The sequence below is a fragment of the Narcine bancroftii genome, chromosome 12 (genome assembly GCF_036971445.1).
Source record: "Narcine bancroftii isolate sNarBan1 chromosome 12, sNarBan1.hap1, whole genome shotgun sequence".
Classification (NCBI taxonomy): domain Eukaryota; kingdom Metazoa; phylum Chordata; class Chondrichthyes; order Torpediniformes; family Narcinidae; genus Narcine; species Narcine bancroftii.
Window position 1 is genome coordinate 77,644,974 of NC_091480.1, and position 1,153,433 is coordinate 78,798,406.

At 42.6% G+C, this 1,153,433-nt stretch overlaps 5 protein-coding genes, 2 long non-coding RNA genes and 1 pseudogene across 25 annotated transcripts; 3 read left to right on the top strand and 5 right to left on the bottom strand.

Annotated features, from left to right (window-relative positions):
• Nucleotides 1-48,164: 48,164 nt before the first annotated feature.
• On the bottom strand, nucleotides 48,165-50,734 carry LOC138747126 (SKI/DACH domain-containing protein 1-like). Its single transcript, XM_069906081.1, has one exon. The coding sequence runs from the start codon at nucleotides 50,711-50,713 to the stop codon at nucleotides 48,422-48,424; it is 2,292 nt and encodes a 763-aa protein (XP_069762182.1). The 5' UTR covers nucleotides 50,714-50,734; the 3' UTR covers nucleotides 48,165-48,421.
• Nucleotides 50,735-60,561: 9,827 nt separating this feature from the next.
• LOC138747127 (uncharacterized) lies at nucleotides 60,562-65,427 on the top strand. Its single transcript, XR_011347318.1, has 2 exons — nucleotides 60,562-61,284; nucleotides 65,228-65,427. It is a non-coding gene; the product is annotated as an uncharacterized lncRNA (long non-coding RNA).
• Nucleotides 65,428-94,790: 29,363 nt separating this feature from the next.
• On the bottom strand, nucleotides 94,791-95,431 carry LOC138747128 (large ribosomal subunit protein uL6 pseudogene; annotated as a pseudogene).
• A 3,398-nt stretch (nucleotides 95,432-98,829) lies between these two features.
• LOC138746440 (uncharacterized) lies at nucleotides 98,830-151,638 on the bottom strand. Of its 2 annotated transcripts, none has more exons than XR_011346957.1 (3): nucleotides 151,590-151,638; nucleotides 138,312-138,382; nucleotides 98,830-99,048 (listed from the first exon to the last, which is right to left on the bottom strand). It is a non-coding gene; the product is annotated as an uncharacterized lncRNA (long non-coding RNA). The 2 variants fall into 2 exon arrangements; XR_011346958.1 differs by lacking the exon at nucleotides 98,830-99,048 and adding an exon at nucleotides 126,005-126,157.
• Nucleotides 151,639-386,460: 234,822 nt separating this feature from the next.
• Nucleotides 386,461-613,918, top strand: LOC138747620 (SRC kinase signaling inhibitor 1-like). 6 transcript variants are annotated; one of them, XM_069907008.1, is made up of 25 exons: nucleotides 386,461-386,516; nucleotides 388,685-388,913; nucleotides 393,696-393,738; nucleotides 427,015-427,032; nucleotides 429,100-429,108; nucleotides 444,611-444,631; nucleotides 537,655-537,850; nucleotides 539,286-539,484; nucleotides 542,547-542,640; nucleotides 547,197-548,047; nucleotides 552,883-552,975; nucleotides 554,364-554,404; nucleotides 556,453-556,619; nucleotides 560,424-560,599; nucleotides 567,123-567,253; nucleotides 576,115-576,262; nucleotides 580,570-580,626; nucleotides 584,133-584,460; nucleotides 585,660-585,894; nucleotides 589,425-589,576; nucleotides 593,076-593,231; nucleotides 596,026-596,145; nucleotides 601,298-602,836; nucleotides 604,313-604,429; nucleotides 609,710-613,918. In XM_069907008.1, exons 1-25 carry the CDS (start codon nucleotides 386,468-386,470, stop codon nucleotides 609,710-609,712), a joined length of 5,172 nt encoding a protein of 1,723 aa, XP_069763109.1. In that variant the 5' UTR covers nucleotides 386,461-386,467; the 3' UTR covers nucleotides 609,713-613,918. The 6 variants fall into 6 exon arrangements, 5 of the variants coding, with proteins under 5 accessions (XP_069763109.1, XP_069763106.1, XP_069763105.1 ...); XR_011347581.1 differs by lacking the exons at nucleotides 386,461-386,516; nucleotides 388,685-388,913; nucleotides 393,696-393,738; ... (1 more) ...; nucleotides 429,100-429,108; nucleotides 444,611-444,631 and adding an exon at nucleotides 417,394-417,799 and having other exon boundaries at nucleotides 609,710-609,769; nucleotides 611,664-613,918; XM_069907005.1 differs by lacking the exons at nucleotides 386,461-386,516; nucleotides 388,685-388,913; nucleotides 393,696-393,738; nucleotides 427,015-427,032; nucleotides 429,100-429,108 and adding an exon at nucleotides 417,394-417,799.
• A 1,682-nt stretch (nucleotides 613,919-615,600) lies between these two features.
• LOC138747621 (rho GTPase-activating protein 23-like) lies at nucleotides 615,601-879,379 on the bottom strand. 8 transcript variants are annotated; one of them, XM_069907015.1, is made up of 25 exons: nucleotides 826,051-826,300; nucleotides 822,344-822,418; nucleotides 757,233-757,412; nucleotides 724,919-724,943; nucleotides 716,830-716,922; nucleotides 712,958-713,036; nucleotides 709,495-709,549; nucleotides 697,802-699,557; nucleotides 666,947-667,108; nucleotides 666,365-666,476; nucleotides 664,228-664,285; nucleotides 660,611-660,748; nucleotides 654,503-654,802; nucleotides 653,552-653,604; nucleotides 649,009-649,103; nucleotides 647,580-647,704; nucleotides 647,082-647,237; nucleotides 646,661-646,739; nucleotides 644,863-644,936; nucleotides 644,060-644,149; nucleotides 642,819-642,944; nucleotides 639,308-639,349; nucleotides 637,295-637,400; nucleotides 628,506-628,537; nucleotides 615,601-623,768 (listed from the first exon to the last, which is right to left on the bottom strand). In XM_069907015.1, exons 2-25 carry the CDS (start codon nucleotides 822,344-822,346, stop codon nucleotides 622,065-622,067), a joined length of 5,643 nt encoding a protein of 1,880 aa, XP_069763116.1. In that variant the 5' UTR covers nucleotides 822,347-822,418; nucleotides 826,051-826,300; the 3' UTR covers nucleotides 615,601-622,064. The 8 variants fall into 8 exon arrangements, 7 of the variants coding, with proteins under 7 accessions (XP_069763116.1, XP_069763115.1, XP_069763114.1 ...); XR_011347582.1 differs by lacking the exons at nucleotides 822,344-822,418; nucleotides 826,051-826,300 and adding exons at nucleotides 635,464-635,564; nucleotides 786,377-786,856 and having other exon boundaries at nucleotides 623,720-623,768; XM_069907014.1 differs by lacking the exons at nucleotides 822,344-822,418; nucleotides 826,051-826,300 and adding an exon at nucleotides 879,225-879,379.
• A 72,254-nt stretch (nucleotides 879,380-951,633) lies between these two features.
• socs7 (suppressor of cytokine signaling 7) lies at nucleotides 951,634-996,733 on the bottom strand. 6 transcript variants are annotated; one of them, XR_011347583.1, is made up of 12 exons: nucleotides 995,706-996,733; nucleotides 975,756-975,820; nucleotides 975,040-975,144; nucleotides 969,609-969,734; nucleotides 967,596-967,711; nucleotides 966,934-967,102; nucleotides 966,283-966,312; nucleotides 961,263-961,391; nucleotides 957,471-957,606; nucleotides 956,772-956,925; nucleotides 955,085-955,325; nucleotides 951,634-953,742 (listed from the first exon to the last, which is right to left on the bottom strand). XR_011347583.1 is itself a non-coding variant. In XM_069907019.1 (11 exons), exons 1-10 carry the CDS (start codon nucleotides 996,527-996,529, stop codon nucleotides 956,805-956,807), a joined length of 1,821 nt encoding a protein of 606 aa, XP_069763120.1. In that variant the 5' UTR covers nucleotides 996,530-996,733; the 3' UTR covers nucleotides 951,634-955,325; nucleotides 956,799-956,804. The 6 variants fall into 6 exon arrangements, 5 of the variants coding, with proteins under 5 accessions (XP_069763120.1, XP_069763119.1, XP_069763124.1 ...); XM_069907019.1 differs by having other exon boundaries at nucleotides 951,634-955,325; nucleotides 956,799-956,925; XM_069907018.1 differs by having other exon boundaries at nucleotides 951,634-955,325.
• A 33,976-nt stretch (nucleotides 996,734-1,030,709) lies between these two features.
• LOC138746666 (metabotropic glycine receptor-like) lies at nucleotides 1,030,710-1,146,633 on the top strand. Its single transcript, XM_069904957.1, has 11 exons — nucleotides 1,030,710-1,031,536; nucleotides 1,067,372-1,067,480; nucleotides 1,101,608-1,101,710; nucleotides 1,102,579-1,102,805; nucleotides 1,112,527-1,112,595; nucleotides 1,115,612-1,115,721; nucleotides 1,121,905-1,122,143; nucleotides 1,133,976-1,134,114; nucleotides 1,135,702-1,135,807; nucleotides 1,138,892-1,139,038; nucleotides 1,142,704-1,146,633. Exons 1-11 carry the CDS (start codon nucleotides 1,030,710-1,030,712, stop codon nucleotides 1,146,631-1,146,633), a joined length of 6,006 nt encoding a protein of 2,001 aa, XP_069761058.1.
• The last annotated feature ends 6,800 nt before the right edge of the window (nucleotides 1,146,634-1,153,433 follow it).

Genomic DNA, 1,153,433 nt, shown 5'->3' on the forward strand with positions numbered 1-1,153,433 from the left:
GAGTTTGGATGGGCAGGCGTCGGGGCGAGGATCCACGGTCGGGAATTCGGATGGGCGGCCAGCTGAGGCCAAAAAAGGGAGTTGACTATTACTCGAGTATATACAGTACCTATGTTAGCCCCCCACCCCAACCAGCATCACCAGCCACTGTCCAGCTCCGGGATTCCATGCCTGGGGCTTCAATGAGGGATCAAGTATTCCATGAAGGGTTCATTAGTCTAAAAGGTTTGGGGACCGCTGCCTACCCCCAGTGATGTCTCTCCAGCCTCCTCCCTCCAACCTAACCCCAGTGATGTCCCTCTATCCTTCCCCACCCTACGCTGTGATTTCCCTCTTGCCTCCCCCCTTCCTACCCACAATGATGTCCCTCTACCCTCCACCCACCCTACCCTTAGAGGTGACTCTGTCTCTTCATTTCACCCATCCTCCATCCAAAATCCTATAACATCCTCAACTCTTTCTCCCCTTCTTTCTTCTATTGGTCTCCCCTTGATATCCTTGAAATGATGTCTCAATAAAGGGTCCTGTCACAAAATGTTGACTACCCAATTCTGCATGTGGATGCTTTCTGACCTGTCAAGTCCCTCCAGCTCGATTACAGCATCTGCAATATTAGCGTTCCTCTTTCCACAGATGTAACTTGACCTAATTGTTTTCAAGATTTTCTGCTCTTTTTTTAAATTCCAGTTTAACCTTCTCACCTTCATCGCCTTTCTTTCAGCTCTCTTAATCTGAAATAAGAGCAAGGAATGAAGGAAGAACTCCGCAGGTCAGCAGTGTTTGAGGAGAGAGAAACAAAATCAATGCTTCAGCGTCCGATTTTGGAAAGTGACAAAACAACATTTGTTTTATTTTGCAGAGATGGTGGAGTGAGAGATGCATAAGACAAAGGAAATATCTGCAATAGAGTGAGATCTGAGTTTCCATGGAAGTTAGAAGGTGAGAAAGAAGTGTAATATGTTGCAAATACAGTGGAACCCTGATTTACCACAACCCAATTTAATGCGAACCCCAATTTAACATGAACCCAGATATAACGCAATCAGCCAGCGGACACTTTTTTTCCCTCTTTCTGGAATTGAAATTGTTTTCAGATCAAAATGGAATACACCATTAGAAGATGAAAATCTTTTTCAAGAATAAAAGTCAAACCCAAGTTGCACATGTCCTCGGCATACCTGAATCAACACTTCATGGCTGGAAATCTCAGGAAGATAAGTTTCGCATGTTGCTTTGGAAAATTGAGGAAGAGGCGGGACTAAAGGGATGAAGACAGCATAACAACATAACATGTTATGTTAAGACAGCCAAAGATATCAGCTTCGATGACTCCCTGCACAGAAGGCCTTCAAACTTCCAGGCCTATACTCAAAGCTCAAGCTGAGAAGTTTGACCAGCTGATCAATGGCAAAACCTCATAGTTCAAAGCTAGCAATGGATGACTGGACTGGTTTAAACACCTCACGTCATTTCTAAAATGTTAGTGTCTGGAGAAATTCGCTCAGCCAACAGTGCCACTGCTAGTAAATACCCGGCAAAAGTAAAAACTCTCTTAGAAGAAGGTAGCTACGTCGAAGAACAAGTGAACAACTGTGACGAACCAGGCCTCTGCTACAAGATGATCCCAGACCACATGCTGTCTAGCAAGAATGACACCCATCGACGTGAGGGGTTCAAACAACGCAAAGATCACGAGACATTGTTACTTTGTGCTAACAAGACTGGAACACATAAGTTAAAACTGCTGATGAGTAGCAAACTTCGCTCGCCTCGCCATTTCCACCATATCTACATGAAGTCGCTACTGTTCGAGTACACACATCGCAGCAATGCTTGGATGACCAGTGTCATCTTTGAGGATTGGTTTGACAAAACTTTTGTCCCTGCTCTCCTTGCTCATTTGCATAAGCAAAAGCTAGAACCCAAGCTCTTCTTTTGCTTGACAACTGTCCTGCTCACCCGCCAGCTGCCAATCTATTAAGCCATGACAGAATGATCTAAGTTTCTTACCTCCAAAAGGACACTACACCTAAGATCCAGCCCCTAGATCAGGGAATCATCCCTGTGTTTAAGCAGAATTACAGGCATGAATTAATTTGTAGATTTGTAGACGAATCAACAACGCTGGAGGACTATCTGAAAAGCATAAACGTTAAAGAAATTTGCCACTTAGGTGGGAAGTGCTGGGCAGCAGTCAGCTCCACGAGTGTGGAGAAATGCTGGGAGAGGATCTGGGTCCAGCCTTTTCATCATGAAAATCCACCAAGGAAGATGAAGATGAAGATGAGTAAGAATTCTACGGCTTTGTAGATGAAGAGATGGGTGAGGCACAGAGGTTGTTTGAAATTAGTAAAGAGGATTTACACCAGTGATCCTCTACTGATGACCAATGCCTGACATACGAACATCTGACAGACTCCGAGATCGTCCGTAATGTTACTATAGCACGGTTCCCAAACCACAGGAGGATGACAATGGGGAGCCTCCACCCCATCCCCAAAAGTGTCTGAAGCCATTGAGCACCTGGAGGCTAGTCTACGTTGGCTGGAGACCCAGGATGTAGACCACATGAAAATCCTCCATCTCAGAAGCATTTTGGACTTCACTCGCCGCCAGCAAACTGCTGCATTCAAGCAATGAACATTCGATTGCTATTTTAAGAAATAAAATGATGATGGTTAGAAATAAAAAATATGATTGCAAATACAAGTATTGTACGTGTTCTTTATTTTGGTGAAATCGCTGTTTTTTGTGACCCTGATTTAGCACGTCTCCGCTTTTCTTGCCCTCCGATTTTTTGGACCTGAACCATTGTGTTTCACTGTAGCAAGACAGGGTGTGCTTATGGGGAGGAATAAGGAACAGCAGTGTCAGGCTGCTGAGTACAGCATCTTCTGTCTTTACTTTTAAATTTAGAGATACAGGGCAGTAACTGGCCCTTCCGGGCCATGAGCTCTTCCTGCCCAAATTTACCCATGTGACCAATTTTCCTACTAACTCCTTACTTCTTTGGAATGTGGGAAGAAACCAGAGCATCATTATTTCCCTTCATCTTTTCTTTCTTATTAATAAATTCCATAAAACCGAAGCATCTGCCTCCACAAATATGTGTTAGTTGTCCAATTTATGTTTAGAGCACCTTAGAGTAGTTTTAAAATTATTCTTTTGAAATCTAGGCATTGCCATGAAGATGCTCTCACTGTACTGTTTGTGGAGGGAGTTCCTTGTCTTAAACCCTGCGACAGAGAATAAACGGAGATATTTCCAACCCAGGGTAGTGTGTGGCTTGGAGGGAACCTGCAGGTGGTGGTTTTAACATCCCTCTACCTCCTTTGTTCTTCTTGATGGGAGGAGGGCCCACAGGTTTGGGATGTGGTGTTAGAGTAGCCGAAGCAGGTTACTGTGCTGCGCTTCACAGAGGTACTCACTGCAGTCATGGTCAGTTAGTGATGGATAGAACAAATATTTCTGGTAGAAATTCTGCCTGGAGAAAAAAAATCAGGGTTGTACATGATGTCATGTATGCACTCTGACAATAAATCTGAACTTTGAACTTTGGTGGATTGGGTACCAATCAAACAGGTAGGGTTGGCCTGAATGGTGTTGACGTTTCTTGAGAATTGTTGTTAAGTTGCACCCATCTGGGTGAGGGGGAATGTATTTCATTGACTTGTGCCTTGTAGATGGTGGGAAGTCTCTGGGGTATCAGTGGTCACTGGTCACAGCAAACCCAACTTCTGACTTGCTCATACTTGTGCAGCTGTTCAATTGAGTCTCTGGTCAACAGTGACTCCCAGAGTGATGATAAAGCAAATGAATATCATGGGTTGACTCTCTCTTATTGTAGATGGTCATTCCCTGATGCTTGAATGGTATGATGTAATTCACCAGACCATGCCTGAATATTGTTCCAATCTTGCTGCATTTGAGTATCGCCTTCTAAAATTATTATTAAGTACATCTTTATTTGCAGAAATGGCATTCCTGGCAGTCAGATTCAGATTTCAGATTTATTGTCAGAGTATATACATGACATCACATACAACCCTGAGATTCTTATCCTGTGGGTGAGTCAGAATTACCACTCATTGGCAGTGCAAAAAAAACCTGACTCAATGTACACATTTAAAGAAATAAAAAAATGTAAACAAACAGATTGCAATACAGAGAGAGAGAAAACAATAAAGTGTAAAATTAAGAGTCTTTGAATACTGTAAATCCCTGAATGAGTTTGTTGTTGAGGGGTCTGATGGGGGAGGGGTAGCAGCTGTTCCTGAACCTGGTGGTGCAAGTCTTTTGGCACCTATACCTTTTTCCTGATGGTAGCAGTGATGACTGCTGCTCTCTGACGGCAGCACTCCCTGTAGATGTTCTCGATGGTGGACCATCCAGTTCTACTGACACTGAATGGAAACAAAAGTGGTCCAGTTGACAACAGATCCATGAGGGTCTCTGGGTTCAGTCTCCCTGATATCCAACAACACAATTGCCTTGAACTTTATAAAGCACAGTCTGTTTGAGAAACTGTAATAAAATGTTAACTGTGATATCCAATGCAGTCCCTACAGCCCTGCACCTGTAGTGATACAGACATAAAACATCAACGCACAGTAGAGGCCCTTCATGTCATGTCATGCTGATCCTTTTTACTGTCAAGGATCTCATTGTTTTCTGATTGACTGTAGGAAAGCACTGTCAAGTGGTGGAATTTCAGGAGAAGGAAGGTGCAGGGGCAAAATCAAGTGATTTAAAACTTCTGGAAAGGACCATCCATTGTTGGCATCTTGGTCATGGAGCTTGAGAGCAGCAGGGATAGGGATGCCTCGCTGAAAAGGTTCTCCTTTGCTCTCTGAAGGGAGTTCTGTAGGATTCTCTCTCACAGATTTGTAATCCCTGCTGATCTTCTAGGGGACCAATTTTGTCCCTTACTATTCTTTTGCTCCTAATATACTTGTAGAAATCCTTTGGCTTTACCTTCACATTATCTGCCAAAGCAGCCACATGTACTCTTTTTGCCATTCTGATATCCTTCTTAAGTATTTACTTACATTTTCTATACTCTTCTAGTACCTCATTTGCTCCTTGTGGCCTTTATCTGCTCTACACCTCTCTCTTCCTCTTTACCAGAATATCCCTTGAAAACCAAGGTTCCTAATGCCTGTTAATGTTGCCTTGAATCCTGACAGGAACATGTCAACTCTGCACTCTCAAAATTTCACCTTTGAAAGCCTTCCACTTACTGAACACATCCTTGCCAGACAACAACTTATCCCAATCCACCCTCCCTAGATCCTTTCTTATTTCTACAAAATTGGCCTTTCACCAATTTAGAATTTCAACTGGAGGACCAGACCTATCCTTATCCATAATTAACTTGAAACTAATGACATTATGGACTCTGGACCTAAAATGTTCACCTGACCTTTCTGGTGCTCTAATAGGAAATCAGTATTGCATCTTCTCTCGTTGGTACCCCTGTATATTGATTTAGAAAACTTTCCTGATTCTCCAGCATTGTGTTTTTAGACCATCCACTGTTGTCGACCCAAGCTTCGCCACCATTTGATCTGGAGCCACCAGCGTTAACATGAAAATTGATCCACTTATAGGAATCAATTGCCGGCAATGCTGGTTATTATTCATTTTTAAGGGTCTCAGAACTCAGCCAACTGTCATGTTGCTAGGTCTGGAGCCAGAATAGGTCAGATTGAATAAGGAAAACAAATTTCCGTCCCCAAAGAGCCTTGTGGATTGGAGGGGATTTTACAGCAAAGACATAGTTTCTCAAAGTAATCCCAGAATTTAAGTAATTTAATTTCAATTCCCCCATTGCTCAGGTGGGATTTCAACTCATGTCTTGGGTCAATGAGTCAATTTTCTCACTTAACCCCTTTGCTTCTCTAACCTTGATTAAAATGCTGATAGAACATCTGTGAACTCCAATTCCCAGCAACTTCACAAGAGGTTTGATAAGTCATTGCACATTTCTAGATACATCTGTTTTCTCTATTGTTGGACCTTGTCTTTGCATCCACTTCATTTACTCTTGTGAATTTTATGCCTTATTTGCTAATATTGTAATATTATCCATTTGCAAGATCACTCACATATGTATTCAAAAGATTATGGTGTTCATTTGTGAAGAGAGTTATTTTTGTTCATCTCTAAATGCTTTGAGAACAAGAGGTTTACTTGGCTATTAACCAAGATAGGAAAGACTCTCTGGGTTTGGAGTCCTGTATAGTTCATGCTAGTAAGGAAGTTATATCTTTTTATAAAGGACATTATAGGGTGGCACGTTGCCATACTGGTTAGTGCAACGCCTTTACAGCAGCAATGATCGGGACTGGACCATGGTTCGAATCCCACGATGTCTGTAAGGAGTTTGTATGTTCTCTGTGTGTCTACGTGGATTTTCTCTGGTGGCTCCAGTTTCCTCCCACCATTCAAAAATGAACTGGGGGTGTAAGTTAAGTGGGTATAAATTGGACTGAAATGGCCTGTTACCATGCTGTATATATGGGCTAAATGTCTAAATTTGTTAACAGTAGAGTTTTTTTTAACAAAAATCCTGTCATTTCTTGGTCACAGTTATAGGTGAGAACTTTCATTCCAGATTTATTTAGCTAATTGATCTTAAGTTGTCCGATGGCTGTGGTGAGGCTTTAAGATCACACTCCAGATCATTAGTCTATATTTCTGGATTGCTAACAAGAGAACTAAACCCAGACAGGCATCAACTATCTGAAAGGAACAGACAATATCCATGTCCATAATTTTACTGTTACCTCTCCAAACAGAATTCAAGAATAAACAATTGTGGAATAACCACCTCAAGCTCACGGCTGCTAGACATTTTAACTCCCCTCCCCATTCCAACTCCAACCTGTCTGTCCTCAGCCTCCTCTGCTGCCAGGGAGAAGCCAAATTTGAACAAAAGGAACAGCATCTCACATGCCACCAATGGCATGAATCTTGATTCATCAGTTTCAGGTAACCTGCACCACTCTTCTGTTCCTTTCTCTCTCCTTCTGATCCATCTTGGTCTTCTCTCACACACCTCATTAAATTAAAATTTTAAACATTAAAACTAATGCCCACGAGCACATACCACCCAATTACACCCCATTGACCTACAACCCCCAGAGCATTTTGAAGAGTGGGAAACCAGAGCACCTGGGGAAAACCCATGCAGACATGGGGAGAACATATAAACTCCTTACAGACAGTGCAGGATTTGAACCCCGTTCTTGATTGCTGGCCCTGTAACAGCATTGCGTTAAACATGCCGCCCACATCCTTCTTTCCTAGCCCCTTGCTGTATCCCCGGTACCCTGTTTCTTTCCCCTTCCCCACTGGTTTACCCACCAATTACCCACCTACTCACCAAGTGGGACCCCTAGCCCCTCCCCTTACTGCTCTCATCTGCCCACCGTCCATCCTTTATCTGGTTCCACTCATCCCCTTCCCTCCTTTATCAGATTTCACAGTCTCTACCTCTTTGAATCAGAATTTATTGTCATGAACATGTCACAAAGTTAATTGTTTAGCAGCAGCGTCACAGGGCAAACATTTCTATAAAGTGTGTTACAAAATATATAAAAATAGTGCAAGAGAAAGGAAAAGACAAAGTAAGGTAGTGTCTATGGTTCATTGTTCATTCAGGAATCTGATGGCAGCGGGGAAGAAGCTGTCCTTGTGTCACTGAGTGCTCGTCTTCAGGGTCCTGGACCTCTTTCCTGATAGTAGCAGAGTGAAGAGGGCATGGCCTGGGTGGTGGAGGTCCTTGAGGATAAAATCTTCTTTCTTTAGACACTGTCTCTTGTAGATGTCCTTGATGGAGTGAAGACTGGTCCCCATGATGTCACAGGCTGAGTTAATAACCCCCTGGTTTTTTTCTCTTGTCCTGAATGTGGGCACCTCCATACTAGACAGTGATGCAACCAGCCAGAATGCTCTCCATGGTACACCTGTAAAAGTTTTTGAGAGTCTTTGGTGACATACTGAATCTCCACAAACTCTTCACAAAGTATAGTCACTTCATGATTGCTTCGACATGGAGGCTCCAGGACAGATCCTCAGAAATATTGACACTGAGGAATGTGAAGTTCTTGACCCTCTCCACTGCTGACCTCTTGATGAAGAGTGGGTCGTGTTCTCCTGATTTCCTCCTAAAGTCCACAATCATCTCCTTGGTTTTGCTAACATTCAAAGTTGTTATTGTGACACCACTCAACTCGCTGATCTATCTCCCTCCTGTACACTTCCTCATTGTCCCCACCTGTCACTATCTCCACTCTCCCCATCCCAACTTGGCTACATCTGCCCATCAAATCCTTCTCACCTGGATCCTTTCTCAGTCCTCACCTTCACCTCTTCATACTGCCTGACTCCCCTTTGCACCCTCAGTCCCAAGGCAGGGTCTCAGGCCGAAATGTAACCATCCCTTTGCCTCCACAGATACTGCCTGACCTGCTGGAACCCTCCAGCACCTTCTTTTTTTGCTCCAGATTCCAGCACCGGCTGTGGTGTCTCCTATCTTCACTGCACCCTCTCATGGGTGCAGTTTGTAAATGCACATGCTGATAGGTTATTGGATTTCAGCCCACACCTCATGAGAGCTCATCTTAAGATGCTTATAAGAGGTAGCTCAACTCATTGTGTTCATGCAACTTGAAAAGTATCCAAACCACCCCACCCCACCCCCAACCCCCAGTACCAGCTCCATAGGTTGAGGTTACAGAATCCAGGTGCCTTTTAAATGCAGTGAAGATTTATGCCTTTACATCCCACCATCCAGTGAGTACTAATGATATCCTCATTCACCATTTCCATATGACATAGAAGGAGGCCATTCAGCTCATCAACATCCAGAGGAATCCCATCAGTTCCATCCCCTGCAGGTGTGCCAGGTAGTCTCTCACCCATGCCCAACAACTCCTCTGTCCTTTTTTTTCAACATTGAAGAGTAAGGTCCCGAAGCTATGGAAACTAGTGGCACATCTTTGGGAAGTGGGAACAAACTAGAGCACCTGGAGCACGTGATCACAAGGAGAATGGAAAACCTCAAACAGATGGGACTTGTGGTCAGAAATGAACCAAGGTCCCGGGAGATGTGTAGTGCCAGTAGCAACTGCTACATCCTTCCATTTGTTTGACCAATCATTTTAAATCTATGCCTTGGGATCTTTCAATCTTCCACCACATGAAGTAGGTCCTTCCTCTTTATTCCATTGAGGACCTTCATAAGTTTATTCACCTCTATGAAATCTCCCCTTAGTTACCCCTTTTCCAATTGGTTCCAGCACCTGTAGGATGAAAGGAATAGTAAAGGTAACCAATGTTACCATTTTTTGGATTGTAAAATTTGTCATTGTAGCATTATTACTTAAAAGGAAATGAAAAGAAAACAAAGCATTCAATTAGATTATGATGATTGGCCCAAATCCTACTTATACTTAATTGGGATTACCTTAATTTCAATCTTGACAGCTCTAATTGACCTAACACACATGATTTTTGGAGGGATATTGTCCAGCTTTCCACTTTGGAAATAGTGCTTCCTGACTTCAGTTCCAAATACCCGAGTTCTAAGTTTAAGTCTGTGAACGTTATCTGGATTTTCTCCATCAGAGAAGCCATGTTAATTTTTTTAATTCCTCGATCATTTCAAATACCTCAGCATGACCGCCTCGGAACTTAACAGCTCAATAAAATACAAGCCAAGTTTAAACAACTTTTCTCCACAATCGTATTCCCCCCACCCCCATCCCCCCAGGAAGTTCCTGAAGTGCACTGTTTCAAGATGAAACATAATGTACCAGGTGCAATCAATGCTCTCTGAACCATAACACACTCATTTTAGTATTCTTGCAGCCTTTTTGATGACACTCTATTTGAGTGCAGTGGCATTTAGTAAACTGTGTGTAAGGACGCACAAATCCTTTCGTTCTTTTGCAGTTTGTAATCTGTCATAATTAATGCAACATCTTTCTGATCTTTTCCAGCAGACATATCTGACAATTGCATGACACCCTTAATTGCTGATGTTACCAATATCAACTCGTTAGCAAGGACGAATATTTGGGGTAGAGATACCAGGTTCATATCAACAGGTTCAGGAAAAGTTGCTATCTCTCCACCATCAAACTCATAAACAACAAACTCATTCAGAGATTCATTGACGGACTCTTACTTTGCAATTATTTATTATTGAATATTTACTTTCTGTATTGGATAGTTTTTTTACATTTTGTTTTTGATGGTTGTGGAGGCCAAGTCATTCGGTCTATTTAAAGCAGAGCTTGATAGGTCCTTGATTATTCAGAGTGTAAAGGTAAAGGCTCCATTATTGTCATGCAATACTACATTTAGAATGTAACAATACTGTAAGGCAGACAGAGAGTCACCACTTTGTCCAGCGCCACTCACTGAAACCTACAGCACTTAGTGTTCCTAGGTGGTCTCCCCTCCAAGATCTGACCAGTTCTGAGCCTGCTTACCTTCCGAGATCAGAAAATCTCAGGCGTATTCAGGCTATTAGGTACTGCAGAGATGTCAAAGGATATGGAGAAGAGGCAGGAGAATGGGATTGAGAGTAAAAATATATCAGCCATGATTTGAATGGTGAAGTAGATGTAATGTGTCGACTGGCCTAATTCTGCTCTTACATCTCATTATCTTATCCCAGTTAATCTTTTCTGCACTCTCTCCAGTAGGATCATGTCTTTCCTATTGCTTGACAATCAGAACAACACACAGTGTTCCAGGTGTGGCTAAGAAATGCTTTATAAAATTGTAACGAGACATACCAGCTCTTTGCCACAGCTGATGAAGGCCATAAATCTTCACTGTCCTCTCCAGCTATGCAGCCCCTTTTGAGGGTGATGGGACTTATATCTCAAGGCCCCTCTGTTCATTAACACACCTAAGACCCTACCATTTACTGTGTATGTCCTACCAAAATGAATCACCCTGCACTAGTGAGAAATTATTTCAATGTTTGACTCAGCTTTCCAGCTGATTTACACCAGCGTCAGACAAAATTCCTTGCTGCCTGCATCATCGGTTTCCGAGATCAGTTTTGTACCCTGCTTCTAACCCACAGGAATTATCGAACTGAATTGTTTATTATCACATGTACCAAGGTAGAATACACAGGAGATGCAAGAATTAACACAAGTTCCTTCATTTGTCTCAACCAAAGCATTTGTAGGTTTGACCATTTCCAACTGTAAAGTCTCAAAGCAAATGTTGTGGTTTATGGCAAAACAAAGAAGCAGGGTCTTGAACCTGTGTTCAACAAGCTCCCATGATCAGCAATGCAATAGTGTTCAGACTGTTTACTTAAATTATTTTCTTTGTAGGATGACTGTGCATCAGAATACCAGGGATAAACCCTTGCTCTGAAATAGTATCATGCGATATTTTGTGTCCATTTGTGTGAGCAAGCTAGGCCTTAGCTTGACATTTTATCTACAAGACAATTCTGCTTTGTTTTAGGCAGTCCAGAATTTCAAGTTCAAGCAGCCTTTATTTGTCATTTTAAAACCAAACTCCTAATGCACTATGCAGTAAAAAAATCGAGGCAACACTCCTCCAAAAACCATGGTGCTTCATAAAACCGCACAAAAACAGCGTAAGACAGCATAAGACTACATAAGGCAAAACAAAAAAAAACTAGACTACAACCTACACAAAGCTACATAAAGTGAACAAAAGTGCAAACAATAAAGTAATTAATAAAAATCTAGACAGTAGGCATAGTAGAGACAAGTTTCAATATAATAGACTGTGTTCCTGTGCGTTTTGACTACAATCTGTGGTGCTCTGCAGTGACTGATGAGAACACAAATGGGAACTGCAGATGGGCCAGGAGGGGCCTGATGGGATGGGCACGTGGGAAGTTTGTGAGGTGTGAAACATGACAGTGTGCAGATGCTGTGATTGTAGTCAAAACACACAGAAATGCTGGAGAAATGCACCTGGTCTCACAGTGAAGAAAAGATATATTACTGATGTACCAGCTTGAAACTAGCAGGCTTTTATTAACTAAAGACAGAAACTACCATCAACCTCATTGACTGATCAAAGCAAAGAGAAAGAAGAACATGTAAGGAACTATGGGTAGGATCGGTCTTGGAAGGCATGTCCAGCTAACAATCGTGCATTATAGTGGATTACCATATTCACACCTCCTTTTTAAGAGTTCTGCAGGTTGAGAAAAAACAAGAAGGTGAAACAACTATACATATATACATTTTACAGATTAAGTTTATCGGGGGGGGGGGGTCCTCCTCTGCTGCAGCAAGTAACGTGGCAATGGTTTGGCGCCACCAAACATCTTGAGCAGCTTGTGAGGTTGGTCTGTTAACAGTTTGTCACAGGGTGGGGAGAGGTGGGGTTGTGGGGGAGTATGGAGCTGGTACATTGTTGCCAATAACAGTGGCCTAGAGTAGGGGGTGGTCAACTGCAGGTTCTGGGACTCTAAGGTTGAAGTGGGGGGGGGGGGGGTAGTTCTCTGTTGAAAGTCAATGGTAGTAGGGTAGGCCCCCGATGGAACAAGGTCCCAGATCAAGATCATGTCTCGGCACCCCTCAGGGAAAGCAACGTAGGCATACTGGGGGTTCGCATGAATTGGATTGTAGCTGGTGGTCCTGCTCGCGGTGATGTCCCTGACCAGTAGGTACTGCCACAACTCATCACTCATGAATGATGTACCACGCTCACTGAAGCCAGGGTACCTAAAGAGAGTGAAGGTATTCTGGAGGGCCTTGATAACTGTAGCTGTGGTCCTCTGAGTTCTGGAAGATCTCTGTAGGATCAATCGCCCTTTTCAGATTGAGAACTTATTGCTCTAATAGCTGTTGCCATATGTACCTGGAGTGGATACCAGCCACGTTCGCTTCTCTGATGAGGTCCTCTGCATTCTGAGCTGCTGAAACATTCTTACATGCCCTACACAGGATCTTGAAGGCCCACAAGTACTTGGCAGTCGACTCACCAGGTCGTTGTTTTCTGGTGGTCAGGAGGTGTCTGGTGCAGACTTCATTAACCTTCCTGTGATCCTGTGCCTTGAGGATCTCCATAGCTGCTTGATACGAGCTGGCATCGCTGATGAAAGGGAACACTTGGGACCTGACACACGAGAGGAGTAGTCTCAGTCGGTTAGCGCCTATGGTGATGGCATCCGCGGCCACCATCAAGAAATTTTCAAAGCAGCATAGCCACAGTTCGAATGTGTTCGAGACATGCAGTGACCAGGGGTCGATGTTGAGCTCCTCAGATTTTAGCTACTGTTCCATGTTCTTTCTTTTGATAATTTTAGTTAATAAAACTGATGTACCATCAATAACAACAAAAGGCTGATACTGTAAAACTATCAACCTCATCGAAGCAACCTCATCAACCTCATCGAAGCAAAGAGAAAGGGGAGCAGGCAAGGGGCTATGGGTAGAATCAGTCTTGGGAAGAATGTCCAGCCGGCAGCAACCAATCATGGCATAACAGTGGTTTACCACAATTACCAACATTTACCATAGTTATCAAGGCCTGAGCCCTTCTTCAAGGAACAAGCAAGGAACAGGAAGGCATAAGAATAAAGACTGAATGCTGGTCAAGGAAGGAGTCCAGACCAATAAAAGGTGTTAATAGGATATAAGAAGGGAGATGAGAGTTTATTTTGGCTCTGTGAAAGGAGACAAAGAGAAGAGAGAGAGAGAGACAGACAGACAGACAGACTGGAGGTGAGGAGATGGGGAAGAAGGGGGGGGGGGGGGGTTTTCTTAACAGAAACCAGAGAAGTTGATGTTAAAGTTAACCGGTTGGAGGGTGCCCAGATGGAAGATGAAGTGTTGTTCCTCCAATTTACGGGTGATCTCAGTCTAGATTTCATGAAACCATTGACAGACATGTCAGCAAGGGAATGGGACAGGGTATTGAAATGAGTGGTCACTGGGAAATCCATGCTATTGTGCCGGACTGAGCTCAACAAAGTGATCTCCCAGTTTATGCCCAGTCTCTTTATTGTAGAAGACACCACAATGGGAGCACAGGATGAAATGGATGACCCCTGCATATTCACAAGTGAAATGTTGCTTCACTTGGAAGAACTGTTTGGGATCCAAAATGGAAGTGAGGGAGGAGGTGTGGGCGCAAGTGGAGCATCTCCTGCGGTCAAAGGCGTAGGTGCCAAGGGGACGATTGGTGGGGAGGGAGGAGTGGACAAGGGAGTCACGGAAGGAACAGTCCCCGTGGAAGTCAGAGAGGGGAGGAGAGGGTAATATGTTTCTCGTGGTGATGGAAATGGCGAAGAAGGTGGTGAATTCCTGCATTTCCAGTTAGGTATCCATGCACTCCCCAAGACATGGACCCAAAGTTCACAGGGTCACCTGGTTGCTCCTCTCATTGCTGGTTATCTGAAACTGGAAATCCTTGTGTTAATTTCAGAGAACTCTCCTTTCCTCCATTCCCCCCTTCATTGGACTGTTACACATCTCGACTTATTTGGTAATGGAAATCAATGAATAATGATAATGTGTATTGTCATACACATTGTACAATGTACATATGTTGAAATTCTTAATTGCTGCAGCCAAAAAGGTAAAGAAAAACTATAATAGTAAATTAACTGAATTAAATTAACAGAGACTTAAATACATAAGATAGATAATAAATATTCACAGTAGTTTTCATGCCAAAATGCAACTTGCAATAGTGCAGACCGTCCTTTTGTGGTATTGGATTAGTCCATGGGGAGGTTGGAAAAATAAACATCCTCCCTCAAAAATCCTCCAAAGGCCTGCAAACCTCAAACTCAATTTGCAAACATTGGCCCATCCACATGCAAGGGTTGTTTCATGCTGCCAGTTTGCCACTAGTTCTGAACTCTGCAATTCTCTCCTAAAACCTTGCCGTCTCCCTTACCTTCTCTCTTACTGCTTAAAGCACCCTGCTTAAAACCTACTTCTTCCACCAAGCATCTATTAACTTGTTTTAACATTTCCTTCTTTGGCTCTGTGTCAATTTTAATCTGATAACAAATGCTCCAGTGTAAAGCCTTGGGGACTTCTAGTGCATTAGAGAGACTATATAAATGCTATCTGTAGGTGGCTCAGATAATTCCTTATCCATTTGGATATACTTTCAACACAGTTTCAAATAAAAGCTGATAGTACTATTTTTAGACTCCAACAAATTCTCATTATTTTTGTTTTCCAAGATGGTAAAACCTGTGCACTTAACCTGAATGAATTGTAAATGGATTATCCCAATGAAATGCATATTATACCTGCCTGCCCTTCATCACTGAAGATGCAGCCTCAAACAACCTCTGTCGTGCCTCTCTGCACTGAAGATGCAACCTCTAAGATTTATTTGCTTATTATTATTATCAAATGTCAAAAGATCAAACTCAAGAACTACTTAGTGCTGATGGAATTCCTCTCTGCCGTGCTACTGATTGAGAATTGATGAGAACATAACAGCTCGGACTGGTGTAGTTCAACGCTGAGTAAGTGCACTGGGTTTTAACCTTGGCAATTTTGCTATCGTTAAGGTGTTCTGTGAAGTTTTGCATTCTCCTCCGTTGGCAACCCAATCCCAGATTACGTGGATTATATTTGAACTGAGGGACCTAGAATCATTTTGTGATGAGAGCTTATTGTCATATTCTGTGTAATGCACTGAGATTCTTAGTTGCTGCATCGTCATTATGTACAGAAGATACATTGAGTAGAATTGCGTAAGCTGTTTCCACAATATGCAGACAGGAAAAGAAATAATAAATATAACATTCACAGATACAGTTAGTGCAAGAAAAAAAGTGAAGTTTCAATAGTTACTGACAAATTTTTTGGCAATCCTGGAATAGTTTATGGTTAGGACTATGGTTGTAGAACCTGAGAGTTGTTGGGGTACAAAAACTGTTATTGCACCTAGAGAAGCTGGACTTCAGACTTCTATACATTCTACCTGAAGTTAGCAGTGAGAGACACTGTGACCAGAATTGATGGCTGCCTTTTTGAGGCAGGATCTCTTGCGTGCCTTCAATAGACATATCAGTGCCCATGATGGATTTGGCCAGGTTTGCCACCCTCTACAGCCTTATATGCTCCTGGACACTTCCATTTTCAACAAACCAGGTGATGATGTAACCAGTTGGTATATTTTCCATAGTACGCCTGCAGAAGTTCAATAGACAAATCTCCTCAGGCATCTATGTAGAAGCATTGCTGTCCTCCTTCACAGTTACCTCAATATGCTGTCTTCAAACAAATATGCTTTATTTGAATAAATTTGGAAGCAGACATAGAGTATATTAGAAACTGCCAATTTCAGACCTCCATCTCTCGACATGGTGTTACAATAGTCAAACATTAAATATTGGACGACACAATTTCTTTTTCTTTTCTTTCTCTTTTTTCTATTCTTCTATTGTTTATTTATTTCTTCCTTTTTTCTTCCATTTCTTGCTTTAAGTTATAGGGGTGGGGAGGGTGGGGGAAAAAAGGAAAATGTCACTGTGTATATTTTAATGCTGAATATTTGTACATATTATTACTAATGTGGTTCGCAGTGGTATTACATAAAAAAATATTTTAAAAAATATGCTGTCTTCAAGAGAGGAATCTCAGGAATTGGAAGGCTCCATTGGCTTTGCATAGGTTGACTTCAGGATAGTTGGGGTTGCTTGGTGTAAAGGATTAAATTAATCTATTTGTAGCTTTTAATGCTAAATTGTGCTACAAAAAAAATGTAGAATGCTCTTGAGGTAAGTTTGTAAATGAGGGACTGGCAATATATTTAAAATTATGTGGGGGACAGATAGAGTCAATGTGGATAGGTTTTTTCCACTGAGAGTGGGGGAGATTCAAACATGGAGGACATGGACAGAGATTGAAGGGGGAAACGTTTAGGGGAAACATGAGGGGAATTTCTTCACTCAGAGGGTGGGGTGAGTGTGGAATGAGCTTTCGGCCGAAGTGGTAGATGTGGGCTTGATTTTAATATTTAAGTAAAAGTTGGATAGGTATATGGATGAAAGGGGGAGTGGAAGGTTCTGGGCTGGGTGTGGTCAATGGAACTAGGTGGGAGAAGGTGTTCGGCATGGACTAGAAGGGCCAAACTGGCCTGTTTCTGTGCTGTAATTGTCATATGGTTGAATATTATGGTCATGTTCAGAAGTCTATCAAAGGATACATTCATACTGTAACCAATGATAATCAATGTAGAGGGCCAAAAGTTTGGCATTGATGTGATGGTTCGAAGGGTCCATTTCTGTGCTGTATAACTCTGACTTGAATGGACACAATAACCAAGTCCCCAAAGCCTTCCAGAATAGAGAATTCCAGAGTTTACTACCCTCTAAGTAAAGATGTTTCTTCTCATCTCAGTCCTAAACAACCTTATTCTGAAATGGTGTCTCCAGACCACGACTCCTCAGCCAGGGAAAACTTAATTGTCAACCCTTTATGAATTATGTGAATCCCATAAATGTCCTTCTGAACTGATTCATCTGAAAATTCAGACCCAGCCGACTTAGATTCCTGATATGACAAATCCGTCTTCTCAGGAACTAGTCTAGTGAGGTATTGTTGTACTCCCTCAATGGGGTGGATATCCTTCATAAGAAAGGAGACTAAAACGGGGCTGACACGGTTAGCGTAACACTGTTACTGCGCCAGTAATCCGGGTTCAAATCCGGAACTGTCTGTAATGAGTTTGTACGTTCTCCTCATGTCTGCATGGATTTCCTCTGGGTGCTCTGGTTTCCTCCCCTCTGTTCAAAATATACAGGGGGTTGTAGGTCAATTGGGATATTTGTACGACATGAGCTTGTGGGCTGAAGGGCCTGTAAGTCTACATTTTAAAAAATTGCACACAGATGCTATAAAAAAACCTGGCAGTGGTGCTGGAACTGCCACAATGGCAGCACTGTTGCTGGTGTGGACCTGCAGAGAGTGGGGAGTGGAGACTCAGCACTCCCCCATGGGGTCCTACCACCCAGTCCAACAGCCAACAGCTCCGTACAGGCTTTAAACAACCCGTTAATGGAGCAGACGGTGTTTTATTGTAAAATCCTGCCACTGAAGATAATGGTGCCTATGTTCGTCAGCAGCCCATATGGGATTGGCAACTCCAGGCAGAGCAACAGGCTGGTCCAGGGCACCAGCAACAAGGAGCTCATCCCCCATTGAGAAGGAGAAGCAGAGGATGGTGACCACGGTGGTGGATCAGTGAGAAGCTCTGCGGCTGAAGAACACACACAGGTGGTGAGCTGCTTTGGACTTGCAGGTGAGGATCCCACACAGGCTGTGGGTTGTAGGCGCCTTGAGGTCGAAGGACTCACATCAGGCTGCGCGCTACTGGAGACTGGCTCATGAGAACTAGGTATCGAAACAGGGATTTAAGAGGATGCTGAGGACAAAAGGGCTCCCGAAGGGCCCTGGGTGCTGAAGTTTCAGAGGTTTGGATCTGCGCTCAGGTTGCTGATGGTTGGAACTGAAATGGAGTCTTATGCAGCTGCAGAGCCTTTGGGAGCCCTGCAGGTAAATTCACCGACACTCAGTTAGGTTTTTATATAGAATTTGCTTGATTTTCCCATCTAAAGAATGTCCGATGTCTTGGCATTGGTCATTCACACATGAACGACTAAAATGGGAAATCTCCCTTTCCTTACACAAATTTAGACAGGATACCAGAGTGCAGTAATTAAAGGGGCAGGACTGGCAACATGCATTATCGATACGTTCTATTCATTAGCCTGTTGTTCACGGAATGCCTACAGTTAACTTTAGACTGCAGACATTCTGGGAAATTTAATAGGGGTTTAGGAGGTAAAACATCAAAATGGGAATGGTATCCTCATTCCAACCTTTTTACACAGCATGCATTCTGGGAAAATGGCAATAATTTCCTGGACCCCAGCGGCTGTGTAAAAAAATGTAAGTGATTCTGAGAGAACTCTCTATTGCTTCTCTTTCTCTGACTGTAAGAGGCACTGGACAATGCTAATGGCAAACCTTTGACTGCCTTATGCCAATTTCATGTAATATTACATATTACAAAATTACTTAGCAGACCATTTTTTTGTCAAGGATTAATATTGTGACAGAATAAATGACCTCAACCCTTATCAATATCACAAACAAATGAAGAAATGGAGATAACTACACCTAAGGAAATACAGTTTGGTGTGAAAAGCAAAAGACATATGTACATTCCTGACCCTGGGCATTGACTTCTAATAAACACAAGCATCACATCAAGTGATCGGATCAGGACCAGTGAAAGATTCACTGTTGACAAATCTGTCCTTCCAGCATCATTAGTAAAGAGCAGGAACATCTGTTGTTGGCCAAAATCAGCTGTTAACTAAGAACCATGAAGGCACTTCTGACCATTCTCTGTTTATTTTTTTTGCAAGAGCTCCCCCACCTCCCCCGCAGAAAATGTTCTAACCGCCCGGAGAGATTAGAAAGGAGTGACATAGAATGTGCAGCCTATTCTTTATATAAGAAAGGTTCTAATTGCAACCACAAACAACCCAGTAATGCCTTGATTAATGAATTGAGTGGCACCAAAGCAGAAAAGGAGAAACCTTTTGAAGCACTTTTATTGTGACCATCAGGAGCACAGAACTCTCTCATTGATAAGTTCACAGAAAGACTTTGTGCCTACTCTTCAGGGACTGTGCAGAGTTAACATCCAGCACTCTGTTAAATGCCAGATGAAAAATCAGAGGAATGTTAAATTTCTGTTTATTTTCTCTGGATGTTTCAATTTATTCAATCTAAAATTATTGGAGATACAGGGAATGAAGACTTGATCTGATTGGCAAATCTCTGCTCCTCATCAAACTGACCTTGGACAAGCAACGCAGAGGGAGAATCAACCAGAGGTTTGTATCATCTGTAGCACTGAGTAGTGATTCTTTCCCTAGTTGTGAAATCCATCCTGGAGTATTCATTAAATCTGAATGAGGCCCATCGATATTTCACACAAATTTCATATTACTTTTTACTGTTCTATTTCTTGCACTTTGTAGTGAACACAGGATAGAGTTACTTTTTGAGAAACCTTGATTAAATTTGAATGTGGACATATAGCACAGTAACAGGCCCTTCCGGCCCATGAGCCCATGCCACCAATTACACCCAAATGAACGACAACCCCTGATCATTTTGAACAGTGGGAGGAAACCAGAGCACCTGTAGAAAACCCAGGCAGACATAGGGAGAACGTACAAACTCCTTGCAGTGTGGGATTCAAACCCGGATTGATGGCACTGCAACAATGTTGTGCCTACCGCTACGTTAAATATGCCATATATTTTATATCATACATTTTCCTCTAAAGGTCTTTTTTTGAATCTTGACCTCAATATCTCTCCATTTGAGTTTTTCCCTAGAGGATTTTACCATCTGGAGTGTATTTTGTTTCAATGTTTATTTCCCCAAAATGCACAATTTTACAACCTCTCTTTTTGATCTATCCCCTTTGCAGACTAGTCTTCGTCCTTTCGTTATATCTTGCATTGTTTCGCACAGTTTGCTGCTCCTTAGTAAACTTCTATATCATTCTTATTGAATTGAATTGATTTGTTTACTGCCATGCATACTGAGACACAGCAAAAAACTTTGTTTTGCAAGTTGTCCAGGCAATCGACCTATACGTAGAACAACAAGTAGTGCCAAAATTAAGCAAAGGTACACCGTGTTGCAGAGAAAAGTTTGGTTGAAGGAGTACAAGGAATGTGATGAGGTAAAGTGTGAGATTAAGAGATCACCTTTTATTCATGCTTGACGGAGGGAGGGGAGAGAAGAGTCCGATCAGTGGCGATGGGCCCTTTAAAATGTTGGTGGCTTTTCCATGGCAGTGAAAATTATAGGCAGAGTCGATTGAGATTTGTGAGTTGGCCTGAGGTGCTTTGAAATTTCTTGCAGTCTTGGGCAGAGCAGTTCCCATATCAAGTTGTGGTGCATCCAGTCAGCATCTATAAAAATTGGTATTTTGAGGACATGCTGAATTTACACAGACTTTGAAGGAAGTGGAGACGTTGATGCATTGTCTAGGCTGTAGCATCAATGAGGGTCAGACAAGGTTAGCATCATGGGGGCATTCACAGGACATGCTTCCCCAAATGAGTTAGTGTGCTCACCACCCACCAATAGCACTAGCGTCACAAGCGTCACGTGGTTTTGTCTCCATGCACTATAAGCACGCACATTTGTCCGTTACGTCGGAGGGAGGGGGAAGTGAAACGGCGGCGCACAGTCAAGGTTCATGGCAGGTATGGCAGCCGCACCCCCCACCCGCTGAATGAGTTTTCAAATGTCAGTTTGTGCCCCACACCCCCTCTGCAGTTATCCTAATGCCCCTTGATTAGACTTGTTCCGATGTGGACTCTTGAGTCAGATAAGAAGAAATAGTTGTTGATATTTATGACCATAAACTTAAAGCTCTCCATCTCAACATCACTGATACAGATATTGCACCCCATTCTATTCTCCAGACATCAATTACTCGCCAACACGTCAATAGGATGTACTGTAGATTCAGCTGGGTGGAACAGAGGAATTGTTTTCTTCTGGATCTTTGCAAAAATGTTGCTTTCGCTCTTTGCCTGCAAAGATGCGATAACAGCATTTATCTTCTGTAACAAAATACTATTCAGCTACCCTTTAATATTTATCTCTGTTTTTGGTCTCATGGCACATTGTGGTAATTCAATTCCTACTGTTGAGGTTGGTTTATCTCATAAATTTAAATTTAGATATACTGCATGGTAACAGGCCATTTCAGCCCACGAGTCCATGCTATTATTTGTAACTTCATATATCTACCAAGAGCCCTCTCAGCCTTATTTGCTGCAAGCAGAGTCGCAGGGAAAACCCACGCAGACACGGTGAGAATGTACAAACTCCTTACAGTGTGGGAACCCTGGTCCCGATCATTGGTGCTGTAAAGGCATTGCACTAATTGATATGCCAACCATGCTGCTCCTTTAACCATGTACCTGTGTGGTTGCAAGTAAGAATTTCAGTGCATCTGTATATTGTTCTTGTGTACATGACAATAAACTTTCATGTCATATCTTATCAAAGAATGATCAAGATTTCAGTATGTTCTTAATTAATTGTTTTTTTTTGATAAGACGCTAGTTAGGCTGCAACTGGACTATTATGTGTTCAATTCTGGGCATCAAGAAGGCCCTTCAAAGAGTTTACAAGATAGTTCCAGAGGTGAGGGATTTCAGCTACCAAGGGAAGATTGAATTGTTCTCAAAATTCAAACTTCAGATTTATTGTCAGATGTCACTCACAACCTTGAGATTCTTTTTCCTGTGGGCCAGGCAGAATTTCTACTTATTGGTAGTGCAAAGAAACCTTTCTCAAGAAAAGATATGTATACAAGAGAGAGGAATTTAAACAGGAAGGAAGTGCAAACTGACTGTGCAATACAGAAAATAAATATTCAGAAATAAATAATGTGCAGAGTCCTTAAATGATTCTCTGATTGAGTCTGTTGTTGAGGAGTCTGATGGTGGAGGGGCAGCAGCTGTTCCTGAACCTGGTGGTGCGAGTCTTGTGGCCCCTAGACCTCTTTCCTGATGGCAGCAGCGAGAACAGAGCGTGTACTGGTAGTGTGGATCCTTGATGTTTGCTGTTGCTCTGCTTGGAGCAAATAAGGCTGAGAGGACCTTTGGTAGATATATGAGGTTACAAATAATAGGTTAAATCGATAGGAACTGTTCCCAAGAACCAGGGAATACAAATTCAAATTAACTGGCAGAAAAATTCAGGAAATTTTGAGGGAAATTTTTATTTTCTTTAAGAGAGTAATTGTGTTCCAGAACTTATTGCTTTCAAGGTTAGTGGAAGCAAAGTTAGTCGGAGCCTTCAAAAAGATATTGGATCAGCATATTGCAGGCAAATATAATTGATTAGGCTGCTGAGCAAGGAGCTGGCACAGACTCCATGGTTCTCCTCCTTAAAAGCTGAATGATTCCATGTTTCTACTGATGGAGCAGCACAAGGGGATTCACAAATGGCCTCCTCTCCCAAAAAAACCTTGTTCATTAATCCTGATTAAAGATGCATGACTATAAACAGAATTGGAAGTACACCGTGTGTAATAGTCGATAACATGTAAATGCCTACCTCTCTATTTTTGGTTCTAAAATCTGATATTTTTCATATATTCTGTGTGAATGTCGACCCATTATTTTTGGCCACAGCTGCCTGCCCACCAGAGCTCCCAATGCCTCAAATGTACACTGTCGCCTAGGCTCCGGCCACCAGCCCATCAGAGCTCCCGACGCCCTGTGCAAGAACATACCACCCATTGGCTACCCATCAAATTGAGCAAACTGAATTGAAATATTGTTCCTGGAGTCATTGCTGCACTTGGTGAGGCTACTGCCCAGGACACTGGGTGCTGTGGATTGACAAGAGAACTCTCTTTGTTTTGTAAAATGACTACCATTAGATTCCCACTAAAGTCCAACTATTCAATCACATTTTGAAAATTTTAATTATGGTGTTCTCTCAAGTGGTATTTAAAAAAAAATATATACATTTAGCAAAAACTGTGTGACTGGAGTAAGAATATTGCTGAGTCTTAATGTGCTGCTACAGATGGTGTAGGATAAAACAATGAACTTCCTGACCCTTTAACATCCAACCACCTCCATAAAAAGATGCAATTTATGACTAGCAACTGTGGAGTGTTCTCTGGATACATATTTTAAAACTGTTGTTGAACAATAAACCAGTGGGATGGAAGAGCTTCCAAACCGGGGACGCCTTATAAAACTGAAAGCTGAGTGCTGAGGTATGAGGAGGACAGCAATCTGTTGGGGATTGGACCCCTAGAGGTCTCCAGCTGTCACAAACACTTCATTTATGGTATCCTAGTAATCTAAGTCTTTATGAGAAAGGATTTGATGGAATTGCTCTTAAGAGGCTCTATGCTCTGGTGTGGGAATTTGAAAGAAAGGTCATGGTTGTATAACTATGTTGGAATAAAACTTTGGGATTTAAAAAAAAGGAAATGTTAGGAATGCTTAGTAGGTCAGGGAGACACAACCTTTATTTATAAAGTGAAGACATGAGACTGCAGATGCTCAAATCTGGAGCAATATGATCATATTGAACTGTAGACCAGGCTTGAGGGGTGAATGGCCTACGCCTGTTTGTACCTATGTGAACCACAAATCAGAGTTATTTTTTCTTCTGGTTTGTGGTCTTTTATCAGACTCTCAGAAGATACAGAATTTTTTTTTGTTGTTTTAATTGAAATCAATGGATTCTGCTCAAAAGGCATTGAATGATGATTGAATTGAATTGTTTACTGTCCCATACACTGACACACAGTGAAGAACTTTGTTTTGTGTACTATCCAGGCAAGTCAATCTGTTACTATTAAATGAAAGTGTAGGGTATAGTGTCACATAAGACAAGTAACTTGCCACTCAAAGTATCAGAGACTCATCAAAGTATTGGAAAGTCATCCCACCCTCCCACACCATCTTGTGAAAAAAGAGAGACAATCCCTTCAGAGACAGGAGTTGGTCAAGGATCAAGCCACCTTCCCCAATCCAGCTGCCACTCTAGTCACTACTTGTTTCCATTGTTACCACACATATATGTGGTGGGAGGAGAGAGGGATGCAGATATTACCCCCCCCCCCCCATATCCCAGGTCTAAATCTCTCCCTAAGTCTCTATAACCCACTCTCCAAAACTTACCACTTGCTGTAATGTCACCCATGTGAAAGAAACTTTTGAGACCAGATTGTCCAATCACCCATCTTCATACACATTGTAACCTGAACAACTAGATATCATGGTCTTACTCATCTCTGGCCAAACAAATGATAATGAGTTTATTGTCATGCACATTGTACAAAGTACATATGCACTTAAATTCCTTCTTGCAGCAAACACACAGGTACTTTATTAAAAAAACTGCTATATATCATAAATTTAAGAGGAAGTAAATACAATATTCAAGATTCAGGATTCTTTTATTGTCATGTAATATTACACAAACACCTTTTGCCTGTCATACGGACAATTAGTCACCATCTGAGTCACCTGGTTCCCCTTACAGTAAGAAGGAAAGAGAAGCAAAAGAGAATCCCTACAAGGATCTTTCCTGAGCCGACATGTCTGTCCATGGTCTCATGCACTTCCAAACCAGGCCACCCATAAATTGGAGGAGCAACACCTAATATTCTGTTTGGGCACTCTCCAAACAGATGCCATTAACATCGGCTTCTCTGGTTTCTGCTAGACCACTCCCCACTCTCCCTCTTTTCTCCATCCATCTGTCTTCTTTCCTCCAGCTCTCCATCCCACTTCCTTCCTCCATTCACACAGCCATCTCCCTTCCCCCTGTTTGCTGTTGTGCCACCCCTTATCCACCTATTACCTCCTGCCTATGGGCCTGTGCTCCTCCCCCTGCCCCTCTCCCCCACCATTCTGTTCAGGCGCCTGCCCACATTTTGTTCATACCTTGATGAAGGGCTGAAGCCAGAAACGTTGGTTCTGTATCTTTATCTTTGCTACAAAAAGAACACTGTTTGGCCTGCTGTGTTTCTCCAGCATTGTGTTTTTACTTCAATCACTGCATCTGCAGTTTTCGTATTTTACTTCATCCCTTCAGAGACTGAGAGTCGATGTGATAGATTGTATAGATTTGCTTTATTTGCTTCTTTAGTTGTCATATCCTTCTTTATATTTGAAGTAAGTTGACATGTAGATTCATCTTCAGTGCTCCGGCAGCCTCTGCAGCCACATAGACTCCTGTTCAACCTGTCAACAGCCTGAGCTCCAGATCCAAACCTCCAACACTAGTTACCATTATACAAAACAAAAGTGATGTTTCAATAATGCAGACAGCTCTTTTGTGGTGTCAGAGCAGACAGTGATGAGTAAAGATAAAGGTTCCATTATTACCACGTAATACTACATTTAGAATGTAACATACATTAAATTATTCAACTTTTATCTACCATAAGTCAGACAGAAAGTCGCCACTTTGTCTAGCACCCCTCACAGAAACCTACAGCACATGGTGTTCCTAGGTGGTCTCCCCTCCAAGTGCTGACCAGGCCTGAGCCTGCTTAGCTTCCGAAATCAGACAATCTCAGGCGGATTCAGGATATTAGGCTGAGTGTAACAAGGGGGAGGTTCAGGACCCTCTGAAAAGATACTGTTCTTGAACCCAGGGTTGCTGTTCTGAAGGGTTCTGTTCCTTATTCCAGAAGTGAGAAGAGATTGTGACCAGACTGCTGGGGGTCCTTTAAGATCCTTTAGTCATCTTTGCTAAATTCCTTTCCCTTGACTCAAATTTTCTCCTACAGTGGTCGAGTGAAGCACCTGAACATCTTTTACAACATCACAAAAAGACAAGTTTGTTGCAGTAATTTGCAAATGTTGTGATGTCATGAATTCACCTTGGTAACAAATCCCCTACCAACACAAATGGGATTATGGATTTGCCAATTGGAAAGTCCCCACCCCACCCCCACCTTCATCCGGTGGAGGGCCTGGGGCCATTCAGTTTGACTTTGATCACCAGTGTGTGAGGCGTGGTATGTTAATATCCCAGCGCCGAGATTAAGGCGACAACCAGGAAAGCAAGTTTCAAACATGAAGAAGACGGAGTTAGGGCGAGAGACAGGACTCCTGGCAAACGCTGAAAGCAATAATTTGTTGGGACCATACCCTGGGGCTGATGTCCTCTGAAAGAAGGTTTGACGGGAACTTAAAATCTTCGACATTCCTCTTTTTCAGTTCGCACGTTATCACTTTACTGTGTGTAAAATAAACAAATATATACACACAAAGCGAGCTTACTCTTCTGTTATAACGCATTTTAAAGGCAGTCTTTAGACACAACTCATTGTGGTTTCCTCTAATTGAGTTCACACACTCCTGTGATTTACTGTTTTAGCGAACACTTGTCAGCGGGATTAACTGTGAAAACAAATGGCGAGAAGAACCTCTTACCTACTAAAAGTAGGTCTCCATGAGAAAAATGCGTGTTGCAGGAGGGGACTACGCTGAGCCGCTTATTAATGCAAATCACTTCGAGGCTGAAACGCTCCAAGCTCCTCATGACAGACAGTCCTGAATTGCATTAAAGGAGGATTTCCTTAAATAAAACTGGGTCTTTAGAGAAGCAGAAAGGCATAATACTGAACCTGAACTCGGTGACCGATGTGTTCATGTTCGACAGTGGTGGGGGTGGAGGGGGGGGGGGGAGTATTTCGTTGAATGGAGATTAATGACTGCATGGGAAATCGTTGCAGATGAAGCTCTCGTTTTGAGCATCCCATCAAAGCTACAATTCACAGATCGGGTTTTTGAATGCACGCCATATCTCGGCATCATCGCGTCTAGCGGTGGCGACGTCAAAACACCTCACAGGAAAATGGCAAGGATCACTAGGTGGAACTGAAGAGAAAAGGAGGGGCTGAGTGATAGATAAATAGAGAGAGTGAAGAGGAGAGAGGAAGGGGAGAGGTATAGAGAGAGCAGGATAGAGAGAGAGAGAGGCGGAGGTTGAGGCAGAGAGACAGATGGAAAGAGAGGGAGAGAGGGAAGGGGAGAGAGCGATTGTCGTCAATTGCCTTTGATCAGGTTGTGGGGCCAGTCGGTTCCCCGCATCGACATAAGGTTACCTGAGAATATCCTAATCTTCGCTTCAGTCATACTACCGTTCACTTTAATTCGTTGCCATTTTTTAAAGACTTTGACCACTCAACTGAGAGAGAGAGAGAGCTCCCAACTCTGCCCCTCATCATTTTATGTACCTCAAGTGTCATTTCTAAGGTAACACTCCCAAGTTGATTCCGTATCCTCCAGTCCACACTTCCCCACCCCCAGCAACATCCTGGTAAATCTCTGCACTTCTTTGGAGGACCATCACCCATTTCTTGCCCCACGGTGACCGATCTGCACGCGGCACTCACATCGTACCAAGCCCACAATCTAAATCAAAACATGCTGTCTGAGGCTTCTCCGCGTCAACCTTACTCTTTCTAACCACCCTCATCCCACTGCTCGTCGATTCATCTGCACATTTAAACACAGTTCTATTGCAGGACTCTGTAAATACTGTGGCAACATTGAAGCAATTAATTTAAAGGGACACCCACTTTCTCATCACTGCATCAAATCGATTTAGAATCTCAGTTGCAATGAGTTCTATGTAGCACCGGACAAGATTGTGAGGTATATTTTCTCTTCAAATAGTTACCTATGTTTTAACATCGTCCGTTCCTTTATAAAGCGTAGCATTGGGTGCTTTGATAAACAGTGAGCCTGAACCTTATTCAGCAATATTTGTTCTGAAACTCTCAGGATTAATGATTTTCTTTTTACTTAAAATAAATGGAATGTTGGTGAAAGAATTGAGATTTACTCTGGGGAATGTTAGCCAGGGGCTTCAGTCAATAGGAAAAATAATTGAGATGTACCAGAAATATTAAAATGGCAGTCTACCTCACTACTTCTTATCCGACACAATTTGAAATCATACTGAGGGGACTTGGTCCAAATGTCATTTCGAGTGAAAAACAAAAGTCTGCCGAATCTGTGATTGTAGTAAAAACGCAGAAATACTGGCGGAACTCAAGCGGTCTGGCAGCGTCCAGAGGAGATAAAGATATATAACCAACGTTTCGGGCCTGAGCCGAAAGCTGTACCTTCCTATGGACCGTGCGAGACCGCCTGAGTTCCGCCAGTATTTCTGCGTTTTTCTAAATGCACTTCGGACGTTCAGAGCTCTGGGATAGTTTAATGAATTCAACATTTTCAGGGATGTGTCAGTTGTTTCGCTTTATGGACCAAGTCAGCGAGTTAGACTTTTTTCGGGCAATAGGAGAATGAAGGGTTATGGAATTGGGCAGGAGAGTTAGTGCAAAGGGTCAGAATGAGTTTGAGGGCCTGAGTGGCCGTTTTTTTTTCTCCTCCTAAATCTTAGATTGTTGTTTATTAATAATGGCCGCGGTAAATTAATGTAAATAATAATTTAAAAGCCTAGAAAATGTAGGATAAAGCTCAGCATTTTAGGTCGAATTCCCAATGAAAGATTAACATATATTGGGGCAAGAATGGAAGGAATCAGTGAAGGCAAGAGATGGCCAACAGTACGGGTCCTGCACCAGTACTGACTGTTCCCACTCCAGTGACGGAAAATGAGCAAGTCTTTAAACGTTTAATCTACAAGCTCGAGAGGTGGAAACTGAGGATGTTCTACCCACGAGTCAGCAATTTCAGTAGATATAAAACTAACAATAATTCCATGCCAAAGTTGGGACAGGTCCCTCAAAACGCTGCGTGCCCGGTTCTGAGGGGTTTTGTGGGCTGCCAGTGATCCCTACAAACATGAATGTGTAAAGTCAAGATACGACGAGCAACTAATATAAACAGTGTCTGTTTACTCCCTGCTGGGCGGGAAAAGTCAGAGGCCGTAAATACAGATAGGATAGAAGTTTCCAAGAGGATACTCTCATCGATCACTGGAATTATTAATCAAACTAATTGTTATAGTATTTCCATCTGGGTTGTGTTAGGCTAAAGGGGATTCCAAAGAATTTCTCTTTGAGTTGTTGTTGGTAATAAAATGGATAATAGAATAATAATGGAAAGCATTTTATATGTAAGGGTGTATTATAGTGGTCACTTGCAAGAGGGGTTAAGGACTTGAATCCACAAGATGCAGAAAACGGTTGGTGTGGAGAAATCTTTTTCCTCCCAAAAGTCTTACTTGTTTATTTTTATTTGTAATATAAGAGTCACCAGTGAAGAAATCGGTAAAACAGAATTTGGAAAATCCCGGTTATTTCATCTGCTGTCGATTTCAAACGGCTCAACCCCCTGCTAAAAGTAAAGCGTTCTTGTGAGTGTGTTTTCTTAATTTCAGGCGATAGGTCTGTCTAAACGTTGCAACACTCCTGTGATGGGGTAATATACTTCAAATTAAACGTAGTCTAATGCATTTCGACAGGCTATGCACGTTTTATTCCGCCCTAAGAAATCCCCTTATGAAATTTGGGATCATATTTGGCTCGGCGAGACTTTGTTCAAGGTTTATTACTTAAAAAAGGCCAAATAAAAATGTGTGCGGAGGATTGACGTTGCATTTAGCCACAACATTTTTTAAATCGCGATTGCTTGTTAATTAGATTTTTAGCATTTACGAAAACCGACTACCTTGATGTACTTCAGAAGGAAGGGGAAATCGAGATGTTTTGGGAGGGAACTTCTGCACTTCTTTGGAGGACCATCACCCATTTCTTGCCCCACGGAGACCGATCTTAACGCGGCACTCACCCACAATCTAACTTTAGCAGCTGAACACACACTCACCAATGGTTAAATCATTAAACTCGGGCATAGGAAAATTGTAAAACGGAATTATGCTGATATGCATGGTTAGGAATATTATAGAGACCGCTTGCCCGTGAAGGGGTTGAAAACAAAAACGAAAATGTTAGAAATATGTTGATAACTGGGGTCCTCTGTAGACCAGCAAACATTCTTGACCATGAGTGGGTTGTCTCATGCTGAGTGAACAATATTTCGGAGAATCTCTGGTGTCATATATTTAGAGAAGAAAGGTATGGGTAATGGTACCAGGAGCGGGTGGGTAGGTTCAGCCAAACAAAAGGAGCCGATCTTAGGTATAAAATGAATATCTGGTAGGATGTTGGCGTTAGGGTGCCTCTCTGGTTCAATTTCACTGTGTTATCAGGTTGTCAGTTGGGGGGTAATAAAAGCAAAGTTTTGTGGAGTTTCAAGTGAATGGCTTTGGCTTTCCCTTTTCTTAATCTAAGGCAATTTTACTCATCCTATTCTCAAGAGTGGCTATAAGTACCATGACAGTTCAGAGTCAGTGTCATGATGAAAAGTCAATAATGACATAGAAGTGGAGTTATCACCACTGATATGAACACTGACAGATGTTGTCACCAATATGTTGCTCCTGGACAGGTAAGGATGGGCTGAATCTAATGGAGCAGGAAGGGACACATTGTTGGCGATTCTCTGACGATGACCGGGAAATAAAAATGGATCTAGATGAGTGCTGTGCACATGGAGAGGTGGGGGACATGAGAGGCCGCAGATGCTGCGATATTGAGCAAGAAACAATCTGCTGGAGGAACTGAGCGGGTCGAGCAGCATCGGTTGGAGAAAAAGATTTGTGTGGAAACACGAAAGTCTGCAGATTGTAGTAATGCCGGAGAAATTCAGCAGATCTTGCAGGATCCATAGGAGGTAAAGATATATAACCGACATTTCGGGCCCCAGCCCTTCTTCAAGGTATCAGAATAAGTATAAAGAGTGGCTAACGTTTCGGGTTGGAACCCTTCACCAATTGCGCAGGTGTGTTGCGGTTGTTGTTAGGCTGGAGTTACATCAAGGAAGAGTGGTCTCCCTTCCTCAACGAGGCTTTAACGTGGGCCATTTTGTTACTGTGCTTGGAATAGAAATCCGATTTAAGGAGAGAGAGGGTGGAATTATTGGACAAATGGGGGTGTGATCAGGGAAGTGACAGCATTTTCAAGGGGTCGATATTGGATGAAAGTCCGCAAGAGGGTTTGAGAAGAGAGATAGTAAAAAATTGAAAGTGGGAGATAGGGCCTATCAGCAATATAGGAGCCAGGAACAGGATGTAGGAGATCGGTGCTTTATTGGATAGGGCAAAACGGACTTAAGCACCAGGCGAGATGAGATTCAGCACGAGGGAGCGTCTAGTTATGCATCAGACTGTAACTAAATCCAAATGCCAGAGCATTTACCTTGAGATTTCGGAATAGGCTGGACCAGCAGATGCTGTTATAAAAATAAACGTGAATATATTTGCGTCCGGGAAACTGGTAACTTAATGTTCTGTTTGCTGCTGTAAAACTCCCGCAAAGAAAACTCAAGTAGAAGAAAATTAATGAAGCGCACTTTACTCTTGTGTCTTCTAAAATTCACAGGCAATTGGGAATCAGCAGAAAGCAAAAAGAAGAGGCGATTTCTGATTTTAGGAAGACTCGGTGCGAATTCATTCCGCATGAAAAGTACAGACGATGAACAGTCATTGTTTACAGATCACGAGGCGTGACTATCTGACAAGTGGATTAACCAAACTGCGAATGTTCATCCAGTTTTTTACCCAATTACAATTGAAATAGTTTGCGTTTTAGCATCGACTATCTTTCTGGAGCATTGTTGATGAGGCAATGTTAGAATCAAAATTGAATCTATAAGATGAAAAGCACCGCGGATTCAATCATGAATTGGGAGACATGACGGAAAAACCTTTTAATTGAATCGTTCGCATGGTTATGCCAAAAAATTAGGACAACATCTCCTAAAGGAAGAGTTGTTGGCGGCTGCAATAAACCACTAATGAATTAGGAGCTGTCACATAACAGGAACTAAATAAATGAAAATACACAGCAGATGTTACAATTTTGACTGAGAATTTAATATGCATTTAAGCGAGTTGGAATTGTGGTTTATCCTTATTGACATGAGACTCCTGGTCGAGGCAGATATATAGAAATATTATTTTCTAATGGAAACACATGCTCTTCAATTGTTTTTTTTTTGCACTGCCTCGCCCCAGTACTGATGAGGTCCTTTTCCCCTGCAGGACACTTTTCCCGTTAAGCGTAAGAACACTTAAAATTCGATTACACAAAGCTCAGACTTTAGTTGAAGGGGAAAACGTGTTATTTCGCATCCAGGCTGTCATGTATTTTGCTGAGGTTGTCTGAGTGTCCACAGTGAGTTCGCCTCATGCACAGAGCGGGAAGAAAGCACAAAGAAATCCTCGCCAACATGGAGCTGACGTTACAGATGATAAAATCCAGAGTTGCCCCGTTCAAAATTGCTCTTCTGCTTTTATTTGAATCTTTCCGTCACTAACTGGCTAAAAAGTTTTTAATTCAAGAATATATTTCCAAACTAGTACCCGCAAACCGCCCCCGAAGCTGACAATTTCAGTTGATCGTGGAATTAAAATGCTCCAACAATCTTGTCACACAAAACAACCGGGCAATTGCTGCATTTTCTTTTGATTTGCAAGTGTTTCTGTGGAAGGAATTCCGCTCTCAATGCACGAGTTTTGATTTAATAGCTGCTGCGCAGATTTTTAAAAATAATTTATTGTTATTTTTGGTACTTCTGTACTATGGACACGAATCTGGGGAGGTACAATATGTGAATATCGCAACGGGCTAAAAACCCCCGCGATGAACAGTGTAAATATTCCTGCATGCATTTTTTTTTACAGATGGGATTTATATTAACTCTTCAGACAATTATGCCTTTCTGGATACAGTCACCGTCTGGCGCTTCACCTCAATAGATCTTTAGATATTTTGGGGAAAACAAACGTAAAACACCTCTGGAATATAATTCGCCCTGAGTTTCGGAATTCCTTTTCTCCCAAGGACTGCTGTTTGCAAATGTTACGTTCCAACCCTTTTATCTCATGATCTCAAAATAAAAATGGAAAAAGTGAAACTCCTGATCACGAAAACCAAACCGATCCGCTGTTCCAACCGTTTCAAGTCGGCGTTGAAACAGCATCTCTGCGGGAACGAGCATTTCAGTCACGCCATTTACCAAATCACTAACGTTCGATTTCTCTCGTGAAAATGCTTTTATTTTTTTTTTAGCGACGTTGTACATTGTTCTATAATGATGTTGCTCTTTATTTATCGGCGTTATATGTTTAAATCTGCAGTTGTAATTGTAGGAAGAAGGGAAAAGTGTTAACAAAAGACGCGGTGGCGAGGCGATAGCCAGTTTTAACGTGGGAACATGGCGACCTCGGCGAGAGGAGGCTCACAAAGGCTCGGGGCTGGAAGCGGAGAAGTGGCCGTTTCAATCCCATGCAAAGACCCAGCAGCTTTTTGGAGACAACTTCTGACGAAAGCTCCGTTTAAAAAAAAGAATCTAGCCTATCCAATACGATCGACCCCATTGTAATCTGTGCATTTTAGGAAAGATCGCCTAACAAGAGGGATTAATATTTTGGATGACTATCCTCCGGCAGCGCTCGCACCCACAACTGGATCTCAACTTTTCCAAAATAATATTTTGGTTATGTGCTCACGTAGACATTTCGCTTCTTGCCCGATTAATTATCATTTTTGCCTGGAATCCATTTTAGTAAACGATACACCACCCGCAGACCATGCACTGGGAGTTAGAATTATTAATCCACGGGGCTTGAATGTTAAGAGTATTTGTGAGTCTTTTCATGTGAAGTTACATTTTAAATGATAAAGGGAGAGGATTCAGAAATCGCATCACCCCCCCCCCCCCCCCACCCGCCACTTGGCTTTCGGCTTTCGGGACAAGTATCTTCAATCCCGGATTGTTCAGTATTCACTCGGTAAGTAGCAGGTCCCAGGAAACGAGAGTGCAGCGGGCCCGTCTTCAGCACAGACATGGCAGGAACAAGCCGAAATAAGCAGACATTCTCAACACAAGCTACATTTGCATTGCGGAAACGTGCAACCGTCAAAACGTCAGAGATGTCACAAACAGACCCTTCGGCCCAAATTAAACCAAAATTCCTGCCTGCATACGATCCACATATACCTTGCACATTCTTAAATACAACTCTCTTTTTTTCTGCCAGCTCATTCCAGGCACCCACTCCGTGCAAAAAATGCCCTGCACATCTTCTTTAAACGATCTCTCCATCTCAACGTGAAAACATACCCTCTAATATGTGACATTTTTACCTCTGGATATTCTATACCCTCTCAATGCCTGTCATAATTTTATAAGCGTCGATTAGCTCTCTCCTGGGCCTCCGATGCTCCAGAGAGAACAATCCAAGTTTGTTCAGCTTTTCTCTATAATTTATATCTTTAATCCAAGCAACATCCTGGTAAATATCTCCTAGATCTTTAGTAAAATCTCGACAGACTTCCCTGGAATAATTTCCCGCACATAGGGGAGAATTTCCAAAATATATAAAACGTAACAAAAGGAGATAAAGGAGACATTTTAACCGTGACGTTTTTTTTTGTGGTATGTCTCTGAATTGATTGCAACTGGACAACAAAGTCTATAAATAAAGCTTAGCAGGTCGCCATCCTCAAAGGACTGGAGGGATCTATCGTCAATCCGCACTCCTACTGCGCATATTTTAATAAATCCGTGCTCTGAGAAGATAGAAACCATTTACCATTCTGAGTCTTATTTAGATGACACGGGGTGATCAGTAATTACGTGAGTTTAGGTCTTCGTCAATTCTCGAGGAGCACACTCTATCTCCCTAGAGTTACATATTGAGGCATAAGGACACGGTTACAGGTACAAAGAGGGTATTTCGCACCGATGTCCCCAGTGTACAGAATAACCCATACTGCTCTGAGTTAGGCAGACCGGTAGAACCAGTTATCCTAATGTCACCATTAAGATAAAGGGGTTATTTCTTGTTTAGTTTTTGCCTTCCTTCCCTTTGATATTGTCTTTTTAAAAAAATAACACACACACGCATATGTAATTATGTAATGGAGATTAATAAAATATCACAAAAACGCCAGACGATAATATATGCTGGACTCAGAACAGGAACCTTTCAAATTCATTTTTAACATGACAATAAAAGCAACCAATTAACAACGTATACTCATATTTTTATTAAGCTTTATTTTGACTGAAATGCAAAAGAGATTTTTTTTAAACTCAGCATTCGGCTAACGAGCAAAATGCATTAAACTATTAGAAAAGGATTGAGTTATGAATACTTCTACCGAGAGATTGAACAGTCAGGCGAATTCCAACAAGTTAGAAAAAAAACACTTTAAGCAAACCTGTGTGCGACAGCCCCAATGGCCATCGGTTCTTGATTTGTAAGAAATGATGGTGTGATTTATATCCAATACGAAAGATCTTAATCTATTTGTAATATTCCCGGAGGGAAACTGTGTTGTCGAGGAGAAGAAGGGTTTGCAAATCTAAATGAAAACGACCTAAGAATAAGGTCTTTCATTTGAAACGTCAACCCTCTCATCATGGATGTTGACTGACCTGCTGAGCATTTCCTCCTCTTCTGTTTTTGTTTCAACAATCCAGCATCTTCTGGTTTTTATTTTCTCCCACCCATCCCCTGCACCACCCTGAATTATTACTCACGTTCTCAATTAACAATCTGGAGCCGACGAGGTAAGAAACACCGCGTTTTATTTTAAAGAAATTGCAACAAACTGGATAAAGGCGTTAAAGTGTTAAAATAACTATTATTGTGTCCACATTTAATGGGAAATCCGCGCTTTATGACTCGACACCTGGGAAATTATTACAATCAACCACATTTGCATTTTACTTTTGGGGAGCGCTGTCTCCTCCAAACTCTCAATTATTTTGCCATCACCATCGGTGGTTTTGCCTTTGAAATATTACAGGATTATAAAACCACCTCTCCATGACATCTATGGAAAATCACACAAGCCTCTCGTTCAGTCCTCGGTGTAAAGTAATGGGAGGGAATATTCGACCACCTTTCGATGTCTGGATCTTGTTACAATCGCTTTCGCCACTGTTGCGTATAAATTACAGCATAAAACATTTGCTTCCTCCTCGCTATAAAAAAAAGTGGTTTACTTGTAGACGGCGTTGGTTGGGTTTAAATAATACCCCATGTGGCGTAATTTTATTTTCATTGTAACGGTCTAATTTATATGACGGTATGATTGCTAGAGTTGACCTGTTAGACTGCTCGCCGAAGAACCATTCTCATTGTACCAATCATAATGTGACAAATTTATTACAACATATGGAAATACTCCAAAATGTTTCCACCGGCAGTAGTTATTGGGGGAGGCAGATAACAAAAAAATTATAACGTGGTTTTAGCCCTGAATTGTATTCAGAATTTGCAAAGGACTAAATAGCGTTTGGGGCGTCACTGTTACCGTGCCAGCGACAAGGGTTTGAATCCGGCGCTGTCCTTAAGGAGTCTGTACGTTCTCCTCGTGTCAGCGTGGGGTTTCCCCGGGAGCTCCGGTGTCCTCCCACCTTTCAAACCGTACCAAGGTTGTAGACTAATTGGGCTATTTGTGCGGCACGGGATTGTGGGCCTGCTACGTCTAAATGGAACATTTTAAAAATCAGTGAGAAATTGGGACTAAGCGGGGAGCAGGATTATCTCTGAATGCAACGCTAATAAACATCTCTCTGCGCGTGATTTCACTGATTGCAGGACGCCAACAATGTGTTTGCCATTTAGAATTTTTTTCACTGCTTTTGCTTATAAAATTAGATTTACTGCAGACTCAATAATCGAAGCAACCTCGAACCAACTTCCCATTCGATCAAACAAATGAAAATAGGAAAAAATATGTTTTTTTTGGTTTAAACTCCGCTTGATATCTGCCTCCCACGTTGCAAGAAAGCTTGACAATGTCAATAGAAATGACATGTTTCTGAGTTCTGGAAAATGGATTTACCTATGTGGAATTAGACAGCGTCATTAATGCTGGTAAATGAAAGCATTCTCGCAATCATCCAGGTTGCTACTATCGTCTGAATGATACTAACTACACTAAACTATCGGTTGAAACACTTGTGGCTTATTCGTGTTTCCGTGGTGTTATGAATATTCCGAGTCCTCAATGAGAATCAACCCTTAATTGGAGCCCAACGCTTCTGAAACCGAACCAACTCGCTCCGTAACCCTCACCCTCTTTCTCTCTCAACGACAGACTTGTGGGTTTAAATGTACAATGTAATGTTTGTGACTGCAACTTGCAGAGAAGCGAATCGTAGCTGGTCACAATGCAGCTGTGAGGCCTGTGCGCCGCGAACGCAATGCGATTGAGCGGAGCGCTGGAGCAAGGCACATCACAGAACGAAGAGAGGACATTGGGATGGGAAGAGTCGGCAAAGGGGTACAGATAGCGAAACGTGGCGATGGCTCTCCGGGAAAAAAAATACTAATCCAGATATACGACCAGGTCTGAGTCTCGTAAGCCGCAAACCCCCCTCCCCATTAAAATAAGGCGACCCCCATACCAGCAAGTGGAGGCTAATCTTCCTTCCCATCTCTGTGCTTTTAAAACTACCTACATGTTCCACAACTTGCTTTAAAGAAATATTGTGAGTTATATTAACAAAAGGCAAAATAGGCGGTTGCTCGATACCTGAAATCAAAACAGATCATGTTGGAATTACCCGAGAGACGAGTCAGCGTCTGCAGAGAGAAGAGCTTCAGATTGTTTGTGGTATTTCCCTTGTAATATAAACGTATTAGATGTCAAACTGTAATCTGAGATCTCTCTTACAGTTCGACGCATGTTCCTAGTAACCTACAGTAAAATGCTCGCGAAAGGGGAATGTAATTACAATTTCTGTTTTTTTATTGTGTTCTTTAGCAACTTCCCTGCCCCAACTTATAACTAAAGACCTCATTCACTCTTTCACATACCTAATAGCGACAGTTCTTTAGCCTCCTTCCAAATAAAAGTAATAATATCAATATATCCCACAATGTTACCATACTGTACACAAATGTGCATTAAAGTTGAATGCAGTGAATCAGAAAGGGTTGCAATTATCCCGCGCCTTCAGGCTCACATCTGTCGGAAGCGACTCAGAGCAAAATGAACTTCTCTGATTGTTCTCTGACTGTAGCAAGGAAGGCACGGAATAGTCCAGGTGTGAGGCTGCTGGGTTCATTTTCAATGAACTATCGAGGGTTTGTAAGCTCTAAAGGTATTTATTTCACTCCGCTCTGCCTAGGGCGACCCAGCATGTATCGGTAATCGGAAGATCTGTGACAATATTCAATAAAGGTGCTCGGAAAACTAACCTCAAGAGACCGGAAACTCGGCTTCGAGCCACGGACCAGCAACACAAAGGCCCGGAATGAAAAATAAAAAGTGAATAAAGGATGGAGACCAGCCCAATGCTGTGAAGATAATGGACGCACGCACACACTCTCACCCTCATACACACATGGACATTTTTAAAAAACTAAGCCATACATATATACCCAGTGACTAGCTACTACCACAGTAACATCTTAATAATAACCAGTTCCTTTCATAATTCTGTGTTTCCTTAAAGGGCATTAGAGTTTTTTGGGCCTCGGAAGCTCGGAAAATACAAACCAGACCATCCGCATCCTGCAGCGGAGAGGCCCCTTCAGATGATTAGTGTGCAGCTTCCGAATAAAAAACAAACGGGAAATTTGTTATTTATTGCTCATATTCTGCAGCCTTGAAAGACAAGACATCTATTACCTTGGTCCTCACAGGAAAACTTGTGGAACTATAACGCATCGGTAATTTTAGTCCAGAGCCACAGGCGTGTGTTTCCACATCACTCAGTTGAACTACTTATTATGAAGACGCCATGACCTACTGTCATTTATTTAGAAGCGTCGATTGGAACGTTGAAGGAAAGAGATTGAAGTCGATCAACATTGAGAGACATAGGTGAGGCACAGATAGGCGGGAAAATTCAAATACAACAGGAGAGGTACAAGAGAGAGACAAAGGCTTGGACAGAGATAAATGTGGATGAGAAACGTCATCAATCTGAAGAAACTCGCCACAGGAGTAATTATCAAATAATATTCCTCGGCAGAGCATCGTACATATGAACCGTGGTAAAGAGGTGGAGCAGAATCTCAGATCGGGGCCTGGATAGGTGAATGAGCGATCACTGATTGTGGGTGACGACAACCGGCGATGCCCAAGAGCCCAACGTTAGAAGGGGATGCAAGGATCGTAAACATGGAATGTAAGAGATGGGAGAAAGACACACAAAGTAGTTCAGACAGAGAAGCACGGAGGAGATAGACAAGAGGCAAAGATGGATAGAAACACTAATTGCAGATGCCGGGTCAGGCAGCATCCACGGGTAGAAACGGTCAGTCAACGTTTCAGGTCCTTCGTTGAGTCTCCCGAAACCTTGTCTGATCATGGATGCTGCCAGACCTGCTGTGTCCCTTCAGCTTCTCATGGTTAGGCAGAACTGGATGTATGAATTGGAAGCGGTCGGGAAGTTATGTAATTGTGAAAAAGGGAGCAGATGTAAAACTGCCCCATATATAAACACCCGCTGGAAATGCTAATGATGTGATGGAGGAGCAACCGCATCAGGGCCGCTTTAGTATTTTGGTGCTGGGGCATCGGTTACATGGTCAATTTGTTGGGGAATATCCTTGATATGTTAACAATGGTGGAAGTTCATTTCGGTTTAGTGTGTGTTGCTTTGCCATTTAAAATTTCCACGTTCCCATTGTTATTGTTTAACACTTGATGCACCGGCGTGTGTTGACTCGGATGTAAGTGAGCCACTAAAAAGGAGTTCCTGCCCTGTTTCTAGTATCAAAACAACATAATATCATGTCCTTTTGCCGGTCTGGTGTTAATGTTTGTGTAATGAAGGATTAAAAGGCCGCTAGAGACTGAGCTCACGCTTCGGCACCGCCCCAAATTGTCATCTCCCTTCTCTATCCACCCCCCCCCCCCCACCCCTCCCCACCACCCCGCTCCAAACACTGTATACAGCATTGAATTCCTCAGACACATCTGCTTTTTTTCGATCCTCCAAAACAATGCAGCGTCGCTGGCAAATAGCCAGCTTCAAACATTCAAATAAACTCCGTGCAAAGATTTTGTAAATGTCTTTAAAGCGGTAAATAATGATTAATTTCAGTTCCGCTCCTTTTATGCGCTCTGATACTCATTCTGAATGACACGATTCATATTGCACATTTTTAGCAATTGTGCCTGAAACTTTGAGAGTCATGAAAATGCGCTCCATCTACAATGGTTGCCACGGATGGTATATTAATCGTGGACTACGGAAGGCGGCGGAATTCTATAAGGGGAATATCCCGATTAAAGTCTTGGAAACGGCAAGAAGTTGGTCATGATGAAATTGGCTTAATATTTAGCCATTTCTGTTAACTATTTAACCAGGTGGGCATCTCTTGATGCATTTAAAAATGGCTTGGTAGATAGGTTAAAGATAAACTGTTGATAGACGATATATAAAACAGTTAATTTTTCCAGATCATACAATGAATTATTTTTGTCGCATTTAGATTTGTACATTTCAAATCCTGTGAACAGGATAGTTGGGAGGTCGTTGGCAATAGACAGTGGACATGTTACAGGTAAACAATTACATGAAATAGAGTGGAATGTAGAAAATGAAACTAGGACAGGGAAGTAAATAGGTACAAGAAGGTTAGACGATGAGACAGATGCACAGATGGATAGATGGATGGATAGATAGATCAATCGATCTGCGCAATATTGTGACATATTTTGCACTAATTGCAACTCTGAAAATATATCTATTATTTACACATTATGTCTTTTCCTCGTATGGTAATTTAATTTTACTTACCGTTTGTTAGTGGATCAGTGCTGCCGCAGAAAGTAAGAATTTCATTACATTGTGCTTATGAACATGGCAATATACTCTGGGACTCGTTCAGAGAGAGAGAGAGAGAGAGATTGCGTGCTCTTTATAATAAACAAAATCTCCTATTTATGAAATATCTTCTGTGGCGCACCAAAGAGCGACGATGTTTCGCAGAGGAAATACGGCAGCCAATTTACCCAGAATTAAGATCCCACCAATAACAATGCGCTAATGTTTGAACTGTGTCTGCTGAGGGATACTTTGGTCAGATCCAGGGAGAGTTCTTTTATTTCCCCGTCCTGGGATACTCAGCGTTCACTCGGATCAATTTCACTACCAAAAACTGAGGTCCCCGGCAACGTGTTGCCTGGACTGATGGCCTATTTTTTTCTACACTCAAGTTAACTTTCACGCCGATCAAGAAAAATATGGTTTTAGTTCTATTTTCTTCTTGTAGTTAAGTCCCTGGTGAAGAGGGTATCAGCTTAATTTTTACGTTATGTCTTGTTTTCTTTTTTGCCCTTTTCAATGTATCATCGGTTATTTATATATGTAATAGTAGATGGACTCTGTTGGATACATTATTATTATTACCTATGTACGGTTTATTTATTAAACTCAATAAAAATATTAAAAAAGAAAGATAGGTCGAAGGAAGATTTAAATTCATTTACGGTTGAGAACGTTAGATAGTTAATGATTCACCATGTGAGAATTAAAACCACGTCCAATGCAGCTCATATTTCACAGTGACTTCAATAAACTCTGCAAAATTTGTATTAAGGTTAGTGCCAGCCTTAACCACACCCCTCCAAAACACACACACACACACACACACACACACACACACACACACACACACACGCGCGACAGTGATTGTGTGCCAATATAAACGCACATGTGGACATTGCACACACACACACACACAGACAAGTCACGCTCACTGTTAACGGCAGCTTTGAAAACGGAGCAGGATGATTTCATTTGTTTTCTATAGTTGTCTTCATCCAGAACACTGAGAATGTATAGCCTACTAGTTATTCTTTGCCAGAGATTTAAGCAGGCTGCAGCAGAAATCCTTTCCGCAAATAAAGTTCAATTTGCTTAATTTAAAAGACCCAAACTATTTTCACAAACCATCTTAGATCAGGGATAACTTTTTTTCTTTTCGAAACCTCCATTGAATCGGCAGCTACTATAGCGGGAAGTAACAAGACAATTGGGAAATGTTACTCCAGTCATTCCTACATCTACATGCATTATCGGTTCAGTCCAGCCCTGACTTTAATGCGATACACTTAAATCCCGGCAAACACAAAAGCTAATTAGTCAATAGAATTTACGCTGGTGTTCAACATAAAAGGAAACTAATGGCGAGACTACATTAGGGAATTGCTGTGCTTTTATCAACTGTACGTTTGTCAATTGTACATTTGGCTCACAATCTTTAACATCTAGGCAATAGTCAATCATTTATTTTTAAAGCACAGGGTAAGGATTTATGTTTCGAATACAACCGAATACTCTTGACTAATTCCAGTTCTGTTCACTTTAATGGCGGAATACGATTTGTCAAATGCAAGGTGTTTACCTGGTTATTTAGTGCAGAATAACTTCATATCCTGAAATGTGAGACAAGTAAATCCTTCAGATCTCTGGTGAATAGAGACAATATAACCAAAATGTATTAAATATCGCGGTTACTAATGCCGACTGAAAACTGTCATTGTAAGACTCTTGCTAATATCAGTTGATCTGAAAAGTAATTTCTAATTCAAGAAAGGAGTGTGGATTGAAATTACATATGGATTCAAGTGTATCAATGAGGTACATGAAATTTGCTGATCCTTTTCTACAATATGTTTTATCAGAGCTAGTTTCTTTGCACCAGTGGTCCAACTCACAATGCACAATGTAGTTTCTTTCCCCCGTTAGGTTTGAGATGCAGCGAATTACAAGCCGAATTATAACAGTTTTACGTCTACATAGGTTCAGATTCCAATGTGGAAAAAAAAGGGACCAAATATATATGTATTCCTGTGACTGGTCTGGATTAAATCATGTACCGTGGAAAACTGACTTTTAAATGTTCCACCTTTCTTAAATGTAAAGGATGGTCCAACTCTCTAAACTCCGCGTGTCACTGTCTCAGGGATAGAAAGGGTCTGCTTCAATTTTAAAGTCATTTGTTTTACGAATTGAGCATTGTGACATGAATATGGAAAATATGGAAAAAAAGAAGCAAACGAGGTAAGAAGAAAACCAATGCAACTCTACTTTTTAGTGAGACGAGGTCACGACGGATAAACAGCTAAATTTTCGAGCAGATGCTGTCTGAAAGTTTGAATTTACCTGGTTTTTAAAATTCCCTTCCATTGCAACGCTCAGGAGTGTTCTTGCCGAGAAAAATAAATAATTGTAGTCAAGATAATCACCTAAGCATAATACCCTAAATATCTACATAACTTCAAAAACAGTTATTTGGCTGTAAACGTCTTGGGACAAGTTTTTTTTAAACTAAATAAACCGGATTTTGAAAAAAAATGACACCCCTTTAGAGCCAGTTAAATATTCTTGACAGTCAAGAGAGAAACACACACACACACACACACACACACACACACACACACAAAATCTGCAGATGCTGGAATCTTCAGCAAAGTATGGACTCAGCTGGCCAGGCAGCATCTAAGGGCAGAAATAGCCATCTCTACCCACGGATGCTGCCTGGCCGCTGAGTTCCTCCAGAAGTTGATTAGTAATTAAAATTGACAGTCTATATGAGCACAGCAGGCCTTCTCACGGCAATGTGATTATGAGTTTGTTTCCTTGTAATTTTGAGTACGAGTCTGAGCGTTTATTGTCATATACACAAGTACTCAGACGCACTTAAAGTATTCCTTACTGCAGCCGCACAGGTGCATAAGATAATGTTTAAGTGACGGCTGAACAGTTTATTTGAAACACAACCTTTTGAAATACTGTACTCCTACATGCAACAAAGACGGTTTAAAGTCTTATCCGAAACACGCCACTCCCAAGAGTGCAACAATTTCTTATTGTGGCATTAGATTTTAATGATCACGCCTCTAGAGTGGGACTTGAACTCACAACATCCACGTTTATCTATTGGATCAAGACTGGCATGACCATGACACCAGTTTAATGCCATATAGAATATTCCATCCATCACACTCTCCCTCTCCTCAACGCCTCTGATCCATCCCCCTTCAAAGGACGGTTTTAAATAGATTCTTTGCTGTATTAATAGGACCCTAACCCTCCACCATCCTTCCGCAGGCTACTCCGCCGTTCGACAATCCAAACCTGGAATACTTAATATCCCTAACCTGAGTGGTTTGTGACAGCTAGTCTTTGCCAAATTTGTTCATTGAAAACTGGTCCATATCTCGCCGGCTATTGATCCGCTGGGAAGAGATGGTCAATACATGTGTTTGAAGCATTTGCAATGAAAATCATACTTAAGAGTCAAAATTAGATTATATTTGTGAAGGGAAGGTGATGGAGAGTTCGAGCTTCACGGGTTGTCTCTGATTTGGATATTGGTTGGTGAACACATTGCGGGAATTATCCAAGTGCAGAATGATTCGTATTTCTTAAAAATCACAAATAATACCCGTTTCTAATCATTAACAATCAACAAATTGTCTTTGCAAGGGTTCATGCTGCAGGTTTTGAGGTTATATCAAATATCTACCAAAGTATTTTCTCCAAATATAAATTTTAATCCCCTTACATGATACAATAAGCATAGGACCCTCCAGACCAGAGTTCCAATTTCAACCTGGTAGGAGAAACGTATGTCCTTTCTATATTCCATTGATCCTGTTACTATGGATCAAAGTCTATCTGTAAATCCAGGGCTCCCTATGATATTCCTGACAACAATACAAGCCCCCCCCCCCCCCCCCCCGCTTTAAGCATGGCCGGACTAATGATTAATCAACATGCTGCCGTAGATTTGGAATCCCATTAGAAGTTACAGTCTGATGAAAAGTCGAGCACTACCACTCTTTAACTCCCCGCAGGCACATACAATTTCAGTTTGAGTCTGAAAGTAAGACAGGCAGACAGATGTATACAGGGCAGGGCACACAAATAGTACAATCAGACTCGAAAATGGCAAGGTAAGCAAAGGACACGAAAGATATCTCTTTGGGCATTAGCGCCCAGAAAATATAATATGGTGACGAGACCGCCTTACATTTAGCACCATCTACTTATCTATTTCCTTCCTTCCTTCCTTCTTTCTTTATTCAATTTTTCCTTCTTTAGTTCCTTCCAACCATCCGATAATCTTTCAGTGTACAGACCACATGCACGTTAAATGATTTCTCTCAATTCATACTTCTCGTTATTTAATTTTATTTCACTCAACGATTAACCCACGATCAGAATATTCGATGGTTTATCTTTTGACGTGTTTCGACTACGGCTATTACAACGGGTTGAAAGGAAACATTATTAAAATTAAAATTGGGCCTGGCACGTGAGCACGACTCAGCTCCGGGTGACAAAGCTCGGATTGTAATTCATCTTTACAGCCACACTTTACAGCGATATCCTACGTTTTAAGTGCAGGACTCGGTAAATGATGGGGAAATGAGCTTTTTTGGCGTCATCTTTATTTAAGTAATGCTTAGAACAACTGAGGAATACATTTTAATTTCCAAAAGGTATTAAAATCACATTTCAGTTGAAAGCCCCTCTCAGATATTGAAGCAAAACCGAGGACAACTCTGGTGCTGAGAAGCAGTTCTTTGTGGACAAGTGGCGGCGGTATCCAGCGAAATGTGGAGACCTTGCGGGTCGCTCGAGTTCGTATTACCATCTCCCTCGAAAAGGGCTCATTTTACACATTTGAATTCCTTTAGATTATGTAAAATGTTCAACCGCCTGTTTTTTTGTAAAACACCGCGAGACTTGGGTTTAAAATACACGGGAATGCAACGCATTCCGCCTTTTCCCACTGATAGTTTTCCTTTTAATCTTTAAAGGAGCTGGAGTCACCACTCGCCCCCTCTCCGACAAAGAACAGCGGTCTCTCTGTCCCTCCTGCAGCAGGGCCTTCCTATTTAAACCCCATCAGTTCAGTACAATTATCCATCTCACTTAAATGACACTGTAAGCGAATGTGTGCAACATTTGAACCTTTTTTTTCAGCTCGCAACCAGCATCGCTCCCGTGACATGTAGCAGTTCCTTTGACCTTAAGGGTGAGAGTAATTTGAGCTGATACCTTCACTCTGGACTCTGCATTATGTAAATAAACGACCACCATCTTGGCAGAAATGCAATTGTCTTCTCTGTATGTGCGCTGGGGGGTGGGGTGAATGGGAGACATAGATTTAAAATCTTTTGAGAACTGGTCAGGGCCCCTTCCAACGACTTACGCTCAATGTGTTTTGCATCATACTAATTCAAAACTGGCCCTTGAGCGTATCTTGCTAGCGCTGTTATTGAAACACTGTATAAATAATCCTTCTAAAACGTGCAAGGCCATCGCCATATTTTACATCTATTCTTTTGGTTAAAAATAAGCTCCTCACTCCGAAAACAGAATGATGTTCCACAATGAAGCCTTGCTCACCCCTGCTACGACAAAAGAGAGAAACTTAAGTGCTAAACTTTTATTTATTTTCTATAGCTCTCTGAAACCAACTAAATAAATAACACTTACAACAACTGAGGAATAAATTTTAATTTCCAAAAGGTATTACAATCACATTTCAGCTCAAGAATCAGTCTGAAAGAAACTATTGATTGGAACATTGCGGGGGCTTGATCAGTAATGCATGCCCCGGTGCATTAACCTCTCTTCCTCCGGAGTCCAACTGATTTGCATTTAAACGGAAGGTTACTCTGTTTCTCCTGCAAATTATACATCCGATTATTAAGGAGATAGAGGTAACGTAGAGAGCATAGGGTTATTTACTCGTTCGTCTACACACACACACACACACACACACACAGAGTCATAAAGATCCCCAACCTAATCCATGCAGACAGACAAACAGATGCGCGCACACAACACACGCGTATAGCACACATACAGCACACAAAACATACATAACACACAAAACACTCTCTCGCACAAACACACACGCACAAGCACACACACAAATGCTTACACCCAGAAACACGCTCACTCACAAGCACACGCTCCCGTTTTTCCCTCTTCAGTGGAATTTCAACTAAACAATGTTTTAAATTAAATTTCAGAATAGCTCGTCAATACTTTACAACTTGAAGAGAAAGCAAACATTTTAAAAATCAAGAAATGCGGTAAAAATTTATGACAACGCTCCACCCATTACAAAAGATGACAGATGCTCCCTCCTCTTTTCACTACTATTTCTGCCTACTTTTAATTAAGGCCTACTGAGGGAACCGAAATAAGCAATACAAAAGATTGTTGTTTTTGGGATGATCTAATACTTAAAACATATTAACCAGAGAAAACCACAACAAAACCCCCATCCACCCTTTCCAGATCCCACCTTCTGATTACTCTGAGGGGACAAATGAAGATTGTTTGCTGTTGGTTTAAAAATGCACTCGCTTAATAAACTGAGTTCATCCAGCGAGGTTCCCATGGATATAGGTCGATTGCACAAGGAAAATAAATAGTGCAAAGCTACAAAGAGGTTTGTACAGTCCCGGGACGAAATTCTGATTGTTTCCCTTTCCCGCATCACTATTATACACTTCAGTCTCGAAAGAAATATTGTATATCTCCCGATTTTATTTTTGCTTCATTGTGACGGGTTCTCTTTTTTGTTGGGATTGTAGCTGATGCTCATTTGGGAAGAAGTGACTCTCATTTAGGACTGCAAACTATATTATCCGATTTGATTGTTTTTCAGTCTGGAGATGTCATAAATAAGAATTTTTGTCAGGACCAATTCCACTAGCACCAGCCCTGCAGAATCTCACTCGTCGCCAAAATGCGTTCAAACCCAAATGTTGCGGGTTAAAAGGGTTAAATGCTAAAGCCCCTGAATTTATGGCTTGGTGGAAGGGGTATCGCGGTGCCCCCGATTTGCCATCTCCACACCGGGTGAGCTTTCTGCATTGAGCAGGAATGGTTGGAACAAAAGGAATAGGCAGGGCGCAGATCGCCATCGTCCCCTACGACCAACGAAGGCGGAGAGGGGAAATTGCCCATGAGACTAAAAGCTTTCTTGACTGGTGTTGCTAATCCGCAAGCGACACGTTTGCACTTTGCTGAGTCTTTCAGTAAATTCGCCCTTTTGCCTGTCGCGGTGACCCAAGATGGGATGGCGTCAGGTGATTTTGCTGGACATCTTTTAGAGGTAAGCTGTTTGTCACGCTTGGAAGGGACCTGTTTCTTTTTTGCACCATTGTCCCACCTACCAACGGGAGAAACCTTGCTTTGTAAAGTGCTGCGATTTTGTACTCCTTTTGAGGTAGAATGTTTGGGTCGGTGGATGGTCCTGCTGTGGTCCCTCACCGATTGCAATCCACCGTTTGCATTCAGGTGGATACTCGAGGTGAGCTGTGCTTTCCGTCGGTTCCTCTTGAGGCCATCGTTCCCCGGACTCTCGCTCTCTCCCAAATTCCAAAGGCCCTCTCTGTGAATGGGATCAATGTCGCTCGGGACCCTCAGCTGGACTCGTAGGTGAGTTCGAGACACCTTGTCAACTGTAGAATTCTGGCTTAAATCAGAGCCCTTAAAAGTTTGCTTAATCCGTCCCTCTTGCCGGGCGTTGAGGGGAGGCGAGAATGCCTGGTCCCTCTCGATGGTTTTCAAATAGTTCTTGCCGAGGCTGAGCGCTGTGGATGCACCGGACCGTGTTTCTGAACGCAATAAATCCCTTTGTTGTAAGCAATGTGAGCTTTCTTTGAGACTGGGTTGAGAGGCCCCACGCTTTGCAAAGTTGTTTGGGGTCAGATGGGGCGGTTGAGTGGGATTCCTCGCTGGTTCTGGCTGATTCACGGCGACCTCTGTGGCTGAAGCCTGACGGCCGTTCTTGTCCCCGGTCCTGCCGTCTTTGGCGTGAATCGAGGGCCCGTGTCCCGGCTGGCGGCAGATCGGGCGTGACTGAGGCGCACCCCCGAGGTAAAGTGATTGGCGTTCCCCCGCCGTGAGCTCCGGCCTCTCCTCCGGTCCGGGCTGTCCCGGGACACCAGGGGGTTTGTGGGAGAGACTGGGTAACGTGGCTCGCCTGAAGCGGATGCTGTGCAGCGAGGCGCCGCTGAAAGCCGAGCTGCAATCGGAAGCCGAAGAGCTTTCGTCGTCGCTGCTGCAGCCAGAGAGAAGCGATTCTCCTTCGTCTTCATCCGTCGAGCAGAAATCTGAGTCGTTCTCCGGATCTAAGCTGCAATCTGAGTCGCTGGAGCATCCGAGAGAGGCTCCCTGGCCCGTCTGGGCACAGCGAGTTTCACTCAAAGCCTTTGTATCTCCGCAAAGCACCATTCTTTTCACGGACTTCAAGGTTGGCGTCGGTAAGGATGAATTATAGTTTCCGATAAACCCACTTCCCGCAATTTTGCTTTGGTTACAGCAAGAATATTTCGCCTTGAAGTGAACAGGGCCGTCCGCTCCCTTGAATCGAACTGCAAAGGCGGGTGAATAACGGCAGGCCACCTCCTGGTAAAAACCATCCCGCTGCCGGTACACCGGACAGAAGGTGGATTTCTCAACATTTTCATACTTTGTCAAGCCTTGTCCTGCAGCATCGGTGATGGATCGGCAGTCGGACCGCTCAGACACACCACACTCTTCAGATGATTCGACCACAGGGTTGGAGTCCTCCTCGCACCCCACGCCAGGGCTCCGAGTCCGCCAGAACACCGTCCTCTCCCGGCAGAAACCCGACAAGTAACCGGAGTCCGGGTGGCTGGAGAACTGCCCTTTCTCTCTCACCTTTACCTTGACTTTCTTCTTGGTGCACTCGGGGGCTTTATAAACCGTGTACAGAGCCTCTAGATCCTCCTTGGAAATCAGTGTGCATTTGACTGCACGCGTTGGCACGGATTTAATGGCTTTGAGAGTCCGCAGTTCCTGCAAATCGCAGCGACGCCTTTTGATTTTCAGGTACTCCATTCGCTTTCGGATTGTGGTCCTGGGAACGTGCGTGAACAGATCGGCCAGCACTTGAGATAAGGCGAACATTTGCTTCCCGTTGATTCGCAGGTAACCCAGTTTAACCCCGAATATATCCAAATGCCCGAATTGAAATCCTTCCAGGGCAACATTTGACATGTAATCCACGCATTTTGGAAGAATCCCAACCATTGTATTCGCCATACAAAAAAGAATGAGACCAGCTTTGCCATTAATTAAATGTTGTAAATGGAAATGGCACAAAAGGCGGCACGAAGGTTAAAATAAATAATATTTGTGTAGATTCTGCATGTAATCGCAGCATTTTGGCGCCTGCTTAATTTAAGAAGCAACAAAACCGAGATATTTAAGATGGTTTTTCCAACTCCATTCTCCTTCCTTACTGGAGTAAAGTTCTCAATACAAGCACACTTGTCCTGAGACACTCCACCAAATAATTTCCTTCAACTCAAAGCTGATTGGACACTTTCCACATGTGATGCAATAAAAGCCGATTTTCAACCCCCTCCCAGCCTCGAACTCCACCTCCACCCCCCAAAACACTCATAACCGCCTGAGCAGCAAGTAGACATCACATCAAATGTATCCCGCATGTATTTCCGCTGTTAAAGCGAGTTTTCGTTCTTATCTGAGGTACCAAGAATCTTTAAACGTCCAACGCAAACATGCATGTTCTATGACGTTTACATCTTATATTCTTCCACGGTCGTAAATCAAACCGCATGCTAATACATTTGAGCAGCTCCTAATTACGCAATGCGTATGTTTATAAACCGCCTGGACCCTGGAGGTAACGTGTGTAAGTTACAGGACCCCGCGACTTGTGAATTGACTCATTTTGAGAGATTCTCACAAATTCAATCTTTCATTTGGACCGGCTTTATCTGGACAGTTATAATCAAGGCGACTGCAGAATAATTCCCTCAGGTCCCAATTTCGGAAAGATTTTCAACGTAATTCTCACCCAAAATATGGAAGACAGTAGATTATGTTTCGAATGTTTTTTTTCTCTCTCAATTAAAATTCCCAATATTTTAATGAACTGTTTAATTTAAAAGAAATTCAAATCCTTGGCATTTTGATATTCTCATCCAGTGTCCTTTGGAACCATGTGTTGTGTCTCAGTTTGATCCATTGTTTAAACAGGACCACCTGGATGATATGTTCAGGGAAAATCCAACCGAATTCCACATCTTCCAGTACAGACTGACTGTAATTCCGAACTGGGCGCAACATTACTTCAACGAAAATGACACAAAACCGTGCTCACGTTTTCCACGATAATATTAGAAACCCTGTCTGAAAGGGGAAAATTTTACACGCTTCAAGTATTAAACCCGAGATTAATTCAAGTGATATTTACTTGCTAGTTAAAGCTTGAGTTGAGCGTTTCCTGTGGCTGAAATTTTCCTTCACAAACGACTTGCATTTATTTTTTAAAAAACCCAATTCCTTGGCATTTTAATATTCTCAATGAACAATCATCCGTTTTTTTTTCTTCTCTGGTTATATTATACAATTACAAATAAGCCGTTTATTCATTCACGTCACAAATTCATGCTGGCGAGAATTCATCCGGGCTTACTAAACTATTAATCGAGTTCCTGTAAATTAGCACCCACCACAATTTAAGAGCAAACTGGCGACAACGCGGAAACACGACTCGAGATTAAATAAAGTTTAGCATTATCAATTGGTATTATCTTAGAGAATGTGTTAGAGAGGGCATCTGTGTGATCAGAATGAATTTATTTGTTTAATTGGAAGCAAAATGAGGAAAGACTTTATATATTACAAAGTTGAGGCGACCATTCCCCTCGTGCCAAGCTTGACCCAGTCACCTCCCAGTCATTTCATTGAAAAGCGATACAACAGGAAATGTTATTTCTCTTTTTTTTACATTAAGGCAGAAATTAAAATTCGGAGGAACCCATTGGGATGCATGTTATATCAACCTAAAATATTTGCACGTGCATCTTGTTTTCCTTTCTCTGTCTGCTTTGCCCGAAAGCTACCCAAATGCAACCTGTTAAAGCGGAACTTTTTTTTTGTCCCATCACGTTTTCTGACACATTTATAGCGGGCATTTAGGACACAGAACCCAGCACGGGAACAGACCATGTGTCCGCACCAAACATGATGTCCAAATTACACTGAAACTCTGCTGCTTGCATTAGAGAGTCCTCCATCCACTTCATTTCAAGCATTAATAAGAAAAACTCGAATGTCTGCAGACATCGTGATTGAGGTAAGAACTCAATGCTGGAGAAACTCAGTGTCCTTTATATAGGTACATAGCTGACGTTTCACTTCGGGCTTGAACCCTTCATCAATCAACTTACCTTGATGAAGGGCTCAAGCCCGAAACATCTTTATCTTTGCTATATAAAGGACACTGTTTGACCTGCTGAGTTTCTCCATCTTTGTGTTTTTACTTATTTTCATTTCAAGCGTTATTTTTCAATAGTTTAATTTTCTAAAGTCAACGGCGCCGCCATAGTTAAAGCTGAACCCAATTTAGAGGAGATTTGTGACCCAGATATCCACCCCCCCCCCTCCCATGTACTCTCCTACGGTCACGATAAATGTTGTTGTCAAACTTAATTAAATAAACTGTTTCTGCAACACTCTCAGGGAGGAGTCGCGTTCCCCTCTCCTCGCTCACACTTTGTTTGTTTGTTTTATGGACAGGAAGTTGCCTCGTTATGTTTTAAACTCACCAGCATTTGCTTATTTGTCCACTCAAGGACGAAATCGTGCTGAAAGGTCGATTGCTTTTAGTTATTGGGGTTTCAATGCAGGTAATCGGCACCGCGTCTTTCTGCAAGAGACAGGGACTACAGTTCAAACACTGGCTGGACTGTTCTATCAAATACATGCAATTTTCTAATGCATTCGCTCCGCTCTTTCCAGTTCTGGTTTGTTTTGGGTCAGGTTAGCCCTGAATCTTCGTGCTCAAACCGAATAAACCTACTAAACTTTAAAAAAATTCACTTAAACTAATCGGTCCGAGCCCCTTATCAGGAAGTCAATAGATATGGTGGTTGGATGGGTGAGTGAGAGGGAGTGCGAAACGTAGTTTTTTTTTGGGGGGGGGGGGGGGGTGGTGTGGAAACAATAATCCAAACGGGCTCAATGACCAGAGTAAATAGGCCATGTCCGAGCCGGAGGTCCGGCAGGCAGACGCTGACCTCTAGATTCCTTGCACTGTCACGCACAGGAATGACCCTGGTGTCGAAGTCCCCGGTGGTAACAGAGGGAGGCAACTGCAAGCTGGGCTACCTCCATGCAGCTCCGTCTTTCTTTCTTTCATTCCTTCCTTCTCTTTCTCTTTTCCCCCTTTCTCTTTCTTTTTTCTCTCTTCGCTCTATCTCTTTCTCCCTTACCTCTTTCGTTCACTCTTGTTCTCTCTTTCTTCTATCGAATCGATGGATCTATCTGCATGCGTCTCTCTACACTTATTCTCACATGTTTATGAGCATCACACATCCATATATGGCATGTACCTGTATAGAAATATTTATATTTTTCTGTATAAACGTGTACAGATACGTTGTGAATTTATGTATCCAGCTTTATGCATATATTGATATTTGTGTTTTTAGGGAAACACAATGGAGATAATTTTATGTGTCCTTATTCATGAATACGTATTTGGATCTATATATATTTGAAAATAAATACAATAACACATATACACGCACACAAATGCAGGGATGCCTACACTTAAATACAATGGATTGTGTATGTTTGTGTGTTTTTTCTCTCTGTGTATTTTATCTAATTGTAGATTGTGTGCGAGTGTCTGCATATGTACTTTAATTATACATATTCATGCATATTCATGTAACGACGCACAGTATATGATATAGGTATTTACACGCATGCTTCTATTTTTACATGTGTGTATTTATAACCCTTTGGCGTCAGGTCATTACACCTATTGTTTCGAAAACCTAAAGCCGGGATCAGCCATTTTGTCCGAGAAACCTTTAAAATCCACCAAACGTCTCAATAAACAACCAGGCGCTTTAAACCAGTGGTTTTTAAACTGCCCCCTCTAAATGCACATTCCACCTTAAGCAATCCCTATGCCATAGGTGGTCTGTGATTAGTAAGGGATTGCTTAAGGTGGTATGTGAGAGGAAAAAAAAAAGATTTGAAAACCACGTATTAGTCGTACCTAAATTGACTCGTTATGTTCATGGTTTCAGAACTCCAAAGGAAATGGGCCAATGACAATTTTTCTCAAGCAAAATATCCCAGTAACAATTGGGTCTAAAGCAGGGTTCCTTCCCATTCACATACCACCTTAAGTAATTCCTTACCAATCATAGTACACTTATGGCATACGGATTATTTAAAGTGGAAAGTGAGTTTAATGGCGGGGGGTGGGGGGCGCAATTTGAAAGCCACTGCTAAACAATAAAAATAAAATCAGTTTCTGTCACAACGATTCCCCAAATAACAGGATGCAGATGTCAGAAGCACACGGCAAAGATACTGTGCCAGAGAACTTCGGTGCACTCTGGTTAGTGTGGCTGCGTGGATTCATTCTACAACCACGAGGTCCTACCAACCTGGTTTAGAGAGAAACTAGAAATTAACAACCTTTAGAACCACCGCCCTCTTCTATTGTATAGAAATTTATATTCCTCCATCGTTATTTTTAATTCATGAGTGCTATTTGGGCATAGTTTAACTGTGTGTTAATATTTGCTCATAGCAAATCTAAATCTTGAGATTAGACTGGTTGTTCATCAGGAGTACAGCCATGATATGGCAATCTTACCGGGTCTCTTTAAAATTTGCACAACTAAACACAAACACACAGATGTGAAATGTACAAACAGTCTTAGGTGCATATTATTTAAGAACAAAAGAAGCATTTCAGACATGTAATCTCACCCTTGCAGGACACTCATTTTCTACAGACCTAATATAAATGTTCGCTTATTTTGATTCGTGTTCAATGTCAATCATCCCCTCATTAACGTATTTCTTAATTCTCTTGGTGAAAGTGGTGGGGGGGGGGGGGGGTGCATTCTATTTTCACCTTAAAGCAATCAAGGAAGCTGCCGGAGTTGAGCTAATAATTTTTGGTTCTATTATAACTTCACCAGACTGACCACACCCAAAAAAGTAAAATGCAAAAATAAATTCTGCATGTAGGTGTGACTTTGACCACAGGGTGAGCTCCGCTGTTCTCTCTTTCTGGTCGGAGTGTGTTATGGTCAAGTCGAGCCTCCAATTAAACATCAGAGTCTCTTTATACAGGTTTTCAACTCCCCAAACTATTTCTCCTTCACTCGAGATCTTTTGCAGCCAGGCACTCACTTACAAACATTTGCAAATATGCGGCCGTCTGCTCCAAATGCACACATGATATGATTCATGCAAGTTCTCTCATCTAAATGTCTGCATTTTTACGGATAATAATACATAACACATAAATATCCCTCCTTTGGCATTGTGCTACATACATCTACCCTTACAAACAATATGCTGTCTCACACGCCCATCTCAGGGTATCCCCCCCCCCCAAAAAAAGGTTATCAGGCTCTTAAACTTCTCCGTACTACCCTAACCATAAACTACTTCTATACAATTGAAACGGTCACCTTTTTCTTGTACTAGATGCAGCTGTGAATATTTATTTATCCGGCCTTTTATATTTATTGCATCTTTTCTGTCTTGGCGTGTTGTGATAATTTAATGTATTACTATTAATGTAGTTGGTGCGTCGTTCGTACGTGTGTGGCCGCAGAAAGTAAAAAAATTCGGGTAAACCTGTACATTGTAATCATGTGTATGAAAAGGAAACTCATCATTAACGTCCCAATTATAGCTATAACCTCTCATAAATCCACACCGCTTCATTCTTTGACAAATATTGCAAATATACACACACACACAAATATACACAGGCACACAAACACACACCCACACACATACACGAACACATATACACACACATAAACGAACACATACAAACATATGCACGCACCCGCCCACACGTGTATTTATAGATCGTTCATTTTGACCCGAAAACGAATTAATTTCTATAGGCAAGCATGTTCTCACATCTATGCGATTTAAGCAAGCACAAAGGGAACACACTTTCTCATGCATGTAACGCATGCCGCCATTCTCCTTCCCCTCCCCTTCTGCTAACACACTGACGGCACATGGAGATTTTAGTAACAGAACTGCAGAATTGAACTTGGATTGCAGTTTTTAAAACAAAAAAAAAGCTTCAGACGATTGCCAGGGATGGGGACTGACTTCAAACGTTGTCAGTTAAATGGGAACGTTCGCCCCTGAACCCAATCACGGAAACAAAAACAGAAGGAAACACTCCTCCGAAAGCTCTCTGCTACGACATAAAGAGCTGCTTTACCTTCATTCATTACGGAACACTCATCATACACATTCCTTACATTTTTTTTCTTGGATCCCTTTCCACATCCAGGCCTAACCAATATTCAAACCTTTGTGATTATTTTCATTTCACAAATTCTCTGCAAATCCTTATTCAGCTCATTCTTTTACTCTTTCTTATATAGAATCCATTTTAATGCAACCGTGCTCTGTTACAAAAACTATCGTTTGAATTTAAGTAGGAGAACAAGCGATTCCGATGACAACGTTGTCATTAATTTCTTGATTATCTGATATTTTGTTTCGTGCATTGAATTAATATATTATTTTGAATACACTTTCCAGGCACTGAGATTCTTACTTGCATTTTAATATGCATTAAATATTCCTCTTTTTTTTTGAATTATGTGAAGTGTTAGGAATTCAGTATTGCTTCTTGCGCATAAGAGTTTATCAGATTAGCTCGTTTTAATACCTCATGCACGCAGTCATAGCTCTTCCGTGGAAGCTCCACTTGATGTCCAGTTTGCGAGGCATTTAATAGTGAAGTTATGCAGCGGTTTCTCGGCAACGAGCCCGACTGTTCTCTCACGTTGCTTATCTGTAACGCTGAACAGTGCTGTTTAACTTTCAGTCAATGTGCATCAAGAATGGTTTCGGCAACTTGTTAGAGCTGTGAATGGGATTGATTGAAGACAACAGTAGAATCTTCAATCTCGAAACGAGATTCAATGACGGTGGTCACATTTAAAAAAAAGATCTTGTAAAGACGGTGTAAAGTCCACCTCACCTCAGTCTCATGAATTGATTCCCTGATACTGATGCGATTATGTTTTCGAATATTGTACCGCTTATGTGATACATCTAATAGATGGATTTTATATTTCAACATCCAGTATTTCATATTATTCAAATAACCTGTAAAATCCTCGTGGAACATGCCTGCACCGACGTTAAAATCCGTGGCTGTCTGTACGGAATGCACTCTTTTCAAAACCTTTTACTGTCTCGCACCTCTAATTGAAACAGGATGAATGGTTTTTTTCGAGTAAGATTCAGTGTGGAGAGTGAAGTGTCCTTTTTTTAAAAAAAATTCTTCACTGAGTATACATGCTGACATTTATTTAATGTATGTAGGGGAATTATCTGTAAGATCCTGCGAGTTCTTGAAAGGCCAGCCTAAAATTACCTCCATTTGCACCATTTACAATGTTTCAAGGCGCTCTTTCTCATTCGCCTTAATCTCTCTACCGCTCTATCTCTTTCTTCCTTTCGAACACTCCATAAAACCTATCCCTCTCACCAGGATTTTGGTCAGGTCGTCATAAGAGTCCTTGCATACTTTACTATGTCAACATCGCGATATAAATAGAAACTTATCGCTGTGACTTTATTAACCATTATTGCCAGTTCTCGAGTAAATTTCAAATTCCACGTCAGCCCACACCAGAGGTCACACCACCAGAAAACAGTGAATTAATCGCCCCGCAACACAATTATGATGGTCTGTTTCCTTGTCTCCTTTCTGAGGGTTTTATAAGTATAACTTTATTTATGAACAGAACTCTTTGTTGTGCTGGGACGATCCACATACTGTGTCCTGAAAGCAGATATATGTCGTGGTCCAGGATGGGAAATAACAGGCAATAAATCACGAACCCACGAGTTGGGGTTGAGCTGTCCCTGACAGCAACAACCGCATTTCGAAAAGTATATATATGGGGGGGGGGGGGGGGGGGGGAGAAAATCCAAGAAGGAATGACTTGTTCCAAGTGAATGAGGTTGAGTTTTGGACCTTGGAATACGTTTATTTATTAATAACAGACAATAGATATATTTTGCTTGATACATTGCAACGATGTCATTATTTTCTGACGACACTGCACTAACATTTACAGCCTGTTCAACAGTGGCAGTTTTTTTAATGCTGTGTGTAATCCTGTTCCCAGAAAAAAAGGTGAAATAAACTGGATAAACAAAGGGGCCCGCAGATGTTGGAATCTGTGGTCACAATCTATGAAATAAACTTTTTTTTTCTAGCACTTTCAATAGTTCTGTTTGATTCTGTCTATTTTATTTATAGGGTTGCTATGGCTAACTGGAATTGAATTAAAGCAAAATTATCCGAGCATTTTCAATCTGATCACGTTGTCTGAAAATTTGGAGAGAGCATCAGTCCATGAGCGGCGTCACGTGGATTAATCACCAGAGAGGAAAAAAAACATCAACTATGATAAGCAAAAGTGTCTGTTCAGGGCCTGAACGTTCACATTCCTCCGGAGAATGTCATACCACCTTAAACCCAACCGTATCCTTCAAGAAATTAAACGTATTTACGCGTTGATAGATTTCCACTGAGTGCCGATTCTTCATTGCCTGGTAATGTTAGTTGCTTAAGATGAACTATCCCTTAGAACAAGCACTTGAAGATGGTGCAGGCAGATAATTACATGGACAGGCAATTACGTATTTCGATCATTATCGTAACACTTCATGGGCAGAATATTTTAATTGTGCTTTTTTTAGCAGCTAGCCAAATATACGAAACCGGCTTAATTAAGAATAGTCGAATAATTTATTTCATAACATTAACTTCCTCTGGTGTTATTTTTGTCTTTCAATTCAAAATATTGATTCATTCAAATTTCTTCTAAGGGAAGGAGGCCCATTTATTTCTAAGGACAGGAGCAACTCCAAAGATTAAACAGCGCCAAGGCATTTCAGTTTGGACTCCGGACTGACTGAAAGAGATCTATTCAGCTGTTCACTACAGGAAACCTTTCTGCTGAAACGGAGCTCTTGGAGGACCAGACTAATAATTTCACAGCGTCGTGCTCCCGCCTTTAATTTTTTTCCGGAGCTTGTTCTTCGGGAGGAGGGATTCCACTCACCTGATCCCCAATCCTAAATAATACCGCTCCCCCTCCCGACAGACATACACCAATAAACCGCGGATGAGGGATCTTATTCGCGAAAAAATGAACATGACCGCGTTCTTGAGTTTAAACAATTCCAGCTAACGTGACGTATAATTGATTTCTATGCCATCATGTCCCCGATTAAAATCTACATTGTTTTTAAGATCAGTCAATTTGAAATCGTGTCGGGGTTTTGGGGAAGTCCTTCGCAATCCTGCATGGCTCACTGTTTCTTTTGGTTTAAAGCAAACCATGAAGACTAAATACCGCAATTACAACTAAACACACAAAAACACAAATACATACACACCCATCTACAAACAAACACATACAAGCACACAAAACCTCGGACGTCTACCCAGCCTCATGCCTCTACCCCGCTCTTGCCGCACACCCCTGTGCAAATGCGCACGCGCGCACACCTCCAGCCGGCAGACGCGCCCAGACCGCTCAATCAGCTGACATGCTCCGTAATCCGGGCAGATGCGAAGACACACGCACGTTAATACCTCCACGTCGATCCATCCACACATCCACCGAAAGTAACTTCCATTAACACACATAACGAGCTGACACGCACCAACTCACACCCACAGCCCAAGAGGATTCGAACTCTCGATTGCTTTAAGAATTCGGGCATTGCGTTGAATGGTGGCGCGCATTCCTGGATTCCTGGCTATTTAGGTAATGATGTGGATTTAGTAGCTGTGCGGTTGCTTATTGACCCATGATCACAATACAATGACCCACCTGACCCCTGGCTGACCCCTGACACTGGGCGAACTCAATCCACCATTAAAGGGGAAGGGACGTGCAAACAAAGGCTGGGTTCAACAGAATGCCGGATTACAAATCTAAGACAAACACGAAGAAAAGATTATTTTTGCCATAAAACTACAGAAAACCATCGCGCCCGTATTCTTTTTCTCTGGCATTTATGTCTGGGCATTAAAAGATGTGTGGTGTTGGAACAGATCAAGTAAAACATAGGAGAAATGCATAAAACTTTGGTTCAAAAAGAGAGGACTGACTGCAGTCCATCCAGCCCCAACGTGTTGCGAAAAGGAACACAGACGTTCCAACGCCGTCCAGCGCACAAACATTGAGTGCGATGTTGAGCACAATGGTGATGTAGGAAACCAAAGTAAAACACAACTGGAATTTATTCTTGTGAGAGCGGAGCCGGTGTCCAAAACCTTTCATCGATTGGTTGAATCGACGAAAAAAGGATCAACTCTAAAATAACGTGTGAGGGGGAGAGATGATTGACAACTGTAATTTCCTGGAAGGTGGGGAACAGCACACAAAACACGTGGGAATCAAGCGAAGGTTCCCAAGCGGAAAGTTTATCCGGGAATACCTCACCCCGCCCTCTCCAGATGTGAGCTCAGAGCCGAGGAGCGCAAGGCCAATTGTTCCAAAGTCCTTCAATGCGCCTGAAGATCGCTGCCGCCGGTAAAAGGAACAGAGCAGAAGGTCACGAAGAAACACCAGGCGGGAGATCGGGAGGAAAGCGCGGTTCCGTGATATCCTTTCCCCATCAATCTGCGTCTGTTTCAGCTTCATAAATCCAGCCACCAACTAAGTGGCCGTATGTCCTTGCCACTGACAGACGCAGAGTGGGGGGTTGGGATCCACAGTTACTGGATGGGAACAATGAACGCACCAGGAAGATGGGGAAGTATAAGTGTGCGAGTTGTTAGCGCTGTGTTGAATTCACGCTGATCATGAACCACGAAAGGCTGCTTGATTGAAATAAAAGCACAACGCTGGAGAAACAGAGCAGGTCAAACATATCTTCATTTTTGCTCCATAAAATACATCGTTTGATCTGCTGAGTTTCTCCAGCATTGAGTTTTTATTTAAAAAAGTCATTCTCTCGAGGGCGAATGTCCTTATTGAGCTGAAAAGATTATGCGGAATGTGTTTCAGATGTCAGCAGCTCGGACGACACTGCCACATGGCGCTTCATCTCCTTTTGGAATGTCGTCGTTTCCAACTGGTGGTGTTCTTGAATCAGTGAAACTCGGCCTAAAGATGAGGTTTTGACTTTTTATGGCGCTTCGTGTCGGCGCCCTGATATGGCAAATTGATGTGTGATTGTGCATTGTCGGGTGAGTGAGGGAATGACTGGCTATGCCTGCTAATGCGTGAATGTGCTGGGTTATTTGGGATTGCTGGTCAAATGTCAGCGTGCAAGTGTGAGAGAATACCCTTTTTTATGTACAGTATCCGAGTTGCAAATGATCTTGGTTGTAAACACTTTGCTCGAATGGAAACGGGTATTTGGGTCTTTGGAGAAGCCGAACTTCGGGTGAGTGTTGATTAATTAAGTTAACTTCCCTTTCCTTCACATTTGAGTACATAGGAACATTTACTTATCTAATCCTCACCATTTCCTGCTTTATGCGTTAAATGTTTTCCCGTTTGTCCTTTTAAAAACCTGAACCATGTCAGAAATTCATAACACGTTGTGTCTTATGTCTGCAGGTGGGTATGTGTGTGAGGAGATCTGTATACATTTACAAATGTGTCGTTGTTGTAAATTCTCACAGGACGAAGCCTGTGTTTGGATTATATTTCCACTTCATTTCCCCAGGGGTATCTGGTTTGTAAACAGCTCCTGCATGTACAGCGACCATATCATTTTCTTGTATTCTATTTCGTTTTGATTTTATTCTAAATTACATCAAATTTGGGTTTGCTTTAACTCAATTTCATTGGTGTGTTTGCTTTAACTCAATTTCATTGGTGTTTTATCTATTTAAAAATATCTATTTTCTTTCCTACCACTTTTTAATTCCTTAACACCTTCCAAATCTTTCCATCCTTATAAACAACCACCATTGCTGCAATATCACAGCAGTTCTCAATCAAATCTCGACTGATGCACTATTTCAAAAAGATAAATCACCTTCCCTCATCCATTTTTATCTGGACCTATCGGCATCTTTGACATATTTTCTGTAGAAGACCTCCAAAGTTGACCGATGATGGAATCATACCCGTCTGATTCCATTCTTCTTTATTTAACCACAGAAGGAATGCCTCGTGCTTGCTGCTTTGTTCACTCACTTACCATTACCTGTGCTGTTCCCTAGAGACCTTCGCTAGTCATCTCCCATCTATTGATGACATCACCTGAAGCCATGGTAGATCCTTTCTATAATCATTATCCCAACCCTCTACCTCAGCCATTCTCATTGGACCTACGGGGAGGTGGGGGGGGGGGGGGAGGTGGAGAGAAACAGATTGAAATCATAAAGTACAGAAGAACCCAACTAAACTTGACTGTTTCACAGGGGAGGGAGGGCATAAACTCCAGGCAGTCCTAAGGGGTCATAGACAAAAAAAGGTTGAGAATGACTGCTCCACCTCAATGATGTGGATGAGGAAACAATTGTAATATATCCAAGTTTGCTGATGACCTAGGAGGCAGTGTAAGTTGGGAGGAGCATGTGGAGAAGCCTCAATGGTGAGGACATGGGAAATGGAAATTAATACAAAAAGCATGAAGCATCCACTTCAGGAGAAAAATAGAAAGCACAATGAATTTTGAAAAGTTTGGGTGTTTAGAGAATTATTGGCAAAAAATTCTTAAAGTTAATTGGCAGATACAGCAAGCAATTTAGATGCTAAATGATCTGTAGCTCTTTACTGCAAGAGGATTTGAGTACTAGATAAAGAAGGCTCACTGCAATTATATTTAGCCTTGGTGAGACTGCAGGTGGGGTTGTTTTATACCTGTGTGATTGCTCAACCTTATGAAGAATAATCAAATGTTCAACAAATATTCACCAGGTTCATTCTTATGATGGGATGATTGTCATAGAAGGAGAATTTTTGTATACTGGGCCTAGTCTCAGTTCAGAGAATGAGAGGTGATGTCATTGAAACATATATTCTTACAATGGTTGAGAGGATAGATGAAGGGCTAATGCTTTACCAGGATGGAATGTCTAATCTAGATAAATTCATTAAATTTATAACAGGACATCGACCACTTAGGATTCATATGAGAATAAATTCCTTCACCCACACTTTTTTTACACAGTTGCTTGATATATTTAAGTTGAATATGATAGACTTTTTAATATTGAGATATGGAGTAGGTATAAGATTAGATTTAATGTAAGCTCACTTTCCTTTTCATTCTAATACCTTGTGCATATTCTTCTTCAGCTCCAAGCTCTTGACAATCTTCAGAGATAATTTTTCCACCCTTGGGAGAAAAATCATGCAATTTCCATTTGCATTTTCTTTATGATTTTCTTTCTCATTGTTTTAAATAAAAATGTATCTCTTTGACTAAGTTTTTGATTACTTGATAAGCCGATGGCAACATTTCATTTTAATGCTCTGAACATTAAAATGCAGGTCCTTTGGCCCTCAGTGTTGTGCAAACTTATATTTTCCTTCCAAAAATAAGAACACTTCCTACCTTATAAACCTCTGTTTTTCTTGCCCCTATTGCTCCAGCCTCCACCACTACCCCTGGTGTGTTATAGCTTTGGGTTAAATATTTTATTTTACTTTCTCTTGCATTGTTTTCTTGGGCTCCATCCTGTTTTACTCTTTATGAAGGAGCTTGAGTTGGCCAAACAGGGGGATGCCTTCACGGGTCCATATTCTCCTCCTTTTTTTCTCTTTTCATTGAAATTCAAAATGAAATATGGGGAAGAAGGGAGGCGAAGCAATAAATGAGAAGACTGCTCCAGGCTAATGGTGAAACATGCCAACCTGGAGATACTCTGAGGCCTGAAATGAAGACAAAGTTCTGACAATCCTTCAGTCATCTGATTAGATCAGATTTCATGATCCAAGGGTTTCTTGATTTCATGTAATAGTAGAAAAAGCTAATAAAGTCTGATGCTCATTTGATACCTTTCACCATCATGGAGTCCCAAAAAATTAAGTATGTTGAAGTAGTCTCTCTGTTCTAATGCAAGCAGGGTGATGACTATTTTGTGGATAATAATCTCCCACAAAGCAGAGGATGAATGAAGTTTGTCACATATGAAATGAAATTCTTACTTCTTTTAGCTTCCCAGCACATATTAAATTTAATTAAGCCCTCCATGGAGATATAAAATTAAGGAAGGAAGTGATAAGATAATAAATAATAAACATTCACTGTTGGCCAGTCGTGCAAAATGTATTCCAGCATTATTACAGACAGCTCTTTGGTATCTTATAAATAAAATAGTGAAATTAGCTGATAATCCACTATCGATTGGACAATTACTATTGCCAAACATGCTGGGAACAAAACATTCTAGTTTTTAAATTTGAAACTTAATGCTGTTTGCTGTTTTCCATCTGCCCAGAGAGTAGACAAGGAATAGACTTAACTCGAGTTCATTGACTTGACATATTAACCTTGCTCCTCTCCTTTCAGTTACTGCGTGGCCTGCTGAATAAACCCAACATTTTGTGTTCTTATAAATGGTTTTAACGTCTCATCAGAAAAAAAGACATCTCCCACAAGTCGCGCCCTCCTCTACTGCAAGGATTGTCAGTCCAGATTTTTGTGCTGAGGTCCGTGGACTGGAACTGTAAGCAGTAAGGTTACAATAAACCGAGCCCAAATTGTACACACATGTGGTATTCTTCTTCCTCCGATGTAATCTCACCCCTCACCCATCAACAGTCAGGTACTCGCAGCTCATGGGGTCATGGGAGGTTATGGGATGAAATAACACGGAATGAGACCTTTCAGCTAACCGTGACTTCTCTAACCTCAGGATCTTAAACGGAACTCCTGCTCCTCGCCCCACCCTATTCCACCACTTCTCAGATATTTATCAGATGAAATGTAACTATTGACATCCTGGACTTCTGTTTGCCAATAATCAAAAACACTCAGGACAATATTGATATTCAAAAGAGAGCCGAGGATCTTTGAAACTCATTAGAGGCAGACAGGAAATGCGCCCCCCCCCCCACCATCCCCCACCCGCGACGTGTTTGCATACCTTTGTAAAGAGAAAAAGTTTTCGACATTCATACTAACGTTTTGCAGTCTTCATTTCAAGCCATTTAACATTCGGAACAGCTGTGTCCAAACACGCGTCGCAGGCAGCAGGCGGCGTTTTCCGCGCAGATTATAAATTAGATTAACTCTTGTGCGTTTTGACACACGCATACACAGACACGCACACACACAGACAACATACACACACAGACATTCATACACACACAGACACATTCACACACGTAAACACACACGCGCGCACTTGTATACACACACACCTACGCACACGCATACACTAAAGGACACAAGTACACGCACACGAACACAAGTACACACACATACACACAAGCGGTAAAGATGGCCGTGAATGGGGCTCAGAGGCGACTGGAAGGAGATCTGTGTGGTCGTTTTATCTCAATGCAGCTGTTGTGCGAGTGTCACACGATACCCAGGTATTAGCTGAAACCTTGCTTTTTAAAAAAATAAAGGTTGAATTGACCTACAGTGTTAGTGTTTCATTCCCACCTAATGGTTTCCATAACAACCTGAAAAAATTGCGCCAGGCAGCGGTTTAAATGGAAATACTCAACCAGGCGAACTTTCTTTTAAACACAATTAAAGGCCAGAGAAGCTGTCAATGCCCAGTTTTGCCGCAGCTGTTTTTTTTTACGGTGAGGGCTGATGTTATCTCAGGAAACTGGAGGAGTCCTAGAGTCCCACTGTGTCAGCGAACTGAATCAACATGCGTATTTAGAATTCCGGGACCGTTCAAAGATCTTCGGTTTAATGACTTCAGTTTTAATGATGTCAACTCAGCTCCTGTATTCCATCAGCCGGAGTGAGCCGCAAGCCAATTCTGTTCTCGACTACCCCTCCTGTAGGCCAACATATCAAGTTGATACAAATGATTATGTGCGTCTATTGCTTCCTCTCTTGGAATTGGCCACTGCCCTGGAACACGTTAGTGGAGTGAAGAAGGATAATGCCTTATTAACAACTGAGATCGAACCGAAAGGACATTGGGCGGCGGAAGGTTAAAGGACTTAGTTTTACTGACGGGGTTAAAAAAACCCAAAGGTATAGGAGCAGGAGCTGGCAACGTGGATTCCCCCAAATTGCACCCTTATTGCAATAAGTGGTTCTCAATCTTTACTCCCCACTCACAGACCACCTAAAGTAATCTATTACTAACCACAGAGCACCTATGCCTTAGCGGCTCTGTGGTTAATTAAGGTGGTCTGTGAGTGTAAAGAAAAAGGTTGAGATCCACTGCTCTAAGATGATAATGGTCTTAAAAAAAAGGGTTAAAATTTGTAGCACGCTTTTGATAAAGATACAAGTAAATCACTAAAATCTGTCGACACCGTGGTTGAAGTACAAACACAAGATGCTGGAGAAGCTCAACAGGTCCTTGACGTAGCAAAGGTAAAGATACAGAACCGACGTTTCGGCTTGAGCCCTTCATCAAGGTATGAGCAAAATGCCGACAGACGTCCGAACATAACAGTGGGGTGGGAGAGAAAGGGGTTGGAAAAGGCACGAGATGGTAGGCGGAGAAAGGAGGGAGGGTGTCAGCAGCAATGAAGAGATCCGGGATTGTTTGCACCTGAACCGCAAAATAGTTTGTAGACGCAGCCAGCAATAAAACATGCAAACAGGATATTGCCCTTCATTGCTGGAAGGGTTGAATTTAAGAGCAGGGAGATTTTGCTGCACCTGTAGACGGTAATGGTAAGATCGCACCTGGAGTACTCTGCACTTCTGGCCTTGTCAGTTGAGAAGAAGTTACACTGGGTTGGAAGTGGCGCGGAAGAGGCATACCAGGTTGATTCCAGAAATGAGGGGTTAGTTTATGACAGTGGTTCTCAACATTTTTCCCATTCTCATCCCACCTTATGCCCTCGGTGCTCTGTGGTTTGTAAGGAATTTCTTAAAAAGTGGGATGTGAGTGGAAAAATGGTTGAGAACCACTGGATGACGACAAGTTGAATAGCCTGGGAATATACTCATTGGTGTTGAGAAGGATGGGGTGGGGGTGGGGGTGGGATCTGAAAGAAACATAACATTATGAAAGGATTACAGGAGCAGGGAGGTTATTTCTACTGGCCGTGAAACTCGGCCAAATAGCCTCAAGTTTGGGAGATTTAATGCAGACGAAGATGAATTCAGAAGAATGAGAGATCTTATAGAAACACATAAAATCATGAAAGGGACAGATAAGATAGAGGCAAGAAAATTGTTTTCACTGATAGGTGAGACCAGAACTAGGAGACACAGCCTCAAGATTCAAGGGAGTAGATTTTAAGAAAAACTTTTTTTTCCCAGAGAGAAGTAAATCTGTGGAATTCTCTGCCAAGGGAAGCAGTTGAGGCTACTTCATTAAACATATTTAAGGTTCAGTTAGATTAATTTTTACATAAAAAGGAATTAAGGGATATGGGGGAAAAGGCAGGTAGGTGGAGTCAGCCATGATCTCATTGAATGGCGGAGCAGGCTCGACGGGCCGGATGGCCTTCTACTTTTCCTATTTCTAATGTTCTTATGAACCGCCTCCCCAAATAGTAGTGAATCTGTAGAATTCTCTGCCGACTGCAGCAGCAAAAGGCTGCCTCGTCAGGTAGTTAGATATTTGCAGAATAGAGGAATTAAGTGTTATGGGAAACAGGCAAGACTCCACAATCAAATCTACCACGATCTTATTGACAGGCCAGGAGTCCGACTCCTGTTCGGACCTCTTCTTTCATGCCCGATCCTCGTGTATCCTGGTTACCCCTCCTTTTGGGGAGGGGGAGAACGGAGGGGCAGTGTTTGAGAATTGGGGGATCGAAGAAGGGAGTGTGAGAGCTTAGGTTTTGGCAAACAGAAGGAAAAGCCGAGCAAGGGCTGTTTAACAAGCCAAGGTTATCTCCAAAACCAGTGAGGCCCAACGTTGTACGAGAAATACGATGGAGGTGAAGGGAGAGGGGGGCGGGAAGGAGTTGTGAAAGGGTTTGAATAGGTGGGTGAGAAATTTAAAATAGAAACCACGCTTTACAGGCAGTTCAATCGGCAGGAGGAAAGGACGTTGGAAGTTAATTGCCGGCAGAATATCAGAAGGGCCGCTCAGACACAATCGGAAGCCCTGGACACCTGCTGTACACATGGATAATTCGCAGATGTTCTGATATTGGATGCAGCTGTAATAAAGGATGGGGCTCATTTATGTGGTAGGGACGCGACTATATCCGGACTTTCGTGCAAATTTGTGTAAGTAGGATGGTCGCTGTAATATAGAAATATCGAAGCCTCAACATCAACTGAAGAGTCCAAGACAAATATATCATTTCTGCGATATTATTTGGCATAGGCTGTGAGATGTGTTGCCGCGAACCTTGCAAAATCGACGGCGTTCCAAGACAGCACCATCCCAAAAAGAATAACTCCCTTGGATGCTGTGGCCCGATCCTCTGGAGCGGAGCTTGAATCTATCCATTAAAGGCAGAATGGTCATGACCATCACCTGCAACGTGGACGGTAGTTACTGGTGGCGGAGTAAGTATGTAACTAAGTAAGTGGACGGATAAGCAACCCAGTAACTATTTTTCTGCCTTGGATCTGTGTTGATGGAACTGCAATGAGTGGTTGGAGAGTAATATCTATCTCCTTGTCTCCTTTCCTCTTGCTTTGTCTCCCTCTCTTTCTCGTTTCCCCCCTCCTCTGCATTCACAGCCACCCCTCCCGCAATCAATTCCCACTTTTTTTTCTCCTGTCCTATTTCTCCTGTCCCAATTATCACTGTGCTCCTCCCCTGCCCCTTCTTTCCTTCTATCCAGCATTTTTATTCAGGCGACTGTCTGCTTTTTACTCATCCCTTGAAGAAGATTGCAGGCCTGTGAACATCCCCTATATATCTTTATCTCCAACGGACTGCGAGACTGACTGAGTTTCTCTTGTATTTCTGTGTTTTTACTGGAGAAACACAAAAGCTGCTAACGCTGGAACCTTGATCAGACAAAGAATAGCTGGAGGAACTGACAGCAGGTCGGACAGCATCAGTGGGAAGAAATAGTCAGGTCTTGTCCAATTATCAAGTCTTGACAAAGGGCTCAGACCCGAAATGTTCACTGACCATTTTTACCCCATGGATGCTGTCTGACCTGTTGTGTTCCTCCAGCAATTGCTTGTCTGTTAAATATTCACTCCTAACTTCTTTTGCGGTCTGTCAAAAGTATGTCAACTATTGCTCCGTCTGCCGCTTATGTTGGTATCTGACGCTGGCCTGGTTTTGCACTGCATCTGAAATTATTTTCTTCGATACCGCGTTCATGGTGGTGCAGAGAACGGGGCTAGTGCCAAGAACTCTTCTTTCGTGATGTGATATTGATGCAATTCCCCCTACTCCACTGATCGGCTCGGATGATGACTTAACAGCGGAAACCGCAAAAGCCCCAACATGCAACCTCGTCCGGATCCGGCTTTATTTGAAAGAACTGAGCGAAATAAAATGATCTCATCACATTTAAATGGTGGTCGACCCTTGAATACCGCCACCTCGATTATTGTACCAGGAGTCATTATTACATTTGTCATTATTTTAATTAATTTACCATAACTATTACAGCGCAACGCCCCTTCCTCACCCTCCGCAACTGACAGTATATCAAACAAGTGATGGATATTGGTGGGCGAGATCGAATGCAGACAAAACGCCTAATTAAATTCTAAAGAAGTTGAGTTAAGCACGAACTTCTGTAAATAGTGTGATTATAGCTTACACAAAAATGCGGGAGAAATTCAGCAAGTCTCAAAGCGTTCTTTACGTAGCAAAGATAAAGATACATAACTCACGTTTCGGGTCTGAGCCCTTCATCAAGATGTGAGCTAATAAACTCATCAAAGTATGAACTAATTCTAAAGAATGAAGACAATGTTAATATTTAAAATACTGTACACATTGATTAAATGAAAGTATGAAGAACACTGTACATTTCGACATCAAAGGTAAATGGCTTTTAGTTTAAGGATTCCATGCAAACTCTTTACCATTACCACTTGTAATTTCTTCCTCAATTTCTCTTGCAAACGAGGTGTTCCTCGTAGTCTTTTATCTTCAGACCATTCCCAATTAACACGTGAATTAGATCGTTAAAACACGCTGTTGACAACAACAAAATCAGCTAATGCCGTCATCACATACGTGGCCACAATTTGATATCATTCCAATAGAACGTGGAATAGTCTGAGGCTACATATCTAAGCATAATATTCTGTTCGGAGCTGCAGGAAAGCTTCCACGATGACGTTACACCAGAGGCAACAAAGGCTAATTGTGGCGTCACCGCGAGTATGTCCTATTGCAAAGTCTGAAAGTAACCGAGAGAACGCCGTCGCCATAGCAACATACAATAGGCCGATTGTGACCAAACAGTCAAAGGTCCAATCATGGCATCGGCAGCAAGTCGACATTCCGTGACATCATCATCTTAGCAACAGAGATGAAGCATTGGCCTGACAATCGAGCAGCTGTTTGCAGTTTAGCCAGTGACACTAATCCCGCCACCAGTATTGCTTTCAAAGCGGTAATCTCCTGGCATGTCTTTCAACCGTTTCCTGGGCTAGCCTCACAATTAGACCACGCACTCCCACACTCCAGGAGACTCCGGCCCTTTGCCCATTGAATAATTACGGCGCAAATCTCTGCGGACCAAATTGTACATAATTACAAATCACTGGCGCTGCCAAAGCTCCACCGACCCCCCCTTCCCCCCCACCCCACAACTTTTATTGCAAATATGTTGAAGGGCTAATCATGTCCTTATGAACCGTTTGTGGGAAGCGTGCGGAATACAGACGCAGTACTTTCTTGGGGACTCAACCAATGCAATCTGGTTTCAAATCAATGTTTATTTGATTGTGTGCGTTCTGGAACCTCTTTCTTTAATGACGGTGCATCTTTTCCCTGAGGAAGAAGGGAAGCTGTTAAATGTCGCTCAACAGGATGGGAGGGTTTTGCTTTTGATTCCGTCTTGATATTTACTGCCTAGGAACTGCAATTTGAAATGCAACCGATGCCTTGTTCCATGACATTGCAGCTGCCAAATGCAAGTACGGCAAGTTCGTATTGAGATGAGATGATTGAAGAGAAAAGAACGATCCTATTCGAATTCCAGGCCCTACATGTAGATGGTGGCAAGGAGAATCAGCGACTATTTTCACTTGATAATCGAACAGGACAATGCCAACAGCGCTACATGCTTGAATTCATATTTGATGACATCAGCAAGGGCAACGCGTTTAATGAATGTGGCAGTCCCAGACATTACTGTCACTGCAGTAGGTAACTTATGAGACTTGAGATAGGTGTGAGTGTTGCTTCCAGGGTATCCTGAGGCAAATTGATTAAAGAAGACACTTTAAATATATGTGTACGAATGAGAATGAGGTTGTTGGGTATTGGATCAGACCTGGGAGATCCATTCTCTTTTTCTTTCTTTGGCTTGGCTTCGCAGATGAAGATTTATGGAGGGGTAATGTCCACGTCAGCTGCAGGCTCGTATGTGGCTGACAAGTCCGATGCGGAACAGGCAGACACGGTTGCAAGGGAAAATTGGTGGGTTGGGGTTGGGTGTTGGGTTTTGCCTCCTTTGTCTTTTGTCAGTGAGGTGGGCTCTGCGGTCTTCTTCAAAGAAGGTTGCTGCCCGCCGAACTGTGAGGCGCCAAGATGCACGGTTTGAGGCAATATCAGCCCACTGGCGGTGGTCCATGTGGCAGGCACCAAGAGATTTCTTTAGGCAGTCCTTGTACCTTTTCTTTGGTGCACCTCTGTCACGGTGGCCAGTGGAGAGCTCGCCATATAACACGATCTTGGGAAGGCGATGGTCCTCCATTCTGGAGATGTGACCTACCCAGCGCAGTTGGATCTTCAGCAGCGTGGATTCGATGCTGCCGGCCTCTGCCATCTCGAGTACTTCGATGTTAGGGATGAAGTCGCTCCAATGAATGTTGAGGATGGAGCGGAGACAACGCTGGTGGAAGCGTTCTAGGAGCCGTAGGTGATGCCGGTAGAGGACCCATGATTCGGAGCCAAACAAGAGTGTGGGTATGACAACGGTTCTGTATACGCTAATCTTTGTGAGGTTTTTCAGTTGGTTGTTTTTCCAGACTCTTTTGTGTAGTCTTCCAAAGGCGCTATTTGCCTTGGAGAGTGTTTTCTATCTCGTTGTCGATCCTTGCATCCGATGAAATAGTGCAGCCGAGATAGGTAAACTGGTTGTCTGTTTTGAGTTTTGTGTGCCCGATGGAGATGTGGGGGGGCTGGTAGTCATGGTGGGGAGCTGGCTGATGGAGGACGTCAGTTTTCTTCAGGCTGACTTCCAGGCCAAACATTTTGGCAGTTTCCGCAAAACAGGACGTCAAGTGCTGAAGAGCTGGCTCTGAATGGGCAACTAAAGTGGCATCGTCTGCAAAGAGTAGTTCACGGACAAGTTTCTCTTGTGTCTTGGTGTGAGCTTGCAGGCGCCTCAAATTGAAGAGACTGCCATCCGTGCAGTACCGGATGTAAACAGCGTCTTCATTGTTGAGGTCTTTCGTGGCTTGTTAAGTAAATACAAGGTTGAAATTATAAATTGCAATTAATAGATTTTCCCTTTTTATTAAATACTGGTTCCTGTTTACAATTTCTGTTTTTATAACGTTTACTATTTAACATGATTTAAACAAAACATAATGAATAATATTTAAAAATACATGCTTATTGTGTAGATTTTAAAGATTGATTGCACGCCCTCCTGCCGCAGTTCCAATTCAGAAGTGTTAGAGGATGAAAGGAGCATTCTGGCTCTCTGGAATAATGCTGCAGTGATTTCCCCGGTGGAACAGTTGGAAAGATGTAACGTGGAAGAACTGGAATTCTAAACCTAGTTTCAACAGTCAATGTCCTTTAAGCATCTTGAACGCTAAAATTGGATCACCCTCCACTATTGAGAACATCTATATGCAATGCTGCCGTAGAAGAGCAGCAGCAATCATCAGGGATCCACACTATCCAGCACATGCTCTGTTCTTGCTGCAACTAGCAGGAAAGAGGTGTAGTTGCCACAAGGTTCGTACCATCAGGTTCAAGAACAGCTGCTACCCCTCCACCACCAGACTCCTCAATGACAAACTCAATCAGGGATTCATTTAAGGACTCTTATACTTCCACCTTGTATTCCACAGTCAGCCTGTTTCCATTTCTTTATTTGTTTACATGTGTAAGTTGAGTCCAGTTTTTTTTTGCACGACCAATAAGTGGTAATTCTGCCTCTCCTGCAGGTAAAAGAATCTCGGGGTTGTGTGTGATGTCATGTATGTACTCTGACAATAAGTAATTGACAAAAGATTCTGAAGAGGGAAAAGATTAAAGAGAGCTGGTTTAACAAATCCAAAGTGGATGCAAAGGGAGTATTATTGTGGTTGTGGGGGGTGGAGGTGGAGGTGGGGGTGGGGGGTGTGTAGGTGATCAATTTAGTGAATTTTGTATTTCCCCAGTGGAAGCTATCAATCTGGAATGCATTCCTTGATAAATTCAGTAGTATACTGAAACATACAATGTGTCAGAGAGAGAGAGAGAGAGAGAGAGAGAAAATGACAGAGCAAGAGAGAGAGAGGGGGGGTGAACTAGAGTTGCTGGATGGGTAACATTTGTAAAGCAGACATTTGAAAGATTATGGAGGGATTGGTTTATTTTATGTTTTCCAGCTTGGTGTTGGAACCAGAAATGTGGAAACAATGAGTGTGGGGACCAGAGAACTATCAGACAAAGCAGCTTCGATTTCTGTACATGAATCCAAATCCACAGGCCCCAGCATTGATCAGAGGATATTCACCTCAGAACCAATATAGACCAGAACTCATGTAGCTAACTTCGTAGTTCAAAACATACAATGTGTCAGAGAGAGAGAGAGAGAGAGAAAATGACAGACCAAGAGTGAGAGAGAGGGGGGGGGGGGGTGAACTAGAGTTGCTGGATGGGTAACATAATAGAAAGGGTGAAGGGGGACAGTGAAGTAAAAGAGGCCTGGATCAAAAGCAGGTTCATTTCAAGGCATTTCTGAACTACGCTCTCTATTTATTAACCGATGTTTCAGGCCTGAGCCCTTTGATTTTTGATTATTCTCTGCATTGGTTTGATAAATTCACAGAATCTATTAGATTGTATTGATAGCTGCATGTATCGGTGTCCTGTCAGGTCCATGGTTTATAGTCCAGGTGCAGCAGGAGGCGACCCACAAGTAGGAAAGGGATCCTGGGGTTGGAGTTTAAAATGCTCGGGTGGACTGATGACCATCAAGGATTCAGCCATTTGGCGGCATGGCTGGCAAGACATGCCAGGCCACTCGATTGCAATTTTAGGTTGGACCCCATGGGCAGAAAATAGGGCAGCATGTGATATCCCACCTAGAGTTACTGGTTTCCTGAGGCCAGGGGGGGTGGGGGGGGGGGGGGGGAGAGAGTCATGGGGCAGCCCTGTGGTTACTGACATCCCTACTCAGGTGCCAGTGGGATATCACGTCCAACCTATGTGGCCAAGGGCAAGAGACCAATTTAAACTTTAAAATCAGGGAGGCAGTTTCCATACTGATCAAAATGCAGCAGCTGTAAGCTCTCTGGTCTGGTTCACAGCATGACGCAGCAAAAGTCCAAGCCATTGTCCAGCAGGGGGAGGAGATTGACATGAGGCTGGGGGATGGGTATGCGTGGATGGATGATCTTAACTCTGGGAAAGTGGAGTCCCATGGCACACTTCCTCCTCTCTGCGTGCCCGAGCCTTTACCAGCCCAACCAATGACCACGAGGTCCCAGGCCTGCCACGAGGGTACTCCAGCAACTCTCCGAATGGGGAGGTAGGCAAAAATGGGAGAACCTCAGGTGGGCACCTAGGTGCCCACTGTGAGATAATGGAACCCTAGGACTACTCTCGTAAGGGTCTAACCAGGTGAGGGAACCAATACCACCAGCAGCCAGGTGAACACTTAGCCATGCCACTGCTTCAGTTGGGAGATGAGGGAGCTCCCAATTCCCTTCTCTCTCATTGGGAAACGTACACGCTGGGCAATCTGTCTGAACAGCAAACGATTGCAAACGCCTTGCGGGGGCTGCCAGAAGGGGTTGATGATGACACTACACTGTGGGAATGGGTGATGACTGTGGTCTGAGCCAGGTTCCCTGCCCTCCTAGAATGGGACCGATGTGACTGGGGACATAGTGGCACCCCGTTGATGTGGGCACTGATCGTGGGTATCCACAGGGTTGCCCACGAGCACCATCTCCCAGGGAGCATGAAAGTGACATGTTTTGGTGGGCTATTTAGTCACCACTGCATGCCCCAACCTTAGAGGGGTGGTCTTGGCCCTCATGGGACTGGCAACTGGGTAGGCAGTCCAGGAAGCCATTACCCTCATGGAGGCATCGGAGTACACAGACCAGAGAGCTTCCGTTTGAAGTTTCAGGGCTGAGGGGAAGTTGAGTGATGTCACCCTACCGGTAATTTACAGAGACATGTGTCCAGAGAGACAACTCTGGAGAGAGCATTGCAGGGAGGTGGAGCTTCCCAAGCGTGGCCCACTCCGACCTGGACCAGCCTTCACTCTTGGCTTCTCCCACTGGAGGTGGCCCCTGACTATACTATCTTTTGAGCTCTCCCTCCCAAGGAGAAGACTACCCTTCAAGCTGTTCCTCTTCTCAATGTGAGGGTCTATGCAATGCTCATCTCAACATACTGTTACTCAAAAGACTACTGCGATTAAATCACAACTGTGGCCACTACACCAGGTTGTTTCAGCCAATAACCAGCTTTTGCAGAACTTTCAAAGCAGGACAGGCAATAGCTGTTGTCACAGTAACCTAAACCTCAGCATTGGACGTTCGATTGCACCTATTGTGATTCGCATTATGGGCATGGACCTTTTTTTTCTCTTTTCCAATCACCCTGAGCTGTAGTAATGATGTCTTATAAGTAGTGCTGGGGATTAAAGTTACAATTTAGTTACAATTTGTAGATTTAAAGTACAGTAGAGAGTCAATGATCAAGCCATATATATTTTGTTTCACTTGACAATGACAGCATCATCTCAAAGCTCCCATTAACAGAAAGACACCTCATGGGGTGAGGGTTTCAGGACCTTTTATTTAAAATCACGAGCTTGGCAAACTTCAAATCTTGACTCCTCCTGGTTATCCTCACAGGGATCCAACATAGGGACTTGTGGCACCCATTTGAAGAGAATATGAGCAGGAATGACATCTTGGTGTCAATCGACAGCCCAGAAAAATGGAGCGTTCCGGGTACACTCTGGATGTATACTTGCTGGCTTGCCCCCCTGCCTCACCATGGGGTAGCATGGTGACAGGTACCTGGGCTTTGTAATTAGGGTGTGCCCAATGTAAGGTAAAAACATCATGAGATGGGACCGGAGAAGGAGTCACCCAGTACTAAGGAGTAACAGAATGCAGATGTGACCTTGTACTCTCAAGATAAGAGTGGGGATGACAAATTGATGTGCAGGAAACTAGCAGAGAAGGATAGCAACAGTTTATTCATTGGACAATGTCATGGTATGATAATTTACTAAGTACGTATCCTAAGGTATATAAAAAACACCACTTGCTGATAACGGCAGAATGCGCCTTCTCCAACTAACACGGCAATAAAGAACAAAGAACCTTGATTTCGACTCAGTCTGGTGTTTGACTCACTCATTCATGAACAAAGCAGACCTAACACCAAGCATGAGGCCAAGGTGTGGGATGTGCATGCCAAGAGAGGGCTCTGGCACCTGATGGATGACCTTGCACTGCCTGGTCGTAGATGTTGGTGGTAAGGGTGCTCACATTTGCCAGCCAAGCCAAAGAAACCAGGCATGAATCAGTTACCAAACAAATTCCTTTTACTACCCTCCCCTCTGACACTGGAGAGAAGCTTCCACAGCACCCTGCTCAATAGGTAACAGAGCAACCCTGTTTGGTTGGTGGGGGGAGGGGGCGGGTAGGGGGTAAGGAGATGGTGGGTGGCTGGTGTAGCGATGTCATTGAATTTGATTATGTACCTTGTCCAGAATTCAGAAGGTACATTTGCTTGATTAGTATAATTTTTTAATTTTTTTAAATGTCTTTCTGTTCTTGTTTTTTAGTTATTACATGTACATAAAGTCATTGATTGTCATCATAGTAATTCCAAAATGATGTAGTTTCCAAGGGGTGGAATATTGTGTGTGGAGGAAATGTGGCCCTCTGCCTGTCTGGAATCTGTGTGTTGTGGGTGGTCACGTGTCCTCCCCATCTGGAATTTATTCGGAAGTCACATCGCCTGCCAGTCAAGGTTGGACTCCGGACACTAATTAGTGCACGCCTTGCCACTGGATAATTCAAATCACTCAGCGACACTATTAGCTAGACACACAGATTAGCACTGTATTTAGCATCAGCACAAAGCACATTTGCTCTCTCTGCATCATGGTCTGAGTCCCGGACACCTCTCCATGCCAGGTCATTACTGTGGATGTCACTTGGAAGGGTCACAGGTAAGGTGTGCACTGCACTGAAGCTGAGCTGTAGTATTACTATAGATCAAATTGCTATAAATTAATACTTACAACAATTCTTAATGGATATGATAAGAGGAAAGGTGAGAATTGATTTTTGATCTGTGAAAAGGGAAAAGGGAAGAGCCACTGTTCCCAATGATCAGGGATCTGGGAGAGTGTGAACACCCCTGTGTACCTGCGTACAGTGTGTACTAGAGCAGCCTCCCAATGATTAGGGGTCTGGGAGGGTGTGTAGAATCCCTGTGTATGTGTGTACTAGAGTTGTCTATCAATGCTTTTAGCATGTGAATGTCTGTATTGCCTGTGTGAATTAATAATTGTGTCTTTGGCTTGGCTTCGCGGACGAAGATTTATGGAGGGGTAAATGTCCACGTCAGCTGCAGGCTGTTTAACGCTTTCCCATGCTTTTATAAATTGTGCGCGTGTATGTTTTGTTCCTGTTACGATTTTCCCATGCTCTTTTATAAATTGTGCACGTGTGTTGTATTGCCATTACAATTTTCCCATGCTCTTTTATAAATTGTGTGTGTGTTTTGTCCCCATTATGTCTGCACACCCTGTTTCCACCTAGTGATTGGAAGTGACCACAAAAAAGCAGCCATCTCAGCAGGTCGAGCAGCAACAGTGTGGGAGAAAAAGAATGGTTGACGTTTCGGGTTGGACGCTTCATCAAGACTGCCTTCCAATGGATTGTTTGTTGCTCCAGATTCCAACATATGCAGCTTCTCATTTACATTTTTAACTTTCCAAAATTATTAAATGAGTGATAGAGAAAGATTATATTAATTAATGCTCGACAATCCTCCTCAAAAAGTATTTCACACACTTTTTGGAATTTAGCAAAGATCCAGTACATCTGCAACAGATTCCTGACTGGTTATGAGAATGCTAATAATCTTTCGCTCTTGAAGTACTCTCAGTGACCACAGATGCACAGTGAGAATCTGTGGAGCACCTTGGCCCTGTCTGCTGCAAGAGTGTGGATCTCCCAGTGGCCACCCATTTCAAATCTCCATCTCATTCCCTTGCTGACATGTCTGTCCATGATCTCATGCACCTCCAGACTGAGATCACCTGCAAATTGGTGGAACAACATTTCATCTTCTGTTTGTGTGCCCTCCAACCGGATGGCATTAACATTGACCTCTTGTTTCCTCTTCTTTTTCCCCCTGTCACCTTTCCCCCAGCTCTCTCTCTCTCTCTTGGTGCTCCTTTTATGATGATCTCTACATTGGAGATGAGGAGATTGCTTTGCTGAGCACCTTCACACTGTTTGCTTCAGTGGCAGGGATCTCCCAGTGGCCAGCCACTTCAATTCTGTGCTCCACTCCCATACTCACATATCTGTCCATGTACTATCTCACCAAAACCACCTGTAAATTGGAGGAACAACATTTGATTTTCCATCTGGACACTCTCCAACTGGATAGCATTAACATCGACCTCTGGTTTCTGCTTGTCTACTCAGTTTTCCCTCCCCTTTCCCTTTGTCTTCTTTCCTCCAGCTCTCCACCCCCTTCCCTCTTCATTCACAGTGCCATTCCTCTTCCCCCTGCTTGCTGGTCTGCCCTCCCTCCCTTATCCATCTCTTACCTCCTGCCTTTGGAACTGTGCTCCTCCTTCTGCTGATCCCTCCCACCATTTTGTTCAGGCTCCTGCCAACTTTTTTTCATACATTGATGAAGGACTCAAGCCTAAAACGTTGGTTATGTATCTTTATCTTTGTAATGTACACTCTTTCTCTCTTCTCTTTTCCCTTTTCACAGATCAAAAATCAATTCTCACCTTTCCTCTTATCATGTCCATTAACAATTGTTGTTTGATAGTCTGGACTCCACCCCCTCCCATTCTTTCCTCTTTCTCTCAGCGGACTTTATCCAGACGCATTCCTGTTTTTTACTTATGCCTTGAAAAGATGTTTCAGGCCTGAAACATCTTTACCGCCTATGGACACTATGCGACTGGCTGAGTTCCTCCAGCATTTGTCTGTGCTTTAATGACAATCACAACGTCTACAGACATACATGTTTAAATCCATCCTGTGGATTATGTACCTCCTGCGCCACGCTATGGAGAGAAGTGTCATCGCAGGCCATCCCAGCTGGGGCACAGAAATGATGAGACTTAGACTACAAATCGATTTCTTCGAAAATGCAGTCTCTAAACCAGTAGGTGGTGGGTTGAAACCTCGCTCCACACATGGGAGCCTAACATCGCAAGTGCTATTCCATAAGACCATAAAACCACAAGAGATAGGAGAGGGACAGTTAATGTTGCGATTAGTGCAATGCTGTTACCGTGCCAAGGATTGGGGTTTGAATCCAACATTAACTGTTAGGAGTTTGTATGTTCTCCCTCTGTTTGTGTGGGTTTCCTCCGGGTGCTCCGGTTTCATCCCACTGTTCAAAAACATACCGCGCGGGTTGTAAGTCAATTAGGTGTAATTGGGTGGCATGTGCTTGTGGGCTGAAAGGGCCTGTAAACGTGCTGCATGTCTAAATTTAAAATTTCAATTAATTAGGCCATTCGGCCCAGAGTCTGCTACACAATCTGAAACTTTCAACCCCATTTTTCTGCCTTCTCACGTAACCTTTGACGCCCTTACTAACCAAGAACCTATGAACCTCTGCTTTAAATCTACCCAATAACTTGGCCACCACAGCCGTCTGTGGCAACAAATTCCACAGATTCACCCCCCTCCATCTCCATTCTCAGTGCTATACTGAATGTTCAATACAATGTCAAAATTAACAGGAGCAAACAGTGAGATCAGTGTGCCGGGCAGCATCTGTGGAGAGAAATGGACAGTCTTAGAAAAGATGTCCCGATCAAAAACACTGACTGACCATTTCCCTCCACAGATGCTGCCTGACCTGCTGAGTTCCTCCAGCTTCTCCTTGTTTGCTCAAGATTTCAGTGTCTGCTGTTTCTTGAATTAACGAGGCACCTCTCAGCTGAGACGCACTATATCATTCTGGAATGATCACGTTTGCAGGAAATGGACAGCAAACTGCCACTGCCTGTCTGTGCTGTTGATGATCAGTTCACCATCTCTCTTGATCATCCTCAAAACAAGACCATTTATAGTCCTATGTATGGTTTTATTTAAAAAAAATAGGGACACGTATGGAGGGGTATTGAATGGGGACAGGTCAGTAGGACTAGGAATAATAATAATCACAGCACGGTTGGGTGCAATGCTGTTACAGTGCCAGTGACTCGGGTTTGAATCCGGCACTGTCTGTAAGGAGCTTGCACGTTCTCCCCATGTCTGCATGGGTTTCCTCTGGGTACTCTGGTTTCCTCCCACTGTTCAAAAGCATACCAGAGGTTGTAGGTTAATTGGGTATAATTGGGCGCCATGGGGTTGTGGGCTGAAATGGCCTATTACCTTGCTGTATGTCTAAATTAAAAAAATTAAATTGTTTGGCAAAGGCTAGAAGGACCGAAGGGCCTGTTTCTGTGCTGTAATGTTCTAGGGTTCTATCTCTTTTTAAGCATATTTCCTTCAGTGTAGAAGGAGACCATTTGGCTCACCCAGTCTATGGTGATTTGCAGAGGAATCCCATCAATCCTACCTTCATCCAGACAACAAACAGAATTATATAATCTGCAAGATAACAGTTACAGCAAGGCCACACTGTAGCAGTAACGCTCTGGACGGTAGCAAGGGCATGTGCCCTGGGAACCATGAAGGGGGAACCACTGTCCTTGCCTTGCCTGGCCAATATCGAACTCCCAAGCCCAATGTTGATCCTCGCCTTTCACCTCATGCTCGTCGCCCTCCGACCCAACCATTGATCTTCCCCCAATGCGCTGCTACCTGAGTAAGCCCGACATTTAACTCCTAAGCCCGATGCCACACCCGACTGCCTCACTGATTTTAGCCCTATCCATCGCCTCCCCCAAAATATTCCCGATGCCAACCGCCTTGGCCTTCATGATCCTGTCCTTCGCGCCCCCTCATCTAACCCCCCAACGCCTGACCACTTTGGCCCCCCTGATTCTACCTCATCCTGTCTGTTCCCCCCCCATCTAACTCCCAGTGTCAAACTGCCTCATCCTCACTGATTCTACCTTGCCCCGCCCATCGCTCCCCCATCTAACTCCTGAGCCCGACCACTTCTTCGATCCTCGGGACCTCACCTTTTGCCTCGTGTTCCTTGCCCGTTGACCTGAGCACTGATCCTGCCCCCGCTGCAGCACTGCCAGACATCTAATTCCTGAGCCTGACTGCTTCACTGATTCTAGCAATGCCCACCCATCAGACCATGAAATGTTTCTTCATGTTCTTCTTTGAAAAACCTGGATCAAGTAGTTCCACACATTCCATTGAGTCACCTACTCCAACTACAAGTTTGTTAGAATCTGAAGTTGGATCAAGTACAAATATGTCACAAGCCAAGGAGGAAGTCAAGTCAGATAAATCCTAGTATGAGAGATTAAGAGTGAGGCTGCCACAGAGAACATGGACATGATGGGAAGGGAAGACGATGGTGGAGGTGGTGATGATGAGTTCATTGGTGATATTTTACCTGACAACATTGAAACCTAGTGAACTGGATGGTGTCAAAATGCCTCAAACGGTCATACAAGAAGTGATAGAACAGTGTGACATTGGACTTCTGAAGTTCGACAAGGATACTGGAAATGCAACTCTGTCTGACCTGAACAGAAATTATTCTGAGAACAGAAATAATAAAGCTGGGTTTGAAGTATTTCCAGAACAGTGAAGGGCCTTTCCTACCAACAAATAACCGCTCAATGAACTAAATATGGTTCAAGAGGAAATTGGGAAATGGTTGTGGTGAGGAAGTGACTCGTTCAGGGGTGGTCTATTCCCCTTGTAAAAGGTCTTCATTTTGTATCTGTTGTCTTCTCTATTCCCGGTCAGACCATCAATCCCCATTGGAGCAGGAAAGTGGATTCAGCCAGGGGAAATGAATGGATTAGTATTTAAGAAAGTGGCAAGAATCATCGGGAGTGCTTCACACAGTGGAAAGAAATTTAGCTGGAAACAGAGAAGTTATTGACTCCTTCTTCACAGGAAAATGGACAAAAGGTTCTCTCATTTGCACGACACTGACACCGTTTGGGTTCCTTCTCGTTGTTGAGGGATTGTGTTACAGCACCAACAGTAATGACCTAAAGAAGAAGTGTGAAAGTTTGAGCGAATTGTACAGCTCTGATGTTGATGGACAGCAGCCATATGAAGACATTTTGGATTGCAGAATGTTACTATCAAGGCGACCCAACATGAAAATATCAAGAGCTTCTCGAATTTATGGTTCAGTATGGAGATGAGAAACTCTTCTCCAATCTTCGCATTGCTATTCAGATAATGCTAACCATCGCAGTTTCCATTGCCAGCTGTGAGGGATCATTCAGCAAGTTAAAACTAACACTTTTCATTTGAGAGTGTCCATGGCTCAAGACAGACTCTGCGATCTTGATCTGCTGAGTGTAAAGAGAAGAAACTGAAAAAACTGACTTTGATCACATTATAGACCAATTTTCATCAGTGAAAGCAGGTGAAAATTGCTTTTAATTAAAAAAGGAAAAAAAATCCTATTAAATGAATTTTTTAATATTTGAATCTGAATATTTTTTGGAATTTTGTGGCTTACGGGTGTGAATGCTGAGGCTGTTTGAAATGTCCATTGCTATTTTGACTGAGCTAAGTCCATTTGTTCTAAGACTAAGGGGTTAATATTGCCACTAAAGTTGAGAAAGGAATTGCAGAAGAGCTCCTTGTCTGCAATCAATGTTTTCTGGCATAATTTAAATAAATAATTTCAGAATATACTGCGTGATCCACCACTGAGTTTCTTCAGCAATTTGTTTTTGCTCTGATTTACAGATGCTCCAGTAAAAAAAAATCGAAATTGAAAAGCAAATCTTCATGCTGGTACAGGTCTGATATAGGTCAGTACTTGGGGTTGATGGAATATCATCAAAGGGAAACAAAGCAAGAGATTGTTGTTGTTTTTGTGACACCTGTGCTACTGGATCATCTCCGGGGGGGGGGGGGGGGGTTCCCAACCTTTTTCTTTCCACTCACATCCCACTTTAAGTAATCCCTATGCCATAAATTAGTAATTAGTAAGGGATTGCTTAAGGTGGGATGTGAGTGAGAAAGGAAGGTTGGGAACCATTGCTCTAGACCCAATTGTTACTAAAATATTTTGCTTGAGAAAAATTGTCATGGCCCATTTCCTTTGGAATTATGAAACCATGTCCATAAGAGTCAATTAGGTACGATTAAAACAGTGGTTTTCAAACTTTTTCTTTCCACTCACATACCGCCTGAAGTAATCCTTTACTAATCACAGAGCACTTATGGCATAGGGATTACCTCAGGCAGTACGTGAGTGGAAAGAAAAAGTTTGGGAAACCCTGCGGTCTGTACTATGCAATTCCCATTTGTTTTCTGCCAGGATGATCAGATAAATTTACTCTGTGGGGCTGTGCCAATTTGTGTACCTGATGCTCACTTCATGTACTGGGCAACTTCCTTGCCCCATTCATGTAACGAGCAGGTACACAAATTGTAAAACAAAAAGGCAAACTAAACAAGTGGGGAATTTTAACTAGTGGACCACTGCAACAACAGACTAACAGTGTGCACACTTTTCATGAATGGTTCTGCATAGTGGAGGATGGCAAGTACTGACGTCACAAAGGACCACGTGTCTCACTGACTCGCAGTGGGGCTGAGTCTCGGTGGAAGAGGCGTGCATTGGGTCACAAGGGTCTCTGGGAGGGGGAAGGGAGAGTCAGTGACTGCTGACCGGCGTTCACACACATCCGCGTGCAGCGTGAAGTGCGTCCCCCTTCCCCCCGACATGCGGGTCGGCAGAATGAGAGGACGAGGACCACGTCGCGGAGAGAGGAGGTGTTGAGGACAGATAGGGAAAGCGAAGTGGATGGCATGGAGGCAGTGAGGGGTGGTTGCGGAGTGAAGGGTTGAAGGAAGTAAGTTTTAATAGGGCAGGGTGCAATTTCAGTGCTTGCCATAGGTGCTATTTTCCATAGATATCCCACTGGCTCTAGACCATCATCTGCACCTCAGTGCAGAAGCCATAGGAGTGGGACTTGACACCACAGCCATCCAACTGAGCTGGAGTGTTTTCAAATGAACCATGGTTGATGAATGGCAAATCAATCAGCAAAACCAGCAAGATGGCACTGGGGACGCATGGCCAAATACTGAGAGCTCCTTGTCCATTCCAAAATCAGATGGAGGGAAAAATGCTGTTTTTATAACATTGAGTGTTCTTCTTTAGGCTCCTGGATTCCTTCTTGATGGTAGCATTGGGTGTGGTGAGTGTCCTTGATGAGAAAGGCTACTTTTGTGAGACACAGCCTCTTAAAGATGTCCTTAATGGTGTGAAGACTCATGCCCTTGATGAGACTATTCATGTTTCCTGTCCTGTGCATTGGCACCTCCATACCAGACAGAAATTGGAGATGGATGCTCTGCCTGCATGCTAACATTTTTATATTACTATTATTTCCTGTTTAAATCTTCTTAGAGGTCTGAAGATTTCCCAGAAGCCAGGACCAACCTCTTCAATCCTCTTTACGTGACTGTATGAAGGTGACAGATAACCTGTTGTTGTTGTTGCTCATGGAAGAAAATCCTTCTCTTCTCTTCTCTCTGTACTGGGTTATTCTGTAGCAAATAACTGAAACTTTACCGCATAAATAACTGAAACTTTACCGTAAGCTTTTCACTGAAGGCAACACAACTCCCGAGAGAATGATTTGTGTCATACTTCTAACTTTTGCCTGATCCCTACTTGTTTGGTGAAGGCTGTTCTGTGGGTTAAAGTGAACAAGTATTTTTTTCCTGCCTGGATCATTCTACTTCTCAGGCAGATGCTCTGGGTTGAGGATGACTTGCTTCTGCTCTGGTTGCCAGTGAGTGATGAGCTCCAAGTGCAAAACGCAGAGGCTTGCTGATGAGGTGGGGGGGGGGGGTGGTTGACGGTGGGGGCTGTTGGATGTGGTCCATTCCTTCTGTAACTTACAATGAATGGGTCAGTGCTTCTCAACCTTTTGCTTTCCACTCGCATAACACCTTAAGTAATCTCTTACTAACCACAGAGCACCGATGGCATCGTATGGCATAGATACTTTGCAGTTAGTAAGGGAGTACTTAATGTGGTTTCTGAGTGGAAAGAAAAAGGTTGAGAACCACTGGTTTAGGGAATTTGGACAGGTTCATAGATAAAGGTTTAGAGCAGTGGCTTTCAAACTGTCCTCTAAATTCACATTCCACCTTAAATAATCCCTATGCCATAAATGCTCTGTGATTAGTAAGGGATTGCTTAAGGTGGTATGTGAGTGAAAAAGGTTTGAAAAGCACTCTTTTAATTGCACTTAATTGACTTGTTACGTGCACGGTTTCATAACTCCAAAGAAAATTAGGGGGGAAGTTTGAAAAACACTAGTTTTCAGGGCTATGAGCCAAATGCAGTTAAATGGGATCATACAGAGAAATATCCTGGCATTGCCAGAGCTGCTATAATGGCAGCACTGCCCCTGGTCCAGACTTGGGAGAGCGGAGACATAGTGTGGCTCCAAAGGGTTCAACCGCCCAGTCCTAATGCCGATGGCTCCGTACAGGCTTTACATGGCCTTTTAAAGGAGCTGACAGTGTCTGTAAGTACAATACTGTGATTGCAGAATTCTGTACCCAAGATGGTGAGGCCTGTGCTTTGCAGCGGCCATGAGAGGTTGCAGAGTCCTGTGGAGCAGTGGACTGGCGCAGGGCACCAATCGAGGAGAGCACATTATGTTGAGAAGCAGAGACAGGCCTCCAGGATGATGACTATGGCAACAGACCATTGAGGGGCTCAGTAGCTGAAAGATCCACATTTGCTGAGGTCAACTTGCGGTCGGGAGACCCACACGGGATGCAGGTACTGGCCACTGGGTCATGGGAATCAGGTAACGGAGCTGGGATTCGAGAGGGCGCTGAGGGCAAGATGGGGTCTTGAAAGGCCTCGGGCACTGAAGGTTTCCTGATCATGTTGAAGGTTTGGATCTGGAAGGAACTCGGGTTGCTAAAGAGAACCTGTGCAGCTGCAGATGCTGCGGGAGCTGGAGGCTAATTCACTGACACTCAGTGACTCTGAGGAGACTCTCTTTTGATTCTCTTTCTCTCTTACAGTAAGGAACACCGGTGAGACTAATGGTGACTCTTTGTCTGCCTTACAGCAGGAAGAAGGCAAATTTGTGTAATATTACATGTTCTGTACTATTACATGACAATAAAGGAATCTTGAATCTCAAAGGCCGGTTGGTCAGCATTGATGAGTTGGGTGAAGGGTCTTTTTCTGAGCTCTATAACACTGACCTGGTGACAATCCAGCTCCACACAAGTTGGCAATCTTAAAGTAACTTTCAGATTTTAATCTAAAACCTGGTACTGTGTATATCTTATGGGCTTAAGCCCATTCCAGACACTTGTCCATGAACCCACAGCTGAAGCCCAGAATGCAGCCATGCTACATTCTTGGAGGTGCCAGCTTCCGTGTGAGGAGATAATCCAAGGTTTCCTTCAAAGGTAGATTTGAAGTATCATTTACCATCTGAAAGAAGAGCAGACCATGGATGTGCCTGAATTGAACATCTGCCATCAGGTTCAGCACAAACTCAGGTCAGTGGACTCTGCAAGAAAAAGGGCCAGCTTCATGTCATTTCAGAATCTGAATCAGAATCAGATTTATTGTCACAAACACTTGTCACGAAATTTGTTGATTTGCAGCAGTAGTATTGTGCATTACAGGTCAAAAAATTGCGATAAATTACAGTTCTGTAAAAACAATATTTTAAAAAATTAGTACAAAAAGAGGAAAAATCTGTGTTTCATTGTCTGTTCAGAAATCCTGATGGTGGAGGGTTAAAAGCTGATTTTGCTAAGGTTGGGTGTGGGTCTTCAGGCTCCTGTACCTCCTTCCTGATGGTAGCATTGTATGGTGAGGGTCCTTGATGATAGAGGCTGCTTTCTTGAGACACCACCTCTTTAAAATGCTGTTAATAGAGTGAAGACTAATACCCACGATGGCGCTGGCCAAGTTTACAACCTTCTGTAGCCTTTTCCTGTCCTGTGCATTGGAGCTGGAGTTGGATGAACTCGGATCATTTGGTAAGCTGAGGGGGTGATAGTCAGGAGTTACAGTGATGCTATCACACTTATGAGCAAGGATGAAGGTAGCTGGGTGACAGTCAGGAGAGAGAAAGGGAACAGACAGGCAGTCAGTGCAGGGCACCCTGTGGACATTCCCCTCAATAACAAGTATACTATTTTGGATACTGTTGGGGGGATGACCTACCATAGACAAGCCACTGCGATGAGGTCTCTGGCTTGGAGTCTGGTCTTGTGACTAAGAGGGAAGAGAGGAGAAGAGGTGAGCTGCAGTGATAGGGGATTCCATCGTTAGGGGAACAGATAAGAGGTTCTGTGCAAGAGATTAAGAATTCCGGATGGTATGTTGCCTCCCTCATGCCAGGGTGTGAGATAATATTAGATCAACTTAACGGCATTCTCAGAGGGGAGGGTGAGCAACTAGAATTCGTGGAAGCGAGGGTGATGAGGTTCTGCAAAGAGAGTTCAGGGAGTTAGGCACTAAGTTGAAGGACAGGATCTCAAGGGCTGTAATCTCAGGATTGCTAGCCATGCCATGTGCCAGCAGAATAATGCAGATTAACACGTGGCTAAAGAGATTGTGCGGAATGGAGGGGTTCAGGTTTCTGGATCATTGGAGTTCCTTTCAGGGAAGGTAGGACCTGTTCCGAAGAGACAGCTTGTGTCTGAACTGGAGGGTGACTAATATCCTTGTGGGAAGGTTTGCTAGTGCTGCTCTGGGGGTGGTTTAAAGTAGATTTACAGGAGGATGGGAACCAAAGTCCCAAAGCAGATAGGAGAGTGGAGGAGGGAAAAGATGACATGAAGATTGCATGTAAAGTCAGAAATCTAAGGATTGCACTTGCTGGGAATATTCTCATGTGCATCTATTTCAATGTAAGGAGTGTTGTAGGAAAGGTCAATGAGCCTAGAGCATGGATTGGCATGTGCAATTATGACATTGTGGCCATTAGTGCAACTTGGTTGCAGGAGAGGCAGGCCTGGCAGCTCAATGTTCCAGGGTTCTGTTGTACAGACACGATAGAGTCGGAGGAATGAAAGGGGGAGGAGTAGCATTGCACATCAGGGAAATTATCACAGCTGTTCTCAGAACAGTCTAGAGGGCTCGACTACTGAGGCTATATAGGTGGAGCTGAGGTACGGGAAAGTTATGACCACACTCATGGGGTTGTCCAATAGTCAACGAGAATTGGAGGAACAAATTAGTAGACAGCTGGAGAAAACACAAGGTTGTGATAGTAGGAAATTTTAACTTTCCACATATTTGACAGGGACTCCCATACTGTAAAAGGACTGAATGGCTTGAAGTTTCTCAAATGTGTTCAAGAAAGTTTTCTAAATCAATATATCAAGGTACCAACTCGAGAGAATGCAATACAGGTGACAGAAGTATATGTAGGAGAATGTTTTGGGTCCAGTGATAATAATGCCATTAGTTTCAAATTAATTATGGAGAAAGATAGGTCTGGGCCTTGAGTTAAGATTCTAAATTGGAGAAAGGTCAATTTTGAGGAAATGAGAAAAGATCTAGGAAGCGTGGATTGGGCTGTTGTTTACTGGCAAGGATGTGCTTGGTAAGTGGAAGGCCTTCAAAGGCAAAATTTTGAGAGTACAGAGTTTGTAGGTGACAGGATTTCCTCAATTCAGCGGATTGGGAGGTGTTCAAGGACTCAGAGTCGTTGATGACTTTATCAAAACAGTTGTGGAAAAGTGTGTCCCAACAAAATCATTCAGGGTTTTCAGCCCTGGATGAACAATGAAATCTGGAACCTTCTGAGAGACAGATCACCACAGAAAGAGCAGGTTTGACCTACGAAAAGCCATCTCCAGGGCAAAGTGGAGTTTCTGTATGAAAATGGAAACAACAAAGGATATCTGACAGTTGTAGCAGTGCTATAAAACTAAATCCAGTACAGTTGGAGATGGCAAAGCTTCACTCCCAGATGAACATTCAACCTCAACAACAAGGAAAAACTATTATTGTGCACCCCCACATCCCCTAATGATCCTTTCCTGACTGTATTCGAGGATGACATGCGGGCTGCCTTCAGAAGAGTGAATCTGAGGAAAGCATCTGGACCAGACAGAGTACCCAACTGAGCATCAAACATCTGTGCTGACCAACTTGCCAGTGTATTCATGGATATCTTCAACATCTCACTCCAGCAGGGTGTGGTACCCACCTGTCTCAAACAAGCATCAAGAAGAGTGCGATACCCTGCCTAAATGACTATTGACCAGTGGGACTCACATCAACATTGATGAAGTGTTTTGAAAGGCTGATGTTGAAGCATATCAGCTCCCGTCTGAGCAGCGAAATGGATCCATTACAATTTGCCTATTGTAGTAACAGGCTTATGGTGGATACTATGGCACTGGCTCTACACAATGCCCTGGAACAACCAGACAGCAAAGGTGCATACATCAGGATGCACTTTATTGACTACACCATCAACCCTGCAAAACTGATCAGCAAACTATTAGATCCTGGACTTCCACACCACAATCAGTGAACATCTCCTCCTCCAAAATCTCCGTCAGTACCAGAGCACCACAGGGCTGTATTCTTAGCCCTCTGCTCTACTCATTTTACACCTACAACTGTGTGGCTCAGTATGACAATAACACCATCTACAAATTTGTCAATGATACCATGGTAGTGGGTTGAATAAAGGATGGGGATGGGGATGAGTCAACAGACAGGATGGAGATTGAAAACTTGACTGAATGGTGCACCAACCTCGCACTCAATGTCACCAAAACCAAGGAGCTGATTGTTGACTTCAGGAAGGGAAAGCCAGAGGTGTACAATCCATTGTGATAATTGTGGAATCAGAGGTGAAGAGGGTGAGCAAATTTAAGTTCTTGTGAGTTACTATCTCGTAGGATCTTTTCTGAACCCAACACACTAATGGCATCATGAAGGAAGCTACTTCTCAGGAGTTTGCGGAGATTTGGTATGACATTGGAAGCCTTGGCAAAGATGTATGGTGGAAAATGTGCTGACCGGCTACATCACGGTCTGGTATGGGGACACCAATGCCCCTGATCATAAAGCGCTGCAAAAGGTAGTGGATACAGCCCAGGACATCACAGGCAAACCTTCCCCACCTTTGAGAACATTTGCAGGGAATGCTACCTTCAGAGAGCAGGTGCAATCATCAAGGATCCACACCACCCAGTATATGCTCTGTTCTCACTGCTGCCATCAGAAAAGAGGTCTAGGTGCCACAAGACTTGTACCACCAGGTTTAGGAACAGCTGCTACCCCTGCATCACCAGACTCCTCAACAAAAAAACTCAATCAGGGACCCATTTAAAGACTCTTAATTTTGCACTTTATTTTTTCCTCTCTATATTGCACAGTCAGTTTGTTTACATTTCTTTATTTGTTTACATGTGTACATGGAGTACAGTTTTTTTTTGCACTGCCAATAAATGTTAATTCTGCCTGGTCCGCAAGAAAAAGAATCTCAGGTTTGAATGCGATGTCATACATGTACTGTGACAATAAATCTGAAATCTGTATGTTTCTGTCAGGATTAAAGACAAAATTAACAGGGAAACTTGACTTTCGAGGGATATTGGGGATCTGATTCAGAAGAAGAGAGGTGTATAGTAGGTATAGGGAATAAGGAGCAAATGAGGTACCTGAGGAGTATAAAAAGTGCAAGAAAATAACTTAAGAAGGAAATCAGGAAGGCTAAAAGAAGACATGAGGTGGCTTTGGCAGACAATGCAAAGGAAAATTCTAAGGGTTTCTACAGGGACATTAAGAGCAAAAGGATAGTAAAGGACAAAATTGGTCACCTTTTAGATCAGAGTGGTCGGCTATATATGAAGCCAGAAGAGATGGGATGGATCATAAATTTATTTTGCATCATAATTTACACAAGAAACTGGCACAGGGTCCAGGGAAGTAAGAAAATCAAGCAGTGAGGTCATGGAACCTACCCAGATTAAAGAGGATGAAGTGCTTGCTGTCTTAAAGCAAATAAGGGTGGATAAATTCCCAAGGCCTGACAAGATATTTTCTCAGACTTTGAGGGAGGTTAGTGAAGAAATTGCAGGGGCCCTGGGCAAGGGAAGGTGCTGGAGTAGCTCATGTTGTTCTGTTGTTTAGAAAAGGCTCCAAAAGTAACCCAGGAAATTATAGGCCAGTGAGTCTGATGTCAGTAGTTGGTAAATTATTGAAAGGTGCTCCAAGAGATCAGATTTGGTAGCCAGGGACTGATTAGGGATAGTCAACATGGCTTTGTGTGTGGTAGATCCATAGGTCTAGATCGAGATGGGAAACTGATTTAAATATTAGTATTGGGAAGAAAAATTGGTTGGAATTGTGTCATGATACAATAAATATCAGATATAGATTGATTCAATATAACTTTTTATGTCAATTATATCTTATTCCAAAGAAATCAGATAGATTGATCAGATAAGTGTTTTAGGTGTAAAGGGATAGGCACTTTTAATACACTCCACTTGATCATGTCCAAAATTGAGACCATTTTGGATGGATCTAGGAGCATTTTTAGAATGGGTCACTAAAGTTAAATTTCCTCAAGATCCAATGCTTTTCTCATTGGGTAATATATCTGGGACAAGGCCAAAACTGAAACTTAATATGTTTCAAAATTTGAAAATTGCATTTGTAGTCGCAAGAAAATGTATAGCAGTGACATGGAAATCAGATTTGTATTTGGGAATGGTCATATGGGATGCTGAAATATTTAGTTGTATACCTCCTGAGAAAATTACATATAATTTAAGAAATAATTATGATATTTAAAACAAAATTGGTGCCCATATTTACACATTATAGGTATTGCATTATGAAAGTTATCCCCTAAACCTCAAAATGTTATCAATTCCTTGGAATTAGTATATGTTTAATAATGTAAAGGCAAAACTTGACTTGAAATTTTAGTAACCAGATGTGTTTCTTTTTTTTCTCTCTTTCTCTCTTTTTTTTTCTCATTCAGTTTTTTAAGGAGGTTACCATGAAAGTTGATAAAAGAAAGGCTGTTCATGTCTGGACAGATACATGAATGGTAGGGGTATGCAGGGCGATGGATTGGATGCAGATCATTGGGATGAGGCAGAATAATAGTTCAGCTCAACATAAAAGAGATGAAGGGCCTGTTTTCTGTGTTGAAATGTTCTATGGTTCTAATGCAACTAGTCAGAATGCTACCACGGTACACCTGTAGAAATATGGAGGAATCTTTGGTGACGTATCAAATCTCCTCAAAATCCTAACAAAATATAGCCACTTGTCAGCCTTCTTCATTATTACATCGAGATGATGACTCCAGGATGGATCTGATGTTGACACCCAGAAATTTGAAGTTCTCTACCCTGCCCACTGCTTACCCATCAATGATGACTTGAAGGAGGCTAGTGTAGAAATTGCAGGGGCTCTGGAAGAAATATTTAAAATGTCCTTAGCCATCGGTGTGGTGGCGGAGGATTGAAGGGTACCTCAAGTTGTTCTGTTGTTTAAAAAAGGTTCTAAAAGTGACCCTGGAAATTATAAGCCAGTGAGCCTGACTAAGTATTAAGTAAATTATTGGAAGGTGTTCTAAGAGATTGGATATACAATTATTTGGATATCCAGAAACTGGTTTTCCCTTCCTTAAGTCTACAATCAATTCCTTAGTTTTGTTAATGTTGAGTGCAAGGTTGTTGTGACACCACTCAACTAGTTGATCCATCTCACTCCTGTATGCTTCTTCATTGCCATCTGCTGACAACCGTGGTGTCATCGGCAAATTTGTAGATGGGATTTGAATTGTGCCTGGCCACACAGTCATGGGTGTAGAATGAGTAGAGCCATGGGCTAACATGAATCCTTGAGGCGCGCCTGTGATGATTGTCAGTGAGGAGATGTTGTTACTGATCTGCATTCATTATGGTCTTCCGATGAGGAAGTCAAGAATCCAATTGCAAGGGGAGTTGCAGAGGCCCATGTTTTGAAGCATGCTGACCGCTCCTGAAGGAATGATGGTGTTGAAAGCTGAGCTGTAATTGATTGAAAGCAGCCTGATGTACGTGATGTTGTTGGTCAGGTGATTCAGGGTGAGTGGAGCACCAGTAGGATTGCATCTGCTGTGGAACAATGGTGGTGGTAGACAAATTGCAGTGGGCCCAGATCTTTTCTTAGGGCCGAGTTAATTCTGGGCATGATCACCTTCTCTCTCTCTCTCTCTTTTTTTTTTTTTTTTTTTTTTTTTTTTTTTTTTTTGTCATTAAAATTTAATTGAACTGCTATAATCATTTTTTTCCCCAACATATCCATCATCAAATATTACTCTCCAGTCTGTGGTACAACTGTCCCCTTGTCGCTCACATAGATGCCATCCAGGAATTTACGAATATCCTTCTTCTTCACTGTGGTTGCTTGCTGAATGAGAGCAGCAGAATTTGATACTAGTTCAATATCGTTTCCCTCAAGAACAAGTTCATCTTTCTGGGTCTGAGAAACAATACATGAAACACCTGGCTTCATACGGACTCTACGAATATACTTCTCTCCCAAGAAGTTACGGATCTCTACAAGAGATCCTGCATCTTGAACAACCACATTGATAGGGAAATGAGCATACACAGACCTCATCTTGTAACGAAAACCTACAGTGACACCCTTGATCATGTTCTCAACATGACTGCAGATTGTCCGGACTGTTGCTAGCTCCTTCCTGTTACCCCACCATTTGTCAACTCGAAGCTTCTTCTTCTTGATGCCAAGAAGGCTGAGCTCCAAGTTGATGTGATTAAATTGCCTTCGTAATGTTCCTCGGGGCCCCTTTACAATGACAGTACGGCCTTTTAAAGTCACATCAACACTGTCAGGGATATCAACAATCTGGTTGCTGAGAATGGTCTTCATTCTCGCCGAAAATGGAGGAAAGGGGCATGATCACCTTCTCAAAGCATTTCATTACAGTAGATGTGAGTGCTACTGGTTGATAGTCATTGAGGCACCTCGCTACTCTTCTTGGGTACCGGAATGATTGATGCCCTTTGGAAGCAGGTGGGAACCTTAACAGTGAGAGATTGAAAATGTCTGTGAACGCTCCAGCTGGTTGGTTGGCACAGATTTTCAGTACACTACCAAGTACATTTATCTCCTAGAAAATTTTATGAGATAATGCCTGACCTCTAATCTATCTTCATCTGCTTGCCTTAGGTGGGACATTTACCAGGAAGGTTATCTGTAAAAATATGAAGTGTATGCTTCAGATATTACAACACATTTTGTTCCCCGACCAGCACTTTGGTTGCTGTTGCCAGTGTAAACCACATGGTGGCAGAACAGCTCTGAGTTTGGTCCTCTGAGGCACTGCTGCAGTGCAGGGTCTGATTTTGGTTACATTTTAATGGTGTGGATCCCTCATTTAGGTTCAGCGAGCTCCGTTCTAATGTTAAATACTCTGAACCCTTAGAGTTTTGAATTCAAAGATTTTAATGACTGACCCAGCCTTTCTGAATCAATTGCAGTGCAGGATAGTGAGTTTTGCTGGCATGGAGATTGTCAACATTTTTCCAAAGCCATGCATAAAAAAATTACAGATGCTGGAATCATGAGCAAATAACAAGAAGCTGGAGGGACTCAACGGGTCAGGCAGCATTCACAGAGAGATGGTCAGTCAATGTATAATGTTGAGACCCTTTATGGAGACCAAAGTAGAACTCAACAGTAGCTATTAAGTAGTCAAGGGTGCGAGGAGGGAACAAAGCTGGGAAGTGGCTAGGAGGTGATAGAGTGTTGGAGAGCTCAGAGATATCCTCCTGAGAGTAGTTCAGGATGCTGCCTGACCTGCTGAGTTCCTCCAACTTCTCCAGGGGTTTCAAGGTACATGTTAAATGAGAACACATACTGACTAATTAATTATATTCCCTGATTTAGGATTGCAAGTAACAGCACAGAGTCCAAGGGGGTGTTGCTTTGTTGAAGGTGCCTGCTTTTGGATGAAATATCACTTCAAACATCAGTTCTCTCAAGTGAATAGCTCAGGGCACCAAGTACCCTGAGCAATATTAGATTTGTCTACATGATTATTGAAACTATTGGTTCAGTCGTTATTAGGTGGGAGTTTGTGGGCGCTTTGCTTTGTGGATATTATAACATTGCAGAGGACCTCAAAATGGCTTAAAGTTCAAAGTTCAGATTTATTGTCAGTGTGCATACATACAACCTTTAGATTTTAAAAAATCTTGTGGGCCAGTCAGAATTCCTACTTATCAGTAACTGTACACTGTTCTGAAGAAAGGGAGAAATGTTAAAGAATGAAATGTAAACAAACTGACTGCAATGCGAAAAAAAATTCAGTAATAAAGTTGTGAAAGGCAAAGAGGGCAGTTAGTGTTGTGGTTAGCACGACGCTCTAACAGCAGCAGGGACCTGTGTTCAAATCCTGCGCTGTCTGTCAGGAACTTGTACGTTTTTCCCATGTCTCTGGGTGCTCCTGTTTCCTCCAACCCTTAACTCCATCTTTCTGGAATGCTCCAGTAATCTTTAATCTCCCAGGTTTTGAATTTTAGTGTTCTTGGTGTTGGTGGGAGAAGGGGAGGTGGAATGGTTATGAGTCGTGTGTTTATTGTCACACACAGAAGTACAATGTAGAAATGCAGCAAAATTCTTACTTGCCACAGCCACAATGGAATGTAAGATATTGGATAATCTTGGGGGTGGGGGAGGGCATGGAGAGGGGGTAGGAGAAGTGAAGGTAGGTTGGGTCCCTCATTCTGCGGCAGTGCTGTGGATCTTTGCTGGTGTGGAGCCTCAGTAAGGTTGAGCTATTCATCTGCTAAATACATTTGATTAGACCAGTTCAGATCGCCACTGTGTGAGAGACAGGTCTGTGAACTGCATTCTGCTGCCCCGCCTGAGTCTCATTTATTTCTCTCTGGTCTTCCATCCAGCCTCCCTCTCTCCAGTTTCATTCTCCTGCCATTCTCATCCAACCCCTTACCCTGATGGCATTTACACAATTGGAAAAGGTTTAGAGGGATATGGGCCAAACACAGGCAAGTGGGACTAGCTCAGGTATTCAACTTGATCAGCACAGTCAAGATGGGCCAAATGGTTTGTCTCCATGCGTAAAATGTTATGAATCCACTCGTACTTCCTCATAAATGCAGCTCAGGTCAGCACACAAACCAACCTTCACCCTATCGAGTCTGTATCTATCTGGTCCTGACTTGGGTTGGCTGCTCGCATGACCCATCCAGCCCAATCACACTCTTCCCCCAACTTCCATCGCAAAGATACATGAGCTCTAATCTACAAACCTCCAGATTCAAGCACAGTTTCTTATCAGACTCACGATCTCTTGCTGGCAAATTTTAAACTGTACTTTTTTTTATCTTATTCTTCTTTGGCTTGGCTTCGCGGACGAAGATTTATGGAGGGGGTAAAAAGTCCACGTCAGCTGCAGGCTCGTTTGTGGCTGACAAGTCCGATGCGGGACAGGCAGACACGGTTGCAGCTGTTGCAGGGGAAAATTGGTTGGTTGGGGTTGGGTTTTTCCTCCTTTGCCTTTTGTCAGTGAGGTGGGCTCTGCGGTCTTCTTCAAAGGAGGTTGCTGCCCGCCAAACTGTGAGGCGCCAAGATGCACGGTTTGAGGCGTTATCAGCCCACTGGCGGTGGTCAATGTGGCAGGCACCAAGAGATTTCTTTAGGCAGTCCTTGTACCTTTTCTTTGGTGCACCTCTGTCACGGTGGCCAGTGGAGAGCTCGCCATATAACACGATCTAAACCCTGCACTATTTGACCAAAACTACACCCTACACTATGGGTGGCCAAATCTTTTTGGTCATGGGGCACATGCAGAAAATTCTATGGAGTCATGGGCCAAATAATATTAAGCCCAGCAGCTTTCAACCAGTTACACTGCAAGACAAATGGTTTTTATTAGACCAGAAAACCCCTGTGCTATCGAAAATTTTTTATCTATCAAAATAACTGTACAACATTACTGAACAATTTAACTGTTGATGTTACAGTAGTTTATTTATGTGCTCACATATTATAGTAGGCATTTCTGTATCTGCTGCTTTTTAAATGAAAACAATAAAACTCTTTAAAACTCTCATTCAAAAAGCCATGTAAAATTAAAAAAAAAACTGGGTGCAAAATAAGAACAGAGGAAAAGATCAAGGGACAAGACTGACTCCAACATTCCTCCACAACTCTCAGTGAATAATGTTCATGGCCCAAGTGTCCACCCTGATGACAATAACACATTTTGTAAACCTGCAGATAGGCTATTAAAAATTGGTTATGAAATTTAACAGATTCCTTGCAAATCAAACAAACCCACCTCCCCTTGACTTTTGTGAAAATGAAATAGTGTTCATTTTCTCACCTTGTCTGGAATTTTTGGCACTCCCTTGCTATTTTCTGTCTTTTTAGTTCCGCCATGATTAATCAACTGAGGTAGCTGTTTACTGAGGTAAACGCTTTCATTGATGAGTAACATTGCAATGGTTGGTCCAGTCGTTGGTCAAAATGGCAGCGACATCTAATGTTGAAACCAAGAAGTGTGATGTACATTTATTGTTAGTGCAATTTATTGTTATAGACTATGTTCTAATGGACCATATTCCATTTTATTTTATAATTCACCCTGGGCAACTTAAATATGGGAAATGGGCTACAGTAGGCCCAGGGGCTGTAGTTTGGCCACCCCTACCCTACACTTTAGTTTTGTTTATTTTTATCATTTCACTATCTTATTGACCATACTGGATAGCACTGAAAACAAAGCTTCTTACTGTATCTCAGCACATGTGACAATAAAACAATTCATTCACTCATTCTATCACTCATTCATTCATTCATCCCTTTTCTTTTCATCTTCCCTCCATCTGCCCAACTCCTTCCCTTCCTTCCAACTATTAATTCTACACTTTCTTTCTCTCTTTTGCTCTTCTTGACACTTCTCAAGCTTTGACCAGTTATTAATAAATAAAGCCCCTTTTGGAGAGATTGTGTTTCATATTTAATCCAGGGATTCTGTCCTGTTGCCACCTGTTCTTGATTGCAATAACATTCTGTTGTTTCCTTATCTTATGGAAAAGAGCTTTAATCACAGGAGAAGCTTTAATTAAATTTATTAGATCTCTTTGTATATGTGGGAGTTAGTGAAGGATTTGTGCTTGATATTTTCTCTGTGGATGTCTGCTGCAGTTTAATTGAGTGCCATCCTTGCAAAAATAAAAATGCTCGCAAGCTCACAATTTGTTACCAGTCGCATCAGATCACAATGACCACTTGCACTGTTCACTAATGTACCATGCCTCAAATTCAGTGCTTTCATTCTTTTTTACCAAGCTTCTCCCCACATTCTATTACCAGAGGTAATAGAGGTCAGGTCATTGGGGGACTTAAGGCAGAGATTGATAGGTATCTGAATAGTCAAGGTATCAAAGGTTATGGGGAGAAGGCAGGGGAGTGGAACTGAGTGGGAGAATGGATCAGTTCATGACCGAATAGCGGAGTGTACTCCATGGGCCAAATGGCCTACTTCTTCTCCTATGTCTATGGTCTCTACAACTTCCTTCCTCATTCTAGCCTGCTGTCTCTCTTGATCCAGATCCAAACCTCTGACACGATCAGGAAGTCCTCATTGCCTTTGGCACTCTCACATCTCGGTTCTGATATCTTGAATCCCTTCAGCTGGTCTTACGCCAGTCTCCAGCAGTCTGCAGCCTGGTGCGAGTCCCTTAACTGCAGTTGCCAACAGCCCACAGCCTGCATGGGTTCCTTGCCTTGAGTCACCAACAGCTTGCCGCTCATGTGTTCTTCAGCCTCAGAGTCCCTTGTTGGTCCGTTGCCATGGTCGCTGTCCTGTGGATTAGGGTTGGTGGTGTCCCCTCCAGGACTGACCTTGGATACTCCTGCAACAGTGAATTATTACAGCAATTTCTTCCAGAAAAGGGACATCCCCAGAGGCTGGCATTGTGACCAACTCGCCTGTGGGAGTTGGATCGCTGATACTGCTAGGAGTTACTCCATCTCCTCTGGTTAAGAAGAATTGGGGAAGGAATTGTGAAGACATATGTATGGGAGATAGAAAATGTCTTTGAATCTTTGGGCGCCATGGTTGGTGTAGTGGTTAGTGTAATGCCTTTACAGTGATTGAGACCAGGGTTTGAATCCTGTGCTGTCAGTAAGGAGTTTGTACGTGTGGGTTTTCCCCCAGGGCTCTGGTTTCCTCCCACCATTCAAAACGTACCAGGGGCTGTAGATTAATTTGGTGGTTTTGGGAAGCACAGACTCATAGACCGAAATGGCCTGTTACTATGTTGTATGTCTAAATTTAATTTTTTTAATAGAAGTGGTGAGAGGACTGGAGATGGAAAATAATGTCAAAAAATCCACCTTGAAGCACAGACTAGCAAAGTAACCAAAAACTCATTCCTTTGGAAATGAGATCAGGCCACCCAAGGCTGAGGAATCTCCCCCAAAAACCAACAGTGAAAGTCCTACTGTGCTGCTCTCTGCACAGAGCTTTGTTTTGATGCTTCAGCAGAATTGTAGGAAGCAGCAAAGTCGAATGCAGTTATTTTACTCTTAATTTGACTTAATTTTACTCTTATTCATGGAAAAGCTGTGACGTTGCAGAAATCCCTTGGAATTTGTGTTCATGAAACAACAAAGGAATGGAACTGGATACAAACAGAACAGAAGCACAATGGAGATATTATGTTTTTTTGTATTAACTTCAACCGTGAATATTTATCTATCCTTTTATATTTATTAATCTTTTTTTTGGTCTCATGCCACCTCTTTGGTAATTTAATTTATACTATTGTTGGGGTATTTTTTGTGTAGCTGCAGCAAGTAAGAATACTGATACATCTGTACATTGTGCTTATTTATATGACTATAACCCTAGTGGAAAATAAAGGGTCATAATGATGCAACAGACAGCCTTTCTGTGCTGCAGGAGTAGTCTACAGTTAGTGTAACAAGGAGAAGTCCAAGGGTCTGATAGATGTTGGAAATAAGGTGTTCTTGAACCTTCTTCCACAAACATGACTTCCCCTCCATCAACTCAGCCCTCACCTGCATCTCCTTCATTTCATGCTCATCTTCCCTGGCACCCCCCCACCCCCACCCCCAGATGCAACAAGCATAGATTCCCCCTTATTCTCACCTGCGATCCCAAAGGTAATCCATTTGTGGCCTTCTCTACATCAGAGAGACTGGGCTCAGATTGGGAGATCGCTTCTCTGAGCACCTTCGCTCTGTCTGGACCAATGACAGAGACCTCCCAGTAGACAACCATTTCAGTTCTGTGTCACACTCCCATACTCACAGGTCTATCCGTGACCTTATATACTATCCCACCAAAACCACCTGTAAATTATAGGAACAACACCTGATTTTCCGTCTGGTTACTCTCCAACCAGAAGGCATTAACATTGACTCTTCCGGTTTCTGCTAACCTGCTCTCCTCTTCTACCTCCCTCCTTCCCTTCACCTAGCCATCTCTTCCCTTGATAACTGCTGACCCCTCCCTCCCTTCTCCACCTATCATCTCCTGTCATTGCGACTACATCTTCCCCCTTTCTCTTTTGCTCGGATGCCTGCCAACATTCTTCCATCGCTTGATGAAAGGCTCAAGCCCGAAACATCAGTTATGTACTTTTGTTGTTGCCATATAAAGGATATGGTTTGACCTGCTGAATTTCTCCAGCATTGTGTTTTCACTTGAACCAAGAGAGGCTGGTTTTCAGGCCTGGGGCAGTTTGGGAAGTTCTGCACTCCTGCCTTTACACCTCAGTCTCTGGATGTTCTCATTGAAGAGACGTGAGGAGCTCCATCTTCTTACACACTATTTCTACATTTGAATGGTGGCAGGCCAGAGAATCCCACAATTTGGTGAATGGTGCTGCATTTTCTTAAGGAGCCTTTCCATTCCCCTGCACTTATCACCCAAATGGTTCAACAAATGATTCACTCTCACGATATCCACAGTGTAGGAAGCATGTGAAAACAATTGAGAGTTCGTAAGGGGGATTCACAAGGCTATTAATTCCACAGAGACTAGTTGTATTCTTTGTCACTCAGGAATTCGAGGGGAGATTTAATTGAAATATACAAAATTATGAGGAAGAATATTTTTCTTGAACTCAAATCTTATATAAACCTTAACTTAAATCTATGCCTGCCAAGAAATCAAATTGGAAATTGAACTTCTGATCATTGCTGTGACAATCGAAAGCTTCTGTTATTGCACCAATTCTATTCTGTAGAGGGATTGATATAATTATAGAAATTGAATGATATGGATATTGCAAATTCAATACTTGACCTCGACTCAACAGGAAAAAAATGGTGGCGCTGCCGGAGCTGCTGCAACGACAGTGCTGCCGCTGGTGTGGACCCGCAGAGAGCAAGGAGAGGAGACACAGCACTCCTCCGCAAGGTTCTACTGCCCAGTCCAACTACTGATGGCTCCCTGAAGGCTTTCATTAGGCTGTTAAAGGAGCCGGTGGTGGTTTATTTTAAAATCTTGCAATCATGGGGTCTGGGGCCAAGATGGCGGCACCTGTGTTTGGCAGATGCTGGGGAAGCAGAGGACTGGCTCAGGGCACCTGAAAATGGGGAGACCACCCCATGTTTGAGAAGGAGAAGCAGAGGAGATGACCCCCCCGGCCGGATAGTGATCATGGCAGCAGACCAGTGGGGTTCCTGTTGGCAACTCGAGGAGAAGAATCCATGCAGGCTGCAGGCTACTGGTGACTATGGTCAAAGGACTCACACCAGGTTGTGGGCTGCTAAAGCAGGGTTGGTGCCAGAATGAGTCTTAGTGGGGGGCATTAGGGTAACTTTGGGGGGGGGGCACACTCTTATACTGGAAAATCTGCTCTGTATGTAGGGGTGGTGACTAACTGCCTCTGTGCACCACTGCATTCACATTTCCCCTTCCTCCAGCATTTCAGAGAAGTGCCCCTGGTTTCAGAAACTACATGACTCCTTTTGGTGACACCCCCTCTGATGGCATCACCTGCAACTCCTAATGATGCTAGTACTGGGGTTTCTGTACTTGGACTTGCAGCTTAAAGACCTACAACTTTGGGTCCTGGAGAAAGGGCTGAAAGCCAATGAATGAATCTCAGAAATTGATGATCTGCCTCCTAGGATTTTGAAATAGGTGTTCATGGAGTTAGTGGATAAAATGGTTGTCACGTTCTAATGTACTGTTTATTCTACAAATTGAAGGCAGCAAATGCATTCCCACTGGCTTTAAAAAAAAACTTTCAGTTTTGAACACTTGGATTTGGGATCACAAAGAAAACAATAAGAAGATTATTAAAGGCTTGGAAGTGATTTAAAAAATGGCTGTCTTTGTTCTTGTAAGTTAATATCTGTCTTTAACTCTTTCTCAAGACTATTATTTAGGACTGCAAACTGTTCAAAGCAAGGGAGATAAGGTAAAGGTTCCATTATTGTCACCTAATACTATATTTAGAATGTAACATACAAGAAATTATTTAACTTTTGTCAGGACACATGACTGGAAATGGAGCCAACCATTATACGACTGGCGGAACTGCGCTGGTCACAGAGGCAACCCGACTGGCTGAGTTTTTGTTTTAAAAGAAGGGGTGAATGTGGTGATACGAATATGTAACTGCTGATGGATAGCTGGCCCCGCACTGGTGACTCGCTCCTTGGTAACTCCTCCCCTTGTGACCCTGGAATAAAGGTTGACCTCCTTCTCCCTGTCTTCAGTGCTGTCGTCTGCTCTTAGTTACTATGGGCTTACAGACCGGGGTCAGGTTCTCAAACAGTGATGGTGGAGGTATGCGGAGGATGGAGAGACCACAGGCGGGGTCTGGTTGTGGGAGTCCATGAGCTGGGGCTTGTATGCAGTGATGGGTAGTTGGGGACCCCCTGAATGCCATCGTGCACTCCTGAACTGGCTTTTGAAGTTCAGCCCCAGAAGGATCGGTGTGCAGAGTTGAGGCATTGACAATAATTGGAAATTGTCATAATATTTACCACACACTGTTAATGACACAATACAATACCCACGGATCTCGGCAGATTGGTCCTTTGGGGCCATTGACATCAAGCTGCTCGTTGGTCAGACGGGGAGAGAGAGTTGGTGAGCAGAGTCCGGGTGGAGTTCTTCCACTGTCAAACAGGCAGTTAGTTCGTTTCCCAGTTACCTTAATCTCCATCATCGAGTGGGTGATTGGGTGAGGGCTGCCCTGATCCAAGATGATGGACAGTAGTACTGGGTCACCGTTCCTGTTGGAGGGGCAGCCAAGTCAGTAAGATGGCGACCCCCATGTTGACCACACAGTTGCACCGGGAGAGGTGGATGAAGAAGGCAGAAGTGATGTCATCCATGATGGCGGAAGTGGAGTCAGGGAAGATGGCAATCACTGGGTTCCACACGTGGTCGAGCTGTTCGAGGCTGAAGTGACATCATCGCTGTGGGAGGAAGTGAAGTCAGGATGCATGTGGCGCTGCTCGGTAGGACACTCTCTCGTAGTGTCCTTTCTTCCCACATATCGAGCAGGTGGCTTCTGTCAATGGGCAGTGTTGCCAGGGGTGCTTCTGCTGGCCGCAGAAGTAGCTCTTCGGATACTCAGCTGCAGCAGCGGTGGCGGTGGGATCGGGGCGTCCCTGTATGGAGGCAGTCTGTAATACCATGTCCCAACACGGTTTCGTTCGTGGCCCGCATGTGCAGTGCCCGTTGCCGGCAGCGATGGATTCTGCGTTGCGGTGGACTGAATCTAAAGTCTTTAAAGCTGGAAGGCTCTCTGCAATGGCAGCCTGTCTTCCTCTAGCAGTCACTGGCGGATGTAATTGGACCTCACCCCAGCCATGCAGGCGTCCCGGATCAACTCTTCCAAATAATGGTCTACCGATACCGGGATAGTGATATTGGCTCTGCAATCTCATCCCAGATCATGCAGGACCCAAAAGAAATCATCCAGAGTCTCACTGGGATGCTGTTTTCTTGAGGCCAGGAGGAACCGTGAGTAGACTTTATTTACCGCGGTCTGTAGAGGTTGCGGAGTAAATCATGCAGCCCCTGATCGCCAAGTATGCATGGCGGCCGACCCTCACTCTTAGTAACCTGACTTTATTCTCATCAAAGTCCCGAAAGTCTGTGAAGCTCTGGGACTCTGGGTCAAGGTCTAGTCTGTCGGGTTCCTGCGGTTTGTCCATCCCATGTGGAAAATTTAAAGTATAATAAATTGATAGGCTCTATCAATAACTCCAGAGGCGTAGAGAGAGGAACAATAGATTTCAGGGTCACAAGGGGAGGAGTTACCAGGGAGCGAGTCACCAGTAGGGGACAGGCCAGCTATCCATCGGCAGTTACATGTTTGTATCTCCACAATCTGGTTAACTAGAATTTGCAGGGTTGACCTGATCTGCGGGTGTTATCAATATAATATTCTGCGGGTGTTATCAATATATAAATCGCATGAGTTACTCATCCTGGAATGAATATGTATCTGGTTCCAGCAGTTGTTCCCAACTCAGTTGGAATGGAGCAGGAATAAAGACAGAGGCCACAGCAGGATACACCCCCTTGCAATACAATGCAAGCCACACAAGGGATGGATTTCTCTCAAGTGTTTGAAACCTCAGGAACTCCTGAAATATTTTACAATCACTAGAGTGTTTCAGCGCTTGAAATGGAGTAGTTTATCTGTGTGAAATGGAGTGACCAATCTGCACATAGCATGATCTCACAGTGATACACTCTTGGACCTCTTCCTCACAGAATAATGGAACCTAGAACAGTAGTGTTCAGGAACAGGTCTGTTGACCTACAATGTCTGTATCTCTCCATATTCTTCTATTTCCTGCATGTCTTCAAAATTTGTCATGTCTGGCTATTAGTGTGCGCCTCAAGGATGCCACACATACGTGCATATCTTTTACCTATCTTAAGGTATAAAAAAGATTCAGGTCCCACAAGAGTCCTGAACTCAAAAATTATTAAATTTCGGCATCAAGGTTACAAAAATTATTAAATACATTGAAGACATAGATGGGTAGATTTTTACATAGTAGGGGAATTAATGGTAATGGGGAATGGGTGAGTAAGTGGAGCCGAGTCCACAGCCAGATCAGTCACGACTTTATTGAATGGCAAGGCAGACTTGACAGGCTAGATGGCCGATTCCTGATCCGAGCTCTGAAGTTATGTCATATGGCTGACATTTCAATGTGGTATTGAAGATGTGCCATTTTCCTGATGTGTGTGTTTCTTAGTGGATACAAAAGGTCTCACTGCCTTGAATATGAAAAGCATTATGCTATCCCAGTAGGAGGATCAAAGCCAGCACCTCCAGGCTGAGGAACAGCTTCTCCCCACGGGCAGTGAGAATGCTGAATGACCAAAGGAACTGCTCACACTAACCATCCGAGACTCTCATATTCATGAAGCAATATTTATTTGTCCTGCTTATGTATTGTTTGTCTGTATGTGTGTTGTCTGGTTATGTGTCTGCATGTTTTGCAATGACCAGAGAACTCTGTTTTGTTGTGTTGTACTTGTCGTCATGGCTATCCCTCATAGTCAAGGATGATGGCCTTTATTCCATTGACCCACAGATGGGAGATGCTTGTACGTGTATTTGTTTAATGTGTACTGACCTTACATTCCAAGAAGCACATGATACTTCACAAATCAACCAACTAATTCCAATGGCATTGAAACCATGACAATTGGAGCTGACCGGAGAGCATTAGAAGGTTCAAAAAGTAAATTCCTACTTTATAAGCTGTGCATTTAACATATCATTTCCTGCTTTTAATAAATGTTAGTGTTTGGAGGGTTATTTTTTGGGTCTGAGAACACTCAAAAATTTTTTCCCATAGAAATCAATGGTAATTGCTTCTTCACTTTGCACCATTTCAACTTACAAAAGGTTCCATAGGAACGCTCTAGTTTTGTTAAGCAGGTTATACCTACACTCAATAAGTTTCTTCAGAAAAAAATATTTTTTATATTTTTATTTTCTTAAGAGACTTATTGAGTAAAACCATCAATACTTCTCATTAATAATGGGCTATCTTAATGGGACATCTGTTGAGAGCAATCACATGCAAGGGAGTGAAAGGGGATTTAAGAATAAGGTTACTTAATACAACTGCATTCATTTTCAAAGCATTCAAAGATGTTTCCACTCAGGTTTCAAGTGATGACAAATTCTGAAGGCTGTACCAAAATAGATTTCAGAACCATTTTAGTGAAAACATAGAAATGCTGGAGGAAGAGCAGGTCTCTCCTCATCCATAAGAGGTAAAGATATATTACCAATGTTTCAGGACTGAGCCCTTCTTCAAGGCACGATGAGTAAAAAACAGGCAGATGTCTAAATTAAAAAGCTGAGAAGGGAAGAGAGGGCAGGGGGGGGGGGGGAGCACAGCCGACCCTTCAAAATAATTGTGCAGAGTAGTTAAAGAGCAGCTATTTCCTCTAGCCAAGTCTTGAATGGGCACAATACAGATAGTTGGAGAAAATCAGAAGGCCAGGGAGCATCCATGGAGGAAATTGGATAGTGGACATATCAGGTCAAACCCCCCTGCTCCAGCACAGAGAAAGGAGAAGGAAGGTGGGCAGTGTTGAAGGGAGGGAAGAGCCAGAGTGTGCCAAGGAGGGGTGATAGGGAGTTAGAACCAGATGTGGTGGAGTTGGTCGTCTGTGACAAGTGTAAGCAGACAAAGGGAAAAAATAGGGGAGGCAGAAAGAGGGGAGGGTGGAAGTGCAGAGAGCTCCTCAAAGCAGGAGATTGGATGTAATCTTAACATTGGAGGTGGGTCATTGCAGAGTGACAGAGATCACAGCTTCCATCCTCAAACAGGTAATATAAGAAATTGATGATGGATCAAAAAATGGTAAATATGAAACCACCAGACTGTCATAGAAAACCCATATGGTTCAAAGGATGTGGATAGAATTCATAGCACATAGAACATTAGAGCACAATAAAGGCCCTTTGGCCCATGATGTTGTGCAGACCTATATAAACCTACGCAATAGTCTGAACTTTCCCTACCTCACACCCAGAACCCTCTATTTTTCTTGGATCCATGTGCCTATCTAAGAGTCTTTTCAATGTCCCTATTGTACCAGTCTCCACCACCACTCCTTGAATATTCCTAACAATTGTTCCTCTCTCTCCTTACCCAGTTGGAGCCTCAGTTGGACGATACTTTGGTGAAGTGGAACTTTTTTTGCACTATGGAAGTGGCGATTGAAACCAAGATGCACAGGATGAGCACGTGTAAAGGTGGGCAGCAAGGGAATCCAAAAATATTCCCTCAACGTCACATGAGCAGATAAAGTGTTGTGGGCAGAAATACCGGGACGATCATAAACCAGGTAGAAAATCTACTCATGGGGTCAGGGGTCATGACTGAGGTGTTAATTGAGAACTTCACCATCAGTTAAAGCCAAGGAAGAAGATGCAGCTGGAGGCTCAGAAAGGAAAATGTCGTTGAAAAGGGGTTAAATAATGGATAAAGTGGAGGCACTAGAAAATAAGTGCACTTTAAATGGATAAATCAGTTGGTCCAAATGGGAAGAAATTAAGGTGGCATTGACGATAATCATACAAACATCTGTCGGTGAGGCACCCGAGAATCAAAAAATATACATCTTGGTGCAGGGATAAACCCAATTGTCATGGGTGCGTCAGGTTATGCCTGGTGGAGGGGCAGATTCCAGAAATGATCATTTGAAACAGAATTAGGACTCACTTGAGAGTGGATTGATGAAAGAAATCAAACATGAATTTATTAAAGGGAAATTATGTCCAACTTTCATGAGGTTGGCCATGGCTAGAATCAACTTGCAACTACGTAAAGATCTGGACCCAATACAATTCGCCTACCATCACAATCGCACCACAACAAATGCAATTCTCCACTCAGCCCTGGGTCACCTGGACAACAGCAACATGGACATCAGGCTACTTTTCATCGACTACAGCTCAGCTTTCAACGCTATCATATCCTCAGTACTGGTCAGCAAGCTTCAAAACCTAGGCCTCTGCACCTGGATCCTTGAGTTCCTCAGCAGAAGACCACAGTCAGCTACTCCTCCTACAGCGGCTATTCCTCACTGACAATCAACATAGGCGCACCTCAAGGAATCATGCTTAACCCACTGCTCTACTCGTTCCGCACACGTCTGTGTGGATGTGCACAATTCAAATGCTGTTTACAAATTTGCTTATGACACCACAGTCATTAGCAGAATCACAGTCGGCAGTAAGGAAGTGTATAGGAGGGAGAGAGATCAGCTGGTTGAGTGATGTCACAACAATGACCTTGTACTCAATGTTAGCAAAACTATGTAACTGAAGGGGGAAATGAGGAGAACACAAATCAGTCCTTGTGATGGGTCTCGCAGTGGAAATGGTTTAAAAACTTCAAATTCCTGGGTGTCAACATCTCCAAAGATCTATCCTGCAAACACAAGTATATTGTGGAGAGCATTCTGACTGGTTGCATCATTGTCTGGTATGGAGGTGCCAATGCACTGGACAGGAAATGGCTACAGAGAGTTGTGAACTCAGCCAGCGCCATCATGGGCACCAGACTTCACCCCATCAAGGACATCTACAAGAGGCGGTGTCTCAAGAAAGCAGTCTCTCTCCTCATGGACCCTCACCACCCAGGACATGCCCTCTTCTCAGGAGGTAGAGGAGCCTGAAGATGAACACGGTCTGAAGGACAGTCTGAAGAAGAGGCAGCTTCTTCCCCTCTGCCATCAGATTTATAAATGGGCAATGATCAGATGCACTAGCTCACTTTTGCACTAATTTATTTATTTTAAAAATGTAATTTATAGCAATTTTGCCCGTGATGCTGGTGCAAAACAATGAATTATGTGACAGGTTCATGACAATAAATTATGTGACAGGTTCATGACAATAAATTATGTGACAGGTTCATGACAATAAATTCTGATTCTGATATATTATTTGGATCAACAAAGTAGATGAAGGAAATGGGATTGATGTGCGTTCTATGGACATAACAGTAGTCGGCCTCATCAACAACAACAATAAGTCGCACTATAAAGGAGAGGTAGAAAATTTCATTAAATGGTGCGAAAGTAACAACCTGAGTCTTAACGTGGACAAGACAAAGGAGATAATTGTGGACTTCAGGAGGACCGGGAATGACCATCCTCCACTACACCTTAATAGCTTGGTAATGGAGAGAATAGAGGGCACCAAGTTCCTTGGAGTTTACTTAACTAGTGATCTATCGTGGAGACAAAGCATCTCCTCACTTGTCAGGAAGGCAACTGTACTTTCTGAGAAGACTGAAGTGGGCAAGGCTACTGGCCAACCTTCTATTGGAGCTCTATCAAGAGCATCCTGGCCAGCTGCAAAGTGTGGTATGGTTGCTGCAGAGAAATGGATCGGAGGTCAATCTACGGGGCCATAAGAGTGACAGAAGGTATCACAGGATTCTACCCCCACCCCAGCCCCATCAATGTGATTTACCAGGATCATTGTCTGAAAAGGGTGCGCAAAGTCATTGAGGCCTTCCACTCTGCACACAGCATCTTTCAGCTGCTCTCATTGGGAAAGAGATACAGGAGGATCAGAGCCAGCACCACCAGGCTGAGGAACAGCTTCTTCCCACGGGCAGTGAGAATGTGGAACAACCAAAGGAACTGCTCTCATTTGCGCAAAACAAAATTTATTTATTTAGATAAAATACTTGTCCTGCATATGTATTGTTGTCTGTATGTGTGTTATGTCTGGTTGTGGGGCTGCATGTTTTGCACCGAGGACTGGAGAACAATGTTTCGTCAAGTTCTACGTGTACAATTAAATGACAATAAATTTGACTGGAGTTGACTTAATAAACTTGACTTGATTAGTTAAGCTGCTACATAATAGGTTTGTCATCGAAAACAAAAGACAACTGAATAAAAAGGCCTTAAAAATATGGAGAGAAGATTGTCTGAGTCAAAGAAAATAGAGTTGCCATGTACCTTGATGAAGGGCTAAGTTTCTCCAGCACTTTTGTGTATTGCATTGAATAGTTGTTTTTTTAGATAAGAGAGATGTGTAAAATGGAGTTTCCCAAAAGTTGTTGGAAGGCAACTGCTATACAACATTTTCCAAATGACTTAAACTTGGGTGCACAGAACACAACTTAAAGCTTTCATAGCATATTAGAGTTATACAGCATGGTTACAAGCTCTTCAGATTTGCAGATGACAGATATCTTTAGGGCACAGTGAATCACAAGGAGGTTATTAGGAGATTTCAGGGAAATATAAGCAGACTGGAGGGATAAGCAGCAGTTACTGAAAAATGCAAAGTGATGCATTTTGGGAAGAATGAGAAGGAATACAGCTGGAGGGAACAATGCCAAAAGGGGTACAAGAACTAAATCTCAGGGCACATGTGCCTAGTTTGTGGTAGATGCAAGGCATACTGAGAAAGTAGTGGCGTACCATACATGGGCAAGGAATTCAAGGGGAATCTTTTATAAAATGCTTGTGTGGAGGTATGGGGTACAGTTCTGGGGCCAGACTTCAAGAAAGATGTCACGTGATGTGAGAATATTTATCAAATAATTTCAGGGAGGATGGATTTTATTTATGTGGATAGATGAGAGGAATTGAGATTCATATTCAAGTTCTAGATTTAGATTTTAGATTCCTGATTTATTGTCTGAGTACATACAGGACATCACATACAACCCTGAAATTCCTTTTTCCTGTGGGTGTGGCAGAATGATCACTTATTGGTACATAGATGGGAGAGGTATGGAGGGCTGTGGACTGGGTCAGTAGGACTAGGCAAAAAAAATGGATTGGCTCAGACGAGAAGGGCCAAAGGGGCCTCTTTTTATGCTGCAGTGTTCTATGATTGTATTGGTAGTGCAAAAAAAGGAACTCAATGTACACCCGTAAACATACAGTATAAAGAACTGTCTGTGCAATATATTGCAGGAGAAACAACCTAGATGAAGAAAGAATTAGTTTTGTGAGCAAACCAGTTAGACAACCCATACATAGTCCAACTAAGACATAGAACAGAGATCTATTGGTACCGAGCAAAGGCAGCATAATTTTACTATTTAGATTTTCATTTTGAAGTCTGATAATAGTGGGAAAGAAACTATCCTCGAATCTGGTGGTGTGTGATTTTACAGTCATCTTCCTGATTGTTTGGGGGGTGGGGGGGTGGAGGCCAAAAGAATTTGTTCTCCTTGAAACAGATGAGCAAGTCTGATCAAGGTATTTAATATCATGAAGGGGCTACTGAAGGCTACGGACAGGATGGAAAGGGTTGGCATCTCCATTGGAAGAAGGCATGCAGTGAAAGTCTGCAGATGCTGTGATTCGCTCCATACAATTAAATCTAAATTTTTAAAATTTAGACATACAGCACAGTAACAGGTTCTTTCGATCCAGGAGTCCATGCCTCCCAATTACAGCCAATTGACCTACAACCCCCGGTACATTTCAAACGGAGGGAAGAAATCAGAGTCCCCAGGGAAAACCTATGAAGACACAGGGAGAATGTACAAACTCCTTACAGATAGTGCGGGATTCAAACCACGGTCCCGATCGCTAGTGCTGTAACAGCGTTGTGCTAATGCTACACCAACCATGCCGCCACAGTTGTTCCATTGTGAAATCTCTTCGAGGGATGCCCACCCTGAAGAAGTTCTCCTCCTCCCCTCCTCTGGACGCTGCGAGATCTGCTGAGTTCCTCCCGCACTTTTGTGCTTTTACATAAATGAAGGTGGCTTAGCAACAAAATCAATAGTGATACAAGAAATAGATCAAAATCTTGAGTGTCTGCCATGAAGAAGTGGAGACAAACACACCTGCATCATTCAAAAGGCATTTCAATAAGAATTTGTAAAGAAATAACATACAGAGCTATGGGAGAGAAGGGAGAAGCATGGAATTGGCTGGATTGCTCCTACAGTGAGCCAATTTGGCCCCGATGAGCCGAATCAAGTTCTCATTCCAAGCTGCAGCCATTCTGTAAACAAGAGTGGAGTGGAATCAGAATTAGCGTATGCCGTTGAGGTCAAGCACCAGGAAAGGTTGATTTCTGATATTTTTCAGGTGAGTAAGGTGTTCAGCTCTGAGAGGTGTGCAAAGTGGAATGAAAAGCTTTTGTGAAACAGAGGAAAGTCAGGACCATGACTGCAAGGTTCTTCCCATGACTTCTCACTGTAACCCTGCAACTTGGAAATCAAATCAAATATCAAACCAGGCCACGATCAAAAGTGAAATCAAAAAAAGTCAGATCCATTAATTGCTATCCTACAGACAGATTCACTGAGCTGGAAGAGAAGGAAGGAGCAGCAAGATTTAATAGAAGGTAGCTGTCAGCAATATCACATAACAAGGAACTTTCATGCATTGAAACAGCTTGTGACAGTAACCTTCATGGAAGGTGCTCAGCCGATAAGTCTCATTAATTGGTGGCAAAATACAATTCAGAGCTGATAAAATATTTAAGGGAAAGGTAGATCAGTGTACATCAGGATCTGTTTTTATCTTGAGCCTTTCTGGACCTGAAGAGCACCCTTGGCATTTTATAGCTTTTGAACTTTAGGCACAGTTTTGTTTCAGACAGTTTCTCCTTGATGATAGGATTGTGACAGGTTATGCAGTGCACTCATTCCATTTTAACCCCAAACAATGGCATAGATTCTTAATATTGCCCTGAGATTAAAACAAAATATCACAAGCAATCCCTGGAAAATTTGAATGGATTAGATTGGAAGAAAAATTGCTGATTAACAGAAGTCTTTAAAATTGCAAAGACGCTCCAATGAATGGATAGGTCACCATATGTTGGGAGTTACCAACACATGGGTCTCAAGTTCATTATCATCTGATTGTACAAGTGCATCCCAATGAAACAGTGCTCTCTGGATCTCAATGCAAAAACATGCTAATACACAACCAGATACAACACACATACAGATAAACAATTGTGAGCACTGCTGCGCGAATAATTCTGATGCAAAGTCCACAAACTGTACAAGAGCCTTTAATTAGCTTAAACTTGTATACACCAGTCTCAATATCTTGCTGGCTCCACGTGTCTGACTGTCCCCGAAGGGGCCAGTTCAAGTCTTTACACGGGACAGTGATTGACAGCAGCAGGTGGGACAAGCCTCCCAGGTTCCCCACCTGCAGGTACAGTGGTAGGAGTGCTGCCACCTTAGTGCTGTGATGGAGTGGCCCTGGGCCGCAAAGCAAAGTTCGCTGGGTATACTTTGAGTTTCAGCTTATGGACCACATTTGGGTGCATGAAGCTCTCAGTACTACCGCTAGTACTACCGCTATCAAACAGGCATTTTATTACCTTCCCGTTGAGAGCAATGTCCATCATTGAGCAGCTGAGTCCATTAGGAATGTCCTCCATTAGCGTGGTGGATGCTAGGTCCACCTCAAGGTCGAGTCGCTGCTCCAACAGTTGTGGCGAGTAGCGGCCCATGGGTGCCTTTAAGATTGTGGGGTGCAGCGAGTTTGCGGCTTTGCATGCGCGCATGTTGACCACGTTATCTGGTTGGCGAGTTGGGGTGGTTGGGGGTCGGCTGGTCCATGATGGCGGCGCTCAGGAGTCACACATGGTGTTCGCGTGGTCAGGTGACTCGGCCAGAAGTGACATTGTTGGTGCGGGCGGAAGTTGGACAATGAAAGATGGTGGTGCCCGTAGTGAGCACATGGTAGCAGCATGGTTGGATGGCCGGGCTGGAAGTGATGTTGTTGGTGAAGGCAGAAGTGGCGGGCAGAGTAATGGTGTTGCCTGGCACTCACACGTGGGGGCATCCAGAGAGTTGGAAGGGGCTCCTGGTTGGTCGCGGAGGGCTGCAGTGCTCCCAGTGGGTTTGGAGAGGCACACTTTAATGAAGTGCCCTTTCTTGCCGCATCGGGAGCACCTTGCAGGGCAGTTCTTTTGGGAGCACCTGGCCGACCCACACAAAGACCCGCAGTACTTACAGCGGTGAACTGCGTCGGCGGCGTCAATCATCTTCTCCACGTGGGGCCCCTCAGCGACTGCCAGGCTGGAGGTTGGGGGAGGTGTGCATCAAAGACTTCTACATGGTGAGCAACAGCTTCTAGGGAGCTGACCACCTCCCTGGATCCTGGTAAGGAAGGCATTATTCTCCTCCAACAGTCTCTGTCCAGTCACCCTCAACTACAGCCCTCGAATGTAGGCATCTCGGACGAGTCACTCCACCTTCCCAGCAGTTACCCCAGCTTCGATTGTGCATGGGCATGCTAGTTCTTGCAGTGCCCCCAGGTAAGCATCTGCCATCTCACCTGGGTGCTGTACCCTGATGCTGAGCAGGTACTGGGCATAGAGTACATTTGTCAGGGGCCAGTACATTCCTTCCAGGATGGCCATTGCTGGTTCAAAATCCGTGCAGTCTCGGATAGCCTGGAAAGCGCGAGGCCCAACTTGGAGCGTGGTACCATGAATTTCTTCTGGTTAGTGTCGATGACCTCAGCCTGTGTGTGGATGATCACTCAATCGCATGCTTCCAGATATCGAAGTATGCTGGAGCATCCAGATGTTGAGGGTTGATATCCAGCCTCTCGATGGTGAAGAACTTCTCCATGGTCCTCTTAATTTTAAGCTAATTAAATTGTGAGTGCTGCTGCGTGAATAATTCCGATGCAAAGTCCACAGACTTAAACTTGTACACACCAGTCTCAGTATCTTGCTGGCTCCAAGTTTCTGACTGTCTCCGAAGGGGCCAGGGCTTGAGTCTTTTTAAGGGCTGGTGATTGACAGCCAGCAGGTGGGACCAGCCTCCCAGGTTGCCCACCTGCAGGTACAGTGGTTGCCCCTGCAGTAGACTGGTAGGAGTTCTGCCAGTGTAGTGGTTGTGTTACCACAATATATATGTATATACAATTAACAAAATATAGATATACAGATAAACAACATGGTAACAAGCCCTTTCGGCCCATGGTCCTGTGCCACTCAATCACACCCAACTGACCTACAACCCCGGTACATATTTTTGAACAGTGTGAGGAAACCAGAGCACCTCGAGGAAACCCACATAGACACGGGGAGAACATACAAACTCCTTATAGACACTGCTTGGTTTGAACCCTTGTAGCTAGCACTGTAACAGCATTGCGCTAACCACTTTGCTAACTGTGCTGCTCTATATATAATAATAAATAAATATTGTTCAATAAATAGTAGGGTCTTGGAGGGTCTATATGAGCAGATTATTCAGTCATTCAGCAGTCTCTCAGTCTCTCAGCCTGGTGGTTCTGGCTCTGATACTCCTGCATCCTTTTCCTTACAGAAGTAGCTCCATGTGTTGGACATTAAGTGCATGTACCTGCAAACAGGGAAAAATATATGGAGCCACACTAGTGAGACCTATCTACACAGACAGTACTTAATAGAAATGTCTTAATACCAGAGACCCTGTGACACTCAGGACATCTCAAACGACTTTACAGAAAATGTAAGACTGGCGTTAGTGTTGTCATGTATGGAATGAGACAGTCCTACACAGCAAGCCCCTACATGTAGATGATTAGCTTTAAGGTGTTGGAGGATGAACAGCAGGGATTACTCCAAGTTCTTAGAACCATAGAATATTACAGCACAGAAACAGTCCCTTTGGCCCTTCTAGTCTGTGCCAAATAATCTTTTTGCCTAGTTACACTAACCTGCACCCAGTACATAGCCCTCCATACCTCTCCCATCCATGTAATTGTCCAAATCTTCTTAAATGTTAAAAATTAAGCCTACATTCACCACTTCAGGTGGCAGCTCATACCAAACTCCAACTATTCTCTATGTGAAGAAGTTCCCCCTAAACTTTCCATTAACCCATGTCCTCCTGTTTGTATTTCATCTACCCTGAGGAAAAAGCCTATCTACATTTACTCTGTCTATCCTCCTCATAATTTAAATACCTCTATCAAATCTTCCCTCATTCTTCTACGCTCCAGGGAATAAAGTCTTAACCTTTCCCTATAACTCAGTTCCTGAAGACCAGGCAACATCCTAGTAAATCTTCTCTGCACTCTTTCTATCTTATTGATATCTTTCCTGTAGTTAGGCGACCAGAACTGCTCAATACTCCAAATTTGGCCTCATCAATATCTCAAACAACCTTACCATAACATCCTAACTCCTGTACTCAATATTTTGTTTCATAAAGGCCAACATGCCAAAAGCTCTCTTTACAACCCTATCCATCTGTAACGCCACTTTCAGGGAATTATGTAATCCTAGATCCCTCTATTCCACTGCACTCCCCAGTGCCTTCCCATTTACTGTTTCTGTCCTTTCTTGGTTTGTCCTTCCAAAATGCAACACCTCACACTGTCTGCATTAAATTCCATCTGCCAATTTTTCAGCCCATTTTTCCAGCTGGTCCAGATCCGTCTGCAAGCTTTAAAAACCTTCTTTGCTCTCCACAATGCCTCCAATCTTAGTTTCATCTGCAAACTTACTGATCCAATCTGCCACATTATCATCAGATCATTGATATAGATGACAAACAACAATGGTCCGTGAGGCAATCTGAGAAGCAATCATCCACCACTACTCTCTGGCTTCTCCCATCCAGCCATTGTCAAATCCAGTTCACCACCTCACCATGAAAATCTGGTGTCTGAACCTTCCTGACTAATCTCCTGTGGAGAACTTTGTCAAAGGCCCTAGACAACATCAGATTGGTTAATCATGACTTACCATGAACAAAGCCATGTTGACTATCCATAATCAGTTCCTGGCTATCCAAATAGTGGCATAGAATATTCGATCTCTTAGAACAGGTTCCAGTAATTTTCTTACTACTGATGTCAGGCTCACTGGCTTATAATTTCCAAGGTTACTTTTGGAGCTTTTTTTTAAAACAACAGAACACCATGTGCTACCCTCCAATCCTCTGGCACCACACCCAGGGCTAAAGACATTTTAAATATTTCTGACAGAACCTCCGCAATTTCTACACTAGCCTCCCTTAAAGTCCAAGGGAATATATTGTCAGGCCCTGGGGATTTATCCACCTTTATTTGAGACAGCAAGCACTTCCTCCTCTTTAATCTGTATAGGTTCCATGACCTCACTGCTTGTTTTCCTTACTTTCCACAACTCTGTGCCCATTTCCTGAGTGAATACTGATGAAAAAAAATTTAAGATCTTCCCCATCTCTTTTGGCTCCATACAAAGCCAACTGCTCTGATCTTCAAGGGGATCAATTTTGTCTTTTAGCTATTAATATAAACAGGTGCTGCCCTACTTATGATAGTCTGACTTGATTTTTTGAAGTTATGAAGGTACCATCGTTATTTACTTTAATGTAATATGTTAAAGTAAGGTAATCACAAGCATCGTTGATTTTTCCAATAAACATCGATAACTCCTCTGTGGTGAATTCTTTGTAGCCTCCTTGTTCAATCTATTTTTTATTTCAGTCAGAAAGCTTACAGGGACTGTTACAGTACTGTTGGGAAAGATCAGGCAGCGGGATCAGTGTGGGGACTGATACAGCGCTGTTGGAGGAGAGCTGGGCATTGCAATCAATGTGTAGCTGATACAGGGTTGTGGGGAGAGAGTGGGGCAGTGGGATCAGTGGTGGGAACGATAAAGGGCTGTGGGGAGAGAGAGCAGAGCTGTGGGATACAGCGCTGTTGGTGTTATACCAGGTATCCCTGCATGCTTTTTTTAACCCCATCATAAGTTGAGGAGCATCTGTACCTGAAGAAACCCATAGGATTTTCCTTCACATAATCTGCCAAAACATCCTCATGTTTTCTTTTAGTCTCCTTGTATTTACTTCTTGAAGATTTTCTTGCATTTTTTATACTCCTCATTTGCTAAAGTTGCCTATACCTGTTATACACCTCTCTTTTCTCCCAAACCAGATATCCAATATCTCTCAAAACCCAAGGCTCCCCATGCTTGCTAACCTTGCCTTTAATCCTGACAGGAACATACTAATTCTGTACTCTCCAAATTTCACCTTTGAAGGTCCTCCTTGTACATCCTTGCTTGAAAACTTATCCCAATCCACTCTTCCTGGATCCTTTCTCATTTCTTCAAAATTGGCCTTTCTCCAATTTAGAATCTTAATCCAAGGCCCAGACCTATCCTTATCCATAATTATCTTGAAACTAATTGCATTATGATCACTGGACCCAAAATATTCCCCTACACATACGTCTGTCACCTGTCCTGTTTCATTCCCTAATAGGTTATCCAGTATTGCCCTATCTCTAGTTGATACCTCTATATATTGATTTAGAAAACTTTCCAGAACACATTTTTACAAACTCCAAGTTATCCATCCCTTTTACAGTTTGGGAGTCCCAGTTAACATGTGGAAAATTAAAATCTCCTGTTATCACAACATTATGTTTCCTGCAGATGTCTGCTATCTCTCTACAGTTTGCTCCTCCAATTCTTGTTGATTATTGGGTGGTCTGTAATACAACCCCAAGAGCATGGTCATACCTTTCCCGTTCCTCATCTCCACCATATAGCCTCTGTAGATCAGCCCTCTGGTCTGTCCTGCCTGAGTCCAGATGTGATATTCATCAAGGTATGGCAGGCGTCCGAACAAAAGAGTTGGGGGGGGGGTGGAATGGAATATACTGTACATCGATACCAAAGTGGTTTGAAGTATCATCACTGGTTAGACAAGTACAGCCAATGGCCTATGGTGTAAAATTGGTCATGATTCTCTTAATTTGGATTTAATCTCCCTGTTAGGAAGTGGTTTTAGCAGAAAGTGAAACCTGGCAGTGGGAGACATGGTGTTCCCTTGAACAAATTAAAAAAAAATATTTTACTTTGAGAATTTTCAATCAACGTGCAATCAAAATGAAGAATAATCAAAAAGAAAAACATCAATATCAATAACATTAGCAAAAGAATACAAATATTGATCCGCATCCCAATATTAAAGTGAGAGAAAAGAAGAGTCAACGTGCGATTCAATTATTATAAAGAAATAAACATTACAATAATACTACAAAAATGCAAATTCAGTGTCCACGTTGAACCAAAGAAACAAGAAGAAGAAAATGTAAGAAAAAAAGAAAGAATAAGAAAAAGAAAAGATTGACTTTACCTAGAATAAACCCCCCCCTTGAACAGATTCTTCCATTTTATTTTATTGCTTTGGAGACGCCTGGCTTCTACCAGGAAATTCTTTGGAGGATGGATAAATCTCCTTCCTGATGTATATCTCCTGACATGCCTGGACTCCAAACAGACTAGGCTGCTCTGTCATGCATTATTGTTTAACCTGATCCTGCTTCTGCTATATTCACAATCTACAGGAACAGGCATGAAACATTTAAACCTCAGTGGATTAAATCCTCCTCCTTCAGCATCAAAACCAATCCATGTGATTGCAACTTAACACCAGTTAACTCAAAACGAGAAGGCACCTCCATTTAGAGAGTATGTCGACATTTTAGAGAAAAGGTAGAGTAAATATTTTGGACTGGAAAGGTTTAGTGGAGGGACTGAATAGATGGCATTATTTGCCATGGGATGAAAAACAGGTTCCACTGACAGGAGATTCAATAACTACAGGTTAAAGATAAATAACAAAATAGCCAAGGGGAATTGAAAAGAATTTTGTTTTTGCAATGGAGAATTATGAATTGGAAATAATGACATGAAGTTGTCTTGGAAGCAGATTCAGTAAGAACTTTCAAAAGTGAATTGGATGTAAATTTGACAAAGAACAATCTTTTTTTAAATATATTTTTTTATTTTTCAAACTGTGAACCATATCAACCAAAATCTGTACAAACGTTTTGCATTAAATTTACACAGTGGTCTTTTCTTCCCCCTTGATTTCATTCTTCCCAAAACATATTTACTTTCATACATGCCCAAGTTGCATGTAATGTTGTTCCCATTCCTTCTTACAGTGAAAACATCTATCCGATAATGTTGAATCCCATTTTTTTAATTTTTGAGGAGTGGTATATACCCTGTGTAACCAATTATACCATATCATGTGTAACCTTGTGTTTATTGTATTCTTCATAGTTCCAGAACATAACTTTTCCCATACTTCATTTTTTATCTTTATGTTTAAATCCTTGACAAACAATAATCTTCAGGGCTCCAAGGATAAGCTAGGAAGTGGCCTTATTGACAGGTCATGCAAGGAGACAACATATTCATGAAGGGCCAACTGGCCTCCCTTTGTTCTGTAGTTTGAAGTTGTGAATTTCAGCAGCCATTTTGCTGTAGTATTCTTATCAGGTCACAGAAGAAGTATTTAAATTAATCCTGCGTTCCAACCTTAGGTTCTAGATTTAAAGACACTGGGTGCTTCGATACAGACGTGGCTGTGGGATCTTGCTGCCCATTGATTGATTGCCCGGCAGTGAAAGCACTTCTTTGGATGTGAAGCATCTTGGGATGAGTTGAAGGCTTGAAAGACCACGGAGAAATGTAAATCTTTGTTACTGTCAGATCCTACAATACGAGGCAAGAAACTGGTATGAGCCATTGAGGTGAAAGTTAATGGTATTTCCTGTTCAAAAAAGTGGATGATTTTAAGGTTGCTTCCTTCTTATAACATGTCATAGTTACGTCCACACCAAATACTGATACCTATTGTCAGAAGGCCGTTGATGAGGTTCTTGTTTATAATGCAGCGGAGGTACATCATGATAAAAATGTGAAAATAAAAACAAGGCAAGGGCTTGAAAATACAGCCAATGCACGAGAGACGATGAGATTCAGGCACTTACCAGATCTCAGGGATTTACATCTGTCTTTTGATGCTTGAGGCAATTTCCCTTGTTCTGCAACATCACTTCATTTTCTCGCACATAGTAATGCCTCATAATTCTCCTGAAGTCTACAATTCTCAAGGCCATTTGGATAACTGACTGGGAATAATTGAAAAGTTATTGTCTGTCTGCAGGTGGGGGAGGAGGTGGAAGCAGCATTGTCTGGGAAAATAATCATCCAACTAGATGAGGCAATAACAATGTTGTCTGGCAGTTGAATTGATCAGGAATGTCCTAAAGGTATAAGAGTTTCATCTTGTAACCCTTGGTTGGATTCTCAGATAATCACAATCCACAACAATATCCTGCATTTACATTGGATAGAAACAGACTATTCAGCCAAATGGACCCTCACTGGCATTTATGTCACACCTACTGTATATACGCGTGTAATAGTCAAATTTTGTGGACCAATTTTTAGGGTAAATTTAGGGGGGTTGACTATTACATTATTACTACTTTTGACCGTGGTAAGTACAGTACAACTCCAATTATCCGAAATCGGATTCTCCAAAATCCTCATTTACCTAAATTTTTAAAAAATACAGATAAATGAGGATATCCAAAACTAATCAGAAATCCTCATTTATCTCAAATGTTTTTGGAGCTGAACTGACCTTACAGGTTGAAAAAAATTCACTTCACATGAAATTAGAATGACGATTGTCCTCGTTTCAAGTAACTCCCTCCCCTCTCTCTTTCCATTTCTTCTTTACCTTCCCCTATTGACTTTTTTCTCCAACTCTCCTTCTCAAACTGCTTGCCACTGTCTCCCAGCCACAAACGGTCAGAAGAATCCCTTGTCCCAGCGTCATCAAGCGTCATCCTGCCTCTTGGGCAGGAGCGGGATCTCAGGCTCAGTGGTGTTCGCTCCCCCTCTTCTCTCCTATCCCCTTTTAATTTTTTTTCATTTTCACCCATTGCAGTGGAGGGGGGGATCGAGTCTATACAGTTGAAGTTTTATATTTACACACACGCACACACATGGTTGTGGTCACCTAACTACAGGAAAGATGTCAGATCTTCAGGAGTTGAGTTGCGGAGCAAGATTAAACAAGTTAGGACTTTATTCCTTGGAGCGAAGACGAAAGTAGGGAGATTTGATGGAGGTTTACAAGATTATGAGAGGTATAGATAGAATGGATGCAAATTGTTTTTAGGGGTAAATACGAGAGGTTATAATTTTAAGATGAAGGGGAATAGGATTAGGGGGAAGTTCTTCACTCAGAGAGTGGTGGAATGAGCTGCCATTTGATGTGGTGAATGCAAGCTCGATCATCTGTTTTAAGATTAATTGGATAGCTACATGGATGGGAAAGGTCTGGAGGGTTATAGAATGGGAGTAGGTCAGAGGCACTAGGGATAAGATAGTCAGCACAGAGGGACAGAATGGCCTGTTTTCTCTAGTGTTCTATATACATATTTTCAGTTTTGTTCCCTTTTCTTCATTGTATTGCATTTCCTATAAATAACAATAAAAAAGTGAAGAAAGGAAGGAAGTACAGGAGCCTGAAGATGAACACTCAACAGTACAAAAACAGCTTCTTCAGATCAGATTTCTGAATGGACAATGACCCCCAGTCGTCACCTCATTTTCTCTTCTTTTTGAACAAATTTATTTATTTTTAAAATATAATTTATAGCACCTGTAAAAACCACAAATTTCGTGACACATGTTAATGACAATAAATTCTGATTCTACAAAAAGTTTGCCATTTGCTGAATTAATTCCTGTTGTAATTATTTTGGAATCCTTATACGATTAAATCAAGAGACATTTGTCCAACTACTGGTCAATATTTACTATTGCCAATACTTTCTCGGGCAATTTATCAAAATTTTCTGTGCATGTGCAATTGCTTTTGTTTAGTTCAAACAGTCAGCATGAAATCTAATTACCGCAGGCAAGGCAATGAGCCAAACAGGTCTCTGCATAATTTAGTTGTAATATAGGAGATGATTTGAATGCTGTAAGCCATTTACCTTCCTGTTGTTTCAGGGCATTCAGGCATCTTGCAGTCACACTTCGGGAGTCATCTTCCCTGAATTATTGTCTGGCCAACAAGCATCAGAAAATGAAAGACAGCAAGGGACCAACCAACCTCTCAAGCTTAACCCATGTTCAAGTTGGAATTTTGTGAATGGGCCTTACTGAGCCACCCGACCCCTCCCTTTCACAACCAGCAAACTACTTTTGACATGCAATGAAAATTCAGCGAGATAATAACCAAATTAAAGATCAACATTTTCCTAAACAAGTTCATGTTCAAATTTATTGTCAGAGTACATACATGACATCACATACAATCCTGAGATTCTTTTTTCTGCGGGCTGGGTAGAATTTCCACTTATCAATAACTGAGCTCAAGAAAAAAGGACATTGTTTATTGCAATTCAAAGTGGTATATTGAATACATTTGTCTAAAGTTAAACTATCCTGTTTTTATTCTGATATAGATCCATTATGTGACAGAATTCATGAGGCATCACTGATGCATATGTTTTAGGATTGTCCAACATTAAAAGATTTTTGTGAACAATTGTTCCAAACAGTATCAGAGATTCTCAGGATCAAATTAGACCCTTGCCCTTGTATTCCTTTGTTTGGTTATTCTCAACAGGAAAATATTTTCTTGAATCTAATTCAAAAACGAGCAATTTTGATTAAATGGAAAGATAGTTTACCACTTACTCATATGTGTTGGATGCCGGATATTATATCTTGCTTGAGTTTGGAGAAAATTAGATATATTAAAGAAACTATGATTAAATTTGAAAAATATAGGGCCCATTTACGGACTATTATCTTAACTTGATTACATCGGATTGAGTGCTATGGGGAGTTACTTGCTCGTTATACGGAGGGCAAAACTCGATTTTTTGCTTACTTTTTGCTGACGACTGTGTTTCGTGGGAGGGTCACACAGGCAAGATTAGTACGGGGAGGAGTTTCTTTCCTTTTTTTCTTTCTTCTTATCTTTCTTTTATTTGTTATTTTTTCTTTTTTCTTTACATTTAGATTACTTAATTTAGTTATCTTATCAAAAAATGATTTCAATAATGGAATATGAACTGAAGTTTTTCCAAATGAATTTCTACTATATGATTTTTGTATACAATATAATGTATAATTTGTTTATGATTCATGTTTCTTTGTTCTTGATCCTCCAAAATATTCTGTATGGAATTTAAACTGGAGGTGGGGGAGAGTGTGCTAAAGAAGGAGATTTTTGAAAAAGAGCCTCCTTAAATTTAAGTGGACCTGGTTGTGTGAGTATGGTAGGGAGAAGATTATTCCATGTGGTGGAAGAATTAATTGCTCTACACATCTGTCTTGGTAGACATGCCCTTGTCTGCTTCCAGCAGGATTGGATTCGGGGTAGGATTGGTCGTCTATATCAAGCTGGCAGTTTAGCATTTTGTTAAAACAGGACAGGCAGTGTGGTTCACATTCTGTATTTATTGTATTTAGATTTACGGTTATTGTTTGTTCAATATATGCCATGTAATATTTCTCTCTTCCAAACCAATAAAACTATATTGAAAAGAAAAGAAAAAATACAGGTATACAAATGAGAGAAATGTTATCAAAGAAAGAAGTATAAACAAACGGTAGAAATACAGAAAAAAAATCAGTAATATATTACATGCAAAGTAATAGAACCTTTGAGTTTGTGGTTGAGGAGTCTGATGGTGGAGGGGTAGCAGCTGTTCCTGAACCTGGTGGTTCGAGTCTTCTGGCATCTAGACCTCTTTCCTGAAGGTAGTAGTGAGAACAGAGTGTGTGCTAGGTGGTGTGGATCCTTGATGATACTTGCCAGGTCTTCAGGAGTTGAGTTACAGGGAAAAGATTAAACAGGTTAGGACTTTATTCCTTGGACCATAGAAGAATAAGCGAGATTTTATAGAGGTTTACAAAATTCTGATCGATATAAACAAAGTAAATGCAAGATTACTCTGATTAGGAGAGATAAATACAAGAGGACATGCACTTAGGGTAAAATGGAAAAGGGTTAGGAGGAACATTAGGGGGAACTTTTTCACTCAGAGAGTGGTGAGAGTGTGGAACGAGTTGCCATCTGACATGGTAAATGTGGGATCATTCTTTAGTTTTAAAAATAAACTGGATAGATGTTTTTGGCACAGACTAAAAGGGCTGACTGGGCTGTTTTCTGTGCTGTAGTATTCTATGGTTCAATTATTCTATTATTGTTGCTGCTCTCTGATGGCAGTGTTCCATGTTGATTTTCTTGACAGAAGGGAGAGCTTTGCCTGTGATGTCCTGGCCTGTGTCCATGACCTTTCTGCTCAGGGGTACTGGTACTCCATACCAGGCTGTGATACTTTCCTCTACACATCTGTAGATATTGGCCAAAGGTTTCTGATGTCATACTGAACATTCTCAAAGTCCTGAGGAAGTAGAGTCTCTGATGTGTCTTCTTCACAATGACATTAGTATGTTTGGTCTAGTAAAGTTCTTCCAAGATAGTGACTCCCAACTCATGATTGTGAATGCGAGGGTTAAACAGACAGTACCTTCCACTCCTCGCTCTCTAGCAAGCACAGCACGCTAATAAACATGAACCTAATTACAACAAATGAATATATAGCATGAATTTTGTCTCCAGCATCACTCACGGTTCAGGATCTGAGACAGGCCCATCGCAGTCAGCCCTCCAGTGCTGCCATGGGCTGCAGCCTGGAGCTCAGCAATGGTTTCAAGGTAGCAGCAAAATAGGCTGAGCTGCTCCACATCATGGGGTTTTATTATGCCCATGTGACCTGCAAGGACCAATTGTGTGTCAGCCTCACCTGTGGGTAGATCTAACCATCGATTGGCACCTGGAGAACCAATCACATGTCGGCTGCAAGGACCAATCACACAACAGCCTCACAGGTGGGCAGACCTAACCCTTGATTGGCAGGTGAGATCACTTCCAATCTCAGGTGGGCCTCCACATAACAACAGCCCACTACTGTGGTATAGCCAGCGAATTTGTTGTATCAAGCCACACCGTTGTAGGTGTAAAGTGAGTAGAGCAGGGGGTGATATGCAGCCCTGCTGATGGAAATTATGGAGGAAATGTTCTTACCAATCCACGCTGATTGTGGTCTGGAGGTGATGTTATGAGCCCAGAGGACCCATAAACCCAGCAGCAATAGATATTCAGCAAGACAAATGGTTACTTCAACAAAGTTTGCTTTTAATTATCTTTAAACATGAAAACAGAATCACACTTTAAATTAACTAACCTAACTTAACCCCCTTCTAATTATAAGCGCACGTGTATGTAATGAGTGTAAGTTCAGAAAAATTCTTGGGTTCTCAGTCCAATCTCACTTCTCATTCCTCCAAGTTCACTGGTTGCAGGCAATTCTTATACTGTGTACAAAATTTAACACTTATAAAGTTCACCAGGCTTTGATGCTTAAAAGGTAAATGGTTACCCATCAGTAAGGTTCTTGTCGGTTTTCAGAGAGAGATTTGTTGTTCCAGGATATCCACAACTGATGTACTTCCATCAGTCACTTCAGTGTCTTGGTGATGAGACTTGCCCTTCAGGGTTCTCCAGATGATAACCTCTTTCTTTCAGGTCACCACAGAGTTCCTTTTTGTTTCTCTTATTCCAAGTGAAACATTAGACAGCCAGTCCTTGCCTCTTGCATGATTCATAAGGGCTTTGACCAGGCCGTCTTCCAAATGGGGCTTTCCACATGCTTGCCAGCTTGTCCTGTTCCAGTCCCAGCTGCTGTTACTGGCTGTAACACTGTATAAGTGATCTCGGTCTCTCTCTCTCTCTCTCTCTCTCTGCTTGCAAAACCACATGACCCTCTTAGAACAACTCCAGACAATCTGTGGCTCCAACAAGATCTTTCATCTGTTGCCTTTTGTAAACAACAATCCATTAGTGAAGTCTCTTGAGCACTCTCCAAAGCTCTTGCAAAAGCTGTGGAGCCGATATGTCTAGCATTAGCAGAGCTCCACTATTTCAAATAAGATCTGTTTTAAAGTAATTTGTATGTAACCTACTCTAACAAACTTCATTCAATCCACACCAGTGACAGGGATAACTCAGTGGCCAACCATTTCAAATCTGCACCCCAATCCTGCATTGAGATGTCTGTCAATAGATTCGTGTACTGTCAAACCAAGACCATCCATAAATTGAAGGAGCAACACCTAATTTTCCATGTGGGCACTTTCCAACTGGATGCCATTACCATTGACTTCTCTGGTTTCTGCTAGCCCACGCTCAATCCTCCCTCTCTTCCCCATCCCTCTGTCTTCTTTCCTCCAGCTCTCCACCCCCTTCCCACTCCATTCACAGAGCCAACCACCCTCCCTCTGTTTGCTAGTGAGCCCTCCCTTTCTTATCCACCTATTATCTCCTGCCTGAGGGACGCTTCTCCCCCTGCCCCTCCTCTTCCCACCATTTTGTTCGGGCTCTTGTCTACATTTTGCATATACCTTGATGAAGGGTTCAAGCCAGAAACGTTGGTTATGTATTTTTACACAGCTTGAGGAAATAGTCTCCCGTTCCAAAAGAAGACCAAGAATAATACTGAGAATAATGAATGAGAAAGTGAGAAAATCACCTACAGAGACAGAAGTGAGATAATATCCAAAGGAATAATCTGGTTCTTTAGCTTGAGCACAATGGGATGGAAATCTTTTGCAAATAGCAGTTCAATAATGTTGAATTCCCATTTGGATTGCCTCGAGGTGGCTTGGGAGTGGGACATGGGGGAAAAGCTCTTCTGAAACATTTCTTGGGAATTTAATCTGGAGACGATGTGTGCAAAAGGAGATTGAACATCTTTTGTGGAAATGGTGCGACTGAAGGTGAGATTCATCTCTTCCATACACTCAGAATCAGGATTTATTGTCATGACCAAGTCATGAAATTTGGTGTTTTGCGACAGCATCATCATGCAAATATTTAGATTATAAACATCTTATGCTATTACTATAAAAAATAAAAATAATAGTGCACAAAATGTAACACCGTGTCTTTGGTTCAGTGATTATTCAAGAGCCTGATGGCAGCGGGGAAGAAACTGTCCTTGGGCTGTTGAGTGCTCATCTTCAGGCTCCTGTACCTTTTTCCTGATGGTAGCAGAGTGAAGAGGATATGGCTTGGGTGATAGGAGTCTTTGAGGATAGAAGCTGCTTTTTTAAGACATCGCCTCATGTAGATGTCCTCGATGGAGTGAAGTCTGGTGCCTGTGATGTCGCAGGCCGAGTTAACAACCCTCTGGAGTTTATCTCTGAGCGTTGGTGCCTCCATGCCAGACAGTGATGCAACCAGCCAGAATGCTCTCCACGTTCACCTTCAGAAGTTTATGAGAATCCTCAATGACATACCGAATCTCCTCAGAGATTGGTGAGCCTTCTTTGTGATTGCATCAATGTGGAGACTCCAGGGCAGATCCTTGGAGATGGTGACACCCAGTAATTTGAAGTTCTTGACTCTCTCCATTACTGAGCCCTCAATAAGGACTGGGCTGTGTTCCCCTGACTTCTTCCTGAAGTCCACAATCATCTCTTTGGTTTTGCTGACATTCAGCGCAAGGTCGTACAAACTTGTACCACGTCAGAAGCAGATTCAGTGGAAAGTGTCTTAACAATATCATCTGACATGAGAACATTTCAGGCTGCTCTGAAAATCAGTGGCTACAGGCATGTGGGGAGAATAAATTACAGTGAAATATGTAATAATTTCAGATTCATGTTCACAACAGTTTATTGGTAAAATGGAAAGAGGAGAGACTCCAATCCTGAAGCAGGGGTTCAACACGACCTAACCACTGTCTTTTTTCCTCCATAGATACTGCCTGAACTGCTGAGCTTTTCCTGCATCTTGTTCTTTTAGTTTGATTTAAAATTTATCCTGAATTCCCTGTTGGATTTACTGGCAACTCACTTATATTTACATCCCATTGTTTGACTCACTCCAAAAGTGGAAAAATCTCTTCTCCATCTCCATGATTCAGCACTTTCACACTTCTGTAGACCACTGTTAGTTGACCACTTAGTGCCTTTCATGTAGAAAGATGAACAGTGTGACCTGCAAGCTAAACTGGTGCACTATGTATTTTAATATTGAAGCAATAAAAAGAGAATCCATGCCAATATCATAGGTCAAAATAAAAATATTGCTTCAATACATGACTTAATTAAACTAGTGGGAAATTCTAATCTCACTCGGGTACAGTTCCTCAAATAAAAATATGCCGTGTTACTGTCCCCACTCTGAGCAAGTTGAAAGGAAAAATTCTGAAATTAAAGCTGGTGTAAATAATATTGTGAGCTAAGAATTCACAGAAGAAAGCTAGTTAGATGGACAATAGAAAGTTTGAGCTCATATTGTAGTCCTGAGAAGTACCCTGTAAATGTCGAATATTTCTGTGGACTTGCATTTCGCTTATGATGATGGTAGCACAAAGTAAAAACTTAAAAAATTATCACATTGATTTCCTTCTTTCAAAAAACTTTTCATCATTACAGATTCAGTCCGGGCCTCTGGATATAAAGTCAGGGACATACAGCACAAAGCAGGCCCTTCAGTCCAACACATGTCATCTTCCGACTGGGCACCCTCCAATTAGATAGCATTAATATTGACTTCTCTGGCTTTCATTAAACTCCCCCACCCATTTCTTCCCCCATCATTTCTCCCCTATCTTCTTTTGCAAAGACATGATAAATTCAACCTCGTCCCTTATCACATCCAATTAACACCTTTTGTTGGTCTGGATTCCTCCCCCATTGTTTGAATTCTGAGATTTTCTGATATATGCTGTTTCGGCCTTTTCTGATTTTTCTTTGAAGAAGGGCTCAGGCCCAAAATGTCAGCAATATATCTTTGTCTCCTTTTGATGCTGAAAAGACCAGCTGAGTTCCTCCAGCATTTCGGTGTGTTTACTACAATCATATCATCTGCAGCCTTTTGTTAACAATCTGGGCTAATCCCATTTGCCTGCATTTGCTCCATATCCTATCCAATTATACTGGACAACAATTATTTTTCAAAAGGTTTACTTCCTTATAGAAAATTGGGGATTATGATAGAAAACGTTACAAAGTTGAACACAAAGATCATTTCAAATTCGCTGTATCTCACAGGAAGTTGGAGAAACATTAAATGAACTTTTATTGAATTAGCATGTTTAATCGCTGGCTCTCCACTCATCTCTGGATCACCTCGAAAACAGCTGCTCTTCAAAGACTACAGCTTGGCCTTCAATATCATTATTCCCTCAGTGCTTGCGAAGAAACTGCAAACTCTAGGCCTATGTACCCCACTCTGCAACTGGATCCTTGACTTTCTTATTGGAAGACCACAATCAGTACAAATTGGAAACAACGTCTCCTCCTCAATGACCATCAACGCAGGAGCACCCCAAGATTTTGTGCTTAGCCCACTGGTCTACTCAATATACACCCATGACTGTGTGGCCAGACACAATTCCAATGCCATCTACAAGTTTGCTGATGACACCACAGTTGTTGGCAGAATCACAAATGGCAATGAGGAAGCGTACAGGAGGGAGATAGATCAGCTTGTTGAGTGGTGTCACATCAACAACCTTGCGCTCAATATTAGCAAAACCAAGGAGATGATTGTGGACTTCAGGAGGGAGTCAGGGGAACATGACCAATCCTCATTAAGGGCTCAATAGTGGAGAGGGTCAAGAATTTCAAATCCCTGAGTGCCAGATGATCTGTCCTGGAGCCTCCACATTGATTCAATCAAAAGAAGGCTTGCCAGCGGCTATACTTTGTGAGGTGTCTGTGGCAGTTCGGTATGTCACCAAAGATTCTTGGAAACTTCTACAGGTGTACTGTGGAGAGCTTTCTGGCTAGTTACATCACTGCCTGGTATGGAGGCCTGTGACATCACAGGCATCAGACATCTCCATGAGTCAGTGTCTTAAAAAAGCAGCCTCTATCCTCAAAGACCCCCACCACCCAGGCCATGCTCTCTTCAGTCTGCTACCATCATGGAAAAGGTACAGAATCCTAAAAATGAGCACTCAGCGGCACAAGGATAGTTTCTTCCTCGCTGCCATCAGATTCCTGAATAATCAATGAACCAAAGACATGGCCTTACTTTTCGTCCACTATTATTATTATCATTATTTTATTTTTTATAGTAATGTTGTAAGATGGTTATAATATGCATGTTTGCTCTATGACGCTGCTGTAGAACAGTGAATTTCATGACTTGTCCATGACAATAAATCCTGGTTCTGATAGTGTTAGTTCAACTGACCTAAAAATGTTTTGCCACTGATTTTCGTTTGTACTCAGCATCTGATGCCTCTCATGTCAAAAAGTCTCCAACAATAAAGATGGATTCTAGTTGCCTGATACCACTTTTCCATGGTGGCAATGTCCTTGTGAAACCTTTTACCATGTTCATCACTGAATGCAGGGAAGAAGTCCAAGTGCCAATGCAGAAAAGGATTTTTCAATGACGTGTTGCACCATGGATTTCAATGCTTGAAGTAGACTTAAAATATGACAGGAAATCACAAAAACAGGTTATATCTAAAAAATGGTACATGATAGAAATTTTTAATGGCTATTTTCATGATCAGCAGCCTAAAATCCAAAAACTGCAGCCAAAATTGTCAAGGAAGCAAAATTTTCATTGACCAGCATTATCTGTTCAAATGCCTTTTGAATGTTCAAATTGAATCTGCTTCTGATGCTTCCTCTGGCAATTTGTTTCCGATCCAGACTACCCTCTGAGTGAAAGAGGGTGTTATAGTTCTTTCTTTAGCGATGAGTCATGACTCAAACTTTTTCTTCAGTAATTTCATATTACTTATGATAGTGTAACTAGATTGATAAATGCACGTTATGCAATGATTAACTATAATTTTTTTACATCAATTATACTTAACACCTGAAAAATTTAAAAAGTATGGTTTTCATGAATCAGATTTGTGTTTTAGATGTGGTAATATAGTTGGAACTTTTTTTCATACTATTTATGGTCATGTATCTATTTACAATCTTTTTGGAAGAAAATTCAATTGTTTTTTAGAATACCTGTATAAGATTAAAATACTTTTAGATCTGACAGTATTTTTATTGGGCAGTTTGCAACCTCTGAAAGGCTTGGGATTAGCTAAGTTTCAGCTTGCTTTTGTATATTTAGCTTTATCTGTAGCCAAAAAATGCATTGCTAGTACGTGGAAAGATACAAATATGATTGATATTAATAGATGGCATAATGAGATGAGATATTGTTTAATAATGGAAAAAAATTACGTATGTTTCGCGTGATAATTATAATTTTCTTATTAATAAGTGGTTGTCAATTTCAAAATATTTACATTTCAATTTACATTGATTAGATCTTAATATGTATATTTAATTTTTTTAAAATATTTTTTCTTTCTTTATGGCTCTCCTTAGGAGAGTTGGCTGAAAAAATGGTGGGGGGTTCTTTACTTTTTTTTTTCCTATATATAAAAAATAACGTTTATGTTTATGGTTAATTGTTGTATATGTCATATACTATTTGTTTTTTGAATTAATAAATAAAGTTTAAAAAAAAGTAATTTCATATTACTCTTTGTGCCTCATAATTTAATGAGACCATTGAGGCCATTAAGTCTGTGCTGGTTCTTAGAGCAATCTGATTTTCCCAAACATCATGGTTTTGTTTTTGTTTCGGCTGCTATCTCTCCACTGAATCTCCCTCCCCCCCCTACCCCGAGCTGGGGTATAATAACTCAAACACCTTCAAACTCTGTCCTCCATTAACATATCTTCTGAGGTGAATATGCCATAGATAATTGAACAAGATTCAGCAAAACAATGATTCATGGAAAACGTCCTTCAAGACTTCCTGATGGAAAGAGATACAGGGGTATTAGAGCCAGCACCACCAGGTTGAGGAACAGCTTCTTCCCACAGGCAGTGAGAGTGCTGAAAGGAACAGCTTGAACTAACCATTCGAGACTCTCATATTCATGAAGCAATGTCTATTTATTTATTTGTATACATGAATACTTGTCCTACCTGTGTATTGTTTGTCTGTATGTGTGTTATGTCTGGTTGTGTGTCTGTGTGTTTGCACCAAGGTCCAGAGAAAGCTATTTTGTCGAGTTGCACTTGTGCAATCAGATAACAATAAACTTGTTTTCGAATTCAACTTAAAAATGTGTACAGTGCTCTCACATGTACCATTAGCTGGATGATCAAAGGGGATTAATGAAAGTTTGGATAATATTGTACCTTGTGAAATGTTCACATTGGATGCGAAATTGATGTCCATTGAAAGGAACCAACTTGTCAGGTATATTGTGTTTTGTAAAAATCAATGACAGCCCCTCCATTGTAAGTTCTGTTGCTCAGAATGCCACAGCTGTAAATTCGATCAAATGAGCATCAATAAGCACCTGAAATGATCCTTTTCCGTTAAAATTCAACATGAACATTGAAATAATCAGTGGCCACCTCCTTGTCTGTAAGGGTGTCTTGGCTGTTTTGAAATAAAATCTGATCAAATGAACACTGACATTAAATCTTCAATGTATTGGTCAATATATGGCTAATATAGCAAACTACAAGCAAGAACATTCACATTTCTAATAGACTGCCATTACACTCGGAGTGTAATTAATCTAAACTTTGTCTCATCAGGATGCTGAGATTGACTCTTCTGACATCTATGATCAGGGAATAATTTAAGTCCCTTGCTTAGATTTTGATTTTAGATTTATTTTCAGAGTTCATACATGATATCACATACAACCCTGAGATTCTTTTTCCTGAGGCCAAGGCAGAATGACCACTTATTGGTCATATAAAAAAACTGTAAATAAATAAAGAAATAAAGAACTGTAAACAAACTGAGTGTGCAAAAACTGACTGAATATTCACATTAGGATTCTCAGGTGAACTGGTCCAGTCTTTAAAAGGGTACTCATGGATTTGGATCAGAAGTGTAATTTGCTGCAACGGTTACCAGAAAACCATCATTGGTATGTTGCTAGATAAAAACTTGTGCTCCTGCTACCTAAGTCAGAATCTTTCACCTAACAAATCATTTGCCTAAAGCACCTGCTTGAACATTAAACACAGCTGCCCAACAGATTTCTGGTCTTCTTAGCCACTCTGTTTAGTTAATTATTACTATCAGCAATTTCAATCTCTGGCCAGTTGTCACACAGAGAGCATTGTATTCTCTCAGTATTTCACTCAAGTTGGTCTTGAGTTTTAATTGTATTTTCTGACAAAAGCTGAATTTTCTGTTGCATTTTTCTCAACCCACTTTAGGACAATTCCCTGTGGTATCAATATTCATTTGTACATCCCAGTCATATACATTGAAATCTTGCACCTTCCTGTCATTTCACTTGCCTTACCGACACTGTGAAGGTCTCGGCCTATCCGATTTACCCTTAATGCGGACTCCCTCAGCAAATTTCTGATGGAGAAATGTCCTTTCTATGAAGGGGATCACATTGGTAGCACTGCTTTGATTCATTGTCCTGTGTTCTGATCTCCCATATATTTTTTCTTCTGATGCATTTAACATTTTGCCTCCACAAAGAAACAGATATCATTGCATCTGTGGCAAGAAAATGTGCTGCTTATGGACGTTCATCTGGTGTTGACTCTATGTTTGGAATGAAAGGGGTTTTGCTGTTCCCTTCTGACTATTACCTACTGTCATTCTCCCTGCCTGGTGATGGGTGAACATTTTGGGCATTTTTTGTTACCAGTTACACTGAGATTATAATTTTGCAAAGCTGGTTAAATATAAGTTGCTGAATATTTAACAATTTGTACTGAATCTGTTTCTCATTGAAGCCACATTCAGACCCCTTCCACCACAGAAGGCTCGACAATTCATTAAATGCCTGGAGAAATCCTTTACTGCAATAATGTAGTCAAATACTGTTGCTTTGATATTTCTCATACCAAACTTTGCAGAAGTCTGATGTGGATTGAAATAATTCTGCCCTTTCTGAGAAAAGAACATGTTTGCTTTTCTGTGGAGCTGCCAGATGAGTCAGTATGCAACATGTCTCAGAGAGAATCTCCCTTAATATGTCTGCTTTATCACTGGCATCACTAGGGAGGTGCTGAGGGTGCGGACCACAAAGGGTGTTTCAGCAGAAATATATTATTTTTTAATAAAAATATCCCTGCAGTTAGTTATAACAGCAAAAGCATTTTTCGTAAGGCCACCTTACTTGTATCAATATACCTACAAGGCTAAAACTCTATGGTAATTTACTTTTTGAACCTTCTAATGTACTCCAGTCAGAGCTGTCCTTTATTACCCAATTACAATGACGCTTCAAATCATATGGTTTCATATGAACGTGCTATAAGCATGCGCTGTTGTTTTCGTTGCTGCTGGTGTTTTTATAGTCACTGTTTTTGTCAAATTTTATGATGTTTTAGCTACAATATAGTGGTCATTAGTATTTGTGAACCGATATCAACAATATTTTTGAGAATGAAGTAGTAATTCAAGGAAAAGGAGAAAAATCAAAAAAGGCTTATGCTTAGTTACTAATAATGTGGTAATTCAATGCAGAAAAATTTTACAAAACATTTTTTTTGTTAGTATTCGTACAATCGAAGAAATATTACATTTAAGCAATTTACAACTCTATTTACCACATATTATTCTATATTTTTTACAACTATATATATTTTTTCAAATATTGCTAATTTGTCTTTATTTAACTGTGCAGGGCTATTCTATCATAATTTTGATGTATTTCTTAAATGTTTTTATTTTGAATTCGATTGTTTTCTTACCGAATTTTCACTTTAACCACTTGAAACTATGTAAATGTAAATACATTTAGGCTGTTCATATGATATTGTAATTTAAAGGTGTAATTTCAATTTTGCTAGTTTATCTCACTTCTATTGCCATTCCATTCAGTAATATATGGGAATTACGATTTACGGGTAACATTAGCACAAAAAACATTACTAAGGATTCTGTATGATCTGGTATAGGAAGAGGTCCATGGAGAAGGGGTGGTGACACTGGGTGACACCAACCCTAGTGACACCACTGTGTCTTACAGTCTCCAACAGCAGTACTCAATGAATGTGCCTTTTGAAGGTGCTACTCTGTTTTGAGTATATTGCTGTCTGCAAAGAGGTCTTCTAGCCTTTTCATGCAGGCTTCCACACTGAATTGTGCAAAATTTTGGACTTTCTCTTTCCCTTTTCTTCCATTTCTTAGCCAAACTGTGATACTGCTGCACTTGAGGCTTCTCATATTGTATTTCAACATTCTGTTGAGTAGGAGGCCACTCAAACTATTCTCAATGCTAACTCTCACTGCAATCCTTCGAGTCTTATTTCACTTTTCTCTTGGAAACAATCTCACTCCCCCCCCCCACCCCCCATTTGTAATACTATTTGTGATAATCTCTTGGCAGAATCAGAAGTTTTGGAACATAAATCTAAACCTCAATGGAGACAACTAACAAGTGGTTTCAATCCTATGTTTGATGACATCACCACATCACTTAAATGATAAATAATGTTCTTTTTGTCATTGGATAACAGAAGATAGTTTTCAAAGCAATTATGATATTCTAATTGCAGGAATACAGTAGTAAGGTTATTGTCATGTAATAACACATTAAAAATGTAACATTCATAATATATTTTAATTTTTGCCTGCTGAAAGGCAGATAAACTGTCTCCATTAGTATCGCCCAGTGCCCCTTAGAGTACGAGAGAAAGCAAAAGAGAGTCCCACAGAGACTATAAGTCAAAGACATTGAGATAACTCATTTTCAACAGCTCTTCAACTTAAAAATATCCATCTTTTATGCAAGGTATCAATAAAGATATAGCATTTAAATTTTTAAAATCAAATTAATGTTAACAAGGACTAAATGCTTAATAGGAGCCAATAAAGTAATCTTATTTTAAGAAATGAGGGATGAAAACAGAATAATCAAAAACATACCAGGAGTGTAGGTTCATGGGATATAATTAGGTGGCATGGACTCGTAGGGCTGAATTGGCAGTGCTGTATGTCTAAAGTAAAAATTTAAAAGTTTAAGAATCACAATGAGACAACAAAACAGATAGTTCTTGAGCCAAATGTATTATGCTAGATCTTTAAAAGAGTTCTCCAATTATCGCATACCCCTGTTCTTTCTCCATAACCCTGCATCTTTTTATCCTTTAATAAATTTTTTTTTTGATGACTACTTTCCTTAATTGCAGCTAAAGCACACATGACCACAACACACTATGTACCTTTGTTACATCCAGTTCCTGTCTTGACAACTAATTTTCTCATTGTCTGATTTGCATATTAATTAAAAAAGACATTGCAAATTTGCACCTTTTTTGAGTGCTATAGTTCATTATGTTTTGTATGTAATAGTCCTGCAAGATTTTCAATTGTCAAAATGGCTGTGGCCCTGGGCAACACTGATGTAAATTTTAGATTTAAATTTTTTAATTTAGATATACAGCACGGTAACCGGCCATTTCAGCCCACAAGCCTGTGCCACCCAATTACACCTAATTAACGTACACCCCCGGTATGTTTCAAATGGTGGGAGGAAACCGGAGCCCCAGGGAAAAAGCCACGCAGACATGGGTTGAACATATAAACTTTTTACAGACAGCATGGGATTCAAACCCCAGTCCCAATCGTTGGCACCATAACCGCATTGAGCTAACCGCTATGCCAACCGTGCTACTTTCTTTGAAAACCAAGTAAGTTTGGCATATCCCCCCCATGTCCCTCAACAACGTCTATAGGTGCACCATCAAAAGCGTACATGCTGAATGCATCATGTTGTGGTATGGGAACTGCTCTGCTCAAGATTCACTTCTCACAGCTTTTTCCTATGCCCTGACACCAATGGGCACCTTCCCCAGCTTCTTTCCCCCTTTAGATGTCATCCCTTAATATCACCCCTCTCCTTTAGTCTTGGGAAAGGGTCCAGACCCAAAACATTGACTGACCATTTCTACCCATGGATACTGACTGATTTGCTGAGTTCCTTCTCCAATGCTTTGTTTGCTCTATCCTATTAATGAATCTGTGTGTTAAATACCTTAGCACTAATTTTTATGCATTTTTGGCCAATTTTACATTTTTTATCAGGAGTTTGAAGTGAACAAAGGTGTTACACTCTGTTGGATTGGACTGGATGAAAGTTAGTTCCAATTTTAGCTAAGTAACTGCTCAGTATCATACGTAATGCATAAAAATGCTGCAGTAACTCAGCAGGTCTTGCAGCATCTCCAGAAAGTAAAGGGATAAATGCTGCATGACCTGCTGAGTTTCGGCGGCACTTTTGTGCATTGCACTGCAATCACAGCACCTGCAGCACCTGCAGACTATCCTGTTTCGCTCGGTATCATGCAACTGTTTATGAGTGCATGCTTAAGGTGCCTCCCATGTTTCCTACAATAATAACAGCAATCGTATTTCATAAATACTTCAATGCTTGGGAAGCCAAAAGAGGATCTGAAAGAAGCTGTAGAAATGTAAGTCTTTGTTGTTGCCTTCTGCACGCCATTGCCTGATTTAAATGCAGTGTCACTCTATCTGTACGTTGTGTACAATCCATAGATCTCCACTTAACAGGAATGCTTTAAATTAAGATGCTTGAAGTATCTAATTAAGGAGCTTTGATAAATATTCAGACAGCAGGGGCGATAAAGGGACAGCACCTTTCTTTTCCCAATTTTTCATTCTGGACACATTCTCACACATTTGATGCAGAGAAATCCATAAAATTAAAGAGTTGCCCGATTCACCGGCCAGAGAAACATTTCAATCTGACGGTGATTATAATATTAAATGCCAGACATCTAAGGACTGGTAATGGAGAATGCATAAGCAAATGTTACCACATCTGGTTGATCACACCACAGGATTGTCCTTTGTCAAAACAAGTTATCAAATCAGATGATGTGGAATTAGATTGCACTGATTCAATCTCTTGTTCAAACCAGTTATTTATAGAGTGTGGCTGGGTTTTTTTCTCAAGATAATTCACCATTTTTTTTGTTTTCTTTCAATCACAGTCAGAAACTAAAATGAATATATTTCCTCATAATTGATGAGAATTCATGAAACACAGGAGGTCAGTCCAATCCATCATTATCTCTGAACGTTGAAAATACCCCCTTGCAGTGCATGGTCTTGCTGGTGGCAGCTCTTCAAATGCACAATTAAGCAGCTTTTTAAATGAAATTCAGATGGAAAGTTCCTGACATGCATCTCTCTCTTTCAGAGAAACAATCTGCATTCATCTGTCAATAGAACCATAGAACATTACAGCACAGAACACGGGCCCTTAGGCTCTACTAGTCTGTGTCTGTGCCGAACTATTGTAGTCCCACTGACCTGCACCTAGCCCATGGCCCTTCATTCCCCTCCCATCCATGTAACTGTCCAAATTTGTCTTAAATTTTAAAATTGAGCCAGCATTCACCACTTCAGCTGGCAGATCGTTCCACACTCCCACTACTCTCTGCATGAAGAAGTTCCCCCTAAACCTTTCCCCTTTCCCATGCCCTCTGATTGTATTTCCCTAACCTCAGTAGAAAAAAGTCTATTTGTATTTACTCTGTCTATACCCCTCATAATTTTGTATACTTCTACCAAATCTCCTCATTCTTCCACACTCCAGGGAATAAAGTCTTAACCTTTTTTTTAATCTTTCCCTGTAACTCAGTTCTTGAAGTCCTGGCAACATCCTAGTAAATTATCTCTGCACTCTTTCAAACTTATTGCTATTTTTCCTATAGTTAAGTGACCAAAACTGGCACAGTACTCCAAATTTGACCTCTCTAATGTCTTATATAACTTTACCAAAACATTCCAACTCATACTCAATGCTTTGATTTATGAAAGCCAATATGCCAAAAGCTCTCTTTACAACCCTATCCACATTCAAGGAATTATGTATCTGTATTCCCAGATCCCTCTGTTCTACTGCACTCTTCAGTACCCCACCATTTACTGTTTATGTCCGACCTTGGTTTGTCCTTCCAAAATGCAACACCTCACACTCCTCTGCATTAAATTCTATCCGATATTTTAAGCCCATTTTTCCAGCTGGTCCAGATCCCTCTGAAAGTTTTGAAAGCCTTCCTCGCTGTCCACAACTCCTCGAATCTTGTGTCATCTGCAAACTTGCTGCCTAATTGACCACATTATCATCCAGATCATTGATATAAATGACAAACAACAATAGTCCCAGCCCTGATCCCAGAGGCACACCACTCGTTGCAGGCCTCAAGTCTGAGAAGCTTCTCTAATTTTTCTAGCATTTAACTTAAATATCTGCACCCTGATATTTTACCCCTTCGTGAAGGGGAATAGCCCACAGTGTCAAAGCATGGAAACAGCTCCTTCAGCTTGCCCAAACCACTAAAATGTCCTATTCACACTAGTCCCACCTGCCTGCTTTTGGCCCATATCCCTCTAAGCCAGGAGGCCAGAAGGTGGGGTTGTCTCTAAAAACCCCCGTGACTCAGAATAATTTAATACCATTGACTATTGATAATGAGATCCTGGACACCTGGTGCCAAAAGGGGATCAGGTGTATTGAGGACTGTCATGAGTGGGAGCAGCTCATCTCATTTGGGCAGTTAAGAATTAAATATGATTTGTCAAATAGGATACTCTTTTGCTACTTTCAGTTAGGATCTTTCTTGAGGGACAAATTGGATCCAACCATGGCCCTAACGGGGACATGGAGACTCTGATTCGAAGAGGGAATGTAAAAAAGTTTATTTCAGCAGTGTATTCCCTGTTCCAAGCAGAAGGCCCATAACCAGGGCTTCATAGGTCAAGGCAGAGACGGGAGTTGGACCTAGGTGTTACGATAGATGAACAGTGCTGGTCGGACCTGTGTCATGATAGCATGACCACAATAATTAACTCATGATAGAGACTTGTGCAGTATAACTTTCTTCACCAGCTACAACTCATGGCACAGAAATTGAATAAAGGTAAACCAGAAATTTCAGATCAATGCTTCAGATGTGATGTGGCATAAAGACAAGAACCTTTGTGCACTCAACCTGGTCATGCTCAAAGGTGAGGCCCTTTTGGGGCCAAGCCCTAGAGAAAATCATAGGTAAAGAGTTTCCACAGTACCCAGAGTTATTCCTGTTGGGAAACATCATGGATATAAGGCTTACAATGAAGCTGTCCAAATTTCAAATCCAATTTGTGTTGATCACTCTGGCAGTGGCCAGGAGTGCATAGCAGTTACTCTCATCTGGGCATTGTGTGCTGGAATATGGAAATGCAGAACTGTATTCCCTTAGAGAAAATTACATAATCTAAGGGAAAAAAATGAAACCTTTCTTAAAATCTGGCAACCCTACCTGTGTTACAAAGATGCAAGGATTAGTGCTTCGCTGTCTGCCCCCCCACCCCTCCGTCCTTCTTTTCCTGGAGGGTGGACGGTGGGGGGGGGGGGGGGGGATTCCATTCCAATCAAGCTAAGTCGAGCTGAATGTAAGAGACCTGGAGGATGGGTGTTGATAGACCCTGTGTTTTTCTTTAATTGTTATTTGTCCTCGGTCAGTGGTGTCTTGTTTTTGCCTTTTCATGTAAGTTAAGGTTCTTTATTTAAATGGTTCATATGTTCTTTTTTGTTATTTTGTGTGGTGGTGGTGGGGGGGTGGGGGGTGAGAGATAAAACCAGATTCAGTAGAAATATAAATATACTTGATAAACGTGATTGTTGTACTGTGAATTATTGGGTGAGTTTGGAAAAATCTTAAATGAAATATTAAAAAAAACATATCAGAGGCATGGTCAGAGCGTGGTGCTAATAACACCAAGGTCTGGGGTCAATCTCCACACTGTACAAGAAAGCATGTCAGCGTTTCTATTTCTTCAGGAGTTCTTCAAAGACCTTCACCACCCAGCACACGCTCTGTTCTTCCTGCTGCCATCTGGAAAGGGGTATAGGTGCCACAAGACTCGCACCACCAGGTTCAGGAACAACTGCTGCCCCTCCACCATCAGACTCCTCAACAACAAACTCAATCAGGGACTCATTTAAGGACTCTTACTTGTGCACTTTATTGATTGATTTTCTTTGTTCTCTCTGTATTGCACAGTCAGTTTGTTTACATTTGTTATCTGTTTACACTTCTTTTATTTGTTTACATGTTTATACTGTGTACAGTTTATTTTTTGCACTATCAATTAGTGGTAATTCTGTCACGCCCGCAGGAAAAAGGAATCTCAGGGTTGTATCTGATGTCATGTATGTACTCGGACAATAATTCTGAAATTTGAAAAGCTGCGGATGCTGGAATCCTGAAGAGACTTAGAATCCATGGGTGGAAATGGTCAACATTTCGAGTCAAACCCCTTTATCATGTATGCAGTATGTAGTCGTTCTCTTATTTTTATTTCAAAATAAGTTTTATTCATAATAAATATTCAAGGAATACAAAACAGTAAATGGCCTTATTTACAGTCATGGTGATTCTCCAATATTGGCCTGTCACCCTGCTCCATCATAGTCCCAGTGTCCATCTGCTGCTCTTTGCTAAGCCAGTAGGATCAGAAACCCCATTGCAATGGGATTCATCTCCTTCAGAGTGGAAATTATTTCTCTGTAGCTAAATGCTTGAAATCAATGTTTAGAATTAACAACTTGAATGTCATGTTTATATGTTTTAATAATCAAACAAAAAGTTGCTAGTCAAACAGTGTACTTTAAATAGCAAAGATAAATATAGTGTTACAGAGTTATGTGTTGTGTATTGACCTATGTGTGGCTTTATGTTAAAAAGTGACAGCTTGCCTTTAAGAGCCAAGGAAAAGGTGGACTGCTTGAGAGATTGGGAGATGGACTGAGCATGTGCAGAAAATGATCTAAAAATTTCTGGACTTTGCCGATAAACCACCACTGGGTGGTGCTGTGGAGTGGAAGGAGGCCCAGAGCATGAGTCATGGTCTGGGGGACAGTTTAGAATGTTGGGATTTCAAAAAAGATGAACATTCCGAAGGCAGCCAGAAGCATCCAGACCAAGCCAGTTGTTCCTCCCTCTCTCTGCAAGCAACACAAGACTACTTCAAATTTTGTGCTCTCTATCTCTCTCTCTCTCAAAGATCTTTTGGCTTCAGTTTACCAAACAAACTGAATTTTGTTAATGATCTTTGCTTCGGTTGAGATCAAAGTTTTGTGTGTTTTGTGTTTGTTTGGATCTAAGTGGGCTGGTTGGAAGTGTACCTAAGACTTTGATTACATATGTTATATTTAGGCTGGGGAATTTATTAGTTTTACACTGTTATAGAAATTTGCATAGTAACCAGTGGGCATTGTTATAAAAGGGGGGGGGGGAATTTTGAATTAAAGTTTGAAGGTGAATTTTTGTTAATAAAGTAATTGTTCATCTTTACCCCTGTGTGATATGACTTCTTTGTGGTTGCTGATTTGATCCTGTAACAATACATATCCAACGTTTTGGGTTAATCCCTTCATCAAGGTATATTATGGCAATCCTTTGAGGTCAAGGATGATGGCCTTTGTTCCATTTTCCACTGAGCGAAGATACCTGTGCGTGTATTTGTTTAACATGTACTTGATGTTGCACTCCAAGAAGCACTTGATACTTCACAAATCAACCAACTAATTTCAATGGCATGGAAACAACGATGATTGGAGCTGAAAGATTTTTTTTCAGCCTTTCCCCACCTTCACAGCTGTTGAGTTCAGAGTAACTTCATCTGCCTGTTCTACCGTTGATGACTTGGTTAGATTATTCTTTGTCAGGGACCTCACCCATGGGTGACCCTACCAGGAGAAGAGCTCCAGACGACATCTCTCAGGATCACAGGACCACACAAGCTTCTCCACCATGACAAGGAGATAATCCACGGAGAAGATCAAGGTATGAGAAAAATGTAGTCAGGTGCCCAAACAAAATAGTGGAGGTGGGAGGGGCAGGGGGAAAGCACAGTCCCACAGGTAGGATGTAATAGGTGAATAAGGGAGGGAGGGCATACCAGCAAATGGGGGTGGGGGGAATAGCTCTGTAAATGGAGAAGGAAGGGGATGGAGAGTGAAGGACAGAGGGATAGGGAAGAAAAGAAAGTGGGTGGCACTATTAGAAGAGAGGACTGATAGAAGTAAAACACGAGAGTCTAGAGACAGTGATTAAAGTAAAAACACAATGTGGGAGAAACTCAGCAGGTCAAACAGCATACTTTATATCGCAGATAAAGATACATAACCATCATTTCAGGCTTGAGTCCTTCATCAAGACATGAATAAAATGGAGGTAGGCACCTAAAGTGGCGCTAAAGGCTCAAGCCTAAAATATTGGTAATTATCTTTATCGTTCCTATGTAAAATACACTGTTTGACTTGCTGTGTTTCTCAATCATTATGTTTTTACTTCAATCATGGTGGTCTGCAGACTTTCATGTTTTACTTCAGTTGCTGGTGGGACTCAGCAGGTCAGGTAATGTTTTGGTTCAGGACTATTCATCAACTTGTCTGACCTGCTGAGGTCCCTCCAGTTTCTTTTTGTTTGCTCGAGATCTCAGCATCTGCTGTCCTTGTGTAGCTTTTGGTTTGTTAATTCCTTGCATTAGTTATAATACTCTTTAAAAACTGTTAGTCTGTTGGAGCATTGACAAATGACAAAGCTCTCCCTCTTGTCAAAGTCTGTTAGGAGGTGAAGCAACCAGGGTCATTTTTGCTGCTGAGATGTTTTCTCAGGGCTTCCTGGAATGAATGAGATTGGCTCTCCATTGATAACATAGACAGGAGAGGTATACAGCATTATACCACAGCAGAGATATCTAAATGGGCACAGGTCTAGTCAGATTCAAATTTCAGATTTATTGTCAAAGTGCATACAACCCAAAGATTCTTGTTCCTGCGGGTGAGGCAGAATTACCATTCTGGTAGTGCAAAAAAACCTGTACTCAACAAATGCATGTAAACAAGTAAAGAAATATAAACAAACTGACTAGGCAAAACAAAGAGAAAAAACATCAATAAAGTGCAAAAGAGTCCTTCAGTGAGTCCCTGATTGAGTTTGTTGTTGAGGAATCCGATGGTGGAGGGGTAGCAGCTGTTCCTGAACCTGGTGGTGCGAGATTTAGATGGAAGAGCCTTTCAGAACCTGTAGGCAATGTTCCATCTAATTTTTAGTTGTCAGTGTGTGCAAAAATCTGATGTTGTGCAAATTCTTTTCCTGTGACGAAAGCAGGTGCTCACTGAATGCTTGTGCAAATGTAAACTTGAAATTGTTTCAAGATAATTTTTGCACAACCTAGCTCTCATGGCTAATAAAATTGTATCGGCATATTTTAATATAATACAAGTATGATTGTATTCTATGAAGTAATGTATTTAGTTAAGATTTTATTCTGTACTTTGAACTAGGTCACTAGTCTTTTGTGCGCACATTATTTTCCAATGTGCACTGGTTGCAAAAGTGTGTGCTCGTGCACATGCACACAGCTTAGAGGGAACAGTGCTTGTAAGGAAGAACTTTTTCACCTGGAGAGAGGTTGGAATCTGGAATTCAGTGCCTGAGAGAGACGTGGTGGCCCCACAGCTATCTCGAGTAGAATTTAAATCATCAAGGCACAGGTGGATGTGGACCAAGTGCTGGGAAATTGGATTGATAGAGATAGGAACTAAATGGGCAACACAAACCCAGTGGGCTGAATAGTCTGCTTCTGTGCTCTGACACTAATATGACAACAGATTATGGAGCGAAGGCAGAGAGATGAATTCAGTCTCTTCTGGACCATTGAATTTGCAACACAGAAATAACCATTCAACCCCAGTGGAACATGCTTCAGCTGCACACTGAGCTTTTCCCACCTCTTTTCATCTCATCCTCTCTCCTCCACCTTCTATTCCACACAATAGAGAGCTCCAGATCCTTGTTTGGACATACAGCACTATAACATGTCCTTCCAGCCCACAAGCCAATGCTACCCAGATACCCCAATTAACCTACAGCCCCATATGTTTTGAAGGATGGGAGGAAACTGGAGCCCCCAGAGAAATCCATGAAGACACAGGGAGAACGTGCAAACTCCTTAAAGGCAGCACCAGATTTGAACTCTGGTTGCTGGCACTGTAATAGCATTGTGCTAACTGTGCCACCCATCATCCAATTGTACATGTACTGGTACTCTAATAGCATTGTGACAACCACTGTGAGAACCGCGTCAGTCTTCCATTTTCTTTCAGGTTAAAAGACTTCGACATTTGAGTTTGGGCGAGCAAGAGTAGAATGGCCAGGTGGGAGTAATTCATCTTCAGTGGACCATTGTTGCATGTCACGCTCATCCTTTACACACTGTGTTCGGTGTAATCAAGTATCTACCGGTGACTTCAAACTCTTCTATTACATCCATCTAATCACAGTATCAGTAGATGAGTTTCCTCCAGATTCTGACCTTATCAGGAGGATGGGGCAAGGCCTGTGGCTGACTTCTTTTGGCCTGGCCCCCCCACCATTCAAGGTTGCTTTTAAATGTAACACAAAGTCCAAGTTTAAGGTTATTATTTTTATATTTAGACCGACAGTATGGTAGTGGACCCTTCCGTGCCACCCAATTACTCCCAATTAACCTCCAACCCCCGGTTGGGAGGAAGACCATGAAGACAGAGGGAGAATGTGCAAACTCCTTATAAACAGCGCCGGATTTGAACCTAGGTCGCTGGCACTGTAATAGCATTGTGCTAATTGTGCCACCCTATCATCCAATTGTCCAGCATTCTCTGGTCCTTGGTGCAAGTGTAGAACTAGACAAAAACACACTAACAAACAATACATGCAGTACAGTACATATGTGTGTGTGTATATAGGTACTGCATGTGTTGTGTGTGTAATATCTGTTCTCCATTGCAAATCAAAATGATGCACTCTAGAAATGTCCAAGGAGGTTTAGTAGGGCTAACATTTGATGCTGATTGTCATGACCTCATTGAATTTAACCTTGAAGGTCATATGAAGTTTGAAAATGTTTTGACCAATTTGCACTGACTTGCATTTCTATTTACTATAATTTTGGTAACATTTGATGCTGAATGTCAGGATGTGACCGAACCGGTGTGGACTCGAAAGGCCGACATGGCCTGTTTCCGCTCCGTAAATGGTTATATGGTTATATGAAGTTCAAAATTTTTAAAAAAATTGAACTTGCAGCAGGGACACCTCAGTTAGTTACAGCGCTGTGTATCAATGTACATTCAGAATTAAAAAAATGGCAAATCCAGTTCAACATGGGCCCAAAAAAACCGAAACAACATTGGCAGAAGCTCTTCACAAGTCTGTAGAGTTAGATAAAGGAGAAAGCAAGAGACAGCAGAGGAACATCAGTCTCACCTCACTATTGAGGCTTCAAGACAAGCAATGAGCAGGAAACAGAACAGCAGTGATATGCCCGTCTCAGTGCTCAGGCCTATGCAAATTACCATCAAGTGTTTTTTGGGGTATTTTGTTTCAGCCATGTATTCAACAATTGAGTGTTTTATTTCCCGGGTAACGCAGGGTATCCTGCTGGTGTGTGTGTGTGTATATAAATACACACACACACACACAAATAAATAAATAAATAGACACTATGAGGCTTAGTATCTGCAGTTCATTCAGTTCTTCACTGTCCGTGGGAAAAAGCTGTTCCTCAGCCTGATGGTTCTGGCTCGGATACTCCTGTATCTCTTTTCTGACGGCTGAAAAATGCTTTGTGCGGGGTGGTAGGGGTCCTCTCCAATTTTGTGCGCCCTCTTCAGACCACGATCCTGGTTGATCTCGTCAAATGGGGGGCGGGTGGGAGACATGATATTCTTTTTTTTTAATTTTTTTTATTTTTCACACTATAAACCATATTGATCAAGATACATACATTTTCCTTTTCAAATATATACAGTGTCGTTTTCTCCCCCTTCCCTCCCTCACCTCCCCTCCCACTTATTTAAAGTTCAGAATATAAGATACACTAAACCCTTTAAACAATGTTGTCACTCAATAAAAATAAACAAGAAATTCCACTGAATCAGTTCTTTTCATTATCTTCTCCTTCTGTCATTTTAGGTGGTAGATGTCCACGGTAGGTTTTCTCTATTGTGTTTCATGTATGGCTCCCATATTTGTTCAAATATTGTAATGTTATTTCTTAAATTGTATGTTATTTTTTCTAATGGAATACATTTATTCATTTCTATATACCATTGTTGTATTCTCAAATTATCTTCTAATTTCCAGGTTGACATAATACATTTTTTTGCTACAGCTAGGGCTATCATAACAAATCTTTTTTGTGCTCCATCCAAATCAAGTCCAAATTCTTTGTTTTTTGAGAAATGATATTCTTTAACTTTTATCTGCCAAAAGTCACCATGAACATTTGCAGCACCCCGAACAGTAGGAGAAAGAGAAGCAAGAGAGAGAGTTCCTTCCGAGTCACTGAGTGTCTGTGGGCTCGCTCCCTGCGCTCTTGTAGCCACATAGACTCCTGTTTGGTCGGTCCATCAGCAACCCGAGCTCCAGATCCATTCCTCCCACAAGATCAGGAAGTCTTCAGCACCTGAGGCCCTTCACGAGTCCTTCTTGCCCTCAAATCCCGGCTCTGATGCCTGGTTGCTCTCGTCATATTTCACTTATCATGTGCTGTTTAAAGAGCCTCTCATTAATCCTTAGCCCAGGGGTGTCAAACTCAAATTCACAGAGGGCCAAAATTAAAAACTTGGACTAAGTCGTGGGCCAAACTAAATATTTATTGAAAATTTTCAACAACATCTGCATGTTTTCTCTTCTTTCAACATATGTAATGTTAAACTTTTTCTTATTAAAATAAATGTTTAATAATAGTTTTGGTTAAACTCTTTCCAGAAGAAGCATTAACAAATGAGAAATAAAATATTCAATAAATAATATTCCTCTATAGCCTTTAAGCTCCTTTTAAATGTATTTTTTTTCACAAGCCAACAAGTCAAAAAAATAACAACTTGCTTCAATGACAAACAGGTTTGTCTTTTAAAATGATGAACATATAGTCTGCCTCCCACTGTCTTGAAAGGTCCTGTTTTCTGTCTTTCGTTTGGCCATTTTCCGTAAGGGGTTTATTACATGTGAGTTGGGCGACAGGTCGCAGATGCTAATGAAAGTAAAGAGAGGAGGTGGGGGCGATTAGCGGGCTGACGGGCCGGCGCCAATGCATTTGCAAAGCATTCTGGGATTTGTAGTATTAGCTGTGCATGCGCTATACTGGCGCGGTGGCCAGCGGGCCAGCTCTAATACATATTTGATATGATATTGCGGGCCAAATATAATTATATCACGGGCCAAATTTGGCCCGCGGGCCTGAGTTTGACATGTGTGCCTTAGCCGCTCTCTGTTCTCAAGTTTTACCAATTTTGTTGAGAGGAGATAGCCCCCTTTGCTCGATGGGTGCAAAGTTTTGGCAAAGTCATCTTCCTCAATGAAGTAACAGAGTCATGCAGAATGCTGCCACCAAGAAATCGAGCATTCATCCAGAAAATGGCACTACCTCTGCAAGGACTGTCGTGTTACCTGACCAACACAGGGAAAGGCAATCTAATCTCAAAGGTTCAGATCCTTCCATAAGCCATGAAAGCGAAGCTTGAGCAGTCATTCTCCACAGAATGACTCGATTCCACGGGTGCCTCACCAGTAGTTTGCTGCATGCGATTAATTTAATGGGGTGTCGCCAGATGGTACCACGTAGCAATTCCAATCTTGATGGGCAATTATCATTTCTTCCGAAAGTCAGTGCTCTTCCTCCCAGAGGCAAATTTGATTAGGGAACTAGAGATCTTTTAGTGACTTTATACTCTTTATGAATTGAATCCAGTGCTGCCATTACAGGTCTCAACTTTGAACCGTTAACTGTTTCTCTTTCCAGACACTGACTGACCTGCTGAATGTTCCCAGATTTCTGTTTATATTCCCATATATACTCGGGTCATTGTCAAAACCGTGCAATAGTAATAATCAATCCACCCCCCTTTTTTGGCACAAAAATCGGTTGTATGACCCATATTAAAGTTGCCCCCCCACCCAACCCCTTAATTTGGGCCATCCGAGCTCCTGACCGTGGATTCCAGCCCCGGCCGCCCATCTAAACTCCCGATGCCCCGGACTTGCCCCCCCCCCCCCCCCAGTGCCGGACATCCAAGCTCCCACGCAGAGGGTATATCGTACCCGGGCAGATCTGGAGAGACGGAGATCTAAATGCTCTTACCTCTCTCCCTCCTCGACAAGCTCGCTCCCGGGATCCCGCCCAACCGGCAGGCGCATGCGCGGTGAGCCGGGACTGTTCGCGTTGCTAATACGCAGGTGCCTACTTTTGGCGCGAACGGCAGGGGCCGCGGTGTTTCGGCCGTCGACTGGAGTGGGGCTCTGTGCCTGTGCAGCAGCGGAGCGGACTTTGAAGGTAGGCCGAGTGATGGGGGTGACCTTCCTCGACAAGGCAGCAGCGAGATCAATAGCACCGTGGTCAGCTCTGACCGTCAAAAGGGAAGGGGGATGTCAGATAGAATGATAGCGACGGGGGACTTGATAGTCAGGAAGAAATTACGGCTGCAAAAGAGACTCCAGGTTCGGGCGCCTGTCTACATTTTGCTCATACCTCGATGCACAAGCACAAAACATTGGTCATGTATCTTTCCTATCTGAATTTCTCCAGCAATGTGTTTTGACTCCAGGATAGTGTGTTGCCTTCCAGGTACAGATTTTAAAAAAAATATTTTATTTACAATTTTAAATCATATAACATAACATAACAATTACAGCACGGAAACAGGCCATTAGGCCCTTCTAGTCCGCACCGAACCAAACACCCCTTTCTAGTCCCACCTCCCTGCACAATGCCCATAACCCTCCATCTTCTTCTCATCCATATACCTGTCCAACCTTTTCTTAAATAATACAATTGACTCCGCCACCACTCTTTCTCCCGGAAGCTCATTCCACACGGCTACCACTCTCTGAGTAAAGAAGTTCCCCCTCATGTTACCTCTAAACCTCTGCCCCTTAATTCTTAACTCATGTCCTCTTGTTTTAATCTTTCCTCCTCTTAACGGAAATAGTCTATCCACATCCACTCTGTCTATCCCTTTCATAATCTTAAATACTTCTATCAAATCCCCTCTCAACCTTCTACGCTCCAAAGAATAAAGACCTAATCTGTCCAATCTCTCCCTATACTCTAGATGCTTAAACCCAGGTAACATTCTGGTAAACCTTCTCTGCACTCTCTCCACTCTGTTTATATCCTTCCTATAATTAGGCGACCAGAACTGCACACAGAACTCCAAATTAGGCCGCACCAACGTCTTATACAATCTCAACATCACCTCCCAACTCCTATATTCCATGCAATGATTGATAAAGGCCAGCATACTAAAAGCCTTCTTCACCACCCTATTCACGTGAGTTTCTACCTTCAGGGAACGATGTACCGTTACTCCTAAATCTTTCTGCTCTTCTGTATTCCTCAATGCTCTCCCATTTACCACGTATGTCCTATTCTGATTCTTCTTACCAAAATGAAGCACCTCACACTTATCAGCATTAAATTCCATCTGCCATTTTTCAGCCCACTTTTCTAAGCAGCCCAAATCCCTCTGCAATCCTTGAAAACCTTCATTATCCACTATTCCACCTATCTTAGTATCGTCTGCATATTTACTAATCCAATTCACCACCCCATCATCTAGATCATTAATGTATATAACGAACAACAATGGGCCCAATACTTGAGGCACACCACTGGTCACCGGCCTCCAACCTGACGGACAATTATCCACTACCACTCTCTGGCCTCTCCCTTTCAGCCAATGTTCAATCCATTTGACTATCTTAAAATTTATACCTAAAGACTGCACCTTCCTAACTAAACATTAGTTGTAATATATTGATGCAAACATTATATAATTAAATAACCTCGCGCCCCCCAACCTCCCTCGTCCAGCCCGTTAACACCCTCCCTCCTCCAAAGAAAGGAGGAGATTGTGGTGATAGGTTTCTTCCATTGCATATTAAATTGTAGTAAGCCCCAAGACTAGGCTGAGGGAGTGATAAGCTTTAATGTACAGAAGAACCTTGCTGGCCTGGATCCATGTGTAGGAATGGAGGGAAGGGAGAAGTGGCTCAACCTTCATGGCCCAAGTCCACAGGGGAGGAGTCCTAGGGTATGAGTCATCAGTGGGCGGGCCAGCTCCTAACCCTAATCCACATTCACCCCTCCTTTTAGAACAGAACTCCCCCTTAGTCTTTGAACACAATAAAAAAAAAATCTGCCAAGGCAACAGAATCTGGCACACCTGTGACTTCCTCTGTCTATGGGACCTGCATGGAGCAGGGATAGGGATAGCCTGCTGTTCTGCTGGCTGGGTGTCTCGATGAGGGGCCACCAACTGACTACTTGGAAAGGGTGCTGTCTGTGTTGGGGTGATGTGAAACTGCAGGGTGATCAGTGATGTATGGATGGTTGTCCAGCATGAATGAAATGTGCCTCTGACCACCACCAGTCCCGGATGGCTGTGCCTGGTGAGTGCCATCCCCTGTGGTAATGGTGAAGACCTCTGAAACTGGAACAATGACTGCAGCCTTTGGTGTAGGTGTTCGTTTGAAGGCCAGTGTCCCTGGTTTCTCTTTCTCTCATGGGTGTCCTTATCACACAGTACTTTCTCTCCCAGGTCTTTTTCTATCTCTTCCATCCTGGGTCTATCTAACTCCTAGGATTTTACACACACACACACACACACACATCCTCAATTTTGACTCTGTATTCTGAGTCTCTATCTCTCTATTACCAGGCTTTTCTCTCCCCCTCTCGATCCAGTGCCTTTCTCTCTCCTCCCCCGCCCCATGCTGTGTCTTTTCATTTTTCCCAGGTATTTCTCTCTGTAAACTCACCGTTACAACTTTGACCCCAGCCAAAAGCCCTTCCTCTCTGACAACTGCTGAGAAATAAAAAATATTATTTCTATTTGAGGGCTAATTTTGAATGGGACACTGCTATTGTTTTGATCCATTCTGTAAGTGACGACCACAGCTGAATTGATAGAGGTGGGCAAGATGGGATATCGGAGCTTCCGCTGGCAGACTGACCTCACCACCATTCCTGATTCACTAATGCCTCTGTGTCAAATGGAAAGTTGGGGAGTAGACAGTATTCTGACTTAAATTCTAAAACTTGTTGGGAGAGGAATATCCTCTTAAATCTACACTCACATCTTCCTTATTTGTGGAGAAGTTAATGATATTAGGGAAGGGAAGTGAGTGCAGTTGCTATTTCAAAGGATAAGGCACGCAAAAAGCCGTATGATTTAAGGTGGATAAATCTCCCGGACCAGATGAATTACAATCTAGGGTTCTGAAAGAAGTAGCTGTAGACATTATGGAGGCATTTGTAATGATCTTTCCGGAACAATAGATTTTGGTATGGACTGGAAGACTGGAAAATCACAAATGTCATCCCACTATTCAAGAAGGGAGGGAGGCAGCAGAAAGGAAATTGTAAACCGGTTAGCCTGACGTCAGTGGTTGGGAAGATGTTGGAGTCAATTGTCAAGGATGTGGTTATGGGAATTTGTAGAAGCATGACAAGATTGGTTGAAGCCAGCATGGTTTCCTTCAAGGAAAATCTTGCTCGATAAACCTATTGGAATTCTTTGAAGAAATGACAGTCTGGATAAAGGAAATGCAGTGGATTTGTGTATTGGGATTTTCAAAAGGCCTTTGACAAGATGCTGCCCATGAGGCAACTTAACAAGATAAGGGCCCATGGTATAATAGTAAACATACTAGCATGGGTAGAGCATTGGCTGATTGGCAGTAAGTAGAGAGTTGGAATACAGGAATCATATTCTGGTTAGTTGCCAGTTGCTAGTGTTTTGGATTTTGGAATGAATGGATTTGTGGTCATGTTTGAAGATGATACAAAACCAGATGGAGGAGCAAGTAGTGTTGAGGAAATAGATGGACTTGGACAGGTTAGGAGAATGGGCAGGGAAGTGCAAATGAAATAACATTGAAAAGTTTACGGTCATACAGTTTGGTAGAAAAATTAGTCAGGCAGTCTATTTTTTAAATGGGGATAAAATTGAAAATACCCAAATGCAAAGAGACATGCGAGTCCTGGTGCAGGATAGCTTGAAGATAAACTTCCAAGCTGAGTTAATGGTGAAGAACACAAATGCAATGCTGGCATTCATTTAAAGAGGAATAGAATATAAGAGCAGGGATGTGATGTTGAGGCTACATAAGGCACTGCTGAGAACTCGCAGAGTATTTTGAGCAGTTATGGGCTACTCATTTAAAAAAGAATGTGCCAACATTGGAGAGGGTTCAGAGGATATTCGCAAGGATGATTCGAGGAATGAAGGAGTTAACATATGAAGAGCGTTTGACAGCACTAGGCCTGTTCACATTGGAATTTAGGAGAATGAGGGAGGATCTCATTGAAACATTTTGAATGTTGAAAGGCTTGGACAGAGTAAAGGTAGAACAGTTATTTCCCATGGTGGGAGAATCTAGGACAAGAGGGCACAACTTCATGATTGAAGGGCATCCGCTTGGAACAGAGATGGGTTGGGATTTCTTTAGCAAGAGGGTGGTAAATCTGTGGAATTTGTTGCCATAGATAGTTGTGGAGGCCAAGTCATTGCGTGTATTTAAGGCAGAGATTGATAGGTTGTTGATTAGGCAGGGCATTAAAGGTTATGGGGAGAAGGCCTGGCAGTGGGGCTGAGTCGGGAAATGGATCAGCTCATGATTGAATGGTGGGGAGACTTGATGGGCTGAATAGCCTATTTTTGCTCCTATGTCTTATGGTCAAATTCAAACTCAACTAATAGAAAATGCTTGTAGCACTCAGCAGGTTGGGCAACATCAGTGTGAAGAGAATCAAAATTGCTGTTTGAATTTAAAGTGCTCAAGGACTCTAGAAATCTAGAAATTAAAAAAAAACGCTGGCATGTTAAGTTATTGTTACCTCAATAATTTTGGTTTGAACTCCATCACAGACGTTTGCTGTTTTCTTTCTCCCTAATCTTCTATCCAACTTAACCTACATATTTTATCATTCTTCCTGCTCTGATGACTGATCTGACCTGTTTCTCATCCCATGTAGGCTGCCCACCCTGCCCCAATGCTTCCAGCATTGATTTAGTTTGTGATTTTTATGGTCTTTGGAAATTAATATCCACTTGTGGAGGAAACACAATAGATTCATCGAACTAAGTATTGGTTTTGCTGGACCCTGAACTAAAAGGTCAGGACATGTTCACCTTAATGGATCTGGGCACCTACCTGAAGCTGACTCTTCGCTATTGCACATTATTGGCTGCAGGAGCAACGGAGGTGAATCCACGGACACTTTAATGATTCTGAAAGGATTCTGTTTTGCTTCTCTTTCTCTGAATGTAAGGAGCGCTGGGCAATTTCTACTGATGGAAGACAAAGCTTTGCCTTATGGCAGATTAAATGCAGTTTCATGTAATATTACATCTGATTTATGCATTTGCTATGTCACCAAAGACCCTCAAAATTTCTACAGGTGTACATCACTGCCTTATATATGGAGGTGCCAATGCATAGGACAGGTAAAAACTGGCCAGTGACATCACAAGCATCAGTCTTCACTCCATTGAGGACATCTACAAGAGGCGGTGTCTTAAGAAAGCAGCCCCTATCCTCAAGGACCCCCATCACCCAGGCCATGTCCTCTTCACTCTGCTACCATCAGGAAAATGGGACAGGAGCCTGCTGATGAACTCTCAGTGGTACAAGGACAGCTTCTTCCCATCTGTCATCAGGTTTCTGACTGGATAATAAACCACAGACATTGCCTCACTTTATCTCAGTTTCTTGCACTTTTAATTTGTTTTTGAAATGTTATTTATAGCAATATTTGAACTGTATTGCTGCGGCAAAGTAACGGATTTCATAACGTGTTCATGACAATAAATTATTATTCTGTTTTATTGCCTGACAATAAAAGAATCTTGAATTATATCACAGCTTTAGTAAAATTATTCCAATGCAACCTCCCAGCAGCAGTTAATAATCAACCTCTGATGCCACGCCATATCAGGTAACTGAATGCGTGGCCAAAGAGGCAGGCATTTTGAAACCGATCAGAAGGTGACAAGGTGATATGGGTTTAAGAAAGGAATTTCAGAACTAAAGGCAGAAGCCCCTGCAGACCCATCCCCTGGAGCAATTCATACAGGTGAAGGTGCAGAAGCTGGAATCTAGTGAAGTTATATAGCCTGAATATAATGTTTTATAAATGCCAATTTTGTCATCTCCCTTCCCAACCTGTCCCTCACCCCACTCAGTGATGTGGCTATTACCTCCAGAGAATGTAAGTCTCTTTCCCCCCACCCCCACTCTCTCTCTCTCTCCTCTTGTTTCCTCTCAAATGTCTGTCTGTCTCTCTCATTTCTCCTTCCCTTTGCAACATTGTTGTCCATCCTCCCAAGCCTCTACCTTGCCTTGCTGGATGTACTCACACCCATTAAGTTCTTCTATGAAAGCTCTGGGGACGCTGAGCCGCATTAATGTCACTTTATAGAAGATGCTAATTTTTGCTGTTGAGAAGCAATAGTATGAAAAGAATGATAAATGTGAGATCGGTTAGTTCAATATAATTTTATTCATCAGTTATATTTGACACCACAAAAGTTACATAATATGAACTATCCTTATTCAGATTTATGTTTTAGATGTAGACAAGAAGTTGGTACTTTTATACATTCAACTTGGCAGTGTTCCACAATTAAACCTTTTTATTAGAACAAATAACTGGAGTAAAATTCCCACAGGATCCAATGTTATTTTAACTGGGAGATATGAGAGGGATTAAACCTAAATTAAAATTGAATATGTATCAAGTAAAATTTGTTAAAGTTGCCTTGGCAACAGCTAGAAAATGTATTGCTATAACGTGGAAGTCTGATATTGATTTGATAATGGATAGATGGCATGCAGAAGTTCTGAGTTGTATTCCACTTGAGAAAATTACTTCTAATTAATATTGTACATTTTGTAAATTATGGAGCCCATATTTACAAACTATTTGTATTAAAATTTAAATGAATCTCAAACATAACCTTCATAGGTCTCTATAAATATTTATATATTTGAAGGTATTCGAAAGTAAAGTACTCCTGTTGTGGTTTTCTTGTCCCTTTTTCTTTTTTAGTTTGTTGGGGGGTGGGGGTGGGGGGGGATTCATAGGAGTTTTTCTTTCTTTTGTATTTTCCTTTTTTTCTTTTTATAAAATACCACATGTATTTAGATTAAGTTTGAAATATTGTAATGCATAAGTGGTTTTATTTTACATAAAAAAGAGAAGCAATAGTCAGATAGGGTGGGAGGAGTCTTTGTCTGAGCTTTTGCTTCAAGGTCTCCTGAGGTCCTTTGTGTATCAGTGACTGATGATGAGCAATTTCTCTGTGCATCAGTTGCTTTCATTGTTAAAGAATTGTCATTCACACACACAATAAGCCAAAGAGTGAGACGTCAGTTGTGTTGATATGATGATCTTATTTTCACTGTTCAAGCTGTTGATGCCTGGAACATCTGCTACAGTGACACTAGGGCACCATGTCCTCACTACACAGAGAATGAAATAAATGAAATGCATAACTGAAGGCAGTGTGGGAAGCAGAGAGAGCTCATTCCCTGAGTGAAACCTTGCCTGTTCAAAATAGTCCAATTAACCTGGCAGTCCAGTGGAACTCAACCATTTCCCTGCGCCATCCCAACAATCCTTCACATCTTCCCCAATCAAACACAAATTGAGCTCTTTTGCAAATAGTGCCCCAGTCTCTGCTGCTTTGAACATGTGCACAAATTTAAGTTTTAAATTTAGACGTACAGAACGGTCTCAGGCCCTTCCAGCCCATGAGTCTGTACCCCCTAAATACAACAATTGGCCTACAACCTCCATATGTTTTGAAGGGTGGAGGGAAACTGGAACACCCGGAGGAAACTCCCGCAGTCACAGGGAGAATGAACAAACTCCTTTCAATTTTTAAGAAAGAAATATCAATAACCTACTTCATCTCCTGAGGCTGGAGTTGTATCCTGGGCCACAATTTATTCAACAGGCCATTTGACATTTCCTTGAAGCTCTCTGAATATGACGAGTTCCCAGTTATTTGTGAAAATTTCTGGGACTCCAGATATGTCAAAGTGAGATCCAGGTAACTGCAAGGCAGAAGTGGATTGGGAGGGTCTTGCAGTCCACAGGGGAACAGGTGAGATTTTGGCTGATGGGTGAACTGGGGCTATTGTCTGCACATCTTTACTGATGAACTTACCAGATGTGCAGTTCCTGCAGCATAAAATGGGAATGTTTGAATTGCTGTATTTAAGAGAAAAGAGAGTGGAATGCATGAACGAGTATCTCAGTGTTGAGGATCTATCACTGTTCACACTGTGACACATCACTGGTTGACAATGGCACTTGGTTGTGGAAGCTCTACAACTCACTCTTGCATTATGGGCCCATTCACACTTGAGAAGTTTAGTGGGCACTGAGTGGCAGCTAATTAATGTCCAAAGGAATTCCCTCACAACATTTGTTAGGTGGTCATTTGTTGGTATCAAGTTCAAGCCTATTAGCATCCAAACTGTACAAGTTCAACTCTACGAAACAGCGTTCTCCGGTCCTCAGAATGAAAATGCCCATCCAGAGAAATGATACATATACATAATGTATAAACATATTTAAAATTAAATATTTTTAAATAAATGGTAGCATCTCAGAGGGTTTGTGAAAACAGTTCTTTCAGTCATTCAGCAGTCTCACTGCCCATGAGAAGAAATTTTCCTCAGCCTGGTGGTTCTGGCACTGATACTCCTGTATCTCTTTCCCGATGGGAGTAGCTGAAAGTTGTTGTGTGCGGAGTGGTAGGAGTCCTCAATGATTTTGCGAGCCCTCTTCAAACAGTCCTTATAAGCCTATCAACCTTGGGATCAATCTAGTGAATCTTTGCTGCATTCCTTCCATCTTTATCAAGAAGGTCATAAAGGATCCCACTCACTCTGGTTACAACTGCTACTTTCAGGGAGAAAATGCAAAAGCCTGAAATCTGCCACCTCGAGGTTCAAGGACAGTTTTTTTTCCCCAACCGCTAATCAGGCTCTTGAACCTCCTCAGACTAACCTAACCATAAGCTACTATGGAACCTCAAAAGGATCTGTCTGCACAACTGAAACATAATTTTGTTTGCTCTAAGTGCAATTGTGATTAGTTACTTATCTATCCTTTTATATTTATTTTCTATTTTTCTACCTCATTGTGCATTATGGTAATTTAATTTATACTGTTCGAGCTGATTTATCTTGCATACCTGTGTGGCTGCTGTAGGTGTAAATGAGAATTTTGGTGCCTCTCTACAGAGTTTATTGTCATATAGATATATATGTGTCATGTATATAACTTCATTATCATATCACACTTATGGTCAGGTCACTCGTTGGAGTGCTACTGGTACCATGTAACCCAGTACTACCTGTCGCATGGTCAGGTAGTTGGCAGCTAAACTGGCTCCCCCACCAGGCTTGCCTGGTGTGAAGGGTGGCTCGACACCCTGCAGGATGAAAAACAAGACCTGTCAAAGTGCAGATGAACCCTCTTGTAGGGTCAATGGCCATCTAGCCAACACGTGCCGTGAAGTGCAGAAAGGCCATCTCTTGCATCAAAGCTTGGTCTATCGTTTCACTGCAACAGAACTTCCCCCAGCCATCTTGGACCTCACCGTGCTGCTGAATCCAGGAGGGGATGTCGAGAGGGTGGGACTGGACCTGTGCAACCCTCTACTCACCTACATCTATTCACGCACATGCTGTTCCTTTCTGAGGAGTGGTGTATCCTCATATCAAACCCCTCAAACTGACTGAAAGAAACCATTATCATCCTATGCGATGGATACCCAGAATCCTATCACAAATAGAGCATGGCTAAAGAATCAACAATTCTTAGGAATTTTGTTTTGACGAATACAGTTGTTATGAGTAAAACACTAAAGTCTGCAGACACTGGTTGAACTAAAAACAAAGCTGGAGAAACTCAGCTGGTCAAACAGTGTACTTTGCAAAGATAATTATATGGTTATATAAAGGTACATGACTGACGTTTCAGGCTTCAGCCTTTCATCAAGGTATGAGGTGGAATTAAAGGCTGGAGGAAGTAGAGAGGGAATTGGAGAAATAACTTGAAGGGAGAATATGTAGAGTCTCTGGAAAGAGGAGTGGGATTAATTGCACATCTCCATTAAAGACAGGCATTAATGGCTCAGTGACATGGTATTTCTTGAGGGTTTTATAGGAGGTATTGGGGAGCAGTAAATATGTAAGAGCTTCTCATCACCTCACCTGAGATTGGAGTATATCTCCAGCAGAACCCTGTCTCTGATGGGTGATATTGTGGGTGTTGGAGGGGGGATTACTACTACAGCTTCAAGAATAATGCAGTTTAGTATTTATTCGACTATGTAAAGGGACCAGGCATTAAATGGGTTGCTTCGATGACTGAGATCCTGATGTCACGAGGTTGAATGCCTGTGAGTTACCCTCACCTAAGAACCTTCTCTTTTGTATTCTGGGCTGAAAGGTTGAAGAGGTGTCCCTACTGTTGTGCGATTGTGTGGATACTCTATCCCAAGAGATCTTGGACTGAACCTGCTAGGCATTAGCAAGCCATGAGTTGGAAACTAAGGCTTCACACTGCATCACCTATAGATGGTCTGATTTTTCACCATTTGATTTATGTCATACTTTTAGCTCCCCCCATTTTATAATTGTGTTTTTCTAACATAGAGTCACTCAGTTGGTGCACCCCTTGCTATTGCATTTCCACAGGTTCCTGCTCCTGTCAAGGTCACCATCCCAATTGGCTTTGCATCCAGAATGATATTTCTCAATCAGCGCTGGGGCAGTTTGTGTGCACGTTGCCTGTTGTATTTCTTACCTTGGAAGAAGAAGAAAAGAAAAGAAAGTACTTCACTGAATGTAAAACACATTACAATGTTCTGCGGGAAAAAAAAAGACATGCCTTTGCGTCTTTGATCATGAGTGAATCAGTGACATTAAATAATCCAACAGCTTCCTCTTGCATCCTGCAGATGATTGGAACCAACCCTGGCAGAAGAAACATTTTTCCATCAATCTCCCCTCAACAGAGGGAAGCAGTGGGCTTGGATCCATGTGGATTGAAGTCATTGGTTCACACAGGACAGGTCATTTTTAATTTAATTTTGACATAACAGCGTTAACAGGCCATTTCGGCCCACAAGCCCATGCTGCCCAATTGCACCCAATTAACCTACAACCTGCAGTACATTTTGGAGGGCGAAAGGACCCAGAGCTCTGGGGAAAACCCACGCAGACAAAAGGAAAATGTACCAACTCCTTACATACAGCGCAGAATTCGAATCCCAGTCACAATCGCTGGTGCTGTAAAGGCTTTACGCTGATCATGACACCAACCGTGCAGCTGGGTTGTAATGTAATGTAAATTTGATTATTTCCAGTGTTGTGAACATCAACTGTAACTGTTTCAGCTCTGACATGCCATTTATTCTTGTTGCTTTCTTCTTGTATCATTTGTGTCTGCACCAATCTTTCAATAAGCCAGAGTCAATAAAATTAGCATATAATGCGGAGCTGCATGAGATGCTCCATGACAGGATGAGTAAAGTTCTTTTTGAGATTGCTGGGACAGTGCAACACAATGACCCATGCATTGGATATGAAATGCTTTCCCTCACGTGCCAAGGATAAATTCATTTCCACCAAGCACAACCCTGTGGCCAAATTGAAAGTTGCACTAACTGTTTATTGTTGCAGTCATAAATCAACCCAAAATTGTGTTAAAGCAGTGAAGACCCAATCAAGGCTAATTATGATGAGCAGAGATGGATATCCTTGATATTAAAGACATGTGCCTGAGATTCCTGTTCAAAGCAGTTTCAGTTCATTATTCATATGACCTGCTGAATTGGTGCTCAGCTCCATACAGTCTTTGCTCTACACTAGATTCCCAGCCTATAGCCATGTTAGTTGTATACCAGGTGTGTACATTGTTAGCTCAATACAGTGTGCCCAGGTGATATATTGTTGCCTCAATACCAAGTCCCCATCGCCATTAACTTTTCTGCACCATGAGGTACTATCTCTAACAAGTCTAGCCTCAGTAACCCATCCAAATTGCTTTTGAGAGTGTGGCGATGGGTTGCTTCCTGAACCACTGCCCTGCATGAGATCAGGGCTAGATTAAGGCCAACTGATGCCCTAAGCACAGTCCAACAATGGTTCCGCCTCGACTCTTCCATTGTCTAACTGACAAGACGTGAAGGCTCAATAAGTGCTGAATGTGAAATAACAGATTAAAAATTCAGTTTTTTCTTCATTTATTGTGGGGACCCCCTTTTTGTGGGGCCCTAGTTCAGTTGCACCATGGTAAATCCGGCACTGGAAAAAAAACTCTGGAGCCCCTCGGTGCCCTAAGCATGTGCATATTTTGCTTAATGGTTAATCCAGGCCTGCATGAGATGAATGCACTCCAGTGAAGCTGTTGAGTATGTAGTTAGTGCAATTCTAGTTGGCCATGTCTGTACGGAACTTGTGTAACGTGGTATGGCTAGAGTAAAAACACAATGCTGGAGAAACTTAGCAGGCCGAACTTTATGTAGCAAAGATAAAGATACATAACCAACATATTGGGCTTGAGCCCTTCAAGGTATAAAGGACCTGCTGAGCTTCTCCATCATTGTGTTCCTACTTCAATCACAGTGTCTGCAAGAATCCCATTGATTATATTACATATTCAGGTATTAGTGTCTAAAAATCAGGCAGATCATTTGAAAATGTTAATTGTGTGGTGTTAAAAGTAATTATTTGAATGGGCAGTCTGTAAGTCATTCTTTTGTCATCAGTTGGTGGAATCAATTCTGCAGGATTATTGTGATTAGAAATGAAAATAAAAATAAAATTAAATGGAAAAAAAAATCACAGTGTCTGCAGACTTTTGTGTTTTACCATTGTGTGGCTAGAATGCTATAGAGTTGATGCTATGCCCGGTCTGTATGGAATGGGTGCTATGGATCTGTCTGAATTGGTGTTGTATCAGTGGTTCACGTCACCATGGCATTAGCACAACATCAGATTTTCCCCATTAATCCAAAGGGAAGCTCCATATTGTGCCATATATCAGGTATGACAGATTTAAAATAGCAAGAGTGCTGCGCTGTAAATTGCACGACACTGTTGGCATAATAATGTCCCGAACACATCAAAGTCACATTTCACTCAGCTCAGCCTATGCATTTTCTATCAGGATTAATCCATTGAGGACCCTGAAAGAGACTAATAAAAATAGCAGATTAACTTGACATAATTGCCTTAACCATCTGAGGGCTAAAAGAGGAGATAATAAGAGTCATTTTTTATAAAACTGCTACCAGCAGATCATTTCAAATTGTTACAGAGTGTAATTTCCCAGGGGGGTTTGGAGCAAGTGTTATTCCTGCTGACATCTCTGCAGCCCCCTCCCACTCCCCTGTAAAGGGGGATGTGATGTGAAGCCTAGCTCTATGACCCAAAGCAGCTGCTGCCACTTGATGCCCTTGGCTGCCTGTCTGGTCCCGTAAATGCCACATGGCGGCAGTACAACATGGCACACATCATTGCAGAAGGCAAGGATAGACTCCTCTGGGCTTGCAGGACTAACCAGCTCCTCCCTCTGTCCTGCTGGAGAACCGAAGCTTGCACTTGCATATATCCAGGACACAGTCAATTAGAAAACAATGGTTAGCAATGAGAATGTCACCTTAAAATTACTGGAGCTTTACAAATGCATTTCCATTGCACCATACAGGATATCTGGAGATCCCAGGGTTAGAGCTAAAGATTTGCTCTCTGAATAGTCTTCCTGTTTGGGCACTCCCGTGGTGCGAGGTCATTTCCATCTTGTATTTCTGGCTTCTGAGTAGTTAATGAAGTCAATGTGAGAATCTCAAACTTCTCTACAGATGGGATACATGGTGGATAATGGGTAGGCGAATTTGTAGAGCTGTCTTGAGATGCCTGCTGCAGTAATCCAGTCTCAGAATTATCTCAAGGTCAGGAATCATTGCTATCCAATAGACCTTGTGCAGAGGCTTGAGGTCATGATCTTCAAATAGCATTTTTAAGTTCATTTGTCACGATGAAACATCATTCTCCATTCCATGGTGCAGAACAGTGCAAAACATGCGTACAAACAGAACACAAATACAAACAGTACATATTCACATTGCATATGTACATATATTAAAATAAATATTCTTAATGAATAGTAGACTCATGGAGAGTTGTTTTAGCCATCCATCAGCCATCTCACTACCCATGGGAAGAGGCTGTTCCTCAGCCTGGTAGTTGTGGCTTTAATACTCCTGTGTCTTTTTTCCTGAAGGAAGTAGCTGGAAGATTCTGTGTGTGAGGTGGTTGGGGTCCTCCCTTATTTTGTGAGCCCTCTTTAAACAATAATAATCCTGGTAAATCCCATTGATGGGTTGGGGGGGGGGGGATGGGGAGATGGTGACCTCAGTAATCCCTTTGCTGCTTTGGTGGTGCAACGAAGGTGATCCTGATTTTGAGTGAGTGCAAATATAAGCATTATCGGCGTACTGCAGTTCACCAACCAAGGTTCAGGTACCCTGTTCAGGTTAAACAACTTACTATGAGTTCTGAAGACTGGCTCCATTGACATTTCATTGTAGCTCACTACAGGTGTCAATAAATGTGAATTTTCTCTAGAAAGTTTGTTGAAGGCAAGATTAGAATCAGAATTTGTAATGAACAAGTCATGAAATTCAATGTTTTGCAGCAGGATCATATTATAACCATCTTAAGGCATTGCTATATATAAATTTTTCTTTAAAAAATGCACGAAAAGTAAGGCAGTGTCTTTGGTTCATTGATTATTCAGGAATCTGATGGCGGCGGGGAAGAAGCTGTCCTTGTGCCGCTGAGTGCTCGTCTTTAGGCTCCTGTACCTTTTTCCCTGATGGTAGCAGAGTGATGTGGCCTGGTTGGTGGGGATCTTAGAGAATATAGTTTTCTTTTTTAAGACACCGTCTCATGTAGATGACCTCAATGGAGTGAAGTCTGGTGCCAGTGATGTCGCAGCCCGGGTTAACAACCCCCTGGAGTTTATTGTTGTCCTGAGGGTTGGTACCTCCATACCAGACAGTGGTGCAGCCAGCCAGAATGCTCTCCATGGTACACCTGAATAAGTTTACAAGAGTCTTCAGTGATGCACCAAATCTCCTCAGACACCTCGCAAAGTATAGCCGCTGGTGAGCCATACAATATTGCAACAAGAATGAGTGAGAAAATCGTAACAGCGTAGATTTTGTTGACACCGATCTTTGTTGAGAATAGATCTGCTGTAAATCTGTTGATTAATCTTGTGGCTTGCATGCCATAATAGAGCAATTATAAAATGGATGATATAGTTATTAGTGTAATGATGGAAATAAGGCAACCAATTTGCCCCCAGCAAACTTCACAAATAACAATTCAACAATCTGTTTCTTATGATTTTTGCTAAGAAAGTTATTAAAGGAATAACTCCCCTGCTCTTCAAAGTAATCACAAGGAATCTTTTATATCTATCAGAGAAAATGAAACAGATGTGGCGGCACACTCACTACGTATGCAAACCAGATCCCAAAATCACGGTTGCACGTCAGCAAAGAAGCCGGCTCCCAAGGTGCCCTGGGGCTTCCTTCATCGAGGAGAGAAAGGCTGCGCTTGGGAAAAACCCTTTGTATTGACCAGTGATGTCATTTCCGCCAGAACTGGCGGAAACAGAAGTGCGTATAAAGTCGGGCCTCCAGGCCCAAATAAAGCACTCCAAATGTGTACATTGTTTTTAAATTTTTTATTTTTCACACCACAAACCACATTAACCATGATACATACTTTTTCCTTTTCAAATATATACAATGCTATTTTCTCCCCCCCTCCTCCCATCCCACCCTCCCTACCTCCCCCCTCCCGTCCATTTAAAGTACAAAATCTAGGATACATTAAACCAGTCAAACAATGTTGTCATACAATAAAAATAAACAAGAAATTCCACTGAGTCAATTCTTTTCATTTCCTTCTCCTTTCGTTAATTTAGGTAGTGAATGTCCCCGGTAGGTTTTCGCTATTGTGTTTCATGTAAGGCTCCCATATTTGTTCAAATATTTCAATATTATTTCTTAAACTATATGTTATTTTTTCTAATGGAATACATTTATTCATTTCTATATACCATTGTTGTATTTTCAAATGATCTTCCGATTTCCAGGTTGACATAATACATTTTTTTGCTACGGCTAGAGCTATCTTAACAAATCTTTTTTGTGCATCCTCCAAATCAATTCCAAATTCTTTGTTTTTTATGTTACTTAGGAGGAAGATCTCTGGATTCTTTGGTATATTGTTTTCTGTAATTTTATTTAATATTTGGTTTAGATCTTCCCAAAATTTTTCTACTTTCTCACATGTCCAGATTGCATGAATTGTTGTTCCCATTTCTTTTATACATCGAAAACATCTATCAGATACTGTTGGGTCCCATTTATTTAACTTTTGAGGTGTAATGTATAGCCTGTGTATCCAGTTTTATTGTATCATACGTAACCTCGTATTTATTGTATTTCTCATCGTTCCAGAACATAACTTCTCCCATGTTTCCTTTTTTATCTTTATATTTAAATCTTGTTAAATGTGTACATTGTTGTTACTTACATGGGAGGATCTGTCTTAACCTACAGTAAAATATTACGTAATTGTCAATTTTCTGTGTGTTTTGGGAGGGTTAAAATTAGTTTTGGGTGAGGGGGAACTTCTTTGTTGCCGCAACTTTTATAAGAGAATGCCAAAAGAAAGCTTGTTTTCTGGAATTTCACGTTTCATGTTTGTTCATAAGTTTATTTGGAGCATTAGAATTGTAAAATATAACATGGTAAATTATTAATGGAATAAAAATGTTTTCAAAATTTAAACTGATTTTTTTATTGATCTAAAGCTCATAAGGGAAAAAATAATGTATTTTGAGCCCAAGAAAAGTTTTCTAAAATTGTTCATTCTGATAAGAAGGCATGACTAGTGTGAAAAACATTGGCAATCAATAGTGTAAATACTAGTTATAATTGTTGAAGTGGTAATATTAGTGGTGCATTTAATAGATATATTGGCTTTATTGGTATTGTGGTAGTTTTCAACTGTGGCACGTCATCCTGGGTCTCGTGGATGAGCAAGTGGCCAGGAGAAGGCAGCATGATGCCTTACTGAATGTGCGCACCCATTCTGTTAACTCAGAACAATTTCAGCTCATTCTGTGGTGAGATTCCATTTCCAAAAATACCCACTGGATTCCTAAAGAGTAATCCTCCTGGATGAGGGGGGAGGAGGAACAATATCATTCCTGCTCCCACTCGAAATGGGTTTAATAATGAGAGAGCTTATTTAATTTTTTTTCAGTCTCCAAATCATTTTCTTAATATGCAAATTTTATGAATGTATTTAAAGGCTAATTAGCAGTAACTCAATCAGAGCACTGAATGCAGTTTGATTTATTGAGCTTCTTGTTTATGCAGTAAAGCAGACGCCAGACTGGCTCTTTAGTTGCTGTCGATCTTGTCTTTTGTCTGCAGCTTCTTCCATTCAAGCCACAGGTATCACTCTACCCAGGTCTGCACCTCAGCAAATCTCTTGCAGCATTCCCACCTCCTGAGCAGGGATTACTCCGGTAATTCCTCGAAAGCACTCCTCATTCACAAATACACGAGGCAGATTACTTCACCGTGCTCGTGTAATTCACACTCTGGATAATTCAGGTAAAACCAAACTTTCCATTGAGGATTCTACTTTCTTATGTTATAGATTGTGTGCAGGTGTGTGCTCACATGTTCAAAGTTCAAAATTCAGATTTATTGTCAGTGTAGATACATGACATCACACACAACCCTGAAATTCTTTCTCCTGTGGCCCAGACAGAATTTCTTCTTATCAGTAGTGCAAAAATCTGTACTCAAGAAAATATACGTATACAAAAGTGAGAAATGGAAACAAAGAAAGAAGTGTAAACAATAAATAAATAAACAATAATAAATCATGTGCAAAGCAAGAGTCCTTAAACGAGTCCCTAATTGAGTTTGGTGAAACACAAATGTCTGCAGATGCTGTGATTTTAGTAAAAACACACCAAAATGCTGGAGGAAGTCAACTGGTCTTTTTATTGTCTATAGGAAGCAAAGATATATTGCCAACATTCAGGCCTGAGCCCTTCTTCAAGGAATAAGCAGAATAAGCCAGAAGCAGGAAATCTCAGAAGTCTCAGAATTTGGACAATGCTGGCTAGGGGAGGAATCCAGACCAACAAAAGGGGGTTAATCAGATAGGATAAGAGATGAGATAAGAATTCGTCATGTTTGTGCAAAAGGAGATGGAATGGAGAGACAGAGCTAGGGGAAGGCATCGGGGGAAGAAGTGGGGGAGGCATTGAGTTTGTTGTTGAGGAGTCTAATGCTGGAAGGGCAGCAACTGTTCCTGAACCTGGTGGTGCGAGTCTTGTGGCACCTACACCTCTTTCCTGATCGCAGCAGTGAAATCATGAGTTTTTGAAACCTAAGAATGAGGAACCATGCAATAAATGGCAACTGATGAATTATAATTTCATGGTAAGCGATGTAAATTCAGAACAACCCTGACTTACTTGATCTCGCATAAAGACATTGTTCTCATGGAGCTTTAAAAGATTGTTGGAACTGATGGCAAACATAGCAGCTGATTGGCAGTTGGAGTACCCCAGGCTGATGATGAGGCAGGTGGGCACTTATTGGTAGTGCAAAAAAACTGTACCCAATGTACACATGTAAACAACTAAAGAAATGTAAACAAACTGACTGAAATACAGAGAGAAAAAAATCAATAAGGTACAAAAATAAGAGCCCTTAAATGAGTCCCTGATTGAGTTTGTTGTTGAGGAGTCTGATGGTGGAGGGGGAGCAGCTGTTCCTGAACCTGCTGGTGCGATTCTTGTGGCCCCTAGACCTCTTTCTTGATGGCAGCAGCGAGAGCAGAGCATGTGCTGGGTGGTGTGAATCCTGAATGGTTACTGCTGCTCTCTGACAGCAGCATTCCCTGTAGGTGTTCTCGATGGTGAGGATGGTTTTGCCTGTATATTTGTATTGTGGTAGCACAAATTCGAATTCCTTGAATTGGATTCCAGGATTATAACCTTTTAGTCATAAAGTCCAGCCTTTCTGATGGTTTTCTGCTCGTGCATCATTTCTCTGTGCCTAGACTACCCCTGTGATACTGAACCCTACAATCTAAGTATCCTCTTTGTGAGAAACAGAAGGACCTTCACAGATTTCGCTCGAGACAAAAATTGAGAACAAAGAACATTTATTGTACAACAGTGTAAAGTTGGGTGCTTCCCCTTACCCTGGGAATACACACACATACTGGGGCTCACCCAACTTTTATACAGTTCATTTCAGTGTAGAGGTACCCCCCACCCCTAACATTCTTCTGCCTCCTGGATTGGTTTGGCATTTGGTAATTCTGTCTGCCTACGTAAACTTGAAAGACCGGGGTATCCTGTCTGGGTCCCATCATGTCATTGTCCTTATTCATGAATCTGCCTTTGTCCTTATTCACACATCTCAACCCCCAGGACTTACTAAATTCTATATGCAGAACTTTCTAATTCTTTCTATCACTATATCTTTCTTTGGCTTGGCTTCGCGGACGAAGATTTATGGAGGGGGTAAAAAGTCCACGTCAGCTGCAGGCTCGTTTGTGGCTGACCAGTCCGATGCGGGACAGGCAGACACGATTGCAGCGGTTGCAAGGGAAAATTGGTTGGTTGGGGTTGGGTGTTGGGTTTTTCCTCCTTTGCCTTTTGTCAGTGAGGTGGGCTCTGCGGTCTTCTTCAAAGGAGGCTGCTGCCCGCCAAACTGTGAGGCGCCAAGATGCACGGTTTGAGGCGTTATCAGCCCACTGGTGGTGGTCAATGTGGCAGGCACCAAGAGATTTCATTAGGCAGTCCTTGTACCTTTTCTTTGGTGCACCTCTGTCACGGTGGCCAGTGGAGAGCTCGCCATATAATACGATCTTGGGAAGGCGATGGTCCTCCATTCTGGAGACGTGACCCATCCAGCGCAGCTGGATCTTCAGCAGCGTGGACTCGATGCTGTCGACCTCTGCCATCTCGAGTACCTCGACGTTAGGGGTGTGAGCGCTCCAATGGATGTTGAGGATGGAGCGGAGACAACGCTGGTGGAAGCGTTCTAGGAGCCGTAGGTGGTGCCGGTAGAGGACCCATGATTCGGAGCCGAACAGGAGTGTGGGTATGACAACGGCTCTGTATACGCTTATCTTTGTGAGGTTTTTCAGTTGGTTGTTTTTCCAGACTCTTTTGTGTAGTCTTCCAAAGGCGCTACTTGCCTTGGCGAGTCTGTTGTCTATCTCATTGTCGATCCTTGCATCTGATGAAATGGTGCAGCCGAGATAGGTAAACTGGTTGACCGTTTTGAGTTTTGTGTGCCCGATGGAGATGTGGGGGGGCTGGTAGTCATGGTGGGGAGCTGGCTGATGGAGGACCTCAGTTTTCTTCAGGCTGACTTCCAGGCCAAACATTTTGGCAGTTTCCGCAAAGCAGGACGTCAAGCGCTGAAGAGCTGGCTCTGAAGGGGCAACTAAAGCGGCATCATCTGCAAAGAGTAGTTCACAGACAAGTTTCTCTTGTGTCTTGGTGTGAGCTTGCAGGCGCCTCAGATTGAAGAGACTGCCATCCGTGCGGTACCGGATGTAAACAGCGTCTTCATTGTTGGGGTCTTTCATGGCTTGGTTCAGCATCATGCTGAAGAAGATTGAAAAGAGGGTTGGTGCGAGAACACAGCCTTGCTTCACGCCATTGTTAATGGAGAAGGGTTCAGAGAGCTCATTGCTGTATCTGACCCGACCTTGTTGGTTTTCGTGCAGTTGGATAATCATGTTGAGGAACTTTGGGGGACATCCGATGCGCTCTAGTATTTGCCAAAGCCCTTTCCTGCTCACGGTGTCGAAGGCTTTGGTGAGGTCAACAAAGGTGATGTAGAGTCCTTTGTTTTGTTCTCTGCACTTTTCTTGGAGCTGTCTGAGGGCAAAGACCATGTCAGTGGTTCCTCTGTTTGCGCGAAAGCCGCACTGTGATTCTGGGAGAATATTCTCGGCGACACTAGGTATTATTCTATTTAGTAGAATCCTAGCGAAGATTTTGCCTGCAATGGAGAGCAACGTGATTCCCCTGTAGTTTGAGCAGTCTGATTTCTCGCCTTTGTTTTTGCCTTACTGAAATCCAGATAGACTCCATTTATTGCTCTACCCTTATCAACCTTTCTAATCACTTGCTCAAAAAATCCAACAAGGTTTGTCAAATATGACCTTCCACTCACAAACCCACGTTGGGTGTCCCTGATCAATCCCTGCCCCTCTAGATACTTATACATATTATCTCTAAGAATACTTTCCATTAATTTACCAACCACCGATGTCAAACTTACTGGCTGATAATTGCTGGGCCTACACCTGGAGCCCTTTTTAAACAGATGAACCACATTTGCAACATGCCAATCCTGCGGCACCACACCTTCCTCCAGTGACTGTTGAAAAAAATCACTGTCAGAGCCCTATATATAACCCTTATCTATTACTTGCGTAACCCTTCCTCACACTCTTATCGGAATTCATCCCTACTCAGCACTTACTTAACTTCCTCTAGTCCAGTCCAGTACTCCTTATTTCATTCATACTAGCTTTACTTCCTATATTCTATTATCTCTCACATCTTGGTGAAGAGTTTAATGGTGTTTAAAGTGATTTTGAAATTGCCTCATATTTCCAGTGATTTGTAGAGTGTCTCATCATAACCTTAACCAATTTATTAATGCTTCTAAAGTTAATTGCTTGTTTAATTTGAGTTACTGTCATACAGGTTTTCCCCGCTATCCGAAAGTAGAGTGTTCCTATGAAGCCTTTTTTAAGCCGAAACGGCATAAAGCGAAGAAGCAATCACCATTAATATATATGGAAAATATTTTTGAATGTTCCCAAACCATACCAAATAACACATGAAGTTCAACACATGCACAATGTCTTTATTTCATTCAACATGATCAAAATGCTTAATTTTATGCTCAGCGTAACACCCTGCAAGCTCTCTTGGGCTTTACTGATACCTTCGGACACATCTTGCTAACAGATGCACAGATCCTGTGCCACGTGATAATGAGGGCAAGAATAGAATCAGGTGGAGGATGAATGCTAAAGGGGTGGCATCAAGTAGCAAAAGGAGAGTGAAGGATAGAATTGGTCCAGTTGAGAATCGGAGCGGACAAATGTGTGAGGAGCCAAATGAGATGGGGGAGATATTGAAATGAGTTCTTCTCATCGCTATTCACTAGGGAAAAGGATATGGAATTGTGTAGGATAAGTGAGGCAAAAGGGATAATTATGGAAAATATAGGGATTAGGAAAGAGGGGGTGTTGGAACTTCCGAGGCATATAAAGTTGGAAAGTCTCCAGGTCCCAACGAGATATTCCCCAGGACCTTGAGGGAAGTCAGGAAGGAAATAGCGGAGGCTCTGACAGTGATTTTTTTCAACAGTCACTGGAGGAAGGTGTGGTGCCGCAGGATTGGCATGTTGCAAATGTGGTTCATCTGTTTAAAAAGGGCTCCAGGTGTAGGCCCAGCAATTATCAGCCAGTAAGTTTGACATCGGTGGTTGGTAAATTAATGGAAAGTATTCTTAGAGATAATATGTATAAGTATCTAGAGGGGCAGGGATTGATCAGGGACACCCAACGTGGGTTTGTGAGTGGAAGGTCATATTTGACAAATCTTGTTGGATTTTTTGAGCAAGTGATTAGAAAGGTTGATAAGGGTAGAGCAATAAATGGAGTCTATCTGGATTTCAGTAAGGCTTTCAATAAGGTTCCACATGAAAGGTTGGTGATGAAGGTTCAGGCACTAGGGATTAATGTTGAGGTAGTCAGATGGGTTCAACGGTGGCTAGAAGATAGGCACCAGAGAGTTATGGTGGATAACTGTCAGGATGGAGGCCAGTGACGAACGGTGTGCCTCAGGGATCGGGGTTGGGTCCTTTGTTGTTTATCATTTACATTAATAATTTAGACGATGGAGTGGTAAATTGGGTGAGTAAATATGCTGACGATACAAAAATAGGGGGAGTTGTGAATAGTGAGGATGGTTTTCGGGGACTGTAGAAGGATTTGGGCTGCTTAGAAGAGTGAGCTGAAAGGTGGCAGATGGAGTTTAATGTAGATAAGTGTGAAGTGCTTCATTTTGGGAAGATTAATCAAAACAGGACGTATACAGTGAAGGGGGGTGATTGAGGAATGCAGAGGAACAGAGATCTTGGAATAACGATTCATCATTCTTTGAAAGTGGATTCTCATGGTGAAGAAGGCTTTTGGTATGCTGGCCTTTATAAATTAAAGTATGGAATATAGGAGCTGGGAGGAGATGTTGAGACTGTTCAAGGCATTGGTGAGGCCAAGTTTGGAATATTGTGTGCAGTTCTGGTCCCCAAGTTATAGGAAGGATATCAATGAGATAGAGAGGGTGCAGAGAAGATTTACTAAAATGTTGCCTGGATTGCAGTATCTAGAATACAAAGAAAGATTGAGTAGACTGGGTCTTTATTCATTGGAGCGTAGAAGGTTGAGGGGGGATTTTATAGAGGTATATAAAATTATGAGGGGGATAGATAGAAAAGATGTGAATAGGCTCTTCCCCTTGAGGGGAGGTGAGATTGGAATGAGGGGTCATAAATTAAGAGTTAGGGGGCAAAACTTTAGAAGTAACATAAGAGGAAGCTTCTTCACTGAGTGGAATGACCTTCCGGACGAGGCGGTTGCAGCAGGGTCAATTTCGTCATTTAAGAGAAGGTTGGATGAGTACATGGATGTGAGGGAATTGGAGGGTTATGGGCAGGGAGCAGGTCGGTGGGACTAGTGGAGTTCACTGAAATCGGTGCAGACTAGAGGGGCCGAGATGGTCTGTTTCTGTCCTGTAATTGTTATATGGTTATAAAATAAATCAAGATAAAGCTCAGATGCTCACAGACACAGTTCAAAGCTGTAGCGGCTTGATGCTGAGTGTAGTTCCCGGGGAAGGAGTTTGGTGGTGTTACTCTCACTGCTTGGGGTGTGCGCTGCCTCTATAATTGCTCACTACAAAACAAATGGTGAACGCTAGTTTTGCTTTTCACCTTTTTTCATAAAAGTGAAAATCCTCTTCTGTTTCATTCGGTTAATGAAAAGTACTAATGTAGGTCTTTTGCAAAAGCGAGTAGTGTAAAGCGAACTTTCAAAAAGCAGAGGATGCCTGTATACATAGGGGAGGAAGGGAAACTTGTATTTAGTCATTAAATGGAAAGCTGCAATTGACATTCTCATAACTTTTGAGTTCTCAGGCTTTGGTGGTTTGTTACCATTTCTGTCCATGGATGCTGCTTGGCCTGCAGAATCCCCCCACCTCCTTATTGTTTGTTCAAGATTCCAGTATCTGCAGTTTTCCTCTTGCTTCTCGGCACTTGTTGCATCTTCTCAGTTCTGCTTCCATTTCTGATTGTTATTATTCCCTCACCACACATTGATGCAGGCTTCTCATTCTCTGTTAACATTCGCTTGCCCAGAACTCTGCTGTCCATAATTCATACCAAGCCTCATCAGCCTTGTTCTCTCTGACCTACCTTAGCATTTAATCTGAAGCTTCTTCATAGCCCTCCATTCTCCTACTTACTGTGCCCCTGTAATTCCTCACCACCCAAACCTCCAGGAACACAGTGCTTCACTGATTTGGATTCCATGCAGCTCCCTGATTTCATTTGCTCCTCCTTTGGAGATGATAGCATGTGCCTTCGGAAGGTCCCGTCTCAACCCCTATCCCTCTACCTCTTTCTTTTTCAGTATTTTTATTGAAATTGAAGTTCCACATTGAAGAATACATAAGAATACATATTAAAAGTCAAAAATAATACATTACACTTAAATCATCCCCAGTTCATCCAAGGTACCCCACATTCTCAATTAAAGAAATTATATTGCAGTAATATTTTATTACCTCTTGAACCTCCCTCTTCATCCAGGCTTTTGTTTATCTTGAATCTGACTTCATGCTGTGATTTGCCACTGTGGTGCACTGTTAGCCAGAATCAGACACACACAAAGATAAAGACTGTACAACAGGCTTTAATCCACAAAGACTGCCACAGCCAGGCTGGCTGTGGCTGCCTGGCTGTGGCTGTAGCAACTCTGAGTGAGGCCGGCGCATGCTTATACCCCGGAGGGTGATTGACACCTGACCAGGTGGGGCTTGACCCATTCAGGCTGACTGATTGACAGCCGGCCAGGTGTTGTCCTGTCCCCTTACACTCCTGCAGTTACAGAGGTTGCCCCTTGCAGTAGGCCGGAGGTGTACCACCAGAGCCACAGACAGAAATCATACATTTTAAAAAAAATGATTTTTATGTAGTCAGTAGGAGCAAAGTACAGAAGAAACCAATTCATCTTGACTGCTTCACAGGGAAGGCGGCCCTTAAATTTTGAGCAGAGTCCTAAGGTAGCCATAGCCAACAAAGTGGTTGAGAATGGCCGGGGTATCGTATGTACCTATTCGTCTGCACCAAGTGAGAATTTTGGCGCATCTGTACATTGTAGTTGTGTATGACAATTTCTCATCAAAGATGCCACGTAGTGGACATTGTTACCACTAGTTCAAGTGGTAAACTACTGTTATGCTATGATTGCCTGCTGCCGGCTGGACACACCTCCCGAGACTGATCCTACCCATCGTCCTTTGTATGCTCCCCATTCCACCCTGCCTATCAGTTTCACAACTTCAGTCATTTGCGATTATTGATGGTGCATCAAGTTTACTATCATTTGATTGTGCAAGTACAACCTGACGACAGTGTTTTCTGGTCCTCTGAGCAAAACATACAGATACACATCCGGACATAACACACATACAGACAAATGATACATATGCAGTACACATTGTTTCATAAATAGTAAGAGTCTTGAATGGTTTGTTTGAGCATTTCATTCAGTTGCTCAGCAGTTTCACTGCCCATGGGAAGAAGCTGTTTCTCAGCCTGGTGGTGCTGACTCTCATACTCCTGTATCTCTTTCCTGGCTGGAGCAGCTGAAAGGTGCTGTGTGGGGGGTGGTGGAAGGGGTCCTCAATGATTTTGCATTCCCTCTTCAGACAACAATCCCCCTTTAGATCACTTTGATGGGGGTCAGGGGTGGGGAGGGAGGCCCCAGTGATCATCTCTGCCAAGGGATGACAGGCTGAAGTCGAGGGATTTCAATGAATGGACTGCCCACACGAGCTGGGCCTCTCAGGAGAGCAGTTTCAGGGAAGTGATTTGATGGGAAACATGGAGGAGGAAGGATAGGAGTTCATTAATTGATGAGCCTTTGCTGAATCAAGTGTAAATCGGCACCAAATCAATAATGTAGTCGCAGTAACCACAGTGTCTGTCACAGGAAGAAAATGTATCATGTACAGCCAGGCTTCCTGAATTGCAGATGCTTTTGAATCAACAAAACTGCAGAACTCTTGCAACATAGGCCATTCTGTCTGGCAAATCTATAAAAATGCAATCCCACTCGTCCCACTGCTCCATCCTATGCCTTGCAATTTATTTTTAACTTTCCGATGCATATCCCATTCCCTTCTGACCCCCACAAATGAATCTTTTACCCCTGCTTAACTTACAGATGCATTCCATACCCTGCTTCAGAATATAAATTCTTGTGTATCTTTTGGCTTTGCTCCCATTTGCCTTCATTCCCCTTCCCTTCATTCTTGCCCTCGTCCACAAAGCTTTGTCTCTCTCTCTACTCTGTTAACACCTCCATGATTTTCAACACCTCGACATGATTTCATAATCTCCTTAGTTCCAAGAAGAACAACTGCAGCTTCTCCAGTCTCTCCAGATAAACTCGTTGTCCATGGAACCATCTGCATCCTAGGAAAGGCTTTCACATCTTTCAAAGAGATGTGGGCCCTAGAGCTGGACACGAAACTCCACCTGACCAAACCAGTGTTTTACAAAGGTTCATTGTGACTTGTTGCTCTCTTACCCTGAGATTTTGTTTCTAAAGCCCGAGATCCTGTATGCCTTTTTAACAATTTTGTCATTTCCAAAGAACTACCATCTTGTATCCTCAGATCTCTGATCCTGGTGCAACTTCTAGAATTGTGCATTTTAATCTGTATTGCCTTTTCTCAATCTTCATATCAAAATGTAATATTTCCCATCCACATTAAATTTCATCTGCCACTGATCCAGTGATTTCACCAACCTGTCAACATCCCCTATTGACGGTTATCATCGTTTAATAGACCTCCACGTTTTACGTTACCAACAAACTTAGGGGGAAAGAGCTCATTTAAGTAAAAGCCTGGTTTTATTTTTAGCACATGTGGCATAATTTTTAAAATATAATTGGTAAGAGAGAAGTACAGAAGAAACCAAAACTCTTCACAAGGAAGGTGTCTATAAAGTTTGAGCAGAGACCTCAGGGGGCCATAGACAAAAAAAAAGGTTGAGAATGGCTGCTGTAGACAGCCAAATGAACAGGCGGGCATTGGAGTCAGACAAACCTCATTCAGGCAGATAGGATTAGTTTGGATTAGCATTGTGGTAGGATGAAAATGGCTGGACTAGAGAGTGCTATTGAATGAATCAATGATTTGAGTTGGCTGGATGTCCTTATCCAGAGTATATTTCCATTCCATAGTACTTGGCATGGCAGCATTGTACTTGTGTTACAGGACATGTGACCTCTTCTTATTAATAATGACCATTGGATTATGTTAAAATCCTACCATGGAATTTAAATTTAGTTCATTAGACGAATTTGGAATAACAGTCAGGAAAACTAACAGTGTTGTCCTTTATAGAAGGAAATTGGCTGTCCTCACTATGCGTAGTCTAAACTCACCGCAATGTTGTGAATTCTTAACTGCTCTCTTCGAGGGCCTAGCAAGCTACACAATTGCTAGGGAGACATGTCATCTTATTTTTCAAAGCCCATCAGAGACAGGCAGTAAATGGTGGTCTTGTTAGTCGCATCGATATCCCACAAATAACAGAGTTATAACTCCTGAAAAGAAAGCAAGAATTTTAAAGACCTTCGCTTCAGCGTGCCAAGTGTTCGATTGACACCTCCGTAATTTGAATGTGCTGCAGCAATTCGTAAGAAATAGGAGCAGGGTTAGGCCACCCGGGCCATCGAGCCAGCTCTGCCATTTAATGAGATCATGGCTGATCTGATAATAGGGTCATCTCCACCTACCTGCCTTTTACCCATTAATGGGCAGTGAATTCCATAGATTCACCACCATTTGGGAAAAGCAGCACCTCCTCTTCTCTGTCCTAAATCTGCTACTCTGAATCTTGAGGCTATGACCCCTAGTTCTGGTCTCCCCTACCAATGGAAACAATTTACTTACCTCTATCTTAACTATGCCTTTCATAATTTTATACGTTTCTATAAGATCCCCTCTCATTCTTCTAAATTCCAACGAGTACAGTTCCAAATGACTCAAACTCTCCTCATTATTCAACATGTACTGGATTTAGTATCACTTCTGAAATGTATGCAGTAAACCACAAAGTTAGGAATGTCCTTGTGACTTTCTGGTTAAAGGTTTGATTCTGGTGGTGCCCCCATATGCAAACTTGCTCTTTGCCTTTTCCCTACCCTACTGATTTGGGAGTTGTACTGATCAAGTACCCCATATCCAAAATGCTTGGAACCAGGCGTTTTTTGGTTTTTGGGATTTTTTTGGATTTTGGAACAGTGGAGCTAAGCAGCATAGTAGCATCAGCAAAATACCTGTAACAGTGGTTAAACAACAACAACTTTCCAAATATTGACTGGGCCTCCCATACTGTGAAAGGGCTGGATGGCTTAGTGTTTGTGAAATGTGTTCAGGAAAGTTTTCTAAATCGATATATAGAGGTACCAACAAGAGAGGATGCAGTACTTGATCTCCTATTAGGGAACAAGACAGGTCAGGTGACAGATGTATGTGTAGAAGCACATTTTGAGCATAATGTCATTAGCTTCAAGTTAATTATGGAAAAGTTTAAGTCTGGTCCTCATTTTGGGATTCTGAATTGGAGAAAGGCCAATTTTGTGGAAATGAGAAAGGATCTAGGAAGAGTGGATTGGGATGTGTTGTTTTCTGGCAAGGGTGGGTTAAGTGGAAGGCCTTCAAAGGCAAAATTTTGAGAGTGCAGAGTTTGCATGTTCCTGTTAAGATTAAAGGCAAAGTTAACAGGCACAGGGAACCCTGGATTTCAAGGGATATTGAAAATCAGTTTAAGAAGGAAAGGGAGGTGTATGGCAAGTATAGGCAACAAGGAGCTAATGAGGTACAGAAAATGTAAGAAAATACTCAAAAGGAAATCTGGAAGGCAAAAAGAAGACATGAGGTTGCTTTGGCAGATAATGTGAAAGTAAACCTGAAGGGTTTCTACAAGTATATTAAGAGTGAAAGGATAGTATTTTACACAATGGAATACGGAAATGCAGAGTTGTATGCAGTGGAGAAAACTATGTACAATTTGAGGAGGAAATATGACAATTTGTTGGGGTGTGGCAGCCTCATCTGCAGCATGTAGGTTTACAGATATAGCTACACCCCTTCCAAATAGAAGAAAAGTAAAAATCTATTCTAATAATGAAATGACTGAGATAAATGAGGTGGGTCGGGGCGCAGACAACGTACTCTTGGTTCATATCTTTTTCATTTTAGTTTATGTTACCTTGGGTTTATATTTGGCTCCTTTAAGGGTCGGTAACTCTAGAATTTTGGTTCTTTATGTTTGTTTAATTTACATAATCTTTTCCTTGTGGAATTAGGATATAGGAGGGAAGGGAGAGGGGTGGGTGGGGGAAAATGGACTCTGGGTGTAATGTAATACATCATTTGTTGAGAAGGTTGTACTGTTGTGTTGGATTTGTGTGAATCTTTGAAAATCAAACATAGTTTTTTATTTCTTCTGTTCCTTGAAGAAGATCGTGGAAATGTGTATTTTTGCTGAGATTCATATTTTAAATACAAATTAAAATATTGCTGGCCAATTTGCTACAAGTAACTATATGAGTCATTTGTCATTTCGTTAGAGTGACTTGTGATTGTGTCAACGTTTTCACAAGATCATTAACTTAATTGATAGCTAAATTCCAAAAGATCATCACCATGAAATAATTATTCTATGACTGTACTATGAAATAAAGATAAATTCTCCATCTTCTGGAAGATGGTGGCACTGACAGAGCTGTAGTAATGGCAGCACTACTGCTTGTGTGGGCCTGTGGGGACTGGAGACACAGTGCTCACATGGGGTCCAACAGTCTGACTGCCATCAGTTCTGTACAGGCTTTATATGGCCTGTAAATGGTAGTCAGCACCCAAGATGGCAGCACCTATGACCGTCAGCAGCCACGAGGGGTTGCAGACTCTAGGGAGGCAGAGGAATAGTGCAGGGTACCATAAAATGGGGAGAACAACCCCCATTTGAGAAGGAGAAGCAGAGGAGCCCACCCATGGGACAGTGACGGTCCAGTGAAGGGTTTTGAGTGGTGGGCTCTGTGACTTGAGGTGAGGGCTGCTGGCAACAACTGTTGAGGGATTTACACTAGGCTGCAGACTGCTGGAGACTGGCTTAAGACTGGCTGAAGGGGTACCAGGTAACAAAACCAGGAGGCAAGAGTGTGCCATGGGTGCTGAAGGCTCCCTGGTCATGTCGGAGGATCATACTTGGAGCTCAGGCCGCTGATGGTTTGGCCTGGACTCTGTGTGGCTGCGGGGGCTGCAGCAGTGCTGGAAGTGAATCCACGGACACTCGGTGACTCTGAGAAGCTTCTCTTTTGCTTCTCTTTCTCTGACTAAGTGGTGCTTCAGGCAATTCTGCTGATGGTGAATCAGTCTACCTTATGGCAGTAAAAAAAACCCAAATTCTGTATAATATTGCACCGTCTTATTACATGACAGTAAATTGAATATTGATTCTTGAAGACTTGACTTCTAGTGGTGCTGCTTGACCTGCTAAGTTCTTGCAGCTGTGTAGAGCTCGTCGAAAGAACCAAAGACTTGTTGATCCAAACCAAGGCTTTTATTAGCAAAAGACAGGAGCTCTTCACAGGTGGCCGACCAGTCCGGAATGATCCGACCTGGCTAGGGACACAACCCTTTAAGGCCCAGACAGTAGGCGTGGCTAAGCTCTCAGCCAATCGCTGTAAGCACAGTCATTACTCTCTAGATACTGTAACTATATACATTGGTGATAGGTCTGTACTATCACAAGCAGATTGTGTTTGCCTTCAGATTTCAGCATCTGCAGTCTCTTATGTCTTCAAACTCAAGGCACTGCTTTATCATGAGTTGGTGAATATCAGCATCATAAATAATGGAAAGAAAGAATAAATATGATTGAATACTGGCTGAAAGATGGAAATGTTCTTAGTTTAAGACCATAAGACGGGAGGAGAAATATGCTCTTCAACCCTTCAACTCTGCCCTGCTATTCAATCATGAGCTGATCCAGTTTCCCACTCGGCCCCATTGCCCAGCTTTCTCCACATAATCTTTGATGCCCTGGCCAATCAAGAACCTATCATTCTCTGCCTTGAATACACCCAATGACTTAGCCTCCACAAGCACATGTGGTTACAAATTCCACAGATTCACCACCCACTGGCTAAGTAAATTCCTCCACATCTCCATAATAAGTGGACGCCCTTCAATCCTGAAGTTGTGCCTTGGTCTTCATCTGTTCATTGATACGCAATGGTTCTCTTGTGTGCACGATCTATAAATTTCTTATGGCTGTGGATGGGTTATATTATGAGGACAGTTTTTTATTCCCTTGCATGTGGAGAATTGGATGAGTTCATCAAGGTAATTCAAGCACTCCAGATAGATAGAAGGAATCTAGTTTCTCTGGTAGAGATGGAGGAAGTCAAGAGTAAGTAGGTGCAACCTCAGAATTAGCACAAGGATGTTTAAGGGTAACGTCAGGAAGCACTGGTTCACCTAAAGGGCAATGGAAGTCTGGAATTATACTTCGCTAAAATGGTTGAGGTGGAGCATCAGTATTCATTTCCAAACTGGAGTTCACTGATTGGTTTTAGGTAGAGATATTAGGAAACATGGATCCCTGCAGCTCAGAAATTGGTGACCTCAATCACTCATTGATAATCTTTTCTTGAATTGTCTATTAATTAACTTCAATCTATGTCCCCTTATTATTGACCTCCCTGCTAACTTTGGCGACCTATTTTATGACATTATCTCTAGCCTCCATCCACAGAGTAGGAGTGTCCTGGAGATCAGTATTAAATTCACAGAGTCCTTAGGATGACGCTAATTGGCTCCTTTCTTTGTCAGGGAAGGGATTCAAATCTTCAACTCTGCAGTTGTGCTTCTGAACCAGAATCAGACCTGGAATTGCTCCAGCTTTAGGTGCAATTTTATTATCAATTCAATATCACTGCAAGGCAAGAACTACACAGCAGCAATGCATCAAAGCAATCACTTCATTAATCCCCAGCTTGCTTTGCAAGGAGATAAAAATAGAGTGTGAGTTACACAGTGCCATTTTAAAAGGAAAATGAACAGTTAGCCCCAGGCCTTGTGGTAATTTAATGTAAGGTAATGATTTGAAGTGGCATTTCAGTGCCTCATATTTGAATGCAAAGAAAGATCTTAAGCTCCCAAAAGGTGTGGTAAACATTTTACATTGGCATTCTGCTTGGGGCAGAAACCCAGTTAAATTATATTTATGTTCTGGCAGTAGGGAGGATAACGATTCTGTCCTGTGGCATTCTGAGGGCTTACATTCCCTTTACCCTTCAATGCCAATTTTATTTTGAATGGAATAACTGAAGCAGTGACAGAAGAACGATTTCTATGTATGGCACCAGGTTAGACAATTTGGACAAGGACTCTTATCTTTGGAAGAGAGAAATTATCTGCCGACATCTTGACGCAGGGACCAATGTCTCTCTGCAGAGAGGGACAAAATGAGAGATCATCAATAAGGCTGTGAAGGGATTCAGCTGAAAAATCTTTCACCTGCTGAGTGATTAATATATGTAACTTGTAGGGTCCATCTTTTCTGGCTTCATTGGAGATGCCAGCACACTGTTCTCCACCATATTGCCTCTTTCCCATATTTGGTGGTCATTTATCACATTGATATTTTGCAGAGTTTAGCAGCTGTACACAACCCAGTCAGCTTTTTATCCATTTTTCTTCACTGGCATCTGGAAAAACATTCCTATCTCACGTGAAAATCTTGTCCAGATATGACCTCATGAAGCCCGCTGATAGTCTGGAAACCCATTCAACTTCCACTAGAGCAACTGAGGAATTTAAATTGCGGTAATTCAATAGAGCTGGAATTAAAAATTAGCATTAGTATGAAGGGGAGGGGGTTACTAGTTTACTGATATGATTAATATGCTTCACTAATGTCCTTCAGGAGTTGTGTTCAGTCTCCTCACCCAGTCCAGTTTGTACGTCTCCCCAGAACCAGAGCAATGTGACACTTTTCAAGGGCAGGAAGAGGTGAGGATTGAATCCTGGCCTTGCTGGAGATGCTTGCATCAATGAACTGGGTGAAGAAAACATTTATTCCCAGAATATGCTGAATGTGTTTATATTTCAGATTCCCACTGGGTTCAAAGAATGACCTAAATTTACTCTGACTCACGCAGTCAGACGATCCTCTGAATAACAGGTGTAAATACTATAGGGTGTCTAAATAATTAATAACGTGCTTAATGAAAAGGCAGCTTCCAATCAACTCCACTTCAGCTCAGTCCCTTTGATTGACAAGAGGCTTTAAGAAAATATTTTACATTCAAACTCTGCTTTTATGTGCTAGATGTGGTTTAATTGGGCAGCATTCGTACCTAAATCTTGAAGACTGCAGTTTGTTCCCATATGTCAGGTGTTCCCAGTTGCATGTGGCTGGCACATCAGTGCTGTGCTTTTACAGATGAGTTGTCAAAAAGAAGCCCCAGCAACTTGGGTGGTTGTTGGAGTTGCCTGCTCCAGGTGATGTGGTCAATGTTATCTCTTTCCCCTCATTACATATTTACATATTGATAGATATGGCATCTTGTATGCAAATCAATGAGCTATCTTCCACTTTTCATCTGGCGAAACATTGTCTGTCCGCATGAGAATCTATGAGAATAGCAATTGGCACTTAAACACCCATAAACAGGAACAAAATTGCTTTAATTTGTATTAATATGAAGATCAATTTCAACCACACCATCATTATTTTCAATCTTGTGGACAAATTTTGAACCTATTACTGTTCCCAACAATCCTATAGATTCATGGCTACTATTAACAAATGTTTATTAATCCCAGATTATTTTAATTAATTGAATTTACATTTCCTACTATTATGATCAGATTTGAACTTTGTGTCGCTGGATCAATGATCCAAGCTTTAAGTACCAGTGCAGCAATTTAATCGAACTGTTGTTGTAATTTTCATTAGTTTGAAAAATGTTATCAAGAAATTCCGAAACATCTATTTTTAGAAGATGGAACTACTTGCCTTCTAAATTGGCTGAGAAGGAAGAGTTGCTTGTGAACATTAAAAAAAGGTAGAGGCCATTTGGCCCCTTAAGCCTATCCCATCATTTATCAAGATAATAACCAAATTTCACTCCATCGAGGACATCTACAAGAGGTGGTGTTTTAAGAAAGCAGACTCTATCCTTAAGGACCCACTCTACTACCATCAGGAAAGAGGTAGAAGAGCCTAAAGACGAGCACTCAAGGGCACAAGGACAGCTTCTCCTCTGCCATCAGATTCCTGAATGATCAATGAGCTGAAGACACTGCCTTACTTTGACTTCTTGTGCACTATTTAAATTTATTATTTTTGTAAGATGTTTGCGCTGTGATGCTGCTGCAAAACAAAATTTTTGACTTGTTCTTGACAATAAATTCTGATTCTCCTACACTAACCTTACATCCCTGATTCCTTTAATATCCAGAAATCTCTGTTTTAAATGAATTCTACAGCAGAGCATTTGCATCTGGGGAAGCAAATTCCAATAGTTCACCCTCCTTTCTGAAGAAATTTCTCCTCATCCAAATCCTAAATCCTTACCCCTTATCCCAAGTTTGAGAGATCTGCAGCATCCAGCCTGTTGAACCCTCTGAGAACTTTGTAAGATTCAATATGATTTTCTCTCATTCTTCTAAACTTACAAGAATACAGGCTGTCCACCCAATCTCCATTCTTACAACACATCCATCATTCCGAAGATAGTCCAATACATTTTTGATGTTCTCTCTCTATGACAGATATGTCCTTTTTGAAGTTTGACTAACTCTTGACACAATGTATCAGGGAGCAACAAACAATCTGCTGGAGAAACTCAGCAAGTTAACGAGCATCAGTGAAAGAAAAAGAACGGTTGACATTGTCCCCAGAACATCAAGCCTTCAACAAAAAAGCCAGAAATGTCGACAATTGATGCTGTTAGACCCACCAAGTTCCTTCAGCAGTTTGTTTGTTGCTCCAGATTTCTCTAATACTTCAGGTGTTGATCTTATCAATTCGAATAATTACTAGTGATTGGTTGTATTAACGGCAGAGATTGATTAACCAGGGCATCAAAGGTTATAGGGAGAAGCCCAGGCAGTGAGGCTGAGTGGGAAAATGGATCAGCTCATGATTGAATGGTGGGGCAGACCCAATGGGCTGAATAGCCTATTTCTGCTCCAATGTCTTATGGTCTCATATAATCACAAGGCCATTTTTGCATTAATTAGGGGTGGTGATGCTGATCAGGTCGTTAAACAAATGGATTCAAGGATAGTCCTTGATAGTATTTCAGCTTCTTAAAAGTTAGTATGTTTGAAGGTAATTAGAAAAGAATTTACTCATGTCGTCAGATAAGCCAGTTACATGGGACAATGGATTGTGCTTATTGGTTCTATTGTACATTACATTTAGTTTGTGCTATTAAATTAATAGAAATGTATCATATCTGTGCAAGACACAAAGGTGCTGGGGAAACACAGCATGCTGAGTGACCTGTTGAGTTTCTCCAGCACTTTTAAAATTTCTGCTACAATCACAGCATCTACAGACGTTCCTGTTTAACATATCATTTTTGTTATTCATTGTGTTTACCTGTTGGGTAATGGTCAACTTTTTTTAAGCAAAATTCATCCAGAGTTCCTACGCTGGTTAAATGTACACTTAGGAGCTTATGTCAGACCAGATGATCTCCCAACCGCTTTACCGTCTCGTCATCAGAATCAGAATTTATTGTCATTACATGTCACGAAATTCATTGTTTTGCGGCAGATGCAAAAATTGGTATAAATGAATTTTCAAAAAAGTGCTGTTATGAGCCCAGAGGAACTCAAAACACAGCAGCAATAGATATTCACCAAGACAAATGGTTACTTAAACAAAAGTTGTTTTTAATTATCTTTAAACATGAACACAGAATCACACTTTAACTTATCACTATTGGCTTAACTAAACTAACTTAAGCCCCCTTCGAATTCTAAGTGTACGTATATGTAATGTGTGTGTAAATTCAGAAAAGTTATTTGATTCACAGTCCAATCTCACTTCTCATTCCTCCAAGTTCACTAGTTGCAGGCAATTCTTATACTGTAAACAGTATAAGAATTTAACATTTATTAAGTTCACCAGACTTTGGTGCTTGAAAGGTAAATAGTTACCGCTCAGGAAGGTTCTTGTCAGTTTTCAGAGAGAGATTTGTTGTATGCTGGACACCCGGCCACTTCAGTGTCTTGATGAAGAAACTTTCTGCCTCTTTCTTTCAGGTCACCACAGAGTTCCTTTTTGTCTCTCTTATTCTAAGTGAAACATTAGACAGCCAATCCTCTCCTCTTGCATGAACCACAAGGGCTTTGACCAGGCTGAACTAAGAACTCATAACCTGTCTTCCAAATGGGGCTTTCCACAAGCTTGCCAGCTTGTCCTGTTCCAGTCCCAGCTGCTGTTGCTGTCTGTAACACTGTAGAAGTGATCTTTCTCTCTCTGAGAGAAAGCCTATTTGACTCTCTCTGCTTGCAAAACCACATGACCCTCTTAGAACAGCAAGTTCCCTTCCAGACAATCTGTGGCTGACAATTTCTTTCATCTGTTGCTTTTTTGTAAACAACAATCCCTTAGTGAAGACTCTTGGGCACTCTCCAAAGCTTCTGCAAAGACTGTTGGCCACGACATGTCTAGGATGGGGCAGAGCTCTAGTATTTTAAATAAGATCTGTTTTAAATTGTTTGTATGTGACCCACACTAACAACCTTGCCCAGTTTATCTCCCAAAAACATATCTATATTCTGTCACAGTGCAAAGGAAGAGAAAAAGTGAAGGAGTATCTGTGCTTCATTGTCGGTTCACAAATTTGATGGTGGAGGGGAAAACGCTATATTTGGCCCATTTGATGTGCGATTTCAGGCTCCTGTACCTCCTTCCTGATGGTAGCTCTCCTGATGTAAAGGGCATGGCCTGGGTAGAGAGGGCCCTTGATGACAGAGGCTCCTTTCTTGACACCACCACCTCTTGTAGATGTTCTCGATGGAGTGGAGACTAATGTTCGTGATGGTGTGGACCGAATTCACAACTCTCTGAAACCTTTTCCAGTCTTGTGCATTGGCACTTCTCTACCAGTGATGCAACCAGTCCGAATGCTCTCCACGGTACACATGTAGAAATTTGCAAGAGTGTGTAGTGACATACTAAATCTCCTTAAACTGCTGATGAAGTTTAGCCACTGGTGAGCCTTTTTCACGATTGCATCAAAGGTCCCAGAATATACCTTCCGAGATGGTGATATCCAGAAATTTGAGGTCCTTTATCCTTTCCACTGCTGACACCTTGATAAGGACTGGTTTCCCCTTCCTTAAGTCCACTATCATACTGAGTACAAAATATATCAGGAAATTAATGTGGGTTGTAATTACAGTGGACTTCAATCTGCAAATGGTTTTAGGCACGATTCTATCAAGGACTATTCTAGAAAGCTTTTGCTTAACAACCTGAACGCCAGTGTACTTTGCCATCCCCGTTTTATCTCCGTGTTCGTGATGTGAGAGGATATTTCCAATGGAAATATCCTGGTTTTTAGAGGCAATGTCATTCTGAAAGGATACGACTCTGTGAGAGGTGCCATCATTTGTTTGAGACATGAAACTGGAGGTCAGCAAGCCATTGAGTTTATTTAGAAAAACGCACACTATTTCATAGATAAACAGGGGATTTCTCTCTAGTATCATGGTCTCAAACTTCACAACGAAACACACAGATTAGATGAAGAATCAGAATTTATTGTCATAAACGTGTCACGAAATTCGTTGTGTTGCAGCAGCATCACAGGGACAAATATGCTCTAAATCACATTATTAAAAAATAAATAAACTAGTGTAAAAGAAGAGAAAGTGAGGGAGTGTCCGTGGCTCATTGTCCATTCAGAAATCGGATGGAGGAAGGGAAGAAGCTGTTCTTGTACTGTTGGGTGCTTGTCATCAAGCTCCTGTACCTCCTTCCTGATTGTAGCAGAGTGAAGAGGGCGTGGCCTGGGTGGCGAGGGTCCTTGAGGATAGAGGCTGCTTTCTTAAGACACCACCTCTTTGTGGATGTCCTGAATGGAATGAAGACTAATGCCCATGATGGCAATGGCCACGTCTTGTGCAGTGGTATCTCCATACCAGACAGTGATGCAATGCTTCCACGGTACACCGTAGAAATTTGCAAGAGTCTTTAATGACATACCAAATCTCCCCAAACTCCTCGTGAAGTAAAGCTGCCTGCTTATCTTATACTTAACATGTTGCTGTTTGTGGGAGCTTGCTGTGTGCAAATGGGTGACCCCTTTTTCTACATTATGTCAGTGACTGTATTTCAGAAAAAAACACTGGGAAGTGGTTTGAGATGTTCTAAAAAGCAAATGAATGACATGAGGGAAATGTCATGTAGCGCTGGAGTTCTGTAACGCCTGCTGAAGGTACAACCTTGTTAGTGTGTGGGCAGCATTGGATGTGACCACAATGACCTTTTGCCTCATGTTTGTTGTTGATAACACCCCATCTTTATTCGTTCACAAATGGCACACAATGTAATAGTTCAATCCTTCCCCAAGGTACCTCATGCCAGTCTTTCCAAAAGTGGAGGTGATAAAATCAAGGAAATCCTTAATTAAAGGCATTGTAATCACCTTCAATTAAACACCATTACAACCTATATCCTAAGTGTGAAACCGGTATCTCTCCTCACTGCATTCCAGCTGTCCATCCTTTAAATCTTCAGACTGTAAGTCATGAAAATATGTTACTCCTGACTGCAGGAGTATGTGCTGAGGGGTGCACTGAGGCTTGGAGCAGCCAACGCGAGTACATTGTGGGGAAGGATCACAGTCTAGTGTCCTCCCATTATCAAGTATTGAGGGGCTGAGACTGAAGGGAAGCCTCTCAAACAACAGAGGGTGGAGTAACAAGGTGCCACAGTGGTGGCAATGGTGCAAGTAGAAATAAATCTAGCAATGGAAGAGTGAATGAAGTCCAGTAAGGACAGAACAAACTAAGGGTGGGAAGAGTCTTTGAACTGTTGTCTGTTTGTAAATAATTTATTGTGAATAAAATCTATTTTTGGTTAAATGTTTCTCCTGACACAGCAATATTTTCAGATTTAACTAGCATCCAGAAATTTCTCCAATATTGGCATAGTAACAGTTGGGAAGATTGTATGAGATTGAAATTCACTCCCTGCCTTGTATTATTTATGCAAGCAGATGGGCAAGTGAACTTAATACTGTTTGTGATGTCATGTAATCCCTCAGATGGAATTATTGCTTTGAAATTCAATGGGAGGAATCCATTACATTTTCTTTAGAAGAGCGAAGGCTCTCTGTTTTGTTGAACATCCCAGGTGAAGCATCAAAGAGCACAGTGCAGGGAACACTGTTCGCCAAGTTGGTAAAGAGAGGAAGAGGAGGTGAGAGTATGAAGTGACACTTGGACTTCAGAGCCTGTGGATTTCAGGAGGGATCAAAGCGTTTTAGCTTTTCAAGAGTGACTTGATGCAAGGGAACCTGCACTGGACTTCATTTTCTCACAGTGGCGAATGTGGAGTCAAGATGGGGGTGGATGCTGTTCCAGGGTGAGGATCCTTCCTAAATGTGACCAGAGACTGCATGAGAACCATGCGCATTCAGTAAATGGCTTGCCCCAGAACACCAGCCTCACAAGTGGGAGACTTTGTGCCGCACCTCTCCTCATGGTGGAAAAGGCTCGACATCTGACTGAAGAGCATAAGAGTGCAATAACTATGGCCAATAATGTGCCAACATGGAATTCACTGAAGTAAGAAAATTGATTTCTTTGTTAAAAAAAATATTAATTTTGAAAGCATTTCCAACCAGGCAACAAAATTAGAAACGCTTGAGAGGCTCCAGATGCTGGAATCTGGAGCAAAAAAACGAAAGCTCAGTGGACCAAGCAGCATCAGTGGGAGAAACAGAAGAGTCAACATCCAGAATAATCAAGTCTTGATGAAGAGTTCTGACTCAAAACGTTCACCATTCTTTTTCTCCTGCTGCCGCTGCTCAATCCACTGAGTTCCTCCAGTAGACTGTGTTTTACATTAGCAGAAACTGGCTGTGGCTTGTTCCTGCAGTAAATGTTATTTAGCTCTCTGTGTGGTCATTTCATTAATAGTGTTGAATGTACAGAGTGTGAAAACCGAGTCTGAGAAGATGGAGAATTCAAAGAATTCTATTTGTTTGACAAAGGACTGCTTCTTGTATATGGACCAGAACGGTGGCATCAATGGTCATTGTTGTTTGATGCCTTTTATCATTTTCTCAGAGGTACCAAGCAAATTCTTAGTGATCTTGACTCACTTAAGCACACCGTGCCCTGCATTCGGTGAAAGGAATGATTAGCATAGTGGGGAGGGGGCATGGTTAGTCTAGCGGTTAGCCCAATGCTATTACAGCACCAGCGGCCCAGGGTCGAATCTGCCTCTGACTCTAAGGAGTTTGTATGTTCTTCCATTGGCTTGTGTGGGTTTCCTCCCGGTGCTCCAGTTTTGTCCCACCTCCAAAACCCTTGGTGCATTGGGTGGCATGGGCTCATGGGCACCTGTTCACCAGAGATTTTCCTGGTATTGGGAGTTTTGCATGTGATCTCTGGGATTCTTGAGAACAACACATAGTCTCTCCAAAATATGTACATTTCTAAAGCTTTGACAGGGTTAACTTGAAGTTAATGTTTTCCACAGTATGAATGTCTATAACCAGAGGTCACAATCTCAAAATAAAGGGGTCACCATTGGCCTGATGGAGGCCAATCTTTGGAATTCTCTATCAGAGGGATGTGGAAACTCAGACGTTGAATATATTTGAGATGGAGATTAAAGAGAGGAAAGTTGCTCTGTCAAAAGATCACTCATGATGTTATCGAAGAGCAGAGCGAGCACAAGGTGCCAAAGGGACCACACTTGGTTTTGTTTCTCATGTAATGCTCATTTATCCAACCAAAGCCCACAAGGGCTCGAGAAGTTCAGCAAGAATGTCTGCAGATGCTGGGGTCAAGTGTAATACAGAAACATGCTGGAGAAACCCAGCAGATCACATGGCATTCATTGGAAGCAAAAGGTAGCCAACTTAGAGCCGAGTCCCAAAAGGTTAGTTCCCGTTTGTTTCCTATGGATGTGTGATCTGTTGAGTTCCACCCGCGTGTTTGTGTAGAAGTGTTGTTAAGCTGTAATGTTGGAATCAAAGCAGATATCATGTACAAGACTTCATAATGACTGAATAATCTATTTCTAGTGATGTTGAGTCAAGGGCTAACACTAACCAGGATACTGGTACATGGTACCTGAAGCCAGAGTGGAGGGGGTCTCATTTTAACTTCGCATCAAAAGCAGTGCCTCAATGAGGATGCTGAAAATCTGAAAGAAAAACTGAAGGTGCTGGCAAAACTCAGCAGGTCAGGCAGCCTATGGGGAGAGAAATCATCAACGTTTAAAAAAAAAATTAAATTTAGACGAACAGCATTTTGGCCCACGAGTCTGTGCCACCTAATTTACACCCCATTTACTTACACCCCCAGTATGTTTTGAACAGTGGGAGGAAATCAAGCCCCTGTGGAAAATCCATGCAGACGCGGGGAAAACGTACAAACTCTTCACTGACAGTGCGGGATTCAAACCCCAGTCCAGTCCCAGGCGCTGTAAATACGTTGAGCTAACTGCTTCGCCAATTGTGCCACCACAATGTTTTGCTTCTTCAAAGCTTCATCATAACTAGCAGGGGTGTCAGCCTGGAAAATGTCCTCCTCTGGTGGGGTTTCTGGCAGGTCTGACCCAAATGTTGTTACTTTTTCCATGGTTCCTGTCTGAGTTTTTCCAGCATTTTCTGCTTTGGATAGAAGGTCAATTTAGGTTTTATCATGAAATCACCAGAGGTCAGATTTTAAATTTCTTGTCAGAGTACATACATGACATCACATACAACCTTGAGATTCCTTTTCCTGTGGGTGAGTCAGAAATACCACTTATTGGTAGTGCAAAAAAAACTGACCGAAAGTACACATGAAAACAAATAAAGACATGTAAATAAACTGCAATGCAGAGAGCATTTTTAAAAAAAATCAATAAAGCACATAAGTAACCATCCTTAAGTGATTGAGTTTGGTGGAGGGCGAGCAGCTGTTCCTGAACCTGGTGACCCGAGTCTTATGGCACCTCTACCTCTTTCCAGGTGTCAGTAGCGAGAACAGAGCATGTGCTGGGTGGTGTGGATCCTCGATGGTTGTTGCTGCTCTCCGACAGCAGCGTTCCCTGTAGATGTTCTCGATGGTGGGGAGGATTTTGCCTGCGATGTCCTGGTCTGTGTCTACTACCTTTTGGAGGGCTTTACGTTCAGGGGTATTGGTGTCATCATTGAGTTAGAATAGAACCTACAACCTTCTGGCTCAGAGACATAGCTGTGTGATTAAAGCTTCAACGATAGCATTTCCCATCTACCCTGCCTCCTGGGGTCAGTCTCAGACAACCATTCTCAACAGGGTGGCACAGTACATTTCAGGAAAAGCCAAGTTTTCTTTTCACCTCACCTAACAGGAATATTTTGCTGGGGGGCTATGATGCTGCCACAAAACTCCGAATTTCAAGACAATAAATTCTGATTCTGATATTGTTTTATGTAATCGGTAGGAGAGAAGTATGGGAGAAATCAAAACTTGCCTGCTTCACTGGGAAGGGGGCCCATCAATTTTGAACAGAGTCCTAGTGGGAGCATAGCCAAAAAAGGTTGGTCTAAAAGCTTCTGTGTGAGCTGACACTGAGGCAAGCAGTATGATACATTTGAGGAACAACGTCATGGACAACCTTAAATCTAATGGCATGAATATTTATTTGTTCCAATTTTAGCTCACCCTGCCCTCGTCTAGTTCCACTGCTTCAATCTCTTCTTTGCCTTCTCCTGGACACTTTTCCTTCTCTTTATATCCCCTGCCTCTCACACCTTCTGTCCTATCCCATCGCCTTGGGGCCTTTCCCGGCTTCTTTTCCCATTGATGTAATTTCATCTTTAAAAAAAAAGTCTTAGACTTTATAAGTTCCCGACCATTGGATGCTGTCTGATCCGCTGAGTTTCTCCAAGATCAGCATCTCTTGTGTTTCAACGTTTGCATTTTAACTCGTCAAACTAAACTTCTATGATCTGGACTCCTCTCCAGTGCTGCCTGCGCAGTTTCTCGAGGTTAAACCTCCAATGTCCAGAGACGGCAGGGAAATCTGGAGGAGTGGCAACCTTGCCCATCACTTCGGAGTCCTGCCTAGAGAGTAACCAAGCTTCCATCGTGAACAATGGGCGATTAAGGCTGAGCTCGACGTCTCCAGTGCGGCGGACAATGCTTCTCAATGCATACACCGCGCTGGGTTTTGGTTTACCTTGACCGTGGTGCACAGGCACCCTGTCCTAATGATCAGGTTGCTCATGAACCGAGAGCAGCAGCGGGAGGAGACCCGACCTCCCCCCCCCCACCCCCCCGAATGGGATGCAACACTGTGGCACGGGAGGATGCGCTGAGCAGCCGTCGCCTTTGGACAAGGACTTCTCTCAGCAGCAGCAACCTGCTCCCACAGGAGCAAGGGGAGTGGCTCAAGGTTCATTATCATATCAACTGCAGGGGCTGGCACAAGCGAGGACACCTATAGCAGCAAGGAGTGAGGGTCCTTTAAGTGCAGAACACATTAATCTGTCATGGGTTGATTTTTTCCCTTCATTCCTGATTTGCTTTTCTGTGCTCTCGTCCACTCACTCTCGCACACACACACACTCTCACCCAAAACTGATCATCGCTAATGCTCTACTGGATCTGAGCCACACCGACTGGTGCTCCAAGATGGGGAATAACCCTTCTCAAGGCATGTCATCCAAATCTCCATGCATTGTTAAATAGCAGGTATTTATTTGTGTTCTCAAATGCAGCGTTGCTGGTGACTTGTAATGGGGGCAATCTGTTAATCCTGACAGGGGTCTGACTGGCTCTGTTAACGCACAGAGGGGAATGAAAGGGGGTTTTCAACCCCCTTTCAGGTAAGTAGGAAAGGCAAGCTCTTGCAAAAAGCATTATTTTTGTGTGTGTCTAAGCTCACTATCTCTGTGTGTCTACTGCATGTGCGAACGGTTCTGATCTTGTTTGCTCTGAAACTGGATGAGAGGAGTCTGGGCTGCTCAGTACAGAACCCTTTGCCTCTCTCTCTACCTATCTTCTCTCCAGCTCTCTCTCTCTCTCTCTCTCTCGCGCGCTCTGTTCCCGCCTCGTTATTTGTGCTGCTGTTCGTAAACACAATGGCACGGACTGATACTGTTATTGAACACGGAGGGATGAATGCCTGTGGCATCGCACTGGACACATTTACGAGACCCGTGTGTTTGCTCGGTTCTGCTGGCAGAGGGATGGATGCTGGCTTCAACTGATGTTCCAGAGCAGCCTGTGCAATACGAAGCACTGACGATGCTTTGGCCTCCCCGCCAATAAATCGTGCTTTGCTGGAATTAAATATATTCTACAGCTGTTTTCATGAATTGCAATTTTTCGTTCTCCCTCAAAAATGGAACGTTTTTATTTTGTATTAAGTGCACGTGTGCGTCCAGGATCTGGCTGCAAGGGGTGGGTTGGTTGGGAGTGGGGGGGTTGTGTCGGAAGGAGAGCTGGTTTATTTCAGCGCTGCGAACACACGCTTTAGACTCGCCAACAAAGGTGTGTCCAGTCCTCGATCGCGTTCCGGGACTGCAAATGTGGAGTGCAGCTGGCCAGGGAGAGGTCGCAGGGTAGGGATGGGGGCACCAGAAAGCACAGGGACAGAGGTGCGCGGAAATCACAGAGCTGACACCCTCTTTCTCCCTTGAACTGGCGCCGAGATCTATCGACTGTTTCTCCTTGAACGGCTGCGTTAATAATAGATCCCGTTTTCCCCCCTTGTGGAAATAGGATTGAGGCACTGGAAGGTAGGATGCGGGTGCCCTGAGTGTGCGGAACTCTCAGCCTCCGTGCAATGACTGGGCTTGTAAAGAGCTGCACGCCTCAGGGAAACCATTCTTAAATAAAGTTGCTCCTGGCTTTTGTTTTAATTATCCAGGGGTCGTTGCAAATGGCGTTGAAACAAGGTTATTTGACGGTTTAGGGACCCCCCCCCCCCCCCCCCACCATAATATCTTGAGAAGATATTGGCGCCGCCAGCAATATTCGGGCTCGAGGAAAGATTTAACGAGGGGTTCGAGGTCCCGCAGGGAATCGATTCAGCGGAGAAACTGTCCCGATGCTGGTATAAGGGAGCTGGCGCAAGGTCCGAAGGTGATAGGGAAGAGCATTGTGTTTCACACCTCGAGTTGCACTCGAAGAGGGCACGAATTCATTTATAACTTTCCAAAGAGATTCGGATAAATAATTGAGGAACTGTGGGAATTATAGGGGCATGGGAAGGAGGCTGCTGAACAGTTCCACCAAAGAGCCACGACATGAAGAGTGGCCCAAGTGCTCCCCACCCCTGTATCATTCATTCCTCGAGTCGATCAGTAATTCATAATTCACCTTGATAGTGAGAAGGAACCCAGAATAAATAGCAAGGTTTATCAATAGCATTATAGTTCTTGTAGCTACTTAATGAGGAAGGGTTTATTTCATTCTGGGGAGTTATACATTTTATATAGCAATAATCAAGATTATTGCCAAGCATTTAATGATAGCCCCATGTAAACTCCAGCAGTGTGGGTATAAATTCAACAATGCATCTAATAGAACGTTAAAAGTGAATGCATTTGAAACTCTGGACATCCTCATTATTTTAAGTGCCTCAATAGTTGCTTAAATTTCTTTTAAAAACACAACACTGGAGGAATGCAGCAGGTCAGAGTACTTAATCTAGCAAAAATAAAGATACATCACCAATATTTTGGACTTGAGCCCTTCATTAGGGTTTGAACAAATGTCGGCACCGAACCGGACGCCTGCCAACATTTTATTCATATCCTGATGAAGGGCTCAATCCCGAAACGTTAGTGATGTATCTTTATCTTTGCTAAATAAAGTACTCTGACCTGCTGCGTTCCTCCAGTATTGTGTTTTTACTTCAAGCATGGAGTAAGCAGACTTTACTCCGTTTGCATTTTTATTGAGCCTTTATCAGCATTCCACAGCAATTTGCAGCCAAATGGAATTTTTTTTTTAAATGCAGGAAATGTAGCAGCAAGTGTATGCACAGACAGCAAGGTCCCACAAACAGCCATGAAATGGTATTTGATATCAGTCAAGGTTAAAGTGGACAAAACATGGGGTGGGGGCGGGTGTCGTTGCTTGCACTTTGAAATGGGATCTGTGAGATTTCTAAAAGCTCCCATAACAGTGTAGCCACGCTCTCAGTGGGAGTGTCAGCGTAGATGAAGTGTTCACGCCATGAGACCAGAGGTTGGAGTTATCCTTTGGAAGATGTGAGAATGCTCACATTGAGCCAGGTTTCTCAATGCTGAGGCAGAGTCTATCCACAAACTACACTCCTGAATTGGCATCAACTGCCTTGACTTCCAACACTACTGCTCTTGGACACCCACTTCTCAAGTCTCCCCCTCTTTTGTCTCTCTCCCTCTCTCTCAGATTCTATTGTCAACAGCCTTGACCTCCACTCCCCTCACCCCCTCCGAATGCACAGCTCTCCACGCATTCTTCAACTCCAATGGTCCATTCCCCACCACAGATGATCCCTGACCTGCTGATTTCCTCCAGCAGTTTGCTCTTCACACTCCAAATAAATGTTTAAATTTCGACATGCAGCGTGGTGACAGGCCCTTCTAACCCACGAGCCCTTGCCGTCCAAATACCCCAATTTACCCATAATCCCCCCTACGTTTGAAAGGATACTTGAAGGAGAAACATGGATATCACAAAGTTTCTGTTTATTATTCATGCTGGTGCCTGTGTGTTGTCGGCAGAGTTTCCAGCTGCTGTGCAATGCTCCAGTGGGAGTTGTGCAGATCCAAGCAAGCACTTCTCACAGACGGTAAAGATGCTCATGAATTGTAACCTGGGGAGTTTGTCAAGGCTGTTAATTGGACTGAGATATTGCACAAACCACTCTGGTTCTCAAGCTGCAGGGATCTTGTCCGCTCATTTTTTTCGTCTTGAATAACAAATCATGACAACAAAACACAAGTTTTTAGAAAAATTGTAAAACATTTGGAAAGCAAAAGCAGGCGGGTGCAATGTTTAGTTCCTGGGCTGATTACTTTGCAGGACAAGAGCAGTGTCATGGAATCAGCAACAGTATTGGTCACTGGCCAAGGATTGCATCCCAAAATCTCTGGCATGGTGGGATTCATATGGATCAGGGTTGCTATAATGATGGAGCATCTGACAGCTGGCAACCACAACCCACATCTACCATCTGGGATCCATTTATTTCTTCTCTCTTTTTTGTCAAAGGAAAGACCAGTCAGTAGACACAGCAATCGATTTGCCCCTCTCCTTTCTCTCCACCCCCCCCCCCCCACCCTGAGGAGGATCAATAATACAATCGGGTAACAGTCAGGGTGGGGGGGGGGGGGCTTCCATAATGGCAACTCAAGAATACAATGAGGATTTTTTTGGGAGATCCAAACATGCTCTCCAAACATGCCATGTCCTGTTGACATGGAAACTTTGCTTTCCTTTCTCAACAGGATGTGATGCCACAATCTAAGCAGGAGTGATTGGCATAAATTGTGTCTGACCTGACATGTAGCTGTCTCACACTCACCCACCAGAATACCTGAGAGAACTACAATGTTTTTCTTTGATTATCCATGTGAGATCTTTTCACATAAGAAGGGAGATGGTGTCCCAGTTTAGTGTCAAGTTTGCACCGCCACACTGAGACCACCCCCAAAATGGAGGAACAACACCTTATCACTCTCTTCCCTTTGTCTCCTTTCACAGAGACAAAATCAATTGTCTGCTATCCTCTTCAATGAACACTTTTGTAGATCTGGATGTCCCTCAGCCAGTCCTCAGTCATTATTCTGAAGCCCAATATTCCCTCTACATTTTAGTCATCAGTGTGCGCAAAAATCTTATGTTGTGCAACTATTCGTGTGACAAAAGTATGTGCGCACTGAATGCTTGTGCAAATGTAAACTTGAAAATGGTTCAAGATCATTTTGGCACAACCTAATAAAATTGTCATGGCTAATAAAAATGTAGTGGCACGTTTCAATATAATACAGATATGATTGCATTCTATGAAGTAACATTTAATTAAGATTTTATTCTACACTCTTCTAGAAGTATAATTATTAATGACTATTATTTTAAGTAACTTTCCTTTTGTGCACACATTAATTTCCTTTGTGCACTGGTTGCAAAGCGTGTGCATGAGCGCACATGTGCACAGCTTAGAGGGAACAGAGCTGACGCCTTCCTTTCTTTGCTTATTTCTTGAAGAAGGGCTCAGGCCTGAAACTTCGGAAATATATCTTTACCTCCTATGGATGCTGTGAGACCAGCTGAGTTCCTCCAGCTTTCTGTGTGTTTTTACTACCTTTAACAGGGCAGTCCTCCTTCAGTTCGGCAAGCACCTCTGAAGTATGAATGTTACCCAAGCTAAAGGAGACACATGTTCTCAGATGTAGCATTAAATCAAATGGACAAGTTATCTAATAACGATTGGGAGAAGAGAACTTCCTGCACTGCACCTGAAATGAGAGGCAAGAGAGCGAAGTGACAAGGAATAATGCACACTTCTGAAGCACCTTGCATCATCACAAGATCATTACAAGTGCAGTACTGAGCATCGTGCAATGGGGGGAACATACCTGTCAATCTGTTCACAGCAATAAAGTGATAATAATATAAAAATCAACTTTTATGATATTATTGAGGGATAAACAATGGTCTGATACCAGACACACCTCCCCTTCTTGTATTTGAAGTAGTGTCATGGGATATTTTGGAAGTAGGATCTCAGTTTAATATCTCATCTAAAAATGATGCCTCCTCTGATGTTGTGACCCTCCTCCATCAGGATGGACAGCCAGCATTTTTTCCTGGGCTACAATAGCAAATATCAAAGGACACCTGTTTCAGGTGAGTGGAGGGAAGTTTAGGGGATATGTCAGAGAGTGGTGGTTGCCTGGAATGCATTTCTGGGGGTGGTGGTGGAGGCTGGTAAAATAGAGGCATTAAAAATACTCTTAGACACATGAATGTAAGGAAAATAGAGGTTTATGGTTATGAGATAGGGAAAAGTTAAATTATTGTGGTGTTGGTTTACATATATCATAATGCATAGAAGCAGAAATAGGCCATTCAGCCCATCAAATCGGCCCAGCCATTTAATCATGAACTGATCCATTTTATCACTTAGCCCTATTTCCCAGCCTTTTCCCCATAACTTTTGATGCCCCTGGCTAATCATTAACATCAATCTCTGCCTTAAATACACCTAGTGATTTGGCCTCCACAACCACCTGTGGCAACAAATTCCACAGGTTTACCACCCTCTGGCTAAAGAAATTCCTGTTCTAAGTGGACACCCTTCAATCCCGAAGTTGTGCCCTCTCTCACTATGGCACAACATTGTGGGATGAAAGGCATGTACTGTGCTGTATTGTTCTATGTTTCTAAAAGGTTTATACTCTAAACAACACTCAACAAAAATGCTGTTGATCCTCTTATTGAGGGAGCTTGCTATACACAAATTGTTACTTTTCCTCCATGACAAAACTGACTGCTTCAGGAGAATTTCATTCGTTGTTAAGCCAACGTGTGTGCTGAGCCTGTAAAAGGCAGTACAGAATTTTAAGTCTTTCTTTATTATCATGACCATTGCATGGAATTAAAATAATTTATAATATTGTAGCAATAAATTGCAAATGCTCCTCTGTGTATTAAGATGACCAGTTTGGGTAATATTGAAATGTTAATCATTGTTGAATTTTTCATTGATACATGTTTTGAAGGGGTTGACCGGTGAGTTCCGAGAGGTTTTTACACAAAGTGGAGTTTGGAGCTAGGGAATTCTCTATTCCTGACACCTATGGAGGTTGACTTGCAAAATATATTCAAAATGGAGACCAATGTGCTTTTGGATTTAAGGGAAATCACAGCAAATGGGGTCCAAAGTGAATATGGCATAGTTGATCTTATGGCCTGTTGAAACACATGGTCAAGTCATCTCCCTTTTTATATTTTACTTGTCTTTTATAAATTGTACAAATTAATTGAATATGTGCTTGAAGGGAGAATGTTTCACTGATAAAGGTAACAATAGAGCATGGTTTACGAAATACCTGATGTGCATAAAAAGATAGGCGTGAATAAAAGCTCTCATGAATGGAGGGAGAACATACACTTTTACTAGCTTATAACTGAGCGTAGGGTCTTATAGTGGTCTTCAGAGGGGCTCAGGGTTTAGGCGGGAAACCAGGGTATATATGGGTAGATGGGGGTGGAGCCAGCCATCAGTATAACTCACCACCAGTGAATCTCAGTTCATTGCATTCACCCCTTCCTGCAGAATTTAGGATCTGTGGATGAAGACAGAGAAAATATATAGTTATTTACAAATTAAAATAATATGGGGGGGTCTGGAGATCCTGGTGGAAAGCCTAAGCATGGGGCCTTGGGCTCCTTGGGTCTCCTTGTGAGGGAGGAGTGGTGGGCGGGGTCTCTGGCTTTATGGTGGAGAGGGATGCACTTTCCTCCTGAACCGGATTCCCTGAGGCCCTGACTTGTGGCGGTGAGAATGAGCTCCGTGGCTCACAGAGCACTTGAGGCAACGGACCCTATGTTCCAGCAGGGGCCAGGTCCCTGATGGTGATGGTGTCCTCCCTGCCATCTGGGTTCTCCACATAGGCATACATGGGATTGGCATGGGGCAGTTTCACCCTTTACACCAAAGGGTTGGTCTTGCTTCTCCTCACGTGTTTCCTGAGAAGACCAAACCAGGAGAGGTGAGCCAGGTTGGGACTGTAGTTTCCGATGCCGACCTTCTTTCGAAAGTGAATAGGAGCTCATGAGGAGTAGCGTTGGTCATGGTATATAGTAGCGACCGAATGGAGTGGAGCACAATGGGGAAGACAGCCAGACTGTGGCGTTCTCCTTTTCAACCTACCTGTTCCCCCGGGGGATGTAGCTAGTAGTCCTGCTGGATGCGATGCTCCTCACCAGCAGGTACTGATGCAGCTCATCACTCATAAATGATGAGCCCTGGTCGCTGTGAATATAGCTGGGATACCTAAACAGAATGAAAATGGAGTCTAGGGCCATCATAACTGATGAGGTGGACGTGTCTGGGCATGGAATGCGAACGGGAAGTGGGAGTACTCTTCAATAACAGAGAGGAAGAAGGTGTTCCCGTTCGTGGAGGGAAGAGGTCCCTTAAAATCGACACTGAGCCGTTCAAAGAGCCTGGATGACTTGATCATATGCGCCTTTGCGGGGCGATAGAAGTGCAGCTTGCACTCTGCGCAGACCTGGTCATTTCCCTGACATCTTCCATGGAGTAGGGCAGATTGCGCGCCTTGACAAAATGAGCCATGCGGGTGACCCCTGGATGGCAGAGCTCATTATGCAGAGACCACAGTTGGCCGGTGTGTGCAGAGGCACAGCTTCCTCTGGATAAGACATCTGGAGGGTCATTAAGGGCTCTTGGCTGATGGGCAATGTCATAATTGTAGGTGGAGAGTTCGATCTTGTCATTCTTGATTTTTCCCCTCTTGACATTATTGAACATGAATGCGACTGAGCGCTGGTCAGTGAGGGGCGTAAATCTTCTACCAGGCAGGTAGTGTCTCCAGTGCCTTACAGTTTCTACAATGACTTGAGCCTCCTTTTCCACTGATGGGTTCCGGAGCTTGTGGCCTTGTAATGGCCGTGGAAAAAAAATGCAACTGGCCTGCCCACCTGGTTGAGGGTAGCGGCCAGGGCTATATCCGCTTTCCACTTAGGTACATTCTCTTCCAATGTGCGAATGGTGGCTTTCACAATGTGGTTCCAGAGATAATTAAAAGCCTTTTGGACTTCAGCCGAGAGGGGGAAATTCGTGGCTTATCAGCGTATTGAGGGATCCACTGGGCGTAATATGACTGGAGGGAAAACATACACTTTTATGAGCTTATAACTGAGGGTAGGGCCTTACAGTGGTCTTCAGAAGAGCTCTGGGTTTAGGCAGGAAACCAGTGTTATATATGGGTAGATGGGGACAGAGCCAGCCATCAGTATAACACACCACCAGTGAATCTCAGTTCACTGCACTGGCCTATCATCCTCCAACTTCCACCTCTGTAATATCACGTCTCTACCTCTGACACATCTCATTTTGCTGCTGAAACCCTCATCCAGACCTTTGTTACCTCTGGGGCAAAATTAACTGTTGGAGGAACTCAGCAATTCAGACAGCATCTATGGGTAAAAAATGGAGAGTGAATATTTTGGGTCAGGGCCTTGATTAAAAAGTCCTGATCCAAAATGTGTGCTGTGGATTTCAGTCCATGGATCCATGGATGGCTTGACTGTTGAGGTTGTCAAGTTCGTTGGGGTGCATTTGGCAGAGAATCTCACCTGGTCCCTTAACACCAGCTCCATAGCCAAGCAGTGTCTCTACTTCCTCCAAAGGCTGAGGAAAGTTCATCTTCCATCTTCACTACATTCTATAGAGGATGTATCAAGAGCATCCTGTGCAACTGCATCACCACCTGGTTTGGAAGCTGTACCTCCTCAGACCGTGACCCTACAGAGGATAGTGAAGTCAGCAGAAAAGATCATTGGGGACTCTCTTCCTCCCATGAAGGACATCTACAGCACTCGATGCAGGTGAAAGGCAATAAATATTGTGAAGGACTCCTCACACCCCTCACATAAACTGTTCTTCCTTCTGCCATCTGGTAGGAGGTACTGTAGCACTCCAGTTACTACGTGCATATTGGACAACAGTTTTTCCCCCCAAGCCATCAGGCTCCTGAATTCCCAGAACATATGTGGATAGAGTACCATGGACTTGTACTGTAAATATCTTAATATTTTAATATTTCAAGTGTTTGTGTTAATTTCTTTTCTAATTTATATTTGTGTAAATAAGCTCCGTGGTCCTGGAGAAATACTAGCTCATTTTTACTTGTCATTCCACAGCTCATTGTTTGCTAAGATTCCAGTATCTTCAGTTTTTGTGTTTCTCTTTTTCTTGTCTTCTCCCTATTCGAACACTTACCAAATTAGTCTCTCACCTACCACCCTTTAGAAACTTCAGACTCTCCAAATTTGCTGTCACATTATAGCTGCACAAGAGGTTGGTGAGACCTCTCTGAGTACTGAATGCAATTCTGTTATAGGGACTAGAGAGATTAGTTTGTAAGGAGAGACTGTGTAAGTTAGAGCTTTTTATCTTTGAGTGTAGAAGGCTGAAAGCCAACTTGTATAAAATCATGGCCATGGATTAGGTGAATGGTCACTGTCTTTTTCCCAAGGTAGGAGAGTTTAAAACCAGAGGGATGGATTTAAGATGAGAGAGGAAATATATAAATGGAACCTGAAGGTGAAATATTTGAGGAATTTAGATAGGTGCATGGATAATAAAGAATTAGAGAGATATTGGCCAAACATGGGCAAATAGGGGTTGCTTAGTTGAGCATTTTGGCTGGTTTGGATGAGTTGGGCTTTAGGGCATATTTCCATGCTGTCCCATGAAATCATTCCAATTTGCATCATCCTGACCAGTTATCAGCCCTTCTGTAATTACCTAAATTGGCTCCCAGTTTAGTAATGCTTTTTACTTTAAAATTCACATCTTAATTTCCAGATTTCTTTATGGTCTCCTCTCACCCTGGCCTTGTAGCTTTCCCCAAGCCCAGTGAGATTTAAATACCCCTCCAGATCTGACCTTGGCCAGTTCTCACATCTTCATCACTTCATTTGACAGGGGCCTAAATTCTAGAATTCTTTCTCATTAATTTACCTCTGAATCTTCGTTTCCTTTCAGTCATTGTCTAAATCCTGTTCTCTGGCGAAACCTTGATGATCTGCTTATTGGTCATCCATCGTGCATGCTGGCTGGGTGTCAGGTTTGTGTAGTAACCTTCTGTGACATGCTTCAGATGGGGGGGTGGGGGGTGGGAGAAAGGGATCTAAATACACAAAGTTGTTGCAGATGTATTAAAATAGAAAGTGTTTTGACACGTAACAAGTCTTTGATATTTTGTTTTAACGCATAATAATTGAAAAAGCAAGTGTGAAAATCTATTCAGAAAATTTGTTTTTTCTTCTTTTTTTGTCCTGATGAAATTCCATGCCAACAATATAGTGGTCCCCCTCTTATCAACAGTTTCACTTTCCGCAGTTTCACTAACCCACAGCCCTAAAATACAACACAGATTGTATTTAGATCGACTGTCGCGGTATCACAGTGCTTGTGTTCAAGTAACCCTTATTTTAATATTATTATAATTGTTCTATTTTATTATTTAATCTTATTGTGCCTAATTTATAAACTTTATCTAATTAAACTTTAAACTAATTAAACTTTATCATAGGTGTGTATGTAAAGGTAAAAGGACATAGTATATATAAGGTTTGTTATTATCCACTGTTTCAGGCATCTGCTGGGGGTCCTGGAACATATCCCCTGTGGCTCAGGGGGGGAGCTACTGTATTTTGTAATGGCAATCATGGGAGTGTCTAAGAATATAGCTTGTAAAATGTGATTGTTTTGTACATATTCTTGACCAAATGCATTAATTTACTTTAATGTGGTGATCTGACTATTAGTCAGGTGATGTAATCACAAAAGACTGAAGTTGTGAAACTGATAGGCTTTTATTAACTATAGATTGGAACAGCCATCAACCTCTGACTGATCAAGCATGCAAAGGGCCATGGGTAGGATCAGTCATCTGGCAGCAGCCAATCATGGCATAACAGTGGTTTACCACATCGGGGCTTCGGTGGATGGGGGAAGTATCTCTGATTTGCTTCAAGTGCAACAGATGACTTTCAATGTCCAGGTGCAATTCATTGCTGTTAGCACTTTGGAGGCAATTTATTGTTGAGCTCAAAAATACTGAATTGAAAATAAGAGCAGGAAACTTGAATGGGCACTTAATATTCTGACCTTATAATGTTGATTACACTTCAAGAATTTCTCAATTAGCTGTAGTATGCTTTGGGACATTGTGAAATACTTGAAAGTGACGTTGCATTGAAGAGGATAGAGTGGTGGGGGGGACGGGGAATGAAGCAAAATGAAAACTCTGCAGAAAATCTCTGCCTTGCTTGTTAACAGGTGGCAAAATTATTCCATTGCTCAAACTAATGGATACTCTCTCCAGGTGAATTAGTTTCATCAGTCATTAAAATCCCATTTCCATTGACAGCCAATGGCATGGAGGGAGAGGCAGCACAATTTCTCTGGAAAGATATAATGTGAAAGCAATGCTTTTCTTCCCTCATTGAATGTGAGAGGTGTGATGTGACTACACTTTCAGTGTATTGGGCTGTTATATTAACCAGCAATTTGTTTGTGCCAAGTCTCAGAGTCATGAGTCTCTGTGATCTGATGGCTGCTGTTAAAAATGTCAGAGGTATTTTCTGCCTGAAATATTGAAGAGTTGAGGTCTGTGGATTTACTCCTATGACAGTGAATGTACTCCCATGACTGCAGTATCATAATTTTGTGAATTGAGGGGACAGTGCTGAGGCAGAGAAGCCAATATATTCATGGAAGGTTGCATCATGTGACCCACCTCCATGCCCCTGTTATTGGTCATCTATTTCATACATAACTTATCTGCTTCCACCTTAGTGTGGTTGATTGGAGAAATAAGGAGAGGTTTTTGAGACCCAACAATATGAAAGGACCCCCCCCCCCCCCAGAGTATTGTGTCTATCTTATTCTCATTACTTTTGCCTGGTTCTCTTCTTTGATGCCAAGTTTTCCTGACCAGTATCTCAGGAAGCAAAGTGTTGAACCTTCCATTTTAAACATTAAAAATTTCAGATTAAAAAGTGGTAGTCACCAGAAAAGCTTTTCTAAAACTGTTTCTAACATGGGTCATGGGAATGTACACTGTAGATTTCGGCATTGTGAATTTACCCTCTTATAATTAAAAAGCCACTGAATAAGGATTGGAGAAGGAAGGCATTCATCATCCAGACAATGTTTTTCAGATAAGAGTTTAAACACTTCTTTCCTGTCATATTCTAGTCTAAGATGAGGGATACTATCAATGATTACAAGATCTTTCACAAAATAGTAATATGATCTGTTGCACTGTACAATGACGAGTTGCACATTGAATATTTACAATTTTTTTGATTCATTCAGCATGTATGAGCTATGGATTGAATCAGGGTTTTGGAGTTGGCCTCCTTATGAGAAAATTGTGGTTCAGATGAGCCACTCATCAGTGCAAGTCATTGTAGACCACGCCACGCTGAACACCACACTGGAAATTTGAATATCTAATCTAGAATTATTTTCTTTTACTGAATGGGTGCTGCATTAGGTGTTAATTTTAGCCAGGGAGTTGTGAACCTCAGGAATTTGCTACCACAGGCAGCTGTGGAGGTCAAGTCATTGGGTGCATTTAAGGTAGAGATGGATAGTCAAGGCATCGAAAGTTATGAGGAGAAGGCAGGAGAATGGGGCTGATGGGAGAATGGATCAGCTCATGGAATGGCAGAGCGGACTCAATGGGCTGAATGGTCTACTTCTGCTCCTACTGTATATCTCTTGAACTATCTATCCTTGTATTATAATTATCTTTTTCTCAGTGTCATGGCATGTTGTGATCATTTAATTATATTATTGTGGTTGATGAATCTTAGGTACTCGTGTGGCTGCAGCAAGTTAGAATTTGGCACTCTTGTTCATTGTACTTCTGTATATGTCAATAAACCTACATACCCATAATCAGCTCTTCCCATTGTTTCGAACACAAGGTATCTCTTTATTTACGCTTTATTTATCCTTTATCTTGCTAATTTTGAGTGAGCTTGTTGTGCATATGTTGGATGCAATGGTTCCAACATTCCAATACTGATCTAACTTCTAACGCAGAGATCCAAAGCAATTGTAGCGAAGGGCACTGTTTAAGGACACTTTCTTCTTTTTTCAAAAGTGTTTTGTTATATAGATGGGAACAGAGAGCAGGTTGCTCTCCCCCATTCCCCCAGAGTTGAGTACAGGGGACTGACTGGATATATTCACAAACCAGAATCACAAAAAGCCATTCCAAAGTTTAAAGTTCAAAGTTCACATTTATTGTCAGTGTACAGTGTACAAAGTTCCTCAACATGATTATCCAACTGCACAAAAACCAACAAGGTCGGGTCAGATACAGCAATGAGCTCTCTGAACCCTTCTCCATTAACAATGGCGTGAAGCAAGGCTGTGTTCTCGCACCAACCCTCTTTTCAATCTTCTTCAGCATGATGCTGAACCAAGCCATGAAAGACCTCAACAATGAAGACGCTGTTTACATCCGGTACCACACGGAGGGCAGTCTCTTCAATCTGAGGCGCCTGCAAGCTCACACCAAGACACAAGAGAAACTTGTCCGTGAACTACTCTTTGCAGACGATGCCACTTTAGTTGCCCATTCAGAGCCAGCTCTTCAGCGCTTGACGTCCTGTTTTGCGGAAACTGCCAAAATATTTGGCCTGGAAGTCAGCCCGATCTCCATCGGGCACACAAAACTCAAAACGGTCAACCAGTTTACCTATCTCGGCTGCACCATTTCATCAGATGCAAGGATCGACAACGAGATAGACAACAGACTCGCCAAGGCAAATAGCGCCTTTGGAAGACTACACAAAAGAGTCTGGAAAAACAACCAACTGAAAAACCTCACAAAGATAAGCGTATACAGAGCCGTTGTCATACCCACACTCTTGTTCGGCTCCGAATCATGGGTCCTCTACCGGCATCACCTATGGCTCCTAGAACGCTTCCACCAGCGTTGTCTCCGCTCCATCCTCAACATTGATTGGAGCTCTTTCATCCCTAACGTCGTAGTACTCGAGATTGCAGAGGTCGACAGCATCGAGTCCACGATGCTGAAGATCCAGCTGCGCTGGGTGGGTCACGTCTCCAGAATGGAGGACCATCGCCTTCCCAAGATTGTGTTATATGGCGAGCTCTCCACTGGCCACCGTGACAGAGGTGCACCAAAGAAAAGGTACAAGGACTGCCTAAAGAAATCTCTTGGTGCCTGCCACATTGACCACCGCCAGTGGGCTGATATCGCCTCAAACCGTGCATCTTGGCGCCTCACAGTTTGGCGGGCAGCAACCTCCTTTGAAGAAGACCGCAGAGCCCACCTCACTGACAAAAGGCAAAGGAGGAAAAACCCAACACCCAACCCCAACCAACCAATTTTCCGCTGCAACTGTGTCTGCCTGTCCCGCATCGGACTTGTCAGCCACCAACGAGCCTGCAGCTGACGTGGACATTTACCCCCTCCATAAATCTTCGTCCGCGAAGCCAAGCCAAAGAACATATATACATCACATACAACCCTGAGATTCTTTTTCCTGCAGGAGCAGTAGAATTTCTGTTGGTGCAAAAAAAATTTGTACTCCAGTAAAGATACAGTACATATATAAAAGAGAGAAATTTAAACAAAAAAAGAAATATGTAGCATGAATAAAAGCTCTCACGAGTGAAGGGAAAACAAACACCTTTATTAGCTAATAACTAAGGGTAGGGTCTCACAGTAGTTTTCAGAAGGGTTCTGTATTTACTCGGGAAACCAGGGTTATATGTGAGCAGATGGGGGCGGAGCTGGGAGGCAGGGTCAACACAACATCCTACCAGTGAATCCCAGTTCACAGCATTCACCCCTTCCTGTAGAATTTAGGGTCTGTGAATGAAGACAGAGAACATGGGTTCAGAAACAAGTGGTTTAAAAAAAATACAGTTATTTACAAATTTACAGGTTTAAGCGGTCCAGGGGTCTGGAGATCCTGGTGGAGCGCCAAAGCACAGGGGGCCCTTGGACTCCTTGGGTCTCCTGGTCGCCTTGTGAGGGAGGAGAGGCAGGCTGGGTCTCTGGCTCGACGATGGACGGGGATGCACTTTCCTCCTGAACCAGATCCCTAAAGGCCCTGAATGGGGGCAGTGAGAATGAGCTCCATGACTTGTAGGTCACCTGAGGCAATGGACCTTCGGTTCCGGCAGGTGCCAGGTCACTGATGGAGACAGTGTCCTCCTTGCCATCTGGGTATTCAGTTTCACCCTTTTCACCAGATGGTCGGTCTTGCTTCCCCTCGCGTGCTTCCTAAGAAGGACTGGACCAGGAGTAGTGATCCAGACTGGGAGTGTAGTTCCCGATGCTGACCTTCTTTTGAAAGTGAATAGGAGCTCATGAGGAGTAGTGTTGGTCACGGTACATAGTAGTGACCGAATGGAGTGGAGCATCATGGGGAGGACATCCTACCAGCATGAGTCTGGAAGGCCTTTTGACTTCAGGGCCAGTTTGACAGCCTTCCAGACCGTGGCGTTCTCCTGCCTGTTCTCCCAGGGGTTGTAGCTAGTAGTCTTGCTAGACGCGATGCCCCTCACCAGCAGGTACTGATGTAGCTCATCACACATAAATCATGAGGCCCGGTCACTATGAATATAGCTGGGATACTTGAACAGAGTGAAAATGGAGTCTAGGGCCTTCATAACTGACGAGGTGGACGTGTCTTGGCATGGAATGCGAACAGGAAGTGGGAGTACTCGTCAATAACAGAGAGGAAGAAGGTGTTCCCGTTCGTGGAGGGAAGAGGTCCCTTAAAATCGACACTGAGCCGTTCAAAGAGGCTGGATGACTTGATCATATACGTCTATGCGGGGCGATAGAAGTGCAGCTTGGACTCTGCGCAGACCTGGTCATTTCCCTGACATCTTCCATGGAGTAGGGCAGATTGCGCGCCTTGACAAAATGAGCCATGCGGGTGACCCCTGGATGGCAGAGCTCATTATGCAGAGACCACAGTTGGCTGGTGTGTGCAGAGGCACAGCTTCCTCTGGATAAGACATCTGGAGGGTCATTAAGGGCTCTTGGCTGATGGGCAATGTCATAATTGTAGGTGGAGAGTTCGATCTTGTCATTCTTGATTTTTCCCCTCTTGACATTATTGAACATGAATGTGACTGAGCGCTGGTCAGTGAGGGGCATAAATCTTCTACCAGCCAGGTAGTGTCTCCAGTGCCTTACGGCTTCTACAATGGCTTCAGCCTCCTTTTCCACTGATGGGTTCCAGAGCTTGTGGCCTCATAATGTCTATGGGGTAAAAAAATGAAACCGGCCTGCCTGCCTGGTTGAGGGAGCAGCCAAGGCTACATCTGAAGTGTTGCTTTCCACTTAGAAATGTACATTCTTGTCCACTGCGTGCATGGCGGCTTTTGCAATGTGGTTCCGGAGGTAGTTAAAAGACGTTTGGGTTTCAGGCAAGTGGCAGAAATTAATGGCTTTTAATAGATGGCGAACCTTATCAGCGTATTGAGGGATCCACTGGACGTAATATGAGAACAAAACCCAGGCATCTCCTCGAAGCGTGCTCGGGTGAATTCGGGGCAGATGGCTTGGGCCTGGAATCGGATCTGGGAGCGGTGCAGGGCACAGAATTCCCCGGGCTTCCCCTCGCCCGATGTCTTTTTTTGCCACAGATGGAACACAGAGTCTTTTGCTGGGCAACGAGATTGGGGATGTTGGCTTTTGCTGCAGAAAAAGCACTCCCTGGCATGGAAAGCGGCAGCCGTTGGGGCAGGGATAGTAGGAGCAGCTGGTCATTGGAAAGGGTCACCTGTGTGAGCGTGCTCGCTGGCTTTTAGGTCATCATTCTCAAGCTTGGCTTGTTCCAATGATTTGGCCAGTTCAATATGACTCACCAGGTCCTTCTTTCCCGACTCGAGCAGTTGCTGTCTCATGTAACTTGAGTGGACTCCTGCGACTAGAGTGTCCTGGATCTGTTTTTCCTCATGAGCGCAACACGTAGCCTGGAAGCAGTCTAACCAGTACGTAAACTCCTCAGCCATGTCGGGGGATGGAGGGTCTATCAGTAGCGTATTAGTAGCTTGAGTAATGCTTCCATCGTTAGGGAATAAACTAATAAAATTGTAGCGTGAATAAAAACTCATGACTGGAGGGAGAACAAATGCTTTTATTAGCTTATAACTAAGGGTAAGGTTCAACAGTAGTCTTCAGAAGGGTTCTGGGTTTAGGTGGGAAACCAGGGTTATATGTGAGCAGATGGGGGCGGAGCCCCCAGTTCACTGAAAAATGTAAACAAACTGATGTGTAATGCAGAAAAAAATATTCAGTGATAAATAATGTTACTGAGTCTGATTGAGTTTGTTATTGAGGAGTCTGATGGTGGAGGAGTAGCAGCTGTTGCTGAACTTGGAGATGTGAGTCTTTTGGCACCTATACCTCTTTCCTGATGGTAACAGCAAGAGCTGAGCATGACCTGGGTGGTGTGGATCCTTGATGATTGCTGCTGAACTCTGATGGCAGCAATCCCCGTAGATGTTCTCAATAGTCGGGAGGGTTTTGCCTGTGATGTACTGGGTTGTGTCCACTACCTTTTGCAAGGTTTTCCATTCAGAGCTATTGGTGCCCCCATAGCAGGCCTGATGCAGCCGGTCAGCACACTTTCCACTTCACGTGTGTAGAAGTTTGTAAAGGATTCTGATGACATACTGAACTTCTGCAAATTCCTGAGGAAGTAGAAGTGCTGATGTTCTTTTTTCCTGATGACATTAGTGTGTTGGGTCCAGGAAAGGTTCATTGAGATAGTGACTCCTAAGAATTTAAATTTGCTCACCCTCTCCACTTCTGATCCCCAATGATCACTGGATTGTATACCTCTGGCTTTCCTTTCCTGAAGTCCACAATCAGCTCCTTGGTTTCAGTGACATTGAGTATAGCATTGTTTGTATAGTATCAGCCAAATTTTCAATCTCCCTCATGTATGCTGACTCATTGGCCCTTTTTGTAGAGCCCATTACTGTGGTATTGTAAGTGAATCTGTAGATTGTCAAAGTACATAAGCCTATTTCTGCCTGTGCAGAAGCTCTAGGAGAACACCCCAATTAAATCCTCCTCCAACTTCATCTCTTGTACTCCATGCTCTCTTATGTGGCCCCCTCTGCATCGGTGAGAACAAATAGGAATTGGCTGGCTGGTTTGGTGAGCACCTGCTCTTGGCCCTAGCACGCCGGCCACCCTCTTGCCATTACCACACCAAACTGACATCAGCTTCCTCCATTGCCAGGGTGAGACTAAACACAAACTTGAAGAACAATAGATCTGAGGCCCGAGGAGCCTAAAACCCAAAAGCTTAAAAATGGAATGTTCCAATTTTAGGTAACCCTCCTCCCTGATTCGATTCCACTATTTCCATTTGTCCTTCACCTGTTTCTATTTTCCTAGTCCGTTCCATACTCACTTTTCACTTAACACCCCCTCCTCAGTTAACAATGATAACACTTGATGTGAGGTTATTGAAAAATACAAGAGTCTGAACAACAATGGCAGGGAGGATAATGAGAGGAAGTCTCCTGCAAGAGAATATAGAACCAAGGAACAATTCTCAGTTTAGTGGCCATGCATTTAAAACAGAGATAAGGAGAAATTTCTTCTCTCGAAGGGTTGTTAATCTTTGGAATTCTCTATCTCACACAGCTGCAGACATTTATGCCAAACATAAATATATTCAGATTTAATAGCCTTTTCAGGCATTTTTAGACAATAGGAATCAAGGTTTATGGGAATCAAACAAGAAAATAGATTTTGTACTGTCTCCCCACTTCACCTCCCCATCTCCATTCATCCAGTATCCTTTTACCTCTTGGCTCCTCCCGAGCTTCCCCACTTCCTCCTGATTATGTTTGCCATCTCTCCTTCCTACCTTACTTTTCAAAAAGGGTCCCAACTAAAAAGATTTCTCTCCACAGATGCTGCCTGTCCTTTAGAGTCTCTTCAACTTCTCTTCACTTGCACCAAATTTCTAGTTAATTCTGCTTCCCTGCTCCCCTCACCTAAGGCCTGTAATACAGTATTTTCTTTTTCAACGATTTATCCAATTCCCATTTGAAAGTTCCTCTCGAATCGTCTTCCACTGACTTCTCAGGCAAATCACAATGAACTCTGCTAAACAACCTTTATTCAAGGCACCTCTGCTTCAGCAAGTCCCTTAAATCATTGAATCTACTTATTGACTTTCAGCAAGAAGCAAGCAGCTGCTTCTTTTTTGATCAGTTCTTTCCACTCTGTAGCCTATTGGCAAACAAAAGAAGATAGGAAAGGTCCAATAAATGTCATTGTTTCCATCCAGGAAAGTCAAATTCCACATTATTTCACAATGTGTCCACTCTACCATTCCATAACATCACAAATGAATTGATCTTTGGTCTAAATCTATTTTCTTGTTTGATTCCCATAAACCTTGATTCCTATTGTCTAAAAATGCCTGAAAAGGCTATTAAATCTGAATATATTTATGTTTGGCCTCTGCAGCTCTGTGAGATAGAGAATTCCAAAGATTGACAACCCTTCGAGAGAAGAAATTTCTCCTTATCTCTGTTTTAAATGCATGGCCACTAAACTGAGAATTGTTCCTTGGTTCTATATTCTCTTGCAGGAGACTTCCTCTCATTATCCTCCCTGCCATTGTTGTTCAGACTCTTGTATTTTTCAATAACCTCACATCAAGTGTTATCATTGTTAACTGATTATCTCCTTCTTGCTTTATTCTTTCCAAATCCAATAACCCAATGTGTGGTGGAAAGTATACTGACTGGCTGCATCACGGTCTGGCATGGGAGCACCAATACCTCCGCAAAAGATAGTGGGCACAGCCCAGGACATCACAGCCAAACCCTCCCCACCATCGAGAATATCTACAGGGAATGCTGCCATTGGAGAACAGCAGGAATCATCAAGGATTCACACCACCGGTACTCGCTCTGTTCTCACCGCTATCATCAAGAAAGAGGTATAGGTGCCACAATTCTTGCACCACCAGGTTCAGGAACAGCTGCTACCCCTCCCCCATTAGACTCCTCAACCACAAACTCGGTCAGGGACTCATTTATATATAACCATATAACCATTTACGGAGCGGAAACAGGCCATGTCAGCCTTTCGAGTCTGCACCGGTTCACTAGAACAACTCCACTAGCTCAAACCTCCTGCTCTCCGCCAATAACCCTCAAACCCTCTCACCTCCATGTACAGATCCAACCTTCTCTTAAATGACAGAAGGGACCCTGCCGCAACTATCTAAGGAGTCTTACTTGTGCACTATTGGTTTTTTTCCTCCCTGCACTGTCCATTTTTTCATTTGTTTACATGTGTACGTTGTGCCGTTATTTTTTGCACTACCAATATTTAGTAATTCTGCCCTGTCCAGAGGAAAAAAGAATCTCCAGGTTGCATGTAATCTGACAATAAATCTGAAATCTGAGCACCTTTGCTGCCATTTGTTAAGAGATAATATTTTAACTAAAATCTCAGATGCAGATTCAAATTTGATGAGGTGGACTCAGCTTAAAGTTAAGGATGTCAGAAGGAAAGTTTAAAATATTTCAGCAGGTAAGTATTGTCAAGGATGGTTGGTTTTAGCCAAAGGTCAGGGTTAAATCTTGTTACAATTAGTAGGAAATGAGTTGAGAGGTTAACAAGGGCAGATTTGGTTTATACACACCCACAAATATAGATGCATATATTTTCATGCTTCCTTTCGATGTCTCAAAGTCCTTTATATCCAATGATGTACATTTGAAATATTGCATTGTAGGAAAAGTAGAAGCCAATTTATAAACAGCAAATTCATACAAAGAATAATGTTGCAATGACTAGATGATTTATGTTTGTGATGTCTGTTGAGGGTTAGCTATTAGTCAGGATGTCGAGAGAGATTTTCCACTGCTCTTCAGTGCGGCCGTAGTATATTTTATGTCAACCAAAAAGAATAGGAGAGTCAATGCAAAAGGTAACCCTACTTGTCTCATGCAGGTCATATCTTAGCTCTGGCTCAATGGGCAGATTTCTCAGGCAACGTCTGACAAAAGCAAGTTGTGTGGAAGGCTATTAGAGCAGCCTGCAATAAGCAGAGGGTGGGTTGTCTTTCATGAATTATCTTTGAAATTTGGCAAAGGTTTTTGCCAAACAAATGATACCAGTTATCCGCAGATTGCAACGACTATAAGACTGTTTTGATTTTTATTCAGCTGTGCACCCATCTTTTATTAAGCATGTTAATGTTTCCTTTTGAACACTTTGATCACGCTGGGATACCATTAGATGACCAGAGCTCTCAATGAAGTTAGCCCTTACAGTGCTAAAAATTCAGATGACTTGGACTCACAGGTAAGGGTGTAAAACAGTTGACAGCAGATAACTTTGTCTTTTAATGATCCACTGATTCCAAGTTTATTACGACTTAAGCAAAAAAACTGCAAATGCTGGAAATACAAAATAAAAGAGGAAGTGCTGAAAGTACTTACCTTTTGTCCTGATGCGGCCTGAGCTTCTGAGACCTTTTTGAACACAACTATTACTGTTTAACTGGTTAATGGAGAACTTTTGGTCAAGAGTTAATCAACATGATCATCTTCGAGGAGCAAGGGATAGGCTCTGAAGTAAACTTTTGGAATGTAGTAGAATGTACAGCTGCGAATAAATCCTGTTTTAAACACTAGCTATTGAAGATGACTTTTTAGACATGCAATTATCTGCACATGTGAACAGGGTGTTCCAGCTTGATGGCTTGGGTCTTTCTCAGCTTACAGCTGTTTTATAGAGATCCAATTCATGATTCAAGCCAGTGAGGGCAGATGCACATAATGATGTACCAAGTGGGTAAAGGAAATCTATGAAAATTGTGCTGTTGAATATGAATGAAGAGTATGAATAAGCGTGGCAGTTGAGTGAGCATTCTGAACGACTTTGGGAAGGAAGTGTACACTCGAAGATATATTTAGACTTGAACGTTTGCAGAAGCTGCCCAGAGAAGAAGCCGGCATCCTGACATTTTGTTGCAGTAGTAGTCGCATTGTTGCAGTGACAGATGTGGATGTCACTCCTTGTGGCAGAATGCAGGGATGGCCAACCTGCTTTAGACATCCAGCACGGTAACAAGGCCATTTCAGCCCAAGAGTCCATACCTGGGGTTTGGGTTAATTGGGCAGCACAGACTTGTGGGCCAAAATGGCCTGTTACTGTGCTATATGTCTAAATTAAAAATTAAAAGGTTGGCAACCCCTGCAGAGGTATCTGCATTTCATGCGAAACATTTCAAACTTGAATTTGCTTCCTTTAGCTGATGAGGACCTTAGTGGATAAAGACCTTTCAAAATTAAAACCAACAACTTTCAGAATCAGAATTTATTGTCATGAACATGTCATTGTTTTATGACAGCCTCATAGTGCAAGCATTTATATAAACCACGGTATAAACTAAATAAAAATAGTGCAAGAAAAAGTCAAAGTGAGACAGTGTCGCTGGATCATTGTTCATTCAGAAATCTTATGGCAGAGGGACAATTGAGTGTTCATCTCCAGTCTCCTGTACCTTCTTCCTGATGGTAGCAGTGTAAAGAGGGCACAGTATGGTGGGGGTCCTTGAGGGTAGAAGCTGCTTTCTTAAGACACCGCCTCTTGTAAATGTCCTTGATGGAGTGAAGACTGGTGTCTGTGATGCTGCAGTCCAAGTTAACAACCCTTTGGAGTTTTTTCTTGTCCTGAGCGTTGGCACCTCCACAGATTTCATGGAGCATTAACCGGATGGTTAAAGTGCTTTCAATCAGGGAACTGCTGCACTGTTGCAATGTGGGGAAAGTGGCAGCCAATTTATATACATCAGGTTTCTGCAGGATGCATTGAGATGAATGACCAATTCAGCTACATGATCTCTACATCATATACTGTATGTACTTGCTCAATGATATACATGGGTGGTCATTACTGTGCATTTTTGATCATACCACAGCCTTGACATAATTTCTTCATTGTCATTGGGACCTGAAATATTGCTAAATGTGCTAAGTTATTCAACTTAATTTTATCCTGTGACAGAGCTACAATGCTTTAAAAAAAAGATTTCATTTCCACAGTATTTAAACACAAGAATATAAGAAATAAGAGCAGGCCATCTGGCCCGTCAAGCCTGCTTTGCCATTCAATGAGATCATGGCTGATCTGATGAGAGTATCATCTTCATCCACCTGCCTTTTCCCCATATACCTTAATTATACTCTATTAAAAAATTTATCCAACTTTATCTTAAATTTACTGAGGTAAATCCACTGCTTCCACCAATTCCCCACCCTCTGGGAACAGTTCCTCCTCATCTCCATCCTAAATCTACCTCCCTGACTCTTGAAGCCTTGCCCCCTAGTGCTGGTCTACTCCACCAATGGGAACAACTTAACTACCTCTATCTTATTTCATTATTTTATGTTTCTATAAGATCCCCTCTCATTCTCTTAAACTCCAGTGGGTCCAGTCCCAGGTGATTCAATTTCTCTTCATAGGATAACCCCTCAACTCTGGAATCAACCTGTTGAACCTCCTCTACATCTCCACCAAAGCCAGAACATCCTTCCTCAAGTAAGGAGACCAGAACTTCACGCAGTACTCCAGATGCGGCCTCACCAGTGCCGTGTGCAGCTGCAACATAACGTCCTTGCTCCTAAGCTCAATCCCTCGAGCAATGAAGGCCAACATTCCATTTGCCTTCTTGATAGCCTGCTGCATAAAATAACAGGAAAATGTACAACTCTGGTAAAAACACTGAAACGCTGGAGGAACTCGGAAGGTCTAGCAGCCTCCATAGGAGGTAAAGATAAAGAACTGATGTTTTGGGCCTGAGCCCCTTCTCAAGGTATGAGAAAAAGGCAGACAGGTGTCTACATTAAAAGGCTGGTGAAAAGGGAAGAGTGGGAGGGGGAGGAGTACAGACCAACAGACAAAAGTGTTAATTGGATATGATAAGAGGATATGAGAGAGCAAAGGTGGAATTGATTGGAGGATGGGGGTTTTTGGCTCTGTGAAAGGAGACAGAGGGAAAAGTGAAGAGAGAGAGTGTTAGAGGAAACGAGACACAGGTTAAGATGCAGCTGGCAGGTTTAGCAGTAACTGGAGAGGTCAGTGTTAATACCATGAAATTTGATTAAACCAATGTCCACTCATATATGATATGATAGGCTGTCATCAAGACAATGAGATATGAAAAAAGAAAAAGTGTATATCATGGCTAACGTGATTTATGGGGTGAAAAATAAAAAAATTTAAAAAAAAAAGACAATGAGATATGTGAGATAATAACAACTCCATAATGCCGATAACAATCCTGGGCTGCACTTTAGTGATTTAAATTCTCTTCTGCACTCATAAAGAAAACAAACATTTGTGAAGTTCTTCTACTTTGTTGAATGACACAGTTGACTTAACAGTGGTCAGATAGGACAACATTTGACTGGGGAAAAGAGGGAAGTAATAAGGCAAGTGATTTATCCTTCAGGAAAGGAGAATTATAAAGAAGTTAAGAGAGATGCAGAGTCTTGCGAAAAAAATGCCAGAGCTTAGGGTCCAGGTGGTCAATGGCAAGGTCAGCACTAATTTATAAAGGAGGCTAAAGCTGGAAAAGACTGGAGAACTCACGAGTCAGAGAGGTTACAGAGTTAGGGTAACTTTGCAACTTAAAATTGTGCCTCTTGAGTCATACTGACCTATGGCACTTTGTGTGCTTGTGAAATATACTCTTTCATCCTTGTCTTTTTTACATTTTAGCAAGTCCCCCGCCGACCCTCCATCAGCCTCCCCCTCCCCAATCTTGCCTCCCCCACGCCTCCCTCCTCCCCCACGCCTCCCTCCTCCCCCACGCCTCCCTCCTCCCCCACGCCTCCCTCCTCCCCCACGCCTCCCTCCTCCCCCACGCCTCCCTCCTCCCCCACGCCTCCCTCCTCCCCCACGCCTCCCTCCTCCCCCACGCCTCCCTCCTCCCCCACGCCTCCCTCCTCCCCCACGCCTCCCTCCTCCCCCACGCCTCCCTCCTCCCCCACGCCTCCCTCCTCCCCCACGCCTCCCTCCTCCCCCACGCCTCCCTCCTCCCCCACGCCTCCCTCCTCCCCCACGCCTCCCTCCTCCCCCACGCCTCCCTCCTCCCCCACGCCTCCCTCCTCCCCCACGCCTCCCTCCTCCCCCACGCCTCCCTCCTCCCCCACGCCTCCCTCCTCCCCCACGCCTCCCTCCTCCCCCACGCCTCCCTCCTCCCCCACGCCTCCCTCCTCCCCCACGCCTCCCTCCTCCCCCACGCCTCCCTCCTCCCCCACGCCTCCCTCCTCCCCCACGCCTCCCTCCTCCCCCACGCCTCCCTCCTCCCCCACGCCTCCCTCCTCCCCCACGCCTCCCTCCTCCCCCACGCCTCCCTCCTCCCCCACGCCTCCCTCCTCCCCCACGCCTCCCTCCTCCCCCACGCCTCCCTCCTCCCCCACGCCTCCCTCCTCCCCCACGCCTCCCTCCTCCCCCACGCCTCCCTCCTCCCCCACGCCTCCCTCCTCCCCCACGCCTCCCTCCTCCCCCACGCCTCCCTCCTCCCCCACGCCTCCCTCCTCCCCCACGCCTCCCTCCTCCCCCACGCCTCTCCCCTCCCCCCAATTTCTGCGCCTCCCTCCAACTCTTTGAATTTTATTCTCCTGGCCTTTGCTAACAGTGGTCATGGTGAGTTTTACTGCCTCCACCTTAAGATCTAGAAATCCTTCTCAAATCTCTCTGGTGTAGCTTTTTTTTTCATTCTGAGAGACATTCCTTAAATCTAGTCTTTTTTAGGCCAGTTTGTCATCTGCCCTGATTTTATCACCTTCATAGCCATTTATTTTGTATGGTAAAGTCCAGTGTAGCCCCTTCAGACATTTTAGTATACAGTAAGGAAGCTATAAAATTTATAACCATTATTGTTATTTGTGTGATTTATAATGCTCATGTAATCTTAGATTGTATCATCTCTAGTGAACATTGGACACCATCTGCAGTGGTTTGTATCATGAGATCCAAACATTGTATTCCAATTTATGCCATGGGTTTCAATCTCTGGATAATTCCTGTTTTATAGCTTGAGTCTTTTGTTAATCATTCTGTAGCTACAAACAGTGTCAGAGAACTGACGACAGCTACTGCTACCCTGGAGGGGGAGTCCGGTTAGTTGATACTTCCACTTGTTCAGTCAGCGATGTTTATCTTCAATATACCTTAAATATATTCTACCCTCTATTTTAAGACTTGGTGAGTGAGCGTAAAATTCATTTCTTGGTGTTAAGCTGTCAAAAGCAAAACTCTCCCTTCCTAAACACTGGCTTAAATCCAGTGTGGTATTACTGCTGAATGGAATTGATCATGTAGGTACACAATTTGCCAAACTGTAGCCAACAGCAAATCATCAGCTGCTAGAAGATGTCCATGCAGTAGACAGCATCCATGGGGAGAAGTGGTCAGTCAACATTTTGGGTCGCGACAGCTCTAACAGACCATTTCTACCCACAGATGCTGCCTGACTTGCTGAGTTCCTCCAGCAGGGCATTGTTTGCTTAAGATTTCAGCTCCTGTAGTCTTTGAGTTTCTCTGGAAATCCAACAGATCTTAGGTGATTGAAACCAGAACTACTAAAAATAGTGAAGAAAAGAGCTATCAGGAAAGATTGAATTGGGACAACTCAGAAGAGACCTACTAGAAACTTTTGAGATGCAAAAGAGATCATAGGATTGTTGAAGTCGAGCAATTACACTGGACAACAAAACATTTTAAAAGTTTTGCTTCCTGAACAAAAAAAATGGGGATTATTATTGCCAAAATTAAAAAATTTAGACATTTCGGCCCACGAGTTCGTGCCACCCAATTAACCTACACTCCGGTACATTTCGAAAGGTGGGAGGAAACTGGAGACCCCAGGGAAAACCCACAGGGAGAACGTACAAACTCCTTGTAGACACCATGGGATTCGAACCACTTTCCTGATCGCTGGCACTGTAAAGGCATTGCTCTAACCGCTACGTCAACCATGCCACCCTACTTCAAGCTGAACACAAAGATAATTTCAGATTTGCTGTATCACGTAGGAAGTTATAGAAACATTAAATTATCTTTTATTGAATTTAGCATGTTTAATCACATAATGATGAGACATTGCTGAGACATTGCATTAGGTCAAGTGACCTAAAAAAGTTTTGCCGCTGATGTTTGTTTGTACTCCGCATTTGATGCCTCTCGTGTCAGTGTCCAACAATAGTCAATCAGCATTGATGGATTCAGCTTTTCCATGGTCGCAATGCCCTGGTGAAACCATTCACCATGTTCGTCACTAACTGCAACAAGATCAGCAGGGAAGAAGTCCAAGTGCAGATGGAGAAAATGAATTTTCAATGGCATGTTGTACCTCATGGTTTTGTATGCTTAAAGCATGTTAAAAGTATGACAGGAAATTACAAAAATAGGTTATTTCTTAAAAAAAAAAGGGTACATGATAGGAAAATTCTAAGGTGATTTTTGTGATCAGCAGCCCAAAATCCATAAAATGGTCCCAAAAATGTTCAGGAAGCAATATCTTAATTGTCCTGTCTTATTTCCTACTTACGCAGGTGTGTCAGGAGAGAACCATGTGTTTGGGTTACTGTATTTTCCTTATCTCTGTTGGCCTGTCCTACTAAGTTAACAATCCTAGTTGATAATTTCACTGTGCTGGGGGTGCCGCCCATTAGAGAAATATAAACTGGCATCTCTGCTGCTCCCTCAGGTAGCCAGCTTGTTTTGGGGGTGAGCAGGGAATTCTGGCGTCCTGCCCACTATTTATCCCTCAACCAATGGCATTTAAAGTGATTTTTTTCTGGTCACTATCACTCCCATTTCTGTGGAAATTTGGGCTGAGCAATTTGGTTGCTGTGTTGCCTACAAAATAAAAGTATATTTACTTTAAAATGTACCTTGTTGTATGTAAAATAGATTGGCATATCTCATGGTTTTATATAAATGCAAAGGCTCTAACACAGGGGTGGCCAAACTGCGGCCCCTGGGTTAACTACGGCTCGTAGCCCATTTTTAAGTGGCCCAGGAGAAGAAAAGAATGGTAGTACTGCTACTGGTATGGACCTGCTGAGAACAGGGAGTGAAGTCTCAGCACTCCTCTGCAGGGTCCAGCTGCCCAGTCCAACTGCTGTTGGCTCCATACAAATTTTAAGTGGCCTGTTAAGGGAGCCGGGCTTCATATGGTTTGGCCCGTGACTCCTTATTTTTTTATTTATTTTCTATTTGTGTTAAAGCATATACAGTATTTATCCATGACATAAAAATAATAAAAACTATAACACAAAAGTAATATAGTTTTTATATACTTTCTCCCACCCCCCCCACCCACCCCCCTCCCTCCCCAAAAAAAGTAGGAAAAAAATAAAAGAAAAAATCTTTTAATTAATTAATTGCAGTCTACAAAACAATCTTAAACCACAACTAATTAGGGCAGGTTGGATGGGGGCATGGTGGACACTGCTGGAAAGTTGTAGCAATAAAATCCATGTAAGGTTAACAAATATTATCAAATTTTTCTGGTTGATTTCATAAATTATACATTATTCTCTCTAATGGTATACAATTTAATAGTTCCATTCGCCATCTATTCAATCGCACAATATCACCAGATTTCCATGTTACAGCTATAGATTTCTTTGCTATTGCTATTGCTACACTTAAAGACTTCTTTTGATAAATATCTAACTTCAAATGGGAATTATCTCCCAATAAAAATACTCTGTGATCCTTCAAAATTTTCATCTTCAAAACTCGTCCCAATAAAATACTTATATCCTTCTCCTTATATTTTTCTGTATGTGGCCCACAACCAGAAAAGTTTGGCCACTCCTGCTCGAAAAGATAAAGCACATAAAGTAGTGGATATTGTAATTGTCTGGTGAGGCTGTGGGACGTTATTGGCAGGGATTCCCACATAATTCCTATCTGTTGTACTCTGTGAGCCAGCATAGAGCTGATGAGCCGAATAGTCTACTTCTGTGTCATGAAAACACATGGGAGGAGATGGACGAGACAGGCAAACTGTGCTCGTTCCCCATGACTGGAACATTCCTGCACTCTGGCCTGAGATCACAATATGGCCATCAGTCGCAATCTTGATACAATCTTGCTTACATTCCTTTTTTGATTCTGAAACAGAGTGACCAAAATTAAGATCAGAGAATGTGTTTGGCATCAGAGAGAAGAAACAAAGTGGCAGCCAGACTCGACTGCCTTGTTTGCAAGTATGAGTACTGGAAAAAAAAGAATTGAGAGGGCAACTCAAGGGCATTTTTTTTCAGCTCAATGTGCTCACTTTGAAGAGAGAAAGGGATCAGGTCAGCAGCTTGTGGAGCTGTATGGAGATGGGAATAGGCCAGTCATACCTGTGAGCCTGCAGCTTCATCACTGAACGGTTTTATCTGCCTGCCTTGCCCCGCTAACCTCAAATAACCACGTCGAATAAAAATATTTTGATTCAGTTCAATTAACTCCTTCTTTGTCAAGTTTTGTGACAGAACATTCCAAATTCCCACCATGCTTTGAATGATTCAGGCATTCGACCTGGGCACCTCAGATAGCCTGGCCAATGAAACAAGGCAAAATATGGCCCTCCAGCAACCATGCATTATTCCTTCAGTGTTGTCTGGGAAATTTGGTCACATTGAGCTGAGGTGCGCTTCTTGTGTTGTCTCGAAATGATGATGTGATAACAGCTCCCAAATCTGGACCCCCCCTGCCCCAGTTACCACAAACACCCACCCTAATTTCAAACTGATCCTGATCTCTGGCTTCTTTGCAGCCACCCTGGATTTGGCCTCACCCCAAGATTTATCTGCTGTTTTCTACCATGCCTTCTTTCCTCTGTAGCATGGTAATTTGCTAAATAACACTGGACAACAAATTTTTTCAAAAAGATTTGCTTCCTGATAAAGGTCTGCTTCCTGGGCAGCACATTTGGCATAACGCCAGCAATTGGGACCAGGGTTCGAATCCTGCGCTGTCTGTAAGGAGTTGGTACATTCTCTCTATGCCTGAGTGGGTTTTCTCCAGGGCCTCCAGTTTCCTCCCACCGTTCAAGAAATGTATTGGGGTTTATCGGTCAATTGGGTGGCACGGACTTGTGGGCTGAAAGGGCCTGTTATTGTACTGTATGTCTAAATTTAAAATTTTTAAAAATTAAATTAAAATAATGGGGATTAAGATAGACAACTTCAAGCTGAACAGAAATAATTTCAGATTTTCCAAGTCACGTAGGAAATTGGATTTATGCTGACACAACTGCCCTAAAAATGTTTTGCCGCTGATTTTCATTTGTGCTCAGTATCTGATGCCTCTCGAGTCAATGTCCAGCAATAGTTGGCCGGAATTGATGGATTCCAGTTGCTCTGATACTGCTTTCCCATGGTCACGATGTCCTGGTGAAACCTTTCACCATGTTTGTCACTGACTTCACTGAGATCAGCAGGGAAGACATCCAAGTGCAAATGCAGAAAATGAATTTTCAATGGTATGTTACACTTCATGGTTTTGTATGCTTGAAGTTGACTTAAAATATGGCAGGAAAACACAAAAATTGGTTGTATCTAAAACAAGGTACATGATACAAAAATTTTAAGGTGATTTCCATGATCAGCAGCCCAAAATCCATAAAATACACCCAAACATGTTCAGGAAGAAAAATCTTCATTAACCGGTGTAATTTGTCTGAAGGACCTTTTTAGTTTCTTGGCCTTTCCAAGAATCCCTTCATGCATTTCTTGCAAAATCAATAGATTTCTAGACCAATCTCTCAGTCAGAACCAGAATCAGTTTTATTGCCATGAATGTGTGTCACAAAATATGTTGTTTTGCAGCATCAATATTGCATATTGCAGGTGGAAAAATTGTTATGAATTATATTTCCATAAATAGACTATTTAAAAATAAAGTGCAGAAGAAGAGAAAGAAAGTGAGGTCGTGTCTGTGGTTCATTATCCGTTCAGAAATCTGATCGTGGCGGAGAATAGCTGTCCTTGTGCCAATGGGTGTGTCTCTTCAGGCTCCTGTACCTCCTTCCTGATGGTAGCAGTGAGAAGAGGGCATGGCCTGGGTGGTGAGGGTCCTTGATTCCTTGAGACACAGCCTCTTATAGATTTCCTTAATGGACTGGATTAATGTCCATGATAACGTTACCAATCTGCACCGACTGTGGTTTTCTGATGAAATAGTCAAGGATCCAGTTGCAGGGGGAGGTGCAGAGGCCCAGGGTTTGAAGCTTGCTGATCAGTACTGAGAGAATGATGGTGTTGAAAGCTGAGCTGCAATCGATTAAAAAGCAGCTCAATGTACGTGTTGCTGTTGTCTAGGTGATCCAGGGCTGACTGGAGAGTCAGTGAGATGTTAGCTAAGCTTATTCAAGTATTTTGTGAACTGTGCATCACTAACAAAGTCAGCATCTATTGGCCACCCTTGACTGTCCTTAAATGAAGTGCCCCGCTGGGCCATTTTGGAATGAGGCATCCTGGTGGTTTGGAGACACATATAGGCATGAATGGATAATGACAGCAGATTTCCCCATCCTGAAGGCCATGCTGCTAATGCGCTGTTGCAAGAAGTTTATGCAGCTCTTGAGAATTATTCTTTATTTTCTTGAAAATTCCCAATAGTTAACTGAATGGAAGTTGGTTAATGTCCATGGTGGGATATGATCTGATTGCTTTGTATGATTGGCCCACCCCATTAGATTACTCGTTCTCCATTTTAACCAATGCACCATCACAATGCAGGAATTACAACCCTTGTTGAGGATGCTCTCCTCCCTGTCCATTGAGAGGACAGACAGGACACTGAATCCTCATTTCACCTGAAATACCTCACTCACTATGGTAATCCTTAAGTAAAGTTCCAGGCATGTCTAGATGTTATGATTTGTTGTGAGATTTGGATCAAAGCTGAAAGTACCAGTGTACCAATGATCTAAGCTTGCCACTTAGCAGCTTGCTGTTAATTCTAATCCATCATCATTCAGGGCTGGAAATCTGGAAGAACAACAAATGTTGTTTGAAATACTCAGCATGCCATCTGCAGAGAATAAAATTGAGTTAACGTTTGTGATGGAAGTCTTCAACATCAAATATCAATCTTCTGGAGGAATGATTAAAAAAAATGTTGGCATTGCTGGAGCTGCTGGTCTGGATCCGGGACAGTGGGAAGCAGAGACACAGCACTGCTATGCAGAGTCCAATTGCCTGGTCTTCATGTTGACAGCTCTGCAGGCTTTAAACGGCCTATTAAAAGAGCTGATTTTAAATTTAAAATCCTGCAACTGTGGGAAACAGTGTGCCCAAGATGGCGGCACCTGGGCTATGCAACGGACTGGTGCAGGGTCCCAGGAATGGAGATAATACTTGCGCTTAAGAAGGAGAAGCACAAGAGATGACTCTACAGGATGGTGACCACCGCAGCGCACCAGTAATACAGGTTGTGGGCTGCTGGAGACTGGCTCATGGGAACCAAATATTGGAACCAGGATTCGAGATGATGCTGAGGACAAGAGCTCCCTCAGGCCCTTGGGCGCTGAAGACTTCCTGACCATGTCGGAGGTTTGGATCTGGAACTCGGCTGGCCAATGGATCAAACCTGAGTTGATGCGACTTCAGAGGCTGTGGGAGGGCTGGAATCCATGGACACTCAGTTTCTCTGAAGGACTTCCTTTTGCTTCTCTTTTTCTTGCTGTAAGGGGTGTTGGGCAATGCTATTGGCAACTCTTTGTCAGCCTTATGACACAGTGAAGGAAATTTCATGTAATATTACATTTTCTGTATTATTACATGACAATAAAGGAATCGATAAATGTCAACCATTGTCTTCTACAGATGCTGCTTGATCTGATGAGTTCCTCCAGCAGAGGTTTTTGGCCATAGATTCCAGCATCTGCTGCCTCTTGTGAATATCAACTATCTTTTTCTCTCTCCACTGATACTGCCTGCTCTGCTGAGTATTTCTAACATTTTCTGTTGTCTTAGCAACCAAGCGTGTTTAATGACTGTAAGACAGATCTACTGATAAAAGTTTTGACACCCAGTACTAGATCATCTATATCAGAGTTATAGTTAGAAATAATAAATTGCTTTGGCTGAAATTTAATCAAGTCAAATTTATTGTCATTTGATTGCACAAGTACAAGCTGATGAAACAGAGTTCTCCAGTCCTCGGTGCAAAATGCGCCGACACACCACCAGTTATAACAAACATACACATGCAGGACAAGTATTCATGTGTAAAAATAAATAAATACTGTTTCATGAATATGAGAGTCTTGGATGGTTAGTGTGAGAAGTTCCTTTGGTCATTCAGCATTCCCACTGCTCGTGGGAAGCAGCTGTACCTCAGCTGGCTTGCTAGATCTGAAATTCCTGTATCTCTTTCCACATGGGAGCAGCTGAAAGATGCTGGTGGAAAGGGTCCTCCATGATTTTACATGCCCTCTTCAGACAACGATCCCGGTAGATCATGTCGATTGGGGGTGGGGGGAGGTGGTGGGGTGAAGGGAGACCCCAGAGATCTTATGGTCTTGTGGATTGACCGCTATCTATTTCTCTGCAGCAACCGTACCACAATGTGATGCAGCCGGCCAAGACCTTAATACATTGGTAGCTGGATCTGCTCTAAAGTATACCAAATATCCCACGTCTGATCATTTCCACTCACTGCATGTCAGTCTCAATCTGCGACCAATTCCCTCATCTGCACCTGTGTTATCTGGAAACCGACAGTTCCAATGCTCTCATCTTCCACCCTTTGAATTCACCCCTTGGGCAGCATGGTTGGTGTAGCAGAGAGTGCAACGCTGTTATAGTGCCAGTGATCAGGACATGGGTTTGAATCCAGCACTGTCTGTAAGGAGTTTGTACATTTTCTCTGGGGGTTCCAATTTTCTCCCACCATTTAAAAACATACTGGAGGTTGTAAGTCAATTGGGTGTAATTGGGCAGCATGGCTTGTGGGCCGAAGGCCTGTTACATATAATTTCAAAAAGATTAGATCTAAATTTTAAAAAATCTTTGTTGCCAGTTCCATTTATGTGAAGCTTCTCATTCACTCATCAATTACCCTATGCTAGCTGCTCCACATTGAATGTAGTTCAGCCACACCTTAAATTCCAAATTATCCTTATTTCAAGTCCCTCCTTGTCTACTAGTAGAATAGTCCCAGCATCACAGTTCTTCAAACTCTTTCCACTCCATCTCTGGCCTCCAGGTCCCTGCTTGACTATTTTTAGCCTTGGGTATTTGCAAATTCCCATCCCAAACTCTTCCATCTCTACTACTTTGTTTTGAGAAACGTTGATTTGTTATTTCTTATTGGGAGCGGGATAATTTTTGATCAATAAGTGTCCCCTGAAGCATAACAGGGCATTTTGCAAGGGTAACGTTATTTTATAAATACATTGTTTCGACTTGTTGATGAAAAGGAGGTACAGGAGGCTGAAGACGAACACCCAACAGCTTCTCTCTATCTACCATCAGATATTTAAATGTGCAATGAACCACAGACACTACCTCATTTTTATCCACTTCTTTTGAACTAATTATTTAATTTTGAATCATGTATTTAAGGAAATATAGCAATTTTTGCACTGGTAACACATAATACCGCTGCCTCAAAACAACAAATTTTGTGACACACGTTCATGACAATAAACTTGATTCTGATTCTGAAATTTCAATGACTTCATAGGAAAGTCACATAAAAATGAGTTGAAATGGACTGCTGGTTTAGAAATGAGAAAACTTTGTTTATCTCTCTCTGTGAGTGACTGAAATAATATTAAAGGAATGGAGTGCATGAACAAATGTTTTAAAATATATATTGAGTGGCACCGGCATAACGTGAACTAGAGCCCAGTGTAAAGATGGCATTCTTTCAGTGCCAACTCTCGCACCTTCCCTACCCCTCATCTCTTTATACTGGCTCTCTCCTTCTCCTTCAGTCCATATGAAGGGTCTCATCCTGAAACATCATTTCCCTCCACAGATGCTGTGTGATCTGCTGAGTTCCTCCAGCTGCTCTTTTGTTTGCTCCAAATTCCTGTATCTGCAGTCTCTCTGTGTCTCTCAAAGGATTGTGAGTTTTGCAAATTCCTTGCCCCAGAAAGCTGTGGAGGTTGACTCCTTGAATACATTTAGAGCTGAGATAGATTTTCAACTAGCGAGGGAATTCATGATTATGGAGAAAGGGCAGGAAAGTGGATCTAAGGAAAGTTAGATCTGTCATGAGTTTATTGAATAGGGAGGACATCTGAGGGGCTGGATAACCTTCCCTTCCAATTTCTTATCATCTGTCAATGTTTGTCTTCAAATTCTGATGTTTGTGTTTGGAACTCTCCATGATCTTTCCCTCTGGAGGCTCCTCCCTTCTTAAAACTTGCCAAACTCTCTGTACTTGTCCATTCACGATTAGGCTGCATTCCAATTTGGCTCTGGAATTCCTTCCCTCAATATCTCTGACTCTCTCTTCTCCTTTCCTTTAGTTTGCTTTTTATGCTTACCTGAATGCCCAAGCAATTGACCACTTGTCTCCACACCTCCTGGAGTGGGTGATTTCCATGAACCATCTTAAAATGCTTTGTTGCACAAGTGGGCTGCATCACAGTGAGGTACAGTTGCGGCAGAGAATTGGATCAGAGGTCAATCCACAGGACCATAAGAGTGGCAGAGAGGATCACTGGGATCTCCCTCCCCACCCCCTCACCACCCCAATCGACGTGAAGAAGGCGTGCAAAATCATTGAGAACCCCTTCCACCCTGCACACTGCAACTTTCAGCTACTCCACTGGGAAGGAGATACAGGAAATATCAGAGCCTGCACCACCAGGCTGAGATGTAGGTTCTTCTCACGGGCAGTGAGAATGCTGAATGACCAAAGGAATTGCTCGCACTGGCCATCCAAGACTCTCATATTCAGGAAACACTATTTATTTAATTATTTGTATGTAGGAATACTTGTCCTGCACATGTATTGTTTGTGTGTTATGTCTGGTTGTGTGTCTGCACATTTTGTACCGAGGACTGTAGAATGCTGCTTCATCAGGTTGTATTTGTGCGATCGGATGATAACAAACTTGAACTTATGACATTGAGATGACAGGCCAAGGTAGAGGGGTGTCCTGTTGACTCCAATCATATCAGGGCTAGAACTTTCAGAAGAAATACTTTGGGGAAATAAGCCAGGAGAAGCAAGGATGTTGAGCTCGACAGAGGAAGCAACATACTTGTGGAGTTGGACCTAAGAATAAGTGAGGAGAGGAGGGAATGATTTTCATTAGGTTTTAATTTTCTACTGCCCCTCACTGTCTGCAACCTGGTACAGGGTGGGGAGGTGAGAGAACTGTGGGATTGAGGGATTGTCAGGTGTGACTGTGTATGCTGTCATGCAACTCAGATCTGATACTATTGTCATGTAACAAAACAGAAATGTAATATTACATGAAATTGCCTTTCATCTGCCACCAGGCAGACAAGGATTCACCATTACCATTAACATTGCCCTGTGCCCCAGAGAAAGGGAAGGAAAAAGAGTCCCCCAGAGTCACCGAGTATCACTGGATTCCCCTCCAGTGCTCCCGTGACCTCTACAGTCACACATGATTCCAGTTCAGTTCATACCATCAGCAACTCGAGCCCAGATCCAAACCTGCAACATGATGCCTTCAGTTGACCAGGGCCCTTTAGGAACCCTTCTTGCCCTCACCATCCTCTTGAATCATGGTTCTGATACCTGGTTCTCATGAGCCTGTCCCCAGCAGCCTGCAGTGTGTGTAGGGTCATCGCCCACACATTGCCAATAGCTCACTGCCTATGTGCATTCTTCAGCTGTAGAGCACCTCACTGGACCTTCACTGTGGTCACCATCTTTAGGGACATCTCTGCTTCTCCTTCTCCACAGGGGGATGTTTTCCTTGTTACTGGTGCCATGCTCCCCTAGAGTCTGCATCCCCTCATGGCTGCTGCTGAACACAGGCACCACCATCTTGGGTCTAGACCCTGCAGTCGTAAGATTTTAAATAAAACATTGTCTCCTTTAACGGGCCATTTATAGACTGTATGGAGTCCTTGCCTGTCTGACTGGGAAGTAGAACCCCATGGGGGAGTGCTGTTTCTCTTCTCCACACACTCCCCAGTCCCTCACCAGTCACAGTACTGCCATTACAGAAGTTCCACCACCTTTTTTGGTGTTTTTTTTTCTTTGCAATGAAGCAAGCAGTCAAGGGCTTTATCTTCCTTTGAAGTGTCTGAAGCAGAACAGCGTGTTTCTAATCAACCTGGGCATTCAGCTATGGTCCCTTACCCTGCGAAGCATAAACCAGGCTGTCAGATGGTTAAAAAGTCTACACTCATTGTTCACCCTTTGCTGACACATTGCTGGATTAAGTACAGACTCAATCATTCAGTAATGTTGGCTCTCATGATAATTTTGGGTTCTAACACCACGATTAATTCTCTCCAGCTGAGTTGGCAATGTAAGGGAGATTTTGTTCTTCTCACTTGCAAGTGAGATTCATACCATTTTATTTTTCTGTGTGCAATTTGAAGCAAAATTATAAAAGTCAGTGGGTAAGGGCAGAGTGACTAGTGGAGATGCCACATTGCAGTCCAATCAGTGTTGACCCCGTGACATCTAGAGTTGTGGCTCTCTGCCTGACAACTGTAACATCTAATTTGAAGGTCACTAATACTGTCACGAGAAACAACACTCTGTCCTGGGGCCTCCACATTGATGCAATCACGAAGGCGGCTCACCAGTGGCTATACTTCATGAGGAGTTTGAAGAGATTTGGTGCATTATCAAACAGTCTTGCAAATTTCTACAGGTGTAGAGCTTTCTGCCTGGTTGCATCATTGTCTGATATGGAGGTGCCAATGCACAGGACAGGAAAATCCTACAGACAGTTGTGAACTCAGCCAGTGCCATCATGGGCATCAGTTTTCACTCCCATCGAGGACATCTACAAGAGGCGGTGTCTCAAGAAAGCAGCCTCTATCCTCAAGGACCCTCATCACCCAGGCTATGGCCTCTTCACACTGCTACCATCAGGAAGGAGGTACAAGAGCCTGAAGATGAACAATGGTACAAGGATGGCTTCTTCCCCTCTGCCATCAGATGTCTGAATGGACAATGAACCACAGACCTCGCTTTCTCTTATTTTGCACTAATTTATTTATTTTAAATGTAATTTATAGCAATTATAATTGCACCTGTAATACTGCAGGAAAACAAAGAATTTTGTGACATGTTCATGACAATAACTTCTGATTCTGATCACCCATCATCAAGATGGCCTTGACAAGTGAATACAGAGACAAAGATAAAATCATCACAAAATATTCACATTAAGGCCAAAAATGTGGATAATACTCTGGGTCCTGTAGCATCTGTGGAGAGAGAATCAAAATGATTCTGATTCATGTTGATGACCTTCGTCAAAGCCAGGAACAGGTAGGCTGAAGCAAGTTTTAAATTACAACGAGAGGAGGAAGGAGAGAATAAAGAGGAATGGTTGTGACAGGGTACAGACAGGAGAAAGGGAATTCCACAGTCAAGGTGGTGGGAAATGACAATGAATCTCAAAAGGAGTCTAGGGGGCAGGGGGAGAGAAAAGAATTAAAATGTATCTCCTGCACTCCTTCCTCTCTGCGTGATGACTCACCACACTGCGCTTGGGAATGAGAGCTTGAAATTAAATTACATTTTAAAGTTAGACATACAGCACAGTAACAGGCCCTTCTGGCCCATGAGCCCTGTACCAACCAAAATACCTCAATTCACCTCTAACTCCTGGACCTTTCTGGAGGGTGGGAGGAAACGAGCGCCTGAAGGAAACGCTCACAGAAACAGGGAGAACATAGAAACTCCTTACAGACAGCGCTGGATTCGAACCCACGTCACTTGCACTGTCCTAGTCTTGGAATTTTTTAAGGAATCAGGAGAGAATTTAACAAAAGCATGCAGTGCTTAGAAGTCTAATAGTGTTCTCAAGATTGTTAAGAGTTTAGGAGTAGATAAGAATTCAACATTCATTCAAACGTCTACTATAGCCAGAGGCAGAGACTAAAACATTATTTTAAAGGAAACTGGTTATGTTTTGCTAAAGAAACTACTTGAATGGATTTGAGATGAGATTGATTTATTTTTGATTTCGCTTCAGAACTAAAGAACGTTTTATCATTGCCCAGATGTTTAAGCTTCAATATCTCATGGCTTTTTGCTCTGCTCCTGTTTTCATCCATGGGGCAACAGGTCACATATTGCCATGTGAGGAGGTTAAGGTTTCCTCCTCCGTTTCAGAGGCTTGAACCCATTGTCCAAGCCTCCCAGTGTAGTGTCCAGCTCCAAGTACCACTTTACAGTTAAGGTGATACGCTGAGGACTGTTCCCAGAAATGGGAATCTATTCTGAGCAGATGGAGAAGTGGGATCTTGCTAGCAGACAGCAACTGAACGTTTCCTACATTACCAGAGTGAGTGCATCTTTAAAGGTACTTAATTGGCCGTAATGTAATCTGTTATGTCCAAGCAGCAGTAACCATTTTGTTTGATGCGTTTTTCAAGCCTCTGTAAGGTATGTTTATTATTCAGTGGATAATAAACCCATTAACTGAGATGGACTGACCTTGGAAGGTATTCCTGAGCTCCAGTCATGTGAGAAACTTTATTATCACATATAGTTTATGACAATGTCTTGTATCCCTACTGATGCCATTGCTGTTCCTGTGGATAGCAAGATTCATCTCCAGCTGCATGAACCATTGTTCCAGATCAATGTTCCCTTCTAGCAAATGAAACCGTGGAAAAGTCAACATTCTCATTCAGATATATTAAGTATTATTATCATGCAATTGCATAAATGCAATTGGATAAAACGGCATGCTTTGGGGTAAAAACATGCCAACACATACAGTGTATTAGCACACATATTTACAAGCAATGTACATACAGCACATCTATAAAAATAAATAAATATTGTTAAATAAATAGTAGATTCTCGAAGGGATTGTACGAGAAGTTAATCAGACATTCAGCCATTTCACTGCCTGTGGGAAGAAGCTTTTCATCAGCCTGGTAGTTCTGAGTCTGATACTTGTGTATCCCTTTCCCGACGGAAGTAGCTGGAAGATGCAATGTGCGGGATGGTAAAGGTCCTTAATGATTTTGCGAGTCTTCGTGAGACAACGATTCCAGTAGTTCACAAACTTGAATTTCTGTAGCACCCTTCGTAACCTCAGCAGTCCTTTTACAGCCAGTAAAATACTTCTGTGGCACTCTTCATGTGGCACAGGGTGGAACTGGACAGGCACTTGAAGGACAATATTCAGAGCCATGGGGGAAAGGCTGATTGCTTAACAAAGATCCACACCTCAAGAGCTGAAAAGCCGCCTTATGTGCCACAATGATTCTGTAATCTTCAGCAACAGCCAATGTTCACTGTGCAAGTTCCCACAAAATATTGTTGTAATATACTTTATAATTGAGGGATAAATAATGGTTATATTTTCTGAGAAGTTTTGGCATGTTGTCGGATACTCTGTGAACTTCCATGAGATACTGACTGGTCTCATCGTGGTCTGGTTTGGAAAATTTAGCACCCAGGAATACAGAAAGTTGCGGAGCATGATAAAACTTAGCCATCTCAGGCAATGACCACTGAAGACATCCACATGAGGTGCTGCCACAAAAAGGCTGCCGAGATCATTAAGGATTCCCATATCACGCTCTCTTCTCACCACTACCTTCAGGCTTGAGAACAACTTTTTTTTCCAACAGCTATCAAGCTCTTGACAACCTGAGTCTCAACATGGACAGGACAAAGGATATGAATGTGTAATTCAGGAGGACCAGGGACAATCACCCTCCACTACCCATTAATAGCTTGGTAGTGGAGAGCACCAAGTTCCTCGGAGTCCACTTAAGTAGTGACCTATCCTGGAAACACATCTCCTCACTTGTCAGGAAGGTGCAACAGAGACTGCACTTCCTGAGAAGACTGAGGCGGACAAGGCTACCGGCCACCATCTTGTCAACTTTCTACAGGAGCTACTGTATATTGGCTGGCTGCATCACATTGTGGTATGGCTGCCATAGAGCATTGGATCGGAGGTCAATTCACAAGACTATAAGAGTGGCAGGAAGGATCACTGGGGCCTGTCTCCCCCCCCCCCCCCTTATTGATGGGATCATTGTTTGAAGAAGCCACACAAAATCATAAAGGACCCCTACCAGCTTGCACACAGCATCTTTCAGCTACTTCTATTGGGAAAGAGATACAGGAGAATCAGAGCCAGCACCACCAGGCTGAGGAACAGCTTCTTCCCACGGGCAGTGAGAACGCTGAATGAATTGCTGACAAGTTCCTTCCTAGACTCTACTATTTATTAAGCAGCATTTATTTATTTTATATAATTGCATATGTACTATTCAACTGTATGTGTGTTGTGTCTGGATGAGTGCTTGCGTGTTTTTTCACCTAGACCGGAAAATGCATTTCATGGGATTATTCTTCCTTCTTCTGGCTATCTATCCCATGGGATGATGATGGTTCCTTTCAGTCAGTTTGTGGGATTTGATATGAGGATGCCCCACTCCTCAGAAAGGCACAACGTGTGTGTGTGAATAGATTTAGGGTTTCACAGGTCCAGACCCACCCTCTCGACATCCCCACCTGGATCCAGCAGTATGGTGAGGTCCAAGACAGCTGGGGGGTGTTTTATTGCAGTGAATGGCCAGACCAAGCTTCGAAGCACAGGATGCCCTTTCTGCGCTTCACGGCACATGTTTTCGAGACGACCATTGACCCTATGAGAGGGTTCGTCCACCCTTTGACAGGTCCTGCAGGGTGTCTAGCCATCCTTCACACCAGGCAAGCCTGGTGGCAGAGCCGGTTTAGTCGCTGACCACCCGACCATGAGACAAGTAGTACTGGATTACATGGTACCAGTAGCACTCAGATGAGTGATGTGACGTGTGGTACTTGTACAATCGGATGATGGCAAACTTGAACTTGAACCTTCCTGTCTTACCCTAATCCTAATGTTGCTCCAGGGTCACTAAAGCTGTCTGCCATCTTGAAACAGTGCATTTTGTGCACCACCCCTGTAATTGAATATTTACCCATCCTTTTATATTCCTTTTATTATTACTTTGCTTCTCTTGTAGCACATTGTGTTAATTTAATTTAGAAGAATTGATTATCAGTGTTTAGCTGAAAGAAGCAACAATTTCATTGCATCTGTACTTTGTATTTCTGTCAATGACAATATCCTCTCATCATAAATATTCCCCAATATGGAAATTAATAGGTAAAAAATATTTAGGGCTACGGAACCAAGATGAATAAATCGAATTGGAAGAAAATGGGCTGAATAGGAAACCTCTGAATCAAAATCCGAATTTATTGAGATGAACATGTCATGAATTATTTTTTGCCCTGTGGCAGCGTTAGAGGTGCAAATATTACCATAAATTATATTTTAAAAAATTAATAAATTAGTGCAAAAGAGAAAAAGTGAGTTAGTGTCTGTGGTTCATTGTCCATTTATAAATCTTATGGCAGAGGGGAAGAAGCTTTTTTTTTTACCTTTGGGTGTTTGTCTTCAGACTCCTGTACCTCCTTCCTGATGGTATCAGTGTGAAGAGGGCATGGCCTGGGTGGTGAGGATAGAGGCTGCTTTCATAAGACACATCTTGATAGAGTGAAGACTGATCCCGAATTCACAACTCTCTGTAGTTTTTTGCCATGTCCTGTGCATTGGCACCTCCATTGCAGACAGTGATGCTGTAGAAATTTGCAGGCGTCTTTGGTGACATACCAAAATTCTACAAATTTCTCATGAAGTATAGCCACTGGTGAGCTTCCTTCACGATGTCATCTAGATGATGGCCCTAGTATAGATCTTCAGAGAGGTTGACACACAGGAATTTGAAATTCTTTACCATTTCCACTGCTGACTAGTTTGTGTTCTCCAGATTCCCTCCCCCCCCAAAAAAAAAACCTACTATGCCTATTTTTCTAGTCATTTGATAAGAAACTTCATTAACTCTCAGTTGTGTAGCTTCATTCAATTGCATCTGGTTAATGTAACTATCTTCAGATTTAGTTGAAGCTGTCACCAGTAGCTGGGAACTACTGCTAACATGACTGATGAAGTGCTGTGTTTTATCAGTAGCCTCCTTCAAGGGGCAAATGGATCAATCCAGATCTTGCAAGTACAATCTTTGCATCTAACAAAACTGAGGCAATTTTAAACATTTCAGTGAGATAGATCATCCACAACAAATCCAACCTGCACAATTTTTTTAAGCAGAGCAGCCCTCATTGAGGTGCCAGCAGTGGAGAGGGTCAAGATCTTCAAATTTCTAGGTGTCCACATCTCCGAGGATCTGTCCTGGAGCCTCTACGCCAATGCAATCATGAAGAAAGCTGACCAATGGTTATACTTCATGAGGAGTTTGAGGAGATTCGGTGTGTCACCAAAGACTCTTGAAAAATTCAAAAGCTGTAGCATGGAGAGCATTCTGTCTGGTTGCATCACTGTCTGGAATAGAGGTGCCAATGCACAGGACAGGAAAAATATCCAGAGGGTTGATAACTCAGGCAGCGACATCGTGGGCACCAGCCTTCACTCCATCAATGATATCTTCAAGAGGCGGTGTCTTAAGAAAGCAGCCTCTCTCCTCAAGGACCACCTCTTCACTCTGCTCTCACCATCGGGGAAAAAGGTACCGGAGCCTGAAGATGAGTCCCCAGCAGCATAAGGACAGCTTCTTCCCTGCTGCCGTCAGATTTCTGAATAAACAATGAACCAAAGACATGACCTCACCTTGCCTTTTTATTAATTTTGAAATGTGGTTGAGAGAAATGCTGTAATGCTGCCGCAAACCAATGAATTTCATGACATGTTCATGATAATAAATTCTGATTCTGAGAGTGCGATTGAAAAGTGAGAGAAAGCTTTGAGATCAATTCTGAATGCCGCAAGATACATTGACTAAGCAGAGGATTTTCCATTAATCATTTGACACAAAATAGTTATGAAAATAACAAAAGAAAAGATAAGTGCTTGGTGCATATTTGAAATGAGAGGAAGCTGCAGTCATATTCCTGGAGCATAATGTGGTTCGGTGAAAGGTCTGTGCAATGATGCTTTCCTTCTCACACCAGCTCCTCTCATTCTCTTCCATTCCCTGAACAGTCTGCGCAGTCATTGGAAATATTTTTAAAGGGCAAGTAGTGTTTGGATGCAGTGTAATTCTTTGGGAGATGAAGAAAGGGTCACATTGACCAGAGGCTGCATCTCATTCATTCGACACTCACATCTGGTGGCCCCTTTAGTGATATGACATTTATCAGAACGATGTTTAACCAAAAGAATATGTAACTTTTACCTTTCCTAAATGGCGACGCTGCTGAAGCCGCTCCAACGGTGACTGAGGAGCAGAGATACAGTGCTCCCGCGGGATCCAACTGCCCAGTCAACTGCTGTCAGATCTGCACAGGCTTTGAACAGCCAGTTGAAGGACCCAACAGTTGGTTTATTTAAAATCCTGCAACCATGGGGCTCTGCACCAACGATGGCAACGCCTATGATCAGCAACAGCCACGAGGGGTTGTAGACTCCATGGAAGCAGAGGACTGGCGCAGGGCACCAGAAAATGGGGAGATCATATCCCGTCTAAGAAGGAGAAGCAGAGGAGACGACCCACGATCTGGTGACCACAGTGGAGGACGAATGAGGGGGCTCTGTGACTGAAAGACCCACGCACGTGGTGGGCTGCTGGCAACTCGAGACGAGGAACACACGGAGACTGTGGGCTGCTGGAGATGGCTGTCAGGAGACTCGCACCTGGCTGCAGACTGATGGTAACTGGCTGAAGGGGAACCAAGTAACGGAACCGGGATGCGAGAGGGTGCTGAGGGGGATCCTGACCATGTTGGAGGTTTGGATCTGTTCGCCAATGATTTGGACTGGACTCTGTGTGGCTGAGAAGGCCGCAGAAGTACTGGAGGCGAATCTACGGACACTTGGTGACTTTGGGGGGGGGGGGGGACCCTCCTTTGCTCTTCTCTTTTTGACTGTAAGAGGCACTTCAGGCAACTTCTGTTGATGGTGTATCTGTCTGCCTTACAGCAGGCAAAAGCAATTTCATGTAATATAACACTGTTTTATTTAAATTACAATAAATTGAATATTGAACTTAAAGCAAAACAGCATTGAGCATAATTGTCAGCTGATAGTTCATGGGACTCTGCAAGGTGGTCACAGCAACAGCAGTTTGAACTGGACCCTCGATGTTGCTTGCTTTACTCAGAGCTGCCTTTCACAGGTGGAAAGGACACAGAATCAAAAGCCGCTTTCAAATGGGATTCGGATTTTTGGTTGGAGGGAGACTTGTCCAAGGCTTGGGCCAAGAAAGGATTTTCAAAGAGCTATCACAGGCTTGGTGGGTTGAAAAGTAAAAACACAGATGCTGGAGGAACTCAGCAGGTCTCAGAGGATTCCTAGGAGATAAGATTGTGGTGAAACCACTATTGTACATATTTGTCATATGTACATTACATGACCTTTCCTGGTTGACCCTGCTCTCACTGGCTGGCTTGTGACTCCTTCCCTTTCTTCCCCATAAAGGCTGTCATGCCACAAGCCCAGTTCGAGTCTCGGTCAGTGTGAGCGACCCACACAGGGAAGCAAATAAAAGCCTTCAGTTTTGGCAACTTCAGACTAGGTGTAATTGATCCTGCATCAAAGGTATATTACCGACATTTCTGACTCAGTCACTTGTATGTTTTTACTACAACCACAGTGCCTGCAGACACTTGGTGGGTTGATTAGCCTACTTTGCACTGTGAGATTCTGTAATCAGCATATTCATGTACAGCATCTATTCTTCTCTTTTCATCAGCTTTTTAATTCAGACCCTTGCCTACTTTTGCTCACACTTTGAGGAAGGGATCAGGCCTGAAACACCAGTTAACCTATCTTTACCTCCTATGGATGCTGTGAGACCACCTGAGTTCCTCCAGCATCTGTGTTTTTAACTACAATCACAGCATTTGCAGGCTTTCATCAAGTCAAGTCACTTTTGTTTATTGTTCATGCCATGCTCGCACAGTAAAGACGAGATAGTTCTCCAGGATCACACAGCATATTTACCTTATTCGCCTTCTATAAAGATAAGCTAGAATAGTAGTTAAACACTTTGAAATGTTAAAATATTAAGACGTATATAGCAACAGTTCTCGGGATCCTATCCACAAATGTTGTGGGAATTCAGGAGTCTGATGGCTTGGGGGAAAAAAACCGTTGCCTAACCTGGACGTAAGGGCCCGAGTGCTGCAATACCTCCTACCAGATGGCAGAAGGGAGAACAGTTTACTTGAGGGGGCATGTTGAGTCCTTCACAATGTTTATTGCCTTTCACCTGCATTGAGTGTTGTAGATGTCCTTCACGGTTGGAGGAGAGCCCCTAATGAGCTTTTCCACTGCGGGGTCTTGTGGTCCGAGGTGGTACAGCTTCCAAACCAGGCGGTGATGCATTTTCATAGGATGTTTCATAGGAAGTAGGTGAGATTTTCTGCCAAGTGCACTCCAAGGAGCTTGATACTCTTGATAACCTCAATGATGGAGCCGTCAATGGTCCCAGGCCCTTCAGAAATCAACAACCATTCTTTTGTTTTATTAATGTTTAGGTACAAGTTGCTGGGTGTTCACCAGTCTGTTAGCGACTGCACCTCATCTCTGTACGCTGACTCCTCATTCTTGCTTGATGCTGTGGGTTGAGCTGTGTTTAGCTGCACAGTCATGGGTCAGCAGAGTGAGCAGCATAAGCTCATAACCCTGGGTTCCCCCCCCACCATGCTCACTGTGATGATCTTGGAGATGCTGTTACCTATCCAGACTGCTTGAGATCTCACTGACGGGAAGTCAAGGATCCATTTACAGAGGAAAGTGTTTAGACCCAGCAGGCCCAACTTCCTTATCCGGTATCAAGGTATGATTGTGTTGAATGCTGAACTGAAGTCAATAAACAGCATTCGAACATACGAGTCCTTGTTTTCCAGATTGGTGAGGACAAGATGGAGGACGGTGGATCTGTATGCAAACTGCAGGGTTTCCCTCCATTCAGTTGCTCCACTGTGAAATCTCTTCGAGGGATGCCTGCCCTGAAGATGTTCTCCTCTCTTCGAAGGGAGTTCTGAGAGAGTCACTCCCTGCTGCTCTTAAGCTCTATGACCATGTACTCACCCAGATGCACTCCCACAACCACGTGCCCAATTAACACTTTTAGTACTCCTACCCCTCCCCTTTTCATTGTTTCATTGGGTTTTTAATATAAGGAAGGGCTCAGGCCTGAAATGTCGATAATATATCTTCACCTCTTACTGTTGCAATGGGGCCAGCTAAGTTCCTCCAGTATCTCTGTGATTTTACACCATCTACACCTACAGCACCATTTGCAATCCCATGTTGTTTTCCACATAATGAAGTACTATTGAGGCATAGATTCCATTGTAATGCAGAAAATACCATCAATTCATAGATTTCACTAGTGGCATAAGTGAGAGGGGCAATCTGTTTTAGCATTGAGTTTTGATGAACTAAACATTCCCTGTGTCTACTGAAATAATAGGTCTGGTATCTGTTACATTCACCTGAAACCAGACTTGCCTTTTTTTCTTTTGAATATTTCATTAAAATTTTTAAAGCCAAAGATGCAATGAACAAAATCAAACTTTGAATACAGAGTGAAAATAATGATCTATGATACATGATGGCTATAATCCCCATCAGATACGCTATCAATAACTCCAAAGACTGAAGCTGACAGGCTTTTCTTACCATAAGATTGGACACATGTTCCTATTGCTGACCCGATTCCAGTATTCAGACTGAGAGAGGGACTAGGGTGTAATTCCAGGGGGAGGAGTTACAGGGGGGAGGCGGGCCAGCCATACACAGAGATACAATATCGATGGAATAACAGCATCACTGTGGTATCACCACACCACCCTCCCAGGAAAAATTAATAAAAGGAAGAAAGTCCCAAGGGAAAGGAGTGAAGAGAAGAAGAAAGAGAGCAAAGGAAGAATGATTGTCGTCTGCCTCACAAGTTTCACATTTTCATGATTTACCTGGATCTCGAGGGGACACTAGCGTGGGTCTCGTGGGTGAGATGGGGCACAACTAAAGATTTGTACCTACATTTTGTAGATATGGCTGCCATATTTTTAACAACATCATACTTCCTTCTTAGGTTATAGAAAATCTTTTCAAGGGGAACACAGCTATTCATTTCCACATTCCAACGGGCTATACCTAGATGTGAATCAGACATCCAAGCAACTGCTATACATTTTCTGGTCCCTGCCAATGCGAACTTGACAAATATTGTTTGCTGATTGGACAACCTCATTTTAGGTCTTACACCAGCAATATTCCCCAGTAAGAATAGTGCTGGGGTCTGTGAAAATTGAATTCCTGTAATTTGTTCTAAGAATTTCCCCAGATCTACTCAAAAGGGGCTTACCTTGGAACATGCCCAAGTTGAATGTAAAAAAAGTTCCTTTCTCCTCACCGCACCTAAAGCATTGATCCAAAATGTCTGATTTTAATTTATTTAATTTTTGCAGTGCAAAAAAATTATATTGCACCAATCTGTATCTTACATTTATTGTATTTGCCACACAGTCCCAACATAAATCAGACCAGCTTTGACCACCAATACTTGTATTTAAGTCCACTTACCAGACTTGGCCTTGACTTAACATCTCGTCTGACCGGTTGTACCTTACCAAGGCACAAGGCTGCCCTGGGTCATTAAATGTGTTCCTTCCCATTTCAGTTGTTGGGAAACCTTCATGTGATGACTCTTCAGATGAATGCTGGTTTGACTCCAAATTGATTGCTGTACATGGCAAGGAGGCAGAGTAATTTTTCATCAGAGAAGCAGGAGTCTCGCTGGTGGAGTATTTCCTGCTTGTGGAGGAACTCACGGTCCATCCAGATATTTTAAAGCTTCCTATTTCAAAAAGCCATAAGAAATAGGAGCAGAAATTGACTTTTCAGGCCATCGACTGTGCCTTACCATTTAATCATGAGGTGATCCATTCTCCCACTCTGTCTTGCCTTCTCCCCATAATCTTTGATACCTTGGCTAATCAAGTTCCTATTACTCTCTCCCTTAAATATAATCAATGACCTGGCCTCCACAACCGTTCGTGGCAACAAATTTCACAGATATTCCCACCCTCTGGCTCAAGAAATTTCTCTGTATCTCTGTTCTAATTGATGTCCTTCAAACCTCAATTCATCACATTGGAAAATATTTCCCAAAACAATGACAGCACCGTTGACGTAGGAGTTAGCCCAATGCAACGCTGATACAGTGTCAGTGTTCGGAACTGGGGTCCGAGCTGATACGCTATCAATAACTCACGTCAGACCAGAAATCGTGATTAATAGGCTTTAATCACCATAGACTGCAAGCGCATCTCACATGTTGCTGGCCCGGTACCATGGCAGGTACTGAGGGAAGGGTTTGGGCATGACCACCTTTATGGGAATTCTGAGGGGAGGAGTCACAGGTACAGAGGCCAGCCAGCCCATACAATACATTCTTATTAGACAGCATTAACAGTTACACAGTGGTTCCACCACATGAACACCGCGCTGTCTGTGAAGAATTTGTACACTCTCCCTGTGTCTGCATGGATTTCCTTTGAATGCGCCAGTTTTCTCCACCTGTTCAAAAGCGTACTGGGGGTTGTAGGTTAATTACATATAATTGGACGGCATGGGCTCCTGGGCCAAAAGGGTCTGTAACTGTGCTGTACATCTAAATTTTAAAATAAATTACATTTTAATTTAAAAACACAGGAACTGCAGATATGGAAACCATTAGGGAACAAAGAGGCCCAGGCAGCATCTGTGAAGAGAAATGGTTGGCTAATGTTTTGCGTTAGGATCTGTGGTTGAGAATAAAGAAGTAGGGGGAGATATCAAGCAGAAAAAAAGGGTTGGGGGCTGCTCAGAAGGGGCTAAGAAATGAAGTGGTAACTGATAAAGGTTGGAGAGTTGGGGGGGAGAGATCATGGGGGAGGGGTGGGTTTTGAGAGAAAAGTGAGAACAGGAGAAAAGAAAGGACAGATGGAAACCATGGAACCTGATCAGGGTGTGGGAGTAACTAAAATTGGAAAACTGAATATTGATACTAAATGGATTCTAGGCTACCCAGGAGGAAGTTGTTCCTCAAGTTTAAGTTTGGCCTCACCCTGTAAATGGATTAGACCAAGGATAGATTAGGCTGCAAGGGAATGGCTGGCAGCAGGAGTTCTGGCCTATGTCCAAGGACAGAGTTGATGTTTGATGAGGCAGTCACCCCATCGGTGTTTGGACTCACCAATGAAGAGGAGGGCATACCGAATGTGCAAAATAAAGATTAAGTTGGACAAGATGCACTCTGCCACCCCTGGAATATATGAAGCTATTTTCCATCAGTCCCCTGGGGAGTGTGGGGAGGGGAGGTCAGCATCTCACTCACATCTGAAGCAGAGGATTGTGTATGCCAGACCAACTTAAGATACTTCATTTCAACCAGCCTAATGCTCCAAATGAGATTAATTTGGACTAAGCGCCACCACTGATGCGAACCCAGGGAGAGCAGAGAGTGGAGACACTGCTTTCCACTGCAGGGGTTTTACTGCCTAGTCCAACTGCTGGTGGCTCCGTACAGGCGTTAAACCACCTGTTAAAGGAGCTGACGATGTTTTATTTAAAATCCTAAAACAGCAGGAGTCTGGGCCCAAGATGTGTTCGACATCAGCCACGAGGGTTGGAAGCATACTGGCGCAAGGCAGCAATAATGGGGTAACTCTCCATGTTGCAAAGGAGAAGCAGAAGAGAGATTCCCAAGGACAGTGACCACAGAGGAAGACCAGCGAGGGGATCTGCGGCTGAAGGACACACACAAGCTGTGAGCTGTTGGCAATATGTGGCTGAGGAACCCAAACAGGCTGCGGGCTGCTGGTAACTTGAGGTCAAAGGATTCACACCAGGCTGCAGGCTGCTGGAGACTGGTTCAAGAGAACCAAGCATTGGAACTGGAATTCGAGAGGATGCTGAGGGTAAGAAGGGCTTCCAAATGGCTTCCTCATTGTGTTGGAGCTTTGAATCCGGGCTTGGGTGTCCGATGGTTTGATCCAAACTAGAGTCTGAGGCTGTGGGAGTGCTGGAGGTGAATCCGTTGTCACTCAGTGACTCTGAGGGAATTCTCTTTTGTTTTTCTTTCTCTGATCGTAAGAGGTGATGGGCAATACTCATGGCGAATTCTTGTCTGCCTAATGGCAGATTAAAAGCAATTTTGTGTAATATTACATTTCTGTAATATCTGATCTTGTGTGGGCACTAAAATATGGCACTTTTTCCAAAGAGGCGCAGAGGAGCCCCTCCTTGATGGTCTGATATATATCCCGCAACCGACATGTCTGAAATAGACATTACCTTATTGCTACTTTGTGGGAGCTTGTAATGCACTATTTATACCAGAGATCATCCTTCCTCCCTCCTCTCGTCTCCTCCCCCCATCTTTGTATTCAGCTGGCTGCCTGCTTTTTGCTCATTCTTAATGAAGGGCACAGGCCCGTTGGTTACCTTTAACTTCCTGTAGATGCTATGTGACCTGCTGAGTTCCTCCAGTACTTTTGTGATTGCACGTTTAACTCACACTTCGTAAGTAGCCAATTGACACGGTAGAGCATTTTGGGATGTCTGTAAGGGATGTGAAAGTTGCTATTGAAGTCTACAGCTCCCTGATAAGCCAGTTAAATGAACTTATGGCTTGACTGTAAAACTAGCCTCACTTTATCGAGTGAAACACAAAAGTCTGCAGACGCTGTGATTGTAGTACAGAAATGCTGGAGGAACTCAGCAGGTCTTGCAACGTCCATTAGAGGTGATACCTTGAAGAAGGGCTCAGGCCCTAAACATCAGTTAAAAATCTGTGGGACCTGCTGAATTCTTTCAACACTTCTGTGCTTTTAGTCTTTCATTTTTTGCAGCCACCACTATATAAATCTGATCCTCTGCTGTCGTGGTGTAGGACTTTATAGTTAGCTAAATCTCATCTTGACAAGCGAGTAGCACTATGCTTTCAATTGGCTTTGAATGGAGAGAGAGACAGTTGTTGTCATCTGTCAGTCTTATCCTGTCAGACACAACAAGATTCACAAACAGATCAATAGTAAAGGTGTCATATGCACCTTGCAAATCAAAGAGCAACATACTCTTTAACATCTACCACAGGCAGAAAGAATGACTTGCAAATAATTGTCTTATTGCAAAGGCATCTTACCTGCTTCCCATTTATATTTCATGGGGATTGTTTATATCAGGGGTGAAAGGGAGAATCAGACAGGATGTAAAATTGCTTCCATGCACAGCAAAGGAAATAAAAATAAGCTGATAAACCTTTCACCTACAATGAGAATAAATGATATGGATTGGAGAGCATTAGAGACATTTCTTAAATAACTGAGATAATTTATAAAGGGGATCAGCAATATGTTTTCCTGACACTGGCATTACACAAAGGGTACAGAATCTATTTTTCCACAATTTCCTTTTAAAACCCACTTAAGGACTTTCATTTTGCACATTATTTACAATGGAATATTTCTTTTCTGTGTTGCACAGTTTGTTTATACTTCTTTCTTTGTTTGCATTTCTCTCTTTTGTATCTATACCTTTTCTTGAGCCCAGCTTTTTTTTGCTCTATTGATAAGTAGAAATACTCCCTGGCCCACAGGAAAAGAATCTCAGTGTTGTATGTGATGTCATGTATGCAGTTTAACAATAAATCTCCACTTTGAATAAGTTTGAAGCTACTTAGTTCATTTTTTTTTTGCATTAGATTCCAATTTAGTTATGTCACTTATATCAAATCACTGAATAATTCAACGTTATTTTAACAATCTTGAATAATCAAGAGCAAGCTTCGATTGTTGCAGACTCTGCCATTGCAGCTAGCCGAGAGTAGCCACTTTGAGTGACATCTGTGACAGCAGCAAATCCAGTCTCAGAATTCCAGTGACATTTTCTGAGCTCACATTTTAGCCCAACATTCTCCACAGCTTGAGAAAGGACTGGCAGTTTCTATTCTGGTATTGATTCACAGGCTCGACCTCACTTTGTATGCTTTTGCACTAATTTATTTATTTTCTTGTTTGTAATTTATAGCAATATTTGTACCTGTAATGCTGTCGCAAAACAACGAATTTCATGATATGCTCCTGACAATAAATTCTGATCCTGATCCTTGCTGATTTTCTTGTGCTGGTGACCAGATGCTGTAAATTGTTCCTTCAGTTTTCCCCATCCGGTATCCAATCAGCATCTCCCCAGTGATATCAGTCTAGTTGGAAATTTGTCAGGCATGGATAATGGCAACCTTGCTGAAGGTTTCTTAGTCCAAAACAATTGAGGGAGAAATTATTACATTTTGAGAAGAGAGTAATGGAGTCCTATTTCCAGGAGACATCAAGAAACCTGGACCAGGAGGAGTCACGTGATGGAGTAGTGGCCGGACGGTGAACTCCAGCCCTCTCCAGAAAAGTCGGGAAAAACGAGAGAAAATACAAAGGCACAGAAATACAAGTTAAAGAAAAGTGAATATAAAGGTGGAAAGAAGATGGAGACAAAAGGAGAAAAATCAAAATCAACGGAAAGAAGAGAGGAAGAGAAGACAACGGAGGAAAAAGGTGAAGGCCTTACCTGTCCGAAGAGGCCCGCTGTGGAGAGAAGACCCCACTACCTCAGGTCGGTAGAAAGAGAACTACAACAATGGCTCACAGAGCCGAGTAAAAGTGCGCAACCGCGCATGCGCGACTCCTCGCGCATGCGCGATGCGCATACAAAAAAACACACCGACGGGAGGGGGGACCAGCTGGGGAGTCGATCTCCACAGCCGGCAACGACAGCTGCAGAACACCTGCAGCAAGAAGACACCACAGAAGACAATGGAAACAAGAAAGAAGAGGAGGAAAGGGCAGCAAAGAAACAACAGATGGTCAACCTAGAGGAAGAAGAAGAGGAAGAGGAAGAGTACAGAGAAATAGAAGAAGAAAAGATAGGCAAGGTAAAGGAGGTACTTGCTCTTGTGAGAGGATACATGGAGTCATTTAAAGAATGGCAAACACAGGAATTCAATGATTTAAGAAGAAGAATAAACAACACAGAAAAGAAAATAAATAAAATGGATATGACCTTAACAGAAATGGGGAAAAAAATGGACAAGATGGAAGAACGGGCAATAGCAGCAGAAATGGAGGTAGAAGACTTAAAAAAGAAATTGGAGGAATCTAATAAAAAAACTAAAGAGACACAAGAATTACTAGCCCAAAAAATAGATATAATGGAAAATTATAACAGAAGAAATAACATAAAGATAGTGGGCCTTAAGGAAGATGTAGAAGGCAAGAATATGAGGGAGTTTATAAAAGAATGGATCCCTAAGGCCCTAGGATGTCCAGAACTACAGCAAGAAATGGAAATAGAAAGGGCACATAGAGCATTGGCCCCTAAACCACAACCACAACAAAAACCAAGATCTATTGTAGTAAAATTCCTAAGATATACTACAAGAGAAAAGGTGCTGGAGAAGACAATGGAAAAAGTAAGAGAGGGCAACAAACCACTGGAGTATAAAGGGCAAAAAATCTTCATTTATCCAGATATAAGCTTTGAACTCCTAAAGAAGAGAAAAGAGTTCAATGCAGCAAAAGCGATTTTATGGAAGAAAGGATATAAATTTACACTGAAGCATCCTGCGGTATTGAAAATATTTATTCCAGGACAACAAAACAGACTATTCTCGGATCCAGAAGAAGCACGAAAATTTGCAGAACAATTACAAAAATAGACTGAGGGATGAAGACGGGTAATGAGAGCAAAAATTATCACGATTGATATGTATGTGGGTAAAGACAAAAATAGACTGAGGGATGAAGACGGGTAAGGAGGGTAAAAATGACCACGATTGATATGTATGCGGGTAAAGAGGTATAAGAGTGAATAGAGACAACGGGCATATGTGAAAGTATCTGTAATTAGAGGAAAACATAGAAAGTATAGACAAGAATTAATAAGGGAAGGTAATGGAATAGAGAGAATAAGGAGGGAACTAAAAGAGTGACCTTTGTGACATATAAAAAACGAAATCTTTTCTGGGGGGGGCTGGGTGGGGGGAAAAGAGCGGTCACTGCAAAATCAGTTGACGCTTGCGAGTGGATTCGCAAATCCAAATGGAGAGGGGAGATGTGGTTGTCCGACAAGGGATAAAGGGCAACTCAGGAGGGGAAGGGGAGATTGGGGATAAAGAAGATAGAAATAGGAGAATAAGGAAAATGTTGGATGTTGTAGGAATGTTGTCTGGTAAAGAGTTGAAAATAAGAAAACAGAAATGGAAAAGGAGGAAAGGTAATGATGGAAAAACGGAAAGAGAAGATAAACAAAATATAAAATGGCTACGCTGAACTATATGACTCTAAATATTAATGGAATACATAACCAAATTAAAAGGAAGAAACTACTAAATTTACTGAAAAAGGAAAAAATAGATATAGCATTTGTCCAAGAAACACATTTAACTGAATTGGAGCACAAGAAATTAAAGAGAGATTGGGTAGGACATGTAACAGCAGCATCGTATAATTCAAAAGCAAGAGGAGTGGCTATATTAATTAGCAAAAATGTGCCATTTAAAATAGAAGAGGAAATAATAGATCCAGCAGGGAGATATGTTATGATAAAATGTCAGATATATTCAGAGCTTTGGAATCTACTTAATATATATTCACCTAACGAAGAAGATCAAAAGTTTATGCAAGATATCTTTTTGAAGGTAGCTAATACGCAAGGGAACATACTAATAGGAGGGGATTTCAATCTGAATTTGGATCCAAATATGGATAAAACGGGGAAAAAAATTAACAGGAAGAACAAAGTAACCAAATTTATAATTAAATCAATGCAAGAAATGAAACTTGTGGACATATGGAGGAAACAAAACCCAAAAGAAAAGGAATACTCATACTACTCGACTAGACATAAAACATACTCAAGGATAGACCTATTCCTGTTATCAGCCCACATACAAGGGAGAGTTAGGAAAACGGAATATAAAGCTAGACTATTATCGGACCACTCACCCCTGTTATTGGCAATAGAGCTAGAAGACATCCCTCCAAGAATGTATAGATGGAGATTAAACCCCATGCTACTTAAAAGACAGGATTTTAGAGAATTTATTGAAAAACAATTAAAAATGTACTTTGAAGTAAATACGGAATCAGTGGAAGATAAGTTTATACTATGGGACGCAATGAAAGCATTCATTAGAGGGCAAATAATAAGTTATGCAACCAAGATGAAGAAGGACTATAATCAGGAAACAGAGCAGTTGGAAAGGGAAATAATAAACATAGAAAAAAAATTAGCAATAAAGGAAGATACAACCAAAAGAAGAGAATTGGCGGATAAAAAAATAAAATATGAAACATTACAAACATATAAGGTGGAGAAGAATATAATGAAGACAAAACAGAAATATTATGAACTAGGGGAAAAAACACACAAAATCCTAGCATGGCAGCTTAAGACAGAGCAAACTAAGAAAACGGTATTGGCAACAAGGAAAAAAGACAAACAAATTACATATAATCCAAAAGAAATTAAGGAAAACTTCAGAGAATTCTATGAACAATTATACCGAACCGAAAACGAAGGGAAAGAAGGGAAAATAGATGAATTTTTGACTAAAATTGAACTACCAAAACTACAAATAGAGGAACAAAATAAATTAACAGAACCATTTGGAACAGTAGAAATACAAGAGATAATAAAAAATTTACCAAATAATAAGACACCAGGAGAGGATGGACTCCCAATAGAATTCTACAAAACATTTAAAGACCTAATAATACCGCCCCTCCTGGATGTAATCAACCAGATTGATGAGACACAAAACTTACCAGATTCATGTAAAACAGCAATAATTACAGTGATACTAAAACAAGGGAAAGATCCACTCTCACCAGCGTCATATAGACCAATATCTTTGCTAAACACAGATTATAAGATAATAGCTAAACTATTAGCGAACAGATTAGCAGAACAGGTACCGAAAATGGTAAATTTAGACCAAACTGGATTTATCAAAAAAAGACGCACAACAGACAATATTTGTAAATTTATTAACTTAATTCATGCAGTAGAAGGAAATAAAGCACCGGCAGTAGCAGTTGCTTTAGACGCAGAGAAGGCCTTCGACAGAGTAGAATGGAATTACTTGTTCAAAGTATTGCAAAAATTCAGTTTACCGGAGAAGTATATTAATTGGATTAAAGCATTATATAAGGGACCGTTAGCGAAAGTGACAGTAAATGGACATGTATCAAAGCAATTTAACTTAAGCAGGTCAACGCGGCAGGGATGCCCACTATCACCATTATTGTTTGCGCTAGCTATAGAACCACTAGCAGAATCGATAAGAAGAGATAATAATATAAAAGGAATAAAAATAAAAGACAGGGAATATAAAATCAGTCTGTTTGCGGATGATGTGATAGTGTACTTAACAGAACCAGAACTATCAATAAAAGAACTATATAAGAAATTGAAGGAATATGGAGAAGTGTCGGGATACAAGATAAACGTAAATAAAAGTGAAGCAATGCCTATGAATAACGCGGATTTCTCAAAATTTAAGGAGGAATCCCCATTCAGATGGCAAACGCAGGCAATAAGATACCTAGGTGTGCAAATAAACAAAAATCTAGGCCAATTATATAAACTCAATTACAATCCACTAATGAAAAAACTACAGGACGATTTAGAGCATTGGAAAGAGCTACCACTAACACTGATAGGAAGGATAAACTGTATTAAAATGAACATTTTTCCAAGGATACTATACTTATTTCAGGCATTGCCAATACAACTGACAGAAAAATTCTTCAAAGAGTTAAAGAAAATAATAAGGAGATTTTTATGGAGAGGGGGGAAACCGAGGATAGCACTAGACAAATTAACAGAATGGTATAAACAAGGAGGCTTACAATTGCCAAACTTCAAAAATTATTATAGAGCCGCACAATTAAGGTACCTATCAGATTTTTATCAAACAAGGGAAAAACCAGACTGGACGAGACTAGAATTAGATAAAATAGGGGAAAAGATACCTGAACACATATTATATAAATGGGATGAAAAATTGGTACAACATAGAACTTCTCCAGTATTACACCATCTCCTCAATATATGGAAGAAGATACATGTAGAAAGAAATAAAATAAATTACCAAATACCAAAACTAATATTGACGCAAAATAAGCTACTCCCTTTCACAATAGACAACCTTGCCTTTAGAAAATGGGAAAAAAAAGGGATTAAAAGAATAGAAAATTGTTTTTCAGGAAGTAGATTCTTATCCTTTGAACAAATGAGAGATAAGTACAATATAACGGGAGATACAGCGCTGGCATATTACCAACTGAGATCCTACTTGAAAGATAAATTAGGAAGCAACTTGAGTTTACCAGAGGGAAGTAACCTTGAATATGTGATTACAGATACAATGTTAATCAAAAGATTTATAAAAAATATGTATATTAAACTGCAAGAAAAGGAAAATGAGGAAACAAATGGTAAAACTAAACAAAAATGGGAACAAGATTTAAATATAAAGATAAAAAAGGAAACATGGGAGAAGTTATGCTCTGGAACGATGAGAAATACAATAAATACGAGGCTGCGTATGATACAATATAATTGGTTACACAGACTATACATTACACCGCAAAAGTTAAATAAATGGGACCCAACAGTATCTGATAGATGTTTTCGATGTAAAAAAGAAAGGGGAACAACAATTCATGCAATCTGGACATGTGAGAGAGTAGAAAAATTTTGGGATGATCTCAATCAGATATTAAATAAAATAACAGAAAACAATATACCAAAGAATCCAGAGATCTTTCTCCTAAGTAACATAAAAAATAAAGAATTTGGAATTGACTTGGAGGATGCACAAAAAAGATTTGTTAAGATAGCCCTAGCTGTAGCAAAAAAATGTATTATGTCAACCTGGAAATTGGAAGATAATTTGAAAATACAACAATGGTATATAGAAATGAATAAATGTATTCCATTAGAAAAAATAACATATAGTTTAAGAAATAATATTGAAATATTCGAACAAGTATGGGAGCCTTACATTAAATACAATAGCGAAAACCTACCGGGAACAAACATTACCTAAGTTGATGGAAGGAGAAGAGAAGAAAAAAATGGACTCAGTAGAATTTCTGGTGTATTTTTGTTGAATGACAACATTGTCTAACTGAATTAATGCAACCTAGATTGTATAACTAAAATGGATGAGAGGGGGGAGGGATGGGGGGGTGGCTTGGGAGGAGGGAGGGGGGAGGGAGAAAAAGTCACTGTAAATGTGTGGAAAAGAAAAAGTGTATATCATGGCTATTGTGATTTATGGTGTGAAAAATAAAAAATTTAAAAAAAAAAAAAAAAAAAAAAAAAAAAAAAAAAAAAAAAAAAAGAAACCTGGACCAGAGCAAACAAATTATTTTAAAAATTCTGTCCCTAATTAACCTAGAGATTGATTCATTGAAGACAAACACCCAGAGTATTGTGTTCAGTTCTGGTCACCTTATTATAGGAAGGATGTGGAAGCTAAGGAGAGGGTGCAGAGGAGATTGACCAGAAAGTTACCTGGATTGGAAAACAAGGCTTATGAGGCAAGGTTAGCAAAGCTGGTACTTTTCTCTTTGGACCATAGAAGGATGAGAGGAGACTTAATAGAGGTCTACAAGATTATGAGAGGCATAGATAGGGAGGACAGCCAGCACCTGTTTCTCAGGGCAGGAGTAGCAAACACCAGAATACAAATGTACTAAGTGAAGGTAAAGGTACTATTATTGTTACATTTAGAATGTAACATACATGAAATTCTTTAACTTTGTCTACCGTAAGGAAGACAGAGAGTCACCACTTTGTCCAGCACCCCTCATGGAAATGAGGCCCCAGTGATGATCGAACTCATGACCCCTGGTTTACAAGGCCAGTGCTCTAACCACTGAGCAATCGGAGACTATCGGGGAGACATCAGGGGTAAGTTTTTCACGCAGAGAGTTGTGGGTGCCTGGAATACTGAGCAATCGGAGACTATCGGGGAGACATCAGGGGTAAGTTTTTCACGCAGAGAGTTGTGGGTGCCTGGAATACCTTGCCAGGGATGGTTGTAGAGGCTGAAATATTAGTGGCATTTAAGAGACTCTGGGACATACACATGGATGGGTTACGGGGTAGGAAGAGTTTAGTACTTTTTTTTTGAAGGAAAATATGGATAGGCCAAAGGGCCAGTACTGTGCAGTAGTGGTCTATGCAATGTTCCCTCTAAACCATAAACTCAAATTCTACCTTAGGCAATCCCTATGCCATAAGTGCTCTGTGATTAGTAAGGGATTACTTAAGGTGGTACGTGAGTGGGAAGGGAAGGTTGAGAATCACTGCTGTAGACCAAATTGTTACTGAAATATTTTGCTTAAGAAATATTGTCATTGGCCCATTTCCTTTGGAGTTATGAAACCGTGCACCTAACAAGTCAATTAGGTACAATTAAAACAGTGGTTTTCAAACTTTTTCTTTCCACTCATATGGCACCTTAAGCAATCCCTTACTATTCACAGAGCACCTATGGTATAAGGACTGCTTAAGGTGGAATGTGAGTTTGGGAGAGGGGGCGGCAGTTCGAAAACTACTGCATGTGCACACATGCACAAACATTCTGTGTGTGCACACACACTTGTACAAAACAGATTGTGTGTGTGCACATTGCCTTCCTTTATGTATGTGCACACATGCAGAGCTTAGAGGGAACATGGGTTCTATGTTTTGCAAAGTGTGAAGCGTTCAGTAGAAGTTTTGAGTAATGCCACACTTTTAACAGCATAGTCCCATAGCAAAAATAAAAGATTAAATGACAGTTTCCCCAAAGTTTTCAAGACAGAGCTCTGTAATCTCTCTTCTTCAAGATATCTGCAAAGATTCGGCTTGGATTGTTTCCGAACGTCTTACTGCTAATAATGCGAGGTAAATGTTCAACTCTAGGCCCTTTGGTTGGAGAACGTCTAGTCCAATGCAATACTGAGAGATCATTGCCATTTGATGACAAAAGTCATCTCTAAGCTAAAACTAAAGACACTGGAAATAAAAGAGATAATACTGTAGCTACAAGAGACAGCACACACTGCAAGCTAGATCAAGAAACAAACTGCTGGTGGGACTCAGTGAGTTGAGCAGCGCCTCTGAAGGAAATGAATTATTGATGTCTCAAGTTAAGACCTGGTATAGTTGGTATAAAGAGGAGAGGAGGTTGTGAGATGGGGACAATGGGTGATCGTTGGATGGACTGGGGAGGGATAAGGAGTGATGGGGAGATGGAGCTGGGAAGGGGGGTGGCTGATTTGGGAGTTCTGAGGCAGGAGGGTGATAGGTGGAAGCAGACAGAAGCAGGTTAGTTGGCGTAGCAGTTAGTGCGATGCTACTACTGCACTAACGACCCAGGTTTGAATCCAGTACAGTCTAGAAGGAATTTGTATGCTCTCCTGATGTCTGTGTGAATTTCCCAGGTGCTCTGGTATCTTTCCACCCTTCAAAACATTTGGGGTTTGCAGGTTAATTGGGTGAAATTGGGCGGCACAGGTTTCAAACAAAGGTGGTACAGATGGAGCCGAGTGGGGTGAGGGGCAGGTGAGGGAAGAGGCAGAACCTGGAGGGTGTTGAGCTAGAGACACAAAGGTTACAAGTGCTGGAATTTGAAAGGTGATAATGGGAATCCATATACTGTAAGGCAGAGATGGTCAGATTGAAACACATGGGGGCGGGTTTGTGAAGTGTGTTCATGATAAGTCCATGGACACAGGAAGGGGACAGGTTGAAAATAGATAATTGGAGCCTGGTGCAGGGGGGCGGGGTTGGGGGGAGGATAATATTGAATGGGAACAAAAATGGAAGCACCAAAGGGAGATCAAAAGGAGAGAGAGAGCATAAAGCATAAGCATTACCTGAAAATAGAAAATTTAATCAGAAATAATCAGAATATTATTGTCATAAACATGGCACAAAATTCTTAATGTGGCAGCATTACAGATGCAAATATTGCTACAAATTACATAAAAAATAAATTAGTGCAAAAGATGTGAAAGTGTGGTAGGGTCTGTGGGGGGCATGGTTAGCATGGTGGTTAGCGCAATGCTGTTACAGCGCCAGCGATCAGGAATGGGGTTCGAATCCCACACTGTCTATAAGGAACTTGTAAGTGGATTTTCCCCGGGGGCTCTGGTTTCCTTCCACCCTTCAATGCGTACCTGGGGTTGTAGGTCATTTGGATGTAATTAGGTGGCATGAGCTCGTGGGCCAAAAGGGCCTTTTACTGTGCTATATGTCTAAATAAAAATAAATGATTGTCAATTCAAAACATTGTTGGTGGAGGGGAAGTAGCTGTAACCTTCCATTGGGAGAGGGCAGTTGGGATATCATTAGGTTGTGGAATACCTAGAAGGAATGTGATAGTTTGGCCTCTCCCTGGCAATGGAGCAGGTAAAGGATGGACAGGTCAGTGGGGAGTAAAACCCAAAAGTATGCAGACATTGTGATTGAAGTAAAAACAGAATTCTGGAGAAACTCAGCAGGTCAAACAATGTACTTTATCTTTCTCTTTGGCTTGGCTTCGCGGACGAAGATTTATGGAGGGGGTAAAAAGTCCACGTCAGCTGCAGGCTCGTTTGTGGCTGACCAGTCCGATGCGGGACAGGCAGACACGATTGCAGCGGTTGCAAGGGAAAATTGGTTGGTTGGGGTTGGGTGTTGGGTTTTTCCTCCTTTGCCTTTTGTCAGTGAGGTGGGCTCTGCGGTCTTCTTCAAAGGAGGCTGCTGCCCGCCAAACTGTGAGGCGCCAAGATGCACGGTTTGAGGCGTTATCAGCCCACTGGCGGTGGTCAATGTGGCAGGCACCAAGAGATTTCTTTAGGCAGTCCTTGTACCTTTTCTTTGGTGCACCTCTGTCACGGTGGCCAGTGGAGAGCTCGCCATATAATACGATCTTGGGAAGGCGATGGTCCTCCATTCTGGAGACGTGACCCATCCAGCGCAGCTGGATCTTCAGCAGCGTGGACTCGATGCTGTCGACCTCTGCCTTTATAAATGTACTTTATAAAGCAAAGATAAAGATACATAACCAACTTTTCGGGCTTGAGCCCTTCGTCAAGATATGAACAAGATGTGTGCAGGCACCCGAACAAAATGGAAAAGAGGAAAGGCTAGCTAACTTTACATGCAGAGCAAGTCAGAAGGAATTATATTAGAGAATAACAAAACTGCAGAGAAATTCAATATTTGTGTGCTTGCATGAAAAAGGGGAGAGAAAGTCTTCAGAAAATGGCCATGGATTCATGTACTACCAAACCAAGGCCACCTGTAAATTGGAGGAACAACACCTAATATTCCATCTCGGCACTCTTCAACAGGTGGCATCAACATCGACTTTTCCTGTTTCTGCTAGCCTACTCCCATTCTCCCTCTCTTCTCCAATCTCTCTGTCTTCTTTCCTCCAGGTAGATGTCCATTCCCCTCTCTACTAGTGTACCCTCCCTCCCTATCCACCTATTACCTCTTGCTCGTGGGTCTGCTCCTCCCCTTGCTCCTCTCCCCAACCATTTTGTTCAGGTGACTGTCTATATTTTGCTTATACCGTGAAGGGCACGACCCCAAATGTCTGTTATGTACCTTATTCTTTGCTACATAAAGAACACCATTTGATCTGCTGAGTTTCTCCAGCATTGTGTTTTTACTACAGGTCAGTATGAGTTTGGGAGGGGAGTTGAAATGGCATGCAGCTGTGATCTTGGGATGGCCATTGTGGCAGAGTCATAAGATCACAAGATAAAGGAAAAGAAGTAGGTCATTCGGCCCATCGAGTCTGCTCCGCCACTTCACCCTGAGCTGAACTGTTCTCAGATCTAGTCCAATTTCTGGCCTTTCCCCCATATCCCTTGACACCCTGATTAATTAGATACCTATCAATCTCCTCCTTAAACTCCCCCAATGATCAGGCCTCCATAGCTGTATGTGGCAACGAATTCCACAAATTTCTCCTCATCTCTGTTTTAAATGGGTGCCTTCTAATTCTAAGACTGTATCCTCTTCTCCACCAAGGAAACATCTTATTTACATCTAGTCTGTCCAATCCTTTCATCATTCAAAATGTTTCTATGAGATCCCATCTCATTCTTCTATACGCCAATGAATAGAGTCCAAGAGCTCCTCATTGATGCTCCTCATATGTTAGCCCTTGCATTCCAGGAATCATCCTTTTAAGTCTTCTCTGAATTCTCTCCAACATCATTACATCCCTTCTTAAATAAGGGGCCCAAAACTGCACACAGTACTCCAAATGAGGTCTCACCAGTGCCCCATAGAACCTCATCAACACCTCCATTTCTCTTTTACACTATTCCTCTTGAAATGAATGCCAACATAGCATCTGCTTTCCTTACTGCCAATCCAACCTGGTGATTAACCCTTATGGTATAGGTACTCGAGATGGCAGAGGTCGACAGCATCGAGTCCACGCTGCTGAAGATCCAGCTGCGCTGGATGGGTCACGTCTCCAGAATGGAGGACCATCGCCTTCCCAAGATCGTATTATATGGCGAGCTCTCCACTGGCCACCGTGACAGAGGTGCACCAAAGAAAAGGTACAAGGACTGCCTAAAGAAATCTCTTGGTGCCTGCCACATTGACCACCGCCAGTGGGCTGATAACGCCTCAAACCGTGCATCTTGGCGCCTCACAGTTTGGCGGGCAGCAGCCTCCTTTGAAGAAGACCGCAGAGCCCACCTCACTGACAAAAGGCAAAGGAGGAAAAACCCAACACCCAACCCCAACCAACCAATTTTCCCTTGCAACCGCTGCAATCGTGTCTGCCTGTCCCGCATCGGACTGGTCAGCCACAAATGAGCCTGCAGCTGACGTGGACTTTTTACCCCCTCCATAAATCTTCGTCCGCGAAGCCAAGCCAAAGAAAAGAAAAGATACTGCATGAGGACCCCCAAGTCCCTATACACTTTTGAATTTTGAATTTTCTGCCTGTCTGTCTGGCCACAATGGAGGAGATACTTCACAAGGAGCAGGCCAGGCAGTATCTATGGAGAGTGGACCAGAGTTGGATTTACTAATTGAGTATTCTGAAAAATGATTTAGAGAGAATGTGAGAGACCAACTAAAGGTTTTCATTTGAAGTTGAAGCCACGGGAAATGCATTCATAAGTCCTGTATCTCTGTCCTTGAGGCAATCTATCTCTGACAGCTCTCAGCTAGATAAACATCTTCACTTGGACTGTGTGAGATCACATATGTAAATCATTCCTGCCGTTCAAATGTTGAATGTGATGCTCACTGGAATAAATCCCAGCAATTATTAACGAGTCACTATTGTCTAACACATTTGTCTGCATGTTAAACAGTCACTATGAAAGCAAGGCTTGCAATTTATTTAGCACCTTTCACACTGTTTTAATGTTATGCACAGGAGAGGTAAATTATACAGCCAGGTCCCTCAAAGACCAAAAGTGATAGTGACCAGACATCTGCAAGAAATATTGCCAAGGACTGTGATCTGAAGGGCATTGGACTGAGTATAAATACAGGATTACACTGGGTAATGGGAGGTGATGGGAGAGTGGCCTCACAGATGATGTTTTCTATGAATCTGTGATCCACTTCAATATAGTGGTGTGGTGTCTTCTGTGTCCATTCACGAGGCTAGACTGTACTTTGATTAAGCATTCAAACGCTTATCAGAAGATTCTCGTGATTCTGCGGAGGTCAGAGTATAAAAGTTCAAGAAGACAGACCTAGAATAGACCCTTTCATCTCTTGGGGCCTCCCTATTCTTTCACTCCCTTTCTATGCTTAAAATCTCCCCTTCCCACTTTGGTCTTGATAAAGGACTCCAATGCAAAACATTGACTAAACATTTTTCTCCATAGATGCCATCTGGCCTGCTGAGTCCCTCTAGCCTTTCTTTGTCCAACCAATATTTTTCTACATGGTTAGAACCCAGGTTCGAATCCCACACTGTCTGTACGGAGTTTGTACATTCTTCCCATGTATGCGCGAATTTCCTCTGGGTTCTCCAGGTATTTACCAGGATGTTGCCCAGATTGGAGAACGTGTCTTATGAGGCAAGGTTAGCAGAGCTAGGGCTTTTCTCTTTGGAGCAAAGAAGCACAAGAGGCGACTTTATGAAGGTCTACAAGATTATGAGAGGGGCAGATAGGGTGGACAGCCACACCTTTTCCCCAGGGCAAAGGTAGCAAATACCAGAGGACATCTGTATAAATGAAGAGAGGAAAGTTTAGTGGAGACCTCAGGGGTATGTTTTTTAAACAGAGGTGAGTGGGTGCCTGGAAAGCATTCCCAGGGATGGTGGAGGAGGCTGGTACAATAGAGACATTTAAAAGACTATTGAACAGTCACATGGATGAAAAAAAAAAGTAGGATGAGGAGGTAGGTAAGGTTTGGTTTTCTTGAATAGGTTGACAGAAGTCAGCACAACATCGTGGACTGAAGGGCCAGTACTGTGCTCTAATGTTCTATGTTCTATGAATGTACTAATTCAAAGCAGACACTGACGATTCACTTGGACGAACTGTCTGGAAATGCAGGCAGTTTGATGACAAGATGTTGAGGCTGAAACTTCTCTTGCCCTCCACCTCTGAGACTATCTCCTGGCTTGTATAATATTGTTGAGGCTTCCTCTCAGAGATTGGACGATATTCTACAGAGCAAGAAACAACTGAAAACTGGAGGAGGAATATTTACTTCTGGTAATGTAAAAGCAGTTTAATATTTGTACACTTTTTACCCCTCCATCATCTCTGCTGTGCTCAGATATGGCAGCAATGGGAAGCCCCTTGCACCAGGATTGTTTTGGAGATACAGCACAGTAACAGACCCACGAGCCAGTGCTGCCCAAATACACCCATGTGACCAATTAACCTACAACCCCCATACGTCTTTGGAACAGGTCGGAGGAAACCCGCGGGACATGGGGAAAGAACGTACAAACTCCTTGCAGACAGAGGAGGGTCCAAACCCGAATCACTGGTGCTCCAATAACATTCCGCTAACCATGCTGCCCTAACGATGACTGTGAATATTGATTATGTACCTCTTTTAATTTAATTAATTTGTTGACGATTATAAATTTTTCTTTGCTGGTACCTGTTCAGCTGCAGCAAATGAGAATTTTGGGCATATGTACATGGCAATAAAGATACATTTGAGGGTTAAATGTGAATTTTTGTCAATGTTGCTGCTTGCGTTCCTTCATGACACGTTGCAAGCTGCTGGGCAGTATAACAAACGGGTGTCTGAGATAAGGTGAGACAGGGAAAGAGCAGTTTATCAATGTCCTCCAAATGCAGTGCCATCACTGATTCTGCCCCACATGGTTGTCAAGGAAACAGTATCAATATGTTTTGCTTCTGGTTGAAGAGTCTGTCAGGACTGCCATTGGGATGCAGTGTGTGCTGGCAGTAGGTGGGAAACTGTCTCTGTGAATAGCATGCAAATGGTTTAATTGCATCACACCTTTGCTGACAGCTCAGAGGAATATGGAAACAAGTACTAGACATGAAAGGACTTATATAGTGCATTACATCGTGCCAAAGTACCAGGGGAGCACTGAATTTATTTCTTTATTCACAGGATGTTGATGTTCCTTGTATTGCAGGTATTTATTATCGATCCTTAACTGCCCTTGAATTGAATTGGTGGCTCTGGAGTCACGAGCATTCAGTAAACCTGATTATTTCTTTATAGTAGTTTCATGGCTTCCACTAGGGAGACTAGCTTTTAATCCCTTTTATTTAAATACTGCATTTTTAAAAAAAGTTTTCCAGATATTGGAAATGAGTCAAGGCCAAAGTCTTTTACCCAGAGTAGATGATTCTTGAACTGGAGGGAGAGATCTAAGAGGAAACTGAGGCGCAACGTTTTCACCCAGAGGGTGGTCCGTATCTGGAGTCATTGATACAGCTTAGAAATAGGCCCTTCAGCCCTTCGAACCTGTGCTGAACATCAATTATCAATCGTGTTCTCTTAACAATCTATCCAGTATCCAGGTTCTGTGATGCTGTGAGGCAGTGTGTCCACGGCTGCACCACTATATATATATCAACTGTAAAATAACTGTCAGGGAACATTATGTTCCCAGACCCCACTTCATTCAATGCAAAAGCAAAATGCTGGAGGAACTCAGCGCATCAGGCAGTAACAATGGAGGGATTTGGGCAGCTGAAGTTTAGAGCCAAAATGGTGCTTCAGGACTGAGAAAGGCATGTTAGAGAGGAGAGGGGGAGGGCTCAAGGAGGGACGAACCAGGAAGGGTGGTTTTGAAAGACAGAGGTAGGAGAGTGATTGGTGGAATCAGATAAAGGACAGAAAAGGAAGAAGGATCTAGGAGGGGATGGTAAGAGGGGAGGGGAGAAGAGAGGGGAGGCAAGAGGAGAGGGGTGGGGAGGTGAGGAGGGGAGAGGGGAGGGGGAGAGAGGAGGGAAGGGGAGGTGGAAAGAGGAGAGGGGAGAGGAGAGTGCAGGAGGGAAGGGGAGAGAGGAGGAGAGTAGGGAGGGGAGGGGAAGGAGGAGAAAAGAGAGGGGAGGGGATGGGGAGAGAGGAGGAAGAGAAAGGGGGGATGGGGGAAGGGAGAGGAAATGAGAGTGGGGAGAGGAGAGGATGGGAGAAGAGGAAAGGAGAGAGGAGAGTGCGGGAAGGGGAGAGGAGGGTTGGAGACAATTGAAGGAAGTGGTAGCTAGATAGGAACATGGAGAAAGGGGAGGGGAACTGGGTGACAGAGGATTGGTGATAAAGGAGTGTTGGAAAGCAGGATGTGTATGAGGAGTCAGGTGGATGAGAAGAAGAAAGGAAAAGATTGAGGGAGCCTGAGTTACTTGAAACTGGAGAATTAAATGTACTTTATTCAATGGTGTGGTACTTTATACTACCCAGGCAGAATATGAGGTGATGCTGTTCAAATTCAAATGGCCAAAGGCCTTAACTAACAATCTGGAGGCCCAAGTTCAAATCCCACTACAACAGCTGTGGGGTGGGGAGGGGGGGGGGGGGGGTGGTGTATTCAATTAACATTAAGGATCTTAAAAATGCATAATTATTGGTAAGGAAAGCCAGGAAAAACACAGGATTGTTGTAAAAACACATCTGGCTCATTAATTCCCTTCAAGGCTTGAGTTACAAGAAGAGATTAGGTCTGGCTATTTCCCAAGAAACAAGGAGGTTAAGCAGTGACCTGTTTGAACTTTATAACCTACAGGGAGAATAGATAGGGTAACCAGTCATAGTCTTTTTTTTTCCCAGGGGAGGGGATTTTCAAACCAGAGCGCATAGGTTAAGGTGAGAGGGGGGAACATTTAAAGGGGACCTGAGGGGAAAGTTTTTTTTCACAGAATGGGTGGTGTTTAGATAGAATCAGATGCCAGACGAAGTGGTAGAATCAGGTAAATCACAACAATCGGACAGCTTATTGAACAAGAGAACTTTAAAGGGGGATGGGTCAAATACAGGCAAATGGGAAGAGCTGAGGCATGTTGATTGGCATGAGCAAATTGGGAGAAAAGACTAAGCAAACCACAAAGCACAGGGCATCCAGGGGGTGAGAATTAAATACTGGCCTTGCCTAATGATGTCCAATTCTGAAAAATTAATAACTAAATGAGAGATTAAGGAAGAAAGAGAGGTGGCAGCGAGGGAGGAGGAACTGTCTTACTGGCTTTGAGCTTAAAGACAAAAATAACTGAATAATGTTGTCTCTGTAGACGGAGAAACCATGGTTCAAAAGAGGAAAAGGTTAGGGGTGAACCAAAGATTGTGGTATGAAACCTGAAAGTCTGCAGACACTGTGATTGTCACAAAAACGCTGGAAGAACTCAGCCGGTCTCACAGCATCCATAGGAGGTAAAGATATATAGGTGTGAGTGAAAATAGACAAGCATCTAAGTTGATGATTGGAGGAAAAAATGGGGGGAAATGGCAGGGGGAAGAGTACAGACCACAGACAAAAGGTGCGAATGGGATGTGATAAGAGGAAAGGTGATAATTAATTTTGGCATTGTGAAAGGAGACTGATGAAAGAGAGGGAGACTGACAGACAGACAGCTAGAGGAACGGAGACGGGAGGAAGAAGATGGGAGAGGAAGGGGGTGGTATCTAATGAAAATCAGAGAGGTTGATGTTATTGCCATCTAGTTGGAGAGTGCCCAAATGGTAGATGAGGTGCTGTCCCTCCAATTTGCAGGTGGTCTCAGTCTAGCAGTGCATGAGACCATGGACAGACATGTCAGCAAGGGAATGAGATGGGGAATTAAAGTGAGTTGCCGCCTGGAGATTCTTAGTACTGCAGCAGACAGAACTGAGGTGCACAACAAAGTGATCTCCCAGTCTGTCTCCAGTCTCTCCGTTGTAGAGAAGGCCTCAGCGGGAGTCCCAGATGCAGTAGATGACCCCTGCAGTCTGGGGTCATCTGTTTGGGGCCCCGAATGGTGGTGAGGGAGGAGGTGTGGGCACTAATGGATCATCTTCTTTGGTCACAGGGGTAGGTGCCAAGTGGGTGGTTGGTGGGGAGGCATGTGTGGACAAGGGTGTCACTGAGGGAAAGGACCATGGAAATGGTGGAGAGGGAAGGAGAGGGGAATATGTGTCTGGTGGTGAAATCTCATAGTACGTGGCGGAAATGGCAGAGGAAGATATGTTGGATGTGCAGGCTGCTGGGGTGGTAGGTGAGGACAAAGGGAATTCTGTCCTTGTTGCATATGGGGGCAGAGGGGGCCAGGACAGATGTGCAGGTAGTGGAAGATATGTGGGTCAGGGCCGAGTTCATGGTTGTAGAGGGGAGCCAGGTTCTTTGAAGAAAGAGGACATTTTTGATGATCTGGCATGGAAGATATTGACCTGGGAGTAGATGCGACGGAGACGGAGGAATTGAGAGAAAGAAATGGAATCCTTACAAGGGGCAGGGAGTGAAGAGGTGTAGTCAAGGTAGCTGTGGAAGAAGATGGGTCTGAAGAAGCTCTCTGTCGAGGGTTTGTCTCCCGAGATGGAGACAGTGATTGAGAAAAGGGAGAATGTTGCTGGAGATGGTCCAAGTGAATTTGAGGTCAGGGTGGAAGTTGGCAGCAAAGTGGATGAAGTCAACAAGCTCATCGTGGGTACATGAAGCAGCACCAAAGTAGTCATCAATATAGCAGAGGAAGAGTTGAGGGGCCTTGCCTGTGTAGACTTTTAGCATGGATTGCTCCACATAGCCAACAAAAGGCAGGCATAGCTGGAGCCCATGCCAGCACACATGGCTACTCCTTTGTCTTGGAGAAAGTGGGGAGTCAAAGGAGAAGTTAGTGAGGGTGAGGAACAAGTGCTGCCAGCTAGAGGAAGGTGGTAATGGAGGTGGACTGGTTGGGTCCATTGTTGAGAAATAAATGAAGGGCTTTGAGGCCTTCAGTATGGGGGATGGAAGTAAAAAGTGATTAGGTGTCCTTGGCAAAGATGAGACAGTCAAGATCAGAGAACTGCAAGTTATTGAAGATATGGATGGCATGTGAAGTATGTAGGTTGGGAGGGACTGGAGTGGGGTGGGGTGGGGGGGGGGTGGGTGGGTGTAAAGTGGAGGAGGGAAGGAGAGATAAAATAGGTATGTGTTTTGGGTGGGGAGCAGGTGCTTTTGTGAGATGCTGAAGTGCATCCTGTAGATGGTACAATGGCTGCTACTTGCATTGAGCTTCATTAGGACAATTTCAGAGGTTATGAAAAGAGGAGTCATAATGCAATATGATGGAGAGTTATGGGGTAATGCTTTCAGTGTAATCGTTAGAACTGCATTTGGTCTCAATGTAGAGCAGAACACTTCACAAGAAGTAACTTTTCTTTCTTTGGCTTGGCTTCGCGGACGAAGATTTATGGAGGGGGTAAAAAAGTCCACGTCAGCTGCAGGCTCGTTTGTGGCTGACCAGTCCGATGCGGGACAGGCAGACACGATTGCAGCGGTTGCATGAAATACATCTTATGCAAAGAACCGTAGACCACTACAGGCCCTTCTGCCCTTCTAGTCTGTGCCTCATCCTACTGATATGCACCCAGTCCATATCCCTCCATACTCCACCCATCCATGTACCTGTCCACATTATTCTTTAATGTCAAAATTGACCTTGCATTTACCAATTCAGCTGGCACCTTGTACCACATCCCACCACTCTGTGCATGAAGAAATTCTCCCTAATGTTCCCTTTAATCTTTTACCCTTTCACCCTTAATCCATGCCCTCTAGTTTTTATCTCTCCTAACATCAGTCGAAAAACTTGCATTTACTCTGTCTATACAGGTTCTAATTTTGTATACCTCTATCAAATCTTGCCTCATTCTTCTACACTCCAGAGAATAAAATCCTAACCTTTCCTGTCACTCAGTTCTTCATGTCGTGGCAACATCCTTGTCAATCTCCTCTTCACTCTTTCATTCTTATTGATATCCTTCCTGTAGTTAGGTGACCAGAACTACACACAAAACTCAAAATTTTGCCTCACCAATGTCTTGAACAACTTCACTATAGCATCCCAACCCCTATATTCAATGCTTTGATGTATGAAGACCAACACGCCAAATTGTCTTTCACTTGGAGAGGGCTCCTGGATTGCAGGAGGGGAGGAGGCGAAGGAACCAACATTTTGCTAATGCCTTTGAAGAGGGTACTGCAGCTGGCAAAATAGAAAGTGGGAGAAATTTTGTGTGAGACTCAAACCTAGCAGAGCCTTTTGAGGACAGTGAGAGAATGCAACACTTAAAATAATGCTTCTTAATTCCAGTGAACGGACACAAGGGGTTAGGATTGGTGTACGGTTTAAATGGTATAAATTTAAATTTATTAAATTAAATTATTATTATTTCTTAAAATTTAGACATACACAACAATAACAGGCTCTTTCGGTCCATGAGCCCGAGCCGCCCAATTACACCCATTTGACCTACAACCTCCGGTACGTTTTGAATGGTGGGAAGAAACCGGAGCCCCTGGGGAAAACCCATACAGACATGGGGAGAACGTATAAACTCCTTACAGACAACGCAGGATTCAAACCCCAGTCCTAATTGCTGGTGCTGCGACAGTGTTGTGCCAACCGTATCTTGAGTCACTTGTCTTTTCTGGTGTAGTCTTTCCACTACCAGCAATGTTATTTTCAACTTTTTTTTTCATAATGTTTTGAATATCTGCAAATGAGATCAATGACTGGGGTTGACCATCCAGCCAAACCCCAACTATACTGGCATTTCATCATGTATTTGCCCCAAACCTGTTACAAGCTGCAATGATTCTTATGTGGAAGTAGTGGATTGACACCAGGAATGGCCTTCTAAAGCCTGCAGTGGATTGGCCCCAGAGAATTCATAGACGGAATGCAACAGATGAACTGAAACTTTAGAGATGTGCATTGTGCCAGAGCGAAGTTGAAGCTTAGCAGAGTTTTTAAGTGCCTTTTAATACTAATAAAGAAGTTCAATTATGATGGCATCAAATTAATTTGGAATGAATTGAGTGTAAATTCTTGTCCATGGCTCTCATTGAATAAATCCCCTAATGGGACCTTTTACTGAAACTCTGGTACCATCAGCCTGAACAAATTGCCATAATTGATTTGTTGTTTTGTTTTAATTAACTATGTTCAACTGGTGGCATTTTCTGATGATTTAGGAATTTTGAATGAGATGTGAAGGTAAAAGCAATTCTGCCCATAGGTTTTGTGAGTTTTCCTACTGTCGACCTCTCATGTCATCTCTCATTGCTCTTCAACAGGGATCCTTAATATTCCAGTGTTTATGAAAGTAATTGTACTGCTCAATGAGCTGATTGTGTTTCAAGATGAATTGCAAATAAGGCAGAGCTTAGAAAAAGAATCACAGCAAGGTACTGATTTTGTGGAAAACAACATCTGTTCAGCCAGCAAAACAGAGATGATTTTAATGGAGGAATTTTTTTTTGAATTTACCATACAGCATAGTAACAGGCCAATTTGGCCCTACGAGCCTGTGCCACCCAATTATACCCCATTAACCTACACCCCCAGGAAAACGGACCCCCTGGAGAAAACCCATCAGACATGGGGAAAATGTACAAACTCCTTACAGACAGCAAGGAATTCAAACCCCGGTCCAGTCCAGATCGCTGGGGTTGTAAAGGCATGTGCTAACTGCTACACCAACTGTGCCGTCTTATTAATAATGTATTATGAATACATTATTAATACATGATATACAGCAAACAGTCTACAGATTCTAATTAATAAAGATCTGTGTAAGCCACAGCAGAGAGTTCCTGTGACTGAAATGATGTGCAATAATAAATCCAGAGCAATTTTCCCAGACATACACGGGAATTACATACAATTAATCCTAACCCCTTATAATGGTGTTGTCTTCAGCAATGATTGGTGATGGAATTACCCAATAACTCTGTCCTCATGGAAAATAGTGGAGTCACCCTTTGTAGCTTTGTAATATCCCTCAATCTTGCCTAGACACTGATTTAAGCTGTGATTGAGGCCTTAACAATTAATTCTTCATAATGTATTCCACATCGGATTGAAGGGTGTCCACTTAGAACAGAAATGAGTAGGAATTCCTTCAGCGATCGTGGAGGCCAGGTCATTGGGAGTATTTAAGGCAGAGATCGATAGGTTCTTGATTAGCCAGGCCATCAAAGGTTAAGGGGAGAAGGCTGGGCAGTGAGGATAAGTGAGAAAATGGACCAGCTCATGATTAAATGCCACGCAGACTCGATGGGCTGAATAGTCTATTTCTGCTCTTATGGTCTTCTGGTCTTACTTCAACTGTCTAATGAACAGAAAAAGGATTTTTATTTCAAACTTAGACCTCCTGGAACAGAGCAGAACTTAAATTTGTTTGGAAAAGGGAGATCACCTCCAATTTATTATTTGTTAAACATGGTGTTGTTTCATAAGGGATGCAAACATAGGCAAAAATGACTTTTTTTCAAACTCTCAAAAGCAGGTTCAGATAGACCTCCTCTGGTCAGTGTTCTCCAATATCACTCCAATCTTTTACCAGCCCAGAGTGATATTTCCCATTCCATGAGGCCAGGCATTGGATATTGTTATGAGGATCAGAAGATCCCGCAGAAAGTAGTGAACGCAGTTCAGAACATACTGCAAACTTCCTTTCTCTCTGCGGCTTCTATCTATATATCCCACTGCCTAGGAAAGGCAGCCTATCTGGTGATGGTCTCATCATGTCCCAAACACACTCCTCATATTGGGGATGAAGTTCAAGTTTGTGTGAAATCACGTACTGACAGGATTACAATTTCTTCCCTGCAGCCATTGCTCCTTAAGATCATGAGACAAGAAATGCCAACAGAAATAGGCCATTCACCCATCAGTCATCTCCATCATTCCATCATGAGCTGATCCCTTCTCCCACTTAGCTCCACTCCCCTGCCTTCTCCCCATAACTATTTAAGGCCTAACTATTCAGATACCTTGCAATCACTTCCTTAATTACACCCAATGACCTGGCCCCCACAGCAGCCCATGGCAGCAAATTCCAGGGGTTCCCCACTCTCTGGCTAAAGACATTTCTCCTCTTCTCTGTTTTAAATGGGCACCCTTCAATCCTGAAGAGATGCACTCTTGTCCTTGACTCCCCTCCCATAACAGTGCTAACATGCTGTCCTTCCTTGGTACATATTGATCTATTTTTTCTCATTGTAACTCAAAATCTGTAACTGAGCTCTTGTTCTTCTACCTCAGTGGTTTTCAAACGTTTTCTTTCCACTCACATACCACTTTAAGTAATCCCTATGCCATAGGTGCTCTGTGATTAGTCAGAGATTATTTAAGCTGGTATGTGAGTGGAAAGAAAACATTTGAAAACCACTGTTCTACCTTATAAGGTTGTATGTATAATTAGAGACAACCTTTTAGACACCTTGCAGTACAGTACTGAATTGGGTGCAATGCACACATAGACTACCACTGAAAGTAACCTCATCGGCTGGTTTTTGAATGTCAATGTTTTGGGATGGAACTCTTCATCAGGTCTCGATGAAGGGTTCTGACACAAAATGTCAACTATTCTTTTTTTCCCACTGAGACTGACTGATGTGCTGAGTTCCTCCAGCAGATTTTTTTTTTGCTCCCAATTCCTGCGCCTGCAGTCTCTCCAGCATCTTCGTTGATATGTCTGAGAAACAGTACAGGGTGCAAAATGCAAAGTTCTTCTCCTACATGAGTCCAAACCCTGTCAAGTGTTGCCCACAGACCTGGAAGGGAGTTCAAACCTTTGAGATGTCTTGGTTTTGTGTGGGTTCAGCTTTGTTTTTTTGTGCTTCTCTGGCATTGCTGGAAGGCAAAGGATAGTGCCAGCCATGTAATTATGTTGTGCCATCTGTCATCAAGCTGGTAAAATTCAAACAAACCCTTTGGGCTCTGGGCAGGCAGGTAATAGAAATGATAGAGCAAAGGAAATTGATCAAAGTCCATCGCAAGCTGTAATCCACGTGAGACTTCCTGCAGAGCAAGAACAGAACAAAGTGAACACTGGATGAGAACATTGTAACTCATTCCATCAATCCCAACATTGAAAAGCTCCCCAAGCCACCTCCCCAGAACCCCAGCCTAGTCTTTGTGATAGTCAGATCTACCTAGTTAATTTTAAATGGTTAAAAATATAGTTTAGTGTGTACCGGTACTCTCAGAATCAGAACTTATTGGCATGAATAAGTCATGAAATGTGGTGTTTTGCCTCAGCATCATAGTGAAAACATTCATATTATAACCATCTTACGACATTACTATAAAAAATAAAAAATAGTAGTGCATGAAAAGTAAAGCAGCGTCTTTGGTTCATTGATTTTTCAGGAATCTGATTGCAGCGGGGAAGAAACTGTCCTTGTGCCACTGAATGCTCGTCTTTAGGCTCCTGCACCTTTTTCCTGATGGTAGCAGAGTGAATAGGGCATGGCCTGGGTGGTGGGGGTCTTTTAGGATAGAGGCTACTTTTTTAAGACACCACCTCAGGTAGATGTCTTTGATGGATGGAAGTCTGGTACCTGTGATATTGCAGGCTGAGTTAACAACCCTCTGGGGTTTATTTTTGTCCTGAGAGTTGGCGCCTCCGTACCAGGCAGTGATGCAACCAGCCAGAATGCTCTCCACGGTACACCTGTAGAAATTTACAAAAGTTTTTAGTGTAATTTCAAATCTCCATGGACGAGCCTTCTTTGTGATTGCATCAGCATGTAGGCTTCAGGAAAGTCCACAATCATCTCCTTTGTTTTGCTAACGTTGAGTACAAGGTTGTTCTCGTTACACCGTTCAACTCTCCCGTCAGCTCCCTGAACTTGATGGAAGCTGTAGTAAAAACACAGAAATGCTGGAGGAACTTAGCGGGTCTCGCAGTGTCCAATAGAAGGTAAAGATATATCACCGACATTTCAGGCCTGAGCCCTTCTTCAAGGTATGAATAAAAGGCACTGGTGAGGCGGCATCTGGAGTACTGCGTGCAGTTCTGGCCTCCTTACTTGAAGAAGGATGTACTGGCTTTTGAAACTGTGCAGAGGAGGTTAACAGGTTGATTCCCAAGATAAGGTGGTTAGCCTATGAGGCATCCAGGACTGTACTCACTGGAATTTAGAAGAATGAGAGTGGATCTTATAGAAACATAAAATTACGAAAGGCATAGATAGGATAGAGTTTGGTAAGTTGTTTCCATTGGTGGGGAAGACTAGAACTAGGAGTCATAATCTCAGGATTCGGGGTAGTAGATTTAGGATGGAGATGAGGAGAAGCAGCTTTTCCAAAAGGGTGGTGAATCTGTGGAATTCACTGCCCATTGAAATAGTGGAGGTGACCTCAGTAAATATATTTAAGACAACATTGGATAGATTTTTACATAGTAGTGGGATTAAGGGATATGGGGAAAAGGCAGGTAAGTGGAGATGAGCCAATCATCAGATCAGCCATGATCTCATTGAATGGTGGAGTAGGCTTAATGGACCGGATGGCCGACTCCTGCTCCTATTTCTTATGTTCTTATATATGAGTGTTTAAACTCATACCTTGAAGAAGGGCCCAAGCCAGAAAAGTCGGTTTCATATATTTCATATACCTGCTATGGACCCTGTGAGACCTGCTGAGTTCTTCCAGCATTTCTGTGCTTCTACTACAATCACAATGTCTGCAGACTTTTGTGTTTCACTTTGCCTAATGTTCGATAATGACATAATTTCAAGTTGTTTGTAGGTTTAGTGTGCAGTTTCTAATTATCCCTTGATGTTTACAGTCATCTCAAGGGTGGTGTATAGTTTTCAATTGACGATAAGTGTCATCTGACCTTTGCAGTTGCTGGTCGGAATTGTCAAAGGTTTTGACTTGTTATTGGAGTTTATCTGCTTGAGATTATTACATCAGGGTTGGATTATTGAGGTCTACCAGTCATTCTGTTCATTGGTCATGTTTCCCTGTCATTTCTAATTGATAAGCAGAGATTGTTGATTATTTTGGATTGTGAGTGAGCATGGGCTATCATTTGAATCTGTTGGGAGAGATTGATGGTCTTTTCTGGTCTGAGCTGAGAGGGTGAGTTAATAGGGATCATGATGAGTTCTTAGATTTACTTTGATCCAAAATTTAAAATATTTTTAATGATGTCCTTGCACCTAGTCACTGAATAGGGGTTTATCTAGAAGCTTCTGGAAAGATCCCCTCTACATTTTACAGAGCAGCAAAGATTTTGACTTCATTACTCGAGCTCCTCTGAACCCTTGAGTCCTCAATTCACTTGTTCCCATTTCCAGCCATTAAACCGCTGCTGTCAAAACACAGAAATGCTGGGGGAACTCATCTGGTCTCGCTTTGTCTACAGGAGGGAAAGACATATTACTGATGTTTTGGTGAGCCTTTCCTCAAGGTTCAGGTCTGAAACGTCAGTAATGTATCTTTGCCTCTGGTGGACGCTGCAGACCAGCTGAGTTCCTCCACCATTTCTGTGTTTTGACCATAATCGCAGTGTCCGCAGACTTTTGTGTTTCACATTAAACAGTTGCTGCCAGTTTTCCTCAACTCCCTCGGTTTGTTTACCTTTTGATGAATTCATTGCTCATGGGCTGCAGAATTTGGCCTCGAAAATAAAGGCCTTCACCCAATATTATTTCAGAGCTTCTAAGGTGTTTTACCATTGTGCTCTTGAGAAACACAGAGACTTCCAGAGCGCCTTGGGTTAAGAAATGACAGCATCAGTGCTGATTAATGTTGGAGTTTCACACATTGATTAAGGATAGATTTGGACTGAATCTGACTGTGGCCTTGTCTCCTCACTCTCCCACATGCAGTATGTCCCCATCACAGACCAGTTCACACTGAGCTGCACAGAGAGTTGGCCATCATCTGCAGGAATATTCAAGTTCCACTTTATTGTCACGTGTACCGGGAGACAGCAAGAAAGTTCAATAGCGAGCAGTCCAGCTAGTCAATCCACATATAGTGCAACAGTAACAACATAGTTCAGAATGTTGAGTTACAGAGTGTGAGAGCGTGTGTGTGTCACAGAGAGAGAGAGAGAGAGAGAGAGAGAGTACACAGCAGAAACAACATTATTTTACTCATGTGAGGTTTATTCATGAGTCTGATAACAAAGGGGTAGAAACCGTGAATCTGGATCATGCACTTGTGAATCTGCTTCCCAAATGGGGAGGAAAAGAGGGTGGTGAATAAACAGGAAATTGAAAAGCGAAATGAGTAATTAGTGTTGAGGGATAATAAAATGAATATTATCTTATAAAGAGAAGTTATGTCATAATTTCTCGAAAGGTCCCACTACATTATTTTTAATTTTTGTTACACAGGGTATCACCATTGGCGGAACAGTTAGTGCAATGCCTTTAGAGTGCCAGTGATCGGGACCGGACCCGGGTTCGAATCGCGCGTTCTCTAAGGAATTTGTATGTTCTCTCTGTGTCTGTGTGGGTTTTCTACGGGGACTTTGGTTTCCTGCCACCCTTCAAAAACATATTGGGGGTGTAGGTTAAGGGGTGTAAATTGGACAACACGGGCTTGTACGGCCGAACTGGCCTGTTACATTAACTCCCTTTCAGGATGTATTATTCGTTTTCACTCCTTCACTTTGCTCTGGTTTGAGTTCTGTAACTTTTGGATCTGCAAATGAATGTGAAGACTGAGTGGATTCACTTTCTTTATCGAACCAACAGCTCCCAATTGTCTGGAATCTGTGAGGCTCATGCTGATGAGATGCAGAGACAAGCATCACAAGGCACGGGAGATGATTATAACAGACAGCACCCTTGGAAATGGCCTCGTGCAGCAGCCCATTGAGAGCAGAGACAATCTGATTTATTTTTGTTACAAGCCAGTGCTCTCCCCAGTGTACCCTGCATTGTTCCCTGTTATAATAATAAGACATTGATTTGAAACATTAACTCTGTTTCTACTTCCACAAATGCTGCCTATCCCACTGAGTATTCCCAGTATTTTCTGTGTTATTTCAGATTTCAAGCTTCTGTAGAATTTTGCTTTTGTGATGTTTCCATGCACCCCATTTTGCACAGTGTTGAATGACAAGACTGACTCAAAATGGAGATTCATTTGTTTTAGGCAACATCTTCCTTGTTTAAATTAATTTGTCACATTATATGTGATACAGTGAGAAGGGTTCTTCTGTGGGCAGTCCATTAGGTTATCTCTAACATTCATAGAACATAACTTACAGAATGTAGATAGAGTTACAAAGAAAAGAAAGGCCAATTAGTGCCAACCAAAGGCAACATGATTGCTCTGTTGTGGGGTTCATTCAGGAGCCTCATGTCTGTGGGGAAGAAACTGACTTTAAGACTATTTGTGTGTCCTTTCACACTCTTGACCCTTCTCACCAATGGGCAGAGGGAGAAGAGAGTGTGCCCAGGGTGTGATGGATCATTTAGTGTGTAGGCTGTTTTTCCTGGGCAGCGGGAAATATAGATGGAGTTCATGGAAGAGAGAGAAGTTTGTGTTATGTCCTGAGCTGCATTCACCACCTTCTCCAGCGTCTCCTTCGAAGAATGTTGTTCCTCTTCATGTAGAACCTGGGGAATAATTCTTTCCCTTTAACTGTTGGTCTTAGAGAAGGCAGCTCTCTTGAACACTCCGGTCCTTCTTGTGAGAATATTCCCACAGTGGTGTTAGGGAAGGCGTTCCAGGGTTCAGACCCAATATCTCTGGAAGAACTACAGATGTTCCAGTTCAACACCGAGTTTGATTTTGAGGGAAAACAGTAGATGGAGGTGTTCCCCAGGGTCTACTCCCTAGCCCTTTGTTGTGGGAGAGGTTACAGATGTGGGGCACACTTTCAGAGTTGCCTAGACCAGCCATCCTCAAATGTTATTTCAGCTATGGCATCCCCTCCCCCTCCCCCAGGAATCTGCTCAGAGTTTATGGGTCCCGTTCTTTTATTTAAAGACACACACCACACTAACAGACCATTTTGGCCCACGAGTCCGTGCTGCCCAATTTACACCCCATTAACTCTTACACCCTCAGTATATTTTTTGAATGGTGGGAGGAAACCAGAACTCCCAGAGAAAAATCTCACAGACACAGAGAGAATGCACAAACTCCCTACAGACACCACGGGACTCAAACCGGTCCAGACCCGATCACTGGCGCTGGAAAGGTGTTGCACTAACTGCTGCGCCAACTATGCCGCCCTGTGAAGTAATCGTTTTGTTTCTTCTCTCCTACTGACTACATAAAAAACATAAAACATAATTGTGCTATGTGAGGTGTAAAGAAAACAGGACTTTTACTTAAATGTGTTGTAACCCCCCAGAAGAGGTCTTCATTGAGAATGGCTTGTTTAGACAAGTATCAGCAATGACTTTGTAGCTGACACACAATGCAAGCACATTGTCCAGCAATATAGAGATACACAGAGGACAGCAGATGTCGGAATCTAGAGCAACAAACAAGCTGCTGGAGGAACTCAGCAGGTCAAGCAACATCCGTAGGAGAAGAAGAATGGTCGACATTTTTGACTATAATCCTTCATCAAGACTGAGATTGCAGAGGAGACATAGCCGGAATAATGAGGGTAGAGTGGGAGGGATTGGACAGGGGCCAGTGTGTGAACCAGAGATGGGTAAAGGATGACAGACAGCAGTGAGTGCCAGGGAGAGGGAGAGAGGGGCAAGAGAAACAAAGGGGTCAGAATGAGGGGGCGATAGGTGGAGACAAAGACTGCCAGTGCTGGGAGGAAAGGGAAAGGTGTCAACAGTAGTATAATGAGAGCTATTAGAGAAGCGGTGATGGAGAGATGGGACCAGATGGGTAGAAGGGATGGAAAGAATCCTGTAGAAGAAATATGGGTGGGAGAAATTGGATCCCAACAAGGATAGGGATGAGAATGCTGGGGGGGGGGGGGGTGTTGGGAAAAGGGACAAAAATAAGTGGGCTAAGGGTCAAGAGTGGAAGTGGCTCAGAAGAAGAGGGGAGCAGGATCAACATTTAAACGTGTCAAAAATATGACAGTCATTTTGTACTGCCACAGCAGATAAGATGTTTATAAGATTTGATCTTCTTTCTAGGTGTGCAGGTAAGGCTTGCCAGGGTTTGGACTTGTGCAAAGGGTCTCCTAGAACATTGTATTTTGAATCCTGCAGCCTGTACTATTCCTCAGCCAGGCATCAGAGGAGTGGAGCAATGGAGCTGAAAACTCACTTCATCAATGACAGTGAGACTTGGGGTTGCTTGGAAGACAAATTACCATGGAGAGTGTCCTGAGTTTAATTTTCAGTAAAAGCTTTGATATCCGGCACCTATGGGTATTGTTAGATGCCAGATAAGTGAATTTGCTGGTTGCTTGAGACTGAGCACTTTTTACCCATTTATGTTCCACAATTTTTTTTTTGTCGGTTGGTTGAGGCTTGATTATCAGGTAATGGGGGTTTTATTGTACTGTTATTTGACCTTAAGTATTCTCTTCAATTGGTTTCAAAAGTGCATCTTTTCATATCAGAAGTAAACAGGTAGGATTTTGTACTAAGTGGACAGGTCCATTATGGCATCGGGAGGATGACAGTGTTTTCTGATTCTTCGATTTGCAGATGAATTCAGTAAAGTGTCTTCCATGACTATGCTGCAATACCATCTGTGGGTTTTGCTGGAGTACAGAAATAAGGCTAGAACTGGCAGTATCTGATCCAGAAAGTGGCGAGGCCAGGCTGTCTTGGGCAGCGAAGGCTCTGGAATTGTTGCCAAGTGGCTAATTTCTCATGTTCAAGACCATACAGCGAGAGTTCTCAGTTACAAATGTCTCAGAGCAGATACATGTACTGGTTTTCAGGTAGACTACAAAGCAGCAGGATGCAGGGGGAGATGGAGCTTTGCACCTTTTTCCAGTCCTCACAGGATACAAGACAAAGTGCCAGAGCACTGGGGAAAGGCCTTGTTCTTCACCATCTCCCTGGTGGCTCAGCCCTGGAATTCCCTCCCCAAAGGCTCTTCACCTTTCTTTGGGATCCTTGGTAACTTGTCTCCTTGTCTAGGCACTTGATCAATTGTTCTAAGGTTCAGTGTGAAACTTTGAAAAGTTATGATGGGTTACCCACACTCTCAATCCAAGAGCGGCTGAAGCAACTCAGCAATAAATCAGTATCCTTGGGCAGAAATGGCCAGCAACATTTTGAGTTGGGATCCTATATCGATAAAGGATTTCTGACTTTTTCTACCCATCGATGCTAACTTTAACTTTCTCCTGCTTCTCATTACAACATGGTTAGTGTCATGGTTAGTGCCATGCTATTATAGTGCCAGCAACTGGGTTTGAATCCACTGTCTGTAAGGAGCTTGTACAATCTTCCCATGTCTGTGTGGGTTTTCTCCGGGTGCTCCGGCTTCCTCCCACCTTTCAAAACATACAGGAGTGGTCGGTTAATTGGGTGTAATTGGGCGGCACGGGCTTGTGGGACGAAAGGGTCTGTTACTGCACAGTATGTCTAAATTTTAAAAAATTATGATCTTTGTTGTTGTGGAGCTGGTTGAGGGTGACCCAGGGAGTTGGGCCTGAACACAGCCAGCAAGGAGAGAATGATGGTCTAGCACAATCACTTGTGATCTTTCCAGCTAAGAACTGAGTCAAAAGGAGACGGCTCCAATCCTTGTTGTGAGGAATATAAGATGATGCTGTTTCTACGTACAGCACAGTAACAGACTCTTCTGGCCCTCAAGGCTACGCTCCCTCCAACCTACAAACCCTGTATGTTTTCAGAATCAGAATTTATTGTCATGAACATGCCAATGAAATTCTGTGTTTTGCAGCAGCATCTTAGTGAAAACATTCATATTATAAACATCTTACTACACTATAAAAATAATAGTGGACGAAAAGTAAGGCAGTGTCTTTGGTTCATTGATTATTCAGGAACCTGATGGCCGCAGGAAGAAACTGTCCTTGTGCTTCTGAGTGCTCGTCTTTAGGCTCCTTAACCTTTTTCCCAATAGGAGCAGAGTTAAGAAGGCATGCCCTGGGTGGTGGGGGTCTTTGAGGATAGAGACTGCTTTTTTAAGACACTGTCTCACGTCGATGTCCTTGATGGAGTGAAGTCTGGTGCCTGTAATGTTGCAGGCCGAGTTAACAACCCTTTGGAGTTTATTCTTGTCCTGGAAGTTGGCGTCTCCATACCAGGCAGTGATGCAACCAGCCAGAATTTTCTCCACTGTACACCTGTAGAAGTTTACAAGAGTCTTTGGTGACATCCCGAATCTCTTCAGACACCTCACAAAGTATAGCCACTGGCGAGCCTTCTTTATGATTGCATCAACATGGAAGTTCCAGGACAGATCCTCGGAAATGTTGACATCCAGGAATATGAAGTTCTTGACCCTCTCCACTGCTGAGCCCTGACTTCCTCCTGAAGTCTGCAATCATCTACTTGGTTTTGCTGATGTTGAGTGAAGGTTGTTGTTGTTACACCATTCAATGAGCTGATCTATCTCCCTCCTGTATGCTTCCTCGTTGCCGTTTGTGATTCTGCCGACAACTGTGGTGGGAGGAAACTGGAGCACCTGGAGGAAAACCCTTGCAGATGGGGAGAATGTACAAACTCCTTACAGACAGTGCCAGATTCAAACTGTAATAACCTTTCCAACATTAACAGCTATCTACAAATGTACAATCTGAGGGAGCATCTCAGGACAGAGGCTGGTTTGTTCCCCCTCCTTTTTGGTGCGTTCCGCTGTGAATAATGACGTCAGTGCAGACTGTTCCACAGGCAGGGCAGGAGGTACCTGATGGGGTAGGAGGGTGATTGGTATGTGATGTGGTACATTTCTTCCTCACTTTGCAGGCTTCCTGTGTGCTCCTGATGCCCAGACAACAGTTTCTCAATGCTATCCCGAATGCCCCGTCTCCATTTTGAATGGTTACGGGCAGAGGGTTCCAGGAGTTGTTTGTTACGTTGCATCTTTTCAAGGAACTTTGAGTATGTGCTCCTACATTACAATTTTGATGAATATGGTAGGAGAGGGTGTGTTTAAAAAAAAATCACCAGAGCTCTCTTTGGTATTTGAATAATGAGGCACTTAGAGCCAGATTGGCTGTGATGAGGAGCAAGCTGGTATCTTGCAGTCAACCAAGCAACCTGTTATTCAGTGCACGCATCAGCTCAGAGAAGGCAGTGCGTCACAAAGGAGCAAGTGGCACTTACTGGCTTTCTTGCTTGGCAGCTGATTTGCTGGCTCTTATGCACAGGTTTCATCAGTCCTGCTCTTAACTTGTAGCCTGGTCAGATGAAGCAATGCCTGAAGCTGGATTGTTGCACATTTGGATTGATGTGGACGGAAATCATTTTAATGTAGTGTCTCTGTCTCATCCCTCCAGGCAGGGACCCTCCTCCCTGAGCTGTAACCACCAGACAGTGCTCTGTAAGCAGTGTGCAAGGCCATTACTGCGAGGCTGACTTGTTGACATGATTGTGTTTGTCTCTCCTGATTCCTCTTTATAATGTTGCAAAGTAACATTGCCCAGTTAGTGTTTGCAACCCTCCAGGACTGTCCTGACATCTCCAGGAGTTAATATTTAACTTGCCCATCACTTCCTTCCCAAACGAAATTTGCTGGACCCACGTCACCCTTCCCCAAACCACATCCTTGTGATCCTTGCATTCCTCTAATTCTTGTATCCGCATGATGCCTGATCATAGAGTTCTCCAGCCCTTCAGTCTGACTTTTCCATGCTAGCCCAATATGCTTGCTTTTATCCTATATTACAGCCCTGGGCCATCTGCAGCCTGATGGCCATTTTTAAGTGGTCAGTCAGAACATAGACTCAAACAATGAATTGCACTGCATGTACATCGCAAGTCTTAGTTTCAACACTAGATGTTGTTGCCATTTTGAGCAACTACTAGACCAACCGTTGCAATGTTACTCATCAATGAAAATGTTTACCTCAGTTGATTAAACATGGCAGAACCGAAAAGATGGAAAATAGCAAAAGAGTTTAGAAAACTTCAGGCACAATGGGAAAATAAATACTGTTTTATAGAAGTCATGGGGAAATGTGTTTGTTTGATTTGCACGGAATCTGTTAATTTAAAAGCCTCTCTACAGATTTACACATTGTATCATAATCATTAAGATGGACATTCGGGCCGTGAACTGCAGTCACTGAGAGTTGTGAGGAATGTTGTCCCTTTTTTGATCTTTTCTCCTGTTCTTACTTTGCACCCAGCTTTTTATTTTTCACTGTTTTTTTGAAATGAGAGGTTTAAAGAGTTTAATTGTATTCATTGAGATTAAATTTAAAAAGAGCAGCAGATACAGAAATAGCAATTGTAATATGTGAGCACATGAACAAACTACTTCTATGTCAACATTTAAACTGTTGAGTAGTGTCAGATAGTTATTTCGATAGAAAATGAATTTTCGATGGCACTGGACTTTTCTGGTCTTAAAACACCTTGTTTCTTGCAGTGTAACTGGTTGAAAACTGTTGGGCTTAATATTATTTGGCCTGTGACTCTTTATATGTTTCTGTATGTGGCTAGCAGCCAAAAAAGATTTAGCCACCCCTGCTCCAAACCTTTCCTATTCATGTCTCTGTCTGAATGCCTTGAACGTTACAATTGTCCCAGGCTCTACATCTACTTGTGGCAGCTCATTCACTAAACTCACAAGTCTCTCGAGTCAAAAAAAGGTGGCCTTGAGCCCCTTTTAAATCTTTCCCTCCTCAGCTTAAACCCATACATTCTACTTTTACGCACCCACCCCTACTCCTGGAAAAAGTATATTTACCTTATTTATGCCCCTCATGATTTTGTAGATCTCTATGTGGTCCCCCCCTTAGCCTCCAAAACTCCAGGGAGCAAAGCCCCACCTATCCAGCCTCTCCTTATAATTCAAACCTACCAGTCCCAGCAACATTCTTGTGAATCGCCTTTGCACTCTTTCCAGCTTTCTTTCCCACAACTTTACAACCAAAACTGCACACAATATTCCAAGTGCAGTTTCACCAATGTCCTGTACAATTGTAACATGATGCCCTGACTGATGAAGGCAAGTGTGCCTTCTTCACCATCCTGTCTACCTGCATCACCACTTCCCCACCCCTCCCCTGTGTTGCTTTGTTCTACAACTCTCCCCAGAGCCCCACCATTCACCATGCAAGACCTGTCTTGGTTTAATCGACACCATGCACTTGTTAAATTCCATCCGGCATGCTAGCTCATTTTCCTAGTTCATCTAGATTAGATTCTCTCTGCCTTGTTCCCCGATTCACTCTATTACCTTTTTTAAACAAGGGGATCACATTTGCCATTTTCCAATCCTACGGCACCTCCCGTTTGGACAAGAGGGATGCAAAAGTCATCGGCTACACCCCAGCTATTTCTTTCCTCCCTTCCCACAGCAACATGGGGTATATTTCGTCTGGTCCCGGGATTTATCAATCTTAATATTTTTTTTAAAGGATCCAGCTCTTCCTAATCTCAACATGCATACAAGCTTGTTCTATAATCTATTCTGACCTCACCTTGACCAAGGTCCTTTTTTCTGGTGAATACTGAAGCATTCGGTTAGGACCTCCCTAACTACTTACACCTCTGGCCACACGTTGCTGCCTTTATCCTTAAACAACCCTACATACTCTTGTCATCCTTCTGTTCTTGACCTATACATAGAACGCCTTGGGTTCCTCCTTAATCCTACTTGCCAAGGTCTTCTCATGCCCTTTTTGAACTCTCTTAAGTTCCTTCCTGGCGACCATATAATTCTCATAAACCTTTCCTGTTTTTTGCTTCCTAAATCTAATGTGTGCTTCCTTCTTCCTATTAACTCATTGCCTCACCTCATCATTTTAGGGGAGTCATCAGGGGTAAGTTTTTTACACACAGAGTTGTGGGTGCCTGGAATACCTTGATGGGGATGGTGATGGAGAATGAAACATTAGGGGCATTTAAGAGACTCTTAGACAGGTACACGGTTGGAAGAAGAATAGGGGGTTATGAGGTAGGGAGGGTTTAGCAATATATGGGTCGGCACAACTTCGAGGGCCAAAGGGCCTGTATTATGCTGTAGAGTTCTATGTTCCATATTTCCATGCAATCTTTATGAAGTCTAAATCCATGTTTCTCAACCTTTTTCTTTCCACTCACATACCACTTTAGGTATTCCCTATGCCCTAGGTGCTCTGTGATTAGTAAAGGATTGCTTAAGATGGTATGTGAATGGAACGAAAAAGTTTGAAAACCACTGTTTTAATTATACCTAATTGACTTGTTATGAGAACGGTTTCATAACTCCAAAGGAAATGGGCCAGTGACAATTTTTCTCAAGCAAAGTATTTCAGTAACAATTGGGTCTTGAGCAGTGATTCTCAATCTTCCCTTTCCACTCACATACCACCTTAAGCAATCTTTTACTAATCTCAGAGCACTGATGGCATAGGGATTACATAAAGTGGTATGTGAGTGGAAAGAAGAAAGCTGAGAACCACTGATCTAAATCAACACCACACCTTTATAGATGTTTTAGAACTACCGATATCTCAATACAATGAATCAGAATCAGGATTTATTGTCACGAACAAGTCATGAAATTTGGTGTTTTATGGCAGTATCATAGAACAAACATTCATATTTTAACCATCTTATAACATTAGTATATTAAAAAAATAGTGCTTGAAGAGTAAGGCGGTGACTTTATTTCATTGATTATTCAGGAATCTGATGACAGTGAAGAAGAACCTGTTCTTGTGCCGCTGAGTGCTCGTCGTTAGGCTCCTTGTAGCAGAATGAAGAGGGCATGGCCTAGGTTGTGGGGGGCTTTGAGGATAGAGGCTGCTTTTTTAAGACACTGCCTCATGTAGATGTCTTTGATGGAGTGGAGTCTGGTGCCTGTGATATCACAGGCCAAGTTAACAATCCCCTAGAGTTTTTTCTTGACCTGACAGTTGGTGCCTCTATACCAGACAGTGATGCAACCAGCCAGAATGCTCTCCATGGTACACTTGTAGAAGTTTACAAGAGTCTTTGGTGACATCCCGAATCTCCTCAGACACCTCACAAAGTATAGTCATGGGTGAGCCTTCTTTGTGATTGCATCAATGTGGAGGCTCCAGGACAGATCCTCAGAGATGTTGACGCCCAGAAATTAGAAGTTCTTGACCCTCTCCACTATTGAGCCCTCGATGAAGACTGGGACATGTTCCCCTGACTTTCTTCTGAAATCCACAATCATCTCCTTGGCTTTGCTGATGTTGAGCGCAGAGTTGTTGTCATTATACCATTCAACAAGTTGATCTATCTTCCTCCTGTACGCTTCCTCATTGCCGTTTGCGATACTGCTGACAACTGTGGTGTCATTGGCAAACTTGTAGATAGCATTGGAATTGTGCCTGGCCACACAGTCATGGGTGCATAATGAGTAGAGCAATGGGTTAAGCAGGCATCCTTGGGGGTGCTCCTGTGTTGATTATGAGTGAGGAGGAAATGTTTCCAATTCACTTAGATGAGCAGCACAGCTATTACATGGCAGCAAAACAACCAGAATCTTTGTCTTGCTGTCCCAGCATGCTGATGCAAAAGGAATGCCATGTAGAAGCTGTTTCATTTTTATTCTATGCACTGAGCATGAGAGAAGTAACAAGACAGGGGAGAGTTCTCAGTTCCACACTTCTCTATTCTTTATGAATTCTGAAACCTGTGTCATGTCAAGGTTTAACATTAAAAGCTTATAGATTTGTAGGAAGAAATCGAACAAAGAAAAGCAGACAGGATGAGCTGGGTGGAGATTAACTGCAACATGGTAAGAAAGTAGAGAGACAGATGATCACCAGCAGTGATAGAAGGAGGCCATTTAGCCCATCATACCTGTGACATCCCTTGTGCAAACCTCTTCATCTGACTTTGTTTCATTTTCCAATGTTCTACAGTGTATTTAGGTGATGTGGGTCATGCTGCAGCTCTAAATCAAATATTTTTGCTTGAAAACATTTATCCAATTCACTTTTGGAACTCCTGTTGAAGCTATGTACACAGAGCATTCCAGCAGAATACTTCAAATCAACAGCTCTCTGCAAAGTGTTACCTTGTGTGACCTCTGGTTTTTGGCCAATCACCTCTCAGTGGTCTCCTCTGGTCCTTGGTCATTCTGTCAAAACACAGAGATGCTGGAGTAACTCACAGCATCCATGGGAGGTAAAGATATTTTACCAACATTTTGGGCCTGAGCCATTCCTCAATGTTTAGATTAAAAAAATACAACTGTCTGAATTAAAGGGTGGGGAAGAATGAGAGGGGGAGAAGTACAGACCAACAGACAAAAGGTGTTCATTGGATATGATAAGAGGGAAGGTGAGAATTGATTTTGGCTCTGTGAAAGGAGACAGACAGAGCAAGAGGAAAGGAGCAGGGAGAGGAAAATGTGGAGGGGGTGAGGTTTAATGCCATCCAGTTTGAGGGTGCCCAGACAAGATGAGGTGTTTCCCTCCAATTTGTGGGTGCTTTCAGTCTGGCAGGGCATGAAACCATGGACGGACATGACGGCAAGGGAATGGGGTGGTGAATTGAAATGGGCGGCTACAGGGAGATTCACGACATTGCGGCAGACAAAGCCGAGGTGCTCAACGAAGTGATCTCCCAGTCTGCTCCCAGTCTCTCCAATGTAGCAGAGACCACAATGGGAGAATTGGATGCAATAGATGACCCTTGCAGATTCACAAGTGAAGTGTTGCTTCATTTGAAAGGACTGTTTGTGGCCCCGAGTAGTGGTGAGGGAGGAGGTGTTGGCATGTGGACCATCTACAAGGGTAGCTGCCAAGGGAGGGTGGTGTGGATGAGGGAGTCATGGTGGGAGCGGCCCTGCAGAAGACAGAAAGGGGAGAAGAGGGGCGATGGAGGGAATGTGTAATAGGTAGCAGAAATGATGGGGAAGGAGGAAATTGGAGGAACAACACCTCATCTTCCATCTGGGAACCTTCCAACCAGATAGCATTAACATCAACCTCTCTGCTTTCCATTAACCACCCCCTATCTTCCCTGTCTCCTTACCTCTCTCTTTCTCATTCTCACTCTCTCTCTCACACACTCTCTCTCCTTTTCCCTCTGTCTCCTTTCACAGAGCCCAAAATCAATTCTCACCGTTCCTCTTATCCTACCCAATGAACATCTTTTGTCTATTGGTCTGTCCTTCTCCCCCTCCCATTCTTCCCTCTTTCTTTAACCAAACTTTAATTTACATACAATGTTTTTTCCCTTCTACCTTGAGGAAGGGCTCAGGTCCAAAATGTCGGGAATATATCTTTACCTCCTATGGATGTTGTGAGACCGGCTGAGTTCCTCCAGCAGTTCTGTTTTTTGACTACCATCACCGTGTCTGCAGACTTTCGTGTTTCACTTCATTTTGATCCTTCTGTTACCAATTTAACTTCCAATCCAAAAAGGACTCAAAATACATCCCCATTGAACTGTGCAAAACATGTGACAAAATAACATCAGATGTTTGGATATTCCACCATGAGGCATCTGACCTTCATTGAAGACATTATGAGCACATATGGAAACCAGTCAGCTCATCATGACTACATTGACTGGAATCACCCCATTTCCCAGGCCTTGGTCCTTGGCCCTGAATATTCTGTCCCTTCAAATGCTCATCCTCTGCCATTACCTCCTTGTCATGCCGTTAGTTCCAGAAGCTCATTTCTCTCCAACTACTGCCACCAATTCATATCAATCCAAATCCCCAGGTTATCAATCTTTCTGTCATGGTGATTGAGACTACCTGTTCACCCTGTCAATCTTTCACAATTATAAGTGCCTTGGTTAAGCCTTCTCGTGGTCATCTTAGTTTCAGATTAAATAACTCCAATCTCGATGATTTTCCCTTTAACAATTTGTGGGCAGCACGGTAGGTGTAGTGGATAGGGCAATGCTATTACAGTGGCAGTGACCCAGGTTCAAATCTGATACTGCCTGTAAGGTGTTTGTACTTTCTCCCTGTGTCTGCGTGGATTTCCTCTGGGTGTTCTGGTTTCCTCCCACCCTTAAAAATTTGCAGAGGTTGTAGGTTAATTAGGCCATGTGGGAGGCATGGGCTAATGGGCCTGTTACTATGCTGTATGACTAAATTTAAAAAAACTATCCTCCAGCCCTCATACATCTTCTTTGTGCCCTGTCCAGAGCTACAGCATCCTTGCTGCCCAGAACTGTTCTGTTCCAGGCTGTGGTGTAGCTAACATTTCACCTAGTTCCAGAGCATCTCTTTGGTCTTAGATTAAATGCTTCGATCATTATGGACATATTTTGTATATTTTCTTAACTCCCCTTTCTACCTGTGGGACTGCCTTAAGAGAAGTGTGCACAGGAGCACCAGGCTCCCTCATAGGCTAGTTAACATACAACCATTTAATAGTGTGCTTCTTTCCCTTGTTCACCTGCCCTAGGCACTTTACCTTACACTTCCCCATACTGTGCTCACATAACTAGTCAATTGATATTTTAATGCAGTTCTGAACTTCCTGCTTACTATCAATCACAGAGCAGAGAGAGTTATTGCTGACTGCAATCAAAAAAATGGAGAGATAAAGTGTGAATGAGGAATTGATTCCAAAGGATTGCTAAGGAGAGAATTCCAGGATCTTGAGTGTGAGATAATGAAGAAGTGATATTTCCAAGCCAGAACGGGATGTATTCCATCCTCGGTTGTCATACAGATTCTTCCCACTCCCCCTGATCTTTCCCCAGACCCTTGCCAATGTTCCTACTTACAATTATTTATGCAATTCCCTTTGAAAGTCATTACTGAATCTAATTTTCAACCCTTCTCGGCAGCACATTTAGATCATAACAGCTCATTTTGTAAATTTATTCTCCTCTTGCTTCCCTTATTTGTTTTTTGCCAGTCACCTTCAATCATGTCCTGCGGTCACCAACAATCCTTTGGAAAGGAGCAGCTCAAGAGTGTCAATAACAGTAACCAGATGATTCAAATTCAAGGTGATTGACAGAAGAGCCAGAGGCTACAATGGGAAAAATAGTTTTTACTTCCACGTTGCAATCTGCAACCAGGTTTAGAGCAGCTTTCAAAAGGAATTAGACAAGCACCTGATAGGAGAATATTCACAAGACTTTGAGGAGAAGAAAAGGGGAATGGGCTTGAGCATCTTCAGGCTGCCTGATTGGCTTGTTGCCACTTGCCTATTTTAATGATTGCAAAGTTTCATTCTTCGTAGGGCAGAATGTAGTTCACCCAAGACCACAACTCTTCTCACCCCATCCAGGGTTCAGTCCACTTGTACGTTACAGCACACAAGCTTGTCTGCAATGAGCAATATAAAGACAAGTAATGAAATGATCAAGAATGATGCATTACGTTAAAAGACAATGTTCCCTTCCTGAGGGACCAAACGTTCTGCTGGAGCTCATTTTCTAGTTGCATCACCGTACAAAATTTGTGACAAAGGAGACATTAGCACAGGGATGACCTCGAAAGTCTGCAGACGCCGTGATTGAAGTGAAAACACAACGCTGGAGAAATTCAGCAGGTCAAACAGTGTACTCTATGTAGCAAAGGTAAAGATACATAACCCACGTTTTGGGCTCGAACCCTCCATCAAGCTATATTTGGGTGCCTGCCTATATCTTGTCAAACCTTGAAGAAGGGCTCAAGCCCGAAACGTTCGTTATGTATCTTTATCTTCGTCCGCGAAGCCAAGCCAAAGAGATAAAGTACTCGGTTTGACTTGGCTGAGTTTCTCCAGCGTTGTGTTTTTACATTAGCAGAGGGTGACTGAATGCTTCCACAAGGAGGAAGATTCTGAATCGCGATGACAGCAAGCGAGGCACACTGATGTCAAGGTCAGGAGGGAATACTGGAAGAAGCGTCTTCGTAGCTATAGGTCGCTTAAAATCAATGTGGAACTGCAGATCTGATCGGAGGAGCACAAGTACCTCTGAGTTAAAATAGAAAGTGCTGGAAATACTCAGCAGTCAGATAGCATCTGTGGAAAGAGAAACGGAGTTCATGTTTAAGGTTGAATTGGGAAAGACTGTTTCTCTTTCCACACCTGCTGCCTCATCGATTGAGATTTCAAATGTTCTCTGTTTTAGTTTCAGCTTTTCAACATCTTCATTTTATTTATTTTTGTTTACAAGGTCATAGGGTTGTCGGAGGATATTACAGAAACTCAGAGGCCGAAGGCTAAGCAGAGATTTGAAAAAAAATCCCTCAGAAATCTCATGAGCAGAGTATTGGGTGGCTATGAACATGACTCCACAGAGGCATAAACCTGTAGAGGTGTTCAGTTGTGAATAACCAATATTTTGCTGAAACAAATTGCACATTTAGTGGAAAAAGAGTTTCCGTCTTGCACTGTAGCACAGGATAGATTGGCAGGTTGTCACTGTTCTGCTTCAGAGACCACAGTTGGTCATATTTTCAGGAATGTTAATGAAAACATCTGCTTTCCAGAATACTTCAATAGATTAATGTTTATCAGCCAGAAGATTCCATAAGGTTAGGGAAAAAAGCAACAAAGTTACATTTTCATAAAACTTCCTCCTGTTTTCAAGATGATTCAAGGTCATTTGCAGAGGAGGGCATTATCTGTCGGAAAAGAGATGAGAAGAAGACGGTATCATCCATTTCGCTCTTTCCAATTTGTACAAAACTCGTCACTTTCACAGGGTTTGATTTTATAACTGTAGGGCATTATCAGTAACCACCAAGACTAGGCTGAGGGAATGATAGGCTTTAATACAGAAGAACCTTGCTGGCATGGATCCAAGTATAGGAATGGAGGGAAGAGTGAGGTGGCTTGACCTTTATGGCCCAAGACCATGGGGGAGGAGTCATAGGATATGAGTCATCAGTGGTTGGGCCAGCTCCATATATACAGTAGCCAACAATAACTACATACAATGGAGGAAACATATCACCACATTAACTTTGAATTTACAAAGTGATAGGATAATGAGCAGACAGTGTTGGAGGTGTTGGGCGATGATGAGCAAAATTTGTGTGCCACAAAAATGACCTGAAACATTGACTCTGTTTCTCTTCCAGCAAGTGCAACCTGCCCTGCTGAGCATTTCCAACATTTTCTGCTTTTGTTTTAGGTTTCCAAAATCTAACAATTGGTTTTATTTTTACCAGTCCCACACAGAATTACTGGTGTTTTAACGGATGATCTAGGTCAGCAGCTCTGCATAAAAACAATCCCTGATTCTGTTGCAGGTGACCTAAAATCTATGCCCTCACCATTGAGCTTCCCACTGCTGTGCACCATCTAACTGTTATCAAATGGTTCAGAATTTTGCTCTTTCATCACCCAGCACCTCCTACACTGTCTGCTCATTATCCTGTCACTTTGTGTCAGTTTGTTGTACAAACATTGCCATTGAATTGTACAGCATAGAAACAGGGTCTTCAGCTTACCATAGCCAAACCAGTCTTTTTGCCCATTTATCTAATCCTATTTGTCCACAACAGGTCCATGTATTTTCTATACTCTTGTCCTGATAGAGAGTTTTGTCCCGAAACGTAGAGCATTTTATCCCACTGATACTGCTTGACCAACTGATCTCCTCCAGCAGATTGTGTTTGGCTTCAGATTCCAGTATTTGCAGTCCCCTTTGATGCCTTGCCTATTCAGGTGACCATCTAAAGATCTGAGTTTATTGATCTAAGGCCAAACATCTTCTGGAGAAACTCAATGGATCGAGCGGCATGCATGGGAGAAAAGGAATGGTCAACTTTTTGAGTTGGAGCTCATCATCAAGATTAAGATTGCAAAGAAGAGAAGCCATTGCAAAGAGGACAGGGTGGTAGGAGCAGGACAGGAGTCTGCCTGGGGCTGATGGACCAAGGAGAGGTGAAGCTTGATGGACAGAGGCAGAATATTGGCAGATGCCAGACAAAGGAAGAGAGTGGCAAGAAAAAAAAGGGGGTGAGGTGGAGGAGGGTGAGTCTCACAGGGTTGAGCAGGTGATGAGACGACAAAGCTAGCAACATTGGAATCTGATAAGAGGTGGCTCTGGTGGTATAATGGGAGTCCAGATGGAGTGGAAATGGGGGAAGGGAAAAAAAGATAGGGCTGGAAGAGGACAGAACCAAAGAGAAGGGGGATGAAAATGGATGAGGGTGGGTGGGAAAGGAGATAAATCTGAAGCATTGGTTGGTGAGTTTCCTATAGTACAACATGGAATATGCTTGCAATACCCTTGGACATCAAGAGTAGCCATTCTCAACCATTTTTTTGGCTATGACCCCCCTAAGGGCTCTGTTCAGTTCAGTTGGTTCCTACCAACTACATAAAAAACATAACAAATATTTTGTAATATAGGTGCCCCCCCCCCACCCCAAGTATGCTATGACCCCTGGGGCTGGGGTGCTGTAAGGCCTTGTTGAGAATGGCTGCTCGAGAGAACATAGGAAGCACAAATAAATGCAAATACTCTTCTCTCCTTTCTTCCTTTACCCTTTCATTGTTCTGTGTTACATGCTTTGACAACCTTTGTAGATGTTATGGGAGACTGACCTTGTCGGACAAAATTTTTTTTACCAGCTCTGTTTAATACAGTCGAGGTTCCTTGTCATTTAAATTACTATTCATTGCTGCTTGCAAAAGAGAATAATTAAAAATTGTTCCTTTCTTCCAATGTACAGACGGTATTAATTATCCAATCATTATTTCAACAAAAAGCAATTTATTTTCCTCTCCCTTCATTTTGTGTTCATGTGCCATGTTCTCAGTTCCTTATCCTCTGATTATTGGAGAACCTCTGACCTAATTAAACCTACTTACATCGGTCATTGGCCTCCACTATCGGTTGGTGCCTTTTGTATCACAGAGTGGGGACTTTGCATAACAACTAGTCCCTAAGGGAAAAGAATTCTCCTTTCCCCAAGAGAATAGTATTCAAAGTGTAAAGCGCAGAACAAACATCCATGCAACCTTTGACTGAGGCCACCCACAAATTGGAGGAGCAACACCTCATGTTCCATCTGGGCACCCCCCCCCCCCCCCCAACCGTTGGCATCGACTTCTCTGGTTTCTGTTATCCCCTCGCTTCTATTTCTATCCCTCGGTCTCCTTTCCTCCAGCTCTGCATTCACAGAACCACCCCCTCCCCCAATCAATCCTATCCTGTCCTCCTATCCATTGTCTTTTGGCTTGTGCTCCTCCCCCTGCCCTTTCTTTCCTCCCCAGCCTTTTAGTTCAGCCTGCTTTTTGCTCACGCCTTGAAGAAGGGCTCAGGCCTGAAGCATTAGTTATATATCGTTACCTCGTATGGATGCTGTGAGACATGCTGTGAGACCTGCTGAATTTCTATGGCATTCTTGTGTTTTTACTACAATCTCAACATCTGCAGACTTCCATGTTTCCTCATTGTTCACTCTCTCAAGTGCTGTAAGCACATCTACTTAAAAAAAATGGATGTAAGGTCAATTGAAGTGGAGGGATGAAGGGAAATTCAATTCTAACTGTTTGAAGCATTACATTAAGTTCCATGAAGATGAGCTTTCTAGATGTTCCTTCCTCTAGACAGTTAGAGGTTGGTGCTACCTTATCACGGATGTCAGAGGCATCCTGCAACCTTGCCTTGGCTCAGTGGAAAGCATTCACACTTGTTGAGTTCAGAGGTTGAGGATTAAAAGCCCCACCAGAGCCTCTGGAGCTGCTGTCATACTAATTCCTTGTAGCCAACAAAGCATGAATCTCAAGTGTAGTCACAGTGGTAATGTGGGAAATAGATTAGTTTAGATTAGAGACATGTAATTGTCATGTAATCAATCAGAAATGTAATATTACAGAAAATTGCCTTTAGTCTGTCATAAGGCAGTCAAGGATTCACCATTAGCATTGCCCAGTGCCCCTTACAGTCAGAGAAAGAGAAGAAAAAGTGTATCCCCAGAATCACTGAGTGTCCATGGATTCTCCTCCAGCACTCCCGCAACCTCTGCACTCATACAAGATTCCGGTTCAGTTAAACCTTTGGTAATCCAAGCCCAGATCCAAACTTCTGACATGATGAGGAAGCCTTCAGTGCCCAGAGCCCTTTGGGAACCCTTCTTGCCCTCAGCATCCTTGAATCCTGGTTCCGATACTTGGTTTTCATGAGCCAGTCTCCAGCAGCTACAGAGCTCCTCCATCTTTTTGGTACAGTAAAACCCTCAATATCCGGCACCTATGGGGGATCGATAGATGCTGGATATGTGAATTTTCCAGTTGCTTGAGACTCACTCTTACAATGCCTAACTAATACACCTCCATTAAAAAAACAGTTTAACAGACAGTGTAAAATGTAAAGTAATTTGAAAAAAAATCTGTATTGTAGCCCTTAATTTGTAAAGTTCACTTTAATTAGGTAATTCCCTTAACTTTTAAAATTTAAATTTAAATTTGAACCCTGGTCACTGGCGCTGTAACAATGTTTGCTAACCACTACACTTAACTGTGCCACTGTCATTATTAACACCCCCTGCCCCAAGTTTATAGATAAAGCCTTATTAATATACTTAATATTAATAAAAATTCTTACCAGACCGGGATATGGAAACACTCTGGGAGAGTCACCCCAGCAGCGAGCAGCATTGGCTGGATCTTCATCCTGGGTGCCGCCATTTTATTCAAACGCAACTTTATTGGAACTTTATTCCAACAGCTGCTGTGGGAGAGGCACGACCACGGCGCTCCGCTAGCTGAATATTTGCTCCCATTTTCACCAAGGGGTTGTGTGTTGCTTCGGAGAACATTTACTTTTACAATTTTAAACTTTTAGTTATTCTTATTTATGTATTTGTTTGTTTTCCTTGGGGTTTTTTTTGCCAGTTGCTTGAATTCTGGATAACGGATACTTTACTGTCTGAACAACATGATAATGATCAGATGATAGATTAGTAGATTGAGTTATAATTAGTGGCATGGTCACCTGGGAGAATATCCCTGTTCGTTCAGTAGCGTCATGAGTTCATTTTACCCACAAGGAGGTATGAACCATGGAGTAGTGCCTTGAGTAGTTTTGCTGAAGGTGTCATTGCAATGCAAGTCGATGAGTAAGCAATTGAATAATTACTAAGATTAAAACACTTTAAAATTTATCGGGTGTGGGATTCTTTCCCCTGTCGTAGCTCATTTTATATTGTGCCTTTGCTCTGCAGCATTAAGTTCCCGATTTCACAAAGCACATCTCTTTTGTCTGGCAGTGCTGCAGTAGGTGGAAGTAGATGGTCCATGACCTCCACATTTGGGTGTTGGAGAGTTAGTTGTGTTATTGCTGCTGTTTAGGGACTTCGAGACACATGAGAGACTGCAGATGCTTGAATCTGGAGCAATAAACAACCTGCTGGAGGAGACTGCAATTTCAGTCCTGGTGAAGCATTCCGGATTGAAATGTTGACCATTCTTTTTCTCCCACTGATGCTGCTTGACCCGCTGAGTTCCTCCAGCAGATTATTTTTGTTTCAAGACCTTGTTTGTGGTCACAAAAACTTATTTTTCGAGCTTAACTTCTCATATCCAAATAATTGGAACCATTGTTTCTTCAGAATTGGTCTTCCATGGTGGCTTGCTGTTTATGTGTGTCGCAGACTTATTTTTTCTGAAAAACTCTCATAGATTTCTGTATTATATGTTTCAGGTCCTAAGCCACCCTTTGATTTTTCATTGTTATTCTGCTCTGCAATGTTGGAAGCCTCTTGTTTGAAAATTGCGAATATGCTGGAGGAACTCAGCAGGTCATGCAGCGTCCATAGGAGCTGAAGGTGTGTAAGGTTCAACCTTGAAGGAGGGCTCAGGCCTGCAAAATTGGTTATTCATCTTTACCTCCTATCATTGGTTATGTATCTGTGAGACCTGCTGAGCTCCTCCAGCATTTCTGTTTTTACTACACTCAAAGACTGCAGACTTTCCTGTTTCATGGCCTCTTGTTTGTATCCAGTTGGTTTGTTAATCGGTGTGTGTGTTTACGTGTGTGTTGACCAGACCCCATGGGGCTTTGTTTCTGTTCATATTCAATACAGTGATGATTCTTTGCAGTTTTGTTTGTGACAGGAATGGACTTAGGAGTCACGAGTTGCTCTTCAACACTTGAATTGTTTCTTACCCTCTGATTGGTTCAGAAATTATTTGGAGCCATAGCTCTCTAATTCATGATATCTTATCCGACCTAGTCCTGCATAAATTATAGAGTAATGAATTGAAATGTAAAATCACACTTGACACATGAGTTGGTAAAGTTGGTTCACCACAGGATGTCATGGTGGGGGGAGAAGACAACACTTTTGAGGGCTCCAAGTCCAACGGACACAGCTGTAGTCATCACTGTAACAGTTACTGTCAGATCTGGATGTTAAACCACACCACTGTCTCAGTCACTGGTTTATAAGTGAAGAATGGTAGATGGTGACCTCGACTCCAGATTCAACAGCAACACACTTTTTCCTGAGCTGGTGCTTTTTGATTCCCGAGCATCTATGCCTTGTGGGATTGACTGGGGGAAATTGGAAAATGCAGCATAACGTGGCTTTTTGACATTGCCAGCAACGTTTGTGTGGTGTGGACACGAAATAGGTGCCAGCTATTTGAACTGAAAGATTATTGTAAGTGAGAGACGTTTAATGTGCCTGTTTGCTCTGTTCTAGATGAAATTGGGAGAATTAGAAGAGTTGGAACCATTCTTGCAGAAGCTATCCTTGTTTGCAAAGTTAATAAATGTACCTTCAACCTTTGAAGCTGACATATGTAGTGAGCTGCCAATCCCATATACACACACACATATATATATATATATATATATATATAAAAGGGATTCATCTGAATGGGTTTGGTCAAGGATCTCTAAGATAAAATGGGAGCATGATGGAAGTAACTTAGATGTCCAAATCATTCTAATTTATTAGTTACATGCCAACCTTGCAGATTTTAACAATTCACTCTTATAGATCATAGAATTATAAAAGCTAGAGGCCATTCAACCCTATGAGACCATGCCGGCATTTCCTTGCAGTCCTGTTGTTGACATTCAAGTACTTAGGTTGCATTTTTGAAAGTGGCGATTGCATCTGCCTCCACCACCTTCCCAGTCCATGCATTCCTGATCAGAGCGACCTGTTGCATGAAGATGATTCCTCGTATCATTTTTGTTTTTTTATTTATCTGTCTCCTTAAATCTCAAATCTTCTATCAAAAGCAATGATTGCTTTGGATCCTTCACAATTTCAAACACTGCTGTGACTCTCTGTGCTACTCCAAGGAGAGTAATCTCAGGCTCTCTATCTTCTGTTGGTTGCTGAAGTCTCTCATGCCTGTAGCCATTTCTGGATTCTATCTGAAGCCTTCCTACCCTAACCAAAGACTGGTGTCCAGACTGGGATGTTCCACTGCTTTTTTGTGTAACATTCACATTATTTTATACCTTTGGATTATTTTTGTGTCTCCTCACTTTCCTTCTCCACTGTGAATTCCATCGGATTGAAACTTTGACCCCACCACTCTCCCTTACCAGAGATGAATCCTGTCACTGGTCCTGAATTAATTCGTTCTTTTTTTCTGTTTTTTTTTCTTATTCTCTGTCCCTCATTTGAAGTGAAACTGAGGGTGGAAATTTGTTCCAGCCACTGTGGCTCTACCAGATTTAGCAGATCAGTGATTTGTTATACAGAGTACCTGATTGTTAATGCCTTTGAGCACTGTCTCTAATGGAGATCTATTTCAATATCTCTTGTTTTATCACATCAACTATGGATTGATTTCTCAAGGCTTCTTCCAAGTCCAACCACATTCAGATCAATGATGAAGGTGATCATGGTCATAGCAGAAGTCAAATTGTGACTTCACAGAGGCCAACCAGTCTAGCAAATCTATGCCACGTATCAATAGAACTATCCTATTGCTTCCATTTTCTATTTCTGTCTCAGAGCTCTCAAAAATTATTCTCATTAAAGGCCTACCCAATCCCTTTTGAAGGCTCTGATTGACTTTGCTTCCATCACCCCTACAGTTTCAGATTACAGTAATGGCCTGCATAAAGAAATTTCCCTTACATCCCTCTGTATCTTTGCACTTCATTTTAAACGTGTGCGTCCCTGTCCCTTCAGCCCTCTGCTGGGAGGCATCACTCTCTTTATCGTAACTAAACCAGTTATCTGTACCCCTTGAATATTATACCTCAGGGCTTACTCCTACCATTATGAGAAAATTATCTGGAAATGGAACTGTTTTGGGCATTTGTTTTGCATAAATCACACAGTGAAGTAATTTTGCCCAGGCTAGATTGCTACACAATCATTTCCAAATGGATTAGCATCCATGGTAAAATTAGCCTGTGTACTTTTGCGCACAGTTCAGCTTAACAAGGCTGACATTTGCCTGATGTCAGTTGCACACCTGGTCATGTCACAAGTTGCAGCAAGCACATAAGAACGTAGGTAATAGGAGCAGGAGTCGGCCGACCGGGCCGTCAAGCCTACTGCGCCACTCAATGAGATCATGGCTGATCTGATCTCATCTTCAGATACCCGCTTTTTCCCCATATCCATTAATTCTCTTACTATGTAAACATTATCCAACCTTGTAAATATATGTACTCAGGTAGCCTCCACTCCTTTAATGTGTAGTGAATTCCACAGATTCACCGTAATCTGGGAAAAGCATATCTCCATCCTAAATAAACTACCCTGAATTTTGAGGCTATGTCCCCTAGTTCTAGTCACCCCTAGCAATGGAACAACTTACCTACCTCTATTTAATCTATGCCTTTCATAATTTTATACGATTCTATAAAATCTCTAATTTTTCCAAATTTCAGTGAGTCCAGACCCAGAACAACTCAATCTCTCCTCATAGGCCAATCCCTTCATCCCTAGAAACAATCTGGTGAGCCTCCCCTGCACCGTCTCCAAAGCCAGTACATCTGTCCTCAAGTAAAGAGACCAGAACTGCATGCAGTTCTCCAGATGTGGTCTCACCAATACTTGTACGGTTGCTCTTAAATTCAATCCCTCTCATAATGAAGGCCCTGCTGCACCTGTGAACCAACCTTTTGTGATTTATGCACAATCGCTCCCAAGCATTTCCTGCCAGATACTGGGGCCTTTGAGGAGATCCTGCAACCAGATCACTCACAGAACTATGAAAAATGCATCAATGCAGGAAAGAGACAGATATGAGTGGGTCAGCATTGTTACACTGATGACCTGTTCTCAGCTCCTGCCATCCTGAGTTTCCAATAGCCAGCACTTTGGAAAATCAATCACTGGAACTCCCTTCACTGCTTGCAAACTTATTTCTCCAAATTGATTCTGAGCTTCGAGCTATGATCTCTATCTCCCACTCTGCAGTGACTCACAGTCCAAATTCAACTGGGCCAGACCACTGTGCCCCCTCTACATCTTCAATGAAGCCACCTTGGAGAGCATCCTACAAGGTTTGACTCAGCTTCCCAATACAGTGATGCAGCAGCCAAAACATCAGTGTGATGCTCCCAGAAGCAACTGCATTGATCTCTTGTCCAGTGCAGGTTCCTGTGTGCAAAGCACAAGATGCAGCCTTTAATGTCTATTTATCTCTGTTTCTTAGAGTTTGGAGTGGCCATTCATGATGCCATCAATAAGACAGGGAAAGCCATCGTCTAGGAAAAGATCTTTACTCTAACTACTACCAAACAACAATAAGAAGAGGAGGAAGCCATTCACATCTTGAACCTCTTCTGCCCTTCACTGAGATTGGGGAAGACCTGCATCATTTGTCCAAAATGGTCCCACTCTTTCAATCCATCAAATGAACAAGAACCCAACTAACTCTGCTGTTTAACTTTCATTGGGGCATCCATCCTGAGCATTGGAGAAGTGAAATCCAATCCCTTCACCTTCTGTGTTCCTTCAAAATCATCCTGATTTCCAATTTGTATTGTCTGCAAAGTTTAGTCCAATGCTCATCCATCCATTGGACTTCACAGGAGTTCAATCCTGCTTTGAGGAGGTAGAACTGACAAAGATGAATTGGCTGCCAATCCCAGTTTAAGATTGCAGGAATATTGGTGGCTGAATAAAAAGTCACTGAACAGACCCTGGTTCTCTTATTCTCCTCTTGAAATCTTGTGAGAAACTCACAGGAAGATCCACAGAGAAACTCAATGTCAAAATTTTGTCTCTTCAAGTCCTACGTGATGCTAATCATTAATTCTCTTCTCCCTGTTGTTGGAGTTTAACTCAAAACTCTTTTTTATTTAAGAGAAATGTGAATTAATTTGTGATACTTCTGCCCTGACTCATCACATATTCTGTTTGAGCAGCACCAGAAAACATTGACTAAAATATCATTTGCTGACTTCAATTAATTAATAACAATCAGAATACGTTCTCTTCCTTGAATTCGCTGATTGCCCAATGCCTTCTGAGGATTTCTATCCATTGTTGCAAGTCGGATATGACTTTTATCTCTCTTTATTCTATCTTTGCTGATGTCTGTTCCAACAATTGCTAGAATGAGGCTCATCAAGTCTGCAGCAATGGCTGATTGGTCCCTTCCCCCTGCCCCAATTTGACTGTCCCCAGCTATAGCAATTCACTGCCCCTCTTTGAACAGGTTGAACCTCTATTATCTGGTGCACTTTTGTCTGGCAGCTCCCATGGACCGGCACGTTTTGAATCTTCCGCCGTCAGTACAAACTCCTGACAGATAGCACGGGATTGAAACCGCGGTGCTGATCCCTGGCACTGTAAATTCATTGCTCTAACTGCTACGCTAACTGGGATTTGATTTATGATATATTTGATCCTTTTTAGCTCAGAAAATGGGTCTGATTGAGGCACCATCTGCACCTTCGCCAGCTATTTTCTGTGGATTTACCATTTTCTGCATTTTCTGTGGTCCAGCAATGGCCAGGTCCTAATGTTGCTGGATTAAAGAGGTTCATTCCTATACAGGAAACACAGTTTTCCCTTGCAAGGCCCATTGTATTACTTATCCCTAATCAAGGCTCTCTGCTGGAGACTCTCCAACTCATACTAGATATTGTATTTGAGATACTCCCAGTCAAGGAGATGAGAGTCAAGGATCACGCAGTACAAAAACAAGTCCTTCTACCCACTGAATTTGCACTGACTATTAAGCTAAACATTTTGACACTAACCCCACTTTATTCTTCCCATATTCCCACTCCCCACTTCCTCAAATTCTACCACTCACTGGATACTAGGGGGCAATTTACTGTGGCAAACTAACCTACCTTTTAGGGATGTGGGAGGGAACCAGAGCCATAGGTAGAATATGAAAACTTGGCACAGGGTGCACCAGAGGTCAGGATTGAACACGGGTAGCAGAAGGTGTGAGGCATCAGCTCCACCCACTCCAGCGGTGTGCCATCCCAAGCTCCACCAAGGGAGGATTTCATTTTCTGTTTTGTTTCATGTTATTGAGCTCATGCAGTGGGATCTTGAGCAGTGGGATCAAATCAGTTCCTGAGCAAGCTCTGATGTTACCAACCCCTGTATGCTGAGTGAAGAGCATTCACTTTATGGCTGTGTGGGAGGGCATGGACAGAGAACATGTGAACAAATTCGGCTGCTCTCAGTGGTTCATTAAGGTCAGCCTGACTGGGATCCAGCAGGATAGGGGTCCCAGGGATTCACATGCTCATGGTGGACCATGGCTTGGTGAGGTCAGCTGGTGATCTGCAGTGCCTGATGCAAAGAAGAAAATGAACTGATGTTGGTCTCTTACCCAAGGGTAGGCCTCTCTGTTTGTTTAACCAAGCCCCCTTGACCCCTCGGATCAGTAATGCCAGAATTGTTCACTAGAGCTGCTAAGATTTCCTATTTAAAAAGGAAAATATTTTCTGTGGGCCAGGGCAGAGTTATATTGATCAGGACAAACCCCACTTTTCTCATAATGCCAAATGAGGGCATCTGTTCAAAGTAAACTCCAAATGGTTTGCTCTTGTGGTGGATAGAGTTTTGTACAAAGAATCTTTATTCTATGGGAATCTATAGTAATTAAACATGTGAGATTGTAATGTGTAGCCATGGATAACGTGGACCAGTGGAACCCATAGAATAAATAGAACATTGCATCACTGATGGTGTGCCCCTATGGTCTGGTCACTATTTGAGGACCTCTGCCTTCTCCATCACACCTGTGCTCAGCCTCCAACAGCGCACCATCACTGCTGTGATGTCCTTGTGTTCATTCAGCGAGCGCTCAGCCAAGCATCCAGCTGGCCCACCCCAGCTCTCGGCACAAACTGTCACTGTCTGCCTTGCCCCATAGAAACGTGCCTCCTGCCCGCTGAGCCACAGAGCAGCCTTGCTATTGGAAGCTGTGAAGGAGTGTGTGACCCACTCGCCCACTTGCCAGGTTGGAGCACATGGAGCAGAGGTGAGTGGTTACTACTCGAGGGGAAAGTCTGGAGGGGCGGTAGCGTGGAAGAATCACAGTCACATTCCTAGGGCGCGGTGGGGGAGGGGGAGGCTGTTCCAAGCACAGAGGAGGCACTGAATTTGTGTAATATAGTTCTCCAAAGAAAGAGTTAGACCATTCCTTTAGAAACTCCCCATTTGCTTTGAAACCGATTGGAAAATAACAAATGTGACTATTATTTAAGAATGGAAGGTAAGCGAAAACAGAGAACTGTTAGCCTGACATTGGGAGTTGAGGAACTACTGCAATAAATCCCTTTTTCCACTGGCATTCCAGTTAATTGGCCGTGCAGTATCGCAGGAGAGGAAGCCATTTGTGTCGTTTTCACTTGGCGACCTTTAACTGGGACACTGACTGCTTTTCCACTGAACACACTCATTCCCGGGGATCAAGAGTCTACCTTCAAATAGAATGGAATGAATGGAAATTATCCTTTTTCTACTGGTTTAATCAGCATGCCGGCGTCAGCTGACACTGGGGATATGAATGGGGGTAGAGGCCATCAATCCCGGTATGATTTGACGAGGGCGTGCTGATTGTTTCCCTTTTCCACTGGACCCTTAACTGGTTAATTCCGCATAAAATCAAGGAGCCAGTGGAAAAGGCGCCTTTGTCAAGGCATTCAGAAAACAATAATGATTGAGGAGTAAAAACAAAATGCTGGAGAAATTCAGCAGGTCAAACAGTATACTTCATATAGCAAAGATAAAAATACATAACCAAATCAAATACACATGAAGAGGGTCCACTGGAAGATTTTCTACAAATGGCAACCCTTTATGCATTATTTCTTCTGACTTATGAGTGCTAAAAGACTAACTGTAGGATGGTTGTAACAGTACAATTGGAAACTTACAGATGATACTATCAGCAAAGGTGTCAAGGTAGTCAGGGATTGGGGTCCAGGCATGTGTCTGAGTGTATGTGGTCATTTGTGTATATGTGTGTTGGCTTTCTGTAAACAAAAAAAGAAAGAAAGGAGTACAGCGTACACCTCTATAATGTGTATGAAGTTGTTCTTGATGCTCAATAAATAGATTTTGAAAAAAAAAAGATATGTAATCAATGTTTCGGGCTTGAGCCCTTCATCAAGGTATGTGCAAAATGCAGGGAAGACACCTGAATAAAATGGTGCGGGAAGAGGGGCAGGGGGAGGAGCACAAGCTCACAAGCAGTAGGTAATAGGTCGATAACAGGAATAGCTCTGTGAATGAAGAGGGAAAGGGGTGGAGAGATGGAGGTTAGAAATGGGCAAAGAGAGGGAGAATAGGGAGTGATCTACCACAAACTGGAGAAGTTGATGTTAATGTGATCCGGTGGGAGAATGCCTAGATGGAATATTAAGTGTTGCTCCTCCACTTTACAGGTGGCCTTAGTTGCATGAGACCATGGACAGATAAGTCAGTGCAGCAGTGGGGTACAGAATTGAAATGCTTGGCCACTGGGAGATTCTTATCATTCGTGAATGGTTATATATGGTTATATGGATGCAGACAGAGCGGAAGTGCTCAACGAAGCGATCTTCCAGTCTGCGTCCAGTCTCTCCGATGTAGAGAAGGCCACAATGGGAGCACCAGATGGAGTAGATGACTCCTGCAGATTCATAAGTGAAGTTTTGCTTCACTTGGAAGGATTGTTTGAAGCCACGAATGGTGGTGAGTGAGGAGGTGTGGACGCAAGTGTGACACTTTCTGGGGTCATAGAGGAGAGTGCTAAGGGGGAGATTAGAGGGAAGGGATGAGTGGACAAGGGAATCACGAAGGGAGCTGTCCTTGCAGAAAGTGGAGAGGGGAATATGTATCTGGTGGTGGGATCATGAGATAGGTGATGGAGGATAATATGTTGGTTGTGGGTGTTGGTGGGGTGGTAGGTGAGGACAAGGGGAATCCTGTTTTTGTTGCATTTAGGGGCAGAGGAGGCTGGGAGAATGTGTAAGAAATGGAGGAGTTGCGGGTGAGGACTCAGTTGATGATGGTAGAGGGGAAGCCACATTTGATTAATATTGATGAGAGTCATTGTTGGTTTATAAAAGAGAGAGAATTTTAAAAATTAAGTTTAAGTTAAATTAAATTTAGACATACAGCATGGTAACAGATTATTCCAGCCACCCAATTACCTACATCCCTGGTACATTTCAAAAGGTGGGAGGAAACCAGAGACCCCAGGGAAAACCCACACAGACATGGGGAGAACGTACCAACTCCTTACAGACAGCGTGGGATTCGAACCCCGGTCCTGATCTCTGGTGCTGTAACAGCGTTGCACTAACCATACCACCCATCTATTTATCTATTAGAGTTATTTGAGGAACTATCTTGAAAGTAGATGAGGAATAACCAATGGATGTGGTGAATTTGGATTTTTTGGAGAATGCTCAAAAAATATTTCATATAGATGGACTCATGACTGAAATAGATTGGGGTTTGGTTAACAAATAATAAAGTGTGTAAATAAATGGATCCGTCTTGGCTGTCAGATTGTGATAAGTGGTGTGGTGAAGGATCAATGCTTGGACCAAACTCTTTGCAATTTACATCATTGATTTGGCTGAGGTGAACCAAGTATGAGTTTGCTGATTAAAAATGTGGCAGAATGCACGATTCATTTCAGTGGACAAAACTGAAATGCTGAGTATGTTTAAATAGTGAGTGTCGACGTTCATATAACCTGATACAATTCATTGAAGGGTAACATGCAAGGCAGCAAGCATATAGGAAGGTAAATGTTCAACAAGGAAGTCTGCTGGGTTGAGTGCAATACACAAATGTGCTGGAGAAACTCAGAAGGTCACACAGCATCCATAGGAAGTAAAGGCTAACCAACGCTTATCAAGTATATTCTCATCATTCTTCATCAGGAACACAAATGGTTTGCTGTAATTTATCACATGACTATCTGAGTGCAAGAGTAATGGTGTTTTCCAGTAATTATATGAAGTGGGTGAGACCACAGCTAGAGTATGGAGTATAATTATGGCAGGTTCAGTTAAGATAAATAGAGAAATTTTTCTTATTTGCAGTGAGATACAGATTTAAAGGGAGTAGCAAAAGATCTTGGGGGGGGGAGCGGGGGAAAGCATCTTATTGCTGAGTAGATCTGATCTGGAATGCAATGTATGAAACTGTAGTGAATGTGGATTCAATTGTAACAAGAAGGGATAAGCAATGCTGATTGTGAAAGGAATTAGAGAACGAGGCCGGTTGGATTGATGTATCGAGGCATGGCACAGATTTGAAGGGTTGAACAGCTTCTTCTGTAATGAGTTTATGATTCTTTGATATGAAGTTATTGTTAACTGGCTAATCAGGGACTGGATTGAATTTTAATGAAAAATTTGATCTTGTTTTCTAATCATGTGAGGATATTAATGAACTGACATTTGAAGCTTTGTGCAAGACTTTCAACCACCCCTTTTCCTAAAGGAATTTATGACTAGTGTTCTCTTACAGGACGCAGATTGGCTTGCTTCTTTATTGCGGATCAAGAGAGAGGGCAATGGAGTGGATGGAAATTTACTATTTGATGGTCTAAGTTACAAAGGGAAAGTCAGAATTAGTTGGCATTGTTTCAAAATAAATGTATAAAGTGCCTGATCATTGGAGTGCTAGATGCAAGTTATTTAACTTGGAAAGACGAGAGGACATGAGGTGAAAGTTAACAAGGCTAAAAAAAAACAGAGATAATTTAACTTTTCCTCATCACTGAGCAGGACACACACTGAGATGACACTCATTAACGAGTTGGCGCTGTGTCAGCTTGCTTCCAACCAGCTAATTATCATCGAAGGTCACAGGTGAGTCTACATGTAGATGATTGAATTTCCCTTTGAACTTGGTGCAGAGAGTGAGGAGGGTATTTCATCAGTGGGCAGTGGCTGGGCAAGGTTGGGGATGGAGCCAAGACCTCGAAGAGGAGATCCCATACCGTGCCACTGCTGGGGAGAGTGACATTTGCAGAGAAACAGTAGAGTCACTTCCAGATCTCAAGTCACAAATGAAGATCAGTAAGGAAGTTATATGGCAACAAAATTTTAGTCAGACTGCACATGTGGAATATTATGTCCAATTCTGGTTGCCCCATTATAGGAAGGATATATAGACTTTGGAAAGGGTAAAGAAGAGATTTAACAAGCAAATTATCCTGTCTCAGAAATTAAAAGTTAGAAGAGTTGATATTGCCTGGATTAAAGGGTATGATCTTCAGATAAAATTAAAAAAGCCTGGGAGCAGGACCTGCAGCTTTTAATTCCTGAAGAAACTTGGAATGCAATTTCCAAGTTGGTTAATACCTCATCTTTATGTGCTCACCACTCTCTCCTACAATTTAAAGCAGTCCAAAATCAAGCAATCTTGTTTTTATGCGGATGTGATAAATGCAACAATGGAGATATTTAATTAATTCATGTGTTCTTGAGAAATATTGGATCGAAGTATTTCAAACTTTCTCTGCACTTTTTAAAGTTCATTTTAAACCTAATCCCTGAACTGCTTTATTTGATATTGTCGGAGACAGTGACAGAACTTTCACGGCATCTGAGCTGCATGCATTAGCTTTTATTTCTCTTATGGCTAGGCAGGCGGTGTTGCTCAAATGGAGGGACGTTACCTCGCCTAATCATGCTCACTGGCTACTTGATGTCAAGTTATGTTTAAATTTAGAGAAGATTAGATACTCAATTTCCGATTTGAATGTAAATTTTCAAACACTGTGGAGACCCTTTTTGAAGTACTTTTATAATCTTTGATTTGTTATGAAGATAGAAATGTTGACTAATGAGGAAATTTATCTCTCTGATGAGAATTCTATCTTTCTTTTCTTTTTTGGCCAAACAGCTTCTTTCTTGGTAGTGGGTTTAGATTTTGCTTTTATAATAAAATATCAATACAAAGCAATTTGTTTGATTGAAAATGTGGTGAACCTTGGATGAAGTGATATGAAGTAAGGTATCTTTCTGAATTTTAACATTTTTATGTACTCTGTAATTTTTGATGTTAATAAAAATATTGAAAAAAGAAAGGGTATGAACTGTAAAAGCCAGAGGAGAAACCTAATAGAAGTTCATAAAATTATGTGAGGCATTGATCAGGTGGAAAGTCCAAATTTTTTTCTCAGAGTAAAAAGTTGCATCGTAGAGGACCTGCATTGAGGGTGAGGGGGGAAAGATTTTTGCATAGAGACAGGCCGCCAGGGATCATGGCAGAGGCGATTTGATAGTAGCAATTAGGAAGTTTCTAGATGGACTCACAAATATGCAGAAAATAGCGGGATATGTGTCATACGCAAGCAGTAGAGTTTTAGTTTAAATTGGACATCATGTTTGGCATAGACGTGGTCTGAAGGGCTTATTTCTGTTCTGTACTGCTCTGTGTTCTATGTTCGGTGTAATGGCCAATTCTACTATCAGAGCTCCCATGGAGAGGAGGCCCAGAAAACACAAGACTTTCCATCAATTTGGCTGAAGTGCATTTCCCTATTGGTTCCTGTCTAATTTCTCCCAAGAAAGCGGTCCTCCTTGAATTGCTGGTGCTCCAACTATCTGCTGGTAAAGGAGTTCCAGGATTTGGACTCAGTGATAATCAAGAAACTTGACCCATTTCCAAGCCAGAAGGGAGTGCAGTGCAGAGGGAGGCCTGCATTTGCCAGTGTCCTCCTGCCTCTGCCACTGTTGCCCTTAGTGATAGAGGTTGTTGGCATGAGAGGGGCTCTGACAGAATAGCCCGGTGTGAGCATTTTGTAGATGACACAATGCATCAAATTTCATGAATGTGGTTGGAGGTACTCTCCCCAGGGAAGTGGAGGGTATACCATCACACTCTCAACTTTTACTTGGTGGTTGGCCGAAAGGTTTTGGGGATTCAAGAGGTGGGCATTTCCAGTCGCTAACCTGCTGTAACAGCAATAGTATTTATGTGACTGGTCTAGTTAATAATGGTGTTCTACAACTGTTGATGGTGAGGGATTTGAGCATGGTAATGCTCATGGTGTTGGCAACTAAACTCTCTGGTTCTTGTGGATACAGCACATGTATGACAAGTTTAATTCCCTTTCATCAAACTTTACCTGATATCTCAGTGCATGAGGCACAGACTGTTTTCTAAAGGAAGAGATGCAAATGCAATAGATAATTATGCAATCATCAGGGAACGAAGGGATGGATGTTGGTGAGGCAGCTGAATGTGCTTGGGTTTAACGTGGACCTCCATAGCAATGCTTTGGGGCTGAGATAATTGAGGTCAAATAACCGCCGCCTTCTGTATTTTGCTGGGTCCCTTGAGGTGGCACAGTATCCAACAGGTGGAGATGTTGCTTTACAATTCCACTGACCTGAGTTTGATCCTAACCTCTGGTGATGTATGTGTGCAATTTGCTTGTTCCCCCTGTGACCATTCAAGCTTCCTATGGGTACGCTGGTTTCCTCCCATACCTCAAAGGCATGCGGGTTGGTATGTTAACTGACTACTGTAAATAATCCTTAGTGTTAGTGAGTGGTAGAAGAACCAGGGTGAGTTCATGGATACGTTACACACTAGTTTATTGGGAAATACATTTGAAACACGATTGAAGGGATTGCTCTGAGAGGTGGCATGGACCCAATGTCAAAAGGAAACATGAAAATTCCAGATCTGATCTTATCATTATGTGATAAGTATAAAATCTTTGAAGCTTCGTTGACTTGTATGTTTCGGGAATGCCCTAATTTAGAAAAATTTTGGAAAAATATTTTCCAAAATTTGTCAGTTATTTTTAAGATCAAATTCGAACCATGCCCTTTAATTGCTTTATTTGGTTTTTCTCAAGAAGCGGATATATCCCTGACTTCAACCCAAAAGAGAATCTTAGCTTTTATCTCGCTTATAGCTAGACAGGCAATTCCAATGAAATGGAAAAATAACTCTTCACCCACTCATATCCAATAGTTACATGATATCATGCTTTATTTAGGTTTGGAAAAAAAATTAGATATAACATTAAAGATATAAAGTTTGAATTTAATAAGGTGGGTCCATTCATGGATTATTATCACAACTTGAAGATTTAACGTGTACGAATGCTCTGGAGACTCCCTGTCTCGTTTCTGAAGGTTGTTATTTGATCCATATCTTCATAATTTATGCAAAATTATTTGTTTAGAGGGAGGGGTTAGATTAGTGGGGGTGGGGTTCTTTTTCCTTTTTTTCTTATTTTATTTTGTTAGTAGATATAATTGGATAATATTATTATAGATCATATCACAGAATAAAACAAAAATATCTTTTTTTGTCTGAGAATTTTAATTGAATCTTGTCTATTTTCTATTCAATACTAATTTTGTTATATTCTGAGGAATGGATTAACTGTTAAATCAATATAATTATAGAATTTGATGTTTTGAAGGAGACAAGTAAACAATTATGTGTATACTTCTGATTTATAATTTATGTGTAATGTGTATATGATATAACCTGTTTTATGTTATTAACTAGAAGACTATGTACATAGAGTTTTATGTATTAAACTCAATAAAATATTTAAAAAAAGAAAATTCCAGGTGTGGTGGAGATTTCTCTCACATTCTCAGTTTTACCAGGACTCTCTGATTCACATTTCAGATTTATTTTCAGCATACATGCATGACATCACATACAACCCTGAGATTCCTTCTTCCTGCGGACGTGGCAGAATTATCACTAATGATCCACATTCTGATGCTGCCTTGCTGTCAAAGACAGTCGCTCCCACTTAACAGACATCAGATCCAAGTTTGAACCAACATCATCACAAGGTCTTCAGTCTGATGGTCCTGGGAAAACCCAACCTCAGAATGATTGAACTAGTTAATGACACAAAAAAGTTTTGGGTTCAAGGATTAGAGAATAAATATGACTAACAGAACGGAGAAGAAAGTATCCTTGGAAATTCTGGCATGGAATTTATAAACTGAAAGCACTGAACAATTATTTTTTATTCTATTTTTCAATTTTGTAAAATGGAACAAGGGGCATGATCTCTTTTATTTTGAGTTCATTACCAGTGTGTCATGCTTTGCACTGGTGAAAATGGATGAGGATGTTTTTCTTGTTTTGTTTTTATTTTTGGCTCAAATTAATCGCAGCGTGATTCGTGGAAGTATTCAAGTAAAACCTATCTCTGAGGAAATATTAGCTCCCTTGAAATACAAAGTCTTCTATTTGTTGACAATTTAAAAAGCAGCAGAATATTAAAATTAATCAAACATCACCAGAACTTGTATTTATAAATTGGCTTTTGTGCGACAAAATGTCACAAGGCATATTGCAGGAGATTGCTTGGACAGTCTTTGATCCAAATCAGAACTTATTGTCATGAACATGTCAGGAAATTCATTGTTTTGCGGCACCATCACGGGTGCAAAATTGCTATAAATTACATTTTTAAAAATCTGAGCAAATGAAGACAAAAAGTGAGGTAGTGTCTTTGGCTCATTGACCATTCAGAAATTTGATGGCGGAGGGGAAGAAGCAGTTTCTGTACCGTTGGCTGCTCATCTTCAGGCTCCTGTACATCTTTTCCAATGGTAGCAGTGGGTGGGTGGTGAGGGTCCTTGAGGATAGAGGCTGCTTGAGACGTCACCTCTCGTAGATGTCCTTGATGGAGTGAAGGCTGGTTCCCACGATGTCACTGACCAAGTTCGTATTTCTCTGTAGTTTTTTTCCTGTCCTATGCATTGGCACCTCCACACCAGACAGTGATGCAACTAGGCAGAATGCTCTCCAGGTAGACCTGTAGAAATTTGCAAGACAAATGAGATCTCCTAATGAAAAATAACTGCTGGTGAGCCTTCTTTGTGATTGCATTGAAGCTCTCGGATAGATTTTCAGAGATGTTGATTCTGAGGACAAAGTAGAAGAAAAGAAGACCCAGAAGAGGAGAAGGAAAGGCCATACAAGTCATCAAGTCATAGGGAGATATAGCATGGAAACAGGCCTTTTGGCCCACCAGGTCTGCAGTGACCATCAAGCACCGATTATTACACTAACCATATCCTAACTCATTTTATTCTCCCCATATTCCCATTAACTGCCCCATGTAAATCCTACAACTCATAACCTATTGGAGGTAATTTACAGTGGCCAATTAATAATATAATTTTAAATCTTCTATGGAGTTCATTTTCTGAATCTTTCTCCACATCCTTCCATTCCCCTCTTGCTCAATGATTTGTCAATATCTGGCTTGAGGATGCAGTGACTGAGCACCCGCAACCCTCGAATACAGAGAATGCTTTCACTTCACTGCTATCCAACAGGTCTCAGACCTGTCTTTGTCCCCATGCCAAGGAGGTGATCTTACTGCTGCAACCAGAGGATGTAGACTGGTAGCAACGACCAGGTCAAGCCATTGAGGGATTTTATACATTTCACTGAGATCAACTTTCATTCCTCTAAACTCCAGGGAGGTTAGGAGTGGTGCCCAAAAATCATGATTTAATTGTTTTATAACTACACATGCACACGCGCGAACACACACACACACACACACACACACACACACACACACACACACACACACACACACACACACACACAAACAAATATATGTATGTTTGTTTATAACTATATTTTCTTGTGTGCGTGTGTTCAAAACATTATTTATGTTCATTTGTATGTGCTCGTGTGTGACTGTGTGCATGTGCATATCTGCATGCTTATGTATCCATGTATACGTGTATATGTGTGTTGTGTTCATGTGTGCGTGAGTATGTGTATGTGTGTGAGTGTGTGTGCATGTGTATGAAAATGAGTACTTGTATGTATGAGTGTGTGTGTCCATGCAAGCGTACATGTGCCTTCGTTTGTATGTGCGCATTGCCGTACTCTAGTGTACATGTGTGTAAGTGTGCACACGGGTGTGAAGGGGACTGGTTCAGGTGTCACTCGTAGAGAATTTTACATCTGGTCAATCAATGTCAGGAAATGTAGCAAAGCCTGGAATTTCTTTGCTTAATTCGGGCCAATGGACTGTTATGCACTCCATTAGATAGGCCACTTTCACACCAATCACAGAGGTTCAAAGATGAATGAGTTGTGCCTGTCTCACTTACATTCGGCAGTTTTCTCCAAAGAGGATGGCAACTTTTTTCTGTGAAATACATTGGCTGACTATAAATGTACAGAGCAGTTTGGTCCATTACTCCCAAAGCAAGTCTCCAATCTTCACATTTATCTTGAGAATTTTGTGATTGAAAATCAGATGTAATTACAAGGAGATTCCAGGATACAGTACATAGTTTTGTCAAGAATCCAGGCCCTTGCCTTTTGAAATTTCCCCCATGTGAAGAATTTCACACTTGGTATTGCCTGTGACATCAGATTGGCCAATAGTCCATGCAGGAGATTGTTCCACCTCCCTTCCTCTCACTGCCAGTTTCACATTTCTCTGTTATAAGTTCAATCAACTTCACCTGAAATGTAACTTTTTTTAACCAGACCCTGTGGTAGCTGATTTTATGTATCCTATGGACTATGCTTCCCTGCCAATAACCACTGCAGGGAAAATGTCCAGCTATCCCTGAGTATGGTAATGGGTGAGATAGAGAAAGAGAATGAGATAAATTGAGAGAATGACAGACAAAGAAAGACAGAGGGGGAATAAAAGACACTGAACAAGAGAGAGAGAGAAAACACAGAGAGTGAGCGAGAAAGAGTAAGGGAGAAAGAGAGTAAGGGAGTAAGAGAGGAGAGAAAAATGCTACAAGGACTTGTTAACACATTATTAAAGTTTCCAGAGAAAACTAACTCTGGCTACTGTATAAATTATTCAAATGAGAGTTAGATAGCACAAATTTGTTCAGCAGGTTCAGTCCCATAAGCATTGTACTGGCATGCTCACCTGTGCTGTATTTGTCAATTGACTTGTGAAGTGGCCTTTCAATTTTTGTTGCTCTTCAGATTAATCTAAAGCTTACTTTCAATGAAAATTATGTGATATAGAAAGTGAAGGACTATTATGTTATTGAGATGAATAGCAGGTGTCTGATCCACAGGTGTTCGATAGAAGATGTGAGTGCTTGGAAAACTAACTGTCGATAACTCCTTCCAAATTCCTCTCACCACCTACTGTCTTAGAGTGTCATGTGTTTCAATTAATCTAAACTCAAATAAATAGGACCGATCCTTCCCTAATCAGACTTCAGAGACAACTACCTCAACGGATTATTTGTTAATTTGGAAAATGGACATGATAAAAAGGATCCTAAAATGGCCAACATAGAAGTTTTTTTGGTAAACTGCAATTCCATTTCTACCCAGGAGGGGCGATTCACTGATTTATCCAAATGTAATAATAAAAGTGAATTACATATATTAATTGCCCAATAGTATAATATAAATCTGGCAGTGATCATCCTCCATTTAGTGGTCTTTTGAAGATCGGCTTGATTCCAGAGATGGGCAAATGGCTGAAGGGCCTGTTTCCAGGTTGCGACGATCTGTGACTTCCCTTTGAAGATTTTTAACATGACTGGGTCTGCCTGTCTCCTTACGTAGCTCAGTTTGGTTTTGCACTTTTGTGAGGCATTTCAAGATATTTTACAATTTTAAAGATCAAATGCCTTTTGTTACCGTCGTACATTTCTGCACACAAGTATTTAGGAGAACTCTGCATGTTTGAAATTCTTAGAGGACGGCACCAATAAGAGGTTACATGCATGCATCTTAAGTATGAAATCTGTACCTTGAATGTAGGAACCATTGCTTTCATTTTGCAGTGTGTGGATAGCTCAGTGGAGTTTGGATAGATTAAATGAGAGATGCTTCCTTGCCTTGTACACTTGATGCACTCAGGTGAAACCCAACTCAGAGAGTGTATGTTCCTATTGTAGGAAGTTAATAAAATGTCAAAGGAACCAATCATCCAAAAAACAAGAGCTTAAATCGAAACAGCAATGGGTGAAAATTTAATAGATGCTCATGGCCAGAATGGGAAACTGGAAATAGAACCCATTAATAGAAAAGTCAGTAAATAAATCCAGGCAATAAACCCAGAAGATCAGACCAGCCTCTACCTGTGCTGGTTCATTTCCTTCCATACACATTGTTCCATCTAATCCCAAAAAGGACACTATTTTAACCCTGATTCAGCAGGATTTGTTGCTCCAGTAAAGTCTTCTGTTCTCCGTGGGACAGAAGAGTTCAACCGGACAGTCGAAAGGTCCAGAGATAATAACATTGCATCCTCCGTGTAGACTCAAAAAGCAAAATACTTCAGATTAATGTGAAACTTCTTGGGAATTCAGGTCTTTTACAACCAGTACAGTCCAGCGTGACAATTGAACTTACAATGTGCACTGTGTGGATCATTGTTTCTTTAAGAGGAGGCTGAATATGTTTACAGAGAAATAATAAATACATAGTAAATGATCACTACAATGAATTCCCCTCAATGAGTAATATAATAAAACACAACTTACTAAACTGAGTGACACACACTTGCTGCTTCAATGTGTTCAGATTCCTGCTAATTAATGACAAAAATTAGAAGCACAGTGCTCTGTTGAAGAGGAAAAAAGAATGATAAAATGGGAAAATACTTCTGCTGCTATTCTTCTTTTCCTTGGGGCAGCCTCAGGATTGAGGATGACTTAACTTCCCCTCTGATCTTGTGGGTTCTGAAGAGACTGACAAGGCTATTGAGGGAACAAGCGACTCTTCCACGGATGGGGCAGGAGGTGGCGGACGCGGCTGATGGATGGGTAGTTTGCGATGTGCTGAGTTCCTTCTGCTGCTTGCACAGGTCTTCAGAGTGCTGCTCTTACAAGCTTCTTAATCCCACCTCAAATGATTCTTGTCTGCATTGAGCTGTCATGGGTTAGATGTTGAGATGTTGCATTTCTTTAAGAAGGGTAATGAGCACATCCTTGAACCTTTTCTTCTGCCTTGTAATCTCTACCTAAGGCAGATCTTAGGGTAGAGAGTCAAACGACATTGCCTGCCCAATGTAGCTGACAGAGTATAACCGGATCTTAATGTAAGCCTTGATGAAGGGGTTTGAGCTGAAACACCATTTCTGTCCACAGATGCTGCCTGACCCATTAAGCCCCTCCAGAGCTCCAGAGGAAAGAGGCTAATTGGCCTCTGTGAATTGCCCCTAGTGTGTGGATGAGTGGTTAAATCTGGAGGGAGTTGATGGAAGGAGGCAGAGAATAAAATGGTATCAATTAGAAGGATCATGTGGACTAGAGGGCAAGGGGACCTATTTCTATGCTGTTTAACTGTGTGGAAGAGGACATTGTCATTGCTTCATTTATCCTTCCAGAGAAGTTCTAGGATTTAAAGTTCAGATTTAGTGTCAGACTACACACATGCCAGCACAGACAACCCTGAGATTCTTTTCCTGCGGGCCAGGCAGAATCACCACTTATTGGTAGTGCAAAACAAAAAGCTGTACTCAATGTACACATATAAACAAATAAAGAAATGTAAACAATCTGATGGCAATACAGAGAGAAAATGGCAATAAAGTGCAAAAGTAAGAGTCCTTAAATGAGTCCTTGATTGAGTTTCTTGTTGAGTGTGATGGTGGAGGGGGAGCAGCTGTTCCTGAACCTGGTGGTGCAAGCCTTGTGGCACCTAGACCTCTTTCCTGATGGCAGCAGGGAGAACAGAGCGTGTGCTGGGTGATATGGCTCCTTGATGCTTACTGCTGTTCTCTGACAGCAGTGTTCCTTGTAGATAGATATACTCGATGGTAGGGAGGGTTTTGCTTGTGATGTACTGGGCTGTGCCCACTACCTTTTGCAGGGCTTTACACTCAGGGGTATTGTCCCCATACCAGACTGTGATGCAGCCAGTCAGCACACTTTCCACCACACATCTTTAAAATTTGCCAGGGTTTTCAATGTCGTACCAAACCTCAAGTTCCTGAGGAAGTGAAGGCACTGACATGCTTTCTTCATGATACCATTAGCGTGTGGGTCCAGGAAAGATCCTCTGAGATAGTGACTCCAAAGAACTTAAATTTGCTCACCCACTCCACTTCTGATCCCCCAGTGATCACTGGATTGTATACCTCTGCTTTTCCCTTTCTGAAGTCCACCATCAGGTTTGGTGACATTGTCTTCACAGAGAACAAAGACAATAGATAACTAACATCTTTTCAAATTAGGACACTGACAACAGCTTGCAGTAGGAAAGTGATGTGTTGCAAATTGTTTTGTGAGAATGTCATCAACCCAGGATTGACTCCAATTAGTCCTGAATAGAAAAGCTAGGTGAACACTGAGTGAAAAGTAATAACATGAGCAGCTAATTTGGTCCACTCAGAAGCTCAGACCTTTCATGTATTGTGTGTTGGGAACACTCAGATCCCTTAGTCTAAACTGTAACATTCCATTTACAGCACTTTTTGGTTTTCTCCCCTTCCACTAAAGAGGACAACTGCAAATTTTCCCACACTATGCTCCATCTGTCAATATTTTGTGCACTCTTTTAATTTGCCTTAATCTCTTTGTAGACTCTGTGTGTTTTTGAGAATTTATTTAATTTTATTTATTTCACTCTATTTGCACAGCTTGTTTTCAGTGAGCTTATTTTGCCTGCCCAGCAAGCATCGAGCAATCTTAGGTTTTGGCATTTTCAGTTGACGTGCGGCCTCAATACCATTTTTCGGGGAAGGTGTTCCAAGTTTCTGGGTGACTACTTCGATGAACACCTGCGCTCTATTTGTGGGTCTAAACTGGAGCTTCCTGTAGCCAACCATTTTAATCTTCCAATCAGATGGCACATTTGGCATAGAAGTTAGCACAACGCTATTACGGTGCCAGTGATCTGGATCAGTAACCTCCGCTGTCTGTAAAGAGTTTGTACATTCTCCCTGGGTCATGTGTGAGTTTCCTCCGGGTGCTCTGGTTTTCTCCTCCCAAAGATGTATAGGCTTAGTAGGGTAATTGGTCACATGGGTGTATTTAGATGGCATGGGCTCGTGGGCCAGAAAGGCTCGTTACTGTGCTGAGTCTCTAAATTAACCATTCCTACAGTAACATATTTGTCCTCAAGGTCATCCATTGTCAGGACGAGGCCAATTTAAATTTAAAAATTAAAAAAAAAAATTTTTCACACTATGAACCATACTGACCAAAATACACACAAACATTTCCCTCTTAAATATACACAGTGTCATTTTCTTCCCTTTTACCCTCTCCCTTCCTCCCTCCTTCACCCCCCCTCCCCACCCACTCAATGTTCAACATATATGATACATTAAACCCATTAAACAATGTCATCACACAATGAAAATAAACAAGAAATTTGTGCTCTCTACTTTTACACACTGGGTCAGTTCCTTTCGTCTTCTTCTCCTTCTGTTATTTTAGGTGATGGAGGTCCGCGGTAGGACTTCCCTGTTGTGTTCCATATACGGTTCCCAAATTTGTTCGAATACTGTGATGTTATTTCTTAAATTATATGTTATTTTTTCCAATGGAATACATTTATTCATTTCTATGTACCATTGCTGTATTCTCAGGCTATCTTCTAATTTCCAGGTTGACATAATACATTTTTTTGCTACAGCTAAGGCTATCATAATAAATCCTTTTGGTGCTCCATCCAAATTGACTCTAAGTTCTTTACTTCTTATATTACTCAGAAGAAAGATCTCTGGATTTTTTGGTATGTTGCTTTTTGTGATTTTATTTAATACCTGGTTTAGATCTTCCCAAAACTTTCCCACTTTCTCACGTGCCCAAATTGCATGTACTGTTGTTCCCGTTTCCTTCTTACAGCGAAAACATCTGTCTAATACTGTTGGGTCCCATTTATTTAACTTTTGGGGCCTGTGTAACCAATTATATTGTATCATGCGTAACCTCGTGTTTATTGTATTTCTCATAGTTCCGGAGAATAGCTTTTCCCATGTTTCATTCTTTATCTTTATGTTTAGATCTTGTTCCCATTTTTGTTTGGGCTTACAGCTTGAGGGATAACACATCATGTACCTCCTGGACAGCCTTAAACATCAGACGTGAACATCGATTTTTCCAATTTTAAATAATCCCAACCCCATCTGGTTCCACTGTTTCCATCTCTACCTATTCCTGGACTTACTCTCTCTCTCTCTCTCTCTCTCTCTCTCTCTCTCTCTCTCTCTCTCTCTCTCTCTCTCTCTCTCTCTCTCTCACTCTCTCTCCGCTCTCCTTTCTCTAAATTTTCTTTCCCCTTCCCCATCCCCTTCCTTATAGACTCTCTGTCTACCCATCTCTCCACCTTCCATACCTTATGTCATATCACCTCTCAGCCCCTCTCCCAGCTTCTTTCACTCCTTTACCCCTTCTTAGTCTTGATAAGGTTTCAGACCATAAATGCTGACTGACCATTTCTCCCCGTGGATGCTGTTTGGCCTACTGAGTTCCTCCAGTCTGTTCAAGATTCCAGCAGCTACAGCTTTTGTACTTCACCAATCTGAACTGTCCTGATAACCTTCTCTATGGCAATGATGTGTTTAGCTGTGAAAGGGTATCATTAAACACTCTTCAGAACTTATGAACCCATTCAATCTCTCAAGCGTTTTCTGATATTCAGTGAGATCCGACACCATGTACTTGTTGTTGTTCCTCTTGGTTTAACATCTTTTGTTAAGGGAAAAGTAACCAATATCAGATGTAAAATTAACAATTAATCTAGCATTCACTACCAATTTTGGATTCTGATTCTCAATCTCTACTCCCCTCAATATGTAGTGGTATTCCTTAACTATTTCTGGAAAGCCTTATTCAAATTTTTCAATTTTGCCTCCTGCTCAGAGATTCCCAACCAATGCAAATTTTTAAAATATTTTAATATTTTGATATTTTGATAGTTTTGAATCAAATCATCCCTTAACTTGGTGAATTCCAGGGAATACAGTAGACAAACAGAATACTGCAAGATCTCAGCAGGCCAAGCAGCATCTATGGAGGCAGCAGATCTTAATGTTTCAGCTCGAGACCCTGCATCAGGACTAAGAGGGGACAGGATTGTTCTCAGGGATGGAGGAGTTCGAGGTGAGGAGTGATAGATACTGGTCGCTAGTAGATAGAACCAAGTGGGGAGGGGAGGATGGCCAGGTGAAACCAGGAAGGGGGTGGGGGAAGAGATGAACAAAGGGTCAAGAAAAACTAGGTGGTCAGGAAAGTGCGTGTGGCAGGAGAGTATCCAGGATACTTGAAATTGGAAAAGTCGGCTTTCATCCCATTAGGTTACAAGCTACTAAGAGGAATGTGAAGCATTGTTCACCAATTTGCATTTTGTTCCTCTGCAGCAATGGAGGAGGTCAAGAATAGATTGTTGGAGAGGGAAGGAGAGTTGAAATGATACATGAACAGAACCTAAATGTGACCACTGCAAAGAGAGTGCAGGTGGTCTGCAAAACAATAGTCTCGTCTATGGTTGTTTTTATATTTGGTGACACACTCACCACACACATTTACGCACACATTCGCCTGCTTTCTTCTCCCTTCATTCATTCCTCCCATCCCCTCTCCTCACTCCCTGGTTCTATCTGCTTACCATCCCCGCCCTATCTGGTTCCACTTCCCACTGACCAGCCTTTATCAATTCCATGTGTGTGGCTGTGCAATAGCAACTCTTTCCTCTCAGAGTTTTGACCCAAATCATTGATATACACAGGTCTTAGAGTTCTTCCAGCCATCTACTTTTATTCCAGATTCCAACATCTGCAGTCTCTTTTGACTCCAGGGAATGTAGTTCTAATTTGTGTAATCTCTTCTTGGAATACAACTCTTCGTTGGTGCTGGCATTACCCTTCAGAATTCCCATTGTGTGGTCACTTGAACTGAAACCATAGGGTCTAAATTCTTAAATAGTATTTCCATTTCCTTGCTTCTTCCCATTGGACCTATATCCATCAAAACCCACACTTTTATGAACACACTATTGTGTGGCAAGAGTTCAGCACAGCATCATCTTCTCAGACCAGTCAAAGAATGGGTACTAAAAAGTGGTGAACATATCCTGCAAGATAATTCCATTTGATATGCTTGCAAGCCCTCATCATGGAAAGAATAAATAGAAATGCACCAAACTGTAATGCGCGGCGAAAGTAGAATTGCACGTTTTAATGGAAAATTTCCTGTGGTGATACTGTATGAATGGGCTCAGAAACTCAGATGCTGGAGGCTCTTTGGTCGATCTACATTACCAATCTGACAATATCCATCACATCAGAGACATTAAATGCCAAGTGTTTAAAAAAAATTAAAGAGATAATTTGTGCTGAGGTCATTTGAGGTTAATTGCTTTTGCTGAGGGGAAATTTTAGGTTGCCTAAGATTGGAAATGTATAAGAGAGGGGTATTTTGCAAACTTCCTTCAGCAAAGAACTGTTAACTATGCTTGATCTCAGTATCACTGCAGTGGATTGTGGGAGAGCGGAGAGCTGACGATTTTCCCACAGCATTGGGATTCAAGGAAAAGAGGTGCCATGAATGTTAACTTTATGATAGATTGAATGCATTATGAGTCAGGTGATAAGATTACCTGTGACAAGGTGATGTTGGTTTCCTAGAAAGTTAATGCTCCCTTCCAGAGGACAGTGTGTTAAACGTCAGTGTTGTCCGGGATTTGGTTCATTCTTGACTCCACTAAAATTACTCATAACTCCTATTTCAAAACATTTTAGTGTGGTGGTAGGATGAGGGATGTTCTGCCAGGGCATGCTTGCTGACACTTATTCACCCCACTCTCAGGAAAGGCTGCAATGAGCCATAGTTTTTGGTAACACCATAAATCTGTGACTCTTCATTGGTTGCTCTCAGAACTTTCATAGGGAGACTGTCTTTGTCTTGCCTGCAAGACCACAATGAATGTAGAAGCAATTTCTATTGGTTTTGTGGGAAAGAGAACAACAAAATTAAAAGCACTGCAGCCTTTCATATTTGTCATTTTGCAGAAAGGTTAATGGGACCCAAGTGTGGTGTTCTGAGGCACTGGATTCCTGTATAATGTACGGGAGGCCCATTAATCAAGCCATTGATATTTATATTTATTCTTTTCTCTATCTCTCCTCCTTTTCTCGCTTTTAATCTGTCTTTTCCATCCTCTCTCCCCTTCCCCATTTTCTTTTTCTCTACCCTTCTGTCCTCTTTCCCCATTTTTGTTTCATTCTTCTCATTCTATTCCCTCTTTCTTTCTACTCTCTCTTGCTTTCTCATTCTTTCCACCCTTCCTCCACACACACACACACACACACACACACACACACACACACACACACACACACACACACACACACACACACACACACACACACACACACACACACACACACACACACAGCGTATTGATCTGGGACCAGTCTAAAAGGGCGAGTCGTGTTGTCATGCCTCTTTTGCGTCAGGAAACTGGCTTGCTGTGTAAAAGGACTCACGGACCTGGCTTTTTTTCTGTTCTGTGTGAACAAGCAAGTCGGCTTCCAGAGACAGGTCATGTATACACAAATAATACGGCTTTTCAGTGTAATAAAGGAGTTGATTTGGAGTGTTGTGTGTCCCTTGGTATTATGATGGGAAACAGACAGTAGATTTGGAGGACTGGTGGCCACACTTGGCTTCGGTTCCCCACAGTTCCCTGATCTGTGGCCTGGAAAGTGTACTGGAAAGCTATGCCATTCGCCAATTGAGGCAGAGATGGAGCTAACCTATGGATCCTGCTCCCCTGCTTTTGAAAACAAGCATTTATATGAGGAGAGGAATGTTTGTGATCAAACAGCCTGCAATTCTCAGTAAGGCTACACACCAAGAGCTCGATAGGAGACATAACACCAAGTATGGAGATTCACATAATTCAGGAGAGGAGGTTTATTAAATCAGAGAAGAAATCATAAATTTGAAGGGCTTCTCTCTCAAGCCACTTTTTCTCAGAGCAAGTCATTCAAGGACATAGTTTATCTCTGTCAAGATTAACAAGGAGCCATTTCAAAAAGAAAATAACCTCTAAACCTGTGTGTCAATCAAGATAATATCTGATCAGTTAAGAACCATTTGAAGAAAAGATCTAGTAGTTTGCATAATTGAAAGGGTGGGGGAAAGAACGTTAGTGATAAAGGCAATCAAAATCTACTCATTAACTCATTCAAAATCTACTCATTAACTCAATCAATCTACTCATTAACTCAATCAAAATCTACTCATTAACTCATTCTTTTAAAAATTTTTTAATTTTTTACAGTATGAACCATATTAACCAAAATACACACAAACATTTCCCATTTTCTCCCCTTTTTCATCCCTCCCTTCCCTCCCTCCTTCCTTCACCCCCCTCCCTACCCACTAAACTTTCAACATATACAATACATTAAACCCATTAAACAATGTCATCACATAATGAAAATAAACAAGAAAATTGTATCATCTACTTTTACACACTGGGTCAGTTCATTTAGTCTTCTTCTCATACTATCATTTTAGGGGGTGGAGGTCCGAGGCAAGCCCTCTCTGTTGTGTTCCATGTATGGTTCCCAAATTTGTTCTAATAATGTGACTTTATTTTTTAAATTATATGTTATTTTTTACAATGGGATACATTTATTCATTTCCATGTACCAATGCTGTACTCTCAGGCTCTCTTCTGATTTCCAAGTTGACATTATACATTTTTTTGCTACTGCTAAGGCTATCATAATAAATCTTTTTTTTTGCGCTTCATCTAGTTTGAGGCCTAATTCTTTTCTTCTTATATTACTCAGAAGAAAGAGCTCTGGATTTTTTGGTATGTTGCTTTTTGTGATTTTATTTAATACCTGATTTAGATCTTCCCAAAACCTTTTCACTTCCTCACATACCTAAATTGCATGTACTGTTGTTCCCGCTTCCTTCTTACAGCGAAAACATCTATCTGATAATGTTGGATCCCATTTATTTAACTTTTGGGGCCTGATATATAACCTGTGTAACCAATTATACTGTATTATGCGTAACCTCATGTTTATTATATTTCTCATAGTTCCGTAGCATAACTTTTCCCATATTTCATTTTTTATCTTTATGTTTAGATCTTTTTCCCACTTTTGTTTGGGTTTATAGCTTATTTCATCATTTTCTTTCTCTTGCAGCTTGATGTACATGTTTGTTATAAATCTTTTAATTATCATTGTGTCTGTAATCACATATTCAAAGCTGCTTCCTTCTGGTAATCTCAGTCTGCTTCCCAACTTGTTCTTTAAGTAGGTTTTCAGTTGATGGTATGCAAACATTGTACCATGAGTTATTCCATATTTGCACTTCATTTGTTCAAATGATAATAAATTATTTCCCAAAAAACAATTTTCTATTCTTTTAATTTCTTTTCTCTCCCATTCTCTAAAGGAAGGTTATCTATTGGAGGGGGGGGGGGGGTGGGGGAGGAGAAGAAAAGAGGGGGAGCTTTGTTTTAATGTGAAGATAAAAGTCTTTTCTGGAGGGGGTTGGGTGGGAGAGAATAACAGTCACTGTGAAATCAGTTGACACTTGCGAACGGGTTTGCAATCCGAATGGAGAGGGGAGTTGTGGTTGCGCAGCAAGGGATAAGGGGTGACTCAGAGAGGGGGGAAATGGGGTTAAGGGTATTTTAGATGTGGGAGTGGTTGAAGTATTTTATGTTTTAGAAGTGTTGAATACATTGAGTTCAAAAAAGGAAAACTGAGAGATGAAAATGGGGAAAAGGGGAAAGGTGGTGGAGAGGAAGCGGAAATGATGTGTAAACAGAGTATGAGGTGGCCATGTTGAACTATATGACTATAAATATTAATGGAATACATAACCAAATCAAAAGGAAGAGACTATTAAATTTACTGAAAAAAAAAGAAAGAAATAGATATAGCATTCGTGCAGGAAACGCATCTAACTGAAGTGGATCATTAACTCATTCTTGAAACATCATTATTTGAGCGAATAAAGGATTTCACTTTTTGTTGTTATAAGCCAACCCTTTCCTTAAATGACTGCCACAATTTCACAGGCTAAATCTGCTGCCTGCAATGTTGCAAACTCATTAAATCAATTTTCTTAAAGATCAGGGTGTTTAAAATGTTGACTTTTTTTGATTGGTTTAGATAACCTATTTCCAATGGCACTGAAAAGGATTAAGTCCATCTGGGCCTCACTGGACAAGATGATGTGGACAGTGGTGGACAAATGGAATTTTCAGAGACTGTCAATAGATTTTTGCTGGGTTAGACCATCAAGAGAAATGGTGCCTGAAGCAACACAATAGTGAAATTACAGAATGGTAGCAGCACACAATAAGAGTAATCTCATCCATTGAGTCCATCCCAGGTCTCTGTAAGGAAAAAGGAGAAGCTAGAGGAACTTGGGCAGCAGCTCGTTAAAAGATTCCAACTCAAACCATTGACTGGCCATTTTTACCCATGAATACTGCCTCACTCACTGAGTTCCTCTGGCATCTCATTGTCTGCAGTTTTATGTTTTTCTCTCTAAGGGAAATTTAATTGGTCACAATTCCATACCCTCTTCCCACAGCTCTGCAATTTAGATACTTAACCAGTTCCATTCTAAACACAATAATGGAATCTGTCTCCAGTACTACCCCTGCCAGTGTGTCCCAGATTCTATCCATTCACTGTGTAAAAGTTCTTCTCATCTTGTTCTTTTGCCAGCCATTCCATATTCCATGGTTCTTGATCCCTTAATGTATTCTCTTTATTTACACTGTCTATCCTTGGTTCATTTAAAAACCTCTATCAGATCTCCTGACAAAATCCTCTGTTCCAAAAACAACCCCAGCTTCTACAAACTATCTGATCACTGAAATCTCTCTCCCTGGAATGATCTTGGTACATTTCTTCTGTGCCCTCTTTTGTCGCTTTCACATTAATCAGCCTATACTTTTATAATACCCCCAATTCTATGTGTTCTAATTTTGTTCAACTATCTCTGTCCGACACCTTAATGAAAGGTTCTGGACGTCTAAATATGGCAGTTCATGGCTTCCCCTTTATCTATTCTGCCAGTAACAAGATCCAAAAAGTAGCAGATTTGTCAAATATGATTTTTCTTTCATAAATCCAGGTTAGGATTTATGTCCAATCCTATTACAATTTTCTAAATGCCCGATACTACTTACTTCATAATAGATTTCAGCATGATTCTTCCTGCTGATGTGGGGCTAATCAGTCTCCATTTTTTTTCCCTCTCCATTCTTAACCAGTGAAGTTACATTTGTTATTTGTGTACTGTTGTGCAGACTGGGAATTTGCAAGGTCAAAATCAGTGTATCAATGATCTCCCTATCTAACACTTCATCAGGTTCTTGGGAATTTGTTATCTTCCAGTCCCATCGATTTCTCCACTACTTTTTGTTCACCAATGCAAATTTCTTGGAGTTCTTCACCTGTTGTTCTCCATTATTTCTAGAAGATTTTTAGTGTCTTTATCTCTGAATATTTAATTTCTTTGCATTCTTCTCTTCTAACTTCCCTCAGTATATAAGGGATCCACATGAACTTTTATTAATCCTTTGACATAGTGATAGATACTAAACCAAAATCCCATTTACCTCTCAGATAAAGGATGTGAAGATCCAGAGAGAACATATTTACTGAGATGGTTGAGGGAGTTCAGCTGCAAGGTTAGACTGAGAAACTGGGATTACTCTCCTTGTAAGAATGAAGATATAGAATTAGTTTGATGGAAATGACTGGTTTGGACAAAATAAATAGAAGAATGTTGTTCTTACAAAGAGGACTCTGGCCATTTTTAACCTTTCATAATATAATACTCCGGTGTGGGTCCATGGGTAAACTACAGTATGAACATCAGTATGAACCAGCTCATGGTTGGGTATAAAACCAGTCCCAGAAAACCGAGACACAGAGTATATGCACTTGTTGGAAGTCCCTGAAAACAGGGGCACTGTGTCCAAAGGGTTAAAATTAAGGGCACAACAGTGGGTGAAGATAAGAAAGCTGCTTTTTATAGAGATTGGTGATCACCTGGAATTCATTGTAGGGGTGGTGGAGTTAATCAGTGTTTTCAATACAGAATTGGAAAGGCATCTGTTGGAGAATAGTTAACAGGGCAATAAAACAAGGAAAAAGGACTGACAAGTTTGTTTTGCCATGAACTTAGTGGCCAAACCACCTCCACCTGTGCCGTGATGTTTTCTTACTGTAATACTAATGGAGACTCTTTGCCTGCCTTAGTGCAGACAAAAGGAAATGTATAATGTAGAGTGGCCTGGTTGGCATAATGGTTAGCGCAATGCCAGCAATCAGGACCGGACCTGGGTTTGAATCCCGCGCTGTCTGTAAGGAGTTTGTAGGTTCTCCCCGTGTCTGCGTGGGTTTTCTCCGGGGGCTCTGGTTTCCTCCCACTGTTCAAAATGCACTGGGGGTGTAGGTTAATTGGGTGTAAATTTGGTGGCATGGGCTCGTGGGCTGAAATGGCCTGTTACCATACTATATGTTTAAATTGAAATTTTAAAAAAATTAAATTTAAATTACATTTTCAGTTTTATTGCATGATCATTTAAAAAAATAGAATCTTGATGCTTCTATCAAGCCATGGTTGGATGATGAAGTAGTGCAGAATTCATCCATTTTCCCAGGGACAATATTTGTCTCTGGATAAATGTCATTAAAACAGACCACTCGCCATAGTTTATGCAACTTGCTTTTCCTAATTTTCAGCATTTCAAGCATAAAGAAGATGCTTAATTGACTGTAGGATGTCCTGAGGTGGTGGCAGGTACTACATAAATGCAAGTCTTTCATTTCCTTTTGAGTCTTCCACATTGTCGATTGAAAGCAAACTACCTCAGTAGAAATCTTTACATGAAATAACTCATCTCCACGCTGTTGCATTCAGACATCCCTGGGTTACATGTTAAAAATAATGGTGCAGTGGTGTGTAGAGCAGCAACTGCAGAAAGGATGCTTTAATATTTAATTAGGAGCATATTAAGGGCACAGAAAATTCACATGGTCACATATTATTGAGCCTGGCAGGAAGAAATGCCCCAACTGGATACACTATTAACAACCATGGGGGCAAATGGTGGGAACGGCTGGTGATGAGGGATGATGAAACTACCATTGTGGGCTGCTCTTTCCGACCTCCTGAGGCCTGATCATTCACAAGGAATTATTTGGAGCTCAGTGATCAGACATTTTCCATGAGCTCGCGTAACTTCACTGTACACTTCACTAGGATTGCAATCAGTATGAACCCCCCTCAAGGTTCAAGGTACCCTTTATTGTCACGTAATAATGCATTAAAATTATAACATACATGATATACTCCCCCTGCACCCCATTGATATGCAAGACGTGAGGGAAAACAGGAGCAAACAATTTGACTCCCTTCGACTGCCGTCATCCCAATGATCTGACAACCTGACTGAAGAGATGATGGACAGAGGAGCCAAGGATATACTTGCTTCATTTCTATAGTTTCCTCAGAAGCAGAAAAACCTTGCTGCTGTGTTTGCAGCCCCACCATCTCCTCCCCCGAGGCTTGCAGCATATTTTGTTTGACTTTTCCAAATTCGAATGTGTCCTCTACGAAGCCGTGGTTATGACTCCCTTGCACGGCAGAAATCTCAAAGTCAACAACATCTGTAAAAGCTTTTGAATAAGGAATATCAAGGGCTCTCACTTCGAAATGTGATTTAAATTCTTAATTTTCCAATGGAAAATGCTATGTTTCTTTTTTCCTAATTAACAGGGTAGATTTGGATTCTCATGTCGTGAAGCCACACTGAAGGTTATTGGTGGTACATTGGGGAGAGCTACAGCCACACAGCACTGGAGACCCAGGTCCAATCCTGACCTCAGGTGCTGTCAGTGTGGCATTTGTACATGATCCCTGCGACTATCTGGGCTTTCCCCCAGATGCTTGGGTTTCTTTCCATATCCCAAAGAGATGCAGGGTTGGTAGGTTCAGGGGCCTGCTGAAAATTGCCCCCTAATGTGTAGGTGAGTGGGAGAATCTGGAGGGAGTTCACGAGAATTTGCTTTACACAAACATGCTGGAGAAACTCAGCAGGTCACACAGCATCCGTAGCACGTAAAAAGCAACCCACGTTTTGGCCCTGAGCCCTTTGTCAGGAATAATACGCAAATGTGCGTGGTTAACGTCGCAGATAGTACAACTATTAAAGCGCTGTGGTTCAAATCCAGCGCTGTCTGTAAGGAGTTTGTACGTTCTCCCTGTGTCTGCACGGGTTTTCTCCAGGAGCTCTGGTTTCCTCCACCGTTCAAAATGAATGGAAGTTGGATGTTATTTGGGGTATTTGGATGGCACGAACTTGTGGGCCAGAAAGGCCTATTTCCATGTTGTATATCTAAAAAAAGTGCATAAGAATGCAGGAACAATAAAAACCAAGATTAATATAGGTCTGATTAGTATGAAAGAGGTAGTTGATGGTTGTAGGGCTGAAGGGGCTATTTTAATGTAATTTTAATTTGGAGATACAACACTGTAACAGACCTTTCCAGCCCATGAGTCTGTGCCACCCAAATACACAGGACATTGGAGCGATGCCCACACAATAACCTGCCATTAATTGGGTGGGACAGTTAGTGTGACGATATTACAGTATGAGTGAGCCGAGTTCAAATCCAGCACTGTCTGTAAGGTGTTTGTATGTTCTCCCGTGGGTTTCCTCTGGGTGCTCCGGTTTCCTCCCATGTTCCAAAGATGTACAAAGTGAGTACGTTAATTGGTCAGACGGGTTTATTTGAACGGCACAGGCCCACGGGCCCTAAGATCCTGTTAGTATGCTGTATATCTAAATTAAAATGAAAAATCACTGGTTTTAGTCAAGTCAAGTTTGTTGTCATCTGATTGCACAAGTACAACCCGATGAAAAAGCATTCTCTGGTCCTTGATGCAAAGCACACTGACACACAACCAGACATAACACACATACAGACAAACAATACATGTGCAGGACAGGTATTCAGATAATAAATAAATAGATGGATTTTGTTTCATGAATAAGAGAGGCTCGGATGGTTAGTGTGAGCTGTTCCTTTGGTCAGGCATTCTCACTGCTCATGGGAAGAAGCTGTAACTCAGCCTGGTGGTGCTGGCTCTGATACTCTTTTCTGACGGGAGCAGCTGAAAGATGCTGTGCACAGGGTGCAGGTTGATGGGGAGGTGGTGATCCTGGATGTGCTCGATAGCAGGTTTCAACGAAAACCCACACTGCCCTCCTGAGTGAGAATACATGGGTATCAATGGCCCCCGTGTAACTCTACTGCAACCCCATTCCCCTCCCCAGGCACTGGGCACACATGTACCAGCCATGAGGTGAGCTGGTATGTGGTAGTAATACCACTGGCATACAACCCAAGGGGGTCATATCCTTAATTCAACTGCAGACAAATATCAAAACAGTAATGGCCTTTGCACCCACAGTTCATCTTGATGTATAATTCCATGTGTGAAATGCTGGTTCCAAAAACCTCCCTGAAAATCAGAGGTGGGAGAGGTACAAAGGGTGTATATATATTTTTCCCAAAATATAAGTTTTATTCACAATAAATTATGTACAAAACCAAAAACTGCTCAAAATATTTTCAGATCCTTGAATCATATCTATACATTAACATCACTGTAAATTGTAACATTCATTTTCTCATTGACACCATTATCACCATTGTGGAACCTTGTAGTTACTCTTCCCTCTATTGTTTGAGGAGCTTCCCCTCGGTATCAGCCCCTCAGTGTCTGGTGATGGAAGGACTTTACACTGTGGTGCTTCCCCATAGTGCCCTTGCATTGGCTGCTTGAAGTATCAGCATGTACTCCTGCAGCCTGGCATATTGCAATCGCCAGTATTTTCTCACTGATCTCTTGGTGTGTGGGAAGACCAACAGATTTCGGGCAGACCAAAGCAGGTCTTGGAAATCATTTTTACTTCTCAAAGAGTTAATTCTCTCTTGGTTCTCAGCCCTGCCTCTGACTCATCAGGAGTGATCTACCCTCACACTTCCTGTATCCATCTACCTAACCCAACCTCTGTTACCCTGACAGGAATGTCATACCCTCACGACTTCTGTACCTGCCTCTCAGGGTAGGAGGAGTTGGACAGGTACTAATAGGAGAATGGCCCCTGTCCATCATCCTTCAATCTTCCCTGGTTCACCAATCCTACACAATGGCCCTGTCCATTCCCTCCCACCCTGTCCAATTATACAGCCTATCTCCCCTCTTCACTCTCACTCTTGATGAAGGATTCCTATCTGAAATGTTGACCAGTCCTTTTCTCCCCCTGACATTGCTGGACTCACTGAGTTCCTCAAGTAGATTGTTTGTTGGACTAGGTACATTTATTTTCAGGGGAAAGGTTATGAAGATGAGAATGATGCTAAACAAGATAGAGGAAATAAATGCAATAATTATTTCAGGTTATTGTAGACAGGAAGGTATAACAAGGCAGGATTAGAATTGTGCAGAGTCAATTGGAGAAACATTTGAAAATTTGTTGGGAGAATAACAGATAGCAAAATTTAGTCCATAAAAATGAAGTGTATCTGGCGTGGACACATAAGAAAATGGACACACACAATCTCTCAAGGAACAGATGGGGCTTGGAATACATGTCCACTGATCTCTAAAGATTGCAGGACAGTGGATAAAGTGGGTGTGAATGTACTGTAATGGATCATACCCTTATTTTTACTGAGACATAGAGTTTAAGATATGAGATGCTAGGAAGAATATATAGCATTGACTGGGCCAGATCTAGGGTGTGGTATCCAATGTGGGTTGGTTACTACATCAAGGGTGGCACAGTTGGCATAGCGGTTAGCGCAACGCCTTTACAGCACCAGGGATTGGGACCAGGGTTTAAATCCCGCACTGTCTATAAGGAGTTTATGTGTTCTCCCCGAGTCTGCATTGGTTTTCCCCATGGGCTCTGGTTTCCTTCCACCATTAAAAATGTACAGGGGGTGAAGGTTAATTGGGTGTATATTGGGAGGTATGGATCATGGGCCAAATGGGCCATGGGTGTATGTCTAAATCACAAAAAAACGATCACATTGCAAAGGACATTTATTTACATTTTTTTTTAAATTTAGACATACAGCATGCCATTCAATTGTACCTGATTGACCTACAACCCCTGGTGCATTTCTCACAGTGGGAGGAAACCAGAGCCCCTGAAGGATTCGAACCCTGGTCCCAATCGCTGGTGCTGTAATAGTGTTGCACTGATTACTTTACATTAATTGCACTTATGAGGAAGTTTGCAGAAGCGGAGCATTTTAAACAAGGAAAAATGGGTTGACAGGGTTTGGTATCTTTAAAATGGAGAAGATGGGTTCATTTTGCAGTCTAAAATTATTTGAGGTCTTGACTGAGTTGGTGGGAAAGATTTGTATTCTTTAGCAGGCAGGGTAATATCAAAGATTTAAACTCATTGTCAGATGGAAAGGTGAGGGGAATATAATTTTACCTGGACGGTGGCCGGGGTCTGGAACTCAATGCCTGATAGGTCTGCCAAGGCAGTTGCCCTCACAATTGTGTTTGACAGAACACAAGTAAAGTGTTTGACAGAACATGTAAGCTACTGAATATACCCCAAAAGCCAGGAAGTGTGGGGTATCTGGTTAGCTCTGTTAGCATGAGAACAATAGGTGATGATATAACTTTTCATATAATAACTAGCTGTGAGGAAGATGGGAGTATGGGACACAGTTTAAAATGGGAATTCTGGCATTCCCAAAAGGAGAAACTATTGGCTCAGGAATATCTATGGGTTCTCAGATTTATTAGATTTTAATGGATATACCATGAGTAAGTTGTAAGAGTGCATGCCAAGACCTAGATTTTGCTGGAGGTTTTTATTTATTTACTTTCAGCTGGCTAGCAGTGAGTCTAAATCACTTTTCATTTGTGAGCTGATCAAAACTTCTAAGCAGAATATTAAACAAGGTTTGCTTATGTTCAGGCCCTGCATATCTTAATATAGGAAGATGGTTAACTATTCATCTCAGGCAGGATTTTGATTGGATTCCAAACTCCCCATCGAGGCACCGACCACTCACTCTCCAGCCCCCACAGAAAGAAAGCCTTGCACCAGACTGAGAAACATTTCAGCTCAGAGAAATCGCAGAGGATATACCCGCCTGAATCCGTGAGTGATTCTGAAATATCAGGGAGGAAATGGGAAAGGAAACCATTCTGCCCATCAGGCCTGACCTTGACCAATGAATTCAGAGATACTTGATACCCAGTAATCTTATTTTGAAGTCCTGATGTAAAGGGAGATCAAAATTGGCATGGTAGTGTTTCCTGAATTCATCCCTTAATTTAAGGTTATTTCACATTATTCTCTGAAGTCATTATCCCAACTCCCATCCTGCCACCAACCTCTGTCAGCTTTGGGAAGCACTCTGAGTTTTGGTTATATACCAGATGTTGCTCACATTATCCAGACTGACCCCCACTAAGGAGATCCCTGCTGAATGTTTCTCTTCTCAATCCCCTCACACCAAGCTCTAAATCTCTCATGCCTTCCTGATTCAAGAGCTGTTACCTCAGCAAAGATTAATAACTCCAGTTCTCCCTTGCCAATCTTCCATACACAGAGTTTTCAAACTCCAGTGGCTATATCCTTATCAAATTGACTCAGTCCAAAGGCACTCTAATTTTCAACAATTTCTCCAAAGCCGTCGTTCTAACCTTTTACCCCCAGTTGACTCACTGACTCATTCTTCAGATTATTGCTGAAGTTCATCCATCCACTGTGGGCAACCAACCCTTCAGGTGCCAAGGAATGGGCCCATAATCTTCCCCTCCTTAAAGATGTCATTGAAACCTTGCGCTATGACCATGAGTTGCAGTCTGAATAGTCAGGGTATCAAAGGTTATGAGGAGAAGGCAGGGGAGTGGGGCTGAGTGGGAGAATGTGTCAGCTCATGATGGAATGGCAAAATGGACTTGACAGGCCAAATGACCTCCTTCTGGTCCTATATCTTATGGTGTTATGATGTTAAGAAGTGACATTACACCTTGTTAAATATGCTACATAAATTCATGGCATTGTAAACCTTGAAGCTTTTCTGCTGTTATGTAGCTCAGATCAGCTCAGTTTAAGTGCAGCTATGTTCTATGTTGTACAGGAAATTAATGTTCTCGAACGTTTAATTTTTTTTCAGATTAAGTCACTGGTTCTTCAGCATTTTGACATTTTAGAAAGATTGGTTTGGGGGCCTGAAATAATTGGGAAAGGCTGAATATTGGCCAAAAGAACCTCTGGCACCAAGAGAATGATTCAAGAGCTGGTTGTCTGTTCTGAGCCCTCTCCAATTTTCTTGCAGTGCTGGACCCAGCCTGTTAAAACGAGGTCTGTGAATGAAATTACCTCAAGGAGAAAATCTGCAGATTCTGGGGTCTAGTATGATGTAACAATTTTGTATGTTGCAATGAAATTGCTTCCATGTTTTTCCTCCACTGTGTCATTCAAACTACTAACTGTAAATTTTAATCAGCATCCAACAATTTGACCGCTCCTCGCTGCTGCTTCAGTTCGAAATGTTAATGAAAACAGAAGGTGAAAATTTATGCCATGAAGATATTTTTAAACACATTTGAAAGCATAGTGGTTAGAGTGAACTTTTCTTCACCACTGGCTAATTCTTCTCTGGAACACTGGTTCCACCTTTGGACACTGCACTCCAGGATGTCAAGGTCCTGGGGATGTAGCTGAGGCGATTGACCAGATTTTTGGTGGAAGAAAGGATTTATTTCCCCCTAACAGGGAAGGTTAAGTTGAACTTTAATAAAGGCATTCAGAATCATGAGGGGTTTCACGCAGTCTATACCTGGACCAACCATTCCCATAATAACCAAAGATGCATGTGCAAAGCTACTCACAGATGAATGGGTCAATAGACAATCGGAGCTGGAGTAGACCATTTGGCCCGTCGGGCCAGCACCGCCATTTTAGATCATGGCTGATCATTACCATCAGTACCCCTTTCCAGCCTTATCCCCATAACCCTTAACTCAGTGGAAATAAATGCCACAGAAAATTTAAACATACAGGATGATTACAGGCCATTTTGGCACATGAGTCCATGCCGCCCAATTTACACCCAAATAACCTACATTTTGAACGGTGGGAGGAAACCAGAGCCCCTGGGGAAAACCCACATAGGCATGGGGAGAATGTACAAACTCCTTCAGACTGCGCAGGAGTTGAACCCCGGTCCTGATTGCTGGCGCTGTAGAGGTGTTACATTAACCACTACGCCAATTGTGCCACCCTTAATGTTCAAAGGAAAGTTAGATGAGTGGTTGAACAGGAAAAACAAGAGAGCCTATTTTTTCCCCACAGTGATTGAACATGAGGTAGGATTCTGGTGGAGTGTGAATTCGTTGCCTAATGTTGAGTTGCTGGTTACATGGATTCAGACTCCAATTTGCAGGTCTCATTTTTGGACAAGGAAACTAAACTAAATGGATGGTGATGGACGGAAACAAGGCAGGATGAGGGGGAGATGACCCAAGGGATGGTGACCAAAGCGATTGACCTGTGGGGGCTCTGCAGCTGAAGAACACACAAGCAGCAGGCTGTTGGCGACTCATGCAAGCTGCAGGATGCTGACGACTGCAGTCAGCGGACTCGCACCAGGCTGCAAACTGCTGGAGACTGGCTGAAGGGGTACCAGGTATCATAATTGGGATGCAAACGGGTACTGAGGACACTGAAGGCTTCCTGATTGTGTCAGAGGTTTGGATCTGAAGCTCAGGTTGCCAATGGTTTGGGCTCAAGTCTGTGTGGCTGCAGAGGCTGCAGAAGCAGTGGAGGCGAATTCACGAATACTCAGTGACTCTGGGGGGGAGGGGGGGGAGGGAACGTTCTTTTGCTTCTCTTTTTCTGACTAAGAGGTGCTTCAGGCAACTTCTGCTGATGGCGAATCTGCCTTACGGTAGACGAAAGCAAATTTCATGTAATATTACACCGTTCAAAATGTAGGTTATTTGGGTGTAAATTGGACGGCATGGCATGACATGGCAATAAAGACATCTTGAATCTTGAGTCTTTTTTAGCCATCCAGCTTCTTCCAAGGTTTATGCATTTAACAGCTGCATGAATCAGGGAAAGATGTGAAAAGAAGTAAAGGTGAAAGAGTCTGCTTCTGAGGAAAGCAGCTGGCCCAGCCTGTATCCTCCCAGAAAGATCAAGTTCAAGTTTATATCATCCAATTGCAACAGCTGGACGAAACAGCTTTCTCCAGTCCTCGGCGCAAAAACATGCAAACGTACATCCAGACAAACAATACATATGTAGTACATACATATATAAAACAAAATAAATATTGTTTTATAAATAGTAGAGTCTTGAGGGTACACTTCATCAGTCGTTCAGCATTCTCACTGCCTGAGGGAAGAAGCCATTTTTCAGCCTGGTGGTGCTGGTTCTGATACTCCTGTATCTCTTTCCTGAAGGGAGTAGCTGGAAGATGCTACATGTGGGGTGGTTGGGTGTACGAGAAAGAAGAAAGTGCACAACGAAGAGGATGGGGGTTTGGATTCCAGCAAAGGTACACGGCAGTCGACAGAAAACCAAACTAGCCTAACTTGGTGCTGGTCCTCACTCAAGGCTAAATGAAGCTGAACAAACAATTTATTAGCACACAAGGAGGATGAAGAAAACTAAGGAAAGAGTTATTTTTAAGAGGATTTTATCATCATGTTAAGGGCTTGGATGCCAATCTTTTTTTTAAAATTTTTTTATTTTTCACACCATAAACCACATTGACCATAATACATACATTTTCCTTTTCAAATATATATAGTGTCATTTTCTCCCTCCCTCCCTCCTCCCATCCCACCCTTCCTACCTCCCCCCATCCATTTAAAGTACAAAATCTAAGATACATTAAACCAGTCAAACAATGTTGTCATTCAATAAAAATAAACAAGAAATTCCACTGAGTCAATTCTTTTCATTTCCTTCTCCTTTCGTTAATTCTTAATGGAGAATTCTTCTCCATCCATGCAATGTTTCCGGTTGTGCTGCTTTGGTTCCATTGTCCCAATGGAAGGACTGTAGGATGAGAATTTGTGTGGCACTTTTCTGTGCCTGGTACATGTCGAAACACTTTACACCTAGTGAAGTATTGTGGGAGGCAAATTGTTGTGGTCACGTGAGAATCACAGCAGCCCACCTGCACACAACAAGCTCCATGGGGAGTTGTGTAAGAACAAAGAGATAAAACTGGACAACAAATTCTTTTCAAAAGGTTTGCTTCCTGAAAAAAAATGAGGGATTATGATAGATAACTTCAAGCTGAACATAAAGATCATTTCAGAGTTGCTGTATCACTTAGGAAGCTTGGAGAAACGTTATATTAACTTTTACAGAATTTAGCATTGTGTTAGTTCAACTGACCTAAAAATGTTTTGCCGCTGATTTTCGTTTGTATTCAGTATCTGATGCCTCTCGTGTCAGTGTTCAATGATAGCTGGCCAACATTGATGGATTCCAGTTGCTGTGATACTGGTCGCATTGTCCTGGTGAAACCTTTCACCGTGTTCGTCACTGACTGCACCAAGATCAGCTGGGAAGGAGTCCAAGTGTGAAGGCAGAAAAGGAATTTTCAATGACATGTTGAACTTGGTTTTGTCTGCTTGAAGTTGACTTAAAATATGACAGGAAATCACAAAAATATGTTATATCTAAAAAAAATGGTATGGGATAGGAAAACGTAAAGGTGATTTTTGTGATCAGCAGCTCAAAATCCATAAAATATACCCAAAAATGTTCAGGAAGCAAAATTTTGTGTTATCTGTGCCTAGTGATATTGAAGGATATATTTGGTCAGGGTGCTAGGGAGAAGTGCAAGGTGTTCCTTGAACAGTACAGCGCTGAGGGAATGACTAAAATCCACTGCAGTAAGCAGGGTCGGTTCCGCATCTCAACATAAAGGGCAGTACCTCCAATTGTGCAACAATCCCACACCTCTGCATCATAGCTTCAATCAGGGGTTTTCATACTGAAGTCCCAAGGTTTGAACCAACATCTTTCTGACACACAGGAGGAAGATTATCAACTGGTAATAGTCCTTTGTTTAATGAGGTGCCACTTGGATCGACTTCAGATCAGCTGTACACATTGTGCCCACCTCCAAAAGGATCCCAATGACCTGGTGTTATCTCTTCGCTGTCACTGGAGTATGTTCCTGCTCTCCTGCAAGTCTCCACTTTTAACATTATTGTTTCACCTGCAAAATATTCAGCATAGTTTTTCAACCTGTGCATTGATGATTGCTTCACTATGAAGCAAGTTTTCCCAGCTCCTTGCTGGTACAAGATCAACCCTAATCCCCTGCACCTGCCCTCTCCACACACATCTGTACACTGCTCAGAGAGAATGGTCAGCCACGGAGTGACTCCCAGGGAGCTGAGCATGTCCTTGCTGATAAATACAATTGCACCCATGTTTGTTTCACTAAACAAGGTTGTGTTTAGTGTTCATCCCCAATCAGGTTCCCTGAAAAAAAACCCAAAAATTGGTCCATATCAATTTTGAAGTTGCTTCCACCCAGACACATACTAAACTGCAACTTGTGCAGTTCCTGGAGGGAACCGCACCGGATCTTGCACAGCTCCTCACACTTTAATGCTGACAGTAGAGAAGGTCATTAGACCTTAAAGCCACATGCCCCATGGCAAGCACACATGCACACCACACACCTCGTCTTCTACAGAGACAGAAGCTGCAAGGGAAAGGGAGAACTCTCTCTGTCTTTGACATGTTCCAGCTAATGTGACATACCCCAGGAGAGTTCCCAAGCTTCAGAGGACCCTCCAGTCCATCATCAGTCTGGCATGAGGTGGTGGGCTGAATGGCCTCACTCTCTGTCATAAGAAAGAATGGAGTTTGACCTCCTACGTACCTCATAGTCTCTTCCAGCAACAGAAATTCCCACACAAAGAAGCATCACAGAAGGACAATTTATGGTATTATAGAATGATCGGTACCTCTCTGTGCAGACTGGCAGGCTAGAGATCCTCATAGGAACATATTTTATACAGAGGTTTGAATTCTTTAAATGAGATGCCGCCCATCAAGAAATACAGGGAGGTTGCAGGCCAGAAAAGTAATTGGTGCAGGGATTATTCATTCAGGAGTTCTATTCAGGTGGAACCGCACAGCAAGAAGTGGGGGATTTCATGCGCCATTTGATTTCTCCAGCTGATTATTTGCACCATCCTGGTGTGAAAAACTCATTTGTTTTGCAATGGGGAATTGTATTTTGCAGGCACCTCTCTTTATAGAATCCTTCATGTCTCAAGTGGCAAGCGTCAGGATGTGGCTTGAAGGAGAACTTGGGGGTGGAGGTGTTCATCCTCGACCTTGATGAGAGAGATTATAGGATGTACGGGCAGTGTGTAAATCCAGAACGTTCATCCGTATCCCTAATTAGCAGAAAAGTGAGGTGTTTGAGAGGATGCTGTCCAACTGCATCCTTCAAGCAATGTCTATTTAATTGCAGTTGATCCCTGAGGAATATCAACACCTGTTTGGGAATGTTGGCGTGAATGTCCTGTTTCAATATAACGCAGTCCTCTTGGCCTCAATGGTCAAGACTGCACAAGAGAGTGTAAGGTTTCCCTTACCTCCCTGTCTCTTCCCTCCTCCTTTCAGTAAAACATGCTGGGTAATTTAGATTTGTTGAAGACTGGGTCAGTCAGAGGTCAATTTGCATTCCTCCTTCTAGCATAATTTTGGCGGCTCGATTGATAGAGCAATTAGCTTCACAATATTACAATGACAGTGATACCAGTTAGAATCCATCGCTGTCCGTAAGGGGTCTCTACGTTCTCCCCGTGACCTTCATGGGTTTCCTCTAGTGTCCTCGCACATTTCAAAGATGTAAGAGGTTAGCAGGTTAATTGATCACATGGATGTATTTGGGTAGTGTGGGCTTGTAGGCTGGAAGAGCCTGTTATGGTGCTGTATCTCTAAATTAAATTAAAATAAGGATATTCAGCCTATCAAGTCTTTGTTGGCTCATAGAGCAATCCCTTCCACCCTAATATTCCAAGTAAACTGTTCTCCCTACATTCCCATTGATTCCACAATCCATCCAATCCAAGAGCATTGCACAGCAGCCAATTAACTAGGACCCACATAATCTTGAGGGCTGACCCGCATATTCTTGTGGCTTGGGAGAAAGCAGGGAGAAAATGTGGACACACTTAGCGCTGGAAGGACCAATGGAACCTGAGTCATTGGGGTAGCAAGGCAACTGCACCACTGCGCTACCCAGTTTTCTTGTGATGACTTTGGTTTCCACGAAGATTAGGATCCTTGACCAAAAGTAAAACAAATACAAAATATAGTTTTGGGAAGAGGTTATGGGTTCATCAGAAAAATATTCAAGCGTCTTTGAGGACATTTCCCCTTTGAATCTACACCATCTTTTTCCATACTCGCGGTTTGTTTTTTTCCAGGGGTGCAGTGCTGCTGGAGCTCACCAGAGCACCACTCCGGCACCTCAGGGGGCGACTCCGGCATCTCCTTGTCGCTGTTTTTGGTGAGCTTGGCACCTAAAAGATTAGCACTGAACCCCCTACTTCCTTCCATGTTCTTACCTGACACAATCGTCACATATTGATCCATTCCACGTTTGGTTGTCATCCCAGTTTAGTCTGATTCCATGCACTTTGTGTACCTGACATTTGCAATTGTCTGAACAAGAATTAAAATTTATGCATAAACACTGCAGCAAATAGAATTTTTGCCTTACCTATCAGAAGTCAGGACTGAGTTAGCACTGCAAGATAAGGGCTGCACAGGGTGCGGTGCTGTGGGATTGGTGGGTTGCAAACATGGTTCCGCTCTTTAAAAAGGGCGCAAGGTGTAGGCCAAGCAACTATAGGCCAGTAAGTTTGACATCGGTGGTGGGGAAACTAATGGAAGGAATTCTTAGGGATAATATGTATAAATATCTGGATAGGCAGGGATTGATCAGGGACACCCACCAGAGAGTCATGGTGGACAACTGTCTGTCAAGATGGAGGCCGGTGACATGCAGTGTGCCTTAGGGATCGGTGTTGGGCCCTTTGTAGTTCGTCATTTATATTAATGACTTGGATGACGGGGTGGTTAATTGGGTGACTAAATATGCAGATGATACAAAAATAGGGGGAGTTGTGGATAGTGAGGAGGGTTTTCATGGATATAAATAAGGAAGAGAGGGTGCAAAAAAGGTTTACAAAAATGTTGCCTGGATTGCAGTATCTTGAATATGGAGAAAGATTGAGTAGACTGGGACCTTATTCATTGAAGTGTAGAAGGTTGAGAGGGGATTTGATAGAAGTATTTAAAATTATGAAAGGAATAGATAGAGTTGATGTGAATAGGCTCTTTCCCCTGAGGGTATGGGAGATTGGAACAAGGGGTCATAAGTTAAGGGTTAGGGGGAAAACTTTAGGAGTAACATAAGAGGATGCTTCTTCACTCAGAGAGTGGTGGCTGAATGGAATAATCTTTTCAGTGGAAATAGTTGAGGCAGAGTCAATTCTCTCATTTAAGAGGAGGCTGGATGAGGGGATTGGAGGGTTATGGGCATGGGAGTGGGTAGGTGGAACTAGTGGAGTTTCACGTAAATCGATGCAGACTAGAAGGGCCTTTTTCTGTACTATAAATTGTTATATGGTTATATATGGTTAATGATTAACGCAACATTATTACAGTGCCAGTGACCAAGGTTCAAATCTGGCAGTGTCTGTAAGTTCTCCCTGAGTCTTTGTGAGTTTCCTTCAACCTTCAAAATGTAGAGGGGCTGTGGAATAATTGGGTGGCATGGGCCCATGGGCAGGAAGGGCCTGTTACTTGTTCTACGTCTAATTTTAAAAACATCATGGAGCACTTAACGCTGCTCTCCCCTATTTGCTATTTGCATCCCAGTGATAATGTATAAAGTCAATAAGCCTTGTGTTAGTGTTCTAATAGAGCTCAGCACAAGGATTTCTAATCATGAGAAGGCTGGGATGACGATACGGTGAGTTGGTGGTGTGAGGAGTGGGTGTGAATGGGGAAAGAGATCAGGCTCAACATTATTGGCATATTTATGGAGTTCCATCTGGCAAAGTGTGAAGTAATGCACTTTGGAAGGTCAAGGTATATGGTTAATGTTTGGATTCATAACAGTATGGAGGAACAGAGGGATCTTGTCTACCTCAAAGTGGCTGGGCAAGGGACATCCAACAGCTGTGGAAGGGCCTAAATGGCATAACCTGTTACAAAATCTAATCCGGTAAAGTAGCAGATGGCAAAGCTTCTCTCCCAGAGGAATTCAACCCTTCTGTGCCCGATTTGATGACAGTAACAGTAAAGAACCATCCCGCTTCACTCCACGTCCCCTGATAATCCCATCCTGTCCATATCTTAGGATGATCAGCCATGATCTAAAATGGCGGTGCTGGCCCGATGGGCCAAATGGCCTACTCCAGCTCCTATTGTCTATTGTCTATTGACATGCAGAAGAAAGAATCCAAGGAAATCATCCAGTCCAAAAGGAGTACCTGGCTGAGTATTAAAAATCTGTTATGACCAACTTACCACGGTATTCACGGATATCTTCAATATCTCACTCCAGCAGCACGTGGTACCCACCTGTTTCAAACAGGTGTCAATCATACTGGTGCCTAAGGGGTATAATAACCTGCCTTAATGACTATTGACCTGTAGCACTTACATCAACAGTGATGAATTGTTTTGAAAGGCTGGTGATGAAGCAGATCAACTCCTGTCTGAGCGATGACATGGATACATTCCAGTTCGCCTATCGTAGAAACATGCCATCTCACTGGTTCTAGACAAAGCCCTGGAACACCTGCACTGAAAAGATGCATACAGTACACCAGGATGTTCTTTATTGACTACAGTTCGACATTTAACACCATCATCCCCTAAAAACTGATCAGCAAATTCCAAGATCTGGGAGTTAGCACCCCACTGTGAAATTGGATCATGGCAGTGGGTTGTATAAAGTAGGGGATGAGTCAGCACACAGGGTGGAGATTGAAAACTTGGCTGAATGGTCCACCAACAACATACTTGCACTCAATGTCACCAAAACAGGAGCTGATTGTTGACTTCAGGAAGGGAAAGCCAGAGGTTTACAATCCAGTGATCACTGGGGATCAGAGGTGGAGAGGGTGAGCAATTTTAAGTTCTTGGGAGTCACTACCTGGACTCAAAATACCAATTACATCATGAAGAAAGTACATCAGCGCCTCTACTTCTTCAGGAGTTTGCGGAGGTTTGGTATGACACTAAAAAAAGATCTACAGAGTGTGATAGAAAGTGTGCTCACTGGCTGCATCATAGTCTGTTATGGGGACACCAATACTCCTGAGTGTAAAGCCCTCCAAAATGTAGTGAACACAGACAGTCATCAAAGACCCTCATCACCCCAGCACACACTCTGTTCTCGCTACTGCCATCAGAAAAGAGATATGGGTGCCACAAGACTTGCACCACCAGGTTCAGGAACAGCGGCTACACCCTCTACCATCAGACTCCTCACAACAAACTCAGAGACTCATTTAAGGATTCTTACTTGTGCAATTTATAGATTTTCTTTTTATTCTCTCTGTATTGCACAGTCAGTTTGTTTACATTCATTATTTGTTTACTGTTCTTCGTTTACATGTTTACGTTGTGTAGTTTTTTTTTGCACTATCAATTAGTGGTAATTAGCACCAGTGGGAAAAAAGAATCTCAAGGTTGTAAATCTGATAAAGTGATTAAGAAGGTGAATGGTACATTGGCCTTTGTTAATCAGGGGATTGAGTTCAAGAGCTTTGAGGTAGTGTCGCAGCTCTACCACACCAAGAGTATTGTGTTCATTTCTGGTCAAGTCATTATAGGAAGGATGTTGAAGCTTTAGAGAGGGGGAAGAGGAGATTTTCCAGAATGTTGGCTGGATTGGAGAACATGCCTTGTGATGAAACATTGGCCAAGTTTGGACTTTTCTCTTTAGAGTGACGGAGAATGAGAAACAATTTAATCGAGGTGTTTAAGAGTATGAGAAGCTTCGATATGATTGACAACCAGCACTTTTTTCCAAGGGATGGCAATGTCCAATATTTTTAAGGTGAGGTGATGAAACTTTAGGCCTGATGTCAGAGGTAAGTTTTTTTTTTACAGAGTGCAGATGCCCAGAAGGCATTGCTGGGGGTGATGGTGGAGGTTGGTACAATGGGGAGATTTAAAAGACTCCAATGGGTGCATGGCTCTAAGCAAACTAGAGTTATAACCTGTGAGGTAGCGAAGGGTTGGATTGATGGTAGAATAGGGTTTCTATAGGTTGGCACAACATTGTGGGCCGAAAGGCCTGTACTGTGCCTCATTGTTCCACTTTCATATGGTTTGCCAGTTGGTCATGACTTTTGGAACACCCATCCCATACCAACACAATCAATCCTAAAGAGCATAGAAGGAAGAGAGGTGGGCAGCAAAATTGGGGCAAAGACATCCCCAACCCCCCTTAATGTCACCACTAATTCTGTCATTTTTGAACACCACCATCCATATTTTCTGCTTTGATTACATGTTTTGAGAATATTAAATTTCATACCTTTTTCTGTCTTCCATAGATTTCTCCATGACTCCTATGAAACATGGATCATACAACTACAAAACCACCTATAACCATCCACCTGTTACACAAGGTATTTCTCAATCTGGAGGGAAAGTCACTCCACTTCATTCTCTTGCCCTCTTCTCTCTCTTTCTTTCTCTCTCTCTCTCTCTCTCTCTCTCCCCCCCCTCTCTCTCTTCTCTCTCTCTCTCTCTCTCTCTCTCTCCCTCTCTTTTTCTCTTCCTATTGCTTTGTACGTTTTGACAGGTGAAGTTTAAAAGAAATGGAGCCAGGTTTTATCAAGGAGCTCCACTGATGATCCAGTTCGCTGTGGAGGGACCAGGGTGTTATCGTGGCAACTGCCGTCAATGGCCAACCTCTGGAAACATTCCCTGTTGTTCTTGATTTGTGGGGTGTTGATTGGAGGGTAACCAGGAAATTGTGGAATGGTGATAGGCTTGGAACCATCTCTTCAGCTTCCAAGAAGCGGCAGATTACTGTGACCATACCAGGTCTTCTTTACATTAGGAAAATATGGAGGAAAAGGAACGAGGACTTGCTGAACAGCAGTAGGTTACACAGTAGAGAGGTTCTGGGTGAATGCAGCAAAACGTCCTGTGGTATTTCACAGCAACATTATCAAATAAAACTTGAAACCATGCCACTTTTGCAATGTCAGGCCCGATCTTAGTGACTAAGACTTTGTCAGAGGTAGGTTCTAAGAATGTCTAAAGCAGTGGTTCTCAACCTTTTATTTTCCACTCAGATACCACTTCAAGGAATCTCTTGCTAAGCACAGAGCTCTGTGGTTAGTAAGGGATTAATTAAGGTGGGATGTGAGTGGGAAAAAAAAGGTTGAGCACCACTGGTCTAAAGGAGAACCAAGATAAGGATTGAACTCCAGACCACCAGTGGAATAAAAGTTAAACAAAATACAAGATGAAATTAATCCCAAGAATCTATTTATCTCTCATGGAATAAGACACTTTTTTAGATTATCGAAGGGAAGATAGACATGTTGTTCCCTTACTCAAGAGAAGGACGTTCCAGGTTAATTTCCCCCAGACATAGAGGAACTCCAGCAAATCTCCCATGCAGGGATGGTGTTTGATATACTCCAACCTATACAGAATGAACAGGGTTGTGTGTCCTTCAATTGCACTTTGACAATACAAAGACGGGGTGTATGGCAGGATCATATCAGTCTTCTGACCCTTTCAAGCAGCCTTTTTTATGCATGAATTGCTTGTCCTTGCCCATCTTCAGAATGGGAACGGGGAAAGAAAGGTAGGTTAAACACTGACTTCTTGTTAAAATTCTTCATTATTCACACTCTTATTTTGTCTTGTACTACTTGGGATCTGTCTATATGTTCATTCATTGTTGAACCAAGTTAGTGGTGCAAAAATGTTCTGTTTCAAAGGATTTTCACAAAATAACATTACATTCTGCATCAAGGCCTCAGGCTTTTTCTTGCAGTCAGATAAATTAATCTCAGAGCAGCTAAGGAGTTTCAATTGAATCTTCTCATTCTGAGCAAATAATCTGCGCATTACTAACAAGAGAGCCCGATAGGGCGTAAATTGGGGGCATGAATTTCCATCCTACTTTCCTCAGAAAAAAACACTGAAGGGGATTAGGATTGTGGTGTGCTTTTAGACAGAATCAAACACACACAAGGTAAACACTAAACAGGCTTTAATCCACAAAGACCTCCACAGAGCCAGACTGGCCGTGGCTGCAGCAACTCAGTGTGAGGCCTTGGGAGGCCGGCGCAGGCTTATATCCCGGAGGGTGATTGATACCCGACCGGGTGGGGCCTGATCCATTCAGGCCGACTGATTGGCAGCCGGCCAGGTGTTGTCCTGTCCCCTTGCACTCCTGCAGGTAGAGAGGTTGCCCCCTGCAGTAGGCCGGAGGTACAGTCCTGCAGGTAGAGAGGTTGCCCCCTGCAGTAGGCCGGCGGTACAGTCCTGCAGGTAGAGAGGTTGCCCCCTGCAGTAGGCCGGCGGTACAGTCCTGCAGGTAGAGAGGTTGCCCCCTGCAGTAGGCCGGCGGTACAGTCCTGCAGGTAGAGAGGTTGCCCCCTGCAGTAGGCCGGCGGTACAGTCCTGCAGGTAGAGAGGTTGCCCCCTGCAGTAGGCCGGCGGTACAGTCCTGCAGGTAGAGAGGTTGCCCCCTGCAGTAGGCCAGCGGTACAGTCCTGCAGGTAGAGAGGTTGCCCCCTGCAGTAGGCCGGCGGTACAGTCCTGCAGGTAGAGAGGTTGCCCCCTGCAGTAGGCCGGCGGTACAGTCCTGCAGGTAGAGAGGTTGCCCCCTGCAGTATGCCGGCGGTACAGTCCTGCAGGTAGAGAGGTTGCCCCCTGCAGTAGGCCGGCGGTACAGTCCTGCAGGTAGAGAGGTTGCCCCCTGCAGTAGGCCGGCGGTACAGTCCTGCAGGTAGAGAGGTTGCCCCCTGCAGTAGGCCAGTGGTGGACCACCACAAGGATTTTTTGCTAGTGAGTCATAAATTCATATAATCTGCTTTTCTTTCCTATCACAAGCAGTTCCTTTGCTGTGTGGACACTGGCCACTATGATTGACGGTTAGCAAGGAAGGCAAAGAGTTTTTGGAAAGTGGATTTTATTTCCTTTCTTTTCAATTGTATATATTCACCCACAATTGAAGTGTGTATGATTGACGAATTTATGGAATCTATACAACAATAAAACCCCTTGTATCCGGCACCTATGGGTATTGGTAGATGCCAGAAAAGTGAGTTTTCTGGTTGCTTGAGACTGCATGTGGTATGAATGGAGAACTAATGGCGAGGTGCGCCAATTTTAAACCTAGGTATTTTTTAAACCTATTTATTTTCCGTGACCTTTTGCGAGCTGCTTGAGGTTGCTGGTTGCTTGAATTCCAGAGAATAGGGATTTTACCCTATTTGAACTTGTTCCCTGGAATTTGTGGTTATCAGGGACTCAGTGAAGGAAATGTTTGACTTAGGTCACAGTGTAAAACTATGGGGAGTGTTGGTGGCACCTACCCCCACATCCTTTAACCCCAGTGTGAGGAGATGAGTAAATTAGTGGCTGAGATCTTTGTGTGTGCTTCACACTGGCCATCAAAGTCAAATTTCTCTCCTATTAATTGTGTGATAAATTCTTGATGAATGTGGCAGGCACAACCTCAGGGCTAGGAGCTCTTATTGATTAATTTAAAATGATGGAACATTTATAGAGCCTATTTTTGGTATAGTTACAAAATTTGGCTGTAGGATACACGAGTTCAAGATTCCTTTATGGTCACATCATAGTACAGGAAATGTAATATGTCATGAAATTGCCTTCTGCCTGCCAGAAGGCAGACCAAAAAGTTGCCATTAGTGTCGCCTGGCCCACCTTACAGAAATAGAGAAAAGGAAGCAAAAGAGAGTCCCTTCAGAGTCACTGAGTATCCATGAATTCACCTCCAGGGACACTCAGTGATGGCCATTGCGGAGGAACAGAAAGATAGTGGCCAATGTGGAGCCCATAGTGGAGGTACCTTAAAATGGTAGAAGGATCATGGGATAACCAAGCACCGTGACCCATCAACAAGCTGATGGTTCAGATGTCATTGACAGTGATGGCTTGTTCATTGACTGGACAACGTTACTCCACTAAATACAGTAGATGAAAGAGATAAAGCCTTACAATCATAATGAACCTTTCACAACTTCAGGACATCCCAAACCAAATTAAAGGAAAAAGACAGGACTATCAAATGTAAGAAATGGGAGCAGAAGTAAGCCTAAAATCTCTCACACCTATTTCATCATCCAAAATAATACAGGTCAATCCTCTATCTCAAGTCCACTTTAACCCCTCCAGACCCAAATGTGCTGTGATAGTCAATATTTGAGCCAGGGACTTTTTGGCTCGTGGTCAAATGCTCTACCACTCCCTGCCCACTACTTCTGAAGTAACAAAAGCAAGTGAGCAGCTGATTTGTGCATAGCATGTACCCTCAAACAACCCTGTGGAATGACCAGATGATCTTCACTGTGTTCTTCGATGACTTAGTACACTTGACGAGAATTTTTTTCAAAAGGTTTGCTTCCTGAAAAAATATTGGGGCTTATGATAGAGAGCTTCAAGCTGAACACAAAGATAACTTCAGATTTGCTGTATCGCAGAAGAAGTTGCAGAAACATAACATTAACTTTGATTGAATTGATCATGTTTAATCGCATAATGATCCTGACACATTGCATTAGTTCTACTGACCTAAAATGTTTTGCCACTGATGTTCATTTGTATTTAGCATCTGATGCCTCTCTGATGCCTCAACAATAGTCAGCCAACATTGATGCCCTGATGCCACTTTTCCATGGTGGCAGAGTCCTAGTAAAATCTTTCACCGTGTTTGTCACTGACTGCGCCAAGATTAGCAGTCCAAGTACAAATACAGAAAATTAAATTTCAACGACATGTTGTAATTCATGGTCTTGTATGCTTGAAGTAGACTTAAAATGACAGGAAATCAACAAAAATAGGTTATATCCAAAAAATGGTATGTGATCGGAAATTTTTAAGGTGATTGTTTTATCTGCAGCCCATAATCCATAAAATACACCCAAAAATGTTCAGGAAGCTAAACCTTCATTGTCCAGTGGTATTACCCTCAGACACGAGGAATAACCCTGCTCATCTTCAAAATATTGCTGTTCGTGCTTTGACGAGCAGCAGTAAGTGTTAACCTCACCCGGAGCAGGAATTGTAGTTCAGACAGAAGTACAGGGTGCCAAGGAACATGGAGGGGTTCAGGGGAGGGGGGTGGTGGTGCGGTGTGCGGGGTGGAATGGGGTGGGGGGGGAAACCATCTCAATGCAGCAATTCGATACAAACCAAGAACAATTTTGTTCTTCTCCTGAATCAAAAATTTGCTGCAGAACCAGCTGTAATTTCTTGAATATCTTATCATATTCAAAACCCTTCTCCCAGGAATTTATTGCAAATTAATGCAACACAGCAGAACTAAAATCACTGCACCTCATTTGGAATTTTGACACTATTTTTAGTTATCTGATTAAAAAACCCTTCATTCACTTAAACCCTACATTCAGTATTGAAGTCAGGAGATACAATTTTGCAAAACCATGTTTATTCATTCAAATCTTTTAGTCAAGTTTATGGAGAACCATAAAGATTCTTCAGTAGTTGTTCACTCTGCCTCAGGAAGAAGCAGTCTCGAGAGACAAGTAATGGTGCTAAGATGGAGAAATAATTAACATTCTGCCTCTACATCTCTACCTGACTGGAGTATCAATGAATAGGCTTTGACAGGGTTCAAAATACAGATATGGCTCAGGTAATCTTGCTGCAGTTACTCTACACAGAGTGTTTACACTATCGTAAGTATTAATGCATCTAATCTCAACAAACACTTACTTTCCCTTTCCTCAGAAAGCAGATTCATTTTATGGAATGGCACACAGAAAAATCAGGGGAATTGGATGAAGTAACCTTTGTAACCTCAAGCAATCCTTCAGACTATTCACAACTCTACCAACTTTTGTGTCATCCGCAAGCAGGCGATGGTTGGCATGGGCTCGATGAGGCTATGCTGAACCTCTCCATTACTATTCTTTCAATTCCATTTCCAATGTTCTTGTTAGAATTATGAATATTAGCAGTGCAAGCAGAAGACATTTCGTTTAGTCTCTCTCGGCATTCTGAGAGCTGAGCATTTCATCCAATTCCCCTGGATTCCCATGGATGCATGGCATGTGCTGCCACCAATGGTGGTGGAGGCAGGTACAATAGGATCTTTTAAGCGACTGTTAAATAGGTGCATGAATTGCGAAAAATGTAGGGAAATTCTAAAGTCAAGTTTATTGCCATCTGATTGTACAAGTACAACACGATGAAACAGCATTCTCCAGTCCTTTGTGCAAAACATGCAGACATATAACCAGACATAACATATGTACAGTCAAATAATACATATGCAGGACAAGTATTTTAAATCTATATAAATAAATAAATAAATAGATACTGCTTTGTACAAAAAAGAGTCTCGGATGGTTAGTGTGAGCAGTTCCTCTGATCGTTCGGCATTCTCACTGCTCATGGGAAGAAGCTGTTCCTCAGCCTGGTGGTGCTAGCTCTGATACTCCTGTATCTCTTCCCCAATGGAAGCAGCTGAAAGAAGCTGTGTGCTGGGTGGAAGGGGTCCTCAATGATTTTGCATGCCCGCTTCTAGGCAGGTAGTGTAGGTTATTAAGTTGGCACAACACTGTGGGCTGAAGAGCCTGTTTGTGCTATAGATTTCTATGCTATAGAACCATTTCAGTTCTGTGTCACACTCCCATACTCACATGGGCTTGTGTACTATCCCACCAAGACCACCTACAAATTGGATGAACAACACCTAATTTTCCATCTGGGGACTCTCCAACTGGATGGTATTATATCAACTTTTCTGGTTTCTGCTAGCCTGCTTCCTCTTCCCCTTTCCCCCTTCCCCCTTCCCCTATCCGGTTCTCCTCCTTCCCTTCACCCACCCTTCCTCCCCTTGATCGCTGCTGTCCCCCTCCCTCCCTTCTGCCTTTGCTATATAAAGGACACTGTTTGACCTGCTGAGTTTCTCCAGCATTCTGTGTTTTTACTTTAACCACGGTGTGTACAGATTTTCATGTTTTACTTGTGTTTCTATGCTATATGTTCACCCATTTACTCTAATTCTACATTAATCTAATGTTTTCATTCTCCCTACATTCTCATCAACTTTGCTCAGACTCTACCACTCACTTACACACGAGGGGCAATTTACAGTGATGAATTAATCTACTGAGTTTGAATTCTTGAAGGAAGGGCCTCTGTGTGGGTCAGAAGAATGGATTAGTCAAGGACTGGTTCATTCTCTAATTCATGCTCCCGACCCTGGTCTGGATATCAGGGACATGCTGTCACTCTGCAATGACACAGCTCAAACTCCTTGATCTTCCTCCTTTTGTCCATTACTTGCGTGTTAGCACAGCAGCTCCCACAGAGTTGGAGTTGGACGAAGTGAGAATAAAGTTCCTGCCTGCTGCTCCTCCATACCATGTGGCACTGCCCCTCACTGTCTCTCATTCTGCATCCTTCCTCACCCTCACCCTACACCCCCACTCTCACACCCTTCTGCACTAACCCTCAACTTTCTCTCACCCTCTATCATTGACCCAGCCCTCCACACGTCCCTCACCTAGCTGCCCCTCCCACATGTCCCTCACTGAGCTGCTCTTCCCACTTCTTCCTCCCCACTCCATGACTTCCCTCATTGATGCGCTCCCTTCCATACCTTCCCTCAGAAGCAATATCCCTCCCTTACCCATTCACCCCCAGCATGCCCGTGTCCCCTTTACTGCACTCTCACCCCCATACTGCCATATCCCAATCCTTTTCACCTCCTTCAACCCATTACCCTTCCCCACACCTTTCACTGGCTCAGTGACTCAGGCCTTTCCACTCCCCCCACCCCACCCATTGCCTTGGTGAATCCATCCTGTTCATAAACCTTTCTGTACATATTACTGAAATCCTGAGTCCCACCTTGGGTCCATTCCTGTTCTTGGTGAAAGAACACCCAAGGATAAAGCAGTATTGATGCTTTCATATCAGAGGGGAGAGCTGGACACTGACAAATGAAATGCCTTTTGATCATTTGGATGTGGAGTTATACACCTCAGGAATGGTCTGTTTGACCCCATTTATCCATGCTGACCTGATGCTGACTGGAGCTGGTCCCATTTACTTGTACTCCTCTCAGTCTTTCCCACCCTGGCACCTGCCCAAGGTTTCAAACATTGTAATTGTGCTGCTTCCTTTTGCAGGTCATTCCACATACTCACCAGCACTTGAGTAATTCATTGGGTCAAACTGTGTAAATTATATCGCAAGGATAAAGATACATAACCAACATTTCAGGTTTGAGCCCTTCATCAAGGTATAGAAACTGTAGGCAGGAACCCAAACAAAATGGTGGTGGGAGGGAGGGGCAGGGTGAAGAGCACAGTCCCAATGGAGCAGGGGGAGAAGTCTCTTTGGGCCTGTTGGACCTTGAGAGTTTCTCCAGCAGTATGTTTTACTTCAACCATGGTGCCTGCAGACTTTTGTGTTTGACTTGAATAATTCACACCCTTGATTTTCCTGAATACCTTTCTTTCAAATATTGTGAGAAAATTGCCCCTCAGGTTGCCCCTTTAAAATCTTTCCCCTCACCTTAAAGCCCTCTAGTTTTAGACACACCTGCACTGTGACCATTCTCTTTATCTATGCCCCTCATGATTTTATCGACCCCCATAAGGACAGCCTCCAGGATACATTCTAGGAAATAAGAGCCACAGGTTATTCCGTCTATCCCTTTAACTTAAGTCCTCCGTTCCTGGTGACATTCTTGTGTATCTTTTTGGCAACTTTTCCAGCTTCATTAAGATTTCCTTCCTGTAGCTGGGCAACCAGAACAGCAACCAAGGGCCATCTCACCAACACTTTGTATAGGGCGTTGATGGGGAACTGTCCTTAAAGTATCAGAAGGGTTCATTGGGATCAACCAAATGCTTTGATTCAAATTGTCATCCCATCATACTAAGCCATGTGTAATTTTTAATGATATTTTCCTTGGTATTAATCAGAAGCAATCATCATTAATGACAGTTAAAAGATTTGAAATCACACTAATTAATCAGTGCATGATGACGATACAAAATATCACAGATATGTGGGTTTGCTACAAGATTAAAGAAAAATAAACTGACAGGTTGAGTTCCAGAAGGATTAGCCTGTCCAAAAGGCATTGGCTTTCTTTGACAAGCATTCTTGGTTCCACCATCCTGCTATTGCAGTGAAATGATTAACATGGCAATTGTCTAAGTAAAGTTTGAGAGTAATTCGCCTACCGCCATAATCGCTCCACAGCTGATGCAATTTCCTGGTTCTCCACTCAGCCCTTGATAGCAACAAGTACCTCAGGCTACCTTTTATCAACTACAGCTCAGCTTTTAACACCATTATCTCCTTAGTGCTGGTCAACAGGCTTCAAACCTAGGCCTCTGCACCTCCCTCTGCAACTGGATCCTTGACTTCCTCCTCGGAAGATCATAGTCAGTACCAGTCAGAAACGACGTCTCCACTGGCAATCAACACAGGTGCACCTCAAGGGTGCATACTCTGCCCATTGGTCTTCTCTCTCTCTTTACACCCATGACTTGGCATAATTGAAATGCCATTGATAAATTTTCTGATGACACCATGGTCGTTGGCAGAAACAAACAATGAGGAACCATACAGGAGTGAGATAGATCAGCTAGTTGAGTGGTGTCACAACAACATCCTTGGACTCAACATTAGCAAAACTAAGGAATCAGTTATGGACTTCAGGAAGGGGAAACCAGGAGAACACAAACCAATCCTCATCGAGGATTCTCACAATGGAAAAGATAAAGATCTTCAAATTCCTTGGTGTCAGCATCTCTGAAGATCTAACCCGGGGCCATCATGTCAATGCAATCATGAAGAAGGCTCTCTGGTGACAATATTTCGTGAGGAGTTTGAGGAGATTCGGTAAGTCACCAAAGACTCTTGCAAATTTCTACAGGTGTACCATGGAAAGTATTCTGACCGGTTGCATCACTGTCTGGTATGGGAGTGCTAATGCACGGGACAGGAAACAAGAGAGTTGTGAACTCGGCCAGCATCATCATGAGCATCATCTATAAATGTCCATTAAGGACATCTATAAGAGGAGATGTCTCAACAAAACAGCATCTATCTGCAAGGACTTTCACCACCCAGGCTGTGCCCCCTTCTTACTGCTACCATCAGGAAGGAGGTCCAGGAGCCTGAAGATGAGCAGCCAACAGTACAAAACCAGCTACTTCCCTCCACCAGCAGATTTCTCAATGGACAATTAATCTCTTCTTTTGCACTAATGTATTTATTTTTTTTAAAATGTAATTAATAGCAATATTTTCACCTGTGATGCTGCTGCAACACAACGAATTTCGTGATCATGACCAGAAATTTTGATTCTGCTTTTGATTCTCTTGTTTTCTGCACAGCTGTGACAGAGTCACCAATGCTCATCAGGGTTTGAAGGTTTAGGTCCATGTCCCACTCCAGAGATTTAAGCAAAGAGGAAAATCCCAATACAACACCCCCTTCCCCCATCGCCTTTCTCCCAGCTCTGTCTCTGTCTCTCTCCCTCTCTCCCCTTTTTCCTCTGTCTCCTTTCACAGAGCCAAAATCCTCTTATCATATCCAATTAACCTTTTGTTGGTCTTTGACCAGCCTTTGGTCTTTATTCTGATGTCTTCCCGATCTTTGCTTATTCCTTGAAGAAGGGGACAGGCCTGAAACTTCTGTAAAGTACCTTTACCTCCTGTGGACGCTGCGAGACCGGGTGAGTTCCTCCAGCATTTCTGTCTGGTTTTACTACAATCACAGCTCTGCAGGCTTTCATGTGTCACTGCAGATAGTGTGCTGCACTGTTACCGAGAAATGCTGGTGGAACTCAACAGGTCTTACAGCGTCATTTGGATCCTGTGAGACTTCCCGAGTACCTCCAGCATTTCTGTGTTTTTACTACAATCATGGTTTTACTGCATTGTTATCGGTGACACTTTGCTGATGAGGTGTTACAGTGAGGCCTGCTTTCTTGATATTGATAATTATTACAGCACCAAAGAGTCCACTCAGTCTGTTCAAGTCAAGTTTATTATCTGATTGCACAAGTGTAACTCAACACAATAGCGTTTTCCAGTCCTTGGTGCAATACATACAGACACATAACCAGACATATGCAGGACAAGTATTCATATTTGCAAATTAATAAATAAATATTATCTCATGGATACAAGAATCTCGGATGGTTAGTGTGAGCAGTTCCTTTTGTCATTCAGCGTCCTCACTGCCCGTGGGAAGAAGCTGTTCCTCAGCCTGGTGGTGCTGGCTCTGATACTCCCGTATTTCTTTCCCAACGGGAGCAGCTGAAATATGCTGTATGCGGGCTGGAAGGGGTCCTCGATGATTTTGCGCGCCCTCTTCAGATAATACTCCCGATAGATCATGTCATGGGGGGAAGGGAGTCTCCAGTGATCTTCTCTGTCGCTCTTAAGTCCTTAAAGTCCTGTGGATTTTCCTCCGATCCATTTCTCTGCAGCAATCATACCACACTGTGATGCAGGTGGCCAGGACACACTTGATAGAGCTCCTGTTTGCACTATTGTAATGTCATTTTTGACTTGCACTAACTGCAACTGTGAATATTTATTTATTTATCCTTTTGTGTTTATTACTTATTTTTTTGTCTTGACCTATTGTGGTAATTTAATGGAATACGGAAATGCAGAATTGTACTCCCCTGGAGAAAATTTGAGGAGGAAATATGACAGATTTGTTGGAGTGTGGCACCCTCATCTGCAGCATGTAGGTTTGCAGATATAGCTACACCCCTTCCAAATAGAAGAAAGGTAAAAATCTATTCTAATAATGAAATGACAGTGCACAGACAACGTGCTCTTGCTTCATTTCTTTTTCATTGTACTTCATGTTTCTCTGGGTTTATATTGGTTCCTTTAAGAGTTGGGACTCTATAGATTTTTGGTTCGTAATGTTTGTTTAATTTACATAATCTTTTCCTTATGGTATTAGGGTATAGGAGAGGGATGGGCGGAGGAAAATGAACTCTGAATGTAATGTGTCATTTGTTGAGAAGGTTGAAACTTGTTTTTGATTTGTGTGGGTCTTGAAAAATCAAAAATAAAATATTCCAAAAAAATTTTAATTTTTACTATTTGTTGTTGGTATCTTATATACCCGTGTGGCTGCAGCAAGTAGGAATTTCAGTGCATCTCTACATTGTACTTGTGCATATGACAATAATTGCCTATACTCATACTCAAAATGTATCACGCATGCCCTTGAACCATCTGCCAATGGGGACTGCTCCTTTCACTCTACTTTGTGCCAACCATTCACAATCTTGTACATCACCATCAAAACATCTCTCAAGCTTCTAGAGTCCCAGGAGAATAACCCCGTCTTCTCCAATTGAACCTCATCCAGGAACTATCATCTCAATTAAGGTCAGGACAGTTCCTTGTTTCCTGCCCAATTTCCAATCCCCAGCCCAACACCCATTGTGGTCTCCTTGATGATGGAGAAACTGGACGCAGGCTGGGAGATCGCTTTGTTGAGCAATTCGACTCTGTCCGTCACAACAGCGGGGATCTCCCAGTGGCCATCCATTTCAATTCCCTGCCCCATTTTCTTGCTGACATGTCTGTCCAAGGTCTCATGAACTGCCAGTGTGAGACCCCCACAAATTGGAGGAATAACATGTTATAGTCCATCTGAGCACCCCCCCCCCCAACTGGAGGGCATTAACATTGACTTCTCCACTTTCTGTTAGCCAATCGCTCCCAAGCCTCCTTTCCTCTAGCACTATCTCTCATTTCCCTCTTCCTTCTGTCTTCTTTACCTCAGCTCTTCATTCACAGATCCAACCTTTATTCAGGGTCTACCTGTTTTTTCTCACACCTTGAAGAAGGGCTCATGCCCGAAATGTCAATAATATATCTTTACCTCCTTTGGATGCTGCAAGATCAGCTGAATTCTTCCAACGTTTCTATGTTTTTACTACAATCTCAGCGCCTGCAGACTTTTGTGTTTCACATCAATAAAGATTGCCTGGACATTGTAAGAGTTTAGTGCCTTGGTTGCCACATTCCATGAATTACAGTGAAAATGACTGCACTTCAGGACAGGTTCATTGGCTGGAAACCACTTTGGGATGTAGTTTGCATCCTTCCCATTTATCCTGTTAAATGGCTTCACTCCAGTGGAGCTTCTGAAGGTAGACTGGCTTCTTGGAGGAAGCGCAGTATTGTGGCAAGATTTTCATCAAGATCACCTCTTAGCCCCTCTCTGGCTTCTTTCCCCTTGATATACTTGCCATCACACCCTTCCTACTTTAAGCCCTGACCCAAAATGTTGACTAACCATTTCTCTCCCTGGATGCCGAATGACCCGTTGTGTTCCTCCAGGTTCTCATTTTTACTGAAGATTCCAGCATCTGCAGTTCTCCTGCTCCTTCATTGTGATAATAAATATTGAGATAAATATCAGAGGAATGAAGAAACCTTGTTTGACACCAATGTGCCCAACACGGACCTGTTGGTTAAAATTAAAGTTTGCTAGAGAACGGAGCTGAATTTCAGAGGCCGGCTTTTCAAGAATAAAGTAGTCAAAGGTTTTTGTGAGGTCAAAAATGGTGGTTGGTACTTCTTGCATTTCTGTTGGATCTTGAACATAGAATATTACAGCACAGTACAGGCTCTTCAGCCCATGATGTTGAGCCAACCTATGTAAACCTACTCCACAACAATCTAATCCTTCCCTACCTCACACCCATGACCCTCTATTTTTATTGCTCTGTGCAAATGTTTTTTAAGACATACAGAACAGTAACAGGCCCTTTCGGCCCACGAGTCCATGCCACCCAATTAACCTACAACCCCCCCCCCCCCCGAGTATGTTTCAAACGGTGGGAGGAAACTGGAGCCCCTGGGGAAAACCAATGCTGTCACAGGGAGAATGTACAAACTCCTTACAAACAGCGCTGGATTTGAACCCTGGTCCCAATTGCTGATGCTGTAAAGGCACTGAGTTAACCCCTATGCCAACCGTGCTCCATTTTCCGTGCTCAGTGCTCCACTGAGCTAACCCCTATGCCAACCGTGCTCCATTTTCCGTGCTCAGTGCTCCACTGAGCTAACCCCTATGCCAACCGTGCTCCATTTTCCGTGCTCAGTGCACCACTGAGCTAACCCCTATGCCAACCGTGCTCCACTGAGCTAACCCCTATGCCAACCGTGCTCCATTTTCCGTGCTCCGTGCTCCACTGAGCTAACCCCTATGCCAACCGTGCTCCATTTTAATCAAATTATAGGCTGTATAGTCCCCTGGGACTTTCTCAAATGCTCAGAGGGCTGAATGTCCTGCTCATGAACCAATTGTCTAAAAGGAACTATATAAATTTTCATGTTTTTAAAAATAATTTTTAAATTTAGACTTTGAGCACAATAACAGGCTCTTCTGGCCCACAGACCCATGCCACCCAATACCCCAGTTAACTTACAATCCCTGTACGTTTGTGAAGCTAAGTGCAGATCTAGCTTTCATATCTGCCATTGTGGACAAACTGATATGAATGGATGCTGTGATTAGCATCATGGATCCACCTGAAGAGTTAAAATGAAAACTAGAAATATCACTTCCTAATAAATCCTTAATTCCCATGTCGCATACCTTATCAGTATGACGACCCATGTGAAATGGAGAAGGGCAGTATGCCCCACCTTGTCTCTCCCCCCCTCCCAACTTCTTCATTTCCAGAGGGACAGGCAGTGAATTCAGACTGGACCCTCCCCCCCCAAGGTTATTGGGCAGGTGTCATATATGGTTTTGCCCCCAGTCTCCTGGGGTAGGGCAGCATATCCAGTCTTTCCCCCACACTTCCCAAGGGAGAGAGGTCACATTCTAACAGCACCCCAGCATTAAGAACTCCATCCCACCCTGGCTCTGTTAATGAGATCGAGATTGTGGATCCATGGTGAGATGCAGAGGGACCTGGTTGTCTGGACAAGCAGAGAGGCTACTTATTTGCCAAAGACCTGGATAGCTCAGTGACTCATCAGCAAAATAACCTGTAGATACGGTACACAAAGGTACTCAGCAGATCACAAAAGCAGATCACACAACATCCAAAGGAAATAAAAGGCAGTCGATGTTTCAGGTCGGGATCCTCACTCAAGACCAGGCTTGGCATCATGGGGGTGGGGCATTCGCTGGCCAATCCCCCCCAAGTGAGTTATTGTACCCCCCCCACCCACCCACAGCACTAGCATCAGTAGAGGGTTGTGGGCCTTGGGAAAAGTCGGCTCAGGGGCTCCACAATGCGTGGCTCCGGCTGTGAGAACATGTATCGTCGTGAATAGGACAGGTATGAGTTTGTCCAAGAGCCTCTGGATGCCTGAGTGACTGACACTCCGTACCCAAACGTATTCATAAAAGCTGTCAGAGGGGCCAGAAAAAAGACAAATGAAAACTTATCTCGGCAGCTGCCAGCACGTTTGGGCAAGAGTGGATGAGAAAGACTGAGGGATGTGTTGGGAACAGATCTAGCAATCTTTACTGGGATCTACTTGAACCATACGGATCCCATGGGGAACCATTCTCTTGTGAATTTTAGGCCCTGACAGTCACCAGAGAAAATGTTAAAAAAATTAACAAACGAATACGGAAAGCCATGTTTCGCACTACCCTGATGGAGGCCTGTCAGCGGTAGAAAACCATGTTGATCGGAAGACCGCAGTTTTAATTTACAATTGCAGACTGTTCCGCCTCCCTTGCTGAGTGAGATCTTAAATAGCAGTTTGTGCCCCCCCCCCCCCACCACAGAGGTCACCTTAATGCCCCCCGATTAGATATCTTCTGATGGCGACTCTGCTAAGACTAAAGTAAAATGAGACTGATATCAGGGATAATGACAGAGGAGGTGGGATGAAGGAGATATGGAATTGGAAAGAAAGTGGGAGAGGTTAGGTAGAAGGAGAGAACTCTGGAAATGGGGTGGCATGAAGTTCAAGAGACAAGTAAGAACAGAAGTAATAATGGCCGTGCTGTGGGAGCTACTGTAACGGCGGCACTGTCACTGGTGCTGACCTGGGAGAGTGTGGAGCGGAAACATAGCGCTGCTCCGAAGGCTTCAACCACCCAGTCCTAATGGCAGTGGGTCCAGACAGGCTTTAAATGGCCTGTTAAAGGAACCAATGGTGTTTTACTTTAAAATCCTGCAACCACAAGGTCTGTGCCCATGATGGCGGTGCCTGTGCTTGGCAGCGGCCACAAAGGGTTGCAGATCCCAGGAGAGCAATGGACAAGCACAGGGCAGCCAAAACATTTAGAACACCCCCCCTCCCGGTTGAGAAGGAGAAACAGGAGACGACGCTAAGGATGGTGACCCTAGCAACGGACCAGTGAGGATTCAGTGGTGGTGGGAGCTTCACAGGCTGTGAACAACTAACGGTCTGGCAATGACACAGGCTGCGGGCTGCTTGAAACTGGCTCTTGGGAACCAGATAATGGAACTGAGATTCATATTACCCTGAGATTGCTGAGGGTAATAAGGGTTCCTGAGGGGCCTCGAGTGCTGAAGGCTTCCTGATTGTGTTGGAGATTTGAATCTGGAGATTGGCTTGCTGATGGATTGAAGAGGAGACTGTGTGACTTGCAGAGGCTGCGGGAGCCCTGTAGGTGAATCCAAGGACACTCAGTGACTGAATGGGCTCTCATTTACTTCTCTTTCTCTTAGTGTAAGGGTGCCAGGCATCACTAATGGCGAGTCTTTGCCTTCCGGCAGGTAGAAGGCAATTTTGTGTAATATTACTTGTTCAGTACTATTACATGACAATAAAGGAATCTTGGAGAGATGGAAAGAGTAAAACCATAAGGAGAAGGAGGGGGTTATCTAAAATTAGAACATTTTATGTTCATGCTGTTTAAGGCTGTCTAGAAGGAATATGATATGACATTTGTCAAGTTATAGGAAAGGCGGACAAGCTTGGAGCAAGAATCAGCATGTGGAATTATGACATTGTGGCCATTATCTCAAGGACTCATTGATGTGTGGAAATCGGAGGATGTGTGGGATGGCACACGTCCTGATCTCGTCCACTGTTAGGTGTCCCTTCATCCTTCTTCACTGTACAACCTAATGCAGCTTATCCAGGCGAGACAAACTGGGTTTGAGAGACAGGCAGCCTTGAGACTTGAACTCCCACCCTGATTGCACTCAGCCAGCTGAACTACGGCTGAGCTTCAAGGAGAACTGCGGGCAGAAATCTTTTTCCATCCGTCAGTGCTGAGTTGCGAGAAACTAGAAAATAATATACCAGTAATAAAATAGTAAGATAAGAGGACTGAAAAATCAATTCTAATCTGTTCCTCTCACTGAATTGGATATTGATTCTTTATCTCTGAGATCGCTTAAGATGTTCATTATAGAGATTAGGAATTAATATGCATTTTATCATGTGAATCTGCTAGAACAGCAAGAATGGTTCAAGGGAAGTGACATCATTCAGAAGTGATGTTAAATTTAAGCCCCATCAGTGTCTGGGCTTTAAAGTATCTCAAAGCACTGTCTCCAAGAGAAGCAATGGTTGTTTCCCTGGTGTCCTGCTCATGTTTACCTTTCAGTTGATATCATGAAAATAGATTACCTGCTCATTATCTCATTGTTGTCTGTGGGATATTGAGATGTGCATAAAGAGATTGCTACATTTCCACAGTGAATGCCTACACTGTCAGTATTTCAATGTTTTGTGATACAGTATCACAAATGCTGTTGGATCGATGGTAAGTCTTCCCTTATGCACTGGTGCTGTTGTTATTCACTCCACTTGACAATGCTAGAAAGAATTTGCATTTATGTAGTGCCTTGCTCCACCACAGAACAGCCCGACATTGCGTCTCAGCCAATGAGGTGCTTTGTCGTGTTGTCACAAGTAGCCAATTAGCACACAGCAATTTCCCACACATAATATCAGAAAAAAAACAAAAAGGTGAAGTTCCTGATAGAATTACAGTGCAGACTTCAGGCTCCAAGTAAAAGCATAGAGATGCTGGAGGAACTCAGCCAGCCGCTCAGCATCCATAGGAGGTAAAGATATATTACCAATATTTCAGTCCTGAGCCTTTCTTCAAGGTATGAGTAAAACACTGGGGAAAAGGGGGATAAATAGGAAGGGGGTGAGCACAGACCAACAGACAAAAGGCATTAATTGGATATGACAAGAAGGCATAGAGTAGAAAGGTGAGAATAGATTTTAGCTTTGTGAAAGGAGACAGAAGGAAAATAAAAGAGAGAGAGAGCGCTAAAGAATGGCAGATGTAGGGAAAGATTAGGGGTATTGGGTACTAATAGAAACCAGAGAAGTTGATGTTAATACCAACCGGTTGGAGGGTGCCTAGATGGAACATGAGGTGCTGTTCCTCCAATTTGCCGGTGGTCTCAGTGTGGCAGTGTATGAGACCATGGACAGTTATGTTAGCAAGGGAATGGGGCAGGGAATTGAAATGGAATTGAAAGGAGTGGCTACTGTAGCTACTGGCAGATCCACACTATTGAGGTGGACAGAGTCAAGGTTCTCAACCAAATCATCTCTCTGTCTGCATCCAGTCTCTCTGATACCTCTTGGTCAATGGGATGGAGCCAGAGCTCATGAAGAAAAGTTGGACAGGTGAAGTTTGTATCTATCAGAGTTCAGAAGATTGAGAGGTGACTTAATTGAAACATACCCTGTTCTGAGGGATTTTTCTGAGGGTAAATATGGGAGAATCTCAAAATGGAGGTCATGACTTAAAAATAAGAGGTCATCTACTGAAGACTTTATTGAAGCAACGGTTTATTTTCACAGAGGGAACTCTTTTCTGATCCCAATTCATAGCTTCATATATTTGTAACCCTACACATCCACCGAGAGGGCAGAAGGGGCCTCCATTCAATGTCCCATCCAAAAGAAAACACCTCCGACAATACAGTGATTCCACAGTTCTGTGTGGGGAATGACGTGGCTCTGATGTTTGAACTAATGCTAAGAATCATGACCTTCTGGCTCAAAACCGAGGGAGTTTCCAGCTGAGCCAACCAACACCTCCTTAGTAAATATAGCATGAGGCAAATTGATAATATCTGTCTGAAAACGGATCTGTGAAACACATTGACGCATTTCTAACATCTGTTGATAACTTCATTATGCTTAAGATTCTTATTGACATTAGGAAGTGTTTATAGGAAGTCTTCAGAAAATTATTTTAATTTCTCACAGGAGAAAACTTTACATTTTGTTTTAGTTTTAAATTTTCAACATACAGCACAGTAACAGGTCCCTTTGTCCCGCAGTCCCGTCACCCATTACACCCCAATTGACCTACAACCCTCCCCCCCACCCCCATAGCAACCAGAGCACCCAGTGAAAACCCACGCAGACAACATGTGGAAATTGCATAGGTGAGGTGGTTTAAATATTGGCCAGGACACGTGGGCTGAGTTACTTGTTCTAAAGAAGAGTGCCACAAAATCTTCCACACCCACAGATGATAGCTCTGGCACTGGTTTAACACCTCGCCAAAAGAACTTATAATTAGGAGCACTCCAAAAAGAGAATCGAAGACACTTCTGGAGAAATAAAGGGAGAAGGTACAAATTCCTTACAATCAGCGCAGGATTCAAACCCCAGTCTCGATCGTTGACGCTGAAAAAGCGTTGTGGTAACCGCCACGCCAACCGTGCTGCCCCTTCTTTGGAAACATTCAACAGGATGTCTCCAGATTTTCAGAGGAAATTTGCTATTGTGTAATAACGAGGAGAAATCTTACCTTTGTGAGGCATCTTTCACCTCATTCCAAAGTGCTTTACCACAAAGCTTGACATTTATTTTCATGAGAGCATGAGGCACCCAATTGCCACACAGCAAGTTCCCAGGAAAGGCCATGTGGAAATTGCATAGGTGAGGTGGTTTAAATATTGGCCAGGACACGTGGGCTGAGTTACTTGTTCTAAAGAAGAGTGCCACAAAATCTTCCACACCCACAGATGATAGCTCTGGCACTGGTTTAACACCTCGCCAAAAGAACTTATAATTAGGAGCACTCCAAAAAGAGAATCGAAGACACTTCTGGAGAATTAAAGTTGCAGGAGAAAGGTAGAAACAGAAAATGGTTGAGATATTCTGCAGAAAATGAAACACGAAAGTCTGCAGACACTGTGATTGCAGTAAAATCACAGAAATGTTGAGGAACTCAGCAGGTCTCACAGTGTCCATAGCAGGGAAAGACATATGCAGGTGCTCCTCAACTTACGATGGGGTTATGTGCTGGTAAACCCATCATAAGTCATAAAAGAATACCACACGTAATTATAAAAATACCTATATTCCACACTGAAAAAAACCTTTAATGAACACAGCTGAAAGCACACTGGGCATGAAGAATGTTTGAAGCATTGAACTAAAATTAATTGTTGGATAGTGGGGAAGCTGAAGCGAGCAAGTATCTTGAGTTTTGTCTCCAGAGTAATTGCTTTCCTCTTTTCCTTCTCACCAGAAGCAGGAGACACGTGAGGGCGTTTAGTAGACATGATGGGTTGTTTAAAGTACACTCGCTCGTGTAATCGCTACAGATACTACGGGTGTGGTTGAGTCAGCATCGTAAGATAGCATGCTGTTCAATACTCAGCGCAATGCTGCCATCGCCCAGCATCGCGAGAGAGTAGCGTCTGCAAATCGCAAGCATGGGAACAGATCAGAATTCAAAATTGAAAGTACGGATTCAAACCAATGCAACTTCTAAAAATCGTAAGTCGGACCATCATAAGTAGGGGAGCACTGTAACCAACGTTTTAGGCTTGAGCAGGCAGGTACCTGAGTTTAAAAAAAGTTGGGGAGAAGGGAAGAAATGGCAGGGGGAGGAGTACAGGCCAACCCACATGAGGTGTTCATTGGATATGGATAGGAGGACAGGAGAGGAAAGGAGAGTATTGAGTAGGGGATGGGGGAGTTGTTTGGGGCTCTGTGAGTGCAGAGCTGGGGGAAAGGAGACAGAGGGAAAAGGGAAAAGAGAGATAGAGACAGAGGAAAGTAGAGATAGGAGAGATGGGGAGGGGGGCTAATGGAAACTGGAGAAGTCAATGTTAATGTTAATTTAATGATATTTGGCAGGTCAAGCAGCATCCAGTAGGCTTTTTTTAATCTGTTTCTCTTTCCACAGATGCTGCCTGCCCTGCTGAGTGCTTTAAATTCAGCCTTCCAGTTGCAGCAGTAATTTGATTTTTGATCGCAGGTCTGGGTTTATTTTCATCTGTGTATTTATTATTTTTATTATAATTTAATGGAGAATTGAAGAGGCCAGAGTGTCAGGGAGAAATAAACAGAAGGAACTGCTGATAGGTGGAGTTAAATTAGAGACTGAGGAGCCTTGTGTAAAACAGAGATGAGGAGGAACTGCTTCACCCAGAGAGCTACCTCACCGAACATACTTAAGACAGAGTTGGACAGGTTTTTAAATAGTAGGGGAGTTAAGGGTCAAGGAGAACGGGCGGGTAAGTGAAGTTGAGTTCACAGCCAGATCGGCCGTAATTTTATTGAATGGCGGCGCAGGCTCCACAGGCCGGGCTGCTCACTCCTGCTCCTAATTCTACTTGTGTGTAGAGTTTGAATTCCAGCTTGGCTAAATGGACTGTTTCTGTGCTGTAATTTTTAAAATATCCTTCCTGTGTAATTATCAATAGTTGGAACATTCACTTCAAAATAAGTCAACATTGAAGCATGTATGTTGTGGAAAAGGAAACCAGGCAACATGGTGAGCTAGTCTGAGGGTTAGTATTGAACATTTCAAAACCCTTTGCTCATGAGAATGGCCTGCTCTCTCAATCGATCTTGTTTGTAGAGTTGCAGCTGAAGTAATGGCTTGTTGGGGGTGGAGGGGAAGCGGAGGGACCAGGAAAAGGGGGGGACCTCCACTATTCTGGGAGATAAAGAGATGGGCTATAGGATCTGATGTTCTGATGCTGACCTCCACTGAGACCAGAGAGAAAACACAAGGTTATGTTTGCATTGCTGAGTCCAACAACCGAGCCCAATGGCTAATGGATTCCATTAGAGCTCAGTTACTTGCAGTGAAACCTTGAGTCCGTTTTCTTCCAGTGGAAAAGAGTTCTCTGTGAGATCAGCTGGGGGATCGTCTATGTGGTAGTGATTGGGTGATGGAGATTAGGCCAGCATTATATGGTAAAGATGTCAGAAGTGGATGAATGTTCTGGGATTCATGAGAGAGGTCTTTAGAATCATACACCATGGAAGCAGGCCATTCAGCCCAACACATCATTGCTGCCTAGTGGGCACCCTTCTGTATTAATCCCATCTCCAGTTCATGGTCCATAGCCTTCTGTGCCTACGCCACACTTCTTTCACTTTTATTGCTTACTGTGTGAACAGGAGTGGTCATGTGAATGTGCAGCAAAGATTCTGTTCTTTGGTCCATCATTTCTCCACCAGCTTACCGAAGAGAATTGCTCTCTGATCCCCCTCCTCACAGTCTTGCTAATTCATCCAATTCCTGATGAAAGGCATGACTTTACTTACTTCCTTTACCCTTTCGAGCACCATCTTCTAGACTTCTACAACTCGCTGTGTTTATTCTGCTCATTTCCCCTCCAATTTCATTCACTCCATTTCCTCAGATCACCAACCCTCAGTTCAGCCATTCTTCACATAACAATGTCTCATGATGCTGTTTAAGCCTCTCCTCAGATTCTATGGGTCCTCAAGCCTGCTGCCATCCTAGCAGACCTCATCTGTGCCCTCTGCAAATTTCACATTCACCTTCATGGGGATCGTCAAGAGAGGGCAATGGTAAGGTTGCTAAAATCTGCACATCACTTTGAGTTGTTTTACTCCCACTGGTGAAGCCTCACTTAGAGTATGAGGTACAGTTTTGGGCTCCTTATTTAAGAGAGGATGTGCTGGCATTAGAGAGGGTTCAGAAAAGATTCACAAGAATGATTCCTGGAATGAAGGACTTTGTATATGAAGAACATTTGACGGCTTTTGGTCTGTACTCCTTGGAGTTCAGAAGAATGAGGGGGACAGTGTAGACGTGGCAAGGTTGTTTCCCATGGTAGGGGAGTCAAGGACAAGAGGGCATAACTTCAGAATGAAGGGTGCCCATTTAAAAACAGATGCAGAGGAATTTCTTTGGCCAGAGAGTGGTGAACCTCTGAAATTTGTCACCTTGGGAGGCTGTGGAGGCCAGGTCATTTGGGTGTATTTAAGGCAGAGATTGATAGGTATCTGAATAGTCAGGGTTATGTGAGGACAGTTATGGGGGAAAAGGCAGGGGAGTGGGGCTCATGATGGATGATGGAGCAGACTCAATGGGCTGAATGGCTTCTTCTGTTCCCATATCATATGGTCTCATGAAAGATGGGTTAATTCTTTCCCATTTACAAACCAATGCTGAACTAATTTACAGTGCAGGAGTACTTCTCTCCCTCTTCTCACCCGCACACATCTCTGTCCTTTTCCAAAAGCACTGACTCACACTGAGACATCATTCTGTGCCATCAGGTGCTACCGGACACCCAGGCTATTATCTTCTTCCTCTTCTTCACCAAATTCAAATGCATACCATCTGTGTTCACTGTCGAGCCAGGCTTGGCATCTCCCTGAATTGTCAAACCTTCCTTTGACTTTACTTAAAGCCATCTAATTTTTTTGTACAATCATGGATTTGTAAAATTATTCAGGACAGAAACAGTTTCTTTGTCCCCCTAAATCTGGGCAACCATCAAGTTCCCATTTATGCTGATCCTATATTGAACCCAGTGTTTTTATCCACACATTCCCATCGACAGTCTCCACACAATTTACAGTTTCAATTTACATTGGCCATTTAACCTTAGGGACGTGAGAGAGGAACATTTTTGATACAATTAAAAATTGTGGAAAGAGCCCAAGAAAATCTTGAACTCCAAACATCATTCCTGTGAGATCTGTCTAGGCTGCTTTCAAATCCACAGGCATTCTCCTTTAGAAGGGGAAGATCTGACCCACTCATTATGTCTTACTAATTTCCAATGATGTCAGATCCTTTAGAACATACAACAAAGAACCTCACACCTCAATACAGGCCCTTCAACCCTCAATTTTGTACTGAGCTATATATTCCTGCCAAAAAAAATTAAACTAAAGCCTTCCTACCTCATAACTCTCTATTGTTCTTTCATTGATGTGTCTAAGAATCTCTTAAATGTCCCTAATGTTGTGGCCTCAACCACCACCCCTGGCAATGCATTGCAGGCACCCACAACTCGCTGGGTAAAAAACTTACCCCTGATGCCTCCCCTAAACTTCCCTCCCTTCACTTTGTACAGCTGTCCTCTGGTGTTTGCTAATCCTGCCCTGGGAAAAAAGGTGTTGACGGTCCACCTTATCTATGCTCCTCAGAATCTTCACCCTTCATCCTTCTATGCTACAAAGAGAAAAGCCCTAGCTCTGCTAACCTCGCCTCATAAGACTTATTTTCCAATCCAGGCAACATCCTGGTAAATCTTCTCTGCACCCTCCTTTATAGCTTCCATATCCTTTCTATAATGAGGTGACCAGAACTGAACACAATATGCTAAGTGTGGTTTCACCAAAGATTTGTAGAGCTGCAACATGACCTCTCAGTTCTTGAACTCAATCCCCCAACTATCTTAACTATCTATCAACCTGCATAGCAACCTTGAGGGATGTTTGGATTTGAACCTCAAGGCCCCCCTGTTCTTCCACACTGTTAAATATCCGACCTCTAACCCTGTACTCAGCCTTCAGGGTTGACTTTCCAAAATGCATCACCTCACACTTTGAACTCTGTCTGCCATTTTTCTGACCAACTCTTCATCCTGTCTATATCCTTTTATAACCTACAACAACCTTCAACACTATCCACAACTCCTCCAAACTTCATATCATTCACAAACTTACTGACCCATCCTTTCGCTTCTTCATCTCGGTCAATTATAAAAATCACAAAGAGTAGGGGGTGAAGGTCCCAGAACAGATCCCTACAGAACTCCACTATTTCTCACTTGGCGGAAATAGCTTAAAATAGCTATTTGTATTTTCCATACTGCTAAGTACGTCATTTTGAACAACAATAAATAATTAGTTTAGTGATTTTTTTTAGGATTGTGGTAGAAAAATAGACTGAAACAAATGTGAAAGGTACTTGGACAGATAAGGGTAGGTTTCGAAGGACACAGGCCGATGGCAGGCAGATGGGACTCACTCAGAATGTCAATTTGGTCAACGTGCAAGTTGCACTGAAGGGGCTCAATGACTCCCAGACTCTTAAAGTAGGAAACCTTCAAAGTGGTAGGAGAGGAACAATGGACTCCTCCTATCTAGTCTTGATTTCCTGAGAAACTGTGGATGTAATGCGATCTCGCATTATATCGGAGAGAAGATGCAGATTTAATTCAGTGCATTGCAACACGATTATATTTCAATTTAATCACATTTGAGTTAAAAAGCTTTACCCTAATATTGTCGCCTTACAGGAAAACGTGTAAAAAATTGATAAAATTATTGTCTGTGTTAGAATACAGATGACAAACTCCTTCTTGTCTTGGAGCCAGAGGATTAGTACTGCTGAAGGTGGCCTCAGGACTGCAGAGCTGAGAAAAGGAAGAAAAAAAAATCATTCAAGCCTGCAAAAATAGTAAATAGTAACTGTGAATGGGTGTAAGTGGGCTGGGCTCCAAATTTCTTGTGATTGGCAGATGGGAGCTGTATCCAAAGCATGGCTTCTGATCGTGGAGGCAGATGCCAGTCATGATGGAACCTAAACCTGGAATAATCTGATGTTCTTGAGGGTGTAGGAAGCTAATTGAGCAGAAATGTAATCTGCTGAACTATTGATTTCACAGCAGTTGTGCACAGGACAATGAAACAAATTCAAAAGGCACTTGGACAGATGGATGAGTTTGGAAAGATAGAGACCAAATGCCAACTTATTCAGCATGGACCTCTTGAGCACCTCATGAAAGGAATGATGTCAAGGTGCTTAGCATCTATTGGATACACCACACCGCCTCAGAACCTCTTGGTCAACATTTGCCAAACCTGCAACCTCAGTGCCTCAAAGGATAGGCGCAGAGATACATCACCCTCTTCATATTGACCTGAAAATATATCACTGTTCCTTTGTCATCTTGGTCAAAACCCAAAGATCATAGAAGCACTGTTAAAAATAGCGAAAATCCTACACTATCCACTTCTCTCAGTCTATATTCCTTGATTGTCCCAGTTCCATAAAATTTAGCATTGCCAATCTTAAACATTCTCGAGACCTCAACATCCATAATGGAGGAGATAGAGGAATCTAAAGATTCTCGGCTGAGTGAAGAAATCTCTCCACATTCCAGTCCTGAATAACTGGCCTCTCATCCTCTTATTTTTGACTCTGATGTCCGCACGGGAAGAGAAGTGAGAATTATCCACAGAGGTCCCTGGGATGGAAATTTATCCTATGACCTTCAATCAGATATGTAACAGACCTCACCTCCTAAAATGATAAGATGAGAAGAAGACAAAATGACCTGATCCAGTGTGTAAAAGTAGATGACACAATTTTCTTGTTTATTTTCATTGTGTGATGACATTGTTTAATGGTTTTATTGTATAGTATATGTTGAATGTTTAATGGGTTTGGAGGGGGTGGGAAGGAGGGAGGGGAGAAAAAGGGGAGAAAATGCCACTGTGTATATTCAAGATGGAAATGTTTGTGTGTATTTTGATTGATATGGTTCATAGTGTGAAAAATTTAAAAAAAAATCAGATATGTAACAGAGCTCATCAGAGGTCAGGGTGATCCTACATATGATGGGATCAACTGGGAAGGAAGAATTATCTATCTGCAGTAGGAGAAAATTAAATAAAAGGAATCTCAGGGTTGTATGTGATCTAAATCCAAATCTAATCTAAGTACCAGTTGAGGAGTAAGTTATTGGGTTTGGGGAATTTGTCAGGGCAGAATTTCCTCTCTAACATCACCAACCTGATAAGGTCCCATTGCACCAAATTCAAATTGTGTTTCTAATTGGATAAACATTTATTGAGGCAGAATATAAATCACATTCATGACTTTGCCATTGCTAAGTATTTGTTTGCAGCTGGCATTGATGCATCAGGTTTTATAGCATCTTAAAATGTTCCAAACGTCACTGAGATGTAACTAAATTCCCATCAATTTTTTACACAAGAAGGTCTCTGAGTGATCAATGGTGTACTGGAACTAAATTATGTTTTGGTGTAAGCAGGTCTGATATACGATTAGACACTTAGCTATCAAACCTATTAAACAATCACTGGGCTCCCTAGCAGATAATTTAGGATGTTACAGCTGTGAATGAGGAATTACATCCCATGAGCCACCCCCACAGACTTCCCGAAGCCCAGCTCATTTTACCTTTACAACTACTGCCGTAATTCCCTTTCAAATTAAATGTGATTGAATCTGCTTCCACTGCTCCATCAAGCATTGAATTGTGGTTCATAACAACATATTCATAAGTGGGAAAACCTTAAACATCCAACAGGCTTGGAGGAAGCTTCACAAAGCACCCATTCTTCAGCTAGAACCTGAGCCACAGATGTGTTGGACATTGAGGCTTCGTAACTGGGGTGGCCATTGGTCTCTCAGGTTGGGTGTTGTTGGCAGGCTCTGGGTGTCACCGACCCAGCCAGCGTTTAAAGCCATTCCTTGATGTAAATGGTTTTATTGGTATCTTTCACAGCGTTGATAAATGTTCTCCGCCTTACTGTGGGTCAGGAGTCACATATGGCAAACCCAAGTTTGTTGACAAACTTCCTTCCTTAAAGGACATGACATGAACAAATTAACTAATTTTCACCAATTTGTAGTTTTGTGATGCAAAGTTGTCATTTTAAAAAAAAATCTATACTTATTTAATTAACTTTGTCTGAATACTTTAGCTGACAAGGTGGATTTTGAACATGATTCTAAGTCACAAAGTAGACAGGGACTGTTCCCTTTGAACACAAGAACATAAGAAATAGGAGCAGGAGTCGGCCATCCGGGCCATCGAGCCGACTCTGCCATTCAATGAGATTATGGCTGATCTGATGACCGGCTCATCTCCACCGATCTGCTTTTTCCCCATATCCCTTAATTCCCCTACTTTGTAAAAATCTATCCAAGATTGTCTTGAGTGTATTCACTGAGGTAACCTCCACTGCTTCATAGATTCACCACCCTTTGGGAAAAGCAGTTCCTCCTCATCCATGGATCTTGAGACTATGTCCCCTAGTTCTTGTCTCCCCCACCAATGAGAATCACTTACCTACCTCTATGCCTTTCATAATTTTATACATTTCTGTAAGATCCCCTCTCATTCTTCTATATTCAACAGAGTAAAATCCCAGATGACAATCTTTCCTCATAGGATAACCCCCTCATCTCTGGAATCAACCTGGTGAACCTCCTCTGCACCACCTCCAAAGCCAGTACATCCTTCCTTAAGTTAGGAGACCAGAACTGTCCATGGTACTCCAGATACGGCCTCACTAGTACCTTGTACATTTGCAGCATAACCTCCCTGCTGCTAAATTCAATCCTTTGAATAATGAAGGCCAACATTTCATTTGCCTTCTTGATTACCTGCTGCACCTGCAAACCAACCTTTTGTGATTCATGCACAAGAACTCCCACGTCCTTTGGCACATCAGCATGCTGCAATCACTTGCAATTTAAAGTTAAGAAGATAATGAGGGATCGTACAGAAACATATCAAATGTCGAAAGGAATAGATCAGCTAGAAGCAAGGAGGTTGTTTCCACTGATAGGTGAGCCTTGAACTAGGAGACATGACCTCAACATTCAGGGAGTAAATTTAAGACAGAGATAGGAGGAACTGCTTCTCTCAGAGAGTGGTGAATCTCTGGAATTCTGTGCCCAAGGAACAGTCGAGGCCACATCATGGAATGTATTTGAAACACATTGAATTTTGGAGTCTAAGGTAACTAAGAATTATGGAGCTGAGTCAACAGCAGGATCAGCCATGATCTTGTTGAATGGAAGAGTAGGTGTGACGGGGCAGCAAGCCAACTCCTGCTCCTAGTTCTGTTCAGATAGCATTGATGCAAGTCATCTTCATGATCAATGCAGTCAGAAATCCCATTTTCATTTACAATGATGACAACTTCAGTCTAATATTTTCCCTCTCCCAGTTGCAGGGGTTCTGTCTGAGTTAGAACCGAAACTAATTGAATGGTTAACTTGGCTTTGTCCTTGCAATAGGTGACATTTCCCCTTTAACCCACAACATATGACCTTTTCTCTATAACCCTTGATGATGACATGGCCATCCTGAGTTATATCTGTAGTAGAATTAATACCTTTCAGTACCTTCCAGTGAACTCAGTACAGAGACTTAGCTGTGGAAATGTTAAACCTGGTTTAATAGAATAAAGTCTACCTCTAAAACTTCAGCTGGATCCCCAAACACAAATGGAACCTGAAGCTTGAACTCATCTTAACACTGATGGCAGGTCAACCCCTGACTGCCAGTTGCCTCAAGCTCACCTGCCGATCAGGGAAATAAGCGAGATTGTGAGAAGGTCCATTGGGATTGGTAACAAAGAGGGCTGTCCAGCAGCAAGATTAGATGGACGATTGTAAACCATTCCCCCTCACTCGCGCCCCCCCCCCACCACCACCAACCCTGCCAGCTTCACTCCTCCATCACAAGTTGGTATTGGAAGCTACATCATTGGTGGAATGGTGGGATTAGTCGCCACTAGCTAATTCTACCGAGGTTTGCCACGATAAGTTTCTGTGTGGTTGCCAACATTGGAGAAATGCTCAGATGTCTCCAGGAATTAAAGATTAACTCTCTATTTGAATGTAATTGATTTTATTGTCACATGTACTGATACACAGTAAAAAATGTTTGTACGCATGCTATCCAGACAACTCATAGAGCAGGTAGTGCAACAATGGTGTAGTGTTACAATGAGTCCAGGCACAAAAATGCAGATGAAAGGTGCCAAGCCATGGACTTGAGCAATTTTTGTAATTAATTATGAGCATTGGAAATGTGGGGGGGGGGGGGTTTGCGGAGGGTTCTAAGGTGGTCAGTCATGCGATGATGTTCCTGGCAACACCTCCAACCCTTGGGTTAGCAATTCTAAAGTACTGGGAAGCCAGTTAGTGAACGGCTGCACTACAGGGTTTTCTGCTTGTTGCCAGGACATCTAAGTTGTGATTCTGCAATCAATGAAAAAAAATAAGGAGCAAGGGAAAAATGATTTTTCATAGCCCTCAGTGGAATCTGGGGTCAAACTAAAGATTTTACCAATGTATGGGGAAAAGAATCAATTTGAACAAATAATACATGAACCCTGATTATCTATCCTTTCTTGGAGTTATCCGTGGCATATCAGCAATAGCCCAAGTTGTGTTGGTCATGCTGTTAGCCATGCAGAAATCTAAATTCTCACTTTGTACCTTATCACCTCCCAGCAGATGTTGTTCTTCCTGGCTTGTTTGCCTTAAACTTACAATACAGAGAGTACTCTCCCAGCACTGGGGCTCTCGTCAGGGAACTCTAATGTTGAATCAATCTGCCCCTAGTTTTTTTATGGATCTGTCTTCCAAAGTCATCCCCTTCAGTCAGTTGTTTTTGGAAGTTCCAGTGCGAAGTGTGTTGCGATAATCACACAAGAAGAGGAGTGGGCAGGGAGGGGGGAGAGGGTGTGCCATGTGATGTCGTGGGGTTAGACTGCAAATCCCTACTCTCCTCGAAAAAGTTGAAAAGAAAGAGTCAAAAAAAGTTGGAATAAGTTCAGAAAAATAGAACTGTCTGAAGATTTAAAGAACTATTTAAAATGTCACCAGATAAAGAAAATCCAGCTGTAGTAATTCAAGAAACCGAGGATTCTTGAAGAAGGATCCAGGAGCTGTTCGGAAAGTACAGCCCAGGAGAGATAAGCTGGGAGCCGAGAGACCTTGGACACTGCTGTGCAGGGTCTCTCCTGACAATAGCTGCCTGCTACGGGTTAAGAAGTGACTCTGCGCGTGCGCAACTCCTCGCGCATGCACAGAATACAAAAAAAGGAGGCAATTTTGTGAAAAGACTCAAGGCTTCCAACTCCAGTGGACAAGAAGAAATGCAAGAAATATGTTCTGAACAAGGTTTTGTGGTTAGAATGAGGAAGAAAATGAAGGTTTTGTGGTTAGAATGATGAAGAAAATGAAAGAGTCATTTATTTCTACAGCTGATATGAAAAGTTACAGGGATAATGTCCAGCAATCTATCATGTTATTAATGGAAGAAGTTAAAAAATGTGGAGAGAGTATAGCTGAAAACAAGAATTCTACAAGGAAAGTGGGAAAAAATGATGCAGCAGGTGGACAAAAGATTTGAAGTTCTGGATGAAAAAAATTAAAGGAAATAAATTTGAAATTCAAGGCATTAAGGAACAAATGAAGAAGGTACAAGTAGAAGCGGCTGCAACCAAAGATCAATTAATGCAAAAAATCGACATTTTAGCAGAAGGAATAACAAAGATTGTTAGACTTAAAGAAGGTGATGAAGGACAGGAAATTAAGAAGTTTTTACAGTGTTGGATTCCAGAATCTGGGAGTAACTGAATTTCAAGGATAAATTGAGATTGAGGGAGCACATAGAGATCAAAGCCACCACCAGATCAGAGACCTCGTCCGATATTGGTTAAATTTCTCCATTATGAAGTAAGAGAGAAGATCTTGGAACCGGCAGCTAAAGAAGCAAAAGGAAGACAGTCCCCTTTGATTTATAATGGGAATAAGATTTTCTTTTACCCTGATAAAAGTTTTGACGTTAAAAAAAGAGAAAATAATTTAATGCCGTTAAAAATGTATTATGGAAAAAAGGTTATGCCTTTGTTTAGAGGTATTGGACAATTTTGAAAGTTTTTGTTCCTGATGGGAAAAAACTGTTTTTTTTTAACGGAGCCTAATGAGGCAAAGATGTATACTGATTCATTGCCAGAAAAAGAGAGATAGGTGAATGTTGACACTTGAAAGGAATCTAACTGAATGAGTTAAGATGTAGCTGAAAATTTTGACTTTAATGGGGGTTTTAACCTATAAGTGATCTATATATGTTTAAAAGAGTTATGGAAGAATAAGAATGTATAGCCATAATGTAACACAGGACTGTATTGCATTTCAAGTGAGTTAGTTGGGAAAATGGAGCTGACTTACGGAATCATGTGGACAGATGTGGTTTCAACCACATCCCATATAGATCAGGGTTTTAAAGATTTAAAAACATCATGTGCCATGGGGGGGGGGGGGGGTAAATTCTTCACTTTTTTTCTTTCCCTTTTCTATTGTACACCTAGATTAATCAAGAATATTATGAAATATGTTGTTAATACTATGAGAGTGGGACATTTTATAAAGGTACTTGATGGCAGGGAAATTGAATGTTACTAGTATCAATATTAATGGAATACAGAATACAATAAAATGGAAAAAATATTAATGTATATGAAAAAATGAAAGTAGATATAGATTTTTTTTAACAAGAAACTAATTTGACAGAAAAAGAGCATAAAAACTTGAAAAGTGATTGGTATTGGCATCTTCATTTAATTCAAAAGCTAGAGGTGTGGCAATGTTAATACGTAAAAATTTACCAGTTAAAATATTAGATACAACTATAGATACAGTAGGAAGGTAATGTAATGGTTAATTGTCAAATTTATTCAGAATATTGAACTTTATTGAATGTGTATGCACCAAATGTAGATGATAGAGAATTTATACAAGATGTATTTATGCAATTAGCAAGTGCAAAAGGACAAATATTAGTAGGGGAAGATTTTAATTTTACATTTAATCCAAAATTAGATAGATCCAGGGGTAAAATTATAAAAAGTAAAGTAGTTAAGATTGCAACAGGTTTAATGAAAGATATGGGACTTAGAGATATTTGGAGAAGAACTCATCCAAGTGATAGAGACTATTCTTTTTAGACACAAAACATATTCATGTATAGATATGTTTATCATCTCTGCACAGATACAAAGTAGAGTTCGAAAGGTTGAATATCAAGTGAGAGTTTTATCAGATCATTCACTTTTAATTTTGTCAATGGCATTGGAGGAAGAACAAAATATATATTATAGATGGGAGATTTAATACAATATTATTAAATAGAAAAGATTTTTGTGATTTTATGAAACAAAATATTTTATAGAAACTAATGAAAACTTAGTAATGTACAAATTTATTATATTGGATTCTATGAAGGCATATTTAAGAGGTCAAATAAAAGGTTATACATCTAAGATAAAGAAAGAACATATGAAAGAGGTAGACCAACTGGAAAAGGAAATATTAAATTTAGAGAAAGAATTATATATCCAAAAAAAGATTATTGGAATCAAAAAAATTAAGATTTAATACAATACATACTTACAAGGTAGAAAGAGACAGAAGTATTATGAATGAGGTGAAAGAGCTCATAAATTATGAGCATGGCAATTAAAAGCTGAACAAGTATCAAGAACAATAATTGCAACAAAGAAGGAAACTCATCAAATCATCTATAAATTGCAAGAAATAAATGATAATTTTAGGAATTTTTATAAAAAAATTATATCTATCAGAATATCTGAAAGAGAAATATTTATTACAAATTAAATTACCCATGTTAAATATGGACAAAACATTAGAGTTTTTATCTAATCTTTTTTCTGAGATAGAAGTGTATGAGATTCTGATGTCATTACAAATCAATAAAACCCCGGGAGATGATGGTTTCCCTCTGGAGCTTTATAAAGAATTTAAGGAAATGTGAACTCCTGTATTAATGAGAGTATTAGATCAAATGAGAGAGTCACATGATCTTCCAGAATCTTTTAAAACAATATTAATAACAGTTATTCCAAAAAGGAAAAGATCCTTTACAACCTTCTTCCTATAGACTATAAATCATTATTAAATACAGATTATAAAATTGTATGTAAACTATTAGCTAATAGATTAACTAAATTTTTACCAAAATTAATAAATATAGATCAAACTGGTTTTATTAAAAATAGAAGATCTGTAGATAATATAATTAAATTTATGAGTTTATTGAGTGTTGCATAAAAAGAAAAGAAACCAGCAGTAGAAAGATTATCTAGGCCCATTATCACCATTTTTATTTGCTTTAGCTTTAGAACCTTTGGCAGAAATAATTAGAAGAGACAATGAGATTAAAGGTTTTGAGATAGATAATAAAGAACATAAAATTAGTTTATTTAACAAAACCAGAAATCATTGTGCAAATTAAATGTGAGATTCGCAGAATATGGTTTAGTATCAGGTTATAAAGTAAATGTTGATAAGAGTGAAGTGATGGTTGATATGGATTGTACACAAAGTAAAAAAACTGGCAAAATTTAAGTGGCAAAAAGAAACAATTAAATATTTAGGAATAAAAATAGATAGAAATTTAAATAATTAATTTAAATTGAATTATTTACCACTGTTAAAAAAATTGAGGATGATTTTAAAAAATGGAAAGATCTGCCAAAAACTTTAATAGGATGAGTAAATTGTATTAAGATTAATATTTTTCCAAGTATACATTATTTATTTCAATCATTACCCATTCCTATACCAGAGAAGTTTTTTTCCAAGAACTAAATAAAAATACAAGGAAATTTATTTGGAGAGATAAAATGCCAAGAGTAGTCTTGGAAAAACTAACTTGGAAATTTGAACAAGGAAGATTAAGATTACCAAATTTAAAAAATTATTATAAAGCAGCTCATTTAAGATTCTTGTCCTCCTGTTATCAAAATGGAGAAAAAAAAAAAGCGTGGGTCCAGATTAAAACAAATAAAATAGGAAAAATTAATTCAAAGCATTTTTTTGTATAAATATAACAAGAGTCATGAAAAAGAAGACAGAAGTACCAAATTTAAAGCCTTTGCTTAAGGCATGGAATGGAATCTCTATGGAAAGAGGAATTAAAAATTATCAAGTGCCTAAGATGATGTTGAAACAAAACCAACTTATTCCTTTTACTTTGAATAATTATTTATTTTATACTTAGTTCAGTAAAGGTTACAGAGGATAAAAGATTGTTTTTTAGGTTCCTTCTTTATGACTTTTGAACAAATGGAAGAGAAATGTGAAATACATAATAATAGAATTTTTTCCTATTATCAACAAATCATATTTAAAAGGGAAATTAGGTGCCAATCTAAGACTCCCAGAACTAAATCAATTTGAATATTTAATTACAGATACTTTTATTAAGAAATTTATTCTTAATATGTATATAAAATTACAAGATACTATGGGAAAAATTATATAAATCAAAACAAAGATGGGGAAAAAAATCTAAATATGCAAATTAAAGAAGAAGTTTGGTCAAAAGAGTGTATCAAATGCAATTAATGTTAGATATCAAATGGTACAGTATAATTTTTTTACATCAATTATAGTATACTCGATATAAATTAAATAGACTTAACTCAAATTATTCTGTTAAATGTTTTAGATGTAATAAGGAAATAGGGTTCTGAGTTAAAATGGAAAACATTTGGAAAGATTTGAGCATTTTATTAGGACAAATTATGAAGATAAAAATACAAAAAGACCCAAGTATATTTTCACTTGGTGATATATATGAAGCAGATATAAAATTGAAGTTAGATAAATATCAAGTACAATTTTTGGAGTATACCTGTAGTGGTAGCAAAAAAATGTGTAGCAGTGAGGTGGAAAAGAGAAAATTTTATAATGATGGACAGATGGAACATGGAAATACAAAATTATATACCATTAGAAAAAATACTTATAGTTTAAGGAAATTCGATAGGGAATTTTTATAAGATTTGGGAACCATATATGGAATTCGTTAACAAAACTCCATCCACATCACCCACTCCTCTCAATTAATAATTAGAAAATACAAAATTATGTTAGGAAAATATGGATAGTGATTAATATATAGTTTAGGTGCTTTCTTTCTTTCTCTTTTCTTTCTTGGGGAAGGAGGGGAGTGGGGGTGAAAAATACAATGTTTTTGTGTCATTTTGTATAATCTTGTATTGAATACTGGTTGACCGTTTCGAGTTCTGTGTGCCCGATGGAGATGTGGGGGGGCTGGTAGTCATGGTGGGGAGCTGGCTGATGGAGGACCTCAGTTTTCTTCAGGCTGACTTCCAGGCCAAACATTTTGGCAGTTTCCACAAAACAGGATGTCATGCGCTGGAGAGCTGGCTCTGAATGGGCAACTAAAGCGGCATCGTCTGCAAAGAGTAGTTCACGGACAAGTTTCTCTTGTGTCTTGGTGTGAGCTTGCAGGCGCCTCAGATTGAAGAGACTGCCATCCGTGCGGTACCGGATGTAAACAGCGTCTTCATTGTTGAGGTCTTTCATGGCTTGTTTCAGCATCATGCTGAAGAAGATGGTAAAGAAGGTTGGTGCGAGGACGCAGCCTTGCTTCACGCCGTTGTCAATGGAGAAGGGTTCGGAGAGCTCATTGCTGTATCTGACCTGACTTTGTTGGTTTTCATGCAGTTGGATAACCATGTTGAGGAACTTGGGGGGGGGGCATCCGAGGCGCTCTAGTATTTGCCAAAGCCCTTTCCTGCTCACGGTGTCAAAGGCTTTGGTGAGGTCAACAAAGGTGATGTAGAGTTTACCTACCTCGGCTGTACCACTTCATCTGATGCAAGGATCGACAAAGAGATAGACAACAGACTCGCCAAGGCAAATAGCACCTTTGGAAGACTACACAAAAGAGTCTGGAAAAACAACCACCTGAAGAAACACACAAAGATCAGCGTGTACAGAGCCGTTGTCATACCCACGCTCCTGTTCGGCTCCGAATCATGGGTCTTCTACCGGCATCACCTATGGCTCCTAGAACGCTTCCATCTGCGCTGACTCCGCTCCATCCTCAACATTCATTGGAGTGACTTCATCACCAACATCGAAGTACTCGAGCTGGCAGGGTCCGCAAGCATCGAATCCATGCTGCTGAAGACCCAACTGCGCTGGGTGGGTCATGTCTCCCGAATGGAGGACCATCGCCTTCCCAAGATCGTGTTCTATGACGAGCTCTCCACTGGCCACCGAGACAGAGGTGCACCAAAGAAGAGGTACAAGGACTGCCTAAAGAAATCTCTTGGTGCCTGCCACATTGACCACCGCCAATGGGCTGATATCGCCTCCAACCGTGCATCTTGGCGCCTCACAGTTTGGTGGGCAGCAACCTCCTTTGAAGGAGACCGCAGACCCCACCTCACTGACAAAAGACAAAGGAGGAAAAACCCAACACCCAACCCCCAACCCACCAATTTTCCCTTGCAACCGCTGCAACCGTGTCTGCCTGTCCTGCATCGGACCTGTCAGTCACCAACGACGTGGTGACCCCTCCATAAATCTTTGTTCATGAAGCCAAGCCAAAGAAGAAGTATTGAATAGTATTGTAATGTACTATTTATATATAATTGAATAATTGTCATTGATACAAGTGATAAATAAAATGTTCAAAAGAGAAAGGAGTGGGCCATCTGCCACTTGAGCCTGTCTCACCATTCGATATGATCTCAGGAACACAATTCTTCCTTTGTTCCAGATCCCTGTAGTCCTCAATCTCCCAATCTTTCTTAAAAATATCTCCCTTCTCTTTAACAACTTCTATACAGTAGAGAATTGGAGAGATTCACTGCCCTCTGCAAGGAGATATTTCCACCTGCCTCAGTTTTCTTTCTTTTAAAAATATTTTTATTGGGTTTAATATATAAGCATAAATACAGAATTGACTATTACATAATAATTCATTTGTACACAAGTAAACATGCATAAAATGAAAGCAATGATAAAAAGTAGATAAATTGCTTATAATATATTAAAAACATTTAATTGAAATGATCTATGTGATCATGTAAAACCTGTTTATTGAAATAACGAATAAAATAAAGGAAAAAAAAGCTAAAAACTAAAACTAACTCTAATCTAACCCCTCCCTCTAATCAAGGTTACCTTTTGAGTTAACAAAAAAGAAATCAATAATGTGGAACCACTGGTGACCCACAGAGAACAGGCAATGAACCACCAGAACATACAGTAATTGTTACTTCTTCCAATTATAAAAATAATTCCAAGAATGAGCCCAGCTATTTCATAAATTGAAACTTTCTATCTTTAATATTATATCTTATTTTCTCCAAACTTAAAAAGAACATTATGTCATAGAACCACTCCATATCTTTCCATTTCAGTAAGATTGCTCATTTGACTATCAACGTGGTAAAAGCTAAAACTTTTTCCTAAGACATTGATTTCAGTTTATCTGGATCACAAGAAAAATAAAACAAAGCAATTAATGGACAAGCTTCCAAATTAATCTTAATAATCGTTGATAAAGTTTTCTCATTCCAGAATCTCTCTAAATTTGGGGGCTCCAAAAACATATGGATCAGAGAAACTTCAAAAATTTTACAGCTCACATAGTGGATCAATAGCTGCATAAAAGCAGGATGATTTAAGTTTGGACGTATGAGTTCTGTGTCCCACCTTAAATTGTAATAACTAGTGTCTTGAACAGAATGAGGAATTATTAATCAATCTGTGAGTAGAGAACCAATCTTCACCTGAAAATGTTATGTTCAAATCTCATTCCCAATTGCTCTTGATCCCAGCCATGGGGACTGATTTAAATCAGTTTTCAAAGACTGGCCCTTAATCTTGAAACTATGGCCACACCTGTATTCGAACAATTCTCCTCATTTTACCTTTGGCTCAAATTCAGGAAAATCTTCTTCACCCAGAGATTGGTGGGAAGTGACCTGCAGTGGGTTGTGAATGTGACCTGGACCATCACACAAACACCCCCTCTCCTCCAGCAACTCCATTTATTACTTATACTACCTTGGGAAAGCAGTCAACATATTACAAGACTCATCCCATCCAGGACACACTCTCTTCAATCCTCCTTCCAACCCCAAAGAAGATCCATGAATATGAGATCATGTGCCATCAGATTCAAGGAAGTTTCTTTGCTGTTGCTGTCAGGCTCCTGAATGAACCTCACACCAGAAAAACTGCTTTTGCTCCTTATCAACTGGTCTCTCTGTAATCCTGCATCTTTGTAGCTTGTCTTAATTGTTGTGCTATGTATGAGTTGTCTACTAATCTGCTCTCAAAGCAACCTCTACCACTTCATCTCGATGCACATGACAATAAAAGTGAATTTGAACTTGGACTGTCTCCCATGAGCTGAGACAAATGGCCAAGAGAGGCAAGCAGGATATAATGGCCAAGAGAGGCAAGCAGGATAAGAGGGGACTGTGAATACTGGTCATGGTGAGGCAGTAGAGGCCTTGTCTAGGGGCACTGTTATCAGCATGAATCTGTTGGGCCAAATGTGTGGCCTGAAGACAGAGCATTCACACACAAAGCTGGGTCAGTTGGAAAATGTAAATTAAAATGGATAGAATTTGAAAAAACACAAGGTGATAAGGGATATTTGGAATTAGGTCTCAGATCGAAGACATTTCAGCCCATTAGATTAGATTTAGATTAGATTTCAGATTGTCAGAGTACATACATAATATCACAGACAACCCTGAGATTCTTTTTCCTGTGGGTGAGGCAGAATTACCACTTATTGGTAGTGCAAAAAAAAATGCAATGTACACATGTAAACAAATAAAGAAATGTAAACAAATACAAGTGTAAAAAAAATGACTGTGCAATACAGAGAGAATAAAAACAATCAAAAAAGTGGGGAGGATTTTGCCTGTGATGTCCTGGGCTGTGTCCACTACCTTTTGGAGGGCTTTATGCTCAGCAGTATTGGTGTTTCCATACCAGTCCATGATCGTATGGTAGATGAGGGCCAGTGGCCTAAATGTAATTCTCCTTTCCATTGTTCCGACGGTGACTTTCCAGAATATTGGCATCAAAATGTGATTGCACTAGGTGTCCAGCAGAGGGAGCATACACCTGGAGGTAATTCTACTAAATGTGGATGGCTAAGCTCCCAGCTGGAACCTGCAGACCCAGGAACTCACATTTTAAAATTTAGATTTCAATTTAAGTTAATTTTTTAAAAAAATTTAGACTGACAGCATGGTAACAGGTCATTTCGGCCTATGAGTCCGCGCCACCCAATTCACACCCAATTAACCTACTCCCCTGGTGCATTTTGAACAGTGGGAGGAAACCAGAGCCCCCGGGAAAAACCCATGCAGACACAGGAAGAGCGTACAAACTCCTTACTGACATTGCAGGGATTCGAACCCTGGTCCCGATCGCTGGTGCTATAAAAGCATTGCACTAAACGCTATGCCAACCATGCAGCCCCAATGATTCAAGATTCTTTTATGTTCATGTAACAAAACCAAACATGTAATATTGCATGAAATTTCCTTTAGTCAACTGTAAGGCAGACAAAGATTCATCATCAGCAGAAATTGCCCAGTGCCTCATACAGTCGGGAAAAGAGAAGCAAAAGAGAGTTCCCTTCAGAGTCACTGAGGGTGTGTGGATTTGCCTCCAGCGCTCCCGCAGTCGCACATCCACCATTGGATCCCACAAGCTGCTCAATAATGTAAATGATGGAAAAGAAATGATTTTTTTTTAACCAAATATAGACTTTGTTCACAACCAACAGAAAACTGTTCGAAGTCTCAGTTTCATATCCATGCATTTCCATCGCTGGACATTGTTGCATTCATTTCTATTTAGCACCATTGCCACCACTGGGGCACCTTGTCGTTACTCCCTCCCCTTTTGTTGGAGGGGTTTTTCCTCAGTCCCAGCCCATCAATGCCCGGAGATGGAATTCTCATTGAGGGCCATGAGAGTCCCCACACTACCCCCAACCCATCCCCACCTGTGGCCACAGCACCTTTAAGGTAGGATAAGGACTGAAATCATAAAATATTTTAAAATGTTTTTATGTAGTCGATAGGAGAGAAGTATGGAAGAAGCCAACTAAACCTGACTGCTTCACAGCGAAGGGGGCCAAAGCAAAATAAAGGTTAAGAATGGCTGCTCTAGACTGTGGTCCTTCCTAATCAATATAGTTCAAACCCAATTCCACCCTAACCAGCTTTTACCCCCAGATATAAGGGCAGCACGGTTGGTGCAGCAGTTAGCGCAATGCTATCACAGCGCCAGTGATCGGCACCAGGATTCGAATCCTGCGCTGTCTGTAAGGAGTTTGTATGTTCTCCCCATGTCTGTGTGAGTTTCCTCCGGGTGCTTTGGTTTCCTCCCACCTTTCAACATGTACTGGGGGGTTGTAAGTCAATTGGGTGTAATTGGGCGGCACAGGCTCGTGAGTCGAAATGGCCCATTACCATGCTGTATGCCTAAATTTAAAAGGACCAGTGCCACTCCTCCTAACCTGCTCTAGTTTCTAAGAATGCAATGAACAATTCAAGGAGCAAAAAGCACCCATGATTTTTTTGTGTAAAATGTTTTGAATATTATTAATAATTATAAAAATAATGAATATGGGAGAAAGGAATCAGCTGTTTGGCAGATAGTCAAGAAATAGCCAATGAGTGTTGATCAGTGTGTGGCTCTCTGATTGGTACAAGAAGCTGGGGCAGCAGGATGATTGACATATTGAATGACCAATAGGTGGAATGTGAAGGTTGGAGGCATAGGGTCATGTGAAGAGCTCCCAGGGATATGTCCTTCAACTGGAAGACTGGTTTGTTGAAAGTGAGGAGGGAATAGAGTAACTGGGTGGAAAATGGCTGTTCAAAGTTCCCTGTTTTCTTGCATTAAGTAACCTACTCCCTCATCCCCCAGAGTGTTATTGTCTGCTATCATTGCACTCCTTCTCCTCTTTTGTCCCCTATTGCCTATTCTTTTCAGCAACTTTGTTCTTTCCTCCCCAAGTCCTTGCCTCTGCCTCACCCTCCTGTTTTCTTGTCTCCTTTACTGATTCATCTGAACACTCTCCCAGCTCTCAGCAGTTTGAAAATCCATTCAGCCATGGAGCATGCAGAGATGTTTCACATTCAAAGGCAGATGCTACGGAAATGTAAGTTGTTAGTGTACAGACCCTGTAATTTGACTGTGAATGATGTGTTTAATTTAATTTGCTAAAAATTAATCAAAAGTTGCTCTATCCAGCATTCCTTTTATCTTGAACACTCTGGGTCTGTTTGGTGAATCAGCTATTTCTGCCTGCTGATAAGAAGCTGTGTCCTTGTAATCCTTGATGTCTTCTTGCACTGACATGCTCTCTCATTATTTTTGTATCAGTTCACTTGTATGAAGAGAGAAATCTTTCATGAGCAATAACACTGTCAAATACTCCTTCAGCTTTGGAATGAAAAGTACATTTTCACTTTGGTTTAAAACATAGTTTGCATATAATGGACGTTGTTAACTGCTTGGCTTGATAAAGTCATGGTCTGAACTATGTAATGGAGTTATATAGGTGTAGTCTGGTGAGTGTATATACCTGTGTAAATGGACATGATCAAATTAATGAACAACATTGGTAATGGTTAGAGCAACCCATTATTCATGCAATATTTAATAATAATGAGTTTATTGTCATTTACATTGTACAATGAGTACGTGCATTGACATTCATGCTTGCTGAGATTTTGTTCTTTTCAAATACTATTTATTCTTGTAACTTTTATGAACTCTTCAAATTTGTTAGGTGTTTTACTGTTTTTCTGTGACTTGGATAAAAGCAGGCATACAAGAAGAAACTCTGGAGGTGCTGGGGTCGAGTGCAATCCATAAAGAAACTCAGCAGGTCATGCAGTGGCTACCAGACGTCAAGGGTAATCAGGCCTGAAACGTTGCTTACCCTTTACCTCCTGTAGAGGTTGCGTGACCTGCTGAGTTTTTCCAGCACATATTAGATAAAAACCAGATGTAGCACAGCTGGGTCCAGGCCAGGGGTCTCCAAACCCTTTTTAAGCCATCGACCCATTCATTGGATCCTTGATTCCTTCATAGACCCCTGGGTATGTACAAAAATAAAGAAATAAACAGATAGATGTGCAGTTTCCATATACATTAGTGAGGGAAACTGCATACCACATGCATGGTGTCCTGGCCTCCCAGCAACAACCCAAACTGATTTACAACACCCCAATCACCAAGTAACAAATCTATAAATTAACCAAGAAATCGATTACAATAACAGTTTAAAAAAAAAAAAAAAAAAAAAAATATTTTGCTTCTGGCCGGGAAGATACCAAGTCTTTAGCTTTGGTGACAGCGACTCCACTCGACATCGGGTACGATGCTGTCTGCATCGAAGAAATCTCCTCAGACTCCCAGCAAGAGCGGGGACATCGAGCTCCCGGGCAGGAGTGGGGAACTCGTGCTCTACAATTCTTTTGAGTCCAAAAGTTCAATCAACCCCACTTCCCCCTCTGGCATTTATTGACCCCCCCCCCTCAACTCCCTGATATTTTTGACCCCTTCGATAGTCCCATTGACCCCCAGGGGTAGATGTCAACCACTTTGGAGACCTCCTAATCCACTCCAAACTGCTAGAGTTTTCTTCTCTGTCAGAATTCTGACTTTCTCTATTTCAGAGCATCTCATTACTCTGGCAATGCCAGAATCTGGCCACTGAAATTACTTTTAGTAGTGTCTAAGCTCGATGAAGGAGGGTGTCATATGGCAATTAGAAATGAGAGGAAGCTTCCACATCTGTGGCTGGTTTAATATTGGAAGTGGATAGAGTAGAAGAGGGTACGCTAGGAATTGAGTCACTCAAAGGGCCTATCTCTATTTAGTTAGCATTTCTCTGCAAGGTATATAAAATATATATACATATAAAATCCATGAAGAAAGCTATTTAGCTTGAGGTAGGATATCAATGGGAATTGGTCAGATGGGGAAAACGTTACAGAATGATGTTGCACTGATATTTTCCTAGGCATTACCTGCTGATTGCAAACAGAACACGCTTCCCATAAGGAACATGTTGCCATCTCCCAGGCTGTTGAGGACCTCTCTTTCCACCCTAAGTGGAGGAGAACGTTCTCTGCCTGAGATTGGAAGTCTCCTGTGGGCTTGACCGTGCTGTCGTCAGTCATTGGGCACCACTCAATCTCATTCTTGCTGCCACTCTGAAGGGTTGGGAATTAGGCGCAGCGCTCCGCCCGGGGCATGACTGCTGATTCACCACCATGTGAGCATCATCCGTGATGGGCCTTTCTCCTCCCTCTGCAGATTCGGACAAGTCCAGCTCGCACATGATCTCTGCCGATGATGCTGAGTACCCCAGGGAGTATCGGACCCTGGGGAATGGGACCCGGCGCTTCTCCAATGTAGGTTTGGTCCACACCTCGGAGCGCCGGCACACGGTGATCGCTGCCCAGAGCTTGGAGGCACTCACTGGCATGCAGAAGTCGGATATGGAGAGGAAACGGGAAGCCTTCCTGGACCACCTGAAGCACAAGTATCCTCATCATGCCACAGCCATCCGAGGGCAACAGGAACGCCTCAGGGAACAGGTAGGTCATCGATGTCTCTGCCATATTGGAATAAAGTATGGTGTTGTCATTGCTGTTACACAATGAATCTTCTAGCATCGAAGGTGGTAGCATGGTTAGCGCAACACCATTGCAGTCCCAGCAACTTGTGTTTGAATCTGATGCTGTCTGTAAGGAGTTGGTACGTTCTCCCCATGTCTGTGTGGGTTTCCTCCAGGTGCTCTGGTTTCCTCCCACGTTCCAAAGACGTACAGAGTTAGATGGTTACAGGAGTAAAATTGGGTAGCACAGGTTTATTGGCCGGAAGGGCCTGTTACATGCTTTATGTTGACATTAAATTAATTATGATTGTGTTTTGAATGCTTTAGATTGAAGTTTAGGTATCCCAAAGGAGTTAATGTTTTGTTCTTTTATTTGAGATGCAGCTTTAACACAAGTTAGTGCTGGGTTCTATTCTCTGTGAGATAGCTGATGTCATCAGGGCCTCAGTGAGTATCTGAGAAAGTTATGGATTCAAGTCCTGCTGAAGCCTCGAGACAAAAGGCGAGGCTGTCTCTCTGTGCTTCCTGCAGGAGTGTGTCCTCTCAGTGGTGCCTTAAGTTTATTTGTCACATTATACCTGGTACAGTAAGTGTACAGTACATTTGAATATAATCTTTTATGGTGGATATGAAAGGTTCTGTTTTTGAAGGAGTTATCCCATGTGTCCTGGGCAATGTTGTACAAAGATGGTTTGTCTGTTTGTTGGTGCTTGTTGGAGAGTGTCATGCCTCCACATTGTAGCAGTGAACGCACGTCAGTGGTTTTAAAACCCTTTCAGATATCTTGAAAGGGATGTGAAGGCTCTGTAGAAAGGCAAGGCTTCCAGGATTTAGGAAAACTGGTGAGTTCATGGATGCTTTTTTTCCCCAAGACGTCCATTAAATTATCTAGTTGGGCATGATTGAGGGGGTTGCTGAGGAGGATATGGGTGTTATGTCCATCCCCCTATTCCTGTGGGCTGAAGGAAAAGTAGCTGGAGTCTCCTGAAGTGCATGGGCCTGGAATAATGTCTGCAATGCAGCAGTAAGCTGGAAACTCAGATGTGGCAGAGATCAGAAGCAGGAGGTTGAATGTCCGTGAGGCTGGGAAGCTGAGAATGCCTCTGGGAACGAGGAATAGAAGGCTAGGCTCTCAGAGAGGAGGGCAGCAGCAGCACAAGGCTCATTTCATCCTTGCAGGGTTCCTGTTAAGCCCAATGTTGGTGCAGACTCTCTCCTTAAAGCCCCTAACCTTGGTGTCAGTGCCGTCACCGAACGGAGCTCTGCTTCAGTGCTGTCGCTACCCGGACCATGGTGTTCACAAGATATAGGAGTAGAAGTAGGCCAATTAGCCCATTGAGTCTGCTCCGCCATTCTAATCATGAGCTGATCCAGCCTCCCACTCAGCCGCACTCCCCGACTTTCTCCTCGTAACTCTTAATGCCCTGACTAATCAAATACCTGTCAATCTCTGCCTTAAATACACCCAACGACCTCACTTCCACAGCCGCCTGTGACAACAAGTTCCACAAACTCATGACCCTCTGGCTAAAGAGGTTTCTCCGCATCTCTGTTTTAAATTGATGACCTTTTATCCTGAAATTATGCCCTCTTGTCCTAGACTCCCCTACAATGGGCAACATCCTTGCCAAGTCTGCTGTGTCCAGGCCTTTCACCATTTAAAATGCCATTATAAGGTCCCTCCTCATCCTTCTGTCTAGTCCAAGAGCTGACAGATGTTCCTCATGTACCAACCCTTTCATTCCTGGTATCATTCTAGTAAATCTTCTCTGGACCCTCTCCAACTCCAGCATGTCTTTTCTCAAATAAAGCACCCAAAACTGTACACAGCTCTCCCAATGAGGTCTCGCCAGTGACTTATAGAATCTCATCATTATATCCCTGTTCTTGTATGGTTTTAATCTAGAAATGAATCCCAACATTGCATTCACCTTCTTCACCACAGACTCAACCTGCAGGTTAACTTTTAGGGTGTCGTGTATGAGGACTCCCAAGTCCCTTTACACCTCCAAATTTTGAATTTTCTCCCCATCTAAATAATAGTCTGTCTTTCTATGTCTTCTACCAAAGTGCACGACCGAACACTTCCCAACATTGTATTTCACCTGCCATCTTTTTGCCCATTCTCATAATTCAGCAGTTCTCAACCTTTTTCTTTCCACTAACATACCACTTTAAGTATTCCCTATGCCATCGGTGCTCTGTGATTAGTAAGGGATTACTTAAGGTGGGATGTGAGTGGGATGGGAAAGTTGAGAATCACTGCTCTAGACCCTATTGTTACTGAAATATTTTGCTTGAGAAAAATTGTCATTGGCCCATTTCCTTTGGGGTTATGAAACCATGCACATAACAAGTTAATTAGGTACGATTAAAACAGTGGCTTTCAAACTTTTTCTTTCCACTCACATACCACCTTAAGCAATTCCTTACTAATCACAGACCACTGATGACATAGGGAATACTTAAAGTGGTATGTGAGTGGAAAGAAAAAGGTTGAATCCACTGCTTTAATCTATCCAAATGTCTCTCCAGCCTTTCAGTATCCTCAGCACCACCCACCCTACCACTTATTTTGGTAACATCTGCAAATTTGGCCACAAAATCATCTATTCCATAATCCAAATCATTTATGTACAATGTAAAAAGAAATGGCCCCAACACCAACCCTTGCGGAACACCTCTGGTAACTGGTAGCCAACCAGAATAGGATCCCTTTATTCCCACTCTCTGTTTCCCGCCGATCAACCCATGCTAGTATCCTTCCTGTAATTCCATGGGCTCTCATCTTGTTAAACAGCCTCATGTGTGGCACCTTGTCAAAGGCATTTTGACAGCCCAAATACTCAACATCCACTGCATCTCCCCTGTCTATCCTACTTGTGAACTTTTCTAAAAAATTGCGGTAGGTTTGACATGCATTATTTTCCTTTTAAGGAAACCATGCTGACTTGGGCCTATCACTTCTAGATACTCCATAACCTCAGCCTTGATAATGAACTCCAACAGCTTCCTAACCACTGATGTCAGGCTAATAGATCTATAATTTCCTTCCTGCAGCCTCCCTCCCTTCTTAAATGGTAGAGTGACATTTACAATCAGAACCATGGCAGTATCCATTGATTCTTGGAAGATTACTACCAATGTCTCCATAATCTCTACAGCTATCTCCTTCAGAACTCCAGAGTGCATTCCATCTGGTCTGGGAGACTTATCTACACAGAACATTTTGTGTCCCAAGTACTTTTTCTTGTGATCTCAGTCCTTATCCCAAAGACCCTTGAGTGTCTGGTATGCTACTAATGTCTTCCACAGTGAAGGCTGATCCAAAATATTCATTCAGTTCCTCTGCCAGCTCCTTGTCCCCAACCAGTGGCGGATTAACTGCCACCTGGGCCCTAGGCTGAACTTTAGCAAGGCTCCCCCTGACCTTTCCCCCACTGCACCTTTCAGAATAAAGTGACTTTAAGTTGCATTAAATAACTTGTATTAGTGGGTCACCAAAGTGGTCGATATCGACTGCTGGGGGTCAATGGGACTATCCAAGAAGTCTAAAAATGCCAGGGGTTCAAAAGGGGGTCGATAAACACCAAGGGGGTGAGGTTGATTAAACTTTTGGGGCTGAAAGAATTGTAGAGCCCGAAGTCCCAGCTCCTGCCAGGGCACCTCTCCCTTCTGGGCCCCTCGGGTTAATCTGCTACTGCTCCCAATACAATTTCTCCGGTATCATTTTCTATCAGTCCTATGTCTGCATCTGGCCAGAGTTGTCACATGACCTGCTGTGGCATTCCCTTGTTCCAGTGCCCAATGCTCTCAGGTGTCCCTGACTTCCCATAGCAGCAACATCATCAAGTAATCGCCCATCTTGGTTTTATTGTATTGTATATGTTGAATACTAATGGGTTTTGGTGGGGGGTGGGTAGGGGGGAGGGAGGGAAAGGGGGAAAAAAGGTCACTGTGTAAATTTAATGAGAAACGTTTGTACATATTTTGGTTGACGTGATGCACAGTGTGAAAAATAAAATAAAATTTTTTTAAAAAGCAATCCCGCATCTCAGCTTCCCGAAGAACTGTCCGTAACTCTGGGATTTAAAAGTACATTTTTACATCAAATTTTAAATTGCTTTTTCGAAAGGTTGGAACAGAGTCAAAGTAGCAACACAATCTTTTAAGAAAATGTATGTCATCATAAATGGAGACCATAAAATCTGGAGATGCTGGGGTCTAGGCTGGCGGCAAAACTCTGCATGCCAAACTGCATGAGTTTTTCAAGCTTTGTTGGGACCAAGGTAAACTGCCTCAGGATCTTCGTGATGCCACCATCATCACCCTGTACAAAAACAAAGGCGAGAAATCAGACTGCTCAAACTACAGGGGAATCACGTTGCTCTCCATTGCAGGCAAAATCTTCGCTAGGATTCTACTAAATAGAATAATACCTAGTGTCGCTGAGAATATTCTCCCAGAATCACAGTGCGGCTTTCGCGCAAACAGAGGAACCACTGACATGGTCTTTGCCCTCAGACAGCTCCAAGAAAAGTGCAGAGAACAAAACAAAGGACTCTACATCACCTTTGTTGACCTCACCAAAGCCTTCGACACCGTGAGCAGGAAAGGGCTTTGGCAAATACTAGAGCGCATCGGATGTCCCCCAAAGTTCCTCAACATGATTATCCAACTGCACGAAAACCAACAAGGTCGGGTCAGATACAGCAATGAGCTCTCTGAACCCTTCTCCATTAACAATGGCGTGAAGCAAGGCTGTGTTCTCGCACCAACCCTCTTTTCAATCTTCTTCAGCATGATGCTGAACCAAGCCATGAAAGACCCCAACAATGAAGACGCTGTTTACATCCGGTACCGCACGGATGGCAGTCTCTTCAATCTGAGGCGCCTGCAAGCTCACACCAAGACACAAGAGAAACTTGTCCGTGAACTACTCTTTGCAGATGATGCCGCTTTAGTTGCCCATTCAGAGCCAGCTCTTCAGCGCTTGACGTCCTGCTTTGCGGAAACTGCCAAAATGTTTGGCCTGGAAGTCAGCCTGAAGAAAACTGAGGTCCTCCATCAGCCAGCTCCCCACCATGACTACCAGCCCCCCCACATCTCCATCGGGCACACAAAACTCAAAACGGTCAACCAGTTTACCTATCTCGGCTGCACCATTTCATCAGATGCAAGGATCGACAATGAGATAGACAACAGACTCGCCAAGGCAAATAGCGCCTTTGGAAGACTACACAAAAGAGTCTGGAAAAACAACCAACTGAAAAACCTCACAAAGATAAGCGTATACAGAGCCGTTGTCATACCCACACTCCTGTTCGGCTCCGAATCATGGGTCCTCTACCGGCACCACCTACGGCTCCTAGAACGCTTCCACCAGCGTTGTCTCCGCTCCATCCTCAACATCCATTGGAGCGCTCACACCCCTAACGTCGAGGTACTCGAGATGGCAGAGGTCGACAGCATCGAGTCCACGCTGCTGAAGATCCAGCTGCGCTGGATGGGTCACGTCTCCAGAATGGAGGACCATCGCCTTCCCAAGATCGTATTATATGGCGAGCTCTCCACTGGCCACCGTGACAGAGGTGCACCAAAGAAAAGGTACAAGGACTGCCTAAAGAAATCTCTTGGTGCCTGCCACATTGACCACCGCCAGTGGGCTGATAACGCCTCAAACCGTGCATCTTGGCGCCTCACAGTTTGGCGGGCAGCAGCCTCCTTTGAAGAAGACCGCAGAGCCCACCTCACTGACAAAAGGCAAAGGAGGAAAAACCCAACACCCAACCCCAACCAACCAATTTTCCCTTGCAACCGCTGCAATCATGTCTGCCTGTCCCGCATCGGACTGGTCAGCCACAAACGAGCCTGCAGCTGACGTGGACTTTTTACCCCCTCCATAAATCTTCGTCCGCGAAGCCAAGCCAAAGAGTGCACCAAACAAAAGTGCTGGAGAAATACAGACAGGTCATACAGCATCCATAGTAAATAAAAGGCAGTCAAAAATTTGGGCCTGAGCCCAAGTATCAACTGCTTTTTATTTACTCTGGATTTCTATGAATACTGAGTTGCTCTACCACTCTTGTGTGGCGCACTGGACTTCAGCATTTACTTGTTTACCTCCAGGTGCTGGGAATGGCCAGGGGCCCTCGCTAGCACGTCGATACCACCAGCACCCTCTGTGTTTCACAGAAGTTTACAAACAAAAATTGGGCATCTGGGAAATATTGAGCTGGGAGTGGTGGGGGAAAGAGAGACATGATGAGGACCTCAGTCAAGGAGGTCAGTCTTGAAATTCTATCTTCTTAGATTCTTCCTGAAAAAAAATATTGGGGATTATGATAGAGAGCTTCCAGCTGAACACAAAGATAATTTCAGATTTGCTGTCTCACATAGGACGTTAGAGAAACATTAAATTGACTTTTATTGAATTTAGTAAGTTTAAAAGCACACATTGCATTAATTCAACTGACCTAAAAATATTTTGCCGCTGATTTTCGTTTGTACTCGACACCTGATGCCTCTCATTGCCAGTGTCCAATGATAGTCAGCCACTATTTAAGGGTTCCAGCTGCCCTGATACCACTTTTCCATGGTCGCAATGTCCTGGTGAAACCTTTGTATGCTTGAAGTAGACTTAAAATATGACAGGAATTCACAAAAAACAGGTTATATTTAAAAAAAACAGTGCATGACAGGTACATTTTAAGTTAATTTTCGTGATCACCAGCCCAAAATCCATAAAACACACCCAAAAGTGTTCAGGAAGCAAAATCTTTGTTTTCCAGTATAATTTATTGCTGCCCCAAACCCTCTAAATAACAGCCACTCTCTTAAATTGGAAGCTGGTAGAGAAATGAAAGAAACTTTGTTGAAAATCAATCTCCATTGATGTGTGTGAAATAAAAACTTTGCTTCAGGGGTAATTTCCAGGACTGAGCTGAAATATATTTTAGCCACTGAAGTGCTTTTTGAAACTTGCAGAATGTTGTAATCCTCGAGCATTTGTTGTAAGGGAGGAAAATGGTGTGCAGAAATTGTCTTGCCAAGCATCTACAAACAGCAATGAATTAACCACCAGGCCAGATAAACAATTGATTAATGGGTTAGTCATGGGATCAGTGTTGTCCAGGACATGTGTCAGGAACCCACTGCTCTTCCTCAAATACAGTGGGGTCTGTTTCATACCATTGAGGGGCGACCATTTAATAGAGCTGCCACCTTTAACCTTGCAATTCTCCTTCAGTGTTGCTCTTGCCAGCATTTCGTGCTTACCTTATGAACATAAAAGTAGGAGTTGGCCATCCGGCCCGTCAAGTCTGCTCTGCCATTCAGTGAGATTATGGCTGATCTGATGATAGACTCAGCTCCATTGACTTGCCTTTTCTCCATATCCCTTAATTCCCCTACTATGTAAAAATCTATCCAACCTTGTCTTAAAATATATTTACTGAGGTAGCCTCCACTGTTTCCATGACCAGTGAATTCCATAGATCCATCACCATCTGGGAAAAGCAGGTCCTCCTCATCTCTGTCCTAAATCTACTACCCTCAATCTTGAGGCTAAGTCCCCTAGTTCTCGTCTCCCCCACCAATGGAAACAACTTGCCTACCTCTATCTTATCTATGCCTCGTCTATGAAGTGGGGCATAAACCCACAAGTGGCTAACTCAGAGAAACGCGTGCTACCAAGTGAGCCCAGAAGATAAGTTTGCGAGGAGTGGCCATGGGGATTGAAAGGGCTTCGGGCTGACTGTGTCATTCCGTTATTGGTGATGGCACCCACTCTGTTTTGAATTTAGTGCAGCACTAGTATCCTGAATCGAAAATCCAGATTGTTATATGGGAATGAGTTAATTGTCATCCATAGATATGGAATTAATTTTTCCTGAAGCTGAGCAGATATTTGTAGAGAAAAGGACTGAGGAGAGCAACAAATCCACTTCCTAATATGAAAGGGTGGAGTTGAGGATAAAGTCTACGAAATACTAGAAGGGTCTGGTCAACATTTAGACTTGAAAGTGAAGGATTGTGTGGGTAAATGAGGAAGGATGCTGGGCAACAAGAGCACATGGGGAGCATTCACTTCAAGGGAGATACTACAAGGAGCTGTGGTGTAAAATTTCTTCAGATAACCACTGGTGCTCACATCAATTCAGATTAGCCTGATTGCAAAAGTCCTGGAATCCCAGTCTCTCCAGTCTGTCTTCAATCCTGCCATCCCTGAGATCAGTCTTGTGAACCTTCACTGCAGTCCCTCCGTAACAAGACTGTCTTTCCTCAAATGAGGAGACCAAAACTGCATACAGTACTCAAGGTGTGGCCTCACCAAGGCCCTACACAACTGCAGTAAGACCTCCCTGCTTCTAAATTGAAAACTGCTGTGAACTTTCACTCCACAGGTCTGAGGCAGTGTGGCAATACAAAGGCCTTGTTCAAGGAGAAGGCTTCTTCTCTCCACTCACACTGCTGCCACAGAACCAGAGAATGGTTGTCTAGAACAGCCATTCTCAACAGTGGGGGTGGGTGGGTCCTACAGCCCCCCCCCCCCCCCCCCCCCCCCAGCGCCTTGTTTTCTTTTGACATTATTTTTATGTAGTCGGTGGGAGAGAAGTACAGAAAAAAAAATGAAGATTGACTGCTTCACAGGGAAAGGGGCCCATAAACTTTTGAGCAGAGTCGGGTGGGGGGGGGGGGCATAGTCAAAACACCTTAAGTGAGTTACATAATAATATTCACAGTGATCCTAGTGCAATAAAAGTCACTTGGAGCAGTGCAGACAGTTCTTTAGTGGTGTCAGAGTATTCTCTGATTAGGGGCGGGGTGGGGGGGTGGGGGGGACCCTTCTGAGCAATGTCTGTGCATCTGACTCCAGAAATAAAGGCGAGTCTTCACTTCTCTCCATCTGCCATCTGTCCATCGGATGTGTGGTCCCTGAAATTCATCCGGCTGAGTACAGATAGCTCTGCTGAGTGCCTGATGTATTCAGCAAGCAGCCACCCTCAGTGGGACATGCTGATGCAGAGGGGCTGTTGACATGTTTTGATGACGTGGGCTCAGCTGGGGTTCCAGACATCATCTGCAGTGTAAAGATGTCTGCAATATCATTGGTTCTCCCAAGTGCTGCACTGAGCCAGGAAAAGCGTGGGCGGAGATGTGAAAAAAATTATATGCACAAGATTCTCAACTAGAAATGCAAAGGGCTGCAACTCTCGGCCCCTGGATCATTGGAATTGTTGAATGATTCTGCTCAGGATATGTAGTCCAATATACCTGTGCTAGCTTTTTTAATAGAACTTTCCATTTTTTCTGATGTTTTTGTTCCTGTCATTCACCACCACAAACATATTTTCTGGCCATTATCTCGATTTGCTCTGCGCAGATTAGCTTCTATGTTTCTTGAATGGAATGGCTACGCTTCAAAAGAGTTGACTCCAAAATGTTTTGAGACATTTCCAAAAGAGACTTAAAAGGTGCGACATAAATGCATGTGCTTCTTTATTTCCTTTTAGTTTTTCATTTCACCCCCTTGCATTCCTGCCTTCTACAGTCTGCTGTGACTTTTCCTTTCCTGGATCCTAATCCTGTTTGATAGAAGCTGAAATAGACCATTCCATTAGATCACCCATTCTCGACATTTTTTGGCAATTGACCCCCTTAGGACCCTGCTCAAAGTTTACGGGCTTGCTTCCCTGTGAAGCAGTCATGTTTAGTTTTTTTTTTCTTCTGTACTTTGCTCCTACCATTGAGAAGGCTCCTCTAGATGATTAATCTTTTAACTCAGGAGCACTTGTAGTTCAAACTCCACAAATGCCAGCTTCCCTTGTATGCCAGAATCTACCAAGCTCTGCTTTGGAAATACTGTACATCTTACCTCCAGCCCTCCTGATGCCAAATTCTGATAATTCTCTACCCTCTGGATGAAGACGTTTATTTTCATTGGAACCTTGAATGAACAGCCCCTTGTTTGGAGAAGTAAAGATCTGCAGATAACAAAAATGTAGGATAACAACAGTAAATGCTGGAAATATTCAGGTAGTCATATAGCCCACATGGTGACCAAAGCACTCAGCATTCCCAGCTGATGGGTGTGGTGAAATCACTTGTGTATGTAAATGCCTTGACATACTATGTTCGACCCTGCTCTCACTGGCTGGCTCGTGGCTCCTCCCCTATATTCCCCATAAAGGCAGTCATGCCATAACCTTGCCCCTAGTTTCATCTACGGGCAGAGGAACTATATCGACACTGCTGGTTGCCAACCATTCACCTGAAACATAGACTGCTTTTCTCTCCACGGACGCTGCCCCACCTGCTGAATATTCAGCATTTTCTTGGCTAATTTAGTATTTGAGGCTTCAGCAGTTTTAGATTTTCATCAACTTCATCTATTCTGACGAGCCCATGAGAATTTTGATCGTCATTCATTCTTCTACACTTAAAGGGAGTCTGCATAATTTCTCCTCAAAAGAATCCCACTATCTTGGGAATAAATCTGATGATTTATTGGTAATCCAAGCCCCAAATGTCCAAATAACCTGCTTCGACTTGTGCTTGACCTTGGTCTCTCCATTCTGCAGACCTGAAGCCTTGAGGATTCCTCTTCCTAACATTGACTCTTAAGTCCAAAATCAAAGCACTGATGGCAGTAGCCCATGATCAGTCTTGTCCTGGGAATGTGGGCTACATGTGCAAACCTCCTGGGCGCATAAAATGTGTTGGAAATCTTGTGGAGAGCACTGGAATGGAAATGTTCAGGGGAAGCCTCCAATTTGTCTTACTTAATTGACTCCATTTGGGGTAATTCAAGGATGTTAAGGATAAAGTGTGCTACCTGCTAGAAAATTGGTGCTAGATTCTGATGGAATTCAAATCCGAGAGCTCCTGATGTGGAAGTAGAGGAGGAAATCGGTACAGAAGCTAAATGTAACATCTGGTCTCAGAAAGGTCCATTGTACAGTGGTGACTTGTTGGAGATGGATCTTTTTAATGCGGGCTGACGGAATTGTTTGTATTTCATGCATCAAGTTGAAATGTTAGCTGACACCTTCTGCTTCAAAGTCTTGAATATTTTTCACAGCAGGGTTTCGAGGCTTGGAGTGCCTGTGAGTTCAGGGATGGAGCGAACAAGATCGAGGCCAAGGTAAGTGAGATGGCTTGCTGACGGGAACTGGATGGATGGTTGGAGGGATCAGCTGGGAAAGAAGGTCAGGAGAGGTTTCATCAGTGGCAGATGGTATCCCATATTTTTGAAGCAGTAAAATCAGTAATAATTTGAGGTCTATTGGCTACAGGTTACCCAATCTACCTGAGTTTTCCTCTGACTTCGATAGACTTAGATTAACAACTGTTAGTGTGCATTAATACTTTATTTCTTAACTATTTCTCCCAAAGATATCTTGGGAGAGCACCTTCCTCAACTTAAAACATTTTGCCTTGTGCATTTTCAATTAAGTATTTTGTTAAATCTACACCAATTGCATTAGGGTCATTCCTCTCTCAAGGAAGGTCTCCTGTATTTCTAACTTGTTGAGATTCTACAAGATTTCATACTGTGGTAAGGTGGCTTTTATTGTCTGCATCTGTTCTAAAACACTGATTGATATTGGATTCTTGAACTGTTGTAGAACTTCTGGTCTTGGTGTTCTCAGTGATGTTTACAGGGGCTTCCAAAAAAAGCTGACTCGGTGTCTGGGTGAAGAGTGAGTGTGACTTGGAGATGACATTGTTCCCTCTGCTGCCCTTGTTTCTCTCAGTGGTAGAGTTTGGATGAACAGTGAGATTCCTTTGAAGGAATCTGGTGAATTCCTGCAGTGCATCCTATAGCGTTGGCCACTTCTCATGACAAATTCAACTTCCAGCCCCCCACCTGTTATCACCTGCAACACTGAAGATAGAACTGCAGTGTCAAGTTTCTGGTGGGGTTTTGCAGGCTTCAGTCATCCAGGAGCCTCTCCCAGTACAAAACAACAGCAAGCTAAAGGCTAATACTAACGACGAGGATTTGAAATGAGCAGGTGCCTCGCTAGTTGAAGATTGTAATGTCTTTGGTTTAGTTTATTAAGTCATTTGTCCTCCATCGAACCAAGGAGAGAAGCAAACACCAAGATATTTCTCAATCTTGCTGGCTTTATGAGCACAACGAAACAAATTGTGCCTGCAGAGTGAAACTGCAATGAGCAGGTAGACACCGATCATTGGAACCCCAACTCTCGCCAGGAGAGAAATAAAAATGAGCTGCTTCAAATGCCAACTACGGTGAACAGAGAGTTCAAACTTTTGGTTGATGAACTCTTCACAGATGCTGCCTGATCTAGCATATTCTGTTACTATTTTGGATTTTCCTTTACCACTTCAGTTTCATTTTATCCATCATGTTTTTAAAAGGCTTCCTCCCTCCATTGTCACGCAAACTCCTCTCCTACAAAGCCTTCATAAAGCACCAGCCAGGTGTTCCCCTTATGATCTACTCCTGGACAATTCAGTGGGATTCAAGATTCAATTTATTGTCATTATAATAAAATGGTCTCATGTTACTATAAGGCAGACTAATTCGCCATCAGCAGAAATTGCTTGAAGTGCCTCTTACAGTCAAAGAGAAGCAAAAAAGAGTCCCCCAGAGTCGCTGAGTGTCCATAGATTTGCCTCAAGCCCTTCTGCAGCCACACAGAGTCCAGTCCAAACTATTGGCAACCAGAACTCTGGATCTAAATATCTCCAGCCCTCCCTTGAATCCCAGTTCTGACACCTGGTACCCCTTCAGCCAGTTTTAAGTCAAGTTAACTTTTATTATTGTTCGTACCATGCTCGTATGGTAGGATGAGGTAGTGTTTCTCCAGGACCACGGAGCTTATTTACATAGATATGTGAGGAAATCAGTTAACACATTAAAATATTACGGTCTTAAGATGTATACATTGAAAGTCCATGGCGCACTATCTACATCTGTACTGGGAGTTCAGGAACCTGTTGACTTGGGGAAAAAGCTGTTTCCTACTCTGGACATAAGGGCCCGAGTCCTTTGGTTCCTCCTGCCAGATGGTAGAATGGAGAAGAGTTTACATGTGGGATGTGTGGAATTCTTCACAATGTTCATTGCTTTCTGCCTGCGTCGAGTGTTGTAGATGTCCTTCGTTACTAGGAAGAGGTCCCCCAATGTCCTTTTCTGCTGACTTCACTATCCTCGGCAGGATCTTGTGGACCGAGGTTGTACAGCTTCCAAACCAGGAGGTAATGCAGTTGCACAGGATGCTCTCGATACATTTTCTGTAGAATGTAGTGAGGATGGAGGGTGGGAGATGGACTTTCCTCAGCCTTGGCAGGAAGTAGAGGTGCTGCTGGGCTTTCTTGGCTGAGGAGCTGGTGTTAAGGGACCAGGAGAGATTCTCTGCCAGGTGCACACCGAGGAACTTAATACCCTTGACAACCTCAACGGTAGAGCGGTCAATGGTTAGTGGAGTGTGATCTCCCTAGGCCCTCCTGAAGTCAACAACCATCTCTTTTGTTTTTTAACGTTCGGATACAGGTGGTTTGCTCTGCACCAGTCTGTTAGTGACTGCACTTCGTCTCTGTACGCTGCCTCCTCGTTCTTACTGATAAGACCCACCACGGTCGTGTCGTCAGTGAACTTGATGTGGTTCAAGCTGTGTTTAGCTGCACAGTCATGGGTCAGCAGAGTGAACAGCAATGGACAAAGCTCATAACCATGGGGGCCCCCGTGCTCAGTGTGATGGTCTTGAAGATGCTGTTTCCAATCTGGACAGCCTGAAGTCAGGAAGTCAAGAATCCAATTGCGGAGGGAGGCGCTTAGACCCAGCAGGCTCAACTTCCTTATCAGGTACTGAGGAATGATCATGTTGAATGCCAAACTGACGTCAGTAAACAGCATTTGAACATACGAGTCCTTATTTTCAGGGCTAGATGGAGGGCAGTGGTGATGGCATTGTTGGTAGAGTGGTTGGGTCTGTATGCGAACTGCAGGGGGTCCAGTGAAGGGGGTCCAGTGAAGGGGGTCCAGTGAAGGGGGTCCAGTGAAGGGGGTCCAGTGAAGGGGGTCCAGTGAAGGGGGTCCAGTGAAGGGGGTCCAGTGAAGGGGGTCCAGTGAAGGGGGTCCAGTGAAGGGGGTCCAGTGAAGGGGGTCCAGTGAAGGGGGTCCAGTGAAGGGGGTCCAGTGAAGGGGGTCCAGTGAAGGGGGTCCAGTGAAGGGGGTCCAGTGAAGGGGGTCCAGTGAAGGGGGTCCAGTGAAGGGGGTCCAGTGAAGGGGGTCCAGTGAAGGGGGTCCAGTGAAGGGGGTCCAGTGAAGGGGGTCCAGTGAAGGGGGTCCAGTGAAGGGGGTCCAGTGAAGGGGGTCCAGTGAAGGGGGTCCAGTGAAGGGGGTCCAGTGAAGGGGGTCCAGTGAAGGGGGTCCAGTGAAGGGGGTCCAGTGAAGGGGGTCCAGTGAAGGGGGTCCAGTGAAGGGGGTCCAGTGAAGGGGGTCCAGTGAAGGGGGTCCAGTGAAGGGGGTCCAGTGAAGGGGGTCCAGTGAAGGGGGTCCAGTGAAGGGGGTCCAGTGAAGGGGGTCCAGTGAAGGGGGTCCAGTGAAGGGGGTCCAGTGAAGGGGGTCCAGTGAAGGGGGTCCAGTGAAGGGGGTCCAGTGAAGGGGGTCCAGTGAAGGGGGTCCAGTGAAGGGGGTCCAGTGAAGGGGGTCCAGTGAAGGGGGTCCAGTGAAGGGGGTCCAGTGAAGGGGGTCCAGTGAAGGGGGTCCAGTGAAGGGGGTCCAGTGAAGGGGGTCCAGTGAAGGGGGTCCAGTGAAGGGGGTCCAGTGAAGGGGGTCCAGTGAAGGGGGTCCAGTGAAGGGGGTCCAGTGAAGGGGGTCCAGTGAAGGGGGTCCAGTGAAGGGGGTCCAGTGAAGGGGGTCCAGTGAAGGGGGTCCAGTGAAGGGGGTCCAGTGAAGGGGGTCCAGTGAAGGGGGTCCAGTGAAGGGGGTCCAGTGAAGGGGGTCCAGTGAAGGGGGTCCAGTGAAGGGGGTCCAGTGAAGGGGGTCCAGTGAAGGGGGTCCAGTGAAGGGGGTCCAGTGAAGGGGGTCCAGTGAAGGGGGTCCAGTGAAGGGGGTCCAGTGAAGGGGGTCCAGTGAAGGGGGTCCAGTGAAGGGGGTCCAGTGAAGGGGGTCCAGTGAAGGGGGTCCAGTGAAGGGGGTCCAGTGAAGGGGGTCCAGTGAAGGGGGTCCAGTGAAGGGGGTCCAGTGAAGGGGGTCCAGTGAAGGGGGTCCAGTGAAGGGGGTCCAGTGAAGGGGGTCCAGTGAAGGGGGTCCAGTGAAGGGGGTCCAGTGAAGGGGGTCCAGTGAAGGGGGTCCAGTGAAGGGGGTCCAGTGAAGGGGGTCCAGTGAAGGGGGTCCAGTGAAGGGGGTCCAGTGAAGGGGGTCCAGTGAAGGGGGTCCAGTGAAGGGGGTCCAGTGAAGGGGGTCCAGTGAAGGGGGTCCAGTGAAGGGGGTCCAGTGAAGGGGGTCCAGTGAAGGGGGTCCAGTGAAGGGGGTCCAGTGAAGGGGGTCCAGTGAAGGGGGTCCAGTGAAGGGGGTCCAGTGAAGGGGGTCCAGTGAAGGGGGTCCAGTGAAGGGGGTCCAGTGAAGGGGGTCCAGTGAAGGGGGTCCAGTGAAGGGGGTCCAGTGAAGGGGGTCCAGTGAAGGGGGTCCAGTGAAGGGGGTCCAGTGAAGGGGGTCCAGTGAAGGGGGTCCAGTGAAGGGGGTCCAGTGAAGGGGGTCCAGTGAAGGGGGTCCAGTGAAGGGGGTCCAGTGAAGGGGGTCCAGTGAAGGGGGTCCAGTGAAGGGGGTCCAGTGAAGGGGGTCCAGTGAAGGGGGTCCAGTGAAGGGGGTCCAGTGAAGGGGGTCCAGTGAAGGGGGTCCAGTGAAGGGGGTCCAGTGAAGGGGGTCCAGTGAAGGGGGTCCAGTGAAGGGGGTCCAGTGAAGGGGGTCCAGTGAAGGGGGTCCAGTGAAGGGGGTCCAGTGAAGGGGGTCCAGTGAAGGGGGTCCAGTGAAGGGGGTCCAGTGAAGGGGGTCCAGTGAAGGGGGTCCAGTGAAGGGGGTCCAGTGAAGGGGGTCCAGTGAAGGGGGTCCAGTGAAGGGGGTCCAGTGAAGGGGGTCCAGTGAAGGGGGTCCAGTGAAGGGGGTCCAGTGAAGGGGGTCCAGTGAAGGGGGTCCAGTGAAGGGGGTCCAGTGAAGGGGGTCCAGTGAAGGGGGTCCAGTGAAGGGGGTCCAGTGAAGGGGGTCCAGTGAAGGGGGTCCAGTGAAGGGGGTCCAGTGAAGGGGGTCCAGTGAAGGGGGTCCAGTGAAGGGGGTCCAGTGAAGGGGGTCCAGTGAAGGGGGTCCAGTGAAGGGGGTCCAGTGAAGGGGGTCCAGTGAAGGGGGTCCAGTGAAGGGGGTCCAGTGAAGGGGGTCCAGTGAAGGGGGTCCAGTGAAGGGGGTCCAGTGAAGGGGGTCCAGTGAAGGGGGTCCAGTGAAGGGGGTCCAGTGAAGGGGGTCCAGTGAAGGGGGTCCAGTGAAGGGGGTCCAGTGAAGGGGGTCCAGTGAAGGGGGTCCAGTGAAGGGGGTCCAGTGAAGGGGGTCCAGTGAAGGGGGTCCAGTGAAGGGGGTCCAGTGAAGGGGGTCCAGTGAAGGGGGTCCAGTGAAGGGGGTCCAGTGAAGGGGGTCCAGTGAAGGGGGTCCAGTGAAGGGGGTCCAGTGAAGGGGGTCCAGTGAAGGGGGTCCAGTGAAGGGGGTCCAGTGAAGGGGGTCCAGTGAAGGGGGTCCAGTGAAGGGGGTCCAGTGAAGGGGGTCCAGTGAAGGGGGTCCAGTGAAGGGGGTCCAGTGAAGGGGGTCCAGTGAAGGGGGTCCAGTGAAGGGGGTCCAGTGAAGGGGGTCCAGTGAAGGGGGTCCAGTGAAGGGGGTCCAGTGAAGGGGGTCCAGTGAAGGGGGTCCAGTGAAGGGGGTCCAGTGAAGGGGGTCCAGTGAAGGGGGTCCAGTGAAGGGGGTCCAGTGAAGGGGGTCCAGTGAAGGGGGTCCAGTGAAGGGGGTCCAGTGAAGGGGGTCCAGTGAAGGGGGTCCAGTGAAGGGGGTCCAGTGAAGGGGGTCCAGTGAAGGGGGTCCAGTGAAGGGGGTCCAGTGAAGGGGGTCCAGTGAAGGGGGTCCAGTGAAGGGGGTCCAGTGAAGGGGGTCCAGTGAAGGGGGTCCAGTGAAGGGGGTCCAGTGAAGGGGGTCCAGTGAAGGGGGTCCAGTGAAGGGGGTCCAGTGAAGGGGGTCCAGTGAAGGGGGTCCAGTGAAGGGGGTCCAGTGAAGGGGGTCCAGTGAAGGGGGTCCAGTGAAGGGGGTCCAGTGAAGGGGGTCCAGTGAAGGGGGTCCAGTGAAGGGGGTCCAGTGAAGGGGGTCCAGTGAAGGGGGTCCAGTGAAGGGGGTCCAGTGAAGGGGGTCCAGTGAAGGGGGTCCAGTGAAGGGGGTCCAGTGAAGGGGGTCCAGTGAAGGGGGTCCAGTGAAGGGGGTCCAGTGAAGGGGGTCCAGTGAAGGGGGTCCAGTGAAGGGGGTCCAGTGAAGGGGGTCCAGTGAAGGGGGTCCAGTGAAGGGGGTCCAGTGAAGGGGGTCCAGTGAAGGGGGTCCAGTGAAGGGGGTCCAGTGAAGGGGGTCCAGTGAAGGGGGTCCAGTGAAGGGGGTCCAGTGAAGGGGGTCCAGTGAAGGGGGTCCAGTGAAGGGGGTCCAGTGAAGGGGGTCCAGTGAAGGGGGTCCAGTGAAGGGGGTCCAGTGAAGGGGGTCCAGTGAAGGGGGTCCAGTGAAGGGGGTCCAGTGAAGGGGGTCCAGTGAAGGGGGTCCAGTGAAGGGGGTCCAGTGAAGGGGGTCCAGTGAAGGGGGTCCAGTGAAGGGGGTCCAGTGAAGGGGGTCCAGTGAAGGGGGTCCAGTGAAGGGGGTCCAGTGAAGGGGGTCCAGTGAAGGGGGTCCAGTGAAGGGGGTCCAGTGAAGGGGGTCCAGTGAAGGGGGTCCAGTGAAGGGGGTCCAGTGAAGGGGGTCCAGTGAAGGGGGTCCAGTGAAGGGGGTCCAGTGAAGGGGGTCCAGTGAAGGGGGTCCAGTGAAGGGGGTCCAGTGAAGGGGGTCCAGTGAAGGGGGTCCAGTGAAGGGGGTCCAGTGAAGGGGGTCCAGTGAAGGGGGTCCAGTGAAGGGGGTCCAGTGAAGGGGGTCCAGTGAAGGGGGTCCAGTGAAGGGGGTCCAGTGAAGGGGGTCCAGTGAAGGGGGTCCAGTGAAGGGGGTCCAGTGAAGGGGGTCCAGTGAAGGGGGTCCAGTGAAGGGGGTCCAGTGAAGGGGGTCCAGTGAAGGGGGTCCAGTGAAGGGGGTCCAGTGAAGGGGGTCCAGTGAAGGGGGTCCAGTGAAGGGGGTCCAGTGAAGGGGGTCCAGTGAAGGGGGTCCAGTGAAGGGGGTCCAGTGAAGGGGGTCCAGTGAAGGGGGTCCAGTGAAGGGGGTCCAGTGAAGGGGGTCCAGTGAAGGGGGTCCAGTGAAGGGGGTCCAGTGAAGGGGGTCCAGTGAAGGGGGTCCAGTGAAGGGGGTCCAGTGAAGGGGGTCCAGTGAAGGGGGTCCAGTGAAGGGGGTCCAGTGAAGGGGGTCCAGTGAAGGGGGTCCAGTGAAGGGGGTCCAGTGAAGGGGGTCCAGTGAAGGGGGTCCAGTGAAGGGGGTCCAGTGAAGGGGGTCCAGTGAAGGGGGTCCAGTGAAGGGGGTCCAGTGAAGGGGGTCCAGTGAAGGGGGTCCAGTGAAGGGGGTCCAGTGAAGGGGGTCCAGTGAAGGGGGTCCAGTGAAGGGGGTCCAGTGAAGGGGGTCCAGTGAAGGGGGTCCAGTGAAGGGGGTCCAGTGAAGGGGGTCCAGTGAAGGGGGTCCAGTGAAGGGGGTCCAGTGAAGGGGGTCCAGTGAAGGGGGTCCAGTGAAGGGGGTCCAGTGAAGGGGGTCCAGTGAAGGGGGTCCAGTGAAGGGGGTCCAGTGAAGGGGGTCCAGTGAAGGGGGTCCAGTGAAGGGGGTCCAGTGAAGGGGGTCCAGTGAAGGGGGTCCAGTGAAGGGGGTCCAGTGAAGGGGGTCCAGTGAAGGGGGTCCAGTGAAGGGGGTCCAGTGAAGGGGGTCCAGTGAAGGGGGTCCAGTGAAGGGGGTCCAGTGAAGGGGGTCCAGTGAAGGGGGTCCAGTGAAGGGGGTCCAGTGAAGGGGGTCCAGTGAAGGGGGTCCAGTGAAGGGGGTCCAGTGAAGGGGGTCCAGTGAAGGGGGTCCAGTGAAGGGGGTCCAGTGAAGGGGGTCCAGTGAAGGGGGTCCAGTGAAGGGGGTCCAGTGAAGGGGGTCCAGTGAAGGGGGTCCAGTGAAGGGGGTCCAGTGAAGGGGGTCCAGTGAAGGGGGTCCAGTGAAGGGGGTCCAGTGAAGGGGGTCCAGTGAAGGGGGTCCAGTGAAGGGGGTCCAGTGAAGGGGGTCCAGTGAAGGGGGTCCAGTGAAGGGGGTCCAGTGAAGGGGGTCCAGTGAAGGGGGTCCAGTGAAGGGGGTCCAGTGAAGGGGGTCCAGTGAAGGGGGTCCAGTGAAGGGGGTCCAGTGAAGGGGGTCCAGTGAAGGGGGTCCAGTGAAGGGGGTCCAGTGAAGGGGGTCCAGTGAAGGGGGTCCAGTGAAGGGGGTCCAGTGAAGGGGGTCCAGTGAAGGGGGTCCAGTGAAGGGGGTCCAGTGAAGGGGGTCCAGTGAAGGGGGTCCAGTGAAGGGGGTCCAGTGAAGGGGGTCCAGTGAAGGGGGTCCAGTGAAGGGGGTCCAGTGAAGGGGGTCCAGTGAAGGGGGTCCAGTGAAGGGGGTCCAGTGAAGGGGGTCCAGTGAAGGGGGTCCAGTGAAGGGGGTCCAGTGAAGGGGGTCCAGTGAAGGGGGTCCAGTGAAGGGGGTCCAGTGAAGGGGGTCCAGTGAAGGGGGTCCAGTGAAGGGGGTCCAGTGAAGGGGGTCCAGTGAAGGGGGTCCAGTGAAGGGGGTCCAGTGAAGGGGGTCCAGTGAAGGGGGTCCAGTGAAGGGGGTCCAGTGAAGGGGGTCCAGTGAAGGGGGTCCAGTGAAGGGGGTCCAGTGAAGGGGGTCCAGTGAAGGGGGTCCAGTGAAGGGGGTCCAGTGAAGGGGGTCCAGTGAAGGGGGTCCAGTGAAGGGGGTCCAGTGAAGGGGGTCCAGTGAAGGGGGTCCAGTGAAGGGGGTCCAGTGAAGGGGGGGCAGCAGGTGCTTGATGTGCCCCATGATGAGCTCTCAAAGAACTTCATGACAATGGACATGAGTGCGACAGGGCAGTAATTGTTGAGACAGGACACATCATTTCTTTGCACGGGAACAATGGTGGTGGCTTTGAAGCACATGGGGACCACAGTGCTACTCAGGGAGATGTTAAAGATGTCGGTGAGAACATCGGCTAGCTGAGCCGCACATTCCCCGAGCACTCTGCCAGGAATGTTATCTGGTCCAGCAGCTTTCCGCGGGTTGACTTTGCCTAGTTCTCTCTTCATATCAGCCACTGTAAGACATAGCACCTGATCGTTTGGAGGAGGGGTGGTCTTCTCTGCTGCCACATTGTTTTTTTGCCTCAAACCGGACATAGAAGTTGTTCAGTTCATCTGGGAGGGGGGCATCACCAGCACGTGCAGATGGAGTAGTTTTGTGGTTGGTGATGTCTTGGATGCCCTTCCTCATGCGTCGTGTGTCCTTGCTGTCCAGAAAATGACTGTGAATGCGCTGGACTTGCGCACGCTTAGCCTCCCTGATGGCCTTAGACGGCTTGGCTCTTGCCATTGCTAGGGCTGCCTTGTTGCCTGATCGGAAAGCTGCATCTTGGTTCCTGTGCAGCACATACACCTCTGCAGTCATTCATGGCTTTTGATTAGAGCGTGTAGTGATGGACTTGGGCACAGTGACCTGTCAGTACATTTACTAATGTAACTAGTCACTGTTGCCGTATACTCCTCCAGATTTATGCAGTGGCCAGTGGTCGCTGCTTCCTTGAACATGTGCAAGTTAGTGAACTCAAAGCACTCTTGAAGTGTGTGAATGGTCCCAAATGGCCAGGTTTCAACCTGCTTCAGGACTGGTCTGGAGTGTCCAGCAAGCAGTCTGTATGCTGGGATTAACATTACAGAGATGTGGTCTGAGTATCTGAGGGGGAACGGGGCTCCGCCTGATAAGCATCGGAGGTGTTCGTGTAGCCCTGACTTGAGGGTGTGGTCTGCAGTTCATTTATCACCTCGTACAGTTCCCAGATCTCCTTAGCGTTTGTGCTGGGGGGTGGGGGTGGGGGAGGGAGAATGTACACACCTACTATGAGGACCATGGTGAATTCCCGTGGTAGATACAATGGTCTGCATCTGACAGTCACAAATTCCACCAGTGTTGAGAAGAGACTGGAAACCTATACTGAATCCTTACACTATTCTGTGTTGATACAAATGCACAGGCCACCACCACGGGCTTTTGCACACAGAGCAGTATCTCTGTGAGTCCGTCTAGCTGAATGGTGGCGTCTAGGACCCCGTCACTGAGCCACGTTTTGGTGAAGACCAAAGCACAGCGGTCCCTGTACTCATTCTGCGTGGCCCTTTGGAGTTAGATGTTGTCCATTCGAGCCAGTCTCCAGCTGGCACAAGTCTCCCGACAATGGTCGCCAGCAGCCCACAGCCTCTGTGGGTTCCTTGCCTTTAGTCACTAGTAGCCCACCGCATGCGTGGGTCTTTCAGCCACAGAGCCCCCTTGCTGGTCGGCCGCCATGGTCACTATCCCATGGGTCATCTCCTCTGCTTCTCCTCCTCAGACAGGAGCTGGTCTCCCCATTTTCTGGTGCCCTGCGCCAGTCCTCCACTCCTCTGGAATCTGCAATCCTTCATAGCTGCTGCGGATCATAGGCACCGCCATCTTGGGTCCAGACCCCGCGGTCATGGGATTTTAAATAAAACTACCGTCAGCTCCTTTAACGGGCTGTTCAAAGCCTGTGCGGAGCTGACAGCAGTTGAACCCCGTGGGAGCACTGTATCTCCGCTCCTCACTCCCTGGGGGTCCGCACCAGTGGCGGTGCTGCTGTTAGTGGTTCCAGCAGCGCCACCATTTTCTCGAGACATAGGTGCCCCAGAGAGATGTCACTCCTCGTGCCCATCAGGAGCAGAATGGCCATGATCAAAATCAGAGGAAAGGAATTATGAAGAATGACACTTGCCTCGAATGTTCAGTCATCTGGTTCTGACTTGTAAGCAGTGACAATAATCTCATGACAATAATCCTATCCCTTTGCTCTTCTCTCCCCTTCCCTTCAATCATATCCCCAATCTATTCTTAACAAGTTGAACTGATCTCTGCTTCAATCTTAGTCTCTCTCTGGTTGTACATTCCACAATTTAAATCTCTTGGATTTAATCTCCTGTCCATGTTTCTTGTTATAAACCTCTCCATTACTGGAAATGGATTGATTCTATTCGTGCCACCTCATCTCTTGGCAATATTAACCAACTCTTGTCAATCTAGATGCCCCTGCTTCTCAGCACATCTAACAAAACAAGCAGACTGAGGTAACATGGTTTCAAGTATTATTTCCAATGTTATTTCAGTTTTTTCCAGACCTGAGAGCAATCATCTCTCTGAGATCTTTTAATAAGTTGAAGGATATTAATTTTGTGGAAACTGATTTAAAAAAAAAAAATAAATAAAAAATGGTTATATAAAAATTGGAAATACTCAGCAGGTCAAACATCACCTGAGAAAGTAGAGTTGAGGTGTAGGCAGAGGGAGATTAATTTGAGGCAAGAGAGAGAAAAGAACAATGCTGTGAAATGTGATTTGCTGCAGATGCCAGAAATCTGAAGTTAAAGAGAATGCTGGATGTTCCCAACAGGCCAGGTAGCATCTGCAGAGAGAGCAGAACCAAGTTGATGTTGTAGGTGAATGACTTTGTGGGGAATTGACCAATTCTGAAACAAAAAGCCTTCCTGAAGTTGTTGAATTCAATTTTGAGTTCTGAGGGCTATGGCATATCCAGTCAGGAGATGAGGTGCTATTCCTTAAGTTTATGCCTTTGGGATGTTCTTAACCTTGCTCACCAACTTTGAACTTTGCTGTAAGAAAGCTCTTTGACTTCATGGAAGAAACATAAAAACTCAAACGATTTAATTATAGTTGAAATGACTGAGCATGGACTGGATGAACATAGGAACATTGGAAGTAAGAACAGGAGTAGCCCAAAAATGGCCCATCGAGCCTGCTCCACCATTCAATACGATCATGGCTGATCTAATTTATGACCTAACTCTATCTACCTGCCTTCTCCCCATATCCCCTAATTCCTCTATCATGTAAAAATTGATCTAACCGAATTTTAAATATGTTTGAGGCAGCCTCAACCACTTCCCTGGTTAGAGAATTCCAAACATTCACTACTCTCTGGGAAAAACTATTTTTCCTCATCTCTGTCCTAAATCTACTCCCCCGAATCTTGAGACTGTGTCCTCTCATTTTAGTTTCCCCGGCCAGCTCAAAAAACCTTCCTACATCTATCCTAGCCATACCCTTCATAATCCTATGTTTCTATAAGATCTCCTCTCATTCTTCTGAACTCGAGTGAATACAATCCTAGATGATTTAATCTTTCATCATAAGTCAACCCCTTCATTTCAGGGATCAACCTAGTAAACCTCCTCTGGACCGTCTACAAAGCCAGTATATCCTTCCTCAAATATGGAGACCAGAACTGGACACAGTACTCCAGGTGCGGTCTCACCAGTACCTTATACAGATGAGGCATCTTAACATTTTCATCCTGTGTTCTGAAGCCTTCTGCATCCTTTCTTCCTCCACCTCTTCATCTCTAACCTTGCAACTCTCCAGATCTGCTGCTTATTGATCTCTGACTCCCTTCACTTTACTACATCATCCCTTCATTGGCCCTGCCAAGCCCTGGAGAAATTCTGTATATCTCAATGAGATCATCTCCTGTTCTCCTAAAATCATAGGAATAGAAGCTTCAAACCTTCCATTCTAGGAACCAATTTGGTGAATATTTGTTGCACTCTCCTTACCACCAGTATAAACATCCTTGGAGAGGAAGACCATACCTGTACACAATATTTCAGGTGCAGAATCAACAGAAGCCTAAATGCTCTCTCTCACTGTCTGAATGCGTGTCTTGCTGTGTGTGTTTCTCGCTGTGTCTGTGTCTCACTCTCTCTCTGTTCTTGCTTTGTCTGTGTCTGTCTGTGTGTTTGTCTCGCTCTCTTTATAAATCTCTAAGGCCAGGTTGTCAGTCCTAATAATGCCTATGCAGTCTTGGAGTGGATTTTGTTCCTTTAAAATACTACGTATTTGATTATCAGAAGAAGGATGTTGTATCTAGCAGATAATCTCACAGTTGCACCCACAAGTTATAGTCATAGTTTCAGGCCGGGGAAAGTCTGAAACCGATGTCAGGAAATATCGCTTCCCCTGAACCATCCTCCAATATGTGGGAAGGGAACTCCACCTGTTATTGATCCCTTGGGTGAATGTTGTAGGGTTTGTTGGTTTGGTCAATCTCCTTCCTAGTGCTGTGAGCTGTTATTGTTTGTCCAGTCCTTCTCCTCTTTTCTCCGGACTCTCTGATCCATGTGGTAAATCGGAGGTGTGTGCTTTGTCAGATGGGACTAAGTGGATATTTGATCCCGTTAGCTACAGTGGCTTTAGCTATTACTCAGCTCCTTGGCACTGCTGGATGTACCGTCCACTCACACCATGTGCTTCAATATCCACCTCTCTTTTTTATCCACCAACACCTCATTCAGTCCTGAAGCGCATGAAGTTGATCACATTCAACAAATGGCATGGCAGAGGCGAGGAAAAAGGAAGTGGTATCACCTGTTGTCATTTGGATGAGATGAAATAAAGTGGGGGGGGGGGGGAGAGGAAGTTTGGAAGGAGAGTGTTTGGGAATGGTGGGATGACTGATGAGGTTTGGGAATAGGCAGAAGCTGTCACAGATGGGGCAGTGCACAAAATGCTGGAGGAATCCCGATGAAGGGTTCTGATCTGAAACATCACCCATCTATTTCTTTCCACGGATGCTTCCTGACCTGCTGATTTCCTCCAGCACTTTGTTGTTCCTGTTTTCCCATGCCTGAAGACTTCTCTTTCCATGTCATGGTTGGAATCGGGGATGAGAATATCCAGCAATCCTGGGACTGGGGTGGAGAGGATCAATGAGGTGGGGTCTCTTTGCCCAGCAACCTACAGAAACCATGTTCATCATTTGTCTGTACGACTGGTTATTTGGACACCAGCACCGCTCCAAGTCCCTGCCAGTCGTAGTTCTGCACTGTGCAAAGAAGCAGGCCCTTCGGCCCACCCACTTGATGTCAAACTCTCCACATTGTCATCAATTTTCCCTGGCTCTTCTCAAAAGCATTAAGATTCATGTCCCCAGGGCCTGTCGCAATATACCCCAGGTTGCTGAGGGAAGAGATAGCTGGGGCAGAGGCTATGATCTTTGAGTCCTCCTTGGCCATAGGGGAAGTGCCGGAGGATTGGAGAATGGCAAATGTGGTCAACTTGTTTTTTTTTAAAAAAAGTAATAGGGAGAATCCTGGGAATTATAGATCGGTGAGTCGTATGTCAGTGGTGAGCAAACTATTGGAGAGGATTCTTAAGAATAGGATTTAAGAGCATTTGGAGAAGTACAGACTTCTCAGGGATAGTCAGTGTGGCTTTGTGAAGGGAAGGTCAAGCCTCATAAGCACATTTGAGATGTTTGAGGAGGTCACAAAAGAAATTGATGAAGGCAGGGTGGTACATGTGGTCTACATGAATTTTAGTAAGGCAGTTGACAAGATCCCCCATGAGAGACTCATTCAGAACATTGAGGCATGGGATCAATGGAACCTTGGCTGTATGGATTAAAATTGGCTTGCTTGTAGTTACCAGAGAGTAGTAGTGGATAGAAAGTCAGTGACTAGTGGAGTTACACAAGGATCTGTTTTAGGAACCCTGCTCTCTGTGATTTTTATAAATGGCCTAAATGAAGAAGTGGAAGGATGGGTCAGCAAGTTTATGGACGATGTGAAAGTTGAAGGAGTTATAGATAGTGTTGAAGGTTGTGGTAGGTTACAAAAGGATAGACAGGATGCAGAATTGGGCAGAAAAGTGGCAGATGGAGTTCAATCAGGATGTGTGAGGTGATGCATTTTTAGAAAGTCCAATCTGAAGGCTGAGTACAGGGTTACAGTGTGGAGGAACAGATGGACTTCGGGTTCCAAATTCATACTTAAGGTTGCCATTCTGGTTGAAAGGATCGTTAAAAAGACCTCAGGGATGCTGGGCATCATTAATAAGGGGATTGAGTTCAAGAGTCAAGAGGTCATATTGCAACTCTACAAATCTGGTGAGACTGCACTTGAATATTGTTCAGTTCTGGTCACCTCCTTATAAGAAGGATGTGGAAGCTATGGAGAGGGTGCAGAGGAGATTTACCAGGATGTTGCCTGGATTTGAAAACAAGTCTTGTGAGGCGAGGTTAGCAGAGCTGGGACATTTCTCTTTGGAGCAAAGAAGGATTAGAGGAGTCTGAAAAGGTCCACAAAATTCTGAGAGACATAGATAAGGTGGATAGTTAGAGCCTTTTTCCCAGGTCAGGAATAGCAAAACAAGGGGACATCTCTATAAAGTGAAGAGAGAAAAGTTGATGGGAGACATCAGGGGTAAGATTTGTGAGTACCTGGAAAGCTTTGCCATGGGTGGTGGTGAGGCTGAAACATTAGGGGCATTTAAGAGACTCTTAGACAGGTGCACAGATAGAGGGTTATGAGGTAGGGAGGGTTTAGTACTTTATTTTAAGCAATATATGGGTCGGCTTGGACAGAGTAAACACAGCAAAATTGTTTCCCATGGTATGGGAGTCCAAGTCAAGAGGGCACAACTTCAGGATTGAAGGTACCCATTTAAAACTGACAGGCAAAGGAATTTCTTTAGCCAGAGAGTGGTGAACCTCTGGAATTATCTACCACTGGCAACTGTGGAGGCCAGCTTATTGGGTCTATTCAAGGCAGAGATTAATAGGTATCTGAATAATTAGGGCTTCAAAGGTTATGGAGAGAAGGCAGGGGAGTGGGGCTGTGTGGGAGGATGGATCAGCATGGAATGGCGGAGTGGACACGACAGGCTGAAAGGCCCACTTCTGTTCCTTTATCTTATGATCTTGTGGTTTTTAGGATATGGGAGGAAACCAGATAACTGGGGGAAACCCAGCAGGCACTGAGAACATGTGAACTCCACACAGACAGCATCAGAGGTCTGGGTTGAACGTGAGGCACTTCGATGAGCTCAGTGACAGAGATGTCAGGAATCTATTTCAGTTCATCAGTTACACCTTTAAGTGCAGGGTGCACAAATGCAAACTGAATTTAATTTTACATTCATGCAATGTAGCAGTGTCCCAAAGTAATTCTCAAACAGCATATCCCAGGAGTATTATAAACCAGGAGCCCTCATGAACTGGGACAACAGACAGAACTAGTGGCATTAGTTGCCCATCTTTGGTCATGTGGACATGTTGGGAAAGATCTATCTGCTGTAACATGGTTGCTCTTTTTCCCCCCAGAGTAGGGGGAATCAATAACCAGAAGACATGGTTTAAGGTGAGGGGTGGAGTGAGAGAGGGATTTAACAGAAACATGAGGGAACACTTTTTATTGCAGGGGGTGGTGGGCGTATGGAGCAAGAAACAGGAGAAGGTGGTTGAGACGGGTAATATCGCAATGTTTAAGAAGCATTTGGTTGGATACGTGGATAGGATGGGTTTAGAAGGATGTGGTCCAGACAGTGGGATTAGTGTGAGTGGGACGTTTGGATGGATCCACAGATATGATGGGTTTAAAGGGAAAGGGGGGTAAATACAGGTGAGTGGGGCTAGTGTGGGTGGGGCATTTGGACAGATCCACAGATAGGATAGGTTTAAAGGGGGGGGGGGGTAAATGCAGGCAGGTGGGGCTAGTGTGGGTGGAACATTTGGAGGAATCCACAGATAGGATAGGTTGAAAGGGGAATAAATGCAGGCAGGTGGGACTAGGGTGGGTGGGATATTTGGACTGGCATGAGTCGAGTGGTCTGTATCCATGCTGTACAACTCTAAAATGATTTGGATCCAGGTCCATGTTCTGCATCAGAGTGGAGGCAATGCTGCTTTAAGCTGCAATTGCTGACAGCAGCAAAGGGAGAGAGAGCATTCGAGGAAAGGGTGAAAAGCCTCCGCCCAGACAGTTGACTGGAAGGGCCATGGTTCATTCTGTGAATCAGCAGTGAGACACTGTGAAATCTTTCAGTCCCTCCTCCTGACCCACCTCAACAGTGACGTGGCCAGGGTTCGCCACTCTCAGCAAACGCTACAAATCGGAGGGGAGGAGCAAAGGGAAAGTTGGTCAATAATTACAAATGGATCAAGAAGGAGCACAATGGCAAAGTAAACGGGCTGGGTTTATAGAGGGAGCAGGGGATAGGTAAACCCCGTTCTGCACAGCGTGGGGATGGGAGCGCGCTGCAGCCCTGCCGACTGAGTGGCAGAACATACAGGTGGAGTGGAAGTTACCATGGAGAGAACTCGCTTCCTCTTTAAGGAATGCAGTGATATCACATTGCAAAGGTCAGCATTGTGAAAGACATTCAGTGCTCTACTCCCGGCTGTGCTGTTTGCCCATTTCAACAACAGAGGGAGAAACTGTGTCAAGGATTAAATACTTCAGGAGCTTTCTTTAACCACACGGTTTTGGAGGAAACAATGACTGGGTACAGAGGGATCGGTGTCATTGGGAGATCGTTGATTGTTATTTAATCTGCTGCGCCCCAGGTAAGGGCTGAGGTCTCACCTGAACTTGAGAGGTGTGTTAAAGCAGTCAGTCTTTCACGCTCGGTTGCAGACGAGAGCTCTGGAGTGTGTAGGCTAACAGATTGTGTGCCCACAGTTCACCGAACAGCCATCAGGTGATGTGCGAAGGATTTTGATCTTCCAGCTAATTCGTCAACTCTTGATTTAAAGGCATTATTAATACATGTGCATCTTTTGTGGCTCCTTTGAAGTCTCTTTCAGGAGGTTGGAAGGGCGTTGCAGTCAGTGAAGTATACTTGAAGTGCATTCAACAAAGAAAATGTGACTGTTAAGCTTGTGCTCAGCAAGATCCCACAAAAAGCAATGTGCTTGAGTGAATGATGAGTACTGCTTGGGTGTCTTTGCTGGAAAATTTCTGCGAGATTTTTTTTTGAACCACCTGCTTGGCATCTTTTCTGTAACGTCTGACAGCAAAGAATGGCATAAATGTAGTATGACCTGACAAAAAGGGAACCTTTACCTCTGTCTGTTGGAATTGGTCTCGGTTGTGTTCACTTATCGTTTAGTGTGAAGGGGAAACATGAATGCCGTCTTTGAGACTCCCCGTGTCTCAAATGTTTAATTCAAATGCGTGAATTTAAAAAAAAATCTCTGCCACGTTCCTGATGAAGGGTTCTGATTCGAAACCTCGAGAATTCTTACTCCCATTGATAACACTTGTCCCACTGAGCTTCTCCAGCAGATCGTTTTTCTTTTTATCCATTGCAAACTCCCATTGAATTGTGGTTCAGTCAGGATCTGGAACTCTGATGGTTACAGGTAGAGGGTTAATGGGCAGTCTAGAGCTTAAGTATTCCCTCTGCCATAGGTGCTCTGTGATTCGTAAGGGATGACTTCAGGTGATGTGAGTGGAAAGTAAAAAGTTTTGAAAATCAAACGTTTTAATCATAACTCCAAGGGAAATGGGCCAATGACAATTTTTCTCAAGCAAAATATTTCCGTAACAATTGGGTTGAGAGCAGTGGTCTCAACCTTCCCTTCCCACTCACATCCCACCTTGAGCAATCCCTTACTAATCACAGAGCACCGATGCCATACAGATTACTTCAAGTAATACGAGTAGAAAGAAAAAGGTTGAAAATCACTGGTCTAGAGTAAGGAAGATGGAATCCAATCCAGGAAAATTCAGCAATGTCAGCAATCCAGGAAAGTAGGTATCCGGGCGGGAGAGGGTCACAGTTCACAAAGATTCCATCTTGAGCAAGACATTCATGGGCTGAAATCTAGTTGTGGGGGTTATTTAGGTTCATCTGATAATGGACAACCAAAGCATTTTAAAGGTGGTTCTAGATGAGGGCTGACTGAGAATGTTAACATGAGGTGGAATACAGAATGAAATCCAGTTGGATTCAATGAGATGCTTCAAACTCTGCATGCCAAGCCATTGACATATCCATTTTGATGATTCACAGAGAGGCCATGAACGATCCAACAGAAAAATTTATTTCTTTTCCTTGTTTGTTGTATGCCCTCAACAATAAAATGGACATCACAAAGTCTTGGTGTGCCAATTCCTATTTAAATCGATGGGAGTCACTTGCTGGCTGCATCAAAATGGCCTCAGTGTCATTTATTGGTCTGTTTCCATTGGTCATAAAAATTGAAAATACTGGAAATGCACAGCAGGGCAGGTAGCATCCATGGGGAGAAATGGAGTTGACTTTTCAGGTCAGCGATCCATCCTCAGAAGGAGGAAAAGTTAGAAGTTGAAGATGCAGAGAAAAGGGGAGAGGTAAAGAATCACAGTGAATGGCATTGATAGGCTGGAGACCAACAGGGACTGAAAGGGAGTAGTGGAGGTGGCTGTGAAGTCTTGTTAACCACCACTGCCTTGTCCAGAAGAGATTGATCAGAGTGAGCAGACCAGGAAAACATTGCTGGAGCTTTGAAATGCAACATGCTGCATTTGGAAATCTGAAAGGAGAGAATGTTGGAAATACTCATCAAGTTGAGCAGCATCTATGGGGAGGAACAAGATTTAGTTTTGGGGGCATGACCTGTCTGAATTACATGACTGGTGCATGATAGGTGAAGTGATGGCCATGGGATGACACTGGGGCAGGTTCCACCAACAGCCTGAACATTCTTTGCATACTAGGGCGCCAGATCCACAAATGTGCTGGAAAAACTCAGCAAGTCATGCAACATCCATAGGAAGTAAAGGGGGAACCAATGTTTTGACTCTGGCCCCTGCGTCAAGAATTTACTTCCTCCGGGCACTGCATGGCCTGCTGAGTTTCTCCAGCACATTTGTGCATGGCACTTGACCCCAGCATCTGCAGAGTTTCTTGTTTAACAAAAACTCCAGATCCCCCAGATAGCCAGAGTGGCCCAGAGCAAATATTTGGACACTAAACCTCGTCTCTGGTGACAGAAGCAAGAAAAATAGATAATCAGCCTGGATGGGGCTTTAATGAGAGAGTATCTTGGGGATACCAAAGGTTAAACGATAATTTAAAGGTTGAAAGAAGACGCCTCCCAGATTTTAAAAAAAATTGAGTTGTGTCAAACAGTCAGAAAAGTTTAGGCTTCTTTGCCTTAAAGGACATTGTCCCTGAAATGATGTCAGATTTATTGTCAGAGTACATACATGGCATCATATCCAACCCTGAGATTCCTTTACCTGTGGATGAGGCAGAATCACCACTTACTGGTAGTGCAACAAACTGTACACGAAGTATACATGTAAACAAATAAAGGACTGTAAACAGATAATGAAATGTAAACAAACTGTGTAATACAATTAAAAAAAAAATCAATAAAGTGCAAAAATAAGAGTCCTGAAATGAGTTGAGTTTGTTGTTGAGGAGTCAGATGGTGGAGGGGTAGCAGCTGTTCCTGGACCTGGTGGTGTGAGTCTTGTGGCACCAATAGCTCTTTCCTGATGGCAGCAGTGAGAACAGGGCATGTGCTGGGTGGTGTGAATCCTTGATCATTGCTGCTCCTCTCTGACAGCAATGTTCCCTGTAGATGTTCTCTATGGTGGGGAGGGATTTGCTTGTGATGTCCTGGGTAGTATCCACTACCTTTTTGGAGGGTTTTGCACTTGGGGATATTGGTGTACCTGTACCAAACCATGATCTTGGAGAGTTTATGAAAATAAGGGGAGAAAACTGCAGATTTCAAAGATCTAAGGTTTCATAGCTGTAAAACAGTGGACAAACGAAGGATAGATGTCAGTGAATCCTCTCTGTCCCAGACACACTGCATGCATGGATGCACATTGCAGATCAATGATTATTTTGTGCTTGGGTGCAGAGCATGTTGGGTGGGAGGCATCCTGGGAACTGCAGCATGAAGAGGAGGGCGAGGTGCAGTTCACAGGCAACATTGGGACATAGAAGCATCTTGTTGCTCAGTCTGGGTAGTGAAGGAATGATTCTGTTCAAGCACTGGGTTGAATGGTTGTTTGCATAATTGTGTGATTTGTGTGTGATGATGTTTATTGTCACATACATAATAAGTGCAATGCTCATTACTTGCAAGGAGGAAGGCAGGAAACAGACCAGTTAACCAGACGTCAGTAGCAGCAACAATAGAGCTGTAAGTGGTGTGGTCATCCTGCAGCACTGAGGTACATTAAGTTCTATTGGACTAAACAGAGGGAAGACATCTGACATCCTTTGTGTCCCCGTCAAAGCACTTTGCAGACAACGATCTATCTGCATAATTGTCACAGACACAGTTAAAATGTGATGAAAGCTCCAAGTGGTCATTAACTTTCACCTGTTTTCCTGCAAATAATCAGTTAACTAGCTGCTCTTGATTCACCAATTATGTGGCTAAACGATCTTGTTGTTTGACAATCCAATCTCTTTGGGAGAACAGAAGGTATCACGGTGTGTGATTTCTAACCCTGGACTGGTTACATGGGGGACAGTTCCTTTTGGAGTCCAGTGACATTTGAGGCAAATTTTCTCCAGACAAGCACACTTTAAAAAAAATTCTCCTGACAGGATTGGGGTGCAAAATCTATACATCCATTTATTGCCGTCCACAATTACCCATAGAGAGATTGTGAGAGACACTACGGTCCTTCTGGTGAATTTGGTTTCGTAGTTCAATTGGACAGATATTTCCAGGTTATGATAAAGTGAGCATGTTTTTTTTTTTGCTGAGGCAGAATGTTGTCTGATTGTCAGTGGGACCTGTAAGTGATGGTGTTTTTATCAGCCTGCTTGGCCTCCTGGTAAAGTTCATGGGCTACAGACATGTTCTTGACACCTCCCAAATAGTTTCTAATCTGAACCTTCTTTGTCTTCACTTATCTACAAATATGTTGCTAAAATAGCAAAGCTTGGTCACCCAGCCCAGTTGTTCTTTCTCCCCATCTTTCTTCCCTTGCTTGACCTCTAGTGGGTGCCAGCACCACCAACATTTGTTATCACATCCATGCTGAAGTACAGACAACGTTGGAGCCTGGCTATCTTTCAAGTTCATTTATTGTCATCCGATTGTACAAGTACAACCTGATGAAACAGTGTTCTGCGGTCCTCGGTGCAAAAACATGCAAACACGCAACCAGACATAACACACATACAGACAAACAATACATGTATACATATATTAAAAATAAATAAATATTGTTTCATCAATGGTAGTCTCAGAGGGTTAGTGTGAGCAGTTTATCAGTTGTTCAGCATTCTCACTGCTCGTGGGAAGAAACTCTGGTAGTTCAGGCTCTAATGCTCCTGTATTTTTTTCCCAATAGAATAGCTGAGAGATGCTGTGTGTGGAGTGGTAGGGGTCCTCAATGATTTTGCACACCCTCTTCAGGCAACAAATCCGGTAGATCACGTTGAAGGGAGACCACAGCGATCCTCTTGGCTGTTCATGGTCTTGTGAATGTAAAGTTTTCCTTTACTGCAGGATTACTACAGCAGCCCTCAGAGGCTTGGTCTTGTTAAACCTCTGCATGTTTAATTATGTTCCAATAATCTCTGGAGCTTGATTGTCCGTCAGTGTTTGGGGGCAGTGAAAACTTGAGTAGAATTGCTATGGCAACTTTGTGTCTGTCTATCTATCTATGCCCACACCACCCAATTATATCCATGTGACCAATTAACCTCCAAACCCTGTATGTCTTTGAAATATGGGAGGAAACTGGTGCACGCAGAGGAAACCCACACAGACATGGAAAGGATGTACATGTTGCGAGTTTAGATAAATGAAAGTTTAGATAATTTAGACAAATTAACTTCAAAGCTAGTTTATTAATTATATATATATATTGAAGATGCAAAGTAACAGAACATGGCCACAGGAGTGCCCCAGTAACCTGGATATGCAGGATATGAACACAGTTACTGGTCTACATCCCCTTTCCTTGGCTCATTCTCAATACCATGACAAAATTACCTTGACTTTAGTGCTTACGAAGTGTCACAGAATGACCAATATTTAGCAGACATATTCAGTAACTGAAATGACAGCCATATTAGGTGAGAAACCTAGGAAAACTCTCTGCTACAATTAAACAATATGAATATCGATATTCTCTCTCTCTCCTTCTCTGTCTCAATGTAAAAGGATGTCTCAATGTAAAAGGATGTCTCTATATTTGAGATTTGGCTTTCTAGCACACCTGAACGTGTTCTATACATAGTTTGAGTTGTGTTTGAGAGTGGCTCAACTGGAGACACCTCAACCTGAAACTGCTCAGCATCCATCCTTTCCCTACTCTCGTGGGAGTGTTGTAGTGCTGGATCCTGATAGTCGGTGTCACTTCAACTGGGCTGGGCTGGCACATGCTCGGCTACAGGTATAATGTGTCGGTGATTCCTCCTGTATAGTTTTCCTTCTGATGAGATAAGATCTGGGCTCCTTGCATCTCTCCTTTACTGTGCCTGTCATATCACCATATACAGCACAGAACAGGCCAGTTTGGCCCTACTAGTCCATGCCAGAACAAATCCCCACCCTCCAATCCTCTCCCCTCCATGTAATTATCCAGTCTTTCCTTAAATGTAAATAACGTCCCTGCTTCAACCACCTCTGCCGGAAGCTTATTCCACATCCCAACCACCCTTTGTGTGAAGCAATTTCCCCTCGTGTTCCCCTTATAATTTTCCCCCTGCAATCTCAAACCATGGCCTCTGGTTTGAATATCCCCCACTCTTAATTAAAAAAAGCCTATCCACGTTGACTCTCTGTCCCTTTTAAAATCTTGAACACCTCCATCAAATCCCCCCTCAATCTTCTACGCTCCAGAGAAAAAAAGCCCCAGGCTGCTCAACCTGACATCCACTTGTAATCTTGTGGGGTTTATAATCTGACAACCTGTCCTTCCATTAAAGGCTGGTGGTTGGCTTGATCAGTCAGAACCCAACTTTTGTGACAGTCTCTTATTGAGAAGCTGGGATTTTACCTCTTGTGGCTTACACATATATGAGGTTCAAGTAGCTTCCTTGAGACAGTGAGAGTAGTGTGTGTTTGCTTCGACATTAGTCTTTGTGCAGGAGACCCTAGTGTTGTGTCTTGTGGCATGTTTGAGAGTTAGGAGGTTGAGGGAAAACATCAGTTCTCTGTGGGATTTCTCCTCGAGTTGCTCAGCGCTGTGGACAGCTCTGTCAGCTGACCCATTAGATTGGGAATACTCTGGGCTGCTGGTGACATGAGTAAAGCCCCACTGTATGGCAAAGTCCTTGAATCGCTGGCTTGTAAACTGTTTGGCATTGTCTGATATGAGCACGTGTGATGTTTCAGGAACTGAAAAGTGTCTCTTGAGTTTTGTGATGACCGTTGCTGAGGTAACGTCACGAAGCAGGTCAATCTCCTACCAGCCTGAATATGAGTCCATTAGCACCAAATACTGCACTGTTGACAGCGCCATTCAAAGATACCTGTTGTCACGGTCGACCAAGGCAGGTCTGGAACAGGATGAAGGAGGTGTGGTTCCTTTTGCTAGTGTGGTTTTGTGAGTGTCATCTGTCATTGTTGGCCAGTAAACTATGCCATATTCTCCATTTAGTAACTTCTGCACCAGGGTGCCCTCTGAGCATAATGCTGATGTACTTCTTTTGATGTTGCCCAGGAATGACTGTTTTCTGGCCTTTTATGACGACCCCCATCTTCATTAGTTAGTTTATCTATGAAAAGAAAATAAGGATGAACAACATGTGGAAGACTACGCTGTATGGTGGTGTCTGATAGTTGTGGAGGGTTGTGTCATCTGCTATGTATCTCTTTAACTCCTCCAAGCGAGGAGTTGACTGTTATCACGTCAAAGTTGTCTTCTTCATCAGCTTGCTGAACTGTGGAACTCCTGGGAGCTCGAGACAGTGTGTCAGCCAGGTACATTTGTTTTCCACTTTTGTACACGAGAGCGATGCTGTACTTTTGAAGTTGTAAAGTCATCCTCTGTAGTCTTGCTGGAGCTACGTGTATGGGTTTCTTCAATATAGTAACTAGGGGCTGGTGATCTGTTTCTATGGTTACCGGCTTGCCGTAAATATAATCATGGAATTCCGAACATGCAAAAATGACTGCCAACAGCTCTTTTTCAATCTGTACATATCCAATTTCTGTGTCAGTTAGTGTTCGTGAAGCATAGGCTACGGGTTTTCCTTCTTGCAAACAGGCAGCACCTAGTCCATACTGTGAAGCATCACTGGTAAGTGTCAGAGCTTACTGATGTCAGAGTAAGACAGAACCAGTGGGCAGGACCTGTGCTTCTTTAGTGTTTCAAAGGCATTTTGTTGCTGCTCGTGCCAAGTCCTTGTGTTGCAGTGGAGCCATCAGCTGACTGGAATTTGGAATAAAATTTTCTAAGATAGTTGACCATCCCCAGGAATCTTTGCAGAGCTGGGACATCTTCTGGTATTAGCATTTCACTGATTGCTTTTGTTTTGGAGGGGTCACTTATAAAAACGTGACCAATGTAGCTGACCTGGTTCAACCAGAACTTGCACTTGAGGGAATTAAATCTCAAGTTCACCCCTCTAGCACGGTTGAGCACTTTTCTCAAGTTGGCACCATGTTCTTCCATGATTTTTTTCCTCCAAAGGTTATGATTGCGCAGGGATATCCAGCAAAAATCTGTTCCGTGAAGTGCTGGAACACTTCACTGTTAGAGCTGAGTCTGAATGGTATCCGTAGAAATCTGTTGCGACCAAAACAGGTGCTGAGGTAGTTAGCAATGATGATTTGTGGTCAAGTGAAATCTGCCAAAAGGAGTTCCTCGCATCTAAGACCGAAAACGTCAATCGTCTCACCAGCTTTCTGACTACATGTGTTGACCTTGTGTCATTCCATAGTAACGTTGGTTTGAGGGTTGCATATCTCTCTAAATTTTCTCTTGAGGCTTTCAGGATCCTCTTTGGATTCTGCGGGAATGAGGATTGGTCCTCTCTCGCCGAGATCTCTCACTTCTCCCGCGTACATGAAAGGCCATTCACGTTCAATTGCCTCTGGTCCCACTAGATTGAGAATGTATGTTCGAGTATGGGCTGGCTTGTCAGAATGTGCTGCCGCACATTCATATTCTTGTTCAAAGAACTTCCGGTTTTTGGCGATGTTACTGTCAAAGATAAGTGGGTCGGGCCTCCGGAATCCATCCGGCATATTCACCATTTAGCCTTGTTGTCATGGCTGGCTTGGTTGTCCTCGCTTTAAAAAAACAAATCCTGGACAAAAAACATTAACCTTAAAAAGTCAGGGACATCCCACTTCTGACACCATGTTGTGAGTTTAGATAAATTAAAGCAAGTAGATTCACTTCAAACCTAGTTTATTAACTATTTACATTGAGGGTGCAAAGTCACAGAACATGGCCACAGGTGTGCGCCAGCATAAAGAATCCCCCGGAACCCCAGTAACCTGGATATATAGAATGTGAACACAGTGACTGATCTACAGTACAGACTCCTTACAAACAGCAGAAGATCACTGTAACTATGGTGCTCTAACTGTGCCGCCCCACGCTAACCATACAGACCAAAAGGAAGTGAATGAAGCTGCCACTCATTAATCACTAAAAATTTTATTTTGCTTTTCCCCCTCTTCCGCCATGATGTACAGGAAAATCTGTTGAGCAAGAAACTCGACAGGTCAAGCAGAATCTTTGGAGACAAAGGGATGAGTCTTGATGAGGGGTCACGACCCGAAATATCAGCTGTCCTTTTCCCTCCGCAGATGCTGCTCGACCTGCTGAGCTCCTCCAGTAATTTTTGCCCTAGATTGCAGCAGCCTCTCGCGTCTCCATTGCTCTGTATTCGTGATGGCCTGTTTCAAATGCTGTTCATCAATATAATGTTACCAACTCTGCCTTTTAATCATTTCATTTCACACGATATTCAATTTGAAGGACGAGATTTGGTCTTTGCGAGGCCACGGAAGTGAGCTGACATTTTGAATGGCTTCAGCCTGGAAGGGATGTAATTCCAAGATTTAGGTGACAGTGAAAGAACGGCAATGTATTTCCAAGTCTGGGTTTGAGGAGGTCATGTTTTGAGCTGCGATCGCTCTAGCGAGACTTTACCTGATCCAATGCTCTTTGCTAAGATATGGAAGCTAGTAAATTACTTTGCACAGAAGATGTTCATTTCACTTGTGTTGCCTCTTGGAAATTCCAATTTGTCTGTCATTCCTGCTCTTTGCTCACACCCCAATGATGTTTTCTTCTCAATCATCTATCCATTTCCCTTTGAAGGCCATCGTTGAAGCAGTTGCTATCACCTTGTGAGGCAGCATGTAACCATAGTAACCTGCAGCCTTCAGCAACTTTGTTGGACCGCATTTTGCAGTTAACTTGAAGTTCTGCATTGACAAAAGCACTGTTGGATATTTTGTATTTGTGTGGCACAGTTGATGGACCTTCTGCCTCTCGGCACCAGCGACCCCTGTTCTGTGCTGACACCGGGGATGTTGTCTGATGGGTTATATAAATGCCTCTGGTGTTTCCAGATTTCTGCCACATTCCAAAGATGTGCAGATAGGTTAAAAACACAATGCTGGAGAAACTTCAAGTAAAAACACAGCGTTACCCAGCATTGTGTTTTTACTTCAACCCTGGCATCTGCAGACGTTTGGGTTTTACTTGTGCAGATAGGTTAATTGGTTGTTGTCAATTGCCCATTGGGTATCTTGGTTGGAGGGGGAGGGGGAGGGAGGTGAGAGGGGGGAGTTGATGGAATATGGGGGGAAATAGAACGGGATAATGTAGGATTACTGTGGATACTTTGTGGGCTGAGGGGCCATTTTCCATATTGTATCACACTAACTTTGAAAGACGTTAGCCAATCATACAGGCCATGTTTGTAAATGAGAGGAAAGAATTTAATCTGGAGAAATGTGATGAGGTTCACCAAATCAACTGTATTTCTTTATGGCAGGGAGCTAAGATAGGGAAGAGTAAAGGACTGTAATCTTTGAGGAGGCAGATGGGGAAGATGGTTTAAAAAAAATTACAATGGATCCTTTATTAGCTAAAGCATGGAATGTAAGTGCAAGGCGGCTATGTTAGAACAGTAATGGCAGATGAGCCACAGTTTGAGTCGCGTGCCCTTTTCTGGACACGGCATGAAGGAAAGATGTGATAATGCTGAGAGAATGCAGAGGACATTTACAAGGATGCTGTCTGGACTGGAAAATTCATCCAAATCAGAGTTAATGGATTGGAAAATTGAAAAAGCAATTGGTACTGGATTGTGATCTGCAAACCTTGGCTGTGAGAAGCTCCTCCGAGAGGATGCCTGTTGTACCTTGTTTAACATTGCCTGCAGTCAAACTGCTGCCTGGGGCACAACCGGGCTTAAACAACCATCAGTGTGGGGTTTTTTTTTTCGGCAGTTTTTGACAACTTTCTGAACTAAACTGCCAACTTTCTGAACTACTCCAAAGATATTTGTGGTGAGTATTTTGAAAACTTTAGTAGTTGAGAAAATGGATAATACTGTTGCGATTTTGGGCCACTTATCTCCAAGCAGGCAGTCACTTTCACAGCTGCACAGGAGGATTCACCACGTTCCAAGAGTTTTAATGTTGTAATCTTCTTTCTAATTATAAAGCCAAATCGAGCAGCTGTCCTTCCAACATAAATACTCAGTGCAACAAATGCACAAATTTTTTAAAAGTCGGATGGTTTTCTTACCGCAACCAATGTTAGCTACAGTTTCAAGATACAAGATTCAAGATTCCTTTATTGTCATGTAACAAAAACAGTGCAATATTACACGGAATTTGCTTTCGTCTGCTGTAAGGCAGACAGATTTGCCATTGGCAAAAATTGCTTGAAGCACCTCTTACAGTCAGAGAAAGAGAAGCAAAAGAGAGTCCCCTCCATAATCACCAAGTGTCCATTAGATTTGCCTCCAGCGCTTCCACAGCCTCTGCAGCCACACAGAGTCTGGTCCAAACCATCGGCAACCTGAGCTCCAGATCTGAACCTCTGACGTGATCAGGAAGACCTCAGTGTGCTTGACACCCTCTCGCGTCCCGACTCCAACACCTCGCACCCCCTCAGCCAGTCTCCAGCAGTCCACAGCCTGGTGTGAACCCCTTGGCCGGAGTCGTCCGCAGTGCGCCAGTTCCTCATCTTGAATCCCAAACACCCTGCCGCCTTCAACCGCAGAGCCCCTCACTGGTCCACTGTCTCGTGAGTCATCACCTCTGCTTCTCCTCCTCAAACTGGGGCGGGTGGAGGTTGTTCTCCCTGTTTCTTTCTGCCTGCACCAGTCCCTTGCTTTCTCCAGAGTCTACTGATCATAGGCACAGATCCTGTGATTGCAGGATTTTAAAATAATATCACTGTCAGCTTCATTAATAGATTGTTTAAAGCCTTTACAGAGCAGATGGCAGTTGGACCCTGTGGGAGTGCTGTGTCTCCACTCCCCACTCTCCACGGATAGGCATCACCGCCGTTACAGCAGCACTAGCAACGTCTTTTTCAAATCAGTTTGCAAAATGCACCACAGTTTCAGCAGGCTTGACTGAAGATGCCTGTCAAACACACATTTTACCACCAAGACGGTCAAGAAGGGCAAATGCATAAGAAGTCCCATCACCCGCAGGTTCCCTTCCAGCCGCACACCCTCTTGGAAATGTGTTCCTGGTTCTTCTGGAAAAACAACCAACTGAAAAACCTCACAAAGATAAGCGTATACAGAGCCGTTGTCATACCCACACTCCTGTTCGGCTCCGAATCATGAGTCCTCTACCGGCATCACCTACGGCTCCTAGAACGCTTCCACCAGCGTTGTCTCCGCTCCATCCTCAACATCCATTGGAGCGTTTTCATCCCTAACGTCGAAGTACTCGAGATGGCAGAGGTCGACAGCATCGAGTCCACGCTGCTGAAGATCCAGCTGCGTTGGGTGGGTCACGTCTCCAGAATGGAGGACCATCGCCTTCCCAAGATCGTGTTATATGGCGAGCTCTCCACTGGCCACCGTGACAGAGGTGCACCAAAGAAAAGGTACAAGGACTGCCTAAAGAAATCTCTTGGTGCCTGCCACATTGACCACCGCCAGTGGGCTGATAACGCCTCAAACCGTGCATCTTGGCGCCTCACAGTTCGGCGGGCAGCAACCTCCTTTGAAGGAGACCGCAGAGCCCACCTCACTGACAAAAGACAAAGGAGGAAAAACCCAACCCCAACCAACCAATTTTCCCTTGCAACTGCTGCAACCGTGTCTGCCTGTCCCGCATCGGACTTGTCAGCCACAAACGAGCCTGCAGCTGACGTTGACATTACCCCTCCATAAATCTTCGTCCGCGAAGCCAAGCCAAAGAAGAAAAGAAAAAAATATAATTCCCGGAACTCCATCTCCAATGGTAACCCATCAGAGGGACTGCAGGAGTTCAAGAAGATAGTTCACTATCATCACTACCTCATTGGGGAATTTGGGGATGGGCATTTCCAGTAATGTCCAGGTCCCAGAAAAGCAAGAAAGAAACAAAAGTGTTGAGGGGATTAATTGCCCTAGACTGGGATATACCTCTTCATGATCTTTTGCCTCTTTAAGACACTTCTGAAAGCCTCTCTCTTTAATCAAGCTTTGCCACTGTCCTAACATTTCCTCCTATGCCATGATGAATTTTTTTTTACACTGGTCATGCTACGTTCAGGCTTCTCTGGAAATGCTAGCTACACATGATGCAGTGGTACTTCTTCCATCCTATCTTTCTAAAATATTGCCATACAGCACAGTAACAGGCCCTTTCGGGCCATGAGCCTGTATGCCCAAATACCCCAATTAACCTACAACTACCAGAACATTTGGAATGGTGGGAGAAAACCAGAGCGTCCAGAGGAAACTCGGGTTACAGACAGCGCAGAATTCGAATCCCGGTCCCGATCGCTGCCATTGTAACAGCTACGCCAACCGTGCTGCCCTGGACACTTCCCCATAGAACATCATCAGGTTGGCCTCTAAACATTTCCAGGGTGTGGCCCCCATTCCCCTCCACCCACGTGCAAGGAAATACGCTAAGTTCTCTTTATATAATTTCCCCAAGATGTGACCTGATTTTGGCTTTGTATTTTGAGACTATGCTTGTTATCTCTGTAAGGACCACTCTCTTGGATCTTCACTGTTGTGTACGGTGCCACAGTCCATTCTCTAAGGTGCAGACACCAGGTGTGTTGACGATAAATGAGGTGATTATTATGCTGCACAACACATTACTGATTAGCAACCTGCGTATTGTGCATGACCTGTAAGTGTAACACTGACTTCATTCCCATATACTACCTCAGTGCCAGATTTCGACCTGGTGAGGCCTTAAGCCATATACAGCTTGGAGGCCTCTTGTTTAAAAAAAATTACAATACAGATTATTTTCAAATGAATGAGTTTACTGATTACACATTTAGCATTTAGTTGTCTTGATCTCTTTCATAGATTATAGTATATAGCCTGGAAACAAGACTTGAATGTAATTTTTAAAATAATTTTAATATACATTAATATATTTGTGAGGCCCTAGGCTGTAGCTTGTTTATCTTGTGCCTAAATCTGGCATTGTACTTCCTGTACCAGAACAAAACATTCACTGTGAGTAATAACACAAATGCAAACAGTTTAGTTTATTGCAGGGCTTCTCGAACCTTTTAGCTCACAGAACCCTTTTTAAGAGCACTTGGAAATCGCGGAACCCCAATCGCCCGTTACAGTTTAAAAGGCCTGGTGTGTACACAAGCATAGTAAGAAAGTAAATAAACTTGCCATTCTCCACTTTGAAATCACTTGTTTCCTGTTAGACAGAATTTCACCACATAAAACACATTGTGGATCTGGTGCCTCTTTATTCCCGGCTGAGGTGAATCCAAGTGACAAATAATTTTCGTCATACCTTCGTTTCTTTATAACACTATTTTTCCCGATTATAGGTGTAATTGAAGACTCTTCATGAAAATATGGTGGCACCTCAGTGCTTTCTTCAGATGAATTATCCCATCTCCTCGTTTCTTTTTAATCCAGTGATTCGTGGTTCTTAATGTTGCACAAGTGGAATATCTTTAAAATATGGCCAGCTTCGCGCACCACAAAATAAATCAGATTCTCATTGGTTGAAAATAATGTGCAGGCCTGATGCCTGCTTTGTTTTCTTAGGGTGGAGTGCCATCCCAGAAACAAATTGAATTAAAGACAGAGGTAATAAGTGATTTAAAGAAAAACAGGTAGATCATTATTACTCCCTGTCATTTCTTCTGCGAAACCCCTACTTCTTTTTATGGAACCCGGTTTGGGAAATCCTGGTTTATCGTGTACACTTCTTTCAATTCATTGCCTTCAATACCAGATATCTCCATATCACTTATAAATCAGTGGAACAGATGACAGCGAATGTGTTTTATGACTCAATCTCTTTTGTAATTCACACTCTCTGACTCACCAAGAACAAGGCCTTTGGAAATTTACTAGTGAATAACAGAGTGTGCATTTTGGTGCAGCATGGTGGAGTGGTTAGTGCCCTGGGTTTAATCTGCTGCTATGCGTGTGTGTGGAGTTTGCTTTATAAACACAGAAATGCTGGAGGAACTTGGCAGACAGGGCAGCGCTACCATTAGGCCAACTAGGCAGCTGCCTAGTGTGCAAATCTCAGAGGGCGCTGTTGAAGAGAGAAAATTGTGCCCCATAGTTTAGGTAGGCCGAGGGGAGGGTTTGGAGTTGGCATTAGGAGCTCCGGCGTACGTGCAGTAGTAGGCCGAGGGTAGGGTTCAGGAGCTCCTGTAGGCTGACTGCTGAGGGGAGTCTTGTGTAAGCCTAAAGGTGTATTTGGCTGTTTAACTAAGTGAGATATTTACATTTATTCTTCCAATAATTCTAACATTGGTTTGAGCAATTTATTAACACTTCAACAAGAAAAGCCGGCCGTTCCATGGCGAGCCCCTTTTTTTAGAGGATCATAATTCATGAGAATAGGAACCAAGCAGATTTGAGACCTAGATGGTCCAGGGTAACTTGTTAAGAAAAGCTCAGGAGAGGTACTAGCTGGTTCTAACTATCAATATTCATAGATGAGAAATAAAAATATTTAAAGGAAATCAACTCAGCAATTACTCCATGTTAATTTTTGATATTATATTAATGATTTGTTCATTCTAGTTGTCAAAGTTTCATAAAAATTGAGAACTTCAAAAGGCAGACTAACAGAAAAGCATTCTTGAATTTCCGTGTGTAAAGCCATGCTGAAATTATATAGTTACATTTTGCTCAGGATTCTCGATCAATGTATGGCAAGGCATGTCATCAACTTCATTGTTGCTAGAGTTGATGCTGTCTCAGAGTGGTGCAATGAATAGAGCGATGACCTCAATTCCAGCGATCTGGCTCCTGCCCTGAACTCTGACCCTGTCTGTGTGCAGTTCGCACATTCTCCCTGTGACCATGTGAGCTTCCTTTGGACACTTCAATTTCCTCTCGAATCTCTAAGATTTGGCCAGGTAGATTATTGGCCATTGCTGTAGTGTGTAAGTGAGTTGTAGAGTCTGAGGGGGGGGGAAATCATTCTTGTGGAAAAGAATTATAGACTTAAAGGTGTGTGAAGTAAAAGGTTTAAATGTTGTGTTGCCCTTGGCGGAGGGATGCATTCTACCAAGTGCCCGTTAGTTCAAAATGATGTGTGTACCAAAATATTTTCTTTTGTATTTGAGAAAGATGATCAAAAATTGATGTATTACTTATTCTTGCAATTTTAAATAAATTTACCAGTTTCAAGTTTTGTGCTTTTCATTTTTTTTCTATAAAACGTCTGTTTTTGAAAATCGAACTTGGCAATTGTTTTTTGGGGGGGTCTGTTTTTGAAAATCGAACTTGGCAATTTTTTTTGGGGGGTGCATATGGACAAGGGCATAAAATAATCTGGCACCGGCATCCATCGGAGGTAAAGATATATAACTGATGTTTCAGGCCTGAGCCCTTCAAGGTATGAGTAAAAATTCAAAGGGGGAGGATACAGACTAACAGACAAAAGGTGTTAATTGGATCTGGATGGGATACAGGAGAGGAAAGGTGAAAATTGGCTGGGGGAGGTGGCGGGGGGGAGGGGGGAGGATTTTGGGCTCTGTGGATGTCGCGAGACCTGCTGAGTTCCTCCAGCATTTGTGTTTTTACTGCAAACCCAGTGTCTGCAGACTTTCGTGTTTCACTCCATGGAGTTTGCATTTCCTCCCTGAGATTACATGCTGTTTTCCCTGGGTGCTCTGGTTTCCTTTGATTGGCCCCATAGACTTGTGGGTGGTTAGGTTAATCAGTGATTGTACACTAAAAGTCCTAAAATCTGGATGCCAGAAATCCAGATTACCTGAGAATCCAGACTTTTTGAAAACTCTCGGCTTTTGAATGTGTGTTTAAGCACCACAGATGCACAGGGGCAGTAAGCGGCCACATGGAAATAGTGGAAATGTTAAAAAAAAATTGTACTTTATATTAAAAATGTTTTAATAAACTATAAATATTTATTTGTTTATTCTCCTTAAATTTAAATTTTAAGAGTTTCATCTGAAAATCTGGACTGACCCAATCCCCAAGCAGTCCAGATTTTAGGACTTTTAATGTAAATTTTCCCTAGTGTGTAGATGAGTGGTGGAATGTGGAAAGTATTGACAAGATTGTGGGGAGATTAAACAAGGAGTTAATGTAGGATTAGTGCGATGGTGTAGATGATGGCTGCCAGGAACTCAGTGGGCCGAAGGGCTTGTTACCACTTTGAATGACTGTATGACACCATGAATCTAATACAAGACAAACCCCCAAGAGTCTGAAAGTCTAGCATTTGATCAGTGGTGTCGCTCCTGCTTTGGAGCAAGGCACTGTGCATTTAATTCCCAGCAGCTGTTGGATTACACACTTGTCCAGAAGTTACAGAAAATTCCACACATTTTGGATTATAAAAGTTTTGCTGCCTTTCGAAGGTTTAATTGTTCATCTCCACTGTCCCCTATATTCTGTGATCTCCAGCACTGGGCTCTGGTATCTGAGCTGCCCCAGCCTCTACTGGCATGATTCAGATGTCAAATTTTATTGTCAGAACACATAAATTGTATCACGTACAATCCTAAGATTCATTTTCCCTGCAGACACAGCAGAATTAACTCTAATCCGTAGTACAAAAACACTATAAACAGCGTAAAAAAAAAAAAAAAAAAAATAAAAAAATAAAAGAACTGTGGAAATCCAAGGGTTATCAGGGCCCCGAACTTGGTTCGGAATTGCCTCAAAAACACTGAAAATGTGTGCACTTATAGCATTTATAGAAGGGGAGAAAGAAGGATACATGGCCTTGCTGCAACAGCTTTCCCTTCCCTTACTCTTTTTTTATATATATATATATATAGTGTGTGTGTGTGTGTATAGATATATATAGTTTGGCGGGCAGCAACCTCCTTTGAAGAAGACTGCAGAGCCCACCTCACTGACAAAAGGCAAAGGAGGAAAAACCCAACACCCAACCCCAACCAACCAATTTTCCCCTGCAACCGCTGCAATCGTGTCTGCCTGTCTCGCATCGGACTTGTCAGCCACAAACGAGCATGCAGCTGACGTGGACTTTTTACCCCCTCCATAAATCTTCGTCCGCGAAGCCAAGCCAAAGAAGAAGATATATATATATATATATATGTGTATGTGTATATATATGTATATATATATATATATATGTGTGTATATATATATATATATGTATATATATATATACATATATGTATATATATATGTATATATATATGTATATATATATATATATATGTATATATATATGTATATATATATGTATATATATATACATATATGTATATATATATATGTATATATATATACATATATATATACATATATGTATATATATATATGTATATACATATATGTATATATATATATGTATATACATATATGTATATATATATATGTATATATATATGTATGTATGTATATATATATGTATGTATGTATATATATATATATTTCCTTAAAATGTACGTTAATCCTACAACTTACCCATCCGTACCTTCGAGAAAGAAACAGTGGGCAGAGGGGGAGAAAAAAGAAAAGGGGAAATATCTGGCATTAACATTTAATGCAATCAAAAAAGAAATAAAAATATTAAATTACTAATAAGGGATGAAAATTGAATATAAAAATATTAAATAAATAGACTAAACTAGCCAGGCATTTTAAAAAAATTCAAACAAGGATGCCAAATATCTAAGAACATGTTCTATTTCCACCCCCTCGCTGTGTAACCCCCCCCCCTCGCTGCATAATCCACCCTTGCTGGTCCTCTTCTTTTTTTTCCCCCTCGCTGTTCTTTCTCTTCCCCCACCTCCCTTCACTGGTCCTCCTTCTCCCAACCCTCCCTCACTGATTTTTTTTCCCCCACTCACTGGTCTCACCCCCCCCTTGCTGATTCTCCCCTCTCTCGCTATGCTCTTGTTGCCACTCTTGCCCTCTTCCTTTCTTTCTTTCTCCCTCCCTCATCTTCCCATTTCCAGCACTCCTGTTTATTAAGTGAACAAATGACCTTTTTGGCTCTAACTGGGACGTACTGTTTTCAGAGCTGAGAACTTCTCTTCGTGCTTTGGTGCTCTGCAGTCACAGGTTGGCTTTGTAGTCTGATCTCAGACACCAGTTTGACTATCTGGTGGCATACTCTATAATCGGTGCTGGTTCTAGTCATGTCTCTGAACCACACAAACAAACGCCCCAACACCTCCACTAGTTGGGTCCTGTGGTACTCCACTGGCTGCAGGCTTTGTTATCAGCATCATGGTCTAAGAAATATTTAGTCAAGATTGCTTGGGATAAGGACTGGTTAGAGGAAAGTGCCAGTTATGGGAATTAGAGAGCAAATGCTTAATTCTATCATAAAATGTGGGAGAACCTCCGAACTCCTTGTCCACAGAATGTTAGAGTGTGCTCAGATCTTGTGAAACCTGCAAGTCTGCAGACGCTGTGATTGTAGTAAAAACATAGAAATGTTGAAGGGACTCAGCAGGTTTCTCAGCATCCACAGGAGGTAAAGATACAGAAACATTGGTTATATCTCTTTATCTCCTGTAGATGCTGCAAAACCTGTTGAGTTCCTCCAGCATTTCTGTGTTTTTGCTCAGATCCTGTCCCCATATAGAATCAGAGAACATTACAGCCCTTCAGCCCTTCTAGTCTGTGCCAAACTATTATTCTGTCTCAGCTCACTGACCTACATCCAGTCCATAGCCATCCGTACCCCAACCATCCATGTTCCTGTCCAAATTCTTCTTAAATATTAAAATTGATCCTACATTCACCACTTCAGCTGGCAGCTCATTCCACACTACCACCACTCTCTGTGTGAAGAAATTCCCCCTTGTGTTCCCCCTAAACTTTTCCCCATTTCACCCTTAATCCATGCTCTCTGTCGATTTCCCCCTCATAATTTTAAATACCTCCATCAAATCTCCCTCATTCTTCGACACTCCAGGGAATAAATTCTTAACCAGTTTAACCTTTACCTGTAATCCAATTCCCGAAGTCTGGGAAATATCTCTGTGCTCTTTCAATCTTATTGATATCTTCCCTGTAGTTAGGTGACCAAAACTGCACACAGTACTCCAAATTTGGCCTCACTAACATCTTGTACAACTTTACCATAACATCCCAACTCCTACACTCAATACTTTGATTTATGAAGGCCAATATGCCAAAAGCTCTCTTTACAACCCTATTCACCTGTGACACCATTTTCAGGAAATTATTTATCTGTATTCCAAGATTCCACTGTTCTACAGCACTCCTCAGTGCCCTACCATTTACCATTTATGTCCTACCTTGGTTTGTCCTTCCAAAATGTAACACCTCGTACTTGTCTCCAATTTCCAATCTTTCAATAATGTTCTTAATGCTGTAAATATTCCAAGGACTTTCAAAGTTCAATTTAGCACTGAACCATATGAGATTGCACCAAATATTCAAAAACTTGGAGCTTTTTATTTCAGGAGAAAATAGAGTTTGAGGGGTGGAGAGATAAAATGAAGGAGTCTATATGCTTCAGAAGATGAAGAAATTGCTTGCAGTGGTGTGCCTTTGGAATGAGCAGATGCAAAGATGGTGGGATTGAGTTTTTGTGGAAACTCTGTGCCTGGAAATAACAGGTATCATAGAATTGGGTAGCGTTGAAGCAGGTTTCTCAGGCTAACTCATGCTGACTAGTGAACAACCTGGCCTCCACATCTGTGATTCAATTGTTCACTGAAACACTTCCTAACTGCTGTCAGCGACCCAACTTAAACACTAATGCTTTGCAGGAACTTGACAATTTCTGAATGAAGAAGGTCCCACTTGTATCTCCTCTGATTCTTTCCCCCTTTATCTCTTCAAATAATTAATTCACATTGATTAGATAGGATATGTCATTGACAAAGCCACGTTAGCAGACTCTGATTAGTCCCTGTCTTTTCAAGCGACCATTAATCCTCTCCCTGTCACCTGAGTTCAAATCTATTAATTATGAGACATTTCCCTGATACCTTTAATGCAAAGTGGGACCTTATTTGTTATCTTCAGTCATCTGGAGCCTCACATGTCCAGGATGGTTTAAAAATCCTAGCCACTCTGCCAGCAGTGCATCCCATATCAGCAGCCTGGGATATATCCCATTCAATCCTAAGGATTTGTCCACTTTAAACCTTGCAGGGCATCATGGGCCTCTTGATTTATGTACACCTGCACTAGTCTTTCATTTGCCCCTTCAATGAATTCACCAACTGCGAAATCTATTTCTTTTGTGAATCCCATTAGAAAGTATTCATTCTGGATCCCTCCTGTACCATCATGTTCACCCTCTGGTTATTCGTTGCTGTCGATTTATTCATAGAATATATTCAGATTTATCACTGATATTTGTGACCAAGTTCCAACACTGAGGGACTCCAATGTGGCCATCCAGGGATATTTTCGATTTTTGTCAGTGGAAATTTGTTGTGCAAGAAAAAGGGCACCCATGATGCTTCTGTTTGTTCAAGTTTATAACCTGATTCCCGAGGAACGTGAAGATTAAATTTGTTTCCCCTGCAAAGTCAGACCATGTGTTCCAGATCAAGGTCCAGATCAAGATCTAGAGGGAAAATAATTCTAAATTTCATCTTTTCTTAATTTAAAAAAAATTAGACGTACAGCATGATAACAAACCCGTGGCGCCCAAATTTCCCAATTAACCTGCAAATCCTGTACACTTTGAAGGGCGGGAGGAAACAAGAGCACCCAGAGGAAACCCACACAGACATGGGGAGAACGTACAAGCTCCTTTATTGTCAGCGCTGAATTCAAAGCCAGATAACTGGCGCTGTAATAGTGTTACGCTAACTGTGTCACTATCTTTTGGAAGAGGTTTAAAAAATGTAGGGCAGATGAAGATGTAACAATCTGGAATATGCCTCTTCAACATTTAAAAAGGATCAATAGCAGCCGAGTGGCTTTCTTTGATACAATTTAAATTCGCCACTTGCCCATCACAGCAGTTAAGGGGCAAATGGAGCGCTCTTAAAGTTGGCCATTGAGTCAGTGACCTCTCACCAACACCAGTCTGATCTCAGTGTGGTTTGTGAACATGGTTCCCACTGGTACAAGGCTGGTCTCTGCTGCTATGGAGGTACAGATGCCTAACCTTTTATCCTGGATTGTCAGGACTGGACACTTGCCATTGTTCAGAATTTTCCGGATTTTGGAATAATTTTAAAATGGTGGTGCTTTAAGTAAATGTGATGTTTCAAAATCACAGAAAATGGGATCTGGGATGTAAAATGAATTTAGATAAAGTAAATCTTCAAAATAAAACTGACTCAGACCCCCGTCCCCCACCCTCTCTTACCTTTGGTGGAAAGGTGACCCTCAGCCCTGAGCACCCGGTGGGAGAGAAGGAGGAGGCAGCTGGCTCAATGTGCGAGCAATGCCTGTCTTCCTTACCCGTTATCCCTCTCGCAGCTGGAACCAGTGCCAGAGCAGTGGAACCAGGGCCATTGCTCCCGCATTGAGCCGTCACCAGCCACCGCAGTGAGTGAATGCCACTGAACCCCTGCTGTCGCGTTGGGAGTTAGATTGGGTGGGGGGGGCAACAGATGGCTGGGGAAAGGGGGGGGTAATCGACGGGCTGGCAGGAGGCGCGGCACACAGCCCAGGGGGGACGGATGGTGGGGGGCTAGGAGCGAGGCAGTTGGGTGTTTTCATTACTGAAAAAGTGTGAGTTTTTGCAGGTTGCTGGTGTTCGGAATCCTGGATAAAAGGTTGGGCACCTGTACCAACAAATACCCACTACTATTGGACTGACCCAAATATCAACCATAGCTCATAACCAACAGACAATGCAGGTCACTACCAGATCTTAAAGTTCAAGCCTGAAACATTGGTTATGTATTTTTATCTTTGCTACATTAAGGACACTCTTTGTCCCGCTGAGTTTCTCCAGCGTTGTGTGTTTTTATTCTGCTGCTATTATGGGAGATCAATATCGGCTGAGGGAAGATGAATCTACTCAGGGTAAACTGTTGAGGCAAATCCACTGTGCAGAGATGGCCGTGCCATCACTATTTTTCTTGACTGTTCAGAATCCCATGTCTGGTGAAAAAGTATTTAAAATAAATATAAATTTCTGTCGTGCCTTTCACACTCTCAAAGTATATTGCATCTGAGGTACTTTGATGTCAGCTCATTATTATTGTGCAGAAGGTGCAGAAATCGATTGGTACACATCAAGTATCCACAAATGGCATTGAGGTCATGGCCAGCTCATCTTCTTTAGTGATTTATTTTTCAAAAATGTAACTTTTTTTAAACAATACAACATGGTAGAAGACCCTTCTGCCCCATGGAACCCATCCCACCCAATTACATGCAATCAGCCTCCCAACCCTTTATGTTTTGGAGGGTGGGGGGTAACCAGAGCACCCAGAGAAACCCACACAGGTCACGGGGCGAGCATACAAACTCCTCACAGGCAGTGGCAGATTCGAGCCCAGGTTGCTGGCTCTTTTAAACTATTGCGCTAATGTGACATGCATAGAACCATGATGTTTTTTGAAGGAGGGGTAGTAGGATGCAGAGTAGAATTTCCTTTAATGGAACTATTTGAATCTTTTACATTCAATTGAGAGGCAGGTACAACCTCAGTGTACCATCCAAAAGGTAGCACTTTTGACAGTGCAGAGCTCCCACTGCATTTCACTGAAGGGTCACCCAGAACAAGAGATTGAAGGAACAGGGCTTAAACTCACTGTTGACTCAGGTGAGAGTGTTGTCAATCCAGAATCTATCATTCACCAGGCCATTGCTCAAAAGGTTACATATGGTGACACAGAAAACAATAGAGGCAGGAACACAGTGTTCATTTCAAGACACTGATCTTTGTACTGTAAACTATTCAACCACAGTGTGTGTTTTGCTAAATGGTACTTACTCTATCTGTTCAATCAGTCAGAATTGCTGAGTAGCAGAGGATTGAGTGTTCCTGGCATGTTAGCAGGAGTTAAATCCATGCCAAGGGAAGTTAGGTTTGAGCATTAGTCATATTGACATTGCAGTTCTTTACTTTAATACACACCCAAGGAAAAAAGGTGCATGCCATTCAGCCCCTTGACTTGTTCTCCCACTCAATAAGATCATATATCATCCCTGAACAAATTTGCATCATATCAGGTTTTATTAACATTGAACATTTCAGCACGGTACGGGCCCTTCAGCCTTCAATGTTGTGCCGACCTTCCCTTCCTAACTCATTATCTTTTATTTTTCTTCCATCCATCTCTTAAATGCCCCTATTGTTCGAGCCTCCACCACCACCCTGATAATGCATTCCAGGCATCCACAACTCTCTTGTATATTTTTAAAAAACCCTGATGTCGTCCCCCTCCCCCCCCACCCCCCAAACCCTTATCCTTTCACTTTGTCCAGATGTCCTCCCGCCCTGGGAAAAAAGGTGCTGCCTGTCCATTTTATCCATGCCTGAGGATGTTGAGATTAAGGATCCTGATCTGGTAGTGACCTGCATTGTCTCCATAGCTCCACACAAATCTGTTCTTAATTTTATTTAGTAAAAACAAACAATTAAGCAACTCCAAAAAAAGGGATAATCCTTTGGCATGGTTTTTCATCTTCACCAGTCACAGAAAGGAGCAGGGGCACAGTGTTGGCAGAGCTCACTGCAGCGCTGTTCCGGCACCTCAGGAGGCAGCTCCAGAAACTTTGTAGGGTGGCTCCACCATCTTCTTGTTGCCATTTGGTGATCTTTGGCACCAAAAAAAATTAGCTCTGCACCCTGGACAGGCGATCATTGTGTGTTTATTTGTTAATGAATACTGAATACTTGGCTTGAAATATCTTTCTCTGTTATCTTTCTCAAATCCAGTACTAACATTGGAGACTGGGAAATTTGAAAAATTAGGCCAGTGCGGTTAGTGTAGCAGTTAGCCCAACGTTATAACAGCGCCAATGACTCGGGTTCAAATCTGCCACTGTCCATAAGGAATTTGTAAGTTCTCCCTGTGTCCACGTCAGTTTCCTCCGTGTGTTCAGGGTTTCCTCCCATGTTCAAAAGACGGAAGGGGTGAACAGATGAATTGGTCACATGGGTGTAATGGGGCAGGGTAGACTCATTGTCCCGAGGGGTTTTGTAACTCTGCTCGAGCTCTGTTTTCTCTCTCTTTTCAATATTTTTATTGGTTTCATCAAATGTTACATAGGTAAATGACAATAAAATAAAGTATTAATGAATCTTGTATAACAATAAAAATGGTATTGAATATATAACATTAAAAAGAAATTTAAAAAAAACCCTGTATATTAATGATCTAAATATCAACACCCTCCCTTCAAACAGTCCACAACTAATAATAAGAAAAAAGGAAGGGAAACATAGGGATCAAACACCAGAAACTGGGTAATCTTTCAAATTTTGAAAGTAATTAAGAACCCCAAAAAGAAACAAAGTTAAGATTCTAAATTTAAATTTTAAATTTAATTCTGATCCCTAAAAAAGGTTTAAGGATTCGAAATGAAGAAAGATGAATGAGCTATGTTACTTTTACTTTGATTGACAGCATGGAGGAGGTGGAACTTGAGGGTCCCTCATGGGTTCTGTGGTCAGAGGGATGTTATTGGCAGAACTGCAAATGAATCCATCAAGAGAAAATTAAGCACATTTAAAGGGGCACTGTTTTGCCTAGGATGATAGCAATCTATTGTGTCTTGCAAACTGTGTCAAGCTCAGTGAAAGGCAGTGCCTCAACAATTTGTCCTGCATGTTAAGGGCGGCATGGTTAGCGCAGGGGGTTAGTGCAATGCTGTTACAGCACCAGCGATTGAGACTTGGATTCGAATCCTGCTCTGCCTTTAAAGAGTTTATATGTTCTCCCCACGTCTGCGTGGGTTTCCTCTGGGTGCTCCGATTTCCTCCCACCATTCAAAACATACTGGGGGTTGTTGATTAATTGGGTGGCACGGGCTCGTGGACAGAAAGAGCCTGTTATTGTGCTTTACATCCAAATTTTTTTAAAATCCGTGCCAACATGAGAGACAGGAACTCTTCTGGTGGCTAATTGATGTTTGGGAACTTTGACCAGACTCAGCCAGTAATGAGTTCTCTGCTCTCACAAGAGGCAGCTTTCATTCGTCAGCCTCAGTGCCTCTGGACTGGGGAGATTACCTACACAGCTTCTGTTCCTGATTGCTGTGAGGTTTATTCTGTGTCAGAGGGCTTTGGGTGAGGCAGACTGTGCTGAAATGTATTTCATTGAATTGCCCTTTTCTTCACACACGACCATTTCTGAGGCAGATGGTACAGTGGCGGAGCCAATCATGGCAACAAATTGAAGGAAGATACAATCAATTGTGCTTTAACTTCCCTTGAGAAACTTTTACAACTTTTTAATGGGGTTGCTTTCAGAAATTAATGCCTTTAAAGCAGTGGTTTTCAACCTTTTTCTTTCCACTCACATATCTCTGTGATTAGTAAGGGATTGCTTAAGGTGGCATGTGGGTGGAAAGAAAACGGTTGAATGTTTTAATTGTACCTAATTGACTCGTTATGTGCACGGTTTCATAACTCCAAAGGAAATGGGCCAATGACAATTTTTCTCAAGCAAAATATTTCAGTTACAATTGGGTCTAGAGCAGTGGTTCTCAACCTTTTTTTCCCCCGTTCACATACCATTTTAAGTAATCCCTTACTAATCACAGAGCACCTTATGGCATAGGGATTACTTAAGGTGGTATGTGAGTGGAAAGAAAAAGTTTGAAAATCACTGCTCTCAAGTACCGTACTGATAAAACATAACTAATAACTCATCTATTAATTTTATCATTGCAGTCGAACTATTGGAGTTTCAAGGTCAGTACCACTTCTCAGCAGTCATTTCTGCATGCGCTCTGCATGAATTCTGTGGGTCTGGTCAGCCACTGAAATCGTCAAACAATTGTGTTCTTTATGTTCATACAAATGGGGCTTGAGGCAAGGTTCTTATCAACTTTGATGTTCTTTTGCTGCCTGCATACCTGCTGGTCTGTCTTCCTTTCCAAGGTTGTCCCACACCTGACACACCCCACCTTCCTGCTACCCTCTTTTGCCACCTCACCCCAACCAACCACCTGCTTTCCATTTAAAAATAAATATTGATTTCAGAGCAATATTAATTAAATCATCTGTTGGTTACAGTTGATGCCATTAATGTGGGAGAATTGCAATACATTTAGTGCACAGCTTCCACCAGGATTAGATGCTGGTCTCTTCAATTTGTGCTTCAACTGGAAATGTCAATTATTTTTATAAAAGTAGATTTAAGTTGATGACTTCGATGTTGTAAATTTAGAGCAGTCGGCACCAGTCCGTTGTAAATTGGCACGGACCACAATCCATGTACCCCCTTTCCCCACCTGTTCGTATAAACCAGGGTCAACAATCCAGAAACATTAGCTGGTGTCTGACACAGTGATCTTTAAAATCTTTAGATGTTCCCCAGAGGCGTCTGCTGGTCTTGGCTGACCTGGGTTGTATGTGACGGTCATATCTTATGCAAACCACTCGCTTCAGGGGCCTTAGTAGTGGCATCCATAACTTGTAAACAAATAAATAGAACTGGCATAGGAGTAGTGATGTAGATTCTGAGATTTGTAACAAAAATCTATACTGGCTCTACGGGAGAAGCCAGAAAGTGGTGGTTTGCGTCTCAGATTGGAGGCCTGTGACAAGTGGTGTGCCCTTGTTGTCTATATCAATGATTTGGATGATGATTTGGATCACCGAGTTTGCCGATGACACAAAGATTGGTGGCGTTATGGACAGCGAGGAAGGCGTTCCAAGCTTGAAGAGGGATGTGGACCAGATGGAAAAATTAGGTGAAAACGACAGATGGAATTTAATGCAGACAGGTGTTGCATTTTGGCAGGACAAAGAAATGACATACACAGTAAATGGTAGGGAACTGAGGAATGCGGTAGAACAGAGGGATCTGGGAATACAGATGCATAATTCCCTGAAAGTAGCCTTGTAGGTAGATAGGTAAAGAGAGATTTTGACATATTGGCCTGCGTAAATCAAAGTATTGAGTTTAGGAGTTGGGATGTATAAGAAATTGGTGAGGCCAAATTGTATGCAGTTTGGTCACCGAACTACAGGAAAGATTGCAATAAGATTGAAATAGTACAGAGAAGATTTACTAGGATGTTGCTTGGACTTCAGGATCTGAGTTGCATGTTATGGTTAAACAGGTTAGGACTTTATTCCCTGGAGCATAGAATAATGAGGGGAGATTTGACTGAGGTTTTTAAAATTGAGAGACATAGACAGTTTTTTCCACTGAGGGTAGGTGAGATACAAACCAGAGGATATGGGTTAAGAGTGAAAAGGGAATACCTTAGGGAGATTATTAGGGGGAACTTCTTCACACAGAGAGCGGTCGGTGTTAGTGTGGAATAAGCTGCCAGCTGAAGTGATGAATGCAGGCTCAATTTTAACATTTAAGAAGCATTTGGAAAGGTACATGGATGGGAGAGGTATGGAGGGCTATGGACTGGGTGCAGGTCAGTGGGATTAGGCAGAATAATAGATCGGCATAGACTAGAAGGACTGAAAGGCCTGTTTCTATGCTGCTATGTTCCATTGTTCTATAGTTCTCTGTATTACGCCCTGCCCTTTGTGGTAGAACATCCCAAAGGGCTTCACAAGAGCAAAATGAGTTATAATTGTTTACTGAGGGTTAAGGAGGATGTTTCTGAGCTTAGACACTGGAAGTTGAAGAAAGAATGGTAGAATTCAGGAAGAGATAAAGAAGAGGTCAGAATTATTGTGATATGTTAGAACAACTTAAATTAAGGCTGGTTCTAATTGTTCCTGGGTTGGAAATGTGTTTCTGCATATGGTAGTTGATTTAAGGTGTATTCAGAGGTAGCTGTATTGGAATCATAGTTCTGTAAATATTAGCCCCATTTGTCATTTCAGTGATGATTGATGCAGTGCAGACACAGGTCACTGTCCTCACCCATCTACTCATGGAGGCAGATTGTCTCCAGTGCATTCACCAGCAAGGTGGGTCCCTAACATGTGCTGAGGAAGACCTTGAGAGTTTTGTTTTATTCAGTCTTTTTTTTCTAGATAATATCAAATTATTTGATCTTTTTGATCTCTTGTCCTTGGTTAGATGGGTTAAAAACCAGAAAGCTAAGTATCAAGTTAAAGGTTGGATATTTAACCGTGTGGAGGAACAGAGGGACCTTGGGGTCCAAATCTGTACATGTCTCAAGATTCCCACTCAGATTGATAGGATAGTTAAGAAGGCCTAAGGGATGCTGGGCTTCATTAAAAGGTGGATTGAGTTCAAGAGTCCAGAGGTCATATTGCATCTTCGCAACAAGCCTCAAACTTGATGAATGTCTCAAACCTGAAATGTTTTTGTGTCTTTATCTTTGCTATATAATGTACACTGTCTGACCAACTGAGTTTCTCCAGAATTGTCCTTCTACTGCAACTTTACAAATCTCTGGTGAGACCACACTTAGAGTATTGTGTTTCAGTTCTGGTCACTTCATTGTAGGGAGGATGTGGAAGGTATGGAGAGGGTGCAGAGGAGATTTACCAGGATGGTGCCTGAATTGGAAAATAAGTCTTATGAGGCAAGGTTAGCAGAGTTCCAACTTTTCTCTTTGGAACGAAGAAGGATGAGAGGGGACTTAATAGATGTCTACAAAATTCTGAGAGGCATAGATAAGGTGGACAGCCAACACCTTTATACCAGTGTGGGAGTAGCAAACACCGGGAGACATCTGTACAAAGTGAAAGGAAGAATGTTCAGGGGAGATATCAGAGGTAAGGTTTTTACACCTAGAGTGTGGGTGCCGGGAATGCTTTGACAGGGATGGTGATGGAGATTGAAACATTAGGGGCATTTAAGCGACTCTTAGACAGGCACATGAAAGAAAAATAGAGGGTAACGAGGTCAGAAGGATTTAGTAGTTTTGGGTGGGATTATATAGGTCAGCTCAATATCAATGGCCGAAGGGCCTGTACTGTGCTGTTATGTTCTATGTCCATTCCTTTTGATTGTAGCTATCAATTCAAAATGTACCTAACTCTTGTTGCTCTTGTTCACAGAAGATGAGTTTCTATGAGCAGACACACACTATTTCTGATTGGTCATCTACTAACTGGTAGAAGCTCTGAGGGATGATCAATTATGTTTTAATTTTTGTAACAGTGGGGAATTGGTCACATTTAACCATTCTGCAAGGTAGACAGTTTGCCAGGTTAGAACTAAAATTTGAGTTAGTTTGCAAAATTGTCATTAGACAGAAATAACTGCATGGATTTATTAGCCAGAATTTAAAAAAAGTCAATTCAGTAGTTGTCTGTCAAACTAGTCATAATTAATGAAGCCATTGAAGTGTAAAACTAGGAAGCAATTTTTCATGTTGGAACAGCAGTGATCGGAAGAAAATCTCCAGTTCCAAAGCTGTGGGTAATGAAGTTTACTGGAGTTTTATCAGCTCAGAGATCTGGAGTGAGCGGTTGAACTTCAGAGCCATCCTGACCTAAACAAATGGCTGAATCAACTGCTGTTTAACTTCTTCCCAAGCAAAGAGCTGAAGATCTTGGTAACTTTTGCAGCATCTTTCAACCATGGCTTCAGTGAATGACAGCTAGGGTCTTTCAAAGCCGTCGCGAAGCCACAGCCGAGAAATTTATAGGTAAACAAGGAACTGGGCATCTTGAAACCTATATACCGATATCATTCTTCCTTTTAATAAGTTGGAGGCTGTCAGCAAGAAAGAATATTGATGTTTCGTCTTGAGGCAAGCAACAACCTTGTTACTAAAATTGTCACTAAGGCATGACCAACATAATCCTGGGTGTTTCTGATGGGATGGCTATTGCTTTTGACTCCTGACTTCTGAGTCAATTGCTCTGGAAGGACAAAACCCTGCAGGTGACCCCTGTTCATTTTACATCCATTTAACATCTGAAAAAGATGAGGAAACTTGTCTTCTGAGCCCTGGTTACCAATTCCTTTATGGCAATGATTTGCCCCAGAAATGAAGCTTCCTCAGCTGGGCACATGCTGAGTTTATTATTCCATACAATAATTTAAAAAAAACTTTCTTGGGATGCAGATGAAGCCCTGGTTCAATAGGCACAAAAACCATGAAATGACTGTGCGGGAGTACATGGGGTCAAAGTCAGCTGGTTAAAGAGACAGGAGAGCTAACGTTTCCATGGCAGCATGGAGGTCCAACCGATGAAATGTTTCTTTTGTAATGCTCTCCTATTGTAATGGGGCAATGTGCATATAGTTGAATCCCACAGAAAGCACTCATTGGCTGCTGTAGTGATGTGGTGTCCCACTCATTGGTCATTATTCATTGGGAAACTGATAGTCGATTGTCAAGAATGAGGTTATGGAATACCGAGAGATGCATGAAAAGATAGGCATGTCAGCATGGTTTCCTTAAAGGAAAATAATGTCTGACAAACCTATTGCAATTTTTGAAGAGATCATAATGTAGGATAGGCAGGGGAGATGCAGTGGATGATGTGTATTTGGATTTTCAAAAGGCCTTTGACAAGGTGCCACACATGAGGGTACAAAACAGATGAGAACCCATGGAATTACAGAAAGAATACTAGCAGGGTAAAGCACTGGCTGAACGGCAAGAGACTGCGAGTGGGAATAAAGGGATCCTATTCTGGTCAGCTACCGGTTACCAGAGGTGTTCCACAGGGGCCAGTGTTGGGGCCGCTTCTTTTTACATTGTATGTAAATGATTTGGATTATGGAATAGATGGTTTTCTGGCTAAATTTGCAGATGTTACCAAAATAGGTGGTAGGGTGGGTGGTGCTAAGGATACTCGAAGTCTGCAGAGAGACTGGGACAAATTAGAAGAATGAGCAAAGAGATGGCGGATAAAATACAACGTTGGACAATGTACATTGATACATTTTGGTAGAAAACATAGAAGGGCAGACTATTATTTAGATAGGGAGAAAATTCAAATTTCAGAGGTGCAAGGGACTTGGGAGTCTTTGTACAGGATACCTTAAGGGTTAACCTGCAGGTTGAGTCAGAAGTGAAGAAGGCAAATAACAAATAAGAACAAGGATGTAATTAATATTGAGACTCGACAGGGCACTGGCAAGACCTCACTTGGAAGTCTTTGGGTGCCTGATTTGAGAAAACATGTGGGGATGTTGGAGAAGGTTCAGATGTCAGTCTGAAAGACTGGTAAAAATCAGCATTTTGGGAGCTTATCCACACATGCGACTGTGCCTTCACAGGCATGATGGGCCAAATGGCTTTCCATACTGTAGTCTTTTGTGACAGTGACACCATAGGGAATTGGAGCAAAATAAATTAATGTTTTTTCTGTTTCTGGTTTGAGGTGGGTCTGAGTTTGAATACGTGATTTATGGTGGGCTATGGAGCAGGGGCCATTTCCATTGCAACGTGTATCTCATTGGGTAGAGATTTCCTGGACGACACCAGGTGATAGGTGTAAGGCAACTGGTGTACGGCCTTACAAGATCCAGGACCAGACTCCAGTTGCATGCTGAGGGAGCACTGGATGATTAGAAAACAATTAATTTCCCTGGAGCTCAAGTCAGCATTTTCCCCTTCCTGATCTTAAACCGAATTCTTAAAATTTGATATCGGTTCTCTAAGAGTTATTATTGATGTCTGGTGGTAATTCCCTGGACAAGACTAAGAAACAATGGGAGCAAAATTTTCAACAAGAATTTTGTAATGCTACATGGGATTCTATCTTGAAATTGGTTAATTCATCTTCTCTAAGTGCCCGACATTCATTATTGCAATTTAAAGTAGTACATCGAGCTTACTTTTCCAAAGTTCAATTGGCTAAATGTTATTCTAATTTCTTGTCAAAGTGGTGATAGAGGTAAGACTGAAGAACATACATTATTTCATATGTTTTGGTCGCGTTCCTCACTTTCCAACTGTTGGGAAAGAATCTTCCATGCCTTGTCTTTAGTTTTTAATGTCAATTTGGCTCCTAATCCTTTTCTTGCCCTATTTGGAGTAAGTCAGTCAGCTGGTTTAAATGCGTCTGGGCTACAATCCCATGTAGTTGCCTTTGCTCTTCTTATTGCCAGAAGAGCTATAGTTGTGAGATGGAAGGATGCTGCCCCTCTGAAACATACTCAATGGTAATCTGATATGATGGCATGCCTGAATATGGAAAAATTAGATGCTCTACTAATGTAATGAACCTTAATTTTCTAAATTTATTGGAGTCCTTTCCTTAATTATTTTCAGAATTTATAAGTTTATTGGATCCCATTTTACAGTAAGGTTGTCCTTTCTTTCATGCATTGATGGAACATCTATGTTTAATCATAACTTCACAAGGGAAGTGTTAGATTATTAGAACAGTTTTTGTTTTATGTATTTTTTTGTCTTTTATAGGTTATTTACAGCTATTTGTTAATATACATTTTCTTTGTTAGATAATAAAAAGAATATATATCTATGTATGATTAAAAATGTATATCTATGCACACACACACGCACAAACATGCGCTCACGCACACAGTTACACACACACACACACACACACACACACACACACACACACACACACACACACACACACACACACACAAAATAAAGATACTGGAAAGAGCATTTGCCCCTTCCCAATATTCTTGGAGATGACCTTGTGCAAATGATCACACTTTTGACAATTAATAAATGAGATATTGAAAGGGAGGGTGAGGGTGGACATAGAGAAAATGTTTCCAATGGTGGGAGAGTCCAGGTCTTAAGACACAACTTCAGAATAAAAGAACAGAGATGAGGATACTTTTATTTTAGCCAGAAGGTGGTGAATCTGTGGAATTCATTGCCACAGCCTGCTGTGGAGGCCAGGTCATTGGTTAAATTTAATGCAGTGGCTGACTGGTTTTTGATTAGTAAGGGCATCAAAGGTTATAAAGAGAAGGCAGGAGAATGGGCTTGGAGGAAATGTGCATCAGCCATGATTTGAATGGTGGAGTAGACTTGATGACCTGAATAGTCCCAAGCAACTATGTTGTTTGGTGTATTTGAGGCAGAGTTTGAAAGGTATTTGATTAGTCAGGGCATCAAGGGTTACGGGGAGAACGTTGGGGAGTGGGGCTGTGAGAGAATGGATCAGCTCATAATAGAATGGCAGAGCAGACTCGATGGGCCAATGGGCCTGCTTCTGCCTCTATATCTTGTATTCTGCACACCTAATGAAAGAAGAGGTCTTCAGAGGCTTCTCAATCTCTTTTTTGGGGGTTCCACATTACCTTTAAAGATCTGTAGTCATATTCTTCAGGATCTTTCTCCACACTGCCCACTACTCTCTCATTTAAAACCATAGAACACTATAGCACAGTGCCAAACCATTTTTGTTTGGCCTCATCCCACTGACCTGCACCCAGTCCCTAGCCCTTCCATTCTTCTCTCATCTATGTACCTGCCCAATTCTTTGAAAAAGTTAAAACTGAGCCCATATTCACCTCCTCAGCTGGCAACTCGTTCTACACTTCCACCACTCTCTGTGTGAAGAAGTTTCCCTCATGTTCCCCCTAAACTTGTCCCCTTTCACTCTTTGTACTGACAATAATCACACCAGCAGTGCAAGTATAAGACAGCTGACCTAGTGGTGTAATTAGGTATCACCACACTCTTAACCCATGTCCTCTGGTTTGTATCTAACCCACCCTCAGTGGAAAAAGCTTATCCAAATTTATTCTGTCTGTCCCCCTCATAATTTTAAATGCTTCTCTCAAATCTGCTCTCATTATTCTATGCTCCAGGGGATAAAGTCCTAACCTGTTTAACCTTTCCCTGTAACTCAGTTCCAGAAGTCTAGACAACATTCTAGTAAATCTTTGCACTCTTTCAATCTTATTGATATCTTTCCTGTAGTTGGGTGACCAAAACTGCATACAATTTTCCAAATTTGGCTTCACCAATATCTTCTACAACTTTACCATAACATCCCAACTCCTAAACTCAATACTTTGATTTATGAAGGCCAATATGCCAAAAGCTCTCTTTACAACCTATCCATTTGTGCTGCCACTTTCCAGGAATTATGTATCTGTATTCCCAGATTCCTCTGTTCTATTGTACTCCTTTGTGCCTTACCATTCCCCGTGTATGTCCTTCCAAAATGCAACACCTCACACTGCCATTTTTCAGCCCATTTTTACAGGTGGTCCAAATGCCTCTGCAAGCTTTGAAAACGTTCTTCACTGTCCACAATGCCTCTAATTTTAGGGTCATCTGCAAACTTGCTGATCTAATTTACCACATTATCATCCAGATCATTGATATAGATGACAAGCAGCAATGGCCTCAGCACTGATCCCTGAGGCACACCACTAGTCACAGGCCTCCAGTCTGAGAAGCAATCATCCACTACTACTCCCTGGCTTCTCCCGTCCAGCCATTGTCGAATCCAGTTCATTACTTCACCATGAATACCTAACGTCTGAACCTACCTGACTAACCTCCCACGTGAGACCTTGTCAAAGGCCTTACAAAAGTCCATGAAGACAACATCCACAGCCTTTCCATCATCAACTTTCCTGGTAACCTCCTCAAAAAACTTTACAAGATTGGTTAAATATGACCTACCACACACAAAGCCCTTTTGTCTATCGCTGATCAGTTTCTGGCTATCCAAATAATTGTATATCCAATCTCTTAGAACACCTTCCAATAATTTACCGACTACTGATGTTAGGCTCACCAGCCTATAATTTCCAGGGTTGCTTCTGGAACCTTTTTTAAACAACGGAACAATGTTAGCTGCCCTTCCTTCCTCTGGCACCATACCCTTGGCTAAGGACATTATAAATATTTCTGCTAGAGCCCCAGCCTCCCTCAATGTCCGAGGGAATATCTTGACAGTCCCTGGGGATTTAACCACCCTTATTTGCTTTAAGAGGATCCATGACCTCACTGCTTGTTTTCCTCACTTCCCATGACTCTGTGGCAGTTTACAGAGTGAATACTGATGAGGAAAATAAATATTTTAAGACCTCCCCATTCCTTTTGGTTCCGTACAAAGCCGATCACTCTGATCTTCAAGGGGACCTTTATTGTAGTAAAACACGAAAGTCTGCTGTTACAACCATGGATGAAATAAAAACATACTGCTGGAGAATCTCAGCAGGTCTAACAGTGTCCTTTATATTTTTATTTATTTGGACATACAGCACAGTAACACCCGCTTTGGCTCACAAGTCTGTGCCGTCCAATTTATTCCCAATTAACCTACACCCCTGGTTTGTTTTAGAATGGTGGGAGGAAACTGGAGCCCCTGGAGAAAACCCATGCAGACGAGGGGAGAACATATAAACTCCTTACGGACAGTACTAATCGCTGGAGCTTTAAAGGTGTTGCGCTAACCGCTGTGCCAACCGTTGAGACATTCATCAAAGTGACATATTGATGAAAGGCTCAAGCCCAAAACGTTGGTTATGTATCTTTATCTTTGCTAGATAAAGGACACTGTTTGACCCACTGAGTTTCTCCAGCTTTGTGTTTTTACTCCCATTTATTGTGTACTCTGGCCTTGCTATAATTCCCCAAATTACCACACTCTGCTCCAGATTGAATTCTGTTTCTCATGGTATGTACGGCAAAGTACAAAACAACTCTCTCAATTAAGACCCACAGAAATGAGATGAAAATATCTTTGTTTCACAAAGGTATTGATGGAGATGGAACTAAACCAGGTAAATTGCATTAGAAACTGCATCAGCACCAAGAGGTTTGAGGGGCTAAGTGGTCCAATATTCTTGTTGTACTGGATCCATCCATCCTTTTAATTTTTTTGGAAAGGCCTTAAAACTCAACTCATTGACCCAGCTTGTTTTCTCCAATATCTTGACTAATATCTGAAAGCAGATCATTTGTTCATTGTTCAAGGGAGTTTGCAGTTTACCAATCAGCTTCCTTTGCCCCAACGGCAACCATGAGTAAACTTCCCAAAAACAACTGCGTCGATTATGAAGCCCACAGAAGGTGCAACAGAAATGTGAGTTCCTTCTTTTGAGACAGAGCATTTTTTTTGGCATGTTGTGTGGTCTGGTGACCACTTATAGCTTTAGTTTACACAGCCAATATGTCACTAGAGCTGCAAATCAATAATGTAAACAGATATTAACAGAAGCTGCGGATCTTTCCAATCTTGCTCCGACGACTTTGCTACCCGTTCGACTAAACTGAGCCGTGTTGCAATCAAGCCTTTATTTATTCCATTGATTTCTTCTCCCCCTGAGCTCATTCCAGTGTTTTCTTGCTGTCATCATTGTGTTCACACTCTACTCTCTTTCTAAGCTCCTGCTGATTAATCATGAGTTGGTGAAACTGATCCGTGATTAAGCAAGTGGCTGGATGAGAGATGGTGTGGAAAGTAAATGCAGGATAAGAAGCTAAGCTTTTTAAATACCTTGGAGCTGGATGGAGACTTCAGTTGACCTGAACCTGAGATCTTCCTCAAAATGTACATCTTTGCTAAACCTTCTCAACCTTCTGTTCCTCCATCACGGACAGTAGGTGCTTGGAAACATCAGCACCCCCCAAATGACAGTGACTGATTTGGAAATACATCTCCATTCCTTCATCGTCACCATCTAAATCCAGGAACAACTTCCTCCAGGAACAACACCTCATATTCATTCTACAGCCCAATAGTATGAACGTTGAATTTTCCAATTTAGGTTAGTGTCCCCTCTCTCTTTCTCTAAGCTACATCTCTCCCTTCCCCTCCCCTTTTACCCCACATTTTTATCCTCTTCTCACCCACCTCAACAGTCCCCCACTGTTCTAATTCCCCTCTCTCTTGAATTTCATCCTCCTGCGAACTTCTTTTCTCCTGACCTCTCATTATTGCCACCACAGTCACTCTCTCTTCAGATTCCATCATGAGCTGTCTTTGACTCCTATTCCTCCACCCCACCCTGAAGGACACACCATCCTCCACATTTCCTCTTTTGTCTTGTCTCTCTCTCTCTCCCTTTGGCCCCTGTCAATCACCTTCCTCTGACGCTAATCCAATTCCCCCCTTGCCCCTGTCCAATCCATCCCACCTTGACCTTGTATCAGCTATCTCCCCTCTGCGCTCTTGGTCTCAATAAAGGATTGCAGCCCGAAATGTCAACCATTCCTCTCCCACAGATGCTGTTCGACCTGCTGAGTTTCCAGCAGATTGTGTTTTACCTCCTCCTCCAAATCCCTTTCACCAGAATTACTGCAGAGAGTGAAGAAAGTGGATCACCACCAGTTTCTCCTGGGTTATCAAACTCGGGTGAGTACTGAAGACTGGCCTGGCTAGTGATGGCTGAATCCCATGGATCAATGTCTTTAAATCCACCTCCCCTCAAAACAAGATTACAAGATATAGGAGCAGAAGTTGGGCCATTGAGTCTGCTCCACCATTCTAATCCCACTCAGCCCCACTCCCCAGTTCTATCCTCATAACCCTTAATGCTCTAACTAATCAAAAACCTGTCAATTTATGCCTTAAACACACCTAACGGCCTCACTTCCACAGCTGTCAATGGCAACAAGTTCCACAGACTCGAGTCTGACTAAAGAAATTTTTCCGCCTCTCTGTTTTAAATCGATGCCCTTTTATCCTGAAGTTGTGCCCTCTTGCCCTCTTGTCCAAGACACCAAATATGAGGCAGGAATGATGGAAATACTCAGCAGGACAGGCAGCATCGGAGGAGAGAGAGCATATAGATGACCATATCTTCACTGCATTAGTATCTTGAGTGTAGCCCAAATTTCTCGTCTGCCACTCCCAATCCTGCAGTATTGCCCTGCCACTCCTCTCTTAGGTTCCGTCATCCGCACCGCACCCCATTCCGAAACCCTTTGATGTTGTTCTGCCACAGTTCCCACTGCTCCTGAGGGAACATTTCTAAAATCCCATAAATCTGAGTCGTGGCATGGCCTGTGCAGCAATTCTGTTCCTTATCCCCAAATGCATTGTCCTCATGCTCACAGTTTGGAGAGGCAGTGCTGAGAGCTCTTGCCTGCAGGGGATAACTCTGCTAAGAGTTGCACACTCTGGACACTAGTGGTAAATGTAGATTTGCAAGAGATGACTGTGGGGTGGACCATTCATTCTGTAGTACCTCTCCTCTTCCTGCATGGATTCCTGAGGGATCTGCTCAGGAAACACAAGCCTCATTTATCAGTTCGTGCTGTGAAAGAAACGACTTGAGGACAGGACGAGGGTGCAGTTTGGCAACCCTTAATCTTCCAGGAAATGGGCAATGCCCCAGTGGATAAGATCCCACAGTCAGTCAGTGGTCTCTGTTCTCTCAATGGATTTTACCTGGGTTGGCAGTAATGCATTGCTTTTGGCCCCTGGATCGTATAATACTCCTAATTAATATTGTCACTCTTTTTTTTTTGAAATTTATTTATAGTATCTCCATACATTCATTTCAAATTGACTTAGTATAATATTACATAATAGATACTAAATAATTTTCAAATTTTCACCCCCCCCCCCCCACCTCCCCTAACCCCTTAGGAAACCACCTTGTGATGGTTAATTCCCAAAAACCCAAATGGGTGTGGTATAAACCACAAGTGGCCTATGACCTTCGGGAGCAGAAGTACCACTCCCTCCCCCCCCCCCCCCCCCCCAGGCAGACAAAATACACGTATAAACCGAAAAATCATCATTTCTTATATCCATAAAACCCCGGTCCATCAATTTAACCAATCTTATTCATAAACTCTTTTTTTTAAATCCAAACTTGATATTAAATTTTGCACCCTTTCCACCCTCCCAACACTGAGTTAAACATTGTTTACAATCAATAAAAGCTTTTTTAAAAAATTTTTTTTCAAGTCTTCCTGAATTTCATCCACTGAATTAAAACACCTCTGAACATCCCAGTTCAACACCGAATCTTCCATTCTTCTCAGTCTCAAGTTGAATTTGTAGCTTACTTTCAAAAAAAGTTTTTTCAAATCTTTTAAAATTTTCTTGAACATAATTCCTTCGGTCTTGATCTTCTAAAGCATCAATGTTATTCATAAGTTCTTTCTTCTATGTTTCCCAATTTAATATCAAATTTTCCACTTTGTCAATCTTCTCAATGTTAAGTTGAAATTATTGTTTATTTTCAAGAAAAACTTATTCAAAATTTTTAACTCTTCTTGGACATTGCTCCTTCGACTTTAATTTTATAAATCATCAATCTTGTTCATAGTTTCTTTCTACTGAGTTTACAAATTTAATAAAGTTTCCGTTTTTTCCAATTTTCTCAATATTAAACTGATCTTGTTGTTTAGTTTAAAAAAAAAACTTTTCAAAACTATTAAAATCTGTTTGCAATGTATGCATACTCACAGATAATAAATTCACTCTTCCAATATTCCATCCAAAAAAAAATCACTGATAAACCTTATTGCAGGTCAAGGAGTTCCATATATATGTTTATCTTCAGAAAATATTTCAAACATTTCAAATCAACATTCGTCGCCATCTTTCAAAAAGGAGTCTGAAATCAACTTTAATAAGTTCTGTTCTTAAGAAAATTCCAGCACCAACTCCGGCTCTGTCTGGGCAAATAGGTCAAATTTCTTCCAAAGTCAAAGAATGTAATTTTGTTCTGTATTTATAGATAATAAGTTCATCCTTCTGATATTCCATCCAAAAAAAATCACTAATAAACTTTAATGTTATCTGGATTTTTAAAACTCACGGGCAACCAATGCCAATTACTGCAATTTATCTTCATAAAACATTTCAAATCAATATTCATCACCATCTTTCAGAGGGGTGTCCAAGGCCAGCTTATCCGACAGTCCAATTAATGAGCTCCGTTCTTAAGAAGATTTCAGCCTTGACTCCGTGGTTCTGTCTGGGCAAGTAGGCCGAGTTTCTTCCAAAGTCGGAGAGTGTAGTTTTGTTCTGTATTTGAACTCTATTTTCCTTAATCTTTGTTGCCATTTTAAACTAAAAACAATTGATAAACAAAACAAAGACTTTTAACAGAAAAGAAATATTCTTAAAACGGGTATTTATATAACTGCCTGGGGGAGACCGGGAAGGCACGTCCACTCCCTACGCCATCTTGCCACGCCCCCCATATTGTCACTCTTCTCACATGATGCGTCCATACAGAAGTGTGTATGTACACGTACGTACGTGATTCTTAATGTTTTTGGGTGCGTTTGATTGTGAATGCCAACTTGGGATACTGTGTGTGGGTGATGTATGTACCTAGGGTTCAGTGAGCCCCCTCATTGCCCTTTCTCACTTATCCCTCACTCCCACCTGAGGCCTGACCATTTGGATAGCCATTGCAGGGCACCATTGGAACCAGTGCAGTGTGTCCCCTTCTTGATTTTACACTGTAATTATTCAAACCATCAAATGGGAAAGGAAAATTGTGCTTCAAAAATTTGATCCATTCTAAAAATAAAAGAAACTCATCCCCAAAGGGTTTGACGAGAATTGTCAAATAGCATGAAATATGGGCAGTGTGTTGTGTGGTTTCGTGTGCAGAGTTCCTGTTCACAAGATCACAATATATAGGAGCAGAGGTAGGCCCATTGGCCCATCGAGTCTCCTCCACCATTCTAATCATGAGCTCATCCATCTTCCCACTCTCCGACTTTCTCCCTGTAATCCTCGATGCCCTGACTAATCAAATACCTGTCAATCTCTGCCTTAAATAGGTCCAACAACCTCGCTTCCACTGCCATCTGTGGCAACAAGTTCCACAGACTCACCACCCTCTGGCTAAATAATTTTTTTCATATTTCTGTTTTAAATTAAACCCTTTTATCCTGAAATTGAGGCCTCTTATCCTGGACTTCCCTTCCATGGGAAACAACTTTGTCAATCTACTCTGTCCAGGCCTTTCAGCATTCGAAATTCCTCTATGAGGACCCTTTCATTCTTGGTGTCATTCTAGTAAATCTTCTCTGAACCTTCTCCAAGGCACCCAAATTGGACACAGTGCAGTCTCACCAGTGCTTTATAGAGTCTCAACATTACATCCCTGTTCTTGTACACTTTTCCTCTAGAAATGAATCCCAACATTGCATTCACCTTCTTCACCTGCAGGTTAATTCACCTTCTTCACCTGCAGGTTAACCTTTAGGGTATCCTGTATGAGGACTCCCAAGTCCCTTTGCACCTCCAAATTTTTAATTTTCTCCCCATCTAGATAATAGTCTGTCCTTCTATGTCTTCTACCTCATCATTTTAGGGGAGACATCAGGGGTAAGTTTTTTTTCACACAGAGTTATGGGTGCATGGAATGCCTTTCTGGGGGTGGTGGTGCAGGCTGAAATATTAGGGGCATTTAAGAGACTCAGACACATGGATGGAATAAAAAGAGGATATATGGGTCAGCCAAAGGGCCTATACTTTGCTGTAATGTTCTGTGTTCTAAATCTTTTAGTCCATGTCGGCAATAATAATCTGCCAGCTGTCTCCATGGGTGGGTGGTGAATCTCCTGCACTGCATAATTGCTTTTACATGGCTCTGCCACTTGTGAAGCGAGAGCTCCTCTCTGCCCTCGTGACGTCGAGGTCACCTGATTTTTGACAGTATTGAATGATCAGGCTGCAGCCAGTTTTCGTTTGATTGCTGAATATGTTGCACAGTTCATAAGAGTTAATAAATATAAAAGGAAGAGTGAAAAATAAATAATGTTCATAAAGAAACATTTAAGACCCTCTCAACAAAAGGGAAATGCTGTGAGATGTACTGCAATCTTCCTTGGAATATCGATTGGGATATCGACGTCTCCAAAGGAAAAATGGTGGTTGTATTGGGACAGTTGTGCATGATGGGGCAGTTGAGAACCATGTGCACAGTATGCCTCTGTTGGTGTTGGTCCTACTAACATTTTTGCATAAATAGTGCTGTGCTGAATTCCCAAGCACTGAAAAACTGCTTCAACCAACTTGTTTTAAATATGACATTTAAGCCGTTGCAGACAAAAATAACTGTTAGATCCTCAGAACCTTCCCAATTTTTGCATGAATAGTCCAGAGATTAACCATTGACACAGAAGCCCGCAGGGCAAGCCTGGAGGGTTGACAGCACTCCATAATAAAGTGTCTTGGTGTATTGAGAAGTAACAGGCTGCGACAGTATCTGGGATGGAGATACACTGAGAAGCAGCAGAACATTGCTGCATGCTGTGAGTTTCCTGCCGTGGAGAAGGGTACCGCTGAGCCTAAGTGCGGTGTCCTCGCTGCCTTGCACTGGTGTAGCAGACATTGAACTGAATTTTTTGTGGTCATGTGTGCAAGACACAGTGAAAAGTATTTTTGTCACCTTAAGTTCAGCGGGAAATGTAATAATGAAAAATGTAGATGCTGGATTCTCATGCCATCAATGAGAAGCCGGAGAGAATTAATAGGTTGGGCAACATCAGTGGGGAGAAATGGTTAATCAATGTTTTATGTCAGGACCCTTCATAGGGACTGTCAATAAATGTTCACAGTTGGTGTAGTGCAAAAAAAAAAGTCTCAATAGTGCAGACTGATCGTTGGTGATCTTGAAGTAGTGTTATGATCAGGATAAGGATGGGGAAATAGAGGAAAGAAAACTGTTCTGGATTCCAAGATTCCTTTATTGTCATGCAATAGTACAGAACATGTAATATTACACAAAATTACCTTCTGCCTGCCGTAATGCAGACAATGAGTCACCATTAGTGTCACCTGGTGCCCCTTACAGTAAGAGAGAAGAAGCAAAAGAGAGTCCATTCAGAGTTGCTGAACGTTTGTGGATTCGCCTCCAGCCCTCCCATGTAGGTGAAGGACTTCAGGCTCCTATACCTTCTAGCTGAATGTTGTAACCTGGGAAGATGGGAACCCTTATAATGCTGACGGCTTTCCTGAGGATTGTTCTAAGTTGGGTAAATCATGTATATTGATGTTCTTGTATTATATCTGTGTTGGTTGAAGTAGCAATATGGAGGTTATCGTGATCCCTGGAAATTCTTGGGTATGCCTAGCAGGCTGGCTGCTCTGGAGAGCAGTAGCACAATTTTCTTTGTATTGTTGCAGTCATTATAGACAAAACGTTCTTGGTTTTTCCAGGGAGCAGGCGTGTTGGAAATTGACGAACAGACTTTGTAGGGAGTCTTTCTTCCTCACTATGCTTTTATGAGAGAGGTTCTGGTGTTTGGCCATGGATGTGTTGAAAGTACAAGATGTCACACACTCTATCCAATTTCTGCTGCCTTTATCCCAGCGAGGAAATCTGTCATACAATACGCCCAACAACTCCAGATCATAAAGCCTAAGTTTGTTCCCAATAACGTGGCACAGAGAGCATTTAAAGCAACTAGAACTTTTGAATGACCAAGGCGGCCATTTATCTGTCATTTCTTTTTACCCAAAGCCTAAGTGATAAATGGTGTTCAGCTGCTGATCTTGGATAATATGTGGGAAGGCTGCTTGAGGCTAATAACAGAGTTCACTCTAATCTAAATAATTCACTAAAGAATCCATAAAAAGACCAGATCTGTCAAAGCAAGCCCAAATGTGTGCAAAAGGACAGCAAACAAGAGGCAAAGGGGGAGATGCAAGGGAGGTTCACAGGATCAGACAAAGGTTATAGAAACACACAGAAATGCTGGAGGAACTCAGCTGGTCTCACATTGTCAATACGAGATAAAGATATATTACCGACGTTTCGGGCCTGAGCCATCTGGCTGAGTTCCTCCAACATTTTTGTGTGTTTTTACTACAATCTCAGCATCTGCAGACTTTAGTGTTTTACCTCGAGATAGAGGTTGTAACTGTTGGTGATTCACAGATGCTTCTTGCATATAACCATACAACAATTACAGTACGGAAACAGGCCATCTCGGCCCCTCTAGTCCGCACCAATTTAAGTGCTAGAATTTAAACATTTAAATTGAGGTCCTCCATCAGCCAGCTCCCCACCATGACTACCAGCCCCCCCACATCTCCATCGGGCACACAAAACTCAAAACGGTCAACCAGTTTACCTATCTCTGCTGCACCATTTCATCGGATGCAAGGATCGACAACGAGATAGACAACAGACTCGCCAAGGCAAATAGTGCCTTTGGAAGACTACACAAAAGAGTCTGGAAAAACAACCAACTGAAAAACCTCACAAAGATTAGCGTATACAGAGCCGTTGTCATACCCACACTCCTGTTCGGCTCATAAGGCTCCTAGAACACTTCCACCAGCGTTGTCTCCGCTCTATCCTCAACATTCATTGGAGCGACTTCATCACCAACATTGAAGTACTCGAGATGGCAGAGGCCAACAGCATCGAATCCACGCTGCTGAAGATCCAACTGCGCTGGGTGGGTCACGTCTCCAGAATGGAGGACCATCGCCTTCCCAAGATCGTGTTATATGGCGAGCTCTCCACTGGCCACCGAGACAGAGGTGCACCAAAGAAGAGGTACAAGGACTGCCTAAAGAAATCTCTTGGTGCCTGCCCCATTGACCATTGCCAGTGCGCTGATCTCGCCTCAAACCGTACATCTTGGCGCCTCACAGTTTGGCGGGCAGCAACCTCCTTTGAAGAAGACCGCAGAGCCCACCTCACTGACAAAAGGCAAAGGAGGAAAAACCCAACACCCAACCCCAACCCACCAATTTTCCCCTGCAGCCGCTGCAACCGTGTCTGCCTGTCCCGCATTGGACTTGTCAGCCACAAACGAGCCTGCAGCTGACGTGGACATTTACCTCCTCCATAAATCTTCGTCCGCAAAGCCAAGCCGAAGAAAGAAAAGAATGTTTGAGTAAGCGTCACAGGTGCACAGCAGCATCAAACAACCACATTTCTTTTCTTTAAAACTGCTCATTTTAATAAATGAAGCATATGCTATACTTGCTAATGACTAAACTATCAAAACTTCATCTTTTTTATTCCTCCATAAATTTGAATTTTAAAAGTACTGCTCAAGAATCCGGAAAATCTGAACCAACCCAATCTTGGCGCAGTCTGGATTTTCAGACTTCTAGTGTACTCAAACCACTGGAGAAACAAAGAAAGTGCTGGAGAAACTCAGCGGGGCATGCAGCATCCATGGGAGGTAAGCTCCCTTCGTCAGGAGGTAAGCTCCCTTCGTCGGGAGGTAAGCTCCCTTCGTCGGGAGGTAAGCTCCCTTCGTCGGGAGGTAAGCTCCCTTCGTCGGGAGGTAAGCTCCCTTCGTCGGGAGGTAAGCTCCCTTCGTCGGGAGGTAAGCTCCCTTCGTCGGGAGGTAAGCTCCCTTCGTCGGGAGGTAAGCTCCCTTCGTCGGGAGGTAAGCTCCCTTCGTCGGGAGGTAAGCTCCCTTCGTCGGGAGGTAAGCTCCCTTCGTCGGGAGGTAAGCTCCCTTCGTCGGGAGGTAAGCTCCCTTCGTCGGGAGGTAAGCTCCCTTCGTCGGGAGGTAAGCTCCCTTCGTCGGGAGGTAAGCTCCCTTCGTCGGGAGGTAAGCTCCCTTCGTCGGGAGGTAAGCTCCCTTCGTCGGGAGGTAAGCTCCCTTCGTCGGGAGGTAAGCTCCCTTCGTCGGGAGCTGTGATGTCCAATTAATGAGCAGCCCGCACATCCCTGGGATGCATTTCCCCAGAATGCTCGGGTAAAACACGTGGAGATGGGGAGAACATGCAAACTCTACATGTGCAGCACCCCAGGTCAGGAGTGAACCTGGGTCACTGGCGCTGGGAGGTGTTGGCACCCCTATGCCTCCCAAATATTCATCAATCTCCTTTTAACATCTCACACCCAAAGTAACACAAATCAACAACATGCAGGGTAAGAATTGACTGTACATCACCGATGCTAATTTCACCACTGTAAAAGGCTGTCTGGCACCTTGGGAGCTGTTTGATTGGCTAGCTTTTAAATACATTCTTGCACTGTGTGGCCCATTAATTTCTAATTAATGAAGTCAATGTGCTTAAAGTTCATCTTGGCTCTTTCCTCTAAACTGGTGATGATTAGATTTAACAGCCTCAGAGTGAAATTAAATGTGATTGTAGGACCTTGATTTAAGAACTCTTCATTTTACAATCTTTGCGGACTACTAGTCATTTATCTCTAGTTAATTGTGGCCCTCTAAAGCAAAGCCTCATGAACAGCTGCGCGGATCTGTGGCAGTGCCAACTCTGGTATCACCAAGTGGCAGCAGTGTTGTACTGCTGCTTTGTGTAACCTGAGGATCTGTGCTTGGGTAGGAGGATACCCTTGCTGCTATATGAAGGGAGAGAAGGATTGAGCTTGACCTCAAACTCAATCTGTGATGAGATTTTTTGTTTATTGGGCATAAATAGTTCAAAAGTCAGCACTTAAATCGAGCTATCATTCAGATCTGAGTTCAACAAGAAAGTCTCCTCCTCCCTGACAGTCAACACAAGGATGTGTGTTAGCCCTCTGCTCTATTCACTCTCCACCCATGACTGTATGGCTAGATAAAATTCAAATGCTATGTGCAAATTTGCCGATGACACCACGGTTGTCAGCAGGATCACGGACGTCATCGAGGAAGCGTACAGGATGAAGATAGACCAGCGAGGTGAATGATGCCACAACAACAACCTTGCGCTCAACATCAGCAAAACCAAGGAGACGATTGTGGACTTTAGGAGAATACCAAGAGAAAATGAACCATCTGATCATTGAGGGGTCAGCAGTGGAGAGGGTCAAGAACTTCAAATTTCTGGGTGTCAACATCTCAGGGGATCGGTTTTGGAGCCTCCACGTCGATGCAATCACGAAGAAGGCTCGGCAGCGGCTATACTTTGTGAAGTGTTTGAGGCGATTTGGTATGTCACTGAAGACTCTCAAAAACTTCTACAGATGTACTGGGGAGAACATTCTGTCTGGTTGCATCACTTTTGTATGGAGGTGCCAAAGCTTAGGACAAGAAAATAACTCGTCCTGCAACATCAAGGGCACCAGACTTCACTTCACTACAGGAGGATGTGTCTTAAGAAAGCAGGCTCTATCCTCCACCTGGGCTTTGGCCTCTTCACTCTGCTATGACACCAGAACCCCTGGCAAATTTCTACAGAGGTATGGTGGAAAGTGTGCTGACCGGCTGCATCACAGTCTGCTATGGGAACACCAATATCCCTGAGAGTAAAGCCCTCTAAAAGGTAGTGGACGCAGCCCAGGACATCACAGGCAAAACCCACTATTGAGTACATCTACAGGGAATGCTGCCGTTGGACGACAGCAGCAATCATCAAAGACCCACACCACCCAGTACATGCTCTGTTCTCACTGGTGCCATCAGGAAAGATGCAAAACAACGAATTTCCTGACGGTAAATTCAGATTCTGACTCGGAAAGTCTGCAGATGCTGGGGTCAAGTGCAAGACACAAACATGCTGGAGAAACTATGCAGGTCACGTAGCATCCATTGGAAGCAAAGGATAACCAATGTTTTGGGCCCAGATCCACTCCAGAAAAGAGGAACTGCCCATTCACCCTCTCGGGGCTAATGATGATCCATTCTCTCCCTTGTGGGCTGGATCCAGTGCAAATGTGTATGTTCACAACAATACTGCAACGTTGACTCCTCCTATCCCCTCTCCTTTCCTCATTTCCCCACAAGGTTCCCATCACCCCACTTTGATTGGCCAGAAGGTGCAAGCTTGAAATACGAACCTTCAAGTTCACAAAGCATTTCTTTCCTGTGGCTATCAGACTCTTAAATGGGTCTCTCACTGGAAAAAGATGATGCCCTTCACAATTTTTAACTATAATACAGTATTCTTCATCTCCTGTGCTGTTTTGGACTTGATACCTTGCACTATTTGGCATTGTAGCAAGTCTCCTCCATTTGTTTTATTTACTTACAATATCTTCTGTATGAATTGACTTGCCTGAAGAGGACAGTAAAGTCAGAAATCCAGACCACTTGAGAATCTGGACTTATCAAAACCTCTCAAACTTTTGTGTGTGTGTGAATGTGTGTGTGTGTGAATGTGTGTGTGTGTGTGTGTGTGTGTGTGTGTGTGTGTGTGTGTGTGTGTGTGTGTGTGTGTGTGTGTGTGTGTGTGTGTGTGTGTGTGCATGCGTAAGCACCACAGATGCATAGAAGTCATGGAATGAATGAATGTTTATTTGTTTTATTGTACTTTATATTTTATATGAAAAAATGTTTCATTTAAAAAAGACTATCAACATTTACCTGTTCACCTCTTCTTTATTCTGCTTAAATTTGAATTTTAAAAGTACAGCCCGAGAATCTGGAAAACCTGGATTGACCCAGTCCCTGAGCTGTCCAGATTCTAGGGCATTTATTGTATGCACAACAAAGCTTTTAACTGTGACAATAAAACATTTCAGTTCCATCTCGAAATTAAATTTAGACACACTGTGTGGTAATAGCCCCCCCCCCCCTTCCGACCCATGAGCCTGTGCCACCCAGTTACCCCCAAATTAACCTACAACCCCCAGAAGGGTGGGAGGGAACCCACGCAAACATGGGAAGAATGTACAAACTCCATACAGACAGCGCTGGATTTGAATCGGGTTGCTGGCATTGTAATAGCGTTGTGCTAACTGCTACACTAACCATGCCACCCGTTCTCCACTTCTGCAGAGACTTTACTTCAACCCTTCAACGAAGTATTGAAAGGCTCTCATTTATTGGGGAAGATTTGGCAAATGAACCTTTTCTTTACAACAAAAAATACTTTGGAGTTCATTATTTTAAATCAATTATAATTAAAAATAATGGACATTGCAAATGAGAGAACTTCTGTGTGATAACTAATGAGATCTTGGTCTTGTAATCAGCTACACCAAGTTTATAAAATAACTGTGAGGTTACTTGCTGTGCTTTCTGCTTCCATTCAAACTGGCACAATATAAACTGCTAGGTCAGACTTAAGGGGTGACGAGTCAACATACAGGAGTGAGATTAAAAACTTGGCTGAATGGAGTACCAACAACCTCACACTCAACAGCAAGAAAACTAAGGAGCTGATTGCTGACTTCAGGAAAGGAAAACCAAAGGAGTACGAACCAGTGATCATTGGGAGATCAGAGGTGGAGAGAGTGAGCACATTTAAGTTCTTGGGAGTCATTATCTTGGAGGATTTTTCCTGGACCCAATACACAACTGATATCATGAAGAAAACATGTCAGCTCCTCTGCTTCCTAGGGAGTTTGCGAAGGTTTGGCATGACATCGGAAACCCTGGGAAATTTCTATATATGTGTGCTGGAAAGTGTGCTAATGGCTGCATCGTAGTCTGGTATGGGGACACCAATGCCCCTGAGTGTAAAGCCCTGCAAAAGACAGTGGACACAGCCCAGGACATCACAGGCAAAACCCTCCCCACCATCTTTCTTCTCTTCTTTGGCTTGGCTTCGCGGACGAAGATTTATGGAGGGGGTAAATGTCCACGTCAGCTGCAGGCTCGTTTGTGGCTGACAAGTCCGATGCGGGACAGGCAGACACGGTTGCAGCGGTTGCAGGGGAAAATTGGTTGGTTGGGGTTGGGCGTTGGGTTTTTCCTCCTTTGCCTTTTGTCAGTGAGGTGGGCTCTGCGGTCTTCTTCAAAGGAGGTTGCTGCCCGCCGAACTGTGAGGCGCCAAGATGCACGGTTTGAGGCGTTATCAGCCCACTGGCGGTGGTCAATGTGGCAGGCACCAAGAGATTTCTTTAGGCAGTCCTTGTACCTTTTCTTTGGTGCACCTCTGTCACGGTGGCCAGTGGAGAGCTCGCCATATAACACGATCTTGGGAAGGCGATGGTCCTCCATTCTGGAGACGTGACCCACCCAGCGCAGCTGGATCTTCAGCAGCGTGGACTCGATGCTGTCGACCTCTGCCATCTAGAACATCTACAAAGAACTGTGGTGTGCTGTAAGACAGAATCAGACACACACACAAGGTAAAGACTGAACATCAGGCTTTAATTCACAAAAACCTCCACAGAGCCAGGCTGACTGTGGCTGCAGCAACTCAGTGTGAGGCCTCGGGAGGCCGGCACAGGTTTATATCGCGGAGGGTGATTGACACCCGACCGGGTGGGGCCTGATCCATTCAGGCCGACTGATTGGCAGCCGGCCAGGTGTTGTCCTGTCCCCTTACACTCCTGCAGGTACAGAGGTTGCACCCTGCAGTAGGCCAGTGGTGTACCACCACAAGAACACACTGCAGTTGTAGAGCAGCAGCAATCATCAAGGATCCACACTACCCAGCACACACTCTGTTCTTGCTGCTTACATCAGGAAAGAGGTATAGGGCCACAAGACTCGCACCACCAGGTTCAAGAACCTGCTAGCCATCCACCATCAGACTCCTCAACATCAGGGTTGCACTTTTTTGATTTTTTTTCTCTCTCTGCATTGCACAGCCAGTTTGTTTAATGTGTACATTAAGTCCGTTTTTCTTTGCACTGCCAATAAGTAGTAATTCTGCCTCGCCCACAGGAAAAGGAATCTCAGGGTTGTCTCTGTCATGTATGTTCTCTGACAATAAATCTGGATCATTGACCACTTCTTTCACTTGCTGGGCGCTGTTCATAATGCACTTGCATCCAGTAGCACTTTGTGCTTGTTCCTTGCTGAGATTATCCAGCAAACATACTGTCCTTGTTCACTGCTGGTCCGAACAAACTGCTTCCGATGAGAGTGAGGACCAGGGCTGAGGGGGTGTAATGGGGAGCGGATCTGGTTGCGGTAGGCAGTTGAGGGGGCTACATGGGTGCTGGTGGTATGGACCTCGACCACTCACTGATGCCGAACAGACTTTTTAAAAAAATCTCCTCTTTCCTTTCTACATTTTTTTCAATTTGCGCAACAACTATTTGGCAGCCTTACACACAGCATAATAAATAAAGTGACTGCTTTACGCAGAGGGTAGTGGGTGCGTGAAGCAATCTGTCGAAGGTAGTTGAGGTAGATACTATTGCGACATTCAAGAAATATTTGGATGGATCTATGGATTGGATGGGTTCAGAGGGATAAGGGACAAATGAAGACAGGTGGGACTAGGGTGCGTGGGACATTTTTGTCAATGTGGCAGGTTGGGCCAAAGGGCCTGTATGAGCAGGGAGATATCTATGGTATGCCCCTACCAATCCTACACCGAACCTAAGCCTGCTAGGAGCAGACAAGGGTATACAACCCAATTTGTAGTGCCATCTTCCAAGACAGATGTGTACAGCAACTCATTCTTCCCCGTACAATTAAAGCATGGAATAATCTTCACCCTACCATCCTCACACAGCCAGACCCAATTACATTTAAGGCATTTCTTCTTCAAAAACCTCCTTAAGCCCACCCTCCCCCACCTCCAGTTTAAATTCCAGATGGAATATTTTGGAAGACTAAGAACCAAGAAGCCAAATACGGCAGGCATAGCTCGTGCCTGGGACGTGACTTGTATGGGCAGTGGCGACCCCCCCCCCCAGAGCGTCGCCGCCCCTGACATACAAGAAATGTTCACCACACTTGGTACACTCATCCTCCTTCCTTGTCCTAGTGTTTGCTCTCAATTATACAATTCCAAATACACCAAGGCCAGGTCTCATGAGACCTCCTTGTCGCCATTTATTTTGAACCATTGGCTACCCCTGCCATAGGTGCTATTTTGTGTAGATATGCCCCTGTGTATAACTCGATACAAGTATGCAACTTTTGAACCTTGAAGGCCAAAATGTTGCTTATCCAATTCTTCACATTATAAATACAGGTATTCCCTGACTTATGATCGGACTGAAGGATTGGTCTTATCTCGGAATGGACGCATGTCGGAATTGCGTACATTGGTTAAAAAAAATAAGGAAAAAATATCAAATTTATGTGGTTTATCTTGTATTAGACAAACTATAACAGGGATGCAAGCCATGCAAGAGCCAAAATGTGCATACTTACCTTGTTAATCGGCATCTTGGGGTCCGTAGGCTGAGCGCAGCCATCTTGATTACTGTACGCATGCGCATGTCTTTGGTTGGCGCATGCTTGATGGGTTCACGAATTGGAGTTCGGTTGACGTACGCATGAGATTTAAGCACCCTCACGATATTGCATTTTCACCCTTAATTCTTGCACATGAGCCAACCGAACCACTCATGCGCCAACCAAAGACCCGCGCAATAATCAAGATGCCCACTCTCAGTCCCAGGAATTTTGTCCTGAACTTTCATTTGAAATGGTTGGTTACTGTCTTATATTTTGATCATCACCTTTCCCGGAGTATAGTCTTCTCAGTGATAGTCAACATGGCTTTGTGAAGGCTAAGTCGTGCCTCATGAGCCTAAATTAGTTTTTTGAGGGAGTTACAAAATAAATTGATGAAGGTAGGGCAGATGATGTATATATTGATTTTAGTAAGGCATTTAACAAAGTCCCTCATGGTAGACTCATTCAGCAAGTCATGAGGCATGGGATCCATGGAACCTTGGCTGAATGGATTCAGAATTGGCTTGCCTGCAGAAAGAGGAGGATAGTAGTAGATGGAACGTATTCTGCCTGGAGGTCGGTAACTAGTGGAGTTCTGCAGGGATCTGTTCTGGGACCCCTGCTCTTTGTGATTTTTTAAATAAATAACCTGTTTAGGGTAGGTAAATACGTTTGCAGTTGACACACAAGATGGAGGTGTTGTGGGTAATATAGAAGGTTGTCATAGGTAACAACAGGATATAGAGGGGATTCAGTTGGGCAGAAAAGTGGCAGATGGGGTTCAATTTTAATCAGAATTTTGGAAGATCAAACTTGAAAGCAGAGTAGATGGTTAATGGCAGGATTTTTATCAGTGTGGAAGAACAGAGGGACTTTGGGATCCAAATCTATAGATCATGCAGATTGTTAGGGTAGTTAAGAAGGCCTAGGCCTATGGTAAGCAGGGCTTCACTAATTGGAGAATTAATTTCAGGAGTCATGAAGTAATGTTGCAGCTCTATAAACTCTAGTTAGACCACACTTATCACCTCATTAGAGAAAGGACATGGAAACTATGGAGAGGGTGTAGAGGAGATTTACCAGGATGTTCCCTGGATTGGAGTATGTGTCTTATGAGGCAAGGTTAAGAGAGCTATGTTTTTTCTCTTTGGAGTGAAGAACAATGCAGGTTCACAAGGCATAGATAGGATGGACAGCATCACCTTTTTCCCAGGGAGAGAGTAGCAAATGCCAGAGGACATCTGTCCAAGGTGAGCAGAGGAAAGTTTAGAGGAGATGTCATAGGTGTTTTTTTTTTACACAGAGAGTAGTAGGTTCCTGGAATGCATTGTGTGGGGTGGTAGTGGTGGCTGGTATAATAGGGACATTCAAAAGACACATGATGAATGCAACAATGGAGATGCTTCATTCATTCATATGTTCTGGACATGTCGGAGTCTTGAGAAATATTGGAACAAAGTATTTCAAACTTTCTCTGCACTTTTTAAAGTTAATTTTAAACCAAATCCGCCTAACTGCTTTATTTGGTATTGTTGGAGAGAGTGACATAACTTTAGCGGCATCTGATCTGGATGTTTAGCTTTTATTTCTCATGGCTAGACGGGCTAGATGGAGCCTTATCATACTCAATAGCCACCTGACGTCATATCATGTTTACATTTAGAGAAGATCAGATGCTCAATTTTCAATTTGAATGTAAATTTTCAAACATGGTGGGGACCCTTTTGGAATTACTTTTAAAAACTTTGATTTGTGGTGAAGGTATAAATGTTGACTATTGAGGTAAGTTAATCTCTCTGATAAGAATTCTATCTTTTTTCTTTTGGCCAAAGAGCTTCTTTTTTGGTAGTGGGTTTAGATTTTCCTTTTTTATAATAAAATATCAGTACAATATAATCTGTGCGATTAAAATGTGGGGAACCTTGGATGAAATGATACGATTTAAGTGGAACGTATCTTTTTGAATTTTAGCATATATGCATGTTCTCTGTATTTTTGGATGTGAAATTTCAATGTTAATAAAAATATTGAAAAGGGATAAAAAGGCAGGCACATAGATGGAGGAAAAATAGAGGATTATGAGGTAGGAAGAATTTAGTTTATATTGATCATTACATCAATGTTCTTTGTTCTAAATCTTTCTTATTGAGCTCACTCATAGTGTTGAAAGCCTTCTCAATGAGCTATGCGGTTAGCTTTACAATGTTACAACGCCGTGACCTGGGTTCGAATCCGGTGCTGTCTGTAAGGAGTTTGTATGTTCTCCCCGTGTCTGCGTGTGTTTTCTAAAGGGGCTCCGGTTTCCTCCCACCCTTCAAAAATGTACCGGGGGTGTAGATAAATGGGGTGTAAAATGGGCGGCATGGTCTCGTAGGGCTGAATTGGCCTGTTACAGTGCTGTATGTCCACATTTAAAAATTTTAAATTTTCATACTCAGCCATCCCCTCATCTACTTTCACCTTTGGCTTCTTGATCATCCCCAAAGATATTGCACCATTGTTGGTGGCCCGTTACCTCCTTACCTTGAACCACCCTCTCAAATATGACACCTTGATTTAGTGACCCCTCTGTCGTAAAAGGAACATGATGCCAGGCTGCTCCCATTGTTTATTCACTGCAGTTATAGGAGACTGGTGGTGTTGCCCTCAATTTAATGTTGGACCTTTTCTGCCTGTCTGTGGAAGGGGGAAGGAAGGATTCCCTGAGATTTTTCAGAAAGCCAGGTGCTCCACCAATGTTTGGAAGGTGAATGCTGTTCAACTGCTCACTCATCATTGATTATGAGATCACGCTTCTGGATTTCCCCCATCTCATTCCTTTTCTTCTTTCCAGCTCTAATCCTCCAGGGCAGCAATAGATGCATTTTAGTGGCTCACTGACAAAAGGCAAAGGAGGAAAAACCCAACACCCAACCCCAACCAACCAATTTTCCCCTGCAACCGCTGCAACCGTGTCTGCCTGTCCCGCATCGGACTTGACAGCCACCAACGAGCCTGCAGCTGACGTGGACATTTTACCCCCTCCATAAATCTTCGTCTGCGAAGCCAAGCCAAAGAAATTGAAGAAATATTTGGAGGCCTACCTCTCCTCTTCCCCACATGTCTCTCCAGCTCTCGGGTAAGCTGGCTGCCTATTTAGTCAATTGGTGAAATTGGTGCCACATCTGCCAACCCCACCATGAGGTGCTATAAGGCTTTTCTCACTGTGACTTAACGCAGTGTGTGAACTCCATTTATCTCACTGCACCAGGCACCTAAAAAAGGGAGACTGGAGGCTACAAATGTCATCTGGAGCTAAATCCAAACGGCTGGAGGAACTCAATGTTTCAGGCAGCTTGTGTGGGGACAAGGATGGACAATGATTCTTGTTGAAACCCTGCATCAGTCCCTCCACCTCCCAAGATGCTGCTGACCCCAATAGCTTTCTCCAGCAGGTGGACATTCATCTACCGCAGGAGCTTCTGCATCGGGAGTAAAGAGTTTGTACGTTCTCCTCATGTCTTCGTGGGTTTTTCCCAGGGGCTCAGGTTTCCTCCCAACGTTAAAAACATATTGGGGGTGTAGGTTAATTGGGTGTAAATTGGGCGGCACAGGCTCATGGGTTGAAATGGCCTGTTACCATGCTGTATATCTAAATTTAAAAAAAATAAATCATTCTTTTTATTACTTTGTTTTGAAAAGATCGTTTGCAGCAGTATCTGCTCTGGAATTCAAGTTTTCTGCCTTGTGTATCTCATGGGTGGGCCACTGCATAGATTCTATTTTTAAATAAATTTTAGTTAACTTTGGGTCGACATATTTTGCAACTCTGCAAAAAAATTCTGAACTAAACGTTGACCTCAGAGGTGTTGGCTTATGAATCCTAAAATACTGATAACATGCTCTTTAGTTTTGGCACTGAATCGCATCATATGAGGACCTACTTGACTTGCTTTGGAATATAATTGAAAATAAGCCAGGGAAGCCAGCAAAAAAATAACTTTTTCCAGAAGTTATAATAGATTGAGGCACAAGATTCAAGATGTCTTTATTGTCAAGTAATAGTACAGAACATGAGAGGTGAGGTGTTTAAGTTGATGAGAGGCATTGATCATGTGGATAGTCAGAGGCTTTTTTTTCCCAGGGCTGAAATGGTTGCCACAAGAGGACACTGGTTTAAGGTACTGGGGAGTAGGTGCAGAGGAGACGTCAGGGGTAAGATTTTTATGCAGAGAGTGGTGGGTGCGTGAATGGGCTGCCGGCAATGGTAGTGGCGGAAGATACGTTAGGGTCCTTTAAGAAACTTTTGGTTCGGTATATGGAGTTTAGAAAAATAGAGGGCTATGGGAAAGCCTAGTAATTTCTAAGGTAGGGACATGTTTGTCACAACTTTGCGGGCTGAAGGGCCTGTATTGTGCTGTGAGTTTTCTATGTTTCTAGATTGCCTTCAGCCTGCCACAAGGCAGACAAATAGTTGTATTAGTGTCACCCAGTGCCATTTAGAAAGAGAAGCAGAGCCCCTCCAGAGACACTGAGAGTCCGTGGATTTGTCTCCAGTGTTTTTGCAGCCTCTGCACCTGCATAGAGTCCTGTTTAATTCATCGGCAACCTGAGCTCCAGATCCAAACCTTCGACATGATCAAGACGCCTTTAGCGCCCGAGGCCCTTCGGGAACCCATCTTGCCCTCAGAACCCTCTCGAATCCCAGCTTCAATACCTGGTTCCCATGAGCCACAGCCACTGCGGGTCCCCCGACCACAAGTCGCCAGCAGCCTGTGTGGGTCCTTCAGCCGTTGAGCCCCTCGCTGGTCTGCTGCTGCAGTTACCATCCTGTAGGGTCATCCCCTCTGCTCTGGTGCCCTGTGCCCACCCACTGCTCTGTGGAGTCTGCCTCCCCTGGCAGCCACTGCTGAGCACAGACCTCCACGGTTGCAGAATTTTACTTACAGCCGTTTAAAGTCTGTATGGAGCCACCAGGATTAGGACCGGGCGGTTGAGCCCTTTGGAGCAGCACTTTGTCTCTGCTCCTTGCTCTCCGAGACTGCACCAGCGACAGCGCTGTCGTTAAAGCAGCTCTGGCAGGGCTGATATTTTTTTTAAACATTGGAAGAATTTTTTTCCTAAAAGGCAGTTCATGTCCACATTTCACAGATGACTTGAGGTGTGCATTCACAGCACACATCTCAAATCAATTGAGGGATTTATGAATTTTTTGAATACAGAGAGTAGAAGGTTTGAAGCGGTGCATTATTGGAATAAAGTAAGGATGGACCCTGAACATCATCTTAGACAGAGATTTTATCCCTGGTGTGATGGTTTTCACAAGCCTCTTTTGCTTCTCTTGAGTAAAACAAGAAGATACTGTAATTGTAGTCAATACACAAAGGTGCTGTGGAAACTCAGCAGGCCCTGCAGCATTCATAGGAGGCGAAGATATATAACCAACGTTTCAGGTCTGAGCCATTTGTCTAGGTAAGAGCAGAAAGCAGACAGGTGGTTGAATGAAAAGGCAGGAGGCGGAAAAAAGAAGGGGTGGGGGAGGAGCATAAGCCAACAGTCAAGAGGCAATAATTGAACATGAACAGGAGGGCAGGAGAGAAAATCTGTGAATCGATGGGGGATGGGGTTGCTCTGTGAATATAGAGCTAGAGAAAAGGAGACATTGGGATAGGGAAATGGAAAGACGGGGGGGGGGGGGGGGGGTGGGGTAATGGAAAACTGGAGGTCAATGCTAATGTCATCTGGTTGGAGGGGTGCCCAGATGGAACAAGAGGTGTAAAGGGATGTCTCTCCCTTCCCCCACTTCTGAGATAAAGACTGTGACCAATCATCCTATCTCTGCCACTCATGATTTTATTAATCTCTACAAGGTTACATCAAATCATGGAGCACAGAACAGACCCTTTGACCCATCTGGTCCATACCAACCAATGTGGGTTTCTGGGCTCAACCCACTTGCCTGCACTTTGTCCATATCCCTCTAAATCCCTCTGCCCCATTAATCTGCCCAAATGGCTCTTGAATATTGTGGCTGCTTCAGCCTCCCAGGCTGTAGGGGGAAAAAGCCCCAGCCCATCCAATTTCCACTTGGAACTCAAGCCCTCTGGTCCCAGGAGCATCCTCATGAATCTTTCCTGCACCCTTTATTCCAAATGCGTTGGTGCCAATGTCTTGTACAGTTGTAGGATGATGTCCTAACTCCTGCACTCTATGCCCTGACTGATGATGGCAGATTGCCAAACACTGCTTTCACCACCTTGTCCAGCCATTTCCCCACTCTCAGGAAAGTGCAGTTGAAATCCCCCCCGCCCCCCACCCCCCCCCCCCCCCGTCTTCTCTCCTTTCCTCGTCTCCATTTGCACAGACATGATGAATTCTCACGTAATGCCTTATCACATCCAATTAACACCTTTTGTTGGTCTGGATTCCTCCCCCATTATGTATTCTGAGACTTTCTGATATATCCTGCTTCCGCCTTTTCTGATTTTTCCTTGAAGAAGAGCTCAGGCCCGAAACGTCAGCAATATATCTTTGTCACCTTTAGATGCTGAAAAGACTAGCTGAGTTCCTCCAGCATTTTGGTGTGTTTACTACAATCACAGCATATCATGTTTCACTCAGTTGAATCCCAGGGTCTCTGTTCAGCATTCCCCATTACCCTACCATTGACTGAGCTGTGGTTTAATTTCCCAACAATGGCTCTACATGCCCCCCATGACTAAAGGCCGACGTGGTTAGCAGAACACTCTTACAGTGCCAGCAGGGGTTTGAATCCACCACTGTCTGTAAGGAGTTTGTACGTTCTCCCTGTGTCTGTGTGGGTTTCCTCTGGGGACTCCGGTTTCCTCCCACCCGTCAAAATGTAGCAGGGGTTGGGATTGTCAGTCAATTGGGTGTAAATGGGCAGCACAGGCTCAAGGGCCAAATGGCCTGTTACCGTGCTGTATGTACTGTTATGAGCCCAAAGGACCCCAAAACCCAGCAGCAATAGATATTCACCAAGATAAGTGGCTTTCAAAACATGTTATTTTTAATCAACTTCAAATATGAAAATAGAATCAAACTTTAACTTAACTCTATTCTTATACTATACTCTATTCTAACCCAAATTACCCCCTTCTAATTCTAAGTGCACGTGTATGTAATGTGTGTGTGTGTGTGTGGATTTAAGAAATGTTCTTTGGTTCACAGTTCAATCTCACTTCTCCTTCTTCCAAGTTCTCTGGTTGCAGGGAATCACCATACTGTGCACAGAATTTAACATGTATAAAGTTCACCAGGCCTGGTGCTTGAAAGGTAAATGTTTACCACTCAGGAAGGTTCTTGTAGGGTTTGCAGAGATATTTGTTGCTCTAGGATTTGTACAACTAAAATACCACCACTAGTCACCTCAAGGTCTCACTAATGAAACTTGCCCCATCAGGGCTTTTCAGATGGTAACCTCTTTCTTCAAGCTACCACAGAGTTCCATTCCTTCCTCTATTTCAAGAGAAACATCAGACAGATAGCACTTCCAGCCATCTACTGCTCTGGAACTTGCTTTCATCAGTTTCAAACAGTTTTCCCTGGATTGCACTTTTCAGTTACTTGTCAGTGTCCCACCCACTGACTGACTGAGCTGTTAACTCAACTCTCTCTCTCTTCCAATTGAAACTCCAAAGAGAGCGTGTGACTCATGTCTTGCAAAACTCCACCTTCCCAAGCAAAACAACAGAAGTTATTTCTTCTGCTCCTATCTGTTGTTAGATAAACAAAGTCCAGGAGTGATCTTTCTATGAGCACTTTGCAGAAAGGATACTGATAGACAGCATGACTCCAGCAAGACAATGGTCAAGCATTTTATGATCAGTTCAATTAACACCTACTTGTGAAAGGTGCTTACATTCTCCAGAGATCCTGCAATGTGAATTCTTCAGTAGGCACTTTCAGGTGGCCAATTGCCCTGCATGTAAAGCCGCATGTTTAGGCAATATGCGGCTGTTTTGAGGCCACCTGAATGTGCAGGAGGTGCTCTTGAGGCGAGCTACGTAACCCTCCTCCGAGAGGGATAATCAGCTCAGCTCAGTGGCTCCCCCCAGCCACCTGTATGCAGCTAGCTGAAAGCGGATGTTAAAGGGTCAGGCTGCTGATCACAGCTGACACTGGGCAGGAGCCGGAGTGGGCTCGGAGCCGCATCCTGTGCAGCTGTGTCCTTCAGATGGCCAGCGTTGCGCTTTAAACGCTGCCACCTGAATGGCAATTTAAAGGGCCACTTCTGCTTCTTCAGGTGCATTCTTAGTGGAGAATGCACCTGAAAAAGCCTAGTCTTTCAAATAAGATCTGTGTTAAAATGTGTGTATGTATGTGACCTATCTCTAAATCTTATAAATTCTCCCCAAATATTAATATTGTTACGCTAAAAAATTAATTTTTTAAAATCTACTCCATCAATGCCTCTCATCTCATAATTTTATAAATTCCTATCACATTACCTCTTATGCTCCTGAGCAAACAATTCAAGTTTGTCCTTGTGGGTAATACCCTCTAAATTTAAATTTATAATAAATAGGCAGCCAGCTTACCCAATAGCTGGAGTCACGTGTGAGGAACAGTGTGGGGGAGGGGAGGTAGGCCTCCCAATATTTCTTCAATAGCAGTCACTAAAATACATCTATTGCTGGCCTGGAGGACTGCATTGAACCAGAGATGGAAAGAAGAGAAAGGGTGAGACGAGGGCAACCCAAGAGCGAGATTTTAAACATCAAACAAGATTAAAATAATTTTTGAGAGGATCTCGGAACAGGAGAATGTTGGCTGAGGAGGACTGGAGGAGGACTGACTTGCATTTCCACATTGACCCCTCAAAATTCTTCTGATGTAGACACTGTGATGATGAAGGGAGTCGAGGAGAATGTATGAGATGAACTTGTTCGAATAAAACAGGACAAATGTTGATGGACAGCAGACTTGGAGAGTGTGCTGGGATTTTTGGGCACCAGGTTCCCAATTCTGCTATGTGTAGGGTACAAAATCTGGCACTATATTTTGTGAAATATGTGCGTTCCAAGAGATTTTTGTAAAAGTGGACAATATTCTGCACAACTGTGTCATTAGCACCTTAAAAAAAATTAATCCAGAGTTCAATTAACTGCATGATTTCACAATATCAATTGAGGCAAAAGTTGAGAGTTAGGAAGCTCACTGAGTAGTTGGCCGGTTTTATAAATCTGGGATATATTGTGGGGATCCTATTAGCAATGCTAAGGGGCAAGAGAAGGCCACTCAGCCCCTCGAGCCTGTCCTGCCATTCACTGATTTTGTGGTTGATTTGTATCCAAATGCCCTTTACTGTATTCACAAGCAAGTCGAACTGTCATTTTAAGTCTCTTCATCCAGAGAGCCCTTTTAAAACACAAGATCATGAAATGAAATCTACCTTTCAACGGCTCCGTTAATTAGCTGGAAATTGTGTTGTGGCCTCCCAATCCCCTCAGCTTCTCTGTCAGTCAGGTGTCCTCCGTGGTGACAGCAGTAATCGCAGGAGCATCAATGGGTCTACTTCACTTCACTTCCTCTGCTGTTGTCACTGCTCGTTTAGTACATCTGCAAAGCAGAATAGTCTAAGGAAATGTCATCGGAGAAAGCAGGTGATCATAAACCGTTGTTGCATCTTTGCTTAAGGCCACATGGGGAAAATAGCGTAGCACTGTAGTTGCTACATTACAGGAGAGATGTGGAGGCTTTGAAGAGGGGGCAGAGGAGGTTCACCAGGATGGATTAGGCAGTATTGCCTACTAGGACAAACTTGGATTGTTTACTCAGGAGCATGAGAGGTAACATGATAGAAGTTTATAAAATTATGAGAGGCATTGATGGAGTAGATTTTAAAAAATTTTAAATTTAGACACACAGCACGTAACAGGTCATTGCTGCCTATGAGCCCGTCCTGTCCAATTGTCCTACAACCCCAGTACGTTTTGAAGGGTGGGAGGAAACTGGAGCCCCTGGGGAAACCCATGCAGACAGAGGGAGAACTCCTATACAAACTCCTTACAGACAGCGCAGGATTCGAACCCCAGTCCCTGTTGCCTGCTGCTGTAACAACGTTTAAAAGACTCTAAAATTAACCATGGAAATGCTGGTAAGTTTAACACCAGTACTAGATGAATTTTTGGAAGATGTTCTAAGAGATCGGATAAACAGTACAACTCCGATTATCTGAAATCATCGTTTATCCAAAATTTTTTCAGAGCTGAACTGACCGGGGACCTTGGACCCTGGCACTGGCAGCTGCGGACCTCTGGCTCCCGGGCAGGAGTGGGACCATTGGGCTCCTGGCACGAGTGGGGCCTCGGTGGGGAAGTGTCAGTGATCGGCGGCATCCAGTATTTTTTTTGATGAGAATTAAATATTATTTTAATGCCCTTGTTGTTGTTGTTGTTGTTTAAACACTCTTACAAGTGATTTGCTGTTGCGAATTGCAAAATTGATGCGGCGCAAAATTGATGCGCTAACCACTACGCCAGCCATGCCACTCGGTTGATCAAAGATTTTTTTTCCCGCTAGTGTGGAAATATCAAATAAAAGGAGACATGGTTTGAAGCTGATGTGTAAATTTAAAAGGGATTTATGAATCTTTTTTAATACAGAGAGTAGAAGGTAGCTTGAACAAGTTGCTAGAGGAAGCAGTGGAAGCAAATATTAAAACATTTACGAGGTATTTAGACATGCACGAGCAGGAAAGAGGAATGCAGACTGTGTGGAAGCATATGAGATTGGTTTCAAATGGATTATAGTTGGCACAGACATTGAGGCCGAAGGGCCTGTTCCTGTGCTATACAGTTCTAAATAGGTTTTCTCCTGAATTTCATCTGAATTGATAGATTAAATGGTAGCTTTAATACTCATTCTTGACAAGTCTGTCCCTGTGACAGAACTGAGTAAAAATGGTTCCGTGAGGTGCGACACTGGCATAACGAGCAACGAGCAGGTGTTCTTTAGGTCGCAGAGTTCCACAATCAGCAGGTCTCCCTCAAATACGCACCCTGTACCTGACCAAATAATGGCCTGGCCTCAACACTAACCCCCTCTCCACCCCACCAGCTTATAATAACAAACACCTGAGCTCAATGTCCCAATCTCAGGAACTATTTCAACTGCCTCTCAACTGCCACAACTACCTCTAGACCACCAACCACATACCTGAATTCCTCTGCCTCAGTGGCAGCACCGGCAAGTGAAGAGGAGAGCCTTCTCTAACTGCATCCATTATGTTGTCCTCACTGCTTCACCCTTGTGAAGTAGAAGCTCACAGCAGTTTTCAATATAGAAGCAGGGATGTTGTTATTCCAGTTGTGTAGGGCCCTGGTGAGTACCAATGGTCATCAAGGTATGAGAGAATGCTGGCAGGCATCTGAACAAAAGGGTTGGGGGGGGGGTGGCAAAGGCAGGAGATGATAGGTGGATGAGGGGTGGGAGAAGGCAGCAGCAATGAGGGGGAGGAGGAATGGCTGGGTGGGTGAGGGGGAAGGGAGGGAAGAACTGGAAAGACAGGAAAGGGGGAGGGGAAAGAAAAAGTGAGCAAATTTAACAGAAAGCAGAAAAATTGATGTTAATGCCATTTGGCTGGAGGGTGCCCAGACGGAAGGTCAGGTGTTGTTCCTCCAATCTGCAGGTGATCGGGGCAGGATGGTGCAAAAGGGACTCAGAATTGAAATGGTTGGCAAGTGGAGGTCACTGTGGTTGCAGACAGAGAGGAGGTGCTTAGAGAAGCAAGCCCCCAATCTGCGACCGGTCTCTCCGATGTAGAAACTGCCACATAAGATAAGATAATAAAATAGAAAAAAGAGTGTAGAGAAGATTTACTAGGATGTTGCCATGAATCCAGGAACTGAGTTACAAGGAAAGGTTAAACAGGTTGGGAATTTATTCCCTGAAGCATAGAAGAATGAGGGGAGATTTCATAGAGGTATTTAAAATTATGAGGGGGGTAGACAGAGTAAATGCAGATAGACTTTTTCCACTGAGGGTAGGTGAAATGCAAACCAGAGGACATGGGTTGAGTGAAAGGGGAAAAGTTTAGGGGAACGAGAGCTGAAGTGGTAAATGTGGGCTCGTTTTTAACATTTAAGAAGAATTTGGACAGGTACGTGGATGGGAGGGGTATGGAGGGCTATGGACTAGGTGCAGGTCAGTGGGACTAGGCAAAAAAAAGGTTCGGCACAGACTAGAAGGGCTGGAGGCCTGTTTCTGTGCTGTAATATATAGTTCTATGGCTTGGCAACAGGTAAGCCACAGACAGGAGTTAGGCTTTGTTTCAAGAGCACTTAAAAGTTAAGCAGAGCGATGATTAGTTAGAGTCTGGGCTACAGATAGGGCCTGCAGCACTTGGAAAGAAGGGAAACACAAGTGAAGTGGCCAATGTGTGAGTGGCTGAGGCGCTCAACAAAGCGATCTCCCAATCTGCACCCAGACCCTCCAATGTAGAGGAGACCACAATGGGAGCACCGGATACAGGAGGCGACCCCTGCAGATTCGTAAGTGAAATGCTGCTGTCTTGGAAGGACTGTTTGGGGCCCAGAATCGTGATGAGGGAGGATGTGTGGGCACACATGGGAGTCATGGATGGAGCAGGCCCTGCAGAAGGTGGAGAGGGGAATATGTGTAGTTTACCATTAATATTGTCACCTATCTATCACTGTAAGTGGCTTTTGCGTTCACCATCAAAATGCTGGTTGTGGGAACTTCTTGTTTCCACATTGACTGATGTGTTTCCTACTGCACAGTGGAATTTGGTCGGCTGTAGAGTACTTCAGAAAGTCACAGAGACCCGGAAAGATTCTGTAACAATGGGAGGTCTTCTAGGGTTTTAATTCTCAGTTTGCAATATTTTCACAGAACTCCTGAATTGGTTGGATCCTCATTACTTCATGAGAGTTTTGTCTCAAAATTCAGTGGGAATTCAGATGTTTGATTTTTGTTGTTTTGTTTACCAATCTGTACGTGTTTAAACAAGGGGATGTGGATAGAAGCCCAAGTTTGAAATATTCCGCATTCTAATGTGCCCAGATGTTGCTTTGATGCTTGGTGTGAGTGAAGCTTGAGAGAGATTACCCAACCGATCTAACCACAACACTTGTGCAGTCATCGCAGGACTTGGTCTGGTTTCCAGGGGAGTAAATAATCCTTTGTGCTTTGATCACTGGCCTGTCTTTCCTGTCACTCCAGCACTGGTTTTTAGGTGTCGCAATTCCCCTGAGGATAAAGCCCTTCAAAAGGTAATGGGCACAGCCCAGGACATCACAGGTAAAACTTTCCCACTATTGAGAACATCTACAGGGAACACTCCCATCAGAGAGCAGCAGCAATCATCAAAGATCCACACCGCTCAGCACACACTCTGTTCTCGCTGGTGCCATCGGGAAATGGGTACAGGTGCCACAAGACTCGCACCACTAGGTTCAGGAACGGCTGCTACCCCTCCACCATTAGAATCCTCAACGACAAGCTCAATCAAGGGGTCATTTAAGGACTCTTGCACTTTGATTTTTTTTCCTCTCTGTATTGCACAGTCAGTTTGTTTACATTTCTTTGTTTACATGTAAACGTTGAGTACAGTTTTTTTTTGCACTGCCAATAAGTGGTAATTCTGCCTTACCTGCAGGACAAAGAATCTCAGGGTTGTCTGTGATGACACGTATGTACTTTGACAATGAATCTGAAATCTATGAAATCTGAAATCTTTGTGGGGGGTGGCAGTGTAGGACTGAGGGTAGCATCCTCATCACTGACCTGGTTCAAATCTCACTCCGATGCTTGAGCAGCAATCAAGTTCCAGAGTTGAGGGACATGCTGTCCCCACAAGATGTCCTCCACCCCATTGGTTCACAAAAGTTTCCACATGGGCTGCTTTGAAGTAGAGAACTGGAATTCTTCCAACTTTCCAGATTGGTATTTATTTATCAATCGCCTAACCACTGAAATGAATTTATCCCTAAACCTTTGTGGGATCTTGCTGTACACTGCTTAGCTCCTGATATAATTACTTTTCCAGGGTGATTAAATTTCCAAAGCGTGCCATTAGCATAATTTCCAGAGGTGGTGAAAGGTGCTATCGTAATGTATGTCTTCCTTCGTGGGTCGAGCACAGAGTACCCTGGTTGGCAATGCTGCGTGAGGCGGCCAGGCCTCTTCAACTTTTAACCTGGTGCATAAGGGTGGCACGGTTAGTGTAGCGGTTAGTGCAACAGCACCAGCGACCCAGGTTCGAATCCGGTGCTGTCTGTAAGGAGTTTGTACGTTCTCCCCATGTCTGCATGGGTTTCCTCTGGGAGCTCTGGTTTCCTCCCATCCTTCAAAGCATACCAGGGGTGTAGGTCAATTGGGTGGCACGGGCTCATGGGCCGGAAAGGCCTGTTACCGTGCTGTACATCTAAATTTAAACATTTAGAGGATGGAGAATTGAACAAAGCCCACCATTATCTTGCAGTACATGGATCACATGGTGTCTCTGGCATTGGTGTCTCCTGGCATCTTTGCCTCAGCATGTGCAATCAATTGTCCTTGGAATTGAATGGTGCCTGGTCTTATCTACTGGGGGAGCAAGTATGAGGGAATGTCCAAATGGATATGGATAGAGCCCAGTCTTCAAAACTTATGTTGTCCTGAACCTGCGAGGAGTGAGAGACTGGCTGATTATCACTGTGTTATGTGTGCACCTGATTATATCCCTTGTTTTTGGTTCCTTGGCCAAAGAAAATAATTTCTCACTTCAGAGAATCTTATCTAGCAGGTTAAACCAGCCAAAGGTTCCTTGGGATGCCTGTACTCGGGTTCCTTGCTGTTCCTGCCTCCACACTCAGTCCCAGTGAGCCAGCTCCCAACCATCTGACACAGTGCTGGCCTTGCCTCTTGTCAATGATCATGTTGACCGCTTGGCAATTAGTTATTGCTACACTATAACTATTACAAATGTCTAACGGGGTGGCCAACCTTTTAATTTTTAATTTAGACATACAACACGGTAACAGGCCATTTCGGCCCACGAGTACATAACCGGGGTGTAGGTTAATTGGGTAGCACGGACTTGTGGGCCAAAATGACTTGTTACCGTGTTGTATGTCTAAATTAAAAATTAAAAGGTTGGCCACTTCTGGTCTAAAAGAAGCAAGAAAAAATATTATATGTACTGTTAAAATATTTTAAAATCCATAAAATTTTTAAAATTAAAATAAACATTAGAAAACACAAATAAAAAACCATTGGTTTAAAGCTTCCCTTATATTATACTCTTTAGCTTCGCTTGGCGCTGGACAAGTGGCACCTCTTTGTGCGCCTTCACTGGGCAAACAAGGGGAAAAGGAAAGGCATCTCTTTTGTGTACAGGACAATAAAGGAATCCTGAAAACGCAGTGAATGCAGAATTACTTTTGCCATTGCTGGTTTTGTCCTGTTGTTTGTACATCTCCCAGCCCATCAGATGCAGAGATCCAAAGGGGCTTGGAAACCTGGGCTGTTTTCTCCGGTGGATCAGAGGCTGAGGAGAGAGCTGATAGAAGTGCATTAAATTATGAGAGGCACAGGTAGTTCAGGCTGTAATCAAAATCTTTCTCCCAGCGTGAAAATACACTAGAAGATATGGACTGAAGGTGAGATGGGGAAAGTTTAAAGGAGATACTCAAAGCAATTTTCTTTAATACAGTGATAAGTGCTTAGAACAGGCCGCCAGGAGGAGTAATGGAAGCAGCTGTGATGGTTGTGTTTAAGAGGCTTTTAGGTAGGTATATGAATATGCAGGGTAGAGAGGGACTTGTAGCATGTGCAAGCAGCAAAGGTTTAACTTGAGCATGTTCAGCATGGGCTGAAGGGCCTGTTCCTGTGCTGTTCAGTTCTGTTCTACTTTCCTTTGCTTTTTACAATATCACCTTGCAGAAGTAAGACTAGAAACCTCTTCGTGGATGTAGCTACTGCCACAAAATGTGACATCAAGCAGAGTGTTTCCCTGATGACAAATTCTGCAACAGATTTCCACGTATCATATATTTCAGTGGATAAGGCGACCTTCAGATAAGATGAGACCCCAATTTCGGCCTGAATTTCATGGTTTTAACTCATATCGGTGGTATAAGCTGACCTGTAAACCTACTGGTACCATACGTGTGTTAACTGAGCTGCTGGGCTTGACTGGGAGGTGGGTGAAGCCCCATTACAAAGCGAGTCACGATTCAATCTGTTGCTAGCTTCTGTCTTAAGCAGTTTAAAAAAAAGTTATCAAATTATTGTCTTGGAGCCACCAGCAAAACAAAGAAAGTATGAAGCAAGTTTTAAGTTAAAGCATAGGATAAAGTGAAAGTAGAGATTGTAATAAAATCTTTCAAAAAATGTGGCATCTAGTGCAATGGATGGTACAGAGGATGATTTATTGTGGGACACTAATGCCAAAGCCAACTCCGGATGTGCTTGCCGAGTTCTTTGCCTCATGAAGCTAGTGATTAATATACCAATAATAATGATTATAGCTTAAAAATTTGTTATAGGGTGGGGTCTGGGTGAGTTATGGAACCTATCAAGTGGTATTTTGAGTAGAATTTTAAGGTCACTGTTTTTGTATCTGGCTTATGGGATGACCCTTTTTTTGGGGTTATTTTTTGCGTGCTGCAAGTGTTGTCTTATCCGCCAAAATATAAGGTTTTTCTGGCTGCATTATCTCCACTGAGTGAAATGTTTCGCAGTTGATTTGACTTCAACAAACAGTGAGTTGCAGGGTTTGGTTCCGTGGGAGGTTGTGGTAGCAGGGAGGTTAAATTCCTGGACTAGTATTATGTCATAATCTTTAATAAATTATGGAAGAAATCTGGATATTTCTTTTAAAAAGTTGCTTTGCTTATATCTTCTTGTATATGTCAAGGAAAAACACCCCTGCTTAAATAAGTTTATCTTCAAAAAGCTTAAAGGAATGGTGGTTTGGCGTTTCCTATTTTTGGATTTTATTATTGGGTGGTTATTAATGTTTCTTTTGCTGCAATTTGATAATCAAGTTGACCACCCCACATGGGTAGAAATAAACTAACTGATAACCCAATAATTAAACACAGTCTGAGAATGTGGGCACAGTTTAGAAGGTTTTTTGGATTTAATTTACCTAAAACTAATTTTTTTAGATATTTACAAAAAAAGTTGATATGAGGAATGAAAGCAATAAAACTACCAGATTATCAAACAGATTTTCCTCACGTGATCTGGCATAAAATGTAATTCCACCCCCAAGGCAATGTTGTTTAAGTGTAACATTCTCTGAAATACCTTGCAATGCATTCTATTCAGGGGTAATGAGGACTGGCCCATCGCTGCTGGCCTTCCCAGTGCCGAACATGTCTGTTGGATAGTAAAACTATTTATTAGTTGTTGAGTAATGAACAATAGAGTTGCCTTAGGCCCATCTTATTTCACACCAGACTGTGTGTAGGATTTGTGTCTACATTTCATTCTAATGTGTGACACATCACCATCCTGGCACACCACAAATGAAGCAAGAATAGGGTCGGCACCAGAACAAGTCTTAGGCATTAGGGTAACTTGGGGGGGGGGGGAGGGGACACAATTTTCTGATCAAAAACTTGCTCAGCAAGGGGAGGGGGGCACATACCATGTGGCATCCCGGATCTGTAGGCCATATGCGGCCGTGTTTCTTCTTTCATGCATGCACTAGTGCCGGCTGGCACATGTGCAATGGATTGGAGTACCAGGGGCACTAGCGACACTTCCCCCTCCCCCTCTGACGGAAGTGACATTAGTGGCCCCAATACTCCAATGAATTGCACATGCACCAGCTGGCACCAGCTCACGCGCACAAGAAGAAACGTGGCCATGCGCGGCCTACGGACCCTGGGTTGCCACATTTAACATGGTAAGTGAGGACAGCCGGACTATCCAGCCTAAAATCGGATGTCTGGCCATCCTAGCGTGGGTGAGGGTCATAATACCTTGTTTTTGGGGGCAATGCCTGTGAATGCCCCCCACCCCTTGGTGCCGACACTGGGCAGGAACATGCTGTGATAAGAAATGGGTGCTTGGAGAGTTGTAACCTGCCACAGATACCAAGCCACAGTTAGTTCCACGCTGCTCAACAGGAGTATCTTGCCCAACTACTGAGCGTGGAGAGGGCCCTTGTGTAGAGCTGATAGGAATGAGATGAGTTAGAGGATTCCTTTCCCATTGTCCCTCAGGATAACGGCATCACTGGTAGAGACAGCAGATACCACCCATCCTGAACTACCCCGAAGGAGGTGATGAGCTGCTGCCTTGATTCATGGCAGCGAGGGTGGTGCAGGTAATCCCACTGAATTTTTTTTTAGACATACAGTATAGAAATGGGCTCTTTCAGCCCATGATCCCGTGACGCCCAATTACACCAAATTGTCCTACAACCCCAGTACGTTTTGAACGGTGGGAGGAAAACAGAGCATCTGGAGGAAACCTACACAGAGAGAACGTACAAACTCCTTACAGATGTTGTTGGATTTGAAACCCAGTCGGTGGCACAGTAACAGCATTGACTCAGGCCCGAAATGTTGATAATATCTCTTTACTTCCTATGGATGCTGCAAGACCATCTGAGTTCCTCAAGCATTTCTATGTTTTTACTAGGATTATCCTTGACTGGGTTGATCTGATGGGTTGGGGAGGAAACTCCCACATCCCTTCCCCCATTTCCAGTCTGGGTTTTTCTTATCAGCAATCATCACCTTTCATCCATGTAGGCAGACCTGGGAGATCTTGCCCTCTTTTTGGGCCTGACCCTGTGGGTTTCCACCTGATGCTCCTGTTTCCCCATCCCAAAGATTTCACAGGTTCATGGGTTAAATACCTGCTATAAATCATCCTTTAAACCGGTGGATGAATAATTGTGAGGAGAATAGACTATGTGGAAAATTAATGGGGGAAATGGGTGAGCTGGTATAGGCCTGACAGGCTGAATGACCTTGTAAAGAAATCAATGATCACATGGGTTCATTGGGGTGAGGAGAGCATGTTGTGCAGTATGATGTTTCACAGATTGTGAGAGTTTGGCTGTTCAAAGCAAATATCTGTATTTATCTTTGAATGTCCCTGTGACCCTGGATATGTCCATGCATGCAGGCAGAAACACTTGAGGAATGGCCTTCCTGGCAAGAGTTAAAGATAGTGTAGCAAAGACAGGAAGGCTAGAACAGAAACCGTGTACTTAAATTAAAATAAATTGTGGGTCTTGTCATCGGTTTAGTCAAGTGACAATTCAATGGTGGAATTATTCTGCAGAGGCAGGCAGATTAGTGCTAATGGCTATTGAATAAACGACAATGTTTCGTTTCATTTCGATGATTAGTCTTTTACTGAAAACAGCCAACAACCAGTTTGCATTAAATGAAACCTGCGGGTCTTATTAAAGGCAGCGAAATTATTCCTCCTGTCATTTGACAGGCTGACATTAAATCACATCTGAGCAATCGTCAAAAAGCACCACCACGTTGTGGGGGGTGGGGGGGGGGAGGAAGCATGGAGCATAAAGATGATTGGTTTCAGTGTGAACATGCCATCTATGCTCCGGGATATTCGATTCATCATTCAATTCTTGGTTGCTGAAACACCAGGAACCAAATTCTTCATGTGGAATGTATAAGGAATGGTCTTTTCATTTACAGTTGCTACTGTTCTCTCAGGAAAGGACTTGCCTTATTTCACAGAATTGCCTAGAGCTTTCTGACAGGCTGGTTGGCCGTCCTCCTGGCCATAACTACACGTCTGTCTAACACAATGTCACGTTAAGAGAAAATCAAGTCAAGTTTATTGTCATCTGATTGTACAAGTACAACCTGATGAAACAGCGTTCTCCGGTCCTTGGTGCAAAACATGCAGACACATACAGACAAAAACACATCAGAAAAACAAGACATATTCAGGACAATTATTCATATATACAAATTAATAAATATTGTTTTGTGAATATGAGAGTCTCAGATGGTTAGTGTGAGGTCCTTTGGTTGTTCAGCATTCTCATTGCCTGTGGGAAGAAGCTGTTTCTCAGCCTGGTGGTACTGGTTCTGATACTTCTGTATCTCTTTCCCAATAGAAGATGTGTGCGGGGCTTTAGGGGTCCTCAATGATTTTGTGCGTCCTCTTCAGGCCACGATCCTGGTAGATCACGTTGATGGGAGGAGGGAGACTCCACTAATCCTCTCCGCCACTCTTATGGTCCTGTAGAATGATCTCTGATCCATTTCTCTGCAGCAACCGTACCACACTGTGATGCAGCTGGCCAGGACAGTCTTGTTACCACTCCTGTAGAAGGTTGACATAATGGTGGCTGGTAGCCTTGCCCGCCTCAGTCTTCTCAGGAAGTGTAGTCACTGTTGTGCCTTCCTGACAAGTGAGGAGATATTGTGTGTCCATGCTAGGTCACTAGTTAAGTGGACTCCAAGGAACTTGGTGCTCTTTACTCTCTGATGTATAGTGGGGGGTTGGGGGGGAGGTGTTCATTCCTGGTCCTCTTGAACTCCATGATCATTTCCTTCATCTTGTCCATGTTGAGATCCATGTTGTTACTCTCGCACCATTTCACGAGATTTTCCACCTCTTCTCTGTAGTGCGACTCATTGTCATTGCTGATGAGGCCGACGACTGTTGTATTATCTGCAAGCTTGATGACACTGTCACAGCTGGATCTGGTGATGATGCAGTCATGCATCAGTAGCGTGTTCTTCTTTGTTTCCTGAGATGCATTGGCCTGGTTGCTGAAGACTTTTTGGTGTCCTCAAGTTCAAGTTTATTGTCACATGTACCAAGATGCATTGATAGAGTGTGTTTTGCAAGCAGTCCCATTAGTCATCTCATACATAGTACACTGAATAAGGCATGGTACAAAAGGGCAGAGTTACAAAGAACAATCAGTTGGTGTGGAGGAAAGACTATTGGTATGAGGTTGTGATAGTACAGATCTATCACCAATGTACATAGTGTATATAGTTACTGTATCTAGACTGTGCTTACAGCGATTGGCTGAGAGCTAAGCCACACCTATTGTCTGGGCCTTAAAGGGTTGTGTCCCTAGCCAGGTCGGATCATTCCGGACTGGTCGGCCACCTGTGAAGAGCTCCGGTCTTTTGCTAATAAAAGCCTTGGTTTGGATCAACAAGTCTTTGGTTCTTTCGACGAGCTCTACAGAGGTACATTCATGAGTCTGATAATGGTTGATTGTCTTCGAATCTGGTGGTGCATTATAACTCACTTGTCAATCTTCTTCCAGATTGATGGGTGGGCAGTGTTGGGGAAGAGAGTGTGGCTGTGGTGGGATTTTTTTAAATATGTTGGCTGTCTTTCCAAGGCAGGGGTGGGGGGGGGGGGGTTCTGGAAGGCCAAAGGTGTTTTCAGAGCCATCTTTAGTTTCTTGTGGGGCAATGCAGTTTCCAGACCACACAGTAAAACTCCCTGACACGATACTTCCAATGGCGCATCTGCAGAAATTACGAGATGCAGATGACGTGCTGAATTTCCTCGGGCTTCTGAGGAAGTTGAGGTTGCCCATTGCGTCAACCAAGAAAAGTCACTGGAGATGCCAGGAACATAAAACGCTGCAGAAGGTACCAAACAGCCAAGTCCATCACAGGCCATGACCTCCCATCCATCTCTGCGAGGCGATGTCTCAAGAAGGGCCCCCATCAAAATGGTCACAACCTCTCCTCACTGCTTCCTTCAGGCAGAAGATACAGAAGCCTGAAAACCCACACCTCCAGGTTCAAGAACATTTTCTTTCCAACCTCCCCGAGTTACACTAAATCACAGACTGCCCTGACACCATATCAGGATCGTCTGCACTATTGCAGGTCAACTTTTGTTGCATGAATATTTATTATCTATCTTCTGCATTTATTGTCTTGTTTAGTTTAATTTAATTGAATTAGTTTTTCTATTCTCATTTTTTGTTACAAATACCTGTTTTACTGACAATTCTAACTCCGTGTCTCTGTTCCATAAACCATCTGCTGCAAGAAACCACTCTCCTCTCTGCACTCCGCTTGAAACAGTCACCGTGATCAGGAAGTCCTTGCATTTCACCCTGCAGCTCAGTTTGCCAGTAGCTTTTGTTTTTAAACCTCATTTACTTTGGCACATCCAGCAAGTGGAGCCCAATCACCAGTGAGCAAATGCAAGGGTCATGAAATTCTCCATGACAACCATCTGCTGACCTGCAAACAGCCAAGAGGCAGCATAGATCTGGCTGGTCTCATCGCCTCTTCCCTTCTCCACCTCCGCACTCTCGCCCCTCTGAGCCCCTGTGGCGAGTGGTTTGGCTACTTCCCCAGTGCGGGGCAGAAGTAGTGCTGTCCCGTGGAGGTGTCGTTTCTTGGACGGGACGTTAAGCCCAGGTCTTGCCCACACTGTCAAGTAGACAAGGAATCCCAATGAATGTGAATGTGGGATTTTTACTGCTGCCTGGCTAATATTTGTCCCTCAATGAAAGTAGACGACATCAGGTCCTCACTTAACATTGTTGATACGTTCTTGTAAAGTGAAACAAAGCCAAATTTATATCCCAGTATAATGTGGTATTTTATCTTTTTATCTATGCATTTTTTATTTATTTTCTTATCAACATTATAAAAAATGACACTGAACGAAACAACGAAATGTAAGGACTTATTGTGGTGCGCTGTTAGCCAGAATCAGACACACACAAGGTAGACTGTACAACAGGCTTTAATCCACAGAGACTTCTACAGAGCCAGGCTGACTGTAGCTGCAGCAACGCTGAGTGAGGCCTCTGGAGGCCGGCGCGGGCTTATATCCCGGAGGGTGATTAACACCCAACCGGGTGGGGCTTGATCCTTTCAGGCCGACTGATTGACAGCCGGCCAGGTGTTGTCTTGTCCCCTTACACTCCTGCAGGTACAGAGGTTGCCCCCTGTAGTAGGCCGGTGGTGTACCACCACACTTACTGTATCTAAAACCTAGAACAACACAGCCATTTGGCTCAAAGCATTGTGCAGACCCATGTAAACCTATTCCACATCAATTTAATTCTTCCCAACCTCGCTGCCCATAACCTATTTTTCTTGCATTCATGCCCATATGAGAATCTTTTTAATGTCCCTATTGGACCAGCCTCCAGCACTACTCTTGGAAATACCTCTTTATTATTGCTGGATCTTGCGGTGCGTCCATTGTTTCCTGTGTTAGAGCGAAGACTGCATTTTAAAAGTAAATGCCTTGGCGCATCTTGGCAGGGCTCCACAGGGAGTGGCCATTCTCTCAGCGTAACCTCCGAACAGTCTCTGTCAGCAGGTGCCTGAGAGAACTCTCTCGCCCAAACTATCTGAAGGAGCTCACAACACCGGGACCTCTGTCATTCCCATCACATCTTACGTCTGCTACCACCACTCTCTTCTAACTCATTCTATTAGCTCACCTCAGGCGAAAAAGATACCCCCTCAGATTCTTAAACCTGGAATTTAGAGCCTTGGAAAGGTGCATGGTATCAGCAATGCAAGATGGGGGAATGTCAGTTTAGTCCACATGGTCTGAGAGTGGGTCCAACAACACCGTTTTCTGTGGGCTGGATTACTGGGGTGCTGTGGATAATGGGGCCACCCTGCAGCACTGCACAGAGTGGGATTGACCGAGGGGCAGGACTGTGGCTAGGAGGGGCCAGGAAGCCGACATGAGGGGGGACAATGGAGGTCAGGATTCGTGAGCCTGATGATTGGCCGTTGGGAATGAGGGGCTGGATTGGGAGCGAAGGGTGGTCTGGGTGGATGGGAGTGAGAAGCTGGGAGACATTCTAAAGGAGATCTGTCTGCAGTCAGAACCATGCACCGACCGGCCTAACCTTCCTGGAAAGGGTGCCTTTGAATATCTGCTGAAGCAGGATCCATGATGATTGATAACAAGACATGCATTACATCCTTTTGCAACCCACTTACTACCCCACTTGGTGCAAGTATGCCATGTGAACCCTGGTTTAATACCCTAGATAGATCATACAGAAAATGTTACCAGGTTTCTCATTGCTGCTTCCTGAACCACGGCCACTTTGCTCTTCACAAAAGAAGTGCTTGGATGTTAGAAGTTTAGTTTTGAGTGATAGTGGCTTCTTTGTTCTTTCTCTATTTAGCCTCCACTCTGGGTTTCTCGGACATCGTTCCCTAAACCCTCTGAGCTGTGAGTGATGCTGTCAGTGTTTACTGTGCCCATTTACCGTATCTTGCAGTACAGAGGCTGCAGAGTTGTGTATACTATACAGTAGTAGTTAAGTTAATGGACTAGTACTTAGACCATAAATTCCAATTTGCAAAATCTGCCTGTAAAAAACCATCCACCAACTGCAATCCTGATTAAGAGGTTAAACAGAAGGGTGACCTGTAGGCTATCGGACGGAAGGAGCGCCTTACACCTCCTTTTGTTGAGCAATTGTGCAGCATCGACACCGATTTCAATACCAGTCTCAATTGTAATTTAGGAGTTGGGGAGAAAGAATCAGAATTTATTGTCCCCATCAATGTTTTGCGGCAGCATCACAGTGCAAACATTTAATATAAATGACCTACAAAATAAATTAAAAACAGAACAAGAAAGAAAAAGGTAAACTCTGGTTCATTGTTCACTCATAAAGCTGATGGCAGTGGGGAAGACGTTGTCCTTGTGCCGCTGGGGGATCGTCTTCAGGCTTCTGTACATTTTTCCTGATGGTAGCCGAGTGAAGAGGGCATGGCCTGGGTGGTGGGGGTCCTTGAGGATAGAGAGGCTGCTTTCTTAAGATACCGCCTCTTATGGATGTCCTCGATGGAGTGAAGACTGCTGTCCGTGATGTTCCAAGTCGAGTTAAAAACCCATTGGAACGTTTTCCTGTTCTGAGCATTGGCACCTCTGTACCAGCCAGTGTTGCAACAAGCCAGAAAGCTCTCCTTCACAGTACATCTCAAGAAGTTTTCGAGAGCCTTTGGTGACATACCAAATCTTCTCAAATTCCTCACCAAGTTTAGCCACTGGCGAGCCTTCTTCATGATTGCGTCAACTTGAAGACTCCAGGATAGATCCTTGGAGATGGAACAGAAAGTATTGGAAATCCTCTGCAGGACAGGCAGCATCCATGGAACAAGAAACATTGTTAATGTTTCAGACCCATTGTGGTGGTATGAGGTATTACACCACTGTAATAACTGTATGTACTGACCTGAACCGTCACTTCCTTCCGTCTGACCCCCCCGGGAAATTCCCTAATAAAGGTCCCAATCCAAGACCTTGACCCCGGATCACTTCCTGCTCAGATCCAGGCCAGATGCTCTCTGAGCCCCAGCTAACGTCTAAGCTAATAAAAGCCTTTTGACTCCGATCTACTGCCTCATGGAGTCACTTGATTGTCCATCACCCATGTTTCGTCAGGTTTGAATTATTAGCACTTTCTCTTCACAGTTTCTGCTTGACCAGGCAATTATCTCTGAAACTCACCAGTAACTCTCACCTGCTTGCCTTTTCTTTCCCCTCCCCCTTTTCCTGTCTTTCCACTTCTTCTATCCACCCAGCCATCCCTCCTCCCCCTCATTACTGGAATCAGAAGAATGTAAAGGAAATTAAATAAATCTGGAATATGAAGTTGTTATCAAACTAAGGACTGTGATTAAAAAAATATCATTCACAGTTGGATACATGACATGATATATGTGACACAAGAACTACTATTATGGTTGATCCAGAATGTCTCTGAATTCAGGTGTGATTGGAATTGTAGCCCTTGATATGGGCAGACAATATCTGCTTTGCCAGAGGTATCAGTATCTGTTGTCGAAATATGGAACAGTTATCAAATTACCAGACTAATAACCCAGAGGCCTGGGTGAGCAATCGAAAGAGGAGTTTGAATTCCATAATGGTAGCTGTGGAATTTAAATTCAGCTAATGATCTGGAATAATCTAGTAATGAGTAATCATTAGTAATGATGACCGCCAAACTCCCGAATTGTCGTAATAAATCATCTGGTTTACAGAAATCCTTCAAGTGAGGAAATCTTTCACGGTTAGCACTCCTGGTCTCAAACGGACCCCAGGCCGGCTTTCAGCGTGGGCAGTCAGTGGCTGACAATACATGCGAACGTGGCCAACAGCCTCCGCATCCCGTGAGGGAAGAGATAGAAAAGAGCCCATACATATTATGAACGGTTTACTGTTCTCATAAGTCTCTGATGCTGTAGAGGTGTTTGAATAGAAAAGAGGTGTAGGAGAAGGCTATTCAGCCCATCAAGCCTGCTCCACTCTTCAATATGATCATGCCTGATGATATGACTGATGACCCTAAAGGATGCCATAAGGGACACAACCAACTTCCTTTTATAGGAATCTAACGAACTGGCCTTCAATAAATTTCTGCGGCAGAGAATTCCGCAAATTCACAACTCACTGAGTGCAGATGTTTCTCCACATCTTAGTCCTAAATGGCTTCCCCCTTATCCTTGGTCTGGATTTCCCCAGCATCGGGAACACTAGGTAAGAGGACTTCCAATGCTCTCTCACTTGCTCCCTAGTTGGTCGTGCTGAGCTGGAAATCCTGCTGTTGAGGAAGCCAGGAATTGTGTGTCTTCTCTTGCCATGATATACCCTTCGCACAGCTATGAACGGAGCGAGCACCACTGGGGTCACCAAAGGGGGTATGGACCGCACCAGGTGACACCATCAGAGGAGGTGACACCAAAATGACTCTCTATAAAATTTTGGTGCAGTGTTTCAGCAGAAATGTGAACTATCCCTGTAGCAAAAGCATTTTTCGTAAGTCCAGCTTACAAGGCTAAAACTTGATGCTAATTTACTTTTTGAATCTTCTAATGTACTCTAGTCCGAGCTGTCGTTGTTACCCAATTACAGTGACGCTTTGAATCACGGGATTCCATCTGCACGCGCTACAAGCATGCGCTGTTGTTTTCATTGCTGCTGGTGTTTTTATAGTTGCTGCTTTTGTCAAATTTTCTGGTGTTTTAGCTACAATATTGTGTTAATCAGCATCTCGTATAACAATAAAGTTCAAGATTAAATTCAACAGAATTTTGATGTAGTTCTTAAACGTTTTTATTTTGAATCAATTGTTTTCTTCCCGAATTTTCAATTTAACCAATTGAAAGTACGTAAATGTAAATACCTATAGGTCATGAGTATGATATTGTAATTTAAAGGTGTAATTTTAATTTTGCCAGTTGTTTATCTCACTACCATTGCCGTTACGTTCAGTGATATACGGGAATTACGATTTGCGAGTAACATTGGCACAAAACACATTACTAAGGATTCTGGATGGCTTGGTACAGGAGGAGAAGGTACATGGGCGATGGGGGAGGAGGTGACACTATGAGTTACCGCACTGGATGACACCATCCCTAATGATACCACTGGCAAGCATTGTTGTAACAGAAGCCAATTAGTGCACTGCAAGCTCCAACGAAGTGATAAATACCATGAGGAAATAGGAGTAGGCCACTCCACCCCTGTCTCCTCTGTGCCAGCTCCCCATGGCTCCCCATGGCTCTCAGCCCTCCATGCTCTCAGATCCCTGATCCAAAAAATTGTAAATACTTCCTCGTTATGTACTCCCAAAATTCCAGCCTCCGCAACTGTCCAGGGTAGAGAATTCCAGTGGTTCACTGCCCTCCTCAAGATGGGGTTTTTGTTTCCTTTAAGAGATGTTGAGTGAACATCTGGTGTTGGCAAATAGTGCCGTGAGATTCTTGCATTCACCAGAAGGTAGAAGGTGTTTGGACCAATGTTTTATGCGTACGGAGTTAGCATGGTGTGTGTATTTGACCTGTTTAGGGTGAAAACTTGAGGGAAAACAGAACAATTTCTGTTCAGTGAGTTGAGTTTTCCTGAATTACCCAACTCAATTTATAGCCTGGTATGAATTGCATCTAAGCAGAACTATCTGCATCGAAACATTTGTTGACTGAGATGTAACGGAATATTGGCTGAATGCTGCGTTCTTGAAGCAAGGGATTGAAGGCAGGAGGAGGGTGTCCAGCAGTGTGTGTAAGCTCTCTCACTACGAGCTCTCCACTCCTGGTTCAAAGGCCTGAGCAATTCTGTCACACAAGCCACATCGCTTTGTTGTTAGTGGTTGGTCCTGGGGTCACATTCACAGGGGCAAATCCCTGGAGTGGAGGCCATTTGTTGTGTAAGTCTAGGCAAACAACTTTGGGAGTAATGGAGGTCTGAACAAAGGCTAACCCTGACGTAGCCTCATCCAAGTCGAGCACTGATCTCTTCATGCTTCCTCCCTCCAGCATTCTGTGGTGTCAAATCTACCTCTTGCAGAGACAGACCACTTCAGAGACTTCAAAGGCCAAAATCTGTCCTGATGTTTCTTGTGTGGTACAATTGGAGTGGAAGACTGCATGTGGAACACTTTTTAATCTGAAAATGTCAACCAAGGCTGTCCCTAACCTTTTAAGTGGGTATCCACTGCACATCTTTGATGAAATAAATTGGTGGACAGCTCCAGGACTGGCCAAGGTGTGCGTCAGTGGGTAGTTCCCTCTTGCCTCTGAGTCATCCCATCTTGACACCTGAACACAGGACAGGAAAAGGCTACAGAGGATTGTGGACTCAGCCAGCACCATCACTCCATTAAGAACACCTACAAGAGCTATCAAGAGGTCTCAAGAAAACAGGCTCTACCATCAGAGACCATGCCCTCTTCTCACTGCTACCATCAGGAGCCTAAAGATGAACATCCAACATTATAAAAACAGCTTCTTCTTCCCCTCCACCATCAGATTTTTCTTTTTCAATATTTGTATTGAAATTGAAGTTCCACATTGAAAAATACTATCAAAATATAGTACATTACACTTAGATCATACCAATTCATCCAAGTTACCCTGCAATCTCAATTAAACAAATTATATTACAGTAATAGTTTATTATAGAAAGATCTAAACCCACTATCAAACACGAAGCTGTTTGGCAAGGAGAGGAAAAAAGAATTCCTTATCAAAGTGATATTAGTCAACACTTCTGCATTCATATCAAATTATAGAAGGTCCCACTGTGTTTGATAATTTAAATTCAAATCAGAAATTGAGCATCTAATCCTCTCTAATTTAAAAATGACATCACCAAACACCAGAAGATAAAAGTATAAAGTGAAGGGAGGGAAGTTTAGGGGAGACATTTTTTACACAGAGAATAGTGGGTGCCTGGAATCCCTTGCCAGGGGTGATGGTGGAGGCTGAAACATTGGGAGTATTTAAGAGGCTCTTAGACAGACACATGGATGAAAGAAAAATAGAGGGTTACAGGGAGGGTTTGGTACTTTTTTTTTAGGAAAGAATATATGGGTTGGCACAACATTGAGGGCTGAAGGGCCTATAATGTGCTGTATTGTTCTGTGACATCATGTAGCCATTGAGTATGAGTAGGTGGAGCAACATCCTTCCATCAGATTTCTGCATGAACAATGAACCACAGACCCTACCTCGACCTGAAGGCTCCCTATCACCAGCTGCCAATCCATTCCGAGGTCTAACGGTCAACTCTATCAGTTCCGATAATACTCTATCAGTATTACCAATGGGGTGTCTATTTTCCAGTGGCAGATGGGCAGGATGGTAGACGAGTACGGGTTGAAGGCTACCTTCCCCTACCTCAACAATGTCACCATTTGTGGCTACACCGTGGAAGGCCATGATGCCAATCTCCAGAGCTTTCTTCACGCAGCGAGTGCCCTGAATCTGACAAGAATGTATTCAGGACTACACCACTGGCTGTCCTTGGCGACATGGTGGAGAATGGCGTCATTGGCCCCAACCCTGATAAGATGCGACCCCCCCCCCCCCACCGTTAGAGCTTCCCCTCCCCAGGATCTCAAAGGCTTTGAGGAGATGCCTGGGGTTTTTCTCATATTACACCCAGTGGGTCCCTCAATACACTGACAAGGTCCATCCCCTCTTAAAGGACACCCCTTTCCACCGAACCCCAGATGGCTTTTAATTACCTCTGAAGTTACATTGCAAAAGCCACCATGCATGCAGTAGATGAGAATGTACCTTTCCAAGTGGAAAGTGACGCTTCGGATGTAGCCCTGGCTGCTACTCTCAATCAAGCGGGCGGGCCGGTTGCCTTTTTCTCATGGATGCTTCCAGGTCATGAGTTCTGGAACGCATCTGCGGTAAAGGAGGCTCAGGCCATTGTTGAAGCCATAAGGCACTGGAGGCACTACCTGGCTGGTCAAAGATTTACGCTCCTCATGGACCAGCGCTCTGTTGCATTCATGTTCGTCAACGCCAAGAGGGGAAAAATCAAGAATGATGAAATCACTAGGTGGAGGATCCAACTTTCCACCAACAATTTTGCCATTGCCTACCAGCCAGGGGCCCTTAATGACTTTCCTGATGCCTTGTCCAGGGGATGCTGTGCCTCTGCACACCTCAGTCAACTGTGGACCATACACAATGAGCTCTGCCATCCTGGGGTCACCTGCATGGCTCATTTTGTCAAGTCTCGCAATTTGCCCTACTCAATAGAAGACGTCAGGGAAATGATCAGGTCATGCCAGGTCTGCGCTGAGTGCAAGCCGCACCTGAAAGTGGAAGTGCACCTGATTAAGTCATCTAGCCCCTTTGAACGGCTCAGCATCGATTTTAAGGGACCTCTCCCCTCCACAAATGGGAATATCTACTTTCTCTCGGTCATCGATGAGTACTCCCACTTCCTGTTCACCATCCCGTGCCCAGGCACGTCTGCCTCATCCGTTATGAAGGCCCTAGACTCTATTTTCACCCTCTTCAGGTATCCCAGCTATATTCATAATGACCGGGGCTCAGCCTTCATGAGCGACAAGCTGCGTCAGTACCTGCTGGTGAGGGGCATCGCATCCAGCAGGACTACGAGTTACAACACCTTGGGGAACAGGCAGGTTGAAAAAGAGAACGCCACAATTTAGAAGGCTGTCAAACTTGCCCTGAAGCAAAAAGGCCTTCCAGACTCATGCTGGCAGGATGTCCTCCCCATCGTGCTCCACTCAATTCGGTCACTACTCTACACTGCGACCAATGCTTCTCCTCATGAGCTCATGTTTACATTTGACAGAAGGTCGGCATCAGGGACTACACTCTTAGCCTGGCTCACTAGTCCTGGACTGGTCCATCTCAAGAAGCACGTGAGGAGAAGCAAGACCAACCCCCTGGTGGAAAGGGTGAAATTGTTCCATGCCAACCCCACGTGGAGTACCCGGATGGCAGGGAGGATACTGTCTCCACCAAGGACCTGGCACCCGCCAGAATGGAGGATCCATTGCCTCAGGTGCCCCACGAGCTACTGAGCCTCAGAAGACCTAGTTCAGGAGGAGAGTGAACCCCCCTCTATCATCGAGCCGGAGCCCCAGCTCACTACCCTTCCATCACAGGTGGACCAGGAGACTCAAGGAGCCCAAGGGCCCCCAGTGCTAAGGTGCTCCACCAGGATCTCTAGACCCCCGGACCAACTGGATCTGTAAATAGTATTGTAAATATTTCTCTTTGGTGTCTCTTACCGGCTTTTGATCCTTGTTCTCTTCATCCACAGACCCTTAATTCTGAAGGAAGGGGTGAATATAGTGAACTGGTATTCACTAGAAGTGTGCTGTACTAATGACTTGTCCCGCCTCTCAGCTCCTCCCCCTGGGGCCCATATATAACCCTGGTTTCCCACCAAAACCCAGAACTCCTCTGAAGCCTGTTCGTGAACCTTACCTATGTTGTAAAGTAATAAAAGCTTTTGTTCTCCCTCCAGTTGAGTGTGAGCTTTTATCTACGCTACACCTAGTGGTGAGTGTGAAAGGACACAGAGAACTGGTCCAGTGTGAACGGCAAAAATGACTTCTTTTACTGGTTCATTGAACGGCCAAGTTACAGGTTAGCCAGTGTGAAAAGGGCTATTGGCTATGGTGTTACCTGCCTTGCACTGTAGTGGGATATAGTAAAACACAAAAGTCAGTCAACGCTGTGATTGTAGTAAAAACCACAGGCTGGCAGAACTTGTCCTTAAAGCACCATCAATCATTCAGGAGACTATTGTGGAGAAACCAATAGGCTTTAATTCACTTGAGAACATAGCATATTCTTCCTGTTTGGCTGTCCTGCACTGAGTGCAGTGGGCTGCGGAACAGCCACCTTTGTGCAGGAGCCTGTGGGGAGGGGCAACAGGTACAACCGGCCAATAGGCATGGTTGATCAGATAATTATACATTATAGTGGTTTACCATAGCCCTCACCCTCAATAAATTCTTCTTTGGCTCATCCCACTTTTTCCAAGTCAAAGGGGTAGCCACTGGTACCGGCATTGGCCCCAGCTATGTCTGCCTTTTTGTTGGCTTTGTAGGAGCAATCCATGCTACAGGCCTACACAGACAAGGATCCTCAACTCTTCGCCCACTACATTTACAACTACTTTGATGCTGCCTCATGTACCCATGATGAGCTCTTTGACTTTATCCACTTTGCTGCAACTTCCACCCTGACCTCAAATTCACACCATCTCTAGAAACATCTCTTTTCTTGATCATTCAGTCTCAATATTGGGCGACAAACTCTTGGCAGGCATCTACTACAAACCCATCAATTCCAACAGCTACTTCGACTACACTTCTTCACACCCTGTCCCCTGTAAGGGTTCCATTCCTTTCTGTAATTCTGTAATTCCTCCGTCTTTGTCGCATTTTCTCCCAGGACAAGGTCATCAATGCCAGATTATCAGAGAAGTCCTCCTTCTTCAAATAACGTGGATCCCCCTCTTCCACCATCAGCTTAACCCTCACTTGCAAACCTCCATTACCTGCATTTCTGTCCTGGCCACCTCCGTCCCCACATGCAACAAGAACAGGATTCCCCTTGTCCTCACCTGTCACCCCACCAGTCTCTGGATCCATTATATCATCCTCTATTTACGCCACCTTCTAAATTACCCCACCACTAGACACACATTCCTTTCTCTGCCTTCCGCAGGGACCACTCCCTCTGTGACTCTCTCATCCACTCCTCCTTTCCCACAATTTCCCCATTGGATCTACCCCTGTAACTGCCATTTGGGGCCCCAAACCGTCCTTCCAATTGAAGCAAAACTTGACTTGCGAATCTGCAGGGGTCTTCCGGTGCTCCCATTGTGGATTCCACTATATCGAAGAGACTGAACAGACTGAGAGATCGCTTCATTGAGCACCTCAGCTCTCTCCACTGCAATGGCATGGATCTCCCAGTGGCCACTCATTTCAATTCCCTGGCCCATTCCTTTCTGACTTGTCTTTCCATTGTCTCAAGCACTGCCAGACTGAGACCACCGGAAAATTAGGAGAGCTACACTTCGTATTCCATCTGGGCGTCCTCCAATCGAATGCATTAATATCGACTTCTCCAGTTTCCGTTAGCCACCTGACCCCCATCCTTGTCTACTTTCCTGCAGCTCGATCCCTCTCTCTTCCCTTTTCCCTTGGCCTCCCTTCACAGAGCCTAAAGCCCTCCCCTCCCCTACAATTCTCACATTTCCTCTCCCGTCCTCTGATCATATCCAATTAAAACCTTTGACTGTTGCTCTGTACTTCTCTCCCTCCTATTCTTCCCTTTTCACCAGCTTTTTAATAAAAGAAATGGCAGCACTGCTGTTAGTGTGGACCCACGGAGAGTGGGGTGCAAAGTCTCAGCACTCCCCCATGAGGTCCAACTGCCATCGGCTCGCGGAGTCTGGCCTAAGATCAGCTGGGGCCTCAAGGGGTTGCAGACTCCAGGGAAGTGGATGACTGGCACAGGGCACCAGAATATGGGGAGACCAGTCTCCTGTTTGAAACGGAGAAGACGGCCCATGGGACCGTGACCTTGGTGGCGGACCAGTGGGGATCTCTGAGGCTGAAGAACACTCAGGAGATGAGCTGTTGGAGACTCGAGGTGAGGTGCCTATGTAGGATGCAGGTGACTGCAGTTCAGGGACTCTCACTGGACTGCGGACTGCTGGAGACTGACGAGTCTGGGTGAAGAGGTACCTGGTATTAGAAGCAGGATGCGAGAGGGTGCTGCTGGAGGGTTCCTGATCATGTCGGAAGTATGCATCTGGAGCTTGGAATGCTGATAGTTTGGACTGAAGGCTGTGTAAAGGAAATTTCATGTAATATCACATTTTCTGTTTTATACATGACCATAAAATAATCTTGAATCCTGCCTTCCATTATTGTCATGTAATACTGTCTACCATAAGGAAGACAAGCGAGTTGCCACTTTGTCCAGCACCCCTTCACAGAAATGAGACCTCAGTGAGGAATGAACTCACAATCTCTGGTTTACAAGACCAGTGCTCTAACAACGAAGCAATTGGAAGGACTCAGGCTTGAATTGTCTGTAATATATCTCGAACTTCTGTGGTCGCTGCGAGACCAGCAACTTTGTGTTTTTACTATTGCAGGATGTGCTGGGGACCTGAGAGGTGCAATTCAAATGCAGTACTGTTCTATCTTCTCTCCACCAAATTCATGCTGGTGGTTTAAGTGGGATGGTGCAAGGACAGGTGCTCGACCTCCACGGGATGGAGGTATAGCAGAGGCCACTGTGTGTCTCTTAGTGGCAGTGCCTTCACAGCTATCATTTAGCCTACCCCCTTCTCGCTAATCTCATTAGCTGTGAACGTTCATTGATATTTTGCAGTCATAATGATTCATACTTGATCAGCTGTTGAGTACATGGCCATTCGCTGTTTCTTTTATTGCAGTGATATAGTTTGCAGGGTCTTGTGTTGATGGAGGGGGCTATTATGGTGCAGTAGGTTTAAATTCTATTGAATTGACTTGAGTGGAACCATGTTACAGAAAAGCAGATTGCAATGCCATTGATGTGCTGAACTGCTTTCGAGTGGACTTGCTTAGAAATGCTGAATTGAATTGCAGCTGTATTAGTGAGATTGCAATCCCTTTGAATTGTATGGATCTGTGTCACGAATTGCATTGAAATAACACCTTTAATGTGACACAGAAGTTTCATGGAATTGAACAGAACTGCCGGGCCCTGGCTTTGTGAAGACAGATTGTTTATTTCTGTGGCGCCATTTGTAACACCAAGTGAATCTGAGCCTGCTCTGCAGTCTGCAGGAGCACTGCTGATTTCACCATGATTGACAGCTGATTCTTCCTGCACGTGCCCACTGGGAGTCCCTTTCATCACAGGAGCTGCCAGAAACATTGGGTTGGAAAATTTCAAAACCCCGACGCAGGGGAGATGGAGGAGGAGAGGGAACTTGGATTCGACCTGTGCTAGAGGCGCAGTGGAACCAAATCGGGTGAACTGCCAGCCATCATTAAAGGGAGCTGAGGAGCCTGCCGGCTGATGGATGTGAAAGGTGACGCGAGTGTGTGCCGGTTGGGGGATGAAGTAGGGTTCTCGCTGCAGCTATGCGCACAGCACACATCACACAGGGGCAGCGTCAGCTTCTAATTAACAGCTACGTTGCATGCCAGCCTTAGCAGGAGTCCCAGTTTGTGACCAATGAAGTGCAGCAGACTGCTCCAGGATTAATCAATCTTGCATGGCATAGAGTGAGCAATTGACACAGTAGCAAAGGAAAGCCAATAGATTCCGCACTCAGCTCAGGTTTTTGAAATCCACTTTGGACAGATCAGACAATTTTAAAGTGAGTCATAAAAGCAAGCCCTGTTTCACAGAAGTTAAAATTCCTGTATTCAGTGGGATAAATTGGCACAGGGTGAAATGCAGTCCTTATCCTCATACGTGATTTGAGAAATGTGCTGACCTCATTGATGTCAAACAGCATCAGTGGATAACAGGAGCCCCTGCTCAAAACGTAAACTGTCCACAGGAAGTAATAGTTCATGGGGACCAACAAGAACTTCTTCAAGAATTAACTAATAACGCTGATCTAATTGTATATCCACTCACTTAGAAGACCTTCCAATAATTTACCTACTACTGACGTCAGGCTCACCAGCCTATAATTTCCAGGGTTACTTTTGGAGCCTTTTTTAAACAACGTGAGCTACCCTTCAATCCTCTAGCACCACACCTGTGGCCAAGGACATTTTTAATATTTCTGCTAGAGTCCCTGCAATTTCTACACGAGCTTCCCTCAAGGTCCAAGGAAATACCTTGTCAGGGCCTGGGGGTTTATCCACCTTTATTTGCTTTAAGACAGCAAGCACTTCCCCCTCTTTAATCTGTACTGGTTCTATTACCTCACTGCTTGTTTTCCTTACTTCTACCAATATATCTATGCCCATTTTCTGAGTGAATACTGATGGAAAAAAAACATCCATTTTGGCTCCATACAAAGCCAACCGCTCTGATCTTCAAGGGACTGATTTTGTCCCTTACTATCCTTTTGATCTTAATATATCTGCAGAAACCCTCAGGATTTCCTTCACATTGTCTATCAAAGCAACCTCAGGTCTTCTTTTAGCCTTCCTGATTTCTTGAGGTTTTTCTTGCACTTTTAAATATTCCTCAGGTACCTCATTTGCTCCATGTTGCCTATACCTGGTGTACACCTCTCTCTTTCGAATCAGATTCCCATTATACCTCAAAAACCAAGGTTCCCTATGCATGCTAACTTCGTCTTTAATCCTGACAGGAACATATAAACTCCCTACTGTCAAAATTTCACCTTTGAAGGTCTTCCACTTACCTTGCACATCCTTGCCTGAAAACAACATCCCAATCCATACATTCTAGATCCTTTCTCATTTCCTTAAAATTGGCCCTTCTCCAATTTAGAATCTCAACCTGAGCCCCAGACCTGTCCTTCTCCATAATTAACTTGAAACTAATGGCATTATGATCACTGGACCCAAAATGTTCCCCTACACATCCTTCAGTCACCTGTCCTGTCTCATTTCCTAATAGGAGATCCAGTATTGCACTCTCCATAGTTGGTACCTCTATGTATTGATTTAGAAAATTTTCCTGAACACATTTCATGCCGAGGAATTTCTCTAATCAGAAAGTGGTGAATCTCTGGAATTTACTACTATGAATGGCTGTGGAGGTCAGGTCGTTGGGAGTATTTAAGGCAGAATAGTCAGGGTATCAAAGGTTATGGGGAGAAGGCAGGGGAGTGGGGCTGAGTGGGAGAATGGATCAGCCTATGGCCTACGTCTGCTCCTGTATCTTATGGTCTTCTCATCTAATTTTAACAGAATGAATAGAAACTGGGGTGAGAAGATGTAAGGAGTTGGAGAGAAGGAGGCAAAGTCTTATATTTAGGGTGGGTGATTAGAGGGTTTGTCAGGAGGTTCTTCACTACACAAAGGCAGTGGAATCTGGACCTTTGTTCCCCCAGCCCCTGAACATCTTATCACTGACAGGCAAACAAGAAAATATGCAGATGCATGTCAGCACCTCCGATTCCTTTGGAGTTTGTGGAGGTTTGGTATGACATGCTCTGTTCTTGCTGCTGTCATCAGGAAAGAGGTATAGGTGCTACAAGATTTGCATCACCAGGTTCAGGAACAGCTGTCATTCCCTCCACCATCAGTCTTCTCAACAACAAACTCAATCAGGGACTCAAGTAAAGGCTCTTACATTTACTCTTTGTTTTTTTCTCTCTGTATTGCAGTCAGTTTGTTTACATTTCTTTATTGTTTACATGTGTACATTGAGTTCAGTTTTTTTTGCACTACCAATAAGTGGTAATTTGGATGACCATGAGAAACTGGAGGTCAGGCAGCAAAATGGTACATTTTGGGTCCAGACACTCAAATTTTAGATTTATTGTCGGAGTACATACATGACATCACATACAGCCCTGAAGTTTGTTTTCCTATGGGCCAGGCAGAATTACCACTTATTGGCCATACAAAAAAAACTGTACTGAATGCTCAATTGTAAACAAATTAAGGAATGTAACCAAACTGCAATACAGAGAAGAAAAAAAAATCAATAAAGTGCAAAAGTAAGAGTCCTTAAATGAGTCCCTGATTGAGTTTGTCGTTGAGGAGTCTGATGGTGGAGGGGGAGCAGCTCCTCTTGAACCTGGTGGTGTGAGTCTTGTGACATCTTTACCTCTTTCCTGATGGCAGCAGGGAGGACAGACTTGTGAAGATTCAATAAAAGTGTCTTGATAGAGGGTCCCAACCTGAAATGTCAACTGACCATTTATACCAATGGATGCTGCCTGTCGCACCAAGACCCTCCAATTTCTCATTGTTTGCTGAAGATTCCAGCATCTGCAGTTTTTTGTTTCTCCAAAATGCTGGTGAATCTTTTCTGCACTTTATCTATTGTTATCGTGTAGACTGGCGACCAGAACTCCACACAATATTCTGTGTGTGTGGTCTTGACAATTTTGTATAACTACAGCATAAGGTCCCAACCCTTATTCACAGTGCCTCCAACTATGAAAGCAAGCATACTAAATGCCGTTATAGACTTGGACTACCAGACCCGTCCAACTCGAAGTATCGGAGAGATGGCACCCATATCGTCTCTGCAAAATCCTCCAAATCTTCTGCCATGGTGAGCAAACTAGTGTCACCATCCAATGCCCTGAGATCCAATTTGCATTTAGTTGGTTCCATTGGGCAGAATGTCATCCAGAATGCTGAAGCAGACATGATCTGAGCTCCATATGGGACAAAATTCCTGGGCAGGCAAAGTATGCTCTCAGAACCTTCCAGGGAAAACTTCAAGATTTCCATTTACTCCTGGTCAATGTCCACTTGAAATGAAAAAGGAGCATTCAGGACAGCACTGAGAACTTCAGGTCCACACATTGGGAGTGCACCACCTCCCAAACAACCTATCCTCCAATTGCCTCAGCCAAATGCTTCCTCACACAGGCAGATGGGACTAGCGTGGGTGGGATATTTTGGTCATGTTGGGCAGAAGGGCTTGTTCCCACACAGTGTGACTCTATGACTCCATAACAATCATACTAAGCGGACACAGGGAGAAGAGAAGGAATGTAAGGTTGAAATGAATCAGGCTAGTGCACCCTCTCAGGGTCTCCAATCGCAAAGAAGATTGTGGATTTAGGAGGTATTGTGGTAAGACTCAGAAACAACTCAGGACAAAAGTATGGGATTATTTGGCTTTTGTAGTATAAATTAAAGATTGCTTCCTGACTTCACCTGTTGAGTTACTGGGGTGAGCTTTTATCCTGTTCCAGAATTTGAACACATGCTGTCCTAATAGTCTGGTGGAATCTTGCAGGAGGAGAGAAAAGTCTCACCATGTGAAAAGAAATGTGGATTTCACACAATGTCTAGGCTCCTTTTTTCCCCCACTCAAACCAGCACCATCTAAATACAGACTAACTCCTCTAATTTATTGTTTAAGGGGTCCTAGTGCTGTGAATTTGCCTGGTTTTCAATTGTGGCTGCACTTAAGAGAGTAATTCACCAGGGTTGAAGTACTTGGAGACAATTCTGACAACATGGCAAGGCAGAAAGATTTCAATGATCTTTAAGTTAATGGAACCTGAACCATTTAACAGACATAATTGCAGCATGTTCTGACTGCCAATTTATGACACCACAGACAACATATGCCTAGAAATTCAATTGCATTCATTTAATTTTTCAGCACTGTGCATCTGAAAATGGTTTTCTCCCACCATGTGGTATAATTACCATCATATCAGTTTGTTTGATACCTCCAAGAGGATTCATCCAGGACCTGAGTGGTGGGAGTACATAGGATGTTGTCATTGCTGCTTAATCTTTCCTCTGTCATGTTGCTGGTGAATGGAGATCAGCACCGTGGCACAGTGAATAGAGGTGCTGCCTCACAGTGCCAGAGGCCCAGGTTCAATCCTCGCGCTTCGGTGCTCTCTGTGTGGAATATGCACTTGAAGGTTTCCCCTGCATGCTCCAGTTTCCTCCCACATCCCAAAGATGTGTGGGTTGGTCCGTTGATTTGGCCACTGCAGAACTTGCCCTGAATGTGCAGGAAGAGTAGAATATGGGAGAATTGATGGGAATATGGAGAGAATAAAAATAAACCAGGGTTAATGGAAATGTGTCATCAGTGTGGCTGTCGAGCCTGTTTCCCTGTTGCATCTTTTTATGCCTGGAATTGGGACTGTGAGTGTCCATCTCTGGTCACACCCAGAGAAACATGGTCATCCCAAATGAGCTGGAAGCCATGGGGTGAGCGAGCCACTTATTTTTCTCTTTCAGACCCTCAGTTTACTGTCCCTTAATCCTGGAGTCTATTAGTCTAAGCCTCTGGTCCAGTGCCCCGGAAGTTCCTACATTGCACCACACTGTTCCACTAACATACTCTCAGCCCAGCATCTTCTTTGTGAAGAATTTGACTCTGTCCCTGTCTCTTTAATTCCTCATTCACCCTGCTGGTCTTATTCCTTCTCAGATCATGCAGAACATCGCCCTCAGTATATCTTCTGGTTCCACCATGGTCTGGATGTAGAAGTTGCTTCCACTTGCCATTTGGGTCAGTGAGCATCTGTCTTGCACTATGACCCCTGACCTTAATTCTGGTCAATCACAACAAAGGAAACCTTTCCAATGTGTCCATGCCTTCAAATATCTTTTGTGATCTCTAAGGTCTTCTTCATCTTGGGAAATAGAGTCCTGGCTTGTTCAAACTTTCTTATAAATAGAAATTCTAAATTCTGGTATAATTCCAAGAAACTTTTCTTGCACGTTTTCCCTTGTCTCCCCATATCCCTATTGTAAAAGATAAGTCAGATCCATTCGCTGCACACCAAACCCATTCTAACTGAAGTTCTATTAACCTTGTATTTTTAACCCTTTATATCTGAGTGTTTAATTTGGTTTTTATTTGCCTAATTAACCTACTCTGCAGTATGTAGTTATATGTCCCTGCATCCTCAATTCAGTTTAAACAGGCTGAGTCCATTATTATGATTTTGCCCCAGATCTGTAGAAGTTTCTACCTGTACCCAAGCCTGTTCGCCATCTAAATTTGTGATCCTTAATTTACCTTGTGCCTGCCACAATGTTTCCTGCCAAGCTTATGTGATAACAGCTTAGGGTTGATAATAGCTTCTTCATCCTAGTGCACAGGTACCAATTACCATCCAGGCAAAGATCAACTTGTTCATTGGAGAGACTGGACGCAGACTGGGAGATCACTTCACTGAGCACCTTTACAATGTTGGCATCAGTGACAGGATCTCCCAGTGGCCAACCACTTCAATTCTGCACCCCGCTCCCATGCTCACGTGTCTGTCCATGGCCTTGTACTATCCCACCAAGACCACCCATAAGTTGGAGGAACAACACTTGATTTTCTGCCAGGGCACTCTCCAACCAGATGGCATTAACTGATTTCTCCATTTCTGCTCACTTACTCTCTGTTCTCATCCCCTTCTCTTTCCCTTTGTCTTCTTTCCTCCAGCTCTCCATTCCCTCTTCATTCACAGAACTATTCTTCCTCCTTCTCCCTTATCCACCTATTATCTCCTGCCTGTGGGACAGTGCTCCTTCCCTTGCCCTTCCCCTCCCACTATTTTGTTTGGGTGCCTGTATACATTTTTTTCATGCTTTGCCAAAGGGCTCAAGCCCAAAACTTTGCTCTATAAAGTACAGTGCACAGCATCTGTTTGGCCATTTGAGTTTCTCCATTATTTTTACTGGAATAATTCATCAGGTCAAAGGAGGTAAAAGGTGTACGTTGGTATTTCTGGCTGAGACCTCACAGCAACACTGAGAGGGACTCAGAAAGATTGCCACTATGACAGAAGCTGGGACAGAGCTTGAGAGGTGGGAGATGGAATGGAGATGGGGTAGATGGAACCAAGTGGGGAAGACAAGAAGACAAACAACCTAGGTGGACAGGTGAGTATGTGTGGGAGACGAACACTGGGTGAAGGGCTTACCTGAAAATTCTACTCAACTAGAATATGAGGAGATGTGCCACCAATTTGCATTTGGCCTGTCTGTAGCCATGGAGAAGGTGAGGTTTGATGGGTTGGTGGGAAAGAGAGATTAAAAGACAAATAGAAGCTCCTGATGGCCGGGGTCTCCCTAAAATGGTTGCCAAACCCATGCTTGGTTCCTTCACTGATGATCTTCTTCAGTCTAAACCTGGGTTATTGTTATTGTACATGGTAACAAAAGACATCCAACCTGCTTCTCATTATTGTCTTGCTAAAAACAAAAGCCAAATAACAGAAGAATGTATTCGGAAAAGATTAACTGTCCCACCACCCACATAAACTGAATATTGCATTCTCTGAAGCAAGCATTTGTCATTTTTGGAACACTGAGTATTAAAGGGCTACTCTGCCGAATATCAATCCATCAGCCCTTGGGCCACTTAAGTAATGGAAGTGTATTCTAATTGCATGATGTTGCATAGCTGAGGTTCATTTGCTTGCCCACTGGTGCTATATTTTACTTCGAACATGTTCATATGCAGTCGTATTCATTGTTTCTTCAGGCTAAGCCTTACAAGGAGAGGAATAGAACTCTCAATGAGATGTGTAGACTCTTCATGAGATGGTGAGCTCTGAACCATTCACCAGAGCCAAATATAATTCACTTTGTTGTTGCAATTTTTGTATTGTTGAACATAGAGTTCTATTTTCCTAAGTTTGGAGTGCGAGTTGTGTAAACTGACAACATAAAGAACAGAAAGAAAGAGCTTGAACTTGTACAGTTCATTTGACCAATGAAATAGCATGCTATGAAGGTTAGAGAATGTCAGTCCCATTAGCAACCACCTCTGCTGCAATTAAGCGCAGCATCCCTGGGTAATAGGTGATCTTTCATCACCTCACTGCCCATCTCCCACCTGCTCTATCGCTTGGAGCTGAATCTTCCATTTCCAGCCTTCACGTGAGTGTCTGGTGCTCCCAGTCCATTGCAGCTGAAGCACTGGGTGGTGAGTGGTCTATGGAGACGAAACCCTGGGTTGGAAATGCTCGCCAGCTTAACCTGTTAATGCATCAACTCTCCTTGGTCTGATAAAACAAAACCAATGCTTGTAACAATGACCTGCTAAAAAGACAGCAGTTTGATGTTGCTTTATACATTTAGGTAATATCCTCGGTAGGAATAAATAGAATAGAAACTGGGTAAACAATTTCACCTGAAATTGGCATTTAACATCTGTTGTTAATTCACTGAGACAAGATGCCTGCCTTTATTTGAATGCAGAGACCAGTGGCAGAATGGCAAAGCCATTTTACCACGCAAAAAATAAATGGCATTGCTGGACCTGCTGTTACAGCAATGCTGGTAGAGACACAGTGCTCCTCCCTGGGGTCTTACCACCCAGTCCGAATGCCAACAGCTCCATACAGACTTTAAACAGGCTGTTCAAAGAGCCAATTGTGTCCAAGGGGTCTGGCCCCCAGATGGTGGTGCCTGTGTGCTGCAATGGCTAAGAGGGGCTGCAGTCTTCAGGGGATGGAATGGCGCAGGACCATAGTAATGGGGAACCCCCTCCCAATTGAGAAGGAGAAGCAGAAGGGATGACCCCAAAGATGGTGACCACAGTGGTGGGCTAGCGAGAGGCTCTGCAGCTGAAGAACACTCATAGACGGCAAGCCTTTGGTGACTTACTGGCGAGGAACCCACATATGCTGCGGACTACTGTCGATGATGTCGAAGGACTCACACCTAGCTGTGGGCTGCTGAGACTGGTTCAAGGCAACCAACTATCGGAACCAGGATTTGAGAGGATGCTAAGGGCAAGGAGGGCTCTCGAAGGGCCCTGGGCATTAAAAGCTTCATTGTCACGTCAGAGGTTTGGACCTGGGCTCGGATTACTGATGATTTGGAATAAACTGGGGTCTCGTTTGGCTCAAGTGGCTGTGGAGGCAAATCCACAGACACTCAGTGACTGAGGGGACTCTCTTTTGCTTCTCTTTCTCTGGCTGTAAGGCAATGCAAATGGTGAATCTTTATCTGCCTTATAGCAGACTAAAGGCAATATCATGTAATATTCTTCTTTGGCTTGGCTTCGCAGACGAAGATTTATGGAGGGGTAATGTCCACGTCAGCTGCAGGCTCGTTTGTGGCTGACAAGTCCGATGCGGGATAGGCAGACACGGTTGCAGCGGATGCAGGGGAAAATTGGTTGGTTGGGGTTGGGTGTTGGGTTTTTCCTCCTTTGCCTTTTGTCAGTGAGGTGGGCTCTGCGGTCTTCTTCAAAGAAGGTTGCTGCCCGCCAAACTGTGAGGCGCCAAGATGCACGGTTTGAGGCGATATCAACCCACTGGCGGTGGTCATTGTGGCAGGCACCAAGAGATTTCTTTAGGCAGTCCTTGTACCTCTTCTTTGGTGTACCTCTTCTTTGGTGCACCTCTGTCACGGTGGCCAGTGGAGAGCTCGCCATAGAACACAATCTTGGGAAGGCGATGGTCCTCCATTCTGGAGACGTGACCTGCCCAGCGCAGTTGGATCTTCAGCAGAGTGGATTCGATGCTGTCGGCCTCTGCCATCTCGAGTACTTAGATGTTAGGGATGAAGTCGCTCCAATGAATGTTGAGGATGGAGCGGAGACAACACTGGTGGAAGCGTTCTAGGAGCCGTAGGTGATGCCGGTAGAGGACCCATGATTCTGAGCCGAACAGGAGTGTGGGTATGACAACGGCTCTGTGTACGCTAATCTTTGTGATGTTTTTCAGTTGGTTGTTTTTCCAGACTCTTTTGTGTAGTCTTCCAAAAGCGCTATTTGCCTTGGCGAGTCTGTTGTCTATCTCATTGTCGATCCTTGCATCTGATGAAATGGTGCAGCCGAGATAGGTAAACTGGTTGACCGTTTTGAGTTTTGTGTGCCCGATGGAGATGTGGGGGGGCTGGTAGTCATGGTGGGGAGCTGGCTGATGGAGGACCTCAGTTTTCTTCAGGCTGACTTCCAGGCCAAACATTTTGGCAGTTTCCGCAAAACAGGACGTCAAGCGCTGAAGAGCTGGCTCTGAATGGGCAACTAAAGCAGCATCGTCTGCAAAGAGTAGTTCACGGACACGTTGCTCTTGTGTCTTGGTGTGAGCTTGCAGGCGCCTCAGATTGAAGAGACTGCCATCCGTGCGGTACCGGATGTAAACAGCGTCTTCATTGTTGAGGTCTTTCATGGCTTGTTTCAGTATCATGCTGAAGAAGATTGAAAAGAGGGTTGGTGCGAAAACACAGCCTTGCTTCACGCCATTGTTAATGGAGAAGGGTTCAGAGAGCTCATTGCTGTATCTGACCCGACCTTGTTGATCATTAAATTTATTGATGGACTTTTAGACAACAAAGGAGTCAAGTGATTAGGGTGAGAGAGAGGGACAAACCATAATCTTAGTGAATAAAGGCAGCAACCTTAAGGAACTGATGGGGTTTTACTCAGAATCAGTGTCATAAAGCAAACATTCATATTATAACCATCTTACAACATTACTATAAAAAATAATAGAATAAGAGTGCACAAAAAGTAAGGCAGTGTCTTTGGTTCATTGATTATTCAGGAATCTGATGGCAGCGGGGAAGAAACTGTCCTTGTGCCGCTGAGTGCTCGTCTTTAGGCTCCTTTACCTTTTTCCCAATAGTAGCAGGTTGAAGAGGACATGGCCTGGGTGGTGGGGGTCTTTGAGGATAGAGGCTGCTTTTTTAAGCCAACGTCCCATGTAGATGTCCTTGATGGATTGAAGGCTGGTGCCTGTGATGCTGCAGACCGAGTTAACAACCTTCTGGAGTTTTTTTCTTTTCCTGAGAGTTGGCCCCTCCATATCAGGCAGTGATGCAACCAGCCAGAATGCTCTCCATGGTACACCTGCAGAAGTTTACGAGAGTCTTCGGTGACATCCCGAATCTCCTCAGACACCTCACAAAGTAGAGCCTGCTTCTATTTCCTATGAACTTGTATTCTGAGGTGGTGAAAATGGTTTGCATAAAAAGGATGGACTCAAATTCACCAGGACCATTTCCAACTCTTCTCCATCTCTGGAGACTAATTATCTTCCAAGCTTTATTGCAAATCATCCTCTTCCCAACACCCTCCTTTTTATGCTTGTTATTCCCCCTCAACCCTTCCTACTTGATAAAGGATCCAAGCCCAAAATGTTGACTGTCCATTTCTCTCCACGGATTCTGCCTTGCCTGCTCAGTCCCTCCAGCCCTCCAGCTTCAAAGCCGCAGCATCTGCAGTTTCCTAGCTAAGCAAGGCGAGTTGCTTCAGAATACCATTCCTTGTCGGCAGTTGACATCTTTTTTGGGTCTTAACCTAACAGAACCTGAGTGAGTTCTATCTCCTCCTGTGGCTGATAATCTTCACTGGGGATGGTTTTTTTTTGTTGGACAAAATGGGAAAGTTTTGGCAAGGTCAACAATTATTGTCCAACCCAAATTGACCCCTGATCTGGAATCTTGGGCCACTTCAGAGGGCAGTTAACCACATTAATGAGAGTAGAGGCGAGGATAGTTGTGATAGTGATGGCAGATTTTCCTCTCTGAAGAAACTTAGTGAACCACATGGGTCATTTGCATCAATCTGGTAATTTCATGGTCCCCAGAATTGATAATCGGTTATTTAATTAATTCTTTGAATTTAGATTTCACATCTGCTGTGATGGGATTTGAACTCATGACCCTTGATCAAAGCATGAACATCAGCATGTTAGTGGAGTACTTTAACTATTGTGCTACCATTGACAATAATTTTCTCTCAAGTGTCTCCCTTGATGCCATTGCTTATTTGCTATGACATGGAGTGTGATCAGGACTGGAGTCATTTGATAAACTAGTGCACAAAATAGCAATTTCTGTGCAACTTCTACTTTTGGACAATTTTCCGAGCTGAATGTCCAGTAAAGGAGGATAATTTAATCCCCATCTGTCCCAGCAGCAGGAATTCACTGCACTGGGAATGAGACCCTGTTGATTTTCATTACAAACTCCTTGGATTACAATTCATTTCTGGCAAATGAATTGTATTGGTTTCCCCCTGTGAGCTGAAGTAGTTTTAACCATCACCTTAAGAAATAAATGCGAGGATGAGCCATATGAGACTGTCACGCAGTATAGGAACATACAAACAAATGAATTAAGAGTAGATCCAGGCCATTAAGCCCATCAAGCCTGCTGTGCCATTTAACATGATCACAATACACAAAAGTGCTGGAGAAACTCAGCAGGTCACAGAGCATCCATAGGATGAAAGGCAATCAACGTTTTGGGCCTGCATAATCTGGAAATATCAAAACACGTTCTTACTGTAACCTCATGCCCACATTCTCATCCTGTAGTAACCTTCCCATTGTATATCAACACTCGATCTACCGCCGTCTTAATATCATTCAAGGATTCTGCTTTCACTGCTCTCAATGACACAAACCCCACCTCGAGAGGAAATAAAAATGCCTTGCCGCTGTCTTAAATGGGAATCCTGGTTCTATAGTTTCTGACAAGAGAAAACATTCTCTAAACATCCACCCAGTCATGTCCCCTCAGAACATGGTATGTTTCAATCAAATGTCTTCATTTCCAATGGATACAAGGTTCTCTATTCAACCTTTCCTCAAAAGACAGCCCTTCCAGGGTAGATATTAGCCATGTAAACCTCTGAACTGCTTGCAATACATTAACATCTCGGTGAAATTAGGAAACTGATGCTGCACACAGTGCCCCAGATGCAGTCCTACACGACGAGAGTTTTTAATGGAATCTATACTGACCCCTTTATGTATCTAATCATTGTTAACCAACTCCCATGATAAATTTTCAATATAAATTTAACACCAAATACTTTGGTGGCCCTCTTTGGCACAACGGGAGGGAATGATTCTTCTTTATCTCTGGTTCAGAGTCGTGCTATTTATTTTGCTCTCTTTTGGTGAGGCGAGTGATTTTACTTCAATGGCAGGATGCAGCCCCACCGATCAGTGGTTGCGTGACATCATGTCCTGTTTGGACATGGAAAAGATTCATTATTCTGTTAATAATTCAGATGTAAGATTCCAGAAGTTATGGTGGTCATTTTTGACTCACTATCTTACTTTATAATTTTACTCCAATGTAATTAAATTGTCCGACTTGTATCTTTCCCACATTCCTTATATTATTAAGTTTTTTTTAACCTTTGTTTTTCTTTTAATACCAGTCATATATAATATGTGGCAATGCAGTTAGGTAAGGGCTTTGAGTTTTTTTCCTCTTGTATTTTCTTCTTTCCTCCTTTTTTTGAATTATAAATCTTTTTTCTTCAAAAGGTATATACTATTTAGAATATGAATTATATATGATTTGCAATATGTTAGTGATATATGGAATATCTTATTTAGTTTATGTAACTGTCCATACTATCTTATTGAATTGTACCCATTTTGTATAAATTCTTTATAAAAATCAATAAAAATATTTTAAAAAGAAACAAACTCCCATTATATCACATCCTGACAGAATCAACTAATCCCAACCCACGTAAATGACAATACTGTAAGACCTGGATCGTAACTGCAGATATTTGGAATGTTCTCTGTAAGTATTCCCTTTTTTGAACCTTGTTGCTCAACATAGAGAGAATCTTAACCTCCCTCCCACCCCTCGTCCCTCACCCTGGAGTATGGTTATGATTGCCTGTCTTGGAGGCTCCCAATGTCTAGAACAGGGGTAACCAAACATTTTTAGTTGTGGGCCACATACAGAAAAATAGAAGGAGTCACAGACCAATCAGTTGTGGGTGTCCAGCAAACAACAAATCTCTCTCTGAAAACCGACAAGAACCTTCCTGAGCTTTAACCATTTACCTTTCAAGCACCAAAGCCTGGTGAACTTTATAAATGTTAAATTCTGTGCACAATATAAGAATTGCCTGCAACCAGTGAACTTGGAGGAGTGAGAAGTGAGATTGGACTGTGAATTAAATAACTTTTCTGAACTTACACACACATTACATACATGTGCACTTAGAATTCGAAGGGGGTTAAGTTAGTTTAGTTAAGTCAATAGTGATAAGTTAAAGCGTGATCCTGTTTTCATGTTTAAAGATAATTAAAAGCAACCTTTGTTTAAGTAACCATTTGTCTTGGTGGATATCTATTGCTGCTGGTCCTCTGGGCTTTTAACAATATGATTATGTCCCAATCCTTAACTTCTGTTGTGCACTTGATGCCCATTTCCCTCAATCCACTGACCTTTCAAAAATGTAGCAACCTCCTTGACCATGCTCAGTAGTCTAATCTGCATGACTGTCCAGGTTGGAGAGTTTGAGAGGTTTGCTGCTCTCTGTTCTAAATAACTGTATCTCTGTCCCTTCATTTGAGACTCTCCCACAAGAGGAAATACGTGGTTTTGCTCCCTTAGGAGCTAATGAATTTGAATGATATCAACCCTCATTCTTCTAAACTCTGCTGAATACAAATCCAGTATTCATTATCGTGATGGTATAACTTTCTCATCCTAGGGGTAGTTCAGCAAATCTCATCTGGACTGTCTCCAGATATCCCAAAGGGAACGTGGTATTTTTTCCAGATAAAAGGACTCCATCCCTGTCTCAGATAAGGAGGCCAAAATTCTACATAGTCCTCTAGGTTCAACCTTCCCAAAACCCTTCACAGTTGTAAAAACAAAACTTCTTTATACCTTGCAAAAAAAAAACCCCACACCATTTGCCTTCCTAACTAATCCCTAAGATTTTGTGGTTCATTTACGAGAGTATCCAGATCCCACAGCACTCTACTCATTGGCAATCTCTCTCCATTTATATTAGTATTTCTCAACCTTTTTCTTTCCACTCACATACCACTTTAAGTAATCCAACAAGGTCGAGTCAGACACAGCAATGAGCTCTCTGAACCCTTCTCCATTAACAATGGCGTGAAGCAAGGCTGCGTTCTCGCACCAACCCTCTTTTCAATCTTCTTCAGCATGATGCTGAAACAAGCCATGAAAGACCTCAACAATGAAGACGCTGTTTACATCCGGTACCGCACGGATGGCAGTCTCTTCGATCTGAGGCGCCTGCAAGCTCACACCAAGACACAAGAGCAACGTGTCCGTGAACTACTCTTTGCAGACGATGCTGCTTTAGTTGCCCATTCAGAGCCAGCTCTTCAGCGCTTGACGTCCTGTTTTGCGGAAACTGCCAAAATGTTTGGCCTGGAAGTCAGCCTGAAGAAAACTGAGGTCCTCCATCAGCCAGCTCCCCACCATGACTACCAGCCCCCCCACATCTCCATCGGGCACACAAAACTCAAAACGGTCAACCAGTTTACCTATCTCGGCTGCACCATTTCATCGGATGCAAGGATCAACAACGAGATAGACAACAGACTCGCCAATGCAAATAGCGCCTTTGGAAGACTACACAAAAGAGTCTGGAAAAACAACCAACTGAAAAACATCACAAAGATTAGCGTATACAGAGCCGTTGTCATACCCACACTCCTGTTCGGCTCCAAATCATGTGTTCTTTACCGGCATCACCTAAGGCTCCTAGAACGCTTCCACCAGCGTTATCTCCGCTCCATCCTCAACATTCATTGGAGCGACTTCATCTCCAATATCGAAGTACTCGAGATGGCAGAGGCTGACAGCATCGAATCCACGCTGCTGAAGATCCAACTGCGCTGGGTAGGTCACGTGTCCAGAATGGAGGACCATCACCTTCCCAAGATCGTGTTATATGGCGAGCTCTCCACTGGCCACCGAGACAGAGGTGCACCAAAGAAGAGGTACAAGGACTGCCTAAAGAAATCTCTTGGTGCCTGCCACATTGACCACCGCCAGTGGGGGGGAGTCATGTGATGGAGTAGTGGCCGGACGGTGAACTCCAGCCCTCTCCAGAAAAGTCGGAAAAAACAAAGGAAAACACAAAGGCACAAAAATAAAAATTCAAGAAAAGTGAGTATAAAGGTGGAAAGAAGATGGCGACCACCGCCAGTGGGTTGATATTCGCCTCCAACCGTGCATCTTGGCGTCTCACAGTTCGGCGGGCAGCAACCTCCTATGAATAAGACCGCAGAACCCACCTCACTGTCAAAAGACAAAGGAGGAAAAACCCAACACCCAACCCCAACCCACCAATTTTCCCTTGCAACCGCTGCAACCGTGTCTGCCTGTCCCGCATCGGACTTGTCAGCCACAAACGAGCCTGCAGCTGACGTGGACATTACCCCTCCATAAATCTTCGTCCACGAAGCCAAGCCAAGCCAAAGATGCCATCAGTGCTCTGTGATTAATAAGGGATTACTTAAAATGGTATGTGAATGGGGAAAAAAAGGTTGAGAACCACTGCTCTGGACCCAATTGTTACTGAAATATTTTGCTTGAGAAAAATTGTCATTGGCCCATTTCCTTTGGGGTTATGAAACCGTACACATAATGAGTCAATTAGGGACGATTAAAACAGTGGTTTCAAACTTTTTCTTTCCACCCACATACCACCTTAAGTAATCCCTTTAATCACAGAGCACTTATGGCACAGGGATTACTTAAAGTGGTATGTGAGTGGAAAGAAAAAGGTTGAGAACCACTGTTTAAGATCATAATCTAAAGGGTGAAGTGTCAACCTTGTACTTGCCCACATTAAGCACCACTTGCTGATTTTTCAGCCTATCAACATCCTGCTACAGAACCTTAAACTCTGTCCTCTTAAGTCACTAACATAGACATTAAAACACAAGATAGAGGAGCAGAAGTAGGCTCTTTGGCCCATTGAGTCTGCACCGCCATTTTAATTATGAGCTGATCCATCCACCTACTCAGCCACACTCCCCAGCTTTCTCCCCGTAACCCTAGATACCCTGACTAGTCAAATGCCTGTCAATCCCTGTCTTAAATACATCCAACGACTTCATTTCCACAGCTGCCTATGGCAATAAGTTCCACAAGCTCATGATCCTCTGACTAAATAAATTTTTCCATGTCTCTGTTTTATCATGAAGTTATGCCCTCTTGTCCAAGAATCCCTTACTATGGGAAACATCCTTGCCACATCTAACCAATCCATACCTTTTGAAATGATACCATGAGGTCCCCCTCATCGTTCTTTACATCAATGAGTACTGTTCAAGAGTCAACAATCCTTCATCATATGCTAAATCTTTCATTCCTGGTATCATTCTAGTAAATCTTATCTGAACCATCTCCAATGTCAGTATGTCTTTTCCCAAAACTCTGCACTGTACTCCAAGTGAGGTGGATAAATAATTGAGGCTAAGAACTGATGTTCCAGCCTGACAAAGATCCTTTTACTCTATCAGTCTTTTGGCCCCTACGCCCAACAAGGACAGGATTCCCCTTGCCCTCGCCTATCATTCCACTAGCTTCCGCATCCAATATATTATCTGCCATTTCCTCCACCTACCATGATGTTCCCACCACTAGGCACATCTTCCCATATCATCCCCTCTCCACCTTCTTGTCTATGACTCTCTTGTTCACTCTTCCACTTACCCCTGTGACCACAGGAGGTGCTACACTTGCCCTCACTCCTCCTCCCTCACCACCCTTCGGGGCTCCAAATGGTTCCTCCAGATGAAGGAACGCTTCACTTGCAAATCTTCACAGGTCATCTACTGCATCGGTTGTGGTCTCCTCGACATCGGAGAGGCTGGACGCAGACTGGGAGATTGCTTCGTTGACCACCTCAGCTATGCTCGCCCCATATTTATGCCCACATATCTGTCCATAGCCTCATGCATTGCCAGACACATGCCACCTGCAAAGTGGAGGAACAACACCTCATTATTCCATCTGAGCACTCTCCAACTGGATGCCATTGACATCAACTCAACTCTCCGGTTTCCATTAGCCCCCCACCCCCCCCCCCCGACATCTTTCCCTATTTCTCCTTGCCGCTGGCTCTGTCTCTCTCCCTCTCTTCCCTCTGTTTCCTTTCCTACAGCTCTGGATTCATAGAGCCACCTCTCCCCTGATTAATTCTCACCTTTCCTCTCCTATCCACATCCGATTATCACCTTTTGCCTGTTAATCTGTGCTCCACCCCTTGCTCTTTCTGCCATCCCCAGCCTTTTAATTCAGGTGCCTGTCTGCTTTTTACTAATACCTTGAAGAAGCGCTCAGGTCCAAAATGTTAGTTATATATCTTTACTTCCTATGGACACTACAAGACCTGCTGAGTTCCTCTAGCATTCCTGTGTTTTTAGTCTATTGGTGTGAACAATCTTCAATCCACAGTAAGACTCTTCCACTCTTCTTGTGCATCAACTTTTATGTGGCACTTTGTAAATTGCATTCAGGAAATTCTAATTCATTGAATCTGCAGGATCCCCCCCCCCTAACTGGCATGGTTGGTGTAGTGGTTAGCACAAGTCTGTAGAACTCGGCAAGTCTCGCACTGTCCATAGGAGGGACGTTGTCCTATGGGCGCAACAAGACCTGCTGAGTTCCTCCAGCATTTCCGTGTTTTTACTCTCTGTGTAATATCTACTTGAAAGTTTCTCTACAATGGACGTGCACCACGATACAATCTGGGAACCGGTTAACAGATGCTCATGTGCACTTGTGCATGGAGACACTTGTATATACTGGTACTTGCATCTGAGGTTTTGATGTCCTATGTTCTGGATAGACTTAAGAAATTTGGCCATGTGGATTTAACATCATCAGCCCCTCAAAACTGATCAGCAAACTCCAAGACCTGGGATGCAACACCCCACTGTGTAATGGATTCTTGATTTCCTCACCTCCACACCACGATCAGTGAGGATTGATAAGAACATCTCCTCCACAATCTCCATCAGTACTGGAGCACCACAGGACTGTCCCTGCTCTACTCACTTTACACCTACGACTGTGTGGCTTAGTAAGACAACAACACCATCTACAAATTTGCTGACGATGCCACGATAGTGGGTTGTATAAAAAGGGGCGATGAGTCAGCACACAGGAGAGAGATTGAAAACTTGGCCAAATGATGCACCACCAACAACCTCGCACTCAATGTCACCAAATCCAACGTGCAGATTGTTGACTTCAGGAAGGGAAAACCAGAGATGTACGATCCAGTGATCATTGGGGAATCAGAGGTGGAGAGGGTGAGCAAATTTAAGTTCTTAGGAGTCACTATCTCGGTGGATCTTTTCTGGACCCAGCACACTAATGGGATCATGAAGAAAGTATGTCAGCACCTCTACTTCCTCACGAGTTTGCGAAGGTTTGGTATGACATACCATCAGTTTGGTTTGATATGGGGACCTGAGTAAGGGCTGCATAAAGTAGTGGACACACTCCAGGACATCACATACAAAACCCTCCCCACCATCAAGAACATCCACAGAGAACGCTGTCGACGGAGAGGAGCAGCAATCATCAAAGACCCACACCACCCAGCACACGCTCTGTTCTCTCTGCTGCAATCAGGAAAGAGCTATCGGTGCCACAGGACTCGCACCCACCAGGTTCAGGAACAGCTGCTGCCCCTCCACAACAACAAACTCAATCAGGGACTCACTGAAGGACTCTTTTGCACTTTATTGTTTGTTTTCTGTTTTCTCTCTGTGTTGCACAGTCATTTGTTCACATTTCTTTATTTGTTTTCATGTGAACATTGAGTACAGTTTTTTGATCTTTCAATAAGTGATAATTCAGCCTTGCCTGGAGGGAAAAAGAATCTCATGGTTGTATGTGATGTCATGTATGTACTCTGACAATACAGGTGCTCCTCAATTTACAATGGGGCAGTATTCTGGAAAACCCATCGTAAGTTTAAAAAGAATACCGCACCTACCATTTTTTATAATTAAATTTTGAATGCCTTCATACTGGAAAAATGTAACGTACACAGTAGTTGAGTCAGCAGCACGAGAAAATATGCCGTATGATACTCTTGTGTGACGCTGCCTTTGTCCAGCATCGCGAGAGAGTAGTGTACCGCACATCACGTGCACGGGAAGAGATTGGAATTTGAAATTGAAAGTACAGATTCAAACCATCGTAACTTCAGAAAATCGTAAGTTGGAGCACCTGTAAATTTGATATCTAAATCAGTTTGTCTAGGCTTGTGAGAATTATTGGCCAGCAACTTTGGTGTCTTCAGGTGAAAAAAGGGAGGAGAGAAAGATGTTTGTCAAAGAACTCAATCTGAGGATGTGGCTTTACTGGATAGGATCTGGCTTGAACAGATGCTAAGAGATAAGCATCTATTCACAGATTGAAAGAAAAACATTAAAATTTAATGATTGTCTTGATTTGCTGTCAAGGGATTGTATCTTGCCCCATTGCTAAGATTAATGAGGCTGGACCAAAGCAATTAATTTATCCACTTTACAGAAATAGAAACTCATCTGAGTCATTGATCTTATAAGGAGCTCCTGTTGAACCCCATCTCTGGCCTTGGCTGCAGAAGCAATTAGGTGGCAATTATCAGCGTCCTTGCCCAGGGGCATTATCAAGCTGCTCCAAGGCAGTTTCTGAGCTTCCTCGTTCCCCATGTTCTCTGAAACCGCCCCCCAAAAGTGAATGAAGTGGGCAAGGAAACATGGACATTTGGCCAAGGTGGACTTGGCCTGGGTTTTAGACCCTGTGCTGATGATTGCTGGCAGATTTGGCCAAAGAAGAAATTAATTTGCAGAAGGAAGATCATACATGACACAATTCACAGCATGGACACCTTGGCTCGAGGTACCTGGGTTCAATCCAGACCTTGAGGAATTTATGCGTTCTGTCTGTGACCACGTGAATTTCCTCCGGGTGTTCCGGTTTCCTTCCTTGTTGGTCGGTTAATTGCCCCTTAGTGTGTAGGTGAGTGGTAATGTTTGTGGGGAGCTGATGGGAAAGTGGAGAGAATAAAGTGGCTTTACTATAAATGAGTGCTGGATGATTCACAGACAGTGATCTGAAGAGCCTGTTTTCAATCTGTTTTACTCCATGTCTCCATGACTACTGGATCTCCACAAAAAGGCAAACCAATTTGGCCCTCAGGCTGAGGAACAGAATAAGGTTCTGAATGCCAAAGGCCATTGGGGTGGACAGCATTCCAGCTTACCTGTAGGGGAAACCTAACCCTGACCCTAAGGACTGGACAAATAGTGCCAACCTTCTCATGTGGTCTCCCTCATTTGTGCTTCCTGATGCTTTAAAAAGTAATTGTGTTATCTTACCTCCTTCTCCCTTCCCCTCCCCCTTCCCTCACCTCTCTGCTTCCCTTCCCTGCATTTCACCCCCTTCCCTCACCTCTCCACTCCCCCTTACCTACATCTCACCCCTTCCCTCACCTCTCCTCTCCTTCCCTCACCTCTCCTCCCCTTCCCTCACCTCTCCACTCCCCCTTACCTCACCTCTCCCCTTCCCTCACCACTCCCCTTACCTCACCTCACCACTCCCCCTTACCTGCCTTCCTCACCTCTCCTTCCCTTCCCTCTTCACTCCCCCTTCCCTCACCCCTCCTCCCCCTTCCCTCACCCCTCCTCCCCCTTCCCTCACCCCTCCTCCCCCTTCCCTCACCCTTCCTCCCCTTCCCTCACCCCTCCTCCCCCCTTCCCTCACCCCTCCACCCCCTTACCTCACTTCTCCACTCCCCATTCTCCACCTCTCCTCCCCCTTCCCTTATCTCTCCTCCTCATTGATGCGCTCTATCACTAACACCAAAAATTGAGTGAGGTGAACAATAGGCTTTAATACACATTAGATTGTAGCTGGCCCGACTCCATAGCTCGAATGGAGGACAGGGAAAGGGAGTCGACCTTTATGGCCAAGTCACAAGGGGAGGAGTCACTAGGGAGTGAGTCATCAGTGACCAGGCCAACCACTCGTACACAGTACAGTATAACCATATCACCACACCCACCTTCCCCACCTCTCCTCCCCCTTCCCTAACCTCTCCTCCCCACCTTCCCCGCCTCTTCACGTCTCCTTCCCTGCCTCTCCACTTCCCCCTTCCCTCTCCTCTCCTCCCCACCTCTCCACTCCCCCTTCACTCACCTCTCCTCCCCACCTCTCCATTCCCCCTTCCCTCACCTCTCCTCCCACCTCTCCACCCCTCCTTCCCCACCTCTCCACTCCCCCTTTCCGCACCTCCCCTTTCCTGCCTCTCCTTCCCTTCCCTGGCCTCTCCACCCCTCTTCCCCGTCTCTCCACTCTCCCTTCCCTCACCTCTCCTCCCCACCTTCCCTACCACTCCACTCCCCCTTCCCTCACCTCTCCACCCCTCCTTCCCCACCTCTCCACTCCCCCTTCCCTCACCTCCCCCCTTCTTGCCTCTCCTTCTCTTCCCTGACCTCTCCTACCTCCCTTCCCCGTCTCTCCAACCCCCTTCCCCGCCTCTCCTCCCCTTCCCTCATCTCTCCTCCCCTCCTTCCGTCACCTTCCCACTCTCATTTCCCGTCTCTCCACTCTCCCTTATCCACCTCTCCTCCCCTCTTTCCCTCACCTCTCCACTCCCCTTTCCCCGTCTCACCACTCCTCCCTTCTTTCCCTATCTCTCCTCATGTCCCCATCCCCATCTCTCCTACCACCCTTCCTGCCTTTCCACCCTCCTCCCCATCTCTCTCCTCCTTACCATTCTCCTCACCCCTTTCCCCACCTCCTTTTCCCTGCCTCTCCTCCCCCACAGTTCTCTTTAGTTTATCCAGTCATTCTAACCCATATGTCACTTTCACCTTGGTGTTGCGAGAGAGTTGGGGGTAGTCTTGCTCCTTTAGTGTATCGCCTCCCCGTTGGTGCACCAGTTTGTTTATTTGTTTGCTTCAGCTACGCTGCTCCCTCTGAGCTGTTGGCCGTTGGGAAATGTTTGTCTACGGTGCTGAGCGTTGGTGAACCATCTGCTGCAGCACTCAGCTCAGACTGCCTTATCAATTGTCAGCAATGCTTTGGCTCTGCAATAATGTATTCTTTGCTCCTACACCTTTTCCATTGTTATTCTGAGTTGTTGTACCTTGTGGTCCTGAACTATGGTCCTAAATCCCTCCCTCTCCCTCTTTCTGTTTCTCTTCACAACCCCCCCACCCCCCCCCCCCCCCCCGCCCCATGCCTACTTCTGAGACAATCATTTAGTTGTATGTCCCACCATCTCCTCTGATGTACTAATTTAAAGACATGTACCTTTGAGTTAGTGACTTCAGTAATATGGGGTTGCTTTAAATCTTTTTTCTTATTTAATCTTGGGGCTCGTAAAAACCTGGAAACTAGGTAGACACGAGAGCTGTAATATATTGCCGAGTGTCGCTGTTAACTGCCTGCCAAACAGCTGCATTCGAGTAATGCGTCATTGCCAAGGGTTTAACTGCTCTCGTTCTCCAGGCTTTGACTCTCTGAACTCATTCTCTTGACTTCACAGTCCCTCGCTAATCTCAGCCCCACACATCTGTGGAGAAAGCCTTAAAGTGCCAAGTTGAAATTGCATATTTTTGGTTAATTTCATTGATCTGGGACCCAGTGGAGCTGCCTGGTGCACCCCAGGGAGTTTTGAAAAGGTGCTGCAGATTTGACCCTGCAAAGGGAAATACTCCAACTTTGATCCATGACACGCTGCATCAATTTTTTTTTATTTTGGTGGTTGGGGGAGGGAGGTGGTAAACATTTTATTTCTGTTCATCTCTCTGCATTTTCCCTACTATTTTGCAGAAGGCACATTGTTTTCCCTTTACAATGTGCCTTCATTTCCTGCCAGTTAAATGGAGTTTAGTGCACTATTGAGGGACATCCCAAGGTGAATGCTCTTGCTTCAACTGACAGCACCAATCAGATTTAATCTGGTCATGGAATTCAGAATGAGAAGAATATTGTTATTAAAGTGACAATGGGCGGGTGTTTATATGCATCCTACTTAGTGTCTTTTGAGATATGTCTAAAAGAATTGCAAATTTAGGTGAGAGTTCCACCGAAGGCTTTTATTTTCCAGTAGTGAGACTGAAGAGACGAGAGTCCACATGGAAAGGTTAGGGAAGCAATTGTCCAACCTTGGCATGGGACACATCTCTCTTACCCAGACTATGGCACATCTCAATGATCCACTTGGGATGTGTGAAACTGGCAGTTCTTCATAGTCTTTTACACATCTCTGTTTTAAATTGACACCCTTTTTTTCTAAAATTATGCCCGCTTATCTGAGAATCCCCTACCATGGGAAATATCCTTGTCACATCTACTCTGTCCAGGCCTTTCAGCATTCAAAATGCCTCTATGAGGCCCCCCCCCCCCCCCACCCCCCCGCATCCTTCTCTACTCCAACCCGACAAATGTTCCTCACAGACTTCTGTCAGTGACGTGTCCACTTATTTCTGCAGGTGCGAGAAGCATTTCCACACATTAACCAATCCAAAGAATGTGCCTTTTATCGCAGTGGGCTGTTCACAGCACAGAAACGCAGCTGAAAAATTGTAACCCCCATGCTCAATCAAGGAGGAATGGATATGGGAATAAAACAGTTTGTTTCCGAAAGCTTTTGTTTGCAATATCCACATTTGAGAGATTCTGTCTGACGATGGCCTCTGCTGAGGTAGACTTCATGTGCCTTCCAGCTGTCAGTTCAGCTGTTGCAGCCTTAACATTGTTGAGATTCCCACAGATTTGTTGCAGCTTCAAACAAAGCCTGTTTTATGAGATCTTCAGAGGACGAGTTGAGTGATTATTCACGGAATGCTCAAACACAAAAGTTTTATTCAAAGAGCTGAGATTGTCTCAGATGAGCAAAGGTGTCCATCACTGGTGCAACAAAACACTGAGGTCTCTGCCTTTCCCTTGAAGCAAGGCACACATTGCATCCTTAAAATGAAAGTTTATACAAATTTACAGATGAAATTCTGCATGCTTGCTGCAGGTTGGATGATCTGCAAAGGGTTGCAGAAAGTGAGATCTCTCCTGTTCCTAAATCACTCCAACATTATTGCATTTAAACTGTTGACCTTGACTGCTAGAGAGTTCTCTCTGTCCACCAGTGTATGTTAACACCACACATGTCTGTAAGGTGGAGGCTCTCAGAGAATCTGATCTCTGTGGGGTGGGTGAAGGTCAGGGAGGGGAGGGGCGAGGGAAGGAAGGGTCAGCGAGGGGGAGGGAAGGGAGGTCAGTGGCGGCAAGGGATGAAAGAGTCAGTGTGAGTGTGGTGTGAGTGTCTGTATTTGTCAGGATGGAGGAAGGGGATCTGTGTGGGTTAAATGTGGGGTGTGTTCGTACGATGTGCCAAGATGTTCTGGGGCTGTGTGTGCAAGACCTACGTGTCCCGACAGAGTGGGAAGGGATGGTGCTGAATTATGTGTGAGGTCCAGGAATGTACATGTAGGGAAGGTGTGAGAGAGAACTTGAATGAGAAGTGCTTGAAATATATGTGAGCAATTTGGGAGAAGCAAAAAGATTTTCAATGCTTACCAAAAGAGTCTGAGGTGTGTGGGAGGTGGCATGCATGTATAGTGCACCCACTGGTTCCTGTGGAGTCACAAGGTGATTGACAGCACAGAGTGACTTTGAGCTGGATTCCCATCCATAGGCTGAGAACTGAACAGCTCCTGCAGTGGCAGAAACTGCTGGGAATGAATCTGATTTGCCTGCTATGTTAAAATTTGTGCTGTATCTCTAAAAAGAAAGTTTGACTGTTATGATTGATCCTGTCACTGCTTTTATCATATTTCCTGTGAATTTTAGTTCCAGAATGATAGGAGAGAATGGCAGTGCTTTTGCGATTCCCGGTTAGCCTGCACAACCAAAATCTGCACTGTTTCCCAGTGCACCTGCCAATCAGCGACTGAACTTGAGCAAGAGGTCAAGTCTGATCACCATGCACTCACAATAATCCTACACTCCACGATCCCATCCATCCATGAGGATTTTTAACTCTTAAATGTACTTCCCAGCAGAAAGCGATGGTAACTTTGACGAAAGAAGTGGATGAATAGTTGGAGGAAAACCTTGTCCTGGTCTGGGGAATACCGAAGGAGCTGACTCGGGGACAATGCCACTGTGCTACAAGCTGGTGTTGTGAACTGGTGACTGAGTACTTCTGACAGACTGGAGATGGAGCCGAGTTTTGATGCAGTTGTTTCGCCTCTTTTCAGTAGACATTCTGGGATTGTTCACAATGACAAGTACCAGCCTATCAACTGATGGATCATGCAAATGAATACGTGCACTAAAATTGAGTTGGTAGCATTCAAAGTTCAGATTTATTGTCAGACATCAGGTACAACCCTAAGATTCTTTTTCCTTTGGTCCAGGCACACTTTCTACTTATCGGTAATGCAAAAAAACTGTACTCAAGAAAATATTTGTAGATCGATTATTTGCTTTTTTTTAAAAAAAATGACTCCCATAGCTATTATTGGTAGTAGTGAACTCTCTTTAACTTGGCCAGCAACCCTCATACGGTGGGGTTTGATTCTTAGTTTAGGAATATGTTTCTTTTCCTTTTTTCCATTTAATAACATGGGTTCATATTGTACCATTTCATTGTTATTTGATACTTGTGACTTGATATTAATTTACTTTATTATTATTACCATATGTACCTATGTATTTTGCATATGTTTAAACCAATAAAAAGATTAAGAAAACCTATGAGCTCTATGTCAGTTGTAAAATTGGTGACCAAGACAAACCCTGGGTTCCTCACATTTGTTGGGCAACATGTTCAGTCAACCTGAAAGCTTGGCTCAGAGGTACTTGGAAAGTAAATTTCATAAAAGTTAATTTAATGTTTCTCCAACTTCCTCTGTGATACAGCAAATCTGAAAATATCTTTGTGTTCAGCTTGAAGTCATCTGTCATAATCCCCAATTTTTTTTCTCAGGAAGAAAACCTTTTGAGAACAAAAATAGTTGTCCAGTGTATTCAGTGCAGTGCTGAAGAAATGCTACTTTGTCAGTGGTGCTGTCCTTCACAGGAGACATTAAACTCTGGCTCCATTTATTGACTTAGATGAATTTTCTGGAAACAAACTGTACATGGTCCTCAGGGTCTCTCCAAAGAAGAATTGCCAACATTAAAAAAAAACAGATTGTACTTGTCAGGAAATATAAAAGAAAGTAGCATAGTCACTCGGTGGTGAGAGAATGCTGAGCTGGTGATGGAAAGATCTGGGAGTTCAAGTGCACGATCCATCAAAGGCTCGTATGCAGGTACAGCAAGCAATTGGGAAAGAGGAGTGTTATTGTCATTGCTAGGGGATTAAATATAAAAATATTGGCAGTTATGCTTCATTCAAGCCAGGAACTGATGGGGCCACATCTGGAGGGCTATGGACAGTTGAAGTTAATAAGTGGGAAGCAGTTCAGAGAAGGTTCATTGGCCAAATACCTGGAAGATGTGGGTTGTCTCTTGCGGAAAACTTGGAAAATGCAGACTTGTATCCATTGGAGTGAAGGAGAAGGGCCTTGATGGAAACAAGCTGTGAATGATCCTCGGAGTCTGGATGGAATAATGTGGAGGGAATGTTTCCTCTTGTGGAAAAATCTGCAGCTAAGTTCACTGTTTAAAATTAAAGAGGTTGGCTAATTAAGCCAAAAGTGAAGTTACTTTTTCTCTGAGGGTTGTGAGAATTTGGAATTCTCTTCCTGAAAAGGAAGTGAAAGCAAAGCCTTTGAATATTTTGATAAGAAAGGAAGTGAAAGGGTAGAATGAAGAGTGGGGTAGCATTGCTGCCCCTAATTTGCACTTCATTGTGGAATCTTGCTCTGCTATTTGTCAAGAGACCAGACATCAAATGTAACTGACTGAATGAATGCAGTTGCACATTGGTATCAAGAGCACGTTGGGTACCGATCTTTCACATCTGCCTATTATTGATGAGGATTCAGCTGTACTATTCAATAGAATGTGGGTGACATGATTAATAAGTTTGCAGATAACATTAAAATTGGTGTTAGAATGGACAGTGAAGAAGGTTGTTCAAGGCCACGCGGGGTGTTGATTGACTGTGAACGTGGGCAAAGGAATAGCTGATGGCATTCAACTTGGCCAAGTGCAAAGTGATTGGGAAATTAAGCCAGGTCATTTGGTGAATGGCAGGGCCCTGAGCATAGAGACCAAGGGGTGCAAGTGTCTGGTTCCCTGAGAGAGGCACAGGTGGATGGGATGGCAAAGAAGGTGTGTGGCATGCTCATCTTCATTATCCACAGCATTTGAGTACAAGAGATGGGTCATCAATGTAAGTTTCCTTGGCTATGCAGGTGAGTATTGGAGCAAGTTGATGGGAATGGAAAATGTTGCAGCATGGTTACCGAGTTGGTTAACACAACACTATTACGGCATCAGCGACCTGGGTTCGAATCTGGCGCTGTCTGTAAGGAGTTTGCAAGTTCTCCCTGTGTTTGCATGGGTTTCCCCTGGGTGCTCCGGTTTCTTTCCCACCCTTCAAAAAATGTATGAGGATTCGTGGACCTTAAGGGCCTGTTACTGTATTTTAAAATGTATTTTAAAAATATTAATGAAAAATGTGATTACTGTAAACTGGTGCATGATGGCTAGCACTTGGTGCACCGAGTGGCCTGTTTTTATGTGACATCAGTGATGAGACAGTACTTGATGTAAAGTGGAGAGAGTGATGGTGTGGTAGAAAGAGGGTATTTGGCGAATGCACAAAGAGAGGGGTGCAAGTTTGTGATCCGTAGTGACAAGCAGGTTAGTTGTGCATGTATGTCTCTGCTTTAAGTAGTTAACAAATTATGAAGAAACTGTCATCCTCATGTTCAATGGAGGCTGAGTTATGTCAAATTTATACAGACAGAGCATGCAGGATGCACGGAGGCCTTTCAGCCAGAAACTACATCCCAGCATGGTTTAAAATGTCAAAAAAAATTGCATCCAAAATATACAATATTTAATTGGAACATAAATTATTTACTAGACAACAATTTTTTTCCAAAAAGTTTGCTTCCTGAAAAAAAACCAGGATTAAGATAGACAACTTCAAACTGAACACAAAGATAATTTCAGATTTCCTGTATCACGTTGGAAGTTGGAGAAACATTAAATTAACTTTTATTGAATCACATAATGATGTTGATACATTGCGTTCATTCAACTGACCTAAAAAATGTCTTTCCGCTGATTTTCCTATGTACTCAGCATCTGATGTCTCTCATTTTAGTGTCCAACAATAGTCGGCCAGTATTGATGGATTCCAGTTGCCCTGATATCGCTTTCCCATGGTCACAATGCCCTGGTGAAAACTTTCACCATGTTCGTCACTAACTGCACCAAAATCAGCAGGGAAGATGTCCAAGTGCGAATGCAGAAACTGAACTTTCAATGACCAAAACAGCTTACCTTGTGGACATGAGTAAATCAGAAAAAATATTTAAAAAAGGAACCTTCTGAAATGTTTTCCGTGATCAGCAGTCCAAAATCAATAAAATATACCCAAAAGTGTTAAGAAAGCACAATCTTTGCTGTCCTGTGTAATTGGTAAGCTGCTCACAGATTTTGGATGTGTGCATGTGGAAAGACTATACATCACCCTGACTGTTCTATACCCAAGCCACAAGCACACAAAGCATTGCAGCTTTTAAACCTATAGATACTCCTTGACTTGCGACCTATGCAACTTATGTCCAACTGCACATAGGACCAAAATTCTTTTAAAAAATATAACATTTACGTGGTTTATGTTGTATTTGACAAACTATAATAGGGATACAGGACATATAAGAGCCAAAATGGGCGTACTTACCTTGTTAGTTGGTGTCCCGGGGTCTGTAGGCTGGGTATGGCCACCTTGATTCCCATGTGCATGCGTCAGTCTTCAGTTGGCACGTTTGGAGTGGATTTGCATATTTGACTTCGGTTGGTGCATGCGTGAGAGTTAAGGGCGTGAATTTAATATCGTTAGGGCACTTAACTCTCGCACATGCGCCAATCGAAGTCCAATATGCGAACCTACCACGCAGGTGCTTACTGAAAACTCAGACATGAGCACAGGAACCAAGATGGCCGAGCCCAGCCTATAAACCCCAGGGTGCTGACTAACAAGGTAAGTACGCAATTCCGGCATGCATCCATTTTGAGATACGACCAGTAAACCCTGGGGCATTGACTGACAAGGTAAGTACGCAATTCCGACATATATCCATTTCGAGATATGACTGGTCATCCAGAACAGAACACGGACAAATGCCGGGGAGTACCTAGGCATTCCAGATCTGAATGATTTAATAATTAGGAAGGATATGAGACTAAAATGCCAGCATTCTGAGAGAACTGTTGTTTGAAGGTCTGAAACAGTTCAAGAGGCAGCTCACCACCACCTTCTGAAGGGCTGTAAGCGTGGGTAGTAAATGCTGACATTTGCCGGCAATTCTAATATATTATATAGTAAAAAATGATTACCAATGGGTTCACCGTTGCTGCATGCTCTATGTAAATTAGTTGATATGCTTCTTTGTATCACCATTTTGCTCTGTGGGTCTTCCTATGCATTAAGGCCATATACAAATCTAAAGTTCAGCTTCATTGGTTGAATGCCTTTGATGCAATAGATCCTACATTTCTGAAGCCAATACAAGGACAAGTGGTCTGACAAACAACGAGCTTACACAATCATATCCAAATTTGTACACTTTCAGCTTCTTTGTAACGTGTCGTGAAACTTCGCTAGATAGGGTGAGTACTGAGGAAGTGAGAGGTTATGGAGCAGTCACATGGATTGTCAAAACAATATTAGGAAGGCAGGAAGACATGGTCACAAGATGAAGTCATTGTGGGAAATTCTGAAGTCAGTGACCATTCAGGTTCTGCTACTGGGGAAGGTGCTGAGGTTCAGGAATGACCCAAACATGGGGGGGTTGAGTACAGTGTTCATAGTATTTCTTGTATATGAAGTATTGAGCATATCAGAGCATCGATGGAGAGAAAGGCAGAATTAATGGTTTGGGTCAATGGCCTTTCAAGAAAGATTTTGAGCATTTCCCAGAAGAACGAGGGACTGAATAGCCGACTTCTTCTAATCCTTGCATCCTTATGGCAGCAAGCAATGTATGGGTGTTATATTTTAAAATGTAGACATACAGCACGGTAACAGGCCCTTTTGGCCAATGAGCTTGTGCCACCCAATTACACCCAATGACATACAACCCTGGTATGTTTTAAAGAATGGGAGGAAACCAGAGCCCCCGGAGGAAACCTATGCAGACATGGGGAGAATGTACAAGTTCCTTCCAGACAGTGCCGGATTTGAACCTGAGTTGATGGTGCTGTGACAGCGATGTACTAACCACTACACTAGCAGTGCCGACCTGGAGTGTAGTAATGCATTTTGGAAGATCAAACTTGAAGGCTGAGTACAGAGTTAATGGCAGGATACTTAACAGTGTGGAAGAACAGAGGGACCTTGGGGTCTAAATCCATGGATTTCTCAAAGTTGGTGCGCAGGTTGATAGGACATTTAAGAAGGCCTATGGAATGCTGGACTACATTAGTCGAGGGATTGAGTTCAGAAGTTGTGAGGTAATGTTGCAACTCTATAAAACTCTGGTGAGACCACACTAATAATATTGTGTTCAGTTCTGGTCACCTCATTACATGAAAGGTGTGGAGGCTAGGGCAAGGGTGCAGAGATATACCAGGATGTTGCCTGGATTGGAAAGTATGTCTTATGAGGCAAGATTAGCAAAACTAGGTCTTTTCTCTTTGGAGCGAAGAAGGATGAGAGGAAACTTAATAGAGGTCTACAAGATTCGGAGAGGCATAGAGAGCAGCACCCTTTTTTCCCAGGGCAGGAATGGCAAACACCAGAGGACATCTATTTGAAGAGGTACGTTTTTTTCCACAGAGAGTTGTGGAGGCTGGAATGCCTTGCCAGGAATGGTGGTGGAGGCTGGAACAATTCGGGCATTTAAGAGACAAACAGCAGCAGATTCAAACCCAGTTTGCTGCACTATATCAGCGTTGCACTAACTGCTACGCTAACCAACTCACCATGGTAGCTCAGCCTTTCAACAACAATCTTTGCAGTCACTCATGAATTGGCCATTTGCCTTCAGTTCAAGTCCTCCTGACCATAACAGTCCCTGAAGCATAATGCATGCTCTGTGTGGAGTCACCCTCCATCTAAAGAGGCGAAAATGTGACCAGTCACCATTGCTTAATTTGGATGAGGTTTTGGGTTAAGTACAGAAAGGCTGGTGAAATTATGCCTCCTCAGTCTAATCTCTCTCCTCTCTCCTTTTGCCTGCTGTACACAGACTCGGAGTCCCAGACATTCCCAGAGCCAGCAGTCTGGATTGGCAGACCAAGCTGCCAAACTCCCATTTGCATCGGCAGAGTCATTGGAAACCATGTCAGAGGCTGAAGTCCCGATTGGGTTCACCCGGTCTAACCGCTTTCGGCAGAGCCTGCCTTTGTCCAGATCCACGAGTCAGGCTAAGCTCCGCTCACCAGGTAAGCCCATGGCTGCTGTTAGAGTGCAAGAGCCATGGAACCAGCTCTCCCACTCAATCAACTTTGATGGGGGGGAAATTCCTTCACAAGGCAAAAACCCACAGATGATGATGTGGGCAACATTAACTAATGCTCCTCATCCTCACGGGAGTGGGAATTCATTGTGTTTTCAGCTTCACAACACTCCTACCTGACAACCAGACACCCATCTGAGGAGATGTCTTCAACTGCAGCCTTCAATCCTCTGGAGAGTTAGTCCTGAAGTAATTGTGCACAAATTCACTCGAATGATATCAAGGTTTTAAGATGAAATTATTTGGAAAATTGCTTGTATAAACTATTTCTCCTGGTGAGACGAGAGACATGACCCAAAGGCAGTTAAATAGATTTGAGGCCAAGATGTATCAAATGCAGAACAAGCTTGATGGGCTGAAAAGCCTGTGTCTATTTGGCTGAGTATCTGATTGGTGTAGAAGAGAAACATTGATCAGTTAACCTCTGGCCGTGCTTCCAGGAGGAACTCATGGTGTTTTGCAACATCACCCAGCCATCTTTTGAACGGCTCCAGGTAATATGGTTCACCCACCCTCCCAAAAATTCACTCTGTGGTTTCAAGTTTCTGGGGTTGACCTGGTGTTTGCTTTCAGTTCCAATATCAGCAGTGAGGTTTGTACATTCTGCAGAAAAGTCTGGGTGGTTGGATGAGTCCTGATTGTGACGCTTGATATGATGTTCATTGGAGGGGACCAGACTGCAGGATGTTGGGAGAAGGGAGCCCAACATCAGATATCCAGATAAGGCCATAAAATATAGAAGCAGAAGTAGGTCATTCAGCCCATTGAGTCCACTCCACCATTCTATAATGAGCGGATCCATTCTCCCATTCAGCCCAACTCCCTGCCTTCTTCCCATAATGCTTCAGATGGACAATGCTTCCTTTGTGCTGTAGTAATGAGCTACCCCTAAGTCTGGGATTTCACTCACTGAGGAGTCAAGAGGGCGAGGGAAGGAATTCTGTACCCAGTGGTATTAATTGAAGACCCCAATGTTGAGCATCCTCGTGGAGGAGTCGGTTCCCAAAAACTCGTGGTGGGGACCAGAGGTGCAGTACTGCCTGAGCTCACTGGTGCGCCACTCCGGCACCTCATGGGGCTGCTTCCGGGTGCGTGCCCCTCCCCTGCTGAGTGCTATTCTGGACATACAAGGAACCCATTTCCTCCCCGACCGGTCATCCTCCTTCCTTGTCTTACCATTTGTTCTCAATTATACAGCGCTAAATACAACATGGTGGCCACCAAGGCCAGTTCTTGTGAGACCTCCTTATCTCCGTTTTTGGTGAGCACCGGCACCTAAAAATTTAGCACTGCACCCCTAGTGGGGACGGGATTACGTGAGTGGTGCACCTCTGACTGTGTATCTTGTGTGATTCTGACAGGAGTGCTGTTTCTCCAGTTCGGCGATGAAACACGGCGGGTGCACATCACTCATGAAGTCAGCAGCATGGAGACTCTGCACGCTCTGATCGCCCACATGTTCCCACAGAAGCTCACCATGGGCATGCTGAAGTCACCCAACACTGCCATCCTCATCAAAGACGAGACAAGAAACATCTTTTATGAACTGGAAGATGTGAGGTAGGGGGAGCAGGCCCTGGTCAACGGGTTAACAAAAACAGCAGAGCTCTCCCCATTACTGCATGCTGCATCTCCCCTGTGGTCTGCTCAACCTTCGGCTCCAACGTCGGGGATGGTATCCAAGCTGTCCGGAATTGCAAATGAAGCCTGATGCAGTTTGTCATTTTGCAGCTCCGCTCAGGGTGTTGTACTGGTGTCACTGTGAGGGGTGGGGGGATGCAGAGGGTGCGGACTGCACCGGGTGACACCATCAGAAGGGGTGACACCAAAATAACTGTCTATAAAATTTTTGTGCAGGGATTATTAAAAATATCCCTGTAGTTATAACAAAAACGTTTTTCATAAGCCCAGTGCAGACCTACAAGGCTAAAACTCTACGCTAATTTACTTTTTGAACCTTCCAGTCTGAACCCTCCCCTCCTCCACACTGGCTCAGCATCCCCTGCTCAGTGCCACCGCACAACACCCCCGCCTCAGCACCGCTGCCTCCCCACCCCCCGCTCAGTGCCGCTGCCATCCCAGACGTACAAGGAACACACACCTGTTTCTTCTATGCTCGGTACTCTCATGCACCCAGTCCATGGGAGGGGGGAAAATGACACCCTGAGTTACTGCACTGGGTGACACCAACCCTACTGGCACCACTGGGGTGCGGCATCAATGGATTACGACGAGTCGGCATTTAACAGAGCCCTGGCGTTATACAGCACAGAAACCGGCCCTTCAGCCCAAGGTGCCTATTTTCGTCAGTCACATTTGCCTGCATTTGGCCCACCTCCCTCTGACCCTCCCCTTTCCACGTACCTGTCCAAATATAAACAGTGGAATTGTACCACCATCTACTGATTTCTCTAGCTGCTCGTTCCACACTTCTGGCATGCTTGGTGTGGAAAAGTCTTTCAGGTCCACTCTCACCCTTGTGTCCTCCAGTTTCAGCTCCCATCCCCCAACAGATTGTGACCATCCACCCTATCCAGGCCCCTGATGATTTTATAAACCTCTGAGGTCACCCCTCAGCCTCCTTCACTCCAGGGAAAGTGGTCCCAGCCTTTCCAGTCTCTCCTCATAACTCAAGCCCTCCAGTCATACAGCATGGTAGCTGGCAGGCCCTTTCGGCCCACGAGTTCATTTTGCCCAATTACACCCAATTAACCCACAAGTCCTGGCAACATTATTGTGAATCTTTACTGCCCCACCTCGCTCCAGCCTAATCGCATCAGTCCCGAACTATTCAAGGTATTTCAGGTACAACCTCACTGACATCGGAGAGAGGTGCATTATGATGACCCAGTCATGTACTCAGTGCTCCATCTGATGAGGGAAGCCCTCTTCACTATCTGTGTGGTCAATTTCAGGGAACTATGTCCCCCAAAGTCTTTATATTCTAAAACGCTCCCCAGAGCTCTCTAATTTACAGTGCAAGTCCTGCCCATGTTCATCTTTCCAAAATCCAAACCTATCTGAGTTCAATAGCAACCTTAAGTAAAATATGTGAAGGAAATGTGTGGCATGATTAGTCAGTAACATTTCATATTTCACTGTGAAAGGAGATAGGGGGTCAAATGACCAAAATTTTAGTCAAAAAGGCAGAGAAACCTTGAGGGAAAAGGAGAACCGAAGAGGTTTACAGATGGTATTTGGGCAACTCTATGGTAGACGGGCTGCTTCTCAGCTCCAGTGACTCAGGTTTGATTCTGACCTCCAGTTGAGTTGGCACGATCTGTTCCCATCCTAATGACATGCAGTTGGTTCATGGAGTGTGGTTGTGTGCTAGCGTCTGGGTTGGGGCAGAGGTGGTGGAGTAAGAGAGTTAATGAGAATAAAATGTTTTTCCAGACATACATGAGCCTGTGCCGTCCAATTACACCCGATTAACCTACAACCCCTAGTACATTTTGGAAAGTGGGAGGAAACCCACGCAGACACTGGGAGAACAGCTGTCCTTACAGACAGCGCCGGATTCAAACCCTGGTCCCAGTCGTTAGCATTGGGCTAACCAAGACATTAACCATGCCACCCTTAATGTGGCATTCATCAGTTTGATGATCAGTGCAGACTTAGGAGCCAAAGGCTTGTTTCCCTGCACTTTGCTTCCACGATGCCTCAAGGGTAGAGAATTTAAAATTGAGAATCAAGAGGCTTCAATTGAGGAGAGTGGAGGCCTTGAGAATACCAACACTGGAGGGTGTACAGAGCTTGGAAAGATCAGAATCCGAATTTATGGTCATGAACAAGTCATGAAATTTGGTGTTTTGCGGCAGTGTCATAGAGAAAACCTTCATATTATAACCATCTTATCACATTCCTATAAAAAAATGTAAATAATAGTGTATGAAAAGTAAGGTGGTGTCTTTGTTCATTTATTATTCAGGAATCTGATGGCAGCGGGGAAGAAGCTGTCCTGTTCCTTGTCTTTAGGCTCCTGTACCCTTTTCCCAATGGTAGAAGAGTGAAGAGGGCATGGCCTGGGTGGTGGGGGGTCTTTGAGGACAGAGGCTGCTTTTTTAAGACACTGCCTCATAGAGATATCCTTGATGGAGTGAAGCCTGGTACCTCTAATGCCACAGGCCAAGTTAATAACCCTCTGGAGTTTATCTTTGTCCTGAGAGTTGGTGTCTCCATACCAGGCAGTGATGCAACCAGCCAGAATGCTCTCCACAATTTCACAACAGCAACTTGCTGTGGAGAGGGACCTGTGGAAGGAGAAAGGAAGGCAGTGTCCAGTGATATTTCCATTAAACCAAGACTTCCATTAAACAAAAGTGGCACATTTATCTAACACGTAAGTTGATCATAGGCTTGACCATTGTGGAGAAAGCTCACTAAAATATATTCCATTAGTGATGTTGAAAAACACAGCCTTTTCTCCCCCCCCCCCCCCCCACCCAATGTAACTCAACCCAGGGACCTGTAGGTTAGTTGTCCTGCCAGGAAGTGAAAGTGTGAAAGGACAGAACATGCGGGCAGAGGAGAAAAAGTTGATGTCTTGTTTGCTGAAGGGATTTCTGAGCCCTTCCTGCTCCACAATGTATCATTTTCTGATTTTAAAAAATCTCTTCTAGGGATATCCAGGATCGAAGTATAATAAAAATTTTCAGGAAAGATCCGATCTATGCACCATATCCAGCCTCTCACATTGCAAATGGAGATCTAAGGGTAAGTCTTGAGCAACTCCTTCCATTTATTTGCTCAGTAGCCCCTTATGTGAGACAATAATGAATGTCGAGATCAGGTAACAAGCCTTTAGTTCCATTAAATCAGTGGTTTTCAAACTGCCTCGCAAACTTACATTCCACCTTAAGCAATCCCTATGCCATAAGTGCTCTGTGTTTAGGGATTGCTTAAGGTGGAATGTGGGTGGAAAGAAAAAGTTTGAAAACCACTGTTTTAATTGTACCTAATTGACTCGTTAGTGCACGGTTTCATAACCCCAAAGGAAATGGGCCAATGACAATTTTTCTCACGCAAACTATTTTAATAACAATGGGGTCTAGAACAGTGATTCTCAATTCTTCCTTTCCCACTCACAAACCACCTTAAACGATCCCTTACTAATCACAGAGCACTTATGGTGTAGGGATTGGTTAAGGTGGAATGTGAGTTTGGGGGGGGGGATTTGAAAATCACTGATTTAGTTGGACTAATGGCTTGTTATCTTCACTAGCTTATTGTTGTTGTGTATTTTGATTGTCAGAAGGTCTTAGGCAAGGTGCCACACGAGGCTACTTAACAAGATAAGAGCCCATGGTATAATAGGAGACGTTCTAGGGTGGGTAGAGCATTGGCTGATTGGCAGAAAGCAGAGTGTCGGAATACCTGGATCATATTCAGTGGTGTTCCAGAGGGTTGGGGCAGCTTCTTTTTATGTCGTATATTAATGATTTAGATTATGGAATGAATGACTTTGTGGCCAAGTTTGCAGGTGACTCGAAAGGCTGACATGGCCTGTTTCCGCTCTGTAAATGGTTATATGGTTATATGATACGAAGATAGGTGGAGGAGCAGGTAGTGTGGAGGAAACAGCGAGGCTGGAGAAGGACTTAGACAGAAGAAATGGGCAGAGAAGTGGCATGAAATACAATGTCAGGATGTGTATGGTCATGCACTTTGGGAGAAAATATAAACAAAGCAGAATATTTTCTAATGGGGAGAAAATTGAAAATAGCCAGGTGCAAAGGGACCTGGGAGTCCTCATGCAGGATTCCCTGAAGGTAAACTTGCAGGCTGAGTCGTTGGCGAAGAAGGCCAATGCAATATCATTCATTGCAAGGGGAATAAGAGCAGGGATGTGATGTTGAGGGGTTATAAGGCACTGGTGAGAACTCAGAGTATTGTGAGCAATTTTGGGCTCCTAATTTAAGAAAGGATGTGCTGATGTTGGAAAGGGTTCAAAGGAGATTCACTAGGATGATTCTGGGGAAAAAAAGGGCCATCATATGAGGAGTGTTTGACAGCTCTTGGTCTGTACTCATTAGAATTTAGAAGAATGAGGGGGTGGGGGATTTCATTGAGACATTTCAAAGAGTAGAAAGGATATTCCATGGTGGGAGAGTCTAGGGCAAGAAGGCACAACTTCAGGATTGAAGGGGGTCCACTCAGAAAAGAGATGTGGAGGAATTTCTTTAGCCAGAGGGTGGTAAATCTGTGGAATTTGTTGCCACATGTGGTTGTGGAGGCCAGATTATTGGGTGTATTTAAGGCATAGATTGATAGGTTCTTGATTAGCCAGGGCATCAAAGGTTATGTGGAGAAGGCCGGGCAGTGGGGATGAGTGGGGAAAATGAATCAGCTCATGATTGAATGGCGGGGCAGACATGATGGGCTGATTAGCCTATTTATGCTCCTATGTCATATGGTTTAATCACATCATCAAATTGTCATTGGAATAATCTCCTGCCTCCACGTCACAACCTATGTCCAAAAGAAACCAGCACGTTTAAACGGTGTGCAGTTACACTGATATTGATTTAAAGGAACCTGATGGTTATATGTTGGCCACAAGAGAGAGGCAGGGAGTCTTTGAACATTAAAAGCATTCCCACTCACTGTAGAGACACCTGAGAGGAAAGGTTATCATTTGCATTCGGCTGTGTTTATTCAAGGGGGTTCATCAGTAGAGATGGTCTGTACTGTACCTTAATTAAGGGTTCTAGGTTTTTGAGCATGTAGCTGTGGCTGATTAATGGTCCTCTATTTCATTTTCATTTGCCATCTATTTTCCCTCCAAACCTTCCCTGTGTTCAAGTCATGTCAGAGAGATGCTGGGTTTCGCTGCTGCCCTCAACAATTTGTTCATTCCATCGTCACTGCTTGTTGGTGACATGGTAGTTATATTTTGGGCTAGAAATCCAAAGAGAGGGTTCACAGATCATGTGTCAGTGACTAGTGGAGTACCTCAGTGATCTGTTCTGGGACCCCAACTCTTTGTGATTTTTATAAATGACCTGGATGAAGAAGTAAAGGGATGGGTCAGTAAATTTGCAAATAATTCAAAGGTTGGAGGAGTTGTGGATAGTGAAGGCTGTGGGATATAGACAGGATGTAGAGCTGGGGAAAAGTGTGAGGTGATACGTTTTGAAAGGTCAAACCTGAAGACAGAGTACATGGGTTAGTGATAGGATCTTGGAGTCTAAATCCATAGATCTCTCAACGTTGCCACGTAGGTTAATAGGACAGTTAAGGCCTATGGTATGCCGAGCTTCATTAATTGGGGGATTGAGTTCAGGAGTCATGAGGTAATGTTGCAGCTCAATAAATCTCTGGTGAGACCACACTTGGAACGTTGTGTTCAGTTCTGGTCACCACATTAAAGGAAAGATGTGGAAGCTATGGAGAGGGTGCAGAGGATGTTGCCTGGATTGGAAAATATAAGGCAGGGTTAGCAGAGCTAAGGCTTTTCTCTTGTGAGTATAAGGATGAGAGGAGACTTAATAGAGGTCTACAAGATTATGAGAGGCATAGATTAGGAGACAGTCAGCACCTCTTTCCCAGGGCAGGAATAATAAACACGAGAACATCTGTACAAAGTGAAGGGAGGAAAGTTGATGGGAAAGATTAGGGGAAAGATTTTTTATATAGAGAGTTGTGGGTGCCTGGAATGCATTGCAAGGGTTGGTTGTGGAGGCTGGAACAATGGGGGCATTTAAGACAGGCACGTGGATGAAAAAAAAATAAAGGGATATGAATAGGGATGATGTAGTGTTTCATTTTGGAAGGTATATATGGGTCAGTACAATATTGTGGGCTGAAGGGCCTGCACTGTACTGTGTTGTTATGTTCTATGTTTCATGACAGCATTCTTTCACTGCTGAATCTGCAGGTTGAGAAAGTGATTGACAATGAAGTTCTCCCCCTGCAGGGATTTGCATCTTAGCCTTGGGAGGAATCTGCAGGGATGAGGTATAGTAAACTTGGTGAGAAGGTGCTTTGGGGAAACAGCTTCTATTCACAGGTCCCACAACCACAAGTTAATGGGAAATATTAACAGCAAGAAGTAATTATTGAGGGAAGGTGAGATCGTCGGTGAAACGGTTGGTGTAGTGGTTAATGCAACACCTTTACAGTACCAGTGATCAGGACCGGGGTTCAAATCTCATGCTGTCTGTAAGGAGTTTGTACGTTCTAGCTGTACTTGCATGGGTTTTCCCCAGGGACTCTGGTTTCCTCTCACTTTTCAAAACGTACTCGAGGCGTAGGTTAATTGGGTGTAAATTAGGCAGCATGGACTCGTGGGCTGAAGTGGCCTGTTACCATGCTGTATGTCTAAATTTAAATTAAAAATATGAAGGGCAGAGCCCAGTCCAATTATCTTCCTCATCTACTCTGGATCTGAACTACTTGATCTATCCCAGAACCAACTTGTGTTGCTCTGTGACGAACGTAGAACATTACAGCACTGTACAGAGTGAAACACGAACGTCTGCAGAAACACAAAGGAATGCTGGAGGAACTCATCTTACCAAGTTCAGGCCTGAACCCTTCCTCAAGGTCGAGTATAAGCAAAGAACAAAAGTGTTAGAATAAAGACTGAAGAATGACAGAGAGAGGAGTCTAGACCAACAAGATGTGTTAAATGGATATGAGAATTGATTTTGGGTCTGTGAAAGGAGACAGAGGGAAAAGGGGAGAGAAAAGGAGAGAAAGCTGGGGGAAGGCAACAGGGGAAAGAAGAAGGGGGCGAGATTTAATGGAAGTCGGTGTTAATGCTATCCAGCTGGAGGGTGGCCAGATGGAAGATGAGGTTATTTTCTTCCAGTTTGCAGGTGGTCTCAGTCTCCACTGCATGAGATCATGGACAGATTTGTCAGCCTGTCTCTCTCTTCCCTTTTCCCTTCACTCCTTTCACAGAGCCAAAATCAATTCCCACCTCTCCTCTTATCATGTCCAATTCACACCTTTTGTTGGTCTGGACTCCATCCCCTGTCAGTCTTCAGACGCCTTCCTGCTGTTCTTCACTCATACATTGAAGAAGGGCTCAGGCCTGAAACATCAATAGTATCTCAACTTGCCCGCTGAGTTCCTCCTGTGTTTCTACAGCACAGTACAGGCCCTTCAGCTCATGATGTTGTGCTGATCTCTGTAAATTTATTCCACTACAATCTAACCCTTCCTTACCTCACACTCATAACTCCCTTTTATCCTTCCATCCATGTGCTTATCTAAGTGCTTTGAGTGTCCCTATGGTAACAGTTGATGTTTTTTGTGTTGAACAGAGAGAGATGGTTTACACCTCGCGGGAGTCCTCGCCTACTCGTCGCCTTAGCAGTGTTGCACCTGGTTCCCCGCATTTAGTATCGGCATCCCCCACAGCCGGGCTGCAGTCTTCGTCGCCCTCCCGGTCTCGCATGTCGTACAGTGGTGGACGTCCACCCTCCTACACCTCAAGCCCAGTTCACCATCCCGAGAGGCTGGGGTCACTGCCTTCCTCCCAGCCCGTCTCGCCCAGCCCCAGTGCCATCCTGGAACGGAGGGACGTCAAACCGGACGAGGACATGAGTGGCAAGAACATGGTTCTGATGAAGCATGAGAGCTTGTATGCTGACCCCTACAACATGATGCACGACGGGCGCCTGAGTGTTGCATCCACACAATCACTGGCGGGGTTGCAGGACCCCTTCTCTTACCCAGGCGGTCTTTACCGGCGCGGTTCCATGAGGTCGCTCAGCACCTACTCTGCCGCAGGGTTGCACGGCGACCTGGAGGACTCCTTTTACAAGCCAAGTCCTCAGGTTTACAGTGACGGTTACGCCTCTGGCCTGGGTTACAGGATGGCTCCCTCATCGCCCCAGAAAATCCCTGATAGCAGAATGGTGGACATTCAGCAAGGCCAGAGTCCGCACAGCCCCTACTCTGGTCCGACAAGCAGGTCCCCTCCAGTGCGTCAATCATTCCGGAAAGATCCAGCGACCGCAGTCACCAACGAGAGCGCTGGGACAAAATCTCGGAATGCAAGCTCCGCTGTTGCTACGGATGTCCTTCCAGGGCCGATGGAACGGACAGGAGGAACAGAGCGACCTATATCAGGGTACAGCTCCCCACATGCTGTCAATGACCCCGAGACAAGGTAATACAAGGAGTAACCTGCAGTTCACTAATAATGGATACAGGAAAGAGAGTGAGAGCCTTGTGGTATGATGCTGAGGTTACAGGACAAAGAAGATGCTTATTGACTTCAGGAGAGATTCCTCACCCCCATTGATGTTAATGGCTCGAAAGTTGAAAGGCTACACAAGTTCAAGTTCTTCAGAAAAACATCTCTAATGACCTGTCCTGTGACAAACATATTGATTCAATGGTCAAGGAAGCAAGATTCAAGATTCTTTTATTGTCATGTAATAAAATAGAAAATGTGTTATTACACAAAATTTATTTTAGTCAGCCATAAGGCAGTCAAAGGTCCATTATCAGAGAAATTGCTCAGCACCTCTTACAGTCACAGAGAGAGAAGCAAAAGAGAGTCCCCCAGAGTCAATGAATATCCATGGATTCCCCTCCAGTGCTCCTGCAGTCTCCGCAACCTTCAGTCCAAATTATCAGCAAGCCAAAGTCCAGATCAAAACCTCTGTCACAATCAACGCCCTTTGCACCCTCTCGCATCTTGGTTCCAATACCTAGTTCCCCTTTCAGCCAGGCTCCAGCAGTCCACAGCCTGGTGCGAGTCCCTTGACCGCAGTCGCCAGCAGCCCGCAGCCTGTGTGGATTCCTCTCTTCGAGTCACCAACAGCCCACCAGCTGTGTGTTTTTCAGTGTCAGAGCCCCTCACTGTGGGTTGTCTCCTCTGCTTCTCCTTCTCAAACGAGGGGTGATCTCCCCATTTTCTGGTGCCCAGTGCAACCCCTCGAGGATACTGTCAACATAGGTGCCGCCACCTTGTGCCCAGACTCTGGCAGGATTTAAAAATAAACCATTGTCAGCTCTTTTAACAAGCATTGAGAGCCTGTATAGAACTGACAGCATTTGGACTAGGCGGTTAGACCCCGTGGGGGAGATCCCAGCTTTCCATGGGTCTGCACCAATGGCAGGGCTGCTCTTACAGCGCCTCTACTTTCATAGAAGACTGAGGAAGTTGGGTGCCAAGCCCCCCTCCCCCACCCTCCCACCCTCAGCAACTTCTACAGGTGCACTATAAGAAGCAGGCTTGCTGGATGCATCACAGTGTGGTATGGGAACTGCCCTACTCAAGATTGGAGGAAACTATAGAAGTTGGTGAGTGCAGCTCAGAGCCCCTCCCTTCCATGGGCTCCATCTGCATTTCACGCTGCCCAGGAAAGGCAACAAACACACAGTCACGGTTCTAGTCAAAAAGAGAGATGGAATCTTTGAATTTCAGTCTCACCATAGCAAAACGTCATCTTGTTTGATTTGGCCACATCTCCGAAACCTTCTTTTCCACAGCCCACTGGGACACACTGAAAGGCCCATCACACCCTGGACACATTATGTTCTCCCTTCTATCAGGAAGAAGGTTTAAACGTGTGAAAACACGCACCAACAGGCTGAAAGAGTTTATTCCCTGTAGCCATCGGACTCCTGAGTGAACCCCACAACAGTGCTCCCATGCTGCCCTTGCTTGGTGCTAATTGATCAGGTAATCCTATACTCTTCAAGCTGTAGTCTTTAAGTGTTTAGAGATAACCTACTGATGACTGCTTGGAGTCTCACAGTATAAGGTATTGTGTGAGAATTAAGCATAATCCCCCATTTAAAACAGGGCTCCCATGCACCAACAACCATAGGATCTGTCATGGTTCTCGTCAAAGAGAGAGGTGGAATCTTTGAATTTCAATCTCACCATAGCAAAACATCATCTTGTTTGATTTGGCCACGTCTCCCAAACCTTCTCTTCCACGGCCCACTGGGACGAGGTTAGCCAGTGGACCTCTGGACAAGGGGCTGCAGCCCTGGCCACACTCTCTGCAGCCCGCGTGCTCCTCTCACGGAGTTCAACCTTCTCTAATCTGTTAGCTGAGCAGGGAACTGGAATGACTGGAGTGTTTGTCCCCATTTAGTACCTCGACTCAGTGATGGTATCAAACTTACTGAGTGTTGTTCACACTCTACTCTTCCAGGAAAGTGGGAAGTGCTGCATCACCTGTATGTTGTAAATATTAGGTTTACAGCAGGGATCTCGCTCACCACAGGATAATACACTCTTGTAGCCGCAGGGGTTAGGAATGTTCAACTGAATTTTGTTTATTTTATCTTGATGTTGGAAAACACCAAACGTATCACTTGAGAACCATTTTACCCTTTATATGACAAATCAATTTATTGGTTCATGCTTATTGTCACACATGCCAAGATGCAGTGCAGGATGCATTGATCAAGTTTGTATAGTGAGCAGTCCAGTGAGACATGCAAATTACAAAGAATTTTGAACTTCATCCAGGACTCTGATTATAGCAGGAAAGAAACTGTCCTTGAATCTGGTGAAGTGTGACCTCACATGTGAATCTTTTCGCTGGGAGAGGGGCGAAGAGAGTGTGGCTGGGGTGGGGAGAGCCTGTTAATGTGTTGGCTTCCTTTCCAAGGCAGCAAGAATTATAGATGGAGTCGATGGATGGAGAGGGAGGGGGCGGGTGTTTGTGTGATGGTCTGAGCCACATTGGCAACCCTCTGCATTTTGTGGGGATCTTGGGCAGAGCAGTTTCCATCCCATGCAGCGATGCACCCAGACGGGAGGCTTTCAATGGTGCACCTGTGGGAGTTGTTCGAGGATGCAGATGACATGCCAAATTGCCTCAAGCTTCTGAGGAAGGAGGGACACGGTGTGCTTTCTTGGCCATTGAGTTGATGTGAGTATATCAAATAAGAAAGAGCATGACATTAGTGCAGGGTGAGGCCAAATGTGAACAATACATCATAATCCTCTTGGACTGCATGAACATTGATTTTTCTAATTTTAGGTAACCTCCACCTCTGTCTGGTTCCACTATTTTCATCCCTTTACATGGTCCTGCTTACTTGAACTTTCTCCCCACACCCCCTGTGGTCTCCGTCTCCCACCTCCTGCCCAATGCCTGATCACTTCTTGGCCCATCCAAAGCTTTATCCCATCTTTACTTCAAGTCACAAAAAGGGTCCAGACAAGAAATGTTGACTTACTATATCTCCCCACAAATGATGCCTGACCTGCCCCTTCAGTGAGTCCAATGACAACGGTCCCTGAGCCAACTGTAGCCCATTGCCCATTTTTGTGGCCCAGGGTGAATTTTAACAATAAAACAGAATATGGCCCATTAGAACATAGTCACCAACAATAAATTGCACTGTATGTACTTTGCACTTCTTAGTTTCAACACTAGATGTCACTGCCATTTTGAACAATTACTAGACTGACCAGTGCAATCTTACTCATCGATGAAAACATTTACCTCAGTTTAAAATAAAACATTTATCTCAGTTGATTAAACATGGCAGAACTGTAAAGATGGAAAATAGCAAGGGACTGCCTAAAATTTCAGAACACAGTGGGAAAATGAATATGTTTTTCACACAGAAGTCAAGGGGAAGTGTGTTTGTTTGATTTCCAAGGAATCTGTTAACTTTAATAGCCCATCTACAGGTTTACACCGTGTGTCATAGTCATCAAGGGTGGACATTGGGCCGTGAACTGCATTCACTGAGAGTTGTGGAGAAATGCTGGAGACGGCCTTGTCCCTTTCTTGATCTTTTCCCCTGTTCTGATTTTGCACCCAGATTTTTATTTTACATAGCTTTTTGAATGAGAGTTTAAAAGAGTTTTAATGTATTCATTTAAAGAGCAGCAGGTACAGAAATGCCTTCAGAAATGTGAGCACATCAATAAACTACTGTAACATCAACAGTTAAACCGTTCAGTAGTGTTGTAGTTATTTTGATAGAAAATAAATTTTTGATGGCACCTGGGTTTTCTGATCTAAATACACCATTTTTCTTGCTGTGTAACTGGTTGAAAACTGCCGGGCTTAATATTGTTTGGCCGATGACTCCTTCTGTTTTTCTGTATGTGGCCCACAACCAAAAAGGTTCGGCTGCTCCTGGTCTGCAGAGTTGAATTTAGAGATTATCTACAATCTATAGCAAAGAGAAATCGTCATCGGAATTACAGCAGCATCTCCCAATAACAGAAGGGTTATCCTGCAGAATGCAATGAGTGGAGAGTAGTTATCAACCATTTACAGGGGACCAAGCAAACCATCTCCACTCTGTGAGTGGATGATTAGGTCAAGCTGGCTGGGATTTGCCCTGATGTTTGTAAAAACACAATGCTGGAGAAACTCAGCAGGTCAAACAGTGTACTTTTTATCGCAAAGATAAAAAATACATAACCAACATTTCGGGCTTGAGCCCTTATATTAAGATTTGGGCAAAATGTGGACAGGCGCTTGAACAAAATGGTGGGGGAAGGGGCAGCGGAGGAACACAGTCCCAATGGTAATAGGTGGATAAGGGAGGAAGAGCAGACCAGCAAATAGAGGGAGAGTTTAGTGTGAATGGAGAGAGAAGGGAGTGGAGAGATGGAGGAAACAAACAGATATTCTGTCAGGCCACTCTCCTAAAGGATGCCATAAGCATCGACGTCTCCAGTTTCCCTCTCCCTTCTCCATCCCTCTGCCTTCTTTCCTCCAGCTCTCCACCCCTTCCCTCTCCATTTACATAGTCATCCCCCCTCCCCTTATTTGCTGGTGTGCCCTCCCTCCCTTATCCACCTCCTACCTCTGGGACTGTCTCTTCCCCCTGCCCCTCCCCCAACATTTTGCTTGTTGGTTATATATCTTTATCTTTGCTCCAGAAAGTACACTGTCTGAGTTTCTCCAACATTGTGTTTTTACTTCAATTACGGTGTCTGCAGACACTTATGTTTTACTCTTGCTCTAATATTTGACTGTATTTTTGTGCCTTTGCTTCTTGTCACAGGAACCGAATGGAAGCCATGGAGAAGCAGATTGCCAGCTTGACTGGACTGGTACAAAATGCACTTTTGCGAGGGAATGATGCCGAGTCTGCCAGGTAAAGTTTTATTGGTTTCTGTCTCAAGCCCTGCTTTCCCTGTGGCAGGAACAACAATGGCCTAAATAAACTAGTCCCTATCTCTCTGATCATCTCCAGCCCAACAAGTTGCCCATCCCTCCAGCCCCCAAATCCCCAGTTGTGTGGGAAGGGAAACAAGTTTGACGGGTTCAAAGAGCAACGAGTTTGGACATAGACTGAACACAGGAAGGATCTTTATTAAAACACACTTAAGGGGTTTGCAACAGGGATAGCACACACTATTTCTTTTTTAAATCAGACAGGCCAATTTGGCCCTGAGTCCATGCCACCCGAAGGAAACCAGAGGAGAAAACCCATGCAGACACTGGGAGAAGGTACAAACACCTTACAGACAGCGTGGGATTCGAACCCAGGTCCGGTCCCGATTGCTGGGGGTGTAAAGGCATTGTGCTAACCATTATGCCAACCATGCCACCCTAGTACTCTCAATCACACAATACAGTATAATCAGTCATATCGGACTCAACACTACCAATAGTAGCAACTGCTTACACTCATACATTCACAGTAAAATCTCGCCACATCAGATACAATTATTGATGCTATCAACTGTTTATACAGACTTATATCACAACCAAGGACTACAATACACTACCTGCCGTCTTTGTCTAACATGGGAATGGCTCAGATGCTATCTTCAAAACTACAACAATATACAACAGCCCGATCCCTATGTAGAGCAAACCTTACTAGCGACTCCTCCAGCATTGTTCATAGTTTGCAACCTGGAGTGGAGCAGGTTCATCTCAGGGCCGAAGAACAAAAGAGGAACAGCTGCTCCATGTGGAGGACTTTATAGTATGGTAAGCTGGAGGGTCCAGCCCAGGTAATCGCTAGGTGTTTAAAGGGGCCAAAGGTCAGGTGTGCACTAATGGGTGGGTGGAGTCCAACCTTGATTGGCAGGTCCTGCGACTTCCGACTAGGTCCTCTCTGAAACCATCCCCGTCTATCCCCACAGCCTTCCTCCAGCCCCAAGATCCCCTGAGGTTTGGTGCCCCTGCAATCTTAACTTTACACATAACCTCTGATTTGATTGGGGAAGTGACCAGTGCCTGTGAACCTTGCTTCTGACATTCTGTTCCTAAAGCTTGCTGCTTTGGTCCTCCTTTGCCAAGCTCTTTTCAACCTGCCTCTTAGACCAACCCTTTGGGTGTTGACACTGGTGTGTCCTTCTGTGAATTAACCAAGTTTTATCTTCTTGAAATGCCATGGGAGTCTTTTACTTTATTGAAGGCACTACATAAATGTAGTGTCATCCACCATGACAGGAGGATCTGTATCATTTCCTTCAAGCAAATTAGACTGTGGGAATCACTTATTTAATTACATTTCTATTTTTCCCACAGCGATAAATCTGAATCAGTAAATGACAGTTCAGGCACAGGAAGTAAGTACATCTCCTCACTTTTTCTATTTTTATTTCAGTAATTTCATCCTCCCTAAATGTCCACCATGAAATCAGAAGGAGAAGGTGAAGGATCTCCGACTGGCTCTCCCACAGTATCCTCATTACACTGGCTCTCTCCCCTCTGTGTTCTCAGTATTGATGAAGGGTTCAGGCCTGAAACATTGACCGCTCTTTATCACCAACACTGCTTGACCCACTCAGTTCCTCCAGCAGATTTCTATTTTACTCACAGTCCTTGTATGTTCTTCCTTAAATAAGGAAACCAGGCCATAAATTTAGTGGTCTCACCAACGGCCTGCACAGTTTATTTTAGTTTTTTTTTTAATTTATACATACGGCGCGGTAACAGGCCCACGAGCCTGTTCCATCCAAATACTCCAATTAACGTACAACTCCTGTATGTTTTGGAGAATGGGAGGAAACTGGAGCACCCAGAGGAAATCCACACAGATGCAGCGAGAAGGTACAAACTCCATACAGACAGCGCTGGATTTGAACCTGGGTCGCTGGCACTGTAACAGCGTTACGCTAACCACTACACTCACCGTGATTCAGCAAAGTTTCCTTTCTTCTGTACACTGTTGTCTTCGCAGTAAAAGTCAATCTTCCCTTGGCTTTCCTGATGGCTTGATTTACCTGTATGTTTTTCCCTGTGTTTTATGTATCAGGTCCCTCTATACATCTGCATTCTGTAAGCTCACGCCATTCAGGAGGTAAACTGCTAGGGAATCGTACTGTATGTTGTAGTCTGATTAGCCCAATGAAATCTCATTCAGCATCAATTTGTTCCAAGGATTGTGAGCTGTGGACACCAAAGGTTTCTGAGTTGGATAGTTTTCAGCATGTGGTCACCCCTCACCTCTTTTCCAGTCTCTACCCCTGTGCTGCTGCTATGAAACACGAAAGTCTGCAGACACTGTGATTGTCAGCAATAATATCAATTTATCCGGTTTCCGTTAAACCACCCCCCCCTTCTTCCCCCAGCTCTATCTCCCTCTCTCTCTCACTTTTTCCACCTTATCATATAAAATTAACATCTTTTGTTAGTCTTCAGTCTTTATTCTGATGTCCTTCCTGTTCTTTGCTTATACTTTAAAGAAGGGCTCAGGCCCGAAACGTCAGTAATAAATCTTTACCCCCATGGATGCTGCAAGACCAGTTGAGTTCCTCCAACATTTCTGTGTGTTTTTACTGTTGCTCTGGACCCAGACAGCCACGTGACAGCACAGTACACCATGCAGAGCCCTTAGGATGAAATCTAGGCCATAAAATCACAGAAACAGATGCAGGAGTAGGCCCTTCTGTTCATTGAGTCTGGTCCACCATCCAATACAATCACGGTTAATCATGTAACCTCAGTACCCTATTCCTGCTTTCTCTCCCTTCAGCAATAAGGGCCACATCCTACTCCCTTTTGTCTGTACCTAACTAATGTCAAAAACATTCAGTGGTCGGGAGTTCCACATGTTCACAACTCTCTAAGTGAAGAAGTTTCTCCTCATCTCAGTCTCAAATGGCTTCCCCTGATCATCAGACTGTGACCCCTTGTTCTGGACATTCCCAACATTGGGGACATTCTTTCTGCATCTAACCCAATGGTTTTCAACCTTTTATTTTCACTCACATACCACCTTAAGTAATCCCTTAGTAACTGCAGAGCAGCTATTGGTGCTCTGTTGTTAGTAAGGGATTACTAAAGGCCATATGTGAGTGGAAATGAAAAGGTTGGGAACCACTGATCTAACCTGTCGAATCCTGTTCTATACGTCTAAATGAAATCCCTTCTCATTCTTCACAAACCCAATGAGTAGAACCCTGGTCTATCCAGTCTTTCTCAATCCATCAGTCCTGTTTAACCAGGGATCAGTCTGGTGGATCTTCACTGCATCCCCTCAATGGCAAGTCCATGCATGATGCCGTGTTTGAAAGGCGTTGTTGGCATCACTTGGAGATGCTGCTCTTCTCGCTATGCCTTGCTCTGGTCTCCACTCACCGTGTGCTTTCTCTCTCTCTCTGTCTATGGTCAGCTCTCAGCCCATCTGTGCACGGTGCTGTTCCCAGCTCAGCCACAGGCACCACCTCTGTCAGCCACCCCACTGCCATCACCAGGCTCCAGATGCAACTCCATCTCCATGATCTCCAGCAGAATGCCAGTGACCTCCGAACCCAACTCCAGCAGCTGCGGAAACTCCAGGTATCCGGTCGTGGCCCTGAGACCACTCTGAATCCCGTCTCGTGACTGAGGTGCTGTTGGGAGCGGCATGGTTGGCGTAGCAGTTAGCAGAGTGCCTTTACAGCACCAGCGATCGGGACTAGGGGTTCGAATCCCGCGCTGTCTGTAAGGAGTTTGTACGTTCTCCCTGTGTCTGCGTGGGTTTTCCCCAGGAGCTCCTGGTTTCTTCCCACCATTCAAAACGTACTGGGGATGTAGGTTAATTGGATGTAAATTGGGTGCACGGACCCGTGGGCCGAAATGGCCTGTTATCAGTACGTTTAAATTATTTTTTTAATTAATTTTTTTTTAATATATATTAAAAAAAAATTAAAAACACAACCAGGACTTGGTTGGAAATCCTGCCAAGAAACCCGAGAAGGGAAATTTAATTTTTAAAAATAAATTTAGATATGCAGCAAGGTTACAGGCCCTTTGGCCCAAGAGCCCGTGCCGCCCACTTACACCCAACTGACCTACAATCCCGGTACGTTTTGAATGGTGGGAGGAAATCAGAGCACCCGGGGAAAACCCACTCAGACACGGGGAGAACGTTCAAACTCCTTACAGACAGCCATAATGGCCTTTTGCTGAGTGGTATGCTAACTGCCCAAAGGGGGCACATTTTAAAAATAATTGTGTGGGAGTGAGAATTCCAATTGTAATTAATGCTGATGGTCTAGAACAGTGATTCTCAATCTTTTTTTTTCCACTCACTTATCTTTTTAAGCAATCTCTTACTAACCACAGAACACATCTGCCATAGGATGCCATTGGGGCTCTGTGGTTAGTAAGGGATTACGTAAGGTGGTATGTGAGTGGAAAGAAAAAGGTTGAGAACCACTAGTCTAGGAGCTACAGCAAAGGCTGGGATTTCATACCCATGCCCAACTGTTCACAAGACTCTGAGAGTGAGACAGTGCAAACCACTGCAAACCCTCAGAGGATGGTACTCCATCACTGCCTTGAGGGATGGAGTCTCAGTATTGAGATCCGACAGTCATGACGGGAGAGCAAATATATTCTGAATCAGGATGAGGCATGACTTAGACCAGTGGTTCTCAACCTTTTTCTTTCCACTCACCTACTACCTTATGTAATACCTTACTAATCATAGAGCAACTATTGGCATAGTCAAAAGAAAAGGTTGAGAACCACTGCTCTAGGTTATCTGTAGCAGCAGTGAAGGGCATTTACGAGGTTGTTGCCAGGTCTGGCAAACTGTATCAATGATGAAAGGTGGGATTGTTTTCTTTGAAACAGATTCGGCTGAGGAAAATCTTAATTGAGGTGTTTAAAATTATGAGATGTGTAAATAGGAAGGATCATAATCCTATATTGAAGGGCTCAAAAAAACAGCACACAGAGATTACAAGTAATTGGTCGAAGGATTGGATGGGAGCTGAGGAGAAATGTCTTCACCCGGAGGGTGTAGAGGGGACAGAGGTCTGGAAATCGCTGAGCCCTCCACACATTGAAACAGTTCTTGGATGTGAATGAAGAGGCATGACCTGCCATCTGCAGACCCCGTGCTGGAAGGAGGCACTAAGCAAGGACATCTTGTTCAAGCCGACCAGGTGGCCTTCTGCTCTGCAAGCGACAAGTCCTCCAGAGGACAGATCGGTGACTACACAGACTGTCTCAGGTGCCTGCTCCTGCAATGTACGACCAAGTTATCTTCAGTTGGCTTGGAGATTTCTTCCCACTCAATCTTTGCACCAGGTGCATGCGTACCTTCTGAGGATCTGCCACACCTTCCCAAAGGGAGCCCCATACCCAGTGGCAGGTGAAGCCCTGAGTGACACTGGGCCTTCTGAGAGGCAGTCCTGCACAAACACTCCGAGCCTTTTCAGTGGACATCCCCTGGCTAAGCCCACTGTGTGTGAATGTCTCCGATGTTCCTAAACATTCAACAGCTTTCAGAAATTAAACACTGATTTAAATTTTAAACGTTAACATTAAAATTAAAATGTCAAGCACCAACCAAGGAAATCCATCTCCCCGATATATACCTTCTGAAACCTGCCCATAATGTTCCTGACTCCTGGAGTCAGCATTCCACAGCATGGAAATAGGCCCTTCAGCCCATCTTGTTCATGCTGACCAAGCTGGTCCGATTTGCTTGTATTTGGCCCACATCCCTCCAACCTTTCCTATTAAACATAATTGTCCCTGCCTCTACCACTTCCTCTGGTAGCTCTTTCCACACACCCACCACCCTTTGTGTGAAGAAAAGGCCCCTTCAGGTCCCTTTTAAACCTTTCTCCTCTCATCTAAAATTCTAATTTTAGATCCCCTGATCCTGGGGACAAGACTATGACTATTTATCTTATCTGTGTCCTTTGTGATTTAAAAAAGAACCTCTTTAAGGACCCCACGCAGCCTCCTTCACCCTAGAGAAAAGTCCCAGTCATTCCTTATCATGTCCTGGTAACATTCTCATGAATATTTTCTGCACCCTTTCCAGCATGTTTTATCTTCCCTCTGGGAGAGCAGAACTGTGCCTGATACCATCGGACAACAATTTTTTTTCAAAATGTTTGCTTCCTGGAAAGAAATTGGGATTAAGATAGACAACTTCAAGCTGAACAAAATCAGAATCAGAACTTATTGTCATGAACAAGTCATGAAATTTGGTGTTATACGGCAGCCTCATAGAGCAAACATTCATATTATGAACTATCTTACAACAATAATAATGAAAATAAAAATAATAGAGCACGAAAAGTAAGGAATTGGTTCATTGATGATTCAGGAATCTGATGGCAGCGGGGAAGAAGCTGTCCTTGTGCCACTGAGTGGTCGTCTTTAGGCTCCTGTAGCTTTTCCCCCCGACGGTACAGAGTGAAGGGGGCATGGCCTGGGTGGTGGGGGTCTTTGAGGATAGAAGCTGCTTTTTAAAGGCACCGCCTCTTATAGATGTCACAAAGCTCATTTCAGATTTAATTAATTATGTTTTTAAATTTAGACATACAGCGCAGTTACAGGTCCTTTCGGCCCATGCCGCCTAATCGCACCCGATTGACTTACATTCTCCAGTACATTTTTGAGAGTGGGAGGAAACTGAAGCCCCCAGAGAAAACCCATGCAGTCACAGGGAGAGCGTACAAACTCCTTACAGACAGCACGTGATTTGGACTCTGGTCATGATCACTGGTGCTGTAGCAGTGATGTGCTAACTGCTAGGCCAACTGTTTCACCCTGATGTTTCTCCAGCTTCCTAGGTGATCCAGGTTTTCTGCATCACGTAGGAAAATGGAGAAACATAACATTAACTTTTATTGAATTTAGCATGTTTAATCGCATAATAATGCTGACACATTGCGTTAGTTCAACTGATTAAAAATGTTTTGCTGTTGATTTTCGTTTGTACTCAGCATCTGATGCCTCTCGTGTCAGAGTCCAACAATAATCATCCAGCATTGATGAATTCCAGTTGCCATAATCACAATGTCCTGGTGAAACCTTTCACCGTGTTCATCACTGACTGCACCAAGATCAGCTCAGGGAAGACATCCAAGTGCGAATGCAGAAAATTAATTTTCAATGACATGTTGCACTTCGTGGTTTTGAATGCTTGAAATAGACTTAAAATAGGAGAGGAAATCACAAAAATAGGTTATTTCTGAAAAACAGTACATGATAGGAAAGTTTTAAACTGATTTACATGATCAGCAGCCCCAACCCATAAAATGCACCCAAAAGTGTTCAGGAAGCAATATCTTAATTTTCCAGTGTTCTCCGAGTGTGTCTCACCCATGTCTTCTCTGGTACTCTTCCCCACAGCTGCAGAGCCAGGACACCATGAAGCACATGATGAAACGTTTGGAGTCAGAGATAAGCATCAGGGTGTCGGAAGCCCTGCGGAGGCAGGAAGACCCTCTGCATCGCCAGCGCGCTCTGGTGGAGGAGGAGAGGCAGAAGTACTTGAATGAGGAGGAAATGATTGTGCAGCAGCTGAAGTAAGTGTTCTCTTTGTCCCAAACCAAGACCACACCCAAACACAGCAATGTCGAGTTACTGGATGGAAAACAAAGGGGAAATAATCAGGTCATCGTTAGGTTGGGAGAAGGTACTGGTGCCCGAGCGCCAATACATATCACTGATCTGCACGAGGAGCCATATGTACTGTGTATCATTTAGCGTGATTTTATGAAGAGGTAGAGCTTCAGAGCAATGAAGGGAATGGATGAGGGGAACGGCATCTATGGAGAGAGAAAGCAGAAGCATTGAACTGCCACCTGGGTTTGAGTCAGGGCCTAATTCAATCTATCTCTCCATCTCCCTCTCTCTGCTTTTCTCTCCCACTCTCTTGGTCTCCCTCTCTCTCTGTCTTCCTCTCTCTCTTTCTGTCTCTGTCTCCCTCTCTGTCTCTCCCTCTGCCCCTCTCTCTCGCTTTGCTTCTCTCTCTGCCTCTCTCTCCCACTCTCTTGGTCTCCCTCTCTCTCTGTCTTCCTCTCCCTCTTTCTGTCTCTGTCTCCCTCTCTGTCTCTCCCTCTGCCCCTCTCTCTCGCTTTGCTTCTCTCTCTGCCTCTCTCTCCCACTCTCTTGGTCTCCCTCTCTCTCTGTCTTCCTCTCTCTCTTTCTGTCTCTGTCTCCCTCTCTGTCTCTCCCTCTGCCCCTCTCTCTCGCTTTGCTTCTCTCTCTGCCTCTCTCTCCCACTCTCTTGGTCTCCCTCTCTCTCTGTCTTCCTCTCTCTCTTTCTGTCTCTGTCTCCCTCTCTGTCTCTCCCTCTGCCCCTCTCTCTCGCTTTGCTTCTCTCTCTGCCTCTCTCTCCCACTCTCTTGGTCTCCCTCTCTCTCTGTCTTCCTCTCTCTCTTTCTGTCTCTGTCTCCCTCTCTGTCTCTCCCTCTGCCCCTCTTTCTCGCTTTGCTTCTCTCTCTGCCTCTCTCTCCCACTCTCTTGGTCTCCCTCTCTCTCTGTCTTCCTCTCTCTCTTTCTGTCTCTGTCTCCCTCTCTGTCTCTCCCTCTGCCCCTCTCTCTCGCTTTGCTTCTCTCTCTGCCTCTCTCTCCCACTCTCTTGGTCTCCCTCTCTCTCTGTCTTCCTCTCTCTCTTTCTGTCTCTGTCTCCCTCTCTGTCTCTCCCTCTGCCCCTCTCTCTCGCTTTGCTTCTCTCTCTGCCTCTCTCTCCCACTCTCTTGGTCTCCCTCTCTCTCTGTCTTCCTCTCTCTCTTTCTGTCTCTGTCTCCCTCTCTGTCTCTCCCTCTGCCCCTCTCTCTCGCTTTGCTTCTCTCTCTGCCTCTCTCTCCCACTCTCTTGGTCTCCCTCTCTCTCTGTCTTCCTCTCTCTCTTTCTGTCTCTGTCTCCCTCTCTGTCTCTCCCTCTGCCCCTCTCTCTCGCTTTGCTTCTCTCTCTGCCTCTCTCTCCCACTCTCTTGGTCTCCCTCTCCCTCTGCCCCTCTCTCTCGCTTTGCTTCTCTCTCTGCCTCTCTCTCCCACTCTCTTGGTCTCCCTCTCTCTCTGTCTTCCTCTCTCTCTTTCTGTCTCTGTCTCCCTCTCTGTCTCTCCCTCTGCCCCTCTCTCTCGCTTTGCTTCTCTCTCTGCCTCTCTCTCCCACTCTCTTGGTCTCCCTCTCTCTCTGTCTTCCTCTCTCTCTTTCTGTCTCTGTCTCCCTCTCTGTCTCTCCCTCTGCCCCTCTCTCTCGCTTTGCTTCTCTCTCTGCCTCTCTCTCCCACTCTCTTGGTCTCCCTCTCTCTCTGTCTTCCTCTCTCTCTTTCTGTCTCTGTCTCCCTCTCTGTCTCTCCCTCTGCCCCTCTCTCTCGCTTTGCTTCTCTCTCTGCCTCTCTCTCCCACTCTCTTGGTCTCCCTCTCCCTCTGCCCCTCTCTCTCGCTTTGCTTCTCTCTCTGCCTCTCTCTCCCACTCTCTTGGTCTCCCTCTCTCTCTGTCTTCCTCTCTCTCTTTCTGTCTCTGTCTCCCTCTCTGTCTCTCCCTCTGACCCTCTCTCTCGCTTTTCTTCTCTCTCTGCCTCTCTCTCCCACTCTCTTGGTCTCCCTCTCTCTCTGTCTTCCTCTCCCTCTTTCTGTCTCTGTCTCCCTCTCTGTCTCTCCCTCTGCCCCTCTCTCTCGCTTTGCTTCTCTCTCTGCCTCTCTCTCCCCCTTTCTGCCTCTCTCCTAACTTGCTGATTTTCTCCAGAATTTGCAGGTTTTCAGCTAATAATGTCAATGGCCTACGTCAGGTTTCCAAAACTGAATTTAAAATCTCATGCCGACCGATAGCATTGGAAACTTTATTCTCAGTGACAACCTCAGGTCAACTGGCCCAATGTCGATCGTCCAGTTTCCTATCAGCTCAGCCTCTTTATTTTACCCTATTCGACCTTGGTGACAACTCCCCTTGCCGCCTCTATCCACATCTATTCATTTGAATTGGTTCTGTTTTGGAAGGGGATGTTCAGTGCCAGGCAGTGACAGTACAGTTGACCCATGTGTTGGGAGGCTTCCTGCAGTGTCCAGATCTGCAGGCTGCTGAGGGAGGGTTTACTGCCCCCATCTGGCTGCAGCACGAAGGAACACATCCAGAAAGAGAATTAAATTTCTTTAGAGATTGTGGTTGCTGTAACCTAGATTTCAGATTATTGTCAGAGACCGTACACGACATCACATCACGACATCCCTGTAGATTCTATTCCTGCAGCCAAGGCATAATTGGTAGTGCAAAATCAACTGTACGCATCATTCACGTGAACAAATAAAGAAGAGTAAACAAGCAACTCTTAGCTCAGGCTTGATGGGTAGATTCTTCAGCGCAACTTTTGACAAAAGCAAGTTGTGTGAAAGGCTATTAAAGCAGCCTGCAATAGGCATAGGGTGTAGTGATGAGAACAGTGCCTTTACAGCACCAGCGATTGGGTCTAGGGTTCAAATCCCATGCTGTCTGTAAGGAGTTTGTACATTCTCTCAGTGTCTGTGTGAGATTTCCTCCCACCGTTTGGAACGTACCAGGTGTGTAGGTCAATTGGGTGTAAATTTGGCGGCACAGGCTCGTAGGTCAAAATGGCCTGTTGCCGTGCTGTATGTCTAAATTTTAAAAACTGTGCAATACAGAGAGGAAAAAAAATCAATAAAATGCACGAGTCTTTAAGTGAGTCCCTGATTGAATTTGTCGTTGAGGAGTCTGACTGTGGAGGGGTAGCAGCTGTTCCTGAACCTGGTGGTGCGAGTCTTGTGGCCCCTCTACCTCTTTCCTGATGGCTGCCGCGAGAACAGAGCGCGTGCTGGGTTGTGTGGATCTTTGTTGATTGCTGCTGCCCTCCGACAGCAGTGTTCCCTGTAGATGGTGGGGAGGGTTTTGCCTGTGATGTCCTGCGCTGTGTCCACTACTTTTGGGAGGGCTTTATGCTCAGGGGTATTGGTGTTCCCCCATACCAGACAATGATGCAGCTGATTAGCACACTTTCTGTGAAAATTAGCCAGGGTTTCTGATGTCATACCAAATGTCCGCAAACTCCTGAGGAAGTAGAGGCGCTGACATGCTTTCTTCACGATGCCATTGGTGTGTTGGGTCCAAGATCGATCCTCTGAGATAGTGACTCCCAGAACTTAAATTTGCTCACTCTCTCCACCTCTGATCCCCCAGTGATCACTGGATTGAACACCTCTGGCTTTTCCTTCCTGAAGTCAACAATCAGCTCCTGAGTTTTGGTGGCATTGAGTGCAAGGTTGATATTTGTGCAACATAGGTTTTCGATCTCCCTCCTGTGTGCTGACTCACCATGGTATCGTGGAATTGAGAGCAAAAAGAAACACTGCTAATGTAGTGACAAAGAGGGACACAGCGGATAAGACAGCATCCAAGGAGAGGAATGGTGAGTCATTGGTTTGGGTTCCTACCCTTTATTGATAAGGGGTCTCGACTCGATACATTGACCATTTCATCTTGGATGCTGCCTGCCCCACTGAACCCTCTCCAGCTTCTCTTTGTTCACTCGAGATTCCAGTGTCTGCAGTTTTTATGTTTCTCTACCAAACTGCTGGTGGAACTCAGGAGGTCAAACAGGATCTGTGGAGGGAAACAGACGGTCGACGGATGCTGCCTGGCTCACTGAGTTCCTCTGTCTTTTGTATTTCTCTACTCCCTTTCCTGTGACTCGAGGACATCGCAAAGTGCTTAATGGTGAACAAACTACTTCTGAAGTTCTGTAGGAAACACCGCAGCTGATCTGCACACAGGAAGATCCCACAAACAACAGTGAGATAATGACCATAAAGAACTTTAGATGCTGGAAACCGGAGCTAAAAGTAGAAAATGCTGGAAGCACTCAATAAATATGAAAAGAAAAGAGTGGCAGAGAGGATCACTGGAGCCTGCCGTCCACCTCCCCCGCCCCGTCATCGAAGTGATCTACCAGGATCATTGTTTGATGAGGGTACATGTAATTGTTGAAGAGTCCTACCACCCTGCACACAGCATTTTTTAGCTACTCCCGTCAGGAAAGAGATACAGGAGTATCAGAGCCCAGCACCACCAGGCTGAGGAACAGCTTCTTTCCACAGGCAGTGAGAATGCTGAATGACCAAAGGAACTGCTCACACTAACCACCTGAGACTCTCATATTCACAAAACAATATTTATTTGTATATATGAATACCTGTCCTGCATATGTATTGTTTGTCTGCATGTGTTGTTATGTCTGGTTGTGTATTTTACACTGAGGACCAAAGAACGCTGTTTCATCGGGTTGTACTTGTGCAATCAGATGACTACAGATAGACCCCAACTTGCGATGTCCCGACATATGATATTTCAAAGTTCCAAAAGTTCTTTCACCTAAATCTTGGCATTTTTCGCCAAAGTCTCATTTTTTTGGCAAAATCTTGCATTTTTTGGTGAATCTTGCATTTTTTTGGCGAAATCTCGCTTTTTTAAGTGAAATCTTGTGTTTTTCGGCAAATCTCTCTTTTTTTTGGCTAAATCTCGCATTTTTTTCATCCAATTTTAATTTCTGAAATTTTCAACTTATGATGCGAGTCCTGGAACTGATCCCAATTGTAAGTCGGGGTCTACCTGCATAAACTTGACAGGACTTGTGGAATGTGCTTTATTTTCAGTGTGGTAATAATGTGATCTTTTGGACTCGATGGCTTGTTCTCTGCCCATTGGTGTCAGGACTTCCATCTGCAATTGTAATTCTGCTTTCATCTCTCTGCTGACACTCCCTGATTTGTCGAGCATTTCCAAGAGATTCCTTTTAGTTTCATCCGCAGCCCAGAGTTTGCCGCCAGATTACATTCCTAAGTTTTCTCTCTCGTCAACATCCCTCATATTCTATTAAGCAGACATTGTAGCGATTGGGGTTTCCTCAGCCAATGGTTCTCAAACTTTTTTTTCCACTCAGATGCCACCTTAAGGAATCCATTACTAACCTCAGAGCACCTATAGGGAGTGGGGAAAAAATGGTTGAGAACCACTGACCTATGCAACACTGACATCAGCCAATCAAAGATGTTCCCTTTGTCTGATCCATTCCATTATCTTTCCTCCCTGCTACATAAAACAAATTTGTTCTTCGACTTTCCCAGTTCTGATGAAGGGTCATTGACCTAAAGCATACATTCTGTTTCTCTTTCCACAGATGCTGTATGACCCACTGAGTGTTTCTTGAATTGTGCATTTTTATCTGTCTTAATAGTGTCAGTTGAGGGACAAGTGTTTGCCCCAAGACAATGGAGAAAATTCAACTGAGAAAGAGTACCAAAGGTTCTTTATGCCCCCCCACTCCACATGAGCACAGACCTCGATTTAACCTTTCATTTACGAGGCATTAACAATGGTAGTGCTCCAGAGTGACAACTTGGTTTCTCCTCACAAGAAAAGTGCATGGATCCACAGCCATTCTTTTCTGAGAGGAGAGCTTTATCCACTTAGCCACAGCAAAAACAGCTTTTGGGACACTTTGGATTGGGGCTTTCTCCATTCAGCACCTCTATCTGTACTGACATTATTGCAAATTCCTTGTTGCTTTATTGACCTCTTCAAAGGGGTAAACAGACAACCAGGCTGGTGTCCTGATGGAGGAGCTCAGCATCAGTGGGAGAAAAGAAAGTTTCTGGCCAGAACCATCCAGGTCTGAGAGTTGGCTAATATAATATGGACAGGGTGGTAGGGACTTATGGGGGATTGGTGAACCAGGGAGGGGGTAAAGGATGATGAACAGATGCAATTGATAGGCAAGACACATTGTTACTCCAGATCCTAGCATCTTCTGTCTCCTGCATGTCTCTGCATGACATCAAGTCTACTCCTGAGACCAAGTAACTCAAGAAGTATGTTTTGTTGTATAATATACTGACAGAATCCCAATGGAAGGAACAGTTCAGCACATGGACCAACCGATACACTGATATGCATCAGCATTGGTTGACAGCAGTATGATTTATGTTCCTTCCAGAGTATACAGTAATTTGAAAGTTGACGGATCAGTTGACACTTCTAGTCTCCATTCTTTGACCCTGGATGTCAGAGACTAATTTGTGTTTCTGTTGGCAGCGACTTAGAGAAGGCGGTGGACGATTTACAGCGAGACGCGGCCCTGAGTCAACGTCTGATTAGCGGGCAGGAGCTGGAGGAGAAGGCACTGGTCTTGCGGCAGCTGAGCGAGACTCTCACTGACCTGAAAGGTGAGGGGCCACGGACATTAGCCAGGAGGAGGGGTAGGGTTATCTATCACGGTCAAATCTGAATGGGAGAGATAATGAAACATGGAGGCAGCAATAAGATCGAAACACTAGATCTAAAGTAGCCAATAACCTATTTGTTTTCATAAATGTGTTATCCCTGGAAAGAGTCCCAATTTATTCTTGATGGTTTAATTCCCCAATCTAAATGAAGATTAGTGTCCCTGTAATTAATGCTATACCTTAACTACAAAGTTTCTTTATTGTTTGATGAACACAGGGTTGATGCTTTTGAGGAAGTTATAAATTATTCCCACTAGTACTTTTATGTCTCATTGTTCATGAAATTTAGAATCAGAATTTATTGTAATGAACATGTCAGCATTACAGTGGAAATATTGCAATAAATTACATTTCAAAAATAAATAAATAGGACAAGAAAGTAGGAGAAAGTGAAGTAGTGCCTTTAGCTCATTGGCCATTCAGAAATTTGATGGCAGAGGGGAAGAAGCTGTCCTTGTACCGCTGGGTGTTTGACTTCAGGTTCCTGTACCTTTTTTCTAAAGGTAGCAGAGTGAAGAGGGCATGGCCTGGGTGGTGGGGGTCTTTGATGATAGAGGCTGTTTTCCTAAGACACCACCTCTTGTAGATGTCCTTGATGGAGTGAAGACTGGCGACCGTGATGTTGCTAACTGGGTTCACAACTTTCTGGAGCTTTTTCCTGTCTTGTGCATTGGCACCTCCACACTAGATGCAACCAGACAGAATCCTATCCATGGTACACCTGTAGAAATTTACGAGAGTCATTGGTGACCATTTTAAATTTGAACCTCTATGGTCCACAGTGAGGTAATGCCCTCTCAGAAGGCTATTGCATTGCCAACACCAAAATGAACATGTGCTTCTTAGCCAATATATCCTGTTTTTCCTTACTTTTTCCCTGCCCTATACAATTTCCCAGTACAATCTACCCCATTACCCATCCACTTCTAATATCCGACCTCTCTGATGGTCAGGTAACCTAGAATATTGAGTTTCCAATCTTGGGCAATGTAGTGATTATCAATCCAATCCATTTACCTCTATCACCATTAATTTGTCAACCTTATTACTTACGATTTGCATATTCTTTTCTTTTTCAATATTTTTATTAACATTGAAATTTCACATCCAAAAAAATGTACATAAAATTCAAAAGATACATTACACTTAAATCATATCATTTCAACCACATTTTAATTGAATAGATTATATTGTCTTGATATTTTATTATTTTATTAATTAAAAAAAGAAAAATCTAAACCCACTACCAAGAAAGAAGCTGTTTGGCCAAAAAAGAAAAGAAAAAAGACAGAATTCTCATCAGAGAGATAAATTACCTCATTAGTCAACATTTCTACCTTCACAACAAATCAAAGATTATGAAGGTAATTCCAAAAGGGTCCCCACAGTGTTTGAAAATTTATATTCAAATCGGAAGTTGAGCATCAGATCTTCTCTAAATTTAAACATGACATCACATCAAGTAGCCATTGAGCGTGATTAGGCGAGGTAACATCCCTCCATCTGAGCAACACCTCCCTCCTAGCCATAGAGAAATAAAAGCTAATACATGCAGATCAGATGCCATTAACGTTATGTCACTCTCTACAACAATACCAAATAAAAGCAGTTAGGGGATTTGGTTTAAGATTAACTTTAAAAAACGCAGAAAAAGTTTGAAATACTTCTATCCAATATTTTTCCAGACTCTGACACGTCCAGAACATATGAATTTATGAAGCATCTCCATTGTTGCATTTATCACAATGAGAAGATACATCCACATAAAAACGAGATAGTTTGATTTTGAACATGTGAGCCCAATGGGCTACTTTAAATTGTAGGAGAGAGTGGCGGGCACATAAAGAAGAGGTATGAACCAATTTGAAAATTACACTCCAAGTTTCTTCAGAAATTAAAAGCTGAAAGTCCTGTTCCCAGGCTTTTAAAATTTTTTATCTCAGGGAGCCTTTCTTATTCACAGCATAGATGTTAGATATTGAACTATTACAGAGGGGTTGTAAATTAAAAATTACATCAATTAAATTCTTATCAATCCTCTTACAAAACGTGTGTAATTGAGATCGTAGAAAATCTCTGATCTGTAAATAACGAAAAAATATGAATATTTGGCAGATCATATTTAACTGAAAGTTGGCATATTCTGATAAAACATTTGACATTTTTCATTGCACTGTTGCTTTCAACCCTGTTATTCAGAATGTGTGTTATTAAGTATGACGTGACCAAAATCAATTTTAGCTAATGGTGATGGAAAATCAAAAACAAAATAAAAAATCAACAGACATTGGAAATCAGAAGCTCAAACGCAACCACTGATGGGGAGAAATACTCAGCAGTGAAACATGAAAGTCCGTAGACACTATGATTGTAGTCAAAACACAGAAATGCTGGAGGAACTCAGCCAGTCTCATAGTGTCCTATGGACAACATTTCTGTGTTTTGAAATACTCTGGTATCATCGATGGAAAGAGGAACAGTTAAGGTTTTGGGTCAAAACTCTCCAACCTAGGAAATTGACTGCTCCTCCTTCCGCAGAGGCTGCCTGACTGGCTGAGATATCCCACCACATTCTGGTTTGTTTTACTCCTGCAATTAAACTTGAGACAATTGTGGAATTGGATCGTAAACCTCCGCCGGTAGCAATGGACAACAAATTTTTTCAAAAGGTTTGCTTCCTGAAAAAAAATTGGGGATTACAATAGACAACTTCAAGCTGAACACAAAGATAATTTCAGATTTGCTGTATCCCATAGGAAGTTGGAGAAACATTAAATGAACTTTTATTGAATTTAGCCTGTTTAAATGCATAACGACGCCGACACATTGCGTTAGTTCAACTGACCTAAAAATGTTTTGCCGCTGATTTTTGTTTGTACTCAGTATCTGATGCCTCTCGTGTCATTGTCTAATAATAATCATCCAGCATTGATGGATTCCATTTTGCCCTGATACCATGTTTCCATGGTCACAATGTCCTGGTGAAACCATGTTCGTCACTGACTGCACCAAGATCAGCAGGGAAGAAGTTCAAGTGCAAATGAAGAAAATGAATTTTAAATGATATGTTGAACTTCATGGTTTTGTATACTTGAGGTAGATTTAAAGTATGACAGGAAATCATAAAAATAGGTTATATCTAAAGGAAAATTTGTAATAGGAAAGTTTTAAGGTGAATTTTGTGATCAGCAGCCCAAAATCCATAAAATACATCCAAAAGTGTTCAGGAAGCAAAATCTTCATTGTCTAGTGTAATCTGCAGTGTTCTTGTTATTCATGTTTTTGGGATGTGGCCATGTGATAAGGCATTTATAGCCCCTGGACTCTATGGGTTACTGGGGCATTTCAGAGAGTCAATTAGTAACACAAAAAAGATGGTGGGAGGAACTCCTCAGGTCATAGAAGGTAAAGATATATAATCGAAGTTTTGGGTTTGAGACTTGCTTCAAGGTTCCACAATGTCTACCTTTCCCTCCTATGGATGCTGTGCGACCAGCTGCTTTGTGTTTTTATTAAGAGTTAACTCTGTGGCTGTGGCTTGGAGTGAGTGAAGGAAACATCCGGTAGGGATGCCAGAGGAGTTTTGTAAGCAAGATGGCTTTGTTTCAATTTCATATTATTAATGGAATTCAAGTTCCACGATTACTTTGTGCAATTTTGAAATCTGGTTCGACATTGTTAATCCATTTAACTGGAACTAATCTATCCACTGTGCCAGCATCACATTACTCACCTGATCTTTCCCAATATCACAGGAACACCTGATGATGGAGTTTGAAGCTCTGCATGTGGGCATGGCAATAGAACATGTAATACAGGGACAAGGCCTTCAGCCCACATGTCCATGCTGTACCTGATGCCCTAATTAAACCAAAACTCTGCTGCTCGGACAGGATCTATATCCCCTTATCCTGCATTCATGTCTACCTCTTAAATACTACCAGCGTATCTGATTCCATCCATACCCCGGAAGCCCATTCCAGGCTCCCTCCACTATGTGTAGGGAAAAAGAATTTTGCCCTGAACTCCCCATCTCCACCCTTAAATGCATGTTTGACAGTCAAACCTGATTAGTGTAATAAAGTGATTGTTGGGCCCTTGACCTGGAGGCAGGAGTTTGAAGACTATCTTGGCGAATCTAAATTCAATTAATTTAAGTATATTTGGAATTTAAACAAAAACACTTCTCAGAATGATCATCAAATCACCGCCACATTGTGGTCAAAACCCATCACATCAGTGGTGGAAACCTGCTTTCCTTAACTGATCTCCCTTGGCATGACTCTAGACCAGGGTTTCCCAAACTTTTTAGCTCATGGAACCTTTTTTTAGGGAGCACTTGGAAATGGTGGAACCCTAATCTTCATGTACAGTTTGCGGAGGTACAGTGCTCCCTTGATATTATAATAATGAGAAACACCTCCACAAGTAACGATAATAACAAGAGTTAAATCAAAGAATTTACCTTGTGTTCGAGCAAAGTTTGAAATGAGTGTGATTTGGGAATTAATCCTTTTACCGTTAAATTTAAATAATGCATGTGTAAATATGCAAAGTGATGAAAAAGCGAGATCTTTTTTATACTTACGTGTATTTATTCTCAAAGTAATTAAGTTTAGTTTTTATTTAGCCCCTAATAATTCTATATTACTAAGAAATTGTAATATTTGATAATTTTCTGATTATTATTTCAGATTTTTTGAGGTAAGTGCGATTAAAAAGAACTGTGCCACTTTTGCAATAGTTAGTATATGAAAAAAAGAATAGTATAAAGTAAATAAACTTATCATTCTCCAAGTTGAAATTATTTGTTGCCTCTAATTTACATTTAATGGGATGAATGAAATTGTTTCTTGTCCTCACAGATCTTCTTAATGTTGGGCACAATATTAGGCAGCTAAATCCTCATGCCAGGAAGGGCATCAAGTCGGTTTCTGTATTTTGTTTTCGTTGCTGCGTAATACAAAAATGCGATGTTGCTCATGTAAGTCGAGGAAAATGGTAATTGGCAATGCAAAGCAGATTTTGCCAAGGATGGATATTCTTCACTCAGGCTAATCCGGAAAACCATTAAATCTTTGCCGCAACTGAAAGTCGGATGTCATGTCGATTAGGGTGTCATATTCTTGCGCTAATAAATTTGTAGGTTGGGTCGTGACAACGAAGGGATTTTATACCCATTTGTTGCTCTTACAAGAAACATCAGGAAAATACTCATCAAGTTTAGAACATAAAGTAGTTAAGTGTTGTTCCATTTCATCACGTAAAATCTTCATCAACACTCACATCATGCTCCATCGCAAAGTCCTGCAGAGTGGAAAAACAATCAAAGTTTTTTCCTTTCACCATTGAAATCCAAAAGTCAAATTTTCGAGAAAGTGATGAAATTTTGTCTAACACATTAAAAACGGTTACATTTTTGCCTTGTAGGGCCACATCAGTTTCATTCTTTGGGAATATATCAGCAAGATACGCAAGACGCATTAACCAGCTGCAACTTAACAAGCACCTCTGAGAATGAAGACTTCGAGTCACTAAAATACACTTGAGATTGTGAAGTTCGAATAGCATTCCCAATACTTTTCCTCGGGATAACCATCTCAGTTCTGTATGTATTAGTAAGGCTGTGTGTTGGCTTCCTATTTCTTCACAGAGAGTTAAACAACCAGGACTGCAGAGGTCAACTTTTGCTATAATTAATAATGTTGACTGCTTCATCAAGCACATTTTCATGAGCATGGGGAGTTTTTGCACTACAAGTGCATGTCTATGAAGGATACTGAGTACTGCTGCAGTTTGATGCATCCCTCTTAAGTCGAGAAATGGTTCCCGTAATTTTCCCCGTGAGAACTTTGGCTCCATCTGTGCACACGTGTCAACATTTTTTCCACAGAATGGCATTCTTCATCATGTAGTTATTGATGCATTTTAAAAAATTTTTCCCCAGTTGTGTGCCTTTGCAAAGTTTCACAAAGTAACACATCTTCCTCAATATTCTTCTTGTACACATAACCACACGAAGACTAGCACCACTGGAAGACTTGCTACGTCTGTTGTCTCATCCAATTGTAATGAAAAGGCATTGCTTAACTGCAAACAACGTATTTATTCCCTTTCTGTGTCCTCAGCTATATCTTTAACACGACTTGCTACAGTATTATTTGACATTTGCACTACATTGATTTTCCTGCTAAACTGCTCGTTAAACATACACTTCATTATGTCCTTTGTACAAGGCTTAATGATAGATTCTCCAAGAGTGTGGGCTTCTCCAGCGAAGGCAATTTGATAACTTACCCTGTAAGAAGCTTCAGTCAGATTCTCATTCTCTGTCTTTGCTCTCTTTACAGTTTCCATCATAAAATCTTCACTGGTTCCAAGTGAATCTGGTTTTCTTTTAAAGAAGTTCATATCCTTGTCTTTGTGCTGGGAATGATTTGTTTCCAGATGTCTTTTTAATTTTGTTGGGGCCAAAGAACTGTTAGACATAATTTTACCACCTCAAACACATTGTGCATCTGGCTGCCTCTTTATTCCCAGCTGAGGTGAAGCCAAGCGAAAAATAATTGTTGTCATACTTTCTTTATAACACACGATTTTTCAGATATAGGCGTAATCGAAGATTCTTCATCAAAAAGCAGTGACAGTTAAGTATGTTCTTCAGAGGAATTATCCTGTCTCTTATTTTCTTTGTTAATCCAACGATCCATGGGTTAAAACCTCATGAAAAAAAGTGACACTATCAAGATATTGTTTATAATATCGCAAACTTAAACTAATTATAATAATCACACAAAACAAAAATCAACACTATAAACTTATCACCGTGCGGAATGCCAACGTGGAATATTGGAAACATATGGCCAGCTCCTTTGTGCCAGTGCATGAAGAATTTGGATTCTCATTGGTTAAAAATGAGCGATAAATGCCATCTGCACTGCTGACGTCAGGCCTCATGATGCCTATTTGTTTGGGGGTGGGGGGGGGGAGATGGTGTACAGTTTGCTGCAGTCTCAAATAAAGTGGATTCTTTAAGAAACAAATTGAATTAAGAACAGAAGAAATAAGCCTTTACTATACTACAAGCCTTTTATATTTTTGAGTTTTACTTTTTCTACAGAACCCTTACTCTTTTCCACGGAACCCCAGGGTTCAGCAGAACCCAGTTTAGGAAACCCTGCTCTAGATGCATGATGGTGGTTGACTTTTAAGTGCTTTCTGAGATGAGGGACTTCAGATAATGGCTAATAAATGGTGGCACATCATGGACATCCATGGCCCATGAATACATGAAAGGGATGCTGAAGTTCACAGGTGGAGTGAGGATGGGACCAAGAAGTAAGACTGCAGGGTGGGTGGGTGGGTAGCGTTGGAGTAAGAATCCACTCCTTTACACTGATGTACACTGTGTACCATAACTCTGCCTCAGTCCTGAGGAGATGGGCCTCCTCCTGCCAGGTACTTGCAGTGGTATCATCAGAACATGTCTGGAAACAGAACCTTCATTGGTCTCCATCTCATTAACCAAAGGACCTTGGAGCTCTCTTCTGTGGCCCCTCCTGGGATGGAGCTGTGGTTGTTGATGTCAGGGTGCTGAGGTGCCGTGACATCGGTATAGATGCTGAGAGGATCTGGCTCCCATTATCCACAGCTCCTGTTTCAGCTCCTTTCAGGGTGTTAACCACTCCATTGTTCTTTCAAACATTGAAGTTTGCTTTGGCGCTAAAAGCAGTGTGTTAGAATGCAGCAAAACAGGAGGAATCCAGTTTCCAGGTCTCCATTCGTTGTCATTCCTCAAATCATGTCTCGACCCATGATTGGACTTCCTTTTCTGTTTATAACTTTGTTGAACCTGTTCCCATGATGTGCCAGTGCATCATCATTGTGGGCCTCAACAGCTTCAATCAGAGCCCCGGGCTGTGGCACAACCCCCTTCCCTCAGTCCGCAGTCTGTGTTCACTGGGAAATATCACCCCACCTCTCTGCTTGGAGCAGTGATTATTCTGCACCTCATGTTGAGTTTCCTCTAAGTAAGTTACCTAAAATATCGATTCCACACCCACTTCCTCCCTCCAAAATCAGAATCATGAACGCGCTACGAAATTCGTTGATTTGCAGCAGCAGGATCACGGTGCAAACTTTCATAAAAATCACCTTACCAGGTAAATTAAAATAGTGCAAGAAAAAGAAAAAATAATTGAGGTCGTGTCTGTGGTTCATTGTTCCTTCAGGAATCTGATGGCAGTGGGGAAGAAGCTGTCCTTGTGCCGCTCATCTTCAGGTTCCTGTACCTTTTTCTCCAATGGTAGCAGAGTGAAGAGGGTATGGCCTGAGTGGTGGGGTCCTTGAGGGTAGAGGCTGCTTTCTTAAGATCCATCTTCGATGGATTGAAGTCTGGTGCCTGTGATGTTGCAGGCTGAGTTAACAACCCTCTGGCGTTTCTTTTCTTGCCCTGAGCATTGGTTCCTCTGCAGCAGACAATTATGCAACCAGCCAGAATACTCTCCAAGTTTTCAAGAGTCTTTGGTGACATACCAGAGCTCCTCTAACTTCTCACAAAGTATAGCTGCTGGAAGCCTTCTTTGTGATTGCATCGGCTTGGAGGCTCCAGGACGAATCGTCAGAGATGTTGAAACCCAGGAATTTGAAGTTCTTGATGCTCTCCTCCCCATTCCCCCTCTTGCCAACATCCATCCTGACCCGCAACACTCCACGACTGGATAGGGCCCATTCTGGAAGCGCAGGTGTCGGTCGGTGTTGGGGACTGATGTATCAGACTGATTTGGTCTCTGTGCCCCCAGCTCAGTTCCCGAGTCTGCAGAGTAGGATGCGAGTGATCCTGCGTGTGGAGGTGGAGGCGGTGAAGTTCCTGAAGGAGGAGCCACACAGACTGGACGTGCTGCTGAAACGATGCAAGACCATCACAGACGCTCTCGCCACGCTGAGAAGGTAATGGAGGGGACCTTGCTCCTCCGTGAGGTCCTAAACCCCCCCCCCCCCGACTGTGGCCCTTCCAATCCACCCCCTTGCGGGATCCTACCCATCTCCACGGATTCTTTCCCTCCCTCCGGGTCATACCTCGCCTCCGCGTGTCCCTTATCTCTCCCTCTCCACAGGGCCCCCCCCCCACTTCACAGGTCCCTTCCCTCCCTCAATGAGTCCTACCCCTCTCCGTGGGGCTCTAACCCAACCGTAAGATTCTACCCCTCTCTGCAGGGTTCAACACCCCCCCCCCCCACCACCACAGGGTCCTATCCCCTCCTCCACGGGGTCCTTCCCCCCCCCTCCAGAGGGTCCAACCCCCCCATCCACGGGGCTGTACCCCACATTGCGGGGCTCTACCCCCCCCCATGGCACCTTCCTCCACCCCTATCCCCTACTCCCAGTACAGTGATTGCTCCCTTCCTATTTCTGACTTCCACCCAAACTGACTCCATAGGCACTCCCTCTACAGTGCCCCCCCCTTTCTACGGCCAAGGTACGATCCCTGACCAGTAGTCCTATTCCCCCATCCCCCTTACCTCCCATCCTAACACTTTTAAAACACCTAAACTCCAGTACCTTCATCTGCCAATCCTGCCCTTCCACCCTGTAACAGCTGCAACATCACAATTCCATGTCCCAATCCATGCTCTAATTTCATCTCCTTTATTCCTAATACTCCTTGCATTGAAATAGACACATTTCAAACCCTCTAACCGACTACATTTATTTTTCCCCCTCTGCCTGTCAAACCTCACAAACCCATCACATTGATTCATCTTTTCCACTTTCTGCCCTCACGTTCTGGTTCCCACCCCCCTATCAAACTACTTTAAACTCTCCCCAACAACTCTAGCAAACCTGCCTGCCAGGATATTGATTCTTCTCCAGTTCAGGTTCAGCCATCCTTTTTGTACAGGTCAAACCTTCCCTAGAAGATATTCCAATGATACACAAATCTGAGCACCTGTACCAACTCTTCAGCCAAGTTTTCATCTTCAACAACTTCATATTTCTGCCCTCACTGGCATGTGGCCAGGCAGGTCCCAGAGATTACCACCCTTGAGGTTCTGCTTTTCAGCTTCCTTCCTAACTCCCTATACTCCCTCTTCAGGACCTCAACTCCACTCCTCTCTATGTCATTGGTACCATCATGGACCACGGCATCTGGCTGCTCATGCTCCTACTTCAGAATGCTACGGACTTTATTAGAGACGCCCCTGACCCTGGCACCTGGGAGTCAACATACCATCCGGGAGGCTTGAACTTGTTCACAGAATCCCCTATCTGTTTGCCTCACTATCGAATCCCCATTCACTATCGCTTTCCTCCTCTTCCCCCTTCCCTTCTGAGCCAAAGAGCCAGATTGTTTGACAGAGACCTGACCACTATGACTCGTGCCCCCCCCCCCCCCAACAGTATCCAAAACATTATAGTTATTGTTGAGTGGAAAGGCCACAGGGGTGCTCTGCAATGACTGCCATCTACCCTTCCCTCTCCTAAGAGTCACCCAGCTACCTTCCCCCTGTCTTTTGGTGGGGGTGACTCTCTCCCTATAGTTCCTGTCTATCACCTCCTCTGCCTCCTGAATGGTCCGGAGTTCATCAAGCTCAGGTCCAATTCCCTAACTCAGGCTGTAAGGAGCTGCAGCTGGATGCACCTCTTGCAGGTGGAGCTATCAGGGACAATTGTGCTCTCCCAGATTTCCCACATTCTGCATTTGGAGCGTTCCACTGCCCTAGCTGACATCACTACAACCTTCTCTTTGCTAATATATAAATATCTTACCTGACCTTACTGTACCTTACCTGTAAGAAGCATGTTCTCAGCCTCTGCTCGCCAAACCCTCTTGAGTCAAAGCCTGAAAGCATCGCTCCTACACTGGGCATTCACACATTGCTGCTCTATACTGGCCGTTCGTGCTTGGACTCCCCTTTTTATTGGCTAGAGCTCATTGGCCAATGAGGAGATTCAAACGGAGAGCAACTGCGGCAGGTTTGGCGCCAAAACAAGTCTTAGCGGGGGGCATTAGGGCAACCGCGGTGGGGAGGGGGAGCGCAATCTAACACTTGAAAAATCGCTTGAGAGGGGGCAGAAAGGGGGTTAAATGTGGCATCCCAGGAGCTGTAGGCTGCGCGTGGCCATGTTTCTTCTTGCGTTAATGCGCTAGCTAGCGCTGGCTGGCATATTCGCAATGGATTGGAGTTACCGAAGCCACTAGCGTCACTTCCCCCTCCCTCTGACGGAAATGACACCGATACTCCAACCCATCATACATGTGCCAGCTGGCATTAGCGCACACACGCAAGAAGAAACTTGGTCACACACGGCCTACAGACCCTGGGACATCGCACTTAACATTGTAAGTGCTCCCTTTCTGCTCCTACACCACCAAATAGAGGACAAATTAACGTCCAGCTGGAGGTGGTACCGGACAGAAGACAGATTACATAAAAGCTGGACTGTCCAGTCTAAAATCGAACGTTTGGACACCATGGCGTGGGTGGGGGGGTGGCACAATACCTTGTTGGGGGGGGGTTAATACCGCAAATGCCCCCCCCTCCCCCTGTGACGCTGACAATGATCTGTGGTGCAAAACTTTTAAATTTAGGCATACAGCAGGGTAACTCATCCTTCCAGCCCACGAGCCCGTGCCGCCCAATTGAAAATAATTGACCTACAACCCCCATACATTTTTTTGGAAGGGTGGAAGGATACACATGCAGACACAGGTAGAACTTTCAAACTCCTTGAATCCCAGTCGCTGGTGCCTTAACAGCATTGTGCTAACCATGATGCCCTTTGTTGAAAGAATTTTTTCACTGGAAGGTCAGATAAGTACCATATCTTAAACAAATACAGAAATCAAGGAAAGGAGGAGATAGGCAGAGAGGGAGGAAACCCTGTGATATTCCAGAGGCAAGAGAGGTTATACTGGTCAACAAATTTTTTCAAAAGGTTTGCTTCCTGAAAATAAATTGGGGATCATGATAGACATTTTCAATCTGAACATAAAGATAATTTCAAATTTTCCATATCACGTAGGAAGTTGGAGAAACATTAAATTAACTTTTATTGAATTTAGAATGTTTAATCGTGTAATGATGCTGACAGGTTGCGTTAGTTCAACTGACCTAAAAATGTTTTGCGCTGATTTTCATTTGTACTCAGCATCTGATGCCTCTTGTGTCATTGTGCAAAAATAATCAACCAGCATTGCCCTGATACCACATTTCCATGGTCACAATGTCCTGGTGAAACCTTTCACCATGTTCGTCACTGACTGCACCCAAGATCAGCTCAGGGAAGAAGTGCAAGTGCTAAGGCAGAAAATTAATTTTCAATGACATATTGCACTTCATGGTTTTGTGTGATTTCAGTATTCTTAAAATATGACAGGAAATCACAAAAATAGCTTATATCTACAGTACATGGTAAGACATTTTTTAGGCAATTTATGTGATCGGTGGCCTAAAATACATACAAAAGTGTTCAGGAAGCAAAATCTTCGTTGTCCAGTGTTACTGGAGCAGTAATTACAATTGGAAATTGTTGAAATGAATTTTGGGCCTGAGAGACTATCAAGTGTCTCAATCAAAGGTGCCCCGACCATCACGAGATTAGTGCAGAAGTCAGGGTTAGAGAAAGCCCAGATGTTTAAATTCCTCAGCGGTGAAGGAACCCACTGAATGAAGGTCCAAGTGGAGATGAATCTTTGCAACCTTCACCCAGGAGTGCCAATTGCTGCCTTTACCTTCTCCTGAGTCTCCATCACTACAGACACCAAAACCATTCATTCTCGAATTCATCAGCAAATGGATGAGGTCACTGGACCTTGTAGGACAGTGGGCTTCAACAACATCATGGTTATGTTCTTAACTGCTGAGTTAGTCCTTTCTCCAGCCAGCTCCCTCCCCAAAGACACCGAGGGGCACTGTCACCAGAAGAACTTTAGCAGTTTAGTTTGACAGCTCTCACCACACCTTCTAGTAGCCTTTTAGAGACAGGCAATAAACACATCACTTCCTTAAAAATCTCTTTTTGAATCCATGGATCTCGAGTTGCCTGCCTTGCTGAGCATTTTCACCATTTTCTGTTTTTATTTCAAGCCAACAGAGTATCGATCCTTTGTCTGTCTTGTTCACGGCTCTTCCCGCTGCCGTTCTGGCTAAGCAGCCAGGATTTGCCCAGAGCTGTGGACTCTGTGATCAGAGTTCTGTCTGGGGGAACTTGCGTTGGTGACTAGTCTGCTCTCTTTCTCTGTTGCTCTTTAGTTTCTCGCCCTCTGTCTCAGCTTATCCCAGGGAGGTCTACCCAAGACGGTTCAGCAGGTAACTCAGCCCATTTACTGCAGTCTCACCTGGAGCATCCCATCTGTACCTCCCCTCCCCACTTGTTCCAATTGTCTGCCCTATGTGTTTCTCAGACCTTCTGATTTTTGCCCACCTCCTTCTGAGCAATCCTTCTCCCCTTCCTCAAGCAGCTAAATGTTCCCAATTTGTTTATTTTGCCACATTTACACCCTTAAACCCTGTATCCTGGTTTCAGCATTGCCACCAGGTATGGATCCTTGTTTGCTTTTGCTATCTGTTCATGGCTTTTACAGCTACTACCTGTGTGAAGCAATAAAGGCCTTGCATTTATATAGAGCCTGTCACAACCTTAGAGCTTCACAGCGGAGTACTTGAGACATGCAGTCACCAGCATGCTGGAGGAAAGTCAGCAGCCAATTGATCTGCAGGACATTTGTGCAAACAGCAATGTTACGCTATATCTGAGGATGAGGAGAGAGCCTTTGACAGCGAAGGATTCCAGGGACGAGCCCATTGTTGCTCTTTGAACAAATGAGCCACATTTTGTCACAGTGAATCATGGAATACAGAGGGTAGTGACGTTTGGGTGTAATTCTGGTGGGTGGTCCGCGATCAGTGGTGGTCCGGAGGGATTGGAGCTGGAACTCCTGTTGTTAGTGAAATATTTAAATGACTCAGATGAAAATGAGGAAAGGTGAATTAGTAAGATTGGGGATAAGACCATCACTGGTGGAGTTGAGGGGTGGCAAAGGATTCACCAGGGTGTAATAGCAGCACAGAAATGCTGGAGGAACTCGGCAGGTCTCTGCACCCATAGGAGGTAAAGGTATATTACCGACATTTTGAGCCAGAGACCAAACATCAGTAATATATCTTTACCACCTGTGGACAGTACGAGGCCAGCTAAGTTCCTCCAGCATTTGTGTTTTTTTAACAATAATCACAGCGTCTGGAGACTAGTATTTTACTACAGCTGGACGTAGAGCAGCAACGGGTTTGGGCAGAGCCACTGGCGTCACTAGGTGGGAGCAGGGACCACAGCAGGTGACCCCAAAATGACTCTATAAAATTTCTGTGCGGTGTTTCAGCAGAAATGTATTAATTTTTATAAAAATATCCCTGAGGTTACTTATAAGAACTAAAACGTACATTTTTCAATATACCTACAAAGCTAAAACTCGATGCTAATTTACTCTTTGAATGTGCTCCAGTCAGAGCTCTCATTGTTACCCGATTACAATGACACTTCGTATCACAGGATCTCGTCTGAACGCGCTACAAACTCGCGCTGTTGTTTTTGTTGCTGCAGGTGTTTTTATAGTCGCTGCTTTTGTCAAATTTTCTGCTGTTTTAGCTACAATATTGTGGTCATTAGTATTTGTGAACTGATATCAATAACCTTTTTGAGAATGAAGTAGTAATTCAAGGAAAAGAAGGAGAAAAATCAAAAAAGACTTCTGCTCAATTACTTCAGTTACAGAGGAGGTCTGGGGGGATGGAGGGGAGGGGAGTGACGCCATGAGTTATTGTACTGGGTGACACCAGCCCTAGTGACGCCACTGGTCAGAGAAACGGCTGATGGAGTTTAATCCAGGCAATTGTGAAGTGTAGCACTTTGGGAATTCAAATGTAGGAGAAAAATAAACTGTTAATGGCAGAACCCTGGACGAGGAACCCCAGATTTGTTGTACAAAGGTTGGGGCATTCAGTACAAGAGTAAGGAAGTCAAGTGGCAGTTTACACAACTGAGGTTAGGCCTCACTTGAAGTACACAGTTCTGGTTGTCCCTTTATAGGAAGATTTGGAAAGGGTACAGAAGTGGTTTATCAGGATGCTGCCTTGTTTAGAGGGAATGAGCAACAAGGAGAGGTTGGACAAATCTGTGTCAGAGGCTGAGGGGAGGCTTAAAAGAAGTTTATAAAATCACGAGAGGCTTCGATGGAATCTTCTTCCCAACGTAAAGATGTGAAGTACAAGAGAATGTGCATTTAAGATGTGAAAGGGAAAGTTTACAGAAGTGTGGGGCAAGTGTTTTACACAGAGATGGCTGCCAGGGTCCTCGTGGAAGTAGATATGACTGTAGCTTTCAAGAGGCTTTTACAATGTCACCTGAACGCCGTGGGGAATGGAAGGACGTGGACCATGTGCAGATAGAAGGGTAAAAACATAATACTGGAGGAAATCAGCAGGTCAAACTGTGTACGTTATGGAGCAAAGATAAATATACTGTACAGAACCAACATTTTGGGCTTGAGCCCCTCATCAAGGTATGAACAAAATGTGGGCAGGTGACCAAACAAAATGGTTGGAGGAGGAGGGGCAGGGAGAGGAGCGCAGTCCCACTGCCGCGAGGTAATAGGTGGATAAGGGAGGGAGGGCACACCACCAAACATGGGATGGTGGACGGGCCTGTTAATGGAGAGGGAAGGGGGTGGAGAGCTGGAGAAAAGAAGACAGGGATGGAGAAGAGAGGGAGAACGAGGAGTGGGCTAGTAGAAATGGAGAAGTCGACGTTAATGGCATCATGTGGGAGAGTGCCCAGACAGAATATTAGGTGCTGCTCCTCCAGTTTACAGGTGGGTTTTAAAAAATTTAAATTTAAACATACAGCATGGTAACAGGCCATTTTGACCCTCGAGCTGGTGCCGCCCAATTTACACCCCATTAATTTACACCCCCAGTACATTTTTGAACGGTGGGAGGAAACCGGAGCCCCGAGAGAAAACACATGCAGACATGGGGAAAACGTACAAACTCCTTACAGACAGCTCGGGACTCAAACCCCAGTCCGGTCCCAATTCCTGGTGCTGTAAAAGCATTGCGCTAACCACTACACCAACCATCCTCCCCATCTCACCCAAGTCATAGTTTGGGTGAGGTTTGGTTTGATTTGGCATCACAGACATTGTGAGCCAAAGGGCCTGTTCCTGTGCTGTACTGTTCTATGTTCGGGCCAGTATGGGCTCAATCCTGACCTTTGGTGCTGTCCATGTGGAGGTTTAACATGTCCTTCCTGTATCGCGAGGGTTTCCTCCCACATACAGTGTGTAGGTGAATGGTGGAATCTAGGGGAGTGGGGGATTTGACGGGAATGAAGAGAGCACAGGTTCCAGGGAAACCCAATGGGAATGGGGATTGTTCTCAGAGCTGAATTAGCCATCAAGAGACCTGATAGATAGTGGTTAAACATCCATGCTGATGCCCCACAAAAGGAGGATCCATTGTTCTGCGACTTTATTGTCTTACCAATTATTTCACAGGAAAGGAGAGTACAAGTAGGATTCTTAATGTGGTATTGTGTTAATTGTGGAGACACTTCAACATGGACTTCAGGGAGTGGACAGACCTTTCAGCTTGGCAGTATCCTTGAACAGGGCACTTTGGACTGACCTGGGAGTGTCAGGCTGAAAAGAACCAACATATTTCAATATAAAAATGTGCACTTTTGATTTTGGTCAAAGAAAGGTATTGAGATCATTTTGTGAGGAATTTGTGCTGATGTTGTGTTTGGATTTATTCTGCAGACAAACTAATGAGATGCTGACAAAAGGATCAGAAGAACCCACTGGCCAGTCACCAAAGCACACAAGCACAGATGTCCATTCCAGGGGTGTGGAATTTGAAATTCCCACCAGCCCTCCCTTGAATTTCCAGGACATGCACACATCCTCAGTGAAAAGCTGGCAGACCCATAATTCAGCCCTGACCCAGTTCTCCCAGAATTCCCCTGTTCATGCCCCTCCTTCCCAGAATTCTGTGGGGCTGGGTCAGGGGGCAGCTGGCCAAGACAACTCCGTGGATGAGGCTCCAGTACCAAGCAAGAGGAATGCGGACCAAACCATCTCTGTAGAGGTAAACATTGGTATCGAAGAGCTTGCGTTGCCTGGCATCTTAGGACTGGCCAACACTGGACTTATGGCCAGAGATTTTAGGTAGCGGGATGAAAGCATTGTTTCACTATCCGTGTTTGGCACCTTTTCCAGAGGGTGGACCTCCACTCCTGTCGGGGAGTCACTTCTCTGGTCGCTGCCATCAGCGAGCAATTCCATTATCTCCTCCTCCCTTTGTCTCTCATCCCCCCAATCCCTTTTCCTCCCCACCCCCCCCCCCCCACAACCCCTTCTCCTTTCCAACCCCTTCTGGCCATCAACCCCTTCTCCTCTGACCCGTTCTCCCCCGACCCCTTGTCCTCCTCCTCCTCCAACCCCGCTTCCCTTCCCCATCTCCCTCACCCCCCCCCCCACAAGCCCTTCTCTTCCCCAACCCCTTCTGGCCACCAACTCCTCCTCAGACCCGTTCTCCCCCCAACCCTTCTCCTCCTCCTCCAAGCCCTTCTCCCCTAAACCTTCTCCTCCCCAACCCCTTCTTCTCCCCAACCCTTCTCCTCTACCAACCCCTACTCCTCAACCCTTTCTCTCCCAAACCTTTCTCCCCAATCCTTTCTCCCCAACCCCCTCCTCCCCACTCTTCTCTTCCCCAACCCCTTCTCCTCCTGCTCACCTATCTCTCCCAACCGCTTCTTCCTTGACCCCTTCTCCCCAATACCTTTTCCCACCAGCCTCTTCTCCCCAATGCTTTTTCCCCAACTCTTTCTCCTCCCTCAACCCCTTCTCCTCTGATCCCTTCTCCCCCAACCCTTTGTCTTCCCAACCCTTTCTTCTGCAGTCCTTTCTCCCCTGAACCCTTCTCCCAACCCTTTCTCCCCAACCATTTCACCCCCAAACTCTTCTCCTACCTAACCCTCTTCTCCCCGCACCCAACCCCTTCTCCCCCTCAACCCCTTCGACCCTCTCACAGCTCCATTTCTGCCATATCCAACCCCTTCTCACCCACACCCAACCCCTTCTCTCCCCCACCCCCTTCTCCCCCAACCCTTTCTTACCCTCTCTCCCCTCAATGCCTTCTCCTACCTCACTGCTGTGCGAGTTGGCCATGACTATAGTTTGTGCCTGGAGCTGGTGATCAGAAGAAATGGGGTTTTCTGGGACCCAGCTCCACTGGAAATGTGGAGGAATCCCTGAATCTTTCATTGTTCTCCTTCCTGTTCCAAGGCAGCTGAGCGGGACTGGGAGGAGAAGCGAGCCAGCCTGCCTGCGTTCGGCAACAAGGACATCAACCGTCTGCTGGAGGAGACCCAAGCCGAACTGATGAAAGCCATCCCTGACCTCGGCTTTGCCCACAAACCAAAACTGGTCACTGTACCGGCAGCTGAGCATAAACTGGCAAAGCCACAGCATGTACAAAAAGCAATGGCTAAGGCGGACACCAATGGACGCCGGCACTCAGGTATGTGTTCCATCACGCACACACATAAAGCCTCCATCACAGACCTTCCAGAACATTCCAAAATGGCTCTCAGCTGGACAATGACAAACACTTTGAGTGCAAAATTTCTGGGAAAATTCTTGCATCATTTCGAATCCTGGTTCAGATAACTGGTTCCCATCAGCCAGTCTCCAGCAGCCCAGAACCCATGTCGACCCTTTGACCACAAGTCACCATCAGCCCACAGCCTGTGTGGGTCCTTCAGCCACTGAGATCCTCGCTGGTCCACAGCTGTATCTCAGCACTAAACATCGTCTCCCCCATTGCCTTCTACCTTGCCATAGGCGAGTTCCCCTAGGGATACAAGAGCTCTGCTACAAGACGAGATTGCAACAGTTTAGACCCTGTGCCTTAGGTTGCGAGGTGACCCCAGAGAGGTTTTCCAAAAGATGGCTGCCTCCAATCAAGTGGGTAAGGAAAGCCCATTCCCTCTGGTTCAGCAGTAATGTCAAGACCCTGACTTACTAAGATCAGGTCAGTGGGTTGCCAGATGAAACCTTCCATCTAAAGTGGCAGCAGGGGGTAATTCTATAAGTAGCCTTTGGGGAGAAGTGGGCAATCTTGCATGATAATTACAGTGTTCAGATGCACCAAAATTCTTAATTACTGCAGCCAAACAGGTACACAGATCTATGTGAGGCATAGATTCCCAGGGCAGGAATTGACAACACCAGAGGACATGTGTACAAAATGAAGGGAGGAAAGTTTAGGGGAGATGTCAGGGGTTAGTTTTTATGCAGAGAGTTGTGGATGCCTGGAATGCCTTGCCAGGAATGCTGGTGGAAGTTGAAAAATTAGGGTCATTTAAGAGACTCTTGGACAAGCACATAGATGGAAATAAAATAGAGGGTTACAGGGTAGGGAGGGTTTAGTACTTTTTTAAAGGAATATATGGGTCAGCACAACATCGAAGGCTGAAGGGCCTGTACTGTAGTTTTCTATGCACCAACAATAAATCACAAGACCATAAGTAATAGGAGCAGAGGTCAGCCATTTAGCCCATTGAGTCCGCTCCGCCATTCCATCATGAGCTGATCCATTCTCCCACTCAGTCCCACTCCCCTTCCTTCTCCCCACAACCTTTGATGCCCTGACTATACAGCTACCTATCGATCTCTGCCTTAAATCCAGCCAATGGCCACAGTCTCCCAAGGTAGCAAATTCCAGAAGTTCACCACTCTCTGGCTAAGGAAATTCCTCTGCATCTCAGTTTTCTACTTCAATCCTGAAGTTGTGCCCTCTTGTCCTCAACTCCCCTACCAAAGAAAACAGCTTTGCCACGTCTACTCTGTCCAGACTTTTCAATATTCAAGAAGCTTCTATGAGGTTCCCCTCTCATTCTTCTGAACTCCCAGGAGTGCAGTCGAAGAACCGTCAAAGGTTCCTCATATGCTAATAATAGTATACTGTCAATCAGATTCCCACAACATGCCCTGAGACGAAAAAAGATGATTAATAGAAGGATAGCTCAGAACAGAGGATCTTGGATGAAGATTGGGACTGAGAGTCTCGACGAGACTAAAAAGAATACTGCCCAGATAATGAGCAATGAAACCACAAGTAGGATCAGGAGTCGGGCGTGTGGGTCCTCAATCGCACCATGACATTCATCCAGATCGCGACTCATCTTCTACCTCAGCACCATTTCCAGCACTCTCCTCAGATTCCTTAATCCCCTCTCGATCCAAGTATCTGATTCGAATGAGCTCCATGATTGAACCTTTGCACCCCTCCAGGGTAGTGAATTCCAAAGATTCGATTCCTTCTGAGTGAAGAGCAATTCTCATCCTAAAATTCAAGATTCTTTTCATTGTCATGTAATAAAACAAAAAATGTAATATTGCACAAAATTACCTTCTGCCTGCCATAAGGCACTGCTCCTTAGAGTAAGAGAGAAACATAACTAGGAGAAGCCCTTCAGATTCACTGAATGTCCATGGATTCACCACCTGGAGCCACACGGACTCCTGTTCTATCCATCAGCAACCCAAGCTCCATATCCAAACATCTGATACGATCAGGAAGCTTTCAATGCCCGAGGCCCTTTGGGAGCCCTTCTAGCCCTTAGCACCATCTTGAATCCCGGTTCCGATAACAGGAGCCAGTTTCCAGCAGCCCAGAACCTGTGTGAATCCTTTGACCACAAGCCACCAATAGCCCCACAACCTACCTGGGTCCTTCAGCCGCTGAGCCCCTCACTGGTCTGCTGCTGTGTCTCAGTCTAAACAGCGTCACCCCAATTCTCGACCCCTGGTGCTGACTCCTCTGTCAAGGGCAACATCTTCCCTGCACCCGCCTGTCAAACCCTTGAGATATGTGTTTCCTTGAGATTTCCTCTCGGTCCTCAAAATTTGAGAATGCAGTCCCAACAGAGCCTTCCCCGTATGGTAAGCCCGGCTTCCCATGAGTGAGTCCAGTGCAGTCTCTCTCTGGTGAGTTCATCCTTCCTGGCCAATTCTCAATGTGTAGTTTCACCAAGGCCTGATGCAATTGCAATGAAATGTCCTTTCTCCTCAAATTCAAGCCGCCATTAGTAAAGTATATTACTTGTCATCTTTATTGCAGGCTACACCTACATGTTAGCCTTTAATGTCCTGTGTATAAGCAAACCCAGGCCTCCTAGAACATCATCAACCCCCACACTTTCACCATAAAACAAATACCCACTTTTCTAGAGAGACAAGAGACTGCAATTGCTGGAATATGGGCCACAGTCTTCAAACCAATGGTGCAAGCAATGAATTTTCTAGCTTTACCCCCACTAAGATTCTTCTCTTGGTTCTCTAACCTTTTTGTGACTGCCTCTTCCCTTCCTGTTCAGGGTAAATATTGGAATATTTTGTATCCTCCTGTTTCATGCTTTAACTGAAACTTGTGACAACAGCATTGTGGTCTCTATTGGGCAATGTCCCTTTTCAAATTGGAGAGGAGCTTGAACCTAAATCGTCCAACTCCAAGACCCTCTGAGCCACACCAACTCACCACCCTCTTTATAGCAAAGGAATTTGAGACGTGATCTGACAGGGTTAAATTGGGAGACACTGTTCCAGTTTTATGGATGATTCAAGGACCCATAACACAAATGTGCAACGTTGGGCAAAAGATAACATGGTAACTGTACGGAAAACCATTTTTTTTACATGGAGAATAATTATAACATAGGCTATTGGAAACAAAATCAATGTTTCAAAAGGAAATTTGGGAGAAAGAGGGAAGGCGAAAGGGGAGGGAGAAAGGGGGAGCGGGAAAGGGAAGAGAGAAAGGGGAGGGGGAAAGGAAAGTTTCTTGGAAAGAAACAGCCAAATGGGACTGGTGGATGTAGTCCACAGGGGCTAGCACAACCTCAGAGGGCCAAATGGCCCCTTCCATGCCACAGGAGTAACTTGAAGGAGTAACTTGATGACCAGCCATCAGGCTTGCCAGCAGTGGGGTTTAGGAGTGGCTGATCCAAGGGTGAATTTGTCTGACCGCCAGGCGGTTTTGTTTCTTAGAGGAGCTGACGGTCCACAGATACCGCACGGAGAAACCTTCCAAGTCACCACCTCCGCCTCCTCCACGTCGCAGCTTCCCCTCGTCCCACGGACTGACCACAGGCCGCACTGGAGAGGTCATAGTCACAAGCAAAAAGGAAGCCACGCTCAAGGTGAGGATCACTGCAGCATGAGGCTGTCTTTTTAAAATATTTTTATTGGTATTTAATATGTCAACCATTGAACAATACAATTACACAATGTGCAATACATTTAAAATGTAGAAAAAATATATTAAATATGAACATAATTCAAAGGGCCAATACACATCGGTGATAGTGTAGTAAAACATAACATCAAACCAACCCCCAACCCTAAAGAGAAATAAAGGAAAGGAAAAAAAATGTTAAAAGTTATTTTCAAATGATTTATAAATTTCTTCTTTTTGAAAAATAAAGGAAAATGTATATAATTCTCTTCTCATTCTGTAAGAATTTTTATCAAAAGTTGTATTATTCACAGTTGAGCAAAGCCGTTATCAGTTTTATTTTCCAGTAAAAAAAAGAAAGGAAAAAATGAAAACCTAAATTAACTAAAGGAAGGAATAAAAAGACACCCCCATCCCCGAGCTCAAAACCCTGACCCCATAGCAAGGTTAGGAAATGATACGTGGAAATCAAGTGACGTTAACCTGGAACTCGCCAGCATAGCAGCAAACATTTTGACGACCCTAACTCTTTAGATCAGGGGTAGCCAACCTTTTAATTTTACATTTTTAATTTAGACATACAGCACGGTAACAAGCCATTTCAGGCCACAAGTACATACCAGGAATGTTAGTTAATTGGGCGCCATGGACACATCGGCCAAATGGCCTGTTACTGTGCTGTTTCTTTTTCTTTGGCTTGGCTTCGCGGACAAAGAATTATGGAGGGGTATGTCCACGTCTGCTGCAGGCTCGTTGGTGACTGATAAGTCCGATGCGGGACAGGCAGGCACGGTTGCAGCGGTTGCAAGGGGAAATTGGTTGGTTGGGGTTGGGTGTTGGGTTTTTCCTCCTTTGTCTTTTGTCAGTGAGGTGGGCTCTGCGGTCTTCTTCAAAGGAGGTTGCTGCCCGCCGAACTGTGAGGCGCCAAGATGCACGGTTGGAGGCGATATCAGCCCACTGGCGGTGGTCAATGTGGCAGGCACCAAGAGATTTCTTTAAGCAGTCCTTGTACCTCTTCTTTGGTGCACCTCTGTCTCGGTGGCCAGTGGAGAGCTCGCCATAGAACACGATCTTGGGAAGGCGATGGTCCTCCATTCTGGAGATGTGACCCACCCAGCGCAGTTGGGTCTTCAGCAGCATGGATTCGATGCTTGCAGACACTGTCAGCTCGAGTACGTCGATGTTGGTGATGAAGTCATTCCAATGAATGTTGAGGATGGAGCGGAGACAGCGCTGATGGAAGCATTCTAGGAGCCGTAGGTGATGCCGGTAGAGGACCCATGATTCGGAGCCGAACAGGAGCATGGGTATGACAACGGCTCTGTACACGCTGATCTTTGTGTGTTTCTTCAGGTGGTTGTTTTTCCAGACTCTTTTGTGTAGTCTTCCAAAGTCGCTATTTGCCTTGGCGAGTCTGTTGTCTATCTCTTTGTCGATCCTTGCATCAGATGAAATGGTGCAGCCGAGGTAGGTAAACTGGTTGACCGTTTTGAGTTCTGTGTGCCCGATGGAGATGTATGTCTAAATTAAAAATGTAAAATTAAAAGGTGGGCTACCCCTGCTTTAGATGATGGTAACAGTCCATAACTGTGCTCCACATCTTTTGAAAGTTAATTTTTGAATCATTAATAGCATAACTAATTTTTTTCTGGACTTAGATAAGACACAATATCACTTCGCCACTGTGGGTGCACGCATGTACAAATGGAGCAATGGCTTAACATTTAATCAGAATTGCACATCTGGCTATCAAAAAAGGAAAAAATAAAATTCAACTTTGAGTTGAGTCAATAAGATTTAATCTTCTTGAGATGGTCCGAATAGAGCAATTAAAGGGCAAGGTTCTAATTTGACCTTAAGAATTACCAGCATGAGGCTGCCCCACCCCCCACCCCCCCCCCCCCCCCACCCCCAACGCAGGGACGTGGGAGCCAATATCCATGCAGATCGGAGAGAGTTTCTGCTTGATTCAGGGGAGAAATAATACCAAACCTCTTCCTCAGAGAGCAGCTGGAATGTCAAACTCACCCCATGGGAACTAAAGACAAAAACATGCTGGAGGAACTCAGCTGCTTTTGCAGCGTCCATAGGAGGTAAAGATATATTACCAAAGTTTTGGACCTGAGCCCTTCTTCAAGATATGAGTAGGCGCCTGAATTAAAAGGCTGGGGAGAAGTAAATAAAGGGAAGATGAGGAGTATAGTCCAACAGACAAAAATTAATTGGATAGGAAGACAGGTTCCCGGACGGGCCCCAGCTATGCTTGCCTTTTTGTTGGCTGCATGGAGAATCCATACTGCAAGCCTACACAGGCAAGGCTCGTCAACTCTTCCTCCGCTACATCGATGACTACTTTGGTGCTGCCTCTATCCTCATGATGAGCTCGTCAACTTTATCCACTTTACCACCAACTTCCACCCCGACCTCAAATTCATTTGGTCCACCTCCAGCAACAATCTCCCCTTTCTCAAACTCTCTGTCTCCATCTCAGGAAACAAATTCTTGACGGACTCTCCTGTTCTCCCATCCATATCTAATTAACACCTCTTGTCTGTTGGCCTATACTCCCCCGCCAATTCTTCCCTTAACCCAGGCCTTTTAATACAGGCGTCTGTCTACTTTTTACTCACACCTTGATGAAGGGTTCAAGCCTGAAATGTTCGTTATGTATCTTTATCTTTGCTCTATAAAGGACACTGTCTGACCTGCTGAGATTTTCCAGCATTGTATTTTTACTTCAACCACTGTGTCTGCAGACTTTCATGTTTTACCAGTGAGCATGTTGTCGTGTGCATCAGGTGCAGACCCCATTACACTGGTGCTCAGGGCTGCCAGCGACCTCTCCTTGATCAATCGCTGAGAATTGAGGGCCTGTGTGAGCCTGCACCTTTGCTCCACCCTGTCTCCTATCCACCTCCCATCTGACCCAACACTCTCCCCTCCCATCCACCTCTCCCATCCCATTCCCCCCTCTTCCCTCCCATTCTCTCTTCCACCTGTCCTCCTTCCCTTCCCTCCCATCTCCACTGAACTGCTTTCCCCTCCCTGTCCCTCCTCTCCTCACCCTCATACTCTCTCCCACCTTCGTCACATGCCCAGGAGTTGTGTGACTATCACATTTGGATGGTGAGGCTCCATGCACCCTAACAGGGAAGAGCCCCGCCCGCTGCAAGTGACAGGAGCCCAGGGGAACCTTCATCTGAAGGGAGGGAGCACGAAGGTCTGTTTGTGAGACTGAGGGCTCATTGGCCAACGTACAGAATGACCTGATGGTTGTCCTCTAAACCAAATTGTTGGAAAGCCGAGTGTTTTCACAGCCACCTCCCAGGGCCTCATACCTGTCTGAGTAAGGAGGCTACCATGCCATTTGTTAGATGATCATTATGCAGCTGACTGAACACACCCCGCGAAGGGTTTGTGGAGTGAGATTATGTCAGTAAACCCTCTTCTCTTCCACTCATTAGAAGTCGGACTCTGATGAGACCGACACACAGAGGCCGCACATAAAGCTCCGGAGGACTATGTCGGAGGCAAAGCCCCCATCGACTCCACCACCTGTGGTGGCCTCGGCCATTCGAGATGACGAGGATGAAGAGGACAGGATCATGGCCGAGCTAGAGGTTGGTGTTTTTGGTCGATTAAACTCTTGGGGTTATCAAGGTCCAGCAATAGGTTTTTCCAAACCATTTCCTCACCTGCCACCATGCTCCTCAAGGTGCAAATCCCTTAGTCCCATTTTGTGTTTTAAAACTGCTTCTTCTTCATTTAAGTGGCAATTCTTCCATCAAGATGTCACCAATTGTCAACTGCTGACAGCAGCCTTCACATTACACAACCTGCCATTGTGTGGTGGCCATGTGTCTATCACCATGTTTCCACCAAGATCACTGTGTCTGCTCTGGTCTGGGTGCTTCTTCTTGGTGCTGTAATAAAGACTACAGTTCGTCAAAGCAAGTCAGTCCACTTATCGGAGATAGATCAGAGGCCCAGATCATCCGTCACGTAGGGTAGCATCCTGGTTGGAGCTAGAGTGTGTCCGCTCCGTGTTGCTACATAAAAACTTAATGTAAGAACCAGATGTCATCAAGGAAACAATGGCTTGTCTTTTACCTCAATTCCTCTTCACTACATAAATCTCCTAATCATGTAATTGGCTTAATATCCAAAAAACTTATACATCTGTATGTTGAATATACTCAATGACTGAACCCCAATAACCTTTCAAATGTTCACCACCCCTCAGGCAAAGATATTCTTTTCCCATCCCTCATGTCCAGCCTGTTACCTTGAGACAGTGTCTTGTGGTTGCACACATCTAAGCCAAGGGAACATCATCACTGCATCTATCTGCCAAGTGCTTTGAGATCACTGGTTCACCTTGAATATTAACTGCTCTGTCCCTGGAGAACCTACATTGAACTCCCTCCACTGCAATAGTTCATTCCGTAGCTGGTCAGGTTGGATCTATACACGATATTTCAGTTGAGTAATCGCAGGAAGTTTGTTTGCTATTTCTCAAAAGGCCACTGTACCTTAATTCCTTGATTCACGTACAGGTCACCCAGATTTTCCCCACCAAAGCGACCTCTTCCTTTCAGCTCCTACTGCCACCCAGCTGTGTGTCACCATATTACTGATATTGATAGGAAACCGCTGAGGCCCCTGCACCACTCCGCCTGGAACTCCACCAGTCACAGCATTCCGATTCAGAAATAACCCATTTATTGCTGTTCAGCAGCCAACCCTCGGTAAATGCCTGTGTATTCCCCCTCCAACCCATATCCTCCAATTTTGTCTTTTGCATAGAAAGATTTTCAAAGATATACCACACCACTGGTTCACTCTCATCTATTTTGCCAGCTGTAGCATTTTTGATACTGCCCTAACCAATAAAAAGTAACTTTTTCCCAACAGCTGGCATCAGCTGGACTGGCCTGTAGTTCCTTGTTTTATCTCTCCCTCTTGTTTTTGCTGCTTTCCCATCTGTGAGAACATAATAGGAGCAGGAGCCACCTATCGAGCCTGCTCCACCATTCAACATAGTCGTGGCTGATTTGGCCTTGGACAGCGCCACCTAACTGCCTTTTCCCCATAACCCTTCATTTCCCTACAATGCAAAACTCTTTTCTAATTGTGTATTAAGTAGACTTAATGATGCAACCTCCTGCTTCCTTGGACAGAGAATTCCATAGATTTTGGAAGGTGTCAACCAGTCCATTACCCTCTTCACAGCCCCCCTCCTGCACAACTGTTACTGCCTTTTACCCCAATTTATTTCTCCAATAATGTTAAATCATTCATAATTGTTTTCAGCCACCTGGTCATTCCAGATCACTCCACCATTTCTGTATCTCCCTGCCATGAAGCTAGACAAGGCATTAGTTTAATATCCTTAATATGTTCTATTCACCAACATAATCATTCCTAACTCCAGAAAGAGCCTGAATGACCTTTTACTTACGTAGAGCATAGGAGAGTACAGCACAGGAACAGGTCCTTCACCCCATGTGTCTGCTCCACACACGATGCACGTTAAACTAAACTCTGCTTGCATGTGAAATGTATCCCTCTATCACCTGCATCTTCCATCCAGAGGCCTCTGAAAAGACCCCCACCATCAAGGCCATGCCCTCTTCCCTCTGCTACCATCAGGGAAAAGGTGCAGGAGCCTAAAGATGAGCACTCAGCGGCACAAGGACAGCTTCTTCCCCTCTGCCATCAGATTCCTGAATGATCAATGAACCAAAGACACTGCCTTACTTTTCGTGCTCTATTATTTTTATTTTCAATATTATTGTTGAAAGATGGTTATAATATGTATGTTTTTCACGAAGATGCTGCTGCAAAACACTGAATTTCGTGACAATAGATTCTGATTCTGAAACACTCCTATTGGATCTACTTCTACCACGACTTCTGGCAGCCCTGTGGAAACAAAAACTCACCCCGCACATCTTTCAAATTTTCCCCCACCTTAAATGTACTTCCCCCAGTATGTGACACTTTTACCCTGGGAGAAAGCTCTGGCTGTCCTACCACATCGATGCCTCTCCTAATTTTATACACTTTTATCAGGATTTTTTTAATGCTTCCAACAGGATATTGTAAACTTCTGTCAATTTCTAACAAACTCCATTTCTACTTCTTTTACACGTTGGTAGAAATTTTCCAGCGTTTCCATTTCTCATTAACCTGCTCAAGTAATCTTTCCTTTTCCTTCAATTTCTTCAACTTCTGTAGGTCCTTCCTTATTTTACCCCGATGTGGGGAAGTGTTTAAATCTTTCAGTTTTCAGGTTGTTCAGACTTTGGACTGCTTTATTGTGGAAGCACAGAGCTTCAGAAGAACAGAATGGAAACGTGGACTCTGCATTTATTTATTTGTTGTCTTTCTTCCCAATCTCTGGTCTGTCAGGTGTTTCAGAGAAGCCCCGTGCCAGTTTCAGGTTCGAGAGCAGTAGGTCAGGGCCTGGCAACATTGCTCACCAGAGATCCCAGGGCTTGCAGGGCTTGCCCACCATCTGGAGGACGGAAGGTAAAGCCTCGTGGCTTCAAACTTCTTCTGAGCACGACTCTAACTCGCCTGCTTACACCTCCCCAACTAACTGCCGATGCTAGCACTCTCTCCTCACTACATCTGCTCCTCCGCTCCATCGCTGTGGCCATTCCCTGGGCCTTTTGGAGACCACTGCACACTCTGATTTTGGCACGGCACTTCATGCAGTGTGTGTGAGATGGAACCTTTCCTATTCACCAAGATAAGTAAGTGAGAAATACCAGTGTGACAATGAGCAAACTCAGAGGGCTTGAAGCACCATTGTAGAGTCAGAGGAAATCTGGCCCATCCTTTCCATGCTGGGACAGTGAGTAACCAAGGTAGTGAGTTGTCCTTCAGGCTGGGAGGGGACATTTATTGGCAGCCTTGTTCTTTTACCTCCTCCAAATAGACTAGCAATTAAAGTTCCTGCTGCCAAAGCCAAGCAATGGATCCATCCCCCTAACTATGGCAAGAACCCAAGGCAATGGTAGAAGTATAGGAAGGGCCATTCAGCCCTTCTAATCTCTGTATGTTTTCCATCACAATTGTTATGATACAAATTCCTAATTGGCCTTCATTCCACTGTCGCCAAGCCCTCAGCAGGAGCTGTTGGCGCTGCATCACCCTTCTACCTGGCAAGGTACTAACCATTCATGTGATGCCCTCCACCTACAGAACCATCTCCACCTACAGAACCATCTCCACCTGCAGAACCATCTCCACCTGCAGAACCATCTCCACCTGCAGAACCATCTCCACCTGCAGAACCATCTCCACCTGCAGAACCATCTCCACCAGCAGAATTTTCTCCACCAGCAGAACCTTCCACCAGCAGAGCCTTGTCCACCTGCTGTTTCTGGTTGGAACAGAGCTTGTACCTTATGTCCACTTTCAAACTCACAGTTGTCCTCAGTACCAATGTATCGTTGATCAGGAAAGATGGAAAAATTGTTTTTCAAAATACTTTCTTCCTGCAATGTGTCACAATCCTCTTCACCCCCACAATTAGATGATCACCTGAGGCCCAGAGTCAGTAAATATCATGTCGTCACTGGCCAGTGGCCCAGCAAGGAATTGACCAGAGGACTTCGATTTTCTTCTTCTTCTTCCCTGTCCTCCCAAGGAACAGATGGGGAGTGGAAACCTGTGGTGTGATTTCAAGAGGGGCAGGCATGAGCCTCTCTGCTTGATGGCACAGCATGTTGCCCTGCTAATGTGCCACTTACCCCGACGGTGCCCAAATGGAATGTTTATGGAATTGCTTGATCCACTTGCCCCAGTTTTTGCTCTTCCATCTCTGTCTTCTGAAGTTCCACACAACGATCTTCACTCTCCTATCACCCTTTCCTTAAGGTTCGGGCACTAACACATTCTGTATTCTATTTGCACGCAACTAGTTCACTGAAGAGATTCTGTGATTATAATTGAGGGCTTCTCTGCTTGTGGGCCAGTAGGACTGAAGATGTTTCATGTTCCACTTAACACACTTCGCTCCTAATTGTATTGCTTAAATTGCACTATCAATAACACTAATCTCATCATTACCTTCTCATCCATGTCTTTTGCCACACAGTCAATCACAGGACATGATGGATCATCTGTGGCTGTAGTATATGGTCAGTGAACCGTGGCCAAGTGAAGTCTTGGATTGACAAGGAATTTATTTAGCAGGGAAATGGCCATGCTCTTGCTGCTGGTAACTGTTCCAGTTGCGGGATGAAGCTGTCATTGTGCTAACAGGGAAAATCATAGTCACAGTTTTAAAGATTGGCTGTGACGTAGATTCTGGAGGCTCAGGACAGAGATGACTCAATTTTTTTGTACCAACAAACAGTTAGAAGTGAATGATGTGAGTGGTGCTAAACTCCCATTTATAATCCCGCTGTTAGCAGGAGGATGTGTGATCGTTTATATTAAAGACTTCAAAACATGAGAAGGCACCTCACAGAACTACCGTCAGAAAAGGTTTCACGGTGAGCCATGGTAGTGTTTGGGAGAGTCTGCTCCAAAGTGATGAGATGTGGAAATATCTTCAAGGAGGATAAAATGGTGGTTTAACGGGGTTTGCACTCTGGAACATGTACCAACGTTGGAGCTATGGAAGGAGAGAGCTGGGGGGAGAGCTGCTGTTGCAATGGGTTAGTGGGTGAAGAGTGAGACTGTGGAAGGATTTGCAAGCGAGGGTTAGTGAAACCTGACATGAAGAAACAGTGTATTTCATTGGACAGAATCCGATGGAAAGACCTCCTCATCAGCATAGCAAGGTTCACACAATCCTTGCAGACCAGCATGTTAGATAAAGTGTCAGTGTTGGAAACGATAGGGCAAAATGGGCCTTAGGATCTCCACATCAGCAGAGGGACAAACTCTCCCTTGGTTTCCTGTTCCTGAAGGATGGTAGAATGACTGAGAAACACTTTTTCCGTATACTGATACTCATTATTAAGGCAATCTGATAATCCTGTGTAGACGTCCTGTCAGAATTCAGATGGTGAGGGGTCTTGGAGAACACCTTCCAAGATTAACCTGGGTCTGACATCACAGACAGGCTGAGAAAGACAAGGTGATTTGCTGCTGAGACTGGGTTGTATGCAGGGAACTAGTGAGTTCATTTCCAGATAGTTGTAGATTTTAAGTGTGGTCTGGATTCTGGTTCAGTGGTGAATTAAAATTCAAAGACCTTTGTGCTCCAGGATCCTGGGAAACTGGAACACTGGAATCAAATGTTTAGGGGGTCACAGCATTTTATTTTTAAAACAAAATGTTGTTTGTGGAAGAGGTGGAAGTGCCAAGGGCCGAGATCTTCAGGATGGGATGACAAAGTGGGTCAGGGGTGTATTTTGGGCATGAAATGCAGGCATTAGTGGGCCATGGTGGCAAATGAGGCATTTATTTAAGGAATGGATTGCCACACTTGCTTTAGGCAGGGATGGGCTCAGGATTGCATTGAGTGCAGGAGTTTGTAGATTGCACTGGATACAAGAGATTTCCTCGGCGTTACATATTGGGAGCTCAGATTAGAGCAAATATTTTGGACAGGAGTTGATGCTTGTGATGAGGTGCTCCATTTTGCTGGCAGAAATGCATTTGATGCATGTGTTTGGAGAGATGAACTAGAGTACATGTTAACGAAGGTGCACTGGTACATGCTCCTGTATTTCACAACATTCATCTTATACATTCAAAGCCAAGGCACACCACCTTTTAAAAATAAAATCCAACTTCACAGTCCAGTATCCCATGAAACCCCCAGAATGAGGCCGAGGTTGGGAATAAATGGTCCTCATTGATCAGATTGTATACTGGGAAAATGAGCTTTCAAAATTACTGGGCTGTGTGATTTCCTCTCCTGTCAAATTGGTCCTGTCACCTTCTAATTGGTTTTGGTCCAATGAACCCAACCAAATTTCCTGCAAATTACTTTTGGAATTAATGCAGATCCTTGAAAACGTTGAAGAATCTGGTATTCATAATTCTGTTTTAACAATTCAAGCTCATTTGATTAAACTACTTAGAATGCACACCCACTCTTGTACTCAGACAATTCAACAATAGACAATTTATTTTTTAAATTTAAATTTTATTTGCAACACAGTAGAAGCCAGTTCCGGCCATTTAAACCCATGCTGCCCAATTAGCCTACAACCCCAAACATTTTAGAAGCTGGGCGGAAACCAGAGCACTTGAAGGAAACCCTCTCAGGTCATGGGAAAAATATACAAATTCCTTACAGACAGCAGCAGATTGGAACCTGGGTCGCTGGCACTGTAATAGCATTCCGCCAACCGCTACACTAACTGCACTGCCCCACCTAAAGACTTCATGTGTTGCTTTCTCACCTTATCTCTGATAATATATGCTCATGGCAACCATGTAGTGTTCAGAGTGAGCCATGCAAGACCTGCCTTACGCACTCCTCGTCACTCAATTGATGATGACCTTGAGGCGGTGCCAGGACAGGTGTTTGGAATGACCTTTTAAAAACTTCTGACATCGCACCGTCTAAACCAGTGGTTCTCAACCTTTTTCTTTCCACTCACGTACCACCTGAAGTAATCCCTATGCCATCGCTGCTCAGTGATTAGTAAGGGATTACTTCAGGTGGTATGTGAGCGAGAAAGGAAGGTTGAGAATGGAAAAATGTCAGTAGGTGTCTGAAATCTTGTTGAAGAGTTCAAGCCTAAAACGATGGTTATGTATCTTTATCTTTGCTATATAAAGTACACAGTTTGACCTGCTGAGTTTCTCCACATTGTGTCTGCAGACTTCCATGGACATGGAGACATTCCCACACTTACTCCTTTTATTTGTATAGCAACTTTAGCAAGGCAGAACCCAGGAGCATCATTTGATTTTAAAAAATATCACGGAGCCGCATTTGACAACATGGTGCCTGGCCAGCAGTTGATTCCAAAAGTTATCTTAAAAGTTGCAAGAAATGGCCAGACCTGACAAGGGAATAAATAACGATATGAGAAACTGTGAGTGTTGACATCTGGAGCAAACCGGCCAGACAGGGTCAAGTAGGTGAGAGGTGGATCAGTGAGGGATGAAGGGCAGTTGAAGCCAGGGAGGGTGATGAGGGGGAGACACAGAGGCTGGGATCTGATGTGAGGAAGGTGCTAATGGGAACCGTGAAGCCCATCTGCTCCTCTCAACCATGAATCTCGAGAAGCAAGTTCAAATGCCATCTTGGCAGGTAGGATCTGAAAGTGGAGGAACCAATCAAGTGCGGAATTGAAACTGTCTCAGGAACAGTGAACAAAGGATGTCTGATGTGGAAACCCATTGAGCTGAGTAATGTCCTGGGAGGAAATCTGTCAGTCTGCCCTGTAGATAACAGCAGGGTTAATTCGGCAGCTGCTAGGGTTGGACAATAAATGCTGGCATTGGCAGTGACCAAATACATTTAGAGGCAAGGCTGGTGTGGTTCAGTGTGTGCTCACCAATCAGGCACATTAGTGGGTGTTTGGGGAGGTTGAGAGGTTTTGTGATTCACTGCAAGCTTTTGTGAATTGCTGCTGCAGTCCCTGACCACAAGGCAGCTGGAAGCCTCTCGTTTTTGGACACTGCAGTAGCTGTGCAGTGAACCACACTGACTAAATGCTGACTTTATTCCCTTTTGTGTTATCCACGTTCATGTCTGCAGGAGATGCAAGCCCCACGTTCCCCAGTCGCTGGCCATCTCCCTCACATTGTGTTGACAGAGTGGAAACCTGGCTCCATCTGCTCTTATAGTTCTGACATAATGGAGCCTATTCTTGCTGGAGAGACAGCGAGGCCCCTTGCCAGTGCGGACAGGCTCGGCCGGTCAGTGGGAAACAGTGAACCAACCAATGGGGGGATGGGTGCGTCACCTGCCCAGAGTCAACAGAGTGGGTCTATTTATGAAATCTGGACATCAGATGTCACGGCCGCCAGAGTGTTGGAAGAATTTGCACTGCTCGAAGCTTCCCTGCCCCCTGATGTACAACCTCAGAGTGACTCCCCTTCACTGGACCAGCCTCTCTCGGAAGCCCAAGGGAAGCTTCTGGAAATCTCACCCTCCCCTCCTGTAGAAGTTTCCTCCAATAAAGTTGAGACAGATCTCAACAACGGTGTAGAAAATACAGAAACTCTGATCCAAGCCTTGTCTGGGCAGGAAGGGCCAGGATCTGTGTATGAGAAAGGTGGTCGCACCCAGAGCTGGCATGTTCCTTCCTCAAATGAAGAGAATTTGGGAAGTCCCCTGACTCCTCCTGGAAGGCATCCTGAAGAGAAATGGGTCAGAGTCATGTTGGAGGAGAAGCCAGATGTTGCCGCGTTTGAAGAACCAGTGGATATCAAATCTACTCACAAAAAGCTATCAACTGTATTTGAAGACTGCAGTGAAGAGATCCAGGTGGAGATTCAGCAAGTGACCACCTTGACAGTCCCAATTGGTCAAGCAGCAGATCCCACAATGTCACCCTCCATCTCCATCTCTGAGGTAGTTGACAGTTCCTTCCAGTCCTCATCAAGCGACCACATGTCCCCAGAGGACTCTAATTGTGAAGCTGGTGCTTCTTCAAAGGAGACCCCTGGTCATTCCACTCCAGATTCCGGAACACCAAAGGATACAGAGTGGAGAGAAGGAAACTCAAGGGATGTGAGGCTCTGTTCTCCCAAGGAGCAGCCGACCATGTTGTCCAAAACTATTGAATCGGAAAGAGAGGTGGGCAGGAAATCCTTGCGAGTCGTCGTCTACGAAGAGGAGGAGAAAATCGACAAAGTTACAGGTCGAAAGCAAACGGAATTGAAGAAGTTGAGAATCAACGAGATCGCGCAGGTCAGGAGTGGGTCAGTGAGAGACGAGTCTTCTATGGCTTTCGCCAGAAGCCAGGAGATCAAGAACAGTACGTACAAAACCATGGACAGCCTTGAGGAGACCATCAGGGAGTTGGAATCAACCATCTCCCAAATCAGCCAACATCCATGCACTGAGTTCTTGTTTCCCACAGAGTTGTCATGTGAGGTGGACAATGCCAGTGAAGCCACAGCCTTTAGCCCAGCCACTGAAGCACAAAGGGGAGTGGTGGCAAGTGATGCTTTATGTTCGGCGGACCAACAGCCTCCTGTGGCCTCCAACAACAGAAAGAACACATCTCCAGTCTCCAAGGTCAAGCCGGACCTCCCCCCGAAACCCCAGTGGTTGCCTCTGGATTCAAAGGTTCCATTTTCACTTGTCTACCCCACCCTTTTCTCTCTTTGGTGTCTGTGATTCCTCTCTCTCTCTCTCTCTCTCTCTCTCTCTCTCTCTCTCTCTCTCTCTCTCTGGGCCACTTTGCCCCTTTTTCTTTCTTGGATCTGAGGCCCCTCTCTCTCTGGGCCCCTGGGCCCCCCCCTCTCTGGGCCATTGTGCCCCCCCTCTCTGGGCTGCTCTGCTCTCTGCAGGCCTCTGCTGTAAGCATCTGACTCCTTGCTCACACTTAATCAGTTCAGTGTGCTCCGTCACAGTCATTTGACAACTTGCTGCTTTTGTCCCAGTCTGGGTTTTGTTAATTTTGTGTCCTCTGGCCCCTGTGACCCGAGTCAAGATGGTGGTGGAGAACTCCTCTCGTTTCCCACAATCCATCTATTAGCTCTCCCTGCTCCCAGCTCCCTGCCCCCTTTCGTTGCTCCTAACTCCTTTCCGAGCTCTCTTCACCAATCTGACGCTTCTCTCAGCATCATTGATTTTCTGATTTTTATCTCCAACAAAACTCTGCTGTTAAATCTTCTCTACAGCTTTGTTCTTGCTGTGGATCGTGGTGTAGCGTGGGCCAGGGTGTGATATGGCATGCCACGGGCCGCAGTGTGACGTGGGCTGCAGTGTGGCATGGTGTGCGGTGTGACGTGGGGCGGGTGGGGCATGGGCTGCGGTTTGACGTGGACCTGGGTGGAGCATGGGCCGCGGTGTGGCATGGGATGTGATGTGTCCTGTGACGTGACGTGTACAGTCACCAAACATGTGCCATCGCCACTCGTGGGCTGAGACGTGGGGTGAGCTGTCACCATGCGTGTGCCAAGATGTGGTATGGTCTGTCACCATGACTCTGCTGAGGTTCTCGGACATCCTGGGAACATGAGAAGCCACCTTGTTTTCCCGATCGCTCAATAACCTTTGAACTTTGGTGGCCCCCAGATAATCAGAGGTCAAACAGGCTCAAGCGAAGGTTGATGCTGCGCATCCTGAAGATTAATATGAGAACACTCAGCTTTCTCTCCACAGAGCTTTGGACTGGCTGCTGTGAACGTTCCGGAGGGATAATGTAGCTAATAACCAGATAATCTGGTTTTGCCGAGTTGTGGAAAATATTAATTCCTTATTGAGGGAAAAACTTCATTTGTTGTTACCTCTGCCTGCCTGAGATTCGCTGAGTTGGGATGAGCACTGTTGAAACCTGGATGGGGTCTGGAGACCATGGGGGTGGTGTCTGAGTCTGGGAACAGACAGACCGATCTCTGTCCATCCCATCTCAGCCCAGGCCTGCCCTTCCCCCACCTCCCAGCAGGGCTTGGAGGGATGGGTGAGGGGTTGGGGGAGGATTGGTGGTGACGGCAGCAGTTGTTCAGGGATCATCCCTTGGTGGAGGGGCTCTGGCAGGGCGGGGCACTCTCATGGGCAAGGGGGAAGGGTGCTGATTGCTGCGCTCTCTGTTCCCAGACTGGGGGCAGGATGCCGATTCCACCTGCTCCGAAACTCAAGCAACAGCAGAGCTGCGAGAAGCTGAAACACAACAAACAGCGTGAGGAGTTTCTGAAGCTTCAAAGCAGTCAGCAGGTAGGTCACCTGGGCCCAACCTGAGCTTACCTGTCCTGAATAGGTGAAGAACAGAAGGATGATGACAGTGAAGGTTAGGCCACTTAAAGATAAAGGAGGCAACATGAACCTGGAGGTGAAGGAGGTTGGGAAGGTCCTATATCAGTGGCTTTCAACCTTTTTCTTTCCACTCACATTCTACTTTAAGTAATCCCTATGCCAGAGGTGCTCTGTGATTAGTAAGGGATTACTTAAGGTGGTGTGTGAGTGGGAAGGGAAGGTTGAGAACCACTGCTCTAGACCCAATTGTTACTAAAACATTTTGCTTGAGAAAAATTGTCATTGGCCCCATTTCCTTTGGAGTTATGAAACCATGCACATAACGAGTCAATTAGGTACAATTAAAACAATGGTTTTCAAACTTTTTCTTTCCACCCACATCCCACCTTAAGCAATCCCTTACTAATCACAGAGCATCTATGGCATAAGGAATACTTAAAGTGGTATGTGAGTGGAAAGAAAAAAGGTTGAGAACCACTGTCCTAAATGAATACTATGTATTGGTCAAGGTGAGGTCAGATTAGAAGAAGCTTGTGTGCTGGACCACGTTGAGATTAAGAAAGAGGAACTGCTGGATCGTCTTAAAAACATTAGGATTGATAAGATCCTGGGACCAGTCAAGATATACCCCAGGTTGCCATGGAAAGGGAGGAAAGAGATTGCTGGGGCATTAGCGATGATCTTTGTGTCCTCTTTGGCCACAGGGGAGGTGCCAGAGGTTTGGAGAATGGCAAATGTGTTCCCCTTGTTTAAAAAAGCTAATTGTAGTGGTGGCCAAACTATTGGAGAGGATTTTAAAAAATATTTAATTTTAAAAGAAAGCAAATATTTACAAGCAATATAAGGCATTTTATTATCACACAATATAATATCCATATATTATAATAATATAACAAAAATAAAGTAGTTTTCACCCCTTCCCCAGTTATTAAATAAACCATAAAAGGCAAAAGGAAAAAAAATTAAAACTAAAAATTGAAACATGTCATCTGTGTCACCACCTTAATTCACTCTCTTTATTTATCTGTCAGGACGGTTTGTATCTTAACTTATTCAATGGTGGGGTTGGGGGGGGGGGATATAGATCATATCTGTGCCTCTCCCGGGGATTTACCCACGTGTAGAATGCTCAGAGTTTGTTCGATCTTTGGAGAGGATTCTTAAGGACAGGAATTATGAGCATTTGGAAAAGTACAGTCTTCTCAGGAATAATCAGTATGTCTTTGAGGGGAAGATCATGCCTCATGAGCCTAATTAAGTTTTTTGAGGAGGTAACAAAAGAAATTGATGAAGGTCAGGCAGTAGCTGTCGTGTAGATGGATTTCAGTAAGGCATTTGACAAGGACCCCCATGAGAATCCTTCAGAAAGTTGAGGCATGTGATCCATGGAACCTTGGCTGAGTGGATTCGGAATTGGCTTGCCTGTAGAAAGCAGAGTAGTCAGAAAGTATTCTGCCTGGAGGTCAGGGACTAGTAGAGTTCTCCAGGGATCTGTTCTGGGACCCCTGCTCTTTGTGATTTTTAAAAATGACCTTGACAAAGATGTAGAAAGATGGGTCAGTAAGTTTGTGGATGATACAAAGTTTGGAGTAATTGTGGATAGTGATGAAGTTTGTCATAGGTTACAACAGATATAGACAGAATGGAGAGTAGGGCAGAAAGTGGCAGATGGAGTTCAATCCAGATAAGGGTGAGGTGATACATTGTGGAAGGTCAAACCAGAAGACTGAGTACAGGGTTGATGGAAGGATACTTAACAGTTTGGAAGAACAGAAGGATATTGGAGACTAAATCCATAGATCTCTCAACGTTGCCATTCAGGTTAATAGGTTAAGAAGGCCTGTGGGATATTGGGCTTCATTAATCGAGGGATTGAGTTCAGGAATCATGAGGTAATGTTGCAGCTTTATAAATCTCCTGTGAGACCACACTTGGAATGTTCTGGTCAGCACATTAAAGGAAAGATGCAGAAGCTATGGAGAGGGTGCAGAGGAGATTCAGCAGGACATTGCCTGGATTGGAAAATATATCTTATGAGGCAAGGTTAGCAGAGCTAAGGCTTTTCTCTTTGGAGTGAATAAGGATGAGAAGTAACTTAATAGAGGTCTACAAGATTATGAGAGGCATTGATGAGGTGGACAGCCAGCGCCTGTTTCCCAGGGTAGGAGTAGCAAACACCAAAGGACAATTGTACAAAGTGAAGGAAATAAAGTTTAGGGGAGATGTCAGGGATAATTTTCTTTACACAGAGAGTTGTGGGTGCCTGGAATGCATTGCCGGGGGCAGTGGTGGAGGCTGGAGGTTTTAGGGGCATTTAAGAGACTTTTTAAGAGCAGTAGATGGATAAAAGAAAAATAAAGGGTTATGAGGTAGGGGGGGTTTAGTTTATTTTAGTTATATATAGGTCAGCACAACATTGTGGACCACAGGGCCTGTACTGTGCTGTGCTTCCCACTTCCCTCCTTCCTTGTCCCTGTCACCCTCAGGAGGGTCTTTGCAGGAGGGAGAGCACAGTGCCCCCTCCCCACACCACACTTGAACAGTCGAAGAGAGGGTCTGGCTGAAAGCAGCGGCCATCTGGTCTGAGGAATGTTCTGGGTATGGGGAAGGGTATGTTACTGACCTGGAGATGGGGTAACCAGTCCAGAGAAGGATCCTGACGTTCGCCAGGACAACCTTCAGATGCAGGCCGAGAGTGGCAGGAAGTGGATGCACACACAATCACGTGTGCAGACAGACACACACATGCAAATACATGAACACAGACAGACAGACACTTGCAGACACGCATAGATACATGCACAGTCAGACGTTGTTACAAGCAGACAGGCGCAGATGGATACAGAGTCACAGACACAGAGAGATGAATAGAGACACACAGACAGATGCACATGCAGAGAAAGATGTGCACACGCATACACATGTACATGCACATGCGCATGCATACAGACGCACGAATATACATGCACATACACCCCACCCCCACCCCCTCAAGGCTGCTCTGCCGGTTGTGTGGTGGGCGAGGCTGATGTCCCACAGACGGGGCAGGGGGTGTTGGGATGGGAGGTAGGGAGTTTGAGGTGATGCACTCCTTCACCTGTGGCCTTGCACAGAGTTGCACAAACCCTTGCAAACACAAAGTCCACAATGACCATGTTCACAGAGAATGGCCCCGAGTGATGCCCAGAGGGCTGGTGAGTATCAGCGGCCTCTCTCCATGATTCACCCTGTCTGGTGCAACCGTTTCCACCACTCGATGGCAGCACAGCACAGGGCAAAATGTTTTTGAACCAATTACATTAAGCGCACAATGTTACAGTGCGGAACTGGGCCTTTGACCCATCTTCTCTCTGCTGACCCAGATATAAAGCGACAGTAATCCTGTTTGCCTGTACTTGAAGATTTATGACAGGTGGCATGATTAGTATATCAGTTAGCATGGTACTATTACAGCGCCAGTGACCTGGGTTTGAATCTGACGCTGTCTGTAACGAGCTTCTCGTTCTCTCGGTGACCTGCATGGGTTTTCTCCAGGTCCTCCAGTTTCCTTCCCTCCTTCAAAAACATGTGGTTGGTAATTCGGCAGCACAGAATTTAATTTTTAAATTTTTAACTTGGACATACAGCACGGTAACAGGCCATTTCAGACCACAAACCTGTGCCACCAATTTACACCCAATTAACCTACAATCCCCGGTACGTTTCAAAGGGTTGGAGGAAACCGGAGCCCCCAGGGAAAACCCATCCAGACATGAGGAAAACGTACAAACTCCTTACAGACAGTGCGGGATTTGAACCCAGTCCCGGTCCCTGGTGCTGTAAAGGCCTTGCACCAACGTCTACGTCAACCATAATACACCAATGGGCTTCACATGGGCTGGAAGGATTTCTGCTGTGCTATGTCATCAAAAAATAATTTTAAATCTCGAGTAAGCAACGAGATACTGGAGGAGCTCTGGGTCAGACAGAATCCATCGATGACTGACCATTTCTGCCTGTTGATGCTGCCTGATCTGCTGAGCTCACTGTTTGTAACTGAAGTACTTCCACAGGTGTAGTTGGTGAAATAAGAACAAGAAAGGTCATTAAACGAGTCCCCATTTGGAGAATTGCGCTCAGTTCTGGTCACCTTGCTGCAGGTCAGATGTCATCAGGCTGGAGGGGGTGCAGAGAAGATTTATGAAGATGTTGCTAGGACTTGAGGCCCTGAGCTACAGGGAGAAATTAAGGATGCTCTGGTTCCTTGGAGCTCAAGAGGATGAGGGATATAAAATCATAAGATGGTGAATACAGAGAGTCTTTTGGCCAGAGTAGGAGAATTGGGAACCAGAGGACTTAGGTTTAAGGCAGTGGCTCTCAACCTTTTTCTTTCCACCCACATACCACTTTAAGTATTCCCTATGCCATCAGTGCTATGTGATTAGTAAGGGATTGATTAAGGTGGTATGTGGGTGGAAAGAAAAAGTTTGAAAACCACTGTTTTAATCGCCCCTGATTGACTCGTTAAGTGCAGGGTTTTGATAACCCCAAAGGAAATGGGCCAATGGCAATTTTTCTCAAACAAAACATTTCAGTAACAATTGGATCTGGAGCAGTGATTCTCAAACTTCCCTTCCCACTTACCACCTTAAGTAATCCCTTACTAATCACGGAGCACCTCTGGCATAGGGAATACTTAAGGTGGAATATGAGTGGAAATAAAAAGGTCGAAAACCATTGGTTTAGAGGGATTCGGACCAAACACAGGCAGGAGGGACCAGTGTGGGTGGGACATTTTTGTTAGTGTGGGCAGATTGGGGTGTAGGATCTGTATCCACACAACATGACTTCATATCTCTTGAGAACCTTCTTGAGCAGCAGCTGGATGTGTCATGAGGTAGCTGCAACCAGATTGAAATGTGTACAAGTCACCAATCTTTGTCACTCCCTCGCTCAGAATCTGCTCTGATGTCCCTGGCACTCTCCATTAAGTCGTTGACCCTTTCCCTCTTCTGCCCATTGGCTATTATTGGATCTTATGGGTTGTCTCTGTTGCCTGATGCAATCCATGTTTCAAACATGGTTTGCAATTCCTACTAAGTGGTCATTCTGCCTCGCCCGCAAGAGAATGAATCTCAGGGCTGTATATGATGTCATGTTCGTGCTCTGACAATAAATTTGAACTTTGAACCTATGCAAATTCTAATTGCTGATTTTTTGTTCTCCTCCCTACCTGATTTGGCCGTTCTCCTCGTGACGTAGTAAAGTCCAAAGTTTTTCACCTCTCACTCTGATCACGATGGGACGTTTTCTGCACAGAAGGTTTGTCATCTGTCTCTGACAAGACTCTCGAATGAGACCTCGGATGTGAGGGTTGGGTCTCAGTCATTCCTGCTGCTCCGGAACTCGGGTCCCATTTCTACTTCTGCTGCCTGGCCCAAAATTCTCTGAAGCAACCTTGTTGATCTGATTTTTCCCAAAATGTGCCATTGCTCCTGCATAATGTCCAATCCCTGAAACTGTTTGCTTCCATACCCAGAGTCAGGGCAGTGTAGGTAGAAGCAGTCACTCACCACGATCCCACAGAAACCCACTCCATTCTGACCCAAAATCCTTTTGCTGCTGCTCTCTCTTTTACTGAATCCAGATGGCTCACAAGGGACTTAAAGGAGCATCTATTTCAATAGCTTCAAGCACAGGATCCTCTCAGCAGTCAGTCCCCTCTCACCCCTCCCCCATGCTCAGTCTCCCATCTCCACCCTTCACTCCTCTGTATCATCCCTTCTCTCTCTCCTCTCATCCTCCTGCTTACTCCCTCCTCCTCTGGCCTCCCTCCCCACAGTCTTCCCCTTCTCTCCTCACGCAGACTCCTCATAATCTCCACCCCAACCTCCCTGCCCCTGCCTCTTTCTCGCTCCACCGCCCGGCTCTCCTACATCTCCCCTGTCAAGGGGACTGTGTGGAGAGAAGGATTGATTCACCGAGAACGGGCACCGCAGCTTCAACCAGCACTAACCTGACAGTGACTGCGTTCACTCCAGGATGCCGAGTGCAGGCAAAGATGTGTTAATAGTGTGAACACCACAAACAGTTTACAGTTTACAAACCTACCACAACATTTGATGTTAAATCTGAGCTATGTCACACAACAGATAACATAAAATCCTCATCACTTGACATGTTCTATGGATTTTACTTCCGCATCTTTATAAGTATAAACAGCTCTCACACGTTACTCCAACCCTGTTATCTGTTGCATGGCGGTCACCTCTGGGAACTGGTTGGTTCCATCACTGAAGGAAGATACAAGGCCTGAAGGAAGATACAAGGCCCGAAGGTGCACTCACTACCACACCACCTCCACCTTAGTCTCCACGCCAGAGGCCAGATTGTCAGCTCTTTCTGCACACAAGAACATTGAGCAGGTTGTAGTCTAGCTGTGGAAGGAGGGGCAGAACCACGGCGCGAGATGCCCTGCCTCAGAGTCTGAGAACACTCTTGCTATAATGCTTCAGGAGACCTCCTACCATTGATTTGAGGGGTTCTGCATTGCTGTGTGAATGAGCTGCAACTAGCCTGTTCCTGCAGTTGTCCTCCAATCCTCAAGTTTGCACAAGTGATCCCGCATCCCTATTGTCGATGTTAGGATAAAACTTAACTCAACTTTTTTTTGTAAATGAAAGATTAGCACAATCTGGTTATAATTGTAATTAACTAACAGAATGTACAGTGTAAAAATAATTGAGGGCTCTTTAATTTGCCTTCTCCCTCACTTCCTGTCATCTCACTCTTTCCAACATTTTCTCTTTAGCTTGTTTAAATCCATGCTGCCTTTTACCCACTCTCCCTTGGTCGAACTCTGTTTTCTTCCTTCCCCCCCCACCTCCGCTCACAGTCTCCCCCACATTCAACATGTGGAACACAATGTAGCTCTGAAAGACTGTTTGTATCTTGATGTTCATTAAATACTGGCCCCCAGTGCTGTCTAATCCTGCTCAGTGGTTGAGTTTGTATTGTGGGTAAACCACGTTAAACTGCATAACTTCACACAAAATAGGTTAAAAAAAACACAAAAACAATATTTACAAAAGCACAGGGTTATTAAAGAACACAAAGAATGATTTATTTGTGTTAAATCAATATCTAGAAATGCAGATTATTTCCACTGGCAAAGTCAATGTATTCACTTATTCCTTTTGTATTTTGTCTTCAATAGTTTTTGTACAAAGATTCATGTTCACAAAGCCATTAATTGGAATTGCAGTAAGTTTCTGTACATTTTAAGTGAAGTCTTTTAACACTTTGTATTGAATTTGTGTGAATTGTATCCGACTGCTTTTGTGTAAGACTATTACAGTTTGAATGTGACTTGTGAGGGAGGGTATGGTTCTGGAGACTTGAACCAATGAGTTCCCATTCACAGCCGACCTTTCTCCAGACTGTCTCACAGGGACAAGCACCCCTTGCTGATTCTGTTAAAACAAAACTTCTTCAAAGAACTGAGACAGATCTTTCTGTGAACAAGTTTAATTGAAAGGGTTTTCAATGTTTGCATCAAGACCGGGAATGGAGCTTTCAATTTCAGTTCCAGCGCTTTCTTTGACACTGGAAAGCCAATTGAATGTCTTCCGTCTATACTTCAGGAGATGGAGAATAAATTAAGGGCAGATTCCCTTGTAGACTAGTTTATATTTCAATGCAGGGATGAGCAGTCTCCCCACCCACTGTCCCTGTGACTAGTGATAACAAGGTCCTGCTGATGAGGGGAATGCATTTCCTCTTACGTATTTGAATTGAGAATTAATGCAATATCTGCTTTACTTGGTATTCTCTGTGCCTACAACCCTTTTGAAATGTGTTCAACCATGTGAGTGAAAGATAACACATACCATCCAGGTGGTCTCGAGCAGTTACTGATTAAAATTCGATCCATTAGCCCGAATCAATTCATTCCTAGGTCTGGCTGTGCTCAATGAGAGAGGAATAATCCCACAGATCTTGCAAGGTTTAGAATCTTTACTGAATGTTTCACAATCTTTATCTGAGGAAAAGACCATTGTGAGTCAGAAAAAATGACTGTATTAAATTTGTACTTCGAAAAAACAATTAAATAATGTTTAGCAATTCTGAAAAGCCCTGAATGATTAGATTGCAGTGTTTGCAAAGTGGTCAGAATTGCTTGGGGACAGGGAGTGAAAACAGGGAGATAACTGCTTCTGCTTTAACTTTTATTAATACCACCTTGCCAAGCTGTTTAAACTTCACTGCAGCAGTCTGCAATTGGAAATTGGCTGATTACAACCAATAGTGAAGGTAACTTGCAGGTCAAACTGAGGTTTCTTATTCTCGATGCAAAGCACTTGAGGTAGGGCAGGCTTTCTCCTGCTGAATGTTTCATCTCAGCTTTCCAAGAGTGTCAGTGAGGGTAGCAGCACCAGGAGAATTGGAACAAAACACAACTGGGGATTCCTCACAATGCATAAGAATAATGGCTGATTCTGGATTCAAAAATATACAAAGCTTTGTTTCCCGACACTGATCTTTTCTCAGTATTTTACCTCACCCTGGGCACACTTAAACTTTTTTCCTAAAGATCATTCGCAGTTGAAACAACTGAAATGGAAAACTTTTTATTATATTTTTGAATATCCTGATAATTAATTCACTTCCTTCACTGAAACAGGTTGGGGGGGGGGGGGGGGGGGGATGCAAATCCTTATACAGTCACATCCAACGTAAAGCCAATGAATGGTGAGAGGGCCAGATGGTTGACTTCACACCTACTGTTTAAATTGTTTAGGCTTTGGAGTAAGATTGAATGTGCTGTGAATGTCTGTCAGCTCGGAACTTTATCCTTCCTCATTCGATTCAAAGGCAACTATTGTTTCAAGGTGTATATAAAGTGTGTGTTTAGAAGAAGAAAAGTTTAAAAATTCTATTTAAGCAAAATGTAAAAGTGAAAAACTATAAAATGCCTTTTTTTGCCTTTTTTATGCATTAATTTTTTTTTACATGAACGTGACAGTTTTCATAGTTTTACTGAACAATGTGTCAGCAATCATGTAAAACATTACAAACTCCACTTTATTCTTGCTTTTAAATAATAAAAGGTTCTAAATAATATGCATGTATATGCTAAGAAACTGCACGATGCATCTGGATTAGTGTCTGTTTGTGAATCTTCTAATCTAAAGAAATAAAGAATGTGAAAATCTTGATACAGTACAATAGGAACATTTTTGTCTATAGACTGTGCTTATTTTTTTCTCTCCTGGTGCATGGGGCTTTACTGATTTATCAGTCAGAGCTGTGATTGGTTATTGTGTTGAGCATAACGACAGAGTTTTTTGTAAGCGGAGATCTTCCATTTGTAGAGTAGTGAGATATGTGCTGAGAGTTGATGCCATGACAATCTGTAATTAATGTGGTTTCTGTGAAAAGATGAAATAAAGGAATTGCATTTTTGTAAAAGCATTTTGGATTTCCCCTCATTTTCTAGTGTTTCTTGATTCCAGTCATGCAAAGCAGTTTAAATATTTTCGAGTTTTGATTCTGACTTCAACAGTCTGCACTGTCGGAGCAAGGTTTTCTGCATTCAAGGGTTTAGCTCATTGGATGAAGAATTTCTCTCTCACTGTAATCTCTGTGGATTTTATTGTTCAATTTGATGAGAGCATTGGTGTTGCTACTGGTACCAACCAGACAATCTCTTTGCTGAAACCAGCCATTCTCAAATTCAATTGCACAAAGGCCACTCTTTTTAGAGGATCATTCACACGTACGACACTGCTTTCCAAGCAGCTTGATGTATAATTCCAACCTCTTCCCATTGTTCATACCCTCCAATCCAGGCAACATTTTGGTCCATCTCTTGTCTGCTTTCCAAAGCATCTACACCCTCCCTGTAATGCCATTAGAATAATTTGGCAGGAAAGGTAATCAGTAAGTTGCAGATAAAGACCATTTGCAGCAATGGACAGTTAGGGTTTGGTCAAGTGGGAGGTGCTGGGCTTTGGGAGGTCAAATGTAAAAGTACTCAGTAAAATGGCAGGACCCTTCAGAGCACTGAAAGTTAAAGCTCCCTGAAAATGGATAGGGTGGTAAGGAGGTGTTCAACATGCTTGCCTTCCATGGTCAGGGCGGGGGAGTATAAAAGGCTGGAAGCCATGTTGCTGCTTCAATAAACTTTGGCTATGCTGCATGTGGAGGATCGTGGATACTGTTCCAGTAGCATAGAAATGGCGCGGAGAGTCATCAGCATGTTGCCTGGATTAGAATATTTGTTGTCAGGAGAGGTTGGACAAACTTGAATTGTCTTTACTGCAGGCCGGGGGAAACCTGATGGAAGCATATAAAATTATAGAAGCAAAAGTAGATTGTCACAAAAAAAAGTATTTTTCAAAAGAGTTAGACCACCAAACAGGCCCTTTGGCCCAACCAGGTGGCCTATCTGAGGTCCCATTTGCCCTTGTTTAGACCTTACCCTCCAAACTGTTCTTTTCCTAAATCATGAATTGGTAATTGGAGGACAGAGGTTTAAAGTGGGGGGTGAAATTGAATTGAAACCTGAACATTTTTGTACAGAATGGGCTGCTGGAGAAGATAGTTGAGGCAGGTCCTATTGCAACATTTAAAAAATTGGATGGATACATGGGTTTAGGGATATGGGCCAAATGCAGGCTGGTGAGACTAGTGTGGGTGGAACACCTTGGTTGGCTTGGGCAAGTTAGGCCAAAGAGCCTTTTTCCTCACTGTGTGACAATAATGACTGATCCAAGTACCTGCTTAAATGTCACAATTGTACCCAACTCTACAGCTTTCACTAGCAGCTTGTTCTACGTACCCAATGCTCTGTGTGTGAAATAGTTGCCCCTCTTACCTCTTTTACATTTGTCCCCTTGCTTTGGTCCGAATAGGGTGAAACACGAGTCACGCACAATCATTTCATTGAAAGGGAAAATACTTTATTGGGAAACACAATAACTCTTCAATGTTCCCTGACTAAACACAAACTCCAACTAGTCTGTGCCATAATAATTCCACTTTGTGGCCTCAGTGTCTCAAATCCCATCTTTGCAGAATAACATTCTCGACCCATAAGTAACACCAGCATCAATGTTCAAGTAATAAAATAAATGGCAAACTAGTCTTACTGGAGGGAACGTCAGTTTATTTTCATTATTATAAAATAGGATGGTGCATTATTTATAGCATCGCATTTTGCATGTACAATTGCAGTTGTAAACTCCAGGAGTTCATGCAGGATTTAACAATACCACATTGTTCTTTTACAGCCAATTGACAAAGAGGTAAAAGAAACTTGTTTTAATTAAACACTATATATATAATCTATGTTACACAGCTTTTGTCAGAGTTGACACGAACATATTTACAAAATAAGCAGTTAACTTTACAGCAAATCTGTGTCATTTAATAAACAGCATATTGTAAATTGGAAGGAGGTCACATTGACAGCATGGTTCAATGCTCCATTGGAATGCCTGAATTTTTGGATTAAAATGGAAGCACTGAAATTCTCGCTTGTCAAACAATCGCTCAAAATACTGCAGGTAAACAGCCACACAAAATAATAAGGAAAACTGGAAAAGTATGGCATACAGCATCTCCATTCCGATATCATGAATTAATAATTTTCTTGATTTAACATAGTTTCCCTTGATCTACACTATGGGCTATGAATACTAAAATTCCCACCTCAGTGTTGTATTTTGGACTGAACTCTTGTTTCAACCCACTTCCCTTCCACAGACTTAATGAAGATGCTCAGAATCAAGGTGGTTTAACTTTGGCACTGTGTTTTGAAATATTGGAGGATAAAGCCAAACAGCCAGTCAGTGGCACAGTGTGTAAAATGAAGGACACCACATCAGATGTTACGCACACAACTCTCTCAGCCTTTCCAATGTTGGCTGAGAGAAACAAAATTAAAAAAAAAAAATTATATATATATATATATATATATATATATACACACACAAAAGAAACATGTTTATAACTAGGCAAGATTTGTAGTTAAATTTAAAAAATGTTAAAAGTTGCGTTAACATAAATCCCAGCTGGAATCCTGTCGTGAAAAAAAATGGATTTGCAAAAACGAGGCATCTTCCATGAAAAAGGTAAATAAAGGAAAAATGGGTAAATACATTGCAGCTTACAATGCGTCTAGATCTGTTAAGCTACTTGGCCTATTTTAAGGTGCATTTGCACATTACGTGGTGATCAATTTCAGAGATTTGATGAAGAAAATATGTTCAAAAACCACTAAATATTTCCAAGTACTTAAAAAATAATGAGTAAGAAATATTCATATTTTGTTAAGATAATTTTTGGCAAACCTTGGTCTTAACACCGGAGAACAATGGTTCAGCAGGATGTTCTTGTATCTGATACCATTGGGTGGTGATGCAATCCTCACTTTAAAGCCACGTTTCTGCTGCATGAACCACAACTGGATTCCACAGAGGATGTGCTGGCGTGACCTGAACTTCAAGAGAGGATGTGCTGCGTGACCTGAACTTCAAGAGAGGTTCACCCTCATAACCCCTAGTGCTGCATACACTATATCTGAGAAAGAATAGTGGCCCGCAGCACAAGAATAGCCGATTGTAAAGAACCACAGGCCATTTTAAAGATGCAATAGAATTGCAGGCATGTTCCATTATTGTGGGGGAAAAGTAAGAAATGATAATATATCCATTTTTGCACAGTAAATTATAAAGTATCAGTTTTATCTGGATTTAAGCAAAATCCTGAGAACTCATTTCTAAAATTAATATTGGATAATACTTGATTTATCATTCAGTCCTTGTTTTCTAGTCTTGAGAACCAATTTGTGCTGTGATGTTCTGACTGTTCCTAGACCTTATCCAATGTGTATTTATAACAAAAACAATTAAAGCAAAATCAGGGCAGCACAGGATGTGCTCTGGTTAAACAATTTGTAAAATGCATTTTTAACGATTTGCATGTTACCGAGTTTTTAATTCGACCTGAGTAAGCTGTGGAGCAAAAGTATCGAACATTAAAAATTCAAGTAACAGTGGAAACAAAAATTTGTTCACAGAAGCACGAATGTAAACAATGCAACAAAAATATATTATATATATTTATATGTACATACACACTGAGGTTAAATGCGCAACTTTTAATACAAAACCATAGAAAATCATATAGCCCAATTGCATCAGCAAAACCAAAACATCAGGAGCCAGTGTTTGGTATTCTCTCCCCAGTGAACTGTTTTTAACATCATCTGCAAAACTGTCTCTTCGATTCATTCTCTTAAGTTAAATAGTAACAATGCAAACAGATTCAGATAGCCACAAAAAGTGAAAGGTTTGAACATTTCAAGTCAAAATCAGGAGAATTACAAGCCTATAAAATCAATACTCCCTCTTCACGGGTGGGGGGAGGTTTATACGAATGCTTTCAAAAACTGGAAGTTAGACCATTGGATTCAATTCTTGTAGCAATGAAAATGCTGCGTGTAAATGCTGTTATTGGCTAACAAACTACAGCACTCTCCATCCCAGAATGTTTTATTACTAACTGCTAACTCAGTATAATATATTAATTTTAAAGAGAATGCCACAGGAATGCAGTAATACTTTTAAAACTTCTAAATAAATAGCTCATCTCGTTCTCTCTCTCTCACCCCAACACCCTTTCTCTCTCTTCTTCCAGGATGCAGTTGTACATAGAAACTCATGAAATGATATCTGAGAAAAGATTCAACAGAGCAAAGCAAAACTTAGACTTTGTGAGAACGTGGGTGGATGATCCATCAAGCAGATTTTTATAAATTGAATTATTAAGAAAGAGATGTATTTTGTTACATATATTCCTTGTGGCAATGAAAAAAATAATTTGGCAGTCAGTGCTCTGGTGTTTTGATTGAGTTCTCTAAAACTGACTATAAATTCTTATTTCTACTCTTGGATATTTAACAAACAACAGTTTCTCGTCTGAGCATCACAAAGGCAAGTGAGCAAAATGAAGTAGTAAATAGATCCAGAATATCTCTTTGGGGATAGGTAAGCCAGAACATATTGGTTTAACTAGTGAAAACCATGTATGTGGGATAAATGTCAGACAGTTCTTCACACAAGAAACAGACTCTGGGTAGGAGGCAAGGGTAAAAGAAATGGTGTGCAGTTGCATTACGCTTTTCTGCTGGATAAAGCCATTTGATACCACTGAGCATAAAGAAATACAACAGCACTGAGATAGAGGTTTAATGTTGATGTTGCTGGGTAATGTCAAGCCAGCCAGGGCACAGAACTCACTACAGGTTGAATGCTGCGGTGGAATCTATTTCATATTCAAAAAGATATCTTCATCGGTGGAGCGCTTATTAAATGTTCAAGAATTGTAGCGAGGCTTACACATCCTGCTGTTTTGGGTGAACTGTTAAGAAGCAACTGGGCATGAAGAAATGCAAGGTCTTTTCCCAGCTGAATAAAATAATAAACATGGTTCCCAGTTAAAGAAAACATCTGCTTTTCTTTTGCTGAGTGGAGCTGAGAAGAGACAGCTCGATATATTATAAAGGAGAAATGACTGACACGAGAAAGTCGACCTCAGCTGCCACATCAGGAAGGCGAAGGATGTGGAGTTAGTGTATACTTGAACCAAAACTTTGAAAGAGCTGCTGTGACAGGAATTAGGAACTGCTTACATTTCTACACTCCCAACTTTAAGCTGCGAGTCTGTGGTACAAATAGAAGGGGCATTGCGCCACAATCCCCATCTACTGCTGTAAACCAGTGCTGCCACAATTCCTCTCATTGTAATTACAATGAAAATAAAGTTCTACTTCATTTGCTTTTTAAAAATAAGGCTTTAAAAGTCTGTGTTCTTGTATTATTTTCAGAAAGATCTGTCTGGTAAAGATTTTAAAATATAATCCTACTTCTGAGCTCGTTCCACCAATATCCATCAACATATGACAGGATTATACCTGGATAAAAGTGATCTAGAATTCTCCAGCCTCACCCCCTCACCAATAAAATGGGTTACAAAACATTTTCATACAGAAAGAGTGTCCTTAAGATTGGCATTTTAATTAAATAAAGAAAATCTCAACTTGTTAGTTTGGCTCTAATCTTTGTTAATGTACAAAATATAAATACTTTAGTGATTAGTGCATTAATTGTAGTAAAAAGCATAGCTACTTTTAAAAGCAGAAAATAAATTTATCCTATTTATAAATTGATTTCTTCATAATTAAAATTAAATCTGATGTTAAATAGCAGAAAGTTAATTTGATTAGAACAAAAATTGCTTATAACCAGGAAGAAATCATTAATCGCAGAGACAGAAAGAAATGTTCTAATTTAATCTAATCCATAGAACATATTTAAAGCAGCCCTAATGTGTAAGCAAACCACATTTGATAACAACTAGCAAGTCATAGCATATTCCAAGGGTGGAAGAATCTCACTTATGGTTAAAAAAACCAGAAAATATTGGTAATACCCAGGTCAGGCCATGCCTGGTGGGGCCTGGTCCCAGGTCAGGTCATGCCTGGTGGGGCCTGGTCACAGGTCAGGTCATGCCTAGTGGGGCCTGGTCAGCTCAGTATTTCCAGCATCTTGTTTTTAATTCATCTATTGTTTTATATATTTACTCATCTCTGAAATGATTACCCCCAAACTGCTCCCTGGTTCGCCGTTGTAAAGCTGGTGGTGCAGCGTAACCACAACTGAAACGCACAATCAAGATTTCTAGCTCAGCTCCAATGAAGTTGCGACAGTGGGACAGATGAGCTCTGAAGTAATTTGTAGCCCAAGTGCTGCACACCCATTAACCATTTGCATCTTGTTTCATTTTACTCCCAACACATTGAAATCTGTGGCTGTTGAGATGCCCGCAAACCAGTCACACAGCACGCTAACCGACCTGCTAATGTGAGATCTGAGATGAAAGTGATTGACACCAATCAAAGTAACATTTTAATCTGACTGTTATTTTAATCAGAAATTTGCCAAAATTAGGATTATGCAGACATGACATGAATTTACACCCAACATGTGGCATCTCAAGAGCCACTGAACACAGAGATCTATAATTGAGATTAATTTCCAATATTAGATGGATACCCTGCCTATCCTTTTTCCACACAGCAAGCATTCACATAACAGCAGAGCTAAAAATCAAGTCAACCTGAGCTCATTGTTAACCAAGGATTATGTTCAGTGGAGATAAAATTCAAGAAGGATAAGGGAGAAAAATTATAATACGTTTGAAAAACAATGATCAAATTTTCTCACAAATAAAAATCTTCTAAAATGACATTCCATTGAGTTTGCTCCGAATGGGCCAAATTTTAATTGTTGGAGTACTGTGGAGTCAGTAAGAAACAGTATCAACTCAAATGAACAAAATAAGGAGGATTGGTTCGCAAAACAAAGAAGATTCATTATGAGGCCAAGCTACACTAAGGCTCGTCAAGAAAAGAAATACTGAAGTTCGTAACAGTTTGTACATAGTACTTGGAATTATTTCTTAAATATGTGTGGCTTTAAGTGCTCCATTTATCTCAAATCTTTCCCTTTCTATTGGGTAACTGAAACTGGGAGCAACATGTTCACCGTGCAAACACGGTTGAAAAGATGGTCAATCACTATAGTTGTCTAATGAAGTGCAGGAAACCAAGATACATTGTACCAAAGCATGGTTGGTTAGCAAAGCAATTAAAAAAATTATAACTGCAAAACCAGCAACAACTTGTTTGTGGCCAACAAGGTCCTTTCAAATTCTGCAACCAGATAGCCCTTCAGCCCACATCCACTTTAACCAGCCCTGTGCTATTAAATCCTATGTCGTAAACATTTAATACTTTAAACACACTAGTTGTATCCGTGACTGTGAAGAGATAAGCATGTGGGGACAGATCCTTCACTCAAGCAATATTCTGCTAATCCGTGTTTTTTAGATGTGGTGATCTTGTATTTGAAGCAGGAATTGATTTTAGTTTGCAGTTCCAGCAAAGGGCATTTCAAAGAACCAGCCACATTTCCTGAGACAAGTGCATGTTCTGGGAACATCCCAGGGCACCACACACAGATACCTCACTGTGTCAATAGATGCCAATGGAATCCTGTGAGAAATGACCATTTTCCAGGAATTCGGATACTCCTGTTGGAGCTTCTCGAGGAAATCAGTCAAATTTGCAGAGATATCTGGCCATTTTTTTGGTCAGAAATGGAATTTTATTTCAAATAGTACATTCCAGCAATTATTTGTTGGTACTTTTGGCTTAAAAGTTGAAGTATGTATTTTCATGTCTGTTCTGCATATTCCCCTGTAGAAAACTAATGAGAATTCAAAAATTACAAAGCAGCCAAGTCTTTCAATTTTCTATAAAATGAAGAGGGTTTAAGTGAATGGAAGTTGATAGAAAATGGTTTTAAAAAAGTCAGTTCAGCTGGGACTGCCAAATTCTATCATGAAACATATTTAAAGAAAAGGAGAGATTTTTTTTGTTACCAACAAACAGTTTTCCCAACCTGATCCTGGGGAAATGTGGGGGTGGGAGGGAGTAAATCCATATGTTGGCTCAGCTCCTGAATGTTTTAGCCCTAACCAATTTCCATCAAAGGTACTGATGAAATCGAGAAGTTAGAGGTTTCTGAGCCTTTATGCCTGTAGACTTGGATGAATTTGAGTCACTGTCTCTAAATTGACCCGATGCTGAGCTACCTGCTGGGGAAGATGGTGAAGCTGGCTGAGAAAGCTCCGAGCTTGTATTACTACTCAAAATCTTATTATTGGATGCTGGCTGTTTGGATTGAAAATTTTCATTTGGATGACTGGAACAATACTGTGAATCAGGATCACCTGATCTAGATATTTCCTTGGGTTTTGATTCTAAATCCAGCTGCACATTTCCTTCTGGATCAGAAGCCTCCCAGGAGTCAATTTTCTTCCGTAACTGGGTTATGTTAGATAGTTTCCCCTCCTTGTGGCTACTGTCCTTGCTTTCCAGTTCATTATCTTTCCAGTCTCTGAAGTGAAACTCGGATAAATCATTCTGTACCACCACTGTGTGTCTCCTTCTGATGTTCTTCTTTCTCCGAGTTTCAGGAGAGCTCTGTTTTCTCAGCCCTACCCCAAACATATCGTCTGCGGACGTTTTCAGCCGAACTTTTGTTTGATCAGTCAGACTTCGTTTTGGTGCTTTGGTCAGATCTTCCGTATTAGAGTCGTTCTTGAGAAAATTATGTTTTTTGGTGGAATTGGGGCAATTTGAATTATCAAACAGATTTGTTGACCCTGAAGGCTCTTTTTCTTCATTGATCTTTGCAGCAGGCTCATTTGCTCCTTTTGGTTTGGTCAATTTCTTTCTCGCCAAAGTATCACATTGAATTAATCTGTGGGAGTTAAAAGATGGTGTACTGCTTAACTTCTGTGTTGTGATCCCTTCCCTGTCAGAACTTGTGTTGCTGTCTGACTCTCGGCGACAAAACCTGCCTCTTGCCTGCTGCGAGCTCGAAGCTTTGCCTGGCAGCATGCGTGTCAGGTAGCCACTTTCATTGTCTGTTTCAATCTGACCTCCACACTCGCTGATGAGCTCACTTCTTTCGTCATCGGCTTCATCGCCCCGACTCTCTGCAATGGATTGCACCTCAGAGCAGAAGTTGTGATCCAGGGTGGTCATGATGGACGAAATGGTGGAATACCCTGAAACAACTGAGCTGGCATCGGTGGGAATCATCTCCCTGTGATCCATCTCGGGGGTATGCCACATCTTCAGCTTGGGACTTTTGGAGAACAGTTCACTACTATTGCAACACTGGGCACTAGTCGTAGTTGTTTGATCACCTGTATATTTTCTTCGATCTGAATCTGAAAGTTTGGCAGAGGTCACCTCTTTGAATGAATGCTCAGTGCCCATTGAAGATGGGCTGAGAAGAGGTTTAGATGAAGAATCCAAATTAGCTTTCATATTCTCCCATCGAGCTGTCTGATTGCAGTGCTGGTGGGAACGATTAGGTTCTCCTGCTTTTGTCTGAATTTCTTTACTAGCAAGGGGTTGGTGAGTTGGCACCATCCCTCTGATCCTGCTATTTCCATACTCCTTCTCTTTTTCTCCTGCTGCATCCTTCTTTCTGTCTCTTTCCTTCTTGTCCAATAATCTCTCTTTGTTAATTGCTTTAATAGGTTCATGTTCTGAATCATCATCTGTGCTACTTTCAAGCACTTTTGCCTCTTTTTTCTTCCTCTTACGGTTGGCCGCTGCAAAGATTGACATCACAAGCTCCCTGTGGTACAGGTCCTTCCGAGACCCCCACGATCCCTAGAATTGAACAAAATAAAATTAGTTCCTAAACAATGACTTAACTAATTGTGAACAGAAAATATGTGTATAGTAAGGATGGAAAACAAATTAACAGAGTGGAGATTTAAGGAAGAAAATGCCATTTATGTCTGCTTGTATCAAAGGCAATTTTTAAAAAATGTAGCTACTTTCTAATTGAAGAGCAAAAGGAATGAGCTTTTTAAAGATTTTTCCCCCCAAAATGTTAACTTCTAACTGTGAACTGACCAATTTTATGCTATACTGGAAATCCACTAGCACTTGTATGCAATACAAAAAATTTAATTTAAAAAAATGAATTTAGACATATAGTATGGTAACAGGCCCACGAGCCCACACTGCCCAATTACACCCAATTAATCTACATCCCCCGCACATTTTGAAGGGTAGGAGGAAACCCACACAGACAAGGAGAGAATGTATAAACTCCTTACAGACAGCATCTGATTCGGACCCGGGTCGTTGGCCCTGTAACAGCGTTGCGCTAACCACTATGGTAACCACGCCACAATTACACAAAGGGGCTGTAGCCATATTGGGGACAACAGTATCCCCATAAAATCAATGATAAAGCATGTCTAGTGCAAAAAAAATCATCTCTGATTACTTAATTATTCTTGCACACAAAGGGGTTTCTGTGTGTGTGTGTGTGTGTGTGTGTGTGTGTGTGTGTGTGTGTGTGTGTGTGTGTGTGTGTGTGTGTGTGTGTGGAGAGAGATAGATCCCAGCACACAACTATTTAAAGTGCACTCCCTTTCGTTTTAGAGAGTTTTTCAGCAGTTTAAATACCACATGAAAACAAATGAACGGATTATTGAATGGAAGTCAGCATGGGAATTTACAAGATCTTCACAGTTCAAGAGATCTCACTACATATTGTGATGACCAGGGAAACTAAGCTCAGATTATCAATGGACTGGAGCTCTTCATCTACAACTTCCCCTCCACATACAAGTTCTCCAGGAAGTTTAGCAGTGATTTACCAAAGTGCTACCAAGACTCTATGATAATAAATGACAATGAGAGTTCAGGAAGAGGATATATGAGCAATGATTTAATTGCTATTAAGGAGAAGCAGAGAGAAATTACTTCCACTGCTTGAGGAATCCAGCACTGATGAGCAAATCAATAAACTAGAGCAATGTCTTTCAAGAATTAAGCTAAAAAATGCAAAGGCGGATAGAAACTTGGAACTCTTCCACAAACAGCAATGGATACACAGTGTATGGTTAATTTTCAAACTGAGATTGATAAATTTTCATTAACCAAGATAGTAAAGAATATAGGGACAAGGTAAATAAGTGGAGTTAGGTCATAGATCCGCAGGGGTGAATGAAGCCTTGGGAGCATTCTGGTGGTTCAAGAGGTGTTCTCATTATTTTATCATCACTCCCTATTCTCTTGCATTCCATGTTTTACATAAAGTCCTCTTGTAATGCACTTCGAAAGAACCAAAGACTTGTTGATCCAAACCAAGGCTATTATTAACCAAAAGACTGGAGCGTATCACAAGTAGGTCGACCAGTCCAGAATGACCTGGTCTGGCTAGGAGCAACCCTTGAAGACCTGTCAGTAGGCATGGCTACACTCTCAGCCAATCACAGTCATCCTAAACGACCATCTGTACATATACACATTGGTGATAGAATCTGTGCGATCCCACCTCTAAGAATTGATTATTACAGCATATGCTAGTTTGAAATGGCAATTACATTTCAGACTAGCAGGGAAATGATTACAGAGTACCAGCAATTTCACGAAGGCAAACCCTACAGTTAAACCTGTGCTAGCACTTCTGATAGAAATGAACACTATTTGTTTAGCCAGTTGGACGCAGCATGATAACAAATCCAATGCAATCAATCAAAATGATTGGCCGGCACAGTTAGTGTAATGATTACCGCAATGCCAATACAGCGTCAGCGACTAGGGATCGAATCCCGCGCTATCTGTAAGAAGTTTGTAGCTTCTCCCCACATCAGGGTGCATTTCCTCTGGCTGCTCCAGCTTCCTCCCACCCTTCAAAATGTAAGGGGATTGTAGGTTAATTGGGGTATTTGTGTGGCATGGACTGCAGGCTGTACCATGCTGAATGTATGTGTAGGACAAAATAGGATGGAAAATGCAACTCAGAGCTGACCAGAATGCATTTATTCTAATTATGATCCAGCCTATAACATACATACATAGTCAGATTTGGAAAACTGTTATTGATATGATATTGGAACTTAAAGTTCAAAATAAATGCACCAAAGTTTGCCTTTAATTCTTCAAACTTGTAAATACCTCATGAGCAATTTCCATTTTCAGACTATCACTAAAAACAATACCATAATTTTCTTGTGCCTTTCTTGAATTTGAAAGTAAATCAAATTATTTAAAAACAGATTTTTATTTGCTAGCTATCAATTAGAAGCCTAGGAACAGGAAGAGGGCACTTCAAGATCAATTCAATTATGACTGATCTGATCTCAACTTAATTTCTTTTCCCTTTTCTCTTGCAGTTCTTGGCATTTTTATCCACCAAAAAATCTCTGAACTAGGCGACACCGCCTCAAGATTCAGGGGAGTAGATTTAAGATGGAGATGAGAAAATTTTTTTTCCCAGAGAGTAGTATATCTGTGGAATTCTCTACTCAGGGAAACTGTTGAGGCTACTTCATTAAACATATTTAAGGTTCAGTTAGATAGATTTTTACATAAAAAAAGGAATTAAGGGATGTGGGGAAAAGGCAGGTTGGTGGGGATAAGTCAATGATCAGATCAGCCGTGATCTCATTGAATGGTGGAGCAGGCTCAATGGGCCGGATGGCCGACTCCTGCTCCTATTTCTTATGTCCTTATGACGCTAGCAGCAACTAACTCATTCATTCCTTCAAGAAGCTCAGAGCAATAACATTTCATGATGTCTTCACTTTCCATAATGTGCAGGTCTTTAAAATGCAATGTTACTGCCATCCCATGTGTGTCTTTTGTGTACCTCTTATAGTCATACTGGCATCCAGAACCTACATCATTTTTTAAAAAGTAATTGCAGTGATAATTGTACTAAATAAGCTCTAATTGAAAGAATAAATAATTCCTACTAAAACATATTCTCAGGCCATATTTATTCAAATTGATTAATGCTGGAAATGAGCCCTTGATTGGCAATCACTTGGACACCATCCATATAGCTTCAACCAACTGGAATCCCAATTTAGTCGTCTAATGGGACCAAATAAATGTTCACACAGATTAAATTCTCAGTTGTTTAATAGGATTTTTAATCCTTTGAAAATGTTTAAAGCAGATGCGTTGAATGGCGATTCCTGATCAGATACAAGTCCATCAGATGAGGGAAGCCATTGATCTCATCTTGACTTACCCTTCCCTTAATACTGTACAATAAATGCTGGATTCTTTAGCGATGAGTGGGTGGTAGAAATTTAGAACTTTGTTTCACCGAAAGCTGTGGATACCTAGACAATTTCACCTACCAGTGAAAACAATTTTCCTGCCTCTATTTTATCTTTCATAATTTTATATATTTCTATAAGATCTCTTCTCATTCTTCTGAATTTGAGTGAGTATAATCCCAGATGATTTAATCTCCCCTCATAGGTCAACCCCCTCATCTCCAGAATTAACCTGGTGAACCTCCTCTGGACTGCCTCCAAGGCCAATATGTCCTTCCTCAAGTAGAGACCAGAATTGCATCCAGTAGTCCAGGTGCGGCCTCACCAGTACCTTGCATAGTTGCAGCTTGACCTCCCTGCTCTTGAATTCAATTCCTTTAGTGATGAAGGCCAACATTCCATTTGCCTTCTTAATAACCTGCTGTACCTGCAACCTAACTTTTTGTAACTTATGCACAAGTCCTTCTGCACTACAGCAGGCTGCAGTCTTTCACCATTTCAATAATAATCTGCTTTTCTATTTTTCCTGCCAAAGTGGATGACCTCACGTTTACTAACGTTGTACTCCATCTGCCAGACCTTTGCCCATTCACCTAACAACTATATCCTTCTGCAGCCTCTCCACAATTTGCTTTTCCACTTAATTTAGTATCATCCACAAACTTAGCCACACGACACTCTGTCCCCTCTTCCAAATCATCAGTGTAAATTGTGAACAGCTACGGGCCCAGCACTGACCCCTGCGGCCCCCCCACTTCCCACTGTCTGCCAATCAGAAAAACACCCATTTATCTGCCTTCTGTCAGTTAACCAATCCTCATCCATGCCATTATACTCCCCCCGATTCCATTCATCTGTATCTTATTTTTAAGTCTCTTGTACGGCACTTTATCAAACGTCTTCTGGAAATCCAAATATACAACATTAACTTATTCCCCTCTATCTACCGCACCCATTATATCCTCAAAGAACTCCAGCGTTTTTCAAACAAGACCTGCCCTTTCTGAATCCATGCTGCGTCTGCCTGATGGAACCCCTTCGTTCTAAATGTCTTGCTATTTCATCCTTAATGACAACTTCAAGCATTTTTCCGACTACAGACGTTAAGCTAACTGGCCGATAGTTACCCGTCTTCTGCCTACATCCCTTTTTAAAAAGTGGCGCGACATTTATTCCAATGCAGTTTGGATATATGGAAAATATATGTCAATTCAGTTGACATGTTTGATGCTTAGCAGAAGAATGTTCAGAAGTAATGGACACAGCTGATGGCAAAAAAGGTTGAATTACTGAAATCACCAAGTATTTTAATCCTTACCTTAGACTTTGCTGAATCACTAGTGGTTGAGTCTGCAAGGTCAACAAAAATAACATCAATTAGGAGCTACTCATTTTATTAGTTACTACTGCAACATGATTAATGGTATGGGTTAGAATTCACATGACAAAACATAGCCAACGTAACAGGCCACAAAGAAGCAGCACTCTCTGCAACATGGAAATCACAGCATGGCAATGACCTTCAAAATTATGTGCCTATTTGCATTTTCAGCATTTATTGTCAATATTGGTCATTCTAAATGTTTTGAAGAATTTATGCTTAAAACTGGAGAATGTGATGAAATAAATTGACCACAGACACACAGTTATGAGGATTTGTTTTTTGTTTAGTTATTGTAACTACCAAAAGATGTAATTTAAGTCACCAAAGCTGGTGGAAAAGAAGAATAAACATTTGAACATAGAGTCTAAAGCAATTTAGGTGCAGCAAATTTTACAACCTCCAATCTTTCACAAAATATTTCACCTCAAACATCCAAAGCCTGAAAATGCAAATCTCTGATTATACGTAAGTGTATTTATTCAACAGGTGCTCACATTAAGTCCAACACAAACATTCAGCCAAGCCCATCAGAAACTAACTATAATTAATTGTTAATACAGATCCTGCTCACTGGTTGTTTCTGGACCTTAGAACATTGACAGCAACAGGCATCTGGTCAACATTTCTGTTACAGTGAGTAGCAACATGTTATCTTCCCGCTGAAGTGAAGCCTAGCAAAATGATTTCTCAGAATCTATAATAGGCATTGTTTAGCAATCTACTTTATTCCTGCTGCAACTTCTTACATACACCAATCCTACATACTACATACACTCTTGGCCCAGATTCTGATCAGTGTCACTCAGTTGGTGAGGTACATCTTTACCGGATTTATGTTCCCTTTGCTCTTTCTGCCTCCTTCTGTGGGGAAAGATTTAGCTCCCTGTAGGCCCCTATCCTTCATCATAAATTAGAAGCTTGCCATTGAAGCATGACAATATCAACTCTCCCACAAGATGGTGCAATACAATACTGCATGCTGCCTGTTCCAAGCCCCACCAGCAAGATTCACAGCTTTTGATTAAGGGACAGACTTACATTTTGCATCAAACCAACTCACACCATTCTGAAATCCCAAGATCATAGCATGCAGGAGAAATTATGCCATACAGGACACGTACAGGTGATAAGTACACATGGTTCTAAATCCTATTGAGTGAATTGCTATGTTCAGACAGTCATGGAAATGGACCACTCAACCAACCCCATCCATGCCAACCAGTGCAGACCCATCCACAATAAGGCCATCTTGCAGCACCTGGAAAAAACATCCTTATACACCTAGGGATTCAAGTACTCATCTGGATACTAGTAGTGGGAATCCTATCACAAAAATAACTTAATTGGCCACAGAATGCTTTGGGGGCTCCAAGGCTGTGAAAGGGAGTTGGATCTCATTATGTTTAAAACTGGGACAACTAACACATGGACAGACCAAGGAGAGTTGGAAGTCGTTCCTCTGTGTTCTGTGTAAAGTCTAATCATCTGCGAGATGTTGTTTAACACCAAATATTCAGAAGAATCATTTATGCGAGAACATTAATAATTCAGTGACTGCTATCAGTAAGATCAGCTATACATTCAGATAGATAAATCTCTCAGAATGTACATGCTCTTTTTTTAACTATGATATTTCATTGGATTAGAATGTTTCGATTTGGCACCAAATGTCAGCACCCAGTTTAGGTAACTGGGAAGCCAAAGAGAGAATAAACATCCTTCTAACTATCTCACTCTAACTACCTATCAGTTCTTTTCAAATTACCCAGTATAAATTTTTTCATGTTCCACATCAGTCATCTAAACAAGACCTTTTAATTCAGAGATTGGTTATTTGTGTTGTGGCCTGCACCCAAGCTCTGGATTAGAATGGTCTTAAAACTCATTTTACATGGAAGCCTCAGTGAATGGATGTAAATTCAAATCCTGGGAGGTAAACAATGTCTAAAGTCACCATTACCTAGCCCTTCAATTTTTAATATTAATGTACACTTTAAAATTCCAAAATAATTTTTTATTTACATAACTATTTTATAGCATTGGCTGCAAAACTTCAGTAAACACACTCCATTTTAAATGAACAACAAGGTCAGAGTAATAGAGCACAGAACAGGGCCTTTGGCCCAACTCCTCCAAGCTGACAATTCTGGGCTCATACCACTTGCCTGCATTTGATCTGTATCCTTCTTAGCCCGTCCTATCCATATATTTTTCCAAATGGCTTTTGAATGCTGAATTTGTGCCCACTTTCACAGTTCCCTCTGGCAGCTCATTCCAGATGCAGAATGAAATGGTTGCTCCTCTGGTACTTCTTGTATCTCTCCCCTCTCACCTTAGACCAATGGCCACTAGTTCTAGGTTTGTCTTCCTTGAGAAAAAGAGTGTGAGGATTCATTTTATCCCCACCCTTCATATAAATAAACCTCCTATATGATCAGCTCCCAGCATCCAATGTTTGAGGGAATAAGGAGCCAATCTAGCTGACCCCTCCATATACCTCAAGGCCTCTAGACCCAGCAACATGCTGGGGTCTGTATAAGTTGTTAATGAAAAGTGGAGAATGAAAATGTCCTCCATAAACAGGGAAAATATCTCTAAGGGTAATAGAAACTTTACTGAGTCAAAAGCTGATTCTCCTGAGCCATAGAATTTAGGAAATTCCAAGGAAAGAAACCTAGGGTGTATTGTGTATAACTCCCAAAGAAATAGTACAAGAGAGTAGGGAAATTCATCTGATAATTATCTCTTATTTAGGAGCTACATAGCTTCCTGGTAACTTTTCTCAATGGCCGAACCAGAATTAGGGACCAACTGCTCTCTCTTAAAAATTCACCCAAAGTAAGAAAGCTCAAAGAATTAATTTGAGAAAAATATATCCACAAGCAAGTTTTGTTTTCATGTTGCTCATTTCTCGCCGTGTCAATACTGTTTCAAGGTTAGAGGATTCAAATTTAGAGAATGAAATATTGTTCACATAAAGCGAAGCTTCTCTCAATTAAAATTGTTAATATTAGGACTTCACGCAGCAGACAAGAAAGCCAGAAATGAAGCACGAAAAAGTAGTGGAATTAAGGCAGAGTGCAAACTATATTCTTAAAAAATTCTCCAAATATTAAAAACCTACACCTGCCTCTTTAAAAGGTTTTCCCCAACTAAACAAACAATGGATTACACTTTTAAACCTCCTACCTCAGCAGAGTGAAATATTCTGCTCTATCATCACCTCACAAGAACAAAATTACAGAAGGGTCAATACTCAAACAAAGTACCCGATACTCAAAGAAGTCTGTTAAAAATTAATTGGATAAATAGCATCTGATGCATTTTTCAATGAAAATGCTACCCTATGATCTTTTAAATTATAACTATATTTTTAATTGTATTAAGTTGTGGGAACACATCAAATTTGGGGGGGGGGGGGGTGGAATATTAAAATTCACATAAAATATTGGACTGGCCACCATGGCTCATCTTGTCCACCCTCTTCTAGGGAAGATGAAAACAAGTCAAACAACTGAATCAACACCAGCTTATATATCCACCAGTGATGCAGTTAAAATAAGGTGAAATAATATGATGAAATAACTATGCTGACTTGGCAACCAGCATTCTGACATCTCTTGACTCCATTTGGAGACTCGGAGCTTTCCAAGTCTATAACTTGTTTAAACAAGTTTGTCCTTGATAAATAATGAATGACTGCTATGATATGAACATTAACTGGGAAAGGTCGATTGGGTGTGTCAGCAATTCACTACCAAAAGTTTATATTAATTTTGTTTTTTAACAATGTTCCTCTATTCTTGAATCATAGAGAAAGAAACATGAAGGACATGTTGATAGAAGGTCCAATCTTGGGTGTAGATTTTTTTAAATTACATGGATAGTTTTCTATAGAACTTTAGAATCTAAAGCAATGTCTTACTTACAATTGGTTCAGTAACTGACCTATCACAAAACCTCATGGATAAAGGATAGTCTCACTGTCTTTACTTTCACTGATTCCGTGAACCAAATTAGAAATATATGAGGCCTGTAACCTTTTCTATAATAAACATTCCATCAGCCCAGTGCATGGGTCAGGTGTGAGACTTGTGGTATGCAACAAATATCTCCATACAATTATCTGTAGCTGCTGTGCATTCCAGTGCCCACCCCAATAGTTCTGATACTTGCCAAGAAGTAGGAAAGGACTCTCTCATGATGTCAATAATAAATAATCCTACAACTGCCATTCTATAGCTTACACTCTGCATGAGTTGGTAACTGCAACCACAATCATAAGGAAGAGTGGATGTGATGTGGGTTTTGGAATACAATCTGGTACAATACCAGAAGCTAACAAACTTCAAGAGAAACAAGAGGACTGTTCCATTTAGTGCCAAATGGCAAAAAAAAGGCATTAAAACTTTTTCAATTACATTGAAGTGAGATGGCCAGGAGGAGTCGGGGGATGGAAAAATATGCAGTATTTAATTTTATATCTAATAAAACTGCAAATATAATTCTATGGTTATATGTATTAGGTGTAAATTATAGCCAAAGTTTGTTGGACAATGCCAAGTTTCATTTTTCTGTTAATTGTTTGGGCAGAGTTTATTTATGAATGGATGGATCTCCGAAAATCATCCGTAAGTTCATGTTGCATGCAAGCAGGAGCTGTATAATGTTTACACAGCACAGGTAAACACTTCCAGGTGGGATAACTTCTGAATAGGCCAAGCATAAAATAATTGGATGAATTACTTTACTGAGAGTTCCAATATACTAAAAGCTAAGTTAATGTCTTACATGTATAACAGAAAAAAATACTAAGTAGACATTAACTCAGCCATTCAAAAGCAAATTTTGCTGAAAAAAATATGAATGCAATTTTGTGTTTACTTTAAACCTGCCAGTTCATGCTTGTGCATTTTTGGAGCATGAACACACTATTGCAGATAATGCACAGACCCGAGTCTCATCCACTCTCTTCTCATGATGAACAAACATTTCTTTTTAACAGAACATTACAACAGAGGAGCTAGATCATACCCAGTTTTATTTCTCCATGAGGTCTGCTTTCAAAACAAGAAATAGTAGAGAGATTGTAAGGAAACAGCCAACACAGAGAGGAGATTGGAAAAGAACAGCAAAAAAATCTACGATTCCTCAACTTCCTCAGCCTTATCCCTCGTATGTAGCTCAGAACACAGATTATTTATAGTTCATTAAAAATAACTAGATTCCTATTTAGGTTTGCCTGCTTGCAACTTAACATGGTGTGAGGGAACCTTCCACTGTGAAATGGATGGAAGATATTCCTGTTTGAAATACCCATGATTCCACACAAGTGTTAACAGCTACGTTTCATCCCTCACCTTGGCTGTTACATCACCAGTCTGAGCAATTTGGGCTTCTATTCCTTTGTCAAAAATTCTATACTTACCAACTTTAAAAAAAAAACATTGAATTTTGAAATGAGATTTATAAATAAACAAATCATTTTAAAAGGCTACTAGACTGAATTAAATAATTCTCTGAAGGTGGCAAATAGGCTTCTGGAAGATGCCTCGAGTATAACAGTCAGAAAGTCATAAAATACTTTCCATAAAATATCATTTTGGATGGAAATCAAAGATTGCCTCCAATTCTGAGTGCCATCCTTTAAGAAAGATACAAATAGTTTTGAAAAAAAAACGAAATGGTGCCTTGGATGGAAGATGTTGGTGATGTGGATAAACTGGGGTCATTCTCCTTGGAATAGGGGAGGCTGTGAGGAGACGTAATTAAAATGAAGGGTATGAGCAAAGTGGATAGAGAGAAACTATTACCATTAGCAGATCAATGAAGAACAAGGGGACATGGAATGGCTAGTGGCAAAAGAACCAAAGCTGACATGAGGAATTTTTTTTTTCATTTAATGAGTTGTTATGGTCTGGAATGCACTGGACAGAGATCAGGGGAAATACAAATGCATCACTCAAAATGAAGCTAGCTCTGTTTCTGAAAGGGCAAAATGTGCAGGGCTAAGCAGTGAGACTAAGATTGGAGCAGTTTGATTGATCTGCTATGAACTAACAAGCCAACAGCCTTTATCCATAGACAAAGAATGGGAATACAGTACTGTAGTGGTCATGTTACTTAATGATCGAGGCTTGGGTTAATGTTCTAGAGATCAGCTAAGATTAATTCCACTAGTTTGAGAATGTAACAAAAATGTGAAGCGAACATGAAATTGTTTGCATTATTGTAAAAACCCAACGGTTCAGAGATGTTCTATTGGGAGGGAAGCATGCTTCTCTCACCTAGTTGGGACTTTGTGCAAATCAACTAGGTGATTCTTAAATGTTGTAGCTCAGCTGGCCCCTCAGTTCTATCTGGTGATTGGCAATAAATGCTGGGTTTGTCGCCTATGGCTCAAATAGAGAATAATTTTAAAAAAATACAGAATTCCCGGTTCTACCTTCTGTTAGTAAGACGTCCTTCACAAAAACTATCCAAGGCACACTTTTTTTATACACCAGAACAAGATAAGCAAGACTCTTCACTTGTTGGATATTTTACAGTTATAAATGCAGGATGTTCAGAACACTCACTAAAAAAAAGACCAATAATCCTGATTTTACTGATTTGCTTGCTATTACGAAACTGGATTTTAATTACTACCAGAATTAACTTGTACTTTACAAATCAGCCCAATTTCAACCACTCTCCAAAGTTTTTAATGTTTAAATAATTTGCACGCCAAGATATTCCATTCAAACATTACAACAGCTTGTTATAACAATTAAGGGTATTTAGAAATTCACAAATGGTACTTTGGTTTCACTCGACGACAATGGTGTCAGCAAAGATAGGCCAGTAAAGCTATTAGAAGAGCACATGCAGTAAAAACCTAAAGAGAACACACATAAAAGAAAGAAAGGCGCCTGTTTTGATGCAATTTTCAGATCATTGTATAAGCCATTCCTGGACAGCCTGAATGTTCATCAGCCATTGTACCAGATTCTGCTGAAAATGTAAATCATTGGTTTGAATTTTTTGAATTTTTAAAATGTACAAATGAGTTAAAATCATTCACATACAGCAGATCACATGCAATGCTGCTTATAGAAATCACAATTGATGCAAACATCGTATGATTCATAATGTTTTCAAGAGGATCATCAATAACCTAAATACTTTGGCTGAAAAATAACTAAACCCATAATTCCAGTGGGTGTTGCCTTCATGTGCATGTTTGGCAGGCTCATTTGAAATTTCTCTCTGGACAATCTGGAGTTGGATACTGACTCGTTTATTGAAAACAAGTTAAAAACCTACATTAAAATAGCAGAGATCAAGAACATTAAGCTTCATTCCAAGATCAGTTTGCCCATTTGCCAAGCATGCACTTCATCTAATCCTCAACATTGCATTCCATTGGCTAGGATTGACAGCATGAGGAAGATCCAACATTTAATGTCAGCCAAGACTGGAATCTGAACATGGCTGCTTCAGCCAGCACCAATAGTTGGGCCACCAGCCAACTTGTTTATAACTGATGTGAAAAGACTTTCCTGGCACTGCAAATATTACATGGCAGGGCATGCTTCACAAGTGAAATTGTGACTGCTCTTGCAGCTGAGCCACTATGATTTCATCAGTGAAAAAAAATGCCATTTCAAAAGCGACTTTCAGATGAACTTTGAATAATTAGTTGTGAACAGGAGGATAATTCTTTGCAAGCTTGCTATCCACCACTGTTACTATCTGGAATCCTGGCCACATTAAATTAAAAAAAAACGTTTTATTCTTCCCAGTTTCTCGAGATAATAATATTGAAGGGAATATTAAAAAGGACTGCTTGATTCACCAGAGAGCCTGGCACCAATGCAATGACTGGGAAATGACCAAAGTCATCAGGTTTACATTGGTAAATGAACTGAAATGTTGATTGCTTAATCCCATTCCTATGACTTCAGGATATATTTGGTTTGCACTGAACTATGCAAGAACCAAGTGTGCAACTTACACATTGGGTAGAGATATTTGAACAATGTCATGGCATGCCAAATCATGTGTTAAAATGACATGTAAGTGACTTAATAGATTGTTAAAATCTCTTGTTTATTTGAAAACCTACAAGTATGGGCATGAATGTAAACAATTTCTTATAACGTGGATAGGCTGTAAACATTGTAATGCCCAAAAACCCATGGAAATTCCTTCATATAATTGTAAATTATGCACATTACTTAGTGCTAATAGAAAAAATTCTATTCAAGAAATCAAGCCAATAGTTTGCTTGTAGCCAAGCAAAGCAATTACTTTGACTTGAAAATCTCAAATTCAGCAACAAAATGAAGAATGAAAAGCAAATCAAAAAGAAAAAAAAACACATTGAAAATCTGAAATTAAAACAAAAGATGCTGACCAGGCAGATCAATCAGCACCTGTGAAATGAAACCAGGAAAGAGAAAAAAAAAGTTAAGGATGAATCAAAAGGAAAAGTGCATCAGACTGGGGTTGCCCAGGAGAAAAATAATAAAGCTATCCAGATAAAGTAGGGTCTGAGCCAAAATGTTAATCCTGTTTCTCTTCCCACCGGTGTTGTTTGGCCTGTTGAGAGTTTCTTGTTAGTCACATTAAAATGAAATAGTCTGAAAACACTGAAACTGGAACTATGGTAATTATTCTACAGTTTAACTTTTAATCAGTTTGGATGAACCAACATAACAGGTATAGAACTTTGTTGTTACCTGAGATATCCCCTGGTGCCCCTCCTGTTCTCCCAATGTTTAACAGGAGATGATCTATGTTCGGTACTGGTTGTAAATCAGTATTACCTCCAAGGTCAACTGGAGCCTAAAACATCAAAATATATTTTAAAAGTTTATTTTAATCTCAATATTGTTTTCACATTGTTTATTGGTTACAAATAATTGTACCTACTTTATAAATTATATACAGGGTATATTGCATTCAAATATCTTCACTCACTCTAAACAGTCAAGTTAATGACATTTATCTATGGGAGCAGGTTACTGATTCCTTGAGTGTCGAACAGTGTTCAGTGGTGCAGTCAGTACGTCATTGATTTACCAAAAGAGCAATTTGTCATTCACTAAAATATCCTTAACTATGGAATAGTTACTGATGAATCCCATATGAGAAATTAAATTTAAAAACCAATGTTACAGTTTTCTTTATCCAGTCTGCTCATGTTGTCAATCCCACTTCTGAGGCCAGACTGACTTCTTGTGTTCCCAAAGGTCAAACAGATGCCAGACTTCACTGCCCCGGCTGTATTACAGGTACAGTGCTCCACAAGTGATATCGAGCCTATGGATGGTGAGACCCTGCTCTCTCAATGTTCTGCTGCGCAGTCAAACGGCCTTGGATCATTTCTAGTTATACCCATCATTTCAAGAGAATTTAAATGATTTAAAATAATAATACAATTTCTTAAAAATGGTTGTAATAGAAATGAATTAAAACAATTAAGATGAAATGGGGAGACGAGAAGGGAAAAAGATTCGTTTTCGGTTGTTATACGGAAGACCAGCTCAGATGTTTAATGACCCATATACTGCCCTCAATATTCATTTTTCACCATCTGCATATGGTAGCAATAGTTTGTACCATCTACGTAATACACAGATGTCATTCATCAGGCCACACCACAAAACCACAACTTTCACGAGGGCAATCAATGCATGGGAGTGCCTCCATCAGTACGTTCCTTTCCAAATAACTTGCCATCCTGACCATGAAAAAGATCACTATTGCTTCAACACCATTCGAGTCTAAATCCTGTAACTCCCACCCTCCACAACAGTATTATTGGAAGGCATTCTCCATAATTTGTTCTTTTGGGGTATTTTTTGGGTAATTTTACAGAGAGAGCCTTTTGGTTCATGCACAAAAGCTGTTCAGACATTTTCATCAAATTACACCATTTCCAGTAGCAGTTTCTCTCTGTTAGCTTAGATTCTTAATGTTCCATTTATTGAACCAAAGACATTTAAAAAAATTTAGAGATACCTGGTAACAGGCCCTTCTGGCCCACAATACACTCATGCGACCAATTAAACCTACTAACCCCATACGTCTTTTGGAATAGGGGAGGAAACCAGAGCACTTGGAGAAAATCCATTCAAACAGGGAGTGAGTGTACAAACTGTCCTTACAGACAGCACTAGATTTGAACCAAGGTCGCTGGTACTGTAATAGCATTGTGCTAACCGCTACACTAACCATGCCATAATTTTTTTAAAGTACATTCTGCTAGAGGGTTTAAGTATATTTTCCTAATGCACTCTTGTCTTCTTTGGCTTGGCTTCGCGGACGAAGATTTATGGAGGGGGTAAAAGGTCCACGTCAGCTGCAGGCTCGTTTGTGGCTGATAAGTCCGATGCGGGACAGGCAGACACGATTGCAGCGGTTGCAGGGGAAAATTGGTTGGTTGGGGTTGGGTGTTGGGTTTTTCCTCCTTTGCCTTTTGTCAGTGAGGTGGGCTCTGCGGTCTTCTTCAAAGGAGGTTGCTGCCCGCCAAACTGTGAGGCGCCAAGATGCACGGTTTGAGGCGTTATCAGCCCACTGGCGGTGGTCAATGTGGCAGGCACCAAGAGATTTCTTTAGGCAGTCCTTGTACCTTTTCTTTGGTGCACCTCTGTCACGGTGGCCAGTGCACTCTTGTAACTCATGCCATAATGCATTCTTTAATGTTACATTTTGTCGAATACTCTTGCGGTAAATAAAATGGTACTTACTTTCTCATCCATGTCCCGGTCTTCATTGAAAAACCAGTCATACTAAAAACAAGATGAAAATTGGTTTGAAAAGTAATTCAAATAACTGTTTGTACAAGAGGATTATACAACAGAGAAATTAAAGGGTTTGTGAGCGACATCATTATCTTCTAGTTTGAAAGCTCCATTAATATGGAAAAACATATGGATGATGACATAAAAGTTTGTGGAGTTACTAAAAGACACGCTGCCAACCCACTAGTCACCCCACTGGTTTACATTAAAGGAGAAGCAATCTTGCTAGTGAAAATCAAACTATAGATGCTGGAAACCTAAAAAAAATTGGAAATACTTAGTAGGACAAGTTGCATCTTCGACCTGAACTGTGAACTCTGTTTCTCTTCCCACAGATGCAGCTGAATATTTCCAGATATTTGTTTTTTTTTAGTAGAGTAACCTTGTTAACATGATTTTTTTTTTGTTTCAGCCTTTATTTGATTTTGATACATTTGAAATGTATCCCAGGCAGTTGGTCGATCCATGATTGCATCCACTGTACTATAACCTTGAATGATGCAAATTATTGCAGTACTAGAGGCCAAAGCATTTACTCTCTTGAAACTAATAAAGATTCAGGACACACATCAGTAATTTTGTTAAACTCAAAAATTAGCTGCAAAGTTTGTTAACTACTGCATCAAAATGAAGAACATTTCAAAGAGAATTAACATTCCAAGATCCTTAATAGCATTCAGTACCTCAAAGCTTCCCTTTATATGAAAACTAGAAAAAAGGCAGATGCTGGAAATCTTATACAAAATGAAAAAATGCGAGAAAACCTTGGAGCCAAATGTTCACAGGTGCTGCTGACTTGCTGAGATGATATGCTATAATTTTTCTTTTAACCTATTTATGTTTCCTGATCACAGAATTCTAAGAAACCTGAGTAGATGAACTCTGCTTCTGTTAGTTTTGACCATTACTGCACACTGCAAGCAATCTAATCCTTGGTTGGCTCTTTGTACCATGAGTTCAAAATAGCATGAGAACAATTGGAAGTGGAAGCAGGCATTTGACTCTCAACCTGCCCTTTGACTCTCAACCTGCCCTGTTATTCATCAAAATTATGGCTGGTCTTCTACCTCCGCTCTCTTTTATTGCACTGACCAAATCACTCATTTCCCCGGCAATCCATCCCTCTGCTTTGAATGAATGCTGGTGCCACCCAATGAAGAACTTCCTCTTCGCCTCTGTCCTAAATGGTCAGTCCCTTACTGATATTGTGTTCCTTGGCTGTGGATTCCTCAGCCAAGGAACACATTCTCCCTGAAAGTTTCAGTTCTACCACTCTTCTTCCAAATTCAAGAGAACACGAGTTGCATCTATAAAATCTCACTTCAAATAGCAAACGTGCAAATCCAGGAACCAGCCCAGTACATCTCTGACGATACCCACTAAACACAATGTTCCAGGTGTCATCACCAATCCCCATATAATTACCTTTTACTCCTGCATTCAAATCCTTTCTGTCACTGGTGTACAAACACATAGGTCCTCTGATCCTCAGCGCTTCTCAGTCAGTCACCAATTATAAAACATCTTCTTTTCTGTTTTGTGCACCATTCTTAGTGTCGTGGTTAACACAACACTATTACAGCTCCAGTGACCGAGGTTCAAATCCAACGCTGTCTGTAAGAAGTTTGTACATTCTCCCTGTGTCTGCGTGGGTTTCCTCCAGGTGCTCCGGTTTCCTCCCATGTTTCAAAGTCATACAGGGTTAGTAGATTAATTGATCACATGGATGTATTTGGGCAGCAGAGGTTAATGGGCTGGAAGGGCTGGTTACTGTGCTGTATCTCTAAAAAAAAATTCTACCTGATACATTACCTACAACTCACTTTGATTGACTATATCCCCCTGAAGACTCTACATCCACTTCAGTCTGCTCAATCCATTTAGTTTGTATTATTACATTGGCAAACATGGGGTCTAAGTACAACCGCTAATCTGAAAAGGATCCAATCCATTGCTTTCTGCCTGTTAACAAGCTCTCAGTCCCTGGCAGTATAATGCCACAATGCTCCCTGATTTAACAGGGTTGACCTACTACCTGGATGGGATCTTATCAAATCTTCTGGAAATCTAAATATACTATAGTGCTTCCAGATCCATCCTCAAGGAACTTCAAGAGGTTAGTAAACCTGTTTTTACTTTTCATGTCCATGTTGACTCTGCTCAATCCTATTATTCTATTCTAAGTATTCTGTTATTACATCCTTTATTATAGATTCCTTCATTCTATCCATGTTAGACCAAACAGGCCAATGGCTCCCAGTTCTGATCCCCTTTTTAAATAGTTGTGTCATAATTACTACCCACCAGGCACCATTTCAGAATCTGCAGTATTCTGAAGGATTACAAGCAGCTTGGAAGAGAACTTGGTCGGCATGGACAAGTTGGGCTGAAGAGTCTTCTACTATGGTGTAAAACTCAATGCATCACCATGTCTGTAGCCAACTCCATCACAACTTTACGGGCAGATCATTAGTTCCTTGGGATTTTGAGCTTGCACTCTCATCAACTTCTCCATTTTTTAAGCTAATACCATTTGCTTTCATTACTACATTATGGCAAGACCTTTGGTTCTCTGAGAAACCTTGCTCTCAATGAAAGTGAACTATGCACAGATAAATTTGGAATAAATATTATTTAGAAAACCAAATTGGGTAAAGTTTTGAGGCAAATAATTATGTGAATTTATTACAAATAATTAGGATAGATATCAAAAATCAAAAATGCAAAAACAAATTTTAGAAACAGGACTTGAATCTTTCGTCGATCGGATTCACAATACCCAAAATCTTGATCTACAAAATACATTTATGCTCCCTTTTAATGTATGCTACAAAGTATGTTTTAGATCCTGTGCTTCTGTTCACATAACACTATAAATGGCTCTGTCGCATCCAACATAAGACCACATCTCCACTGCAGCAAACTGAGGTAGCTATTCAGGCTTAGTGAATAAGAGCATCTTAAACATCACACTGCTAGAGTTAGACCAGATTTAAGTCAGTTTAGAGGGATAAACAACTTAACCGGTTCACTCTATTTTCACATTGGCTACTCATTAAATTGGGTGTTCAACAAATTGGTTCAAGAAGCCATTTTTGTCGTTCACACTTGATCACTGTTAACCGGTTCTCTGCGTCCTTTCACACTCACAACCAGGCATCCCAGGGAAGAGGGGCACCTATTTTGTCCCAGGATACTTAATGGCCCTTTCACACTGGGCTAACCGGCACACAAGCGTCAGATCACCCCGGCGATGATACATCCCAAATAGGGGGTCCATTGCCGGGGTGATCTGATTCCTGTGTGCCGATTCGTGAGCATTCGCACTGGCACGGTAACCAGTAGATTGGCAGTTAATTACTGGGATAAAGTGCTAGTATGAAACTATGGAATTCTGTCTTCCTCTTTACAATAAATCATTCATTTAATCAATCATAAGGAGAAAGTTTGAACGTACATGTTGTATTAAGGTTTCAATGATTTTATACCGATCTTGCATATGTGTCACCATGTCAATCATTTTGTCCTCTGACGTTCTGACAAGTGTTGGACCAAACACCAGGGCCAAATTCCGAGGCTCCATCTGAGAGAGAGAAAACAAACTCAACGTCAGACTGGAGAACAAATTCATATTTGGAGATATCATGGGTAATGGGTAAATTCAGTTATGAATTTAAAATAGATAATTACATAATTTATTGAATCTTCAGAGTAGATATCCAAAGAACACATTCCAAAAAGCTCCTCCTACTTGGACCAATATGTGATATCGAGCATGTGAGTAAATAACACCACAGGGGACAGGTTTATTGGATACGAAATGAAATGGCACTGGAAGAGACTATTCCATCTAATGTGCCTGAGTCAGCTCTTTAAAGTGTCATCCAATGAGTTCCACTCTGTGACATGTTACATATAGTCATGGAATATTTTCCTTTTCCCATGCAGGGCCAAACTAGTCTCCCACAATATTCCAATTGATTACTGCACTGGAAACAATGTCAAACCATGCACATCAGACAAGGAAAGTACACCTATCGCACAAGGAGGACTCTTTATTTGATCAATACCTGAAGGATCATGAGACATCTCAGAAATAATTGTTGTTGTATTTGTGCAGGAAATAAAGATATTCAATTGCCTGTTTCTGAATGAATGAGATTATGCCAGTTTCTCCGAACATAGTCTGGGTTGAAGAATTAGGACTAAGATGATAAAGCTCTATTTCCAATTTATGTTCTCATATATTACTTTTAAACTATAGAGGTGTGGTATTATGAAATTGTGTTTTCTATACTCAGCAGATTCACCTCACAAATTGACCATCCTTGGGATGATAATGAACTGGATACCTCTCCCAATGCACACAGTTCAAAATTCTGCCCATTCTTAACTCTCAACCTCCATTCTCCTACTCTCTGCTTTTCAGGGGTGCAACTTTATCTTCCGCACAGCTTCCTGAAAGTCTTGACCAGATTCTGGAGCTCTCATAACAAAATCTTTGCTATTTCTTCTTCCTCTTTTTCAAAGCAAATATACACTTTCAACCAGGTTGCTTCCTACATTGCTTTGAAATGCAAACTGCAGTGTAGTCGATTAAATAATTTTATGTGGGAAAAACTGTAGATAGAACAATATTATTTTTAGTAGTTTGGTAACTGCCATAGAGGTAATATTATAGTTTAAAAAAGAGTGCACCTTGTTCTTTTCAGAGTGGTCTGCCACAGTCTTCAGATGACCCGTGAGGAACTTCAGTGTTTCAAAATAATATTCTGGTAAATTCCAAAGCTGAAATAATACAAGATATATTCATATCATTGCTCATTTATTGTAAGTTTTAATGTTACAGAAATAACATATAAAGGTTAAAATTCCACAGCTTCAGTCTAATCTTTTATAAAATTATAACCTGATAGATTTAGGGGCTTTTGTGAATGATTGTTTTTCAAACTATGGGATTTTTTGCATTTTTGGATATACTTTAATCTCTTAGATATAGAAAGCACAAATTCAAAGCTTAGATGGAAACTAGTCAAAATGTTAAATCTTGCAAATAGTGAGGACAATTTTAATCCAGATCAGAACAACGAAGACTTGTGAAATTGAGAAAACCCACGTTTACATGAATTTTTAAGCGGAGCAGGGTGAATTCTTTTAGCTGTTTAAAAAAAAACCAAATATACTTGGGATCAGAGAATTGTGAAAACAAAAAAGTGGGCATAAAGCTTCATTATCTTACCAGAAATTTTTGTTTTAGCAATTAAGTCAACATTTTGGAGAAAGTGAAAAAAGTTAGAGAGAGGGAGAGCGCAAAGAAAATGGAATTTCCTCCTGGCAGCAAAGGTTAAGATAAAATTTGAATGAATGGGAAGGAACAAGTTTTAAATTCGTTTGTAATCGATGTTGACAATATCAAATTGCCATGAACAAAGAATGCAGAAGAGAATATTTGAAATTAGAAAATATTCAGGGTATCAGGTATGTAATTTACTACAATTTACCAGTTTCTTAAATGTTTGAAGTCTTTTTGCTGCGTCCTCCAGTCTATTGGCTTCAATGAAATCATTGTATTTATCTGAAAAGCACAGAAAACAAGACACAAGTGAGCAAGTGGTGGAGAGGAGCCAATTTTATTGAAACAAAGATTCTGGAGTTGGGAACTCAGGTCAGTATCAAATAGGATGCCAAGGTTGGAGAAAGTCTTGTAAGCTTGAACAAATAGCTGGAATGTGTCCAAAATTACAGGCTGGAGAACAGATTTTGCTGATATATTCATGCAGTGGCATGTTCTTCCTGAGGTCTAATTAGAGAACTAGTCTCGTTAAACAAACTCTTTGATTACACAGACGCAATAAATTGGAGGCAAGTTGGTTGTGATTTAGAATATTATCAGTGTATGTGGACTTGGATTGGGAAATGAATGTCACTGACAGGGTCAAGAAATTCCAAAGGATTCCAGAGACAGCAGTGAGGAGGCATGAAGAAAAACCAGTGCAGGAAATTATCTAAATGCTCAGGACTGAAATTAGTAAGGGCAGTCCCACTCAGCTTGACAATGAAGAAGAGGCATTTAAGACAAGGTTGGGTAGATTTTTACAGAGTAGGAAATTTAAGGGATATGGAGCAAAGGCAGGTAGGTAGAGATGAACCTATCATCAGATCAACCATGATCTAATTGAATGCCAAAACAGGTGTGATGGGCTGAATGGCCTACTCCTGCTCCTATTTACGTTCATTAGAGGATGATGGTGTTGGGGAGCAATGGAGCAGAAGATGTCATTTTTTAGCCTTGCCCATTGTTATATTTGTTCTCTGTCAGAAATGGAAAGATTCAACTGTGGGGATGCAGGGAAAGCAAGAGTGAATATAATGCACATGTTCTAGAAACTTGCATAGAAGTCAGACTCGTGTTGTCTACAAGAGCCTGCATGCCTGACATCAGACTTCTAAAGTAGGCCCTCTGCATTTGGGACTTGTAAAAGGGGACTGAGTGAAGTTTGCCTTATGATACTAAAATACAAGGAAAAGCAAATCATGGAGAGGAAGCGGAGAGTCTGCAGGTAGATACTTATTGGTTGTGAGTGGGTAAAGGTCTGCCAGATGGAGTACAATGTTGGTAAATGTGAGGTTGGTAAATGGCTACTTTCCTAGAGAGTTGCGAATCTGCAGAGTTCTCTGCCCAAACAACAATAAAGACTGACTTATTATAAATATTTAAGATCGGTTCAATTTTATCCAAAGTAGGAGAACTAAAGGTCATGGGGAAACAACAGACAAGTGGAGCTGCGTCCAGATAAGCAAAGAAATGGCAGCAGAAACTCATCAGGCTACATGGTCGACTCCTGCTCCTATTTCTTATGCTCCCACATTGGCCTCATCAACCCATGTAAACCTGAGTGGAAGTAGTTATCATCAATCTGTAGGGATGGTAAAGGAACGGGGAAAGAGAAAGTCACAGTTTCCTCAGTAACAGCAAAAGGAGCCTTTTTAGTTAATTAAATATGATCTTAATGCACAAATGAGATACTTCATCTAAATCTGCTTTCCCAGCTCCAAGTCATCCTTTGTACGAAGCATTTTGACACTGCATAGATTTGCAAGGGCAGCAGTAATTCTACAAGTCGATCACACTTATTTATGTCATCATTTTTACCACACTTCTATACAGAAGCTCATGATTTCCATCAATGAAGATTTTACACAATTGTTTCAATATAAAGTCTTACAAAATGTCACCAAATGTAACACAATTCACTTTTCCACACCGTATCCAACTAATCACCAGGACATTTAACTCACCATCTGTGAAGAGGGGCTGAGGAAGCTTTCGGAAGAATAGTTTAAGCAAGCTGCTGATCACATTCAGGTCCTGCCATTTCTGCAAAGACAATATTATCTAACATAAGTAGCCATTATGTGCTATCATGGAAGATATCACCTCAATAACATGGCTACAGTCAACCACTCTTGAAAAACCATGAATTCCATAGCAGAGACAAGACAAGAAACTCTCATGACGCATTGAATGAAATCCAATGTTTCTTACAAGCCATTAATTAAAAAGGCCCCACATTTTGTTCATCTTGACTAAAAACTACTGCTGGAGACTAATAATGAGCTGCCCAAATAAGTTAAAAATCTTTCAGCCACCTTATTGCTAAACAAAACTCTCATACAATTTCAAAGAAGAAAATGGGGAGGTAATAGGTTTGGAGCTTACTTCATCGGAGGTATTTAGATCAGTCATTCCCTTATTCAGTTGCTCCTGTAGGCTGGAGACCATGGCGTTGTTCCCTGGTACCCTATAGATCCCTGTGTACTCCAAACCTTTCTCCTCCACCAGGTTACAGCAGATCTCCACTATCAACGGAATAAACTGAGAAAACAAATGAACACATGTATCAATATCTGATCAATATATAGTATTCCAATTTTTAACCTTAAATAGATGTATAAAACAGATGAAACTTTTGTTCAGCAGAAGAAGATAGCAAAACATAACATGTATTTATAACTTCTGATGTAGCACTAAGTCTTTGTAATATATGTTAACCATAAGGATAGGTCAGAGGTAGATTTCAGGGGTGTCTAAAAGGGGATGGATGGGGAGGGGATTGTATTTGACTAAAATTTAAATGAAAGGCAGTTGTGGGTATGATGGTATTAGGCTACATGCACGAACATTTACATTCTAGTAAAGGCCAGCACACACCAATACCTTGTTATTTATACCAGGCTGACATTCCTCCAGTCGAACACCAAAAGCTGCTCCAGAAACTGCTTTTTTAGTCTTCTTCATTATGTTCAGCCAAGAGCTCTTGTCCTTAGGAGGGCTACTTTCATCTGGAAAAAGGAATAGACATCCACAGTCAGTTTTCTTTTTTATGCATTCATTTTTGACTATGTCACAGACAAAGCCAGGATTTATTGGCCATTCCTAACGGTCTTTGAACAGGTGGTGGTAAGTCACAGTAGAATTAGATGGGGGTTGGAGTTACCTTAAATTAGAAAAATCAATGTTCATGCCATCTGATTCCACTGTCAGCATCTCTTGACTTGACTTGCTTTTTATTCTCTTGACTTTTCTTTCCCCAAACCCCTCAATCTCTCTCTCTCTATCTCCCACCCCACCTGTCCTATCCTCTCACCTCTGCCACCCCCGGATTCTTTCCCCCTTTATATACAAAATTTCTCCTGTTCTATTCTAGTCTAGATAAAAAGTTCAGACCTGAAACGTTAACTGACCATTTATGTCCATGGATGCTGTCTCGAGCAATTCCTTGTCTACACATTTTCTTGCCCATCTGAAACTCATTGTAAATAAAGAATTTCCACATTTATATTTTCTTTAAAAGGAATATTTTGTCAGACTCCTTTTACAATTTCTGCTTCTTTGATCATTACCTTGGAGGAGATGATGATGTCAACCCATAATGAAGGAAGAGGCTAAAATACAACAGCATTCTTCCAGTAGATAGTGCTCTCCCACTGCAATCTATTTGGAAGTACAACTGCTTTTGAAACAAGACTGCCCTCTGGTGCACTCAGTAATTCCTGTTTGGAAGCATGCATCCTTACCAGTAGATCTTAACATAAAGATATCGATCAATTCCAAATTTGTTTCAAAGTTTTTCCCAATGGAAATTTAACTCTACACACCCCTAATGATTGAAATGAGAGTAAGAAAAGTTTTTAGGCATCAATGTTTGTTTTTTTTCTTTAAACCTTAAAATTGTGGATCGCATCACTTTTTAAAAAAAGAAATATTTTGGGAACCAGGGCTTCAGTGGTAAAGGCAGCATTTCGATCTCATCTCTGACTGCCTCCATGCAACTGGTGATATATGATCCTCTTAAAGAGGCCAGGACAGACATGCAGGACATAAAGATGTGATCAGGGCTGAGTTAATGACAGAAGAGAGAGAGGAGGCCATGTTTACTGAAGAAGAAGAACATCTCAGATGTCCTGGAATAGAAGGCTTCATACTGAGAGCCAATACAGTGGAGACAGAGGAATAGAGAGCTAGGAATAGGATGCTTACAGGGGACAGGGTAGGAAGTGGTATAGACAACGAAACGGGAGTTAGTAAATGGAGACAGAGAGATTGAGAAAGGGAAAAGAGTGAATTTGAGGTCAGGGTGGTTTACCTTTGTTTGTGCTTTCCTGTCTGGGAGATCGTGGTCGTCGGATGACATGGTGACGTGATCCTTTTGGAGAAGAATCGGACTTATTATTTGCAGGGCTGTAACACAACAAGAGTACAATCTCATCTTTAAAAAAAGCCAGACATAGTTTAATCATCCATGCCCTTCACGGTCAGCCATATTCCATCATTTCTTCCTTCTCTGATCCAGTCTCAACTGCTATTGAAACTCTTTGTATCCCCGGATTATAATTTTCATATTCTCTTGGCCAGCTACCACTTCCTATAAAATTGAAATTATCCAAAATTATGTTTCCCACATCCTAGCTTGCATTATCCTGTTCACCCAATACCATTATTTTAAGCCCTACAATGAAGCCTGGTGTCACAAAAGCTCAATGTCAGAATTATCTTTCTTGTTTTCAAAACAAACCCTTCATGGCTTCAGTCCTTGCCATCTCTAGCTCCTCCAGTGCTACAACCCACTTGCTTTACTGTTTTATGTCTCATTACAGAAAGGATGTGGAAGCTGTGGAGAAGGAGCAGAGGAGATTTACCAGGATGCTGCAGAGGAGATTTACCAGGATGCTGCAGAGGAGATTTACCAGGATGCTGCTTGGATTGGAAAAAAATGTCTTATGATGCAAGGTTGACAGAGCTGGGCCTTTTCTCATTGGGGTGGGAAAAGATGAGAGGTGACTTAATAGAGGTCTACAAAATTAATAAGAGGCATAGACAGGGTGGACAGCTAACATCTCTCTCCCGGGGCAAGCCTAGCGAACACCAGAGGAGAACATAGGAAGTAGGAACAGGAGTAGGCCAAAAATGGCCCATCGAGCCTGCTCCGCCATTCAATACGATCATGGCTGATCTAATTTATGACCTAACTCCACCTACCTGCCTTCTCCCCATATCCCCTAATTCCTCTATCATGTAAAAATTGATCTAACCAAATTTTAAATATGTTTAATGAGGCAGCCTCAACCACTTCCCTGGTTAGAGAATTCCAAACATTCACTACTCTCTGGGAAAAACTATTTTTCCTCATCTCTGTCCTAAATCTACTCCCCCGAATCTTGAGACTGTGTCCTCTCATTTTACTTTCCCCGGCCAGCTCAAAAAACCTTCCTACATCTATCCTATCCATACCCTTCATAATCCTATATGTTTCTATAAGATCTCCTCTCATTCTTCTGAACTCGAGCGAATACAATCCTAGATGATTTAATCTTTCATCATAAGTCAACCCCTTCATCCCAGGGATCAACCTAGTAAACCTCCTCTGAGACCAGAACTGGACACAGTACTCCAGGTGCGGTCTCACCAGTACCTTATACAGTTGCAACATTACCTCCCTACTCCTGAATTCAATTCCTCTCGCGATGAAGGCCAACATTCCATTTGCCTTCTTAATAACCTGCTACACCTGCAACCTAACTTTTTGCAATTCATGCACAAGCACTCCCAAGTCCCTCTGCACAACAGCATGCTGTAGTTTTTCACCCTTTAAATAATATTCAGCTCTTTTATTTTTCTTGCCAAAGTGGATAACCTCACACTTACTAACATTGTACTCCATCTGCCAGACCTTTGCCCACTCATCCAGCTTAACTATATCCCTCTGCAGACTCTCCACATCCTCATTACAATTTGCTCTTCCACTCAATTTGGTGTCATCCGCAAACTTGGCTACACCACATTTTGTCCCCTCCTCCAAGTCATCAATGTAAATGATGAACAGTTGTGGCCTAACACTGACCCCTGCGGCACCCCACTTACCACTCTCTGCCAACCTGAAAAACTCCCATTTATCCCAACTCTCTGCCTCCTGTCAGACAACCAATTTTCAGTCCAGGCCAATATACTTCCCCGGACTCCACTTTCCTGTAACTTACTGAGAAGTCTCTTGTACGGCACCTTATCAAACGCTTTCTGGAAATCCAAATATACAACATCAACCTGTTCCCCTCTATCCACTGCACCCATTATATCCTCAAAGAATCCTAACAAGTTTGTCAAACAAGATCTTCCCTTTCTAAAACCATGCTGCGTCTGCCTGATTGAACCCTTACATTCCAAAAGTTTCACTATTTCATCTTTAATGATGGCTTCAAGCATTTTTCCAACGACAGACGTCAAGCTAATTGGCCGATAATTTCCAGTCTTCTGCCTACATCCCTTCTTAAAAAGTGGCGTGACATTTGCTGTCTTCCAGTCTCCTGGGACCTGCCCAGAATCCAAAGAATTTTGAAAGTGAGGGGAGGAAGGTTTAGGGGAAGTTTTTTTTAACATAGAGAGTTGTGGGCGCCTGGAATGCATTGCCTAGGTGCTGGTGGAGGCTGGTACAATAAGGACATTAAAAAGTCTCTTAGTCTGATACATGGATGGAAGAAAATTGAAGGCTATGGGTGTGGGTAGGGCAGGTTTAGTTTGTTGAGTATGTTTATATAGGCCGAAGGGCCTGTACTGTTGTAAAGTTCTATGTCTGGGCTTCATATAATTCAAACCTGGAACTATTCTCGTAAATCTTCTCTGCAGTCTTTCTAAGTCTTCATATCCTTGGTAAAGTAGTGATTAAATTTGGTCAAACTATTCCAATTGTGATTTAACCACTGTTTCACCAAAAGGTTGTCATACTTTTGTAATGTATGCTTTTATTTATATCCAGGAACTCATGTGCTTTATTATGACTTTTTCGATCGATAGGTGTTGACTTAATTAGAATGATATTGAAGAAAATGAGTTTAGCTGGGTAAAAAGGGATAAACTATCCCAAGTAGTGGATGATTCAATAACAGGTGGAACAGGTTAAAGGGCAAATAATAGAGGTTTTGGAAGTGATGGAGTGCGAGAATTTTTTTTTGTTTTACACAGGGAGTAGTTATGACATGGGGCATACACAGCAAGGGTACTGGTACCCCAGGGTTTTCCTAAGAGATTGGATAGAAACTTGAAGAAAAATAATTTACATAACAGTTGGAAAAAAGTAGGAGCTGACTACATTTTTCTATGAAGAAGCAGCACAGATTTAATGAGCTAAATTCTACGTCACAATTCCACAATTCAACCAATGCTGACAACCAGACCCCCATTTCCTATGGCTAAACTAATTTCTGATCCATAGGAGCACCATCTCCTTTTACTTCATCAATTTCATCTTGCTGCCAGGCTTAAAATTTGGCAATTTTTCAAATGTTTGCTGGACTTCCCCCAGTTACCTAATCAAAGTAAGATCAGCCAGCAGTTCTGCACATAGCACAAGAGAAATTGTAATAAGAAGCAAAATGAGTAAGTCAGAAGTCAGTTTTTATAAACTTAGAGGCATCATGAATAGCACAGAAGCAGGCCACGGGGTCTGCCCCAACATGCAACCACCAATTTACATAAATCCTACACGATTCCCCTTTTTATTCTCCCCTGATTCCACCATTCTACACACCAGGGCAATGAACCTACCATTTTTGAGATGAGGGAGGAAATTGGAGCTCACAGAGGAATCCCACACAGACTCAATGAGAAAGTGTAAACAGACAACATCCAAAGTCAGGATTGAGCCCGGGTCTCTGGCAGTGTGAGGCTACAGATCCATGAATGCATCACCTTAGACTTCTGCCGTAAATGGCCTTGTCTGAATTTCAAAAGGACACTGGATCATGCAACACTTTATACCCAGGTTCATAAAAAGAGTGTGCCTGGTAGCCTACTGCACAGTATTTAATGGTTGTGACTCCCAAACCCCAAGTAGAATCAATATTTGTAAGATGATAAAGGAGGGAAGGAAAACTACACTGGCATTGTACATTTATATAACCAAAAGCATCTCACTTCATGAAGTTGTTTAAGCAGTCTTGGGAAGGATTCAGAGTATTCGCTTCCTAACATTTTGGCATTGCTACCAGCTCCAGTGTCAACACTTGCATTGTAATACCTTATATAGCAGTATATAAGGTTTGCATACCAAAGGAAGTTCACCAAGTTTTCTTTAATAAATATTCATGTTTTCCCCACTTGGAATTTCTTTTTTTAAACAGCAAAGTTTTTCCATGAAATGAGTCACTCATTTCTCATGTCAATCTATGTGCCAACCAAATAACAAGCAAGTTACAAGAGAAAAAAGGTTGAATTTGGACAAACACAGAATAAATACATCACTCAGCTAAGAATCTTCGCTTTTTTTAAAAAAGTGCTTTTCACACTCAATTGTTTTTGTAAAAATTAAAAAAAAAACAACTTTATATTGATCAGCACAGCATGAAACCCCTGCATTGATCATAAATTAACAGACAAGGAAAGCCATCTGGTTTAACATTGATACACAAAATAATCTGTTGAGAGAAATGACATGCAGTGCCGTTCACATTCATGGAGACAAATAACACTTCCAAATATCCTCAGCGAATATGAAGAGTTCAGTCAACCAGAGTTTGTATCACAGATCAACATCTTTTTCATTCTGTACTGTCAACTCTATCTCACGGCAACTGATCATGTGCATCACAAATAAAACGTCATTTAAAAATAATCCAATATCTGATTAGTTTCATTACCTCTGGTTCCTGTATTCCTTTAATTTGACTTCTATCAATCTGGCACTCGTGTCCTAATAATTAAAAAGACCATATTTTAGATATTACACTATATTCAACAAAACCTCTCATGTACACACTAACCACCAAGAGGGCAGGAATTTATGAAAGGAAAATCATGTTTGATGCTCTATTCTTTTTTGAGGATTTTATTGACCAGAATAGAAGAAAAAACAACAGTGGGAGTGGCACATTGGACATCTGGGAGACTTCCAATAAAAGTGTTGAACAATGTCAGAGCACATGAAATTAGTGGCAATGTACTGGCATGGACTGAGAGCTGGTTAACATGAAATAAAAGGGCCTCCTTGGGATGTTAGTTGCCGGCTGAAAGGGTACCATCAGCTGCATTTTAAATTAATGCATTAAAACACATCTGCCATATTTTGCTAGGATATATTAATGTATCTAATTTATAAAGTACCCAGCCAACATCTGCATCTTCCACAGGGCACAACAGGGATTTATCAGATTAAATGCAAGATTTGTCCTCAGAAAAAGAAATCCATTGCATTGCTATGGCAATGAACCATAAAGCAAGTTTACTCCTTACTCCAAAACTAATCCAATAATGAAAGTGGAAAGGTCAAGACTGTACATATATGACATTTCACAGAATCTGTTTTTATTCTTTTACAGTTGGAACTGAAGGAGTATCAAAATAATCAATGCTATCTTGCCCACAAAAGAACTGTAACTGCTATATACTGGTCTATGTTACCTTTATATGATATTTTCAAACCAGACAGTGAACTACGATTCCAACTGTCAAAGCTGTCCATCAGCAGCTTAAATTAAATATCAGGGATCTGAAACACTTACGTTTCTCCCTTTGCAGATGCTATCTGACCTTGTGAGCATTTTAAGTAATTTTCTACCTCATTTGAAATTTAAAAATGATATTGTACTTACCTCTCCCTCTGTTTTGCTGTTCTCTTGAATAATCTTAATCCAGTTCAACATATCATCTCTATCCTCAGCCTGAAAGAGGTATTCACAGAAATCCGAAGTAGTCAACCTGAAGACATTTTTCCTTTTAGTCTCACTGTACGAAATATCAATCAAACAGGCTTTAACACAAATGGGCTGTTCATCCTCAGCCGGAGAAGAAACATAGGTCACTGCGTCCCTTTTGTCCTTGTGGAGATATAGAGAATGTGATCGCAAGAGGGCATACACCCTTTTCCAAGAACGAATGCTGCTCACAACCCTCTGTATAAAGATACAAAACAGTATTTTAAACAAGAATTAAATGCAACATCAACTAAATATCTGTTAATTTCATTTTTTTGAAAAGCAATCTCCATGTTCAGGCAAACATAGAGAAATAAATTCCCCCAAAAATTTGAAAGCTGTGATCTTGATGGCAGTAATTAAATGAGCAAATAAATTAATAAGAGCATCAGCCATCCAGCAAAAGTAGAAGCAAATTAATGATTCATCACAAGTTAAAAGTAAACAACTGAAGAAGAAACTCAGAAGACATTCAGCACCTATTTTCTGAGTGGATACCTATTTTATGAACTGGGTTTAGGTCAGTGGGACAAGGCAGCATAATAATTTGGCACAGACTAGAAGGGCTGAAGGGCCTTTTCCTGTGTGTTATGTTCTATGGATCATACAACTGCATAGAAGAGTTACATTCTTAATAAAGTACAAAATCAACAAAATTTAAAGACTGAAAATATGTGATCATTACGAATTTAAAAAATTAGTGATCTGGTCATTTTTCTTATAGAGGATTTTATTTATACAGAAAATGCTTTTACCTTTCTCCACTGTACCAGGTTTAGATCTCTTAATGCGAATATGTTAATCTGAAGCCCCTTTTGCACTTGCATCCCCCTAAATCGGCCATTCAGTGTCCTGGGATAGGAATGGCGTTTTTGCTGTTCACACTTGACCACTCTTAACTGGGACACTGCAACGTTCATACTTGCAAGGGGCCATCCCCAGGGTTAGGACAGTTCTACCTTCTACCAGTGACATCATGACGCATCCAGCGATGGTGAACCTGCCCTAAATCCTGATTGATGTATTATGATCTTAAATTTGAACAAAATTAATCATGCCTAATTATAACATAATTAAGTTTTATGTACAGCACAGTATAAGCCCTTTAGCCCCTGTTGTGCCAACCTATATAAACCTTTATCAGGGACCCTGGGAATGTGTTAGCAATAAATAGCAATAGCGGACAATTTTTAAACAACGTGGGAAAGTTGGTAGGCCTATCACGCACAATTTATAAATACCATGGGAAAAAACAATGGCGGATCTGCCCTCCCAGAATGTTGCGCAGCAGAGAAAGGGTTGTATGCATGGCTTCATGCATGTAGCAGTCATGGAGAGGTTTCTCTGCCGCATGGCATTCTGAGAAGTCAGGTCTGCCATCGCTTTTTCCCATGATCTTTATAAATTGTGCGCTATAGCACTACAAACTTTCCCACACTATTTAAAAATTGTCCGTTATTTCTATTTATTTCCTCTCTTTCTCCCCCTCTACGACTTTCCCATGGCAAAGTTTATACCTTCATTTTAATCTTTTCTTCCTTCATGTTCCTGCACTCATGAAAAATCGGGTCACTTCTGTCCTAGAAGGCAATTACCCATTCTACAGTAGCCTGATTGTAACGCTGGGGTCTTCTGATACCGGGGATTGCAATAGGGGTTGAGGCATTCTATCTCACACCGGCGTTGAGATGATTTTCATTCCACACTAGACCCTTTTTGGGCCTATTGGCCAGTAATTCCTGGGACCACTTGCAAGTGTGAAAGGGGCTTGAGACATAGAACCAGAGAACTGTGGAACTTTGCAGCACAGAAAACAAGCTCTTCGGCCCTTCTAGTCTTTGCCGAATTATTATTGCGGCTAGTGCCACTGACCTGCACCTGGACATATCCCTCCATACCTCTCCTATCCATGTATCTGTCCAAATTTTTCTTAAATGTTAAAATGGAGCCTGCATTCACCACGTTAGCTGACAGCTCAATCCATTCTCCCACCACATATTCCCCCTAATGTTACCCAGAAACCTATCCACTTTCACTCTTATCCTCCAGTATCTCACCTAACCTCAGTAGACAAAGCCTACTTGTATTTACTCAATCTATACCCATCATAATTTTGCATACTTTTATCAAATCTCCCTTCATTCTTCTACACTCTGGGGAATAAAGTCCTAACCTGTTTAACCCTTTCCTGTAACTCTGTTTCTCAAGTCCTGGCAACATCCCAGTAAATCTTCTCTGTACTCTTACAATTTTATTGATATCTTTCCTGTAGTTAGGTGACCAAATTTGCACATAATACTTTAAATTTCATACAATTATAGTTGCCAAAGCAACATTCAGAATACTTCAGGAAAATGCAGTGCCAGTACTTAAATGAAGAAAATATCTCAGTGATCGTAGCATATGAATTGTATACACAGTAATATTCTGCTATAGACACTGAGCTATTTGTCATTAAGAAAGTGCTTGAATGTACCAAAAGCGCAGAAAAAAAAAATTCTCGTGCGTAACTGGGATTTATCAAAACAGGAAATGCTGGAAATAAACATAAGGGAAAGGAGATATTTTTGACAGGATGGAAGTGAAGGACCTCCGCTAGATATTTAAGAAGAGTTACTGCCCCAAAATGTTCATTTTTTTAAAGAATACTATCTTACTGTGTTAGTCAATATTATATGATTTATTGAATTATTTGGTTTTTAACAAGAATGAGAAGGCAAATAACCATAGAATTTCATTCAGACTTAATGCTCTGGAGGCCAAAAAAAGTGTTTACACATTTGTTACATTGTGTACTGTTCAGATACTGGTCTTTTTTCAGCTTGAATGGTTTATATTTGTTTTTAATCGAGACTGTTCATTGACATAGAGCAAATTACTATGGATACAAGAACCTGTATTTAAATTACAAGAATTCCATTAATCAAATATAGCTGCATTTTTGTAGTAATAATAGAGCAAAATCTCAATGTTAATTCTAAAAGATGTTCAGTTATTGACCTTTGGAATTAACATACTTTTGCTCTTTAAAAAATTGTAACCATCTATTCTCACACAATTAGTTAGTTGCAAGTATTTTTTCTCCTGAGATCTCCTGTTGTGCTTGATTAATGAAGTATGTGTGACAGATTATTAACTAACACCATGCATGATATCAATATGAGAATAGATAACCAAAATTTTAACAGATGTACTTCATTTCATTAATGTTGCAGGATAGTTTCACTAATAAAGGTAGTTGCAGTTTATCAAAGAAAATTTTAAAGCAATAAATTTTATACAGGCTCAGGAAACTCTGCTTGGTGTAGTCTACTTCTAATATGGTATTTTTAAAACATTAAGATATCCTCATGCTGTCTTTACATCTAAATTTCAGGGTTTTGATAATAGAAACGAGGTCTGATACAGGCTTGTAGCTAGTAGATATTCTAACATGGAATAGCCAGAGTAGCAGATCAGACCACTTTGATAACTTAGTATTGAATTAGCTCACATTAAGTATTCCCAGAGTATATTCCTCATTAATTATTCAGCATTCACTTCAAATCTGGACCATGCAGTTCATCATACAAAGTAAATCAATGACCTTAGTCCTAGGTTTCAGCAAAATTGAAAAAAAAATCACTGCAGTTTGATGAATTTATTAACAATGTTTCTGAGAAACTAATATGTGTGACAGTAAAATGAGCCAAAATTGAGTCAAAATTCTGGAAATTGACAAAAACAGAAGAGTCCAATTAGTCACTTTATTGAAAACCTCCAGGTCCAGTCTACTGCCAGCATGTTGCATGTTTTACTCACGAACAATGTGAAGAACAACTTCCTAACAACAGCCCTAATTGCGGTGAAACAGGAAAGTCTGCAGACCCTGTATTGTAGTAAGAAGCACAGAAATGCTGGAGGAACTCAGCAGGTCTTGCAGCATCCATAGGAGGAAAAGATATATAACCAACATTTCGGTCCTGACCCCTTCATCATCTTCCCTAAGATTGTTACTTTTAAATGGTTTATGGAATTAAAAGGTTAAAAATCTATACTCTTGTTAAAAGGGATGCTTCATTAGGGAAAAAAGTTATCTAATGTTTTGTCTTTTTGTTCGAAAAGAATGATATATTTTGACGTGTTTTAAGACATATATCACCAATAAATATAAAGTTTATAAAGAAACTGTCCATTAATATTGTGTTTAGTTTTATATCCTTCTCATTGACGTTCCATTTAGTGAATAAACTATACTAAATCATTTTTAAAATTATAAACTTTTAAATTTAGAAATACAGCACTATTTCCGGCCCATGAGCTGTGGTGCCCAAATACCTCAATTGACCTAAACCCCGGTATGTTTGGAAAGGTGGGAGGAAACTGGAGCACCTGGAGGAAAGCCATACAGGTCACAGGGAGAACATACAAACTCTTTACAGACAACGTCGGATTGGATCCTGGATCGATGGTGCTGTAATAGTGTTGTGCTAACTGCTATCCAAACCTTACTACTTGAACAGTAACACAATGAAGAATATTAATTGTTTACTGATCAATACAATTGTGCTTGCTAATTATTAATTTAATATACTTTATTAGGATAATTTGTCAAATCCAATAAAATGTAATGATGTACATTTATTGAGACATCCATTAGCTTGTCAATAAAAGTATGGTATAAGCACTGGAAAGAGAACATTTTTTATAGTAGCATTCTGATTATATATTACTGGGGTTTCATATTACTGTAAAGTGTAATTTCAGTAACAGGCTACATGAAGCAGTCTTCCAAGCAGGAGGATGTAAAAAAAGTACCATGGCAATATTCTAAGAGGAGCCATTACTGACTTTTTTTTCATCTGACACAGATAAAACACAGAGGGGTGAAGGTTTAAGGTGAGAGGAAATATTTTAAAGGGAATCTAAGGGAAATTTTTTTTTACATAGAGAGTGGTTGACATTTGGAACATGCTACGAGAGCAAGTCCGGGAATCAGATGCACTCGCTTTAAGGAATATATTGACATGTTCTTGAATACAGGCATAATGTGGGCAAAATGGGGTTAGTGTAGGTTCACAAAATGGGAGGCAAGGACAAGATGGGCCAAAGGTCTGCTTTTCATGTTGCACGATGCCGTGACATTATCTGGTCATGGATTCTAGATGTCTGTAGCCCAGCTAGAAAGGTTATGCGACATTTCAAAAATACATAATTGGCCTGCTAATTGCTGTTCACCATCTGAAGTCATGAATGGTGTTTTATAAATGCAATTCTCTCCCAACTCCTCAGCCTACGCCATTCTCAAAATATTAAACCCTATCCAATTCTATCCTCCTTCTTTCCCATAGCTTTATTTCTATGATAGCTGAAACTCTGCGTACTGTTTTAAAATAGAGGTCAGGTTATATCTGTGTAACCTGGATCCCACATCTTTTACTTTCCTTCCCTTGAGCACCTTTTTGTATAATGTAATTAAAATCAATAATATTGAATTGGATTGGATTATTGACATTTGTACCAAAATAAAGAAAAACCTTGGTTTTACACGCTATCCAGGCAAATCAACACATACTTAAAGGCAGTAGATAGTGCAATCAAAAAACAAAGTGCAGGGCTCATGTTACAATAAGTCAAAAAGTGCAGGATTTACTGTTACTGGGACAAAGTGCAAGGTACAGAAAGGCATCATCTTTTGCCATTGAGAGGTCCATTCAAGAGCCTGATAATAGAAGGAAAGAAACTGTTGTTGAATCTGAAGATTACGTTTTGAAGCTCGTGTATCTGCCCAATGGAAGGGGCGAGAAGAGAGTGTGACTGGAGTGGGAAGGGTACTTTAATATATTGATAGGTTTCTTAGATAGTATACAATAATAAATTTAAACATCCCCTTCATTACAATGATAAATGTATATCAAAACATAAATATTTAGTGATGTTATAAAATATAATACAAATACATATACTCTCTTTCCAAATTATTAAGTGGTTTGCCATACAAAAGTTTTGATACAGTTTTGAACTTACCTTTCCCTTCTCTGTAACAAGCTGTCGAAAGTGTAACCAGCCCTCCTTCCTGACATCACTGAAGGTCACATCACAGAGGTCAGATGTAGAATGACGCTTAGATCTATTGTTTTCCGTGGCATCCAAGTTTTCTAATGACTAAATGATAAATAAATACATTGTGAATAATTTTAAAAGTATGAAAAACACTATTAAAATTTTCCACATTGTGCCCAAATTTGCATAATTTTTAAATGGCAGTTTTTGTTAAGACAAACTAGGCACCTCATCGATGAACAGTAAAACTCCAAAAGTCTGGAATCCACTTCTTCAGAAATGAGGTTTCACATCTGGCTTACTCAATAGAGTGAAAACGGTGGAACCCAGTGAGCAAGAAGGCTGTGCTGCCAGAGGCATGACTAGTTCCTGCATTAGGATCTGGAACAAAGAGTCAGGAATGTGGGTAGATTTGCAGATCCTCATAATGTTTGTATACTGTCCACTCCCTATAAATTCACCAGGTTCACTAGAAAATGTATTGTGCTACTGTGTAACGTTAAAAAAAAGTAACATCCAATAGTCTGCAAAGCTTGCTAATCCAACACTACCAATGTCACAAGCATTCAGATTCAGATTTCAGATTTATTGTCAGAGTACATGCATGACATCACATACAACTCTGAGATTCTTTTTTCTGTGGATGAGGCAGAATTACTACATATTGGTCGTGCCAAAAAAAACTGTATACAGGGTAAACATGCAAACAAATAACAAATTTAAACAAACTGACTGTGCAATACAGAGAGAATTTAAAAAAAAACAATAAAATGCACAAGTAAAAAAGCCTTAAATAAGTCCCTGATGGAGTTTGTTGTTGAGGAGTCTGATGATGGAAGGGTAGCAGCTGTTCCTGGTGGTGCAAGTCTTGTGGCACCCAGACCTCTCTCCTGTTACCTGCAGCGAGAACAGAGCGTGCTGGATGGTGTGGATCCTCGATGATTGCTGCTACTCTCCGATGGCAGCATTCCCTATAGATGTTCTCAATAGCATGCCAAATGCCTTCTTTATCATCTTCTCTCTCCATGATGTCACTTTCAGGAACTCTATACCAATATCCCTAGTTCTCTCTATTTTACAACACTCTCCAGGACCCTGCCATTTACTGCACTAGTCCTGCCCCCATTTAGCTCACCAAAATGCAACATTTCACACTTGTTTAAGTTAAATTCCATTTGTCATTCCTTGGTCTGCTTTCCAAATTATCTAGATCCTGTTGTAACATGGATATCCTTCTTCACTGTCCACAGTATAAACCAACTTTTCTGTCATTAGTGAATATACTAATAACTCATACAATGACATTTAAATCAAAACAAGACATCTTTAAGAGGCAGTGTCTCAAGAAAGCTGCCTCTATCATCTTGGACCTTCACCACCCAGGCCGTGCCCTCTTCTCATTGCTACCATTAGGAGGGAGGTATAGGAGCCTGAAGCTGCACATCTAATGTTACCAAAAGAAAAATTAAATTTTAAGTTTAAAATTTTTTTAACATTTAAAAATTTAGACATAGAGCAAAGTAACAGGCCTTTCTGGCCCACGTGTCCGTCCCATCTAATTACTCCCAATTAACCTACAGCTAGTGCTGCTGGAGTTCACCGGAACACTACTCCGACACCACATTTTTGGTGTGTTCGGAACCTAAAAAAATTAGCACTGCACCCCTGCCTACAACCTCCATACATTTCGAAGGGTGGGAAGAAACCAGAGCACCTGGAGGAAGCCCATGCAGACACGGGGAGAACGTACAAACAGCGTCATATTTGAACCTGGGTCACTGGCACTGTAATAACATTGCAGTAACTTCTTACCTTCTGCCATCAGACTTCTGAATTGACAATGAACCATAGACACTACCTCACTTTTTCTCTTATTTTTCCGTAATTATTTAGTTTTAAATAGTAAATTTATGGAAATGAAATTTATAACAATTTTTGCACCTGTAATACTGCTGCCCCAAAACAACAAATTTTGTGACACATGTTCATGACAATAAACCGGATTCTGATTTTAATTCTGATAAAATTGCCTTCACTAAATTATTTGTAAGCCTTCAGAAGATTTTGGACCATTGTTTTCATGTTTCTTTCTGCAACTTACGTCTTTCTTTTGTTGAATGCTCTCCTGAAGTCTATGAAGACAACATGCACTGCCCCACTCTGTGCAATCATCTTCGCCACTTCCTCAGAAAACTCAATCAAATTTGCAAGACATAACCTGCCCTAAGTGGCCATGTTGACTATCTCTAATAAGTTATTCTTTTCAAAATATGAGTAAATTTAATCCCTTAAAAATCCCCTCCTACAGCTTCCATCCTACTGATGTAAAGCAGATTTATCCCTGTGAAACTTCTTCAACTATAGCTGCATTCCAGTCCTCTGAGACCTTGCCCTGTGGCTGGTGGGAATACAAATATCTGTCAAGACTGCAGCAATCTCCTCTTTTGTCTTTCTTAATAACTTGGGACAGATCCCAATAGTACCCAGGGCGACCTGGGTATTTCACCTAAATAATCCGCAACAGATCTAACATCTCTTCCTCTCCTTCATATCAATGTGCCTGAGAATATGAGCAAACCCCACAACGATCTCACTATCCTCCATGCCCTTTTCCTTGTCTGATTTTGCTTCAGACATAACATTTTCATACATTTATAATGGATTCAACCTGCTTAATACTGTCACTCCATACAATCAATGGCATGTCGTGATGTATGAGTATACTGATCTTTACATCAGAGATGTTCCTATGTCCACCTCTACCTCCCAAATTTGCCTTGTTTTCTACTTAAATTAATTACAAACAATGCTAAAATTAAAAAAAAAAACTATAAACACAATGCTGGTGCTTTATATAGCGAAGATAAAGATACATAACCAACGGCTCGGGCGTTTCACTGTAGCTTTTCAATAAAGAATGATGAAGTAATGAAGATGAATTAGATCTGGTGCCTCAAACCACTTCACACCATACTCCTTTCCTACTTCACCTGAAAGCAGCATTCCTCGACTTACGATCGTGTTCCGTTCTGAATGACCGGTTGTATCTCGAAATGGACGCGTCAGAAACTAACTATCTGTTTTAACATTTGTCAAATACAACATGGTAGCCACTAAAGCCAGCTCTCGCAAGAGGTTGGTCACCCCTGGCATAGATGCTATCTTCCATAGATAGGCCTCTACTTTTTTTACATATATTTTTTTCTTTTTTTAAAATTTATGCAGTATGTGTGGATGGTTGTTAAGTTGCACTGGTCGCAAGTCGAAGACTACCTGTATTGTACTGATCTGAAGCCTACCTGTATTGAAGACTACCTGTATTGTACTGATCTGAAAACTTTCTCACCAATGGGCAGAACCCTAGAATAAATGAAAACACTCTCTGTGTGGGTTTCCATCATCGACCAAGAACAAATGGCCAAAATGTCAAGGATTCGCCTGGTTTGAATTTTTATTCCATTTTATTATTTAACGAATGTAATCAGTTGTCAATGCAGATCGTTCTGAACACAAATTTTATTGGTAAACACTTGTTAGCCTGCTAATTTTTTTCAACTTTTATTTCTAAAATTAATTCTTACCCCTTCTGTGAAAAAGTTTCTCAGCATCTTCAGACTAGGAACTCGGATTGGCAATTTCCTAAAAAGAATAAATGGGAACAAGGATCAAAATGCATCAACTTGCTGCATGTTTGTGTTGAATCATTATAGAATATACGTAGTTACAAGCTACAAGTCATGCATATGTTACAGGTGGGATATAAACGAAGTATAAATTGTTATCAGCTCAAATACTTTGGTGTTCAAAATAAAAATTGTGTAGAGACAGAAATCATTAGGCATTAAAATAGTTGCTGTGTTTGTTTTATTAAGTGTTCTCTTTAACGCCGCTGAAAGACGGGATTCTATTCAGCAGTCTATCCAGAACATTGCTTTTATTTCAATCATAATTGAGCTGCCGCACAATAATCCTGTCTTGTTTTAAATGTTAACATAAAAATATTATTAACCTAATGCTACTCAGAGAACAGACCCAATGTAAAGAAATATATTCAGTCTAGAAATCACTGCACCCAACTCTGTATAAAATAAACTGTGCTCTATGGCTAAAAATAGGCTTGACCCGGAGTACAGCAATGCTTTGTCCATTTCTGGATATCTTAATCCGGATCTGAATATTTGACCCCTGACAACATGGTGGATCTTTGCTTGCGTGGGCCCTTATTTCTCCAGCACGTCATTACACAAGAAAAGTGGACAACATTGTTTTGGGGACCTTGTAGCCAAAGACTGCAATAGTTACAGGTCTTTTAAAAAATGCATTATTGTTTAATACAGCCCTGTTGAGCTATTTTTGGACAATTCTCTCTGCAAGGCAGTACTGCTTCAGCTGTACATTTATACTTGTGATATATCACAGCAAAGCATACAAGTTGTACATACTATAAGGGAATTTTAGTCCTCAAAATGGTTAGGGCACCTTTGCTCTGTTAACAGGCCTGATTGGTAATAGGATAATTAAGACATTAATATGTCAGATATATTTTTACCTCCTGCTCGATGCTTTTTTTAAAATCAACATGATTCTCTTACCCCATGCCATAGCACAATGGTCTTGTGCCTTGGCCTCATTAATGAGTTACAAATCTAATTTTTGTCAACATCCTTGTGAGATATTTGTGTATAAGATGTTTGCAAGGACCAATTGGATTCACAGCAGAAATACAATGTTGTTGAAAAATTCATTAAAAACAGCATTGTGATAGCTTACACCAGCCAAAGCAGGAATTGTGTGATTTGCCCTTGGCAGCAACATGACAAACTGTGTCTTTGCCGCATTACTCTTTGGAAAAGTTATCAGAAATGAAAGCAGTCATGAAATCCAACAGTACAGAAGGAGAGGGGAGAGAGTGGCAGTGAAAGAGAGAGTTGCTGAAAAGCATAGAAGCAGATCCCATGGCCTCTTGCTAACCATTGCACTTCACTATACAAGTCCCATTTACTTGCATTTTGGTATTTCACATGCTTGTCGAGATGCTTCTTAAATGTTTTGATGTCGGATGTAATGGCAGCCACACAATAGCTACATAAAAAATGCATCTATGGAGAGAAGTAAAAAGCATAGGGAAGGTGGCAGAGTGGTGAGACATGGTCTTCTTTGGGTGTATTCATTCAGTCATCCTTATGCCAAGCTGCATGACGCCACACACCACAACACAGTGCATTAATGGTCCATGATACTGTAATAATTGTAACATTCACAGGATAAAAAGGCTGTAATGAATGATGGAAAAACTGGTGATGCAGTTTCCAATCTTCTAAGCATTGAAAACTGAGTCTGACTGGATGCTCTGTGCAAAACATTGATGCCTGAACGAAGCTCTCAAATGGTTCGGTCATTGGTGATCTCCATACAATTACCTGGTTTCATCGTAAATGCTCAACACCCAACAGCTTCAGTTTACATCAGTAATGGAGGAAAGTTGTGCTACCTGATTGTTGAAGTCTCTAACTGTTCAAGTGATGCCAGAAAACGTCAGACGTGCTGAAGTGAACTCAAAACTGTAAAATTATTTGGGTCAATTTCCCAATGGCTACAGAAATGATCGGTAATTTCCACTTCCATGATGAGAAACCAGCACAAATGCACTATCAAGCCTTTATGTGCATCATCTTACGAAACAAAACAAAACAAAAAAAAAAATCAAAAAAATCTTACGAGTACATTTTTGCCTCATCATGATATGTATTCAGGCCTTCATCACAGGATTTTGATCTCTCGGTTGTTATAGCAAGAAGGTAAGATGACCGGCGACTGGCTTTAATGTTGCCTAATAAGAGGAACAATAAATATACAAGTCAAAGCAAGGTACTTACAAAAAAAAATTACAACACACTTAAATTGTCAGTCACTATTTCAATATTGTGGCTGAAAGGTTTTTTTCCCAATATGTGAGGCTTTATGCAGTATCCATTTTTCAGTGTTGGCAATTGGCAATTTTGTAGACATCATGAGAAACAAAATCTATAATTTTGATTTTCAAACAGTTTGCATCAGTTTCCTCCTCAAGGGCTTAACCTGTGTGCTTTTTATGACAGAGGGTATTGGTTAAGATTTTTGATTCCTTGTTGGATTCCTATTGAAAACATGCTGACAAAACTCTCACACTCTTTCCCCAACGTAATGGGAAAACTGCAAGGACAAAAGAAAAAAAAAATGACATTCCAACCTGTGCTTTGTCAGTGTTGGTTCACAGTCTAAAGTGAAATATTGGTATTATTAGAAGAAATGTAAACTTACTGCAGTCCTGAGAGTAATGTCGTGGATAAATAACAGGGAAGGTGAAGGTTGGAGAAGCAGGACTAGTGATGATAGTTGGCGCTGAGTTCTGGACACTGGAAACAACAGCTGAGGCAGGAATGTGACCTGCCACCAGGTCAATACTTGGACTCGTTGGCTCATCTATAGAAGTAAAAGGGAGGGAAAATAAATAATAAATAAATCTTCTGGGATCATGTAATAGTTATTTTTGTAGTATTCCAACAGGGAAAAAATAATAATTGTTCCGAAGTTTTGAACCTGGGAAGAAAAGGGACTTGCATTTATTTCATAACATCTAGGTGTTCCAAAGTGGTTCAGAGAAAATGAAATATAAATGGTTACAATGCAGTTTAACTTTTTGGTATTTACAATCATCTATTAAATAGTATCCTGTTAAAGATATTGTGCTGAATGGGGAGGTTGATGGAACCCCATTTCTGTTCTCTTTGGAGGGAGAGGTCAGAGCGGAACTCCAGGAAACAGGAAATGCAGGAGATGGATCTATTGACAACAAAGAGGGGAAACTGAGTTCCTCGAAAAAGGGAGGCATGTCAGATGTCCTGAATGGAAGGCCTCATCTTGAGAGCAGATGTGGCAGAGGCAGAAAAGCTGGGAGAAAGGGATGGCATCCTTCCAGGAGATAGGGTGGGAGGAGATGTAGTCGCAGTAGCCGTGGGAGTCAATGGGTCTTAGAGAACATCACTACTTAGCTTATCTCTTAAGATGGAGACTAAGAGATCTAGAAAGGGGAGAGAAGAGTCAGAAATTATCCAAGTGAATTTTAGAGCAGGTGGAGATGTGGAGATGTGTAGCAGAGTTGATAAAATAGGCAAAATCTGTAGAGATGCAGGAAGCAGCTCCAAAACAGTCAGGAATACCTAGGAGGAAAGTTGAGGTTGTTACCGGTTAAGTTTGAAACAAGTACTGTTCCCTGTAGCCAACAAAATGGTAGGTACAGCTGACAACCATACGAGTGTGAGTTCTGCCAGGCAGAGAGCTTCCAGATCGAGGTGTACAGAGACTGGATACCCATGGAGAAATTGAGGCAGTGGGCACCAGGGAATCTGAATCAGAACTGTCAGGGACTCAGCTGCGACTATTGACATCAGAGCCAAATCTTATTGCCCACAGTAGTTACTAACAACAAAAAAATTGTAATTTCTTTCATGTTTCCTTATCTCCCAACCCCATATAAAGTCCGAAAGTGTGAATTTTATTTTACATCTCAACATTTTGAGAAGTGATCTTGTAAATTCCGTAAGCGTGCATTTTCAGAACCAAAATGACTGCCAAGTAGGGGTCATCTGTATAACTATAGTTGAAATATTTTACTGAAAATTCTACAGCTGGGCTTTCTGGTTATGAAGGTGTAATCTATAAGCATATCAGCTTAAGACAGACAGTACTTTTACAATTGATGCACATCAATTATTACAATCTATCGATTTTAAATCAAGCGCCAGACCAATATGCAATAATGAAACCATTATTGTATTACTGAAAAAAAGCCCTTACTATCTTGGCCCAATTATCAACAAAAATAAAAGGTATAAATGTGTGCATATTAACTGTTGTGTGGAACGAGCTGCCAGTTGAAGTGGTGAGTGCAGGCTCAGTTTTCACAATTATTGAAAGTTTGGACATTTACATGGATAGGAGGGGTATGGAGGACTATGGACTGGGGCAAGGTCAGTGGCACTAAGCAGAAAATAGTTCTGCATAGACTAGAAGGGCTAAAAAGCCTGTTTTCTGTGGTGTAATGTTGTATGGTTCTCCATGTGGGAATCAACAGTTTTACTATTAGCTCTACAACAATGCATGACGTTCAGCTTTAAATTTAGATAAAATTTAAGCATTTAATTACAGAATAAAGTTTGATGATGTCTGTGAAAAAGAGAACTGTTCTTTAACTCATAATATTTCAAAAAAGAGTTAATAGAACTCAACATATTGAAACTGGCCTGCTCCATAAAATTGGGGTGATATGCAATAACATTTTTATTCAGTTGCAACTGAAAAAGGATAAAATTGTAGCATCCCGCGCACAGAGACGCGGACTGGTCCACAAAATGGTCGACGATCTCAGTGTCCACATGGACCTGGGGGGGTGACACCAGCTGGCGGCCCAGGAACTGTAGCAGGAATGGTCAAAACCAGGCCAGCACTCCGATGATGCACTGCCCTGACGTCAGCACCTAGGGCCCATGTAAACACGATGGCCAGTGCAAGAAACCAGTCTCGACTTCAAGGCCTTGGTGTGCATGTCATTCTTCTCCATGCCCACGTAGTGCGAACTCTACTTTGGTGACCCCGACAGGGCCAACCGGCAGTTGGACCCATAGATGATGGACTAGGCGGAGCCAGCAACACCCACACGGTCTCACTCAGGCTCCCAACATTTTGAGTGTCACAGCCACACATGGGGTTTGAGCAGACCAAGGCTCAGTTCCAGCTTCGACACATTGCCGCTGACAACACCCGCTACTTCTATGTCATGAGCGCATTCGATCAAGACACAGCGACAAGGAACATCGACCTTCTACCACAGCCTCTGGAGGAAGACAAATACATGACCCTCAAAGAGCTGTTAACCCACACTTTTGGGCTCTCTCGGTGTGAGCACGTCACCCTATTGCTGCATATGGATGGATTAGGGACAAGGCCTTGTCCGCCCTAATGAGCGAGAAGCTCGCTTTAACCGAGAGCTGCAATCCTTGCCTGCTCTTCGAACAGATCTTTCTGAAGCAGCTGCCTGAGGATATCTGACTCTTGCTCATGGTCGAGGACTTCAATGATCCCCAGAGAGAGGCAGCCCGGACATGCTCTGGAGAGCAAAGAAGGATACCAGCCCTATCATAGACCACATCAGCAAGCCCCATGAACAGCCGACTGTGAGACCAAGACCAGAGGAGAGGCAAGTTAATATCCCACAACAATTCTGCTACTATCATCAGCGATGGGGTGCGGAGGCCCGTTGACGTCGTCCACCCTGAAGGTTTCCGGGAATCGCCCTGGCCAACCGTCATTGATGGCTGCATCAGTTGGCCCACGTGATAGGCTCCTCTATGTTTGGGACTCCTTGTCGGGCAGGCGGTTCCTGGTCGATACTGGTGCTGAGATACGCAACACCTGCCACGGCAAGCTCTATCCAGACGTTTGGTAACTGCACGAAGCCCCTTTGATTCGGAAACAGCCGGTTTACATGGACTTTCACCCTTGTGGCAGTGCCGCAACCACTCCTGGGGGCCGACTTTCTTCGTGCCCACTGCCTGCTCATAGACCTCAAGGGACGGTGCTTGGTGCATGCCAGAACTTTTCAAACTCTACCTCTGGGGGGCCCAAATTACCCACCCTCCACCTTGAATCTATAACACTTTCAGATAACAAGTTTGCCCACATCTTGGCGGAGTTGCCCTCAATGGTGGTGCCACAGTTCTCCGTGCTGAGCCAAAGCACATGGAAGGCACCACATTCTGACCAAGGGCCCCTTGCTCCATGGCAGGCCATGCCGGCTCCCTCTCGAAAAGCTCAGCCTAGTGAAGGAGGAGTTCAAGAAAATGGAGGAGCACGTGGTGCCAAAAACAGCGAGGGGTGGATGCCATGTGGCGATGACCACCGCCTCAGTGAGGCCATCGTGCCTAATATATCCTGTACCCCACATCCAAAACTTCGCCGCCAACCTGCACAGGGCATGGGTGTTCTCCAACGTGGACCTCATCCGGGGGTACCAATAAATCCCAGTTCACCCCCAGGATGTCCCCAAGACCACAATTCCTACACATGCTCTTCGGTCTGAAAAACACGGCACAAACTTTCCGGTGGCTGACAGACGCAGTGGGCTGGGACCTCCCATTTTGGTTCATCTATTTGAATGATATCCTCATCGCCAGCTGCAAAGACCATGTCACCCACCTGAGTCCTCTGTGCACCCGGATGAGTGAGTTTGGGCTGACAATTAACCCCGCAAAGTGCCAATTCGGCCTGGACACTATTGATTTCCTGGGGTACAAAATAAACAAACACAGGGCAACACCCCTCCCCAAACCACAGAAGGTAGAGGGGCTACAGGAATATGCCAGTTCAATAATTTTTACCACAGATTCATACCGGCAGTGGCATGCATCATGCGCCCATTCTTTGCGCTGATGGCAGGCAAGACAAAGGACAGTACCTGGGATGATGAGTCTTTGAGGACAATCCAGAATGCCGCAGTAGCCAATGCCACATTCCTGGTACACCCCAGACCAGAGGCAGCTAGTGCTCTGACAGTCGACACCTCCAGCACAGCGGTAGGAGGCTTACTGGAACAGCTCAATGAAAGCCAGTGGCAACCCCTGGCCATTTCTGCCCTCCCCGAGCTCAAATACAGTGCTTTCAACCGAGAGCTATTGGCGCTGTAAGACATTTCCTTTACTCTTTGGAAGGTTGCCAATTTAAGGTCTTTGCCATTGACCTTCGCTTTCCATAAGGTATCAGACATATTGATATAGTGTGGCCACTACCAGTTTCCCATGGGGTGAGGTACCAACTGACCATGGTTGACCGCTCCACAAGGTGGCCTGAGGCAGTCCCGCTAGCTGATACCACCACAGAAACCTGCACCAGGGCACTCATCGACACATGAGTGCCCAGATTTGGGGTCCCAGAGCACCTAACTTCAGACAGGGGGCACAATTTACTTCTGGGCTCTGGGCAGTGCTGGCCAACTTCCTGGGGACACAGCTCCATCACACCACAGTGTGCACCCTCAAGCCAATGGGTTGGTGGAGTAGTTCCACAGGCACCTGAAGGCAGCCTTGATGACCTGGCTCATGGGTCCCAACTGGATGGAAGAAGTGCCTTGGGTTCTGCTGGGGATTCGCTCTGCGTAATGCCTCAGCGGTGGAGGTGGACTGCGGCACACCCTTTATCATTCCTGGGGAGTTCCTGGCTCCCGACAACTGCCCGGAAGATCTTGCAGCCACCTTTGATAACTTGTGGTGAAAACTGGGGTCCCTGGTCCCCCACCACACAGCCAGCCAAAACATAACATCCCCATGGACTTAAAGACTTGTCAGTACGTGTTCATGCAAAGGGGTGCACACTGGCCGCCCCTACAACGACCCTACGAGGGGCCTTACAGGGTCATCAGGGTCAATGGTTCCACTTTTGTCCTTGACATCAGCAGTAAGGAGGAGACCTTTACCGTCATCAGACTTAAGCCAGTATATCTGGACTGTAACCAGCTGATCTCCACTCCTCCCCTGCAACACAGGGGCTGACTGCACAAATCAATATAAAACACCGATCGTCAGTTCTGGGGGGAGGGCATGTAGCGGCCCGCGCATGGAGACTCGGACCGGCCCACAAAATGGCCGACGAATGCGGAAACCATGAGGACCTGGGGGTGACACCGGCCATCATCCCAGGTGACCTCCCGCACAGTGGGAAGACAGTGAACTGAGGCGGGTGCACTGGCCAATCCCAGGCCAGCGCTCCGATGATGCAGTGCCCTGACATCAGCACCTGGGGACCATATAAACGCGATGGCCAGTGCAATAAACTAGTCTTGACGTCAAGGCATTGGTGTACGTGTCGTTCTTCTCCACGCCCACGTAGTGCCATTGCTACAAAATCATTAAACGTTAGAGCAAAGAATAAATGCAATCTAAACACAATCAATCTGATCCAAGTTTTTCCAATAGCTGCGCACATTCATCAGATCAAATATTCATCTGAATTCCTTAAAGACTTGATGGTCTCTTTTTGACCACTCCTTTATCCAGGACTCCCACATTAAAACAATTCCATGAGCATCAGAAGAGCTAATCTACATGGCAGTTTTAAATTCAGTTTTGCTTTTCACTTACTCAGCTATGAGACATTGTGCAGAAATTGAGCAGTGTAAAGATGTATCAATGCTTGAAGTTTGCCTCTGCAAGTTGGATTGAATAATTTTGCAGAGTACTTTATAATCAAAGGGATTATCCTTATACACTCCACCTTTCCAGAGTACACACACACAATCGAGTAATTTACTCCACCTTTAGAGCGCCTTTGGCTCTGTAACTAAGGGGGGGATGTCAGCAAGGAGTGGCATGGGAAAATTGCCAAATTGGTTAAAAACAAGAGAAGCAAGATTCATAAATGTGCAGAAAGAGGGGAAGTACAGAGGAACAGCTGTTGTAAGGGTTAAGTGGTCTACTTTAATGGAACTTATCCAAATGGCTGTTCCCAGCATCATCAAGGTTCAAAGTTCATTTTATTGTCAGGTAATAATTCATAAAAATTATTTATAATATACAAGATAATCTTTAACTTTTGCCCTCTGTAAGACAAACAAAGAGTCGCCATGAGCATTGCCTGGGCCCCTAACAACAGAAGATATAGAAGCAAAAGCAGGCTCAGCATCATGGGAGGGCATTCATGGGCCATGCCTCCCACCCACCTGCAGCACTAGCGTCACTAGGGGATTGCGGACCGCACTGGGTGATGCCATCAGAGGAGTGCCACCAAAATGAATCATGTGGTTTCATCTCTACGCGCTACGAGCATGCGCGTTTGTCTGAAACACCGGAGAAAGGGGGAAGTGTGACAGTGCAGTGGACAGACAAGTTCCATGGCAAGTATGGCATCCGGTGCCCCCGCCTCCCGCGATTACCCTAATGCCCCTGATTAGATCTCTTTTGATGCTGGCTCTGAGCAAAAGAGAGTCCCTTCAGGGTCACTGAGTGTCTATGAGTTCACCTCTAGTGTTCCAGCAGGCTCTGCAGCCTCACAAGCTCCTGTTCAAACCATTGGCAATCCGAACTCCAGATTCTCTTGAATCCCAGCTCCGATACCTGGTCCCCACAAGCCAGTCTCCAGCAGCCTGCAGCCTGCGTGGATCCTAAGATCACAAGACACCAGCAGCTTGTGTGAGTCTTTCGGCCACAAGATGTCAACAGCCCGCAGCCTGTGTGGGTCCTTCAGCCACTGAGCCCCTCACTGATCCGCTGCCGTTGTCATCTTTCAGTATAGTCGTCACTCAGGCTTCTTGGACACACACCTCCAAGGTTGAAGGAGTTTAAATAAAAACACTATCAACCCTTTATAGATAGACCGTTTCAAGCCAGTGTGGAGCCATCAGCGTCAGATCCGGACAGTCGTACCCTGCAGGGCAGGACTGCGTCTCCACTCCCCACTCTCCTGGGTCTGCACCAGCGGCAGTGTTGCCATTACAGCAGCTCTGGCAGCACCGACTTCAAGCAAATCCCTTCTTAAGTCACGTGAAAGCATATTCACAAGTGTTTTAATGACCCGGTTTGCACGCACGGCTAGCACCATCAATGGAACATGCATACATAATTGAAAAATTAGGAAAATTGTGGACTTCATACAACTCAAAGTAAATACCATCTTTTTGTGCAACTCAAAGCAGATGTCTGGGTTTTTCTATTTATTTTGTAGTAAGTGAATTGCATAGTACAAAAAAAAGCAAGCCACTTTCAACTAATTACACTATTAACTTACTTCAGACTTTAAAAACCTAATGTTCATCAAATGATATTCCAACAAAGAGAGATTCACATTTTGCATGACCTCAAGATTTTCCAAAAGAGCTTCATAGATTTTGAAAGACATTTCAAGTGCATAAATAAATTAGAACAATATAGTAGTTCATTGGTGCACAGCAAGTTACTCCAAGTATCAACCTGATAACATTTAAATTATTTGCCTTCATGATGTTGATTATTGGCGAGGACACTGGAAAGAATTCAAATGTTCTTTGAAACAGTGTCAAATAATCTTGTATGCTGTTTCTACGTTCAAGGCTAAGGTTGTTTCTCTAATATAGTGCTGGAGAATTAATTTAATTTAAATTTAAAAAATATATATTTAATTTAGACCTTAGCATGGTAACAGGTCCTTGAGCTCTTGCTGCCCAATTATACCCAATTAACCCACAACCTTGGTATGCTTTGAACAGTGGGAGAAACTGGAGCAGCTGGAGGAACCCCACACAGACACAGGGAGAACATACTATTACGGGTTCCCGTTTTGGTAAAATGGGATTACCACTGTAAGGGATTGTATAGACAGGAGGAACTGAATGATCACAGTTAACATTTCACACAAGCACCATTGCAAGTCACAGCCCAGCGACAATTCGATACATTGGAAGAACTGAGGGAAGGCTTCTCACAGGCTTCCAGATTCTATACATTTGCTAAGACTGTGATTTTGCAAGGGAGAACCATGCTGACGGCTGCAGAGGGAACAGCTTGTTGAAGCAGGTCTTGTGGCCAGCCATTCTAAAGAATTCAGAGCAAAGCATGTCCTGTGAATGACTGGACTTTTTCGGTGGATTGACTTATGCCAGGAAGGTCTTTTTGGGAAGCAAAGTGTCTCATTTTGATTGCGACTAACAGTGAAGGTCACTTGGAGAGACTGGTGCCAGGGTCTTGGAAGATTTGTGTATGCTGCCCAGTTCAAGTCTCGCCTACAAAAGGACCAGGAGTGTTATGACCACAGCTCATCTGGATGGACATTTCTTCAAAGGCAACGCAAGGAGAATTTATTAGTCTAGCAGCTACAACTCCAGACTTCCCATCATTAATTCTGGGCACCAAATTTCAAAGGCCTTTGCTTTAACACTGAATTTGAAAGACTGAACTTTGAAGTAACTTTCTAGATTTTGGCCTGGATTGTGATGGTTTCGGTATATCACACACACACACACACACACACACACACACACACACACACACACCTGCGCATAGTTGGGGATAGACTTAGTGTTAAGGATAGTTTAAAAATTAAGACTATAGTTTAAGAGTTAGAAATAAAATTAGTGTTTTAAAATTATATACTGTCTGGTTTATTGCCTATTGCAGCTCATTATGTGCAGTTCATAACAGTACAAACTCCTTACAGACAGCGCCAGATTCAAACCGCAGTCACTGGTCCTCTAACAGCATTGGAAGACAAGATGAATAGCTGAACGATAGAGAGTGTCTTTGAGTGGCTCTGGAAACTTTGTACACATCCCTTGGAAATACAGATTTCTGATTTTGTAAGTCTATGCAAACGGTGCAAAATGAGAAGATGGTCATATGGTTGCAAACCTATAGGAGGCTATGCCATGAACTTGCTGTTTCAGATTACCTTCTCCTCATTTTTGTCCCATTTCTAACAGTGGAATTCTCTCCTGTAAAATAATTTTGGAATCTCTCTATTTACTTTCCAGGAATTCCATTAAAAATTGACACCCAAAAAGCTCCAAAGTAAATTTGTGATTATTTCACAGTAGGGCACAAGAATTTAACTTCAAGCAGCTCCTATTAGTTTTCCATAATGCTGCTTCGGGATAACCCACCATGATAATGGAATACAATTTGGAAAGTGGTATAACAAGCAAAAAAAAATTAATATCACACTTTTCCATCAAATTTTCATTCCAAACCCAAATTTTAAGACAATGCAGTCAAGTACTGAACATTGGTGTGCAAACTGTCTTACCAAATAAACACACATTGGGTGTCGTAAAAACACAGAAATGCCGGAGGAACTCAGCAGGCCTTGCAGCGTCTATAAGATATATTACCGAGTGTTTTACTCATTGGGTATCTACTATTTACAATGTATTGTATTCAACAGCTCCAAATGTGGATGGTTGATGGATAAATACCAAGCAGGAGTTAACATAAGTTAACAAAGTAATGATGAAGGAATGGACAAAACATAACTAGGATGAGGTGCTTAGAAATATGCCAGGCTGCGCTTGGACTTCTAAAGGGACTGGAGTGATAAATATGGATTATTAAAGTGTTATTTGCAACAATAATGATACAATGAATAAATGAACATGAAGTGCATCATCACAGGACCCAAATCTACAAAAATACAACATTTTTTTCAGTTACAATAGAAGCTAGTGTGTCCCATGTACTTAATTCAAAATATGAATGTCAGTATTTGTGAGAACTATCCCCAACAGTAACAGAAACAGTGCAGATAAGAGTTCGTGTCCAGCAGTACCAGGGCCGCTTTATTCATCTCTCGTGAATTCACAAAATGGCTGAGAGTACCAAATACAGAAAAGGCTTTGGAACCTAACGAAAGCTCATCTGTGGCACTGAAACCAGCATTCCAGAACTAGATGTGCTTCTGGACAAGCCATACAGTTATAACATTAGGATCTACCCAAAAAATGAAAAATTGCCCAGTTATTTCCTCATCAGAAAAAGTTGCACAATTGCAATTAGGCCAACGGTTCCACATCAGTCTGCTCAAGAAGGCCACTATCATCTTCCATACAGGATGAGTAATCAATGCTGCCTTGTCAACAATGGCCCATCCCAAAATATCTTTTAACAATTCAAACTAATATGCAACCAAAGATCGGAACTGTTCAGGGAATCGGTCCCAGGTCAATTAGAATAGGTACTCTAGATCACATCCTTTGTGCCTTTTCGTTCGTCTATTTTTCCTCCTGCTCTTTCACTTCTTTATGAGGAAGGAAATAGTTGCTGAAATATTTACGTCTCTTTCAATAACTCCAAAGAGCAGTTCTAATATCTTCAGTGGGTGAGAAAAATACCGTTTCTTTCAACTTCCAGCTTTCATTTTGTGCTTCAGTTGTGGTTTCTGTGCAAACCCAGATTAGCCCATCTTTGAGAAAAGGCTTGCAGCTTCCTCAACCAGGATTCATTGTGACTCATTCTCTAAACCTCTTGGCCTTGCAGCATCCCCACCAAGTTCAGAAAATCTGAAATCTCTGGTCCATGACCACTCCAAGTGGAAAAGAAGTGTTCAGGATGGTCTTCAGAGAACACAGATCAAGCACCAGGAATACTCAGAAGCATTCTGCAGCTATCAGGAGGAGAAAATCAGCTCAGAGAAAAGCTAAACAACTTCTGTGGCAGAATTTGGGGTTTCCACATTGTCCTCGTTAACTACTCCAGAAACCAAAGTGGAAACAAGTCATCATTGATCCTGATAGACTGTTGGAGAAGGAGAATCTGTTTCTTACTGCATTGGCAGCCCTCTTTTTTTTCAGCTACTTGATGCTTCTGTTTCAGAATATGGAGTACTTAAATAAAAACATTTTAAACATTTAAACTGAACTGATACTTTAATGGATGTTTGAAAGGCACACACAAGGTAGTAATTCTGTTGTGATTGTTTCTTTAACATTACTGGTGTTGAGCAATGTATTGAGACATTTCCAGACAGTGTTGAGATAAAGTTGCACAAGTCATTCAATGGAAATATGTAAAGCAGACATCTGGGTATTGGGCCATGGATGTGGTGAACCATTACTCAGACTAATAAGAATATCAGAAGTCATCTTCTGTTTTTTATAGTTCAGGATTAATGATGGAATACCGTAGAAGTGGATGAAATGTCAAAGAAAAGTAAATAAGAAAGTTTTATTATGTTAGACAACAAGGAAAATTTCAAGTCTTTACCACCTCAGACCAACACAGCATGTGTCACTCAGTTTCTCTTGGTCTTCACCCTATCACAATATTCCCTTTGTTCACTCTACGCCTCCTCTTCGTCAACAACTTAAAACTTGCTTAATTATGACATTTTTTCCAAGTTCTGATCAACCTGAATTATTAACTATTGCTCATTCTCCACTTCTCTTCCATGATCCGTTGAATATTTCCAGAATTTTCTGGATTTATTTTTGATTTCTTGCAACTGGAGTTTAATGTTTTTCAACCAAAAAAAAGTCAATATTGATAATGAAGTTCAAATAGATGTCATATAATGGAGTTTCAAATCACTAAATAAAAAGGCGGATAACCCCATTCCAAATTTATAACAAAAATGTACTATGATGGCCAGAGCAGAAGTGCAAAACCAGGGTTGCAGAGGTCAAGGGAAAGATGGGAGTCAGACTTGGGTGTGGTGATTTCTGAAAGAAGTTGGTCAGATTAGTGTAAGGACAGCATGACATCAGTTATAAATACAAGATATGGACAGGTTCAATATAATTTTTTTACACCAATTATATCTTACCTCACAAAGGTTACACAGGTCAAAATCTGAAATTTCAGAGATGTGTTTCAGATGTGGGACTGAGACAGGAACTTTTCTACATGCCACCTGGTCATGCATGAAGGTGAGGCCATTTTGGAAGAAATCGCAGAAAAATTAACCAGGATAACAGGAGTGGCCTTCATGGGCAACTGACCCAGAGCTATATCTACTTGGTAATTTCATGGAAATAAGTGACAAATTCACCAAATATCAAATCTCATTTATAAAATTAGCACTGGTGGTAGCAAAAAAAATGTATCGCAATCACTTGGAAGTCTGACTCCCCTCTACTCATAGCACGATGTTATGTGGAAATGAACAGCTGGATATCTATGGGGGGGAAAAAAATCATATTTAACTCAAAGAATAAATATGACACTTTTGTAAAGGTCTGGCAGCCACACCTGGACCACATAGGGGCCCAGATACAGTAATAAAAAGGAACAAAAAGGGTATAAAAGTAACTATTATACATACAAAAACATAGTTTCCCCAACTGTACTATATATACTTAAAATGTGTGTAAGCTCTGACGGTGAACGAATCAGTATGGAAGGGGGGGAGGGAGGGACTGTTTTGCTTCTGTTTGTTGTGTTTGTGAGAAAAGCTTTAATATATTGTATATTTAAAATGTTACTATATATATTTTTGGAAAAAAAACAAAAATAAAATATTTAAAAAAAATAGATGTTATGTTACACATAGTATAAAATGTGCATGTAATAAGAGTTGAAAGGACATTGGAGCTAAGGCCAAGGATGTGTTGGAAAGTACGTCATAACTGCATTAAATCTTCACAACCTGAGTGCACTTTTAGAGACAACGTTTAACACATTGCACCTCATTCTCTCAACTGCTCCGTTTAATGAGCCAAATAAACTTTTATTCTTCAGCCTCCTCTCTCACAATTTGAGATATTTTTAATTCACAAGTTACTCTCTCGTTGCTACCATTCCTTCCTGGGATTTTCAGACAGTTCACAGATTTCGGCCTCTGCACAAATTTTACCTCTATTACACCAAATCCTTTACAGCCTACCTTACTATCTTACATTTAAAATTCTCTACTGGACAGGCCTTAGAATGAAATTGATAAGTTGGTCTGTCCTGATGTTTACACACAATGTGAATTAAACATATTAGAGCCCTAATCCAATAATTCAGAATTAAATGACAGTATGGGATTGGTGGCAAGTAAAATTTAAAACAGGGATTCTATTGCTATAGGAGATGTTTTTGGTGCTTTACTTGTCATCTCACCTACTGAAACTATGCATATTATGTTCCCACAATTAAAGAGCTGGCAGAGGATGTGCTCTAATGTTGTTCCCCCTGAGAAGACTGCAAAGCATACATCTGGATGTAGTCCAATCTGAAATATCTTCATTTACCATTTTCTGAATGTATTATGCATTTCCAAAGTTTACATTTTAGGCTTCTTCGACAAATATTTACACATGATCATCCCAAAAGGCAGCTCAACAGGCAGAGGCAAATGGAAATTTAAATATTAGCATAAAAATGGATTATTTAATCACAAAAAAACAAAATCTTCATGCTTTTGGGATTATATTGGAAACACAAATCCATTTGGCAATGGTATATCATTAATCATTACAAAGAATGAAAATATCTGATACGACATATAATTGAAAACAAACACTAAAATATTAAATTACAGTAATTAGAGAAAATTACAATAAACATGAAAAAATTACGCTACATTCGCAATCAAAATAACAAAGAGGATTATTTTATAGATCATCCAAAAGAAAGCAGGCAGGATTAGACTGGTCTGGTTGCTTATTTTGGATTTTGTTCAACAGCAAAACCGGATTCTATTAGACAATATGAGAGAGTCAGTTAAAAGCATTTTTAAATTACTGTGTCTGCTGATCAGCTTTTTCAATCAACATATTTCTACACCCCTGTCTGTTTGTGGTCATCTGAAAATATGCTTTAACTGATAATTTACAACAGAGAACCATTATAATTATATCTTACTCAGCAAACTTTTGACAGTTCAACACAAATGTGGACTTCCAAATACTACTTCGAAGGAATACCAATACTTTCTCAATCAACATAAATTATTTGGAATGTAAATGCGTGGACTACAGAACAGATTAAGTGGGAATCCAGTCACAAGCCACTTTCAGGTGGCCACAATACCCAACTGTAAAGCAGCCTATTGTACTCCTAGGCTGTCGGGTGGAGACCTGAAAGTTTACCTACCCAACCCTCCTGGCAGTTTTCAGGTGCCTAGCAGGGGACAGGCCCCAGCCCCATACTCCCCCACCGGCCGCCCCAGCCCCATAGTCCCTCGCTGGCCACCCCAGTCCTGCAGTCCCACGCTGGGGTCTTCAGGCAGTGGGGCGGGGGCTGTAAGGCAGCGGGGAGGTGAGCTGTCAGACTGCTGCCCCTGCTCAGAGCCGGCGTTTACTCTGTGGGCCCTCCCCGCTTCAGATGGCAGAACACCTCCTTCAATGCTGCCACCTGAATGTCTCTTCACAGACACTTGCAGCCTGCTCCAGAGCCGTCTGCTCCAGAGCCGTCTGCTCCAGAGCCGTCTGCTCCAGAGCCGTCTGCTCCAGAGCCGTCTGCTCCAGAGCCGTCTGCTCCAGAGCCGTCTGCTCCAGAGCCGTCTGCTCCAGAGCCGTCTGCTCCAGAGCCGTCTGCTCCAGAGCCGTCTGCTCCAGAGCCGTCTGCTCCAGAGCCGTCTGCTCCAGAGCCGTCTGCTCCAGAGCCGTCTGCTCCAGGTGATTCCACCTGAAAGTGGCTACAAACACTTAAAAATTCTGAGTAACCTAACCTAGCTCTGATATTGTATGAATAGATCTAGATTTAGAAACGATTAAGAACACCAGAAAATGCTTCATCATAATTAACATTGCACGTCAAGAATACCCTTTGTTCCTTCTCCCCTATTTTATCTAGCTCTAATCTGGTTCAATCTGGTTTTTCCCTTGTTTGATAAAAATCTGATAGGTATCTTAATTGTGCTGCTCTAGTTAGTTTAGTTGCCCATTCAGAGCCAGCTCTTCAGCGCATGACGCCCTGTTTTGCGGAAACTGCCAAAATGTTTGGCCTGGAAGTCAACCTGAAGAAAATTGAGGTCCTCCATCAGCCAGCTCCCCACCATGACTACCAGCCCCCCACCCCACATCTCCATCGGGCACACAAAACTCAAAACGGTCAACCAGTTTACCTATATCGGCTGCACCATTTCATCAGATGCAAGGATCGACAACGAGATAGACAACAGACTCGCCAAGGCAAATAGCGCCTTTGGAAGACTACACAAGAGAGTCTGGAAAAACAACCAACTGAAAAACCTCACAAAGATAAGCGTATACAGAGCCGTTGTCATATCCACACTCCTGTTCGGCTCCAAATCATGGGTCCTCTACCGGCATCACCTACGGCTCCTAGAACGCTTCCACCAGCGTTGTCTCCGCTCCATTCTCAACATTCACTGCAGCGCTTTCATCCCTAACGTCGAAGTACTCGAGATGGCAGAGGCCGACAGCATCGAGTCCATGCTGCTGAAGATCCAGCTGCGCTGGCTGGGTCACGTCTCCAGAATGGAGGACATCGCCTTCCCAAGATCGTGTTATATGGCGAGCTCTCCACTGGCCACCGTGACAGAGGTGCACCAAAGAAAAGGTACAAGGACTGCCTAAAGAAATCTCTTGGTGCCTGCCACATTGACCACCGCCAGTGGGCTGATATCGCCTCAAACCGTGCATCTTGGCGCCTCACAGTTCGGCGGGCAGCAACCTCCTTTGAAGAAGACCGCAGAGCCCACCTCACTGACAAAAGGCAAAGGAGGAAAAATCCAACACCCAACCCCAACCAACAAATTTTCCGCTGCAACCGCTGCAACCGTGTCTGCCTGTCCCGCATCGGACTTGTCAGCCACAAACGAGCCTGCAGCTGACGTGGACATTTACCCCCTCCATAAATCTTCGTCCGCGAAGCCAAGCCAAAGAAAGATAATAATTCTTAACGTTTGGTAGCTGTAAGCCCCCTTGTTTGTACCATTCTGTTCATTTATCTAGCACTATCCTTGGTTTCCCCCTTTTCCATAAGAATTTCCTTATTATTTTCTTTAGCTCCTTGAAGAATTTCTCTGTTAGGTGAATTGGTAACAATTGGAATAGGTATTGTATCCTTGGGAAGATATTCATTTTAATGCAATTTACCCTTCCTAACAGTGTTAGTGGTAAGTCTTTCCAATGTTCTAAGTCGTCTTGTAATTTCTTCATTAATGGCTGATAATTTAGTTTGTATAGATGGCCTAGATTATTATCTAGTTGTATACCTAGGTATCGGATTGCTTGTGTTTGCCATCTAAATGGTGATTCTTTCTTAAACTTTGTGAAATCCGCAATATTCATTGGCATTGCTTCACTTTTATTTGCATTGATCTTGTACCCCGATACTTCTCCATATTCCTTCAATTTTTTATGTAATTCTTTTATTGATAATTCTAGTTCTGTTAAGTATACTGTGATGTCATCTGCAAATAGACTGATTTTATATTCCTTCTCTTTTATTTTTATTCCTCTTATTTTATTTTCTGTTCTTATCAGTTCTGCCAGTGGTTCTATAGCTAACGTGAACAGTGAGGGAGATAGTGGACATCCCTGCCTAGTTGACCTGCTTAATTTAAATTGGTTTGATATATATCCATTTACTGTCACCTTCACGAATGATCCCTTATATAATGCTTTAATCCAATTAATAAATTTCTCTGGTAGGTTGAACCTCTGTAGTACTTTGAATAAATAATTCCATTCTACTCTGTCAAAGGCTTTCTCTGCGTCTAAGTCAACTGCCACTGTTGGCATCTTGCTTCCTTGTACTGCATGGATTAAGTTAATGAACTTACAGATATTGTCCGTTTTTCGTCTTTTCTTAATAAATCCAGTTTGACCCAGTTTTACTATTTTTGGTACACAGTCGGCCAATCTGTTTGCTAATAGTTTAACTATTATCTTATAATCTGTGTTAAGTAGAGATATTGGTCTATACGATGCTGGTGTTAGTGGATCTTTCCCTGTCTTTGGTATTATACTACATAAGTGGGATGAAAAGCTAGTGCAACATAGGAATTCACCAGTACCGCACCATCTGCTCAACATTTGGAAGAAGATTCACATAGAAAGGAATAAAACAAATTATCAACTACCAAAATTAATATTGACGCAAAATCAACTAATCCCTTTCACAATAGATAACCTTTCCTTTAGAGAATGGGAGAGAAAAGGGATCAAAAGAATAGAAAATTGTTTTTCGGGAAATAAATTATTATCTTTTGAACAAATGAAGGACAAATATGGTATAACTCACGGTACAATGTTTGCATACCGCCAACTGAAAACCTACTTAAAGGACAAATTGGGAAGCAGGCTGAGGTTACCAGAAGGAAGCAGTTTTGAATATGTGATTAGAGACACAATGATAATTAAAAGATTTATAACAAACATGTACATCAAACTGCAAGAGAAAGAGAACGAGGAAACAAGCTGTAAACCCAAACAAAAATGGGAATAAGATCTAAACATAAAGATAAAGAATGAAACATGGGAAAAGTTATGCTCCGGAACTATGAGAAATACAATAAACATGAGGTTACGCATGATACAATATAATTGGTTACACAGGCTATACACCACCCCCCAAAAGTTAAATAAATGGGACCCAACAGTATCAGACAGATGTTTTCGCTGTAAGAAGGAAACGGGAACAACAGTACATGCAATTTGGGCATGTGAGAAAGTGGAAAAGTTTTGGGAAGATCTAAACCAGGTATTAAATAAAATCACAAAAAGCAACATACCAAAAAAATCCAGAGATCTTTCTTCTAAGTGATATAAGAAGTAAAGAACTTGGACTCGATTTGGATGGAGCACAAAAAAGATTTATTATGATAGCCTTAGCTGTAGCAAAAAAATGTATCATGTCAACCTGGAAATTAGAAGATAGCCTGAGAATACAGCAATGGTACAAAGAAATGAATAAATGTATTCCATTGGAAAAAAAACATATAATTTAAGAAATAACATCACAGTATTCGAACAAATTTGGGAACCGTACATGGAACACAACAGAGAAGTCCTACCACGGACCTCCAACACCTAAAATGACAGAAGGAGGAGACGACGAAATGAACTGACCCAGTGTGTAAAAGTAGAGAGCACAAATTTCTTGTTTATTTTCATTGTGTGATGACATTGTTTAATGGGTTTAATGTATCATATATGTTGTACGTTGAGTGGGTGGGGAGGGGGGGGGGTGAAGGACGGAGGGAAGGGAGTGGGGCAAAAGGGGAGAAAATGACACTGTGTATATTCAAGAGGGAAATGTTTGTGTATTTTGGTCAGTATGTTTCAAAGTGTGAAAAATTTTTTAAATTTAAAAAAAAGAATATCCTTTGTTCGAATCGAGTCAGAGGGGGTTGAGCACATGTAATTAAACCTGTTCTTATTTTACGTTCATGACCTCAGTATTTAATTTTATTTTAAGTAGAGCCAGAGGAAGTGGGTGAGGTATTGAATGAATGTTTCTCATCTGTGCACATCAAGGAGAAGGACATTCTATTGGAGAACTCAGGGAAGGAAAGGTGAGATTTAAGCACACATAATCCTTAAAAAAAGATGTATTAGATGTCTTTAGTGAGCAACTCTCCAGAGCTTGATGAGATGCTTCTCAGGGCTGCTATGGAAAGCAAGGAGATTGTTTACTAAATCCTTAGTGGCATCAAGACGTGGTACAAAATGATCATATGTTATACCATTGTCCAAGAAGATCATCAAGAATAAAGTAGGTACAGAAGTTAATGGAAAAAGTTCTGAGGGACAGAAATAAATTGCATTTGGAAAGGCAGGGATTAATCAAAGATAGCATAATTTTGTAAGAGGAAACATTTTATCTGACCAATTGGACTGAAGTTTTCAAAGCAATAACAAAATGCATCAATGAGGGTAGTGAAGGTACTGTTCCAAAAGGTGAAAATCCATCGGCAAATTGAATTCAAAACTGGCTTGGTAATAGGAGGCAGAGATGAATTGTGAAGATGTGTTATTTGTGGTTCAAAGCCTGTGCCCAGGAATATACCACAGAGATCAGTACTGAAATCCTTACTGTTTGTTATATACATGAACACTTTGGATATGAATGTAGAAGGTATGGTATTGTAGTAAATTTGGAGATAACATAAAAATTAGTAGTGGAGACACAAGTGACTCCAGATGCTAGAATATGGAACAAAAATAATTCAGGTGGAAAAATTCAGCAGGTCAGGCAGCATCAGTGGAGGGAAAGAGATAGTCCACATATTGTGATGAGGCCCTGCATTAGGACTGAAAGAAAGACCACATATAGCTTGTGGTGTTGCTGCTAGGCTAGACCAGAGTAACGCTAGACAGTTTTGATTGCAAAGCTATGGGAAGGATGTGATTGCGTGGAAGAGGGTGCAGAGGAGTTTCACCAGATTTTGTCTGGGATAGAGCATGATGCTGAAACAAGCCATGAAAGACCTCAACAATGAAGACGCTGTTCACATCCGGTACCGCACGGATGGCAGTCTCTTCGATCTGAGGCGCCTGCAAGCTCACACCAAGAGCAACTCGTCCGTGAACTACTCTTTGCAGACGATGCCGCTTTAGTTGCCCATTCAGAGCCAGCTCTTCAGCGCTTGACGTCCTGTTTTGCGGAAACTGCCAAAATGTTTGGCCTGGAAGTCAGCCTGAAGAAAACTGAGGTCCTCCATCAGCCAGCTCCCCACCATGACTACCAGCCCCCCCCACATCTCCATCGGGCACACAAAACTCAAAACGGTCAACCAGTTTACCTATCTTGGCTGCACCATTTCATCGGATGAAAGGATCGACAACGAGATAGACAACAGACTCGCCAAGGCAAATAGTGCCTTTGGAAGACTACACAAAAGAGTCTGGAAAAACAACCAACTGAAAAACCTTACAAAGATTAGCGTATACAGAGCCGTTGTCATACCCACACTCCTGTTCGGCTCCGAATCATGGGTCCTCTACCGGCATCACCTACGGCTCCTAGAACGCTTCCACCAGCGTTGTCTCCGCTCCATCCTCAACATTCATTGGAGCGACTTCATCACCAACATCGAAGTACTCGAGATGGCAGAGGCCGACAGCATCGAATCCACGCTGCTGAAGATCCAACTGCGCTGGGTAGGTCACGTCTCCAGAATGGAGGACCATCGCCTTCCCAAGATCGTGTTATATGGCGAGCTCTCCACTGGCCACCGAGACAGAGGTGCACCAAAGAAGAGGTACAAGGACTGCCTAAAGAAATCTCTTGGTGCCTGCCACATTGACCACCGCCAGTGGGCTGATATCGCCTCAAACCGTGCATCTTGGCGCCTCACAGTTCGGCGGGCAGCAATCTCCTTTGAAGAAGACCGCAGAGCCCACCTCACTGACAAAAGACAAAGGAGGAAAAACCCAACACCCAACCCCAACCCACCAATTTTCCCTTGCAACCGCTGCAACCGCGTCTGCCTGTCCCGCATCGGACTTGTCAGCCACAAACGAGCCTGCAGCTGACGTGGACATTACCCCTCCATAAATCTTGGTCCGCGAAGCCAAGCCGAAGAAAAGAAAGAAGAGAAAGAGCATCTCTGTAATGAGGAGCGACTGGAAAGGCTGGGGTTGCATTATTTGAAGAAGTTGCTGACTTGATAGTGGACCACAAAATTATGAGGGGTTAGAGACAGGAGATAGTCAGAAATATTCCCCATAGCAAAAGTATCTAAACCTAAAAATCATAGAGGAGAAACAAAGTGAGAGACTTATCGGGCATAAGAGTAAGTTTTACCCCCAGAGGGTGGCTGGTGATGATGGCAGGTTTAATTAGTATCTAGACAAGCATAGAAGGCTACAAACACGAACTGTTGAATGGTGTCAATGTGGATAGGTACTTGATGGGCCAAAGAGCATGTTCCTCTTCAGTTTTATCCTATTGCTCTACTTTGATCTTTACCTGAACACATCCTGCTCAGAACAGTTAAAATACAAGCCCAGGTGCAATGACTTATCTCCAGCCCGACATGCATGTTTAAAAAAATTGATGGGAGGAGCACCTCAGCAATCAAATTTCCCAAATCAATTTCAAATATGTCCATATTGGGCAGGCATTTTATAATTGATATGCTTACTACAAAACAGAGGGTGGCCTTTCAATCTAACAGGTCCCTGGCAGCTGCAAGCTGTGCAATCCGATCAGTCCTCTTCCCTTATCTCCAGTCCTGTACCCCCTGATTCTGCCCTTCAGGTTTATCAACTTTCTTTAATTTCATTTGTCACTGGCCACCATTCAGGGTAATGATCCTCCATCATTGGAATTTATAAGTCTGATTATCCAAAATAGTCAGGACCGGGCCCATTTCTGATAAACAGTTTTTTTGGAGAACCGGTCATTTTTTAAAAACAGCCCAGTAGCAACAGCGAGTCACTTGTAAGAGTGTTTGAACAGCAACAAACAACAAGGGAAGGCTTTTTAAGCACTAATATTTAATTCTCACCAAAAAATGCTGGCCACTACCAATCACCGACACCTCCCCACTGAGGCCCTGCTAGTGCCGGAAGCCCTAGGGTCCCACTCCTGTCCGGGAGCTTGAGGTCCCTGCTGCTGCCGGGGGCCTGTCCGCTGCCTCCAGTGCCGGGAGCCCGAGGTCCCTGGTCAGTTTCAAAGAATCTGATTTCAGATAATCGGAGATGTACTGTAGTTACAAGGGAGAACAGGCAAACACCACACAGTCAGTACACAATTGCTGGACTAAACCTGGATTTCAGGAGTTGCAAGGCACCAGCACCAACAGTTGCACCACAATGCCATGCAAATCCCATTATTATATAAGTAGATGGATGGTTCAATCTATCGAATCAATGCCCACTCTGATCAATCCTTTCTCGCCATTACTTTCCTGTAACCTATTCTCACATATGTGACCATCGACTCCCAGCCCATCTCCATTAAGAGGTTATTTACTGTAGCCAGTTAACTTACCACCAGCATATCTTTTGGATTTGGGAGGAAATCCAAGTACGTGAAAACATTCACTCGATATCAGGAAGCAAGTACAAACATAGACATGAGATCAGGACTGAAACCTGGTCACTGGAGCTGCAATATCGCTCTTCTTGCTGCTGCAAACAAGTCACCTGTAATGTTACATCACACTACAGACACCAGCTTCTTAAGTAACTCTCTAGGGAAATGCAGAGACACATTTTCTCTGCCTCTATGTTAGGAGGGTTCCTCAAACAATATTTTCATTTTGAGCTGCTTATCTTAGATTCCAGAAATTGAGCTGTTCATTTCACATCCTGCCAAAATCCAAATGCTAACCAATTCTCCCTGTTAGTTCAATGATGACAGGCCTGCTGCAGCTGCTCTAACAGCGGTGCTGCTGCTCGTGCGGTCCCGAGAGGAGCCGGGGAACAGAGACGCAGTCTACAGCGGCCTTCCATAGGTTCTTACCGCCCAGCTGACCCACCAGGCAGCCCTTGCAAATTTAAACCACTGCAGTTGTTTTTACATCGAAGATCCACAGAGTTCGGTGCCCAAACCTCAAGGGTATGGGCTACAAGGAAAGAGCAGAAAGATGCTATTTCGTCAGGTTGCTCTGGAACAATCAGATGATAAATGAACTTGAGAAGTCCCAGGATTAAAGTTAAGCAAAACCTATCTGGAACAATGAATTTTCTTCCCCCAGAACAATGGTAGTACAGATGCAACTTTGTATCCAAGCAAAACGTTTACAGTTAATTTTGAAGTATCATTCCAAAAATGATAAAATTATATATCTTCATAAAATGTCATGGTGTAATTTGAAGTTACCACCTCTGGTTTATAGTTATGGATGATTCATGCATTTGTTATTATTGTTGTATGAGTGAAGCAAGAGAAACGCTTACAAAATGATGACAGTTCTCAGGGGCTTTGATCCTCAATCACCGAATCCTGCCAAGCGCCAACACCAGCAAGGACCTCAGTTCGGAAACCTGTCGCATTTTGTTTATCTTTGATTATTTGATATTCTAGAAAGGCTATCAATTGGCATCAAAAATATAAAGTGGTTTCATAAGTAGTTTCCACTAGATGTGTCCAAAGCTGAGGACAGTAAAATAAAGGGCAGTACGGTTGGCAGTTAGCGCAACGCCTTTGCAGCACCAGCATTCGGGACTGGACCCGGGTTCAAATCCCGTGCTGTCTGTAAGGAGTTTGTGTGTTCTCCCAGTGTCTGCGTGGGTTTTCTCCGGGGGTTCTGCTTTCCTCCCACCCTTCAAAAACATTCCGGGGCGTAGGTTGATGGGGTGTAAATTGGGCAGCACGGACTCATGGCTGAATTGGCGTGTTACAGTGCTGTAGGTCTAAATTTTTAAAAAAAAATTCAACATGTAATCCAGAAAGTGAATAGTATGTGGAGCTTACTGCTGTGGTTAAGGCAAATGGCTTAATGCACTGAAAGAGAACCTAGGTAACCCACAAAGGATGTGTTGATTTGTTGAGAAGTCAAATTAAGATTTGTTCTACCATGAACAATAGTACAGATAAGATGGACCAACTAACTTGCCCTGAAGATGCGTTGAAATGGACAAGTGAGTCCCAAGGTTCCAAGCTATTATATAAATGCAATATTTATGTGATATCCTGAATAAAATATTTTGAACATGCACTGTCCTTGTAAAGTCTGCAATGTTCTGCTCTAACTTCCTCAGATCAAGGTATTAAACTTCATCAGAATGTATACAATATAATTTGACCTGAAGATACAAAGTCAGATTTTACAACCTTCACTGGTAGTGATCTGACATGAGGGAATTGCGTACAGTTTTACCATTACACAGTTTTTCTGAAGATAGGCGAACGGAAATACAAAGACAAGACTCGTTTTGTGTCTGTCTTCACCGTTTGATATATAAAAAAATCAGAGGAAGTATAAACATAGGGATATAAACCCTCCAACACAAAAGCAACTATTTTTTAATAGGGCATGGATCAAATAAATTGCAAGAAAAAAGAATTGGCAAGATGTTTCACCAAGCAAAACATCCTACGTCAGAAAATAAATCATCTGTCAGCATGACACACAAGATTATTGAAAAACACTAAAATATGCCTTACAAGAATCTTCAATTACATATGTCAACCTAACTCTTGCACAGTCTGAGATAGGCCAGAAAAGATGTAGTCGTGAGCTTTACCACAGCCAGCACAAGAGATCAAGCTGGATAATCATAAATTAATTGTCTGTAATAAAATCCTATCTGCAGTGTCTTTCAAATTATTGCAGTACATCTTTATAGCTCACTTATAGGCTAACCAAAACAGATTGCTATTGTGTACCTGTGTACTAACGAATGAAATTAACAGCTTCTAACATCAATTTTATAACTCCAAAGTGAATAATTTGTGGAAACCTTGCTTCCAATCTTCAGACTGGCAATGTGACACTTTGATAAACTGACTTGCTCAGCCTCTGGTGCAGTGCTCATAAAAGAAAACTGTCTTCGTTTCCAAACTTTCTATACTCAGTAAATGAGAACAAAGTAGATGAAATCCACAGTTTATTAGAATCAGAACATTTTGTCATGAGTCCATTGGTTCTGATGTCAAACTGCTTCTTCAAAGAAACTCGGCTGGAGCTTTAAGCTCCAGCCTCAAACACAAACACATAACCTTGTTTGGATGCGACTTACAGAGGAGTTTGTTTATGGATTTGAAATTTAACCAATACTCAATTATTCTTTCTCGAATAACAAATTGCTTTTAATTTTTTTTCTGTTTTTGTAGAACTTGGTTTTAGTCAAATATACTGTGTCTTTTACATAACAGTAACAATTTCAAATTTATTGGATTAATTTGAAAAGATATGGAAAGTGCTGTGCAAATTTTCTCTACTCTCTCCCCCATTTTGAATTCTTTCATTATAATTATTCCATCATTTTCTATATCTATTCACATTTTTACTCAATAAGCTTTTAAACTTTGTTTCCTATTTTATTGACAGAACAAATCTGCTTTTTATCTTGGATGTTGCAATTTTGCTGCCACTAACTTCTGGGGAACACCTCAAGCCTTTCGTGAAAATTCACGTAGTGCACAACTGGGAATTTCACACTGCTACTGATTATTACCATAAATGGAAGTAATTCTACTAAGTAGCCAGTCACAAAAAACATGTTTTTTATTAGCTTCTCTCACCGAGATGACAGTCCTGCAAAGCTCTTTCACTAACATTCCCAAGGAGAATGAATTTTGCCAGTGACTGAGACGGAGAACTCAACACAGCAGAAAGCTTGAAGAATTGTAGGTGAAATTAAAAAGGAAATTACAAAGGAAAAGATTTCAGGTAACCTCAAAGAAAATCTCAGATATTCTAACCATAGTGAGTCCTTGTAGAGAACACAAGGATAACCTGAGGCTGAAAACATGCCAAGTGCCAAATCAATGTTTTGAGGAAGAATGTGATGTACTTCAAATGATCAATACACTACGTTTCCCTGTATCCGAAAACGCCTGGGTCCGGATGTTTTTCCGTTATCAGAACAATGGCTTTAAACACCTCAGTAGCATCAGCCGAATATTTGTGTCAGTGGTTAAACAACAACGAAAAATCAGCAGGCTTTTTGAGCATGAAATAATGTTTAATATGTACCAAAAAACAACTTGATCTCAGCTTACAAAATAAGATAAATGCAGCATCAAATACTAGAAATTCTCCTCCATTCAAATGTTTCCTCCAGTGTCATCTGCCTCATTAACAATGGGTTTTAACAACAGCTCAACTCTCTGTTCTATCAACAAACATAAACGCTTCCTCTTTTTCTTTTCACTGACATCCATAGTGCTATCTACAGACATTTTTGCCATTTGCAACTATATCTTTGTACAGTAATGAAAACTCTGTTGTTATCAAAATGGTGCCAGAGTGTCAGGGCCCCACATAGGCAAGTTGGGTGATAACATTTTTTTCAACTTATGACGCCATGTCTGCGCCGCAAAAAAGGTCAGTTTTTGGATCTTTTCAGTATTCAGAATTTTGGATAAGGGGAAATGTACTGTATAAGGGATGTATCATCTTTAAAATTGGATAAAGATCCAGGCCTGGTAGAATATAAAATGAAAACAGACAGTGGTGGAAATACAGGTGATGTCTCCAGAGAGGAAAAGAGGGTGAACATTTCAGGCCAATATCCTTCCATCAGAATTTTTCCAGAGTTTAAAATCATAGAGGGAAGTAACACAGAGTTTGAAATAATTCTCCACTAGCCTTTGGTTTTGACATGGCTATAGATAGAGGAAAGGAAGGTTGTTAATATTCAAACAAAAGGAAAAGAGGATAGACTGATCAGGCAAGGCAAGTTATGGGTGATTTGATAGAAAAATATTCTGAGGGACAGTGCACATTAATATTTAGAGAAGTTTATATTTATTGAAGGGAGTCAGCCTAGATTTATTAAGGAAAGGTTGTGTTGGACTAACAATTCTTTTAAAGGATGTTGACGGAGTTAAAGCATTTGATGTAGTATGATGTATTTTAGCAAAGCATTTAAAGAAGTTAAACATTCTCAGATCCTGGACTTCCTAACGGAAGGATCACAGTCTGTCCGGGTCAGTAGCGGAATATCAAGCACCATCACACTGAACACTGGCGCACCTCAGGGCTGTGAGCTCAGCCCACTCCCGTTCATGCTACTGACCCACGACTGCATCACCAGATCCAGCTCCAACAGTGTCATCAAGTTTGCAGGTGACACAACAGTCGTCGATCTCATCAGCAACAACTACAAAGAGGTGGAAAACCTCATTAAATGGTGCAAGAGCAACAACTCGAGTCTTAACATGGACAAGTCAAAAGAGATGATTGTGGACTTTAGGAGGACTAGGAATGACCACCCTTACTACACATCAACAACTCTGTAATTGAGAGAGTGGAGAGCACCAAGCTCCTTGGAATTCACTTCACTTGCGGGCACACATGTCCTCACTTGTCAGGAAGGCACCACAGTGACTGCACTTCCTGAGAAGACTGAAGCGGGCAAGGCTGCTGGCCACCATTATGTCAACCTTCTATAGCCTACTGGCCGGCAGCATCATAGTTGCATGCAGAGAAATGGGTCAGAAGTCAATCCACAGGACCATAAAAGTGGCAGAGAGGATCACTAGGGTCTCTCTCCCCACCATCACCCACCATCAATGTGATCTACCAGGATCGTTGTCTAAAGAGGGGGCACAAAATCATTGAGGCCCCTTCCACCCTGCACACAGCATCTTCTAGCCTGCTGCTGTTGGGGAAGAGATACAGGAGGATCAGACCCAACACCACCAGACTGAAATAGCTTTTTCCCACGGGCAGCAAGAATGTTGGATGACCAAAGGAACTGCTCACACAAACCATCCAAGACTTTCATTTGTACATATTTTTACAGATATAATACTTGTCCTACATGTGTATTATTTGTCTGTATGCATGTTATGTCTGGTTGTATGTACACGTGTTTTTGTGCCGAACACCAGAGAATGCTGTTGTACAATCAGATGACAATAAACTTGGCATGGAAGAGTGATCTAAAAAGCAAAAACATAAGAGATCCAGAGGCAAATGGGATTAAAAGTTTGTTGAGTGGCAGAACGCAAAGGAAAATAGTATTAGGCATTCTCAAGAATGGAGGGCTACATAGTTTTAGCAGGGGAAGGTCTTCACCTCTCACTTTTCCTTACTCCCCATTCACAACCAGGCTTTTGCTGGCAAGGCAATCATGATGTATCTATCTACAGATCCTGAAACATTGAAGGTTAAGTGGTGAAAAAGGCAATAGATGCTTTTTTTTGAGCCAAGCAATTAATACAAGAAAAGGGATATTTTGCTGGAATTTAATACAGTACTCAGATATTGCATCTAGTCAAAACATTGCAGCAAATTATTGCATTGGAAGGGGGGTGGGGCGAGGGAAGATTCATGATCTGCAACCTCATCTTATGTTGAATGAATAGATTGTTGTTTTCTTCAGAGTAGAGGAAACAATTCAAATGTATAAAATTATGAGAGAACTAGAAGGAGGGATCAAAAAACAGAAGAAATTAATTTCATTTATAAAAAGAAGAATTAGGGAATAGATGAGGAAACAGATTTAACCTAACAAGCAATAGAGCATGTGTGCATGGGATTACCACCCAAGAGAAAGCCTCAATGCATTTAAAACATGATCTACAGCACTACTTATGGTGCTGAACGGTGAGATTCTGCTGGGAAACTCATTCTTTTATGGTCACGATAGACTAAATTGCCACCTTCTGTGTTGTAAAAAGGTGCATTGATTATAGAGATATGAATAGACTGTATACAGAATAAAAATTAGACAAATAAGTTTAAATCTAGCCATCCATATTTTGTAACTGAAAGATTTGATTTGAGGGTCTTCTAAATGTGAGGAGGAAATAATGGATGTCTAATAAGGATCCACACACAAGAACATACAAAAGCCATCAACAGATTCAGAAAATGCTCAAAATATAATTCTGAAATCTGCCCATTTCGGCCCACGAGTACGTACTGAGGGTGTAGGTTCATTGGATGCCACGGACTCGTGGGCCAAAATGGCCTATTACCATGTTGTATGTCTAAATTAAAAATTAAAAGGTTGGCCACCCCAGACTTAGAGAAATTAAACCCAAATTCAAGGGGTTAAATTACAAGGAAAAATTACACAAAGTAGAGCTGTATCCATTGAAGTTTAGAAATTAAGTTATCTTTTTATTGGAGAAAAACTATTTCCATTAAGTAGAAACCGTAAGACAGGGATATAGAACCAATGTCAAAAAGCCACAGATGCTATAAATCTGAATAAAAAACAGAAAATATCACAAAATATCAGCTGTCAGAGATCATCTCTTTTTCTATCCTACTCCCACTTTGATTTACTGAATGTTTCCAACCAAGTCCTAAGTGAGCTTGAGGTGCACCACCTCTCAGCAGGGCACAGTGCAGGCCTCAGCATGTCCAGTTCAGATTCAACCACAGAGAAATCATTTCCTGCATGAACCAGACTGCCAGTTCTGTGGTAGGTTATCCACCTTATATCTTCTCTTTCCATAGGTACTGCCTGATCTGGTGGACTTTTCCAGGATTTAGCAACAGCTCCAATAGCTTTAATATGTCCCATTATTTCTTTTTCTCTTTCTCTCTCTCTCCATTAACATAGTTGTACTCCAGTTTATATGAAGCATGCTTGATTGCACCTTAAAATAGCCATTTTGATAAAGTGGCACATCTTAACAACTTAATAACGCTTGGGTGCATTTCCCAATCCATCCCCAATCTGATTGTGATCCAACTCTCCTATTCAACACATTCAAATCTACATGCCATTTATACCAGGGCTAAAAGTTAACATATCTTTGGAGTGAGGGAGGAGACCAGATCACTCAAGGGAAACCTTTGTGATAACAGCGAGAACATGTAACCTCCACATGGAGAGTCCTGGATGTCAGAATCAAACCAAGGTCATTGGAATGGGAAAACAGTAAACACAAGTCACTGTGTCTGCAAATTGTTTCTGAGACCATTCATAGCTCAATTTTTTACATTCTTTGTAATTATTTTTATTAATATTTAGTTAATATGCTGATAATGTTGCAATAATGGAATAATTCACAATTTGTAGTCTGATCTATTCCATTTCTTGCTGTTTGATCCAAAATTGACATGTGACTCTACAAACCTCATTTAATTTGCCAAGTTTACATTAACTAGATTGAAACCAATCCGAGCACATTTAGATCTAGAAATTTAACAGAACCATGTAAGTGAATTAAATTAAATATACTAAATGATCACGTTAGGGCATCAGCATAAGGAGGGAAAGAGCAATCAAATGCTAATATGGGAGTGGTGGTATCCGATTGTGATCATGTTTATTTTTTGGATTAATTTTGGATGATCTCTGGCAAAGAGTCAACAGTAATTTTAAATTTGGACATACAGTCATACAGTTCGGTAATGGGCCATTTCGGCCCACAAGTCCGTGCCGCCCAATTTACACCCCATTGACCTAAACCCTCGAATAATTTTGAACAGGAGGAGGAAATCAGAGCCCTCGGAGAAAACCCTCACAGACACAGGGGGAGTACGTACAAACTCCTTATAGACAGCGCAGGATTTGAACCCTGGTCCGGTTCCAATCGCTGGTGCTATAAAGCCGTTGCGATAACCGCTATGCCAACCCACTCAGACATAGATGAAATTAGATGCACTACATGCTCTAAGGTACAATGAAGCACTGATATGGGGACACCAATGCTCTGGAGCATAAAGCCCTGCAATTCCACTTCCAGTTGCTGCTAGCTACTGACTGTAAAACTGCAGAACTGATCTCTGTCGCTCTCTTCTCTCTCTCTCTCTCTCTCTCTCTCTCTCTGAGAGAAAGCCTGTTTGACTCTCTCTGCTTGCAAAACCACATGATCCTCCTAGATTTCCTGGAACCAACACACCAATAGCATCATGAAGAAAGCCTCTACTTCCTCAGGAGTTTGCGGAGGAGCTAGTGGAGTTGTTCAAGTGAACCGGTACGGACTTGAAGGGCCGACATGGCCTGTTTCCGTGCTGTACACGGTTATATGGTTATATGTTTCAAATGTGCTGGGGACTCCAGCTACTGAACAGTGCTGGAAATGTTTAAAGTACAAAACAGATCTTACAACTTCTAAATTTCCTACAGGTAATTATCAGGGTATTTTCATTTCCCAGGTGACCTTTGGCTGTTTTACATACCAATATATGGAATTGAGGCCAATGAATCGTCCGATGATTTTACAGTGGTCCCTTCTAGCTTTTCATTCATCTGTTCCATAGATGTATTTTTAGATGTGTCAGCTGGCGACAAAATTGCAGGTGTTGGTTCCAAACTATCCATACAAACAGGGTGCTGAAGAGGGTGTGGTATTCTGCGGCCAGTAGGAGGCTTTTGCCTTAAAAAGACCGCTTTGTTTGTTTGAGCTGTTTCTGGCTCCTTCTGCATGAACGCCAGAGGAATCTCACATCCAGACTTCGCAACAGTAAATGGTTGAATGTCCTGTTCAAACACTGTCTCCTGACCAAAGTTTCTGTCTGTCTGTTTTGGGTACAAGCCACCCTGCCGATCATGATTCGTCAATCTTTGGTCTCGAACAACAGGCACATCAATTCTCTTGACTTGAAAGGGTGCGCAACGTTCAGCCTTAGACTCACTGGGAGTCAAACCAGAAACAAACACTGACCTCTCTGAAAGGTGAGATATTTTACTTTGGGAAACATTGGTACTCTGTGGCCCGACATGTGCAATATCTGTCCTCTTTACAGAGTGAGAATAAGTAGATTCATTTCTGCATTGCTGTTGAGAAGTAATAGATAATCTGGTGTGATTGTTTTTATAATAGGTACTCCTATTGCTGGAGTTCTGCTGGGATAAGTGCTTCTGACCATGCATTACAGGATCACCTGAAGAGTATCCTGCTGGTCTGTGCTGCCATAGCAACTGTTCTTGTCCACCAGACTTAGAAAAACCACCAGTCACTGTACCGGTTTTTGAATTTGTCCACAAGAACCTGTCCCCACCTGTTGAAAAGGCATTGTGTGCTAAATTGTCCAAAGATCGATCACATTTTCCCAGATAATCTTCTGACCGAGTCCTGTAACTCCATGACTCATTCATAGGTGCAAGTAAAGTGTCTTGGGAAGCACTGTGAGGCCAATATTTGCGTAAAGAAGTCTCTTCAAGTCTGTCCTGAGAGTAACTCCTGTATTTTGGGGGCATAGCAGTGTAACAACGATCCTCAGATGAGCTTCGGCGCGGGAACGGTGCAGATTGCCAAATAGGTGGGCTATACTGATGTTTGCTAGTTTTCGTGCTGCCAAGTTGTTCCCATGAAGTCCTAATATCGGAATGAAAATTATCATATTCCCTGTTGTTCACAGAACTGGTATAATTTCTCTGACTCATGTTGCTCTTAGGACCCGAGTAAACATTGTGGTTTGAGACTGATGAGAAAGGAATATGTTTAGAATGTCCCCAATATCTATCTTGCATAGCAGCTGAACCTAAACCATATTTATTGCTTATTGGACCCTGTACAACGTTATTTGAAGACACTGTTGGTTCTCTGACTAGATTTGATCTTGGCTTTATTCCATATTGCACCTCCTCCACGTGGTGCATGGGATTTGAATGACTTATTCCAATTTCAGCCAACAGATCTGATGATCGTGCTCTACCCCGTCTTTCATGCCATATGCTAGCAGGTGGGCTAGTTGTGGTACTATTATCCAGAGGTGAAGATGGATCAGAATAGAATCCTCTGTCCGAACCTGAGCTGGCATTGTAATTTCTGTTGTCTACCAGAATTCCCTGTGAAGAATCTACCAGTGAAGACTCCTTCTTCTGGGTCATAGCCAAATGTCGAGGGTAGAATACAGGTGGCGGCTCTGGTATGTGGCGAGCACTACCAGAATAAGGATCATTACCCTTCAGGTAAGCATCCTGAGAGTAGGCCTGCAAAATTAAAGAAAACAAATTTGATTATGCCTGAAAAAGCGATTATGGTCTACATGGTAACTCATCCCCTATTCACTCCAAACTATAAAATATTGTTCAGCAACTCTAAATAAATGGTTAGATTATTAGACGCCATCTACAAAAACTCTAAATTTAAATCTCATGTTTACAGAACAATTAAAGGTTAAACATTCCAGAACATGGTAACAATGCAACTTCAAAGATTCAGTGGGGTGGGGAGAGGAGTGATGGATAACTTATTTAAATATGGATAGCTAATCTCATGAGAAGATTAACTTGGAATAAATTAATAAGGGTTTATTAATAACAGCAGCAGTATGCTATTAAAAACATTTGAAATGTAAATGAATATGTAATGTTAATATTGAATAAGATGCATTCACTCAGGCAGGCCTCTAAAACAATTACATTTTAATGGATACAGACCCACTGTGTAGCTCTGATGTTGATAAATGTAAAGCCCTCTTTTGCTTAAATAGTTTTATTGAAATGCTCTTCAATTTTTTGAAGGATAAACACCCACAGTATCATGATATTCTCCCTTTGTAGATGCTGACCAGACTTCTACCTAGCTTGACATGCTTTCTTTTTATTTGAATTATTTCCACTCCAAGAGATGAGAAGCTGTAATTATTAATAGTTGCAAATACTTGCAAACATAAAAATATACTAGTGTTTTAAGTAACAACATCTACTGTAAGGCTTTGCAACTGACCTGGCAGTTAGATTTCACCAACAAAAGAATTTCCACACCTAACTCTCATGCACACTGGTGACTACAAATGGATGAAGGTTATACATTGTTGGAATCTAGACACCAAAATGTGTCCCATTTATTGACTTCAACATGGCATTAGTACAATAACTTTGTTCTTTAGACAAACCTTTTCCCCTTTCTGTTTTAACCAGCGGATAAGAACAACAGTAGCAAAAATAGAATGTACGCAGCCTGTCAAAACTTCTCATTGTTATGCTTTAGACATACGAAATGTAAAAAGCACTGCCATGACCACTTTTATTCTTAACAGAATATACTGACTGTCAAAGTATCAGTCTACTGTCATTAAATTAATTGGCATGGCAACATTAATTACATTTTTTTGTGATGTGATTCTTCAGTTCTAGATCAGGAAACTGTGAAGGTGGATGAGTGGGGGAAACCTCTGGTAGTAAAGAGGAAATGGAAAGCATTAGTTGAGATTAAGGGCTATCTCGTCATCTCACCTCACAAATGTCTATTGTCAGCTGAGCATGGGATGGCATAGGAGTTGAAGTCAGGCAGAAGTACACAGCTTGTTCACCTGCCCTCCCTATAGAAGGAGACTACATAGAGGCAAGAAGGAGGAGAAACAATTAAAGAATACCCAAGAAGTTCTGTTTTCTTCGGGATTGAAAAGAAACATCTTGGCAAGATGAGGTGCAAGGAATAAAGACAAAAAACAAGGAATCCATCTTGAATTATACACAAAACAGAAATTGGTTAATACAAATTTATTTGAAAATCACACTCGTAAAATATAATTTCACAACTGAAAAATAATACTTCCAATATAAAAATATTAATTTTAATTGTATATTTTAGGAATGAGTTGTAGCATCAATGAAAAACTTGGTTAAATGAAACAACTGAAAGTACATGGATCATATCAGAATAAATATGATAGCAACATGTTTCTGATGCCCTCATACATCCATGTTCCCACATAATATCAGTCACTGCCCTCATTAACTCACTACATGTGACCTCATTTAGAAAAGCTTTCAAAGATGCAATTTTCTTCCATAATGTCAATGTGTTATAATTTTATACATGCAACTAAAAGGAACTGAAATGGGCTGAAACAAAAATTACATAAGATTTTGATCCTGATATTGAATCCTAGAAATTTTCAGCGCAAACTGAGTATTTGGCCTTAATATACTGTACATGCCAGCTTAGTCCACAATCAAATAAGACAGGGCACAATTAAGCTCTCACTCACAAATGCTTTAAATGTTATATGGGTTTCTACCTCCACCACATTTTTAAGACAGCAAATTCTGGACCTCACTAACCTTAAAAAATTCCCCAACCACTCTCTAATCCTCATACCAATTACCGATATTTCAGCTCATCTAGTTTCTGAACTCTCAGGAAAGATGAATATGCTTTTCAACCTATCTCAGCTTTAATTTCATAAATTTTATAATCAATTTTATACATTGATTAAATTCCCACTCCACTATGAAAACCTAGACAATTTCTCCACACAAAATATCTGCCAATATCTTGTAAATCTCTGCATCTCTCTACTGTTAATAAAAGTTTCATGCTAAGTAATGACCAGAACAGTATGAAGTCTTTTGACTGTCGTCTTAATAATACTTTACCACTTTGCTCCCCTGCTTGGGCTTATCAAGGCAAGGATCCAGTTAAATCACCTTCCTACTTATCCTACTACCTTCAGGATTTGAGGAAATGCACACCTATATCATTTGTCAGTCTGCAGTTCCCACTACACTACTGTTTAATCCCATTGCATGCTTGTATTTGGATTGAATTCCATTCGCTACTTCTCTGACAAGTCTAATGCAGCTCGCAGCCAAGAATATTTGAAAATATTAAAAAACTGTATGCTGCATTAAATCTTTACCAAAGCAAATTTAAAGCTTTAAAGAAGCACTGAAAAATACAAGCTCACATCATCCCTTGACACATACTCATTGATGTCAAGTAATTAAATCAAAAGAAGAATATCAAATTTTACAGATTAAAGAAAGCTCAAGATTTTCACTGTTTATAATGGAAGTAACTCAACTAAACAATTCTTTCTTTGATTATTATTTAAAATGTTGTTATTATTTAAAGTCAGGTGGACATGATGCAGATTACAGGTTTATACACAGCAAACGGTAAGGACATGGAGACTACTGTAAAACAGAGAAACCTGGAGGTACAGCTCCATAGTTCCGTGAAAGTGGTAAAGGAAATGTTTGGCACACTCATCTTCTTTGGTCAAAGGATTGAGTAAAAGATTTGGGGTATCATGTTACATCTGTACAAGACGTTGGTGAGAACACAATGGGGTATTGTGTGCATTTCTGATTGCTATATGGAGGATGTCATTAAGCCGGAAAAGGTTCATAGAGATTCATAAGGCTGTCACTGGGACTGGAGGGCTTGAGTTTTAGGAAACGCTGGGACTTTGTGTTCTGGAGCATAGAAGGCTGAGGGGTGATACCTTTTTTCCCCCTGGGATAGGAGTGTCTAAAACTAGAAAACTCAGACTTAAGGTGAGAAGAAAAAAAAACAAAAAATTAAAAGGAATATGCAAAGTCAAACAATGTGTTTTCATAATTTTTGCAGGAACTTTTTAAAGACAAGTTTTACATGAGTAACTGTATCCATATCCAAAAGAAAGACATTTGTACTTTAAGTATAAAATTTACTCTGCTCCAAATTACTGCAGAATACCTAAAGAGCTTTTTTTTGGAATCTCTGATGGCTTATCATAGGCTCATAAGGTCCTTGATCCTAAGCATGTGATCACTCTTCAACATTGGACGAGTACCTTTCCAGACAAACAGGAAATATCCGTTCTTCTCAAATATTTCCTGGATACTCAGAAATACAAGTATATAAACCTGCTTGTCCTTCGTATTTTGAAAAAAAGCCATATAAATGTAAAGGGTTAAGTGAAACCAAATATTTACTAATTACCTGAATTATATGTTAACGGTTTTTAATATTATACTGTGGAATATACTGTATATTGTGCTCTCGTGATACTTCGGATGATGTAAAAGGGGGGAAAAAACTCATAAAACAATCAAGATATTTATAAAACTAAGCTTGGCTTTTTAATCGCCAAAGAGCACCAAATCATAATTACTAAAATGAACAATAAAATAATACAATGGAATTGACAACCCATTAAAAATATAGAAAAATACAAGTTTTTAATGAATTTCCTTAAACAAATCTGCCATACACATCTCAGTCTTATTGAAAAAGGTTACCTCCTCCCAGATTTCTGTCACGTCCACTCCTACATTACTAACACATGGGTAAGATTTGTGATCTTCCTGCCCTCGAAGTGAACAAAAGCTATTTGCTCAACAATTCTCAACACTTGCAGTCATGAATGCTCTCTACATATAACTGCTTATAAATTAACATTCCTTGCTTTAATAGCATCAAGAGTACTCATCAGAATAGATCACAAACTCATGATCATTTCAACCAATAACTTTATAGAGTGATGTGGAATTAGCCCATACCGTTGGTTCTACAAAGCTATAAAACATAGATGTTAATAATTCTTTGAAACGTCTATGAACAGAATACTAAGTGTCACAAAAGAGTACCACATTCATTACCTTGGTTCATTTCTCTTTACTCCAAGTAAATTTTTTAACTTCTCTTTAACTGTACCAACTCTTATAAAATCCTATCAGGTTTACAAACTGGCATGCAGTGAAGTAAGTCGTCTGTTTTAGCTCATCACTGTGTAAGCAAATCTTGGACTGTGAAACGACTAGCAGCAGTTTCCCTTTAATGATCATTCCTTCAAAGCCTTCCTTGAATTTTCTAAGTGACGTCAGATTATGATACTTTTCCTGCAGCTACAAGCACACTTCATTGGCTACAGGATTACTCATACCCTTGGTTGGCTTGTATACCGATTTACTTGGCAAGAAGCCCAGAGAATTTGAAAATGATTCAAACTTGAGCATGAGATTTGCACATAACAAAATTTCCCCAATCTTTACTTTTCACCTCTCACTACAGAAAATATGAAAAGAATGTTTCCTTAAGCAAACTGTTTATTTTTAATATACCCCTTCTAAAATGTGCTCAATATGTTTTTTTTCCCAACAACTTCATTGCCATCACAATATTTTCTCAGGATTGAGGCACAGTCTATCATATATTGTTGTTTTACATTAAGCTTTGAATCTACCCACTACTTCAAGATCACAAACCAATCAACCATAAATAAGATCAAAGTATGTTCATCTTAATAACAATATAGCCTTGGGAACCTTTGAACCATTCATTTTTTTTTAAATGACTTAACAGAGGGAGATTGAAATACTGTATCAAGCAAGATTCCAGGGAGAATATTACTAATCTGTCTTTATGAACAAAGTGACAAACTGTCTCCTGAGAATGTGTTGATGCCTATCCCCTGCTCTAATCTTAAGAAAACAATGTTGGTGGGTTGAAACTAGCATTTATTTTGAAAATTTTATTTATTGAATCATGATTGAATATTGAAACATACAATTAATGAATAAAACTTAAAATCAATGCACAATATACATTCAAATTTTAAAACTAACCCCCCCACCCCCTTCCCTAATCCCCCCCACCCCCCTCTAACCTACCCCAAAAGAAGAAAGAAAGAAAAAGGAGATCACCCATAACAACAAAATTAATCAGTTAATCACCATGGTTTGGAGTAACACCACGACTGTGCGGCGAGGGGATTTAATCATTCAACCCCATATAATCCAAATATGGGCTCCAAGTTTTATGATAAAAAAAGATAATTGTCATGTAAATTATATGCATCTTCTCTAGTGGAATACAAGACTTCAACTCCATATGCCATCTCTGAATACTCAAATCAGTCTCATTTTTCCAAGTTATTGCCAGACATTTTCTAGCCACAGCTAATGCCAATCTCAAAAAAGCAATTTGAAATCTATTTAATTTTAATTCTAAGCTGATCCTCTTAATATTACCCAACAAAAATACTAAAGGATCTAATGAAAATTTCACTTTCAAAATAACTTCTAAAAATTCCTTAAGTCTATTCCAAAAAGGTTTCATTGTTTCACATGACCAAGTAGAATGTAAAAAAAGAACCCACATCCTTATGACATCTGAGAGATTTAGATTTTTTTCCATATTTGACATCTGCACCTGATCTGACATGTTCACTTTTGTTAAAAATTAATCCAGTGATTAGTTATTTACCTTTTTAAACACCATCCTAAAACTCTAATCCTACTTCTCACTCTACAGATGTTAACACATTGAGAATTTGCAGCATTCATGGTTCTTTTTCAGATATTCAGCATCCACTATATTTTCCCTGTTCAAACACAGTGTAGAAGCATTTACCGAGTCCAGTACGCCAATTTGTTTTCACTAAAACTGAAATTAAAAAATCCATCAAACCAAAACTGTTTAATATCAGAAGATATAGAATATTTGTGGGCAGAGTTGAGAAACAGAAAGGGAAAAGGACCCTGATGGGAGTTATATACAAAGAGCATCCAGCATGTGGAGTACAAATTACAACAGAGTTAAAGAAGCATGAAAGAAAGGCATTCCAATAAAACTATCTAAGCAGTGATCACAACATGATGGAATTCACTCTGCAGTTTGAATGGGAGAATCTAAAATCAAATGTGTCTGTATTAGAATTAAGTCAAGGTAACTGCAGAGGCATGAGAGAGAAGTTGGCCGAAGTAGAGTGCAAGGAAACCCCAGATGCGATGATGGTAGAGGAGCAATTGCATGTGTTTCTGGGAGTAATTCATAAGACACAGAATCATTTCATTCCAAAGAAGAGGCAGAATTCTAAAGGGAGGATGAGGCAACCTTAGCTGACAGCATAAAAGCAAGTGAGGGCTACACAATACTGCAAAAATTAGCAATAAGCTAGAGGATTGGGAAGCTTTATAAAAACCAACAGAAAACAACTAAAAAAGCAAAATTGGAAGATAAAATGAAATATGTAGGCAAGCTCATCAATAATACATAAAAAACAATGTTTTGAGGCATAAATAGTAAAAGAGAGGCAGTTTTGGGCTCCATATCTAAGGAAAGGTGTCATCTTTGGAGATGTTCCAGAGGAGGTTTATGGGAATGATCTGGGGATTAGTGTATTAATGCATGAGGAGCGTTTAATGTTTCTAGGCCTCTCAATGTCACTAGAGTTTAGAAGGAAGAGGGGAAGGGATCTCACTGAAACCTACCAAACATTGAAAGAGTGGACGTAGCAAAGATATTTCCAGCAGTGGGAGAGTCTAGGACAAGGACCACAGCCTCTGAATAAAAGGACATCCCTTTAGAACCAAGATGAGAATTTTTTCATGGACAAGGTGGTGAATCTGTGGAATTCATTCCTACAGAGAGCAGTGGAGGTCAAGTCATTGGGCATATTCAAAGTAGAGTTTCTTTCATTCTTGATTTAATAAGGGTGTCAAAGGTTAAAGTGAGAAGGCAGGAGAATGAAGTCAAGAGGAAAAATAGATCAGCTATGATTCAAATGGTGGAGCAGACTCAATGGGTCCAAAGGCCTAATTCTGCTTTTATTTGTTATGATCTTACATCCACTATTAAAAGAATATTCAACTCATCTACTTGAGACATTCTAACATTTAATCTCTTGCATTATTCTAATTAGTTTTTTCCAACTGCAAATGTTATGAAATGCACAATTTAGGTAACTAATCTTTACCTCAGCACCACTTTCCTGAATTAATCACATAACCCTTGATAATCTTTATATCCAAAAATCTATTAATCTCTGTTCTGAATATATTCAAAAATCCTTTGGGTGAATAAATTTCTTTAAAAAATTGTCCTGAATGTCCAAACTCCTATTTTCACATTGTGATCCATGGTTCTTGATAACTCAAGACAGAGAAAACATCATCTGTATTTACACTGTCAATTTTATGCATATCACTCTTCTAAACTCAGGAGATTATAGGCCCAGTCTGTGCAATCCCCTCAGATGACAGACATGCCATCTCAGAATTCAGTTTGGTGAACCTTCCTCACAATCCCTCAATTGCAAGCATTTTCTTCTTTGGGGAAGGTGGCCAGATATTCCAGCTGCCTGATACAGTTGCCCTATTGTACTCTTGCACTCAAGTCCAATATAACACTTTCCTTATCAGTTGCTTAGACATTTGTTAAGTTTTGTTGATCCCTGTACAAACATACCGTGCTTCCTATGAATACAATGTCTTTCAAATAATTACAATTTACAGAAAATAAACTGCCATTCTTTTTTATGCTACTTAAGTTGCAATTTTTTTCAAATACTATTTCATTTTACATTTAAAATTTTATTTTTTAAAAATATTTAGACATACAGCACAGTAACAGGCCAAGTCCATGCCGCCCAATTCACACCCAATTAACCTAAACCTCCAGTACATTTTGAACATTGGGAGGAAACCAGAGCCCCCAGAGAAAACCCACAAAGACACAGGGAAAATGTACAAACTCCTTACAGACACACAGGATTTGAACCCTGGTCCCAATGGGTGGCACTGTAAAGGTGTTGCACTAACTGTTACGCCAACTGTGCTGTCCTTAGGATTGTTAACATTCTCCTAAAGCATATGTGCATACTCCTCACAGCTCACGTTACCACCCAGCTTTACATTAATGGCAATCAAAGCACAGCTTGCGTTGGGTTTGGGTATATCAGCATCAAGCCCTGCCCGGTGAGTTTATCAATGCACCTCACAACCCTCAACAGTCACCGCACAGTTTATTTCCCCACCTCTGGGCCCAGTTGGACTCCTTCACACCCCCACCACCGCCCAGAGACGGCACACGAGCCTCTTACATCCCCAGCAAGCTGTATTCCGCAGAATATGTTTTTATCAAGTGAGGCCAGTCCACAGCACCCCTTCAAAGACCGTACGAGGGGCCGTACAGAGTCATCCAGCGTTCAGGATCCACCTTCACACTCGACATCGGTGGTAAGAGGGAACTGTTTACTGTGGACAGATTAAAGCCAGCACGCCTCGACCCCAACGAGCCAGTGGTCGCGGCTCAGCCCAAGAAGCGAGGCCGCCCAGCAAAGAAGGACATTGGTGCCGGTTCTGGAGGGGGGCTATGTGGTAGCACGCCATTAGGCAGGCAAACCGGCCCCACATGTCACGCATGCGGCGGGGCAGCCGGCCAAAATGGCGCCGTCGGGAGCTTCTTCCCGACCTTGGCACCAGGCTGAGAAGCCCGCGCTCTGTAGCCCATGTGACTCCCTGACGGCGTCAGGGCCCACAGCATGGCTCTCAGCCAGGTCCAGTCTGGGAGCATAAGACCAGCCAGGCAGACCTCAATAAATCAGTTTTTGCTCACTGAACTCAACCCGTTTGGTTGTGGAGTTATTCAGTAAGCAGAGTGGCCGTCGCTACACTTGCTCATGTGAACATAGCAAGCAGTGCACAAAATTCTGACTTGAAGTTGAAGAAGTCAAAGGAATATAATTTAAACAAAAATCAAAATGTAGATTGAAAAGAAGGGGAGTTTGGTTATCAGATTGTTTGTAGTCAGTTTGAGATCTAGTTGGGTGTTAATTTTGTACCAAAGCAGAACTTTAGCTGGGTAGCAAACAGAGCACAAAACAACAAAGTCTTCACCGTCTGTCCGAGACCAAAGTAAAACTCAATGTCAAGTTCAAACATGCAAAAGAGAGTGGGTTTTTAATGCCTGCAGATGCAAATACCCACTTCTAAATTTACGCAGAAGTTATCAATTCATCATTACTGGCATGCTGGATTTCAAGAAATTGGATTGCGCATTTACATAGCAAGCCAACAATTTGGCCAGCAATTTTTTCCCCATCATTTCTAGAATAACAAAGAAAGAAAATAAAGGTCTCCAATGGTATGCTTGTATGATTCAAAAATACTGAGGTTTTTGATTTTGAAAAATTCTAAATATTACTTACAAACACTCTAACAATGTGTGAGTGCCACACCTTCATGGGTGTAAAACATATTGGATCTCATCCAAATACCCACTATTTTAACATACTTGATTTTAATTTCAAGAGTTTAATACCACAAATAGGAGCTGAATTCCTACCAGTAACTCTGAGTTAATTCTAATGAATTGAAATTAATTTAAATGACCTAGTACAGACAAAGAAGAAATTAAGGGGTTATAACTTACCACCTGTAAAATATCTTCATCTTTGGGCATAACTGAGAGTTCCAATACATCCTCACTAAATACAGAGAAGATAAAGCAATATTTCATATAATACTAACAAAGTTTCCTTCATAACATTTTCTTATTTTATATATGAATGTTATAAAAATTATATTTAGAGTTTACAGACTCGTAAAATGTAAACACATCAAAGAATAAAATAAATATTTGCAAGGGACAATTGCAGCAAGACCATAATGACTTCTGTTTGTACCTGTCGGAAAACACTGCCTACATCAGGATAGGGACATTGTTGCAATTACTCTTTTCTTTGGCTTGGCTTCGCGGACGAAGATAGTCAAAATTTATTACAGGGATGCTTAAAAAAGGCGACAGAAGCCTAATTTTCATTATTTGTTGGTTGCTGAAGTCTTGAGGATTAACAGATCCCTTCAGCAGAAAAGATTATTAATTGTAAAAACACACAAAACTGGAGAAACTCAGCAGGTCAAGCAGTGTCCATTTCATAGCAAAGGTAAAAATACATAACCAACGTTTCAGGCTTGAGCCCTTCATCAAGCCATGGGAAAATGTCAGTAGGTGTTCGAACAAAAGAGTGGGGAGAAAGGGTTGGTCACAAAGCAGGAGGTGATAGGTGGAGAAGGAAGGGAGGGAAAAGCAGAGATCAAGGAGAGGAAGGATGGCTAGCTGAAACTGGAAAAGTCTATTTTAATGCTATCTGGCTGGAGAGTGCCCAGATGAAAAAAAAATCAGGTGTCGTTCCTCCAATTTGTGAGTGGCCTTGGTGGGACATTGCATAAAGTCCTGGACAGACATGTGATGTAGGGGTGTGACACAGAACTGAAATGGTTGGCTATTGGGAGGTCTCTGTTACTGTAGTGGACGGAGCAAAGATTATAATTGTCTTCATGCTAACTTTTTATCAGATTCATTCAAGACTAAAATATTCTGCATTAGCAGTTCTCAATGCAAGAGATCCTGTCTTTTAACTTACTACCTAGCTTCTTAGATGCTCTCTTCCTACATCTTTGGTACCAATGTGGACCATGACATCTGGCTGCTCACTCTCCTCTTTCACAATGTTTTGGTTAGATGAGGGCCAATTAGCCATGATCTTAATGAACAATGGGATGGGCTGGAGGGGTGAGTGGTCTACACCTACTATATATTTTTTAAAATATATCCTCAAGTTATACCATAATAGTTTATAGCCACTGAAGGATTTCCTGCCCTCAAGAAAGAGGTCCAGGTGCCACAAGACTCACACCACCAGGTTCAGGATCAGCTGTTCCCCCTCCACCATCAGATTCCTCAACCACAAACTCAAACAGGGGCTCATTGAAGGGCTCTGACTTTGCACATTATTGATTTTTGAAGATTTATTTTCTGTGTTGCACAGTTTGTTTGAACTTCCTTCTTGTTTACATTCCTCTCTTTTATGTATGTATCTTTTTTTTGAGTACACTTTTTGGGCCTTGTTGATAAGTACAAATTCTGCCTGGCCCATAGGAAAAAGAACCTCAGGGTTATATGTGATGTCATGCATATACTCTGACAATAAATCTGAACTTTGAACAAAGTCATGAATGTTAGGTAGACTACCCAAGGCCAATTTTTGCTCACAATATCTATGAACAATGAACAAAAATCTGCTGGTCTGAAGAGGATGAGTATAACTGTTGGCCAGGGCACCAATTTTAACTTTCCTACTATTCTTCTTAATACTGACATGGGATATTTTATGTCCACTTAAGAGAGCAGATGTTATCTTGCTTTAAGACAAGACCATTAGCAATAGAACCAAGTACTGGCAGTTTGCTCTCCCCTGTGCTTCTCTGTCGTTCAACCAAATCTTCGCTGATTCTATTTTGGCACCATTTTCCCCTACTAATCTCATATTCCTTGATTTCCTTAATATCCAAAAATATATCAATCTGAATTATATTATATAAAATAATATAAAAATATACCATTGTAATAGTTGAATTTTGTGAACCAATTTTCAGGGTAAAATTTAGGACTATTACACACATACTATTTTTGACTGCAATAAGTACCTGATGGGTGGGCGGGTTCCCGGAACCGAGTGGAAAGATCATGTTCAGGGCATCGGGAGCTCAGATGGGTAGGCAGTCAGGGTGTTGGAAGCTTGGGTGGGCAGGCAGCCGGGGCCTGTGCAAGAGTCTGTGGTTGAGGCATCGGATGAGTGTGGGCTGGGGCATCGGGAGCTTGGATGGGCGGGCGGCTGGGACCTAGGCGAGAGTCTACAATTGGGGCGACAGGAGCTCAGATGGGCGAGTGGCCAGAGCCTAGGCAAGAGTCCATGTTCAAGGTATTGGGAGCTTGGATGGGTGGGTAGCTGGGGCCAAAATTAGGGGGTTGACACAATATATGTAAAATTCCAGATTTTTGAGCTAAAAATAGAGAGTCGACTTTTACGTGGTATCAACTTATACACGCGTATATATGGTAATAATCTTTGGTTGAAGAAATTCATTTACATCATAAATGGCCACTTACATCATAACAGTGATTCCTTTTCTGGGCATCACAGCCCAGCGAAATGTCACCCCTTGCTAGCACTCTGTCCAGCTACGTATTTATGTTTCAATTAAATCATCCCTCATTTCCTGCCATCTCTTTCTCTCTATCTAGCTTTGCCTTTCCATCTCCCCCACCCACCCCCCCCCCACTCCAGCTGCCATTCATCCCCCTCCTCACCTTGTTCCACCAATTGCCTGTCAGTTCCGGTCTCATCCCTCACTCTGATCTCCCTTCTCGGTCTTTGCCTCTGCACACACTGTTCCACACGTTGAGTTGTTCCGGCTGTTTGTTTTTTTGCTCCACATTACAGCATTGTCTCGTTTTCTAAACTCTACATGGATTTAATTTGCTGGCTATCTTCTCACAAACAAGTAGTCCAAACCAGGAATCAGCTTGATGAACCTTCATTGCACTCCCAAGTATAGCCCTTCCTGAGGTAGGGAGACCACACAGCACATCTCATCCAAAATCAGAGAGATGCAACGTTTGTTCAGAAACGCAACAAGCTTCTTGATACATGTTCAAACTAGCTCATCTTCAATATTCTAAAAGCATCATATTTAAAATAACTTGCTTTTCCAGTATATTAGTGAGTGCCAGGGTTACTCAACTGCAGGAAGGTGTTGAACTGGCAAGTGTTTCATAGGTGAAACTGTGTTTTTATTATGAAATTGTTATAGTTCAGGTTCTCTTCAGTTTTCCTTGTTCAATGGTGATGACTATCATAGATACACAGATCAAAATGAATCTGAGACCTGCTGAGCGTTTACATTAATGACAAGGCTCCTTCTTGGCTGTAAACTGATTTATACCAAGAGGTTTGAGCATTACCATACACCTTCAGGGTGAAAGTGGCTGCTTGGTGGTGATCATTCATAGAGAAGAATCAAATAGCTTTCTCACTGACATGTTAACCTACCTGTTTTGAATTAGAGAAATCACTTGAGAATACGTTTTGCCAATTATACTCTCTGCATTCACCTTTACAAGCCGATCTCCTGCAAAAAAAAGAAAACTTTTAAATTGGTGAAGCTTAAAATGCATTTCCAAAACATACTTGGAACGGCAGAATTATTTATAATTTGAAATTCAATGTGATAACAATACTATACTGATTTTATGTAAGTGAAGATATAATTGCAGGTGCTCCTCAACTTACAATGGGGTTGCATTCTGTCAAACCCATCGTTAAGTCAAAAAATTGTAAGTTGAAAATGAATTCTGCAACTACCATTTTTTATCATTACATTTTGAATACTTTTATTCCACACTGAAAAAAAAACATTGACGTTCACAGCTGAAAGCACACTGGGCATGGAAAAATGTTTGAAGCATTGAACTAAAATTAATTGCTTGATGGTGAGGAGACACACATTGGTGTTTAGTAGGTGTGATGGGCTGTTAAAGTGCACTCGTTCGTGACATTGCTACAGAGACTGCGAGCATGGTTGAGTCAGCATCGCAAGAGAGCATGCTGTATGATACCCTCACGTGATGCTGCCATCGCCCAGCATCGCGAGAGAGTAGCATACCGCATATCGCAAGCACGAGAACAAATCAGAGTTCAAAATTGAAATTACGGATTCGACCCATCGTAACTTCAAAAATTGCAAGTCAAATCAACGTAACTGAGGGAGCACCTGTATAAAGTTCTTTTATTGGAGTTTTCACAGTTAAAACTTAAAATTCCTAAATGCTTCATGATGCAGTTACATACCAATTTAGTATCTTATTTTGTATTAAATTAGGGACCTAATGGGTAACCTTTTCACAGAGAGAGTGGTTAGTACATGGAACAAGCTAAAAGAGAAAGCTTTTGAGGTGGTTACTGTGACGGTCCCAGAGGACCCCAAACCCAGCAGCAATAGAAATTCACCAAGACAAATGGTTATTTAAACAAAAGTTGCTTTTAATTATCTTTAAACATTAAAAACAGGATCAAACTCTAACTTATTACTATTAATTTAACCCCCTTCTAATTCTAAGTGCACATGTATGTAATGTCTGTGTAAGTTCAGAAAAATACTTTGATTCACAGTCCAATCTCACCTCACTCCTCCAAGTTCACCAGTATCAGGTAATTCTTATACTGTGCTCAGAATTTAACATTTATGAATTTCACTAGGCTTTGGTGCTTGAAAGGTAAATGGTTACTGCTCAGGAAGGTTCTTGTTGGTTTTCAGAGAGAGATTTGTTGCTCATTGGATATAAACTGATTCCTTCTGATCAGCCACTTCAGTGTCTTGCCGAAGAAACTTGCCCCATCAGGGTTTTCCAGATGATAACCACTTTCTTTCAGGTCACCACAGAGTTCCTTTTCTGTTTCCCTCATCTCAGGCGAATCACTGTACAGCCAGCCATCTCCTCTGGTATGGACCACAAGGGCTTTGAACAGGCTGAACTAAAAACTCACAACCTGTCTTCAAAGTGGGGTTTTTCTACAAGCTTGCCAGCTTGTCCTGTTCCAGTCCCAGCTGCTGCTGAGTTGTAGAACTGAATTCTCTCTCTTAGAGAAAACCTGTTTGCAAAACCACATGACTTTCTTAGAACAGCAAACTGCATTCAGACAGATTACGGCACCTGACCCAATCTACTGAGTCCATTCATCAGTTGCTTTCAAAAACAATCCATTACTCCACAGCATGTCCAATTAACACCTACTTGTGAAGTCTCTAGGCATTCTTCAACGTTTTTGCAAAGACACTCAGAGCCTGGACTGTCTGGTTTGAGCAAAGCTCTGACATTTTAAATGAGATCTGTGTTGTGAAGTATTTGTATCTTTTTGTGACCTAACTAAAAAAAAAACCCCACAATTTATCTCCTTTAAAACTTATCTATATACAATATAAAATAACTATCTGTCACACTACAATTGCAGACTTTAAATATTATCTTTGGACAGGTACAAACATGGGAAAGGATTTAAGGATATTGGCCAAACTCAACCAAATGGGACCAGCTCAGGAAGACAATTTGGCATGTCAAGTTGAGTCAAAGGGTCTGTTTCCATGCTGTACAAATTTTACTCTAATTACACATCTGAACTTTACTATTTCTTTACCTATGAAAGAAATGTACAACATTTAAAGGGTTGTATATCAATGATATTAAGAAACCCCAAAATAGCAAATTTATTTATCTTTTAACTGAACAGTATGGAGTTAACTTTATACCACCTATAAGATGTGAAACAAATATTATGCATCCATTCATACTAGAACCACTATGTGCCAATAATGCCTGAATAATCAAAAGAACAAATTAATTAACCTCAGCACTTCTGGCTAAAGAAAAGATTAAGCATAAATAACCCTTGATTAGCATCCAATTCCCATGTACTGACCAAAGACAGGATTGGATTCCACCAATAAATGCAACATCCAAATTCCAAGCTATTATCCAACTACTCAACGTTGAACAAAAAGCATCTGGCGTTATATTTACACTTTGAAACCATACCATCAGGAAAAATATGTTAAGAGAATGTTAACTGAACAAACATTTTTCTGGGCCCACTATTTGCCCTGATGACTGATCATCCATAGATTTCAGTTGTATGGGCAAATTAAAGCAATAACTTACACTTTCTGGTGTCATTTGCTTAATACGATCGAGAAGGTTCAGAAGGTTAAGATACTAGGTATCCCATGGAGAGATTATAAACTGGATTCGAAATTGGCTGAATAGGAGAAGGCAGAGTGGTAGTGGATGGTTGCTTCTCAGACTGGAGGCCTGTGACTAGTGGAGTGCCTCAGGGATCGGTCCTGGGAACATTGTTGTTTGTTGTTTATATCAATGATTTGGATGATAATGTAGTAAATTGGATCAGCAAGTTTGTTGATAACACTAAGATTGGAGGCGTTGTGGACAGCGAGGAAGGCCTTCAAACCTTGCAGAGGGATCTGAACCAACTGGAAAAATGGACCAGAAAGTGGCAGATGAAATTTAATGCAGAACAGTGCAAGGAGATGCATTTTGGAAGGACATACTCAGTAAATGGTAGGGCACTGAGGAGTGTAGAGGAACAAAGGGATCTGGGTATTCAGATACATAATTTCCTGAAAGTGGCGTCACAGGTAGACAGGGTTGTGAAGAAAGCTTTTGGCATCTTGGCCTTCATCAATCAATGTACTGAGTTCAGGAGTTGGGATGTTATGGTGAAGCTGTATAAATTACATTAAATTACATCACATTGGTGAGACCAAATTTGGAATATTGTGCGCAGTTCTGGTCGCTAAACTACAGGAAGGATATCAGTAAGATTGAAAGAGTGCGTAGAAGATTTACTAGGATGTTGCTGGATCTTCAGGAGTTGAGTGAGTTGAGTTACTTGGAAAGATTAAACAGGTTAGGATTTTATTCCTTTCGAGTGTAGAGGAATGAGGGGAGATTTGATAGAGGTTTACAAAATTATGAGGGATATAGACAGAGTAAATGCAAGTTGGCTCTTTCCACTTAGATTAGGAGAGATAAATACAAGAGGTCATGGCTTTAGGGTGAAAGGGGAAACATTTTGGAAACTTTTTCCACTCAGAGAATGGTGGGAGTGTGGAAAGAATTGCCATCTGATATGGTAAATGCGGGCTCACTCGTAAGTTTTAAAAATAAACTGGATAGATACATGGATGGGAGAGGTCAGGAGGTTATATGGAATGGATACAGGTCAGTGAGACTAGTGGTATGATGTTTTCGACACAGACTAGAAGAGGTGACTCACCTGTTTTCTGTTCTGTAGTGTTCTATGGTTCAAAAAGTAAAGATACAACTCGACTCCAAGCTATTTTATATTACCTGTACAAAGTCCAGCTTGATGTGCAGCTCCCCCTTCCTTTACACTTTTAACAAAGATGGTATCCATAGGTTCTGTTTGGCCTTTCTGACGTCCTATGAAATAAAAGAATTCCATGATGTTATACCCTCAGGATAATTTTTTGTAATGATCCAATTAAAACAGTAACCAGTCAGCTCAGATTCTTCAGATGGATGTTCAGTGGAGTTTTCATCTACCAGGGAGAGACTTTTTTCTGCCCTTAGTGCCTTTAGCATGCTAGAAGCCAAATTCACAACTCATCCTTATGATTTAAGCCATGCTTGGACTAAAACTATCATTTCAAATGTTCTGATGAATAAGAAGGGAATCTCTGCTTGAAAGGCACAGAAGAATTTTGGGTTCCATCCTTGTGATCCTTGAATGGCAAATTCTAGCATCAATGTTTTTATTTCTTCCAGAGATGGAGGAAGTGGAGGTGGAAAACCAGGGTTTTACGCTTTAGTTTTCAAGTGTCTCTTAAATGAAATGACTTGGAAGAAGAAATCAGAACAAGGATTACAAATCCCTGTTGTAAAACAAAGCAGCCCAAATTAAAGGAATGAAGATTTGGTGGAGTTTTTTACTCCATTGATTACACAAAGATAGATGAGTCAAAGAGTTATAGAGCATGGAAACATGTCCTTTGGTCCAACCCCTCATCCCAACCAAAAGATCCCACTCACATTAATCCCACCTACCTGCGTTTGCCCCATATCCCTCTAGGCCCATCCTAACCATGTATCTCTCCAATTTATCCTTAAACTTTGCAACAGTACCTGCCTCAACCACCTCCTCCAGCAGCCCATTCCATACACATCACTTTCTATGTAAAAAAAGTTACCCCTCAGGTTTCTGTTAAATCTCTCCCCCAGTCACCTTAAATCCATGTCCTCTGGTTACTGATGCCCCTATTGTACACAAAAGAGAATCTGTGTTTTTAAAAATATTTTATTTACATATTTTAAAATCACAAATACACTGATCAATTAACAACAAATATATATATATATATATATATGTATATATATATATCTGATGAAATGGTGCAGCCGAGATAGGTAAACTGGTTGACCGTTTTGAGTTTTGTGTGCCCGATGGAGATGTGGGGGGGCTGGTAGTCATGGTGGGGAGCTGGCTGATGGAGGACCTCAGTTTTCTTCAGGCTGACTTCCAGGCCAAACATTTTGGCAGTTTCCGCAAAGCAGGACGTCAAGCGCTGAAGAGCTGGCTCTGAATGGGCAACTAAAGCGGCATCATCATTTCATCATTTCATCATTTCATCAGATGCAAGGATCGACAATGAGATAGACAACAGACTCGCCAGGGAAATAGCGCCTTTGGAAGACTACACAAAAGAGTCTGGAAAAACAACCAACTGAAAAACCTCACAAAGATAAGCGTATACAGAGCCGTTGTCATACCCACACTCCTGTTCGGCTCCGAATCATGGGTCATCTACCGGCACCACCTACGGCTCCTAGAACGCTTCCACCAGCGTTGTCTCCGCTCCATCCTCAACATCCATTGGAGCGCTTAAACCCCTAACGTCGAAGTACTCGAGATGGCAGAGGTCGACAGCATCGAGTCCACGCTGCTGAAGATCCAGCTGCGCTGGATGGGTCACGTCTCCAGAATGGAGGACCATCGCCTTCCCAAGATCCTGTTATATGGCGAGCTCTCCACTGGCCACCGTGACAGAGGTGCACCAAAGAAAAGGTACAAGGACTGCCTAAAGAAATCTCTTGGTGCCTGCCACATTGACCACCGCCAGTGGGCTGATAACGCCTCAAACCGTGCATCTTGGCGCCTCACAGTTTGGCGGGCAGCAACCTCCTTTGAAGAAGACTGCAGAGCCCACCTCACTATCAAAAGGCAAAGGAGGAAAAACCCAACACCCAACCCCAACCAACCAATTTTCCCTTGCAACCGCTGCAATCGTGTCTGCCTGTCCCGCATCAGACTTGTCAGCCACAAACGAGCCTGCAGCTGACGTGGACTTTTTACCCCCTCCATAAATCTTCGTCCGCGAAGCCAAGCCAAAGAAGAAGATATATATATATATATATATTTTTTTTTTTAAAACAATACATTTGGTATATATATCCCTAATCCCTCCCCCTCCCATACTACCCCTAAACTCTAAGAAAAAGGAAGAAAAGGAGATTGTCAAGGATACATGCACAACTTCAAATCAACAACTGTGGAGCTGAAAATTACTATCAGGATGAGTTAGGGAGAGTTCTAAATCTTCAAACCAATATACTGGGCTCCATCTTTTCAAAAAGAAATGATATTTATCATGTAAAATATGACCCATCTTTTCCAATGGAATACAAGATCGTAACTCTGTATGCCATCTTTGCATTCCTAAATCTATAATTGATTTCCAAGTAATAGCTACACACTTCCTAGAAATAAGTAAAGCTAATCGTAGAAATTTAATTGGATACATAATTAATCTTAATTTATGACTAACCATTTTAATATTACCCAACAAAAATAACATTGGATCAAGCAGGAGTTTTACCTTTAGTATTTTTTCCAAAAATATTTTCCCTTGTATCCAAAAAGGTTTAACCTTGGGTTCATTTCTTCATTCTATTTGGAAATGCACTATCTCTCAACCACATCTAAAGCATTAGTCCAATAATGTTAAATAAAATATTTTTAATTTCTGAGGAGTTAAATATAATTGATGTAGAAAATTATATTGTACCAATCTATATATTACATTAGTAATATTTGTCATATCTTTACATAGCAGTTTCCAATCACTCATCTATCTTCCTCTCTAAATCAGTTTCCCATCTCAAACTTGATTTATGAATATCTAACTTAGGTGCTTTTCTTTGAAGTAATTTATACAGTTCTGAAATTAATTTATTTATATCTTACTGAGTAATCAATATTTCTAATTCACTCTGTCTTGGTAATCTTAAATTTTGGCCTAATTTGTCAATTAAAAAGGCTTTAACCTGATAGTAACAAAAAAAATATTATTCTGAACATTAAAATTTTCCTTCATTCATTGAAAAGTAATAAGTTTCAAAATAGTCTTCTATTGTTTTAATCCCCATTTGATTCTAAATCCTCAAAAATTGATTATTGGGAGTAAAAGGGAAAATTTTATTTTGATATAAGGTACTTTACGTGAAATCAAACCTTTCCCACCTATTTCATAATCTATTTCATTCCATAATTCAATTAAATCTTTCAATATAGGTGCATCTTTAATCCCGCTTAATAATTTTGAATTCCATTTATAATAAATTCTTGCATATATTTTTCATCTATTTTACTTAGTTCTATTTTAGTTCTACTTTAGTCCACGTTAAAGATTTATCTAAATCAAACATTCCATTAATAAACATCTCCTCCCTCCCCACACCCCGGAGCCCCAAACAGACCTTTCAAGTGAAGCAACACTTCACTTGTGTATCTGCAGGATTGATTTACTGCACCTGGTGCTCCTTTTGTGGCCTTATCTACATCTGAGAGGCTGAGCACAGATTGGGAGATTGCTTCGAAGAGCACCTTCGCTCCAACCGCAGCAGTGACAGAGACCTCCCAGTAGCCAACCATTTCAGTTCTATGTCACACTCCCATACTCACATGTCTCTGTCCATGGCCTTATGTACTACCCTACCAAGGCCACTCACAAATTGGATTTTCTGTCTGGACACTCTCCAGCCAGATTGCATTAACACTGACTTGTCCGGTTTCTACTAACCTGCTCTCCTCTCCCTCCCCCTCCCCTCTCCCTTCCCCTTCCAGCTCTGCTCCCCCTTCCTTCTCTATTCACCTAGCCATCCCTCTTCCCTTTGCTCGCTGCTGTCCCTCTCTCCCTCTCCACCTATTACCTCCTGCCTTTGCAACCACACCTCCCCCCTACTTTGTTTGGATACCTGCTAATATTTTTCCATACCTTGATGAAGGGATCAAGCCTGAAACATCAGTTATGCATTTTTACCTTTGATATATAAAGTACACTGTTGAGTTTCTCCAGCATTGGGTTTTCACTTATGATCAAATGAGAGGTGAGAAAGGAGACAGAGAGAAAAGGCACAGAGCTGGGGGAAAGGCATGGACAGACATGTCAGCAAGGGAACAGGATGGGGAATTGAAATGGATATCCACTTGGAGATCTACAAGGTGCTCAACAAAGCGATCTCCAAATCTACGCCCAGCCTCTCCGATGTACAGGAGATAAATGCGCTGGATGGGTCACGTCTCAAGAATGGAGGACCATCGCCTTCCCAAGATCCTGTTATATGGCGAGCTCTCCACTGGCCACCGTGACAGAGGTGCACCAAAGAAAAGGTACAAGGACTGCCTAAAGAAATCTCTTGGTGCCTGCCACATTGACCACCGCCAGTGGGCTGATAACGCTTCAAACCGTGCATCTTGGCGCCTCACAGTTTGGCGGGCGGCAACCTCCTTTGAAGAAGACCGCAGAGCCCACCTCACTGACAAAAGGCAAAGGAGGAAAAACCCAACACCCAACCCCAACCCACCAATTTTCCCCTGCAACCGCTGCAACCGTGACTGCCTGTCCCGCATCGGACTTGTCAGCCACAAACGAGCCTGCAGCTGACGTGGACTTTTTACCCCCTCCATAAATCTTCGTCCGCGAAGCCAAGCCAAAGAAAGGAAATGGCCCTGAAGATTCAAAAGTGAAATGCTGCTGGTCTTGGGTGGTCACATCAAGGACAGAGTTACAGCCGAAATCTTCAAAGTGTTCCTTCCAAAGAGTGTTGACTGCCTTTCTCTCCTGCATGTGTTCACCACCAGTACTTCACTCTCAATGGAATAGAGGATTGGTTGTTTCAGAATCAGAATTTATGTCATGAACAAGTCATGAAATTTGGTGTTATGTGGCAGCATCACAGTGCAAACATTCATATAAACCATCTTATAATAAAAATGTCTTTAAAAATGGTAAAAGTAGACAATGTCTTTGGTTCATTGATTATTCAGGCATCTGATGGCAGCAGGGAAGAAGCTGACCTTGAGCTGCTGAGTGCTCATCTTTAGGCTCTTATACCTCTTTCCCGACGGTAACAGAGTGAAGAGGGCATGGCCTGGTGGTGGGGGTCTTTGAGGATTGAGGCTGTTTTTTTTAAAGACACTGCCTCATGTAGCTGTCCTTGATGGAGTGAAGTCTGGTGCCTGTGATGTTGCAGGCCGAGTTAACAACCCTCTGGAGTTTTTTTTGTCCTGACAGTTGGTGCCTCCATACCAGACAGTGATACAACCAGCCCGAAAGCTCTCCACAGTACATCTATAGAAGTTTTCAAGAGTCTTCAGTGACGTACCGAACTGGCTCAGACACCTCACAAAGTCTAGCTGCTGGTGAGCCTTCTTTATGATTGCATCGACATGGAGGCTCCAGGATCGATCCTCGGAAATGTTGTCGCCCAGGAATTCGAAGTTGTTGACCCTCTCCAATACTGAGCCCTTGACTTCCTCCTGAACTCCACAATCATCTCTTTGGTTTTGCTATTGTTGAGCGCAAAGTTTTTGGCATGACATCACTCAACGAGCTGATCTATCTCCCCCCTGTTCACTTCTTCATTGCCATTTGTGATTCTGCTGACAACTGTGGTGCCATCGGCAAATTTGTAAACAGTATTGGAATTGTGCCTGGCCATTCAGCCAGGGGTGTATAATGAGTAGAGCAGTGGACTAAGCCCACATCCCTGAAGTGCGCCTATGTTGATAATCAGTGAGGAGGAGACGTTGTTTCCAATTCTTATTGACTGTAGTCTTCCAATGAGGAAGTCAAGGATCCATTTGCAGGAGATGGGGGGTGGGTGTGCAAAGGCCCAGTTGGAGCTTCTTGGCCAGCACTGAGGGAATAATGGTGTTGAAGGCTGAGCTGTTGTCGATAAAGAGCAGCCCTATGTAGGAGTTGCTGTATTCGGGGTGATCCAGTACTGAGTGGAAAGCCAGCGATATTTCATCTGCAGTTGTAGGAGAATTGCAGTGGGTCCAGCCCTTTACTTAGGTCCTTGTTAATTCTGGCCATGACCAGCCTCTCAAAGTATTTCATCACAGTAGAAGTTAGTGCTACTGGGCAATAATCGTTGGACCATAGATGGTTTTTACAACATTAAAGTTATGGCTGTCAGTCAAGTGCTGATCTTCCTTTGATCTCTCCACGTGTTCTTTAGGTTATGATTTACTGCAGATCATCAGCCTTCAGGTGCCTGTAGGATTGTTTCATTTTCCTTGAATAAAGTTGGAGAATTCATTCTAGGAATACTTTTGTGGCTGATTAACTCATTTTTTTTTAATTATTTTCATCAAATTGGTCCTGGTTATTCTTGTTAGAGAAGCCAAAGGCCTCTTCACATGTGCCAATTATGGGATATTTCAGGATAGCTATGAGCTGTGAATACTTTGTAGCTCCTGTAAGCTGGGAGTTGACAGGCTGTTGAGGCAGCATCCAAGAAGTGGTGCCTTTTTGGGGTTCTCGAGAGTTTGAGCATGGTCTCCCTGTACCAATGCTTCTGTTAAGCTGATGTCACAGTACAAGGGTGACCAGAAGAATGTGGTTTGGTGACGTGGTCCTTTGCACCAATGGAATCAGAATAGAGGTGCAAAAGTATTTATCAGACAGTGAAGGAGAACAGTCTGAGCAATAGCATGTGAGGGAGCACAATGACTAATGTGATTCAATGAAATGCACCAGTGTTTCTGTGCACTTCCTCAGAGCAAAAATTGCTCCATTGTAAATGCATTAAAAATGTCTTGGAGAAACCGAAAATGGAGTGAAAACCGACAGGCACATAATCAATGGCAAAAATCATGTATGGAGAGAGGTTAGAAAAATGGCAGTCATGAAAAAATATGAAAACTTGAGAGTAGACTTTTTAAGTAAGTAGTAATTAGAGAATAGAAATAGAACTGACAATATTGAAGATCAGAAAATATTCTGGAAATATACAGTTCACTTGAATATGGAAGCTAAAAATCTATTTTCGAAAGCATTTCTCTTCCCACTGGATAGATTAAAATTCTGTCCAAAATCATTTAAACCATTTCACTTAATTCAAGAGATGATACAGCCATAATTTTCATCACTAAATGATGACTTGTCATATGAGCAATACTCTTGAGAAAAATAAAGTAGACCCATTATAGACCAGTTTATAAACAGTCCTTTCCTTGGAAATTCAGATAATTTTATTCTGTATTGTACAAGAGAAAGTAAACTTAAAATGGAAAAGTTTGTGACTTCTAAGTTACTTCCAATCAGTTTAGATCTAATTACCTCTAGGATTGATTGACTGATACTGTTCTCATCACCTCATTCTAAAGGTGGGAAACTTGGTGTTGCTTATTGAGGTAGATTTTCAACAGGCCTTGCTACCCTTTACAGAAATCACCTGATTTTATTTTATTTTAAATTTAGACATACAGCACGGTAAAAGGCATTTCAGCCCCTGAGTCTGCACCACCCAATTTACGCCGCATTAACCTACACCCCCTGTATATTTTGAATGACAGGAGGGAACCAGAGCCCCCGGAGGAAACCCATGCAGACACAGTGAAAACGTACAAACTCCTTACAGACAGCTCAGGATTTGAACCCTTGTCCGGTCCTGAGTGCAGGTGATGTAAAAACATAGCGCTTACCGCTACATCACTGTGCCGCTCAATCTGTTGAAGACTGATTTGCAAGGTCTGCTGAAAAGTTGAAAATCCATCTTCACTAATCAAAATGGTTAAATGTCGCTCAACCTTATTTTGTTCAAAGCTTGTTCCAGCCAAGTATTGCCCCATGCGTAAAGCAGCATTATGCAAATAATAATTTTCAACAAGTTAGTATTATCAGACAGATTCTCTTCTCTTTAATAGCACATTGCCATCAATCATATGGATGACGAACAGTTTCCATTGCAAGTATTGACAAGAACTCTTTGCCGATTTCAAAATTCACTCGGTTTGAGATAATCAAAACAGCCCAGAACCTACTTTACCAGACCAAACAAAAGTGGTCTTCTGCTGCACTGTCTCCTGATTTATTGATAACATGTCTGTGAAAATAATTGCAGCAAGACTCACCTCTTCCATTTCCATTTTCTTCATCCTGCAAAAGAACCAAAATAATATTCTGATTAAATACAACTGCACCACTCATTTGATACTGACAGTCTGAATAATTTAATCTTTTCATTGCTTTTGAAAAAGCATCTGCATTTTTTATTATCTTTATGAAGCCACCACAGATATCACAATAAATAAATTGGAAAATTCAAACTGAAATGTTGAATACTGAAACTGCTGAAAACCGGATTATCATCATCTTTTATGCATTCCAGTTCTTGTTTTATAAATTTACTGGCTGAACATGGAGTTATAAAGCATAGAGTAAAACATGAAAGACTGCTGACACGGAGTTGAAGTAAAAGCATGATGCTGGAGAAACTCAGAAGGTCAAACAGTGTCCTTTATGTAGCAAAGATAAAATATAGAACCAACACTTCAGGCCTGAGTGAAAACAGTAGGGGGCTGGGGGGGTTGGGGAGGGAGCACAGCCCCACAGGCAGATAACAAGAGGATAAGGGAGGGAGGGCACACCAGCAAACAAGGGGAGGAGGGATTCACAGAGTACTGGTGGAATGGCCAGCATTTATTAGGCATCTCTGAATTGCCATTTCACAGAATGAATGAGAGTCAAAAATCTATTCATTGAGCAATCTTATGGTTATTGGCACAAAACTACCAAAATATCAAATACAGTTCACTAGCAGTAGCCAGGAGATGTATCAGTGTTACATGGAGGTCCGACTCCCCCTCCTTATTTACTCACTGGAATATGGAAATGCAAAGTTGTGCCCCCCTGGAAAAGATAACATAATCTTCGAAAGAAATATGACAAGTTTGTTGAAATATGGCAACCTTATTTGAATCATACTGGCTTAAGGATATAATTAACTTCCCCAAAAAGGTTCACATAATATAGTTGTTAATAGTACTGAACTCCTGAAGATCAAAATACAGACTAATTAATGAAGGCATGCTCAAACACCCCTTTTTTTATGTTACCAGTTTGGTGGGGGGGAGGGTGTGTGTGAGATTTGGGCAATCATATGAGACTCTGTAATTTTAAAATACTATTTATATGATGTATGTAATACTGTTCTATATGAGTCTTGGAAAAATTAAATTAAAATATTCAAAAAAGATCTAGAGGTTTATAAAGATTGAACTGAAAACAAATGGCAGATTTACTTCCCTCCGTCTTTACAGCAAATTCTGTCATCTCGCGAAGGCCATTAATGAAATAGTTTTATAATTCCAGATCATTTAACTAAAAAAATTGACTTCTCCAGCTACGTAAGTGGAATTGAACTTGTATCACAATGACTGAAGATCAAATATATAAAAAAAAATTGGGGATATAGTTGATAATTCTCCAAGGTTTAATGGAGAAGATTGGAAGGTCTGAACTAGGCAGCAGGGCTCAAGAAGGTACATCACAAAGGTAAAGACATATAACCAATGTTTTGTGCTTGAGCCAATTTACGTACCATCTCTAACCTCATAATTTCTGGTCATTTCCCTCCCACTTGGCATGAAATTAGAATGACGTTTCAGGTAACTCCCTCCGCTCTCTCTTTCCATTTCTTTACCTTCCCCTATTGACTTTTCTCTCCAACTCTCCCTCGCAAACTGAATGCCACTGTCTCCCAGCCACAAGCAGTCCGAAAAATCCCTTGCCCCAGTGTCATCAAAGAGAGCGGCCTCCTCGGGCTCAGTGGCTTTCCCTCCCTCCTCTCCCCTTCATCACTGCTTCTTTCCCTTCACTCCTTCCCTCCCTCTCCCCTTCCTTCCCTCTTTTCCCTTCCCTCCCTCCTCGGCATAATGGAGCTCCCGACTCCAAACCCTCCCCTCAGCACCAGACTCACCACTGTGCGTGTGCGGTAGGCTTGGGGAGGATTCGGAGTCAGGAGCTCTGGTGACCGGGGAGACAGGAGCCTGCCAACTCGCTAGATAGTGTTCTACTGACCCGGGAAGCCTTCCTGGGGATCGGCAGCAGCAGTTGGTCGGTCTCGGTGATTGGCAGTTGGGAGGTCTCGTTGATCGGTGGCAGCCAGCATTTTTTTGTGAGAAAAGCCTTATCTTGGTGTTTGCTGTTGTTTAAACATTGATTCAAGTGATTTGCTGTTGCTACTGGGCTGTTTTTAAAAAATCACCAGTTCTCAAAAAACATTTATCCGACATAGGCCCAGTCCCGACCATTTCAGATATTCAGAGTTGTGCTGTATAACCAAATGCTCTCTGCTATCTTTCTTTTTTTTTTTTTTCTTTGGCTTGGCTTCGCGGACGAAGATTTATGGAGGGGGTAAAAAGTCCACGTCAGCTGCAGGCTCGTTTGTGGCTGACCAGTCCGATGCGGGACAGGCAGACACGATTGCAGCGGTTGCAAGGGAAAATTGGTTGGTTGGGGTTGGGTGTTGGGTTTTTCCTCCTTTGCCTTTTGTCAGTGAGGTGGGCTCTGCGGTCTTCTTCAAAGGAGGCTGCTGCCCGCCAAACTGTGAGGCGCCAAGATGCACGGTTTGAGGCGTTATCAGCCCACTGGCGGTGGTCAATGTGGCAGGCACCAAGAGATTTCTTTAGGCAGTCCTTGTACCTTTTCTTTGGTGCACCTCTGTCACGGTGGCCAGTGGAGAGCTCTCCATATAATACGATCTTGGGAAGGCGATGGTCCTCCATTCTGGAGACGTGACCCATCCAGCGCAGCTGGATCTTCTATCTAACACCAGTTTTAACCTACATAGCAGCTAATAATCTTCACAAATTTGTTACAATAATTGGCGATTTAGAGCAATTACATTCTACACTGAAAAATGATGGCAATAATCAGATGCAGTTGAACAAGACACAACATGGAAGCATACTGAATTTGCACTAGCTCTTGAATGGATTGGATACTGCAAAGGATATGGATCCTGACAACAATAGTATGGAAGACATGCTCCAGAATTTGCCATGGCCTTGGCAAAGTTATTCCAGTACAGAAACCAACTGGCATCTCTTGAACAATGTGCAAAATTGACAAGCAACATTCTGTCTACCAGAACCACACAGTCCAACCCCTTCAGTTACTACCCCATTTGTCTACTTACGACCATCAACAAAGTGATAGAATGGCTCTTTGATAGTACTATCAAATAGCATTTCCTTCGCAGCAACCTGCTCACAAAAGTTCAGTATGGCTTCCACTTTAGTCCTGTTCCTTACCTAATTACAGCTTTGGTTCAAACATGGATAAAAGAGCTGAACTCCAGGGGATGAGAGTAAATGCCCTTAACATCAAGGCACTTGATCTATTATGGCATCAAGAGACTGGCTAAATCAATAGGATTCAGAAGAATTCATACCAAAAACAAAGGAAGATTGTTGTGGTGGTTGGAGGTCAATCATCTCAGCCACAGCACATCTCTGTCCTGGGTCCAACCGCATTCACCTGCTTCATCAATGGCTTTTCCTTCAATCATCAGGTTAGAAGTGGAGATGCACAATGCTCATCAACATTTGCAACTCCTCAAATAATGAAGCAGTCCGCATCCAAATTCAACAAGACCTTGTTGGATGGATGACAGACAACGTTCTCACCACACAAGCGCCAGCTAGTGTTGTTATCCAACAAAATCAAGTCCAGCCATCAGCCCCTAACATTCAATGGCATTATCATCACTGAATCTCTCATTGTCAATATTCTGAGGGTTATTATTGCCCATATCCTAAAATGCCTTCTACACAATGTGGCATGTCAGGGGCTTGGAATCCTGTGGTGAGAAACTCATCTCCCCAAAATCTGTCCACCATCTACAAAGGTCAGAAGTGTTATGCAGCACTCTCAACTTGCCTGGATGAGTGCAGCTTCAACAACACTCTAGAAGCTTAACACCATACAGGACATAACAGCCCATTTAATCTCTTAACCATTCACTCACTCCACTACCAATGCATGGTTTCAGCAATTTGTCCCAAATACAGGATATACTGCAGCAACTCGCTTCAACAACACCTTCTAAACCCACAACCTCAATCAACTAGAGCAGTAGTTTTCAAACTTTTTCTTTCCACTCACAGACCACTTTAAGTAATCCCTATGCCATAGGTGCTCTGTGATTAGTAAGGGATTGCTTAAAGTGGTCTGTGAATGGAAAGAAAAAGTTTAAAAAAACACTGTTTCAATTGTACCTAATTGACTCGTTATGTGCACGATTTCATAACTCCAAAGGAAATGAGCCAATGACAATTTTTCTCAAGAAAAATATTTCAGTAAGAATTAGGTTGAGAGCAGTGGTTCTCAGCATTCTTTCCCCACTCACAGACCACTTTAAGTAATCTCTTACCAATCACAGAGCACCTATGGCATAAGGATTACTTAAGGTGGTATGTGAATGGAAAGAAAAAATTTGAAAACCACTGAACTAGAGGAACAAGAGCAGCAAAAGCATGGAAACATAACCACCTAGAAATTTACCCTTGTGGTTGTGCTGTTAGACAGAATCAGACACACACAAGGTAAAGACTGAACAACAGGCTTTAATCCACAAAGACCTCCACAGAGCCAGGCTGGCCGTGGCTGCAGCAACTCAGTGTGAGGCCTCGGGAGACCGCGAGGCTTATATCTCGGAGGGTGATTGACACCCAACTGGGTGGGGCTTGATCCTTTCAGGCCGACTGATTGGCAGCCGGCCAGGTGTTGTCCTGTCCCCTTACACTCCTGCAGGTACAGAGGTTTCCCCCCTGCAGTAAGGCGGTGGTGGACCACCACAACCCTCCAAGCAAAACATTGCCCTAACTTAGAAAGATATCACCATTCATTCAAGGTCACCAAATCAAAATGCTTATTATCAACTTCTAAAGGGCATTTAGCCTTGGGCAATGAAATGCTGGCTCAATCTGTGAAGCCCACATGCCTTGAATAAATAAACTCCATTGATAACCAGTTTTCCCACTTCACTATCTCTCTCTGCAATTCCTTTCCTTTTAAGAAACAGAGCCATTCCCTTCATTGTATCCGCTCCCAATACAACCCAAGAAGAGCAGTCTGGACCCTCACCTCTCAGTGCAATATATTTTCCTTGTGTCATTTTGATTTATTTTGCCAATTGCCTTCATTCTATGTCTTCTAGTTCTTAACGTCTGCCAATCATAACAATTTCTCCCTACCCTCTCCGCTATACTTTTCATGATTTTAATCAATAACTGAAGTCCCTCAACCTATGAAAATTTCTTCTATACATTCACTAAAAGCTTACAAATCTCCTAATTAGAGACACAATGCTCTAATTGTGGTCTAACAATTGTTTTTATAAAAAAGGTGCATTGTGAATCCACACTTCTATTTATACCATGTTTCTATCCACTTTCTCAACCTATTCTGCCACATTAAAAAAAAATTAAGCAATATACAGCCTCGGATTATTGTATAGTTTACTCCTTCTGGAATTGTGCCCTCCATCTTAGATTTCAGATTTATTGTCAGAGTACAGATATGACATCACACAACCCTGAGATTCCTCTTTTCCTGCAGGTGCGGCAGAATTACCACTAATTGGTAGGGCAATACAAAATTTGTACATAGCCTATAAGATAATGTATGTAAACAAACTGACTGCAATACAGAGAGAATAAAAAAGAAAAGAGAATCAATAAAGTGCACAAGTAAGAGTCCTTAAGTGAGTCTCTGATTGACTTTGTCGTTGAAGAGTCTGATGGTGGAGGGGTAGCACTGTTCCTGAACCTGGTGGCACCTAGACCTCTTTCCTAATGGCAGCAGCAAAAACAGAGCGTGTGCTGGGTGGTGTGGAACCTTGATGATTGTTGCTGATCTCCGAAGGCAGTGTTCCCTGTAGATGTACTCAATGGTGGGGAGGTCTTTGCCTATGCCCTGGACTGGAAGGCTTTCCGCTCAAGGGTATTGGTGTTCCCATATCAGACTGTGATGCACTTTCCACCACACATCTGTCGAAATTTTTCAGGGTTCCTCTTCTAATTCTCTGAAACAAATGTAGCTCTTCACATCTCTTAGCATGTTCTATGCACTCTACACCCACGTCCAATAATAAAGTAAAGCACTGATTGCATAACCAACCCGTTCCTCCAATTCATTTTCATGAATTCTCTTCATTTCTCTTAATTTCTTGACCAAGTTTCTGACAGATAGTGAAGGCATTGGTTCAAAAAAAGTTGTAACAGTTACTTGACTACTTATGATAAATACAAGAGCAAAAACATTCATCACCAATAAAATCATTAATTTTTACATCAAGTGCTGGCACTGAGCAAACAGATAAGTTGAGTCTACAGTCGTGATTTAAACAGTTCCAATAGCCTCAGTGCCTCCCTCTGCAACTGAGTCTGAGGGATAATGATCTCCAATGACCTGACGTGGACAAGCACTTTGACACAATAATCAAGAAAGTGCACTGACACCTCAACTTTCTTAGAAGACAAAAAGTTCGACATGACCCCCCCCCCCCCCCCCTCCCCACGTCCCTCAACAACATCTACAGGTGCAGCATCAAAAGCATACTTGCTGGTTTGGGAGCTGCTACATTCAACATCAGAAAAAAAACTACAGGTGCTGAATGCAGCTCAGAACATAAAGCAAACTTCCCTCCCCTCCATGGACTAGAGCTAGACCTCCCGCTGCCTAGGAAAGGCAGCCAACATACCGAGAGACCCATTACACCTGGACACACTACCTTCTCCCTCACCTCAAAGGGGAGAAGGCTTAACAGTGTGAAGACACACAACCATAGGCTTAATTGCATTTCTTTCCTGCAGCCATCAGGCCCCTGAATAATCTGCACAACTGTGGTCTCATGCTTCCCCTACATAAGTGATATCTTTGGCTTGGTTTCGCAGACGAAGATTTATGGAGGAGTAATGTCCACGTCAGCTGCAAGCTCGTTTGTGGCTGACAAGTCCGATGCGGGACAGGCATCGGACACGGTTGCAGCGGTTGCAAGGGAAAATTGGTGGGTTGGGGTTGGGTGTTGGGTTTTTCCTCCTTTGTCTTTTGTCAGTGAGGTGGGCTCTGCAGTCTTCTTCAAAGGAGGTTGCTGCCCGCCGAACTGTGAGGCGCCAGGATGCACGGTTTGAGGTGATATCAGCCCACTGGCGGTGGTCAATGTGGCAGGCACCAAGAGATTTCTTTAGGGAGTCCATGTACCTCTTCTTTGGTGCACCTCTGTCTCGGTGGCCAGTGGAGAGCTCACCATAGAACACGATCTTGGGAAGGCGATGGTCCTCCATTCTGGAGACGTGACCTACCCAGCGCAGTTTGATCTTCAGCAGCGTGGATTCAATGCAGTCGGCCTCTGCCATCTCGAGTACTTCGATGTTGGAGATGAAGTCGCTCCAATGAATGTTGAGGATGGAGCGGAGACAACGCTGGTGGAAGCGTTCTAGGAGCCGTAGGTGATGCCGGTAGAGGACCCATGATTCGGAGCTGAACAGGAGTGTGGGTATGACAACGGCTCAGTATACGCTAATCTTTGAGAGGTTTTTCAGTTGGTTGTTTTTCCAGACTCTTTTGTGTAGTCTTCCAAAGGCGCTATTTACCTTGGCGAGTCTGTTGTCTATCTCGTTGTCGATCCTTGCATCCGATGAAATGGTGCAGCCGAGATAGGTAAACTGGTTGACCGTTTTGAGTGATAATGGGATAATGTTATGTACATGGGCAATCACCATAGATTCCTCATGTAGAAAAGGAAATGCTAAAGTGTATAAGAATGTTAAAATGCATAACTGCACAATGACAAAATGAAAAATCCTGCATGAACAGTGAATAAAATAAACGATTGTGTATAGTCTGGCCTCTTTGTGCCTTCTAGTGGCAGATACCTAGTACTGGCTGCACTCAAAAATACTGGTTAAAGTTATTCCGAAAGAGGACAATCTCACTATTTTGGTATAGCATATATATCTGTAAATAGGTCATTATATTAAATGCTTTATCAAAAGTAAGCATTTCCATCTCTTTTATAGTAAATAATTTTCTTTTCAATGTCTTCAAAATGTCAGTCACTTAAGCTAAAAAAAAAATCCTTTTTCAGACATGTTATAGAGTTTTCACTGCATTCAACTAACTATAAAATTGTTATCATGCTGAAATTAAGGTTTTGAAATATTTGTAAAATTAAATATTATTTGTGATGTGGTAATTTACTATTCATTCAATTGGTTTTTGAGTCAAATTCATGTCAAATTCCAACAAAAAAATCTTGCCTTCTGATTAATCACATATGATTGAAAATGTAATGGAATATGTTCTGAGTAAGCCCTTGATGTAAGACATAAGGAAACAATGAAACTGTCAAGTTGCAAGAATAAGGAAAATAACAGTCTTGATGAAGTATCCCAACCCGAAACATTGACTGACCATGTCTCTCTACGATGCTGTCTGATTCACCAGGTCCCTCCAGCATGTCTTTGTTCATTCAAGGAAAACAACTTGTGTGTTTGCTTATTCTTTCAACCATCTATCTTTCAAGTCAAGCCAAGTTTATTGTCATCTGATGTACAAATATAACACGACAAAACAGCGTTCTCCAGTCCTCGGAGCAAAATATGCAGACACACAGCCAGACATTTCACACATACAGACAATACATAGGCAGGACAAGTATTCTTATATACAAATAAATAAATATTGTTTCATGAATATGAGAGTCTCGATGATTAGTGCAAGCAGTTTCTTTAGTGGTACAGCATTCTCACTGCCCGTGAGAAGAATCTGTTTCTCAGCCTGGTGGTCCTGTGTCTGATATTTCTGTATCTCTTTCCCGATAGGAGCAGCTGAAAGATGGTGTGGTGTGGAAGGGGTCCTCAATGATTTTACATGCCCTCTCCAGACAACTACTAGATCACATTGATGGGGGGGGTGGGGAGAAGATAGGGAGATTAGTTAAGTGGACTCTAAGGAATTTGGTGCTCTCCACTACAGAGTTGTTGATGTGTAGTGGAGGGTAATCATTCTTGGTTCTCCTGAAGTCCCTAATCATCTCCTTCATCTTGTCCACGTTGAGACTCAGGTTGTTACTCTCGCGCCATACCACACGATGTTCCACTTTTTCTCTGTAGTACAACTCATCGTTGTTGCAGATGAGACCAACTACTGTTGTGTCATCTGCAAACTTGATGATACGGTTAGAGCTGGATCTGGCGACGCAGTCGTGGGTCAGCAGCATGAACAGGAACAAACCTGAGGTGCACCAGTGCTCAGCCAGATGATGCTCGATATTCTGCTACCGACCCAGACAGACCATGGTCTTTCCCTTAGAAAGCCCAGAATCCAGTTGCAGAGAAAGGTGCTGAGATCCAGCAAGGATAGCTTCTCCACCAGTCTCTGGGGAATGATCATATTAAACACTGACCTGAAGTCAATGAACAGCAGCCTGGCATATGCGGCATCATTCTCCAGGTTGGTCAAGATGGAGTGAAGAGACAAGACTATAGAATCATCTGTGGAACGGTTTCTTCTGTAGCCACATTGAAATGGGTCCAGTGTCTCAGGGAGGTGTTTTTGATGCACCAGACACTTGAAACATTTCATAATAGTGGAGGTCAGTGTCACAGGGCAATAGTAATTGAAGCCTGTTATTGTCGCCCTCTTGGGTAATGGGTAGTGGCTATCTTGAACCCTGCATGAACAATGGACGGCTGCAGTGAGGTGTGAATAAGTCCGTGAAGACCTCTGTCAATTGGTCTGCGTAGATATGTTGTCTGATCCTGCTGCCTTGTGTGGGTTCACCTAGATAGGGTTCTCCTCACCTTGGCCACGGCTATGAAGGGGCCCAATCATCAGGGGGACATGGACCTTTATTCAGTGTCAGCCTGTTCTTCTCACCAAACCATGCATAGAAAGTGTTCAGTTTGTCCAGTAGGGAAAGGTCATTGTCCTCAACTTGCAAGGTTGACGTGATCCATTATAGTCTTGATCCCTTGCCACATGCACCTCATGTCTCCGGTGACACACAGCTGTCTGTGAATCTTCTGTACCTACCCCTACTTTGCCTTTTGGATTGCATGGGATCTTATGGTCATCCTATCCCTTGTCCCAAAGGCAGAATCACAAGCTCTATGAAGAGCCCGGACCTCTACATCCAATCATGGTTTCTGGTTAGCCCTGGTTGTGAAGCATTGGATCTCGGTGACATCCTCAATGTAACCAGTCACTGAACTTGTGTACTCCTCTATGTTTACATAACCATTGTAGGTGGCCACCTCCCACAAGTCCATGGTCTCAAAGCAGTCTTGCAGCGCTGCTGTGGCCCCCGCCCCCAGCCACTTCCTGTGAACTGACCTAATTTGCTTTGTCAGTGGTCTGTACCCCGGTGTTATCAGGACAGATAGGTGATCAAAGAAGCCGAGGTGTAGCCTTGTATCCACCAGGGTTGTTGGCGTACACCCGATCCAGGGTGTTCTCTGGTGGCGAAGTTGACTGCTGTTGAAACCCCGATAAGACCGTTTTCAGGTTGGCAACAATCATGGCACCAACAGAGTGGGACATCTGGGCTTCACAAATGGCACTCGAAAGCTCCTTCAAGGCTTCACCCTCAATGCCAAAGGCAGAACATAGACTGCGGCAATCAGCTTGGCCGAGAATCTCCTGGGCAGGTAGAAGGCCCTACATTTCACTCTATCTCTGCTGAGCAGGTTTTCACAAAGGAACCAAAATCATTTAATACAAATTGCAACACTTCTATTTGTGGGACATTGTGATATGCACATTTCTTACTTTATGAAAAATTCCACACCACAAATGTATTTGTTGTGAAAGATCCCAAGAAATTAAACTTTCCTTGGTGGCTCTGCAGTTAACTGGTAAACTGCTTCTACAATCTCCCAAAATTAACGTTAATACAAAAAGCATGCACCTACAATGTTTCAAAAAAATTAAATTGCCAGAATATCATTGTTTTTATAAATACAGAATATATGCGGAGGATGTGGGAGTGCTGGAGGTGAATCCATGGACAATCAGTGACTCGGGTGCGGGGTTGGGGGGGAGGGGGGGGCGAACGACTCTCCTTTGCTTTTCTTTCTCTGACTGTGAGGGGCACCTGGTAATTTCTGCCGACGGCGACTCTTTGTCTGCCTTATGGTAGCCTGAGGTCAATATTGTGTAATATTACAATCTGTTTTATTGCATGACAATAAAGGAATCTTGAATCATTGAACAACCTACTCTAAGAGCTGCCTAGAATTCCCCTATTAAATAACCATCCATTTTTCTCAGTTTCATGTACCATATTTTATGCATATAACGTGTGCGTTATAAGCATATTTTACAAACGAGGTACCCCCGCACGTTATATGCATGTGCACACTATACAAGAAGATTTTTACATGTTGAAAGAACGTGCACAATTAATAGCGCACATGGGAAAGTCAAACCGGTAATTTAGATTGGGCATGGGAATATAATAACGGCTTTGAAAGAATGCACACAATTAATAGTGGCCGTGGGAAAGATGCGCCAGCAATTTATAGCAAGCGTGGGAATATTAGTGAGCGTGGGAAAACAATAGTGGCAATGAAAGAATGGGCACACTTTATAGCGGCCATGGGAAATTTTGATTTTGGGAATATCTCTTTGTACTGAATGCCATGGTATTCTTATAAACAGGAAATTATGGCTAGAGCACTGCGCCTTATCAATGTTAATTGCCCAGACCCATCCCTGTGGGAGGAGATTAAGATATCAAGTGCTTCTGATTTGAGACAACATTAGAATTAAAATCCTGCTTAACTCTCAAGCCTGTTTAATTGATTCCTCTCCAAAGCTTGTTAATGTGTTGCAGCAGGATATCATCTATATAATGGGCGATTGGCACCACCTTGGGGAAGTTGATTGTGTTACCCCCTCCATAAATCTTCGTCCGCGAAGCCAAGCCAAAGAAAAAAGAATTGCAGGAGATTAACTTAGCAAATGCTGGTATGTGCTTTGTCTCATGTCCCATTTAAATGCAAATTGATTTTGCCAGTTGGAATTTAGAATACCTACACTTGCGCATTATATATGTGTGCGCATTATAGGAAATTTTTTCACACAATTTATGATTTTCTGCATGTTATATATTTATTTTTCTTTGGCTTGGCTTTGCGGATGAAGATTTATGGAGGGGGTAAATGTCCACGTCAGCTGCAGGCTCGTTTGTGGCTGACAAGTCCGATGCGGGACAGGCAGACACGGTTGCAGTGGTTGCAGGGGAAAATTGGTGGGTTGGGGTTGGGTGTTGGGTTTTTCCTCCTTTGTCTTTTGTCAGTGAGGTGGGCTCTGCGGTCTTCTTCAAAGGAGGTTGCTGCCCGCCGAACTGTGAGGCGCCAAGATGCACGGTTTGAGGCGAGATCAGCCCACTGGCGGTGGTCAATGTGGCAGGCACCAAGAGATTTCTTTAGGCAGTCCTTGTACCTCTTCTTTGGTGCACCTCTGTCTCGGTGGCCAGTGGAGAGCTCGCCATATAACAGGATCTTGGGAAGGCGATGGTCCTCCATTCTGGAGACGTGACCTACCCAGCGCAGTTGGATCTTCAACAGCGTGGATTCGATGCTGTCGGCCTCTGCCATCTCAAGTACTTCGATGTTAGGGATGAAGTCGCTCCAATGAATGTTGAGGATGGAGCGGAGACAACGCTGGTGGAAGCGTTCTAGGAGCCGTAGGTGATGCCGGTAGAGGACCCATGATTCGGAGCCGAACAGGAGTGTGGGTATGACAACGGCTCTGTATACGCTTATCTTTGTGAGGTTTTTCAGTTGGTTGTTTTTCCAGACTCTCTTGTGTAGTCTTCCAAAGGCGCTATTTGCCTTGGCGAGTCTGTTGTCTATCTCATTGTCGATCCTTGCATCTGATGAAATGGTGCAGCCGAGATAGGTAAACTGGTTGACCGTTTTGAGTTCTGTGTACCCGATGGAGATGTGGGGGGGCTGGTAGTCATGGTGGGGAGCTGGCTGATGGAGGACCTCAGTTTTCTTCAGGCTGACTTCCAGGCCAAACATTTTGGCAGTTTCCGCAAAACAGGACGTCAAGCGCTGAAGAGCTGGCTCTGAATGGGCAACTAAAGCGGCATCGTCTGCAAAGAGTAGTTCACGGACAAGTTGCTCTTGTGTCTTGGTGTGAGCTTGCAGGCGCCTCAGATTGAAGAGACTGCCATCCGTGCGGTACCGGGTGTAAACAGCGTCTTCATTGTTGAGGTCTTTCATGGCTTGGTTCAGCATCATGCTGAAGAAGATTGAAAAGAGGGTTGGTGCGAGAACGCAGCCTTGCTTCACGCCATTGTTAATGGAGAAGGCTTCAGGGAGCTCATTGCTGTATCTGACCCGACCTTGTTGGTTTTCGTGCAGTTGGATAACCATGTTGAGGAACTTTGGGGGGGCATCCGACGCGCTCTAGTATTTGCCAAAGCCCTTTCCTGCTCACGGTGTCGAAGGCTTTAGTGAGGTCAACAAAGGTGATGTAGAGTCCTTTGTTTTGTTATATATATATATGTGTGCATGTTATATGCATGTGTGTGTTATATGAGTGAAAATACAGTACCTATCAAATAGTATCTTAAAAGATCCTATTGTACCTCTTCCACTACCATTGCTGGCAATGAATTCCATGCATCCACCACTCTCTATGAAAAACTTAACTCTTACATCCCCCCTGAACTTACTCCCAAACACCAAATTATGCCCTTTGTGTTAGCTATTTCAGCCCTGTGAAAAAGCCTCGAGGCATGCAAATGATCAATGCCTCTTATCATCTTGTACATCTTCATCAGGTAACCCCCCCCACCCCTCCCCCCCATCATCCATTGCTCCAAAGAAAAAAGACCAAGTTCACTCAAACTAGGTATGCTATCCAATCCAGGCAACATCCTTGTAAATTACCTCTGCCCTCTCTCTATAACATCCACATCCTTCCTGTAGTGAAGTGACCAGAAATGATCACAATATTTCAGTAGGATCTAACTAAGGTCTTATATAGCTGCAACATTACCTCACAGTTCTTGAACTCAATAAAAGCCAATATACCATATGCCTTCTTTAACAAAACTATCAATCTATGCAGCAGCTTTGAATGTCCTATGGACATGTTCCCCAAAATCTCTCTGTTTGTCCACACTGCTCAGAACCCTCCCATTAACATTGTATAATGATTTCATATTTGACCCACCAAAAGGAACCACTTCACACTTCTCTGGGTTAAACTCCACCTGCCATTTTCATCCTAGGTCTGCATCCTATTAATGTTCCTCTGTCACCTCTGGCAACCATATTGTTTTTCTTTCCTTGACATTATATATAAAACAGCCATGTGTGAATGTCAGCATAACTCTAGCAGGATATGTGAACAGACACTGAGATTTCTGAAGAAACAACATAAGGTGAAAAAAATATGACATTTGGGTCACATAAAGGCAACATATTATAAAAAATTCTTTTATGTTCAAGCATGATGTTTCACCCACTGGTATGTTAAATTAAATCAGAATGTTGAAAAAAATTAATAGAAATCTAAATAATAGTATGTTTTAATTTGAACAGAATTTAAATTATTTTCCTTCTATTTTCAAAAACAAAACTATGAGAATGACGCACTGTGACCAGATTTGTAAGCCATGGATTCTAATAAAAATAACCAAGTGGAAATCTTAAAAACTTACTTATTGAAATTATGGCAGCATGCACATTTGAGACACATTCAGGGAGTAGAGCTAAAAAAAAAACATTCAGATTGGGCTAGTCAAATTTTCTGGACATTTGTATAAAGTGGTTCTTTGGAAACACTTTTACCCTCTTTGTGTATGTAATTCTATACCAAGCACCACCACATCAAGAAAGAAGTGACAAAGGGTTAAATGTCTATTTGTGAACTAGGGTCAATGTAGCGAGCCGAAAAACCTAATATTGAAAGCAGTGGAATTCTCACATGTATTGATCAACATTCCTCTGTTAAAAAGCAAGACAAAAAGAACCTGTTGTTCATTTATCCTACCACCAATTTCTGGATACTGTTGTTAGCAACCTGGCTATCGGCTTCTGTCGACAAAACTGTGGCTATTTTGGTTATAAATGTGTTCAACATAAACAGGACAAGGATATTTCCTTTTGTATATTCTCACGAGTTAGACAGGATATCCCACAATGTGAGCACAGAAAGTACTTCTGAAAATTGTTGAATGGCAAAAACTATTACTGTCATATACATAAGCATGTTTTTAAGTGAAACAGAATACTGCATATACCATTGAATAGGATAACTCTGCATAGGGTGACCCTGGAATTTACACTTAAAATGTAGATTATGAGCTACAGCATACAAGATGAACGCCCAAGTCTGCCACTTTCCAGTCGAGTGATGCTGTCACGTTATTTTGATTCCAAATTATCCTGTAAATGCTTTAATTTTATTAGCAGATTTTAAAATAAACCACCATCTGCTCCATTAACAGGCCGTTTAAAGCCTGTATAGAGGTGAAAGAGGTCGGGCAGGGTGAATAGCCCCCGTGGGAGAGAGCTGAGACTTTATTGATAACTGATGTACAAGATTGGGCTTACCATGGATGTCACTGGTTGATGCAGTGATCTTCAATGTTTCTCCCAATGGTATGAAATTGAGGAAGTACCCAGACTGTGGTTTGCCCTGAACGGGCAATGCCCTTCAATGGGCACACAATCCGAGAGGCTCTTGGAAAATTTTTTGTAAACGTTTCGTCCACAACTAAGGTTCCTTTCTTTTCACTATCACCATTTGCTTAGAGGTGCGCCAGGTTGTCAGCACGAGGAAGGTGGTAGAGTGCGCCTAGGGCCTGATCGGGACCTGAGTCAGCCAGCGGGATGGGGATAGGAAATGGAGGGGGAGGGGAAAGATGGCAGTGGTGTTGAGACTTCGCTGTCAAGGTTTGGATTTTATACTCCCTATATTTCTTTGCTTCTAGCATTTTTTCTTCTCTTATCTTTCAACTTCTGTCCTGTTCCTTTTTCATTTGCAGTCTTTTTTTGTATGACTCTCTCACATCTGTTTCATTCCTCAAGTTTCTTTGAATCCTCTGTTTATTATTTAACTCTTATTAGTTTGTTTACCTCTTTGTCTTTCATTGACTTTCAATTTAACCAACACCAGAGAAAACTTCAAGTAGCCTTGTTAAAGAAAATGCTGAATTACGTGATGGTTAAATTAGGTTGAGAACTGCAAAACTAACCACACTGCATAAACACATACTTAAAATTGTGAACGGTCAATTCAAGAACAGGACAGTCATTAGGAAAATTTAATTTTCGTATTCAATTCCCTCAACCTCTTCAGACCTCAGACCCCTATTTCATTCACCAGTTAACAGAAGACTTAATGGGGTTATGTCTATTTTTTTAAGCTTTCCATATGTTGCAATCCAATAGGATTCTTCGATTTCTTCTTTTTAACCTGATATAGCTCTAAAATACACATCTTAATACATGCTTCTGTTGCCCCTTTAACATTACCATTCACATCAGTCTAACAAGGGAATAAATTGTAAAATACTGTTTTCTGCATATCACATTATGTAAATTTAAATTTTTTAAATGTTTTACATTTTTAAAAATTTAAATTTATACATACAGAACAGTAACAGGTCCTTTCGCCCACGAGCCCGGGCCACCCAATTACACCCAATTCACCTACAACCTCCATACATTTTTGGAAGAAGGTGGTAGGAAACTGGAGCATCTGGAGGAAACCCACACAGACATAGGCAGAAAGTACAAACTCCTTACAGAGAGCACGGGATCAAAACCTGGGTCACAGACGCTGTAACTGAGTAATAAGGTGGACATATGAAAGTTTGCTTTGGTTCAGATTTCCCATTTAGGTGGAAGATGTAAAAAGTGAAATGAGTAGGAATAGTTAAAGTAATTGAGGAATGAAAATTAATTCTATGAATTGCAGCAATAACACTGTTTATCCCTGAAGGTCTGTTTGACATTCATGGGAAACACCTGTACAATAATTCATAATTTTAAAATATTATGTTAAGTACTTAACAATTCCATCATTCAGAACCACGGCAAAATCTAATTCAGAAAGCCCCAGGAAATAAAACTTTATTTCTAGAAATAATGTTAAAATTCCTTCTGACAGAAAATATCATTCACACTTGCATCTTTAATTGCACATTACACTTTATTTTCTTCTTTTGAAAACCTTATTTATCCTTGTATCAATACAGAAAAAATTTCAATAATGTAATTGATTAGTCATACATAATGATACAATAAAAAGGACTTTAAATTTTTTATCCCCAATCCCCCTCCCTCCCAAAAGAAAGAAAAAAAAGGAAAAGGAAAGAATACCTATTGCTAGATATATAATATTGTTAGCATATACATATGCATTGTTATTATATTCTCTAATTGAGAGGGGTGGGTAAGGTGGATTTGGATGGAAATTTATTCATAAAATTTATATATGGTTTCCAAATATTATAAAAATAGGCATTTTATTTTCTCTTCTGCATTTGATGTGACAATAATAGAGAATGCGAATTGCCCAATGCCCCACATTTTTTCATGAATACACTAAATACTGATGAACAAAGATGAAGCTGATTATTTATTTTGAGGCAATTTAATTATTAAACAAAATTGAAGATAGTGTTATGGGCCCAGAGGACCCCAAAACCCAGCAGCAATAGAAATTCACCAAGGCAAATGGCTACTTAAACAAAAGTCTTTTTAAATTTTCTTTAAACATAGAAACAGGATCAAACTTTAATTTATTACTATTAACTTAACAACCTAACTTAACCCCCTTCTAATTCTCAGTGCACGTGTATTTAATGTGTATCAGTTCAGAAAAGTTATTTGATTCACAGTCCAATCTCACTTCTCACTCCTCCAAGTCCACTGGTATCAGACAATTCTTATACTGTTGGTTTCAGAGAGAGGTTTGTTGCTCATTGGACACACACAAACTGATTCCCTCCGATCAGCCACTTCAGTGTCTTACCGAAGAAACTTGCCCCTTCAGGGTTTTCCAAATGATAACCTCTTCTTCTGCAGGTCACCACAGAGTTCCTTTTGTTTCCCTTATTTCAGGTGAAACACTCTAGCCAGCCATTTCCTCTTGTATGGACCACAAGGGTTTTCAACAGGCTGAACTCAGACCTCACAACCCATCTTCAAAATGGGGTTTCAACAAGCTGCCAGCTTGCCATGACTGCACAAACCAGTTCTCTTTCTCTCTTCTTGCAAAACCACTCGACCTCCTGCAACCAGACAGATTGTGACACCAGACCCAAACTTCTGAGTCCATTCATCTGTTGCTTTCAAAACAATAATCCTTGTCCACAGCGTGTCCAATTAACACCTAATTGTGAAATCTCTATAGGCATTCTTCAAAGTTTTGCAAAGGCACTCGGAGCCTGGACTACCTGGCTTGAGCAGAGCTCTGGCATTTTAAATGAGATGTGTTTTGTGAAGTGTTCGTGCTTGTTTGTGACCTACACTACTCCCACAATCTTTCTCCTTCAAAAACATATCTATTTACAATATAAAATATAATATAATCCGTCACAATAGCATAATAAAATTCATTAATAAATTTCAACCACTAGTTCAAAACTTGTTCAATTTACTTGATTGTTTGAAAGCTGATGCTTTTTAAAAATTTCCGGACAAGTTACATCTCCATATAAAGTCAAAAGTTATATGAACAACCCAGTGTTCTTCACAAAGGCACTAAGTATGGGTTACACACACTGAAGAACTTTGATGGCCCTCTGAGGGAAGCTTTAGTATGAAAAAACTATAGTGAAAAGTTCTAATTAGGGAAAAAAGTAAATTAATAAAATCAACTTCCAAAAAATGAAATTTGCATAGATACACAATTAATTGCAAGTTAAATGCAATATTTAGTGAATATTTTATTAACAATTATCTCAGGTAGTCAAAAAAGATTTTTTTCACTATCTGGGAACATTCCAAACAGATTATGGCAGAAGAAAGGCCAGATTTTCAAGCATGAGATGAAAGACTCACATGAAAGAGAATGTGCTGCCTAAGAGAAAGCAGAAGTAGAATGTACCATATATCACTTAAACTAATAAATGAAAGACCTTAAACAAGAAAACTTTTTATATTTTTTGTTTATTTATTTCCCCATAATAAAAGTACTCAATTCTACCAAACAATCTACAGAAAAAGAAAATATACTAAATATATATACATCTCCTAATTCTTCCCTTTCTTCCCCTCCCCCCCCCCTTCATTTTTGCCTCCTTTCCATTCCCACCCCGTCCCCTGTCTGGACCCATCGTCTTTCATCCACATTTCACCAACAGGATCTCCTCTTTCTTTAGTTCCATCTGGTCCAATCTGTCCTTCACCTCTCCCCTAATAGTTTCCATTTTACCTGCATGATCACCTTCTTAACTTTATCAGATTCCTGGTAGCCTTAGTTTTCATACCACCCTCCACCAGCTGTCTCCAAATTCATCTTCTACAACTCATCTTCCTCCATCTGGCTCCCCCTTTTTCCCTCGGCTCACTCTCGCTCCCTTTGCCTGACATCTGCCAAACAACTGCCTCCGTCTCTCAAATCCACCTCTCACCCCCTCCACGTCCTTCACTAATCGCCTACAGGACCCTGACTATCTCCTCCCACACAGCAGATGTCCCTTTACTGTCATATATCTGTGCCTGCAAAGAGACTACGATGCCTTCTTAACTCAATAACCTACTTAATATTAAATATAATATTTACTGTCGTACACGTTGTACAAATGCACCAAAATTCTTATTTGTTGCAGCCAAACAAATACTTCATAAAAAATGTGTACATTAAATTAAAAAGAGATGATAAATACAAAGATTGATAATATTCACAGTTACAAGGAAAGAAGTGGCAGTTCATCAGTGCAGAGTCCTTCTTGTGGTGTCGGAGCAGCCCCTGATTAGTGTAACAAGGAGGTGGCAGAAATTTAATTAATAATGTTTTTCCTAATAAAGATTTTTTTAAATTCTGTTATTCATGTTATTCTGTTCTTCATGGTCCAAGTTCCTTCACAAATTTTTGAACAGTTCATATTCATCACTTTGCCACAAACAAGTTCTTGGCTACATGGTATAGTGAACACCTAGAAGCATTGGTGTGTGTCAGAACAAGTCCATGCGATTCAGATGAAAATGTTTGTGGTTTGTAATCAGATTATCAGAGGACATATATTCCAGAGGACGTATGTACAAGGTGAGGGGAGGAAAATTTAGGGGAAAAGTCAGGGGTAAGTTGCTGTTTTTTAAACACAGAGAGTAGTTGGTGCCTGCAATGCATTTCCACAGGTGGTGGTGGAGGCTGGTACAATAGGGGCATTCAAAAGCCTTAGATAGGCACAAGGATAAGAGAAAAATAGTGGGTTGTGGGTAGAGAAGGTTTAGATTGTTGAGTAGGTTTACATAGGTCGGCACAACATAGTGGGCCAAAGGGCCTGTACTGTGCTGTAATGTTCTATGTTCTATTACACAGATATGAACTAGAGCCACATACATCCAGCAGTCGGTACTTCTTTATCCTGGAGCTACCATACAGTGATAGGATACAATGGAAGCAAACAGAAAACACAATGGGCACCATTTAAGAGACTTAAAACAAAGGGATTTCAGTAAATGCCCAAGACCCAGTTCATTCTTGCTGATGTCACAGAGGCACAGAATAGTACCAATGCTTGCTGATAAAGTCCTCCTTTGTACTAGTGGAGCTGACATGGCATAACTACAATAACTTGCATTTATTTGCTACCATTAATACTAAAGAACAACCAAAGATATTTTTAGAAATATAATCATGCTAAAATGGATGTTCAGCCTTAGAAAATTATTCATAAACTAACAAAGTTTAATCAGTAAAAGATTAAGAGCCTCAAAGTAGATAGAAGATGGGAAGATGGGTGAGGTGGGAGATGCAATTTCAAAAGACTGGAAACTAAAGGCAGAATCAGAATTGATCGTCATGAACATATCGTGAAATTCATTGTTTTGTGGCAGCATCACGGTGCAAACATTAATATAAACCATATTACAAAATAAATTAAAATAGCGCAAGAAAAAGAAAAAGACAAAGTAAGGTAGAGGCTATGGTTCATTGTTCATTTAGAAATCTAATGATAGAAGGGAAGAAGCTGTCCTTGTGTCACTGAGTGCTCATCTTCAGGCTCCTGAACCTTTTTCCTGATGGTAGCAGAGTGAAGAGGACATGGCCTGAGTGGGGGGGTCCTTGAGGATAGAGGCTGCTTTCTTAAGACACCGCCTCTTGTAGATGTCCTCAATGGAGTAAACTCTGGTGCCTTTGATGTCGCAGGCCGAGTTAACAACCCTCTGGATTTTTTTCTTGTCCTGAGCATAGGCGCCTCCATACCAGTCAGTGGTGCAACCAGCCAGAATGCTCTCCATGGTACACCTGTAGAGGTTTTGAGAGTCTTCGGTGACAGACTGAATCCCCTCAATCTCCTCACAAAGTATAGCCGTAGGGAAGCCTTCTTTGTGATTGCATCAACACGGAGGCTCCAGGACAGATCTTCGGAGATGTTGACAACGGCAGATTGTTAGTTAACATAACATAACAATTACAGCACGGAAACAGGCCATTAGGCCCTTCTAGTCTGCACCGAACCAAACACCCCTTTCTAGTCCCACCTCCCTGCACAATGCCCATAACCCTCCATCTTCTTCTCATCCATATACCTGTCCAACCTTTTCTTAAATAATACAATTGACTCCGCCGCCACTATTTCTCCCGGAAGCTCATTCCACACGGCTACCACTCTCTGAGTAAAGAAGTTCCCCCTCATGTTACCTCTAAACCTCTGCCCCTTAATTCTTAACTCATGTCCTCTTGTTTTAATCTTTCCTCCTCTTAACGGAAATAGTCTATCCACATCCACTCTGTCTATCCCTTTCATAATCTTAAATACTTTTATCAAATCCCCTCTCAACCTTCTACGCTCCAAAACATACAGACCTAATCTATCCAATCTCTCCCTATACTCTAGATGCTTAAACCCAGGTAACATTCTGGTAAACCTTCTCTGCACTCTCTCCACTCTGTTAATATCCTTCCTATAATTAGGCGACCAGAACTGCACAGAGAACTCCAAATTAGGCCGCACCAACCTCTTATACAATCTCAACATCACCTCCCAACTCCTATATTCCATGCAATGATTGATAAAGGCCAGCATACTAAAAGCCTTCTTCACCACCCTATTCACGTGAGTTTCTACCTTCAGGGAACGATGTACCGTTACTCCTAAATCTTTCTGCTCTTCTGTATTCATCAATGCTCTCCCATTTACCACGTATGTCCTATTCTGATTCTTCTTACCAAAATGAAGCACCTCACACTTATCAGCATTAAATTCCATCTGCCATTTTTCAGCTCACTTTTCTAAGCAGCCCAAATCCCTCTGCAATCCTTGAAAACCTTCTTCATTATCCACTATTCCACCTATCTTAGTATCGTCTGCATATTTACTAATCCAATTCACCACCCCATCATCTAGATCATTAATGTATATAACGAACAACAATGGGCCCAATACAGATCCTTGAGGCACACCACTGGTCACCGGCCTCCAACCTGACAGACAATTATCCACTACCACTCTCTGGCCTCTCCCTTTCAGCCAATGTTCAATCCATTTGACTATCTCAAAATTTATACCTAAAGACTGCACCTTCTTAACTAACCTTCCATGTGGTACCTTATCGAAGGCCTTACTGAAGTCCATATAGACAACATCCACTGCGCTACCCTCATCCACATTCCTAGTCACCTCTTCAAAAAATTCAATCAGATTGGTCAAACATGACCTTCCTCCCACAAATCCATGTTGAGTGCTCCTGATCAGACCCTGTCTATCCAGATGTTTATAAGTACTATCTCTAAGAATTTTCTCCATTAATTTACCTACCACAGACGTCAAACTTACAGACCGATAGTTGCCAGGCTTCCTCCTTGAACCCTTTTTAAATAACGAAACCACATGCGCAATGTGCCAATCCTCCGGCACTATCCCCATATCTAATGACATTTGGAAAATTACCGCCAGAGCCTCTGCTATTTCCTCCTTCACTTCTCTCAATGTCCTGGGGAAGATCCCGTCTGGTCCCAGAGACTTATCCACCTTTATATTCTTCAAAAGTCCTAAAACTACACCTTTTGTAATCTCTATATTCCCCATATTTACCCAATTTGCTTTTTTTATCTCACATCTTCCAATATCCTTCTCCTTAGTGAATACCGAAGAAAAGAAACTGTTCAATATCTCCCCCATTTCTCTAGGCTCCACACACAGTTTTCTGCTCTGATTTTCTAAGGGACCAATTTTGTCTCTAGCTTTCGTTTTACCATTAACATATTTGTAGAAAGAATTGGGCAAGAAGCTCTTGGAGAAACACAGATTTGTTGATGTCGGATATAATGCTCAAGCTGTCACAGGGAGATGGAGGAGTTATGAAAAGATTTAGCTACAAGGAGAATTTTAACCTGGAATTGTTGAAGAACTGGAGCCAACGATGGTCACTGATCATGAGAGAAATAGAAATTGAACTTCCAAAGTAGTACCCATCTTTTTAACTCTATATTGTTGAACTCATGTTATTTCATTCTATCAGAGAAATTCCCATTGTTCCACCCATTGCTCTCCCCATAATAATGTTTCCAGGATCATCAGTGCAAAGAAATGGTACAAAGTTATAATAATTGCTTTTTGAATAGAGTGAAGGGGAGGGGCAAGAATAGTATCTTGGGTCTGCTAGAATGGAGAACAAGAAAGGATTATTCAGCTGTTTATTGGGAAAGGGGATGAAAGCTGAAATTGTTGAATTTTGTGGAAAGGCTGTGTTCTGCAGTTGTGTGAAGGAGACAAGACAGAAATTGGGGAAAGATGCAGATTCAGGTTGAAGAACTAAGTACATCGTGATGAAGGTCAAATTTAATGGACAAAAAAGTAGAGAACCTTGAGATGGACAAGAACTTCTTTATGCATGTTTTTAAATTGAAGCTAGATTGAACCAGGCATGAAATTTCAGCATGATTCAGTAGTGAATTAAAGAAAGCTGAGCTACTGTCATCCATTGAAATAATTCAAACGCATTTAGAGGATTAAAAAAGGAAATGCAATCCAACCAGATCTGGTGATGGACGGCTACAAAATTTCTGCTGATAATACATAAATCTACACCCTTTAAACTGTAGGGAACTAAAAGATGTGGCCGATTCAGGGAAAACTAGGATGGGTAGTTAATAAACATTTTAGTGGAGACCAAGATTTTGCAGTCGTCATCTTAATCCAGATCAAAAGCTGGAGAAATAATGAAGTTTTGAAGACCCGAAGGCTAGCCTGCAAAATAAATGTAAAAAAATATTTCAAATGAACCACTTCAGCTTTTAACTCACCTGACAGAACCAATTAATTTGTCCTGAATTCACAAAGCTGTAACTATTGTGAGTAGTGGCAGCCACGGTTTGTTCTGCACTCTGCTTCACCCTGGGCCCTGCTTGGCCAGCACTTTGAGCTTGATGGTATAATCTAAACACCTATTCTGTCAGCAAATATTCTCAACCTTAGTCATGAACTTTCTCTGAGCAGATCCGTGCACTGACAATATTTTTTGGTCAAGTTTATTACATGACAAGAAAATAAGGTCAGGAGTAGGGATCAAGCTCTTGATGCCTGCTCCACCATTTAAAATCACAGCTGATATATGTTGGCCTCCACCTCATCTTCTGTGCCAAAGCACCATGCCCCTCTATTCCTTGATCTATCAAATATTCTTCTAGCTCTACTTTAGTATTTCTAATGATCCGGCTTCCGTCTCTTACCAGGGCAGAGAGTTCCAGAGATTCACTACCCTCTCTCAAAAGGAATTTCTACAGTTTTAAATCACTAGCCCCTTATCTTGTAATTATGCTTCCTTATTTGAGATATCCCTTCCCCTCCCTCTGGTGAAAACATCCCAACATCAACCCAATCAAGCCCCCAAAGGAGTAGGGCATGAAAGTTAACAGATGGTGTGATTGTATTAAAAACAGAAATGCTGGAGGAACTCAGCCAGTCCCACAGCGTTCATACCTTAAAAAAGGGCTCAGACCCAAAACATCTCCTATGGATGCTGCAAGACCAGCTGAGTTCCTCCAGCATTTACGTGCTTTTTCTATCCCCCCCATCCTCTAAACTCCAAGGAATGCAAATCCAAACTGTTTAATCTTTCCCGAGAAGACAACCCTCTCATCCCAATGATTAGTCTGGTAAATCTCCTGTATACTGTCTCCAATGCTCTCATTTCATTTTTTAAATGAGGGAACAAAAACTGTACACAGTGCTCTAGGCAAAGCCTCACCAATAGCTTCTACAATTGCAACAAAAAATTTTCCTTCTTAACAACTTGTTGGACCTCACTGCTGGCTTTATGCAATTCATGCAGTCAAACAGCTCGATCCCTCTGTGTTTCACTAGGCCCTTTCATGCTAGGCCTCCACCTGGAGGCTGGCTACAAGCACAGAGGTAAAATATAAAACTTACCTTTCGTGGAGTAGCTCTAAAAGGCTGCTCCCGCGCCACATTCATGTCGAGCGGCACCTCGTAGTGCCCTCCGGAGCTGATGGAGGCAGGACGACTGGTGCCACAGCACCACCCATCATAAATACACGGCAGAGCAATAACCGTCTTCCCTACTCATTATTCCCCACGCAGCTGTGTTTTCTAGAACAGTTCCAGCTGCATGGGGGATTATGGGTAGGGAAGATGGTCATTGCTCTGCCGTGTTTTGAGCCGCAGAGAGGGCCCCCGAAGGTTGAAGCAGCCCAGTGAGGCTGTCACAGCCCGCCACAGCCGCCCCTCCCCTGATGGCTCCCACTGCCTGACGGCTCCCACCTGCCGCCCCTGCCCTGACGGCTCCTGCCGACTGCCCCTGCCTTGAGGGGGTCATGGAGTAGGGAGATGGGGGGCAGGCTGGCAGCATCATCAGCCCGCCCCTAACCAGCCGCTTGTAGCGGCTGTACATACACATGGGGCGGCGGAGCGCAGCGCTCTGCCGATGATCCTTCCCTGAGGGGGATTGCAGTAGGCTCCTTGGAGCGGGCCACGGCGCATTCAAGAAGGTGAGTCTCCCAACACAAGGGTAGAGAACCTCCACCTTTACAGTCGGGCTTTTTCTTTGCATGAAAGGGCCTACTGACTCGCAGCCACTCTCCATTTAGATAATCTGCCTTTTACCAATGTGCACAACCTCACATTTCCCCACATAAATCTCCATTCGCCAGTCCTTTGGCCACAGCCACACACTCAATTTATATCCCATTTCAGAATCACAGTATCCTGCTCACAATATGCCATTCCACCAATTGTCATATCCTCAGCAAATTCAAAACCTTACACACTGTTCCTTCTTCTAGGTCATTAACATAAAGAGTGAATATTGCGGCCCAAGAACCGAATTCCTATGATATTCCACAGGTTACCTCCTTCCATCCTGAAAATGACATAGCTAAATGAGAAAATCTGCACATCCAATACACAAATAGATGACACAAGAGAGAAGGGAGAGATTTACATGGGATCTAAGAGACAATTTTTGCACTCAGAGAATGGTCTGTATCTTGAATGAGCTGCCAGAGGGAACTATAAAAGTGGACAATATTTTGATGTTCAATACCCAGTATTGATGTAAGGTTAGGAATAATGTAGAAGGATGTGCAACAAATGCAAAATAATGAGACGACCTCAGAATGACACTTGGTCAGCATGGACATGCTGTGTGATTCCATAACATTCCCTTAATGTCCATAAGGTGGATAGCATTTCTCTCTAATTGGAGAGAAAATCTTGGGTCAAGATTTTCCAGATATAGCTCTAAATGACCGAATCAATAATGAATAATCTTTGAAAGGGATACAATTTTTTTTTCTTTGAGAGGGCCTTCCAAAATCTCAAGGTTAATAACAGTGTCATACATTAAATCCAACCAGCATGTTTAATTTTTGTTTAGAAATTTTTGAAAATTTTAGAGATACAGCATGGTAACAGGCCCTTCTGGCCCTTGAGCCTGTGTTGCCCAAATACAGTACAGAGGGTGGAAGGAAACCAGAGCACCTGGAGGAAAGCAAACTGTCATGGAAGCAATGTATCAACTCTCTATAGGTAACGCTGGACTTGACCCAGGTTGCTTGCACCATAATAGAATTGTCTCAAATAATTTCCTGGTTTACACATTACCATCTTAGAAATGAATGACATATTGAAAATGAAAGCAGTTCTGTTTATTCATTACTAATAAACAACTGCAAAATATGGCTGGCAGGATCTCTTTTCTGAATGGCATCATTCAACCAGCTGGGTTTTATGACACACTGGCATACAATTCTTGAAAAGATTCATTTCCAAAAGATAAACAAAAACTCTAAAGGGTTGTTAACTCGGCCTGCGACATCACAGGCACCAGACTTCACTTCATTGAGGATGTCTGCATGAGGCGGTGTCTTAAAAAAGCAGTCTCTATCCTCAAAGACCTCCACTACCCAGGCCATGGCCTCTTCACTCAGCTATCATCGGGAAAAGATACAGGAGCCGAAAGACGAGGACTCAGCGGCACAAGGACAGCTTCTTCCCCGCTGCTGAATAATCAATGAACCACAGACACTGCCGTACTTTTCGTGCACGATTATTTAATTTTTTTTATATTTATTGTTGTAGGATGATTATAGTATGATTGTTGGTTCTGTGATGCTGCCTCAAAACACCGAATTTCATGTCTTATTCATGACAATTAATTCTGATTCTTCTTTTCTTTTCAATCTTTTTTATTGGTTTTTTGAAAAAAAATTATCAGATTGCATAGATACATATGATATAATGATCAAGTCAACTGAAAATAGAATTACAAATAATAATACTGATGAAAAAAAAGAAAGGGAAAAATACCCATCTATTACTACTAATCTAATTTTTAATCCCAACCTAAGCGATTGGTGGCAAAGTCAGACGTCAACTGCTGATTCTGGTAAACAGTTTTCTATCTTTCCACCCCTCCTTTCTTAAACTGTGAACAACATTGTGATCTTTCAAACTGCTATGATTGCTTCAGGAATTTTCTAAGACCATCACAGTACATCATCTCAGTAGCCACCTCTTTTAGGACTCTGGGAAACTGGCTATCAGTTTTATAGGATTGGGTCAGTTTCATAACTTCTTCAAGGCTTTCTCTTTCAGGATAGCAATGAATTCATCACTGTTACTGTACCTTTGCTTTCCTTTTTTTCTCCTAAATTTATATTGTGTTCAACAGTGAAAAGACACTTTCAGATAGCCATTTCATTCCGGGACATTTTTGGCATTTTGACAGCACGGGGGGTGGGGGTAATTTCTGTGCCAGCATTTTTCCACCAGCGAAACGACTCACAGGCCCAGAAAACAGCACTGTCTGAAAGCTGCTTATCTTATGATGTGCAATGTTTGTGATGTTTCAGAGGGAAACGTGAACAACTGAGGCAACAGTTGGGATTCAGGGAACTGGGGTAACAACGAGACTGCGAACTAATTTGACGTCACTTCTTTATTCCTGCATTGACTATTTATTTCTGTAGATGGATCTTAGAGAGTTCTTCAGATTGTCTACTGACAATTGAAGAAAAAACCCGATAAACACAAATGAAAAAAAATCACTATTTTATCTAAATCAGTTATGCACGATCAAAAAAAGTATTTTGAGAATCTTTAATCACAACTTGTAGCATTTTGATGGATATATCAGACACATATGTTTTACATCACAGTAGGATGGCCATTTCTAAATTTCCAAAAGGAGGACATGTAGGGTCAGCATCAGATCAAGTCTAATGGGGGGGGGGGGGGGGGGGCACAAACTGACATTCCAAGACTGTCTACATTTATCTACATTTATGTTAACCAACAATATTTGGGATATGGTGTATATCAGAGAAATTATAATAGGGAATAAAGAAATTTCTCTGATATACACCATATCCCAAATATTGTTGGTTAACATAAATGTAGACAGTGTCAATTGCCCTATGCAGAAATAAATTCTGAGATTATACAATCGATAGCACAAATTGGGTGTCCATATCTTTCCACTCAGAAATGCCGCGATATTGCTGTAAGGAGGATTCAGCAGTATCCTGGCTTAAATCTTGACCCAGTCGTTCACACAGAACTGAGCATGGTCAACAAAATTCCAGGACAAGGTGTAATTTCACACAGAAGGATGGCATTCCTGGACCAAAAGAGGTAAGCTGTGTGATGCAACAGCTGACATGCCATCAAAATGCCAAAAATGTCCCGGAATGAAACGGCTGTCTGAAAGTGTCTAATGATATGTGCTTACAAGGTTAGAGGAATGCTTCCTTTGAAACCTGGACCCAGAACACCAAAATATTCAATGACTATTTTTTTTTAATTTACAAAATCTACATAACCAATGACTGAACAAATTATTCATTCTTGTGTCCTTGAGAAAGCATAGATTATCCATAAATTTTTGGAACAATTTATTCACCATCCAATTTTATTGATGAATACAAGTAATGCAGGTTGGGGATCCATTAGCTAATTAAAAATTATTTAGTTCCGGTATTTTAAATACAATGAATGTAATATTTTGCATAAGTTTTCTTGCTTGAGTTATTTTTAATTATTCTTTATTTTGCTGATCTTGAATGAAATCTGTATTTTCTGAAATTCTAAAGATGGTTCTGTTGTTTCACAAACTGGATCCAGGAATGAAAAATGCATCAATATTTACAAGGAAAATAGTTCCGCTCTTAAAAACTCCCCACTTATGAGGACAATAGCAAAAATACCACTTTCATTTGGACCATGTTTACACAAAGATGCTGGAGAAACACAGCAAGTCACACAGAGTGCCTGAGCACTTGGCCCTAAAAGTTGGTTATGTATCTTTATCCTTGCTACATGAAAAGCACAGGGTGACTTGCTGGTGTTTCTCCACCACTTCTCTGTAAACTCCAATCACAGCATCTGCTGATTTTCTTGCTTAACTCCATTTGAACCATGTTTTGTTTTTAATTACAATCATCAAAACAGCACTAACTTTAATTTATATTTTTTCAATGAAAGACCGAAGAGAATAGGCTCCACACCAAACGCCCACAAAACAAAATTCTTCTATTAACCTGCTCCCAATACATAACACATCCTCCAAAAATAAATGTTCATTCCAAATTCTGGAGAAGATGGATCACTCAGGAACCACTTCTCAGTCAAGCCAGAGGTGGAGAATGAAATTCACCACTTTCTCCCTTGGGCCAGTGCAGCCTTTGGCTGTCTAAGGGAAAGAAAATTGGAAACTTTAAATGGGAATTAAAACCTCAAACTCATTTACCCACCAATAATAATCTGCTCTATTCACACCAGAGACTTGGACCACCTTACAGGAGATTGTGGAGAGATACATCTAATGTTATCCCTGCAAAATCTGATTGGCGAAGTGGTTCTGTGAGTTCTGAATAATGGGGACATGAAGTCTTCACTCCTTTTCACATTGGCTAACTGGTAAATTGGCAGTTCAATGAACTAGTTCAAAATGTCGTTTTTGCCATTCACACTGGACCAATGTTAACCGATCCTCTATGCCCTTTCACACTCACCACCCAGCATTCCAGAGCAGGTAACATCCTGAGTGACGCATCAAGCGATGATGGACCTGCCGTCCCAGAATTCCATGCAGCAGAGAAATCCCTCCATGAGTGCTCCGTGCATATAGCCCTTTCATTATACCAAGGCACACTGGGACACAGGGGCTTTAAAGGAAAAGGCGGCTAGTTCCTTGCCTACCCGCAGTCTCTCTCTCACTCTCTCTCTTCCTTCCCTTTGCACCCACTTCGTTTTGTTGTGTATTTCATCCCCGCTACCATTTTCCCACAGTCCTTTATAAATTGTGCACACGTTTTATTAAATTGTGTGCGTATTTTCCCTACGCTTGTATGTGTTTTATTCCCGCTACGATTTTCTAATACTGGAGTAGGTCAGCACAACAACATAGGTTGAAGGGCTCATACTATGTTGTACATAATGCTTAATTATGTTTTAATTAAGCATGAATAATTTTGTTTAAATACAAGATCATAATAATACATTGATTAGGATTTAGTAAATTGAATACAAAGTTCATATCCTTTTAAAAATCTTTTGTTTCCTTCACGTTCCTACACACACGCAAGTACGTCATCAATTAATTGGACCCAGGATACCCCCTGTCCCTTTCATACTGGCCATTTCACAGTACGCCGGTTCAAAATAAACCTCCTGAGGCGGTTCATCCCCAGGGCGATCTGCCACCTGCGTGCTGATTCGCAACCGTTCACACTGGCACGTTAACTAGTAGATTAGCAGCCAATTACTAAGTTAACGTGCCATTGTGAAAGGAGCTACTGCCATTGGTGGGGCAGGTGAATTTAGGAGGTTGTGTACTTCGTGTTTTTACTCAGCTTCAGAGTGTTTCTAATGCGTAGACTTGATTTTCTCAGTGTCATCCAGAACACCTTGAGAGATCACGGGCAATGAATTCCCAGGTGTCAATGGGCATGATGCATTTTTTGGAAGAAACACATCACCTCCCAAACCAACTATAGGTAAACCTCAACTTCCAACCTACACGAGTTACGTCCACCCCCACATACAATTATTTTTAAAAAATCTTTATTAAAACTACTATACAAGTTCATATTATGTATTAAAAGTACTGTATATAGTGGTCTCCACTCCCGGCAACAGCCCGAACTCCCTACTCCCCACAGCAGCCTGAGCTCCCCTTCTCCCCAGCAGTCCAAGGTCCCCATCACCCCCCACCCCCGGCCACCTGAGGTCCCTGTTCTCTCTGGCAGCCCGAGGTCCCTGTTCCCAACCTCCCCCCTCCCTGGCAGCCAGAGGTCCCCGATCTCCCCAGCAGCCTGAGGTCCCCATTCCCCGACATGACCAAACCTGAGTTACAACCAATCCTTCCATCCCCATTACGATCTTAAGTCGGGGACTACCTGTACCCACCCATCTTTTGAAGCAATTTCTGCACCACCCTGTGGCAGAGTAGAACTCATCAGCCACCTTCAAATCCACAGAACTCAAGTGAATCAAATCATCCCTGACCCCAAACAATCAATTGGCATATTAAACATTATTGATGGAAGTCAAACTGTACAAATCCAAAACATGTACCTTTTAAAATCAGGAAACGGTGGATAGACTATGATTAGTAAAAAGAATTCAACCAGACAGTTCATTGTCAGTTAAATTCTGGCATACTTATATAAAAAAAAGTGATACATTATTGACTATGCAAGTGCGAATATTACCTTAAAGCTTGGATGCACAGCCGACTCTGGAGGGTAGACAATAAAATGTCTCAACGTAAAACCGAAACCTTGAGAGTTCTTGTGTAGTAGCACAGTTTTTGGGCCAGGCCATGAAAATATTTCATCCTGCACCGTGTTAGCATTTTCACTGAGGGATCTCTCATCTCGCTGGGTTTTAGTCTGTAGAGGAAAACAAGGGGTAAAATCAGCTTAAAAATCATTGAATTTAAATTTTTCTTTTAAATTATAGAAACTATTTTAAAATTTAAATTTGAACATACAGCACGGTAACAGGTCCTGTCAGCCCACAAGCCCAGGCCATTCAATTACACTCAATTGACCTACACTGCTGGTACATTTTTTGAACAGTGGGAGGAAACTGGAGCACCTGAATGAAACACACACACAGACACGGGGAGAACGTAGAAACTCCTTACAGACAGCACAGGATTCAAACCCTGGTCTGGTCCCAATCGCTGGTGCTGTCGTGCTGCCCTATGCTAATGTTCAGCAAATGACTTTGCATCTCCAAAGATCTGTTATCTCTGGGTATCAGGAGGACTAACTGCACTAGAACAGAGGGTTGATCCTTGAAAATGCAATTCTGAAGAAATTTCTTTCTTGATGGCAATTAACATGCTACGTTGTACTCTCAGCAGCCTATCTACCGCTGCCAACTAGATGATGGCTAAATAACAGAACAGTTCATACATTATACAATCTTGTCATTCAGATAATATTCTATAGAAGGCTAAGATCTCTCACAAAACATAAAAATGTAACAATAACGGGTATAAAGTTGCATTATTTAGAATATCCTACATTATATTTTGCTACAAAATACCTTTGCAAAATCTGTTCTAAAATATTTATCTGCTGGAAGTTGAACTACTAAATTGAAAGTACAGCATTTGTAAGGATCTTTTTTCCTTTAGTTTAAAATGAGCACTGATCTCTTTCAGATATAATCTCTCAGGAAAAGTCTTTTTCTTAACTTGCCCTTCTGTTTGCTCTCTGTGATGGAAGGGGTTAGAAAATAAATGATGAACTGCTGTTAAGCATCACCAATTTATAAAGATCCTTAGAGGTCAGAGATATTAAGTTGCTATTAATATAGTTGTTAGTAACTCTCACTCCATAAAATAATTGGACCAACGAATCCATTTACTCTCTGATCTTTGAAAAAATGTGATTTTTTAAAAAGTAATAAACATCAATAATTAGACTTCTAGTTAATCCCTGCAAGACCAAACAATAATCAAGTGCTAATAATACTGGCATCTAAATTAATGTTAATGATGTTTTCACAAGTACAAATAAACTACAATAACTTGCATTCATATTTAAATGTAAGATGTGCAGCTATTGAAGAGGTTTTCTGTCTCCAGCTGGGAAGAAAAGAATGCAGATGCCAACAGCTGAACCATGGTGGAGATGGACTGGAGGACAACAACATGATCAATCTGTCAAAGACCAATGCTAAACAGAAAACACATGTGCCTTTACCATTACTTAGTCAATGTTTTCACAGTTAACGAATTCAGAATCATGTATGGACCACCAAAACGGACCAACAGTGGATGCTATCTCCCTGGCCTTGCACTTACCCCTGGAATACCTCGACAATAAGGACACCTATGTCAGACTACTGTTTATCAAATACAGTTCCAATTTCAACAGAATAGTGCTAACATACCAATCCCTTGGTCTCAGCACCCTGCTCCACAAATGGATCCACGACTTTCTGTTCTGCAGTGATGATTGATGACAACACCAACTGCACAATGATCCTCAACACCAGGGCCTCAAGAAAGTGCTGAGAGTTGCATTTTCACTGGTGCATTTTCTTGGTGGAACCATTGATATGTTGGACAGAGACAGGTTGTTGGTAATATTTACTCTGAAGAACTTGAAGCTCTCTACCATGTTCTTGGAGTAAATACTGTATAATTTCTAAAAATAAATCCAAAATTCAACAAATGATAGACTGGATTTTGTGAACATTACATTTTTTGGTATTAAGAATTAAACTTGTAATAATCCTATCCTCAAACTTCACAAAGCATTCATCTCCACTAGTGATTCCCAAAGTGCGCTCCCCTGTGGCCAGTGGAAAGATCCAAGGGAGCGGTGAGGGGGATATGGGGTGGTGAGAGAAACAGGGGGCGGTGAGGGAAATAGAGATGGGGCAGTGAGGGGATAGGGGCGGTGAGGGGATAGGGGCGGTGAGGGGATAGGGGCGGTGAGGGGATAGGGGCGGTGGGCAGTGGGCGGATAGGGGCGGTGGGCGGATAGGGGCGGTGGGCGGATAGGGGCGGTGGGCTGATAGGGGTGGTGGGCGGATGGTGCGGTGAGGGGATAGGGGCAGTGAGGGGATGGGGCGGTGAGGGGATAGGGGGCGGTGAGGGGATAGGGGGCGGTGAGGGGATAGGGGGCGGTGAGGTTATGGGGGCGGTGAGGGAATAGGGGGCGGTGAGGGAATAGGGGGCGGTGAGGGGATAGGGGGCGGTGAGGGGATAGGGGGCGGTGAGGGGATAGGGGGCGGTGAGGGGGCGGTGAGGGGATAGGGGGCGGTGAGGGGATAGGGGGCGGTGAGGGGATAGGGGGCGGTGAGGGGATAGGGGGCGGTGAGGTTATGGGGGCGGTGAGGGAATAGGGGGCGGTGAGGGAATAGGGGGCGGTGAGGGGATAGGGGGCGGTGAGGGGATAGGGGGCGGTGAGGGGATAGGGGGCGGTGAGGGGATAGGGGGCGGTGAGGGGATAGGGGGCGGTGAGGGGGCGGTGAGGGGATAGGGGGCGGTGAGGGGATAGGGGCGGTGAGGGGATAGGGGCGGTGAGGGGATAGGGGGCGGTGAGGGGATAGGGGGCGGTGAGGGGATAGGGGGCGGTGAGGGGATAGGGGGCGGTGAGGGAAAAGGGGGCGGTGAGGGAAAAGGGGGCGGTGAGGGAAAAGGGGCGGTGAGGGAAAAGGGGCGGTGAGGGAAAAGGAGGCGGTGAGGGAAAAGGGGGCGGTGAGGGAAAAGGGGGCGGTGAGGGAAAAGGGGGCGGTGAGGGAAAAGGGGGCGGTGAGGGAAAAGGGGGCGGTGAGGGAAAAGGGGGCAGTAAGGAAATAGGGTGTGGTGATGAAATAGGGGGCATTCTGAACCTTCTGTCTTTTTATTATTCACTCTGCTGCAAAGTTTAATGAAAAAGCCAGTGCAATACTTTTCTGGACAGACTCGGGAAGGCAGTTGTGAGCAAAATAAAAATGGTGACAATGCATTCTCGTGAGAGCTGGACTCGGTGGGTGCAGTATTGGTGGCGTCACTACCCCCGCTCAGCATCGCCACCAACACTCCCACAGCATCACCACTAGCTCCCCTCTCAGCAACACCACTAACCCCACTGAGCGCCACCACTAAGCCCCCTCTCAGCACTGCCACTAACCCACCCCCCCCCAGCACCACCGCCAACACTCCCACAGCATCACCACTAGCTCCCTTCTCAGCGGCGCCACTAACCCCCCTCTCAGCGCCACCAATAACCCCCCTCTCAGCGCCGCCACTAACCCACTCTCAGTGTTGCCGCTAACCCCTCAGCACCGCCACTACCTCCCTCTCAATGCCTCCACTGACACCATCCCAGCACCGCCACTGTTCCCCTCTCAGTGCCGCCACTGTTCCACTCTCAGTGCTGCCACTAAGCCCCCCCAGCGCTGCCATTAACCCCCTCTCAGCGCCACCACTGACCACACTCTCTGCGCTGCCACTGACCCCACCTCTCTGCGCCGCCACTGACCCCCCTTCTCTCTGTGCCGCCACTGACCCCCCCCCGGGCCGTCACAGAACCCCCCAGCACTGCTACAGAACCCTCCCCAGCACCGCCACTAACCCCCCTCTCAGCGCCGCCACTAACCCTCTCAGTGCCGCCATTAACCTCCAGAGCCGCCACTAACTCCCCACCTCGCTCAACACCATCACTGACTCCCCCACCCCATTCAGCAACACCACTATCCTCCCACCCTGCTCAGAGACAACCTTAACCCCCCCCCCCCCCACTCAGCTCATCCACTAACCCCCGACCCCGATCAATGCTGTCACTATACCCCCAGCGCCATTGTGTGTTGGGGGTGCCCTTGGGATGTGACCTGGAGGCCAAGGGGATGGCAGACCAAAAAAGATTGGTAACCACTGATCTACACCATATTGGTTTTGTCTTTTCTTGGATGCATTCCAAACAGAAAAATTTACAGCTAGAAACCTGACCCACTTTCCACTACCTTTTGATTCACTTAGAATCACGTTGCTCTTGTGTTTAAATTGGTTTCTGCACATAAACAGCCTAAAAGCAAACATATCACAAATCCTCAATTCAGCATTTTCAATAGCAAAAGCCTACATTTAACAGCAAACCCACTTGAACAGAGAATGCTTAAATCAAACTGTACAGTTCCAAATTAAACCTCAACAACTAAAGTAGCTGGATTACTTTCCTGTGGGCAACACATTTCCCCACTGACATTTAAGCATCTTATTTTACCTCAGCTTTTGTTCACAAAAAAATTCTCAAATAAATGTAACTTCACACTTAAATTGTCCTACATATTGAAGTAATTAGAGTATTACATTGTAGAGAAATTCAAAACCCTGCTTCTCAAACTGACCTGTTAAAACGCAAATAAACAATCTACAATATACCAATTCCAATACACAATATCCAATGTCTTTATATATCAAAGGATATAAACCTCCCTTGGGAATGACTTGCCACTTCAGGTCTAAAACCACTATACAAAGATTTTTGCACAGAATGCAGTTATTTTAGAGCTAAATAGCATCAAATTGCATTGAAAGAAATGAGCACGATCTGACAGTGGCAGTAATGCTCAAAACTGGCTTAACAGGTCCATTTCATTATACAACGTGAAATAAACTGAAATATGCTCTTGCCAAGTAATATTTTTCTACTTAAGCCTTTGACAAAGCCATGTACATTTGTGTGGAAATCTTGCCCAAGTCACCATACTTAATGTGGTCTCAAACACCAATCAAGTCATGAACTTCCAGGTGACATGTGAATGAAAATGGTTTTCACCAGGAAATTAATCTCTGATCGAAAGTAGCAGAGGAACACAGAGGTTTCGTTCTTTCATACCTTGTCCTGATGAGGTCAGCTAACTTGGTACAGAGGGAAGCCTACCACAGTACAAGCCCTTCAGCCCACGATGTTGTGCTACCAGAAGAACTAAACCCTCCCTACCTCATTACCTCTGAGCCAGTCACATGGGAGCCACCAAGGCATGAACTGGTGTTCAGACTTTTACTGGAATAAAGCCTGTTGGACAGTCTTTTGAGTTTTGTGCTTGCCTGCTGCTACCTCAGCGCACCACACCTCCAAGCAGAATGTTTTCCTTCCACTACTTCTCTCTGCTTTCTACAGGCAAGCCATTTTTTTTATCCACGCAGCCAAGATTCCATGGATCCCATGCCTCATGACTTTCTGAACGAGTCACTCATGGGGGACCTTGTCAAATGCCATACTAACCTCCACATATACCACATCTCTGCCCTACCTCCTCAATAAACTCAATTGGGCTCGTGAGGCTCGACCTGCCCCTCACAAAGCCAGGCTATCATTGAGAAGACTGTACTTCTCCAAATGCTCATAAATCCTGACTTTAAGAATCCTCTCCAATAGTTTGCACGATGGGTGTAAAACTCACTGGCTTATAATTCCCATGATTCTCCCTATAACCTTTTTTAAACAAGGGGACCAGATTTGCCTTTGCCAATCCTCCAGAACTCCCCCCCCACCCCACTGAGGCCAAAGAGGATACAAATATCATAGCCGAGGCCTCAGCAATCTCTTTCCTCCCTTCTCACAGCAACAAGGGGTATATCTTGTCCACCCCAGGTCAGATCAAGCACTTCCTTTTCACTAATCTCAACATGGTCCAGAATACAAGCTTCTTCTATTCTGACCTCACCTTGACTAAGGTCCTATACTCTGATGAATACTGAAGCAAAGTATTCAATTAGGACCTCCTCAATCTCCTTCACCTCCCGGCATGTTGCCTGCTTTATCTTTAAGCGGCCCTAACTTCATTCTCATCATTCTCTGTTCTTCACATATGTATAGAATGCCTTGGAGTTCTCCTTAATCCTACTTGCCAAGGCCTTCTCATGGGCCCTTCAAGCTCTCCCAAGTCCTCTCTTAAGTTTATTCCTGGCTACCATACAATTCTTATGAGCCCTTCCTGTTTTTTTTTACTCCCTATATATAATGCATGCTTCCATCTTCCTCTTAACTAGCTGTCTCACCTGTTTTGTCAAGCACGGTTCCATTTTCCTACCATCTTTTCTCTGTCTAGTGGGACAAACCCATCCAAACCCCACACAAGTAGTCCCTAAGCACCATCCATAATACATCCACGCTTCCTCTCATAAATATCTGTTCCCAATTCACTCTCTCTAATTCCTGCCTCATTCCCTTTTTATATTATTTTGACATACAGCACAGTAATATGCCATTTCGGCCCATAAGCCCATGCCACCAAATTACACCCAATTGACTTGCAACCCTGATATGTTTTGAACTGTGAGAGGAAACTGGGGCACCCATGCAGACACAGGTAGAATGTACAAACTCCTCACAGATAAGTGCAGGTTTCAACCCTGGTCCTGCTCGCTGACACTGCAACAGTATTGCAAAAACCATTATGTTAACCTTGCCGCTGTAATTAGCCCTTCCCCAATTAAGCACTTTCCCATTTGTCTGAATTTATTTTTGACCATAATTATGCTAAAACTCAGGGAGTTCTGGCACTATAACCGAAATGCTCCCCCACCGAGAGGTCTGTCACTTGACCAAGTTCATTACCCAGTACTAGATCCAGTATGGCCTCTCCTCTCATCAGCTGGTCCACATACTATGTCAGGAATCCTTCTTGGACACACCTGACCAATTCTGCCCCATCTATCCCTAGCAGTCAGGAGGTACCAGTCAATATTTGGGAAAGTTGAAGTCTCCCAATAACAACAACCCTGTAAGTTCCGCACCACTCAAAAATCTGCCCACTCATCTGTTCCTCAGTATCTCGATGGCTATTTGGGGCCTATAGACCACTCCCAGTACAGTGATTGCTCCCTTCTTATTTCTGACTTCCACCTACACCGACTCAGAAGGCACTCCCTTTGGAGCGTCCTCCCTTTCTACAGTCATGCTACTATCCATAACCAGCAATGCCACTCCCTCCCCCTTACCTCCCATCCTATCCTTTTTAAAACATCTAAACCCCAGTACCTGCATCAACCAATCCTGACCTTACATCAACCAAGTCTCTATGACGACCACTGTAACTCATGCCCTGATTCATGGTCTAAGTGCATTGTTCCTAATACTCCTTGCATTGAAATAGACCCACTTCAAACCCTACATTTATGTTTCCTCCCCTGCCTGTCCTTCCTCACAAACCCACTAAACATTGGATCATGCTTTCCACCTTCTGCCCTGCTGAGGCAGGACATCTCATTTACCAGCTGAGCCATGCACAGGCTCACCAACTAACACATGATCAGAAGATAATGTAGAATGCAGAATCTCCAACTATTTCACCAAATGAGAACAGAGATAAAGAAATCCATTTCCTCAACCAAACTGTATTAGATTGTTTATTCTAGAGCAGGGGTGTCAAACTCAAATTCACGGAGGGCCAAAATTAAAAACTTGGTCTAAGTCGAGGGCCGAACTAAATATTTATTGAAAATTTTCAACAACATCTGCATGTTTTCTCTTCTTTCAACATATGTAATGTTAAACTTTTTCTTATTAAAATAAATGTTTAATAATAGTTTTAGATAAACTCTTTCATTGTCATTGGCCCATTTCCTTTAGCGTTCTGAAACCGTGCACATGACGAGTCAATGAGGGATGATTAAAGCAGTGGTCTTCAAACTTTTTCTTTCCACCCACAGACCTCCTTAAGCAATCCTTTACTAATCACAGAGCACCAATGGCACAGGGACGCGAGTGGAAAGAAAAAGGTTGAGAACTGTTGTATTGTGGTCACTCCACATCTGATTAGGTTAATTGTTAGGCAAGTGGTCAGAGAAGGACCCCCACCCCCACCCCAAGAAAGGCTTAAATCACAGGAACAAAATAAGCTTCCGTCTCACTGCTCCCAATCTTACACACAGTCCTGATGTGGAATGTGGGGTCGCAGCTCCACGTTCACCCGAGTTCAGGTGCTGTCTGTGTGGAGTTTGTACGCTCTCCCCTTGTCTTGGACCAACAGGTCGGTCGCCTGACGAAGGCACCCGAACCCCCCGTTGAAACGCCGGCATCCGGGGCGGTGGAGGAATTGGCTGAGAAGAGCGCGTTGCTCCCACCCCCCTCCCATGGTCGGAGAGGGATTAAACTGCGATCTCACGGCGCCGGGCTCGTCTCCAACAAAAGGAGCGGGAGGCAGGGTCCGCCGCGCATGGAGCGAGGGGGAAGGCATCGCCAACGAGACGTTCGGTCCGGCGTCGCCGCTGAAGCGCAGACCCAGCAAGGATGGTCCCCAACTCCAGCCGCGTCTGTGTGTCCGGGAGCTGGGCGGGCTGAGTGCAGCGCTCCGATCCCCGGGATTCGGGACTCTGAGATCCCTCCACACCTCCGGCGTCTTAATTTTCACCTTCAGTGTGCAGGCGCTATACTGGCGCGGCGGCCAGCGGGCCAACTCTAATATATATTTAATATGATCTTGCGGGCCAAATATAATTATATTGCGGGCCAAATTTGGCCCGCGGGCCAGAGTTTGACATGTGTGCTCTAGAGTGTCAGAGACTGAGGGGAAACATGACAGAAGTTCATAATGGTGAGAGGCACAGATAGGGTAGGTGGTGGAAATGGCATTTACTCATGGGCATAGCTTTAAAGTTGGAGGGGGAAAGTTTTATACATCTTTCATTCTCTTTACACATTTCAGGGGTGGGGGCTTGTGGTGAAACAGATATGATTGTGACATTTAAGAAGCATTCCATGCAGGGAATGGAAGGATAGGGATTACATGCAAGCAGGTGGGGCTTGGTATCATGGTCAACACAGACATCTTGTATGTTCAATTGTCATTTGTTGTTTGAATTATGTTATTAGTTTTAAAAAAAAATGTAGATATACTGTATGGTTACAGGCCGCCCCAATTACACTCAGTTGTCCCTCAATCTCTGGTAGTTTTTTGAACAGTAAGAGGAAAGAGGGGCACCCAGAGGAAACTCACGCAGATATGGAGAGAATGTACAAATTCCTTATAGACAGTGTGGGATTCGAACCAGTCCTGGTCGCTGGCGCTGTATAATGCCATGCTAACTGCTACTTGTTAACATCAGCTGCTTTGCTTAATTAAATATCAGTAAAGGGCAAAATATTTTTAAAAATGAAATCACTAAACACTTTTTTTTGGTCTTTGACATGCCCAAACCCAATTAATGTAAGTTAAGCCTGAATAGGCATTTGATGGCCAGCATGGACATGATGCGTTGAAGGGCCAGTTGCCATGCCATATAACTCTATATTTAAACAGCTGAAAATAGATGGGGGTTAAACAGGAAAGTCTGCAGAGGCTGCAATTGTACAGCAATACATAGAAGTGCTCAAGGATCTCGGGTTGTTGTGGAGCATCTATAGGAAACAAAGATTGATCAACATTTTGGGCCTGAGCCCTTCGACATAAAGCAGATGGACACCAGAATAAAAGGTGGGTGGATGGGCAGAGATAAATAGATAGTCCACATTGTGCTCCTCTTGAATCAGTTGTTTCATAACGATCATCAGATAGCTGAAATGGTCAGTTGTTCACAACTTCTGTATCTGCACATTATGTCATATTAGTCAGGCATCCCTTTTACATAGAGATCCCACTAAATTGACGTGTCAACAACATGTGTTTAAAGCCAGGTCATGTCAGATCAGAGCATTCACATTGGACCATTTCAGTGCGACCTTTTACATAGGGACCCAGCATCCAGTGCAAAAGGAGGCAGGACATGCAGCATTACAGTGTTGGCACCCTAGGAAGGTGGGTAAGCCTTTTACACAAGAGCCGAAGAGAAACACATTGGCTCTGATACTACCTACCTTAAAGGGTAAGTACCAGGATGAAAATGATCCCCCATCCCAGTTTTGTCGCATTTAATTACCGTCTTTCAAGGGCAGTGTAAAAGGGCCTAGAAACAAGCTGGAGGCCACCACATGAAACCTCTTGTTCTGCTACTCAATCAAGTACCAGGTCCAGAGTAGAGCACCAACATCCTCATTTAACGGGTTCAATCTATGCACCAGCCACGGCCAGCATGTTTAAAAACAGCACTGAACAATCAGAGCAATCCATGGGCAAAACCAGGATCCTTCTGGAATTCTAGTTCCCACATACAGACTGCTCGGTCTTGATGGATAATTGTGGCAACCAAGCTTAAAAGTACTTAATGTTTGTTGGGTCCAGGCCAGATAAGAATGATTTTCAGTGGTACAAATTAACAACATGCTTGGAGGTTAAAAATTCCCTGCAACTGAATCATTCTTGATGTGAACTTACTGGTTCCAATGACTTTACTTCCAAAATGTCCAATTCATTTGAAGTTCATTGTCATGCACGTTGTTATAATCAGCCATTTGCAATTACCTCAACTATCTGACAGATTTTACCCAGCTTTAATAAGGTACTTTGAAGTAGTTTGCAAAAGATGATGTGCATTGTATTTAATTAGTTAAATAGAAAATAGTAACTTAAATAGAAAATTTGATATCACTCCAGACATCCACATAAGAAGGTCAATCTTAAGTCAGTGAACAAATTAGAATCTCCCTAAAAATTATAAATACATTACCAAAGCACCAATGAAGTTTACAGTGAATTTCTAATAAATATGAAAGAATAGTTCAGTATTTTACATTTGAGTAATTTCCACATAATATACTGTTTCCCACCCTTTTCTATAGTCTCCTAATCAGATTTTCTATGACCCTGACTATAATTAGTAGCCTATTATTTACCAGTGTTTATAATAACATTAGTTTTTGTACAGCTAAATGCATGGCCAATTAGCTTACTTTGTCAGAAAACTTAATTTACACTGTTTCAACTTCTATTGAAAACACACCAACTTAACTGCTACTTCCTCTATTACAATCAGACCCATCAATAGCAGGAAACAGCTTGGAAAGACCAAAAGTTGAATTATTCTTTGGCTGGTTTGTGTTTATGGCCAATATTATGTCTGCAATGATTTCACTAGAGTGCTTTTAGAGTTACCACAAATGAAAGAAGAGATCCATTGTCCATTCAAACCTTCACCACATTTAATGACATCACACTTCATCTGCGGCAATTCCATGCACCTTTGCCTAATTTCTTTTAATTACACCTATCACCAAACTTCATAATTAACCCAGCATCATTGATCATAGAACACTACAGCACAGTACAGGCCCTTTTACCCTCGATGTTGTGTCGACTATATATTCCTACCAAAAAGTCTAAGCCCTATTCCCGCAGAGCTGTGCGTGTGCGCGCAAATAAACACACACACACCTGCGTATCTTTGCAACCTGCATACAAAGGAAATTAATGCATGCACAAAAGGTTAGTTACCTAAGAAAAGTAATTAATAATTATACTTATTGAAAATAATCTCTTGGTGGTAAAACACAGGATTCTGTTGACACCATGGTTAAGTGAAAAAACACACAAATGCTGGAGAAACTCAGCAGGTCAAACAGTGCCTTTATGTAGTAATAATCTGTTAGCTAATTGTTTCTGTAAACTAGTTAGTGGGTTAAACAAGTAGCTAATCATACTTGTATTGTATTAAAACATGCTAATACAGTTTTATTTTCCATGAGAGATAGGCTGTGCCAAAATGATCTTGAAACAATTTCAAGTTTACATTTGCACAAGCATTCAGTGCGCACATACTTTTGTCACAGGAAAAAAAAATTGCATAACATAAGATTTTTGCACACACTGACTACTAAAGAATGGAGGGAACATTGGTACTAAACCCTTCCTACCTCAAAAACCTTCTGTTTTTCTTTCATCCAAATGCCTTTCTAAGAGTCTCTTAAATGCCCTAATGTTTCAGCCTCCACCACCATCTCTGGCAAGGCATTCCAGGCACCCACAACTCTTTGAATAAAAAACTTACCCCTGATGTCTCCCCTAAACTTTCCTCCCTTCTCTTTGTAGAGATGTCCCCTGGTGTTTACTATTCTTGCCCTGAGTAAAAGGCACTGATTATCCACCTAATCTATGCCTCTCAGAACCTTGTAAATCTCTAATAAGTCTCCTCTCATTCTTCACTCCAAAGAGAAAAGTCCCAGCTGTGCTAACCTTGCCTCATAAGACTTATTTTCCAATCCAGGCAAAATTCTGATAAATCTCTTCTGCAGCCTTTCCATAGCTTCCACATCATTCCTATAATGAGGTGACTAGGTCTGAACACAATACTTTAAGTGTGATCTCTCCAGAAATATGTAGAGTTGCAATATGACCTCTTGACTCTTGAACTTAATCCCCCTATTAATTAAACCAAACATCTCATAGCCTTCTTAACTGCGCAGCAACCTATCAACTTGCGCGGCAACCTTAAGAGATGTATGGATTTGAACCCAAAGTCCCTCTGTTCCTCCACACTATTAAGTATCCAACTATTAACCCTGTACTCCGCCTTCTGGTTTTCGAAAATGCATCACCTCACACCTATCCAGATTGAACTTCATCTGCCACTATTCCTCCCAACACTGTATCCTGTCTATATCCTTTTGTAACAAATGACAACCGTAACTCCTCCAACCTTTATATCATTCTGCTTTTTCATCTAGGCCATTTATAAAAATCACAAAGAGTAGGGGTCTAGAACAGATCCCTGTGGAACTCCACTAGCCACTGACCTCCAGGCAGAATATTTTCCGTCTACTACTACTCTCTACTTTCTACAGGAAAGCCAATTTTTAATCCAAGATTCTGCGGATTCCATGCCTCATGATTTTCTGAATGAGTCTCTCATGGGGGATCTATTCAAATATCTTACTAAAATCCAGATGCACCACAGCCTCTGCCCTATCTTCATTAATTTCTTTTGTTACCTTCACAAAGCCATGCTGACTATCCTTGAGTAGACTGTACTTCTCCAAATGTTCATAGCTCCTACCCTTAAGAATCCTCTCCAATAGTTTGAAGACCACTGATGTAAAACACACCAGTCCCTTTCACACTGGCACCTTATCCTTGTAATTAACGGCCAATCTACTGGTTAAAGGGACAGTGTGAATGCTCACGAATCGGCACGCAGGCATCAAATCACCCAGGGATGGACCACCTAGGTAGGCTGTATCATCCCCGGGGTGGTTTGACGCCTGCATGCTGATGAACCCAGTGTGAAAGGGATAAGGACTATCCAGGGACAAAGTAGTGATGCGTTGATGATGTTTTTTGCGTGAGTGCAGGAACATGAAGGAAACAGAAGATTAAAAAATCAATGTATTATGATCTTGTATTTAAACAAAATTAATCATACCTAATTATATCATAATTAAGCTTTACGCACAGCACAACATGAGCTCTTCAGCCCCTTTGTTGTGCCGACCTATATAAAACTTTATAAATTTATAAAGGACTGTGGAAAAGTGGTAGCACCAGTAAAACACATAGGCGCACAATTTATAAAGACCGTGGGAAAGTCATGGGGGGGGGAGAGAGAGGGAAAGAGCGCCCGTGATGGCGGACCTGCCCTCCCCGAATTCCGTGCAGCACAGAAAGGGCTGTATGCACTGAGCAGTCACGGAGGGGGGTTTCCTCTGCCACACGGAACTCTGGGAGGCTGGGTCTGCTATCGCTCAATGCATCATTCAGATGTCATTGGTAGAGGATAGGTAACCCTATCCCTGGGAATGCCTGGTGGTGAATGCAAAAGGACACAGTGAACAGTGGTTTAGTGTGAACAGCAAAAATGGCTTCTTTAACCTGTTCATTGAACAGACAATTTACAGTTTAGGCAGTGTGAAAAGGGCTTTTATTTCCCAGAATTCTCCTTATTAATTTTTTTTTAAACAAGAGGACCACATTTGCCATTCTCAATCCTCTGGCACCTCCCCTGTGGCCAAGGAGGACTCAAAGATCATAGTCAATGCCCTAGTTATCTATTTCCTCCCTTCCCATAGCAACCTGGGGTATATCACATCCGGCCCCAGGGACTTATCAACCTTAATGCCATAAGAAGATCCAATACTTTCTTTTCTTTAATCTCAACATCATTCAGCATACAATATAACTTTGCTGAAGAATATTCCAACCATCCACCATATGTTGAATTTGGGGTATTGCGTGCAGTTCTGCTCAGCACACTATTGAAGAATATGGTAAATCTAGAGAGGGTGCAGAAAAGTTTCCCCAAAGATAATGCTTGCATTGGAGCACTTGAGTTCTAAGGAAAGATTGAAAAGGCTGGTGTGTGGCCCTGGAGGTGAGAGGTGACATGATAAAGATGTCAAATTATGAGATGAGATGGGGTAGATAGTACCTGTTTCCCACAATCAATGCATCTAATTCTAGAGAATATGTTCAGGGTGAGAGAGAGGAGAATAAAAGGGACCCTGAAAGGTAAATTTTTCACACATAAAGTTGTTGGTATTTAGATGAGCTGCTGGAGGAGGTGGTGGAGGCAGGAAAACAAATAGTCTGTAAGAAGCATCTTTTTAGGTACTTGAATGAGCAGGAAATAGAGGGACATTGAATTAACACGTTAATTGGGATTTACTATGGATAAGCATGATGGTCGGCAAGGACAGGATAGGCTGAAGGGTCTGTTTCTGTGCCTACATGATTTTATGCTGCACATGGAAGCATTTCCCAATGTCACACATGAAAGGACTTGCACTGTTTTTGCTTAAATTTTTCAATGAAAGAATCTGCCCATTCCTGCTACTCTTTATCTCTTGCTATTCAAATGCTTTCCTGACCAGGTCAATAATTTGGCTCAATTACACGAGCTTCAACTGTTTCTTGTGAAGGATTTTATTTGGTCTTCTGAAAATATATGCAAACAACATTCATAAAGCAAGAAAAACTGAAAAGGGTTAAAGTGTCAAAGACTTCACACAAAGGAACAACTGTGACTACTTACAAACTGATTTCTTTTTGTTTCAACTTCATATTTCTTTTAACTTGCTTCTTCTCTAACCCACCAAGTACATCCTAGTGAAAGCCTAATACAGTCATTGATATCTGGCACTTAAGAGGTTGGTAGATGCCAGATAAGTGAGCTTTCCAGTTGCTTGAGACTTGCTCCTACAATGCCTAACTAACATACCTGCATGAAGAATAAACAGTTTAAAAAAACAAAAATTCTACACTGTACTTACAATGAATAAACTTCACTTGCATAAATATATAAACCTTAAAGCATTTTACTTTATTTTCAGTCACATTCTTTTAAAACATTTGAACTGTCGCTGCAACTACCTGCCCACAGAGCTGCCAAAAAGACGAACAACATCATTATAGATAATTAACCTCCCCTCCCCAAATTTTACAGATAAAGCCTTACTTAATAAACTAATAAAGATAAAGGCTCTTACTAAGCAGGGATAAGGAGACACTTTAAGAGAGTCACCCCAACAGCGAGCAGCATCAACCTGCTCTTCATCGTGGGCGATGCCATTTTATTCAAACACAACTTTATTCAAACAGTTGCTACAAACAAAGCACAACCAAGGCACTCCACGGGCTGAATACTTGCTCCCATCTTCATCAAAGGTTAATGTGCGTCTTCAGAGAAAATTTACTTTTACAATTTTAAACTTTTATTTCATTTTTTTAATTCTCATTCATTCTATTCATTTATCTAGCTATCTATTTATTTATTCATTCATTTATTTATCCCTGATTTATCCATTTATCTATCTGTTTATTTATTTATTTATCTACCTACTTATTGATTTCCCACTTTTTTTTTGCTGCTTGTCTGTTGCTTGAATTCCAGATAACAGGGATTTTACTGTATTATTTAAATCAGCATAATATTTACCAATAATTCAACATTTTTCAGCCCAGATGCTTCTTTTCATCTATTATAGAAATATAATCTTCATATTTTAAAAAATAAAAGCTCAGTGCTACCTTTCATTTTGTCCTACTCTCTGTCATGTTGATGCTATGTTAGAAGGGCCTTGGAATTTCATCAAGGGTTCTCAATTAATTTTTTCAAAGTTTCATCCAGCAAAAATAAGCAATAAATTCACTTTGATATTTAATCAATATTGAAATCTGCTCTCAACAAATGGTGTTGCATTGTGGTGACCTTTTGAAAGCTGCTCCCAGTGGATCCTCGCCTTACATTTACTACAATTCTTCTACTGTACTCTCTTCAGTTCTGTTTGCTTTTGCACAGCCAGTTGTACTTCAGTTGGGGCTGACTTGCCTGGATAACAGGCACAAGAAGTTCTCCCACTGAATCTCAGTACGCTAGACAATAAAAAGTTCAATTCAATGATTGCTTTTGTTCCAATGCATCAGCAGCTAACTAAAGGATCGACACATTCATCAGCTTTTCAAAGTTCTAATTTCAACAACTGAAATTAGCTGTTTCATTGCGTTAGATTAAAATGACCAGTTGAGAGATATTCTCACGTCCTTGCCAAGCAACGATGATACAATCGCAATATGCTAATGACATTAAAAATCTGAATTGCAGAAACATACCTAAACAGAAAGTTAGAACAGGACGAATAAGAAGAGGGTCACCAAAGACCTGGCACTCACTCAAAGGTTTCCTCAATATCAATACTGAGGTTTAAAAGCAGCAATGTAAATCTGCTTCGAGTGATACGAGCACCATAATCTAGAAATTTTTCACAGTGTGTGATAGTACAGACCTATCACCAATGTATATAGTTACAGTATCTAGAGTGTAATGACTGTGCTTACAGCGATTGGCTGAGAGCTTAGCCACGCCTATTGTCTGGGCCTTAAAGGGTTGTGTCCCTAGCCAGGTCGGATCATTCCAGACTGGTCGGCCACCTGTGAAGAGCTCCTGTCTTTTGCTAATAAAAGCCTTGGTTTGGATCAACAAGTCTTTGATTCTTTCGACGAGCTCTACACAGTGTTAACACAAAAAAATCTTAACAGTGGTAGCCTATCAAATACCAACAAGTTGTTGAGGCTTCAAAAAGGTATGGAGAGCCTATCCCTTTTCATCCCTCAATGCTTTCATCTGAGCTGATTTTCTTCCCAATTAGTAACTTCATCTATGGCAGTGAAATTAGAAAATATTTGTCCAACTGTCTTCACAATAAATATAACCCAATTATTTAAAAAAAGGAGAGAGAATACAGGAATTATAGACACAAGTCTGTTATGAAGGACAGGGACAATCTTAAATCTATTTTTAAGAAAATAGGAAACAAAATACAGTAAAACTCCAATAGTCCAAAATCTGATTCTCCGAAATCCTCATTTATCCGAAATTTTTTCAGAGCCGAACTGAGCAGGGACCTCGGGCCCCCGGTGCCGACAGCAGCAGGGACCTCAAGCTCCTGGGCAAGTGCGGGACCCTCGGGCTTCTGGCATGAGCGGGGCCTCGGTGGGGAAGTATTGGTGATCGGCAGTGGCCAGCAATTTTTTTGGTGAGAATTAATCTTTATTTTGATGCTTAAAAAGCCTTGTTTGTTGTTGTGTGAACACTGTTACAAGTGATTTACTGTTGCTACTGGGCTGTTTTTTAAAAAAATGACCAGTTCTCCAAAAAAATGTTTATCTGAAATGGGCCCGGTCCCAACCATTTTATATAATTGGAGTAGCACTGTAGTTAATAGGATTACCCAGATATATGAAAGGGAAATTATATTTGACAAAACTCAAGGACAAGGAAGATAGTAGAGGAATTCCAAAGACTCTCAACCCTTATAGAAAAATAATTTACCTCCTCTCTCTCTTAAATGCATTATCTTTTTAGTTTTAAATAATGTAGTAACCTCTAGTCATAGATCCTCCAACATCAGGAAACACCCTCTCCACCCATGTCTGTCCATGGCCTCATGCACTGCCAAATTGGCACCACTCGTAAATTGGAGAAACAACACCTTATATTCCATCTTGGCAGTCTCAAACCAGATTGCATCAATATCAACTTCTCCAATTTCCATTAACATTCTCCCTCGGATCTCAGTCTCTCTCTTTCTCTCATCCCTCTGTCTCCATTCCTAAAGCTCCTCAACCCCTTTCCTTCCCTCTTCTATCAGAGAGTGATCATTATTAGCCGTCTGCCCTCAACCAATTCTCAGCTTTTTCCCTCCTACCTTTCATATGTTAGCCTGTGCTCCTCTCTCTTCCTGGTCTTTTTATTTCATGCATCTACCTGATTTGAGGCAATCCTGATTAAGGGCACAAGGTCTGAAACATTGACTGCCTTTTACGTCTTGTAAATGCTGTGTTACCTCATGAGTTTCTCCACCACTTTTGTCTACTGCAGAGTATTACTTAAATGCTGAGACTTAAATATTGGTGTTGTAAAGGACCTGGATGTTCTTGTCTGTGAATCACTGTAAGCTAATGTGCAGTACTTAGCAGTTAGAAATACAACTGGTATGCTGGCTTTCCTGCAAGAGGATTTGCGAAGAGACATCTTGCCTCAATTATATGAATCCCAAGTGAGACAACAAGTGGAATACTGAGCACAGTCCGGAGTCTCAATGCATATAATCTAGGAAGCACAACATGACTTACTAGATTGATTCTTCAAACTCACCAGTTTGTCATACAGCATGAGGAACAATAAGGCAGAATGCCCCTGTAGCTTCTTGTTTGAGAAAGAGAAGTAATATTAATGAAGCAAATAAAATTCTTATGAAGCTTGATCAGGTAAACGTAGGGAAATTGGAGCCTAACTACCTCAGCCAAGGGAAACAATCTCAGAATAAGAGGTCAGTCATTCAAGACAAGAGATGAGAATATTTTTTTTTATCATTCAGGGAGACATCTTTGAAATTCTCTAATTAAGAGTTTGTTGGGGATTCACGTTACTGTTACATACACGAAAGAGATAGCATATGTTTAATTAGGAAGGGAATTGAGGAATGAGCCCAGGAAAGGGGTTTGGAGGTAAATGATCCATCATGATCTTACTGCATGTGGAGGGAGAACAGAGAAACAAATGGTCTATTCCTATTTCTTACATTCTGCAGAGGGCATCTCCCATACAATTTGTAAGGACAAATATAGTTTCATTTTAGTTTGCACCACAATTATTTTTGCTGGTCATGTAAATATGACATCATTTCAATGGCTGAAACTATTCACTCATTTAATCAGTAACAGTAATTTTGTTGGAAGATGAACAGGCAACAGCACTCAATACTACGACTATCGATTAACGTTGCTACCAAGGCTCCAGTGCAATGTTAGTACTGTAATGAAACTCACCACCCCCCCCCCCCCCACACCAAAACTATCATTTCCACAGACAATTCAAAGGGCCAATCAGGACTGGTGATACTGTTATCATCTTTTGGTTATATCCAGAGGCAGAAATAAAGGCCTTGAGCATTGTATCTACTAAATGCTATGTAAGCAAAGAATCCAGAGGAAAAACTGCAAAGGTTATGCAATCTTTTTTTTCTTCCAACGTTATCTTTCTCCCAGATGTTGAAGGACAAAAACTATTATTCATTAGCTAAAAGTCCTTGGACCTCAACAGAAAAATCTAAAGATCACCTGTCAAATTCCTCAGATTCTTTCAAAGCAGATTTACTCTAAAATAAAAACTTTCAGGAATGCAATCAACTATACAAACAGAGCAAGCTTAGATCTTCCACAACTGGAGGCTGCTCAAAGTATGGAATCTGTCCCAATTCCACATTGGTCATCTGGCAAGAATTTCTCAACCATATGTTCAATCTAACAGCAGGATAATCACAGCAAGGATACTTCCTATGTTAAATGATGAGAAATTCTTCAACACTCATCTATTACATCTAAAGAGAAAGAATATGTTTCATATTACTGCAACACTGGGTGCACAAATCCATTGCAAGCTATGTACTTTTAAATTAGTGAAGGGAAAATCCTTTAAGCCAGGAATCTGAAAGAATGCAAGCTTTACAATTCGAAAGTGTCTACACCACTGCTTTGAATTTGATGGAACTGATAAATTAGCTTTAACAACCAAATAATCAATGTCTTTCACTAGTGGTTTTTAGACTGCAGGCATGTAACGGCACAATCAAGCAATTTTGCTGCTACACGGACAGTCTGAAAAGGAAGGTCCTTGAATTTTGAGTCAATTCCTGCACCACAATTTATCCTGCAGGACCCCTACAACTTTTTGGAGGAAGCCTGCAGTGCAAATCGTTCCGGAAAAATTTGTTGTCGGCCATTCACTCTACTGCACGTCCAACCACCGGGATTGTTGTCCTCAGGTACTCGCAGTCTAAAAAGATGACCATACAGTCAGCAATTAAGTTAATTTTTTTTTAGCAATTTTCCTGACATTGCATTCTAAAAACCATGATTGTCATTACTTGAGTCTTACTGACATGAGCAACATCACTTACCATCAATTTTGATTTTGTTCATGTTATCAGAGTGGGCGGTCTCTCCCCAGAAAAGTTCCATGTATATAATAGTAGGGGAAACTCTTGTAAAAATAGTCTGCTCCTGACTGTTAATGTAACAACATGAAATTTTGATAATACTTCTCTTATCACTTCTACTTGCTACCTTGTTGACTGACAATGAATTGTTACATATTTACCTAATGCAAGAAGCAATCCAACATACAAGAGTGGCTCAGCATAAAGAAATTTGGCTGAATGGTGCATCAACAACAACCTCACACTCAATGTTACCAAAAGCATGCTGATTGTTGACTTCAGGAAAGGAAAACCAGAAGTGTATGATCCAGTGATCATTGGGGAATCAGAGGTGGAGAGGGTGAGCAAATTTAAGCTCTTGGGAGTCACCATCTTGGAGGATCTTTCCTGGATCCAACACACTAATGGGATCGTGAAGAAAGCACGTCAGCACCTCTCTACTTCCTCAGGAGTTTGGGGAGGTTTATTATAACATCAGAAACCCTGGAAAATTTCTACAGATGTGTGGTGGAAAGTGAGCTGACTGCATGCATCACGGCTTGGTATGGGGATACCAATGCCCCGAGCGGAAAGCCTTGCATAAGCAAAACTTACCCACCACTGAGAAAAACTACAGGAAACGCTGCCATCAAAGAGCAACAGCAATCATCAAGGATCCACATTGCCCAGCACAATGCTCTGTTCTCGCTGCAGCCATCAGGAAAGAGGTCTAGGGGCCACAAGACTCCCACCACCAGGTTCAGGAACAGCTGCTGCCCCTCCACCATCAGACTCCTCAATAACAAACTCAATCAGGGGCTCATTTAAGGACTCTTACTTGTGCACTTTATTGTTTTCTCTGTATTGTGCGGTCAGTTTGTTGTTATTTCTTTATCTGTTTACAGGTGTACGTTGTGTACAGTTTTTTTGCTCTACCAATACGTGGTCATTCTGCTTTGCCCTCAGGAAAAAGAATCTGTGATGTCATGTATGTACTCTGACAATATATCTGAAATCTAATCTTTTCAGATGTGTTTCACTTTTGTGAATTGTTTTTGGGTGATCTCAGACCATGAATGATGGAAATTCAATACCTTTTTCTCATTGGTGCAACGAATGTTCAGTAAGCTTTATTATGAAACGTTAATGCCTTGCAAAACAAACTTCTGGAAACCACTTGTGAGAAATAGAAGCAACAAACTAATCCACATCTCACGTCAGCTTGTTTGCTGTCTGATTTCTTTACTAGGAACGTGTTAGTTGATCATTTTAAAATGGCAAGTAAAGACAGCTGAAAAATGAGTTTGTATAAAAGTTCCATGGTTCTATAATGTTTCACTCCAATAATTAAACTTGAAAAGATATATGAATTTAGAGAAATCTCAAACAAATACTGCTCGGGTTTAACCAAATTTTAATCCATTTGTTGCCTCCTGATGAATACGGATTTCATTTAAAATTTTCTACCGAGTTTAAAATTCACGTGTTTTCAATTTCCATCACAGCTGCTGTAATAGATCTTGATATACATCACCAGTATTTTTGACCATGTTAGAACATGTAAAAATTCCATTGGGAGTCAAAAGTTTTCCTTACATATTTGGAAAGCTTTTCAGCTGCCACTCCTTTTATTGACACCAACTTTCTTTTGGGGGAACAATTATGGGGATTCAATGTTTGCTTGAGGAATTCATGAAGAGGACCACACGGTCCAAGTTCAGAATTTTCTTCCACTGGTGATTGTTTCTTAAATGATTCCATTTTTTCACATCCCCTGTTCTGCTTGTCTGACCATTCTGTGTGCTGATCTCCTCTCATAACCTCCTAAAAATACAAATCATTCAGAGCTGGAGGATGATATGGGTTGCTTGATCATCCAGAAACAAAAACAGCAGATATTAGAGAATTCTAGCAAGGTTAATTAACCAAATACATTAACCAATTAGTTTTCAGAAGACCTTTGATAGCATGCTGCACAAAAGACTACTGAGCAAACATTGCATTTTACAAGTAGGCAGCAAGTTTGAAGGAGAATTTGTTGTATGTGAATACAAACATAGCCTAATCATTAAAAACTTCAGTTGCATGGAGATCACTCACCACTGATTTACGCTAGACTTTCACGACCATTATTATTTATCTGGATTAAAGCAGAAGAAAGCAGGCTACATATTTGCTGACCACCATAAAGATATGTGTGTAACTGAATATTCTGAACAAAATAGTCTCAAAGGTAGATCAACATACTTTGGGAAAAATGAGGAAGTGTTGTGCCGCATAACTTAATAAGTAGGTTCACCCATCAAGGCAGTGTATTGTACGAAAAAAGTACAGGTCAATTAGCCAATTGTTTGAGCTGTAGAAAAAGTGAATAAGCCAGTCCAGAAATGCGATCAGACAGTTGTTAGTGTAATTCACATTTTGCATGCCTGATGTAATTTCTGCATCAGTCTTGCATAGGATGGTTGTCGTTCCTCATGCAATGCTCCACGTGCAATGAAGAGAAAGAAGACCGCACTGTCGCAGAACCAACATTATTGTGCAATCACACAACAATTTTAATAACAAAATACAGTGGAAGTACTCAGCAAAACTGATAGCACCTGTAAAGAGACCAGTGCCAGTCAATGCTTTTTATCAAAACTGGAAAAGGTCAGAACATAAAAAAGAATATTTTAAGTTGCGGAGGATGGCAGAGAACATATAAAATGTCTATGATGGGGAGAGCAACACAACTGGTGGAGGTGCTAGTGGCTGAGGGTCTGAAGGTTAATTCATCACCACTTACCTGTCTAGAGGAGACACAAGTTGGATAAGATGTACTGTGAATAGCAAGAGATGAATAACTGATAGCAAGGTTAAAATACATACTGAAACCACGAAGAATAAAATATTCCCATTGCTAGTGTCCTAAATAATATCTATGCTGAGTATGTCATTGAAAGTGATCAATCAAATAGATAGGATTGTAAAGGTGGCAAAATGACATTCCTGCCTTCAATTGGCAAGAATTGTGTATGAAAGGAAGGAAGTTATGTTGCAGCCATATAAAATTTTGATTCGGCGACACTTGGAATGCTGTGTGCAATTCTGGTTGCCCCTTTAGAGGAAGGTTGAGGAGGCTTTGCAAATTATATAGAAGAGGTTTACTGTGATATTGCCTAGTTTAGAGGGTAGGAGTTAAGGGCACAAATTTAGGTTTTTTTCTCTGGAGCATAAGAGGCTGAGGGTGGACTTGATAGAGGTTTATAAATCAGAGGAATTGATAGGGTGGACAGTCAGAATCTTAATGCACTAGAGCTAATGTGTTAAAGGGAGATATGCAGGGCAAATAGTTTACATTGAGAGTGGAGAAACCCGGAATGGACTGTCAGGAATCGAGGAGAATTGGTGAACCAGGGAGAGGTGAACAGTTAGCTGACATGCCAAATAAAGGGAGTGAGAAGCAAAAGAGCAAAGGGTTGGAGGGAGTCATACAGGGAGGGGTGGGGGATAGGTAGAGATAAAGGTTGCCAGAGCTGAAATCTTATAAGAAGGTGACTATAGTGGTATAATGAGAGACCAAATGGGTGGTGGAGAGCTGAGTATTGAGTGGGAAACCTAAAAATCCCTCCCAGGTGAGGAAAAGATTTTGACTGAGATGAGGAGAAACGTCTTCACTCAGAGTTGTGAACTTGACACAGAAAGTTGTCGAGCTAGTTCATCAGATATATTTAAAAGAAGGTTGGATGTGCCCCTTGTGGCTAAAAGAATGCAGGAAAAGGATACTGAAGTTTATGATCAGCCATGATCACAGTAAATGGCAGTGTATGTTCAAAGATCCGAAGAGCCTACTCCTGAACCTAATTTCTATGATTCTGCGAAATGAGAGTAACCAATATCCCTCAATATTTGGGATGCTGGGCTAGTAGAGAATGCTTTTATTCTATGGGAGAGAATGTCGATTTGATTATTCTTCCAATGAACTTGAAAAATTTTGCATCGATGAGGCATTTTGACATGCTTTGAAATGCCTCCTATAAGTAATCAACAAGGCCTTGAAGCATATAGGAGGCCTGGGATCACTTCAACCTGGTCTACTGTGAATTATGCACCGGGTCTTGGGTCCTGATCTTCAAATATCCTTTTCTTTAATTGCTCAAAGTCTGGACTGAAAAGAGTGGTGGTTTTTATCTACCTTCTATCATCAAGAGATGGGAAGTTACTCACTTTTTCTAGGTTCTCATCTTGAACTTTTAAAAGTAAGCGACAGTGTGACGCAACAAGGTGAAGTTAGCAAGAGATCTTGGTCTTGTGGATTTCAAGTGTAAGAAACATCCCCCTCCATGTTTTGTTGAATGAGGCAACAATGTCTTGAAGCTCAGAATCATGTAAACACAAACTCAAGCATCATCTTCATACTATAATTTGACTACGAAGGTTCGGGAGTCTTTGGTTGTAAACTGTAATAATCATGGGTTAATCAGTTCTACATTCATTTTTATAAGATTACCACCAAAATATGCTAATATACCTTCAATCACTATGATTGCATTAGCCAAGTTACTGGTCATAGGCCAGTGGTTTGGATTTGATTTTAAAACTGGAATATATTCTCATTAATCTTTTGGTAACAGTCAGAACAGAAAGAAATCAGAAAATGCTAAAATCACTAAAGTGTCTAATTTAGATCCTGAGTCACACATTCAAGTGAGTGCAAGCACAACATTGAATATGATGACACATGAATTTATAAATGGATTGATGGAGCTACAACAACATCAATTTTGGTACCTTTATGCCATGCACGTACTTGATTTTCTTTTTCAGATCAGTTAGTTCAAGCGCTGAGTGCAATTAAAAACTGCAAGTACACTTGTCAAAGATTTTCTCCTTTGTAAACTGATTCTGGCTATTCACTGAAGATGTGGAACTAAATATACGAGTTTCATCAAAATGGAATATAGTCAATCGAGTTTTGCTCAAATTAAAGTTGAATACAGGTACTCCTCAACTGATGATGGAGTTTCGTTCCGGCTCTCCCGCGCAAGTCAAAAAAGGGCAGTGGGATCAGTGTGGGGACCGACACGGTGCTGTGGGGAGAGAGCAGGACAGTGGGATCAATGTGGCGACTGACATGAGGCTGAGGGGCGAGAGCAGGGCAATGGGACCAGTGTGGGGACTGACATGAGGCTGAGGGGAGAGAGCAGGGCAATGGGACCAGTGTGGGGACTGACATGAGGCTGAGGCAATGGGATCAGTGTGGGGACTGACATGGGGCTGTCGGGAGAGAGTGGGGCAATGGGATCAGTGTGGGGACTGACATGAGGCTGAGGGGAGAGAGCGGGGCAATGGGATCAGTGTGGGGACTGACACGTGACTGTCGGGAGAAAGCAGGACAGTAGGATCAGTGTGGAACTGATACAGCGCCTTTGGGAGACAATGAACATCATAGCCATGCCAAAATTCAAAGTACAGTAGGGATTCAAACCATCATACTGCATTCAGTTTGCACACTGCAGATTCACCAAGAAGGAAATAAATGTTTTAAAGAGTTAAAGTTTAAAGTTTCATACATTTTCTGACATTTTAGCCTGTAAGGTTGAGAGATAATCCAGCTGTGTATAAATGATCAAATAAATTTGGTAGAAGATATTTCCTCTTGCTGGAGAGGGAGTAGGAGTAACAAACAAAAAAGAAAAGGAAGGCACAGAATTTAAAACGATGCCATTATGGAGTGAAATCAAAAAGTATTTTTACCTCATACATGAAGGATAATGAAATCTCAAATGCTCACCTCCAACAGGCTGTGAATTTAGGAATTAAACTATTAATTACTGGAATTCATAGATATTTTTTTCTAAGTTATTCATGTGAATATTCAAGGAATAGAGGGATGAGTATCCTGTGCAAGTTGCAGAGGTTTAGTTTAACTTGGCATCAATTTGGCACAGACATGTAGGCCAAATGGCCTGTTCCTGTACTGTACTGTTCCGTGTTGTATATGAGCATCAAGGTTTAAGGTGCAAAGACAGATAGAAGGTATGAATGACATATGATCTACGTGAATGATAGGCTCAAGGTTCCTCTGAAAGTAATAAATAGCCCGTTAAGATTCACAGAATGTTTGCATTCCAACAGTATTCAGCAAGGTCATTTTGTGATCTAATCTCTGAATAAATAGAACAAGAACCTTTAGTTTAGACTAAATATCATCCTAAGATTGTTACTTTGATCACAAATTGACTACAATCCTAAACACAAAGCAACAAAGAATTTAACACTATGAAGCTTTTAGCATTGAGTTATTTTGTGAGAGATTGACTGATGCAACAATGGTCAAGAGAGCTCAAACTAACTAAATCATTTTGAAGTATTAAATACATTCATAAGATGGATTTAAATATCATTTAACTTAGATAATCCTTCAATGGAAGTACTAACACAAAATTAAGATATTTTAATAAACTATAAGAAATGCCAAAGGAACTTTGCCCAATATCTATTCTGCAGTAAACAAGACTGGAAATAAATTCAATTAGCCATTTAAACCTTATGAAATTGGTTTTCCATCAAGGGTTTCCATCGATGGAAAAAAGCCATTAAAGTGGAAATCCAATGTAAATTCAATTAAACAAGTTAATGCAATCAGTTGTCAATAATAAGTCTGTGATATAATATTCACGGAATGCAAAAAGCAAATGTAAAAGGCAGATTCCAGATCATCAGGCATTGTCTGCTTCAAGATCTATAGGCAGGTAAACCAAATACCATAGCTACTGTCAGTCCAAAATTATCTTGCACATATTCTTTCTTTGTAATTAATATTAAGAGCAAACACACAGAAAGCAAGTATGATTACCAAGCTACCTGTAAACTGCGACTCAACATCATTTATACCTTTTTGTAAAATTGTTATTGCAGGACTATTCAATGTGTGCAAATTTTTCCGTAGCAGTTTAAGAAAAAATGAATTCAGTTCAGAAAATCTAGAAACAGAATTTTTAATCAATAAATTGTGATAATAATTAAAAAAACATTCTTGTGACACAAGGTCATGTGGGTGACCTGATAAGCTCACATTTATTTCCATACTCTTTATACCCTCAGAAAGTGTTAGGGCACCTTTGCCTGGAACCAATACAATCACTTTGCTGACCAGTCAGTTAGAGTCAACAAATGAGGATTAAGCCTAAAGTTACATCCTAACCAGAATTGGCAAGCTTCCATCTCTAAAGTGTTTTCATTAATAAGTTGACCTTTTATGATCGTCCAAAGCCATAAAATCTTTTGGATTTTATTGAACTGAATTTACAATCTCAAACTGCCATAGTGAAATTTAAATTCACATTCTCCATAGCATAAATCCTCAAAATTGTTAGTCAAAACAAAATACAGTATTTTGCCCTGGTGTGCCCGTTAGCTAACATTTCTTTAAGATACTGAAATTTAATTTTCATAACAAAAGTTAATTGTGAAAAAGTGATGTTTTAATTCCACCCTACATCGCCTTCCCAAGATCGTATTATATGGCGAGCTCTCCACTGGCCACCGTGACAGAGGTGCACCAAAGAAAAGGTACAAGGACTGCCTAAAGAAATCTCTTGGTGCCTGCCACATTGACCACCGCCAGTGGGCTGATAACGCCTCAAACCGTGCATCTTGGCGCCTCACAGTTTGGCGGGCAGCAGCCTCCTTTGAAGAAGACCGCAGAGCCCACCTCACTGACAAAAGGCAAAGGAGGAAAAACCCAACACCCAACCCCAACCAACCAATTTTCCCTTGCAACCGCTGCAATCGTGTCTGCCTGTCCCGCATCGGACTGGTCAGCCACAAACGAGCCTGCAGCTGACGTGGACTTTTTTTACCCCCTCCATAAATCTTCGTCCGCGAAGCCAAGCCAAAGAAGAAAGAAGAAAGAAGACATCTTTGGATTCTTGCCATGATAAAGCCAGTACTTAATACAAGGAGCAGTGTTCAGTGTACAGAGGTATCACTTCTAACAGTCATGACAGTGAAAACCTGAGCAGTTTTAATTTCTGGTAATAGATTAACAGTTCTGTTTTACATACTAGCTTTATTGAAAGCAACTAGCTGCAACTCCTATAGAAGGTAGATGAAAGAATTCCGCGGTGCAGCAAGATGATATGCTGGTGCCCAGACCAAATCAACTATTTTAAAATCAACAACCTGGGCTTCACTAAGCAAAATCCACGTGTCACAAATAAGTAATTTCAACAGGTTGATACCCACTGAGGTTTAGAAGGCAGATTCAACATTTATTTTATGCATTTGAAATTGTGTTAATCTGATTCACACAAGGTACTGTTGTATTAACTCTTGATGAAATAAGATATCAATAACATACGAGAGGAGCTGTACAGCCAAATTGCAATGAAGTTTCCTGCAGTATTGTTATTCCAACCTGTTTGTACAGACAAGGATTTGTCTGCATTTATCATCTATTAAAGATTTCCTGAAGCAATGCCAAATCCAGGAAATTAAACCCGGCTGCATCCACTTTTTCTCCTGCACAAACACACATACAAGCAAAGAGTTCACAGTTTTCAAATTGAACACTTTACCAGCAACTCTTCCTCCTCCTCCCAAACAGGAAAACTGTGCTTTCTTTTGACAGCTGAGATATCATTGTTCCTCTCCTTCCTGGGGTTTACCTCCAAGGTCACATTTCTCAGTGCGGCCAACCAAATACAACGGGGCTCAGGAGAACTGCAGTCAATCCCCACTGGTCTTTCCCAATTCCAGTGTCTGTACATCAAGCCTGGGCTGCAGGCAGTTTTCCCAGAACTGGACATACTTTCACAGATCACTCAGTGCCTGTCTCTCAGTTTACTTTTATCCGACTTGAAGAGCAACTCCCAACCCACTTCAAGGTGATCTTTTCAGATGTGGCTGTCATTAGTCCAAGAAGATCTCAGCGTTCTAGTATCCATTCACAAGTTATTCATCATCTATCACAATGAAACATTCATCCTGTATCTTTGAGACAATGCAGGAATCAGCATTTTTACTCTATCTCATTCCTTTCATTCACTTTAACAATGAATCCAAATATATTCCGAAGATGGTTAAAAGTTAAACTGCAGGGCATAACTGCAGACTGCCAGGCACAAAATCTGGAAGTGGAATGTCAGGCACTCCTAAACAAAGTGAAAGAGCAGCCACCTCCCTACACACAGCATGATGTGAACCCACAGCTGTTCTGGGCTGTTAGTCCCAGCCACTGACCTCTGACCCAAGTCACCAGCTGACATTTGCAGAAGGCTATTGGAAGTTTCACGCTGCTGTAAATTCTGTCATTCTACTAGAGCAAAGTGAGTAAACTAAACAGTCAAGCAAATAAATTATGCTCAACCATTTTTTTAAATCTTCTGTGGGCTCCACTGATTTCTTTTCAATAAACACATGATGTCACATGGCTGTACAAAGTTCCTTTTCAGAGTTGAGATGAGCTAATTGGTCAAAAGACAATCAGACCTGGCTTCAAGCGCCAACAAGTTTTCTGTTAACCATTTATCAACTGAAACATCAAATAAAAATAAATTATATATTTAAAATAATGACAAATTATGCATAAAATATATAAATGTTAAAGTATTAAAAATTCATAATTTGCACCTTTTACAGCTGTAAACAAAGGACTGGTTCACAATAGACCAGGGGTGGCCAAACCGCAGCTCACGAGCCACATGCGGTTCTTTGACATAATGTGCAGCTCGCAGAAATATATTGGCTGAGTCAGGAATCATACGAACCGGTGCTCACAGTGGTAGTTTTAGTGGGCATGGCTTGAGATTATCTGCCAACTGTCCGCAGCTGGGGGCACCATGAGCTCCGATGGGCGGGTGGGTGGCCAGGACAGGGTGGTAAGTCCTAGTTCGGGGATTCAAGAGCTTGGATGGGCAGGTGACCAGGGCCTAAGTGAGAGTCCACGGTCAGGGGGTTGGGAGCTTGGATGGATGGGTGGGTGGTGAGAGTCCGTGGCCGGGGCATCAGGAGCTCAGATGCGAGGACAGCTGGAGGGGACTCTTGCCTTGGCTTACTCATCCAAGCTCCTGACTCCCCGACCACCTGCCCATCTGAGCTCCCGAAGCACCAAACTCAGACTTACACCCAGTCCTGGCCACCTACCCGTCCATCCGAGCTCCAGACTCCCTGATGTGGACTCTCGCCTAGGTCCCGGCCACCCGCCCATCCAAGCACCCAATGCCTTGAATGCAGACTTACTACCTAATCTCAGCTACCTTCATGCACGTCATCCTGATGCCCCGAACAATGAAGGTACTTACCGCGGTCAAATGTAGCATGCGTGTAAATTTAACCCTAAAAATTGGTCCTCAAAATTCAATTATTACACATGCATATAGATGTGTACTTTTCAATTATTGAAAGTAACACAAATTAGCAGTTTAAAAACTACATACAGTACAACTCCAATTATCCAAAATGGTCAGAGCCGCGCCTATTGTCGGATAATTTGTTTTTTGGATAACTGGTCATTTAAAAAAAACAGCCCAGTAGCAACAGCAAATCACTTGTATCAACATTTAAACAACATCAAACAACAAGGAAAGGCTTTTTAAGCATTAAAATAATGTTTAATACTCACCAAAAAAAATGCTGGCCGCGGCCGATCCCCAACATGTCTCAACCAATCACCAGGAGACCACCAATCACCTGGGAGGCCCCCGGGCCAGTGGAAAACTCACTGGTGAGTCCCCAGTCACTGGAGTTCCCGACTCCCGAATCCCAACTACGAATCCTCCCCTAAGCCTACCACACACGCACACCAGGGAGTCCGGTGTGTGAATGCGATAGTAGGCAGAGGGGAGGGTTCAGCAACTGGAGCTCTGTTCTGCCGAGGAGGGAGAGAGGGAAGGGAAGAGAGGGAAGGAAGGGGAGAGGAGGGAGAGGAAGGGAAGGGGAAGGAACACCACTGAGCCCAAGATCCCGCTCCTGCCTGGGAGGCCGCTGTCCTTGATGATGCCGGGACAAGTGATTCTTCCAACCACTTGCAGCTGGGAGACAGTGCCATGCAGTTTAAGAGGGACATTTAGAAAGAAAACTCAATAGGGGTAGGTGTAGCACTATCAATTAGACCTGACAGACCTATAAACTTACAGGCATATCTTACATGCTGATGGTCCGATTCCAAGGCAGTACTAAAGGAGGGGATTGGGCGGTACCACCTTTATTATGGATCCTGAGGGGGAGAAGATACAGTATCAAGGGCAGGCCAACCAGTACAATGCAAGGATTACAGTGTTCCATCACGTTCACTCCTTCTTTGAAACAAACTCCAATGAGGTGAAGTGGACTCTGAATCTATTTACAGGTTCAGCCTGGCCGGTGGTTTCATCCGTCAAACTGACTGTCGCAGTGCCGGCTGTGGTGTAGCTGTTGGCTCCTGGGCGTGCTCTGTGTGACAGGTTGCGATTCGGATAACTAAACAGAATTAGTTGGAGCTGGGTTGGTGGGCAGTGGTGTGGGTTGGGGTTGGGGGCGGTGCATCTGGTGCCAATGATGGGGTCGGATACCATGTCACTACTAGTCGTGAGGGGAGGGATGGGCTGGTGGGTCAACCATGGTCAGTCCAGTGAGTGCCTCCTGCATGTGCTAGGTCCCGGACAGAGACGGGTGTCTCTCCACCCATTCTGATACTGCACTTAGGCATACTAGGGGTTCGCGTGGACGAGGTGGACCTTCTCGACCAGAGATCTTCTTTATGGGCTCTGGTGTAATGCCAGAGTAGTACAGGCCCTGGGGGTCATCAGCCAGATCGGTAACATGGTTCCTGATGCCGACCTCCTGGGGAAGGAGAATAATTTTTCATGCAGGGTAGCATTTGTTGCAGTACAGTGGAGGGACCTGTTGGTGTGGAGCGCCTCTAGTAGGACCTCTTGCCATTTGGAGACAGGCAGCCCTTTTGAGTTATGGGCCAGGAGGACTGCCCTCCAAATGGTGCCATTCTCCCTTTCCACCTGGCCATTCCCTCGGGGGGGTTATAGCTGTGGTGCTGCTCGTGGCTATGCCTTTGGCCAGCAGGCATTGGCGCAACTCCTCGCTCATGAATGAGGGCCCCCAGTCACTGTGAATGTAACTGGGGTAGCCAAAGGGGATGGAAAACAGGAATATTTGTCAACAATGTAGAGAAAATACACATTCCAGTTCATGGAGGGAAGGGAGCCCTTGAAGACCATACTTAGATGTTTGAAGGGGGGGGTGGCCTTGATCAGGTGAGCTTTCTCAGGCTGGTAGAAGTGCGGCTTGCAGTCCGGGCAGCTGCAGGTCAGCTTCCTATGTCCTCAACCGAGTATGGGAGGTTGTGAGGTTGTGGACCACTCACAAAGTGATAGAGCCTGGTGACCCCAGGGTGGCAGAGGCTGTTGTGAAGGGCTTGGAGGCGGTCTGCTTGCACACTGGTGCAGGTACCCTGGGACAGGGCATCGGGAGGCTCATTGAGCTTCCTGGGCCGCTACAAGATCTCGTAGTTGTAAATGAACAATTCAATTCTCCACCTCAGGATTTTGTTGTTCTTAATTTTTCCACACTGTTTTTTTGTTAAACATGAATGTGACTGCTTGTTGGTCAGTCAGCAGGGTGAACAGTTTGCTAGCTAGATAATGCCTCCAGTGGCGCACAGCTTCCACTATGGCCTGGGCACTTTCTCAATGGCTGAGTGCTGGAGTTCAGGGCCCTGGAGGGTATGAGAGAAAAATACCACTGGTCTGCCCGCCTAATTAAACGTGGCAGCCAGGGCGAAGTTGCTCTGGAATGGGATGGATTCATCTTCGTAATGTATCACGGCCTTGGCAATATTGCCTTTGATGCAAGTGAAGGCCACTTGGGTTTCTTCCGACAGAGAAAGGTAGTAGTTTTTACCAGAGGATGGGTTTGTCTGCATAATTAGAGACCCATTTTGCATAATATGAAAAGAACCCCAGGCCCCTTTACAGGGCCTTGAGGCTATGGGGGAGTGGGACCTCCAGCAGGGGCTGCATGCGCTCAGGGTCTGATCTAATGACACCATTCTCCACCACACACCCTAGTATAGCCAGATGTGAAGTGCAGAACATGCATTTCTTCTGGTTATATGTGGGGTGGAGGAATTTTTTCAGGTTAGCATCGTGATCCTGCCGGTCATGGCACAGATGGTTATGTTGTTCAGGTAGGGAAACGTGACTTTCAGTTGGTGTTTGTCCAACATTCAGTCCAAATCCCCGTTTGTGACTCCAAAGGGGACCCTGAGGAAATGGTAGAGGCGGCCGTCCACCTCGAATGCCATACATGGGCTGTCCCCTGGGCAGATCAGGAGCTGGTGTTAGGCCGATTTGAGGTCGATGGTGGAGAAGACCTGGTACTGGGCAATCTCATTCACCATGTTGACTATGTGGGTCAGCATTCAAGAGGGTGAACCAGTTGATGGTCTGACTGTAGTCTATGACCATCCTATGCTTCTCTCCGTTCTTTACCCCCACTAACTCCGCTCACCAAAGGCTGGTGCTGGGCTCTATGATGTCTTCGGCCAGGAGTCATTTAACCTCAGCCTTGATAAAGGCTCTGTCCCCTGGGCTGTATCACCTGCTCTTAGTTGCCACCGGCTTACAGTCGGGAGTGAGGTTTTCGAACAAGGAGGGCAGTGGGACCTGGAGGGTGGACAGACCGCAGCTTGTGAGCGGTTGGCTGTGTTCAGGTCGCTAATTGGCTATGTTCAGAGAGATGGGCAGGTGGCTTAAAAGTGAATTATTACAGACCACGAGGGAGCAGTATGGGCCATCTTATTCCATCAGAAAACATTTAAGTTGGCACCGGAAATCCAGCCCCAGTATGACCAGTGCATAGTTGTGGCATAATGAGCAATTTAAAATTCTTGTACTTGGTGCCACCCATGGTTAACGTTACTGTCCAGCTACCTCAGATTTCGGTCGAGTGGGATTTGGAGCCCAACAAGATTTTACACTGCACTGGGTCATTGTGAGGGAGCAGCGTTGTACAATGCCAGGTGTATAAAGCTTTCGGTGCTTCCCTTGTCAAACAAGCAGTTTGTAATATGGCAATTACCTCGACGTCAATGCTGGACTTTGCTAATTGATGTTGGTTGCTCTGGTCTAGAACGCCAGTGTCAGCTCATTGTCCGACTCACTGCTGCTGTATGTGTGTGCTGGCGACCTCCAAGATGTCCGCCCAGAAGATGGCTGCCCCCATGGTCTGCACGTGGTCGCCGCTGGAAGTGAAGCCAAAAGTGACGCTGACCAGGGCCATCATCCATGGGTTTCCGCCACGTTGTTCTCCACAACCGGAAGTGGAGCTAGAAATGACGCGGTCCAAGATGGCGATGGCTGCTGTCTGCACGTGGTGCTGCAAGGGGAAGGTCTGAACCTACATACCCTTGCTTAGTGCCCTTTTCTTCCGCAGCTGGAGCAGGTCGCACTTCTGGCAGGGCAGTCCTTCTGTGGGTGTTTCATCTGGCCGCAGTAGTAGCACTTCAGGTGCTCGGCGATAGAAGCTGCTGTTAGGAACCCCACATCCCAAGATGGCGGTGCCTGTGCTCCCCTCGTGGCAGCTGCATTGCCAGAGCAATTTGGCGAGATTGACCACGTCCTGCAGGTTCCGATCACCCTTATCCAGGAGCCTTTGTCTGATACGTTCAGACCTGAAGCCAGCAGCCACACATGCGTCCCTGATCAGCTCCTCCTGGTAGATGGCTGCCATAATATCGGTGCAGCCACAAGCTCGCACCAGCTCCCGCAAGGTCAGAATGTATTCATCAATGGACTCACCGGTTGCTTGTCAACGCCTGCCCAGGAGGTATCTCACCTAGATTATGTTCTTCAGGACCCAGTACTGCTTATGTAGGAGCCCCATAGCGGCTGAGTAAGTGTCACAGTCTCTAATCATTGGGAAAACGCGGTAGCCGACCTGTGCAAACAGCAGGTCTCTCTCGTCAACTTCTTTCCGAATATCATGTTGCCTCATAAAGGCGTTCAGGCAGTGCAGCCACTGGTCGGATTTTACAGAGGCCTCTGGATCCTTACGTCAGTGTCCAGCTACTCCATTCGAATAACCTTGTCCATGGCACTTAGGTGTAGCAATTAAAATGTAGTGCTATCAATTAAACCCGACAGACCAGAATTTGAAATTAATTGCTATAAACTTACAGGCATATCTTACATGCTGTTGGCCCGATTCCAAGGCAATACTGAAGGAAGGGATTGGGCATTACTGCCTTTATTATGGATCCTGAGGGGGAGGAGTTACAGTATCAGGGACGGGCTAACCAGTACAATTGAAGTATTACAGTGTTCCACCACAGTAGCTAAAGAGGAAATGGAAAGAGAAGGGAGGGAGTTACCTGAAAGAAGGACAATCTTTTTAATTTCACGCCGAGTTAATTTTTTTTCCCCAACCTATGGGGTCAGTTCAGCTCTGAAAAAAATTCAGATACATGAGGATTTCTGATTTGTTTTGGATATTCTCATGTATCTGAGATTTTTTTTTAAATTCAGATAAATGAGGATTTTGGAGAATCTGATTTCGGATAATTGGAGTTGGAATATTAGTACATGCATGTATTTCTGCATGTATTTCTCAATATTTACATAATAATTTTGTAACAAAATGTGATTGTAAGAGTAAAAACATGTATGTAATATTTTTTCATGCCGTGCACCTCTCAAACATCCGAGGTTTATTATATGCTGTTACAGGATGAGATTGGGTAGCCACGTATGTAAAATTATCATTAGTATACAGTACATAGGGTATGTAGCCACAATCTTTTTCCCATGGGAAAGGTATTCTCAATGACCTATAATGGCCTTAATTGCGACGCACATGCAACTTATTGTGCCCTGCAACTGGCAGCATCTAATTTTACCAGATCCCCTCACACAGTTACCTTCAATTTTCTGAAAAAGCAGAGTTTGACATTTTGAAGGAACTTATCTGCTGTCTGTGGACATAATGTGCTGTTTACGACCCTTCTGGTGCCCCTGTTTTCATGGGATGCTGCAATGGTCTTGCAGATGTTGTGATCACCTTAATCACTATGTAAGATCAACATAACGCAGCAGAAATGACGTCCATAGTGAAATGTTAGGATTGAGCTCCAATATCTAAACCAGTCTATAAAGCTTAGATAACACACGCAAAATAATCTCTTAGCACAAATAATGTGAACAAACCTTTTCCCAGAAGCAGGTAGAAATATTTGTGAGTCCTCAGTACCAAATTGCATTAGTTTGTCTTGCTTTTATCTGCAAGTACTATGAAATCTATCATTCTAATGTTCCTATTAATATCAGTGTAATTAAATGATATGACAAAATCAACTATCTTTTTTCATGCACTCCAAATTAGTGCAACAGTCAACAACTTCCTGACAAGCTTGCCTTGGACTTATCAGGATTTTTCCCCAACCCCTGCCCCTGAAGTCCAACCCATTCACCCACAGAAAATTCATACCATGCATTTAAGACCCCCTTCACAACAACAACTTTCAAACGCTAACAGAAACACGGGTGGCATGGCTGGCCTTTATACCACCAGCGATCGGAACCATGCTATCTGTAAGGAGTTTGCACGTTCTCCCCTCGTCAGCGTGGGTTTGCTCTGGGGGCTCCGGTTTCCTCCCACCCTTCAAATGGGGTGTAGGTTAAAGGGGTTTAGAATGGGTGGCACGGTATTCATAGGGCCAAATTGGCCTGTTACAGTGCTATGTCTAACTTAATTTCATTTTAAAATATAATTTTGGTATTGTTAATATATACCAATGAATCAACTGTCTATACGTGCTGCTTCATTACTTGCTACACATAACATACTTTTAAAACAGTTGTTTCTATCTTAGATTGAACACAGGAAGCAGGAGAATCAATTGCTGAGAAAATAAGTGTCGCAACAATCCATTCCATTATGTAGAAATAAATGGAACAATTAACTTGCAATTTTTAATTTTAAACAATTACTTAATGATGAAAGATTGGAAGCAAGATATTTTAAACAAAGTGGTATGGTTATTTGTTTGACACTTCCACAAATCATACAGTAGAAACCTACAGATGAATGGAGGAGTTTTTGCTTCCCTTTTACACCCATGTTTCCCGAGCTAAGGGAATCACAGGTTAAAATATTTGTGAAATGCTGCCTCAACAGTGATCCTGTCAAACATTAAGTCACCTTAATAAATAAACCAAATGAGTGTGCACAGAAGAAGACTGGGTTAGGGGCAGGGAGGAGGCAGAGAAAGTTGAGCAGGCAGTTAATAGCTAAAGCAATATTTTACAATAAGGCACTCAATTTTACATATTACACTGTCATTTTCTTCCATTGTACAAACTCATCTCATGGCTTATAATCCACAAAGGAGCATTAAACTGATTGAACCTTAATAAGCAATTATTAAGAACATGAATTCTGTTGGAAAAGGAGGTTTACTATGACACCAGAAACCCTGGAAAATTTCGACAAGGATGTGGTGGAAAGTGTGCTGACCGGCTGCACCAATATGGGAACACCAATACCCATGAGCGTAAAGCCCTCCAAAAGGTAGTGGGCACAGCCCAGGATATCATAGGCAAAACCCTCCCCACTATTGAGTGCATCCACAGGGAATGCTGCCTTCAGAGAACAGCAGCAATCATCAAAGACCTTCACCACCCAGCACACTATCTGTTCTCGCTGCTGCCATCAGGAAAGAGGTATCGGTGCCACAAGACTCGCACCACCAGGTTCAGGAACAGCTACTACCCCTCCACCATTACATTTCTCTACAACCAACTCAATCAGAGACTCATTTAAGAACTCTTACTTGTGCACTTTATTGATTTTCATTTTGTTCTCTCTGTATTGCAGTTTGTTTACAGTTCTTTGTTTACATGTTTATTTACACTATGTACAGTTTTTTTTCTTTGCCCCACCAATTAGTGATAATTCTGCCGCTCCCACAGGATAAAAGAACCTCAGGGTTGTATGTGATGTTATGTGTGTGCTCTGACAATAAATCTGAAAAAGGTTAATTTTTATTTTATCTCCTTGGAACACTCTGTATTATCCTAACATCTCAACATGGCTTTATGTACTGGTCAAGATCACAACTTAGCATTCATCAAAAATAAATTAATGAGTATAAAGGCAAGAGTTTTCAAAGCTTAACAAAATAATGAATTGTCCATTTATGCTGAGCAAACAATGAGACACTGGAGAAACTCAGCAGGTCACATAATATTTGTAGAGCTCGTTGAAAGAATCAAAGACTTGTTGATCCAAACCAAGGCTTTTATTAGCAAAAGACAGGAGCTCTTCACAGGTGGCCGAACAGTCCGGAATGATCCGACCTGGCTAGGGACACAACCCTTTAAGGCCCAGACAATAGGCGTGGCTTAGCTCTCAGCCAATCGCTGTTAGCACAGTCTAGATACAGTAATTATATACACTATGTACATTGGTGATAGATCTATACTATCACAATATTCAGTTAACTTTTTGGGTCTGAGTCCTTTTTTACTGAGACAGGTCTGCTGTGGATGCCGCTTGACTTACTGAGTTCCTCTGGCATCTCATTGCTTACTCGATATTCCAGCATTTGCAGTTTTTGTACTTCACTGTCAGATTATGCTACTTGAGTGATCAACTGCTAGGTCAGAATATTCAGAAACTGTTGGATCAGAAATCAGTGATCATTCCCAGCATAGATGTACAAAGACCATACACACAGCAGCAAGCTGTTACCAGTCTCCCTTACCCAACAAAAAATGATCTTCTGCATTTCCGAAGACAGTGAATCAGACACTGTCAATCTTCCTGTAACTCATTTGTCTAGTGACTATTCACACATCCATAAAATTAGCATATTATACTGACAAAGAGCATTACAAAGAGCCTAATCGTCTCATCCATTGGTGCATATTTTCAGATTGAGGTTACAGCAGAGCAAAGAATGTCATTACTTTACCTTGTTGCAACACTGAAGCAATCTCCAATGCCTTCCAAGTTTGGTTCATTTCTATGCTGGGCATCAGAAGAATCCCTGCAGGATAATTTCTATTTTTACATTGGAATCTTTCCTCTCTAATTCTCTTAAAGAATTTGTGATATGTTTCTCTACGTTTGGAAGAAGGTTTATCAACAGAGCTTTGACACAGCCAAGGTCATTCATGGTCAGTCTGCCATCTAGGGAAAATCTATATGTGAATTCTATTTTCAAATTCAGTTCCTCACGTCCTAGTTAAAGTTCCAACACTATAATGTTGTAATTATTGTTTGCTAGATTTCGAGGGATGTTTTCAATTCTGAACATCTTCGCCATACTTATGTATTTAAAGCTCCGGTGTTGTTTATCTTTGTACATGCATGCAAGAAAATGGTGACTAGTTACAAGAATACGTCAGACCTGATTGTTGTAACAGCTGTACATTTTAGAATAGTTTGTCAGCTTGAAACAAAATTTACAATAAACATATTCAGGATATGAAGCTATGTTCAGCATTAGGTATGTAACTATCACACCATGAGAACTAACTGTTTGCTTATCCTTGTTCCACCATTAACTCCAATGAGAAATTCCACTGCAGATTTTAGATATGATCTTGAAGTAGGCCTGTCAGTTCAGCTAAATTTTTCTGAAACCTCTGCTCATAAAAAGATTTAAAGCATTTCTGCATGAAATTGTATAAAGCCTGAAGTATTTCACATTGACTAACAAAAAAAATCATACAAACCTGGGTAGAACTATATTGAAGGCTACATGGAAAAAGAGCAAGGCTGAATCCAGTTATGAACTATTGACTAGTGTTTGGAGGAAATTAATCCAGATTATTACTCATGCTAAAACAGGAGATAAACCACTGGACAAAATAACTAAATAAATATGAAAGTAAGAATGAATTTACAACTGATTTTTGTAATAATCAAATTACACTGCAACATAGTGAGCCAGCTAGTAGAGCTGCTAGGCCCTTTCAAGCTACCATGTAAAATGGGGTTAGCCGGGTAATTTCCCCGGTTAGTGCCTCACTCACGTAGTAGCGTGAAAGGGTCCGACCTAGTCAACGTGGTCCTAATCTAACTGGGTCCTAATCCAACCGGGTCCTAATCCAACCTTGAACAGGAAAATGGCTGATCCTGTTACTCCGGTGACATCAGTGCTTGCGCGCTGGCATCACAGGGAAACCCCTGACTGAAATCCCTGACGCGAATGGGGGGGGGGGGGGAGAGGGGTCGTTGCTGCGGGGGGGCCACGATTGGTGGGAGATGTTCACTGCTGCAGAGTGGGGAGAGGTCGCTGCCACAGGGGAGAAAGTCGCTACCGTGGGGTGGGGGGGGGTGGAGAGAGAGGAAGAGGTCGCTGCTCCGGCGGGGGTGGGGAAAGAGGTCACTGCCGCGGGGGGGGGTGGGGGGAAGAGAGGTCGCTGCTGCAGGCGGAGTGTGGTCGCTGCCGCAGGGGGAGAGGAGAGTGAGGGGGCTGCGAATTACTGCTGTGAACGCCACTCCAGTTTGCAGTGACAGCTCAATGTTCACAGCAGCGGGACATTGCTGAAGGTGGGGTGCGCACTGACTTGGGAAGTGGTGATGGACATGGGGGGGAGGTGGAATTGATGGCCGATGGTGGGGGGGGAGACTTACCGATAGTTCCCATGAGTGCGTGATGCGTCACTTACTGTGTCATTGCAGGGGCAGGACTCTCCCCTAAATAGACGGGTTGGCGATTTAATGGGTCGATCTCCCTGCAGTTTAAAAAGGGCTTCCAGCACCTTTGTCCCAGTAATCGGTACCTGGGTCCCAGGAGGGCTACCCAGGTGCTGCAGTTTAAAAGAGCCTGCTGTCTCACAGAAACCCAGATTCAATCCTGACACTGAGTGATGTTTGCATGGAATTGCACATTCTCCCTGTGACTGTGTGGGTTTCCTCTGGGTGCTCTGGTTCCCTCCCATTGCCCAAAGATGCACTGGCTGGTTGGAAGGCTAATTGCAGGTGAGTGGTAGAAGCTAGGGAGAATTAATGAGAATGTGGGGAGAATTTTAACAACTGAGTTCATGTAAGATGAACAAAATAGCTGGCAAAGACTCATTGGGCCAAATTGCCTCTTTCTGCATTATATGTGTCTATGCGTCTATGATTCCATAACTTCTCAGTTAAAAATAGCTAAATATTAAAAGCAAGGAACCCAGACAGGGTGAACCAAAATTAGGGCTGTTCAAGTATGGCTAGAGGCACTGAATAAATTAAATAACCTATTCCAATTATATTTGATTTTACTGTGAAAAGATCTTTAACACCAGTTTTTGCGGTACCTCTCCGTGCATACTAATAATGCAGGGAGCTCTGAGGAGAGGGGGTACCTTTGGTGCTGATAGCTGTGCCTCACTAAGGTGGCGATGGTAGGTATCACTGGACCTCACTCATCTCCCAAACCTCTCACTTGTTGGCTCCTCGTGCCACACCCTGGAAACCGCCTCAGCTAGCGGGCGAAAACAAGTGAGGGGATGGTATCATTACTACACCACTAGGTGATCATCCCAACGGCGGAGAAGGTGGAAGAGGAGACATCTCCCAATGGCTACAAAGGCAGATGAGGATGCCCAACAATGGGTAGGGAGGCTTGCGAGCACGCAGCAAGAACTGCCGTGGACCCACAACACTCAGGGCTTGTCTACCTAGCATGTGAAGCCTGGATTCAGCGGACTGTGCGGAAGAAACCATCACTGGTTCAACGGGCAGAAAGGCGATTCTCAGCAATGCGTCGTGGAGCGCTAAGAGGGCGCAGGGAGACACACACACAACATTGCTGGCCATCCACTGCATCCTGACCTGTCTCCAGCCATCTCAACTATGTCTTACCACTGGGTCCAGTCAGGCCGGGACAAGAGAATGAGGCTGATAACCTGCGCAACTTTCCCTCACTTTAATCCAAGTCAAGCGCAAGTCATGACAAAACAACTAATAATGCAGTAAAATTATGACAGTGGATACTAGAAATTAACTAAGATTGTTAAATTTACAATAATCTAACACATTCGCTATATTTACTATCCATACCATCTCCATAATCAACCTTCTTAAAACTATATTTGGATATTCCATTAAGAAAGACTAAATGATACAAGAAATTAAAAGAATGCTTAACCATAATTATCCTGCAACATTCCAAGACTTCCAGATGTTAAAGCTCTAAATAGATTTAATTTCATTCAGCTCAGGATGTGCTGAGGCAGGCTTCATCTTTTGAAGTTTAAAACAAGAAAAACACTTTTGTTTCCTGAGGCACCATCTGTTAAGTGGGCAGACAAGATCCACTTTATGTTCCTTTTCCAGTAGAGTAGCAGTTGTGCGCATTCAGGGAAGTGAGTAACCGGGCCTGTTTTACAGGATCAAATAAAAATAATCCCACTCAAGTTTCCACTTCAAAAGAAAAGCTTTCATAACCCAGAAATGTGAAGTTAGGAAACTAAACAAAAAAAAAATGCCTGAAGTACAGATCCAATAGTAGGCTATATATCCAAAAGATGGTTCCTGCTTCAGGAAATCAATGCGTTCATGCTCACAACTCCAGTTAACACTCTGTAGTAAGTAGGTTCCGACAACACATCTTTTTCACAATCTGAATTAATGCCTTTTCAGATAAGTATCGTCATATTTGTCATACTAGACCCTGATGCAGCTGTTCAGCACACTTTCCACCACACCTCTAATTCCCCCCCAATTGTACACCCCTGGGTTTCCCTTTCTGAATCAGCTCCTTAGTTTTGGTGACATTGAGTGCAAAGTTGTTGTTGATGCACCATTCAGCCAATTTTTCAGTCTCCCTCCTGCATGCTCACTCATCCCCTTCCTTTATACAACCCACTACCATGGTATCGTCAGCAAATTTGTAGATGGTGTTGTTCAATTAAAGTGGATGTTGAAAATTACTCGGAGTCAATGAGGTAAAATGTCAGATGGGAATGAGTCCTTATTCCCGTTCCCATCTTTTTTACACAGACTCCGTTCCAGTAAATTGGGAATAATTTCCTGGAACGCAGCGGCTGTGTAAGAAACACAAATGAGAAGCTGGAGGGACACAATGGGTCAGGTAGCATCGATGGGTAGAAATAGTCAGTCCACATTTTGAGTCAGAGCCCTTTATCAAGACTAAAGTAGGAAGGAGTGAGAGAAAAAAGAGGAGGGAAGTTAGGAAGGGCCTGAAGAGAAAGGCTATGGGACAGAAGGTGGGAGAGGTGGACAGACAGGTAGATCGAGATACCTCAGAGAGTGAAGGGGGAAAAGTTAAGAAAGAAGTGGCACTGGAAATAGTTGAAGAAGAGCTGGATACAGTGGAACCAGATAGAGGTGAAGCTATCTAAAGTTAGAAAAAATTATGTTCCTGCCATTGGGTTTAGGCTATCCGGGAAGAATATGAGGTGCTGTTCCTTAGATTAGGCCTCACCTTAGTGAGACATGTCTGTGAGTGAATGGTGATGAGAACTGAAACATTTGCCCACTGGGAGTTCCAACTTGGACCCACAGAGTGCAGGTGCTCCGCCAAGATGTCACCCAATCTGCATTTGGTCTCACCAACATGGAGGAGACCACACCAAGTAGACTGAATGCAGTGGATTAGATTGGAATTCCTTTGTCAGATTCCTTTGTCCCACTTTCTTCATTTCCAACGTATCTGCTCTGATGACAGTGTCTTTAAAATATATTCATTTGTCTTTACTTGTATCTTTATCTCTACATTGTTGGAAGGGCTGTCTCCCTATTTCCCCAATTTATGTTCTTGAGTACTCTTTTCATGGATAAGTTTCTCCCAGTTTTCACCTTCCATCCACCCCATATTTGACAGATTATTCTCCACAAGTTCCATCATCTTTAAATGTATTCCAACACCAAACATATTTTCCTCTCACTTTCAGCATTTCAAAGGGTTTGTTCCCTCTATAACCTCTTGATCCACTTTTCCATTACCATTCCATTCCTCTCCACATGACATCTTCTGTTGCAATTGTGGGGATCCAAAGAATCCTCCCAGGTGAAACAAAGATCATTTGCATTTCTTCCAATTTAGTTTTGCATTGGGTGGTTAGAACACAACCATTCCACCTCATTGCCAAAATTAAACACAGATTGAGTGACTGCTTTGTGGAACACCTCCATTCTCAATTTAGTCCACAATGGAGAGTAGGACTTCAAGTCAACATCCACTTTAATTGAACAACACCATCTACAAATTTGCTAACGATACCATGGTAGTGGGTTGTATAAAGGAAGGGGATGAGTGAGCATACAGGAGGGAGACTGAAAAATTGGCTGAATGGTGCATCAACAACAACTTTGCACTCAATGTCAAAGGAGCTGATTCAGAAAGGGAAACCCAGGGGTGTACAATTGGGGGGGGAATCAGAGGTGTGGTGGAAAGTGTGCTGAACAGCTGCATCAGGGTCTAGTATGGGGACACCAGTACCCCTGAACGTAAAGCCCTCCAAAAGGTAATGGGCACAGCCCAGGACATCACAGGCAAAACCCTCCCCACTATTGAGAACATCTAAAGGGAATGCTGCTGTTAGAGAGCAGCAGCAATCATCCAAGACTCACACCACCCAGCACATGCTCTGTTCTCGCTGCTGCCATCAGGGAAGAGGTATAGGTGCCACATGACTCGCACCACCATGTTCAGGAACAGCTGCTACCTCTCCACCATCAGACACCTCAACGACAAACTCAATCAGAGACTCTTACTTGCACAGTTTATTGATTTTCTTTTCTTATTCTCTCTGTATTGAACAGTCGTTTTGTTTACATTTGTTATCTGTTTACAGTTATTTATTTGCTACATGTATATGCTGTGTAAATTTTTTTTTGCACTTCCAATTAGTGGTAATTCTGCCGCGCCTGGAGGAAACAGAATCTCAGGGCTATATGTGAGGTCATGTATGTATCTTCTTCTTTCTTTGGCTTGGCTTCGCGGACGAAGATTTATGGAGGGGGTAAAAAGTCCACGTCAGCTGCAGGCTCGTTTGTGGCTGACCAGTCCGATGCGGGACAGGCAGACACGATTGCAGCGGTTGCAAGGGAAAATTGGTTGGTTGGGGTTGGGTGTTGGGTTTTTCCTCCTTTGCCTTTTGTCAGTGAGGTGGGCTCTGCGGTCTTCATCAAAGGAGGTTGCTGCCCGCCAAAGTGTGAGGCGCCAAGATGCACGGTTTGAGGCGTTATCAGCCCACTGGCGGTGGTCAATGTGGCAGGCACCAAGAGATTTCTTTAGGCAGTCCTTGTACCTTTTCTTTGGTGCACCTCTGTCACGGTGGCCAGTGGAGAGCTCGCCATATAACACGATCTTGGGAAGGCGATGGTCCTCCATTCTGGAGACGTGACCCATCCAGCGCAGCTGGATCTTCAGCAGCGTGGACTCGATGCTGTCGACCTCTGCCATCTCGAGTACTTCGACGTTAGGGGTGTAAGCGCTCCAATGGATGTTGAGGATGGAGCGGAGACAACGCTGGTGGAAGCGTTCTAGGAGCCGTAGGTGGTGCCGGTAGAGGACCCATGATTCGGAGCCGAACAGGAGTGTGGGTATGACAACGGCTCTGTATACGCTTATCTTTGTGAGGTTTTTCAGTTGGTTGTTTTTCCAGACTCTTTTGTGTAGTCTTCCAAAGGCGCTATTTGCCTTGGCGAGTCTGTTGTCTATCTCATTGTCGATCCTTGCATCTGATGAAATGGTGCAGCCGAGATAGGTAAACTGGTAAACTGGTTTTATTCACAGCACATCAGAAGCCAATTCCGGGTATTTACAACCGTGCCGCCCAATTACACCAAAATTAACCTATAACCCTGAATGTTTTGAACGGTGGGAAGAAACTGGAGAACTGGGAGGAAAATAACGCAGGCACGGGGAGAATGTATAAACTCCAAACTGATAGCGCCAGATTCAAACCTGGGTTGCTGGCGCTGTAACAGCGTTGCACTGACTGCTACACTAACTGTGCCTCCCTTCTCTTTGTCCGGATCGGCAAAGTAGCCCACTTGATTTGTATCACATCCACTATTCTAAATATTTAATTACCTCATGTATGTACTCTGACAATAAATCTGAAATCTACTCTACCCATGCATCTTCAGCCTCTAACAGTGCTCCACTCATTTTCAATGCAAGCTTGAGGAACAGTATCTCTAATTCTCAGCATTGCATATTCTGACTTGGCAAACTGTAGCTCTCAATATTCAATAATGAAACCCCTTTTTAAAATTAATCTCTATCAATAGATTTGGCTATACCTCTGCTTCAATGCATTTTGCTTTCTTTTCTGTTTTCAACTGCTAGTTTTTAAAGTAGTTCTTTGGTCTGCATCCTATCAGATGTACTCACCTAATAATACATCTTTTTCTCTCCACCCCTCACCCTCTCTTCAATTAACACACTTGTCTCCTCATATTTCTAGTTCTAATGTAGGGTTGTCAACCTAAAACATCAATTCTGTTTCTCCCATGGATGCAGCTTGACCTACTGAGTACTTCCAACATTCTCTATTTGTGATTTAGTCTTCCAGCATCATGGAGAAATGCTGCAGGACTTTCGTAGGACAGCACCCACAGCCCAAAGATCTCCAAATGCTTCATCACTGATGAATCCTTCCACTATAAGAGCAGAAAGTGAAGTTATTTGCCATTTATTGTGATTCAAATCTACTCTGAACGCCTGCAAAGAAATGAAAGAGCCCGTGCTTGAATATTGCAAAACCTAGATAATAGTCAGACATTCCTAGTGAGTCACTAAGTAACATTTGTAATACCAATCATCACTGATACCCTATCGCAATCATCATGGGGTGACCACACACCAGAACCCAGCCACATAAGAACCATGGTCAGAGGGCATCTTGTCGCAAATGACTTTGCTCCCAACACCATAAAATCTTTTCATTATTGATCATTGAAGACACCTGGTTTGCATTCTTAATTTTTTCAATTTAAATTTAAGTTTTATTCACAGCACATCAGAAGCCAATTCCGGCTATTTACAACCGTGCCGCCCAATTACACCCAAATTAACCTATAACCCTGAATGTTTTGAACGGTGGGAAGAAACTGGAGAACTGGGAGGAAAATAACGCAGGCACGGGGAGAATGTATAAACTCCAAACTGATAGCGCCAGATTCAAACCTGGGTTGCTGGCGCTGTAACAGCGTTGCACTGACTGCTACACTAACTGTGCCTCCCTTCTCTTTGTCCGGATCGGCAAAGTAGCCCACTTGATTTGTATCACATCCACTATTCTAAATATTTAATTACCTTCACTTTTCACGGTAATACATTAACAGTACCTCCCAACTCCGCAAAGTCTATTAGGAGGAAAGGTAAGGGGAGCAAGTGCCAGGGGACCATTGCCATCTCCATTAGAACACATGTTCCTTCTGTCCTCAACAAACTCTCCGACCATTCAAAATGTACTCATGATGAAACTGTACAGTGCTTATTTTTATAATTCTTCACAATAGCCAAAGAAAATTGGTTAGGTGACCAAATGGAAATAAATATGGAAAACTAATCGGTGACCAAAGGGAAATAAATATGGAAAACAAGGCTGATGTAGCAGCAAAATTTAAGGTGTGCTGCCAGATATCTCCAAAACTCAGTACTCACTTAACTAAACAGCTAGGAATTTTGTTTTGTGTCGCATTAGATTTGTTTATTAATTAAATATGAATGTCAAGTTATTTACTAATAACCATGTAGCCTATAAAAATACAAAAGATCACATTGCCACCTTGTGGGTGTTGCCAGTAGAATTTACAGCCAAACTCTATAATGTACACTCCAATTCTGAAAGGAAAAATACAGTCAAACATGAAATTCCAAAGCATCATTAAGAATCCTGACACTATTTTTGCATTTTCTTTTACATTCACACCTTGATTTCAATTCTTTCCTGAACCTTTCGTTTATGCATTGCAACTCTTTTTAAAAAATACATATGTCACCTTAACTTCACTTTATGCAAATGTATATTAAATTCAATCTAATAACATACGTATTGCTGTAACACATATAAAGCAACTTGACTCTTTTACTCCATAGAAGACTACCTTACCATTCTTCATATACACTCTTGACTATGTGGTTAAATACTACTCTAACTCCATCCACAAGTCTATAGATGACACCACCATCATAGATCAGATCTCAAACAAGAAGGAGGAGGAATGTAAGGAGACAGGATCTGGTGGCATGGTGACAGGATAACAACCACTCCTTCAATATCACCAAAATGAATGTGGAGGAGAGCTTCAAGTTCTTAGGACTAATTATCACCAACAATTCCAACCATGTTGATGTTACAACCAGGAAAGCACAAAATTGACTCAACTTTCCCAGAAGCCAGAGGAAATGTGGCAATATCTCCACATCACAACAACTTTGACAGATGTGTCCGAAAGTATTCTGTCAGGATGAATCACTGCTTGGTATGGGAACCCCTCAGCCCAAGACCGCAAGAAACTGTAAAGAGTTGAAAAGGTAGCTCAGGAAATCACACAAACCTCAGCACTTAATAGCCTGAGATTGTCTGATCTCGGAAACTAAGCAGGCTCAGGTCTGGTCAATACTTGGAGGGGAGACCGCCAAGGAACACCAGGTGCTGCACGTTTCTGAGGGTTGCTGGACCAAGTGGCGACTCTCTACTGCCTTACGGTAGACAAAAGTTAAAGAATTTCATGCACGTTATATTCTAAATGGAGTACTGTATTACGTGACAATAATGGATCCTTTACCTTTACCATTCCATCCAGTCACATTCTCTTCTCCTCCTTCCAATGGAGCAGAAAATACATGAGCTTAAAAACATGACTTGAGAAGAGGTTCTTTCTTGCTGTTATCAGATTCTTACATGGATCTCTTATTGGTAAAGATGATGACCTTGTCATATTTTCACTTTTCTCTTTACCCTGTACTTTGTTTTTGTAACACTATACCTTACACTCTGACATTTTGTTAACACTACACCCTGCAATTTAGTTTATTTATTTGTTGGTTTACCATCTGAATGAGTTGACTTGCCTGGACAGCATGCAAAAAAACTATTTTTTACCATGCCTTGGAACACATGACAATAATTCAATTCAAGTGCAATCTTGATTCGAGGTACTACTGTCCCCATGAAAAGGATGCAATCACTGAATAAACTGATCTGTAGGTCTATTGTCTAGGTAATCCAAGAGATGCTGCAAGGGGAGAAGGCATTTGTATATTAATTTGTCTAATTAAATTATGTTTGGTAAATATTCCAGTCTCTGCAGTTTCCTGTGTGTCTTTGGTAAATATGAACATTGATTCCATAAAACACTACGCAAGTTTTTTTCATTAACTTTACTGATGAATATCTAAATCAGGAGCAGGTTCAGACCACTCAAAGTGTCAAGCCTGCTCCACCATTCGAAGGAATAACAGGTAAGATTAAAACTTCGACTCCACATTCTCAACTACCTTCAGTAAACTTTTACCCACTCGTTTATCAAGAATTCATCTAAATCTGTTTAAAAATAATCAGACTCTGCTTCTGCTACCCTTTAAGGAGATGAATTCCAAAGACACGGGAATTTCAGAGGAAATCTCTTTTTATTTTGGACTTTAAACACAGATCAGGATGGGAGAGACTTTTTTATTTTAAAGTGGCATTTATTCCTCAATAGTGAAGAATTATATTTCAGACTTTCTGAAATTAAGGTGCAGTCACTGACTTGAACTCATGGGCTCCCATTATAGACCTTCCCTGTAAATCCTCCTTCCTGAAATCTATCCCTTAGAATCACAACCGTAGATCATTTTACTTTAATTTTGTTTTGCCTTTATTTCAATGAAAAATAAGCACTCCAAATCACTATGCTTCAAATCTTCAATCTAATGAATTCTCAAATTTCTTGCTTTGTCAAAATAAGTTCCTTTTCCATCATTGAACTTATTAAGCTACTCTGTTTACATATCGTTGACAGATGACAGTCACAAAATGCCACAGGAAAGAGTTGGCCTCATTTGGAGACCATTTCCTTTTTCATCTCAAAAACAGCAGAATTTCAGGTTGGTGTTAGCAGAAACCAAACAACTTCAGACTGGCATCCAGGGATAGAAGAATTGCATCTTACTGGAAGAGGAAAAGTTATATCCATGAGGAAGACCCTCCAGACTATGGTACCTTGTATGAAAATCACAAGTGACATTAAATTCTGAAGGAAGGGAACATAAAATTTTAAAGCCACTTTTGACTAGAACAATTGCTACTTCTCGCAATCCTTTGTTTTGCAAACTTTACTGAAGACTGTATCCATATCCCCAAAAGAGGGCCCCAGTTCTCCATTTCTTTGTTAATTTACAGAGAAATACTCCAAGCTTTATGTTTAACTTTGAAAAATGCTCAGAATACTTTGGAAGTTGCAATTATTAGTAAAGTAGATCAAGTGTGAAAGTTTCAAGGAAGTATTAAAAGGAGGGGGAGTTGGAGGGACAGAAGAGGAGAATATACTAATTTTTAAAATTTCTAAATAAAACTTAAACCTCAAAGGCACCATGGAAAATGGTTTATGTAATTAATAGCAAATTCAGTATGCAATAAGTATTTTTATTTATAGTGTTAAACACTTTAATGCAAATATGATAGTTATTCTGAAGACTATTCCTACCAGAATTTGATGCAGATGATCCTCAAAAGCTCACAAGTCTTATTTTTGAAACTAGCCTCTTCTGTTGACAACAATGCTCTCTATCAATCATTTTTTCTCCTTGATATCCTCTGCACAACATTATAACTAACATCAGATTAGTGCAAGCACACATGTTCACCCATCAACATCAAGCTTATGTTATACAGTGACGGACCTCTATACCCACCAGAATCTATGCCAGTGTTATACAATGACAAACTTTCACCTTAATATACAATGACAGACTTAGTGCAAATTTAAATCTCATCCCCTTAAAGAAACACATGCAATGGCACCCTAAGTATTGCCCAGCTTAGTGCATTAACAAAAATGCACCCTAATGAATTCCATGAAACAATAAAGTTATTATTCAAACCACGAAACAATGTTGGAAATCACCAAAATGCAAACAAAGATCAAATTTAATGCTATGCAAATTCCCCATAATATATTTTTCTATAAAATAAGAAACATTAACTCAGAAAAGTGTGAGCTGTAGTAATTTGTCAAATTAAACCAGGGCACGACTTGCACAGTGAATAGTAGAACTCTGAGTGTTGTGGAACAGAAAGAACTGGGGGTACAACAACATAGTTCCCTGAAATCAGCATCAGACAAGGTGATGAAGATACCTGCCTTCACAGGTCTGGGCATTGAGTATGGGAACAAAAATCAATCTGCTGGAGGAACTGAACAGGTTGAGCAGCATCAATGGGAGAAAAAATATAGTTTTAACTATTTAATCTATACTGAGAGTGCAGAGGGGAGATGGCCAATATAATGAGGTCAGGATGGGAAGAGTTGTCCAATCCCTGCTACCCTGTCCACATTATACTGGCTATCTCCTTGATGGAGGGTTCTAACCTGAAGCATCAACATTTCGTTTTCTCTTAATGTTGCTGTTTTACTTGTTGAGTTCTTCCAACAGATTGTTTTTCACTCCATATTCCTGCATCTGCAGATGGTGTCTTCTCATGGAGTATAGGAGTTGGGATGTCATGTAACAATTGTGCAAAATGTTGGTGATGCCACACTTGGAATATTTTGCACTGTTCTTGTCACTCAGCTGTAGGAACAATGTCATTAAGCTGGAAAGGGTGCAAAGAAGATTCTCAAGATTGTTACTAAGACAGGAGGACTCAAATCATAAGGAGACACTGGAAAGGATGATTTTTTTTCCCTAGCGTGTAGGAGTCTGAGAGGTGACATTATAGAGCTTTGTAGAAACATGTGCAATATAGATAAAGTAACAATCATCGTCTCGTTCAGAGGGTATGAGAGTCTAAAACAAGAATTAAGGTAAAAGAAGAGGGGAGAGTTTTAAAAAGGGCCCGAGGAGTAATATTTTCCAGACAAAGGGTGGTAAGTGCATGGAATGAGCTGCCAGGGCAAGCGGAAGAGCAGGCCAGGCAAAACTGTATTTAAAAGTCATTTAGACAGGCTTATAGATTGGAAAGGTTTAAACAAGATAAGGGCAAACACAGACAAATGGGACAAGCTAGGTATTCATCTTGGTCAGCATGAACATATTGGATCGAAGGACCTGTTTCTGTGCTGTAGAACTACAACTGTAATGGAAAGTTCAGCTAATAGCTCAATTATAGAAACATGAAACAGTATTTTATAAACTATGAACATATAAAAAAATAATGATTACAAGGTGATAAAATTATGTTTACATTGAATATAATAAAATTAGAATTCTGCATTTTGCTTTTAGAAGGAACACAAGTTGACTGCCTTTGATCAATATAGTGTTTACATTTGTTTTCATAATATAGTATGCTGCTAATCTCAGGAAGAGAGAATCAAAATCTTTGATGCAGCAATACCAGGCTTGACAGAGTAGCAGGCTTGACAGAGTACCAGGCTTGACAGAGTACCAGGCTTGACAGAGTTCAAATCAAAAAGTCACAAGGTCTGGACAAAATGAATTAGATGGAAACTAAAAGGGGAAATTGTAGGTATCCTGAACACAATCTTTCAGTCCTCTTTGGATATGAGAGAAGCCCTCACTGGAGTGTTACAAATATTCTTGCATGATTCAATGATAGAGAATTGTTGTTAGAGGCTGGCCTTTTTTCACAGTGATCTAAATGTGGTATAGACGGCTTAATTTCAAAATTTACAAATGATATCAACACAAAATTGTAGAAAATAGAGGAGATTGGTTGAAAATTTCAGAAGGAAATAAATTTCTATTTCCTATTTGCCATTTCTCTGCCCATATTTCAAACTGGTCTATATCCTGCTGGGCAGTGAGAACACTGAACAACCAAAGGAACTGCTCACACTAACCATCCAAGACTCTCATTTGTACAAAAACAATATTTATTTATTTATTATTATAGATAAAATACTTGTCCTGCATATGTATTATATGTGGGCTATGTCTGGTTGGATGTCTGTCTGTCTTCAACCAAGGACTGGAGAATAATGTTTCATTGGGTCATACCTGTACCATCCAGATGAGAATAAACTTGACTGAATCGTTTGACAACCTTCTGCACTATCCACAATTCCACCATATTTTGTATTGTTTGCCAATTTATTAAGATGCTCATCCACATATTCATCCATTATGTCAGTCTCATCAGAATCAACTCCCTGTACAATATGAACGAGAGCATGTATGTGAGTGGTTTGGGAAATTGGTGAGAGTGGTTTGGAAGGGAAGATTCCAGTTGTGGAACAAGGCAATGCTCCTGTGTAAGCAAAATGAATTCCCACTTGTTTATTTTGCTCTCCAATGAGCCTGAAGACTAATAATCTGCTCAAGTGTGCCATCCATCTGCTTATGCAGGAAGGCAGCAGATGACATACAATATCTTTCTGTTCACAGTGGACAGTTAGCTGCTCATGTGCAGCACCCCATCTCCTGTAGAGCTATAAGCTGCATGCCTGTGTTAGCTGATGGAAATAATTGGTTCAAAATGGAATGTGGCTGCTGAATGAGGACATCACACCATTCTCTTCCATCAAAGAACAGACTTGGGCTTGGATGTGATGTAGGTAAAGCTGAAAGATTTTGTGTGACGTGAGTGTGAGAGGCGCGTGCGAGGCGTGTGCATGTGGTGGAGTGATATGTGTGTCTCGTGTCTATGTGGGAGGTGGTGTGTGTGTGTGTGTGTGTGTGTGTTTGTGTGAGAGAGATAGAGATCTGTGACGTGTGTGCATGAGTGTGTTTATGAGCCTAAATGAACATTTAAGTGTGGCCTGGATCTCCTTTGAATCCTTTTGTTGAATCTGGGAGCTCTCTCCTCAAGCATCCTCTCTCTTCCTCCTGAAGCAATCTTAATATATATTATAGTCTGGCTGATATGATGAGTGCCCACACCAATACTGAATGAATTGCCGTCTCCTCAGAATTTGTGTGGCTCCCATTTTAAAGTTTCTCATTTGAACATAAAGCAGCCTAACACTGTTCCAAGTATTTTTTGACCAATTTTACAATCATTTGAAGGTTGCCCAATTTGGAAGAGCAAGTGTTTCAACTCGCTGAAAGTGAGTGAAATACGGTTTCTGGGCAAACATAACACTTTACAGTGCATTTCTTTAGAACCTCTTAACAATCGGATTCATAATAGTTACCTCTAGCATTTCCCAGATGATAAACACAGGAAATGCGTGGTTTACAGGAAAAGACTGACCATGATTGGGAAACACCAAAGTTAAAAATATCATCTAACCTTGAATCAGATCTTTTCCTGTTCTGCCATAGTAATAACAGAGTTTGGAAACATTTGTTTCCATGCATTCTGCCATCGCATACACACGGAGAAATGCCCTATCACACAACATAGAGGGCACACTGTAGCGTGAATAAAAGCTCTCATGATTGGAGGGAGAACAATCGCTTTTATTAGCTTATAATTAAGGGTAGGGTTTCACAGTAGTCTTCAGAAGGGTTCTGGGTTTAGGCGGGAAACCAGAGTTATATATAAGCAAATGGGTGAGAGCTGGGGGGCAGGGCCAACCATCAGCACAACACCCTACCAGTGAATCCCAGTTCACTGCACACCCTTAATTAATGAATCTTTCCTATTGTACCAGGTATTATGCAAGTCTTATAGGGGCTCAATTCCAAGTATTCAACCTCTTCAAGTCTTCTTTGTACAACTGTGAACTCCCCAACACTAATGAATTGCATGCTCATTTTTTATTTTTTCCAAGTTCTGACAAAAGATTAACCTGAAACATTGGCCCTAGTTCTCTTTTCACATGTACTGCCTGACTGATTTCAGATTTATTGTTGAGTACATATATGACATCATACAACCCTGAGATTCATTTTCCTGCGGGCGCAGCAGAATTACCACTAATTGGTAGTGCAGAAAAAATGTACACAATGTACACATGTTTACATTATTTAAATAAATGTAAACAACTGATTGTGCGATACAGAGAGGAATTTTTAAAAAGTGCAAAAATAAGAGTCTTTAAATGAGTCCCTGATTGAGTTTGTTGTTGAGGAGTCTGATGGTGGAGGGGGAGCAGCTGTACTTGAACCTGGAGGATCAAATCTTTCCTGATGATAGTAGCAAGAACGGAGTGTGTGCTGGGTTGTGTGGATCCCTGATGATTGCTGCTACTCTCCAACAGCAGCTTTCCCTGTAGATGTTCTCATTGGTGGGAAGGGTTTTGCCTGTGATGTCCTGGACTGTGTCCACTACACACTCGGGGATATTGGTGTTCCCATACCAGACTGTGATGCAGCACTCTTTCCACCTCACACACATATCTATAGAAAAACTTCCAGGGTTTCTGATCTCATACCAAACCTCTGCAAGCTCCTGAGGAAGTAGAGGCACTGACGTGTTTTCTTCACGGTACCATGAATGCGATGGATCCAGGAAAGATCATTTCCAGCATTTTTATGCTTTCAGATTTCCACATCTGTGTTTTTTCTTTAAACTTTGTGATAAATATTAGAATCTTTTTCCATCCTTGACACCCAACTGTGAGCCGTCCCACCCTTTACAAAGGTACTTTCAACGCATCACATACTAATACACAATGGAAAGGATGGCTGGCAGAACTGTACAGTATGAACATAATACTGGAGCAGTTTCCCCAGCCTCATGACTCATCCATGAGCCTTGCTCTTCAAATTAGTATCATATAATCAAAGATGATGAACTGCTCTACTTTTCAACAATTATATGTTTAGCTGTACTCATATTTAAGTGGTTGCTACGGTAGTAAACAACAAAAAAAATTCAGAACCAAGTTTATTTAACTGCAAAAACCATAGAACACTTCCTATGATTCTATGAAGCAGACAGAAACATAATGAAGGCCAGCCTTGCAAATAATATTACCGTGGATTTGCTTCTGAAAGCAGGAAAGTGAGTGGGAGGGGTTTAAAAATGAAATTTCTACAATGCATTCCAGAAAAATTTGACTACCAAATCAGAGAGTGAGTTAAAACATCCTATAATCAGATGTACTAACCAAATCAAACACTGTGCAGTTATTTCCTTTTCCCTTTGCAGTTTGGAAAAAACACTGACTGAATGACACGAGAAAGGGTTCCTGAGGAATCATTTCATAGTGGATATTCAATGGAAATTTTTTTTTAATTAAAATGTATTCAATGCAAGTAGCATCAGAAATGCAATAATTTAAGTTGGTTGGGTCAACATTTCCATTATTTTCAGAATTTACTCCAGCACATGTGGTCAGCCAGGGATGGGGCAATATTTGCCCTGGAAGTAGGGATGGAAGTTGAGGTATCAGTCGGGGAACGCAGAACCAGAGACCACAATTCTATTAGCATCATGCTATGGAAAAGGATACGAAAGGATAGCTCTGGCCCACAAGCTAGATACCTAAATCGGAGCAAGGCCAATTTCAACATGATAAGGCAGGAGTTAGCAATAGTTGGGCAGCACTCAGCCTAGTGCCAGTGACCTGGGATCGAATCCGGCACTGTCTGTAAGGACGCTCTCTCCGTGTCTGGATGGGTTTCCTCCAGGTGCACTGGTTTCCTCCCATCCCTTTAAAATGTACAGGGGTTGTGGTATTGAAGGCAGCATGGGCTCATGGTCTGGAAGGGCCCTATTACTGTGCTGTATGTCTAAAATTCAATTAAATTAAATAGTTGACTGGATGTTAGAGAGTAAGAGCAGGGAGATGTTTAAGATTGTGGATTGGACTGGAAACTAAGTATCCAAAATTGAGTTGTCAATGCAACTCTAAATGTTTTTATTTATCTTAATGTGCTATTCTATATTACAAAGAAAGGACGGCACTGTTAGTAATGCCAGCACAAGTGACCTGGGTTCAAATCCACCACTGTCTGTAAGAAGTTTGTACGTACTCCCCATGACTTACATAGATTTATCCAGGTGCTCTGGTTTCATCCTACCCTCCAAATTGTACAGGGTTTGTAGGTTCATTGGATGGCACGCATTTCAAAGGCCAAAAGGGACGTCAACTTTGCTGTATGTTTTTAAAAAACTATATCTGAGAGGCATGTTTATTAACTGCAAATCACATATTATTTCAATAAATGGGAAAGTTAAGTTACTCACCCCTTTTATAATAAAAGATTCAGGCTTTACAATCCAAAACATGGGGGAGTCGGGGGAACAAACTAAAAAGATAGCAAGGCATGAAGGTGGTATGGCAATTAAAATACCAGACTAGCAATCAAGAGGTCTGGATGAACAATCCAAACATTAAATTCATTTCTCAACATGATAGCGATGGAATTTAAAAACTAGTCATTAGAAATGATGACCACAAAACTTGCCATCTGATTTACTAATAATTGTTGCAGGAGGAAATCTATAATCATTATTTCGTCTGCCTGAAACAAGGCTCCAGGTCCATCAATTGCTTGATTTTTAAATGACTCCTGACATGATCCAACAAGTAACTTGGTACAAAGGCAATTATGAATAGACAATGGAATTCTGGCTTCATTGTTGATCCACAGATAAATGAATAATTGAAAATTAATGGCAGATGTCACCTTTTGGTTCACGCCTTAACTGAGTCAGTAGGCATTGGTTCCGACATCACAAAGTCTTCACACTATTTACAAAGAACAAGTCAGGAATGTGATGGAATCTCCTCCACTTGTGAAACTCCAACATCAGGGACACTTACCTAGAACAAAGCAACCTGAGTGATAGTCATCTGCTGAACACAGGCATTGCCATCTTGGGCCCAAAACTCATGGTCACAGGATTTAAAATAAACAACTATCACTTGCTTAAGCCGGATGTTTATAAATACAAATTAAAATGGGAGAAAGATTTGACCATATCTATCTCTCAGGACGATTGGATGAATCTATGCGAGGATAGTATGACTAAAATTGTAAAGTACAGATTGGTTCATTATAATTTCTTTCATCAATTATAATTAGGGTTAGGGAAATATAAATTTATTTCTTTTGATTTATGTTTTAGATATCATAAGGAAGTTGGTTCTTTTTTTACAGTCTACTTGGTTATGTTAGACGGTGAAATCTTTTTGGGGTAGATTTAAGGAATTCCTAGAAGCTATTTTTAAATTGAAAATTTCACTTGATCCTTTAGTATTTTTATTGGGTTATATTAAGAAATTGAGTTTGGAGTTAAAATTAAATTTCAAATTGCTTTTTTGAGATTGGCCTTAGCTGTGGCTAGAAAATATTTGGCAATTACTTAGAGAAATGAGACTAATTTGAGTATTCAGCAATGGCATTTAGAAATGAGATCTTGTATTCCATTGGAAAAAATAGCATATAATTTACATAATTTTTTTTTTAAACTTGGAGCCCGTATTTGGAATATTGAATTATTAATTTTCTTTCCACGCATTGATGGTGTCGCTCCGAACCATGGCAAACAACTGATTATGTTATGTGATCTCCTCTTCTTTCTTTTCTTTCCTTTTCCTTTTTGGGGTAGTTTAGAGGGGGGTGGGAGTCGTAGGGGGTATTATTTACAAAAACATCATGTATGTATTATCTTTTTCTTTATTTGTATTGTATGACTTATGATTAATAAATAAAATTTTCCCAAAAAAATCAGTGGGTTTGCTCCTCAAATGGATTTATTATCCAATACTGGATATTGAGGTTTAACAGTTAGTTAACTCTTTCCTATAGATCAGTGGTTCTCAACATTTTTCTTTCCACTCGCATCCCACTTTAAGTAATCCCTATGCCATTGATGCTCTATGATTAGTAAGGGGTTACTTAAGATGGAATGCGAGTGGAAATCACTGCTCTTGACCCAATTATTACTGAAATATTTTGCTTGAGAAAAATTGTCATTGGCCCATTTCCTTTGGAGTTCTGAAACCATGCACATGATGAGTTAATTAGGGATGATTAAAACAGTTGTTTTCAAACTTTTTCTTTCCACCCACATACCACCTTAAGCAATCCCTTACACACATACCACCTTAACCAATCCCTTACCCACAGAGCATCCACTGCTATAGATCATCCTTCAGTGCCTCTGCTTTTGTGTTCAGATTTGGAAATTGTAAAAATTCCCAACATTTGATATTGCTTCAATGGACTTCAAGCTTTTAAAGGAAAGAAACAATGGCTTCCTTACTATCAATGAGGTTATTGTGTTTATCTGTGTAAGGTCTTGTTCAGTAAATTGAGTTTGTCAAAGATATGTTTGACTTTGCATCAACCAGTGTTTCACCATGCTCGTTTTGACAAAGAAACAATTGTGTGTCAGAGCAAACAAAATGACTAAGACATTTCCCTTTGCCCAGCCACCACCTTGGCGTGCAGCAGTAGTACCTGGAAATGTTCATTATTTTCTTCATACACCTGTTGGAATGTGTGGTCTTGAAGGGGATGTGATTTTATAAAGTTTACAGCCTTTATGACAATTGAAAGTGAAACATTTAAAAGTTCTCCTCCTAAGTTTTTAGCCACTAAGTGCTCCCTGTGATGACACAATGAACAGAAAAGACTGAAGGTATAACTTTTTTCAAGCATGCACAGGCAACTATGTTCTCAAATTCAATACTGTTCTCGTTTATGTAATTCTCAACTTCCTCAAAAACTGTCAGTCCCTTAATATCTGTTTTAATCCTTCTGACAAACAACATCTCATCCATCAATTCCTTTCCATTCCAGAATCTGGCATAAGCCATGAGAAGAGCATTGTTCTCTTGCAGAGTGGATTTGTCTAATTGTAGAGATTTCTTGGATTGTAATGAAATGAATAATTGTTTTTCAATGTCCCTTGCCATCTCATCAATTCTTCTCTAAACAGTAGAATTACTCAGAGGAATTGCCTCAATAGTTACTTTGGCATTTAAGTTCATGACGTCAGATATTATTAATATGGACACTGAAGGGAAAATAAGTGACTCATGAGCATAAGTGAACATGTCCACTTTCTGCAATCAATTCACTTATCTTGTATGATGCAAGAAGACCCCTTTCTAATTTCTGTGACATTGCAGTAATCATCTGTTTGAGCACTGACCTTTTCTCAACATTAATTTGAAAAGTTTTGAAGGTTTATCTTTCTTCTCTTTATGTATGGACTCCAACCATTGTTTCAGCTTGCTTGGCCTCGTGCTTTCGTTCGAAAATGTATTCAAACAAATCAAACACAAGGGTTTGCGGAGATGTCATGAAACCATCCGATAAGTATTCTACCAAATACTGCCGACCCTTCTTTTTTGTCAAGGAACTCATGGGTAAAATTAAGTAACTACAGGGTATTACAAAACAAGATTAGCTCAAAAGTTGGCTTAAATTTTACGGAAAATATTGAACAATATATATCTTCTTCAATAAAAGCTAGCAGAAAGAGACATACATTCACAACCTATCATAAAAACTCAAAGAAAAAAAGAGTGGTTGCAGACACAAGAAATATGGAGAAAAACTTTTCAGCCTAAACACTTATTTCTTGGAATTGAAGGCTCTAGAACAAAAGAAGAAAACTATGTGGAAGCCAAAGCTGGAACGCTCTGAAAACATTGTTAATATTCTCCATTTATCTAAATCATTCGAGACTGTCTTCAAAAGCGTCCAACCTTGAAAAAAATGTTGCAGAGATTGTCAACTATACAGCAAAGCCTAGCAGCAGTCATTTCCTTGCCCCAAAAAAGTTTAATCCATTCAGTTTCCATACCTCCTATACACCTTGGATCTCGTTTATTAACGATTTCAGACCATGGACCCCTCTAAAATGTGCTGTGGCCCCTGTTGACAAATGCTGCTCTGGAGACAAGGGCATGGAGAGTGGGCTGAGAACATAACCACATTAAAGTTGCCTCCATGTCACACAGAATCTTGATTTTGAAACAAAGAACACACACACACACACACACACTTGGTGAAGATGGGAGCAAATATTCAGCCAGTGGAGTGCCTCAATTGTGCTTTTTTCTTGTAGCAGCTGTTTGAATAAAGTTGTGTGAAACAGCGATAGCGTCACCCAGGATGAAGAGCTGATTGATGCAGCTCACCGTTTGGACAACTCTCTTAAAGTGTCTCCTTAACCCTGCTTAGTAAGAATTGCTCATGTCAGAGGCTTTGTCTGTAAACTTAGGAGGGTGGGGAGGTTAATTATTTATAATTTATTGTTCATCTTTCGGGTGGCTCTGTGGAGGGGGAGAAACCTGCAGATGCAGTGATGCTTAAATATTTTAATATAACGTGACTGAAAATAAAGTAAAATGCTTTAAGGTTTATGTATTCATGCATGTGAAGTTTGTTCACTATAAGTACAGAGTAGTATTTTTGTCTTTTAAACTATTCTTAATGCACGTATATTAGTTAGGCATTGTACAAGTAAGTCCCAAGCAACTGGAAAATACACTTATCCGGCATCTACCAATCCCCATAGGTTTTACTATACATACAATTTAATGGTGGCTTGTCAATCTTCATAAAATTAGAATTACTATTTAAATCAAAGTGAACAACAGTGGAACTTTTAACTGAATTACTAAAACAAGTCTTAAAATAGATGAATATCAACAGTGTTTCAACTCAATCACCATAACATAGGTTTTAATTGTCTACACATCTTTGCATGTCTATCAGATTTTAAAATCTGTCTGGCTGTTTTGTGTCATAAGGTGACTGGTGTGACAATTAAAGCAAAATTCTTGGTAACACAGCAGAGAGAGGTCTTTAGAAACTCAGTTAGAGCCACATTGCATAAGAGATAATGACACTGCATCTAATCATACAATGCCAGACTTGAAATATCTGTAAAAAGGAATCATTCCAATTCTGTGCAGAAGTATCCTTCACCACACACAAGTGAAAAACATGTCTCTTTCCTCAAAGTAATTTATCCACAGGATTCAATGCAGTTTCCTGATAGGAGGCCACAATTTTTTTTTTGATTCTTTCCTGAGTAAGTTTTAATTGTAACTGACCTCAAGTACTATCTACACCTTGCCAACTAATATTTCTGTAGAATGATTCTGTCATTTAAAGATCAGCTTTCATGCAACTGTCAGAATCAACTGACCTAAAACTCCAACTCAATTTAAGTTTTCCAAAGAGATCATTTATCCTCTAAAATGGCATGGTAATTTAGTCCAGTAGTTGCTGCCCCAACGAAGAGGACACATGTACAATATAATTAATTCACAGATCCTACTGAATCCCTGCATCAGCCCATTCACAATACAATTAAAACTTAAAGAAGTGAATTTCTTTTTCAGCTTGAATCTTGAGAAAGAAAGCCCATTTTCTTCTTAATTTTATTACTAAATATCAAGCAACCAAACCACAGCCTCAGCGTGTCAAAATATTTTCAAAGCCTTAATAAGGCAAACAAGTTTTGGAGATGCAAATTCTGGTTACACCAAAGTGAATTGTTGAGATCTAGCTGTCCCAGAAATACCCAATAGTGGACATTTTCAGGACCACTTGGTCAAATTTCCCCTAATATGTTCCCAAAGGAATGTCTGACAGGAAACAAAGTCATAAATGTTGCTGAAATTAGGTCAGGCATGCAAGGGTGAGTCACGCCCAGAAGAGCCTGGTTGAAAAAAATCTGAAATGACAAATTGACCTGAAACAAAAGCAGTGTTAACCATGCTTCATCCTTGCTGGGGGTGGGTTTGGAAACAAAGAAAGAATCTTGATCATGCAATATAATATGGAGGAATGAAAAGGAGATTAAACAACCAAATAGGTTTTTATAGGAATTCCAGATTCTTAACTGAATTTAAATTCCAAAACTTCTACAGTTAAAATTGAGCACCAGGCCCTGGACTTATCTAGTAACTTAACTTCGATGGCACAACCTATCCCTTACTGAACTGCTCTTGAGCCTTAATAATTCTATGCAACAGCAGGAACCCTGTTAGCTTTTAATAACTTAATCAAGGATTTAATATCTTAGCTGAAATGTGTGCAGTTTTATTAGTTCATGATTTAAGGATGAGGAATTGTTGTGGATTATCTGAAATAGACTTTCATACAAGGAATATTTAGCTCAGTGTTAATTGGGAGTTGTTAATAATAATCGATAAAGGAAAATCTCAGAGGAGGATGCATCCTAAAACAAAAAGTAAAAGTGACCCAAATGAAATACTGTTTATAATGTCCCTTTTGTATGATTGTATAACAGTAAAGTAGCAGCAACTGTTACATGAATATAACTCAAAACAGAAGTTTACTCAACAAAGACATTGTCTGATGAATTAAATAATGACAATTTATATTTTAATAATTTTATAACAAACCACACAATGACATACAGGGATATTTGTCCTGTAAAAGAAAAGGAAAACACATTTTGTCACTTATATCTTTATTACTCTTAGTAAGGTTAGTCTTTCATGCACCAGTTTCTCAGGATATACTCTGAGGACAGTACTTGCTTCAGCAAACTTCCGGAATCAGTAAGTCCACACAAAGGTCAAGGGAAACAAGGAAGGGTAGAAATGCAAGAGGAAAACTTAAATGTGTTTACATTTTTGGCCAGTGCCAGACCCGAAATTTTGATGGCGAGTGCAGCAAACACTTTCACCTAACAAAGTGGCGTTCTTGCCACAGCTGCCTTTCGCTGCATTTTTCACAATTTTAAAAAGCAATCAACGGAAAAAAGTCCGGAAACACTGATTGTGAGGTGGTCATGTAGAGCAGGGATGAGCAGAAATTTCTTTACGTGGTAGGTTATAAATATCTGCCCAAAATTTTCAATGAGCATTTCCAGCTGGCACACTGCTCTTAAGCGATGACTCCTCTCTAGGATTTTCCAAAGGGCAAATATACTCCAAGTAAAATGGCATTCTTTAGCCATTACTAGATTTTCCCATGTAGTTTATGCAAAAATGTAGTGACCAAAGTATAATCAACACTCTTACTACAGGTAGTATACCGAAATAAGCTTGTACTTACTATCAGTTTTATAACCTTCTATCTCGCTTTGATTTTATAAAATCATCTCAAATACATGCAATTCTCAACAATATTGAAACATGGAAAAAAGAACTATGATTACAATTTCATCAAATATTCATTACTCTATCAGAAGATGCCAGTACAGGCAGTGAAGGAGGAAAAGGGATTGAGACTGGAGGTGATAAGCTCCTATTGCTCCCAAATGTATTCTTTAAAAACTGTCCTCCCTGCTTCTCTGCACTTCATTAAGGGTCTGCAAATATGGCTGAAGCATTTTATTTCTGTGATATATGGTGCTGGGAGGGGAAAGGAAGGAATTCTCAAAGCAGACTTTCAGTCGTAAATTTTTAATCACCTGTAAGAGTTTTGTCTAATTTAATGACTAACCTAATTAAGGGAATAACAGATACACGTACTATTATTTTAATTGGTACATAGAAATTGCTAGGCTTTACACAACTCTAGACATGTCAGGAGTCTAAATAAAGACCTCTGTACCGAAATGTTGACTGACCATTTCTATCTATGGATGTTGTCTGACCTCTGTTCCTCTGGCAACTCATTTCTTGCCCAAAATTTCAGCATGTTTCTGAAAAAAAAACATTAACAGCCACCATGAAAGAACACATTGAGCAAATTGATAATATCTGCATGAGGGTAATTTACAGGCATTTTGTTTCTCCTCTCTCTCTGTCAATCCAAGATTTATGAATTAAAGGCAAGATGGAGCATGAATAGCGTTTGTTCAAGGTGCAATACCAAGTGAGGCCAGATGAAGAAAGAGGAGGTACGATTAAGAATAATTAAACATTTAAAATCATAGTTGAGTCACCTGTCGGTGCAACTTGCTCACTAGTTGGCAAGGAATATTTCCGCATCTGGCCAAGAAGTCCTCACATTGACCGGACTTCCAGTTTAAAAGTCAATGACACCATTTAATATCACATCAGGATATCTCATGGGAAACATGGCCAAATCTTCTTCAAGTGTGAGACTGTGTCATCCATCACCAACAAAAGGAGCATATCACCTCCAGTCCCTATTTTCTGGCTCAGCATCTTAAGAATTTACCAGCTCAGGAGCGTCACTGGCATTTGGCACCTGAATCAAATGCTCACTTTCATTTAAATTTCAATAAGACATACAAAAAGAGAAAAGATTAAATAATTTATCCAAAGTCATAATAAATTAGTAATATTATACGCAAATATCCTGGGCTTTTAAATTTTTAGATAAATTCCATCGTTTCCAAAAAATGCTTATTTCAAAATGTCAAGGCTCCTCATGGAAATAAAATACACAAATACAATAAAATGGAAGCAAGACAGTATGGATAAACCGGAATGGGAGAAGTCTAAGCTTAAATGGGAAAATGATTTAGCCTTTGTTTTTCCTGAAAACTACTGGGCAAATACGTGTCATGACAGTGTTACTAAATTGACGAATGTGCGGGATGGAATGGTTAATTATAACTTTCTGCATCAGTTGTATTTAACACCAGAGAAATTGAAAAAAAATATGGTTTTAGTCATTTGGACTCTTGTTTTTGATAAAAAGTACTGGTACTTTTTTTACATGCTGTTTGGTCTTGTGTTTATGTGCAACCATTTTGGCAAGAAATTAGGTTAACTTTGGAAAAATTATATGACATTAAGTTACCACTAGATCCATCTATATTTTTAATGGGTTATATGATTCCTTTAAAGGGATTAGGGTTGGATAAATTTCAAATTGCATTTGTACGCTTAGCATTGTCTGTAGCTTGAAAATGTGTACCAAGAACATGGAAAGATAACATAGTGATTAATATAATACGATGGCAAAATGAATTGAAAGCTTGTATTGTTATGGAAAAAATTATATATAATCTGCATGACAATTATGCTTTTTTTGTTAATAAGTGGTTACCATATTTGGAATATATGCATTTAGATGTATTTTGATTTATTATATATTCTTAGTTTCTGTTTATATATTTTTGGCTCTCCTTAAGAGGGCTGGCTGATGGGGTTGGAGGGTGGGTGGGGACATTTTTTCTGTTTTTTTTATATACATCTATACATATAAAATTGTCTTCATGGAATGTATGCTGTACTATTACTAATGATCTTTCAAATAAATCGTTTTTTAAAAAATGGAAGCAATAAATGTCAAGCTTGCTTGACAGCATTGTGAACATCTGTTATACATATCATTGAATGTTTATAAACTTTTTGTGCCAAACATTTCATCTTGTTTGAATTTTTTATATCTCATCTCATTATACTTCTGCCACAATGTAATAAGTCACAGGAGCAGAAATAGGCTATTCAGCCCATTGAGTCTGCCCTGCTATTTAATCATGATCTGATTAATTTTCCCCTCTCAGCTCCACTGCCTGGCCTTCTCCCCATAACCTTTGATGCCCTGGCTAATCAAGAACCTATCTATCTCTGTCTTAAATACACCCAATGACCTGGCCTCCACAACTGCCTGTGGAAAAAATTCCACAGATTTACCAGTCTCTGGCTGAAGAAATTCCTACGCAATTCTGTTCTAAGCAGACGTCCTTCAACCATGAAATATGCCCTCTTGTCCTAGACTCTCCCACCATGGGAAACAATCTTTCTACATCTACTCTGTCCATGCCTTTCAACATTCAAAATGTTTCAATGAGATCCCCCCACCCCCTCCCATTCTCCTAAATTCCAACAAATACAGGCCAAGAGATGTCAAACGCTCCTCATATGATAACCCTTTCATTCCTGGAATCATTCCAGTGAACCTCCTTTGAACCTTCTCCAATAAAGATAGTGAAAGGAAAGAACAAGTGCAACATTTAAAGGACCGAATGAGTGGATAAATACAGAAGAAATGAGGAAACAGCAGCTGTCTGGAAGAGCAGACACAGATCCTGTGAGTAAAGATCAGGGAGCCCAGGAGAGGAGATGCATAGAGTCCTACTGATTCAACTGCAAGAGTCTGAGAGAGCACAGGTGAATGAGAGCTGCAACAAGAGAAATTTACAGTGATATGTCACAGATAAAGCGAGCAAGTCTATAAGCACAACATACTAATGGCATCATGAAGAAAGCATTCCAGTGCCTCTACTTCCTCAGGAGTTTACAAAGGTTCAGTATGACATCAGAATCCCTGGCAAATTTCTACAGATGGGTGGTGGAAAGTGTGCTGACTGACTGCATCACGGTCTGGAATGGGGACACAAATATCCCTGAGCACAGAGCTCTGCACAAGGTAGTGGACACAGCCCAGGACATCACAGCCAAAACTCTCCCCGCCATCAAGAACATCTACAGGAAACACTGTAGTCAGAGAGCAGCAGCAGTCATCAAGGATCCACATCACCCAGCACACACTCTGTTCTCACTGCTGCCTCAGGAAAGAGGTCGAGGGGCCACAAGACTTGCACCACCAGGTTCAGGAACAGCTGCTACCCCTCCACCATCAGACTCCTCAACAACAAATTCAATTAGGGACATTTAAGGCCTCTTACTTTTGTACTTTATTTTTTTCCTCTCTCTATTGCAGTTGTTTACTTTTCTATATTTGTTTACATATGTGTGTTGAGTACAGTTTTTTGTACTACCAATAAGTGGTAATTCTGCCTCACCCACAGGAACAAGAATCTCAGGGTTGTATGCTATGTATGTACTGACAATAAATCTGAAATCTGCATTGGCAAGTTTAGATACACCATGTGTATATTTAACAACATATCAATTTAATAAATCAAATTAGTTCAATCACCATTAAACAAATTAAATAAATAAATTAGAACAGAACAAATGTGTTAAATTAAGATAAGAATACGAGAATGGATATTGTTTCTCCAATACATGATTGTTTGTGTTACATTTGTTATGAACTAATAAATTTGTATTAGTACTAACAAAGGAACAGCAATAGTAAATTCAAAAGATTAGTTTTTATTTGAACTATTAATAACATAACCTTTCTGACGTCACGAAACTTCACTCTAAATTTAACCCCACTATGCACAAATGTTAAGTGTGTGTATGTGTTAGTTAAAGTCCAAAATCAGAAACTCAATTTTAAACTCCAGTTTCAAACATTTTGTTGAACTTTGAGGATCCTTTGTAAATTGTGGTTCAGAAGTAATTATAAAGCAAGTGTGAAGCACCTGATTTCTGTAAATTGTTGATTAAAAGCAATAACGAAGCATTTGTTAACATTCAAGTTCTTAGATTTTCTCAAACTCACAAATCTTTTTGAGCCCTTTTCCAGGAAGAGATTTCTTCTTAATCTCTCACACTAGTGATCTTCAGCTCCCTCTTATCTTCTTAAGAGTCATGGAGTTTCCGTCCACGATGAGGCTGCACTCCTTATTTTCAAAAGAAAAGCAGTCTGAAAGTGGTCTCCCTTTTGAAATCCACTTATTACTGTATTCCCCTTTTATTAGGAGTAACACATAACAGCACTTATTTCAGTTACTGCAATTCAACTCCATCTTTCACAAGGGTCCAACTCCTGTGTTCCACGGGGTCTTGACTTCTGAACTGCCTCAAAATGTCTGAATTTGCCAATATATTTCTAAAAATCATGTGACATGACATCATCAATGAGATCAGTCTCATTTCTTGGAAACCATGTGACCATTTGCTGGAATCTCTAACACTTGCTAGCTCCAGTTTCTTGGAAACTATGTGACCTTCATAACTCTGGCATGCAGACGTCATGACTCCAAAAGATTACCTCACTCCTGAATGTATTGTATGGGTGTGTGTAACCATGTTCCAAATCCACTACATTACCCAAGTCACATTTATAGGAAATATAGCTTAACATTAACCTAAATATTAATATAGATCCATTGCACACTTTTGTCCACCAAGACATCCGTAATAAAGCCTGCTGCTTGAGCATTGTCAACTCCACGTTAAAGAGCTCGTCAGAGTTGTAGACCCTGCAAGACATCAATCACTTGAATCACTTGCTTTAAGAGATAGTCATGTTCCTTCTTTGGTATATACCAAATACAATTCTTTGGCAATTCAAAGTTTAATCCAAGGTAAAAAGAAACAAAGGGATCAAATATAGTATGCATTATTTTAATTCAAAGAAACAAAGATTAAATGTAAAATATTGAATTAAAATGTAATTTTAATTAATATTATAATTTATTGCCCTACATTTTCATTTTTTAAATTACTGCAGTCACCATGGTGAACATATTCCATCAGTGCTACAGGATAGAGAGTGATAATGAAGAAATAATTCTGTATTTCCAAGTTCGGATAATGTGCATCTTTAAGGACAATGGCCATGGCTCTATTTGCTGCCCTTTGTTCTCTTGGCAGAAGAGATTACTGTTTGCAAAATAAAATGAATGGAAGAAGTAAGCAATTCAGCCTCTTGGATTAACTGTGTCATTTAATAGGATGTGGCTGATTCCGTTCCTTGAATCCCCACCCTATTTTCACTTTGCCAATCATCCAATCTGATCCTTGAATATATACTCAACAAGGTCCACTTCCTCTTGGCATAGTAAACTTCAAAGATTTACAACCCCCAAATTTTCTCATCACTGCTCTGGAAAAAAGCCTTGTCTGTCACACTACAGCTATAGGTTCTCCAGCCCAGATACACGGTCTTTCAAACTTCCCTTTCAATCCTCCTCGGAATTCTGTGTCATTGAGATTCTGTCATTCTTCTAAATTCCAGTCATTGTAGACTGATCTTACTCAATAATTCCTCTCAGAACTAACCCTGTACTGAAGGAAGCAAATCAATAGAGCAGCCCTAACACCTGCAAGGCAAAAATATCCTTTCTTTGGAAGTGACCAAAGGCTCAAATATGCAATGGGACAGATGGCATGATGAAGGAGGGAGAATAAACTGGTAGTCAAGGGTAGATGGGACCTGAATCAAAACAGGTTGCTTTATCTTGAATAGTGTTAAGTTTGAAGTATCTGTAATTTTACTCACCTGGACTAGAAAAAGTACTTTATAACATACTGTATTGCAAATGGGACAGAACATATCCACTGATCATGAAGGAGGAATATGGAACATTGTCTAGAAGGTATCATCCTGTGAGCACACGTTTTTATAAATTTAGAGGTCCAGCACGGTAACAGGCCCTTCTGCTGCCCAAATATACGCAGGTAACCAATTAACCTACTAACCCCATAGTATGTCTTTGGAATGTGGGAGGAAACTCACACGATCACGGAGAAAAACATACAAGCTCCTTACAGATAGCAGTTGATTGAAACTGGCGAGTAATAGTGTTACGCTAACCGCTGCACTAACCCCAATTATGTCAATTATTTCTTAATTAATATCTGGACAGTTTTCCAAATTTAAGCACCAGTCCCCAGATGTTTATGTCATTACAGGATTATGTTCTTACAGGATTAACTATGTGGGGTATGACTTTGGTGGGTCCAAATCTGGTACTTAATGTATGACTGGAAAATTTCACCTGGAATAGACCTAACTGTTCCAATCTACAATTTTTCTTGGCATATTTTTATGTAGTGGGTTTGATACAAATGAGGATCATGTGCCCACTATTGTTTCTTCTTTGGCTTGGCTTCGCGGACGAAGATTTATGGAGGGGGTAAATGTCCACGTCAGCTGCAGGCTCGTTGGTGGCTGACAAGTCCAATGCGGGACAGGCAGACACGGTTGCAGCGGTTGCAGGGGAAAATTGGTGGGTTGGGGTTGGGTGTTGGGTTTTTCCTCCTTTGCCTTTTGTCAGTGAGGTGGGCTCTGCGGTCTTCTTCAAAGGAGGTTGCTGCCCGCCGAACTGTGAGGCGCCAAGATGCATGGTTTGAGGCGAGATCAGCCCACTGGCGGTGGTCCATGTGGCAGGCACCAAGAGATTTCTTTGGTGCACCTCTGTCACGGTGGCCAGTGGAGAGCTCACCATATAACACGATCTTGGGAAGGCGATGGTCCTCCATTCTGGAGACGTGACCCACCCAGCGCAGCTGGATCTTCAGCAGCGTGGACTCGAGCCAAACAGTACAGTAGCATCTTTGTTTGGCTGATGATTCTACAGTCATGTGCCAAACAATTCATGATGAAATAAATAGAGGATGGAGAATGAGTATCTAGTAGCCCTCATGCAAAGATAACTATCTCTCCCTCAACATCAATAAAACCTTAAACTTCAGGGGGCAGGGTCGAGCCCACTTCCTTGTCCACATTAATGGCACCGAAATGGACTTTGTTGATAGCTTCAACCTCTTGAGAGTAAACCTGAATTAACAACACTGACATAGCGCTCAAGGAAGCACGGCAACATTTCTCTACTTCCTTATAAAGATTTAGGAAGTTCAGCATGTCCCTTAACTTCGACAGGTGCACCATAAAAGATACAGCACAGAGAGACACAGGAGCTGCTTTGTCAAAAAGCTGGCGAATGCAGCTCAAAGTCCAGGCAAACCTCGCTCTTCTCTTTCACCTCCAACTACACCTCCCACCGTCGTGGAAATGCAGCCAACATGTTGCAATGTTGCAGGACCCCTCGCACACCATCAGGCAGAATGTTCAAGAGTGCGAAATCATACACCAAAATCTCCCACGGCCGTCAGGCTCCTGAAGGAACTCCACAACAATGATATCATGTTGTCCTTATCAACTGATCTTTTCACTGTAATACTACAGTTTGTAATTGTGCTCTCGCTCTTCTACTTTGTACAGCTATTTGCTTATTGGAGTTGACTTGCTAGACTGCTCGCAAAGGAACCCTTCTCACTGTACCAGGTATGTGACAATAAATTAAACCTGGTGCAGTAAGATTTTAACCCTTACCTTTGGATCATTAATCCAAGGCCTCTCAATTGTTAATCCAGTAATTTAAAAATGATGCCACTATATCCATTAACCAATCTAACAATGTCACTAATGGTTCAATATAATTTTCAAATGCATCCTGTTAATATTGTACTTCAGTGGTCCTAGAAACCTCTTAAATTGACTTTTTTTTCAATAATAATTTTTACCATATGGGAATACTAACCAGGCAGGCCAATAGAAGTTCAAAGGCTTTCAAAATGAAATTGTAGTGTGTGCACTACATGAAGCGTGGAATAGGAACAACACACACAAACACACAGACAAGTCGAGGTTGAAGACTGATTTATTGCTCTGCCAGATGTTTATATTCACTCCCTGCCTCTGACAGCAGGAATAACGTCATCACAGTGCTGGCCACTGACTGGCCAGTGTTCCTAACGTTGCCCACCATTTCCCACCATGCGGGAGGTCACGCAGGACGATGGCCATTGGTCCCTGTGGGGCCCTCGCGATCCCCACGTTCACTGGCCATTTTGTGAGCCGAGTTCCGGCACGGTTGGCAGGCTACTACATGGACTGTCTTCCCCCCACCCCCCACCCCACCCCAGAACTGGAGATCGGAATGTCCATTACCACTTTGGGAGGCCTACCTCCACGTCGCGGGGCTGAGTCTTGACTGGCTGGCTAATATCTACATGGGCCGGTTTCAGGTGGTCGAAGGTGAAGGTTTCCTCTTTGCCGGCAATGTCCAATACACACATTGACCCATTATGCCTGACAACCCTGTACGGCCCTTAATATGGCCGTTGGAGGGATGCCCGGTGCACTCCCCTTCGTACAAAAACATATTTGCAGGTGGTCAAGTCTTTGGGATTGAAAGATTTGGGCTGGCCTTGCGGCGAGGGCTGTGGAGGGGCTAGGGTACCCAGTCCTTACCTCCGCTATTTCAGTGCCACCATGGGGGGATTCTGCATCCTTGGGGCACCTAAGAACTCCCCCGGGATTACCAAGGATGCACTGTACACCATTTCTGCTGCAGAGGCATTAAAGTCCTCTTTCGGCATGGTGTGTATCCCCAAAAGGACCCAAGGCAGTTCATCTGTCCAAATGGGTCCCTTGAGCAGGGCCATCAGGGCTGCTTTTAAGTATCTGTGGAACCGCTCCACCTACCCATTGGCCTGCAGGTGATATGCCATGGTATGCTAGAGTTGGTTTCCCAACAGTTTGGCTATTGCGGCCCAGAGCCCCAAGTTAAATTACGCTCCCCCGTAAGAGGTGAGATGTTCCAGGATTCCGAACCTGGACACCCAAGTGTTGATTAGTGACCCGATGCAGGTCTCTGTGGTCGTGTCGGCCATCAAGACCGCCTCCAGCCACCTCGTGGAGTGTTCAACCATAGCAAGGAGGTATCTCGCCCCATGGAAAACTGGTAGCGCCCCCACGATGTTGACGTGAACATGGCTGAACCTACGCCACTATGGTTCAAAAGTCTGGGGAGATGCTTTAGAGTGAGTTTGCACCTTGGTCGCCTGACAGAGCATGCAGGTCTTGGCCAACTGACTGACCTGCTCGCAGAACCCGTGCCAGACAAACCTGCTGGCCACCATCTTTACTGTGGCTCTGATGGCCGGATGCACCAAGTTGTGCACCACGTCGAAAACCTGCCGTCTCCATGCTGCCAACGAGATGGGGCTGGGCTTGCCAGTGGAGATGTCGCAGAGGAGTGTCTGGTTGCCAGGGACAATAACAACATCCTCCAGTCACAGCCCGGAAAGCCGTCTTGTATGCCAGGATTTCAGGGTCATCGTGTTGTGCCCTGGCTAGGGCTGAATAGTCTATGCTCCGGGATAGGGCATGGAAGGACTCAATGGTGAGATGGGAGAGTGCATCAGCCACCACGTTGTTCTTGCCAGCGATGTGTTGGGTGTCTGTGGTGAATTTGGACACATAGGAAAGGTGCCTCTGCTTCCTGGCTGACCATGAGTCAGACATTTGTGGAAGGCGAAAGTCAGTGGTTTGTGGTCTATAAAGACCTTGAATTGTTTGCGTTCTGGAATGTATCGGAAGTGCCTGACTGCCAGGTACAGCCCCAATAGCTCCCAGTCAAAAGCACCATATTTAAGTTCAGGTGGTCGGCGGTGCCTGCTAAAAAAAGTCTAGGGGCTGCCATTGCCTGTCGATAAGCTGTTCAAGGACCCCCTCCGACTATTGTGCAGGAGGCGTCCACCATGAGGACGATTGGCGCCTCCGGCCTGGAGTGAATCAGAAGGGTAGTGTTGGTCAGAGCATCCTTCACCTTCTGGAATGCCTCTGACGCCTCCCTGTCCAAGGCAGTCTTTATTTTTTTCCCACCGTGAATGCAAAAAGGGGCTGCAGGATCTGAGCTGTTGCCGGTATGAATCAATGGTAGAGTTGATCATACTGGCAATCTCTTGCAGCCCCTTCACAGTGCGAGGATTTGTGAACCAGCTTCCAACTTCTCGGGCAGTGGTTTCACCTTGTACCTATCAATCCGATGCCCCAGGAAGTCAATTGTGTCCAGCCCAAACTGACACTTGACGGGGTTGATGGTCAGCCCAAACACCTGCAGACGGGTGAATAGTTATCTGAGGTGGGCCGTGTGCTCTGAATGGTTGCGGCTGGCAATAAGGATATCGTCCAGGTAGATGAACACAAATGGGAGGTCCCGGCCCACCACATCCATCAGCCACTGCAAAGTCTGAGCAGCATTCTTAAGCACAAAGGGCATCCTCATGAATTCAAAAAGGCTGAAGAGGGTGATTATGGAGGTTTTGAGTATGTCTTTGGGGTGCACTGGGATTTGATGATAACCCATGATTTAATTGACCTTTGAAAACACCCATGCCCTTTGTAAGTTTGCAGTAAAGTCTTAAATGTGGGCATGGGCTATCTGTCTGGTGTGGTGGCCTCGTTGAGATGTCAGTAATCACCACATGGCCTCCACCCTCCTGCTGCATGTGCAGGGGAGAGGCCCAGGGGCTGTCTGACGCTGCACTATCCCCAACTCTTCCATTTTCTTAAATTCCTCTTTAGCGAGGGCAAGTTTTTCAGGGGGGAAGGAGGTGCTCCCTGGCGTGGAGCAGGGGCCCTTGGTGAGGATGTGGTGCCTTACCCTGTTCTTTGGTTCCACGGAGGAGAATTATGGTGCCACAATTGCGGGGAACTCTGCAGGATGCATGTGTAGGCTTCGCTGGACAGTATGATGGAATCAAGGTAGGGGGCCAATAGTTTTGCTTTCCCCAGGAGCATTGTTTGAAAAGTTCTGGCATGCACCAAACGCCACCCTTTCAAGTCTACCAGCAGGCAGTGGGTGCGCAGGAAATCGGCTCCAAGAAGCAGTTGTGCCATTGCCGCGACAGTAAATGTCCACTTAAATCAGTGGCCAGCAAAACGTAGGGGATGGTGCAGGTGTCGCAAGTTCGAATAGAGGTGCTGTTCACTGCCCTTAGTTCTGGGTCTGGATTGGCATTCCGGGTGTCGTAGATCATGGAGGGGGGGAAACACTTATTTCTGCACTGGTGTCCACGAGGAACCGCCTTTCCAACAGAGTCCCACACATAGAGGAGGCTGTCATGTTGGCCAACCACCGCAGCCATTAATGATGGCTGGCCATGGCATTTCCAGAAACCTGCAGGGTGGGTGGCATCAACGGGCCCCCGCACCTCATCATTGATAGTAATAACAATATGGCTTGGTGGGGTGGGGGGGGGGGGGGGGTCCACTTGCTTTTCCATCTACTGTGGCCTTATTGCCGGCTGGGGTCGGGGCTTGGTGATCTGTTCCACCGAGGCATTGATTTCTTTCTTGCTGAAGTCCTTACAGGTGAACAAGAGTCGGATATCCTCGGCAGCTGCCCCAGGAAAATCTGTTCAAAGAGCAGGTAAGGCTTGTTCTCCTTGGCGAGTGCACTCGCTCCTGGGGGCGGATGGGGCCCTGTCCCCCAAACCATCCAAGTACAGCAGATGGACAGCACGCTCACACTGTGATAGCCCAAAAGTGCAGGTTAGTAGCTCTTTGAGGGCATCGTATTTGCCTTGCTCTGGAGGCTGCCGTAGGAAATCGACAACCCTGGTCGAGCGAGCTCTCTACGTTGTAGTAATGGGTGTCATCCACAGCGATTGTCAAAGGTGGAACTAGGCCTTGGCCTGTTCGAACCACACGTGTGGCTACGATGCCAAGAATGTTGGCAGCTTGAGCAAGACTGCTTGGAGAGCTGCTTGGCCCGTAATCTTCGGGTCCAACTGCATGTTGGACCAGTTGGGGTCACCAATGTAGGGTGCGCGCTATGCGAAGTGTGAAGTAAGAACCACACACACACACAGTCGAGGTCGAAGACTGATTTATTGCTCTGCCAGCGCCGGCCTCCGACTGCCCGCTGTTTCCCGCTATGTGGGAGGTCACGTGGGACAACAGCCATTGGTCCCTGTGGGGCCCTTGCGATCGCCACGTTCACCATCCATTTTGTGAGCCAGGTCGCGACTCGGTTCACGGGCCTCTGCACGATCATTCTTTGGCATTATCTACATCTATGTCCTATTTACAATGTATCCCAAAGATTCTACATACAAGGACACCAATTTTAATCCCTTTAGAACTAACGCAATATACCTGGATCAATTTAAAAAGGTCTCAAAAATCCTAGATGTACATATTAAAACATTACAAGACGTTCATGAATATAATTCACTGTTCAACTTTGATTATATATTTATGATATTTAACCAGGCTTCTTTGCAGACAGCTTTGTTCTGAATGCTTAGCACGTGTTCCCTGCAATTAGCAATTGCATCATGTGTTTCCATTATAAAATATAGTTCAAAGCTCTAAATAGGGGTAAAAAGTTTCACAAATTTACAAGCTCAAATCTACAACGCTAGAAATTGCACAGTTAGCACAGAGAGTTAAAGTCACCAACATTCTACAAGTAATTCCTCAAACCATTAATTTTGCAGACTTGAGTTTATTGCTGGGAATGGATTAAGATTGAGCATGTCAAGTCACCCTGGGGATAAGGAGAAAAAAACCTAGAACGTGCTATTCCTTTGGCACAGCTATAAAGCTCACGGCAACCAACTGCAATCAGCAAAATCTAGGGCACCTACTCCCTTGGTCACAATTGCTAAGTCAAGTAAAGGAAAGTGCCCTCAAAAGATTTAAATATTCAACATTGTATGGTTACATCTCATGCGAGTTGCTGATACAAGGTACAAATATACAAGAGTGATGAAGCATCAGAAAACTCACTTTGGAGAAATCATCCATAATCAAGACTAAAGCAGAACATTGTCCTGACTACCAATTCATGCAACTACCAGCAACCAATTTTTAATTTGGTCAGGTCTCATTTACAACTCAAAAGCTTGCTTTGTAAATTCTCTCATGGGTAATTTTTTTAAAAAATTGCACAATAAATATCATTAAATATACATAACGGCAATTAGATCACATTTACTCTTATGCTCCAAGGATGAAGAATTCAATTATATATGAATAATGAGAAGCTGGGCCTCCATCCGGATGGCATTAACATCGACCTCCAGCTTCTATTACCCCCCCCCCACCCCCGATCTTTCCCTACATCTCCTTTCTGTTTCTCTCTCTCTTTTCCCTGTCTCCTTTCCTCAGCTCTGCTTCCAGAGACCCAAACAAACCCCCTCCCCCCAATCAATTCTCACCTTTCCTCTCTCCTGTGTCTCATCCATATCCAATTAACACCTTTTGTCTGTATTCCACCCCCTGTTCATGCTTCCCTCCTCCCTACTCTTTAATTTGGGCACCTGCCTGCTTTTTAGTCCCACCTTGAAGAAGGTCTCAGGCCCAAAACGTCAGTTATATATCTTTACCTCCAATGGACGCTGCGAGACCTGTTGAGTTCCTCCAGAATTTGTGTGCTTTTACTACAATCGCACTACAGACATTCATGCTTAGATCAAACTAATCTGGAGAGATTTGACCAACATGTTCAAAATCATAAAGAATCTAGAAATATCTACAACTTGTGTATATGGGTTTAAGAGCATGGAAATTTGCTTCCAAGCAGCAAATAATTATGATCTAGAATGTACTGTCTCAAAGGGTGGTGAAAGTAGATTTAATTAGGGCAGTAAATTATGCCTTTAATAGTTCAAAGGGTTGCATGGCCTTTTTCTAAGTTCTTAAACTCTACTGTTGGCAGTGAGAAGATAAACTCTAATTGACAAAAAATTACATATTCTTCTTTGGCTTGGCTTCGCGGACGAAGATTTATGGAGGGGGTAAAAAGTCCACGTCAGCTGCAGGCTCATTTGTGGCTGACCAGTCCGATGCGGGACAGGCAGACACGATTGCAGCGGTTGCAAGGGAAAATTGGTTGGTTGGGGTTGGGTGTTGGGTTTTTCCTCCTTTGCCTTTTGTCAGTGAGGTGGGCTCTGCGGTCTTCTTCAAAGGAGGCTGCTGCCCGCCAAACTGTGAGGCGCCAAGATGCACGGTTTGAGGCGTTATCAAACCCTTTTCAAGCAAGAATATTATTTTTCTACATAATGAGAGAATCAGAATCTTTAATACCTTCAGTCAATCAGATGGTCTCAGAGAACATAAGTTGTCAACCACTTCAAAATGCACAATGTTACATCTGACTCAAGATTTGACTATAAAGGAACAATGTAAATAGTAAATTGCTATGAGGAATGACCACTTTAACATCAGTAATAATTTCCATATACCCACCAATGAACTTCTAAATTGTCATTTCAAATTGTTGCAACATGAGTAACTGTATTTGAGAACTAATGTTTCAAGGATATAAAGACTGATGAATGCTGATCTTTGTCACAAAACACATGGTTTTGTTTTCTGCTCTTTTAATTCTGAATAGAGAGAAGGGAAAACAAGAGAAAGCTTGAACGATCTAGTGCCTATTACAAAGCAGCATTGTCCAAAAGAATGGCACTGCTGATTTAAAATAAGTGGACACGGCTGAGCTTTCACCCACTCATAAATCGAAAACATTACTACCATTCCAATACCAAATGAACAACTACATTTAAAACAAGAATTCACTTACTGAAAGGTGAGTTAAAAGACTGAAGCTCTGCTAAGAGCACTCAACTTCAGAACAACATTGTTTATAGCCATCTCAGAGCCACAGACCAATCTGCCTTTATTTGTCCTGCTTGTTTTAACTCAAAGGCCTTGCATTCCTCTATGCTAATCCGCTTAATCACAAATGCATTATCATTAAAACGCTGCAGCCCAAGACTCTGCACACAGCAGTGTAGGGTTCAGCATTCTGTATTTGTTACTTACTTGTGCCTCCACGTAGGGTGGAATTCCAACGAGATAGAAAGCCACGCCATTCATCTGTGAGAAAGATGCCTCCGAGTTTCCAGAGTATAGTACCAAGCTTCACAAAGCTATATTCCTACACAGCTTTTAATTTGCAGTCAGTCAGTAGCCTTCCTCTCCCCAGGCTAAAGTCGTCTATCTGCTGTGCGGAAGAGCGTACATTGGTCTTCTAATTATCATCCCCTCCACAGCCAAAGGGGAAAGCAAAATCAGCTTCCAGTACGCTGCACTAGGGAATTTGTCAGAGCATTACTGTGAACACAAAGTTGAAATGTACCAGCCAAATAAAACATTTAAAAGCAGCAGCATGTTACCACGCTTGTTCCTTTTATCCGCTTTCCCCAACACAAAGCAGTGGTGTTAGCGGGAGCCTTTTTTATCTAAATCAGATTGAAAACATTACTGCTGCGATTTAAACAGCAGGCTAAAATGGGAAGAAGAGGAGGCTCCCTGCCAGTAAACATTCCAACTGACAGGGGAAACATGTGACGGAAATCCTGGAGCAACTCATGGGCTACAGAGACCTGCTCCCAAATCCTGTCTACATCGTACCAAAGAATGCAGGCAGATTAATTACTTTTTCTATTGGATCCTCAAAAGAAAAAGCTCAGACTCAAACATGGAAACATGAAGTGCGTAATTGCTGACTTGGTCTCCAACAAAATAATACTGTTTGATGACTGTGCAATTCACCTAAAACAATATTACACATACAATGGGGTTTTCCACGATATAATTACAAGAATACTGTAATCAGAATGAGATCTCAGTGTATCAGAGGTGCCTCATCTCTCACATGCAGATCCCACAAGAAATTAATACAAAAATATTCTGCTGATGCACTGTTCCGTTGCAGAAAATGTGGGAAAGCTGTGCTAAACCAAAGCCCAATCTGCCTTCTCCAAAATACAATCCAAATGTGTCGGAGTGTTATGGTCAACATTTATCCTTCAATACACATAACTTCAAAAAACATTGTTTTCTGGTATTTATAACATTGTTGGTTGACAGAATTTTTCTTAATGAAAATAAATTTGTTTGTGTCATTATAATAATAATGACTCTTCAGATGTCTTTAATTGGCTGAACAAGAAAACCTCCAGAAGCTGGATGCTACAGAAACTCAGTAGGTCACACAGCCTCATTAGGATGTAAAAGACTGTCAAGGTTTCGGGCCTGTGCCTTCATTGGGAATGCTGAAAATCAGGCAGAGACCAGAATAAAGTAAAAACACAATGCTGGAGAAACTCAGCAGGTTAAATGGTGTACTTTTCATAGCAAAGTTAACCAATGTTTCGGGCTTGAGCCCTTCATCAAGGTTTGAGCAAAATGTAGACAGGTGCCCAAACAAAATGGTGGGGGGGGGAGGAGACAGGGGCAGGGGAAGGAGCACAGTTCCACAGGCAGGAGGTAATAGGTGGATAAAGGAGGGAAGGCACCAGCAAAAAGGGGGAGGGGTGGCTCTGTGAATGGAGCGGGAAGGGGATGGAGAGCTGGAGAAAAAGACAGAGGATTGGGGAAGATAGAGAGAACGCAGAGCGGGCTAGCAGAAACCAGAGAGGTCGATGTTAATGCCATCTGGTTGGAGGGTGTCCAGATGGAATATTAGGTGTTGCTCCTCCAATTTACAGGTAACCTTGATTTGGTAGTGCATACAGCAATGGACAGACATGTCAGCATGGAAGTGGGGCACAGAATTAAAATGGTTGGCCAATGGGGAGATTCCTGACATTGATGCAGACAGAGTGAAGGTGCTCAGCGAAGCGATCTCCCAGTCTGGGTCCAGTCTCTCTGATATAGAGAACTCCACAACCAAAGCACCACATGCAGCAGATTACTCACTCCAAAGGATACACGAGTGAAGGGTTCCTACACGTGTGTAACTATACATTAATCTCTAAAAATACCAATGTAGTTTGAACAAAATTGCTGGAGAAACTCAGCAAGTCATGCAGTGTTCTTTGTGCAGCAAAAATAAAGATACATAACCAACATTTCAGGCCTGAGCCCTTCATTAAGGCATGAACAAAAGGCAGGCAGGCGTCTGAATAAAATGGTGGAGGGGGAGAGACAGGGAGGAACACAAGCCCACAGGCAAGAGGTCATAGGTAGATAGAAGAGGTGGAAATTTTCATGATATGGGGCGAGAGTAACAACTTGAATCTCAACGTGCACAAGGCGAAGGAGATGATCATGGACTTCAGGAGAACCAAGAATGACCACCCTCTACTACACATCAATAACTCTAGTGGAGAGAGTCGAGAGCACAAAGTTCCTTGGAGATCAGTTAACTAGTAACCTATCATGAACACTCAACACCTTCTCATTTGTCAAGAAGACGTAACAATGACACTTCCTGAGAAGACTGCAGCAGGCAAGGCTACCGGCCACCATCATGTCAACCTTCTACAGGAACTCTATTGAGAGCATCCTAGACACCTGCATCACTGTCTGGTACGCCTGCTGCAGAGAAATGGATCGAGGTCAATCCTCGGTGCCATAAGAGTGGCAGAGAGGATCACTGCAGTTCCTCTCCACCTCACAATTCAACGTGATATACCAGGATAGTTCTCTGAAGAGGGTGCCAAAACCATTGAGGACTTCCTTCCACCCTGGGCACACAGCATCTTCCAGCCTCTCCCATAAGGAAACAGATACAGAAGTGTCAGAGCTTGCATTACCAGGCTAGGGAACAGTTTCTTCCCATGGGCAGTGAAATGCTGAACGACCGAAGGAACTGCTCACGCTAACCATCTGAGACTCTCATGTGTATGAAACAATATTTATTTATTTATGTATATATATGAATACTTGTCCTGCATATGTATTGTTTGTCTGTATGTGTGTTATGTGTCTGAATGATGGAGAACAACTTTTGTCGGGTTGTACTTGTGCAATCAGATGACAATAAACTTAACTTGATATGAGAGGGAGGGCACAAGAGGAAAAAGCCAAGAAGTAATAGGGGAGGGGATAGTTTTCTGAATGGAGAAGGAAGGGGGTAAAGAACTGGAGGAAAAGAGACAGAGGGGTGGGAAAGAGAGAGAAACAGGGGAGGGGCCTAACCAAAACTAGAGAAGTCGATGCTAATGCTATCTGGTTGGAGAGTGCCTGGACGGAATATTAGGTGTTGCTCCTCCAATTTACGGAGGACATTTGTTTGGCAGTGCATGAGGCCATGTCGGCGTAGAAATGGGGCATGAAATTGAAATGGTTGGCCACTAGGAGATTCCCATTATTGCTGCGGATGTGGACTGATTCTGTTCTACTCATATTATCACTGCAAATTGAAAGAGAAACAATCATCTTTAAATAAGATGCATAATAAACTTTTTTTAAGTTATTACAATCCATTGTTTGCAGTCTGTACTTCAATATTACCAGTCTTTTTATGCATTCAATATCCTTTGGATTTCAACTGGCTGCATTGGTTGAAGCATTTCACAGCAGATTTGGAACAAAGCATCACTAATTCTGAAGGAAAGCACACTGATCAAAAATAGGTCAAACATTTTTGGTGCCGCATGATGACATGAACAAATTATTAATCACATGTTCAGTTCCCTCTGTCCTAAGCATCATATTGTACAATGTAGACACATGGATACTTCTTTCTATTATCAATCGCAATGGCAAACTCAAAAATAGAGATGCTAATATTGACACATTTTGAATCATTTCACATATTGTTGTTGAATATCAAAACAAATTAAAATGCATAAAAATACCAAATTGATTTTTAATAGCAATTTAAAAAAGAAATACATTCCACTAAGGCATGCACAAAAGTAAATGGATGGATGGATAAATAGATTGGTAGATAAATATATAAATAGATAGATGTGCACTAATGTGCATTAGTGGGGGAAATTACATTCCACATGCAGTGTCCTGGCCTCCCAGCAACAACCCAAACTTTGTTACAACACCCCAATCACCAAGTAACAAATCTGTAAATTAAGCGAGCAAGTGATTACAATAACAAGGAAAAAATACTTTTGCTTCTGGCCGGGAAGATGCCAAACAGAGCTGGATCCAAGTTTTCAGCATCGGCTGCAGCTGGAGTCGGCGACGGCAATTCCATTCTCAACATCGGGTGCGGTGTCAACCACATCAAAGAAGTCACTTCTGGCTCCCGGGCAGGAGCGGGGACGTCAGGCTCCCAGGCAGGAGCGAGGACCTCGGTCTCTACCTCGGTCGCCCCCCCCCCCACCCCACCGTTCAACACCCTGGCATTTTTTGACCCCTTGGATAGTACCTACTTCTAACCTGGTCAAAATTAAACTGATATAAACATAATCATGCTTATTTTTATTTTATTTAAATTATAGCTAAAATATTGACATGCCAATGTCTATTTAAATATTGATCTATTTAAAACTTAAAATTATCATCGATTTAAAATTGGTAACTAAGTACTCCAATGCATTCCATGAACTACAGTAAAACTCCAATCTTCTGTTATTTGAGTGTTCAAAAATCTAATGGTTTACTAAATGCTGATTCCTGCACTCCCTTTTCCCATACTGCCTTGAAACTCACACTGGTCCTTTTTTTTCTCTGCTCCCATTAAATTCAACCAGGCCCCATTTCCTGTGCACTTTTCAAACTCTGTTGATTCTATTTCCTGCGCTTCTTTTGAACTCACCATTCCTACCTCCTGCTCCCATGAAACTCACACCCCCTTTAAACATCTAGGTTGATTGGAAAACTGATACCCTCACCACTATTCAGGGCCTCAACCAGTTCTTCCCAGTGAAGCAGCCCTTCACTTGAGAATCTATAGGAGTTAATTATTGAATCCAGTGCTCCCAATTCCGCCTCCATTACATCAGGGAGACCACGCAGACTGGGAGGCTGTTTCATTGAGCTCTTTTCTCTCTCCACTGCAAAGATAAGGTCCTCCCAGTGGTGAGCCACTTTAATTCCACACACCACAGCCACATTAACATGTCTGTCCATGGCCACATATACTGTCAAATTGAGGCCATCCTCAAATTAAGAAACACATAGTCTATATTATATAATATCTAATCAATATTCCATCTTGGCAGTCTCCAACTAGACAGCATCAATATCAACCTCCAATTTCCATTAAACCCCTCCACCAGTATCTCTCCTTCCTCCAGCTCCCCACCCCCTTCCTTTCCTTATCAGAGAGCAACCCTTCTTATCCTTCTCCCCTGTCACTTTTCAACCTTCCCAATGAAGGGCTCAAGGCCAAAACATTGGGTGCCTTTTACTTCCTATTAATGCTGTGCTACCTGGTGAGTTTCTCCAGCACTTTTATGTACTTCATTAATACCATGGTGTAGCATCTAATTTAAAAAAAGTGAATTAAAAGTATATTGGAAATTTAACTGGAATATCATCCAGCAGTATGGCACTGTAATCACCAACATGCCAGATTAAGTGTCTGTTTAGCAAAAGTTCATCTTCAGTTTTATGCTTATCATCTTGATAATGAAGTGGCACGGTGAGCATAGCAATTAATAGAAGGCTATTACAGCGCCAGTAACCTGGGCTTGAATCTGGCACTATTTGTAAAGAATGTTTACATTCTCCCCATGTCTGCGTAGTTTTCGCCAATTTCCTCTCACATGCCAAAGTCCAAAAGAATGTTGAACACTTCAGTTCTTTCACAACCTTGCATTGCAAAAATGGAAAGACACAATCGTCATGGTCATCCTCCCATCTATTCATCATAAAAATTTGTGTGTCCACCTTCAAACACTTATCTAGACCAGTTTACCTATCACATACCATTCTCACATGTCTGTCCATGGCCTTATGTACTATCCCACCAAGACCACAAGTAAATTGGAGGAACAACACCCGATTTTCCGTCTGGGCACTCTCTAGACAGAAGGCATTAACGTCGACATTTCCGGTTTCTGCTAACCTGCTCTCCTCTTCCCCCTCCCCCCCCCCCATCCCTTCCCCCTCCCTCCTCCCCTTTCCAGCTCTCCCTCCCCCCTCCTTTGCTATTCACCAAGCCATCCCTCCTCCCCTTGATGTCTGCTATTCTCTCCCTCCCTTCACCTATTACCTCCTGCCTTTATGAACATGTCTCCGTCCCACACTTTTGTTTGGACACCTGCCAACATTTTTCCATACCTTGTTGAAGGCCTCAAGCCCAAAATGTCAGTTGTGTATTTTTACCTTTGCGACAGAAAGGACACTGTTTGACCTGCTGAGTTTCTCCAACATTATGTTTTTACTACCACCTTAAGTAATCTCTTACTAACCATAGAGCACCTGTGGCATAGGATGCTATAGGTGTCCTGTGGCTAGTAGGGGATTATTTAAGGTGATATGTGAGTGGAAAGTAAAAGGTTGAGAACCAGTGGAATATTCATTCAGAGAGCTTCCCCTCCTCCTATCACTTCTCAGCTTTTTTCTCTTCTACCGTTCCACCCATATACTCTCCTCCACCCCCAACCCCCCCCCCCATGTTTTTATTCAGATGCCTGCCTGGTTTTTGCTCATACCCTGATGAAGGGGTAAGCCCGAATCGTTGGATATATCCCTTTGCTTCCTATAGACGCTGTGTGACCTGCTGAGTTTCTCCAGCAATTTTGTGTATCACACTCCCAAATCCTGAGCTGTCTTTTGGTTTACATTGATATGTACAGTGGTACATATCAATATTTTTTTTAAAGTTGCATAATAGACAATCTTTCATTCATTAGGACTATCTTTTCAACATTTAAGTACAGGGTAAATTAGTTTAAAAAAGGGCAGGCCACTTTTTCAGTCATCAGTACCACCAGAATTGTACATGTCACAGCTTTCTTCAGCTCCACCATCACACACTTCTCTGTGCTTGTGTGTTATTTTGCTCAAAATTATCATTTCCCTTCCCAGAGCAACTGCCATTTCCTTGTGAAGTTATTAAGGAAGTTCCAAATATCAGCACAACCCACTGTTAGTGCTGGTGAAACATGGTAACTTGAAAACTTACTGCACTGAGCACTTTCTCATTCTCCTGGGCTAAGTGGAAATATGGTGTTGATCACAAATAATTTGAGCCCTCTTCTGGAAACATTATTGCATAGAAAAGAGATTTGTAATTCCTGTTATTCACATCTTTGACTTGTTCCCAAGGTATTTTGTACCCAGACTGTGGGCAAAAATAAACTGACCTTGAGGAACCTACAGTTCCAGCCCTCCTGCCAGTTTCCTGTTGAAGCAATCAAACAGTTACACTGACCACATACATCAAGATTTATGCCAGGCTTTAAAGGACTAACAACAGTTCAAGAGCTTTCTTAAAGAGATAAAGTAAAGCCTATTTTTAAAAGTAGTAAAAACTAACATAAAATTATACAACTTCAATATAGACAGCGTCTATAATGGATAATCGCAAATACCTGTGATGCAAAACACAAGCAGAATATCATTGCTTAATAAATGGTTCTTTAAAACTATAATCTCATCATCAATGCCCCTTAAAAACATATTTAGATTGTATATAAAAATTCTATCAACTGATTTTCTATGAGTCTTGTTTACAACAAAATTCTAGTGATTTCAGGAAACAGGGGATGACAAAAAATGATTTAGCTTAATAAAACATACCCCTTTAGTAATCCAATTTTCTGGAACGAGCACCGCGCTCCTTTTCAAAGTGTCCAGTATTTTTTTACATTTAGACATACACCATGGTAACAGGCCCTTCCGGCCCATGAGCCCGTGCTGCTCAAATACCTCAATTAACCTATAACCCCCATACATTTTGAAGGGTGGGAGGAAACCAGAGCACCCAGTGGAAATTCACCCTGACGTGGGGAGAACGTACAAACTTCGTACAGACACCTAACTGTGCCTCATCTTGGAAAACATTCCAAAGAAATCAAGAATTCTTTGTGCAAAAAGTTCTTTTAAATATCTTGTTATTGAAAATTACATTTAATACCTTATTCCACCTTTCTGATGTTCCATTTCAAGTATTTTCTCTCTTGATTAGAAAGGCAGAATTTTTCTAATCTTTCCTCACACTTCTTCCCTTCTACAAATGGTATCAATAAATTCACTGCAATTGTGACCTTTTGGTTTCATTACCTAATAGCTTCTTCTGAAGGCCTTTACAAATTGCCAAAAACAAAACCTCTGGACCCAGAAAACTTCCTAAACACTTGATTAATTTGCAATTGCCGGAAACTAAAATAAAAAAGGATTTTGAAATAAATGGACTGCACTTAAATGCAGCAATCACAATGTTACATATTCTATGGAGTAAGCATTTGTTGGGGAACCCCCCCCCACCCCACCCCATGCCCTTCCTTATCTCAGCGCACAAGAATCCGCATCAGTGAATCACATTATGATTAAGTAAAATAACAAAGAAAAAAATCTCCAATTAACATAAGTGTCAGTGCTCAGGTTCTCCATACACATCTTAGAAATTCCTAACAATTATAGATAAACTGGCTTGAGTTTTTTTTAATCCACACCAGTGCAACATGCCAGATGAATGATCCCTGCATTCCATCACTCTGGAATTCCAAGTTATTGGAATTGCTTCTAACTTTATCATGACAAAATATACTGCTTTCAAAATTGAATGGCGCTGTCTTAAAATAGCTCTGTACTTGGTGACTTATCTCTAATCTGGTCATTTGCAATTACATTTTACTGTAATAAAGCTTTTTTTTTCCTGTCTGTAACAGGTTACCGTTTTCCTGTGTTTGCCGACTGCAGCAGCTAAGGAAATAGCCTTGCTGAGTTCCGGACTTTATTCTTCTTCTAACCCTCCCATAAATACTGTGCCATTAAAATTTTGACTGCAAGTTACTTTTTTGAACTCCGCCATCTGTCATTTTACAATTTGAAATGCCAACTTCAGTAAAACCAGGACCAAAAAAAAAATCAACTTAGTCTTTAGCATAAAATTGGCTTTGAGAAAAATGCATTGCATTGCTCACAAATACCTGTTATAATCCTACGTCACTTCTGCAATTCCATTTTACCAGCTTCTGGCAGTTCTGATGTTGTTGTGGTAAAACCATTCATGTGCCCGCCAGTTCTGATCCAGTGCTAATATCCCAAATCACTAACACAGTCAACACTCTTTGAAGGTGTAAATGTATAACCGCCTTAATCACGTACAGTGCCCTCCATAATGTTTGCGACAAAGACACTTTTATTTCTTTATTTACCCCTGTGCTCCATCGCTTTATATTTGTAATCAAACCATTCACATATGATTAAAATGCACATTCCAAATTTTATTCAAGATTATTTGTATACATCTTGGTTTGACCATGTAAAAATTACAGCATTATTTATACATAGTTCCCCCATTTCAGGGCACCATAATGTTTGGGACGTTTGGCTTCACAGGTATTTGCGATTATCCAGGTATGTTTAATTGTTTCACTAGTGCAGGTATAAGAGAGCTGGGCTTGCATCTAAGCTTATGATCACTTTTGGAGTCTGTAGTTGCCATTTTTCAACATGAGAACCAGAGTTGTGCCAATGAAAGTCAAGGAAGCCATTATGAGGCCGAAAAACAAGAATAAAACAAACCTTAGGACCACCCAAACCTTAGGATGATAAAAAATCAACTGATTGGGGCATCATTAAGAAAGTGCGTACTGGTGAGCTTAGTAATTGCAAAGGGAGTGGTAGGCCAAGGAAGACCTCCACTGCTGATGGCAGAAGAATTCTTATCATAATGAAGAAAAATCCCCAAACACTCTTCAGGAGGCAGTTGTGGATGTGTCAATGACAGAAGACATCATCAATAGAAATGCAGAGGTTACAGTGCAAGATGCAAACCACTAGTTAGCCACAGAAACAGGATGGCCAGATTACAGTTTGCCAAGAAGTATTTAAAAGCGCCTGTCGAAATCTGGAAAAAGATCTTGTGGATAGGCTAAGATGAACCTGTTTCAGAGTGATGGCAAGAGCAAAGTGTGGAGGCGTAAATGAACTTCCCACGATCCAAAGCAGACCACCTAATCTGTGAAACATGGTGGTGGTGGTGGTGTTATGGCCTGGGCATGTATGGCTGTCACAAGTACTTATCTTCATTGATGATGTAACTGCTGATGGTAGTAACAAAATTAATTCTGAGGAGCACAGAAACATCTTATCTGCTAAAGTTCAAGCATATACCTCCAAACTCATTAGATGGTGCTTCATCCTACAGAAAGACAGCAGTCCCAAACACACTGCTAAAGCAACAAAGGAGATTTTCAAAGCTAAAAACTGGAAATAATTTGAATGGCCAAGTCAATCACCCGATCCAAATCCAATTGAGCATGCCTTCCATATGCTTAAGAGAAAATTTAAGGGGACAAGCCCCCAAAACTAGCAGGAGCTGAAGATGGCTGCAATTGAGGCTTAGCAGAGCAACACTGAGAAGATACTCAGCACCTGGTGATGTCTGTGAATCATGAACTTCAAGCAGTCATTGCATGCAAGGATTATGCAACAAAGTACTAAACATGACTACTTTAATATAGATGCCGGTAGAGGTAGAGGAGCCTGTTCAGCTCCGAATCGTGGGTCCTCTACCGGCATCACCTACGACTCCTAGAACGCTTCCATCAGGGCTGTCTCCGCTCCATCTTCATCACCAACATCGAAGTACTCGAGTTGGCAGAGTCCGCAAGCATCGAATCCACGCTGCTGAAGACCCAACTGCGCTGGATGGGTCACATCTCCAGAATGGAGGACCATCGCCTTCCCAAGATCGTGTTATATGCCGAGCTCTCCACTGGCCACCGAGACAGAGGTGCACCAAAGAAGAGGTACAAGGACTGCCTAAAGAAATCTCTTGGTGCCTGTCACATTGACCACCGCCAGTGGGCTGATCTCGCCTCCAACCGTGCATCTTGGCGCCTCACAGTTCGGCGGGCAGCAACCTCCTTTGAAGAAGACCACAGAGCCCACCTCACTGACAAAAGACAAAGGAGGAAAAACCCAACACCCAACCCCAACCCACCAATTTTCCCTTGCAACCGTGCCTGCCTGTCCCGCATCGGACTTGTCAGTCACCAACGAGCCTGCAGCAGACGTGGACATACCCCTCCATAAATCTTCGTCCGCGAAGCCAAGCCAAAGAAAGAAGAAATATAGATACCATTGCTATGTCCCATACATTATGGTGGCCAAAAATGGGGGAACTGTGCATAAAAAGTGCTGTAATTTCTACATGGCCAAAGCAAACTGTACACAAATACCCTTGAATAAGATCTGGAATGAACACTTTAATCACATGTGAATTGCTTGATTACAAATTTAAAACTGTGGAGCACAGGGGTAAATAAAGGGGAAAAAGTGTATTGGTCCCAAATATTATGGAGGGGACTGTATATCTTGGGAAAAGAAAATTCTACCTGCAAATACAGTTTAGGCAGCTCATGTATTTTAGTCACACTGGAGACTGCAGATGCTGGAAGCTGGAGCCAAAAAAACAATCTACTGAAGGAGCTCAGCTGGTTGAGCAATAGAAGAAAAACGTTTGGGGATGGAACACTTCATCAAGATATCGACCCAAAACGTTGACCATGCTTTTTCTCCCACCACTGCTGCTCGACCTACTGAGTTCCTCTAACAAATTGCTTTTTTGCATTAGTACAACTCATCAACTAATTGAAAAATCAAACTTATTCCCACACTGTAAATGACCTAACAATGATTTGGCGCCCAGATATTTTTTTGTTACTGTTCCTTAACATCATTCCTGCAAGTGGTGTTAGATCAAGAATATTAAACATCAAAGGAAAAATCTGTATTTTTTAATTAGAATGCTTTCAACATTTGAATATCATATGTAATGATTTTCAATAGATTTGGAAAATCTATTGAAAATAAGTCCAGGAAACACCCACATCTCAAATACATATGAGGCCAGGGACCTTAGTCCCAGTTTAAGGGTTTGTACTTCAAACTCTTTTTCAAATAGCAGCTATCTGTGTTGAGGTAAGGGCACCTATCATCATGAGAGATTAGCCAAGGCATGAAAAGTGATTGATGTTTACAGAGCTTTTGTCATGGACCTTCATTTTGTCAGGATATACAGCATCAGGAACATGATGACCTGAGGGGCGTGCCACGTGCTGACGTGGGGTTGGACCGCTCATCCTGCTCTCTTCAAAAAATTTGAGAAAAAGTGATAAAAAATTATAAAAGTTACAGAAACTATAAGGAAGAACTATTTAAAGGGATATAGAAGACATTAACAATGCCATCCAGTTGGATAACCATGTTAAGGAACTTGGGGGGGGGCTTAAAGAAATCTCTTGGTGCCTGCCTGCCACATTGACCACCGCCAGTGGGCTAATCTCGCCTCCAACCGTGCATCTTGGCGCCTCACAGTTCGGCGGGCAGCAACCTCCTTTGAAGAAGACCGCAGAGCCCACCTCACTGACAAAAGACAAAGGAGGAAAAACCCAACACCCAACCCCAACCCACCAATTTTCCCTTGCAACCGCTGCAACCGTGCCTGCCTGTCCCGCATCGGACTTGTCAGTCACCAACGAGCCTGCAGCAGACATGGACGTACCCCTCCATAAATCTTCGTCCGCGAAGCCAAGCCAAAGAAAGAAGAGCAATGCCATCAAAATAAAGGCCCTCCTGCAATACAAGAAATCAAGCAAGAAAAAGGAACATGATGACCTGCCCTTTATTTACATATAATGCAAGGCCCTTTCTTTTTATACTAATTAAGACTGTGCTCCTAATGATGACTCTGCAAAGCAGCTGTATCCAATGTTTGATTTTCATACTCTTGCCAAATTTTGTAGATCACAAGCATCTATATTCTGATGCAAACGTTAGCTGTGCTTTGACAGCTTTACTTGGAAGAAACAAATAATTTGGAGTACTGGGCTGAAAAGTGGCCAAAAGAATTTAATTCAGAAGTGTGAGGTAATGCATTTGGAAAGGAAAGGAAAATACTGTACTATAGATGGATAACAATGTAGTGTGTGGAAATAAATGAACCTTGGAATATACATTCATAGTTCCTTAGAAATAGCTGGACAAGTTGATAAGCTTCCTAGAGATGTCCTATTGTTCCTCCTGTTTACTCACCAGACCTTACCTTCCTACAAATCTCCCCAATCTCACACCTCTCCAGCTACCTCTACCAACCCTTTCCCCTTTCTTCCTTTTCCCTACTACTTTAATCTTGCCCCCAGAGCCCTTCCCCTATCCCCCCACCTGATCTTGTCTCCAACACCTGCCATGTCTTTACCATCCTTTTTGGCCTCCTCTCTCTGATACTGAGTGTTCTGCCTTCAGCAAAGTGACTCTTTTTCAAACATGATGAATCTCCTTTTGCGTGACAAATATTCTATCATTGTACATTGTAGCAAAGGCTCGACTCTGGCTCCAAGTTCATTAAGAAAATGTACACTTCACAATCCTGTAGATGGCCTGTTACATCTCTGTAAGCAAGTCTGTTCTAAATCTTCCTGCCGAACAAGGATCAAATTTGATCCAGTAGACCCTATTTGCAAATGCAATGATCTGAGATAGAAATTTTTAATCCACATTAAACAATGAGCTGGGTGGCCAATGAATAACCACTGCCCATTCCAATTCCACTCATAGATGATACAGATACAGAACCCAGAATATTTCAGTAAGTCTAGACCGGTCTAACTCTGACTGGTACCAAAGTGGGAATGTCCATGTCTCAAATTTACAAGGCTTTCTGATTCCCTTTCACTGAGTAAGGATCTCAGTATCAGGATTTATTGTCATGAGCAAGTCATGAAATTCAGTGTTTTGTGCCAGAATCATAGTGTAAATGTTCATATTAGGGACCCTTAATTATTAAATTATTGAAATATGAGCATTGATGATGTTAACTGATTTCTTCAGAGGGTTTAGAACCTTCATCCCGATAATCTGCAAGTACCCTCTTGTTTTTAATTGCCTTCTCGTTATTCCATTATCTCAATATATCACCACAGCAATAAACTTCATCTGTCACCAACAGTCCCATTCCACAAGCCCCTTTTTTTTCCTCATTTAACTTTTTTTTCTAACTACTATACTCATGGTTCACTATGCCTCCAAGTTTTATATTATTTATACACTTTGAAGTTGTATTTTGTGTATCAAGTAGTTGATAAATGTGAAAAATGCCATGGTCTATGATCAATCCATTGGGAACTCCACTATATACCCCTTCAGTATAAATAACAACCCTCTACTATTATTCTGCTTGTTTGTTGCTTAGTTTGTCCATGCTTCCAAATTGCTTTTTATTCAACATTGGTCTTGATAATGTCCATTATGTAGAATTCAAGAATTAGAAGCAGAATAGTGAAGGATAAAGGTACTAAATTGGAAGATCAGGCAGAGCAGTTGGAAGGGCCAGATGGCGCAATTCCGGTACCAAATTTTATTATTTTATTTTGCTACCAACATCAGTCTATTAATGATTTCACTAATTTTAAATCATAGGAGATTTCAGTGGAAGACTTTAAACATTCACTTCCAGCAAGTTTAATTGTAATGGATCTTTTGTAGCACCATGTCTGAATATAATTCAAGAGACATAGATTCTAAGTTATACACAGTTTGTATCATCAATATAGTGGCTCAATATCAGTATCATTGCTTATGTGAAAGGTTTTTTCCCCCCTAAAGAGCAACACAGGAATACACAAGTTTGAATTTTATTGGTTTTTTTTCCATTCATTAAGCACATAGACACCACGTGCAAGATTACTGCTTGTTATCAACTTACAAGGCAGAATTTCCCATCATTTTACTGAGTCATTCAGTAAATGGTCTATCCAGATAAACCCAAGATCTTGACACATTTGACGACAACCACATACATTTCACCATCATTCATATGAAATACTGAATCATCTTAAGGGCAAACCTTCCAGACATTACCAATTTAACTGCTGTGTGAACAAGTATTAACAGTTCCAAGGCATAATTAAAGAAACAGTATATTGCCAGGTTATTATTAAAATGGCAGTTTAATGCCATTATATCTAGTTCATGAAATGGTGGTGTGGCACAGCCATTCTCAACAGGGTCATACAGTAACCCCCCCCCCCCAACTTCTGGGAGCCTCATCAATTTAAGGGGGGGGGCAGTTATCAGGAGAGAAGTACAAAAGAAACCAACTAAACTTGACTGCTTCTCAGGGACTTTGAGCAGAATCCTAAGGGAGCCATAGCTCAAAAAGGGTTGAGCAATAAAAATAAGGAACAACTCTCCAATAAAAAGTTGCTCTCTCTGCCTCCAAGGTATATCAAATTTGAAAATAGCAGTCTAAGAAAATTAAAGGCTAATCTATTTTCTTGGTTCCTGTACATCGTCTGAAAGAATTGCAGTTTGTCATGTTTGAAATTTGAGAAATTTTGAGTCAATAGTTGCTGTTCGGTGGGGGTGGGGGTTGGGGGGTCTCCCTAATTACACAGACTGAGTTTGATCTCTATGGAGTTAAATACATTCAGTAGCAGGCATATTTGATTTTGGAAATGTTCTATCTTTATATGTTTGTTATATACATCAAAAAGAACTCGTTAAAATGCACAAACAACCTTGTTTGATAAAAATCTGATAGTTATCTTAATTGTGCTGCTCTATAATAATTCTTAAAGTTTGGTAGCTGTAAGCCCCCTTGTTTGTACCATTCTGTTAATTTATCTAGCGCTATCCTCAGTTTCCCCCCTTTCCATAAGAATTTCCTTATTATTTTCTTTAGCTCATTGAAGAATTTCTCCATTAAGGTTTCTCACATGCCCAAATTGCATGTACTGTTGTTCCCATTTCCTTCTTACAGCGAAAACATCTATCTGATACTGTTGGGTCCCATTTATTTAACTTTTAGGGCCTGTGTAACCAATTATATTGTATCATGCGTAACCTCGTGTTTATTGTATTTCTCATAGTTCCGGAGCATAGCTTTTCCCATTTTTCATTCTTTATCTTTATGTTTAGATCTTGTTCCCACTTTTGTTTGGGTTTACAGCTTATTTCATCGTTCTCTTTCTCTTGCAGATTGATGTACATGTTTGTTATAAATCTTTTAATTATCATTGTGTCTGTAATCACATATTCAAAGCTGCTTCCTTCTGGTAACCTCAGCCTGCTTCCCAATTTGTCCTTTAAGTAGGTTTTCAGTTGGTGGTATCCAAACATTGTACCGTGAGTTATACCATATTTGTACTTCATTTATTCAAAAGATAATAATTTATTTCCCGATAAACAATTTTCTATTCTTTTGATCCCTTTTCTCTCCCATTCTCTAAAGGAAAGGTTATCTATTGTGAAAGGGATTAGTTGATTTTGCGCCAATATTCATTTTGGTAGTTGGTAATTTGTTTTTTTCCTTTCTACGTGAATCTTCTTCCAAATGTTGAGCAGATGGTGCAGAACTGGTGAACTTCTATGTTGCACCAGTTTTTCATCCCACTTATAAAGTATATGTTCTGGTACCTTCTCCCCTATTTTATCTTGCTCTAACCTGGTTTTTCCCTTGTTTGATAAAAATCTGATAGGAAAAAAAATGTATAATGTCAACCTGGAAATCAGAAGAGAGCCTGAGAGTACAGCAATGGTACATGGAAATGAATAAATGTATTCCATTGGAAAAAATAACATATAATTTAAAAAATAAAGTCACAGTATTCAAACAAATTTGGGAACCGTACATGGAACGCAACAGAGAGGGCCTACCGTGGACCTTCACCCCCTAAAATTATAGAATGAGAAGAAGACGAAATGACCTGATCCAGTGTGTAAAAGTAGATGACACAATTTTCTTGTTTATTTTCATTGTGTGATGACATTGTTTAATGGGTTTATTGTATATGTTGAACGTTTAGTGGGTAGGAGGGGTGGGAAGGGAGAAAATGACACTGTGTATAATGTTTGTGTGTATTTTGGTTAATATGGTTCATAGTGTGAAAAAAAAATTTTTTTTAAATGCACAAACAGCCAAATCCTCTGATGTGATGCAAATAGAATGTGATGGTCTATTCTGTAGCTTTATCCATTTCCTTTTGAAATTTAAGGAAATTAATTAATTTTCTGCTCATTCTTGCCACTGGCCAAAGCCATTTTTTGAAGGTTACTAAATTATCCATTTTCTCTCTTGCTTTCTTTGTTCATTCTCATAAGTCTTCACTAAGTTTGCATAATTTAAAAATGAAATATTTTAAGCAATTTTTCTTTTCTTTGGCTTGGCTTCGCGGACGAAGATTTATGGAGGGGTAAATGTCCACATCAGCTGCAGGCTCGTTTGTGGCTGACAAGTCCGATGCGGGACAGGCAGACACGGTTGCAGCGGTTGCAAGGGAAAATTGGTGGGTTGGGGTTGGGTGTTGGGTTTTTCCTCCTTTGTCTTTTGTCAGTGAGGTGGGCTCTGCGGTCTTCTTCAAAGGAGGTTGCAATATCTTTTATCCAAACAGCACAAAATCCCAAACTTATTTCAAAGGGGGCAAAATAGACAATTTATAGTAAGTGGTTAAAAAAAATTTTTAGCTATCTTTATCTTTGTCATTTTAATATGTGTGATTAATTCAATTTTAATTGTTTCCACATGTATTTTAATACTCAATCATCTAAAAATTTATAGAAATTAGTTAGAGCTTTTACATTCTATATTTTAAAATCATTTTATGGCAGAGGTTCTTGTTTTTGTCCTGACATTTTGTCATCCAGCATCTTCTGGAGTTTATAAGAGGAAGAGTACCAGCAAGATGGGCTCTCCACATTTGAATACAGATAACCTTATGTGACAACATTGCGGGTTATTATTCTGGACATGGATTAAGTTCCATCCAACAAGACCTTATCCTTTATATAAATTCCACGCAAAGTCAAGGCAGACATTCCCATCACTGTGGCCAAGTCTGCAGATGATTCGAAGGTAGGTAGAGTAGCAATTAGTGTTGAGGAAACAGGATGGCTGCAGAAGGACTTAGATAGATTAGGAAAATTGGCAGAGAAGTGGCAAATGTCAAAAAGTGTATGGTCATGCACCTTGGTAGAAAAAAATAAACAGGCAGACAATTTTTTTTTTAAATGGGAAGAAAATTGGTGTCCTCATGCAGGATAGCCTAAAGGTAAACTTGCATCAGTGGTGAAAAAGGCAAATGCAATGCTGGCATTCATTTCAAGAGGAATATGATACAAGAACAGGAAAATGATGTTGAAGTTTAGAAGGCACTAGTGAGACCTCACGGAGTTTTGTGAGCAGCTTTGGGCTCTTAATTTAAGAAAGGATGTGCTGATGTCAGAGACGGTACAAAGGAGGTTCACAAGAATGATTCTAGAAATGAAAAGGTAATCATATGAAGAGCGTTTGACATCTCTTGGCCTGTACTCGTTAGAATTCAGGAGAATGAGAGGGGGATCTAATTGAAACATTTTGAATGTTGAAAGGCATGGATAGAGTAAACGTAGAAAGATTGATTCCCATGGTGGAAAAGTCAAGGACAAGAGGGCTCAGCGTCAAGATTGAAGAGTGACCACTTCGAACAGAGATGCGAAGGAATTTCTTCAGCTAGGGGGAAAGTAAATCTGTGGAATATGTTGCTACAGGCAGTTGTGGAACCCAGCTCATTGGGTGTTTTTGAGACGGAGATTGATAGGTTCTTGATTAGCCAGTGCATCAAAGGTTATAGGGGAGAAGGCCAAGCTGTGGGGTTGAGTGGGAAAATGAATCAGCTCATGATTAAATAGTGGGGCAGACTCGATAGGTGAATAGCCTATTTCTGCTTCTATGTCTAATAATTTTATAGACTAATGGCCATTTTGAAAACAAAACCCCTACACCAACACTCAATACACCGTAGTGAACAAAGAGAAGCTGAAGGGGCTTAGCAGGTCCACGGAGCGAAATTGTCAGTCAATGTTTCAGGTCCAGACTCTTCATCAATGTTAAAGTGGGAAGGGGAGATAGCAAGCATAAAAAACAGGGTGGGGGGGGGGGGGTGTAGAGGCCAAGAGGTAATAGGATACTGGACAAATATAACTCTGACGTTTATAAAAACATGGCTGATCAGATCTTGGTCTCAATTCCAATTTCCTCTCTGTTCCCTTTAATCTTCCAATCTCACTACAAGGCCCGTCACCTAACCATTACTTTCTGACAAAACGGGAAAACACACCTTCCTTTCAAACCTGAATTTTCTGAACCCTAGTACACCAGAAATTTGGCAGTTAATTTCAACTTACATTTGATTTAAATATGTCCTCACATCGCAGATTGTAAGATACTCAACAGCCTTGAGAATAGCCACCACTAAATAATAGGAGTTGCCTATATCCCAGGGTCAGTATCAAAACACATATTTTGATAGCTTAGCCCAGTGTGTTTCCCTGCTCTAATCTGCTGTGTAACACTATGGGAGATGTAAGTAATTAAAATATTTGTAATATTGTACCGTTTCAGACTTGTGCATGATGATGTTATTTTGTACATTATTTGTGGTCCTACCCTTAATTTGCCTTTGAAATGGTTAAAGAGCTAAAACAAACATGTTTAACCAATCCATTTTCTCTTCCAAAATGTATTTTTGACTTGATTTCCTCCTCTTTTCCTATCTCTTTTACCATCTTCTCATTTACTAAGCATGTTTTGTTTTATTCATTAAAATGGGAAACAGCAAATACAGCTGTTTTATTCAGAAAGAGGCGGAAAGCAGGAAACCATAGGCCAGTTAGAAGCTATAATTAAATACCTCACAGCAGGGCACTTTGAAAAATTCAAGGTAATTATTCAAAATGAAAGGGAAACCATGTTTTACCAATTTAAAGTTTCTGCAAGAAACGATTTGTGCTGTGCATTAAAATGAAGTGCCAAAATAGTATATTTAGATTTTCACAAGGCAAATTTGTGCAAGAGAAAATGGTGGAACAAAATAGTATATTTAGATTTTCACAAGGCAAATTTGTGCAAGAGAAAATGGTGGAACAAAATAGTATATTTAGATTTTCACAAGGCAAATTTGTGCAAGAGAAAATGGTGGAACAAAATAGTATATTTAGATTTTCACAAGGCAAATTTGGGCAAGAGAAAATGGTGGAACAGCTGCAGCTGCTGTAATGGCAGTCTTGCCCCTAGTGTGGATATGGGAGAGCAGAGAATGCTCCATAGGATTCTACTGTCCAGTCATTATGCCGAGAGCCCCATACAGGTTTTCATGGTTCGTGCAAGGGGAGAGCAGTGCTTTTATTTTGAAACATCAGCAAAACTTTGCAGGTCTGCGTCCAAGGTAATGACACCCTTGCTTGGCAGCAGACCACGAGGGTTGCAAGCTCCAGGGGAACAATGAACCATAGCATCAGAGTGGTGAAGCTTGGGAGAGGACCCGACAGGGAAGGAGACCGCTGCAGCAGACCAGGTGGAGGCAGCTGGAGACAGGCTTGTGAGAATCAGGAATCAGGACCAGGATTTGTGAGGGCGCTGATGGAAAAAAGAGTTCCCAAAGGACATCAGGTGTTAGCAGCTTCTAGAATGTATCGAAGGTTCAGAACTAGGAATTCTGGTACATTGATGGAATGAACAGGAACCTGTGTTGCTGCAGGAGCACAGGAGGCAAATCTGTGGACACTTGGTATCTATTAAGGAACTTTTCTTTTGCTTATCTTTCTACCACAGGCTGTGAGATTGAGGAACGGTTTCCTGGTACCTCAGGTCTCATTAAACCTTGGCTAAATAGTGTACCAATAACAACCTCGCACTCAATGTTACCAAAACTAAGGAGCTGATTGTTAACTTCAGGAAAGGAAAGCCAGAGGTTTACAATCAGTGATCATTAAGGGATCAGAGGTGGAGAGAGTGAGCACATTTAGGTTCTTGGAAATCACTATCTCGAAGGATCTTTCCTGGACCAAAAACACCAATGGGATCATGAAGAAAGCACAACAGCACCTCTACTTCCTCAGGAGTTTGCGGAGGTTTGGTATGACATCAGAAACCCTAGCAAATTTCTACAGATGTGTGGTGGAAAGTGTGCTGACCGAGAGCATCACAGCCTTGTATGGGACCACCAACACCCCTGAAAGTAAAGCCCTCCAAAAGGTAGTGGACACAGCCCAGGACATTACAGGCAAAACCCTTCCCTCTATTGAGTACATCTACAGAGAATGCTACTGTCGGAGAGCTACACCACCCAGCACACGCTCTGTTCTCGCTGCTGCCATCAGGAAAGAGGTCTAGGTGCCACAAGACTCACACTACCAGGTTCAGGAACAGCTGCTCCCCCTCCCCCATCAGACTCCTCAACCACAAACTCAATCAGGGACTCATATAAGGATTCTTGTGCACTTTATTGATTTTCTTTGCTCTCCCTGTATTGCACAGTTTGTTTACATCTGTTATCTGTTTACAGTTCTTTTGATTGTTTACATGTTTACGCTGTGTCCAGTTTATTTTTTGTACTACCAATTAGTGGTAATTCTGCTGCACCCGCAGGAAAAAAGAATCTCAGGGTTGTATGTGATGTCATGTATGACAACAAATCTGAAATGAGAAAATTGTTCCACAACTTTTATATATATATTTGTTTTATTATATCTTTATGTGTGTGTTTTACATATATATTTATATATATATATATATATATATATATATATATATGTGTGAATATTATGTGCTGTGGATTATGCATTTTTACCATGACCTGGAGCAGCCATTCTCAACTCTGGCCACATTTAAGTAAAAGCCTTTTCTTTTTAGCTCATGTAATATAATTTTTTTTGTTTTATATATAGTTGGTAGGAAAGAAGTACGGAAGAAACCAAAACTTGACTGCTTCACAAGGAAGGGGGCCCAAAAACCTTGGGCAGAGTTCTAGGAGACTCATAGCCAGAAAAAAAAGGTTGAGAATGGCTGGTCTGGAGAAACGCTATTTCGTCTGGCCATACGTGTACAATCAGATGATAATGAACTTATTGGTAGGGACGTCAGGCTACTGCTGCCTCTGCGTGCCTTTACAGCATGCGAAAGTTGACAAATTTTGTGCATTCGTATACATGACAATAAGGTTCTGCTCCAATGGTTATTGCAGAAAATAAAAGCCATCGAAGATTGGCTGACTAATAGGAAAAAGTGTGGATCTGGCAACTAAAGGTGTGCCACAGTTTCTGGTATTGGAGCTTTAACATTTAACAATGTAGAAGTGATTTCTACCCAAGTGTTGAATTTTAAAATCGTAGTCAAATCTTGTCAAGAGGCGGCTTCAAAATCAGTTGTTAATTTTAGATTCCGAGGTTATTCTCATAACTAATTGAGATAAAAGCACTAAAGGTGAGGTTGCTAAATTTGCTGACAATACAAGGTAGCTAGGAAATTGAGAAGAGGATACAGGAATATAGATAGGTTAAGTGATTGTGAAAAGATTTTGGAAATAACATGGGAGAGTCGGGACAGACTCAGAAACTTCCCCTTAGAACAGAGATGAGAAGGTATTTCTTTGCCCAGAGGGAGGTGAATCTGTGGAATTTATTGCCACGGATAGCACTGGAGGCCAAGTCATTGGATATATTTACAACAGAGTTAGCCATGTTCTTGATTAGGAAGGAAATCAAACGTTATGGGGAGGAGGCAATTTCATTGGATTGAAAAGGATAGTAAATCAGCCGTGATTGAATGGCAGGTCAGACTCGATAGGCTGAATGGCCTAATTCTGTTCCTATTTTTTTTGGATACTCTGTCCCCATTTCTCAATCTAAGCTTCAACCATTTAAAGAAAATTGGTGCACATATTTCACAACATAAATAGAGTCACGAGTCATTCAGCATAGAACAGGCCTTCAGTCCAAATAATCTATGGTCAGCAATTTGGAATTCTGGGCTAATACTATTAACCTGCCTTCAATCTATATCCCTCCAAACCTCCCCTCTCCATAACTCTGTACAAATGTATTATGAATGTTGCTATTGTTTCCTCTAGAAGTTCATTCTGGATACAGATCACCCCTCTAAGTGAATACATTCAAGTCCCTCCAAAATCTTTCACCTCTCACTTTAAACGTATGCTCTCTAGTTCAGGAATCATCTACCCTGGTTAGAAGCCTGTGAGCATTCACTTTATCCATCCCTAATGATTTTATAAACTTCTTTCAAGATTACTCAGTAGTGGTTAGCACAACGTATTTACAGTACCAGCGATCAGGACCAGGGTTTGAATCCCATGCTGTCTGTAAGGAGTTTGTACGTTCTCCCTGTGTCTGCATGGGTTTTCTCCAGGGGCTCTGGTTTCCCCCCACCATTCAAAAATGTACCGGGCATGTAGGTTAACGGGGGGTAAATTGGGTGGCAGACTCGTGGGCCAAAATAGCCTGTTTGTAGCTCTATGTCTAAATTTAAATTTAAATTACTCCTTAGCCTCCTTTGCTCTGGGGAATAAAGACTCAACCAATCCAACCTTTCCCTATAGGTCAACTCCTCCAACCCAGCAACATTCTGGTGAATCTCCTCTGCTCCCTTCCAACAACTGGGGAACCAGACCTATAGTCAGCACTGTTGCAGAGTCCAGAGGACCCCAAACACCAGGAGCAATAGATATGCACCTCAACACAGGGTTACTTCAACAGAAGTAGTCTGCACCAAGAAAAAATTGGAAAAATACCCAATGCATGATCTTGATTCCCCCAAGTTGAAAGTTTATTTAGCAACGAGCCTTCACTCCAAACTTCAACAAAATTGCAAGTTGTACCACTGTAGAGCTCGTCGAAAGAATCAAAGACTTGTTGATCCAAACCAAGGCTTTTATTAGCAAAAGACAGGAGCTCTTCACAGAATGATCCAACCTGGCTAGGGACACAACCCTTTAAGGCCCAGACAGTAGGCATGGCTTAGCTCTCAGCCAATCGCTGTAAGCACAGTCTAGATACTGAAACTATATACATTGGTGATAGATCTGTATTATCACAACCACACACTTTGGTCTGCAGATTAATTAGAATTGTCATATGTTATTTTTTTAGAAAGGATCCTTTGTGTAAAGTTGTATGTTGCTGTTAGAATAGTCAAATTAAATTGTTAATTTTCCAAAACCTTAAAACTTCCTGCCAAAATAAGAATATCTTTGTTTAAACCATACAATTATTCCTTCATATGTTCAACAAAATTGTGACAAATTGTAATGCAAAGTGTCCTGACCCCCTCCACCCCCCATTACATTTTGGATGATAATGCAACAGCTGAATACAGGAATTTGACCACAAATTTAAATTAATTGTGCTAAGGAACAAAATAGTTAAGAAAAAAAATCATTCAATGCTTATCTCAGTAAATTACTGCCGAACTGATTTATTCTCTTGAATCGACTCAACAAGAGCAACTGATTCTATATTCATCTTGGTTTGTATGCATCCTAACTCCTTCCTTCGTGGAAATACCTTCACCTGCTTCAACCTTATCCTCCAGCATTTACTCTATAAACATCTTTTCTTTTGACTTTATCTAAATTAATCCTTTTTTGATCCAGCTTTTTCCTTTATATCTCTGAAGTTCCCCTTTTGTAAATGATATTAACAAACCTGTATACATTTTGTTATTCTAAAACTTCCCAAATTCATGCAAACATAAAATACATCTATTTTGCTTTGTAAGTGTGGAAAGCATCATCTTTTCTGGAATTTGCAAGGAAACCATTGGCATCTCTCATTTAGCCTTTGCACTACAAAGCAGAATGACTCCCCCTATTGGGCAAACTACAAACAAGAATAAAATAATGAAAAGAATTAAAGCATACGGATTGATTTGTATGAACAATTGTTTTGTTTTCATTATTTTTTGAATACAATTCAAATGACAAAGTGGTAATAGAGCACTTCTTTCTCAAAGCAGGTTTCAGTCAGTTTGTTAGTTGGTAAATACTGACATAATCATGCATTGTAACGACATTGGTTGTGATGAAAATTGCCTGAAATGATTACAAATGCTGAAGCAGGTGGTCTTGTATATTATTTATGCTCCACAAGCTGTAATCCTTACGCTGCTCTACCGGCATCAGTTAGCACCAATATTAGGGTTACAATGACCAGGATAAGGATGCGTCAGTTGATTACTAGAATGTGGAGAATCACACGAGAATGCTAGTAATTCATGTATTTAAATAAAATTAAATAATCAAATGCTGAATAAAATGACAATTCTCTTTGCTGAACATGTCAGCAAGATGTAATTTTCCTTCATCATGTGAAGGAAATGGATTTAAACTGGTTCTTCATTTCCAAATTCATGCACCAGTTTTAATGCAAAATAAAACAGATGAGGAACTGAAAGGTAGCCAAAGAAAAATTGCATTTCAAAGAAAGGGAAATATTCAAAGAGGTGACCAAAAGCTTGGTCAAGAAAGTGGCTTTGTATTGGACCTTAAAACTGGACAAAACAAAGACGGATGGAATTTTTCAGTGTAGCAGTCAGGTAACTGAAGGCGTCAGGCTAATGGCGAGACAATAGACAGGGAAAGTAGTTATGGGAAAACAATAGCCATTACACTGGTCAAGAAAATGGATGGAAATGTCACACTATAAACATTTTTATAAAATAAGCAAATCAAAAATGTTTAGATCTTCCCATTTATAATTTTGGTAGATTCCATGATTTATCAATAACTAGATGCTGGCTAACCAGCCAGGAAAGGGTAGTAGAGAGAAAGGGTTGAGCAACATGAACTTGGAAGCCAAATTTATATCGGTGGATTACACCACCACAGGTTGAGAAGGAGAAAACATCCTTATGGATTTAGGAAATATCTGATCCAGTTATAATGCATCCTAATTTTACAAAGGAATGTAGAGGAGAAAATTGTAGAAATCCTGGGGTTTTTTTTGAACATCTATATATTAAGGGCAGCTGGGGTAGTGCAAAGCTATTACAGTGCCAGCGACCAGGGTTTGAATTCGGCGCTGTCTGTAAGGAGTGTTTGTACATTCTCCCTGTGTCCTCATGGGTTTCCTCCTCTCCATTCATAATATATGGGGGTTGTGGATTAATTGGGGTATTTGGGGCAGCACAGGTTCATGCGTGAGAAGGGCCTGTTACCAGGCTGTACATCTAAAATAAAGAAATATTCACGGGTGACTGGAAAATTGCAATAATTATGAACGTTTTAAAAAGAATGTAGGAATAAATCCAGTAATTACAGACCAGGTATTTTAACCTCAGTGATGGGGAGAGTTCTATAAACTATAATTGGGCGGAAATGGCAACCCCTGGAATAAATCAGTATTGATTAGAGAAGCTAAACAGGCTTTCTTTTTTAAAAGGCACATGTCCAACAAATTTGAATCGTTTTTCTTTGATGATGAAGCTAGATGAGGAAAATGCAAATAGTGTAGAATGTATGGTCTTCTGAAATGAACATCACTTTGAGATTGAAGTCTAAAGGGACTGTAACTAAATGGATATAAAAGTTGAATAACTAACAGGAAACACACGCCGCTTTCAGGTGGAATCGCCTGGAGAATACGGCTCTGGAGCGGCTGCAGGTGTCTGTGAAGGGACATTCAGGTGGCAGTGCTGAAGGCAATGTTCTGCCACCTGAAAGGTCCAAAGCGGAGAGAGGTACCACGGAGCAAATGCTGGCTCCCGAGTCTGGGCAGGGTCAGCCGTCTGACAGCCCCCCGGCGCGGGACTACGGGGCTGGGGCAGCTGGCGCGGGACTACGGGACTGAGGTGGTGGCAGGGGACGTCAGGGCTGGGATGGCCGGCGCGACACATCAGGGGCCCAAAGTCCCGCACTGGCCGCCCCAGCCCTGACGTCTCCTGCCGCCACCTCAGTCCCGTAGTCCCGCGCCAGCTGCCCCAGCCCCGTAGTCCCGCGCCGGGGGGCTGTCAGACGGCTGCCCCTGCCCAGACTCGGGAGCCAGCATTTACTCCGCAGGTGTCGGCAGCGAGGACTCCTGTCCCACACTGTCCTCAGTCCGCAGCGGGAAGGGTGACTGTCAGCAGGTTGCCAGCTGACTGTCAACAGCCTGCCCACTGCTGGGAACCTGAATGCCTTGCTGCTTTCAGGTGCCTAGGAGGAGTGCTCCGAGCCAGAGAATATACCTCCCCAAGGAGGGTTAAGTAAGTGCTCCTCGGGGCCGGGTTCTCCACTTTCAGGTGGCCACCCAACAACCTCATTCGGGTATTTTAGGCGGCTTTATATTCGGGTATTCTGGCCACCTGAAAGCACCTACAGATAGTGCAGATGAAGTCACCAAGATAGCACATACAAGTATTTAATTTTAATTTAATTTTGATATACAGTACAGTAACAGCCCCCTGCCACCTAAATACTTCAATCAACCTCCAACCTCCATACGTTTTCAAGGGTGAGAGCATCCAGAGGAAACCCACAGGAATAATGTACTAACGCCTTACAGACAGCACTGAATTAGAACCTGTGTCATCTCTGCAATAGCGTTGCACAAATGACTTGGATTTCACTTTGGTAAATGGGTAAATGGGACCAAATTTGGAAGCAGAATAAACTGTGAGGAGGATTAGAGCGATCAAAGAGCTATTCGTTTATGTGGCATGCATGAATAGGTGGCAAGTGAAATGTATTGCTAAGAAATGTGAAATGCTACATACAAGATACAAAATCTAAAATAAACACAGCACACAGACCTACAGATTTATGTGTAGTTTGCCGAATATGGCAGATCATGTTGATGAAGTGGAAAGGATAGAATATCCTGTACTTTAAAGAGATAGATTACCAGAGAGGAAGTCATAAATCCTTTATATATCACTGATTTGACCAGTGTTGGAATAATATGTTCAGTCCTTGTCACCACATAATAGGAAGGACTTAAAGACTTGAGAGGGGGTACAGAAGAGATTCCAGAGATGTGTAACGTCAATTAGTTGAGAGATTGGCAAAGCCATGATTAAATTCTTTGGAACAGAAAAGGTCCTTCCAGCCCATGAGCTGCTGCCAGCAAAATACACCCATGTGACCAATTAACCTACTAACCTCTTACAACTTTGGCATGTCATAGACAACATTGATAGGTGGAAATTATTCCCAATGACAAAAGGTATATACATTGAATGAAGTTGATTGGCAAAGGGCATGAGAAAAGACCCTTTTTACGCAGTGAGTAGTTAATTTCTGTAAGGTGCTGGCATACGGAATTGTGAAGGTAGTTTCAATTGTAGTATTCAAAAAACTGGGTAAGTAGGATAACGGGACCAACATTCTGACTTCCTGCAACAAAACAACTCCAATAATATACAATAAATTACCCAGAAATAATAAAGGATAGACAGATAATAAATACGTTGATAGTGGAAGAAAAATGAGTGATATTTCAGTAATGCAGACTGGCAGCAGATTAGGGTAATAACAGCAGGTTCAAGAGCCCGAAGGGGGTGGGGAACTATTCCTGAACCAAGAGGAACTGGACTTCAGGATTCTCCACTTTCTTCCTGAAGGTAGCTGTGAAAAGAGGTTATAACCAGGCTATAGGGGTCCTCTATGATGTTGGCTGCTTTCTTGAGGCAATGCTTCACATAACTGTCTTCAGTGGATGAGAAGTCCGATTCCATAACAGTCTCATGTGCGCTACTGAGAGACTGTTTGCAGGAAATCGTGAAAATATATTTTTCTCTCGACCCAAAGATTTTTTTTTAATTGGGTACCTTACTAAATAAAGTAGATAAATTTCAAATGGCATTTTTGAGATTGGCTTTAGCTGTAGCAAGTAAATGTATAGCGGTTTCATGGGAAGATCAGATGGAGCTTAGCTTACAAAGATGGCATTCAGAAATGAGATCATGCACTCCAATGGAGAAAATAACATAATTTAAGAGATCGATATTATAGATTTAAAAAGATTTGGAGCCCATATTTAGATTATTTTAATTTGAGAATCCGAAACTGGTCGTGTGCTGCTGGATCTCCAAAATAAATGATTGAAGTTGTTCTCCTTGTCTCTTTTCTTTTTTTTCTTTTTTATGGGGAATAGGGGGGGTAGATTTAGGTTAAGGGGAGGGTTAGGGGGGTTGGGGGTTAGGTTGTAGTTTTTTTATTTTAGATTCTATAGTTTTCTCTTCTATGTAACCATGTAAATTGCCTTTTGATAATTTGTTAATTTTAATTCTGTAATAATGGTTATTATTTGTTTTCTAATAAATAAAAATTTTTTTTAAAGGTTACATGTCTGCGGCCTTCTGCGTTCCTGGACATTTGAATTATCAAGCCAAGTCTTGATGCAGTCAGTATACTTTCCACAGACCATCTGAAGAAGTTAGATAGAGTACGCAGCTATAGTGAAAGGATGGGGCTGTGATATTAACTGATTTGCTCTTGCATGGAGCTGCTATCATGCATGATAGGCCAAATGGCTTCCTTCGTTGCAACAACTATCATCGTATTCTGTGACTCTAAAGCTGCTTTGGATATTCTGAGTTACTGAAGGGTGCTAAACGAGGAGTTTTTTTTTAATGAAAATTATTCAGGAGTATGTGGCAATGCAAATCAACAATACTTTGATTACAAAAGAACTCCTTTATCAGCACTAAATAAAGCCATTCAGTTTTACATTTTCGTTCGTCTTGCTTTGGAATGTTGCAATTTCTTTCATATTGTACGAACAAACCACTGACCAGTCTCACTCATTTATGGAAAATGCTGATCGGTAACTTGAACAGGTTTACACTAGTAATTTCTTGTACATATATACGACATTAAATATACACATGTTATTATTCCCAATTTCAATTTTATTGTCTGAAATGACAGAATTCATAATTGCCTTTTTGTGAATATACTGGTTTTACCAAAATATGAAATATCATTCTGAACTGAACCAAAAAGAGAAAATGAAAATTTAAAACCTGACCATAACATGTCATCCATCATACGAGGGGAAGTCCAGAAAAAAGACAAAATGAACAAATTGTCCAATTTCAACTCATGACTTGCTTAACTACTCCAAAAAAGAATTTCATGATCAGTGGAGGTAGAGTTTTTGAATATTGTGTAATTATTGTTTCCTCAAATTAAGGGATTCTTTATTTCAAGCATGTTAAATCTGCTGGTGTTTTATTAGAAAGGCTGCAATGAATAATGCACTACATTTCCATTGCATAGCCAAGGTGAGGAGAACCCTATACAAGGTGAACCCACACAGGTAGCGGGACCAGACAACATACCTCATCAAATAATGAAGGGCTGTGCAGACCAACTGATGGAGGTCTTTATGGACATCTTCAACACCTCACTGCAGCTGTCTATCAACCATACAGGTTTGAAGATAGCTACCATCATCCTGGTATCAAAGAGGGTGACAGTAACGGGCCTTGATGACTACCACCCCATGGCACTGACCTTCACCATTGAAATGCTTCAAGAATCTGGTGATGTAACGCATCAAAGTACACCTCCAAGGGACCCTGGACGCATTTCAATTCACCTACAGAAGAAACCATTCCACTGACAATGCCATAGCTTTGTCCCTTCACTTCATCCTGACCCACATGGAGAATGGCACCTCATATGCCAGGCTGCTGTTCATCGACTTCAGCTCAGCATTCATTATGATCATTCCTCAGAGGGTGCTGGAGAGGCAGTCCTTGCTGGGACTCAACACCCCTCTCTGTAACTGGATTCTAGACTTCCTAACGGAAAGGCCACTATCTGTCCAAGTCAATAGCAGAACATCGAGCACTGACATGCTGAGCACTGGCACACCAGAGGGCTGTGTGCTCAGCCCGCTAGTGTTCATGCTACTGACCCATATCTGTAATGCCAAATCCAGCTCAGAGTCATCAAGTTTGTAAATGATGCAAGAGTAGTTGGCCTCATCAGCAATGATGACTAGTTGCACTACAGAGAAGAGGTGGAAAATTTTGTGCAATGGTGCAAGAAAAACAACCTGAATCTCAACATGGATAAGATGAAGGAGATGATCATTAACTTCAGGGGGACCAGGAATGACTATCCTCCACTGCACATTAACAACCTTGTAGTGGAGTAAGTAGAAAGAACCAAGAAACTCTGAGTCCACTTAACAAGTGACCTATCCCGAGCACACATCTCCTCATTCGTCAGGAAGGTGCAGCAACAACTGCACTTCCTGAGAAGACTGAAGCGGGCAAGGCTACCGGCCACTATCATGTCAACCTTCTACAGGAACTCTATCAAGAGAGCTCTGGCCGGCTGCATCACAATGTATCATGGTTGTTGGAGAGAAATGGATCAGAGGTCAATCTACAGAACTATAAGAGTACCAGAGAAGATCATTGGGGTCTCCTATTCCCACCATCAACGTGATCTACTGGAATCATTCTCTGAAGAGGGCATGCAAAATCGTTGAGGACCCCTACCACACAGCATCTTTCAGCTTCTCCCAAATGGGAAAGAGACACAGGAGCATCAGAGCCACCACCACCAAAATGAGAAACAGTTTCTTCCCAAGGACAGAGAGAATGCCGAACAACTAAATGAGCTGCTCACACTAAGCATCTAAGATGCTACTATCAATTAAACAATATTTATTTAATTTTATATATACATTTGCCCTGTGTTCATATTGCTCATCTCTATGTGTTATATCTGGTAATGTGCTTGCATGTTTCATCGGATTGTACTTATGCAATCAGATGATAAATGAACTTGAATACAGGAGGGAGATTAAAAACTGGGCTGAATAGTGTATTAACAGCAATCTCGCATTCGATTTCACCAAAACCAAGGAGCTGATTGTGGGCTTTAGGAAGGAGAAAACCAGAGGTGTATGATCCGGTGATCATTGGGGGATCAGAGGTGGAGAGGAAGTCACCAACCACAAATGTCATCACAAAGAAAGCACATCAGCACCTCTACTTTCTCAGAAGTTTGCAGAGATTTGATATGAGATAAAAAACCTTGGGAAATTTCTTCAGATGAGTAGTGGAAGCTGACCACCTGCATCATGGTCTGGTATGGGGGCACCAATACCTCTGAGCAGAAAGCCCTGCAAAAGGTAGTAGACAGAGCCAAATACATCACAGGCAAAACTATCACTACCATCAAGAACTACAACATGGAAGGAGTCACGTGAAGGAGTAGTGGCCCTCTCCAGGAAAATGGGAAAAATGTTAGGAAAAATCAAAGCATAACAAAAATAAAATATAAGAAATAGAAGATAAAGATACGGAGAAGAGAAAGAAGATGGCTTCCAAGAAGGAGAAAGTAAAAACAACTGGAAAAAAAGTAGAAAAGTCGCCAGTGAAGAAAGAAGGCCTTACCTGCACAAAGGAACAGGATGCTGTGGTGGTGAGGAGTGCCCGACCCTCGAGGTCAGTGCCTGCCCTGTGGAGCTGTGACCCACCAGCCGGTGGACTACAAAAATGGCTCTTGGAGCCAAATAAATGTGCACAATCAAAGGAGAAAGAGGACACCGGTGGGAGGTGGGCTCAGCAGAGGAGCGGGCTGTCACAGAGCGAACAGCTGAGGGACGCCTGACACCAGGGCGCTCAGCTGGAGGACGAGTAAAGCAGCAGAAGAGGGAGCAATGAAACAGGCAAGGGAAATAGACGGAGGGATGACCGACAAGAAGATCAACGTCAGGAAGCACAACAGACGAGCAGCCCAGGAGGGGAGGACCAGCAACAAGAGGCCCAGCAAGAACAGGCCCGACAAAAAGATCCAAGCAGCTCATCAGGAAAAACAGAAGACACAGACACAAAGAAGAGAAGAAGACACAAACACAGGTACAGACACAGAAGAAGACAAAGATCTTCACAGAGAAATAGAAGGTAAAACTGATGGACAAAGAAAAATAAAAGGTAAAACTGATGAACAGAATATAGATAAAGTCTTTTTTGAAGAACAAATGAGATCCCTAAAAGAATGGTGATCATTAGAATTTAGTGCAATTAAAAGGAAAATGAAAAGAACAGAAGATAAAATGCGAAGGTTAGAACAGGTCATAACAGAAATAGGGAAAAGGGTAGGGAATGTGGAAGAACGGGAAACGGCTGTAGAAATGGAAGTAAATGACAAGAGAAAAATTGGAAGAAAGTGACAAAAAAATTAAAGAGACACAAGAGTTGTTATCTCAGAAAATTGATATGTTGGAAAATTATAGTAGGCGAAACAACATAAAAATAGTGGGCATGAAGGAGGGTGAAGAAGGCACAGACATGAAGGAATTTATAAAAGGATGGATCTCGAAGGTCCTGGGAATGACAGAAATGCAGGAAGAAATGGAAATAGAAAGGGCACACAGAACACTAGCTCCGAAACCATAGGCACATCAAAAACCAAGATCCATCTTAGTAAAATTTTTGAGATACACGACAAGAGAAAACATACTGGAATGGGCAAGGAATAAAGTTAGAGAAGATAATAAACCATTGGAATACAAAGGTCAAAAAATATTTTTTTACCTAGACACAAGTTTTGAACACTTAAAGAGGAGGAAGGAATTTAATACAGCAAAATCAATCCTATGGAAAAAAGGTTATAAATTTATGTTAAGACATCTAGCCGTGCTCAAAATATTTATACCCAGGGAGCAAACAGACTGTTCTCGGATCCAGAGAAAGCGCAAGAATTCGCAGAACATTTGCAGGACAGGAGAAGAGATGAAGAGATGTAAGAAGAATGAAGAACGGCAACAAAGTATATATAAAGATGTAAAAACAATGTATATGTAAAGAACTAAAGAGGGAAAAGAGAAGGGAAGGAAGGGAGTAAGGGGGGAAAAAAAAGAGAGAGAACTTTGTTATATGTGTTAAAAAAAAGTGTTTTCTGGAGAGGGCTGGGTAGAGGGGGAATAACCGTCACTGCAAAATCAGTTGACGCTGCGAACAAGATTGCAATCCAAATGAAAAGGGGAGTTGTGGTTGCCCGGCAAGGGATATGGGGCAACTCAGAGAGGGGGGAACTTTTGGAGAAGTTATTAGTGGATGTGGGAACTGTGGGGGTACTTTATGTCTTAAATGTGTTGTCATACATTAAGTGTAATAAGAAAAAACTAAGAGATGAAAATGGGGAAAAGGGGGATGGAGGTGGCGAAGAGGTGGAAAGGAGGTGTATGCAAGATATAAGATGGCCATATGACTATAAACGTTAATGGAATACATAACCAAATTAAAAGGAAGAGGCTACTAAATTTATTGAAGAAGGAAAAAATAGATATAGAATTTGTGCAGGAAATGCATCTAACTGAAGTGGAACATAACAAACTAAAGAGAGACTGGGTTGGACATGTAACAGCAACATCCTATAATTCAAAAGCTCAAGGTGTAGCCATACCAGTTAATAAAAATGTACCAATCAAAATAGAGGAAGAAATAATAGATCCGGCAGGGAGGTATGTAATGATAAAGTGTCAGATATACTCAGAATTTTGGAATTTGCTCAATATATATGCACCTAATGAGGAGGATCAAAAGTTTATGCAGGATATTTTTTTGAAGATTGCAGACACACAAGGAAATATATTGATAGGAGGGGATTTTAACTTTAATTTGGATCCAATGTTGGATAAAACTGGACAAAAGACAAGTAAAAAGAATAAAATAGCCAAATTTATAGTTAAATTAATGCAGGAAATGAAACTTATGGATATATGGAGAAGGCAACACCCAAAAGAGAAGGAATTTTCATATTATTTGAGTAGGCACAAAACTTACTCAAAGATTGATATGTTTTTGTTGTCGGCCCTTATTCAAGGGAGAGTTAGGAAAACTGAGTTTCAAGCTAGACTACTATCAGATCATTCACCCCTATTATTAGCAATAGACTGGAGGACATCCCACCAAGAACATATAGATGAAGGTGAAACTCCATGCTACTTAAAAGACAGGAAGTTAGGGAGTTTATTGAACGCCAAATTAAAACATAATTTGAAATAAACACAGGATCAGTGAAAGACAAATTTACATTATGGGACGCAATGAAAGCCTTCATTAGAAGGCAGATAATAAGTTATGTGACTAAGATGAAAAAGGACTACAATCGGGAAATAAAACAGCTGGAAAGGGAGATAGTAAGTACAGAAAAGGAATTAGTAAAAAGAGATGATATAACAAAAAGGAGAGAATTGGTGGACAAAAAAATTAAATACGAAACATTACAAACGTAGAAGGTGGAGAAGAACATAATGAAAATAAAGCAAAAGTATTAGGAACTGGGGGAAAAAAAACATAAAATATTAGCCTGGCAACTCAAAACAGAACAAGCTAAAAGAAGGATACTGGCATCAAGGAAAAAGGACAAACAGAGATTAATGAAAATTTTAAGGAATTTTATGAACAATTGTGTCAAACTGAGAACGAGGGGAACGATGATAAAATAGAGGAATTTTTAGCTAAAATTGAACTGCCGAAATTGCAAGAAGAGGAACAAAACAAACTAATAAAAACATTTGAAATAGAGGAAGTACAGGATATATTAAAAAAGCTGCCGAACAATAAAACACCAGGAGAGGATGGATTTCCAATAGAATTTTATAAAACATTTAAAGAGTTATTAATTCCTCCTCTCCTAGAAGTAATGAACCAGATAGAAGAAACACAAAACTTGCCAGATTCATGCAAGACAGGAATAATTACAGTAATACCAAAGACGGGGAAAGATCCATTAACACCAGCATCATATAGTCCAATATCTCTACTTAACTCAGACTATAAGATAATAGTGAAATTATTAGCAAACAGATTGGCCGATTGTGTACTTAAAATAGTAAAACAAGATCAAACTGGATTTATTAAGAAAAGACAAACAGTGGACAATGTCTGTAAACTTATTAACCTAATCCATGCAGTTCAAGGAAATATGAAACCAACAGTGGCTGTTGCTCTAGATGCAGAAAAAGCCTTTGACAGAGTAGAGTGGAACTACTTATTTAAAGTATTACAGAAGTTTAATCTACCAGAAAAATATATAAATTGGATTAAAGCATTGTATAATGGACCGTTGGCGAAGGTAGCAGTAAATGGATATGCATCGAGTCACTTTAAATTAAGTAGGTCAACTAGAAAAGGATGTCCACTATCCCCTCATTGTTCGCCTTAGCAATAGAACCATTGGCAGAACTGATAAGAACAGAAAATAAAATAAAAGGGATAAAAAGGGATAAAAAAGGAGTATAAAATCAGTTTATTTGCAGATGACATCATAGTATACCTAACAGAACCAGAAATATCAATAAAAGAATTACATAAGAAATCGAAGGAGTATGGAGAAATATCGGAATACAAGATCGACGCAAATAAAAGTGAAGTGATGCCAATGAGTAACGCAGATTATACAGAATTTAAAAAAGAATCACCATTTAAATGGCAAGCACAAGCAATCCGATACCTAGGGATCAGGTTAGACAATAACTTAAGCCACTTGTACAACCAAATTATCAGCCACTAATAAAGAAATTGCAGGAAGACTTAGAACATTAGGAAGAATTACCGCTAACGTTGTTTGGGAGGGTAAATTGCATTAAAATGAATGTGTTCCCAAGGATATAATACTTATTTCAAACATTATCAATTCCTTTAACAGAAAAATTCTTTAATGAACTAAACAGAATAATAAGGAAATTCTTGTGGAAAGGGAGGAAACCAAGGGTAGCGTTAGATAAATAGCAGAGAGGTATAATCAAGGTGGTTTGCAGTTACCAAATTTTAGAAATTATTATAGAGCCACACAATTAAGGTATTTATCAGATTTTTATCAGACAAGCGAAAAACCAGACTCGACTAAGATAGAACTAGATAAAATAGGGGAGAAGGTACCGGAACATATACTTTATAAGTGGGATGAAAAGCTGGTGCAATATAAAAACTCACCAGTACTGCATCATTTACTTAATGCATGGAAGAAGATCCGCTTAGAAAGGAAAAAAATTAATTTTCAAATACCAAAATTACTATTGACGCAAAATCCGCTAATCCGTTTTACAATAGACAACCTTTCCTTTAGAAAATAGGAGAGAAAGGGAATCAAAAGAATAGAAAATTGTTTTTTGGGAAATTTATTAACATTTGAACAGTTGAAGTACAAATATGGAATAACTCATGGTACAATGTTTGCATATCATCAATTGAAAGCTTATTTAAAGGATAAGTTGGGAAACTCTGAAGGAAACAGCTTTGATTATGTGATTACAGACATAATGATAATTAAAAGATTTATAACCAACATGTACATTAAGCTGCAATATAAGGAAAATGAAATAAACTATAAACCTAAGCAGAAGTGGGAAAAGGATCTGAACATCAAGATAAAAAATGAAGTATGGGAAAAGTTATGTTCTGGAACTATGAAGAATACAATAAACACAAGGTTACGCATGATACAGTATAATTGGTTACACAGGGTATATACCACTCCTCAAAAATTTTTTTAAAATGGGATTCAACATTATCGGATAGATGTTTTCACTTTAAGAAGGAAATGGGAACAACTTTACATGCAACTTGGGCATGTACGAAAGTGAATACGTTTTGGGAGGAATTAAATCAGATACTAAATAAAATTACAAAAAAATAACATACCAAAAAAATGATATTTCTTTTAAGTAACATAAGAAGTATAGAATTAAGCCTCAAATTGGATAAAGTGCAAAAAAAAATTCATTATGATAGCCTTAGCAGTAGCAAAAAAATGTATAATGTCAACTTGGAAAATGGAAGAGAGCATGAGAATACAGCAATGGTACATGGAAATGAATAAATGTATTCCATTGGAAAAAATAACATATCATTTAAAAAATAAAGTCACAATGTTTGAACATATTTGGGAACCATACAAGGTTTGCCTACGACCTGCATCCCCTAAAATGAGAATGAAAATGATAAGAAGACAAAACGACAAGATTCAGGGTGCAATAAATAGATGACGCATTTTACTTGTTTATTTTCCTTTGTGTGAAGATATTGTTTTATGGTTTTATTGTATGGTATATGTTAAATATTTATGGGTTTTGGAGGGGCGTGGGTAAAGCTCCTGAGGAAATATAGGCATTGACAGGTTTTCTTCATGATGGTTCAGGGAAGATCTTCCAAGATAGTGACTCCCAAGAGCTTATGCTCACCCTCTTCATCTCAGATTCCCCCAATGATCACTGGATCATACATCTCTGGTTTTCCCTTCCTGAAATCAACAATCAGCACCTTGGTTTTGGTGACATTGAGTGCAAGGTTGTTGTCGGTGCACCATTCAGCCAAGTTTTCAATCTCTCTCCTGCATGCTGACTCATTGCCCCTTTTTATACAACCCATTACCATGGTATCGTCAGCAAATTTGTCGATGGTGTTGTTGTCTTAATGAGCTACACAGTCGTACGTGTAAAACGAGGATAGCAGCGACAGCTTTGATGCTCCAGTACTGATAGAGATTGTAGAGGAGATGTTCTTACCAATCCTCACTGATTGTGGTGTGGAGGTGAGGAAATCAAGGATCCAATTACACAGTTGGGTGTTGTATCCCAGGTTTTGGAGTTTCACGATCAGTTTTGAAGGGATTGAAGTGTTAAATGCCGAACTGTAGTCGATAAAGAGCATGCTTATGTATGCATCTTTGCTATCCAGATGTTTCAGAGCTTCATGTAGAGCCAGTGAGATGGTATCCCTTGTAAACCTGTTGCTACAATAGGTGAATTGGAACAAATCCATGTTGAGGCTCGGACAGGAGCTGATATGCTTCAGCACCAACCTTTCAAAACACTTCATCACTATTGATGAAAGTGCCACTGGTCGATAGTAATTTAGGCAGGTTTCCACACTCTTCACGGGCACCAATACGACTGACGCTTGTTTGAAATAGATGGGTATCACGTCCTTCCGAAGTGAGATGATGAAGATATAATTGGCAAGTACAGATTTCATCCCAACATATCAGGAGTGGAAGTTTTCCCAGGAAGTATGCAGGCCCAATAATCTTCAGCTGTCTCACTATGCTTCTGTCCCTCATTCCCTCTTGTACTACCCCTCTATATTTTGTGTAAACCGCTCAATTCCCAACCTCGCACCTGTCAAATGCTAATTCTTCTATTCCAATGTCATTCAACGCTATAATTATCTTATCCTTCTCCATTATGGAAACATATGACAGTGGGTGAAAAAACACCACTGTAAAGGCTTCACGTGTTTAAATTGCCACCTTACCTAATAGGTTTTCCTCTACATAGCAGTAGTCTCTTTTGTTTTCTGTAACTGCTCCAGCAGTCACCTTCCTTATTGGGCATTGATCAAAAAAACCAAGAGATTTCAGAAATTCCTCCTTTCCTCCTACCCCCACCCACCATCTATATTTGTGTCTTCCATTATCATTACTCCATGGTTTTTGCACATCTATAAAATTTCCCCCCCACATTTGCCCATCAATATCCATTTCACTGACACCCTACAGAGTTTTTCCAATTATGAAAATGCCCCTTTGTTGATTTCTTACTACAAGTTGATTCTATCTTTGATTATTCCAAGATATTCCTCTTTCCAAAAATATGGTATCTCTTGTGGCAGCACATATACTCGTGGCGAACCAGCCCCGCTTGTACCGCCGCGTGGCGGGGCAGCCACGAGAAGATGACGCCGTCAGAGGACCTCCTTGCCTCGTGGTTTTAGCCCAGTGCGCGCCTCAGGGAGGCATGATAACGTCACCGCCCACGCAGGGGCGGAGTTCACACTGCCCTTAAAGGGGCATGCACGAGTTTTAAAATAAACGTTTTTTTGAGAACCTCCAACATGGTGGTTGTGAGTCTTCTTCATCGTAGTTGCTGCTACACTCTCTTAATTAATACACCCACCCTTCCTTCCCTTCCCTTTTTTTTCCCCTGAACAAGATGTATCCAGGAATATTTAAAACTCACCCTTGCTCTTTTCCAATTAGGTCTCAGTTATTGCCACAACATAATTATCTGAGCTAAAAACTCACCAATCTTGTTTAAAATGCTTTTTGCATTTACCCATGTGGTCCCTTGAATTTCTTTCTTTTATGTTATTTATCTCTCCCAACCCCTTTTGAATTTATTTTCTTTTCAGTCCTACATTCTTGAACCCAAACACTGCCAGAATAATTTAAATTTTCTGCCATGGGACTATCAAACCTCTGCAAGGATAGTGGCTCTGGTTCTGTTAAGGACCTCGGAGCTGAAATATTAACTCTGGTTTTCCTTCCACAGATATTGCCCGGCCTGCTGAGCACAGCCAACATTTTCTGTTTTTATTTCAGATTTCTAGCATCTGCAGTTATTGTGAGTTTGCATGATTGACATATTTTCTAAATGTCCTCGGCTTCCTCCATAATAACGGATGCCCAATTATTTTCTTCATAATTCACGTTCAGCCAACTGTTCCGGCTCCCTCTTTTGTTCAATAGTAATGTCTTATATGCAGATTTCTGATTTCTGATCTTCTGAGACCTCTCCAGAATTCAGGGAATTTTGGAAGATTATAGTAAACACATCCATTACTCTGTTACTATTTCCTTTAAGAGAATAGCATTCAGGCCATTTCCCTTAAGAGAATAGCATCCAGGCCATTAGGTCCTGGGAACTTGTCAGTCTTTGGACCAATTAGTTTGCCAGAAATATTTTTGTGATAGAAATTGTTTTAATTTCCTCTGCCCCTAGAGCCATTCAATTATTATTACTGAAATAATTTTAATGGTTTCAATTACAAATCCTTATATAAAATAATTTAGAATCTCTGTTTTTTCTCCATTTCCCATTATCACTCTCTCCTCAAGAATTTTGGCTACTGCACAGTTACTGCTGCAGTGCACTATATACAGAGAAGAATCAGAAACAGATTCTCTAGTTCTCACACATTCCTGTTTTAGTGATATTTGAAAATAAAAACTGGCTGAAGTACTAGGGAGAACATTTGGTCTTCTTCAAAACAACACCATTAAATCTTTTACATCCAGCCAAGAGGGAAAAGGGGACTTTTGTTCAATGTTCTATACAAAAGTTGACACCTCTGACATTGCCCCTCAGCTGTGTACCGAAAAGGCAATTCTGGAGTGGGACTCCAGAAGGTATGGGCATTAATGCAGCAGGTAGATATCATATACAGTAATTAAAATGAAAAATTTGTATCAAACTCAATAATTAAATCCAATAAATAGGTTTGGCTGACAAATCCAGGCTTTTACAAACAATTAAGTAAAATTAAACACTAAGTCAAAGTGAAATTGGAAATAATCAAATACCACCTCCAATGCTGCTCAGCAATGCCACCCACAAAAGGTTTGACATGCAGATTATTATCCATAAAACTTAACAAGAAACCTTACATGGAAAACATGCAAAAGACAACTATGGGGTGCAAGTACATTCAATTAATTGTAGAGGTCTATTCCTTTAAATCAGCAAATATCGAACAAAAATTTAAGATCCAAGGGCAGTTAATGTGGCTCTTCACTCACAATTATGCAGGAGCACTGGCACATCTCAGAGAGCACTAATGTCTTAATGCAACTGGCCACAGGAATGGCAAAAAGGAAACTTAAGAGTCAAGAGCTTTCTAAGTAAATCACAAGGAAATGTAATTGCATTACTGTTATTTTCACTATGTAATTGAAAAAAAAAATCAATTTTTTTTAGGGAGTCATTTCTCTCTAGAAATTTAACCAAGCATTTCCACTCTGGAGTCCAACTCCAGCATCCGTTGTGCATAAGATGAAGACAACCCCATATGCAGAGTTCTTTTAGAGTTATGCAAGGAAAGTCAGAACAACTCTAAGAAAAACATTATTTATACTCTCCAAACACCCATATTTTAGTAAAGCAAGAGAGACCTCCTTTTCTCATTTTAATTCCACCACAAGCCAATTGTTGAATGGGATGCAGGTACTTTCATTAAACTCTGGTTATCTCCTCATGATCAACTGTTCATCCCAAACCAGGAGCATTGTTAAGCTAACCTACAACTACAAGTGCCAATCTTCCAGATCTTCCTATCCCAAATCACAGTCCACTCCAACATTCACCATTAACCTGAAACCTTAATTCTGTTTCTCAGATGCTGCCCAATGAGTTGAATATTTCCAGCACCTTCTGTTTTTAATCCAGATTTCCAATTATTTTTAAGAATGAACTTGCAGTTGAACAATGGAAGGTCTGGTATGAGTATGCGATCTCATTCCTCTGGGAATGTCAAATAAAACAGGACTCGACTGCATTTACACATTATTCAGTTTTACAGTTGTCAGCTATTAGATGTGGGGAGGAGGTCTAAATGTGCATGGAACTTATGGAGACACATTTAACTTTCAATTATCTTGGATCAGCATCCTTCTGTGTAGCTCAAGACAACGCCCCAAGAGAAACTCCACAGTTAAAATATCTTTTACTTTTTTTATTTTATAATGAACTTAAGAGCATGCAAACCTAATGCCTCTTACCTGTGCCATCCTGTTCACCCAGGTTGAAGCCCTAGGCTTCCATCACTCCTATCCTGCAACTTGCAACAAAACGAAAAATACAACTGCATTCTCCATGGGACTTTTCTGGCTGGACGCAACAGACTGCATTTCAACAAATGCATGTCTCATACAGCCTCTTGAAATCACAAAGCAACATTCGCTGCTCAGGCCACCCCCTCCCCTCCCCCCCAGCTGTGTACCGAAGGTCATATGATGTGCCCATCATTTCTAAACCATGACAGCTGCTTACGTGGGAAGAAATGATCCTTTCGCAGCAAGATCTTCCACGGATTCATTTGGTACATGTACTCCTAAATTCCGCCGAGTTCACTCCAAATAAAATGTGACTAAAGCCCCTAAAATCTGACGCTCTTTTGTTACTCACCCAACTATTTCTCCTCTGCTTCCCACCCTCATTCTAGCCTTAGCCTGAAAAATGTTCTAAAATTAACCCCACAGTTGCCAAACAACATAAGAGAATTCATGAGAAATTAGAATTAGAAATTATTTCCTAACTTCATTCCACGTGCTTGTTAACAAAACTAACAAGAAAACCAATACCCAAATGCAGGATCTTCAGATATGGCAATTCCAGTCAATGGGAGTTTTCTTACTATTTAACAGAAATGTGTAAAACTGATAATAGGAACTTAAAGGGTTAGTCCTTTGGGATCATTATTAAGAATGTGTCATTGTATATAGCAGCAAATATAACAAGAACAAAAAGTTCATACAATTAGACTTTAAAATTATCAAATCGTAAATGCAAATATTTGTTAATATACTAGGCAGATAAAATGTCACTGAACTGACATTGAATAAATGAGGAATTCCAAATTTAGCCCATGAGTAAGTTCATCCATAGGCTCTGCTCATTTATTACAATGTCAAAAATTAACTACATTCTTTTGATGACTATTATTTGAGTAACAAATCAGACTGATCACATAAACAACAGACTACTAAGTGCAGAAATGAAGAAAATATTACTTTGGAGATTTGTTCGTCTTTGAAATGCTCTTATATACTCAGTCGTTGTCCCAGGAGATTACAAAATTAGTACTGTATCTAAAAAAACAAACGTGGAAAATTGTTCAGCTCTGTCCGAGTAACAATGTCTATGAAGATCCAATCTGGCCAATAATCATCTAATAAGCCTACTCTCAATCAAAATGATGGAAATTGTCATCAACCTTGTGAAGTGTAGCATTTACTTGCCTGTAACCGATGTCCAGTTTGGGTCTGTGGCGTAGATAAAAGCTCACACTCAACTGGAGGGAGAACAAATGCTTTTATTAGCTTACAACGCAGGTCGGGTTCACAAACAGGCTTCAGAGGGGTTCAGAGATTAGGCGGGAAACCAGGGTTATATACGGGCCCCAGGGGGAGGAGCCGGGAGGCGGGATCAGTTGCCAGTACAGCACACTTCTAGTGAATCCCAGTTCACTACAGAGTTGCACCACAAGCACTTAGTTCTAGGACTCATCACAACTTTAGCCCAAATTTGGACCTTGGAGATGAATTCAAGGATGTGAGCCAAAGAGTGGCTGCTTCTAACATCAAGGCAGCATTTGAGTGAGCGTCTCAAACTGCACTAGTAGAAAAGAAATCAATCAACATCAATGGAGTCAACCCTCAAACAAAAGAAGATCACTTTGGTTGTTGGAGGGGAATCAACAGGATATCACTGCAGAAATTCTTCAGTACCAAAATTCTAAGCCCAAAATCCTCAGTTGTTTCACTCATGACCTTCTTCCCATCATGAGATCAGAAGTGAAGGTGTTCCCTTGTCATGATACAACACTGAATTCTGTTCACAACACCTTAGCAAATGAACTAGCCAATCCCATTTGTAGAAAGACCTGAATAGCATTTGTATGTGGGCAGGTACATTACAAGCAACTTTCATACTGAAGTGTCAGAGCTCCAGCATGTACCCCTGCCTTTCAATGACATTAGCAGCATTGAATCGACCACCATAAAAATCCTGGGATTAAAAAATAATCTGCTGGAGGAACTCAGTGGGTCTGGGAGCATCTATGGATGCAAAGGGATGGGCAATATTTCAGGTCAAGAGCCTGCATCAGGACTGAGTGCACAGGTGAAATTGCCAGTCAAAAGAGCTGATGGGGAAAGGTGAAGAAGGAAATGGCAAGCAGTAGGTGGGTCCAGTTGAGGTAGGATTGATAGACAGGTGGAGCCAGGTGAGGGAGGGAAGAGTGGAGATCGTGATATCGGTGCCATATTTGCTAAAATGACAAAAAGCCATGGTGACATCAATTGCACCTCCTTTTGCTCCACAAAGCAGTCACCCAATCAATCTTTGGTTTCAGCAGTTTAAAGGAGACCAACTCGAGCACCAAATGAATGACCACTGTTCTGGAAAACATGCAAATACACTGCTTACCTTCAAGGGCTGTTTTGAACAAATGGTGGGAAGGGAAAGAGGTAAAACAAAAGATGTTGCATCACTGGTGTTGTAGGGAAAGTGCTGTGCGAATGGGTCAGTTGGTGCAGAATGAAGAACAGACCTGGATGTCACATCGTGAAAAGAATGGAAGCTTTGGTAATAGATGATTAGCTATGATTGTGTTGAATGGTGGACCAGGCTCAAGGGATTGAATGCCCTACTCCTATTTCTATTTTGTTCCCATTTTGTGCTCCATAAACCAAGCTGCAAAAGTTCTTATTTAATAATCCTGGGGCCAGCCACAGTCAAGGATTTAGAGATGTTTTGTTAGTAGTGCCAAATATGCCCACTGCTTTTGCTTCGCAGAACAAAGTGATGCTTTCTAAGATACATTTTACTTTACAAAGAATCATTTTAAGAATGTGCTGAGCTAGAAATTGTTGCAAATTAACATTACTCTGGAAGAATTGTTAATTTCTGTGCTCTAACTATAGACCAAAATTGCTCCATGGCTTAATGGTGCCTATTTATTAATTCTGTCAAACACAAAGGTAGAGGAGAGTTAAGTTTGGTAATTTATCCTATCAGAGATCGCCTTTATGATTAATATTACGATTACAAGTTTATAAAGGAATAAAGATTATAAGGAAACACTTTCATACATTTTTTTGACTTGGCGCATAATTTAAAATGTGATACAGCAAACTACCCTTTTTTTTAAAAAGATCTAAGAAAACAATCAATACAAACTTTTTTAACATTCATAGAACGTACAGACTGTGTTTTGTCCCCCCACCCCTCCCTTGCCCCCAAACACATAACCATAACGATTATACATTACACAAATACAAGTAGGGTTCAGAGCCCCCACTAAAAAGGAACAACCTAATTAACTAAATAACCCAAGTAAGAAATAAAAGAAAAACCAAACTAAAATAAAACAAACTAAAAAAGGGCTAAAAATAAAACATGCACGTCGCCTGTGCTGTGTTCCATTTATTTAACTCCAATCCTTTACCTACTAAGACAGGTTTTTATAACATCCATATTTCACAGGGAGGGGGAATGAGTCAATCTACATGCCCATGTATTTCAGATATAGCTGCCACATTTTAACGAATGTGTCATGTTTCCCCCATAGATTGTAAGTAATTTTCTCTAAGGAAATGCAATTCTCCATTTCCACATTCCATCTTGTAGTATTTAATTGGGAATTGGACTTCCAGATAACTGTTATACACTTCCTAGCTACTGCCAAGGCGACCTTCACGAACTGAATTTGATATTTAGACTGTCGAAAACTCACATTTCCAATATCTCCAAAAAGGTACAACTCGGGATCTTGTGGAAAATACACTTTGGTAATTTTTTTCAGAATGTCCCCCAGTTTTTCTCCGATGGGTCTCATCTTTGTAGATAGCCAGGTGGAGTGGGAAAAGGTTCTAATCTCCACACCACACCTAAAGCACATTTCTGATATTTCCAGCATTGATTTATGTAATTTTTGTGGTGTGGGGTATAGCTTGTGCAAGAAGTTATCTTCCACCAACCTGTGTCTAGCATTAATGACCAAAGTCACACTGTACAGACACAGGTCTTGCCAACACTCTTCATTGATTGTTGTGCCCAAGTTCCAACTCCCATCTCTCCCTTGACCTGTGTAAGCCCAGCTTTGGGCCCTCACTTTGGAATATGTAATAAATTTACACACATTCCCTTGTCGAATTAGAATCTCCACATTCCTAGACCTAGGTAAGGTCATAGATGGTCCTAATTTTTCCCTTAAAAAAAAAGATCATTAAGTTTGTATAAGTTACGTAAATCTTTACCCACAAATACTTAATGCCTTCCTGTGATCATTTGAATTCCACCCCCCCCCCCCTGTTGATATTGGCTATAATCTCCATTTGTCAAAGACATAATTTCACTTTTATCCAGATTTACCTTATTCCTCAAGAGCTTCCCATAATCTTCCAGTGTGATCTTCAGCCTGTCCGATGATTTCCCCCCCACCCCCACCAGAGTTTGTCAAATACACTGCACATCATCAGCAAAAAGATTGATTTTGTGTTCCACCCAGCCTACCGTGAACCCTTTATGTCTGGATCCCGCTGAACGGCTTCCGCCAGTAATGAACAGCGCTGAGATCAATGGACAGCCCTGCCTACTGGACCTGCGCAATGGAAACACTGGAAACATCTGCCTATATGTAATAATTTTTGCTTGGGGTTTATGGTATAGTGTCTTCACCCAATCCAAATTTTTCCAGTACCTTGAACAAAAAGTCCCACTCCAGTTTGTCAAAGGTCTTCTCTGCATCCAGAGATACAGCCACTCCCGGACCCACCCCTGACTGTGCCAGATGGACTATATTAAGCAGCCTAGCTATATTGTTTGTTGACTGCCGCCTTTCTACAAATCCAGCTTAATATGCTTTTGTTCTGTAAGGTGGATCTCCTGCAAAAATGCAATATCCATCTGCAGCTTTTTTGAGGTGTGCCAAGATTATTTTTCTCTTAATCCTCCTATTTATCCCATTTACACTAAAACTCACGAATTTAATTGACTTATCCATTGCCTTCGGACCACTCCATTATACCCTTCCACCTCTGTCTTATCTTCTGATATCACAGGTCAAATAGAGTTGGAGAGGGATTAACAGTGCATGGATTTGAAGCCAAGCAGGCAATTTTAAAATTGAGATTTACTTGAACTCATTATGGATTTCCAAATATAGGGTGATGAGCTTGTAACAGCAGCATGCTGCCAGTGGAAACCCAGGAGGGGAGCAAAGACACAGCACCACTCTGAAGGGTTCAACCACCCAGTTCTAATGCCAGCACTCCGTACATGCTTAAAGGAGCTAACAGTGTTTGTAAGTAAAATCCTGCAACCACAGATTTCTGTGCCCAAGATGGCGGTGCTTATGCTCGGCAGTGGCCGCAAGGGGACGCAGACTCCAGGGCAGCAGCGGACTGGTGTAGGGCCCCAGAAACATGAACACCCCCTGTTGAGAAGGAGAAGCAGAGGAGATGACCCAATAAGACTTTGAACACAGCAGTGGGGCCAGCAAGGGGCTCAGGGGCTGTGGGACCTGCACAAGCTGCAGGTGACTTGCTCATGGAAACCAGCTACTGGAGCCAGGATACGAGAGTGTGCTGAGGGCAAGAAAGACTCTCAGGTGCTGAAGTCTTCCTGATCACATGAGGTTTGGATCTGGAGCTTCGGTTGCCGATTAATCGAACAGGAATCTGTGCGGCTGCAGGAGCGATGGAGGTGAATCCACAGACCCTCAGTGACTCTGAAAGGACTCTTTTTTGGTTCTCTTTCATCTTACTTTAAGGGATGCCAGTGACACTAATGGCACTAATATTACAGACAATAAAGGAATCCTGAAATGAGTGAATGGGTTTTGAAGTGAGGTTGAATGGTGCAGCAGGGTTTTGAAAGATCTCAAGTTTCTGTAGAAAGAATAAGAGACCGGAAACATCAAGTTTGTTTAATGATTGCATCAATTTGATAAAGTATAAAGGAGGCAGAGGGCTTGATACTCCTTGCCAGGGAAATATTGGAAGCCATTGGGCAAATAAAAAGGACTTTGAAGACAAATGATAACAGAAACGGAGGTGAGAATTGAGAGGGTAGAGGAAAGATTAAACTGGGGAAAATGAGAGGTTGCGTGGGAGAGAGATAGGATAGATATGGGAGAGGATAAACGTTAGAAAATATTAATAGGAGGTGTGCAAACTATTGGAGAGGATTCTTAAGGACAAAGATTTATGAGCATTTGGAGAAGTACAATCTACTCAATGATAGCCTGGCTTTATTATGGACCTAATTGAGTTTTTTGAAGAGGTTAAAAAAAAAATTGATGAAGGTAGGGTGGTAGATGTGGTCTATGTGGATTTTAGATAAGTGTTTGACAAGGTCCCCCATGACAGACTCATTCAGAAAGGCATGATGAATGGATTAAAAATTGGCTTGCCTGTAGAAAGCAGAGAGTAGCAATGGATGGAAAGTATTCTGCCTGGAGGTCAGTGACAGTGGAGTTCCACAGGGATCTGTTCTGGAACACCTGCTCTTTGTGATTTTTATAAATGACCTATATGAAGTAAAAGGATGGGTCAGAAAGTTTGCGGATGATAGGAAGGTTGGAGGAGTTGAAAGTTGTCGTACAAAAGGATTTACAGTAGATAGGAGGCAGAGTTGGACAGAAAAGTGACAAATGGAATTCAATCCAGATTAAGTGTGAGGTGATGCATTTTGGAAGATTAAACCTGAAGGCTGAGTAGAGAGTTAATGGTCTGATACTTAACAGCATGGAAGAAAAGAGGGACCATGGGGTCCAAATCCCTGCAAGGTTGTCATGCAGGTTGATAGGATAGTTAAGAAGGATTTTGCAGTGAATCTTCATGGTGCAAAGCTTTTCTCCAAAGTCAACCTAATCCGGGGATACCACCAGATCCCTGTACACCCAGACAACGTCCAAAAGACCACTATCATCACTCTGTTTGGTCTTTGAGTTCCTACGAAAGCTGTTTGGTTTGATAAACATGGCGCAGACCTTTATCAGCGCCTTATGGACGTGGTCGGGAGAGACTTGCTTTTCATTTTCATCTACCTCGACAACATCCTAGTAGCCAGCAGTTCGCATGCAGAACACATGATGCACCTCCGTCACCTGTTCATTTACCTCACACAGTTCAGCCTCACCATTAATCCAGAGAAGTGCCAGTTCAGCCTCACAGAAATAGACTTTCTAGGCACAAGATCACCCCAGCTGGCCCCACCCCTTTACCAAAGTTGATGCCATCCAGCAGTTTGCCATACCAAAAACACTGAAGGGCCTTCAGGAATTGGTGGGCATGGTGAATTTCTACAACAGGTTCATTCCTGCAGCAGCCAAGATTATGCATCCTCTCTTTACGTTAATGTCAGGCTCGTCGAAGGAGCTTGAATGGATAGAGGAGGTACAAAGTGCGTTCTAACAGACTAAAGAAGCTCTGGCCAACATTACCACGCTGGTACACCCACGGATGGATGTACCGACAGCCCTCACCATCGACACATCCAACACAGCCTTGGGCGCTGTCCTGGAACAGTTCATTGATGACTCATGGCAACCCCTTGCTTTCTTCGGTCAACACCTGCGACCGCCCAAATTGAAGTACAGCACATTTGACAGAGAACGACTCGCCCTCTACCTGGACATCTGCCACTTCCGTAACTTCCTGGAAGGGTGCCCATTTACTGTCTACACCGACCACAAGCCACTTACTTTTGCCTTCACAAAGTCCTCCGACCCGTGGTCTGCCCGACAACAGAGACACTTGTCCTACATCTCTGAATTCACCACTGCTATCTGGCACCTCTCCGGAAAGCACAATGCTGTTGCCAACGCACTTTCCAGGCCTGCAGTCAACACTATGTCACAGGGCATCGACTACCATGATCTGGCTCGGGGACAACGGAATGACCGAGTCACTCAGCTTCAGGACAACAATGATAGGGCTGCAGCTCCAAGACCTCCTGCTTGACGCCGACAGCACCACGCTCCTCTGCGACATTTCCCCTGGTCAGCCCCACCCTCTCATCCCTGCGCAGTGGAGGAGAACGGTTTTCAACTTAATCCACGGCTTGTTGAACCCCTCCATCTGCACAACTGTGCAGCTAATATCCGCAAAACTTGTTTGGCATGGCCTGTATAAACAGATCATGGACTGGACGAAGAACTGCACAGACTGCCAAATGTTCAAGGTCTAGCAGCACACAAAGCACCAGCTCCAACATTTGACAGCCCAACCCAAAGGTTCCAACATGTCCATCTAGACATAGTCGGACGCCTGCCTGTCTCCCGGGAATCCCACCACCTACTCATAGTGAAGTACAGATTCACCCGCTGGCCAGAAGCCATATACATCCCGGACACCTCCACAGAAACATGCACCAGGGCTTTCCTCTCCACCTGGGTCTCCTGCTTTGGTGTCCCAGCAGAGGTTACGACTGACTGGGGAGCACAATTCACCTCTGCCCTATGGACACAACTCTCCAGACTCCTGGGCACTCAGCTGCACCGTACCACAGCTTATCATCCTCAAGCCAATGGACTAGTCGAACATTTCCACCACCACCTCAAACCCAACTGGGTGGACGAACTGCGCCGGGTTCTCCTGGGCATTCGCACAGCGGCTAAAGGCAACCGTGGGGCCTCCTCGGCCAAACTCGTCTATGGAGAGACCATCACAGTGCCTTGTCAATTCCCCTCTACAGCAAACAAGCACGATGCCAACACTGCCATCGTCCTTGAGCAGTTGTGTGACAAATTGGGCTCTATTGCATCACCTCTGTCATCACAACATGGTCATTCACCCTGCAACTACCCCCTGGATTTGTCTTCCTGTGAGTATATGTTCATGTGCTGGAGTGCACAAAGGACCCCACTTCAACGACCTTATGAAGGCCCATACAGGAAGCTACACAGAAACACTTCAACATTCACTCTTGACATTCACCCTTTTAAAACCAGCGCATGTGGACTTGTCACAGCCAGAACGGGTTCCCCCACCAGTGCATAGAGGTCAGCCACCAAAACAGCACGCCTCTCCTGCGACACATCCCAAGGGCATCGGTGCCTTTTTTTGGGGGGGAGGGGGGTGGGGTGTTGTATGGCTCCGCACACTCTTGTAGTGGCGAACCGGCCCCACTTGTCATGCACTGTCAGTGGGGCAGCCGAGTCAAGGGTGGTATCACGGGACCTTCTCTTCCGATCCAGGCCAGAAAGTCATATACGCGCTTGCGTCATCGGAACGCAAGCGTCAGGGTGTTAGGGGCAGGACTGAGATGCAGCTTAAAGGCTACAGTGCGAGATTCAAATAAAAGCAGTCGTGATACCGGAGCTTATAGCCAGTTGTCTCAGTCTCTTCGCTGAGCTCACTCACAACCTGCTACACTCTTGATTTTCAATTACAATATTATTTGGTTCATCTCTTAGAATTAGCCTTGTAGCCCATCTAACCTATGCTGACTTCAAATCTAATAATTCTGTCTCTCCTCTACTCCCATCGACCAAAAAATAACTCTCTCTGAATTAAATTTAACATTAAAAAATGCTGAAAGATACAAAGCTTACCTCATTCAGAATTATACATATTAATTTTAGAAACTGCTGCATTCTAGGAAGTTCTCAGCTTCTTCCTTGCTGAAGTCAAAGATCAATCCAAGGTAGCACCATTTCCCAAATTGCACCAGACTCCCAAAAGTCAACTTTTGCCCAAACCATGTTAGGGAAACTGTCAAACTTGAAGTCAGGCTACAGTCCATGCATGGGCAATCTTGCAGGTAAATTGCTTTCTTTAAAAAAATGAAAATACACGTGCAAAGTTTTTATTGAGGATTGAGAAAAATAAAACTGCAGCCTATTTTTAATAAACATTCATAGATAATGATCCCAGCATTTTCTATCTGTAAATCCCTCATCTTTTCTGCCAAAAAAGTGAACTAAGCGAAGTAACATTCACAGGTGTTCGAAAGCAAAGCAGAGAAAGCAACGGATTGAGCTCAAAACAAACCAATGTGGGAGATAGGGAAATACAGAAAATGGAAGACAAGGAAAAAAGATGGAAGCAATTTATTTTAACAGCATCAGTATTTTTATAAATATTATAAAACACATTTATAATCACTTACTGGGTGAGCAATAGTACAGGAAAGGTCACTTCATGTTAACTACTGAACAAGGGAAAATGAATCATTCATTTGATTTCAAGATTCCTTTATTGTCAAATCATTAAAAAAGGTGTAATATTAAACTAAATTGACTTTAGTCTGCCATTAGGCAGACAAAGATAAGCCATCAGCAGAAATTGCCCAGTGCCCCCTACAGTCAGAGAAAGAGAAGCAAAAGAGAGTCCCACCAGAGTCACTGAGTGTCCGTGGATTCGCTCCCAGTGCTTCTGCAGCCTCCGCACTCACACAGACTACAGTCCAAACCATCAGCAACCCAAGATCCAGATCCAAACCTCCAACGTGATCAGGAAACCTTCAGGCTAACTTAAATGTTAAATATTCAAAAATAATTGGTCACTGCAGTTACACAAACGTGCAGCAAAATTCAAAACAAGAAGGCATTCATTCATCCAAGATCCACTCTGCAGTAGATATCAAAACCAATTTACAATTCAAGATTGAAATGCTTTTCTATTTTCAACAGAGAACTGGACACACTTTTGGCCAATGTCCATCAGTTACACTCTTCCCAAGCAAAATCTAAATTTTATTTAGCCTTCTCTGTAAAGGATATTACAAGCTTCTCAGCTCATAACCATCAATGTGAACAAGCTCTGACTGGTCTAAAATATACTACCCACCAATACCCCATCCCCACCACCCTAATTCTAATCAGCACCATCCTTTACTTTCGTGCTACACAATTATTGTACTATGGTCTAATTTTTCACATGTGAACTCAGCAGGCTCCCTATTTTGTCCTGCCTGACCCCACCACAATGGTTTCCCACAGGATAACAGAAACATTCCAAACCAAATTTATGATCACATGAATGTACTCCTTTAAAAATAAAAATTGAGTCTAGTTCAAGGGTAATCTGTGGAATTCCAAGTACTGAGTAGAGTCCTTGTTTTCCTTCACAGGAGGGATATAACTTCATGAGACAGACAGCCACAAGTACAACTATTCAACACAAAGGAACAGTCTGCATTTAGTAATCATAGAGTTTACAGTGATCCTTTGTTATTACAATGTAATGGCATCATATTGTCAAGCAGAATTGCACACCAAACCCCTGCATTTGGGGACTTGACTTTTTTTAAAATAATATCACTGATTTGAAATATCATATTTCACTCATCATTTCTGGCATTTTCATCTGTTGATGGTAATGGAGAGAGCATGTTTGGAGAGCTTGGCATTCAGGAAAGTTCCAAGAATTGAAATGAGAAGTCTGAAATTGATGCTACAGAATCATTAATTATCTGATAAGACTTACTGATCTACAGAAAACAACATGAAATAAAATATACTTATGAAAAATAAACTAGCTAGATATTACAGTAGCAATCATCTGACAGCAGTGGTGCAATTAAAATTACAGTAGCACATAAAAACCAACAAACAAAACCACTTACTCTCCATGATCTTATGCTGAAGATAATAAAATTTTGAATGCAAGCAAGTAGCCACCAGAAGGAATCCAGTGAGAAACAGACCTCCACTTCTATCAATCTTTCATTACTGTGATAAAATTCAGGTGCCCAAAGTTGAAAATATCCATTAATCGTAAAAGTTGGTGCAAAGGTTAAAACCTTGTGTTTTTGATTCTTAGTTAATTTTTTGCTGGTCTCTTTAAGAAGGACTATTGTTTGTAGTGTTACCATAGTGAGTACGACATAATATGTTACATTATCCACGCAGATTAAGATCTTGCATCTCATTCTTTGACGAAGCATAAAGGAGACGTGAGCTCAAGATCATTTTATTTGAATTCGTCTTATTTCTTCTTGTATATCTCCTTAAAGTTGAAATTGTTACATCTTTAATACAGTATATGCTTTATTGATTCATCGTTATGAAAATCTTAATGCGAAGTTCTGCAAAATGTTTATCTGTTTTATCAACGAATTAAAGCTCCATAAAGCTGCAGCTACAAAGTTTGGTTTATTGGATTAATAAGATAGTAATTTGGAATATCGCCCCTTGAAGACAACGCAGTTTGAAATGAGGAAATACTAGAACCTGGAAAGTGTCGTCTATTGTTGGCTGTGCTGTTTGTTGGCATGTTCGTGAACTGTGTCAGAGACGATAGGAGTTTTTGGAAGTCACTACTTCAAAGCTGGATGTGAATCTTTATTAATTTAAATGTTCTGTGAAAGATAAGCATAGGGACTCTCATATCAAACATGTTGGAAAATTTCATTATATAAAAAGTGACAACGTTAGAAATGAATATTGTGGATGAGTTTAGGAATTAAATTGTAGCATACCATATACGCTAGTAAAAAAAATTGCTAAAATTTTTAAGTCAATTATTAAGAAATGAAATGTGTAATAAGTGACTTGATTGAATGACAGCAACCCCAAAAAAAGGAATATTGCCGAAGAATTCACTTTCTTTGTTTCTCTAGAGTTGTAATATTGATTTGTGGTTTGCCTGCACCAATTTGGATCTTTTGCAAATTTTGTGATACTGGCTCAGAAAAAAATGAGTCTATGGGTATTATGATGTTGGCACATAGCATGTCCCCAAGTGCCAGTCCTGGTTACCAAGTTAATACCTGTACAATACAGTCATACCAGGGCTTCAGCATTTAAAAGTGTACTGCACATGGCAAACAGTAACGGAGCAGAGTGCAGGGCAATAGCGAGAGTTTCAGAAATTCCTCAGAATGTGAATGAGAGAAATACATGACCGGAGGTTTGTTCTATGCCCCAGAGACCCATGAGGCCTGCTTGTAAGCTACTATTACAAGAGCAGCACTATGTAAAAGATTTAGACATTTTACTGTACATAGTTGAGTAATTTTAAACTGTCGACATGACATGAAGTCATCGTGATGTGCCTTCAGAGGATTCTCAAGATTTCACACCATATACAAGATTAATGAAACTCCCAAAGGTTCTCAAGCAAACTGGCAATGCTAGTTCCCCAATATCAGAGGTAAATAATACTAAAGGACATTATTTAAGGTAAGGTGGAAGAGATTTCAAGGGGATCAAGGGCAACTTTCACCCAGAGAAATAATAATTACCTAGAGACAGTGATCGAAGCTAAATTGCCAATAGCATTTAAGAAATGTCTAGGTGAGTAGAGAAGGCAAGGAGCAGAGATTGGATCAAAATGGGAGGATACCCATTGGTTAGCATGGCAAGTTGGACTGAATGGCCTTCTTCCATGCTGTATAATTCCATGATTCCATGATTCTAACTCTAAAGAAATGTTCAGATTTTCTTTACATCACTGTACTTTAACCTACTGTCCTTCACCTATATAGAAGTTAAAATAGCTTCTCTGAAAACAATCTTCATACTATGTCAAGCTTCAACATTGTTGCCAAATACCCTGTATGCCTCACATAGCAATTATCTTCCAACAACCAGAACATGTTTTAAGTAGCATTATCCTTTAGCATTGAGCAATATTGTTCAATTTCTGTACATGCTTACTTAAAATATTATCATTAAAGCTGGCTATATAGGTTCACAGGTTTTTAAAAAATTCAGTGCCATGGGAAGTGCAGGTCAATTATTTACAAATGGAATAATCGACCTACAAATGTTAGGAGCACTTCATCACACAGACTGGTTAGATTCAAGAAGACAGATAATCACAATGTTCTCAACGATAATTAAGAAATGATCAATAAACACCAATCATCCAGAGACAATTTTTTAATAACCTTTAATTTAATTTTACATTTATTCATTCAGTGATGTACAGTCATGCTGTATATAAAAATCATCACGTTTTTAAAGGATTTTATGAAAGGATTCAAATTGGTGCTGGCAAGTCATAAAACAATAGCCCCTTTTCCACTGGCATCCCAGTTAATTGGCCGTGCCCTGGGATAGGAATCCCTTTGTGCCATTTCCACTGGGCCACCCTTAACTGAGACACTCATTGTTTTTCCACTGAACATGCTCATCCCCAAGGATCGGAGTGTTCTACCTTCAACTGGAAATGGGTGACTTTCTGCTGTCCCTTTTCCACTGGTTTTATCAGCACGCCGGCATCAGCAAATGCTAGGGATACGAGCAGGGGTAGAGGCGATTAATCCCCGGCGTGAAATGACGTAATTTGACACTGGCATTCGGACAATGTCCCTTTTCCACTGGACACTGAACCCAGCAAATTCCCAGTTAATCCCTGGGACAGGGTGCCAGTGGAAAAGGGACTAATGTTACAAATCTGCAGAAACAAAGAAAGTGAATTCTTAGACAATATTATTTCTTTAAGGTTGCTGTGTGCACTTTAAATTGACTATTAAAAAAAGTTTCAGTTCCTGCTACTCAGGGCTGAAAGAAACTTTTCAGTCATCTGCATCATTCAATGAATTGGTGTTATTTAATACCACTGAATGCCTTAGCCAATATGTTATATAATCTGCTCTTTTTTTTTAAAAAGAATGACGAAATGCAAGTTGTCATAAACCCAATGAAGCAAAAACAGAAACCTAAAGCTGGGAACCTCTACCAAGGAAAGATTTGAAAATTAATGCTTATTTTTTCATGCACCATTTATTTTCAACTCTTGTGGACCAATCTGCATTAGAATATATTCTCTTAGCCAAATCTTAGAGGCAGGATAAATGAGGGGTGGAGGGAAGAAAGGGAAGCTTGCATTAGCTTGCCTGTATTGCTGGAGGTTCAAAAAGACAATGGCTCTCTTCCAACTTGTCCTGACAAGGTTTATACTTCACCCATCAACACTAATTGCTGATCACATGCAACAGGCTGTAGATGAATTCATCTGCAAAGTAACACCCTGTTCAGCAAAGTCAGCTTTACTTATGGTAGACTCAGTGAGACACAAAGTGTTCTGGGCTTCGAATGCGCTGCCATAGGAAGTGGTATTGGCCAATTTGATGCCAAACATTTCATCAGACAAATGAGCATGCAGGGAAAGACATGTGCCAGAGGATAGGGTCATTTAATTTGGCATCATGGTCAATGTGGTCATGGTGTCCAAAGGACCTGTGCCTGTGTAGTACTTTTCTAGCTCTATCTATTTAAAATCCTCAAAGCTCAAGGCTACTTTAGGACACTAAATAATTGTCACCTCAACTGACTGAAACAACAAAAATTCAAAACGCAAGGCTTCATTTCAGAACAATACAGAATTTTATATACAAATTTCAGAGATCCTTTAGTCAGAAAGGCATTTCTGCTATGATGAACAAATCCTAAACATGGTTATTGAAAGTTCATGGCTAGGAGGCAATTCTAGAAGAAACAAAGGATATGAAAATTATTCAAAAGTAACAGAATTTAGTCGGGACAGTTGGTTCAGGGTAAGGAAACTTGGTTAAAAAGCTCAGGTGATTTTTAACAATGTAGCATGGATAGAAATCATTCATGAGCTCACTTCCTACTTTGCAAGAAAACATCTAAGAAAAACATCTATGACACAAAACACAAGCTCCACCTGCAAAACCATTATTCAGCAGAAAGACGACAATTTCCAACCCATTGTTATTGAAATCCACTGTGCAGTGTGCATTAAATAATTTCATTCTGAGCTCAGAGGTCATCATGGAATTCACTGAAAAAATTGAGGGGATATTTTGGACACTAACCTTTCTATCAAAAGATAATCAACAAGAGTTTATGCAGGTTTAAAATAGAATGTATTTTCTTATGCAAATAACAGCAAGAAAAGACAGCATACTCATGTACTTTATTGGAACAATCTATTTCGTTCTTAAAATTTCAATATTTCATTCCAAAACAAACATGTATTTTTTCATCAGTTATGTTTTTTACATAGAGATCCTGCAGTATTGCTGTAAGGAAGACCTGCATTAAGTCGGCTTTGAACCGAACAAAGCCAGCATAATGCCAGGTCAGTCTGTCATTTTACACAGCAAACCGACATTCTGGGAGCAAAAGAGACGGGACATATAACACAACGTCAGCATCTAGTGTCACATTTAACATACTGTATCTGACAGCATGTCAGACCCACTTTTTTCCCCTAAAAATGGTTCAAAAATATTCCCACACTCTTATAAGCAAAGTTGAAATTAGGGTGATAATGGTGAGTAATGTCGACAGTGATCATCGTCAGTGCGTGGCTCACTTGCATCACCATCATCCAGTGTTGGTGTCTGGTGGCCGGCTGTCAGGAGACTCCCCCGGAGGCCTGCTGTCAGTCCCTGCACCGGTCATTGTGTTGAGAAAGTGCAGATTCGAGAGAGACGAGTCTGAACACAAGGGTTTGTGATCAAACTTTACTTTTATTAACACACAATTAATAGAAGAGCATGGGAAAATCATAGTGGGAATAAAACACCTGTGCACAATTTATAAAAGAGCGTGGGAAAATCTACTACGTATTGATTTATAGCAGTGGTTTTCAAACTTTTTATTTCCACTTACATAAGTAATCCCTATGTGATTAGTAAGGGATTACTTAAGGTGGTATGTGAGTGAGAAGGGAAGTTTGAGAACCACTGCTCGAGACCCAATTGTTACTGAAATATTTTGCTTGAGAATAATTGTCATTGGCCCATTTCCTTTGCAATTATGAAACCGTGCACATAACGAGTCAATTAGGTACGATTTAAAACAGTAGTTTTCAAACCTTTTCTTTCCACTCAATACCACCTTAAGTAATCCCTTACTAATCACCCCTATCTATCGTTGGGGACTGGTGATTGATAACGAAAGATAACGTTGGGGGCTTCAGACTGTTCAAACTGAGGACAAATGCACAGACCAGCTTGCTCTCAGCACAAGGTGATTAGAGACACCTGGGGACAGCTGAGAGCGGGGCAGTGGAATCAGTGTGGGGGCTGGTCTTCTATCACAATGCCACTCCCTAACACTAATCTCTTCTCCCTTAATATCTGAAGGTCTGTCAAGTGATTGTCTTGAATATATTCAGTAACTGAGCATTTACTCTTCTGTGGAGTTCCAGATTCAGTACCCTTTGATACATACTTTTTTATCTTATTCAAGACTGATCACACCCTATTTTAAAAGACCAATCTGTCCTGTCAAGACCATGAATTATGTACTTATGAATACATCAGTGCTTCACCCACTTAAAGAAACAGTGAGTCTAGTAGAGAATGCATCACTATTTCATCACCAGCTCATTTCATCACCAGCTCATTTCAGACCTTCATTTATGGGAGCATGCATAGACATCCAAGATGGGCTAACCCCCAAGTGCCTGCCAGTCAGGTATTCCCTAGTGGACTACTTGCTGTCAGCCAGATTGACTCGGTCTTTTACCTTTGCTGTATAATTTCAAGCCACCGGGAGAGAGCGGGACAGCAGACCGCCGGGAGAGAGTGAGACAATAGTAAAAAGATTTTACCTGTTGTCCTACTTGCATGTTTTATCTAAGTTTTAAATGCTTATCCATAAAAAACACTAAAAACATACAGAACACTTACACATCTTTACCCAAGTTGGTCCCGGATTGACCTTTTATATAGACGATGTTCCAGTGCTGCGACTACTTCTGCTGCCAGAAAAAAAGCTGTGTGACTGGAATTACTCCACCATGCTGTGTCTTTTATACAGAAGGCGTAAATATCCTGGAACAAAGTAGCTGTGTAAAAGGCACTTGTGTTTCACATAGAGCAATTCACAACCTACCAACCTTATTTGTAGAAGTAAGGTTTGTCTAACATTCCCATTTTTTAATATGTGATTTTTAATTATTCTAACAGTTGACCAACCAGAGTTTCACACCTCTTATTAAAACAGTCATAATGTTAAAAAATGTATAACTCCAAAACCTTCATACTATATGTAATAAAATGTGCTGCAATTTATCTAATTATTCATCAAAATTAAAAAGATTCAACGATCACTTTGTGATCTTGACATACTTTCTAAAATAGAGCAGAATAAATAGACCTACATATTTGAACCTTGCTTTTGTACTCCTTGCCCCAATTATTAAAAAAAATACAAAATCATTTTCAGATATATTTATAAACCACACCACCTGTTTTTAAAGAACTGTAGAATGATACCTTTAAGCCCCTCTAACTCACCAATTACATTTGTAACCTTTGTTATGCTGACTGCATGTAATTCAAATGGCTTGAACATTTTTGAAATCATCATATTTCTCTACAATATAATAATTCATCCTTATTTCGCTGATTAAAATCAAGTATAGTCAAATTCTGATAATCCACACTAATAACTTTGGCTCGAGACCAGTAGATCTTCTGAACTATTGGAATTTACTTTTATTCCTTCTAATTCTCTTTTTTTTTGTTAACAGAGATAAATTTTCATGGAATTAGTTTAGTGTAAAGGGCATCTTGCATTTTAAAGAAATAGCTGGAAATGGGGTTTCAATGCCGTTAAAAGAAGCAGGGAAAAAGGTCCAATGAGTTTTAAAAGTTCTGGAAATAGAACTGGATGAGGCAGGTGCTGATTTCTGAATTTTACTATCGTCAGTGACCACTTATAAAGTGAAAGAATCAGGAGGTTGCTTGCACGAGAGAATTACGGTCAAGCTCTTGAGAAAAGTAGTTATCGATGTGATTATTTTGATGATAATGATGGTGGTTAAAAAAAAATGTTGAGGACAGAATTAAAACGACATGTGTGAAAGTTCTCATTCAAAATTCTATTTATATTACCAAAAATGAGAATGATTAATTATTTAAATGCTCATGATTCTTTAAATCTTAATTAATCCGTCTTCTTTTAACTAATCCTTTTATTTAAAAACCTTCGGTACAAGATTTTTGTTTTTGTTAATGGTCAGAGTTTTGTATCCAATTTTTCCAAGATCTCTTTATTGAGCAAAATTTGGCCTCTTTTGAACAATTATCTTCTAAATTTAAAATAACTAAATGTAATTAGGATCTTTTAAAATTCCTTGGTGTTAAAACTTCCTGAAGATTTGGAATTAAAGATAATAGAGATTTATAATCTGAAACAAAATACTAAAAAGTTGTTATCATTTCTCTATGAATTATTATTGATTTCTGGTGGTAATTCCCTGGACAAGACTAAGAAATGAGGGAAGCAAGATTTTCAACAAGAATTTTCTGATGCTACATGGGATTCTATCTTGAAATTGGTTAATTCAAGACAGCCCCATATTAAAACAGACAATTTTTATATAGAACAAAATTAATCAAAATGGAGGGTCTAAAGTGGGGCTGTCCCCAAAAATACCCCAACTCCAAATAGATGAGTCACATTGACGATAGACAAGATCCCAGACACCTGGACTGTTATAAGTGGGGGCAATTAATGTCATTTGAGCAACTCAGAAATAAATACAACTTGTCAAATAAGACATTCCTCTGCTATTTCAGAGAAGATCTTTTTTGAGGGACAGATTAGGTCTATCCATGACCTTACCGATGTGCAGTGACATATAGACCCTGATTAGAAAGGGAACACAGGGAAGTTCATCTCAGCGAAACTGGGCCTTCACAAATCAAAGCTAGGAGTCAGACTTGGGAACAACGATTGATGAGCGGTGCTGGCCAGATCTGTGTCGGAACAGCATGACCGTGATTATTAATGTACGGTGTAGGCTGGTGCAGTATAACTTTCTCCACCAGCTATATTCGACACCGCAAAAATTGAATAAAGCTAAAGCATAAATTTCAGATCAATGTTTTAGATGTGGCATTGTGACAGGAACCTCTGTGCACGCAACCTGGACATGTACAGAGGTGAGGCCATTCTGGGTGAAACTAGGCCAAGTCCTAGAAAAAAAATCATAGGTAAAGAATTTCCACAGGACCCAGAGCTGTTCCTGTTGGAAAATATGATGGACATAAGGCTGAAGATGAAGCTGTCCAAATTCCAAATCCAATTTGTGATGATCGCATTGGCAGTGGCCAGGAAGAGCATAGTGGCTCCCTAGAAATCTGACTCTCACTTGGAATACAGAAATGTCTGGAGAAAATTACCTATAACTTAAGGAAAAAATATAAAAAATTTTCCTAAAAATTTGGCAACTATATTTAAATTTTATAGGAACACATTCATAGTGTGGATCTGTTTATCTCACTGCCCTGCCTCCCCTGTCTATCCTTCAACTGAGGGAGGGGCAGGGGGTCCATTCCATCCAATCAAGTCAAGAAAAATGTACCAGCCTAGGTGGCACCGTCAGGCCGTGACAAATCCCTGATGTGTTCCCTACCTTTGTTGTGGGTGTCTTGAATGTTGTGCGTAACTGTGGTCTGTTGTGTGTGGGGAAGGAGGAGGGAGGGGGGGAAATGGCTCTGACTCAATGGCAAAATTTGTATATAATTGATAACTGTAATTTCTGATTGATTACTGGAAACTGTTGGAGTTCAAGTTTGAAACTTTATAAATAAAACGTTCAAAAAAATTGGTTAATCATTTTCTTTATGTGTCTGACATTCATTATTGCAATTTAAAGTAGTACATTGAGTTCAATTGGCTAAATGTTATTCTAATTTCTCATCAAAGTGTGATAAACGTAAGACTGAAGAATGTACATTATTTCATATGTTCCTCACTTTCCAGCTATTGGGAAAGTATCTTCTGTACCTTGTCTTTAGTTCTTAATGTCAATTTGGCTCCTAATCCTTTTCTTGCCCTATTTGGAGTAAGTCAGTCAGCTGTTTTAAATGTGTCTGGGCTACAATCTCAAGTAGTTGCCTTTGCTCTTATTGCTAGAAGAGCTTTAGTTATGAGATGGAAGGATGCTGCCCCTCCGACACATACTCAATGGTGATCTGATATGAAGGCATGCCTGACTCTGGAAAAACTAAATGCTCTACTAATGTAATGAACCTTAATTTTCTAAATTTATGAGGTCCTTTCCTGAATTATTTTCAGAATTTATGAGATTAATGGATCCCATTTTACAGTATGGTTGTCTTTTCTTTCATGCATTAATGGAACATACATTTTTAATCACAATTTCACAAGGGATGGGTTAGATTATTAAAACAGTTTTTGTTTTATATACATTTTGGGTTTTTTTGTCTCTTTCATAGGTGGTTTACTGCTATTTGTTAATATACATTTACTTTATTGGATATATATTCTTGTTACTACCTACGTATGAGTGCATATAATATATCACACACACACACACACGTGTATATGTATATATACACATATGCTCATACAAAGGTAGTAACAAGAGATATATCCAACGAACACACATATACATATATACACATATGTGTTCATGCATATATATATATATATACACATGCATATACACATACATGCATATACATATATATATATAAATTAATTAATTGCAATATTGGAAAGGGATTCTTTAAATCTGACCTGAAGTGAGAATAGATTTTGTCTCTACAGTGACGGTGACTCATTATTACTGCAGCAATTGGTAAATTCTTGATCCTACCATTAAAAATGTTTCTCCAGTATACTTTACCTTAGTGTCGTCCTCCTCCCCTATTAGTGATGTACGCATAATCAATTCAATTCGACTTTATTATTGTATAAATTATTGAGTCCAATTGTCTACTCTGATTAAAGCAAGCATACAGATTTTTCAGGTTAATAGGCGATCTGTTTCACAGAAGGAGATTGTAACAGTTTTGTATGTAGAGAAATTTACTGCTGCTTGCTTTCAGTGAGAGAACTGCTGTATTTGATGTCGTCAATAATGAAGCGATTGAGTTTATTATGAGAGCCAAATGGCACATTGTGGAACAGTTTTAAAAAACATATCATAATCTTCAATTCATGAATGCCAACACAATGTTTTTCCTTTTAAGAAATTGCAAATACTGCATGAGGAAAGGCTGATATACTTAGATGGACAATTTATCTTTTAATAATCCACTGTGCCATTTCAGGAGTGAAGTGCCACTTTCCATTCACCTCAGGATCTCAAAACTGAAATACCCAGTAAATCTATAAGGCAAAGATCACATTCACCAGGATGCAGGTGCATAGGGGAAGGTCAAGAACATTAAATCCAGCAGGTAATTCTTTGCCAATTTCCAATAGCTATTTATAGCATCAGGTACACTAATCATAGACTGCTCAGACAGCACAAATGGACTGTTTACACTATGGCATGTCACTTTCTTTTACACTAGGATTACTATAAATATTTATAGTATCCATCTTATGTGTTGATTGTTGCTTTTAATTTAGTTCAACTAGCTTTTCTTGGTGTGAGCTTGCAAGCTCACACCAAGACACAAGAGAAACTTGTCCGTGAACTACTCTTTGCAGATGATGCCGCTTTAGTTGCCCATTCAGAGCCAGCTCTTCAGCGCTTGACGTCCTGCTTTGCGGAAACTGCCAAAATGTTTGGCCTGGAAGTCAGCCTGAAGAAAACTGAGGTCCTCCATCAGCCAGCTCCCCACCATGACTACCAGCCCCCCCACATCTCCATCGGGCACACAAAACTCAAAACGGTCAACCAGTTTACCTATCTCGGCTGCACCATTTCATCAGATGCAAGGATCGACAATGAGATAGACAACAGACTCGCCAAGGCAAATAGCGCCTTTGGAAGACTACACAAAAGAGTCTGGAAAAACAACCAACTGAAAAACCTCACAAAGATAAGCGTATACAGAGCCGTTGTCATACCCACACTCCTGTTCGGCTCCGAATCATGGGTCCTCTACCGGCACCACCTACGGCTCCTAGAACGCTTCCACCAGCGTTGTCTCCGCTCCATCCTCAACATCCATTGGAGCGCTCACACCCCTAACGTCGAGGTACTCGAGATGGCAGAGGTCGACAGCATCGAGTCCACGCTGCTGAAGATCCAGCTGCGCTGGATGGGTCACGTCTCCAGAATGGAGGACCATCGCCTTCCCAAGATCGTATTATATGGCGAGCTCTCCACTGGCCACCGTGACAGAGGTGCACCAAAGAAAAGGTACAAGGACTGCCTAAAGAAATCTCTTGGTGCCTGCCACATTGACCACCGCCAGTGGGCTGATAACGCCTCAAACCGTGCATCTTGGCGCCTCACAGTTTGGCGGGCAGCAGCCTCCTTTGAAGAAGACCGCAGAGCCCACCTCACTGACAAAAGGCAAAGGAGGAAAAACCCAACACCCAACCCCAACCAACCAATTTTCCCTTGCAACCGCTGCAATCGTGTCTGCCTGTCCCGCATCGGACTGGTCAGCCACAAACGAGCCTGCAGCTGACGTGGACTTTTTACCCCCTCCATAAATCTTCGTCCGCGAAGCCAAGCCAAAGACTAGCTTTTCTTTACCTGTTTGGCTACAGCAAGAATTAATTTTGGTGCATATGTACATTGTACAATGTGTATTATAATAAACTCATCATCATCATCCCAGATCTCGTGAAAGATTTATCTTGCAGTTTATTCAACAATGAATTTTTACAGAATCAGAATTTATTGTCATGAACAAGTCACAAAATTCATGGTTTTGCAGCAGCGACACAGTGGAAACATTCATATAAACCACTTCACAAAAATTCATAAAAAAATAGTGCACAAAAAAATCAAAGTAAGGCAGTGTCTTTGGTTCATTGATCATTCAGAAATCGATGGCTGGGTTGGGGCGGGGGGATGGTGGTTTGGAAAGAAGCTGTTGTTTTGGTTGTAAAAGTCCAAAATTAACTATTCAACTGGTTTTTTTTAAAATAATTCTGAGAATTATATCTTTCTGTGCTGATTTCATCTTTCTTGCACGTATTGCTGGTATATCTTCCATTTAATCATAAATTATGAATCTTAGTGATTTTACAGCTTTCTTTGTTGGTCAATGAGGGCATATTTCACAACACCAAAGCAGAACTTTTCCAATCCCACAATATTTAGATGAGCCATTCTCAACAGGGGTCATACACCCCACCTCCCCCCCCTCACAGAGGACACAGCACATTTAAGGGGGGCCCCACAGAATGAAAATTTTTATATAGCCAGTTTGAGAGCAGTATGGAAGAAGCCAACTAAATATGACTGCTTAACAGCGAAGGTGGCCCATATACTTTGAGCAGAGTCCTAAAGGGGGCCAGAGCCAAAAGAAAATTGAGAATGGCTGATTTAGACTACGGGGGTTGTGATAACTTTCAAAATGCAGATATCTACAGCCCTCTTTTCTCCATTAACAGAAGAGTTAAAGTTCAAGGGCACAGGAAGCGAGTGACAATTTCTCAGGATTGTCCTAATAACGTACCTCTGATAGAATAACTATCACAAAATTATTAAAACCAAGTCACTTCAACTAGTTCAGTCATCTAACCTGCACGCGCATGAAAATGTATCATAATTAGCCCTGCCCAGTACTCATACCCTCAATTCAGGAATGTCTTTGAATTGCTCTCCAGGGAAGTTAGGCAAAAGTACCAAGTTAATACATCAGTGCCCTACTCAAGAAGTATTACACAATGACAAGTGCTTCCTTCAAAAGAGATTTTAAAACAAAATCCTCTGGACTACCTCAAAATGAATAAAAAGGTCCCATGATAATATGTAGAAGAATATGTATTGGCCTCCCATCAAAATCAGTGATTCCCAGTCATGAACAGCGAGATCTTGGCATACATTAATTCAACAGCTACATTACAAAACTACTGGTATTCCTCGAAAATAGGTCTTTGACTAAACCACTTCAGGATGTTTTATGATGGAGAGAGGTGCATTTTCTTTCCTTCTGGACACGGAAAAACCCATCAGCCATTAAAGCATTCAACCTCCAGCTACTGTGTTCCTGTAAACAAGATTCACCAAACCTGCACCACCTCACTATAAAAACACAATAACCTCTCTACCCTTGCACCCCATCTCGAATCTCTCTTTTATCATCTAAAGCACAGTCTCTTCCCAACTATACATTCACCTTTTCTACAAGTGCATCTCTAAATTTCTTCAGGTTTCAGAACATGTCATAAATATGAAATGGTCATCTCAAAAATTACAATCATCATTTGCTGTGACTATGGCAAAAGTAAATTGCCTCCTGCCACTTCACATTCCTGTTATCCAGCTGAATGAAACTGCCTTTGACTGCTTCCATTCTTAGCTATTGAATTTCCTACACCTGCAAAGATGCCACTCGTATTTCCCCAAATCCTGAACAATGTATTATTATCTTATATTTGAACAAAATTAATTATGCCTAATCATAACATGATTAAGCTTTATGTACAGCACAGTATGAGCCCTTCAGCCCCTGTTGTTGATGTGCCGACTTATATAAACCTTTATAAGGGGCCATGGGAAAGTGCTAGCGATAAATAGCAAAAGCAGACATTTTCAGATACTTGCTCCTTCAGTCTGGCAAGTTTGTCTCTACTTTCTTGGTTTCATCAACAGCTTGCCCCCACAGCAATCCCAGCCATTCACCATCATCTCTGCCACTTAAAAGTAACAAATTCTCTATTTCCCAGTTCTAACAAAGGCTCTCCAAACTAAAACTAAGATTGAGGTATTATTTCACGCACGCCTCCAATTCGCCCACACTTGCTCTGCAAGTTGTCAAATCCAGAATATCAAAGATGAACCATGAAGCATAATCTTCATCCAACATTCACTGATTAATCATTTGGAACAGTATCCTACATCAAAGGAGAAAATTAGCAACTAAATTCACTCAAATTTCTTATGATCTCACATCAGCCAAGATCAACTCATTCTCCACATGAGTTCAAAACAGAACTCCAAGCAGGGAAATATTTAAAGCACCTGTATCAATTGAACCATCAGAAAATTCTGTTTAAAAAATGATTCCCGTTTCCTGCTTACAGCAGGATCTAGGACTAGGTGAACTGGGAAAGTGGACCAAGATAATACTGCAGATGAAATTTAACTTGGACAAGTGTGATGGGTTATACTTCAGTAGATAAATAATAGTAGGGCCTTAGAGAGAGTTGCAGAATAAAGAGACAAGAGTAGGGGTACATAGTACCATGAAAGTGCAGAGGCAGTTAACAGGGTGGTTAAAAAGGCATTTGGCACTCCTGGCTTCATCAATTAAAATCAAGTTTATTGTCATTAACTTGTCACAAAGTTTGTTGTTTTGTGGCAACAGCATTGCACATAACCATATAACCGTTTACAGCACGGAAACAGGCCATGTCGGCCCTTCAAGTCCGTACCGGTTCACTTGAACAACTCCACCAACTCCTCCGCAAACTCCTGAGGAAGCAGAGGCTCTCTTCGTGATGCCACCGGTGTGCTGATTCCAGGAAAGATCCTCCGAGATAGTGACTCCCAAGAACCCACACCTGCCCATCCTCTATTAGGTGAACAAATTATTATAAATTACATTTCCCATAACTGCACTAATTAAAAATAAATTAGCCCCCCCACATCTCCATCGGGCACACAAAACTCAAAACGGTCAACCAGTTTACCTATCTCGGCTGCACCATTTCATCAGATGCAAGGATCGACAACGAGATAGACAACAGACTTGCCAAGGCAAATAGCGCCTTTGGAAGACTACACAAAAGAGTCTGGAAAAACAACCAACTGAAAAACCTCACAAAGATAAGCGTATACAGAGCCGTTGTCATACCCACACTCCTGTTCGGCTCCGAATCATGGGTCCTCTACCGGCATCACCTACGGCTCCTAGAACGCTTCCACCAGCGTTGTCTCCGCTCCATCCTCAACATCCATTGGAGCGCTTTCATCCCTAACGTCGAAGTACTCGAGATGGCAGAGGTCGACAGCATCGAGTCCACGCTGCTGAAGATCCAGCTGCGCTGGGTGGGTCACGTCTCCAGAATGGAGGACCATCACCTTCCCAAGATCGTGTTATATGGCGAGCTCTCCACTGGCCACCGTGACAGAGGTGCACCAAAGAAATCTCTTGGTGCCTGCCACATGGACCACCGCCAGTGGGTTGATCTCGCCTCAAACCGTGCATCTTGGCGCCTCACAGTTTGGCGGGCAGCAACCTCCTTTGAAGAAGACCGCAGAGCCCACCTCACTGACAAAAGGCAAAGGAGGAAAAACCCAACACCCAACCCCAACCAACCAATTTTCCCCTGCAACCGCTGCAACCGTGTCTGCCTGTCCCGCATCGGACTTGTCAGCCACCAACGAGCCTGCAGCTGACGTGGACTTTTACCCCCTCCATAAATCTTCGTCCGCGAAGCCAAGCCAAAGAAAGAAGTGCAAAGGAAGAGAAAAAATTGAGGCAGGTGTGGCTTTACGTCCATTCAGAAATCTGATAGCGGTGGGGAAGGAGCTGTTGTTATAATGTTGAATGTTCATTTTCAGGCTCCTGTACCTCCTTCCTGATAGTAGCAGCAAGAGGAGGGCACGGCCTGGGTGGTTGATGATAGAGGCTGCTTTCTTGACACACCACCTCTTAAAGATATCCTTAATGGAGTGAAGACTAATGTCCATGATGATGCTGGCTGAGTTTACATCCCTCTTCTTCTGATTCTTAGTTTCTAATTCATTTGTAATGCTCTGCTTCGTGGTAACTTTACTAAATCCTACATCATTTAAATAAACTGTATATTAAAATGCTGAATGGTTAGAAATCAAATCACCAATGTGAATATTTTTTTAATTATCCAGTAAGTTTGGGTCAGTTCTGGAAAAAAAATGTGGAAGTGATGGGCCTTTAACAAGAAAACAATGACAATTTTGTCCGTTATGCTCTCCTTGACCAGTTTCTCCTCTAGTCACATTGACATCAGAAATCTATCACTGAACGTCAAGTGCATCGGGGAAAATAGGCCATAAACACACAGCTAAAGGTTGTCAGCTTCTCCCTCTATTCCTATTTTCAGACTCCAATTATTCCAAATGACCTACTTCTGCAAAACAGCACAAAACTAGGCTTGCCTAATTTAAATTGTTTCAAAGGAAGGCAATTAAAATGAACAACATTTTCACATAGGCGACAGCTGTTACCCTCCACACTTTGCGTGTGCCTGGGTGCACATGCCTGTGCACGTGTAGGTATGTATATAGAGGAATGTATACAGAGAATTACTCTCAAAGCAATCCAAACAAATATCTGTGGATCACAGCTTCAGAACAAACCTCAAGATTAACCATCTTATAGTTTCACAATTTTACAGGCAAGACCCAAGGGTGAGGTCTTTAACTTTCCATTACAGTAGTAGCTTATCTAACCAACTCGTGCTGCATTTACCCATCACATCAGCGACACTGCTTCTGCCATCTGCTTACTCAGTAGTCATTTCCCTTCATTCCTATTTCTTTCAATCATCTAATATTGCTTTCGTTTAAATTGCCTTGCTATATAGCGCATTTCCTAAAACCTTCAATGCAAAACTTCATGTGCTCTCCACCCCTCATCTCATAATTTAATATACTTTTATTTTACAACATTCAGTCAGCTTCAGGTCAGTGGGACTAAAGGAATGATGTTTTGGCACAGACTAGAAGGGCCAAATGGCCTGTTTTCTGTGCTGTAGTTTTTTATGGTTTCTATTATTAATTTGATCAAATTACTATAAAAAAACTGTTCTCGAGAAAAGATTAAATATACAAAAAGAGAGACGTGGAAACAAAGAAATGTAAATAAAGTGACTGTGCAAATACAGAAAAAAACATTTAGTAATGAATAATGTACTGAGTAAGAGTTCTTAAATGAGTCTCTGATTTAATTTATTGTTCAGGAGTCTGATGGTAGAGAGGTAGCAGCAATTCCTGAACCTGGAGGTACAAGTCTTGTGGCATCTATATACTGCTTTTCTGATGGCAGAACAAGAACAGAGCACATCCTGGGTGACGTGGATGATTGCTGCTGCTCTCCAATGCTCCCGAAGGTGGAGAGAGTTTTGCCTGTAATGTACTGGCCTGTATCTACTACCTTTTACAGAGCTTTCTGCTCAAAGGTATAGGTGCCCCGACACCAGGCAGAAGCTTCATCCACCTTTCATACGCTAGACTGTTCTCCAACTGTTCTAGGAAGTAAAGGTGAGCTCTCAACCACACATAGCTGCTGAACGAAATATTTTGCTGAGATATTAGCGATGTAACTTTAAGATATCTGTTCACCCAAATTGGTGTGCCTGGGATGAATTTAGTTACATTACTCTGAACATGCAAGTAAAGGTAAAGGTTCCATTAGTGTCATGTAATACTCAATTTAGAATGTAACATGCATGAAATTCTTTAACTTTTGTCTACCATAAGGCAGACAGAGTTGCCACTTGATCCGACGCCCCTCACAGAAACCTACAGCACCTGGTGTTCCTAAGCGGTCTGCCCTCCTGGTGCTTAGTTTCCGAGATCAATCCCAGATGTATTAAGGCTATTAGGTGAAGCAGTTCAAGGAGATAATACACAGACACGAGGATGATACTTTATATTCAATGTGTTCAATTTTATTTAGATTCTTGTGTATTTTTAAACATTCGAAACTCAACTAGTGCTCAGAAAAACAACTGTATTGACCTACATAGAACCGCCAGGCTGGGAAACAGTTTCTTCCCACAGCCATGAATGAACTGTTCATACAAATACCACCTGCCTGTGCCACATTTCTTGCTCCAGCCAGCCGTCCAGTACAGTCCTTCACTCGCCATCCAGCTACAAGTATTTCAGTGCGGCTGAATGCGGCATTGGGTCATTTCAGGACTTGTAGATCCACTTTGAAAGCCGCATCTCTGCCCACTCAAACCCATAATTGTCAAAGCTTTCAATGAGAATTTTTGGAAAGCCCCTGACATTCAAATATTGAAACATTAAAATACAGATTAAAGAATGGAAAAACAGTAAAGTTATTTTTGGATTCAAAATTTTAAACCACATTTGCATTCCAAAATGTAATTAAAGATAATTAAACTCACGAATAATCTTAATAAACCTTTGCATTATGATCCTTAATCAAATAACTGGGGAGGTTTCCTCTCCCCCATTAGAAATGTGCCCTTTCATCACCCTCCTTGCAGCTTAACAAGTTTCTTTTCTCATTCCCTGTTTTGATCTGAAACATTAAGATATAGGAGCAAAAGTAGGCCATTCAGCCCATTGAGTCCACTGCTATTTCATCATGAACAGATCCATTTTCCCACTCAGTCCGTTTTAAATAGCAACCCTTAAATCTTGAAGTTGTGCCTTCTTGTTCTCAACTCCCATACCATGGGAAACAACTTTACCACATCTATTTTATCCATGCCTTTCAAACATTCATTGCAAAAGTCTGCTGATTATCTACATTTTTACTTTAGTTTTCCAGCATCTGCAGTTTTCATTAACTTGTTAAATTCATTGTCACTTCTCTTCCAGAAAAACCTGTGCTGCTCTCTGATAAGTTTCCCTCCATCTCTCTCGTTTACCCTCTGCTGTTTATTTCTCTTCCTGTCTTTGATAAGGTGTTCACCAATCACTGTTTCTAGAGCCATATCTTTCCCTAGCGAACACACAGGGATGCCACATTGGAAATGTAGCAATGCTAGATAACATTTGAGAAGACAAGTGACTGTAAACACTGGAGTCCCAAACAAAAAAAACTGGAGAAACTCAGCAGGTCAAGTAGGATCTGTGAGGGGAGGAAACACTGATGTCACAGGTCAAGCTCTTGAACCAGACAACATTTGATTTGTGCCAAGTTACCATCACAACACCCAAAGGGAAATTAACAAACACCTGCGACAAGGTGAAGTCCAACTGCGATCAATAGCAAACATCACTCAATCAACATAATGGATGACCTGGAGGTAGGGAGGGTTCTGCAGTGGTAGGGCAGAGTGTAGAGTTGGTGAAGGAGATCATTATACATTGTGTTAATAATGTTCCTGCAAATGTTATTAGATCATTTTATTACAGTACAACTCCGATTATCTGAAATTGGATTATCCAAAATCCTCAGTTATCAGAAATTTTTTTGGACCCAAAAGTGATGTCATTTCACCTCCAAAAAATTTCAATAAATGATATCTGAAACAATCAGAAATCCCCAATTTTCTGAATTTTTTTCAAAGCTGAACAGGTTGAAAATTGTTGAGAATTAAACATTATTTCATGCTTTAAAAGCCTTCCCTTGTTGTTTGTTGTTGTTTAAACACTATTGCAAGTGATTTACTGTTGCTACTGGGCTGTTATTTTTAAAAAATGACCAGTTCTCCAAAATTATCGTTTGTCCGAAATAGGCCCTGTCCTGACCATTTTTGATAATCGGGGTTGTACTATACATAAATACAAGCTGCAAGTCAAAAAAGAAAATCACCATTGTTGTCAATTTCTTCCAACATACCAAGGTTTATTTAAATAAAGAGTACTGAACTTTTCCTCTATAAATGTGATTCAGCTCTCTCTGAGGCAATCCTGCTGTGATATACTGGGCTGAAATAATTGGCTTGTGGCAATGAACACCGTCTTTTTGTACCAAGTAAGATTTCAGCTACTCAAGAGATCTTTCCCCTGCCCCATTGCTAACACTAGGATTCTCAAAGTGATTCATTGCCATTTTCATAGATTTACTGTATTTTTTTTTAAATGAAAAACCAAGCAACAATTTATGTAATATTCGCACTTCAGAAAAATATTGTGAGCCATTTCATTGAAGTACAAAAAATACCCAACCAAACATGATTATCAGAGGCCATGACATAGAAACAGATTAGGCCGTATGCCACATCGTGTGTGATCTGACATTGAAATCATGGCTGATGAAATTTTCCTTTCAACTCCATTCTCCTGCCTTCTCCCCATAACTTTTTTCACTCTTACAAATCAAGAACCTATCAACCTCCACCTAAATATTCCCAAATACTTGGCCTCCACAATCATTTGATAACCTGGCTATCTTGGGGTTGGATCTGATGCTGACCAGCCTCACCTACAGTAGAAAAAAAAGTGTTGGCAACACTCAGCATCAATGGAAGGAGATTATTTAATGTTTCAGGTCAAAGACTTCATCAGAACATCTGAAAGGTATTTCCAGTATTTTCTGCTTTAACTTCAGATTTCCAAAGTTTTTTTTAAATTTATGAATATGAATTTTAACTCAAACCTTTTAATGGTAATCATCTCCTATCTGTAGCTATATTAATGCTGGCAATTAATAGACAGGTTCTAGATGGATGATTTAAATAACTTGTTTTTCAATTTTGAGCCTAAGCAACTGAAATATTCCTGAAAATTAGTTGTGAAGAGATTGGCAAAAATTATGCTTTCCCCCCAAACTCAATTCCCTTCATTGTTCCAGCCAAAGTACATTCTACAGCTACAGCTATCTTTATGGAAACTTGTCATTTCTATCTTGGTGTCCCATTGTGCATCCCTGCCCAGAACAATCACAGATCAAGCACGCTTATCTGACTAAGTAGCGCCCTTGATAGCGAACATCCTGCGTCCACAGTCCATCAGGAAATGGAATCTTAGAACAAGAATTGAAGGGAGAGGTAAAAAGTGAAAAGTTTACCCTTCCCAGCCAATGTTATAAACTCCCTTATACTCCTTAGGAGAGAGTTGGCTGAAGGGAGGGGGGGGGGAGGGGGGGGGCTATTTTCTTTTCTCTTTTTTTTATATATAAAAAATAACGTTCATGTTTATGGTTAATTGTTGTATATGTCATATATAATTTGTTTTTTGAACGAATAAATAAAGTTTAAAAAAAAACTCCCTTATAAACATTTACATACTGGTATTTGGGGAAGCATGAAAATGTGAAATGTATGTGATATACAAAACATTAAAAGGGTGGACCAAAAGGAAAGATCAAATAATTTTCCAAAAAGTTAAAAATGTGATTGTTATTTATTTGGAAAAAATAAATATATTTGAATTGCCCAACCAGCTACAATATATGGGAAAATAGTATTCATCTGATTTTTTGTTACAATTCCATCAACAGTTCTGTTGAACCTGATTATATGTTGTGTTGAGGTAATTGTGTTCAATTGCCTCAGTGTACAGTATCTGAAAGCTCTATTATCTTTCAAAGCAGCACTGTAATTTTCTAAAGAACAGATAAGTGCAAATACCTTGTACCCAAGGAGTGATGGCATGGAAATCTATTTAGTCCAAGGTTTATTTCCTTTGAAATAGTTTGCATTCTTTTTGAGAAAAGGATCAAGACAATTTATTGCATTAATTAACAGTGAATCTCTTACTGCATAGTTCAGACAGAGGTGAACATTGCCACTCATTCTCCCAAATTTTCACGAGCCATTATGCTGTCTTCTCCATCACTATTTTAGCCCACAACTCAATTGCTTGGTCTTAATTTTGTTCTCTTTGCTCAGACCTTGAACTTCTTCAACAGGTGCAAACATCTTGCATTCTATGCGAACAAGAACAAAGACCTCAAGGATGAAAACAAAACAGCAGAAAGTGGTAGTGCAGACAGAACATTAAATTTGGGGAAAGGAAATGCACTGCCAAAAGGGTTCAGTACATTTAGGCAGGCAGTTACACAGATATCACTCTCCACAAGCACAAGCCCAGAACACTGTGTTGCCTGCTCAGTGACAGGGATTAGGACAGCTCCTCAGAGCTGGAGATCAACTTAGAGGGGAAAGGGAAAGGCCCATCTAACATGGTACAAGTAAGAACTATGGACATTGGTTCAAGGATGGGATTCTGCTAACAGAGCACAAGGAGGGAGCGGTTCTGTGGGGATAGGCTTCAAATGAATTGGACTGTGACCCAGCAAATTGAATAACAAGACTCCAATGTCTAAAATCACAAGCAAAAAGGAGAAAAAAATGAGCCACATGCAAATTTACAGAGGCTCAATCAAACCAGAAATCAAACGTATTGGTCATGGAAGGAATGAGCTTCAAATCAACTACAAGGCAAGGTGCAAGGGAGGGAGGTAGGAACAGTTCTGATGGGATAGGCTTCACATTGGATTGGTCTGGGGCCACTGTACCAGCAAGTTGCACAATTTAAGGCTGTAGACAAAGATTTTTTTTAATATAAATTATTTTTGATTTTCAGAGACTCTCACAAATCCAAACAATACCTCTTTCAACAATGGTATTTAACATTCAGAGTCTGTTTTTTTTATTACCTCCCCCAACCCTCCCCTAATACCACAAGAAAAAGATTATATAAACACAAAAAAAATCAGCCAATCACAGACCCTTAAAGGAACTTAAGAAAACCCAAAGTAATCTAAAATTTAAAAAATAAGGAAAAAAATACAAGAGCACGTCATCTGTGCCAAGACCATTATCTCAATCATTCCACTACTGGCACCAATTGTTGCCTTTCTTTTATTCAGAAGGTACAATTATATATGCGTACCAACGTGTTGCAGATAGGGTTGCCGCACCCTAACGAATGTGTCCTTAAATTGTATGTGATTTTCTCCAGGGGTATACAACTCTGCATTTCCGTATTCCATCGTGTAATATTTAGTTGGGAGTCAGACTTCCACTTGACTGCTATACACTTCCTGGCTCTTCATCAGGTTTATAAGGAGCGCACACCCATTCTCTGCAACTTAAAACATACTCAGTTTCCAACAGCTCCTCGTTCCCAAACCCAGCCAAAAGCACAAAACTGAAACTTACAGCGAGGATCCCACAACCATAAAGGTCACAAGGTTCCTTCTGTTAAGTCTAGTTAGCACAACCATTTGGATGCACCAACAGTTACTAGGATATCGAGTTTATGTACAATGGCAAAGTAACAGAAGAAATTGTGCAATTCAGAACCTCCTGGTCATCAGCAAATTTCGCTAACTGCAGGAATATGAGGAAATACATGGATTTAGGAATCCTCTCCATGGGACCAAGGAAAAACAAGTACATTTTAGCAATCAACATTCTTTCCCATGGTTTCTAGATGCTATATTTTAGAAAACTCACTAAAAGTAATTGCTTTTTTCAGCATCAATTATTTAGAGGAAATATCTGCAAAATGAGGGCTTTCAATATCATTCAAGTTTTTAAGCAAAATAAGAATGATAACATTCCATTCCAATCTAAAACCCAATTTTTATATATTTTAATTATACATCAAAACAGTCATGATCTAAAATAGGTGTGACATTTCATCAGAGATCTAATAACTGTATTTGTCGTTGCATCACAACTTCATGTCATTCTGTTTTCCTTTCAAATTAAAGCTCCAGCAAATTTGCAAGCATGTGGGATGCAGTTTTTGTTTTCTAGAAATAGCTGCAATGCATACTACCAAAGGAGGCAATACCCATTAATAAGCAGCTCAAGGGGAGATATCATTATCTCCTGTCATGTGGGAAACAGGTTCAGAATTAAATAATAGGATCCAAAATGGGCACTTTGTCTTGTTTTCCTGAAAACCAGAAATTACCAGTGAATGTTGTGCTGTTCATTTTCGGAATGCAGGTTTGAGTAATCCACGCTTGCATTAACGATTTTAGGTTCCTTCTCATCGACACATCATGTTCAAGGGACTGAATGGCCTACTCAAACTTCTGATTTCTTTGTTCAAAGAACAAAGAAGAAGAATAGAATATTTCCTTCATAGGCTTTAAACCTAGTACAGTTCTAACTCAAAAAAATAGCATCAATAAATCTCTGCAGTTTAACTAGAATACATTTTAAGGGAAGAAAGCCGAGAGAAGAGAAAAAGAAGCCATCACCTCCTCTGAAATCATTCTCTATTAGAATTTGCAAAAACCACTAGAATACAAACTTGCCACTCCTTCCAGATGTTGGAGGAAATTATCCATGCATGTTCTCACAATTTATAAAGCAAATTTCCATGCAAAATATAACAAATTCTTAGTATTTGAGACGGAACTTGTGCTATCTACCAGCATCATGGATGATTTGCTTCCACCAGAACTCTGTTGGTTCCAAGGCACCCAAGGTTGTTATAGAATCTACATGCCGCTGCTTCAGATGCGTGACAGGGCAGGTGGGTGGATAACATGGGAGGTGGGCCCCCCATATACTCTCAAAAGGAACTCAAGGCTCTCATCATCTTTATTAATGTTCTATCTCAATTTTACAAGTCAGTGGAGATGCTACATTTCGTTTTCCCTGAACTTTTGATAGCATCTGCACAATGTTTCCAGTCAATCTGATAAACACAATGAAGCTCACAGAAGAGCACCAGTTTCTGAAGTCCGGTCTTCAGCATGTAAATAGCATTACCTGCACAATGCAGCCATGCAAGTGTAATTATGGAATCAAATACTGGGGGACATTCGCCTCTGAGGGCATCCATTCTCAACCTTTTTTTTAAGCTATGGCCTCCTTAGAACTCTGCTCAAAGATTATTGCCCCCCCCCCCCCCCCCCTGTGAAGCAATCAAGTTTTGGTTTCTTCCCTACTTCTATTCTACCAACCACACAAAAAACAAAAAAATTTTGTTATGTGAGGTGAGAACAAAGCTTTTACTTCAATGTGCTGAGGGGGAGGGGGGAAGCATAGGGCCCCCATTATGAATGGCTGTCTGAGAGGATGCATATATTGGCTTACATGTTCTGCCAGAGCACTGGGAAGATTTTGTGAAAACTTCTGTTGGAGATGGTCAATGTCTGAGAGGCATACAGAAGCATCAAGTTACCTTGCAGGCATGAGCTTTATACCATTCTTGATGTCATCTTCAAGTTCTCATCTGTTCATATGTCCAAAGACTTTGGTGGTTTATGGAAGGTGACAATGCGTTTTGTCATTAACATCGACCTGCCTTTGTTACAATGTGGTTTCCAAATTGCAATTCAGGGAGTGACTTCCCAGCCACTTGAAGAAGGAATATAAAAAAGATCCTGGCAATGATTTTTCCCATTGGGAAACAACAGGAGAATACTTCTATACATACCACAATCTGATTTGTCTCCTTCTGACCACATTAATTCTTTCCTTTGCAATGCCACAATCTAGTGTTCAAACTAGCAACCTGCTCTTAACTTTTTGTTCATCCTTATTTGCAAGCAATGGGTCATCCTCTTTGAAAGGAAAAATAGTAAATTAGACTACTAAATTGCGAAAAATTGCAGAATGCTGTTGTACAGAGATCCCAGCGTGCCTGAGTGTGAACCACAAAATATTTTCGGATACAACAAGTAATCAAGAAGACCAATAGGATGTTGGCCTTCATTGCTAAATGGATTCAACTTAAGAGCACTGAAATTCTGCTGCAACTCAAAAAATACAGGTGAGGACTCCATCTGGAGTATTATGTGCAATTCTGGTCTCCTTACGAGGAAGCATATAATGGCTTTGGAGGTAATACACAAGAGATTCATCAGGTTGATTCAGAAGTTGAGAGGGTTAGCTTATGGGGAGAGATTGAGTAGCCAGGGACTAAGCTCATTTTGAAGGATGATAGAGGATCTAGAAGCAGGGGTGACCAACCATTTAATTTTTTTAATTTAGACATACAACACAGTAGCAGGCTATTTCAGCCCACGAGAATGTGCCGCCCAATTAACCTACACCCCCCTCCAGTACATATTCATGGGCCAAAATGGCCTGTTACCGTGCTGTATGTCCAAATTAAAAATTAAAAGGTTGGCCAACCCTGTAGGATAATATAAAATTATGAAAGGAATAAAATGGAAACTGGCCTCACAATTTGGGGAAATAGATTTAAAACAGAAAAAAGGAGGAACTGCTTCTCCCAGAGAGTAGCAAATCTGTGAAATTCTCTGCCCAGGAAATGGCTTGGCAGCCTCAAAAAATGTATTCAAGAGAGATTTCTGAATGACAGAGAAATTAAAGGTTATAGGCAGTTAAATGAAGCAGAGTTCATAGCCAGCTCAGCCATAATCTTAATATCCTACACCTGTTCCTAATTCTTATGAACACACAAGAAACCATCAGTAAATTATTACAAATAGACAATCCACAAATGTTCACTATTTTTTGTAGTACAAAGCTTATTCATACTGTTGTTCAGTTTTTTTATAAACATGTAGCAGACCAAAAATTAAACCATGAAGTGAACCAATGGCCTAAATTCATGATCCACCCCAATGCCCATTGTTATTATTTTGCTTGAACAAGGAACTTCGCAGAATAGTTCTTCATCTTACAAAAATCGTGCGCTCATTAATTTACATGGTTACATTCCAGGAAAAGGTTATGTCAAGCATGAATCAAAAACAGGGTTGGTGCCAAGAAGGGGCATCCGTGAACATTGCACCCCCCAAGTAAGCCGCTGCCACCGATGGCCGCTGCCACCGATGGCCGCTGCCACCGATGGCCGCTGCCACCGATGGCCGCTGCCACCGATGGCCGCTGCCACCGATGGCCGCTGCCACCGATGGCCGCTGCCACCGATGGCCGCTGCCACCGATGGCCGCTGCCACCGATGGCCGCTGCCACCGATGGCCGCTGCCACCGATGGCCGCTGCCACCGATGGCCGCTGCCACCGATGGCCGCTGCCACCGATGGCCGCTGCCACCGATGGCCGCTGCCACCGATGGCCGCTGCCACCGATGGCCGCTGCCACCGATGGCCGCTGCCACCGATGGCCGCTGCCACCGATGGCCGCTGCCACCGATGGCCGCTGCCACCGATGGCCGCTGCCACCGATGGCCGCTGCCACCGATGGCCGCTGCCACCGATGGCCGCTGCCACCGATGGCCGCTGCCACCGATGGCCGCTGCCACCGATGGCCGCTGCCACCGATGGCCGCTGCCACCGATGGCCGCTGCCACCGATGGCCGCTGCCACCGATGGCCGCTGCCACCGATGGCCGCTGCCACCGATGGCCGCTGCCACCGATGGCCGCTGCCACCGATGGCCGCTGCCACCGATGGCCGCTGCCACCGATGGCCGCTGCCACCGATGGCCGCTGCCACCGATGGCCGCTGCCACCGATGGCCGCTGCCACCGATGGCCGCTGCCACCGATGGCCGCTGCCACCGATGGCCGCTGCCACCGATGGCCGCTGCCACCGATGGCCGCTGCCACCGATGGCCGCTGCCACCGATGGCCGCTGCCACCGATGGCCGCTGCCACCGATGGTCGTCAGACCCGTTCCCATCCCCTCCTGCATCTCTAGCGTCTAGCTTGACACATGCTAGCAACTCTCCACCCACCCCCAGCCACATCACTAGCGGGCATCAAGCATCAGTAGCGTCTAGTGATACTTGATGCAAAAAGCAACACCCTTGTCTCCTACATCAGAGGGGCAGTTAACGTTCATTCACAGGTGGGTCCCAGGATCCAATAGCACCCCCTCACTCCCATCGACGGGTAGGTCCCAGCATCCAATACATCCCGCCCCACTCAGCGAGCGAGCTTATGAGCATTCCACTGCACCCTCCTCCCCCCCCCCCCCCCCACAACATTTGTTCTGGCAAAAACCCTGATCAAAAAGGTACAATATTTCCCATTTATTTCACTCCAAAAAACTTGCTTGTATTCCAAAGCTCAATAACCTTAGTCAAAATAACCAACCTCTTCAAAATAAATCAATAAAATCTGAGACAATTAAATATAATTTTATTAACATCAAACAAAATCGAAGATAGCAAAAACATATATGCAGCCTTTCAAAATGCTCATCAAAATGACACATCTCATTACACACTGCAAGCCTTAAATGTAGCATTAGTAGTCTGGTTGCAACAATGAAGTGGTGTAAGAAGGCACAAACATGACATGTATTTTGTCAACCACACCTTAATATTATTAAGAGGCCGTCACACAAGAGGCCAGCAGACTGATGATCAGCAAGGCTGTCTTTTAGGTTATTTCTTGAATTAAATGAGAGAAACAATGTGATAAAAGGTTGAAAGAGAAGAGCTATAATCCAGACATTTTCACCAAATCAGTTACCTTGTTTCTTCCTCCTCCCCCAACTACTCCATCTGCTCATCACTCCTCCCACTGTCAATCCTATCTCCTCTCCTCCTGTTCCCGTCTGCCCACCATCCATTCTTTATTTGGTTCTTGTACATGATCTGCACAAATAATATGGATAGCTCCAAAAGGAGTCATCAATCTGTTCCTTTCTCAACAGATTCGACATTCACAGCCCTTTATCGTCTCCACATCATCCCTCAGCCTCTGTTGCCATTTTCACCCTTCCCCTATCTGTCTACCAATCAACCCCTCCTTACTTGGTCCACCTATCACTTGCCAACTATTGCCCCTCCCCACCTTTTTATATGACGAACTTCCCTCCGCTCTACTTTATATCCAAATGAAGGGGCTCGACTCAAAATGTCGACTGTCCATTTCCCTTTACAGATGCTGCCTGTCCTGTCAAGTTGCTCCAAATTTTATCATATGCAGTTTCTTGTGCTTTCATTAAAATATCCTTTTGGAGCCCATGAGTGATAGTTGAAGGCTTAAATGTTCCAATTACCCTGGGCATTGCTGCCAAGGAAAAATGCAAGGCTAGTGTGGTGCCTAGGGAAGTTTGCTCATCCCTCAAGGTGAATGCATGCGAGGACATCCTCTTCCACAAGAGGTCCATCTCATCCATATTAAATACTTATTAAGGAGAGAAACCACAGTTCTTGACGATTCCCTTTAGCTCCTATGGAAATTTTTCTGCCACCACACTATTTCCACTTGCTGATAATCCCTCTCAAGACAAGTATGCAGGTTGTACACTTTTTGAAATATTCAAGCCAGCAGACTGACTTCAAAGGCACTGGCACTTTTAGAAGATTCATCAACTTCTTCACATTCTTTCAAGTCTTTCTACAATGATACCACACTTTCCTGGATCGTGTAAAATTAGAGACAAATGATTGATACTGGTCTTCTAACCATTCTCAGAATGTCAGGGCTAACGTTCTGCTACAAACAATTAGGTACTGAACAACTATAAACCTAGAACTAGAGATTTTCTATGCTGCATTTCTATCCAAGGTTTTATGTCCATTGTTCTACATGATCTGCACAAACAGTATGGTTCGTTCCAAAAACCAACTGTGCCAAAGGAATCATTCCATCCAGTGGCTCTGATCTACATTCTCCAAAATGACTAAGTTAACAGAGTAGCTGTCAACCTTATAGATATCAATCACATTTATACAGCTGCATTTATGATTTCCATTGCAACCGGTCCCTGCTACATCGCACCTCCCTCTGACTATAAAGGTTCAGGGTGAAACATTATAAATGTGGGCAACAACCCTTTCTTGGGATATCAGCCTCTTGTCAAATCTAGAAATTGATGATAAAATTCACCATCACATTTAACAAAACAGCACATTGATACTCTTGATGACCTCAACGATGGAGCCGTCAATGGTCAGCGGAGTGTGGTGTCCCCCCACACCCTCGAAGTCGACAACCATCTCTTTTGTTTTTTTAATGTTCTGATACAGGTTGTTGGCTGTGCACCAGTCCATTAGCGACTGCACCTCATCTCTGTACACTGACTTGTCATTCTATCTGATCTGCCCCACCACGGTTGTGTCATCAACAAACTTGATGATGTGGTTCAAGCTGTGTTTAGCTGCACAGTCATGGGTCAGCAGAGTGAACAGCAGTGGACTCAGCGCACAGTCCTGCGGGCCTCCGTGCTCAGTGTGATGGTCTTCTAGATGCTGTTACCAATCCGGACTGCCTGAGGTCTCCCTGACAGACAGACAAGAATCCAATTGCAGAGGGAGGTGTATAGACCCAACAGGCTCAACTTCCTTATCAGGTACCGTGGTATGATTGCGTTGAATGCGGAGCTGAAGTCAATAAGCAGCATTGGAACATACAAGTCCTTGTTTTCCAGGTGGGTGTGGGCTAGATGGAGAGCAGTGGCAACATCCGTAGAGCGGTTGGGTCTGTAGGCAAACTGCAGGAGGACTAATGATGGGGGCAGCAGGAACTTGATGCGCCCCATGACGAGCCTCTTGAGCACTCCATGACGATGGACGTGAGTGTGACGGGGCAATAGTCATTGAGGCAGAACACAGCCTCAGATCAGGAATACACATGAGTGGCGGTGTGGGGCAACAGAGTGATGTAGCGATTAGTGCCATTACAGAGCCAGTGATCAGGACCAGGGTTTGGATCCTGCGCTGTCTGTAAGGAGTTGGTACATTCTCCCTGTAACTGCATGGGTTTTCTCCAGGGGCTCCGATTTCCTTCCACTGTTTGAAACGTTTAATTGGCTGTAATTGGGAGGCACAGGCTCATGGTCCAAAAGGTCCTGTTATTATGCTGTATATCTAAATATGAACAAATCACCTCACAAGCTACCCAGTTGACCGACATGCCAAACACATTTAAGGGAGAATGAGCAGTTCCAACATCGCCTCATTACTTCAGAACTTACAAAACTAAAGCAGAAGTACATTCATAAGCCTTGCATTCTTCACTGTCAAAGGCACACACTTAATCGCACAAAACACCGTACAATATTTTTTAAGGATGCATTCAACAATCTTGATTAAGAAATCCCCCAAAGTTTGAAGTGCAAAAACACATTTCAATCTCGCAAATGATAACTAATTACTCTCCAATTCCCAATCTGCCATGAAGTCAGTGCTAAGACCATGTCTTGATCAGAACATGGCCATGCCTTACACTTTGCTTGCCACTGTGCCATACTCTTCTCATTTACAAAAATATCACAAGATCTTATCATGCATCATGTAATAAACACTGTCACTACACAAATGTTAGAAATCATTATTAAAAACCTTTTGGAACTACGGGAAAAAAATGATAAATGCATGCATAACAATAAAGTAATGTTGTGAATGAAATTGTTACTCAAGATATTTATAACTATTTGTGAGTGTTAGTGATCTTTAGTTGTTTAAAGTGAAAAATAAAACTGCAGATTTCAAATAACAAAGGCATCTTTTTTTCTGCTACAAAAGTTCCAATCTAATCACTGAAAAATCCTGGTACAGTAGTCCTTCAAGCAGCGGCAGCAAGTCTACTTTTTAGTTTCAGAAATGAGGATATGAAGTCAACATCAATCCACATAGTTGTTGTGGAGTGCTGATTAAGATAACCTTTTCTTAAATATGCATGAAGATATTCTGCAGGGATAGCTTCAAGATTTAACAGAACTGGAGGACCTCTTTCAAAGCCAATGCAAAACACGTTAACTGTAGACATCTAAACTTGCTGATGCAACTCATTCTGGCCCATCGCAAACTGACAAAAATAATGGAACATACGCCAAAAAAATTGCCTAACTGGAAGGTAAAGTTTGAGAATTAACAAAGTCTAACATAACAAGATATTGCCCAGACTGTAATAGCAACTAGCTCTTGAGAAATTTTAAACCAAACTTCAGAACTCTTTTCATCATTCATTCTTACATTTTGGGAGAAAAATTATTAGCCTCTATAACCACTGAGCTTGAACTAGTTTTACAAGTTAATCACATGAAATTATTTAGGTTTAGAGCAGATTTTTTTTTTTAAATATACAAGGCATTAAATTAGAAATTAAATGGATTCTTTTCTTTCACCCTCTTTTTTTCTTCTTTATTTACTGTAATTTTAACTTACTGGTCACCTTTTCATGGTACAACTTTTTAAACACCATTTAATGTTTCAAACTGTAATTCTCATTTAAATTTCCATTTACGTTACCAAGAAAATCATTGCCCTGATTGAAAGGAGGCAACTGACATTGTCTTAAAGTGGGAATGAGATATTAAATGATACTACAAAAAAAATTCTGCTACTCAAAACCCAAAGACTCATGCTTTGTAACTAAAAGTAATGCATCCAATGTAAGAATTAAAATGTCAGTCTCCTCCCTGTTGTGGCCTATAATGGCAATTGTGATCTTACATCAGTACATCCTAATTTCTATTATTTAAATGTGTCAAGACTACTATGTGAAAGAGTCAATGCTCTGGATATCTTTTCAAACAGTGCAGATTTTATTTCTGTTGGTTACATGGGAACAAGTCTACCCACCTCATTCTGAGACTATGAACAGCAGACAAAATTACTAACTCCTTCAGGTTGAAATATTCTTATTGAGAAGCCAGGAAGTCAATTATTATTTTAACAAAGATTCACAAGATTCAGACAATAAACATTTAATAAAAAGGTCCACACTCAAGTTCTGTATCCCTTCAGTAAAGTGGAAGTATCTTACGATTTACATATAGGTGTATTCCACATTAGTGAATGAGTCAACATTAGAATGGAATGTTGCTGTGAATGCACTGTCTGAATAATATGTTTTTGCCAAAGCCAAGGTTAACTTAGAATAAAAATGTTTCCACCCTTTTCATGTTCCACGACAGTTTGGAGGAAACTCCTCTCTTTTCTCTCACGCTCTTTCTCAATCGAAGTTTTTTCAGACCAAATTGCTTCTTAATTGAGATCATGGATGAGTCATTAACTGACTGGACTGCTCCATATTGTGGAATTTATTTGCTCTGTTGTCAAAATTGCAAAAACAGTGCAGACAGTATTAAAATAAATATTTAAATAAGAGATATATTTATTTTTATGGGTAGAATGACAGAATAAAATGCTCCTCCAACTTAATCAGTGTCTTTCAGCTTGATATTTATATTTAAATATCTGCCAATCATTTGTAAATTCCTTTTAGGTCTTCCCTTAACAATGCTGTTGTGTTAAAAGTTACCTGGAAATTCATGCTCATCAATTGGAGTGAAACAATACTGATAGGATGAATTAAAGAGAAACAAGAACTTTATCCAACCACTAGTTCAAATATAAATAATTCTCTATTTTTACAGAATTGGACCTTAAGATAAAGAAAAAGGAGGCCATTTGGCCCATCAAGTCTGCTGCACCATTCCACTCATGAGCTTATCCATTCTCCCACTCAGCCCCAGTCCACTGCCTTCTCCCCATAATCTTTGATACTGATTTTTTCGATACCAATCAATATCTGGCTTAAACCAATAATGTGGCCTCCACAGCCACCCATGGTAGAAAATCCCAGGAGGTTCACCACTCTCTGGCTAAAGAAATTCCTCCGCATCGGTTTTAAATGGGTGCCCTTCGGTCCTGTGGAATCTCTTGTCTTCCACTCCCCTACCATGGGAAACAACTTTATTACATCTACTCTCCAAGCCTTTTAACATTCAAAATGCTTCAATGAGGTCCCCATTATTCTTCTGAACTCCGAGGAGTACAGTCCAAGAGCCATCTAACATTCCTCATGCTAATCCCTTCATTCCAGTATCATTGTGAATCTTCTCTGAACCCTCTACAATGCCAATACATCCCTTCTTGAATAAGGAGCCCTAAACTGTACCACATACTCCAAGTGAGGCCTCAACATCACATCCTTGCTTTTGTATCCTATTCCTCTAGGTATGAATGCCAACATTGCATTTGCCTTCACCACAGACTCAAGTTGAAGGTTAACCTTTAGGGTATCCTGCACGAAGATCCCAGAGGCCCTTTGCACCTCTAAATTTTGAATTTTGTCCCCATCTAAATAATAGCTTTGCCCTTTTATTCCTTCTACCAACGTGCATGACCATACACTTACCAAAAATGTGTTTCATTTAGCACTTCTTTGCTCATTTTGCTAATCTATCTGTCTCTCTGCAGCCTCTCCATTTCCTCATCGCTACCTGACCCTCCAACCATCTTTGTATCATCTGCAAACTCAGCCACAAAGACAGTTATTCCACATTCCAGATAATTAACATACAACGTGAAAAGAAGTGGCCCCAACACTGACCCCTGAAGAACACCACTTGTAGTCATTCAGAATAGGATCCCTTTATTCCCACTGTTTCCTGCCGATCAGCCAATGGTCCTGTAATTCCATGGGCTCTCACATTGTTAAGCAGCCTCGTGTGAAAGTATATATATTTTTTTAATTCAACAAAATGTATTAATACATTTCCACCTTTTTATTATATTGTCCATGTATTGGAGATATTTAAATAGAAGTGACAAATAAATAGTTCCTCAGCTGTTCATCTCATCTACCTCGAATATATGGGGCACATTTTCCACATGTCCAACATGAGAGCCTTAAAAAATTTCCAAAAGGACAGAAAACACCTCAAAGATGTTTTCAAACTCTTCCAGAAAATAAGCAAAATCCTTACTTATCTTAAAATCCTCGGCCTACAATATCCTAAAATGGAGAAGCAACATCTAGGACAGAAATCTACACATAAAGGCTCAATAACAGGAACATTCACAGTCCATTTACAAACCGCGGAAGGACCCAATATCTCAAGCTACTCAGTTACACCATTTGTGGCAGTCTGCATAATCTCATGCCAATGACACCAGTTGTCGGCAGAATTACAAATGGCAGTGAAGATGCATACAGGAGGGAGATAGATCAGCTCTTTGAGTGGCGTCACACCAACAACCTTGTGCTCAACGTTAGCAAAACTAGGAGATGATTGTGGACGTCAGGATCAAATCAGGAGAATGCAAACCAGTCCTCGTCGAGGGCTCAGTAGTGGAGAGGGTCAACAACTTCAAATTCCTAGATGTCAACATCTCCGAGGATCTGTCCTGGAGCCTCCATGTTGATGCAACAACGAAGAAGGCTCGCCAGCAACTATACTTTGTGAGGTGTTCAAGGAGACTCTCGAAAATCTCTACAGGTGTACAATAGAGAGCATTCTGGCTCGTTACATCACTGTCTGGTATGGAGGCGCCAACTCTCAGGACAAGAAAAAATTCCAAAGGGTTTTTAAACTCTGCCTGCGATATCACAGGCACCAGACTTCACTCCATCGAGGACATCTACATGAGACTGTGTCTTAAAAAAGCAGCTTCTATCCTCAAAGATCTCCACCACACAGGCCATGTCCTCTTCACTCTGCTACCATTGTTAAAAAGGTACAGGAGCCTAAAGACAAGCATTCAGCTACACAAGGTCAGCTTTTTCCCCACTGCCACCAGATTCCTGAATAATCAATGAACCAAAGACACTGCCTTACTTTTTGTGCACAACTTTTTTTTTAATATATATTATTGTTGTAAGATGATTATAATATGAATGCTTGCATTATGACGCTCCCGCAAAACACCAAATTTCGTGATTTGTTCATGACAATAAATTTTGATTCTGCAGAATTCTTCAACAGCCACAGAACTAGGTGGGACTGTCTAAAGAGAACAAGAAAATGCACTACAATTGCCTCAATATGTCAGTTAAGGTGAGGGGGGGGGGGGTGGAGAAGAGGGGGAAATCGCTTTCAGAAACGGGAAGAACCAGTTCCAAAAACGATTTGACCATGCTACAAAACCCTATTAACTAAACAAGATTTCACTAATCAAAAAGTCAATTCAACAGTCTAAACGGACAACCAAAAAGTCTTCAAAACATTGGGCCATGTGCAAAATTCTTCCACATATTAAATACAATAGGCAAGCTGACAGATGCTTGGTAGTGTCAAACTGAGAGATGCTTGGAGAATTCCACAACAATTCACAAAAATTCTCAGTCTACTGAAATATATTCAAAACAGCAAATTTAATTTTCAGTTTAAAATTTCACCCTTTGCTAAAATATTCACTGGTCAACTATTAAACTACATTCATATTAAATGGATACCTCAAACATGTAATAGTAAGCAAGGTATTAAAACATGGATGTTTTATGATAATGGAAACTAAAAAAGTTCATTTGAAGTTTTAAAAATTTCAAAACATTTCACATTAGCACAGAAGCCCAGCATTAATAATAATCTATTGGCTGTAAGCTTCCTAGTATTGCCTAGCAGTGAAATTAGATATCTATAAGTATAAACTTCCATCTTTTACTCTTGATTGAACTGCATTTTTAAAATCATTCATCAGTCTTCAAAGAACTTATTTCTCATCTACATGCTACACAAAATGATATTATTTGAAAAGATAGCTGTTCGCATACATATTGATGGCACAACTCACTTTCTCTCATTAACCTGACTGGATGACTATACTGTCTTCAACTTGTCACAGGGCTAGTTGTCTTCTAAAGTTGATGAGCAGAAATTTTCAAAGGAATATGCATTTAATCTGCAGCCAATAACCCCAAAGTTAACTCCCTGGATATTATTTGACATGGTACTAAGATGTCCATTGTATGTACACTCCATCATTAAAACAGCCTATATATATATATATGTATATATATATAAAACTGTGACAGTACAGATTCTATCACCAATGTGTACATGTACACATGTACAGATGGTCGTGTAGGATGACTGTGATTGGCTGAGAGTGTAGCCACACCTACTGGCAGGTCTTCAAGGATTGCTCCTAGCCAGACCAGGTCATTCTGGACTGGTCGACCTACTTGTGATACACTCCAGTCTTTTAGTTAATAAAAGCCTTGGTTTGGATCAACAAGTCTTTGATTCTTTCGACGTGCATTACAATAACATTGTACTTTTGTTGCAGAAACCTTCATCTGTATATTTGCTCCTAGATTTTGCTGTTTCCAACAGTCTCAAAGAGACTTCTTTCACTCTCCTCCCTGCTTGACCAAGTCAGGCACAAAATGCTGACCTCAATCTAGGATCAAACCTGTTCACCCGGGTGTTTTTTTTTTTTTTTAATTGTTTTTCAGCGTGTCAGCAGTATCACCAGCAAGAATGTATTGCACATCCCTAATTGCCTCTGAACAGTGTGGTTTGTTGGTCCATTTCAGAAAATATTTGTCAACCACAATTCTGTAGCTCTAGAATCGCATGCAGACCAGACCAGGTTAAGTACAGCTTTCCTCCCCTGAAATTTAGTAATATTCAATTTATCATCATGTGCGCAAAATACACTAAAATCTTTAATTACTGAAGGGATGCTGAGTGGCCATTTAGTGAACCAAATGGAGTCTCTCAGCAATCCAATTGGTTTCTGATCATTAGTTATACTAGCTTCCTCTTTGGTTTCCAACTAAATTTGAATTCCACACTATCTCTGTAACCTTTTCCACCTCTACAACCCACCAAATCTCTGCACTTCACCAAATCTTTCTCCCATTTCGGTCTCAACCATTGAGATCTCTTTTGAACTCTTTGCCTTTTTGCTTCCAGTCTATCTTTTAAAAATCTACCTTTTTAAATTGTCTTCGAGTATCAATCCTGATTTTCATCGTAATCACACAAGAGCCCATCCCAATTTGAGCCATGGTGAGCAATCCTTCATCCCCTTCTCGTACGAATGCAACTTATTCCTCTCAGATTTGCCTTGGATTTATTTTGCCATTGAACTATACCAAGCAGTAAGATACACAAGTCAATGATAACATTAGCACATCTTTACAATTTCGAAGGGCACTGGAACATCAGCTGGAAATCCACAAGATCACAGGGTGAATGGATTCCTGCAGCTCCACAGCAACAACACTTGCTCTTCCACCCTGATGTCTGTCAAATCTTAGTCTGCTTAAAATTCTGCTGGATAAATTGGTGCACTAGGAATCTAGAAGAGTCCAACAACAATGCAAAGAGATTACAAAGCAAAAATACTTTACACTTGGTATCTCGTACCATATTAACTGTTCCGGTCAGATTCTGTGTTCCTACTTGATCGAAGTTTGGTGATACTTCTGTTCCAGTAGCCATCATTTTTCCATCCAAATGAGGTCAATAATTTCTGTAATTCTCACCATCTTCATCCGCAGTTATTTTAAAAAAAAACAACCAAATAAAATGGACAATCAACCCAAGGTCATCGCTTGCAATAAGTTAATTTTTTTAAACCATCATTTGATTGTCATAGAAATTAATTTATTATTGGTTATTAATGTCTGTGCACTTTTTCCACCATCTTCTGCTCAAAGTTCTTTCTTGCCAATCATTCGTCATTTGAAAACAAAAACAGATCTAGAAGATAAGAATAAAAAGTTTCAATATTTCTTCAAAGGATTTAACAAAGCTGCATCCACAGTCTGGTCAAGGGACACTCAACCCATTGGCTGTAAAGCCCTCCAAAAGGTAGTGGACACTTCCCAAGGCATCACATGGAAAACTCTCCCCACCATCAAGAACATCTCCAGAGAATGTAACAGTCAGAGAGCAGCAGCAATGGATCCACACTCCAGCCTGAAAACGTGGGCGCTGTCTCACTCACTGAGTTCCCTCAGCAGGTGTGTTCCCGGTGTCCGGGAAAGGAGCGGACGGGATAATGCAGGGAAACTGGTGACTGGGCAGAGGGGAAGGGGACCACCAGCCACGGGGGTCGGACGCAGGGGCACCCTCGTGGGGGTGGGTGGGCTCTCCCTCGCGGGGGTCAGGGAGAAAGGGCGATGGGTGCTGGGGGTGCCGACGGCCCGTGACCGTGAGCCCCGTCACCCCAGCGTCCACCATCCCCGCTGCGTATCTCGGTGCCCACCGCTGGCAGCTGTCCCTGCCTCCGCCCCCAGCGGGCAGTCGCACACGTTTCCCAGCCCCGCCGTACCGTTGACCCCACTCACGTTGATGAGAGAAGGGGAGGGCAGTCCCACTCCAGCTGTCAGCCGGCGCTCGGACGCAGCCCCCGCGCCTTCTCCAACCCCGGCTCCTCACCCAGAGGACTTCGCAGATCGGCTTCCTGTCAATACCAACGCCGCCGCTCCGTCCCGATCCTCCCGCGGCAGCGCCTCGCTACCTCCCCGCCACTCCCTCGAGCCCCTCCAGTGCCAGGACTGGCCAACCAATCAAACCCGGAGCCTGCCCACTGATAAATAACTGACGGACTATCTCGCCAATAGCAACCCCACTCGACGAAGGGGGCGTGAGCATGTTGACATCGTGATTGGATCATTGGGCTGACCAATCGTTGCACAGAGGTCTGCGAACCCAGGATCAAGACTTGCAATGGGCGCTCGTGTCAACAGCAATGATTAAAAGGCTGCAGAAAGTAAATAGAAGGTGAAACGAGGAAGGCAATCGCCCTCTGGAAGTTTATTGCACACATGGTCGAGGGAAGAGGCCGTGGGTGATTGATGTTTCACTTAACGAATCACAATGACGGATGAGCATTGGGGCGGGTGTTCGGCGAACGTACCAATTGATGGACATTTATCGCATCCAATAGATTGGGAGAGCTGGCGATGGGTGGTGCCTGTTGCACACAATAAAACGTGAAATAACAAGGGCGGGCTTGTTGCAAACCACGCCGTGTGTCGCGCTGTCTTGCCTGTGGCTTGACATGCTTTCTGTGTTTTGCCCTTCTAGAGGGAAGAGGCATGGTTATTTCTGGAAGAATAGACACTGTTCATGGAGGGAGAGGGGGGGAGGGAGAGGGGGGGAGGGAGAGGGGGGGAGGGAGAGGGGGGGAGGGAGAGGGGGGGAGGGAGAGGGGGGGAGGGAGAGGGGGGGAGGGAGAGGGGGGGAGGGAGAGGGGGGGAGGGAGAGGGGGGGAGGGAGAGGGGGGGAGGGAGAGGGGGGGAGGGAGAGGGGGGGAGGGAGAGGGGGGGAGGGAGAGGGGGGGAGGGAGAGGGGGGGAGGGAGAGGGGGGGAGGGAGAGGGGGGGAGGGAGAGGGGGGGAGGGAGAGGGGGGGAGGGAGAGGGGGGGAGGGAGAGGGGGGGAGGGAGAGGGGGGGAGGGAGAGGGGGGGAGGGAGAGGGGGGGAGGGAGAGGGGGGGAGGGAGAGGGGGGGAGGGAGAGGGGGGGAGGGAGAGGGGGGGAGGGAGAGGGGGGGAGGGAGAGGGGGGGAGGGAGAGGGGGGGAGGGAGAGGGGGGGAGGGAGAGGGGGGGAGGGAGAGGGGGGGAGGGAGAGGGGGGGAGGGAGAGGGGGGGAGGGAGAGGGGGGGAGGGAGAGGGGGGGAGGGAGAGGGGGGGAGGGAGAGGGGGGGAGGGAGAGGGGGGGAGGGAGAGGGGGGGAGGGAGAGGGGGGGAGGGAGAGGGGGGGAGGGAGAGGGGGGGAGGGAGAGGGGGGGAGGGAGAGGGGGGGAGGGAGAGGGGGGGAGGGAGAGGGGGGGAGGGAGAGGGGGGGAGGGAGAGGGGGGGAGGGAGAGGGGGGGAGGGAGAGGGGGGGAGGGAGAGGGGGGGAGGGAGAGGGGGGGAGGGAGAGGGGGGGAGGGAGAGGGGGGGAGGGAGAGGGGGGGAGGGAGAGGGGGGGAGGGAGAGGGGGGGAGGGAGAGGGGGGGAGGGAGAGGGGGGGAGGGAGAGGGGGGGAGGGAGAGGGGGGGAGGGAGAGGGGGGGAGGGAGAGGGGGGGAGGGAGAGGGGGGGAGGGAGAGGGGGGGGGGGTTTTGGGTCATTGTCCTGAGATGTTAATATTATTATTTCGTACAGGTCCTGTCTGGTTTGTTCGTGATTTTCTGTTTTGTTTCCTATTTAGTTTTCGTGGGATTTAACTTTTGCTGTTCAAACTTGTACATGACTGGTTTAGACCTGCTCGAGATGTTGCCGGTGCCTGCCAAAATGTGGTGCAGATTTATTGCATAAATGCTTTGCATTCTCGCCCACATCCAAGATGACTGTAGTGATTCACTTAAATACCCATTATTTCTCCATTTCCATCCCACCTGCTAAGACTAGAATAAAGCTACTTCCTGGACTGAATCGGTCCATTAAGTACGCAATTTATTTTGCTTTCTTTGTCCTGTAAAGGTAGATACAAAGAGGTGCCGCTGGTTCAATTAATTAACCCCACTAACATCTCGATGATGTTGAATTTTCGCCCCACTTTTCACAGTGCGGTACAGTTGCTGCAGAAAAATGATTCGGAGGTTGATTCACGGGGCCATAAGAGCAGCAGAAAGGATCACTGGAGTCTTCTTTCTCTCTTCCCCCCCCCCCCCCCCCGCATTGACGTGATCCACAGGGGGATCGATGGCTGAAGAGGGTGCACAAAATCATTGAGGACCTCTTCCATCCCGCACACAGCATCTTTAAGCTGCTCCCCAAGGGAAAGAAATACAAGAGTGGCAGATCCAGCACCATCAAGGTGAGGAACAGCTCACAGGCAGTGAGACTGCTGAACTACCAAAGGAACTGTTCACACTGACCATCCGAGACTCTCACATTGATGTGTTTATTACAGCAAAAACAAGGGTACTGATGCTATCCTAACTGTAGAACTGAGGTTTGGTGTTCCAAAGTCAGCTTCTCTAGTCAGATGTTCTCGTGCAACTACAATGTTGGCTAGTTATGTCCACATAAAGCAAAACAAATGCAACCCTTTTCATTCCAAGATCGCCAATAGTAAAATGTTTATTTTCTCTCAAACGATTTGGGCGTACCTTCAAACTCCTGGGTACCGACCTCTCCGAAAATCTGTCTTCGAGCTTCCATGTGAAATCACGAAGAAGGCCCACCAGCAGCTACACTGAGGAGTTTGAGGAAATTCAATAGGTCACTGAAGACTCTCCAAAACTTCTACAGTTATAGAAGGGTATTCTGGCTGGTTGCATCACTGTCTGGTATGGAGGTGCCAATGCTCAGGACAAGAAAAAACTTCAGAGGCTTGCAACATCACTGGCAATAATCTTCACTCCATCAATATAGAGGAGAATGTTTTATTGTTGTATTGTTGAAAACATGAATGTTAATGTTAAATAAATAAATAATATGGTGAGCTCTGAGAAGGGGGTGAAGAAATACAGAAAGAGGAAGGTGGATGCAATAGGCACTCCGTAATAATGGGGGAGTTGAGGCCAATTTTGTGGGAATGGGTGCGGGGAAGGGAAGGGGAAAGTTAGGAGGTAGAGGAGAAAGGGGGAGGGTATCGGGGTATTTCCTGTTTTTTTTCTGCTTTGTTCGATTTGTTGGTTCTAGTTTTTTTAAACTTGTTTAGGTTTTAGTTGGAGCACGGCCGTCTGTGTCAAGAACCTATGGATGGAAGATAAGTATCGGGGAGAAGAAGGAAGGAGAGGAAAATAATGGAGAGGCTTTGGGGTAATGGATAAAACAATTAAATGTGCAAGTTTTGATGTAAATGGCCTAAACTGACAGTTTAGGCACACCTTAAAAAAAAAATGCAGGTAAATATAACATTTCTGTAGGAGACCCACCTCACAAATCAAGAACACAAAAAGTTAAAAAGAGGGTGGGTGGGCCAGGTGGTGATGCCCTCCTTCAATTCCAGGAGCCAGAGGAGTGGCTATCCTCATCGGAAAAAATATTCCAGTGGTGGTCCAGTGTATGGTCGCTGACCCGGCTGAGAGATTTGTGATGATCCACTGTCGAATATATTCTGAATCATAGAAACTTATGAATAAATAGGCCCCAAATTTTGATGATGAACAATTCATACAAAATATATTTCTAAAGGTAACAGAGGGGTGTTAAAATGTTTTGATTGAAGGGGATTTTAATTTTTGTCTGGATTGTAGCTTCATTAGAGCTCAGATAGATTTGTTCTCTCCCTCTACTACTGTACCAATAGTTTCCTATTATGGGACTCATTAAAGACTTATTTAAGAAGCCAGATTATTGAATACACCAAGGGTATCAAAAAGGGGTACATGAAAGAGCTAAACAACTTGGAACAGGAAATAACCCAATTCGAAAAGGATTATCAAAGATCTGTTTCTGAGGGAAAAATACAGAAATTTGGTGAACAGAAAGCTCAAATATAATACAATGCAAATAAGATAGAAAAAAATAATTTTAAGATCTAGACAACAGTATTACGAGCTGGGGGAAAGGAGTCATAAAGTCTTGACAGGTGAGGGTGGAAGCAGTCTCAAGAACAATTAATGTGATTAATGGGGGAGGCAAGATTTCACATAAAGATAAATGAAACTTAGAAAGTTTTATAAAGAACTATAAATCAGATTCAGAGCTTCTTTCCCTCTGTCATCAGATCTCTGAATGAACCACAGACACTGCCTCACTTTGTCATAAAAACACAATGCTGGAGAAACTCAGCAGGTCAAGCAGTGTTCTTTATATACCAAAGATAAAAATACATAACCAAGGGAAAAGAGGGAAAGAAGCTCTCCTTGTGTCACGGAGTGCTCGTCAGGTAGTGGAGTGAAGAGGGGATGGCCTGGGTGGTGAGGGTCTTTCTTAAGACACTGCCTCTTTTTTTTTTTGAATACTTTATTTTTGATTTTCTAAGACTCTCACAAATCCAGAACAATCTTTCTCAACAATGATATATTACATTCTGAGCCCTTCCCCCCCCCCACCCCTCTGCCTTCCCTCCCATACCCTAATATCACATGGGAAAAATTATTTAAACAAACATTGATGAAGGGCTCAAGCCTGAATCGTTGATTATGTATTTTTACCTTTGCTATATAAGGGAATGTTGAGGTCTTTCATGGCTTGGTTCAGCATCATGCTGAAGAAGATTGAAAAGAGGGTTGGTGTGAGAACACAGCCTTGCTTCACGCCATTGTTAATGGAGAAGGGTTCAGAGAGCTCATTGCTGTATCTGACCCGACGCTGTTTACATCCGGTACCGCACGGATGGCAGTCTCTTCAATCTGAGGCGCCTGCAAGCTCACACCAAGACACAAGAGAAACTTGTCCATGAACTACTCTTTGCAGACGATGCCGCTTTAGTTGCCCATTCAGAGCCAGCTCTTCAGCGCTTGACGTCCTGTTTTGCAGAAACTGCCAAAATGTTTGGCCTGGAAGTCAGCCTGAAGAAAACTGAGGTCCTCCATCAGCCAGTTCCCCCACATCTCCATCGGACACACAAAACTCAAAACGGTCAACCAGCTTACCTATCTCGGCTGCACCATTTCATCAGATGCAAGGATCGACAACGAGATAAACAACAGACTCGCCAAGGCAAATAGCGCCTTTGGAAGACTACACAAAAGAGTCTGGAAAAACAACCAACTGAAAAACCTCACAAAGATAAGCGTATACAGAGCCGTTGTCATACCCACACTCCTGTTCGGCTCCGAATCATGGGTCCTCTACCGGCATCACCTACGGCTCCTAGAACGCTTCCACCAGCGTTGTCTCCGCTCCATCCTCAACATTCATTGGAGCGCTTTCATCCCTAACGTCGAAGTACTCGAGATGGCAGAGGTCGACAGTATCGAGTCCACGCTGCTGAAGATCCAGCTGCGCTGGGTGGGTCACGTCTCCAGAATGGAGGACCATCGCCTTCCCAAGATCGTGTTATATGGCGAGCTCTCCACTGGCCACCGTGACAGAGGTGCACCAAAGAAAAGGTACAAGGACTGCCTAAAGAAATCTCTTGGTGCCTGCCACATTGGCCACCGCCAGTGGGCTGATATCACCTCAAACCGTGCATCTTGGCCCCTCACAGTTCGGCGGGCAGCAACCTCCTTTGAAGAAGACCGCAGAGCCCACCTCACTGACAAAAGGCAAAGGAGGAGAAACTCAACACCCAACCCCAACCAGCCAATTTTTCCCTGCAACCGCTGCGGCCGTGTCTGCCTGTCCCGCATCGAACTTGTCGGCTACGAACGAGCCTGCAGCTGATGTGGACATTTACCCCCTCCATAGATCTTCGTCCGCGAAGCCAAGCCAAAGACAATATAAGGGAATACAGTGTCTACAGATTTTCATGTTTTACGCTGCCTTACTGTGTCTTATTTTTCTTGCACTATATTTATTTGTAAATGTTTGCACTGTGGCAAAATAACAAATTTCGTGACAGGTTCATGACAATAAATTCTGATTCATACCTGGCTTCCAACAAGATAGTGCAACATCTTGAATCATGGGAGTCCATGTGGTGAAGGTACTTCTGTGGTGTTGATAAAGACAAGTATTTAGACTCCACAAAACAATATCAACCTAAAAATTTCAGTCTATTCCTCTTCCTTACTTGCTGAGCACTTTGAGAGTTCTGTTATATTTTGACTGTGAAATGATGGACAGAATGGATAATAGTCAATGATGTGTAACTTTAGAGGGAAATCTTTGTTGGTTATTGTCATTCAAGGGGGATATTGATAAAGAAATCCACGTGCAATGTGGCAGAACATTCATGGAGAGAGTAGAGCTTCTTCCCCCTCTGCCATCAGATATAGGAATGGACAATGAACACAGACACTTTTTCACTGATCTATTTTGATATCATTTACAGAAATTTTTGCACCTTTAATGCTGCTACAAAACAACAAATGTTATGACTCATGTTAAGAACAATAAATTCTTATTCTGAGTATATATTGCAGTCACAGTATACCACTCATGGAAGAACTAAATGTTCAGGGACATACAAGAATTGGAAATGCTGTAATCGTCCAAACGCGAGGATGGAGGAACACAGCAGGTCAGGGCAGCATCCATGGAGAGAGATGGTCAGTTAATGTTTCAGGTCAGGACCCTTTATCACGTTCAAGGAGCAAATTATAGTTTATTTTTATTTTAACCATGACAGGGCCAAACTTTTCCAGTTGCACGTCCAATCTAAATGGAGAATAATCCATCACTTGCATAATTTGTCCCTGGTCCTTGGAAGAGAAGCTTTGGGCAGTGAAGAGTCACTTGCCAAAGACAGCCACAATCTAACATGTATTTAAGTCCATTTAAGTTTAAGCTCATGGAGGAAGTCTTCGGTTGCAAAGGTATTAAAACACAAAAGAGTTCATGAATATCTCTTTTCTTGACATGTCATGAATTGGCATTGAATGTAACTTGCCATTCATTAGTCCATACCTGAAGTTTACCCAGGTCTTGTTAGATCTGGTACTTTGAATGAGATGCATAAAATTAATGATCTTGTAGTAAGGGATCATCTCAGAAAGACTGATCACAGTATTATTGAAATTTTCATACAAATGGAGGGGGGAGCAACAGTAACATGTTACATTCCATTAATGCATGATACACTTTAACTTCTACTGTCATTAGGCAGATAAAGTGTAGCCCCTTACAGTATGTGGTGAAAAAAAATCAAAAGAAAGGCCCTTCAAAGTCACCTCCCGCATCCTCTGTTTGATTAATCGGCAAACCAAGCTATTGATCCAAACCTCCGATATGATCAGGAAGCCCTTCTTGTACCTGAAGTGCCCTCTCTTACCTTCAGTGGAAAGGTGACTCTCAGTGCCGAGCACCCGGTGGGAGAGAAGCAGGAAGATGCTGAAGCCCATGCTCAAATTACATCCTCCTGAGCCCTGGTTCCAACAGGGGATGGGGAGGGTTCAGAGCCGGGCATCAGGAGCATTGCTGACCAGAGTTCCCGATGGTCAACTCCGAACCCTCCTCTTGGCAGTTATGGTAAAAGTACTAATGCCAATTATTCTCTTGCTGGTCTGAAAAGTATTCTGTTTGAAATAAATCAGACAAGGGTTGTTGGGGGAGTTGGGCTTGGGGCAGAGGGGGAGGTGAATAATTTCCATGCTCTGCCAGCAGTGGCACCCCCCCCCCCCTTCAAGTGGTGCCAAGGGCACGTTCCCTGGTTGCCATATCCTAGATACGCCTATGCCTTCCAACCTTCAAAATGTAATGGAGGTTGTAGGTCAATTGGGTGTTATTGGGCAGCATGGGCTTGTGGACTGAAAGGGCCTGTTACCGTGCTGTATGTCTAAATTTAAATAAATGTAAATTTTAAAAAATTAAAATCAGCTTTCAGATTTATTGTCAGTGTACATACATGACATCACATACAACCCTGAGATTCTATTTTCTTCAGCCAAGGCAGAATTTCCACTTATTGGTAATGCAAAAAAAAAACTGTACACAGCATTTACATGTAAATGAATAAAGAACTGTAAACAGATAATGAATGTAAACAAACTGTGCAATACAGAGACAATTTAAAAAATCAATAAAGTGCAAAAGTGATTGTCCTTAAATGAGTCCCCGATTGAGTTTGTTGTTGAGGAGTCTGATGGGGGAGGGGGAGCAGCTGTTCCAGAACCCAATGGTGCAAGTCTTGTGCCACCTCGACCTCTTTCCTGATGGCAGCAGCGAGAACAGAGCGTGTGCTGGGAGGTGTGGATCCTTGATGATTGCTGCAGCTCACCAGCATTCTCAATAGTGTGGAGGGTTTTGCCTGTGATATCTTGGGCTGTGTCCACTACTTTTTGGAGGGCTTTATGCTCAGAGATAAAATTGCATTCAATAAAGAGGTAATACTAAGCAAACTAGTAGGACAAAAGGTAGCTAAGTCCTCTGGTCCTGATGGAATTCATCCCTGGATACTGAAAGAAATGGAAGTTATAGAAAAGCCATTTCTGTTAATTTACTCAAATTCTATAGATTCTGGGCAGTTCTTTTGATTGTTTACATGTTCACACTGTGAGCAGTCCATTTTTGTACTACCAATAAGTGGTAATTCTGCCGCACCTGCAGGAAAAAGGAATCTCAGAGTCGTATGTGATGTTATGCATGTACTCTGACAATAAATCTGAGGTCCCAGCAGATTGGAAGGATGTAAATGTCATGCCACTGTTTCAAATAGGATGTAAGCAAAAGACAGATAACTACAGGCTAGTTACCTTATGTCTGTCATCATGAAAAGCTTGAAGCTATCATTAAGGAAGAAATAACAAGACATCTGGATAGAAACTGTTCAATCAGGCAGGCACAGAATGGATACAGGCACGTCCTTTTTGACATTTAGTGGAATTCATTGATGATATCATCGTTTAGAAGGGAACAAATGGACATTATGTTCTTGGATTTCCTGAAGACAACACAATGATATCGAGAGGTTTAAAGTAAAGAATATAAATCCATATTATTTAAAAGAAATGTACATTGATTACTTATTTTTGAAATGTAATTACTTCCCATAAAATACACCTAATAAATATAAATTAATCTTTTTTTTTAAATATTTAATTTATTAAACCATGATGCATATAATCCAAACATATACAAACAAAAATAATACATATATGATATATTTTAAACTAACCCCCTACAACCCCCCACTAACCTATCTCAAGAAAGGGAAAAAGAAAGAAGAGGAGATTGACCATAACAACAAAATTCATCAATTGATTTCCATGGATTAGAGTAATGCCACCACTGTGCAGCCAGGGGGTTCAAAAACTCAAACCCATATAATCCAAATTTTGCGAAAGAAAAAAATACTGAAGCCTTATCGGAGTGATTTGATATGTCAGCCATTCTCAACCTTTTTTTGGCTATGGTCCCCTTAGGACTCTGCTCAAAGTTTATGGACCCCCTTCCCTGTGAAACAGATCAATTTTAGTTTCTTCTGTAGCGGCGGCTACACTACTCCTATGATAACACACGCAACCAGATGGGTTGAGCTCAGTGAGCAGACTAGTTTATTGCAGGCTGCAGGGCTGCACTTATACTCCCAGCCTGGACCTGGCTGAGAACCGCGCTGGAGGGCGCTGACGTCACCCGGGCGTCATGTGGTCCCCAAGCGCGGGTTTCTGAGCCCCGAGCTGGAAGGAAGGGAAACCCCCTACGGCACCATTTTGGCCGGCTGCCCCGCCGCGTGGCTTACAAGCGGGGCCGGTTCGCCTGCCTTGTGGTGAGCCGCCACACTTCCATATTTCTCTCCTATCAAATACATTTTAAAAAATATTCAAGTTACATGAGGTAAAAAGAAAACAAGACTTTTACTTAAATATGGTGTGGCCCCCAGGGGGGCTGTAGGGCCCCCGTTGAGAATGGCTGGTCTAGAGTCACTTTCCTTCAGTCTCAAATCTCTCAGTTAGTCCAGGAATTAAATATCAGTCTTTGTCTAGTCTGCCATATTCAGCTGAGGGAGGACTGTCGATTTCTCTCCTCCATACAGTGGCCCCCAAAGCAAAGTTGGAACCTTCCATCTTCCCAGCACTGGCACCAGGATTCTAGTTCCCCCGTGTCCCTCCTGGAGTTTCCTACATGCTCCAGCTGTACCCTGAGCTTCCCTGAACAGTCAAACAGAGGAGGAAGTTATCCCACGTGGTCTTCACAGCCCATGCTGTTTTCTCCAGAGTGAGTGCCATGCTATCCTTCACGAAATACACACAATCATGCAAATAGGGCATCTCTCTCAAAGTTACTCAGCTAGATGGTTGTGTTCAAATCACTCCGATAAGGCTTCAGTTAGAGAGGAGAGACCTAACACAAGCTGGGGAAGAAATTACAGTGACCGTCCTTCATCTGTAATTTAGGAAGTACCTGGGGATATCCTAAAAATAGACCCTATATGAAATGGAAACACTAGCAAGGTGAAATCAACCTTCCCTGGTACTATGAAATGGTATATGATGAACAGGAAATAAATATTGGCTTTTATATGGTGTCTGTCACAGGCTCAGGAGATCCTAATATTCTTTAACTACGGTTTTAAATCACTTCAAACTCAGGGTTGTAATACAGAAAATGTTGCAACCACCATGCATAGCAAGATCCCATAAACAACAATGGCCAAATAATCTGCTTAAATGAATTTAGTTGAGACTTTGATACAAAGGATAAATCCCTTCCTCTTTGATCAAACAAGGTGCCAGTCTCAGTTTAAGACTTCTTTCATATAAAGTGTACTGACAATAACCACACCAGCAGTGCGAGTATAAGACAGCTTTAATAAACTAATATGTACACGAAGAGGTCTTGTCTCTGCAAGACGAACCTGGAAGGCTGGACTGAAGCTCTGGACTGCTTGATATACAAGGTCACCGGGGTGACCCCTGGTGACCTAGTGGTGTAATTACATATCACCACACAAAGCACATCTCTAACAGCTCTGCTTTGGGGAGGTGGTGGTGGTGGGGGGAGGGGGGGGGGCTTAAACAAGAAAATCGACAGATGGTGAATTCGAGGAGCCATACACAAAAAAACTGGAGAAACTCAGCAGGTCGCACAGCATCCATTGGACGAAAGGCTCAGGCCCGAAATGTTGCTTATCTTTTGCTTCATGTGCCTGCTGTGTGATCTGCTGCTTTTCTCCAGCACTTGGGGATATTGCACTGCCTTGTGGTACCATCCTGTATGCTGAAGCAGGATTTCAACACAGGACAGAAGCAAAGGGAGCAGGTGTTTGGGTCTGCTCTCTCATTTATCGCTCGAGGTTAATCCTTAATGCCAATGTGGCTTTCCAGCATAATCCCGGAAACTCATGATTTGCTGAATAACCAGGCGTTGATGTCTGGTATTTAGCAAATGACCAGATCACAATCAGTGAGGATTTGCAAGAACATCCACAATCTCCATCAGTACCGGACCACCACAGGGCCTTATTCGCTTTACACCTACGACTGCGTGGCTTGGTACGACAACACAAATTCACTGATGATACCACATATTGGGTTGTATAAAAAGGGCGATGAGTCAGGATACAGGAGAGAGATTGAAAACTTGGTTGAATAGTGCACCAACAACAACCTCACACTGAATGTCATCAAAACTGAGGAGCTCATTGTTAACTTCAGGAAGAGAAAACCAGATGTGTACAATCCAGTGATCAATGGGGGAATCAGAGGTGAAGAGGGTGAGAAAACTTAAGGTCTTGGGAGTCACTATCTTGGAGGTTCTTTTCTGGACCCAACAAACCAATGGCATCATGAAGAAAGCATGTCAGCACCTCTACTTCCTCAGAAGTTTACGAAGGTTTGGTATGACATTAGAAACCCTGACAAATTTCTACAGATGGTTGGTGGATAGAGTGCAGATGGAGCGGCTGCATCGCGGTCTGGTATGGGGTCACCAATACCCCTGAGCATAAAGCATAGTGGACACTGTAGTGAAACCACTATTGTATATGTAAATGACATGACCTTTGCTGTTTGACCCGGCTCTCACTGGCCGGCTTGTGACTCCTCCCTTTCTCCCCCATAAAGGCTGTCATGCCACAACTCTGTCCCCAGTTTGAGTCCAGATCAGTGTGAGTGAGCAACACAAGGGATGCTCTCCATCTCTTGCTAATAAAAGCCTTCAGTTCCAATAACTTCGGTCTTTGGGCAACTGATCGTGCATCATACACAGCCCAGGACATCACAGGCAAAACCTTCCCCACCATTGAGGACATCTACAGGGAACGCTCTGTTCTCGCTGCTGCCATCAGGAAAGAGGTAGGGGTGCCACAAGACTCGCACCACCAGGTTCAGGAACAGCTGTTCCCCCTCCGTCATCGGACTCCTCAACACCAAACTCAATCAGGGACTCATTTAAGGGCTCTTATGTTTGCACTTTATTGATATTTTTCTCTCTGTATAGCACAGTTTGTTTACAGTTCTTTTTTTTTACATGTGTACGATGAGAACAATTTTTTTTGTACTGCCAATAAGTGATCATTCTGCCTCACCCGCAGGTGAAAGAATCTCAGGGCTGTAATAAATCTGAACTCTGTTTTAAGTGAACTCCATGACTGGAGTGGAGAATTTCACAGGTTCACCACTCTCTGCTTGGGGGAAATTCCTCGACAACTCTGTCCAAAATGCCCTTTTGAAACAGAATCAATCAGCATTTATTCTCATGTAACTTGTCACAAAATTTGTTGTTTTGCAGCAGCGTCACAGGGCGAACATACGTGCAAATCACCTTACGTATAAAACATACGTGCAAATCACCTTACGTATAAAACATACGTGCAAATCACCTTACGTATAAAACATACGTGCAAATCACCTTACGTATAAAACATACGTGCAAATCACCTTATGTATAAAACATACGTGTAAATCACCTTACGTATAAAACATACGTGCAAATCACCTTACGTATAAAACATACGTATAAATCACCTTATGTATAAAACATACGTATAAAGCATATGTGTAAATCACCTTGCGTATAAAACATACGTGTAAATCACCTTATGTATAAAACATACGTATAAAACATACATGCAAATCACCTTACGTATAAAACATACGTATAAATCACCTTATGTATAAAACATACGTATAAAACATATGTGTAAATCACCTTGCGTATAAAACATACGTGTAAATCACCTTACGTATAAAATATACGTATAAATCACCTTATGTATAAAACATATGTATAAAACATGCGTGTAAATCACCTTGCATATAAAACATTCGTGTAAATCACCTTATGAATAAAACATACATATAAAACATACATGCAAATCACCTTACGTATAAAACATACGTGTAAATCACCTTACGTATAAAACATATGTATAAATCATCTTATGTATAAAACATATGTATAAAACATACGTGCAAATCACCTTACGTATAAAACATATGTATAAAACATACGTGTAAATCACCTTGCGTATAAAACATACGTATAAATCACCTTACGTATAAAACATATGTGTAAATCACCTTACATATAAAACATACGTATAAATCACCTTACTTATAAAACATACGTGTAAATCACCTTACGTATAAAACATACGTATAAATCACCTTACAACAATAAATAAAAATAGTGCACAAAAATTCATTTGGTTCATTGGTTATTCAGGAATCTGCTGGCAGAGGGGAAGAAGCTGCCCTCGTGGTGCTCATCTTTGCTCCTGTACCTTTTCCCCAACAGTAGCAGAGTGAAGAGGGCTTGGCTTGGGTCTGGGAATCCTTGAGGATGGAGGCTGCTCTCTTAAAACAGCCTCTTGAAGTCCTCAATGAGTGAAGGGTTACTGATGGGTTACTGTTCAATGTTCCAGCAGCTACAGTAACCAAACAACCTTCTCTCTCAGAGGTGAGAATTATACCCATTGGCCAACATCTGGCAGCCTCTTCATTCTTTCCAAATGAAAGAAGTGTGGTTTCAATCAGATTCACCTTCATCCTAATTGGCTTCATCTGGGGCAAATTAATTTCCCCACTTCAAGATGTAATAGTGCATTGGTTCCACAAGATGGCGGGCTCTGTTCAGTTTCATTGAAGGTTTCAGAGAGTGGAACATGGGGTGTGTGGCCTCCAGAAATAACACAAACAAATCAGGAACAGCCGAGGCTCCGCTTCAAAATAGAAAAATGAGCTTTAATAAAAGCAATTGAAACATGCTTGTATTGGCAGGCTCTTAGTACTTCTCTGAAAGTAGTTTCCCTTTGATAACAACTGCATGTCTCCATAATAAAAACAGCCCATTATACCTGCCTACCGACAAGGTCTTGCAATTTATCTGATGCTCCCATTTAGGCTGCAGTTGGAATAATCCAGAGTTTTCACTTTTCTCACATAGATTTATTTCACCTGCCCTATTTTTATTTTGTGAAAGAGGAACCAGGAGTTATGGACAATATTTAAAGTTCAAATTTATTGTCAGAGTACATGCATGGCAATCACGTACAACCTTGAGATTATTTTTTCCTGTGGGGTAGGCAGAATTACCACTAATTAGTAGTGCAAAATCTGTACTCATGATGATGCGTACACGTTAGCATAGAAAGAAATGCAAACAAACTGACTGCAATACAGAGAGAAAAAATCAATAAAGTGCAAAAAATAAGAATCCTTAAGTGAGTCCCTGATCGAGTTTGTTGTGAAGTCTGATGGTGGAGGGGGAGCAGCTGTTCCTGGACCTAGTAGTGAGAGGCTTGTGGCACCTACACCTCTTTCCCGATGGCAGCAGTGAGAAAAGGGTGTGCTCTGTGGATCTTTGATGACTGTTGCTGCTCTCTGAAGGCAGCATTCCCTGTGAATGCTCTCAATGGTGGGGAGGGTTTTGCTTGTGATGTCCTGTTCTGTCCACTACCTTTTGCAGGGCTTTCCACTCAGGGGTATTGGTATCCCCATACCAGTCCACGATGCAGCCGGTCAGCACACTTTCCACCACACTTCTGTAGAAATTTGCCAGCGGTTCTGGTGTCATACCAAACCTCCGCCAACTCCTGAGGAAGTGGAGGCGCTGTCATTTGTGTGTTGGGTCCAGATTCTCCAAGATAGTGACTTCCTAGATTTTAAATTTGCTCACCCTCTCCACCTCTGATTTTCCCAATGATCACTGGATCGTACATGGCTGGTTTTCCTTTCCTGAAGTCAACAACCAGCTCTTTGGTTTTGGTGACATCGAGTGTGAGGTTGTTGTGGGTGCACCATTCAGCCAAGTTTTCATTCTTCCTCCTGTAAGTTGATTCATCGCCCCTTTATATACAACCTATCCTTGTGAACCGTCAGCAAATTTGTAAATGGTGTTGTCGCACTGAGTCACACAGTCATCAGTGTGCAGGGAGTAGAATAGAGTGGGAATATTTAGGATCAGAGTCGGGTTTATGGTCATGAATGTGTCATGAAATTTGTTGTTTTGCAGCAGCAGGATTGTGCAGAACAGATGAAAAATTGCTATAAATTACAGATCAGTAAATACAGTATTTAAAAATAAATAAATAGATGTAAAAAGAGAAAAAGTAAGGTTATGTCTTCAGGTTCATTTTCCATTCAGAAATATTTTTCAACCAACATCACAAAAAAAATGATTTATTGGATTATCTTTGTGAATAGGAGCTTTCCTTGGTGTGCACAAACTGGCAACTTAATATAGCACAGAAATAAATAGTCCATTGCTTCAATACTGATATTGCAATTTTCTACATTCGAACAAACAAATCAAGTTTCAATCTGGATTCCTCTAAACCATGGCTCATTCCCCTGCTATTTAACAACCAGATTTTCAATGACATCACTTCCCAATCACTGGCACTATGACCACAGTGAAATAAACGCTCAAGAAGCTGCTGTCAGGATGCCCAGATGCACTCCATCGACTCCCACGGTCCTTCATCAGCTTTGGTCAGACAGCTTCTCGCTGCCATCTGCCCTGTACACTTTTGCATGTCTCCAAATGGATGGGAGGTTGGTGCCTGTGATGGACTTGGCCACTTTTGGCCCCTCACTCTGCATTAAATGACCTAGACCAGCCATTCTCAAAGGGGGCCACATGGCTCCTTTAGGGGCCACAGCACATTTAATGGCGGATGGGGACATGAATTAAAATCCTCAATATTTTATGCAGTCAGAGCAGAGAAGTACACAAGAAACCAACTAAACGACTGCTTCACAGGGAAAGGGTCATAAATTTTAAGGGGGGGGGGAGGGGGGACATAGTCAAAGAAGAATGGCTGACCTAGACTACAAGAACACCTACGTCAGGCTGTTGTTCATTGGTTACAGCTTAGCTTTTAACACCTTCACACCAGCAAAACCAAGGGATCTGGGACTCTTCTTGCCTCTGCAACAGGATCCTCGACACCCTCACTGGGAACATCTCCCCACAGACCATCAACACAGGGACATGGCAAGGCTGCATGCTTGGTCCCCTGCTCTCTTCTCTATAAATTCATGAATGCGTAGCCAAGTTCAGCTCCAACACGATCAATAAATTTGCTGATGACACCAACTTTTTTGCCAAATAACAAGAAATGATGAGAAAGGGTACAGGATGGAGATGAAACAAGGATAACAATCTTACTCATCATCAAGACCAAGGAGCTAATATGGATTTTAGGAAGGGGGGGGGGCTAAGGGACTACACACATGTTGATGGGACAGCAGTAGAGAGGATTAGTACCTTTGTTCCTGTGAGTCCACATATTAGAGGACCTTAGTAAAACACAGAAGTCTGTAGACTCCGTAGTTGAAGTAAAAACACTGGAGAATCTCAGCAGGTCAAACTGTTGCAAATGCCAGAAATTCCAGAGGATAATGTGTTGAATGTGGAGGCTGGTGGGGTGCAACAGCAGCAGTGCCCCCTCCCCCCACTGCTGAGTCCTATTCTCTATTCTAGACATACCTGTTTGCTCACCATTTTTGGAGTGCTCTGGCACCTAAAAACTTAGCACTGCACCCCTAGTGGGGTGATAGGTAAGGACAAGGGGGATCCTGAGTTTGTTGCATCTGGGGGTAGAGGGGGCCAGGCTTGATCTGCTGAGTCTCTCCAGCATTGTGCTTTTATTAGAGGACCTTACCTAGAGTCAGCACATTGAGGCCATCGTAAAGAAAGCAAACCAACGCCTCTATATTCTAACAACCCCGACGTTATGTGGCATATCATCCTTTGGTGCATGTGAAAAGTAGACTGATTGATTGCATCATGCCTTGGTTTGGTAATTTGAGTGCCCAGGATTGCAGAAGGCTACAGAAAGAAACACAAGTAGCCAGGTCCATCACAGGCTCTGGCCTCCCATTGAAAACATCAACTTGAGATGCTCCCTCAAGAAGGCAGCCAACATTATAAAGGATCCACATCACCCTGGTCACAATATCTTCTTGCTGCTACCTTCGGGAAGGAGATACAGAAGCCTGAAGTCTAGCACTTCTTGGTTGAAGGACAGTTTTATCCAATGGCTTGGAGACTCTTGAACCACCCAACAAACCCAATCAGGTTTTTAAGGACCACAAAATGACCTGTCTGCATTATCAAAACACCACTTTTTATTGATCTATCCTTTAGATTTATTCCCTCTTTCCCTACTGGAATAATTTAATGTGGTAGTTGGTGTATCTTATGTATTTGTTTGACTACACCAAGCAAAAATTACCGTGCTGATGTACATTGTACATCTGTATATGACAATAAACATTATTTTGGCTGCCCTGTCCACAAGTTCATATTCTTCCCTTCATTTATCAATAAGCTGTCAGCAGATTAAAAGGTTCAAAAACCCTGCTTCCATCATTCTTTGAGGAGAATTTCAAATACTGATAATTTTCTTCAAGAAAAAAAATTACCTAATTTCTGCTACAATGCATTGTTAAACAGTCATCCATAGCTCTAGATTTTCCTTGTAAATAAAACAGACAGTACTTCGAACAAAACCCAGTTGGCCCATGACATCTGTGCTGGATTAAACCATCTCCCTGCATAGTCACGTGTCTATCCAGAAGGCTCTTCAACACCACTTTCATGTCTACTTCCAAAGATACTGCATGAACATCTACTCCATATCCACCTTGTCATGTCCTCTCAGGGTTCTTCATGCTTCAATCTAATAGTGGCTACCAAAGCTCTCTCACAATCCTGCTCATGTCAACCTTTGCTCATGAAAGAACCTGCCCATTCTCAATGTGGGGCATATGCAGGGGAGCTCACCAGAGCTCCGCTCCGGCAACACTTAAAAAAAGGCAGGGAATTTTAACTTGTGGGGAATTTAACAGTGGCTGTGTATTACTATGAACAAAAAGTTAAACCCATGGATTACTTCAAAACCCTTTGAGATAATTTTGAGAGAAGGCCAACGCTCAAGTAGATGATTACTGCAACCTTGCAGAAATTAGAAAAGGGACCTTGCATCATACGAGTGAATGAATTGCTAAACGTGGAAATACTCATAATGTCACTGATTTTGCCTTCACATTAATATCTGATGTCATGATCTTAAATGCCAAAGAAACTATTCAGGCAATTCCTTTGAGTAATTCCAGTGTTTCTAGAAGAATTGATGAGACGGCAAGGGACATTAAAAACAATCAATTATTTATTATTGGGGCAGCAGAGTTGGTGTAGCAGGTAGCACAACGCCTTTACAGCGGCAGCAATCGGGACTGTGGTTTGAATCTTGCACTGACTGTAAGGAGTTTGCACATTCTACCTGTGTCTGCGTGGACCGTCCCAAGGGGCTTGCTTCTTCCCACTGTTCAAAACGTACCAGGGGCATAGGTTAATTGGGCAGCACGGACTCATGGGACAAAATGGCCTGTTACTGTGCTGTATGTTTAAATTTACATTTTAAAATTTATTTCATCACAATCCAAGAAATTTTCCTAACAATTAGACAAATCCACTCGACATGAGAACACTCTTCTGCTTTCGCCAGATGCTGAAATGGAAACTAGCTGATGGAAGAGACGTTGTTTGCCAGAAGGATTAAAACAGATACTAAGGTACTGCCTATTTTTAAGGAAGCATTCCATTCAAGAACATAGTTGCCTGTGCAACTGATGGTACCGCTTCAATGGTTGGACAATACAGAGGGTTCGCCGCACCTGAAGAACGTCTTTACTGTTCATTGCATCATTCATAGTGGCCAGAAACTTAGGAGAACATTTAAATACTTTGCTTTCAATGGTCTTAAAGGCTGTAAACTTTATAAAATCACATCCCTTCAAAATTGTCCATTCTGGCAGCTGTGTGAAGAAAATGCTGAACATTTCCAGGTGCACCAAGTAAAGGAAAATGTCTTGGTCATTTTGTTGTTCTCTGGGGCATGATTATTTCTCATAACAAGCATGGAGGAAAAACTGGTAGAAGCAAAGGCTGGCATTTTATCTGGCAAATATCTTTGACAAACATTATTATAAAAAAAGACTTCACAGGTTAAACACAATAACCTCATTGATGGTAAAGAAGCCATGGTTTCTTTCCTTAAAAGCTCAATCTATTGGCGCAACATCAGTAATTTTTACAATTTCCAAATCTGAACACAAACGCAGAGGCGCTGAAGGACAATGACATTACTGTTATGTGAAACACCTAAAGATCTGTGGGGAAGATTTAATGACTTGAACCTCAAAATCCAATATTGGGTATTAGATCCATTTGAGGAACAACCCATTAATGTTGATGCAGGAATTCATGAGGTTAATTGATCTTCAGAGCGATTCAATTGTTCATTTTAAAAAAGATTTCAGGGTTAAGAGTGATCTGCCAAATAGATTTCCAAAACTATGGGAAAAGGTCAAAATATTTTTCATTACCTTTCCCTCGACATACTTAGTTGAATGTGGATTGAGCAAGGTAGTTTTCTTGACAAAATCCAGGAACAGACTAGATATCACGAGGTGACCTTCGATTATCACTCTCCAATCGGAAGCCTGACATCAATAAAACTTGCATGGGGTGCCATGAGCAAGTTGGCTCTTTCTTACACTCTATTTGGTTATGTGAGACAGTGAAACCTTTTTTGAATAGAATTAAGAAACTTTTAGAAGTTTTATTTAAGTTTAAAATTTCACTTGATCCTATGGTATTTTTATTGGGTTATATTAAGAAATTAAGTTTGGAATTAAAAGTAGGTAAGTCTCAAATTGCTTTTCTGAGATTGGCATTAGCTGTAGCAAGAAAATGTTTGGCAATTACTTAGAAAAATTAAATTCAATGGTGGCATTCGGAAATGAGGTCTTGTATTCCATTGGAAAAGATCATGTATAATTTACGTAATAATTATCCTTTTTTTGTTAAAGTTTAGAGCCCATATACAAGATAAGAGTTTGAATTTGTAATAGTTTTTTCCCCCACAGCCATTGGGGTTGCACTAAACCATGGCAATAGAAGAGGAGATCAACTTGCATAACAACCATCAACTATCTTTTCTTTTTCTTTGGGGGTAGATTAGAGGGGGATTGGGAGGGGTGGGGGATTATATGGGAAAATATTATGTATTTACTTGTATTTTGATTGTCTTTTTTCTTCTTTGGCTTGGCTTCGCAGATGAAGATTTATGGAGGGGTATGTCGTCTGCTGCAGGCTCGTTGGTGACTGACAAGTCCGATGCGGGACAGGCAGGCACGGTTGCAAAGGAAAATTGGTTGGTTGGGGTTGGGCTTTTCCTCCTTTGCCTTTTGTCAGTGAGGTGGGCTCTGCGGTCTTCTTCAAAGGAGGTTGCTGCCCACCGAACTATGCGGTGCCAAGATGCACGGTTGGAGGCGATATCAGCCCACTGGCGGTAGTCAATGTGTCAGGCACCAAGAGATTTCTTTAAGCAGTCCTTGTACCTCTTCTTTGGTGCACCTCTGTCTCGGTGGCCAGTGGAGAGCTCGCCATATAACACGATCTTGGGAAGGCGATGGTCCTCCATTCTGGAGATGTGACCCACCCAGCACAGTTGAGTCTTCAGCAGCGTGGATTCGATGCTTGCAGACTCTGCCAGCTTGAGTACTTCGATGTTGGTGATGAAGTCACTCCAATGAATGTTGAGGATGGAGCGGAGACAGCGCTGATGGAAGCGTTCTAGGAGCCGTAGGTGATGCCGGTAGAGGATCAATGATTCGGAGCCGAACAGGAGCATGGGTATGACAACGGCTCTGTACACGCTGATCTTTGTGTTTCTTCAGGTGGTTGTTTTTCCAGACTCTTTTGTGTAGTCTTCCAAAGGCACTATTTGCCTTGGCGAGTCTGTTGTCTATCTTGTTGTCAATTCTTGCATCCGATGAAATGGTGCAGCCAAGATAGGTAAACTGGTTGACCGTTTTGAGTTTTGTGTGCCCGATGGAGATGTGGGGGGGCTGGTAGTCATGGTGGGGAGCTGGCTGATGGAGGACCTCAGTTTTCTTCAGGGTGACTTCCAGGCCAAACATTTTGGCAGTTTCCACAAAACAGGACGTCATGCGCTGGAGAGCTGGCTCTGAATGGGCAACTAAACCGGCATCGTATGACTTAATTAATAAATACAATTTTTAAAAAAAAACTTGCACAGGGATATCAAGTTCAAGGATCTCACTAAAATCTTAATTTTATAATAGAATTCACATCCTTGAGTTTGTGCTCAAGGTTCCCTAATGACACATTGCATACAAACCATTACATTTTAAGATTTTAAAAATTTATCATTATGTAGGTTCAGGTTTACTACGTTCAATAAGAATGATTTCCTATTTGTCTCTGTTCTAGAATCACAAGCCACAGTTGTTACACTCAGAGTAAAAGCCTTGTTTACTTCTCACCTCATGTAACAAATATTTTTATGGCGTCAGTAGGAGAGAAGTACAGAAGATGCCTAAACTAAACTTGACTGCTTCACAGGGAAGGGGCCACAGCCAAAAATTGTTGAGAATGGATGTTCTCGGCATTAGTCCCGTAAACATGGACGTATTCTGGCTCAATGCAATACACAAATGTGCTGGAGAAATTCAGTAGGTCAGGTATATTGCATTGGAACCCAACATCTGCAGACATTTTTGTTTAATGATACATGACTGAGATTCATCTAGACAGAGGTTCTCAACCTTCTATCACCCATAGACTGAATTGTGCCCTTTTACTGATCACAGACCACCAGTGGCTGGGGGTTATGGAAGAGGAAGGGATGGGGTTCCCAGTCCCTGGACAGGATTGCTTTGTTCAGATGTGAACATTTTAATTGTTTTTTTTTTAAATGAGAAAATCTCCAATAGATCAAAGGAATGCCAGTAATTGTTCTTTTAAATTGAGACAAGTAGTGATCAGGACTGAACCCGAATCCCACGCTGTAAGGGGTTTGTATGTTCTCCCGCATCTGCATGGGTTCTCTCTGGGGGCTCTGGTTTCCTCCTACCATTCAAAAAAAACATACTGGGGTGTAAGGTGATGTGGTGTAAATTGGGCGGGCCTATTAACAGTGCTACATGTCTAAATTTTTTTTAAGATATAAATTAAAAGTTGGTTAAACACAAGGTTTAAAAAGGACAGAAGTTGTTAACTAGAGAGACTGGTATCTCCGTAACCCTCCTCATAGGCCACCTGGACTAAATGGATAGGCTTCTATACAACTTAAAGGGACTTGGAAGAGAAAGAAACCAAGAGTTAATAGTGGCTATGAAAGCACCCATTCCAACACAACCTTAAATCAACTAGTTTGTAATTCAGTGAAGTTTACTCCGATTTCAATCTGTGCAAGTCATTTTTTTTCTGCCAGTAGTTTCAAGAATAGAAATTCATTACAAATACACAATACATAATCAACTGTCTTTGTTCAACATTTACAAAACATGGGTTAAAACATCTACACTCCACTTCCCCTGACATCAGCACTGATTGTTCCATGTCCTGTAAATACAGAGAAAGAACATACATGCGTATTAACAGAATATATACAAGATACAGTAGACTGGACAGCTATTGCCCATCTGCATTGGTTTTGCAACAATCACAAAATATATCTTCATTTAACAGGCAAGGCCATTTTTAAACTGGTACCGCTTTTCTTTGAGGTTCGACCGTGACAAATTTCACATCAGCAAAAATGTCAGCCAGTCACCATCACTGAATAGTATAAATGTTGCAGCAGAACTTGTCCTTTTATCTGGGTTATGGATTCCTTGCCTGGACTGATGAAACAATGTCCTCCTTGGCAGTACAGGTGAACTGACAGATCCAGCTCTCAGTGCATCTCAGGTCTATGGCCTGCCTAATTCATCAACTGACTGGTATCAGTGTAGCAATGGTGAAGGTGCATTGGAAAGAGATTTCCCATTCCAGTGTGTAGTCTGGAAAGGATTCTTACATGGGTGGAATGATCGAGAACCCTCTGTGCTGCCTTTGATCAGAAGGCACAGATTTTAGATAACCAAGTGGCCCAGCAGGCTATGATCCATTCACAACTCAGCAAAAGGAGCACAGGCTGTTTGGGTTACAGAAATGTTCCCTTACTGAATTCACAATCACTGCCCAAAAATTTTAAGAGACGAAATAAAATTCTTTCTTACAGAATTTATGTGCGAAAAAAGTTGGTCAACTTGTTTCTTGATTCATCAGAGATTGTGTAGTTTACTATAGAAAGTCACCATTCAGATCTTTTTCAAGAATGCAACCTCCATTGGTAACCCCAGGGGGTCAACTGTGAATAATCATCTTAAAGTTCATGCAGTCTGGTGCAGTTTAGGAATCTGGCCCGTGTGCAAGAATCTCACGTTACTTTCAGTGTGTGGGTAGATCAGCACTTGCACTGTGCATTTTCTGAGCATGTGTTCGTTGAGGAGATGAAAATGTGCTGATCACTGAACTGTTGGGGCTTCTGGCGATCTGGCAACCCATTGCAAAAATATCACGATTCCTGTCACTGTCCTTAAATAACATGTCCACTGAATGGATACCTCTGCTCAAATATCTGTATCACTCAAATACTTGTGTAGCATGGAGGTTATTGACCAATACTGCAGGCACAGCTTAATTATGAAATTTTTAGAAGCCTCTTTCAGGCTTTTGACTGAGAGGGTTAAACTCCACTTCATCCAGTTCCCCATCTTGCACAAAAGCAACCCTAGGCAAGAAATACAATCGCAGTCAGAGATTTTGGTCATTCTCGACATTAAAAAACACTTCTTCCCCCCACCCCTTCTGAATTTTTTCCTTGGAACCAGTTGCCGCAGTATGGGGAGGGGGGGGGGGAATTACTCTTCAATTACAGTAGACTCCAGGACAATACAGGAAGACTGGTAACCCAACAGCTTGCAAAAGCTGCAGTGTTGGTGAACTGTGGAGACGGGACATGAAGAGCAAGGGATCACTGAATCTGCCGCTGAGCTGTCAGCTGTTTAGGGATGAAGTGTTGGGACTTGGCCTTGATTTTATCCAGGAACTGACCAGTTACATCCTTTCAGGGACTGACATCAACACAACTGTAATGTGGAGGTGTAGAAGTGTGTGCATGTCTCAGTGATACAGGTCCAGATCCAGTAAATCATGGGACCAGTTAGTTGGGGAGTGAAGGGGATAGTTGGGCATCCACTCAGCATCAATTTGATGCTGTCAGTGTGCTTCAGGCTGATGACCCTGGAACATGAGCCCCTTGTTATTACATTAATCAAATGTGGAGTATTCCAAAAGATTGATAGAATTTCATAAAATCCATTGATCTGATATAGGACCCAGAGTATCCCATCATGAGAAAGGGAGAAAGTGAGGCCATTCTGCTGTTCACTTACTGCCAATTGGGTTACCTATCCAGTCCTGGAGGCTCCTGGGATAATGCCCAGGACACTTGGGGATCAAAAAAATCTCAAAGGGCTTCCCATTTTCTTTGAACTCTTTCTCTAACCATTACAAGATCATAGGAACAGTAGAACAACTATTTTAATTGTATTAGAAATCACCCAATTGCACACATCTTGCTTTCTGATTGGCTGTACACAGCAAGGATGGATGTGTCAAGTGTCCAATAGCAAGCTGAAGGGGGCATGGCAGCTGAATGGATCCAACCTGCAAACCTAGGAACTCTATCCCAAACCTCATGCTGCCGACTGTTCTGCGCACAGAGGAGAATGGTCTCCCCTCACAATGGCTTGGGACTGCATTCAGGTACTGGCAAGTTTGTTGTACTTCATCTCATCCTCTAGAACACAAGGGGGAAAGTGGAGACTAATCGCCTGCAGAAGAGAAATCCAGCCAGATAAAGGAATTATTTATGAGTGAATTTCCTCAAGTTATCAAGTTAAATAGCCTGACATTATAACCAGTAGTTTAATTCATGAATTAACAAAAAAAATTGTGCAATATCACCCTTCCAGGCATTCATTCCCAATCAGGAATCTCAGCATCAAGAGCAACTCTAGAAGCAGGAGATTTCTCTCTCTCACTCTGTCTTGTATAAAGCTGTTAGTTACCAACACCAGTCTTTCTCAGTAGAAAGTGCAAATCCATCATCAATTGCTTGATTGTCCTGTTCCATCTTCATCACCCAGGGAGGAACTCTGTCGTATTCCAGCCCATTCCGCGCCATCTTTACGATGGGTCTATATTAGCATCAGGAATGAGGAGCATTTCCAGAAAAATCGATGAGCCCCTCAGCCCTGGCGTAGTGATCTCAGACTTTGCTGTTCCTGCTGCCCACAGTAACGGTCCATCCTGTCAGGGATCAGAGAGGCAGAGTGAGCACCATGGTCATTCCCTTCCTCAGCTCAACCACATCTTCAACTGTCAAGCAGACTTGCTCACTCCATGGAGTTATCTACAGAAACAAAAATCACTTCATAAAGGAGCAGAGTTTACTCTGAATTGGAGCAAACCAGTTCAAGAACACAAGGTCATCACCATCAGGGTCATCTTTCACCTCACTTCCCTGTACTAACCCCCATATTACCATGCCAGGGATGGGAACTGCTGTGCCCAAGACCAGGAGAAACTGCAGAAGGTTGTGAAAGCAGCTCAGACCATCACACAAACCCTACCCCCTCTTCTCCACCTCCCACTGCCTTGGAAAAGCAACCACATATTAAAAGATGTTTCCCCTCACCAGCCACTCTCTTCACCTTTCTCCCTTCATGAAGATTTATAAACACAAGATCACGTACCACCAGATTCAAAGAGTTTCCTACTTATCGTTATCAGGCTCACAAATAAACCTTACAATAGTAAAATAATGTTGGCTTCAATCTGTACCAACAGATCTCTCTCTGCAACTCTGGACCATATCTTACTTGTTGTACTATGTATGAGATATCTAGCTGAACTGCTTGCAAACCAGATCTCTACATCTTGGTATATGTGACAATAAACTTTAGTTTATCCTCCATCATAAATGTATTCTCAGCCTTCACAAATTTCTTCATAGAGAATTTCAAAGATTCACTACCCTGAATGAGGAAGTTTTATTTGACTCATTTTTGGGATTTGGACATCTGGTTCCAAATGTCCCAGAGAAGAAAATATCCCTGTCTTTATTCTATCCAGCTATGTAAATTTCAAAATAGCTACCACTTGTTCTTCTAAACGTCAGACAACCTCAACCCAGTCTGTGTAATGTTGGTGAAACTTTGCCACACCTTCTCCATCACAAGAGGATCCTTCCTTGGGTGGGGTGACCAGACCTGTGCTGAATTACCCAGGTTCCATCTCCCCAGGACCGATACAATTGGAGCAGGTCATCTCTACACAAGGATCCTCGTAGTTACAGCCAAGATTCTGATTACCCTTACAATTAGGTTCTGGACTACTTGTTAACTTTCATGAATTTGTGTAGCATCAAGTACCCCATGCAGTACAGAGGGAATGCTGCATTGCCAGAGAAGCCAGCTCTGTCTGTCTCCCTGCTGAACCCACTGAGCACCACAAACCAGTACCTAAATGGATGGTCTTGAACATTCTGGACTTGGCTCCAAGCCTGCCTCCTCAATCTTCCATTCCTGGAGTGAGACAAATAAAGCCACGCTATCCCAACATGGCTACAACAGACACTAAACTCCACTTCACAAGGAGTGCTTTAGACACAGTGCAGTGTTTTTACACACCAGGTAACCTCCTAATCCTGAATGAAACCATGCAGAAAACATCAAAGCCCTTCAGCTCACTTACTGTAGACGCTTTCAAATGGGGACTCACTAGCAGCTACGTTTGGGTGTCCATGTCCTGGTCAGAGGCCACGCGGAGACTAGCTTCCTTCAGGGACAGGTACATCTCCTCCTCAGGATCATAGTAGTAGAACTTGCGCAGATATGAAATGAGGGGTCTGAATAAGATGAGAAACAGTCACGAGGGAGCTAATCACAAGGAAATTTAGAGCTCTGGACAGAGGGAGGCCATTCAGCCCACCCTACCTGTGCCAGCTCACTGCTTGATCTATCCGATGTATTCCTAATTCCCTACATCCCTTTCCCTGGAATCCTGATAAAGCATCCCAGAGCCTTCTATTCCCAATACCATCAAGTTGTTGGATGTTGTGGAGATCCAAAACCAACCCAGGATGCAACACACCCCCCCCCTCCAACAAACACACCCAGAAATGTACACAGAGGCGCAGCCCTCCCACACAGCAGCACTCACACCATTCGCTCTGGCCACAGACACACGTACCCCTCCCCATCACTCAATCAGGCCACAGACACACCCCTCTTCCCTACCGCCCCACCAAGGCCACAGAAACCCACTTCCTACTCAGACAAGTGGACACACTCCACACTACCTTCCTCCTCCCACCCACCCCCCCACCCCACAAAAGACCAGTGAACTCATCCATACAGCTGTCCCCTCTGCTCAATGGCAACACCAACTCACTTTGGGAGTGGGAGCTCAGGGATATGGTCTATTCGGACGAGCTGCCGGATCCGGAAGCGACACAGGTGCTGCAGAGACTTCACGTTGCTGAAGCGAGAGACTGGATAGAGGAGCTGGACGGGGGTTGGAGGGAGACCTGCAGCCAAACAAAGAAACAACCAGAGCAAGGGTCCAGCGTACAAGATGGGCAGCCGTGATATTTTCCCCAATCCTACAGGGGAGGAACTGCACAAGGGAAAACAAACTGTTTAACTCCAAATTTGAAGTCATCCTGAATTATGAATGCAAAATTATCTGCCTCCATTTTTAATCCAATGTTAGTCTGTTTTTACATCCGTCTCATCACCTGATGTGCAACATCCTCCCCACTGTGGAAGGACAGGTTTCCCAATTATTCGTTGTTGCAAGTCATCCAGTGCCCAGAGAACAGTGGAATAATGAAATTGTAGCCTAGCTCACCCCACTTAGGGAAGAGTTCCCAACCAAGATTGCCTGCTTTACTTGGAAAATAGGTCATAAAATATGGCCAATTTGTAACTTTTTAAAATTTAAAAAAAATCAAATTTCATGTCAAATTAATTTCCAACATCTTCCCCAAAACATTCACTCGGAGAGAAAAAAAATAATTAGAAGCAAAATTCACAATTGCGGCAGGTCCCATTCACCCATCAAAGCTGCCTCTCACGAGCTCTCCCAAGCCTTCCCGCAACACCCAGCTCAGAGGTGACTTCAAGGTCAGTCTTCAGCACAATTAAAGCCTTGCAAGTAGCTGAATGCCAATCTTTGTGTAATGATGTACCCCTGGAACAACACACAACTCCATTTAATGAAATCAGGACAGGGAAAGGCTAACAATCTCTTCCAGAATCCCAGGTCATGCACTGTGTGAAATCTCAGCCAATCAAAATCAATCAGCGTCCACCTCAACAAAAACATGTCAAAAAACAAGCAGAGCTTGACGGTGATGTTTTCTCTGGTTCAACTCACAACAGAGGGTCAAACCAGGAACTAACCACCTCTTCCTCACTGAAAATCACGAGCAAGGATGCTCTCCCTTCCCCTCCTCTTTCCCCCCCACTCCCCAATGTAGCCTAATAAGCTGAAGATTCTGACTGCAGAATTTAAAACTAAACTTGGAAAAAATTTGATCTGTGATCCAAACTGTTTTTCTGGGGCAGCTGCAGCTCAATGGGAGGGAAGAGATCATCGCAGAGACTGTACAGAGATCCATGTCAGCTAACAGTTTCATGCACAGATACATTTATTAAAAATGAAATGTGTGTGAGGAGGGCTATCAGAGTTAAATCAGCTGGGCTATCACTGGTGCACACAGGGTCCTACTGCCCAGTACAGGCTTTCAACATGCTTTTTAAAGGAGCCAATTGTGGTTTGTTTGTTTTTTTTTAATTCCCCACCCCCATATTTTGAAACCACTGATGTCCATGTCCAAAATGGTGGCTCCAGTGCTGAGCAGACAATGAGGGGTTGCAGACTCTGGAAATCAGCAGACTGGTGCAGGGAAGCTTGCTAAAAGACCCTCTACTTCCATCCCCAGGTGAGTACCCTACAGGAAAGGAGACCACAGCCCAGATCAGCAAGGGACTCAGCAGCTGACAGACCCGCACAGACTGCTACTCGTGGGAACCAGGTATGTAGTCAGAGATTTAAAAAAACGAAATGCTGGAGAAGCTCAGCAGGCCAGTGTCCTTTATGTAGCAAAGGTGAAGATAGATAACCGATGTTTCAGGCTTGAGTCTGAGGATGCCAAGGGCAAGAAAGGTTCCCTAAAGGGCCTTGGCACTGAAAGCTTCCCAATTGTATCAGAGACCAAAATCTGGGAGCTCAGGTTCCCTTCTGGAATGGACAGGAGGCCGTGAGGCTGCAAGAGCACTGGAAGCAAATCCATGGACACTAGGTGTCCGTGAAAGGACTCTTTTGCTTCTCTTTCTGATTGTTGGAATGCTGGGCACAGCTAGTGGCACCTCTCTGTATGCCTTTACAGCAAGCAAAAGTTGACAAATTTTGTGCATCATTGCATTTTCTATATTAGCACATGGCAATAAAGAATCTTGCAAATGGTGCCAGTTGTTGAAGGATGATGATCAGCCATGATATGAAGGCTTTAGTAGTTGAAAGACCAAGTTCCCTTTTTAAAGAAAAAAGGTAAAGCATCACATCAGATCTGATCATTCCCAAAATAACTATCATTTTAACTGCTGGGCAGGCAAAGTCTCCTGTGCACAGCAAGTGTAGAGATTTTACACTTGGGACAAATGACCCAGGAAAACCCCGTAGTGGGAGCTTTCCTTAAAAGATTAATACAAGAAATCTACAGCAGGTATAGGCCCTTCATTCCAATGTTGTGCTGACATAATAAGCTACTCTAGCTGCCTAGAATTTCCCTTCTGTAGAACCCTCCATTTAATTTGCTCCATTTACTTATCCATGCATTGTACCGACCTCCACCACCGTCACTGGCAAGCCACCACATATAGCCACGACTCTCTTACATTCTCCACCCACCCCCCCCCCCCCCCCATTCCCTTAAAACTATGCTTCTTGAGTTAGCCTTTTCAGCCCTGGGGAAAAGACTCTGGCCATCCACACGATAAATGCCTTTCATCATCTTGTACACTTCTATCAGGTCACCCCTCCCATTCTCTGTCGCTCCAAGGAGAATAGACTGAACCTATCCTCAAGGCATGATCTCCAATCCAGGCAACATCCTTGCAAATCTCCTCTGCACCTTCACTACAGCATCCACATCCTTCCTGTAATAAGATGATACAATATTCCAAATGGGGTCTAACCAAGGTCTTGTATAGCTGTAATATTACCTCACACTTCTTGAACGCCATCCCATACTTTTTAAACAACACTATCAACCTGCATAGCAGCTTTGAGTGCCCTGTGTACACAGACTCCAAGATCTTCAGTTTTCAGTAAGCCCAAAGTCTTGGACCAGACCAGTGCAGAGAATCAGCTGGGACGGGTTGAGGAGATGACAGAGTTGAGCATCAAGGCAGTGAAGAGCTTACTTTCCTCTAGTCCCCAGCTACACAAAATACCTACGATCAGACACTCAATGAGAGGGCAGCATTCAGGAAACCTGCTGCCACTACTGGAGAGAGGAAAGAATTGCTCCATATCAGTCTTGAAAGAGGCTGCAACAAATGAAGTCAGCCATTGAGAGATCCAGCCCAGCAAAGGCCTGCTGCTCCCATCTGTCCATATTGACCATCAAGCACCCAGTCATGTGGATCCAACATCAATCCCATGGAGTTATTGTCCCTATATTCCCCAACAACTCCTCAGATTCTACCACTCACCTACAGCAGGGCAATTTACAGTGGGCAAATAACCCACCGACTCACACGCCTTTGGAATGTGGGAGGAAATAGGAGCACCCAGGGAAATCCACGCAGACAGACAAACTACAAGCTACCAAGGTCAGGATTGAACCCAGGTGTCTGGCTCAGAGTAGGAAGGAAGTGCCACCAGCTCAGACCCTGACTCGACATGGGTCTATAATGTGGGCAGGCTGCAGAGCTGGCAGAAGGCTGCAGATAGTTTTTCACGCCTGAGCTCGGGAGCAAGTGCAAAGCGGAGGGGAATGCACGGACTACGACTGCAGAGAAGAGTGCAGAACAGAGTGGATCCCAGGCATGGCCCGCCTCATGTGGGCCACTTGGAAGGATGCAGCCCAGGTCACACCTGGAGATCAGAGGTCACACAAAGGATGCACATTATATATAAAATCCAAGCCAGGAAAGCCGGATAGGATAAATATACCTGGAACTCGGGAGCGCAGAAAATAGAGAAATTTCCCATTTTTGGAATGCATGATGGCCCTCTCGATGAACTCGACCACAGATTGGCAACGGTCTTCAAATTTTGGGTGGCACCACAAACTGAAGGTACCTGTGGGTGAGAGAACAGGCACAGTGATGTGTGAATGAATACAACCCAGTGAACTGGATCAGTCCTGTCTAAACAGTTCAGTCGGCCAGTTTAACAGACCAGTGCAACTTGCTGTAAACAGTAATAAGGCAAATATCCTCCTCCTGTTCCCATCTCATTCACATCCTTTGTACTCCACTGTCCTGTTCTATCCTTCCAAACTTGCCAAACGTATGAAGACTCTGGACTAAACCAGAGAAAGATTGTGAGGCTAGGTGTACACCATCAGGGATCTTGCCTCTCAATTTCCCAAATTCTTTCAACTATTTTTTTTTAAATATAAATCAGCACCTGTGATGGAATGCTCTCCAGGTTCCAGGAAGACTGCAGCTCAGTATTGCTCAATTCCCTCCAGGCAGACAGATTAATCAAAACCCTTTCCATTACCTTGAGCATCCACACTCTCCACACTATCCAAGAATCAATCCAGCCATTTACCAGGGCTACTATGTCACTAAACCTGCGTCACCAGCAGCAGGCACATGGGAACATCAAGCTTTTCCACACCCATCCCTATCACCCAACATAACCTACTAAACCACTCAACAGACCTTGTTGATAAAAACTATTCCCAACTACATTAGGTCGATAAGCTGTGTGAACATATCATGCCTATTTATTGAACAACCTTCCTCAGCTCTTACAACCTTTAACACCAGAGATCTTGGAGCAGGAATGAGTAGATTTACTTGAACAGTGTCAGATGAAGCTTCCATTTAGCTAGGACGGAATTAATCTTTCTACAACAGTTTTTGTAACAGGTTAGAGACCAAGTATTTTGAACACTTTTCAAAGATTTGATTGTAATTCAGGAGAACTCATTTGCACTAACGGATGGGTTCATAACCACAGGCCAAATATTCTGAGTCTAGAGTAAGACGTGGCGTGAAGAAACAGAATTGGAGAACACTGTTTTCATGACAGCAGAAGGAACTTTCAAACGACAACCAATTTAATGTTTGGTGGGGGGGGGGGGAAACCTGTACAAGGGGTTGGGATTAATTGTAGGGCTGTCTCAAAGATGCACCACAGGCAAAGAGCCAAATGGTCTTCTCCAGTGCCACAAGACATAGGAGCAGAAATAGGCTATTCAGCCCATTGATTATGCCCCAGTATTCAATCATGAGCTGATCCATTTTCCCACTCAGCCCCACTGCCCAGCTTTCTACCTGTAACCTTGGATGCATTGGCTAATAAAGAACTGAACAATCTCTGCCTTGAATGCACCCAGTGACTTGGCCTCCACAACTCCTTCACATCTTTGCTTTATGTGGATGCCCTTCAATCCTCAAGTTGTGCCTCTTGTCCTGGACTCTCCCACCATGGGAAACAACCTTTCTACATCATCTTTGTCCACACCTTTGAACATTTGAAAAGAGATCGCCCCCATTCTCCCAAATGTCAATGAGCAAACATTCCTCATATAACCCTTTCATTCACCAAATCTTGCTGGTAAACCTACTCTGAACCTCTCCAACGTTAATATATTCTTTCTTAAATAAGGAACCCAAAACTGCTCACTATACTCTGAGGTCTCCCTGTGCCTTGCAAAGCCTCAACATCACATCCTTGCTTTCAAATTCAATTCCTCTTTAAATGAAAGTCAGCCTTCATTACATGCCATATTATTCTAAATGAGTAAAACCTCAACTTTGACAAAGTCAGAAGTTACAACAGCCACGGGCAAACAACCTTTTACTGGCAGTCAGCCTGAAGCATTGGTGGTTTTCAATATGCAGGCACTGACCAATTTTGGGGAACTGAAATGTTTTAACTCACGTCAAGACCACAATGCAGTACAGAGTTCTGAAATTGCCTTTCAGTATTGATGTTAAATTAATGGCAGCAATATAAAAAAAAATTACATGGCCTGATTTTGAAGCATTCTTCACAACCCTGTTTATCAGGTCAATGCCACACTACTTTACAACTAAAAACACTGCAGATGCTGAAAAGCTGACCTTTTTATTAAAAAAGGCAGATGCTGGAAAAGTTAAGGCAGCATCTGTGGAGAGAGAAAAAGAGTTAACATTTCTGAGACCCTTCACCAGAAAAGATAATCCAGACCAGCCATTCTCAACAGGGGCTGTACACCCCCTGGAGGCCACAGCGCATTTTTTAAAAAATGGGGTTGGGGGACCATGGACTGAAATCAAAACTTTTTTTGTTGTTGTTTTTTTTTTAAATATAAAAGTCATTAGGAGAGAAGTACAGAACAAAAACAACTAAACTTGACTACCTCCCAAGCAAGGGGAGCCCCATAATCTTTGCGCAGAGTCCGAAGGGGGCCATAGCCAAAGGGTTGAGAATGGCTGGTCTAGGCAGCAGAGTGGGTGAAAGAGATCAATGACTGGAATAAAGGCAACTTCTTTGATGGGGTGAAATAATGTGGGTGTTTGGGATAGTTCAGCTGCTAGCGTTGTACAACTTGACCCAATGGGATGTGCTCTGGAGCCACACCACAGCTTGGTGAAGGGCCAAGACCAGAAACTATAACAGTTCACTTTCCATTGATGCTGCTGGGACTTTGCATGGTTTTTGGCTCCATGAGACCCTACTTTGGAAGCTCTGTTCTCTGTACTAGTCAAACCACACCTCAAAGTCCTTCCCCTGCATTGAAGACATCCCAAATTTAGAAGAAATTCCAAAGGCATCCCCACCCTCACTAAGAGGTGGCTAAGGCTTTTGAGCTTCCTGGCATTCACTGGGTGCCAGTCCCTTGTGTACAGCTAGCTCCTTGTTTGGGGTCTGGAGGATGAGGAAATCACCCATTCAGGAACACTACAAAAGCCATGCTGTTGACCAATGCCTGTCAGCACTGCAGTGAGACATTACAGAGGCTTTAACCCACAGGCTACATCTCAAGCGAGAATTTTCATTTGTAGCTTGAAGCTGGTGCTGTCTCTGTAATCAATACCAAGTACATGAGCGAAGTCTGACCATCCGAAATGCTCACCGTACTTTCCCATGAGGCATAGGCTGACCTCCCACCCACCCGGGTCACACATCCACAAACCATAGGCTTGCTCCGAATGTGATGCGCAGCAGGAAAAGTAATCCAAATAGGCAATTGGCAATGGAGTGTTTGAGCGGCAGCAAGTCAAATGGACCTACACAGGTGCAGAGAGAGGCAGAGCAAACACCATCAAACCAGAGTTACAGAACCCGTCTTTTCAGCTGGCCCACAGTGGCATCTCTCCCAGCATCCACACCCAGAATGCATTGCCACAGGTGGTGGTGGAGGAGGATGGTATAATAGGGGAATTCAAAGACATGGATAGGCATGTGGATGTGAGGAAAAATAGAGGGTAATGAATGTGATGCAAGGAAAAATTAGATTGTTATGGAGTAGGTTGGCACAACAGGATGAGCTGAAGTGTTTGTACTGTGCTACAATGTTCTATGGTCATTTAAGTTTGTCACAAAAACATGACGCTGGTGGTGGAGGGAGGGAGTGTTTCAGGTGTACAGAAAGAAGGGTTCTTCTCCAGGGACTGGGACAAATGTCAAAAAGATCAAGTGCTCCATGTTTCTTGTTGAAAATGATGTACAAGGTGGAGTGGACTATGCAAGACCTGCTGATATCCTCCAGCATTGTCTGTTTTTACTAGAATCACAGTGTCTGCAGACTTTTGGGTTTCACTCCACATCACATCTTGACAGTTGGACAATACCTGGCAACATAAGAGACCACGGAAGATCACAAGAAATCTCAGCTGTCTCTTTTCTCCCCCCCACAGATGCTGCTTTGTTTCTTTTGACCCCGAAAATGAATACTTCTCGAAAGGTTTGCAGAGGTGAAAAAGGCCTGGAAAGACAACCCAGTGATCATCAACGTGCTTCGAGGCAGGGAACCTGCTGCCCATAACTGGTCTGAGTCCTACACGATTCAAGTCCCAACATCAACACGATAGCTTATCCTAACCACCAAATTATATTAAAGTGCTGTAAAATCTCTGGGGCAACAGTAATCAAGGAGATGTACCATCACCCCATTCCCATGGCAACCAGCAACAGGCACCGAAAGAAGACCTTTTCAGAAAGCACAAATAACACCAAGGATAGAACGCAGACAGCACAGATGGCTTCCTGCTGCAGAAAACAATCCCAGTAATCGTGTCTTATCAATCACAACAGCAGAGGACAAAGACCGCCAGTACCATCTGCTACCCTGCCACACTGCAGATCCACACACACCACGCAAGGCTGCTGCACAGGAGTGGAGATGACAAATCCATCTGCTTCCAGAGACAAAAACCAAGAGTGACCCCTGCCACCAAGCTGGTCTTTCACAAGGTATATGAAAGTGAAGACCTTGAATTTAAGACAGCCCTCAGGATGCTCCAACTAACCAAACACGTCATCAGCGTCAGTATCACTTAAAGTATGAAAAACATCACCCAGATCAGCACAAGATCCCCCAAATTTCAAAGTGACATCAGTCACGAAATTAGTCCTTAATGCCAGGTGTGGGGTCAAAATGTACCAGTCGGTGGTAAAAGAGTCACATCATCTTCAAATTAAGTCACACCATGTCATGAGAGAGGGCTTAATGCCCTCTTTGAAATTAGTCTCCCAACGCACACCCTCAGTTCTGGGACAGCCCTCTAACGCTAACACATCTGTAGAGAGACAGTGTGATTTTTAACCCTTTGATAGGGAGGATCTTCATTAAGGAAGATCTTCATGGGCAACACAGTTGGTGTAGTGGTTAGTGAAACGCCTTTACAATGCCAGCAATCAGGACCGTGGTTCAAATCCTGCACTGTCTGTAAGGAGTTTGTACTTTCTCCCTCCATCTGCATGGGTTTTCCTCAGGGGCTCTGGTTTCCTCCCACCATTCGAAACGTACCATGGTGTCGGTTAATTGGGTGGCACGGACCTGTGAATTGAAATGTCCCGTTACCATGCTGTATGTCTAAATTTAAGGAAAGAGGTACTACACTGACTCCTGGCAGAGATGGCAAAGGCCAATCAGCTACCCCCTCCCCCCCCCCCGCCCCCCCCCCCCCCACTCTTGTCCCACTATATGGTGGGGATGAGAAGCTGGAATCTAGGTCCGGCCCAACTCTCTAGCAGCTAAGCAATGCCCCAGTCCATGCCCAATAGATGCTGTGTCAGGCAAGGCTGATGCTCAGCTGTGGAATTTCACCCATGGTTGTGACATTATTGGACTATCTACAAAACCCCTCAGCTGCCCCTTTAATTCCCTTGGATTGAACTTCTCCAAATCCGACCTGCATCATTTGCCAGTCATTTAGAAAGTACCATCTACCCAGCCTTCTGCTGTCACGGACACGTATGGATGCAAATCCCTACTCATTGTCCAATTGGACACTTCCCATTCTGTCTAGTGCCAATGCCCCAGACACTGCATTTGAGCCCCATTAAAAACTGTTCCTTTATATCAAGAAACAGTACCTCTGACAGCCCTTGATTTGAGACTCTCTTCCTTTCCCCCACCCACTTAGGATTATTGCACAGCATAAACTGAGGCCCTTACCTCGATAATGCTCCATCCTGGTGTGGTGGGTGACCCCCTGAGAACGGAAGCTGAGGCTGAGGATGTATCGTGGGTCTGAGCTGTCCCTCACCAGGAACGAACCATCCGGCTTCCCTTTCAACTTCATTTCTGCGTCATCCCAATTCATTGGACCCCAGTACCAGCCACACTGCAGGGGACATAGAACCATAATTGGCCTCTGCAGACACTGAGAACCATCATTTACTCAGAATGCCCCAAGAACCTTGATCACTGACAAAGTCATTTTGACACATAATGATGCTGGGAATTTTGCAGCTCCTAAAAACTGTAATAACCAGACCATCTTACTCAAGGACAAGGACTGGCCAGGAGAACATTTGTGAATACTGACAGAATTATTTGCATTGGAGAGGGCAGACACTGCATCCAGAAGACTGGCCCCTCTACCAAATCAACATTCCTCAGTATCACCCCAGCAATGGTGGCTTGAATCAGGGAGTCACGGAATAGGAGCTTGCTCTGCCATTCAATCACGGTCAATCTGAGCTCAGCGCAGCGCCCCACCTTCCTGCCAGATCTCCAGGACCCTCAAGTCTCTGATAAGCCAACAAAAGGATTTGTTTCTTCACTTTTTTCCCCTCTTACAACTGTTTTCTGCAATGGTCAGTGAAGACTCGTACCTTTTCAAGCTCCCGTAAGCTGGCAGCAAAGCTGTTGGAATCTCTCCTGGTCAACGGGCAGTGCTGAGGCTGCAGAGTCATCGGTTGGATTTGGGGAGAGTTCCTCTGCAAAGTGTCTGGGTGACAGAAATAAAATCTTTAATTAGCCACATCAGAGAACACAGCAAGAGCAAGGTACTCATCTCATCATTCCATCCCTTCAAAGCAGCTTCAAGGCAGGCAGCAATTCTACAATGTGGAATCACTGCTGTCCGTGTCCCAACCTACACCAAGTTACTGAATGCAGTAACTCCCAATTTCAATAATACCTACTTCTCAATCTTCATTCTGGATTTTTCCCCTCTTCCTGGGCTCACCACCCTTTCTAAGCTCCACCCTACCAACATGCGTCCTTTGAACACCAATTCCCATGGCTCCATTACTGGAGTAAAAACACAACGTTGGAGAAACTCAGCAGGTCAAACCGTGCATTTCATGAGGCAAAGATAAAGAGTAAAGCACAAAAAAGGGCTCAAGGCCAAAAGGTTAAGTATCTTTACTGTAGCTGAGTTTCTCCAGTATTGAGGTTTTACTTCAGTGTCTGCAGACTTTTACGTTTTGATCAATTACAGGAGCCATGTTTAAAACCAACCATCACAATGCCCTCTAATTCTCTTCATTCTCATCCTTCAAAATCCCTTTCACCACACTGTCTATCTTAATATAAGCAAGTCTCCTGGTGGACACGTGGAAAAAAAATTACTCAGTTAATGCTTTGCAAATACAATTTATTTTGTATCAAATCAAATATGTAGCTGGTTTGACATGGAATTACATCATTTCCTTTCACAAAAACAATAAGTATCAGACTTTGTTGGCTTTTGACAATTCAATTATAACAGACCATTTCCAATACCCAACTTCCAAGGATGAAAATTCTTCATTGTTGAATCCCCGAGAATTGTGGTGAACATTCAGGCCAACGTATCTGTGCTGGCTTTTTAAAAGTGAACCTGTTGGCTGCAGACTCGAGAAAACACTTCTCCTTCAAGTTTTAATCCAATTCATTTACGAACATTACTGCTGAAGTTGCTTTCAGGCAGCACATTCTAGGTCCTCTTGGTAACAGCCCTGCTCTCCCACAGGACAGAGTCCCCCCCCCCCCCCACCCTTTCCCCTCATACAACTCTCTTGGTTCCCAGGAATGCATCAAATCTCCCACGGGGGGGGGGGGAGAGCCACTGCAGAACGGAGCCGTCATTCTCTCAGTTTCAGCTTATATGAGAAAGATGGTTTTGACCTTGTTTGGCTGGTTTCTCTGCTGTTACATAGCTTCCACCAGCGTTGTCTCCGCTCCATCCTCAACATCCATTGGAGCGCTTACATCCCTAACGTCGAAGTACTCGAGATGGCAGAGGTCGACAGCATCGAGTCCACGCTGCTGAAGATCCAGCTGCGCTGGATGGGTCACGTCTCCAGAATGGAGGACCATCGCCTTCCCAAGATCGTGTTATATGGCGAGCTCTCCACTGGCCACCGTGACAGAGGTGCACCAAAGAAAAGGTACAAGGACTGCCTAAAGAAATCTCTTGGTGCCTGCCACATTGACCACTGCCAGTGGGCTGATATCGCCTCAAACCGTGCATCTTGGCGCCTCACACTTTGGCGGGCAGCAACCTCCTTTGAAGAAGACCGCAGAGCCTACCTCACTGACAAAAGGCAAAGGAGGAAAAACCCAACACCCATCCCCAACCAACCAATTTTCCCCTGCAACCGCTGCAATCGTGTCTGCCTGTCCCGCATCGGACTTGTCAGCCACAAACGAGTCTGCAGCTGACGTGGACTTTTTACCCCCTCCATAAATCTTCGTCCGCGAAGCCAAGCCAAAGAGAGAGCTGCACTGATTGGTAGCCGGAGTGACAGAAAACGAGAAACAGCACAAAAAACTCAGCAGCACAAGTTATCTGCCTGAAGAGTCAAAGTCTGAAATAATGCTGATGTGTACCCCTTTATTAAACATTTGCCCACTCTTACCACTCAAGCTGAGACTGTGCTGGATGGAGATGTGAGGCGGAGGTGGAGATGGCAAGGGCAAGGACTGCAAGCTGGCTGCAGCTGGGCTGACAGAGTAAGACGGAGGCTGAGGGCCACCAATGTCATCTGAAAAGCAACACAGGAGGCGTAGGATCAGAACCAACATGCCTGGGTGGAGACTGGGCAGAAACCAACCACTATCAGCAGGCAGCCACCAAGCTATCAGGCATTTCCTAAACTTGCATCAACCTCAGACAAACCCAGCAGGTGTCAGATGACCCAACACTTATGCCTAGGTTAAACCAATGTTTCTGATGAGTTCTGAGAAATGAAACACCATGGCCAAGTCCACCCATAACACCCTTCCCTTTACTAAGCAAGGAACACAAACTCCACCACAGGAGTTAACAGAGGACAGAGAGGAGTACAGATCAAACTCTTATTTGGAGAGCAGACTCTGGATGGACATAAATGAAGGGGCTTGAATGCATGATGTTTTAGCAAGATCAGCAGGGCAAACTACTGCAACCATTCATAGATGAGAGGAATCATTTCTAAATGAGCAGCATTTCCCCTTTGCTCCTGCTGTGTGGTAAATTGTTCACAGTAGAATGCTACTGTACCAATAAATCTGGGTCACAACTTCAAACTCAGCCTGGACAGATTTAGGACAATAAAATGGGAGGAGAGTTTCATGGGATTAGGATGAGAATAGACAGGGAAGGCTAGGGAAAAATTCAAAGTTACCCCCACACGAGACTGATCCACCATCAGAATATTCTTTTTCACACAAGTCTCCATCACTTGAACTGAACTCTTGGTAAAAGGCAGATTTACACTTTTCAATAATGTCAGGATTTCTCATAGCACTTGCCCTCCTTTTGGAGGGCAGTCACTGGTCTAACACAGAAGGCCCAGCTCCCACAAGCAGCACCAATCCTCAGAAAAGTCCAAGGCTTCCCACTCAGCCTTCAATTTCCCCAGAGAAGGATGTGGATCTCCAGAAATCATTTGGGTCAGACCATAACATGCAGGCAGAGAGCAAGAGAAAACTAGAGAGAAGGTCACAAAGAGAAGATGGCCAGACTGAAATAAAATACAAATGCTGGAACCTCTTAGTGGAAAGAGAAACAGTTATCATTTCAGATAAAAAGATCCTTCATCAGTGTCCGATGTAAGAGTGTTTTCAGCAATTATCTATTTTTACTTCAGATTTCCAGCATCTGCAGTGTTTTGGTCAGTCAGGGAATGGATTGGATGGGACCCCAAAATTTGATGATGAATCAACAGTGTTTGGGTGAATAAACGAGAAATGATGAGTGAGAATACAAGATGGAGATGGAGAATTGGTTGAGTAGTACCAGAATAAACTTGCTCTCTGTTCCAGTAAAACTTCAGGACGATGAGACAGAGGGACCACACACCTGTCTTCATTGAGGGAAGGACAGTGTTATGGGTTTGTGCCATTGAACCCATTCTCTCAGCAGTTCCCACTGAGATTCAGATTCATTTTCAGATCTCCCTTTCTGATCTTTTCATCTCAGAGTGAATGCAAATGATAAAATTTCATTTCTATTTCTTCAAATGTACACAGAGCAGTGTGAACAATCTTCCAGCAAAAAAAATGGTGCCGAAAATTAGAAATTGGTATTTAACTTTTTTTTTTTAATTTTAAAAATTATTTACCGCATGGTAGAAGTAGATTCCGGCCATTTAAACCAGTGACACCCAATTACTTGCAAATTAAATTCGTACATTTTGGAGGGTGGAGGGAAACCAGAGCACACAGGGAAAGCACATGCAGGTATAGGGAGACTGCATGAACTCCTACTGACAGCACCCAATTTGAACCCAGCTGGTGCTATAATAGCATTGCAACAATTGCCACACGAACAGTGCATCCATCTCCAAATATATACAATATATCCATAGATATACAAGATGCACCAACCACAATTGTAACGGAAGAGGAGAGGACTTGCCTCCACTTCTACGTACAACTTCCACCCCTGCAATCACCCAGCCATCCACTACTCCAAAGGAGAGGCTCTATAAAATTATCCCTTGCTCCAGGTTACCCCAGAGTGACAAGACCAAGCTTGATTGGCTCCCCCAAATGATGCAAAGACAAACACTGAAGCATCTGGAGGTGGAGGAATGCTATGACCATCATAGTCACTGCCCCTTTCTGTAATTGCACCAGGGTTGGCAAAGGGGAGCTGTGGCCTCAAACTGTTGCAATCCCTCTGGTGAAAAATCCCAGCCCTTCCCCATTCCAGGTTTCTGGCCCATGGAAGAAGCAACAAGTGAGCAAATGGTGCATTTCATGCGTTGGCACTGTCCCTATGCACAACATCTGCTGCTCTTGACCTTTTACCAAGGGTCCAGGTTTCTGGGTGCTGCTGTCAGAGGAGGGCGTCACCTGCCACATCCAGGAAGGCATCAAGGATCATAGGAGCTGCAACCAGGGGGCCAAGTGGAAGGTATTGTGTCATGCTCATGATACATCAATGGTGGAAAGGCTTTGGGGAAAATTAGGAGACGAGTCACTCATCACAAGATACCGGTCTCAATGTGTTCTTGCAACTAGAGCCTTTATGTGGCTGGCACACTCAAGTTTCTAATCAATGACATCCCCGCCATTGCCAATTAGTGGCATATTTGACTGGGCTAACAGCACGAGTGTCAAGGGGAGGCTACTTGTCGATGACCTATCTGCCTGCCTCAGTGCTGTGGAGGAATCAAAACCCGACACCAGGCCCTTTGCACCTCCTGCTTTATCACAAGGTCAGCCAGATTCTTTTAGCCTCTGTATTAGCACCTCGAAGAGAGAACCAACTACCCTGGCAATTCGGTGTCAAATTCTACCAAGCTCATTTCCATAAGGCTTTGAATTGAGCATCTCCAATGATGCTTCAATGTTCAGTCCAGCTTTAATCCACATGCATACAATTTCACCAAACCAGGAATATTCTGAAAAATTTATAGAAGCAAATCCACTGGCCCCACACAAGCCAATTTTAAGAACTGGCAACTGAAATCTTGGTCAGTGTTAGTTGCAATTAAGTTAATAGTGGGGGGTAAAAGGGAAAATGTTTACAGAACACTGGGTTCAGAGCCAATGGATGTGGATGTAGAGAACTGGCTGTGGAAGGCAGACGCCAGGTACAGCAAATCTTTAACAGGTTACTTTCCAATCATTTGTAAACCCCTCTGCCTCAGCATCCAGCTCACCAGCTGGATGCCTCCCAGGCCCGTAGCTCCTGTGAGCCTTTGAAATTACTGCTCCATCCATGGAGGGAAATGGACAGTCAACATTTCCAGCTGAAACCCTGAGGGCTGGAAACATGAACTGCCCATTCCTCCACTGTGGATGTTGCCTCACCTCCGAGTCCCTCCAGCAGTTTGGGCTTTGGTCCCTCAAAACATAGATTAACTCAGTTGTTACTGGACAACATCAAAAAACAAATTGGAGTTTTAATAAAATAACATCCGACAGTCCAAAAAAAAAAAAAACTGCTGGCCTGGCACCAGAATTCCAAAAGAGCTGGATTAAAAGTTTTACTAGATCACGTTTGAACAAATCCAGAGTCTGCTGGCATCAATGAAGTATCTTCTTTGCCCACGTGGAATCTCTGTACTGGACACAGGTGTACATCAGTTAGATCGTGACTAAACCAGGTGCTGCTGAGCAAATTACTGGTGGAGTGGGAACCTCTTGCATCCTGAAAGGGGTTGGTCTCCAAAGCACCCACCCAAACAGCACCTGCGTCTGTGGCATTCTTGGTGGCACAGCAGAAGGCTGCCTACAGAGGCAGACATCCAGAAATGCTGGAAGACCATCAACTTGGGGAAAGACTCCCTTTGGTCTGTCCGAAACTTGCTGGTCTTTCTGCACACAGTTGTCTATGCGGGAATGCTGCTGACCAGCACATTCCAGGCTTCAGGAGTTCATGCTGAGGGACGCACTGAGTCTTGGCACAGCCAATGCAAGGATACCATGGGGAAGGATCACAGTGCACTCTATAGCCTTCCATCACTAAGGAGAAGAGATCAAGGGAAAGCCCCTGAAACAACAGAGGGGAAGTAACAAGGTGGCACAGTGGTGGCTATGGCAATAGAGAGTGGTAACAATGTATATTGATGGGAATGTATGGACATGACATCAAAGGTGAAAAGAGACTTGGAATGTTTTCTTTTTTATTAATTATTTATTATGAATAAAGTATTTTTGTAAAAAGATTAGTTGATGCAACATGGTGGGAAGCAAATGGGACTAGTTTGGTCAGCATAGACATTGGGCCGAAGGGCCAGTTTCCATGGTGTAGAACCATGACTAAGTAAAACACAGCATAGAAAAATAGATATCAATGACCTCTGGGACTGTGTTACTTCCTCAAATATACCATCTGTCAAGAGCTGAGATTGGACCCTCTAGAAACTGTGTGGTTACCGAGCAGAAGTATACACTGCATGACTGGAGACAGCAGGAGAATAGGAACTGCTTCACTGCAAGTGGACCAAACTTTGTCAACTCAGCTGGTATCTGGAGAGATCCATGTGTGTGGAGCAGGGGAATAGCTGCTTCACATGTGTGCCACTGTTGCAGCACTCTAGTCACTGACCCAAGTTAGAGCCCCAAAGCAATGCTGCCTCTTCAATGCAGAACTTGAGTAGTGCTACTCTGTCAGAGTTGACGTCTTCTGAATAAAACTGCGACTCCACTAAGCAGGGTGCAATGTATCCCGTGGCATGATTCTGAAGAGCAGAGAAGTTCTCTTTGGTGACTGGGTCGATGGTCATTCCTCAACCATCATACTGAAACAGATATCATTGCAAACCTGCAGACACCACCTCCAATCAATGACTACACCATAAGTATTTGATTGGCTGTCAATTTCTCCAAGACATCAAGTTTGGGTAGGTGCTTTACAAATGCAAGCTCATTTCTTTATCAAAGGTCCTTTGGAACCATGACCACCAATTATTTTTTGCTGCAGTCAAAGTGAGAATTGGCAAACCTTGACAGCATTTACATAAGGCTTGCGTTTAGTACACTGGAGACTCAAGTCTGGAATCTGGAGCAAAATAACAAACGTGGAGGAACTCAGCAGTCAAGCAGCATCGGGGGGTGATGGGAAGAATGGTCGACGTTTCAGGTTGAACCTCTTCATCAATACTCCTCCAGCAGGTTATTCATTTTTCCTTTAGAGATGTATTAAAACAATCTCACCAGCTTGAAAATAAATTAATAAATTCTGTATATACTCTTCCACAAGCATCTGTTGTCACAATGGTTGGTTATATTTTGATGGCATCGATATACAATTGTGTGATCAATTCTAACATTTAGAGTGAGGATTAAGTATGTAAACAGCAGCCTGTGACCATGTAATTTGATTGCATTGTGACAGACATCATTATACCGTACCAAGAAGGCTGAGGCTTCTGCGAGGAGGGGGCGGTGGTGTCGGAGGCTGAGGAGATGGAGGTCCACGATGAGAAATATCCAAGTCGACCAGTGACACAGTTTCTCCTGTTCATTGCAGACAGAAAGAAAGGCCAATGAAAACAAAATGACTACTCACCCCCCCCCCCCCCCCCGAGGATTAGTTTCTTCCTACCTACAATCTGTTGCACCTTGCACAGCAAATTCCCCCCCCCCCAAACAAAATATCCCCAGCACAGACACATGGATAAAAGAAAAATAGAGGGTTACAGGGAGAATTTGGTACTTTTTTTTTAAAAAGGAATATATGGGTTGGCACAACATTGAGGGCTGAAGGGCCTGTAATGTGCTGTATTGTTCTATGACATCTGCAAATTCCTCCTCTTAAAGAGTGAGAGACTGTTTAAAAAAGGAACTGAGAAAACAGAATGAGGTGGGAAGGGAGGTGAAGAAATTGCAGTGCAGCACATTGACAGACATTTCCCCAAAGCAAGTTTGAAAGCTCCGTAATATTTAAAAAAAAAGGAGAAAATGTTAGTAGCACTCAGCAGATCAGGCATCTGTGGAGAAACAGTTAATCCCTCAGGTCAATAATCAGAGTTTTAAAACATGATCAGTTCTCTCTCCCTCCGCACGTGCTGCAAACTCCAGAATTTGTACTTCTGTCAGATTTCTGACACGTGCAGGACATTGCTTACCTGTGAAAGGTGGTGCTAAAGACACCGGAGTAAAGGCACTTTGTGTCCTGGTCAGTCTGGGTTTGCTGTGGAGGAACAGGAAAGAAATGTCAGACAACTGGGTGGGACATCCCATAAGCAGCAAGTACGGTTAATACTCAAAGTCGGTACGCCTTTCAAGCTGCCCTTTGCAGGAGCACGCCTCTCATTTCTTACAAACTCTTGCCTCTTGGCCTGTGATGGGAAGTCATTGAAACAGGCCAATTACCGAGATCCTAGCAGCCTCTCCACCATCATAGTTCTACCATCGGCACGCAGCTGATGGAAGGATGCAGAGTCACCCCTCAGGGTGTAAGCCTGCAAAGGATGACACTCCTGAAGAGTGTACAGGATAAATAAAATAATCCCCTTCTGTCACTTGTGGGAAAATAGGTTAGGGTCACAGAACACTCCCATTGGGAATAATCTCAGATGTTTTTAAAAAAATGGTAATGTGCCTATTAACTACCAAAAAATAAGCATCAACCATTCAATCATATCTGCACGTCACTTGCTTTTATGGTCAACATCAGATGGGCCAATTTCCTCAATAGGAAATTGCCAATATCCAACAGCTAGCCTGCATTTAGAACTAACTGGTTTACTACTCCAAGCACAGCTATTAAAATTAAGTTTATAAATAGCTCACCTCGAAAGCTCTGCCTGGTCCAGTGTCTGAAGTGCTGTGATGAACAGCCCCCCTGACAGAGAGGTAATGTGCAGGCTGTATGATTCACAGTACAAAAACAGCAGGAAGGATTAGCTTAGAACACTTAGCAAGGCTATAAATAATGTACACACCAGGCTGTGGTTGGTGTATAGGGAGATGCTGTATACTCAATGCACTCACAGATGCCTGACCCAAGGTTTGCATAGGGAAGCGGCCTTTCCATAACAGACAGGATCGTTCCTCCCTCTGTGCACCTTGCACAATACTGCCCCAACCCCTCATCTTGTCCACACCAGTGTTTCATGCATTTCTAAGCAGATCATTGCAAAGTCTGCCTTTTCAACAAAAATAACTACATCCAGATCCTAAATCTGATGCCACATTTCTCACTCCCAACACACATATAATCAAGATTCAATTTATTGCCATTGTAATAAAACAGTGTCACATTACATGAAATTGCACTTGCCTGACATAAAGCAGACACTTTCGCCATTGGCAGAAATTGCCTGAAGCGCTTCTTACAGTCAGAGAGAGAAGCAAAGAGAGTCCCCCCAAGTCACCAAGCGCCCATCGATTTACTTCCAGCACTTCCGCAGCCACACAGAGTCCAGTCCAAACCATTGGCAACCTGAGCTCCAGATCTGATCCTCCGACATGATCAGGAACCCTTCAACATTTTTGGCACCCCCTCATATCCCGGTTTCAATACCTGGTACCCCTTCAGCCAGTCTCCAGCATCCACGGCCCGGCACGAGCCTCCTGATAGCAGTCTCCAGCAGACCCAGCCTTTGTGGGTTCCTCGCCTGGAGTCACCAGCAGCCCACCGTATGCATGGGTCTTTCAGTTGCAGAGCTCCCTCACTGGTCTGCCGCCATGGTCACCACCCCATGGGTTGACTGCTCCACTTCTTCTCAGACAATGCCCTGCGCCAGCCCTCTGCTCCCCTGGAGTCTGCAACCCCTCAAGGTCAGACTCAGAGATCATAGGATTTTAAATAAAACTGTCAGCTCCTTTAACAGGCTATTCAAAGGGTGTGCGGAGCTGATGGCAGTTGAACCCCGCAGGAGTGCTGCATCACTGCTCCTCACGAATCCACACCAACGTGGCCATTTTCATCAAAATCGCAGCCAGATTAAGTCTAGTCGCTTCTCAAATACTCCAAACATTGCAGGTCCTTCCTTTTGGACCTTGTAGTGCCTTTGCCTGTTCTTGCTGGGGGCCTAGTCCTCTTACCATTGCATCCTCTTCTGTCAACATCTCCACACCACCTGCCCTCTCCCAATCCCAGTGGTGGTTAATGCTCAGTAGAACTCAGGAACGCAAGACAAGTGCACTTGCCTTTTGTTTCAACCATTTGAAAAGAGTTTTCCCACAGAAAACAGGGTAAAGTGGTTGTGAGTGACTTCATTAGGTTACTGTAGTGTGGATTGTGGCAGGTCATGTGACATCTCCAGGTGGAGCCTAGTCAGAAGTCACCTCACCTGCCAATCAAGGGTTAGATCTGCCCACCTGGCAGCTAATGTCAGGTCCTTCAGGTGCTAATCAATGGCTAGATCAGATCACAGGCGAGGCTGATGCACAATTGGTCCTCACAGGTCACGTGGACTTAAAAAAGCCAAGCACATGCAGTCTGTCTCTCTCGCTGTTTTTTTTTGCTGCTCCATGGAGACAATCACTGAACCCCAAGCTGCAGTCCACTGCAGCTCCAGAGGGCTAAATGCAATGGACCCGTCCCAGATCCGAGCAGAGGTGACACTAGAGATCAGGTTCATGTGTATGTACTCGTTTAGTTATGCTGTATACCATGCCTGTGGGTGGTGGGTGCTGAACAAGTTAAACCCTTGTTTCTTGGGAGACTGTGCCTGTGGGTGTTGAAGAATCCTCATTTCTCAATATACCTTGCATGTGTACATTAGTCAGTCTGTGGGTGCCCTTTTTGTTAATTTCCCTATGTGTAAATAAAGACCACTGTTTGTTCATAACACGTCCAGCCTCGATTCTCTTTAAACCTGTCAAACCAATTCTGGAACACAAAATTTGCTGTCAAGAATGGGATCAGAAGTCAATCTACAGAACCACAAGAGTGGCAGAGGATCACCAAGGTCTCCCTCCTCTTCACCCAATATCTCTCCTCTTCCTCCCCCCCCCCCCCCCCAAATCGACACAATCTAGCAGGATCATGGTCTTAAGAGGGTTTGTTAAATTATTGAGGACCCCTTCCACTTCATATCTTTCACCTGTTCCCGTAGGGAAAGAGATACAGGAGGATCAGAGCCAGCACCACCAGGCTGAGGAACAGCTTCTTCCCACAGGCAGTGAGAATGCTGAATGACCAAAGGAACTGCTTGCACTGACCATCCAAGACTATTATTTACTAAAAAGTAAATAAATATATGCAAATCAAATATGGATGCATGTGTTTTTTCTGGTTGTGTGTCTGCATGTTTTGCACCAAGGACTGAAGAACACTGTTCATTGGATCGTACTTGTGCAATTGGATGATAATAAATTTGAACTAGCGACCTCTGGAACCACCCTTATCCATGAGCAGAAACACGCTTCAAAGCTCTTTCAATATCAAAGAACTCAATTTGGTCAAGACCCAGCCGATTCAGCCTTCCCTGACAAAGAGAGCTGCCCCTATTACTGCTATTGTCCAAGGGTGGTATTGTCAAAGCATTTACCTCCGCCCACATCACGGCCAATCATGTATTGTGCCATGTGTGAAATCCTGCCTGTAGATCAGATCTCAAAGCAAACAACTTTTACTGAAAAGCAGGTGATGTGGTTGCTACCTTCCTGCTTTGGGGAGGGGGATGACCACTGCCACACATCCTACTTTGTACTGTATTTTTAGTACATGGCACCAGACTCTAAAACAGCATTTCCCAAACTAGGTTCTTTGGAAGAAATGACAGGGATCTAGTAGGGGAAAGTGCATCCAACCCTCCACTGACACTCAACGTGGCCGCTCATTTGCACAGTACGCGGTCCCATTGGCGCCTGGGCTCACCTATCAAAGGGTCTGGAGGTGTAGGAACAAGTGCCTTTTGAATGCCGCCTTCTGATGCATTCTTCACATTGCATGACTGCCTGTGGAAACAGGAATTGCAGCTCCCAGCGTGTAGAAACCAGTCCAGATGCCACATTCCTTGCTCTTTCAAGGTTCGATTAGCCTCTGCCAGAGTGGAAAGGTTAGTGATCTCTGCTGTCCCAGGCCAACTTTTTGTCGGGGTCCGCAGTGATTAAAGAAAATGAAAATTGAAGGCGGTGGGGGGGAGAGAAGAGATGTTTTATTTGTAATCCCACACTGGTTATTCATTTTTAATTGATTTATTTTGCTGGATTATGCCAATCCAACAATGAGGTGATCAGTTTTGTTTGTAAAGTTAAAAGCTCCCGCGATTTGTGGCAGTGTGCTTGGGCAAAGGTCTCCCCATCTCCTATGTTGTTCACCTGCTGTTTTCCCGCCAGTGCAACTCACATTGCCGTGGTTCACCAGCAGGGAGAAATAGTAGTGTCAGGGTTGCAAATCACTTCACCACCACATTCCTTACTTGTACTCAGGCTTGCAAGGGTGGTGTGCGAATTTTAAAACATCCATTCTCCTTTATAGCCTGTACAATATCCCCTCCCTGAACCAAACAGATTTACTGTGAGTGCCCAGTCTTTTCCACAAGTTCTCGGTTCACTGGAGGAGGGTTAAGAGCCAGAAACTCCTCCCCATCTAATCCATGTATGATCAGCACAGCAGGAGTTCTTCAGCTGTTTTGCCCCCACCCACTTGTGTGGTGCAAACCGTGGCGCTGGATGAGGGAGCGGCTAAAAGATAGGTAGAAGGGAAACCGTGCGATTGCAACAACTTGGATCCAGCACCTCACTTCTCATTAAAGTGACAGTGTGATGGTTTGGCACCTCAGCACGGGAGTGCAGCGGCACTGCCTCTGTTGGCGTGACCACCAGTACAGATAGGTTGTTCTGCTCCTGTTCTGGGATCCAGCTGCACACGGGTAGGGGGAAGAGGCCGGACACTTGATTTGGAATTTTTTTTTTTTTTTTTTTTTTAAAAAACAATGACGGGTGAGGAATGGCAGCCACAAGAGCCCTGTGATCGTGGGTTCGAGTTAGGAGTTGAGTGGACGTCGTCTTGACCTGCCCTAGGGGCAGAAGGACAACATGTAATTGAGAACCACAAAAGCCTGCTGATGCTAGAATCTTGGGCAGACAAAGAATTATGGAGGAAGTCTGCAGGTCAGACAGCATCTGTGAAGAGAAATAGTCAGGGCAAAACAGCAAGCAGTGACTGGGATCCCTTGGTCTCAGACTGATGTCTTTTCAAGCAGTAATACATCCAGGAGCTCCAGACGCAAGTGCTGCAGGTGAGTATGGGTTCACAATAACTCATGGGGGGGGGGGGGTGATAGCCCACAAAGGACCCCCCCCCCCCCCATGACACCTAAACAGGTCTTTTAAACTGTAATTGACGATTAAGATCCTTAATTTCCAAGTGCTCCCCAAAAGGGTTCCATGAGCTAAAAAGTTTGGTAAGCCCTGCTCTAGATGTTCCAGAGGGGGTGCTGGGGGACAATAATGGCCAGGGAAACAGCTGGTTGCTCTCCCTTTAAAATATTTACATCCATTTGTGAACAGTCCAAATTTTACACCTCACATAAAATAATTCAATTCAATGTTAACCACACTTCCAAAAAGATATTAGCCATTTAGCATTTGAAATTTCCAAGAATGCAACAGGGGCTATCAAAATGGAATGGATGTTAAATCTTCCTTTCAGCCTTGGCTCAGGCATAGACATTAAAAAGGAAATTTTCCCCTCCCACCACCCTTAATCCTCCTGAGGTGTTAAAGAACAAACCAAAGTACTTATGAAAATGGGACAAAAATAGAGTCCCGGAATAAGATGTGGTGCTCAGCTCCAATCAAACCGCATTTTCAGAGTTCATTTTTGTTCTGAAATCCATCCATCTCAATTCCAATCAGATAGCCAATTTGTATTCCAAGACAGATTTACACACATTTACACAACCTTCACCATCACAGTGCTTGCAGTCTGATTACCTCTTCCCCTTTCCCTGCAAAACTTCCCAAAATCCTGTGCTCATCCAAATTTCTATTTGTTGCCATCCCCTTGTGAAGACCTACACCCATTTCAGATTCCTGCACAGTCATGAGTAGACAATCTTTGTTCGGAAGCAGGCCGCAGACAGTGGGAGAGTGAAGGGAACTATCAGCCCAAAGCTGTCAGTAAAAGATGGTCACCTTCTTGCGAGTTCCCTCACCAAGTGCAAAGCCCCATGCTGATTACTGCCATATTGGAATACTTCACGGGTGCTACACTGATTATAGCTGAGCCACTCCCACCACTTGATTCACGTTGGGAACACACAAGAGACTGCAGATGCTGGGATCTGGAGCAGTAAACAGTTTGTTGGATGACTTCAGCACATAAAAGCAGCATCAGAGGGAGAAGAATTGTTGGCATTTTGGAGCAGAACCCTTCATGAAGGTTGTCTTCAGAGTCCTTCAGCTAAACATTTTGCTCATTTTTCTATTCCCATTCATGCTGCTGGTACCTCCAGCAGATTCCTGTGGTTTGATCCACATCAATTCATGCGATACTTGCATTGAGAAGTCTCGTGTCGAGCATCTTCACTTCCTTCTCCCAATTCATCTTCGCCTCAAATACATTGATCCTATTCACTGCAACCTCTCCCAGAGCAACAAATTCCATATCCTAACCACTGTCAGTAAATATGATGCTTCCAAATTCTATGTTGGTCTTGTGTTTAAGGCTTTGAGTTCTTGTCATTAATGGATTCAAAGCCAGAGACTGTAAAGCAAGCACATCTAGTGTGTGGAAAGGGGGAAGAGGGATACTATTTATTGTCATGTAATAAAACAGAAATGTAATATTACACAAAATTGCCTTTAGTCTGCCATAAGGCACACAAAGATTCACCATTAGCATTGCCCGGCACCCACTACCAGAGAAAGAAAAGCAGAGTACCCACCCCCCCCAAGTCACCAAGTGGATTCTCCTCCAGTGCTCTCACACCCTCTGTAGCAACACAAGAGTCCAATTCAGTTCCAATCATCAGCTGCTCAAGCCCAGAGTCAAACCTCCGACACAACAAAGAAGCCTTCAGCCCCTAGGGCCCTTTGAGAGCCCTTCTTGCCCTCAGTATCCCGGTTCTGATACCTGGTTCTCATGAGCCAGTCTCCAGTAACAATGTGAGCCCTTTGAATTCAAGTTGTCAGCAGCCCACAGCTGGTGTGGTTTTTCTTCACCTGCAAGTCACCTGCAGCTTGCCGTCTGTGTGCACCCTTCAGCTGCAGAGCCCCTAGCTGGTCTGCTACCATGGTCAACAGTCCTTGGAGGTCATCCCCTCTGCTTCACAACAGGGTGTTCTCCCAGTTACTGGTACCCTGCTCCAGTCCACTGCTCCCAGAGTCAGCAAAACCTTGAGGCTTCTGCTAAACACAGGCACCGCCTTCTGTAGCCCAGACCCCAGTCACAGGATTTTAAATAAAACACCATTGGCTCTTTTAACAAGTTGTTTAAAGCCTATACAGAGCTGTCAGCAGGTACACTGGGCAGTAGGACCTCACGGGAAATGCTGCATCTCCACTCCCCCAGGTCCGCTCCGCCATTTCCCGCCCCCCCCCCCCTCAGCAAAAATGCAAAACCCACAAGCTTTTCCTCAAGTTTCCTGGGCATCAAGGGACATGAACAAAATGCCAGAAAATGCAAAAAGGTGCTCACTGATCAGTGCAGACTGGTTGGGCCGAATGGCCCATTTCCCTGCTGAATGATTATTCAAATACTACCTTGTACAAGGGAAACGCGCCTATCCACATCTTCCATCATTTCAAATCTGTTTGTAACAACAGAGAACTATTTTATATTCTGGACACAGCTGGTCATCTTGGAATCTCAATTTAGAAGGGATAAAAATTACATGTTGTTCTTTCTTACTACCCCTTACCCCTCCATTTTCAATTCAGAATTCTTTGTTTAAAATAATGTAAAATTCAAAGTGGTTTTCACTGCATCAGATCCTCAGATTGCAATCTGAGCACCTCAGTGAAAGCAATTCCATTCAGATCTCTCAGCTGAATTGATGAATAAATAAGTAACCAGACAATCGATGCTGAAGCAAGTTTCTGTGACAGTGATTTCAAACAGCTTAAGACCCAGCTCAGGTCAAACGTGGCTCGCTCCAACTCAACCTTAAAGCTACTCAACGATTCAATGGAATTATAACCATATTCAGATAGAATTACACAGACTATTTAACTCTTTCCTTGCCAAGTGTTATTTCTTTCCTAATACAAGGATTAGGGGAAAACTACTGGTGTATAGTGGAGACAAAGTGGTTTTAGTAACATCCAACTGAAGGAAAGATAGCAGGGATATGTACACAGATTGCAACAAAAGTACAGATCACAAGCAGGGACATCAAACTTAAAACATCACCAATGGCAATTGTGGAAATATTGGGAGCGTTACAAAAAGCTGTTTGGTTCACAAAACACATGACAAAGATTCACCATTTGCACCTCCTCTGCTTCTTCTCAACTGTGGGGGGGGGGGGGGGGGGGGTGTCCTCCAGCCTGCTGCTCCCCCAGATCTGCAACCCCTCAAGGCCTCTGCTGAACACAGGTTCCGCCATCTTGGGCCGAGACGATGCAGTCGCAGGATTTTAACTAAATCACTATTGGCTCCTTTAACAGTGTTTAAAGGAGGAAGGATGCTGTGCTTACCCAGTCTGGCCCATGTGCGACTCCAGATAATAACCCAGAAAGCTACAGTTCAGAGAAAAATACTACAAAATAGGGCTTGAAGTAATTTTATGATTGAAGTAATTATTTTTGAGCTTAAGGCTTGACTTTTTTTATTATTCCCATGTAGTTGCTTTTTCTCTCCTTGGTACTAGAAGAGCTAGAGGACCCATGATTCGGAGCCGAACAGGAGTGTGGGTATGACAACGGCTCTGTATACGCTTATCTTTGTGAGGTTTTTCAGTTGGTTGTTTTTCCAGACTCTTTTGTGTAGTCTTCCAAAGGCGCTATTTGCCTTGGCGAGTCTGTTGTCTATCTCATTGTCGATCCTTGCATCTGATGAAATGGTGCAGCCGAGATAGGTAAACTGGTTGACCGTTGGCACCACCTACGGCTCCTAGAACGCTTCCACCAGCGTTGTCTCCGCTCCATCCTCAACATCCATTGGAGCGCTCACACCCCTAACGTCGAGGTACTCGAGATGGCAGAGGTCGACAGCATCGAGTCCACGCTGCTGAAGATCCAGCTGCGCTGGATGGGTCACGTCTCCAGAATGGAGGACCATCGCCTTCCCAAGATCGTATTATATGGCGAGCTCTCCACTGGCCACCGTGACAGAGGTGCACCAAAGAAAAGGTACAAGGACTGCCTAAAGAAATCTCTTGGTGCCTGCCACATTGACCACCGCCAGTGGGCTGATAACGCCTCAAACCGTGCATCTTGGCGCCTCACAGTTTGGCGGGCAGCAGCCTCCTTTGAAGAAGACCGCAGAGCCCACCTCACTGACAAAAGGCAAAGGAGGAAAAACCCAACACCCAACCCCAACCAACCAATTTTCCCTTGCAACCGCTGCAATCGTGTCTGCCTGTCCCGCATCGGACTGGTCAGCCACAAACGAGCCTGCAGCTGACGTGGACTTTTTTACCCCCTCCATAAATCTTCGTCCGCGAAGCCAAGCCAAAGAAAAAGAACTAGAAGAGCTATATTTGTGAGATTGAAAGATGCTGTCCCTCCTTCAGAATGTTGCAGCGAGGCTCCTGACAGGAGCCAAAAAGAGAGACTATAAACCACCTCGATTCTGCCAGTACAGCTCAGAATAGATTGTAAAATTCTCCAATTTGTTTACAAAGCCCTTACATCACCAATTTCTCAACTCCCTACTCCACTTCAAGACCCCTCAGATAGGCCAATTTAAGGCGCTTGGTTGTTCTGCACTCAAATCGCAAGCTCAGGAGATTGGGGGCTGCGATAGTGAAGGCGCAAACTGTGGAATAACATTCCTCCCTCCACCAAATTAGCTCTTTTCTTTAACTCTTTAAATCCAGATTGAAGTTTTTTTTTTATTCACAAGCATTTTGAAATGATTGTTACCATGCTGTACGTACAATTCTAAACCTCATACTGCACTTTAAATAGCTACTTAAGTTAGGATGTAATTTATGATCTGTACAATGCAAGTTTTTTTTTTAAATGTGCTATCTTCTTTGGCTTGGCTTCGCGGACGAAGATTTATGGAGGGGGGTAAAAAGTCCACGTCAGCTGCAGGCTCGTTTGTGGCTGACAAGTCCGATGCGGGACAGGCAGACACGATTGCAGCGGTTGCAGGGGAAAATTGGTTGGTTGGGGATGGGTGTTGGGTTTTTCCTCCTTTGCCTTTTGTCAGTGAGGTGGGCTCTGCGGTCTTCTTCAAAGGAGGTTGCTGCCCGCCAAAGTGTGAGGCGCCAAGATGCACGGTTTGAGGCGTTATCAGCCCACTGGCGGTGGTCAATGTGGCAGGCACCAAGAGATTTCTTTAGGCAGTCCTTGTACCTTTTCTTTGGTGCACCTCTGTCACGGTGGCCAGTGGAGAGCTCGCCATATAACACGATCTTGGGAAGGCGATGGTCCTCCATTCTGGAGACGTGACCCACCCAGCGCAGCTGGATCTTCAGCAGCGTGGACTCGATGCTGTCGACCTCTGCCATCTCGAGTACTTCGACGTTAGGGGTGTAAGCGCTCCAATGGATGTTATAAATAAACTAAAACTCCTACTCGTAGTCAATGCCTGTCTGATGCGATGGCATGCCCAATTTTGGAGAAAAAAAATTAGATGTTCTACTATTGAAATGAATTTTAACTTTAAGTTTATGGGGTCCTTTTCTTAATTATTTTCATAATTAATATTATTTAGATCCCATCTTGTGATTTGGATTTTTTCCCTTTTACAGTAGTGGAGCGCATGTTCACCAAATTTCACAGGGGAGGAGTTAGATTATTAGCATAATTTTTACATGCCTTTCTTCGTCTTTTTCAACGTATCATAGGTTATTTGTAGCCATATGAAATAGTACATCTTACTTTGTTGGATACTTATTCTTATAATTTATTTACTCAAAAATAGAAAAAGTTCTTTTTTATTAAATGGTTAATAGAAATCCCAGAATGCTCCAGTGAACACTGGACGATACAGGATTTGAACCCTGTGGCCCCAAGATAAGGAACTCAAAAAGGGAAAAAGATCCAAGATGCTGAAGATGAACAATATTTTTTTTTTTTAAAAGAAAATGCTCAGCAGGTCAGACAGCATCTGAAGAGGAACAGAGTTAGCATTTCAGGTTTGAAAAGATTGGAGTGTTCACTGTTTCATTCCCTAAAGGACACTGACCTATGAACACGGTGGGAGAGAGTCTTGATCCCCTACAATTGTGGAGCCATAATGAATCTTGTGATAGTACCCAATATATTACAGGTATACCCCGCTTTTTGAAAGTAGAACATTCCTATGAAACCTTTCACAAGCCAAAATGATGCAAAATGAAGGAGCTATTAACACTATTTTTGTAAAAGCAAAAACCCATTCAAATTTCTTTCAGACAGCGAACACAAGTTTCTTCATAAAAGCAAATTTGTGTAAAGCAAGTATTTGTAAAGCAGGATATACCTGTACCTAAATTAAAGACTTCTTTTACAAATCAAGAGCTGAACAGATAAATACTGTAATGTAGACTCACTATCAAGACATCCATCTGATCTGACCAGAAGTATGCAAAGAGTATCAGACCATATTTAGGTACACAGTCATGTCCTTAATTGCAGTCAGGGTTGAAAGGCAGCAGCTGTGCAGCCAAATTGTACAGTGTTCCAGGTAACCACCCAGATCATCAGATAGAGGACTACTTCCCAGTATAAAAGAATAGAGCCATGGGCACAGCAGATGGATCTCTGTAATACATCGTACCCTAAAGATGGAACCTTTGACAGTGCAGCACAATCTTAGCCTCGCTTTTTTAAGCTCAAACACTGATCTAGAACTTCAATCCAAAGTCCTGGCAGAGGGAATGCTATCTACAGGGGAACACACCCACACCCTTCCCTCTTCTCAGCCAGCAGAAACGCTCTTAACTGGACTGTAGGCTACAATTAAAGATGGCACCAGTATCAGGGTGGAAAATGCAAATTTCAGTTACTATTGTCAGCTGGGAGTTCTGCACTACTGCTATTGTGCAATGCTAGAAGGAGACAAGGAACAATGTGACCTAGATCACCCCAGTAACTCCCAATCTGGAAACATCAAATTAAACTGCAGGGTACAGTTTAACCTAGTTGCCATCAAAAAGACCAGCCTCAACATGCAGCAAATACAATGCCATTTCCATTTTAAGGAGAAACGCAAGTTTGGGGAGGAAATGTGCACAACTGAGGAATTCTGCACCTCACTCTCCTTTGTCCCAACACTAGTGGCTGCAACTTCGGCTGTCTTAAACTAGTAGGCATTAAGTTTGAGGCCAAAAGGAAAAGATTTAGTAGGGACCAGAGGGACAAGTTCCTCCACACAGGGAGTTGTCAGTTTGGAATGAAGAGCAAGTAGCAGAGGCAGTTCAAATTACAATATTTAAAAGAAATTTGGACAGGTTCGTGTGTAGAAAGAGTTCAGAGGGATATGGGTCAAATGCCACCAAATGGGAATTCAGATCGACACCCCAGTTGGCATGGACAGTTTGGATCGAAATTCCTGTGGCCCTGCAGTACAACTTTATGACTCCACTCTTTAAAACAGTCAGAAGATTATTTACTTCCTCCACTCTCATTGTGGGCTCTCCAACCAACGTCTCGGCCAAACGCCTGCCCCCAAGACAGTGCAACGCTGTCCAAGTATCAGTCTGGTTTTCTGAGTGACCGTCTCTGGACAGCAACACATTCTCACTGAAGCAGAAAGCATGGTCATAGATGAGTTAGAACCAACGAAAGACTTTACCTCAGCATCACATTCCAGGTGGTTTGGGAGCAAGATCCAAGTGTTGGAATTTGAGAATCACAAATGCTTTGAAACCATTCACTTTTACTAATTGGGATGCACCAGACGCATGCAAACGATCAGTGCAATAGACAACTTGTAGAGTCTCTGGGAAGCCAGTGAATTAACTTAGACCTGGATCTAACATTTTTGAACTGAAAAGCCACGTCACTCAGCTACCAGTGCAGCCAGTGAAGCACTGATGAAATGGAAAAATAGGAGAAGCTTCTTTACCCAGAGGGTGCTGTGAATTTGGAATCGTATGGAGTAGCAAAGAACAAGTATATGGGCATGGTTAAATTGACACACAATTCTGACTGGAGCGAAGGTGAGACAGCACAAACACCAAATAGCTCATTTCTATTGTGCTGGCCCAGAGTTCAATTTTGTATAACTAACAACTCCTTCATTCAACTTTCTGGGTAAGAAAATGTCTCCTTTTCTTTCTCCCTCCAACAAATGATTATGAACACACAGGAAAATCATTAGCTAAGGAGATTAATAACAGACAGCACAACCTCACAACCAGGAATCTACGTGGAATGCTGCTGCCCGAGAGCAGCATCAACCCTCATACGATTCTCACTGCTGCCATCACAGGAAAGAGACTCAAACCACCAGCTTCAGGAACCGCTGCCACTCCTCCACCATTACACTCCTAAAACCTCAGACTCATTTCTTCCTTTGCACATTATTTATAACTGAATTTTTTTTTCTGCATTTGCAGTTTGTTTACATTTCTCTATTTGGTATCGGACCTTTATCTGGAGTACAGTTTACACTCAACATTCATTGGAGCGCTTTCATCCCTAACGTCGAAGTACTCGAGATGGCAGAGGTCGACAGCATCGAGTCCACGCTGCTGAAGATCCAGCTGCGCTGGGTGGGTCACGTCTCCAGAATGGAGGACCATCGCCTTCCCAAGATCGTGTTATATGGCGAGCTCTCCACTGGCCACCGTGACAGAGGTGCACCAAAGAAAAGGTACAAGGACTGCCTAAAGAAATCTCTTGGTGCCTGCCACATTGACCACCGCCAGTGGGCTGATCTCGCTTCAAACCGTGCATCTTGGCGCCTCACAGTTTGGCGGGCAGCAACCTCCTTTGAAGAAGACCGCAGAGCCCACCTCACTGACAAAAGGCAAAGGAGGAAAAACCCCACACCCAACCCCAACCCACCAATTTTCCCCTGCAACCGCGTCTGCCTGTCCCGCATCGGACTTGTCAGCCACCAACGAGCCTGCAGCTGACGTGGACATTTACCCCCTCCATAAATCTTCGTCCGCGAAGCCAAGCCAAAGAAGAAAGAAGAGTTTACACTACTGATAATTGGAAATTCTGCCTGTCCCACAGATAAAAAGAATCTCAGCGTTGTATGTGATGTCATGCATATACTCTGACAATAAATTTGAACTTCATTTTTGAAAGGAAGACAAGTCACTGAATGCCTCCATTTTTAAGCTCAGGTGAAGATCAATATTTTAAAAGGTAGATTACACACAGGATAATCAACCAGACAACCTCCACCTGCTGGTTGCAGGAGGAGGGGGGGGGGGGGGTAGGGGAGGAAAGAAGCAGAAGTTTTCCAGAATCTTCTACCCAAGCAAGCTGCTTTCACGGCACCAATTGATATTGGAAATTGTGGTATTGGGTACATAAGGAAATAAATTTATAATGCCCTGAGGATGCAAGAGGCAATACATTATGCAGTCATTTCTTTTAAAAGTCACTGGAATTTTGTTGGCAATACAGCCCTAGAATGAAAGATTACTGGTTAAAGGGAACACTTTGTGGGCATAAACTATCGAATAGTATTGGCAACTCAATTCATCGAGTCATTCTGTGCCTGTTCAAAAATTAAATTTGTCTCACATCTCAAAACTGGCTGCAGTACAATTATATGCTACTATTCTGCATTTCTTTGGCTTGGCTTCGCGGACGAAGATTTATGGAGGGGGTAAAAAGTCCACGTCAGCTGCAGGCTCGTTTGTGGCTGACCAGTCCGATGCGGGACAGGCAGACACGATTGCAGCGGTTGCAAGGGAAAATTGGTTGGTTGGGGTTGGGTGTTGGGTTTTTCCTCCTTTGCCTTTTGTCAGTGAGGTGGGCTCTGCGGTCTTCTTCAAAGGAGGCTGCTGCCCGCCAAACTGTGAGGCGCCAAGATGCACGGTTTGAGGCGTTATCAGCCCACTGGCGGTGGTCAATGTGGCAGGCACCAAGAGATTTCTTTAGTGCAGTAGGTATTCTCAACCAGGACATTCTCAGTGTACGGAACACAAGCTTCAGGCAAAAACTTTTTTTTTTTTTAAATTAGCTAGCTTGCTCTTTTTGAAATAGGCAGTGCACATCAGAAGGGCTAATTCATCTCCTATTATGCTGCAATGCAATTCTATATACACTGTATATAGGCTGCACCAGTTCATCAATTTGTACAAATGTGGAAATTCATGCTCACTATGTCTCCTCCACAACTCAGTTTGACCCAGGTCGAATTCAGAGGTGATTAGATGGGAGAGGTTTGTATAATTTCACTACACTTTACCCTGAATTAAGTTATAAAGCTGCAAAAAAAGTCAGATGCAACAGCTTCCTCCCCAATTAATTTCCCCTGAGGCTTCGAAGGATCAGGGACGGGAGCAACAGTAGACACTGCTGCCAATTTAAAAATGCTCAATGTAAAATTCAACCTTTAGAATCTGATTGAGGATCACACAGCACAGAGAGTGACCCATTTGACCCAGGCTGTGTCTGCCCACCTAAGCAACTCTTCAATTAGTCACAATCCCTCGCTCCTACCCCACATATAGCCTTGCAAATGTACCATCATGCATTTATGAATTTTATTTTGAAAGCTACTAATGAATTCTATTGTGCACTTTCCAAATCCTAATAACTTGCTTCATGAAGAGATATCCTCCTTTCTTCCCCTAGTCCTTCTGCCAATTATCGGAGAATGCAAACTTCCCACTGGCTCTCCCTCCAATTCACAATTTACTTTGCAATAACTTTATAACCAGTGGAGTATAAGTAATAACAGTAATCTGACAACCATTAGTCTGGAGACAGATAATGGGTTAGACAATAGCTATAAGAGAAAGTCGGGTGGGCTACTTGATTGAGCAAAAATTCACAACCAGTATTTTCTATTTCAGACAAACCTCATTTTGCTTGTTTAACCACTTTCTTTTCTGCAATTCTCTTGCAGTCCATCTGCACACAGTTTATAAGCACCAAACTCAAAATTTAAAGGTCAAAGGGCAATCTCACTTGATCCGAACACATAAGAGCATATTTCCCCTTTCATGATACCCCAATTATTATTCACAATTGGCAAAGAATTGTCACAGGGTTTAAAAAATATACCCAGCAAGCTCCTATAAACAAACAAAATTAACCCATGGTTTTTTTTTAAATTCAGAACGTGGTAATGGAAACCCAAGTAAAGTTTTGGACCATTCCTCCATTCAACTCTTACAAAACTCTTGCTCAAAATACGTTCTCACAATGTTCTACTCTTCTTTCAACGCTTAATCGGTTTCCAAGCTCTTGAGTACTGTGTTAATAAGGCAAGCCCATGCCACCCAATTACAACCCCCAGTATGTTTTTTTGGAGGGTGGGAGGAAACTAGAGCACCCATAGGAAACCCACGTAAACCGAGGGAGAACGAACAAACTCCTTAGACAGCACAGGATTCGAGCCTGGGTCGCTGGTGTTGCAAATGTTGCATTAACCTCAATGCTAACCGGTCTGCCATCTGGAAAATAATGTTTCCAGAAAGAAATACAAAACCTGCAGATGCTAAGCAAAAAATTGCTGGAAGAACCCATGGTAGAAACAGACAGAATAGCCAGAATTACAAATATAAAGGGAGAAAGAAGTTGGAGAAGGGATATTGTAGTATGAAGGGTCATGGGACTCTCCTGCAGGAACCTGGTGCAGGTACAGCACCCCAATTAGTTAGGAAAGAAAGAGTTTACAACAATAGATTTTCACATGTGCACCCACTTCTGGCACACCTTGCAATTGACTCTCCAGCATCATCTTGGGTCAAGACCTGGAGTGAAGCTGGAGTTCATCCTCAAGGGAAAAAGAAACCCAGCTACTCCACCTGTTGGGCTTTATACCCCTAGTCGGCCAGTGGGGGCCAACTCAGGTATGCCCTTAATAGGGCAGGTGATTAAAGGAGCCAGTGGTGGTGTGTGTAATCCCTCAAAGGGGCCAATGTAAAGGGGTGTGTTCACTGTGGGTGGTCTGACCTTGATGACCGATGAGGTGGCTTCCTACCAGGTTTCTGCCAGAGGGGGCATATGACTCTCCATACTACCGGCATAGAGGTGACAGAATACAAGACAGAAGGTGTGGGATATAGGGACATGTATAAGGCAGGAAGAAGGGGCGAGGAAAGAAAAATTACAAATAAGCAAGTTCAACAGCAGTTATCTGAAGAACTAAATATCGAAACAGCTTTCAAGAGAACATTGTCATGGAGGAGTTAGAGGGTAGGAGTGGCTTACCAGTTTTCATCCTGTACTAAAAATAAGTGGGCTGTGAAAATGTTGAGAATGGATTATTCAATACACTCATACCCTTCCAAAAAAAAAAGTACATCCCATTCCTATCATCATATCATGCAGAGCAATCCAATCCACACAAAAAAAATGTCATTCCCCATTTTCAAATCCCTCAGAACACCTCATTCCCCTTCTCTCCTCTCTGCCCCCACCCCACCCCCTCCACCTCTACAACCTTCCTAGTGTGCCCACTGCTATAATTGGAAAAGACAGAAAATGCTGGAAACACTCAGTAGGTCAGACTGCAGCAGTGGGAAGGATCACCCAGTCAACATTTCAGGGTGAAGGCCTTTGCAGCCTGCCCTGTTGCGTATTTTCAGAAGATTCTGATTTTATTTTAGATTTCCAGCATCTGTAGTTTTTTTTTCTAAATTTTTGTTTGCAGATGTTGAAGAACTGTGCTGAGAAACAACTCTGATGCTTACCCCAAACTCACTTCTCTCTTTCCAGCTATGTCCAACCTCTTTAGTCAAGTTTTTGGTTTGACTTGTCAAATACAGAAGTTAGAACAGTACAGATATGGGTCCTTCATCCCACAATATCTGTGCCAAACAATGCCAAATTAACCTCATCTCTCGTCTGCATATTCATTTATCTATTAAACGCCTCTATAAACACCACTATTGTATCCATTTACACCAGTACCACTGGCAGCCCATTCAAGACACCTGCCACTTTGGGGCGGGGGGAAAAGAAGAAATCTCACCCTGCACATCTTTAAACTTTCAGACCTTAAATGCATGTCCTCTAGTGTTTCAAATTTTACCCTACATGATCTTTTATTATTACAATTCATCTACCAAAAGCATTACTCCATCTCTGCAAAGACACTGCCTGACTTGCTGAGCACTCCAACATTTTCTGTTTTTAATCCTGGGAGCAGGCTTAGAAGCTTCTACTGAATTAAAGATAAAACTTATGTTGCCAAAATCCTCCAGCCTGTCTGCAGGTGACAGGTTTGTATGGCAAGGAGACAATGCACAAGATCACTTCTCATTGTGACACAGCTGTTCCACGAGGTTTGCCAGAGAATTACTGATACAGCAGGGTGGCCATTCAACCCATTATACTGGCTCTTTGGTAGAGCTCCAAATAATTCCACTTCCTTCTTTCTCCATAATCTCCTCTTCCTTCAATTTGTTTTCATGCTTGAATGTTATTCAAGCTACATTTCAAGAATGCTATTTCCCTTTCATGCACTGTGTTCCAAATTACAACTGCCTGTAAAGATGCTTTCCTTTGCCAGACACTTACAACTTGCTTCCTCTCACCACAGGAAATGATCTTTTCCCATTAACTCTATTGTAACCACTGAAGATTTTTTATTTTTAAATTGATTTTGGGGCTTTGTATAATTTTCAAGTCACGACCTCCCATTATCACCGCCACGACATGGACTACAATCACTGCAAGTCAAAATAACTCCATAAAAAAGGTTGCATTGTCCCATCCCAATCAATGCCTCGAAATCCACTGCAGTCACAGTGGTGTAGTGATAAATGCAGCAGTCAACATCCAGACGAGATACAATTGGATAAATGACCATGCAGTATCAAGAAACATCACTCAGCTAGGAAGCCTGCCATCTCCATCTGATAATGAATGTTGGTCATACACACAAGTACAATGGCCAAATGCACTGAAATTCTTACTTGCTGCAGTTAAAATGGTATGAAAGATACACCAATTATAGTGGTACAAATTACGCCAAGACAGAAAAAGGACTTTTTTTTTTAAAGTTATCGCAAGAAAAAGATGTTTCAGTAGTGCGGATAGTTCTTTTGGGGGTCCCAGGGTAGATTATGGTTATGGGAAGGATGGACAGACTCAGAAGTTTGAAAGCTGTTGGAAAAAAAAACAGTTCTTGAACTTAGAAGTGCTGGACTTCAGTACCTTCTGCCTGGAAGTAACAAGAGGAGATTATGCCCAGGGTGTTGGCTGCCTTGTTGAGGACCAGATGGGGTTTTGGTTCAGTAGTTCAACTGCAGGACTCTTGGACAGAGTAGATGTAGAACATTGGTTCCCACAGCGGGCACAGCTTCAGGATTGGAGGGTGTCTGCTTAGAATAGAGATGCAGAGGTATTTCTTTAGCGAGAGGGTGGTGAATCTGTGGAATTTGTTGCCACGGGCAGTTGTCAGAGGCCAGGTCATTCGGTGTATTTAAGGCAGCATTCTTGATTAGCATTAAAGGCTATGGGAGAAGACTGGGAAAATGGGGTAAAACACAGGATTCTGTTGACACAAGGTTAAGGGGTGGGGGGGGGGGGGGAAGAACACGAAGCTGGAGAAACTCAACAGGTCAAACAGTACCTTTATGTAGCAAAGGTGAAGATACATCAGCAACGTTTTGGGCTTGTGCCCTTCATCAAAGTGTGGGGGAGCATGAGAGATGCCCGAACAAAAGGGGGAAGGGAGGACTATAGATGATGGTTCAGCTCATGACCAAGTGCCGGGCAGACCTGCTGGGCTGAATGGCCTGTTTCTGCTGCCCGGTACCAGATCGGGACTGCAGCGCTCAATGCTGCCGAGAGGACGACTCCCACCACCTGGCGTGAACCCCGGAGGGGCGGTCTGGGTCTGTCCGCGGCGGTTTGGACGGGGACAGAGCGAGTACCTGGTGTTCGGGCCCTCCGCCAGCGCCTCCCCGTCCAGCGGGCTCCCGGCCGGGTCCTGCAGTTGCACCGAGTGTCGCTTGGCCCCGGGCTGCGCTGCGCCGTTGCAGCTCCGGGCTCGGAAGAGCTTGGTAAGGCGGCTTCTCAGCGAAGTCCTGCGGGAGCGGTCGCTCAGCGGCTCGTCGGCCTCCCCCAGGGCGGCGGCGGCGGCCGGCGGTTCCTCGCCCAGGCTGCGGCACAGAAGGTGGAGGGGGCAGTCGGCTCCGGGCCCAGGCCCGGCCTCCAGTTCGGCTCCGGCTTCCTCCATCGCCCCGAGTACCAGTACCGCGTCGCTGGTCTCCTCGGCGGGGGCCCGGGCACCCGGCCCGGAGGCGGCGGCCAGGCCCAGGCCCGCGCACTCGCAGCCTGCCCATTCCTCTCGGCCGGGCCCCACCGTGAAGTCGCCGAAGTCCCGGGCCAGCTCGGACACTCGCTCGTCCCGCCGGCTGCGAGGCCGGCCCGGGCAGCGCCGGTGACGCGGGCACAAGCGCGGCGAGGCGGGCCGCTCGGCCCCTCCGCCCGTGGCCCGCGGGAGCTGCTCGGCGGCCGGCACCAGGTTCCGGAAGACCATCAGCTGCGGCCGCGGGCCCTTTGTTGCGGGCAGGTCCAGGTGCTGCTGCAGTCTGCAGGCGGCATCTTGCAGCAACGTCGCCGGGCGGCGGCTCCCATCATAGGGCAGCGGCTTCAGCCCCGAGCCCCCCGCTGCTGCTGCCGCCGCTTCCCCCTCCTGCAGATTCGGAGGCACGACGTGCAGTAACACAAACCCAGCGGCAGCCTGCGCATTCATGCTGTCGATCGACCGACCGTCCGTCTCTCTCTCTCCTTGTATGTGTGCTGCCTGATTAGTGCATTAACTATTTATCCTCCTCCACTTGCCACAGAGCCAACCCCCTTCCATGGCTTGGACCTTCTCTCCCATCCACCTGCCAGTCCCGGGACCCATCAATCATGGGGGAAAATCAACCAGAACCTTCATCAGACACCCCGGTGTTTAAAGCCACACTTACTAACACTTCCGCAAATTCAATGCAATCTCCTCCTAATATCTGCACTGACGTTTCTTGTAGGTCAAGATACCAAGCGAGTTGAAACAAAACTCCCAACCACACGCTCCGAAATAAATGCACCGGTTCACCAAAAAGAATTCTCACGCAGGGAGGTTAAATCAAATGTATCGAGGTGCCATCACAGAACGAATTTCCAGCCCGAGATAGGTTTTTAAACTGTTCCGCATTTCGCCACGATGTGAAGTCGTTGGCCAAGAGTTCTCTCAGCGAGACGGCTCCAACACCTTGTGCAATTGTTGGACTAAATTTTATTTGTCCCTTTGAAAGTAAATCTCCCAATTGACGTTTGCTATTTTTTACACGCTGTTGGGAATTTGGGGGAAGAAAAGTTTTGGGGCAAGAAAAGTTTGGGGCAAGAAAAGTTTGGGGCAAGAAAAGTTTGGGGCAAGAAAAGTTTGGGGCAAGAAAAGTTTGGGGGAAGTGGTTGAAGCAGGAACGTTATTTACATTTAAGGAAAGACTGGATAATTACATGGAGGGGAGAGGATTGGAGGGGTATGGACCAGGTGCTGGTCAGTGGGACTAGGAGGGTGGGGATTTGTTCTGGCATGGACTAGTAGGGCCAAACTGGTTCTGTGCTGTATATGGTTATAAAACCGGTACTGACAAGCAGGTCTCTGGAGTCTTTGTTTGAATCCAGCACAGACGAAGGATTAGGAGACCTGTTAAAAATGGATTCAAAATCCTCTTCTCTACCCCTCTCATAAGAAACTGGGAAAGAAAACGAGCACAAAGTTGCCTGCTCTACTCCACTTGGCTGTTGAAGTGCTGCAGTAGAGGGTGCTCTATTGACATTGGGATTTAAGGCACTCTGCAGGGTAAACATTAAACTTCCATTTTTAAAGCACCCGCTGCACTAAATATATGAGGGATACTTCTCACATAAAAGTTTGGTCATGGAAGTGGATTATAAAGAATATCTTTTAAAAATGAGAAGGAGGTGGAGATTAGGGAGGAGATTAAGAGCCCAGGCAATTTTGCTATGACTATGAATGACAGAGCAGTTGCATCTGGGAATCAAGGAGGAACACAAATCATAGATCTGAAGAGGTTCCAAAGAAAAACAAACAATTTGAAAATAAGAATGAGGGTTTTAAAAATTCAAAAGGTCAGTGAGAACATGGAGGGGTAATATACCAATGCATACTCTTTCCCAAATGCAGAGATTCCTTGATCAGCTGCCAGGCCACCACAGAGCTACACTCCCTCATCTGCCATTTGCCTTGAACTTCACTTGACTTTGTCAATTCCCTTTCATAAGTCTGAAATTTATTTCCTATTAAAGAAGGCAGATGATTCCCAGGACTATATTCTGGCATTTTGAAAATACCTTTTAATTGTTTGGAATGACCTCAAGCACTTAGTGGACTAGAGAAAGTCTCCAACCAGAGTTCTGACCTTGTTTCATTGTGTATTCCTGGACAGATTCTTTTTTTTGAACCTTTGGGGTTAATGAATATTCATTGACCGCTTCCTGCTGTTGTCCAGTACATGTGACCTGGCTTCGGATTGCTCCACGCTTGTTCATGCCTGCGCACACTTTTGTGAGATCAACTCTTTCTCACGTTCCTCAGCTGAATTCCCAGATTCCACATTCTGATAAGCAAGACCTTCCAAGTATCTGCTAACAGTCTCGACTTCTTTTAGAAAACATCAAAGCATGCACCATACTCCTGGTTGTGAGCAAAGAATTGGCAGTCGTTAACTGTTCCATTTCTAAACAGGTTGTAATGTATCCAATGCATTCTCTGGACTCTCATTTAGGCCCTTTATGCATGGTACAATTCTCTCTCACTGTGGTCAATGGGATGGAATAGCATCTTTAATCTGTTCTGGTTTATCTGCAGTCAGCTGAAAAGACAGTATGAGGTCTTGCTTCCACTGTCTCCATCATTTAGACAAATTACTTGCCAGGAAATTCAGTTGCTGTTTGCTTTATTTGTTCTATCGTGCATGATAGAATCTCACAATATCTTGATTTTGGTGCCTGTCCAATGGGAAGGGACTGCACATCTGACTCCACGTTTCAGCATCTCTCCCTCTCTCTCAAGATACTGGAAAATAATTGTTAATTCAAAGTTATAAGAGTACCTCAATCAATTAAAGAAAGACTTGGAATCAGAATTTATTGTCATAAGTCACAAAATTTGTCAATTTGTGGCAGCACCACAGTGCAAACATTCATAAAAACCAACTTACAACAAGAAATTTTTTTAAAGTGGATGAAAAGTCTGGGTGGTGAGGGTCTTTAATGATGGAGGCTGCTTTCTTGAGGCACCGCCTCTTAAAGGCAGTCTCTTTGGTTAATTGTCGAATATCGAGAAACCGTTATTCTTATTGTGGTTGTCTCCAGAGTAACAGACAATTTCAACACAGGATAATGGTGCGACAACACACATAGCGGTTGATCAGAATAAGATATATTGTTATGAAGTTTGTTGTTTTGCAGCAGCAGTGGTAATGCAGAACAAGGTGTAAACATTACTATAAACTACAATTTCATAAACACAAGATTAAAAAAAATAAATAAGTAGTGCAAAAGAAGAGAAAATGTGAGGTAGAGTCCACAGGTTCATTGTCCATTTAGAAATTGGAGGGGAAGAAGCTCACCCTATAATATTGAGTGCGCGTCTCCAGGCTCCTGTACCTCCTTCTTGATGGTGGCAGTGAGAAAAGGGCATGGTCTGGGTGGTGAGGGTCTTTGATGGTGGAGGCTGCTTTCTTGAGGCACCGCCTCTTAAAGATGTCCTTAATGGAGGGGAGACTAATGTTTATGCTGGCTGTATTTACATCCCTTTGTAGCCTGTTCCTGTCCTGTTCATTGATGCCTCCATGGTACACCTGTTCTAAAGTAGCATCAACTAATTTTATATTGCAATGTACATTATGCTTGCTACTTACTAATAGCTGTGCATTTTTTCTCCTTCAGGTATACACTTAAGAGGGTGGATTTCACAAATGAGTACACGAAAAGCTTCATCCGTGCACTCATCACACTTTTGTATTGATTAGAATGAATGTAATAAAATAATCTGAACATCCTTGTTTCAATGCAGAGCTCTTAACATTAAAATGTTACATAATGAAAGATTTCAGTCACCTGTGGTCAAAATCGACCTAATTTGAATGCTCTCTTCCTTGTTATTTAATCAATGTTGTAACAATTTTTTTTCTCACACTTTAGTTATATGTCTCAATTAAAGATCTTGTCCAATACATTTTGAGAATCAAAAGTCGAATATCCACGTAATACACAGACAGTTTATATGCTCAAATGAATTCCATTAAATGTGTTAGAAAAGGACTTGGCTTTCAATGGCTGATTGTAACTTCAAACCCCCAACTTGACTTATGTACGTTGTCAATTCCCTTTCATAAGTCTGAAATTTATTTCCTATTAAAGAAGGCAGATGATTCCCAGGACTATATTCTGGCATTTTGAAAATACCTTTTAATTGTTTGGAATGACCTCAAGCACTTAGTGGACTAGAGAAAGTCTCCAACCAGAGTTCTCCTATTCTGACCTTGTTTCATTGTGTATTCCTGGACAGATTCTTTTTTTGAACCTTTGGGGTTAATGAATATTCAATGACCGCAATTTTTAATAACCATTTCATTACTCATCTCCATTTCATTCACAACTCCTGATACAAATTGTTCTTGTCCATTGTCACTAAGGACATGTCACCTTTGATTTCCTCTCTCATTAATGACGACGAGACTCATTTATTCTCTGAGTTCTGCACCAGACAATGATTTGCTGAATGCTTTCCAAGTACTTCTTTTATCCCTCTCCATTCCCTCACAAGATAAGCATTTTAGTAATGGGTTATTTCTTTCAGAGGTGTCAGAGGGACCTCACTTCTCAGTCAGAAGCTAATAGGCTCAGGTACCGCTCGAATATGTGAGCGCATAACCTAAAGCAGTAGTTTGTGTGCTGTGCTATGAGAGTGCTGTGACATTGGAGGTGATATCGTTTGGTTTTGATGTTAAGCTGTGATATCATGTTCTCCTCCTGGTCGAATTGGATAATTTATGTTTCAGCAGCTTGTTCACGAACATAGGTCAGTCAAAAAATCGTGAAGTAAAACAGAAATTATGTCTTTGGAGCCTAGAAAAATGGCATAATTGAGCGAAACCTGTGCAATCACAGGGAGAACACACAGACAGCACCAGAGATCAGGATTGAACCCATACTGCTGGGTCAGTGGGTGTCAGCACAACCTCCTGTACTTCTCTGCAGTCCATAGAGAGAAACAGTGCCTCCCATAATCTTTGGGACAAAGACACTCTTTTCCTTTATTTGCCCCTGTGTATACAATTTTAAATTTGTGATCAAACAATTCACATGTAATTAAAGTGCACATTTCAGATTTTATTCAAGGGTATTTATGTATATTTTGGTTTAACCATGTAGAAGTTACAGCACGTTTTGTACATAGTCCCCTCTTTTCAGGACACCAAATATTTGGAACATAGCAATGATAAGTATTTTTAACTAGTCATGTTTAATGGTTTTGTTAACTGACTTGAAGTCTGTGATTCATAAATCTCACCAGATGTTGAGTATCTTCTCTGGTGATGCTCTGCCAAGTCTCTACCGCAACCATCTTCAGCTCCTGCTTCTTTTGGGGGCTTGACCCTGTGGTAAACCACTGTATGCATATCATTATCTGTCTGTGCATACCCATCAGCCAACTGTACCTGTGGCTCCTCCCACAGACTCCTGAATGAAGGAGACTGTCCCTTAGCCCCCTCCTCAGTTCAGGACGGTCAACCAGCAGGAATGTGCCTTCATTCTATTGCGAATAAAAGCCTATCAGTTTTGCTCAACCTCAGTCTTTTGGAGTCATTGATGATGCATCAATCCCCTTAAGTTTTCTCTTCAGTATAGAGAAGGCATGCTCAATTGGATTTAGATTGGGTGACTGACTTGGTCATTCAAGAATTTTCCAGTTTTTAGTTTTGAAAAACTCCTTTGTTGCTTTAGCAGTTTGTTTGAGATCATTGTCTTGCTGAAGGATGAAGCATCGTCCAATGAATTTGGAGGCATTTGCTTATACTTGAACAGATAAGATGTTTCTACACATTTCAGAATTCATTTTGCTACTATATTCAGCAGTTACATCATCAATGAAGATAAAAAGTAAATCATGAAAATCTGCACACATCACAGTTGAAGTAAAAACTTCAAGCCCGGAATGTCAGTTATGTATTTTTACCTTTGCTACATAAAGGACACTGTTTAACTTGCTAAGCTTCTCCAGCATTTTGTGTTTTTACCTCATCAATGAAGTACGAAGTACAGTACCTCATGGCAGCCATACACGTCCAGGCCATAATACCCCCACCACCATGTTTCACAGATGAGGTGGTCTGCTTTGGATCTTGGGCTGTTCCTTTACACCTCCACACTTTGCTCTTGCCATCACTCTGATACAGGTTAATCTTGGTCTTATCTGTCCACAAGACCTTTATCCAGAATTCTGCAGGCTCTTTTAAGTACTTGACAAATTGTAATCTGGCCATCCCGTTTCTGTGGCTAACTAGTGGTTTGCATCTTGCAGTGTAGCCTCTGTATTTCTGTTGATGAAGTTTTCTGTGGACATTAGTTATTGACATATCTACACCTGCCCCCTGAAGAGTTTTTCTGATCTGTCATTTGGGGATTTTTCTTCATAATGATGAGAATTCTTCTGTCATCAGCAGTGGAGATCTTCCTCAGCCTACCAGTCCCTTCGTGGTTACTGAGCTCACCAGCACACTCCTTATGTTCTAAACAGTTGATTTTGGTAATCCTAAGGTTTGGGGGATATCTCTCACTGTTTTATTTTTGTGTTTCAGCCTCATAATGACTTCTCATCCTCATGTTGAAAAATGGCAACTACAGACTCCAAAAGCTTAGAAGTAAACCTCGCTCTCTTATACCTGCACCAATGAAGCAATTAAGCTCACAAACACCTGTAAAGCCAAATGTCCCAAACATTATGATGCCTTGATATGGGGCAACTATGTATTAAAAATGTTGTAATTTCTACATGGTCAAATCAAAATGTATACAAATAACCTTGAATAAGATCTTGAATATGTACTTTAGTCACATGTGAATTGTTTGATTACAAATTTAAAACTGTGGTGTACAGGAGCAAATAAAGGACAAAAGTGTCTGTCCCAAACATTATGGAGGCCACTATATGTGGATCTGGACTAGAGCATTAACTGGAGAGAAAACCAAAGTTAGCATTTTCTTTATGGCAATGAAAAGACATTCTTGGAGAGAGTTCAACTGGGTGATACCTGATATGCAGATTAAATTTCGACATAGGTTTACTACACCAATTAGCGTATTCCCTGGAATTTTCAAAGTTACAGAAGTGTTGGGTAAATAGAGATATTTTTACTGGTTGGTGTTTCAAGGACCAGAAGTTGTTGCCTAAATATTTCAGCTAGAGCAATTTTGCAGTAAAATTGGAGGAGTTCAAACCACAAGATCTAGGAACAGACTTGGGCCATACAGCCCATCAAGTCCACCCTGCTATTCCATGATGGTTGATTTAGTGGAACTCCACCACTGCTGTCAGCTTTGAACATTCAACACTGCACTGACCCCAAAATGAGCTTGCTGACTTACACAAGGGACTATAAAGCATAATGAAGTATACTGGCATATTTACCAAGCCTTGCCAGCTGTTAAAATGGTCAATATAATTAAATTCAAGATGTTTGAGCTTTTCCAGGAAGCTAGGGTTAGCGAATCTGTGACCCTGATAGATGGTATCAAGTTCATGTAATGGATCTCCTCATTGCTGAAGATCATCTGCCACCGCGAGCATGTATTGTGAATGTCAGACACTGGGCATCCAAATCCACCTCTCCCACTTCCACCAGCCTTCTCTTCCCTCTCAGCTCCCAGTATAAAGCTTTACACCTTATTCCTTCTCTCTGATTCCCCCCTTTCCTGGTTAGCACTTATTGTGCCATTTCTTACTCAAATAGTCTCACTGCTCTGCTCCCCCCTCATCTTCCTCAATCTTTCTTTTTCCTCTAATCCAGTGGTTCTGTCATTGACCTATTTCCTTTGGAGTTATGAAACCATGTACATAATGGGTCAATTAAGTACAATTAAAACATTGGTTTTCAAACTTTTTCTTTCCACTCACATACCACTTTAAGTATTCCCTATGCCATAGGTGCTCTGTGATTAGTAAGGGATTGCTTAAGGTGCTACGTGGGTGGAAAGAAAAAGTTTGAAAACCAGTGTTTTAATTGTACTTAATTGACCCATTATGTGCATGGTTTCATAACTCCAAAGGAAATGGGCCAATGACAATTTTTCTCAAGCAAAATATTTCAATCACAGTTGGGTCTGAAGTAGTGATTCACAACCTTCCCTTCCCACCTTAAGCAATCCCTTACTAATCATAGGGATTACTTAAAGTGGGATGTGAATGGAAAGAAAAAGGTTGAGAACCACTGTGAATCTAACCAATTCAAAGTGGAGCCAAACGACAGCCAGCCTTTTGTATCAGGCAGTACCCTGTTTTTTTTTAACTTTTATTGGATTTTAAGCTGTTCTGATTTTTCCAGTCAACAATCTGTGAAAATTCTACAGCTGTTATGTTTCTTCAATCCCCTGAATGTGGAATGAATGGGTAACCGTGACTGTATTGGTTGTGTCTCAAAGATTGCACATTTGCTTCTGAGTCAGAAGGTTGTCAGTTCAAGACAATCAGGCTCCTGATGTGAGCTATGCTGACATTGCAATTGCAGATGACTTTTAATGGAAGGCACACTGCGCACTCAGACTGAAGTGAAAGATCCTGCGATACAACAACATATGGGTGGTGAGCTGTTCATTGCATCCTAACCAATATCTCTCAGTTGAATGTACTGAGGTACATGTTATCTGTTGACAGCAACAGAAAATGATGTCAACACTGCACAGATCAGGCAGCATCTGATGAAAGAGAAATAATGTTTTCGGTCAAAAACTTTTAATCTTTGATGTGAAGTGTTAAATCTGCTTTTCTTTTCACAGATGTAGTCTGGCCCACTGAGTGTTCAGTGTTTTCTGCTTTTACTTCCGATTTCCATCACCTGCATTTTTGTTTTGCTTTTCTTTAAAATATAGAGAGATCACTTTGTTGTTTGTGAGATCTCCCTGTGCACAACTGGCTGCCTCGTTTGTAGTATTATTACTACACGTTGGTGAAAAGTAAACCACCTTGAGGCATCCTGACGTCATGAAAGACACTTCATAAAGACAAATTCTTTCTACTTCCTTTTATTCTCAGAATAAAAGCATTTATACCACATATCATATAACAATTACAGCACAAAGCAGGCCATCTCGGCCCTTCTAGTCTGCACTGAACCAAGGACTCTCCTCCAGTCCCACCTACCTGCACCTTGCCCATAACCCTCCATTCCCCTCCCATCCATAAACCTGTCCAATTTTTCATTAAATGACAAAATGGACCCTGCCGCCACTACTTCTCCCAGAAGCTCATTCCATACAGCCACCACTCCCTGAGTGAAGAAGTTCCCCCTCATGTTACTTCTAAACTTTTGCCCCTTAACTCTTAACTCATGACCTCTTGTTTCAATCTCTCCTACCCTCAAGGGAAAAAGCATATCCACATCAACTCTATCTATCCCTCTCATAATCTTAAATAACTCCATCAAATCCCCCCTCAACCATCCACACTCCAAGGAATAAAGACCTAATCTGCTCAATCTTTCTTTGTAATCTAGATTCTGGAACATTTTCGTAAATCTTTTCTGCATTCTTTCTACCTCGTTTATATCCTTTCTACAATTCGGTGACCAGAACTGCACACAGTATTCCAAATTTGGCCTCACCAATGCCTTGAACAGTCCCAATATCACCTCTCAACTCCTGTATTCTATGCTTTGATTTATAAAGGCCAGCATACTAAAAGCCTTCTTCACCTCCTTATCCACATAAGATTCTATCTTCAGAGAACAGAACCATTATTCCTAGATCTTCCTGCTCCACTGTATTCCTCAATGCCCTCCCATTCACTACGTATGTCCTATTTTGATTACTCCTTCCAAAATGAACCACTTCACACTTCTCAGCATTATACTCCATCTGCCATCTTTCAGCCCACTCTTCTAAGCCATCCAAATCCTTTTGCAATCTTTGAAAACCTTCTTCATTATCCACAATTCCACCTATTTTAGTATCATCCCCATATTTACTAATCCAATTTACCACCCCATCATCCAGATCATTAATGTGAATGACAAATAGCAAGATCCCCAATACAGATCCCTGAGGCACACCGCTTGTTACCGGCCTCCAGCCTGACATACAGTTATCCATTTTAAATTTGCTTCACATTGGTTTTGATTTCAGTGCCTTGGATACCATTCTGTTTGTGGAATTCTACCAGAGCTACAGTTTCCAGTAATTGCTACTCTTGTCTCAGCAGTAACATTCGGGTTGACAGCAGGTCCTTATTTTCATTGCTGATCCTGCATCATTTCCACAAGTGAGACAGAATCTGAATGTGCCCTTGATTCTCTCAGAACCCACTAATTGTATTTCCAAGCCAGTTGCTCCATCAGCTTTTTCCAAACAGAAAATGCACAGTGACAACTGTCCCTCTTTATTTAGTTCATTTAAATTTGTAATTCTCCTCCGACTTTCACTTACCATGCTCTGCATCACTCTACATTCCCACAATGAGTCCAAGCATCTCTTGCTCTATGAGCAGTAAATGAATGCTCCTGAGATACAAAAGAACATGGGGAAGCCATTCGTCCCCTCAAAATGATATTGCCCTTCAATTAGGTCAGTGCTTACTAGCGTCCTGGCTCCGCCTGTCCTTACTTGTTCTGTAACCCATAACGGCCATTCCAAATGAACCTCTGTCAATTTCAGCTTTAACATTTTTAAATGACCCTTAGCACCTGGGACGAGGGAGTTGAAGGTTTTTGGCTGACTCCTGTTTTCTGACATTATTCCTGAACCACCTGTCTTGAATTTCTTCTTTTTCAATATTTTTATCAATTTCATCAAGTAAATGTTACATAGGTACATGATAATAAAATAAAGTATTGTCAAATCACATGTATTAATAAAAATGGTGATAAGATTGATGTTACATTAAAAAGAAAAAAAACTAAAAAACTAAAAAAAAGCAAGATACTAATTGGAGGCGACAGGCTAAACATAAAAGGAAAAGTAATCAATGGGGTCAAAAAAAATAATTAAGAAATGAACCCCATAAAGAAACTTAAGATTCACTTCAGTCATGGAACATAATTTTTTTCAAAGTCAGACATGCCATCACATCGGACACCCATTGAGTGTGAGTGGGAGGGTCGGCATCTTTCCATCTCATTAATGTGGCCCTTCTAACGATAAGGGAGGTGAGGGCAACGACATGGGATTGTGAACCAGTTAATATCAGACCCGTTGGCCCCACTTATCCCAAAAAGAGCAAGAAAAGGATTTGGAGTCAAAGTAATATTAAGAACTAAAGACAAGGTACAAAATACACCTTCCCAAAAATTGGAAAGGGAAGGCAATAGCCAAACATATGATCCAGTGAACCTTCTTATCACATTTAGAAGAGAGATTAGAATAGAATTTAGCCAATTGGACTTTAGAATAGTGGGCCTGGTGTACGACCTTATGTAATAATGAATGTCTGGCACAAAGAGAGGATGAACGCACTCGCTTCAAAATAGAGTCCCATGTAATTTCAGAAATTAATGTTGAAAATCTTGTTCCCATAGTTTTTAAATTCTGTCCAGGGAACTATCCCTGGATCTTAAAAGTAGTGAGATGTTTGTTTTGAACTCTTCCTGCTCTTTAGACTCCACTATTCCTTTTAAGATAGTGAAAAATCAATTTAACTATCTAGGTATTATCATTATTAAGACATTTAATAATTTGTTTAAAGAAAACTTTCTTACCTTAATGAATCATGTCAAGAAGTCCTTGACACAGTGGCCCTCTCTTTCAATGACATTAATTGGATGCATCAATATTATCAAGATGAATATCCTACCTAAATTTATATATTTTTTTAAGCTGTACCGGTTTTTGTTCCAAAATCCTTTTTTCATTCACTGGACTCCCTCATCTCTCCTATCAGGCTTTCATAAACTACTTTTAAGATCTAGGGATAGTTCCCTGGACAGAATTTAAAAGCCTGACTTGAATTTAAGGTTATATTTCCCTACTTTGGAATCCTTTTGGACAGAGGAAATATTCTCTCTTGCTTTCGCTTCCATAAACACATCCATTAGAATTATTCTTCATCTCCTGTACTTAAGGGAATGCAAAAACAAATCATCCATACAACCTCAACAAAATCTTTTGACTGATTCCTTTGTTGATTAATTGGAACATCCTTGTTAAATGGGATGTTTAAATTGTTCAATCCTTATGTAGACCATATTCACAACTTTAATAAAATAGGAATGGGATTCAGACCAGCAGAGATCCTGTCAAAGTACGTGTGCATGGATGTCTCTCAGTGTTGATAAAGAGATGTGTGTAAGTCATGAACGTGGTCTTGCATTGCACTGACACCCAGTAACATCGTGCCCCACTCCCACTCCAACCTCCAGCTTGAGTTTAGTGGCCTACTCGGTTGGATCATGTTTCCTTTGAAATGGAAATCTTTGCTGGTGGTGTCAATCCTTCAGCCAGTTTGCTCTCTGCCTTGGGAACCTTCTGCCCCAGTTACCTTCAGCTTGCTTCTCCCCTCACCTTAAAATGTGCATTTGAGACCCTCCTGGTTCCAGCACTTCCTGTACTTCCTTTTCACTAACCGACCAATCGTTGAAGATTCATTTCCTGAACACTGCTGTTACCATTCCTGCAACACAGCTTGTGGTGGGGTGGGCCAGAGAGAGTATGTGAGGGACTAAAAATTAATAATCAAAATAGCTACAGATGCTGGCTATCCAAAATCAAAACAGAAAATAATGGAAAATCTCAGCAGATCGGGCATCATCTATGGAAAGAGAAAAAGATGTAATGTTTCTAGTTGGAACTGGGAAAGAGATTTAAAATGTAAATAAAAGTAGTTTCCAATTACAGAAAAGATCAGCAGAGAGAGGGGGGTTAGAACAAAGGAAGTATCTCTTTGTATCTAGTGGTGAGTGTGAAAGGATGCAGAGAACCGGTTAACATTGGTCCAGTGTGAATGGCACTTTGAACCAGTTTGTTGAACTGCCAACTTACCAGTTAGCCAATGTGAAAAAGGCTAGTGATGCCATGAGGCCAGGTCACAGGGGTTAATGGGGTCAGTTAGATGGTGATAAGGATCCTTTGTCAGAGGTATGAGTTTCCTGTTGCAGTCCAAGCAGCTCAGATTAATACTCAGACTAATAGAGAACACTGGACAACACCTTTTTTTTCCCTAAGGTTGGCTTCCTGAAAAAAATTGTGGACTAATGATGCACAACTTCAAGCTGAACACAAAGATAATTTCAGATAGGAAGCTGGAGAAACATTAAATTATTTTTTATTGAATTGAGCATATTTAATCACATAATGATGCTGACACATTGTGTTAGTTCAACTGACCTAAAAATGATTTACCACTGATTTTCATTTGTACTCAGCATCTGATGCCTCTCATGTCAGCCTCCAACAATAGTTGGCCAGCATTGATGGATTCTAGTTTCCCTAATACCTCTTATCCATGGTGGCAATGTCCTGGTGAAACCTCTCACCGTGTTCATCACTGACTGCACCAAGATCAGCAGGGAAGACGTCCAAGTGTGAATGCAGAAAATTAATTTTCAACCACACGTTGCACTTCCTGGTTTTGTCTGCTTGAAGCCTGTTAAAAACATGACAGGAAATCACAAAAATAGGTTACATCTGAAAAAAAGGTACATGATAGGAAATTTTAAAGTGATTTTCATGATCAGTAGCCCAAAATCCATAAAGTAAACCCAAAAGTGTTCAGGAAGCAAAGTTTTTTGTTATCCAATGTGGTGAGACCAGTTCTGATACTGACAGAGAAAGCAAGTTGCATAAAGGTGGAGAATGTGGTGATGGGTGCAGGCTACAACATGCCCAGACGGAAGAAGAGCTGCTCTTCACAAAGCTTGTAATGGCCTCACTGTAATCATTTCAGGAGGCTGCAAATCAATAGATCAAAGCATGGTGAAGCTCTCTGGAAATATTGAATTCCATAACTTCAGCTAATTTCAGTCTGTGTCAGCTGTCCATCTGTAATTTAGATTGGTTCTTTAATTTCCTTTTCTTTCTCTCTGGGAATGGATGGCATGTTTACGGCCAGTCATGACCTGCAGCTCTGCACTTCCCAGCTCCTACATTCCTTGGTCTATGTTCTCACCCTCTTACTGCTCCCATTCACTCACTGTTTACAGCTGATCTCTGTGGTCACCCTGTTTAACACTATTGAAGGTGTCCTCCATTCCCCCCACCTCTCTGTACTTTTGTTTCCTTTCCCATTCTGAGGAAGGGTCTCTTCCCATCATATAACCATATAACCATTTACGGAGCGGAAACAGGCCATGTTGGCCTTTCGAGTCCGCACCGGTTCACTGATTTTGTGCGCCCTCTTCAGGCATTGGTCCCGGTAGATCTTCATTCAATGGATGGAGCCTGACCTGATGAGTGTTGTTGTTGTGACAGACAAGTCAGAGTGGGAAGGGGATGGAGAATTAAAGTAGCAGACTGCAAGAAGCTGACAGTCTCACCTGCCCAATGTGGATTAAAAACATTTTTCTAATTTCCAGAAAAAGTAATAAAAACATTCAAGGTAGGAATTAGAAGCAGGAGGTTATGCATTGAACATAATTGACAATGTATGCCATCAAAGTCCTTCAGAGGCATCTATTTAGATGGAACAAGTGCTTAAGAAATGGACGTTTTCATCATTAGTGAACTCTCAGTTCAACCATCCCACTGACGTGAAAGATTGTCCATTCAAGAGCCACCCCCAATGCTTGAACCCACAAATCCAGTACAACACAAGATAAATGTGTACGGCTGCTCTCTCATGAAGTAAAAGCTCCATGATGCATGCATGTACATCATGTGAGTTTCATTGACACTCTGACCAACCAACACCACAAGAACAACTCACATGGTTATTACTGCGTTGCTGTTTGTGACACCTTGTTTGATACAAATTGGTTGTCACCTTTCATGCATTATACAGTTCAGATTTTAGATTAATGGTCAGAGTACATACATGACATCACATACAGCCATGAGATTCTTTTTCCTGCGGGCGAGGCAGAATTGCCACGTATTGGTAGTGAAAATAAAACTGTACGCAATGTACACATGTCAACAAATAAAGAACTGGAAACAGATACAAACGTAAACAAACTGACTGACAATTATAGAGAGAATTTTAAAAAATAAAGTGCACAAGTAAGTCCTTAAATGAGCCCCTGATTGAATTTGTCGTTGAGGACTCTGATGGTGGAGGGGGAGCAGCTGTTCCTGAACCTGGTGATGCGAGTCTTTGTGGCCCCTATAACTCTTACTTGGTGTTAGCAGCGAAAACAGAGCATCTGCTGGGTGGTGTGGATCCTTGATGATCGCTGCTGCTCTCTGACAGCAGCGTTCCCTGTAGATGTTCTCGATGGTGGGAAGGGCTTTGACTGTGATGTCTTAAGCTGTGTGCATTACCCTTTGTGGGGCTTTACATTCAGGGGTATTGGTGTTCTCATACCAGACTGTGATGCAGCCGGTCAGCACACTTTCCACCATCCATCTTTAGATATTTGCCAGGGTTTCTGGTGTCATACTAAACCTCTGCAAACTCCTGAGGAAGTGGAGGCACTGACGTGCTTTCTTCACGATGCTATTAGTGTGTTGGGTCCAGGAAAGATCCTCTGAGATGGTGACTCCCAAGAACTTAAATTTGCTCATCCTCTCCACCCTTGATCACCCAGTGATCACTGGATAGTTTGGTTTTGGTGACATAGAGTGTAAGGTTGTTGTTGGTGCACCATTCAGCCAAGTTTTTAATCTTCCTCCTGTGTGCTGACTCATCACCTTTCTTTATATAACCCACTACAAGTATTGTTGGCAAATTTGTAGATGGTGTTGTTGTTATACCGAGCCACACAGTTGTAGGTGTAAAGAGAGTAGAGCAGGGGGCTAAGAACACAGCCCTGTGGTGCTCCGGTACTGATGGAGATTGTGGATGAGATGTTCTTACCATTTCTCAGAGATTGTGGTCTGGAGGTGAGGAAATCCAAGATCCAATTACACAATGGGGTTGAGTCCCAGATCTTGGAGTTTGCTAATCAATTTTGAGGGGATAATGATGTTGAATACCAAACTGTAGTCGATAACGAGCATCCTTGATGATTGCTGCTGCTTTCTGACAGTAGCATTCCCTGTATTCATGTATGCATCTTCACTGTCCAGGTGTTCCAGGGCTTTGTGTAGAGCCAGTGAGATGGCATCCACCGTTGTGGATGCTGGAGAAACACATGGCCTCCTGCCTGTCTGGAATATTGTGGATTGTCCTCCCTGTCTAAAATGTATTTGGAAGTCACATCACCTGTCAATCAAGGTTGGAATCTGGCCACCCATTAGTGTACACTAATGTGTACACCTGCTGTTGGGTCATCATAGGCTAGGTGCCCAGATCAGAATTGTATAAAACATCGAAGCATAGCACATTTCTTTCTCTCTGCCCCATGGTCCAAGCCCCGGACATCGTGCCATGCCAGGTTGCTACGGTGGACATCGCTGGAAGGTTGCAGGTACGGTGCACACTAAACTTAAGCTGAGCTGTAGTATTGCGATAGATCAGTGCTTGCGGAGAGCCGCACCCCTGTTGGTGTAGGGAACTGGGAGTGTGTGTGAAAATCCTTGCCTGTAGACTGTGCAGAGAGTAAATGTGGCCACTGGTATCGAAGTCCAACCTGGGTCAGATGGGAATGTCTATATAGTTTTTAGTAATATAGTAATTAAGTATTTGTTTGACGTTCTCCCCTATGTGTTCAATAAAGTTACCTGCAATTGTAACACTTGTGTCCAGACTTGTCTCGCTGTGAACCCACCGAACCTGATACTCTTCCAAACACAACAACCTGTTGCTACAATAGGTAAACTGGAATGTATCCATGTCACCGCTCAGAGACAGGAGCTGATACGCTTCATCACCAGCCTTTCAAATCACTTCATCACTGTTGATGTAAGGGCTACTAGTCATTAAGGCAAGTTACTACACTCTTCTTGGGCACCAGTATGTTTGAAACAGGTGGGTACATACCCCTGCTGGAGTGAAATGTTGAAGATATCTGTGAATACATTGGTAAGTTGGTCAGCACAGATTTTTAATACTTGGCCGGGTACTATCTCTGAACCAGATACTTTCCTTGGATTCACTCTCTTGATGGCAGCACGCAAGTAATTCTCAGATACGGACAGGATGGGATCATCAGGGGATGAGGGGGTTCTTTGCTGTGGTCAAATCTGGTGTAGATGTCATTGAGTTCCTCTGGGAGTGAAGCTACTAGACTTATAAAGATAATCACTGACCATGAAGCACGGTTATCCTGAGATTAAGAACAGCAGGAAATGGGAGCAAGAGGCAGCAACTTGGTCCCACCATTCAATATAAACAAAGCTGATCTGCCCCAGGCCTCACCTCCTCTTCTGTGCCAGTTCCCCATTGTGCTAATCTCCCTCATCTTTCAAATGTGTGCCTTGTTCCCCTTTAAGTACCCGGTATGATCCAACCTCCACAACACTGTGAGGTGGGGAGTTTCAGAGGTTCAGCCACCTCTTCCATGGCAGAGGCCCTCTGAATGTGCAGCCCTTCCAGTTTCTTATTATCATTTATTTTGCTTAATATTTGAAGGAACTGTTGGACCTAATCGGTGAATTATTTTAATGTTTTCCTGTAAATGTACTTTCTTTTTCAGATTTCAAATTTCGTTTCCTAAAACACAGGTCAAAAAATGTACCGTTTTTAACTTCCTGCCTCACTGAACACATAAAAAGGGTTAAAAAAAATTCAGAGTCTGGAGATGAATTTACAGGAATGAACTGAGGGGCTGGAGCCATTGATCTTCTGACCAGTGCCACATCTCCCCCACAGTTACGCATTTCCATTGGACACTCTGAAGTGAAACCCTTCAGCCAAAAAATACAACCTGCATTTATCATGACTTTTTTTTACATTTAATTGTATATTTGAAAAGTTATTTTATTCTCATTTAATTCGGGAAAATAATTAGGTTTCCTGTTTGCTCACTGAAGCAAAAATCTCAGTATGAGGAAACAAGATATTCTGACCCATCAGTGGATAGTTTAGAGTCAGGAAAGATGTTTTCCTGAATCATTCCAAGAGACTTTAGAGAGGTATATTAAATCCCAAGGGGCATAAATAAGGTAAATAAGTCATTATCTCTTTCCCAGATATCTCAAACTCGGGCAACATAGATTGAATGTCAGTAGGGATCAATGAGTGGAGAGAAAGCAGGAATAGGGGACTGAAGTTGTATGATCATCAATTATTTTATTGAATGGTCTCTCTTCTCTTTGGCTTGGCTTCGCGGACGAAGATTTATGGAGGGGGTTAAAAGTCCACGTCAGCTGCAGGCTCGTTTGTGGCTGACAAGTCCGATGCGGGACAGGCAGACACGGTTGCAAAGGCTGAATGGATTCTCCTCCACCTATGATCAATGAACACAAGGGATTGAATGGCCTCCTCCTGTACTTTCTTGTAAACAACTAATTTTACTTTTGATCTAAAGATGGAATGCACAAGTAGAATGTGAAGATTTACCAATATAAAAATGTGCTTCACCTCACCAGCCGAACCCTTAGCTCACTGTGAAATGGATTCATGGTCATAAAGGAACGGATGGATCAAAGAACTGAGGAGATGTCTGGGTTGGGCTCCAAAGCAGAACCGAACATGTTCTGAACCCAAATGCTCCCTGGAAGATGGAAACACAATAAAGTGGTTCTCCGGAGCCTCTGGACAACCTCTAAACTTTTTAGGCACATTTAGATGAAGAGAAACTCTGCTAGATCTACTGAAACTACCCAAGGATTAGCGACATTACAAGAATAACTACACTACGGCCACTATTGCAGAGGTGATAGTCTACAAAATGCAACTGCACTTTGGGTATAATTTAAAGACATCTCTTAGTCTGTGATGCGACAGTTTATGTTATATTTTATATTTTATATTGCATATAGATATGTTTTATAGGAGATCAATTGTGGCAGGTTTTTTAGTTTAGGTCACATACAGATATGAACACTTCAACACAGATCTCATTTAAAATGCCAGAGCTCTGGTCAAGCCAGACAGTCCAGGCTCCGAGTGCCTTTGCAGAAACTTTGAAGAATGCCTATAAGGACTTCACAAATAGGTGTTAATTGGAGATGCTGTGGAGTAATGAATTATTGTTCTGGAAAGCAACAGATGAACAAACTCAGAAGATTAGGTCCGGAGCTGCAGTCTGTCTGAGTGCAATTGGCTGTTCTAAGAGCGTCATGTAATTTTCTCTGAGTGAGTGAGAGAGAGAGAGAGAGAGAGAGAGAGAAATGAGTTACAGTTCTACAGTTCAGCAGCAGTTGGGACTGGAACATGACAAGCTGGCAAACTTATGGAAAAACACCATTTTGAAGATGGGTTGTGAGTTCTTAGTTCAGCGTGTTCAAAGCCATTGTAGTCTATTTAAGAGGAGATGGCTGGTTGCATAATATTTCACTTGAAATAAGGGAAATAGAAAAGGAACTCTCTGGTGACCTGAAAGAAAGAGGTTATCATCTAGAAAACCCAGATGGGGCAAGTTTCTTCTGCAAGACACTTAAGTGACTGATCGGAAGGAATCAGTTTGTATCCAACGAGCAACAAATATCTCTCTGAAAACCGACAAAAATTTTCTGGAGCGGTAACCATTTATCTTTCAAGCACCAAAGCCTAGTGAAATTCTTAAATGTTCAATTCTGTGCACAATATAAGAATTGCTTTATACCAGTGAACTTGGAGGAGTGAGAAGTGAGATTGGACTGTGAATCAAATAACTTTTTTTGAACTTACATGTTACATACACGAGCGCTTAGAATTAGGAGGGGGTTAAGTTAGGTTAAGTTTATAGTAATAAGTTAAAGTTGATCCTGTTTTCATGTTTAAAAATAATTAAAAGCAACTTTTGTTTAAGTAACCATTTGTATTGGTGAATTTCTATTGCTGCTGGGTTTTGGGTGCCTCTGGGCTCTTAACAGTACCATAAATGTAATCTCAGCACTTCTTAATCCTAGCACTGTGAGAAGGGTTCTTCTGCGATCTGTCTAACATGTTGTGTCTAACAATCATACAGCTGTGTGAAGAGGACAATCTACTGAGAATGAAGTTACAAAGAAAAGGGAGACCAGGGGTGTGACCATGCTAAGAACCTAGGCAGATGTAGGTTGGACGAGCTCTCAGTGAAGATTGATTAAAAGACTGATTTTAAAGTCATCAAAACCATTTTTTTTGTGCTAAAGACAAAAGATTGATGGGTAAGAAGAACAAGACCCAGAAAAATAAAACTGAAGAAGCTCAAAAGTCACCGAGATCATCGACAGAAAGTCCACAAGGGAGTGGTGAAGAAAGTACAGCCAAGGTGTCAGGGAAACCCGAGGAGGTGGGGGATCAACACAGGATTTCCAAAAAAATAATAGAAACTATGGAAGTTCTGAGTGAATGATTCTCCAAGGTGGAAAATGTACTAAGAGAGGTGGCAGATAAAGTAACAGTGATGGCGACGGCGATTGAAGACCTGACTACTCAGCTGGGTCAGGTTGAAAACAACCTGATAATGACTCAAGAACAATTTAAAAACCCTACAAGGAAATACAAAAATGTGGAAATTGGATAAACAACTGCTACTGGACAAAATCAACCACATGGAAAACTTCAGCAGAAGAAATAATGTCCAAATTGTCAGGCTGAGAGAAGGGACCGAGGGGAATGATCCAGTGAATTTCTTTGAAGGGTGGATCTCACAGGTGTTGGGAGTGGGAAAATTCAAGGAAAAACCACTTATAGAGAGAGCCCATCAGACCCTCGGCCCCAGGAGAGTGGATAACCAAAGACTACGACTGGTCATGGTAAGATTTTTGAGTTACCAGGATTGGGAGGCAACACTGAGAGGAGCAGTGGAGTATGTCAGGGAAAACAGTGGCCCAGTTGAGAAGGACGGAAGAAAGGTGCTATTTTTTCAGGACCTGAGCACTAGTTTGGTAAAACAAAGAAAAGAATTTGATGATATGAAAAGACAATTAAGAACACGGAATTTAAAATACGCAATGCTATACCCAGCGACACTCAGGATCAATGTAGCAGAGGGACCCAGAAGATTCTATAAAACAGTAAAAGAAGCAGAAAGATATCTAGAAGAACTATAAAGGGGACCCAAGAATAGATGCCAGAAAGAAGAAAGAAGAACAAAAACAAAGATAAAGTGAGCTGTAAATGTTAAAAATTGGATAAAAAGTAAAGTGATAGTTATATTTTTGAAATGTCTTTTTATCAATTATTTAAAGTAATATTGAAAGTATATGGAGAGCTCAACAGAGAGTAAATAATTAGCAAAATAGTTGCAGGGTGGATACTTCGATTTAAGGAGGTTAATGGTGCTGGAGAGGGAGAATTTTTTCAAAATGGTGCTGAAGCTAAGGGGGTGGGGCGCTTCCTCGGACTGTACCTTGGGATTTTTTTTGTGGGCTTCCGGGTTTCTTGATTATGTCACCATCAGAGCAGGGGCAATATGTGTTTGTCATAAAGGTAAAATCACTTTACTGTTTAAATCAGCAAAAGGGTCTAATGAGAGAGTGGAATATGCCCAAATGTAAATATGAATAGAATGTTAAAATTTATCAGTTATAATATTAATGGGATAAATGGACCCATAAAGAAGAAATGAGTTTTGGCATACTTTCAAAAAAATTAAATAGTTTTTCTACGGGAAACACACCTTACAAAATTGGAACACAATGAATTAAAGAGGGATGGAGGGCAAGTCATATCAGGCTTTTTTAATGCTAAAGTGAAAGGCGTAGCAATTTTAATAAATAAAAATATACCAGCATTGGTCGAAGACACATCCATTGACCCAGCAGGAAGGTTGTAATGGCACATTGTCAGATATATGCAGAATCCTGGATGCTTATGAATATTTATGCTCTGAACTTTGATGATGAATCCTTTATACAAAATGTCTTCTTAAAAACAGTAGAAGGTTGACAAAATGTACTGATTGGAGGAGATTTTAATTTTTGCTTGGCTCCTGTCCTTGATAAATCAGCAAGGACAGCGATAAAGGCAAAAGCTGTGAAAGTCACTCTACCTTTTATGAAAGGTTTAAACCTGATAGATGTATGGAGACAGTCACATCCCATGGTGAGAGACTATTCATTCTACTCAAAAGTTCTTGACTCCCATACAAGAATAGATTTGCTTTTAATATCTGCACAATTGAAAAACAGAGTGGTTGAAATGGAATATTTAGCCAGATTACTCTCTGACTTTAATAATAACAGTGCCCAAGAAGCAAGAAAGTGTATACAGATGGTGTCTTAATCCTACACTGTTGAGAAGGATAGATTTCTGTAATGTTATTAAGGAACAAATAGAATTGTTTTGTGAAAAAAATAGACCCTCTACTAATGACAGTTTCCTAATATGGGATACACTAAAAGCTTATTTGAAAGACAGATAATTTCAAACACAAAAAAAGAAGGAATATATGGCAGAGGTCTATGGCATGAAGAAAGAAATAACAGAATTCAAAAAAGAATACTTGAGAATGGGTTCAAAAGAAAAATACAAAACTTTGGTAAATAAAAAAAATTGATATATAATACTTTACAAACATATAGAATAGAAAAAAAACTATTTGAAAGTCACAGCAGAAGTATTATGAATTGGGAGATAAAGAAGATAAAGTTTTGTCATGGCAATTAAAGGCAGAGGAGACATCAAGGATGATAAATGCGATTTAAACAGAGCCTGACAAATTAACATATAATCAGAAGGAAATCAATGATACTTTCAAACAATACTATACAAAGCTGTATGAATCAGATTTGAGGGGGGATACTACTGAAATAGATGAATTTCTCTTGGTGATTGAACTGCCAAAATTGGAAGACAGAGATCAGATGGAATTGGATGCCCCCTTTAATAGAGAAGAGATCAAAAAAGCTTTGAATACATTACAGCTCTCTTATCTGGCTCTCTGTGGTCCAGCAACTCCCATGGTCCTGCACATTTGAATCTGCCGCTGTTGGTATAGACAGTGCAGGACTCAAACCCTGGTCCCAATTGCTGGCACTGTAAAGGTTAAATCTGCCGCGATTGTGACCAGGGTTCTGTACCGTGCTATCTGTAAGGAGTTTGTACTAACGTCCCAATCGCTAGCGCTATAAAGACATTACACTAACTGCTACGCTAACCATACTGCCCCATAGTATTATTTCCTGTTTTAAGCTTTGTTCTACCTTTGATATGTTTACATAGGGGGTTCCCTTAGGGGTCCATTTTTGTTTTCCGGTATTTTCTGTGGTCCAGCAATGGCCAGGACCCAACATCACTGGATGAAAGAAGTACAACCTGTAGTACCAAGCAAAGGCAGCATGGGAGCACTGATCTGGGGTTCATTCAGGAGCCTGATGGCTGTAGGGAAGAAACTGTTTTTAAGCCCATTGATGCACATTTTCACACTTTTGGGCCTTCTCTGTGATGGGATCTACGTGAACTTCCATGAGGAAACAGAAGCACAGAATATAACACTTAAAATAGACTCTCCACTTAAATAGACTCCTTTCAATGTTGATACGTTTAAATTAATCCTTTTACTATATCTGTATTCTATTTCAAGTTTGAAGCTCAAGGGCCATCAATATATTGAGGAACCACAAGATTTCTTTCATTTTAAAATATTTTATTAAGTTTAACATACAAGCATAAAAACAAAATTGGCAATTGCATAATAATTCATTTGTATACAAGAAAGGATGCACGATAAAAAAGGCAGTGAAACAAAAGTAGATAAAGCTACATCAATAATTGCTTATAATGCCCCAAAAACATTTAATGTTTTTAAATGAAATAACTTGTATAAAATAAAGGAATAAAAAAAGAAAAAAAAAAACATAAAAAACTAAACTCTAAAGCTAACTCGAATCTAACCCCTCCCTTTAAATCAAGGTTACCTTTTGAGTTAATTTTAAAAATGGATCCACTGGTGACCTCTGGAGAGCAGGCAATGAACAATCGGAACATACAATAATTATTAGTTCTTCAAATTATAATAAAATTCTAAGAATGGTTCACACAATTTCATAAATTGAAACTTTCTATCTTTAATATTATATCTAATTTTCTCTAAACCTAAATAGGACATTATGTCCACTGTGTATGAGGATGAATTATCTTTCAATTTCAATAAAATTGCTCATCTGGCTATCAAGGTGGTAAAAGGTAATCTGTGCATCTAACCAATAGTGTCGCTGAGTGATTTGAATTAGCCAACAGCAAGGCGTGCACTAATTAGTGTCCGGAGTCCAACCTTGACTGAAAGGTGATGTGACTTCCAAATAAATTCTAGACATGGAGGACACATGACTACCCACAATGCACACATTTCAGACAGTCAGGGGGGCCACATTTCCTCCACACACATCTCCCCATGACGTAAGTAGGTTTCCTCCCACATTCCAAAGGTGTACCAGAGTTAGTAGGTTAATTGGTCACACAGGTGTTTCTGGGCTGTGTAGGCTCGTGGGTCGGAAGGGCCTGTTTGTGATGATACGCTGCACTACATCACTCGGCCAACAGGTGCCCTAGAGACATGGCACCTGGCCTAATGACATCCGGCCACCAGGTGGGCCCAGAGGGTCCATGGTATAAAGCCGAGGTCCCAACCGTGTGCTCTCTCTTTCTCCCCTGGGATCACTGTAAGCACATCTAGCAGCCAACTAGATATTTATGTGAGTGGAATAAAGCTACATTGCTCCAAACAGTATTGTGCCTGTGTTTTCCTTTGGCGCAGCCTGCCACACTGTTATCATGCGAAATCTCTAAATTAACTTAAGGTGAGTTGTGAAGAGGATATAAATTACTCACAGAGAGCGATCAATAGGTTAGTGAGTGGGCAAAAAAAGTTGGCAGGTGAAATATAATGTGGAAAAATGTGAGGTTGATCATTTTGAAAGGAAGAACAATAGAACAGAGAGGTGGTTAAGAGAAAAATTACTGAAAGCTGCAGCACAAAGACCTATTGCAGTAAAACTTTCCTAGTTTTATTGTCCTCTTCCTAGGAAGTATTCACCTTCCCTATTACCAGCAGATCCTGTGCACTAGTTTGAGGAGTGACACAAGAGACTGCAGACAATGGAATCCAGAGCAACAAACAATCTGCTGGTGGAGGAACTCACCAGGTCGAGCAGCATCCGTGGGTGAAAAGGAAAGTATTGATGTTTTGGGCCAGGCTCCTTCATCAAGTCTTCATGAAATGTTCTGGCCCAAAACACCAATACTTTCCTTTTGTCTCACGGATGCTGTTCGACCTGGTGAGTTCCTCCACCAGCAGTTTTACTGCAATAGGTCAAGCTAGTGAGACCATGTTTAGAGTTCTGTGAGCAATTTAGAACTTCTATTTAAGGACATAGTATTTCCTCAGAGAAAGTTCACCATGTCTAATGAAGGGATTGTGCTCAGAGGCAAGTTAAACAGATGTGGACTCTACTCATTAGAATTTAAAAGAATGAGAGGTGGTCATATTGAAATATGAATGATTCTTAAGGGCCCAGGTAGAGTTAAATTAAAGGGAATATCTGAAATTGGACAGCAAATCCTCAGAGCCAGGCGGGAAGCAGTGGCCAGGGGGTGGGGTGGGGGGGGGGGCTCCCATTTAAGACTGAGGTGAGGAAGAATTTCTTCTCTCAGAGGGTAGTGAGTTCTTGGGACAGCTGTCAGCGTAGTCCTTCTGTGGATAGTTAGATTTCTAATCACTGAGGGAATCAAAGGTTCTGGGGAAAAGACAGGAACGTGGAGGAGGAATCATGGTCCAACCATGATCCAATTGAATGGTGAAGCAGGTTCAAGGGACTAATGATCTCTTCCTGCACCATTTCCTTCAGTTTTATGGTTTTAACACAACTAACCATATGTGTGATATAACTATCAATGATCTATCAGAACAAATATGAAATCCTCTGGCTTCGAAAGACCCATACATTTTTTTTTAAAAATTCTGGTACCTGTCTACATGCATGTACTCAAGGTTCAATGTTCCTTTTATTGTCTTGCAATAATATATTAGAAACAACATACATGATATACTATAACTCTTGCTTGGCGCAAGGCAGACAAAGAGTCGTCATTAGTATTGCCTGGCACCCCTGACAGTACGAAAGACAGAAAAACAAAAGAGAGTCCCTTCAAAAACATGCCCCACAAAACTAGGAAGTAACACACCTGAATACCCAGCTGCTGTCTTGTGCCTTTGACCCTTTCAGATACTCAAAGTGTCCCTTCTTTTGAATTCTGCAATGATGAAGTTACCATACTCGTGTAATAGTTGAGTGTTGGTGACCAATTTTTCAGGTCAAATTTTGGGGGGGTTGACTTTTACACGGATACTACTTTCCACCATGTGTCGTTCAAGACGTTAGGAGATGGGACCTGGGGGTAAGTCTGCGTTTGGAGCATCGGGAGCTCTGGTGGGCAGGTGGCCATGGTGAGGATCTGCATTCGGGACATCTGGGCCTCCAGTGGGCGGATGGCTGAGGCAAGGGTTTCTGGATGGGGGGGATTGGGAGCTTGGATGGGCAAGCACTCGGTGCGATGGGTGGGTGGCTAAGATGAGGATCTGTGGTTGGGGCATTGGGAGCTCCGATGAGTGGGTGGCTGGGGCGAGAATCAGCGATAAGATTGTCATGAGCACTGGTGGGCAAGCAACCAGAGCGAGGATGGACGGTCGGGGCGTCGGGAGCACGGATGGGCAGGCAGCTTAGGCATGGTTTCACGGTCAGGGCGTCAGGAGTTCAGATTGGTGAGCGGCCATGGCGACGATCCGCGGTCGGGGCATCAGGATGGGCGGATGGGGCCAAAAATAGGGGGTTGACTTTTGGACTAAAAAAGAAGGCTTTTACACAGGATCGACTATTACACAGTATATACAGTAGATATTTTAAATCACAGAAATACAATGTGAATACAAAAGAGAAGGAGACCCATCGCCCCATCAAATCTCTTCTGATGCTGTGCATGAACTATTCAGCTAGTTTCAATCTCTCACCTCTCCCTGTGGTTTGCAATTTATTTTCTATTTAAGTACTCAGTTGTTCTCTTTCAACCACCCCATTGAACCTCCTCAGCATCAGCTCCAAGGTCAGTATATTCTTTGATATGATTTACTTTTAACAAATTCAAGCCAGCTTGTTTGTGTGCAAATGAATGCTCATTCTACCCATGATTAGCGTTTCTAAACATCTCTCCACCCCTGGGGTTAAACTAATTCGTCTGTAGTTCTGGAGTTTATTCCGATGCCCTTTTTTAAAAATAAGGATACTGTAGTGGATGCACTATGCAAATGAAAGGAAAAACGACACGTACACAAGGAGTCGGTCGAAGATTGATTTATTGCACTGGTAGCTCTTCTTATATGGGCTCCTGCTGCTGACGTCAGGGGTCCATGTCTCCGTGTGCGGGCCGCTACACGAACCCCCCCCCAATAACTAGCAACCGGGCCATTGTCCATAGCCTTTGGTGGCCTGCCCCTGTGTCACAAGGACAGAGTGGAGACCGACTCGTTACAGTCCAGATATGCCGGTTTTAGGCGGTCGACAGTGAAGTCTCTTCCTTACTTCCAACGTCGAAGGCTAAGGTGGAACCAATGTCTCTAATGGCCTTTTAAGTCCCCTCGTAGGATCATTATAAGGGTAGTCTGTGTGCACCCCTCCTCTCGAACATGTACTGGCAAGTCTTTAGGTCCTTCAGGATGCTTTGCTTGGGCTGGCCGTGCGGTGGGGGTTGCTGCAGAACCAAGGACCCCAGCTTCTGCTGCAGGCTCTCAAGGGTCACTGTAGGGTCTTCCGGGCATTTATCAGGGGCTATGAACTCCCCAGGGATGATTAAAGACACGCCGTAGACCACCTCCTCTGTCGAGGCATTGAAGTCCTCTTTTGGCACGGTATGAATTCAGAACAGACCTCACCAGCTCAGCAACTCCATAATGACTGTAAAGGTAAACGAACATTCCACTAATTGCCTAATCGGCACGGGCTCTACTGAAAGTTTCATAGACTCACGGACTATGCAAAAATATAATCTGAAGACGTATCCTTTTAATTACCGCATATTTCTCATGTCTCATTCACATTTTCCACGCGTTCAACACCTGTCATTTGAAGAGGAGGAATTCTGTAAATTTTGCTTGTATATTTTTGATGAACTGTTATTATGGGTCTGGACTTCCTGTCTCACCTTAAAAGTGTGAGCTTGGAGTATTCTGGTCGTTCCACCCTCTAATGGTTCAGAACGGAGAACCCCTAAAATCAGGACCCACATATAGCCTCTCACACTGAACATCGATTCCCCCCCCTTCCCAAATCTGTCCTCAGACTGCAAACCCATTGCTACCAAGAGCAGGAGGTACAGTGCAGCAGACTGAGAGTTTATAAAGTTGGAAACTCAACGTCTGCTGGAGGAAGGTATCATCAAACCTAGCACCAGCCCGTGGAGATCGCAAATGGTAGAAACAAGTCCAGGCTAGTAAATGACTATAGCCAAACTATTAATCGGTACACACTCCTGGACGCATAACCCCTCCCTTGTATTTCAGACATGGTGAATGATATTACGCAGTATCGGGTCTATTCGACCATCGACCTGAAAGCTGCCTATCACCAGCTGCCAATCCGTTCCGAGGACCATACATATACGGCATTTGAGGCTAACAGTCGTCTCTATCAATTCCAGAGGGTCCCTTTCGGTATCACTTACAGGGTTTCTATCTTCCAGAGGCAGATGGACTGAATAGTGGACGAGTATGGGTTGAAGGCTACCTTTCCCTACCTCGATAATATCACCATCTGTGGCCACACCTTGGAAGACCATGACGCCAACCTCCAGAGTTTTCTCCATGTGACGAAAGCCCTGAACCTCACTTGTAACTCTGGTAAGTGCGTGTTTAGGACTAAACATCTGCCATCCTTGGCTACGTAGTGGAGAATGACATCATTGGCCCTGATCCCGATAGGATGCACCCCCTGTTAGAGCTCCCCATCCCCAGGACCACAAATGCTTTGAGGAGATGCCTGGGTTTTTTCTCATACTGCACCCAGTGAATCCCTCAATACGCTGATAATGTTCACCCGCTCTTAAAAGCCACTAATTTTCCCCTCTCAAAAGCCCAAACGGCTTTGAACTCCCTCTGGAACCATATTGCAAAATCCGCCATACACGCGGTGGACGAGAATGTACCTTTCCAAGTGGAAAGCGACGCTTTGGACGTAGCCCTGGCCGCTACCCTCAACCAGGCGGACAGGCAGGTTCCATTTTTTCATGGACTTTACAAGACCACGAGCTCTGGAACCCATCAGTGGAAAAGGAGGATCACTGCCATTGTAGAAGCCGTAAGGCATTGGAGACACTACCTGGGGCAAAATCAAAAATGACAAGATTGCTCGGTGGAGGATTGAGCTCTCCACCTACAATTATGACATTACCTATCAGCCCTTAATGACCCTCCAGGTGCCTTATCCAGAGGAAGCTGTGCCTCTGCACACACCGGCCAACTGTGGTCTATGCATAATGAGCTCTGCCATCCAGGGGTCACCCGCATGGCTCATTTTGTCAAGGCACGCAGTCTACCCTACTCCATGGATGATGTCAGGGAAATGACCAGGTCTTGTCAGGTTTGCACAGAGTGCAAGCCGCATTTTTACCGCCCCACAAAGGCACCTGATTAAGTCATCCAGGTCCTGCGAAGGCCTCAGCGACAATTTTAAGGGACCTCTCCCCTCCACGAATGGGAACACCTTCTTCCTCTCTGTCATTGAAGAGTACTCCCATTTCCCATTCGCCATTCCATGCCCAGACACATCCACCTTGTCAGTTATGAAGGCCCTAGACTCCATTTTCACTCTGTTCAGGTATCCCACCTATACTCATAGCAACCGGGGCTCATCCTTTATGAGTGACGAGCTACGTCAGTACCTGCTGGTGAGGGGCATTGCATCCAGCAGGACTACTGGCTACAAGCCCCAGGGGAATGGGCAGGTAGTAAAGGAGAACACCACGGTCTGGAAGGCTGTTAAACTGGCCCTGAACCCAAAAGACCTTCCAGACTCAAGCTGGCAGGAAGTCCACCCCATGGCACTCCATTCCATCTGGTCACTATTATGTACTGCGACCAGTGCTACTCCTCATGAGCCCCTATTCACTTTCAAAAGAAGGTCAGCATTGGGAACTACACTCCCAGTCTGGCTCACTACTGCTGGTCCAGTCCTTCACAGGAAGCACATGTGGAAAGGGTGAAACTGCTCCACACCAATCCCACGTACGCCTAAGTAGAGTACCCGGATGTCAGGGAGGATACTGTCTCCATCAGGGTCCTGGCACCCGCCGGAACAGAGGGTCCATTGCCTCAGGTGCCCTGCGAACCACAGAGTTCATTCTCACTGCCCCCCAGTCAGGGGAAAGTGTACCTCCTCCATCATCGAGCCGGAGACCCAGTCCACCTCTCCTCCCCCACAAGGGGTCCAGGAGACCCAAGGAGTCTGAGGCCCCCCGGTGCTAAGGCGCTCCACCAGGATCTCCAGACTCCCGTAAACCTGTAAATTTGAAAATAACTGTATATTTTTTAACCACTTGTTTCTGAACCCATGTTCTCTGTCTTCATTCACAGTCTCTAAATTCTACAGGAACGGGTGAATGCAGTGAACTAGTAGGGTGTTGTGCTGATGGCTGACCCCACCTCTTGGCTCCGCCCCCATTTGCCCACATAATAACCCTGGTTTCCCGCCTAAACCCAGAACTCTTCTTAAGGCAATTGTTGGACCCTACCCTTAGTTATAAGCTAATAAATGCGTTTGTTCTCCCTCCAGTCATGAGAGCTTTTATTCACGCTACATCTTTCTACTATCTCCTGGAATAATGTTTAAACCACTTTACTGAGATTCCTTGGTAAAGACTAATGTAATGACCTCAACTGTGCCCTCTCCCTCAATGAGAAGATCTCCTTCTAACTACTCATTTGCTGCTTGCATGCCATGTCAGCTCCTACGAGCAGGAGCTGAGGTTATTAATCTCTTGTCCACTCTGATTAGTACTGCAAGATAGACCATGAAGTTCACACAACTGATTTGTGTTCAAATGGGGAACAAATCTTGGTGGAGACGTGCTTCTCTGCTTGATTTTTTTTTAAATTCATTCACAGGATGTTAGTGTCACAGAAAGAGGCAGCTCTGAATTGCCCTTGAACTGAATGGCTTCCACAATGCAGTTAAGAGTCAGTCACTTTGCTTTAGGTCTGGAGTCACAAGGTAAGAAAAGCAGATTTACATAAAGGATATTAGTGAACTAAATGGGTTTTTACAATAATCTAGTAGTTTCATAAACGCCATTACTCATACTGACTTTTTAATTCCTGAATTTATTTTAATTAACTGAATTTAAAACCTTCCAGATGCTGTGGTGATATTTTAAGTCAAGCCTTGGGTTGCTAATCCAACACTTAACCATCAGGCTACCATCATCATTTTTTTAAAAATAATTCCATCTTTTTAGGCAGTTCCCTCCAAAAATGGCAATATTACAACTGACAACGGGGAAACAAATGGCAAAGTAGATGCATGATGGAAAAAGAAAACAGATTTCTCACGATTATTTGTAAAGCGAGATGAAACAATGTAGTGGACTGAACATATTTTTTAAACTTCCTGATATTGTCATTGAGTCACATCCATAGATACATATCCCACTGATTCATCATCATTAATCTTTCCTAACAATTTTATTCTTTCCATATTTCCATAAGATGTAGATGATTCACGAGGAGATTATTCTAGAACTGGAGGACATTGGCTTAAGGTGAAAGGGAAAGATTTAGAAGGGGGTTGAGGGGAATTTTTTTCACTCACAGTGTGGTCCATATCTAGAATGAGCTGCCAGCGGGAACTGTAGAACCAGGCACAACAACAACATTCAAAAGACATATTAAAATATTTATGGATAGGAGGGGCTCAGAGGGAGATGGACCAAATGGGATTGGCCAAGAAGGCCAACTTGGTCAGCATGGACTAGTTGGATTGGAGGGCCTGTTTTACACTGTACGACTTGATTACTCCATTATCTCCCCACAGATTTTACTACACACCCATACATCAGGGGCAATTTATTGTGGTCAATTTCTGAGATACAGGAAGAAACTGGAGCAGCCAGGAGAAGCCCGCGTAGTCATGAGGAGAACATGCGAACTCCACACAAGCTGCACCAGACATTCAGATGGATGCCAGATCACTGGAGCTGTGAGGCAGTAGCTGCATTAACTGTACCAACCAGGGATTCCATTTTACGACCTCTTATTTAATCTTTTTATCGGTCATCATCTCTAGACTTTGAGAGCTGGAAATGACGTACTTGTGCAGTAATGATTAAGTCATCCTGCCCTATTCTACCCAGAATCCCCTTCTTCTGACCTCCCCAAACTAAACATCTCCTCCCTTCTGCCTTCCCCAATCAACTACACTCCTTGGATCACCTCGCACCATTCCCACCCTAACCCTGACCCCACAATAATTCCTTTTCCATTTGGGAACATAAGATAGGGGCAGCACGGTTAGTGTAGCAGTTAGTGCAACATCTCTACAGTGCCAGCTATCACGACCAGGGTTCAAATCCAAAGCTGTCTGTAAGGAGTTTGTACGTTCTTCCCATGTTGCATGGGTTTTCCCTGGGGGCTCTGGCTTTCTCCCACCATTCAAAATGCACTGAGGGTTGTAAGTTAATCGGGTAGCATGGACTCGTGGGCCGAACTGGTCTGTAACTGTGTTATATGTCTAAATTAAGATAGTCTTAGGGCACAGAATGACACTGATCAGATGGTAAGGCAGCTGGAGCAATGGTAGATGGGATTTAATCCTGACGAATATCAGATGATATATTTTGGGAGGTCAAATTCTACAGGAACGGGTGAATGCAGTGAACTAATAGGGTGTTGTGCTGATGGCTGACCCCAGCTCTTGGCTCCGCCCCCATGGTACGACACAAACCATGAGCAGTGCAGCACAGTGGCCCACAATGTCTGTCCCAGTCATATTGTCAATTTAAACTATTTCTATTCCCCCCATCCTGGTCTGATCATGTGCCTATATCAATATCTCTTCAACACTGCTGTTAGAGTGCAATCCAGACATTTAAGACATTGTGTATACATTAAAGAAAACTTTCAAATGCCCTTTAAACCCCCCCCCCCCCCTACTTTAAATCCATGCCTTCTAGCTTTTGGCACTTCCACACTGTGAAAAAGACTCTGACTGTCCTCCCTATCTCTGCCTCTCATATACACTTCTATCAGGTTGCCCCTCACCATCCAGTGCTGCAAGGAAAACAACCTCAGTTTGTCTGACCTGTTCTGATCGCAAATACTCTCCAATCCAGACAACATCCTGGTGATCCCCTTCTGCACCCTCTCCAAAACGTTCACATCCTTCCCGAATAATGCAATGACCAGAAGCATACTCAATACTCCAAATGTTGCCTAACAAAAGTTTCATGCACACAGCATCTTTCAGCTACTCCCGTCCGAGGAAGAGATGCAGGGGGATCAGGGCCAGTAGCACCAGGCTGAGGAACAGCTTCTTCCCCACGGGCAGTGAGACTGCTGAACGACCAAAGGAACTGCTCACACTGACCATCCGAGACTCTCATATTTATGAAACAATGTTTATTTATTTGTATGTATGAATACTTGTCCTGCACGTGTATTTTTAGACTGTGTGTGTGTCATATCTGGTTGTGTGTCTGTGTGTTTTGCACCGAGGACCGGAGAACCCTGTTTCGTCGGGTTGCACTGGTGCAATCGGCTGACCATCAACTGGGACTTGGGTCAGGCAGCATCCATGGAGAGAACGGGTCAACGTTTCGGATTGGGGAGAAGCGTGGAGAACTGGCTTGCCTGTGCTGGATGCAAACGTGAACAGCCGAGCGGACAAATCTCACCCTCTGCAAATGGGATGGGGACAGTTACCTTCCCAGCACCAATCTTCTCCATCCGTGAGGATGGCTAATATGCCAGACCTGGAGAGATGGGGCTGATGTGAACACAGTGCCAGGATGGGGCCTCCGGGTTGACTCCGGGCTGCTGCTTCTGACTGGCGAGCTGGAGCGGGGGTGGTTTAGGAGACTGTCAATCACCGAGACTCATGAATGGGTCATGCTTGTTGATTTCATGTCTTCTGTTGCCATGGAAACCGTTCTGCTTTCATCATCCAGGCTGCACTATTTGAGAATTTTTTTTAAATAATCCGAGATTTTATTTTCCCTTCCATTGCCCCCGATGAAATGGTCTTTCCCGCTTTTTGATGCTTGGATGATTTTTAACAGGGCATGGTGTGGCAAAGTGCGATGGGCAGAGACAGAGGGCTTTCTCAACACGTTGCCCACTCCGGTTGTGGGCTGAGGCGATGGGAGCGACGAGAGACGGAGGAGACGTTCCAGTAGCCGGCGAGTGGCTGCCGTGACCATCCCAGCCCTCCGCGCCTTGTCCCCACTGCGAGAGTTTGCCCAAACCTCGGGCGGACAACTTGGCCGTCAGCGAGCCTTGCCAATAAATGCCTGTCGGCGCCGGGGTTAACAGCTGGGCAGTTTGGACCGTGACCTGAGCCCGGAGAATGGCCGTGGTGGGCGCGATTGCCTACCTCCACCTCGGCTTGGTGGCCGGGTTAGCCCGGCTTCAGGACCGTCAGCCCAGCTCCGAGCTCCGGCTCTCCAGGCACTGGAATGAATCGCAGATCTCCGCCTTGGCCAGGTCCCCTGGAGGCGATTTGGACACGGAGACCTCGGACGCGGCCACCCGATTCCTCTACACTGGAGATCCTGCCACGCTGCTGCAGGTAAACTGCAGCAGGCGGGTCGAAATCAGGGGAGTGAAAGGAGAGGCTGCCGTCAGCCTTCAGCCCGTAGTCCACGGCGCCGTAGACTCCATGGTCCACGCCACCAACTTTCTCAACTTGGTTTTCCAGACCAATGACATTCGGGAGTCGAGTGTCAAGGATGACATCGAGTGGTACCATGCCCTCGTGAGGAGCATCGTCGAGGCAGACCCCAAAATCTACAGGGCGCTGCTGACTCTGGACGTGCCAGCCACCCCTTCCAAATCTCGGCTGGCGCTCCGCGCAACCCGGGAGCGCGATGCGATCTTCCTCCAGGATGTCTCCCCATCGCACTCTGCGGGAAACCAGACATCGGACGGAGAGTGGTTCCACGCACTGAAATACCAAAAGATTCCTCGCCTCAACAAGAGGCTCCTGAACAACGATCTTCACACTCTGGACACTCCCAAATGGAGCCAAGGAGACAGCTACATGATCGATAGAAGCCACGTGAAGTGGTCCAGACCTTTCTTGGACTGTGTGGGCGATAAACTCGTCCCCAAGTGGATGGTGACCATGTCTACCTCGTTCTATGGATTGAAACCTGACCTCAGTCCCGAATTTAAGTAAGTTTGCCTTATTTGGTTTACTCGTTCATTCGCGTCGAATTGTACTGCCCCACACAGAAAAGAAGGACCATCTTCAACAATTCGATAAATGCCAACATATTATTAGGGGCTGGTTCTCAAATGAGATGTGACCTTAAAACGTTTTCAGTTCAGTTTCACAGAGATGCTGGAGGAACCCAGCGTCATTCCTCCAGGAATTCTGTGTTTTTACTGTTCAACTTCAGCTCATCTTAGGCTTCAGGATTTGTTTAGGCTTTAACTTTTCCTCCCCACGTTTATCCTCCTCTGGTCATCGCTCCGTCTTTCACACCACTTTGGCTAACTCGCGACATCTTCGACCCTGTCTCCGATGCTGGGGTATGAAAGAACTCTCAGTGGCAAATAGCCGCTTCCAAGCGACTTCATCTCGTCATTTATTCTTTCCGGGATAGAAGCGTTTGCGAATCACTTAAAAACTTCACATAATAGGAGGGCGCTAAACTTAATACATGGTTGCATGCTCAAACTTTCGCCATTCATATTGCTCACGACCTATTTAATTGTAAAAAAGTATCCGTGCTAAGGGGAAATCGTGAAAATGTGGATGTACCTCATCATTTTGCGTCCACCTGACTCACTGAGCGGGGAGACAATTCAATTCCCCCTTCCCCCAAACAGACTGCACTTTCAAAATGCATTGCCTGAGGTTATGTTTTGTAAGGCACGAATTATGTTTGCAAGCTTTCAGTGAAATAATGCAGACGACTGAAATGAATCGTCTCCTCTTCTTTATGACATTACCACCAGGGATGTATACATTTCCATTGCTCTCTCCTGCTTTTCGGAGCACCGCCCACCTCGAAATTTTAAAAAAAGTTTGACAAGAACGCTGAAAAGCCAAGCGAGGGATTGAATTAGAAGAGGTGGAGACCATACTGTCTCTGGAACCTGGTCCTACTTTCAATAATAAATGACTGATCTGGATCTCATTTATGAGCATTTGATCATTGGATCCCCTACTGAATAAAAGTTTAGCCATTACCTTTCATTTGAGCTCTCCACACTCAGGTGTTGGATGGATTTATTTAATTCCTGAATCTGTCAGTTCCAATGTTAAATTTCTTTCACTAAAGAAATATGTTTCTTGAAATTTACATCTTAAACACATCAGCTAGTCCGTCCTTCAACCTTTCAAATCCAGAGCCACACATCCCTGGTTAAGGCATGTAAAGATGGAATAGCTGTTATGGGGAGTGGGAAAACTTTAAAAAGCAACAAAGAACCACAATGTGGACAGAGAGGGAAGGAAGATAATGAAAAAATGATTAGCAAAGAGACAGTAAAAGTTTTTATAATTATATAAGCACAAAAGGGTGGCTAAAGTGAAGATTGATCCCTCGGAGGATGAGAAGGGGGAAAATGATATTGGGTAATGAGGCTTTGAATGAATGTTTTCTGTCAGTCTTCATGGTGGAGGACACAACCTACGTGCTAAAGACAGATATTATGGATGTGATGGGAGGTGGATCCTATCACTGAAGAGGTCATACTGAGAAAACTTGTGGGTCTAAAGATAGATAATTCCCCTGGTCCTGATGGAATGCATCCAGGGCAGTGAAATAAATGGCAGAAGCTATAATAGAGGCTTTGGTGATAATTTATCAAAATTCTCTGGACTCTGAGCAGGTCCCGATGGATTGAAAGACCATGAATGTCAAAAGCACTATTCAAAAAGGATATAGGCAAAAGGCTTAAAAGGGAACTATAGGCCAGTTATCCTAACATCTGTAGTTGGAAAAATGCTTGAAGTATCATTAAAGAAGAAATAGCGAGGCACCTGAAGTGAAATGGATCCATCAGGCAGAGACGGCATGGATTCAGCTAAGGCAGGTCCTGATTGACAAACTTACTGGAGTTCTTTGTGGATATAATGAGCACAGTAGATAGAGGGCAGCAAACGGATGTCATTTACCTGGATTTCCAGAAGATGTTTGATAAGATGCCACATAAAATACTTATACATAAGATAAGGATGGATAGAGTTGGGATAAGATCCTTATGGATAGAGGATTGGTTAACCAATAGAAAGCAGAGCGTTGGGTACAGGTGGTGAGCTGGGTGCTGCAAGGGTCAGTGCTGGTCCCTCAACTGTTCATGATATACATTAATGATCTGGAAGAAGGGACCAGAGTGTAGTGTGTCAAAGTTTGCTGATGTCAGTAAATTGAGTGGAAAGGCAAATTGGGCAGAGGATACTGAGAGTCTGCAGAAAGACATTGATAGGTTTAGTGAGTGGGCAAGGGTCTGGCAAATGGGAGTACAATGTTGGTAAATGTGAGGTTATCCACTTTGGAAGGAAAAATGGAAGATCACATTCTTATTTAAAAGGCAAGTGATTGCAGCATGCTGCTGCGCAGAAGGACTTGGGAGTGCTTGTGCATGAATTGAAAGAGCTTGGTTTGCAGCTACAGCCGGCTATCAGAAGGCAAATGGAATGTTAGCCTTCATTGCTAGAGGGATTGAATTTAGGAGCAGGGAGGTTATGCTGCAACTGTTCAAGGTACTGGTGAGGCCAGATCTGGTGTACAGCATGCAGTTTTGGTCTCCTAACTTGAGGAAGGATGTACTGGCTTTGGAGGCAGTGCAGAGGAGGTTCACCAGGTGGATTACAGGAATGAAGGGGTTGTCCTATAGGAGAGATTGAGTCAACTGCGAATGTACTTGGTGGAATTTAGAGGAATGAGAGGGGATTTTACAAAAAAATGTAAAATTATGAAAAGCATAGGTATGTTGTTTCCATTGGTGGTGGTGGGGGTGGGGGGCATTAGAGCTAGGGGACATTGCTTCAAGATCCATGCTCATAGATTTAGGATGGAGATGAGGAGGAACTGCTTTTCCCACAGGGTGGTGAGTAGTAAGTATATTTATGACAAGGTTAAATAGATTTTTATATAGTAGGGGAATTAAGGGATATGGAGAAAAGGCAGGTAGGTGGAGATGAACCTCTCATCAGATCAGCCTTGATCTCATTGAATGGTGGAGCAGGCTTGATGGGCCAGATGGCCGACTCCTGCTCCCATTTCTGATGTTCTCACATTAATTAAATATCCCATTAAAGACTGGATGCATTACAAATTAGAGTAGGCTTGTGTGCTGTGAGAAGTCTGCAGAGACTTCAAGATAAGTTAGAGTTCCTTGAAAGGTTAATCAACTAGTTCCTGGAATGACAGAACATTCACATACAAGAACAAGATGACATCTTATCAAACCATATAAAATTCTGAATGGGCTAGGTGCAAGAAAGATATTACCCCCTGGCTGAGAAATATACAACTAGGAGCTTCATTCTCAGGATATGGGGCGATTAGAAATAAATTGAAAAGAAATCATTAAGTGGTGAACCTGTGGAATTCTCAATCACAGAAAAATGGGGGTCAAATCAAAGGGTATATTTCTAAAGATGACCAGGTTTCTATACACTGGAGGCCATCAAGAAGTGTGGGAAGAAGAATATGACATTGAACTGGAGGATTGGGGGCGAGGGTATTGAATGGCGAGGCAGGCCTGGGTGGCCAAATGGCCTCTTCTTGTTCTTATTTTTTTAGTTTCAATTAGGCTAGGTCATGCTTCCTGCACCCACCTGCCTCCTCTGGGAATTTAAAGTGACTACGTTTGAAGAGGCAGAATAGAGACACACACAACACACATGTGCAAGTCGTTAAGTCTTTTGTGGGAAGGAGTGGGTATACACCAATTTACCTACGCCTACTACCTGCCCTGCAAATTTCTTTATTAAAAATATTTTATTTAAGATCAACACATATATAACAAATAAAGAAAAAACATACATCACATTGTTACAAAGTTATTGATTAAATACATGTTGATTTATTTTTAAAAAACACTACAAAAGAACCCCATCTAAACTCTAACTAAACCCTCACTGCCAACCCCTTTTACCCCCCACTAAAATAAAACCTGTTGCAAAAACATACTAATAGAGGTCCAAAAAGGTTGAACAAAATCATGTAGAATGAAGGAAAGTTCCGATATCTTCATCACATCTAAAACATTGATCCAATGTGTTCGATTTTCATCTATTCAATTTCTGAGGTGCAATATATAAATGATGCAAAAAATTATAATGAAGCAATCTATATCTTACATTAATTGTACTAGACATAACTTTACATAAATTTTGCTAAATTTATTGATATATTTAAATCTTGTTCCCATCTTGCCCTGCAGATTTCCAACATTTTTTGTAGTTATACATTTGATAAAGATGCCACAAAATATTTTAAAAATGAACATTTTTCAAACCAATAGAAACAGATTGGAAAACCCAAATTTAACAAGAATGAGGCTGGAACGTGATGTTGGTGACTCTGTTCAGTAGGATCCAAAGGCGGTTTCATTCACTCATGTCTCTCAATCCTGTAGTATCCAAACTGCAGGCAGCTGAGAGTCTGAATTGTCACTCCAGGCACCAACTTATCTATGGATAGATGAATCACTCACTCTCACATCAAAGTAATTTTTATAATTAATTAATGAAGGTGTCCTAATTGCTACTGAGGTCATTTGCAGAGATGAATTTAATAATTGTTCAGAGATGTTTGCAGGCAGCGCTGCTATAATTTTTCTGTGTGGGAGAAGATATATTGCTGCTGTGGGAAAGATATATTGCCAGAACCTTCTTTTTAAATTTTGCGACCGCAACCCCCAATCACTGAACATTTCACACTGCTTGCTAAAAGAAGAGGGTGGGAATACTGCATTTCTCATGCACCTTTGGTGCCCCTCTTAACGTATGCCGCAGACAACCAATATTTTTGAAATGCTGTTAGTGTTGTCATGTTCGGAAGTACCGTGGCCAATTTACACAAAGCAGCGCCCACACACAGCAAAGTGGTAATGATCAAATAATCTGTTTCTGCAATAACACTGAATGAGGGATAAATATTGGCCAGGGTACCAGAGAAAACTCCTTTGCTCTTTGTTGAATAGTGTCATGAACTCATTTACCTGAGAGAGTGGATGTGGTCTCATTTAAGAGGGCCACGGACTGAAATCATAAAATATTTTTATGTTTTTTTTAATGTCATCGGTGGGAGAGAAGTACAGAAGAAACCAACTAAACTTGACTGCTTCACAGGGAAGGGGGCTCATAAACTTTGAGTGGAATCCTAAGAGCATGGATCAAGTGAGAGTTTAACATCATTTTCCAAACCTTTGGTACCTCCAGAAAACAAAACTCTAAAAAAAAAAATTGGTCAATTTCTTTAATATGCTCTGTTCTGTAACAGTTTTGGAAAGAGCTGGCAGGGACATGATGGACTGAATGTTCACCCACATTCCAGCAAACATCCACCAGGCCATTAGCCATCAGATGACCATAGCAAATGACAGAAGCAAACCTATTTATACCATCAGAAAAAGGTGGAGGCACTCAAGCAGAATCTATTATTCTGCAGGCAAAAATAGTGTCAATCTGAAAATAAAGCTAACTCCAAAGATAAATCTTAATTGGGGAATCATACTAGTTGTTCTTCCAGGGTTGGGTTCAACAGCCATTGTTATTATAATTCAATCTCTGAAATTCTTCCCCAAATCTCTTATCCGTCTTACTCCTTCAAAGTTCCCTTGTAACTGACATTTTCAAATCAATTAGCTATTGTTTTTGAGCTTGGTGCCAGTTTTTGATTGGCTCAACTCTCAAGAAGCTCTTGGGCTAACTTTTCCATGTCGAAAATGGTGTGAAAATGTAAATTGTTGCCAAATTCACAAAGTCAAGAAGACAATTTGAGTGAGGAGACTGAGAGGTTTGGAGCTAGCCCCGACTGTTTATTTCGACTGCACATATATTCCAAATGAAAGAGGGATTTTTCTTCTCCTGCTGATTGCAAGGACTTTACATGAAATGCTTCTGATGTCCTAATTATGTTCCACAGCACACCACTACCATTTGCAGTTGCATTGACATTCTGCAATGGGAAATAGTGATGACACACTGGTAAAGTCTGAGCTGGAAGCAGAATAGAGAGGGCTTTGCTCTGCATTTTATTGAGCTTTGCTAACTTGACAGTACATGATGTGGTCACAAAGTTGCGGAGCAAGGGTCGATCAGGGATGGAGGGTAATCCATCCTTCATCTGCAGCCAACCATTTCAATTCTGAGTCACACTCCTACACTCACCTGTCTGTCCATGGCCTCATGTACTATCCCATCCTGACCACCCACACATTGGAGGAACAACACCTGATTTTCTATCTGGGAACACTCCAGCTATCGACTTCTCTGCTTTCTGCTAAACTTGCTCGCCTTTTCTTTTCCCTCCCCCTTTCCAGTCTTTCCAGTTCTCCCCTCCCTTCCCCCTCTACCCATCCCTCCTCCCCATGATCACTGCCTTCCCTTCTCCATCCATCATCTCCTGCTTTTGCCACTCCCCCTTCCCACCATCTTTTTGTTCAGATGCCTGGCGACATTCTCTCATATCTTGATGAACGCCTCAAGCCTGAAACATCGGTTATGTATTTTTACCTTTGCTACATAAAGGACATTGTTTGACCCACTGAGTTTCTCCAGCTTTTTATGTTTTTGAATCATAAATAAATATGTTTAGGGGGAACACTAGGAAGGGGTGGATTTCTTCACACAGAGAGTGATGGGAGTATGGAACGATCTGCCAGCTGAAGTGGTGAATGCAAGCTCAATGTTAACATTTAAGAAAAATTTGGACAGGTACATGGATGGGAGGGATATGCAATGGGTGTAGGTCAGTGAGACTAGGCAGAATAACAGTTTGTCACAGACTATAGGGGTCAAAGGGTCTGTTTGCTGTGATGAAATATTCTATATGATTTTAAATATACTGAAGTGACTTTATTGAACTGTCTTCAATCCATAGTTCACCATATTTAATTGATAAAAATAATTCTTAGATGGTCATTTGTTATTTCTTTAAACTTATCAAAAGAGTTGATAGGTTGACAGGCCAGACATTTTCTGGCAGTATGTGACACATGCACAGCTGCTTCAACGTTACTGTGTGCCTCATGGAAATAAAGCAGGCGGCAATTTTCTGTGACTAATCCGTGATGTGTTAAACCACACTGTTTACTGGAGCAGTCCTGAGTGCTGTATCCTGCCTATTCTGGTTGCAAAGGGCTTTTCGATTAATCCCAAACCATACACTTCCCCTGGAGCCCTACAGATTTATCTATTGCAAGAACAATTCAATTTCCTTCTTTTAAGTTGCGGCTGAATTTGCTTCCATCACTTATGTGCCTGCCACAGCCTGTAAAACTGATTCTCATTTCCCCTCTGGTTCTTTAGTCACTACCTTTACATTACGTTTTTTTCCTTCTGTTTCCTCAGTGAAAATCCCATACAAGATTAAAAAGTCTCCCTTAACTGTTGCTTCTTCAAGAAAAACATTGATTGTTTTCCAGTCTCTCCGCATCAAGTTTCTCCTACCTACTTCAACAGTGGCAACACATCCAGCAGTGCCCATTTCCTACTCCACACCAGGAGGTATGGATATCGCTGACAGGGACAACATTTATAGGCCTTTCTTCAGGGCAATTGAGCTAGTTTTCAAGTTCAAGTCCAAGTTTATTGTCATCTGATTGCACAAGTACAACCTGACAAAACAGCATTCTCCAGTCTTTGGTGCAAGATATGCAGACCCACAATTAGACATAACACACCTACAGACAAACAATATATACACAGGACAAATATACATACAAATAATGTTTAATAATATCAGGTTAGTGTGAACAGTTCCTTTGGTCGTTCAGCATTCTCACAGCTCGTGGGGAGAAGTGTTCCTCAGCCTGGTGGTGCTGGCTCTGATACTCCTGTATCTCTTTCCCGACGGGAGCAGCGAAAGATGTGTGCAGGGTGGAAGGGATCCTCAATGATTTTGAGTGCACTCTTCAGATAATGATCCCAGTAGATCACGAAGGGTGGGAGGGAGATGCTAGTGATCCTCTCTGCCACTCTTATGGTCCTATGGATTGACCTCTAATCGAATTCTCTACAGAAACCGTAGCACACTCGATACATTTCCTGCCGAAAGTTGACATGATGGTGGCTGGTAGCCTTGTCCACTTCATTCTTCTCAGGAAATGCAGTCACTGTCGAGCTTTCCTGACAAGTCAGGAGATGTTATATGTCCATAATATGGCACTTGTAAGTGGACTCCAAGGAACTGGGTGCACTCTAGTCTTTCCACGACTGAGTTATTGATGCGTACTGGAGTGTGGTCATTCCTGGTCCTCTTGAAGTCCACAATCATTTCCTTCATCTTGTCCACATTGAGATTCTGTTGTTATTCTTGCACCATATCACGAGATTTTCCACCTCTTTTCTCATCATCATTTTGTTGATGAGGGCCAATGACTGTACATCTGTAAACTTGATGACACTGTGGGAGATGGATCTGGCAATGCAATCATGGTTCAGTACCATGAACAGAAACGGACTGAGCACATAGCCCTGTGGTACCCCTGCACTCAGCGTGACGGTGCTTGACATTCTACTATGACCCAGACAGGTTGTGGTCTTTCTGTTTGGAAGTCCAGAATCCAGTTACAGGGAGGGTGTTGAGTTCCATCAAAGACTGTTTCTCCACCAGCCTCTGGGGAATGCTCACATTAAGAGCTGAGCTGAAATCTATGAACAGCAGCCTGGCCTATGAGGATCAGGACGGAGTGGAAAGACAAAGCTACAGCATATCAGATTGTATACAATCATTTGTTGAAGTTACTTGTACAGTGATGGGTATTAAAACCAATGATAATGGACACTACAGTGTTATATTTCTAAGTCAGGATGTTATATGATACCTAAGTTATTGACAACCACTAACTGCAAGACCATCTCCAAAATCTCATATATATATTTCTGAATGATTTCTTACAACATAGAAAACTATTCAGTCAATGAGGAAGTAGAGGTGCTGGCATGCTTTCTTCTCGTGAGTGAGCCAAGACAAGTCACTGGAGATGTTTACACCTATGGCTCTTTCCTCTGAGAAGACATGTCCCAATTCTAAGGAAACAATCGCCCTCTTGTCACCTATCCCTGTGATCGCAGGAGATACCCCACCTGTGCCTACACGTCCTCCAGCACATCATTCAGGACCCCAAACAGCCCTTCCAAGTGAAGCAACACTTCACTTGTGAATCTGCAGGTGTCATCTACTGCATCTGGTGCTCCTGTTGTGACCTTCTCTATAATCAGAGAGACTGGACACAGACTGGGAGATTGCCAAATTGAGTACCTCAGTAATGGCATGGATCGCCCAGTGGCCACTTATTTCAATTCCCTGCCCCATTCCCTTGCTGACATGTCTGTCCATGGTCTCATGCACTGCCAGACTGAGGAGGAATGAGAGAAACAACATCTCATATTCTGTCTTAGCACCCTCTAACCAGATGGCATTAATATTGATTTCTCTGGGCTCTGTTAGCACCCCCCCAACCCACCTTTCCCTGTCTACTTTCCTCTAGCTCTGCCTCTCTCTCTCTCTCTTTCTTCCCTTTTTCCTCTGTCTCCTTTCGCCTAGATTTGCTTCCACAGAGCCCCAAACACCTCCCCCCCCACCCCGTCAATTCTCACCTTTCCTCTCTCCTGTGTCCCATCCATATCCAATGAATACATTTTATCTGTCGTTCTGTACGCCTCCCCCTGCCCATTCTTCCCTCCCAAGCCTGATAATTCAGGCACCTGCCTGCTTTTCACTCACACCTTGAAGAAGGGCTCAGGCCCAAAATGTCAGCTATATACCTTTCCCTGTACGCTGCGAGACCTGTTGAGTTCCTCCACAATTTCTGGGGTTTTTTTCTGGACTCATTGCCCTGACTGGTGAACCCAAGTGTATCAAACACATTGACCATCAACCTATCCACTTGTGTCTCCATTTTCATGGAACTATGTACCATGAGTTGTTCTACAACTCACTGTAGGGCCACCCCATTCATCATGCAAGTTTTCCCATAGTTTAATCTCCAAAGTGCAACACCTAGCTGCCATTCATTGGCCTATTTCCCAGATTCCTGATGCTATTACAGTGTGTTTCTGATTATCCAAAATGCTTGGGACCTGACATATATCAGTTATCCGGATTTTTCAGATAATTGAGAAATTTCTTTAAGCAGACCAATAACATCAGCAAAATACTTGTACCCGCGATTAAACGACAACAAATAACAACAATGTTTTTCAAGCATGAAATAATGTTTAATTCTTATTTAAAAAAACATGATCTCTGCTTACAAAATGCAGCAACCAACACTAAAATTTGTGTGCAATGGTTCTTTTCCATTGTTTCCTCCAGTGTCACCTGCCTCTAACAATGTTTTTTGTCTCAGCAGTTGGTCTTTGATTCTGTTCGGTTTTGAATGCCTGCTGCTTTCATGCATCAATAAGTCCATCACACATGTTCACAGTATTGTCTATAGGCACACCCAAGTCCTCTTCAGTGCTAGATGTAGACCTTTTGCCCTTGCAGCTATATCTTCAAACAGAACACGAGAGTTCTGTTGATTCAAAATGGCGCTAACAGTGCGTCAGAGCCTCACTTAAGCCCAATGGGTAAAAAAAATTCAACTTGTTTCAACTTGTGACATCATGGATTAAAATTCGGGTAATTGAGAATTTTGGTAAAACAATTTTCAGATAATTGGAAATGTATAAGCTTGGTTAACCTTCTTCCTGTCTACGCTGTTGGTGTATCTGCAAAATTACTAACTGTGCTAACTATTTTGTTATCCAAGTTGAGACGTGTTGAGGCGTGGCTAGTGAGAATACTGAACGACCAAAGGAACTGCTCACACTAACTACCTGAGACTCTCATATTCATGAAACAATGCCTATTTATTTATTTATTTGTATGTTTGAATACTCGTCCTGCATATGTATTGTTTGTCTGTATGCGTGTTACGTCTGATTGTATGTCCGCGCATTTTGCACCGAGGACCGGAGACCGTTGTTTTGTCAGGTTGAACTTGTGCCCTCAGATGACAAGAAACTTGACTTGAATTTTATCTCAACTTGAGAGGTTCAGATGATCAAGGGTTGAGTTCACCATTTGGTGGGCAGTGGTGGAAGAATTCAAGAGTCTTACTGGGACCGCCAAGGCTGGGTTTACGGCTTGATGTAGGCTTCAGGAGGAACACTGGGGCTGGGATTAGGTGGGTGGTGTTGGTTGAAGTACTTGGGGTGGTGGTCAGGATGGAGAGGACACTGAACAATTCCAGTCGTGGCAGGAACCAATAGGAGAAAAATGATGGTGAAGGGGACCCTCTGACACAAATGACTATCATCCAAATGCTGTCAGTTCCCTTAAAGTAATGCAGAAGCTGCCCTGGTCTATCTTGATTATGTGTATCTTGGTAATGTTGTCATCTTGGTTTAAACACATTAATTTTGTTAAGTGATGTCACTCCACACGCCTGCCAACCATCAAGCATAGGTTATTCATAAGCATGGAAAACCAAGGATATATTTGGAAACCTACGTGACAAAGTGCAACAGCCAGAAGACTCATCTAGAGCAGAGCAGGGGGAGTGAGGCTGACAGTCACCTCCATTAAAAGATGACTGATTTGACTTTAACGTGCTGCAGTTCGCAATGAGGTTTTAGATTAAATTCATTTGCACACTGTGCAAAAATGTCTTGAATGTGATTTAGTATTAGTCAGTATCCAGCACAAAATCTCAGACCCTATTATAGTCAGAGGTATACAACACATAAACAGGCCCTTCAGCCCAACTCATTTATGCTAGCTAAGTTGTCCACTAGAGCTGGTCCCCTTTGCCTGTGCTTTGCTCTTATCCCTTTAAAACTTTCCTACTCATGTACCTGTCTAAATTCTTGAATGGGCCTGGAGATCCAGCATGGCTGTTGGACTATGGAGTACACCTCAGTGGAGTCTGTTCCATGCTCAAACTCCATAAGGGGAATGAACCTTTCTAATCCACTACTTTCTAATGTACTGCTAAAACAACTCTCCAAGACTCCACTCTTTATTAATATTTATTTTAGACATATGTATATATGTACAGTACTTTTAGGTATGTGTATTATGTCTATATGTATTTTTGCACTGTTTCACACTGTGGACCAGAGAACACTGTTTCACCCAATTATACGGGTACAATCAGATGGCATATAAACTTGAACTTTTTAACCTGCTGCACTGAGCAGCAGGTGATGGAGCGATTCTAACCCTATTTGCGTCTCCACTGCCCCAGAACATCACAGCAGGTTCGGGCCATACGAAGCTCAGATTAAATTAGCCAATCACTTTCTTTTGGACCCCTGAGATTACCAGTTGAAGCGAGAACAAATGCATCACTGGTGACTGCAAGCCTTGTAATATCTTGCTGGGAAAATGCTAATGGTGCTTGTTGAAATTAATGTTAGGGATTATCCTACTGACAAGTCACAGGTGGATAACACCACAGTGAGAGCAATTCTAGGTTGTGCACCAGTTCCACAGCACTCTTTAACATCCCAAAGTTTCTGTGAGCCACTTATTGATGCGTTATTATTATTATTATTATAACAATATGCACCCACACACAACAATGTGATATGGAGCAGATTATCTTTTTCCTTGAAGTTTGTTGAGATGAAGACACTTGGTCAAGAGACTGGTGTCAATTCAACTGTTGTTAAAATAGGTGTTAAAGAAGGCGGGGTCTTAAGAAAGCAGCCTCTATCCTCAAGGACCCTCTTCACTCTGCTACCATTGGGGAAAAGGTACAGGAGCCTGAAGATGACCATTCAACGGCAAAAGGACAGCTTCTTCCCCGCTGCCATCAGATTTCTGAATGAATAATGAACCACAGACACTGCCTCAATTTGTCTTTTTTTTAAAACTTTTCCTTCCACCAAGCTTATTTTGAAATGTGGTTGATAGAACCATATTATACTGTGATGAAATGCTCTGAGAGGCTGGTCATGGCCAGAACTAACACATACCTAAGCAAAGACCTGGACCCGCTGTAATCCATCTATTGTCTCAATCGCTCCACAGCAGATGCAATATCTCTGGCTCTCCACTCAGCTCTGGATCACCTTGAAAACATCAATTCGACTACAGCTTGGCCTTCAATACCATTATTCCCTCATTGCTGGTCATGAAGCAACAAACTCTAGCCTCTGTACCCCACTCTGCAACTGGATCCTTGACTTTCTCATCGGAAGACCACAGTCAGTACCAATTGGAAACAGCATCTCTTCCTCATTGATTATCAACACAGGCACATCCCCAAGGATGTGTATTTACCCACCTCTGTACTCATTATACACCCATGACTGAGTAGCCAGATACCAATGGTATCTGTTTGCCGATGACACCACAGTTGTCGGCAGAACCACAAATGGGAATGAGGAAGCATACACGAGGGAGATAGATCAGATTGTTGAATCAAAACCAAGGAGATGATTGTGGAATTCAGGAGAACATGATTCAGTCCTCATTGAGGGCTCAGTAATGGAGAGGGTCAAGAACTTCAAATTCCTGGGTGTCAACATCTCCGAGGATCTGTCCTAGAACCTCCATGTTGATCAAATCACAAATGAAGGCTTGCCAGCCACTATACTTTGTGAGGTGTCCGAGGAGATTTGGAATGTCACCGTAGACTCTTGTAAACTTCTACAGGTGCATCGTGAAGCACATTCTGGCTGTTTGCATCTCTGCCTGGTATGGATGTGCCAATTCTCAGGAAAAGAATAAACTCCAGAAGGTTGTTAACTTGGCCTACGACATCACAGGCACCAGACTTCATTCCATCAAGGACATCTACATGAGGCAGTGTCTTAAGAAAGCAGCCTCTATCCTCAAAGCCCCCCACAACCCAGGCCACGCCCTCTTCACTCTGCCACCATCAGGAAAAAGGTACAGGAGCCTAAAGACGAGCAGCACAAGGACAGCTTCTTCCCCTCTGCCATCAGATTCCTGAATGATCAATGAACCAAAGACACTGCTTTACTTTTCATGCACTATTATTTTTAATAGTAATGTCATAAGATGGTCTATAATATGGATGTTTGCTCTATGATTCTGTTGCAAAACACCCAATTTCATGAATTGTTCATGACAATAATTTCGGATTCTGATTCAGAACAGAACCTGCAGGGGACAGACATGGCTTCATTTTAACATCTCGCCCTCATGGAAGCTGTTGGGAGCTCCATCAATGTATCCTCAATCCAGCAAAACATCAGGATCTAGGAACTACACAGCAAGATGGTGGGGCTCTAGGAAGTTATGCCACAACATCTAATGTACAGATCAGTGAACAATATCTCAGAGTACAGTACAACAAATTGACTACTGCATGCTATTTCACAGAGGAGTGAAGCAAATGGTAAAAAGAAAGCGATATATGTTCTTCAAATTCCCATCCTAAACCTCCACCTTACTTTCACTTCCTTCCAAGGCTTTCTTTAAAGCCTCCACATTCAGTTGTCTTAAGTCCTTATGTGGATCCATGTTAAATTTGATTTGCTTTGTAAAGGTGCTTTGCCATGTTTCACAATTTAAAGATGTTGTATAACCATAGAACATTACAACTCAGAAATAAGCCCTTGAATTCTGGGCCAATCAATTTTTCTGCCGAGTCCCACTGACCTGCACCCATTCCATATCCCTCCATACCTCTCCCATTCATGTACCTGTCGAAATTCTTCTTAAATGTTAAAATTGACCCCACATTCACCACTTCAGCTGGCAGCTTGTTCCATACTCCCACCACTCTGTGTGAAGAAGTTCCCCCTAAACTTTTCCCCTTTCATCTTTAACCCATGTCCTTGGTTTGTATCTCACCGTACCTCAGTGGAAAAAGCTCACCTACGTGAACTCTGTCTATCCCCCTCAATTTTTAAATACCTCTATCAAATCTCCCCTCATTCTTCTACACTCCAGGGAATAAAGTCCAAATCTGCTTCACCTTTCCCTGTAACTTAGTTTAAAGGAAACGCAATATGCTGTTGTAAAAGTAGAAATGAAAGTTATTGAAGAATTCATTGAGGAATACTGCATTAAATATGGAGTTATATTTCAAATTAGGTCAAGGTAGTAGGAAGAATGAGATAATTTTAAATTGATTAAAAGTAGACTGAAAAGGAAATGTTTCTTTACTCAAGTGGAGGCAAGACATTTGGGATATTCTAAATGCAGCTGGAAGTTATAATGAGAGAGTCAGCAGGACTTGTGTGGTGAACATCAACATCCCTGTGGTTTTTGTTCAAGTTATTAGTTCTTATGGATCTTCTACTTATTGCTTTCATGGTTATTGTAACAAGGTGGTGGACCAATATCCAATCACAGGCATTACACCACAAGCCCATGGCTCCCACATCTAATTAATCCCAGTTTTAACTTGTAACATTGCTCCTGCAGCAAACATTTTCTGTTTAATCTTTTTATATGATTAATATATCAAAGAATACAGCCAGAAGACAGCACTTCAAATAAAATTAAAGCTATATCTCCAATTACACTGGACAATAAAGATTTTGCTTCCTGAACATTTTTGGGTGTATTTTATGGATTTTGGGCTACTGATCACAAAAATCACCTTAAAATTTTCCTATCACATAGTTTTTTTTAAAAAAGGTACAACATATTTATATGATTTCCTGTAATATTTTAAGTCTATTTCAAGCATACAAAACCATGAAGTGGAACAGATCATTGAAAATTAATTTTCTGCATTCAATTCAAGGAAGTGTGGTGGATATGCACAAGCTACATTTCCTCACCACTTCCCACAACAGAGCCACAGAGTGAATATGAGACTGTCATGTTGGGAAGAGTATCAAGTTCAGTGGGTTCACAGAGATAAGGGCAGCATGGTTGGTGTAGCCTTGACAGCGCCTACGATCGAGACTGGACCGGGGTTCAAGTCCCACGCTGTAAGAGGTTTGTTGGTTCTCCCCGTGTCTGCGTGGGTTTTCTATAGGGTCCCCGGTTTCCTCCCCCATTCAAAATGCACTGGGGGTATAGGTTAATGGGTGAAAATTGGGTGGCACGAACACGTAGGCCAAAATGACCAGTTAAATTTTTTTTTAAACTAGTGTTACAATCACACATAACTTTAATCAACAAACAGGAGACAAACAGGGGAAGAATGTTAAATGGTACTCGATCATTATTTCACTAAAGCAACTGTTGTGAGTGAGGAAACAAGTTTGGTTGGCCTCAAAGACAAGGACTCTGAACACAGTTTTGATAGGGAAGGATTTTATTTACAGAAGGCAAGTGTGGAAAACGGTAACTGATGCAGCGCGCACACACATATTTTACGGCAGCCATGGGAAATAGCGGATAATAACAAACAGGGAAAATGGTGTGAAAACAAAATACACACACATACAATGAACTGGTACATACAATAATCAGGGAAAAATCACTACAATGTCCCACCACCCCTTGACTCAGTGCAGGCACAGCTCCATGCTACAAGGGATACTAATTAAACATTCCCAACCCTTTTAACATCTTACCAACAGTTTCTCCATTACCCTTTGATATTCCTAGGCCTGGGTTGAAGCAAGGTGGTCCCAAGCTGGCAAAGAGAGAGAACAAAGAACACATGGCACTTTTATAGTACCAGCCCAGGTCATTAGCAGGGACAAATGGCTCAGTGCCAGGAGGGTTACAACAGCCAATGGCCCAAGGCCAAGTACAGGGAGGTGGAGAGTCCAGTCCAGGTATTTTACATGGAACCAACAGCAAGGTGTGCACTAATGGATGTGGCGGAACCAAACCTTGATTGGCAGCTGGTGTGTCCTCCGACTCGGTAGGAGGCACGGCTGTCACATGACAGCCACAACCCTTCCCAAAATAGCAACGATATAGACATTTACCTCAGACCTTGTTTGGACTCCGACAATAATGAACCTATACTTGACACACTCACACATTTGAGTACATGCACTAAAAACAGGGACTCTTACACTCACTTGATCTATCACAAACTACAGCTCAGCTTCAATGTAGTGCACGCCTTATCTGCATCAATTCCAGCGATGTCCACAATAGATGCCTGGCGCGGAGCATCATCCGGGACTTTGACCATGAGGAAGAGAGAAAGAAATGTGCTATGCACCTATGTTTTATACATCCTAATATGTGCTTCTTGCCAATAATGACCCAAGGTAATTTAAATTAGACAACGGCAGGTGTGTACTAATGGGTGGCCAGAGTCCACCCTTGATTGACAGGTGATGTGACTTCAGAATAAGTTTCAGACAGGGAGGATATGTGAACACCCACAAATCACACATTTCAGACAGGCAGGGAGACCATGTTTCTTCCACACACACACAACAGAGACATCTTCATTTATAACACAATATGTCTTCTGACTGACTGTAGGACATTCTCTACTGTGCAAAAGACAAGAGTGTCTGCAAGGAAACTGAAAGGTGACTTGTCAGAGGTTTATAAAATCATGAGGGATGGGATAAAGTGAGTGCTCACAGTCTTTTTCCCAGGGTAGATGATTCTAGAACTGGAGAGTTTATGGTGAGAGGGGGGAAATTTAAGAGGATCCAGACGGGCACCTTATTCAATTGGTATCTAGAATGAACTGCCAGAGGAAGTGGATGTGATTATAATGTTTGAAGACATTTGCACAGGTTTATATATAGAAAGAATTAGATGGATGTGGATGGAATGCAGGCAAATAGGTTTGGCCCAGAATGCCAATGCTTAGCACGGATCAGATGGGCTGAAGGACCCATTCCACGCTTATAAAACAGTAAAGTACAGATGGTTAAAGCCTGAAATAAAACAAATTAAAACTCTGGAAATAGTCAGCTGGTCTGGCAGCAACAATGGGGAGAAAAAAAAGAGCTAATGTATCAGGTAGAGTCAGATTCATATTCAGATTTATCATCAGAATCCATACAAAACATCACATACAACCCTGAGATTCTTTTTTCTGTGGGCGCAGAATGACCACTTACTGGTAGTGCAAAAAAAAGTGTACTCAACATACACATTGTAAACAAATAAAGAAATGTAAACAGACTGTGAAAAATCAATAAAGGGCAAAAGTATGAGTCCTTAAATGAGTAAACCACGAAAGTCTGCAGACACTATGGTTGAAGTAAATACCTTGATGAAGGTCTCAAGTCCAAAAAAGTTGGTTATGTATCTAAAATACACTGTTTGAAAGGGTTGCAGCTGTTCCTGGACCTGGTGAGTCTTGCGGCACCTCTACCTCTTTCCAGATGACAGCAGTGAGAACAGAGCATATGCTGGGTGATGTGGATCCTTGATGATTGCTGCTGCTCTCCAACAGCAGTGTTCCCTACATATATTCTTGATGGTGGGGAGGGTTTTGCCTGTGATGTCCTGGGCTGTGTCCACTACCTTTTGTACTGATCTTTCATCACATCCTACTCCAATTACAGATTTGTATATGGGTATCTGGATGACATGAGATTGACAGTGCCCTGACAAACATTTTAATTTTGACAAATAATGAACAGGACAGTCCTGACACCTTGTCATCAGTTAAAAATTAAAGTCAGCATGTTCTTGAGGGCATCCGCTGGGGTTCACAAACTGGTGAAACAGCAGCTGCCTCAGAGCAGCTCCTGGCAAGAATCTTGCATTAAATGAGAAATCAGCAAGAGACTGAACAAAAATAATATGCAAAATTCCAGAGGTTATTCTGGGACATTGCAGTTTGGTGACCTGTGTTATGTCGCAGACCATAGCAATAGAAATTCACCAAGACAGTGTTATTTTTAAAATAATATATTTATTAATGATTGTTAATAATATAACACCTTATTTAACTTATCTAAACTTAACCCCCAACTATGCGCAAATATACCTATGTGTGTGTCTGTGTGTGTGTTACATTACAGCTTAGGTACAATTCTGGAAAGTCATTCCCAAAGTGCAGTCTTAGAAATCCTGTGTTGAAACTCACACTTTTAAACTGATGCTCAGAAGTAAACAAAATAGAGAGAGTGCAGAGAAGGTTCACGAGAATGTTGACAGGATTTCAGGGTCTGAGTTACAGGGAAAGGTTGTGCAGACTCGGGCTTTTTTCTCTGGAGCGGAGAAGATTGAGAGGGGACTTGATAGAGGTGTTTAAGATTTTAAAAGGGACAGACAGAGTCAACGTGGATAGGCTTTTTCAATTAAGAGTGGGGGAGATTCAAACTAGAGGGCATGGTTTAAGATTGAAGGGGGAACATTATAAGGGGAAAATGAGGGGAAATTTCTTTACGCAAAGGGTGGTAGGGATGTGGAATGAGCTTCCGACAGACGTGGTCGAGGCGGGATCATTGGTTACTTTTAAGGAAAGACTGGATAGTTACATGGATAGGAGAGGACTGGAGGGGTATGGACCGGGTGCTGGTCAGTGGGACTAGGAGGGTGGGGATTTGTTCCGGCATGGACTAGTAGGGCCAAACTGGCCTGTTCTGTGCTGTAAGTGGTTATATAGTTATATGGTTAAGTAATGATGAAGGAGTTGAGATACTGAGTGATCAGACTTCTGAAAATGCATGAATCCTTGTCGAGATGCTTCTAGAGAAATGTCCTTTCATACAAATGGTTGTCATAACTCCCCTATTCCTTGCGTAGGGGAAACAAAACGTCTGACTTCCATGATGCTTCCAAAGCCAGTCACGGGTCAGACAAAATGACCATCAAAATGGTCACAATTCAAATGCATGAATAAACCTGCTTCCTTTACCCAGATATGGGTCAATCAAAATGACCATTACAATAGTCAATAATTACAATAATTCCCCTGACATGGCGAATTAGCAGAAATGTTCATTTCCACACAGTCATTTCACCTCTGTGTTCTTGCTAATCAATACTGAAAAACTGTTCCTTTAAGTGTTCCAAACACATGACTCATAATAGTATGACTCTCAGTAAGTGTCCCATCTGCTTTTCCTTGGATAAACAACCATTGTTCTTTTGTCTTCTTCCAGACCATTACTTTGGTTATAGTCAACATTCAATGGTGCCATGCAGTCTGCAACAAATGTTGTAAAATCTGTGAATGTTTGCACCCTAAACCAACCCCCCAAAGTAACACTCGCTAAAAAACAGGAGCTTGTAATACCTGTACATTTGTGTGATGCCCTCTCATTACTGGCAGAGTATCCACATGGTCTGTTTGCTTGTTCCTCTTGAATATCTGATGGGAACCTGCCTTCATAAGTCACGCCGATTCCAGTGCTGTTGATAAACAACTCAACATCTATCCTGTCAAGTTCCCCCTGTGATCTTGTACAGTGTACCCGAATAAGGTCACCCCTCATCCTCTAAACCGGTATGGAGGTGCCAATTCACAGGGCAGGAAAAGGCTAGAGGGTTGAAAACTAGTCTTCCCTCTATTAAGGACATCTTTAAGAGGCGATGTCTCAAAAAATCAGCTTCTATCAGCAAGAACCTTCATCAGAACAAGCCATGCCACTTCTCACAGCCACCATCAGGAAGGAGGTAGAGGAGCCTGAAGCTGCACATCCAACAGTACAAAAACAGCTTCTCCTCCATCTTCAGATTTATGAGCAGAAAATGAAACTATAGACACTACCCCACTTTTTCCCCTTTTTTCAGAAATTTATTATTTTAAAATATTTTATTTACAGAGCCATAATTTACTGTAATTTTGCACCTGTAATGCACACGACTGCTGCCTTAAAGCAACGTTTGTGACACATGTTCATGACAATAAACGTGATTCTGATTTGGAACTGTCTTGCTTCTCTTGAAAAGACAACCCTCTCACTGCAGGGAATAGGCTGAAAAATCTCCATTGGATTGCCCCAGTGTCACTATATCTTTTTAAGTAGGGAACTGAAGCTGTTCACAATATTCCAGGTGTGGCCTCAACAACATAGCTTAGCTCTGTAATAAAACCTCCCTCATCATAAACTCCAAATCCTTCACAATGAAGGCCAACATACTTTTTGCTTCTTAACCACTTGTTGGAACTGCTTGCTGACTTTATGTTATTCGTGCTCAAGAACACCTGGTTTTTCCTGTACTTCACTTATTTTATGAATTCTCTCCAAGTAGATAGTAATCTGTCTTTTGATTTCTGTCATCAAAGTGGCCTGATACTTCCCCACATTAAATTCTATTTGTCAGATTTTTGAATAATTGCTCAATCTGTGTCCTGTTGACATGAGCACCATATTCTTATCACATCCTTCCACCCATGTTTGTATTAAAAACACAAAAGTGCTGGAGAAGCTCAGCAGCTCCTGCAGTGTCCATAGGAGAAGATAGGTTCTCCTCCTCTCTTTCATGTTTCACTCCATTTGGTGCTCCAGTGCAAAATCTCTTCGAGGGATGCCCACCCTGAAGAAGTTCTCCTCCTCCCCTCCTCTGGAAGCTGTGAAACCTGCTGAGTTCCTCCCGCGCTTCTGTGTTTCACTAAATCAAAGCGTCCGCAGACATTCTTGTTTAACACTTATGTTTGTATCATGGGCAAACTTGGAAATTTCACACTCCATTCCCTCCTCTGGGTACAGGAAAAAACCCAAGTATCCAGCACCTATGAGAATCGGTAGATGTCAGATAAGTGAATTTGCCGGATGCTTGAGATTGTGTGTTGCACGGACTGACAAACTGACCGCCTGGGGCACTAATTTTAAATTTTTGTATTTTTCACCCATTTATTTTCAGAGTTTTGTTTTGCTGGTTGTTTGAGGTTGCCAGTTGCTTGAATTCTGGATAACATGGATTTTTATTGTAATTAGTAAACAACTGAGGACCAACCTGGGATACTCGAGCCTGGGAATAATCCATTTATTCCAACTTAGTGTTTTCTGTGTGACAGCCAAATTTCAATCCATTCTAATGTGCTCCAGTTTCCTCCCACCATTTGAAACATACTGGAGATGTAGGTTAATTGGGTGTAAATTGGGCAGCACGGACTCATGGGATGAAATAGCCTGTTATCATGCTGCATATCTAAATGTTAAAAAAAAACCTCATCCAATACCTTGTGTTCTTAATATATGCTCTGGCCTCTTATGTGGAACCTTGTCAAATACCTTTTGGAAATCTAAATATAGTACATCAACAGGTTCCCTTCTATCAACCCTCCCTGTCTCATCCTCAAAAGAATTTAAGCACATTTATCAAATTCATATATCCATGTTGACTCGGTTTAATATATTTCCTAAATTATTAGTTATTTCCTCTTTAATTATTGTTTCTGGCATGCAGCCAGCAATAGATATAAACTAACTGGCCTTTAGTTCCCTGCCTTCTGACTTCATTCTCTTTTTCAACAAGTTACATTGGCTATTTTCCAATGTTCTGAAATTTTCCTGGAATATACAAGTTTTTTTAAAATGGCAGCTATTGGATCTATCTGTCTTGGTAGTCGCTTCCAATTAAAACCCTTGGGCGCAGGCCGTCAGGTCCTGGCAACTTGCCCACCTTTGGCCTCATGAGCTTCTCTCATACTAGTTCCTCCCTGCTGTGTGAAATCAGGCCGTCGGTCAAAGGGATATATGCAGCGTCAGCCAGAAAACAGACTTATGTAAAAATATTGATTTACCATATCTGCATTTTCTTTTTTCCCGTTATTAATTCACCTTAGTTACCTACTTCCAATTTATATATCCACAGAAACTCTTATTGTTTCTTTCGATATGACAAGCAAGTTCTCTCTCAAAACTTTTTCTTTCCATTCCTATGAGCTGTTCAGTCTTTTGATGCTGAATCCTAAAATCTTCCCAGTCTGACCTCTCACCAGCCTGTTCTGCTTCATATGACCTACTTTTCAATTTAATCCTTTATTAACTGCACATTGTGCCATTTTATCATGAAATCCCCCTTCTTCTTTGACAAAATCTTTGCTGGTTCATCTTAGCCAACCAGTGTCATCTTCTATGACAGTTGCAGTTCCCTTCAAATATGCCCTAGAATTAATGGTGGCATTAATGGTTAGTGCAACACTATTACACTGCCAGTGACCGGGACCAGCTTTCAAATCCCACGATGTCTGTAAGGAGTTTGTATGTAGTCCTCATGTTTGTGTGGGATTCCTCAGTGAGCTCCGGTTTCCTTCCACTGTTCAAAACATATCAGGGGTGTAGGTCATTTGGGTGTAATTGGGTGGCACGGGCTTGTGGCCTGAAAGGGCCTGTTATCATTCTGAATGCATAAATTTATTAAAAAAGTACAATTTATATTTTCCCATGAATGCTCTGCCGCAAAGAAATATCCTTCATCCAAACTCCAGGCAGCCAATAAAACCTTTGAGACTCTCTGTCGTTGAGAGAGAACGCAGTGTCTGTTCCCCTCACCAAAGACTACTGTGTTTCTCATTGATGTGGAGCTCTAGTCTGCTTAAACATCCTGCCTGCAGTTCCACACTCATCCTATGTAATACCTATTCATCCTCTGGAATACACTCTGGATCCTCTACCTGCCTCTTCTGCAGTCACACTCTCCTGTCCCCATTTGTCAATTTCAGATTTATTGTCAGAGAACATACATGACATCACCTACAACCATAAGATTCTTTTTCCTGAGGATGAAACAGAATTACCACTTCTTGGCGGTGCTAAAAAAACCTACTCATTCACATTGGTCCCAGGTTATACTCCAATACCAGCAGCTTCCTATCTTCTACATGGTTCAAGACAAAAACTATAACAGTGTAAGCAGGCACATCGGGCACAAACGACTCCGATACCGGTGGCTGCTTACCCTACCACATTCTCTCGCACATGTATACACTTCACAGACAGAGACTTTCAAACACACTCCCGATTCTCTATACCATCGGAAGTGCGACTCCCTGCAAGCACTGATCTATTCCAGTACTACAGCTCAGGTCAGTGTGGTGCACATCTTACGCAGACTCCTCCAGCAATATCCACAGTGGCGACCTGGCATGGAGCGATATCCAGGACTTGGACCAAGAGGCAGAGAGAGAGAAAGGTGGTGTGCATCACTGTTTATACTGTTCTGAGCTGGGTGTCTGGCCCAATGATAACATTGAATCATTTTAAAGAGACACTGGTAAGATGTGGACAAATCGATGGCTGCAGTCCAACCTTGAATGGCAGATGATGCAACCCCTGAATAGGTTTCAGACAGGGAGGTCACGTGATCCTCCGCAATCAACAATATAACAGGGTAGCAGCTGTTTCTGAACCTGGTGCTACAAATCTTGTGGCACCTAGACCTCTTTCCTGATGGTTGCAGTGAGAACAGAGCACGTGCTGGGTGGTGTGGATTCTTGATGATTGCTGCTGCTCTCCGACGGCAGTGTTCCCTGTAGATGTTCTCAATGGTGGGGAGGATTTTGCCTGTGAAATCATGGGCTATGTCCACTACCTTTTGCAGGGCTTTACACTCAGGAGTATTGGTGTCCCCCATACCAGACCATGATGCAGCCGGTCAGCACACTTTCAAACACACATCTGTAGAAATTTGCCAGGGTTTCCAATGTCATACCAAACTTCCTCAAACTCCTGAGGAAGTAGAGGTATTGACATGCTTTCTTCACTATGCCATTAGTCTGTTGAATCCGGGAAAGATCCTCCAAGACAGTGACTCCCAAGGACTTAAATTTGGTGATCTCGGTGGTGTAACTGTCTCCTGGATTCTCATGTCTCGCTCATTCTCCTACTCCCTGATGCATGTAGTTCATTGGATCTGAGCCTCTGTTCCAATTAAAGAATGATATTTATTACAACTTTAAACATGCAGACCTTGCTCTGTTTGGTATGCCCTGATTTGAAGTACTTGACTCATCAAAATAGACAGAGAGAAAATTAAAGAAAATTACCCACCAATCACCTCCCTGTTGTCCTGTGATGATATGTAGCCTTTTATTGCAATGTAGATGCCATGACACTGGACAACATTTTATTTCAAATGGTTTGCTTCCTGAAAAAAATTGGGGATTCTGATAGACAACTTCAAGCCGAATACAAAAATAATTTCAGGTTTGCTGCAACACGTAGGAAGTTGGAGAAACATTAAATTAACTTTTTTTGAATTTAGCATGTTTAATTGCATAATGATGCTGACACGTTGCATTAATTCAACTGACTTAAAAAATGTCTTGCTATTGATTTTCATTTGTACTCAGCATCTGATTTCTCTCATGTCAGTGTCCAACAATAGTCGGCCAGTTTTGATGGATTCCAGTTGCCCTGATACCACTTTTCCATTGTTGCAATGTCCTGGTGAAACGTTTCACTATGTTTGTCACTAACTGTACCAAGATCAGTAGGGAAGTCCAAGTGCAAATACAAAAAAATGTATCTTCCTCGACTTAAAATATGGCAGGAAATCACAAAAATAGGTTATATCTAATAAACAATATCTTAAGTTGATTTTCATGATCAGCAGATTAAAATCCATAAAATCCAAAAGTGTTCATGAAGTAACATTTTCATTGTCCATTGTTATTGGCGAATGATTCAATTGGCTGAAGGGTCAAGAACAATGGGATATAGATTTACAGTGATTTGGCAAAATATTCAGGAGTTAAATGAGGAAGAGTAGTTAGGTGTAGCAAGCAAGTATGGTCTGGAAAGCACAGCCTGAGATTCAGCAAATTAACTGCCTCCATTCAAGAAATCCACAGATACTTTTAAGTGAGAAAAAAGTGCAGATCCTTGGGGAAAGAGATGGGGAACACAGGACTCATCAAATTGTTCTAGGAGGGAGCCAGCTAACAATCGATCAAATGGATACTTCTATACCATAACAATCTTTTGGTTCTAATGTGCACCAGGGTAAAAAGTGAAAGGGTTTGTCCAAAAAAGTGACATAAATCACATGGAGAAAATACTTTGTTGAAAAGCAATAAAAAAACAGGAAGAGTTCAAAATGAAGATTAACATAAAAAGCATTTCACCCCCTGCTAGAAGTTAATTAGCTTTATGTGTAATTGATACATGATGAGATTCACCATTAATTATACAAATCACATTCTTGATGACAACTTTTGTAACAAGCAGTAAAATTTGTAAACAAATTCCTATGCTAGTAATTAATCATGTAATTAAAATTCCATTTCCAATTAAAAATATCGGAACACCTGGGATGGAATTATCCAACCAATAAAAGATAGAGTGACTTTTATGAATGGGAGAAAAATTCACCAAGAAACATCATTTCATGTTGCTAAGTCTTGCTCCTAAACAGCAACTTAAATGTTTAGGTTAGCTTAGTGGTTAACACAACAATATTACTCCGCCAGCAACATGGATTCAAGTCTGGCGCTGTCTGAAAGGAGTTTCCAAGTTCTCCCTGTGTCTTCGTGGGTTTCCTCCAGGCGCTCCGGTTTCCTTCCCACACTCCAAAGACATACGGGGTTAGTAAGTAAATTGGTCACAAGGATGTATTTGGGTGGTGTGGGCTTGTGGGCCGGAAGGGCCTGCGACAAAGTTGTGGAACAATTTTTTAAAATTGTAAAATAAGAGCATTAAATGGCTCTGAAATACGTAATGGTTCTCAATGCCCAATAATACATGAGAATAGTTGAAGACGTTAATCAGGAGTGCCTGCCTACAGTCTCCAGTGATTAAAGGTCAATCTCTTAGATGTGATTGGGAGTTAACATTGGTGGCACAAAAATGTAAGGCAATGTCCATTTCCAACAAGAGAGTACCTATCCAACTGAATGGAGTTAAACAAGAAAGTCTGCAGATGCTGGGGTCGAGTGCAATACACAAATGTGCTGAAGAAACTCAACAGGTTCCACAGCGTCCATAGGAAGTAAAGAGTAACCAACATTTTGGGTTGGGCTCTTTGTCAGGTATATGGTTCTAAAAGTATTGAAAGGGGAGAGGAAGATGTTATCTACTAGCCTCCCTAAATCTGCTCCAGGTCCATGGCTGGAATACCAGCCAGGCTAACAAGTGAGTTCAGTTTGAGATTGGAGGAGGTCGCGAGACCATACAGCATGGAAACAGACCCGTTGGTCCAATGCATCCATGCCTACCAAGCTGCCCAGGTGCTCGAGTTCCACTTGCCCAAGCTTGGCTCATATCCCTCTAACCCTTCCCTAACTATGTGCCTATCCCCTCAGGTCCCATTCAATCTTCACCCCCTCACCTTAAACCCATGTTCTCTACTTTTAAACTTACAAACCCTGAGAAAAAGACTGTGATGATTTACCTTATCTGCAGGAACTTTTTCTATCCATGTATCTATCCAAAATTTTTCAAAACATTGGAATTGTACCAGCATTCATTGCTTCCTCTGGCACTCATTCCAGACAGTCACCACCCTCTGTTGCCTCTCAAGCCTTTAAATTCTTCATCTTAGACATGTCCCCTCTAGTTTCAGGTTCCCTACCCTAGGTAAAGCACTATGACCATTCATCTTATCTAAGCCCTTGTGATTTTATACAGGTACTTCTGACTTACGACCTATGTAACTTACATCCATCCGCACATAAGATTGGATTATGGTGAAAATCGGGCCTATCTATGGAAAATAATGCCTTTTGCAAGAGGTTGGCAGCGGTGGCCAAGCTCTCACGAGAGTTGTATTTGGTAAACTATAACAGGGATACGGGACAAGATATGACCGGTCGCCCAGAATGGATCACGGACATATGTCGGGGAGTATCTGTATAACAAAGATGTTTTTAGATGGTAATGATGAGCTTATTGTTGTATACAGATGTACAATGTACTTATGCACCAAAATTCTTACTTGCTGCAGCCACACAAGTATGTTTGTAAAACAAAAACAACTCCAACAGTATACATTAAATCATCCAAAAGTATGCATTAAATTGTTCACAGTTAAAGTGAAGCAAGGAAAAACAAGTGTGTTCCACACTGAACAGACAGGTTCTTTTTTGTGTTACCGTTATAGTTTATGGTTCGGGTTAGGGTAATGTAGGGAGGTTCAGAGCCTGATAGTCGTTGGAAAAAATATCTGCTCATGAACCTCGAGGTGCTGGACTTCCGGCTTCTCTGCCTTCTGCTTGAAAGTAGCATTGAAAAGAGGTTGTGATGGGGTGGGGGGGTGGTGGGGGGTGGTCACATCTCACATTGATGACTTCAATGGATGGGAGGTCAGAGTCCATAATGGACTTGGCTAGATTTGTTATTTTCTACAGCCTTTTCTGTTCCTGGGCACTGGAATTACCTAACCAGGCAGTGATATAATCGGTATACTTTTCCCCAGTACTCCTGTGAAAGTTTGATGGAGAATGTGATGACATGTCAAATCTCCACACACTTCTTTGAAAGCATAGGTATTGGTGTGTTTTCTACACAGTTGCCTCAATGTACTGACTCCAACAGAGGCCCTCCGATATCGTCAAGTTTATTGTCATCTGATTGCACAAGTTCAGTCTGACAAAACAGCATTCTCCAGACCTCGGAGCAAAACATGCAGACACACAACCAGATATAACACACTTACAGACAAACAATACATATAAAGAACAAGTATTTTAGCAGAGGTCGACAGCATCGAGTCCACGCTGCTGAAGATCCAGCTGCGCTGGGTGGGTCACGTCTCCAGAATGGAGGACCATCGCCTTCCCAAGATCCTGTTATATGGCGAGCTCTCCACTGGCCACCGTGACAGAGGTGCACCAAAGAAAAGGTACAAGGACTGCCTAAAGAAATCTCTTGGTGCCTGCCACATTGACCACCGCCAGTGGGCTGATATCGCCTCAAGCCGTGCATCTTGGCGCCTCACAGTTTGGCGGGCAGCAACCTCCTTTGAAGAAGACCGCAGAGCCCACCTCACTGACAAAAGGCAAAGGAGGAAAAACCCAACACCCAACCCCAACCCACCAATTTTCCCCTGCAGCCGCTGCAACCGTGTCTGCCTGTCCCGCATCGGACTTGTCAGCCACAAACGAGCCTGCAGCTGACGTGGACTTTTACTCCCTCCATAAATCTTCGTCCGCGAAGCCAAGCCAAAGAAGATTTTATCAGAATCAGCATCAGAATTTATTGTCATGAGCAAGTCATGAAATTGGGTGTTTGCAGCAGAATCAAAGAGCAAACATTCAGATTATAACCATCTCATGGCATTACTATATTAAAAAAATGGCAATAACAGTGTATGAAAAGTAAGGCAGTTCTTTGGTTCATTGATTATTCAGGAATCTGATAGCAGCGGGGAAGAAGCTGTCCTTGTGCCGCTGAGTGCTCGTCTAGGCTCCTGTACGTTTTACCCGATGGTAACAGAGTGAAGAGGGTGTAGCCTGGGTGGTGATAGTCTTTGAGGATAGAGGTTGCTTTTTTAAGACACAGCCTCATGTAGATGTCCTCGATTGGGTGAAGTCTGGTGCCTGTGATGTCAACCCTTGGGAGTTTATTTTGTCCTGAGAGTTGGCACCTCCATACCAGGCAATGATGCAACCAACCAGAATGTTCTCCACGGTACTCCTATGGAAGATTACAAGAGTTTTCGGTGACATACCGAATCTCCTCAGACATCTCATAAGGTATAGCTGCTGGTGAGCCTTCTTTGTGATTGCATCAGCGTGGAGGTTCCAGGACAGATCCTCGGAGATGTTGACACTCAGCAATTTGGAGTTTTGACCCTCTCCACTACTGAGCCCTCAATAAGGACTGGGTCACGTTCCTCTGACTTCCTCCTGAAGTCCACAATCAACTCCTTGGTTCTGCTGACGTTGAGCACAAGGTTGTTGTCGTTACACCATTCAACGAGCTAATCTATCTCCTTCCTGTACACTTCCTCATTGCCATTTGTGATTCTGCCAACAACTTGTGGTGTTGACGCCAATCTTGTAGATGGCATTGGAATTGCACCTGGCTACACATTCGTAATGTGTATAATGAGTAGAGCAGTGGGCTAAGCATGCAGGTGCACCCGTGTTGATGATCAATGCGGCGGAGACATTGTTTCCAATTCGTACTTACTATGGTCTTCCAATGAGAAAGTCGAGGATCCAGTTGCAGAGGTGGGTACAGAGGCCTAGAGTCTGTTGCTTCTTGACCAGCACTGAGGGAATAATGGTATTGAAGGCCAAGCTGTAGTCTATAAAGAACAGCCATATGTATGCGTTGCTGTTTTTGAGGTTACCAGAGCTGAGTGGAGAGCTAGCGATATTGCATCTGCCATAGGAGCAATTGTGATGATAGGTGAATTGTAGAGGGTCCAGATCTTTACTTAGATATGGGTTAATTCTGTAGAAAAAAAAACAAATTAGTTGTAAACTTCCTACTCACTACTGTGTGTAACTCCAGTCAATAGTACCCTCTGCCTAAACTGCTGAGTTGAAGTGAATTAATACCACTCTGTGTCACAAGTTCCCTGGATCATTTGATCTCTATTGCCCAATCAGCTTCCTGCTGATCTGAGCTTTTCAACTCAAACTGCCTGAGTCACCTGACTCCAATTGCCAGGTGCAGCCTTCAGATAAAATCCCTGTTGAAGTCTGCTACAATTCTGGCTATGTCGTGCCTCTCAAAGCATTTCATCACAGTAGAAGTTAATGCTACTGGTGGTAGTTGTTGAGGCAGACCACGCTACTCTTCTTGGGAACCGAGATGATTGATGCCCTTTTGAAGCTGATGGGAATCTCTGATTGCCATAATGAAAGGTTGAAAATGACCTTGAATGCTCCGGCTAGTTGGTTGGCACCAATTTTCAGTACCCTATCAGGTATGCTGACAGAGCCTGATGCCTTGCAAGTGTTCACCCTCTTGGATGATGTTCTGACATTGCACTCAGAGATAGATATCAGCCTTTTCAAGGATTTTCTAGTAGGCACTGCTTGGTTCTTCTTCTTAAAGAGGCATAGAAGGTGTTCAGCTCATCGGGTGGTGAAGCATCACAGCCATCTATAGTGTTCACCCTCGCCTTTGTAGGCTGTAAAGGCCTGCACTCTCTGCCATGGCTGGCATGTATCTCTGTCTTAAGCTTCCTCTGGAATTGCCACTTTGCTTCAGAGATGACCTTCCGCGGGTAAAGATCTTGATCCCTGGCCTTAAACTCCCTTGTTCTCACCCTCAGCAGGTTGTGGATTCGCTGATTCATTCAGGGCTTCTGGTTGGGGAACACACACTCATCCAGGCAGGTCTTGTTGAAGTCAGTGTCACCTGTTGCATATTCATTCAAGTCTGTGGATGCTCTTGAATATGTTCCAGTCCACTGATCCAAAGCAGTCCTGCAAATGCTCCTCCACCTCCCTCAACATAACTATGCAAATAAATAAATAAATAAATTTTGCTTTGTACATATAAGAGTCTCGGCTGGTCAGTGTGAGTAGTTCCTTTGGTCATTCAGTTTTATCACTGCCTGTAGGAAGCAGCTGTTCCTCAGCCTGGTCGTGCTGGCTCTGATCCTCCTGTATCTCTTCCCTGACAAGAGCAGCTGAAAGATGCTGTGTGCAGGATGGAAGAGGTTCTCAATGATTTTGCGTGCTCTCTTCAGATAACGATAGGGAGGGAGACTCTAGTGATCCTCTCTACCACTCTTATGGTCCTGTGGATTGACCCCCGATCCATTTCTCTGCAGCAACCGTACCACATTGTGATGCAGCCAGCCTGGACACCCTTGATAGAGCTCCTGTAGAAGACTGACATAATGGTGGTTGGTAGCCTTTCCCACCAGTCTTCTGAGGAAATGCAGTTGCTGTAGAGCCTTCCTGACAAGTGAGGAGATGTTGAATGTCCAAGGAAGCTGGTGCTCTCCACTCCCTCCACTAGAGTTGTTGATGTGTAGTCATTCCTGGCCCCCCTGAAGTCCATGATCATCTCCCTTGTCTCGTCCACATTGAGTCTCAGGTTGTTATTCTCACGCCATATCACAAGATTTTCCACCTCTTTGTAGTATGACTCATCGTTGTTGCTGATGAGGCCAACTACTGTTGTGTCATCTGCAAACTTGATGACACTATTGGAGCTGGATCTGGTGATACAGTCGTGGGTCAGAAATCTGAACAGAAGTGAGCTGAGTCCATGCACAGTGATATGTGGTCTCTCAAGGACTTAAAGGTACTAACCCTCTCCATCACCGTCTCATAAATGCAGACAGGTGCAGTTGGAGGGAAACCAGTGATGGTATTGCAGACAGGAGACATAATCTGACTCAGATGCATTGAGAAGCAGAGCAATCCTGTTGGCTACAACCAGTAAAATTTTAATTATGACTCGTTTCACTCTTTATTAGCCTCAGCTGAAGAGTATTCGTCATCTTTTTATTTGGCTCGGTGAATTTATCTGTTACTTAATTATGTCCCTTTACTCTGGAAGATTGAGGAGGAGCTTGTTAGATGGAGGACTGTGCCCATAACACTGGTGGACAAAGTTAACTGTCAGAATGAAGGTGATGCCAAGGCTCCAGTATTTTTTTCAATCGTTATCCATTTAATTGCCCCAGGGCTTTTTTAAGATGCTCAACAAATGTGTCAGAAGGTCCCTATGGAATAGTGAAGTGGGACTATAATTTGGGAGGTTTAAAATTACCTGATTTCAAAAAATATTACTAGGAAGCCCAGGTTTATTTCCTCACTCTTTGAGGGAGGGCTCCCCTCCCCCCAGGCACAAATTGGGGTACATGTGGTAGGTACATGTGGTATATGTAAATAGGACACTAAATTAATTCCTAAGAAAACAGATCACCCCATACTAAAGCATGTACTTCAGATATGGCAAAGAATAAATTAATGTATTGGATTAAAGGTGGGGGTATCACCCAAAGTACCCTTGAAACCAGAACCCTTGACTCTGGGTAATAAAATCCCAGACACTTGGTGCCAGAAAGGGATTAGATGTATCAAGGATTGTTGCAAGCGAAGGCAGCTCATGTTACTCAAGCAATTGAGGAACAAATTCAACAGGGGAATGTGTGTAAATTTATCTCTAAGATGTATTAATATTCCAAAGTGAGGGCCCGAAGTGGGCTTACACAGGCCGAGGGAGAGATGGAAGTTGGACTTGGGCATAACAATCAATGAAGAGTGGTGACAAAACCTGTGTCTGTACAGCGTGACTGGAGTCATACAGGTTGGTGCAATACAACTTCCTGCACCAGCTGTACCTCACACTTCAAAAATTACATAAGTCAAAGCCAGAAATTTTGGAAACGTGCTTTAGATGTGGTGTGGAGATTGGAACCTTTGTCCACTCCACCTGGTTATGTACAAGGGGGAGATGCTTCTGGGAGGACCTGGGGGGCATTCTGAAAAAAATTACAAAAGTGGGTTTTCCACAGGATCAGGAGTTGTACCTTCTGGGAGATATTGGGGCAATGAGTTTTACACAAGCCAAATACCAAATTCAGTTCATGAAGGTTGGCCTGTCAGTACCCAGGAAGTATATAATGGTTACATGGAAGTCCGACTCCCAATTAAATATCACACGATGGAATATGGAAACGCAGACTTGCATTCCCCTGGAGAAAATCACATACAATCTAAGGATGAACTATGACACGTTCGTTAGAGTGTGGCAGTCCTATTTGAAATACATTGGGATGCGGACTTGATTAGCTCCCCCCTTTCAAAATATGGGTACTGTAAAATCCATCCCAGCAGGGAAATGAGTGGAATTAAGGACATGACGCGGCGACGTGCTTTTTTAGTTTTGTTTTTAGTTTTTTTCCTTTTATTCCTTACCTTTGTTATTTAGTCACCCTGGTTTTTTCCAAAGTTTCTGTAGGGGTTGTGGACCCCACTAGTAATTGTATCTGTATCATTTATATGACCACATGTATTGAGGTAGGGTTAGGGAGGTGGGAGAGGGGGATAAATACAGAATCTGTATGTTATATGAATGTTGAAAGGGATTGTAATGGTTGTTTGAATTTTTTATGAGTCTATGAAAATCAAAAAATAAAAATATTCAAAAATAAATTTGTCTTGTTTCTCCTCTGTGCTGATTTGCAACATTAACTCCAGGAAATTTAAATTCCTCTTCAGTCTCACTATGTTTACATTGCCCATCACATTGAAAGCCCTTTGAAAATCAATAATTACTTTTTAATAGGAGCTCGCTAACAGTATTGGTTCATTTTATGCTCCAGTTGAAAGACATCCTTTAAAAGCTGTGACATCCAGATTTCTTCATCTTTATTACCTTTTCTTTCTTTCCGATTGAAAAAAATACTCTGTAGCTCCTCTTGGTAATCCCACCACGGAAATGATCTGCAGTAACTCTGTCCCATTTTCCATCTGCGACACTTAACCCCTTGGGTGGATGAAGAACATCAAGGCACTGGTGCAGGGAGGAGGTAGGATTAGAGAGAGATGATGCAGGAGGGAGGGGTGGAGGTTTACCAGAAGTATTGGATTCAGTCCCGGGACAGGAGGAGGCCAGGCAGGTTGAGTTTGCACAGCCTGGGACCAATATCCTTTCAGGCACATTTACTGGTGATGTTGGGAAGAGTTTAAGTTAACTTGGCAAGGGCAGAGGACGCTGAGCAAAGATTCAGGAGGAGGGAGCAAGGCAAATCTAAAAGCCTTTTGCAAAAAGAAAATCCACAATTAGTGCAGATGCTGGAAATCTGAAATAAAGCCAGTTAGTGCTGGCAGAACTCAGCAGGACAGGGAGCGTCTGTGGTGAACGTTTCAGATCCAGGACCCTTTTTAATGGTTCAATGAACATACCTCACTACATCACACATTTAACCATAGAAAGGAGAATGAACTTATCCATCTCAAACCTTGGAAGAATAGACGACACTATCTATGTTGGGGTGACCAACCTTTTAATTTTTAATTTCGACATACATCACGGTAATAGGTCATTTTGGCCCACGAGTCCGCGCTGCAGGATCAGCGCCAAGGGGGGGGGGCATTCATAGGCATTGCCCCCCCCCCACCAGCTCGCGGACATCACCCCCAAATGAGGAATTGTGACCAACCCCACCCGCAAAACTAGTGTCACTAGCGTGCATTGTGTCACTAGCTTCTAGCATCACCAGTGTCCAGCGTCACTAGTCTCCACGCAATATAAGCAGTGCATTTGTTTGTTACATCGGAGGGAAGGAGACAGTGGCACCACACAGAGGAGGTTCATGGTAAGCAGGTAGGCACCACCACCACCAACCCCCGAGTAAGTTTTCAAACTTCAGATTGTGCCCCCCGCAGTTACCCTAATGCCTCCTACTAAAACTTGTTCTGACACCAACCCTGTCATATTGCCCAATTAACCTACACCCTGGTATGTACTTGTGGGCTGAAATGGCCCGTTACCGTGCTGTATGTCTAAATTAAAAATTAAAAGGTTGGCCACCCCTGGTACCTTTGATAGGAATACAAGGCAGCCAACGTCATAAAGGACTCCATCACCCTGGTCACAACCTCTTCTCATTGCTCCCTTCAGGCAGAAGATATAGAAGCCTGAAATCTGGCACCTCTAGAATAGTTCAAGAATAGTTTTTCTCCAACAGCGATCAGGCTCTTGACCCTCCCCATATTACCCTAATTGTATCCATAAACAACTCTGGGATCACCAAAAGATCTGTCTGCATTGTTGAAACATCACTTTTTATGTTGCACTGATTGCAACTGTGAATATTTATTTATCATTCCTGTTTTTATTTATTATCTTTTTTCTGTATGAGTATACTTTGGTGATTTTCACAGAACTTTGGTAGTGGGATCATGTAGTTGGTGAAAATGGCAAAGTAGAATATGCTGGATGTGAAGGCTGTTGGGGTGGTGATTTAATTTATATCATTATAGTTTGTGTATTTTATGGATGTGGTCGCAGTAAGAATTTCTGTGCATCTCCACATGTTGATGAACTCATATATCTCACCCTAGTTGACAGTAGCAAGCATTTATACTCTTCCTTGTCTTCTGCCAGCACTTTAACTCCTTGCCATTAAAACAGTACTTTCTCTGTTTCAGGGGTGTGGTGCAGATTGACATCAACCTCGAGAGCCTGGATATTGACCAGTGTTCCACAGGAGATGGGTGGTTTGCTGATTCCCATCGTTGTGATGTGAAGACGACGAAGGTAGGGGAAAAGCGGCTGCAGATGGAGCAGCACACCGTCTGCAGGAGGAACTCAGCAGGTCGAACAGCAGCAGTGGGAGAAAATGAATGGGCGATGTTTCAGCTTTCCAGCCCAACCCTGAGTCATACTGAGTGGGGCAGGAACCCACTGAATGGAGGTGATAAGGTTCTCCTTCAGGTTCCATCCACCTCCACCAACATTTTAAAAGGTTCAAAGGTTCCATGTATTGTCACGTAATATTACATTAAAAATGTAATGTACATGATGCACCATCAATAACTTCAAAGACTGGAAGTTGTAGAGAAACTGATAAGCTTTTATTCACAAGAGAATGAATGTCCATCCATACTGGTCGACTGCCCTGAACTGAGGAGGGAATGTGGTCCAGTCGACTTTATTCAGGGGTCAGTGGGAGGAGCCTCAGGCACAGTCAGCAAGGAGTGTGTCCTAGTACATCCAAACATATACAGAGTGAGTTACCACATTCACATCTTGCTTTTAAAAAGAGTCCAGCGGGGTGAAGTGATTTAAAAGTTCTTACAGATTAAGTCTTTCAGGTGGGCTGGTCTGCCATTGCAATCATTGTAGTGTCGGCTGCGGTGCAAGTGTTGAACCTCGGTTGGTGTGGGAACCTGTATGTTGTCATCAACGATGGTTTGGTGTATGCGTGGCACCGGATCTGACATGTTCTCCACTGAGGTAGGGATTACATGCCATGACACTGGTGGATCGTGGATAATGGTAGATGAAGAGGCACCAGGTCCCGAACAGGGAATGTTTCCTCGTGCCTATCGGGGTACACCACAAAGGCGTAATGGAGGTCGGCATAGAGGAGATGGACACTTTTGACCAGTGGGTCAGACCTATGGCTCCTCACATGCTTCCAGAGTTGGACTGGCCCTGGGAACATCAACCAAGATGGCAGTGTGGCCCCTGAAGTGAACTTCCTGGAGAAGGAAAACATCCTTTCATGAGGAGTGGCATTGGTGGTGGTGCATAGGAGTGATCTGATTGAGTGGAGCGCATCGGGGACGACATCTTGCCAATGGGAGACTGGAAGGCCCCTAGACCTCAGGGGAAAGAGGATGGCCTTCCAGGTGGTAGTGTTCTCCCTTTCCACCTGCCCATTCCCTCGGGGGTTGTAGCTGGTGGTCCAGCTCATGGCAATGTCTCTGGCCAGCAGGTTCTGACGCAGCTCATCATATATAAAAGAGGACCCCCGGACACTATGGATATAGCAGGGGTGCCCGGGCAGGGTGAAGAGATTGGGCAGGGCCTGTGATAACTGTGTCAGGGGTCATACCTGGAAAGGGGATGGCAAACTGGAAACGTGAGTATTCGTCAATGATATGGTCAGAGGAGGGGAGGGGCCGCTTGAAATAGAGACTCAGGAGTTCAAAGGGGCTAGTGGCCTTTATCAGATGTGTTCTGTCTGGCCGATAGAAATGCAGTTTGCACTCTGCACAGAACTGGCAATTTTTGGTCATGGTCCTGTTCTCCTCAATGGAGTAAGGTAAGTTGTGGGCTTTGACAAAATGGTAGAATCTGGTGACCCCAGGGTGGCAGAGGTCATTGTGGAGGGCCTGAGGCCAGTCGATTTGTGTGCTGGCACACGTTCTGCAGGATAGGGCATCTGGAGGTCAATTGAGTTTTCCAGGCTGGTACAAGATATCGTAATTGTAGGTGGAAAGTTCGATTCTCCACCTCAATATCTTGTCGTTTTTAATTTTACCTCGTGTTTCATGTTGAACATAAAAGCAACTGCATGTTGGTCAGTCAGCAAGGTAAATCATTTGCTGGCAAGGTAGTGTCTCCAGTGCCGTACCGCCTCAGCAATGGCCTAGGCCTCCTTCTCAACCGAGGAGTGTCAGATTTCAGGGCCCTGAAGGGTATGGGAGAAAAAAGCTATGAGTCTGCCCATCTGGTTAAGGGTGGTGGCCAGGGTGAAGTCAGATGCATCGCTTTCCACCTGGAATGGGGTGGATTCATCCACTGTATGCATTACGGCCTTGGCAATGCCCGCCTTGATGAGGCTGAAGGCTGATCTGACGTCAAGTGAAAAGAGGTGGACTTGACGCGGTGTCGAGCCTTGCCCACATAATGAGGGATCCATTGGGATAGTAAGAGAAGCCCAGGTATCATTTCAGGGCTTTGAGGCTTTGTGGAAGGGGGACTTCCAACAGAGGGCGCATGCGGTTGGGATCAGGGTCAATGACTCCGTTCTCTACAATGCAGCCAAGGATGGCAAGGCGAGTTGTGTGAAACACACACTTATGCTTATTGTATGTAAGGTTAAGGAGTTTGGTGGCCTGGAGAAATTTTTGGAGGTTGCCTGTATGGTCCTATGTGTCATGGCCACAAATGGTGATGTTGTTCAGATATGGGAATGTGGCGGGCAGCTGATACTGGTCTACATTGTGATTCATCTTCCATTGGAAGACCGAGACCCCATTGGTGACTTCAAAGGGGATCCTCAGGAAATATTAGAGGCAGCTATCTGCTTTGAAAGCAGTGTATTGGTGATCCTCCGGGCAGATGGGGAGCTGGTGATATGCTGACTTTAAATCGATGGTGGAGAATACCCGATATTGGGCGATTTGGTTTACTACGTCAGTTATGCAGGGGAGAGGGTACGCGTCCAACTGTGTATATCTGTTAATTGTACTGTAGACAATGATCATTCTGCTTTTCTCCCCATTCTTTAGTACCACCACTTGGGCTCTTCAGGGGCTAGTGCTGGCTTTAATGATCAACTCATTCAGTAGCCGCTGTACCTCTGAACTGATAAAGCCCCTGTCCCTGGCACTGTATTGCCTGCCTTTGGTGGCAACGGGTTTACAGTCAGGGGTGAGATTAGCAAACAGCGGTGGAGGGTTGATCTTGAGGGTTGAGAGGCCACTGGTCGTGTGCAGTGTGCAATCGGCTGGTTGCTGGCTGGAAATAATGGGAGGAGAGGCCGTGGGTTTCTGTGGATGGAGCACAGTGGGCAGTTTAAAAACTGCTGGTTACAGACAGTGAGGGGGCGATGGGGCCTGTCGTTCTCCATCGTGACATTCTCAAGGTGGCATTGAAAGTTCAGCTCCAGCAGCATGCCAGCGCAAAGCTGCAGCATCACAAGAAGTTTAAAATCTTTGTAGTCTGTGCCCCATGTTGTCAGAGTCACTAGCAATAGCTGTAGTTATCTGCCATTTAGGACTTTGAGACCAAGGAGGCTTTGTGGTGTACTGGCTTTACTGCGAGGGAGTAGTTCTGTACCGTGTCAGGGTTGATGAAGCTCTCCGTGCTTCCACTGTTGAACAGGCAGCTTGTCACGTGGCCATTTACCCCATGTCCATCATCAATCAAGCAAGTTGGTGAGGACTCCGCTGGAGGACAGTGTTGAGTTGCCATCGGACTCCATAGATACGGTGGAGTGTTCTGGCATTTGGTTCCAAGATGGCAGCTCCATGGCCAGCACAGAGCACTGCTGGGTTGGGAAGATGGCGGCGTCCAAGATGATGGTCCCCATGGCCTGCATGTGGCACTACCGAGTTTGGTGGGCGACCCGAATTTACACACTTTGGTGTAGGGTCCCACAGTTAGTGCAAACCATGTCTTTCACTGGGCAGCATTTTCTCAGGTGTTTTAACAGGCCTCAGAAATAGCACTTCAGGTGCTCACAGAGTACCACAGCTGTGGTCGGGTCACTGGCAGGATGTGACGGTGTTCTGCAGGCCTGCAGCCATCCCACTTCCCAAGATGGTGGTACCCGTGATAACCACGAGGTGGCCACATTGTCGGCAGAGTGCACGCCCATACTTTGGAGGACCACCTCTAGCACGTCTGCTAGCTCAACCACCTTCTGCAAATTGAGCTCACCTTGCTCTAACAGTCTCTGACGGATGTAACTGGATCTTATGCTCACAAAGTTGGTGTCTCTGATCAGATCATCTGTGTACACCGCAGCCGTCACAGCCTTACGGTTGCAGGCCCATCTGAGGCCTTGCAGAGCCCGAAGGTACTCGATGCTCGATTCCCCAGGTCACTGTTTATGGGTAGCCAGGAGCTACCTTGCGTAGACCTCGCTTACCTTCCTCCGGTACTGACTTTTCAGAATGTCCATTGCTGCTGAGAGCAACTGGGCATCTCTGATCATTGAGTATACCAGGGGCCTGACCCGGGAATACAGCACTTGCAGCCTGCCATCCGCTGATCGGAAGATAGCGGAGTAGGCCTGCAGTAATGCTTCTAAGCAATGCAGCCAGAATTTGGATGCATCTGGCGATTGTGGGTCGAGGTCTAGCTTTTCTGGCTTCAGGATATCTGCTCCATTATCAAAAAAAACTGTAGTTAATAAAATTGATGTACCATCAATAACTTAAAAGACTAGAAGTTGTAGAGAAATTGATAGCCTTTTATTAACTACAGAATGGATATCTGTCCATGCTGATCGACTGCCCTGAACTGAGGAGAGGGCTGTGGCATAGTCGCCTTTATTCAGTGGTCAGTGGATGGAACCTCAGGCACAGTCAGCAAAGGACATGTCCTAGTACATCCAAATATATATACAGCACATCCAAACATATATACGGTGGTTTACCACAGTACATGATAGACTTAAAACTTTTCGTCTGCCATAAGGCAAACTAAGAGTTGCCATGAGCGTTGCCCAGCACCCCTAACAATAGGAGAAAAAGAAGCAAAAGAGTTCCTTCACAGTCAGTGTGTCTGTGGATTACACACAGGATTTCCCACCTCCATCCCACCCCACCCCAGCTCCCCTTTCGTTCCCATCTGGCCTCTCCCCAATAGCCTCCACGATCACCTTCCCTACAGCACCATCAACTTGACTCCTTTTCTCTCCCTCTGCCAGCCACCTCCAACACTACCCTGTCTGTCTGATCTGACCCCTTTGCCTCTTTCCGCAGACTCCCTTATTTGGTACCTGCCAATCAACTGCCTTGGCATCCTGGTATGTCAGTCATCTGTCAGCCTTCCCTGCCTCACCAATCCCGAATGCCCCCTGTCCAACCCCTCCACTCTGTCCTCATTATACTGGCTGTCTCCCCTCTGCCTCTCAATCTGGATCAAGGGGTCTGAACTGAACTATAGACCATTCTCCAAATGATGCTGCTCAACCCACTCAGTTCCCCCAGCAGATTATTTATAGCCACTGAAACTAGGAACTGGCAGCCTGAAGGGCTTTCTGGTGGCTTTGCCACTGCCATGGAAATGAACCATGTGATTAATGTTATAATTTGAACTTTGAAAGTGTGGAGTTTACTCTATTGTTTATGATTAAAATGATTGGACCGGAATGTGACTGCAAGCCCTGAAAGGAATCTGGGAGACCAGACACAGTGAGGGGTCACTGACCGGAGATGAAGACCAGACACAGTGAGGGGTCACTGACTGGGGTCTGGGTGACCGGACACACTGAGGAGTGTGACAGAATATATAGAAATATTTTTGGGAGATAAATTGGGAAAAAAATAGAGTAGGTTACATATGCACACTTTAAAATGGATCTTATTTGAAAATATTGGAGAATTCATATCCACAGTGATCTTGCAGAAATTGTGAAGATTGCTTATGGAGACTTCACAAGTAGGTGTTAATTGAACTGAAGAATGAACTATTGACTTTTAAAGCAAAAGCACAGACATGCTGTCTGTTGATACATTTTTGTAAGGCTTTTGAAAAGTGCACTCAAAGGTCACTAAAGGGCTCTTGTTTACCTAAAAACAATAGATGTACCAGAAGACTGACTTCTATTGTTTGCTGGAGAAAGTCAGATGTTTTTTTACAAAGAGAGAGAGAGAGAGTCACACGGGCTTTCTGGCACTTTGAGAGTCAGGGTCTCAGAGAGAGAGAGGGAGACTGAACAGTGTCAGCCAGGAGAAGCTTGTTGGAACTGAAACAGAAGCTCCAGAGTGGAGGACGGCCTACTCTTGTGTGTCATGCAAGAGGAGAAAATGAGATGTCTGGTGTTTCTCTTGGAATAAGTGGAACAGAAAGGAACTCTCTGATAACCTGAAAGAAAGAGGTTATTATCTGGAGAGCCCTGATGGGGCAGTTTCATCAGCAAGACACTGAGGTGACTGAGGGAAGTACCTCAGTTGTGGAAATCCTGGAACCACACATCTCTCTCTACAAAACCTACAAGAACCTTCCTGAACGGTAACCATTTACCTTTCGAGCACCAAAGCCTGGTGAACTTTATACATGTTAAATTCGGTGCACAGTATAAGAATTGTCTGCAACCAGTGAACTTGGAAGAATGAGAAGTGAGATTGGACAGTGAGCCAAAGAACTTTTCTAAACTTAACACACGTGCACTTAGAATTAGGTGAAGAAAGTTAATAAAAATAGAGATAAATTAAAGTTTGATTCTGCTTTAATGTTTAAAGATAATTAAAAGCAATTTTTGTTTAAGTAACCCTTTGTTGTGGTGAATGTCTATTGCTGCTGGGTTTTGGGGTCCTTTGGGCTCGTAACAGGGGTCACTGACTGGAGACAGAAACCAGACATGGTGAGGGGTCACTGACTGTGGTCTGGTTGACCAGACACAGTGAGGGATTACTAACTTGGGCCTGGGTGACTGGACACTGTGAGGGGTCACTGACAGGTCTGGATGACTGGACACAGTGAAAAGTCACTAACTAGGGGTGGAGTCCGGACACTGAGAGGGTCACTGACAGGGGATGGTGACCAGACACAGTGAAAGGTCACTGACTTGGGTGTGGGTGACTGGGCACAGGGAGGGGTCCCTGACTGGGGACAGTGACCGGACACAGTGAGGGGTCACTAACTGGTTATGGAGACCAAACACAATGAGGGGTCACTGACTGGGAACAGAGACCGGACACAGTGAGGGATTGCTGACTGGGGATGGAGACCAGACACAGTGAGGGGTCACTAACTGGGGTCTGGGTGATCAGACACAGTGAGGGGTCACTGACTGGGGTCTGGGTGATCAGACACAGTGAGGGGTCACTGACTGGGGTCTGGGTGATCAGACACAGTGAGGGGTCACTGACTAGAGTCTGGGTGACTGGACACAGTGAGAGGTCACTGACTGAGGATGGAGACCACCTTGGTAAATGCATTGTCTTCAAAGGCCATGAATATCACCTCAATAGATTGCAGCCAGGGTGCGAGAATCTGAAGTTCAGCCCGGTATTGATGGATGAGGAATGGAGTGAGAAGACTCAGTCAGATTTCTTGCTGACAGACACTGGTCAATGGAGTGAGGTGACATTTTTAGGTGCCCAGCAATACATAACTGATTCACACACTGGTCCAAATTCTGATATATCCTTAGAAACATTGCACAGATGAGCAGTATTCAAGAAACTTCTGGTATGATACAAGAGGCAAAGACAATTAGGGAAGGAATTATGTGGCTTAGACACTGGAGATCTGAAGACACAGCTTTGCAGGGAGTCAGACAAGTGAATCGAAATGCCATAGCACTGGTGGATGTTCGAGGTCAGTGAGTGACAAGGCCAGGGAGAAACAGGTACATAGGGATGATCAAAGACTACAGAGATGAATTATACTTTTTGAAGTGTTGTCTGAGGAGAAATGCTGGAAAAATTTCAGATGTCTTGATGGGCACTAAAGAACTTTTAATATGGGCCCAACAACCTGATGTTGATCAGAGGTTCAGCCACAGCTTCACCTCCACTCTTTAAATTTATTTTTAAATTTAAATTTTTAATTTTATTTACAGCACAATAGAAGCCAATTCCGACCATAAATCTGTGCTGGCCAATTACAACCAAATTAACCACAATCCCGTATGTTTTGGAAGGTGGGAGGAAACTCACACAGGCACAGGGAGAACATACAAACTCCTTAGAGACAATGTCGGATTGGAACCTGGGTCACTGGTGCTGTAATAGCATCGCGCTGTGCTGCCCATGGATTTAAATCACAGAATTTCACAACTCCATAAAATTATGCTCTTGTTCTTCTCACTTATACTGCTGTATGTATGTGTAGAGCTCGTCGAAAGAACCAAAGACTTGTTGATCCAAACCAAGGCTTTTATTAGCAAAAGACCGGAGCTCTTCACAGGTGGCCGACCAGTCCGGAATGATCCGACCTGGCTAGGGACACAGCCCTTTAAGGCCCAGGTAATGGGTGTGGCTTAGCTCTCAGCCAATCGCTATAAGCACAGTCTAGATACAGTAACTATATACACTACTATATACACTATGTACATTGGTGATAGATATGTACTATCACATTCACCCCTTCTTGGAGAACTGACCCTGGGAAAAACAAAACGAGGGAGAGAATGAAAGGAAGGGGTAGGTCAAGGACTGTAGCGGTCAGGGGGTCTGACCATCCGGTGTGACCGCCGTGGTGCCGGGATCGGGGTCGCTGGAGTGGTGTCGCCAGCGGGCTTGTCGGGTGCGACTGCTCCGTCACTCAATTCCCCAGTCGTGTTGTCGGCAGGGTGGCCCGGGTGCGGTTGGTCCTTCTGCTGCGGCACAGGGCCTGGAGAGTAAAGAGTTGGGGAAGGTTGGGTTGGGGGGTTTGCTGGTTCTCCCGCGTCCTGAGCTAGGTCCCGCACCGAAACAGTGTCCTCCCGCCCGTCTGGGAACCCAACGTAGGCGTAATGTGGGTTCGCGTGGAGTAGAGTCACCCGGTCGACCAAGGGGTCGTTCTTTGAGTGCCGGACGTGGCGTCGCAAAAGGACGGGGCCAGGGACGGTGAGCCATGCCGGTACAGTGGTTCCTGATTCGGATTTCCTCGGGAAAAGGAACATCCTTTCGTGGGGGGTGGCATTTGTTGCAGTACATAGGAGGGAGCGGATGGAGTGTAAGGCACTACTGAGAACCTCCTGCCAGTGAGAGGTGGGGAGACCTTTAGACCGGAGAGCCAGTGTAACCGCTCTCCATATAGTGGCATTCTCCCTCTCGATCTGGCCATTACCGCGTGGGTTATAGCTCGTGGTCCTGCTTGAAGCAATACCACACTCCAGAAGGTACTGTCGCAGCTCTGCACTCATGAATGAGGAACCCCTATCACTGTGGATGGAATTGGGGTACCCGAAGATGGTGAAAATAGTGTGAAGGGCCTGTATCACTGAGGTGGCAGTGGTGTCTGGGCAGGCCACAGCGAATGGGAAGCGGGAGTACTCGTCGATGGCTGTAAGGATGTAGGTATTACGGTTGGTCGACGGTAGGGGGCCCTTAAAGTCTACGCTAAGACGCTCGAAGGGGCGGGTGGCTTTGATAACGTGGGAGTTATCCGGACGGAAGAAGTGGGGCTTGCATTCAGCGCACACCGCACAGGCTCGGGTCATGGAGCGGATCTCCTCGACTGTGTAGGGTAAGTTGCGCGCCTTGACAAAGTGAGCAAACCTAGTGACCCCTGGATGACAGAGCGCCTCATGGAGTTTCCGTAGTCTGTCCATCTGTATGCTGGCGCACGTCCCCCTGGAGAGCGCGTCAGGCGGGTCGTTGAGCTTACCAGGCCGGTACAGGATGTCGTAGTTAAAGGTGGAGAGTTCGATTCTCCATCTGGCGATTTTGTCGTTTTTTATCTTACCACGCTGGGTGTTGCTGAACATGAAGGAGACTGCACGTTGATCAGTCAACAGTGTAAAGCGCCTCCCAGCGAGGTAATGTCTCCAACGACGCACTGCTTCAACTATGGCCTGCGCTTCCTTCTCGATCGAGGAGTGTCTACTCTCAGGACCCTGGAGGGTTCTGGAGAAGAAGGCTACAGGCCGACCGGCCTGGTTCAAGGTGGCTGCCAGGGCGAAGTCGGATGCATCGCTCTCGACTTGAAACGGGACAGACTCATCGATCGCGTGCAGCGTCGCAGCAGCAATGTCAGATTTGATTCGATCGAAAGCCGCTGTGGCTTCGGTCGAGAGGGGAAAGGAGGTGGTCTTGATAAGAGGACGCGCCTTGTCGGCATAGTGTGGAACCCATTGGGCGTAATACGAGAAAAGGCCCAGGCAACGTTTGAGAGCTTTCTGGGTATGTGGGGGGGGTAAGTCCATTAGGGGACGCATGCGGTCAGGATCTGGCATGACTATCCCGTTCTCCACCACACAACCTAGAATGGCGAGTCGAGTGGTCCGGAAGACACACTTGTCCAAATTGTAAGTCAGGTTCAGCCGACGGGCAGTTTGGAGAAATTTGTCTAGGTTAGCGTCGTGGTCCTGCATGTCGTGGCCGCAGATGGTGATATTGTCCAGATACGGGAAGGTAGCGGTTAGCCCGTTCTGGTCCACCATCCTGTCCATTTCCCGCTGGAAGACCGCGACACCATTAGTGACCCCGAATGGTACCCTGAGAAATTGATATAGCCGCCCATTCGCCTCAAATGCCGTGAATGGTCGGTCCTCACAGCGGATCGGGAGCTGGTGGTAGGCCGAACGTAGGTCAATATCAAGTTTTTCTGGCCTAATTAGACGCTCCATCCCTTTCAAAAAAAATTTTTCTTTTGCTAATAAAATTGTAGAGCTCGTCGAAAGAACCAAAGACTTGTTGATCCAAACCAAGGCTTTTATTAGCAAAAGACCGGAGCTCTTCACAGGTGGCCGACCAGTCCGGAATGATCCGACCTGGCTAGGGACACAGCCCTTTAAGGCCCAGGTAATGGGTGTGGCTTAGCTCTCAGCCAATCGCTATAAGCACAGTCTAGATACAGTAACTATATACACTACTATATACACTATGTACATTGGTGATAGATATGTACTATCACAGTATGTTAGAACTGACCTGCTTGACAGCTCATGGAAGGACCCTTCTTACTGTACTAGGTATAACATGATAAATAAACTGATGAAAGTTGCAAATAGGAAGTGACTTAAAACAATTGAATTTCATTTTTTTTAAATTTCAGTAATGCACATTAATAGACCTTTCAGCACAGACAGGAGTTGTACTGCGGAAATGTTTCAACTGCTCAATTGGTCTCTTGATGCCTGTTGCTGTGGAGACAAAGGCTTGAATCCCACATTAATTATCTTTAATGAAATGAACAGATTGTGGTCTAAACAGCCTTTTTTGGGGCCATTCCCCCCACCCCCCACCTTAGGTCTCTGATTAAAGTTTATGGGCTCCCTTCCCTGTGAAGCAGTCAAGTTTAGTTGGTTTCTTCCATTCTTCTCTCCGACCGACTACATAAAAAATATTTTATGAGAGTGGAACATGAAAGGCTGCTGACACCATGATTGTTTCCCAAGCCCCGCACTGCATGGTTCTATCTCCTTCTCAAGATACAGGTAGACCCATTTATCCAGGTAGACCCATTATTTCTGCATGTTCCTGCCCCACTGAACTTGTATCATCTTACCTCGACTCCATTTTTTCTCCTCTGGTCCAATCCCTCCCTACCTGCATCTGCCATACTCATGTCTTCCACCTCTTCAATGACTTCCAATTCCCTGAACTTGACTGCCCCATTTTCAATATGGTAGTCCAATCTCTTTACACATCCATCCCCCTTACAGAAGCCCTTCATTTCTTTCTTGACAAGAGATCTAACCAGTCCCTCTCCACCATCACCCTCCTCCATCTATCAGAACTTGTTCTCACCTTCAATAACTTTTCCTTTGACTCCATTTGAGTTAAAGAAGTAGCCATGGATACCCGCATGGGTCCCAGCTATGCCTGCCTTTTTGTTGGCTACGTGGAACAATCCATACTGCAAGCCTACACAGACAAGGCCCCTCAACTCTTCCTCTGATATATTGATGACTACATCAGTGCTGCCTCATGCACCCGCGTGAGCTCGTCAACTTTATTCATTTTGCTGCTAACTTTCACCATGACTTCAAATTCACTTGGTCAATCTCCAGCGACACTCTCCCCTTTCTTGACCTCTCTGTTTCCATCTTGGGAGACAAACTTTCTACAGACATTTTTTATCAACCTATCAACTCCCACAATTACCTCAACTACACATCTTCACACCCAGTCCCCTGTAAGGATTCTATTCCTTCCTTTTAATTCCTCTGTCTCCATCATACTGCTCCAAAGATGAGGTATTCCAGTCTAGATCATCCAAAATGTCCTCCTTCTTCCAAAAACATGGTTTCCCCTCTTCCATCATCAACTCAGCCCTTATCTACATCTTCTCCATTTCCTGCTCATCTGTCCTGGCCCCCTCTGCCCCTAGATGCAACAAGAACAGGATTCCCTTTGTCCTCACCTACCACTCCTTCAGCCTCTGCATCCAACACATTATCCTCTGCAATTTCGATCACCTGCAACATAATGCCACCACCAGGCACATCTTCCCCTCTCCCCCTTCTCTGGTCTGCTCCCTCCATGACTCCCTTGTCCACTCGTCCTTTCCCACATAGCCCCCTTGGCACTTTACACTGCGGCTGTAGCAAGTGCCACACATGTGCCCTAGCTCACCACTATTCGGAGCCCAAAACAGTCCTTCCAAGTGAAGCAACACTTCACAGGTGAACCTGCGGGAGTCATCTACTGCATCCGGTGCTCCCGTTGTGGCCTTCTCTTCATTCGAGAAACTGGTCGCAGACTGGGAGATGGCTTCGCTGAGCTCTGGCTCTGTTTGCATCAGTGATAGGGATCTCCCAGTGGCCAGCCATTTCAATTCTGCAGCCCACTCCCATGCTGACATTTCTGTCCATGGTCTCATGCACTGCCAAACGAAGACCATCCATAAATTGGAGGAGCAACATCTAATATTCTGTCTGGACACTCTCCACCTGGATGGCATCAACATCGATTTCTCTGGTTTCTGCTAGCCTACACCCCATTCTCCCTCTCTTCTTTATCCCTGTCTTATTTCCTCCAGCTTTCCAGCCCCTTCCCTCTCCATTCACAGAGCCATTCCCCCCTCCTCCTGCTTGCTGGTGTGCCCTCCCTCCCTTATCGTCATATTACATCCTGTCTGTGGGCCTGTGCTCCTCCACCTCCCAATATTTTGTTTGGGTGCCTGCCCACATTTTGCTCATACCTTGATTCTGGCTCAAGCCAGAAATGTTAGTTATGTATCTTTATCTTTGCTATATAAAGTACACTGTTTGTTTGACCTGCTGAGTTTCCCCAGTATTGTGTTTTTACTAAAATATTTTATGATTTTCCTCCATGGCCCTCCTTAAATGTGCTATGGCCCCAAAGGAAGGCGTTTGTCCCCTGTTGTGAATAGCTGGTCTGAAGCCTTTAGGGAAGGAAATCTGCCTTCCTGTGTATGACTTGTGAATCATCAATGAAAACTACTTCTCAATTCATTCAGTTGCACAATGAGGAAGGGTAACAAATGTTGGCTTTGACATTGATCCCACACTGAGTGAAGGAATGAAAATGAACAATTAAAGTTGTATTCAAATGGAACAAAATTGAATTAAGAACCTCAGAAGAAGGAAGAATGTGAGGGTTAGTTTATATTCAATTTATTATTAAGGAATTGTTGAATTATTTTAAATAATGACTTAAGAATTTAATTGAGAGGAATCTTAGAGACAGACCAACCTCGCGATTTATCCCCCATTATTCAGCCATCGAATTGGCGTAATGCCTTCAGAGCGCCAGCGATCGGGTCCGGGGTTCAAATCCCGCACTGTCTGTAAGGAGTTTTTATCTCTCCCTATATCTGCATGGATTTTCCCCAGGGCTCCAGTTTCCTCCCACTGTCCAAAATGTACCGGGGTTGTTGGTTAATTGGGTGTAAATTGAGCGGCACAAGCTCATGGGCCAAAATGGTCAGTTACCGTGCTGCATGTCTAAATTTTTTTTTTTTTTTTAAATTAGTTCATTTCCTTTTCTATTGCTCAGGGTCAGCTGCTTGGTTGAAGGAGATCCAATAGTAACTTTCAAAAGGGAACCAGATAAATACTCAAGGAGGAGGTCTTTGAGAGGAGTCACGTGATGGAGTAGTGGCCGGACGGTGAACTCCAGCCCTCTCCAGAAAAGTCAGGAAAAACAAGAGAAAATACAAAGGCACAGAAATACAAGTTAAAGAAAAGTGAATATAAAGGTGGAAAGAAGATGGAGACAAAAGGAGAAAAATCAAAATCAACGGAAAGAAGAGAGGAAGAGAAGACAACGGAGGAAAAAGGTGAAGGCCTTACCTGTCCGAAGAGGCCCGCTGTGGAGAGAAGACCCCACTACCTCAGGTCGGTAGAAAGAGAACTACAACAATGGCTCACAGAGCCGAGTAAAAGTGCGCAACCGCGCATGCGCGACTCCTCGCGCATGCGCGATGCGCATGAAAAAAAACACACCGACGGGAGGGGGGACCAGCTGGGGAGTCGATCTCCACAGCCGGCAACGACAGCTGCAGAACACCTGCAGCAAGAAGAGACCACAGAAGACAATGGAAACAAGAAAGAAGAGGAGGAAAGGGCAGCAAAGAAACAACAGATGGTCAACCTAGAGGAAGAAGAAGAGGAAGAGGAAGAGTACAGGGAAATAGAAGAAGAAAAGAAAGGCAAGGTAAAGGAGGTACTTGCTCTTGTTAGAGGATACATGGAGTCATTTAAAGAATGGCAAACACAGGAATTCAATGATTTAAGAAGAAGAATAAACAACACAGAAAAGAAAATAAATAAAATGGATATGACCTTAACAGAAATGGGGAAAAAAATGGACAAGATGGAAGAACGGGCAATAGCAGCAGAAATGGAGGTAGAAGACTTAAAAAAGAAATTGGAGGAATCTAATAAAAAAACTAAAGAGACACAAGAATTACTAGCCCAAAAAATAGATATAATGGAAAATTATAACAGAAGAAATAACATAAAGATAGTGGGCCTTAAGGAAGATGTAGAAGGCAAGAATATGAGGGAGTTTATAAAAGAATGGATCCCTAAGGCCCTAGGATGTCCAGAACTACAGCAAGAAATGGAAATAGAAAGGGCACATAGAGCATTGGCCCCTAAACCACAACCACAACAAAAACCAAGATCTATTGTAGTAAAATTCCTAAGATATACTACAAGAGAAAAGGTACTGGAGAAGACAATGGAAAAAGTAAGAGAGGGCAACAAACCACTGGAGTATAAAGGGCAAAAAATCTTCATTTATCCAGATATAAGCTTTGAACTCCTAAAGAAGAGAAAAGAGTTCAATGCAGCAAAAGCGATTTTATGGAAGAAAGGATATAAATTTACACTGAAGCATCCTGCGGTATTGAAAATATTTATTCCAGGACAACAAAACAGACTATTCTCGGATCCAGAAGAAGCACGAAAATTTGCAGAACAATTACAAAAATAGACTGAGGGATGAAGACGGGTAATGAGAGCAAAAATTATCACGATTGATATGTATGTGGGTAAAGACAAAAATAGACTGAGGGATGAAGACGGGTAAGGAGGGTAAAAATGACCACGATTGATATGTATGCGGGTAAAGAGGTATAAGAGTGAATAGAGACAATGGGCATATGTGAAAGTATCTGTAATTAGAGGAAAACATAGAGAGTATAGACAAGAATTAATAAGGGAAGGTAATGGAATAGAGAGAATAAGGAGGGAACTAAAAGAGTGACCTTTGTGACATATAAAAAACGAAATCTTTTCTGGGGGGGGCTGGGTGGGGGGAAAAGAGCGGTCACTGCAAAATCAGTTGACGCTTGCGAGTGGATTCGCAAATCCAAATGGAGAGGGGAGATGTGGTTGTCCGACAAGGGATAAAGGGCAACTCAGGAGGGGAAGGGGAGATTGGGGATAAAGAAGATAGAAATAGGAGAATAAGGAAAATGTTGGATGTTGTAGGAATGTTGTCTGGTAAAGAGTTGAAAATAAGAAAACAGAAATGGAAAAGGAGGAAAGGTAATGATGGAAAAACGGAAAGAGAAGATAAACAAAATATAAAATGGCTACGCTGAACTATATGACTCTAAATATTAATGGAATACATAACCAAATTAAAAGGAAGAAACTACTAAATTTACTGAAAAAGGAAAAAATAGATATAGCATTTGTCCAAGAAACACATTTAACTGAATTGGAGCACAAGAAATTAAAGAGAGATTGGGTAGGACATGTAACAGCAGCATCGTATAATTCAAAAGCAAGAGGAGTGGCTATATTAATTAGCAAAAATGTGCCATTTAAAATAGAAGAGGAAATAATAGATCCAGCAGGGAGATATGTTATGATAAAATGTCAGATATATTCAGAGCTTTGGAATCTACTTAATATATATTCACCTAACGAAGAAGATCAAAAGTTTATGCAAGATATCTTTTTGAAGGTAGCTAATACGCAAGGGAACATACTAATAGGAGGGGATTTCAATCTGAATTTGGATCCAAATATGGATAAAACGGGGAAAAAAATTAACAGGAAGAACAAAGTAACCAAATTTATAATTAAATCAATGCAAGAAATGAAACTTGTGGACATATGGAGGAAACAAAACCCAAAAGAAAAGGAATACTCATACTACTCGACTAGACATAAAACATACTCAAGGATAGACCTATTCCTGTTATCAGCCCACATACAAGGGAGAGTTAGGAAAACGGAATATAAAGCTAGACTATTATCGGACCACTCACCCCTGTTATTGGCAATAGAGCTAGAAGACATCCCTCCAAGAATGTATAGATGGAGATTAAACCCCATGCTACTTAAAAGACAGGATTTTAGAGAATTTATTGAAAAACAATTAAAAATGTACTTTGAAGTAAATACGGAATCAGTGGAAGATAAGTTTATACTATGGGACGCAATGAAAGCATTCATTAGAGGGCAAATAATAAGTTATGCAACCAAGATGAAGAAGGACTATAATCAGGAAACAGAGCAGTTGGAAAGGGAAATAATAAACATAGAAAAAAAATTAGCAATAAAGGAAGATACAACCAAAAGAAGAGAATTGGCGGATAAAAAAATAAAATATGAAACATTACAAACATATAAGGTGGAGAAGAATATAATGAAGACAAAACAGAAATATTATGAACTAGGGGAAAAAACACACAAAATCCTAGCATGGCAGCTTAAGACAGAGCAAACTAAGAAAATGGTATTGGCAACAAGGAAAAAAGACAAACAAATTACATATAATCCAAAAGAAATTAAGGAAAACTTCAGAGAATTCTATGAACAATTATACCGAACCGAAAACGAAGGGAAAGAAGGGAAAATAGATGAATTTTTGACTAAAATTGAACTACCAAAACTACAAATAGAGGAACAAAATAAATTAACAGAACCATTTGGAACAGTAGAAATACAAGAGATAATAAAAAATTTACCAAATAATAAGACACCAGGAGAGGATGGACTCCCAATAGAATTCTACAAAACATTTAAAGACCTAATAATACCGCCCCTCCTGGATGTAATCAACCAGATTGATGAGACACAAAACTTACCAGATTCATGTAAAACAGCAATAATTACAGTGATACTAAAACAAGGGAAAGATCCACTCTCACCAGCGTCATATAGACCAATATCTCTGCTAAACACAGATTATAAGATAATAGCTAAACTATTAGCGAACAGATTAGCAGAACAGGTACCGAAAATGGTAAATTTAGACCAAACTGGATTTATCAAAAAAAGACGCACAACAGACAATATTTGTAAATTTATTAACTTAATTCATGCAGTAGAAGGAAATAAAGCACCGGCAGTAGCAGTTGCTTTAGACGCAGAGAAGGCCTTCGACAGAGTAGAATGGAATTACTTGTTCAAAGTATTGCAAAAATTCAGTTTACCGGAGAAGTATATTAATTGGATTAAAGCATTATATAAGGGACCGTTAGCGAAAGTGACAGTAAATGGACATGTATCAAAGCAATTTAACTTAAGCAGGTCAACGCGGCAGGGATGCCCACTATCACCATTATTGTTTGCGCTAGCTATAGAACCACTAGCAGAATCGATAAGAAGAGATAATAATATAAAAGGAATAAAAATAAAAGACAGGGAATATAAAATCAGTCTGTTTGCGGATGATGTGATAGTGTACTTAACAGAACCAGAACTATCAATAAAAGAACTATATAAGAAATTGAAGGAATATGGAGAAGTGTCGGGATACAAGATAAACGTAAATAAAAGTGAAGCAATGCCTATGAATAACGCGGATTTCTCAAAATTTAAGGAGGAATCCCCATTCAGATGGCAAACGCAGGCAATAAGATACCTAGGTGTGCAAATAAACAAAAATCTAGGCCAATTATATAAACTCAATTACAATCCACTAATGAAAAAATTACAGGACGATTTAGAGCATTGGAAAGAGCTACCACTAACACTGATAGGAAGGATAAACTGTATTAAAATGAACATTTTTCCAAGGATACTATACTTATTTCAGGCATTGCCAATACAACTGACAGAAAAATTCTTCAAAGAGTTAAAGAAAATAATAAGGAGATTTTTATGGAGAGGGGGGAAACCGAGGATAGCACTAGACAAATTAACAGAATGGTATAAACAAGGAGGCTTACAATTGCCAAACTTCAAAAATTATTATAGAGCCGCACAATTAAGGTACCTATCAGATTTTTATCAAACAAGGGAAAAACCAGACTGGACGAGACTAGAATTAGATAAAATAGGGGAAAAGATACCTGAACACATATTATATAAATGGGACGAAAAATTGGTACAACATAGAACTTCTCCAGTATTACACCATTTCCTCAATATATGGAAGAAGATTCATGTAGAAAGAAATAAAATAAATTACCAAATACCAAAACTAATATTGACGCAAAATAAGCTACTCCCTTTTACAATAGACAACCTTGCCTTTAGAAAATGGGGAAAAAAAGGGATTAAAAGAATAGAAAATTGTTTTTCAGGAAGTAGATTCTTATCCTTTGAACAAATGAGAGATAAGTACAATATAACGGGAGATACAGCGCTGGCATATTACCAACTGAGATCCTACTTGAAAGATAAATTAGGAAGTAACTTGAGTTTACCAGAGGGAAGTAACCTTGAATATGTGATTACAGATACAATGTTAATCAAAAGATTTATAAAAAATATGTATATTAAACTGCAAGAAAAGGAAAATGAGGAAACAAATGGTAAAACTAAACAAAAATGGGAACAAGATTTAAATATAAAGATAAAAAAGGAAACATGGGAGAAGTTATGCTCTGGAACGATGAGAAATACAATAAATACGAGGCTGCGTATGATACAATATAATTGGTTACACAGACTATACATTACACCGCAAAAGTTAAATAAATGGGACCCAACAGTATCTGATAGATGTTTTCGATGTAAAAAAGAAAGGGGAACAACAATTCATGCAATCTGGACATGTGAGAGAGTAGAAAAATTTTGGGATGATCTCAATCAGATATTAAATAAAATAACAGAAAACAATATACCAAAGAATCCAGAGATCTTTCTCCTAAGTAACATAAAAAATAAAGAATTTGGAATTGACTTGGAGGATGCACAAAAAAGATTTGTTAAGATAGCCCTAGCTGTAGCAAAAAAATGTATTATGTCAACCTGGAAATTGGAAGATAATTTGAAAATACAACAATGGTATATAGAAATGAATAAATGTATTCCATTAGAAAAAATAACATATAGTTTAAGAAATAATATTGAAATATTCGAACAAGTATGGGAGCCTTACATTAAATACAATAGCGAAAACCTACCGGGAACAAACATTACCTAAGTTGATGGAAGGAGAAGAAAAGAAAAGAATGGACTCAGTAGAATTTCTGGTGTATTTTTGTTGAATGACAACATTGTCTAACTGAATTAATGCAACCTAGATTGTATAACTAAAATGGATGAGAGGGGGGGGGATGGGGGGGTGGCTTGGGAGGAGGGAGGGGGGAGGGAGAAAAAGTCACTGTAAATGTGTGGAAAAGAAAAAGTGTATATCATGGCTATTGTGATTTATGGTGTGAAAAATAAAAAAATTTTAAAAAAAAAAAAAAAAAAAAAGGAGGAGGTCTTTGCAGGCCTCGCGGAAGATGTTGAGGGACTAATTGGTTAGCACTCTCACAGAGACTGCCAGGCAGAATAGATTTCCTTCGATTGCGATTCTGTTTTTGTCACTGCTGTGTCCAAGCAGAACACAGAAATGAACAAATACCTGATTACAACATGTTGCAGTGATAAATTTTCCTTAATTGCTTCCTGATCATGAATAATAGCAACAGGTCTTGCCTTTCAATTAAAGTCTTCCTGAGTTCAGTAAAGCAGTTTAATATGAATATCATTAAAAATGAATTAGTACACATGGAGACTTTAGCTAAGTTATGTATTGAAAAGAAAGTATGAGTTTCATTATTGGAGGCTGGAGAAGGGGGAAGTTGGTTTTTATCATTTCACTCACCCTGTAATGTCTCACTGCATTTCATTCAAGGTTGTCTTGACATAAGGCTTGTTCCAAATGTTGAGCTGTTACAAGGCCTGTGCCAAGTGTCCTGGCAGTGAGCATATGCAATGTGCATCATGCCAGGGCAAATCAGCTCACTGTTGAAGCAGCAGGAAGCTGTGAACTTTAGTTAAGGGAGAGGGGCAGAGTAAGAAGGGGGGACAGGGAGAGAGGAAGGGAGGGAGAGAGTGAGAGGAAAGGAGAGGGAGAACATGAGATAGGGACAGGGAGGGAGGGAGCAAAAGGGGGGAAAGAGAGGAGAAAGAGAGAGAAAAATGTGAGAGAGATGGAAGAGGGAGAGGGAAGAGAAGGTAGAGTGAGCGAGAAAGAAAGAGAGGGAGGGAGGAGCGAGCGAGGGGGAGAGTGAGAGAGATGGGAGAGGGGAGAGAACATGAAAAGAGAGAGAGAGAGAGGGAAGAGCGAGAGAGATGGGGAGAGTGAGGAGGATGGGAGAGGGGAGAGAAGGTGGAGAGAGAGAGAGAGGGATGGGTGAGGGGAGAGAAAGTGGGAGAGAGACTCCTATCTCCTCTCTCCATCTCTATTGCCACACATTTGCAAGGCTAGATTTTGCTGCCCTAATCACATACATTGTAAATTTTGACCTCCAGTGCACCAATAAATTTCTCTCTAGTTGCAGCCATTGTTCTGGCTGTCACTCTGGTCCATTACAGAATGTTATGGTTTCATTCCTATTGAAGGCACTTCTAACAGTGCAGCTCCAAGGGTGGGCTGCACTGACAGTGGTGCAACCTTTGAATCTCCTTTCTCAGGTGAGTGAAAACGTTCTGATGGGGCTTTTTCAGAGAAGACCGGCAGAGTTCTCTCCAGTCTCGTGTCCAATATTAAAGCCTGAAGTCTGGCATGTCCAAGTTCTAGAAGTTTTTTTTCCCCAACTACAATTAAGTGTTTCCGTCTCCCCGTACTCCCTAACTAATCCAGGACCACCAAACATCTGTCTGCGTCTTTGTTACAACACTGTTTTGCACTACTGCAACTTGGAATACTTAATTATTCTTTTATATTTATTATTTTTTCCTCTCTCGAAGCACTGTATGATTTTTTAAATTTATACTTATTGTTTGTTAAATGTGTTTTAACTACAGTACCTGTGTAGCTGCAGCAAGGAAGAATTTCATTGCAACAAATGATTATAACTATGTACATGACAAAATCACTCATCATCATTCCTCCAACCAACATCACCAAAACAGATTACAGCGTCTCCCCAGGTTATCAATGACCTTAATTTGCAGAGATCAAAACATTTCTGAAGCATATTTTGAGCTAATAATAAGATGTTTAATGGTATTCTTTAATGACCGGATAAAGTAAATGTTCCATTATCTTAATTATGGGTAGGGCAAGGATATTTCATGAAATGAGAACACAGTATGTATACTGGGCATAAAGAAGACATTTCTGAATTAAGGAGAATCAGATCAGATACAATTATCGTCAGCCAGGTGTGAGTCCTTTGGCCTCATCGTCAGCAACCCACAGCCAGGTGTGGGTTCCTCACCCAAAAGTCACCAACAGCTCAATGACAGAGCCCCTCTCTGGTCGGTTTTGGGTAGTTCTCAAGAATGGGAGCCTTACATAATCCTAGGACGACCTGCGACCGATCACTTGCTCATTGGTGGGTGTGGGATCTTGCTGTGCACAAATAGTCTGCCTAGTTTGAATTAAAGAGCATGGATATCAATAGTGTGGGAACAGCATTTGACCTCAATATCAGCAGTGGGATCTGCAGTCAGGTGCAGCATGACCAGAACTTAACATCCCCTGATTTAATGGTTGTGTTTTTTTTATTTCCATCCACCTTTAAACTGTTTCAGAACAAGGTATGATGAACATAATAAGGTGCATCAGTAAGATTCTCAATCTTTCACCACATAAAGGACAGTTAACTGCATTGTAACCATGACAACATCCCTTGAAGCTCCATCTGCTAATGCGGCCACGATTTGCTGCAAACCGCATCATTTATAAATAGGTTTTGCATTCCTTCTTTCTGGATATGTCATGTCGACAAAACCTCATTCTCAAAGGCTTCTGTGATGTCTCTTCATTCCCTACAACACATGAGTCACTCGGTGCAAGGCAAAATAACTAACCTTCCACTCTGACCTTTACAGATTTCACAACAACTTCGCGATCCTGAAATAATTTGTCCATTTACAATGGATAAGAACTGTCCATACACGTCAGCTGTCAGAGTGATTCTCTAAAAGATGATGCAGGGCTTGATCCCGGATATTTTTAAAACATTCATTTTTCTCCTCATTTAGCTTTCTGACGACTGCATCTTTTGCATTTCAGGTGGTACAAAGGGGCCATTTAAGCCCATCCAGTCTCACTCGCTGCTCTTTCTCAACAACCCGCAATGCTTCCTTTGAAAGGGAATATCTAATTCCCATTTGGTAGCGAAGATTTTACCTGCCTAATCCCAGGGCAGTCACTCAACCTGCAAATAAAAATCATCCACTTCCCTCTGATTGTCCCCAATCACACTGAATCTGTATCTTTTGGTTACCAACACTCTTGCCGATGGAATTTCTTTTCTTCTCCCTTTTGTATAGTTTCCATTCTGGAGCAAAGCTTGACATTTGGGTGGCATGGATAGCATGACACTGTTGGAGAGCCAGCAATCAGGACCAGTTTTCAAATCACGCACTGTCTGTAAGGAGTTTGTGTGTTCTCCCCATGTTTGCTTGAGGTGCTCCTGTTTTCTCCCACCGTTCAAAATGTACCTGGGTTGTAGGTTAATTGGATGTAATTGAGCCAAAAGGGCCTGTCATTGTGCTGTATGTCTACATTTTTTTTTTAAATTCATGCAAATACCAAGAGAGTGCCGCTCTATTGGAGGTGGTGCCTTTGAGAATTGAAGTTCCTTACTGTCGTATGGATACCCTCTCCACTGCAGACCACTCGATGAGGACTAGCTTGTGTTCTAGTTTCCCCTTCCTTCCACCTCCTCCTCAACAATCAATGCAGGTGCACCTCAAGGATGTGTGCTTAAACCCACTGCTCTATTCTCTCTCTCTCTCTCTACGCTCTATTGAGCAATTACTGTGTGGCACAATTCAAATGCCATCTCCAAATTTGCTGACGACAAAATCACAGATGACAATGACATAAAAGCAAGACTAGCAATGGCAAGAACAGCATTCATAGAAATGAGAAACATCCTAATGAACAAGAAAATAGCAATTGACACCTGCCTTAGAACTCTTAGCTGCTACATTCTTCCTACATTCCTGCGAGTCATGGGCCATCGCAAATGCGATGGAAAAAAGAATAAATGTAACAGAGATGTGGTTTCTTAAAAGAATGCTTTACAGGATAACTGTTACAAGCCCAGAGGACTCCAAACCCCAGCAGCAATAGAAATTCACCAAGACAATGGTTACTTTTAATTTTCTTTAAACATAATAACAAGATCAAACTTTAACTTATTACCATTAACTTAACAACCAAACTTAACCCCCTTCTAATTCTAAGCACACATGTATTTAATGTGTATATGTTCAGGAAAGTTCTTTGTTTCACAGTCCAATCACTCACTCCTCACTTCTCCAAGTTCACCAGTATCAGACAATTCTTATACTGTGCACAGAATTTAACATTTATGAATCTTCAGCGGGCTCTGGTGCTTAAAGTTAAATGGTTACCGCTCAGGAAGGTTCTTGCTGGTTTCAGAGATATATTGTTGCTCATTGGAGGAAATCAGTTTGTGTGTGTCCAATCAATAACTTCAGCATCTTGCCGAAGAAACTTGCCCCATCATGGATTTTCCAAATGATAACCTCTTCTTCCAAGTCACCACAGAGTTCCTCTTGTTTCCTTTATTTCAGGAGAAACATTCAAGCCAGCCATTTCCTCTTGTAAGAACTACAAGGGTTTTTAACAGGCTGAACTCAGAAATCACAACCTGTCTTCAAAATGGGGTCTTTCAGCAAGCCTGCTAGCTTGCCATTTTGCAGCCTCAACTGCTACTGTAGAACTGACTTCTCTCTCTCTCTCTCTCTCTCTGAGAGAAGAATACAGTTTGTTTTATCCTTTGTCTGCTTGTAAAAATCAAATGACCTCTCCCAAGGCTCCAAACCCAATCTTTGAAAGATCTTATCAGTATTTGAGCTTGGACTTTTTCCATTTGCACCTCCTTTTGAAGTTCTTTCCAAAGCAGTTCCATTGTCTCTGCAAAATCAATTGGAGCCTCAACATCTAGCTTCAGCAAAGCTCTTACATTTTAAATGAGATGTCTTTTGTGAAGTGTTACTCTGTTTGTGAATTGACCTACACTAAACCCCCACAATCTATCTCTTTTAAAGACATATTTATCCATAACCATACTAATATAACTGATAACATTACAAAGAAGGAACAAAAACAAAATGTACATTACTTAAAAGAATCAGAAAACACCCATCAAAGTTCTTTGGACACATCATGTGAAGAGATACATGAGAACATTTAGTTACAACTGGAAGGAAAGGAGAAGCAATAAATTACACTGGAAAACAAAGAGTTTGCTTCCTGAACACTTCTGGGTGTATTTTATGGACTTTGGGCTACTGATCACGAAAATCATATTAAAAATTTCCTATCACATAGTTTTTTTTAGATATAACCTATTTTTGTGATTTCTTGTCATATTTTAAGTCTACTTCAAGCAGACAAAACCACGAAGTGCAACATGTCATTGAAAATTCATTTTCTGCCTTCACACTTGGACATCTTCCCTGCTGATCTTGCCGTAGTCAATGACAAACATGGTGAAAGGTTTCACCGGGACATTGAGACCATAGAAAAGTAATATCAGGGCAACTGGAATCCAGCAATGCTGGCCGACTATTGTTGGACACTGGTACAAGTGGGATCAGATACTGAGTACAAATGAAAATCAGTGGTAGAACATTTTTAGGTCAGTTGAACTATTGCAACATGTCAGCATCATTATGCAATTAAACATGCTAAATTCAATAAAAGTTAATTTAATGTTTCCCCAACTTCCTATGTGATACAGAAAATATGAAATTATCTTTGAGTTCAGTTTAAAGTTGCCTATCATAATCCCCAATTTTTTTCAGGAAGCAAACCTTTTGAAAAAAATTGTTGACCACTGTAATTTGCATTTGTGCGGCAAGAAGGATTCCACCAGTGACCTTCATGTGCATCTGAGAAGGGATGGGTTCTCATAGAACTTGTGAAGACTGCTTAGCATCACAGTGTTGGAGAATGTATTGAAGTTTCATTTGTCCATTCATAAGATTTGAAATGGGTTGTGGAGAATGTTATATAAAATAACTGGTTGGAGAGGTGTTACTGAGAGCTGATTTCAACCAGGTATAGTCAGGATTCAATAGAATGGATATTTTGCTGTATTGGCATTGAGGCCCATTCAAGTTTTAAGGAGGATTGTCCATGTTTAACCATGATTTCCTAATCCCTGTGCCCTTTATCCTGGATTTTAGTAATCTCTTTAAGTGCTAATACGCTTTGAAGTGAAATTTTGCAACAAGAGAAACCTTTCACAAACCAATTAATTGAAAGTGATGGAAAAAACTTGATGAGGCACAAGGGCACCTTCTTTCCCGTTTGCCATCAGATTCTTGAATGATCGATGAACCAAAGCCACTGGCTTACTTTGACTTTCTGTGCACTATTTTTGTTTGTGTTTTGTATGGCAGTTTATATGACTGCTGTTTATACTGCGATACTGTCGCAAAACAATGAATTTTGTGAGTTGTTCATGACAACTGATTCTGATTCTGTGTAGACAAACAGGTTTGCTTTTTCCCAAAGCTCAGTAGAGAATTGGAGGCCCCCTTACCCATTATAGCTGGATTTGTAGATGGTCACAGATTCATAGAATTACAGAACAGAAACAGAACCTCCAGCCTAGTTTATCCATGCTGGCTAAGTTGCCTACCTGAGCTAGTTCCATTTTCCTGCATTCAACTCGTATCACGTTACACCGTCCCTATCCATGCACTTGTCCGATGTCTTCTAAATGTAATTGTACCACTGCCTCCATTCTACATACCCACATCCTCAGTGTGAAAAAAGTTGCCCCTCAGTTACCTTTTAAGTCTTTCCTTTATCACCTTAAATCTAGCTTTAGTCAAGTCAAGCCAAGTTTGATTGTACAAGTACAGCCCAACAAAACAGCATTCTCTGGTTCTTGGTGCAAAACCTTCGGACACACAACTAGACATAACATACATACAGACAAATGATACATATGCAGGACAAGTATTCATATACATAAATAAATAAATAAATGTTGCTTTATCCATATGAGAGTCTCGTTCAGCACTCTCACTGCCTGTGGGAAGAAGCTGTTCCTCAGCCAGGTGCTGCTGATCCTCCTGTATCACTTCTCTGACAGGAGCAGCTGAAAGATGCTGTGTGCAGGGTAGAAGTGGTCCTCGATGATTTTGTGAGTCCTCTTGAGATAGCGATCCCAGTAGATCACCTTGATTGGGGCAAGGAGACTCCAGTGATCCTCTTGCCACTCTTATGGTCCTGTGGATTAACGTCCGATACATTTCTCTGCAGCAATCGTACCACACTATGATGCAGCCAGCCTGGACACTCTCGATAGAAGGTTGACATAATGATGGCCAGTAGTCTTGCTCATTTCATTCTTCTCAGGAAGTGCAATCGCTGATGCACCTTCCTGACAAGTGAGGAGATATTGAGTGTCCACAGTAGGTCACTAGTTAAGTGAATTCCAAGGAACTTGGTGCTCTCCATTCTCTCTACTACAGAATTGTTGATGTGCAATGGAGGGTGGTAATTCCTGGTCCTCCTGAACTCCATGACCATCTCCTTCATCTTGTCCACGTTGAGACTCAGGTTGTTGCTCTCGCAACATATCACAAGATTATCCCCCTCTTCTCTGTAGTGCAACTCATTGTTGTTGCTGATGAGGCTGACGACTGTAGTGTCATCTGCAAACTTGATAACACTGTTGAAGCTGGATCTGGCGATACAAACATGGGTTAGTAGTGTGAACAGAAGTGGGCTGAGCACACAGCCCTGAGATGTGCACCAGTGCTCAGCATGACGGTGCTCAACGTTCTGCTACTGATCCAGACGGACTCCCCTATTCTGGGGAAAAGACTGTGACTTATCTCTGCCTCTATAAGGTCTCAGTCTTCCACCCTCCAGGGAATGAAGTTCCTACCTAGTTTAGTGAAACATGAAAGTCTGCAGACCCTGTGATTGTAGTAAAAACACACAGAAAATGCTGGTGGAATGCAGCCAATCTTTCAGAGTCCATAGAAGATTAAGAAATATTGCTGACATTTCAGGCCTCAGCCCTTCTTCGAGGATTAAGCAAAGAATAAGCAAAAAACAGGAAATTTCAGAATAGAGCTGGGGCAGGGGTTCAGACCAACAAAAGGTGTTAATTGGATTTGATAAGGAGAGAGGTGAGAATTGATTTGTGAAAGGAGACAAAGGGAAAAGGGGAGAGAGACAGAGTTGGGGGAAGGCATGAGGGGGGTGGAAGAAGTGGGGGAAGGGGGCTTAACGAAAGTTGATATTAATGCCATCTGGTTGGAAGATGCCCAGATGGGTTGTTCCTCTAAATTGCAGTGGTCTCGGTCTAGAAGTGCATGAAACTATGGACAGACATGTCAACAGGGGAATGGAATGGGGAATTGAAATGGGAGATCCACACTATTGCAGGGGCACAGCCAAGGTGCTCAACAAAGCGATCTCCCAGTCTGTACCCAGTCTCTCCGATGTAGAGGAGTCCATAATGGGAGCATCGGATGCACTATATAACCCCTGCAGATTCACAAGTGAAATGTTGCTTCACTTGGAAGGACTGTTTGGGGCACTGAATGGTGGGGAGGGATGAGGTGTGGGTGCAAGTGGAGCATCTTCTGCGGTCACAGTGCCAAAGGGATGATTGGTGAGGAGGGAGGAGTGGAGAAGGGAATCATGAAGGGAGTGGTCTCTGCAGAAGGCAGAGAGGAAAGGAGAGGGGATATGTGGTGGGATCACATAGTAGGTGGCGGAAATGGTGAAGGAGGATGTGTTGGATGAGAAGACTAGTAGGGTGGTAAGTGAGGACAAGAGGAATCCTGCCCTTGTGCATGGGGCTGGAGGGGGCCAATTGTGCAGGTAATGGAGGATATGCGGTGAGGGCCGAGTGATGGTGGTAGAGGGAAAGCTAAGTTGTTTGAAGAAGGAGGACATCTCTGATGATCTGGCATGGAAATCCTTCTCCTGGTTGCAGATGTGATGGAGATAGAGGAATTGAGAGAATGGAATGGAATCCTTACAGAGGACAGTGTGTGAAGAGGTGAAGTCGAGGTAGCTGTAGAGTTGGTGGGTTTGTAGAAGATGTCTGTCGAGAGTTTGTCTCCTGAGATGGAGACAGAGAGATCGAGGAAAGGGAGAGTGTTGCTGGAGATAGACCAAATGAATTTGAAGTCGGGGTGGAAGTTGGCAGCAAAGTGGATAAAGTTGACGAGCTCATCATGAGGCCGGTAGTCATCGATGTAGCCAAGAAACAGATGAGGGACCTTGCCTGTATAGGCTTGTAGTATTAATTGCCCCATGTAGCTAACAAAAAGGCAGGCACAGGTGCTGCCCATGTGGACATCCATGGTTATCCCTATGACCTGGAGAAAGTGGAATGAGTCAAAGGAGAAATTATTGAGGGTGAGGGCAAGTTCTGCCAGCTGGTGGAGGGTGGTGGTGAGGAGAACTGGTTAGGTCAATTGTCCAGAAAGAAACAATGAGCTTTGAGACCTTTGGTATGGGGAATGGAGGTGTATTTAGGGATTCATTGTCCATTGTAAACATGAGGTGATCGAGTTCAGGGAACTGGAAGTTGTTGTAGTGATGGAGGAAGCGTGAAGTGTTCCAGATGTAGGTGGGGATGGACTGGACGAGGGGGGACAAAACAGAGTTGAGATAAGCGGAGACCAATTCGGTGGGGCAGGAGCACATGAACGTGATGGGTCTACTGGGACAACTGGGTTTGTGGATCTTAGGTAGGATGTAGAATGGGCAGTGTGGGGTTGGGAAACATTACGGTTGGAGGTCGTGGTAAGGAATTGAAGGGAAGTGATGAGTTCAGAGATGGTGTGTGGTTTGATAAGTTTTAATAAGGTCCTATTGGAGGAGTAAGTAAGAGGAAGTGTCTGAGAATTGTTGTCTAGCTTCGGCCAGATAGAGGTCAGTGTGCCAGACCACAACAGTGCCTTCCTTGTCTGCGGGTTTGATGGTTAGATTCAGATTGGTACGGAGAGAGTGGGAAAAGGGATCCGTAGTTGGTGGGATGAGGGGAATGAAGAATCATGGTGGTGGAAGTAGGCATGGACATTGAGCTGACAGAAGAACAGTTCAGCATCATGGCGTGTGCGGAATTAGTTGAGGTGGAAGCAAAGGGAGATGAAAGTGAGGCCTCTACTGATGACAGAGCTCGAAAAGGGGAAGGTCAGAGGGGATGGTGAGACCAAGCAGGAGTTAGGGGGAGGTTCAATGGAGTGGAGGGTGTTGGGGATTGGAGGAGAATGGGGTGGGTCAGGAGATGGAGTGTAGGAAGGATCCAAGGGAAGGAGAGGAGGGAGGGAGAGAGCCCTGTGCACTCTCGGGGCCAGGGTATGTTTTGGACAGAGGGTCAGTCCTGTGGGTCGCAGGGGCCAAGGTGGAAACCAGCGTCCGTAGGTTGGTCCTATAGGCTGCTGGGTTCAGGATGAAAGTTCATGCTTGTAGTGTTCAACTCTATCTATCTAATCTAGTCCATCAAATCTAATCTATCAAATCTAGCTATCTTCTCCTGGTTCTAATGGATGGGGTTGGGGGGGAAGTAATTCAGAAGATCCCAGTAACATCACAAATTCAATAGCCAGGTTGCCCTCTATAACTCCCTAAATGATATTAAAGATGAAAGATGAAAAAAGGAAGTTTAATACAGAAGCTGGAAGAACTCAGCAGGTTGAGCTGGCTCTGTGGAGGCAAAGATATGAAACAGAAACAATCAATACCCCTGCCTGAAACTTGAGCATTTTTTGAAAGCACTGCTGAATTGAAATAGACTGTATTTCATTCAGAGATAAATTTTAAAGTCATGATACAGGCCATCCAGAGAGAGAATTAAAATGAAATCTGACTGTTATGTTTTGTTAAAGCTCATTGTGAACATCTTCCTCCAACGTTTTGCCAGGGAAGTGGACATAATTCCTGCCCATCCACTCTCAATAATACCATGTACATCATCCTACAGACATTTGCCTTCCATGAAGAAGGGTAAGCACAGGCTCATTTTTTTCATGTAGCAGTTAGCACAATGCTATTTCAGTGCCAGTGACCCAGGTTCAAATCCTGCGCTACACCGGGACTGATGCTGTTCTTCCCCTGTCTGCCTGGGTTTACTCCAGTTTCCTTCCACTCTAAAAACATACAGGGGTTATAGGTTCATTGGGGTATTTGGGTGGCATGGGCTTATGGGTCTGATAGACCTGTTACTGTGCTCTATGTCTACATTTAAATGTATAAATTCAAATAAATTTATAATTTAATTTAAATGTTGAAAATGAGGGCCTGGCGTTCAAAGAATCACTGTCCATCATGGTTCTGCCAATTCTTCAAAAGACCTCTTTGAACTTGCTATCCGTGTCAGCGAGAAGCATGTAGCCACCAGCATGTTACTGCAGTTGAAAACAATGAAAGGATTCTCCCCATAGTCCTGTGTCCCAAGATTAGAGCCATTGAAGCACACAGAATGGGCACATCCGAATTGTGCCAGCGAACGGAATTCCCAGGAAACCTCAATGTTGAATGAGAGCGGAACTGCCTCTGACAAGAATAAACACCAAAGGTGTTAACTCGGTCTGCAACATCACAGGCACCAGACTTCACTCCGTCGAAGACATCTATCTACATGAGGTGGTGCCTTAAAAAAGCAGCCTCTATCCTCAAAGACTCTCACCACCCAGGCCATGTCCTCTTCCCTCCGCTACCATCGGGGAAATGGTACAGGAGCCTAAAGATGAGCACTCAACAGCACAAGGGCAGCTTCTTCCCCAATGCCATCAGATTCCTGAATAATCAATGAACCAAAAACACTGCCTTATTACTGTTATCATTTTACTTTTTTATAGTAATGTCGTAAGACGGTTATAATATGCTCTGTGACGCTGCCACAAAACATCAAATTTCATGACTTGTTCATGACAATAAATTCTGATTCTGATGTGTTGCCTTCCACAAACAAGTGGGCAGAAAGCTCATACTGGGGGCAGAGCTGGTGGTGGTGAGAAGCAGGAGCCTCAATTGCACCTTTCCAGCAAGCATAACTGATTTTCCAGTGGAGAAGGGAGTTAATTGGCTGGAAGGATTAAACAGGAAAACAAATGCTGTTTTAGATATGTACTGTTCAGACCTTACAATTACAATTATTGCAGTGGCTTGTTAGCATGCAACCAAATGAGTAATGACAATAAACCCCCATCCAATCAAGAGTAATTAATCATGTTTATTTGAGCAGAGATCTCCTCCAAATACAATGCAAAGGTTCCTCGTATTTCAGAATCAACTAGAGCTGTCTGCAAAACGAACTAGATGGACATGAGAGACCAATGCCAAAGGTCGCCTGCTCCTCAAACCTCGACCTGCATCCTCTGCTGATGGAGATTCATATATTAACCTTTCCACTGTGATGGCTCCAGGATTGCAGGAAAAAGTAAATGGCTGAAATTTCTGGGGGCTGTGGTTGCCTAATTTACCAAAGGTTTCTTAATCACTGTAAGAATTCACAGAAATTCACAATGTAAACGTACCATGTGGAACCTCAACTTATGCCCAATTGAGTAACGTCTGAGGTACCAGAAGGGCTTAATAAAAGTATTAAAATTTACACCGGGACTGATGCTGGTGGGCTTTACTGGAGGTCAAGTCACGTATCACGCATTAAACACGTGGGCTCAAAAGCCAAAACAAAGCGATTGCGCTGTCAGCCATATAATAGTACACAGTGTACACCCAACTTATAATAGAGTACATATATGTAATCGAAATCTATAATATATATATATGTACTATCTTTAGTTCTTAATATTAATTTGGCCCCATCTCCTTTTATTGCCTTGTTTGGGATATGTGAGCCCAATGATCCAATATTTAATTATTCACAATTCCATGGAGTAGCTTTTGCTTCCCTGATTGCCAGAAGGGTCGTACTAATGAAATGGTACAATGCTGTCCCTCCCACTAACACTAAATGTCTGTCGGATACAATGGCTTGTTTGTCTTTAGAAAAAAAATTAGATGTTCCACTACTGTGATGAATGTAAATTTTATTTCTTGTGGGTTTCTTTTCTTAATTATTTCCAAAATTTGTATGCTTATCTAACTTTTGATTTTTGACCTCATTGTTTATATTCCTTTTCATTACCAGATAGTGGACAATATATTTTGCCAACAGCTTTTGTACGTAGGAGGTCAAATTTGTAGAATAGCAAGCTCCTTTTTTTTGCATATTTTTTTAATGTAACAGGTTTTGTCAGTAGCATTATATATTTATTGCTCTATTTATTTTTATTTACCAATCTAACATTTGCTAAATGCAATTAATAAAAATATTGAAAAGAATATATGTATGTACTTTTTATTGTATTATGACATTAATGTGTACTCTTAGGTATATATTTATGTGTTATGGTTATCTTACGTTGTACAGTATATTTCACCTATAATGATTGCCTTACGCCCAAATCAATTTGCGTCCCCACTCCCAGATCGTAACCCGGATGCAAGTCAATGCATGTGCTGCATTGGTGAGCAGTAGTGGTAGGGTACCATCCTTGTGGATCACTGCAGCCCTGGATTAGGGCCCCAACCTGGCTACATTTTGTTCATAACTTGACGATGGGCTTAAGTCCTTCTTTATCTTTGCTATATAAAGAACACTGTTTGACCTGCTGAGTTTCTCCAGCATTGTGTTTTTACTCCCATTAGAACATGACCAGCAATAAAATTAAGACTCACATTTATATAGCACCTTCTCAACTTCAAAAGATTCCAAATTCCCTGAGCAAGGTTCAATAATGAAATAATCAACCAGATAAGTTATGAGTGCTGAGAATTAAATGGATGAATGTGGATGGACACCCAGGACCGTCTTGGAAGGAATTAAAAGTCTCATCTAGGAAATGGTATCTCTGACTATATTACCCTTCAGTGCCAGTCAAATATCAAGTAATGATGATATGGAATGTAGAAAGGAGATTGGGAGTCTAGCGGCTTGGTAGAAGCTGCAGTGGTTCAGGAAGATGGCTGAGAACCTCTTTCTCCGGGGTGGTTGGAGACAAGTGATCAATTCTGGCCTTGTCATTGACAACCAGATCCGATGAGATTATAAAACTAAAGCATAGTAGGAGCCTATTCAACCAATCCCATCCATCCTGGTTCTTTGTTTAGATCCAATAAAACACAAACTCCCAAGCATTAGCCTTAATCTCACAAACCTAAGATTTAAAAAACTTAATGTTATTGTGGTCAAGCAGCATTGATTCAGAATCTGCTGTCTTGTGACAGCACTAATTAAGTGTTCAGAGATGAAGCCCAGCCTTGGGTAAATACCTTGAAGCTGTAATTTTGTTGTGTATCAGACACTTCAGATGTGGAGGATTTTTTTTAAAAATGTGGATGCATATGAATTGTCGAGATGTTTGTTTAACCAACAGATAATGATGTGAATCAATCATTTCACAGAAATGCTGCTATCACCCAAGACTGGACCAAGATAAAAAAATATGAATCACTTGATGTCTCTTTCAATTGCAGTGTTCTCCACTCAAAGGACAAGGGTTTCAACTGGGAGCCTATCAGTGTGTCTGTAAAGAAGGATATTACAACCCTAACCTTATCTCTATTAACAGCAATAATAGTGAGTATTTAATTCTCCTGTGTGAAAATAAAGTGCAAGAGCATAGGAAAACTGGAACCTAATGTGGCCAATTGTAAAATCAATGAGAATTTACAGGTACAGGCCAAATTGAGTCACATGTCAGATTAAATGCATCCGACTGCCAGAGGAGTTATCCAAACCAATCCAAAGTTCCTGTCCTTGGACCTGTGACCTTGTAGATGATATCAAATCAAGTATTCATTCATGTACATTTTAATGTGATGAGGGTCTCTGCCTCAGTCCTTCTGGAATTGTGATCCAGTCCCTTACCAGTGCTGGAAAATCAACGAGTTTGAGCAGACCAGAGGGTGCCTTTTGCTAAGTTTTTTTTTTTATTTTTTATTTTTCACACCATAAATCGCATTATACACACTTTTTCCTTTTCACACATATACAGTGCCATTTTGCCTTTTGCTAAGTTGATGATCTTCCAGCAACTGTTGACTATTTGTCTCAGTGTGCATCCCTAGGGACAGCACAGAGTGATATGTTGCACAGCTGCTGTGGATGATCCTCAGTGAAGACCATTCCATCCCTTTCCAGACCTTTCTGACAACCCCAATTTCATGAGGGAGTGGATGATCAGATATCCACACTACCGCCACATCAGACAGGTAAGTTTTCTGTGCCCTGCAACATACCATGGCTCCCATTCCCAACCTTCATCCTAGCTTGGCTTCCCTTAGGAGTTCACACTTTGTCCATTGAGCAGTTATTTTCCAATATTCAGTTGAAACTTTGTGCATCATCAACAATTCAAATCTTTCCTCTAATATTACAGTGAGTGAAGTTCAAGGATGCAGTTTGCAGCCTGGGGTTTGAACCTGTCTTTCTGTGACCATTGCAGGGCAAGAAGATGAGACTATCTTCTTCAGTCGGTTTGCTGTTGATGAACCCAGGACATGGTTCCAGTGTCTTCCATGCAAGACTGGCTGCAACTCCTGTGTCAGTGATGCTCCCTGTTTCATCCAGGAGGACAGGCACTTAAGACTTGCTGTCGTGTCATTCCAAGCTTTCTCCATGTTGCTTGTGTTCACCAGTATGTTGGTGGTGTATCGCTTCAGAAAGAACAAGGTGAGAAACAGGTGTATGTGCGTGCACACGTTTGATATGAATGGGTGTGCAGATGCATTTGTGTGTTATTATTTTTTTAATTTAAATTTACACATACAGCACGGTAACAGGACATTTTAGCCAACAAGCCCGTGCCACCCAATTTACACCCGGTACATTTCAAACAGAGAGAGGAAACCAGAGCCCCTGGGAAAACCCACACAGACACAGGGAGAACATGACAGCGTAGGATTCGAACCCTGGTCCTGATCATTGGTGCTGTTAAGGCATTGCGCCAACCGCTACACTAACCATGTCATTGTGTATTTGTATTTTATACGTAGATGTGTGAGTGGGTCTTAGTATTGCATGTGTTTGTATGTTTCACTGTTTGTATCTCTAAGTGAGTCTGTGTGAGTGGATGGGTGATTGTGCATTGGGATGGTGTGTGAGTATGTAAGTGAGGTTGTGGAGGTATATAACTGGTTATGTATGCCTGTAGGAGTCTGTACAATTGTACAAGTGTTGCTGTGCTCCAGTTTCTGATTGCACGTATGCGGATGTCTTTATGTATGTTCTTCAACATCATGTTAAAGCAAAGGAGATATCAGGAAGAGTACCCAAGACTTCAAGAAGGGTATTCAAGGTGGGAGGATGTGGAGGTGAGGGAGACAACACAGAACTCTGAGGCCAGGTGGCTGGGAACAGTCACGTTCAGCTGTCATGTCATGCGACCTGTGTGTGCCCATCCATATCCATCTCATTTCCTATCACCCGTTCCATATCACCCTATGCTTAGGTGGTTCAAGTGTTTATGTGGACATTTATTTTGTACAATCAGTGACTCTGCTTCCAACACTCTCTGGCACAATATTCCAGGTATTCGCCACTCTGGGTGGAAAAGGACCCCCTCAAATCCTCTCTGTACTTTGTAGCCCTTACTCCACCTTTGATAAGGGGAGATGTTTCCTGCAGTTATCTAAAACCTTCATAATCTCAGGGTCCTCAATCTTATCCCCTCCTGACCTCCTCCTCTCCAGGGAAAAGAGACCAGGCCTCTCTCCGTCACTGCAACACTCCATTCCTAAACAATGTCCTGTTGACTCTCCTCTGCATCCCTTTACATCACTATCACACCCTTCCTACAGTGTGGTGAGGGAGTAGGGGAGGCTGAAATAGACAACCACGGAGTCAAAGGAAACGTTCGGGGGATTACAGGTCCGGAGGTGGGTAAATTAATTGTGTGAATTGCACGTCAAATCCTGATGGCCTTAAAACTTAAAAGCTGTCCACTCTCCACCAAAGCAACCACGAATCCTGATAAGCCCTGTCTGTCTTGCCTCTCTCAACCTGGTGCGAATGGATGATAAAGAGAGAGGATCAATAAACCCTCATCTCTGCAAATATTTAATCTTTCCTGATGTATCAGTGCATGAATTTTTAAGTCCTAAATGCTCCTAGAAAAGTCACTTTTCAATCATAACAATCAAGTAAAGCAAGATTGCGTCCTCATGCCAACTCTCTTCGCCATCTAAGGGCAGGGTCGGCGCCAGAACGTGTGGTAGAGGGGTGCATTAGCGAGTTAGAAGGGGGCTCGTTCAGTCAATTTGAGGGGGGGGGGTGTGGAGGGGGGGGTTGTGCTAGCAGGGTCCAAACTGTCGACCGGGTGAGGGTGGTGCTAGCAGGGTCCAACCTGTCAACCAAGGTGGGGGGACCTACCTGTTGATAAAACCATCCATCCCTCTGACGTGGGGCACGAGGGCACTCTTTTTATTGCATCAAGCATCACTGGACGCTACTGATGCTCAGCGCACACTAGCGATGCAGCCAGGGGCGTGTTGAAAATCGCTAGTGTGAGTCAACCTAGACGCTACTGACGCGGGAGGGAGTTGGGGTGGGTCTGACAGCCAGGGATGGTTGTGACCATAGTGGGGCACAGCCCCTCATTTGGGGGGGACTCAGAATCTTGTTTGGGGGGGGGGCAATGTCTGCAGATGTCCCTCTTTGGTGCCAAAGGGCCGCAGAAGACCTTGATGGTGAGGACGAAGTGTAGATCCATAACCAATGGCAGCCTGTTCAACCTGAGGCGACTACAGTTCCACACCAAGGCATTGGAGCAACTCATTCGACAGCTACACTTCGCCGACAATGCTGCCCTTATTGCCTATACAGAGACAGCCTTGCAGCGTATAACATCCTGCTTTGTAAAGACTGGAAATCAGCTTGAAGAAGACAGAAGTTCTCCATCAGCCCACACCTCAGGTGAAATTGAGCTGAAGACAGTCCACCAGTTCAGCTACCAGGGATGCACCATTTCATCAGATGCCAAGATCGATAAAGAAGTTAACAACAGACTGGCAAAGGCAAACAGCACATTCAGCAGGCTGTACAAAAGAGTCTGAAAAAACAAGCATCTGAAGAAAGGCGCAAAGATCAGTGAGTACAGAGCCATTGTACTGACCATCCTCCGTATGGATCTGAATCATTGGTCACCTACCATCATCACCTACAACTCTTTAAGCACTTCCACCAACACTGCCTCTGGACCATCCTCAACATCCACTGGAGTGACTTCGTCACCAGCATTGAAGTCCTTGAACAGGCAGAAGTTACCAGCATCGAGACCATGCTGTTGAAGACGCAGCTACGACAGGCAGGACACATCTCTAGGATGGAGGATTATCACCTGCCCAAGATTGTGCTGTATAGAAAACTCTCCACTGGCCACTGTGACAGAGGGGCTCTGAAAAATAAAAGAGGTACAAGGACTCACTGAAGAAATTTCTTGGTGCCTGTCACATTGACCATCGCCAGTGGTCTGCTCTAGCCTCCGATTGCGCGGTCTGGCAACACACCATTCACCAGTCTGTCTCCTCCTTCGAGAATGCACACAGGGCTGGCCTTGAGGACAAAAGGAGATGGAGGAATAACTGTGACACTGCAGCACCAAACCCAAAACAGAATTTCCCTTGCAGCCACTGCAGCAGGGCATATCTCTTCCGCATTGGCCTCATCAGCCACCAGCGAGACTGCAGCAGACATGGACAGCCCCCTTTCTAAATCTTTGTTCGTGAAGCCAAACCAAACCCTGACTTAAGGAGGTTTGTGAATGGAAGGAAAAAGGTTGAGAACTACTGGTATAGGTCATCCTGTATAATTGACAATGCAAATTGGACAGAATGGAATGTGCTGAGTGAAACACGGTAGGCTGAAGATACTGCAATTGTAGCAAAAATTCTAAAATAATGGAGGAACTCAGCCAGTCTATTCAGCATCCCTAGAAGACAAAGATATATTGCCGACGTTTCGGGCCTGAGCCCTTCTTCAAGGAAAAATCAGAAAAGGAAGAAGCGGGATGTATCAGAAAGTCTCAGAATTCAAATAATGGGGGAGGAATCCAGACCAACAAAAGGTGTGAATTGGATGCGATAAGGGACTAGGTAGAATTTATCATGTCCGAGCAAAAGGAGACAGGGAATGGAGAGAGATGGGAGAAGCAGGGGGTGGGGGGGGGGTGGTTTAATGAAAGCCAGAGAAGTCGGAAGATGAGGTGTTGTTCCTCCAATTTACAGGTGGTCTCAGTCTGGAAGTACATGAGATCATGGGCAGACATGTCAGCAAGGGAATGGGAAGTGGAATTGAAATAGGTGGCCACTGGGAGATCCATGCTATTGTGGCAGACAGACCCGAGGTGCTCAAAAAATCGATCTCCCAGTCTGCGTCCAATCTCTCTGATGTAGAGAAGACCACAGCAGGAACACTGGATGCAGTAGATGACCCCTGCAGATTCACAAGTAAAATGTTGCTTCACTTGGAAGGACTGTTTGGGGCCTTGAATGGTGGTTAGGGAGGAGGTGGGGCGAAGTGGAGCATCTCCTGCAATCACAGGGGTAGGTCCCAAGGGGATGATTGGTGGGGAGGGAGGAGTGGACATGAGGGTGAGTCACAGAGGGAGTGGTCCCTCTGGAAGACAGAGAGGGGAGGAAAGGGGAATATGTCTCTTCTGGTGGGATTACGTAGTAGGTGGTGGAAATGATGGAGGAGGATATGTTGGATGTGAAGACTGGTAGGGTGGTAGGTGAGAACAAGAGGGATCCTGCCCTTTTTGCTCATGGGTCAGAGGGGGCCAGGGCAGAAGTGCGAGTAATGGAGGAGATACTGGCTCACAGCGGACACCAGCAGCAATGCATATTGTTAGGTCTAGATAAGGCTATTGATCATCACAGACTTACACTACACTGAAACCTGAAAAGTGTTAGAGCCACAGGAAATATATCAAATTGTTTAGATCTAATAAAATTTCTGAGCCTCACAGATAAGAACCAATCGTTGATCTGTGCTAAATTAGATGCAGGCTGTAGGATTCAGCTGGACAAGATGTGACCTCAGTGGGGGCGAATCTGTCAGAGTTCTTGTTTATCACTGCAATGTGATGACTCTTATTGCACATGACAAATGGCAGACAGTGGGAGATTTCACAATTAACCTGACTTGTGATGATCTCTCCTTTCTCTCCTCTCCTTTCATAAAAATAGAAAATGTTGGAAAAATTCAGCAGGTCAGGGAACACCTGTGGAGTTAATGCTTCCTGGTGAAAACTCCTCAACTCTTCCTCCACAACACTGATGATTGCATTGATGTTCACCTTCTACCCAGCCCTTAAATTTACTTGGACTGTTTCTAACACCTCTCTCCCCTTCTGTGACCTCTCTATCTCAGAAGATAACCTATCAACGGACATCTATTAAAAACCCACAGACTTTCATACTACCTGGATTTTACCTCTTCCCACCCTGTCTCTTCTCCCAATTCCTCCACCTCCGCTGCATTTGTTCCCTTCCACGCAAAATGTCCTCTTTCTTTACTAAATGTGGATTCCCCTTACAATCATTGATAATGCCTGCACTGGAACCTCCTCCATTTCTTGTACTACCCTCTTACCCACCTCATCCTAGGAAAGAACAAGGACAGCATCCCTCTAGCCCTCACTTTCAACCCCATCAGCCTCTGCATTAAACTCTGCCAGCTTCAGCACAAACCCTCTCCACCCCTATCGACATTTCACAGAGACAAGCATCTGAGATTCTCCAATCTCTTCTCTTTCATTCCCCTTAATGACAGAAAGTGAAAAATCTGTTGTTACATCTCCCCCGCCCTTCCCACCTCCATCCAGGCTACAAACAGACCTTCCAGGTGAGGCAGAGCTTTGCATGCACATCATCCAATCTTATCTATTTCATTTGGTGTTCTCAGTGTAGTCTCCATTACATTGATGAGACTAAGTGCAGCATGGGTGACTATGTTGCCAAAAACCTATGCTCTGTTGGTAGGTCTAGTCTTGAACTTCAACACCCCCGAACATCCCTCCACAGATATGTCTATCCTCGGCCTCATCCATTATCAGGATGATACTAAATGTAAGCACGAGGAACAACACACCATTTTCCCCTGGACAGCCTTAAACCCAGTGACGTGAACATTGAATTTTCTCATTTTCGGTGACTCCCCCACCTCCATCTAGTTCCATTCTTTCAATCTCTTCTTTATCTACTCCTCTCTAACACTTCTTTTACAGTGAACTCACCTGTCTCCCCACCTCTCATGATCTGGTACCTTTTGTAAAAATGCATTGACTCAGTGTCTTCAACCTGAAATGTTATTTCTTTTCCTCTCTCCACAATGCTGCCTGACCTGATGAGCATTTCCAGAACGTACTGTTTTATTTATTTTTTTAATTACGTTTCCTGCATCTGATGTTTGCTAACTCTTTAAAAATGGGCAGTGATGATAGATACTGGAAGGGAATATGAGGGGTCTAGACAGAATAAATGAAGTAGGCTTTTTCCACTGAGGTTAGGTGAGATCCAAACCAGAAGACATGGGGATAAGTTAGGGGAAACATTAGGGGGAATTTCTTCACAGAGAGTGATGGGAGTATGGAACAAGCTGCCAGCTGAAGTGGCGAATGGGAGCTTACTTTTAACATTTAAGAAAACTTTGACAGGTACATGGATGGGAGGCCTATGGACTGGATGCAGGTCTGTGGGTCGACGTATTATAACAATAGACTAGAAGGGCCAAAGAGCCTGTTTTCTGTGCTATATGGTTCTATGGGAGTCCTTGAAAAGACTGAGAGCTAAAGCAGTGGGACTTAGCCAAATTGGCATCAGAGAGTGGAACTTGATGCAATACCCCAGGGTCGGCATCATAACCAATCTTAGCAGGGGTGGGGTGGAACCTTAGGGTAACTGCAGGGGTGGGAGGGGCACAATATGGTGCGAAAATTCACTCAACTGGGGGGGTTGGTGGTAGTGGTGCCTACCTGCCATGAACTTCCTTTGTGTGCCACCGCCCCCTTCCCCCTTCCTCTGACCTAACAGACAAATGCACTGCTTATATCACATGCAGACTAGTGACGCTAGAAACACCAGTGCTGTGGGTGGGGGCACAATACTTCATTTGAGGGGGACAATGGCTGCAAGTGGGTGTGGGGGGGTCATAATACCTTGTTTGGGGCGGCAATGCCATGAAGGCTCTGCAGGTGAGGGACCAGTGCATGCTGGTGAGGAATCCGTGGAAGCTGTGGGCGTCTGGAGACTGCTGTTGGGAGATTCGCGCTGGGCTGCAGACTGCTGGAGACTAGCTCGAACTGGCTGGAGGGGTACCAGGTATCAGAACCGGGATGCGAGGAGGTGCCGATGAATCTACGGACACTTGGTGACTTTGGGGGACTCTGTTTTGCCTCTCTCTCTCTGACTGTAAGTCTGACTGTGAGACTGTAAAAGGCTCTAAGGCAATTCCTGCCCGTGGCAAATATGTCTGCCTTGCAGCAGGCAAAAAGAAATTTCATGTAACATGACATTGTTTTATTATTATGATAATAAATTGAATCTTGAATGTGGGAGTGCTGCATTTTCAGAGGTGCCAATCATATAGGTACAGGGGGGTGGAAGAAACAGATTGACAAAGAGAGAGTCTTTTATTGTCATGTAATAAAACAAAAAATGTAATATTATATGAAATTTCCTTTAGTCTACTGCAAGAAAGGCAAAGATTTGCCATCAGCAGAAATTGCAGTCCTTGCAGTCAAAAAAAGCAAAAGAGAGTCCCACCAGAGTCACGGATGTGCCTTCAGTGCTCCCACAGCCTCTGCAGCCACACAGCCTTCACTCCAAACCATTGGCAATCTGAGCTCCAGATCCAAACCTCTGGCATGATCAGGAAGCTTTCAGCACCCTTTTACATCTCATTTCGAATACCTGGTCCCCCTTCAGCCAACCTCAAACCAGTCTCCATCAGTCCACAGTTCAGTATGAGTCCCTTGACCATAGTCACCAAAAACCTGCCGCCTGTGTGTTTTTTCAGCCACAAAGTCCCTCGCTGGTCTGGCGCTGTGGTCACCATCCTGAGTTGTCTCCTCTGCTTCTCCTTCTCAAACGGGGATGGTCTCCCTGTTTTCTGATGCCTTTCTTCCCCAGAATCTGCCACCCTTCAAGCCCACTGCTGAACCTTGGCACTGCCATCTGGGCGCAGACACCGTGTTCGCAGGATTTTAAAACAGACCACTGTTGGCTCCTTTAATAGAACATTTAATGCTATATGCAGCCATTGGCAGTGAGACTGGGTGGTAGAATCCTGTGAAGGACCTGCTGTGTCTCTGCTTCCCACTCTTTGTTACAGCAGCCCTGGCAGTGCCACCATATTTTTTCAGTCAGGAAAGAGAGAGGGAGGCAAAGGAAAAGAGAGAGGGAGAAAGGGAAGGGCGAAGGAGAGGGAGAGAGAAAGCGAGAGAGAATTTAAAAAACAGGACAGATTATTTTATTTAATCACCTTTCATGATGTCAAGATTAGTGTTTTCAGTTAATGAAGTCAGAGCAAGAGAGAGACAGACAGACACCTTGGAGGATTTTAAAAACTGTGATCTAATTAACTGATATGGATAATCAAGGTCCAATTCTTGTTTATGAGATTGTAACCTCTGGCTCCAGACACTTCAGCCAGGGAAACACAAGTACAACATTCATCCTTTCAAACCACTTGAGAATTAAATGTGTCAACAGATCACCTCTCATTTTTCTAACCTCTAGAGTGAATCAGACTGGTGAACCTTCACTGCACTTGCTCTCTGCCTTTTGAATGGAAAAGAGATTTGTCACAACGTTATAATAGTCTCACCAGATCATAAGACATTGAAAGTGATAAATCAGCCTTTTCTGATCCACTGAATCAAACCTACCTAGGAATTTGTAAAGTGAAAGGCTTACAATTCCCAAAGATAGAACATTAGTTAATATAAATAGCTCTGTGACCCAGAGGTCTGAAGGAGATTTAATGAGGTTCCAACAGTTTTATTACTGAAGAGAATGTAGACGAACTGAATGGAAAAATGCTTCCTCATTCGGTGACACAAAAGAGCAAAGGAATACTGAATATTAACCGTAATGTTGATGCCAACGTCTTTATGATGCAGTTGAGCTCAGGCTTTAATTGTTCTGGATTCACATGTTTGGAAAGTTTTGTTTGGGAGCAGGAACGAGCACAAGTTTTTTAGATATACAGCATGATAACAGGCCCTTTCTGCCCACGAGCTAAATTACATCTATCCCAATAATTAATATACAACCCCTGGTACGTTTTGAACAGTAAGAGGAAACTGGAGCCCCCAGGGAAAACCCATGCAGACACAGGGAGAACATACAAACTCCTTACAGACAGCATGGGATTCAAAACCTAGTCCAGCTAGCTTGTGTTGTAACGGTGTTGCACTAACCACGACGCCAACCATGCTGCCCCATACTTGGTGAATATGCACAACTCACACATGGATATCAGTTACCTCTGGGAACATGCCTAATTAGGACAAGTATTTGTCATCCTTCAGTTCAAAGACATTGTTGTGCAGTTCATCTGTGGACACAAAGGTGACTTCCCAGTCTGGAAGCACAAAGTCTAGCACAATGGAGGCACTAGAAATCTGTTGTTGTAATAACTGTGGCTGCTGTTAAGTGATGCCACTCACAGCCTTCCACCAGTTTTTTGGCAGCGCCTGTCTTCGAAACTGGTGTAGGCTTCATTGCACAGGGCTCACCAACAAGACCTGTCAGCAGCTGCAGCTCTAGTTCTCTTGGCAGGATGCCACAGTAGCATAGGGTTTTATTCATAGCATCATTATAGAGCTTGCATGGATGACATTGAGGTCTCCTTCCGGTCTTCAGTTCACTATAGAGCAGTTGGCAAGGCATACGGTGGTCATCCATTCTGATGATGTGTCCCACCTACTGCATCTGGGCTCTGATGATCAGGGACTCAATGCTGGTGGACTTCGCACGACCCAAGACCTTCAGGTTGGAGATATGGTCTTGCCAACGGATGCCAAGGATGGAACGGATGGTGCACATGTGGAATTTCTCCAGTTGTTTGATGTGACATCGGTACTTACAGAGTCCAGGTCTCACATCCATAGAGGAGAGAAGGGATGACCACAGCTCTGTAGATTTTCAGCCTCCCCAGAGCCTAGCTGGCCTTACTGATCCTGGAATTAATTTCTTTGTTCAAAGACCCATCACTTGATATGGTGCTCCCCAAGTATTTGAAGCTGTTTACATTTGTACACTGGGTGTTGTCAACATTGATTTTTTGGTTCTATGGTGTTGGTGTTTGGCATGGACTGATGGAGTACTTTAGTCTTGCTCAGGTTAATAGTCAGGTCAAAGAGCGTAAAACCTCCTTTTCCTGTCTTCAGCGAATCAGAGCGTCGGGACTGCTCCTGTTGGAGACCATCCTTGGAGGAGCCATCCTGCTATATTTTCCAGTAAGTAGCCAAGTAAATATCTATTCATGAATGTTGATCTTTGAAACTGAGTTATCCAAGTTTTCCAATTCCACCCCTCCTGCCTCATCATTACAAATGTCCTCTCACATTCCCACCTAATTCACCCCACCCAATACCAAATGCATCACATTTTATTTTGACTTCACATCTGATGGACAACCTGCTCCATTCTGCTCAGAACCTTTAACCAGAGAATCCCTCAACAAGGAAGAGGATAAATTAATGCACCATTCTGGCTCTTTGATATACCTTTCCGATATCTCCTGCTCAGATTTATTGTCTCATGAACTGAGGTGCAGTGAGAACATTTGCTTTGTGAGCAGTCCAGTTTGACATCTCATACAAATTACAGGTAAAACAGTCCAGAAGTACCAGAGTTGCAGAGAGAGATCAGTCAATACAGAGCAAAGTCAACATAATTTTACTAGTGTGAGGATCATTCAGGAGTCTGATAATGAAAGGAAAGAAACTGTCCTTGAACTTGGTGGTGCGTGATTTCACACTCGTGGATCTTCTTCCCAATGGGAAGAGGAAGAAGAGAGTGTTACTGAGATGAGATAGTCTTTTAATATGTTGGATCTTTTCCAAAGCAATTGGAAATATAGATGGAGTTGATGGAGGGAGGGGTGGGTGGGTTTGTGTAATAACCGAATTGCATTCATAGTTTTCTGCAATTTCTTGGCCTCGGACAGAGTAGTTCCCATGATGCACCCTGACATAATACTTTCAGTGGAGTGTCTACACCAGGGGTCTCCAAAGTGGTCTATCAACCCCTGGGGGTCGATGGGACTATCCAAAGGGTTGATAAATACTTGGGGATCAAAAGGGGGTTGATAAATCCTGGGGGGGGGGAGGGTTGATTGAACTTTTGCAGTAGAAAGCAGGGGCACATCTATGGATAATAGCGCCTATGCAGGGTGGCCAACCTCTCGTGAGAGCTGGCTTTGGTGGCTTTTAATAAATTGAGAGCGAACGGGAAGATGAGAGAGAGTGGATGGAGGAGCGAAGAAAGAGGAATGTGTTCTTTGTACATCGGGGTGGGGGTAGTGGCGCTGCCCTCGGGGAAGGGGGAGTTAGCAGCGTTGGCTGGGGGGAACCCCCTCAGCCAGTGCCGCCACCCCACCCCAACCCCCGACATACAAAGAATTCGCGGGAGGGGGTTCCATGCCTGGGGATACATAAGGAATCAAGGATTCCATGAAGGGGTCGATGGTCTAAATGCTTGGGGGCCCTTGGTCTACACAAAGAGATACCAGGTAGATGCTAAATTTCATCAGGCATCATAGAATCATAGGACATAGGTGGAGGAGAAGGCCATTCAGTCCCTCTAGTCTGCACCACCATTCAATATGAAAACAGCTGATTATATGACTTCAGTATCTTTAGCCATAAGTACCATATGCATTTTTGACCAGATCTAATGAACTGGCCTCAACAACTTTGAGGAAGAGGAGGCACTGGTGTGCTTTCTTGGCCACCGCAACAATGTGGACGGACCAGGACAGGTTACTAGAGATGTTTACTTGTAGGAACTTAAGGCTGTCTACTATCTCCACCTTAGCACCATGCCTCTTCCAGAAGTCTATGACCAGCTTTTTAGTCTGTTTGACATTGAGTGAAAGGCCGTTATCCTAGTATCAAGCTCACTTGTTCAATGACTATAAACCTGCAAATATCCATCCCCATAAACACAAAATATTGCAAGAAAATAAGAAAAACAAAGTATTCTTTTTTCACTTTACAAAGATGACCACACATCATTGGCTGAGAACTTCTTAGTAAGGTCAAAAAGAGATGGTGATTCCTTACATATTATCTTCTCACAATGGAAACGTCATCGGTCACTGCTAGATCCTTGAACATGATCTGATAATCTCTGAACCATTTTGGAAGTGCAATATTGCACCAGGTTATTGCTGATTCAGCCCACTAGTGAGAGCTTTCCTTTGTAGATGGCTAACAGATGGCTTGGTCTAAATTTGGAAGTGAATTTACATGTTTGATAGATTTAATGATAATTGCTCACTTTTGTTATCTCATTTCTAATCAAGGATTAGTTAGAATTATTTTTAACCATTAATGCTGCAATCCAATAGCACATACTGGATTCATCTCAGGCTGAAATGATGCAGTAAAGGTGTTGATTGGTGGTTGTTTCTTGCCCCTGCTTTCCAATTTGCAGTGTTATGAGTGGTTGCTGGTTCCTCTCCAAACCTTGTTCCAAACTGACTTGGAAATATATTATTGTTCCTTTGCGGTTGCTACATCTAAATCCTGGAACTCGCACTGCAAAAGCACCCTCACTATAAGACTACCGCAGTTCACCCACCCTATCTTAAGGACATTTAAGATAGGTAGTAAATCCTGACAGCAAAGTCTAGATCCTGAAAACATGGATACATAAAAGAACATTCACACAAACATACAGATTAGCAGCAGAGTAGGTCACGCAGCCTTTTGAGCCGACTGCCATTTAATAATATCTGTTAATCTGATTGTAACCTCAACTCCGCAATCCTGTGGCCCTCCCACACAATGACATTTCAGCTGCCCCCCAACTGCTTATCAAGACCCTATCGAGCTCTGCCGCAAAATATTCAAACTTCCGCTTGCACCTCAATTTGAAGCAAAGAGTTCTAATGACTCATGATACTCAGAGAAGATATTTGCCTCATTTCTGCCTGACCCCATATGGTTAAATATTGACCCCCATTTACAAATTCTACCTGAAATGAGAGTATCCTCTTCAAGTTCACCCTAGCGTTAACATCCCAAGGGCTGGTGGACTCAGAAAACAGGCAGCCCACATCACTGAACACTGCACGATCATAGCGGTTACTTCTACCACCAGCAGCACTTCCCCTCTTCTCCATCTGCCCACCAAAATCTGGGCACTGATGACCACTTTAACAAGAACTGAATGACTGACATTCAAACATTTCAGGCATGATATCTCCATGTTAACCCTGCACCTGCATTTGTGTTTGCCCGTCAGGTATTTATCTTGTATTTCCAGCCCAGTGCTTTCCGGTGTGTTCTCCTGCGATGGGTGCGAATGCTGGGATTTGCCATCATCTATGGAACCATAACATTGAAGATCTACAGGTACCAGTGCACTGATTGATAGAGAAGTCCCAAGTTGAATCTTCTCAGTGCTCTTTACTCCGTTTCATGGCCCAACCATCAAGTTGTTGGGTGAATGTTGCATCTGTTAAGGGAAGCAGATGTCCTCCTACATGTAGTAAAACCCCTGATATCCAGCACCTATGGGAATTGGTAGATGCTTGATAAGTGAATTTTCCATTTGCTTGAGATTGTTAGTTTGCTAATCACACAACACACAATGAGGTGCATCAATTTTAAACTACAATAGTTTTACAAATTTTTTTACCAGTTGTTTGAAGCTACCGTTTGCTTGAATTCCAGATAACAGGGATTTTACTGTATATATTAGGGTCAAATCAAAGGATATACAGAGAACTGATTATCTGAAGGAATTTGTATTTTTATTAGGGGATGTGAATTGTATTAATTCACAATTATATATTCAATAATGTTTTACATTTCCATTACAGTGTCTTCCATTACAGATCCCAATGTCCATGCTAACTACAATGTCTTGACACTGGAGGGAGTTAGAATCACAACTTTAAGGAGGCGTATGTTATGTGTGGATATATAAATATATAATGGAAACAAAAAGGACAGTGCAGGAGGTCCATTATTTTTGCCAATGTGCTCTCACAATTATTCTTCCACACTCTAATCCCAATTCACTTGTACACTCTTATTGGTTCTGTTGCCCCTTGCACTATGGGAATTTAGCTAGTGGTTCTCAATTACACATTTAGTTGCTGGTCACTATAGAAGCTTTTGGATTCAACATGTTTGAAATCTGTGCTCCTTCATGGATTGAGTGAGATTAGCAATTGGAAACAATCCCTTCAAGAAAGTTCAAGAAGCAACAAAAAGATGTAAATTGATTTTAAAAAAATAGGCCTGGAGTTTGGAAGCAACTTGGGAGAATCTAGAACGAGGAGTCCCAGAAGCCCATGGGTCTTTGAAAGAAGTGCCTTTGAATAGTTTTCAAGTCAAGGTAAGCAGGTTGTTAGAAAAAGGGGTGAAGAATTGCTGGGGCTACAATTGACAGAGATCAGAATCAGAATCTATTGTCATGAACAGATCACGAAATTCGTTGTTTTGTGGCAGCGTCACAGTGCAAACATTCATATACACCACCTTCCAACAATAAATAATTTTTAAAATATAGTGCACAAAAATGTAAGGCAGTATCTTGGTTCTTTGATTCTTCAGGAATCTGATGACATAGGGGAAGCTGTCCTTGTGCTGCTGAGTGCTCGTCTTCAGGCTCCTGTACCTTTTTCCGATGGTAGCAGAGTGAAGAGTGGGTGGTGGGGGGTCTTTGGGATAGAGGGTGCTTTTTTAAGACACCACCTCTTGTAGATGTCCTCGATGGAGTGACGTCTGGTGCCCGTGATGTCGCAGTTAACAACCCTCTGGAGTTTTTTTCTTGTCCTGAAAATTGGCGCCTCCCTTCCAGACTGTGATACAACCAGCCAGAATGCTCTTCCCAGTACAATTGTAAAGGTTTTCGAGAATCCTCAGTGACGTACCGAATCTCCTCAAACACCTCACAAAGTATAGCTGCTGACGAGCCTTCTTCGTGATTGCATCAATATGGAGGCTCCAGGACGGATCCTCGGAGATGTTGACACCCAGAAATTTGAAGTTCTTGACCCTCTCCACTACTGAGCCTACAATGAGGACTGGGTGGTGTTCCTCTGACTTCCTCTTGAAGTCCACAATCATCTCCTTGGTTTTGCTAATGTTGAGTGCAAGGTTGTTGGCGTGACATCAACTAGATTAGCATGTTGGAAGGGCCAAATGGCCTCTTCTTGCTCCTTACCTATTTGTTAGAAACAGAAATAAAATGCACGGCTGTCTTTCATTGATATGTGCTTATTCATACAATAACTAATTAAACCCAGATCTTTTCTTTCTTTCTTTCTTTGGCTTGGCTTCACGGATGAAGATTTATGGAGGGGTATGTCCACGTCTGCTGCAGGCTCGTTGGTGACTGACAAGTCCGATGCGGGACAGGCAGGCACGGTTGCAGCGGTTGCAAGGGAAAATTGGTTGGTTGAGGTTGGGTGTTGGGGTTTTCCTCCTTTGTCTTTTGTCAGTGAGGTGGGCTCTGCGGTCTTCTTCAAAGGAGGTTGCAGCCCGCCGAACTGTGAGGCGCCAAGATGCACGGTTGGAGGCGAGATCAGCCCACTGGCGGTGGTCAATGTGTCAGGCACCAAGAGATTTCTTTAAGCAGTCCTTGTACCTCTTCTTTGGTGCACCTCTGTCTCGTGGCCAGTGGAGAGCTCGCCATATAACACGATCTTGGGAAGGCGATGGTCCTCCATTCTGGAGACGTGACCCACCCAGCGCAGTTGGGTTTTCAGCAGCGTGGATTCGATGCTTGCGGACTCTGCCAGCTCGAGTACTTCGAAGTTGGTGATGAAGTCATTCAATGAATGTTGAGGATGGAGCGGAGACAGCGCTGATGGAAGCGTTCTAGGTGATGCCGGTAGAGGACCCATGATTCGGAGCCGAACAGGAGCGTGGGTATGACAACGGCTCTGTACACGCTGATCTTTGTGTGTTTCTTCAGGTGGTTGTTTTTCCAGACTCTTTTGTGTAGTCTTCCAAAGGCGCTATTTGCCTTGGCGAGTCTGTTGTCTATCTCTTTGTCGATCCTTGCATCAGATGAAATGGTGCAGCCGAGGTAGGTAAACTGATTGACCGTTTTGAGTTCTGTGTGCCCGATGGAGATGTGGGGGGGCTGGTAGTCATGGTGGGGAGCTAACTGATGGAGGACCTCAGTTTTCTTCAGGCTGACTTCCAGGCCAAACATTTTGGCAGTTTCCACAAAACAGGACATCATGCGCTGGAGAGCTGGCTCTGAATGGGCAACTAAAGCGGCATCATCTGCAAAGAGTAGTTCACGGACAAGTTGCTCTTGTGTCTTGGTGTGAGCTTGCAGGCGCCTCAAATTGCACGCTGCTCTCCATTGCAGGCAAAATCTTCGCTAGGATTCTCCTTAATAGACTAATACCTAGTGTCGCCGAAAATGTCCTCCCAGAATCACAGTGTGGCTTTCGCGCAAACAGAGGAACTACTGACATCGTCTTTACCCAGATCTTTATTGGTATGGAAAGGGACAACATTCCATTTTTTTAACAGAACTGGCAACATTTCATCCTGGAAGTGACATATGTAAGGGATTGTTGTTGGTGCATTCTCTAGCTAAGTCTAGTGGAACCAACCGCCTGGTGCCTTTCTGAAGAGCAAGGTTGCCTGCTGTGTATCATGAGTAGTGTGAACAATATCACCAACAGTTCCTTGCGAGCTGCTGCAAACATAAGCCATTATATTCTCTTTGTCTATCTGCCAGGAAATACTTGTGCCTAGTGTATAGTTTAACTCCATTGATATTCTGCACCTCATATCCAACAAAAAGTCATGACAACTTTGTAATTCACCTGTCCTGACTGCTTTTTGCAGAAGAGGTTCAGCATTGCACCATCTTTGATAAGATGAAATACTTCCTGATGCTATCCCTGGATTCCTGTTTGGAGGGCGCCCCTTGTTTTGAACACTCCTCAGGAGAGGAAGTATACCTCTATCCTCCCCAGTAAACACTTCCAATATCATAAACGTTCTGATGAACTCTCCCCTCAACATTCAACACAATGCAAGTCATATCTATTTAACAGTCTTTGTACTTAGCCCTGGTTCCAGTAAAATACTCAGCAGGTCACGCAGCATCCATAGGAAGTAAAGGGTAACCAACATTTTGACCCCAGGACCCAGGCTTCCAGCACGTGTATGTATTGTACTCAACCCCAGCATCTACAGACTTTCTAGTTTAACTAATTCCAGTAAACCTGTGCTAGCCGCGCTCTCTCTCCTGTCACACCAGCTGATATGTCCTTTATGACATCCTCCTCACCTGAAGGAACTTCTCATACTCAAATGAAGCAGCAGGTAAATTATTTTACCAACTTCCAATTCGTTTGACATCTCTAAATTTCATTATGCAGGAGGACATAAGCAAGAAGATCCTTAATCTATTTTCATCCACACATCCAGAACAACACAGGGCAAAAAAGCAAAGTTCAATCAGCTTTCCTTTATCAGTTAAGTGCTGAGTTTATACAGATGCCAAAAGAGGCCTTAATTTGAAAAAAGTGATTATAATGCACGGTGCCAATGACAACCCACTCCACTTACACTAGAGCGCACTACTGTATCCTCTGCAAATAGCCTGTTGATGCTCTCTCCCAAGGTCCAGATATAACCAATGAGCATTTGGGTAAAATGAAATGAGATTGCGTTGTTGTCTGTGTTTGCCCTCAATAAAGGATTCTGACCCAGAACGTTGAAACATGGATGCTGACTGACCCACTCAATCTCTCCAGAATCTCATTGCATGCTCGTTGTGTGGGAAGGGAAAACAAGTTTGGTGGGTTCAAAGAGCAATGAGCCAGGACACAGGCTGAACACAGGAATTATCTTTATTAAAACACACGTAAGGGGAATCACAATGGGGATAACACACACTAGTACTCTCAATCACACAACACAGTATAATTAGTCATATCGGACTCAACACTACCGATACTAGCAACTGTGCACAGAGTTATAACAACCAAGGATTACAATGCGTTACCCACCATTCCTTGTCTAATGTACAAAAGCTCCGATCCCTATGAAGTGCACACCTTACCAACAACTCCTCCAGCATTGTTCACAGTTTCCAACCTGGAGTGGAGCAGGGTTCGCCTCTGGACCAAAGAGCAAAAGAGCAAGCACTACTCCACAAGGTGGACTTTATAGTACAGTAAGCTGGAGGGTATGGCCCAGGTAATCACTAGGTAATTAAAGGGGCCATGGGTCAGGTGTGCACTAATGGGTGGGCGGAGTCCAATCTTGATTGGCAGGTAATGTGCCTTCCGACGAAGTTCCGGATGGAGAGGTCATGCAACACTCTACAATCCACATTCCCACCAGATTCCAGCTGGAGTGGTCACATGATCCTCCACAATCCACATGACATTGCTCTACACTGAAACAAGTGATGGATGAACACATTAAAAATGGAGGAAAAGAAAGAGATAGTAAAAGGGTGAAATACATTTAGCTGGAGGATGCTGTCTGGATCATAGATACTGGCACAGATGAAAAGCAAACTGCTAGAGGAACTCAGTTGGTTCAGCAGCATCTGTGAGGGGAAAAGGGTTGTCAACGTTTTGTGTCAAGATCCTACTTTAGGACTGAGTGGAGAGGGAAGATAGGCATTATAAAGAGGAGGGGGGTGAGTGAGCTGCCAATAGGTGATAGGCCTGGCTGAGGAAGAGTGAAGGATGAGGGGTAGATAGAGCCAGAAGGGTTGGAGAGGAGTGGAGTTGGGAAACTTGAGCAAATGGGTAATGGGTAGATGTAGAAAAGGAGTAAAAACTAAGGGCAGATGGAACAAGATGGGTGAAAGGAGGAGGGTGAAGATGGAGACAGCTGCTGGAATAGACAAGTTGGGTGAATGGCCCATTTCTATGGTATCAATTTTCACAGAGAATTTCTGGAGTGTGACAAATGGAACACAATCCACCTGAAGTCCTCATGATGTGGATGATGCATGAGGGTTTTTAAACATCCTAGTTTTAAAACTGATTCAGCTAGAAAACACAGTACATCATATTGAAAGCGAATGAGTTCTCCATCACACCAGAAATAGCATTGAAACGTAAATATGTTTAGGGATCATTGATTGTATAGCTTGTTTCAGTAACTGTATCTAGTGTGTTAATCAGTGTGTGACATATATTGTCCAAGAGCAGTTCAATGCTTTGTTAATTATTCAATCATCTCCCACAGGAAATTTAAATGCATATTGTACTGGATGATTGGAGGGCATGAACTGATCCCTGTGATATTCTTAATGCTGTTTCCCACTCTATGATTCATAGCTAAGATTCAGAGCCTATTTTGTCCGAAGCACTCGGGAAGTTTTCCAAAGTGAAAGGTTCTACATAAGTGCAAGTTATTGTTAAATGTTCTTTGTCTCCTCACTTTTGTGTATGTCATGATCTCATATCTCCTTTTATCTCTTTCCCTCCTCCCCATCCATCTCTTTTTCTGCTGCTTCTCCATTTCTTTTCCTTCCTCCCCCTTCTCATTCAACCCTTCTTCCTCTTTTATTTCTCACTCTGTTATCTGCAGAGTGCTGAAGGTGTTCCTGTCCCGTACGGCCCAGCGGGTGCCCTACATGACATGTACCAGGCTGTTGAAGATGCTGGGAGTCATTGTGCTCACAGTGTGTTGGTTCCTTATTGCCTGGACCGCGGCTGCGTGGGAGAATGTGGAGCGGAAAATCCCACTGGTTACCCAGTCACACACTCCAGATGGACAGACATTTAATATGTGCCAGCTTGATCGATGGGACTACATGATGGCCACTGGTAGCATTTATTGGTTTTATTGCCTTGTGTTTGCAAGTTTTTTTCAGCAAAGTTCAGGCTCCACAGAGGAACATTTGGTTCACATGCTCCCCATTGACATAGAACATTACAGCACACTACAGGCTCTTTGGCCCATGTCCCACATATACCTACCCACAAAAAATGTAAACCCTCCATACCTCATAACCCTCTATTTTTCTTTCATCCACGAGCCTCTAAGAGTCTCTTAAATTCCTGTATTGTTCCAGCCTCCACCACTGCCCCTGGCAATGCATTCCAGGCACAACTCTCTGTGTAAAAGAGCTTACCTGTAAAAGAGCTTACCTGTAAAAGAGCTTACCTGTAATGTCACCCTTAAACTTTCCTTCCTTCACTTTGTACAGATGTCCTCTGGTGCTTAATACTCCTGCCCTGGGAAAAAGGTGCTGGCTGTCTACCTTACCTATGCCTCTCATTATCTTGTAGACCTCTATTAAGTCTCCTTGTATCTTTCTTGGCTCCAAGGAGAAAAGTCATAGCTCTGGTATCCTTGCCTCATAAGACACTTTCTGTTACAGGCAACATCCTGGTAAATCTCCTCTGCACCCTCTCCATAACTTCTACATCCTTCCTGTAATGAGGTGACCAGAACTGAATACAATATTCTAAGTGTGGACTCACCAGAGATTTATTGAGCTGCGACATTACCTCACAACTCCTGAACTCAATCCCACAATTAATGAAGCCCAGCATACCATAGGCCTTCTTAACTGTTCTATCAACCTGCGAGGCAACCGTAAGATATCCAAGGTCCCTCTGTTCTTCCACACTGTTAAGTATCCTGCCATTAACTCTGTACTCAGCCTTCAGGCTTGACCTTCCAAAATGCATCACCACACAAATCAGGATTGAACTCCATCTACCACTCTTCTGCTCAACTCTGCGTCCTGTCCATATCCTGTTGTAACCTACGGCAGCCCTTCAATACTATCCACAACACATCCAACTTTAGTATCATCTACAAACTTACTGACCCTTCCCTTGACTTCTTTCTCCAGGTCATTTATAAAAGTCATAAAGACCTAGAACAGCACCCTGTGGATATTACTTGCAAAGCCCTGATTGCTAAAGGTAGAACTGGAATGGCTGAGTTTAATGGTGCCTGCTGTTTATAATGCGTACATTGTCCAGTAACATTAGAAAGAAATGCCTCATTGGTACTGGTACAAATTCCGAGACAATTCATGCTGCTCTATCACCAAGTCATGAAGATGGTAGCTCACCCTTCAAAATACCATTGGGTTTCAGCATATTGGTTCATTTAAAACATATCACCACAAAGTTTACAAGTGGCATTTCATAATGAAGAAACTTTTGTTCATGGAAAATGCATTCAAATTCTTCAATTCAAAAAGGGGATTTCTGAAAGTTTAAAGTCCCGTTCCTGGAGGCAGTAATTGTTTTTGGAGACTTAAAGGATTAAATATTCCCCTTTTCTCTCTCTCTCTCTCTCTCTCTCTCTCTCTCCCCCCAATCCATTCTTTCCCTCTCTCCATGTTTCTTTCCTTGGCTAACTTAATTCACAGCATTTCCTTTTCTGTTATTTCTCTCTCTCCACCCTTGAACCTGAGTTATTAAAGGAGATGTTGATCCCATTGTTCTCCCAAAAAGATGCCCTCAACGTACTTCTGACCTGAAGCACAGCCTCGGTTTTGGTGCTGTTCTTTTTAAATACTGACATCTTTGTTTGTAAACATCCTGCTATAATTATACTCTCCTAGCAGGGCAGGTACTGCAAATGTTAAAACAAATATTTCTCTTGAAAGAAGAGGCTTAAAGCGATTTAATTAAGTCAACACCCCCCCACCACCCACCTGCTTTACATTCAGACCCTGTCGCACTATAATCTTGGTCATAAATTTATACAGTACAAAAAGCTGATCATACTTGTGGAATGAGTCAATTCCTGGGAAGAACTGTCCCATCCCACAAGAGAAACCTTCCAAGTCCACCTCCAATTGTCCTTTGAATCTAATCCTATTGCCCATTAAGGATGTACATTTCAGATCTTAAAACTCTGCACAAAAATTCTGGTTGTCTTTGTTTTTCTTTGCCAATTGTTTTAATCACTGGCTTCTGATCACCAACCTTCTGGCAGGAGAAATAGCCTAACCTCCACATCCCAATGAAACCCCTCTGCATTCACATCCCTGATTAGAGGGTTTCCCTTCCTCAATTTTGAATGGTAGTTCAAGTCTCTGTTGCTCTAAGCACCACCCCTCCATCCCCCCTCCCATTAGAGTCATTGACCAGGAATTCATTTATTCATAGATTAAAACTGCCTCAATTCATGGGCAAATGGAGCCTTGGGTCAACATGACCCTGAGAAAATAACTGGGTCCTGCTCACAGTGCAGAGGAAATCATTGAAGACCATCTGAGTTAGGAAGTTCAGGTTGAGTAGAGAAGAAACTTTACATCCAACCTTTCCAAACCTGATACAGTGCTCACACTCACGCTTAAATCTTCACAAGTTGGGGTATTATGTTACAGTTGTACAAAACATTAGCTCGGTCGCACATAGAAAATATTGTGTACAGATCTGGTTACCCCAATAGGAAAGATGTGATTAAGACAGAGATGGTGCAGAAAACCTTTGCAAAGATGTGTAGATAAGTGGGCTTGCACTAAAGGAAAGATTGGGTATGTTGGATGTGTTCTCCCTGCAGCAAAGGTTGACATGATAGACAGTTATACAAAATGAATTAATGAGGCATAGATAACATTGATAATCAGTGTCTGCTTCCCATGATAGGGGTGTCGAAAACTCGAGACCACATGTTTAAAATGAGAGGAAGGAGGTTGAAAGGGGATCTGAGGGATACATCCTTCATGTAGATTAGTTGGCATCTCAGATGAGCTGCTGAAGGAAGTGCTGGAGTGGAGGAGGTACAGGAACAGGAACAAAATTTCAGAGGCATTTGGGCAAGTATTTGAGTGAGCAGGGCCTAGAGGAAAGGGGAATTAACGCAGGCAAGTGGGATTAATATTGATCGGTATGATAGTCAGAACTATGATATGGATAGAAACTCTATGATTCTAAATCAGAAGCATCCCTTCAGAGACTCTTGTCCATAATATGGGCTGCTTTGAGAGAGTGCTGCATTGTCAAAGGTGCTATCTGCTGAAGGAGATATTGATATTAGGCCCTGAATGGATGGATAAGAAGGATCCCAGGATCCCCTTTGAAGAATGGAAAAAGAGTTCTCTTGAGTTTCAGGAAGTATTTGTTGCTCTGCCTTGCACTGCAAACACATAATCTGCTCATTATCATGTAGTCATTGCTATGCACAATCTGGCTACTGCATTATCACACTTACTTCAAACAACTACACCCCTTCAGGTCAACTTAATTGTTAAAAGGCACTTTCAGGTGGCCAATTGCCCCGCTTGTAAAGCCGCATATTTTGGCAATATGCGGCTGTTGGGAGGCTACGTGAATGTGCAGGAGGCGCTTGCAAGGTGAACTTTGTAACCCTCCTCCAAGAGGGATAATCACCGCAGCACAGCGGCCTCCCCAGCCATCTGAACTGAATGCAGCTGCCTAAAAGCAGCAGCATTTGGGATGACAGTCAGCTGGCGAGCGCCTGACAGCTCCTCTCCCAGCTGCCCCTTTTCCTGGCGCAGGACGCCGGGGCAGGGGCAGCTGGCTGGGCTGTCAGCGCGGGGATTGTGGGGCTAGAGCAGCCGGCGGGGGAGAAGGGGGCTGGGCTGTCAGCGTGGGGACTGCAGGGCTAGAACGGCCGGCGGGGGAGAATGGGGACTGGAGCGGCCGGCGGGGAAGAATGGGGACTGGAGCAGCCAGCGGGGGAGAAGGATGCTGTCTGAAACAATGCTGGTACCCGACTCGAGCTCCGTACTCACCCGCCGGCTGCTCCAGCCTCCTTCTCTCCCGCCGGCCGCTCCAGCCCTGTGAGTAGGGAGAGAGCGGGGCAGCGGGATCAGTGTGGGGACGTCCCCGTGCTGATAGCCCACAGTGGCTGTCCCAGCTGACAGCCAGCCATCCTGAATTGACAGCCCAAGGGACAGGAGCGCCGGAATGTGCTCAGATGCGCATCCCGGCGCAGCTGTCCTTTCAGGTGGCCAGCGTTGAGCTTTAAATGCTGCCACCTGAATGGCAATTTAAAGGGCCGCTTCTGCTTCTTCAGGCGCATTCTTAGCGCAGAATTCAACGCGCAAAAAGCCTAAAGACTCTCTCTAGGTGTTGATCCTTTATCAGTGTCCCAACATGTTGGACAGCAATGTAATGTACAGGATTGCCAGTAGCAAATGTTTCCCACTGTAAACTCCTCAGGCCAAAGTAGATTCTTCTGACATCAGGGTTCAAATCTTCTTGTAACCATGGATTCAAATCACTCCTTATTTCTTTAATTTGCTCAACCCACTCTGAAAGATCATCAAGCTAAGAGCAAGATGGTATATCCTCTGAGCTTGGGCTTGAGGCCAGTGGTTAGAGAAGAGGAAACTGAATGCTACTGTGAACTGGGCCATATTATGCCTGGCATGATGGTGATATCCAGGATTCAGAAACGTCTGAAAATCCCTTGCTAGGTTTCTACAATAGCCTTCCATTCATCAGAGGGTTGGCAAAAAATCATCTGGAACTAGAATCGATGGCACGGACTATGAAATGCAATGAATGCACCCTGCTCTGACCAGGAACATGGCCCTTTGCCTATCTCTGAGTGTTAGTGAAATGCTCGGCAATGCCCTGTTGTGCCAATGTGTAACAAGATATGCCCAGGGGATGCTGGGTATAAAGGCCAACTATCCCTCATTAAAGCTGACAGGCTTGCTATGATGGTTCTGTGCCTTGTGAGAGCCCTGACGTTCAAGGCCTTCAGTGTAATGACTGAAGTTTGCTAAACAACAGAAAGGAAAGTGAGCTTGCTAGAGAATATAGCTTTACACATGTTAAACCCAGAAGCATTCTCAAAATCATACTAGTCCTTCTTCATCCAGTTCTAGGCAGAAAAGAGAGCTGATAATTATAATTGTCTGCATTCTCTGGGGATTTACCAGTACTGCTATGAGCAATCCTTCTCAACAAGCACAAGTGTCAGAATATTTTTTTTTAAATTTTCTTTGATTATTGCTCTTCATTAACAATTAAAATATTGAAGATAGAGAGAACCACAAAGGTCCCATGACAAAATCCTTCAGAGAGACAACAGAAAGAGATGGCAATACCAGGCTGAAGGGAATGGGATCCTGGGATCTTTATAAGGGGAAAACAGCTGAATGTGAGCACCCCCCTCCTCTCCCATTCGCCTTGATGCTCAGTGGTTTAAAGTCTGTTGTCATGGTGACCAAGGTGACCACATGAAAAGAGAGTCTTGTTTTTATACGCACAGTCCAGCCATTGACTGCTCCTCCAGGGATACATTGCAACTGCCTGACATCTCCGACTAATTTTCTATAACAGCAGGCTCTTCAATGTCAGGAGCTTCTCTTAGTCCATTAGATATGCAAAATCATCAAAGAAGTTTCCACAGCAGCTTTCGATAGTGAATACTCTCAAAGCACATCCTGCAGTGAATTATATTTATGATCTAGTAGGTGTCATAACTCAGACTGAACATAAAATATTTTCATTTCCCCACCAGAGAGTCAAATATATCCACACACCATATACTTCTTTCCACTGTGGCTGAAGCACTAGGTGATCTTTCAAAGAGGTGAAATGCAGTGCTTATAACAACAACTATTTAACACTTTTATCCCTTTTTCTCTTGCCATATTTTTTATTTTCCTACTTCAATTAGTTTATTTCATCTGACTTCTCCTCAACCTGAACAAAATCATCCATCACATTGCCTCTCTCCTGATGAATAGTAGGTGTTTTGGAAACAGAACAGTAGAGCACAGGAAAAGGCCCTTCGGCCCACTGTGTTTGTGCTGACCACTATGCTAATTTAAACTAATACCATTTGCCTGAACATGGTCTAAATTTCTCCATCCCTTGCCTATTCATATAACTGTTTAAACATCGAACACTACAGCACAGAAAACAGGCCATTTGGCCCTTCTAGTCTGTGCCAAAACACCATACCACTAGTCCCACTGACCTGCACCCATTCCATAACTCCCCAGACCACTCCCATCCATGTATCTATCCAATTATTCTTAAAACTTAAGAGTGAGCCCGCATTTAGCACGTCAGATGGCAGCTTGTTCCACACTCCCACCACTCTGAGTGAAATATTTCCCCCAATGTTCCCCCTAAACCCTTCTCCTTTCACCCTAAAGCCATGCCCTCTATATTTATCTCTCCTAATCTAAGTGGAAAGAGCCTACTCACATTTACTCTGTCTATACCCCTCATAATTTAGTAAACCTCTATCATATCTCCCCTCATTCTTCTACGCTCCAAGGAATAAAGTCTTAACTTGTTTAATCTTTCCTCGTAATTTAACTCATGAAGACCCGGCAACATCTTAGTAAATCTTCTCTGCATTCTTTCAATCTTACTGATATCCTTCCTGTAGTTTGGCAACCAGAACTGTACACAATACTCCAAATATGGCCTCACCGATGTCTTATACAACTTCACCATAACATCCCATCTCCTATACTCAATACTTTGATTTATAAAGTCCAAGATACCAAAAGCTTTCTTTATAACCCTGTCTACCTGTGATGCCATTTTCAGGGAATTATGTATCTGTATTCCCAGTTCCCTTTGTTCCTCCACACTCCTCAGGGCCCTACCATTTACTGTGCATGTTCTACCTTGGTTCATCCTCCCAAAATGCAACACCTCACACTTGTCTGCATTAAATTCCATCTGCCATATTCTAGCCCATTTTTCCAGTTGGTCCAGATCCCTCTGCAAGCTTTGAAAGTCCACAACACCTCTACTCTTGGTGTCATCAGCAAACTTGCTGATCCAATTTACCACATTATCATCCAGATATTGATATAGACAACAAACAACAATGGTCCCAACAAAGATGCCTGAGGCACACCACTAATCACAGGCCTCCAGTATGAGAAGCAATCATCCACTATCACTCTCTATCTTCTCCCATTCATCCAATTTTGAATCCAGTTTGTAACCTCTCCATGGATACCTAGTGTCTGAACCTTCTGAATTAACCTCCCATATGGGACCTTATCAAAGGCCTTGCTAAAGTCCATGTAGACAACATTCAAAGCCTTACCTTCATCTACATTCTTGTTAACATCCTCAAAAAACTCCATAAGATCTGTTAAACACAACCTACCAAGCACAAAGCCATGCTGACTGTCCTTAATCAGCCCTTGGCTGTCCAAGTATTTATAAATACAATCTCTCAGAATACCCTCCAGTAATTTACCTACTACTGACATCAGGCTCACTGGCCTATAATTTCCTGGTTTACTTGTGGAGCCTTTTTTAAACAACTGAACAAAATGATCTGCCCTCCAATCCTCTGGCACCTCACCCATGGCTAAGGACATTTTAAATATTTCTGCCAGGGCCCCTGCAATTTCTACACTAGTCTCCCTCAAGGTACAAGGGAATATCTTGTCTGGCCCGGGAGATTTATTTACCTTTATTCGCTGTAAGGCAGCAAACACCTCCTCCTCTTTAATCTCTATATGTTCCATGACACTACTGCTTGTTTTCCTTCCTTCCTTAAATACTATGCCATTTTCCTGAATAAATACCGATGCAAAAAAAACTGTTTAAAATCTCCTCATCTCATGAGGCTCCACACTTAGACGACCATTCTGATGTTCCAAGGGACCAATTTTGTCCCTTACTATCCTTTTGCTCTGAACATATTTGTATAAAACTTAAGTATTTTCTTGTTTTCTACACTCTTTCAGTACCTCATTTGCTCCTCGTTTCCTATACCTGCTATACATCTTCTTAACCAGATTGCCAATATCCCTTGAAAACCAAGGTTCCTTGTGTCTGTTAACTTTGCCTTTAATCCTGACAGGAACATGCAAACTCTGCACTCTCAAAATTTTGCTTTTGAAGGCCTTCCACTTTCTGATCACATCCTTGCCAGAAAACAACTTATCCCAATCCACTCTTCGTGGATCCTTTCTCATTTCCTCAAAATTGCCCTTTCTCCAATTTAGAATCTTAACTCCAGGACCAGACCTATCCTTATCCATAATTAACTTGAAACTAATGACATTATGGTCACTGGACCCAAAATGTTCACCTTCTCATACTTCTGTCAACTGACCTGTCTGGTTTCCTAGTAGGAAATCAAGATTTGCATTCTCTCTCGTTGGTACATCTATATATTGATTTTTAAACATTTTCCTGAACATATTTGACAAACTCCAAGCCATCCAGCCCTTTTACAGTTTGGGAGTCCCAGTCAATATGTGAAAAGTTAAAATCTCCTACTATCACAACTTTCTGTTTCTTACATCGGTCTGCTCTCTACAGATTTTCTCCTCCAAATTTGACTATTGGACGGTCTCACACCTTTCCCGTTCCTCATCTCCACCCATATGGCCTTTGTAGACGAGCCCTCTGGGCTGTCTTGTTTAAGCACAGCAGTGATATTTTCCCTGACGAGTAATGCCATTCCTCCCCCCTTCATCCCTCCCCTTCTATCACATCTGAAACAACGGAACCCCAGAACATTAAGCTCCCATTCCTGCCCCTCCTTCAACCGTCTCACTAATAGCAATAATGTCGTAATCCCACGTGCCAATCCATGCCTAAGTTCATCTGCCTTTCCAAAAATATTCCTTGCATTGAAACAAATGAGAAAATTTGTATCACGTATATATCTGTCTATACATGCAGTCCTCACATGACCTTTATCCTCCTTCACCTCGCTATCTGCTCTAACACTCTTAATTGTTATCGTGTCTATTTGCACCACCTGTGAGTGGGATTTTTTTCATAAATGGGTTTTCATTGCCTGACTGACAGAGAAAATGGCCAATTTGGTGTCATCTGAAAAAATAGGCAACAATTACAACCATAGAACATTACAACACAGAAGAAGGCCCCTTCGGCCTTTTTAGTCTGTGCCGAACCATTTTTCTGTCTAGTCCCAATGTCCGCCACCTACACCATCTTTTATTCTTTGCACATTTTTGTTCAAACTCTTCACTACATAATTATCCTCTCTTCAGTGGACCAAAGGGCCTTTTCCTGTGTTCTACTGTTCTGTCTCCAAAACATCTACTATTCATCAGGAGAAAGGCAACAGGTTTAGGAGAAGGAAGATAAAATAAATAAATTGAGTAGGAAAGTAAAAATATGGCAAAAGAAAAAGGGATTTAAGTGTTAAATAGTTGTTGTTATAAGCACTGCATGCCATCTCTTTAAAAGATCACCTAGTGCTTCAGCCACAGTGGAAGTGATGAAAATATATTCTTCTGCCTAGAGCTGGATGATAGAGCAGTCGTTATAACTACTGTTGGACAAACAACTGTTGTCCTCAAACCTCCAACCACCTCAACTAAACCGATACGTGTTAACAAATGTGTTGAAAGAAATCATACCCTTACAATCTTCTTTTCAGACTACACATGATACTGCCCAGGAGACTGAACCCCACTTCCCAGAGCTTCCACGGCCCTGCAGGGTATTTATTCATCTTCATTCACCATGTACCCCTGACCTTTAAAGATAAAATACCCTAACCCTAATGCTGCCTACAAACATAAAACACACTCATGGTGGTGGTCCATATCTCATCTTTCAAAAGGGGCATTGATTTATTTAAAAGCAGAATATCCCAACTCAGTCCAATATGCTGCTGGACTAATATTTGTCCAGTGTAATTTCCAGCCCCAGTTATTGGGAGCTGAATCCCGGGTGTGGGGAGAGGGAAGACAGAAGAGAGAGATATTAAGTCTATTGTTGCCCTTGGAGTCACATATCTGCTGTAAGAAATCAGGATCTATCTGTTTCCCCCTCCACCTCCCTGATAGGTATGGCAGCATGGTGGTTATGTTACTAGACCAGCAACCTAGAGGCACGATTTGATGTTCCCACCACAGCAGCTAAGGGATTTAAATTATGAAATAAAATCTAGGCTTAAAAAGCAAAATCAGTAAAGTGGGTCGTGAAAGTCATTGGGTATTACTGCACAGAAATAGGCCCTTCAGTAAACCAAATGTGTGCCAACCATGATGTACCCATGGTTGGCGTAGTGGTTAGCCCAACACCTTTACAGCACCAGCAATTGAATCCCACACTGTCTGTAAGGAGTTTGATAGCTGAATTCCTCTTCCTTTGCTGGGGCAGTGTCTGCGTGGGTTTTCCCCAGGGGCTCCAGTTTCTTCCCACCATTCAAAACGTACCAGGGGTGTAGGTTAATTGGGTGTAAATTGGGCAGCATGGGCTCGTGGACCAAAATTAATCCAACTTCATTCTCCCCAACTTCCCAGATTCTACCTACAATCTAGGAGAAACATACAATGGCTAATTAACCTACAAGCCCCCATGTCTGTGGGAAAAAATTGGAGCATGGTGTGGCATGGACATGCTGAGCTCTGTGACTCTGCTGCCCAGGGGAACACACAAGATTAATTCACTCATTGATTAAAAATTCCTCACTTCAATGGGAAAATGGAAATGGTGGAAGAAGTGCTGACATAGGGGTTCCTCACCTCACGTCTATACCTAGTAGAGATGGATCATTTACAACATGATCAGGTTGAAATTCCTCATCATCACACCATATTTCAACTCTCAAGTTACTCAGACAGCATCATATTTTGTGCAACAAATCGACTCAAACTGTATTCGGCCAAATCAGTCTGAACTTCTGCTATCTCCCCTGGTCTCCATTCTATAGGTGCCCAATGTATTACTGTTTCTGCTCATTAATTGAAATATATCCCCTTTGGGTACAGGTTTGTCCTCTGCTTGTGGAACTGTGGACAAGATGAAACAGCTCGTCACTGTCCACAATACTCAATTCCTGGCAAAACCCTATCATAACAAATGTATCGCCTCTCAATGCTCTTTTATTCCAATGAGTCCATGCCTGAAATAGTACAGACCAGTGGGGATTAATTAACTCTAAAAAAAAACGTGCAGGATGAACTCTGAGGGTCAAGCACCAGTGAAAGAAAAAGGATTGTCGACCACTTGGCTCAGAAAGAACCCACCAATTGCCCTTACTACTTTGCTCTCACCTCACGGACTTGCATGTGCTTGCGCTCAGTATTTGTCCAGCATCCTTTGTTGAAAGTTACTTTTGAATCTGATTTCAGCATCTTTAAGCAACACATTGAGAACCTTTATAACCCACTGGGTCTTTCCTTATCTCTCCTCTGACTGTTACAAAATGACTAAATCCATGTCCTTTGGTTATCAACACTTAACACTTGACAACAATAAGCAGAGAACGTTTCCTAACACCTGTTTCCTAGGGCAGGATCAGCAAACACCTGAGAGCACATGTACAAAATGAAGGGAGGGAAGTTTAGGGGAGCCATCACGGTTTTTTTTTAATATAAACACAGAGAGATGTGGGTTCCTGGAAAGCCTTGCTGGGAAGCTGAAACATTGGGGGTATTTAAGAGACTCTTAGACAAACACTTGGATGAAAGAAAAATAGAGGGTTACGGGGTAGAGAGGGTTTTGTATTTTTTTAGGAAAGGATATATGGATCAGCACAGCATCAAGGGCTGAAGGGCCTGTACTGTGCTGTATTGTTCTATATTTTATGTACCTTGAGTGCCACTATAAAATATCCACCTGTACATTATGGTTGTATTTATGCCAATAAACTCTCATCATTGTAATTTACTTTAAAGATTGCAGGTGTGGATTCTCTACTTAAGTCACTCTGCATCTTGTATCTTCTGTTGATAGCTGAATTCCTCTTCCTTTGCTGGGGCAGTTATCTCTGTTACACAGTGCGAACAGTGCCATCGACCTACCATGAGCCACGCTTTATGGGCCTTGCCATTCATAATGAAATCCTCATGTCTGCTGCCTTCTGCAGTCTCAGGTACGATCACTAGCAACCATCAACCTCATCCTCATGCCAGCTGTAACTTAATGAAGTCTCAAGATCACGGGGGAAGTTCTGAACCCAGCACTGAGGGGAGGGCGCATTGTTGCCTGAGCTATCCTTTATATGGGGAATTAACTCAAGAAAGAGCCCTGCTACTTCAGTCCATAAAAGGTTAAAAGAGGTGTTAGTTCTTCCCATTTCCCCTATGACCTTTGTTGATCTAATTTTGGACAGAGAGAGACACGTTTTTGAATGATTTAGCAGAGACGCTCCATGGTGTAGCCCTCAGTCACAGTGCCAGGGCATCTGTTGACATCACATTGGTTGAAACCCAGTGTTTCCTTCAGAGGTTAAAGAATCACTGATCCACTGTGGAAGTCCACCTCAAGTGTTGATTGTTTTTCTCTGTAACCCACATATATCTGCAATATTCTCGCCCCGCTGAACTCAAATATACATCCCCCACACTTCCAACTTAGAAGACAGTTCTTCAACCACTAGTAATCAGGTCATCAAATTACTTTGCATTTACAATGTCTGCTAATTTTCCATTACTTCCTCTTCTATTTAACAATGTGCGTTTTCAAGATGAGAGCAAGATTTGTAACATTTAAAGCTTTATATAGCTTGATTGGCAGATTTAATGGACAGGTTTGAAGCCAGATCCAATAACAGACGCCCTGGCACTGTGACTGAGGGCTACACTGTGGAGCGTCTTTGCTAAATCCAATATCACCTTTCATTCTTTCCATGTCTGGATGTATTTTTTTGGTGTATAACATTTCCCAATTCAGGAGTGTGAAGTAATACCGGGGTTTCTATCAAAAGGTTCTCCCAAACCCTACCAATTGATTTAGCTAATATTGAATACTGTTTAAAACTAACAAAAAATCTGTTGAAGGAGATTGTGGATTCACCCTGACGAGACACCCTCATCCATTTGTATACCATTTGTATCGAAGGAAAAAAATCTCCAACTTGCAAAGCTCACACCACACAATGATGAACTGTATTGTGGTCACAGTTATCTTTGACCACCTTCACCCATTCATACATCTCTCACCATTTCCTCTGAACTCTGACACTCCCCATTTCTCAACAGGTTATGTTCCTTCCTCCTCCACACACACTCCTTGTACCTCCCAATAAAGGTCATTCATTGTTGTTTTTATTGCAATGTAGAGCTATTATTAGCTAATCTAATATACATGAAGTTCATTCTTCACAATAAGCACTCTACTAAAATCATAGGATATCACAGGACATAAAACAGACCCTTCAGCCCTTCTAGTCTTTGCCGAACTTTATTCTGACTTGTCGCTTTGACATGCACCCAGTTCATATCCCTCTCATCCATGTACCTTTTTCTTAAATGTTAAAATTGAGTCTGCATTCATGATTTCAGCTGGCAGTTCGTTCCACACCCCCACCATTCACTCTGTGAAAAAAATTCCTAAACTTCTCCCCTTTCACCCTTAACCCATGCTCTCTCGGTTCTATATCATCTAACCTCAATGGAAAAAGCCTACTGTTTTCATTAATCTCTAAAGATTTTAAGATAAGTTTCATTTCTTCCTCTAGGTTCACCATGGCAACCACTCTTCACCCAGATTGGATGTTACTGCTCTTCTTTGCCCACACTCACCTTACTGTCACATTGACACTCATTCTGCTCCTCGCCCCCAAGGTATTAATGCTTTCTTCTTTCTGAAAACAAAGAGATAAGGATAAGGCTGGCATGGTTGGCATAACAGTTAGCGCAACACCTCCACAACACCAGTGATCGGGACCGGACCGGGGTTTGAATCCCACATTGCCTGTAAGGAGTTTGTACGTTCTCCTGTATCTGCGAGGGTTTTCTCTGGGGATCCACCCACCATTCAAAACATACTGGGGGTGTAGCTTAATGGGGTGTAAATTTGGCAGCATGGGCTCATGGGCCGAAATGGCCTGTTTCTGTGCTGCATGTCTAAATTTAAATTTAAAACTTTTTAAACTTTCATTTCCACACACCAGGCTGTGATGTGAATGAGTGGAACAGATTGTCTACCTGCTTGTTAATCCAACACACTGAAAATTGAGATGTCTTCAATAATTGGAAGCTGATTTGTTTTCCCTGATTAGTTCCCTGGCCCTGACAGTGAAAATTAACCTCAATCTCACACATTGATCTCTGATTTCCAGCATGCTGCATCAACAAGCAATATATGCTGTCAGTGTTCAATGGATGGAACTACAGCCACTTCTGAGTGACTGAGTGCAATGAACCAGATTTGAATTATCAGGAAGCATTGATGTCAATATGTTGGAATTCACTCTGAAGTTTGAGAGTGAGAAACTAAAATCGAATGTGCTGGTATCACAGTCGAGTAAAGGTAACTACAAACGCATGTGAGAGGAGCTGGCCAAAGTTGATTGAGCAGGGAAGATGGTAAAGCAGCATCTAGAGCAAGATCTTCTAGGGAATGATTCGAAAAACTCAGGATGGTTTCATCTCAACGAAGAAATATTCTAAAGGGAGACTGAGACAATCATGGTTCACCAAGGGAAGTCAAAGACAGCATAAAAAAACATTAGAGAGAGCATAAGGTATTACAAAAATTAGCAGGAAGCAGGAAGATTGGAAAGTTTTCAAAAACAAAAAAAAGCCGTAAGGGGAGAAAACGTAAAATATGAAAGTAAGCTAGCCATTAATATCAAAAAGGAATCGATTCCTGTTAGAGATATGCAATGTGGAGGTTGATCATTTAATTTTAGAGATAGAGTATAGTAGAAGGCCTATGAAACGTGCTGCCTCATTACACCCAATTAACCTACACCCACCAGTACATTTTGAATGGAGCGAGGAAACCAGAGCCCCCAGATACGGGGAGAATGTACCACATTCTCGGGATATGAACTCCGGTCTCAATCACTGGTGCTGTAAAGGGGTTGCGCTAATTTAGAAATACAGCTTGGTCACAGGCCCTTCTGGCCCATGAGACCGCGCCACCAAAACACATCCTCGTGACCAATTAACTTACCAACCCTGAACGTCTTTGGAATGTGGGAGGAAACCAGAGCACCTGGAGAAAACCCACAGACATGGGAGAGAAGGTACAAACTCCTTACAGAAAGGGGCAGATTCGATCCCAGGTTGCTGGTGCAGTCATAACATTGTAGTAACCACTATGCTCACCATGCCACCCAATAGGCAATGATAAAGGACAAAATTCCCCCCACCCTCGTCTTCTCCCACTTCTGCTTGCATCTTCCTCCACCCACATTTCACCTACACAATAGACCACCCCCTCACCTCATATTTGTGTTCCATCTGGCCCCATTTGTCCTTTGCTTCTCCCATCATAATTTTGATTACAGATGGAGTACCCTGTATCTGAAATTCCAAAATCAAAAAAAAATGTCATCCTTAGTCCCATAATCCTAATTGGAGAACGGGATGTAGCAGACGTAAGTAGTGCATAATTGAGTGTAGATTTTTTGATATATGTCTACTTCAATTAATTTGTGCATATGTAAATATTTGTATTGTAACGTCAATGCATGTATCTAAGTCTGAGTGAATGAGTGCTTTTTTTAAATGGTGTTTCAAAATACGAAAAAATCTAAAATCCAAAACATTTCTGATCCCATGTATTTTGGATACTCGACCTGTTTCACCTTCTTTACATCAGATTCCAGCAATAGTAGCCTTTGTTTCAAATGATCACCTACACCCTCGTTTGTTCTCTTGCCTGCCTCTCCCATTGTCTGTCATTCTTCACACCTCTCTGGTTCACCAAACCCCTACTGTACCTCATTATACCCTCAATCTGTCCTCATTATACTCATCAACACTGACCTTTCTTTCTCCCACTGATGCTGCTTGAGTTCCTCCAGCACATTTTTGCTGCAAAGCCACCTCTACAATTATGTGTTTGTATAAGCTCATATGCAACAGGAAAAAACACACATTAGAATGTTCTACTTGGGATGAGATGAAGCCTGATGGAGGTCTCTCATGTTGAGAAGGGATAAACTTTGACATCTTGAAGATAGTTTTACTTGTAAGAGAGAATAAAACTATGAAAGTCTGTATAAATACATCATACAGTTCTGGAAAATCTACTTTATCTTAACTGATATCAAAGTTACTCACAATTAGTTAAGACAAATATCATAAAGTATATTTTATGTAAATAAGGAAGGAGGCATAGGTTGGCAGAGTGAGATAACATGGGTAAGAAGGCCATTAACCCTGGCACAGATCAGTTGGGTCAAAAAGTTTAATGCCATACTGTGTGTTCCAGGTAACAAACAGCCTTTTCAATCAGATATACCCACTTTATGAATACTTGCTTTAAGCAAATTCACTTTTATGAAGAAACCTGTGTTTGCTTTCTGAAAGAAATTTGAATGGGTTTTCACTTTCACGAAAATAGCCTTCAGTAGTAGTGAATGGTGTTTACTTTACGCATTTCAGCTTATGAAAGGTTTCATAGGAGCGTTCTACTTTCGTAAAGCGGGGTATACCTGTACTAAGTGATTTAGGTTGTTCCTTCAGATTTTTCTCGAGGCAATTGAAATATGCAAACACAAGCAATGCTTGTGGTAGTAAGGTCCACTTAGCAAAGAGATTCTATGTGAGGGGGTTGATGGTATGCAACTTCCCTGTGAGATTGTTACCCCTCTCCATAAGATCTCAAGACACAGGAGCAGTATTTGGCCATTTGCCCCTTCAAGTCTACTCCTTTGACATAATTGATATAATCATTTGGATTTCTGCTTGCAGTTCCTCCATGTGGGGATACCTCTGAGGGAAGACATTGTGGCCGAAGTGTATGAGGATGACCTTGACATGCGATGCTCTGGTTCCTACCTCAACAGCAGCATCACATCTGCCTGGAGTGAACACAGCCTGGACCCAGAGGATATCAGGGTGAGCAAAAGGAATTTAGACTATATGGTTCAACCATGCAAAATGCACAGGTCAGCTTGGCTGAGGATGGGGACTGGTGAAAGAAAACAATGTCATCTAATCCGTTTGGAGTTTGAGGAGATTTGGTATTCAGATTTCAGATTTATTGTCGGAGTACATACTTGACATCACATACAACCCTGAGATTCCTTTTCCCTGCGGGTCAGTAAAATTACCACTAATTGGTAGTGCAAAAAATAAACTACACACAAGGTAAACATGTAAACAAATAAAAGAACTGTAAACAGATAATGAATATAAACAAACTGTGCAATACAGAGAGAACAAAAGAAAATCAATAAAGTCCGCAAGTATGAGTCCGAAAATGAGTCTCTGAGTTTGTGGTTGAGGAGTCTGTTGATGGAGAGGAGCAGCAGCTCCTGAACCTGGTGGTGCAAATCTTGTGGCACCTATACCTCTTTCCTGATGGCAGACGCGAGAACAGAGCGTGTGCTGGGTGGTGTGAGTCTTTGATGATCCCCTCCAACAGTTGCGTTCCCTGCAGATATACTCAATAGATAGGCTAAGACTTCTTTTCCCTGGAGTGTCAGAGGCTAAGGAGTGACATAGAGGTATAAAAGATCATAGGGAATAGATGCAATACACAAAAGTGCTGGTAAAACTCAGCAGATCACACTGCATCTATCAGCCTGATCCTTTTGTCAACATATGAGCAAGACAAACAGCCACCTGAATAACAAAGTAGGGGGGAAGAGGGGGAAGGATACGGTGACTAATCACACTTTTCTCCTGGATAGGGGAGTCTAAAGCTAAATGGCATAGGTTTAATGTGAGATGGGAAAGATTTAAATTTAAATTTTGAAGTACAGCATGGTAACAGACCCTTTTGACCCACAAGCCAATTACACCCAATTGACTTACAACCCCGGTATGTTTTGAAGGGTAGGAGGAAACACGAGCTCCCGGAGGAAACCCACGATATGGGGAGAACATAAAAACTCCTTACAGATAGCAAAGGATTGAATCCTGGTGCTGTAACAGCGTTACACTAACCGCTACGCTAATCGTGCCACCCTTTTCTTTCTTTTTATAATATTGTTATTGATTTTATACACATAAACATGCATATTTAGTGCATTTACGAATGCACAATAAAAATGGTATATTTCATAGCTCAGCAAATTATAAAGGCATATAGAGCGCATCCATAATAAATAAAACAATGACACATCTAATAATTTTAACTGGGATAGTCGTGTCTCTAAAACCCATCCCCTTACCATCGTTGTATGGCTAAAAAAAGAAAAATGTAATTTGTTCCTGGAGTTAAACAACAAAGTCTATTATGTCTAAAGGTTGTGGAAAAGATTCAAGAATGGTCCTCATAACATTTGAAACCTTATATTTGAGTTACTAATTGAGTAATGAATCTTTTCTAGGCTTAAATAGGACAGCCTCCAGGGCAGCATCCTTCCATCTCAGCAATATTGCACGTCTGGCTAAGAGAGAGGCAAAAGACAGAACTCGACATTTGATTGGAGTTAAAAGAACCTCATCCTCACCAGTTGTGCCAAAAAGAGCAACCAAAGAATTAGGGTCCAGATTTAAATGAAGGATTAAGGATAAAGTTTTAAACATATCTCTCCAACATCCTTCAAGACTAGGACACATCCAAAACATGTGGATTCAAGAAGCCTCTCCCCTCTTACATTTATCACACCAAGAGTCTACATCTGAATAAATACGAGATAATTTAACTTTAGACTATGTACAACTTTAAATTGTAACAAAAGGATGTGGTACTAACCAGCATAAAAATTGAATCCCAAACTTTGTCCAATAGTGAAAGATTTAAATCCTGTTCCCAGGCATTTTAAATTTTAACTAAGGGAACGTGTCTTAAACCTACCAACTTATCGTAAATAATGGATATTAGACCTTTACTAGAAAGTTGTAAACTAAAAGAAATATCAATAATGTTCATATCAGGTGCCCGAGGGAATTTAGGTATCTGAGATTGAAGAAAATGTCTGATTTGCAAATATCTAAAAAACTGAGTATTTGGTAAGTTGAACTTTTCAGAAAGCTGTTCAAATGATGCAAAACTGTTGTCAATAAAAAAGCTCTTTGAAATGTTCAAGTCCCAATCTGTACCAATCATGAAACCCAAAATCATGTAAAGAAGTTGAAAAAGATAATTGGACAGCATAGGGCTTGAAAGAGAAAATAATTGAAATCCAAAATGTTTTCTGAACTGGTTCCTCACTCTCAGAGTCTGCCTAATAACAGGATTGTAAATTGATTTATTTAAAGAAAAAGGAAGTGAGGATCCAAGAAGTGCTGAGATCGAAATGTTTTTAGCAGAATACAAATCCATTGCTACCCAAACTGGACGGTCCATTTGATTATGAAAAGATGACCAAAACATAAGTTTATGTATATTGGCCACCCAATAATAAAATCTGAAAGTGGATAGCACCATACCTCTGTTACTTTTGGATTTTTGAAGATGAACTTTATTTATACGAGGGTGCTTACCCTTCCATATATAAGATGATATAGCTGAGTCAAGTGAATCAAAAAACGATTTTGGAATGAAAATTGGTATAGATTGAAAGAGATATAAAAATTTTGGTAAAATATTCATTTTAATGGAATTAATACGACCAACCAGAGATATAGACAGGGGCGACCATTGCTTTAGGGACTGTTTCACGTGTTTTGATAAAGCATGGAAATTTTCTTTTAAAAGATACTTATGATTCTTTGGAACTGTAATACCAAGATAGGTAAATTGATTTTTCATGATCTTAAAAGGGTGACTAGTGTACATTCAAAGAATAAAGTTCACTTTTATACAAATTTAACCTATATCCAGAAAACTGACTAAATTGAAAAAGTAATGATAGCTTGGAGGGTAAGGAAGTGTCAGGGCTTGATATAAAAAGCAGAAGATCATCCACTTAAAGGTAAACTTTATGAACAAATCCCTGAAATATCCTCACACTCTTGAAATGCAATCACTAATGGTTCTATGGCCAAATCAAAAATTAATGGACTTAAAGGACACCCTTGGTGGATTCCCCATTAGAGATTAAAAGGCTGTGACTGTTGAAAATTAGTAAGAATTGAAGCCATAGAGCATGAATACAGTAGTTTAATCCATGCAATAAAACGTGGGCTAAAATTGAATTTTTCTATGATCACAAATAAATATCTCCAACCCACCCAAACAAATGCTTTCTCTGCATCTAAGGAAAGAACGCATTCAGGAACTGCACTGGGAGGTAACAAAATATCCAATAAGCAATGTATATTAAAATAAGATTAACAGTTTTTAATAAAACCAGTCAGATCTTCCAAATTGATTGATGGTAGAATATTCTCCAACCTATGGGCCAATACTTTGCTGCCCCTCTAAAAGGGACCCGAGGGGTAAATTTCACACAGAGGGTGGTGGGTACATGGAACGAGCTGCCAGACGAAGTGGTAGAGGTGGTTACAATTATGACATTTAAAAGATCTTTGCTCAGATACGTGGACAGGAAAGGGGTTGGAAAGATGTGGGCCAGAGCAGGTAAAGCAGGCAACTTGGCTTGCATGGACAATTTGGGCCAAAGGCCTGTTTCCATACTGTGCCAATCTACGACTTCTTCCTCCCACAGGATGAGCTTAAGAAGCTTTATGCCCAACTGGAAATCCATAAAACAAAGAAGATGACAACCAACAACCCACACCTTCATAAGAAGAGAAGTTCCAGGAGAGGGCTTGGTCGATCCATCATTAAACGCATCACTGAGATTCCTGACTCAGTCAGCAGACAGTGCAGTCGGGTTGAGAGGGGTGGATCCATTGGAGCAGGGAGCTCCAATGGCTCATACAAGAAAAAGTTCAATGAACCTTCTAGCTCCAGCATGAAAGTTAAAGAAGATTCCATCAAAAATCGAGTATTTTCAATAAGGAAGTCACACAGCACTTATGACCACATGAGGGGCCATCGGGATGGCCACACTGGCAGGATGGATTCCTCCGGGAAGGATCCTTCCCTGCTGGATTCTCTGATGAGGAAGAAACTGGTGAAAAAAGCCTCGGAGAGATCAGATACTGAATCCTTAGATGCAGCTCCATTAGTGTGCAAGTCTGCTAGTGCACATAACCTAACCGTGGGTAAACCCTCAGTACAATCCAAGCCCGGCACCCTGCAAAAATCTCTCAGTGTTGTTACCTGTGCAAGAGAAAAGGCTCTGATGCTCACCAGGAAGTCTGATGAGAACTCAAAGCAGATGGGGGAGAAAGGTCAAAAGATGTTAACCAAGCATGCATCATCCAGTCTACAGCTCCCCACTGTTGCAACACAGCCAGAAGTGGTTAAACTGTCCAATTTGGACAGGCAGCAGACAACTGATGAAGGAGCAGCAAGACTACTTGTACAAGATGGTCGCAACAGGACTCTGGTTGGACCCCCAGAATCTCAGAACCTGCAGCCACCATCTTCTGAGACAAAGGTTCACAAACATGTCACCTATTCAATGATGAAAAGCAGTGGTATTGACAGGTCGCACTCATCAGGGAAGCTGGACCACAGAAAAAAAGCCATGGATTTGGAGAGGAAGCACCATAGTTTCCGTCACTGTGGTAATGCCAGCTCACAGGCTAAAGACATGAAGGAGATGGCAACAATTCGGAGTGAAGCCAAGGTGCCAACAAGGAAGCATTCTGGAGCCAACATAGCAACAAGATTTGGTAAATCAGCTGAATCCTCAAAAACAGATGCCATTCATCCCGCAGAATGTGAAGAGCTTTCTTCCAAGACTTCTGAAAAGATGGATCAAGTCCAAACTGGAGAGAACAAGCGAGAAAGATATATATCACTCATAAAACAAGCGTCCACTAACAGTGCAATTATTTGTCCATGGGATATAATGGAAGAAGATACATTAATAGTGAGCACCAGTGTGGATCAGAAGAAGGGACGGTCTTTGTCAGTTTGTACAGTGGCACCAGAAACACTAATTCATGGCTCCTTCAAAACAAAGACCACAAACCTCTCATTAAAGCAGCCTAAAGGATTTGGGCTGTCTTTGAAACATCTAATGACAGCAGGAAAGATGAAAGGTAGCAAAAGAGAGAAGCCTGCAATAATAAGTGAGAAAGCAAAGGGCAGCCCTGATAAGGAGGCAGTGGGTTCAATGGATAAATCGTCATCTACAGAGTTCTGTCCACAAGATAAAGAGAACAGGAACAAAGAAGAAAAGTCACAGCCAATTGATACATCTTCAGACACTTCTCTGTTGGAAGTGGGGCATAGTGGAAGCAAACGGGAAAAATATATTTCCCTCTTAAAGCAAGGATCCGCAAACACTGCAATCATTTGTCCATGGGATGTTGTGTTGAAAGAGACATCAGCCACTAAAATAATTGAAGATCCGAAGAAGGGAAGGTCTTTATCTGTGGGTGCTGGAATCCCAGGATCATCTCTACAAGGCACTTTGAATGCAAATGATACAAACAGTTCGCTGAAACAGAATAAACGATTAGCATTGTCACTGAAACTTCTCATGTCACCAGGAAAGGTGCAGAACAGAGAGAATAAAGATGGAAAATCACTGCCCTCTGATAAATCTAAAGTTTCTGATATCTGCCCATGGGACCCAGGAGATGCTCAGAGCAAAAAGTCATTACCCTCTGATAAATCTAAAGGAATGCATAACTGTCCCTTAGATGCAGGTGATACTGAGAACAAACAGGACAAAAGGTTGTCGCTTGATAAATCCAAACCCTCAGATATCTATCATTCAACAAACACTGCAATCATTTGTCCATGGGACATAGTTTTGAAAGAGACATCAGCCATGAGTACGAGTGGAGATCAGAAGAAGGGGCGATCTTTATCTGTCTGTGCTGGAGTCCCAGGATCATTTCTGCAAGGTACCTTAAATGCAAATTATGCAAGTGGCTTGTTGCCACAAAATAAGCGATTAGCATTGTCAATGAAACTTCTCATGTCACCAGGTAAGGTGCAAAACAGAGAGAATAAAGATGGGAAATTACCGCCCATTGAGAAGTCTAAAGTTGCTGACATCTGCCCCTGTGACTCAGGAGATAGCAAGAACCAGGAAACTTCATTACCCATTAATAAGTCTAAAGCTGTAGATATCTGCCCTTGGGATTTGGGAGATACTAAAAACAAGGAAACGTCATTATCCCTCATTGATAAGTCTAAAGTTGCTGAAATCTGTCCTTGGGACTCAGGAGATGCCAAGAACCAGGAAACTTCATTACCCATTGATAAGTCTAAAGCTGCAGATGTTTGCCCTTGGGATTTGGGAGATACCAAAAACAAGGAAACTTCATTATCCCTCATTGATAAGTCTAAAGTTGCTGAAATCTGTCCTTGGGACTCAGGAGATAACAAGAACCAGGAATCTTTATTGTCCATTGATAAATCTAAAGTTGCTGAAATCTGTCCCTGGAACTCAGGAGAGAGCAAGAACCAGGAATCTTTATTATCCATTGATAAATCTAAAGTTGCTGAAATCTGTCCCTGGAACTCAGGAGAGAACAAGAACCAGGAATCTTTATTATCCATTGATAAGTCTAAAGTTGCTGAAATCTGTCCTTGGGACTCAGGAGGTACCAAGAACCAGGAAACTTCATTACCCATTGATAAGTCTAAAGTTGCTGACATCTGTCCTTGGGACTCAGGAGGTACCAAGAACCAGGAAACTTCATTACCCATTGATAAGTCTAAAGTTGCTGACATCTGTCCTTGGGACTCAGGAGGTACCAAGAACCAGGAAACTTCATTACCCATTGATAAGTCTAAAGTTGCTGAAATCTGTCCTTGGGACTCAGGAGATACCAAGAACCAGGAAACTTCATTGCCCATTGATAAGAGCAAACTCGAAAATATCTGTCCCTGGGATGCAGGTGATGCTGAGATGGAAGAGGAAAAATCATCATCCATTGATGAATCTAAATTCGCAATTATCTGTCCATGGGACACTGTTTCACCAGAGAATTCAGAAACAAGAATCAATGAAGATCAGAAGAAGGGACGTTCTCAATCAGTTTGTGCTAGTGTCTCAGGATCAATTATGCAAGACCCCCTAAAAGTAAAAGGTATAAATGATGCATTGCCACAATCTAAATGGTTAGCATTATCACTGAAACTTAGAACAGCATCTGAAAAAACAAAAGATAGAGAGATCATAGGAAAATCATTGCTCAATAACAAATCTAAAGTTGTGAACATCTGTCCCAGGGAAACAGGGGATTATCAATGCAAGGAAACATTGCTGCCAATTGATAAAGCTAAAGTCGCAGACATTTGTCCCTGGGAGACAGGAGATACTCAGAGCAATGAGGAAAAATCACAGCCCAAGAATAAATCCAATCTTTCAGATGTTTGCCCGTGGGAGACAGGAACGTCAGCAAGTGGAGAAAGTCAACCAGGTACAAAGGATAAAAGTGATATAACCTCAATCTGCCGGGGTGACAGAGAGACAGAGACAACTGTTCAAGATGAAAATAAAGAAGGGGGAAAACAAACAGATAAGGGGAACATTGCTGGTTCAGCTGACAGCTCCCCTTAACATTTGCTTCACGTTTGCTGAGATGCCAAAGTTAAATATTCAATCTATAAAATGGTTCAATTTGATGGAGAGTTTGGAAAATAAATTATTGCAAATTTTGCGTATAAGTATATAATACACCATACAATATACTGCTTCATCCCAAAAGTGTGCCCAATAATATACTTGTAGGATACAAATATTCAATGTTCAGTCCTTCAAAACTTAATAAAGGAATTAGAAATTATAGACTCCAAAATGTAATGGTCAGAGAGGCTTTGAGCCATCAAGCACAGAAAAAGACCCTCAATGCCTGGAATCCATGGTGAAAACATAACTACTTCATCGCCGTAACAGCATGGATCTCCCAGTCATCACCCTTTTCAATTCCCTGTCCCATTCCCTTGCTGACATGACTGTCCGTTGTCTCATGTGCTGCCAGATTGAGACCATCCGAAAATTGGAGAAAGACCTCATCATCCATCTGGGCACTTTCCAACCGGATGGTATTAACATCAACTTCATCAGTTTATGTTAAACCACCCCCTTCCCCGTCACTTTATCCCCAAGCTCTGTGTGTGTGTGTGTCTCTCTCTCTCTCTTCTCTTTTCCCTCTTTCTCCTTTCAGAGCTAAAATCAGTTTCTTCCCTCTCCTCTTATCATATCCAATGAACGCATTTTGTTAGTCTGGACTCCTCCACCTGCCGGTCCCCCTGCTGGTATTCTGAGCCTTCCTGCTCTTTGCTCACACCTTGAGGAAAGGCTCAGGCCCAACACGTCGGTAATATATCTCTACCTACTATGGATGGTGCGAGACTGGCCAAGTTCCTCCAGCATTTTTGTGTGGTTTTACTACATTCACAGCATCTGCAGATTTTAATGTTTCACTAATGTATCACCAAGGACAGGGAGAATGTCAAAAAGGAATCTGAAATGAAATATGCCTGACTCAACTTCATAAAATTGTCAGCAAACAGCATGGTTCTTCATGCCAGGTGTGTCTAATACTATGATGAAACTGTATTACCAGACAGCACTTATAAGCAGTGGGGCATTGTAACCAAAGGCCCCTAACAGTGCACAGAGTTGATGTGTCCCTCTAAATCCTGCCCCAACCCTGTTGGCAAACAAATGAATTCAGCAGCCTCTCCCACGAACGCAGCAGTGACCTCTCTCCCCCACCCCCCCGCCCCGATCGCGGCCCCCCACTTTCCCCCCCGATCACAGCAGCGGCAGCTCAGCCATGGGTTTCCCTGTGACATAAGCATGATGTCACCAGAGTAACCGGGTTGGCCATTTCTCCTTTTCAAACCACCCAGGTAAGTTTTACTGGGTTCCCTGACCACCTCTGAGGTATCAGGGACCCGGTTGGGTTCTGACCGGGTTAACCCAGTTGGATCCTTTCAAATTGCTATGTAACTGGGTCGCTAACCATGCAAATTGCCCGGTTAACCCCATTTTACATGACAGTTTGAAAGGGCCTCGTGTTAGTGGGAGGGAAAGTGATCTTTGACCCAATTAGATTGATGGAGTAATTTTCACTTTAACAATGATACCCCGGAGTAATATTCTATTTATCACCCAACTACCCAAATGTACACCTCACTCTCAACTTCACACATCAAAGCTTTGCAGCAAGGACCCATCTGACACAAATTTAAAACATTCTTTCATTATAAAATATTCTTGAGCTAGGTCCTTGGTAGATGTCATAGTTTTAAAAAAAGCATGCAGCTAGCTATTACCTTCACAAATTCATGAGGACTCAAAGCACTTGCTCCTGATAAAATAATTTGTGTAGTCATCTCCAGAATAAAAATGGAAACATGCTTGCTGCAGGTTCCTACATTGAGTATGTGAAAATAACAAGATAACCTGCTTTAATGATGTTAAATTATGTACGAATATTTGCTTGCAACACCAAGAAAATCTTTTCCTATTCTACAAAATTCTGAGAGGCATAGATAGGGTGGACAGCCAGCACCTTTTCCCAAGATGAGAGTAGCAAATACCAGAAGACATCTCTACAAAGTAAGGGGAGGAATGATTGGGAGAGATGTTGGGGATACGTTTTTTTTACACAGGGAGTAGTGGGCGCCAGAGGTGGTGGTGGAAGATGGTACAACAAGGAGATTTAAAAGATTCAATGCATGAAAGAAAAATAGAAGGTTATGAAGTAAGGAAGGTTTTGAATAGGTTTATATAAATCGACACAACATCATGGGCCAAAAGGCCTGCATGTGCTGTAATGTTCTGTACTTCTTCAAAATAGTCCAGTGGTGTTTTTCATATCTGAGGGAACATCTGACAAGAAGAATACCCATCCAAGAGTGGAAAACACTCTTTCTATTGCATCAAGTGTACTGGAATAGAGTGGGTCAGTTTCGGAGCGGGGACTAAACGTACATTCCAACTAAGAAACAAACTGTTCCAATAGTAGCTGTCACTCCACTATTGTCCAGCTAATTTATTCATCACTTGTGAAAACTCGCATAAAATGGACCCAACTACTCAATTTTCTTGGCCACGACAATGTCTAGATGATTTTATTCAGAAGCAGAAAGAGTTGATCTGGAAATGAAGTTGTGTTTGGCCAAAATGTGCCCCTCTTAAAAGTCATCAACTAGTCACAGCACAAGAGCAGAAGTGCATCTAAAAATTCTTGGAAATGGTATACAGATTGCAAAAAGGTGTTCTTGTTTTCAGATCCAGAAAATAATTAGAATGATGTGACTCAACTTGCTATGTTGGCAGTGAACTCACTGTGATATAGAGAATTTAGGTTAAAAAGACTTAAGTTAAAATGTGATGATTAATCAGAAACAGGGAAGCCAGAACGGACAGAGAGTTTACTAGCAGTCAAGGACAGAAGGAGCTGCTGAATATGTTTTTTTAAACCTATCTTTTCATGGTCATAGTGAGAGACATGCAGGAGACAAAGGATTGATAAGAAGTGTGAGAAACAGAATTCAGTGAATGTAGAGTTCACAGCGTACGTAACGAACGTGATCATTAATAATGCAGTTATACTTAGAATGTTTTTGTAATACTAACCAATTAAAACAGTATTAATAAGAAGGGGAAGGGCAAATAATAAAGGTATAAAAATCAATGCACTGTATGTATCGGGGCTTAACTGGTGAGAAACCAGTTGAGTCCAACTCTGCAGACTTGTAAATAAAGCTTGTCGTGTCATCAGTTTTAAAGAGACTCATGTGTGAGAAGTTTTATTTCTGACAAATGGGGGCTCGTCCGGGATCCACACTCCGGCCGTGAGGGGAGGCGAGAAGAGGGACATCGGAGGCGGTGCACCCCGCTGAGTTCAGCGGCTCCTAGTCCCTTGCTCGTCGCTTCGGGCGGCTTGAGCGAGTGGTATCCGGACAGGGTGACACAACAAGACGGAGAGGAGAAGGGTGACGGTTCAATCCCCGGGAAGACACCGGTAAGTGACGACTTACGATTGTGGTGTGGGGATTGGGTAACAGGTGTAACGGGATACACCTGTTTGGATAAAAACCTAACGGAATAGATTAAGTATAGATCTTTTGTCGTTGTGTGAGAACCCTGTCGCGGGACTCTAGGATAGACCCCAGGGAAACCTCGGCGGTAACCGAAGGAGGGACAGCACCTCCGACGAAGTGCCGAGAAGAGAGGGGTCAACCCCAGGAAAACCTCAGCGGTAACCGAAGGAGGGACAGCACCTCCGACGAGGCGTCTGAGAGGAAGGGAGTAGGGTCCAGAGCGAGAGGGTCCTCAGCAACGATAAGCAGATCTAGGTGGGAAAATGGGAGGATCAAAATCTAAGGGCTCGTCTGAAAATTCAGGACAATTCCTGGGAGTACCCCTTGACAGCCCTTTGGGGAGAATGTTTGAAAATTGGGATAGTAATAGATATCGGGACAAAAACAAGAAAAAGATGGTCCAATATTGTCTCCTTTGGTCAAAACAACCTATTAAAGGTTCCTCGGTCTGGTGGCCGAAATTTGGATCTGATGAGGATTGGGTTAGACAAGCATTAAACATATATGTAAATTCGAGACCAAAGGTGAATCAAGAAGAGTCAGCATATGCATTTTGTTGGGTTCCCTGGCCAGGATCCTTAACAGAATGTTTTAAATTGAGAGTGGCAGGAGAAAAGAAATGGGAACCTCTGGACAACCTTCCCCCTCCTTATATTCCCCCGGTGCCTACTGCACCCGAGGAAAGCTTATTACCGGAGGGGAAAGGTGATGAATCTGATTGCCCCGAAGGGGGCCGGGATAAAAAGGATGAATTAAGGGAGTCGGACCCTAAACTTCCACCGGTAAACCGACCCTGGACAAGATCCCAGACTGGTCCAGGACCATCAAAGTTTTCAATAAACCTAAATCCCCTGAGAGAAGTTCCTATGGGAGGACCGGGAGGGGGAACGGGATATGTGAATGTTCCCCTAACTAGTACAGAGGTGCGGGGATTTAAGAAAGAAATGAAAAAGTTATTGGAAGATCCTATAGGACTGGCTGAACAGCTTGACCAATTCTTGGGACCAAACACATATACGTGGGAAGAGATGCAGGCAATAATGGGAACATTATTTTCACCCCAGGAGAGGCAGATGATTCGACGGGCTGCCCTCCTCATGTGGGAATATGAACAACCTGGGGACCCTAGACCCCATGAACAAAAATATCCCTTAAATGAACCCAGGTGGGACAAACGAACACCCGAGGGATTGGCAAGTATGAGACAATATAGAGAGTGGACAATTAAAGGGATACGGGAGGCTGTGCCAAAGGGTCACAATTTTACCAAGGCATTTGGGAACCACCAGGGGAAAGACGAGTCCCCTACTGATTTTTTGGAGAGGGTGAGAAAGAATGTCCAACAGTATGCTGGTGTGGACCCTAGTACACCAATGGGTGAACAGCTTATTCGAATTGAATTTGTTTCCAAATCATGGCAAGACATTAGAAAGAAACTAGAAAAGGAGGAGGACTGGAGTGAAAAACCCCTAAGTGAACTGTTAAAAAAGGCACAAAAAGTATATGTGCAGAGAGAAGAAGAAGATCAAAAGAAGGCGACAAAGGTTATGGTACAGACTATCCGACAGATGAATGCTGAATCCAGAGGGGAAAGAAAACAAAACCTTCCTCTAAACAATCCAAAATATCCAAGAGAGGGAAGACCCCGGAGATTTGTTAAATGCTATTACTGCAATGAGGAAGGACACTTTAAGAGGGAATGCCCCCGATACAAGAGGGAATTGCGTGCCCTCGAACTTATGGAAGAAGATTAGGAGTGTCAGGGGTTCCAAATGTTAGGGACCAAATATAAGAGGGAACCCCTGGTAAAACTAAAAATTGGTCCCAAGGGAGAAGAGGTGGTGTTTATGGTGGACACAGGAGCGGAACGAAGTAGTGTAATAACTGTGCCAATCGGAACTGAGCCTATAAAAAGTAATTTGACAATTTCTGGGATAGAAGGAGCTCCCAGAATGGTATCAATAATTCCCCAAGTAACAGTGAAACTGGAAGAAAGAGAAGGGGTACAAGACCTCTTGTTATTACCTTCGGCTGGATTTAACCTCCTAGGAAGGGACTTACAGGCTCTCCTAGGTTTGGGTGCTCTCCCTGTGGACGGAGAAGTGCGAGTCCACCTCTGCGCTTTAAAGGAAGAGGATGAACGGCAGATTGACGAGAGAGTCTGGTATAAGGAGGGAAATCGAGGAGGTCTGGACATCCCACCTTTACATGTCACATTAATACCAGGTCATCAGCCGGTAATTGAGACTTTAATACGAGACGGACTATTAGAAGAATGCATGTCACCTTATAACACCCCTATACTCCCAGTAAAAAAGTCAGATGGATCCTATCGCCTAGTTCAGGATCTAAGAAGTTTGAATGCTATTGTTCAGACCCGCCACCCAGTGGTGCCTAATCCCTATACTATTATGAGTCGGATTCCCCCAGACCATGAGTGGTTTAGTGTTATCGACTTGAAGGATGCCTTCTGGACTTGTCCGTTAGAAGAGGAAAGTAGAGATATGTTTGCGTTTGAATGGGAAAATCCATGGACAGGTAAACGGAGACAGTTTCGGTGGACTGTATTGCCCCAAGGGTTCACTGAATCTCCAAACCTGTTTGGACAAATGCTAGAACAAATCCTGATGGACTATCCACAATCTGATGATTCCCAACTAATGCAGTATGTGGATGATTTACTATTATCAGGACCCAAGGAACAAGAAATGAGGAGAGAGACCATTAGACTCTTGAATTATCTGGGGAAAAAGGGTCTACGAGTGTCCAGAAACAAGTTACAGTTTGTTGAGAAAACTGTGATATATCTGGGACACCAGATAAGTAAAGGACAGAAACGGATTACCCCTGAACGAATTGCGGGAATCACTAGAATGCCTTTACCCCGTAATAAGAAGGAAATAAGACAATTCCTGGGACTCTTAGGATACTGTAGGTTATGGATAGAGGACTACTCAGCTTTGGTGAAGTTTATGTATGATAAACTGACAAATGAAAATGACTATCCATTGAAATGGACCCAGGAGGAGGAGGGATGGTTCGAGGACTTGAAACATCGCCTAACACGAGCCCCAGTGCTCACTCTGCCCTCTTTAAAACAGCCCTTCCAGCTATTTGTCACTCATAACCAAGGAACAGCTGTGGGAGTTTTAACACAGGAAAAAGGCGGTCAGCGACACCCAGTGGCTTTCCTTTCCAAAATGATGGACCCAGTGTCTCGCGGATGGCCGACGTGTATCCAGGGAGTAGCGGCTGCTGCTCTGTTGGTAGAAGAAACACGTAAACTTACTTTTGGAGGAA

Coding starts and splice junctions, on each gene's coding strand:
- LOC138747126 (XM_069906081.1), bottom strand. CDS start 50,713: ATGGCGAATACAATGGTTGGGATTCTTCCAAAATGCGTGGATTACATG.
- LOC138747620 (XM_069907008.1), top strand. CDS start 386,468: ATGGAGCATGCAGAGATGTTTCACATTCAAAGGCAGATGCTACGGAAA. Junction 388,914..393,695: donor CTGGACCACCTGAAGCACAA/GTATCCTCATCA, acceptor AGGTCGGGTCAG/ATACAGCAATGAGCTCTCTG. Junction 596,146..601,297: donor CACCATCTGGAGGACGGAAG/GTAAAGCCTCGT, acceptor TCATGTCTGCAG/GAGATGCAAGCCCCACGTTC.
- LOC138747621 (XM_069907009.1), bottom strand. CDS start 786,607: ATGTCCAGTTCTGGGAAAACTGCCTGCAGCCCAGGCTTGATGTACAGA. Junction 666,477..666,946: donor ACATTACTCTCAGGACTGCA/GTAAGTTTACAT, acceptor TCCTCTTATTAG/GCAACATTAAAGCCAGTCGC. Junction 628,538..637,294: donor GGCACCAGGGGATATCTCAG/GTAACAACAAAG, acceptor TTGACCTTGCAG/ACTCAACCACTAGTGATTCA.
- socs7 (XM_069907019.1), bottom strand. CDS start 996,529: ATGAATGCGCAGGCTGCCGCTGGGTTTGTGTTACTGCACGTCGTGCCT. Junction 969,735..975,039: donor CAGAAGCCTCAGCCTTCTTG/GTACGGTATAAT, acceptor GTTGCTTTTCAG/ATGACATTGGTGGCCCTCAG. Junction 967,103..967,595: donor GCTTACGGGAGCTTGAAAAG/GTACGAGTCTTC, acceptor TGTCCCCTGCAG/TGTGGCTGGTACTGGGGTCC.
- LOC138746666 (XM_069904957.1), top strand. CDS start 1,030,710: ATGGCCGTGGTGGGCGCGATTGCCTACCTCCACCTCGGCTTGGTGGCC. Junction 1,112,596..1,115,611: donor CCATCCTGCTATATTTTCCA/GTAAGTAGCCAA, acceptor TTTGCCCGTCAG/GTATTTATCTTGTATTTCCA. Junction 1,135,808..1,138,891: donor TTCTGCTCCTCGCCCCCAAG/GTATTAATGCTT, acceptor TTCTGCTTGCAG/TTCCTCCATGTGGGGATACC.